General features: G+C 47.1%; 28 protein-coding genes and 4 long non-coding RNA genes across 53 annotated transcripts; 15 read left to right on the forward strand and 17 right to left on the reverse strand.

Moving 5' to 3' along the window:
* Positions 1 to 16008: 16008 nt before the first annotated feature.
* On the forward strand, positions 16009 to 28451 carry LHFPL4 (LHFPL tetraspan subfamily member 4; the record flags this gene model as incomplete). Its single annotated transcript, XM_081850053.1, has 4 exons — positions 16009 to 16021; positions 19485 to 19721; positions 24925 to 24941; positions 26584 to 28451. 4 exons carry the CDS (start codon positions 16009 to 16011, stop codon positions 26590 to 26592), a joined length of 276 nt encoding a protein of 91 aa, XP_081706179.1. The 3' UTR covers positions 26593 to 28451.
* Positions 28452 to 42461: 14010 nt separating this feature from the next.
* Positions 42462 to 105060, reverse strand: SETD5 (SET domain containing 5). Of its 2 annotated transcripts, XM_081852300.1 has the most exons (24): positions 104886 to 105060; positions 78333 to 78507; positions 75607 to 75712; positions 73686 to 73897; positions 72808 to 72866; positions 72306 to 72493; positions 71019 to 71057; positions 70279 to 70521; positions 69712 to 69860; positions 69405 to 69522; positions 68825 to 68934; positions 68331 to 68571; positions 68061 to 68141; positions 65599 to 65862; positions 64596 to 64916; positions 62510 to 62752; positions 59732 to 59861; positions 56074 to 56327; positions 52368 to 52424; positions 49521 to 49976; positions 48753 to 49030; positions 46031 to 46164; positions 44864 to 44949; positions 42462 to 44715 (listed from the first exon to the last, which is right to left on the reverse strand). In XM_081852300.1, exons 2-24 carry the CDS (start codon positions 78401 to 78403, stop codon positions 44086 to 44088), a joined length of 4470 nt encoding a protein of 1489 aa, XP_081708426.1. In that variant the 5' UTR covers positions 78404 to 78507; positions 104886 to 105060; the 3' UTR covers positions 42462 to 44085. The 2 variants fall into 2 exon arrangements, with proteins under 2 accessions (XP_081708426.1, XP_081708427.1); XM_081852301.1 differs by lacking the exon at positions 52368 to 52424.
* Positions 105061 to 115217: 10157 nt separating this feature from the next.
* Positions 115218 to 124778, reverse strand: PTRH2 (peptidyl-tRNA hydrolase 2). Its single transcript, XM_081854014.1, has 6 exons — positions 124473 to 124778; positions 124267 to 124341; positions 121437 to 121517; positions 120465 to 120562; positions 119328 to 119442; positions 115218 to 116686 (listed from the first exon to the last, which is right to left on the reverse strand). Exons 1-6 carry the CDS (start codon positions 124566 to 124568, stop codon positions 116597 to 116599), a joined length of 555 nt encoding a protein of 184 aa, XP_081710140.1. The 5' UTR covers positions 124569 to 124778; the 3' UTR covers positions 115218 to 116596.
* A 5970-nt stretch (positions 124779 to 130748) lies between these two features.
* Positions 130749 to 150686, reverse strand: LOC309337055 (SRSF protein kinase 3-like). 2 transcript variants are annotated; one of them, XM_081853718.1, is made up of 12 exons: positions 150123 to 150686; positions 145836 to 145942; positions 144532 to 144640; positions 144105 to 144192; positions 143124 to 143213; positions 141531 to 141635; positions 139210 to 139363; positions 138145 to 138230; positions 136024 to 136131; positions 134494 to 134563; positions 134304 to 134396; positions 130749 to 132034 (listed from the first exon to the last, which is right to left on the reverse strand). In XM_081853718.1, exons 2-12 carry the CDS (start codon positions 145879 to 145881, stop codon positions 131850 to 131852), a joined length of 1134 nt encoding a protein of 377 aa, XP_081709844.1. In that variant the 5' UTR covers positions 145882 to 145942; positions 150123 to 150686; the 3' UTR covers positions 130749 to 131849. The 2 variants fall into 2 exon arrangements, with proteins under 2 accessions (XP_081709844.1, XP_081709843.1); XM_081853717.1 differs by having other exon boundaries at positions 139210 to 139372.
* A 3404-nt stretch (positions 150687 to 154090) lies between these two features.
* Positions 154091 to 163931, reverse strand: LOC309337193 (ankyrin repeat and SOCS box protein 5-like). The gene is made up of 5 exons (XM_081853932.1): positions 163633 to 163931; positions 161489 to 161712; positions 160377 to 160570; positions 159085 to 159213; positions 154091 to 156614 (listed from the first exon to the last, which is right to left on the reverse strand). The coding sequence occupies exons 2-5, from the start codon at positions 161697 to 161699 to the stop codon at positions 156393 to 156395; spliced, it is 756 nt and encodes a 251-aa protein (XP_081710058.1). The 5' UTR covers positions 161700 to 161712; positions 163633 to 163931; the 3' UTR covers positions 154091 to 156392.
* On the reverse strand, positions 159051 to 307849 carry PLXNB1 (plexin B1). 4 transcript variants are annotated; one of them, XM_081852244.1, is made up of 39 exons: positions 307344 to 307846; positions 277237 to 277286; positions 276130 to 276254; positions 247065 to 248193; positions 235819 to 236001; positions 232168 to 232296; positions 227339 to 227439; positions 224168 to 224300; positions 223129 to 223285; positions 222098 to 222206; positions 221902 to 222010; positions 219240 to 220103; positions 217577 to 217702; positions 215461 to 215583; positions 214306 to 214399; positions 213358 to 213524; positions 211172 to 211323; positions 208453 to 208558; positions 206551 to 206687; positions 204897 to 205073; positions 203408 to 203576; positions 201456 to 201698; positions 198421 to 198597; positions 195550 to 195698; positions 194479 to 194579; positions 191147 to 191364; positions 186962 to 187140; positions 185279 to 185345; positions 183802 to 183948; positions 182828 to 183005; positions 182071 to 182174; positions 181568 to 181652; positions 179542 to 179708; positions 177705 to 177865; positions 176606 to 176753; positions 175393 to 175457; positions 175218 to 175293; positions 172957 to 173031; positions 165998 to 171881 (listed from the first exon to the last, which is right to left on the reverse strand). In XM_081852244.1, exons 4-39 carry the CDS (start codon positions 248190 to 248192, stop codon positions 171777 to 171779), a joined length of 6609 nt encoding a protein of 2202 aa, XP_081708370.1. In that variant the 5' UTR covers position 248193; positions 276130 to 276254; positions 277237 to 277286; positions 307344 to 307846; the 3' UTR covers positions 165998 to 171776. The 4 variants fall into 4 exon arrangements, with proteins under 4 accessions (XP_081708373.1, XP_081708370.1, XP_081708371.1 ...); XM_081852245.1 differs by lacking the exon at positions 307344 to 307846 and adding an exon at positions 281439 to 281658; XM_081852246.1 differs by lacking the exons at positions 276130 to 276254; positions 277237 to 277286; positions 307344 to 307846 and adding an exon at positions 274133 to 274186.
* Positions 290023 to 290330, reverse strand: TBCA (tubulin folding cofactor A). Its single transcript, XM_081849406.1, is given in 2 exon segments — positions 290023 to 290258; positions 290260 to 290330. Coding segments are annotated over 2 exon segments (264 nt in total). The 5' UTR covers positions 290299 to 290330; the 3' UTR covers positions 290023 to 290033.
* Positions 307850 to 356696: 48847 nt separating the features above from the next.
* On the reverse strand, positions 356697 to 374144 carry CCDC51 (coiled-coil domain containing 51). Its single transcript, XM_081853674.1, has 4 exons — positions 374064 to 374144; positions 371959 to 372310; positions 369194 to 369358; positions 356697 to 357522 (listed from the first exon to the last, which is right to left on the reverse strand). Exons 2-4 carry the CDS (start codon positions 372226 to 372228, stop codon positions 356752 to 356754), a joined length of 1206 nt encoding a protein of 401 aa, XP_081709800.1. The 5' UTR covers positions 372229 to 372310; positions 374064 to 374144; the 3' UTR covers positions 356697 to 356751.
* Positions 374145 to 375045: 901 nt separating this feature from the next.
* On the forward strand, positions 375046 to 379421 carry TMA7 (translation machinery associated 7 homolog). Its single transcript, XM_081854090.1, has 4 exons — positions 375046 to 375201; positions 376526 to 376581; positions 376939 to 377026; positions 379228 to 379421. Exons 1-4 carry the CDS (start codon positions 375186 to 375188, stop codon positions 379260 to 379262), a joined length of 195 nt encoding a protein of 64 aa, XP_081710216.1. The 5' UTR covers positions 375046 to 375185; the 3' UTR covers positions 379263 to 379421.
* Positions 379422 to 383767: 4346 nt separating this feature from the next.
* LOC309337122 (uncharacterized protein) lies at positions 383768 to 389805 on the forward strand. Of its 2 annotated transcripts, none has more exons than XM_081853828.1 (2): positions 383768 to 384241; positions 387109 to 389805. In XM_081853828.1, exon 2 carries the CDS (start codon positions 387188 to 387190, stop codon positions 388142 to 388144), a length of 957 nt encoding a protein of 318 aa, XP_081709954.1. In that variant the 5' UTR covers positions 383768 to 384241; positions 387109 to 387187; the 3' UTR covers positions 388145 to 389805. The 2 variants fall into 2 exon arrangements, with proteins under 2 accessions (XP_081709954.1, XP_081709953.1); XM_081853827.1 differs by having other exon boundaries at positions 383769 to 384408.
* A 6862-nt stretch (positions 389806 to 396667) lies between these two features.
* Positions 396668 to 402150, forward strand: LOC309336999 (uncharacterized protein). Of its 2 annotated transcripts, none has more exons than XM_081853597.1 (2): positions 396668 to 397312; positions 398755 to 402150. In XM_081853597.1, the coding sequence occupies exons 1-2, from the start codon at positions 397055 to 397057 to the stop codon at positions 399790 to 399792; spliced, it is 1296 nt and encodes a 431-aa protein (XP_081709723.1). In that variant the 5' UTR covers positions 396668 to 397054; the 3' UTR covers positions 399793 to 402150. The 2 variants fall into 2 exon arrangements, with proteins under 2 accessions (XP_081709723.1, XP_081709724.1); XM_081853598.1 differs by having other exon boundaries at positions 396668 to 397081.
* A 35-nt stretch (positions 402151 to 402185) lies between these two features.
* Positions 402186 to 405707, reverse strand: LOC309337400. The gene is made up of 2 exons (XR_014154258.1): positions 402583 to 405707; positions 402186 to 402530 (listed from the first exon to the last, which is right to left on the reverse strand). It is a non-coding gene; the product is annotated as an uncharacterized lncRNA (long non-coding RNA).
* A 4906-nt stretch (positions 405708 to 410613) lies between these two features.
* On the forward strand, positions 410614 to 415087 carry LOC309337102 (uncharacterized protein). Its single transcript, XM_081853784.1, has 2 exons — positions 410614 to 411082; positions 413816 to 415087. Exon 2 carries the CDS (start codon positions 413872 to 413874, stop codon positions 414892 to 414894), a length of 1023 nt encoding a protein of 340 aa, XP_081709910.1. The 5' UTR covers positions 410614 to 411082; positions 413816 to 413871; the 3' UTR covers positions 414895 to 415087.
* Positions 415088 to 440877: 25790 nt separating this feature from the next.
* Positions 440878 to 463838, forward strand: LOC309335179 (kyphoscoliosis peptidase-like; the record flags this gene model as incomplete). The annotated part of the gene is made up of 7 exons (XM_081850054.1): positions 440878 to 440982; positions 443457 to 443511; positions 444538 to 444656; positions 460161 to 460269; positions 460452 to 460569; positions 461949 to 462134; positions 463715 to 463838. The coding sequence occupies exons 2-7, from the start codon at positions 443466 to 443468 to the stop codon at positions 463836 to 463838; spliced, it is 702 nt and encodes a 233-aa protein (XP_081706180.1). The 5' UTR covers positions 440878 to 440982; positions 443457 to 443465.
* A 7585-nt stretch (positions 463839 to 471423) lies between these two features.
* On the forward strand, positions 471424 to 481604 carry LOC309337281 (kyphoscoliosis peptidase-like). The gene is made up of 7 exons (XM_081854060.1): positions 471424 to 471449; positions 473249 to 473331; positions 474088 to 474196; positions 475441 to 475558; positions 477396 to 477557; positions 478713 to 478898; positions 480853 to 481604. The coding sequence occupies exons 4-7, from the start codon at positions 475551 to 475553 to the stop codon at positions 480929 to 480931; spliced, it is 435 nt and encodes a 144-aa protein (XP_081710186.1). The 5' UTR covers positions 471424 to 471449; positions 473249 to 473331; positions 474088 to 474196; positions 475441 to 475550; the 3' UTR covers positions 480932 to 481604.
* Positions 481605 to 493928: 12324 nt separating this feature from the next.
* LOC309337238 (kyphoscoliosis peptidase-like) lies at positions 493929 to 501814 on the forward strand. Its single transcript, XM_081853998.1, has 5 exons — positions 493929 to 494147; positions 495296 to 495404; positions 497862 to 497979; positions 500614 to 500784; positions 501144 to 501814. The coding sequence occupies exons 1-5, from the start codon at positions 494049 to 494051 to the stop codon at positions 501253 to 501255; spliced, it is 609 nt and encodes a 202-aa protein (XP_081710124.1). The 5' UTR covers positions 493929 to 494048; the 3' UTR covers positions 501256 to 501814.
* Positions 501815 to 503697: 1883 nt separating this feature from the next.
* LOC309336667 (kyphoscoliosis peptidase-like) lies at positions 503698 to 527996 on the forward strand. Of its 2 annotated transcripts, none has more exons than XM_081852803.1 (15): positions 503698 to 503713; positions 507599 to 507708; positions 508887 to 508931; positions 510312 to 510365; positions 511783 to 511836; positions 512717 to 512779; positions 513666 to 513737; positions 514708 to 514749; positions 516841 to 516897; positions 518902 to 518984; positions 521457 to 521565; positions 522952 to 523069; positions 524362 to 524550; positions 525433 to 525623; positions 526623 to 527996. In XM_081852803.1, exons 2-15 carry the CDS (start codon positions 507618 to 507620, stop codon positions 527519 to 527521), a joined length of 2067 nt encoding a protein of 688 aa, XP_081708929.1. In that variant the 5' UTR covers positions 503698 to 503713; positions 507599 to 507617; the 3' UTR covers positions 527522 to 527996. The 2 variants fall into 2 exon arrangements, with proteins under 2 accessions (XP_081708929.1, XP_081708928.1); XM_081852802.1 differs by lacking the exon at positions 503698 to 503713 and adding an exon at positions 503917 to 503993.
* Positions 527997 to 528597: 601 nt separating this feature from the next.
* LOC309337392 lies at positions 528598 to 529976 on the reverse strand. The gene is made up of 2 exons (XR_014154247.1): positions 529876 to 529976; positions 528598 to 528750 (listed from the first exon to the last, which is right to left on the reverse strand). It is a non-coding gene; the product is annotated as an uncharacterized lncRNA (long non-coding RNA).
* A 97-nt stretch (positions 529977 to 530073) lies between these two features.
* On the forward strand, positions 530074 to 544261 carry LOC309336790 (kyphoscoliosis peptidase-like). The gene is made up of 8 exons (XM_081853117.1): positions 530074 to 530376; positions 533586 to 533642; positions 536577 to 536659; positions 537437 to 537545; positions 538391 to 538502; positions 540070 to 540258; positions 541920 to 542110; positions 543144 to 544261. Exons 1-8 carry the CDS (start codon positions 530283 to 530285, stop codon positions 544043 to 544045), a joined length of 1737 nt encoding a protein of 578 aa, XP_081709243.1. The 5' UTR covers positions 530074 to 530282; the 3' UTR covers positions 544046 to 544261.
* Positions 544262 to 551825: 7564 nt separating this feature from the next.
* On the forward strand, positions 551826 to 569745 carry LOC309336297 (uncharacterized protein; the record flags this gene model as incomplete). The annotated part of the gene is made up of 4 exons (XM_081851920.1): positions 551826 to 552533; positions 562538 to 562616; positions 563702 to 563887; positions 565621 to 569745. 4 exons carry the CDS (start codon positions 551826 to 551828, stop codon positions 568719 to 568721), a joined length of 4074 nt encoding a protein of 1357 aa, XP_081708046.1. The 3' UTR covers positions 568722 to 569745.
* Positions 569746 to 576385: 6640 nt separating this feature from the next.
* On the forward strand, positions 576386 to 591874 carry LOC309335180 (uncharacterized protein). Its single transcript, XM_081850055.1, has 5 exons — positions 576386 to 576459; positions 577462 to 577565; positions 579202 to 579328; positions 581607 to 581807; positions 584444 to 591874. The coding sequence occupies exons 2-5, from the start codon at positions 577548 to 577550 to the stop codon at positions 591070 to 591072; spliced, it is 6975 nt and encodes a 2324-aa protein (XP_081706181.1). The 5' UTR covers positions 576386 to 576459; positions 577462 to 577547; the 3' UTR covers positions 591073 to 591874.
* Positions 591875 to 597506: 5632 nt separating this feature from the next.
* LOC309336824 (uncharacterized protein) lies at positions 597507 to 611067 on the forward strand. 3 transcript variants are annotated; one of them, XM_081853200.1, is made up of 9 exons: positions 597507 to 597916; positions 600119 to 600202; positions 601488 to 601682; positions 602792 to 602814; positions 602917 to 603029; positions 603958 to 603990; positions 606035 to 606126; positions 610031 to 610148; positions 610357 to 611067. In XM_081853200.1, the coding sequence occupies exons 1-9, from the start codon at positions 597542 to 597544 to the stop codon at positions 610962 to 610964; spliced, it is 1641 nt and encodes a 546-aa protein (XP_081709326.1). In that variant the 5' UTR covers positions 597507 to 597541; the 3' UTR covers positions 610965 to 611067. The 3 variants fall into 3 exon arrangements, with proteins under 3 accessions (XP_081709326.1, XP_081709324.1, XP_081709325.1); XM_081853198.1 differs by having other exon boundaries at positions 597508 to 597916; positions 610354 to 611067; XM_081853199.1 differs by having other exon boundaries at positions 597510 to 597916; positions 606038 to 606126; positions 610354 to 611067.
* LOC309337391 lies at positions 598273 to 799646 on the reverse strand. Its single transcript, XR_014154246.1, has 2 exons — positions 799508 to 799646; positions 598273 to 599151 (listed from the first exon to the last, which is right to left on the reverse strand). It is a non-coding gene; the product is annotated as an uncharacterized lncRNA (long non-coding RNA).
* Positions 611993 to 636076, reverse strand: LOC309336298 (E3 ubiquitin-protein ligase TRIM58-like). Its single transcript, XM_081851921.1, has 7 exons — positions 635524 to 636076; positions 625124 to 625309; positions 623635 to 623730; positions 620173 to 620403; positions 618239 to 618261; positions 614791 to 614897; positions 611993 to 613353 (listed from the first exon to the last, which is right to left on the reverse strand). The coding sequence occupies exons 1-7, from the start codon at positions 635719 to 635721 to the stop codon at positions 612776 to 612778; spliced, it is 1419 nt and encodes a 472-aa protein (XP_081708047.1). The 5' UTR covers positions 635722 to 636076; the 3' UTR covers positions 611993 to 612775.
* Positions 642766 to 773291, reverse strand: LOC309336770 (uncharacterized protein). 5 transcript variants are annotated; one of them, XM_081853072.1, is made up of 3 exons: positions 772986 to 773291; positions 647410 to 647427; positions 642766 to 644443 (listed from the first exon to the last, which is right to left on the reverse strand). In XM_081853072.1, the coding sequence occupies exon 3, from the start codon at positions 644427 to 644429 to the stop codon at positions 642813 to 642815; it is 1617 nt and encodes a 538-aa protein (XP_081709198.1). In that variant the 5' UTR covers positions 644430 to 644443; positions 647410 to 647427; positions 772986 to 773291; the 3' UTR covers positions 642766 to 642812. The 5 variants fall into 5 exon arrangements, with proteins under 5 accessions (XP_081709198.1, XP_081709196.1, XP_081709195.1 ...); XM_081853070.1 differs by lacking the exons at positions 647410 to 647427; positions 772986 to 773291 and adding an exon at positions 650313 to 650499 and having other exon boundaries at positions 642766 to 644440; XM_081853069.1 differs by lacking the exons at positions 647410 to 647427; positions 772986 to 773291 and adding an exon at positions 650313 to 650499.
* Positions 713960 to 892328, forward strand: GABBR1 (gamma-aminobutyric acid type B receptor subunit 1). The gene is made up of 24 exons (XM_081852439.1): positions 713960 to 714472; positions 760262 to 760341; positions 791181 to 791265; positions 822793 to 822996; positions 823478 to 823666; positions 826626 to 826658; positions 840916 to 841076; positions 846897 to 847031; positions 847954 to 848124; positions 852433 to 852534; positions 860699 to 860764; positions 861059 to 861250; positions 863389 to 863631; positions 864500 to 864563; positions 865026 to 865103; positions 866292 to 866442; positions 867826 to 867958; positions 870516 to 870632; positions 872452 to 872559; positions 880644 to 880737; positions 883417 to 883544; positions 885416 to 885544; positions 887221 to 887364; positions 890267 to 892328. Exons 2-24 carry the CDS (start codon positions 760324 to 760326, stop codon positions 890510 to 890512), a joined length of 2991 nt encoding a protein of 996 aa, XP_081708565.1. The 5' UTR covers positions 713960 to 714472; positions 760262 to 760323; the 3' UTR covers positions 890513 to 892328.
* Positions 892329 to 893898: 1570 nt separating this feature from the next.
* On the reverse strand, positions 893899 to 910736 carry RNF225 (ring finger protein 225). Of its 4 annotated transcripts, none has more exons than XM_081853928.1 (2): positions 910574 to 910736; positions 893899 to 896643 (listed from the first exon to the last, which is right to left on the reverse strand). In XM_081853928.1, the coding sequence occupies exon 2, from the start codon at positions 896593 to 896595 to the stop codon at positions 895837 to 895839; it is 759 nt and encodes a 252-aa protein (XP_081710054.1). In that variant the 5' UTR covers positions 896596 to 896643; positions 910574 to 910736; the 3' UTR covers positions 893899 to 895836. The 4 variants fall into 4 exon arrangements, with proteins under 4 accessions (XP_081710054.1, XP_081710056.1, XP_081710055.1 ...); XM_081853930.1 differs by lacking the exon at positions 910574 to 910736 and adding an exon at positions 904745 to 904822; XM_081853929.1 differs by lacking the exon at positions 910574 to 910736 and adding an exon at positions 904236 to 904323.
* Positions 910737 to 918418: 7682 nt separating this feature from the next.
* Positions 918419 to 923188, reverse strand: RPS5 (ribosomal protein S5). Its single transcript, XM_081853997.1, has 6 exons — positions 923033 to 923188; positions 921517 to 921622; positions 921190 to 921399; positions 919693 to 919821; positions 919352 to 919450; positions 918419 to 918541 (listed from the first exon to the last, which is right to left on the reverse strand). The coding sequence occupies exons 2-6, from the start codon at positions 921619 to 921621 to the stop codon at positions 918473 to 918475; spliced, it is 612 nt and encodes a 203-aa protein (XP_081710123.1). The 5' UTR covers position 921622; positions 923033 to 923188; the 3' UTR covers positions 918419 to 918472.
* A 1753-nt stretch (positions 923189 to 924941) lies between these two features.
* TEKTL1 (tektin like 1) lies at positions 924942 to 934365 on the reverse strand. 2 transcript variants are annotated; one of them, XM_081853479.1, is made up of 8 exons: positions 934196 to 934365; positions 930725 to 931304; positions 929799 to 929903; positions 928660 to 928858; positions 927507 to 927673; positions 926474 to 926569; positions 926199 to 926312; positions 924942 to 925199 (listed from the first exon to the last, which is right to left on the reverse strand). In XM_081853479.1, exons 2-8 carry the CDS (start codon positions 931277 to 931279, stop codon positions 924999 to 925001), a joined length of 1437 nt encoding a protein of 478 aa, XP_081709605.1. In that variant the 5' UTR covers positions 931280 to 931304; positions 934196 to 934365; the 3' UTR covers positions 924942 to 924998. The 2 variants fall into 2 exon arrangements, with proteins under 2 accessions (XP_081709605.1, XP_081709606.1); XM_081853480.1 differs by having other exon boundaries at positions 930725 to 931301; positions 934196 to 934362.
* Positions 934366 to 936617: 2252 nt separating this feature from the next.
* On the reverse strand, positions 936618 to 945697 carry LOC309337094 (1-acyl-sn-glycerol-3-phosphate acyltransferase alpha-like). Its single transcript, XM_081853777.1, has 6 exons — positions 945201 to 945697; positions 942460 to 942593; positions 941171 to 941346; positions 938365 to 938463; positions 937009 to 937081; positions 936618 to 936833 (listed from the first exon to the last, which is right to left on the reverse strand). Exons 1-6 carry the CDS (start codon positions 945560 to 945562, stop codon positions 936646 to 936648), a joined length of 1032 nt encoding a protein of 343 aa, XP_081709903.1. The 5' UTR covers positions 945563 to 945697; the 3' UTR covers positions 936618 to 936645.
* Positions 945698 to 946997: 1300 nt separating this feature from the next.
* On the forward strand, positions 946998 to 949518 carry LOC309337534. Its single transcript, XR_014154399.1, has 2 exons — positions 946998 to 947202; positions 947343 to 949518. It is a non-coding gene; the product is annotated as an uncharacterized lncRNA (long non-coding RNA).
* A 1110-nt stretch (positions 949519 to 950628) lies between these two features.
* Positions 950629 to 961344, reverse strand: LOC309336616 (tigger transposable element-derived protein 1-like). Of its 4 annotated transcripts, XR_014154056.1 has the most exons (6): positions 960976 to 961343; positions 960367 to 960440; positions 959001 to 959075; positions 956535 to 958307; positions 954717 to 954991; positions 952856 to 952994 (listed from the first exon to the last, which is right to left on the reverse strand). XR_014154056.1 is itself a non-coding variant. In XM_081852654.1 (5 exons), the coding sequence occupies exons 2-5, from the start codon at positions 960398 to 960400 to the stop codon at positions 951100 to 951102; spliced, it is 2235 nt and encodes a 744-aa protein (XP_081708780.1). In that variant the 5' UTR covers positions 960401 to 960440; positions 960976 to 961344; the 3' UTR covers positions 950629 to 951099. The 4 variants fall into 4 exon arrangements, 3 of the variants coding, with proteins under 3 accessions (XP_081708780.1, XP_081708781.1, XP_081708782.1); XM_081852654.1 differs by lacking the exon at positions 956535 to 958307 and having other exon boundaries at positions 950629 to 952994; positions 954761 to 954991; positions 960976 to 961344; XM_081852656.1 differs by lacking the exon at positions 952856 to 952994 and having other exon boundaries at positions 954949 to 955047.
* Between the last annotated feature and the right edge of the window lie 9357 nt (positions 961345 to 970701).

A 970701-nucleotide genomic window follows, 5' to 3' on the forward strand; every position in this document is an offset into this window, starting at 1 on the left:
AATGCAGATCAAAGCAACACTTTTCTTAGGACCAACTGGGGGGGGGGGGGAAAGCATTGCCAAACCATGAGCAAGCTTCCGGGTTTGGCTAAGGCCCTCTTCGTTTTCCCAAGGAGTATTTCACATGTCTGCTGTCTCTAATAGGTGGCCAGGTGCAGATGAGGACTCTGCGTTTTCCCAGCCATTGCCCACAGCTGCCCAAAGCCAACCGCGTGGTTAGCCCTGCGTTCATTAAGAGGCAGCTGCCACCCTGTGTCACAGAAGGGACATCAGAGAGATCCGATTGTGACTGAGCAATGGTGCATCAAAGAAAAGAACCCTAAAGGGATGAAGGGGGAGGGGGGATTTCATGCTGTGAATTTTCACCCTGTCATGGCTCAGCTGGCTTTCCTCAATTCTTGGAACAGACAGAGATACCTTGGGTTTGATCTCTCATCCCAGCACAGTCAGATTCTGGCCCCATCTGCATTCGAAGCAAAATCTTATCAGCCCTCCTGTGGCGCGATGGATCAGTGCGTCTGGATGTTAGCCAGAAGGTTGGTGGTTCAAGCCCACCCAGGGATGGCTTTGGGCAGGGGGTTGGACTAGATGATCCTCGGGATCCCTTCCAACTCTATGATTCTATGATAACCTTGGTTCTCAGTCCGTTCCAAAACCAAAGTGTTCTAAAACCAAGGCGTGCTTTCCCATAGAAAGTACACTGGTACCTCGGGTTACAGATGCTTCAGGTTATAGATGCTTCAGGTTACAGACTCCACTAACCCAGAACTTCGGGTTAAGAACTTTGCTTCAGGTTGAGAACAGAAATCGTGCTCTGGCGGCGCAGTGGCAGTGGGAGGCCCCATTAGCTAAAGTGGTGCTTCAGGTTAAGAACCGTTTCAGGTTAAGAACGGACCTCCAGAACAAATTTAAGTACTGTACTTTTTGCTCTATAAGACGCACCAGACCATAAGACGCGCCTAGTTTTTGGAGGAGGAAAACAAGAAAAAATAATATTCTGAATCTCAGAAGCCAGAACAGCAAGAGGGATCACTGCGCAGTGATCCCTCTTGCTGTTCTGGCTTCTGGGATAGCTGTGCAGCCTATATTCGCTCCATAAGATGCACACACATTTCCCCTTACTTTTTGGGAGGGAAAAAGTGAGTCCTATAGAGCAAAAAATACGGTACTTAACCCGAGGTACCACTGTAATGTGAAATGGATTAATCCATTCCAGACTTTTAAAAACAACCCCTAAAGCAGCAATTTAACAGGAATTTTACTATCTAACGAGACCATTGATCCATAAAATGAAAGCAATAAACAATGTGCTGCAGTCACATAGTCAATCAGTAGCTGAACTGGGTTCCACACAGTCACCAAAACAAAACAAAAAAGCTGCAAAAACAAAATAGCAAAATAAATAGCAAAAACAGACAGACCTCAGTATAACTCAAAACTGAAGTGTGGCACTCAAATTGGCAACATAACATTCAAAATGGAAGTGTGGCACTCAAAACGGAGCATATTTGGCTTCTGAGAAAAGTTCGCAAACCAGAACACTTAACTTCAGGGTTTGCAGCTTTGGGGTTCAAAGTTGAGTACCAAGGCATTTGAGAACCAAGGCACCACTGTACTGTGATTCCGTGACCACTTTAAACAGTCATGGCTTCCCCCAAAGAATCCTGAGAACTGCAAGTGTGCTGTGAGTTGTTAGGAGACCCCCTATTACCAAGGGCAGACCTTTGTCATGTGCCCTGTGCAAGGCCAAAATTTGACGCTGCCCCCCTCTCTCCAGCCTTCCCAAAGCTGGGCAACTGCTAGCTAGGCTTTGGGAAGCAAGAAGGAGGACTCTAGGACCCTGTTAGAGCCCTCACACCTCCTTCCCAAAGCCCAGCACTTACTAGGTAGGCACCCCATTGGCCCCTATGCCCACCTCTGTTATTATGATTTTGGGAGCCACAATTCCCGGAGTTCCCTATGAAGGGGGTTCCAGAATTGTAACTCTGCAAGGGGAGCCACAGGGTCTCATCACAACTCTCAGCACCCTTAGGAAGCCAGTTACCTTAGTTATCAGGGTTATTTGGGGGAAGCTATGGCTGTTCAGGAGGGACGCGGGTGGCGCTGTGGGTTAAACCACAGAGCCTAGGACTTGCCGATCAGAAGGTCGGCGGTTCGAATCCCCGCCGGTCCCTGCTCTTGCCCACTTAGCAGTTTTTGGAAAGCACGTCAAAGTGCAAGTAGATAAATAGGTACTGCTCCAGCAGGAAGGTAAACAGCGTTTCCGTGTGCTGCTCTGGTTTGCCAGAAGCGGCTTAGTCACGTTGTTGTTGTTTAGGCATTCAGTCGTGTCCAACTCTTCGTGACCCCAAGAGGAGAGCATGCCAGGCACTCCTGTCTTCCACTGTCTCCCACAGTTTGGTCAGACTCATGCTGGTAGCTTCGAGAACACTGTCCAACCATCTCGTCCTCAGTCGTCCCCTTCTCCTTGTGCCCTCCATCTTTCCCAACATTAGGGTCTTTTCCAGGGAGTCTTCTCTTCTCATGAGGTGGCCAAAGTACTGGATCTGTCCTTCCAGTGAGCACTCAGGGCTGATTTACACACACACACACACACACACACACACACACACACACACTTGTAAATCTGTCTGTACTGTTACCCAGAGCTCAAATGTACGACATTTCACACATATGCAATACATACAGGACAGGGCAAAAAATAAATACAGTGGATGCTCAGGTTGCGAACGTGATCCGTGCGGGATGCATGTTTGCAACCCGCAGCGTTCGCAACCCGCAGTGGTGTGTCTGCGCATATGCGGGTTGCCGTTCAGCGCTTCTGCGCATGCACGACCGCCGAAACCCGGAAGTAACCCATTCTGGTTCTTCCGGGTTTTGGCGGGTCTGTAACCCAAAAAAAGGAACCTGAAGCGTCTGTAACCTGAGGTATGACTGTAAATAGGGGGTCTTATTCCAATGAGGGGCTTTATTCCACATCAGGCATAGGCAAACTCTGGCCCTTCAGATGTTTGAGACTACAATTCCCATCATCCCTAGCTAACAGGACCAGTGGTCAGGGATGATGGGAATTGTAGTCCCAAACATCCGCAGGGCTGGAGTTTGCCTATGCCTGTTCCGCATGTTAGATGTTTGAAAGGTAGAGGAAACAATGGGGTAGGGCAAGCCTTGTGGGGAGCTACTTTTCCCCCACCCTAATCTCTCAAATACCATGCAGGTAACTATGTTCAGAACTTCTAGGCCACACTGACACAAACCCCCTTGTTCATAGAGTCCCCAAACCTGTTGCTCTCTGAAGGACTGAGCCTGGCACTCTGCATCCTGTATAGAATCAATGCAGGGTGTAGCATTCCACACTGAAATACGGGACGATCCCGTATTATACAGGACAAGTGGCAACCCTACCTGTATACCTCTGAATATTTGTGACTGGGAGGGTGCTGTGGCATCTGTTTGTGGGCTTCTCACAGGCATCTGGTTGGCCACTGATATTGGATTCTGGATTCTGTTTTTTTTCCCCCAATAGATTTTTATTGAGATTTTAAAGGTTACAAAAAGAAAAAATAAAGAACATATTTAAACAGAAAAAAGAAAATAAAAATACAGAACAATACAAAAACAAAGGGGGAAAAAACAAAAAAGATGCAGATAATTAAAGAAAAAACAACAACAAATCAATCCTTTACATAACTTTCTTTCCTTTGCTTATTTCCTTGACCTCCTCACACCTCCCTTTTTTGTATTCTAATTCAATTAGATATTTCAGCAAATCCTTTCCATCTTTATTTCTATCCTGATGATTTATCTTAATATACTATAATTTTACATTCTGTTCTTTCACCAATTAACAATCCATTTTTACTTAATCCTCTATATCATTTCTGCTAAAACCACCATACTTCATTCCAACATCCTTCTAACATTCCTTAATTTTACAATGTTTCTGTAGATAAACTTTAAATTTCTTCCAATCTTCTTCCACCAACTCTTCTCTTGGATTCTGGATTCTGAAGGCCTGATCCAGTAAGACTCTCCTTGTGGCATTGGTGATGATCCTGTGGTCCTCCCAGATGTTTCCGGATTCCCATGCCAGCACTGACCATGAGGCCAGGAGACTGGAGCGCAATTGCGGGCAGAAACACCTGCTACCTGCTTCTTGTGAAAGTGGCCGTGCTGCCTGCATGCTGTTGCCATGGAGAAGGGAATTAAGAGGCCTTTTCCCCTGTGACCCAAACTCACTCTCTTTTCCTTTTGGAATCGGGAAGGCAACGCCACCTTTTGCACAGGGAAAAAGAGAACAGATTGTGGAGAAAGGTTACCTACATTGGTTCCCAGTAAATTTCTGAGCAGAATTCATAGTGTTGGTGCTGACCCTTAAAGCCCTAAATGGCCTCAGCCCTGTATACCTGAAGGAGCGTCTCCACCCCCATCGTTCTGCCCGGACACTGAGGTCCAGCTCGGAGGGTCCCCCTACAAGAAGTGAGGTTGCAGGGAGCCAAGCAGAGGGCCTTTGTGGTGGTGGCACCCGCCCTGTGGAACGCCCTCCTATCAGATGTCAAGGAAATAAACAACTATCTGACTTTTAGAAGACACCTGAAAGCAGCCCTGTTTAGGGAAGTTTTTAATGTTTGATGTTTTATTGTGTTTTTAATATTCTGTTGGGAGCCGCCCAGAGTGGCTGGGGAAACCCAGCCAGATAGGCGGGGTATAAATATAATAATAATAATTTATTCTTTATACCCCGCCCATCTGGCTGAGTTTCCCCAGCCACTCTGGGCAGCTTCCAATTGAGTGTTAAAAACAATACAGCATTAAATATTAGAAACTTCCCTAAACAGGGCTGCCTTCAGATGTCTTTTAAAGATAGGAGAGCTGCTTATTTCCTTCACATCTGAAGGGAGGGTGTTCCACAGGGTGGGCGCCACTACCGAGAAGGCCCTCTGCCTGGTTCCCTGTAACCTCACTTCTCGCAATGAGGGAACCGCCAGAAGGCCCTCGGCGCTGGATCTCAGTGTCCGGGCTGAACGATGGGGGTGGAGACGCTCCTTCAGGTATACTGGACCGAGGCCATTTAGGGCTTTAAAGGTCAGCACCAACACTTTGAATTATGCTCGGAAACGATATTATTATTATTATTAGGTTTTGGCCGCCCTTGTTTCTGTGTGTGTGTGTGTGTGTTGTTTTAAACCTGACTTTTGGGTTTATGCGTATTTAACTCAGCAGCAGGGCAATCTATACAAATGATTTAACATATGCAAATCAAGCACTCCCCCTAATTGCTTTATTTCCAGAACCATATTCCAAGGTCTTGTAACCGGCTCTTGAGGCACACTGCTTGTGCACATCACAATCTCAGAAATGCCTGGTTGCTCTGTCCCACTCCTAAGTAAATTTGCACAAAAAGGACATTCAGGTGTTCTCTTCTTCCAACCATACTTTGAGCTAAGTGTCCTTTGGAGTCTTACATGTAATCTATGATTTCACTTTCATTCCACCAAGGAGTTCAGGGTAGCGTACATGTCAGTATTCGTCAATGTTCTTTTCTAAACATAAGTTTTAATCATTGATGCATCTTCTGTTTCTGTGACTTCAAACGATATTATGCTCATCAGCCAATGTCCCAAAACTAGTGCTCTTGCTGAAAGCAAGGTGAAGGAGCAATGTAGTCCATCTTCCAAGGGTTGCAAAATCACCTGCTTAGAACTCTTTTTGAAATTTTGGACATTTAGAACTCATGAATCAGAGAATTCAGCAGAAGAAGGGATGACCAATGAGGAAATATGACCATTCTACATCTGGCATGTGAGAGGTTCATAGACCTTCACTGAAGAACCTGGATTATATTTGACTTCACTTTCTTCATGTTTGTATACATGTTGTTGATACATGGCTATTATGACAATCTTTCAGTTCCTGGATTCAACAAGCCGAAGTTTCTGAATTGTGCGGGTTTTGTGCAAGGTTGTATCTTCTAAGTTTTAGATTTTTGTACCTAAGGGAGGAACTCAATATGCTGTCGGTGCAAACAGACCAATCTCCCCTCTTAATTATCGTTAAGGGTTAAGCAGGAGTATTATTAAACCAAGAACTTTATTTAAACAAGCTTTCTTCAACTCCTAACTCTCTCTGATCCTCCTGCTCTTTGTCTATATACCATATTTTTTGCTCTATAAGACTCACTTTTTCCCTCCTAAAAAGTAAGGGGAAATGTGTGTGCGTCTTATGGAGCAAATGCAGGCTGCGCAGCTATCCCAGAAGCCAGAACAGCAAGAGGGATTGCTGCTTTCACTGCGCAGCGATCCCTCTTGCTGTTCTGGCTTCTGAGATTCAGAATATTTTTTTTTCTTGTTTTCCTCCTCCAAAAACTAGGTGTGTCTTGTGGTCTGGTGTGTCTTATAAAGCGAAAATACGGCACTTACTGGGCCAAATGACTTCTTGGTAGCTGTTCCCTTAACCTGTGTCTTCCCTCTCTGTGTCATTAAATTGAAACTTGAGATAGACTCCAATATGAAGCTGGCGAGAACTCCCAAAATATGGGTACCAATAGCCTGGCAGAACCACTGAAGCTGGAACTGGCTAGTCTAATAATAATAATATTATAATAATTTATTATTTATACCCCAGCCACTCTGGGTGGCTTCCAACCAAAGCTCTACAAGCAAAAGGCATAATTGCCCCAAGTAGATAAAACTACAGCATAGATCAGCAGCCTAGTTATTCTCCTAACCCTCTTGCTTAGTTCCACATACAGTGGTACCTCGGGTTACAAACGCTTCAGGTTACATACGCTTCAAGTTACACACTCCACTAACCCAGAAATTCAGGTTAAGAACTTTGCTTCAGGATGAGAACAGGAATCGTGCTCCGGTGGCGTGACGGCAGCAGGAAGCCCCATTAGCTAAAGTGGTGCTTCAGGTTAAGAACAGTTTCAGGTTAAGAACAGACCTCCAGAACAAATTAAGTACTTAACTCGAGATACCACTGTACATTGATGCGCCATGCACTGTTCTGGGGGTTCTCCTGAACCCCCTCCCCAAGCCAGTGTGATGAGAGAGAAAGCTCCATGGTGCTAGCAGAAATCCCCGTGTGGGCTTCTCCTAGCAGGACCCGTTAGTTGAATTTAGCCTCGTTTTTAAGTCTTGCATTTATGAGCAATTTAAATTCCGCTCTCGTCACATGCTTATATTAAAATTGCAAATGCATTTCTTCTTCTTTTGCAATGCAGCTGTTAAGTTGACTTTATAAGATGGTGAAAAATGCAATATATTTTTCATCTAAGCTCCCCCCCCCTTTTTTTTTTTTACCTTGACCTTTGTAGTCTGCGTTCTTTGCTTCTGGTGCACAGTCAATTATATTTTATCTCCGTTCTGGTTTGTTTTGGAGAAAGGAATTGTGTGTGTGTGTGTGTGTGTGTGTGTGAGAGAGAGAGAGAGAGAGAGAGAGAGAGAGAGAGAGAGAGAGAGAGAACCGGGGAGAGAATGAAAGAGACCTTTCATCTCACGCCTTGCCGCTCTCCATATCATATCATTAACCATTCCAGACATTCCTGAGCAGAGAGGTCTCCACCTGCAACAGGGACGCCTCAACCTTGGTGTATCAGGCAATTTGAATGCAAATGACTTTGGTCTTTTGGTGGGGAGGGGCAGCTTCAAGAGCAGAACAGAATCCTGAGAGAGACTGATAAGGGGTGGAAGAAAGGTGTGTGCCTTTGTAGGGGGTTAGGGATGAATTAGGAATGACCAGGCAGTGGAGATTAACTAAAGAAGAGGGTTGTGTTGTGATCCTTCTCTCTTTTGCTACGGATCTCTTCCTGAAGGCGATCCTGCATCTGTAGGGGGGGGGGGGGAGGTTGACAATATGTTCCAGAATAAGAGCAGCAGTGCAGAGTATCCTAATAGCCTGCCTTTGCTCAGCAGCTCTGCTTTATAGAGAGGAGCAAGGGTGGTTTTTTTGGGGGGGGTTGGGGCAGGAAGGGCATAATAGCTCAGTCATGGAGCATGTGATTTGCATAATAAAACCTCAGCTGGACTTCATGGCATTTCAGGTTGTAGCATAGGGCTCAGGAACCATTTCAAGCCTCCCTAAGTCTGAGGAGGGAGAGAGAGACTGCATGATGGTCACCAGCCATGATAGTTACGCTCTGACTCTAAAGTTGAAGGCAGCAATGCTTCTGAATAGGTAGAAGGTAAAGGACCCCTGGACGGTTAAGTCCAGTCAAAGGCAACTATGGGGTGCAGCGCTCATCTCGCTTTGAGGCCGAGGGAGCCGGCGTTTGTCCACAGAGTTTTCTGGGTCATGTGGCCAGTGGGACTAAACCGCTTCTGGCACAATGGGACACTGTGACAGAAACCAGAGCGCATGGAAATGCCGTTTACCTTCCCACTGCAGAGGTACCTAATTATCTACTTGCACTGGCATGCTTTCAAACTGCTAGGGCAGGGGTCAGCAAACTTTTTCAGCAGGGGGCCAGTCCACTGTACCTCAGACCTTGGGAGGGCCGGACTATATTTTTTTTTGGGGGGGGAATGAATTCCTATGCCCCACAAATAACCCAGAGATACATTTTAAATAAAAGCACACATTCTACTCATGTAAAAGCACCAGGCAGGCCCCACAAATAACCCAAAGATGCATTTTAAATAAAAGGACACATTCTACTCATGTAAAAACACGCTGATTCCCGGACTGTCCGTGGACCGGATTTAGAAGGCGAATGGGCCGGATCTGGCCCCCGGGCCTTAGTTTGCCTACCCATGTGCTAGGATGACAGGAGCTGGGACAGAGCAACGGGAGCTCACCCCGCTGTGGGAATTCGAACCGCCGACCTTCTGATTGGCAAGCCCAAGAGGCTCAGTGGTTTTAGACCACAGCGCCACCCGTGTCCCTGCTTCTGAATACCAGTTGCTGGAGGCAACAGGAGGGAAGTGTGCTCTTGCAGCCGAGAATCCTGGGAGCTGTAGTTTGTTAAGGGTGCTGAGAGGCAAGGACCCCCCCCATTCCCCTCACACAGCTACAGTTCTCAAAGCGGCTTAACAGTCAATCTCAGGAGCTCCAGGAATGATACCTCTGGGAGGGGAGGGAATAAAGACATTTTGGTGCCTAAGGTGACCCAAAATGGCACCCCCCCTCCCCACCAGGGAAGAAGGGGTGAGTGAAGATCTACATCAGGAACACAGGGAGGGATAAAAATCTGCTTCAGGATCTGCTGCCCCTAGGAATCCTGCCACCCAAGGCCTTACATTGCCTCATGTACAGGCCGGCCTGGTTCTTTGCCAATAGTGCACGGATGTTCATTGGGGCTAATTCCAAAAGGCAGGGGCCACCACGCTGAAGGCCCTGACCCCTCGGTGGTCTTGAACACAGATGCACCATGTCTATCAACACAGAATCCTGCCTCAAGGCCCACTTTTTTCATTAAGGAGCCTTTTCACTAGTTTAAATCAATTAATTTATCACCCTTCCATACTATAATTCTAGATGGGCAAGTACTGGACCTCCCAGATGCCATTGGACTCCCATCATCCCTAACCATTGGCAATTCTGGCTGGAGCTGTACAATGTGAGTTTCAAACACCTGGGGAGGCAGGGTTCCTATTTCCGTTCTACAACACCTAAAATCTACTTGCTAGTGTACAAAAATAAAACAGAAGACAATTCCTGCCCACAGGCATACGCAACCTAAATAAGGCAGGCAGACAAGGAGAGTTCTGGGAGGGCCAGTACGATTTTGAGCACAATTCAAAGTGTTAGTGCTGACCTTTAAAGCCCTAAACGACTTCGGCCCAGTATACCTGAAATAGCGTCTCCATCGTTCAGCCTGGACACTGAGGTCCAGCTCTGAGGGTCTTCTGGCAGTTTCCTCACTGCAAAACGTTACAGGGAACCAGGCAGAGGGCCTTCTCGGTGGTGGCACCCGCCCTGTGGAATGCTCTCCCATCAGATGTCAAGGAAATCAACAACTATCTGACTTTTAGAAGACATCTGAAAGCAGACCTGTTTAGGGAAGTTTTAAATGTTTGATGTTTTATTGTGTTTTTCATATTCTGTTGGGAGCCGCCCAGGTGGGCAAGGTATTTATTATTATTATTATTATTATTATTATTACTATTACTACTACTACTATTACTACTACTACAGTTTTATAATTTGTTCCAAGCTGCCCAGAGTGGCTGGGGCAACCCAGTCATCATGGGTGGCGTATAAATAAATTAGTAGTAGTTTTAGCAATAATGATAATGATAATGATGATGATGATAGGGCAGGGACAGAGTACCAGGATGGGACAGGAATAGCTTGTCATTTTGAGGCAAGGAAGAAGGGCTACCCCTATGCTATTCACATAATCAGTTATCAGAAATCAATATATTCATATATGCTCACACATAATCAAGGCTTACAGTATTTTATAATCCATTTTGAATCAAAGGGAAGCTGTGCCTTAGCTAACTGCATACTGCTTGAAACAGCAAGATTAAGAGCCGACCTTTCCCCTACAAACATCTGTGTACCCTGGACAAGGGGAAGACGTGAATCAGAGATTCTGGTACAAAATCCCCTCAGATACAGGCTAAATTAATCCACAGAACAAGAAGAGCAAAACCACAAAATCTCCAAACCCCCTGTCCTGTCATAACTAGGGGAGAGGTTAGACAGAGCATCACTGCAAGCATCGGAAAGCAGAACTAGAACTCCGTGCTTGACCAGGAGCTGGTAGCATGGCAAGAAGCTTGCTAATTGGCTAATTTTCGCTGACAATATCGTGACTGCCTCATGGTTGTCTCATGATTTATGATTTGCTTTGATCTGCTCAGGTATAAAGACCTCTGGATTTCTGTCAATCGGGGTCCCAGTTCCTTTTGGAAGAGATTCCAAACTGGGTCCTTATTGCCTGGCAATAAACTTCACCTTCATATTCTCCGTTTGCTGAGTCTGCCTGATCCTTAATTTGCACCCAGTGAGTACCTGCTCACATTCACTTGCTTCAATTTTACAGGTTGAACATTTGAAATGGCTCTTTCAAAGAAAAAGGGAGAGAGAGCTTTGCTCTTCTTAACCTGGCAACCTTTCTGCATTAGGATTCAAACCCCAGATCCTCAATTGCTGGATGCTGGTTTGTGTTCATAGTGCCAGGCTCTGTGGATGCTGTTGGTGAATTTTTAGCCACCCATATGCTCCTTGAAAGAATGGAAGGAGGTGGTGGTGGTGGGGAGAGAGCCTTGAGGCCTCCAGGCACGACCTCCCTCCATCTCCATGCTCCCCTCCTGTTTGAGCCCAGCTGCTGCCTCCCTCTCTCTGCCACCTAGGCCAAGGCCGGGCAAGAGTTCCACATCACTTCTGCTCTGCGTTTGTGTAAATGTCACTCCTTCCTGCAGGGAGCTGGGAGAGTGTTTTCCAGGACACAGTGCTGGCTACAGCCAACCAGAGACCTCAGCGTTCAATCTCCCTCTTTCCCAGCGCATCTCTCTCAATTCTCCCCAGTGAGAAAACCAAGCTTGAGAAAGAAGTGGGGGTGGATGGGTGGAATATAGGGAACTGGAAAGGATGGATGCGGATGGGGAAACGAACCCCCGTGACGCTTGCACACAGCTCTGGATTCCAAATTGGCTGCTGCCGCTGAAAAGGAGAGAGAGAAAGAGGAGGGGGAGATCTATTTAGTCATTTGCGCGCAGCACTCCTGCAAGCAGAATGTGCTGAATCATCAAGAAGTCGAGCCAAAGGTGTCGCTGCATCTCTCACAACACCTCGCAGAGAGGAGGCCTGGTGGAAGGACACCTTTGACAGACGGACAGGCGGGTGCGGTATCTGCTCAGTCCCTTTCTCTTGAAGGGGGGGAGGAGGAGGAGGAGGAGGGGAAGCTTTGCCCGTGAAAAGAACTCACGTTTTTGTTTTGCCCAAATGTTCTCGGTTTGCCCGCTTCGCTTGAAGAGATGGCTGATAATATACGACAGGCGCCCCTGGTAGCAGGAGAGCAGGAGAAGATCCCTGCTTGCAATATAGCCATCAACATCACCGTAATTTTATTATTTATAACCCTCCCATCTGGCCGGGTTTCCCCAGCCCCTCTGGGCGGCTTACAACATACAGTGGTACCTCAGGTTACATATGCTTCAGGTTACATACGCTTCAGGTTACAGACTCCGCTAACCCAGAAATAGTACCTCGGATTAAGAACTTTGCTTCAGGATGAGAACAGAAATCATGCTCTGGCAGCGCAGCGGCATCGGGAGGCCCCATTAGCTAAAGTGGTGCTTCAGGTTAAGAACAGTTTCAGGTTAAGAACGGACCTCCAGAACAAATTAAGTACTTAACCCGAGGTACCACTGTATCTAAAAACATACCGGTAATAAAAACACCAATCCTTAAAAACTTCCCTAAACAGGGCTGCCTTCAGATGTCTTCCAAAAGTCAGATAGTCGTTTATTTCCTTGACATCTGAAGGGAAGGTGTACCACAGGGAGGGCGCTTAGTTCCCTGTAACTTCACTTCTGACAGTGAGGGAACCGCCACAAGGCCCTTGGAGTTGGACCTCAGTGTCCTGGCTGAACGATGGGGGTGGAGATGCTTTTTCAGGTATACTGGGCCGAGGCCGTTTAGGGCTTTAAAAGTCAGCACCAACACGTTGAATTGTGCTCGGAAACATACTGGGAGCCAGTAGAGATCCTTTAGGACCGGTGTTATATGGTCCCAGCAGCCACTCCTGGTCACCGCATTCTATATTACCGTAATTATAGTTTCTGAGTCACCTTCAAAAGTAGCCCCACGTAGAGCACATTGTAGTGGTCCAAGCGGGAGATAACCAGGGCATGCACCACTCTGGCGAGACAGTCTGTGTGAGACAATCTGTAGGGTCTCAGCCTGCATACCAGATGGAGCTGGTAAACAGCTGCCCTGGACACAGAATTGACCTGCGCCTCCATGGACAGCTGTGAGTCCAAAATGACTCCCATCTGGTCTTTTAGGGGCATGGTTACCCCATTCAGGACCAGGAAGACCGCCACATCCACCCACCCCCTGTTCCCCAAGAACAGTAATTCACGGACTTCCAGGTTGGCGCCTCCGGCAATGGCGGAGTTCCTCCGATCGGGAGGAATTTGCTCCGTGGAAATCAGGGTCTGACCGCCACGGCGAAGGCGGAGACCCACTAAAATCACAGGCGGGAGAAGCTTGTGAACGTGGGATTCGGCTGGCACCCTTTGTGCCTCCCCTGCTCGCGGGGAAACCCAGTTTTGGGGATCCGGAGCAACGTGGGGTGAGTGGCGCTGTGCTTCGAATTGATTGCTTTTTTCACGGAGTGAAGCCGCATTGCTGTTGCCGGAGAGCGCTGACTTTTTCCTGCGGACAATTTGACTTCAAACAACTACCCGTGAGTAGAACGGAAAATTGGATTTACAAACGTCTTAATTTGGTACCAAAACAGGAAGGTTTCAAACAGGAAGTCCGGCTTCCCCTTTTGTAAATAGATTGAAGCAAAGAAGCTGCAAGCTGAGGTCTTGGAAAGCCTTATGTAAAGGATTAAACTTCCATCGATTGAAATCATTAAACCCCCCTTGGAAGCAGGAGAAGAGGGGGGAAATTTTGGATTGTGTAGGCTGCAGGAGAGAGTGATAAAAATTAAATTACCACTGCTCTGAACCTGGAAACGGGCTGCCAGTAGATTGACGTTTTGGGAGAGTTCATTGACAGTGAAGAGAACGTATGTTGACAGTTAGTTAAATAAGAGAAATATATTGTTTCCATTGTCCTCTTCTGCGTTTAAAAAGGAGGAAAAGTAACTGAAAATTGAAACTAACTTTACTTTTTGAACTGTGCTTGAAAGGACTGATACAAGTGGAGACTGTTTCCCTCTAGAGGGAGCTTTTGAAACTGTTACAAGAGTGGAGCTGGGGAATCTCCAGCTGCATGATAAGAACTGAGAATCAGGGATTGACCTTGGACCATTTAAGAATGTCGACAGGAGAAGCCTTAGTGACTGCATTATGTAAGATAAGCTACTCGTTGGAACAACTTCACAAGAAGACGGATGTTTTGACTACTAAAATTGATAACTTGGGACAAAAAGTGATTAATTTGGGACAAAAAATGAGCACCAATACAGAAATTATTCAGGATTTGGTACAGGAATTTACTTTAGCAGGACAAATTGTGGAAAAGGAGAAGGAGAAAGTTGTTGTTGTCGAACCTAAAGTAATACAAGTGGGAGCCTCAGCCTTACAGAGGCAAATTGAGGACTATAAGTTGAGGCCTTTTATGATTGAAACTAGAAAAAGTCAGATTTTGAGGATCGGAGCCCGGCCTGGACTGGAAAAGGAAAGTTGGAAAGATCCCTCCATGCAGGGATTAACTGACTTTTGAGACATGGACTTGGGTCAGGAGGAGATTGGAGTTCTGGGGGCCTTTGGATTTGGAGGAATCTTGAAACATGCCCTGAAATACTTTATGGATCTTAGCTTTAACTATGGAAATTTGGCTGACCTGTCGAGAAGGAATAAAAGCATCGTTAGGTCGGAGTTTCCCCGAGATCTGCTCTTTAGCATCAAAGAATATGAAGAAGACCTGCAGAAGGGACGTGGAAAAGAGTTAAGAGCCTCGGACATAAGATCTCCAGGTTGATGGACTGTATGGAGTTGACGGAAGTGACTGGCAGAGTCCGAGACCGGGGAGAGGAGATGGTGGAAGAAGATTGGAAAATTTAAAGTTTATATATAGAAATATTGTAAAATTAATGAGTGATAGAAAAATGTTGGAATGAAATTTTATGGCCTTAGTGGAAATGTTTTAAGGAGTTAAGCTTAAATAAGTATACTAGTTTTAATGGAAAATAAGATTAAAAATATGTTAAGACATTTATATGACAGAAAATAGAGAAAGAGGGAAAGGAATTGCTGAGACAACTAATAGAAGTGGAATACAAAAAGGGAAGTGAGAGGAGGTTGATGAAACAAGGGAATGAAAGATGGAATATGGAAAAGGTATGATGTATGCTTTTAAATTGTTTTTGTATTGTTTTGTTTAGTTTATTGTGTTTAGTTTAATGTGTTAAGGTTGTGTTTTGTATAGTTTATATATTGTATTGTATTGTTTTTTCTCTTTTTTGTTTTTCTTTTTCTTTTGTCTTCTTTCTTCTTTTTCTTTTTTGTAAGTTTTAAAAGTAATAAATATTATTAAAAAAAAAGAAGAAGAACAGTAATTCACCTGGTGAGCTTCTCCAATCACCACAGGTCACTGGCTGGGTTTCTACATGTCCCACCGATTTTAAAGCTGCAGGATGGGGGCCTGGAAAGGTGACGACAACCCTACACACATATAATAGCGGGTGATAAGCAGGTGGCTTGTTTTAGTTGTTTCCCTTTCCGTTGTTTCTTTTTATTTTCAGATCTTGAGCGTTCATAAATCTTGTTGATTTATAAGTCCTGGTGTCACCTCGAGGCCAGCATGTAATGTTCAGCTGTAGCAGCACAGGCCTGGAACATACCGTCAGGACGGAATAGGAGGACTCTAAGAGCCTCTCTCCGGATAAGCCCTGAGATTGATATTATGGCTCAGCTGAGCTGCACATAATACGATTAAGGAGATGAACTCGGGCGGTTGGTCCCAACAAGATCTCAGCACCTGCAGGGATTGAGAAATGAGAAATGAAAGGGCAGAGGCTGGATTTTCGTAAGAGGGTGGGTGGGTGGGTTGGCGGTCTGGCTGTAGGTTGGGTTGGTTCGCTCTTAGCAGTTGGACTTAGGATAGGCATGTAGTTGCGGCTGGATTTCAGAGTCATCCGCATCTGTAAAATGTAGCAAATCTATCGGAGAACAGCTAAGTTAACAGAAGAGAAGGAAACGCTCTCTTCCCTTCTCCTAACCAAAATGTCCTTACAAAAATTTGAACGTGCTGTCTCCTGCTTTGAACATACACATTTATTTCACAACAGTGGATGCTGTACAACAGTGGACTTGGATGAAAGGGTATTGCTTCTAGTAGACAGCATTCATCCCAATGGGTTTGTGGAAAATTCAAGCGATGCTAAGTCACGGTGAGTGCCTTTCCATGCTTTTTAGTATGTATTCCTCTCACTTCCCTTCATGCAAAACGTCCAACCTTTGAGAAAGAGGTTTTGTACACTAGACCTCCCAAGTCAGCTACCATTGCTCAACCTGAATTTGCCAGGATGCAATGGAATCACACCCCAAAAAAGCAGCACCCTGAAAGTGCCCTAAAACAATCTAACATCCATATTGGTTTGTTTGTTTAGTTTATTATTATTATTATTATTATTATTATTATTATTATTATTAATTGGTTTCTATTGTTTTATTGGTTTGTTTGATGCCTAAAAAGGATACAGTGGTACCTCAGGTTAAGTACTTGATTCATTCCGGAGGTCTGTTCTTAACCTGAAACAGTTCTTAACCTGAAGCACCACTTTAGCTAATGGGGCCTCCTGCTGCTGTCGCGCCGCTGGAGCACGATTTCTGTTCTTATGCTGAAGTAAAGTTCTTAACCCGAGGTACTATTTCTGGGTTAGTGGAGTCTGTAACCTGAAGCGTATGTAACCTGAAGCATATGTAACCCGAGGTACCACTGTATTCTGTTTCTTAATGTCTGATGTTTTGTTGTGTTTTTATATTCTTCTTCTTTGGCAATCACTCGTAGCCGAGTAAGATTGTCTTCCATGAACATGGCCTTAACAGTGACTGTGGAGGCCAATTCTGGATCCACACGTCCTTCCACAGTGGGGACATAGGTTTCCGGGCAGAAGTTGATCATGGTGAGGGTTTGCCAAGTGTGGTTTCCTCTTAGCACGTTTCTCCCTTTCGTCCTGAGTTTGGGTGTCTTCAAAGCCCATGACACTATTGGTAAAGGCTGTTCTCCAATTGGTGCACTTGCAGGCCAGTGTTTCCCACTTGACGGTGTTTATACTACATTTTTTAAGATTTGCCTTGAGGGAGTCTTTGAACCTCTTTTGTTGACCACCAGCATTACACTTAGCATTTTTAAGTTCGGAATAGAGTAGTTGTGTTTTTATATATGCTGTAAGCCACCCAGAGTGGCTGGGGAAACCCAACCAGGTGGGCAGGATAGAGCCATTTAGGTCGACTTAATTATTTTAAAAGGTGGAAAATACAGTGTCTTCTTTAGTTATAGGTTTTTAAACCTCTCCCATCCTCTCCCACCCCAGCCTCTGCCCGAACCTCCTTAGCCGAGATTTTAAAAGAATTCCCCTCCTCCCCTTGCTCTGTGTTGTACCTGTGTGTGTGTGTGTGTGTGTGTGTGTAGATAAGCATCTTGTCAAGGTAAGAATAGCTGGGATGATGACTCACATTCCTGTCTGGTTCTAGCTAATGAGCATCCTTCCGCACACCCAGTTCAGGTTTCATATGTCTCAAACCAGGCTTGTTCCTCCCTCCACATTCAGCCCAGGCAGAGGTCCCACAACTGAGGTTGTGCTGCAAAAGCAGAGGGTGGTCTACAGAGGAAGGTGTAAACACAACACCCCACACTGTTTCAGCAGCACACAATCTGATGAATGAGGCCTGAGCCTCTGGCGGAGTGGGGTGGTGATGGGGAACCTGCAGCCTCCTCTCTTCTTTATCCTCAACCCCCGTGACGCAGTCTGACCGACTGCTGAAAATGAGTTGGAGTCAATCAAGCACCTCGATATGAATGAACAAAAAGGAACTCTTTGGCTGCTGTCATGCAGGGCGGGGGGGGGAAAGCCTCTGGCTGTAGGATCCCACACAGTGGAAACAGGCAAAGCAGATTATGCAGACAAAAGCGTGGTCCGGGAGACAGAATATTCTATACCTGCAGCATCTCTTGACGGATGCCTATGCAAATCAGCCCACCTTTTCTCTTGCAATCCACCAAGATCGGGTCTGCTGGTAGCAATCTGCAGAAGTAATTAAAAACTAAGCGCCCCTAAGCACACAGAGAGCACATTTCCTTTGCAAATGAGTGACTGTGGTTCATCACCGTACAAGAGGGTTTCTATGGGGAAAGTGGGGTCTGCTTCGAGTGAAGGTTCAGCTCCGGCTCCTCATTCTTCAGAAATGAAGCAGCAATCCAAGGGAGAAGAATCTATCATGTCACCAGCCCCTTTCCCTTGGTGTTTAGTCTAAACATGCCTTCCTATAGTTAAAAAGGATTTTCTTCTTGGGCTGGTCTTGGTGGAAAAGGTCAAAGCCACATCTCATTTCCAGGACCCTTTAAAATATTAGGAGACTGTTGTCCTATCTCCTTTCAATATCTCCTGTTAAATAGCTCAACGCACCTATTTTAGTCTTCCGTCATACATTTTTCCACCAACATCCTGAGAAGCTTAGCCTCTGTCTTAAAAAAAGGTTTCTAGACCTTATGGATGTAAGGATAGGACCTGAAAATATGTGAGCAGTACCTGAGCCCTTGGATAGCAGCTGAGTAAGGCTTTCAGTGGTCAGAGGGCAGGATGTGAATTCTTTGCCAAGCTCCTGGCACCGCCCCCCCCCCCAGCATTGGGCAGAATAGATGCATGCATGCATGACAAACTTAAAAGTGCATAATATAGCAGTGCAAGTTGCAGATACAGTCTCTGTTTGGTGCAGAATTTGGGTTATGTAAGCAAGCTTGAGAATTTGCATAGAACAAAGTATTGTTGTGAGAGTCGGAGGCTGAACGGCTGGACTAGAGCCTGTCTTAATAGTCCCTTGGCAAAGCTGCCAGGTCCCTCCTTCGTCGTGAAAACAACAGGTAAATGGTCCAAAAGGCCTCTATCTGTGCAACCCTCAGAACTGAGGAGGATGCCTTCCTTGCACCTACATAGGAAACCAAGGGCAAGGGATGATTTTGAGAAAGAGAGGAGCAGAGATCTGCCTCTGGGCTCTGTGAGTATCTTAGGACGCTACGTCACCCTCCTGCTCGGAGATCGGATGTGGAAGCAGTGAACTGCAGCTGCCTGTCAGGAGTGTTTCAGCTGCACCTCCATCTATGTGCAGCCTGTATATTTGCAAACAAACACATATGTCGCAAAATGCTGAAAAAGGCTCTAGCGACCTCCTTGTATGAAGGGAACCAAACCTGGGTAAGAGCCGAACCCTTTGGCACATGGTTTGTGGGGGAAGCCTACCAGTATATACCGTATTTTTTGCTCTATAAGACTCACTTTCCCCCTTCTAAATAGTAAGGGGAAATGTGTGTGCATCTTATGGAGTGAATGCAGGCTGCACAGCTATCACAGAAGCCAGAACAGCAAGAGGGATTGCTTCTTTCACTGCGCAGCGATCCCTCTTGCTGTTCTGACTTCTGAGATTCAGAATATTTTTTTTCTTGTTTCCCTCCTCCAAAAACAAGATGCGTCTTGTGGTCTGGTGCGTCTTATAGAGCGAAAAATACGGTACTTGTTATACGTCTTGCAGAGGTCCCTACTCCTTTCCATACTGCAAAAAGAGCAATTGATTTCAGCCCTGTTGCGTTAACCACATGCCTTCCCCACCCCCTGTTTATTTCTTTGTTCCATCCAGCTCTCTGCCTGGTGCTGGGCTGCATGATATTCCCAGATGGCTGGGATTCAGAGACCGTCAGGGACATGTGTGGGGAGAAGACGGGCAAGTACTCGCTGGGCGACTGCTCCGTGCGCTGGGCTTACATCCTAGCCATCATTGGCATATTGAATGCCCTCATCCTCTCCTTCCTGGCCTTTGTCCTCGGCAACCGGCAGAACGACCTGCTTCACGAGGAGCTCAAAACAGAGAACAAAGGTGAGTGTCGCTGCCCTCCCCGTGCCCCTCTGGGATGCAGCAGAGCTTCCTCAAGCCCTGAAGCAGATATCGGGAGTGCAGAAAGTAGAGCTTTGGAAAGGAGGTGTGAGGGCTCTGATAGGGTACCAGAGTCCTCCTGCCTCCTTCCCAAAGCATGGTTAGCACTTACCCAGCTTTTAGGAGGAGGTGGGAGGGTAACAAGCCAAGGTGCGGCCCACGGGTTGTGTGTAGAAATACTCTTGTGGCCCACTTGTTGTGAACAGTTGGGCTGCCCTTAGATAGAGGGAGCCTACCTTTCCTGGTGCTGTGGGTTAAACCACAGAGCTTAGGACTTGCCGATCAGAAGGTCGGCGGTTCGAATCCCCGTGACGAGGTGAGCTCCCGTTGCTCGTCCCTGCTCCTGCCAACCTAGCAGTTCGAAAGCACCTCAAAGTGCAAGTAGCTAAATAGGTACCACTCCAGCGGGAAGGTAAACAGTGTTTCCGTGCGCTGCTCTGGTTCGTCAGAAGCAGCTTATTCATGCTGGCCACATGACCCGGAAAAACTGTCTGCGGACAAACGCCAGCTCCTTGGCCTATAGAGCGAGATGAGCGCCACAACCCCAGAGTCGTTCGCGACGGGATCTAATGGTCAGGGGTACCTTTACCTTTACCTTTCCTGAGAAATAACTTCTCTAGGTTCACCTTTATGCTGTGGTGAAGCACAGTCCAAGAAGGTGAGGAAGGGCACAAACCTTCTCCATCCCTGGTCTAAGAAGGGCATCATCCTCACCCTGCCACATGACCAATTTCGCAAAAACCCAATACTTGCTAGGGTTCCCTACCCACCTAAACAGGTTGGCAGAAGTTGTCGCGTGTCATTTTCTTTGCAAGTTTGCAAATTGATATCTAGCATGGAATTCAGCATGCCGAGAATTTTGCTAATTTTCCTGCCTCCCATGGCTATAGATAATTTTAAAGACAGCCAGGGGTAGTTTGCAGAATGTCAAAAGCCAGCGGGGTGTCTGAAGAGAACCCGCCCAATACACACTAGCAAGGGGGTGGGTGTCAGAGCTGCCTCTAGGTCCCAGCTCACAGAGGACCAACGCCAGGCTGATGTTATGTACAAAAGTCTTTATTGAAGTTTAATTTCCATTTCAAAGCCAGAGCGTGCAGCCCTACGTCTAGAGTCTAGATCGGCGAAGTCCCGTCTGAGTCTCCGCCCCTTCCACACCAGTTTAAGATCCTAGCCCTGCTCCACCTCCTGCGCTGCTCTCTTCTCCTCTGGGTCCTCCTGCCCTCTGGGGCATTGCCCTTTCTGGACTCTTCCGACGCTGAGTCGCTTAGCTCCTCCCCCTGCCTCCGGCGTGCTTTAGGACCCGGTTCCCAATCCTCACTCTCTGCTGTCCCGCGCTCCTGTACATTTGAACTTGCTTCTCGCGCCAACCCAGTGACCTTTCTCCTAACCGTTACACTACTTCTATCACTGCTTCCCTCTTCCGTGACACTGGCCGGATCTGACCTCCCTTCCGTTGTCCGACTCTCCGAGGGAGGCGTGGTAGACTCTGCCTCGTCTCCTCTCCCTGGTGGGGAAAGCACTGGCCCCGATGCCTGGGACTCTTCCCCCCCACTCTGCTCTGGTGGGGAAGCTGGTCCTGATTTCCAACTACTGCTCTGGGAGTCCCTGCTGCCCCCTTGCTCCTGGGGCGTTCCCCTTGGGACCCCCCTGCCCCTGGCCACTGGCGCTCCCTTCTGTGAATCTTCCGATTCGCTGGAGAGGCTCATGGAATCCCTCGGACCACTGTCCCCTCCTACGCTCCCTTCGGATTCCTCCCCCTCGCTCTCCATCTCCCATCTTCCCTGTGCCTCAGCTCCTGAGCCCCTGACAGTGGGCTTCAGGTGTTTCACCCCTCATTGCCTCTCCCCATAAGCAGAAGGAGACCTGCACGAAGGAAACCAGAGGCGCGTTTGTTTAGTATGTGCGATCTGTTCAGATCAGAGAACTGTGTTGCAGGTTTTTATTGGGTGCAGCGTGCATGCATATAGCAGATTGAAGCTGTGCCTTCAATAAGTGAAATATCTCTTACACAAAACAGAAGCAGTTCATTATATATACCAGATTTAGGAAACCTTTGGCCCTCCAAATGTTGCTGAGCCGCAGCAAATATGGCCAGTGTTCGGGGATGGTGGGAGCTGTAGTTAAGCAGCATGTGGAGCATCAAAGGCTCCCCACATGTTATATACACCAGGGATAGGCAAACTTGACCCTCCAGATGTTTTGGGACTACAACTCCCATCATCCCTCACTACTGGTCCTGTTAGCTAGGGATGATGGGAGTTGTAGTCCCAAAACATCTAGAGGGCCGAGTTTGCCTGTGCCTGATACACACACACACACCCCTTCATGATGAAGGCCAGACTAACTTGGATTTTCATCCAATACTGCTCCCACCCAAGGAAGTAGTTGCTGCAACGGCAAGAGAAGGTGCACCATTACATTTACAAAAATGTGAAGCATGCATAAAATGTGCATATTCCTGAAAATAACCTTTTAGAAATGCATTACGAGGCAAAAACACTTTGCAAAAATGTGTGCACGGTTGTAAAATGGTATACAAACATCTGTATTAGGAGAAACCCCTGCTAAAATGCTTTTGAGTTTTCATTGCAGTCCTACCTTGGTTGCCGAACGGGATCCGTTCCGGAAGTCCGTTCAACTTCCGAAAACGGTTCGACAACCAAGGCGTGTGGCTTCCGATCGGCTGCAGGAGCTTCTTGCACTCAATCGGAAGCCACATCGGACGTTTGGCTTCAAAGAACGTTCGCAAACTGGAACACTCAGTTCCCGGGTTTGCGGCGTTCGGGAGCCAAAACGTTCAAGTCAGAAGGCGTTCGGGATCCAAGGTACGACTGTATTTTTATCAGTGCCAGATTTACATATATGCTAAACAAACTATAACTTAGGGCCCCACTCTCTTGGGGGCCCCCCAAAAAAATTAAAGGGGGGGGGAAACTGGATGTACATTTCCAAAATATAAGATAAAAAACAAATAAAATAAAACCTACATACAGCAACGGTGGCAAATGGCTTTAGATACCTATTAGGTCCATAAATTACCATATAGCATATATTCAACTCAAAAAAACAGCGACAATTTGTTGTTGACAAAGGACAGCTGGACATATAAAGGGCCCCATTACCTTCAGTAGCTTGGGGCCTCATCAAACCTAAATTTATATGGATAACAAACTGATGTGGAAATGTGAGATCTGAATTAAGACTAGAGAAAATTGAGAAACAGAGAGAAACTGAAATCGACGGACTCTCCCATCCCTATATAGACTTAGGATCTCTCTCTCACACACAGACCATTTGTGCTCTTTAAATCAGCCTCCCAGCCCTCCACTTTTGGACCAAGGTGCATTCAAACTCCAGGGTTCTGCTGCTGCCACTCTGAGTCCTTTAGGCCATGGAGGGAAAACAGCGGCCACCTTCTGTTTCTGCTTCTGCTTCCCCTGGCCTTGCCGAGGCTTGGGTGGGAGCCAGGGAAACCGAAGGTGCCTAATTGGAAATGTAATTAATCATAATAAATCTCCTGGCCTCCGGGCTTGGTCCATCTGTTCGAATCAAGACAAGGCAGTCTCGCCAGCCGGAACCCAAGTGCTTGAGCTGCTGCTGGGAGGGAACTGCGAGCCAAGCAAATCCCTGCTTTTTGTTGATGCACAGAGAGAAAAAACAAAATATTCCTTGTGCACACTTGTCCTGAGGTCAGTAGATCCTGCAGCAACCCACTCCTCTGCGGACCCTACAGTGACGGCTCCTGAAAACAATTACCTTCCCCAGGTCTTTTTCAAACAAGGGATGAATAAGCCACATTATAGTCACATTAACCCTTCCCCAACCCAAATTAAGCAGTCTTGTATCCTTTCCTTTGTTTGCTAGCTTTGCAGCGACTCCTTATTCCCCGAGCATTTATCAGCAATAAGTCAGCGATAATTTGCAGAGCTGCTTCTCCTGCAGATCAGGTGGATTTTAAAGGCAGAGCTTGCAAGAGCTGGTTGGAAGAGTTGGCAGACTTTGTCCAACTTCACATGCCATGGGGCAAGGGAGAAAAGCAGCGGCGTAGCGTGGGTTGTCAGCACCCGGGGCAAGGCAAGTAATTTGCGCCCCCTAACCCGGGGCAAGGCAAGTAATTTGCGCCCCTAAGCCCTAACCTGCCGCCGCTGCCAGCTTCTTCTTGCTGCTGCCTGGGCTGGGGTATTTACGGTAAGGTAGCCACGGCGGTGGCAGCGGGTCCGTGTCAGGTGATCTGAGGCGAGTTGCCGCTCGCGCTGCCACCCAAACGACGCCGCTTGCCCGGAGGAGGAAGAGGGCAGAGAGGCAAGGAAAATGCAACATGGCCCAGCAGCTGCAGCAGCGGCGGCGGCGGGGCTGCCTGGGGCGCCCTCCGCGGCCCTGACGCGCGGGGACTGCGACGAGCGCTGAGAGCCGCTGCCTGCCGGATGCCTTCAGCCCGGACGCACGCACAGCTCGTCGGTTCTGTGAGACATGGGGCTCTGCTACAGCCTGCGCCCGAGGCTCTTCGGCGACTCCGGAGGCGGCAAGTGCCCCCCCCCGATGTTGCGCCCGGTGCGGCCGGCCCCCCCCCGCCCCCCCGCTACACCACTGGAGAAAAGAAAAATAAATATTGCTGCTGCAGCAGCAACAGCAGCAGCAGCAGCAGGAAGACAGGTGATGTCCTTTCTGCTGTCCCTCTGCTTTTTTGTGTGTGTTTTTTAAGGAATAGCTGCACACTTCCGTGCTGGAGTTGTAGAGCAAAATAACGTCTCTGCCAGAAAAGTATTCCCAAATGAAAAATGAAATCAATCTTAAGTAATAAAACAAAAAGCTGCAACACTAAATCAATCTTAAGTAATAAAACAGAAAGCTGCAACACTAAAACACAAACTGCAGAAATGTTTAAAACAGAGTGGTAGTAGCAGTAGTAATAATAAACTGAAAATCCCATTGAACTTAATGGTGCCCGTTTCTGAACATTTATAGCCCATGATTAGGCTGAAAGTCGCAGAGCATCAAAGGGGTGCTTCTTGTGACATTTGCACCATCACACCGCACGAGGCAATCAGAGCAGCCAAGAAAGCTTTTGAGTGAGGAAATAAGTCTGCTAGGGAACCCCTGGAAGCCAGAGCTCAACCCTAACCTTCTCTTTTTATATTTTCAACAGATTTTGTTGGCACTGCGGTAAGTTCTTTGTGTCGGTGTGGCCTCGCGGCCTGGTCTGTGCTACACCTGTTAGTGGAGGCCTAGCCTAGTTCTGTCGTGTCCCTGTCCACATATCTGTAGTGTGTTAGGAGGAGACTAGCCCACTTTTTGTTTTAAGAGAATGAGAGTGAGAGTGCGAGAATTGAGTGTACGGACACACATTTATGTTCCATGCTGTCTCACCTGTCTACCCCCTCTCCTCTTTGTCTGGGGAAATGGGAGATACAAGTAGGCAGATTCACGGGCTCTTTGTGTTGTTGTAAGCCCCTGTTCCCCTGACTATCTGCACACATAACAATGCTCAGGATGTGAACCAGCCCAGGGGGGTCATGGCGCTGCGTCACTGCAGTGTATAGTTCCCAACACTTCCAACTCAGACATCTCCAGTCATTGCAGCACCAACATCTGGTCTCACGATATACAGCTGTGAGATTAGGATCTAGGCACACCCCACATGGGCAGGTGGAAGATCGTGATGCCACTTCAACAACCCTCCCCGCCGTCTCTCACTCAGGGGAAACACCACCAAACCAAACTTCCCCTCCTTCCAGGCTATCACCCTGGTCACAGGCCTGTCGCCTACAGTGCTGGGCCGACAATTCTGTATCCTGACTTGGCGGGGTGCCCCATATCTCCCTGGAGGAACAACCTAAAGGGAAAACACCCTTTGGTGTCAATCCTGCCTCACAAACAGAGCCCGTCCTTTAACTAAGGCAGGCTCTGGAGCACACACCTGGCAGGCATATCTGCTACTAATATATAAGGAAGTTGGTGCCATTTTTAAAAAAATGGTCATCAGATCATTTGCCCAGTCTCATTCGGGTGCAGATTGGGTGCACACATGCAGTCTTGCACACAGGCAAATGCTTCTTGTTCCTTCAACTGCATCACTTTGTTAGAGAACAGCTCAGAGTGACTTTAATTGAGAAAGTGGGGCTAAGTTGATACCTTGATTATCAGGGCCCGGAATGGTCCATCAGCCTCGGGTTAAGACGAAGCATAGCAACTTGAGCTTAGGGCTTCCTGGGGTTCAACGTATCTCCTTTGTTAAATGCTACATCACAATTCTGTATAACTAAACATTCTCAATTTCATTTTTTAAAAAAATCACCACTAAGATTCTAGCCCAGGCTTTCTCAAACTCGGCCCTCCAGATGTTTTTGGCCTACAACTCCAATGATCCCTAGCTAGCAGGACCAGTGGTCAGGGATGATGGGAATTGTAGTCTCAAAACATCTGGAGGACCAAGGTTGAGGAAGCCTGCTCTAGCCACTATGGCTGTGAAGATAAGCTTGAAAGTGCCTAGTGAAACTGACATCTCAGAAGCTTTTGAAGTGGGGAGGGCGTCCAGGGACAACAGCCAGGGTCGCACATACCTCCTAACCCCTCCATGTAAATGGCAGGAAATCTAGCAGCTGTCAAATTGCATAAGGTACTATCCACAGAATTCAGCATTCCTCGATGCAGGGTTTGGGCTTATGTTGGATGCAGAATTTTAGCTGTTCGTTCCACCTCTGCCACCACTGCCCACCCCAAGCAAGAGTACATACAGCACTCCTATTGCCAGCTTCTGTGCAGTCTTGTTTATATTGGTGACGCTCTTGTGTTTTCTCCTCCGCAGAGGATATAATGTAGAAGAGGCAGGAGGGCCCTTCTCTCCTTGGTTTCTGGATTGAACTCTCTCATCCTTCCTCCTCCCTCCCCACCTCCCTCACTGCCTTTTCTTCGCTGCTGCCAATGGGGGGGAAGCGTCCAACTCGAAGCCTCAGAATCTGCAGACCTCACCTGCGTGCCACTTCCGGAGACACGTCCATCCCTCATGATTTGCCAGCTTTGGCCTCTGACCCCTCTGCTGATTGGCTGCCGATGGAGGAGAGTGTGACACCGGTACCCCTACCCTTACCCCAAACCTACCACATTGGGGGACGAGGCGATGCGCACACTCCGACCTGGTGTTTCAAAGATGTGACGCCCCTGGGACTTTTTAACACGTTCTTTTCAAAGGGATCCCAGCCTTTCCGGGAAAAGCTTCCAGGGCGTTCCCCAGTACCCTCCTTCCCAAGAACCAACCAAGAACTGGTGCCAAGACGCTACCGCTGCAACAGACTCTGCCAGGGCCACCTCCTTGCCAAGTCTTTCTCCATTTTTAACCTTTCAGCAACTTTGCCCGCCCTTCGGCCCAAAGGGGGCCGCCCGGCGCCTGAGACTGGCCCATTTGATACTTTTACATGTAAATTTAAATTGTCTCTGAACAGGGTAAGGTGAGCCCGAATCCCCACCCCCGTTCCCTTTGGGGATTTCAGCCACCAGAAAACTTTTGCATTCTCCACTCATTCTGCCCAGGTAATGCAGCTGTACCACAAAGGGTGCCGCCGCCGAAGGGGGGACCGGGGTGGGGTGGGAGGATCAGAGTTGGCTAGCTGGCTTCTCTCTCCAGCCGCCGCCGTGGAGTGCGACAACATCTCCGCCTGTAGGGTGACTCCTCTTAACACTGAATGTAATCCTTGGGCCTGGAGAGTGAGCAGCGGAAGGGGGTCCCAGCAAAGGTGGGGAGCAAAACTTCCCTCTTGCTTGCCAGCCTTGCCAGTTGAATTCTGGGGTTCGTGCCAAATAGCATTTTCCTCGAACCTGGTGTCTGCTTGGGGTGGGGGCAAGGCTTTGCTTCCCTGCCTGGAAGCAGTATTACAACTCGGGAGGAGGGCGAGGCAAAGCAGGAAGTGGGTCAGAGCAGAATTCCAGATCCCCTAACTTGGGATATTATAATCCCATAGGCAGGAGGAATTTCTGGCTGCAGGAATTTGTGCTCAAACCCCCCACCCCACCCTGCTCTGGCATGGTATTCTGCGTTGTAATTGCGAGAGGCAAACAACCTCACAACACCCTCCCCACCAGAACTGTGATCCTCCATTCACGATCCCCCCTGCTCTCGGTGGCAGCTGAAGACTAGGACAGAAATGGGTCTTCTTAGACGTTTGGACAACTGTGCCCCCACCTGCCGCCCCCACCATCCAGACAGCAGTGTAGCAGCTAACCCAGTCCCCGCGGTTTGAGCTGAATAGAGAGGTAGTTCCACCGGTGCAGCTATTTTTGCCCTGTCCAGCGTAGCCATTGAAGAACTATAAAACGCACCTCCATGCCTCTCGCTAGCTGAAGCGGAAGCAGGCTTCAGGGCAGCGCTAGGCCTCAAACCTACCAGGAAGAGGGACCTGCAGAGAGCAGGGCAAAGCAAAACCTTGCCTCGCACCAAAGAGGGGTCCCTGGGTGGCGACACGGACGGACGCGCCATTTCAGCCTGTGCAAAAGCCCCCCCCCTTCCTTTCACACAGCCCACCAGCAACAGCTATTGACATTATAAGGAGCCTGTAGGACCGTGAAGCGAGCTTAGAGCAGCTTCACAAAGAACCAAGGGCCTGAAAAATCAGAAAGAATCTGCTCTGGGCAGAGCCAGATTGGGTCAAGAGGAAGGCGAGAAGAAAAGGAGGCTGGATTTTTTTAAAAAATCAGAGAAAACACCTAGAGGGAGGGCCTAAGAAAATCCAAACGGCATCCTGCATAGTAGTAAAAAAGATAAAACAATTTACTATTTGCCTGCCCTGTAACGGTGCTCCCAAGATCTGTTGCTTGGGGAAGGCTGCATCACCTTGCCTAATGGCAGGGCCGGGCCTGAATTAGTGGCATGAAGGACCCGGTTGGAAACAAGCAAAAAGAGCATGTGGGAAAGGAGTGCATGGGCTCAAAAAGCTGGTGGGCCATGAAGGGCCAAGGATTTGGGGTGAGGGTGAGGAAAGGACAGCAGGAGGCCTGTGAATGGATATCCAGCTATTTAATAGCACCCAAGATGGAAACCAGTTGGGACCGTGGCTCTAGTGGACGGCTAACTCTTTTCCCAATACTATTTTCCTGGTGACAATTCCTCCCTCCAAAGGTGTTTTTTGTCCCGCTGAGGGAAATTTACCTTTCCTATAGGTAAATTGCAGCTTTTGTGGGGGGGGGGGGAGGAGTGTTGATATTCATCAGAAAAAATGTCACCGGAGGAAAGGGCTAATCACCCCAGCACCCATGAGCCCAACTGGATGCGCCTCACCCAGCCGCTAAAAATTAAAATTAAAACAAGGAGTTTTAAACAAATCACTGTGGGAAACAAGGTAAGAAACTGAGGGAAGATTCACCAGTGTGGGAGACGTAGCGCACGACGTAGCATGGCCATGTCACTATGTTTGCCAAATAATTAACACTTCAGAGGCCACTCAGACATTGCCAACACAGGAACCAAAAGGGTTGTGCAACGATAATCAGCCATCAAGTATCGCGGTTTATGCAGAAGTGCCAAAGGATCTGGCTGGCTCACCCGAGGACATTTGACAAGCCTCTGTGGAGAGCAAACCTCCCTTCCATGACCTCAAAAAAGCCGCAGCCAAATTATGAGGGGAGGAATGACATATATATATATATATATATGAGTTTAGCCCTTCAGAAGCCACTCTTAAAGTGACAGGCCTCAATGTATTGGGGAGTAAACTTCACCGAGCTCCGTGGAACTAACTTCTGAGTATCCACGGACACGATCGGCCTTTAAATCTCAGCTCTCCGCAACATTAGGGAATCTCAGCGAGAGAGAGGGACAGAGTCAAACTAGATTAAAGGCTTGCCCAGCCATGTAGGCCCAGGCACATACACCCTTAATATTCTCAGCCCAACTTTCCCATCGGTCGTTCTAGGAAAGTCCAAAATATAATCGGTAAAGGTTATCTGGTAGCTTGGACCGAAGGAGCGGCGTTAGCCTGCAACTCCCCAAGCCACTAGTGTTCGTGACCATACTGTCAGCCACCAGAGGACGTTTCCCCTACGTTGGGGGGCGGCAGGGAGGGCGAGTTGTGCCCTTGCGCCCGTTACGTGACATGCGCGGGAGGAATGGGATCGACGGAAATGGCAAGATTGGTGGAGAAGGGAATACAGTAGCTGTAATATATATCTGTATTTTAGTACAAAAAAAAAAGTTTGATACAGTGTTTCACAAAACCTTAACCGGAAAACATAAAAATTCAAGATGGATTGGATCGGATCAGAACCCTGTCACGTCACTGGGGAGCAACAAATTTATTCGTTTTTTTGCCTTGGGATTTGGAGGTGGGGAGGAGGAGGATCTGGCCTTTGCCTGTCACAGACTACGGATTTGCAAGGAAACACTTAGGAATGTATAAGAATGGGTGATCAGGGGCAGTCTTGTAATGTCTTTGAAAGAGGCTAGCTGAGAAAATCTCACCATCACCACTCGGGCATTACACAAGGGTGAAACAATTGGTGCATGGGCAGGTAATGTGATTCAGCATAGCTCCCAGTTCACCATTTTTAATTTACATTTACCAGCTGTCGCCACTCAGCCAGATTTCAGCAGCAACATGCTCAATGGGAATCAATTAGCCACTTAATGAACTGGCTTCTTCACCATGCACAGAATTCTGCATGGATCCACTCAGCCTTTCTTGTCATGGCAGATTGTACGAATTGGCACTGAGGCAGGGACTGCAAGAAAAAGTATACCTAAGGGTTTTCTTTGCATCTGTAGGTGTTAAGATCCTAACAAAATCATCATGATGAGTGAATAAGGGAAAGCTGTACATTGAAGGGAATCCTGGAGGTGCAGTATATCTGCCCCCATGCTACACACTAGTTTTTAAAGATAAAATGATCAAGGATATTATGGAAGAATAAGCCTTGCTTATGAAGAATAGGCATGGCTTCTGCAGAGGGAAGTTTCTGCATCATCAACCTATTAGAATTATTTGAGATTGTCTATTGTTATATTGATTATAATAATAATTTGATTTATTTATTGCTAATACAGAACATCTCTAGGCTGCTTCCACATACAACTAAAAACAGCCATCAAGTTTCACAGTAAAATACGACACACATACATCTGACACAGCAATAAGCATGGTGATCACATTCCTTCAAATGCCCTAGGAGGAAAGGCATGTTTAATCTGGCACTAAAATAGTGTTTATGTGTCCAAACATCTGGGTCGATGTTAACATTGTATATTTGGACTCCCAAAATGTTTTTGACAAAGGCCCTCAGCAAAGGTTCCTGGAGCACACTTTGTCATTGTAGAATAAGAGGCCAGGCCCTCTTACGGATCAGTAACTTTAAAACACAGAAGTCACATTGTAAGGATGTCTCCTCCTTTTCCAGTGCAGGCGTAGGCTCCAGTGGCCAGTCTGTAGTAAAAGAGTTGGGCTTAGCTCAGCTTCTGCTGGGAACTCCTCACCCAGCCCAGAGGAGTCAGACCTGCCCCCCCCCATGTGTATTGAGGCTTATAATTTATTTACATTGTTCATAAATGATCTGAAGTTACAGGCGAACAGAGAGGCAGTCAAGTTTGCAGGTACTGACAAATTATTCAGGATGGTGAAGGCAACTTGCTAAAAGCTCCCGGAAGATCTGGGTGGCTAGGCGATAAAACGGCACAACACGAATCAATATAAAGCTCACCCAGAAATTATAGAAACTCTTTTCGGGTTTAATTCATGGATTTTTGAATTTATTCGGTAAATTAGTTAATCTGAATTAGTTTGTCCCAAGTGCTGAGTATAAGCCACACAGGGCTAGGCAAGGAGATAGGATATGCATGCTACTGATTCGGGGAGGCTGATGGTCTGGATGGGTAGACTTGCTTATAGATTTTTATTTTCCTGAAGGAAGGTAGTAGGTAGGTGCACGTGAGAGAGAAATGGCATGGGGAACACAGATCAGCATTGTAGAAGTGCCACTTCAGATATCACAATTCAGTGTATTTTGTCTCTTGCCTTGCCCCTTAACAACAACAACAAAAGGCTGAGCTGCAGTTTGGAGAATTCTTGCCCTCACACCGAGTGTCACTGAGATTAGTCCTTGCTCAAGGGCGACATTACTTACGAGGTATTTTGGACCTCTCCTCTCTTTCTCATTGGTTGAAAATAGCTGTTCAAAACCTGAAGGAGAGATTTGTGCCCTGAAAAATGCATACTAAATTTCATTCCTGTATCTCAGGCTTTAAGGGAGGCATCACGATGTGACAAAGAACGCCAAACAGGCATGTTAAACCAAAGGGCTCTCATTGCACTGAGCCTTTGACAGAAACTTCAGACTGAAAAATCAGATGAAGCCATAAATGTTTGCTTCACTTGGCTTGGAGCAGAATTGGAGCTACACCTTCCACACCCAGGTAGGTTCTTGGTGAATGCCAGCAAATGGCCAGTTATCTGCTGTCTTGGGAGGAAATCTGGAAAGCTCACCACTGTGCAGTTGCAATCCCTCAGGGATTTTTATTTCACATTTATCAATCCGCCATTAAATTCACACAATTGCCATAATGGCATTCCAGTTCTGCTCTTGCAGTTAAATGCGGAAAGCAAGTTGAGCCTTTGGTTCAAATTGTCCCATCAGCCGTGAACAAACTAGTTGGACTCAGGCAGACCTCAGCTCCTAACCGCAAAATGGGTATAATACATACTTTATGGAGTTGTCGCAAGAGTGACTGAGAAGGCATTGCAAAGAAGAATGGACACACAGTTGTAAGCCTTGTCATTGAAACAGCACACATTTATTTATACATCTTTCACTCTCATTAACCTGGTTCCGTACAACGCAAACCTATCCTGAAATTCCCCCATTTGGTGTTAAGTGAAGAAACGGAAAATGTAAATTTTATTTTTTAAAAAATGCAATCATAAGCAAGCAGCACAAAAGCAAGCAGCAAACCTTTAGTATCCCAAACCACACAATATAACAAACCAGGGATATTATTGAAAGCCCTACTACAGAGACGAGACTCTTTCAAGAACTCTGGGGTCCATCGCAACCTCAAGCGCTGTCGCTGTCTTTTTCCAGCTGCATAAATGGACAGAGCAAGGCCTCTTCTGATAAACTTTAGTGAGCGCACATGGAGAGAACAGTTAATGTGAATAAGGGAAGAACGGGTGGGGAAGTGGAATCACTGCCACTGCATGCTTTAGTAGAGGTTGGGGACTTTTGGCCCCTTCCCAGACATTGCTGAACTAAAGATTTCTGCATTGCTGAGGGCTGGACCAGATGGTCATTTGGGTCCCTTCTAACCCTATAATTCTAACCCCCATTATCCTTGGCACCCGGCTGTGCCTGCTGAGACCAATGGGAGGGACTTGGGAGTTTGGCAATGTCAGGGGCGCTAACAGTTCCCCAAACCTCCTTTAGTATAAAATAAGGGCAGAGCAAGGCAGCTGCTTCAAATGGCAAGTGCTGGGGGGGGGGGGGGGCAGGCCCAGCAAGCACCTTGTCAGGGGAAGAACAGAGCACTGCTGCCCTCAGGGATAGTTGAAGAAGAAGAGTTTGGATTTGATATCCCGCTTTATCACTACCCTAAGCAGTCTCCAAGGGACGCAGGTGGCGCTGGGGGTTAAACCACAGAGCCTAGGACTTGCCGATCAGAAGGTCGGTGGTTCGAATCCCCGTGATGGGGTGAGCTCCCGTTGCTCGGTCCCTGCTCCTGCCAACCTAGCAGTTCGAAAGCACATCAAGTGCAAGTAGATAAATAGGTACCGCTCCAACGGGAAGGTAAACGGCGTTTCCATGCACTGCTCTGGTTCACCAGAAGCGGCTTAGTCATGCTGGCCACATGACCCGGAAGCTATACGCCAGCTCCCTCGGCCTATAGAGCGAGATGAGCGCCGCAACCCCAAAGGCGTTCGTGACTGGACCTAATGGTCAGAGGTCCCTTTACCTTTACCTTTAAGGAGTCTCAAAGCCACCAACAATCTCCTTTCCCTTTCTCCCCCACAACAAATACTCTGTGAGGTGAGTGGGGCTGAGAGTGTGACTAGCCCAAGGTCACCCAGCAGCTGCATATGGAGGAGCGGGGAAGCGAACCCGGTTCACCAGATTACGAGTCCACCGCTCTTAACCACTACACCACACTGGCTGCAGATAGTTAAACTATGGAACTCCCTTGCACAGGAGGCAGTGAGGGCAGCCGAGTTGGACGGCTTTAAAAAGGATTAGACAAATTCATGGAGGAGGAGGGCGGCTGTTGAGGGCTACTATAGCCACGATGGCTGTGCTCTGTGCTCAGTTGGAGGCAGCAGTGCTTCTGAATACCAGTTGCTGGAAACTGCAGCAGGAAGGGAGAGACCTCTTGTGTTCGAATCCTGCTTTCTGGTTTCCCACAGGCATCTGGTTGGCGCTGTGAGAACAGGATGCGACTGGCCTGATCCAACAGGCTCTTCTTATGTTCTTAAGAGGATCCTGGGGGTGAAGAGTTGAGTGTGACAGCCAACAGACACCCACACCCACACCCACACCCCCAGCTGAAGTGTCAGCCTCAAAGCCCGTTTAACTCATTCAGCAGAGTTAGATGGGAGACTTGAGGGGAGAAAGAATTCTGGGCCACTTCAGATTGCAGAGGGATGCATCATTTTTTAATTATTATTTTTTTAAATCCTGCTTTAATAATAACACAGTGGTACCTCGGGTTACATATGCTTCAGGTTACAGACTCCGCTAACCCAGAAATAGTACCTCGGGTTAAGAACTTTGCTTCAGGATGAGAACAGAAATTGTGCTCCGGCGGCACAGCAGCAGCAACAGCAGGAGGAGGAGGCCCCATTAGCGAAAGCGGTGCTTCAGGTTAAGAACAGTTTCAGGTTAAGAACGGACCTCCGGAACGAATTAAGTACTTAACCCGAGGTACCACTGTAATAATTTATTTATACCCCATCCATCTGGCTGGGTTTCCCCAGCCACTCTGGGCGGCTCCCAACAGAATATTAAAAACACGATAAAACGTCAAACATTAAAAACTTCCATAAACAGGGCTGCCTTCAGGTGTCTTCTAAAAGTCAGATAGTTGTTTATTCCCTTGACATCTGATGGGAGGGCGTTCCACAGGGTGGGCGCCACCACCAAGAAGGCCCTCTGCCTGGTTCCCTGTAGCTTCACTTCTCACAGTGAGGGAACCGCCAGAAGGCCCTCAGAGCTGGACCTCAGTGTCCAGGCTGAACAATGGGGGTGGAGACGCTTCTTCAGGTATACTGGGCCGAAGCCGTTTAGGGCTTTAAAGGTCAGCACCAACACTTTGAATTGTGCTTGGAAGCGTACTGGGAGCCAATGTAGTTCTTTCGGGACCCGAAAAGAAAAAAGCACGCTCCCTATATGCAGTGAACTAGCACACCAGGGAGAAAGCTTAAACATAGTACTTGCTCCTTGATGTGGTACTTTCCTAGGTGTAGAGAGGACTATTTCATGTATACATATCCAGTAGAGGCTGGTCTATTGGAGCAAATGGAGCACTGTTCCACTATACATGAAATAAATGACCTCATCAAGCCCTCACCTCCTCTGCCTTCTTACTTACAACCAGTCCAGGAGGGTTGTCACTAGCTGCCAGGTTCATCCTCCCTGGTCTCAACGTTGCGCCTTGTCGAACTCTGCAGGGCAGAGCGTGAGGACACTAGAATTAGTGGGCTCTGCCTGTCATTGCCTCTGGCTCCACCTGCTGTTGGCCTCCTGCCTTACGCCCTAACAGTCCCAATGGACCAGTTACAGATGGGTAGCCGTGTTGGTCTGCCATAGTCAAAACAAAATAAAAAAATTCCTTCCAGTAGCACCTTAAAGACCAACTAAGTTAGTTCTTGGTATGAGCTTTCATGTGCATGCACACTTCTTCAGATACCATGCACACGAAAGCTCATACCAAGAACTAACTTAGTTGGTCTTTAAGGTGCTACTGGAAGGAATTTTTTTTATTTTGTTTAGTCCCAATGGACATCAGCCTCTACTGGCCTTCAAAATAGCACGCACACACACTGTCGCTTTCTCCAGCTGTAGTCTGAAGTGTTGCAGCTCAGAAGCCATTTCTGGAAAATATACTCACTGTGCTTCTGGCTCTTGAACTGGGCCAGCATAGGCAAGCTGCCTTTTTTAAAAAAATTAAATTTTTATTTTTAGTATCTGATACACACAATTCACAAATACAAAAAACAGTGGTACCTCAGGTTACATACACTTCAGGTTACATCCTCCGCTAACCCAGAAATAGTGCTTCAGGTTATGAACTTTGCTTCAGGATGAGAACAGAAATCGTGCTCCGTTGGCGCGGTGGCAGCAGGAGGCCCCATTAGCTAAAGTGGTGCTTCAGGTTAAGAACAGTTTCAGGTTAAGAACAGACCTCCAGAACGAATTAAGTACTTAACCCGAGGTACCACTGTACAAAGATATAAAAGAGACACTTGACAAAAGAAAAAAATGATATAGATAAAATTACATTCCCACCCACCCTTGGCTCCCCTCCACCACACCCTGATTTCTGTTTTCTATTATGTTAAATCCTTACATTGCATTTCTTATCTGAATTTCATATCTCATTTAAAGATCATTCTTCTTATATACCGGTATTCTACAGTCTTAATCTATACATATCAACATATTATTTTGTGAACAGTGTTTATATGATCTTCAAAGCATTTCCATTGTAATCATAACTTTTGATTTGACTGTGACCTTATGGCTGCTGTTAATTTTGCCAAATGTATATAGTCACTCATTTTACATATCCACTCCTCTTTGGAGGGAAACAATTCACTTTTCCATTTGCTGGCTCGTACTGTTCTGGCCGCCGCTGTAGCATATAGGAAGATTATTTTCTTTTCTTGTGGAATATCTTTTTCCAAAAGACCCAATAGGTAGGCCTTGGGTTTCTTTTCTATGGGACTCCTTAACATCTTTTTTATTTCTTCCTGTATAGTATCCACAGGGGAGCTGCCTTGTCTGCAGTCCCTGGAAGGAAAAGGGCCAGGGCAGAGAGAAAAGGAGAACCCACTTGATTACCAAAAGCTCCCATGAGAGATTTCCCTCTGGTCCTATCTTTACAATGTGATCTGATCACAGAATGCAGTTCCTTGGATATACAGTGGTACCTCAGGTTACATACGCTTCAGGTTATATGCTTCAGGTTACAGACTCTGCTAACCCAGAAATAGTACCTCGGGTTAAGAACTTTGCTTCAGGATCAGAATAGAAATGGTGTGGCGGCAGCAGCAGGAGGCCCCATTAGCTACAGTGTTACCTCAGGTTAAGAACAGTTTCAGCTTAAGAACAGACCTCTGGAAGAAATTAAATTCTTAACCCGAGGTACCACTGTATCCCCTTCTGCTCTAAGAAGGTGAAGGGGGAAACCCTATGTTTATTTTAGTTTTTCAAATCAGCATCAATAATTCACCCGGTTCATCTACTGAACACACGTCCTGTTCTCCTGCCTCTGCTCCCCACAGTGACTCATTGCTACACCTTGAGCTGGTGCCTACCTGCCTTTCTCCAGTCGTCTCCATGGCAACCTGGCCTGTGTAACTATGGAGACTGTTGATCACGATGCTGCCGGTGCCAAGGGCACACTGGTGGCAAGCGCTGGGGCAGCAGGTGTAGGTAGGAGAATATTCCGGGCATGGCTGTGTGATCAGGCTCTTGGCTCCCTCGCTGTGGGGCAAATGGGTAAAAATTAAGGTGTTTATGCGCTCCCAAATCAAGGGAGAGGATCCACTTAAACAGCAGTGGCAGCAAGGACCAAAGGCTGCATGTAGACTAAGCACTGGCAGGTGTGCACGTTAAGAGCTCAGCTCCAGGACTGAGCAAGCAGCCTCCACTATAAAATGTTGCAGTGCACCGTCCCCTCCTAACAGGAGAGGTCCTGGTTTTGAGTTCCAGCCAGCAGGCCAGAGTATTCTTTAGGAATACTCCATTCCGTTCCTCACACAGGTTTTCTTCTGCAAACCTGAGGCTTACTCCCAAGGATGCCAGTAGCTCCTCCCAAGTTTCTCAGCAGATCAGTTTTGGTTCCAGTTCTGCTGGGGGCTCGACCACCTGAATTCACTGTGAGAGGGAGTCAGTGGGCCTGTGGATTATGGAGCTGCAGTAAAGGCACTCAGCTGAGCTATAGCTGCAAGTTTGGAATACACGTCTGCAACAGAATGCTAACCATGCAGTGATCATACGCAGCTAAGTTTTCTAGGTTTATTTCAGGGTATGGTTGCCATGTTATTATATTGTGTATTTTGTGCATTTTGTTGTAAAGCGCCCCATGATCTCTTAAAGAAGGGCAGCAAATAACTTTCCGCTAGTCCTGCAAGACATGGGGAAAGGTCGTATCTCAGCAGTAGTGCCTGGAGAGAATTATGGGCTTATACCAAATTTTATTGTGCTTATATCAAGACTGCTGTATCAGTAGGTGCTGCACCCCCCCCCCCTCTGATGTGCTAAAAAAACAAAACTTCTAGCCCCAATGGTTTCTATACTGCGCAATGAAGCTGCCGCGCGTTCAATGCAACCCACCGCTCTGCGTGCAGAGCAAGGAGACCCTGCCTGGAATTAATTATTTCCCCTCTTGTCCTCATCATCCTGGGGGGAAAGAGACCAAGATGGATGCGAGTTTCTTAAAGGGGAAATATTGAAGGCATAAAAGCAGACAATTCCAACAAGAAAGAAACCTGAAGAAACTGGTGTGGTTGCATAAGGAGCTTGCAGATGCGCTGAGATGTATAAGAAATGGAAAAATGGGGAATCACAAAGGAAGAGCATACACTAGCAGGGAGGAGGCCATGTGGGCCATATCTCAGAATGAGCTCAGGCTTGCAAGAGGTTAAAAATAATTTTAAAAGGTTTCTTTGGCTATGTTTAAAAGCAAGAGTAGCAGGTCCCTTGCATTGTAGAGGATGGAGAAATGCTGTTGGGTGACAGATAAAAGGCGGAAATACTCAACACCTACTTTGCCTCTGTCTTCATCCAAAGGGAAAGCTATAGCCCATCTGGTGATAACAGAATAAATGATGCAAGGATGCTGCAGTCCAAGATGGTGAAACAGGTGGTAAGGGAACACATAGCTACTTTAAACAAACTCAAATCTCCAGGGTCTGATGAGCTGCACCTAAGGTACCTACTGACCGGTGAGCTTGACATTGATACCAGGAAAGGTCCTAGAACAGTCAGTCTGTGAGCACTTAGAAAAAAAAGGATGCTGTGATTACGTAGACTCAGTATGAATCGGGATTCAAGATGACCTTAACAGGTTGGCCCAAACAAAACGAATTTCAACAGGGACAAATGTCTGGTCCTGCACTTAGGAAGAAGAACCAGCAGCAAAAATATAAGATTTGGGGGGGGGGCACCTGACTTGCAAGTAGTCCGTAGGGAAGGGACCTAGGGGTCTTAGTAGACCCACAAGCTTAACATGAGACAGCCATGTGATGCAGCAGCAAAAAAAGGGTAGCCCAGAAAAAGTGATTCCCACCTCTGAGCCCTGAGCAATGAGGCAAAGAGGAGGGCCAGATTTTTAACTGGGTCACCCTGCAGCTACAAAGAGGGTGCCTGACCATGTGCAGAGAGAAATGGACCTTAGTTATTGGGAATATAGCCCAACCATCAGCCACAGCACCTTATTGTTCAGGATAATACTTTAAAGACTGTGGATCTACCCATTCATATCGTTAGTCCAATCAGCCACTGTCCTGGCGGAACATGTGAAAAGGGGGCCAGTGTGGTGTAGTGGTTAGAGTACTGCACGAGGACCTGGGAGATCAAATCCCCCACTCAGCCCTGACACTCACTGGGTGCCCTTGGGTCAGCTGCTCACTGTCAGCCTAACCTCAGAGTTGTTGAGGATAAAAATATGAATGGAGGAAGAGGACCATATACATAACACTGAGCTCATTGCAGGTAAAGTGGGACATATACCATTTCCCAGTGATGGATATTCAGTCTACTGTATTCCACCATGCTTGGTATTCCATCCCATCGCAAAGGTTATGTGAGACAAAAAGCTTTGAAGTCCAATCTTTGGGACTGTTAGGTAAAGGAACCCCTGACCGTTAAGTCCAGTCACGGACGACTCTGGGGTTGCGGCACTCATCTTGCTTTATTGGCCGAGGGAGCCAGCAGACAGCTTCCAGGTCATATGGCCAGCATGACTCAGCTGCTTCTGGCGAACAAGAGCAGCGCATGGAAATGCCGTTTACCTTCCCACCAGAGTGGTACCTATTTATCTACTTGCACTGGTGTGCTTTCGAACTGCTAGGTTGGCAGGAGCTGGAACCAAGCAACGGGAGCTCATCCCATCGCGGGGATTCGAACCGCTGATCTTCCGATTGGCAAGCCCTAGGCTCAGTGGTTTAGACCACAGCGCCACTCGCGTCCCTTGGGACCATTAGGTGTGGTAAAATTGGCTTCTCAGCTAGAACAAAAAGTTCAGTATAGCCCAGTATGTGTAAAGCATTTTGAGTTTTGTGTATTGGATCTTCAGTTTACTTTTATAAATTCATTAGGTCAAGTGTCAACTCTGGGCATTTGAAAAACAAAAACCTACTGTTCTGGTATTGTTCCGAGTTCCAATCAAAGCAGTGGCAAACCTAATGTGAATTTTACAAACCCTTTTGCCACCTTCTCAGCACTCACAAGTCCTAGAGGATGATGTCAGTTGCTTGTCAATACCACAAAATGTTTCCCCAAGAGATTTCACAGGTTGCCACTCTGCCTCCACACTTGTTCATCAGTAAGTTCCGAGACACCCCCTTCTCATTTGGTTTCAGTAAAAAAGCTAAAGGTAAAAGACCCCCAGGACAGTTAAGTCCAGCCAAAGGTGACTATGGAGTTGTGGTGCTCATCTTGCTTTCAGGCCGAGGGAGCCGGCGTTTGTCCACAGACAGCTTTCTGGGTCATGTGGCCAGCAGGACTTCTGGTGCAACGGAACACAGTGATGGAAACCAGAGCGCACAGAAACGCCATTTACCTTCCTGCTGCAGCGGTACCTATTTATCTACTCGCACTGGCGTGCTTTCCAACTGCTAGGTTAGCAGAAGCTGGGACAGAACAATGGGAGCTCACCCCATTGTGCGGATTAGACCACAGCGCCACCTGCATCTTAGCAGTGTCTAAGTCACTGCTCTCCCCGTGTCGAAGCATGGTGGAGGCCATATTTATTTGGCTGCGAGTATTTTCATACCACACTTCAACCAAAGCCCCAGCAAAAAGAACAAAAATATGGAAAACATAATGAACTAAAAGCTACACAATCATAAAAACAACACAGGAGTCAGCAAGATTAAAATGGTTATGTGAAAAAGCTTGAGACAGTTAAGGTAGGCGACAGGTGAATCTCTTGGGTGGGGGAGAGCATTCTGTAATAAAAATATGCTTATAAAATCGATACACCTCAGCAGAGGCAGCCTTTGGACAAGAAGTTATTCACTGGCAGACAACTTTCCCCACCTGACAGGATTTTTAAATAGCTTTAGTTAGTACAACCCACAATGACTGACCACCTCTAGAGAAGGATCTGTTGGTTCTTAGCTGAATACAGTGGTACCTCGGGTTACAGACGCTTCAGGTTACATACGCTTCAGGTTACAGACTCTGCTAACCCAGAAATAGTACCTCGGGTTAAGAACTGTGTTTCAGGATGAGAAGAGAAATCGTGCTCTATTGGCGCAGCGGCAGCAGGAGGCCCATTAGCTAAAGTGGTGCTTCAGGTTAAGAACAGTTTCAGGTTAAGAACGGAGCTCCAGAACGAATTAAGTACTTAACCCGAGGTACCACTGTAGTTGGTTGGTGGTTCTTACTGTTTACAAGCACGATTTCCTCATACAAGTTCAGATTTGTATTAGCCTGTTTCCGCAGCTTGCCATTCAAGGTGACTGGGTTGATGGGGGCATACCTGACGTACAAAGACCACTCTGCCTTTCCAGTCTTTGGCAGGAAGAGGGCAGGATAACTCGCCATGACATTGCGTTCAGCATCTCTGGAGAAGTTAACGATGTGGAGCAGTCTCTGGCTGTTCAGGCACAGACCCAGGGCTACTCTTGTATTCATGTCCAAGCCGGGATGGACGGGTTACACTAGGGATATGGGATGTGCTCTTTCAGGCTGTACTTGGAGAGGAGGCTGTGATTCTTTGTAACAGCAACAGCAGCAGATACGGCAGCATTCATGCATTCAGAACGCTGAGCCTTGACTACAGTAATGCACTTCATGCAGGGCTGCCCTTGAGTTCAGATGCTTTAAACAGTTCAGATGCTTTAAACTGGTACAAAATGCTGTGGCTTGTCTTGTGCAAGGTAATCAGGACCAAATTACACCAGTGCCAGAAATAGCTCAAATAGCCTTCCAATCTTTGTTTAAGGTCCTGGTCCTACCAAACCTAAGAGCCTACTTTTACTCATCACTCTTGTTTTATCATTTAATATAGATAAGGAATACCATGTACAGCAGCAAACCAGGTCCACAATGATGAGAAAAGGGGCACTCTCAGCAACTGCCCCTTAACTTTGGGGTTCTCTTTCCCTGAACGATCTCCAGATCTTGAGGGCTGTATGTTGAAAGGAGGGCTGAAATCTTGGACTGTGTGCAACAAGGCACCCTGTCCCTTCGGCTTCACCTGGATTTTGCGCAAACAAAACCACACTTCATCGCCCAAGAACCCAGTGAGAGAGCGTAACAGGCTGGTTTTCAAGTTAAGTATTTTATTATCAAAATTATTACATCTCTTGTGAAAGTTCAAATGTTACAGCACAGTGTACAACTCCACTTGAGGGCAGCGCTACAGCTCGCCCGCCTGCCCCCCAAACTTCCTGGTGGCTCCTTCCCAGCGACTGCACATAGAACAGGCGCATCGCCTTTTGCCTGCTGATCTCCAGAATCATCGCTTGCAATGCTCACCCCCACGAGGCATGCTCAGCATGTCGGAAAGGGAGGCTGCAAAGCCCAGTGAAGCTGACACCCTTTTTTTATACAGTATATAGGACTTGTCTTGTGGGTGACAAGTTCTATCCCCAACACGCTAACAGCCAGACACTTTTGAAGGAAAGGGTTCGTTTATTTCTTCTGCTCTGCTCTGATCAATTTAAAAAGTTTCCTCTAAGTCGAATGAACACCTGATTTCAGTTGTGGATTAGAGAAACTTGTAACAGTCCTAATTATTATTATTATTTTTTTAAAAAAGAAAGAAATGGGAGGGGGGGAAAGACTGTGCATCTGAGAAATGAGGGAAGACATGCTCACAGCAATATCTTGTCTGAGAGGAAACGAGAAGGTCCTTGGCAGGACCAGGGTTAGACCTGCCTGATATTTTTGCTAACCTACTATGGTTATAACTGAATATAAAATTAGATAAATAAAAATGCACGCTTGACAGGTAAACAAGTGAGAAAAGCTGGCAACTGTATGGAATTTGACAGAGCATTTGGCGGGCCTGCTGTTGTTGCTCTTGGGCCTCAGGGGGAGGTAGCAGGCGTGTTTCTCATGCACTCCATGATAATCTTGACCACAGCAGCAGCAATGCCACCAGACTGGGCACCTTGCTCATCACCCCCACCTAGAATTAGGGCAGGTGCCTAAAGCAAGCCACCGTCCATATTCCCACTGCCACAGCACTGGCCTCTTGGAACGAACTGACCACACCCCTAGGCCACCCCCTCACTGGCAGCGAGATGCCAACTTCAGAGGCATAGTATGGACTTACTAGAGTGACTTTTTGCAGCAATGCCTGCATGCACACCCTGCCCTCTCTCTCTCTCTCTCTCTCTCTCACACACACACACACACTCACACTGCTACCAGCCCCACCCCACGGCTCTTGCTTCTCTCCCACAAATGCTCTTTATTTGCAACTGGAATGATCAGAATGGACTAAGCCCCCAACCCTCCCCGACCAGAATACTCTGGGAACCCAACCTTGCAGAGAGCACTTTGGGATTTAGATTAACGCCCCCCTCCCCCCACATATCCCCATCTCCCCTATTTATTTATTTTTCTGATTTGCACTGGTTTCATATTCAAGCTTTCCCTACCTGCCCAGGTGACTACAGCTAAGGGCACCGGTCGGAGACAGAGGCCATGCCACTCAGCACCGTTTGCTTTCTACAACGTACCCGGACACCAGGGAGATGCTTTTCTGCCAATTCTGCCGCCGCCACTGCCTTCTCCTCCTTCCAAAGCCAGGGGGTGGCCGGCAGTGCTCTCTCTTGTCCAGGACACCCCAGAGCCCCAGCCTCTGGGCCCTTTGCTGTCCCGGCATGGCTCCCCCGTCAGCCACTGCCAGAAGGAACGGTGGGCTCTAGTCTGTCCTGCCCTAAGAAAGGCCGGTCTGAGTCTTTACGCCTGACCCTGCAAGTTGCTGCAGTCTGTATTGATTGATGCTGCCTCCTCCCCCTCGGTGAGAGTAGTGCTGCTGCGAGCTGGAAAGTGCTGCGGCTCTGGAGCTCTGGTACAGAGCAGGCTGCCCAGAGGCGGGAGGGTTGATAGTCCGCAAGTCTGACTGCGAAGGCCTGGACGACGACGAGGAAGAAGACGACGAGGAAGTGGTGGAGGTGGAGGAGGAGGAGGAAGGAGGGCAGCCGGTGGTTCCCACGCAGGGATGAGACCCTGTTTCAGAGGGGGGCAAACAGTCTACGGCTGCCGCCGTTTGGGCAGGGCTGGGAGCAGTGGCTACAGGGCAGCTCTTCTTCAAGACGCCGCTGCCAGACGGCTGCTGGCTGCTATAATACCCAGAGTTCCCTGCAAACAGAGCCGAGGAGTCTGTGGCGACCGGGGGGGCAGAGGAAAGGGAGGGTTCTGAGGAGCCGAGGGGCGGAAGGTGCCCTGTTCTCTGGGACTGGGACCTGTAGCTGTAGCCAGGGGATGGCATGGGGTGTCCTCGGTATGGGGAGGCGCTCTGGAGGACGGTCTGCGACTCCGCCCGCGGGCTGTCCGACTGCAAGAGCTGCAAGGGAAACAAGCAGGCATCACAAAACCGCCGTTCAGCATCCGGCTCTGCAGCTCAGCGAACCCGGAAAGAGAGGCTGGACTGCACCCGAGAGCCAACTGCACGGGAACCGTGAACGGCACGAGGCGGGTACTGCCTCACTTACCTGGTAGCTGTAACGTGAAGGACTATAAACGGCTGGTCCCTTGAGGGAAGGGTTGAGGGGGTCTGTCGAATCTCCTTCCGCAGCATCTGGAAGGCAGAGCAGAGAGGGTCTAGCAGCAGAAATACAGGTTGCTGGATTAGGAGGAACCAGCTACAGGTGAGCCCCTGTAGCAGGGACAGGTGTGAGAGAGACCCCCTGAAGAGCCCCAGCTCTAGAAAAACTGAAATGTAGGCAAGGATTAGAATAAAACTAATAAAACCTCAATAGCTAGAGGAGCAACACTGAAGGCAGGGGGGGAGGGGGGAGAGAAAGACTCTTTTTCACAGAATCATGGCCTTATCTAGTCAATCCCCTTTCCTCTCTTCTGCCTTGGTCAGACCACACCTAGAGTACTGTGTCCAGTTCTGGGTGTCCCAATTTAAGGAGGATACTGACAAGCTGGAATGTGTGCAGAGGAAGGCAACCAAGCTGATCAAGGGTCTGGAAACCAAGCCTTACGAGGAACAGTTGAGATAAAGAGGAGACTGAGAGGAGATACGATAGCCGCCTTCAAATATCTCAAGGGCTTCCACATGGAGGATAGAGCAGGCTTGTTTTCTTCTGCTCTGGAGGGCTAGGACCCAAACCAAGGGATTCAAATTACAAAGAAAGGAGATTTCAACTAAACACCGGGAAGAAATTTCTGGCGGTAAGAGCTGTTTGACAGTGGATCAACAGACTCATGCAGGAGATGATGGGACTCTCCTTCCTTGGAGGTTTTTAAGCAGAGGCTGGATGGGCATCTGTCATGGATGCTTCAGCTGAGATTCCCGCATTGCAGGAGGTTGGACTAGAAGGCCCTTGGGGTCTCTTTGAACTCTTCAATTCTATGCCCGCCTAACCTCTTCTTGAATACCTCACTGTAGAATTGTAAACACTTGTGTAAGTCAATCAGTAGAGAGAGAGAGAGACACTTATATCTGCATCCCCAAGACAAAGCTAGCAAATGAATCTTAACTGCTTTGTTTGGAGTGATGTGAGCCTGCGCCACGTGGAGCAGAAGTCCTGTAAGTCACAGACGGTCTTGGACTCCGTCATTCCACAAGATCAGAGCCCTGCCTGTAGATTCAGCCCCACATGCTCGCGCTCCAAAGGCAGCTCCCCCCCCCCCAGTGCATTCCCATTTACCTGCTTCTCTCTCCCCTAGGCTCTCCCGAGTGGGTGAAGGCTCTCCTCTCTGACACAACTTGACGCTGCTGCGTAACACCTTCTCCAGAATCCCACGGCCTTCTCGCAGCCGCTCCACCGAGGTGGGAACCATCCTATAACAGGGCACAAAAGAGCGTGAATGGGAATGACACCTCTGGACCCTTCAAGAGGTCTAAACAATTTCAAACATCTCGTGACAATATTTTTCAACAACAACAACAACAACTGTAGTTTATTATGTTGAAAGGTTCCCCTGCGGTCTGGAAGGGTCGTGTTCATGTGTATTTCTACATTAAGCGCAACCTGCAGCTTAAGGCTTGTGCACCTTAGTTGTTGAGGCAAGTGCTGTTTAATTCTAGGGCAGAGTGGAGCTTGCCTCACAATGTTGGCTAGAAAATATTCATTAGAGACAAATAACCATTTTAATCAAATGGTAACACTGCAGCCTATTTCTATAGTTCCGTTGGGGGAAACAGATGGCAGTTACCCTGGGATAAGAGTCCGAGGCATACACAGGATATTGTACGAGCAACCCAACCACTGCTGGAATGCTGCCACGGCTGCAGTGTTTATTAGGATGGTTTGCTCTGGGGCAGTAAAAATATAGCCCGACATTTTACTTTGTGCTTTAGGATCATGCAAAGAGAGATCTCCAGTCAATACACAAATATAGTTGTAATGCATAAAACAAAGCTCTATTTCACTATGCTCTGCTCGCCAAGGTAATTTGAAATGTTAAAATGCTCATTTTACACAGCTGGTATGGATTTTCCTCTGCTTAGGACCATTTTAGTGAGAAGTGGACTCGCTGAAGTGGCTCTGGGTAGGTCATTCGACTCTCAACTTTTTACTATAAGTAAAATTGGAACAATGGTGCCCAGCCTCCTTCACAAGGCAGTTGCAAGGAGTGAGAAAGAAGGCATGTACAGCATGTTCTACGCTGAAGTACAGCAGCCAGAATTTTACCCTTTTGGAAAACCCTTTTGAGTTTCATAATTATGCTTGCAACCCAATTTTAAACCCCCCCCCCATTCCTGGCTTAACTCCAATGGGTACTTCCACTCCAACTTTTACAGTACAATCAATGCTGATACAGTGGTACCTCGGGTTAAGTACTTAATCCTTTCCAGAGGTCCGTTCTTAACCTGAAGCTGTTCTTAACCTGAAGACCACTTTAGCTAATGGGGCCTCCCGCTGCCGCCGTGCCGCCAGAGCACGATTTCTTTTCTCATCCTGAAGCAAAGTTCTTAATCTGAAGCACTATTTCAGGGTTAGTGGAGTACGTAACCTGAAGCGTATGTAACCTGAGGTACCACTGTATTTCAAGTATTGAAATCAAAAAGCCTACGCACTAGATCCCTCCCTCCCATTGAATCTGCCTATTTTATGTCTTTATAGTTAATTTGCAAAAATGAGCTAGACAGGTGGTCACATTTCAATGAGGAGATATATATATATATATATATGGGTGGGGATGTGGAAGGAATGTACATATTTACTGCTGCTTTTTTTTTGGCTAGCAAGAGCTTCCTGCAGGGCAGGGTTAATAGGAGGAGGAGCCCATCTGTTTAGATTGCAAAAGCAGTTCCTTGGCAACTGAGAGAGATGGAAACTTCATTTCTTTTAAAATGAAACCTGTGTGCCGATATTGCAAAGCACAGCAAATCTGTGGAGGCTCTTGTGTAAATATGGCTTGTGATTCGAAGTCACCACCTGTCCCCAGTATAGCTGATGCAGCAGAAAAGGTCAGTTATCTGTACGCAAAGGTAGAGGAAGCTCCTCAGGAGGAAACGTAACAAGCTTGAGTGTACAGGACTCTAACCCCGCCCCCCCCCCCACTCTGAAACAGCTCTGCCCCACCACTGCCCACTAGTTGCAAAGGGCAGAAAAGTAGGAACGGCCAAGCGCATGTAGCACTGCAACTCTAACAAAGACCACAGTCTTTGGAACCACTGAACTCAGATGCTACTACAGTGGTACCTTGGGTTACATACGCTTCAGGTTACATATGCTTCAGGTTACAGACACCGCTAACCCAGAAATATTACCTCGGGTTAAGAAGTTTGCTTCAGGATGAGAACAGAAATGGCGCGGTGGCAGCGGGAGGCCCCATTAACTAAAGTGGTGCTTCAGGTTAAGAACAGTTTCAGGTTAAGAACGGACCTCCGGAGCGAATTAAGTACGTAACCAGAGGTACCACTGTAGTGCTGCAACTTGCTTATAGAAGCAGTATCAATATGTGGCAAGGTAAAAACAAAAATTTGGGAAGCCAAGTTCTGTAAGTTCACTGACAGCAGAATAATGGCAATTAGCTATGATAACTTAACAGAACCTCTGCATTCAGAGGCAACTGGACTCTGAATACCAGAAGCTTGGGACGAGTAAGAGAAAAGGGCTGTTGTTTTCTGATCTCCTTGTAAGTTTCCTGAAATTACCTTGCTGGAAACAATGCTGGACAGGCCTTTGGTCGAATCCAGCAGGGTGGCTCTTTGCAGACTGCAGCCCACAGTAAGGGAGAGCTGTGAAAAGTGCTCTCTCTGTGCTCAAAGTTCGCTATCGAGGTTATCATCCTGCCCTTTAAGACCAAAGTGAGGCAAGACACGGCACAGGGCATAAACATTTTTATCTCTTCTCCTCTTGTCAGGGAGGAACTCCTAGAAACAACACGTGTCTCTGCCATAGTTTGCTTCCTGAGACTCACCATCTACTGCTGATGCTGTCCTGGGATTTGCTGTGCGTGGTCCCCCGTGGTTCTGGTGGGCTGACTTCCTCCAGGTGAGACGAAGAAGAGTGAGAGGGGGAGAAGCCATGCTGTGGAGAAGACAGGGTGTGGGCCCCTGAGCCCTGCACGAGGCCAGCAGCATCCACATCTGCCCCCGAGCAGCTGACACTCAGCCGGGTGGGTGTCCCTGTGCATCGAGAGGAATCCCCTCCCTCCTTGGCTTCTTGCTTTCGTTTGCGGTATTCCAGAAGGGATACCTAAGAGAGAAATGGCTATCATCAGCTTCAGGCAGGTGACGTGACTCAACACTCATGCGTGTGTGTGTGTGTCCGCGCGCATGCGCTTAAAAGGCACCTGCTGCAATGCACTGTAGGCTACATTTTTGTGCTGGTGCAAGGAATCTGCTCTCCAGCCTATGGTCAGCTGGAAACCTAAAGTCAGACCTCCGGGTCACACAGACACAAAGCGGAGATAAGAACCACCCTCTAAGAACAGACTCCGCACCCTGTTGCATGGACTTCTGAGCTTCCAGGGAACATGATGTGTGCTTTCATCCTGTTCCCACCAAAGAAAGATTCCTCAGCTGCTCACCCTACCAAGTAATGGAGAGTCTGCATGTCTCTCAGCAGGCTCCAGGCTGCCTCCTCTTGTACGATTTCCCAGTGTGTGCACACACACACCCCCCCCGGCAGGCTTTCCTTTCTCCCTGGAGCGACTGTGCTCGTGTTATTCATGTCGGATACTTGCCTTTTTCCTCTGCGGAGGGTTCTGGGGTGTGGATTTAACGCCTTCGCAGGTTTTCTCGCCGCAGGGGGGCAAGGGTCCGTGCGCGGCTTCTTTCAGAAGCGCCTGCTCGTGCCTGCCAAAGTATCCCTCCGCAGGGGAACTGCAGCAGCCCCTGTCTGGATTCAGAAGCTTCCCGTCGGCTATCTGCGGAGACTCTCGTAACAATCCGTCTGCCCGAGGCATAGCATTCAGAGGGGAGAAGGCATACATCAAGTTAAACTCTGTCCGAAAAGCCTGGTCAGAACTTCGTAGCAGCGCCTGGGCTTCTCCACTCTTTCCTGGGAAGCTGGTCTCCAAGGGCTGGGATGCCAGGTCAGAATGCCCTGGAGTGAGCAAGGAGGGCTTCTCTGGACAGCTGTTAGTGCTGGCATCCAGGAATCCTGCTTTCTGTAGGTCAAGGTCCGTCCTGAGGCAGAGCTGGAAGGACCAACAAAGGGGGCGGGGGGGGGCGGGTGAGGGAGAGGATATCAAGACAGGGTAGAGAAGCAGGTGAAAGGGGCAGACAAGAGAAAAAGACTTTTAATTCAGGAAAGACCCCCTTTCCCACGGACAGCACATATACGGCTTTCTCACTCTTTGTTCCCAGTCTTTTGCTCTCCGCTCTGCCTGGGTTTTTTCTCCCCCCTAGCTGCATAGTCGCTCTCTTCCTCTGCGGAATTTCTGGAGGCAAATTAAATTTGCAGGGTCCCTCCCCCTCGTGGATGGAGATGTTGGTGGCTCAAATGAGCCTCGGTGTGTTTTCAAGGTCACTATTTAACATATAACGTCACAACCATTTCAATAAAAGGTGAAGAATGAAGGAAAACGTCAAGGCACCACACACCAGGTACTCGTATCCACCAACCTGTTTCTTGTAAAGCTAGTCACAAGCACACTTTGCAAGCACGCTTCACGGCATTCAGAAATCTCTGAAGGAGAGAACTGACAAGCACACGTGACAGAATCTAAGCTTCGCAGGATGGCATGCAAGCCACGGGCAGAATCCTGGGTTAACAGGTTTCCAATTATTAAAAGGCCCTTAAAAAAAGTGTGGGTGGTGGCTATATTAAAAAGCAATTGGGAGAGGAGCTGCCCATTCAATGGGGATGAATCTTTGGCACCCTGCACTGCTCCCAAACCTTCCTCTGCCCCCAATAACTCCCATCCCTGTCCAAGCTATCAAGGATTTACAAAAGCCTCTGTACTCTGATCAAAGTAAGACCAACGAACATAAACCATCCTGCATAGCTCATTCCTGCTCTGCATCTTAGAAAACTGTTGACAGTGCACTGCCTACCTCAAGCTTTGCAGATATGTCCATTATTACCTTCTATCCCTTTTGCTGTTATCTTGAATTTTTGGCATGGTGGTGTTTAGATACAGCATCCCAACATTATGCTCGCAGCCTGACCACCTAAACTGAAAGGGGGGTATAACACCACTCCACAAAGTGCTGCTTCTCCGTTTGATAGGCTGGAGGTGGGAGGGTTACAAAACAAAGCTCTCTTGTCCTGCTGCCTTGGAGTGAAAGCAGACAAACCTAAGAGCTGCGTCGCACCCCTTTCCTTCACAAAGATCAATCTCTAGGCAAGGAAAGGTGTGCATGCTTGTGTGTACTGAAATGCACAAAATGTCGTGTGGGTGCAAATACATACATCAGAAAAGATGTGCGTGGCAGATTTAGGGCACTAGGGGGGAGGGGGAGAGTACAAATGCATAAAGGCATGAAGGTACCCATAAGCCTCTGCTGGAATCCTATGAGCTGCAGCCTTCAATCCATTTTACTCTTCACGATGGAGAAGGACAGACTGGAGGGATGCAACCTTATTGGCCCGGTAAAACTTCACGTTACCAGTCTGCTAAATGGGAGTTCTCATCATGCTGTGTCTAATGCTTTGGAAAGTCCAGGCACTTTTTGGCTATCCAGGAGGGCAGCCGTCAGTGAGCAACTCCCCAGTTTGGTACTTGTTTGAGACATTCAGGTTGAGGGCCGTCGGCCTTTTGCAGTTCCAGACTGACTGTGGCACCCGGCACACTGTTTTAACTAGATTTCTGGGAAGCTAGACCTAAGTTTCTAGTCCTGTTTCAGAACCCTTCTCCTCTTGGGCTCTATGTTCCGCTACTCATGCATTTGTTTTATAAAAGTGTGTTACATTGCTTTTCGGTGGAAGCCATGCATTAAAACAGTTTGTTGTAAAACAATCATGGCCTAAAAACAAAAACAGAACAAATCCTGCCCGAAAATTATCTCTAGCCACATAGCCATCCTTGCCCTCTTAGGAGCCATATCGCTCCCTGGCCTCAGACTCCAAACTCCACCAGACAAAACAATTAGCTTTGCATTATGTTTATCGAGTTGCACAATTGAATCTGACCGCAGAGTTTGTATCTTGAAGAATGTGGACTTTTGGCACAGAGTAGGAGCAGGACTGTCTATGCTGCAATGGATTAAGAAGATGGGTTCAATAAAACACACAGCACAGTGGTTGCAAGGCCCAGGGCCAGCCAGCCACCAAAAATTAAAAGAGTCTGATTCATTTTCTCCTTTCCTCTCCCTTCCCTTCCCTCCCCCCCCCTCTCCCACTCCCCAGGAAATGCTATTTCAGAAGAATTAACTGGAAAGTGGTTGGCATTTTCCCTTCGTTCACCACTCAATGCTTAACTTCAACAACAAAGGAATCTGACTTGACTAGCCCCTTCTTCCCCACCCACTGCTTCCCCTATCCCTCCTCCCTCCAAGTGTACACACACACACACACACACACACACGCGCTCACCACGCAAACTACACACCCTCTCCGCCTCCAATTGAGATGGTGTGATAACTACCTCGGGCGACAGGGACTCGGGCCTATGCGCAGGGGAACTCTCAGGGGAGGATACGTTCTAGGAGGGAAAAGCATCTTGTTATTCATCTAATTTTACAAGTCAAGAAGCAAAATAAAATGAAGTAAAAAAAAGAAAAGAAAAGAAACAAGCATAGAGGTTAGCCACAACTATTTGCGGGGGGGTGGGGGGCAGGATAAGAGACTATCAAAGGGGTGGCCTCATCACTTAGGGGGAAGTGAACACATTACATGGATTTTAGAGTAGAAAAAAAACAGGATGGAGTTACTGTGTCTCATGCTACAACTTTAGTATCCGGATGAAAGGACAGCGCAGAAACCGGAGATCATTCCATTGCCTTGCGTTCCGAGGATGCCTGGCCAACCAGCAACACCCCACGAACCCCATCACTCGGATGAGAGCTGGCGTATCACTCTCTACCCACAATGCCTTGCTCTCAGACTGGACTAAAAGGTGAAGGCATCATGTAGAAAGTCCTCAGCTGGCTGCTCCTTGAGATACAGTGGATATGAAATTATGGTACTAGCTCCTTGAGGGAAGGTGGGCATGAAGCATGGGAGATGCTTCCATACCTGGAACTGCAATGTTGCATGAAAGCATCTCTCTCTTCCTCCGTAAAACGAGGGTCCTTCCTGAGGTATGCAGTGCTGGGAAGCATGAGCTGCAGGAGCAGACCCGCCCCCTCAGAATCTACTGGGTTATGCTGGCTGGTGGCTCTACCCCAGATGTCGCATGTCTCGTCAGGCAGCCATTTGAGAGCCACATTCGGTTGGGGCAAAAAGAGCAGTGACACATGGCAGAACCCCGTTATTAAGCTGATGTCGTCATGCCATAAATCCTTTTACCAAGAAAGTCACTTTGGGTCTTGCTCTCTCTCTCTCTCTCTCTCAAAACCCCCCCACCAAAAACTGATTAAATATTGAGCTTCTGAACACTTCCAAGGTAAGACAGCTTCAGATCTCTAAGCGCAGAAGCCCATGAAACACAGAGCCACTTTTACCTAAACTACCCTTCCCCACCCCGGGGCTCCTCAAATGCTTTGGACTACAATTCCTAGGCTGATGGCATATGTAGTTCAAACATTGAGAGCACATGGAATTGAGAAAGACTGGTTTAACTCTAAACCACAAAAGCACAGTGAAATATGTTCTTGAGCAGGGGTTCCCAAACTTGGGTCTCCAACTGTTTTTGGACTACAGTTCCCATCATCCCTGACCAATGGTCCTGCTAGCTAGGGATGTTGGGAGTTGCAGTTCAACAACAGCTGAATTCCCAAGCTTGGGAAATAATAATAATAATAATAATAATAATAATAATAATAATAATGATGATGATGATGTTATTATTAATACCCTGCCCATCTGGCTGGGTTTCCCCAGCCACTCTGGGCGGCTCCCAAGTGAATGTTAAAAACACAATACAGCATTAAACATTAAAAACTTCCCTAAACAGGGCTGCCTTCAGATGTCCTTTAAAAGTAAGTTAGTTGCTTATTTCCTCGACATCTGCTGGGAGGGCGTTCCATAGGGCAGGTGCCACTACCGAGAAGGCCCTCTGCCTGGTTCCCTGTAACCTCACTTCTCGCAGTGAAGGAACCTCCAGAAGGCCCTCGGCGCTTTGGGCTATTTTTTATTGTGTTTGTTTTTGTGTGGTTGAGGGTTTTTTTGTAACTTTTTATAGCTTCACCGTTGATTTTATAGGAGGTAGGCTCAACTTGATGGCTGCTCAAACTGCTTTGAACTATTTCTATCTGCTGTTTAACAATGCACTATTATTTAACTTGCTTCTTCCTTTCTTCTTTTTTTTAAAAAGACAATTATGCATCGGGCAGAAATGCAGCAGGAAATAATTTAAAGGAAACATAAATAACGTGTCATGAATGAGTGGAATGGTGTGAAAAGGGGAAGCCTCAACACAGGGGAACTGGGGAGAATGGGTGGTAGAAACTTTAACACACTGAAAGGCTCCTTCCCTGCAACACACATAAACAGGGGCAGGTGGGCAGAAAACTCAGTCATACAGCAGCAGAAGCCGCTCACTTTCTTACACGGGGCAGAAACCTTTGAAGTCCGACTGAAGTTTGCTATGACCAACACTCCTTAAGTGCCGCTTCAAATCAGGAGTGCAAATTGGGACCAACGTCCAGTCTCAAGATACAAAGTCCTAGTGACATCCCATGCCACTGTCTCACTAAGACTGGTGCAGCTAAGGCCACTCAAGTTTCTGTGGCTTCTGGCAACACCACGATTCTGCATTTCCCCCCAGCCCAACGAGTCCTGTCTCTGTTTCCGTGCAGAACTGGAAGTGGCCTAACTGTGCAGGAGCCCACGAGACCTGAATCCAAAGGCACTGGGAAAGTGATTGGGGATCTTGCCATTTGGATAGTAAGCAAAATTAATGATCAGGCACTGTATAATGACCAACCTACTTGCGCTCAAGCAGCAGGGCCATAATCGCGGTGGTGGAAATGCTACAATTATATGGAAGTATAGAAAAGCCACAGGACACCAGCCACAGAATTCAGCTTAAGAATTTTTCTCTCTCTCTCTTTTTTTTTTTCAAAGGAGCAACTATGGTTGCGAAGCTACACTTGAGAATATGCGAGCAATGCCTGATGGAATCTTAGGAGTCAGGGCTGCTGGTGAGCAGGATTTAAAGCGGCTTAAGAGTTGCCATCCCAGTCAGCAGAATAAATCCTCCTTGTAAACCACTTAGAGGTTATGTTACAATCAAGCGGTACATACATTTCGTTAAATAAAAAATAAACAGAAGTAGAATTCTGCAAAGAACGAGAAATCATGCAAAGGCTTCCGATTTGCACCGTTTTAGAAGCTGCAGAATCTGGATTCCAACAGTCTGGGTTGTCTCGGTGCAATATCGTTTTCTTCTGTGTACAGAAATGCATAGCCCAGACTCAAAAGCCCATACAATTAGGCAGAAAGCTGAGAATAGCAGAAGATTGAGAGTCCAGAATCCCAAATTGTGGTCATCTCAACTTTCATAAGAATAGACATTTCCAGGGAGATTTGCTAAGGGGCAGCAGCAGACCTAAAGAGTTTAGTGGCCCAATATTGAAAAATGGGAATGGGAAGCTCCAACTCCACCCCAAGCACAAATATGGGACACAGTAAAAAGTAAGAAGACGGGATGCTTCAGAATGAAAGCACTGGCATGTGCTTGTCATGAGGGAAACTGCAAAACAGAGGCTACCTGCATGACTCACACCTGCACTGCACTACAAAGGTTTACAGAAGTTTTGAAAGGGGGAGGCAAATGGCTGTAAGAAGAACGGGAAACACATCATGCAGATAGGAAATTCTGGGGATGCAAAACAGCTAATGTTCTCCAAAGCTTAGAGTTTGCTAAGAGGAGCAGCAGCAGCCCAGAAGTTGACAGCATCTTTGGATGCTACTGGGGTGGGGAAGCTGAGATTAAATGAATCAGAGGGCAGGGAATAGTGTTTCTGGTAACCTGTAACCCTTTGCACACTCTAGTATCCACCTACTGCGCATAACAATAAAGGAGAATAGGGACTTTATAATCTGCAGGTGCCAGATTCTCGGAATACACAGGATTCTTTAAAAAATCTATCTGCTCATTTCTTAGGTCTACCTGTGTCTTTCCAAGGAGTTTTGATGCATACATCCTAGGTCTGCAGGGAAAGCTGCCATCCTGCCCCCCAACTTACCTCAAACTGTAGTGGAGTATTACAACGACTAGCAGCCAAGGAGGGAATTGGTGAGAAGATCACACCGCAGCTACTTCGACATTCCTCCTCTCCTGGCATAGATGAGGAGGATGTGGTGAGGTGTGGGCTCAGCGCATCTGGAACCGAGGGGTCAGGAAGTGGGGGAGTGACTGGAGAAAGCGGTCTCAATAACTTGGTAACACTCTGCTCCATTAGATAGCGAGACTTCCACTTCTTCAGGGGGCTGAGGAAATCTGAAAGGCAACACAGAATCCAGGTGGTGACTCTACCATTACAAAGCCCCAATCTACGCTCATCATCTACTCCCCCTACACGAATCTTTCAAGTTTTGACTGGTTCTTGCCATAGTGACAACTCTTCAGCTCTCTCTCTCTATAAAAAAGAACCCTTCTTTTCTCCAAAGAGGAGCACTACCAAAACAGGGGAAGGTAAGAAAGGGGGGCAATTTCAGGGCTCAAGGTAACTCACTGATATAAAAAAGGGTCCAAACCAAAAGCATTCGACAAGCTAATAAAAACAGCTGTTAAGGTCTAGGTTGTCCAAAATCTAAGCCTCTCTACATCACCTCCATACATCTCCACCAACACAGCAGTATGCACCTTGCCAAAAGACAGGGTCGTGGCCCAGGAAGTGATAACCCCAGCCTCTCCCTCTGCCACTCAGCGGCATCACTTCCTTGTGAAGCTTCCTTTCATTTACCTGCAGTCTTCCTGAGCTAGGAATGGTGCATCTTCCTTGCACTCATTAGGCTGATGGGTAATCTGGCAAGGATTCAAAACAAGTCGGAACAAGAACTAGTCCTTGCAGGAAACATCCAGTAATGCCCACAAGTCCACCTATTAAGTTTCCTGTTAACAACATCCAGGCCTCCCTCTCTGCACTCTTTACTGTCCCCAATGCTTTCAAATCAATCCTCTAAGTACAGTAAATGGGTTATTCTGCTCTATTATCTCTATCCTCAGACACCAAGCAATCTTCATCGATGAGTCCTTGTTAATTTTATTTTGTCAAATTCCACTACCCTTGCAGCAGCAAGTCTCCTGCTAGGGTAGAGACCAGCTACTGATGGCAAGACCAAAAGAGAACTTTGAAGCCCCCACTTTCCTTCAACTGGAGTGTTTTGCATCTGCACACACAAGCTAATCTCTCTTTCTCAATAGACCAAGGCTTCTTTCGCCCACTCATACAGTTGGATAACTTGAAACACTTTTCCCAGCTGCAAAGTAGCTGCTCATCAGTAAGCCACCCCTCACACTATCAGTAGAACGTCTAAAGCAGGGCAGGCAGCCTTTTTTCTGCTGGGCGTCACATGCCCTGGAGGGTAATCTGCTGGAGTCACATACAGTGGTACCTCGGGTTACAGACGCTTCAGGTTACAGACTCTGAACTAGTACCTCTGGTTAAGAACTTTACTTCAGGATGAGAACAGAAATCGCGTGGTGGCAGTGGGAGGCACCATTAGCTAGTGTGGTACCTCAGTTTAAGAACAGTTTCAGGTTAAGAATGGACCTCCAGAACGAATTAAGTTCTTAACCCAAGGTACCACTGTATTGGTGGTGGGTGGAGCCTGAGCCAAAAGTGAGAGTGGGGTCAGAGGTCAAGGTGTCCACTCTACTCCTCTTTCTTTCCTTGCCACACAAATGGAATCAGGCCAAATGGAATCTGGCTCAGAGCTGCAGGCTGCCCACCTGCATCCCAAAGGGAACCTCTATTAGCCGGTATTCCATCGACAGACATCAATCCTGTTGGCCAAAAAACCACAGTTGCATTCTAACCAGTGAGAGCCAATTATTCCAAGGGAAGTAGGGCTGCTCCAGTGTTTCCATCCATCTACTGATAAGATTGTGCTCTACCCTTCAACACACAATGCAAACCTTTGCCTAACAGCAGCCCCGGGATAGTTTAAGTGGATAGTGGGAGGTCATTTGCCAAGTTTTTGCTGGTAGATTAGATCCCCAACCCCACAACTATTGATTTCACTAGCTGCTGCAAGCACTCTTGAGTTGTTCCCCCAAGATGCTGACTTGCATATGTGAGCTGTCCCTTGCATAAGAATCTTGTACACAGCCCCCCCCCGCCCAATTTCCCTTCCTTCTCAAGCCACGACAGCACCTTTCTTCTCTCCCGCCACCCTATTAACAAGGGAATTGCATAGGCCTGCCCTTCCCAGCACTTCTTTACGTCCTGTGACAGAACTTAATCAGACTTGCAAGAAACCCTCAAAAGCCAAATGATTTCGTGGTCCTAAGAAATGCCACTGGACAACTTTTAACTCAAAGAATCCAACCCATAGAAGCCTCTTAGAAAGATCACCAGAGAGCCTTTTCTGCTCCCCACCCACCCACCTCTCGCTTAAAATTGCAATTTGCCCATAACTAGTGCTTTTTCTGCTTTCGATGCCTCTAACCTTTGTGTAACACACAGTTATCTGTACACTGCCTAGGGCCTCGTCTCGCGTCCTTGGAAAACTGATCCCTGACTTGGATAGATCGCCACCCTCTTCCTCTGCAAAGACAGATGCAAAGTTACTGTTTTTAAAACTTGTCTTTTTGCTTTGCTCACAGATGTATGCTCCGGTGCTGGAGAGTGGCTGTTCTGCAACCAGGTGCCTACTCTTTTAACCAGTTATTTTCCCAGCAAGTGGGGGGAGGCGGCAGCACTTGGTTTGGTGCAGTGCACTTCCTCCATGGGAATAAGGTCTCTGTTTCTAGATGAAGCCCAAAGGGGAATGGGTTCCCTTGATCTTGGAAAAGGAGGATCCCCTTCTTACTCTCCTCCCTGCAACCCTCTGCAAGGGAAATGTCAGAATGAGTAGTCACCCGGCAAAAGAAACACCATTCATGCAGCTTGTACGGTTTTTCTGTTTGTTTTCCCTCAAGAGCAGGCTAACAGGTGGATTGATATTTGCAGAATGGCAACAGGCCCGTGCCATAGTCACAGAATTGTAGAACTGGAAGGGACCCCCAGGTTCATAGTCCAACCCCCTGTAATGCAGGAATATGAAGGTGGCCCATATGGGCTTCGAGCCCACAACCTTGGTGTTAGCCCCACGCTATAACCACCTTAGAGACCTGAGGAGCTGTGAAGGACAGGATGTTATACAATGAGGAGGGTGGCACCTCTGAGCTCTAGTCCATCACAAACCCTGGGCCAAAGACTGTAGCTCCTGAGTTGTTGGGAAATAACAAGAAGGAAAGAAGAAGAAGAAGAAGAAGAAGAAGAAGAAGAAGAAGAAGAAGAAGAAGAAGAAGAAGAGGAGGAGGCGGCAGCAGCTGCCTGTGTCAACAGATAGCAACACACTACGCAACTCTATGTGTACTGTACCTATTATTGCTCATAGCTCACTGAGTGACCTTGAACCAGTCACTGCTTCTCAGCCTAACCTACCTCATATGGTTGTTCTGAAGACTAAATGAGGAGGGGAATAACTATGCACACCACCTCCAGTTCCTTGGAGAACGAGGTGAGATATAAATGCAGTAAACAAACAAATAAACTGGTTAGTACACGGAGGCCAGTTCTGTAGAGTTATTGACTGCAATTATGCTTGCTTGCTTTCTAACTGGCCCTTCAAGGAGTGGAAAACTGAAACGACATCCACGGTGCACCACTGAAAGATGGAGGCCTTTCAACCAACCTGCGTTTTCCTTGCAGATGCCAGAAGTGCTACCGCTCTCGTTGCTTTGGTATAGACACTGAGTTCTGTTCTCTTGGGAAGCAGCTGAGGTCTGAGTCATCCCTTCTTCCAGAGCCTGCTTCATCCAACGCTGCAAAAACAAACCTTGCTCAATAATGCACAGGCTCCCACTTAAAGTGTGTCCCCCCCCCCCACTTGCAACAGACCACTTTCAGCAATTTCCATCTGTTATAGGTCAATGCCCCAGGGGATGGGGAGGAACTGTTTTCACCTCAATCGCTTTATGGGTGGGGCAGTTTACACCCTGTACCCCAACTCAAAGTTGTTGTTTTTACTGAAAATAAGTGATGCCTCTATGCATTTTCCATGAGGTCACTCAAGATACATGTTTTAGGCTGAGCCCATATTTTTAACTGGCAAATGATGATGCAGTAGGAGAAGGAAATGGCATAAGGCAGGGAGGGCAGCAGAGGCTTGTGTCTAGGGAAACTTAGCTAGGAGCCTTCAAGGAGAGAGAGGGAGCCAGTGCAGGCCTAAAGTTTCATCCCCTTGAACTCTGAGCCATTCATCTATTATAGCCCATTTTCATATGCATCTCCATAGCCATGAGAACTAGAACAATATATTTATATGAAAAGATTTGAAAGCCAACATCCGGCTTTTTTGCTTTGCTTTTTTTTTTTTACTAGGGAGGTACCACTATTTTAGCATATGGAAATGTAAAAACAACAGCTTGCCACTCCTACCTAGTCCAAGACTCTCATATGTTGAACATGCACACGGTAAAACCAGATCTGGAAATTACCAATTCTAATTAAGCACACAGGATTATGTTATTAATGCTCCAAACTTAACTTAGGAAAGCAAAATTGATTTTTTTGCTTTTGCCCAAAAGCACACTGGGGTTAGGTGACAAGGACATTCACATAGAGAAATGAACCAGATTCAGGACCCAATTAGCAGAAGGTGTAATCTAAATATGCCTTATACCGCTGTGTCAGAGCAATATATGGCAGAGATATGCTTACCATTCTAAAAGGAAATGTCAGGAGCCCATTTCTGGCCTGGTTGCAGCATAGAATATACATTCAACCAAAGCAGGTGAAGAAATAGAGATGACCAGTAGTATGGCCATCCTATGCTGCTCTAGATTCACCCCACAACTGTGCACATAGACCATCCCACAATTTTGTTGGAAAACAGGTTTCAAAGCCCTTGTGGATATTCAAGATAGTTGTGAAAATGCACTAGCCCACTCAAGACTGAAAAGTCAAATTCCAGTAGACAGAAGCCACTTCCTCATAGCCCTGTTGCTGGCTATCCCTTTTCTTCCACCTTGCCCTTGACAGGCAACTTGCCAAAATACAAGCAAGATACCCAAATATTAGCTTTATTAAAAAGCTGTCATGTATTATGAGAACTACTTTCATTACTTAAGCAGCCTAAACCAGAATAGACTCCCAATCTGCTTATCTGCCTGAGGGGTTATGTTGACACAATTTTGTGGGTGGGGGGATTGTTTTGTTGTTTTATACCAGGTAGCTCGTGAGGCCCAGGAAACTGCATACAGGGCATTCCTGTGTCCATGGGCCATTCCTTTGCAGCTTAGAGCCCTCTGGAAACCCAGCTATTAATCCTGCCTTTGTAAGGCACGAAAAACAAGCTGCTTTAGGCAGACTCTGAGTAGGTATTGCCTCTCAAGGCAAAAAATACATTTAAAGAAAGCATTAGACACACAACATAACTAGTAGTCTAGAAAAATCAAGCAAAAGATTAAAATGAAAACTTGACTTTGCTAAGGTCTATGGAAAATCTAGAGCTGGCATCGCATCATGGTGAATGTCTCACACCCAGTCCTGGGCTATGCAAAGCCCTTCTTGAAACAGATACTCTTGACTTTCCTAGTCTCCCTAGTCTAGCTACAGCTTGGGGTGCAGAGAGAAAACAGGTGTGAAATGCACTTTCCTTTCTGCTCACCTAACCAAGAATCATCACAGGTTATCTCATTCAAGAGATCTCAATCAGCAATATCTTGGCAACCACAAAATTCAAGATGTGTACAGTGCACCTAATTTAGGATCTTAGTCCCAATAGGCAAGGTGCATCAATTACTACCTAGATGTTTCAGCGACTGCAGTTTTTTAAACCCATACAATAAAGCGTTTTAAGAAATCCTGCAAGAGCCTGTATTTAAATACAGTGGTATCTCGGGTTACAGACGCTTCAGGTTACAGACTCCGCTAACCCAGAAATAGTACCTCGGGTTAAGAACTTTGCTTCAGGATGAGAACAGAAATCGTGTGGCAGTGGCGGGAGGCCCCATTAGTGGTACCTCAGGTTAAGAAACAGTTTCAGGTTAAGAACGGTCCTCCAGAACGAATTAAGTTCTTAACCTGAGGTACCACTGTAGAGGAGTTCAAGCACACCACAGTCTTGTCTTTCTAACAATACATGCAGTGCATAGTCTATTCACATCTAGGAATAGCTAGTGAGCCTATGGAAGAAGACCGTGCCTTTTCTGTAATTTTTAAAGTGTCATGGAGCAGTGTTGCAAGCAGGGAGAAACTGTTCCCTACATCCACTGAAAATACGAGAACCAACTAAAAGAATTTTAGTGGTATGTTTCTTTTCCAGGAAGAGTTTCAGTAAACCAAACCTGGGCAAGAATATTTTGGGGTGCTTTGAAGAAAGTCATGCACATTCATTAGACATTCAAATCCCCCCCTCCCCAAGAAATATTGGGCCAAGCGCGCAGACCACAACCAAAAGCAGACATACCTTTTTGCATGAGCTGTAGTTCCCATCCAGCTGAACCGGCCGCCTTCGCCTTTCTGGGGTGAAGGGAGAACCAAAACGGATGTAGTGTTTGGGCGTGGTGCAAATGAGTGGGGAGTGGACAAGGCCTGGCAACATATTGAGGGTGGTAGCCAGCACGGTTGGGTCAGTGGTGATACGTAAAGGGCACTCAATCGGGCATTCCTGTTTCTCTGCCTTGTCATTCAGCCATTCTGTAACTAGATACTGAAAGCAGAAATAACAGAAAAACAGTGGTACCTTGGGTTACATACGCTTCAGGTTACATACGCTTCAGGTTACAGACTCCGCTAACCCAGAAATAGTACCTCGGGTTAAGAACTTTGCCTCAGAATGAGAACAGAAATCGCACGGCGGTGGGGTGGGGTGGGGTGGCGTGGCGGCAGGCCCCATTAGCTAAAGTGGTGCTTCAGGTTAAGAACAGTTTCAGGTTAAGAACAGACCTCCAGAACAAATTAAGTTCTTAACCCAAGGTACCACTGTATGTCTTACTATGCAAGGAACTTGTAAAGATAAGACAAAATAAAGTGTCAATAGGGAGAGGTGGGAATGGGTTGGCCCAGAACTGTCTACTCTGCCTGGGCCCTGGTTGTCCATGGTTTCAAGCAGGGAACTTCCCCAGCCCTGCTACCAAACATCTCTTTATTAAAGTTGGAAGTAGCAGAGATGAAACCTGAGGCAGAGTGTATGCCCTACCATTGGGTTATGGCCCAACAACACCCCCCCCATGAAAACCCTCAAATGCACTCTTAAATCTGGTGCGTAAGATATATACAAGTGGCCTGGCAATGACATCTTTGGAAAGGTCTCATTGGTGTAATTAATAAGGTCTTACAATGAGAACTGCTGTTCTCATCAATCACCTCCTCCTGGAAGAAATCCCTGTGATCTGGAAGGTGCCAAAACCTGCCCCATTGTTGGGTTGCAAGAGTGCCACTTGTATTATTTTAAAGGTCTAGAAATCATGTTCTGAACCTCTTATTAAAAACTGAGTTGAAGAAGTGTCCATTAAAAAACAGATCTTGGCTTAAGATGGGTTACACCACAGAAAATTAAGTTTAGCTTGATTGCTTTTCCTCAAATGGTTCTAAGTGAATGTTAAGCTTCTACTGCAGCAGTTTCCAATTTTTATTTTATTTATTTTCTTGGCAGACCACTTGTAAATTGCTGGAGGTCTTAGCAGTCCACTTAATAAACCTTTTTGTTGGTTCTGGCACCATTATCAAAATCAGTGCACTATTACAAAAATCACAGGCCCTAAAACCATTACTCGGGGGGGGGGGGAATAAGACAAGTGCAGGTCCAAGCACAGATATTCTCAAATGTTCTGCAACCTTTCCAGTGTCAACCTGCCTGGAGCTCAGTTTGAGAATTTCTGTCTCACTGGAATCTCATAAAAAGCAGTTTTCCTCCATTTCTTTTCCTCCATTTCTTTTCATTGGGCTAAAATTATTTTCACTCTTTTGAAAATGGATAGTAATTCACTGGAGAATGTTGATAGGGTTGGGAAACCAGTGGAGGAGGGTTTGGAAAATCAGGATTGTCAAAACTTGTCTTCTTGACTCAGATAGTACCACTGAAGTCTCTGTATAGCTCCTTTTGTAATTTATAAACCTGCCACTCACTGTGTTTGTTACCCAAACATAAGCATATTGCAGGGTCCTAAGATACATCCTGCAATATGCTTATGTTTGTCTAAGCCACAGAGCCTAGGGCTTGCCAATCAGAAGGTCAGCGGTTTGAATCCCCGCGAAAGGGTGAGCTCCCGTTGTTCGGTCCCAGCTCCTGCCCACCTAGCAGTTCGAAAGCACGTCAAGTGCAAGTAGATAAATAGGTACCACTCCGGCGGGAAGGTAAACGGCGTTTCCGTGCACTGCTGTGGTTCGCCAGAAGCGGCTTAGTCATGCTGGCCACATGACCCGGAAGCTGTCTGCGGACAAACGCCGGCTCCCTTGGCCTATAGAGCGAGATGAGCGCTGCAACCCCAGAGTCGTCCGCGACTGGACCTTTACCTTTAAGATACATCCTGCCCATCCCTCAGTTGATTTACCTTTTTTGTTTTGGGATACTTGAGTGCAGCCCGGCTGGCCTGTGTTCCTGCAACTGCAGCCACAGCTGGGTCAGAACCCATCAACTGCTTCCCTTCTCCAGGACCCTCCACGCTGCTGACTTCCGCCGCCATTACTGTGCTCACGGCGTTTCCCTCCTCTGGAGCTGCTTGAGAGAGCTCAGCCTGTTGGGAGCTGGCTTGCTTTTGCCTTCTCAGTCGCTGTGCAGAACTACTCCGATAACGGGAAAACCGGCTCTTCGGTCGCGGCCTAGCTGGTTTTGACGGTGCTGTTTTAGAGCCTGGTTTATCTCCTGCCGTTTCCTACAGAGCAAAGCCCAGTGTAAGCTATGGAATTATTGAGAACCTGCACCTCTACACATTTGCTCTTAAACAGGAGCAGCCTGGTGAAATATATCTGTAAAGGTTTAATTCCTGGAGTGTAAAGGGAGAGTCAAGGGAGCATCTGGGACGCTAGTATTCTTTGGGGGGTGGGGGAGTTTTACTTGCATCTTAATGCAATGCTCCCTCTAGAATACTGTTTTCACCCCTTGAAGCATTTGCCAAACAGGTGCCAGCTGGCATATTTTGAGTCCAATAAGAAGTGTCCAAGGGTGCCACTACAACATGGTCTGTGAAAGTAACTGTGCTGATTTGTAGCAATTCCATGCCAAAATACGGCCCCCGCCTTCCCTTGTGCCCTCAGCACGCCCAATGAAACGTGACTTCTTTCAAATCCAGCACATGTCTGGTAACACTGAAAATGCTACCAGTCAGGGGCTCACAACCAATTGTCATGTTGGATCAAGCCAATGGTCTAATTATATAATATATAATTACATTCCAGTGGACGTTTTAATACAACAGGAAAGTTGAATTACACTTCCAGCATCTGGTAGCTGGAAGGATATCCTTTCTGAAGTACATGGAGTTGCAGACAGAAATTCCACTGTAATTCCCAAAGTTACTGGGGCTGAACCCTTGGCAGTTCTACCCTTCTTCTTACCCCAGCCTGTGAAGACCTCCGTGTGTTCACTCCAACGCTGCTGGCACTGGAAGGGGCACTTGGCACAGAAACACTTGAAGCTAAACTGCTCTCCTCAGTTTCATTTGGCTCAGCTTTTACTTCCTCCGGTTCTGGAGTCTCTGCCGTGACCACCACTTCTGCGTCTGTGCTGCTCCGATCCGATGGGAGATCTCTCCTCCTCTTTCTTTTTTCCAGGTTCTCAAACACGTGCATGATGGCTTCTACCTTCCGATCTTCTCGGGTCTAGCCCAACCGAAGCACAAATCAAAGTTAGCAGAACAGGTACACATGGGTTAAAAAAAAACGGCAGACCAGACAACAAGGGAAGAAGGGGAAACACAACAGAATCAACAGTGGCAAACTAGTAGACATCCCAATAATGTCCTGCTCTCCATTCCTCGTGGATCAACTTGCCTGAGCACTGACCACACAGAACATGGGATGCTAGTTCTGTCAACTCAGAATACACTGATCTCAAAGCAATTGCAATTCAGAACAGCATGGTCATGTGAAATTATTAGGTGCCTAGGATTAAAATGCGTGTTACCCCTGTCTCTCTCCCCCCCCCCCCAATTTATACTTAAAGTCATTAAACTGCTTGCTAGGTCATCTCTCACTTGCTTCTTCCTAAACGCCCCCCCCCCCAACTTTAGGTCTTCCTCAACTGTATCTTCCTCTCAGGATATTCTGTGCTTTGAATTATACCTTTTGAATGAAAGTTTGGCTGTTGCTGTTTTTTAATTGATAATGAATATTCCACTTCTCTGTATAACCATTTAAAGGACACTGTTTTGTTTTTAAAGGCCGTGACTAGAAAGCACCTTGTTTCCAAGGCTACAGAAGCCCAAGTGATGAAAGTGTGTGCTGCTCATATCAGTTTTAGCAGGAAATAAGAAAGAAGCAGTAGTAGTAGCCATTAGAATAACATAAAAAGATGGCTGTTCACACAATATACGCTCCAGGGGATCCAAAACAGTGATACAAGCAACAAGCTAGTGTTGCTGGTTGGGAAAATGCCAGCTTTTCCTCATCTCTCACCCTATTCAATCCTATCCCTCATATACATACACTGGTAAGGCTAACTGGACCAAGGTATATTTTTTTGTTTGGCACGGATAGGCAGTGCTAAGATTCAAGGGGGGAGGAAGGAACTATTGCCGTTTACCTTCCATTTCCTATGTCTGTAGGCTTCCTTTGAAGCTTCCTCATGTTGACTAACCTCTCTTCTTTTCTTATCTGTCTATTCTTAGGTTTAAGGATGAAAAGGAACTGCTGTTATCTGAGCTGCTGCCATTTTACTTCACTTTCAACAGCCATGGGGTAGTGCTTGAAAATATCAGGGCTCCAGCCGCATTTCACAATAGGCCACCAGCCTTTTGTGAGAAAGTGGAGATACCTGGTCGCCAGGTTTGCTGAATAACATCTCCATCTGGCTGGCTGGCACTGCTGCCATGCTGTGCCAGTCAGCTGGCTGGTGGGGCAGCATGGCAGCAAAAGAAATGCTTCTTTTGGTGCTGCGCTGCCCCGCAGAGCAGCTGATTCACAGAGCAGCACAGCAGCAAAAGAGACACATCTTTTGGTGTTATGCTGCTGCATAGATCAGCTGATCTGCAGGGTGCTGAGGCATTCTGTAGTGGCAACTGAAACCTAGGTTAAAAGGTGCCATATGGCTCCTAGCTTTTATATTTGTTTGTAACTCTGCCATGGGGAGGCCTAGATGGTTGTTAAGATTTCTTAACAGGTTCCTGAATCAAGCCTGCTGAGCCCCTAACTCTGACTCCCTTCCACAAGTAATCTTGCTTTTGCATCTTTGTTTTGCAGGGCATCCTGCTGTTTCTCAGAAGCTTAACAAAGCTTTCCTTAGTAAGTAGACAGACACTGTAGTGGACAAGCGTCATTGAAGACAGCACACCCACTACTCTTGATCTTCCCTACAAATGCAAAGCCACAGGCATAGACTTAGTTCAAACAGGACACTGGTGAGGCCCAACAGATCTGGCCAGTTTCCTGCTTGAACAGAACATGGACACTATGTCCCAGAATCCTTTGCAGCATGCAGAGTTCAGCTGCAGACCATAGCTGTCAACGTTCCCCTTTTTTTAAGGGAAATTCCCTTATACCAAATAGGATTCCTTGCAAGAAAAGGGAAAAGTTGACAGCTATGCTGCCGACAAGCCAACATGGAAAAGATTCCCTGAATGCAGACACTTTGAAAACCACTATTTTAAACCACATAATCAGAATCCACAGCCAACTCGGCACCTGGGCTAGTGAAAACAGTAGCAACCCTGAAGAACAGGAGCAGAACAACAATGCTGGCATGAGGGAGGCAGATCAGACTAGTTAACTAGACAACACTGTGTGAGAAGGCAGCATCAAAACTCACTACCTATGGGAGGGACTGTACCCATTACAAAAAAGAGAAAGGAAAAGATACTTGCCCGTCTGTTCTGAGTGAGACCTCCCTGCTCATCCGCAGTGGCTTCTTTCTCCTCTTCTTGCTTCTCTTCTTTGTCTGCAACCTGAAATGTGAGAGAATGGACCTCAGCAGCAGTCACAGCTGCAAAAAGATATGGGACAATTACCGTGAACGTCCAGCATTTCACTGGGGCTGGGGCTGCTCTATGCCCAGGGAAGTCACTCCCTCTGGGAACAAGTTCCTCCAGAGTTAGTGACCAACACTCAATGCTATAGGATAGTGGAGACTTTACCTCATTATCACTGGCTGCAGCAAGTCCCTCAGGGACTTCCTCTGGCTGTGGATTGCTGTTCTCATCTGATGCAGCTTCCCGCTGCTCAAGCTCCTTCCGACGAGCTTTCCGACGCCTGGTCTCTGCTCCAATCAGAGTGTCTAGAACAGGTGGAGGCAGCTGTTCTACAGTGTTTGGGCTCCGTTTCTGCACAGGGCAATTTCGGTTTCCCTTGTGACAGGCACAATCCACTTTATAGTTGCTGCCCCATCACAAAAGACACAGAATATATTAGTATTGCTTCACAATGTCTTGAGAAACAATATGCAAGTATACCTTTGAGCTAAATGTCTAGGAAAGAGATGGGGGAACTGCTCCCATTTATGACCTTTACCACCCGAGAGGCTGAGAATGTAATTTGACAACAAAAACCAAAAAGCAGGGGCACAAATGAAAAGGTCAGTACTGAGGGAAGAAGGGCAAGTCTCCAATAAGCAAGTAACAAGAACGCTCACCAGTTATTGTACTCATAGTCAAAGGCAATGGTGACCTCTGCATCCTTGGCAATGGACGTAACAGCATATATGCACAGGTGAATCATCCCACCTGCTATCACATGGCGAACCTTCAACACACAAACAGAAACGTTACAATCCCAAAAATCAGGCATGTGCCACATTGCAAAAGCTGAGTTTCAATGAAGTAGCAGCAAAGCCAGTCTCTTTAAGCAACTGTTAGTTTAGAACAACCAAGTTGTGAAACGTGATGTATACATTTGAGACTGGAAGGATTTGCTTTGCTAGGTAGGGAATTCTGAATTCTGTCAAGGACTGGGATACTTGATGGAGAATGCAGGACAGATGGACCATAATTCCACCTGCTGAAGACCACAACGTCCAAGTGTTTGTCCTTCTGAGGCTACTGGTAAAATATACTGCAGGATCAATATTGTATAAAGGGACTTCATCTGAGGATCCAGCACTTTTGGGCTGGTGGGGTGATCTTTGTTTGAAGTCGTGGCCGACCACAAACTCAACCAATACGAGCCAAATTTTCACACCTATCAAAATGCCAAGCACCACAGCAACCACTTACCTCTGCATTTGGTGTACAGGAGCGCCTGATGAATCTAGCGTCATTACCAAAAGTCCGAGCATCCACACACATCTCAACACTGTTAAACTTGGAGTAGAACAGCACAAAGGGATATGGTCTAAAAAAGAAAGAACAGCATTTGTAACCTTAATGGCAAACACAGCCAAGCCTACAAGGCATCCGTGGAGCGCTGAACGCACCACCGCATAACGCATATTCATTTCTAAAACCAATCGATTGTGGGGAACCTGCCACCCGCACCAGCCCCCAAAACGGTTCCACTTTTCAGACCGCTCAGCATTCTTACTTTTTGAAGAAGTGCCCATTGACCTCGAACTGTTGCCGCAGCATCACTTTCCCACGATACTCAATTATAAGAGTGTCCACAGCCAGATCTCTGGCCGCCCTCAGGATCTTCCGGTGCTTCTGAACCCGCGTCACTCTCCCTAGCTGCAGCTGCCAAGTTAAGAGAGAGAATTTAGGACCCACACCGCAGAGGGAAGGTCCATGTGTATGGCTGCATTTGTTAAAAGCAGCTGAGCAACCAGGGTCTGAGATCACTGGCCATATTTAATTGTCTACCAGAATGCATGAACTGAAGTAGCAGACATGCTCAAGGTAGCATTGCTGGCCAGACCAGGAATATTTTATACCTGAAAAGAATCTTATCTAATGAGCCAGGAAAGGAGGACGGGGAGAGAAGGACTGTCGTTTCATACCTCCCCGAGCTTCACCTTATCTGCTCTCCCCTATGTATAAGCTTGCTTGCATCTAGAGGCAAAAGAGCATCTTTCAAACCTGGGCCTTATCAATGACCCACCACCCTGGCATGCAGCCAACTGGCCTACCGCCACTTTGGGGTCTACTTGTTTACCTGCATCTGAGAGCCAATGACAGTGTTGTTACAGAACAGCTCTGTCTTATTGATTGTGTCCAGCACAGCTGCCTTGCCCACAAACTCTTTATTGGCATTTAGATGGTGCTCCAGGAGGTTCTGTACATCCGCGCTGTATTGGTTAGTGAAGGCTTCTTCATATTGATCGGTCCAGAGCCTTATGCGGTTTTCCCACCCCTCTGCCGTATTCTCATCCAGGGCATGGGCTTCTGAAGGAGAGTTCTGCACCAAAAGGGAGTCAAGTTCAACGTCTATACAGCATAAGGGCTCTGTGAAAAGCACCGGGGCTGCTTGTGGTGACAGAGCAGCCTATAACTAGGAAAATAACCACCTAACTGTGTGGTCCTTGTTCTCAGCCAGCTTTTTTGTGGCATTTTCAAAGTTCTCCCCATACTGGTCTCTACTCAAGTAGCCTCAGGTAACCAGCACAACAGTATTTGAGCCCATTCCAACCACATCGCTTAGAAAACTAATGAGCCCTTCAACGTCTCTGCTCTTCAACATCCCTGCCTTGCACACCAAAGTCCTTTAAATGTGCACCTGTCTCAACAATAATGCCACAACCATCATGGACCGGGTCAAAGGATAACCATGAAGTTTCATACATGCTGATGACCAATAAGCTGGGCTCAGTAGTCCTTGAGAACAAAACCAGGAGTCATTAATTGCGTTACAGGTATGAAACTATATTCTGAGATCAGGTATGTGGCTTAACTCACCTTCATCCGCAAAGACTTCCGTGAACCTTCTCTAAAAGCCTGTTGAAAGAGTAAGACAAATGACCATCAGTATTTTTGCCCCATAAATCTGTGCTCATTCATGCTAAATAGGAGGCACAGCTGCAAAACTGCAACAAGGTTTAGAAGAAAAACTGATCCTAGTGTACTTTCAATGGTAGACTCCCCCACCTCCCTAAAGGGTTGGCTGCCTTTTCCAGAACCTCCCTAGGTGACAAGCACAGATTGTTGCAGCTTTGGCCAAATAGCACTTCCACAAAGCAAAGAACAGGCTCTGAAAGAAAAGCAAAGGAAGCACAGCAGAATATACAGTTATGCCACCCTAAAATCTTTCTGTGGGTATCAAACAGCAAAACGAAATTCCCAAATAAAAACTCTTCCAAATATCCAGAGTCCCTTCTAAGTAAGAAGAGAGCTGCTGCTTAAGAATTACTTTAATATGCATTATTTTTGTTAGCTTATGCAGGAGAGGATCATGTAAAATGTGTAGAATATTAACCAAAAAGTAATTTTTATAAACAAATTTGCTTTGTAGGAACAATTCTTCTGTATATGCACAATATTTATCAGCCAGATTTTGCTGCATCCAAACCCCCAGTTTTCCACCCATGGGTCTCTATATCTGAAGTCTGAACATTGTGTGGTAAAGGAACCAAAGATCATATCTGCATTGGGGGGGGGGGTCAATTTGAAATGGAAAAAATTAAATGCAAGTCATGTCTTGATGTTGTATGATTAAAATACTATTGTTGTTCTTATTTAGTGGCAGATGCTTAGCATTCTTTTTTTTACTTGATGCTGATTTGGCTAGAATGCTGGAAGTCAAAGTCAGTTTAGTTCTTACTAATTCAATAATACTAGGTTTGTATCTCTGTAAGTAAGATGCATGTAGAGTCCTTTGGGGTTGTTGTTGTGGTTTTGTTGTTGTTGTTGTTGTTGTTGTTGTTGTTGTTGTTCAAACGACTGCTTAAGCAATCAGAAAAGCCCTCCCTTCCCCCACAGTTGCAGCCCTGCCTGAGCTGTGGGCATGGTGGCACAATTCCACTTCAGGCATCAGTGGAACACATTGTCACTGTTCTTGTTCGTTTTGTCCACGGCATCTGTCCCCCCCACCCCACTCCACAAAAAAACCCAGAAGGAGATCATCATCATGATATGGAAGGCTGCATACCAATAAGGAGGAGATTAGAGGAAAATGGCCAAACATCCTCCCCAACACTTACTTAGTTAACTGGCTGGAGTCGCCGACAGCCATATCTATTGACATACCTTGATTTTTTTGGCTTTTGGTGCCGTACGAGTTCTCTCTGTATTTCTTTTCCTCTTTTTGGGTTTGGTTCTGCAGACCCGATTGACGGTCAGAGTGATGCTCGTAGGGGTGTGTTGTGTAGCAGTGTACAACACTGTGGAGGGAGAGAGCTCCTCGTCCCAGCTCTCAGTTGCACTGCTGTCCCCGCCTGCCATGAAAAATGTCTTGTTGGCAATTTCCCCTTTGTTCTGAAAAAAACTTGTACCTGCCCTGCCCCACCCCGGTGAGTTAACATTGCACTCTTCTCCCCAAAAGGCTGCAAGGAACCATCATCTTCCACTCACAGTGGCAACTTGCTTTGCGCTTGCCCCCTTCAGCTCTTCCAATGTACCTACCCTATACTCTTGAGATCTCAGGTAAACTGGGAAAGATGACAAAGAGAGGCAATGAGACACAGAGCACTCTCGCTGCATCAGGGCACCCGCTCATTCAAATCCCGCAAGCCTGGGGGCACTAACTCACCTGACACGTTGTCTTGCTTCCTCCGACGAAGTCTGATCACTTTCCCTCTGCTAAGCCCCCTGCAAAAGGACAACAGAAACCCAAAGCTGGCATTATTAAGGGTTATATTGCTTAAAATAAACTAACTTTGGGTCTTCAGCGGAACACCAGATCACCTGACATCAAAGTGTTATATAAAGTTAAAATGAATTTAATGGCCACGTCTCAGCTTCACACATTCACATCCAAGGCCATCGCTTCAGCAAATAATGGGCTGTGCGCCCAGTGCAATATCCATGTTCTCAAGAGCCCCATCTTTCAAGTTACAGAAAGACCACATTCTTAGCCCTCGTAAGTGTGGAAATAAGCCTACAGTGTGTGAAAGCAGAGCCACTGAAATGCTCTGGACCAGTGATGGCCTGGAAGGACAGGAAAGGGGAAAGACGTCAGATCTCATGTTCCTTATGACCCCCAAGCCCCCTTCTGCCGCTTGCCAATCTCTGAAGAAGTTCCATCTCTCCTTCGCTATTACTTTTTCACCATTGCACTAGAAGCACCAAACTTCACAGAGTGTTTCAGACACACTCCACTGAGCATAAGGTATGATTATTTAACCAACTGCATTTGGTCAACTCAAACAAATCACTTTTAGACAATCTGACATTGGTACTATTTATCTGATCTGATGAACTTGCAGGATTTGGCTCCTGCATTGTGAAAATGTGCGTGTTGGTTTTGTGTAGGTCAGCTCCTTTGCTGCAGCGGAAGGCTGGACCAATTGAAGGTAAAGAAAATGGTCCACTGAGCAATCAGGAAGCCTCTTTAAACATTCTCCCCACCCCACCCCACCCCACCCCTCGTTTTCCCATGTATGAGGCTGCCTACAGGCAAGAACTTACCTGCACTTCTCACATTTGATGAGGAAACCATCTTGGGAGAGACTACAGTGACACCAGCTAGGAATAGACTCTGCTTCTGAAGAACTCTCTGTGTCCCCAGAATTCTCCTCATCGTGAGAGTGTAGGCCATTCAGTTCTGCACGAGGGATGATGGTCTGGACAGGGGGAGAAGCAGGAGGGGTCGGAGGAGGAGGGGCTCCGTAATTATGATCCTGAAAACAAACATTTGCATCAGTTCTATTTTGAATGCGGGGGAGGAGAGCAAGAGGCATGACTTTACACATGTGAGCCCTAACACACTTCCAAAACCTACCCACCACCACCACATGCACAGATTTGAGGAGCGACAGGAACTCTGGCTAACAGAGCAAGGACCTACAACTTTGGACTCTCTCTAAAACTGGGCGGAGCAATTGTTTTCTCAGTCCAACCACAGATAAAGAAAGCCCTGATATCCAGGCGTCTTAGCAAAATATACTAACACTGATTTGAACTACCTATGCTTGCGCTAATGGAAACAAAACCACACTACCCACACACAAGAAAGAAGTACCAGCAGTCTCAGAGGAAATCAGGGACCTGCAACAAGTACAAAAAAAATCTGCAGGGAAAACGCCTCAAACAGCTCTATGCTATCTCTTAAAGGCACAAAATGTGGAGACTAAGGAGAGAAAATGGCAACCGGGTGGGATGCAGGGGGAGAATGGAGTGTCTGGAACCAGAAGACAGAGAAACATGTATGCATATGTATAGGGTAGAAATAAGCATCTCAGTGTCTGGATACGTCATTTTCTGGTTCAAACTGAGAAGTTATTTTAAACTGTCCCCAAGTTTGGAATGAGAGCTGCTCACAGATATTGACAGAGAAATTCAATAATTTAATGTGTTTGGGGTTCAGCATAAGTATACCCACTCCACCTCCTCAAACCCCCAAAATGGAGAAAATGCCCCAAAACCATCCAGTGAGGACTGAGCATTCTCAATGGGCACAAAATACTGGCTGGCTGACAGGTGTAGACAGGGTGGCAGTGATGGAGAATGAAAAACGATGGAATGGGATAGCTGAAAACCTGAGCAAGCACACTCCACACCATAACATTTCCTTGCAGGTGCCTCTTGCTTTTTTTAAGGCAGAGACCTGCATGTGTATGCAAGCATTCTGCACTGTTAAGCACAGAAAAGCTGCAAGCTGTCTTTCAAACTGGCTTGATTCTGAAACCTATGCTTTCAACTTTCAAAATACTGGGGCTTATCAATACACTTTTGGGGGAGGGGCGAGGGGAACTTCATTGGAAAAATATACCTGCAATGGGTAGGTCTACCCTAGGTAGTAGTTTCTATGAGCAGTCAGTGCTAAAGACCAAAAAGGGAAAAAGAGATGCCCCCCTCACCTTCTAGTCCAAGCTTGCATTTAACAACTCACTCGGCAGGCAAAGGAGGCCAGGTATTCAATCCAGGTGAACGAACAGGCCCATCACTCTGTCCTCCTCCTCCTCCACCAGCCAGTTTGCCTTCTGTGCTGGTCACAGTGGAAAGGCGGCCCTTCCTCTGTGACTGGCACACGGCGGAAGAGCGGTAGACCTCTCCTCCTCTTGCCAGCTCCCTCGGCAGAAGGCTTTCTTTTAACACTGTCTTGCTAAGAGGCGGGTAGCCTATGTTCTCATGCCGGCTGATTTTCTGGAAATGCAGTAACTTTGTGGGCTTGTTTACTAGGCTGTTCTAGCTCCATACTTCCCTTTCGCAGTAAGTTGTCTGCAAGCACTAAACAAACACAAACGCGGGGCTAGATATTCAGTACCCATGTGTCACTTGGCAATGCTGCCGTCCTCAAAGAAGAAATACAGCTCAATCATGCACAAGCCAGGGAGAGGGGATGGGTAAAATAGATGAGTCGGCTGCAGATAAGAGAGACGGTACTCACTGCATAAGGCAGCCCTCGGTAGCTGTGCCTCTGGGAGGCCCCGTAGCCATGACTTGCATACACATTTTTCTCACCAACAGCTGGGCTAGCTTCCACAGACTCTGGGCTGCAGAAAGGGCCAAGAGCAGAACCAATCAGTAGAGGAAGTGGTTCTTTGAAGAAAAAAATTAGCCAGGTCTTAGCATTTTCTCTCATGCCACACAGATATCCGGCCGAGAATGGACATACCTTTTCTGAGGGGCAAGTGAGGTATGGAATCCATGAAGGCCGGATTCTGCATAAAGCAGGGGCTAGGGAAGGGCGAGTGACTGGCAGCTGCCTCAAAATGAGGCATCCTGGATAAGCAATACGAGCAACCCTGCTTCAGCAAGAGGCAACAGGAAGGAAAAAGCTGCTGACAATGCTGCTCGCTGGATTATTCTGCTAGCTGTTCATTTCACTTTAAACCCTTTGTGGATTTGCTCCTCCTCCTGATCCCCACTCAACTCTATGCAATTTGAGATCACCCCGCCACAGCCTCAGACTTTAAATGGCAATACCTTTCAGGCCACAATGTCTACATACTGCTGCTTCAAATGCAATGAGTTACTCAATACAGATAGGAGCCGAGACACAATTTTCTAGTGATGGAAGCTCTTGAGAGTACTTGACAAAAATAGGCCAAGAGCTACAGGAATATCTATGACCTGGATCGGAAGGAACTCCGGACAAACTAAAATATTCAGGATACCCTGCTTTCTTATAGGATGATGCGGTGAATTCCCAACTAATTACTGACCGAAAATTGCAATTTTCCACCACAAGGTGGCAGGAAAAAATCGACTCAGAATATGGTACTGTACAAAATGGGCAATTAGTGAAAGGCTGTGGGAGTCCTTGTTATAGAAAAGGAAACAGGAAAAGCGTAGGTGATGAAGCCAAAGCCTTGATGCCAGAAGGAGAAATTGCTCTCTTTGGAAGGAGGGGGGAGGACTAAGAGGAGGAGGAGCTGCCGCTGCAAGCACGCATTAGGAACATGGTTCAGGAAATGTCCTTTCTGCAACTGCAGTCAACTTTCAAAAGCTACAGCCAGGAAGAGGACGGGTGGCCACACGGTACTTGCTTATTTGAACTCCTGTCTCTCCAAGATGACCGCAAACTCCTCATTCCTAACTACTGCTCTGTTGTGGTAAATTAAATTACAGATATCTTCAAAACAGTGGGACTGGTAAAACCAGCAACTCCTCTACCTATAGAAGCTTAATCTTGAATCAATGTGTTCCTTTCTTGATACCCTACTAACAAAAGTAGCTTTTCCATGCCCATTTCTACTTTTGCATCCCAAGTCCCTGGAGCTTGCTCTTGAAAATTAATATAACTCAAGCAGAGACCCTTCTTCAAATTGTGGCTACTCTTTGGCCATGAAGGCTTGGTGGTACATGATAGCAGAGCAAACGTTGACTGGCAGACCCTTTACCTACATGCATCTGAAGTCTAGTGCTATGAAACAATCTTAACATAGCTGCTTCTACCTCCACGCTCCCAAGGAGGGCAAGGACAGGACGGGTAACAGCTACAGCCTTTTCAGGGCTCTATATATAAGAAGACAGAACGCAAGGCCACTGCAACCTGACAGTATCATGGAATGTGATCCTAAACATTCCCAGTAAAACAAAACACAAAAAACTGTCATCAAAACAAGAAGACCTGACAGAAATAGCTATGAAGTGAGACGTATATTCAGAACAGATCTAACATTAGACAGGAAACAAAGTAAAGGACATTTATTTTGTAGTGAGCTTATTTGCTGAGAATACTCCAGATGCAGTATGATTGAAGCTGAGCTGGACAGGTGCTCAACAAAGCCTGATCAGGTCCGTGGTATGAAACAAAACCAGACACGATATACTACACCGTGTATCCAGATACACAAAAAGATGCAGGAAAAAGGAGTGTTTCATGAATGCTAGCGCCTCACAAAAGCCCACCAAACAGAGGCCAGATACACAGAGCTTTCAGTGTCTCCTGAGTACAGTCTGTCAAGCAGGTGGTTCAAACAGTGTGTCTGGCCCTTCACAGTGCTCCATTCTTGGGAGAAATCGCCGAAGACAAGTGCAGGAGCACAGAACAGCATCAGCAAGGCATAACCCTCTTTCCGTGCCTGACTAAGCTCAACGATCAGTTCAACTCCAGGCATCTTCCTTCCTGTAGTGTAGACACTTCATTTGGGTTTTGGCGCAGGAAGTTTCCCACAAGCTACCTTACAAGCCTCCCTCGGGAAAAGAGCCACACTAAAGGGGTGAAAATCTACTTAACAGTTTGAGATAGGCAAGAGGCCCGATGCCTGAAAGATCCTCCTTACCCACATCACACAGCCATCTGTATCAGCAGCACCATGCAACTTAGGCTACAGGAGAGGAAAAGAAGAGTACCGTCAGGGCTCATGTCTTGCAAGATACCTATCAACCAAGGTATGATACAACAGGTGTGAATTAAAGATCACTGGGAAAGCAGTATTCTAGACAGTGCCTCTTCTTGGACGCAATTTGAGGGAAAGGGGGAAGTGCTTCTGTTTGGTGTTCCGTCGCGATCAAATGTGTGCACCAGATACCATCTCAGATTTCTGGTTTATCTGTTGCAAAGCTAGCTTACTCCCTGCTATCCCGGGCTCAGCAGGACAGCTCAAGTCTGAACACCGAGGCCTGATTCCATGCCCTTCACACGCTAGCAGGCAAGGCAGAACTTACTCAGATCCAGCAGCCATATCTGAATAAGATGTATCTGGTGTGGTGACTCCCAGAGGGATTGCAATGCTCATGACGTTTGTCAGGGATCACGGAGTCCAAAGGGTAGCGACTGGCAGCTCCAAGGGCGGGGAGCAGCCGCAGAGCCTCGGCCAACACGTCACGGACATGGGGAAACCTGCCAAGGGGAAAAGAAACAATGCACTGCATTTTTGTGTATCATTGCCACAGACATATGGTTCACCCTGCCTGCAAAACCATCCTAAAGTTGAGGACAGTGCCGGCTGAAGGAAGGAATGAGAAACTTCAGAGGATGCGTGTTGTCTCTTGCCTCTGCATTACTTTTACATAATCTCCTCTCAAATATGGCCACCTGGTTCACATGCAGATATTTCCTCGTGCCATAAAAGAGAATGCCAAGCACAGGCAAGAGGCCCGCAGGCCTGTCTTGCAAAAGACGGTCACATGGGTAAAACTGCCAGTAGGGGAGGCAGAGCACAACGTGTGTGTGTGTGTGTGTGTGTGTGTGTGTGTGTGTGTTTTGAGATAGAATCCCAGAGCAGCCAATGAGAAAAGAAAGCAGCACGGAAGGCATTTATTCATTTCTGTAATGATTTATTTCAGAATGATCCTCATGACAACCCTAGTGCCAAAATCCAGTTCCTGAGCTTCACAGATGTGCATGAGATGCAAAGTCATCTCCCAAATCCCTCATGTTCACTTGGGACAAGGTTTAACACAAGAGGAACAGGGGGAAAGGGGCATATCTGAAATGGTGGTGAAAGGGGGAACAGTCGAAGGCAGATGGCTGCACAATGAAGGAAGTAATGAGCCCAAAGGCCGTGCCTCTCTCTGTACTCTGATACTAAAGTACAACATACAGTACATGTGCCTCTCTTCAGACCTGAACACAACGTGGACATTTAAACCACTGTGTTACTTGGAAATATACAGAGAAGCAGCTACCAGGAAAGGAATGGGCCCTACTCTTTCATATATTTTGCAGAGACAAGTAACTAAACACACACAGATCCACCATTCAGATTTGGTATGCTATGTAATCCAGCATCTACACTCAACTGCAACTGAGTACAGAATGAGAAGCAGCCCTGATACAAAGGCCAACTTGAGGGAGGGGGGAGGACTTAAGTAAGGAAGGGAGCATGAAGTGAGAGTTGCAGTGGATGGTTCGGCCTGCTGCATGCAACCTGTCTGTGCCTGCCTCAACAGAGCTCAAGGCTTTCCAGTAAGTGAGATATCATCTAGTTTGTGCCTTGCGGGTGTATCCGGGGCTGTGCAGAGGGGCTCTATCCTTTGGGAATAGATTTGTACCTGCAGAACTGATCGCTTGTGGGAGGCGTTTACTCCCAAGCTCTTGGAGGGCAGCAGGAGCTTGTGGGTTAAAGCAGGTGGGGAAAGCTCACCAGTAGGTGCTGCTGGCTCTAAAGGGTTCAATGGTCGACTATCCACCTTGCCTTGCCACAAACTGCTTTTGTGGAACCAATGGTTCTTTGCCCGTGGTAGACATATTACTAATTAACAATCTGTTCATTCCTACTACAGAGAACTTGGAACAGCTGCTGCCCCCTGTAGCCTTTCAAGAACTTTCCTACCTCCACAAATTACCCATATGCAAGGATGAGGTCTGTGATGTGATCATGGTGGAATGTGGGAGAAGCAAATAAATGTTGCACTTTCTTTCTGACCTAGTTCCTTTGAGCTTTCTTCCCATTCTTCAGGGCTAGCCATGCCATCAGGGCAGCTCTTTGCGTGGGAAACAAGCATTCAAGCTTTGTAATAATTACTAGTACAGGTTGGGCTAAATGCAGAAGGCACAGAACTTAATATGCACCGCTCCCAGGCACCATCAGGTATCAAATCACTTCACCAATAGGCAAGCCTAGAAAAGGCTAGTAATTGTTCCCTTCTGAAAGAGGGTGTAGAAATATGGATCACATCTTGCTAGGAGGGGCTGGAAAATTTCTTCAGAATATTTCTGCAGTTAATAGCATTATCTGCAGCCATAAAAGGAGCTACATCACATGCACATTTCTACAGAGGAAGTATTCACCTGGCACATTAGAACCTGTCTGTGAACGTGTGCCTGAATACACACACACACACACACACACACACACACACGAGGTAAGAGAATATGCAATTGCAGATTGTCTTTGGAGTCTTCCATTCTGTCCAGGAATGCTCACTACTGTGTGAAGCAGTGAATGTGAGCTGCACTGGTACTCAAACAAGGTTTTGCCCCACTTATTCACAGGCAAGAGCATGGGAATCCCAGGGGTTCCTTTAAGGTTTGCCAAACAGTCCAAATATGGGTTTGCTTGAACTGAAGGGCAGTTCAGAAATGCTGCCACACAGAATGGCAAGCACCATTATGGTTCCTTCTGAGAACTGGCCACGCAATGAAAGAAAGGCCAGCTGTTTCTAGTCCAACAGCCCTAAGCCAGATTCGCAAGGAATTAGGAAGAACATCAAGGCTCATCCTTAATTAAGAAAAAACAACAACAGCTTAATTATGGACAGTATCTTGTAGGAGGAACTTCAGTAATGGAAAAGCACAGGAGAATTTAGTTGCTTTCACCCACAAGACTATCGCTACTTAATAGTGGAGCACCAACAATGTACTAGACATGGAACCCAATACCAAAGCAATATGACCCCTGAACAAAGAGCTCACAAAACTAAGTACAACAGAAATAACAAAGAAAATGGGAGCCAACAAGGCTTGATAAATGGAAGAGCAGGGACATGTTTTGGATCTTACAAGTGAGGATTATGCGGAGACTGGAAGCAGCCACTAGGCTGACTCATGCAGCCCTACAAACATTAAGGAGAAGGTCTCACCCATACAACACAACGAGGTTCTCTAGTAACAACAACAACACCAGGGCAGGTATACAACCAGGCTGTCGTTGTACAGGAACTGAAATTACTTGATGCCTTGATCTGGGGATCTGTTCAAGGGAGAGAGGGCAGTATCAATTTTTTCCTGGTAGTGTTATATGGAAATGGCCAGAATAGACTAAATATGCCATCTATAAATCAACTCCATGACTATCAAATCTGAAACTGCCTCAACCTTCAGGATGCAAGAGCAACAGAATAGTGCAATCTTTGTTTCAACCATCTCCCTTTATCCTTCACTCCCATCTGACCGATGTGGCTGAGACTTTGGAGGCAAGATGAAGAGCCGGCTGGAACGTTTTGTCTATAAAAACAATAAGACAATGAAGCTCAGTGCCCCCTCCTCTGGACTAGGCTGGGTTCAAACCAAAGGGGCTGCTCTGTGGGGGCTTAATCCTTTTCTGCTGAATCTCATGAGCTGTGTCTCTGAATTCTGAAAAAGAAGGGGGCAGGGCTCCCAGTCTAGTTTGAGCCCCAGACAGGGCAGAAGGATGCCCAGTCATTAGAATTCTCTCTGGCCGACATAATGCAGCCAATACAAAGCACCAAACAATCTTAAACATTTCTAACACCCAATAATGGTGATAATGTCCACCTTTCTTCTAAAGACCAAAAAGGGCGTGCATCTTTTGAAAACCGCATTGTAAATCAAGAGAGGGGGAGCTGGACAGGAATCAGAATTAGAACTCTCCTGAAAGGTTTCATCAGTCTATAGAAGTCTCCCACACTGATCTTACTTTCTACATGGCATAGGGTAGATACAGGTGACTTCAAGACTCATATGACAGTGAAGAAAAAGCTGTACCACCAGTGAGATTGAGGAGAGAAACTCTGAGTGAGCCATGTGCAACTTTTACTGCCATCCTCAACACACAGTTCTTAAAGGTAAAGTAAAGGGATCCCTGACCATTAGGTCCAGTTGTGACCGACTCTGGGGTTGCAGCGCTCATCTCGCTTTATTGGCCGAAGTACAGCTTCCGGGTCATGTGGCCAGCATGACTAAGCCGCTTCTGGTGAACCAGAGCAGTGCATGGAAATGCCGTTTACCTTCCCGCCGGAGCAGTACCTATTTATCTACTTGCACTTTGATGTGCTTTCAGACTGCTTGGTTGGCAGGAGAGAATAAATAGCCCCTATACTGCGAATATGGTTCCAAACAAACAAACACATAGATTTGCAGCTGTAATCACGTGTTTAATGGTAACTTATGAAGCTACAGACAAGTCTTTATTTATTAAGGTATTCATATTCCACCCTAGGATGAAATCAAATTCAAAGCAGCCTACAAATAAAATAGTCAATTGATTAATTGCAAGCTTACCAAATTTCAATGGCCAATGGCCTCTGAAGATTTGAGACAGGTTATGATACAGCATTAACTTGTATCCTAGACAGAGCCACATAACATCCAATATCAAAACTGGTGAATATTTGGTGAATATCAAAATTTGGAGTTCTGTGTATCTATCCAAAACAATGATGTGATGTGATCAGCAATGATCTGCTGGTCACCCTTCAATCTGGGTGTCACATTCTGAAAATTATCAAGGAAGCATAGTACTGTATTCAGGCCCTGTATACCTGGTTGGGTGTAAAAGTCAAGTGCAATAATGCATAAAATAGGGGCAGTGACAGAGTCTGTGTTAGATGTTGAACCTGAAACATTGCTTTAAGGCCTGTAGCAGTTTGCATTATTCAGGGGTGTGGGTGTAGGTGTGGGTGGGTGTTCCTAGCATATATAATAGCAAAGGTGAAGAAGAAAAAACCTGCCTTAATTATATTTTTCCAAGTTTCTTCACATTTGGATACATTTATAAACTACCACATATTCACAAAATACACTGTCATCTTAACAAAAAACGTTGGGAGAATTATGCTAGCAAGAAAACTGCAGTCACAGTTTTCACTGTTAACATACTAACAGAGTGCTCAAGATGGTTGACACATAACATTAAACCGAACAGGTTGAGTGATAGCTCAGTTTGGTAGAGCATGAGACTCTTAATCTCAGAGTTGTGGGTTTGAGTCCCAAGTTGGTTGAGAGATTTCTGCATTGCAGACGGTCGAACTAGATGACCCTCGTGGTCCCTTCCAACTCTACAAATCTATGATTCTGTGAACTTGTGTTTAACATGTGCAAATTCTTTGCTCCTCTCCAGCTCCTGGATGCACTGCGTGTGGCAGAAACAAAACCAGAAACAAGGCAGAGCCTGGTGGGCCACGTCATGAGGAGCAGGCCCCTGGTTTTGTTTCTCTCCAAACAAACCACGAAGAGGGGCCAAGGTTTGTTCTTGGCCAGCCTATCGTTGTTTGGAGAGAAACAAACCCCGAGCCCACAAAAGCTTGGGTTTGCACATGAGGCCCAACACTAGCTTGTTTCCTCTGACCACAAAGCACAGGAAAGAGCTGAGCGAGGAGCAAAACACCTGCATGTGTTAAAACTATGTCTTAATACTGTTTGCAAACTGGGCCACTGCCTCCTTGGCTTCTGGGTGACGGCCTCCATATTTCAAACCTTCCTTATCTGCCCAAGTCTCTAGGCCTTGTGTAACCATTTCTCCCAACACTTCTTCCTCAATTTCTTTCCCCCTCAGATCTGTGCATCCTCTGCATATGCTTTCCCTTCATATTCTTGTTTCCAAATACACTGGGTTCTTCAGCCATGCTGATAGCTCTGTAAAATCAGCAAAGTAGCAACTACACACAATTTTAGAGGATTGTCATTCTTTGTCACGCCAGCCCTGAAAATGTCGTTCTGAGATGGTCCTGAAAACTGGCTGAAAGCACACAAATATGAACAGAAACTAAGAAAGAGTCAAATAGTGAAAATCAGGAAGAACTAGCATTATTGAGTCAATGATCTAGAGGGGAAACACATGTGCAGCTGATACTAAAGTAGAATTAATGAGAATGAAAATCAGAGGAACAAGCAATTTCAGAAACACACCAAACAACAAAAATGCAAGCCAACACTTCTGGATTCATTTTCCCCAGACCACATTCAGAGGGAGGGGAAACAGCTAAGGAGGAGGCCAGCACAAGGCACATTAGATCTTAGTTTGATATCAACTATAGGAACGAAGCAGCTGGGGTGATTTTGGAACAGCACAAAGACAGGCATTATGTCACAGAAGAGGCCCCTGCATTCACTTATAGCATATGGAATAGTGCATCTGACAAAGCAAATGAGAGGAAGGGGCCTAGTATCAAATGCTGCAGTTGCATCCCCTGATTTTTTGGTAGCTTCCCTGAACAATTTGGTGGGATGAGTAAACTTGGACACACACCACTGCTCACTCCTAACACCACATCAAAAAGTTTTTCGAAAGTCCAAGTACACATCTACTGGATTCAACTCTATCCATATCGATACTCTCAAAGAACTCTATAGGTTAGTCAGACAGCACTTATATTTGCAGGAGCCATGCTGATTCTTCTTCAGCACCATTTGTTCTTCGATATGCTTGATAATGAGAGCTGAGCTCTCAGCTGTGGCTCCTAGAAGCTGCCAGCATGCAACAGTGGCCACACCCCAGATAAGGCTTCGAATGGCCGACTAAACCAGCTGAGGATAGCCAATGGGTCTCAAACTCTGAGTTAGGGACTGAATGCGAAGACAGGCTTTGGCAGATTGAACAGATGAGACCAACCGTGGGTCCAATGGTCAAGAAAGCGTTTTCTGCATGTGCTGTAGAGGAAAGTGAGGGACGGATGAGGCTCGTCAACCTGGGATGGTAGCCCATCTAGGAGAAGCAAACCTCTGTCCTAAGAGAAGGAAAACTCTGGTCCTAAACCTCTGCTGCCTTGTGAGATATATTCAGGAGAGAAAAGCTAAGGAGTAAACCCAACACAAATCCAGAGTAGTGTCCCTAAGGCCAAGTAGTGTCCCTAAGCCAAGCTGGTGCCAAATGTATTGCTCTGCTGTCCTTTAGACCACACCAGTGAGGCTGAGAGCAGGGTCTTGTCGTCTGGGCAGCCCAGGACCTCTAGACACACTGCCCAGGCTTGCGTCCTGGTGTGCGGCTAACACAGTGGTTTGACTTCACCCCCGGAGGTTCACTCCATTGCCTCTTGAGAAAGACAGGCACAAACAACAACAACAGTGCTTGATGATTTTGTGTTTATTGCACTGGCCACTACACAATCCCCAGGTATGGAGACTGTTATTAGGGACAAGTTACATAATTTTATTACAAGAACAGCAATTTCACATTTGGGTGGGTGCCATCTGGATCCAGGGATTTGTTAAGTTTTTGACAAGGCCTAGAATTTGTCTCCAACCACTATTTAAATTGTAAGTTTATTAAATTTATTAGAAAAGCTTTATTAAATTTTTTTGGCATCTTACAGCAATTAAAATATACAAAATATTTTTTAAAAAACTGTAACATAAATGTGTATAATAAAATGAGACAACACTCTCTCCCCCCAAGAATGAAAAATAATCAGGAATGGTTAATTAACAATATGCTGATATTTAAAAATCAGCCAATCACATCCCATTAAATGTGTGGGAGTAGAGTAATAGCCTGGAACCACTGTAAAGCAGTACACCCCTCCCCAACTCAGGCAATCTCTCCATAAAGATGCTACAGGAAATACTACTGAAAAGCACCAAGTTCTCTCTCCTGGCACAGTTCCTTGCACATGTCACCCAGGAAAGTTTCTATACCTTAGATTCCTCCTAAGTAAGTTGGTACAGGCACAGGAATCTGAACTACATCTTCTGCATTGAGGATAGATGCAAAGAATTCATTCAGCTTCTCTGCACTCACTCTTTTACTCCAATCGCTCACATTTAACTCCTTTATCACCCCAAAATCCAGTCATCTCCCCAGCTGGTTTGCTGCTTCTAATGTATTTTGAAGAGGGCTCTTTAAAAAAGTTGATCTTAAGTGTTTTTACTGATGCACTGTCTAATTCTTCTTTTGCATCCCTTGTTATCAGCTTACATTTCTTTTGCTCAAATTACTGCTCATTTTTGTTCTCGTTTGGGCATTCAGCTTGTTCTACACTTTTCTTATTAGACAGCCATTCCACAGAGTGTAGCCACTTTAATTTTGTTTTTATGCTAGTTGCCTCGTTGGTGGATAAGGCGGGGTTGTGCTTAATAGCTTTCTATTTGTAAATCATAGGACACAGGGTATAAGGCCTGAATAAAACAGAAGCTGGTAGATGAAGCATATGAAAAAGCAGGAGGGGGGGTGAGCCATTTCAGCACTGAAGGCTGAGCTGGAAATAGATTACAAGCTAGAGGGCTGCAGTTGATTTACATATTTTAGTTGCATGTTGCCAGGCATACTGCATTTACTCTACACTGGATCCCCAGCATTGTGATCGATTGTCTCAGATGTGAAAAACCTGAGTTATCCCTTAAATTATAAATTCAACATCCAGATTGATATTTGTTAGTTGGGCAATCAATTTTTTGCTGCTTTGCTTCCTATTTCTATTATTCAAACGTTGTGACTGCACGATTTTTCAGCCACAGGACGAAAAGCTACATTTACAAAATGAAAACGAGGGTTCTCTAAATTGGGAAAGCCTTCCCCAGTCTTCCTCTGACACAAAAGGATGGTTCAGGGACCAATAAGAAATACTTCCATAGTGAGTCAGACCAATGGATCATCTAGTCTAGCAGTCAACGCCAATTAGCATCCGGCCACAATTTATCACTCCAAACTGTCTGGAAGCCTTGATATTAGAATTCTAATTCAGGATATAACAGTGAAGAAACCTGGGATGACCACAAGGAAGGTCCATGCTCTATCATAAACACCACATGAAAAGGTGGTGACACCACGTGTCTTCTGAGATTCACAGGTAAAGGGGGCCTAAGCATCAAGATGAGAACTCATAAATACCTTGCTTTTCAATCCCAAGTGTGTGGGAGGTGGTGATGGGGGATATGTGAAAGCAAAATACCTTATTGGAAATAGTTAAAGCAGGCCTTTGCTTTTAAAAATATGAATCCTTACAAACCTGTCAGTGAAGTATCACTCCCTAAATTATTTTACATAGATGGCATTTGGGAGAAAAATAATGCAAACAGCTGAATCATAAGAAAACGGTGCAGTAAACAGACTCAGCTGGACTGGAACTCAAATTCAGATCAACCCCTTCAGAATTCCCAGGACAATCACAGAGGCCACAGCAAATTACCGATTACAATGCTAGCAACTGTAATGTGCACATGATATATATCTGCCACCAAGAGAAGGCGATGCCTGACAAAATTTGCCAGGAACCGGTTGCTAGATTGGAAAGGAGAGAGCTCTGCATCTGCAAATCTGGCGACAGGCTTCTTATATTCAAGGACGTCATGTGACAGACCTACTCTGCCTGCTTGGCCACTCCCAGAAACGGCAAACAAAACCACTCCAGAGTGAATTCCAGCAGGGATTTCAAAGGCAGACATTGCATCAGCCAGGTGTACAGGAAGCAGCTGGGATTCAGAGTCCAAAGGGCAGCTGACCTACTGAGAGGCTCTCAGAGCAAGCTCTCTTTCTGGAATCCTGTGGGAAGGATGAGCAGGAAGGAGGAGAAATGCTTCAGAGACAGAACAGGCCGCATCTGCTTCACAAAGTCTTTGTACTAGTGCTCCGGACCTGGCTGCTCTCCCAGAGATGATGCAATCCCAAGGAACAAGGTCTGCGCCAGAGAGAAGTATTCACAGCCTATGCAGATGGCAAGTCAGCCAAGGGATCTCTGATGAAAACACGCCCCAGCCAATCCAAAGGCAGGAGCCTCCCTTCCCCACAGCTACCCCACCCCACCATTTGGTAGAGGAAGGAATCCCACATTTCATGTCATTGCCCCCGTGACTGAAGACCTAGGGAGGGAGGAACTGAGCATTTATGCTGCCTTATAATGTTTCCCACCTCAGTCTGTCTGAGGAGGAAGGGAAGGAACAAAAATTCACGCAATATGGGGTGGGAAATACCCAGATCCTTTCCTAACACCCTAACTATAAGCACAGGGCTCTCTCCAATCACTTCCTTGTCAGTACAAGTCTAAACTCCCTAAACACGTACACAGCAGCTCTGCTGTGACTGGCTGCCTTGGCCCTACTCTCAGAAACCATGCAGAGACACAGCACTGGGAACCATGGCAACACGACACAGTGCAGCAATTATGGAGCCGTGGCAGCTACTCTATACTTAAGGTTCAGCCCCTACCTCCATTATAAACCTGATTTTATTCCTCCCTCCCCTTAAAAGTTACCAGCAAATGATCCTTCAGACCGATCAAACTGATCGTATATGTTTTGCAGGCTGCTGCCATGGGGGTGGGGAGAGGGCAGGGAGGGTGGAACAGTAAACTAGAAACCGCTTGGAAAATTTCAGTACAGAGAAGTGGGATCAGCTATTTAACACAAACTCCCTCTCCCTCCTGTACTCTCTCTCATCATCTTGCAGGATCTGACATGTTGTTAGAAGCACTCATAACAAAATTTAAGCTTGATGGTGCTGGTATGATTCAGGAGCCACAGAATCAGTCCATAGGCTGCCAAATGGACATTTAACCCTTTTCTGGGCACTCCTAAACAGGTTTACATCATCACTCACATGATTTTGGGGGTCAACGTTCTAAGAACCATCAACACAGTAAGTACCATGTAACAGCGAAACTGGGAGGTGAATGGGTAGCCATCTTCACTAAAGACAAGTTAGGACTGCATGTTGGTGAGTTACTCTGCTGTAAAGCTATGTTAATGGCTTGTGCACATCTGTATAGGCCTTACACCCAGCTTGCTGCAGTATCTTTGGGAGAAATTAACTGTTTCTGGAGTCAAATGAGGCTCCATTTTAAAGTTGCTTAGCCCCTCCCACACACAAATGCTAAGAGGCACTGAAGTCCAAGTATTCCAAATCCTCCTTAATTGGAACCCAGGTTTCTCACACAATCTACATACAACGTGAGTGGGCAGAAGATAGATCAGAATCTACCAGCGGATCATAGATTTAAATGACTCCCAATTTTTGTTCTTAAAGAACAAAACAACTGTTCCCACATAAATTAGGCTGCTAAAATGAAGAAAGCTAAGCGGGGCTTTTGTGTGAAAGGACTGTGAACTCAGTTCAGCTCTGGTACTGAAAATCAATTCCTAGACTCAAAATATGCTCACAGGCAGTCTGTTTTCTACTTCTAATTCTATGTCTTTTGCACCTGGCTCTGGCTGGTAGATCTTGGGGTTCTTGTAAAATAACAAGGATAAAATCCACCCACCGCTGATCAACAAGGCCATGCATATACAGGTAAGAAACTCCAGGGAGTGGTACAAGCCATGTGTGGGAATGCAAAAGGCTGAGTCCTTAAACTGGTTTAATGTAAAGCAGTAACAAGCAGAGACCTGCCCAAAAATTATGTCTCTGGAGTCAGACATAGACCTCCACTGTAGCAGCACTATGCAGACTGCTGAACGTTTCCAAGGCCATAGAAGCACTGAAGTCTTTTTGGCCATTTAGTAGGCTCAAAATCATGCCAACAAAAACTTTACAAGCCAAAGCTGCAGTGAGCACCAAAAGGAGATGTGAAAGCCTCCTTGAAAGCGCAGTGTGTGTTCCACGAGTAACAAACACTCCTATGAGCTGCTGGCCACAAAAGCGATTCCTATGGTGCCAGGTGCCATTGACCTCTTCAGGTGTTTATTAGTGTCAGTTTTTCACAGAGCTGGAGGCTCTATGGTCAAGAAGAGTCACTACCTACAGGCTTCACTAAAATCAGATTTGAAAAGCCAGAACTAGCTTCCCTAAGCTGAACCAGAGAAGCTGAAATAGGCATACAGTGGAACCTCGGGTGACGTACTGTCCTCCTTACGAACGTTTCGGGTAATGAGCTCCACTAACCCGGAAGTAGATGCTCCTGGTAGCGAACTTCGCCCCGGGATGCGGAGGTTGTGCGCCGGCGGTGCGGTGGCAACGAGAGGCCCCATTAGTGAAAGTGCGCCTCAAGTTAAGAACCGTTTCGAGTTAAGAACGGACCTCTGGAATGAATTAAGTTCGTAACCAGAGGTACCACTGTATACAGTATAAGGGTGGTGCAACTGTTGCAAGTACATAATTGTATAGTGTAAAAAAACCATCCCCACACAACACCACTGCCATGGCTAGAACAATTCAGGAACCTTTTTTAAAAAGCTTTGGAGATCATGAAAGGATAAACACCCAGCCAGATATTCACATGAGAAAAAAATTGTCTTAAAAATGCAACACTTCCTGCTCCTCTCAGCGGCCCCATAGCCCAAGAAGATACCCTTCCACCCTGGAATGAAAGTGACTAGGCCAAAAGCTGTATTAAGGGAGTAGCAGTTGGGGGGGGGGAGCAGATATTGCTACACAAAAATAATCACCTCTGCCCAGTCTTAGGTTAAAGGGCAACATTCTACACCACTCCCTCTAGTCCACACACCCACTTTATACATTTTCCTCCTTGTCAGTCATATTTCTGTACATGCATACAACTAAAGACAGGCAAATACAAGAGTTAGTAAACAGTATTATCTACATCCCATGACCCTGGAAATTTCCACTAACACTAGGATCACCAACATCACTTCTGTTATTTCTCCTAATTTCTAAAAATGTTCCGAGGCTCAGACTTCTATGATCAGAGCAAAGGCTCTGCGTTTAGCTATTATATACTTGCAATTGCAAGGCTGGAACTGTAAGCATTTTTAAAAATAGCTATGCCTTCAAAAGAATGTCTGAATTACCTCTTTATTCTGCTTACTAGTACAGGAGCTGCACAAAACATATCACTACAGAACAGGAAAAAACACTCAGTGGTTAAAACAGAGAAAAGCACGAACATGAGATCTGATTACGGTTTTTTAGCATTTGCTGACTTCTGAGGAAGCATAGAGAAGCTAACCAAAGCAGAATGCCAACTGAGCAAAGACCAATGTCCGAACTACAATGTAAAAAAAGAGGGAGAGGGATAGGCCTGGTTGCATGTGATACTTAATTTGTGAAGTTCCTTAATTGCAACATAGCTTGCTTGAGAATTCTATGACGACTTTGGGGACACAGCAACAACCATTCAAGGGAGGCTAAAGGAACAATGAACAAAAGGACTTTTGGCTTCCATCTATCAACCAAGTGAAGCCAGGTCTATTCTTACACGTCAGGAACTACATTCTTAAGGTCACAGCAGACACTGCATAAACTGGCACGTTTCAAGAAAGGGGATATGTGATCTGGATAGCAAGAGAGAGGCAGGTGATTTGTCTGAAGAGATTTGCCAGCAATGACAGATTACATGCAAGTGTGACCAGTCAATCCTGTGAACAAGGAGAAGGAATACAGAGCAGAGTTGCAGGTCTATCAGAACTATCACTAGATGATGAGAGTAGAAAGCAAAGAAAATGTGTGAGTTGGGAGTTTGTAGGTACCCCCAAAAAGGCTGGTTCTAGCAGACATTGTGGCATGACAAGAAGTGCCTTTCTGCCCATTCTGTGGTGATCTGAGTATGGCTACCTGTTTGTTCACCAGTGGCCTGAGAGAAGTGCAGCAGATTCACATATACTAGGGATTAAGCTCCACTGAGGACCCTGGGACTTGCTTCTGAGTCAACATGCACAGGACTGTAATGAACAAGTGGCAACAGCCTTAATCCAAACAAATAAGGGAACCCAAGGCAATCATTTTGAATTTAGTACTGCAAAGATAGGGCAGGTTACTATTTTTCTGTCTCAGTTTGCCCTCTGGAATAAGGGAACACCTATGACTATTAACTTGCAGTGTGGGAGAAGTGCACAGACAACAACTGCTAAAGGGACTGTTCTTGACTGGTATACTACAACCTCTCACCTCAACAATGGTCTGAGCTTAACTTAAAAGCTCTAAATTTATAGCGCAGAAATATAATGTTGATACTTCCCGCTCTTCAAACTTTTTTAGGAAGCATAATTTTGGGATGTACCCCTTATTCAACATTGAAGATCAAGGCTTTCAGACATCCAGAATCTACATTTTATGCTGCTGCTGATTTCAGCATAATTATCCTATCTTAGAGAGGCTTTCCAAAAATCACAGCAACATTAACAACACTCCCTCGTGAAAATAGCATGTGCTTCACAGGTCATGGGCACGACAGACTGCAGTCAGCATTTGAAAATCGCCAGGCATATTTTGCACCCGGCTATCAGCCACTTGCGACCAATTGAAGCCCTGGCACCAGGATGGCAACTGATGTCTCCACCATCTGAGGTACATGCCTGGGGATCCTTGGATCTTGACTGTTCTCGCGATTTCCCCAGCCACTCTGGGCAGCTTACAGCATATATAATTTTTTAAAAACATCAGACATTAAAATTTTCCTGATACAGGGCTGCCTCCAGATGAATTCTATCCACTGTATTTTATCTGCACAACCAGAATGAATTTCAGGAACTAAAAGTTGTATTGAAAAATACAATTTTCGAGTTGTCTGGCCCCAAAATGGCAACTAGGTTTTCTGTTTTTGTCACTTAACCCTGTTTTAAGGAGCCATTTGGTGCCTAGCTTATATATCTGAGGTTCTGTATACCTGAAGGAGCGTCTCCTCCCCCATCATTCTGCTGGACACTGAGGCCCAGCGCCGAGGGCCTTCTGGCGATTCCCTCACTGCGAGAAGTGAGGTTACAGAGAACCAGGCAGAGGGCCTTCTTGGTAGTGGCGCTTGCCCTGTGGAGTGCCCTTCCAGCAGATGTCAAGGAAATAAACAACTGTCTTATTTTTAAAAGGCATCTGAAGGCAGCCCTGTTTAGGGAAGTTTTTAATGTTTAATGCTGTACTGTGTTTTTAACATTCACTTGGGAGCCGCCCAGCATGGCCAGATGGGCAGGGTATAAACAAATAATAATAATAATAATAATAATAATAATAATAATAATAATAACAACAACAACAACAACAACAACAATAACAATAACACTGACTGAAGTACTTGTTCTGCATGCTAACCATTGCACTCTGTGTTAATCATAGTAATGACCCACTGCTTTTATCATCTTCAACCATGGTGACCATATCATAATGAAGGGCTAGGGCAGTGCTGCTGCCCCTTCCTGGAGACTCCCACCAAAAAAGGATAGATTCTTCATTTACACTCCCCAGTTATTGATTTCTGAAGATCTTGACCAAAGGCTTATTCTTCACAACTCTTCTTCCTTATGCAAATCATTCCAAAGCAACTCCCAAGTCTGGGAGTTTTCACATACTGCATCTCTGAATTTTACTAGTTTAGTGTCAACGTATTCATATATATGGTTCAAGGAGCTATATATATAAATATGGAAACAAATGTACTGAGGAAAAGCTAAGCCAGAGAAAAGGTTTCTGAACTTGCTTCTAATGAAGACCTGCCTGGCTATCCAACATTCATTCTTAACTATATTTGGTATTAGGAAGCTGCTTCCATCGCATCAGGAACTGCTTCCATTCTGCAACTCCTGCAACTGGGGCCCCAAACACACTGCCTCCACTGACATGTTCCATACCTAGCACACACACCCCCAACACAGCAAAATCCCTACATTAAAACAAGAGTCATATGCTCTGTCAGTTTTTAAAGCTCTGACTCATCTGCTTCCCTCTTTCTCTTTAAGGCTAAAACAAGCAAGCAAGCGAGTAAAGACCTAAGAAGAAAACCTAACTTTCTAGAGTCTCAGGTAAGCAGATTTTACCAGAGTTCTTTGCTGTATTCTAAAGGGAGACATTTTGCTGCCTAGAATCAGTGCTCTCTTCCAGGGGAGAAAGGGAGCTGCAACACTGCTAGACAGAGTTCAGCTGCTGCAACGCAGCTGCTACTTGTAGAAAAGGCTACGGATTTCCTCTCATGCCTCCAAAACCAGCAGATTCTACTACTAATCTACTTCCCTACATTCTCAGACATAGTCTCATTAACTGTTTCCTCAGCCAGTCGCAATATGCAAGAGGATCTCCAATCTGTAATAATCAACATCTTTAGCTTACATAGAAGTCAAATGTCCCACTTCAGCTTAGCCGTTGCAGAAAACTGAAGGATTCTTAACACCTAAGCTCACATGATTTTTCCTGGAGCAAGGGTTTACACAATGTTGGGAGAGTCAGACAGGTTTTCAACTATCACGTCGTGGGAAATTATGAAGCTCTTACAGATATCCCAGTAGTTTTCTGCTACAAACTACCTGCCCTGTCTGGAACTCGCAACAGTTCATTCTAGTGGTCTGCAACATCAACACAATTAGCAGGCTGGTTCACTTACAACCGTATCAGTGCAGAGGCCCTTTCAGAATGCTCAGAAAACTTTAAGAGTGACTTTTGACCAAGAGCAGGATCCCAGCATTTATGGGGTGAAAGGAAACAAACCCAAGAGATATAAACCAAGCTAGTAAATGCAACACTTCAAAATCCCATTCCTGAAAGTAAATGGACGATAGATGTAGATCAGATTCACCCTAACAAGTCTGTACTGAATGTGCAATATCTTCCAGTCCTAAGGCCTGGTCCTTATGGGTTCTTGCTGCCGACATGCGTCAGTGAACCAAGAAAACTAATTTTAAGAAATTAGGAGTTAAGCAGAACAGACACTAATTAAATATAAAGGTAATAGGACTGCAAAATAGGGTTTTCCTCCCTCTGAATGTATGTAGATAGATATAACTATCCTTCAAAAGCCAATGTCCCCAGGGAAATACAGTGGTGCCCCGCAAGACGAATGCCTCGCAAGACGGAAAACTCGCTAGACGAAAGAGTTTTCCGTTTTGGAGGTGCTTCGCAAAACGAATTTCCTATGGGCTTGCTTCGCAAGACGAAAATGTCTTGCGAGTTCCTGCGGGGTTTTTTTCCTCCCCCCCCCCTTTTTCTAAGCCGCTAAGCCGCTTATCCGCTTATCCACTAAGCCGCTAAACCGCTAATAGCGCTAATCCGTCAATGGGCTTGCTTCGCAAGATGAAAAAACCGCTAGACGAAGAGAATCGCGGAACGGATTCTTTTCGTCTTGCGAGGCACCACTGTAGACCCCTGTGCCCAAATTCCCATGTTGCAATAAAGGTGCCAGAGGATTATCTTCTTTTCTGTTATGAACTACTATTCTGAAAGATGCAGTCTGGTTAACCGTTCAACTAGCATTTAAAAGGAGGGAAAGCACTTTTAAGATATTACAGGTTATAACTGAAGTCTAAGGATGGATTGAAAAACGCCTGACTTTACTGGAGAAACCTTCGTGCCTCAGCATGCTATAAGCGTTAAGGTGGAGTGCAGCATGTTGGGATTTGTAGTGTACACTAGCCAGCAATGCATACTTAAAACAAGCTACTGCAGATCCGCCTCTGACAAGTTTTCAGTGCAACCACCCCTCTGACTGGACTTGATAAAATTTACCAGGCTATAGATATATTACATTATCTTTTTAATTCTACGTGGGAAACCTATGGCCCTCCAGCTGTTTTAGGGACTACAGGTCTCATAATTCCTGACCATTAGCCATTCTGGCTCATGTCCAACATGTGGAAGGTTCCCCATTCTTGATATAGGACAGATGTTCTAGCCTCAAGTTCTCTCCAGTTTCACAGATTTCCCCCCACATATAGAGATGTACAGTCAGATCACCAATAGCAAGTCATTGAAGAGTGACTTATCTTCAGAATTTGTTAGCAAGCCACTGAAAGAATACACCACAAAAATACTATTCATAGTCCGTATTTAATTAGAGTAAGAGGCAGTTTTGTGGTAAACAAATTCCAAACAGTATTTTACTTTCACTTTAATAGTATTGGACACACATAGCATGAGACACTGAGCCCACCCAAAGTAAGGTCTGACACCACAAAATCGCGAAAGGAGGAAAATACTATCCCCATTTCACAGAAATAAGACTTTTCCAGAAAGGTGAAGCTAACAAAGCTGGGAAGTGACCCAAATTTGCTTAAAGATCAACAGAAAAATCTACCTAAAAAAAACAACAGAAGTTTTCAGCACACGAGATAATTCTAGTTTTCAAAACTACTGACTATCAACTGATGTAGTTCAACTAGTACAAATCTGTGCACAAAAGATTATTTCTATTTTATCAAACCTATTTCAGTCATAGGTTAAGTCAATTAAGAACAGATTGAAGCTAATCCGAAATAAGCTATTAACACCAAAGTAAGTGTCCAGTCAAGGTTGGCATCACTTAAAACCAGTACAAGTAATATTATGAATTTTAGGTTTCAATTCCAACCCAACTTACCTGGGTGGGAATAAGCTCCTTGAACTCAATAGGATTTACTTCTGAGTAGATATAGTTAGAATTGTGCTGTAAGGTACTAAGTACAGTATCAAGAAATGAGGCCCATCACTGCTGCCCCATCTCCAACTGTCCTCTTAACAATCATAATTGCCGCTGAAACACATTTGATGTGAAAATATCAGGAAGGTATATGGCAACTCCCATGACGACACAGTTTACAGACTTTCAACATGCATTCAAGCAGACTTGGGAACACAACTCAAGTTTATCTCCAGATGCAAGCCTGACCTAGGCTGTAACACACAACAGACAGGTCACAGGGCACCCTAGGAGTCCCAAAAAATATATTTTTAAAAATGGAAGATACATTCAAACTACTGGAGGGTTCTCACAACTCTCCACTTCACTCCATGAAAATGTTTCAAAACTATCTATGTACTTTAGCCCACAGCAATCAGGGGGAGCAGCATTTATTCTACAGCAGGCATAGGCAAACTCGGCTCTCCAGATGTTTTTGGGACTACAACTCCCATCATCCCTAGCTAACAGGACCAGTGGTCAGGGATGATGGGAATTGTAGTCCCAAAACATCTGGAGGGCTGAGTTTGCCTATGCCTGTTCTACAGCACTTATTAAAAGCAAGTGCCTACAGCAATATACATTGCAGTTCAACTGATGCAACAAAGAACTTAGACCCCAGTAACCTTCAGTAAGCCACAACCTCTCTACTTTATATCCCAAACAATGTGAGATTCATGAACTATGCCATAGGGTTGAAGGGCTATGTATAACAAAGCAATGATGATAGGGATCATTCAAGTACATCAGGCATCTAGATTCTAGGGGAAGAGCAGAAGTAACACAGATGTGACAATTTGTGACAAGGAACAAAGTGAAACTAACTGAAATGTGATACCACTCATCCACTTGTGTCTCAAAAACAATAATTTAATACCTGGTGCAGGTACGTATATTCTCTTGACTCCGCCCCCTCTCCACACTTGATTTATACATAGTAAAGGAAGTTATACACAGGTCTATAGCACTAGTATTACTAGTACTAATCAGCAACAGTACTAATAGTATTAGTAAATTAGTCCTGGACTATAGTTTGCAGGAGGTATAAACAAGAATAAAACTGACAATGGAGGTTTAAAGCTGTAGTTTCCTTCTCGCCCCTCTAAAAACGACAAACTTTTCGGACAATCTTATAGCCTGCCATAGGTCTACAGCATAGGACACAAATCTAGATAACATATGACTTTCCAAATGTTATCAGATTAGGTAACCTAGAAATGAATTTTGTTTCCCAGTAATGAGGAACTCATGCTGTGAAATTTCAGAAACGTTCTTCTGACCTCCATCTCAGGAGTGGTCTACATGGCTAGAAGCACTCTTCATGCCACACTTTCTGTGTTATATGGCTCGAAACATCCATTTTCTAGCCCAGGTTTAGCTGACAATTTTGTCATGGCATAGGATGCAACAGAATCTATCTGACACACCTTGAGGTCTATGGGCCCTGAAGGACTAACAAGAGTAAACTTGTCTGCATCAAACAACAACAGCAACTACAGCTTTAAACATGAGGTGTTGCTTTTAGTCACACTTGCATAATTTCCTAAAGTTGCATTCAACTAGCAACTTGTCAGTGCTTCGTTTCACTCTTTCGAACCAGAGTGAGAAAGGCATTAAGATTTTTAAAACATTTCAGAATAAGAAATGCTTCCGCAGCTTTCACATGGCTTCCCATGCTCTTCAGCAAATTTCATATCTGGGGCTATAGTATGAATGCACAAAAGCCTCCACTATATAATACATGCCAAAAGAAACTCTTTTAGTGGTAAACAAGTTAATCTGAGCATTATAAACTGATTGAGCATGCTATAAAAGCACTGACTAAGATTCCTAGCAACGTACTCAAGTCCTATCCCCTAAGCAGAGTCCAGTAGGACAAAAGTAACTGTTGAATACTGTCAGTGTGGAAAAGGGAAGGAATCCTCCATAGTTAGAATAGTGTCAAACTTCCACCCCTGGTTTTTGTTTAGCCAGAAGGTAAAAAAGAAAGAGATGTGGTTTTCAATCCATCTGTATGTACAGAAGTACACTTTTCTCAGTTCTTCCAGATAAAAAGAATCAGGCCTAGTGAAATGCCATTAAAGTTTTTTCCAAATTTTCCTCTGCTATGATGGCTTGTAAGCACTCACTAACCGTTTGCAATCCATATGCTAGAAGCAACTGCCAGAGACTGCCATTCCTTTGGGATACTGAAATACCTCAGAAACAGAGAAATCCCTACTCTACTATGATTCTAATGAACAAGCAGTAAAGCAGAAGGAGATGTAGATTGATAGATATATAGATGAAAAATATTTTTTTTTGAAAATGCACTACCACCACATAAGTCCCATTTTGTTCTCTGAAAGAGATTTGTTAAACCAGCTGTTAGAATAAATGAAAAGCCTGATATTTGCTAATTAAAGTGTTCAAGACTGGGTTCTTAATGTTAAAAGATTCAAGCACAACATTTAGGCTACCCCTTATCATTTATCTGGGATAAGACATCAGTGCAGCAAGAACCCTGATAATCCAGGCCCACAAAGAAGAGTGAAGAACATAGCAAGACTGTAAAAACTTACATTGCCTAACTTTCTATTTTTAAAAGTCACACAAATTAGATGTACAGGAAGTGAGACTATAAGCGACTGTTTTTGTCTTCAGCAGGGATGCCCCCAAAATAAATGAATTCCAGAACTTCTGCTCAAGGAATCCATTCAAGTGCCTCTTCTACACTAGTGTAGTCCCACCGTCCATCAGAGAAAATTGCTCCAGAATTGCCCCTAATATGAGTAAAATCTGCCAGGGCAATGACTAACTTTTCAATTTCTCAAACCTGATGTATTTATTTTCAATTGTCAATACTTGAAAGCCAGTTCCTTATCTGTTAGCCATTATTCAACCTGAGTAGCCAAACTTTATCAATTTCATTCAGTTCCTCCACCTTACAGGATAAGCTCTTTGCTAACACCATTCCAATTAAAGCCATTTGTTCAATACCGGTTTCTATTGCCCTTATGTTTTCTACAAGTCAACATCCCCACAAAACTGCATTGTTGTAGTGTTTTTGCAGTCTGGCTTAAGGGACCAAAATGTGTGCTACCTAACATACAAAGGGCACAAAGCATCTTAATGTAGGCAACCACACCAGTGTGACTTACAAACTGAAATTCCATTTGATAAAAGGTGCACAAAAGTGCAATTCCATGGATCTTGACTGTTTTCACACACTAATACCACATCCTGTAGAATTCTATCAGTTATATTTTGACTGCACAATCATAATGAATTTCAGGAACCAAAATGCTTTTTTTCACCTACCCCACCCCCACCCCCATCCCTGCTCACAGTTGTGAAGACTACAGTATTCTTACGTCATGAATGGTCCATGTCACCATTAAGAAAAAGAAGTAGAAATAGGTCAATATATATGTGGACTGTTCCTGGATAAAGTTCTCAAAGTTCTTAACCTAGCTTAAGGTTGTAATCTGTACAAGCCAGATATTTAACTAATAATCAATCACAGTCAGTCCATCATTTGAAAAACAAGACTTTAGAGCCATCTTATCCCAAAATAGCAACTAGACATTCCGTTTTGGCGACTGCAACATTGGTTTAATGAGCCATTTGCCCCCTTGCTTATAAATCTGAGTTTCTAACAACAATTCTGATGTGACAAAATAATGTTCTGAATGAGAAAAGGAATGGCCCTACAAAAGGGGCCTCAAACACAAGTACGGTAGGTTGAAAGGCCCAGCGGATACTCAGAAGCCACATGCTCCCTGGTATGTTCCTTAATATACTAGAGGGAAGGGAGTACAGGTATCCCAGCCTTGAAAACAGCTTAATATTTTCTGTGGAATACAGAAGAGGAGCTCCAGGCCATGTTGAAGACCAATGAGGGATCTCACTACAATTAATTCTGTTTGTGTCCTGAATGGAACATGCAGCCATTAGCTCCATTTCAGTGGCATTCAGAAATGAAATTCAAGTGAATACTAAAGATCTTAGGGCACTGCTCACTGACAAGCTCAAGGGTCTACTGCAGTTGCTTTGGAGCAGGGAACAGGTGGCACACATTTTTGCCTTTATCTGCTGTTCTTTGTATTGCTTTACTTCTGTTTTTACAACCAGTTAGGAAGCTATCATCAGACTGCTTACTCTTAAGTATTATTTCCAAATGAGCTCAACAGAATCACTCTAAAGCCACTAAAGCTAAAATTAATAGAAGAGCACTGTAAAGTTCTTGTTTTTTAAAAATTGTAGCATCTGAGTCAAGCATTTTCTAGCAAAAACATTCATTTTCCTAGAACCAGCTAATACCCTTGACACTCAAGGCGCAGAAACATCAAGAATTTTATCAGGATTCCTCCAACTGTGTGAGGGGAGAAAACCAGCATGTATGGTTATTAGGGCTCCTAACATTTTGGGTCTCAGGAATATGAGTTATTTTTTCAGTTTTACAAATTCTCATATTGAAAATGATCTTGAACAGTATGGTATATATACTATACTGTTCAGGATCATTTTCAATGTGAGAATCATTTGTACTCAGTTACTTTAGGATAACACTGCCTAGCACAGCAATACAAATATCTTTCTTCGTAACAGAAATCTGCCAAAATGAGTTGCAGCCTAGACTTATGTGTTAAAGCAGCTCTGCAGGTTTTAAAAAACACTTTTTTAATATGAAAGACCCTGCAGCTTGTTTTTGCATTAATGTCATATTATGAAACCAGGATGCAATTTTAAAGTGTCATCGTTTTCAGTATAAACCATCACAAATGCCACCCTTTAATGTAGGCAAATCATGCCAGATTCTTCTGGTGTTTAAAGAACATTTTCAAGGGTGTTGAACATCTATTCCAGGGGTTCTCAAAACCACAATCCCTCCACCAAATCCAACCAAATCAGAGATTTAGCAAGCATAATCACTTAAGTCCTAGACAAATGAATCAAATCATGGTTGAGGGGCACACATGATGTGTGAACATATAATAGCACTTGGAAGGAAAGCTCCCCTCCTCCTCCATATTGTCAGTTATGGATATTAGGCAACTGCCCATGTCTTACCAACCAGAGGAGGGCACCTCAACACTCTGCTCCCTGACAGATCCAGCACACAAGACAATGTCAAGGAGGAGCTCTGTCTTCCGCTTACAACTGCCAGTGTCTCCTTAAGAAAGACTGCATCACAGTGTTTAACCATGGGATTAGACTATGGTGACTGTAAGACTTCAAGAAGCAAGAATATTAAAGCACCACAATACTTGAGCAGGAGCACCAGAAATAGACCACTGTTGTATTAGATGGGGAACAGTGTACTTGTTGTAAACCTGCCTCAAGCAGTTCCATGTATGCTTTGCCCAGGTACCTAGCTGGAAGGGGTCATTCTTTCAAATGGGCTCTGCTGCCACTTGCAAAATGTGTCATATTTTGACTGCACTCTCTGAATGGAAAATCCTCTCAGCGCTAGGAGGCTAGTGTCTGCTGTACACACCCATTGCACAAAGCAGAAATTCCTGTCAATAAGGCAAATGGGGCCCAGGCAATGTAAGGGGAGGAAAGAGACCTACAAACAATAAGCAAAGCATCTGGCTCTCTGATTTACTGGAAGGGAAGCTGAAGTCAGACAAACTGTAATCACAGTGCTGCATCTCCCACTTCAGAAAGATCAGACCAATTCTTGCAACTGCAAAGGCTGTAAAGGAGACAGACATCCCTGGATATCCAGGCGAATCCTAAAAGCAGTCCCAAAGACTGTGACAGCGATGGGTGAAAACTCAATTTGCATCATCCTAGTTGAAAGCTTGCATGCCCCAGAAAGAAGAGTCCCCTCTCAGTGCATGAACCAGCCATCTCCTAAGTGCAGCACTAATGGAGGTTGTGCTGCTGTCCTTCCCTGGAGACAGCAGCCAACACTACTGAAGCTTCTCACGTAGCAACCAGAGCTCCAGAGCCAACATTAGCTGCTTGTCAACGCTCTGAACGTTCACCCACAGGATCCAAAGCAAAGCAACAACCTCGGTCACCTCTGCGCTGCAAGAAATAGCTAGCAAAACCGACTTCCTGGGCCAGCTGGAGGGGGGAGGGGGCAGACTGCCTGATGTCACCTTCATAGGTGAAAAGGGAGAGTCCTGAACGCCATTAAGGAAGTAGTCAGTCTTTGTCTAGTCTGTAACCCATATCCTCAAGTGTCGACATCTCATTTGGAAAACATTTTTGCAATCAGGCCTATGTCTTCACTGCCAAAAATCATGGGTTTTGAGGCCATGGCCCCATCCCCCTACAATACAAAACCAATTCATTGTGCTGCCCACAGCCTCTGCCTGAGTGAGCCTTAAATACTCCAATTACATAATGGGCCAGGGAGAGAAACTGCAGGAGGCCACACTGCAAGGGCCATTATCTCCTTAAAGTAACACCAACCTCAGCAAAAGGAATCCCAGTAGCATATTTTGTTCCCTTCTGCAAAAATCTCCCTGAGCATAGGGGCTGCTGCCTGAAGTACAGGAGATCCCGCTGGTTAACTGCAGAGACAAAACCTCTCTCAGCTAGGTACTTCACAAGGAAGAAGCTCCTGGCATTCTCTAACCTCACCAACCATTTCCCAGATTACTAAAAAAAACATTCCCCAAAACTGGAAAAAAGGATTTTTGTCTCAGTTCAAGGCAGCTCTGTTTCAAGTAGCAGGCAACTGGCACCCCAAGGACAAGCTGCTAAAGACAAGAGTGGGGGGAGACTGTGACGACCTTGCCCACAGCACTATTACTCTGTTTACAAGGGGCTGTGTTACCAATTAAGACGCAGAGATCAATGCAAGAAAACCGAAAAAAAGTACCCTGATAGAGCACACACGTCAGACAATGAAAAAGTTGGGGGAGGGGGTCCATACTGCAGCCTCCAGCAGCAGGCAAGGGAAAAGGAGAAGAGGATTATTAAAGTGCACCACCATCGCCACACAAGCACCATGAGAAAGCAGAAAATGCAGGTCAAACACCTCCTCCCCCGTTGCCTGAAGGAGCCAGCAAGTCAGAAGCAGACAGCCGAGGAAAGGGAGGGGGCGGGAAGGGAAGGAGCAGCAGCAGCAGCAGCAGCAGCTCAGGGGAAGCTGCTTCAGCACATGGAGGAGGAGGGGTGGAAGCAGAGGGGAGGCAATGGTGAACTCACAGAGGAGCACAGACGGGCGGGCGGTCACACACACACACACACCCTTTCCTGGCAAACAGCTGCTTTGAAGTGGAAGCCATCGTCCCAGAAAGGGATTTTCCCACATTCTCACAGTAGGCTTTCCACAGAAGATTGGACCGGCTACTTCCCCACCTCCAGCACGACCCTGCTCCACACGCGCGCACATACACACTGCACCGAGAGAATCCTGCCTGGGAACCCGAAACAGGAATGAATTCAGAGGTTCCTTCAAACCACCACCCCTCCCCCCCCCACCCACCCATTCTCTCCCTCTCACAACACACACACACACACACACACACACACAGGCCACTCTCCCTCCCACCTCCTCCAGGACCAGACCCGCAGGTTCGCCATGACGCCCCCGCTCTCCTCCAGCGCCTGGCACCAGGCAAGCTCACCCGCACCCCCCCCCACGGCGAGGAAGATGGGGGATGGGTGGGAGCGAAATGGAAAACAGTCCCACCACCTTCCCTCCCTGCGGGAAGACCTCGGCGGGGATTCCCACTCATGGACGCACCCCCAATCTCTCTCTCTCTCTCTCTCTCTCACACACACCCCACACTCACAGAAGGGAGATATATAGAAATATATATACACACACACACACACACACACACACACACACACACCTATGCCCCTTTGGAGGTATCTGGATGTAACGAGAGGAGTGCGTGTGAATGTATGTAGATATATAGATATATATGCACACACGTATATGTATATGTATACACTTTCACACGCACCCCTCTCTTCACATCCAGCTGCCCCCAAAGGTGCAGGGAAACCGGGGTGCCCAACGCAGGCCAGGGAGTGTGACCTCTTTCTTTCCCCTCCGACATGCGGGAGAGGCTCCACTTCCCCTGGAAGAGGCAGCCTGAGGAGCTTCTCTCCCTCACGCCCTCCCCGCCCCCCACATCCCTAAACCCCCCACAGCAGGGCAGAGAACGCGTGGAGAGAGTTCCGGGGCAGCTGGAAAGATGCGGGAGCTTGAAAGGAGGCGGTGAGAGAAGGGGCTGCTGGAGCAGAGGAAGGAGCACCGAGAAACAAGCCCTCACCACCACCGCCATAAGTTTCCCGCCCCTCCCCCTCCATGGGTCTCTTTCCCACCCGCCTCCCGCCTTTGGAACGGGTGTCCCCTCTTCACCCCACACGCCCCCTTTTTCCTGCTCTTCATTTGCCTTGGCTGACCTGTCCGGCCCGTTGCCCGGGCCCCCGGCACTAGGCCCTGCTGGGCGCCACGGTGTTTCCTAGGCGGCAGGCGGGACCGAGAGCTCAAGCTCCACAGAGCAGCGGCCGCGGCCCCTCCCCCTCCGCGGCACCAGCGAACAGCCAACAGCTCCTCCTCAGCAGGCCGGGCGGAAACGGCACTGAGCGCACGGGGATTCCCAGCGCTGGCGCCAGGGGCGCCCCAGCCACGCCCACCAGCCCCACTCATTGGCCGGCTTTTCCGCGCGATCTCCACCCCCTCCGCTCTTCCTCCCGCCCCCGCCTCTCCCGACTCCTATTGGGCCCCTTCTCTTAGGGCTGGCGGTCGCCCCCATCCCGTCCCGGCCCCAGCCGCCGCCAGCTTCCCAGAGGCGCTGCCCTATTGGTTGTTGGAAACGCCACTCAGCTCCGCGTCAGCCTCAGCAAAGGCTATAAAAGCAAGCGCGGCAGCTTTCCCCGGCTCAGAGCAGTGCGGGTGCGGTGGGTGGATGGATGGGTTCTATAATAGGGAGGAGGAGAGAGCGAGAGAAGCTGTTCAGGGCAGTTTGGCTGCTGCCCGCGCCTCTGCGCACGTGGGTCTGCTGCTCTACGTGCTTAAGGGCGAGGCAATCTTCCGATTGGCTTGTCTTTAGCCAGTCCCACGTGGGGTTAAGTGCTGCTTGGGGACACGTGGCATGGGAGCGGGGTGGGGGGGAGGGGCCGGGCTCAGCGCTGGCTCCGGAGGGCGCTTCTGTGCATGCGCGCCGAAGAACCGGTCTGGGAGGAAGAGCTGGCTGCAACACGGCGCATGCACCCTCCTCCTGGGTGGCTGGGCTGCAGGCGGGCGGGGGTGACTGCAGGGGAGATTCGCGCCAGGAAAGGGGGTGTGTGCTAGGCTGGAAGCGCTCTCGTTACTTAGGGCAGGTTAGGGCTCGCACTGCTGCAGGATGTAATGCGGGCTTTGCCAATAAGCCCTATTGTGGCGGCGGCGGCGGCCCTCTCTTTCCACCGTCCGCCTGCTGCCCTCCCCACGCCACGATCGACTGTCTTTGCCTGCTCTGCATCGCTTCGCGCTCCCCCCCCCCCGTGATCTTGTATCCCAAGCCTATAATGCACGTATTTACTCGGGGCCCTGCCGAATTAGCCGGGATTTGTTCCCAAGTAAGCGTGCACAAGATCCGGCGGCCCTAATAATTTGTAGCTTACCCTGTCCACACACACCCAAACCCCCCCCCCCCTTTGCACAGGTTTCCTTCCCTGAGAGTAGGAAATCCTCTGAGGGAAGGGCCGGATTTCTTCTCTATAAACATCGGCGGTGCTATGCACACAGTAATTTCATCTGCCGCTCTCCTCGCGCAGCCTGAATTTGGGCGTACATCCTTTTCTAACGCCCGTCCGCCCTTTCTCACAAAGCTTCGTGTTAAAAATGAGGAGCAGCACTTTTTAAAGAAGGGAGGGAACGCGTCTGGGGAGAGATCGAGACCAGTTCTGTACCAACAATGGAGTAAAAAGTGATGGTCGGAGGAGCTGCCTTCCTGTTGTGTCGCGATGGCCTGAGGTGCTCATTGCAAGTGCTCCATCACGAATAGGCCCTTTTGCCTGTTGACGATATGTTATCGCAGAATTCAGAGAAAGCCCAGTATCAAATTTTGCAGTGCATTAAAGCATATGCTGCAGTCAATGTGTTAATCATTAAGGTGCCACACAAGTCTCCATTGTTTTCGCCGCAATAGCCTAAAAGGGCTACGCCTCTGGAAAGTCAAGATAGCTTTGGCAGCTCTGGATAGCTTTGCCAGTCACTAAGAAACAACATTGATTGGAGTGATATAGAGGTACAAGGTTTAGAGGCTGGGGTACAAGACCAGGACTCCACATGGGCAGAGATGGAGAATCTGTGGACTTTCAGGTGCTGTGGGACAACAGCTCACCTGGTCTATGACCTTTGGCTGTGCTGGGTGAGGCTGATGAGAATACTGCCTACAACATCTGCAAGGCCACAGGTGTGTTAATATAAGCAGCACCCATCTCTGTCGGTGAGGAGTCCTGGTCTGGTACCCTAGACTCTCTGTACCTTATGTGGGTCATACTCTGATATCTATTCTTGATCCAGATGGGCTGCTAGCCTGCTTGCATTTGAAGAGAAGCCAAGTGTGGCCCTCTGGCCATCTGAAGTGTCTTTCTTAGATACATTTGCAGGATGCAGTTCCAGGAAGTCTCTTCTCAGCCACCGTCTCTCCTGTGTCTGCGTAGATTTGTCTGCCACCCCCCTCCCACCTTCCCCCACTATGGGAGCCAGCTAAACACAGACCTGTGTCTGCTGCAGAGCAGGAAGCTGCACAGCTGAGCTGCGTGCACCTAAGCCTGGCAAAATTAATTAGCATGCCCCTGGCTGCATAGTTATATTTTCATCCCTCTTTTCAGACCGGGATTGCTTCCCCAAAATGGGTCAGAGCAATTAAAACTCAGTACGCAACGCCAGCGAGGGGTGCCAAACAGAAATGGTAAGAGGCTCTCAAATTAAAAGGCACGTATGGGGAAGGTGCTGGTGGCAGGGGAGGAGAGATGATCTGTTTTGCAATGCTGTGTGGCTCTAGCCGAGGCTGATTCCCTTTTGCTGTAGATTGTGCTGGGACAGGGGTGGCGTAGCTGTCCGGCAGTTCTGGGTTGGGTGGGCACTGAGAGAGGGCCTCAACCTTCCCTCTGCAGTTGCTGCCACTAAGGAAAGGAGATCCTGTAACAGTCAAGGACAGGGAGAAAAAAGTGGGAACTGCAGGGATATGTTGCAATGTGGAGAACTCGTTTGCCAGTAGGGTGTGTAGATGCACATATATGGTGTTCCATATTGCACACACACACGATAGAGCAATCCACCTTTTTGTTTTCTAGCAGGGCTGCTGTTTTTCAGAGCTACGTGACTCACAGAAAACCAGCAGATGACTTTCCCCATGACTCTTATCTGCATGTTTTTGTGTTTGTGTGTGTGTAACTTTACCTACTAAATATCTGCTTTGTCACTCAATGGCAAGTCCTGGCTGCGTTACCTCTAAACTCAAGATCCACAAATCCAGAGTCTTGTATTTTTAGTTCTTAGGCCCTCCAAAACTCCCTTCCCATCTCGGTATTCCCTGTCTGCGTTTGCAGGATGTAGTAACACTTAACATCGGCGCAATGGGACATGAGGCTGCCTTCCGGTAGGCTGAGATTTTGGAAGTCCCATCCCCCACTTTAAAAAGAAAAAAAAGGAGGAGCAGCCGCCACAACCCTGTTTCTATATCAGGCCCCATAATGCAACAGTCCAGCCTCCCTCCTCCGCCAGGATGTGGAGAACAGGAAACTGGCACAGCTGCTCCCCATGTCTGTGGCAAAGCAGGGGACAGACAGCGACACCTGGTGGCCAAAAAGGCATTGTACACGCTGGGCGATTAGGTTATTTTGAGAGCGCTGGGCTGGCCGCTGTGAAAAATATCCTTGCTCACTGTCATCAGGCATGTTGGGTCTTCCATCAACAACTTAAATTCATATTGGGGGGTGGGGAGGTGATAGACAGCAGTTTTCACTGCCTGGTCATATGAACCCAGAAAACTGCTTTACAAAGTATTTGTCTGTCTAGTCCACTACTGCCAAAGTCTGGGATGGGGTCTGTGGGAACACCTGAGGCCTATGAAATGTTTCTGGACTACAACTGCCCTCATCCCAGACAGCTGGGTGGGTCTGAAGGGGGCTGGGCCCACCATCCAGGTGTTAGAATTCCTGCTCCGTGATTGCAGTCATGGGAGTTGTATGATGGTGTATGTTATGACTCCACAGAGCGGGAAGTGACGGAGACAGGATGTTTGTGTTACTGTGTTCCGTGAAGTGGAACTATTGTCCTTTGTTTTTTCCCTCTTTGCTGTCCAATGCTAGAGAGAGAGGGAGCCATGTTGCAGTGCTCCGTGTGTGTTTCTATGTAAATAAAGTAGATTAGCCAAAATGCTGAGGTCTGTTACACAAGCTGCGAAGACTCTGCAGATCCCGAAGTGTGCCGGTGTCTGTTGGCATCGGTCGCTGTGATGTTCGGGCTGAAGAAAGCTTTTGAAGCTCCCGATCGACCAGGAGGGAGAGAACATGCCAATTGGGCATGTGTCTCTGCAAGGGTCCTACTCAAGTGTAGGATGAGCCCCTGACACCAGGTTTCCCAGGTCCCGCCAAATCAGACTAAAACTCATCTTCTCCACCATCGTGTATCCAGCAGCAGCAAACCCAATGCCACTGGGGAGTCCCAAGTAGGACCCCAATGCTGTAGCCCTCTAATGTTATTTCACAAAACGATAAAGGAGATGGAAGGGGACCCAAGGTCATCTAGTCCAACCCCCTGCAATGCAGGAATCTCAACTAAAGTATCCAAGTCAAGTCACAGTCTGCCCTGACTGGCAGTGGTCCTTGAGGGTCTCAGGCTGAGCTCTTCACCACCCAATGTTCCCTGCTCTTTTTTCAGATGTCAGAGACTGGAACCGGAACCTTCTGCATGCAAAGGATGTGCTGTGGCAGAAAGGAAAATAAATATAAATGTATTCAGTAGAATTTTGACCTCCCACATGACAGAGGAACAATCCTTCTCCCTGGACATCTGTGGTTAAGAGACTATTGGTTCTCATTCCTGCTATGAACCAGGCTCGTGTTACTTTTTTGGCCTTGCTTACATCAAGGGTTTCTCTTCTCACAAACAGCTTCATGCTCAAAACATGGAACCTCGTGGCAGATTTGTACAGTGGTACCTCGCGTTACAGACGCTTCAGGTTACAGACTCTGCTAACCCAGAAATAGTACCTCGGGTTAAGAACTTTGCTTCAGGATGAGAACAGAAATGGTGTGGCGGCAGCAGTGGGAGGCCCCATTAGCTAAAGTGGTACCTCAGGTTAAGAACAGTTTCAGGTTAAGAACGGTCCTCCAGAACGAATTAAGTTCTTAACCTGAGGTACCACTGTATGCTTAGTTTCCCAAGTTGGTGTTGGAGCTTGCTGGAAGCTATGCCTCAACTCAGCACTTTTATATTGCTACTAAGGCAGAATTGCCTTTTTTTCATGTTTGTTGATACACAGTACTTATGAATACTGATATTGAGTGGTATTCAAACAAACTTTAGTCAGAGTAGACCTACTGACATTAACGGACCTAACCTAGTCATGCTCATTAATTTCAGTGGGTCTACCATGAGTAAAACTGAGCTGAATAACATCTGCAGTCGGATGATGCAAAGTAAGATTTACCTGGACTAGTATATTACTATAATGCAAGTCATTTAAATGCGATGTAGGATGTCAGGTATATGCAAATTTAACGTTTAATTAAAAACACGATACACTTGGAAGCTTGCATACATTTTTAATCATTTATACAGCACTATCATTGTACATGGAACCCTTACGGCGCTGATTTAAGGAGAAAAAAAGGAGGAGGCAGGTCCCTTCCCCCATGAAGCAGCAATCTAAATTTTGACAGTATTAGATAGAAAGGGGGAGAGGAGAGGAATGTAAGCAAATGCCGTTAAATATACTTAGAGGAGTCTTTTAGTCCTCATCCACGTGGCTAGTAATGATAGGACACGGCCAAAGGCTTCAACGAGAAAAACCCAGCAAATGTCGAGAGAAAACACAGTCGTTTCACATGGGTATTCACACTGATGTATAAACCAGACCAATGGATTGCAGTGCCACCCACCTGCAATGCAGAGAGCTGTGGCCACAGGGTGGTGCCTGCACTGCCACACAAAGCCCTGCTTACCATAGCACAGTCTCCCTTAGTTGTCACGAAGGGGAGACCAAGGGGCCAAATCTGCTCCCCAAATCTGGAGCCAAGAGGGGCAATGGGAGGAACCGGTGGCGGCAGCAGGAATGCCACAATTTTTTACTTACCATACAGGTGTTTAAAAAAAGGCACAGGAGCTACCCTAGAAGGGGGGGTGAGGCAAAACTAGCAAGCTGAACGCCTCCTGTAGAAACAAGTGCAGAAGCAGCAGGGGAAGCACACGCAACCACCCGACAAACGCACATATATGGGAACGAGTTCTCTTGCAAGAAGCGGGATTGGCCTTCGAGCCTTGAGAACAGGGATCAGGCTGCACACTGCTTTAACCCAGCTCCTAAGTGGAACCCGTAGCACACCACCCTCTATCTGCCTGCCAGCTTCCACTTTTCTAAACCCTCTGTGCTTGCCGCCACAGAGAAGCAAGGAGATGGGAGGCAGCTGGCTCTCTCTGCCCGTTCCAACCCTCCAGGCTTGCCAGCGCTAAATACGCCAGGCAATTTGTTTCTTTACTTTGCCGGTACATAAACTTAGCAAATTGCACACCTACCAGCAGGACCCTGTATTACGAGTCACTCCAAACCATCGGGGGGTTTATGACTCGGCTGTAAACATCACGTTGTCTTTATTCCAAGAGGTTCTTAACCTAGTTGCAAGCTTTTTTGTCTTCCCCTACCCCTCACACCCCCCCCACCCTCCGCCTGCAACATGGGCTTCTGCCAGCAATTTGTCTCATTGTGTGGCAAAATACTTGACCTAAATGGCAGGGTGAGAGAGGCAGGCTAACAAAATGCTTTTATTGGTTGACACACAAAAAAAGGACCCCCCCCCACCTCAACCCTCCTTACCCAGGAAACGCTCCTCGTGACCTGTTAAAACGGGGCCAGGCTATTAAACCTGCTGGTTCGTGCTGAACTCGCCTTTTAAGCACGTACGATGAGCCTGCAGGATCAGGCCAGTATGGCCCGTCTAGTTCAGCATCCTGTTCTCACAGCGGCCAACTGGATGGCTGTGGGAAACCCTCAAGCGAGATCCCAGCACAAGAGCCCTTTCCCTCTCCGGTGGGAATCCAGGAACTGAGATTCAGAAGCCTCCAAGTGTACACAAGAAGAAGAATATCCCGCCTTTCACTCCCTTTAAGGAGTCTCGAAGCGGCTAACATTCTCCTTTCCCTTCCTCCTCCACAACAAACACTCTGTGAGGTGAGTGGGGCTGAGAGACTTCAGAGAAGTGTGACTGCATGTGGAGGAGCGGAGACGCGAACCCCGTTCCCCAGATTACGAGACTACCGCTCTTAACCACTACACCACACTGGCTCTCACAAGCCTTGCCACCATGGCTGGTAGCACCAGCTAGGCTTATCCTTCATGACTTTGCCTAATTCTCTTTTAAAGCTATCCAAGTTGGTGGCCGTTGGAGCGAGTGCAGTAGCTTAACTACACAATGTGTGAAGTGCCGTTCTTCATCTGTCCTGAATCTTCCAACGTTCAGCTTCGTTGGAGGACCAAGAGTTCTAGTGTCGCAAGGGGAGGGGGGCTTCTCTACCCACCTCCTCTAGGCCATGCCATAATCCTCTATCATAGCCTTTCTCCACCTGTGAGTCCCCGGATGTTTGTTGAACTACAACTCCCATCACCCCTAGCTAGCAAGGCCAGAGCTCAGGGATGATGGGAGTTGTAGTCCAACATCTGGGGACCCACAGGTTGAGAACCGCTGCTCTATCAGGGCACCTCTCCTCCAAACTAAAAAGTCCTCAATGCTGCAACGTTTCCTCCATCCCCTTCGGTTGTCCTTCTCTGAACCTTCTCAAACTCTGCAATATCCTTTTTGAGGCGAGGCAACCAGAACTGGACGTTCTAGTATTCCAAATGCAGTCGCACCATAGGTTCGTATAACGGCATGATGAGATTATATTCAGCGCCTTTAATAATGACATTAAAGGCAGGACATTTGCCTTTTTCACAGCTGCTGCTGCCGCCAACATCTTCGTGGAGCTATAGACCATGACCTCAAGGTCTTGGTCCCGGTCAGTCACCACCACTTCATATTCCATGGGGTTATATGTGAAACTTAAGATTTTTCTTGCCCCAACACTTGTTTACATTGAATTGCATTTGCCATTTTGCCACCCACCGGAGAGATCCTTTCGGAGCTCTTTTTGTTTTAACGACACTGAACCATTTAGTATTGTCAGCAAAGCTTGGGCCACCTTGTTGCCTACTTCTAACTCTAGATCCTGAATATAACAAGCTAAAAAGTGCAGATCTCAATACCAATCCTTGGCAGCCCTCCACTTTTTACATCTCTATTCTGAGAATTGACCATTTATTCAGACTCTGGGGCCTCCAACCTAAGCAATCCCTGATCCTTATTCCAGGACTGCTAAGCTTACTCAGGAGTCTGTAGTGGGCTACCTTGTCAAAAGCTTTTTGAAAAGTCACAAGTCCACTATGTCAACTGGATCACCTCTATCTATATGCTTGTTAACACTCTCAAATACCTCAATAGGTCCGTGAGACAAGACTTGCCCTTACAGAAGCCATGCTCGCCTCTGCTCCAGCAATACTTGTTCTTCTATATGCTTGGTTATTTTATCTTTAACAATACTTTCCACCAGTTTTCCCAGGACAGGTGTTGAGCTAACCGGCCAGTGATTTCCAGGATCCCTTTTTGATGTTACATAGGTTACTTTCCAGTCCTTGGCTATAGAGGCTGATCTGAGTAACTTATTTTTGTGAGAAGCTCTGCAGTTTCACATTTGAGTTCTTTGAGAGCTTTTCAGGTGGACGCTATTCAGACCTGGCAACTTGTCAGTTTTCATTTTGTCTGTTAGACCTAGACTGTCGTCTCTAAACACCACTAACTGCCTCAGTTCCTTAGGCTCCATCCTGCAAAAAAGTATTTCAGGCACTGCAATCTGCCCTATAACTTCCACTGTGAAGACAGATGCAAATAATTCATTCAGCTTCTCCATCTCCTCATCCTCCTTTGACCTCCTTGTCATAAAGGTCCAACCACATCCCTAGATGGTCTCCTGCTACTAATGTATTTAAATAACTTCTTTGTTGTTGGTCTTAATGCTTTTTTAGCAATGTGCACCTCAAATTCCTTTACACATCCCTTACTGTGTATATGCACCAAAGCTTTTGCTTCCTTCTTGTCCTTTTCATTTAGATAAGGCTTCCGTATTTTGAAAAGGGCCTCCTTAATAACTTCCTTGACTCTGCTCTTTAATCATGCTGGCATCCTATTGGCCCTCATGACATCGTTCCTGGTCTGCCACAAACATTCCTGCTGAGCTTCCGATATTGCATTTTTAAACAACTCCTAAGCATTTTGGAGTGACTCAATCCTCTGGGCTTCACCTTTCAACTTCCTTTTTTATAAGTCTCCTCACTTGGGGAAAGTTTCCTCTTTTGAAGTCAAATATTGGGCCACACCACAATACTGTGCCACGTTTTAAAGGAGGGGAGTTTGACGGCAAATCTTATCTGGACTGCAATATCCCGGGCCTCTGGGTGAATGGCCTATTTGCAACACTCATAAGCTTTTTCTTTTCCAAATTTACTATAACAGAACCATCGTAATTCCCGTGGACATAGAGCTATGCAACCAACCAGCAGAGAGTTTTTTTTATATTAATTGAAGCTACAGCTAGAAAAAGACCTTCAACTAGAGTTCCACCTGAAAACAAAATTAGGGGGTGGGGGTGATATTACATCTTCTGTTCCAACTTTTGACATAGAATTGGCAGCCATTTCCACAGCTGTCAATGTGTACTGAAAACTGAACTGGACAAGCAGCAATACAGGTGTTACAGGTGGCATCTAGAGTTACCTATGTATTTAAAAAAAAACGCTTAAAAAATTAAAGCAGACAGCTTTTCTCATCACGTCATCTGCATGCTGGGATAAACGACACCTAGGGAATATCTGTTTCAACAGGCAGAGAGCCCTGTCAGAAAACAGCTGGTAACTTTGGTCAAGCAAACCACACACGAAGGTTTACCTTCTTTCATCTAGACAAGCTAACAGTTTTGGCCTTCAACTGGCAGGGCCACTGACATGGGTGTAGCCAAGGGGGCAACCCCCCCAAAAAAAATCAATAAAAACACATAGCTAACTGAGGTCTTGCCCCCCCCAACAAAAGACCTGCCCCCCCAAAAAAATCTTGGCTACGCCCAGAGCCACTGATCCCAATTTTATGACCCAAGACTTGAGTGAATACAACCCTATATAAAAGCTAAGCCAAGCCATGCAATCCCAGGCTCCTCTATAGACTGTACCCCCAAGTTTCTGCTATCATAAAAATTCAAAATGGCCGCCATCCATTCCTTTCACAGCGGAAGACACCGGTGGGAAAGGACGCAAAGTCCAAAAATGGATTGCAGGTTGCAGTTTGGTATAGGGGAGAGTCCTGGAAATATAAATGTCTAGCAGGTAGAAAAACATCTGTTTTGCCACTTGGGAAAATGCCCTGCCACTCGACAAGTACCTGTGCAGCAGAGCTCTCAAGTCCCGTCCCATCCCCCCCGCTTCCCTTTTCATGAATCCCTTCTCAAGAGGCGCGTTTTTCATTTATTCGTTGAATACTGTTGTTCTACCGAAACAGGAACACTCACATTGGGTTTTTAATCGGACAGGAGGGGAAGGAAAGGAACGCACACCGCCGAACACCAGCAAAGCTGCATTCTCTTCTACATTGGTCCTTAGCTCTAGGCTAGGTAGCAAACATTGGGCCTTCCAGGTTTTTGCTGAACGGCCAACTTCCAACACACCCCAGATTATTGGTCATGCTGGCAGAGGCCAATGAGAGTTGGGAGTCCGGCAACGTCCGGAGGGCACCGTGTTGACTACCCCTGCTTTGGCTGCCTCTCTCCGCTGCTTTAAACCAAGGGCGGGCAGACAAACGTCACAGTCTAATTTCATGTGGGTGGCTGGGAAAGGAGCAAAATGGGGGGGGGGGGAGGTGGAGATGAAAAGGCAGGGGAGAAAAGGACGTTATCCCACCCACTTTGGACCCGGATCCTACCCACTGCTAGCATGCAGCCCTAATGATTACCCCCACCCACTCAGGAATACAACCCCCCCAGCAGGGGAAAAAAGTTCTCCATGTCTGATTTAACCCTCCTGTGTCAGGTATGGCCTATTCCTGGATGTGCCCAGCACAGCCATTCCTTATTCCATCCCCTATCCGTTGGCTGGAGACGTCATAGTACATTGCGAGCTCTTACTTTCAAAATCCTTTCCCACCCCCACCCCCCACCCCCGAAGTCATCTGAAAAGGGTAACAGGAAGGATGCCGCAAAGATAGGAAAACAGTCCACAAGCAGGAATACAACAACAAGGGATTTCAACTACTTTTGGCTAAAACAGAGATAACGACAGCTTCCTAAGAGCAGTTCAGCAACAGAATAAGCAGTCCAGAGGGGTTGCGGCATCTTCATTCCTTCAATAATAATAATGTTGCCCCAAACGAGACTGACAAGAGGCGGCGATGCGTTAGGTACAAGGTCAGCCTTCCCGTTGCCAGGTGACCCCGGCATTCCTTTCATAGTTTCCCTCCGCACGGAAGCTCGGGCCACACCTGTACATCATCTCACCTGGTTTGAGGGCGGTATGGGAAATGCAGACCTATATCCATGACAGAGCCACTGGGGAGAGAACCCTAACAATCCAACTGGGGGGGAGAGAGAGCTTTAAAGCCCCTGCCGTACTGGAAAGAAAAAGAAAAGGGGGGGGGGAGAAAAGGAGCGCTCCTCTTATCGTAAAGGAGAGCCACCCCTCCGTTCGGCATGCTGCCCTGACGGGCCTTCGAGAGCTGCTGTTGGCAGGAGCTTCCTCTTCCCACGAGATAAGCGTGTGCGTACACACAGGGGCGGCGGCCCCGCAGACTCCACGTGGGGCGGACAGAGCCACGCCCTGAAGCACTTCTCAGTTCAGCAGTTTCAGCTGCCCGGTCACCTGGTTCACCATCTCTTCTTCCCCCATGATGGCGAGGACTGTGTGGGAGCCCGTCGGAACCTGGAACACAGAGAGGACACCCCACAGCTGGGGCAAGCAAAGCACTGAGGAGGGAGATGCCAGAGAGCTGGGGCCGCACCTCGATCGACCGTGTCCTCACCCCTGCTGTATACTTTCAAGTGCTCCCAATGTGGGGTGCAACATCACTGAAGCAGTCAAGTACAACATTTCCTGTTTGCCCAGAGTGGACACACAGGGGAACTTTGCTCCAGCCAGGAGGACTTCCTGTCACACCTGGTCTGGAGCATCCTTCCCCTGCATGTGACCAGGTAGATGGGCGTGACCCCGGCAGATCCTATAAAGCGGCTAGTCATGCAGCCATCTTTCTCTTAAAGGTAAAGGGACCCCTGACCATTAGGTCCAGTCGTGGCCGACTCTGGGGTTCGGCGCTCATCTCGCTTTAATGGCCGAGGGAGCCGGCGTACAGCTTCCGGGTCATGTGGCCAGCATGACTAAGCCACTTCTGGTGAACCACAGCAGCGCACGGAAACGCAGTTTACCTTCCCGCCGGAGTGGTACCTATTTATCTACTTGCACTTTGACGTGCTTTCAAACTGCTAGGTTGGCAGGAGCAGGGACTGCACAACGGGAATTCACCCCGTCACAGGGATTCGAACCGCCAACCTTCTGATCGGCAAGTCCTAGGCTCTGTGGTTTAACCCACAGCGCCACCTGCGTCCAATCTTTCTCTTACTCTCTCTTAAAAAAAAAATTATTGCTCAATTTCCACATAACAAATTATCAAATCATATAATCACCTACATAATTAATAATCCCCTTTTTTTTATTCCCCCACCACCAAGGACTTCCCTCAGCTCCTCTCCCTGATTTCGCTGCATGTATTTTCTCTGCATATATTAAAATTGTATATATCCTTACATATCTGTCCATCATGTTATCAACAATAAATTTGTGTACGTTTATTCAAAACCTGCCAAGGAGTCCACTTCATTTTGTTGTGTTTTTAAATAATTTGTATAAAGTTCCCATTCCTCCGTGAAGTCACAGTTGTCCTTGTCTCACAATTTGTATGTCAATTTGGCCAGTTCTGCATAGTTCATCAATTTCTCTTGCCACTGGTCTTTTGTCGGGGTTTCTTCATTCTCATCTTCCTCTTCCTCTCTTCATCCCTTCTCTCCATTATGCCTTTTGCTATCTGCTGGTTCTCAGCCAGCAGCACATGGACTCATCCCTCACAGAGAACAAACCCACACATTTCTCTGTAACTGTAACCAGGGCCGGATTTAGGTTTGATGAGGCCCTAAGCTACTGAAGGTAATGGGGCCCTTTATATGCCCAGCTGTCCTTTGTCAACAACAAATTGTCAAGGTTTTTTTTTGTGTTGAATATATGCTATAAGGTAATTTATGGACCTAATAGGTCCATATGTATGTAGGTTTTATTTTATTTGTTTTTATATTATATTTTGGAAATGTACATCCAGGTTTTTTTCCCTTAAATTTTTTTGGGAGCCCCAAGAGAGGGGGCCCTAAGCTATAGCTTGTTTAGCTTATACGTAAATCCGGCACTGATTTACTACAAGCTAAAGCCTGCTTTCAGGACCGTACTGTGAACTGAATGTAAGTAAACCTTATCATTACTTTTAAAAGAAGACTGTTGTGTCATTATTGTTTTGAAGAGGGAACTAAAGGGGATTTACCAGGAACAATTCGATCTGGACAAGCCAGACTGGATTGCTTAACTCAAATGGTTCTAACGAATCTATCAACTAGCTTCCTGTAATGTACAAGGGAATGTGCTCTGCTACTAGCTCATTAGCATGAGTGAGGAAGGATATTATTTAATCAATATATCCTCTCCTGCTATCCTCAACATTCCCACAATCAAGGTATCGGGAGATTATTTTGCTGGGCTACTAGTTTAAACCAGATCTTTGTAAATAAATGACATTCTTGCTGTATGTGGGGGTTTTTTTGGGGGGGTAGGAGGGGATTCGAAAGAAGAAACTGTTGAGGTCAGCAAGATAGCCTCATCTAAGTTGGATTAAAAAAAAAAGTGGATGTGAATTTTGAATGTCAAGCTGAATTTTTCAGGTTTGTAGCTTGCTCCTTGGCAGCAAAGGATCTTTCAAAGTGGCAATTGTACAGCTGGTCCGCAGAACACAGCTTTTGTTATCACCTGGAAGGAACCTTTCAAAAATAAAAGTTGCGCAAGTTTGCAACTCTGCTCAATATTGTAGGAGGGGAACCTTAATAGACACCAGTTTCAACTACAGGCTTAGAAACAGCATTCCAGTGCTTAAAAGGCAGAAGCTTCGTTTATTTTATCTCTAAGTCCTCCCACAACCAGGGTTTTCCAGCATTCAGTAGAAACTTTCATCATTTCAAAACCTACTGCCCTTAATGATCCTGCCCTATAAAAAGAGAGCCCTAACTAGAAAATAAAAACATCCTTTTGCTCCCTTTCAAGTTCTGAAACCAAAATTAGGTATTTGCAAACATACCCAATCTGCCCAACAAAGAAGTCAACCCCCCCCCCATGTGCAGAAATTAAAGTCCTCTTTTCTTACATACCTACCTGCTAGCATCCCTGCAGAACACAAGAACCAGGTACATTCGCTTTGTTCAAGGCAACATAGCTAGGAAGCGCAAACCGACTTTCAGAGTCTTTGGCCAATTACCTGGGTCCTCCCTGCATCTTGCACTAGGTATGTAGGCAGCTCCAGGCTCAGGGCCAAGGCGTGGAGCTCCAGCAACTGGTCAGTGTTGGAACCCTGCAGTACGACCTTCTTTGCGCTGAAAGGCAAAGCAATCTTGAGTGTAATACCAGCTCCCACTCCACCCTGGGGCAGAATCTTGCACCTCCAGCCCAAGAGTCTGCCCTAAGGCAGCTGCAGAGATCAGCAGCCCAGGAATTAGGGCCTACAAGTCTATTTCAGAGACTACAAACAGAGCAGCATTGTGTGCCAGGGATCAGGCACATGCCAACCTGCGTACCTGGAAAGCTCTCAGACCTCCGTGCAGGACTGGCACAAAGATCACGTGTATTTTGTTTACAGGACTTAAAAACCTTTTTTCAACTGATGTGGAGGGATCCACACCCATGCCCCCAGCACTGCCTGTGTGACCACCTCACACACACACCCCAATAAAAAAATCAGCGCATGTGACACTAAAACATGCTCTGCAGGGGTACCAAGCTAGATGTGCTGGACTGCTAGATTCATAAGGTGCTCAGCAAGCCAATTAAAATATCATAAAGCCCCTTGACTATGTCATCTGCTGGGTCAAAGCGGAAGTACTATGATCAAGGCTTCTGGCCTGAATCAACAGACTATAAACAACCGCCTTTAAGCCCTTCCATCTTGCCAATGCCAACATGCTAAGTTGGGAACTGACTCTGAACCCAAGCCAGCATCTTTGATGCACCTTCTTCAGTTCATCTGGGAGAGACTTGGGAGGAGTTTGCTCTGGCTCAGCTTCGACCCAGACACATGGTGCCCCTTCTGCAAGGTCTTAGGACATGGGTAGGCGAACTAAGGCCCAGGGGCCGGATCCGGCCCAATCGCCTTCTAAATCTGGCCCACGGACGGTCTGGGAATCTGTGTGTTTTTACATGAGTAGAATGTGTCCTTTTATTTAAAATGCACCTCTGGTTATTTGTGGGGCGCAGGAATTCGTTCATCTATTTTTCTCCAAAATGGCCCCCAACAAGGTCTGAGGGACAGTGGGCTGACCCCCTGCTGAAAAAGTTTGCTGACCTCTGTCTTAGGAGGCTGGTGCCCTCCGCAGGCCTGATTCCCCTTCTGCTTCCTTACCCTTGTTCATCCCATTGGTTGATGATGTCCCGGTGAGACGACTTCTCCTGCAACAACTGGAACAGGCCAACGGCAGCATGCCCCACTTGAGCGGCGATCTGCAACAATAAGCACCAAGAATCAAGAAAGGGAAAGAAGACAAGGTCCCTACCAGAGAGGAACGGCAAACCAAGCTGATGTACTATGCCAAAATGGCAAAACCGACTGGGAAACTCAGAAACCAAGAGGACAAAAAACTTCATAAAAGAATGGAAGAAAATTATAAGTTATTTAGGAGACCACTGTAATGAGATGGAAACATTGGCAGGATTTTGATTTCATTTGTAGTTTAACACAATACCATGGACAATATGGACTGATATAAAAGTCAGGAGTATGGAATAATAATGAAGTTGTAAAGGTTCAAAATGGGACCCCATGGGGGGGGGGAGTGGTGAGATTCGGAGTAATCTCTGCACATGGATTTATATTTGGATTTTTATAACTTTGTATTTGTAAAATTAAATAAAAATGAATTCAAAATTGGGGGGGGGGGGAGCTTACACCAAAGCATCGCTACAAATCTGCTGTAGCGACAGAAGAAGACAGCCTGCTGCTGAGATACCTTGCCATCACCTGCAAGGCGCAGGCTGGCAAAAAGTGAGGAATCATAACCCAAATCATCTTCTAGACAGGACTCAACAATAGCAGGTTGACTTATTTCAGTAGCAGCTGCGTCAGTATTGTTACTGGGCCTCCATCCACAAATTTACTGCAAAACCAGGAGCCCCTCATTACCCAAGGGCTCTTGCTCGCTTTCAGTTTTCAGCCTTGGATAAATCCCCTCGATTGTGTAAGCCAAGGATGGAGAACCTGAGAACCATCTAGTCCAGCCCTCTGCACTGCAGGCATTCTGCCCACATGTAAGCAAATCAGCAAGCAAAGCCAAAGGCCACTTAAAAGGGCCGGAACACAACCCATGAGTAGCTTTACCTTTCCAGTCCCCATGGAGAGCTCCATGTTCACCACAAAGACCATCTTATAGTAACCGCTGCCTTGTGCATCCTCTTCTTCCTGGAAGGAAATGATGATCAAGTCCCTTTCGTCACAGCGTAGTCACCCGCCTCTCCCGTTTACAGCTCAGGATCACAGATAGTTGCGTTATACTGAGTTAGGCCACTGGTCTAGCCATCTCCGTATTGACTTGGCCAGCAATGGTCCTCCAGAGTTTCAGCCAAAGGTCTCTCCTAGCCTTGTCTCTGGAGAATGAATCTGGGACCTTGTACATGCAAAGCCACTGTCCTACAGCCCTTCGCCATTTCCCACAAGCCTGGTCTGACACCCAGGTCCTGCCCACACTCAAATATAGCTGTTAAATACCTGTGGAATTAGGTCTGTTCTACTTCACCATGGAAAGAGGTGCTAAGGAAGCCTTTATGAGGGTCTAGTGTATTGCAATCACTTCACCAGAATAACAGGGTGAGGCAGTTGCGGGACCACAAATCTCAGCTATGTTATTTACACATGACAGCCCTTCAGCAGGCCCGCTGCAACCTTCCTTCTGCAGCAGAGCTGAATGAACTATTATGATTATTCTGAATATGTAGACTAGAACTCCGAAGGGCTAAGGATAAAGGTTATGTTTTATGTTGTGAACTGCCCTGTGATCTTCGGATAAAGGGAGATATATTACTAATTTTTTAATTTAATTTTTTTTTTTTACTACTATTACTAATACAGTGGTACCTCGGGTTAAGTACTTAATTCTTTCCGGAGGTCCGTACTTAACCTGAAACTGTTCTTAACCTGAAGCACCACTTTAGCTAATGAGGCCTCCCACTGCTGCCAGAGCACGATTTCTGTTCTCATCCTGAAGCAAAGTTCTTACCCCGAGGTACTATTTATGTGTTAGCGGAGTCTGTAACCTGAAGCATATGTAACCCGAGGTACCACTGTAATAATTTCCTGCCACTAAGATAAAGGGCAGATTTTTCCTTTTTCCAATTTTTTTTTATTAAAAGGACAGATTCTTCCCCAAGGAGTTTTAATCAGCACAAGGCTGGGGAAAGAGGAAACGTATTTTCCTGATCTAACATTGCTTTCAGAGCAGGGCCTTTATAAGGTTTCTGCTTCCCCTTGCAAAGAGAAGATCATTGTCTCAATTGGGGCAACAACTGGCTTAGTTTCTTAAAGCCAGTTGTGCTACTGGCCCATAGGGAACAGCTAACAGTGCTCCCCCAGGATTGTCTGAGTTATTGATTTGGGCTGTACAAAGGAAGGCAATCCTCAAGCCGTTCTGGGCCTAAGTCATTCAGGGCGTTGTACATAGAAGGATAGAAATGTAGAGTTAGAAGGGAAACCCAGGGTCATCTAGTCCAACCCCCTGCAATGCAGGAATCTCAACTAGATCACACATGACAGATCCACACATCCAACCTCTGCTTTAAAACTTCATGGAAGTTGTCTCCCACACAGGGTGGGAAAAGGAGATGCTGAAGGCATTACTTAGAGAGGGCGCAACACACAAAGTCCGCACCGACTGCAGAAACCCGGAGTATTGGCAGGCAGCTGGAGGTTGGAGCCATGGCAGATTGTGTGGGCTCAGTCCTTTGCACGGATCTGGTACAAAAACCTTGAACCTGGCCCAGTAGCAAATGGGAAATCTTAGCAACAACGTCATGTGTTGGTGGTAGTCTCTTTCCTGTCTAGCCATAGCATTCTGCACTAACCAAAGCTTCCAGACCCAAGGGCTTTGCACTAGTCAAATCTTGAGATTACCAACACGTAGATTATGCATATTGTAAATCACAAGTGGACTTGCTTTATATAAAAAGCAGGGCTTCTCATTTCGCAGGAGGGATGTCTTCCTGCAGGTGCCAGTACCCCGCCCCCAAAGATCAGTAGGCTTTCTGTAAACACACTCCCCCTTCTATTGATTTAATGCAAATCCAGCATTACCGTCTTCAGTGCATATCACAAAAATCTAGGCGCTAAATACTCTTGTTGTTGGTCATCCATAACCATTCAGTATGAACCAGTTAAACGGCACTGTACCAAGTTGCATCCTAACAACCAGATAGGTGCGATGGATGGGATCTTTCATTAAGTAGGTTAACAGAGCAAAATGGAGAATGAGCGGAAGAGCTTCAGTTATAAGTATTTAACATGTTTATACGTAGGTGTTTCAGACACAGCTGCTCACAGAGTAGCTAAAGAATAATGGCTGTGAAACAGGCAGCAGCGACTAGTTTCTATTGTCACAGGTCACCAATGTGGGACCCAAAGACATACATATACATGCAAGAGGCCTTCCCTGACACTCACAGGTTCCTATTATTTCCACTAAAATTAGGACTGGGGAGGTTAATCCTCATCTGCGCTTTCCAGGAAAACCACACGCGCGCAGATTGGCGAGTGGGTGCGGGGAGGAAGCAAAAACCCTTCTTTCAAGGGATGGGGAGTAAGAATGCGTCCACGCGGTTGCTGGGCACGTGTGTACCGTCGCAGCACGGGGTCAAAAAAATCTCAGAGAGTTGCTCAGTCGCCTCGTGAGGATCACCTCGGGGCGCCACACCCTCCGACGCGAGAATCCCCGATACCCAATTCCAGATGGTGCGCGGCCGCAAGAAAGAGGCGCTCTTCACATGCTCAGAAACCGCGTCAGCAAAAGGAAAGGTTTGCAGGTCAAGGATTGAAAAAAGCGTAGGGCAGGGTCGATGAAACAAAGAGAGAGCAGTGCATTGGGTTAGGCCGGAAAATGATCCCCGGTGGGATCAGGAGGCAGGAAAACGGGATCGGGCGGGGGAGATCGGGAGGGGATTACCTGGGAATCGAGGCCGCTGCTGAAGTAGAGCTGCGCCGCCGCCTCGGCCGAGCGGCCCCCGGTGAGCGCTAGAGCCTGCGGGAAGGGAAAGGGAGACGGCCGTGAGGATCGGCTGCAGGGGGTGGATCCCGGCCCACACCCGGCGCCGCCAGCGCCACAAGGAGCAAGCGGCCCCCCTCCCCCAAGAGATCCACCGGCCGACCCACCCGCCGCGCCGCCACCTCGGGGATGCCCAGCTCCAGCAGCGGCGCGACGAGAGACTCGTCCACGCCCGAGTCCGAGTCCAGCGCTTGCGACTCCATTCTTTTACAGCTGCTGCTGCCGGCGCTCTGCCCTCCGATTGGCCTCCTCTGCCGCCTCCCGGCCAATGGGAGCCGCCCACCGCCGCCGCCGCCGCCTCTCGGCCAATCGCCGCGCCGGCTCCCCGAGGCTGCGGCCAGTGGCCGGCGCCCGCCGAGCGGCGCTTTCCCCCCTCGTGACCGCCGCGGCCAGTCCAGGTTCGTGAACTTGCGCGCGCCTTTGGTCGCTTCTTCCGCACGTGACGCGGCCGCGTTCCAGCCTCCCTGCGAGGTGGGCAGGCGCGGGAGGAGGCGGGCTTTCCCTTGCAGGAGCAGCCGCCAAAGAGGGCCTTGCAGATATATATGTGTGTGTGTGTGTGTGTGTGTGTGTGTATTATGTACTATATTATTTTATTTATAATTATTTTTATTTATAATTAATTATTTATAATTATTTTTATTTATAATTTTTTATTATTATTATTATTTATATATTATTTTATTTATAATTATTTTACAAATAATTGTTTACAAAATATTTATATTATTTTATTTCTAATCACACTTACCGTAAATAAGAATAAAAATCTGCACCCACCACCAAGTATGATTTCAATGCGTGGAATGGGTGTTTGAATGAACAAGACCATGCAAAAAACAAACAAACCGCCAATTTGGGGGGTGGGGAAGAGGCCCAAAACCTTGCCTATGAATGTTGGCAGTGCACGGTGAAGAGAGAGCAATTTTGTGGAGCGGAGCGTCCACACTTGGCAAACCCACACCGTGATCAACTCCCGCCGGAAAACCAATGTCCCCACTGTGGAAGGACGTGTAGATCCAGAATTGGCCTCCACAGCCACTTACGGACTCACTGTTAAGACTGTGTTTATGGAAAACAATCTTACTTGGCTATGAGTGATCTCCAAAGAGAGAAGAATTACTTCTGGGTGGGCAAGTATAGGATTGCCTGAAAACCCTGAATTAAATTGTGACAGACTGCACTTTGAATTAAATTGTGACAGACTGTGCTTTATGCATTATTGTTTAAACCCCACTCTTTACATTACATGCTTCTTTTACACCCATGTGTATAAAAGACGCCTGGACGGTTAAGTCCAGTCAAAGGCGACTGAGGTGTGGCACGCATCTCGCTTTCAGGCCAAGGAAGCCAGTGTTTGTCCACAGACAGCTTTCCGGGTCGTGTGGCTAGCAGGACTAAACCGCTTCTGGTGCAACAGGACACCGTGACGGAAACCAGAGCGCACGGAAACGCCGTTTACCTTCTCACCACAGCGGTACCTCTTTATCTACTTGCACTGGCGTGCTTTCGAACTGCTAGGTTGGCAGGAGCTGGGACAGAGCAACGGGAGCTCACCCCCTCTTGCGGATTTGAACCACCGACCTTCTGATCAGCAAGTCCAAGAGGCTCAGTGGTTTAGACCACAGCGCCACCCGCGTCCCCCATGTGTATATGTCCCTGTGACAACTGTCTGCTCTGCTCAGCATTATGAGGCAGTAGTGCAGAGCTTTCCAAACTGTGTCCAGACACGTTAGTGTGTCGGCTGCCGTGTGGGTGTGTTGCATTAATGCTCCCTGTGCTCCTCCTGGGGTTGGAAAGAGGTTCGTTTACAAAAATAAATGTTGGAAATGTAAAGAGACTGAAGGTACATTCTTTCACCTTTGGTGGACATGCCCAAGGATTAAGACATTCTGGGAGATGATTTATAACGAAATGAAAAAGGTATTTAAATATACCTTCCTGAAGAAACCAGAGGCCTTTCTCCTGGGCATGGTCGGCCAATTGGTGCCAAAGAAGGACGGAACTTTCTTTATGTATGCAACAACAGCAGCAAGAATACTCATTGCAAAATATTGGAAGACACAAGATTTACCCACCTGGGAAGAATGGCAGATGAAGTTGATAGACTACATGGAATTGGCGGAAATGACTGGCAGAATCCGAGACCAGGGAGAAGAGTCGGTGGAAGAAGAATGGAAAAAAATTAAAGATTATTTACAGAAATATTGTAAAATTAATGAGCTTTAGAAAAATGGTGGAATGAAGTTATATGGCTTTGGCAGAAATGTTATAAGGAACTAGGTACAGATAGACTGTTAATGTATTAAAGGGAAAAAACAAGGTCAGAATATGTTAAGATTAATTACAGGACAGAAAATAGAGGAAGATGGAAAGGAGTTGCTGAAACAGTTAATTGTACTGGAATACAAAAAGGGAGGCATGAGGAAGTCAATGAAACAAGTGAATGAAAGATAAGCTTGAAAATATTGGAAGTGTTTTTAATTGTTTTTGTTTTGTTTCGTTAATTTAATGTTTTATGTAGTGTTTTTGTTTGTTTTTGTATTGTATTATATTGATTTGTTTAATTCTTTTTCTTTCTTTTTGTAATCTTTAAATTCTTAATAAATATTTTTTTTTAAAAAAAAAAGAGGTTCGTTTAACCTCGTTTGCTAGTAAAGCTGAATTCCTGTGTCACGAAATGATGCATGTCTAAAAAGTGTGCCACCAACATGAAAAGTTTGGAAAGCTCTGCAGTCGTGGCTGCTGCCCATTGAAAATGAAAGGGCAGAAGGCAGGGAGGTCAACAGCAGGGGGAGCCAGAGCCAACAACAGGCAGAACCAATTAATCCTCATTTTGTCCCCTATTCCCCTCCCTACAAGGCAACACTGAGACCACAGAGGAGGAAGTCTAGGAAGCCACCTCCTAGACTAGTTGTAAGAAAGAAGGCAGGGAGCATCTGGGCTAGTAAGGGCAGACTTGAGGTCAGTGGGGCAATGTCCATTCACAGTAATGGGCAACCTTCTGCGGCTGGGGGGCTCCCAGAGATAGCCAGCTAGTAAGTAACATTTTGAAGTAAGTGAAACCATAGTAACATGTAGTAACATTCTGAAGTCAGTGAAACTTGGATGATGGACTCAAGGGCATCCTGATCAAATTTGCAGATGACACCAAACTGGGAGGGGTGGCTAACACCCCAGAGGACAGGATCACACTTCAAAATGACCTGGACAGATTAGAGAACTGGGCCAAAACAAACAAGATGAATTTTAACAGGGAGAAATGTAAAGTATTGCACTTGGGCAAAAAAAATGAGAGGCACAAATACAAGATGGGTGACACCTGGCTTGAGAGCAGTACATGTGAAAAGGATCTAGGAGTCTTGGTTGACCACAAACTTGACATGAGCCAACAGTGTGACGCGGCAGCTAAAAAAGCCAATGCAATTCTGGGCTGCATCAATAGGAGTATTGCATCTAGATCAAGGGAAGTAATAGTGCCACTGTATTCTGCTCTGATCGGACCTCACCTGGAGTACTGTGTCCAGTTCTGGGCACCACAGTTCAAGAAGGACACTGACAAACTGGAACGTGTCCAGAGAAGGGCAACCAAAATGGTCAAAGGCCTGGAAATGATGCCTTATGAGGAATGGCTAAGGGAGCTGGGCATGTTTAGCCTGGAGAAGAGGAGGTTAAGGGGTGATAGCCATGTTCAAATATATAAAAGGATGTCACATAGAGGAGGGAGAAAGGTTGTTTTCTGCTGCTCCAGAGAAGCGGACACGGAGCAATGGATCCAAACTACAAGAAAGAAGATTCCACCTAAAGATTAGGAAGAACTTCCTGACAGTAAGAGCTGTTCGACAGTGGAATTTGCTGCCAAGGAGTGTGGTGGAGTCTCCTTCTTTGGAGGTCTTTAAGCAGAGGCTTGACAACCATATGTCAGGAGTGCTCTGATGGTGTTTCCTGCTTGGCAGGGGGTTGGACTCGATGGCCCTTGTGGTCTCTTCCAACTCTATGATTCTATGATTCTATTCTATGATAAACCATAAACATTGTCATCCGAAGAGCCCACCACCACTACCATAAGGCCAACAAGTCCACAGTCTAGATAGAACAGCCTTTCTCAATGTTGGGTCCCCAGATATGGTTGGACTACAACCCCTATCATCCCTGGCCACCTTTGGTCCTGCTAGCTCGGGGTCAAGGGAGTTAAAGTCCAATGCCTGGAGACCCAAGGTTGAGAAAGGCTGGTCTAGAATTTCCACTGTGTTGCCACTAGCATTCAAGTGGTGATTGGGGGTGGACAAGCAAGAAGGCAATGCCATTGAAGGACACCGTTATGGAGGTTGTGGGGAGGGGAGAGAGAAGTGCTTATGCTTGGAGCTATGGAGAATTGTTGAGGTGGGAAGGGAGGGGGCTGTGGTAGCTCAGTGTCAGAGCATCTGCCTTTCATGTAGAAGATTCCAGGTTCAATCCCTGGCTTCTCAAGGAAGGTACTAAGATGATGCTCCTGTCTCAGATCCCGGAGAGAGTCTAGTAGCGTAGACCAGTGTTCTTCAACCTCATGTCTCCAGTTGTTGTAGGACTACAACTCCCATCATTCCCAAACTAGCCAGGAATGATGGGAGTTGAAGTCCAACCACATATGGAGACATGAGGCTGAAGAACACTGGTGTCAACAGTCCTGAGCTGGATGGCAAAATGGGTTTGACTCAGTAGAAGTCAGCTTCCTAGGCTGCAGCAGCAGCAACAAGAAGGACTCTTGACTTTCCACCATGAGGAGTTTTGTGCATGCAACTGTTCGGTTTAAGAATTTTGGCCAATTTTGCAAAAAATAAAAGTATGGAACCAGAGTTACGTATATTTACACCAATGCATCCTTTGCTACAATTCATTACGTTTTATTTTGCTAAACCAGTCGTGATCATTTCTGTATGTTTGCATTCTGTTCTTTGTTTGTTTCCTGCATGAATACACACAGTTCCGTCTTCTTCAGATTAGCAGGCCATTCATTGTGGTTGCGGTATTTTTTTAACATTGCATTTCAATGGAAAATCAAGTTATACATGGGCCCCTACGAACACAGGCAAACAATAATTTTGCCGATGAGGTGTGTCAACATCCAAGGTGGCGTAGGGGGACCTTAAGACATCTCTGTGAGATCAAGCGGTACAGATCCCTGGTGATGAATGGGTGTGCACATGCTCACAAAATTCTTACAAGCGGGTGAGGGGGAAACAGCTTTGAATTTTGTAACATGGGGAAAATGGATAGGCTGAAACATTCATCTAGATAAATAGATGGAACTTCATGAAAAGGTTACTACTGCTTGTTCTTATTAGACACTCAATTTCACATTAAGAGGGTGGAATTGGCGCACCAACCAACTCAGGATGAGGTATGAAGTGTGCAAGACTCTCAAGATTTCTGCTTAAAATCCTGGAAAATCATCAGGCACAGAAAGACGATGTTTCTAAAGCAGAGAAACCTCCGTTTCCAAAGCACTCCGGTGGCAACTGTGTCTTCTACTTTACAGGGGACAATCCTCTATTTGAAGGAGTCTTCTGTATGATGGTCTGTCTAGTCCAAGTCTGGCTCGGTGATAAAGAACCATAAGAAAAGGGAGCAGAGGCCCTGATGTTTCTCCACCAACTAGATAACAGACTGTGACCAGGTTACCTGTGTACCTGCTCAGTCTTTTCCTCTGGCAGGGAGGTGTACTGTAGTTCTATTTAAATGATAGTAATTATTTTCTAAATGTGCATCTATACATACAAATTGGCACGTGCCAATCTAATGTAAATCTCTGCTGTCTCTTTTTGGGTGATGTATATGCAGCCACCCTAGGAACCATCCTCACAAGCATCTTCTTCCTCTCTGTGTTGCAGCTCTGCAAATACACCGTATTTTTCGCTCCATAAGACACACTTTTTCCCCTCCTAAAAAGTAAGGGGAAATGTGTGTGCGCCTTATGGAGCGAATGCAGGAGGGAGGCAGGCAGGAAAAGCCCCCAAGAGCCGCACACAAGCTCCGTGCGGCTCTTGCGGGCTTTTCACCAAGAGGGAGAAGGGACTGATGCGGCAAGTCAGTCCCTTCTCCCTCCTCGTAGAAAAGCCCACAGGAGCTGTGCGCTCCTTAAAGGGTGCTCCTTAAAGGATCCATCCCGCTGGCTGTCTTGGCTTCTGCCATAGCCGCGCGCAGCCTCTCCCAGCCAGAGAGGTTGCGCGTGGCTAAAGAGGAACCCAAGGACAGCAAGCGGGATCCCACTGGCTTTGCTCTTTGGGGCTGCGGGGGGGGGGGGAATAATATTCTTTTCTTGATTTCCCCCTCTAAAAACTAGGTGCACCTTATGGCCAGGTGCGCCTTATGGAGCGAAAAATACAGTATATATATACATACTGCAAGTTTGAAGCAGAAGGTCTCCTAACCTGTACCTGATGCTGATTGGCTTGCCCATCCATGATGTCACTCCAAAGCCGGATCCCAGTCCCCAGAGAAAAATCTGCTCTTCTAAAACCATGGCAGCAAAAGTCACGAATGCATAAATGCAAACGTGGAGAAATTAAGGTGAGCAGCTTGCCTGAAATGCGTGTGGCCAATATCCAGGCATAGACACCTGTCATTTTCATTGTGAAGACAGGAGGAAGCCAGGCTCAACCCATGGCAGAGGAGGGACCTGCCTTTTGTCTTACGTTAGGCTGGTCTTCACCCTGTAAAACTGGTTTGCCAAGGTGGATTAAGAGGAGACATGTCCAGAGTTAAACCATGACCATTTGCTCTTGTGAGATGGGCCTCAAGAGCCTCATCCATCCAAGACGAAGGGCAGCCAGACTAGGCATGATGTTGACTTAATCAATATAATTAATGTGCATGTGTTTTGTTACATAAGCAGATCTGGGACTCGTGAGGGTGGGAAGAATTAAATTCTCCCTCCCAGCTAAATTTGCCCCTTCAAAGGATCCACTTGCATTCCAAGGGATGCAAATAGCAGCTCTAGAGAGTTGTTTTGTGTTCGATTTGGCAGGGAGTGAAATAGTTGAACCCTGTATGGTCCCGGGCTGCTTAGGCTTCTTTGAGACCGGGGCTGTTGGAGTTCAGTAGGTCATTGTGACAGCCCCTAGATAGCCACAGCCCCAATGAGTTGTTGTTGTTTTAAGCAGGTCTCAATCTATTATATAAGCTGCTCTCACCTTCTGACTTCCTCTCTGCTATAGTGAAACTTGAAAGCCCCGTTATCACCTCATTCAATTTCCAGAGCAAGGAGAGCCTGTCAATTACCCTTCCTCTCTTGTAGATGAGGTCATTGCTCCCACTCCGAGAAAAATCCCAGAGCTGTACTCCCCGGTGTTCCCTTGTCCGCCAGACCCCTGCTTGCTTAACTAACAGAAAAACCCATGCACTTTCATTTAATTCATGCCTAGTCTGCCCCTAAGATTGCTTTGTGAGCATGTCCTACTTCTAAACCATCCTGGCGGAGAGAGCAGCAGGATCAGACCACGCCTGCACTAGGTATTGAGCCAAGGGTGCTGAAGGCATTTGTCAGCTGCTGCCCTCCTTTCTGGGGCATATTCCAGCATAGGCAGGAGAAAACTGGCAAGCGGTGATGCCTGATGCTTGGGCCAGCTGTATTTATCGGTGAGGATATGGTAGAGGTCATAGGGAGACAGCCAGGACATCCTCAGGAGAGCACCTGCCAAAGGAGAGAGGGAAAAAAATAGCCGCAATTATGTTCTGGAAACCTGTTAGATTCCCCCTGGGGAATCAGTGGTGCAGGGCCGCTCCCAAGGCCTCGGAAAAAACGCAGTCCTGCGTTGTGGGTGCCCTGGAGTTGGCACCTGTGGATGAGGCTGTTGCATTTTTCCTTTACAAACTTATCTTTTGCAACTGCACCAGGCAAGTGCAGAATTTCACACTAGACTCTGCATTTGCACTGCTTCGTATGCAATAGCGTAGGGCCAAATTCAGAAGCGAAAAGTCCCTTCATGACAGCCGCAGCCACTTCCCCTCACAGCCACAACCCCTTCTAAAATGTCTTCAAGGATAAGACAATCATCTTAAAATTAGGCATGCATTGCAAACATCACTGCAGATCGCCATGTGTTGCCTTAATAATAATAATAATAATAATAATAATAATAATAATAATATTTTATTTGTACCCTGCCCATCTGGCTGGGTTTCCCCAACCACTCTGGGCGGCTTCCATAGAAACCAAAAATACACTAAAATATCACAGATTAAAAACTTCCCTGAACAGGGCTGCCTTAAGATGTCTTCTGAATGTCAGGTAGTTATTTATCGCTTTGACATCTGCTGGGAGGGCGTTCCACAGGGCAGGCGCCACTACCGAGAAGGCCCTCTGCCTGGTTCCCTGTAGCTTTGCTTCTCGCAATGAGGGAACCGCCAGAAGGCCCTCGGCGCTGGACCTCAGCGTCCGGGCAGAACGATGGGGGTGGAGACGCTCCTTCAGGTATACTGGACCGAGGCCGTTTAGGGCTTTAAAGGTCAACACCAGCACTTTGAATTGTGCTCGGAAACGTACTGGGAGCCAATGTAGGTCTTTCAAGACCGGTGTTATGTGGTCTCGGCGGCCGCCCCCAGTCACCAGTCTGGCTGCCGCATTCTGGATTAGTTCAGATAGATTAGATTAGCTGGATTAGTTTCAGCTAGATCTACTATTTTCTGCAAACTATTATTATTATTATTATTATTATTATTATTATTATTATTATTATTATTTTATCATTTCTACCCCACCCACCTGGCTGGGTTTCCCTAGCCCCTTTGGGCAGCTCCCAACAGAACATTAAAAGCAGAATAAAACATCAAACATTAAAAACTTCCTTCAACAGAGCTGCCTTCAGATGTCTTCTAAAGATCAGATAGTTGTTTATTTCCTTGACCTCTGATGGGAGGGCGTTTCACAGGGCAGGCACCACCACCACCGATAAGGCCCTCTGCCTGGTTCCCTATAACCTCACTTCTCATAGCGAGGGAACCGCCAGAAGATCATTGGCGCTGGACCTCAGTGTCTGGGCTGAACGATGGGGGTGGAGACGCTCCTTCAGGTATACAGGGCCGAGGCCGTTTAGGGCTTTAGAGATTGGCACCAACACTTTGCCCGTCCATGGGCAAATGACATGGAGTGCTGCAGTATATTCTTTCGGAGTTACTTAGGTTGGTTTTTTCCTTGGAAGTTCCACTGTACTTAACATAACTTCCACACTTTTTCACTTGAAAATTGAAGCACCTTGTGTTTTGAGTGCTTCTAAATTCCTAGCTTTGGAGGATAAATAACTACTCCTTCGAGACTTTGCGCCTGCCCATTAGGGGAAATAGGAAGCCTCGAACATATATTTTTATATGTCCTTCTTATGTTGAGATTCGTAGAGACACCATCGATCCTTTGCTGAAGAGGCTCGCCGATCTTTCAGACAAGTCTAAGCTTAATTCTCTCCTCTTAGGCAAAGATCATAAGACGACTTGACTAGTAGCCAGATTCTGAGCCCAGATTTGTAGGCACAGATCATCCTCTAGAATAAAATAGCTTACTAGGGAAATGCTGAAGTTGCCCTTTTAGGCACCTCAGGGGCAATTTTTTATGGTAGCCCAAATCTCAGTTGTACGGGTGTATGTATATATCTCAATTTTAACTCATGAGCTATTGCTTCAATCTGTTCCAATTGTATATTTTATCTTTATGAACGCTGTTTTTCTTGTGCTATGTTATGTTATGTGAGCTGTAATAAATTATCTAATTATCTAACTACTCCTTCGCGTTCTTCCAAAACGACTCTAGGAGTCGATCCTCTGGGACGGACTTCCCCCTTTTCACTCTGATTGGCTCAATCAGCACTAAAGGTGAGAAGACTTCTGAAAAGCTCCCCACAGGCCTTTTGACTCCCCACCAACCCCTCCCACTGGACCTCTGCTCTTATCTCCAACTCCCGCAGTCTCACCTTGCCTGTTGAAGAACGTTGTCGCCCGCTTCCAGAACAAAGCAACTTTAGGTGGGATTCGGCCCAGGAGTTCGATGATCCGAACCACGTGATCTGAAATTGGGGGGGAGGGAAGCAAAGTTAGATGGCTTTACTGTATGGTTTCTCCTATCAAATGGAGTTTAAGAAGACAGGCTGGACTCTCACCTACCATCATCTCTGGAAAAATACTGCCCAGCCTGGGGATCAAAGAGACGGTCTCCAGTGGCCAGTTCAAAAGCCTGCAGGATGAAACACACACACACACACTCCATGTAAGTCAATTGCGAGCCAGTTTGTATAGTCAATACAGTGGTACCTCGGGTTAAGTACTTACCGTATTTTTCGCTCCATAAGACGCACCAGACCATAAGACACACCTAGTTTTTGGAGGAGGAAAACAAGAAAAAAAATATTCTGAATCCCAAAAGCCAGAACAGCAAGAGGGATCGCTGCACAACGAAAGCAGTGATCCCTCATGCTGTTCTGGCTTCTGAGATAGCTGTGCAGCCTGCATTCGCTCCATAAGACGCACACACATTTCCCCTTACTTTTTAGGAGGGAAAAAGTGAGTCTTATAGAGCAAAACATACAGTAATTCGTTCCGGACGTCTGTTTTTAATCTGAAACTGTTTTTAACCTGAAGCACCACTTTAGCTAATGGGGCCTCCCGCTGCTGCCACGCCACCGGAGCACGATTTCTGTTCTCATCCTGAAGCAAAGTTCTTAACCTGAAGCACTATTTCTGGGTTAGCGGAGTCTGTAACCTGAAGCGTATGTAACCCGAGGTACCACTGTAAATATTTTTGTTTTTACATACACTTAGCAGTTCGATCCGAAGGACTATAAATATTAAAATATCCATCTTACGTCTCTGAAACGTTTTCACAAGAATAGAGACAAAAGAGTGAGACACACAGTGGTCTAGGGTGAAATCCAGCTATGCTCAATCCCAAAGGTGCCTCCAGACTATTTTACAGGAGGGATTCCAGCGCATGCCACAAATTTAGGGTTGCACATTTAAAGTGGATTGAAGTGCTCCATCGCCTCAGCACAACAAATCCACAGATAAAGCGCACCTTTTTTTGCAGCTTGCGGAGCGATTAAGAAATGCATTGCAAAGTGTGGGGTGAATGAATGTTGAACGGGAAGACATGTAAACACCCCGCAAGCAAATCAGGGTGAAGGCAGGATGACTGCTCATTGTCATATAACCACTCCAGAAACAAACTGGAACAAATGCTCAATAAAGGGTGGACATAATCGTAAACACTGTTTAAGATTTGTGCAAACAGATTAGGGTGAATGCTGAGCGAAAAGGGCATTGGGAGGAACCCCAAGGCTATCAGTTCATATGAATAGATGGTTGCGATTCTAAAGGCAAGAAGCAGCAGCAGCAGCAGCAGTTCCATTGCTGAAGGAACATTCCTGTTAAGTTGTGGGTGAACATATCAGACGGCACAGCAATTCTTCAAACAGCTCTTGTTTATTCACAGGCCAGAACAGAACTGAACTGAAGGGATCAGCCAGCCTGCTTATATAGAGCTCCACTACAATGCAACAGTAACCACTTTCTGTAACTATCCAATCACTGAACGTCACTTTCGATACCTTATTTGCATATGTGGACCTGAGTGAAAACTATCTACAGTATCCCCCTGCTGGCCCAGGGTGAGAACTTCAGTACATAACAATACCTTACCAGGCACGCTGTGCTCCAGATATCCGCTGGGGTGCCGTAATCTAATCCGAGGAGGACCTCCAGGGCTCTGTAGGGCTGGGTCTGGATCTTCTTAGAGAAGGGCTTGTACTGGAACAGAAGGGACAACGGGCTAAGTGAGAGTGGATGGCCCAAATGCACTTTTGGCTAGGCAGGCGGCGTAAAACAGCAGCAGATCCTTAAAGGAATAACACTGGGCAGGATTATTTTATTTCATAAGATTTAAACACTGCTTGATAGCAAAAAAACCAAAACCACCCTCAAAGTGATTTACAAACAGATAAAACCGTAAGACCAGGAAAGGATCGCAATGCGTTAAAATACACAAGAGGTTAAATTACTAAAGCAGATTAAAATTCACGCCAGCTTTTCTAAGCACCAAAACAAGAATGTTTATAACAGGAGCCGGAAATAATCCAGCGAAGGTGCCTGCTTGATTATCAACAGGTAGGGAGTTCCAAAGGGCCACACTAAACAAATGGGTTCTTACAAATGTGGAACGGGTATTCTGCGGCAGCCGCGGCAGTGCCATTTCCGCCAATCAAAGCAGTCAAGCGGGCGCATAAGGAAGGCCTGCAAGCATGGCCATGGGAGATTCAAAGGGAGAAACTGCCATTATCAGGGGCTCAAAGAATCTTCCCTGCGAGGAAAAACTGAAGTGTCCGGGCCTTTTTGGTTTAAGAGAATTTTTATTATTATTAAGGATGCAGATCTGGGAGTAAGCTCCACTGCAGTCAATAGGACATGGTTAGGATTGTACTGTTCAGAGGAGGTATACCTCCATATATAGCAGTTTGGGGGGGCAACAACAGGTGGAGAGGTCTTTTGCCTTAGAATAAGTGCTTTTTTCTTAAAAAAAATGTTTAGGGGTACTCTCATTTTCCTACTCATACAGTGGTACCTCGGGTTAAGAACTTAATTCATTCTGGAGGTCCATTCTTAACCTGAAACTGTTCTTAACCTGAGGTACTATTTCTGGGTTAGTGGAGTCTGTAACCTGAAGTGTCTGTAACCCGAGGTACCACTGTACTGTCCCTCAATGAGGCCAAACTTAGATTCACAAAATGTTTAGGGGGTATGTGCACCCCCCCCGCATCCCCCAGAAAAAAGCACTGCTTAGAATCATAATAATATAATTGTGGTGTTGGAGGGACCATGGGGGTCATCTTGTCCAATCCCCTGCGATGTAGGAATCTTTGGCCCCATGTGGGATTCAAACCCACGACCCTGAGATTAAGAGTTTTATGCTCTATTGACTGAGCTATGGCACTGCCTTCCTGCTCAACTTGGTGGCATCTGATAGTCCACTGGGGGAAAGGGAATGCTGGATTGGAGGGATATTTAGACAGAGCCAGCAGGGCTTTTATTACATATTCACACCTGTCCCGATGTTCACTGTTGCCTTTTCCCCAGCTTAAAAGACCAGTGGCAAAACCACCTGCAGCATAGCCTAGGGCAGAAAGCTCTTGTGTTTTGTTCTTGTGGCTTGTGGCAAGGGGACAGGTGCCTCTGCCAAATTTTAGTTTCTCATTTTTCCAATTTTAATTGGATTTTTAAAATTGAAGATCGAATAAAATTGTATTTTTTTCCCAGCTTCCATAGTAGTTTGCGATTTATTTTTTTTAAAAAAGGAAGCTCCTCAATAAAAAGTCATCAGCATTTTTATACGTGTTTCTCCTACACACACATTTCTGTGAAGTTATTTCCCAATATATATATATTTTTGCAAGCAATTTCCAGAAATATAATGCAGTTTTGTACGTTATGAACTTTTATGCACGCTTGACACTAATATATGCATTTTTGGGGGGGCGGGGGTACACATGACTTGGCTGGAAAACTGCACAAGATTTGGAGAAGCACAAATTTTGAAGCAAGTTTGAGCGTTGTTGAGGAAAGTACAAATTGGGTGTGTTCACCTTTAAGTGCGAACTGACGGATTTTCCCTCCATCCCTACTACCTGTGGCAGTCTTGTCAAAAAGATTACCGTAACTAGCCAGCCATGGGGTGATGCCCTCCCTGGTGAATTTCAAGGGAGAGGAATGTACTAACAAGCAACGATGGCAGAAAAGGGACGGGTGGGTGTGCTGTCATAGACTCACCGTCCAGCATGCGCTTCCCAGGTCCGCAATTTTCACTCCCAATTTCATGAGGTTGCAGCAATCCAGGACAGCAGCCACGTCTTCCTCTGGATGGAACAAACACAAGGAAATAAGCTCCGGAGGCGATAGAATACCATAGGTTATATATCCCTTATTGCACTTGTATTTCACACCAGCCCTGATCCAACAGCAGCAGTGTGAGATCTCATCCCGACGGAAACCAATTCCGAAAGAAGACTGTAAATGTATCTTGCAAACTTCAGCCTGGCAGGAGTCTGCTGCAAATTATAGCACAGCAGACCCTCCAAGTGTCCCTATTTTCCAGAGACAGTCCCGGATTTACAGAAGTTTCTGATTTGATCCCAGAAAGTCTTGCTTTTCCTTAGGAAGTCCCTGTTTTCACCAGAGAAATGTTGGAGGGTATGGAGTCATGCGACCCCCGAGCCAAAGAGATAAGTAACTATACAACCTTTAGAAAGCAAGGAAGGTTTTTTTTTTTAATGTTTAATGTTTTGCTATGTTTCTGTATAGGTTGGAAGCTGCCCAGAGTGGCTGAAGCAATCAGACAGACAGGGTATAAGTAATATTATTATTATTCCAGTTACAGATAGGTAGCCGTGTTGGTCTGCCATGGTCAAAACAAAATAAAAAAATTCCTTCCAGTAGCACCTTAAAGACCAACTGGAAGGAATTTTATTATTATTATTATTATTAAGTAATATTATTGTTGTTGTTGTTGTTGTTGTTGTTGTTGTTGTTGTTGTTGTTGTTATTATTGAATAAGATGTCCCTAGTTTCATTAGAGAAATGCTGGCGGTTATGGCACAGGCATTGCCACCCTCTCCCAATTAACCTCCGTCTCCTGAGTTGGCAACCCTAGGCACTTCCCAACGCCAGCACGCGGCTCCAGAAGTTGACCCACAAGGGGCTGCAGCCCTTGATCTAAGAGAAATTGTTCTCCACCCCTGGCCTGAAGTGACCAAAGAGGGATTCCTCCAAATTCCTGGGTGGACGTGCTCTCCCCTTCCAAACAAACTCTGCGGCCTTTTCTCCTGCGTGGCATACCTGGCCTCTTGGGCTCAGCTCCTGCACTGTGTTCCTGGAAAGCCGCCTTGTGGAGAAGCGCCTGCAGGCTCCCTTCCGCCACGCAGAGCAGGATGTTCTCCGGTTTGATGTCTGCATGGATGATGCGACACTCCTTGTGCAGGAAATGCAAGCCCTGGAGAACCTGCAGTGAAGCAGAAGCAATCAGTGGCCCAAAGCTGTTCAATGTGTACTGCGCTTGATATTTTTGCGGTATTGAAGAGCATAAAGGAGAAACTCCAGAGTTGGGAGCGGGGCTCAGAGGCATGGGGGTATGGAGACTGAAGACCCCTATCTATTTCTGCAGCAGGGTCCCTGTCGCCAGCACCCTAGAGCCGTCCGATCAGCATGAAAGGGGAGCTGAGAAGAAGTCTGCTTGTTATGTCCTGAAGTTCTCACCCTGGGCCAGCAGGGAGATACTGTAGATAGTTATGCAAATGAAGGATCGAAAGTGATGTTCAGTGATTGGATAGTTTTAGAAAGTTGCTACAGTAACGTGGTACTGGAGCTCTATATAAGCAGGCTGGCTGCACCCTTCAGCTCAGTTCTGTTCTGGCCTCTGAATAAACAAGAGCTGTTTGAAGAATCGCTGTGTCGTCTGATATGTTCACCCACAACTTAACACTGCTCATCCTTTGGGCTGACTGGGGCTCATCAGGGTCAAAGGGCAGGTGAGTCAACCAAAGAGGATTGGCTCCTGGGGTCACTCTGGAGAAGGCATGTGGGAAGAACGTGGAGTGGAGTTGCTTTGTATGCTCCAAAACTAAGCATTTAGGAACACTTAGGAACACAAGGGGCTTCTGTTTCAAGGGAATGCTGCGCAAACTCCGTAATGTACAAAATGCGAGTCACTCCAAAAGAATATCTCCAAATCAGTTGCCTTGAATGTGCACAGAACATAAACAGAAGTAGCTAAAAGGCAACACCTTGAGATTTGCATTGGTCGTTGCAATGCATCCGTGAGTATTATTATTGTATAACTATAAGATTACAGCGGTACCTCTGGTTGCGAACGGGATCCGTTCTAGAGCCCCGTTTGCAACATGAGCAGAACGCAACCCGCACCTGCGCATCTGACGGGTCACGATTCGCCACTTCTGCGCATGCACGCGACATCATTTTGAGCATCTGTGCATGCGCGAGCGGCGAAACCCAGAAGTAACCCTTTCTGGTACTTCCGGGTTGCCGCGGGACGCAACCTGAAAAGATTTAACCTGAAGCAAACGTAAAAAGAGGTATGACTGTATTGTATAATCTTAGAAGGGGGTGTGGCTGTCATGAAGAGGCCCTGCACTTCTGAATTTGCCACTACGGTACGGGTAGTTCTTAGCCTTAAGAAAAACCTGTCATGGACTGGATGTGCTCACACCTCAGGAAGGAAAAGGAGGGTGTAGCATTGTCTGCCTCTGATTGGCAGGAAGTATGGGAGACCTCCAGGTTGGCCTTGTGAAATCTCTCATTCTGGGAGAAAATTCTGCACATGCTCAGAAACACCTAGGTGCCAAGGTTGCTTACCAACGTTGCACGTGACAAGGGAGGGGAATGTGCCAGGGACTCAAGCTGCCTCTTCTACAGGCCTCCAGGGTTTTATGCAAAGGGAGAAACTCGCCCAGCATCAGAGGAGGCTGCTCCATGGGGACAAATGGGTCACTGACCCAGCCATGTCATCCTTCCCTCCACACTGCCTGTCACCTTCCTCATTTTCAGTGTTGCCCTTGTAGGACTTAGCAGGGAGGATAGCAGCTCAAAAGCATGCCAAAAAGTGCAAGTAGATAAATAGGTACCCCTCCAACGGGAAGGTAAACGGCATTTCCGTGTGCTGCTCTGGTTTTAGTGTTCCGTTGCGCCAGAAGCGGCTTAGGCATGCTGGCCACATAACCTGGAAAAACTGCAGACAAACACTGGCTCCCTGAGCCTGTAAAACAAGATGAGCGCCACAACCCCCGAGTCGTCTGCGACTGGACATAACTATCAGGGGTCCTTTACCTTTACCTTTTTATGACTGGAGCTGTTTGTTGACTCTGGCGCCACCTGCTGTCAGGCTCCCTGCCTTCCGCCCTACCAATCTCAATGAGAACCAGCCAACGCTGCCCATACATCTGAATGGGAAGATGCATGAATTTATATTGAGCATGCGTGGATTTTGGTGAGGCCAGGGCCATTAAGAGTTCTCCCCTCCACCAACCCATTGCATCCTTTGCTGCAACTGTCACCTGAGAAACATCCCCACAGCAACTGCCTTGGTTCATCTTGGCCGGCCCTGACGCTGCCTGGCTCAGCTCTCCAGGTAACCCTGTACTTACCTGTTGCGTTGCTTTCTTCACAAAGGGTAACGGGAGGCCCTGGACTCCTTGGCTGCTCAGCAGAGACTGCAGAGAAGGCCCCAGCAGCTCAAACACTAAGCACACATGTGGGAGGAGATATTGTCAGGGATCCAGTAACTGGGAAACTGTTGGAATTCGGTTCACTCCAGCGGCAGCTCCTCAAGGTCTCATGCAGAGGGAGTGGAGGATGTGAGAAATAGCTTCCTGAGAACTGTGTCCTACAAGGAAAGTTAACTGGGAGAGATCATCAGGGGGTTTGGGCTGGGTGTTCACCAGTATGCAGATGATACCCAGTTCTACTTCTCCTTTAAATCGGAACCAGTGAAGGTGGTGAAGGTCCTGTGTGAGTGTCTGGAGGCAGTTAGAAGATGGATGGCAGACTGTGGTTGAATCCTGACAAGACAGAAGAACTGTTTTGGGGTGGACAGAGGGCAGGCAGGTGTGGGGGACTCCCTGGTCCTGAATGGGGTAACTGTGCCCCTGAAGGACCAGGTGCGCAGCCTGGGACTCATTTTGGACTCACAGCTGTCCAGGGAGGCACAAGTCAATTTTGTGTCCAGGGCAGCTGTCTACCAGCTCCATCTGGTACGCAGGCTGAGACCCTACCTGCCCGCAGACTGTCTCACCAGAGTGGTGCATGCTCTAGTTATCTCCTGCTTGGACTACTGCAATGCGCTCTACGTGGGGCTACCTTCGAAGCTGACTCGGAAACTACAACTAATTCAGAAGCGGCTGCCAGGAACAATATAACACTAGTCCTAAAAGATCTTTATTGGCTCCCAGTATGTTTCTGAGCATAAATCAAAGTGTTGGTGCTGACCTAGAGCCCTAAACGGTTTCGGCTCAGTATACCAGGAGAGCCTCCGCTCCCATCATTTGGCCTGGACACTGAGGTCCAGCTTTGAGGGCCTTCTGGCGGTTCCCTCACTGTGAGAAATGAGGTTACAGGGAACAATGCAGAGGGCCTTCCTCGGTGGTGGTACCTTCCCTGTGGAACGCCCTCCCAGCAGATGTCAAGGAAATAAACAACTATCTGACTTTTAGAAGACAACTGAAGGCAGCTCTGTATGGGGAAGTTTTTAATGTTTGATGTTTCACTGTGCTTAATGTTTTTAATTTGGTGGAAGCCACCCAGAGTGTCTGAGGCAACTCAGCCAGATGGGCAGCATATACAGTAAATTAAAATAGTCAAACGTAATCTATTCCGGAAGGCTGTTCGGCTTCCAAAATGTTTGACAACCGAGGCACGGCTTCCTATTGGCTGCAGGAGCTTCCTGTACTCAAGTGGAAGCCACGTCGGACGTTCGGCTTCCTAAAAATGTTTGAAAACCAGAACACTTACTTCCGGGTTTTCGGCGTTTGGGAGCCAAAACGTTCCAAAACGGAGGCGTTTGGGAACCGAGGTTTGACTGTAATGATGATGATGATTATAGCAAATTCCGTTAAGGGCAGCTGGGTGTGTTGGGACAGCAGGCTAGTACAATATCTGTGGAAATGTCCAACTTTGTTTAATAGCAATGCTCTATCCAGCTTTTTGTGCCCTTGTGGTGCATTATCTACCAGCCAAAGGATATGGAAGCCATTGTCTCCAATCATTTTGAAATCGTCCAGGAAGTGGATGACACGGTCGCTGGCTTGGTCTTTCCTCCTCTTGCTGTTCACCTGCAGAAATATAAATAAATAAAAAACGTGCACAAATTACTTTTGTTATGTAGTGAAGTTTCACCCTGGGCCAGCAGGGGATACTGCAGATAGTTTTCACTCAGGTCTGTAGATAGTTTTCACTCAGGTCCACGTCAGTTATTTTAGGCGGGAAACTCTGGGTTGTTGTTGCTACAATGTTGACAGCCGGCTGCCTATAAAAGCAGGCCGGCTGAGCTGTTTGCTAGTCAGTTCTATTCCAGCTTACAAAATAAAGAGCTGCTTTGGAGAAATCGCTGTGTCGTCTGCTATGTCAACCCACAACTTAACAACTTTCATGAGGCCTTCAACAGTCTCCGGATGGTTTGCAATTAGGGGAGGTACCAACTGTGTTTGAAATGGGCCATTAACGTAGGAATGGCATCATTAGTAGTACTAGTATTAATTATACACCTTTCATCTTAAGCTCCCAGGGCTGGTTACCATGATTAAAAACACAGTGTTAAAAACAGTTTAATACAGCTTGCAATATTTTTTTAGGTGTGCCCTAAAAATATGCATCTCAAGGATCATAACCTTCAGGGGCTTTCGAATAAAAGAGGTGGTTTGCAGTGGGGGCTGGTCCAGGAGGGTGAACAGGCCACTTGTCCCACTAAGCTCAGTCCTCTTCCAGCCTCTACCTTTCAGCCTTCTTAGTTTATCAGTCCAGAGGATGGTACCATCTAACAGCTTCCCTCTCTCTCGTCTCAGTGTTGCCCCTTGTAGCACTCAGCAGGGGAGAGGATGAAACACAGCTGGTTCTGTTGGCTCTGTCTGCCGTCAGCTCTGTCGCCACCTACTGCTGGCCTCCTGCCTTATATCCTACTGGTCCCAATGGGCCACCAGTCCCCCAACTGGTGGTTTGTTACCTACGCAGCGAAGGAGCATGACTTCATCCAAGGCTGCCTCAGCAAAATCCTCCCCTCCCTTGGGCACTTTGACAGCCACGCACCTCTTCTTCCTGAAAGAAGATGCATAGATTGAGAGCGAGAACAAATCTCTGGGCTCCAAACTGTTTTGCAGCCCTCTTCCAGCTGTTTCAAAGATGGGTTCAAACCTCTCCACCCGGTCGGCAGAAGATCGTTGACCAGGCACTCCTTTCCCCACCCCCCACGATATAGCAGCCTACTTTGCAAGGTTGTTGTGAGGAGTAAATGACAGGAGGAGCCTTGTGTTCTCTGCCCTGAGATCCTTTCAGGAAAGGCTGGATGAAAACACAGCCCTTCCTCAGCCAACAGAATGTGTCCCTGCCACATGACTGGCTTCTGCAGTTAGGAGCAGGCCGTTTTTGTTTACTCACCCCAAGTCTTGGCAAAGCCAGACTGTCGAGAAGTAGCCGCACCCGAGATTCTGCGCTACGTGGTACCTTCCATTGAACACCTCTCCTTTCCTCACGGGATAGTAACCTTCTGCACAAAGGGAGGGAGGATGAACAGGCATTAGTGAAAGACACCAAGAGACTTAGGCTTTGCAGGTCATGCAATAGTATAAATCTTCCAAGGCTGAACGATAGAAGGTGTGAAGCCTCTGATGGTAAGTATTTGAGAGATTCCCTGCAATTCTGTTCATAGAGGCATAGCGGACTATGCAATCTGGCGAAAACATCCCTATCTTATATATTACACCTGTATTCTCCCATTCCAGTAAGCCGGATATGACTTATGGAAAGACAAAGAAACAGCTATTTCTGTATTCCACCCCCCTAAAGAAAAATAGAAAAAATAGGGTGCCGATAGGGCAGCAGCCCAGATATGCATGGCGCCAAAGGAAAATTACTTTTCTGGCAACGGATTAGTTTTTAATTAATAGTTCAACTTGGGCTGGGGAAAGTTCAAGAAGAAAACTTGCAACAGCTGTTTGGTGATGCTGGCTCCTTTGCTGTAGAAAAGCTGGTTTTTATAAAATTGTCACCAGCTTCTTTTTCCTTTGCTAGGAGCAATAGCCATAGCTGTCAACCTTCCCTTTTTTTGTGGGAAGTTCCCTTATTCCAGTGCCGTTTCCCGCTGCTTCCCACTGCTATCCTGGATTGTTAGATATCCCGTAGACTGTCCCCGGGACACGTGAGGCTGCTGATCCCTTATTTTCAATCTGAAAGTTGACAGCTATGGCAATAGCTGGTGTGCAGTCATGTGTCTGGGACCGATAGGAGCTGTGTACAGTCTATCTTGGGGGAAGGCCGATATGGACACTGTGGAGTGGCTCACCTGTGGCCCTCTTGTTATTGCTGGACTTCCTCTCCCGTCAGCCTGGCCAGTGCCAAGGGATGATGGGGTTGGAGTCGAACAACATCTGAGAGCACCACAGGATAGCTACCCTCAAAGGAGACCAACCTGCATTCTTCAGCTGCAATTCACAGGGAGGTGGACTGGATGACCATTGGGGTCCCTTCCACACAGTCTATGTTCCCTGACTTTTCTGGATCCATTTGCCCATCTCACTAGCAGCCAGAAATCTTCCCTCATCTATAAAGCTTTCTGGATAACCTTTTGCTGGATGCTGTATCTTGAGGGTGAGGACCACAGCCTCCTCTGAGGGTTGCTAAATGTCACAAAGAAATTAAATGAGGCAGCTTGGTGCAAGACGCGTGCCTGCCACCCAACTCACCTGCGCAGGAGGCCAAGGCCTCCTCCTGCCACTCACACCCATCCATAGCAGATATGCAGGTCTCTCAAGGATGCTCAGAATTCTCCGTGGTTGAGGAGGCTTCACATCTAAGGGCAGAAACATTTTTATTCCGGAGTCAACTGTTACTCCTCAAGCTGCAAGCTAACTGAACAGAACTCTGCCTTAAGCCATCACTGCAAAGACCACTTTTGTCAGGTGATAATTCAGAGGAATTCTGCAGTTCCACAGCACAGAGAGGGGGAATCTGCAGAAGTCGTAGGACTCCAATGCCCAACAAGGCCAATGATCAGGGATGATAGGAACTGGAGCCCAAGAACATCTGGAGGACCACAGATTCCCTGTCACCGCTTTAAAGATCAGGACCAATTGCATGAGGAAAACCTGAAGTCAATAGATGTGTTCAGTCTTGAGAGATGCATGTGCCAGTTTTGATCTGTTTAGAAGAGACCTGAAAGAACCCACACAATTAACTTGGCCTACGTTGTTGCTGCAGCTCATCTGATTAAACAGTGCATTTGGGGAAGATAGCCAGTGTGGTGTAGTGGTTAGGAGCAATGGACTCGTAATCTGGTGAACCGGGTTCGCTTCCCCGCTCCTCCACATGCAGCTGCTGGGTGACATTGGGCTTCAGAGAAGTTTCTCAGCCTCACTCACCTCACAGAGTGTTTGTTGTGGGGGAGGAAGGGAAAGGAGATTGTTAGCCGCTTGGAGACTGCTTAGGTAAAGGTAAAGGTAAAGGTAAAGGGACCCCTGACCATTAGGTCCAGTCATGGCCAACTCTGGGGTTGCGGCGCTCATCTTGCTTTATTGGCCGAGGGAGCTGGCGTACAGCTTCCGGGTCATGTGGCCAGCATGACTAAGCCGCTTCTGGCGAACCAGAGCAGCGCGTGGAAACACCGTTTACCTTCCCGCCGGAGCGGTACCTATTTATCTACTTGCACATAGACGTGCTTTCGAACTGCTAGGTTGGCAGGAGCAGGGACAGAGCAACGGGAGCTCACCCCGTCGCGGGGATTCAAACTGCTGACCTTCTGATCGGCAAGTCCTAGGCTCTGTGGTTTAACCCATAGTGCCACCCGCGTCCCTTGGAACATCCTTAGGGTAGTGATAAAGCGGGATATCAAATCCAAACTCTTCTTCTAGAGAACGGGTTTTTTTTTTCCAGCTGGAACTCACCAGAATTGAGTTACACCACCTCTTTGGTGTGTACTGGCAGCTATATAGTGGCTCGGTGCCCAAAACTGTGTGTCAAAGGCTTCGGGCTACATAAACCCCTAAAAAAAAGGCTCCCCCCTAAAAAAAAAAGCTTTGATGGTTGTCCGTCAAAAAAAAGTGGCCGTTTGTGCACCTCTTTGTAGAAAAAAAGCACTGGTAGAGTATGTGTTGCAGGCATGCAAAGATCCCCAATACCTCTAGTTAAAAGGACCAGAGAGCAGGTGATAGCCTCTGCCTAAGGCTCTACAGAGTCACGGCCAGCAAGAGGAGACAACATTGGGCTTGAGAGGCAAAAGTCAGCTTCCTAGGTATGTTCTGGCCCAGAAAGAACGCTAGTGAAAGTGAACTACAGTGGTACCTCTGGTTAAGTCCTTAATTCGTTCCAGAGGTCAATTCTTAACCTGAAACTGTTCTTAACCCGAAGCACTACTTCAGCTAATGGGGCCTCGCACCGCTGGAGCACGATTTCTGTTCTCATCCTGAAGCAAAGTTCTTAACCCGAGCGGAGTCTGTAACCTGAAGCATATGTAACCCGAGGTACCACTGTATTAGGTTTCCATACACACAGAAGGAAGGTAAGCAAATTGACTTTAAAAATAATAATTATTGGTTTATTGTAAATTGACAACTTGATGAGTAGATACCGGAAATGTTAAAATATTGTATGTGCAAGAATTGGAAAGAGGAAAGAGGCGGCTGGTGAGACTGGAAGGACATCGCTATGCCTGACAACAAACCCTAACTATTGGATTATTTTGCCCCATCTTTTTGTGCCTGCCAAACAGCCGTGTCATGCTTATGACAATCTTTTATTCTCTTGTTAATTATGCTGGTTTAAATGTGCATTCTATATTTGACTTCACTTAGCATTTTTTTGGGGGGGGGGTAATGTTTAAGATTTTTATGGGTTAACTTTGTTTATGTTAAATATGTATTCTGTAGTTGACCTTCTCTGTAATGTTTTATTTTGAAATCTTTAAGACGATATTTTAGTTTCTTGTTAATTATGTTTCTTTGACTGTATATGCTATATTTTACTTTCTTCGGAAATGTTTGATTCTGGATTGTTTTATTGATGTTTTAATATGCCGCTTTGTAAAACCGCTTTGAGTTTTTTCTTTAAAATATAAAGCGGTATAGAAATGAAATGAAATGAAAAAATAATAATAGTTGATGCTTAAGGATAATAAGTTAAAAATAACCCAAAAAAATGTAATACAAGGTTAATGATAGGGAATGGAATGCGAATTAGGAATAACTGGGAAAACTATGCAGCAACAAGAGGAAATTATGGGCACATCAAGAACGGATTGCGGGAAGTCGATTTTTTGAAAAATTGTATTAAATTTGTTTCAATTTGCGGTTGATTCGTTAACATTTGGAAAATCCATAAAAACGATTTGGCAGAAATATTGGCAGCCTATTGGGTTATTGTAACAGAAACACTGGTTGTATTGGACGAGAGGAGGAGGAATATTTGGTTGGCTCTGAGCAGGAGCTTGCTGGTTCAGAACCTGGAAGTGGACGGAAGGCAGGAGATGGGAGTATCTGCCACCTTATACCATTGGCCCATCTAGCCCAGAGCTGCTACCAACACTGACTGGCAGTGGCTCTCCACAGTCCCCGAGTACTGAGCCTCATCCTTCCCTCTCTCTTCCCCAGCTGTTACGACTTCCCAATCCTCCTGGGCTCCTGCTTCCTTTAATTCTGAGAGTTGGCCTGGCAGGAGAATTCCTAGCATTTCTGATAGGGTCATGGCAGAGATTATTTCAGGGGGGCTGCACTGGGCCTGGGCGTTTCCAAACGACAGCAGCTATGCCCGTTCTGCTTTCTGCACTGCATTGATCTGGACCAAGGCCAGGCTGAGAGCTCAGCTTCCTGGCTGCCCTTCCTTGGATTTTCAGATGGGATTAGTGAGGATTGGAAGGAAAGGCCCAGAGAGGCTTCCCTGCTGAAAGGCTGGCCTGGCCTTTTGCTGGGAGCTCTCAGATCACCTTCTCCAGGCCAGCAGAAAGGAGAGGCTGTTCTTGCACGTTCACAGTTTCGCACGTTCAAGTTGCACAGTTCAAATGCTTCAAGAGCCTTTGGGAGGATGGAGCCCTGCGCGTCCGTCATGTAGAAAACCCTTTTTAGCAGTTGCAATGTGAGCACAGATCTGGTCCAAGGTGAATGTTAGAATTATTCCAGGCTGTCTGGTAGCACAGCAATCAAATCAACCTCGTGTTCGTGAGGGACAAAACAGACGACACCACCGATCAGCTTTCTTCCTCCTCTCCTCCCCCTTTCCCTTTACTTACCATCTAGCTTGATGAAGAGTTCTGCAGAACTAAAAAGCTTGCCCATTAATAGTCATGTGGGCATTTTTCCTCACAGCAAAAAACCAACCTGTTGGAAGTGTTGACCCTCACAACACTGCTTGTTTGTGAATGCTCCTTTCTTTCAAGACAAGTACAGTGGTACCTCAGGTTAAGTACTTAATTCGTTCCGGAGGTCCGCTCTTAACCTGAAACTGTTCTTAACCTGAAGCACCACTTTAGCTAATGGGGCCTCCTGCTGCTGCTGCGCCGCCGGAGCACGATTTCTGTTCTCATCCTGAAGCAAAGTTCTTAACCTGAGGTAATATTTCTGGGTTAGCGGAGTCTGTAACCTGAAGCGTATGTAACCCGAGGTACCACTGTATTCAAACATCAGGAAGAACTTTCTGACAGTAAGAGCTGTTCGACAGTGGGAGGTCTGTAGACTCTCATTCCTTGGAGGTTTTTAAGCAGCGGTTGGACGGCCATCTGTCATGGATGCTTTAACTGAGATTCCTGCATCCCCGGGGGTTGGACTAGATGACTCTCAGGGTCCCTTCCAACTCTACAATTCAATCTAAAAATTTCACTGGCTAGCAATATAAGAGTCTGGAGATCAAGAGCAGTGCCCAAGCTTGGAGTTTCTGAACACACACAGGACTTCCTGCCCCTACTTTCTGTGCCCTTCGCAAAATTACAGAGCCAAACAGCAGTGACTTGCGTATACAATCCCTACATAAAAATGCATGAAACTTACCTTCGTTGCGGTTCAGGACTTAACCAGCCCAGATCGGTCCAGACTTGCCCGGGGAAAGGCAGCTTGCAGGCTTCTGAGCTCTGGGGAGACTTGACCAACCAGCTCCTGCTGCTTCCCTTTTTAGTCCCTGTTGCTGGAAAGGAGGCGGGGGGAGGGGGGCGTCCCAAGTCCCCCAGCATAGTTGTGGTGAGGATAGAGGGTCGGGATTGGATCGCACTGAAGTCTGTGGAAACACACGGTGCTTCGAAACAGTTCACGGGCCCCGGGACAGCTGGGAGGGTCTCATTTTACCATCCCTTTTCAACCCTACACCTGTTGGAATAGCTTCCTGCTATGCTCTCTAATACTTTCCTGGCTCCATCTCTGCCCAGCAAAACCCGGAATCTCCAGGGTGTATATTTATAGATCAGCAGTGACCGATTGCAGAGATGGAAATGCAAACTTTTGCATTGTGCAAAACGCAGACCTATACCTAGAAGAGTAAGTCCCGCTGAACTCGGAAAGACTTTACCCTGAGCAGGCAGGCAGAGGGCTGTGTGTTAATAAGCATACCAATCTCTCTCTGTCTCTCAGACACACACACACACATATATAAATATATATGTATGTATACACACACACACACACACACAGTGCTCACTGGAAGGACAGATCGTGAAGCTGAGGCTCCAATACTTTGGCCACCTCATGAGAAGAGAAGACTCCCTGGAAAAGACCCTGATGTTGGGAAAGATGGAGGGCACAAGGAGAAGGGGACGACAGAGGACAAGATGGTTGGACAGTGTTCTTGAAGCAACCAGCATGAGTTTGACCAAACTGCAGGAGGCAGTGGAAGACAGGAGTGCCTGGCGTGCTCTGGTCCATGGGGTCACGAAGAGTCGGACACGGCTAAACGACTAAACAACAACAACACACACACACACACACACACACACACACACAGTGGTACCTTGGGTTACAGACGCTTCAGGTTACATATGCTTCAGGTTACAGTCTCCGCTAACCCAGAAATAGTACCTTGGGTTAAGAACTTTGTTTCAGGATGAGAACAGAAATCGTTCTCCTGTGGCGCAGCGGCAGCAGGAGGCCCCATTAGCTAAAGTGGTGCTTCAGGTTAAGAACAGTTTCAGGTTAACAACAGACCTCCGGAACGAATTAAGTACTTAACCCAAGGTATCACTGTATATGAATTTTTAGATTACCAATACATGCTGCCTTGTTTATTTATAAGAGTATTCATATACCGCTGTCACACACACAAAAAAGGCTTACAGCAACAGAAACCATATAATAAAAAAAACCATTTAAAAACAGAAATCAGCTATTATGGAAAGATGGGTTCTTAATTGCCTGCCTAGGCCTGGCAGAATAGAAATGTTTCCAGGAGGCACTTAGAAGTTAGCACAGAAGGAACCTGCTGGATCTCAATTGGCAGGGTGTTCTACAGGACTGGGCCAATGCCACGAAAGGCTCAGTTTCTTGTTGTTGTTAAATGAGCCTTGCCAACTCAGGGAATGAAAAACAAGGCTCCTGCGGATGATCTCAGCAATTCAGCCAAGATCAACCTTGGGAGTAAGCCCTAATGAACTCAGAAGAACTTGCGCCTGAATTCCTAGGCTTGCCAGTGCCATGATACTTGTGCTGTCACCATGATGGCCTCGTCACTTGCCGTTGCTTTTATGCAATTTGCCACTGTCCTTTTTGCATTTTGTTTCCCTCCAGCCTCACTTTACTCCAGCCCATTCCCAAGCTATGTGTATACATGCCTGCTGCATCTGATGATCGCACAATAATACATTTGCCAGTGTGGTGTAGTGGTTAAGAGCAGTGGACTCGTAATCTGGTGAACCGGGTTCGCTTCCCTGCTCCTCCACGTGCAGCTGCTGGGTGACCTTGGGCCAGTCACACTTCTCTGAAGTCTCTCAGCCCCACTCACCTCACAGAGTGTTTGTTGTGGGGGAGGAAGGGAAAGGAGAATGTTAGCCGCTTTGAGACTCCTTCGGGTAGTGAGAAAGCGGGATATAAAATCCAAACTCTTCACAAGACTCTCCATTATTTGAAATATACATACAGACCGTCCTCTAGCAAAGGCTCCTACATTGTGCCAGAGGAAGACAAACCCAGGACACTTCTGCCTTGAAAATTAAGAACCAAGACAACCATTAACTCTGATGGCAAAACAGTGATGTCAAGGCAGTGTTGTTTTTTTAAAGAAACGGCCTCAGCAACTGCGCTTGTGAACGCTCAGGGTGCATTCAGACATGCCTACTAAAAGAAGCCACTCCATGTTTTTACTGCTGCAGCAAGAACTCTTGCTTCCTCTTACTTTCATTCTTCTAATGACAACACCCAAAACCTGGCTTAAAATCCAATGCTGATTTTCATTAAAAAAAAAAAAAAAATCTTAAAAAAATTCAGGTGGTTAGCATGTTCATCAAGTTCAGAGGTAGGAACATGGCCCTGAGACTGAAAATAATTCCCCACCCCAATCTAGTCAAATGATTACTAATCTCCCTCCCCACCCAATCAAAAAAAAGGACCACTCCATTGTGTTGTTTAATGAAACCTTGCTCCAGACAAGGGGAGCGGCAGCGTGCTTGTCTTCTGTGACAGATCGTCTAAGCCCACCTAGCATGGAAAAGGCACAGTTCAAATGAGAGTCTTCCTGATTTGTAGCTCAGTCTCTTAGCCACTAGTTTTCATTGTGGTCCCCTGCTTGTGGAATGTCTTCTGAGAGAGGCTCACCTAACAATCCATCACATTGTGGCCTTTCTGACCGTTTCATGTTCCCAGGCTAGTTTAAAGGTTAATAGCCCCAAAAGCTTTGGTTATTGTAGCTTGATAGTAGCGTAGTAATGCTGGTGGTCAACAAAAGAGGTTTAAAGACTCTCCCAAGGCAAATCAAAAAAATGTAGCATAAACATTGACAACTGGGAAACACTGGCCTGCGAGTGCTCCAATTGGAGAACAGCCTTTACCAAAGGTGTCATGGGCTTTGAAGATGCTCAAACTTGGGACGAAAGGGAGAAACGTGCTAAGAGGAAGACATGCTTGGCAAATCCACATCGTGATCAACTCCTGCCTGGAAACCAATGTCCCCACTGTGGAAGGACGTGTGGATCTAGAATTGGCCTCCACAATCCACAATCACTTAGACTCATTGTTAAAACCGTTCTTCAGATGCATGCACACGAAAGCTCATACCAATAACAAACTTAGTTGGTCTCTAAGGTGCTACTGGAAGGAATTTTTTTATTTTGTTTCGACTATGGCAGACCAACACGTCTACCTACCTATATGTTAAAACCGTATTTATGGAAGACAATCTTACCCGGCTACGAGTGATTACCAAAGAAGAAGAAGAGTAGATGGACGAAATGAACATAAAAGCAGCAAGGTAGCAAAATTTAAAATTCTGTGGACACAATAATAACCCAGGGAAAAGCAAACACAAAAAAACCCAACAACAGTTGTAGTAAGCCTTTGATATAAAAGTTTTTTAAACTGCAATGTGCATTACATACACACCTTTGGCAGCAGATGAGGCTAAGAGAAGATCAAATTAAGGTATTATCATGGAGACAGACAGTTAAGTTGTATATCCATAGCAGTGACCGGAGGAGAAATGACCTCTGGGAGGAGCACAGAGAGAAGAAAGGCCATGGTGTCCCTGTAACAACAGGAAAACTGGACGCCTTCATCAGCCCCAGCTGAAACAAAGCATGTCTCTCCCGCTTTGGTCTCTACAGCCACAACAGGCGCTGCAACTTTCCAACAGCTTGACCTCACCCCCCCCAAGGCACATTCCTCCATTGTCTCCCAAGATAGACAGATGCCAACATACAAGCAAAAGGAACAGGTGAAGAGAAAGAGGAGGTGCAAGCTGCTGAGATACAAACTGATTTCTCCAGATACAAGACCGTTTCAGTGCTGGCAGGGTCAAGAAAGAAAAAAAGAGAGAGGTCATTCCAGTGATGAATTAGCTTTATTAATCTCAACATCAATTAGAACAAGAATCTTGCAGCTTGGGAAAGTGGATAGTTATGCAGTAGTTCGGACAGTTAAGGTATCAAATGATAGCTTTTCTTGTAATCAAGGAGCATATCCAACCTAACTTCATCACCCTTTGCCGACTGGGACATATGGCCGAACGTGGAGAATTTTTTGTAGCAATTGGGGTAAGAAGTTCCTAGAAACTCTAGTGCTTTGCAGAGGATTTTAATGCCAGAATTGGTGGGAAGAGAAGTGAACATTTAAACTGGAGTGATTGGGAATTCCATGGACTCCCAAATTAAGTCCCAAGAGGTTCTGGTCGGTTTATTAGTCAAAGCTAATCTTTGTTGAATGGTTGTGCAAGAGGGGATGAGAAGGGAGAATTCACTTTTCTTACAAAGGAGCAAATGTAATTGATTATTTGGCTGCTTCTCCAGCCTGGTGGCATAAGTGGAAGAGGTTCTCAAGTTCTTCCAGAACTGGGACGTGACCACCAACCCTTCTTCTGAAAACTGCACACTGGAGAGGATGAACTGAAGAAAGCCCATCAACGTACACCTTCTCATCTTAGGGGTAATAGAGAAGTAGTGTCTAAATTCATGTACGGATCTGAGGACATTACAGATACCATATGGTGTGCCTTCCTCTTGGTTACGAGCCAAAGCTAATCCACCCATGTTAGATTTTAGTAAATAATAGGATGACGGTAGCTTATTGGATTAAGTTATCCTATGGAAATGGCTGGAAAATTTCAATGCTAACACTTCTTACTATCCTGGACCAGAAGATCTCCGGGTGATTTCTTACAAGAATTTCTTACTCCCCGCTGATTAAGGAAGGAGGCAAAGGAGTAGCTTTATTTGTGTTGTTTTTTTTTTTTGTATGGAAGGACTGAGCCCAGTTCAGTTCTGTGGTACCCGAAACAAATTCCTGGGCTCGGAATTCTCTAATACTAACAGTGTGTCTCTTCGCAGCTGGCTCTGGTTTGTGGATCTGGTTTGTTCTGTTCTTAAAGTAGGGCCTGCATGCTTGAAGCCTCCTTTTCCCTTGATCTAAAATGCACGTGGAATCAGCTAGAGATAATAGGGAGAAGTTAAGGCATCACCTTCATGCTCTGCTTACAAAAGGGGTGAGAAACCTCCACCCCCGGACAACCAGCCAAGGGTTCAAGTAGTCCCACAAGGCTATTTCCCCAGAACCATGTCCACCTGCCCATCAGCTGATGTCACCGGATGACATCACCTGATAGGCTGGGGAGTAGGGTTGAGTCCTGCTGGGTGCCACTTCACTAGAGTGCAGGATTGGACCCGCTGCTCATCAGCTGGTGAGCAGAGAGTTCAATCCTGCTTGGTGCCGCTTTCAGACTACTCCATCACCACCGCAGGTAGGTCAACATTTGACAGGTGGGTGGGACCAACCCCCTATCAGTCATCACGATGTCAGATGGTTGACAGGTAGCCGACCTTGTCCACCTGTCAACGTCGGGATGCGGAGAGGAAAGATCTGCCCCACTTACTGTGCCAAAAAGGCTCCCCCCTGCCCCCAGTTTACAAGCTTCCCAGCAATATCAGTTTTTGTCAGGAACAGAGAATCCAGGAAGGCAATTCGGCCACCCAAATGACAAGACATCCAGGTGACAAGCAGAAGAGATGAAGGGGTGCCAGTAAGGAAGGAGGTGACTCGCAAGGCCATAAGACGCCCCCCCCCCCCAGATCAAACCCATCTAGGCTAACAACCGCTTTCAGAAAGTGACCATCTAGTTGCCCCTGGGAATTGCAAGGAGGACATGAACGCAACACACATCCTCCCACTATTCGGAGGAATCGTGCCTCTGATCCCATGTGATCATTGACAACCTTACCCTCCGCGAAGTGACCTAAACCCCTCTCATAGCCACCCAGTTTGGTGATCGTCGCAGCATCTTCTGGCAGCAAACCCCATCGTTTTAACAATGCAAGGAGTCTCCCAGCATTGAGCTTCCTTGTACGACCGGGTCCTTGTGGGAGAAAAAACGTCTTTGTTCTCTTTATTTGCGCTACACATCGCTTTATGCACCTTTACAGCATGTTCCTTTTGCTCGCCTTTTCCTCCTAAACTAAAAAAGTTGTAATCTCATCCCCTCGTCTCCTTCTTGGAAAGCCCGACTTCCGTGTGTGATGGCGACACCAGCACCCCAGTCGAAAGACAAAGGCGACATACGCCAGGCAAGGAAAAGGCGCTGGCAGGCCCTCCCGCGGCGGAGAAACAGCACCAGCCGGGAGGCGCCGATTCGCGAGGCTACAATCCGTCGAGCAGAGCCAGGTCTTCAAACATAAGGTATTGCTTCAGCAGTGGAGGGAGGTTGAAGTCCCTGATGGCTTGGAGTCTCCTGTGACCCAGGGCAGTCCGGATGGAGAGGCGGCTGAGGTGCTTGAGGGAAAGGGGCTGCTGGCGGCAGGAATCCATCCAGGACATCAACGCCGGCTGCGAGACCAGGCGCTTGGGAGGGGCTCCTGTTTTCTGCAGCCGGAAAAGAGAAAAAACAGCATTTCGGGTTGCGTTCCCAAAGGCCTACTTGGAGGAGGCGCACTGAAATTAGTGTCAGTTACAGATAGGTAGCCGTGTTGGTCTGCCATAGTCAAAACAAAATAAAAAAATTCCTTCCAGTAGCACCTTAAAGACCAACTAAGTTAGTTCTTGGTATGAGCTTTTGTGTGCATGCATACTTCTTCAGATACCAGGTAGTGTATGTGAGTTAGCCCTGTTCCTTAACGCCAATGGGTCTACTCTGAGTTAGGCTGGCACTCGAGGCAATTCTTTGTTTTGGGTGGCAAGAGATCAGGTGGAAGAATGGCAGAGTAGCAGTGAAGCTAACCTGGGACACAGAAGAACTTTGCCACCTTGGAATTAGATATTATTATTATTATTATTATTATTATTATTATTTGCTAACATCTATTATAATTATTACAAGGGACACGGGTGGCGTTGTGGGTAAAAGCCTCAGCGCCTAGGGCTTGCCGATCAAAAGGTCGGCAGTTCAAATCCCCGCGGCGGGGTGCGCTCCCGTTGCTCGGTCCCAGCGCCTGCCAACCTAGCAGTTCGAAAGCACCCCCGGGTGCAAGTAGATAAATAGGGACCGCTTACTGGCGGGAAGGTAAACGGCGTTTCCGTGTGCTGCGCTGGCTCGCCAGATGCAGCTTTGTCACGCTGGCCACGTGGCCCGGAAGTGTCTCCGGACAGCACTGGCCCCCAGCCTCTTAAGTGAGATGGGCGCACAACCCTAGAGTCTGTCAAGACTGGCCCGTACGGGCAGGGGTACCTTTACCTTTACCTTTTTTATTATAATTATAATATTTATTGTTGTTGGGAAGTTCAGGTTACGTACTTAATTTGTTTGGAGGTCCGTTCTTAACCTGAAACTGTTCTTAACCTGAGGTACCACTTTAGCTAATGGGGGCTCCTGCCGCCGCCGCACAATTTCTGTTCTCATCCTGAAGCTTCCAGCCAACAGAGAACACTGGGATTATCCCCATATGGGATAGCTCCACATGTATATACTTTGTAACTAAGTCTGCCCTTCAGGGATCCAACTGTGAACAGAATGTGAGTAAACTACGTTTATATACTTTACACAAGATTGTGGCATGTTCATTCTTTTAAGAGGGATATAAGGGAACTTAACAGTAACCCAATACAGTCATACCTCGGGCTGAAGTTGCTTCAGGTTGATCGTTTTCGAGTTGCGCTCCGCAGCAACCTGGAAGTAACGGAACTCGTTACTTCTGGGTTTCGCCGCTCGCACTTGTGCAGAAGAGGCGAATCACGCGGGTTGCGTTCGTTTCAGGATGCGAACGGGGCTCCGGAACGGATCCTGTTCGTATGCAGAGGTTACCACTGTAGTGAGAGGCTTACACGAGCCTGCAACCAGCTACCCGCTGTGTGTTTAAAAGGGGAATGTGAAACACTGCTAAGTAAAGGAACCTGCCAGCGCAAGTTAGGAAGGATAGTAATAAACAATATATCTTCTCCTGCCTCCCTGGACATTCCCACAGTCTTTAGCATGGGTAGGCAAACTAAGGCCCGGGGGCCAGATCCGGCCCAATCGCCTTCTAAATCCAACCCATGGATGGTCCGGGAATCAACGTGTTTTTACATGAGTACAGCGGCGTAGCGTGGGTTGTCAGCACCTGGGGCAAGGCAAGTAATTTGCGCCCCCTAACCCGGGGCAAGGCAAGTAATTTGCGCCCCTAACCCCTAACCTGCCGCCGCTGCCACCTTCTTCTTGCTGCTGCCTGGGCTGGGGTATTTACGGTAAGGTAGCCACGGCGGCAGCGGCGGGTCCGTGTCAGGTGATCTGAGGCGAGTTGCCGCTGGCGCTGCCGCCCAAACGACGCCGCTTGCCCGGAGGAGGAGGGCAGAGAGGCGAGGAAAATGCAACATGGCCCAGCAGCTGCAGCAGCAGCAGCAGCAGCAGCAGCAGCGGCGGCGGGGCTATGAGGAGGGGCTGCCTGGCGCGCCCTCCGCGGCCCTGATGCGCGGGGACCGCGGCAAGCGCTGAGAGCTGCTGCCTGCCGGACACCTTCAGCCCAGATGCGCGCACAGCTCGTCGGTTCCGCGAGACATGGGGCTCTGCTACAGCCTGCGCCCGAGGCTCTTCGGCGACTCTGGAGGCGGCGAGCGCCCCCCCCGATGTTGTGCCCGGTGCAGCCTGCCCCCCTGCACCCCCCACGCTACGCCACTGCATGAGTAGAATGTGTCCTTTTATTTAAAATGCATCTCTGGGTTATTTGTGGGGCCTGCCTGGTGTTTTTACATGAGTCGAATGTGAGCTTTTATTTAAAATGCATCTCTGGGTTATTTGTGGGGCATAGGAATTCGAGTTTTTTTCTTCCAAAATATAGTCTGGTCCCCCACAAGGTCTGAGGAACAGTGGACTGGCCCCCTGCTGAAAAAGTTTGCTGACCCCTGGTCTTTAGTAATGGGCTACCTTGTTTCTGTAGCAGATGCAGGCCCCAGCCTGCACCAGCAACCGGATGCACTCTGTCTGTCCACTGCATGCAGCCAGGTACATGGGGGTCACTCCCCAGTTGTCCTTCAGATTCACATCTGCGCCGTGCTGAGGAGGAACAACAAGTCATTAGCACCACAGACCTCACCCCCCACCATGTCCTGGCTTGCTGAAGCCATATGGTGTGACCAAAGTCCATAAGTCCATCCTGGGCATCTTTAGGGCCGAATCGGATGCAACAGGTACCCGATTCCCCCTCCACCCACCACAGGCCAAACAGAATGGCTTCTGTGTAAATAATTTCCTGCAGTGATTGAATTTGCCCTCCCTTCCTCCTGCCACTCTCAGGAATGGCAGCTAGGAATGGAGGAAGCTGCCTTAAAATGCCTCGTGGAGCAAAAAATACCAAGGGAGCAAAAAAAAAAGCAAGGCTGTTTATGTACGCAACAACGGCAGCCTGGATACCCTTAGGAAGAGAAGATCCCTATACAAGAGAGGAATGGATAACAAAACTGATGGACTATGCCGAAATGGTTAAAACGACTGGGGAAATCAGAAACCAGGATGATAAAAGACTGCGGGAAATTTGTAGCTTATCTGAGAGAACACTGTAAACAGTTAAAAATATTAGGACTGCAATAAGACTTGCAATGTGGAAAAAGAACTTCAGTTAATATTGAGTATATTGGAGAGACAGATGATGATATGATACACAGTGGAAAGTGACTATCTGCGGACTCCACGGAGGGGAGGAAGGAAGTCAGCGAATTATTTATTTTGTGGTGGTATTTTATGTTTGAATGTAAAATTAAAATCTAAAACTAATAATTTTTTTTAACAAAAAATGCCTTGTGCAGAGAAACCTCTGAATAAGTAAATGAAGTCAGACCACAATCAATAGACAGATAATTAACTATTATTATTATTATTATTATTATTATTATTATTATTATTATTCCTGTCAACAGGCCACCATGCCCCTCTGGATCCTAGTAGCAGGGATGCAGATTAGGAGCAGAGAAATCTGCCTTACACCATTGGCCCACCTACCTCAGCGTCACCAGCACTGGCTGGCAGCAGCAGCTTTCCAAATAAGGATGTTCTCCCGTCTCGCCTTAAGAGATGCCAGGATTGAACCTGGGGCCTTCTGCATGCAAGACAGGGGCTTAACCCCTGGACGATGGCCCTTTCCCTAAGGCTTCCATGGAGGGAAGCAAACACCACTTGCTGCAGGACGGGATGATAAGGAGCAGCACCTTTGACGACGTTACCTGGATCAGCAGCAGGGTGCAGTCGGGGAAGAGGCCGACGGCCGCGTGGAGAGGGGTCCCCCCGTGTTTGCAGCAGGTGTTGACGTTGGCGCCATGCTGCAAGAGCAGCTCCACCGAATGCCTCTGCCCCTTGTAGGCTGCCCAGTAGAGGGCTGTCTTGCCGTAATAATCTTTCCTGTCCACCAGCTCCCTGCCTGAAACCAAAGGGGAGTTGAGCACCTTCCAGAAAAACAGTGCAAGATGGAAACAAACTGAGGACTTAAGAAAAGCCGGCCGGGTCGGGCCAGTGGCCCAAGTAGTTCAGCATCTTGTTCTCACAGATGCCCCCCAAGCACAAGAGTGGCTGGGGAAACTCAGCCAGATGGGCAGGGTATAAATAATAAATTATTATTATTATTATTATTATTATTATTATTATTATTATTAGGCTCGTGGGCAGGATGCAGCCCAATTGCCTTCTCAATCCGGCCCGCGGACAGTCCAGGAATCAGCGTGTTTTTACATGAGTAGAATGTTTCCTTTTATTTAAAATGCATCTCTGGGTTATTTGTGGGGCACAGGAATTTGTTCATTTCCCCCCAAAAAATACAGTCCAGCCCACCACATGGTCTGAGGGATGGTGGACCAGCCCATGGCTGAAAAAGGTTGCTGACCCCTGGTCTAGCCATTGCGTCCAGTTGCCCTCGATAGCCCTCTCCGCCCTGACTTTCGTCTAATCCTCTTTTAAAGCCAAGCAAGACGGTGGCCATTGCTGCCTCCTGTGGCAGTGAGTTCCACAGTTTAACTGTGGAAGGGCATTCTTTTATTCATCCCAAATCTTCCAACATTCAGCTTCACGAGTTCCCAGGGTTAGGAGAGAGGAAGCACAACTTTTCTCTGGCTTTCTCTATGCCATACATAATGGCCTGGATTAGGAGTGGACTACAGCCACCCCTTGCCCACGGTCCTTCTTTTTTGGTATAGTACACCATTTGTATTGCCTACGCACAATATTGTTATGGAGTTTGGAGTGCGGGGAATACACACCGCCCAGGCCCCTCTCCTTCCCAAAGTCTGGTTTGCTCCATTTTTAGCCCTAAGTGCAACCTGGAAACATTATATAGGACACACACTTGAGGTCAGCAGGAGTTGTTTCAGCTTCTCCACGTTGCCACGGCTGGCCTCGTAGTGCAGCTCCGTCCACCTGTAGTTGTAGCTGGGTGCCGCCTGGTAGCGCTTGGCAGCGGGGCGCGAGGACTCTGGCGGTGCCCCATTGCCGTAGGGCGCTCGGGAGAGGGAGCTGATGTAGAAGCCCATCTCCGTCCGTCCTCCCTCTGTCCACATGCAAAGGCTTCCCCTGTATGGTAAGGTAAAGGTAAAGGACCCCTGGACGGTTAAGTCCAGTCAAAGGTGACTCTGGGGTTGTGGCGCTCAGCTCGCTTTCCGGTGTTTGTCCACAGACAGCTTTCCGGGTCAGGTGGCCAGCAGGACTAAACCGCTTCTGGCGCAACGGGACACCATGACGAGTGCCAGAGCACACAGAAACGCTGTTTATCTTCCCGTCACAGTGCTACCTATTTATCTACTCGCACTGGTGTGCTTTCGAACTGCTAGGTTGGCAGAAGCTGGGACAGAGCAACGGGAGCTCACCCCGTTGAGGGGATTCGAACCGCCAACCTTCCGATCGGCAGTGGTTTAAACCACAACAGCACCCGCATCCCCTGTATGGACTGGGGGGGGGGTGCACTGAGCTTCAGATTGGTGATAAGAGAACAGGGGAGAGGTTAAGCACCCTTACGTGTCGCATGAGACCCACTGGCCAGATTCCCTCTACCACAGTGGTTTCCCATGACTACTTTAAAACTGCTGAGGGTCTTGGCGGACCACTTTATGATTTTTCTGCCCGTTGGAGCAATTGGCCAAAGTGCTCCTAGCCATGTACAGAGTTCCTCCCTGCTATGTTCCCCCATCTCTCTCTTTCCCTGCTTCAGCCATACCACGGCTTCTCAGGGGCGGAGGGGGTCAGACATGGTCCCTTCATAGAATCATAAGAGTTTGAAGGGACCCCAAGAATCATCTAGTCCAACCCCCTGCAATGCAGGAATCTCAGCTAAAGCATCCCTGACAAATCGCCATTCTTCTTCCCACCCCAATAAAATTTGCCTCCCCCAAGTTGATGGACATTGCTGTTCAAATAGTGTGGGTGTGCCCCATCATGTGGTTGATTATGCAGGGTGGGGCTTCCCTCCCTCCCCCCCCCCCGTATTTTATTCAAGTTGGCACCCCTGTGGTCATCTGTCAATCCCACTACCACTAGGAACACAGCCCTGCCCCATACCCAAGAGGGCCAGCTTGGCCCCACGACCATGGGTGCCATGCAGTATGCATAGCCCTGGCGCCGAAATTTGTGGGTGCCTGGCCCCTTGATGGGAAATTTTGTGGGTGCTTCGCAAGGCCGGATTTAGGTTTGATGAGGCCCTAAGCTACTGGAGGTAATGGGGCCCTTTATATGTCCAGCTGTCCTTTGTCAACAACAAATTGCCATCGTTTTTTGTGTTGAATATATGCTATATGGAAATGTATGGACCTGATAGGTATCTAAAGCCATTTGCGCATAACAAAATATGTATTTTATCAAAGTAATTGTTGAACTGAAATACAATTAACAAGAAGTATATTAATAGTGATTTTTTTTGGGGGGGGGCCAAGAGAGTGGGGCCCTAAGTTATACGTAGTTTAGCTTATACGTAAATCTGGCAGTGGTGCTTGGGCACCCAGGGAGTTGGCACCGATACCTCAAGCCTCCTGAACCAGAAGCACAGGGCTCCAAAGAGTCAGTGAAACGAGCTCAGGGGTGCTGGAGCTCAAGACCCGCGCTCAGCCCTGGGTGTCGAGGGCACTTCTGATCATGTGCAGAGTGCAGCGGCCCTAACGGACGGACCCATTACTACTACCAGACCACGCACCCATCGGAGCTCAGGGGAAGGACCTTCGAGATGGATTCACCCCAAACTTCCGCAGGAGGGACAGGGGGAAGCTGATCTGGGCCGGCAAGAGACGCCTCTGTCCGCGATGCAGAACGAGAGGCTCCCGCTGCACCGATTCGCAGCTGCAACATTCCCTCCCCGCTGCATCCGGCGCGGCGAGCGAATCCGGATTAAAACCCGCTTCGACCCCTCCCCTGCGCCATGCATTGCTCCTTTGAACGCCAAGATGGGTCGTGGCCGCCCGGCATCTCCCCGAAAACCCTCCCTCCTTCCCCGTTTGGGCCGCTTACCCGCCCGCGCTACGCCCGGCACCGGCTTGGAGAGAAGCGGCCGGCCATCTCGGAGCGAGAGGCGGGCGTGGCGAGTCCGCCCCGCCCCGGAGAGGCCGCTTCCCCGGGCTTGCCTCAAGGCCCCGGGGGAAAGGCGGCCGAGCCTCCTTCCTCCGCTCCCGCCCCGAGGAGAGAGGCGCCGCCTGCAATGGCTGCCGCGCGGCGAGAAGGGAGCCGCCCTCCCGGGCGCCGCGTTCTCTGCAGTGCGAAGCCGCAGCGAGGCCTCGAGGAGCCTTTATAAAACACGCGGGAAACCCCGGGGTGTGTCGGACTCTTCAATCCACCCGCCTTCATTTAAAATTCGTTTTTAATGCCGTGTAACACCGTGTTAATCATGGGCGTAGTCAAGGGGGGTGGGCAGCTGCCCCCCTCAAAAATCACTGAAAAGCATTAAAAGTACTCAATTACCACTCGGTACATAAGGTCAAAAAGGAATGGGAATGCTTCCAAAATTATCTGAATAAATACGGTTCCAATAATAACACTTGGCTGTGTTTAGATTAATTTCACAGAAAAGCGGGGGGGGGGGGAGAATTCTTCCTATTGTTTGGATAAACAATAAAACACAGATTATTTAATTGTAATAGTCAGAATCGAAACCGCGAAGAGATAGATGGAAGTCAACCAACTCATGAGGGACTCAAACCAGTTGGAAGGACTTTGTGTACAGAATATCCAACTATTGGTTTGGTTTGGTTTTTCCCCCTTCCTTTTTTCTTTTTTAATGTTACTCTGTTTATCCTACATCTACCATGTATTTTGTAACACCTGTTTTTACCCTAGAATATGTAGTTGAGGATCAAATTATTCTATTCTTTGTAAATTCTGAAAATGTAATAAAGTTTATTAAAAAATAATAATAATAAATAAATACTCAATTAACTGAGTATGACAAAAGCCTGTCCCTTGTGATGTCCTCTTTTTGGGGGGGAATTTGACCCATGATCTGAGCTCCACAACTTGGGGGGGGGGTGATCTCCCAGAAAAAGCTATGCCCATGGTGTTCAGGTTGTGTTTCCATTTTCTGGACCCTGCCCTGGGACCTAAGGGACCATCCACACTTCACTTTGTCCCGTGATTTCTAGTCAGGGGTTGGAGAGGTTTGTTTGGGCTTTTTGGACCCCCTGCTTTTCTCGGGAAAATCTGCGGTTTACTGTTGAATCGGAACAAACGTCAATTTGCTGCGAACCCTATTGATCTTGGTTCCAGTTCAGCAGTAAACAGTGGGTTATCCCAGGGAAAGCGTAAAAGAAAAAACCCCTCAGACGCCTGACTAGAAACCACACAGGACAGTGGTTTGGATGGTAATAATAGATGTAATACTAATACTAATACTAATACTAATACTAATAATAATAATAATAGATGTTCACATCAGAGGTTACATAGGAAGCTGCCTTAATATAAAGTCAGGCCATTGGTCCATCTAGCAGAATGGCTTTAAAAGAGGATTAGCCAAATTTGTGGAGGAGGCTAAAATTTATTTAATTCTTATTCCGTTGTTTCTCCAAGGAGCCCAATGTGGTTTTACAGACTTCTCCTCATTTAATCCCCCAGTGCGCCTCATGGCTGAGTCGGGATTTCAACCCTGGTCTCTCCCAGCCCCTTGGCCAACCCACTGACCATGTCACCGCATGTGAGAACATCATAAAAGCCCTGCTGGATTAGCCCAAAGGTCCTTCTAAAGTCCGGCAGCCTCTTCTCACATAGGCCTGCCAGATGCCTAGGAGGACCTCAGCACAACACAACCTTCTCCACTTGTGATTCCCAGCAGCTGAAGTTTACCTGCTTTCACCAGTGTAGGTAGTAATTACATGGCTTGATAGTCTTATCCTCAATACATGTGAGTAACCCTCTCTTAAAAGCCATCCAAGTTGGCCATGCTGACACTGCCGGGAGATGGTCGTCCTCTCAGTACCAATTGCTGGGAATCGCAGGTGGGAAGAGTGGTTGTTTTGAGTTCTAGTCCTGCTTGCTGGTTTCTCACAGGCTACTAAGAGAACAGGAGGCTAAGCAGGGCTCTTCTGTTCTTAATAGTACCAGTTAAGTGAAAGCAAGAGTTTTTCCTCCCACAATAAGGTGTGTACACACACACACACACACACACACACACACACACACACAAGCTTTGATCCTCTGCTTTTTAACAGCATTGTGGCACAGAAATTAAGCTGGTGAGGTTTTCCACAGCAGAATACACAGGCTAAGAAAATTGCAGTTTCTAAATTTATGTATCCTGTTAAAAGCACAGGAGCAGACCCAGTTGTTTTTTTTAAAAAAAGGCAATCAGACCTCCCACATCATTAAGGAACTGGAAGCTCGAGCCTTCTTCTGTGTTGTATATTAAAGTTTATTGAATTACCGTGTAAGAATTTTGCTCTGTAATAAAGTCATCTGGGATCTAAACTGATTATTTACAGACAAAACTTCTCATTTGATGATAAAACTCCTACTTTGCTCAGAACAGTATCTACAATAACATTATTATACTATGGAACAACAACAAAATCAGGCTGGCTGGTTTGTCCATCAAGCTTTCCAGATTGGAGAATTTATTATTATTATTAATCAGTTGAGAGAGTGCATTTACGGAGCTGGGCCAGAATGGGAAAAAAAAGGGAAAGTGAGATGCTGAGCACCAGGGATGTAAGAAACTAGAAAAGAAACATAGGCAGAGTCCAACCAACCCACCCACCTCAGGCAGCCCTCTCCCCAAAATGAGAAGCTACCTTACAGTGAGTGAGGCCATTGCTCTATCTAGCTCAGTATTGTCTACAGTGCAGGCAATAGACTCTACACTGACTGGCAGTGGCTGTCCAGGATTTCAGGCAGGCATTTTCTCAGGCCTACCTGGAGATTCTGGGGATCGAACCCGTTCTGTATGCAAAGCGGGTGCTCCGTCACTGAGCTGTGGCATGAGCCAAGAGCAGTTTCTTCCTACAGAATTTATTCCCCCATTGCAGAAGTTCCTGCCACCATTTAGGCTGCAAATGAAATCTGTTGGGGGACCGAGCTGCCAAGACATATAACCTGAGGAACTGTCCTCTCTCTTTCTGCTTTTCCAAGAAGCTTGGTCACCTGTACCAGTGCTTGCAGACCGGGCTGGTGTCAAAAATACACCACAACAGAGACAAGTTAAAAAAGGAAGAAGCTGTCCTTCTGTTTTCCTTCTGCTTGTTGCAAGAGCACAGATGACTCTGGTGCGTGGGACAGGAAGGGTGACATGAGACGTTTCAAGGAGCTGAGAAGCAGAGGAACCCCACCTTTCTTAAGGTAGTGCTAAAGATACAACATAGTCCTCTGGGCAAGCCGAGTTGTGCAGGGACCACTTTCTTCAATGCACAGCTGCCGCTTTTCAGTCTCTGAATGGCCATTGCCACTAGAGGAGGACCCCTGGGGTTTGAGTAAGCAACAGATTTACGACTGCTGCACCCGAACGCCTTTTTAGCACCTGCAGAAGGCAGTGGGTGCTGGGCTCACCACCTCAAACAATGCTCCCCTCTCACTTTGCACAGAGCAACCCCAGAATCAGAGGCGTCTTGAGGCGAAGAAAGGACTGAGGTACGCAAGAGGGTACAGGGTGTGGGGAAAAGCATCTCTTAATACTAGAGCCTGGAAAGAGAGCGTTGCAGGACTAGAACCTGGACCATCGAGGACAGAATGAGGTGCTTCTTCACGCTTGGGATACCGTTCATGAAGAATGCTTGTGTATTCATGCCCGTAGGCACTCAGAGAACAGACTAGATGGGCTACTGGCGCGACCCAGGAGGTTTCTTCTGATGCTTTTAAGAACATATCCCCACAAAGCAAGGCAGAGTCTCAAGCCCTGCATCCCAGAACCTCTCTCAAGAACTGCAAGCTCCTAGGCATGATTATAGGGTTGGAAAGGGTCCTTCACTCCAACCCCGTGCAATGCAGGAATCTCAATTGGGTGGTCGTCCCCTCATTCAATTTGAAACCATACCAGACCCTGCTTAGCTTTGCAGTTTTATTGGGGCACCACCAGGAGGGATTACAATACGGAGCTTACGGATTCAAAGGCGTCTCAGTAGCAACTGCTAGGGAGCAACAATGGAAAATGGATATTGCCCTTTGCGTCTTGCTTGTGGCCTTCCAGAGACACCTGGCGGGGCACTTTGGGGCAGGGGGGGGGAGAGAAGTATACGGGAGTAAACAAACCTTTGGCTCTTCCTTACATTCTTATCCTTGGCAGCGGGGCTAAAGAGGTAAGTTGCTGAGTCAACTGGAAGGTAACTGCAATTTTGTCTCGTAAGGCGGCGACAAGAGGCTACCCCATTCTGGGAAAGGAAATGGGTGTCCAATATCTGTCTGTGCACGATATACCCTTTTCGTGGTACAAATCTTTACGGGACAAATTCGGAGCTCAAGACTAAGGCTCCAAGTTACGAGTTTTGTCTCACAGCCTGGTTTTAACTATGGAACAGGGGAATAATAAAAGGAGCAAGAGGCCTGCTGAGCATGTACGAAGTGCTCCCTACCCCCAAGTAAAACCAGCCCCGCTCTGAGCTACCTGAAATTTGGGGGGAGGTTGTTCCAGGTCAAAGGGCACAGCTTCCAAGCAGGGTTGTGCTTTCACCTGAGGTATTAAGAAGTGGACTGAGATAACAGGTGGGAATATGCATGGTTGGACGGCCATGTTGGCTGGATCTGGAGGGCATCAGACTGGAGAAGGCCGATGCGGCCTTTTCCCGAAATGTGTGACACACGTAATCTCAGTAATCCTTACAACAGCTATGCAAGGCATACCAGTGTAATTATCGCCGTTCCCCATATTGTAAACAGGAGGCGGAGGGCTGGAGTTCATGTGGCTGGCTTAAGGCACCTGGGGAGAGTTATGGCCAGGCTGTGATTTGAACCAGCGGTGCCGGAGCTGGCAACAGGTGCTCTTCCTAAAATCTGTGCTACCAAGGCGGCACCAGCCTTTGAATCTCTTAAGGCATGATGCAAGGAGATCCGTGAACAGACTCGCCTGCATTTTAAAAAGCCAGGGAGGAGAAACATTCAGACCCTGGTGCTAACAGATGGGAGGGAGCTAGCCCTTTCGTGCTTGTGCCATTTCCTCAATTCAAATCCCCCTCTCCGAGGCTGGTGTTCAATTTGTCCTGCGGTTTAAAATATGCAAGCCACCTGTATGGTACCTGGAAGTCTACCAGCCACAGGGCAAGTAGCAGCTTTGGGGGGGGGGGGTTTAAAATCAGGAAAATGGCACAGTTGAGAAAGGCAAACAAGCGCTGCAACTCTAAGCTGGATCCTCTTCCCACTCTGCGCCTGGTTTTAAATTACAAGGGTTGAAGATATATGCTATTCACGGATGCCCCACAACATGCCTCATATGGCTCTTGTTGACCTACTTTGATGCTGGCACAGGCATTCTTTTAAAATTGCACAGAACTCTCCGTAAAAGCTCACTGGAGTGTTCTAGGAAGCCGGACTAAAAAAAGCTGGGCATCTATCTGCAACAGAGTCTAATCCAAGGAAAACATCCCACCTCTTCTGTTTTGTTGCCTGACTGTGCAGCTGTTGAAGGAGCAGGAGCCCTGCCAAAATAAAGAGAGAGAAATCCTTACCCCACGGCTTGCAAGGAAGTGGGCCAGAGCCTACGATGCAAAGCGGCAGATTGGAACGGTTTGCTGTGGCTGGATCTTGCCTGAAACTGTGGCATTAGTGCTGTTTTATGTGGGCTGCAAACATACAAGGAGAAGCAGAACTAAAACTGCAGAGGCAATAAGGTGCAAGGGGGAAAAAAACCACATCACAATCCAGGGTTTCTTTCCCTCCTGTGAGGAATGACATGGAATGATTCAACAGCGCTTCAAGTGATAGTTCCTTTTCGGCTAACCTAAGTTAGGTAGAGTTGTCAATTGACGGAAAATAACTCCCCACCTGGGCTTGCACCTGTGTCTGTTAAAACAGATTAAATCAGCAAGGGATAAATATTGCCTCCTGCGGATGCCTGTAGGTCAGGGATGGGTACCTGCGACCTTCCAGATGTTGCTGGAGTTCAAGGGCGCTTCCAGATTGCTATTTTGGGATGGGATAAGCAGAGCAGTGGCAAATTCAGAAGTGTAGGGCCCCTTCACCATAGGCACTGCCATGCCCCCTTCTAAGAAGGCTGCATAACCTTATAATTGTACAATACTACTAGTAATCAGGGATGTATTGCAACGGTAAGTGCAGATCTCCATGTGCTTCCTGTGAGTTAGATCTACTTTTTACTGTGCTTGTACACGGGCAAATCATTTGGAGTGCTCCAATATCTGGAGCGACTTAAGTTGTATTTGTACGTTACAGAACATGCATGCAATTCTCCCGAAACCGAAGCAGCTTGTGTTTTCAGTGCTCCTAAAAGGCTTAGCTTTGGAGCATACAGAACAACTCTTCTGAGCTCTTCCAGTGTGCCTTCTGTAGAACGACCCCCGGGAGCCAATCCTCCATGGCTGGCTCACTTCCTTTCCCTCTGATTTGTTCCAATCAGCACGAAGTAGCTAAAAGGCTTCCCTTTCCTGTGGCTTCAGGACCCTGGAGACAGAGACCCTGCTGCAGAAATCGTAAGAGGCCTTTGTCTCCACACACCATCCCAGACCACTAACACCTCTGGGTGAGATTCAATCACATATGGACAAATTCATGTTGGGTAAATAAATCTGATTTGGAGCTCTTGCTGGAGAACCTCATTCCCACCCCCAAATCTTATTTTTTTGTAATAGGGGAAGTGACAGGAAAACACACTGGGAAGTGTGGTATAATATAGCGAAGTAGAATAAAAACCCGAATGTTAAATAAACAGCTGAGGTTGTCTAGCTTCCCCATAACTTTTGTGCAAACAAATCCCAAGTAAATAAACAGAACATCTGGAAGTGACCCAACTCCCATCAGCCCGAGCCAGTGGTCAGGGACAATGACAGGAGTCTAGCAACTTTTGGAGGGGCGAAGGGGTAGCCATTGCTGCTGTAGATCAAGCAGCTCTCAAAGACACAGAATGAGAAGCCGGTGAAATATTGGCAACCGAACTACAGGCAGAGAAACAGCAAAAGCTGCCACAATGGGCCTTGGAGGAAGCCAGAAGCATGGCCAATTGGTTCTGCAAAAATTCTGAGTTGCCTCTGGCAGACCCAGGAAAGACCCCCATGGGGAAGCGGGGTGGCGTTGGACAGAGCAAAGCCACAGTGTGAGAGACAGGAACACGAGGAAAGAGGGTGTTTGCTTGAGGAGAAGTGCTAACTCAAAAGAGGAGCGGGAGAGGGGAGGAAAGACTTCCCCTCTCCACAGTGCGACCCAGAGGTCCGTTTTCCCCCAAACAGCAGCAAACAGGAGGGGGCGAGGCAGTCGGAGGGGAGCAAGGTCTCCTTTGTGCTTTCTGGGGACGGGCTCTGTGCTTGGAGTAGCAGCTGCAGAAAGGCATGCTGGGTTGTGGGGGGCAAGGACCTCCGAACCAGGTGGGGGTGAGCAAGGCAGGCGCAGGCTCCTCTGTGCTGTTCCAGGAATCTCGGCGGGGTCCCAGCTAGTGGCAGGCCTTTCCCAGCCTGGCGGTGGCTCCTCTGTCCTCCATCCTCAGCCTCTTCCCTTTCGCTTGGTCCCAGTCTGTTTTGATGCGCCAGGGAAGGGCTCTGCTGCAGAGATGCTCCCCTCCTTCTCTGATTGCTTAGGCAGTGGGATGCTCTCTCTTCTCAGGGCGAAAGGGAGCCCGCCCAAATCCAGAGGCTGCTGCCCGAGCCTTGGCTACAGGCGCCGAGGCAAAAAAAATCGCCGCCTGTGTGGCTACACTAGTCTCTAACCCTCTTGGCACATTCGTAACTCCCGGCCTCCTGGCTCAAGCTGAACGGGAGGAGCCCACAGCTTCTGAGGAGGGAGACGCTCCCCTAAAGTCCATTATCATCATCATTATTGTTGCAAAAAAAAAACAAAGGAAAAAAGAAGAATAAAGTTCTCTGGCACTCTCGGCCCTCCACGGCGCTTGGCATTTCCTGGTCTGCTGCTGCTGCTCCTCCCTCCTTCCACGTCGTCGGTGTGGCGTGCTTGGTCCCTGCTGCAGCAGGTACCCTCTGCCCCCTCCCCCCGCCTGGCTGACTGTCCCCTTGTGCACATCACAAGTCCGTGACTTTGTTCTCTACGGCAGCGGCAATCTGCTGCAGGCGGTAGCCCAGCTGCATCTTCTGCGCCGTCGGGTCCTCCTCCAAGGCGGTGATGATCTGCGGGGAGAGGAAACCTGGAGCTGTTATCTGGTAGTCATAGCCTTCGCCTCTAGAGCCAGATTTCTGGTTTTGTTTGGTGGTGGGGCAGCGGATGCTCAGCATCCCAGCGAGGCCTCTGAAAGCTCGGTGCATGGATTTCTAGAGGCCAGAATCTCCATCAATAAGTTACAATGCAAACCTACATTGTATTTTAATATTCTGCTGGAAGCCGCCCAAAGTGGCTGGGGAAACCCAGCCAGATGGGCGGGGTATAAATAATATACAGTAGTACCTCTGGTTACGTACTTAATTCGTTCCGGAGGTCCGTTCTTAACCTCAAACTGTTCTTAACTTGAAGCACCACTTTAGCTAATGGGGCCTCCTGCTGCCGCCGCGCCACCGGAGCATGATTTCTGTTCTCATCCTGAAGCAAAGTTCTTAACCTGAAGCACTATTTCTGGGTTAGCAGAGTCTGTAACTTGAAGCGTATGTAACCTGAAGCGTATGTAACCCAAGGTAGCACTGGATGATGATGATGATGATCATCATCATCATCATCTTTAGGAGGGCCCCTGCTCTGGGTGCCTTCCTTGTTGGCATCCAGGAGGAGCAGGGCCTTTTTGGTAGAGGCACCCTGATTAAGGAATGCTTTCCTCTTTGAGGTCTGGGGTCAGCTTGATTCATTCGCCCTCCTGCTCCGAATTATCTCCCCACTTCCACCTCCTCTCAGCATCCAAGGGACAAGCACCAGAACAAATCCTTTGGTGGAGGGAGCAGTTTCGAGTTCCAGGAGAGCCACAGAGTTTCTGTGGAGGCAGTGGGCTCATTTACACCCAGTCTGCAATTTTCCTCATTGCACGTTCGTTGTGCCACTGAGTTAGTAGTAACGGCAGCAGCAAAACCAACTGAGAAACAGAGTCTTATGAACCATTAACCCCTGTGAGCTAAATGTGGTACAAAGATGAAATTTGCACCCACTTTTGCCTCTGGCCCCACCCACCAGGGACATGTGCCCCCCCCCAAGCCTGAAAAAATGTTCCTTTCCCCTACAAGGAAGTTTTTGGGACCACATTAAAATACGGGCCACATTTACCTGGTCATAGTATTTGTTGATGTACTTGTAGAGCTCATGCAGAGCCACCAAGGAATTGAGGTCACCTGAGTAGTTCTGTAACCGGGAAACGACAGGTTAATAGTCACCAAGAGAGTAACATGCTGTCCCCCTCCCCTAATGAGTCACTTTCAATAGTTTTGTGGTGGCCCAAGTTGCAAACAGGACTGGCGATATGGTGAAGTCGCTTCATGGCGGAGAACTCTCAATGGATCTGTGGAACATGCCTTAAATAGGACTAGGACACACGACTTGTCCACCTGGCCCACTTCTGTCTGCTCTGATGGGAAACGGCTCTCCAAGGCCTCGCGCAGAGGTCCTTCCCACCATCACCTGTTATCTTGATATTTTTAACTGGAAGATGCCGGGGTCTGAAGCTGGGAACCTTCTGCACCCAAACTTCCGCCTGGCCTTTGGGCTGGACTCAATCTAAACCCCCCTCTCATTTGTTTATTTTTTGATGGAACCCCTTATATGGGATTTTGCATATAATTTTTCCCTCGGCTCTTTTTGCTGGGCCATTTAGGACCAGCATGGATAGTTGGCCCCGGTGAGTATTTGATGTTTTCTCCCCTTATGGCTTTGATCTGTAGGCTACCACTAAAACGAGGCTGCATTTTAAGCTGCATTTTAAACTGTAGTCTAACTTATATTCTAATCAACTGTTTGTTTGGGGGGTTTTTGTGTGTGTGTGTTTTGTTTTTAATGTTTTTACTGTATATTCGGTGTTAGCCCGGTCTTGGCCAGGCAGAGGAGGGTATCAATTATTATTATTATTATTATTATTATTATTATTATTATTATTATTAAACTTGTGCTCTGTCATTAAGGCACAAAGCCCCACCTGGCCTGGGAGGGGGGGGGGGCTTACCGACTTCAGCTACAAAAGCAGAAGCTGCTGAACAGACTCTTGATCCGGGGGTATTGTTTGGGGTGGGAGAGAGTTTCATGTTATCAATGTTACTTTTTTTTTTGCAGCTTTATTTTGGATCTTATGCGTATTTTTTGATGCTTCATTTATTGTTTATGACTGCTTTTGTTATGTTGTAATTACGTGGGGTTTTTTTTTTTGCATTGCCAGCCACCTTGAGCATGGTTTCAACTACAGAAAGGTGGTATACAAGTACAATTATGTCAAGTATGCATCTCTGCAATGGAAGACAAGGGTAGCAGAGAGCAATGCTAATGCTGCTTCTGTGCCCATTATGCAACCTGACCTAGTAACTCTAGAGGAGCGGGCAAATTCATGTGGCTACCAGCCACAAGGGCTATGCCAGGCTTCCTCAACCTCGGCCCCTCCAGATGTTTCGAGACTACAATTCCCATCATCCAGGACCGCTGGTCCTGCTAGCTAGGGATCATGGGAGTTGTAGGCCAGAAACATCTGGAGGGCTGAGGCTGAGGAAGCCTGGGCTATGCTCAGAGGCAGCAATGCTTCTGAATACTAGTTGCTGGAAACTGCAGGAAGGGAGAGGCCTCTTGTGCTCGGATCCTACAGGTATCTCTGTGAGAATAGGATGCTGTATCAGATTGGCCAGCTTCCTCTCCCCTGGGATAGCTTAGCTGGTAGGAAGAGCATAAGACTCTTAATCTCAGGGTCGCGGGTTTGAGCCCCACATTGGGCACAAGATTTCTGCATTGCAGGGGGGCTTGACTACACGGCCCTCGTGGTCCCTTCCAACTCCACAATTCTATGATTGCCTTGATCCAGCATGACTCTTCTTCCGTTCCAAAAGAAGGCTCCTAAAGTTTTCCCAGTAGTGATGTATGGAAGTGAGAGCTGGACCATAAAGAAGGCTGATCGCCGGAGAATTGACGCTTTTGAATTATGGTGCTGGAGGAGACTCTTGAGAGTCTCATGGACTGCAAGAAGATCAAACCTATCCATTCTGAAGGAAATCAGCCCTGAGTGCTCACTGGAAGGACAGATCCTGAAGCTGAGGCTCCAATACTTTGGCCACCTCACGAGAAGAGAAGACTCCCTGGAAAAGACCCTGATGTTGGGAAAGATGGAGGGCACAAGGAGAAGGGGACGACAGAGGACAAGATGGTTGGACAGTGTTCTCGAAGCTACCAGCATGAGTTTGACCAAACTGCAGGAGGCAGTGGAAGACAGGAGTGACCAAGGGGTCACGAAGAGTTGGGCACGACTAAACGACTAAACAACAACAACAGAGGTCTTGGTTCAGCAGGAGGAAAACAGAGAAATGAAAAAAGACTGATGTAGCTCGCACCCTACTTACTCGTGAGAGTTCAGCCAGGGCGGAATTCATTTCCTGGTCACTTGCAGAGATGGTTTGGCGGATATCTGCATAGTACCTGCAGGAGATAAAGAACGATAACCATTCATTTCTTTACCCTGTTTCCTTCCTTTCCTTTCTAGGCACATCCAGCCAGCTCCCTGGCCCTCCTCCTTACCTTTCCACCATCTGCTTGTAACGTGGAATGTCGCGGGCGTAGAGAAGCTTGTTAATCGGAGAATCCTGGAAATGACACAAAGGGAGCAAGACATTAGGAACGATACCCAGCAAAATTTTTAGGTGTCATGATAACGGTTATCCAAATGGTGGCAGTGATGAATAGGACAAAGAAAATTTGAAAGAGGGAAATTTTGAAAGAGCTGGGTAAATTTAGGATGTTGTTAGCACTCCCAACTCCCTTCCGTCTCTGCCAGCACAGCCAAATGCTCAGGAATGACGGAAATCATAGCCCAGAGGTTCTGGAGTGCACCAGATTCGGAAGGTCTGCTCTGAGCACCCTAAGGTGCACACAGTGACTGACAACCGCCCTGCTGAATGGAAAGCAAAAAAAATGGTTTGGACAGCCACTCTGGCTGTAGAGAGGAAGCCTTGCATTCTACTGAGAGCCAGAGTGGTGTAGTGGTTAAGAGTGGTAGACTCGTAATCTGGTGAACCAGGTTCGCTTCTCCGCTCCTCCACACGCAGCTGCCGGGTGACCTTGGGCCAGTCACACTTCTCTGAAGTCTCTCAGCCTCACTCACCTCTCAGAGTGTTTGTTGTGGGGGAGGAAGGGAAAGGAGAACATTAGCCGCTTTGAGACTCCTTAGGGTAGTGATAAAGCGGGATATCAAATCCAAACTCCTCCTCCTCCTCTTCTTCTTCTTCTTCTTCTTCTTCTTCTTCTTCTTCTTCTTCTTCTTCTTCTGTCACCCATTTTTTAAAACAGTAATTGCGGGCAGGAGCTCTGCACTCACTTTACAATGAATGACAACAGAGACACTGCAGCAGCAACAACAAAAATGGGCTGGAGTTGTGTCCATCGGCGTCCTTCGCATGGCAGGTACTAGCCAAGAGTCGGGCAACTGTATGATTCCTGCATTTGCAAGGGAGATGGGTCCCTGTGGGCCCTTTCCCTATGATTCTCTAACAGGTTGCATCAGTGCTGGAGAGAAGCTCATTTTCCGAGCAAGAAAGCACTGTGGGTTGCGCTCAGGAGAAAGGCAATACGCCCACAGCAGAGGAATGGCTGGATCCTCTGCAGCCAAAGGCAACAGCCCCACTTGACTTGCGTCAGGAAAAGATGGCGTGGAAAGCATACGGCTACCATATTTTCCCCAACTGACGTCAAAGCATAAACTCAAGGGGCCCACCCATGCCTTCTCCAAACTCACCCGACCCAGTTTGTGGTCAGCGAGAGTGCAGGAGTCCATGAAGGTCTGAGCAATGACCAGGAGCACAGCATCCACATTGTCCGACGTCTGCACATCAAATACGAACTGGGGGTTCTTGATTATGTTGATCCAGAACCTCAGGGGAAGGCTGCAGAGAGAAGAGGAAACGGTCAACACACTGGCATTCGATGGGAATCCTATGGGCTAAGTGCTTCGGAGCTGAACTAGGGTAGCCCAGTGAACAAGGGCCAAAACGCACAACCCAATTGCAATCCTGGCACATAGCGACAACCCCACACCCCATTAGGGGCAGCAGAGATGGGTGCTGTCAAAGTTCTGCTAGAGCATGGGATGAGATGGGTGCTGTCAAAGTTCTGCCCAATCGCCTTCTAAATCCGGCCCGAGGACAGTCCAGGAATCAGCGTGTTTTTACATGAGTAGAATGTGTCCTCTTATTTAAAATGCGTCTCTAGGTTATTTGTGGGGCATAGGAATTTGTTCAACCCCCCCCCCAAATATAGTCCGCCTCCTCACAAGGTCTGAGGGACAGTGGACTGGCCCCCTGCTGAAAAAGTTTGATGACCCCTGTGCTATTCTCTTTTTAAAAAAATAATTTTTATTTAAGTTTCTTACAGATGTAACACATATCACAACAAAAGAAAAACAGGGGGGGGGGGACAAAAAGAAAAAAGACAAGATCACAAATATAAACCAAAAAGAGAGTAAAAACAAAATACCGGTAAACACCTAAACACCACAAATTAATTAATTATTTAAACTTCTAACCTCATAAATATATTTTGGGCTTCCTCTGAGCCCTCCCATCTGAATTTCCTTGTAATTAAAATGTAGCAGTTTTCTGATATCATTTTTTAAAAACACAATATTCCAATTAAAATAAAATTTCTTAACTTTCCTTAAAGTTCTAGATCTTATTTATTTAATTAACTCTTAATTTAATCCTAGGCCCTATTTTGGTACTTTCAAGTAATTTCTAATTTTTAACATGTGCTAGAGTATTCTCCGTCACAGGGAAGTGGCGAGCATGGCAATATCCCAGTGGGATATTCTGCTATAGGCAGCGGCTTGGGCTGCACACCTGTTTGTCTTCCAGATGTGGATGGTCTCTGGGTCCGTGATCCCATGGCTCAGCGCTTGATCATCCAACAGGTCAAAGAAGTACTTCACAGCCAGCGGGACGGGGCGGGAGGTACTGAGGATCACCTGGAACAGGTCGTCTACAAACTTCTGCATCGTCCCCTGCAGGCAAACAACCCAGGTAGAAAGAGACAAGCCATCAAGAAACAGCTACAGTGGTGTTTTTCCAGCACGGAGCCAGTGAGGAAGAACTGCCAAGCTACATGGATTTCCATCATTGTTTGGGGTGGGGTACTTTGGTCTTCTTTTCTTTAAATAAAAGGCTGCTGTGACTGTACAGTGGAACCTTGGTTCTCAAACTTAATCCGTTCCGGAAGTCCGTTCCAAAACCAAAGTGTTCCAAAACCAAGGCATGCTTTACCATAGAAAGTAATGCAAAATGGATTAATCCGTTCCAGACTTTTAAAAACAACCCCTAAAACAGCAATTTAACTTGAATTTTACTATCTAATGAGACCATCGATCCATAAAATGAAAGCAATAAACAATGTACTGCAATCACACAATCCATCGGTAGCTGAACTGGGTTCTACACAGTCACAAAAACAAAACAAAAAGAGACACAAAAACAAAAACACAAAATAAATAGCAAAAACAGACACACCTCAGCATAACACTCGAAACAGAAGTGTGGCACTCAAATCGGAAGCACAACACTCAAAATGGAGCACATTTGGCTTCTGAAAAAGGTTCGCAAACTAGAACACTTACTTCTGGGTTTGCAGTGTTTGGGTTCCAAGTTGTTTGAGTACCAAGGTGTTTGAGAACCAAGGTACCACTGTAATCGGAAACTGAAGACCGCTGGAGTGGGGGTTAAGGGTCCCGCCCTGTGGAATGCCCTCCCATCAGATGTCAAAGCGATCAACAACTACCTGACATTCAGAAGACATTTTAAGGCAACCCTGTTCAGGGAAGTTTTTAATGTGTGATTTTAGTGTATTTTTGGTTTCTGTGGAAGCCGCCCAGAGTGGCTGGGGAAACCCAGCCAGATGGGCAGGGTACAAATAATAAATTATTATTATTATTTCAACCTTTCCCTCTTGCACCCTCTGTGGAAAATGTACCCATCCTCCAAGCCTTTGCTTACGAGCGACAGAGCTTTTATGTACATGCCATAAGCAGCGACAGTAGCAATTATCAATAAACAATAGCAATTATTGATAAATAATATATATGATACATAAATTATCAACGCATCATGGAAAAACAAATGCTAAATTGTGAAATGCATTAGAATTGACAGATGCAGCCATGTAAGATGTGTATGAAAAGCAGTGCTTTTCATTTCCAGATTACAGTGGTACCTCGGGTTAAGTACTTAATTCATTCCGGAGGTCCGTTCTTAACCTGAAACTGTTCTTAACCTGAAGCACCACTTTAGCTAATGGGGCCTCCCGCTGCTGCCACGCCACCGGAGCACGATTTCTGTTCTCATCCTGAAGCAAAGTTCTTAACCTGAGGTAATATTTCTGGGTTAGCGGAGTCTGTAACCTGAAACGTCTGTAACCTGAAGCGTATGTAACCCGAGGTACCACTGTACTGCCTTTCCCTCAGGAAGGTTCAGCAAGGGCATCGTGGGACAAAGTCCCAGGATGCAACAGTGCCAGTGATGTCAAGTCGCAATGCACAGGCCTAGCGTTGCAATTCTTTGCATACTTACTCAGAGGTAAAGTTTCTCTGCTTTTTCACTGGGGCTTATGCCCAGGAAAGCGTGCCTGGGATTGCAGCCTGAAAGGATACCAGGAATGGGAGGAGGCGAGCAGGGAGCTCCTTCTTACCTTCATGGAGAGGAGGCGGGTGAGATAGATCTCAGGAATAGCCTTGGCCCTCTCTCTCTCCCGGACACTCCCTCGCCGATGTTTAGGCAGCTCGGGCTCCTCTGTCGGCTTCACCAGGTGCCAGAGCTTCATCCCACCCTCATCAGCATCCTCCAGCATTGGGGTCTCTATAATGCACAAAGCGGTAAACACCAACAAATGTTTAGAATTTGGAACTGGGTATTGCCTGTCTTTTTAAATAGTTTCATTCTGTCTTTTCTCCAAAGGGACCAAGATGGCATAGATGGCTCCTGCCTGCCTGCCATTCATTCTCACAACAGTCCTGTGAGGTAGATATCTCTCTCTCTCTCTCTCTCTCTCTCTCTCTCTCTCTCTCTCTCTCTGTGTGTGTGTGTGTGTGTGTGAGAGAGAGAGAGACAGACAAAAACTGACCCTAATAATAATAATAATTAATAATAATTTATTTCTACCCCTGGGTTTCCCCAGCCACTCTGGGTGGCTTCCAACAATAGATTAAAAATACATTAAAACATCAGACATTAAAAACTTCCCTAAACAGGGTGCCTTCAGATGTCTTCTAAACGTCAGATAGTTGTTTATTTCTTTGACATCTGATGGGAGGACGTTCCACAGGGCGGGCGCCACTACCGACAAGGCCCTCTGCCTGGTTCCCTGTAATCTCACTTCTTGCAGTGAGGGAACCACCAGAAGGCCCTCGGAGCTAGACCTCAGTGTCCGGGCTGAACGATGGGGGTGGAGATGCTCCTTCAGGTATACTGGGCCAAGGCCGTTTAGCGCTTTAAAGATAAGCACCAACGCTTTGAATTGTGCTCAGAAACATACTGGGAGCCAATGTTTTCAAGACCGGTGTTATGTGGTCCCGGCGGCCACTCCCAAAAGCTTCATAGTCAAATAGGGATTTGAATGCAGGTGTGCTCAATGCGCTGACTACCACACCACATACTGTAGATCCTTGCAAGCGAATGACAGACCTTTTCTTCTTCTGCCTCTCTGATCCAGCAGCAGGCAGACTTCCAAGCTTACAGAATTGTGTTGAGCCAAAGGTGAACCATTCAGGAAGCTCTGCAAACACCATCTTGGTAGTCAAGATAACCCCACAATTAACAGGCAGTTATTGCAGCAGTGAGCTCATATGTGATTATATTCACTTGTTTGATATTAAGCTAATTGGCTTTCTTTGATGTTGTCCTTATCTGTGGGCTTGGGGTGCTGGGCTCTGAGCCCAGAAAAAGGAGCTGTCTGTAAGATTTGGGGCAGGCATAGGCAAACTCTGGCCCTCCAGATGTTTGGGACTACAATTCCCATCATCCCTGACCACTGGTCCTGTTAGCTAGGGATGATGGGAGTTGTAGTCCCAAACATCTGGAGAGCCGGAGTTTGCCTATGCCTGATTTGGGTATTTCCCGCCTATGCCCTCATCTGGTCAGGCAAAGTGATGGGAAGTTCTATCCAAAGTGACGTGTGCTACTTTGTGTATACAGTGGTACCTCGGGTTAAGTACTTAATTCGTTCCAGAGGTCCGTTGTTAACCTGAAACTGTTCTTAACCTGAAGCACCACTTTAGCTAATGGGGCCTGCTGCTGCTGCCGCGCCACCGGAGCACGATTTCTGTTCTCATCCTGAAGCAAAGTTATTAACCTGAAGCACTATTTCTGGGTTAGCGGAGTCTGTAACCTGAAGCGTATGTAACCCGAGGTACCACTGTAAATAATATGTAAACATCTTCCGAGGGAGTCCGCTCCACTTATCAGAGCTGAGCTCACAGTCCTGCCTTACAAAAATCCAGTCCTAGTTTCCTTCAGAAGCTTTCTTCATTTCATCAGCCTAATTTACAGGGGGAAGGTGGAGGCTTTCTGTTGTTGCTATTGTTAAAACAACCGGTAGTCAGAATATTTTCTGATCTACTGACAAGCATTCAGAGATTTACCTTCTGCCCACCCAAGCCGGCACTGATTATTTTTCCAGATTTTCCTCCAACATTTAAACAAGAGTTAGAACAACTTACTCTCTCCAGGGATATAATCTTGATTCTCCCTGGGAAGATGCTTGGTCATACGAGGAACAAGAGCAACAGTGGCTCCATCAGGCACCTGAAAGTGAAGGGGGAAACTGAGTTAGAAAGCACCGCACATTCCTCTTTTCTCTCTATATAATAAAAACGTCATCGTGTCATCATGCAGCCCCTACTGGAGGATCCTGCAGCGGCTCATCACAGTCTTGGATTTGTATAAAGCCAGGGTGGGATAGGGAAGCAAAAGCAATGGCAGGATGCACAACACAGAATCTTAAGTGGGAAAGGACCAAAAGGCCAGGAAGCCCAACCCCCTGCTGCAGAGTAGGACCTTTTTTTTTACCAGATCCCAGAGGTCAAGAAGGGGCCGAATCTGGAGAATAAGGGCGCTCCCATAAAGGTCCTGAGGGGGGGGGAACAGCTCAAGGCAACCCATGCACTGAGCCAAGCCACCCACTGTAGAGGAAGGCCAAAGGCCAGCAATAATTCTCCCTCACCTTGTAGTGTTGCAGTGTGTTGAGACGCTTCCAGTTGCCCTGGACAACAGAAGTCACGTCCTCATCGGAGAGGATGAGGTGCCCAGCCAGACCTGATCGCCACTCTAGCACCATCAGAAATGAGGGGGGAACAAAAATCAATAACCAGGTTGGAGAACAGTACAGAGCAGAGAGGCAAGCAGCTTAGAGGTGGCTTGTGCCCAGATGGGGAGCGAGGAAGGCAGGGAGATCAACAGTAGGTGCAGCCCGATCCAATTTTGTCCCCAACCTTCTCTTCCCTGCTTAAGTTTTACAAGAACAACACTGAGACTGAGGAGGAGGAAGTTGGAAAGCTGAACTACCCTAGTAAGAATGCAGCAGGTGGAAGCTGGAGGAAGGGAGACTAAGTTTGCTCTGACAGTGCCTCCTTCGCCCTAATGGACCAGACTTCACTGTGGCAGCTGCAAACCCATAATGAGCACGGGGGCAGGGGGTGGGAGACACTTCCTCTATGTATTATGTACCCCACAGCAGGGACAGGAAAACCTGTGGCCCTCCAGATTGCTGGACTCCAACTCCCATCAGCCTCAGTCGGCACGGCCAATGGTCAGGGATGATGGGAACTGATGTCATCATCATCAGTTGGGTGGCCACAGGTTCCCTCCATCCCTGGTTCTACAGCCAGATAGTCCATCTCCTTGGTACTTAGGGGCACCATATCCCAGAGCGGAGTCCCACCATAATCGCTCTTTCCTCCACTGCCTGGGATTCTACTCACCCAAGTCAAGCGTGTCTGGGTCTGGCCGGTGGCAGTAAGGTGTCCCTTTGTAGACCTGGTCGAGAATCTTCTCCTTCACTTGGGTGATGGTGTCGCAATCCAGCCCCTTCACCAACACCCCCTGGGAGCCCTCTGGTCCTCCCGCCGTGCTTCCAGTTTGCGCCACGGCTGTCAAGGTCTGGAAAAACAAGGCGGGCAAAGATGAGATGACTCAGCGGCACTCCACTCGCCCACCTGTTTCTCGAGGCCCAAACGCTGACTAAGCACTATAAAGATGAGTGGCGGTGCTGCTGTAGTGCAAAGGAACACACCGCAAAGAATTCTGGGAGCTGTAGTTTGTTAAGGGTGCTGAGAGTTGTTAGGAGTGTCGGAATCTCCAGTCGGCCAAGCTGATAAAGCTCATCTTCCGGCAGAGTCCTTCAGAATCGCCCTCCCGACGAATAATTAACAACCTAAGCCTTTGATTAGGCCTCAGGCACGTTCCCCCATTCAGCAGAGTTTCCAAAGCAGCAGAAGTGATGAGATTTATGGCTACATGCTATGCTTTATTACTAAGCTACGCAGAGAGCAAGGAAATATACATCCTCTCTCTATGAAAGCAGAGAGGAACTGAAACAAAGGAACAAAGGAACAGAGAAACCAGGACGTCACATCCGTCTCCCTTCTCCCGTGAGACTTCCAACAGTCTGGAAAGTCTCTGGAATGTAAACAGAGCCTTGGGACTCTAAGCAGCTGCTCAGTGGCAAACAGAAACTAACAAGGAGACCCTCCTACTCTACTCCCAGAGCTGATTGATTTAACAGTCCATCCCTCTTCCCAGGGAACTGCTGGAACTGTTAGCTCTGTGAAGGAAAAGGACAGAGGGCCAGAAGATGAGGTATGCATTTGGGTGGCCAGAGAAGCCAGTGTTTAGCTGAATGAGAGACTGGTTCTAGGTGGGCCTCTCTCTCCAGCAGGACTTTGGTCGCTCTCACCAGTGTGCGGTATTCCAGGTCTTCTCTGAGAAGGCGGTTGTCATTCAGGGTGTACTTTGCCTTTCCCGTCACCCAGTCCACTGGCCCCTTATCCACCTGGTGCTTTATGCCCCGGAAGAGCATATAGAGAGGCTCTCCAACAGAGTCCTAGCGGAGAAATGGAGAAAGGCCTCATCAGACACAACACAGCAGCTCTGGGAGCTTCTACCTGCCATTCTGGGCCATCTCACTGCAGAAGCAGGTCAGGTGGAAACATCTAACCAAGCCAGGCTGAGTGGGTCAACTGGTGGGCTGAGACCAACCAGTGGGTACCAGCTTCACCTAAAGTGGGTCACACAAGTAACATTACGCTGCTGAAATGCAGGGTGAAAAAAATTAAGGAATTAATCCCAAAATGCACGTTTGCGCTGAAGGTGGGCGATAGGTCTGAAAAAGTTGATTAGTGTTAGCACTGAGCCATGGTTCCTCTTCAAAACGTTAAAAATGTTCCTCTTTAACCAGGCCTTTGGCTGATTTGACATCCAATGTCCTTTCATAATGTGTTGGGGAGGTGGTTTTTGTTCTTATTTATTATGTATTTTGTGTTTTTTATACAGTGGGACCTCGGGTTACAGACGCTTCAGGTTACAGACGCCACTAACCCAGAAATAGTACCTCGGGTTAAGAACTTTGCTTCAGGATGAGAACAGAAATCGCGTGGCAGCAGCAGGAGGCCCTATTAGCTAAAGTGGTACCTCAGGTTAAGAACAGTTTCAGGTTAAGAACGGACCTCCGGAACGAATTAAGTTCTTAACCCAAGGTACCACTGTATTGTGATTTTATGCCATCACTGCTCTGAGACCTGCAGGTATAGGGCGTTATACAAATGTAATTAATAATAATAAATAATAATCATGGTGGGCTCGCAGGTCTGAGTAAAAGCTGATTTAGCCAGCAGCTGCCTTGAAAGCATCTTGGTTTCAGACTAGATGCTAGTGCCTTCAAAGGAGGGGTTGTGTCGATCCACATTTCACTGTTCTGAAGAACAAATGTTGCTGGTGTGTCAAGGTGGCCAACCTTTACACGGCCTGGGCTTTAATGTGTTGGGTTCCTGCTCCAGGGTCACCTCTGAATCCTGTTCCCCTGCTCTTGCCAGCTTTATCTCAGGAGAATGGGTTCTTGGAGCTCTTGCTTCTCCCTGCAGGCCAAGAGATCCTGACAGCTGTCCCCAGCCTCATGGGGATGGGCAAGATTGAGCTACTCAGATGACAAGAGCAGGCCAAACCCACAGGAAGTTGGCAACATAGTGCTCTCCTAATGCAGTTGGCCTCATATTCCTATCATCCCCCGACTGTCGGCCATGCTAGCTAGGGCTGATGGGAACTGTAGTCTGACACCAACTGGAGGGGGCCATTTTGGCTAGCTCTGTTCCAGCAGGACATGCAAGCTCCACCTTGACCTCCTCTCCCCATGGACGACTAGGAGGATGATGTCTTACCCTCACGAACGTGTATAGGCAGATGGACATCCAGTTTGTCAGAAGCTTCTCCACCACTGTCTCTGTCCTGAAAGAGAACCCAAATTTGTTAGGCTTCTGTCCAGGGTGGATAAAACTCAGTGATTTTTAAAATGGATTTTTAAAATTTAAAACAGATTTTTAAAATTTAAATTGGATTTTTAAAATAAAATGCTTTTGGAGAAAAAATCTTTCTAAAGATAGTTTTCAATTTAAGTTACATTATAGTCCAAAGGCTATTCATCAGGAAATAAGGATTTGTTTTAAGCTTTTCATGTGTGCTAAAACTCAAGTCTAACTTTGTTTTTTTTAAAAAAAATTGTTTGACCACATCAGTTAACAAACATGGATAACACATGCTACAATGTTATTGTTTTAGTTAAATAAATTGTTTAAATTGTTATTGAGGAAATGATTATTTTTCTCCTTCCAATAAAGGACAGAAGAAAAGTTTTCCAAATATAGAGTTAACTTATTAAACACCACCATAATTTCATAATTATTTGTCTATGTATTTCTAATAGTACAACCAAATCAGTAACTTCTGATAGAACTGTAAAAACTACTCTGAAAATTCATTATTCCAAAAACGAAACCTTCATCTGGTTGTAAATATTAAGATTATACCAACAAGAATGAGTCTTTCTGTAAAAAAATATTATTTAAATCAAGCCTTACTGACTAGTGATTTAAATGGATTTGATTTAAATCAAATCCAACCTGCTTCTATTTCACAGCTCAACAGAGACAGTAACACAGGGGTGCCCATACTTTTTTCAAAGAGGACCAGATTTGATGAAGTGAACATATGTGAGGGCCGACCAAAGTTGTTGAGCTTTTCTTAGGATTGAAGTTTACCCAAAAGTTGTTCATCTTTTTTTTTAGGATTTAACCCAGACGTTATTGACCTTTTTAAAAATGCTTTTACCCGAAAGTTGTTGGGCTTTTTAAAGGATTTTACCCCAGGACATACTGTATTTTTTTCTGCTCTATAGGACGCACTTTTCCCCCTCCAAAAATTAAGGGGAAATGTGTGTGCGTCCTATGGAGTGAATGCAGGCTCCTTGGCTTCAGCGATAGCAACGTGAAGCCTCCAAAGTGCAGAGGGAGCGCTCTCTCCGCGCTCCGGAGGCTTCGCGTTGCTTTCGCTGAAGCCTGGAGAGCGAGAGGCGTTGGTGTGCACCGACCCCTCTCGCTCTCCAGGCTTCAGGGATAGCCGCCTGAAGCCTTCGGAACGCAGCGGGAATTTGCGCTGCGCTCTGAAGGCTTCAGGTTCCTTTTGCTGAAGCCGGGAGAGCAAGATTCTGTTTCTCCTGCCGCTTCGCTGAAGGGGCGCTGAGCAGAGAGGGGGAGAATTTTTTTTCTTTTTCTCCCCCTCTAAAACAAGGTGCGTCCTATGGTCGGGTGCGTCCTATAGAGCGAAAAATACGGTATACTACCACAGGGGCCGAATTAAATCGACCAATGGGCCGGATTACGCCCCTGGAATGGACTTTGGACATGCCCTGTAGCAACGCTTCTCTATGTCTGCTCCAGAGCACTCAGCTTTTTTCTGGGCACTCAGCTTTTTTCTAAAACATCATGAAGTTGGGAGGTGGGGATATCAACACCAGAAAAAGTGGCGGGCTTTCTCTCTCTCTCTCTCTCTCTCTCTCTCCTGCCCACCTTCGCAGCATCAGTTTGGGGTTCTTGGCCACATACTGCTCCACCAGGTCATTCAGGAGGGTCTTGAGGATGTCGGTGAAGTACTCGAGCTTCCCGTGCAGCGAGACCGTGAGAAGAGACGCGACGTAGGCCCGGTCCCTCGGGGAGAACGTGCGCTGGATCTCCAAGGTGTGTATAAACTGGGCACATCGAGGGAGGGGACAAAAACACACAGAACTGTCGTTAGGAAACAATTGATTGGTTGGGGACGAGGTATTTTAGCTGGTTGAGGGGTCGTCCTTTAGAGGTCGCTTTCCCATAAAAACAACAACCATGGAAATTAGCAGCTGGAAGGGGTTAAATTTAGAAAGGCCAAGAGGGGCCAGAAACGCACAAGAGCTGAACTGAATCAGAAGTTCCCTACTCCTGTGTCAAGGCTCAGGGAATCCTATCCCTTCCCTGGTGGCAGATTACATGAAGAGTCCTTACCACATAATCTACTGTATTTTTCGCTCCATAAGACGCACTTTTTTCCTCCTAAAAAGTAAGGGGAAATGTCTGTGTGTCTTATGAAGCAAATGAACTAGACGGCAGAGGGGTCCCTTGGCTGCCACTGCAGTCGCTCACTGAGGGATGCCTCCGCAGCCGGAGCCATGGCTCCTGTCCATCGCTCGCTGTGAAGCCAGCAGAGCAAGAGCTGCTGACATGCTCTGCATAGCGCTTGCTTTTCTTGCTCTTGCTCTGCTGGCTTTACAGTGAGGCGGGAGGAGGGACGGACAGAAGCCATGGCTCCCATCCGCCCCTCCTCCCAACTTTCTGTAAAGCAAGCAAAGCACCTGTCCAGGTGTCTCCTCCTCCTCTTTTACAGTGAGGCAGGAGGAGGGATGGGCAAGCAAAGTGAGAGTTGCGCAAAGCGGGACAGACCCATGTGAGCCGCTCTCGCTTTGCTTGCTTTAAAGCAAACAAAGCGAGAGCCGCTTACACGCTCTGCACAGAATTTTTTAAAAATTGTTTTCCTCCTCTAAAAACTAGGTGCATCTTATGATCAGGTGGAGCGAAAAATATGTTATTCAGTACAGTGGTACCTCGGGTTACATACGCTTCAGGTTACATACACTTCAGGTTACACGCTCCGCTAACCCAGAAATAGTGCTTCAGGTTAAGAACTTTGCTTCAGGATAAGAACAGAAATCGGGCTCCGGCAGCGCGGCAGCAGCAGGAAGGCCTCATTAGCTAAAGTGGTGCTTCAGGTTAAGAACAGTTTCAGGTTAAAAACGGACCTCTGGAACAAATTAAGTACTTAACCCGAGGTACCACTGTATTCACACAGAGAGACAAAGGAATGTAGTCTCTATGCCATGATGGCGTTGCTCTGAGCAAAGCCCAACTCCCTTCGTCTCTCTTATCGTACGTCATCCCTGCGCCGGCTAATCTGCACTTTCTGTCTCTGAGCTTTCTGTTCAGCTACTCTCACTGCATGCCTAGTCCTTGGAGAGGGGGGCTCAGGAATGCTCTCCAAAGACACAGAGCCTATCAGCTGTCTCTACCCCAGTGTTTCTTCTTCCAATAGTCCCCAACTGTTACCACCTGCAGTCTCTGAACTATGTCCTTCCACAAACCACTGTTCTAAATCTATACTGTCCTCCTGTTCTCATGGAGGTTCAGGAGAAGGGGGGGGGGCAACCATTCCTCCTCAGTCCAGCCCGACATCCTGCAACACCGAGTGATCGTACAAGTGTTGAAATGAACACCTCCGTCACGTGGGCGGTGAACAAAACAGCCTGGAAAAGAGGAGACTGAGAGGAGATATGAGAGCCGCCTTCAAATATGGTGGTACCTCGGGTTAAGAACTTAATTTGTTCTGGAGGTCCATTCTTAACCTAAAACTGTTCTTAACCTGAGGTACCACTTTAGCTAATGGGGCCTCTCGCTGCCGCTGCACAATTTCTGTTCTCATTCTGAAGCAAAGTTCTTAACCCGAGGTACTATTTCTAGGTTAGTGGAGTCTGTAACCTGAAGCGTCTGTAACCTGAGGTACCACTGTATCTGAAGGGCTGTTACATGGAAGCTTGTTTTCTCCTGCTCTAGAGGGAAGGCTCAAACCAATGGCTTCATGTTAAAAGAATGGAGATTCTGACTAAATGTCTGGAAGAACTTTCTGATGGTAAAAGCCAGGGGTTAGCAACCTGTGGCCCATGGGCCACAAGCAGCCCATGGGGTTGTTTAAATGGCCTACAAGCTGCCCCCGAACTGAGCTGCCCACTCGGCAAGTCCCCATGCGCTGTGCTAAACCTGCACAGTGCGGAGTGGGGACTCGCTTCCGCGGTGCTGGAAATCGTGTCTACGCAGACGCGATCCAGCCCACGGAGCGATCTCCACGGGAGTGAGCCCACCCAGGCAAGGTAAACCTTGCCGGCCCCTTGTAAAATAATAATAATTTTTATTGTTATAATTATTAATTATTTATACCCCGTCCTTCCCGGTTCAAAAACTGGGCTCAGGGCAGCTAACAACAAATTTAAAACAATTATAAAAGCAGCATAAAATACAGTATAAAAACATGAGTAACAATAAAATTCGAAAGTCAGTTTAGGGGAAATAAGCATTAGATAATCACCAGGGCTAGCTGGCTGAATTGGTTCTACTTGGGCCAGTGAGGAGGCCAGGGGAGAATTAGCTGTGGGGTCTCAGAGCGGGTGATCTTCATAAAAAGGGGAGGGCGAGGGAAGAGAAGGGAAATAAAAGATCAGGCTGAATTCAAATTAAAGGCCAGGCGGATGGGACAGTGGAACGGACTCTCCTTCCTTAGAGGTTTTTAAGCAGAGGTTGGGGCACCTGCCACCTGCCATGGAAACTTTAGCTGAGATTCCTGCATTGCAGGGGTCTGGACTAAGATGACCCTGAAGGTCCCTTCTAACTCTACTGTTCTATGATTCTAACCAGGGCTTGGCCCCTCTGAGCCGCCCCCTAACAATGCCCCTCTCCCTGAATGAATGATCGTCCCACATTCTGATCCCTTTCTAAACCCACAGCAGAAACTGCCAAAGAGCTTTCAGATTTACCCCACAATAGTGAGGAGTAGGAGCTTGAGGTGGAGCAGCACACAGCGGGCTTTTGCTTTGAAGGACAAGCACTGTGTTCCACAGCATGGCTTTAGAAGAAGAAGAGTTTGGATTTGATATCCCGCTTTATCACTACCCAAAGGAGTCTCCAAGCGGCTAACATTCTCCTTTCCCTTCCTCCCCCATAACAAACACTCTGTGAGGTGAGTGGGGCTGAGAGACTTCAGAGAAGTGTGACTGGCCCAAGGTCACCCAGCAGCTGCAGGTGGAGGAGCGGAGACGCGAACTCGGTTCCCCAGATTATGAGTCCACCGCTCTTAACCACTACACCACACTGGCTCTCTCACTAAGCCTCCTTAGTGCCACCTGAGACCTGCCTTGAATGTTTACAAGAGGCGTGATTTTTGGAACCATGTCCAGCTCCTCCAATGTGGCAGCCATGAAGGTCGTGCAGCAGCTGCGCCTTGAGGCCAGCGTGAGCCGCGTGAAGGCTTCACAAGCTGCAGCTGACTTGAAGCAGTTTGCACATCATGACCCCCTACTAACAGGAGTTTCTTCAAGTACAAATACTTTTAGGCTGCAGAAAATGTGGTGTAGTGGTTAAGAGTCTCGTAATCCGGTGAACCAGGTTCGCGTCTCCGCTCCTCCACATGCAGCTGCTGGGTGACCTTGGACCAGTCACACTTCTCTGAAGTCTCTCAGCCCCACTCACCTCACAGAGTGTTTGTTGTGGGGAAGGAAGGGAAAGGAGAATGTTAGCCACTTTGAGACTCCTTCGGGTAGTGATAAAGCGGGATATCAAATCCAAACTCTTCTTCTTCTTCTTCATTTCTCTAACGTGTGACCTACATGGACTCTTTTAGTGATCTAAAACCTTTCAGTCTGGTGAATATGGAAGTGAGGTAACCTGGAAGCTGTACAGAAACTATGTGTTAAATGTGCCAACTTAGAACTAGTAATACTGCCACTGTTGTCAAACTTCTTACAATCTACCTCTCTAAACTTGTATGCTAGTTGCAAAAACTTCTGTTATCATGATGGAATCAATTTTATATTCAAGCAATAAAGAGTTGATTTAAAACAACAACAGAGGCGTGGTTTTTGTTTTACTTCAATACGAAATCATCTGTTCCTGAAAACATACCTTGGTGAGAAAGAGCTTACTGTTGAGGAGGTTGGAGAGTTGCACCAAGCCTTGTTCGACCGTCTGCCTCCGGCATTCTGGCACGTCCAGGTCCCTTTGCAACGGCGACTCGCGGTGGCCTGGGAAGAAGACACGCTCTGCGTAGGACTTGTAGTCCAAGAAGGGGATCCCGGTGCCAACCAAGTCACTGGTGAGGTCCATCATCTCCGTCATGAGGTCTGCAATGAAAGAAAAAACCCCGGGTGATGAGGAAGACGACGAGAGTGTGGGAAACAGGAAATGAAAGGAAGCTTTCTTATATAATCTCAGACTATTGGTCCGTCCAGCCCAGTATTATCTATTCTGGTTGGCAGCTGCTCTCCAGGGTATCAGTCTTTTCAAGCCCTCCCGGGAGATGCCAGGAAATTCTGCATAGACTCTACCACATGGGTAGGCAAACTAAAGCCCGGGGGCTGGATCCGGCCCAATCACTTTCTAAATCCGGCCCGTGGACGGTCTGGGAATCGGCGTGTTTTTACATGAGTAGAATGTGTGCTTTTATTTAAAATGCATCTCTGGGTTATTTGTGGGGCCTGCCTGGTGTTTTTACATGAGTAGAATCTGTGCTTTTTAAAAAAATGCATCTCTGGGTTGTTTGTGGGACATAGGAATTTGTTCATTTCCCCCCCAAAAATATAGTCCAGCCCCCTGTAAGGGGTCAGCTAACTTTTTCAGCAGAGGGCTGAACCCCTGCTCTACCACTAAGCCTCCTCTACTACTAAAAATGCCCCCTTTGTTTTTATTTTAATGGAGCTCCGGATATTTTTCTTACATTGGGAAGGCCCTGTTCGATTTCCCCGCAGCCTTAAAAGTTCAAAAAGGAGAGCAGCCTATGCAGAAGGGATTCTTCCCTATTTCACGGGTTTGGCTGCCTAACATAACAGCATCATAATGAATAGATCAGCAATCCTGATGTGGCAAAAGAGGCAATTCACAGCATCGGCCTTGAAAGAAACCTGCATTGTGAGACTGAGGGAACGTTCTATCATATGTGGTGGACCTGTAAAAGGGTAAAAGAGCATTGGGAAATAATCCATAATGAATTGAAAAAAAATGTTTAAAAGTACTTTTCCAAAAAAAAACCACCCCAGAGTCCTTTTTGTTGGGGATAATTTAGACGGAAATTCCCAGGTGTCAAATAAGGTTATTAATGCATGCCACTGCTGAGGCTTGTGTTTTCTTAGCCCAAAAATGGAAATTGAGTAAAGTCCCAACTAAAGAAGAATGGCAACTTAAACTGATGGAATAAGCGCAGCTTGCGGACCTAACATATAGAATAAGAGAACAAGAAGAACATTGGAAAATGTCTAGTGAAGATATGAAGGAAAAATGTGTTTATCTGAAAATGTGGGCAGCATTAGCTTCCGGGTTGGCGCCATCGCCGAATAGCGGACTCCCTCCGAGCTCCGGAGGGAGCCTGCTCAGTAGGGGCTGGGTCCTGCCGCGTCGGCGACGCGGGGACCCTTAAAAACCATGGGCGCTAAAACCCATGGACATGGTGACTCGGCTGGCACCTTTTGAGCCCCCCCCGACCCACGAAGGAGCCTTTTTAAAGGCTACGGAACGGGTGACAGGGGGGGGGTGCTTTGAGTCCTCCGCTTCCCCTGCCGAGCGAAGCCGCATGCCATTCGACGGAGAGCGCTGACTTCTTCCATTGGAAATTTGGACTTAAAAGCATAACCCGTGAGTAATCGGAACTTGGATTAAAAAAGGCGAGAAATTTTTTAAAGAATTCGGAACGAGCGGGGGAGGTATAAAAAGGAAGTCAGCCCCCCCCTGTTGTAGAGGAGCTAAAGTAAAGGACTTAACATCTAAGATTGAGCGCAACCTTATTTTGATAAAGTTATGAAATTTCGCGATGGAAAATTATAAGATTGAGCTGGAGGAGAAAAGTGGAATTTATTCAAAAAGCAACCCCCCCCCCCGGAACCTGGGAGCGTCTTAGTGAGAGCGCCGGGAGAAGACAAGGAGAGGTTTTGACAGCTGTCAAAGAGCTGTCAAAGCAGAAGAACAATAATGAGAACTATGTTACGAGGACTTTGCCGGTTATATTTGCTACAAATTGGATACAAAATGTTTAAAACAAGGAATAATAAAGTTACTTTGACTGGTGGACGTGATCTGGAAGGGAACTGAGTTATTATAATCCACCTAGAGGAGCCGAGGGATATTACAAGTTGTTGGCATCGAATTTGACAGAACTTTTTATCTCCTGGGAAACTGCAGAAATGGAACATTATTTTGACTACAGAGGTTTACACACTAAAGTAGACAATAGACTTATCTATTGAAAATGGAAGGGACTTGGCATCATGTTTCGTTCCTGAATAACAGAGCCTCTGCAGCGGAATTTAGAAGCTTTTGGAATTAGAACATTTGTGCAGGAAAACAGGAAAAGAAAGAGGAGAGAGACCAACAAGAACAACAAGAATAATAAGAATTGGACAAAGTTGGAAGTGGGAACATTTGGGAAATCCAGATTTGAAAGGTTTAAGAAATAAAATTGGAGTTTTACTCCCAAGTATATAAAAATCTGGATGGAAAAAACGGGCCTTTTTGAGATAGACTCCTTCCAAGATTGGACATTTAAAATTAAAGAAGACTGGTAAAGGACTATGGCTTAAATAAATGTGGGAACTCCAGGAAGACATCAGATGTTGATCAATACGGGAAACGCAACCAGGAAAAGGGGGAGGGATTTGGAATCCAAAGGCTGTAAAATCAAAATCATATTTTATTTTATTATATTTTAATCTATTATGTATATTAAAGGGGGGAACGCGCGGAAGGGAATAGGTCGATCTTAGGAGATGGGAAAATATTTTTAAATTGGGCTAATGATAATAAGGTTAAAATTTGGGATAATAAATTGCTGAATTTATTTGTAAGAATTGGAATACAAGAGGGGGAGGGGAGGGGAAGTCCTGGAAAGATGTTATGGAAAATAAGATCTTAAATTTGGATGTTTTGTTTTTTTATATTGTTATAATTGGAAATTCTTAATAAATATTATTAAAAAAAAAAAATAATGAAAATGTGGGCAGCATTAAGATAAATTCAACAGTGTAAACAAGTTTTGATGGATGTAATAATGGAATACTGAATGGCTTAGTTTGTATAAAATATGCAAGGATTGGAAAGAGAAGAAGGGAAGTCATTGATATTTTAAGGTTCTTTAAATGAATGTCCTAAATTGTAAAACAGAAAATTTAATAAAAATTATAGAAAGAAGAAGAAGGGAACTTGCATTCCCAGGGACAGATCAAGGGAGAAGCTCCTTCCTCTCCTCTTACCAGTGAATTCTTTTTTGCACCGGTCCCGGACACTCGTCTCCAGGTTTTCCAGCTGGATCTGAACTTTTTTGTAATCCCTCAGGGCCTGCTTGCTCTTCCTCCTGGAAAGAAAAACCATCACCGTCATATGCTAAAGTCGATCCCTTCTAATCACAGTGTAGCTCTTTATTTCTATGCAAGAGAATCACCCCAGGTTTTGCAGCCACAAAACCGAATTAACCGTGCAAAAAGGAAACAGCGAGCTGTACGGCTAGGCTGATATTTGGGACATTCTCAGACGCAGCAACAAAAAGGCTTTCAAATATCCCCCGTGCTAGAGTTGCTATATCTTGAAGAGCAAAAAAGCAGACAGCCTGAGCCGCTGCCAGCCCGACCTCTTTCCCTGGCTCAGGCTGGCAGCTGTTGCAGTGTGCAGAGCAGCCCAAGCCCCAAAACCCCAGACATTTCCTTTAAAATGAAAAATCCGCTCGGATGGGCATGTTGGTCCCCCAAAAGAGGACATGTCTGGGTTTTCCCAGATGTATGGCAACCCTACCCCCATGCTGCACTTTGACGTCCCAACAATCGAGGCTTCAAAGTCCAGCATCACCTGTTGTCATAGTGATGTCAGGTAACTGACCCTGATCACCTGTCTAAATTTGTCTGCCAGGAGTCGGGGAGATAAGGACCTGGCAGACAGAAAAGCTTCCTCGCTCCTGTCTTATAGGGTTGCAACGAGATAATGCATGGGATGCACTTTGAAAGCTTCATCACTAGCTTGCCCGAACCTGGTGCCCTTCAGATATTTTGGACCACAACTCCCATCAGCCCCTGCCAAGTATGATTTCTGGTGTGGAAACAGGAAGAAAGAAACCTACAAAGTTCCCACTGCTCTAAGCAACTCTGAGCAGTTCCTGCTTCAGTGCCAATGTACTCTGTTCCCAAAAAGCAAATCTGTGTTGCTGTTTTTCCACAAACAGAACAGGTCACACAACCTAACTGGCTTTTCTCACATGTAAACTGCAGTGCCTGGCTAGGCCTATGGAATATGGTCCTGCAGACAGGCCGGAAAGCTTCCTCCTTCCTCCTCACCTGTAGATGAAGACGATGATGAGGACAATCAGAGCAACAAAGGAGGCGACAACCCCCAAGCCAATCTGGGCCTCCACGGGGAAGGTCAGCTGACTCTCTGTGTCATACTGCACACGGCCCAGGCGGAATTGGTTGTTGCCCATTTGAACCTGCAGGAGGACAAGAGGATGGAAAACTGATTTCATGTGAAGGCGAGGAGCCTCCATTATTATTATTACTATTACTACTACTATTTCCATGATGTATGTCCCAATCATTATCTATCTATCTATCTATCTATCTAATTATCTATCTATCGTCTATCATCTATCTACACGAATATATTTACTAAATTTGGGAAGGATTATAATAGTGGGTTGACACGATCTTTCAATATTGCACATAGTTCAGTCTGAACAAGGAAAACAAATGGAAGAAAAAACTAAAGAAAAGGATTTTTCATCACTGACCATTTTATCTTTTCACGGGGTTCAGCAAACGATGCTGTTGGAGATGCTTAAGATATGGGCTGTATATTACTGCTATAATAATTTTTACTTTTTTGTGCTTTACCTAGCTGCAGTTTCTGAAACCTCAGTTCCTTCGTTAATGCATTAAAAAAAATAAATCATCCCATGACAAATAAAATGCTTGTTGTTATGCCTTCAGATAAGCGTACCTTGTGGGCTAGCTTTTCAGATAGAGCGGAAAAAACAACCCCAGACCCTATTATACCAATACAGTGGTACCTCTAGTTGTGGACACGATCTGTTCCATCCAGGGTGCCATTCGCACCCTGAAAAGTCCGCAATTAGAGCGGCGCTTCTGCACAAGTGCAGGGCACAATAGAGAGCTTCTGCGCATGCATGAAGCACACAGAACGCTTCTGCACGCGCGCGCACACACACACAGTGAAACCTGGAAGTATACACTTCCAGGTTTGTCGCGTTTGCAAGCCAAAAAGACGAAGCATGAACCTAATGCAACACGAGGTACAACTGTATTATAAAGTGGCAGTTTCTAAGTATTTCCTGCTTTTCCCCACTAGATGGACCCAGTGTCTCAGAAGACCAAATATCTCCAAAACTTAGTGCCGGTGGCAAAGGAGAAGCCATGGTGTGGTGTTGCTAGTTTGACCCTATTCTGGCACAGTCTCCGTGCATGTAAGCAAGCATGCCAGGGGATGTGAGGATGCATTGCTGAATCCTGCCCCCTCTGGTATTATCATTTTTCACCCAGTTCTGAACCCTCCACACAAATTTAAGGGCAAAGGTCCGAAGTGGGGAGCCTCCATGATTCCTGCGCAATTACAGAAACCTGAGTGCGCAGCAGGAATCATAGACTTAGAAGGGACCCTAAGTCCAACCCGCTGCAGTGCAAGAGGAAAGTGGAGAGGCGGCTCCTCACTTCAGACCTTCGACCCTCAAGCTCCTGGAGGGCTGTACACAGAATGAAGTTAAGGGCCAGAAGAAGACGGGACTGCCAAGATGATCCCCGCCAGCTCCCTCTCATGTAATTGCTTATGTGCGGCTACAGCAAACAGCTGGATAGGGCTCCGCACAAATCGTCATGATTAGTGGTGTCAGTGAGGACCTTCTCTTGTGACCATCCCAAGAAGGTAACCCATCAGCTCTATTCCTGTTATGGAACCAAGGGGGGCAGTGACCCAAAAATGTTTGGCAACCACTGCTTTATGCGATATCCCTGCAAACCGCTTTTTACTGACGAGATCCTCAGTCCACCACAGTATATTAGGGGAGTGACTGGCAAAGGGGAGCTGGATAAAAATAGCCGTTCCTGCTCAGAAGCTGTGCTGCTTTTTAACCTCTTGGTATTAAACCTTTGTCAAATTTTGCTTCCAACTGCAATTGAAGAAGCAGCCCACAAAGCGATAGAGTACTTGCTGGGGTCTGCCACCATGATTTTATTTTATTTTACAGAATGTGTGTACTGCTAATTGTACAGAAGGAGGAGGAGGAGGAGGAGGAGGAGGAGGAGGAGGAGGAGGAGGAGGAGGAGGAGAGGAAGAAGAAGAAGAAGAAGAAGAAGAAGAAGAAGAAGAAGAAGAAGAAGAAGAAGAAGAAGAAGAAGAAGAAATAGAAGCAGCAGCAGCAGCAGCAGCTCAAAGCGGTTTACATAAAATACACACATTAAAATGATATGGAAAAGCCAGAAACTTGAAAAAAGAACAAGCTGACCTAAAAAAATCCAAAGGCAACATAGAAATAAAACCAGCATTTAAAATAAAATGATATACATTTAAAAAACAAAATAACACATTAAGAGGCATGTCAACTTTATCTATCCAAGGGAACAAAAGGTTTTAAACAAATTTGGCTACATGATGTGAAGCAGGCGAAAAGGGTCTCTGCTGTGGTTTTTTCCCCCTTCCAGTTTTGCTAATTGGCAGCTCCACAAGGCCCACTTTGAAGATAAGGGAGCTGTTGTTCTCAGAGGGCCTGTTTCACCCTTCCTTCCCACAGCCTCTGTCAGAAGTAAATCCCACCCACCCACCTCAACTGCTTTTAATCCCATGAGGGAACAAAAGAGCACCATTTATACCCACTTTCTCCACCCCAACAATTCCCCACAACGCCCCAAAATGGACTATTAATAACCACATTAAAAAAAAAAACCTAACACTCCAACTTTTTTCCAATGCACCCTCTTTTAGGCCCGCAAGAGTTCCTTACAGATGGAACTCTGAAGAAAATTATTTACCCCTCGTTTCCTCATTGTGTTCTAATTCCCAGGCAGGCACTCCCTCCTTTGCCCACCGGGTTCCCTGTGCCCCCCCCCCGCCATCTTATCCAACTCTTCCCTTTCCCTCACGGTCCACCCCGCTCCCCAACCCGGTTCGAGTTCTTCCCGTTGCCAATATCCACCCCTTACTGTGAACTCTGGCAAAGAGTCTGTGCCTTCTCGCTTGGCCCGGTGCAGAGGGGCTGGTTGCTCGGCGGGGGGTTCGCAATAGAGGTGGTTCTTCGTCAGGGTCTTGACTGAGCAGACGCCCACTCCGATCATGGCTTTCACCTCCTCTTTGGAGATGGCCAAGTCCAGGTTCTCCCCCTGGAGGAAAGAAACCGAGGCAGTCAGGTGAAGGCAAGCTGTTTTTGTCGCTCGGCGGCCCAGTTTGCACGCAACGCTAAGCCAAGCCATGGTTTAGTGTTGATATATATCGCCATTTAGCTGACAACAGTGGCAGGACTGGAGAAGCGAGGTGATGGTTTGGCTTAGCGTGTTGTCTGAATGCAGACTTGTGGTTTGTCTCACTCCAGATAAACCATAGCCTGTAACTGAGGTTTGTTCTTCATTTATAGCTTGTGGCTGTTTATTATGTATATAAAGGTAAAGGTAAAGGGACCCCTGACCATTAGGTCCCGTCGTGGCCGACTCTGGGGTTGCGGTGCTCATCTCGCTTTATTGGCTGAGGGAGCCGGCGTACAGCTTCCAGGTCATGTGGCCAGCATGACTAAGCCGCTTCTGGCGAACCAGAGCAGCGCACAGAAATGCTGTTTACCTTCCCGCCGGAGCGGTACCTATTTATCTACTTGCACTTTGACGCGCTTTTGAACTGCTAGGTGGGCAGGAGCAGGGACCGAGCAATGGGAGCTCACCCCGTCGCAGGGATTTGAAACGCCAACCTTCTGATTGGCAAGTCCTAGGCTCTGTGGTTTAACCCACAGCACCACCCGTGTCCCTATACCCCATTCATAAAAAAATGCCAGAGTGGTTTACAACAATTGTACACGAAAGCATACGTTAAAAGCTATACGAAAACGTTGAAGTCAGCTAACTACAAGGGGAGACAAACTATGAGGCCAGGTTAGGACAACATGCTGTGCCAAACCATGGTTTAGCTCGCAGCAGGACTGGAAGAGCCAAGTGTCCACAGTCTCAACCTCAGGAACCCTCACCGTCGCGTTATAACATGTTTTGGCACTGCATGCAAACAGAGCCAATTTATTTTATTATCAATGCATCCCATAACACTTTCCAAATTAAATAGTGCTATCGTTAAGGGTTGTTACAGGCACAGATGTAACTTTAAATGTCTTGTGACTTTCACAGGACAGTGCTTTATATTGCGTGACATGACACTGGTCCATTGGTCACACAGTACAGTGGTGCCTCGCAAGATGAAAATAATTCGTTCCGCGAGTCTCTTCGTTTTGCGTTTTTTTCGTCTTGCGAAGCATCCCTATTAGCAGCTTAGCGGCTTAGCGCTATTAGCGTCTTAGCATCTTAGTGGCTAAGCGGCTATTAGCGGCTCAGAAAAGGGGGGGGAGGGGAGAAACTCGCAAGACGTTTTCGTCTTGCGGAGCAAGCCCATAGGGAAATTCGTCTTGCAAAGCGCCTCGAAAAGCGGAAAACCCTTTCGTCTAGCGGGTTTTTCGTCTTGCGAGGCATTCGTCTTGTGGGGCACCACTGTATTGCCTACACTAACCAGTAGCAGTTCTCCAGGGTTTCCAGCAGGGGGTCTCCCACAATCCTACCTGGTTATGCTGGGGATTGAACCTAGAACATTGGCTCCCAGTACGTTTCCGAGCACAATTCAAAGTGTTGGTGTTAACCTTTAAAGCCCTAAACGGTCTTGGCCCAGTATACCTGAAGGAGCGTCTCCACCCCCATCATTCTGCCTGGACGCTGAGGTCCAGTGCCGAGGGCCTTCTGGCGGTTCCCTCACTGCGAGAAGCAAAGCTACAGGGAGCCAGGCAGAGGGCCTTCTTGGTAGTGGCGCCCTCCCTGTGGAACGCCCTCCCATCAGATGTCAAAGAGAAAAATAACTACCCGGCATTTACAAGACATCTGAAGGCAGCCCTGTTCAGGGAAGTTTTCAATGTGTGACATTTTAATGTATTTTTAATCTTTTGTTGGAAGCTGCCCAGAGTGGCATGCCTTCTACATGCCAAGCAACTGCTCTACCACTAGCTATGACCCTTCCCCACCAAAAACAGTCTAGAGATTATGACTTCTGTTGGCATAACTGGGCGGGGCCTTTGGGTAGTGTACATTAGGTAGTGCATTACAGAGGAAGGAATTCATACACCACACCTGTTGCTTTCTACCTTGCTGCCTTTGCACAATGCATAATGAACTTATGGAACTCACCGCCACAAGGCTCGGAGGCGGCTGCTGTCATGGATAGATTGCATAGGGGATTAGATGGATGCAGAATTATTCTTATTTTTAAAGTTTTTATTTATGCTTTTCAAGTTTATACATTTCATTAGTTTTACAATCAATTTAGCATTTCAAAATTTGACTTCCTTCTCCCCTTTTCTGCGGTTCCTTAAACGTTTTATTTTAATACCTTCTGCATATCCAAATTCATTTCACTTGCTCCTTTAATTATCTACTGCAAATATATACTCTTGTGTAACTGCAGGTTATTACAATAATCCTGCTAATGATTTTAATCTGTTTACAATTTATCTGTAACTATTCAATAAACCATTTCCATTCTTTTATATTATCTTGATTTCTTATTCTTCCGGCAAGTTTCGCCCATTTCTGCATATTCCATGAGGTTTCATATAACAACATTTTTTTAAAACAAAAAATTCCTTCCAGTAGCACCTTAAAGACCAACTAAGTTAGTTCTAGGTATGAGCTTTCGTGTGCATGCACACTTCTTCAGATACACTGAAGAAGTGTGCATGCACACGAAAGCTCATACCTAGAACTAACTTAGTTGGTCTTTAAGGTGCTACTGAAAGGAATTTTTTGTTTTGACTATGGCAGACCAACACGGCTACCTATCTGTAACTGGAACATTTTTTTATAGAGAGACGAATGCAGAATGAGACCTTTCTTAGGAGGGACTGAGCTACCTTGGAAGACAAGTTGTGGTCTATGGAGTCCCCAAAATCTACAAGCAATGGACAGGTGTATCTGCTCCCTGCATGGTGGAGCTGCCCCATTACCTCCACAGAGATGACGCTTCCAGGCTTGTGACGATAGGGCTTGGTGTGGTCATCCATATTGAGGGGGTGCAGGACAGGATCCACCTCATAGGAGAAGCCGCTCGGATGCACGGCGTTGAAGTCGAAACTGAGGTTATCGAGGACAAACTCCAGCTTCACTTGCACGGAGGGAGAAAGCTGCTTAATGGCAGGCGTTTTGCACAGGATGAGGCTGGAAGAGTTGACCTCGCAGGGCTCTTCAAACTAGGATCGGAAATAAAGGAGAGTGAACGGCTAAGGCCCACTCTCTCCTAGACACCCCCCATAGCTGTCAACTTACAGATTTGAAAATAAGGGACCAGCACCTCAAAAATAAGGGATCAGCAGCCAAAATAAGGGATTTTACGAACACAGGTATGTTCAACTTCTGAGCCCCTCCGAGCCAAAGACAGAAAGCCCAGCCAGCAGCCAAACGAAGCCTCAAGTGGTGGTTCCCACAGCACAGCAACCCGGCAAGGGAAATTACCGTCACCTCTCCGCTGAGAAGCGCTGAGCAAAGGTGAGTCCCCAAGCAACACGGCCGATTTGATCGGCACAAGGCATGCAAGCTCCACCCCCCAGGCGTTCTTAGACTCCTTATTGGGTGAGCAACGCAGTTGGAGCCTCCCTCCTCCCTGGCCGGCAGGGAGGGAGGGAGAGGAGCTGCTTCCTTTGAAACCCGGGGAATTTAAGGGACATCATCAATAAGGGACAGCAGCGGGACACGGCGCTGGGATAAGGGACTTTCCCGCTAAATAAGGGACGGTTGACAGCTATGACACACACACACACACACACACACCGTTCTCCAGGACACCCCAGAGCACAGGGAATCCCTGGAGTGGAGCTTGCTAAAAAAACATCTGCAGGACACTCTCTGCAGAAGACCATGTGCACATCCCTTGTCCAATTCCTCAAGACCAAAGCCAAAAGCCAGTCTACCTTTGAGGAAACCCAAGTGCAAATCCCCCTTCTGACTGGTCACTTTTAGAAAAGGATGTGGGATTAGACAGGTCTTTGGCCGGATCCAGCAGAGGGCGTTTTTGTGTGTGTGTGTTCAGCCTTCAAGTTCACTGTGTGAACTTGGGCCAGTCACGTTCTCTCTCTTCACAGGGCTGTTGTAAGAATAAACAATATTTTTTTGCTGAGGGCAGGGAGAAAACATGTTCACCACCCCTAGGTCCTTAGAAGAAGGGTAGACTCTAAAGGAAATGAATAAGGCCTGTCCCCAAAACACTTTGGTATTAAAAAGGGGGAAATCCAAAACGCCACTAGGGCCTGTAATGAGAAGAGGATTGTAATACAGTCATATTGAGAGCCAGTGTGGTGTAGTGGTTAAGAGCGGTAGTCTCGTAATCCTGGGGAACCGGGTTCGCGTCTCCGCTCCTCCACATGCAGCTGCTGGGTGACCTTGGGCCAGTCACACTTCTGTGAAGTCTCTCAGCCCCACTCACCTCACAGAGTGTTTGTTGTGGGGGAGGAAGGGAAAAGGAGAATGTTAGCCGCTTTGAGACTCCTTAAAGGGAGTGAAAGGCGGGATATCAAATCCAAACTCTTCTTCTTCTTCTTCATACCTCATGTTTTGTCCGCTTCATGTTACGTTCTTTCAGGTTACGTCCTGCAGCGACCTGGAAGTACTAGAAAGGGTTACTTCCAGGTTTCGCCGCGTGCACATGCGCAGAAGCGCAAAAATGACATCACGCGCATGCGCAGAAGCAGCGAATTGCAACCTGACGTGTGCAGATGCGCTGCTGCGGGTTGCGTTCTTTTCATGTTGCGAACGGGCCTCCAGAACGGATCCCGTTCACAACCAGAGGTACCACTGTAATACTAAATGGGCCCGTTTTCGCTACCCTTTAGGCAGCCACAGATCCCTCACACTGGTAGCTTTGAACAGAACAACAGACTGGCAAGCACTGCACTGGTAAACCTACTTGCTGGACGCTGCAGAGGGCATTCTCAGGGCATTCTGTATCCGGAATAATCCTGCGCCACCTGCCCAAGCCCCGGCGCCGGCGCTCCAGCGGAGAAACAGTGACGCGGATTTTGGGCCACTGCACGACATCAAGGTTGTGCCCACGAACTCGGATCTCTCTCCCACCACTGAAATACACACACACACACACACACACACGTGTTAGTGACTACAATCAGTGCAGATCTGAGGTCCTGCAGCTTCACCCCTGCTTTTCATTCAGGAGGTCCCAGTTTCAACATCTGGTATCTCCAGGTAGGGCAAAGGAAGATTCCTGCCTGAAAAGCTGGAGAGCTACTGCTGGCCAGAGTAGGAAATACTGAGCTGTATGGCCCATTGGTCTTACCTCTCTCTACAAACCCACCAGCTTCCTGCAACTTTGGGAAGCTGACAGGCCTTGTAAGGTAAAAGGTAAAGGACCCCTGGATGGTTAAGTCCAGTCAAAGTCAGATATGAGGTTGCAGCACTCATCTCGCTTTCCGGTGTTTGTCCACAGACAGCTTTCCGGGTCATGTGGCCGGCAGGACTAAACCACTTCTGGCACAATGGGACATCGTGACGGGAAACCAGAGCACACGGAAACGCCTTCCCACCACAGCGGTACCTATTTATCTACTTGCACCAGTGTGATTTCAAACTGCTAGGTTGGCGGGAGCTGGGACAGAGCTCACCCCCATTGCGTGTATTCGAACCGCACCCTTCCGATCAGCAAACACAAGAGGCTCAGTGGCTTGGACCACAGCGCCACCTACGTCCCTTGTAAGTTATCCTGTCTAAATACAGATTTCCAGAGCAGCAGCCATGTTAAGCCTGCACTACAATCAAAACAACAGAGTCTCGTGACTCCTTTAAGCAGTCGTTCTCAAACTTTTTTCTCTGGGCCACACTTTCTGAATAAGAATTTGCTCTGAATATGTGCATTGGTAAGAAATACATTGGAAAACAAAAAGAAACGACTCCGAGCCGTGTTTGATTTATAATGTCTAACACAACTGCTTTGTAATATGATCACGGGACATCCAGAAAGTATAAAATAACGCAGCTACATAAGAACACGAATCATTCCCAAAATATAATATCGATCACCCTTGAATCTTGCCTCACTCTCCTGCCTGTGGCACACCACACCCTTTGAGAACCACTGCCTTAGAGGCAAACAAATTTCCTAGCTTGCTGGTGTTTTAAACTGCGATTGCATTGATTCAACTGCTTTTGCATATATCTGTCCCATTTTCCTCTTCCTCCTCCGCGCTCCCACAAGGTGGGGGTAGCTGCCGAAGGCAAAGGAAGGGTGGTCTGATAATACCGAAGTGATGGAGGACCATTCCAAGGAGGTGGAGCGAGAAACCAAGCGGTCAAAGACTCAATAATTTTTTTTAAAAAATAACTTTTAAAAAATCGCCTTACAAACTTGTCTTGGTGGGGACGGGGACAGACAAGTCATTTACCTTTGGAAACTTTTGGCTGGTTCTGCATACGTGATGTTGGGGTCCAAGGTGTATTTGAAGCGGGGGTGCTCCAAACTCCGTTCCTGATCCCCGTACTTGATTGTGATGTTGAGTTCCACAGATGCGTTGCTGGCGCTAGTCAGGCACTGCAGCTCCTTCTCTTGTACTTCAGAATGACTTGTGGGGGCGAGAGAGAGAAAGAGAAAAGGGCCTGGTTTCAATTTAAATATCGTATAAATATATTCAGCCACTCGCCTAGAAAATCTGTTCTAAACTAGTGCCCTTCAACCTTGGGTTCCCAAGAATTGCTGGACTACAGTTGCCATAGTTCCTGACCGCATTGGGCTAAGCTGTGGTTGGGGATGATGGGAGTTGTAGTCCCTTGCTAGTTGTTGTTGTTGTTTTGCCTAGGCCTCAGCCTCCAAACTATCAGGCCCCACCCAAAGGAGGTGAGGAGGGCATCCGATGATCTGACCTGGTGAAAGGCCTCTTCCTTATTTCTCCAGAAATATGTTGCTATCTGGCTAGTAACGACAGGAAAATTGCTGCTTTCTTCCTCATTCCTGAGCAGGTAGAAGTACAGTGGTACCTCAGGTTAAGTACTTAATTCGTTCCGGAGGCCCATACTTAACCTGAAACTGTTCTTAACCTGAAGCACCACTTTAGCTAATGGGGCCTCCTGCTGCCGCCGTGCCGCCGGAGTCCGATTTCTGTTCTCATCCTGAAGCAAAGTTCTTAACCTGAGGTAATATTTCTGGGTTAGCGGAGTCTGTAACCTGAAGTGTATGTAACCTGAAGCATATGTAACCTGAGGTACCACTGTATACCTGTTTTTCCTTGTTAAGAGGGCAATGTTACTTTAAAACAGGGATGGAGAACTTGTGACCCTTCCAGAACCTGTTGGATTTCCCAGCAGAAGCAGCCCATACGGCCAATGGAAACCAACATCTAAGGAGGCCGCAGGTTCCTCAATTCTACCTTGGAACTATTCTGAAACTGCTGAACCAAAGCAAACTCTGGCTTATGACAGAGAGTCCCCATGGCTCATAGCTGACAACTTACAGATTTGAAAATAAGGGACCAGCAGCCTCAAAAACAAGGGATCAGCAGCCAAAATAAGGGATTTTCCAGGCACAGGTATGTTTGACTTCTGAGCCCCTCCGAGCCAAAGGCAGAAAGCCCAGCCAGCAGCCAAACGAAGCCTGAAGCCTCAAGGAAAACCACCATCACCTCTCCGCTGGGAAGCGCTGAGCAAAGGCGAGTCCCCAGGCAACGCAGCCGATTTGATCAGCACAAGGCATGCAAGCTCCACCCCCCAGTCGTTCTTATTTTGGTGAGCAACGCAGCCAAGCAACACAGTTGGAGCCTCCCTGGCCGGCAGGGAGGGAGGGAGAGGAGCTGCTTCCTTTGAAACCCGGGGAATTTAAGGGACATCATCAATCCGGAACAGCAGCGGGACACAGCGCTGGGATAAGGGACTTTCCCGCCAAATAAGGGATGCTTGACAGCTATGCCATGGCTTACAATGCCCCTACAACCTAGAAAAACTTGTTGGGGGCTATGTCCCAATAATCCAAATCAATGACCACCCTGGGCCAATAGCCTAGGGGGAGGATGTTGGAGCAGCCGCCTGTTGCCCGGCGCCATTTCTTACATATAGCAGGGAAAGCGTCCAACCAGAATGCTGATTTTGCTGGGGTTGCCAGTCAGCAGCTTGGATCCCGTCAGTGTGAGGCAGGTTCCTCCAGCCTTGGGGCCTCGTGTTGGGTAAATGGACTTCAGCTCTGGGTTCTGAGCAAAAGGGAGAGGAAGGAAAGAAGCAACATTCAGCCAAAGGAATTCAAGAGGCAGGGAACAACACTCCTGGCTTGGGCTGCACATCGCAGGAGAGCGCAAGGAGGAGGCCCAATGGGCCATCTTGTCCAGCGTCCCGTTGGCGCCTCTGGGAAGCCAGCAAGCAAGACCCGATCACAAGAGCAGTTCTCCCCACCAGAGATTCCCAGAAACGGGTGTTCAGAGGCCTCTGAAAGCGGAGGCAGAACATAGCCATTGTTTCTAGCAGCCACAGAGAGCGTTCTCTTATAGAAATGTGAAGAGGAGCCCGGCTAGATGAGGCTGTGTCCCCTTCAGACCGGTGGCATTTTTTAACACTGCCGAAAAAGGATGACTTCGGGCATATGCTATGCTTGCAGCCCCTTAGCTGTTTATGCACTTGCTGCTCAGGAAACAAAAACTTTTCTGGCAACCATTTCTGGGAAAATATGGAGAAGCAGGTTCTCAGGGGCTGGTGGCAAGGCCGTCTATTTGTAAGGGCCATGGGTGGGAAAAAGCCCTGCGGAACCTCTGGCCATGGGCCTAATGTGGTCCTCCAGGCCTCTCTATCTAGCACTCAGGACTCTCCCCCAGGCTAACTGCCTAGCCAGCCTTTGCTCTGCACCCTCCTCGACTGTCTCTTGCCTGCCTAAAATGTGCCCTTGATGGTTCCTTTACATTGGTAAACTAATATTTGCTGATCCACTCACTTTTGCTTCTGGCCCCACCCACCGCTGGCATGTGGCCCCTGGGCGGTGGCCTGGAAAGGAATGCAGCCCTCAAGCTGAAAAATGCTACCTGCTCCTGTTGTGGCTGCTCTACGCAACCAGGGTGTTCTGTGCACAAAGGCACTCCTATTTACATTCAAAGTGTTGGCGCTGACCTTTAGAGCCCTAAACGGCCTTGGCCCAGTATACCTGAAGGAACGTCTCCACCACCATCGTTCTGCCCGGACACGGAGGTCCAGCTCCGAGGGCCTTCTGGAGGTTTCCTCACTGTGAGAAGCGAGGTTACGGGGAACCAGGCAGAGGGCCTTCTCGGTAGTGGCACCTGCCCTGTGGAATGCCCTTCCAGATGTCAAGGAAATAAACAACTATCTGACTTTTAGAAGACATCTGAAGGCAGCCCTGTTTAGGGAAGCTTTTAATGTTTGAACGTTTTATTGTGTTTTTAATATTCTGTTGGGAGCTGCCCGGAGTGGCTGGGGAAACTCAGCCAGATGGGTGGGTTATGAATAAATCATCATCATCATCATCATCATCATCATTATTACATGCCCCACGCAATGTGTTGCTGACGCCAGAGCTAGCAGAGCATAGTCCCTCTCCCTAATCATGTTTACTGTATGTGTGGAGCATGCATGAATAGGACCACGATGTCTCACTGCATTCTGAGTTTCCTGGTTCCTGCAAGCGGTACTGGGGAAACGTGCAGCATGTCGACATCACAACATACCAGATTTTTCCATGTATGAGACTAGGTTTCCCCCCTAAAAAATAATGTCAAACATTTGGGGGTGTCTTATACACGGATACATTTCCCCCCATTTTCTTAAATCGGAGTCCCCCCCCAAAATAGGGGGCGTCTTATACATGGGAGCGTCTTATAGGCGGAAAAAAACGGTATATTCCTTCACTATTATGGGGAGGAGAGACTTCCTCTTTTTATCTGGCAGGCCACGTGCGTTCTTGCAAGCTGCTAGCTTTAGCCTGGCAGCTGCTGTCCAGAGACGGGGCCGCCTTACCTGGTAAGTAAACACGTGTCCAGAAACTCCCTGTCCTCCTCCGGGAACCTCCACGACCACGTGCCCAGACCTCTCCATGCCGCTTCCGCCCGTGGTGCACACGATACTGCAGGACAAGGGCAGAAGAGAGGATGGAGAAGAATCCCCCACCAAGGTGCACCACATGGGCTGCTCTAAACCTGAGTTAATGAGAGGGGGGGCACTTTTAGCTCTCGGCCTGGCCAAGGAGGAGACGTCACCCGCCTGAACAGTCGCGGCGCCAAATGATTTCCCCCGCTTCCTCTGCCCTACGTGGTTTGGCCCGCTCGCATGAGCTGCATGGGAGAGAGTGAGCTGTGCAAAGCACTTTTCTGCAGCGCCAACAGACGGTGGTAAGGGACACGGGTGGCGCTGTGGGTTAAACCACAGAGCCTAGGACTTGCTGATCAGAAGGACGGCGGTTCAAATCCCTGCAACGGGGTGGGCTCCCGTTGCTCGGTCCCAGCTCCTGCCAACCTAGCAGTTCGAAAGCACGTCTGGCGGGAAGGTAAACGGCGTTTCCATGCGCTGCTCTGGTTCGCCAGAAGTGGCTTAGTCATGCTGGCCACATGACCCGGAAGCTGTAAGCCGGCTCCCTCAGCCAATAAAGTGAGATGAGCGCCGCATCCCCAGAGTCGGTCACGACTGGACCTAATGGTCAGGGGTCCCTTTACCTAACAGACGGTGGTACAGATCGCACAAGGTTGCTGTTTGGTTATGGGGATTTGGGGGGGGGCATTCCTGATGCACAGCGACTTGTCTCTGGGCACCTAACAGTTCCGTCATTCTATGTACTGCTTTTCATCAACCTCCTTTTCGGTCTAGAGGAAGCACTTCAGGCAATTATTATCCCTTTCCTCTTGGGCCCCTCAGACAGACACCAGCTTAGGAGATGGCTCAGAGTCAACACAGAACAGAATCCCTGCACTCTGCATGGCAGATGGGCGTGATCAGAGATGATGTCTCCACTGTGTCAAGATCAGAACGGACCAGAACCATGCCACACTGTTAATGATCAATAAGACGCACCTGCCAACCCTATAAAGCAGTGTATCAAATTCCAACAGAAGTACAGTGGTACCTCAGGTTAAGCACTTAATTCGTTCTGGAGGTCCATACTTAACCTGAAACTGTTCTTAACCTGAAGCATCGCTTTAGCTAATGGGGTCTCCTGCTGCCGCCGCACCGCCAGAGCACGATTTCTGTTCTCATCCTGAAGCAAAGTTCTTAACCTGAGGTAATATTTCTGGGTTAGTGGAGTCTGTAACCTGAAGCGTATGTAATCCGAGGTACCACTGTGACTCATAAAGTTCAACAAGCGAACAAAGCAGAAGACCCAGTGGATCAGATCATTCTCTAGTCAGTTCATGCATCAGGTCCATTCGCGTAATGGTATCTATTCCACCAGTCTGTTCATAAAGTCCAAACAATCCATATGAAAGGTTAGACAGTCCCGTTAGACTCTGTGAAAGGATTCTGTGGAACTGTAACAACCTTTCATGTGGATTGTTTGGACTTTATGAACAGACAGGTGGAATAGACACCATTACATGGATGGACCTGATACATGAACTGACTAGAGAAAGATCTGATCCACTGGGTCTTCTGCTTTGTTCGTTTGTTGAACTTCATGAGTTACTTCTGTTGGAATTTGATACAATGAATAGTATACCTTATTTATCTAAGAACACAGCCGGTTACGCCTCGTGTGTTTATTGAGGATGCTTTACGTGACCATAGGTTTGTTTGTTGTTGTTTTGTTAACCCTATAAACCAGGCATGTCCAAAGTCCATTTGGGGGGCCTAATTTGGCCCCCCGGCAGTTTATTTATGGGGGTAAAATTGTAAAATGCTCAACAACTTAAACCCTAAAAAAAAGCTGAACATCTTCAATCTTAAAAAAAGCTGAACAACTTTGGTTGGCCCTCACGGATGTCCACTTCATCAAATCTGGCCCTCTTTGAGAAAAGTTTGGGCACCACTGCTAAACCTCCCTCCCTCTTTGTCCCTTTGGTAGCTAACAGCGTCAACTATCAAGGCTTCTCCACTAAGATTTTTTTGCAGATTTCTTTCTCCGAAATGCAACTTCAGGAACAGGAGATTAGGAGGCAGGCAAATCAATGGGGAGTGAATCGCAGGATAATCGGGTGTCAACCTTGCCCAATTAACATGGCGCAAGGCAGCGCTACTATTACTCTTATTAATAATAATAATAATTGGATTTGTTACTCGTTTTATCTCGCCCAAGGCAACCCGAAGCAACTTACAACAACCCAACCAAGAGTGCTGAGAGTAATTTGGTAGTTCTGCCCCCTTATTGGCCAGAAGGCATTAGAAGGCTGCCCGAAAGCTTCTCCAAAGGTGGGGTTTGGGGTTTCTTGTTGGTATATATCTTACACTTCCTTGAACCTGTCAGTTCCTGTTTCCTTCCCAACCAACACTTGTCCTGCAGTCTTTTAGCCTGCCTTTCCTCTCTGGGACTGATCCTCGGAAGAAGCTGCTTGTGCCAAAGCTACCATTCGATGCCAACGCAGTGGAATTAGGAGGATCTGGCTTGAAGAGAGAGGATTTTCTTTCCCAAAGCGCTGCTATCTTTTTTCAAAGAGGGGGGAGAATGGAAATTTCCACCTGTTGCTGCCTAGGTCATGATGGAGAGCCAAGTATCAGCTCCCTCCTGTGAACCCCTGGGAAAGCCACTTACCTGCTGGAGATTTCATACACCAGAGCATCGACCTCACAGGGGATTCCAGCCACGGTGACTCTCCCAGCAATGTCCTGGTGCTTCTGACCAAGGTTTGAGCCGGTGATGGTGATTCTGGTACCTCCTTCAACCAGCCCAGTTAAGGGATAAACCTGAGAAGGACAGAGTGAAAACCACCCATGTCAAATTAAGAGCCAGGGAGAATGCAGATGTTTTTGGTGCCAGGTTAAAAAAAAAAATTAACCTCCATAGGGAAGGGAATCTTAAAACTAGGGAGCTTCCAAACCAAAAGGCCCTGCCCCCACGTTCCCACTAATTAAACCTCTTCTGGTGGTGCGGCAAAGAAAAAGACCTTGGGAAATGATGCCAGCCTACAGGAAGGCTCACATGTTAACATTTCTATTGCCAGCTTTTCAGGACTCAAACATTATAATGCTTAAAATTCTCCACTTCTGTGCCCTACATTACTCTTCTCATCTCTTGCTATCGGCATGAGCTTATCTCCAACACAGGCATCTTTGCCTTTCATCTTCCTCTCCCACGCTCTCCGTGTTTTGTCTCTGCGCTGCTCTCTGGAGCCTTCACCTCCACTCTGCCCTCTATTCATTAAGCCTCTGCCGAAGTTCATCTTCCAAGACCTACTTCCTCTGCAAAGATTGCCCTTCTTTTAAAATTTAAATGGTATTGATTCCTCTCTTCAAGGTTACTTCTGCTATAATCCCTTGCAAACACACCAGGGAGCTGGGGAAACCATTCCCTGATTACGGGGTCTCAGAGATGCTTCTCATGATAAATCCACATGAGCAGGTCTCTTATCCTGCCCCACATTCATTCTGCAGGCAAAAAATGAAATAAAAATACTTATGAGGCTGCTCTTCATAAATTATATTTTGCACATGAGCTTTGTACACCGGACTCAGCTTCCTGAACCCAAGAGTTAGCACCGCCCTTCATAAAACAGTGCATTGGACTGAGCTGAAAAGAACGTGAACTTTTGTGAATTTTTTCCACAGCTTCCTAAAGCAGCAATTCTTTTGGTGACCAATGAGGCAAGACTTGAAAGTGCTTGCTAATTCAGCCAACACTGCCCCCATTCTAACTTGGCATCCTTTGCGCCTTGTGACATAATCAGGTAGTAGCCAAATTTGACTGGCTATTGTGATGAAATTCCATTCGGCATGTGATCCCTGATTGGCTGGGATCACCCCCTGAAAGGAAGTATCACCATCACACATAATTAGCTTTGTTAGCCCTAAGTGAGAGTGATGCCTCCCAATCTGTGTAGTGCCATTGCGATGTTGTCTCATTCACTCCATGATACCTGATGGGCTGGAATCACAAAAGTCACTATTCCCAGTACACTATAAGGCAGGTAACTATCCAACCTCCCTCAAAGAAACTAAGCACCTCAGGTCTAGTGAGCCCAGCAGCTCTTCCCACTACGTCATGCCCCAATGAGGCAGTTGCGAGGACCACAGCTCTCTTAAGTCGCCTCCTCCCCCAGGTCCTTCCCAAGCAATCTGAGACTCTGGTTCCTTGCCTGTCTCTGCTCCACTCTCTTCATAACCCTGTGGGTTCTGGGAGACCGGGTGGAGGGGAGCTGGTCACAGCAGGAGGCGGGGACACCCTGGCTTCTTCACCAGCCTGACTCATCTCTGCCTCTTGGCCCTCCTCCTCCCCAGCTTCCGCTTCTGCCTCTGATCCTGAACTGCTCTCTACCACAGCCTCTTCCTGCTCACTAAACCCTGTCGCCCTTTCAGCTTCTGACACCTCCTCCTCCCAGTCTGCTCCCTCTTCTCCCTCTGGCCACTCATCATCGTCACACCACGATTCCCCTGGCTCTGAGCCTTCCTCTCTTGGGGTTTCCCCAGCTGTTGGCTCCCACCTCTCCTCTGCATCCAGCCAGTCCATAACACCTAGGTGGGACAGAGTTTGGCTGAAACGAGGCAGCCGCCTATGCTCCTAAATGCCAGGCTGCACAAAACGGGTGGGGATTCATGCCATTCTCCCTCTGCGGAGAAAGCCAGCTGCTTTCCCGCACATCAAATTTGCCACGTCGAAAGTAGCCACCCACCACTTCAATCGCAACCTTGGCTACCCTCGTCAGGCCACTTGGGACCATCCTGGATCCCTCCCGGGTTTCTCCGACAAACGCCTGGCTCCCGCCCCACCGCACTGTTACTCACGGCGTGAATCAGGGGAGCCGGGCATGTGTTCACCACATCTTCTTTGCAGGAGTCACGGAACAGGCAGCTGGGCTGCTCCCCACTGCACCACACGCAGCCGTACTTGGCATCGGCCGTCTGGCAGCGGCTGCAGTCCAAGTGCCCCACAGAACAATTGTACAGGGTCACTGCGGAGAATGAGAGAGAGGGAGAGAGGCACAGGTGAGTCCCTGCTAGCACAGTCCTCTGGATGCAGAAATTAGGCTATGTAGACAAAGGGGCATAAAAGAAGCCCAGGTATAGGGGTATCACATTCCTTCGCTCCTGCTTTGCTCGCCCCAGAAGGTGGGACTCAATGGATTCAAATGACAAGAGATTCTGGCTAAACACCAGGAAGACTCTTCTGACAGTAGAACGGACTCCCTCGGGAGGTGGTGGACTCTCCTTCCTTGGAGGTTTTTAAGCAGAGGTCGGGTGGCTGTCTGCCAGGGATGCTTTAGCTGCGATTCCTGCATTGTAGGGCAGGGGAAACATGTCCTGTTTCACCTTGTCCAGTATCCACTCCTGCTGCTGTACCTATCACAGCTTCTCCACGCTCCTTGTAGCCTCCGCCCCTGGTGCAGAAGCAGCACTGGCACCGGTGCCAATTTTGGGCAGGATTGCATGAGATACTGGCACTGCTTCTACACAGGGCTGCCACTAGGGGGTGCTTTCTGCCACCTGAGACGGCCGCCCCAGTTTGCCTAATGGCGGAGCACGACACAACTGGATCTGCAACTAGGCTGCAACTCCCATTAGCCGCGGCCACGGCTGCTGTGCTAAAAGGTGGAGATGATTGCAGCTGCAGCTCAAAACATCTGGAGGGCACCAGGTTGGGGAAGACTGACCGAAAGCTGCAGTGATTCCCTGTCTCCCCCTTTTACCAGCTCCAGAACCCCCACGATTCTCCCCGTGCCCCTTTTCCTGTACCGTGGAGATCATCGACGCTGTCCACACGCAGGCGCCTCTTCCGCTGCACGAAAATCACAGCACTGAACTCCAGCTGGGGGGCTGAGTAGCTGTACTGAAAGAGAGACCAAAGGCAAATAAATAAATAATTCGGCATTACATAGAGCTGGGAGAGTCACCACAGCCCAGCGCCATGCAATGTAGGATTGCCTTAGCAAAATAAGGGAAGGGGGGATAGTTCAGCTGTGCAAATCGTAAGTTTGCCTTCAGAAGGTTTTAATAAGAGAATATTATTTTTCTTAGACCTCCAGACGCTGCGGCATTAGCAGGCAGAGGGAGACCTTGTACAGTTACGAAGAGCCTCCTCCTTGTAGAGGTCTGGTGGTCCCTCTTCCTGCTTTTGGGTGGGTTTAATAAAATCATCATTTCAACAGGCCTTCAGAGGATGACTTTCTGGGTGGGCTTTTTAAAAATTGCTTTCCTGCTAGTTTTACCACTGCTGTTTCAATTGGGGCTTCTAAAAATGTGACTTTAGACTGATGTGCTGGTTTCTTTTTAATATCCCAACCAGCTGCATCAAAGGGAGAGAGGACGGGCCACTCCATCGGCCTGGCTGGGACCCGCTGAGAATTGGCTCCTCCTCTCTCCAGAAATCCTTCCTCCATTGGTCATTCCACCCAGTACCTAAACATTCATGGTCTTTTATGAAGAATCTCTGGGTGTACAAGTTCAGGTAGGTAGCCGTGTTGGTCTGACACAGTAGAAATATATATATATTTTCCAGTAGCACCTTAGAGACCAACAAAGTTTCTTCTTGGTATGAACTTTCATGTGCATGGTATCTGAAGAAGTGTACATGCACACAAAAGCTCATACCAGGAACAAACATAAGTTGGTCTCTAAGGTCTACTGGACAATTTTTTAATATATATTTCTAGGAGTATACATTGCTTCATCTCATTTTCTAGAATGTATGGGATTATGTGGCGATGTAGTATAGTTCTATGTTGGGGATTCCCCATCCTCCTTCTGAGGAGGGGAGGTGCAGGTATTTGGGGTTTATTCTTGGGTTTTTTGTGTGTGTAGGTGAGGTGATAACTACTCCCCTTTATTTAGATTCTGAGGTCAGCACTCGTGGCAACTCGAGCACAGGCTCCTCTTCCGTGAAGGCCTTACCTGGTGCAGCTGGCATGTGATGTAGCAAAGGGATGGATTGGTTTCGTCTTGTTCGATATCCGCCTCCATGCTCAAGGTCTTCCCTTCCAGGACCAACACACATTCATATTCCCATAGATTATCCTTTTAAAAGATGGAAGAAGCACAGGGACTGAATCCTACGTGTTAAGTTGTGGGTGAACATATCAGACGACACAGCGATTCTTCAAACAGCTCTTGTTTATTCAGAGGCCAGAACAGAACTGAGCTGAAGGGCTCAGCCAGCCTGCTTATATAGAGCTCCAGTACAACGTTACTGTGCAGGGACGCGGGTGGCGCTGTGGGTAAAAGCCTCAGCGCCTAGGACTTGCTGATTGAAAGGTCGGCAGTTCAAATCCCCGCAGCGGGGTGCGCTCCCGTCGCTCAGTCCCAGCGCCTTCCAACCTAGCAGTTCGAAAGCACCCCCGGGTGCAAGTAGATAAATAGGGACCGCTTACTGGCGGGAAGGTAAACGTTTCCGTGTGTTGCTCTGGTGCCAGTTCGCCAGAGCAGCTTCGTCACGCTGGCCACGTGACCCAGAAGTGTCTGTGGACAGCGCTGGCTCCCGGCCTCTAGAGTGAGATGAGCGCACAACCCTAGAATCTGTCAAGACTGGCCCGTACGGGCAGGGGTACCTTTACCTTTACCTACAACGTTACTGTAGCAACTTTCTAAAACTATCCAATCACTGAACGTCACTTTCGATCCTTCATTTGCATAACTATCTACAGTATCCCCCTGCTGGCCCAGGGTGAGAACTTCAGTACATAACACTACGAACCCTCACTGCGGTGTTAAGCTCCATACAACACTGTGGGTGACCCCTGTTCACTTTCATCATCTATGGCCAATTCCCCATGTCAGTGTCTCTACGCACGGTCCTGTGGCAGAGGCAAGCAGCTTCTGGGAGAGAGGCATTTGCAGATCGCGAACTCCTCGGTCCACTTCTAGCATCTTTTAATGGGATGGGCTGTTCCTGCTCATCCACACAGGTGCTCAGGGCACAGGTGGGTTCCTTTTATTACTGCTGAGGACAATTTGTTGGGGGAGGGGTCTGCATGCCAGGAGTGGGTGGGGCCAAAGCCAAAAGTAGGCGGGGCTATGTCTCTCTAGATGACGGAACGTATCAAATATCCCTCCACGCAGCTCACAGTTGCATTTAACAGGAGAGATTTGCTGCCACTGCGTCTCTACCTTGGATCCAAGGGTTAAAAATCAGGGCCCCAGCATTGGATCAGCTCTTAAGGACAGATCAGTGGCAGAGGACATACCCCCGGGTATAGGGTGGTATATAAATTAAATAAATAAATAAATAAATATTTTGCACACAGGAGGTCCCAAGTTCAATTCCTGGCATCTCCAGGTAAGCCTGGGTGTGTGTCCGCTGCCGGAAACTCTAGAGAGCTGCTGCCAGTCAGTGTTGGCAATACTGAGCTAGTTAGGCCAACAGTCAGACTTGGTGAAACACAGCTTCCTTTTTAAAAAATATATATATATATAAAATTATTGTTAAAATAATTCAGCATTAATACACACATGTTACGAATATACAAACATACATTTCATACAATGCTTAAAAATGTTCATACATACCCACACTTAATCCCACAGATACTTCTTTTTCCCACCACCATCCCTTACCCCTCACCCCACCCTTGTTGGGTGTTGAACTTCCAATCTACTCAATTGCAATTTCTTTCCACTTCTATTTCTTTCTTTCACACACTTTTAAACCAATTTTCTGCTTCTTTTTCTGTTACACATTGTTTTTGTTTCCTATTATTAATATAATTATTATTATTATTAATAATAATAATAATAATAATAATAATAATAATATAAATAATACCACCTGTGGGTAGAGTGGTATAATGATGATGATGTTTATTGGATTTATATACCACCCTTCATCAAAAGATCTCAGGGCAGTTCGCAAGATTAAAAACACAAGAAAAAAGCACAATAGTTATAAGAAAAGCAACGAAACAGCAATCCTTCCCTTTGAAAGCTTTTGCTAAGCATCTTCATAAGCAGGGTTTAGCACCGCCTCTCCCCCCTCCCCCCCCCCTGAGTGCCTGAGCTCGGTCTCTAGGCTTACCTGGTAGAGGTGGAAGTTGCTTCCTATCAGTGTGATCTTTCTCTGCACATTGACGGGCATCAGCGAGGACCCCTGAATGCCCCGCACACAGGGACAGGCTTCCGGTCCCTGGCTCAGCTCCTCATTCTGAAAGCACACAAGCGAGGCAGAAAGTAGTAAGGAAGAGATTTGCCCGCACAGCTTTGTTGCTGCTGCTCCAAAAAACCTCCGGCCCGAAAAAGAAAGACAGCGGGTCAGAAATGTTACGGCACCGTTGGAAAATTGAAGGGGCTTGAATGAGATGACTCTTTGGGTCCCTTCCAACTCTACAGTTCCACGACTCTGTGAAACGGGAGGCTGACTCTTTCAACCATGCTGGAAAGGCTGTGGATTAGGGAACCATTAAAACTGTGCTGGTCCCGGGGGAAAGGTTACCGTTGGCGTAGTCAAAGTCCGGTCCTGGGTCACTAGCCTGGAATCAGTCCACAAGGAGCGGGGCGAGGTCCGAAGCAGGAAGCCGGGCGGGGACAGGAACACTGGAGGAACAGGACTGGATGCTGGCCGAAACAGCTCTTCATTGACGTTGCTCCCGCAACCTGGGACCGGGCTGACTGGCCTTTATCTTCTCTGAGGCCAGGGGCGGTCCCGGCCCCCAGGAGACCCGCCTCTCCTGGCCTTAAGGCGAGCACTCCTCCTGGGAGCAACCAGTTCCCTTCGCCTCTCTGCCCTGAGCCTCTGCAGTTCAGGAGAGGCTGAAGGGTTACTGGGCCCAGGGGGAGACTCACCTGCAGGCACTGAGTCCTCAACCACCTCTGGAGCCAGAGTGGGGTCACCTGGTGCCTGCTCCTGAGGATCCGGCACAGGTGCAGGCGCTTCAGAATCAAGGCCCTGCCCCAGTTCAGCCGGCCCTGGAGGCGGGGACTCCTGTGCAGGCTGGGATTCCTCTGGTTCAGCCTCTGAATCGGAATCCCAGGCCATCACAAAAACATCGTATTTTTCGCTCTATAAGACACACTTTTTCCCTCCTAAAAAGTAAGGGGAAATGTGTGTGCATCTTATGGAGCGAATGCAGTGACGGGCTGCCCTTCTCCCTCCTCAGGGAAAAGCTTGCAAGCGCCGCACACACGCTCCACGCGGCTCGTGGAAGGAAGTTCCAAGCAGAGCCTGGCATGCATACAGGCTCTGCTCAGCGCTCCCTTTAAAGAATACCTTTTTTCTTGCATTCCCCCTCTAAAAACTAGGTGCGTCTCATGGCCAGGTGCGTCTTATGGAGCGAAAAATATGGTATGTTTCCATGGCAGACTGCAGGTGTGTACTGCAGTTGTGTCTGTTGGGCCTTAAATAATCCTTCACCTACATGGGGTCCTCCAAGTGCTCCCATCAGCCAACAGGGGAGGGCCAGAGGCTGGCGAAGGCCACAATAAGAATAGTTTGAACACAGCATACTTTTAAGGCAGGATTGGGCAACCTGTGGCCCTAAGACAATGTGCAGCCCTTGGCCTAATTTCATGCTCCTTTGGTTTTGCCTCCAACCATGCCTGCCCACCATTGTGCATGGGGCCCATGGCAGATGACACCCCCCAGGGGAACACACCCTTCAACATCAACAAAAGGTTGCTCCCTGCCTCGCAAAGTTCCCGTTCTCAAGTTCCTAGTCCTCATGCCTGAGGTTCTCGAGACTCACCAAGTCGAGAAACCCAGGCGCGTCATACTGGTAGTCCAGGCCCGGGTTGAGGATTCTGGGGATATCAGAGACGTCACTCTCTGAGGAGTCCCCGTCGCCCGAGAGGAGGATGGAGGAGGAGAAGGAGGACGTGTCATTCTCGGGCGGCAGAGAATCCACCCATTCCGCACTGTCCTCGAGTTCAGAGCTGTCCCCCGGAGGCCAGTCGGGAAAGCCCGTAGCAGGCGGTGCCTCAGAAGTCGCGAGCTCTGTCTCCAGATCTTCCGGATGCAAGTCAGCCGAAGAGTTGGGGGCGCTTCCTGTCTGGTTGGGGGCGAGGGAGGTTGGGACGGGAGAGGTGAGGGCCTCAGGGGCAGCCGATGGAACCGATGTCGAGTTTTCGGTATCGGGAGAAGGCGTCTGGGCCTCCACATGAGGCCACAGGGTGCCGTCAGCCACAGTGGCAGGAGGCGACGTGGACCAGTCTTCGGGGCCAAGGACCGGCTCAGAGGTAGAGTGTGTCACAGGGCCCTCGGTCTCCGGCTGGGCACTGGAGACGACCTCTGAGGTAGGGCTGGCCGTAGCAGGCACGTCGGTCGGAGGCAGCGTCGGAGCGTCCGTCCCCAGCGAAGTGAGGGCATCCGTGGTCGGGGCTGGCGCATGCGTGGGGCTGGGGGTTTCCGGCGGCAGAGGGGTCGTGGCAGGAGTTGCCGGCAGGGTGGTGAGGGGGACGGCAGGTATGGTGGTGGGACTGGGAGTGGAGGTGGCCGCAGGTGTGTCTGGGACCCTGGCGGGTTCGGTGGCCGTGGTCAGAGGAGACGAGGGGGACACTGCTGCGTCCGGGGTGGCCGCAGAAGGCCAAGGGGTGAAGCCTGGTATTTGAGCCTGGAGGGGCGGAAAGGGGGAGAGAAGAGGCAGCCAGTCAGGGCCAGAGGAAGACAACAACAGGAGGAAGCCGTTTTTGGACTCTTGTGGGTGGGAAGAGAACAAAGTGGCTCCTTGCCAAGCAGGCATCCCTTTCAACTTTTCCTCAACAGGCCTCACAAGTTTCCTGGTCTGAGTGAAGGCCTCTTGTAGTGAGTCAGACCATTGTTCTACCTACACCGGCTGGCAGAAGCTTCCCAGAGTGTCTCTATAACTGCTGAAAATTGAACCTAGGGCCTTCTGTACACAAAAGCACATGCTCCACCACCGTACTACAGCCCAGTCCTTCCCCCACTGCATATCTGTTTGTTATCCCTATGCTGCTAAGCTCTTCTGGTTTCTCTATCACGCAAGAGCTTCTAGAAGGAGAGTCTCCTGTAGCTCAGTCAGTAGAGCATGAGACTCCTAACCCCAGGGTCGTGGGTTCGAGTCCCATGTTGGGCAAAAGATTCCTGCGTTGCAGGGGGCTTCAACCAGATGACCCTCGTGGTCCCTCCCAAGTCTACCATTCTATGAGGCACACTGCAGATTTAACAAATACGGTATATTGTGGCTTAAGCTTCCGTGGGTCAGAACACCTCTGATTAAATTCAGAGCAGGTCTGCTACCAACAGCTAATTCAGCAGGCTGAATTTTCACAAAGCGCTGCTTCCCCTGCTGCAGACACTCACGTTTTCCTCCCAAAGCCCAATCTCTGGCAGATTGCCCTGCTTTCGGAGGAATTCAAAACAGGAGCTAAGGCAAAGGATATGTAGTTGGCACAAGGAACTTGTGGTTCCTCAAGTGTTGCTGAACTCCAGCCATCATGCCTAATGGTTAGGGATTATTATTATTATTAGCCACCCATCTGACTGGGTTGCCCTAGCCACTCGGGCGGCTTCCAGCAAAATATAAAAAACACCATAAAACATTAGAAGCTTTCCTATATCCTCAGGCTATGAAGGACTTGCTCACTAATTTATTGACAGCTTCACGAGTTATTATAGCTAGGAAGTGGCAGGGGCAAGGTGAATATAAAATGAAAGAATGATATAAAGTGGTGTGGGATACAGCTATTAATGATAAATGAACATGTGCCATTAAGGTAAAACGGGGAATATGCAGGAGAAATGATTTTGAGGAGATATGGAAGGTGTTTGCAAAATTTGTACTGTTAAAATGGAAAAGGGTCAAACCATCGCAATTTTGGGAGGTTGGATAGTTACAATGGAATTGTCTCAGGGGTTGGGGGTGCACATTTTTATTTCTATTTATTTTTATTATTACTTTGTCAAAATAAAAAATAAAGTAGAAGCAGCAGCAGCAGCAGCTTCCCTATACAGGGCAGGTTCCCCACCCCTTTTCTACAGGGAATAAATTGTTCACTTGAGCAAAGGGGACTTGGGTTACTCATTTTCATGGTCCTGGGGTAGCTACCTTCATCCTAGATGAACACCTTCTGTTGGAGCCACCCACATACTCTCTAGAGCACATGTGAGGAACCTCTGGTCCTCCAGATGCCGCTGAACTTCAACTCCCATCAGCCCCAACCAGCACGGTCAATGTCCAGGGACAATGGAAGTCATAGTCCAGCAACATCTAGAAGCACCGCAAATTGCCCAGGGCATTTTCTAGGGCACGGAAAGTTCTAGAGGCCCACTATCTTGGTACCCTGAATACTAGGGGCTTCAAAATGGCCGCCCTCTGGCTACTGGGACGTATATCTGACAGGAACTAGCAGCAGACCAATCAGCAGACAAGAGCTACGAAAGACACACACCCTCTCATTGTAGATAACGGTTCCTTTTTCACAGGCATCTTTATGCGTACAGAGGTGCTGGTGGACGCACCAATTGCATCCCCAGTGGCTGCTCACGCATCCCTGGCACCTGAAAATGACAACACAAGAACAAGGTTGAGTAGACCCCATCAAATCTGATGCCTGCTGCGATAATGTGGAAACAGGCGGGACTCACGGTGCCGATTTCCTCAGAAGAGCCACCGCCCTGCAGTCGTAGAAGGAGAAAGGCGTTGAGGTAATGAAGACGTCGTTGAAGCGCACCATCAGCTGAATGGTTACGTGGTCTGGAAATGGAAAGAAAAAAGGCATCCCTCAAAACACAGTTCGGCAGCATCCTATTCAGATAATGGGAAAAGAGAGAGAAATGTGTGTCTAATGGAACAGTCAAAGATTCTAGTTGATAACAGATTTTTTTTTTTAAAGCAGGGAAGCCACATTCTGCAAATCCTCCACTTGAAGAATAAATTTTGTAGTTTTCTTCAGATCTTCTTTTTACGTAAGAAAAAAAACCTGCACGTCTTACTAAAATAAGGACGTGTGATTGATCAGATTGCAGGAACAAATGTCTCTCAGCATCATCTGACGCAGGGGGTGTTTATTCCCGACTCAAGCTAGGGCAGGCACTCCAGTCGCAAAATAGTGCATTGGCAGAGAAGGAGGAGGAGGAGGAGGAGTGGGGGGGGGGAGGTCAAGGCTCATGAGATTTTTTGGCAGGGATCACATGGGATCTTGGCAAGGGAGCAGCGACTGGGGTCAACGGAGAGGGAGAGGCGGCTGGGAAGAGAAAAGCAGTCTCTCTCCCGGCGTGGATGAAGGGGAAAGAAAGTGGGAAAAGACTAACGAAGCAACAAGTGGCCAGATGGGAAAAGACATTTGAAAAAGCAACAAACTGATAAGAGCACCAAGGTTCGGATCGCTTCACAAAGGACTCCCCCTATAAAAATGCCGTGTTTAATCAAATGTTTTAATCTGTTGTGTCAATGTTCTAATCTGTTTTAGAATGTCCGCTATGCCTTTGCTTTAAACGGTGCATCTGTGCGTCACCCTGGACTCCTTGGGGAGGAATATAAATTCAATAAACAACTCCAGGCAGCTTCAGACCCTGAGAAATGGCCGACTTGCCCAGCATGAAACACTCACACTATGCACACACTGTGGCTTTTATATCTATCATCTATCTATGTATCTATCTATCCTGGCACTCACCTGTCCCTGCTTTCAAAACTGGCGCATGGCTGGGATCTGGTGAAAGACACATGATGCCTGACCCCATTGGCACTGCTGGGCTCTCATACTCTTCAAAGAAACACGTGTACGACTCTCCGTCCCGCAGGGCTGGCAAATCCGAAAGAGTGAGGAATACCTGCCAAACAAGAGAACCGACAGATCAATACCTTGCCGTCCTAAGGAAGACTCTCCTCTAATTAGCATTATCTCACCTTCTGAAACCGAAGGAGAATTGGGGGGTGGGTGTGTGTGTGATGGAAAGAACAAGGGCATGAAAAAGTAGGTGAGTAGTACCGGTCCTCGAGAGCTCGCAACATCTTTCTACTAACTCTTTTTATCTGCAGATTATTATTATTATTATTATTATTTTTAATCCTCCTCAAAATATGCAAACTTAAAGTATCACGCAAACACCAAAGGCTTTGTTTCCAAGGCGCGTCTTCTGGAACTGTGAGGACGACATACTTTGTTTAATACAAAATAAAAGGAATGCATTGTTCTCCCAGACACCAGATTCTGCGCTTGCCTGGGGAACCTCATAAATGAATGTGATGAACATGCTCTTGTACACAAAATGCTACGGTGCATCAGCCACATAGGCTCCCAGACTATTTTTTTTAAATAACTTTTTTATTCAAAATTAAAACAAAACATATTATCCAGAAACATATCATCCTTATTCCCCCCCCCATTTTTCCTCCCTCTCCCCACAGAACTCCCCACCCCCACCCCCAGACTTCCCTCAGTTCCAGTCTTTGATTTCTCTAAAAATGCTGTTTTCTGCATGTTACACAGTTGTATAGATCCTCAAACTATTTAGCTGATTATTATGAATAAAAAGTTTGTGAATGTTTATTCATAATATTTATTAAACAGCTATTGCACACGTGGCGGCAGTGAAAAGCACAAACAACTTCCCAACCCCAACCCCCTTCACAAATGACTTCACAGCCTTAAAAAATGGGGGCACGGTGGGGCTAGGGCGGAGAGAGACATTTTACTCATCATAATAGCTCACGTTTTTCTGTTCTTCTCTGCTGATGTTGGCTGGGCTCAGAGACTGGACGGAGAGACATTGCTGGGTGGACTCAAAGCCCCACAGCCACTGCTCACTCACTTCAAACCTGGAGCATTCAGAGCGACGGCTGCACCTGCAGAGATACGTATACAGGAAAACAGAACGGACTGCCCTAAAAGGGAGAGAAGACCTTTTTTCTCTCGTCCATAAGCAAACAGACAGAGAAGATTATCTGGCACAAAAGTGGATGCATCCAGAATGTCAGGCAAGGTTCCCCCTGCCCAGAAAGCACACAGCTGTTATGAATTTGCTGAGCATGATCCAAATGACGTCCACATAATGTTAAGCCATAGTTTGCCTGGCCTAGGCGTAGCTTGCTTGAATGTCTGAGTCCAGTCTAGCAGACTAGCTATGGTTTGGTTCCTTTATTATTATTATTGGATAAGATTACTTAAATGTTAGATAAATATACAGTCGTATCTTGGTTCTTGAACGCCTTCGTACTTGTACATTTTGGCTCCCGAACGCTGAAAGTAAATGTTCCAGTTTCGGAATGTTTTTCGGAAGCTGAATGTCCAACGCGGCTTCCGCTTGAGTGCAGGAAGCTCCTGAGCCAATCGGAAGCTGCGCTTTGGTTTTTGAACGTTTCAGAAGTCGAATGGACTTCTGGAACAGATTACGTTTGAGAACCAAGGTACGACTGCATATGGAAACGTAATTATTACCTTTTATAATTATACAACAGGCCTTTTCATTTTCATTTTGTTCAATTAAAATGTTCTTTAAAAACAAAAAAGCTATGGTTTGGCTCCTGATAACAAACCATGGTGTGATGTCATGGTTTGCCGTTGGCTTGCTTTAACTGTGGTTCTGCCAATGCCCTGTTATGTTGTGGCACTGAGTCGTTCCACAAGCACTGCTTGCAAAATGGATGGTGGCCTCAACTGTGGCACACTGTGTGCGTGCGTTGCGACGATGGTCCATGACAATTGTAAAACCTTACAACTGCCACCACTCCCGCTAAGCTCTTCTGTCCCAAAACAAGTCACGCAGAACAGTTATCTCCCTCCCCAACTGGCCGGTAGCCCCCCAATCTCCTCTGAGTACAGCCTGGATGGAGTCTCTGTGGCTCTCCAGATGGTGTTGGACTCAAACTCCCATCAGCCCCAGCAAGCATGTCCAGTGGCCAGGGCTGATGGGAACTGTAGGCCAACAGCATCTTGAGGGCCACAGGTTCCCCATCCCTGGCCTAAGGTGTTTGCAGACAGCTCCCAACATAATTCATTTGTTGTTCCTTCGCCATAAACTGCACACCTATGACTGCTCTGTGAGTGTGACTGCACACTTTGCGTGGACATTCTTGCAATTTTCTGTCCAAGTTAGCGGGCAAAATGCAGCCCTGTGGCTCGGAAAGGTATAATCCACCCAACTAGCACATGTTTAAAAAAATTAAATAATAAATCTCGTTCAATCCCAAGTGTCAATCTCTTCTCCTCCAGTGCCCTCTCTGCCCCCTGGCCAGTTGGCCCAGCCTCAGCCACCAGCTGGCAGAAATCCGAGCCCCCGGCCTGCACTCCCCAGGGTGGCTGCTTCTGCTGTGATCCTCCTCCAGGGGACAGGAAATAATTCCCTTCCTTCCCTGCAGAAGAAGTCATTGTGTTCCCCGCCTCCTTTTTAACCCCTGTGGCCAGCCGAAACAACTCCTCTCTCCTTCGCCCCAAGCGTAAAAAACTAGGGTTTCAGAGGCAGGTTTAGCCAGTTTGAAGCAAACAAGGAAACTTTTAACTCCCCAAACAAGCTTGTCTCTCCCTGGAATTTGTGCAAGTTGCAGTCCTCTTTTAGTGACTGCGAGCAACTCTTGATGGAGTGATCAGTTTCAAATGGAGAACGTAAGAGAGCCCAGTTGGGTCAGGTCAAAGGCCCATCTAGTCCAGTATCCTGTTCTCATGAGGACCAGCTAGAGCACTGGTTCTCAAGCTGTGGGTTTCCAGATGTTGTTGGACTACAACTCCCATCATCCCTGAGCTCTGCCTTGCTAGCTAGGGGTGATGGGAGTTGTAGTTCAACAACATCTGGGGACCCACAGCTTGAGAAAGGCTGAACTAGAGGCCTGTGTGAAACCCATCAGCAAGGCCTGAGTATAGCACTGTGTTTCAATGAGGCAGAGGCTAGAACAGAATAGGAATCACGTGTGCTCTCCTGTCTTGGGCCAGACATTTGCTAATGTTACATTTTTTAAAAAAAATACATTGGCTTGTATTGTGTTGTACTGTATGTTGAAAACTCTTAATAAAATGCATTTCCTAACAAAATTACTGCATACGTGAAAGAGCTCTGTTAACATACACACATACGTGTGTTTGTGTGTGTACACATTCGTACCTTGGTTCTGGAACGCCTTGTGACTCAAATATTTTGGTTCCCGAACAAAATGTTTTGGCCGCAAACCCGGAAGTGAGTGTTCCGGTTTGTGAATCTTTTTTGGAAGCCGAACATCCAACGCGGTTTCCAATCGAGTGCAAGAAGCTCCTGCAGCCAATCGGGAGCCGTGACTTGGTTTTCGAACGTTTTCTGAAATCAAATGGACTTCCAGAACGGATTGCGTTCATATACATTACAGTACTGGGACAATTTAAAGGCAAAGCGGTAGAAAGAGTGGAGAACACATGATTTACAGGGGGAAACAGTCTTCCAGGAACAGACTGCTTCTAATGAAAGGGTTGGTGCCATACTGTTTTTATTGCAATTACTTGCAAGGTTTTCATCGATTTTATCATAGAATTGTAGAGTTGGAGGGTTCCACAAGGGTCATCTTGCCCACGCCCCTGCAATGCAGGGATCTTAACCCGATGTGCGGCTTGAACCCACAACCCTGGGTTTATATATGTCTATAGTTTTAATTCTATCCATGTTTGTTTTATAATGACACCCCACCCCATGTTTTCAGCAGTTCTTATTTTTATCCGTAAACTGCCTTGAGTCCTATTAAGGAAAATGGGTGGTAGTAGTAGTAGTAGTAGTAGTAGTAGTAGTAGTAGTAATAATAATAATAATAATAATAGCAGCTAAATCAGCCATTGCCCTCCCCCTCTGCCACCGCACCAGCCCTCTTGCTGCCGCAGGAAGCATCTTGCCTGCAAGCGGCCACTGCGTTCTAAAACCGGGTCTTACCTTCCTTGGAGGACGCACCAGCCGCAATAAGGGTCCCTCAGAGCCAAGCACGACTCGCAGTCGGGGTACTGGGAACACTCAAATATGGGGATCTTGGTCACCTGAAAAGGCAGAGCCACAGAGCGGCCTGTCAACTGGCATCCGCAGATCGGGAAGTCTGCCTCTTTGTTGCAGCTGTGTAAATCTCTGGGGCTGTCCATCCTCCCCACTGTTGGTACTCCCATAGCACAGAAGACAACAGGTTGGGACTGAGTCAGGGAGGCTTCCCAAACCCTCCCAGATTTGTGGGTGGAGGGGGTAAGTACATGAGCTCTTAAACTGGCATACAGATTTCCCTATTTTTTAAAAAAGGGGAAACCCCCCCCCCAAAGGAGAGGGAAGGCAACCCCCCCTTCCTCATGTAAATACAAAAAGGCTTTGGATTTGGAAGTTCGTACACAACCACTAAACCCCACCACCACCACTACTGCCTTGTTAAGAATCATGACACCTTTTTAGCTGCTCCGTGTTTCCATCTCATTGTTTTCCCAGATACAGTGGTGCCCCGCAAGACGAATGCCTCGCAAGACGAAAAACTCGCTAGACGAAAGGGTTTCCCGTTTTTCGAGTTGCTTCGCAAGACGAATTTCCCTATGGGCTTGCTTTGCAAGACGAAAACGTCTTGCGAGTTTGCTTCCTTTTTCTTAAAGCCGTTAATACCCGGGGAATCCGCGCTCCGCAAGATGAAAAAAATCGCTAAACGAAAAAACTCGCGGAACGAATTAATTTCGTCTTGCGAGGCACCACTGTAAAACTGAGATACAAGAAAGTACATCAAGAACCAAGGAAGAGAGCCACACTCTTTGAAGGAAAGAAAATCAGAACATTACTCCGGCGCTAACAGCATGAAATAGAAGCAGCCTTCCATAAATCGTCATGTGTTCCAGGGGAGCAGTTTTTAAAAATTATTTTTCACTCCCCAAACATTGCAGCTCTGCTTGTCGCCATCTTACATTAAAAACATTGTCCAGTACAATATATTAGAAAGGTTCCTGTGCGCCATGTTTTAGAATGACAGAAAAGCAAAAATGCTATAGGGCCATATTGCGTCTTGGTACTTAAATTGTTCTGAAACTTAACCAATGAAGCCCAACATTCGAAGAACTTACCTGGTGGTTGTTCCCATCTTATGCTGTATGCTAATTTTGTCATTATTACGATACCCCATTATTTTTCTTTATCCCATTAAAGAAAAAAACCCACACCATTCTTAGCAATGTTGGAACATTACTTTTTGTTTCCCTTTCATTTTGCAAAACATTTATTATTATTATTTTGCTGCGGTAAGGAAAAGTAGCCAACACTTCTATTTCTGGAACTGGATGCTTTAAAAATAACTCAGAAGCAACATTTCAGGTTTCATTGGTAATAAATAACCTGAAATTTCATTTACTGCATTTCTGGTTTTAATTATATGGAACATACGTCCCTCCAAGGCTGCCTGCCTCTGATGGCAAAATTACCAAAGGAGTTAACAGACGACAAGCCCGGAAGGGATGATTATGCTGCCTCTGGGGTTGGAGATGTAGGGGAGCGGGCAGTTCTGGCTTGGAACAGCCAAGGGAGCCTCTCAAGGCTTGAAATTCCCAATCGACTTGGACAGGGCACGGTCACATGAGCGGGAACCTGGTGGAAGGCGCATAAAGAATAAGACAGTGATAAATGACACGGGGCTGGGGGAGATGCTTAAGATAGCCTGAGCTGCAGAGCAGCCAGCCCAGCCTCTTTGTCTTAATGGACACTTCCCATCTGCTAGGTTTTTCTTTTCCCCGCTGCGCTGTCTGCTTTCTGTCAGGAAGCCCTTATTTGTCCAAAGCACTTTTACGATTGGAAAGATGCGATTGAATTAAACACACACGCATGGAAGGAACTGAGATGCTTTGATTTGGTGGCGCTCACCTGCACGCAAATGAGGTGCCTTCTAGCTGTTGCCGGACTACAACTCCTATCATCCCACGCTGGCTGGGGCTGATGAGAGTCACAGTCGGGCAACATCCTGAGGGCGCCACGTTGCCTATCGCTGCGCTACAGGATGCAACGTTTGGAATGTCGCTGCTTACGCCGGCCTCCTCCAACCTGGTACTGATGGGAGTTGTAGTCCAAATCATCTGGAGAGCACTCAGCAGCACAGCTGTCAACCGTCCCTTATTTGGTGGGAAACTCCCTTATCCCAGCGCCGTGTCCCGCTGCTGTCCCTTATTGATGATGTCCCTTAAATTTCCCAGGTTTCATGCTCGCCCGGCTCGGGAGGGAAGCAGCAGCTTGGGGTTCTCCGCCGCGAGAGAGAGAGAGCACTGGCGCCGTCGTCCTGGCACAAGGAGTTCCATTGGCCCTTCCCCGCCCGTGGGGGGGGGAGGGAGACTCTCGCCCACGCAGCCCGCGAGCCCAGAGGCGGTAGCGGCGGCTGAGGAGGCAGCCTGAGGTAGGAGGAAGAGGAGGGGATGGGGAGGGACGCAAAAGAGCGCCGCCACAACCGCCTCATGCCGGATTGACAGCATCTGTCAATCCTACCAATGTATGTAACTCTTTACAATAGCAAAATCCCTTATTTTGGCTGCTGATCCCTTATTTTTGAGGCTGCTGGTCCCTTGTTTTCAAATCTAAGTTGACAGCTATGCTCAGCAGGTTGGTAAAGGCTGGCCTACACCCTGCTCTGTGAGTCACCCTGAGATTGAATGATGAAGGACGGTATATATAAATCCAATTTATTTATAAATAATAAAATAATAAATAAAAACGCACCCATCTTATGGGCCTGATTGGGCTTAAGTATTGCTACTGACCTTGCACCCTCAGGATACAATAGGGTAGGGCTCAAACAAGGTAAAATAAATTAAATTAAATGAAAGCACGCTTAGGAACCAGGTCCCCTTCTCAAGTCTCATAACCATCTTACAACTGTTAATGAATGAATGAAGGCCTTTCTCTTCCATTACTCAACGGCCTTTAGATGTTCATGATCCCTCTGGGATATTAGCATGAATGCCGGAGCTTTTGTTATCTATAAATAGATATGGATTTTCATCCTCCTCTGCGCTGCGAGTTCAAAGGAGGTCACAACATTCTAAGAGTGTCAGAAGGCTCTCCCCAATTGTTCTCTGTGGAACGCAGGGAGAGAAATCCATCAATGTGCTTGAAAGCCCAACAAGAACCGCTGCGGTATCGTGAGGATCTCAGCAATTCCAAGTTGTTCTACATGACTGTATTATTTTGGCAGGATACATTTTTTGACCATTGAATTTTTTACCCAGCATCTCAAGGAATCCGTTTGGAGATTGATTGATTGATTGATTGATTGATTGATTGATTGATTGACTGACTGATTTATTTGTTTGTTTGTTTATATTATCAGGTTTCCAGGTGAAAGAATACATTTGTTGGAGGAATAATATAGTGGTACCTCGAGATGCGAATGAGATCGCCACAACGGCACGTCTGCGCATGCGCGGGTCGCGTTTTGCCGCTTCCGCGCATGCCGTCATTTTGAACATCTGCGCATGCGCAAGCGGTGAAACCCGGAAGTAATGCACTCCGTTACTTCCGGGTTGCCGCAGAGCGCAACTCGAACGCGCTCAATCCGAAGCACATTCAACCCGAGGTATGACTGTACACTGAAAACGGGGGGAAATTGCCCTGACTTGTTGAAATTTTTTTGGGAGGGGGGGATTGCCTAGAGGCCAACAGCCACGGGCATCTAATAGGCTGCCTATCAGCTGTTCCCTCACCGGCAATCACTGAGCTTTGGGGGGGGGCAGAGTTGCGCTTTGGGGGGGAAGAGGTGAAGCTTTTAAAAAATTTCTTTTAGCACTTTTCGCCTTTCCCACATGGCCTCCGTATTCTGCTTGCCTCCTCCCACTCTGCACGCCCTACAGCTGGGAGGGAGGCTGTAGGCAGTCCATTTTTGCCATGCGGGCCTTTGCGCGGCTCCATTTGTGCGCAGGCAGCGCAATGTTACACAGGAGGAACGCGGCGATTGAAGTAATACCCCCCATGCCTTTAGCACCAGCGAAACATTGCGCCTTGTGCTCCTCCTATGTAACATTTTGCAGCCTGCGCAAAAATGGAGCTGTGCGAAGACGCCGCGCAGAAAAAACAGATTGCATGCAGCCTCCCCCACAGCTGTAGGGCAGGCAGAGTGGAAGGAGGCAAGCAGACTAACCAGTCTCCACCCCCATTGTTCTGCCCAGATGTTGAGGTCCAGCGCCGAGGTCCAGTGCCGAGGGCCTGCTGTTCCCTCATTGTGAGAAGCAAAGCTACAGGGAACCAGGCAGAGGGCCTTCTCGGCAGTGGCACCCACCCTGTGGAACACCCCCCCTTCAGATGTCAAAGAGATAAACAACTACCTGACATTCAGAAGACATCTGAAGGCAGCCCTGTTCAGGGAAGTTTTTAATGTGTGACATTTTAATGTATTTTTAATCTTTGTTGGAAGCCGCCCAGAGTGGCTGGGGAAACCCAGCCAGATGGACGGGATACAATTATTATTATTATTATTATTATTATTATTATTATTATTATTATTATTATTATTACAAGGCCACATGAGAAAGGCCCAGAGGGGAGAGATATCTTCGATCACTGTGGCCAACTAGAACAGCAGCGCCTTTCCCGCAGGGCATTCTCAGCATCAGAAAAATTAGAGGATTTTAAAAGTATATGTGTCCGATTCTTGGCTCAGGAAGAGAAAATCGCCAAACAAAATCCCACCCCCCACCCCCCCAGGTGTTCTGTGCCTTCTCCAAAATGGCTGACAGCAGCCATACACAGCAGGGACTTTCACTTGCTCTCACCATAGACTGAGTCATAACATACAGGTGCTTCTTAGGCAGGTCGAAGAGGAGGTCTCCACTCACGGCACTGTTCGGCTGGATCACTAGAGAAGCGTACAGGTTGGCGTCTCCCATTGGTCCCAAGTACACCTGCAAGGCGGCAAATGAAAATGGGGAAAGGTATCAAATTCAAGGGGAGGGAGAGCAGGACGCCATTGTTGCCAGCCTAAGACTCTTTCAGTAGTACAGTGGTACCTCAGGTTAAGAACTTAATTCGTTCTGGAGGTCTGTTCTTAATCTGAAGAACCACTTTAGCTAATGGGGCTTCCCGCTGCCGCCAGAGCACGATTTCTGTTCTCATCCTGAAGCAAAGTTCTTAACCTGAAGCACTATTTCTGGGCTAGCGGAGTCTGTAACCTGAAGCGTCTGTAACCTGAGGTAATAGGTAAATCTATTCATCGCGCTCGGTGAGCAGAAACCTTCATTTAATGTGTCCAGAATAAACCAGGCATACTGAGTGCCTTTGCTGTCTCTTAAGGCCTTTCTGCATTGCGAGCCAAACCAAGGACCAAACGCCATTTTTACTTCTAAGCAAAGACCACAAGCTCCCAAAGCACAGTATTTTCTCTCTGAAGTATTGGGATGAGGGAGAGAGAAAGCTTGACATCTTGCGTGGAGGGAAATGACTGCTCTAAAGCATTAGGAAGAGAAGACTCCCTGGAAAAGACCCTGATGTTGGGAAAGATGGAGGGCACAAGGAGAAGGGGACGACAGAGGACGAGATGGCTGGGTAGTGTTCTCGAAGCTACCAGCAGGAGTTTGACTAAACTGCAGGAGGCAGTGGAAGACAGAAGTGCCTGGCGTGCTCTGGTCCAGGGGGTCACGAAGAGTCGGACACGACTAAACGACTAAACAACAACAATGCTCTAAAAGCATATACAAGCAGAAGACGAGAGTGCACAGCTTGCAAAGAAAGGGAATGAAAACAGGGGTGCTTCTAAAGTATCAGGCCATTGCATCAGAGGAGAGAAGGGAAAAGGGAAGAGATTGCCTTGCTGGCGTTCGCATTACATAGGTGTCAGGGGCTCAGGAGCAGAGGCACAGGGAAGATGGGAGATGGAGAGCGAGGGCGAGGAATCAGAGGCCAGTGTAGGAGGAGACAGTGGTCCGAGGGATTCCATAAGCCTCTCCAGCGAATCGGAAGATTCACAGAAGGGAGCGCCAGTGGCCAGGGGTAGGGGGGTCCCAAGGGGAACGCCCCAGGAGCAAGGGGGGAGCAGGGACTCCCAGAGTAGTAGTTGGAGATCAGGACCAGCTTCCCCACCAGAGCAGAGTGGGGGGGAAGGGTCCCAGGCATCGGGACCAGTACTTCCCCCACCAGGGAGAGAAGACGAGGCAGAGCTGACCACGCCTTCCTCGGAGAGTCGTACAACAGAGGGGAGGTCAGATCCGGCCAGTGTCACGGAAGAGGGAAGCAGTGATAGAAGCAGTGTAACGGTTAGGAGAAAGGTCACTGGGTTGGCGCGAGAAGCAAGTTCAAATGTACAGGAGCGCGGGACAGCAGAGAGTGAGGATTGGGAACCGGGTCCTAAAGCACGCCGGAGGCAAGGGGAGGAGCTAAGCGACTCAGCGTCGGAAGAGTCCAGGAAGGGCAATGCCCCAGAGGGCAGGAGGACCCAGAGGAGGAGAGAGCAGCGCAGAAGGTGGAGCAGGGCTAGGATCTTAAACTGGTGTGGAAGGGGAAGTGATTCAGATAGGACTTCGCCGATCTAGAGTCTAGACGTAGGGTTGCACGCTCTGGCTTTAAAATGGAAACTATACTTCAATAAAGACTTTTGTACATAATATCAGCCTGGCGTGGTCCTCTGTGAGCTGGGACCTAGAGGCAGCCCTGACAATAGGGTTTCCCAAGTTTGGGTCTCCAGCTGCCTTTGGGCTACAACTTCAATCACCCCTAGATACCAGAACCAGTATAGTCCAAAAACAGCTAGATGCCCAATTTTGGGAATCCCTGCATTAAATGAATAAGGCTGAGTGTTCCACAATGGAGTTGGGCAACTGTCTCCAAAATATGATGGCAATGCAAACTGAAAAACCCAGGGAAGTTGCTGGTTGGTAGGGAAGTAAGAGGGGACAGTGTCCCTCAGGTTATCTCGCTCAGTCACACACTGGAAGGAACATTGCCTGGAAAGTTAGCAGCTCCTGGTTGTGGCAACTGCCACAAAACCAAGACAAGGAGCCACCACCCAGCGAAAATGCAGCAAAGGCAGCAATTGCTTCTGGCGGGAGCTGGGGCACATTGTGGGGACAGCTGCCACCTGCGCTGACTCTGGAAGAAGGCCACTAGGTGGCACTGAGGCCCAACAGTTGACAGGGAAAAGTTGTGAGCACCGAACATTGCCTTTTTTGAAGGACAGCTCCCAAATGCCCATTGGGTTGATAGGTCAGGCTAAGTGGGAAAAGGGGAAGAGACTAGTAGAGTGTTGATTTAAGACATGGGTAGGCAAACTAAGGCCCAGGGGCTAGATCTGGCCCAATCGCCTTCTAAATCCGGCCCATGGACTATCAGGAAATCAGTGTGTTTTTACATGAGTATAAAGTGTCCTTTTATTTTAAATGCATCTCTGGTTATTTGTGGGGTGTGCCTGGTGTTTTTACATGAGTAGAACGTGTGCTTTTATTTTATTTAAAATGCATCTCTGGGTTATTTGTGGGGCATAGGAATTTGGTCATTCCCATCCCACCCAGCGAGATAACCTGAGGGACACTGCCCCCCCCCAAATATAGTCCGGTCCCCCACAAGGTCTGAGGGACAGTGGACCGGCCCCCTGCTGAAAAAGTTTGCTGACCCCTGGTTTAAGAGAAGGGCAAGCCAGGACACGCATCAGCCCCAGACAGCCAGAGGTCAGGAGTGACGGTAATGGTTTGCTTTATTTCTCAGTTGCTTTTCTTACAACTCAAAGCAGCTTAAATTAAAAACTTTGGGAAACAACAATAAACACCTAAAGGCTAAAGAAAAAGGCAGGGCTAGGTGTCCCACCCCACAAAAAAGAGGACACCAAAGCCTTCAAATTAAGGACTGAAATCTGTTAATATGGGGATTACCTTCCCGCCACAGTGGTACCTATTTATCTACTTGCACTGGTGTGCTTTCAAACTGCTAGGTTGGCAGGAGCTGGGACAGAGCAATGGAAGCTCACTCCGTCGCGGGGATTCAAACAGCCGACCTTCCGAATCAGCAAGCCCAAGAGGCTCAGTGGTTTAGACCACAGCAACACTTGCATCCCTATATAAAACCTGAGTCTGCATCCCTCCTGCTAGGACCCATCCAATCAACTATATAAAAGAACCAAATAATATTCCCACATACTGGTGCGCTTTCCACAATTTGCAGAGGTTGCAAAATTCATCTCCCCTCCGCCCCGATCCAATCTGCAGAGCATCTGAGCATGCATAGCCCTGCCTGTACCGGCATGCACACATTACTTAATAAACACTTTTCCTGATCTGCGGATCAATCTTTGTTGAGACAAGATATGCGATGTAAACCTTGCCTTGCTTGTTTCAAGCACACCACACAACTGTGCTTAATAATAATGGGACACCCAGCATTAGTGATGGCCCCATGAGGCGCCACCCCTCCTTCCCAGGCCAGGCCCAGCTCGCTCCTACCTTGTGCAGGCAGCCTTTGCTGTCTCCCAGGAAGATGACAGTGTGCCCATCTTCAATGCTGACGGCCACAGCAGTCAGACGGGCGTCCGGCTTTTCCAAGATGGGCTCTGCTTCAAGCGGCACACGGCTGGCCATTGGACTGGGGGTGTGGTCTGAGCCACAAGGGTAGGCATCCAAAGTATCCTTTTTTGGGAAGAGGGAGAGAAAGAAGAAGATGAGAATAAAGCTATTCCAAGCCAGCCAACATTTGGGAGGTTGGTTGCAATAATCTGATATAAACCACAAACACGTAAAGTGTTGGAACAGCAGAACTTGGGAACAGCAGAGGGTCTGCTGGGATCTACTGGCAGATCGACTGAAGATTTGCACTAGAATATGCACAACTTGCAAGGGATGCAGGTGGGGATGTGGGTTAAACCACAGAGCCTAGGACTTGACGATCAGAAGGTCGGTGGTTCGAATCCCCATGATGGGGTGAGCTCCTGTTGCTTGGTCCCTGCTCCTGCCAACCTAGCAGTTCGAAAGCACGTCAAAGTGCAAGTAGATAAATAGGTACTACTTCATTGGGAAGGTAAATGGCGTTTCTGTGCGCTGCTCTGGTTCGCCAGAAGCGGCTTAGTCATGCTGGCCACAGGGAGCTGTACGCCAGCTCCCTCGGCCAGTAAAGCGAGATGAGCGCCGCAACCCCAGAGTCGGCCACGACTGGACCTAATGGTCAGGGGTCCTTTTAAGGTAAAGGTAAAGGTACCCCTGCCCGTACGGGCCAGTCGTGACCAACTCTGGGGTTGCGTGCTCATCTCGCTTAAGAGGCCGGGAGCCAGCGCTGTCCGAAGACACTGCCGGGTCACGTGGCTAGCGTGACGAAGCTGCTCTGGCGAGCCAGCACCAGCACAGCGCACGGAAATGCCGTTTACCTTCCCACTATAAAGCGGTACCTATTTATCTACTTGCACTTAGGGGTGCTTTCGAACTGCTAGGTGGGCAGGAGCTGGGACCGAATGACGGGAGCTCACTCCGCCGCGGGGATTCGAACCGCCAACCATACGATCGGCAAGTCTTAGGCAGTGAGGTTTTACCCACAGCGCCACCCGCGTCCCTAGGGGTCCCTTTACCTTTACCTTATACACAACTTGCAGACTTAACATATAGAATAAGAGAGTAAGAAGAACCTACGTTTAGAGAAGATTGGAAAACGTTGATTTAATATGTATGGGAAATAATTGTGTACTGCTGAAAACGCTGGCAGCATAAGATAAATTAAACACTGTAAACAAGTTTTGAAGGATGAAATAATGGAATACCGAATGGCATAGTTTTTGTAAAATATGCAGAGATTTATGATATGTAAAATGAACCATGGAAAGAGAAGAAGGGAAGTCATTGATATTTTAAGGATGCAAAATGAGTATTTTAAATTGTAAAACAGAAAATTGAAGAGAGAGAGAGAGATTTGCACTAGATTTGCAAGCAGTAGAATCCCAATGGTTTAACAAAATCAATAACAAAAAGCCTAGTACAATTCCTGGTGCACAGTAACTCAGGTGTAGATTTGTCCTTTCAGATTCAGCCCAGGTGAGTACAGTCATACCTCGGGTTACAGATGCTTCAGGTTGCGTTTTTTTGGGTTACGGACTGACAAAACTCAGAAGTACTGGAACGGGTTACTTCCGGGTTTCGGCAGTCGCGCATGCGCAGTGATAAAGCTGGATATCAAGTCCAAACTCCTCCTCCTCCTCCTCTTCTTCTTTGACATCAATAGACTGAAGCAGATACAGTGGTACCTCTGGATGCGAACGGGATCCGTTCCGGAGCCCCATTCGTATCCTGAAGCGAACGCAACCCGCGTCTGCAGGTCATGATTCACCGCTTCCGTGCATGACGTCATTTTGAGCGTCTGCGCATGTGGCGAAACCCGGAAGTAATGCGCTCCGTTACTATGCTCAACCCGAAGCTACTTCAACCCGAGGTATGACTGTATTGCAAAGAAAAAGAAAGAGTGATCTTTCCAGTTCAGGTTTTTGTTCCTCGGTCTCTGGGCAACAACAGGACTCAGTTTGTTGCTGCTGCATTAGGTTTCCTCCTGCAACCTGGCAGAAGCTAATTCTTCTGACGAGAAGCCAGCTTGTACCACAAGGAACCCAACAACATGATGTCAGAAGTACAGTTTGTGCCCAACATTATGTCCTGCTCTGACAGATATTCTACCTCTGGGCTTCAAGCACTAAGGTTAATAGGAAGCTTCCTAAGACCAGATGGGGCTCTTTGGCAACTAGCTGAGCATTGTCAATTACGACTGGCGGCAGCTCTCTGGGGATCTCAGGCAGAGATCTATCACATCACTTGCTAAGAAAACCTTTAAAAAAGGGTGGGGAGGGGGGAGATGCCAGGAATTGAACCTGCAACCTTCTGCTTGCAAAACTACGAGTCACTGAACTGCAGTCCCTCCCCCCAAGAACTTTACACTGTACTAATATACCCTTTAATGCTAACAATACTATCCTGGAAACTGTTTTGCAGCTCCTACCAACCCAACCGTTGCTCTGCTCTTCTCCAATTCGGCCACCTTTAGAACAGGACACGCCTGCCTAATTGCCAATCATTTGCAAATAAGAGAGACCAGTTTTCAAGCTGTGGACCTCCAGATTAAGAACGGGCACATCTGTCAATTTGGACTCTCTCAATCAACTTGTCTTTCCAATCCTAAATTCACTCCTCCACATTTTGCAGCAATTTGCTGCCCCCCCCCAAAAAACACAGTTTTCTAAAAGGAATCCTCATGAAACTTCATCAGCGTTTGGGTGCAAATTTCTCCTAAAGAACACAATTTTATATGCAGTTTAACACATTTTGGCAAGCCATTTTTTTTCCTTAATATGATAATTAAAAAAACTTAAACCAATCTTCATTTTTATGCACACTTCATTAAAGTATGCATTTTTATGCAAACACTGGTTGGAGAACTGGATTGCAACATTCGGGCAGGTGTGACTTTTGATGTGTGTGTTTCACTTCACTTAGTGCTTGGGGAAATTGCCGTGCAAATGACCAGTATTCCTTTTAAGCTCTCCCTCCTGGAGATGCTGTTAGCTGCAAACACAGAGAATTGGGGGGGGAGGGGCAAATAACAGCTGCAGAGACAACATTTCAGTAGAAAGCAGCACAGGGAGGACAGGGTTAAACTTATCTCCACTCCCCAAAAACGTATCCAGGGCCGGGCCGACCCATCCATGAGGCAGACTGAGGAAGCTTCCTTAGGCAGCAGAATCCAAGGGGTGCTGCCCCGGGTGCCCCCACCACTGCTGGAGAAGTGAGGACAAGCAATGGCAGCCGTTTCCAGGTTCCAGAAAGATTTTTAAAGCTATGCATGCTTTTTTTTTAAAAAAAAGAAAGTATTGTACGGGCATCATTAAGGATTCCCTGTCGCCCAAATTACACATACACACACACACACACACACTCTCTCTCTCTCTCCTGTTTGCAGAACCTCTCACCACAACCCTCCACAGTGAGCCAAGCCAAACGATTTCCATTGGAAGGGACAGAGCTGAACTTTCTGTCTAGTGTCTGGATTTCCTGGCCCTCCCCGCATGTTGAAAATAGACTCAAAAGCGAGCTTGCGGAATTCGCTGGGGAGCTGCTGGTTTCCAGAGCTAACCTGTGCGGGAGGAGAGGCTCACTTGCAAAGCGAGCACAGAATTAGCATTATATGCCTCGGAAGAATGCAAGCAGAACGGGCCACTGTGAGAAACCAGCCAAGCTCAAACTGCCTCCGGAGAGGTATGCGTGTCTCTATATATGGGGGAAACCGACAGCCATTTCATTTTGTAAGCTGAACGGAGTGATTTGGGAACTGGCACAACGAAACATGCACAGCCCGATACGAGCTTTTTAATGGCAAGCCCCTTCCCAGGGCTGAATGGCCAAGGTTGACGTTCACACGCCACAGGATAAACACGCCATTAAACAAGGTCTGTGTTCCACACATGCCACCTTTGCGTTCTAAACTATGCAGCTGGAGCCACAGAACGCAGAGCCAGAAAACTCTGGAGATTCATGGTTTGCCCTCCAGTCTTAGAGGCCTTCTTCCCCTCCTTGCTCGGCTATTTATTTTGATATTAAATTCCATTTATAATGGCATTCACCCCCCACCCCTCCTCCCAGTCTGGCATGTTGCACATTTAAGCTGTTTGCAAAAAAAATAAAAAATGAGGAGTTTGTGCTTGTGCTAAGGAAGGTCCAAGGGTCACACAGAAGGGAAAGCTACGAAAAAGGGGTGTTCGGATTATCTGCTGGTTTGTCTCTTTTTTTTCCAGTTTGAGAGGAAGGAACTGGGAAATGACAGTTCACGTAGGCAACTTGGAGGTCTGAATAATATGCTTTCAATGGGACCAACTGTGTTGCTACTACAAACCGGCTTTGAATTTGTCTGTGGGGCCAGGAAAACAAGTAAAATTAAAAAGCTGAAGAAGATCCCAGCCAACAGGTTGCATAGGACAAATCGGGACATTCAGGAACATTTCCATGTTCTTCAAAAGGCACCTGTTTTATGTGATTCTTCTGAGGGCACTGAAAGTCATGGAAATGTTAGTTAGGGTGATGGTGGAGAGGGAACACATCCTTGTTGCCTCAGGAACTGGCCGTGGGGGCTCCTTTTAGACTTTTATGGTCTTATGGGCATTACTTGGCCTACAAGGGCCCTAGCTCAGTGGAAGAGCATCTGCTTTGGATACAGAAGGTCACAGGTTCAATCCCTGGTAGGGCTGGGGGAGATTCCTTGCCAAAACTCTTGAGAGCCCCTGAGCGAGATGGACCAATGATCTGAGTCCATATAAAGCACGTTCCTATGTCCCCACTTACAGTGGTACCTTGGGTTAAGTACTTAATTTGTTCCGGAGGTCCGTACTTAACCTGAAACTGTTCTTAACCTGAAGCACCACTTTAGCTAGTGGGGCCTCCTGCTGCTGCCACGCCACTGGAGCATGATTTCTGTTCTCATCCTGAAGCAAAGTTCTTAACCTGAAGCACTATTTGTGGGTTAGCGGAGTCTGTAACCTGAAGCGTATGTAACCTGAGGTATCACTGTACTTCTTCGCACGGTGTATATTTAAATTGTGGAATTCACTCCCACAAGGAGCAGGGATGGCCACCAACTTGGAGGGCATTAAAGGATTAGACAAAAATCCTTGGAGGATCAGGCTGTATCAGTGGCTACTAACCCTCATGGATCTGTTCTATCTCCACAGTCAGAGGCCATAATGGTTCTGAATACCAGTTTCTGGAAACCTCGGGAGCGGAAAGCCCTGCTGTTCCCTGGCCGTTTTTGCAGGCTGCCCACAGGCATCTGGTTGGCTGCTCTGAGGATGGGAGGCTGCACGATTGAGCAGTAGGCTCCTCTTCTATGTTTACGTTCATTCTGAAGATGGTTTGGAAGCTGCCACTGGTCCTGAATAAGGCTACTAGACTGTCACAAGCATACAGTGGTAGAATCATAGAATCATAGGGTTGGAAGAGACCACAAGGGCCATCGAGTCCAACCCCCTGCCAAGCAGGAAACACCATCAGAGCACTCCTGACATATGGTTGTCAAGCCTCTGCTTAAAGACCTCCAAAGAGGGAGACTCCACCACACTCCTTGGCAGCAAATTCCACTGTCGATTCCACTTAACCTCAGGTTAAGTACTTAATTCGTTCCGGAGGTCCGTACTTAACCTGAAACTGTTCTTAACCTGAGATACCACTTTAGCTAATGGGGCCTCCTGCTGCTGCCGCGCCCCCGGAGCACGATTTCTGTTCTCATCCTGAAGCAAAGTTCTTAACCCGAGGTACTATTTCTGGGTTAGCGGAGTCTGTAACCTGAAGCGTATGTAACCTGAGGTACCACTGTATTGCAGTTCTGCATTCTCTCTCTTTTGGGGTCCGATTCAAAGGAAGCTGCCGTATACCAAACCTCCTAAATAATAAGGCAGCTTCCTAGAAAAAGCTTATTAAAGGTAAAGGTACCCCTGTCCGTACGGGCCAGTCGTGTCTGACTCTAGGGTTGCGCGCTCATCTCGCTCAAGAGGCCGGGAGCCGGCGCCGTCCGAAGACACTTCCGGGTCATGTGGCAGGCGTGACGAAGCTGCAACTGGCGAGCCAGCACCAGTGCCGCACACGGAAACGCTGTTTACCTTCCCGCTATAAAGCGGTCCCTATTTATCTATTTGCACCCGGGGGTGCTTTCGAACTGCTAGGTGGGCAGGAGCTGGGACCGAACAACGGGAGCTCACCCCGCCGCGGGGATTCAAACCGCCGACCATGCGATCGGCAAGTCCTAGGCGCTGAGGTTTTACCCACAGCACCACCTGCGTTAATAATAATAAGAAGAAGAGTTTGGATTTGATATCCCGCTTTATCACTACCCGAAGGAGTCTCAAAGCGGCTCACATTCTCCTTTCCCTTCCTCCCCCACAACAAACACTCTGTGAGGTGAGTGGGGCTGAGAGACTTCAGAGAAGTGTGACTGGCCCAAGGTCACCCAGCAGCTGCATGTGGAGGAGCGGGGAAGCGAACCCGGTTCCCCAGATTACGAGACTACCGCTCTTAACCACTACACCACACTGGCTCTATTAACACCCCCCAAACCCTGAGAAAACAAGCCATGCTGAAAGCTCCTCACTTTTACAGGGCTGCCATTCAGGACAAACTTCCCGTTTTATTTCCCCCCCAGTAGATGATCTACAAGTCTCCCATAAAAATGCATTCTGTGCCGCCTTTGCAATGGAAACCACAAAGTACAGACAGAGAGAGTTGCCCTCCAGACAGAGCTGGCCCAAGATTTTGTAGTTCTTGTTACCAATCTTCCTATGCAAATTAAAACTTCCCTGGGTTTTTTTGGGGGGGGAGGGGGGGTCCTTACAGCAATGTCCAAGGTCAACAGGCATGCTATCTCTCTAAGTATTTTTTTACTTCCTTCCCTTGACAAGGGTGCCTATCGATGCCTCTGGGCAGCGGAAAGAGATTACAAGGCTCTTGAAAACAAGGGATCTAAGGCTTGCCAGCTTTCAAATTGGCCCCTGGAGCCGGACTTTTAACGCCTCTTTGATCTGAAGCAATTAGCAGGTGACTGGGCTTATCTCCTTGCCGTATCTCTGTCCCTTTCACCAGGTGTTGGCTGGCAACTCTGCATTCCAAAGCTGCTGTCTGAGTCACAAGAGCAGGTCCACAACAACAAAGAGAGGCTTGTTTCCCCTTAAAGAGTAAGAGCCACAAATAGATTGGTTAAGTTTTTAATGTGCCAGAGGAGTCATGAGGGTGGGTGTTGCGCTGAAACAGACACAGCACCAGGCTCCTGTGTCCCCATCCCCACCCCACCCACAGGCCCCATCTATTGACAACCCCAGGGGACAACTATTATAAGACAAACTTCTAAGCAGTCCTATGGTTTTCCAAAGCAACTATGGTACAGTGGTACCTCAGGTTAAGAACTTAATTCGTTCTGGAGGTCCGTTCTTAACCTGAAACTGTTCTTAACCTGAAGCATCACTTTAGCTAATGGGGCCTCCTGCTGCTGCCGTGCCGCTGCTGCGAGATTTCTGTTCTCATCCTGGAGCAAAGTTCTTAACCCGAGGTACTATTTCTGGGTTAGCAGGGTCTGTAACCTGAAGCGTCTGCAACCTGAAGCGTCTGTAACCCAAGGTACCACTGTACTCTATTCCAAACTTAAATATGGAAATCGTAATGCTGGAGGTCAACAAAAGAGGTTTAAAGACTATCTCAAGGCAAATCTTTTTTAAAATGTAGTGTAAACGCCAACAACTGGGAAACATTGGCCTGCGAGCGCTCCAGTTGGAGAACACACAATTGGAGAACAGGTGTCATGGGCTCAGGACGCAAGAGAGAAGCGTGCTAAGAGGAAGGCACGCTTGGCAAATCCACATCGTGATCAACTCCCACCAGGAAACCAATGTCCCCACTGTGCAAGGACGTGTGGATCCAGAACTGGCCTCCACAGTCACTTACGGACTCACTGTTAAAACCGTGTTTATGGAAGACAATCTTACTTGGCTACGAGTGATCGCCAAAGAAGAAAAGAAGAAGAAATGCCCTTTTCCCAAAGGGAAGGTGCTCCCTCACTCTCCATGGAACTAGGCTGGTTCACACATTTCGCTGAATATGGGTGTAAGCTCCCTCAACACATGCGGTGTTAGAAATTTCCCATTTTTTTGTGACTGGCGCAGTTCCAATTGCGACTGCATGGAGATCTCTGGGTGCAAGGTTGGCAAATGATGTCTCCATCTCCATCGTTCTGCCCGGACACCGAGGTCCAGTGCCGAGGGCCTTCTGGTGGTTACCTCACTGCGAGAAGCCAAGTTACAGGGAACCAGGCAGAGGGCCTTCTCGGTAGTGGCACACCCTCCCACCAGATGTCAAGGAAATAAACAACTGACTTTTAGAAGACACCTGAAGGCAGCCCTGTTTGGGGAAGCTTTTAATGCTTGATGTTTTATTGTGTTTTTAATATTCTGTTGGGAGCCGCCCAGAGTGGCTGGGGAAACCCAGCCAGATGGGCGGGGTATAAATAAGTTGTTGTTGTTGTTGTTGTTGTTGTTGTTGTTGTTGTTATCTGGCTGGGCTTTCCAGCTTTCTTAAGCAGGTAAGCAGAGTGAATGGTTCACCTTCCTCCTCCAGTTAATCGCTACAATGACCCAGTGAGGTAAGGTTCAGAGGCTGTGACTGGCCCAAGTTCACCCAGTGGGGCTGACTGAGTGGGGATTTGAACCCAGATCTTCCAGGTCCTAGTCCAACACTCTGACCGCTACACCATACTGGCTTCCTAGAGTACTTCTGCTATGGGGCTGCTATATAAATTAAGTAGGGAAATATATATGGGGAAAGCAAAATGTCACTTAGAAAAGGGTCTGAAATATTTTCCTTAAAGCTTGAATTTTTGTTCTGGGTTATTTTATTTGATGTTTTGATGTGCTGTAAACGGCTTTGAAAGTTTTTTCTTTAAAATATAAAGCTGTGTAGAAATGAAAATATCCACCAACAACAACCGGGGGGGGGGCGGCGGGGGGAATGGCACTTAGACATTCCACTGTAATATAGGTTTAAGGTGACTAGGTTTAAGGCTGACCACAATAATTGCAAGCAAGAAGAGTTTTTTTAGTTATGGGCGATTAAATCTGCCTTCTGACCACTCCCTCTCCGACTTCTCCATCTTTTTTCTAAGAGGAAAACAGTACAAACATATATTCAAAAGACTTGCCCTGAAGTTATTATTTCTGAATTATAAATCATCGTTTATAGAACTCTAAACAACCAGGTGTAATTTGAAATTCAATGCCGGAGTACAAAAGACAACAGCTCCTGCAGAGATTTTGATTCCTACAGTGCTCATTATATAACACACTTAATTGTTATATGCATTTCAAGTATTACTACTTTTATACTTCATCCTATTTCTCCGAAATGCAAAGAGGTGTTGAAGTGAGGCTAATATCTACCTGAGTCAACTGAAAACGTTAATCGGCAACCTTTCCTCCATACGTGGCCGATGATTTAACAATTTTTTACTTTCTTGGAAAGTGGTCGATGGCAGGGGTGGGCAGACTTCAGGCTTGCAAGATCTACTTTGGGATTTGTTTTTTTTTGGTGTTTTTTTTTTTTTTTTTTTTTTAACTAGAACCCCAAGATCCATCAAACTGGTGCAAAAAAAAAAAAAAAAAAAGGACACATGCAGAAGAATCAAAGGCTGTGGAGCCCAGGAATTTATACTGAGTACCATGACTGAACACAGCTCATAGGGGTCTTGTAGTCAACGGTAGAGTAGGCCCACTGAAGTTAACAGACATTACAAACTTAGGTTTCATTAACTTCAATGGGTCTACTCTTGAGTAGAACTTACTTGGCTACAACCCATAGGGTGAGCCCTGCACAAGAACTTCCACCTACACAATGGAGTTTCCTGCCAGTGCTTGAGAACTCCCAGAACAGCATGCAGGGGGAAGGAGATGGGGGAATCATTCCTGTCAGCATCGCCCTTGAGCCAGTGTCACCAACTGGACTCATGCACTTCAACCCCGACTGGGCTAGGCGAGCTGGGTAGCACTGCCAGAGACCACCAGGTCAAAGTGCTGTGGACTCACAGCTTAGAGTTGTGAGCACCGGATTCACTTCCACAATACAGTCATCGTACAGCAGAGTATAGCAGAGTCTGGCAGTGTATAAACGACTCGGAGAGCAGCTCTGTAGAATATCTTCTTTTATTCTGTAACTACAACTATAATACAAAACTATATACAGAGCTAAATAGGTCTAAGCATAAATGAATGCTGCACTGAGTGTCTGCAGCTGCTCTTAGCAGCAACCTTATCTCTACACACGATCTCTAACACTCAGTCTCTCTCTCTCTCTCCGATACACTCACTGACTGACTGACTGACTGACTTGGTGCTGGAGCTTAATAATTAGAAAGCAAAACACTGCTCCTCCTCTCTGGAGAATCAGCAGACTCGTCAGGAGATTCTTGGATATGGGAGGAGTGAAATCTCCTCAATTCCATCAGAACTGCCTATCCCAACAAAACCATCAGCCTAACACCATGATGAATGCCTTCTGTACTCTTTCCACAAAGAGGTCCATTCCTAGTACATACCCATCCACCACCACCCACAGAGGGAATTTCACTGAGGGAAGCAAAGTTGTTTTTTTAACAACTGGGGTTCAGAACTGGTGCTGAAATAGTAAAAACTGTGCAGAAATCAACCAGGAAAGGCACCCACCCATCTTCTACCTACCCCTGATCTGTGGAACTTGCAAAGTTGAGTTCCTTCTGCCTATAGGTTAAAAAAAAAAGTAAAGGAGCGCTGGACGATTAAATCCAGTCAAAGGCGACTCTGGGCTGTGCCGCCCATCTTGCTTTCCGGCGTTTGTCCACAGACAGCTTTCCGGGTCATGTGGCCAGCAGGACTAAACGTTTACCTTCCCGCCACAGCGGTACCTATTTATCTACTCGCACTGGCATGCTTTCGAACTGCTAGGTTGGCAGGAGCTGGGACAGAGCAATGGGCGCTCACCCCGTCGCGGGGATTCAAACCGCTGACCTTCTGATCGGCAAGCCCAAGAGACTCAGTGGTTTAGACCACAACGCCACCCGCGTCCCTTTACCTCCTGCCTATAAACCATTCTGGCACAATGAATGCCATCTTGCCCTCTTCAAGCTGTGGGTTCCCACATGCACGTCGCAGGACACACACCCCACTTACCGCCGACAGCTGGACACAGTTGGAGCTGACGTCGTACTCTATATAAGCCACCTCGACACCTTCCTCCGACTTCCCATCCTTGGTGTAGCAAAGGTCCCTGGTCCGCGTGGCGAGGCGGTCCACCTCGTCCATTGTGTAAATGCAGAGCGCAGATTCCTCGCTCAGCTTCCCGGAAGAAGCCTGCCAGGCGGAAAAGGCAACAAAAAGCACGTCTCCCCGGTCTGCGCCGCCGATGCCGCCTTCTCCGCCCGGCTGGGAGACGTAGGCGGCCTGGAGGTGGCTGTACGTCTTCCCTTTACTCCGGCAGAGCAAGGGCAGCTCCACGTAGGAGTAATAGTGCACATCGTCCAGGCAGATGCGGGAAATGTAGGTGCGGTACTCGCGCGAGTGCGACTTGAGGTCCCGCCGGTAGAACAGGAAGTAGACGCTGGAGCCGTGCGTGAACGACTTGACAAAGTGGTGGTTGTATTCCGAGAGGCGGCCCACGGCCAGCTTGGCCGTTTCCTCGTAGGAGAAGATGGAGTGCGGGTCTTGCCCAGGGTGGGTCCCGAGATTGCGAGTGGTAATGGGGGGTATGCTGCCCCCGACCCCCCGGCTGGTGTACCCCCGGCCCACGAAGAGCAGCGGCATGTTGTCTTTGGCGTATCTGATCAGCCCCACGGTGGAGATGTTGGGGTCGTTGGCTGCCACGTACTGGGTGTCCCCCGGCGTCTGGGGCTGAAAGAGGACGCGGTCGATGAAGCCGAGTCTCCTCTTCTCGCAGATGCCCTGCCACACGCTGCCGCAAACGATGAGCTCCTCCTTGGGCGAGTTGACCAGCAAGAGCTTGTTGTAGTTGTCTGTCTCCTGCGCTTGGGGGCATTCCTGCCTGGTGACGGGCGGCAGGCAATCCTTGCTGTCCAAAGAGGGACCGGTAGAGACGGCTTCCTCCAGCGCCAGGCCCGACGTCAACTGGAAGAGGAAGTTTGTAGCCCCCAGGTAGAGAGTCCCCGAGTTGGGATCCATGATCAGATGGAGGAATTTGGTGGCGTTGTGCGAAAAGGTGGCATACTGGAGTCCCGGCGGAATTACTGCCCCCAGGAAACACAGAGCAGGAAGAAGGAGTGCCCCCAGAGGCATCATACTCATTCTACAAGAGAGACAAGGTTGAGGGGGAGACACAGAGAAAGTGTGGTTAGTTCATCTCAAAAACACTAGCCGTTATCAACTCTTTCCCTTACTCTTCATTATAAAGAAATTTCACATAGTATAAAGAGGTTATAGCACTGGAAAGTCTCACATATATCTAAATTATATTCTGCATTCTTGTAAGCAAACAAAGGAGATCAGGAAATTCTGGTATATGACTATCTGCCATCTCCTAATAAAGGTAGGCGGATTGGGGAAATGGGTGATCGTGTAATCTGTCTTGAGATCCTTAGAGGAAAGGCAGGATATGGATGTAATAAATAAAAGCTCTCATGTGGCCTTATTTAGTCAGTTTCGCCATTAAGACTAAACTCCATGTCCCCGAAACCCTTTTTTTTTTCAATGCTGGAGGATTATGACCATACGGTTCCAACACAATTGCCGTTTTTTTCTGCAGTTATTTAAATTCCAAAAAAATATCATCATGTTCGTAATCGAACCACGTCCGCAGATATCTGAGCAACATAATCAACAGATTAAGTGGGAGAGAATAATTGTCAAACCAAATCAGTCCTATTTCCCCCCACAAAAGCCAAGATCAGCTTAGTTCTTCCAGTGATTCCCAACTCTTCATCTATGCATGTCCAGTATTAAACCAGCACTGAGTCTTAGAAACAAGAGCTGAAACAAATTTGTATGTTATTAACCTCGTTAGCATATCTGCTGCTGAAATTAGAGTTGGTGGGCAAATGTCACTTTCCCCGCAAAAGCTTTGTGCAAAAGAAAATCCTCAGCCTACATCAAGGGAGTCCAAATTCTTCATTTAAAAAAGCTGAATAATGCAAGTTGCATGTATTTGCATAATTCTCCATTTGCTTCGGCCGGCAATGTAGAAGGGAAAGGAGCTCCTCATATCTGAAACATTGGAATGATCTGATAATTCCCTCTCCAGTTTAAGAAATTGCACTACACGTTGCCTATACCTTTTCATAAGTATGTAAAAAAGTCCTGCTGTATCAAATTAAAGGTTCATCTAATTCAGAATCCTGCTTCTCATAGCAGTCAGCTGGCAGGTGCGTTACAGTAATGTGCTGGGAGGGGCACTTTAGCAGGGAGGTTGGTGTGGTGCAAACGCTCCTCTGCTGGTGCGTTTGCACTGAACTGACCTCCTTGCCCTGCCCTGCCCTCTCTGGAAAACAACAGCAACCCACCTAACAGGAAATTAGCTCACTGGCTTCATCCAGTGAACTGCTTCTGGTCATAGGAAGCCCCCCTGTGAACACAGAGCCCCCAAGGTCTGACTGAAGCCATCCAGGACTTTCTCTGATTGTTGGGATAGCTCAGCTGGTAGAGCATGAGACTTTTAATCTCAGGGTTGTGGGTTCAAGCCCCACATTGGGCAAAGATTCCTGCATTGAAGGAGGTTGGATTAGAAGGTGTCCAAACTTTTTTCAAAGAGGGCCAGATTTGATGAAATGAAGGGCCGTGAGGGCCGACCAAAGTTGGTGAGCTTTTTATGATTTTACCCCAGAGTTGTTGAGATATTTTTGGGTTGAAGTTGTTGAGGTTTTTTTAGGATTTTACCCCAGAAAATAAACTGCCACAGGGGCTGGACTAAACAACAGTTGGGCCAGATTAGGCCCCTGAAACGGACTTTGGACATGCCTGGATTAGATCATGGGTAGGCAACCTAAGGCCCAGGGGCTGCATCCAGCCCAATCGCCTTCTAAATCTGGCCCATGGACGGTCCGGGAATCAGTGTGTTTTTACATGAGTAGAACGCGTCCTTTTATTTAAAATGCATCTCTGGGTAATTTGTGGGGCCTGCCTGGTGTTTCACATGAGTAGAATGTGTGCTTTTATTTAAAATGCATCTCTGGGTTATTTGTGGGGCATAGGAATTCGTTCATTATTTTTTTTCAAAATATAGTCGGCACCCCCCCAAGGTCTGAGGGACAGTGGACCGACCCCTGTTGAAAAAGTTTGCTGACCCCTGGATTAGATGACTGGCCTTGGGAACTTTCCTCAGCCCACACCCCTCACTGGTGCTGATTTGTGCCCCAGGTGTTCTGGTCTGGCTGGAAGAATGCATCCTTGAATTCTAATGAATGGCCCTTGTTAACCTGACCACAGGGTAGAGTGGGTGGAGGAGCAGGTGTGTGGAAAATAGCCTACTCTACAAAAGCTAAAATTTACATTTGTTCCTCTTCCTAGTTTTGCCCCTGGCCCTGCCCACCTCTGCAAAGTGGCTGTCGGAAGGTTGTCCAGAAGAAAATGTGATCTGCGGACTGAAAAAGAAGACACACAAACACCCTGGCTTAGCCCAATACAGTGGTACCTCAGTTTTCGTGCATCTCGGAAGCCGAAAGTTTTGGTTTCTGAACCCCAAAAACCTGGAAGTAATTGCTTCCATTTTCAAACGTGCCTTGGAATTCAAACAGCTTCCACTGCGTGTCTTTCAATTTTTCCAACTGAACTTACAGCCAGCCCTTCGCATCTTGGTTTTCAAACGTTTCAGAAGTCGAACGGTCTTCTGGAACGGATTATGTTTGAGAACCAAGGTACCACTGTATTACCTCCTCTGATTGGTTGTGGTTCTCCAAAGTTTCATCCAGCTCTGCTACCCAGTATCTATTACAATGAAGATACTGGGGACTGAAGATGGGATCTCAGGCAGGCAAGCGGTGTGGTCTACTCTGTAATATGAGGCCGCCCCTATCCCCCGCACTGTGGAAATACATTCACAATGTTTATGATGGACATAGTTATCCTCCTTCAGTACTGAGATTGAAGGAAGCTGGTTCTATGGTGCTTGGAGCAGGACTTCCTTGCCCAGAACTGATCAGCTGGCAACTGGGTTGCGCAATGTACACAGTGTGAACTCACCAATAGTTGTGGGCCTAGAATCATAGAATTGTAGAGAGTTGGAAGGGACCATAAGGGTCATCTAGTCGCTAAACCCCCTTCTCCAGAGCAGTTTCACAAAAAAGGGTGTTGTTGTTTTTTAAGGTGTTGAATTAAAGCAGGCATAGGCAAACTCGGCCCTCCAGATGTTTTGGGACTACAATTCCTATCATCCCTGACCACTGGTCCTGTTAGCTAGGGATGATGGGAGTTGTAGTCCCAAAATATCTGGAGGGCCAAGTGTGCCTGTGCCTGAATTAAAGGATAAATGCACGAGTGTTCGTGTTGCAGCTGATGCTTTTTCAGAATTCCTCTGTAAAAACGTGAACTGCTCCAGGAAGGAAGGCTCACAGCCACCAGCCACTTAGTACTATAGACAGCCAGCCATCAACCAATCAGCACTGCAAACAGCCAACCCTCCAGTAAAAATAAAAATAAATAAATCTGCAGAACCAGTGAAAAAACGGGGGGGGGGGCACCAGATTCATCTCATCAGAAAAATAAATTGCATGGCAACAGCTGTTTACAGATGCATCTACTATGTACATACCTCAAGGGTGCTGAAAGGGTGTTTACAACCTGGAAGTGGATTCCATAGGGCTAGAGAAGAATTATCTCTTATAATCAGGGTCTTATGTTACGTGTCAAAGGATCATCTCTAAGCAAGGTGCAGCAGCAGAGCCAAGAAGTGCAAATACAATGGAAGAAGCAGTTGTAACAACGAGCAGAAGGTGATTCTCAGAAAGGAGGGAAGTTTGTGGGTGCTAGTTGTTCAACTCTGCAAAATCAAAAAAACCAGAGCCCAGCAGACAATAGCACTAGGCCGGTGGAGGGGTGCAAAACCACCCGGGTCTTATTGACAAAACCACAGATCCTCCCAGTTCTTAATCCGTTGTTATGGAGACTGCCTATGAAGGCGTGAAAGGTCAAAGTTGCCTTGGTGGTGAGAGCAGAGCCCCAGGCGATACTTTCCCCAGTGAAATCCCAACGCCGGGAGTGCTCTTTGCACCACCACACTCCAATTCCCTGGCAGGACAAGCGTTATCGAAGTGTGACTGGCCACGACTTTCAGGGCCTGCTGGAGGGAAGGAACAGGCTGTCCTCTGGGCCGAAGTCTCCCTTTGTTGCTGCTGCTACTACTGCCGTTTTGCTTGACCTTGTGGAGGGGGAGAAAAGTTAAAGCTTCCAATCTGGAAGCTTTTCAACGCAGTTTCTTGACAGTGGTTGAAAACGGGGCGGCGGGAAATTATTGACAGGGATGTTACTACTCAACTCTTCTGAGATCTCTGCCAATATCACTTCGAAATCAGTGTCGCTTTTGTTTTGATTTAATTCCCCAGCGAAGGGACGAGAATCTTAAGCATCCTAAAAATCATTCCGGGGGAGCTGTTTTGCCCCTTCTCCATGTCCCTTGTATCAGATCAGACGATGAAGCAAAATGTATAAATTGCAATATGTCATGGACGCTTTAGCTGAGATTCCTGCATTGCAGAGGGTTGGATTAAATGACCCTTGGTATCCCTTCCAATTCTATATTGTGAAATAGCAGTAAGTGACCTGTTAGGCTGCCATTTCTGCTGTCTAAAAAATGCCACAGCAATGGCGAAAGCAACAAGAGCTGCTGGGGCTCTATTTGGTGGAAGAGTTGAGCAGAAGCCCAAAGGGCTGTCCTTCAGACACAGTTTTCTCAAAGTCTCCCTGTTGTCACAGAACCAGTTCCACCGTCCTTTTGATCCTAGCCAGTTGGAAGACAGGATCCTGCACACCGTATGACGTTAGTTCAATCTGATAATGCCATTCACAGATTCTTAAAGAGAGTTTAGGAATTCTATGCAAAACGGGCCAAAACTCTGGAAGATGGGTCTGGAGAGCAGATCGTCTTTCTCTGGGATGTAAAGCCTGTTGCATGTTATCCCCGTGGTACCTTTCTGCCCACGTCTCTCAGATTTCCTTGTGGGTTGACGGTCCCCTGTCCAGCGTTTGCTCTACCTGGAACACAGGGGTCCGTACACATACAGGCGCCCGTGTGCATAACCTTCGTGCCAGGGCAATTGAGCACAATGGCTCTTGTGATTATAACAGCCAGCATTTTGTTAAGCTCCAAAGTCCAGCTCTCCATGCTTATTTTAGGTAAGTAAGCAAGACGGCCGGGACACTCGCGCTCACTGATGCTCCTTTGGCACGCTGCCCTCGAAGCTCACATACGCCGATTCACATCACACCAGCTCTGGCTGCTGTTTAGGTGGCACAGACAGAGGGGCTTTTGTTCCTGGGGAATAATGGGCACTCAGAATTCCCTCCCTCCTCCCCCCACAAAGCCGCTGGAGACACTCGCTTCTCTTGCATTCCCAAGCAACTCTGCATTGGGCTGCAGAGATCATCCCTTCCCACTCTCCTCTCTCTTTTTTCAGGCTTCTAAGCGATGGGAAAGAGAGCGGGATCGAGGTGCATTTAGTATAACTAGGTCTTTTGTGGGGCTTGGGGCAAGGGTTACGGACCCCCTAACACACCTGCCCTACAAGTCACTACAGGGCAGGGAATAAATGATGTCCACTGAAACACACAAATAAACTATCAGAAGTTTTTCTGCGGACCTAGAAGAGAGTGATTAAAACTGGGTGCATGTGAGAGGCGTTAATAGGGTTAACTTAAGAATGCTAAGCCCTGCTGGATCAAGCCCATGTGGAGTCCTGACAGCATCTTGCTTCCCACAGCAGCAGCCAATCAGATGCCCCTGGCAGGCCCTCCAGAAAGGCTATTGGCCATAACGGCTATGTTCTGCCTCCAAGGTCAGAGCTTCTGAATACCAGGCAGTGTCTTCATGGCTTGTGGGTTTACACAGGTCAGCCTTTGAAAGAGCAGGATGCCGGACTAGATGGGCCACTGGCCTGATTCTTATGTCCTTAGGGGAAGCCTGAAGCACAGCATGGTGGCAATTGTCCCCTTTCTGCTGTTCCTCACCAACCAAATTCAGAAGTATACTGCTTCTGAGTATGGCAGTTTCATGTAGCTGCCATGACTAAAAAGCTGTTGGATAGACCCACCCTCATTCACAAGTCTGTCTGGAAGCCATACTGAATTCCTGCCCATCTGCTACAATGGTTATAGCCGTCAATGAAAGCTTAAAAGTATCACAACATGACCTGAAAGCCAAGACTGGCAAAAAAAATCTTGCTGTAACACCTGAAGCCTGGTTCTGGTCATTTGAGGCCATTTTTTAATGTGACTGGGATCAGTTAACGCCCCCCCCCCCCCATTTCAGTCTCTTAACATCCATACATCTTCACGGATGTTAATCTCAAATGGATGTGATCCAGGCGAGACTCAACAACATCTAGAGCAAAAGCAGACACCGCTGACTCAATTTCCTTCCTTCTTAGGAAAAACTACGCTCTAAACCAGGTGTGGGGAGCCTGGTGTGATAATTGCAATAATCCAATCTGGATGTTACCAGAGCATGGAGTACTGTGCATGTCTCATGCCTGAAGAGTAGCCTATATGCATTGATCTTATCACTTATAGGCCCCCATTTGTGCAACCGTTCAGAGACAAGAGAACAATTATCCAGACTGCACCTACATATAGGATATGGAGCATAGGATATGGTGAGTGTCTGGTAGGCGTATGGGCAGAAGCACTAGGAGGGGCCAGTGATAGACAGGCTAGTGCAATCCCAGCTCTGCTTCATACATGGGAACTTACATACCTGCAGAAGACTACAGGGGCCTTTGAATGGTGCAAGACAGCCGTTCAACACCTTAAGATGGGGCCAGGAGTCCTTTAGGCACAGTGGGTCAGATTCTTATCTCCTGCTCACTGGTCAAGTTTGACCTAAGGTGTCTGACAGGTGAGTGGGACCCCACCTACCTGTCAAAATAAACCTGCATGGAGGGGTCTGCTTTGCCAATACCTTTCTTGCAGGGAACATGCTGGCGCCGGCAAAGAATTTAAGGTGACGTGGGAGATTTTCCCAGAACAAGACGCTGAGCCAAGGGGGGCAAAATAAGGAGGAAATCGATAATTGAGAAGATCCATTTGGGGTCGCTCAATTCTGGCGCAATATTACGGAAGATTACCAAAATCTGCCCCTGATGGCGTAGCATCACCCAGCTGGATTGAACGCTCCGCTCATTACCTGTTGGAAGGCACAGCCAGTGCAGAACTGAACCCCACCTGTCAGCTGACATCACCTGCCAATCACACCAGCTGATTGACAGGGTGGGCATAGTTTGGGGGAATAGCCTTGTGGGCCACATGGGACTCCCTGGAGGGCCAAGAGTGGCCACCCAGCCACCTTTCCCTGACTCCCCACCCTGCCTTCAAATGTCATATAGACTGGGATTATAATCCGAGGATTAACAATCCTGGGGTAACAAATCCTGTTCTGTCTCCAGACAGAGGCAGTAATGTTTTTGAACACCAGTTGCTGGAAACCACAGGAGCTCTTGCGCCCAGGTCCTGCTTTTGGGCCTCTACTGGGCACCTAGTTAGCCACAGTGAGAACAGAATCCTGGGTGTGCCAGGCAACTGGCCTGATCCAGCTGCCTCTTCCAATGTTAAGTTGACTGTACAAACGGAGGGGGAAATTACCCGTTACATGAAATGCTTAAAATGGAACCCTGCTGTTGTTTTAATGAAAAGCAGTCACTCCCCGTGCCAGGATTCCAGCTGCATAATTGCCCTTTTAAAACACACACATCTGGAACCTGGGTAGAGGAACAGATTGGGGTGATTTTTATTTTAAGATGGCTACCAGGCGCTCTTCCCAGCCCCTCCCCAGCAACACACAGAGCACTCCTTCGCTCAAAATAGCAACCTCTGGAGAGACTACTTTTCATTTGAGAGAAATACCTGCCAGGGCTTTGTTATGTACATTTGTGCAGAAAGTGCAGAAACTAAAATTAAAATCTCTCTCTCTCTCTCTCTCTCTCTCTCTCTCTCTCTCTCTGTGTGTGTGTGTGTGTGTGTATAGTGGTACCTCGGGTTACATACGCTTCAGGTTACATACGCTTCAGGTTACATACTCCGGTAACTCAGAAATAGTACCTCAGGTTAAGAACTTTGCTTCAGGATGAGAACAGAAATTGGGCTCCGGCGGCATGGCAGCAACAGAAGGCCCCATTAGCCAAAGTGGTGCTTCAGGTTAAGAACAGTTTCAGGTTAAGTACGGACCTCCGGAATGAATTAAGTTCTTAACCCGAGGTACCACTGTATACACACACACACATACCAGCTCTGGAGAAATGTTTGACATCTGTACCCGAGGTTTTGAAGGTAATTTACAATCTAAGCATTCAGTTTAGATTCATCTTCAAAAGTCTTGCTAACCAATGTTAAAGGCAGTAAAGCCAAGCACAGCTTCCCCAACCTATCTTTTTTTAAATTTCACTCTGTTTTTCTAAAACCCTTGACTCCACCAGCACCCATAAACGTGGATCACAATATTACAATAGGGTTAATTATTAGCAATTATTTCAAAGTAGCATTAAACAAGCCCAGGCACATGGGGAGTGGGAGCATCGTGCCATACCTTTAAAAAAAGTAATTGCCTTTTATAATTTCGCAGCAGTTAGGGATGCCCGTGAAGGCTGAAAAGAACCACTTTGCAAATGTTTACACAACCAACAGAAGACAAAAGGGAAATAAAAGCTACCACCAGCATTTGGCAGAATGGAAGAAGATCCTTCAAGGTTTTGCTTTGGCAGAGGGCAAAACAGAACAAAATCGAAGGAATGACATGTGGTGCCAAGGGTTGCCAAGAAGGAAATACAAGATGAGAAGACAAACAGACAAAGACCAGGAAGGAAAATGGAGAAAAGAGGATTGGCGGGGGGGGGGGGACATACAGCCCCAAAGGTCACAAACACCAACGCTCATTCCCACAGGAAGCTGGATTTTTTTTCCATGAGCTCTGCAGAAACTATCACAGCAAAAGACACTGGACAAAAAGACAATAGCTGCGCTTAAAGTGAATGAGACCATCTGATGGGTCTAAAAAACAGCAGATCATGTGGAAATACTTTTTCTAGACCAGACCACTTGATACTTCAGGTGAGGGCGATATGATTTCAGTGCTCTCTGTGTACAGAAAACTAGATCTTAGGAGGAGGTTGCTGGCTTTCACCACAATAGACAAGTTTTGTGTGTGGCTCAAGTATTATTATTTTTTATCTTTACAGGAAAGCATTCCAGCATTTAACTCTCCCATCCACCTGTCATCCGAGATGGTATATAGTCCAGGAACATGTTACCATGTGCTTTGCTATTTAAAAGGCCTTTAGGTCATCTTTAAGGGGAAATCCCTCCAATAAAACTCCCCTATTATGTGACACTTACAATGCAGTCCTACATGCAGGAAGGCCCACTGAGTTCAATGGGGGCTTACTCCCAAGTAAGTGCATACAGTACAGAATAGAACTGCAGCTTTAGTGGGTTTAGTGCAACTGCATGGCAGGTGAGCAGAACATTTGCTGCCTAATTCAAATGATAATGCAACGTAAGAAATAAAAACCAATAAAATACAATTGGAAGTTAATATGAACATTTAATGCAATGTTATGTGCTATCTCCTGTCTTCAGCCACAAATCCACAGACCAGCTGCAGACCGCGTGAATGAAGTTCATGGACTCCTGGTGTTCTGCAAACCAGAGTTTGCATACCCCATGGTACAATCCTTAGTATTTGGATGGAAAACCCATGAAAGGCACATTGTCATCAGCTTTCTGTACATGGGATCTTCTATATCAGGCAAACTCTGCCCTCCAGATGTTTTGAGACTACAACTCCCATCATTCCTGACCACTGGTCCTGTTAGCTAGGTATGATGGGAGTTGTAGTCCCAAAACATCTGGAGGACCGAGTTTGACTACGCCTGTTCTATATTTTGGTGACCTCTTTTGCTTCATTCATAGACAGTTGCTTTTCCCACTTGCGGCGTATTATCTGCACAGCTGGACTGGTCTGGTATTGGGCAAGAACTCAACACTGCAGCTCCTACGACAAACTAAGCCGGGCACGTTGATACGCCTAGACAACACCTTCCCACGCCTGCCTTTGGATGATGCAGCGCCATGTTGTTAACGCTTCACTGCTTACAAGAAGCATCAAGTTCAATTTACAGCAGAGGAGATTAAGATCAGGTATCAGGAAGTACCATAAGAATGCAGGGGGGAGTAGCGGGGAGGCATTTAGCTTGCATTCTCCAGGCACGTCCCACAGATTATTAGGAGCACAATGACAAGCATAAGGGTTTTTCATTTTAAATGCTAAGCTTGGGGATCTGGGCGGCTTAAAACCACTGATCTTCAGTTGGCAGGTCGGGCTGGCCCTCGACTGGGTTGCAACAGCAGCACTCGCACCGTACCCTCCAACATTTCTCTGATGAAAACGGGGACATCCTATTCCATAATAACAATTGTGTTATTTATACCCTGCCCCAGCCACTCTGGGCAGCTTTCATCATATATAAAAAGATAATAAAACATTAAAACACTTCCCTATACAGGGCTGCCTTCAGATGTCTTCTAAAGGCTGCATAGTTACTTATTTCTTAGGCTCGGGGGCCGCGTAACTCCATACCCTCCAACATTTATCCGATGAAAATAAGGATGTCCAAAGAAAAGCGGGACATTCCGGGATCAAATCAGAAACTGGGACTGACCCTAAAAAATAGGGACAGTTCAAGGGTCTGCTCTCCTCACCTGTGATTCCCAGCACCCGGTATTGAGACATTCTCATTCATGCTTTGCATTTTTGCAGAATGTAAAAACTTCCGACTGCTCCTGTGTGGACTGTCTATGAGGCTTCTCTCACGCACTAGAAATTAACATCCGAGGCTGCCTTGTGGCAAGTCAGCCTATAGGCCTGCCTAGCTCTGCAGAGACTACTGGCATCGCTCTTCTTCTACCTGGAAATGCCAACTGTTGAATTCGGTCATTTACCCTTGCTAGATTCAACATGCTGCCATCTGCATTATTGTAGCGCAGATTTGAAGGTAAACCATATTTGGAATGAGTCTGCCCCTGCGGCTTGATGGAGGAAGAAACTGTCTCTCATGCCTTGTTACGCTGCCGTTTTTACGGGGATATACGCTCGGTATTTATTACCACTGCTATGCAAAAATCTCCAAATGAATCCAAACTTCAATGTCTAAAATCCCTGGTAGAGGACAAGGATCCTGAGATTATGTTAAGGGTAGCCAAATTCTGTGCGATTGCCATAAAACAGGGAACAAGCTGTGTATCATAATGATTACGGTTTTAAATGATAATTCTAGTGACTAAGTTTTAATTTATATATATATTTAACTGTTGCTATATCTGTACTGTGCCTGTTATAAAAGGTAAAGGGACCCCTGAACATTAGGTCTAGTCGTGGCCGACTCTGAGGTTGCAGCGCTCATCTCGCTTTATTGGCCGAGGGAGCCGGTGTACAGCTTCCGGGTCATGTGGCCAGCATGACTAAGCCGCTTCTGGCGAACCAGAGCAGCGCATGGAAACGCTGTTTACCTTCCCGCCGGAGCGGTACCTATTTATCTAATTGCACTTTGATGTGCTTTTGAACTGCTAGGTAGGCAGGAGCAGGGACCGAGCAACGGGAGCAGGGATTCGAACCACCGACCTTCTGATCGGCAAGTCCTAGGCTCTATGATTTAACCCACAGCGCCACCCGTGTCCCATGTCCCTGTTATACCTAATTTCAAATTCAAATGCATCCCTATCATGTTTTTTATGACTTCATAAATTAATTTTATAATTAATGATTTTAGAGTGTTGTTTGTGCTGTACTTTTGTACTGTTTTATTGTTGTTTGGCTGGGGAGGCTTTGGCTGGGGAGGGCGGGATATAAATAACATTTTATTATTATTATTATTATTATTATTATTATTATTATTATTATTATTATTATTATTCAACTGCTGAATCGGGAGGTTCCGCTTGCAAAACATGCAGTCTACCTTGTCCCAGCCAGCCTTCTACTGGGATCCCTAGCTTGCCCTCTCCCTACAATGTCTCCCCATGAGCCTCAAGCCCAGGAAGTCAACTTCTTCTCCACCCACACTCCACCCTAGGTCTACTAGGCTCTTTTCTATGGGGGGCCAGGAAGCAGCATCCCATCACCCTGCATGGCTCCCTGCCCAATTCCAACGGGAGCACAAACCTGGAAAATAAGGAAATGCATACGTGCCACCATGTGGGTTGCAAGAGAAGGAAGCAGGCAAAAACGCCAGGCCCTGCTGGGCCCAACTTGGCTTTTAAGTCTGCTGTTTTCGTGTATCTTTTTCTACATTCCATTGGTGTTGTGAGGGCTGCTGTGTGAAAAGTGGTCTACAGGTCATCTCCAAGGCTGCCAGCACATAGCTGTCAACCGTCATTTATTTGGCAGGAAACTCCCTTATCCCAGCACTGTGTCCCGCTGCTGTCCCTTATTGATGTTGTCCCTTAAATTTCCTGGGTTTCAAAGGAAGCAGTTCCTCTCCCTCCCTCCCTGCCGGCCAGGGAGGAGGGAGGCTCCAACTGTGTTGCTTGGCTGTGTTGCTCACCCGATAAGGAGTTGAAGAATGACTGGGGGGTGGAGCTTGCATGCCTTGTGCCGATCAAATCAGCCGCATTGCCTGGGGACTCGCCTTTGCTCAGCGCTTCCCAGCGGAGAGGTGACGGTGGTTTTCCTTGCTGCATCCCCTTTGCCGGGTTGCTGCACTGTGGGAACCACCACTTGAGGCTTCGTTTGGCTGCTGGCTGGGCTTTCTGCCTTTGGCTCAGAAGTTGAACATACCTGTGCTTGGAAAATCCGTTATTTTGGCTGCTGATCCCTTATTTTTGAGGCTGCTGATCCCTTATTTTCAAATCTGTAAGTTGACAGCTATGCTCCAGCAGCATCACACAGAGGTTGAGGGACACCCCCCCCCCGGAGCAGAATTTGGGGTTGCACAGGGAGAAGAAGAGGCAGTTCCACTGCACAAACGCAACATCGCTCATGCAGCTATAAACCCTAGTAAACTAAGCAAAGAAATAAATTGCGTCATTTGAACAGATCAGAAAATCCAGCTTTTCTTGGCAAACCTTTTAAGCACACTGAGTTGCACATCCTTGGCTAGAACCTCCCTGCTTCCCTCTGCCCCAACTGCTTCTGAAAAATAGGATATACGCGCGCCATTCCTTCCTTCCTGCTTTCTGTAGCAGCAAAAAAACAGCAACACAAAAAACCCTGCCTGGTCTGCACTGATGCTCTGCGTAACATCCTAGTACTGCTTTGAGTAATCCCAGCATCATAATCCTTAGCAGAAGGGAGAAGGATAATTTGCATATGCATCTGCAGATTTTGTTGGAATTGGCTAAAATATACTAGTACAGCCATGGCACGTCGCTCCCGAGCCTCTCCTCTCCTACCTACTCACAGAGATCCCCTTTTTAGAAAAACACAAATCACAAATCAGTTTCCAGTAGTTTCTTGATTCTCCATCAGGAAGGTGTCACAGTGCTGTATATATTGTTTAATATACCTCCCCAAGGAAATCTCCCACTCCTCGCTGTTGAAATAACACTCCCAGGTCCAGCGTATTTAATCTGGAGTGCAGCAGAAGGCAATACAGGATTAATTGCTTCTGCAAGAGAAGCCTCTGTCTCCTGTTCCGTGGGAACTGCGAAGGAAACCTGTGACTTTTTAGGAGTTTTTTGTTTTTTTAATGAAATGCACGCTGATTGGTATTGAACTGCCCTCCTCTGCTGTGGGTATGGTCTTTGAGCTCCTCCAAAGGCAAAAAGTAAGCAAGATCGCACATCTTTGAATTCTCCACCCACCCAGTGGCAAATTTTAATCTCATATCGGCACTCAAGAGATTGATTTCAATCCTCTTTTATTATCCACCTCAATAACAATTCCTTGCTCCCTCCTGGATGCGTCAAGTGATGGAGGATAATGCCTTCTGCTTCCAGGCTAGATTTCACATTATTAGTTAATAATCCCAATGGAGTTTTGCAAACAAAAGCGGGGGTTGCCCAGCCACTAATAAATGCTGCTTTCTCTAGTGTGCAGCCAACAAACCTGTTTCAGGAGAACCCCTAAACAGAGATTTTTTTAAAGGATTTATAAAACCATCTCCATTCCTGAGGCTGAAAGTGTTGGAGAGGTTGTGGGTGTGTTTTATCCAGTGCTTCCACAGAGCATGGAATAGCCAAAGGAGACTGAGCCATTCCTAGCCATGGCATGACTTCAGGGCCGGCTCTAACGTTAGGCAGGGTGAGGCGACTGCCGATTTTCATTTGGCTGCTGACTTTTCAACTACCTGCTCTTATTTGTTGTTTTATGATTGTTCTGCATTTCTGCATCTTGCCGTACTGTGCATGTTTATATTAAATAACTAACAGGGACTGCAAATAAAACATTGTCAGGGACGGAAGAAGCACTGCTCTCTTCACACACTCCCATCCATCTGACGGGCCCCAGCTGCTGCTTGCTCTGCTCCTAATGCCCAAATGTGCAGCCATCTATTTAAATGGCAGATTTCACCCACTTGGAAAACAACTCGTGAGATGAGTAACTATTTCCCATTTATAATCCTGAAGAGCTATTAATAGCAGGCAAATAAAGTGCTTCCTGCCAGTTTGGTGCCTACCCATTATACGTCTGAGAGATGTTGGAGCAGCGCATACCTTTTTAATGCTCAGCGGAGCAAATATTTATTATAATCGCTAATTATAGAAAAGGCAGAAGCAAGCAACAGAGGTATGGCACTGCAGATGCTCCAGTTTGGTTTTAACTAGGAGATAATAAAAGAATCACATAGAGGAATATTGCAGGGGCGGCTTTATTTTTATTTTTATAAAAAAGAAAGACACTTTTTGGATTTGTATGTCATTTGGATACCATGATCCCCTTTTTAAATATTTGCAGGGATTTTTAACCATCTTAATAACCAGTCCTGAGAAAGACCTCTGTGTGGTTAAATAACCTGATTATACACAACGAAAATTACCTGGAGGGGAGAAAAGGTTTTTTACTGCGTCGATACTTGCTCTGCTATGTATATGTGCATGTTTTTACAGGAACTTGGAATCAATTGTGTTGGTTTCGCCGAGTGAAACAGACGGCTGCTCCAAGCCAAGTGATGTGCTGTGGGGTGTGGGAGCTATGATAATCCAAGGCGATCCATCACTCGCCTACATGAAGGAAGCCGAAATGCTGCAGCCAGGCCCATGATTCTATCATGAACTATGAGTTATCTATCATTTATCATGAGTGCCATTGATTGTCGGTAAGAGCAATTTGACAATGGAACCAAATCACCTAGCAGGATGGTGGGCCCACCCTTACTGGAGGGTCTCTCAAGCAGATGCTGGACAGACCCCTCTTGAAGATGATCTGGCTTTCCTGTGTCAAGACAGCCAACAACGATGTGCAACTTCATACCAAGAGGCCAAATATGGGTCCTCAGGGCCTCTCTGTCTAGCCCTCTTGACCACCCACCCTACCAACAAAACCATGCCCCTTCACTGGTCCTGTTCCACAGCCTCCTCTAGTTCTTTTGCCTGCTGAGAAGATGCAGCAGAAAAGGGCCTACGGTTGGTATCCATCTCCCATCCAGAAACAGTCCTGCTACCACTGCCTGTCTCCCAGGTCCCGATTTACCTGCACCACCCATCACCAACACGCTTGTGAAACCATTTATAGTGGCATGCTAAATTAGGAGCATGCTGGGCTATGGGCCTCTGGGGTTGTTCTCCAGCTCAGCGGCTTGAGGTGCGGCACTGCAGGAAATGCTCTGTTGAGTAGGCAAAGGCAGAAGGACCAGGCTCCTCGAAGATACACCAGGCCTGGCTGATCCAAAAGCTGCTGACATGGCACAGCACTTCTGTTCCTTTCTGCTCCTCTAGTAGGATTGAGACGATACTGTGGACAGTAGCTCACAAGACTATGGCCATACATTTAAAGTACTACCATAGCTTCCCCCAAAGAATCATGGGAGCTGTAGCTTGTCAAGGGTGCTGAGAGTTGTTAGAAGACTCCTATTCTCCTCACAAAGCAACCATTCCCAGGATGGTTTAACCATCAGTCCCTCTTCCCAGGAACTTCTGTCACTTTTTTCAGCTCCCTTAACAAACTACAGCCCCCAGCATTCTCTGGAGGAAGTCAAGACTCTTTTAAAGTCTTGGCCTCAAGTGGTGGAGTCCCTGTGGTTCGAGCTCTGGAGACTCCTCCATCCCAACTTGACGACGGGATGGGTCAGGCGCAGCTGGGAACTGGGAAGGCAAGTCCTTAACTGTGACCCAAACATGCATGTCATGGGGAAGAAGCGTAGCTCAGTGGCAGAGCCGCATGCTCTGTGTTCAGAAGATCCCTGGTTCAATCCAGTTAAAATAGCCTGGAGGAAGGTAATGGGAAGGAACTCTGCCTGACATGATGTAGATCTGCTGCCAGTCCGAGTAGACAATACTGGTCTGGATGGACAAAGGTGAAAGATGTCTGGTGTAAGGAATTATCCTATGAAAAAGAGGACTTCTTTTTTCTCCCCACTCTGTCCAGTTTCTCCACTTGGCCAGGTATGGCACTCAAGCTACCACCTGCTTGGTGGTCTCTGAAACAGCCGGTGCTCCTGTATCCCACCACCCACTCTCGGGATAAGCGCTGAAAATAAACAAAACACAGCGGGATTGTGCTCCATGATGTAGGCGACTAGTTCATAGCGAAGCAGCTTCAAGTAAGCTGCTCCCGAGATGTGTGTGTAATTTAGCTATTGTTTAAACAGCTTTCATAACAGACAAAGCCTTAAATTATTTCTCCTCTCCCCCCCCCACCTCCACACACACACACACCTCAGGCTACTCAGAAGCAGCCAAGTTTTTACAAGATACTTTCCAAAAAGAAAAACAGCCAAGCCCAGCTCAGTGGCTAAATATAAAGAAGAGTCTATTTTTTTCATTAAGAGTGCGATTCATGACCCAGCGACGCTTAAAGCCCAAACTACGCAAAACAGCAGGTCTCAAGGTAGAGAGCTGCTGCTGAACTCTACCTACCAGATGGCGGCGGGGTGGGGGATAGATCACATGACAGAGGAAGCCCCTATATTTAAGAAGCAAAATAGCCAGGCCAAAGAAAAAACTATGGTCGGGTGAAGGATTTTAATGCAGACTTCCCCACAACAAGTTGTCCTTTCTCTTTAATCAATATGCAGTAGTACCTTGGATCCCGAACGCCTTGCGAGTCTAACGTTTTGGCTCCCAAACGGAGTGTTCCATTTTGCAAATGTTTTTTGGAACCCGAATGTCCGACGCGGCTTCCGATTGGCTGCAGGAGCTTCCTGCAGCCAATTGGAAGCCGTGCCTTGGTTTCTGAACATTTTGGAAGTCGGACGGACTTCCGGAACAGATTCTGTTCGACTTCCGAGGTACAACTGTATACCCAATCAATCACTGTTCTCTGTAGGAGAGGGCTTCCTGAAAATACCATCTTATCAGGCAGTCCATGCCACACTATATAGGAATTTGGGATCCTCACCTCACCTCAGTTAAATACTAGCACCACCTTTGTTGTCTGAAAATTTTCCTCTTTCCACCAGCCTTTTAAAAAGCAGAAATTTTTCACAGTCAGCATCTGTGCTGGAATTGCTTTTAGACATTTTATGGCTTGTGTGTTTGCTGCACCAGACTCCTTTGGCAGAAAGGTTGTATATAAATTAAATAAAAAACAAACAAATCATGCTTAAGATCTGAAACAGTGATGTCCAGAAAGCTGCATAATCTGCTGCTTTTGTTTAGCGGGCCATGATTCACTCTATGAAGATGACGATGGGGTCAGCATTTAGAATCACGGTTATCTAGTCCAACCCTCTGCAATGCAGGAATCTCAGCTAAAGCATCCAGGACAGATTTATCGGGTGAGAAGGAACTACGGCCAGGTGGGTGATGGCACAGTGTCCACTGAAGTACAAAAACTGAGGCCTTGAATGGCTGCTGCAAATTGAAGAGTTGGCCAGAGATTCCCAAATTATTCCCACTATGAATGTTGGGGCAGATTATGCACCATGACAGATGTTGAAGCATGCCTTGAAAAAATTAAGCTACTACATTGGCCATACTCACTGTCCCTCAAGAGTGGGTAGGTCACATGCAATGCTAATCCCTCCATTCCCCGCCACACTGAGTCACTCACTGCAAGTATATGACCAGTTGCATCATCCTGAGGAACACCCTGCGATTCCCCGATAGAGCCTGCACTACAGTTGGTGTAGTGGTTAAGAGCGGTAGTCTCGTAATCTGGGGAACCGGGTTCACTTCCCCGCTCCTCCACATGCAGCTGCTGGATGACCTTGGGCTAGTCACACTTCTGTGAAGTCTCTCAGCCCCACTCACCTCACAGAGTGTTTGTTGTGGGGAGGAAGGGAAAGGAGAATGTTAGCCGCTTTGAGACTCCTTAGGGTAGTGATAAAGCGGGATATCAAATCCAAACTCTTCTTCTTCTACTACTACAGTTGACAAGGGTGAGAGAATTCTCCAAGCATCATCATTGCTCAGAATCTAGTCAGGGTAGCCTATGAGCCAGTTTAGTGTAACAGTTAAGAGACCAGGGTATAAAATCCCCACTCAGCCATGAAGCTCACTGGGTAAATTTAGGACAACCTTGCCCACCGCCCCCGCCCAACACTTAGCCTAACCTACCTCAAAGGGTTGTTGGGAGGGTAGAAAGAAGTGGGGAGAACCACATATGTCAGTGATGGCCAAACTTGGCCCTCCAGCTGTTTTGGGACTACAATGTGCAATCTGCAAACGCCATCTTGGTAGTCAAGATAACCCCACAATTAATGGGCAGTTATTGCAGCAGTGAGCTCATATATATTTATAGTCACTTGCTTTGATATTAAGCTAATTGGCTTTCTTTGATGTTGTCCTTATCTGTGGGCTTGGGGTGCTGGGCTCTGAGCCCAGAAAGAGGAGCTGTCTGTAAGATTTGGGTCAGCCATAGGCAAAATCCAGTCCTCCAGATGTTTGGGACTACGACTCCCATCATCCCTGACCACCGGTCCTGTTAGCTAGGGATGATGGGAGTTTTAGTCTCAGAACAGCTGGAGGGCCAAGTTTGGCCATCACTGACATATGTCATCTTGTGTGCCTTAGGATATACAGTGGTACCTCGGGTTAAGTACTTAATTCGTTCCGGAGGTCCGTTCTTAACCTGAAACTGTTCTTAACCTGAAGCACCACTTTAGCTAATGGGGCCTCCCACTGCTGCCGTGCGATTTCTGTTCTCATCCTGAAGCAAAGTTCTTAACCTGAGGTACTATTTCTGGGTTAGCGGAGTCTGTAACCTGAAGCGTATGAAATCTGAAGTGTATGTAACCCGAGGTACCACTGTAAAGGCAACATAAATAAATAAAACCCCAAAGTCTGGGCAAAATCTGGACAAATGGGAACGGATGGAAGGAGGGGGTTGTTGGTTTGTTCCTGTTCTTGTTTTCATTATGTATTTTGTGTTTATTTTATTTTATTTTAATTTAATTTTGTGAACCACCTTGAGATCTACAGATGAAGGGTAGTACACAAATTTTAACAATAACAATAGGCCTATCCTTCATTTACAAAGCAGGATGCCTGCCCTTTGTCCTGGGAGCCAACTGAGAACAATGTGAGTGTCTATTTGAGTGGCATGTGTCACAGACAAACTGCGCCACTGATACAGTTGGGAAACTTTGGACAGCAGAGGCCTAGATGAGCCAACAGCCTGACTTAGGATAAGGCAGCTAATAACCTTTCCCGTATTCTCTTTCTGGTCTGTAGAAACACACCGCCAATCAGTACTTTTTGTCAGGCATTTCCATATGTTTCTCCACAGCCTTCCATCACGAGGGAGAGAAATGGATGTATATCAAGAGTCTGAAGACCTAGGTGCCAATGGTGACAGGGCAGGATTCGCGGTGCCCATCTCAGTGGCAGCCGCTCAAGACCTCTGGATCCTCAGCTATAACGAGCACACAATAACAGCCATAATGAAACCACAGAAAGCTCCCGGCCAGACAGTGCTGTTATGCGAGAGGGATATAAATTGACAGGAAAACGACAGTGATCAATTGTCTAGTGACATACTGGGAGGAGGCTCTGGCTGGAGCTGGCAGCCATCCAGTAGTATTCAACATTTTAATTAGATATTTGAAGGGCTGTGTGGTAAATACACTAGCTGGATTCATGAATGGCTTGAAACTGAGGAGGGAGATGGTAAAGACTGTGGACAGGGATCATAAAATAAAAAATAAAAGAAGGCCTGACCTCAATAACATGGAGAAGCAGGCTGAATTTCTGGCCTGGTGCCACACAAAAGCTTATACTCAGCAGGCTTCAGAGAAGCCTTTCTAGTGCATAAAAAAAACCAAAAACCTTTTAATGGATTTGAATTCTACCAGTCTTAAAGGATTTAGGCTAGAAAGCACAGAGCATCTGCTTGTCTCTGGGGCAAATCCCCTGCCAACGTACAAAGTTCAGCTTCAAGCGGGGGGAAACAATATTTCGGGCGGTGCGGGTAGGAGAAATTGGAGAAGTGGAACTTAATTGAACCCGTGGCCATGTACCTTTTTCTTGGCCAATCTTGTAACCAGCCAGCCCTCCCTGCAGAATTTTCACTGCCAGTGAAAAAGACCCTGGAAAGTGAAGGAAGGCAGTCCACCTGCTGGTGCTTGGACTGGAAACTTTTATGCAAAGAAGGAAATCAGAGAGGGGAAGGAAGGCTGGCATTATGAGCCAAGGCTGTACAGTTTAAAAATCAAAGGCCTACATCTCAGGCCCAGGAATTGTCAAACAAAAGGTTGCATTGGAGAACAGGTGGCATATAATATCAATTACATATAATAAACACACACTTTTCTCTCATCCTCCAAGGAACTCGGAGCAGCATACATACTTATTCCCCCTCCTTTATCCCCAAAGCACAGCCTGTGTTCAGACACTAAAGGTAAAAGGACCCCTGACCATTAGGTCCAGTCGTGGCCGACTCTGGGGCTGCGGTGCTCATCTCACTTTATTGGCCGAGAGAGCCAGTGTACAGCTTCCGGGTCATGTGGCCGGCATGACTAAGCCGCTTCTGGCGAACCAGAGCAGCACATGGAAACGCCGTTTACCTTCCCGCCAGAGTGGTACTTATTTATCTACTTGCACTTTGACATGCTTTCAAACTGCTAAGTTGGCAGGAGCAGGGACCAAGCAACGGGAGCTCACCCCGTCGCGGGGATTTGAACCGCCAACCTTCTGATCGGCAAGTCCTAGGCTCGTGTTTTGACCCACAGCGCCACCCACGTCCCTCATATTCAGACATTACACTAAGCCATAGTTTAGGTTAGCCTTGTGCTCACACCCTCCTCCTTCCCCAGAGTCCAGAGCAGGCATCCCCAAACGTGGCCCTCCCGTTATTTTGGGACTAAAATGGTCCTGTTAGCTAGGGCTGATGGGAGTTGTAGTCCCAAAACAGCTGGAGGGCCAAGTTTGGGGATGCCTGGTCCAGAGCCATGGTTTCAATGTAGCTTTAAAAAAAAAAAGTGGCTTGAGGGGAGTGGATCAGCCCCCCCTCCCCATGCAAAACAAATGGCGATGTCATTACTTTGGCACACAGTGCCTTAAACCATGGAACTTTCTTCCAAAAGACAGGTACAAAGCTGGACAGCGTTACAAGGGAACTAAACAAATTCATGGAGGATAAGGATCTCAATGGCTGCAAGCCACAGTGGCTTTGCTACCCCTCCTGTGTCGGAGGCAGCAGGCTAGTTGCTAGGAATTGCGAACAGGAAGGGTGCTGCTGAATTTAGGCCCTGCTGGCTGGCTGGCTGGCTTCCCATAGGCATAGAGTTGGTTCACTGGGCTAGATGATGAACCTTTGGTCCGATCTAGCAGGCCTCTTCTTATGTTTATTTTTTGCGCAGCCAACTCCTCCAACCACAAAGGTCCCTTCATCTGGACTTGAACTCTCTGCCACCCCACGTTTTGCAACCACACATGCCTTGGGGATATAATGACAGTTTGCTGCAATTCTGCCACCACCACCTCTGCCCTGAATTCTGTGCTAAAACAAGAGCTGTGTGGAGCTCTGACAGGGCAGGGCAAAAGAAAAGGAAAAAGAACAACAAACCGAAATGAAGAACTGCCTAATTTAGCAGGGTTATAGTCCCGCAACAAATGCAAATGCCTAAGTGTTTTTTTCTTCTAACCCTCTCATCAAACTGCTTTTTACTGGGGTGTTTTCCTTTTCGTCTCTGGGCTTTTGATGTACTAATTAGCCCACCCAACCTGGGACAGTCCTTCTTCTTCTTCTGTTTTTGCTCTGACCATTTTTGGCTTGAAGAGGAGCTGCAAGAGGCCTGACATTTTTGCCCTGTGCTTCCCCTTCCACCCGTGTGGTCCAGAGCAGACACGGCAACATGGCACCGGGGAAAGGATGTAGCTCAGTGGTTGAGCATCTGTTTTGCACTCAGAAGGTCCTGGGTTCCATTCCAGATAGGACTGGGAGAAACCTCTGCCTAAAATCCTGGAGAGACGCTACCGGTTTTGCGTACGCAATACTCAGCTGGATGGAGTAATGATCAGGCTCAGTAGAAAGGCAGCTTCCTGGGTTCCTAACACTGACCCAGCCAGAAAGCCTGCAACGCTGGACATGAGCAAAACAGCACTCTGCCCACCTGTGAATCCCAGCACCTAGTACAGTGGTGCCTCGCAAGACGAAATTAATCCGTTCCGCGAGTCTCTTCGTCTTGCGGTTTTTTCGTCTTGCGAAGCACGTCTATTAGCGGCTTAGCGGCTATTAACGGCTTAGCGACTTTAAGAAAAAGGAAACAAACTCGCAAGAACTCTCAAGACATTTCGTCTTGCGAAGCAAGCCCATAGGGAAATTCGTCTTGTGGAACGACTCAAAAAACGGAAAACTCTTTCGTCTTGTGCGTTTTTCGTCTTGCGAGGCATTCGTCTTGCGAGGTACCACTGTATTCAGACTCCAAAGAGTGGAGACAGACCTCCACAACACTTGTATAAATCACATTACAGAAATCGTTCACCATCACTACGGATGCTATTCTCTGGTGGAACAATAGTTAAGTTCATTCATGGTTCTAAAAACTGGAGTTGGGGGATGCTGAAGTTGAGGGCAGGAGTACAGGTGCTTGTAGCATAAACACTGACAACTGGGAAACGCTGGCCTGTGAGTGCTCCAATTGGAGAACAGCCTTTACCAAATGTGTCATGGGATTTGAAGAGGCTCGAACTCAGGACGAAAGGGAGAAACGTGCTAAGAGGAAGGCACGAGTGGCAAACCCTCAACGTGATCCACCAGGAAACCTATGTCCCCACTGTGGAAGGACGTGTGGATCCAGAATTGGCCTCCACAGTCACTTACGGCCTCGGCCCAGTATACCTGAAGGAGCGTCTCCACCCCCATCGTTCTGCCCGGACGCTGAGGTCCAATGCCGAGGGCCTTCTGGCGGTTCCCTCGCTGCAAGAAGCCAAGTTACAGGGAACCAGGCAGAGGGCCTTCTCGGTAGTAGCACCCACCCTGTGGAACGCCCTCCCAACAGATGTCAAAGAGAAAAACAACTAGCAGACTTTTAGAAGACATCTGAAGGCAGCCCTGTTCAGGGAAGCTTTTAATGTTTAATAGACTACTGTATTTTAATATTCTGTTGGAAGCCGTCCACAGTGGCTGGGGAAACCCAGCCAGATGGGCGGGGTATAAATAAATAAATAAATTATGATGATGCGACTCATTGTTAAAACTGTGTTTATGGAAGACAATCTTATTCGGCTACAAGTGATCACCAAAGAAGAAGAAGTAGTTCAGATGCTGCCAAAACAACCAAACAACCATAGGAAACCATTGCCTAGAAAGGCCCACAAATTCCAATTCCTTCCTTGCCTCTGTGCTCTGGAATACCCAATCTTATCATCTGAATAAAGGTGGAACTTAAGGCACAGTTCTGCAATGAGTTTGCTGGAAGGCTCTCTTTCATCCTGTGAAACGAGAGATGGCGAACTTCTTGTGGGATCTACTTTGTTGTTGTTTTCTACCAGAACGCCAAGATCCACCAACTGGTGCCAAAGACAACACGGTAGAATGAAGGAATTCTGAGCCCGAGGAATTGTTTCAAGTACCAAAAAAACCCCAACTGCACTCACAGTCCTTCCACAAAAACAAAAGCACACCCGTTTTCCCACCCCCAATCACCAGTTTATTTAGGGGGGCTCTTTTGTTGCTGCTACTGTTGAACAAATGGGCGTAAGAAATCCTTGCCAATGTACTTAAGATACTGATCTACCTTCTATTCACCCCTAAAGCAAGTAGCTAGAGGTGAATAGAAGACTGGGAAAGGTGAGGCTTAAACCCTGGCAGAAGTCTGCTCAAAAATTATCACCACCTTCCCCTGAACCTGCAGCTGATCTGTAAAAGATACAGGGACACATCCTGTATCCTGCAAAAGTGTGAATAGTCAGACAACAGAAAAAAAATTAAAACAACACTGCTACCTCATCTCATCCTCTTCTGCATTGCAGACTAAACAGTCTTGATGCTTCTACTTCCCCTTTATACAGACACCCACTCAGAAGCTTTTCATCATAGTTTCCAGGCCTCTCTTTTATCTAAGCTCAACTGTCTGACCAAGAGCCCAGTCATAGCAGAGGGTAATAGCTGGAGGCGGCCTGACTAAGGTGGACACATGGCAACAGGTGCTCCTGCACCTTTAATAACTGGGTCCCGGCATTTAATGTATGACAAGCTGAAATTCCCATTTCCACGCAACAAAAAAAGGTGCAGCAGTCCTCTCCTGTTTTGAACCTGGGCCTCCGAATCTTGTCCTAGACTAAGGAGACAAAGTCATGCACTTCACTTCACTTGACATGTGTGGGGCTTAGGTATGTCCCTCTCCCATTGCTGCCTAAAAACTAACAGCACAAATTACTTTTAATTATTATCACTTAATGTATTTGCATCCTGCCTTTTTCCCAAGACAAGGTTCAATTTGTGATATTCAAAAAGAGTGAAACACAAGGCAAAAGGAGTAGACTAAATTGGCATTCAAAGCAATTGCTATCACCTATTAGGGTTCACAGGGAAGTGGGTTAAACCACAGAGCTTAGGGCTTGCCGATCGGAAGGTTGGCGGTTCGAATCCCTGCGACGGGGTGAGCTCCCATTGCTCAGTCCCTGCTCCTGCCCACCTAGCAGTTCAAAAGCACGTCAAAGTGCAAGTAGATAAATAGGTACCGCTCCAGCGGGAAGGTAAACGGCGTTTCCGTGCGCTGCTCTGGTTCGCCAGAAGTGGCTTAGTCATGCTGGCCACATGACCTGGAAGCTGTACGCTGGCTCCCTCGGCCAATAAAGCAAGATGAGTGCCGCAACCCCAGAGTCGTCCGCGACTGGACCTAATGGTCAGGGGTCCCTTTACCTTTAACTATTAGGGTTCACACCCAGCACGATTCAAAGCAGGTCTACTCAGAATTAAACTCCATTGGCTTTAGTGGGACTTAAAGAGTGCAAGCCTATACATGTTTACTCAGAAGTAAGTTCCTGTTATGCTTAGCGGGTCTTTGTCCCAGGTAAGTGTTGTGTGGTCCAGAAGCTTTAATCTTGGTAGACCACTTAACGATTTTTCCTCCTGTTGCAGCAACTGTAATTCACTGTGCTAGATGCTATATGATTTGTAATTGCATTTGTATTGCTTTTTAATTTTTCATATTGCCTTACAATTTGCATTCCACAGATCTGAGATACAATAAAACCCAAGGTAAAGAAAAGAAGAAGAAATGAAAATACTATTAAAAACCAACAAGAGCAGGCATGCCACAGACCACGTAAATGAAGCTCATGGACCACTTCTGGTCCAAGGACCACTTTAGGAACCCCTGTTTTAACCTCTGGTAATTGTCTTTATTTCCTTTATTGCACTTGCAGCTTTCTTGCATTCAAGGAAGCTTCTAATAAAAATACAAAACATAGCATAGCCGACATCAGAACCAAGCAGGTTAAGAAATGAATAGTTCACATAGAGGCAATTAATTTCAGCCTCACTAAGCACTTACTTCCTGCCTTTCTCCCACACTGGCCTCTCAGTAGCCCACAGGAAGCTCCCAAGTGGCTCTCCATCCAGGCTCCTGCCTCAGGTGTCCTTGGACCATAGCCCTGGGGCGGCTGAGCGCTGCCCTTATTCAGGCTGCCCAACTGAGGACTCCAGAATGACACTTCCAACAAAAGTGGCAGCCTGCTGTGGGGTACGAGTCACGGCTATTAACGGCCAGCTGCATCCTGCGCAGCTGCCAATCAGCTCTTCTTAAGGAAGTAGGAAGAGGCTGCTGGTCAGCAGTTGCTTCCGCTCTGTGTTCTTGCCTGTTTCTTAAATTGCTCTTTTGTTTATCTTGGTCCGTGTTCATATCCTACGTTTTAAGCACGGTGATGCCACTTCAAAGCGTCATGGCGTCCCCCAAGGAATTCTGGGAGCTGTAGTCTGCTAAGGGTGCTGAGAGTTGTTAGGAGAGCCCTATACCCCTTCAGCAGCCATCCCCAAACTCGGCCCTCCAGATGTTTTGGGACTACAATTCCCATCATCCCTGACCACTGGTCCTGTTAGCTAGGGATGATGGGAGTTGTAGTCCCAAAACATCTGGAGGGCAGAGTTTGGGGGTGCCTGCCTTTCAATGATGCAGTTCCCAGAGTTCCCTGGGAGGAGGGGATGATGGTTAAATGCAGGCATCCCCAAACTCAGCCCTCCAGATGTTTTGGGACTACAGCTCCCATCATCCCTAGCTAACAGGACCAGAGATCAGGGATGTTGGGAATTGTAGTCTCAAAACATATGGAGGGCAGAGTTTGGGTTGCCTGGTTAAATCACTCTGAGAATGTCTCCTAACAACCCTTAGCAGACTGCAGTACTAGAAGGGTAGCCAGTGAAGACCTTTTAACAATGGTGTCACATATTGTCAACCAAATGCCCCCTTCAGCATTCTGGCTATAGCACTGTGCACCAGCTGGAGCTTCCAAAACAGGCCCAAGGCCACATCTACCGTATTTTTCGCTCTATAAGACGCACTTTTCCCCTCCTAAAAAGTAAGGGGAAATATGTGTGCGTCTTATGGAGTGAATGCAGGCTGCGCAGCTATTGCTGAAGCCAGAAGAGCAAGAGGGATCAGTGTGCAGAGATCCCTCTTGCACTCCTGGCTTCAGAGATAGCCACGCAAAGCCTCCTGAGCACAGCGGGAGCGCTCCTGCCTCTTCGCTCAAGAGGCTTTGTGTTGCTTTCTTGTTTCATGTTTTCCACCTCTAAAAACTAGGTGTGTCTTATGGTCGGGTGTGTCTTATAGAGCGAAAAATACGGTACATAGTGTGAAATGCAGTAATCCAGTTTTGAGGTTACCAACACATGAACTACGGTGGTCAGGCTATGCGCAGCTTCTCTTATTAACAGTACCTGTACAGAATGGTGGTATTCAAATGATCATCCACACCACAGTTTAAAAGAATCAGGAGCAATTATCATGGCCCATGTGCCCCCTTCTCCCTCCCTCACATGCACAGCTTAATGTGTTACTTCCTGTTTAGCTCAAACTACCATGGTTTGATCAAACCAAAGTTTGCAACATTCAAACACCACAGCAAACTATGGTTTAACCGAAACAAGAAAGCAGGGGGTGCTGGCATGGAGTTCATTCTCAGTCATCCAAACCATGGTTTACAGGACGATCAGGAGGCAGCCACCAGAATTCCTTTTCTTTTGCTACCCAACAGCTGCCTGCAACAGCAGCACAACCATGTCACAAACAGAGTTCCAATACGGATGATGTCGCCATCAAGGGGACAGTAGAGTTCAACCAGAAACACCCAATTAGGCTTTGAACACCAGGATCGCTACAGTCAAGGTACAACGAGGAGCGTGGATGCCCGATTAGATAAGAATTACAAGAGGGTAGTGATTTGTTCTCCAAAATGGCAGGAACTTTCTTCACCTGCAAAAACTCGACATGCGGCCATGCAATTTTTGGTCACCTCTGCACAGCGGGCTGCATGCATCTCAGAGCAAACTTACCTGTGTCCTATAGGCAAGTTCTGGCAGGAGTCCACAATCGATGCAACGGCAGCACTTGAAAGTCTGCTGGTAAATAGCTTAGAGCTGCAGCCAGAAATGAGTGGGATACCTGGGATTCAGGCAACCTTTAAGAAAGAAAATGGGGTGGGAGGGTTAGTTGGTAAACTTACATCTCCTACAAGTCAGTATACAATGTGCATAAACCTCCCTCCTACGAAGAAAGCAAAAACCACAAGGTTGTACTCCAGTGATGTAAAAAATTCTGAGCTTGCATGCAGCCGTGGCTGCTCCTGCCACCCCAAATTATTATTATTATTATTATTATTATTATTATTATTATTATTATTTATACCCCGCCCTCCCTGGCCACAGCCGGGCTGAGGGCAGCTAACACCATTAAAATTACAGTAAATATATATATATATATATATATATATATATATTTAAAAAAAACAATTTAAAATACAGTGGTACCTCGGGTTACATACGTTTCAGGTTAAAGACTTTGCTAACCCAGAAATAATACCTCAGGTTAAGAACTTTGCTTCAGGATGAAAACAGAAATTGTGTTCCGGCGGCACGGCAGCAGCAGGAGGCCCCATTAGCTAAAGTGGTGCTTCAGGTTAAGAACAGTTTCAGGTTAAGTACGGACCTCTGGAACGAACTAAGTACTTAACCTGAGGTACCACTGTACAGGTTAAAATGCAATTTAAAATGCAGCCTCATTTTAAAAGTAACCCATAGATCAAAACCATACATTGTCCCACACCAGGGCCAACTCGCCCATGAGGCAGACTGAGGCAGCCGCCTCAGGAAGCAGAATCCAAGGGGCGCCTCTGTGCCCCACCTCCCAAAAAGTGAAGAAGAGAAGTGGCTTCAGTGGCTTCCACTAAGTGAGGCTTCAGTGGAGGGTGGTACCTTCTCATTTCACCTCAGGAGCCCAAATGGAACAAGCCACTCCTGCCCAACACTCACTCTGATTGTCTACAAATGGGGCAATTCTCATTCTGGGCCAAGAGCATCACCCAGAGTCTCGCCCTCCCTGGCCTCTGGTCCACGGCTTGCTCTTCCATAGTACAGCATGGAATTGTGACACCTTTTACTTACCATCTGGACTGCCTGGGCTTCATTTCTCTTCTCAGTCAATGCACCTCAAGCTGTAAGAAAAACACAACGAGAATGTCTCATCCCAAGCAAAGCAAATGCAAGTAACCTTGGGCCTATATATTTCTTTAGATGCATGGGACTTTAAGAGTTTGGACCACTGTACTCTCTGAACAGTTGTCTAGCTGTGTTAAAAAAGCTCAGGGACGGAGAAGCACGGACTGCTTTATTATTGATTGGTATCCTTTTATTCAACACATGACAACAACTGGTGTCAATAGAAAGCCGCCTCGCTCCCTGCCAAAACAGAAAAAAATGGTCAGCTGGAGCTAGATCTAATACCAGACTGATCCTTCCCTTTACAATAATTCTTTTGTCCTCTATGTCTCATCAAAAGATGCTTGTTTATGATGCAATATTGTCTTCTTCCTGAATTCATTCTGCATTCTCTTCCGCTTTGTTTTTCTTTTGTAGTTTTGACTTGTAATATCTGTTGTAATTTAGAATTCGATTTAAAAAAAATTAAAAACGTTGAGCCTAAATGTAGGAACTTGTTCTTTCCATATGTGTGCTTAGGGCATGATGGGGCGGTGGCAACACTCATCACAACTAGAGTTCCTTGGAAAGGTGGGGGGGGACTGTAATAAATAAATGAAGGACCACACACCTTCCGTCAATGCAGTACTGCAGGATAATATTGACTCAAAAACAGGTACATAAGCTTTCAGGAGCAATCAACCATATTCACAGGAGATGGACCTCTCAATCATCAATCAAATGAACAGTAGTGGATGGCCGGATGGGGCAGTGGCACTGAACTGAACTCCCTTTGCCTGCATCACTGCAGCCAGGGCAGAGAATGGGAGGTTGGCACAGTGCAAACACACCAGCAGAACCAATCTGATGTTCCCTTTGGTGAATTTGCATCCCACCAACCTCACCCCTTTCCCTCTCTGTTTTGTTACACAGCAACGACACAGGCAACTAGAGGTCAGGTGAACGCCACAACGCCACTCCACAGTCCTCTACTGCAAATTATTAATGGAAGTGCACTAATGATTGCTGGATGCTAGGAAGAAATATCAGGGTGATGCGATAATGAATAAATGAATGGCCAACCAAGGACCCCATGCACACACATGTGGGCATACATGCACCTTACACCAGAGCAACGTTGTGATCCCAGAACATGAATATTAACCGTAAAACAGAAGAAGAGCACAACATATAAGTAACTTATAAAATGTATGGCCGCAGGTTATGGCGATGACTCAGATAGCTTTAAAATGTGCCAGACAAAGTAATGCAGAACAGGCCTGCTGGTGGCTGCTACTACAACTTGTAAATAAGCTCACCCAAGTTACTAGCCTGCGAAGACATTTACTAGCCTGCACTTCCATGTTAGAGTAGCAGCCAAAGTAAGAATACAGGCTGCTAGCCCCTTAGCAGGCTTGTAAAAGAGGAAAGGGGCAGGGGAGACAAAAAAAATTTCACCCAGGAGAGAGATAGAGTGATCCACCGCACACTCTGCTGGCCATGATGGGCTCTGTGACTGGCACAGAGGAGGAGTATAGGCTTTCTGGTCCCCCCACTACCACCCACTCAACTACCTTGAATTCCTGGTTGCCTTGGTTTCCCAGGTGTTAAATACACAGCTGCAAAAAGTAATTCAATTTGTCATCATCGCCAATGGGTCCTCCAAGTTCAGGGACAATATGCCTCTGAGCAGCACATACTAGGGACCAACAGCAGGGAACATGCTGGGTTTGTATTTATAGGGGTGTAGCTGAGGCTCCAATACTTTAGCCACCTCATGAGAAGAGAAGACTCCCTGGAAAAGACCCTGATGTTGGGAAAGATGGAGGGCACAAGGAGAAGGGGACAACAGAGGACGAGATGGTTGGATAGTGTTGTCGAAGCTACCAGCATGAGTTTGACCAAACTGTGGGAGGCAGTGGAAGACAGAAGTGCCTGGTGTTCTCTGGTCCATGGGGTCACAAAGAGTCGGACACGACTAAACAACAACAGCTCATCGACAGCATACCTTACAAAATCCAGGTGATCCAAATTGGGATGCTCTGCTGACACATGCCAGAGTGCCAGACCAAAAAACAGGACATTCTGGGATTCAACCAGAAGCCGGGATGACTTCTGTAATTCCAGGATGTCCTGCTTAAACCGGGATGGCTGGGCAGCCTGCTTTGCAGATGAAAGGTCCCAGGTAGGACTATGAATGTCCCTTGGTTGGAACCCCAGAGAGCCACTGAGCCCTAATACTGAGCTGGACTGACCAGTTGGTCTGACTCAGAATAAGCTTCCTATGTTCCTGCGCTTTGCTACCCATCAGCTTCCCAGAAACATCTGCCTGGCCACTTCAGGAAACAGGATGCTGGGCCAGATGGACCTTTGACCTGATCCAGCAGAGCTCTTCTTGCATTCATGTCATCCAGGCAAAGGCTCAAGGCTCATAGCCCAAGAAGATGCTGGTGATCTTACACCAATTCCGGTGCCGGCCAGGAGCAGGTCCTTTGCAGGGACGCTTGGAGGTCGTGCCGTAAAGCTGGGTGAGCCTAGCTGGCCTATGCAACAGCTAGACAATCGCTGCATGAAAACCGCCTTCCCTTGCCAGTTTGTCAAGTTTTGGCTCGTCTGCTTCACCTTTCCAAACAAGGATGGAGACAGAAGACACCCATCACGTCCTGGGGGCAGAGGGGGTGGGAGATTCTGTTGGCATGGTGACTGACAGTAGCCCTCGCTTCCTTTTAACTAACAGGAATAAAAATGTTTTGTTCTCATTAAGGAAAAAGAGAGCTGCATTCCTGATTGGTGAGTAACGTCTCTGCCTGCGAGTTAATCTCCCAGAAAGCTGTGGCAGCCTGGGATGGGGTTTCCAGTCTGACCCACTCAGCCACTTTTCTCCTGAGCCTCTCTAGATACTCGTGAAGAGGGAGTTTCACCCAGGTTGGGGCTCACACTGCCCCACCCCACTTTGTGCTAGGGTCCCAGAATAGACAGGTGTTTCCTCACAGTGCCCAAGGGGGTATTGAGACACACAACTGGTTGAAGGGGTGCGGTTAATGTTAATTCTTCAACTCTTATTTGTGATAAGGCTGATCAACCATCAAGGTTCACAGTTTTCCAGGTCAGGGAAAGCTTTTCACACCATTCTGTCTGATGTAGCATCGACCACACTGACTCCAGCACGTTGCAAAGGATTCTGGGGGCATGTTCTGGGATGCACGGTGCATTCATGCAGGCCACTGTGGCCAGGCCTATCAGCCCATTGAATCACCTCGCAGGAACTGAGAGCGTACCCTAGAATACACACAACAGTCTTTTGCATTGCTATCTGTGTTGGGCGCAGAATTGGCATGGGGTAGGGGAAGCCGGGAGAAGTTAGGGAGGTGGAAAGGGGAATAAAATACTTTTGCAGATAGCCACATTGCAGTTAGAAATTCTGGCGAAAGTAGCAGCAGCAGCAGCAAGCAATTTTATCATAATCACAATCTTTTTCGTAAACCGCCTTGAGGGGGTTTTCTACGATCAAGCAGCATATAAATGTTATGAAATAACTAAATAAATCATCAAGCAACTTGCTTTTCAACAAAACTTATCAACCATTAATAACCTTCGAATTGTGGAATCCTTCCTCCTCCTCAGATAAGTTTCCAAGGAAATTCATGCTTCAAAAGCCAAGTTTTGCTAAAGCTTGTTTAAATTCGCTTCCGGGGAACTGAGCTGCAGAGAACACACACACACACAGACACTCTGCTTTGATCTAGCAAGCTCAGCATTTGGAAAGCTGACCTGGATTGCCAACATACTTGAATTAAGGGCCAAGCCGAAAGGCCTGATTTCAAAGTGTAGTGTAGTGTAGTGTAGTGTAGTGTAGTGTAGTGTAGTGTAGTGTAGTGTAGTGTAAAATAAAATAAAATAAAATAAAATAAAATAAAATAAAATAAAATAAAATAAAATAAAATAAAATAAAATAAAATAAAATAAAATAAGGCATTTGTTAAGGGTGCTGAGAATTCTGTTAGGGATCTCCCAACGGTTCTCCCAGGAGCTTCTGGCAAACGTTATTAAAACCTGTGCTCTTCTGTAGCATAGAAAGGCCACAAGTATCTTTGGATTGAATTAAACTGGTTTTCTTGGCACCTTTGCAAAAAAGAAAATCAGACAACAGCCAGGAGAGGATCCGTTACCTGAATTTTCCCCTCTTCTTTTTATGCCCAGAAGAATGTGACTTGCAGATCTAGCTCGCAAACCATTCCTCTTACAATGCCGACTCCCTGGCAGGTGGCCTACAAGCCCTCGAAACCATCTGTGATATGAGCAATTAGCGCAAAATGCGAGCTTCCCAACTGACAACATGGGCAAGTTATTTCCAGCGGAGAAGGAGTTGCGTTCCAATAGGCCCAGGCAGGCATTTCACACCCTGGCATCTAAGCCTGCTCTCAGTCTGCCTGCCTGCCTCCGGGTAGGAAGTTCTTCTGCAGCTTATACCCCCCACCCACCCCTCCTCCAGAGAGACAAAGGGCCTTCTCACAAACACCTCAGTGAAGGAGGCAGCTGAATGAACAATGATGCAAACCAACCTTGGCTAACAAGCTCTGCCCAGTGTCCATTAGCTCAAATTTCTCCCAGTCCAGTGAGCAAAGCTGAAGAGGCTGCAGTACTGGGCACCTCTGCCCACCCCGCTTGCAAATTTAGGGATCTGTGGGAATGACTCCGCTCCTTACTCACACACACACACACACACACACACACACACACAAATGTATACACTAACCAAGCATTGGCTAGAATAGAGCACAACCAGAAACAGCTGATCATAATATTAAGAGATCAGAGCCATTCATTGGGTTTGGCCATACGATTAGGACATGTCTTCAAACACTGCATCTCTCTACACTATATGTCTTCAAACATATCTTCATGTCTTCAAACATGTCTTCAAACACTGCATCTCTCTACACTATATGTTTAAAGCAGTATTGTACTACTACTACTACTAATAATAATAATAATAATAACTTTTTATTTATATCCCACTCTCCCCAGCTGAAGCCAGGCTCAAAGCAGCTAACAACTATAAAAGTAACAAAATTTACATAAAATCACAGTCAGCTGATTGAAATGCATTCTAAAACCAATTCAAAATCAAATTAATGGCAACTATTGGGCTAGAGTTCTGTGAGGACTACCAAAGGAGGGGGTCATACTGTGCCTTGGCCAAAGGCCAGGTGGAACAGCTCTGTCTTGCAGACCCTACGGAAAAATGTCTAGTCCCGCAGGGCCCTAGTCTCTTGTGACAGAGCGAGGCCATGGCCAAAAAGGCCCTGGCTCTGGTTGAGGCCAGGCTAACCTCCCTGTGGCCCGGGATCTCCAAGATGTTTTTATTTGAAGACCGTAAGGCTTTCCCCCAGAGACTCCTGTAGTTTGTGAAGGGTGCAGAGAGTTGCTGGGAAGAGTGGTGATAATGATAATAATAATAATAATAATAATAATAATAATAATAATAATGATAATAGGTTGTCCCAGTCACACTGGGCGGCTTCCAGCAAAATATAAAAACACAATAACGCATCAAACATTAAAAACCTCCATCGCGGTGGGGTGGGGGAAGCCATGCCTATTTAAAGTGGTATGATCCTGCTTTAATAGTGTAGATAGGGCCAATATGTGAGGAAATGCCTCCTGTTGCCTCTTCTGAATGTAGCGCCATACCCATTTCTTTGATTTACGGAATACACTTCCACAAAGATGTGTTGGCAGTCTCTGCCTTGGACAGGTTTAAAAGGAGATAAATTCTTGGGGAAGGTTAAGTGTATCAACCACCACTACTAGCTATTTTTGTTTTATTTATTTGTAAGAGATGCTCTAGCCTGCCCTCTGTCACATGATCCAAAGGCAGTTCATAATAATACCATGCCACCATAAAACCAAATCAAAAGAAAGGAGGTCAAAATAAAGCACGCCTTAAAAAATATCCAGCGAGCCGCAACTTGGGTTCTCCACTTGCAGCACCGATGGGATTTGTAATAACATTAAAATGTCCCGGCAAAGAGGGCAGTTTTCCCCTGGCACAAGCATGACAAAGGTTTTAAGAACATAAGGAGAGCTCTGCAGAATGAGGCCAAAGACCCATCTAGTCCAGCATTCTCTTCACACAGCGGCCAACCAGATTCCTGTTGGTGGTAGTTGTGCCTGCAGGGCGGAAGTGGCCAACATTTACGGCTGAAGGGTTGCATCCAGGCAGGCAGACAGACACAGGTTGCTGTGGCCAAAGTAAACTATGTCAGGATGAGAACAGAAATTGTGTGGCGGCAGCAGGAGGCCTGATTAGCTAAAGTGGTACCTCAGGTTAAGAACAGTTTCAAGTTAAGAACGGACCTCCAGAATGAATTAAGTTCTTAACTAACCAGAGGTACCACTGTACTATGCATGCAGACCACACAACATTCAAACACATGCACACACGCATAATGTTTATATGCTCTGCCTCCACAGTTGCTGGAGAAGTGAGAGCTCTTGTGCTCAGGTCCTGCTTGTACATTTCCCACAGGAAACTGGTCAGCCACTGTGACAACAGGATGCTGGACTAGGTAGGCCACTGGCCTGATCCAGCAGGCTTGTCTTATGTATTCATGCCACTGAACACCAGGCACTTTGTTCTCTCTCAATTTACCCAGTTGTACGAATGGAAGGGAAAGTGTCAGGGAGATAACATTGAGGTAATACATAACCTGAAAAGCGATGACAAACCTAGACAGCATCTTAAAAAGCAGAGCCATCACCTTGCCGACAAAGGTCCATATAGTTAAAGCTATGGTTTTCCCACTAGTGATGTATGCAAGTGAGAGCTGGACCATAAAGAAGGCCGATCGCCGAAGAATTGATGCTTTTGAATTCTGGTGCTGGAGGAGACTCTTGAGAGTCCCATGGACTGCAAGAAGATCAAACCTATCCATTCTGAAGGAAATCAGCCCTGAGTGCTCACTGGGAGGACAGATCCTGAAGTTGAGGCTCCAATACTTTGGCCACCTCATGAGAAGAGAAGACTCCCTGGAAAAGACCCTGATGTTGGGAAAGATGGAGGGCACAAGGAGAAGGGGACGACAGAGGACGAGATGGTTGGACAGTGTTCTAGAAGCTACCAGCATGAGTTTGACCAAACTGCGGGAGGCAGTGGAAAACAGGAGTGCCTGGCGTGCTCTGGTCCATGGGGTCATGAAGAGTCAGACACGACTAAACGACTAAACACCAACAAAAATACATAACCAGCTTGACTTTTTTAAAAAACAACAACTCTTTGAGGAATGAGCACTCCTGTACGTGAGATGGCAGGGCACTAGCAGGGAAATGCTAGTTAACCATGTCCAGATGACCTGTTCAACAAATATTTGTCCCGATTTATTTTTGCAAAGAGATTAGATGATGATGCCTATTTAATGAGCATTTATCCTTTTTTGTTTGTGGAAGGGTTTAATACCCCTTGCCATCAAGCGTCATCCCACACTTTTCAATGGATTTTCCCCCAACCCACCCACCCTCTCCTTATCCCCCAAAGTCCAATCTTTTCAGGGACGAAGGGGTTTGTTTCACGAGAGCTTCAAATCAGGTTCAAATGTGCAGCTGGAATTTGGTGATCTTCTTACTGTTTGAACTGTGCGTCTACGATAAAAGGGATAGAGTTCTGGGCCAGTCACTGTCTCTCAGCCTAACCTACTTCACCGAGTTGCTGTTGGTGGGGAAAACTGGATATGAGCTCCTTGGAAGAAGGGATATAAATTGTGCTCATGTCATCCCATGCTCCCAATCGATTCTCCACCATTCTGTCATTTTTTCCCCTTCCCACATCGCCTGACTTGCACCTGTTATTTTCTGATGCCTATCATCTTATCCACACACACAACGTAACATTTTTCTCCATGGGATATTGTGCATGCTGTTGCCATGTCTGTTTTGTTTGTGCTGCAGTAAACATTCAAAAATCCTAGGGTTTGGGTCAAACTGAGGAAGGGGCTTGGATATAAAAGAGGGCAAAATTGCCTTTCTCGTTTTTGCATGTTGGGGGTAAATTTATGGCCGGGGGAGCAGAATTAATTGGCACATGAATGCTCTGCGAGTTCCTATGCTGCTGCTGTTATTTAACACTGACACAAGCGCCTAAAACTTGGTAAGTGCTGCACATACATTAAAAATATATGAGTTGTGGCCTCAAACCTCAAAAGTTCCTTCCACCAGAACTTTCTTCCTCTTTAAGGTGCCACATGGGTCTTAGTTAAAACATTTTAGGATATTTGAAAAAGAGAAGGATAACTGAGAGACCGGAGGTAATGCTGTGTGTGTTTGAGGCCGGCCAACATCTCTGTTTCTTGTCCTAAAAAGAAAATTATATAACATATTTTACCAAAAATATATATATATATATGCATGGATATTAAAGATTCATAGCACTGCTGGAGATATGTGGCAAGTCAAAGCCCTGGCAGAAGAGGCAGCAAAGCTTTGTTTGTGCTGGAGAATTTTCACCTTCTCTAGGAAATCCAAGTGACACAGGCAGTTTCCTTTTGCTGGGAGGCAAGCATCGTTGGGTGGTCTTGTGGATCTTTGTAAAAACAGGCCACAAGCTACCCTAATGGACTGCAGGTACTTGCTATGATCTGTCTTATAAAAAACTTTTGCCTTGCACTTAAGGTGAGCAAACAGCCACGCAGAAAAAGAAAAAGAAAAGCAAGTTCTTGCGGGAAGTGTTACAAAACATGGTTCGCCATGCAACAAAAGGGAGGGGGGACAGAGAGGAGGAAAGCAAGAACCCATCTGAGCAGCTCTGAAGGGAATAATGGTAAAGGTAAAGGGACCCCTGACTGTTAGGTCCAGTCGTGTCCGACTCTGGGGTTGCGGCGCTCATCTCGCTTTACTGGCCGGGTCATGTGGCCAGCATGACTAAGCCGCTTCTGGCGAACCAGAGCAGCGCACGGAAACGCTGTTTACCTTCCCGCCGGAGTGGTACCTATTTATCTACTTGCACTTTGACGTGCTTTCGAACTGCTAGGTGGGCAGGAGCAGGGGGGAATAGTTCTCTTAAATGCTCTCAGCTCCCTTGAGAAAAAAAACTACATTTCCTAGGATTCTTTAGGGGAGGGGGGGAGGAGGAATCCATGACTGTTCAATAGGTTTTACAGCGCTGTGGTGGTCATGGGGCCCTGAATTTCATTACTGTATTTGGCTGCCACTGTAATGCAGAACGCCACGCCAGAGACGCAGGCCCCTCATTGGCAAACTCCTTAGGCCCAAGGTGCCCCACACACAGTTCCCAAGGGCCTGGCTGGCCACTTCCTGGCCGGTACCTCGTGGGTTAACATGAACATTCCTCTCTCCTTCTGACCTGAGCGGTGCAGCTTGAGTCCAGGCTATTCTTTGCGCTCTTGATAAAAGCATGTGAAAGCTGAAGGCCTCACACATTCCTCCATTCAGGGCTTGGCTGCCTGCCTGTAAACTGTCACTCCCTGGCACCCAGGCCAGAGAGGGAGAAAACTGCAGGGAACGCAAGCCAAACTCCCACCCAGGGCCAGCTGCACTTAAAACTGCACCCTCCCCATCTTTCCCCACCAGGGAGATCAGATCCCTTCTTCCGGCAAGTGGAATAATAATAATAATACCACTCCGTTTTGGCTCCAGTCAGCATCTTTCCCCAGAAGCCGCCCCCTGTCCCCAAACCTGTGCAAAAGAGAGCACCTTACTCACCCCTCGGAAACAACTCAGAACAAGCCCCACTAATAGCAGGGTTGTGCCCTGTTTATGTAAAACTTTTGAGAAAGGCGGGAGACAGGGCTGTGTAAGAAGGTTCCTTGGGGTGCCGTGACATTTAATTACCCAGGCCCCACCTGTCCCAGGCCCACAGCCTGGCATGGCTGCAGTTACGGCAAGAACATGTTTAACAGCACATTGTGCTTATATCGCGAGGGGATCTTTGCATCCCCAGGGAGCCTTTCATTCATTAAAGAAACAACAACCCAGAACTAAATTAAAACCAGCAACGCCACCAAACCCGACTCAGCAGGGGCCCAAGTAATGCTTTAAAACCACCACCACCATCATTTTAAAAAAACACAACAACCACCCCCCAAACCACCTTATTTTTCTTTTCCTAACTTTCTATTTAAAAAGACAGCTACGTAAAGGAGCATGTTTTTTAAAAATAAAGCAATCCCGTGCTAGTGACAATGAAGGTATTTTTAGATATTATGAAAATGAAAAGGCCTCAGCAATCTGGAAATGGGTGATGGGCCAGCAAAGGAGGCTCACTTCACCAGTCGGATTTGCAGCTGTAAACTTGAGGGCTCAGGGCTGTTAGAAATTCTGCGCAGAGTTTCTTAACATCAAAATTTTGCATTAAGACGACAGAGAGGGAGAGAGGGAGGATTGGACAAGTACGGGCACACATTAAAGGCAAAGCCAAGAAAGGAGGAGGGATTAAAAAGAATAGTTACTGGAGCTTTAAGAATCACAAACACAGGGCATATGTATATACCCAAAATGATCTGGCATTTGCAATCAGTCACAAATGAGGATTGGTCACATAAGCTTTCCATGGGTGGTCATTTTGCTTTGTTCTTAAATTCACTTTCTGCCACTTTTTATGGTTTTGATTGTTCTTTAGCTATTTTTTTAATTATACTCTGTACATCGCCTTGGGCCATAAGCAGGACAGATAGCGACAGCAGCTCTGCACTGGCCAGGTGGCCCTTGGAAGATCATCTGCTGTCACAGGTATCCCTCCTGCCCTTAGTTTTTTACACTAAATGCAGCAGCAGCAGACCTTGCTGCTAGCATATCTCTACAATCAGTGGGTGAGGCAGGTGTTTCCATTCGGCCCATTTTATGCATTAAGGCTTCCTTCCAGCCTCGGAAGTGCCCGGTGTATACCTCTGAAGTCGCACTCAAGCGAAACCCCACCTGACAGCCCAAGCTGACAAGGCGCCAGCTGCTCTGGTTAGAAATCAAGAGGCATCAGGAGCTGAAACAATGCAGGGACGGTTTTAAGGATGGAAACGCCTTGCATGGTGAAGGGCCCTTAGGAAGCCAAAGGAAATGCCATTTCTGATGTGAGACATTACAGCTTCGGGCCGCCTCCGAACGTCACAATAAAACATATCTGAAGAAGTGTGCATGCACACAAAAGCTCATACCAATAACTCACTTAGTTGGTCTCTAAGGTGCTACTGGAATTTTTTTATTTTGTTTCGACTACGGCAGACCGACACGGCTACCTACCTGTAACTAGAACAATAAAACATGTTTTTTTCTTCTTGCAGGGTTTGGGGAACCTTTTTCCTGGGGGACCTTCTGAGGTCTGGATGTAGTGATGGGTGGGGCCATAGGCAAAAGCAGAAAGAGGGACGGGTGCGACTTTTACCTCGCAGGAGGCTACATTCCAGCCACACCAAAGTCAGAGGTTTCTACATGCACACATTTCCATCCATCCAAGCAAGCAAAAGGGTGTTCTCATCATTCAAGGACATGTCCCGACCCAGGAAAAAGTAGAAAAGGAGGGCATGATGCAGGGGTGTGGCCTATGGAGAGTCTGATAAGAGAGGCCTAGACTGGGATACAGGTCTGAGGTTCCACACTCTTGGGTTATTTTAGTGGGAATGAGCCTGTGCATGTTTCAGGCTCACACAATCCCCACTCTCCTCGCCCTGCATGGCCGTGAGTTCAGAAGCTTTCACTACCATTTTTGATAACTACAGTTTAGTTACAGTGGTACCTCGGGTTACAGACGCTTCAGGTTACAGACTCCGCTAACCCAGAAACAGTACCTCGGGTTAAGAACTTTGCTTCAAGATGAGAACAGAAATTGTGCTCCGGCGGCGCAACGGCAGCAGGAGGCCCCATTAGCTAAAGTGGTGGTTCAGGTTAAGAACAGTTTCAGGTTAAGAACGGACCTCCGAAATGAATTAAGTACTTAACCCGAGGTACCACTGTAATTAGGGGCGCTAGGGGAGAGGTATTATTATTAATTGAATTTATATACCGCCCTATACCCGGGGGTCTCAAGGTGGTTCACAGAATAAAATCAAGATATAAAACCACAAAATACAAAATAAAAACAGAACTTTCAAAAAAACGGTACAGATCATTTGAGCACATCAACAACAAATCTTTATTACGGTCATAGACCAGCATAAGGAGGTAGGGGTACAATCGTTTAAAATCATTTAAAATCTAAACAAAAACAAAAACCACGTTTTGTTTTGTTATGTTTTTAAAAACTAAAAGGAGTTAAAACAGAGTATATATATAAAAGTCCATAAGAATCCAAAAGAAGCTAAGAAAGTCTAAAAGAAGGGTTAGGAACATCAGACAAGAGTTAAAGAGCGCAAAAGACTAGTACAGTGGTACCTCTGGTTATGTACTTAATTCGTTCCGGAGGTCCATTCTTAACCTGAAACTGTTCTTAACCTGAAGCACCACTTTAGCTAATGGGGCCTTCCGCTGTCGCTGTGCCGCCACCGTGTCATTTCTGTTCTCATCCTGAAGCAAAGTTCCTAACCCGAGGCATTATTTCCAGGTTAGCAGAGTCTGTAACCTGAAGTGTATGTAACCTGAAGCGTATGTAACCCGAGGTACCACTGTATATATAAGACCACAGCTATCAGTCTACAGAGCACTCAAATCCGAGAGCTCATTATCGAGCACATCATCATTCCTAACACTACTTTAAGAAATACAGAAGTGGTCAAACATTAGTAAAATGTAACAATGAACCCAAAGCGTACATTGATTTTTCACTACTCTATCTCGGCTTCTAACTTTATTGACTCAAATACCAAACGTGCTTCTTTATATTCTTCAGCTTCTTCCAACTCTTTTCCATTTTCTAATAGCTGGGCAAGATCTGCACGTGCAGCTTCTAATCTGCGTTGGCAATCAGGAATCATCATTCGAAATTCTTGCAAGATCTCAATCTGTTTTTTAATTGCATAATTTTCAGAACCTTCAGCTTTCATTTTCTCAAATCTTCTCTTCTTGCCGTTTTGCTTCTTTTTCATACATAACCTTTTCTTTTGCCAAGCGCTTCACTAAGCCCGTTTAGTACCTCCAGTGGGAGACATGTTGTGCTCCTCCTGGGGTAGTTTGCTCACCTTTTGTCCACACCTTGCCCCTCAGCTCTCACCTGTGGCTCCTAGAAGCTGTCAGCATGCGACAGCGGCTGCGCCCCAGGAATGGCTTCAACCGGTGAGGATAGCCAATGGGTAGCCAACCCTCGATGAATGGACTTCCCCTGTATGCAAAGACAGGCACCGGGGGATTAAGCGGACGAGACCAAAAGTGGGTCGAACGGTCAAGAAGGCATTTTCTGCACATGCTGCAGAGGGAAGTAAGGGGCAGGTGGGGCTTGCCAAACTGGGAAGGTAGCCCATCTAGAAAAAGGAAAACTCTTATCCTATGCTGCCTTGAGGGATATCTTTGGGAGGAGAAAATGCTAAGGAGTAAACCCTACATGAATCTGGAGTGGTTCTCCGTAAGACGGTTGGATGAGCAACTCCCGCAGCTAAGCTGGCGTCAAACATATTGCTCTGCTTGGACCACATCAGCGAGGCCAAGAGAGGTGTGGGTGTCTTTTCATCTGGGCAGCCCCAGGTTGGTCACTTCGGTGCTGCTAACACAGAGGTCCAACTTCACCTCCAGAGACGAACTCCATTGTCTCTCGAGACAAACGGTTGCCAACAGCAGTTTAGTAGCCCAAACCACGATTAATCTTAACTGGAGTTGGTTGAATCGAGCAATCTTTATACAGTGGTACCTCTGGTTGCGAAAGGGATCCGTTATGGAGGCCCGATCACAACATGAAAGGAACGCAACCCGCAGTGGTGTGTCTGCGCACACGTGGGTTGCGATTCGCCGCTTCTACACATGCGTGTGAAGTCATTTTGCACGTCTGCACATGCGCAAGCGGTGAAACCCGGAAGTAACCCTTTCCAGTACTTCCAGGACACCGCGGGACGTAACCTGAAAGAACATAACATGAAGTGGACATAACATGAGGTATGCCTGTATAGTGGTATCTCGGGTTACAGACGCTTCAGGTTACAGACTCTGCTAACCCAGAAATAGTACCTCGGGTTAAGAACTTTGCTTCAGGATGAGAACAGAAATCATGCAGCAGCGGCGACGGGAGGCCCCATTAGCTAAAGTGGTACCTCAGGTTAAGAATGGTTTCAGGCTAAGAACGGACCTCCGGAACGAATTAAGTTCTTAACCCGAGGTACCACTGTAACCCAATTTGAAGCTGGCTCATGACCAACAAAGCACACTTCAGATTAACCATAGCATAGGGTTCGGACAGCACCGTTAGCGGTGATTTATGTGAAAAGGATACGAAGGCTTCCAATGTTCCCTTTGCAGTGGAGAAGGGAGTCGCCAGTCAAAGGCTCACATAGGTTTGTTCCCATCACAACCCTGCCCTCATGCAGATGACGACCAAACACAGCCAACTGAGGCTAAGCACAGCTTACAGTTTAGAGCAGGGATCAGCAACCTTTTTCAGCTGTGGGCCGGTCCATCGTCCCTCAGACCATGTGGCGGGCTGGACTATATTGGGGGGGGGGATGAATGAATTCCTATGCACCACAAATAACCCAGAGATGCATTTTAAATAAAAGCACATATTCTACTCATGTAAAAACAGCAAGCAGACCCCACAAATAATCCAGAGATGAATTTTAAATAAAAGGACACATTCCACTCATGTAAAAACATGCTGATTCCCGGACCGTCTGCGGGCCGGATTGAGAAGGCGATTGGGCCGCATCCAGCCCCCGGGCCTTAGGCTGCCTACCCCTGGTCAGGGCTTATACAAGATGCCTAGGGTTCAAAAACCCTGCTCAGCTATCAAGCTAACTAGGCATAGCCTATATTGCAGGGTTACCATGAGGCCAAACAAGGCAGGGAAGAACTACGCACGCTACCACAAATTCCTTGGAGGAAGGGTGAGTAATATATGGCATAAATGTTTTTTAAAAAGGCCAAATTCACCATCTACTAGTGGTTACGAAATTGCACTACTACTACTAGCAGCAGATAACTACAACTGATTAGAGACTGACTGCCTAATTTCAGAAACCCAGAAGTAAATTTATTTTTTATTTTTAATCTACTTGGTTACACTTAATTTTACGGCACTTCAGTCAGCTCACAGAAGCTTACCTGGGGCTCTCCGCTGCCATCTCCCATCCAGGTCGAGCTAAAACTTGCTCAGCTTTACAAGGTAGCAGCATCAGTACCCTCAAACCATTATCCTGCTTCAGCTTTTCTCCTCCAGGCCCCCAAGGCACCAATTTCCCGCATGATGCATCCTGCGTTATTTTGCTTTCCGCCCCAGCAACCTCTCCTCTCACATTAACATGGGTGCATGTGCCAAAGCGACTAGGCCGTGGCTGTAAATGCCTCCAATTGCCGAAATCAGATGACGAGCCAGTGCTCCTAGCAGGTGGGAAAACTATGTTCTGTGTCCTCTTTCCCTCCTCACGAGCAGAATTTCTGCCTGCTTTTTGAGCATGGGACACAGAAGCGATAAAGGTAAAGGGACCCCTGACCATTAGGGCCAGTCGTGACCAACTCTGGGGTTGCTGCACTCATCTCGCTTTATTGGCCAAGGGAGCCGGCGTACAGCTTCCGGATCATGTGGCCAGCATGACTAAGCCGCTTCTGGAAAAACCAGAGCAGCACACGGAAACACCATTTACCTTCCCGCCAGAGTGGTACCTATTTATGTACTTGCACTTTGACGTGCTTTCGAACTGCTAGGTTGGCAGGAGCAGGGACCGAGCAACGGGAGCTCACCCCATCGCGGGGATTCGAACCGCCGACCTTCTGATCGGCAAGTCCTAGGCTCTGTGGTTTAACCCACAGCGCCACCCGTGTCCGGATAAGTGTTCCTATTTGGCTTTAAAGGAAAATGAAATGCTGGCACACAAGCATGCTCCACAACAACAGTTCGGATTAAGGCCACACTCATGCCATACATTTGAAGCTGCTTTTAAAAAGTCGTGGCTTCAGTTCAGCTGCTGTTTGTTAAGGGTGCTTGGAGTTGTAAGGAGACCCCTCACAGAGCTACAATTCCCAGAGTGACTGAACCGTCAATTCCTCTTCACAGGGAACTCTGGGAATTGTAGTTCTGCCAGGGGAATAAGAGCCTTCCTATCAACAATCAGCACCCTAAATAAACTACACTTCCCATAATTCTCTGGGAGAAGCCATGATTGCTTAAAGTGGTATCACAGCACTTTAAATGTTTGCTGTGAATGTGGCCTTAGGGAAGACAGTACTACCAAGGTCTCTTAGTTTAAGTGTGAACAGGGAGGTTCGTCTGACGCCTTCCTTACATATCTTTAGGCACCAGGCAAAAAAAACCCGTTCCTCTGCTACCAGGCCTTTGGCTGATTAATATTCTACAGCTTTTAAAATGTGTTTGTGGCAGAGGGGGTTATTGCTTCGCTGATTCTGTTTTAACTACAGTGGTACCTCGGTTCTCAAACGTAATCCATTCAGGAAGACCGTTCGACTTCCGAAACGTTCAAAAACCAAGGGCTGGCTGCAAGTTGGAAAAATTGAAATACATGCAGCGGAAGCCGTTCAACTTCTGCGTTTGAAAACGGAAGCAATTACTTCCAGGTTTGCGACGTTCGAAAACCGAAACGCTTCCGAGACACTAAAAAACGAGGCACCACTGTATTTATTTGTGCTTTTATTGGACCAGAGCTCTCATCAACTCCAGCCACTATGGCCAATGGTCAAGGATGATGGGAGTTGTAGTCCAACAACATTTGGAGGACCACAGATTCCTCATCCCTGGAGCACCAGATGCTGAGAGGAAACTACAAGCGGGTTTCAGGCTGGTTGCTATCAGAGGCAGAGTGCTGGGTTTGATGGCCCAATGCAACAAGTATGAGGGATCTTCCTCGGGAGTCTTTCCAAGGCCCAAGCCTTTCACAGAAGCAACTTAAGGCACCTCAACGGGCTGCCCTTTGGTGTCGAGGGCAGCTTTTAGCACTGCATTTTAAAATCTGTTTTATTGCATTTTAAGGTGCTGGTTTTACGTCTTTCAAAATATATATTCACCCACCAGAGCCTGAGGAAATGGGCAGGTTTACAAGAAAACACTTGTGAATCACTTGAGCCTCTTTGAAGACTACTTGGAAACTACAACTGCTTCAGAAGAGCAGCCAGGTTGTTAACTGGGTCCTGCCATTCTGAACATTTTTAAACAGTGTTAAAAGTTCTTGACTGGCTTCCAGTTTGTTTTCTAGTCACAATTCAAAGAGCTTATTTTGACCTGCTGTATGGATAATGGCACAAGAGGAAGGAATTAGCACGCCTGAGGAACCCCAGGCTTCACAAAAGGATTGGGGCAAAAGCGGGGGAATGGAATGGAGTGTCCTCCAAAAGGGCATGGCTGGTTTAAACAAGGGAACTCCGTGCTGCATTTTGCTGCAGGTCTCACTGATAAAGCTCTAAATGACCTGGGATCATAATACCCAAATTACTGAGGTTTCTGGTGGACCACTTTTGGTGCCCATGAGGTTCAGCTGGCCCTTACCCAGATGCCAAACAAGAGGTGGGAATTACTTTTGAGTAAACATTCACAGGGTTGTGCTGTATAAGTACTTTGCTTTAGCTAGGCTAGCTGAAAAATCTATGAGAGCTTTCCCCTCCACAAGACATTTAAAATTGGAATATGAATGCACGTTTTATCTGACCTTGAGTTTGCGTTTTATTCTTTTAATTGTCTTATTAGCAGCACATCTTTCAGCTCTGGCATGAAAGACACCTTGAACTTTTCAAGTCACAGAATTCTAAGTACACAAGCCCATCAAGGAAAGGAGAGTCTGTAAATCTGCGTCTTGTGGGATCATCATCATATTTGTTACTCACCCTTGACCATAAGGTACCAGGGTGAATTATATCTATATATTAAAAAATGCAATACAACACAATAAAACAAATAAAATAACTCTACCCAAAACACAATATAGTATACAGTGGTGCCCCGCAAGACGGAAAACCCGCTAGACGAAAGGGTTTTCCGTTTTGGAGGCGCTTCGCAAAACGAATTTCCCTATGGGCTTGCTTCGCAAGACGAAAATGTCTTGCGAGTTCCTGCGGGTTTTTCCCCCTTCCCCCCCCCTTTTTCTAAGCTGCTAAGCCGCTTATCAGCTTATCCGCTGAAGCCGCTTAACAGCTGATTGCTAAAAGCCGCTAAACCGCTAATAGCGCTAATCCGCTAAGCTGTCATTGGGCTTGCTTCGCAAGACAAAAAAACCGCTATACGAAGAGCCTCACGGAACGGATTAATTTCGTCTTGCAAGGCACCACTGTACGTGTCAAATAAGGTCCTTTTTAAAGGCTACATCAACTCCAAGTTGAAGAAAACATAGCTTTTTTGTAGTGCATACTCATGAAAATCGTTGATGAGAGGTATTTGACTTTGCTAACTCCTGAGAGGAACCAGAGCCCCAGGGGAGGCCGTTTGTAACTGTATTTATGGAGCTCTGAAACAAAATCAGCCTTAGTAAAAGCGGGAATAGGAAGGTGTCAGAGAGTCTAGGAGAGAACAGTTGTCCCAGTATAGGGACAGCCCTATCATTATGCAGAGTGAGGCGGATGCCTCAGGAGGGGAAATTTGGTTGTCATTAAAAGAAGCACAAATTTATTATTGCTTTAAAGAAGTGGAGAAGCACTTGTGGGATTGTGCCACAAAAAGGGGGGGAAACAACTTGATGGGCCGTTGGCACTAGGCACCATGACAGGAGAGAAAAGGGGAGGGCACTATGATGGGGGAGCACCATTCGCTCCTCTACCTCAGGCAGCAAAATGTCTTGGACCAGCCCTGACACTGTGACTGCTTTGTCTGAAACTTCCTTAATAAAATACAGTATATCACAGTAAATTGGAAATTACAGTGGTACCTCGGGTTAAGTACTTAATTCGTTCTGGAGGGCCGTTCTTAACCTGAAACTGTTCTTAACCTGAAGCACCACTTTAGCTAATGGGGCCTTCTGCTGCTGCCGCGCCGCCGGAGCCCAATTTCTGTTCTTATCCTGAAGCAAAGTTCTTAACCTGAAGCACTATTTCAGGGTTAGCGGAGTCTGTAACCTGAAGCGTATGAAGAGTATGTAACCCGAGGTAACACTGTACTGCTTTTGGTTACACGAACAGTGTCACATGAAACACCAACTCTAGTTAAGGAGCAGGGCTGAGGAACAATGGTCAATAGTGGGGGGTTATGGGACTTGTAGTCCAACATCATAGAAGACCAAAGCAGGGCCATCTTAAGCATATGTGGCGCCGGGGTGCAAAGATGCACCCAGCACCCCCCCCCCAAGTTGCCCAGAGTGGTTGACATTTTGGGGAGGGGACCCCAAAGTTGTTTACCTTTTTAAGGAAAGGTTCCCCAGAGTTCTCGACCTTTTTTAAGGGAGCTGACACCGTGCTTATCTCTGCTCAGGAAAAGAAAACAGGAAACATAAGGAGCCTAGCGCAACAAACCAGCCCAAGGCGTCAGGCCCAGGCGCGCAGGAGGGTGGAGCCAGCCGGCCGCCTCAGCACCTTGCTGGCTAGCTCACCCCTGAACTCGTGGCGCAGAGCCGACCACAGCAGAAAAGCGCTCCAACCAACAGGCGGGCTCTCCCCCAGACTCCAACTCTCGGGCCCCGGACTCTCAGCCTGGCGCCCCAGAGAGCCCGGCGCCCGGGTGCCCCGCACCCCTGGCGCCTATGGTAAAGATGACCCTGGACCAAAGGTTAGCCACCCCCAAGGCTCCCGGATAGCAGTACTACTCTGAAAGGCCCAAAGGAAACATCATATGCTCATTGTTGTTCAATGCAGACTTAACATTACAAACTTAAACCACAGTTAAAGTCTTATTGTTATTCCTTGCCAAAAGGAAGTTGGGGAAATGCGAAGATTTGTGAGGGACAATACAGTGGTACCTCTGGTAACAAACTTAATTTGTTCTGGAGGTCCATTCTTAACCTGAAACCGTTCTTAACCTGAGGTACCACTTTAGCTAATGGGGCCTCCTGCTGCTGCCGTGCCCCCGGAGCATGATTTCTGTTCTCATCCTGAAGCAAAGTTCTTTACCCGAGGTACTATTTCTGGGTTAGCGGAGGTTGTAACCCAAGGTGTTTGTAACCCAAGATACCATTGTATGTCTCTCCCATATCAGTCTCTACAACCGCAGAATGTGCTGTAACCCTCCAATGGTTTGACTTCTCCATCAAAGGCACACTCATCCATTGTCTTCTGAGACAGACATATGCCAACAAGTTGGACTAGGTATAAGGTAGCTTCCTAAGATAATAAATAACCTTTACACTTTCTTCATTTGCCTTTTCAGTCTAGTTCCTACCTGCCCCCACACAGGGACTAACTAAACCTTCCATCCATCTTTCCAACCTGGACTTTCTGTGCTCTATCTTTCTCCTAGTCTGGCTCCAGAATATGGCACCCCAGGCATTGTTAGAGAACTAAGAGAGGGAAAGAAGGAGGGACTCTGGCCAGAGCCAAAAGGAGCAGCAGAAAGGAGCCTGCAAAGATTTCCATGCCAGCACATTCTCCCAGGAGATTAACAGTGTGCTATGGGGAAAAGGGGAGGGCAATCTTTAACAAAGCTGTTTCCCAAATGAGATTTTACAAAACTACAACAGATGTAGAGCGAAGGAAGAGGGGGACTGGTAAATTATTAACCTGTTTGGCTAATTTGCAGATGGAGAGAGAGAGAGAGAGCGCGCGTACGTTTGTGCAACAGCGCAGAACAACTTAATACAGATTTCTCGCAAAACACAAAACTAATTTTACTGATCGAGTCCATGCAGGAAACAAGGGATTGCTGCAAATGCGGATAACACACCTTCATCTTAAAGTCATCAGGGAGACCCCTTGCGAGCATTCAGTAGCTGAGAAAGAGGAAACATTCCCAGATCCCCTGCATGCATTATCTGTACTGGAGATCAAATATAAAGTATTTGGCTTCTTTGACACACTTCCTTCACCTGGAACTAGCAGCTCCCACAAACACCTTACTGTGATTCATTTTGTCACTTGTGCCAGGAGCTTGTGGCTGATGTAGAAAAATGAGAGGGAGCCAGAGCAGAGGCTTAAGGAGATAAAGGATGATAGCTACGGGATAAGAGTGATGAATTTAGCAAGGATATTACAAACTGTGCAACAGAACGCTTCCCATCACGTCTCTGGCTACTGCAGACTGACAGGTGCTTTCCATCTGCTGCCTTCTGTGATTCCTTTCCCTGTCCTGTGGTTGGGGCACATCAGAAACTTAGGTAAAGGTAAAGGGACCCCTGACTGTTCGGTCCAGTCGCGGACAACGCTGGAGCCGGCGTACAGTCATGTGGCCAGCATGACTAAGCTGCTTCTGGCGAACCAGAGCAGTGCAAGGAAACACCATTTACCTTCCCGCCAGAGTGGTACCTATTTATCTACTTGCACTTTGAAGTGCTTTCGAACTGCTAGATGGGCAGGAGCTGGGACTCAACAACGGGAGTTCACCCCGTCACGGGGATTCGAACTGCCAACCTTCTGATCGGCAAGCCCAAGAGGCTCAGTGGTTTAGACCACAGCACCACCCGCGTCCCTATCAGAAACTTAAGCAAGCCTTAATCTCTGCATGTGCAGGTACTTTCTTGCTTGCCACTGGAAATCCTTAACCCTCAGTGTGAGGATTGTTGGCATATTTGAATGTCATACCAGTGGCATTCAATCAGAAATACTGCTGGCTGTCAGAGAGCTATTTCGGCCATAATGAGATCATCTTGTGAGTTTCAGGTGGGAGATGAACAGAAGTCCCATTGTCAGTCTTTCCTAAAAAGCACCAGAATGAACATAGGAACCTGTCAGTGTCAGATGCTTGGTCCGTCTAGGTTGTTTTTGTCCACACTGATTGGCAGTGGCCCTCCAGGGTCTCAGACACTCGTCTTCCCCAGGCAAAGTATGTGAAACTCCTCCTCCCAAATATCACAGTATTGTGGACTTTTCATAGAATTGGAAGGGACCACGAGGGTCATCTAGTCCAACCCCCTGCAATGCAGGAATCTGTTCCCCAACACGGGGCTCGAACTCACAACCCTGAGATTAAGAGTCATGCTCTACTGCCTGAGCTATCCTAGAGCATCAGTTGGGAGCATACCCTAACTATTTTAATGCTCCCATGAATTAAAGGTACCCCTAACTTTAGGTCCAGTCGCAGACGACTCTGGGGTTGTGAGCTCATCTCACTCTATAGGCCAAGGGAGCCAGCGTTTGTCTGCAGACAACTTCTGGGTCATGTAGCCAACATGACTAAGCCACTTCTGGCAAACCAGAGCAGCGCACGGAAACACCGTTTACCTTCCCGCCGGAGCAGTACCTATTTATCTACTTGCACTTTGACGTGCTTTCAAACTGCTAGGTGGGCAGGAGAAGGGACTGAGGAACGGGAGCTCACCGCGCCGAGGGGATTCGAACCGCCAACCTTCTGATCGGCAATCCCTAGGCTCTGTGGTTTAGACCACAGCGCCACCCGCATCCCCCTCCCATGAATTAGTCATGGCCAAAATGGCCCATTCATGGGCTGAGGAGGGCTTTTCCTCGCCTTGTCCATTTCAGACAATCAATAAATAAACACCCCCACCTCACTGCCTGCTTTATTATGAGTGAACAAGGCACACAGGTAAGCAAAATACAAGTGGGTGCCCCATCACATTTGCCTCAACCCTCCGTCGAGGTCTAACTTAATCAGTGGTATTTCTGAACTTTCAGCTTTCCTCTCTATTTAGACCAGTGGTTCTCAAACTTTTTTTCCTCTGGGCCACACTTTCAGAACAAAACTTTGCTCACTGAATTAGTTATTGATAAGAAATACATTGGAAAACACAAAGAAGTAACTCCTAGCCGTGCTTGATTTACAACACAGAACACAACTACCGGTACTTTGTATTATTATCATGGGACTCCCAGAAAAGTATAAAACAACACAGCTACATGAGAACATGAATCATTCCCAAAATATAATTATAAACGAGTCTCTTAAATATGAAGCAAGTATACAAACTCCATGAGAGGTGTGCGCTTGCTCTTGCCGGGTAATCTCATTTATGTGAGGTCTAATTTGAGACAAACTCTCATCTTCTCACACAAAGAAGCCTTTATCTTTTCTGATCTTTTGTATTTGTTGAAAATTCCTGTTCACAACAATATGTTGTCAAGAACCATAGCAGAATAGCCAATATTCTTGAAGAGAGGCTTGGATACTGTTTCTGGTTGTATATCCCCCCCCCAAAAAAAATTATTTTGATACTATACTATGCTGTACTCTATTACAATGCACTGACATGTTTAAATGTTTCTTTAATTGTCCATGAATCTTTCCGTGACACTTACCACACCCTTTGAGAACCACTGCAAACCTTCCCACACAAACTTGCCATGTGCTTTACTTTTCTGCAAGGCCATTTGTACACCTTGAAACCATCGTAGAACTGTTAACAATACTAATAGCTGCTGCAAGTACCTGCCTGCGGCCTATTTTACAAACGTTGAGAGCATCCAACACATTCAAGGCCACCCAACGATGAAAAAATGGAAAACTGGCCTGGGTTTCCTGCAGAAGGTGAAAGTTCTCGGGCACAAACAAGGCTTTGCTGCTTCCAGTGCCAGGACTCCAGAAGTGCCATGAATCTGTAATGTCCATGCTTTTTTAAAAAAAGATGTTATATACCGTATTTTTCGCTCTATAACACGCACCCGACCATAACACGCACGTAGTTTTTAGAGGAGGAAAATCCGTAGGCATGCCACCCGTAGGCATTCCCTCCATAACACGCAGAGACATTTCCCCTTACTTTCTAGGAGGAAAAAAGTGAGTGTTATGGTGCAAAAAATACGGTAAGTTTCTTTTTAGGATGACAACCAGAGATGTCGGCCTTGAATGCACACTCCAATACCTCCAGTCTCTCAGCTACCCTTTTTCTCCAAGTATCCCAAAACGTTTAAACTAAGACCCCTGCAGCACCTTAAAGAGGAACAAATTTACGGAGGAATAAACCTTTGTGGGTGGCGCTGGTGGGTTAAACCACAGAGCCTAGGACTTGCTGATCAGGTCAGCGGTTCGAATCCCCGTGATGGGGTGAGCTCCCGTTGCTCGGTCCCTGCTCCTGCCAACCTAGCAGTTCGAAAGCACGTCAAAGAGCAAGTAGATAAATAGGTACCACCCTGGCGGGAAGGTAAACGGCGTTTCCATGCGCTGCTCTGGTTCTCCAGAAGCAGCTTAGTCATGCTGGCCACATGACCCGGAAGCTGTACACCGGCTCCCTCGGACAATAAAGAGAGATGAGCGCCACAACCCCAGTCTCAGCCACGACTGGACCTAATGGTCAGGGGTCCCTTTACCTTTACCTTTAAACCTTTGTGGATTCATGCGCTAGTAAACCACCCATGCGGGCTCATCATGCATGTGTCTTCCGGCTTTCACCTTTTTAACCTCAACTTTGGAAACAATTCTTCTCTCTACCTCTCTACTATGGATGCATTGTATACCCCACAGCTCATGACCCTCCTGTTGTCGCTGGACTCCAACTCCCATCAGACCCAGTCAGCATGGCCAATGGTCAGGCATGATGAGAATTGTAGTCCAGCAACATGCACAGTCCCCCTCTCAGCCTGTCAGTAAGAACAGGTTGACAGTGGAACCAATAGAGGTGAAAGTGTTCTCCCTTGCTGGAAATCTTCAAACGGATGCTGAACCATCATGTGCTCAAAAGTTTTGCACTGGCTGCCCATACGTTACTGGGCCAGGTTCAAGGTTCCTGGGTCAATTTACAAGGCTCTTAACAATTTGGGCCAGGGATACCTCAAGGACTGCCTGATCCTTTATATCCCTGCCCTGATCACTGAGGTCTTCAAGGGAGTAACACTGTTAACGGTCCCCCATTGCTTGGATGCACCAGAGTCGTGCTCTCAGTATTGTGGGCCCCACTTTACGGAACTCTTTCCAGCTAAGGTCAGACAGGTTCCCTCCCTACTGAACTTCCAGTGGCCATTATTATTATTATTATTATTATTATTATTATTATTATTACTATTCCAGCAAGCGTTTTAACGGATTGTTTTATTTTATTTTTGTATTGTGTCTTTGTAAACTGCTACTGTAGTTAAAGTGGCGTATAAATTGTTTAAATAAATGAATAAATCACAAGCATGCATAAGCCAACAATTGGGTGTTCCCTGATCACACTACAGAGTAAAAGGTAAAAGGACCCCGGATGGTTAAGTCCAGTCAAAGGCGCTCATCTCGCTTTTCAGGCTGAGGGAGGCGGCGTTTGTCCACAGATAGCTTTCTGGTCATGTGGCCAGCATGACTAAACCGCTTCTAGCGCAACGGGACACCGTGATGGATAATAATAATAATAATTTACTATTTATACCCCGCCCATCTGGCTGGGTTTTCCCAGCCACTCTGGGTGGCTCCAAACAGAATTAAAAGCACAATAAAACACCAAACATTAAAAACCTCCCTAAACAGGGCTGCCTTCAGATGTCTTCTAAAAGTCAGACAGTTGTTTATTTCCTTGACATCTAATGGGAGGGTGTTCCACAGGGTGGGCACCACTACCGAGAAGGCCCTCAGTGCACGGAAACACTGTTTACCTTCCCGCCATAACGGTACCTATTTATCTACTTGCACTGGTGTGCTTTCGGACTGCTTGGTTGGCAGGAACTGGGATAGAGCAACAGGAGCTCAGCCCGTTGCAGGGATTCGAACCGCCGACTTCTACCGATCAGGAAGCCCAAGAGGCTCAGTGGTTTAGACCACAGAGTCACAGTGAAGGACTGTTGAGAAGCTGGACAGATGGAGGCATGGGGCATCCATAACCTTCAATGTCCATGCTGCACATCAGATTATGAAGGCTCTTCCTTAGAAAAACCTGGTCTTACGGACGCCTTGTTCCTTGCTGCAAGAGACTAACATGGCAACCCTCTGCGACTGCAAACATACGCTGGGAGACCACAGCACCAAATATAGTCTTCCAAAGCATTCATTTGTACACATGGTTATATTGGGGCTCTCTTCTTCTCACACCCACGCACCCGGTGACTTAGCCTCTGCTGAACGAATGAAACGAGATCTCGGCACCACCCACTTGACCCCAGTAAATCAAAGAGCCGGCAGCCCGCAGCAGAGTTGCCAGATGTCCTTCATTTAAAGGAATGTCCCTTCCTCTCCCCCATGTCAACCCGGCACAGCGTCCCATGGAAGTGGTCCATTATTTCTGGACTTTTGACCCAGCAGCGTTGTCAGCTTGATTGGAAATGCAGCTAAGTGGCTTGGGGCGCAGATGTCCCCAAGGCCCGCAACAGACGATGGGGCGACAATAGGATTTGGCCTATAAGAAAAGGCGGTGGCTTAACAAAGCACCAAGCCCAGCCTCTGCCTGGAGGAGAGGGAGCCAGGGCCTCCCCCCCCTCCTCCCCAAATCTTCAGGGACTCTTCCCATTTCTCTCCAGCGCAGGGGGTGACATCTGCTGGCAAACGGTCACACCACAATGTGCTACATTTGCTCCTCTGCAGGCAGCGCAAGGTGATGAAAGTGGCCGTCTGCCACAGCTGTTAGTGAAGAGAGTCTTGATGTTCCCCCGCCTCTCTTTTGATTTGCATCTGACACACTTGCAAAGGAAATCTCCTGGCAACCCACTCACAGCGCAGGCTCGGGCTAATAACGCTGTCCTTCCCAAAGCACGAATTCCCTCTCTCAGGGTCAGCCACAACAAAGTTTGGCAACTTTTCCAAAGAAACACAATTATTTTGTACTATGAGTCCACAGCTAGTAATATTTATTGTCAGGGTAGATTCCCAAGTCTACATTGCTACAAGAAGAGGACTGGTCCTTTTGGGGAAGAATTGGTGTTTTTTTAAAAAAGGGGGAGGGTCTCACATCTCAGGTTTTCTGTACTACAGTGGTACCTCTGGTTACGTACTTAATTTGTTCCGGAGGTCCGTTCTTAACCTGAAACTGTTCTTAACCTGAGGCACCACTTTAGCTAATGGGGCCTCCCGCTGCCGGAGCACGATTTCTGTTCTCATCCTGAAGCAAAGTTCTTAACCTGAGGTACTATTTCTGGGTTAGCAGAGTCTGTAACCTGAAGCGTATGTAACCTGAAGCGTATGTAACCTGAGGTACCACTGTATTCAGTAGCTAGAGGGCCTGTGGGAAAGGCAAAATGCCACTAGCTGTTCTCACAAACTCTCCCAGCAAGGGGATACTTGGTTTTCTTAACCCCCCACCCTGAAAACAAGCCCAGTTATTCCAAACTGAAAGGAAAGCGTTCCCAAACGAAATGTCGTATTGACAGATTACATCCCCACTGGGTGCACTAATGGTAATAATGACTCCTTTACAGGGAAATCCCAACCGCGTCTAGCCCAGAAGTTCTGCTGGATTCAGATGGGAGGAAGGGCTGTTGCTGAGTGGCAGAGTTTCTGCCCTGTCAGCAGAAAGTCCCAGGTTCGGCCCCCAGGAACTCGCAGGTTCAATCCCCAGAGTGGGATTGTCCAGCGTCCAAAATGCTGGGGAGCTACTGCCATTTGTGTAGTGACAACACTGAGCTAAACTGGCCACTGGACTGACTCAGCAGAAGGCAGCTTCCTATGTTCCAGTGGTGTTTACTCCCAGGTTAAGTGGCGCTTGGATTGCAGTCTCAGTTCCGACCCAACCGGGGTCAGGGGAAAGTAGGACCCTGCCTGCTTTTACCACTATCTTTTTTAAAAATAATATTTTTATTGGGTTTTCTGCAAGCGTAACAAACATCACAAATAAACAAAAGAGAACAAACACTACAACAACAAGCTAAAAAATAAAAATAAAGTCACTTTGTTATTCTGACATCTGATGAATGAACACAAAGGCTATGCTCTGTCAGAGGCTGCATGACGCAGAATTCCAGATGTTGGGAATCACAGGTGAGCAGTGCTGCTGTGCTAATGTCCTGCTTGGAGGTTTCCCACAGGCATCTGGCTGGCCACTGTGAGAACACGATGCTGGACTAGATGGGCCACACTGGCCTGAATCAGCAGGGCTTGTCTTGTGACCTTATGGCTTGAGCTTTGCATGGACCAAACTACACATGATGCTAACACTCAGCTTGGCACTGCAAGTGTCCTTCCCTATTTTTAGCCATAAACATCTGCCTCTGGGGGGACCTGATCCAGACTGGGACCACAGCCTGCAGGAGTCAGGGGTTTAACCCAAGCCACAATCCTGACACACACCTCCAAAAAAAAAATCCAGAAGGGGAGATCCTCTGTGTGAATTATAAACTCTGTTAATAAATGAATCTGTCTTAAATGAACAACTTCTAACATGCTCACAAAGCACACACAGGCTTGATTCTGAATTAATTGCCATGTAATAACTACCGTTTGCCCAGGATACTGTACATAAATTTTTTACTACCTCATTAACATGCACAGAGGGGGAGAGAGGGTGAATCATCCCATTCGCCTCTTTGATTGGGGTGAGCACAAAAGGATGGTCAAATGGGGAACTAAACCCAACAATTAAGTGATTTTAAGCAAGTGGTTGTTGGGGTTTTTTTACTCAGAAACCGCCAACTCTGCAGACAAAGTTCTTGCACACCATCAAATCTGGGCATGCTTAGCCTAAAAGTTGGAGGTGAGACTGCAAACTGAGATCTTCTTTACTTGTACTGAACATCTCCGTGAATCTTGTTGCTTAACAGATCACAAGAAGGATGTGTGTAATAATGTACACAGATAGGGACACTCCCTGTTCCAAACACAGAGCAAAAATCGCTGGAACCTTTGCAGGGATATCGTCAGTCGGGACTTTCCCTCTCTAAAGTCCTTCAGCCTCTCCCCCTAAGCATGCACATGGGCAAAAAAGTACATCAGCTATTCTGTTCCGCCTCCCCATTGCGCGCCCCCCAACTTCCCATAATATAGGGAGGTTTCAGAGAGGAGCATGGGGCTCTCCCCACATCCACCCCACTTCTCCCTCCTTCTGGTAAGCAGGTTTCATGTTTCTTCCTGAGCTCCCAGTGGGACAAACAAGCACCTCCATCTGAACAAAGGAGGCAGAGGGGGGTGGGACCAAGTCCAGCCCTCCAGTGCTCGGAGGGGAAGGGTCTCTGCTGCTGCCACTGCTGGATGGCTCTCCTCCCCCCCCCCTTCCTCCTCCTCCAGACAAATGGGACAGGGAGATGGGGGCCACTCTAGAGGGCTATGATGGCTGAAACCGAGAGATTCCCAAGGAACACTGCTGGTCTCTTTGGAGGGAAAAGTCCAGCCAAACCCATCTTCCCTTGGCAAGGCTTAAAAGTGGCAGAAATGCGCCCTTATTCCCACACACACCCCTCTTGCTAGGCTGCCGGGGTGGGGCTGCAAGCGAAATGGGGGAGGCGAGCGGGCAGGCAAGAATAAAAGGGTCATTCAAACCTTACAAGGTTTACTCTCCTTGTAAACACACCTCGCTCTCCCGAGGACGCAGCGGAAGGCCAACTCACACACAGATGTGTATACAAGCGCTCCTCAGTGCCCGGCGAGGGAGGCGATGCCGGCCTCCCATCCCACCCCCCAAAACCAGATCGGAGGCCTCCCAAATAAGTTCCGAGGGACCCGGCCAAAGAAGCCGCCCAAACCCGATGCCCTTTGGCGCGGCGTGGAAAAGTTCCATTCAAAAGCCGCGTGCGCCGCCTCGATTGCGCCGGGGAAGGGAAGGGAGGGAGGGGAGGGGGAATGAATGGGCGCCGGAGGGGAAAACTTGGGAAGACGAGGTGCAGAAAATGAGAACGGGGGGGGGGGGAGACGGGGAGGGAGGGCTCTGCGCGACCCCCCTTTCCACCATTCTCAATGCAAAAAATATTAAGCACACATACCACAAAAAGCCCACTTTCCCTTCTTTTCTTTTTTGCTGCTGCGGCTCCCAGCCCGGGCAGAAGCCCCCAGGTCTTGGAGAGGGAGCGTGCAAACAAAAGAGAACGCAAATTTAGCCGGGGGTGGGTGGGGAAAAAACAAGCGAGCAACTCACCCAAAATGCCATCTCCGGCGAAAGTGCACCGGGGAGGAGGCGGAAGAGAGCAGGGGTGCTGGATCAAGTCGTCTTCTCCCTTCTTGCTCCAGGACAATAATAAGGGACGTGAAAGCAGTTATGTAGCAGAGCCTCTTCCGCGCACAGCACTCTTACGCACCAGCTGCAGCCGCCAGGGTCCCCCGTCACCTTCGCGCTGGGGGGGCGTGTGTATATGTGGTGTGTGTATGTGGGGGGAATTCCAACTCCCGGGATCGTGCCTGTGTCAACAAGCCCCCACGGTTATCCCTCCTCTTCCTTGGGCTGCGCGGAAAAGGCACGGCTCCTCCAGGGACCGGGGCGCCCCAATCGATCCGTCGAGTTTCCTTGCAAGAGAGCGCGGCGCGCACACTCACACGCGCACAAAAACCCGGGAGGGCGACGCGGCTGCGGCTGCTGCTGCTGCTGTGTGCGCAAAAGTAGTTCTGCGGCCGGCCCGCCGCTAAGCAAACAAGGAGGCAAGGCGAGGGAGCCCCTGCTGAGAGCGAGCGGCTACTGCAAAGAAAAAAAGAGGAGAGAGAGAGTGAATGAAGGGCGGACAAAAGCCAAGCCAAGCCCCCAGAGCTGCTCCTTCTCTCTAACCCCCACAACTCCGCCTGGAATGGTACACAGCGCTGAATCCAAGTGGGGAGATCCCCTTGGCAACATAAGGCGGACCTAGGAGACCACCGCGCTGCCTGGGACTTTATTAATCCCCGGCCCGTAGAAAGGGGTAAGACAGGAGCGCGTGGGGCTCCATGCGTTCGCCCCGCTCTCCAGCCAAGCCAGGCTTCGGAGTTTTGTTGGTAGGTAAGTTTAAGAGGCCCCTTCATGGATCACTGCCTTGCCGTGGCGGATAGGTAGCCGTGTTGGTCTGCCATAGTCAAAACAAAACAAATTCCTTCCAGTAGCACCTTAAAGACCAACTAAGTCAGTTCTTGGTATGAGCTTTCGTGTGCATGCATGACAAAGCCATTTTTCACCTTTTCACCCCTTGCTTTTTCCTGTAAGACCTATTGCAGTCGTTAAGAGTCGTCAACAGGCTCATCACAGCTATCTGCCAATCACCCATTCCCACCACCCTTCTGAGTAATACCCCTCCCCACCTTCTCACTATATAGAAGGGTCTGGAAACTTCTGTTTCAGTGTATCTGAAGAAGTGTGCATGCACACGAAAGCTCATACCAAGAACTGACTTAGTTGGTCTTTAAGGTGCTACTGGAAGGAATTTGTTTTGCCGTGGCGAAGAGACATCACTTTGCCAACAAAGGTCCGTATAGTAAAAGCTATGGTTTTCCCACTTGTGATGTATGGAAGTGAGAGCTGGACCATAAAGAAGGCTGGTCGCCAAAGAATTTATGCTTTTGAATTCTGGTGCTGGAGGAGACTCTTGAGAGTCCCATGGACTCTCAAGGCATCCATTCTTAAGGAAAGCAGCCCTGAGTGCTCACTGGAAGGACAGATCGTGAAGCTGAGGCTCCAATACTTTGGCCACCTCATGAGAAGAGAAGACTCCCTGGAAAAGACCCTGATGTTGGGAAAGATGGAGGGCACAAGGAGAAGGGGATGACAGAGGACGAGATGGCTGGACAGTGTTCTCGAAGCTACCAGCATGAGTGTGACCAAACGGCGGGAGGCTGTGGAAGACAGGAGTGCCTGGAGTGCTTTGGTCCATGGGGTCACGAAGAGTCGGACACGACTAAACGACTAAACAACAACAAGTTTAAGAGGAGGCCCATCACCACCCAAGATGAGGCCCTCGTTCAATGGATAGGATTGGGTCAGGTGCCCCCCCCCCCCAAGTGCCGGATGCAAATGATGCAGACTTAACTGGATGCACCAGCCACTCTCAGTTTACCTGGGGTTAAGTTCTGGGAAAAGGACCAACATCACATATAGTCAAAACACATTGGTGGGATTACCAAAGTCTCCCCCCCCCCCCATGGACGGCTCCTTTCCATCCCCTTTAAAAAAAATATTGCCAGGCACATAAAAGGTGAAGATATTAAATGTGCATAAGTTGCAAGTTACATGTGTGCCTGTGTATTATTAAAGAGGATTTAAAATGTGGTAAGCCAGCCCTGCTGCATTCTGGGGACCTGGATATCTGCGCCCAAAAACTGCCCTGGGGGTGCCCACTGTGTGCCATGCTCCCCTCATCCCTTGAATTCATACTAGGTTATATACGCTTCTGGTTACAGACTCCGCTAACCCAGAAATAGTACCTCAGGTTAAGAACTTTGCTTCAGGATAAGAACGGAAATCATGCTCCAGCGGCGCGGCGGCACAGGAGGCCCCAGTAGCTAAAGTGGTGCTTCAGATTAAGAACAGTTTCAGGTTAAGAACGGACCTCCGGAATGAATTAAGTTCTTAACCCAAGGTACCACTGTACATATCAGTGGCCGGCCCAGTCTCCTATGCAAGGTGCCGTAGAGAAACTGAGCACCTCTAAAAATGCATAATGTTGCATATGAATAAAAAGATATGTAGACTTATATCATTAACCACATTCATCTCAGCAACGCTGAGTAAATTATCACCAATTTGCTATTGTAAAAGGTGTGCCCATTTAGCATAATGCTCTAATGATCCCTGGTTGCAGTTATTTGCATCTCGTCGTCATCCACCCCACATTTTACAATTTTCTCCTTCATACGCTTGCCAATTAAGATTTCACTTAATGCATCTGACAAAGTGGGCTTTGAGTCCACGAAAGTTTAGGCCATAATAAATGGGCTAGTCTTTTAAGGGGCCGAAGGACCCTTTATATATCTTTTTTGCTACCGCCCCCCGCCCTGAAATCCATACCATTATGTTGACAGGCGTTGTCATTTTCCATAAAAGGAAAGATTAATTGAAAAGGGAAGAGTGGGCTAGCAGATAGGCAATGCGTGGTTTAATATGTCAAGGTGGCATTAAAAGAAAATGTACCGTGAGCTTTCCTGTGGGAAGTACACAGCTAACATTTTCCACAAAAAGTCTGTGTGTGTGTGTGTGTGTGTGTGTGTGTGTGTGTTGCAGGGGAGTCATGGGCCCACTCTGTCATGCTAAAGTCTTGGGAGATGGATGAGTGTATGAACTGGCACATGGCCTCAACATGTGTTCGGATGTGGAGCCACCCACACCTGTAATCTGAAGAACTACTGTACTAATCAAACACCTACATCACTTTCTTGCGCAACCATCCCTTATCCCTAAGTTTGAAATGGAGTTTTTTAAAAATAGATGTCATTAAAGCTTAAAAGAAGATACAGTGGTACCTCAGGTTACATGCGCTTCAGGTTACAGACCCCGCTAACCCAGAAATAGTGCTTCAGGTTAAGAACTTTGATTCAGGATGAGAACAGAAATTGCGCCCCAGCAGGAGGCCCCATTATCTAAAGTGGTGCTTCAGGTTAATAACAGTTTCAGGTTAAGAGCAGACCTCCGGAACGAATTAAGTTTTTAACCCGAGGTACCACTGTAATGCAAAGATTAATATCAACTACAAAATTTATTTTATAATACAAAAAGATAAAAAAGGAGTCAGAATACAAACAAAAATTAAGGAAAGAGGAAAAGAAAAAGAGGGTAAAGGAGAGAGAAAAAGGAAGGGCTTCCAATTCTTCCTATGTCAGCGATATATTAAAAAATATTCAAAACATTCACTCCAAGGGAACACCCAACAATTCTACGTTCTATAAACCAGCATTTTCTCCAGTCTTCAAACCCAGATACCTTTTTCACGCAAAAAGTTCATAAGGATTTTCCCATCATTAATAAAGATCAACGATTTTTCTCTAATTAAATAGTAATTTCAGCAACCATTTGTCCATTATAGGTGATGGTATATATTTCCATCCTTGTGCATGTAAAATATCCACACCTCAGGAGTCAAAGCTCAGGAGCCAGAGCAGACTCAGCTGGTGCCTGCACCTGAGGATCCAGCACAGATGAGGACCCTTCGGGCTCAAGCCCCAGCCCCAGCTCAGCTGGTTCTGGAGGCGGGGACTCCTGTGCAGGCTGGGATCCCTCAGGTTCAGCATCCGAGTCCAAATCCCAGGCCATCACAGCCACTGGCCTCTGGATCAATGTAAGGAAAATGGCCATGATCCAAGTCAACTCGCCCCTACTCCTGCAATGTACTCTGAAAAAGGCCTTTCGTACCATTGCTAATTGCAAGGACGGCATCGAGTCTTGTTTGGCCCCCGAAGCCCCAACAAAGAACAATTTTATCTTTCTTATACTAACTTTAATCTTTCACATTGTACATTGTGCTCTGCCGAGAACCAAACCTCTGATTACCTTAAGCATACTGCTTAAAAACCACTTCAGAACCTGCCACTTTTCTCAGAACGGGAGGTTAGGAGGAGGAGTGGAAGTAGAGATCTGAAGGTTGTTATTTGACTGGGCAACTTCCCGTCCTGCCGGGTTTCGAGTTGCCATGCCATCTTGCTTGCCCTCGATTGACTGCAATGCATGCTTTTTCATACAGCAGACCATTTCGGATTCTACTGTTAGTGCTCATGACTTCCAAATTCCCTTAAAAAGGACAAACATCTTATCTCTGTGTCCAGGGGGTGGGAAAAGGAGCGACTTAACTGCATCAATATGTGATATTCCTGAACTTTGTTCCTTAGTCAGAACTCAAGCTGGGTTGGTGCTGTGCTGACTGCACAACATCCTAGGCCAGGAGTCATCGCTTTTCCCGAAAATCTCTTGCTATGTTCGGGACATTTATTCACAGCTGCAAAGGTGTTTTTTGTTTTCGTTTTTTGCTCCTGAAATGGAGAAACCACAGGTATCTGTTACACATCCATTGTGTTCTGGGGGTGGCAAGAGGAGAGGTTTATGCCCCTTTCCCAACATTTTTTTTTAAAAAACCAGCTGTGTTCTTCACCACATGGTTGGCACAGTAATAGCGCATTGGTGGTCTATTTATACTCGACCATCCACACATCACACCACTGTATTAGTTGTTCTGAGATGCTTCCCCAGTGCTGCTATACAGTGGTACCTCAGGTTAAGTACTTAATTCATTCCGGAGGTCCGTTCTTAACCTGAAACTGTTCTTAACCTGAAGCACCACTTTAGCTAATGGGGCCTCCCGCTGCTGCCGCGCCGCCGGAGCACGATTTCTGTTCTCATCCTGAAGCAAAGTTCTTAACCCGAGGTACTATTTCTGAGTTAGCGGAGTATGTAACCTGAAGCGTATGTAACCCGAGGTACCACTGTATTATTGCCATCCGGAGGGACACTCTTGCAGCATAGGATGCCAAAAGTGCAACAAGAATAAATAAAGAAACAGAAAATTTGATTGGCTTATGGTTGGCCACTGGGACAACAGGTTGCTGGACTAGATAGGCCACTGGCCTGATTCAGCAACCCCTCTATTATGTAATTTTGGAAATGAAGCAGTTTGACTGCCCCGTAACTTTTGCAAATGCAAACTGTATTGAAGACAGGATTGGGTATAATTGCCCCGATTCCATCATGAATGCACAATGAAATGAATGTCTGGAGGAGCCCTAAATGGACATGGCTTCCCTTTTAAACTGCAGACCTGTTTGCTTCCGCACAGGAGGTTGGCGGTTACTAATCCTTGTTCCCCATTTCAAACGCTAACCAGCCTAAAGGGCGGGATGATATTGCAATGCCCCACCCCAATCTCAGAGCAGCAAAAGGCTCCCAGAATTTCTGCGCTTATCCAGGTTTGGTTTCCTTGGAACGAAGGCCAGCAAAGATTGTGGTGTCTTTAGGATATATATGGTTTTATTTGTACATATTTACAACCTGAGCATAGGGACGCATGTGGCGCTGTGGGTTAAACCACAGAGCCTAGGACTTGCCGATCAGAAGGTCGGCGGTTCGAATCCCCGCAACGGGGTGAGCTCCCGTTGCTCGGTCCCAGCTGCTGCATGTCAAAGTGCAAGTAGATCAATAGGTACCGCTCTGGTGGGAAGGTAAACGGCATTTCTGTGCGTTGCTCTGGTTTGCCAGAAGCGGCTTAGTCATGCTGGCCACATGACCCGGAAGCTGTACGCCGGCTCCCTCGGCCAATAAAGCGAGATGAATGCCGCAACCCCAGAGTCGGCCACAACTGGACCTAATGGTCAGGGGTCCCTTTACCTTTACCTTACAACCCAAGTGTAGGGTGGAGGGGCTCATGGCATTAACACCCCAACAGATCTTGCCTCTCCATTAGGTTTCCAGTGGAACCCCAAAGAGCGGCACAGAGCAAGACATGCAGTTTCCAGCTTTCCACCTCCAGTTTCCAGCCAATACACCCAATTCTGGCTATTGTTCTCCTTCATACATGGGAGCGGGGCAAGGCCAACCCTGCTTGCTTCTATGGCATAGAGCAACTTCTTTGGATATGCTAAATCGTGGTGCTTACTAGCCAGCCAAAGCCATCACCTTGACAAAGGAACTGACTGGGCGAGTTTCCCCTGTTACATTCTACCGTCAAAGATACAGGATCGCAGGTCTGGAAGAGGACCCAGTGTTTTATCCAGAATGACACACACACCCCTTCATAACATTATTTGTTCCAGAGTCAAAACACTGGCTGGTTTGCTGTTGTGCAGTGTGCACAATCTTGTGCAAGGCCCCAGTGCTACTTCAGGTTGTTGGGTTCCTTTAACCAGTTCTATGGTAACTTTTCAAAAAACCTGCCACTGTTTTTGGGGCGCTCATTCAGGGCGGCAGATATGAAGAAGAGGAGTTTGGATTTGATATCCCACTTTATCACTACCCGAAGGAGTCTCAAAGCGGCTAACAATCTCCTTTCCCTTCCTCCCCCATAACAAACACTCTGTGAGGTGAGTGGGGCTGAGAGACTTCAAAGTGTGACTAGCCCAAGGTCACCCAGCAGCTGCATGTGGAGGAGCGGAGACACAAACCCAGTTCACCAGATTACAAGTGTCCTGCTCTTAACCACACCACCACACTGGCTCTTTGATCTTCTTGCTTCCCAAACCAAGAAATGATGGAGATTCATTGCATCCCCTTTTTCCTCCACAGTGAACTGGGCAAGTCCTGTCCGAGGCGAGGGAAAAGTTCTGCATTGCCAGCTGCCCATCTGCTCCTTTGCCTGAGAAATAGACGGCCCAGTTTTATGCACGGCTGCGCGAGACAACTGCATGATTGCCTCTTTCCCCAACCGTGTTGGCAGCAATCTATTCTCTCAATGGGAGGGCGGGAGCAGGAGGCAGACTGGGATGTGACGGAGGGATCCTCTGCAGGAAAGGGGGAGGGAAAAGAGCTTTGCTTATAAGAATTCTAAAAGTTTCTCTCTGCAGCAGCACCAGCACATACCTGCCCTTCCCACACGCCCCTTGGTCGCGGGCAAACCTTCCTCCAGGTGTTTCAAAGCATTCCTGCCATGCTAGAAAACATTCGTGGGAGCCAAGCACGCTTTAGAAACCGGGGTTAGGCAGGTATCGATTTTTAAGGCAGAGACAAAGGCGACCTTTTACGTGCCATTTGAGGAAGGAGTTTTTATTTCGCGCACACACAAAAGCAATTAAGCTGGCTGGTAGTCATGCAAGCCCGGAGAGATCCAACCTTTCCTTCATCTCTTCCCCGTTGCTGCCACCACACCGATTTTTTATTTTTTTATTTTTGCAAGGAGGGAAGATTCTCAGGAGCAAGCGAGGGAGGAAAAAAGGCTGACCTGGAAAGTTAACAGCTATGCCAGGGAGAGCATCGCTGTCTCCCTGCGGTTGGCAAATCTTGATCTATGTACACATTAATAGCTCCACTTCAGCTTCCACAGTGAGAGAGGCCAAAGGAGGATCTGGTGGGGATGGGGAGAGAGAAAGAGCAGTCAATCTATCACTGTCAATCAGCCAGCCAGTCACTAAGCACAAAGTGCGGTCTGCTCAGTTGGAATTCAAAGCAGCCACACAACCTCTGGACCCTAAAGAGAGCTGAGGCAGACTCTGCGTTTTCCCACAAAAAGGGCAGAGCAGCCCTTCCTTATTTATGCTTTTTTTTTTTTAAATCTATCTCTGCTTACAAATAACAACAGCAAAACCCAGAGATGCCAGCAGAACACAGAGCTGGAAAGAAACAAAATGGAAACTCTTTGTTAGAAGAAATAAAGTTAACAATGGGGAATAAGTATCTGCAAACTCAACCTCCTTAGCTGAAACTAACTAATTATGACAGGAGCCTAAAAATAAAAGGACAGTAACTACCTACTAGCAAAAGCTGCCATGTTTTGACCAAGTGATAAAAAAAACAACCCCAACAGTGGTGGAGCCTCCTTGGAGGTGCCACCATTCAAAAGGCCCTGCCTAGCCATGTGAAGAATTTCAGCCAGTGGAGAGACTCAGAGCAGGCCCAGGACCTTATTTTCATTTATGTATTTGCTCCTTATTTATTCCACCCTTCCTCCAAGGACCACAAGGCACCACACGTGAATCTCCTCACTTCTTCTCCTCACTTCTCTCCTCCTTATTCTCACAACCTTGTGGGAGGTAGATCAGGTTAAGAGACGGTGACTGGCCTAAATGAACTTGCGGGAGGTGGGGATTTGAACTCAGGGCTCCCTCCTCCTAGCCTGACACCCAAACAAATGCACCACACTGGCTTAAATTTTGGTCCTGCAAACAAACTGGTAGCCCATGCAAATCCTATATGTCAGCCACTGACATGGTTTATGGTTTTATGATGTTTTCAATATTTTGCTGGTACTGTTAGTGAGCTAAGAGGTTAATAAATACAGCATTAGATAAGAATACAGTGTTTTAATACAAATGTATAAGAACACAGTTTTTAGTTTTTAGTTTTGATTATTGATTTTCCACATTTATCACAAAAATGACATAACAAAACACACAAAGAAAAGCACATTACACTACAATAAATTAAACACAAAGGAAAATTGATTCTTCAAATACCTAATTCTCATTACATTGATAACTGACTTCCTCGAATCCCCTCTAACTGAATTTCACTATATCACCTATATAAAAGTTCTCCAAATTCATATTTCTAACAATATTGACTCCTTTCAATTACTAACCTCCTCTCCTTTATTAATATTTTAATCCTTAATATTTACTATCACCTATTCTAATTCTACCCCTAAGCCAAGAACACAGTTTTTAATATTGTAATTTACTTGTTGGAAGGGATCCCAAGGGACAGCTAGTCCAACCCCCCACAATGCAGGGTAGTGTAACTAGTAGTACTACTTTGATTAGTGATAATGTTTCATTCTTCCAGCCCCAGTCAAAATTCCGGTGGCAACTTTTTCTCCTTTTGGGGTAGCAAGTGAGTTTTCTGGAGAGTTTTTCAAGCCGGCCCCATGTACAGCGCCTTACAGCAATCCAGTTAATAGTTTATTATTATTGCTGTCATGTTAAGCATTGATCAAGGTAATTAACAGATTTCCTTCTTAGCATAAAAAAGCACACCCTCTCAAACTGTACTCTTTGAAAGAGTATCTTTTCCTTGCATTTTGATGCTCTCCTATTAATCAAGGATAGATGTCAGTGCAGGGCCATGTGTTTCCCAAAGGAAGAAGGGAAAGGAGGCGGGTGCGGGGAGGAGGGGGAGGCAATCTGTCAAATTCTGACAGGTCCAGAACTTCAGAGCTAGACTCCGGTACATAACAATTTATTAACCATCTGTGCCATCCAAGGTCACACACCACACTGAACTTTTCTTTAAAGAACGTATCGCACAGCGTTAAAACGGCTTTGCAAAAGACTTTTGCTGCCAAGCCTGTGAAAGCCTACTCAGAGGTAAGTCACATTTCAGCAGTCCTGCTCCAAGGAAATACAGTGGTACCTCAGGTTACAGACGCTTCAGGTTACAGACGCTTCAGGTTACAGACTCCGCTAATCCAGAAATAGTACCTCAGGTTAAGAACTTTGCTTCAAGATGAGAACAGAAATTGTGCAGCGGCGGCGCAGGAGGCCCCATTAGCTAAAGTGGTACCTCAGTTTAAGAATTAAGTGGGATTGTAATGTAATTTTTTAAAAATTGGGAAATGATATACAATGAATTGAAGAAAATGTTCCATTTAACATTTGTTTTAAAACCTGAAGCATTTTGTTAGGGATTGTAGAGAAAGATCTGCCAAAAAGCAGAAAAACATCTTCACGTATGCGACAACAGCCACGAGAGTTCTAATAGCACAAGGATGGAAGACTGAAGAAACCCCAAATAAAGAATCATGGCAAGAAAAATTGATGGACTATGCAGAACTGGCAAAATTGACATATAAACTACGAGACAAGGATAACTGTGACTTTAAAGTTGAATGGGAACCCTTCACAAAGTATTTGAAGACGCAACAAAGCGAACTGGACTCCTTGGCTGGCTTTGAATAAACATTCACAAACTTTTCTATTGATGATAATCAGCTAAATAATTTGAGGATCTGTACAACTGTGTAACATGCAGAAAACAGCATTCTTAGAGAAATCAAAAACTGGAACTGAGGGAAGCCAGGGGGTGGGAGTGGGTGGCTTTTGTGTGGGAGGGTGGGGGGAGGGAGGAAAAATGGGGGGGAAATAAGGATGATATGTTTCTGGATAATATGTTTTGTTTTAATTTTGAATTTTATTTTTTTTAAAAAAAGAAGAACTAAGTTCTTAACCCGAGGTACCACTGTACAGTATTGATATTAATATTAATAATTAGTGTCTGTTACAAACCAGAATAAGAGCTAAAGGCAGGGCAGACCCGGGGGGGGGGGTTCACTGGTTGACCACAAATAAATCTACCATAAAAATAAAATAAATCGAGGTTATTATGGTCGTAATTCAAGATTCAGGGACAATAGAGAGAGATATAGGATTGATGATGCCTACTCTGCTGAGTTTAAAAATGAAACACTGTGAAATATCAATATGCCCCCTGAAAGGCAAAACCAGGAATCTAATAAAAACGGGTCAAGGAGGAAATTGTCTGTCATGAAGGAAGAACTGTGGGCTCCCTTTTATATCCCATTAAATGGATATGCAACTAAGGATTACATCTGATGGTCTGACTGTAGACTGCAAAAGCTGATGCCCCGTAATAACTTGTTAGTCATTAAAGGTCTCTGTGTTGCCTTTGCTGCAACACAGATACCCGTCCTGGAAATGGGGGAAAGAGGGACTCTAACGAGTTAATTTACTGACTGGCCTGCAGCCGCCACAGAAGAATTATTCTAGTACCTTTAATCGTATTAGTCATTGCTATGTCAATCACTTTATTAACCTAATTCTCTTCACATGTTTGAGGAAAAGGAAATGGAATCATGTATGATCCCAGCAGGTGGCCTGCTTTTTAATTAAATTCCCACTTTGAGCTAACCGCACGTGTAGTGCAATTGTAGACTGTGTCTAATGGGACTTACTCCCGGGTCTAAGTGTACGCAGTGGAGGTGGGGAGCATAGCTGCCAACTTTCCCCCTTTCTTGCGAGGAATCCTATTCGGAATAAGGGAATTTCCCTTAAAAAAAGGGAAACGTTGACAGCTATTGTGGGGAATCAGCCCCAGTCATCATGGCCAATGGTCAGAGATAATGGGGATTTTAATGCAGCAGCACCAGGAGGCCCCCAAACCCTGCTATACAGAATTACATTGTTACGATGCAACCTTAAATAGGTCAGCTCAGAATAAGTCCCATTGAATTCAAGAGAGTTTACTCCCAAGTAACAGGGTACAGGTCTGCTGTCACAAACAGCTCTTCCACATCTGGTTGATGCTGAAATCAATGGGTGTTGTTGTTTTGAATCTGAGGGAAATTCGCCCTCAGATTTTCACATTTGAAGTTTTGACTGCAGATATCAAAGACTCAAAATACCTCAGCCCCGCATTTTTTATTTTCAATGAGCATTTTGTTTGATAGGGTCCTATGCCCCTCCTGCCATGCCCCATTCATGCCAGTGTGGTTAGTGGTTAAGAGTGGTGGACTTGTAATCTGGTGAACCGGGTTCGCTTCCCCGCTCCTCCACATGCAGCTGACCTTGGGCTAGTCACACTTCTGTGAAGTCTCTCAGCCCCACTCACCTCACAGAGTGTTTGTTGGGGGGGAGGAAGGGAAAGGAGATTGTTGGCCGCGACACAAGATCTACCCATCCTGGAAGAGTGGCAGATGAAGGTGATGGAATATATGGAATTAGCGGAAATGACTGGCAGAATTCGAGATCTGGGAGAAGAGTTGGTGGAAGAAGATTGGAAGAAATTTAAAGACTATCTGCAGAAGTATTATAAAATTAATGGATGTTAAAATGATGTTGGATTGAAAACAAGTGGTATTAGCAACAAAGTTTAAAAGAGTATGCAAATAAGTGAATTGATAATGGGTGAAAACATAGAATTTTGATACGTTAAGATATAGAGTTAAGATAAATAAAAGAGGGTAAGGATTTGCTGATCTGATTTTGTAAATGGGAATACAAAAAGGGAAGGTGTGAGGAGGTCAGGAGAATAAGGATAAGAACTTTAAATAACAAAAGAATAATGGTTGTTTTTCTTTTTTTATTTTTACTTTTACCTACTTTTTGTGTTTTGTGTATTTTTGTGTTTTGTGTTTTTTACCTTTCTGTTGTATTTTGTTAAAAACTTTAATAAATATCTTTTCTTTTTTTTTTTTTTTAAAAAGAGAATGTTAGCCGCTTTGAGACTCCTTTGGGTAGTGATAAAGCGGGATATCAAATCCAAACTCCTCTTCTTCTTCTCACATAGCATGAGATAGCCCATACAGAACAGAAAATATTGGCATGGTTTAAATCCAAAGCGGAATTTCTCAAGCCACACTTGTCAATGGCCACATCTCATCATATGTTTATAACACTATTATACCACTTTAAACAATTGTGGCTTTCCCCCCAAAAGGATCCTGGGAACTAGTTTGTTCAAGGTATTGAGAGTCGTTGGGGAGATAATATTAGCCCATTTGTCTTGGCAAAAGGGGCAAATTACTGTCCCCTCTTCCCCAACGTCTGCCCTTACATGGATACTTCAAAACAGAGATTGGGGACCTGTGGCCCTGCAGATGTTAGACTCCAGCAACTGCAGCCACCATGGCCAATGGTCAAGTATTTATTTATTTGATTTATTTTAAATTTATATCCCACCCTTCCTCTCAAGGGTGCCCAGGGTGGCAAACACTTCTGTGATTAGAAAAGGCAAATAAAAATAATATAAAAACACATTGAAAACATTAAAAAATATAGAAAAGAAATTCAAGCACAACAAAATGTTTAAAACGAATTCGGAAAAATAGAAACAACCAGTTTTTGTGTCTGGATAGGCCCGTCTGAAAACTGAAAAGTTTTCTTTTTTTCTTTTATATATTTTTATTGGTTTTTTTTTTAACATATCATTTCCAACAGGCATATAACATAACTTTTCATCTTATACAATGTTTTAGACTTCCATCAACACCTCTGATGATTTTTTGTTCTTTATCTGCATTTCTTAATTTCACTATTACACTTAATTGTTGTTAACTAACAATTCTCCTCACAGTCTTCCTTGCAATATTTCGAATAATCCTCCTTACAAAACTTCTTGCAGTCCTACTAATGTAATCTGTTCAGTACAATTACTTTCCAAATAGTTCGTATATCTACTCCAGTCTTCTAAGAACCTCTGAGGTTTCAAATCTTTCCAGTTATTTATCAAGTTCTGTATAGTCCATCAATTTCATCCTCCATTCTTCTTTCGTCTGTAATTCTTCTTGCTTCCATTTTTGTGCCAACAATATTCTTGCTGCCAAAAACTGAAAAGTTTTCAGCAGGTATCTAGAAAAGTGTAGTGAGGGCACCCGCCTAATGCCAAGAGGGAATGGTGGGAGTTGTAATACCATGACATCAAAAGAATTCCTATCCGTGGGCATTTCAGACTGCTGATATTTTCAGGCAGAATGTAATCACGTGCCACCAAATTCAGGCTCCATGATCAAACTTAGTTTGGAACTCAGGTGCAACAAATTCACTTCCCTGCATCCTCACCCGCCCCCAATTGGACTTGGAAAATGCACTGGAAAGTGTGGGATGACGCTTGCTTGACACAATGTCATGTAACCTCCCCACAAACAAATAATAAACAGCAGGGGTCTAAACTCCCTGCTTGCTTTGTGAATGCTCAGTTAACAGAAGCAACCTGTTAAAAGGATGAGCAAAACTATCTTTGAAAGGAGGCGTGCTTCTCAATGCAGCAAAAAGCATTCGTGAAATACCCACCCACTTTCAGCTCAGTTTCTTGATGTTAAGAAGCTGCTAGATCATGGGTAGGCAAACTAAGACCCGGGGGCTGGATCCGGCCCAATCGCCTTCTAAATCCGGCCCACGGACGGTCTGGGAATCAGCATGTTTTTACATGAGTAGATTGTGTCCTTTTATTTAAAATGCATCTCTGGGTTATTTGTGGGGCCTGCCTGGTGTTTTTACATGTTAAAGGTAAAGGTAAAGGGACCCCTGACCATTAGGTCCAGTAGTGACTGACTCTGGGGTTGTGGCGCTCATCTCACTTTATTGGCCGAGGGAGCCGGCGTACAGCTTCCGGGTCATGTGGCCAGCATGACTAAGCCACTTCTGGTGAATGAGAGCAGCGCACGGAAACGCCGTTTACCTTCCCTACCTTTACCTTACCTATTTATCTACTTGCACTTTGACATGCTTTTGAACTGCTAGGTTGGCAGGAGTTTTACATGTTAGAGTGTGCTTTTATTTAAAATGCATCTCTGGGTTATTTATGGGGCATAGGAATTCATTCATCCCCCCCTTCAAAATATAGTCTGGCCCCCCACAAGGTCTGAGGGACAGTGGACTGGCCCCCTGCTGAAAAAGTTTGCTGACCCCTGTGCTAGATAATGCATGGATTGCAGACCATGGAAGTCTTCGCCCAGAAGGCTTCTGCAGTCTGGCACTCGGGTCCTCCTGGCAAGGCAAAGTTGCTCCAAGCGCTATATCTCGGCTCCCCTTCCCTGTGAGCTAAGCATCCTTCGGCTTCCCGCATTTCAAACAAATCTCTGGTTGCCTGAGTAGACAGCAGAAGCACCTGTTCAAACAGCCTCAGGAGGAGTGCCCTTGCCATGACTTCGCACTGGTAAATCATGCCTTTAAAATGACAGGATGTGCTCATTCCGAATGCGGGGAGGAACATCACAGCCCAGAAAATAGTCCTTGAACAACAGTCTCCCTCCCTGCATAAAGCATGTGGCTTTTGACTGCAAGATCCAAGGCAGGGCAATCTTCTCCCTCTTTTCGTTTTAAAAAAAAGAAGCAAAAAGCGTTGCCTTTTACTATCTACCATATGGTGGGCCAGTTGGGGAACAGACTGGAAAAGTAGAGAAGATTTACCCTGCCAGATGCATCAATCATTCAGTTGCATTTGGAAAGCCCTGGCATTTCAATTATTAACATCCGGGTGGTGGTGGGGAAAGTGCATTAAAAGAAGAGGAGAACACTATGTCCTGGGAAGGGCAAAGGGGGTAGAGGATCTGCTTTGCCCGCGGAAAGTCGCAGGTTCAATAACCAGCATCCCCAGGTAAAGAGGGGAGAGACCCCTGTCTGGAAATGCTGCTGTCAATCAGAGTGCAGTGGTACCTTGGTTTTTAGAACAGCTTAATTTATGAACAACTTGGAAATAGAACGCTGCAAACGTCGAAGTAGGTGTTCTGGTTTGTGAACTTTGCCTTGGAAGCTGAACCTGTTCCGCTTCCGCTGAGTGTGTTCTGTTTGTGAATTGAATCCCACGCTGCAAATCAGAGGCTTCCTGTTGAGTTTGTTGGCTGTTGAGTCCCGAGCACCCATGGAACACAAAGGTGATATTTGGAGCTTTTGTTTTTGCTAATTTTTTGCATTTTGTGTGTGTGTGCGTGTGGCTTTTTCTTTTTTTTACTGTGACTGTGGCTTGTGGCTTCATTTTTGTGACTTGTTTTGTGACTGTGTGGAACCCAGTTCAACTACTGATTGATTGATTGATTGATTGGTTGCATGACTGCAGAAATGGATAAAAACCTCCCATCCAAACAATGACTATTATCAGTGCATGTAAGAAACTTTTTATTTTTATTTTTATCATCTACCATACTGTATTATTTATTTTATAGTACAGTACATTGATTATTGCTTTCATTTTATGGATCATTAGTCTCGTTAGATAGTAAAATCCATGTTAAATTGCTGTTTTAGGGGTTGTTTTTAAAAGTCTGGAATGGATTAATCCATTTTGCATTACTTTCTTTGGGAAAGCGCGCTTTGGTTTTGGAACGCTTTGGTTTTGGAACAGACTTCCGGAACAGAGTAATATTGGGAACCAAGGTACCACTGTAGATTAATACTGAGCTGGATGGACCAAGGCAGCTTCGTATGGAATTCTGGGAAATGATATACAATGAATTGAAAAAAAATGTGTAAAATAACTTCTGTTAAAAAACCAGAAGTCTTTTTGTTAGAAATTGTAGGTGCAGAGTTTCTGAAGAAACTGAAAATACTGTTTATATATGCTGCAACAGCTGCAAGGATGCTTCTTGCCTAGAGTTGCAAAAATGAGAAGACCCTTAGCAGGGTGGACTGGCAAATGAAACTATTGGATTACGCAGAGATGGCAAGACTAACCGGGAAGATCAGAAACCAGGAGGATCGGAACTTCAATAAAGATTGGGACAAATTTATATTATATTTGAAAGACCACTGTAAACACTTGAGCTCTTTGGCAGGTTTTAAATAACTCTTGCAATGATGCACAGACTTTGTATATAATGGGGGACTGTAAATTAGATGAACTTATAATATGCAGATTTTAAAATAAAGAACCCACAGAGGGGAGGCGGGAAGTCTGGAGATTCGAAAGAATCTTGTGTTGTTTTTATTATTTGTGATTATGAATGTGAATGGAGTTGTAAAATCAAATAAAAAAACAAAAAGAAAGTAGCTTCCTACGCTGCTGTGCCCTCATCCCCACAAATGACAGATGAGCTGGTGAATTGCTTCAAGCTGCATATTATTTTGCAGGAATGATCTGTGAAAGAAGTAGAATGAGCATGCTTTATTACACACAGAGAGAGAGAGAGACCATAGCTGTCAACTGTCCCTTATTTGGCGGAAAACTCCCTTATCTCAGTGCCGTGTCCCGCTGCTGTCCCTTATTGACGATGTCCCTTAAATTTCCGGGGTTTCATGCTCACCCGACTTGGGAGGGAAGCAGCGGCTTGGGGTCCTCCGCCATGAGAGAGAGCACGCGCTGGCACCATCGTCCTGGCGCAAGGAGTTCCATCGGCCCTTCCCCGCCCGGGAGGGGAGGGAGAGAGACTCTCGCCCACGCAGCCCGCGAGCCCAGAGGCGGTAGCGGTGGCTGAGGAGGCAGCCTGAGGGAGGAGGAAGAGGAGGGGATGGGGAGGAATGCAGAAGGGCGCCACCGCAACCGCCTCATGCCGGATTGACAACATCTGTCAATCCTACCAATGTATGTAACTCTTTACAATAGCAAAATCCCTTATTTTGGCTGCTGATCCCTTATTTTCGAGGCTGCTGGTCCCTTATTTTCAAATCTGTAAGTTGACAGCTATAACACAGACACAGTATATACAGTGGTACCTCAGGTTACAGACGCTTCAGGTTACAGACTTTGCTAACCCAAAAATAGTACCTCAGGTTAAGAACTTTGCTTCAGGATGAGAACAGAAATCGAGTGGCGGTGGCAGTGGGAGGCCCCCATTAGCTAAAGTGGTACCTCAGGTTAAGAACAGTTTCAGGTTAAGAACGGACCTCCGGAACGAATTAAGTTCATAACCTGAGGAACCACTGTATATGTTTCCACCGATACTCCATTACATAGACAGACAACGGTCATTCCTATTGATCTATTTATTTGTGATTCCAAAGTTTAGCGCAAGTGACAAACATTTCTGGGCAGGCAACAGCTTAGGGCATGTCACACTCCTTCCAAAAGCCTAAATCTAAGCATCTCTCCGAAACATCCTTTGTTGGGGGATGGCATTTGGAGGCTGGAGTTACGTCACTAGGCTTGCAAAATATTTTTACTAACCTGCTGGGGGCCGACAGAGGAAGGATGGAGAGCTTCACCCCTCCTCCAGAAGCAGCTCAGTGCATATCTATGGCCGGAGCAAAGGGGGGTGGTTTCGCACCTCTTCTAACAGACTGTTTGGTTTTCATGTGAAGAGCAGAGTGAATTGGCTTGCAATTTTTTTGCTTCAGCCCTCAGGAAAAAATATTCAGTGAATTTTTCCCAAATGACCATACTTGTAAGCCATTCTGCTTAACAGACATGTTTTTGCAACACCCCCTGATGTTGTTGTTTAGTCGTTTAGTCGTGTCCGACCCTTCGTGACCCCATGGACCAGAGCACGCCAGGCACTCCTGTCTTCCACTGCCTCCCGCAGTTTGGTCAAACTCATGCTGGTAGCTTCGAGAACACTGTCCAACCATCTCGTCCTCCGTCGTCCCCTTCTCCTTGTGCCCTCCATCTTTCCCAACATCAGGGTCTTTTCCAGGGAGTCTTCTCTTCTCATGAGGTGGCCAAAGTATTGGAGCCTCAGCTTCACGATCTGTCCTTCCAGTGAGCACTCAGGGCTGCTTTCCTTAAGAATGGATGCGTTTGATCTTCTTGCAGTCCATGGGACTCTCAAGAGTCTCCTCCAGCACCATAATTCAAAAGCATCAATTCTTTGGCGATCAGCCTTCTTTACGGTCCAGCTCTCACTTCCATACATAACACCCCCTGATACGACACATTTTTAATGTTACTTTTGCTGACGTATTCATTTGTATGTGCAATTTATCCTAGTTGTGCATTTTTGTACACATGGATTGGCTGCAGAAATGCATTGCAACGTTTTGAGATGTGCAAATTTTGAAGGCTGGCTCCTATTTTGGTTTGTGTTTCGTTTCAGAAAGTGCCGCTTAGGTAGGTAGATGATTTTGAATGGCAATCTGTTCTCGCCTCCATCACTCCCAAAATGCAAGGCTGGGTTCAGCTGCTGTGGGAGGGCTGTTTGGATTTAAAAAATAAATAAATATTGGCCAATGTTGATGTTATTTCAGGTACAAATCAGTGCTAAAAAGGAGATAAGGCAGCAAGTATTAGAAATCATCCCAGAATTGGCCCAACTAAACATCTTCCAAGACAATAATGCCCACTGTCACATTACAAATAACTCGTAACACACCTACTTTCAGCAGCCAGAAACATCATAACCAGACACTGGAGAGACCTGTCAGGAGTAAGCATGGACCAATGGTACCAAATAGTATGGGAAACAGCCCTACAGTGGGACCTCGGGTTAAGAACTTAATTTGTTCCGGAGGTCCGTTCTTAACCTGAAACTGTTCTTAACCTGAGGTACCACTTTAGCTAATGGGGCCTCCCGCTGCTGCCGCGCTGCTGCTGCGCAATTTCTGTTCTCATCCTGAAGCAATGTTCTTAACCCGAGGTACTATTTCTGGGTTAGTGGAGTCTGTAACCTGAAGTGTCTTTAACCTGAATCGTCTGTAACCCGAGGTACACTGTACAGTGGTACCTCGGGATGCGAATGGGATCCGTTCCGGAGCCCAGTTTGCATCCTGAATGGAACGTAAGACGGGACAGCGCGTCTGTGCGTGCGCGGGTCACGTTTTGCCGCTTCCGCACATGCGTGTGACGTCATTTTGAGCATCTGTGCATGCGCGAGCGGCGAAACCCGGAAGTAACACGCTCTGTTACTTCTGGGTTGCCGCGGAGCGCAACCCAAAAGTGCTCAACCTGAAACACATTCAACCTGAGGTATGAGTGTACTAGAAAAATTAACCAATAAACTGAAACTGACAGGGGACAAATAGAAGAAGACACCGTCACCGCGGTATGGCTCCCCTTTATCACATACACAGCCCAAGAAGACAACGACAAGAATCCACCAACAGCATATGAATCAATATGGCTAACCTGATTCAAAAACACCCACCCACCCCACTCACACATGAAAACAAAGTTCACCACAGCGAACCACAAACAGGCAACCAACCACACCCTAGGCCAACCCCAACTTCTCTCACCACCAAAGCAACACAAGCGAATAGCACAAACGACACTGACACATAACCCCACACATACATTAAGTAAAATAGAAACTTCGCCACCCAACCCCCTCCATCTCTTCCCCCCCCTTTCTTCCTAATGTAACCCTAATGTCTCAACAAATGAAACTGACCTATAGAAAATGTAACTTGAAAAAACGAGACATTGCGCATACCTTTGTAAACCAAGAAATCTTTAATAATATATTTTTTAAAAGGAGATAGGGCGACAAAACTGGGATGCAACGGTCTGGGAGCAGTGTTGTCTGTAAAGTTAAAGAATGATGGGGAAAGCAGGTGCTCTGGGGAAGCAACTTAAATTATGTGTGAGGGAAACTTGTATGTTACTTGAGAACAAAGAAGAGAAGTGCAGGAAGGAGCTTATGTTGGAATATCTTCCCCGACTACCACATGTGAAGGAGCCATACAAAAGAAAGAGAGAGAATTTGAGGCTCAGAGTTAAAGGATTGTATCCAATGCGGTGTGAAGGAGGAGGAACATAAGGAAGACCCTCGTATATGTCCTTAATGTATTCCCTGTGTGCACTCCAGGTAGCAAAAAGTCAAAGGTTTTGCCTTTCCTTTGGCCAATTTTATACTGAACACCCATTTTTACGTGAGTAAATTACGCCAATGCCTATGGAGAATTGATCCTGTTTTCAGGAGTTTGCGCCGGCAAAAGTTTTCAGGATAGAAACACTGGTTCATGAAAAGCTTCTGGGAGATGATACATAACGAGATGGAAAAAATGTTGAAATATACATTTATAAAGAAACCAGAAGCATTCTTATTGGGCATTGTAGGAAATGATATAAATAGAAAGGAATGTAAGCTGTTTTTATATGCAACAACGGCAGCAAGAATGTTATTGGCCCAAAAATGGAAGCAAGAAGAATTACCGACGAAAGAAGAATGGAGGATGAAATTAATGGACTATGCAGAACTGGACAAACTAACAGGAAGGATTCGAAACTGGCGGGACCAGAAATTAACAGAAGATTGGAGTAAATTTACAGATTATTTGAAAAGTATTTGTGATGATCAGACTACGTTTGTAGGCTTGCAAGAAGTTTTGTGAGGAGCATTATTGGAATTATTGCAAAAATGGATAAAGGGGAGGAGGATTAGTTATGATAATTAAAGGTAATAAGAATTTAAGAAATGCATAAGATGTGGTTAAAACGGTGGATCAGCAGAGGTGCTGAGGGAAGTCCAAAAAAGATTGTATAAATGATGATGATTTGTAGTATGTATTACAATTTATATGTTAAAATTAATAAAAATTACTATAAAAAGAAAAAGAAACACTGGTTCATTTCCAATCAGTGCGTGTCCCACAGCTTCCTCCCAAAATCCTTTAACTTTTCATTCCACAAACGTTTCGGGGTACGGTGTGACTCCCACTTTTGTTGCACTAAGGTGCAAGAGTGCACTTTAAGACGATGATAATGTAGTAACGTTGGCGGTTTCATCACAGAACAACTAATAAAGCAGATTGATGCATGGACACCCCCCTATAAACCCACCACAAAATGCAATGTCATTGCTTCAGGGACATGTTGCAGAATACACCCCACCCCCAAGGAAAAAACCATCTGTCTGGATTGGCCCAAAGTAGGTATACGTATTCTATTATCGCAAGCTTTATTTGCTTTTTAAACTAGCCCTGGCTTATGATTACAGATGATTTTGCATTTTTACGAGTTAAAACCCCCCCCAAAACAGAACACATTAATGACTGTTGAAACAAAATCTACTTAGACATGGGAAGTTGGCGCCAGAATCTAAATGGCTTGCCCTGCATATGACATACTTGATTCTGTCAGAGATATGAATGCACTATCTCCAGAGGAGGCCTGGCAGCTCCCAAGACAGAAAACAGGCTGCTCCTGATGGCTAAGAATAGGCCCTGCTAAGTTTTTATTGCGCTTATCTTTATTTTCCCTCCCCAACACTGTCCAAAAGCAACCCTGAAATTGAAACTGGCCCTGCCTAGAACATGATTTTTTGTGTTGTTCATCGATTTAAGACGCGGGGCCAGATTTGGACCAAAGCCGTCCTGGATTAATAATAATAATAATAATAATAATAATAATAATAACTAACACCAAGAAAGGACATAGCACAGTGTGTTATGAATGTCAATGAATGTGGGCAGAGCCACTCATATTGTTCCTATGATTCCTAAGATTCAGACTGCAATAGTCTCTGCACTGTAGGAACAAAAACATTTTCACTTAGGTGTTAGAAGGACTGCAATGGTGGTGCCTGATAACCCACTCTAGAGAAGATGCGGGTGGCGCTGTGGTCTAAACCACAGAGCCTAGGGCGTGCTGATCAGAAGGTTGGCGGTTCGAATTCCTGTGACGGGGTGAGCTCCCGTTGCTCAGTCCCTGCTCCTGTCAACCTAGCAGTTTGAAAGCATGTCAAAGTTTTGAATGGTCTCTTTAAATTTGAAGGTTCTTTATTGTTCCACAAGATGTGTATTTCTTTAAGGACCAGAGCAAATAACGTGACCTAGTTTTACAGCTGTGAGGCAATATAGCAGGTGCTGTTAAGTTATGTTAATTAAGCTGTTGGGTATAGTATATAAAGAGCAGCACCTAGCTCTCTCAGTACCCTGGTGGTTGGGTTATGCTTATTGATATATTATAATTAATGTAAAAGGAGTTTTTGTTATTGAAACCTAGCTAAAGTCATTTTGCGTTTCTTGTAATATGTGGTCTCCCCAGCAAGCTTTCTGCAGTGCAACTAGTCTGCAAATAGCCAACACAAAGTGCAAGTAGATAAATAGGTACCGCTCCCGCGGGAAGGTAAACGGCGTTTCCGTGCGCTGCTCTGGTTTCGCCAGAAGAGCTTAGTCATGCTGGCCACATGACCTGGAAGCTGTCTGCGGACAAACTCCAGCTCCCTCGGCCAGTAAAGCGAGATGAGCGCTGCAACCCCAGAGTTGTCCACGACTGGACTTCACAGTCAGGGGTCCCTTTACCTTTACCTTTTACCATGCCTCTGCTTTGCTTTGTAATTGCTTGCTGATTTTAGCCATGTCTTACATATAATTTTATCTGCACACCACCTGGAAGTGTATTTATTTTTATCAGAAGAGTTTGTAAGTTTTCTAAGCAAAGAAATAAATGATCGGTTTTCCTATCATGCACAGCAGATATGTGTTTTCTGTATAGCTGGGAAATGCAGTTTTAGTCCTAGAATTAATTACTGAAACACGGCCGCTATCAGCCGGACCCTGGTACGCGTGTGATACTGCTTACTGTCAGCCTTGCAGTGAATAATTACAGTTGTATAATCCAAGCGTCCCCGTTTCGTGCTGACAAATGTACGAAGGACTTTCTGAGATGGGGACAGAAACACACACAAGCCGGAGAGGCTGCCTTCTGCCAGCATCTGTGCCTTGCACACCCTCACATTAGTCTGAACCAAACAGCCACCAAAACTTGCCAGTTCTTCCCTTCTTGTACCTGAAGGAGATTGCAAGCATTTAGGCAATCGGCAGCCACTGGCAGCAGTACACAGAATCTCTCCAATCCAAGCCACCAATATGGAATCGCAGCGGTACCAGCTTCCAGTGTGCATTGCAAATGTTTCTGCCGACAGCTGTGGCCAGAAGGCATTACACACAAAAAAGGGGAATGGTCACCCTCTGCATACCAAGAAGACCCCACCGGCTTTCTGGTAGTAAAGGCCAGCAGCCTCTGCAGTCCTTTTGTATGCATTTTGACACTTCTTACGTAGAATCTTTTCAGTCAGGAAATAACCCCATGACTATCCCACAGACATTCTCCTCCACCCTGTGAGGCTGCTGCTGCATGCGAGCAGCAGCTGTTACCATGCAACTTAGGGGGGGGGTGCTGTTATGTACTGAGTTGAATAGGATCCAAAATGCAGCAGTCTGATTGGCCCTAGAACAATAGGATTCAGAATGCAGCAGTCTGATTGGCCCTAGAATAGGATTCAGAATGCAGCAGTCTGATTGGTCTTAGAACAATAGGATCCAGCTCCAGGTGGAAGTGAATCCGCAACCTGATTGGCCTACAGGAGAATCCCGGCACTAGCCAATCACGTGGGGCCCATTGTGTAAATAATGTATATAAAGCAGACATTCTGGGGGGACTTCCATTCCTCCTCACCACTATGAGCTGAATAAAGAGCATGAAATCCACTCTCGACTCGGAGTATATTTCAGGTGCACTGCTCCCCAGCCCCCTCTGCTCGATCTCAGCTCCTCCACCTCCACTCCTGTTCAAAGCCTGCACTTGGGGCAGAGTATGGAGATGAAAGGCAGCTCCCCCAGCCTTGGCAAATGCAGGCCTAGAACTGAAGGCGGCGGCGGGGGGTGGGGGGCGGACGAACGTCGCAGGAGAGTCAGAAATCACATTATGGTTCCAAGTCAGGGCCACCAAGCGGTCAGAACACAACATTTTTCCTGACAGTAGTGGAGAGAGGTCAGGGCTTCAAGACTGGCAAAGGGCCCAACACCCCAATAAATTCTGCCATTTTGGCTTTTATTTATTACATTTCTATCCCATCTCTCTTCCATGGAGCTCATAGTGGCTGTCCCCCCCCCCCCCAGCACATTTTATCCACACACAGCAATCCCTGTCAGTCTGAGACGCGGTGACTGGCCCAAGGTCACCCAGTGAGCTTCGTGGCTGAGGGGGGATTCGAATCCTGGTTTCCCAGGTTCTTGTCCGACACTCTAACCACCGCCCTACACTTTGCAGAGAGTGCCCAAGATCAGAGGCACTCGAAGATTGGATAGCCACACGTCATCTTTCAAAAAGGGCGGTCTTGGAGGAGTCCTCTGTTTGTGAAGGCCTCTCTGGGCCAAGTTTGGTTTTAAAGGAGGGAGGGCCTTGAGGCTGTCCATCAACAAGGAGCATCTGGGACCAGCGCACTGAGCTAGCGCATACAAGCCACCTGGTCACAGCTTCCTATACTAGGGTGACAGTAAATATGTGCATATAAACCAGCACATGCAAGCATTATGCAAATATTCAGTATGCCCTCTTTTCCAGTCAAGCATTTTCTTACTTTTGGCAATGTGTAAGTAGCTACCCTACTGTAAGTAGGCCATGTCCATAGCCCCATAAAATCCCAGAGCTGGTATTGTATTGGAGTCTGAAAAGCCAACACTTTTTTTTATTACCCATAATGCAACAAATTCTTCTACCTTCAACCTGACTTGGCCTCTGTTGTGGTACCCCCCCCCCTGCCAGATTCTTCCATATTCCACCCTAACTCAAAAATTCTACTTCCTGGTTCCATCTGAAAGGAAATATCTTTGAAATAAAATGTTGGCAGTCCTTCTTCCAGAGTGGCAGAGTTAGATGTAGATGTACCTGTCATTGGTTCCAAAGACATTCTAGGCCTAATTCTTGCAGGTAGTGATTCTATTTCCCATCTATTTCACTTCAGATGGAGGGTGGGAGGAGAGCTGACTGAGCGCTCCTCAAAAGAGAATTCCCTGTACACAGAAAGCTAGCCTATCAGGAACAAGGCATGCCTAGGCATGTCCCAGACATTCTAATTTTCCATGGGCAAGGATTGTGGTGTGTTTTTTTTACACAAAAGAAATCTCAGCCACACATGCCCCCATATCACGATCCGGTTCATGGGCGATCGAAGTCCCAGCAGGGGACGTCAGGATCGGGGGCAAGATGGCGGGGTGGGAGCAGGAACGGGGGTCCAGAAGCCAGGAGTCAGGAGCCAAGAGTACGAGGGTCAGAGAGCTGGGAGTCAAGAAGCCAAGGGTTCGAGGGTCAGGAAGCAAGAAGCCAAACGCAGCAAGGCAGGACGCATGTTGCTGTGGCAAAGAGCTGAAGGGAAATGCTGACCTTAAATCCCTTTCCGGCTCTTGCCACCAGGTGCTGTGTGAGTTACCAATCGGCCTCACCTGTGAGGCCGCGCCTTGCCTCTTCAGAACAAACTTAGGAAGGCCCCAGTCCAGCAAAGTCCTATTGGTCACAGGGCCTGGCTGCTGCACGCACACGTGACACCCCATCTGCCATCTGATGTGTTATAGCTCAGGCACACATTTGCCATCATGGGGGATTTCTCTGGACAGCTAGTTTATTCAACCTTTATTGAGGATTTGTTCTGATCTGTTTAGAGCAGGCATGGCCAAACTTGGCCCTCCAAATGTTTTGAGACTACAATTCCCATCATCCCTGACCACTGGTCCTGATGATGGGAGTTGTAGTCCCAAAACATCTGGAGGGCCAAGTTTGGCCATGCCTGGTTTAGAGGATAGCTAGATGACAATGAGCATTCATCCTGATTTGCTTACACGTCTGTTAATCATTTGTTCAACCTAAACTTTTCAAAGCATTTCCCCAACACTTTGCAAACCATTAAAAAATCAGTGTGTTGTGGTTTGTTTTTTTTTTAAGTTGGTTAAGTTGAGATTCCTGCATTGCAGGGGGTTGGACTAGATGACCCTTGGGGTCCCTTCCAGTACTATGATTCTATTATTTGTTGTGTTGGGGGCAACAAACCACTTAAATGCACACCAAAGGCACAAACCTTAAGTTCTGGTATGTGCCTGTATCCCTCCCACAAAATACTAACAGTCCGGATGCACCCCAAGGCATTTTTGTCAGTAGATCTCAAACAGTTTGCATCAAAACCCATAAATACATAAACCATCTCAGCAACTTAAGAAGAAAAATCCAAGTACAATACAGCACAGTATCCATAAAGCTAGCAATAATCGTAAAGCAAACACGTTTTTGTTTTTTATTAAGATGACAAATCATACAAAGACATAGGGATTACGACAAATGATTCCGACACTTATGTTTTATATGAGCATATTTGCAAGCTGCTGTCACACAGGGACGCAGTAGCAAGGCATGTCCCTTCCTGGTCCCAGCTGAGAGTATCCATGGTAACTGTCCTCACTTATCAGCCAGTCCACAGCATAAAAACCATACCAGTCCATACCCCATTCAGGATCCCCTCCTGGCCTCTCTAGGATTTTGATGTTATTGCTTTGCCACAGCCTAACTGGTTTCCTTATTTCTTCCCGGTTTACCACACTATCAAGGAAAGCTATGTTCTAGCATCTACACTACGAGAACTCGAGTTTACCTTTTGTGGCGTCCAACAAATTTGGGGAGTGCTAAGAATTATCTGCTCTGAGCCGTAACCCAGCCTCCCCCAATCTGATGGCCTCCAGGCACTGGTGGACTACAACTCCCATCATCCACATCCCATGCTAAGTGGGGCTGAGAGGAGTTGTAGTCTAAAAAAATCTGAAAGGCACTTCAATTGGGGAAGATTACAGACCCTCCAAGTGCCCCTGTTTTCCAGGGACAGTTCCGGACTTAGAGAAAGTCTTCCCGGTTTCTGATTTGATCCTGGAATGTCCCTCATTTCCATAAAGGTAAAGGTAAAGGGACCCCTGAACGTTAAGTCCAGTCGCGGATGACTCTGGGGTTGCGGCGCTCATCTCGCTTTATCGGCCGAGTGAGCCGGCGTACAGCTTCCGGGTCATATGGCCAGCATGACTAAGCCGCTTCTGGCGAACCAGAGCAGTGCAAGGAAACGCTGTTTACCTTCCCGCTGGAGCGGTACCTATTTATCTACTTGCACTTTGACGTGCTTTTGAACTGCTAGGTGGCAGGAGCCAGCATGTAGCCAGCATGACTATGCCGCTTCTGGCGAAACAGAGCAGCGCAAGGAAACGCCGTTTACCTTCCCGCTGGAGCGGTACCTATTTATCTACTTGCACTTTGACGTGCTTTTGAACTGCTAGGTGGCAGGAGCAGGGACCGAGCAACGGGAGCTCACCCCGTCGTGGGGATTTGAACCGCTGACCTTCCGATCAGCAAGCCCTAGGCTCTGTGGTTTAGACCACAGTGCCACCCGCGTCCCTCATTTCCTTAGGATGCCCCTATTTTCATCGGAGAAATGTTGGAGGGTATGGAGTTATGTGACCCTCCGAGCCAAGGAGATATGTAACTATACAACCCTTAGAAGACATCTGAAGGCAGCCCTGTAGAAGGAAGTGTTTTAATGTTTTACGGTATTATGTTTTTGTATATGCTGGAAGCCACCCAGAGTTGCTGGAGCAACCAAGTCAGATGGGCAAGATATAAATGTTGTTGTTAGAATAGGACATCCCTATTTTCATCAGAGGAATGTTGTAGGGTATGAGAATGCCCAATGAAGGAATATGCAGCTGTCCCATATGGGGATCAAACCTGCAACCTAGTGTCATCTGCACCATGCTCTAACCAACTGAAATCGATAGATAAAAACAGGATGCAGAGGATAGGCCAATAGCATCCCAGGAGATATACACTGCCATCCCTTCTGTGACATGTGATCAAGCACTGCCTGCCCCTGCTCCTCTACATCACTGCAGAACGGCGCATACTGCTTCATTCATCTTCATTGGAGATTGTGTCCAGGTCTGGATTTAAGTGCCGCTGTCTAAATCCTGGCTCTACCCTGACAGTTCCCAGCGTTCCCTGGAGCCAAGAGGGAATAACAAACCCCTATTGGCATGACAGGTAAGGGGACTTGAAACCTTTCCCTGCCCCCCCCCCCGTGATCACAATCCAGACTGTCTCCCACCCACTTGCTCCTTCTATTTGCATTGAGGAGAAAAGCTGCCATTGGAGCTAACTGCGTCAGTTGCGCCTCATCTGATCTGGCCCCCTGATCTTTTTATTTGAAACGATGTGCTTTCAGGATTAGCTGTTTCTTTGTTAATAGCTTAGTAGATGGGAGTTACCTAGAAACCAGCCCTACAGGACTCAGCTTCGTGCCTGCTGCAACCGCTATCTATCCAATAAAAGATATGATTCTTACCCTACTTCATACCTCTTTGGAAATGAAACAACATTAAGAACTTTGAGCCTGACCTTCTGTCTTATGTGAGACATTTGCTATTTCCTCCTTACTCTATCAAGCCCATTACATTGTGTTTGGCTAAAATGTCCAACCTTGATTCCAAGGCCGCAAGGCTTTGGAAAATCCATCACTCTCCTGGCAGACTGTCCTAGTCCATCCTCTTTAATAAACAATGGGCTCCTATTTCCAGTTTGAATTTGCCTTGTTTTAACTGGCCCCTTTGTCATATTAAAGGGATGCGGGTTAAACCACAGAGCCCAGGACTTGCCAATCAGAAGGTTGGCGGTTCGAATCCCCACGACGGGGTGAGTTCCCATTGCTTGGTCCCTGCTCCTGCCAACCTAGCAGTTCGAAAGCATGTCAAAGTGAAAGTAGATAAATAGGTACCGCTCTGGTGGGAAGGTAAACGGCGTTTCCGTGCACTGCTCTGGTTCGCCAGAAGCGGCTTAGTCATGCTGGCCACATGACCCGGAAACTGTACGCCAGCTTTCTCGGCCAATAAAGCAAGATGAGTGCCGCAACCCCAGAGTCGGCCACGACTGGACCTAATGGTCAGGGGTCCCTTTACCTTTGACCTTTTGTCATATTATAGTCTTTAAGAATCCAGAAATATTCCTCTGTGACATAATCATGCTCTTGGGGCAGCAATCAGTTTGATCCTGGTTTGCGACCTGAGTTTGTAGTTAAGAACTTAAGCCACAGTTTCCTTGTTCAGGCGTTACAGGTAACTGCGGTGTAACAAAACTCAGAAGTCTTGCATCAAGGTGTGTGAGAGAGACATTTGTACAATGCCCACTGCCATATGCTTCATACGGGTAAAAACAAAAGGGTAAATAAAGAAATCATTTTAATAAGGGCTGGTGCACAATGTAGCCTTGGTACCTTAGAAACCATGGTTTGCAAAAATGTGTGCTCCTCCCCCCACTTTTTTCATTCTTCCAAAATTTAGTTCTCCACATTTTCACATCGATTTATAACTTTTTTTTTTAAGTCCTCACGCAAATCCACCAGCATTTCACTGCAATATTTTCCTCAAATATAGACATTTCAAAGAATTGTAGAGTTGGAAGGGACCACAATCGAGTCCAACCCCCTGCAATGCGGGAATCTCAACTAAAGCATCCATGACAGATGGCCATCCAACCTCTGCTTAAAAACCCCCAAGGAAGGAAAGTCCACCACCTCCAAAGGGTGTTTCTACCACTGTTCAACAGTCCTTACCCTCAGAAAGTTATTCCTGATGTTCAGTTGTCATCTCCTTTCTTGTAAGGCTAGGCAAATCTACTTCGTCTCCTTCTGTGGACCAAGCCAAACGTAATGTGGGAACATAATGCTGTCTGGCTTCTTCCTCACAGTCTGATGTGACTGACCATGCCCTGCTCACACACAGGAATGCTGGTGGCATGCTGAGGGCATTGTGAGGATAAAATAAAATGTCTCGAGCCAGGAACTTGTTCCCACACACATTGCTGGCATTTTAGAGAGCAAAAACATCCCATTTCGTGGAGTTCCATTCTTCTTTCAGCCCCTTTATGCGCCAAAGCTCCTATCTTAAAGAAACTGGATGCTTAACACTGTGTTCATAGGCAGTGCAATGAGGGCATAGGAAGTACCATGATCCCTCTTTGCAATCGAATCACTACCACCATCACAGCAGCCGATTCCATCGGGGCAGGAAAGAAGTGGTGTCCTTTGGTGGGTGCTCAGGAACCTGAGGATATGCTTCTCAGTCCTTTGGGACACAATTGCCTAAAGCTGCAGTTTGCAGACTCCGACCACATCCATATTATACTCTTGAAGCGCCATGAACAGTCATGGCTCCCCAACCCAAGAATCTCGGGAACAGTAGTTTGTTAAGGGTGCCAAGGGAACTATAATTCCCAGAGTGGTTTAACAGCCAATCCCTCTTCCCAGGAAGATTTTGAGGGAGATTCGGGTGGAGTGATGTCTGCCAGCTGGCAGCTGCTCAGTGGTGGTGTGAAGGCATGACTTTGGTACAGAAGTCCAGGATTCCACACCTCAGAACAATAAGTAGGGCTGGCTTACCCCACATTTTGAGGTAAGAGAAGTAATGAATGTTGTTATATAAAATGGGGAGGGGAGCAAGACATTGTCAACAGTCTAAAATGACCTAACTTGTGGGGTTGGGCCCCTTTGGCTCTCTAGACATTGTTGGACTACAATTCCCATCAGCCAACGTGGTCAGAGATGATGGGAGTTGTAGTCCAGTAACACCTGCAGGTCCCTGTAACCTCAGTGCATCATTTTTGTGGCTGAGAAGATTCCTGGGGCCACTAGCATTAAATGTGTGTGAAAAGGGTTCCCTGAAGGTTTGAAAACTTCAGGCCTAAGACTGTCCTCCTTGAAAATATGAGGGCGGAACAGGAATTTGCAGAATGGCTGCCCCATACACACCATAAATTTACTATACATTCCCACCCCTCAGGAATCCTGGGAACTGTAGTCTGGGTGCTCGGAATTGTAGCTACGGTTCCTAGTATTCTTGTGGAGGTGGGATTGGGGCAGAGGTTTGCTTCAAATGTATTTTGTGTGTAGTCTAGACACAGCCGCATCTCATGTTTGCATGGTGTGTGTCAGAGTGGCTGCTAATTCAGAAGTGTCCGACCCGGGATGCCAGCGAAACAAGGCAGGAGAAAGGCAAGCCCTTTTTCTTCGCTTGCTTTCCATCTTCTCATAAGCCCAAAGGGTTCCAAGTTATACATACTGATCTCACAGCAAAGGCCTTTGGGCCTGCCCGCCGGTCACGCAAACATTTTCTCTGCTCCCCAGACGCTCTAAAACTCAAGCAGGGTTTTTATTTATTTTTTCCCTCCTTTCCCCTTCCTTCTCCCACCCAAATCCCAAACTGGTAACTAGGAGACGGGAGCCAAAAACACACTTTTGCCTTGCTACGATCCATTCATGACTTTTAAACACTAATCCCCTTTGTACCTCTCCTCCGGAGCCAATCCTTGCCTGCAGCCCATTCAGCTGGGTACAGAGTTTTCTTGCAAGCTTCATTTAAAGGACGGGGAAGGGAGGGGCAGGGAAAGGGAGGGAGGGAGAGAACATTAAAAAGGAAAGGTTGGAAAAAAGTAGTCTTTTCTTCCTGTCCCGATCTCAGTCTGGAGTGGAGAACTGTGTTTGTATGTTCTGTGTCTTTGGAGCAGCGTAAAGACAGGGCTTTCACTGAGAGCGAGTGCCTGTCTGTCACAGCTTGGGGCATTCATTCCCAAACACTGCATGCCATTCACGGCCTGCCAGGCCCGGGCTCAGAATACAGCTTAACTCAGGAGACGGCCACGAGAGGCTGAGAAAAGGAGCCGAAGTGGGGAAAGGAGTGGAGAAGAGAGAGGCCGAAAATGGAGGATGGGGTGTTGCTTGCACGTGTGGAAGAACCGCCAAAAGGGGTTCGGTGTGGCGTCATGTTCGGACCAGCGTCAGATCCGCACTCGGCCCTTCAATCTCCCTGGGTGGTCTGGTGCCTGTCGCTCCCACTAGGCCTGAGCCTACCTCACAAGGCCGTTGTGAGGGCAAAATGGAGGTGTGGGAGAGCAGCGGCCGACACTGGCCTCTCACATTTCTGGGTGTCGCTAAAATCCGGCAGCCCCACCTCTCACACTCTGTTCTGCAGCATCGTTGTGGTGCCCCCTAAGCGCAGGGTCCAGTCCCCCTAAAACTGCCTCTGCGGGGAGCCACCTTGCGCTCATGAAGGAAAGGTGGAATGCAAATGTAATGTTGTTGTTTAGTCGAGTCCGACTCTTCGTGACCCCATGGACCAGAGCACGCCAGGCACTCCTGTCTTCCACTGTCTCCCGCAGTTTGGTCAAACTCATGCGGGTAGCTTTGAGAACACTGTCCAACCATCTTGTCCTCTGTTGTCCCCTTCTCCTTGTGCCCTCCATCTTTCCCAGCATCAGGGTCTTTTCCAGGGAGTCTTCTTTTCTCACCAGGTGGCCAAAGTATTGGAGCCTCAGCTTCAGGATCTGTCCTTCCAGTGAGCACTCAAGGCTGATTTCCTTCAGAATGGAGAGGTTTGATCTTCTTGCAGTCCATGGAACTCTCAAGAGTCTCCTCCAGCACCAGAATTCAAAAGCATCAATTCTTCGACGATCAGCCTTCTTTATGGTCCAGCTCTCACTTCCATACATCATTACTGGGAAAACCATAGCTTTAACTATACGGACCTTTGTTGGCAAGGTGATGTCTCTGCCTTTTAAGATGCTGTCTAGGTTTGTCATTGCTTTTTCCCCCAAGAAGCAGGCGTCTTTTAATTTCGTGACTGCTGTCACCATCTGCAGTGATCATGGAGCCCAAGACAGTAAAATATCTCACTGCCTCCATTTCTTCCCCTTCTATTTGCCAGGAGGTGATGGGATCAGTGCAAATGTAATAAGAAATATCAATTAAAAGCTGTCCACATGTGTATGTGAGCAAATAGCAACCTGGGTGGGTCGCCCCCTCACAAGCATGGTTCACCAGGTACAGCTTTTCCTGACGTGGTAGGGTTGCTAAAACCACCCAAAGTTCTGGAGTATTTTTAGGAAGACCACCTAAAAAAACCACCAAAAGTTGAGTTTTTTAAAGACAAAAAGACCCAAAACCCCACAATTTTTTGATTGACTTGCCAAAGCATTGGGCGTCAATTCTGCCTTTGAAATCCTACTAATGCCCGTATGGCAGCCCTGTGACATAGGAATGCAAGAGATGACGCTTTTGCCAGAGAGCAAAAGGGGCACCCCTCTCTTCTAGGTCAGATGCCATGACTTCCAGATATGATGTACCGATTGCAATTGCAATTGTTGCCGCCACAACACAAACGCACGCACACTTTGATCACATCCGCACCATACATTTAAAGGACCGTGACGCACCACTTCCGACAATCATGGTTTCCCTCAAAGGCACCTGGGAAATGTAGTTGGTAAAGGTTGGTAAAGAGTTGTCAAGAGACACCTATCCATAGCTAAAACAAAATAAAAAAATTCCTTCCAGTAGCACCTTAAAGACCAACTGAGTTAGTTCTAGGTATGAGCTTTCGTGTGCATGCACACTTCTTCAGATACTGAAGAAGTGTGCATGCACACGAAAGCTCATACCTAGAACTAACTCAGTTGGTCTTTAAGGTGCTACTGGAAGGAATTTTTTTATTTTGTTTTGACCATGGCAGACCAACACGGCTACCTATCTGTAACTGGAACTATCCATAGCTGTCAACTTACAGATTTGAAAATAAGGGACCAGCAGCCTCGGAAATAAGGGATCAGCAGCCAAAATAAGGGATTTTCAAAGCACAGGTATGTTCAACTTCTGAGGCCCTCCGAGCCAAAGGCAGAAAGCCCAGCTAGCAGCCAAACAAAGCCTCAAGCGGTGGTTCCCACAGCGCAGCAACCCAGCAAAGGGGATGCAGCAAGGGAAACCACCGTCACCTCTCCGCTGGGAAGCACTGAGCAAAGGCGAGTCCCCAGGCAACGCGGCCGATTTGATCGGCACCAGGCATGCAAGCTCCACCCCCAGTCGTTCTTAGATTCCTTATCAGGTGAGCAACGCATCCAAGCAACAAAGTTGGAGCCTCCCTCCTCCCTGGCTGGCAGGGAGGGAGGGAGAGGAGCTGCTTCCTTTGAAACACGGGAAATTGAAGGGACATCATCAATAAGGGACAGCAGCAGGACACAATGCTGGGATAAGGGACTTTCCCACCAAATAAGGGACGGCTGACAGCTATGCACCTATTGCCACTCACTGAGCTACAAAGAGGGCTCAACTGTGGATATTGTGAATTGGAGAGTGCAGTGTCTCCTAACAACTCTTAGCACCCGTAAGAAACCACAGCTCCCATAATTCTTTGGGGGAAGCCTTGACTGTTTAAAGTGGGCTTAAAACTGCTTTAAAAGGATGGTGCAGATGTGCCCCTGAACTCCTATGTCTATAGCAGCTGGGTTACAGATTATATACAGTGGTACCTTGGGTTAAGAGCTTAATTCGTTCTGGAGGTGCCTGCCTTCTTAACCTGAAATTGTTCTTAACCTGAGGTACCACTTTAGCTAATGGGGCCTCCCACTGCACCGCCACACTATTTCTGTTCTCATCCTGAAGCAAAGTTCTTAACCCGAGGTACTATTTCTGGGTTAGCAGAGTCTGTAACCTGAAGCACCTGTAACCCAAGCTACCACTGTATTTTAAAACCCTAGATGACATAGGTGTAGCCGGGGGGGGGGGAACTACCCCCACCAAAAAATCAGGAAAAATCAATACAAATCTGAGGTTCTGTGCCACCCGCCCCACAACCTAGCCCCTATGCTAAATGATTCCCCCCGCTCCCAATCTTGGAAAAAGCTTTGCCTGTTGAGTATTGGCTTGCTCTCGAGATACAGTGGTACCTCGGGTTAAGTACTTAATTCATTCCGGAGGTCCGTTCTTAACCTGAAACTGTTCTTAACCTGAAGCACCACTTTAGCTAATGGTGCCTCCCGCTGCTGCCACGCCGCCGGAGTACGATTTCTGTTCTCATCCTGAAGCAAAGTTCTTAACCCGAGGTAATATTTATGGGTTAGCGGAGTCTGTAACCTGAAGCGTATGTAACCCGAGGTACCACTGTATTAGAATTGCAGAACCACTCACATTGAGGCTGGGGGGAGGGGAATTAGTACCCTCATTTCAGAACTTGTTTTTTTGTGCTGGAGAGTTCTTCCCCCTGCTGGTTCGCAAGATGAATGTGGTCTGGTAGCGGGAACTCTTGGCGAGCCCCGGGAAGATTGGTTTCTATCAGGGGGTAAAGAGAAGGACGGCTGAATATCTTCCAGGCAGCCTTCCAGCAGCCACAAAAACCTCCCCCAGCTTGCCCTCTCCCAAATTAAACATGGAAATTAGTCAGTTCCCTCATTACAGGCACCTGGGAACTAGAGAGGGCTTTCATTGTTTCTATAGTTTCTTTTTTCCCGCAAAGCCGCTGCTGTGCTGAATAAGAGGCGAGTCCACAGCCCTCTCCCACAGCTCGATGGGGGATTCTTTTCGGGCCTTTGGTTTCTGCTGGAAGGCCAGAATGAGGCCAGAGTGCGACCCGATTGCAGAGCCGAGCGCTAACAAGCAGGGCATTCTTTTGGCTTGGCTAATGCCAGTCTCAGTCACAAGGCAATTATGACCTTTGCTAGCCTAAAAGAAACAGTTCAGTAACCCCCCCAAAAAGAGCTTAAAAATAAACCCCCACAATTCCGGCCGAGTTTTACAGGGGATTGTTTCCAGCTTCCTCCGAGACCAAAGTGTCGCAAGCGTTGAAAGAAAGCCACCATTAAATTAATAATTAGAGCCCTTGAGGGGGATGTCAAAATTTCTTTCTAGGAAGCGTTCAGGAAATTGGCATACAGAGCGCTAGTAAAGCCAAACCCTTAAAAAACTTTTCTGGGCCTGCCTGCTTTGTAATAGCGGCCTTGGGTTTCTAAATAGGTCCTTTGTCATCCGAGTTTCTCCGTGGTTATGACCGAGGGGTTTCCCGAAAACAACCTTTGGAGAGATAATTTGAAAGGTTTGTGGGTGACCAAAAAAAATAGAATAATTAAAAGGGAACAGCAAGCTGGTCAAGGGATTTTAAAAAAGAAAGAGATGAAGGTAAATGGCAGGCTGCAAATTCACCAGGAGCAGCTTTTCCTGGCATGTCAATGCAAGGCTGGTGGAAAGCATCGCTTTGTGAATGTCTGCTTGTCGAATTGTGGTTCAAGCTGCAGGAGATAGAAAAAAACCAGTACTGTATCAACCCTGAAAAGAAAAGAAATTAAACGTGAGCACAGAAGCAAAAGTCAGTTTGATATACAGTGGTACCTCAGAATAAACGGACATAAATCGGACATCAGGAATAAACGGACATAAATCGGACATCAGGAATCACAAGACAGAGAAACCAGTAGGAGAACATTTCAATCTCCCAGGACATTCTATACAAGATCTCAAAGTAGCTGTTTTACTACAAAGGAATTTCAGAAATAGACTGGAAAGAGAAGCTGCTGAATTACAACTTATCACCAAACTCAAAACCATGGAGAAACCTGGTCTGAACAAAGACCTTGGATTCTTATCTCATTATATATGACAAAGCCATTTTTCACCTTTTCACCCCTTGCTTTTTCCTGTAAGACCCATTGCAGTCGTTAAGAGTCGTCAACAGGCTCATCACAGCTATCTGCCAATCACCCATTCCCACCACCCTTCTGAGTAATACCCCTCCCCACCTTCTCACTATATAGAAGGGTCTGGAAACTTCTGTTTCAGTGTATCTGAAGAAGTGTGCATGCACACGAAAGCTCATACCAAGAACTGACTTAGTTGGTCTTTAAGGTGCTACTGGAAGGAATTTGTTTTGTTTTGACAGTGGTACCTCAGGTTACATACGCTTCAGGTTACACACACTTCAGGTTACAGACTCTGCTAACTCAGGAATAGTGCTTCAGGCTAAGAACTTTGCTTCAGGATGAGAACAGAAATCGTGCTCCGGTGGCGCGGCGGCAGCAGCAGGAGGCCCCATTAGCTAAAGTGGTGCTTCAGGTTAAGAACAGTTTCAGGTTAAGAACAGACCTCCAGAACGAATTAAGTACTTAACCTGAGGTACCACTGTATATGAACGCTCAGGGTGGCATCAATCTGTCCTCACAGAGTCCTGTGCCAAGCAGTTCAGTGCCAACAATTTAAAATTAAACTGAGATTAAAAATATTGTTATTGCACTACACGTAATAAAGATTTATTAAGGGTAAACAATGTAATCAATATTTTTATTACGCTGCACATTAGTTTACCGATGCCGGGATGCCAGTGCATCAGTAACTGTTTCTCCTGAATGGCTCCCAGCTCCACAATAGGCGATAATACAACCACCTCAGCCACCCAGAGCTACCCCAGGCTACTGGGTCAGGTGAGACAAGAAGCACCCTGAACATTCAGTTCAAGGCCTAGCTCCAAAAAGTGGTCCACAAATAAGCTGTTATACCAATATTGTTCCCTGAGTGTTAATATGATTTTTCATTTTTTGCCTGTGAGCACTCCAGCAGGATCCCTCTCCCTCATTTATTTCATAGCATCGTAGAGTCGGGAGAGATCCCAAGGATCATCTAGTTCGCCCCCTGCAATGCAGGAATCTTTTGCCCAGCGTGGATCTTGAACCCACAACCCTGAGTTTAAGAGTCTCATGCTCTACCGGCTGGGCTATCCCTTTATTTATGATCAAGCTTGAAGCGCTGGCCAGTGACATGGTCTTCTTGGTAGCTGCCCCGTTTATGGAACACCCTCCCTGGTACGGAGTATATAGAAGAGCTGTAGCTCGGAGGCAGAGCACCCACTTTGCATGCAGGTCGCAGGTTCAATCCTTGGCATCCTCCCAGTAGGGCTGGGGGTGGGAGGAAGTCTCCTGCTGGTCAGTGTGTAGACTAGCCTTTCTCAACCTGTGGGTCCCCAGATGTTGAACTACAACTCCCATCACCCCTAGCTAGCAAGGCCAGAGCTCAGGGATGATGGGAGTTGTAGTCCAACAACTTCTGGGAACCATAGCTATCAACTTACAGATTTGAAAATAAGGGACCAGCAGCCTCGAAAATAAGGGATCAGCAGCCAAAATATGGGACGCGGGTGGCGCTGTGGGTCAAACCTCAGCGCCTAGGACTTGCCGATCGCATGGTCGGCGGTTCGAATCCCTGCGGCGGGGTGCGCTCAAGTCGTTCGGTCCCAGCGCCTGCCAACCTAGCAGTTCGAAGCACCCCCGGGTGCAAGTAGATAAATAGGGACCGCTTACCAGCGGGAAGGTAAACGGCGTTCCGTGTGCTGCGCTGGCTTGCCAGATGCAGCTTGTCACGCTAGCCACGTGACCCGGAAGTGTCTGCGGACAGCGCTGGCTTCCGGCCTCTAGAGTGAGATGAGTGCACAACCCTAGAGTCTGTCAAGACTGGCCCGTGCGGGCAGGGGTACCTTTACCTTTACCTTAGCCAAAATAAGGGATCTGGGCTAAGCTTATACAGAAATCCGGCACTGATGGAGCCATGCTGCTTTTGCTGTGACTGACTGTGTTTTGCAGGGGGTTGGACTAGATGATTCTAAGGGTCTACAACTCCGACCAAAGAAGAGTGCCAGACAAAACTGATGAACGACGTCGAGATGGCAAAGCTTACAGGCAGAATTAGAAACCAGGAAGAGGACCTCTTGAATAAAGAATGGGGAAAGTTTATAATTTAGTTGAAAAGCTATTGTCAAGTGTTACATACATTGGCAGGATTGACAGAAAACTTGTAGTAAAAATTTTAACTATGGGTGGACAAATGATTTATAAAAATAGAGTTATGAAAGGGATGCAGAGGGGGAAATCACTACATTAAGATGCTGCACTGGTTGGAGCGTATGCTAAGCAGCACGTCGGGGCTGCCGTCGTCCTGGCGCGAGGAGTTCCATCGGCCCTTCCCTGCCCGAGAGAGAGGGAGAGAGACTTTCGCCCATGCCGCCCGCAAGCCCAGCATGAGGCAGTTGTGGCGCCGCTGCGGCCGCTGAAGCGCCGCCCTTCTGCGTCCCTCCCCATCCCCTCCTCATCCTCCTCTCTCAGGCTGCCACTTCAGCCGCTGCTGCCGCTGCCGCCTCCGGCTTCCCCTGGCAGCGCGGTGGAAGTCTCGCAAGAGAGGGGCTGCCTGCCCGTCCACCGCCACCCATCTCCTCAAGACGCACCCCTGAGGGGGAAAAGGGAGAGACGGAGATGCAGCAGCTCGTGCACGTGCTCTCTCTCGCGGCAGAGGACCCCGAGCCACTGCTTCCCTCCCGAGCCAGGCAAGCATGAAACCCGGGAAATTTAAGGAACATCATCGATAAGGGACAGCAGTGGGACACGGCGCTGGGATAAGGGAGTTTCCCGCCAAATAAGGGACGGTTGACAGCTATGCTGGGGACCCACAGGTTGAAAACCGCAGGTGTAGACAATAATAAGCTAGCTAGACCAGTGGCCTGACTTGGTGTGAGGCCTATGATATCCTCAAATCATTCGGTAGGAATTTTAAAACACGAAATATACTGGGTTGCATGCTGTGTTCTCTGTCTGCTAGCACAAGGGCTCTTGAGTTAATGGGTGGTTGAGATTTAACGCTGGGCAACTGAGAGGAATCTGATGCAACAGCTGCACTAGCAGAAACTCCTTGCACAATCAATGCATTTAAAATAACCTTCATTGGAGGTTTTTAAACAGAAGTCTGATGGCCAACTGTCGGGGATTTCTTTAGGTGTGGTTCCTGCATTGCAGGGGGGTAGGAATAGATGACCTTTGGTGTCCCTTCCAATTCCACAATTCTTTGAGAGTTACCAGCAACCTGCTTAATGCACTGCCTTGTGAAGCAACGGTCTGCAGCTGGCGCGGAAAATTTCAAGTATCCCACTAAGCGTGTTTAACTTGGCGCCACGCTGGATGCAAGCCAGTGATCCTGGCAACCATGAACTGATTACCTGTAAGAATACTTGGCTGTTTTAAAATGCTTTTAACAGTGTGTGTGTGTGTGTGTGTGTGTGCGCGCGCGCGCAAGTGTGTGTGTTTTAAAAGGGATTATTCTTTGCAGCTCTGCGCTGCTTTGGAAGGAAGGGAAGATGGACAGAAATCTAATACAATAAATAAGTACATTTAAGCCCAGATTAGGAACACAGGAAGCTGAGTCAGGCACATTGCTCCATCTAGATTGGTATCGCCTACACTAACTGGCAGCAGCTCCATAGGGATTGTGGCAGAGAGTATTTCTCAGTCCTACCTGGGGACACCGGGGATTGACCTTCTGTGCGGAAGGCAAATGTTCTGCCACTCAGCTACTGCTCTCCCCTCAGTGATCACCAACTGTAATGTTCTGCATCTCATTGCCATTCAACTCCCACCTTGCAGTTTTCTCCTTTATACGCCTGCCAACTAAGATTTCACTTCATGCATCTGACAAAGTCGACTTGAATTAATGGAAGCTTAAAGGTAAAGGGACCCCTGACCATTAGGTCCAGTCGTGAACGACCCTGGGGTTGCGGCGCTCATCTTGCTTTCTTGGCCGAGGGAGCCGGCGTACAGCTTCTGGGTCATGTGGCCAGCATGACTAAGCCGCTTCCGGTGAACTAGAGCAGTGCATGGAAATGCCGTTTTCCTTCCCGCCAGAGAGGTACCTATTTATCTACTCGCACTGGCGTGCTTTCGAACTGCTAGGTTGGCAGGAGCAGGGACCTAGCAACGAGAGCTCACCCCGTTGCGGGGATTCAAACCGTCGACCTTCTGATCAGCAAGTCCTAGGCTTTGTGGTTTAACCCACAGCGCCACCCGCAATAAATGCGTTAAAGCCTTTTAAAGGGCCACAGGGGATCCTTAACTGTTGTACCTTCTGCTGTGGCTCTTGCCCCATTCCTCCCCTTGGTCTGTCCAGTCACCTTGCCTTCTTGTCTATTGCAGCGGCAGAATGAATGTATGAATGTATGAATGTATGAATGAATGAATGAATGAATAAAATCCTGCTTACTTTGGATCATAGGAGAAGAGGGAGGATGACCTTTCAGGACAGAACATAGCCGAAGCTTTTTCTGCTGCTGTGGAGCATTATAGAGACTCCTATGTAGGACTGGCTCCACCATGAGGCAAAGAGGCTGCCCTTTTCCCCTTGGAATTGCCTCTCAGAACACCTAATTGTTACTATTAACTATTATTATCCCACCTATTCCCCAGATTGTGACTCAAGGCGGCTTACACATATAAAGCAATACTGTACAGGTAAAATGGATAAAGCTAAAAACGTGTAAACTATAATAGTTAAAAAGCAATTAAACTACAATAGATTTATTTTGCAGAGTTGCAGGAATGAAAACTGTAGTTGTTATAAAGCACTTGGTTCTCAAACTTAATCTGTTCTGGAAGTCCGTTCCAAAACCAAAGCTTTCCAAAACCAAGGCACGCTTTTCCCCATAGAAAGTAATGCAAAACGGATTAATCCATTCCAGGCTTTTAAAAACAACCCCCAAAACAGAAATTTAACATGAATTTTACTATCTAATGAGACCACTGATCCATAAAATGAAAGCAATAAACAATGTACTGCATTCACACAGTCAGTCTGACTGCATTCACACAGTCAATCAATCAATCAATCAATCAATCAGTAGCTGAACTGGGTTCCACACAGTCATGAAAACAAAACCAAAAACAGCAAAAAACAAAAACACAAAAGAAATAGCAAAATCAGACAGACCTCAGCGTAACACTCAAAACGGAAGCGTGGCACTCAAAACGGAGCACGTTCGGCTTCCAAAAAAAGTTTGCAAACTGGAACACTTACTTCCGGGTTTGCAGTCTTTGGGTTCCAAGTTGTTTTGAGTACCAAGGCGTTTGAGAATCAAGGTACCACTGTACTTGCATGTAGCCAGACAGAGTCTTGCAAGGGTTATGGCAGGTGCAGACAAGCACAACTCCCCCTGCACCACAGGAAAGGTCGTGCCATGTGAAGTGAAAAATAAATTGGGGGGGGGGAGTGTGAGGCAGGGATGGAGGTTTGGCAGCACAGGCTCCCCCTGCAAATGTGTATGGACTGGCCTCACTGTGCTAGAGCTGGTCCCAGGCCCCTCCATAGGTTATGCTATGCTTCTAATAGGTTGTGTTATATTCTGGATTATGTATGTTTTAATAGATTATGTCTGAATAGGATGAGAGTGTTGGAGATACGTGCAAATGTGTATGTGAATCCGGTCTTGGGTGTTTGATTTTCGTTGTTGTGTATACTGTGTATATACGGACAATGACAATAAATTTATCTAATCTAATCTAATCTAATCTAGCCTAGTCTACAAAATGGTTTTGAAAATAAAAGGGGTGGGGGAATAAACCCATCCGTGCAACCCGTCATGAAGGGTAAGAGAGCTGAACAGCATAATGGCAGCTGAAGGGATCAAGGGTTTGAAGAAGGATGGCATATGAGCCCGAGGAATGAACAATACAGGCACAATTATTGACTATTGAGATCTAGCGCTGAGGGCCTTCTGGCGGTTCCCTCATTGTGAGAAGTGAGGTTACAGGGAACCAGACAGAGGGCCTTCTTGATAGTGGCGCCCGCCCTGTGGAACGCCCTCCCTTCAGATGTGAAGGAAATAAGCAGCTATCTTATCTTTAAAAGACATCTGAAGGCAGCCCTGTTTAGGTAAGTTTTTTAATATTTTTTTTTTTTCATATAATTTTTATTATTAAACATAAAACATAAACATAAAACAAGACAAACGACAACAACAACGAAAAATAATATATATATATACAGTAGTTTCACATCATTTTCATCACTACATTTTCTTTCAAACTTCCCTCAGCTGTCCCGTAAATCATCCGTATTCCTCACTTTCATTACGCATTCCTCAATCTTGTATTGACATTATTTATCTCTTTTCCTCCTATTCCCTTTAATCAATACTTGTTACTTTTTTACAGTGCTTCTTTAAATCCCTTAAGCGTCATCTTTCCTTTACTTAAGCATTCCAGATAATCTACATATTTCTTCCAGTCCCCGATGAATTTTTGGTCTCTTAAGTATCTAATCTTTCCTGTCAATTTATCTAATTCTGCGTATTCTAACAATTTTGTTCTCCAATCCTCTATGGTCGGTATTTCCTGTTGTCTCCATCTCTGGGCCAATAACACTCTTGCGGCTGTGATTGCATATCTAAAAAATTTGCAATCTTCCTTTTTTATTTCCTTTCCTATTAGTCCTAGTAAAAAGACTTCTGGCTCCTTTCTAAACGTATACTTTAAGATCTTCTTTAACTCATTGTATATTTTCTCCCAGAAGTCTTTCACCTTCCCACAGCCCCACCACATGTGATAGAATGTACCCTCCTTATCCTTACACTTCCAGCATCTATTGCATGTCTTATACATCCTCGCCAATTTCACCGGTGTCATATACCATCTATAAAACATCTTCATCGTGTTCTCTTTTAACGTCATACATGCCGTGAATTTTAAGCCCTCCTTCCATAATTTTTCCCATTCCTCAAATTGTATATTGTGGCCCACATCCTTTGCCCAACTAATCATTACCGACTTAACTTCTTCATCTACCAGATTCCAATCCAATAGCAGTTTATACATTTTTGATAAATTTTTCGTATCATTACCTATAACCTCGCTTTGAAATAACGATTCTTTGTCCATGAAACCTCGTTCTTTACTGTCTTTTTTAAACACCTCATTCATTTGGAAATAGTGCATCCAGTCATAAACATATTCCTTCACCTGCTCATACGGTTTTATTTTCCACTTTTCCCCTTCTTTATATAACAGTTGGTCATATGTTATCCATTTACTTCCCATATTTAATCTCTTTATACTCTTTGCTTCTAAGGGTGAAAACCAGCGTGGTGTTCTAAGTTCTAATAGATTTTTGTATCTATCCCAGACCTCAATTAAGGGACCTCGGAATATGTGGTTCTCAAAGCCCTTATGGACTCTCTTTTTTTCGTGCCATAAATAAGCATGCCACCCAAATCTGTTGTTGAATCCCTCCAAATCCAACAGTTCGTTATTCTTCAATTTAATCCACTCTTTCGTCCAGCAAAGACATGAGGCCTCATAATACAATTTCAGATCTGGCAGGGCAAAACCTCCTCTTTCTTTTGTATCTGTTAGCAATTTAAATTTGATTCTCGGTTTTTTGCCCTGCCAGATGTATTTTGAGATCACTCTTTGCCACTCCTTAAAGATCTTAATTCCCTTAATTATGGGGATAGTCTGAAATAGGAACAGTAATTTTGGGAGCACGTTCATTTTGATTGTAGAGATCCTTCCCCAAAATGACAATTTCAATTTTGCCCACACCTCCAAGTCCTTTTTGATTCCCTTCCAAGCTGGTTCGTAGTTGTTTTTATATAAATCTATATTTTTGGGAGTTATCCAAATACCCAGATATTTTACCTTTTTGACCACCTCTATTTGGGTTAATTGTTGCATTGCTTCTATTTGATCTTGATCCATATTTTTTACTATTATTTTTGTTTTTTTCTTATTGAGTTTAAAGCCTGCCAGATTTCCAAACTGTTCCATTTCCTCCAAAACTGCTTTTATCGTACTTGTTGGTTCCTCTATCATTATAGCCAAGTCATCTGCGAATGCTTTGGTCTTGTACTCATTCTGTCCGATTGTCACTCCCTTTATAGCCTTGTTTTGTCTGATCGAATTCAAAAGAACCTCTAATACCGTTATGAAAAGTAACGGCGAGAGAGGGCATCCCTGCCTCGTTCCCTTTTGTATCCTTATTCCTTCTGTAACTACATTATTTATAATCAGTTTAGCTTTCTGATCTGTGTAGATAGCTCTGACTCCCTTAAGAAAGTCTTCGCCTATCTCCATGTATTCTAGGTTTCTCATCATAAAGTCCCATATTATGTTGTCGAATGCCTTCTCGGCATCTACAAAGATCATTGCGGCTCTTTTATCAATCCTATCAGACAGGTATTCCATCACATTAACTATATATCTTATGTTGTCTTTCATCTGTCTGTTTGGTAAGAAGCCGGCCTGGTCTTTATGTATGATTTCTGACAGAATCTTTTTCAGCCTGTTTGCTAGAATTGCAGCAAATATCTTGTAATCTAGGTTTAGGAGTGAAATCGGCCTGTAGTTTTTGACTTGGGTTAGATCTGAGTCCTGTTTTGGGATGAATGTAATGTACGCCTCCTTCCACGTTTCCGGGATTTCTCCCTCTTTTAGAATATTGTTCATCACTTCCTTCAATGGTGTTATCAAAATTGGTTCCATTTCTTTGTAATAACAGGCAGTGAAGCCATCCGGCCCTGGTGCTTTCCCCCTTTTTAACTCTTTAATCACCTCTTTTATCTCTGCTATATCAATTGGAGTGTTCAGTTGCTCTCTTTTTTCAGTCGGGATCTTTTGTGTCTTTTTCTCTTTCAGGTATCTCTCTATTTTCCTCGAGTTGTTTCTTTCTGTATTTTTATATAGTCTTTTATAATAGTCCAAGAATCCCTTTCTTATTTCCTTTGGATTGGTGATCTCTTCTCCTTCTATTATAATCTTATTTATTGTATTCTGTTCTTTCCTTTTTTTTAATTGCCATGCGAGCCATTTTCCTGATTTGTTCGCGAATTCAAAGTTTCTTTGTCTCAACTTCTTTATATTCCACTCTATTTCTCTATTTATTATAATGGCAAACTGTGATTGTAGAATTTTAATTTTTTCTTTTATCTCCAAATTGTTTGGTTTCTTAATTAATTTTTGTTCATTATCCATAATTTGCTTCAAAATTTCTTTTTTCTCTTTTTCTCTATTTTTGTTTTTAATTGAATTTTGCTGAATGAAGAAGCCTCTCATTACTGCCTTGCTGGCATCCCATACTACTTTATCCTTTGTGCCTTTGTTACAATTGGCTATGAAATATTCTGATAATTCCTTTTGCGCTTTTTCTACTATTTTCTGATCATCTAGGAGATAATCTTTCAATCTCCATCTAAAGGTTCCTTCTTCGAAGCTTCTTAATTCAAATTCTATCGGGTTGTGATCAGAGATTACTTTCGGTTGAATTTCTATCCGTTGGGTTCTTGGTGTCAGTTCACTCGAGATCCAAATTTTTTAAGTTTTAAGTTTTTTAATATTTAATGCTGTATTGTTTTTAACACTCAATTGGGAGCCGCCCAGAGTGGCTGGGGAAACTCAGCCAGATGGGCAGGGTATAAATAATAAATTATTATTATTATTGAGAGGAAATCGGCAAAAGCCAGCAGAGATCAGGTGCAGATGTTTAACCTTTTAGCACACAGCTGTACATATACACAGAGAGCCAAGCTTTGGTCAACAATGAACTGTAGCAGCCGAGTGTGAGTTCAACAAAAGCTAGGGGATAATAATATTAATAATAATAATTTATTATTTGTACCCCGCCCATCTGGCTGGGTTTCCCCAGCGACTCTGGGCGGCTTCCACAAAGACCAAAAATACACTAATATGTCATACATTAAAAACTTCCCTGAACAGGGCTGCCTTAAGATGTCTTCTGAATGTCAGGTAGTTGTTTATCACTTTGACATCTGATGGGAGGGCGTTGCACAGGGCGGGCGCCACTACCGAGAAGGCCCTCTGCCTGGTTCCCTGTAGCTTTGCTTCTCGCAGCAAGGGAACCGCCAGAAGGCCCTCGGCACTGGACCTCAGCGTCCAGGCAGAATGATGGGGGTGGAGACGCTCCTTCAGGTATACTGGACCGAGGCCGTTTATGTCAGGTGACTTGTGTCAGGTGACAGGACATGGGCGAAGGGGCTTTCAATCCTAGTACATCTCTGCGTACCAACAGTGCAAGCTTTTCCTGCCTCCATTCTGAATCTCAGTTGCTCATTCTGACCCAGCCAAATGGCCCTTTCATTCTCTCCATCCTGCCCTCTCTGCACCTCAATGACTCAACCCAGCTTCCTGGAAAAGACACAGGAGGAGCTTAGCACACCCACTGCGAAGGTCTGTTGACCCACAAGAAAAATCGGTTAGCTGCGAGAGCTGATAATGGTCTGAGCAACCCCGTCTCCCTTTGTCTCTGCTATAAGGGGGGGAAACCCCAAGCTTCTGCTGCTGTTTGCGGTGGTGGAAGGGAAGCAGGGTGTTAGGCCGCCCTCTGCTCATTGCGGGAGAAAATGGCTGAGGTGCCTAATGAAAGTCCCTGGGGTTTAAGGGCTCATAGCTGTAGGGCTGAACGTTGCCCAACCCCACAGCAGTGTCTAGGGCAGGACTACAGCCTAGCACAAGTGTACTTGTTAACACCCTCTGAAAATCTTTATCCCAGGCAGCAGCAGGATGACTCTTCAGAATAGCATTGTTATGAGTTTGGGTGGGGGGAGGTAAACTGTATGCTGGATCCTTCTAACCCCAGGATCCAACAAGTGTTAAAATATAAGCCAGGCTAGATTCCTGTGTTGAGGTGATCATCTGGGTAATGGGCCATTTCGTCTTCCAAAGCAAGTACAGTGGTACCTTGGGTTACATATGCTTCAGGTTACATACGCTTCAGGTTACAGACTCAGCTAACCCATAAATAGTTAATAACTTTGCTTCAAGATGAGAACAGAAATCGTGCAGTGGCGGAACGGCAGCAGCGGGAGGCCCCATTAGGTTAAGAACAGTTTCAGGTTAAGAATGGACCTCCAGAACGAATTAAGTACGTAACCGAAAGGGAGAAACACACTAAGAGGAAGGCATGCTTGGCAAACTCTCACCGTGATCAACTCCTTCCCGGAAACCTATGTCCCCACTGTGGAAGGACATGCGGATCCAGAACTGGCCTCCACAGTCACTTATGGAGTCACTGCTAAAACCGTGTTAATGGAAGACAATCTTACTCAGCTACGAGTGATTGCCAAAGAAGAAAAGAATGGGCCATTAAGAGAACAATGGAAAGAGGGCTTTGTGCAAGATTGCAAGTGTCCGGTTTCAAAAGATGTGTGATAAGAAATCCCACAGGTGCGGTTTTCTTCATCTCTTGCATTCCCATGTCAGGAAAAGGTGCACCTGGAGAATCCTGCTTGTGTGCCTGCTGTGAAGGGACGGGAGGAAGAAACTTCTTTTTTGAAAGGTGCAGGAGCCCCCAAGGTTGTAATACCTCCCTCAACTCAGAGAAAGAAGGACAAAGCTTGAGTTGAGAATTGCAGCGATGTGGCCTAGAAGTATAGCTGCAAGCTGGGGAGAGAATGAGTCAGGGCAGTGTTTGAGCACAATGTTTGATTTTTGTTTGAATCCAGGGCTGCGGCTATGGGATAATCAAGATCCTTTTTGGGGTATTAATGCTGTGAACCTCTCCATCATAGGCTCAGGCCATCTATATGTGTGTAAATAAACCATATATCATAAAGACACCACAGTTTCCGCTGTCCCTCACTTCCAAGAGGAAACATGAACCCTGGGTAAATGCTTGCAACTGGAATCTTGCACCGCTTGGAGATTGGGTTGGTATGCAAAAATATTTTATGGCACAGCTGGCACAGCTAGGAAGCATGTGTAGGCAGGTAACAGAAGATGCCTCCAGAGAAGATTAGAAAGAAAAGAGGCATCATACACCTAGCAAAACCCAAAACATCCGACTAACCAGCTGGCACATTTCATTTTAGAAGATACCCACGTTAGAATTTCAGAAGATACTGCAAGGCAGATTCTGGGAAATTGTAAAACCTTGCTAATTTGTTATTTAAAAGTACATCAAGTAAGGTTTTGCTAGCAGCCGTTAAAAAGGCTTATCCCATTAGGATAACACGATATGGAACCTGTTTTACCCTGCATCTGTCTCCCCACAAAAAGGAACTTGCAAACTTCATAAGCAGTCCAGAAAAGAACACAAGAAAGAGGTACAGATTGTATGCTTTACCACAATACATTTGCACGCAGCTCTAGTCTGAGGTACAATTTCGGGAAATTGCCTTCAAAAACAACCACACATTATCAAGAAAAAACCGTCAAGACTGAAGGGGAATGACTCTTTATTACTCCAACAAATTATTCTTTGCTGGGCTGCGGGCTAATTCCCCTTGAGTAGGACATAGAACATGGGGAATGTGATAGCAAAGACAGTACATGTGAAGGCCGTGCTGTAGATCGAGTTCCTCTTCATTTGCGCTTCCAGTCTCCTTTCCGTGTTGCACAGTTCCAGAACCACGTCTTCTGCCTCAAAGGTCTGGCTGCTCCCCTCCGCCGAAGGACCAAGCAGTGCTTCCCTCCCAGGTGTGGGCTGGGGTACCCTTTTCACGTTCTGGACCTCGGCGGCCATTTGCCCTAAACTTTTTTCCAGGCTGCTAAGCTGCCGCTGCAAACTCTCGAGGAAGGAGCTCATCTGTTTGGAGTAGCTCAGCTGCTCCCTGACGGAAACTAAGAGAGGGTCTGTTTTCAGAGGAGTGCTTTTGGCCGAGGAATCCCCCGTCGCTTCCTGCGAGGTCACGGCCACCGCTTGTAGGATGTCCTTCAGGTTGGCAACGAGGTCACTCAGATCCCTCTGCTGGGAGTTGTAGGCAGAGGCCTGCTCCCTGATCGCTTCCTGAAGATTGATAGGTCCCTTTTGTGCCTCAAAAACTAAGGCTTTCAGCTCCTGCAGCCTAACTCGGTTGACGTAGGTAGAGCCGAGGACCCCAATAATGGCCCCCAGCACTGAGCCAATGATAGACCAGTTCTTGGTTTTCTCCGCTCTCGTCCGCTCTTTCTCGTGGCTTTCCCTCACGGCAGCAGAGAAGAGGGAGAAGGCTTCCCGCTCAGACTCCTCCGCAGTTTGATAGCTGCTCCGGTACCTCTTCTCTTCCTGCAAGGAAAACACACAGGCCTTGTTAAAAGAGCAGCATGTTAGATGCTGGAACCACCTCGGAAGACCGGTACAGTGGTGCCTCACAAGACGAAATTAATCCGTTCCGCGAGTCTCTTCGTCTTGCGGTTTTTTCGTCTTGTGAAGCACGGCTATTAGCGGCTTAGCGGCTATTAACGGCTTAGTGGCTTAGCGGCTATTAACGGCTTAGCGGCTATTAACGGCTTAGCGGCTTTAAGAAAAAGGAAACAAACTCGCAAGAACTCGCCCAACGTTTCGTCTTGCGAAGCAAGCCCATAGGGAAATTCGTCTTGCGGAACGACTCAAAAAACGGAAAACTCTTTCGTCTTGTGCGTTTTTCGTCTTGCGAGGCATTCGTCTTGCGGGGCACCACTGTATGCGGGGAGAAACCAGTGAAATTTATGAAATATTACTATTTTATTATTATTATTATTATTATTATTATTATTATTATTATTTATTTATTTATTAAATTTTGACATAAATATATTTCACAAACGTACAAAAGACAAAATGAAAAGAAAAAACAGAAAAAGAGAAGAAAAAAAAAAGAAAAGAAAAAGAAAAAGAGAAAAAAAGAGAAAAACACAAAATACATACAACTTTAAATAACATTGATCGACTTCCCTTTATCTCGATTTCGGAAAATATTGCCTTGTTTATCTATCTGGTGTGTCTATTCCTTAATAAAACTTTTTACGTAGTAAGCGTTATCTCATGCCTACTGTGATTTCTGTAAGTACATATGTGTTTCTGATCAACATTTTGATTTTCCCCTTGTCTCTATTTCCATATATATCCTAAATTTATTCCATTCATTGTTAAATTTTGCACTTCTTTGATTTCTTATTTTCTGTGTCAATTTAGCCAACTCCAAATAATCGGATAGTTTAAGTTGCCACTCCTTTAGTGTTGGGATTTTTGGTGTTTTCCAGTACTGTGCTATGAGGGTTCTGGCGGCCACCGTTGCATATTGAAAAAAGGTTCTATCTTCTTCTTTGATATCCTTACCAATTATCCCCAGCAAGAAGGCTTCGGGTTTTTTAACAAACGTATATTTAAGGATTTTTTTAAATTCATTATAGATGGATTCCCAAAATTTTTTGAGAATCTCGCACGTCCACCACGTATGGATGAAATCGCCCTCCTTGCTCTTACATTTCCAACACAGTTTATCGCCCGTTCTATACATTTTATGTAGTTTTACTGGCGTTATGTACCACCTGTACATCATCTTATACATGTTTTCCTTTAGTGTCGTGCATGCTGAGAAATTCATATCTTTACACCACAATGCCTTCCATTTGTCAAACTCTATGTTGAAATTTAAAAATATTACTAGAAACGGTGGATCAAGAAGATCACTTTATTTATTTACTTTTAAAATTTTAATTTATTTAACATAATTATTACAAAATATAAGCAAAATATAAGCAAAATATTGCAAATACATACATATATATTTCAGTTAAGCACACATATATATAAAAAGAACAAATGAGAAAAAAGGAAGAAAAGAAGAAAGAAAAAGAGAAGAAGAAGAAGAAGAAGAAGGAAAGTTAGAAGAATTTCTTTCAAATTTATTCTACAAATATCTCAATAATAAAATTTCATTGATTGACTTCCATCACTTACACTGCACTTCCTATATACATTTTAAGCAAGACTGTATCTGTTATTCCGTATTTTCCCCATACAATCTCACACAAATATTCTAATCGGTAAGTTTTCTAAATCTTTCATAAATCTATTCTAAACACAACCAATACCTTACATTTAATCTTTTTCTAGATCAATTTAAAGAAGTGTGGGAAAAGGAGACAACAGGGCAAATAGATAGTCAAGGCTGGGGGAAAATATGGGAGAAACGTACGTAGAAAATGCTGTCTATAAGAGTAAAAGAAAATTATTATAAATTAATTTGGAGATGGTATTTAACACCAGTCAGATTAAACCAAATAAGCAAGGAATATTTGGTGTTATGTTGGAGGGGATGCCAGGAAACAGGGAATTATGTAAATATGTACAATTTTTTTATTGTTTTTTTGCAAAGGGTGTTTAAGGAGATAACAGAAATCACTGGGTTAAAGCTGGCCGAAAGTCCAGAGCTAGCATTATTATCAATTTATGATGAGGTGGAAGATTCGCAGGCTATGAAGTACTCACTCACAAATTTATTGATGAATTTTTATAGCTAGGAAGTGGAAGGGGCAAGCAGAGTATAAAATGCAAGAAAGGTATAAAGAGGTGTGGGGTACAGCTGTTAATGATAAATTAACACGTGCCATTAAGGTAAGACGGGGAATATGCAGGATAAATGATTTTGAGGAGATATGGAAGGTGTTTGTAGAAGTTGTACTGTTAAAACGGAAAGGGGTCAAACCATCGCTAGAGGTGTTGAAATTTTGGGAGGTTGGATAGTTACAATGGAATGGTCTCGGTGGTGGGGTGCACGTTTTTATTCTTATTCATTTATGATTATTACTTAGTCAAAATATATACATAAAGGAAGACCGTATTTGGCATAATCTGCCCCAGGATGATGCTGAGGTTGCCAGCTTTTCACCACTCCCTGCTTCTGTGCCTTTAACAAGAGCTTGATGTGTGCAGGAACGCCACAGCGTTCTTGGTTTCATGCCAGGAACTGCTTTGCCTGTCAATTTCTCCCAATCAAGACTGCTGTCAAAGCTGTGGCTACAGGAGGTCAACCGCATGTGCATGTACAGGAAATAGCTGGCTTAGGTCTTTTTTTAATCTCTGGTAGAAAAGGGGCTAGCAGGATCCTCCCCTAGTGAATACTGGGGGATTACAAGGGAATATGACATCTTTGCCATCCCAGGCAGGAGCAATATAAAATGCACCATTTGTACCCTGCCTCTTTATCCTCAAGTCCACAAGCTCTGTTTGCACAAGCATTAACATGGCTCAGCATCACCCGTTTCATTCTCGAAGGGAATGTTCTCAAGATAAGGCTAAGCTAGACTGCGCGATGTGAGTGAAAACAGGGTGAAGAGGAGAGTCTTCCTCCCTTTATTTCAGTGAAGCTCCAAAATGAAGAAATAAGCGAACGGAAAAACTAAACAAGTGTTCCGTTATCAAAAGAATGTGGGAATCACAATATACAAAATACTGCTCCAAAGCCCCACAAACCCGCCTGACACAATCAATAAACAATGGGAGGACGACACAGGCTATGAAATTAACCTCACCCAATGGACTAGAATGTGGTCTAAACCTTCCTTTAAATCCATATCAGCGGAAAGAAGAAGAAGAAGAAGAAGAAGAAGAAGAAGAAGAAGAAGAGGAGGAGTTTGGATTTGATATCCCGCTTTATCACTACCCGAAGGAGTCTCAAAGCGGCCAACAATCTCCTTTCCCTTCCTCCCCCACAACAAACACTCTGTGAGGTGAGTGGGGCTGAGAGACTTCAGAGAAGTGTGACTGGCCCAAAGTCACCCAGCAGCTGCATGTGGAGGAGCGGAGACGTGAACCTGGTTCACCAGATTACGAGTCTACCACTCTTAACCACTACACCACACTGGCTCTCAGAACTCACCTTGAAACTCACAGATGGTACCTAACACCACGGAAACTGGCGCTAATGCGCCCAGAAACTTCACCAAAATGCTGGAGAGGGTGCACCTCCCCAGGCACATACCTCCACATGTGGTGGGAATGCCCCGAAACCCAACTCTTCTGGACGACAGTCATATAAGAAATAAGCAAAATAACTAAATGGGGACTAGAAGTCACCCCAGAATTGGCCCTACTGAACATCTTCCAAGATAACAATGCCCATTCATGCTATAAAGAGCTCATAACCCACCTACTCTCAGCGGCCAGAAATATCATAGCCAGACACTGGAGGGACCTGTCAGGAATAAACATGCAACACGGGTTTCAAGCGGTATGGGAAACTGCCTTACTAGAAAAGCTAACCAACAGATTGAAACTGACATGGGGAGAAATAGAAGAAGACAGCTTTACTCCAGTATGGCTTCCCTTTACCACATACACAGCCCAACAAGACAACAACATGAACCCGATGTTAGAATTCCTGCTCCATGATTGCAGTCATGGGATTTTTGTCTATCACATGACGGTATATGTTTTGACTCTACAGAGTGGGAAGTGACAGAGACAGGATGTTTGTGTTACTGTGTTCCGTGAAGTGGGACTATTGTACTTTGTTTTTTCTCTTTGCTGTCTGATGTAGAGAGAGAAGGAGCCACGTTGAGGTGCTCCGTGTGTGTTTATACGTAAATAAAGTAGATTAGCCAAAATGCTGAACTGCTGAGGTCTGTTATGCAAGCTGCGAAGACTCTGCGGATCCCTGAGTGTGCCGATGTCTGTGCCGGTCGCTTCGGGAAGAAGAAAGCTTTTGAAGCTCCCGAACGATTGACCAGGAGGGAGAGAACATGCCAGTTGGGCATGTGTCTCTGCCAGGGTCCTACTTGTGTGTGGGCCGAGCTCCTGACACCCACCAACAGCATACGATTCAATATGGCTAACTTAACCCAACAACCCCACGCACAAACAAATCCCACTGTGGCCAACCAAAGACAATCACCCTAGGCTGCCCCACCTCTCTCACCACCAAGGGAAAAAAACAAGCAAACAGAATGAAAACCTACCCAAGTGACGCAGACACAAAGACCCCACACATACACTAAGTAAAAGAACATAAGCTTTACCACCCCACCCCTTCTCTCCCATCCCCCCTCTTTTTTCCCCAACCCTATACTGCATATAACACCAATGTCTCACGACAAATGTAACTGATCTGTGGAAAACACACCCTGAAGAAAGAGAAAGAGACGATGTGTGTGCTTTTGTAAAAGAGGAGAATCTTTAATACAGTGGTACCTCAGGTTACAGACGCTTCAGGTTACAGATGCTTCAGGTTACAGACTCTGTTAACCCAGAAATTGTACCTCGGGTTAAGAACTTTGCTTCAGGATGAGAACAGAAATCGTGCTCTGGCGGCGCAGTGGCAGCAGGAGGTCCCATTAGCTAAAGTGGTGCTTCAGGTTAAGAACAGTTTCAGGTTAAGAACCTGGATCTTCCAGAACGAATTAAGTTCTTAACTAGAGGTACTACTGTAAATAAAAATAAAATAAAAAAGAATGTGGGATTAAAAACAGGAAAGTAATCCCCAGATAAATTATACTCCCTTCCCCCTTTTTTAGACCAGGGGTGTGGATATTTTTGCTGTAGAGAAGCATGTGGTGGTGGGTGGGTGGTCAGGAGACAATGGCAGTGACGTGGCAAAGGTGTTTTTTCCTCGCTCTGTCTCTTTCTGTCACGTTCTCTCTCTCTCTCTCTCTCTCTCTCTCTCTCTCTCTCACCCACCCACCCACCCACCCCTGGCTGTGATGGGAACCCACAATGTCATCCCTGAATGCCTTTCTCCTCATTGCAACCACGCTTCTTCCAGCCTGCCAAACACCTCTTCTGACTTGCCATACTAGCGTACAAGGCAGCCTTGAAAATTACAAAGTTGTCCAAGTCTTTAAATAGACTGTGGCTTGTGCTGTTGATTTTGGAGAGCTTGGTCTTTAGTTCTCAAACCGCCCCCCCCCACCCGACAATAATCTCAACGATTATGGGAAAAACGAGAGAACGCGCAGACTGTCCCCAACCTGATGAAGACACAGAGGGCAAGCTCAGGCAGGGAAGCAGGAAGGGCACGGAGCTGAGAAAAATACCCTAAAACTGCTGTGTGCGATAAGTGGCTATTATGAATGGCAGGGCAAAGGAAGGACCTGCCTAGATTTGAGGGAATCCTTGTAACAGTACCTGGAAGAGTGGGGGGATAGGGCTCCTTCTTACTAGGCCCCAATGGCAGCTTCTTTCCATTGCCCCATAGAGTTCAAAGGGAGCCACTAACAATGAAATCTGCCCCTACCTGCACCCCCCCCACCCTGTAGCCCCATGTCTTGGTCACACATAAGAGTGACCAAGAGAAAGGTCCCAGGAACCTTGTTTTTCTGCTATAAATTATTACCAAACAATGGGTGCATCCACTCTCCCCCCCGTTCTGAGTTTACCCCGTTATAGCAACGACTGTTTCACAAACCAGCTTCATGTTGGTACTTTCAGACCCTGTATTTGGGACTAATGCATAATGCCTGCAAAAAATAGATCTGCACAGCTGGGGTGGAACTCGCATCTGCTTGACTAGAAATGTCAACTAGACTATCGGGATCCTAGCTCTTCCCTCTTTTCTCATGACCACTCTTTTCCCCAGGGAGCACAGCACAGCCCTGGGCTTTTTAAAGAACAACCTCAACGCACAGATGGAAGCGAAGGAGAAGTTGGAACAGCTCCACCACAAACATAAACGACACAGAAGCAAGGCAGGCTGCAGTCCTGGGCAGACCACTGGTCCATGCCCTCTTGCAGTTTCCTCTGTAGTTTTCCCTGGCAACATCAGGACACGAGGAAACCATTTACCGAAACCCGTAGCCTGGTGGCTTGCTGGCTCAGGCTATGAAAGCCACATGGCCAAGGAGGTGAATGCTGCAAACAATAAGGAGAAAAGCTGCTCCTGGGGGAAATGTTTTTCCTTTCCCATTCCAGAAACACTTCTTCTGAACCAGCTTGTGGAACTCATGGCCACATGATGTGGTAATGAACAATGGGTTTACAGGCAGCTTGAACTGTGAGATCCAGTTCACGTTTATTAGAGAGGGGTTAAGTGTTAAGTGTTACTGGATATGCTTTAAAGGCCACAGGTTCAAACTCGAGTATTCCCAGACAGGGCTAGAAGAGACATTTGCCCGAAATCCTGCAGGGCCACTGCTAATCAGTGGACACAGGGCTGAGCTTAGATGGACCGAGAGTTCTGACTTGGTAGGCCATTCCTCCCTAGAAGTTAAGTCACACTGGGCGGCATTCAGAGGAGACCCACAATGGAATTCATTAACATGACTAAGTTGTTGTTGTTTAGTCGTGTCCGACTCTTCGTGACCCCATGGACCAAAGCACGCCAGGCACTCCTGTCTTCCACAGCCTCCCGCAGTTTGGTCAAACTCATGCTGGTAGCTTCGAGAACACTGTCCAACCATCTCGTCCTCTGTCGTCCCCTTCTCCTTGTGCCCTCCATCCTTCCCAACATCAAGGTCTTTTCCAGGGAGTCTTCTCTTCTCATGAGGTGGCCAAAGTATTGGAGCCTCAGCTTCAGGATCTGTCCTTCCACTGAGCACTCAGGGCTGATTTCCTTCAGAATGGAGAGGTTTGATCTTCTTACAGTCCATGGGACTCTCAAGTGTCTCCTCCAGCACCATAATTCAAAAGCATCAATTCTTCGGCGATCAGCCTTCTTTATGGTCCAGCTTTCAGTTCCATACATCACTACTGGGAAAACCATAGCTTTTACTATACAGACCTTTGTTGGCAAGGTGATGTCTCTGCTTTTTAAGATGCTGTCTAGGTTTGTCATTGCTTGATGGCTAAGTTAGGTCCGTTAATTTCAATGGGTTTACTGTGACCAGTCTGCAAAGGGACTCAACACCTACTGAGGATCACAGCCTCAGAACGATGACCAATTCGTGGTGGTTAGGGTTCACCAGGATGGCCAAGCGGAATTGCCACATCTATCAGCAACACACCTCTTCACACACCAATCGCTGGGCAGACAGAGGTAAAACTGGGAGAATTCTGGTGCCTTCATGTCTTAATTGTCCCAGATGTACCCAGCTGGACATGGCAAGAAACAGGATTCTGGTCTCAACGGAGCCCTTAGTCTGATCCAGCAGAGCTTTATTTCAGAAAGAGACATGCCGCTTATCCTCTTTCAGAAGGGAGAGATTAAATTTCCTAATCATTATTATGGCATGTGTGTATTTATAGTGAAAAGGGTTATGTAACCGAACCTGTGTAGCAAGTCCTGGCCAGCCGTCAACTATGATGTAAAGAGAGGCTCATTCTGGAATTATGCGAGCACAAAAAGAAGAAAGGGAATTTTTTAACAGTATTGCATTCTTTTCGCCTTGCTGCAGGGCACGAAGGGATGAAAAGATCTTGTTCAAACTACCCCTCTGCCTGCACATCAGCAGAGCTAAAACAAACAGACTCTGGGAAGGGAAGGAATGTCAGGCCCACTGAAAACGTTTCTTCCAAAAAAAGAAGAGTTTTGTTGTCGAAGGCTGGCAAGCTGGCAGGAAGGCAGGGCACAGGAATCAGGGGAGAGGGGGAACCCACATTTTTAGCATTTTAAGACAAGCCAATAACAAATCATTTTAAATACATCCGAAGCAGGAAACCAGCAGATCATTAGATGACAACAGGTTTGCTGGAGCTGGGATGAGGGACCCTGCTGGTGTTGCTGGACTGCAAGTCCCATCATCCTTGACCAATGGCCAGGCTGGCTGGGTCTAAAGGGAGCTAGAGTCTGCCTGGAGGACTGCAAAAAGTTTCCCCATGCCTGTACTAAAGGAAGAAGCTTAATCGTTTCCTTCAGTAGTCGCTGTGCAATATGCTAGAAAGATACTCGCCACCTAAAGCCTAATCCCACCAGCCCAGCCTAAGTGACTAAGTCAAATGGAAGTGAGAAGACATGAAGTACAGTCGTACCTCGGGTTAAGAACTTAATTCATTCTGGAGGTCTGTTCTTAACCTGAAACTGTCCTTAACCTGAGGTACCACTTTAGCTAAAGGGGCCTCCCGCTGCCGTCGCACAATTTCTGTTCTCATCCTGAAGCAAAGTTCTTAACCTGAGGTAAAATTTCTGGGTTTGTGGGGTCTGTAACCTGAAGCGCCTGTAACCTGAAGTGTCCATAACCCAAGGTACCACTGTACTAGGGCAAATCGGCAAGGTAAAAATTAACAGCCTGCTGCATGTGATGGCATACACTCAAGAACTCTTAACAGAAACGTGTGAAATGGCCCATTGCCTGAGGAAAAAACCATGCAGCTAGTCCCTAAAACCAGCTTCCTCCAGGACTGGAAAGTGCTTGACATAATGCAAGTTTTAAAGAAGAACGGTGGGTGGAGTCAGAGACAAAAAAAAATGTTACCTTTGTACAAGAGGCTCGTTTCTTCCCACATTTGCCCCTTCCTCTATCTGCTGCCCATCCAGGCAAGAAAGAAGCAGTAGCAGAGTTCAAGGACAGGGCAAAAAACATTCAAGGAGGGCTGGTGAAGGGGAGGGTCCGGGGAGAGCCCCATGGGTCAGATGGAGAGATATGGAGGGTCACTTTTAGCCCCTTGAAGAAGAAGAAGAGTTTGGATTTGATATCCCGCTTTGTCACTACCCGAAGGAGTCTCCAAGCGGCTCACATTCTCCTTTCCCTTCCTTCCCCACAACAAACACTCTGGGAGGTGAGTGGGGCTGAGAGACTTCAGAGAAGTGTGACTGGCCCAAGGTCACCCAGCAGCTGCATGTGGAGGAGCGGAGACGCGAACCCGGTTCACCAGATTACGAGTCCACTGCTTGGCCTCAGGTTCCCCACCCTTGGTTTAAAGATTAGAAACATACTGGAAACGGAATGCTGGGATTTTCAGGATTGCCATTTCACCAATTTCTATCCAAATGCAATTTTGGTTTTAAACGCAGTGTAAGGTACTCTCTATGGGAGTATATTGTATTTAATTATGGGGTATTAGGTTTTAAGGGGGCTAACCAGGCTGGATAGCAGGCTTGTTGGTTTTTGAATGTCTGATGTAGATTTTTTCAATTTTGTTGTTCTGTATGGGACAATGACAATAAAGATTATCGTATCGTATCATATTTTCTGCTCTTGCACAATGTAGTCAGGGGAATGGGAAATGAAACACCAGCAAGACTCAATAGGCTTTCAGAATCCCTACAAAATGGTTTACATAGTTATCCCAGTCTAGTTTCTGTATTAAATAGCTCGAGAGAGCCTCCGCACTCTTAACATTCACAGCTTCTCCTCTAAGGAAGCGCTCAGGTTTTGTCCTCCAATGGGCCAAATCGGCTGCCTAGGATCTGCACGGTTAACGCTTTTGCTCTCCTGGTGATCAAAGCCATTCTTTGACCAGAAAGGATGTCCTCTTCTACTTTGTAAAGCAGACAGCTGGTGCTACATATATAACAATGTGATAAACAATCATGCCAATCCTTGCCAAAATATTCCATATCCTGCAAACCAAAGGGGCTCACTGTCCTAGGGCTGCAGAGCTGAATTAAAAGAAAAGCATGCTTTGGCCCCTACCACTGGCCAGGGAAATAAGGGCCACAGAGTGTTGCATCCTCGGCCTCCCACGAAAAAACAACACAGCAAGGGGAAGGCCACTGTGGCGCCATCCACTGGCCAAGAAAGGAGCAGCTGCAGGGAACTTGCTTCCCTACTCCACACCAGTCCTGGGATTACAAAACTGAAGGGAAGTTTGCTGTTGTCTCATCCATGCCCCAGTGGCGCTAATGGACAGTGCATCTGGCTGTTAACCAGAAGGTTGGTGGTTCAAGGCCACCCAGGAACAGCGGTGGGCAGGATTTGTGCATTGCAGGGGTTTGGATTAGATCAGTGGTTCCCAGTTAGGGGTCCGGGGACACCCTGAGGGTCCACAGAAGGCACCCAGGGGGTCCACAACACCATCTCTTGCTGGGGGACTCACTTGTCTTGTTAATTGTACCACCTCAGATTACAAGTAAGGAATAGCGATAGGCCTATAGGTTTATAAATAGTTTAATGTGTTAATACAAATGGATGCCGTCAACATTGCAGTTGTTATATAAGGGATTGTTATTTTGACTGGAGTGCAATTGAGATGAATAAGATTTTGGAATGCAGAAATAAAGGACTGTATTTTTCCATGTATATCTCGCCCTGTGTATAAGACAACCCCTATTTTGGGGTACTCAAAATTAAGAAAATGGGGGGAGATTGCCCAGAGTAGTTAAGATTTTTTGGGGGGGTGGACACCACATGACCGACAGTGCCAATCCTTTTGAATGTGGTGATAAGGAATCCAGTGTGGTGTAGTGGTTAAAGAGCGGTAGTCTCGTAATCTGGTGAACCGGGTTCACGTCTCCGCTCCTCCACATGCAGCTGCTGGGTAACGTTGGGCTAGTCACACTTCTCTGAAGTCTCTCAGCCCCACTCACCTCACAGAGTGTTTGTTATCGGGGAGGAAGGGAAAGGAGAATTTTAGCCGCTTGGAGACTCCTTAGGGTGGTGATAAAGCGGGTTATCAAATCCAAACTCTTCTCTTCTTCTTCTGAATGTGGAGATGTACAACTAACAAATCTATCTGCAGAAAAGCGGAATGCCCAGTGTTCAGCTGAAACACGCTTCCTTGCAAATGAACAGATAAAAAGAAAATAACGCCACCGGAACCTATTTCTAAAATCCTATTGTTAGATTCCTGCCATTCTGCATGCAGAGTTTTAATATGCCTGTGGTGATTTGCTGATCACCCAAACTCTTGGCAGGCCTTTCAAAAAACAGTACCATCAGAAAACGGTTTTGGCCCCTTATTGAAAAAAACCCAAAAAAGTAGTTCAACAACCATCAGCATCGTTGCACCTGCTGTTTTAGCAACCTTTAGTGCTTTTACATTTTCAAGTTGCATTGAGGCGGTTCCAAAAGGAAGGGCAAAAAGTACCTTCGATAAATAAATGAAGCGAGCAAGCGGAATCCCAACCCTTTCACTCCACTCCCGGACTCTGAGACACTCTTACCTGCAGTAATTTGTGCTCCAGAGTTGCCAGTTCCAGATACTGAATGTCGTCACGCGAGACTCTGTCTAAACGGTCCCGGATTTCCTTCAGTTTGAGCTGCTGGGCCTCCCAGGTTTCCCGAGATTCTCGTACAATCCCACGAGCGACCATGAACCTTTTTTCGGCCTAGAATAGGATGGGTGGGCAAGGGAAAGATGAGCTTGCCATCTACAAGTTTGGCAGCCTAACTCACTGAAGCTGCTGTGCTTGCATTAAACCATCGTTATCCACTCTGCGCCAGAGTGAAAGAGAGAGACAGAAAGGAGGGGAGTCGATAAGGTAAAAGAAGGACATGCTTTCTTATTTAATTAAAATGTGTTTATTTAAAGCAGCCTTTCTCAACCTGTGGGTCCCCAGATGTTGTTGAACTACAACTCCCATCACCCCTAGCTAGCAAGGCCAGAGCTCAGGGATGATGGGAGTTGTAGTCCAACAACATCTGGGGACCCACAGGTTGAGAACCGCTGATTTAAAGTCTCCGAGGTCTCTGATGAAACACAATTTTTTTCTGGCCACATGGTGGCAGTTTTGTTTTTTTGTTTTTTAACTTTATACACTTATACAATGGACTGCCTCATTCCAGCAAATCTGATTACTCAATTTATTTGGCCCCTTTCGTCTTCCTTGTGCCCTTTGGACTTTTTCTTTTCTTTTTTTGCTGTCCAACTAGGATTAGTTGTTGGTACCCTTATAGTAGTCTTTTTCAAATTGATTTTATATTTTATGTTTTGTACAGCTCCCCGCCTCCGGGTTTATCTTCTTGTCCTGATGCCCTTTTTGTATGTACTGTACTGCTATAAAATTTATTTATTTAAAACATTATTAGGAAAAGACTTGTTATGTATGGGAAAACTGCTGCTCAGGTGCTATTAGCCAGTGTGGATAAAAATCAATTTTTTTTAAAAAAAAAAAAAACTAAAAATTTGACTTTTTAATTTAAATCAGATTTTTTAAAAATTTAAATCAGATTTTTAAAATAAAAAGCTTTTGGAGGAAAAAACCTTTGTAAAGATAGTTTTTTATTTGTGACATTATAGTCCAAAGGCTATTCTTCAGGAAATAAGAATTTGTTTAAAGTTTTTCATGTGTGCTAAAACCCAGTCTAAGTTTTATTTTTTTTTATTGTTTAACCACATCGGTTAACAAACATGGATACATATGCTATAATGCTATTGTTTTAGTTAAATAAATTGTTTAAATTGTTATTAAGGAAATTATTATTTTTCTCCTCCCAATAAAGTACAGCAGAAAAATTGTCCAAATATAAACAATGATTTCATAATTATCTGCCTATGTATTTCTGATAGTATAACCAAATCAGTCATTTTTGATGTAACTGTAAAAAACTACTCTGAAAATTCATTATTCGAAAACCTTCCTCTGGTTGTAAATATTAAGAGGATGCCAGCAAGGTTGAACCTTTCTGTAAAAAAATTGATTTAAATCAAGCCTTACTGACTAGTGATTTAAATCAAGTCTTACAGACTAGTGATTTAAATCAAGTCTTACAGACTAATCATTTAAATCAAATCCATCCTGCTATATTAGCCCAGAGAAGGAAATAAGACAAAGTCCCTACCAGGAAGGAATGGCAAACTAAGCTGATGGACTGTGCCAAAATGGCAAAGCTGATTGGAAAGCTCAGGAACCAAGAGGACAAAAACTTTTTAAAAGAATGGGAAAATTTATAATTTAGGAGACCACTGCAAGCAGATGGAAACATTAGCAGGATTTTAATGCCTCTTGTAATGTAACAAATACCATGGATAATATGGATTGATACAAAATATACATTATGGTATAATGTGCAGTTTTTAATGTTGATAATAAGACCCACGGAGGGGGTGGGGTGAAGTTGTGAGATTCAAAATAATCTCTATATATGAATATGTATTTGGCGTGTTTTAATTCTACATTTGTAAAATCAATAAAAAATAATTTCCAAAAAACATTATCTTCTCATCTTTCCTCAGAAAGTCTGCTAACAATCCATCACATCAATTAACACTAGAAAAATTAAGAGCAGTAGGCTTAAACAGCAATAAAAAGAGGTACTCACTAAATACGTCAAGTCAACTAACAACAATCAACGAAAGCAGGGATGGGGAAACCTCTCAGATATTGCTGGACTACAACTCCCATCATTCTTGAGCACTGGTCATGCTGGCTGGAGTCAGTGGGAGCTGTAGTCTGACAATATTTGCAAGCACTACAGGTTCCCCATTCCTGAATCTAAACAACAGAATAAGAGTAAGAATGCAATTTATAAAAAGCTAGGGGAAAAACAAGAGCACAGGATTAACACTGGAATCAAAAGGCACCCAATAAAACAGGCATAGGCAAACTCAGGCTCCAGATGTTTGGGACTACAACTCCCATCATCCCTAGCCAACAGGACTAGTGGTCAGGGATGATGGGAGTTGTAGAGTCCCAAAACACCCGGAGGCCTGAGTTTGCCTATGCCTGCAATAAAACAACTGAAATAGCTTCTAGAGGTATTTAAAAACTTAACCAGAAGCCTTAAAAAGGATGGCAAAAGTCCATTAAGCAGGTAGCAAGATGACTATTCTAGAAAAGGAACGCAAAAGCAGGGTGGACAGGTGCTGAGAGTGGCCAGAAGTATTTCAGAGAACTTGCTAAATCTAAATAAGCAGGCAAGTCTGTACAGCAGAAAGCAGACCTTCAGATACATTTTATCCAATATGTACCAACGATGTTGTCATTACCTCCGTCACGTTTCCCTGGGCCTCTCGGACTTCATTAAGTCCGACAAATTCCTCGTACTTGTCCCACCAGCTCTGGGAGGTTGCAGAGATTCTCTGAATGGCGTTTCTTCCCAAAACTTTCCCAGCTTCTGATAAGCGATAAAGAACATTTGTAGCCACTTCCACAGCTGTGTTGGCTTCAGGCCTCTTGGAAGCTGGAGAGCAGTAGGCTCTCACTAAATGTAGGCGCATTTTGTGATTCCTCAGAGCTATCAAATTGTGATGTTGCATGTTGCTGGCTCATGGGTAGCAACAGACACCATATGACACGTCATCAAAACTGACCATAGATTCCAGTCATGGTGGGAAATATCTGCAAGGATACAAGTGCAAAGAAGAAGGAGAAAAACAATCACTCAGAGCCATAAACGAACATCTTAAAACAATGTCCCTTCGATGCAGAATGGCCATTTAGGTACAGTGGTGCCTCGCAAGACGAAAAGAATCCGTTCCGCGATTCTCTTCCTCTAGCGGTTTTTTCGTCTTGCGAAGCAAGCCCATTGACGGCTTAGCGGATTAGCGCTATTAGCGGTTTAGTGGCTTTTAGTGGCTTATCGGCTTATCGGATAAGCGGCTTAGAAAAAGGGGGGGGGGAAGGAAAAAAACCCCGCAGGAACTCGCAAGACTTTTTCGTCTTGCGAAGCAAGCCCATAGGAAATTCGTTTTGCGAAGCACCTCCAAAACGGAAAACTCTTATGTCTAGCGAGTTTTCCGTCTTGCGAGGCGTTCGTCTTGCGGGGCACCACTGTAAGTATTTAAACTGACTTTGCAATATTTAATTGCCACTTTCACTTCCAAGATCAGCAAATGTTTTCCTTGCACACAGAGAATTACATGGATCCACAGCATGCTTTGAAGGTACCAAAGCAAAAACAGGCCTGCATCATAATTTTTTTCTTTTGCAATTGTCCAAATGATCACCAAAACAAGGGATGGGGAGCCTGCTGTTTTCCAGATGTTTACTGGACTCCCAACACATATCAGTCCCAGCCATCCTGGCCTATGATCAGGAATGACCAGATTGTAGTCCAGCAACAGCTGGAGGGCACTAGTTTTCCCCATCCCTGCCCTAAACGTCAATTCCTGGTTAAGAATGCCAAATAATGCTGAATAAATTGGATGGGGTATAGTTTAGAGGGTTTTGTGGGGGAAGGGATTTGTTGCTGGTATTGATATTAATTTTTTGTATCTTTGTTTTAGATCTTATTTACCAGTATATGTTCAGTTTGGTTGTGGGGGGTTCATTAAACTGCTCCGGTAAGGTACGGGCAACTGTGTGGCCCTCAGCACAGCGGTTTAAAGGAGCTGCTCACACTTTTGGAGAAAGAGGTGATCTCACCCTCACCTGTGAAGGCGGAGGGAGCCCTGCAAACTGAGTCTGTGGCAGGAACAAGCTGCCTTGTCTATGACACCTCGTGGTCCAGGGACGAGGCAGCTTGTTCCTCCCTTTCAACATTGCGATGTATCACCAGATTGCAACGCTGAAAACCTGACATGGCCCTGCCCTACCGGCAACTCCTGCAGCCAAGCTGTTGCCCAACATATTGCCCTGCTTTCCTTTGGACCACATCAGTAGGGCCAAGTGGCCTTGTCGTCTGGGCAGCTCAGGACCTCCAGACACACTGCCCAGGCTTGTACCTCGGGGAAGTCACTTTGGTGCTGCTAAGTCAGCGGTTTGACCTCACCCTGGAGGTGCACTCCATTGTCAACAACAACAACTGCTGTAAGCCACTTTGGAAACCTGAAATTTAATCAAAACAAAACAAAACAAATTAAAAAATTCCTTCCAGTAGCACCTTAGAGACTAAGTTACCGTAGTTATTGGTATGAGCTTTCGTGAGCATGCACACTTCTTCAGATTCACTCTGTTAGATGCTTTGAGACTCCTTAAAGGGAGTGAAAGGCGGGATATCAAATCCAAACTCTTCTTCTTCTTCACTCATGAGCACATGAAAGCTCATACCAATAACTAACTTAGTTGGTCTCTAAGATGCTACTGGAAGGATTTATTTTATTTTATTTATTTTATTTTGTTTCAACTACGGCAGACCAACATGGCTACCTACCTGTAACTGAAATTTAATGAAAGCATTTAAAAAAGTGGCCGTCCCTGTTCCCACTTTTGGGTGCTGGTCGGATTCCCAGCCCACTCGGCACCCCCAGCAGTTCAGGGCTCTGCTCCTGCCCCGCCTTTTCCTTGGGGGCGCTGCTCCCCTCCCCTCCCCTCCCCTCCCCTCCCCCCATTCTCGCCCCCCTTTTGCTGTATGGCAACAGCAGCAGCGCAGGGTTTTCCTCCCGCTCCCCAACCCCCCGCACCTCTCTCTTTCTTCCCCTCTTCTTCTTCCAACTCCAGCTCACAGTCTACCATAGGACTTGCAAATGCCGGGCAAAGAGAAGCTAGAACACCATGACAAAGTCCGGGCGGATGTAATGTATGGGGGGTCGCTGGAAATAGACGTAGAAGATCCGCGTCTGTAGAGATAGGAAAAATTAGAGTGACACGCATCGCGAAAACCGGGTAACCGGAAGTCGTCATAGGCCGTGATTCGAGGACGCAGAGAGGTGCCACTCTACCCCCTTGATATCTCTATGGTGAGAGGTAAAGGTATGGAAAGCAGGCGACTGGATCGTGTGGGAGGCCGAAACCTTCTAGAGGTGTTCTCTGTGGGGAATTCCATCTTTCAAACTGAACCAGTTATTCACGCTCAACTCTCCGAACGGACCGTATGATTTTTTTAGACGTCGCTCTACCCCTTTCCCCTTGTATCTCTATGGTCTCTCACTATATCCTTCTACACGTCGCTCTACCCCTTTCCCCTTCTATCTCTATGGACTCTCACTATAGCCTTCTACACGTCGCTCTACCCCTTTCCCCTTCTATCTCTATGGACTCTCACTATAGCCTTCTACACGTCGCTCTACCCCTTTCCCCTTATATCTCTATGGTCTCGCTAGCATTCTGGGCGTCGCTCTAGCCCTTTCCCCGTCTATCTCCATGGTCTCTCTAGCCCTTTCCGCTTCTATGGCAGAAGTGGTGTTTCCGGGCCGGGCGGAAGTGATACTCTGCGTCATACCTGCGACTGATTGGTGCTGCCCCTTTTCCTTTCCTCCCCGGCGTCAGGGCCTTCGGGTGTCGGAGCGAGCGGAGGATCGGGGAGAAGCGAGCCAGCAAGCGAGGAGGAATCATCATGTCGGGACGCGACGGTAATGAATCTCGGTGAAGGGGCAGTGATGGCGGGAAGGCTGCGGGCGGCAGTTGGCAGAGATTTGCTGGTGGGAGGGGGCGCCTCCTAGGTTGTGGGGCTGAGCGGGGAAAAGGTCTCGCTGGGAGGGACCGCGGCTTCGGGTCCCACTGCCAGCTGCGCGCCTTCTTCAACAACCCGGCCTTAAATAACAGCAGCCACATCTTCTCCTGGGAGCAGAGGGACCCACACGGCAAGGGGGATGGTGTTGGGGTCCGCTAATCGGGCCCAAGCTGCCTTGGTCACTGAAAAGCCAATAAATGCCATAGACAGAGGAGATCTCCCACCACCACTCGTTTATTCAGCTGAGTAAAACAGAGCAGAAGGTCCGTATAGTTAAATCCATGGTTTTCCCAGTAGTGATGTATGGAAGTGAGAGCTGGACCATAAAGAAGGCTGATCGCCAGAGAATTGATGCTTTTGAATTCTGGTGCTGGAGGAGACTCTTGAGAGTCCCATGGACTGCAAGAAGATCAAACCTCTCCATTCGGAAGGAAATCTGCCCTGAGTGCTCACTGGAAGGACAGGTCCTGAAGCTGAGGCTCCAATACTTTAGCCACCTCATGGGAAGAGAAGACTCCCTGGAAAAGACCCTGATGTTGGGAAAGATGGAGGGCACAAGGAGAAGGGGATGACAGAGGACGAGAAGGTTGGACAGTGTTCTCAAAGCTACCAGCATGAATCTGACCAAACTGCGGGAGGCAGTGGAAGACAGGAGTGCCTGGCGTGCTCTGGTCCATGGGGTCACAAAGAGTCGGTCACAACTAAATGACTAAACAACAACAACAAAACAGATCGGAGGAGCCACACTCACCAGTGTGATGGTGAAGCTGCCCCCAACAGCCTTTGTTCATACTTTTTATAGGCATGCCCCTCCCTTTTCCCCTTCGAGGTTCCTTGTGCTGATCGAAACAGGACACCCTGCCTGGAGATCTTGAAGGGGAAAGTTGCCCGGCAGAGGGAGATTTTCCTGAAATTCACCTAGCAACGTTATCAGGTCTTGACATATTTGTGGTTCACCCTCTTAAATTCTAGGGCAGGCAGTTTTTTACAGGCCTCTGTGGCTTTTCCTGAGACCCCACAATGGCATCTGCAATTTCCAAAACACTAATATTCAAATCCCCAGGGCCCCCCACGCCAAAAGCAAAGAACAGGGGGAGCATGGCATAGGTTATGAAACGGGTTGATTTCTTAAGACGCCACAAGACTCTCTCCTAATTGCTCGTCATTGCCCCGCAGTCTCTCTCTGATCACCCCCCTCTCTCTCTCTCTCCCTTCCCCTGCAGGTGGCAAGAAGAAACCTTTGAAACAGCCCAAGAAGCAAGCAAAGGAAATGGATGAGGTGAGAAACATGTAAGGGGGTGTAGAGTGAAGGAGGGGTGGTGGTACTGTGGAGAAACTGTGATTTGGGAATACGGGGAGAGAAGATTGTTGGTGAGGCATCACCTTACTACGAGTATTGTGGGCTCCACATAACTGCTCTTCCAATCCGTAATAGCATTATCCGTGGTCACTCCAGAATGAGCTGGCTAGGCTACTGTGTGTTTTGTGCCAACAGCTGCTTTTTGAAAGGAGTGCCCTCCTCCCCTTTCGGAAGGAAAGAAGGCAGAGTTCATTTTGACATCGTTCAGTTGTCATAGTGGATTTATAATTCCGGTTCGTTGCTGTTTCACGCTGTTACTAACAAATGTCCCAACAGGAAGACAAAGCGTTCAAGCAAAAACAGAAGGAAGAGCAGAAGAAACTTGAAGAGTTGAAGGCAAAAGCAGCTGGCAAGGGCCCACTTAGTAAGTGGCTTTCTCTAAAACTGTATGCAAATGAAGAATTATCTTGAGCGATCTGACTGCTGGACAGACATAGACACTGGGAGGAGCTCAAGGTTAGGGTAATAGGGCTAACGTGCCAAGTCTAACAGATCTAACATGATAGGTTGTTCACTGCTTTTAGAAACTTGTGCTTAAACTTGCCTGTTTCCTATTTAATTTTATTCTCTTCCGTGCCCTCCTCCCCAAAATGCCTGAAGTAAATAGCAAAACATGTCGCTTGCCTCATAACTCGAGTCTTGGTATTTCTTTTATTTTTTATTTTTTTAATAATATTTATTAAGAGTTTAGAGAATACAAAAAGAAAAAATGAAAATTAAACATAACAATATAATAAAATACAAAAACAAAAACACTACATAACACATTGAATTAATAAAGTAAAACAAAAACAATTAAAAACACTTCCAATATTTTCAATCTTAACTTTCATTCACTTGTTTCATTGACTTCCTCACACCTCCCTTTTTGTATTCCACTTCAGTTAACTATTTCAGCAAGTCCTTTCCATCTTCATCTATTTTCTGTCCTATAATTAATCTTAACATATTCTAACCTGAGTTTTTTCCTTTAATACATTAACAATCTATCTGTACCTAGTTACTTGCAACATTTCTGCCAAAGCCATATTACTTCATTCCACCATTTTTCTAAAGCTCATTAATTTTACAATATTTCTGTAAATAATCTTTAAATGTTTTCCAATCTTCTTTCACCAACTCTTCTCCCTGGTGAGTCTTGGGTATTTCAATTAACAATGGGTTTCATCCAACGCTAGTCCTACTTAGAGTAGAACCATTGAAATTAATGGGCACAACTAATTCAAATCCAATTTTAATAGGTCTGTGCTGATAAGGACTAGCATTGGATTCAGCCAGGATTAGACAAATTCATGGAGGTAAATGGTTGCTGGCAATGTTGGCTATACTTTGTCTCCATGACCGGAAGCAGGAATGCTTCTGAATACCACTTGCTGGAAACTGCAGGCTGGGAGAGTGCTGTTGAGCTCAGGTCCTGCTTTGTGGGCTTCGAGAGGCAACTGGTTGGCTACTGTGAAGCCAGGATGCTGTGCTAGATAGACCATTGGCCTCATCCGGCTGGCTGCTCTCATGTTCTTAATGTACTTTTTGTGGCAGTGTTCAAACAGAAGGACAAGACCACATGCATATACAATATGTCTCGCTGCCATTCACCACCTTGTGGTTAATAGTTTGTATCATGCCGATGCTGAATAAATGTGTGGATTTATCGTAGCCTTGGTGAAACCCAGCTGCTGCTCCCAACCCCACCATAGAATACCTTTCCCTTTGCAATAACTGTGCTATTAGCCATCGCTGTCGTGTAATTTAAACACAGTGTTAAAGACAGTTTAAAATAAACTGCAGATGCTGGAGCATTAATTGAAACACACTCGGTGACCCATCCCAGCAGATGGAGGCAGGCCACTGAACTGTCCAGAGAGCCATCAAGGGCTGCCCAATATACTGTGTGTTAGGGTAGTCTATTATTATTATTATTATTATTGTTGTTGTTGTTGTTGTTGTTATTGTTATTAACATTATTGCTATTTGTTTAATTTATATACTGCCCTATACCTGGAGGTCTCAGGGTGGATCACAGAACAAAATACAAAACCACAAAATATATAATCGAAATAAAAACAACAACTCAATACCCCCCCCCATCCACATTTTAAAAGGGCACAGGATGTCAATCAAATCAACCAACGGCCTGGTTAAAAAGGGAACTTCCCTGGGAGAGCATTTCACAGATGGGGAGCCACTGCAGAGAAGGCCCGTTCTCAGGTTGCCCCCTCCGGACCTCTCAAGGTCTAGCCTTCTGGTTCCAAGACATGAAGAGTAGTTGGCAAGTCCTGGTTAGATAGATAGGGCTTCAGTTAAATGTAAATGAGACAAGTGCCTTGCAGAGCTCCTAGAATCTCTTCTGGGAGTTCATGCACACTGGACAGCTACCTGATTTTTCAGAGTTTAGACTGCCTTATGACAATTTATTTCTATGTATATGCACTGGATGAGGAAAAAAGCAATTTATCCAATGTGGCCCTTAGTAAGTCCAGGATGAGAGATGGACTTCTGGATTTTGCTTCTAGTACCGCATGTTAACTCTCTTTCCTAAGCCTGATAGTAATGTATTTCCTTTTGCAGCTGGAGGTGGAATTAAGAAATCTGGTAAAAAGTAGCAGATTTGATGCGACTACATGGCAAGAAAAGCATTCACTCTCACTGGATGCTTGGCACTAGGATGGATTTCCAGGCTGATGTTGTGGGAAACATTAATTTGAGCACCTTTGTACATTTCGTTCAAACAAAATAAATGGCGCTTTTGTTTTGTTAATGTCCGCTGAGTTTCTTTATTTGTGTCCTTTGGTTCCTGTGGTGGGTGACCAGGAGATAAGGCAGAAGTCCTCCAGATATTAATGGACTACGGCTCTCATCATTCTGCTTCAGAGACTGCAGAGTATTTATATTGAGCAGCAGAATAAAGAGATATTTAATGAAGGGATCTATTAAGGTCCTTAACTGTTTGTTAGAAGTGAGTGAGCTTGCACAAGTCTGGTTGGCTTCTCTTGATATCGTAAGAACATAGGGAGTTGTGTTATACTCATTGAGACCACTGGCCCATCTACAGTGGTGCCCCGCAAGACGGAAAACCCGCTAGACGAAAGGGTTTTCCGTTTTGGAGGCACTTCGCAAAACGAATTTCCTATGGGCTTGCTTCGCAAGACGAAAATGTCTTGCGAGTTCCTGCGTCCCCCCCCTTTTTCTAAACCGCTAAGCTGCTTATCAGCTGATCCGCTAAGCTGCTTATCAGCTGATCCGCTAAGCCGCTTAACAGCTGATCCGCTAAGCCGCTAATCAGCTGATCCGCTAAGCCGCTTATCAGCTAAGCCACTAATACCGCTAATAGTGCTAATCCGCTAATGGGCTTTCTTTGCAAGACGAAAAAACTGCAAGACGAAGAGACTCGCAGAACGGATTCTTTTCGTCTTGCGAGGCACCACTGTACTTCATTACCGTTGACCCTGACTGACGCTGAACTATGGCCCTTCATATCAAGCGAAGCCCCAGCTCTCTAAAGTCTCTGTGAAGATGACCAAGCGCAGGAGAACCAAAGCTGCAGGCTTCACATATCCAGCTCCGCAGGCTGCCTGAAAAAGAAAAACTCGGTGATACCGTGGATGTCTTCATCCAGTGAATTTCAGAGAGAAGTCTCTGTCATGGATCAGTGCAAACTGGGCACGACCACCGCCTCCCCCTACCCTTTAGAGCAGGCATGGCCAAACCTGGCCCTCTAGCTGTTTTGGGGTTACAGTTCCCATCATCCCTGACCACTGGTCCTGTTAGCCAGGGATGGTGGGAGTTGTAGTCCCAAAACAGCTGGAGGGCCAAGTTTGGCCATCACGGATATCGAGGGTCTGAGATGGTTGATATTAGAGGAGACACTATTTCAGGTCCTCTTCTTTGGTGATCACTTGTAGCTGAGTAAGATTGTCTTCCATGAACACGGTGTTGACAGTGAGTCCATAAAGTGACTCTGGTGGCGAATTCTGGATCCACACATCCTACACAGGACTTGGGATTCCGGGCGGGAGTTGAGCACGGTGTGGGTTTGCCAAACGTGCCTTCTTTTTAACACATTTCTCCCTTTCATCCTGAGTTCGAGCGTACTATTTCAAGTACTTGAGTCCAAAACCCTTCAGAGTTTTCTCCACTAGTGCTAGCACCTTGAATTGTGCCTCATAGCTCACTGACCCCATAATATTGATGGATTCCCTCCCTCCCAGGCTGTAGGTCGTATTTCGTTGGTCCCAGCAAATCCCTCCAGGCTCTGAGAGGGCATAACCATCCCATATCTGTTCAGCGTGACCCTGCTGCATGCCTTTTGTTTGACCTCTGCGTCTTTCCCATCAATGGAGAAGACTACATTGGAGGGCATCTCCGATGAGAGGAGGTTAAGGGGTGATAAGATAGCCATGTTCAAATATATAAAAGGATGTCACATAGAGGAGGGAGAAAGGTTGTTTTCTGCTGCTCCAGAGAAGCGGACACGGAACAATGGATCCAAACTACAAGAAAGAAGATTCCACCTAAACAGGAAGAACTTCCTGACAGTAAGAGCTGTTCGACAGTGGAATTTGCTGCCAAGGAGTGTGGTGGAGTCTCCTTCTTTGGAGGTCTTTAAGCAGAGGCTTGACAACCATATGTCAGGAGTGTTCTGATGGTGTTTCCTGCTTGGCAGGGGGTTGGACTCGATGGCCCTTGTGGTCTCTTCCAACTCTATGATTCTATGATCTCAGTGGTATAGGCGGTGCTAATTTTCCTAGGGAAATTTCTGCAGGTGGTCTTGATGCTTCTGGCCTGGCCATAAATCCATGCAAACCTCCATAGAGGAGGGCTCAACCAGGCTAGATGCTCTTTGCCCTTCATCCTACTGTATCTGTACTTGTTATGATGGGTATGCTGTATCTCGGAAAAACAGGACATAACGGCAACCCTACCAGCATAGGTGTAGCCTGTGGCGTAGCTACCTGCTCTGGCACCCAGTGTGGCAATCCGCCCACAGGGGCAGGGCGATCTGCCACGGCAAGTCACCCACAGTGTCTGCCTGGCAGACGCAAGCCCCACGCTGCCGTCCCAGGAGAGACACATGGCTCGGACACACTTCAGGCCAGGCCCCACAGTAAGTGCCGCCCCCCGCAGTGTGCCATTTTGTCACCCCCCCCTCAGGGATGACACCCGGGGCGGACCCCCCCTTCCTATGCCTCTCGGCGTAACCAGGATTTTTGTTAGGGGGCAGGCTTTTTGGGGGCGGGGCGGAGAGCAGAACCTCAAAATTTGTATTGATTTTGGTTGATTGGCTACGCCCATGCCTAACAAGAGCAGCACCCACAAGCTAGCGGGAAGCGCAAGTTCCAGGCTCAGGGAGAGGGAGGGGCAGGACTGGATTCGAGGGGGAGGAGCAGCACCGTTGGCGGAGCACGAGAATGGCACGAATTGGGGGACGCTGAGCAGGTTCCTCCATTTCCCCCCCCCCCCCCGGTCAGTGCATCTCTGCGCTGTGTGGGCCAAAAGAACAGACACGTTGTAACACCCAGGAGACTATAGGGGGAGGACTGCAGGGGGTTAGACTAGATGACTCGGGGGTCCCTTCCAATCTATCACCCTTCGATTCTGATCTTTATTATTCCAAGGGGGAGGCAGTCAGTTTCTTTCTAGATGAAGTCCATCAAGAATAGTACAGTGGTACCTCGGGTTACATACGCTTCAGGTTACAGACTCCGCTAAGCCAGAAATAGTACCTCGGGTTAAGAACTGTGCTTCAGGATGAGAACAGGAATTGTGCTGCGGCGGCAGCAGGAGGCCCCGTTAGCTAAAGTGGTGCTTCAGGTTAAGAACAGTTTCAGGTTAAGAACGGACCTCCAGAACGAATTAAGTACTTAACCTGAGGTACCACTGTACTCTTCTCCCACCCCCACCCCATAACATTAAACCTCAAGATAACATTCATTAATTTGTGGCCTCATTATTTGCCTCCTTTTTTTCTGTTCTTCCTTGCTCTCCCAGTACTGGGTAAAATTTGTGCGTGACTGATTTGCATGCTGTGTTTTCAGTTGGGTGAGCAGAGGCAGGAGTGCTCTCATATGTGCTGTTCTTGCTAAAAACGCACAGTCCAAATTGAGCCAGAGATGGCTGCAGTGGGTGGATGAGCTTATATTTACAGCAATGCAAGTCCCCTTTGCCCTTCCAGCTGCCTTTAAGAGGGGATTCGATTCTATTGATGCCACCCTATTTCGCTTTAGCTCAGCATTTTAAGAAAAGCCTCCAGCAGAGGTGAAGGGGAAAACTTTAGGAATCTGGTTATTCCAAATTCTTCTACTTTTTGTTTTTACTGCCCCCCCCCACCAGCAACTTGCTGCTTCAAAGGCTGCAAAGTTTCTCAGCTATGTTTTTTTTGTGATCTGTCTTTTGTTTTGTAAAGTACTGTTTTGTTTTCCAGAATATGGTTGTATTCTCAGGCGCAAGCGTTTGAAAGCAGGGATTTCAAAACATTTATGTTTTCGGTTCTGATACCAACATTTACTACTATAAATTAGTAGAAATTTAGAAAACATCTGAAGGGAAGTTCAGGGAAGTTTTTAATGTGTGACATTTTGATGTATTTTTAATCTTTGTTGGAAGCCGCCCAGAGTGGCTGGGGAAACCCAGTCAGATGGGCGGGGTACAAATAAATTATTATTATTATTATTATTATAATTATAATTATTATTATTATTATTATTATTATTATTATTATTATTATTACTACTACTACTATTACTATTATTATTATTATTGAACAATAAAGATTTTTTTAAAAAAATGTTTTGTCAAAAGTGAGAAAGGACAAAGGGACAGGATATCCTCCGTTTCTCCAGCATGGTGAGTAGTGAATTGGGAGTAGTGAATTGGGAGACTGTGAACGTATGTCACGGAAAGAGAATTTTCTGTCATTTTCTTCGAAGGCCAGACTCTCATGAGATTCTGGGCTGAGTGACAGCTCCTGCTTTTTCCTCCAGCCAGGTGCCCGTACCCTCCAACATTTCTCCATGAAAATAGGGACGTCCTACCATGCCTCCTACATTTCTCCGATGAAGATGGGGACGCCCAGAGGAAAAGTGGGACGTTCCAGAATCAAATCAGAAAGCAGGATGCCTTCTGTAAATCCGGGACTGTCCCTGGAAAACAGGGACACTTGGAGTGTCTGCAAAACGTTTCCCTTGAGCATGCCAAGAGCGCCATTCCCGCCCCCGCATGCCTTAGGCGCCCTCTCTTCTGGGATTAGCAAAGCCCGAGCTCCAGGTCTCTAATTTTAGAAATTAAACCCGGAACGGGCGGAGTGGAGGTGGTGGAGGAAGCGGAGGCGGTGGCGGCGGCCCGACGGGGACGCACAGACGGGCGGAGGTGGCTGCTTGCTCTGCGGCCGCCAGAGGGCTCTTGCGGCGGCTGCTCGGCTCTCCTCGTCGGCCCAGGCCTGGGTTGCGCTTCCTAGGTCAGGGTCTGCAGCTGCTTCCTCCATTGCGAGCCCGGAGAAGTCGGTGCGCCTTTTGGAGAGGGAAGGCGCCGTTTGCGCACGCCGCGCTCCGGAGAAGCCACCCGGGGACCCCCAGAGCCGCGCCTGGTGGGCGCTGGGGGGTGACCCCTACCCGTGCGGTGGAGGCAAGCCGGGGAGCCTCCCTCCGAGGGGGCTCCCGCGCGTGTGACCCCCGAAGGCGACGCGGTTTGTTGCTGCCACTCCGGACCCCCTTTGACTTGGGCACCCAAGGAGGGAGAATCGCCCACTGGCAGGTTAGCGGCCACGGCAGTGGGTGAGCGGGTGGGTTAAAAAGGGGTGTCAGCGGGTGGGGGGGGGGAGAAGGAAGGGGGACAAACGCCGGAGTCGATGCAGCGAGGGGGGCGGCTAGCTTGGAAAGTGGAGTCCACTCCGAAGTCAAGTCTCCATCCGAGGGCCTCGCGCCCAGGTAACGCTTGCCTTCAACATCGCAGTGCGATTTTGTGCACGCCGTCTGTTAAAAAGAAGAGACTCGACGGCCAGATCAGCGTGCTGGAGCGCGATTCTGTCTGCTTGTCTGCACAGGCTTGGCAAATGTGGCGCAGATAAGCCTAGTTGGCCCCTTGGGACACATGCTGTCGAGATGGTTTCATAGAATTGTGGAGTTGGAAGGGACCCCGACGGTCATTTAATGCAACCCCTTGCCATCCAGGAAACTCGGCTAAAGCATCCACTACAGACGGCTATCTAACCTCTGCTTAAAATCCTCCAAGGAAGGAGAGGGAGGGAGACTGCTTCACTGTCGCGTCAGAAAGTTATTTCTGATGTTTAGTCGGGATCCTAGTACTTGAAGAAACAACTCTCCCTATACCAGCCTGCCTCTTCACGCCCTCTTCAGGGGTGGTCTTCTAGTCGCATTATGGGAGGAGATGCCTCAGGTGGTCTTCCCTGGAGGAGTGCCCCCCTCCATTTATTGAAGGCCTGCCCCTCTCAGGTATGTTTGGGCTGACTTTGCATTTTGGTCCCGTCTGAAAACATTCCCACTTCACCCATGTTCAGTAAGGAAGCTTACTGAAACAATAAGCTGAATTGTTAAGTTGTGATGCTGCCTGCAGGTTTCTTTCAAGGTGGTTTTGGCATCGTGAGTGGCGCGTTTGTGTCAGTTCTGATATTTCCGCCTGCTCTCATTGTTTCGTGAATTGTATTGTTTGGTGGTTTTCTACGCAACTCACCCGCTGGGATTGTTACTGGATGAAAGGAAGGATAGAAAAATTGGTAAATGGATCTGGAGCCGTGTTCAGGCATTATACTCACGGGTAGGTACAGAATAACCCCCTTGCCGTGGACGCTGTTCACATCAAGGAGTCCCACCTTCTGGTATTTGAAGTATGCAAACATCTGCATGTGCCAAAGCCCTACAGATGTTGCGCTTTGTGCATGGATGCTGGGGAGAGAGGGGTTAATCAGCATGCATGGTGTCAGAACTATGGCTACTCAGGGTACCTAACTCCTGCACCTTGCTTGTGTTGTTGACTTATTTGTGAGCATAACTCCTGGAATAGGACTAGGGAGTAGTAGTTATTCTGGCTTAGTTAACCTGGAATAGAAAAGTGTCGTGCATCTGGCTTCATATGAGAGAACTCGTGTAGGCATTTCATGCTGCAAGTCTGAGTATGTTTAGTTTTATTATTGGAGCATTTATTTTTCCGCCGCTTGAATGTAATAAAACTTCAACATGGTTTGCAGAAAGAACAAAACCATAAAATTGCCAGTACGAAACAGTTAGAAACAAACTATTTAAAACATTAAAAATATAATTGAAATTAACAATAAGCTAAAAACATGTGTCTTTTACTTGGAAATGAAGCTGCGTATATACACACACACACACACACGCATGCTACCTGTAAGGAATATTCTTTCCCTCAGTGAATTCTGGGTGTGGTAGTTTACCCCTCGCAGAGTTACAATGCTCAGTGACCCTTAACAAACTACAGTGCCCAGAATTCATTGGCAGGGGAAATGTCATTTGTAATTTAAAGCTATAGTGTGTACGCAACCATACTTGGTCCTCAGTGTTACAGATGCATCACAGTGTGGGGAATGTGTCCTTGGGGTGCTATGGACTCTGTGATCATCATCGGAAGACCTTCTTTATGTGCCTCCTCCACATGAGGTCTGGATGGTGGCAACACACAAGCCTTTTTTGTAGCGACTTTCTGTTTGTGCAATGCTCTCCCCGGGAAGGTTCGGCTGGTGCCTTCATTACAGATATTTAGAAACCTGGCAGAATCATTCCTCTTCAACCAGGCCTTTGGCTGATTCATATTCTACAGCCTTTTAAATGTGTTTTTTAAAAATGAATGAATGATGTAATTTTTTTTACTGTTTTGTTTTTATTTTATGCTTTTACCCTGTATTTTTATCTTGTGAACTATCCTGAGATCTTTCAAGCGAAGGGCAGTATATAAATTTAATTGTTATAATTTATTTATACCCCGCCCATCTGGCAGAGTTTCCCCAGCCACTCTGGGCAGCTTCCAATTGAGTGTTAAAAACAATACAGCATTAAATATTAAAAACTTCTCTAAACAGAGCTGCCTTTAGATGTCTTTTAAAGATAAGATAGCTGCTTATTTCCTTCACATCTGAAGGAAGGGTGTTCCACAGGGTGGGCACCACTACCGAGAAGGCCCTCTGCCTGATTCCCTGTAACCTCACTTCTCGCAGGGAGGGAACTGCCAGAAGGCCCTCAGCGCTGGATCTCAGTGTCCGGGCTGAACGATGGGGGTGGAGACGCTCCTTCAGGTATACAGGGCCGAGGCCTGATTTGACTCTTCCTGCATTGCAAAGGCGTGGGATCACATCTCGGTGGAGCAGCTCCCATACTGATCTGGGCATGAGTAGAGAAGGTCTCCAAATCTGTTTCAATATGCATAACCTGAGCATTCAACGTAAGTGACTCTGACTGATCTTTTATTATGATGCTTCTGCAGGTATAGGGAGCCACACAGTGGAGGATACAGTGCCATGGAAGGTGGTTTGCAAAGCCCGTTCCTCTGAAAGGCCCGCAAGATGCTGACCCCCAATCCTGAGTGCAGCCAGCCCCGCGAGAGCAACAGCAAGACTAGAGGAGGGGAAGAGGCGATGCCTCGCGTCTGGCCCGCCGCGAAAACCGTCCAAGGCATCCGCAAACGCAAGGACTTTGTGGTGTGCCAGCAGGGCGCTCCGGCGGAGGAGAAGCCCAACATCTGCATCGAGTGCGGCAAGACCTTCAGCCAGAACTCGAGCCTGGTCAACCACCGGCGCACGCACTCCGACGAGAAGCCGTACAAATGCCCCGACTGCGGGAAAAGCTTCGGGGTGAGCTCCAGCCTCAACCGGCACCAGCGGATCCACACGGGCGAGAAGCCCTACAAGTGCGGCGAGTGCGGCAAGCAGTTCAACGACAAGTCCAACCTGACACAGCACCAGCGCATCCACACGGGCGAGAAGCCCTACAAATGCATCGACTGCGGCAAGAGCTTCAGCCGCAGCTCCCACAAGAAGCACCACCTGCGCCACCCTCCGGGGAAGAAGCTGGGCAAGGGGGGCGCTGCCGCCCAGGCGGATGGGGCTTGCGCGGCCAGCGCCAAGCCCAAGCCCAGGAGGAAGGTGGAGGTGCTGAACACCTGCACCGAGTGCTGGCAGAGCTTCAGCCAGAACGCCGACCTCATCAAGCACATGCGCATCCACACCGGCGAGAAGCCCTACCAGTGCAGCGTTTGCGAGAAGAGCTTCAGCGTCAGCTCCAACCTCTTCCGGCACCAGCGGATCCACACTGGCGAGAAGCCCTACGTGTGCTCCAGCTGCGGGAAGAGGTTCACCGACAAGTCGACCTTGGTCCAGCACCAGAGGATCCACACTGGGGAGAAACCGTACGCTTGCCGGTTTTGCGGCAAGAGCTTCAGCCACAGCTCTCACCACAAGAGACACGAGAAGATCCACAAGGCGGACTACCCCATACTGGCCTACTCGGCCCCGCTGAGCTAGCAGGTTGCCAGAGGGCAGAGCTTTCCAAACCGCACGTTAAGTGTGTCGGCCGCGGTGCGCAGGCGTGTCGCCGCGAGCGCTCCTCCCGGGGATGGAAATCAGCTCCGTTTAACTTCTGGTTTGCTAGTGGAACTGAATTGCTGTGTTGCGAAATGACGCCTGTGTGGAAAGCGTGTCACTGACGTGGAAAGTTTGGAAAGCTCTGTCGTAGCGGGGGGAAAGGAGGTTCTCTGCTGGGGAGTTTTTTTTAGAAGCACACAAGCCCCTTTGGAAGCTAGCGGGTGAAAAAGCCTGGTGGGGTGGGAACGGGACGGAAGGGGAGGGGAGCCCGCTGGACATCTCACCAACTGACAGCTTACCAGCACATCAGCTGGTGATTTTTGGATCAATTCCGCTTCTTGAGATCTAGATACAGTGGTACCTCGGGTTACATCCGCTTCAGGTTACAGACACTTCCGGTTACAGACTCCGCTAACCCAGAAATAGTACCTCGGGTTAAGAACTTTGCTTCAGGATGAGAACAGAAATTGTGCTCCGGCAGCAGGAGGCCCCATTAGCTAAAGTGGTTCTTCAGGTTAAGAACAGTTTCAGGTTAAGAACGGACCTCCAGAACAAATTAAGTTCTTAACCCGAGGTACCAGTGTACGTCTAGCCTTCCATCCCAAAGGGGACATTTATGGGCTAAATGGCAAAAGTGTATGGCAATTATTTTTCTCGATGGCTCTGCTCCAGACTGCAGGTGTGAGTGGGGTTGCATATTTTAAAGACCTCCCCATTGATCAAACGCCTTGCTCATTTTTTATTATTAAAAAAAGCACATTAGGAACACAAGGTGAGGTTGCTGGATCAGGCCAATGGCCCATCTAGTTCAGCGTCCTGTTCTCACTGTGGTCCGCCAGATGCCTGTGAGCAAACAGGACTTGAGATTAACAGCCACTCTCCAAACCTGGGTTCCCCAGCAGTTATTATTCAGAGGCACAATGCCCCTCTGAGAGTGGAGGTGGAGCCTGGGCATTTTGGCTAGTAGCCAAAGAGTATCAGCGACAACCTTTTCCTCTGGTGTGCTCGTTTTTCTGCAAACGGAAGGGTTTCAGAGGAATGCGGGAGGATATGCAAAGATGTGACAAACCCCCACCACCTGCAGTCTGAAGTGGTCCAGTCTTTTTGGAGTGAGTTTGCCAGACATAGATCAACTCTTGGTCTCAGCGCAGAGTCTCCCGACGTTTTCCTCCAGAACCGGTTCTGGCGGTGAAACAGCCTCACTTAAAAAACAGAGCTCTTACAGTGAGCATCTCCTGAAGCCTTTGCTGCTTTTGGCTAAGCTCAAAAGCTCCCTGCTCTGTACATTAAAAAGAACAGCTCTTCTTAGAGTGACACAGAGACTGTGATTCTGCTTTTCAGACTTTGAAATGGCTGCACCCGTTTTTTCTTGCCACTTTGTGTAGTTTTCAAAGTACGGAGGGGGGCCCTTTGATCCCACCAGTCCAAGACTTGCACACCTGATGAGGAGGACAGAAACCGTACTCTGAAAAGCTTCCCTGAAAAGGCAAGGTTTTGATCTACCTGTTCTTTGGAGAATATCATTAGTTATATCAGGACATTGTGTGCTCTGCATTACCTTTCTGTAAGTCCTATTTTATAAATGTTTGTCATTCAAAGGCTATCAGGTGTGTTGAAGCTGACCCTTTTGGTCTCCACAGAATAGAGCGCTACAGTGTACGGGTTAGTAGTATCTTGTCTCCTGGTTCCCATTAGTGTCCTTTCCACAAATATGCACCATACCTCAGTTATTTCGCCACCCCCTTTCTTCAAAAGCGTAGTTGGACAGTTTTTCCAGCTCCAGTGAACATGCCAGCAGGGTATAATAGGGCTGGAGGAACTTTGTCTCTCTGCGTATTTAATTTGCATGCAATTAACACAATGTGCATAAAAACAACAAGCAGAGGATGCTCGTTAATAGGTTTAGCTGGATGTTGCACTTCTTTCCTTGTGCTGCCGATTACGTTTCTGGCGTTGGGCCTCCGAGATTCTTTGCAGACAATCAGTAGTTAGCGGTGGTCTCAGTTTTTACATTGCCACTTGGTTTAGCGTTAGGTTTATTAAATTTTACGTATTGTGGCCCTCTTACAAAAAGTCCCAAAGTGATTTACAACCGAGTAAAAAGTCTGGAGCAGAGCCATCGAGAAAACATCACACGATAAATGTAATTAGAAGGAGATTTAACAATAGAGCATCATGATATCATCAGCTTGGCCCAAACGTCTGGGAAAACAAAAATGCTCTTACCTGCTGCTGAAACGATGGCAAGGTTGGTACCGAGAGGGCCCGTTCTCTCATCGCCACCCTCTGGACCTCCCTTGGAAATGATGTACAGAATGACCTCAGATTCTGATCTCAGGGTCTGGGCATGTTCATATAAGGAAGGAGGTCCTTTAGATATAGGGGACATGAGCTTTAGAGGTCAAAACCAGCGTTTTGAACTGAGCCTGGAAACAGTCAGCCTTGATGAAAAGTGAAAATAGGAAAAATGCACGGCGGATTATTTCCCCTGTTTTAACTGGCTGAAGCTGCAGGAGCCATGGATGGGACACCCAGTATTGTTGGACTCAGACTCCCATCAGTCCCAGCCAACATGGCCAAGTGTCAGGGGTGATGGGAGGTGACGCCCAGCAACACCTGAGGAGCCACATGTTCCTTATCCCTGCTGGAAGTATTGCAGCAAGGAGAATTCTTGCAAGCAAAACCCCTACGCTCCATCTGCAGCCGTGCTTTGCAATTCAGCATCCCCAAAGGACAAGTGGCCAGTAAGTAATGTCTATAGGCTTTAAACTTGAAGATTTGTTTTTGTTTTTTTTAAAGCTATTCTACTGCCCTGTCTACAAATCTTTGTTTCTTAAGACTTGTATTCCACCTTCTGTTTTAATGTACTGGAGTATAGATACTTGGGTGCAAACACTGCCATCAAGTACGAGGGCTGTGAACGAACAGTGGGCAGTGTTAGTGGTATACTCATAGGGACCACAAGGTGGCGCTGTGGAGGGAGGCTTGACCATTTTTGTGTGGGAAACTACAGTTCTGTCATTTTCCCTCCTCAATGGAGTTGCCGCTCGTGGTAAACTCTATGGCAGGCATGTATTTATTTGGGTTTGTTCCACAGGGCCTGATCAATGGTTTTCTTTAACCATTTCTCACTCCTCCACAATTAGCCGGTGCTTATATGTTATACTCAGGCATTCATATAGGAATTTCTATACGAAGAGACCCTTCTGTGGCATAAAATTTCCAATAAATTACATTTGGCCTTTTTTTGGCTCATGCCTTGTGCCCATATGTAGCAACCAAGCAGTTGGCATTCTCCATGTAGCATCAAAAATAAAAATAAAAAATGGCTTGATGCATTTTGGGTTTTAGACCAGCTGTCAGAAAATCAACGGCAAGACCAACACCCCCCTGCTGCCCTTTGGCGTTTTTAAATTTAGCTGTGCATTTTAGATTCAGAGACTGCTATGAATCAGCCATTTGACACGATGAAATAATTTCTCTAAAATTATGAAGTATGAAACTGTTTTTTAAAAAAGGAGACCCCTTATTCCCCTCACATAGCTGCAGTTCCCAACACTCCCTAGGAAGGGGGTTTGGCCCATAAACTTCTGGGAATTGTAGCGCTGTGAGGGGGATGGGGGGTCTCAGCACCCTGAACAAACTAGCACTCCCAGGAACTTTAGGGGAAACCATGACTGCTGCAAATGGTATGACCCTGGTTTAAATGTATAGTGCAAATGGGCCCTTACTTTCAGTAACCAGCACTATGCATTGGACAAATTTTCCTCTGAGCTGTTTTCTCCATGAGTATGCTTATTTATTAGAAGGTGAAAACTTTTTTTTAAAAACCACTGTAAAATACATGGAGCTGGTTTATTTTCCAATCTAGCTCAGATTTCTAAGAAACCAAGGTGTGGAGCTTTAGGTTTCATCATAAATCAAATAGGTATTTTAAAAAATAAACAATCTTTTGGTCCTTGGAGAATGTCCTTGTCATATGTTTTGTGACTTCTGGAACTCCATTCATCTTTCACTCTGGATATTGACAAGGTAGAGTGTGGTCCAGAAGAGGTTGACCAGAATTAGGAGAGAGGTCTGGAGACCAAGTCTTATGATGAAGGGTCGAAAGAGCTGCGAGAAGATTGAGGGGATACCTGATAGTTGTCTTTAAATATCTGAAGGGGGTGGTATATGCAAAAGACTTGTGCCTTGTTGTGTTGCCAGAGGACAAGACTGGAACCACTTGAGGGGACAATAGAAAGGAACCTGGCATAGTGTGTGTATTGCTACTTCCTGATAGGAGGCATGGTGCCAGGAAATCCCAGTTGCAGTTGCTGAAGGAAGTGACTGAATAATGATGTTGACCAAGTCATGAGGCCTAGGCTGGCATACACACCATGGCCTGGATTCAGCTAGCTTGGTGTGCCAGTTGAAGCCAATGCAAGGGCACACGATTAGACAGTGGGTCTTCCCCCCATGCATCTCTTCACCTCCCCCAAATATACTTTGGGGGGTCAGAATAACCATTAGACCAGTATGCATGAGGAGATGAGGAGTGCCCGGTCAGACAAGCAGAAATGCTCAGGCGAAAAGATAATGAAAAAAACGACCTTGACAGATTAGAGAACTGGGCCAAAACAAACAAGATGAATTTTAATAGGGAGAAATGTAAAGTATTGCACTTGGGCAAAAAAAATGAGAGGCACAAATACAAGATGGGTGACACCTGGCTTGAGAGCAGTACATGTGAAAAGGATCTAGGAGTCTTGGTTGACCACAAACTTGACATGAGCCAACAGTGTGACGCGGCAGCTAAAAAAGCCAATGCAATTCTGGGCTGCATCAATAGGAGTATAGCATCTAGATCAAGGGAAGTAATAGTGCCACTGTATTCTGCTCTGGTCAGACCTCACCTGGAATACTGTGTCCAGTTCTGGGCACCACAGTTCAAGAAGGACACTGACAAACTGGAACGTGTCCAGAGGAGGGCAACCAAAATGGTCAAAGGCCTGGAAACGATGCCTTATGAGGAACGGCTAAGGGAGCTGGGCATGTTTAGCCTGGAGAAGAGGAGGTTAAGGGGTGATATGATAGCCATGTTCAAATATATAAAAGGATGTCACATAGAGGAGGGAGAAAGGTTGTTTTCTGCTGCTCCAGAGAAGCGGACACGGAGCAATGGTTCCAAACTACAAGAAAGAAGATTCCACCTAAACATTAGGAAGAACTTCCTGACAGTAAGAGCTGTTCGACAGTGGAATTTGCTGCCAAGGAGTGTGGTGGAGTCTCCTTCTTTGGAGGTCTTTAAGCAGAGGCTTGACAACCATATGTCAGGAGTGCTCTGATGGTGTTTCCTGCTTGGCAGGGGGTTGGACTCGATGGCCCTTGTGGTCTCTTCCAACTCTATGATTCTATGATTCTATGTTTAGGGAAGTTTTTAATGACTGATGTCTTCATGTATTTTTAATCTTTTGTTGGAAGCCGCCCAGAGTGCTTGGGAAACCCAGCCAGATGAGTGGGGTAGAAATAATAAGTTATTATTATTATTGTTATTATTCATATTGAATTCCTCCCCATACACATTCTTGCCTCCAAAGGTTCCTGGGAACGATAGTTTAAGAAAGCTGGGAATTGTAGTTTTGTGAGGGGAAAACTATGGGGATGGTTAAATTCTCCAAGTCTCTAACATGGCTTGCTTGGGACAGAGTGGGGGACAAACCTTCCTTAATCTAACAAACAAGAGTGGATTTTGCCTGGCCCAGGGAAAGCAGAAAGTTTCTGGATAAACCTAGAAATTGTATTCCTTCCAGTAGCACCTTAAAGACCAACTAAGTCAGTTCTTGGTCTAGAAATTGTAATTTGCTGTTAAGAGTTTTACACTCAAAACCACATCCAGCTGCTTTTCTCCCCACAGGGCAATGAGAGAGCATGATTTTGAGTGTGTGTGGGGGGGGGGGGAAGCTATTATGAGTTTGATTTTCAAAACAAGCCTCATGTAAAAGGTACCTGCAACTACATGTCTTGTGAAATTCTCTGCCTGTGAAGAACTCAAAACCTACAGCGGAAGCTGCAGCCCATTGGCACAGTAAACTTGCAGTAAACAGATTCAGTAAACACTCCTTTGTTTTTTGAATCCTCTTGAGGAATAAAAGGGACTGGGGGCCCTTAGGGAAGGCAGTTTTTTAGTGGACAATTGGTCTGTTCCAATATTGCTCCCCCATTCAAAGTCTCCCAATGTGGCATTCATTCATTTCCCACTTTTTTCACCAGGGTAGGAGAATCTGTGGCCCCTGAAGGTTGTTGGGACTCTAGCTCCCATCATCCCTGACCACCGGGCTATATTTGAGGACCACCAGGTTCCCCATCCCAGATGTTGTATTCAAGGCAACTGGCAGCTATACAAAAGGATAAACAACACAAGGAAAATAAATAAATGGCAAAGTCCTTAAAAATACTAAAATGCACACTGTTCACTGACAAAGCAACCATTCACACCTTTATTGAGATGCTGTTTAGATTTTGAGTGTGCCACTACTGAAAAGGCCCTGTCACAAGTATTCATCCTCCATACATCTGCTGGTACACGTTTCCGCAAGTAACATAAAGTTTGAATTGAAATTGAAATACTTTATTGTCACTTGTACAACTTGTATACAGTGAGATTACATGAGCACCCCCCACTCAGCTCTCTTAGTCTTAATTCCCCTCGTTTACTGACGCACACCCACAAAACCCAAAAGTCAGTTGCCCTGTTGTTATCTTTTCATTCAGCAGCCTAACAGCCCACGGATAGAAGCTGTTCTTTACCCTGTTGGTGTGACTAATCACGCTTCTATATCTTCTGCCCGAGGGCAGGAGATCAAGAAAGTGCTGGCCAGGGTGTGAATCATCCCTGAGAATTTTCCTCACTCTCCTGAGGCAACGTTCTTCCACAACGTCATCCAGCGGATTCACTGGACAGCCCATAATATCTTGTGCTGTATTCACCACCCTCTGTAGGCACTTCCTGTCAGTTGATATCAAACCAGCATACCTTACCGTGATGCCATATGAAAGGACACTTTCTACTGTGGACCGGTAGAAGGAGATCATCAAATGTTGATTGACATCATTCTTTCGCAATATTCTGAGGAGATGGAGTCTCTGTTGGGCTTTCTTAACCACTTGGGTTAAGAGAAGTTGACCTGTGGAGAGAATCAATCAGCCTCTCGCTAATTTGTCATTTGAGTGGCAGATGCCAAAAATGTATAAGAACCCAGTGGCCCATCTAGTCCAGCATCCGGTTTTCACAGTGGTTCCCCAGATGCCTGTGGGGAACTGTCAAGCAGGTTCTGAGCACAAGAGCACTTTCCCTTCTTGTGATTTTCCAGCAACTGGTATTCAGAACCATTGCTGCCTCTGACCTTCTGAGGCAGAGTATGGACCATTGATAGCCCACTCTTCCTGTTAATTTTTCTAATCCTCTTTTGGAGCCATCCAAATTGGTGGCCCTTGCTGCCTCCTGGGGCAATGAGTTCCGCAGTTTAACTATGCGCTGTGTGAAGAAGTACTTTATTTTATCTTCCAGCCATAGACATCACAGACTTGTAGACTTGGAAGGGACCCTGAGGATCATCTTAGTCCAGCCCTCAGCTGTCCCTTAGGAGGATCGAACCTGCAACCTGGGAATTATCAGCACCACACACTAACTAGCTGAGCTATCCTGCTACTGGACGTTCAAGAGTTCCAGTGTGATGAGAGAGGGAGAATAAAATTTCTCTCTCCACTTTCCCCACGCCACGCATGTCATCTTATAAGCTTCTATCATGTGTGAGCAGATAGCATCAGGAGTGATGAAAGCAGCCAGAGCTGGAGGCCTCTGGCGTCTTGAACGGAAGGTGGGAAGGAGGAGAGGAGGAATGCAAGGAGATCTTTGGTGCTAAGGAGACTAGGTGAAAAAGAAGGCACCCTTAATAGATGTGTGGGAGGTGCAGGAGTCCTGCTGCCTTTTGCATCTGCGCCCTGAGGGACCCCCGGGCTCTTGAGCTCACGTTCAGCTCCTTGGCTTCCTGCTGGCATCTGCTTTGTGAGGCCAGGGTGCCGGACTAGAGATGGACCACTGGCCTGATCCAGACGCCGGCATTTCAGGATGCTCACATCCCAGCCAGCCCTTGGCCTTCTTCCTCAAGCCACGCGGTGGCAGCTGAGCGCAAAGAGAGGCTTGCATTCACCTTTCCAAAAAGCAGCCGGGCACTCACGCCCCAGCAGCTACTGCGGGACAGCGCAGAGCCCGGGAAATGAGCGAGGCGCAACAGTCGCCACCGCCGCGTCCCCTCGGAGGAGAAGCAAACCAAGGCGCCACGGACCATCGCTGCCAAGGCTGCGCCCACTAGGGGGCTCTGGCATCGCCGGCGCCAGGCTCCTTTCTTTGTCTGGTCGGGTCAGCCTTCCAGCATTGAGTTTCCTGGGTCAGAGGTAGCTGCTGGCGGTGTTGCTGCTGCTGCTGCTGCTGCTGCTGGAAGCGGCCTCCTCCTGCTCCTGCTCGCTCCCGCGCCTCCTCCTCTCCGCCTCTTCCATTGTGGACGCGGAGCCCGCGCTCGGCTGCAGCCGCTCCTGGGGGGGGGGGGCGCGCGGGTGGGACCCCCGTCCGCGATGCTCCTGCAGGCGCCTTAGGCGAAGCGGGGAGAGGCGAGGCGCACCCGGCGCGGGCAGGATCTGGAGCAGACCTCTCAGCCATCGCGCCCCGAGCCCGGGAGCCCATTGAACTGGCCGCACAAAAGGCGCCCTCTCCGTTTCTGGCCGACGTGGGGCAGGGGGTTTGGGGGTGGGGGGTCCCGCCGCCGCCGCCGTCGCCGCCACCTTTGCCGATCCCCCACCGCCGCCGCCAGCATGAGCTCTGGCTTCCTTGATCGCAAGGTAGGGATGAGCAAAATCCGCCACCCCACCCCAGAAATTAAAGCAGGGCGACGTGGTGTGTATAGAGGGCCCCCCCGGATCGCTCGGGTCTGCTTCTCGCCTCGCGCCTCCTCGGGCGGCAGCAGCTGCGGGCCGGACAGAGGGGTTGATCCGGACCGCTGGGCTGGAAACCAGGCCCCCACTGCCCGCTCTCCTGCAGCCGCCTCCGGCCTGGCTACCGGCGCACGGACGGTGAGCTGCAGCTCGAAATCGCATGGGGTGGGGGCGGCTGATCTGTGGGGTGGCGGTGGTAGCGGGGAGTCGAGGGGCAAGAGTAGGCCTGAGCATGTGCAGAGTGCGCTTTCGCCACGCATTGCTCGTCGTGTGGCCCTTGGGCCACCCTGGTTCCTGCTCAGCCGCGCGCAAAATACAGGCAAACGGTGGAATTGTTGCGGGTGGCAAGCCTGCCTGCGGTTTGAGTTTGGAAGATGACACGCACGTGCGAGGGGCAGTGTGTGTGTGTGTTTATAAATGGCTTCAACTTTCACAAACAATGATGCTGTTTGCGTTTATTTTGTGCTGAGGAGTCTCTTCCCCATAACAGATGGCAGCATATGGAGGGGCCCCGAGTAACCCTGTGTTTGGGATTAGAGGACTTGGAGAAGGCTGCCGGCATCTCCTGAGACATTAACTGCTTTGTTGGGGAAAGGTTGAGGAATAATGCAAATGATGGTTGGTAGTGGAAGATCGCTCTGTGGAGCTAAGGGGAGGCTAAGCCTTTTCTCCTATTAAGGGCCACCCAAGATTCCAAAATCAAAATGTCACGAATAAGGCTGGCTCTGGAAGTGTGGCGTTTAGCTGAAAGCCGAATTCAGAAGCTGGCAGCCTGGGAGCTGTGTCCTGCCTCTTTCCCCAAGCTGCCTCCAGGGTCTGCTGCTTCCGCTGTCTGTCTTTCCCCTCTCTCTTCAGAGACCAGCAAGGCAGAGCGTGCAACACCGAAATGCGCCCTGAGTCCTTTGTGCCATTGCAGTCAACTCCACCGTATGGAGTAATCCCGCTAGGCTAGGCAGTTGGGTCAGAAGTGCCGAGTGATGCTGGCATGCAATGGTTTTGGTTTGCACAGCACCCCGATTCGTGTGCCATTTCCAGGAGTTTTCTAAGCAAATGACTTGGGGGTTGGAGGCAGAGGGTTCCAATTTAGCGTGCCTCTCCTTCCTGGCCCTAAGCACTAGAAATTTGCTTTAAAGGAATTCAGAATTCCAAAGGAAGGGAACAGCGAAGCCAGTGCCACAACCTGCGGCTTTTCTATACTTCTGTGCAATTGTCCTGTAGCTGTACACAAGGAGTTGGCATACGATGATCTTCAGAACCCGTTTTGGGGTCCTATAGTTTATCTCCTTCGCTAAATTCCTGATCTGCCTCCCCCCGTGAAGTCACTAGCAATTGGCCAAAGTAGGTTTTTGCCCACCTGCAGTTGAGAGTTAGTTCCTGCATTACTCTTTTATTATGCCATATTTTAAGAACTGATGGAGGAAACAAGCCTTAATGCAAATGATACATATAATGTATATTGGAACCACCTGCTCTGGGTTTACATTTGGATTACTGGGGATGGGATTAACAGGGTTGATGCTTTGCTACTGTGAGCGTTGCCTCCCGTCCTTAAAAGAGCAACACGTTTGGTTTTCTGCTAGGTGAGAGGAAGCGACGCTATGAGCCACATGGAGGAGAACTTCAGCCCCGAGGAGGCTCGGTCGCAGCTGGTGACGAAGCGTAAGCTCCTTAAAATGCTGAGTTTAAGCCCCGGGCGCAGCCAAGCTTGTGGAACGGAAGTGCGGGAGAAGAAAATCCCTTCGATGACGTGGCCGGTGAAGCCGGTCCATACCATCAAGAAACGCAAGGTCTTCCTGGTGCACCGGGGGACCCAGACGGAGGAGATCCCCGACATTTGCATTGAGTGCGGGAAGGTCTTCATCCAGAACTCGAGCCTGATCGACCCCTGGCCGGTCCAGCCCGACGACAAGCCCCACAAGTGCTCTGAATGTGGGAAGAGCTTTGCCGTCCGCTCCAGCCTCAACCGGCACCAGCGGATCCACACGGGGGAGAAGCCCTACATCTGCCTCGACTGCGGCAAGCGCTTCAACGACAAGTCCAACCTGACGCAGCACCAGAGGATCCACACGGGCGAGAAGCCCTACGAGTGCATCGACTGCGGCAAGAGCTACAGCCGCAGCTCCCACAAGAAAAAGCACTTGCGGGACTCGGCCGAGGAGCAGCAGCAGCAGGAGGAGCCTTGCGCCCTGCAGGCGGATGGCGCGGACTCGGCTGGCGAGAAGCCCAAGGCGAAGCAGAAGCCAGAGGTGCTGAACACCTGCACGGAGTGCCTGCGCAGCTTCAACCACAACGCCGACCTCATCAAGCACATGCGCATCCACACCGGGGAGAAGCCCTACAAGTGCAACATCTGCGAGAAGAGCTTCAACGTCAGCTCCAACCTCTTCCGGCACCAGCGGATCCACACGGGCGAGAAGCCCTACGTGTGCTCCGAGTGCGGGAATTGCTTCACCGACAAGTCCACCCTGGTGCAGCACCACCGCATCCACACCGGAGAGAAGCCCTACGCCTGCCGCTTCTGCGGCAAGTGCTTCAGCCACAGCTCCCACCACAAGAGACACGAGAAGATCCACAACAGAGAGAACCCCTTGTTTGCCTACCCCATCCCGCTCTTTTAACAGGGTCGCTCTCGCAGCTGGAGCGGGGAGATAGGGAACTCTGTGCCTCGGGAAGCTGAACTAGTGGGTTTTTGTTGTCGTTCGAAGAAAGAGCGCAGGAGCCGTCTTAAAAGATTGCGCCAGTCTGGCTTCAAACACCATCGCAAGGTTTGCCGCTCGTGGCAGCTACTGGATATCAATGCCTTAGTCTATAGGATCTTCGGTAAGACCCGTATGTGGTTATAGGCTACAATGAACGCTCAAAATCTGGTTGGCTCCATTGCGAACGTCGATAATCCCAGATAAATTTTGTGCTTTTCTGAAAACATCCCCGCTTTGGGGATATAAACCGTTGAAGAGCAGGCAGATTTATGTGGCTGTCGGCACTAGCGGCTGTTCTGTCGGGCTGTCAGAAAATGCACTGGGTCGTCAACGTTCAGTATCAACAAACAGGAATATTGTGAGTTCTTAGGAATATTGTATGTGACACTCCTGCAGCCCTTGCTAGTATGCCTTCAAGATGTTTTGAGTGACTCGCGTGGAAGCTGTCCGAAAACATCTGGAGGGCAGCACGTTGGCAAAGTCTGTGTTTTAGTTTTATTAAAGGCACTGTAGGACTATTTATTGATATCCAGTAACTGTGAGCGAACCTTCAGGTGGTTTTGTTGCTTTGGCTCACTGGGCCGAAAGCTTTCGTTTTTGCGGCTCTTCTAACTACCTACACAAACCAGGCCGCAGGTCCTTTTGAAGAGAAGACTCCTAGTCTCTATGCAAAGACTCTTTGAGTGATGGAGAATCTGCCCTTAGGAAGGTAATGCTGGTCGCAAATTAACCTCAGTAGCCTTTTGCTTCAGGGCTTCACTTTCCCAGCCACTGGATCACACTGTATTTTTGTCCACTGAGTCAGGAGGGCCCAAAAGTTGGTAGGAATCACATAGCTTTCTACAGAGGATCCATTTTACAGTTGACTCTTTGGTAAGCTTGAATAGGTTCGAAGTTCTCTTGAGGCCTCTGTAACAAGGCACATTTTCCAGGCCTCGGGGGTTTTTCCCTGCCCTTTGCTGCTCATTCTCCACAGTGTGGCTGCGACAAATGGACATCTGGCGGCAGAAGAGCCACGTTATAGGAAGACAAATTTGTGCTGTGGCACTTTAAGAGACTAAGCGGTTTGTTGTGGCCTGCTACTAAGGCAGCAGACACCATCGGAGGCTCACACAGTGGGCTGTAAAAGGTGGAGGTGGTGTGTTTATTTGTGTGTGTTTATTTGCATGTGTATGTATATATTATATTTATATATATTATATAGGTACACATGCACATGCACACAGAAGTTGAAAAACCAAATTAAGCAAGGAGAGGACTGAAAGTAGCGCAACGTGCTTGGATTAGTGGACCACTGAAAGGTATGAACGCAACACCGAATGAAAGGGAAGGCCGTCTTGCTTCCTTAGAGAGCTAGCCGCCTATAATCCTTATTCAAGCCCTGAGAAATCTCAAATCAGGTTTGTTGACGGATTCCAGGTCCTGTTTGGTTTTAGTGTATCGCAGCCCGATGGACAGAGATGGAGGGGTCCAGGATGGCTGCAGTGGTCACCCCATTGGTTTCCCTGTATGTTCCCATTTTGTCATGTCCCGAACGGTGTTCCCGCCTGTTCTGATCCAGCCAGTGGTCCCCCGCTCCCCCTACCCAGGTGGGAGAAGAAATTATTTGAATCTCAGCTCATCCATGGACCAAGTGGGCAGAGTCGCCACCTCTGTGCCTCTGCTCCTCCTCTGTTTTAAAAGGAAAGGAAAACGAAACACACAAAAGTTGAGAATTTAGGGAATCTCCTTCAACTGGGTAGTTGCGATGGCTAACTATCGAGAAGAAAGGCAAATGTCGCGATCCGCCCTGCGCTTTAAAGAGAAAGTGGGGCTGTCAAATCTAGATCTAACAGAGGTAGCCTGATGCGAAACTGTAAAAGTAACACAAGGGGGAAAGTTTGGAATTAGCTGTCCATAGAAGACTGTTTGCTATATCCAAGTAATTTTTGTGGTTAGCTTTTATCCTTTCTGTAGGTGAACCTTTATGAAAATGTTTGTTATTTAATCGAGTGTCTGATAGGAAACCTAACCTTTGACCTATTGTAGCAGTTGATTCTACAGGTTAATTAAACACTTTGTACAATTGGTGCTTTTTTTTGCCATCCTGAATGAGATGGAGAAGGGACAGTTGTCGATGTGTCCCCAAAATACAGGGAAAAACAAAAACAAGTCAGCATTTCTCAATCACCCGTAAGTGCTGCATTCTGTCTGAATCCATTATTTGTTTCTGCTGTATGAGTTTTTGTATCCCAGAAGGCAAACTCTTGGTTAATATAGAGGCGTTTAGAAAATCCCCACTATTATTTGTAGAGGGGGTTTTTTACGGTGTGTGTGTGTGTGTGTATGTCCATTCTAAGAAGAGCCCTGCTGAATCAGACCAATGGCTTCTCTAGTCCAGCATCCTGTTCTCAGATTGGCCAACCCAGATGTCTATGAGAAGCCTATGAGAATCAGGGCCTGAGCATAATAACTCTTCACCACCTGGGATTCCCGGCATACTGCCTCTGACAGAGCAGGGAGAAAAAGGTAGGAGCCAGTGACTAGCAGCCTTAGCAATGAATTTGTCCATTAGTTAACTCTGTGCTGTGTTTACCATCTGTCCCGAATCTGCCAATATCAGCTTCATTTAATGTCCGTGAGTTCTGGCATCACGAGAGAAGGAGAAACTCCATCCACTTTCTCTGCACCGTGCATCATTTTACAAACTTCTCTCGTGGCTCCTCTTACCCATCTCTGAAACAGGCTTAGGTTTTGTTAAGTTTTCCTCCATCCTCTTGATCATTTGGGTTTCTGTTTTCTGAGCCTTTTCCAACGCTACAAAATCCTTTTTGAGGCGAGGTGCCCAGAATTGTACACAGTATTCTAAGTGCAGTTGAATACAGTCATACCTCGTGTTGCGTGTTTACTTCCAGGTTCGCCATCCGCGCATGTGCAGAAGCGATCTACGTGCTTTGTGCACACGCGGAAGCCTTTGATTGTGCCGTGCACATGCGCAGAAGAGGTGCTCTAGTTGTGGACTTTTTGGGGTGCGAATGGCACCCCGAAATGGATTAAGTCCGCAGCTAGAGGTAACACTGTAGTCAGATCATCATACTGGCAATTTTCTTTTCTTTTCTTTTTTGCAATGATCCCTAACATGGAATTCATGTTTTTCACAGCTGTCACACACTGGATTGACATCATTGAACTTTCCGCTATGACCCCAAAGTCTCACTCTTGGTCAGTCACTGGCAGTTCAGACCCCATGAGGATTTATGTTTAATTTAGACTTGTTGCCCCAATGTATATCACCTGTTTACATCAAATTGCTTTTGTCATTTTGCTGCCCATTCACTCAGCTTGGAGAGATCTTTTCAGAGCTCTTCACCATTAATCTGGTACTATCAGCCAGCTTGGCTACCACATGCCTAACTAAATTATCAACAAGTTAAAAAGCGCAGGTACCAATACCAATCCTTGAGAGACTTTCTACATAATGTTTTTAAAATTCTTTAAAAATTATTTATAGGCCACTCATCTGACTGCGGTGCCCCAGCCACTCTGGGTGGCTCCCAACAAAATATTGAAAACACAATTTAAAAAAAACCTTCCCTGTGCAGGGCTGCCTTCAGATGTCTTCTAAAAGTCAGTCAGTCATTTATCTGTTTGACATCTGATGGGAGGATGTTCCACAGGGCAGGCACCACTACCGAGAAGGCCCTCTGCCTGGTTCCCAGTAACTTCACTTCTTGCAATGGGGGAACCGCCAGAAGGCCCTTGGAGGAGGACTTCAGTGTCTGGGCTGAACAATGGGGGTGGAGATGCTCCTTCAGGTATACACGTCCCATTTAGGCCTTTAAAGGTCAGCACGACACTTTTAATTGTGCTCGGAAACATACATCCTTCACTGGAAGAACTCGCATTTATTCCAGTTCTCTGCTTCCTGTTTTCCAACCTGTTACTGATCTCACCAAGGGTCATCCTCCTCTTTCCCATGTCTGCTCTGCTTACTTGGCGCCAGGAGTCTTTGGTGAGGTACAGTGGTACCTCGAGTTACAAACGCCTCAGGTTACAAACACTTCAGGTTACAAACTCTGCTAACCTGGAAGAGTTACCTCAAGTTGAGAACTTTGCCCCAGGATGAGAACGGAAATCGTGAGCTGGTGGCGCAGTGGCAGCAAGAGGTCCCCATTAGCGAAAGCACTCCTCTAGTTAAGAACAGTTTCAGGTTAAGAATGGACCTCCAGAACAAATTAAGTTGGTAACTAGAGGTACCACTGTACCTTGTCAAAAACTTTTTAAAAGCAAAATGTCAACTAGATCGCTCCTATGCATATGCTTGTTGACTCCATCAAAGAATTCATGTAAATCCGTCATGTAACCCTTGTAGAAGCCATGCTGGTTGTGCTTCAGCAAGACTTGTCCTATACTCTTGGCAGTATTTTAACAATACTGCCTACCAGTTTTCCTGGGTGTATGGTTATAACCAGCCATTGCACAACTCCCCTATTGAAAGTATTTCTCGAAAATAATCCCTGCAGAGTTGTGTTAGTACACGGCGCATTTCAGAATCGGACCACAGTAATCCGTCTATCAAGGTTTTGATTTTGCGTTCACCCAAAAGTTCATTTGCAGGTTACAGCAACTGTGCAAGAGTCCTGATTCAGTCACTCCTTCAGGCTGATCATGGCCACTAAAGTGTAGATGGCTTTCTGTTTTTTAAGGGGTTTAGATAAATTAATGGAGGATAGTTCTGTCAAGGGCTGTTGGCCACTAACTTCCATATACTGAGGTCCTGTAGACCTTGGAGCACCAAACAAGCAGAAGGATGGCCATAGCTATTGGATGCTATAGTTGTGATTCCTGCATCGCAGGGGGGGTTGGACTACATGACCTTTGGTGTCCCTTCCAACTCTACAATTCTATGATAATGAACTCAGTGGGGGCCTCTGGGAGGGGATGATGGCAGAGGAGTGTTGGATTAGATGAGCTTTTCCGTCTGAACCAGCAAAGCAAATCTTTTATGCCAGGCTTCCTCAACCTCGGCCCTCCAGATGTTTTGAGACTACAATTCCCATCATCCCTGACCGCTGGTCCTGCTAGCAAGGGATCATGGGAGTTGTAGGCCAAAAACATCTGGAGGGCCGAGGGTGAAGAAACCTGTTTTATGCTCTTGTGTTCAGCCAAGTGAGGATTGTGGACTGGATTCCCAGACCTGGTCTTTCAGAGCTTTTAGTGATGAATATGGGCCAAATATGTTGCCCAGGCTCCCATTATGTTTCATTGCTATTCTGTGCCTGTGTTCCTGTCCACTTTCATCAAGAGTATATTTACCAGAGCACCCTCTGCCCTGTTTCTAAATGCAAGGCTTTCCCCATTTTTTGATGATAGGCACAGCTCAACACACCAAAAATCTCCCCCACCTGCCACTTTATGAATTGGGCTGTTGCTCAGACAGGATCTCACAAGTATGCTTTGAGGAGGATCTGGTGCTCTGAATTAGGGTGTGCGCGTGTGAAATTTCACCCCCTCCACCCATCCTGTTACAGCATTTTATTTAGAGCACAGCAATGTGTATGTGTAATTCACACCCCCCCCTTTTTTTAAAAATAAATAGGTGATGTGGTGTAACGATTTTAAAGCAAGCCTCGCTGTTGGAAGTGAGTGGAGAGTTCTAATAACTTAATCGGCATAGTATCTAAGCATTTCCCTGGTGAATGAAATTTTCATTAAAAAATAAACGAACTGAGGTTTGCTATTGTGCAATCTGCCTTTTTGTACCCGTTTTATCATTTGTGTGTGTGTGAATCCCTCGGTCAGTCATGTTGTTAATGGTTCACTTCTCCATTTATTTTAAGCATGGTTGAAATAGGAAGAATCAACTCTCCTTTTAAATTCTCGCCTGAGTATGTCGTTGTCACTTGTCTTCTTCCTGGAGGTCTGGGTTGTTGTGTTTTTTAAAAAGCTTTACATTTAATTTTGCTGCAGTGGGAGATCAGAGATTGGTCTCCCCGCCTCCTTTCTTGCTAGGTCCTTCTGTTTGCTTCCTTTCCCTGTCTGCTTTGGGGCATGGTGGAAGCCCTGATGGCTATAGCAGCGGGACGAAGCAAGAAAACAGGCTGTTCTGGTGGCCTCATCTGCTACACCCGGTGTGGGGAACCTGTGGCCCTCTAGATGTTGCTGGACTACAACTCCCATCATCCCACGCCTGCTGAGGCTGACGGCGTTTGTCATTCAGCTGCATCTGAAGGGCCAGAGGTTCCACACACCTGTAGTATAGCAACACCCCCACATTTGCAAGCCAACAGTTCTACCAAGGCATCTCTTTCCACCGTGATGATGAGATGGGATACTTTTGCCGGAGCGTTTGGGGTTATGTTTTCATACAACATGTGAGGCGACGCTTCTGTAAATGAAGCGTACACTGAACAATATAAAGTAGAAGCACATCTGAATAGCTTTTTGCAGGAGCATCTCTTAATTGTTTGTCTTTGTCCGTGAGGGTGCCATCCATGATAATAGAAGCTAAATGGAAATAAGAGTTATGTGTACATAGCCATAATAATAATAATAATAATAATAATAAAATTTTACCCCACCCAGCTGGCTGGGTTTCCCCAGCTACTCTGGGTGGCTCCCAGCAGAATATTAAAAGCATAATAAAACATCAAACATTAAAAACTTCCCTAAACAGGGCTGCCTTCAGTTATCTCCTAAAAGTCAGATAGTTGTTTATTTCCTTGACATCTGATGGGAGGGCTTTCCACAGAGTGGGCGCCACTACCGAGAAGGCCCTCTGCCTGGTTCCCTGTCACCTCATTTCTCGCAGTGAGGGAACCGCCAGAAGGCCCTCAGAGCTGGACCTCAGGGTCCATGCTGAACGATGGGGGTGGAGACGCTCCTTCAGGTATACCAATCCCTTTCCTGACAAGATCCTTAACAAGATAGGCTCCAGCATTCAATGCCTCTGCTGTCAGAAGGACCGACATCTCAAAGACATAATGGTTTGTGCACACGTCTGCATCTGTACAAGTGCTCCTTCCCGTGTGTTGTGCGGCTCATATGCAGTAAAAAAAATAATCCTGGATCCCCTGCAATAGCAAACGGGTTAGCCTTTGTGCATGCAACCCTTGACAAGAGGTGGCTAGTGTTTGGCTGGAACAAGCTCCTGTTCCTCCAAGGCAGATGGGAGCAGCTTGTTTCTCGCTTGTCACCAGCTGTGTAGTGTGGCCTGCGGAGTGCTTGGGGAGCTGGCTGGCGGGCTGTGTGGGTCATGGTAAGTTTTGCAAGCTTTCCCAAGGGTTGCTGTTTCAGTCTTGAGCAAAGAGGTCTGGCACTCCGGCTGCCTGAGTTAGGTGAGCCAGAATCTGTCAGGTTTGGCCACGTACTGTAGAGCCCAGGGGCGAGGTGGGGGAACTTGTGGCCCTCCAGATGTTGGGACTTCAAATCCCATCAGCCCTATCCAGCACAGCCAATGGTCAGTGGTGATGGGGGGGTTAAAGTCCAGCAATGTATGGAAGGCCGCAAGTTCCCTACAGAGCTAAAGTGTGTCAACAAAACTATAGCTTATCTAAGAACTATGACGTATGGGATTGTTCGCATGTTTTGAGATGATTTCCAAATCAAGCACATTTCTAATGGAGTGACAAAGTTGCTACGTTTGGGTGGTATCTAGCTAACATGTCCTATCAACGCAAGGATTTAAGGCCCCCCATTTTATCAGAATATATTATTTTATTTTTATAAACAAATTGCTTTTCCAGATTAGAATTTACATTCACATAACAACATAATATACTGTATATAAAAGCAAGATTCCAAATAATCTCCTGGACTTCCCTTTTCCCCTTTGTGGGGTCTTACTGTTAATCCTTTCCTTCTGCATCTTTTATAATAATATAACCTTTTAATATCTCCATTATGTCCAAAGTTCATTGCTACACTACAAGTGTTATTCCAACCCCACTAACGATTTTAACTGTTTACAGTGGTTTTTAAGGTAAACTATAAATTTCCCCCATTCCTTATTAAAGTTTTGGTCCAGTCAGAATATCTTAAGGACTTAAGGAAATCATTGCTGGATCAGGCCAAAGGTTCACCTCAGCCAGAATCCTGTATTTCAGTGGCCAATCCAGGCCTTCTGTGGAACACACAAACATCCACTTAGTCTGTTAATGTTACCTCTGCTAATCTTAGGAGCGCCAGGAAAGTAAACAGGGCTAGAGGAGTGAGTCTGAGGATGGAGTCTAGGTGCCTCTGAAGGAAACAAAAATGAGATGGATGGTATTTTATTTTGAGCCAGACAGTGGTTGTGTGTACACACCTCATTTATTTAAAGCACACAGCCACCTCACAAAACCTGGTAGCGGTAGTTCACACCTCACAGAGCTATAATTCCCAGGACCTTTAACAAACCATAGTCCCCATGAATATTTTTGGGGTGCGGTGACATGCTTTAAAAGTACGGCATGTATGCAGCCTGAGTTTGTATAACAGCGCAGCTCCTTACAGTTCACAGCTCAGGCCTGCTTTCAGTGCAAACTCCGGCATGGTTTTTTAAAATAAACAAATGAAATAAAAAACCCGTTCTCATCGGCGCATATGGCTGCACCTCCAGCATAGCGTATTCTCAGCATTCAGGCCCCTGCATGATATTACTGTCCAAACAGAAAACCAGTGACCCTGTTTAAATGTGATACGAAGCATGTGGATCCCAGAAGAGGTGCCTTAAAACACACAGAGAGGCCGTGCTTGACGTTGTGTGTTGTAAACCAGGCCTCATTCGGGCCTCTTGGTTTGGGCCTGTTAAGCTGCTGTAGCTTCTAGCCTCTGCCACAGATCCCCAGCATTTCCTGGCTCCATCCAGAGCTCAGCTGAGATTCTGCTTCTGTTGTTTTCCCCCCAAGGTTGAATTTACTTTGGGGGAGGCGGTCGCAAAAAAGGGAGGGGAGAGAATAATTCCTTCTTTGCCACCAGAGGGCCTTGGCTATCACTGAGGGAGGGCTTTGCTCTCTCACTCTCTCCTTAATGTCTTTGCAAAGATTTGAGCTTCCTGGGTCAGAAGAAGCCGCTGCAGCTGCTTCCTTCACGGAATCATAGAATTGTAGAGTTGGAAGGGCAGGATCATCTGGTCCATGGGTAGGCAAACTAAGACCCGGGGGCCGGATCCGGACCAAACGCCTTCTAAATCCAGCCCGTGGACGGTCCAGGCAACAATGTGTTTTTACATATGTAGAATGTGTCCTTTTATTTAAAATGCATCTCTGGGTTATTTGTGGGGCCTGCCTGGTGTTTTTACATGAGTAGAAAGTGTGTTTTTCTTTAAAATGCATCACTGGGTTATTTGTGGGGCATAGGAATTTGTTCATCCCCCCCCAATATAGTACTCCCCCCCCACAAGGTCTGAGGGACAGTGGACTGGCCCCCTGCTGAAAATGTTTGCTGATCTAGTCCAACCCAATGCAATGCAGCCATCCCAGATGGGGATCAAACCAGCAACCTTGGTGTTATCAGCACCATGCTCTAACCAACTGAGCTATCTATTTCCTCAGTAGTTTCTTCCTGGGTCAGTGTAGGCCCTTGATCAAAGCCACACACAGTGGAGGTGGGGGAGGTGGTTGTATGCCCTTAGCTGGAACAAGGAGCACCTCTCAAGGCAGCCATGAATTCCTGAGCGAGAGAAACTGGGTAATCCACCACCAAACAAATACTTGGGGTTAGGTCAGGGTGCAAGCAGCATTTCCTTAGGGAAGGGGACCTAGCTCAGCAGTCCTACCATCATGTAGTCTTCAACTGGTGGGTTGGGACCTGCTAGTGGGTGGCAGTGGCCTTACCCAAACTGGTTTGCAACAGCAGCACCATCCAGCATGCAGAACATACGCCAAAAGATTAAAGGAAGGGGTCCCCGAATGCATGTTTGGTGGGTCTGAAAGCGCTGAAGATAAGTGCAACAGGACTGCCTCTTCAAGAGAGGGAGACGCTCAGGTATGGATTGCACCACTCTACCTTCTTGGGGGTGCTATGGTTTTCCCCATAGTGATGTATGGAAGTGAGAGCTGGACCATAAAGAAGGCTGTTTGCCGAAGAATTGATGCTTTTGAATTATGGTGCTGGAGGAGACTCTTGAGAGTCCCATGGACTGCAAGAAGATCAAACCTATCCATTCTTAAGGAAATCAGCCCTGAGTGCTCACTGGAAGGACAGATCATGAAGCTGAGGCTCCAATACTTTGGCCACCTCATGAGAAGAGAAGACTCCCTGGAAAAGAGCCTGATGTTGGGAAAGATGGAGGGCACAAGGAGAAGGGGACGACAGAGGACGAGATGGTTGGACAGTGTTCTGGAAGATACCGGCATGAGTTTGACCAAACTGCGGGAGGCAGTGGAAGACAGGAGTGCCTGGCGTGCTCTGGTCCAGGGGGTCACGAAGAGTCGGACACGACTAAGCGACCACCACCACCACCTTCTTGGGGGTAAGAAACTGGGCTGTGCGCAGGCACTGTTTGGAAGCATCTGCGGCTGCATACACACGCCATACGTTCAAATCCAATCTCCCCGCAAAAAACCCCTACAATTCCCAGTACTACAGTTCCCAGGGTTCTTGAGGAGGCGCGGGGAGCGCGCTTCAGACGTCGCGACGCGCCCGCAGCAGCTGAATGAATGGGGCGCGGTATCCACGGCTGCGGCCACCAGATGGCTCTCGCTATTGCAGGCGCCCGCCGTCCCGCTCTCCTTCCTTGCTTTCTCCACTCTCGCTTTTGAGGTGGGGCTTCCCAGGTTAGGCGATTATGCTGCTTCCTGTCACCACTCCTCTGCCACACGGCGACCCCCAAACCCGAGCAGCGCAGCCCATCGACGGCTGCGCCTCCGCCTCGGATGGAAGCGATCGTGCGCGCTGGAGAGGAGGAAGAGGAGAAGCCTTGATCTCGCCGCCGCACCTGCGCTGCGCCGAGGCGCTGCTGCGCTCCTGGATGCCCGGGCCAAGGAGCAAGGCGCCGCCCCGATCGCCTGCCTTCTTCCACCCCAGCCCCTTGCGGGATCGATGCCTGGAGGATTGCCGCCTCTGCAGGGCTCTCGCCCGGAGGTTTCCTTCCACGAGCTCCAGGCACCGATCCGCTGACGGCGCCGGCGAAAGGGGCCCGCCCACAGCAGGACGGGAGAAAGGGAAAGGCATCGCAGAAAAGCGAAAGCCACGCCTTGTCCCTTTCGACCCGTTCAAGTCCCTCTCTCCCTTCGCGGAGGCTGTCAGAGTAAGCGCGGCTTCTCTCTCCCCGTCGGGGCTGCGTCTCATTCACAACAGTGTGCTGAAGGCAGAGGGAAAGGGCACCTCTCTGCTCTGTCCCCAGGCGCAGCGTCAAGTGCAGGCTCTGAGAGGGTCGCTGTGCCTTTAAGAGTTGCACGGAAGGCAGAATTCCGTCAGGTGCAGCTCTCTCCCCACCCCACCCCGCACGCGGGAGCAGCTGCTACATCTGGTGGAATTATCCCTTCTGCGGGGCTGTTAAAGGGGCAGGAGCCTTTTCCGGCTTGGGTACCCTGCACAGAAGTGGCAGCCCTGGCAGTGGCAGTGGCTTGGACCAGATGGCATCGGGTCAGGGTCAAAGGAGGGGAAAGAGTTGGTTGATCGCGGAGTACAGCTGCCACCAGTTTTATTTAGGCTGGCCTCAACCAGAGCCAGGGCTTTTTTGGCTGTGGCTCCAATCTGGTGGAACGCTCTGCCACAAGAGACTAGGGCCCTGCGGGACTTGACATCTTTCCACAGGGCCTGCAAGACAGAGCTGTTCCACCAGGCCTTTGGCCAGGGCGCAGGCTGACTCCCTCCTTTGGCAATCTTCACAGAACTCTAGCCCAATGGTTGCCATTAATTTGATTAATTTGGCCTCAGTCCAGTATACCTGAAGGAGCATCTCCACCCCCATCGTTCTGCCCGGATGCTGAGGTCCAGCGCCGAGGGCCTTCTGGCGGTTCCCTCATTGCGAGAAGCAAAGCTACAGGGAACCAGGCAGAGGGCCTTCTCGGTAGTGGCGCCCGCCCTGTGGAACGCCCTTCCATCAGATGTCAAAGCAATAAATAACTACCTGACATTCAGAAGACATCTTAAGGCAGCCCTGTTCAGAGAAGTTTTTAACGTGTGATATTTTACTGTATTTTTGGTTTCTTTGGAAGCCGCCCAGAGTGGCTGGGGAGGCCCAGCCAGATGGGCGGGGTATAAATAATAAATTATTATTAATATTTGAACTGATTTTATAATGAACTGATTTTAGAATGTTGTATTCTTTTACTGTTGTTAGCCGCTCTGAGCCTGGCTTTGGCTGGGGAGGGCGGGATATAAATAAAATATTATTATTATTATTATTATTATTATTATTATTATTATTCCCTTCCAAAGCCCCTCTGTCTTTCACAGTTCCTGTGATGTGTAGATGTCAAAGCAGATGAATGCCAATGGCTAGGGCCATAGCTCAGAGCATATACTTGCATGCAGATGGCCCCAGCTTCAGTCCTCAGGTAGGGCTGGGAAAGACTGGGAGACTCTGCAGAGCCGTCTGCCAGTCAGAGTAGACAATACGCAGCTAGAATGGACCGATGGAATAAGACAGTTTCCTACTATGTGGCAGAAAATTGTGCCCATTGGATTCCTGCCTGACATGCAACTGCAGAATGCGCAGGAGCTGGATTTTGTGTGTGTGCTCTTTTAAATAAAAGGGGTAACCTTCCTATAAATGCCCAGTAAGGTCAAAGTGGGAAAGGCTCGAGAAAAAGACAGTTTTAAGGTGCAGATGTGAGATTGAGATGGAGAACATTGTGGCCCGCTCAGTGTTATGGGACCTCAACTCTCATCATTCCTTTCCCCCCTTCATTTCTTTCTTTATACTTTTCAAGTTTATACATTTCACTAATTTTATACATTTCACTAATTTTATGCATTTCACTAATTTAACCATCATTTTGACATTTCAAAACTTCACTTCCTTCCCCCTCTTTCTGCGGTTCTCTAAATTTGTTTTTAATATCTTCTGTCTATCCAAGTTAACTTAATTCACTCATTTATTCATCTTCCTTAAATATATACTCTTATGAAACGGCAGGTTATTACAACAATCCTGTCAATGTTTTTATCTGTTTACAATTTATCTGTAAATATTTCAATAAATCATTTCCATTCTTTTGCAAAACCAAAAAAAAAAGAAAAAAAAGAAGAAGAAGAAAGAATAAAATTGTTATCTTGATTTCTTATTCTTCCGTTAAGTTTCACCATTTCTGCCTATTGTATAAGTTTCCATATCCATTCTTCCTTTTGCTGGGACTTCTGCTTCTTTCCATTTTGGGGCGAGTAACATTCTTGCCGCTGTAGTAGCATACATGAATAAGTTTCTATACATTTTACGTAGTACTGTTCCTATAGCTCCCATCATCCCTAACACCATTGATGACGGCTGGCTGATGGGAGATGGGGTCCCAGAACATCTAGAGGGGAGTAGGTTCTCAATAATAATAATAATAATAATAATAATAATAATACTACAGTGGTACCTCTGGTTAAGTACTTAATTCGTTCCGGAGGTCCGTTCTTAACCTGAAACTGTTCTTAACCTGAAGCACCACTTTAGCTAATGGGGCCTCCCGCTGCTGCTGCGCCGCCGGAGCACGATTTCTGTTCTCATCCTGAAGCAAAGTTCTTAACCTGAAGCACTATTTCTGGGTTAGCGGAGTCTGTAACCTGAAGTGCATGTAACCTGAAGCGTCTGTAACCAGAGGTATAATAATAATAATAATAATAATAATAATAATAATAATAATAATTTTATTATTTATACCTCGCCCATCTGGCTGGGTTTCCCTAGCCACTCTGAGTGGATTCCAACAAAGTATTAAAATACAGTGGTCTGTTAAACATTTAAAGCATCCCTAAAGCTCCATCCCTGTTGTGAGCCATAGGCAACATGTGAACAGCTCTCTCTCTCGCTCTCTGTTTATCTGAACAGGTGATGGGACTACAAGAGTGACTCTAGGGGGACTGTTCCAGTGAAACCTAAGTGAGATGCCTCCCAAAAGATCAAAAGGGAAAACGCCTCAGACCTCAGGTCAGAATAGGCGGCCGAAGGGTCGTCGGGCGTCGGATGACCAGGAGCATAGCCGCCTCCTATTGGAGGGAAAGGGGGCTGGCCCCCCTGATAAGAAGGCGAGGAAGCGCAAAGGCCTCGCTGCCCCGCAGAGGACCTGCTCTGGAGAGAACCCCAACATCTGCACCGAGTGCGGGCAAACCTTTGCGCAGAGCTCAGACCTGCTCAACCACCAGAGGATCCACACGGGCGAAAAGCCCTTCAGGTGCCTGGACTGCGGGAAGATGTTCAGCGTGAGCTCCAACCTGAGCCGCCACCAGAGGATCCACACGGGCGAGAAGCCCTACCTGTGCTCCGAGTGCGGGAAGAGCTTCACCGACAAGTCGACTTTGGTCCAGCACGTCCGGACGCACACCGGCGAGAAGCCCTACCAGTGCATCGACTGCGGGAAGACCTTCAGCCGCAGCTCCCACCACAAGCGCCACCTGAAGAGCCCGCCGGGCAAGCAGCCGGGCAAATGTAGCCACCCGGAGAGCTCCCCCACCGACAAGGCTTCGCCTCCGGGCAAAGCCAAGAAGGCCAGGGCCTCGAAGAAGCAGAACTCCCCCTTCGAAATCCCCCACACGTGCGCAGAGTGCTGGCAGAGCTTCAACCAGACCTCGGACCTGGTCAAGCACATGCGCATCCACACCGGGGAGAAGCCCTTTGAGTGCAACCACTGCGGGAAGTGCTTCAACGTCAGCTCCAACCTGATCCGCCACAAGAGGATCCACACGGGCGAGAAGCCCTACACCTGCTCCGACTGCGGGAAGAGCTTCACCGACAAGTCCACCCTCACGCAGCACAACCGCATCCACACGGGCGAGAAGCCCTACACCTGCTCCGACTGCGGGAAAAGCTTCAGCCGCAGCTCCCATCACAAGAGGCACCAGCGGATTCACGCCGGAGAGAACCCCGTCTCTTTCCTGCCCTTGTGGCCATACCCTAACCAAATGTACTGATGGTGACTCTTAACCATGCCTGTGTGTCGTTTGGCGGACAAGATTTTTTGGGTGGGATCTCTGGCCCGGCTGCACCCCAACTGTGACTTTGCAGCACCAAACACTTCCCTGTTTTTTGTTATCGCCTTCACTTGCTCCTGCAGTGGCAGATCACCAGATCCACCCTGGCCGGCCAAGCAGATCCCTGACATTCCACAACTGTTGGGTTGAAATAAACGACAGACGAGTGGTGGGTGTCATATGGGAGGCATCTCTCGAGCATGTCTCAGGGAGTCCCTTTTATTGAATATTACAGCATTGCCACATATGTGCTTGTTGCTGATTGGTTAACACAAGTATTACAGCATTGCCACATATGTGCTTATGGCTGATTGGTTAACACAAATACAAAGCAAAGGTTACATATAGGCATCAATCATCAGTAGATTAAAGGCTGGGAAAGGGAGCACAGAACTAGACAGGCATGAAAACCTCCTAATTAAATTATAACTAGTGATTAATATAACAAGACCTAAACAATTACTAATGATTGACACAAGAGAACTGAGAGCGAACTTGAACCCCCAGCTCTCCCAACTCAGAAATCTGTCTTGAGTAATTTGGTGGATGTGATTGGAGCTCGTTCATAAGGGCTTTTCTTTCCTACTTCTCTTCCGCAAAGGACCACCTGCTATCGGGTCCTTCCTTTAAAGTACCCTCTTTTATTTAATATCATCTAAGATGTGCAGGTTATAGGTTTTTTTAAATATAAAAAACTCAGTTAATAGCAATATTGTTGCAATGTAATAAACAAGTCACAGTGCATGTGGTTTTCGTACTTATAACCAGCGTTACAGTCCCGAGCAGGAAGCGTCTTGTTGGTGAGCTTGTTAAGAGCGCAGGAAGTAGATGAAGAATTTCTGCAAAGCGATTCACTTACAGTGCCCTCTTACACATGTCTTTCCCCCCACTCCAATAGAGCTCAATGGGACTTACTCTGCTTTAATGCTTAAGTGACTTTGAGTTGTTGGCATCCATCTGTCTCGAGAAGCAACGGAGTGCACCTCCGAGGTGTGTGTGTATGTGAAGTCAAACAGCTGTCTTAGCAGCACCAAAGTGGCTGCCCGGAGGCGCAAGCCTGAGCAGTGTGTCTGGAGGTCCTGGGCTGCCTAGATAACAAGACTCCCAGTCTCTTGGCCCCGCTGATGTTCTCCAAAGGAAAGCAGAGCAATATGTTGGGCAACAGCTTGGCCGCAGGCAGCAGTGGAGCAAGCCAATTGGGGGACTGGGGTGGAGGGTGTGTCCTGTGCCCTGGGGTGGGGCCAGCCAGGGCAGGACGTTCTGTGGGTCCTCCGAGGAGTCTGCCTGCCTCCTTCCGCTCAGTCGCCCTACAGCTGAGGAAGAGGTGGCAGGTGGACCATTTGGGGCAGCGCAGAGCCTCCGGGCGCCCAAGTCACTGCGTCACTCCCCAGAGAGACGCGTGGCTCGGGCACGCTGAAGACCCTACGGTGAGTGCCGCCCGGCATTTTGTCACCCCACTCAGTGGTGACACCCAGGGTGGCCCGCCCCCACCGCACCCCCCTTCCTCCGTCCTTGGCTGCAGGAGTTGCCGGAAGGAAGGCTCCATCCAGTCTCTCCACTCTGGATTTGTTCAGGCTTTACTCCTTAGCCTTTTCTTCTTCTGAAGATGTCCCACAAGGCAGCGGAGGTTTAGGATGAAGAGTTTTCCTTCCCCTAGAAGGTCTACTTTCTTGGGTTGACGAGCCCCATGTGCTCCTCACTTCCCTTTGCAGCGGTTCTCAACCTGTGGGTCCCCAGATGTTGTTGGACTACAACTCCCATCATCCCTGAGCTCTGGCCTTGCTAGCTAGGGGTGATGGGAGTTGTAGTTCAACAACATCTGGGGACCCACAGGTTGAGAAAGGTCGCTTTACAGCATGTGCAGAAACCGCCTTCTTGACCGTGGCACCCACTCTTGGTCTCGTCTCCTCAATCTGCTAGAGCCTTGTCTTCGCCCGCAGGGGAAGTCCCTCACTCACCAGTCTTGGGGATAACCCAGCGCCTCAGTCTGAGGGCTGTCTTGCAGGTGGGGCAGACACAGGGTGTCTCACATGCCAGAGCTGGTGCTCTTGCCTTCCAATATCTGCTGCTGCCTGAGGCAGCTGCCTCCTTCTGCCTACTGTAGGCTTGGCCCTGTTCCGCTCTTATGTGGATAGAGGGGGCAGGGAGAGATGTATTGGGGTGTGTACGTGTAGGAAACTGCTGTTTGCACGGCTGAAATGCGTTTACTTCCCCACCCACTCTTGTCTCTACTCCTGCCTCTGGGGAGATGGCCGTGGGGGGAATGCCACCCTCAGGTTGAAAAAGCCCCCTCCCCACCTACCACCTGCGCAGGAACAAAAGGGATTGAGAAGAAATGGCTGCATGTGGGGGGAACACTTTGGAGTGGAACCGAAAGTGGATAATAGTTTCAGTTTTGTGCCACCATCAAACTGCTGAGGAAAGCTTGTTCCTTCTAATCCGGTCTTTGCAGAGCATTTGTTATTGTGGAAATAGCACCGTGTTCCTCAGCTATAGCAACAGCGGGTGCCCCACAGCAATAAGGTGAGCTGACGGGGAGTAGGCGAGGGGGTAGGAAATAGGTTATAAAAAAAACCTTCCTTGTGCAAAGTTTCATGAGTATGGAAATTCTCCTAGATTAGGGACGACGGCCTGGCTGATAGATTCTCCCTCTGAAAGATTCAGGCTGCACACCTTTCCAAGCGAGAACTGCTTTATTAAGATTTCGTGGACAAAAATCAGACTGACAAAAAAAAAATCACAGATGATTGTGATCTGAATACCTGTTGTCCCCTTAGGATCTGGCATCTCCTTATTTAATTTTACTTCCATTATTGGAGCACAAACTTGCATCATCATCATTATTTTTTAAAGAGTGCAAACCAAAAGCAGATACCACTGCTGGATCTCTCCTCCAGGAGTGTTTCTGGCTTCCTACCCTATCTATAACCCCATTACTGTTTTTAGGGTAGGATTTGCCTGGCCACTAGCCAGTTCTCCCTTGGAGCACATTGAAAGGGCCTCGGAAATGTAAGTTGTCCTTTGGTTCCCTCTGCCACCAGCAGGGTCATATTCATGTCGTTGTTCATTGCATTTCTATTCCACCTTTCTGCTAAGGAGCTCAAGGCGGTGGACATAGTTCTTCTCCCCACTGTATCCTCACAACAACCCTGTAAGGTAGGTTAGGCTGAGAGGCAGTGACTCAACCTGTGGGTCACCCTGAGAGCTTCATGGCAGAGTGGGGATTTGAACCCCAGTCTCCCAGGTCCTAGTCCGACACACTAACCATTACCCCACACTGGCTTTCATAATCACCTTGTCGCCCACATACATGGTACAATCTCTGGTTACCAGAATGCTCTCACCTACACGCAAAGTGTAGAATTCATTACTGCTTGTCTCGTTGAGTAACCCTTGGTAAGCATCCAGTTAAACACCATTTAAAAGGGGCTACAAACATCTTTCTTTTTCAAATTAAAACAAATGAACAAGAAGTGAAGAGTCTCCAAAAATGGAAAGATGCAGCACACCGGATAGGGTGCTCAAATCTGTGTTTTGCAGAATAATATTTATTTACTGTAAGTACAGTGAGTACTTCCTGGGTGTCTCTTATGTTTATGGAACTACTTAAAAGGTAAACGGACTCCTGACCGTTAGGTCCAGTCGCAGAGGACTCGGGGGTTGCGGCGCTCATCTCGCTTTACTGGCCAAAGGAGCCAGCGTACAGCTTCCGGGTCATGTGGCCAGCATGACTAAGCCGCTTCTGGCGAACCAGAGCAGCGCACGGAAACGCTGTTTACCTTCCCGCTGGAGCAGTACCTATTTATCTACTTGCACTTTGACGTGCTTTCGAACTGCTAGGTTGGCAGGAGCAGGAATTACTGTTAGAATTCAGGCTCGGTCAGAGGTATGTGCCTATCTGCAGGCACCGGCTGAATTCCTTTGACCTCCCTCCGGCGACTCCCGGCAGGAAAAACAACACGAGGTCCGTTCCGGCGATTTTCCTCAGGCTGTGAGAAAAACACACCAACTGCTTCTCCTCCTTCTCCTCCTCCCTGCATATCCCCAGGGAGGGGAATCAGACACAGACAGAAACGTAACTACATGCTTTATTCCTGTCTATAGCAGTCATATAGTAAAAGATGTCTGCTCTCTTCAACAAACAGAGAGAAACACCAAACTCCACCCATGTACATCCTGTACAGGTCATATGACACACACTGAGCTCATATCCTGTGCTCAATAAGGATGGACTGCCCCTTTGTTTCCATGGCAGCAGTCACACACATCCTGTCTGGCTTTACAGCCACTAGCAGCTGTCTGAGCTGTTAGAGCCTTTGCTTGCTGCAGCATTGCTGCTTTAGAATAACACCGAGCAACGGGAACTCACCCTGTTGCGGGGATTTGAACCGCCGACCTTCTGATTGGCAAGCCCTAGGCTCTGTGGTTTAGACCACAGCGCCACCCGTGTCCCACATGGAACTCCTTAGGGACGTCATTATGCTACAAGAGATGAAGCTTGCTGGAGTATATTCAGTGCCTCCCACCAACCTGCTGGAGTCCAAAACATCTGTATTAAACTATACAGAACAGGGGTGAGGGAACTGTGGCCCATGGGCCAAGATGGGGTCAAATATGCTTCATGAGGCTATTTCCCCCAAACCAAACCCACTGGTCAATCTGCTGATGTTTCTGAGGAACGTTAGCTGACGAGCGTGGGACAGAGTTAAATCTTGCTGGGTGCTGCTCGGCCAGCATGTTTTTGCAGAGAAAAAACAAAGCAAAGCAGACCTCTTCAGAGAGCAGAACTGAACCCTCACCAGCTAGTGAGTGGAGAGTTCATTGCTGCTAAGTGCTCAGTGTTTTCTCTGGGGAACGTCCTAGTAGACTCCCTGCCCCATGGTCAGCTTTGACAGGTGGGCAGGAGCATCTGCCTAGCTCTGCCACCAAGCACTGGCTCCAGGCGGTAAAGGTAAAAAGGTAAAGGGACCCCTGACCATTAGGTTCAGTCGTAGCCAACTCTGGGGTTGCGGCGCTCATCTCACTTTATTGGCCGAGGGAGCCGGCATACAGCTTCCGGGTCATGTGGCCAGCATGACTAAGCCGCTTCTGGCAAACCAGAGCAGCGCACGGAAACGCCGTTTACCTTCCCTCCGGAGCGGTAGCTATTTATCTACTTGCACTTTGACGTGCTTTCGAACTGCTAGGTAGGCAGGAGCAGGGACCAAGCAACGGGAGCTCACCCCGTCACGGGGATTCGGACCACCGACCTTCTGATTGGTAAGTCCTAGGCTCCAATTTCTCCAGGGACATGGTTGGGTGTTTGAACGGAACGCAGAACCTCTTGCGCCCAGGACTTTCTTGCACTTACCATCTATAGTGGTATAGTTGCTGTTTGAGCAATAAGCCTGACTTATGGGGATATCAACAATGCAAATTCCGGAGGAATGAGATGCAATGATGTTCCCAGAAAACATCAAATTAAGACTGATATCACCAATAATTTCTACTCCTCCTGAATAGAGGGGTGACCCTACAGGAACAAAGATGTGCCAATGTGCGTTGGGATGACGGTAGTGTTTCACAGTCCCCCAAAGGAAGCACAAGATGCCCCCAGTTGTATCGTCCTGAATAACAGAGAAACCCAGCACCTTTGCCCAGGGCGATTCTTGCTGATTCTTGCTTTACATAGGGGAAAGGAGCTTAATTTTAATGTAATGGAAAGCCATAAACCTTGACAATAATAAACCACAATGTGGATGCTGGTGTACGCGGCCTGTTTCCTTCTCCCTTTGAGCAAACAGGTGAACAAACAAGGGATACCTAACTTCACCTGGCATCCAAATCTGAATTCTGATGTCTACGTTCACTATTGTTCTGAATACCAGGTGCTAGAAATGGCAGGAGGGAAGAGGGATGTTGCTCTCAAGTCCTGTTTACACACTTCCCAAAGGCAGGCCAGATGGGCCCCTGGCCTGATATAACACACTTACAGTCTTAGGGATCATCAGCCAGATTTAGACCGGACTTTGCTGTCGGCTTATGAATCCTGGCTCACTTGGGAGTAAGAAACCAGAACTCTGGGTTTGGATGTAACAGAAAAATCCATTTCTGATTTGCTGACCTGCTCACGCAAAGGGAGGAGTGAACAAGCTGGCTATACTAGCCCACTTCTCGCTCACAGAGATTTCATGGCTTTTTGCTTTCTGTGGCCAGAATGTTGCTGGAAATGGATGTGGCTACAGCACTTGGAACTGGAGAGAAATACAGTGGTACCTGGGGTTAAGAACTTAATTTGTTCCAGAGGTCCTTTCTTAACCTGAAACTGTTCTTAACCTGAAACTGTTCTTAACCTGAGGCACCACTTTAGCTAATGAGGCCTCCTGCTGCTGCTGCGGCGCGCACAATTTCTGTTCTCATCCTGAGGTAAAGTTCTTAACCCGAGGTACTATTTCTGGGTTAGCGGAGTCTGTAACCTGAAGCTTCTGTAACCTGAAGCCTCTGTAACTCGAGGTGCCACTGTACACGGATCCTTCTGCAAAGAATGATAATAGAAAACATGCATGTGGGTACACACACTCAGCTCTAAGGTCCAAGTTATTTATTTTCCCCACCCAAACACTAGACAGGTTTTCTTTTGTACAGTGGTGAGGCACCTAACCATAAGCCTGCATTTTTATCAAAGCTTCTATATATTTCAATCAAGGCTTGTATTTAAAAATGAGCTTAAAAAGGATTTTCAAATGTTTCATGCCAGGCAGAGAAAACCTTGGCCATTCTCCTAAGACAAGAGGGCCCCATTGATTTATAGTAGAAAAACAATTCTCAAAGTCATAAAAAGGGAGAATTACATATGCTGCCCCAAGGCTGAAAAAACACCATTAGGAATGGGGTAAGATAATACTAATGTGCCTCCCAGTAAAATGAGCCAGATCTTCTTTCTAAGGTTCAAAGGCCAGGAGCAAATGGGGAAAAACATTTAGCTAGAAGAAAGAGAGCATTTTTGGGGAAGTCTTTTTCTAAAGCCATTCTTTCTTAAACTGAGAGAGTTAAAAAAGGTTAAAATGTGTTAAATGTTGGAAAGGCAACTGGCTTGGCAGAAGAAGCAGCTTCTTCCTATTTTATTTTGAGGCTGGAAAGGGGGAGGTGTACACTGAAGAGGCTTCTGTTTAGAAGTTGTGTTTTACTGAGTTTCTTCCTTTTTACTTTGAAAAGCTTTATTCTCTTAAGAGGCTACCTATGATAAATGTATGAAATATATTAGCTTAAATATATTGGCTTAAATGTAATTATGCAAAGGATTTAAGGAATGCTAGATTCTTATTTCATATGGTTGTAAGAGTTGTATTTATCCTGAAATTAAGTCAGCCACCAGCCCCCCCCCCTGCCAGACAGAAGACGCCATCCAAGCAGTCTTGATATATAGTTGTCAGGCATTTTGTTTAGAAACATTAAATGAAGGAAATCTTTCAATGTTGATGTGAAACTCAAGATCCTTGACATCTGTTGAACATAAAATGTAAGATTAAACATTTGTTTTAGAAGGCAATAGGGCAAGAAGGGCAAGAGGTGAGCTGGTAATTAAGATTCCATGTAAGATATATTATTACTTATATGTCATATATATAGCTCTTTGTCTCCCTTATAAGGGCAAGGAAATGGGTGTATCTTTTGTGGGTGTATCTTTTGTGATTGGTTCTAGCAAACAGCCAATAGGAATTTCAACCAGGCTGATTGGACAGAGGCAGCCACAGGAGGAGCAAAGGGGGCTGGATTAAGGGAATATAAGTGCTGGCCAGAATGGCAGGAGGCCAGGCCAGAGCTTGGTAACCACGTACCACTGAGCCTCTTATTTATTTGTCTGACAAATAAATTACTATTTTAATTTCTCTATTGCTGCGTTGAATATTTCATTCCAGCTAAGCGTTAACCACAAGCAGGGTGCTACATTTTATGGTGCCCTGTGACTCGGATAAGTGGTCTGCTGGAACGCAGCCCCTTCGCCCTACTGGGCAGGGTACAAGAGAGAGGACAACTGCTTACCCAAAGCGCGCACTGGTAAATTTTTCCAGGGGGAACGCAGAAGACTCGTCTGTCTGATACCCTGCTCACTGGCGGCGACGGACCAGGGGAAACAGGGAACCAACCAAGGGTAAGTGCACAAAGGGATTTTTGGCCCTCCAATTAATTAGGAGGAAGAGAAGTCTTGATCAAACTTCTGCGTCTCAGTAAGGGGAAACTGAGTACGCTAGGTGGTTGGGTACATCAGATGGTGATCTGGTGTAGGGAAAGGGAAGGATTGGGAGGTAGAGTGTGGTGAAGTATCCAGCGCATTGTATGTGTGAGAAAGTACAGAGCAATCTGTAGCTGACCCGAGTGTGGAGTGGGCAGTACTTCGGTTCCTAGTAAGGCGACTTCACTAGGCAAGGAAACCCACAAAGCGCGTCTGTGAGTGACTGAGTGGATACTTCACAGGGCCATACAATGGGAGTTGGGGGTTCAAAGGGGGAAAATACACCTCTTGAATGTATGTTAAATAATTTTAAGAAAGCCTTCTCAGGGGCATATGGAGTCAAAATGACGCCAGAGCGCTTGAGAACGTTATGTGAACTAGAATGGCCAAAACAAATTACTGGATGGCCATCCCAGGGAACCTTTGATATAAATTTAGTGAGCAAACTTTGGACTGATATCGCCAAAGAAACTGGAGGGTGCCCAGAACAATTTCCATATATAGATTCCTGGCTGAGCACATTAAATAAAAATCCTCCATGGATAAGGGAATGCAAAGTCAAACGATGCAAATTATTGGCTGTAAAAGCCGAAGCTAGGAAAGGAATCTTGCCAAATAAACTCAAACCCATTTTTGAGGGGCCAGAGGAAGAGGTGCTTCCACCTCCACCCTATGCTCCACATCGAAGGGAGCTTAATCCAAACACTCCACCAGTTGTAACCCCAAGGCAAGAAACTGGAATGAATAATGGGAGTGGAGTCACAGAGTTTGATTCCTTGATAGATTATGATAAATATCTTCAGGAGGCATTGGAGTCCTATAATAAAGCCCAAGCAGAAGTGGTTATTCCACCTGTGACTCCTAATAGACCTCCATCTACAGTCTCCTTTAGTGGAACAACTGATTGCCCACCCCAAACCCCTGTACATCCAAGTCCCAGAGAAATATTACAGAAGTTACAGGGAGACCTTGCTCGGTCAGCAAGCAATACAGCCAGGCGTATAAAGCTGCTAAAAGAACGCCTTGCGACAGATACCATCCCCTATGATTTGAGGCCCCTAGAGCAAAGTGAAGAGAAAGGTCACGTAGTAGCCCCTCTTAGAAGAGTATTTGATGCACTTGAGGAGCCTGCGCTGGTTAATGGGCAACCCGGACCACGGCCACCTCGAACTTCGACCCTGCAATATATTCCATTCACAACTACAGATCTGATGAATTGGAAAACACACACCCCATCTTTTGCAGAAAAACCTCAGGCTATGATGGACTTGGTGACTTCAATAGTAAATACTCATAGTCCTACTTGGACAGATTGCCGCCAGCTCCTGAATACTCTGTTCACCACTGAGGAAAGGAGAGACATAATTGAAAAGGCACAGATATATTTGCGTGAGCAGGCCAGAGTGGGAAATATTTATAATATTGACCGTCATCTCCAAGATAACTTTCCCTTGGAAGATCCTAATTGGGATCCAAACAATGCAATTCACCTGGCCAGACTCACCACCTACCGCCAGACACTTGTGCAAGGTATCCGCAGGGCATGCCAGAAGCCCACTAATATGTCTAAAGTCTCAGAAGTAGAACAAAAACCAAATGAGAGTCTGGGAGACTTTTTAGAGAGGCTGCAGGAAGCCTATCGTATATGGACTCCTTTTGACCCTGAAGCCCCTGAAAACAGCAGAATGATTACTGCTACATTTGTGGCCCAGTGCGCTTCTGATATTCGTAAGAAAATTCAGAAATCAGAAGGATGGGAAGGGATGCTGATGAGCCAAATTATGGCCATTGCACGCCGAGTTTATCGGAATAGGGATGAGGCTGAGAAGCAAGAGAAGAAGAAGTGGCAGAAGGAAAAGATGGTAATGCTAGCCACAGCAGTGAAGCAAGACCACCGCCCCTTAAATGGAGGGCGAGGGCGAGGAAGGAATCCACCACTGGGAAGGAATCAATGTGCAAATTGCAAGAAGGAGGGTCACTGGAAGCGGGAGTGTCCTGAACCCCTGAGGTTGGAAGAAGTACGCCCAGGCCCAGGCCCAGGCCCAGGCTCCGGCTCCGGCCCAAGAAACCAGGGACGGGGACGGGGAATGATCCGAGATGGAAGATATCAGAGACCAGGACAGGGACGGAGTAGAGACAATTTCATTGGACTGGCAGAAGAGGATTTTACTCAAGACTAGGAACGACCGGACTCCATAAAGTTAGGCTTCCAGGAGCCCACGGTCACGATTCAATTAGGAAGCCATTTAATAGATTTTATGATTGATACTGGGGCTGAATACTCAGTACTCCCAGAACTATTGCAGAAAAAGGCATCCAAAAGTGTAATCATTAAAAGTGCCACTGGACAGTCAGCTAAGAGGTCTTTCCTCCAACCTTTGGAATGCCAGATTGGGGGACATCGTTTAACCCATCAGTTTTTGTATATACCTGAGTGTCCAATACCTCTCTTAGGCAGAGATATGCTGTCCAAATTGCAGGCCCAAATCACTTTCACTCCTCGAGGTCCAGAAATGAAACTGCCATCAAAAGCAGCAGGAATAATTACCCTCTCAGTACCTAAGGAACAATCATGGCGCCTAATGTCAGCCTTGCAAGTCCAACCCACATTGGATACAGAATTAAACAAGCTCCTCCGAACTCTACAGGTGCCACCAGGAGTATGGGCCGAAAATAGCCCACCAGGAATGGCTAAGAATATAGCTCCAATTGTAGTAACCCTAAAACCTATGGCTACCCCTGTATCTGTAAAGCAATATCCCTTACCCCGGCGAGCAGCGGAGGGCATCCAGAAACATTTGGACCGCCTATTAAAATATGGTCTGCTTAAGCCTTGCCAATCAGAATGGAACACACCCCTTTTGCCTGTTCGAAAACCTGGGACAGATGAATATAGGCCAGTGCAGGACTTGAGGCTCGTAAACCAGGCTATCGAGACCTTGCACCCAAATGTACCAAACCCATATACCTTGCTGAGTTTGATCCCACCAGAAGCAACATTTTTTACTGTATTGGACTTGAAAGATGCATTCTTCTGTTGCCGGCTGGCACCACAGAGCCAACCTATATTTGCCTTCCAGTGGGAAGACCCTTTGACAGGAACAAAAGGCCAGCTAACCTGGACAAGATTGCCCCAGGGATTTAAAAATTCCCCAACTTTATTTGGCACTGCCTTGGCGAGGGATCTAACAAGTTACCCCTCAATACCGGGAGAAAAGGTGGTTCTGCAATATGTGGATGATCTTATACTAGCTGCAAAGGATTTTGATACCTGTAAAGAAGGGACAGAGGAACTGCTCCACTTGCTCTGGGAAGCTGGCTACCGAGTTTCCCAGAAAAAGGCACAGTTATGTTTAGAAAAGGTCAAATATTTGGGCTTTGACATCTCACACCAACAACGAGCATTGAGACCAGAGAGGAAAGAAGCTATTTGCCTTATCAAGGAACCTACCACAAGAAAACAACTTAGGGGATTCCTGGGAACAGCAGGGTTTTGTAGACTATGGATACCTGATTTCAGTAGTCTGGCCAAGCCCTTACATGAAAGCACTCGAGGTGCAGAAAAGGACCCATTCGTATGGGGACCTGAGCAGAAACAAGCCTTTTTAGTTATCAAACAACGACTTATGGAGGCACCAGCCCTTGGATTGCCTAATTCAGAAAAACCCTTTCAGCTGTATGTACATGAACAGAATGGGATTGCAGCGGCAGTCCTGACCCAGAGATTAGGAAGTTGGAACCGTCCAGTAGCTTATTTGTCTAAACATTTGGACTCAGTAGCAAAAGGATGGCCTCCATGCCTAAGGGCAGTAGCGGCCACTGCGAGCCTTGTCAAAGAAGCTGATAAATTTACCTTTGGCCAGACGATGTATGTGAATGTACCTCATGCTGTTCTGACACTCATGGAATATAAGGGTAGTTATTGGCTAACGAACCCAAGGATGGCTAGATACCAAGGCCTATTGTGTGAAAATCCCAGGATTCATCTACGAGTAGTGAATATGCTCAATCCAGCGACTTTGCTGCCCCTACCAGAGGTAGATGATGAGGAATCACATGATTGTCTCCAAGTAATGGATGAAGTTTATTCCAGTAGACCTGATCTGAAAGATGAACCATTGAAAAATCCAGATGTTGTATATTATACTGATGGTAGCAGTTACCTGCATGAAGGTGCCAGACGAGCAGGATATGCTGTGGTCACCAATGAGGAAGTTGTGGAAGCTGAAGCTTTGCCTGCTGGCACCTCAGCACAAAAGGCTGAACTTATAGGTTTAACTAGAGCTCTGCAATTGGCAGCCGGATGTAAGGCAAACATCTATACTGATTCAAAATATGCCTTCTTAACCCTGCATGCACATGGAGCTCTATGGAAAGAAAGAGGTCTAATCGGAGCCCACGGGAAGGCTTTGAAATATGGACCTGAAGTAGAAATCCTGTTAGAAGCAGTATGGGCTCCAGAACAGATTGCTGTAATGCACTGCAAAGGTCATGGACGAGGAAGGGATCCAATAACCAGAGGAAATCATGCTGCTGACAAAGCAGCCCGAGAGGCAGCCCAAAAGCCTGTGGGAGGATTTATAGCAGCCCTCATACCAGAGGTAGTTCCAGAAGATGTTAAACCTCACTATACCCCAGAAGAGAGGAAGTGGGCTGATCAGGAAGGAGCAGTTGTGAAGGACGGTTGGATGATCCTGCCGGACAATAGGATTTATGTACCTCATCATCTAGCAGGCACAATTGTAAGAAATTATCATGAATCTACTCACCTTGGCGGTACTGCAACTAGAGAGAGTCTCAGTCGGAAGTTGTATATTATTAATCTATCACAATTAGCAACTTGCATTTCACAGAAATGTGTTCTTTGTGCTAAAAACAATCCCAGGCAGGGACCGGTACAACCTCCTGGAATTCAGCATGTGGGATACGTCCCCATGGAAAGCCTAATTGTGGACTTCACAGAGCTGGTCCCTTCTAAGGGATTCAAGTATCTCCTTGTGTTTGTAGATACTCTTACCGGATGGGTTGAAGCTTTTCCCACCCGAACTGAAAAGGCACGAGAGGTAACTAAAAGACTCCTCACTGAATTGATCCCAAGGTTTGGATTACCTAGATGCATTGGAAGTGATAATGGGCCAGCGTTCATAGATCAAGTAGTACAAGATGTATGTCGAGTCCTACAAGTAAAATGGAGACTGCATACAGCATATAGGCCTCAGAGTTCAGGGAAAACTGAAAGAATGAATCGGACTCTGAAAACCCAATTGGCAAAATTAACCCAGGAAACGGGATTGGGATGGGTAGATGTGTTACCCATAACACTGTTTCGTGTTCGGTGTGCACCCACAAAAAGACTTAAGTTGTCACCTTTTGAGCTCCTGTATGGGAGACCGCCCTCCTTTGTTCAGGATATTCCAGCTGACCTTAAACAAATAGGAGATCATGTGACACAGGGACAAGTGCAATCTCTCTCCCGTGTTTTTGTTTCTCTTAACAGGTGGGCCCTCGAGCGCACGCCGTGCAGCATTGCCGAGCCGATTCATCAGTTCCAGGCTGGCGATAGCGTATGGGTGAAAGAGTGGAAACGTGATCCACTTGCACCTAAGTGGCGTGGACCTTACACCGTCTTGCTCTCTACTCCAACAGCGGTGAAGGTAGCTGAGGTGACCCCCTGGATTCATCACTCTCGTTTGAAGAAGTCTGAAGGCAGTTGGACGTGCAAAGGTGACCCCTCTAATCCTTTAAAACTAACTCTCTCCAAAAACCCCTGTATCTAGCCCTACCGGGAACGGGCTAGGTCACGGGCAACATTTGACGACCGGCCTGCTGCAGCCACAACCTGGAAGCTGGCTGACCTGCGCACGCCTGAAGCTTGAGGAGCGTCTGAACCAGCGACTGTGAACGGAAAGATTCTCTAATACAATTGATTGACTGCCCCCCTTGTGGAACAATTATCAGAGATATTACTCATTGGGGATCCTCGGGATATATGTTTTGGTCTTGGTGGTTCCCCATTTCTGTCACTGGGGGAATTATATTGGGGCTAATAATTATTTGCTATCACAATAAGGTAATCTTTTGTGGAAGGAATGCATATACTAGACATCAACATGATTTTATTATTAATCCTGATCCCTTGGGAAGGGGAAGGGTCCTTGAATCTGACCAAATTGGCTAAATATGGATTCAGCCATGACCACAATATGTGGGTAGGTTTAGCTGAAATGGTAGCTAATGTTGCAAATAGGACCAATTGCCTTGTTTGCTCTCTTGGGCCAGATGATTCAGAGGGAGGTATGCCCTTATTACCGATACCATTAGATGCCATTGGTATGGTAAGCGAAATGCCACACCAAACTGAAATACAGAATTTCCCCGGATGGAACTCAACTAAACCATTACGAGTTATACCTGTACAAGGGGAATTCTGTGTACATAAATCATCAGATGCAGCTGATTCTCCCATGATAGGCTCTTCTCATTGTCACTATACTTGGGATTATAAGAAGAATAGTCATACTTGGGCACACGGTACTACCTATCGAACTCGGAATACCTTGCCCTGTGCACCTCCTTTTATTCACGCATGGAAAGTGGTGTGGAACATAACTGTGACAGAAAAAGGCAATCTAACATACTGCACTGTGAACTCTCTACCCCTTTTGGTATTTCGCCTTCTGTATTCCCCGTACCAAAAACCTCAGACCCGATGGTTGTGGTGGATATGTGGAGAATGGGCATACAAGAAACTCCCTTCCAAATGGAGTGGGACTTGTTTCTTGGGTTGGGTATTACCACCAATGTGGATTATGCCCACTAGTTCGGCCAGGCGAACACGAAGGAATGCTGATATTTCTCATATAGCAGGAGGAAGTACCCAAAGTTGGAGCGGTACTGATGATTGGCCACCAGAGCGCATTATAGCCTATTATGATCCTGCCTCCTGGAATCCTGGTGAGCTCATACAAGGGGCACGGGATCCTATTTATAATCTAAACAGAATAATTCGATTGCAAGCAGTAGTGGAACTTGTAACCAATGCAACGGCCCAGAGTTTGAGACTTATTGCACAACAGTTGGATGAAAGTAGAGCCGCCATTTTGCAGCTGAAAATGGGAATGGATTATGTACTTGCCAGGCAAGGAGGCCTATGTGGAGTCTTGAACTTGACAGGGAATGCCTGTTGCTTTAACATTTCTGATAATGGTGAGGCAATCCGTGTGTTGGCCACAAAGATGGAGAATATAGCACATGTCCCAGTACAAACATGGGAAGGATGGGATATGGGATGGCTCACCAATTGGTTACCTAATGTCACAGGACTCAAAGGGATACTATTGTCTTGCTTGTTTTTCTTGACAGTAGTAGTATTGGTTTTATGTATGATGCCATGTATCATTTCATGTTTTAGAAGTACAATTAGCAAGATGGTTTCAAATGAAACTCTACCTCATATCATGGCCCTATACAGAGCTTTACCTCAGGAATATGATGAAGGTCAAGCTATCAAGGACACTTGGGATGAAGGTCCTTGAGCTTGAAAGGGGGGAATGAGGCACCTAACCATAAGCCTGCATTTTTATCAAAGCTTCTATATATTTCAATCAAGGCTTGTATTTAAAAATGAGCTTAAAAAGGATTTTCAAATGTTTCATGCCAGGCAGAGAAAACCTTGGCCATTCTCCTAAGACAAGAGGGCCCCATTGATTTATAGTAGAAAAACAATTCTCAAAGTCATAAAAAGGGAGAATTACATATGCTGCCCCAAGGCTGAAAAAACACCATTAGGAATGGGGTAAGATAATACTAATGTGCCTCCCAGTAAAATGAGCCAGATCTTCTTTCTAAGGTTCAAAGGCCAGGAGCAAATGGGGAAAAACATTTAGCTAGAAGAAAGAGAGCATTTTTGGGGAAGTCTTTTTCTAAAGCCATTCTTTCTTAAACTGAGAGAGTTAAAAAAAGGTTAAAATGTGTTAAATGTTGGAAAGGCAACTGGCTTGGCAGAAGAAGCAGCTTCTTCCTATTTTATTTTGAGGCTGGAAAGGGGGAGGTGTACACTGAAGAGGCTTCTGTTTAGAAGTTGTGTTTTACTGAGTTTCTTCCTTTTTACTTTGAAAAGCTTTATTCTCTTAAGAGGCTACCTATGATAAATGTATGAAATATATTAGCTTAAATATATTGGCTTAAATGTAATTATGCAAAGGATTTAAGGAATGCTAGATTCTTATTTCATATGGTTGTAAGAGTTGTATTTATCCTGAAATTAAGTCAGCCACCAGCCCCCCCCCCTGCCAGACAGAAGACGCCATCCAAGCAGTCTTGATATATAGTTGTCAGGCATTTTGTTTAGAAACATTAAATGAAGGAAATCTTTCAATGTTGATGTGAAACTCAAGATCCTTGACATCTGTTGAACATAAAATGTAAGATTAAACATTTGTTTTAGAAGGCAATAGGGCAAGAAGGGCAAGAGGTGAGCTGGTAATTAAGATTCCATGTAAGATATATTATTACTTATATGTCATATATATAGCTCTTTGTCTCCCTTATAAGGGCAAGGAAATGGGTGTATCTTTTGTGGGTGTATCTTTTGTGATTGGTTCTAGCAAACAGCCAATAGGAATTTCAACCAGGCTGATTGGACAGAGGCAGCCACAGGAGGAGCAAAGGGGGCTGGATTAAGGGAATATAAGTGCTGGCCAGAATGGCAGGAGGCCAGGCCAGAGCTTGGTAACCACGTACCACTGAGCCTCTTATTTATTTGTCTGACAAATAAATTACTATTTTAATTTCTCTATTGCTGCGTTGAATATTTCATTCCAGCTAAGCGTTAACCACAAGCAGGGTGCTACAGTGGCACCTCAGGTTACATACGCTTCAGGTTACATACCTGGGAGCCCCAGCCCTGCACCACGTCAGTCTGAGGGTGGGGAAAGCCACACCTCCCGGGTAAAGGAGGGGAAAGGGCTAGAGGATGCTGCTGGGAGCCTCGGCACCACTCCTTGCCAAGCCGGCCAGGAGAGAAGCCTCTGGCGGATGTGACAGATCACAGTTGCGTTTGCCTCTCAATATCTGTTTCTATCTGCTACTAGGCCCTGCAATCACCCCCCCCTTCCTGCCATAATACAGGGCTTGCAAGGCATAAGGGGTTTAGCCTAAGGTTCAGTGGGAACAGTCTCCCCTTCCTAAGTAAGTTTTTTTTAAAAAGAGAGCTTCCTTTCCTTTGAGGACTCATGGAGGAGAAGACTATCGATGGTTACATTAATCCAGAAGCATAGCTCTGAATTCCAGTGGCTGCATATGGCAGGAATTGGAAGTTGGAAGGGACCCTGAGCGTCATCCAGTCCAACCTCTGGCAGTGCAGGAATCTCAACACGCGGTCCCCCATCCAGTTTGAAACCATACCAGACCTTGCTTAGCGTTGCAAATGCGCTAGTGGTTTTATTGCTGCACCAGGAGAGAGTTCCCTTGGTCTCAGGTCCTGCTTGCAGCATCCCCTCCGGAATCTGGATGGCTACTGGGAGAGCAGGATGCTGGACTAGACAAGCCACTGGCCTGATCCAGCATTGCTCTTCTTACCTCCTTATTCCCCTTTATCATTTGCTATCTCAGCCACTTCTTCTGCTGCTGCTGTTCCCCAACCTGCAATGGCAAACAGGGAGACTCTGAGCCCCAGGACCATTTCAGCAGGCAGGGTAAACAGCTGTACGATGGAAGAGAAGATTCATTCGCTTGCTTAGCCCCAGATCTGTTACAGCCTTTCCTACGCAGTTTAGAGCACATTTGAGAGAAACCCTAGTTTTGCAACTTCCCTCCTTCCCTCCTCACACCCACTTCGGGATCTCTCCAGCAAAAGTCACTTCTTGAAGCGGACCTAGAAAGGTGGGGGACTTCTTGACTCAGGAAGTTCAATTCTGGAGATCCTGGTCAAGGGAAAAGGAGAGAGAGAGGCGGGGGACATAGAGAGTGGGCTCCCCCTTTTCCCTTCCATCATCAGTAACCAGAGACCTCTAGTGGTCACGCTGTTGGGAAAAACCATTTCTCTCCACCCGACAGCACCACACGCAACTCTTTCCACCAGCATAGACCAGAGATTGTCTTGTACGAAGTTATTTATCTTTATTTTATTTTTACATTGACTGGCAGTGGCCCTCCAAGTTTTATTCCATCTCTACCTGAAGATGCCATTGGGATTTCAACCTGGCATCCAACTATCTGACTTATAGAAGACATCTGAAGGCAGCCCTGTTTAGGGAAGCTTTTAATATTTGATGAATTATTGTATTTTAATCTTTTGCTGGAAGCCGCCCAGAGTGGCTGGGCAACCCAGCCAGGTGGGTGGGGAATGAATGAATAAATAAATATTATTATTCAGCAGGCCAAGCAGATGTGGCATCTGGGCCTTAATCTAGCCCATGCCTCAAAGTTCTCCAACTTACCTTTCTATGCCAGTGTTGAGTCTGGCAAGTTGCAAAGGGAAAATAGGTGCCTCTGAGCATGTACAGATGGTTCTTGGGGTATCCGCAAACGCGACTTCATGTAAGAATGGCAGCGCTTCCCAGCAGGCTTAAGCGTGGACACTAATTACCCCCCCCCCCAATTAACCATGGGGTAAACAACCTTTACCCGTTGCTCTTGGTGCCGAAGAATTCTGTAAAACAGGAAAGTGTGCATATTCCGAAAGAACCTGCCCTAGTAAAAGAAATGTATTCCTTTGATCCAGTTATAATAAATTTTCCTCATTTAATGGAATCTGTGAACTCAGAAATGAAGATGTGGGTAAAGGCTGAATTCAGTGGAGATTGTTCTTTCCGCAAAAGCATGCGTAACTCGTGAGATCGGCAGCATTATTGGCTGAATGAAGGATTTTGGCACACAGCAGAAATGGGAATCTTATGGTCCTCTTATGGCTGGGGATTTGGAGCCTAACAACAACTGCAGGCCTGCATAGTCCCCATCCCTGCAGAATACAAAATTCAGGATAAGCAGATCAAGAAAAAAAGGCAGCGTCTGTCGCCTGAGTTTGTTCAGATGATAACCATATTGCGGTTTGGGTTTATTTATATATTGCTTTTAGGTCCAAAGTCCCCTGAAGTGGTGAAGAGCATACCAACAGAAAAGAAGTATACAGTCAAACCTTGGTTGTCAAACGTAATCTGTTCCAGAAGCCCGTTCAGCTTCTGAAATGTTCAACAACCGAGGCTTGGCTTCCGATTGGCTGCAGGAGCTTAATGCACTCAAGCGGAAGCCACGTCGGATGTTCGGCTTCCAAAAAATGTTCAGAAATTGGAACACTTGCTTCCGGGTTTTCAGCATTCGGGAGCCGAAACATTCCAAAATGGAGGCATTTGGGAACTGAGGTTTAAGAACAGTCTTGTTCAAGAATGATTCAGTTTACGAACTCTGCAAAACTGTAAGTAGTGTCCCAGTTTGCAAACTTTACCTCAGTCTAAGAACGGAATCTGAACGGTGGAAGGGCACCGGCAATGGGAGGCCTCATTAGGGAAAGTGCGCCTTGGTTTAAGAATGGTTTCGGTTTAAATGACTGGCAGAATCCGAGACCAGGGAGAAGAGTCAGTGGAAGAAGATTGGAAGAAATTTAAAGCTTATTTACAGAAACATTGTAAAATTAAGGAATGTTAGAAGGAGGTTGGAATGAAGTTATGTGGCTTTAGCAGAAATATTATAAAGGACTAAGTAAAAATAGACTGTTAATAGATGAAAGGAGGAAAGGTAAAGCTACATTATATTAAGATAAATTATAGGATAAAAATTGGGAAAGATGGAAAGGATTTGCTGAAATAGCAAACTGAACTAGAATACAAAAAAGGAAGGTGCGAGGAGGTCAAGGAAACAAGCAAATGAAAGATAAGTTATGGGAAGACTCGTTGTGTTTTTTTAATTGTTTCAGTTTTTCTGTTTTTCTGTTTTTTATAATTAATATTTTTTCTATATTTTTTTTCTATATTGTGATGTGTTTTTTAGTTTTTGTTTAACTTGGTGTTCTCTCTGTTTCTTTTTGTAACCTTTAAAACCTTAATAAATATTATTATTATTTTTTTTTAAAGAATGGTTTCGGTTTAAGAACGGACTTCCGGAATGGATTAAGTTCGTAAACCGAGGTACCACTGTACAACAAAAGTACAACAGATACAAGAAATCACTCAAGGCAATACAAAATAGCACAATCACAAAATACCCATCAATCGTTCTGGACATGTGCTTGTGAATTGCGTTTAGGCTCTCCTCAGCATTCCAACTCTCACCTGGAAGAGAGATTCATTTTTTTCTTTCTCTCTCTTTCACCGCTGTCTATCACCTAGGAGCAAATCTGTCTACAACCCACGAGAAGTGCCCTCTTCCTGGCCTTTTCCCTTGTGGGGTACCCAAGAGCCCATATAGAATCCTTTTGTAGGTTCTCTATCGGTAGGAGAAAATAACAGAGGCCAACCAGAGAATATTGAGAAGCAAAGCAGCTAGTAAGCCTGATCTTTATTAACTGTTGCAACAGGGTGCTCACAAACCACACGCTGGGGGCAGGAGGGACCCCGAACCATGCGCGTATGCCCTTATATAGACTTTTGAACTGCCTACCCTGTAGCCCAAGACCACCCCTCCATACAGCATACATACATCAGAGAAGGGGTGGACTACAACAGAAATCTGAGTGCGTTGTTTTTATCTGTCTGCCAGGTTACCTGACTGGATTACCTGGGCATCCTGGCCACTCTTTTGTTATGATAACTACTCAGTTTCTGAATCCAGGTCACAGGTCACAGGCTCACCCTATTCATATCTTAAATTTGCCCTTAAGACAGGATTTGTAAGCAAAGAGACAATGGGGAAGCTCCCCATTTCCTTAAACCTTACAGAGAAATATTTGAGGTCATTTGGGAGAGACAAAATGGTTTCAGGACTTTTCCCTGTACAGTGGTACCTCTGGATATGAACTGGATCCGTTTCGGAGCCCCGTTCGCATCCTGAAGTAAACGCAACTCACGTCTGCATGTGCGCGGGTCGCGATTCGCCACTTCTGCGCATGTGCATGATGTCATTTTGACCGTCTGTGCGTGCATGAGCGGCGAAACCCGGAAGTACAGTGGTACCTCGGGTTAAGTACTTAATTCGTTCCGGAGGTCCGTTCTTAACCTGAAACTGTTCTTAACCTGAAGCACCACTTTAGCTAATGGGGCCTCCTGCTGCTGCCGTGCCGCCGGAACACAATTTCTGTTCTCATCCTGAAGCAAAGTTCTTAACCTGAAGCACTATTTCTGGGTTAGCGGAGTCTGTAACCTGAAGCGTATGTAACCCAAGGTACCACTGTAACGTGTTCCATTACTTCCAGGTCGCCACGGAGCGCAACCCGAAAGCGCTCAACCTGAAGCAACTTCAATCTGAGGTATGACTGTACTGTTTCAGATATGCGGTTTATGTATATATGTATGTGTTTGCTTGGTACGTTTATTTTATATCTTAGACCTTATAATTCTCATAACAGGAGAAAACCAAAGGGGTTACTTCCCTTTGGTGCCTCTCCTTTCAGGACCACCCAGTTATGGCTGACGCACCATCAATTGTGGCCTCTAAATAAATAGCTTTCCCCGCTGCTGTGTTGTAGGTACATGTGTCATCAAAACCTGGAAATTCTGTGGACCTCCCAACATTTTACAGCCCATTTGCATTGCCTTCATTCATGCTAGCTAAAGAAAGGCAGGATATTGTGAGAGAAGGACAGGATCATGGAGTTACAGGGAAGAGAAGCTGACAAGGCCGTCCTTGTGATGCTCGTGGTGCCAGCAGATGGCTCGCTATTATCTTCCACGAAATGCTGCAACCTTGGGATTGTTTTCTATCCTCTAGTACAGATTCTCAGAAGATGCCTTAATTGCCATCACAGTTCCCAGAAGGGGCACCCTGTAATTTCTGACACCCTAGTAGAACACCCTCTAATTTTAAAGCACGGCATCATTTGTTCTGCCATCGAGTTATACGCCGTTTTCCACCCCCAATATTCATAGCTACAGACCCCTTTCCCAATTATCCTGTTTTGTTTAATTAACCTAATGACTTGAACGCTGAACCGATTAACAAGTTTCCATACATGTTTGCTAAACGGGCTTCGTTAACTTCTTCAGTAAGGCTCTTTTGCAGACTCAATACAACAGGTTAACCACACATCCATGAATAAGAATGAAGGTGACCACAAGAACAAGCTCAAGAGTGGAGTCTTGGCTTCAACCCATAATATCTGGAGATAATCTGTAGTAGTCAACTAAGTTTTACTCAGAGTAGACCTGCTGAAATCAGTAAGACCCAATTTAGCCATGCTCATTCATTTCAACGGATCTGCTCTGAGTAAAAGCTGGGCCCCACCTGGACTATACATTTAAAGCAGTGTTATACCACTTTAGGGATGCGGGTGGTGCTGTGGGTTAAACCACAGAGCCTAGGACTTGCTGATCAGAAGGTCAGCGGTTCGAATCCCCGCGACGGGGTGAGCTCCCATTGCTCAGTCCCTGCTCCTGCCAACCTAGCAGTTTGAAAGCACATCACAGTGCAAGTAGATAAATAGGTACCACTATGGCGGGAAGGTAAACGGCGTTTCTGTGCGCTGCTCTGGTTTGCCAGAAGCGGCTTAGTCATGCTGGCCACATGGCCCGGAAGCTGTACGCCGGCTCCCTCGGCCAATAAAGCAAGATGAGCGCCACAGCCCCAGAGTCGGCCACGACTGGACCTAATGGTCAGGGGTCCCATTACCTTTACCTTTATACCACTTTAAACAGTCATGGTGTCCCCCAAAGTACTGTTGCATGGCACCCCAATCTCTGAGCGGCGCAGAATTCCAGGGGTTCCAGGTGCTTATCCAGGGTTTGGTTTCCTTGGAATGAGGGACAGTGAAGAGTGTGGTGCCTTAATGATTCATGGTTTATTTTAAGGTTACCAGATTTTTTTCAAAGAATTAAAAAATTATTAAAAAGAAAAGAAGAAGTAATGTCTTCTCTTCTGTGGTCTCCTCTGTCGCACAGCCTTCCTCTGGGCCCTGGCCTGCTCTCTTGGAGCACTAGCCACTGTGGAGTAGCCTCGGGTCAGGCCTAGGCTCGGCCACGTGTCCTTGTCCTCCCAGTGCACTCCTACCTCTCATCGTCAGTGGTGGTGGCAGCGGCGCAACAAGGTCGGGGCTCCCCTCTTTTTTCCCCTTCCTCTTTCTCTCTCTTCCCCGGTTCCCCCTTGGCAGTGGCAGTGGCAGTCTCAGCAGCCCGGTTCCAGCCTGGTAGCACAGTTGGCTATGGCTGGCTTCAGGAGCTGCTCGTTGCTGTGGTGCCCGCCATTTTGTCTCACCGGAAGTCCCCATATGATGCGTCTTGTGCCGTTGAACCAATCACGCAACATTCATTCCCTACTAATAAATCTACAACACTTAAAATATAAATCCGGGGACATTAAATGAAATCCGGGGACATTCCGGGGGCGGATTTTGTCCGGGGGACAGATTTGTAAATCTCGGGACCGTCCCCGGGAAATGGGGACGTCCGGTAACCATAGTTTATTTACACATATGCAGTGGTACCTCGGGTTACATACGCTTCAGGTTACATACGCTTCAGGTTACAGACTCCGCTAACCCAGAAATAGTACCTCGGGTTAATAACTTTGCTTTAGGATGAGAACAGAAATCGTGCTCCGGTGGCGCAGTGGCAGCAGGGGGCCCCATTTGCTAAAGTGGTGCTTCAGGTTAAGAACAGTTTCAGGTTAAGAACGGGCCTCCGGAACAAATGAAGTACTTAACCCAAGGTACCACTGTATATAGGATGCGAGTGGCGCTGTGGGTTAAACCACAGGGCCTAGGACTTGCCGATCAGAAGGTTGGCGGTTCAAATCCCTGCGACAGGGTTGCTCCTGCCAACCCAGCAGCTTGAAAGCACGTCAAAGTGCAAGTAGATAAATAGGTACCGCTCCAGCGGGAAGGGCAGGCACACCGCTCCAGCGGGAAGGGCAGGCACACCTTTGTTTGGGGTCCTCCTCCTTTCCTGTGTGTGAGGGGAGTACCCTGTTGCAAGAGATCAATAAAGATCAGGCTTACTAGCTGCTTTGTTTCTCAATATTCTCGGATAGGGAACACACGTAAGGACTCTATATGGGTTCTTTGATACCCCATAAGGGAAGTGTGGGAATGTTCTGGGGTGCAGGAGAGGATATATTGACTAATTATATCCTTATCCAACTTGTACTAACAAGTTCCCAAAATATCAGCAGAGTTTATAGACATTCCCCTTTAAGTACGCAACGGTAACGCTTGCACAGGTTCGCTAGAACCTCTATAATAATTACTCTGGTAATTTCCCCTTTGTTCCCTCTTAAAATACAAGACACGACACAGTCTTTATAAAAGTATAAAAGAGTTTACTCACGTTCTGTTCACAATATGATCCCAGAAGGTAGGCAGGCTTAAAAAGGTTACATGCACTTAGAATCTATCTTGTAGCAAGATAGTACTGTCCTCTCTTGGCTGGGAGCCAAGAGGGCATGTTGCTCCTTCAGAAGATGAAGATGGCAGAGAGGCAAGAGGCAAGAGGCAAGAGAGAGAGTGGCTGCCTGCCCTGTGCTTTTATCATTACCTGCACAGGTGAGGCCACACCCACCTCTGGTCACATGCGGAGGAAGTCCGTCCCCAGGAAGTTTACCTGCTTGCTGGACAGACATCCCTCCCCATGTTCTAACATGTACACTCTAGGAATGTTGTCATTGACTGCTCCTGTGTTTACATCCCACAGGAAGAAGGGCAGATTTTGTTTACAACAAAGCTAAACAAACTAGAGTTTGGGGCCCCCAAAAAAAAATTTAAAGGAAAAAAACACTGGATGTACATTTCCAAAATATAAGATAAAAAACAAATGAAATAAAACCAGCAGACAGCAACAGTGTTTTGTGTTGTGTAAGCTCTTATTTGTTATGTGCAAATGGCTTTAGATACCTATTAGGTCCATAAATTACCATATAGCATATATTCGACACAAAAAACAGCGACAATTTGTTGTTGACAAAGGACAGCTGGACATATAAAGGGCCCCATTTCCTTCAGTAGCTTTAGGGCCTCATCAAACCTAAATCCGGCCCTGCATACCCCCCCACCCCCTTATGTAAAAAGAAAACAAGGACACGTGAATGTAGGACAACAATCCAGCTGGGAGAAGTTTATAATATTATGCCTTCATGCAGAAAAGCGGACAGAGGAAAGTTTTTCTGCCCCTCTCTTAACACTTGTGAACTTGTGAACACCAACGAAGCTGGAAGATGGATTCAAAGTTAACAGAAGATTCTGTTGGAAGATTTGGGACACATAAAAGAAAATACTTATTTATGCAGCGTACAGTTTACTATGGAACTTACTCCCACAGGAGCCACCAATTTGGATGACTTTAAAAGAGGATGAGACATATTCAGGGAGGAGAGGGCTTTGGGGGGCTTTGAGCCAGGATGGCTAGGCTTTGCCTTCACATTGGAGACACTTGCTCTATCTGTGGTTCCCCCCGCAGGGAACTTGGACGCACTCCAGCGCTGCTCTGCTCAAACACCTTCTGTTTTGACTTCATGGGTGCATTTGCTGCTAACGCTTATCCTCTAACGCCAAGGTCTCAAGGAGGGGTTGGTGGTGATGGTGAGCTGAGATGAAGCCACGCTCCTCCCTCCTCTCTTCACTTTCGCTCTTCATTCCTGGCTGGAAGCACTGAACTGTTCGTCCTGCTGCGTTGGTACTTTTTCTCCGGAGTTGAAAAACAATCACCTGGACGTCTCCGCTGAGCATCTACTACGAAGAGGTAAGCAGAGCATTTTTCATTCATTCCTGTTTCTTAGAAAGAGGGTTTGGGAAAAGAAAGAACCAGCTGGGTCCAGGAACTGTCTTATGATTGGGAACTGCTAAGTTTTGCAGGCTGGAATTCTAAGATAGTCAGCAGGCAGGAGCTCGTTCCAAGAACGATCCCTGGAGGTAACACAGAACAACAATTTAGCACACCTCTCTATTTCATGAGCAAGTGAAATGTTGAGGGCTAGTAACTTGCAGGCTTTTTTTTTTGCTAAGCTACAGTTGACACCAGACCAGGGTGGATTTGATTTAAATCATGATTTAAATCACTAGTCAGTAAGACTTGATTTAAAACCAGAGGCTCACTATGTCAGGTTCCTACTGGAAGACCGGACAAATGCTAGAACATTAGCAGTGGCAAAGTTTTTGCAAGAACAAATGATCCCTATATTCTAAACAAAATGCTTGTTTAACCTGGAGGAAGGCTGTATAAATTGTGTATTGCTTTGTAATGATTTGTTGGGTCTCTGGACCGTAATAAAGATTGATGATGATGATGACTGATGATGATGATTTAAATCATTTTTTTTTTCCAGAAAGACTCATTCTTGCTGGTATAATCTTAACATTTACAACCAGATGAAGGTTTAATTTTTGGAATAATAAATTTTCAGAGTAGTTTTTACAGTTATATCAAAAATTAGTGATTTGGTTATACAGTGGTACCTAGGGTTACATACACTTCAGGTTATATACGCTTCAGGTTACAGACTCTGCTAACCCAGAAATAGTACCTCAGGTTAAGAAATTTGCTTCAGGATGAGAACAGAAATTGTGCTCTGGCGGCATGGCAGCAGCAGGAGGCCCCATTAGCTAAAGTGGTGCTTCAGGTTAAGAACAGTTTCATGTTAAGAACGGACCTCCGGAACGAATTAAGTACTTAACCTGAGGTACCACTGTACTATTAGAAATACAAAGACAGGTAATTATGAAATTATTGTTTATATTTGGGCAACTTTTCTGCTGTACTTTATTGGAAGGAGAAAAAAATCATTTCTTTAATAAGAATTTAAACAATTTATTTAACTAAAACAATAACATTATGCCATATGTATCCATGTTTGTTAACTGATGTGCTTAAACGATTAAAAAAACCCAAAACTTAGACTGAGTTTTAGCATACATGAAAAACCTAAAATAAATCCTTATTTCCTGATGAATAGCCTTTGGACTATACAGTGGTACCTCGGGTTACAGACGCTTCAGGTTACAGACTCCGCTAACCCAGAAATAGTACCTCGGGTTGAGAACTTTGCTTCAGGATGAGAACAGAAATTATGCAGCTGCGTCTCGGTGGCAGCAGGAGGCGCCATAGGCTAAAGTGGTGCTTCAGGTTAATAACAGTTTCAGCTTAAGAACGGACCTCCAGAACGAATTAAGTACTTAACCCAAGGTACCACTGTAATGTAATTTGAATAGAAAACTATCTTTAGAAAGATTTTTCCTCCAAAAGCATTTTATTTTAAAAATCTGATTTAAATAAAAAAAAAAATCTGATTTAAATTTAAAAAATCCGATTTTAATTAAAAAATCCGATTTTAATTTTAAAAAATCTCATTGATTTTTATCCACCCTGCACCAGACAGTGGCTGAATGCATCTGAATGCATAGAGAACACACAGACAGGCAAACCGCTTTTCTAACTATATAGCAGATACATACATGGGATGTGCTTCAAGAGGCGCTGTTTTCCCCTCAGTGAATGTGGATGCTGGATGTGAGCCAATGTATAGAATCATAGAACTGCAGAGTCCAACCCTCTACAGTGCAAGAATACGCAGCTGTCATGTATGGGGATCGGACCTGTGAACTTGGTGTCATCAGCACGACGCTCTAACCAACTGAGTTGCAAGGTTTCCCTGAAGCATCAGTTAAAATTCTCATGAAATAAATAAAATAAAGAAATTAAGGGCAGCTATGAATGTCACACTGGTGTAAGAGCAACATATCGGGGATGGGGAATGTGTAGCTATATAGAGATTGTTCCCCCGTCAGTCCCAGTCAGCATGGCCAATATATGCTTTAGTAAGGTAAAGGGACCCCTGACCATTAGGTCCAGTTGTGGCTGACTCTGGGGTTGCGGCACTCATCTCGCTTTATTGGCCGAGGGAGCCGGCGTACAGCTTCTAGGTCATGTGGCCAGCATGACTAAGCCACTTCTGGCGAACCAGAGCAGCGCACGGAAACGCCATTTACCTTCCCGCCGGAGCAGTACCTATTTATCTACTTGCACTGTAAGGTGCTTTCGAACTGCTAGGTTGGCAGGAGCAGGGACTGAGCAACGGGAGCTCACCCCGTCACGGGGATTCGAACCGCCGACCTTCTGATGGGCAAGCCCTAGGCTCTGTGGTTTAACCCACAGCGCCACCCGTGTCCCTGTTAATATATGTTTTAATGTACATCTATTATCTCATCCCAATTCTGTAGGTTTCCAAGATGGGAGAAGGACAAGGAGCAACGCAGCCTCCAGAAAATCTGAATCGTAAATATCAGTTCTTTCGCAGAATCACAGAATTGTAGAATTGGAAGGGGTCCTGAGGGTCATCTAGTTCAACCCCCTACAATGGCAGGAATCTCAACTAAACCATCCATGACAGAGGACCATCTAACTCTGCTTAAAAACTTTTGAGGATGGAGGACTTTCTGAGGGAGTCCGTTCCACTGTTGAACAGATATTGCCATCAGAGTGTTATTCCTGATGTTTAGTCAGAATCTCCTTTGTTATGGTTATATGTGGCCATTGACCTGTATTTCAAATGTAGGGAACTTTGGGCCCTCCAGATATTGTTGGGCGGTAATTCCCATCAGCTCCAGCAAGCAAAGCCAGGGGCAAAGGATTATGGGACTTGTGGTTCAGTAGCATCTGGAGGCCCAAAGACCCCACAAACATGCTGTATATCAAAGTTAGCTTGCTCTCCTCTGGTGTGCTGCAGGACTCTGTCCTATCACCGGTGTTAGGGGAATGGGGACAGTTTTACCCTCACCTATCAGCCCAGTTTCCATCACTTGTTACGTTGCCATTATCGTTCTCGAAATAAGCCTACAGTTTATGTTCGGATGAATGGATATTGGAGGGGGGTGCAATGGCCTTAGCTGCTGCGGTGGAGCTTCCCTAAAGAGGTAGCAACTATTGCAGGAGGACGTGAAAACCATGCCACTCCCACCGCAAGTTCTGTCTACATGTGTCCAGGAGTACAGCGGTACCTCGGAAGTTGAACGGAATCCGTTCCGGAAGTCCGTTCGACTTCCAAAACATTCGGAAACAAAGGCGCGGCTTCCGATTGGCTGCAGGAAGCTCCTGCAGCCAATCGGAAGTCACAGAAGTCGCCTCAGACGTCCGGGTTCCAAAGAACATTCACAAACCGGAGCCAAAATGTTTGACTCGCAAGGCGTTTGGGATCCAAGGTACAATTATACTCTTGTTAGATCAGATCAAAATCCTGTTTGCTCCAGCACTGTCTCACTGTCTCCTTCTCTCGCTTCTTCCTTTTTTCTGCTGGACTTGTAGGACTTTCTCGACTGAATATTTCATGTTTGTTCATACTTGGTCCATGGGTTGAACGCGATAAGAAATCAATGCCGATAGACTTGGCAGAGTTTAAGGAACTGGATGCCTACGCACAAAAGGTTTGCTTTGTCTTATTGTGATATGTTCAGTGTAGAATAATAGTCCAGCAAATAATCTGCTAGGATGCTCAGGTTTTCAATGGGCATTTGGAATTTGAGAGTACTTTCAGGTAGACACTCCTGATAGGAGGCAACTTATTCTGTCCACGTCGAATAACAAACTTCGTAAGTCACAATACGGTGCTCCCATTTTCTGCATGGTTAATATAAAAAGTGCCTCTTCACGAAGGCTGCAAATACCGCCCTCCACCCCGAATACCACAACTGTTGTTTATCCCTCATAGAGCTAAGATTCGCAGCACCCCTTAACTATGGTTCACAGGGTTATTTGAGGGTGGGGCTTGTGCATTAATTGTACAATATGGTGTGGAGTACGCAGTTATACAGTGGTACCTCAGGTTACATGCGCTTCAGGTTACAGACTCCACTAACCCAGAAATAGTACATGAAGTTAAGAAATTTACCTCAGAATGAGAACGGAAATCATGCTCTGGCAGTGCAGCAGCAGCGGGAGGCCCCATTAGCTAAAATGGTGCTTCAGGTTAAGAACAGTTTCAGGTTAAGAACAGACCTCCGGAACGAATTAAGTACTTAACCCAAGATACCACTGTACTTAGATATTTGGCAATAACATTGCTTTGGCAGCTGCTTTGCTTTTAAAATTAAGGTGATAACCAGTGCTATTTTTCTAGAAAAAGAGGTGCCAGAATTTACCACGAACACCTTCCTTGTTCTCTTAAAATGACAATGGCACCCAGTGGCGTAGCATGGGTTGTCAGCACCCGGGGCACTGCAGTGAGAGAGAGTGAGTGAGCCAGGTAGGGGCAGAGAGCTGCGAGTGCGAGCGCCGCCCCCCCCGATGTTGCGCCTGGTGCGGCCAGCCCCCCCTGCACCCCCCACGCTAAGCCACTGATGGCACCCACTTGAGAGGTGCTGGAACTGAATTCCTGTGAGTTCTGGCTGAAAAAAGACTCAAAAGTTAGGTGAGAATCAACAACCATGGTTGTGACTAAGTGCTGATTCCCCAATCCTGCCAGGTTCCAACAGCAGTAGCCAGGGCAGTGCCGGATTTACATATAAGCTAAACAAGCTATAGCTTAGGGCCCCACTCTCTTAGGGGCCCCCAAAAAATTTAAAAGGAAAAAAACACACACCTGGATATACATTTCCAAAATATAAGATAAAAAAACAAAATAAATCCTACATTCAGCAACAGTGTTTTGTGTTGTGTAGGCTCCTATGATGCAAGTAATGGGCCCCAACTGCTAGCCTGCTCATTTCTATATACAGGGTACAGTGGTACCTCGGGTTACATACGCTTCAGGTTACATACACTTCAGGTTACAGACTCCGCTAACCCAGAAATAGTACCTCGGGTTAAGAACTTTGCTTCAGCATGAGAACAGAAATCGTGCTCTGGCGGCGCGGCAGCAGCAGGAAGCCCCATTAGCTAAAGTGGTGCTTCAGGTTAAGAATGGACCTCTGGAACAAATTAAGTACTTAACCCGAGGTACCACTGTACCTACATTCTGCATGGACTGATTGCATGGTAACATGTACAAATGGTTTTAGATACCTATTAGGTCCATAAATTACCCTATAGCATATATTCAACACAAAAAACAGCAACAATTTGTTGTTGACAAAGGACAGCTGGACATGTAAAGGGCCCCATTACCTTCAGTAGCTTAGGGCCTCATCAAACCTGAATCCGGCTCTGAGCCAGGTCTGCCTCAGCCCCTCACCCTCCTTGCCCCACAAATGCACCCCCCATGTATGCCATTGCCCACCCACAGGTAGAATGGGGAGTTGAGCACCCCTCCACCAGCGGAAGCTGACAGGGCTGGCTGGCTGAATGCTTCCCCACAATCCAACACATGCACAACCCAGACATCACAAAGGGGATTTGGATCACAGCTGAAATTTGTGGACACTGTATGCACACTGGAAAATTGAAAGGTTAATCATGCTTCTCCCTTCAGAACTATTTTTACCGAGGGGTAAGTTTTTGGCAAATTTAATAACTGACTGATTGATTGATTGTTCAGCTCAAACACATACACTTAATCGTCTGTGCAATCCTGCACATTTGGACTCAGAAGGAAGCTCCACTGAATTCAATAGCACCGAGCGTCTTGTAAGTGCCTGTACAATTGCACCCTAAATTTTCTTTAAACAACTGGCAGCTTTAGGTAGAAGGAAGGAAGGAACTGGGTATACCGCTCCTCCATATTAACTGCTACCAAATCTACTTCCCTTTTGTGAAACAGGTGGATGTCAAGGATACTGTGGGAAACCTGGTGAGCGTCTTGCTCCAAAAAGCCCACAGTGACCTGGAGAAAGTCCGAGCCATTTGGGTGTGGATTTGCCATCATATTGGTAGGTGGAGATGCCACCTTTTGCATTCTGGCGTTCTTTTGCCTCTGACAACTGCCCACAAGTCCCCATCCTTGACCTAACTAGATAAAAGTCAGCGCTCTACAACACAAGCAGCAAAGCTGTGTGTTGGTGGCTGCTTCTTCTTTTATTTGGATAATCTGCAGTTAGGCTTGTATACACCATGCCTTTAAAGCACATTCAAAGCACATTCTTTCCCCTCAAAAGAATGATGGGCACTGTGGTTTGCTGGGAATTGTAACTCTGTGAGGGGTAAACTATAGCGCCCAGAATGCTTTGAGGGAAAGAATGTGTTTCAGATGTGCTTTAAAGGTATTGCATGCAGATAGATGAAGACACAATGAAATAGCTTTTCAATAACTCCCCGCCTGGACTACGTTGCTTCAGCTGTTTTTTCAAACCTGGTGTCCCTGCCACACCAAGTGTGACTGTTGCAGCCCCTTTTTCATTGTGCGTTGCAAACTTTGGGGTGACATTTCACAAATGTCTTTATTTCTCCAGAATATGATGAGGAAGGCTGCCGTGACAGAGAGAAGCTGGCTTTAAAGCCAGATGATGTCCTTCGGTCAGGAAAGACTATTTGTTCTGGATATTCTCTACTCTTTGCAAAGATGTGCAGGTAACTCTTTCGGCCTCAGCCATCATGGCAAACAGCTGTTATTTGGAAGGGACGGTGGGAGATCTGCAGAGCCACAGGTTCCCCACACCAGCACCAAACTATGAATGATCCTGAAGGAAACTTTTGATATATCATATGATAGCTCAGTTGGTTAGAGCATTGTGATGATAACGCCAAGATTGCAGGCTTGATCGCTGTACGGTAGGGCTGCCATATGTTTGGAATTTCCCAGATATTGCCAACATTCATCCATCGGAAATGGCGTCCAGGTGAATTCCTGGGAAGTCGGTTTAAAATGTCTAGGGAAACCTGGTTGCATGGCAGCCCATATTGGAAGTGTTGATTATTTGGAGATTTTCCCAGAAAAGCAGAACAACTTTGCCCCCCAAAAGCTCAACAACCCTACCACATGGGACAACTGCATATTCCCGGACTAGAAGAAGGCATATACAGTGGTACCTCGGGTTACATATGCTTCAGGTTACATACGCTTCAGGTTACAGACTCAGCTAACCCAGAAATAGTGCTTCAGGTTAAGAACTTTGCTTCAGGATGAGAACAGAAATTGTGCTCGGGCGGCGCGATGGCAGCAGGAGGCCCCCATTAGCTAAAGTGGTGCTTCAGGTTAAGAACGGACCTCCAGAACGAATTAAGTTCTTAACCTGAGGTACCACTGTATTCACTGGAAATCCTGCTTGGTCCCTCCCCACCAAACACTGCGTGTACATTAAAAAACCCCTTCTTGCTGCCTGAAAAGCATCAGCTAGATTCCTCACTCCTTCTTTTCAAAATATAAGCCGATTCTGCTTGTAACATGAATTTATACACCAGTGCAACATACAAACTACCATGCCTTTATAGCAGGAGTGAGGACCTGGGCCTTCCAGGTGTTGCTTAACTACAAGTCCCATCAGCCCTAGCTTGACCAATGGCAATGTCCGGAGAGCCAAAGATTCCCCCTACCTGTGATACGCAAATGAACGAGACAGGCTGCAGCCACAATTGGGCCTGTTAGCACTTAGCGAGCCATGGCTTTTCTGCAAAGGAAAGTACAGTGGTACCTCGGGTTACATATGCTTCAGGTTACACACTCTGCTAACCTAGAAATTGTGCTTCAGGTTAAGAACTTTGCTTCAGGATGAGAACAGAAATCGTGCTCTGGCGGCGCGGCGTCAGCAGGAGGCCCCATTAGCTAAAGTGGTGCTTCAGGTTAAGAACAGTTTCAGGTTAAGTACGGACCTCCGGAACGAATTAAGTACTTAACCCGAGGTACCACTGTAGTGGTCTCGTGCAGAACTTCTGTTTTCTCCATAAAAATCCCACTCTCCTTATCTCTGTTGTGGAACAAAATGAAGGATGGCCATTCCAGTCCAATAAAACAAAACAAAATAAAAGCAATGAAAGGAGCCAGACCCCTTGGCCACAAGGGTGTTCCTGAATACCTTTCTTTCCCCCTCAGTCTTGCAGGGATACGGTGTAGGTATTTGGTCGGCAGAACAAGGAACATGAAGAGGCACGCCTGGAATGCTGTTTATCTTGATGGAAAGTGGCATCTTCTGGACTGCACATGGGGAAGATGCGGGATGCTCGGCAGGTACGTTGCGGGGAAATAGAAAGCCAATCATAGTGTGGGGCACCATGATGTACAGTGGTACCTCAGGTTACATACGCTTCAGGTTACAAACTCCGCTAACCCAGATATAGTGCTTCAGGTTAAGAACTTTGCTTCAGGATGAGAACAGAAATTGTGCAGCGGCGGCACAGCGGCAGCGGGAGGCCCCATTAGCTAAAGTGGTGCCTCAGGTTAAGAACAGTTTCAGGTTCAGAACGGACCTCCGGAACAAATTAAGTACTTAACCAGAGGTACCACTGTAACCTGGTTGACTTCCTTTGTTTTCCTGGGTTTTCTGTTTGGCTTGGTCCACTTCTTGGGGTTTGTGATTGGATGGCCAAAGGGCTTTCCATTATAAGCTGGTGGAATAAGAATTACTGTAATTTTCGCTCTATAAGACGCACCCAACCATAAGACGCACCTAGTTTTTAGAGGAGGAAAACAAGGAAAAAAAAAATTCTGAATCAAATGTTGTTGAAGAGGAAGGAGGAGGGAGGATCAGGCGAAGGAGGAACCACCGATCCGTCTGCCCCTTTGGGGAAGCTGGATCTGCTGGCTGCCTAGCAGCATTGTCCCTGCTGGGGGGATCGGAGGAGGCAGGCGAGACGAAGCAACACTCTTCATTTTTTTAAAAAAATTTTATTGAGAGTTTTTTTTTATTACAATAAAGAGAAAAAACAGCATAGCAAAAAGCAAACAAAAAAGAAAAACAAACATAAAATTTAACATCATATAATAACCAACTTTTCTTCATTATTGGACTTCCTCACGTCTCTCGCTCCTACTTTCCAAATTTATAAAACTTTAACCAGCAATTTATCACCTTGTTTCCATTCTTATTGTACGCTTTTCCAATATTTTGTCCCTGACTTTGAATATTTTTATCTAGGTCTTAAATCTCTAATCTTACCATAGTATTTATTCAAAATTTATTTTTCTCATAAAATTCACTCATTCTCACAATCTTTTCACCAAATTTTATGGTGCCCTGTTATTTTCAAATCCCTCATCCTTCTTAGCACTCATACAATTTACAGTGTTTTTGTAGGTAGTCCTTGAATTTCTTCCAGTCCTCTTCCACTGCTTCCTCTCCCAGGTCTCGGATTCTGCCAGTCATTTCTGCTAGCTCCATGTAGTCCATCAGTTGCATCTGCCATTCTTCCAGCGTGGGCAAATCTTGAGTTTTCCAATATTTAGCGACAAGTATCCTTGCTGCTGTTGTTGCATACATGAAAAATGTTCGATCACTCTTCAGCGAAGCAGGAGGAGGGACGGAAAGGAGCCCTTACGGAGCCCCTTCCTTTCCTCCTCCTGCTTCGCTGAAGAGGCGCTGCTCTGCTGAACCCAGCAGAGCAAGAGGGAGAGCTGTGCAGCGCCTCTTGGTCCACTGGCTTCCCAGCGAAGCAGAATGAGGGACGGAAGGGGCTCCGTAAGGGCTCCCTTCCGTCCCTCCTCCCGCTTCGCTGGGAAGGCAGCAGACCAAGAGGCGCTGCGCAGCTCTCCCTCTTGCTCTGCTGGCTTCAGCGACAGCTGCGCAGCCTGCATTCGCCCCATAAGACGCACACACATTTACCCTTACTTTTTAGGAGGAAAAAAGTGTGTCTTATAGAGTGAACAATATGGTAAGCCATTGGCATGGAACGTCACAGTGGCGGGGGAAACAAGGAAACTCCACCACCCTCTATCTTCTCAAATGGTTCATTTGAGTATGTTGGGCTATGCGTGCAAGATTTGGGGGTTCTGGAGGTGGTTCATTCATTGCAACACAGCAGACCTCTTCAATCTGGTGCCCTGCAGCTGTTTTCAACTCCCATCACCCAGTGCTGGATTTATATATGAGCTAAACAAGCTATAGTTTAGGGCCCCGCTCTCTTGGGGGCCTCCCAAAAATGTAAAGGAAACAAAAACTGGACGTACATTTCCAAGATAAAAGATAAAAAACAAATAAAATAAAACCTACATACAGCAACAGTGTTTTGTTTTGTTTTGTTTTGTGTTGTGTGGGTGCCCATGATCTAAGTAACAGGCCCCGCCTGCTAACCTGCTCCCTAAAATATCACTGGTTTGCTCATTTCTATATACAGCTGGACATATAAAGGGCCCCATTACCTTCAGTAGCTTAGGGCCTCATCAAACCTAAATCTGGCCCTGCCATCACCCCTGACCATTGGACATGCTATCTGGGATTGATGGGATACAGCGTTCAGTATCATCTGGAAGGATTCAGTATCATCTGGAAGGCTAGTTTAGAGTCTCCCCCAAAGCCTAAACTGTGGCTAATGTTGACTATGGTTTTTTTTAAACAAGCTAGCTTGATACGCTATGGTTTGAATTTGTCAGTCCATCTGATGTGGGCGAGAAGAGAAGTTGTAGGTGCTTGAAACCAGGAGCTAGTTTCCAAACCTTTCATAGCCAAGAGAGGAAGGAGGTGGGGGAAAGTGGGAGCCCGGGGCTCACATTGGTTCATTCTCAGCATTCTAAACTGTGGTTTCACTTGCCATCTGAACTGTGCCTGTAAGCATTCTAACGCTGCTCCTTGTCCTTTTGCAGATGCAACGACTACTACTTCCTTACTCATCCTGTTCTGTTTGTTGAGAATCACCTCCCGGATGACCCCAAGTGGCTGCTTCTCAAACAGATAATGATGTGTGCAGCAGTTGCATTTATTTCCAAAAGAAAGGCGCAAAATTAAGTACAGTGGACACTTGGGTTGCGGACGTGATCTGTGCGGGATGCACGTTCGCAACCCGCATCACTCGCAACCCGCCTCTGCACATGCACAGGTTGCGATTTAGCACTTCTGTGCAGGCGCAAAGCGCGATTTGGCACTTCTGCGCATGTGCAAAGCACAATTTAGCTCTTCTGCGCATGCGCGGCTGCCGACACCCAGAAGTAACCCGTTCTGGTACTTCTGGGTTTCGGCGGTCCGCAACCGAAAAAACACCACCTGAAGCGTCTGTGACCTGAGGTATGACTGTATGTTGGAAATCCTCGTGTAAATTTCTGATGCTCTTGAAGAAAAGCCCTGCACTTTGCTGGATCATAGGTCAACGAATAGGTGAAAGAAGAAACATTCTAGGCTTTTGATGGAGATCTTTTTACTCTTTAAAATTTATTATTATTATTATTATTATTACTCTTTAAAATCAAGGTGTGTTTGTACTGTCTGATTTGCTGCCCTCTTATACTTGTAAATCTTGCTGTCTGAAAATATAATCCTTTCATTTTCATTTCATTGCAATAAACCAATTTTTCTTTCTTCCTCCTGTGTGTGAACTTATTGAGACATAACATTAAGCATGAATTCATAACAGACACGTGTTTAACTCCAGTAAAAGATCCTAAAACTCTTGGGAGCATGCATAGAAATATGTGTGCGTGATCGACTTGCGTACAGGTCCAGACACACATTTCGTAGCAGTATGTTTTCCTGGAGTTATTACAGTATTTGCCTTTTAGTATGAGGGTGAAATTTTCTGCACTGGACCCACTCCCAAACTGCTTTCTGTTGCATGAAGAAAACATGTCATTTTCCAGGCTGATCTTTAAAACCCTAAATAGCCTCCTTCACTGAGGTCCAGCTCCGACGGCCTTCTGGCGGTTCCCTCACTACGAGAAGTTACAGATGTCAAGGAAATAAACAACTACCTGACATTTAGAAGACACTTGAAGGCAGCCCTGTTTAAGGAAGTTTTTAATTTTTGATGTTTTATCGTGTTTTTAATATTCTGTTGGGAGCCGTCCAGAGTGGCTGGGGAAACCCAGCCAGATGGGCGGGGTCTAAATAATAAATGACGATGATGATGATGATGAAGAAGTCAGCAGGACATATCCACCCCTCCTCACATTTTTTAAATGGCTTCTGTATTTGGCTAATTTTCTTACCTTTGAAAAAAATAATTATTTTTTTGCTCTTTCATACCTTCAGGAGCTTTTCCCCTGAAAGGAAATTGAGCAAGATAAAAATTTTCTTCTTTTAAGAGATAAAAGTGCTTTAATTTTCCCAAAGAAGGTTCATTTTGTTAAATAAAGATCCACATGAAGGTATTTGAATTTTGCTTGAATGGCAAACTCACGTGGAGAGGCCTTGATAGAACACGGTTGTTTACAAAGGCACATTTCAGCAGTATTGGGTGCTTGTTCCCTGCGGCAAGGCAAGAAACCTCCAGCTCCTAAGGTCACATTTTGTATCTTTAGAGCAGGGATGGGGAACGTCCGACCCCTGGGTAAATCTTGCCCCCACTTCAACATTTGGGCCATATGACCATTCTTGGCAAACCATGGCCAACCCCCTCTACACCTGCTGTCATCCAGGTATGAGTGGGGCTTGACTGATAGGGTTGTGGCTTTCCAAAGCTGCTTTGTGCAGCTCCCAAAATATCTGCCAGCCTGCTGGTTGTTAGGGGCCTCTGAAGCAATGCAGAAAGCAGGGACCCATTGCTAAGCAGGATTGCTCCCCCTTCATATCAGCTGATCTAAGGGGCAAACAAGCCTAGTGTGTTCGGCTGAGCCATGGCGCTCCTGGCAGAGAGCTCTCTGGTGTGCCAAAACTCAGCACTAAGCAAGATTGTGCCCACGCCCCTCATTAGGAGAGGGGGAGATCCTTCTTAGTGCTGGTTCAGCAGAGAGATTGGGCAAGCCAGGCACCCTGCAGGGAGCTCACAGGCACTCCTGAACTGAGCCCTTAAAAAGGAAGGAGAGAGAGAAGTCTCTTTTCTTCCCCTTGAAGTTCAATCTTGCTGTGCTCTTAAAGAGAGAGGTGGAGACTCCCAAAGGCTTCTCCCCCGCTCCTGTTATGCCTGATCTAATTGCAATGCTAAAACCAGTCCTTATAGTCCTTTCCCCTCTTCCCTTTTAGGTCTTAAGGAACACGGGTGGTGCTGTGGTCTAAACCACTGAGCCTCTTGGGCTTGCCAATTGAAAGGTTGGTGGTTCGAATCCCCGCGATGGGGTGAGCTCCCGTTGCTCTGTTCGAGCTCCTGCCAACCTAGCAGTTCGAAAGCACCTCAAAGTGCAACTAGATAAATAGGTACCACTGCGGCGGAAACGTAAACAGCGTTTCTGCGCACACTGGTTTCCGTCACGGTGTTCCGTTGCGCCAGAAGCGGTTTAGTCTTGCTGGCCACATGACCCAGAGAGCTGTCTGTGGACAAACGCTGGCTCTCTTGGCCTGAAAGTGAGATGCTCGGTCCCTGCTCCTGCCAACCTAGCAGTTTGAAAGCACATCAAGTGCAAGTAGATAAATAGGTACAGCTCCGGCGGGAAGGTAAACAGCGTTTCTCTGTGCTGCTCTGGTTCGCCAGAAGCGGCTTAGTCATGCTGGCCACATGACCCGGAAGCTGTACGCCAGCTTCCTCGGCCAATAAAGCGAGATGAGTGCCGCAACCCCAGAGTCGGCCACAACTGGACCTAATGGCCAGGGGTCCCTTTACCTTTAATAGAGGGTTAGGCAAATTCATGGAGAAGAGAGCTATCCATGGCTATAAGCCAAGGAGGCAGCAAGGCTTCTGAATACCAGCTGCTGGAGATCACAGGAGGAGAGAGGGCTCTTGTGCACAGATCCTGCTTGCAGTTGCTGCTATCCCATGGGCCACTGTGAGAACAAGAGGCTGTTCTTATGGAGGAGAGGAAATGAGCAACAGAGACACCTGCCGTATCTTTGTTCCCCCACGCTGGGAGCTTGGACACACTCCAGCTAAAAACATCTAATGATTTCTGTTTGTTTTCACTTCACAGGTGCCATTCCTGCTACTCCTCTGTCCTAATTGCCAAGGTCTCAAGGAGGGTGGTGGTGTTGGCAACCTCAGATCAAACCACGCTCTGCCCTCACCTTCACCCTCACTTTGGCACTTTGTTCCTGGATGAAAGCGCTTAATTGTTCGTCCTGCAGCAATACTTTTTCCTCCAAAGCAGAAAAATAATCACTCGGACGTCTTCTGCATCAAAAAGGTAACCAAGGCATCTTAATTTGCTTGCGTTTCTTTGAAAGAGGGTTTGGGAAACTCAACAACTCACTGGGGTTGGGAACTGTCTAATTACTAGTAACTAGTGAAATTTGATGGGATTCTAGGCAGGAGCTGATTGCAGGCACAGTCCCTGCAGGGTAAACAACCCAGCGGAGAAGGTGTTGACGCTTACACAGTTAAATAAAAGAGCAGACTTCTGACTGTAAAGAAAACAAATCCCTTGTCTTATTAGCGTACAAAACGTAATGGGATCATTAAATTATATTTGAGTGTATGGTGTAGAACGTATACTGATGTTATCTAGAAAATGTAATTCATGGGAATTCATACAAAATAAAATATTTGAAAGTAAGGCACCTTAAAAGGTAAAGGGACCCCTGGCCATTAGGTCCAGTCGTGACCGACTCTGGGGTTGCGGCACTCATCTCGCTTTATTGGGCGAGGGAGCTGGCATACAAATTCCAGGTCATGTGGCCAGCATGACTAAGCCGCTTCTGGCGAACCAGAGCAGCGCATGGAAACGCCGTCTATCTTCCTGCTGGAGCGGTACCGATTTATCTACTTGCACTTTGATGTGCTTTCGTACTGCTAGGTTGGCAGGAGCAGGGACCGAGCAACGGGAGCTCACCCCATTGCGGGAATTTGAACCACCGACCTTCTGATCAGCAAGTCCTAGGCTCTGTGGTTTAACCCACAGAGCCACCCGTGTCCCTCTAAGGCACCTTACACATGATTAAATTCAAAGGCGATTTGGCATTTCTTCATGACATAGACTAGCAAAACCATCATTTTCAAGACACAAGCCTAGTAGATCTGGAACTAATACCTGATGATCTGATAAAATCGAGACTCTTTACTTGTACTTTGTTATTTTAACTCATGTGCAACTACTCATTCTACATGCCTATTTTATAGTTTTGTTTTTCACCTTTTGATTTCCTCCTGTTATAACTGTCCTCTCTGTTTGGGACTGAACAAGGGATCTTCTGCTCTGCCACTAAGCTGCAAACCTTTCCCTAAAGGCAGAATTCAGTGAAGTGGCTGAAGCTCAAACGACAACATGATGCTCAGGCAATTGCCTTCCCCTCTGCAACATCCTTTTTTGTGTTTCCACTCCTAGGGAACGTGCCGTAAGGTTTCAGACCATCTTCCATTGCCATCTTGTGGCCAATAGGAATTCAAATAGGTGCTTGGGTGTTGTTTTGTTTAAAAAGAAGTACAGTGGTACCTTGGTTCTCAAACACCTTAGTACTCAAACAACTTGGAACTCAAACACTGCAAACCTGGAAGTAAGTGTTCCAGTTTGCAAACTTTCTTCAGAAGCTGAATGAGCTCCATTCCGTTTTGAGTGTTACGCTGAGGTCTGTCTGTTTTTGCTATTTATTTTACGTTTTTGTTTTGGGGGCTTTTTTGTTTTGGTTTTTGTGACTGTGTGGAACCCAGTTCAGCTACTGATGGATTGACTGTGTGACTGCAGTACATTGTTTATTGCTTTCATTTTATGGATCGATGGTCTCGTTAGATAGTAAAATTCATGTTAAATTGCTGTTTTGGGGGTTGTTTTTAAAAGTCTGGAACGGATTAATCCATTTTGCATTACTTTCTATGGGAAAGCACGCCTTGGTTTTGGAACACTTTGGTTTTGGAACAGACTTCCAGAACGGATTAAGTTTGAGAACCAAGGTACCACTGTATTCATTCCTTTTTGTAAATGGCTTTTATATTTACCTTTAAGGTCAAGTGGTATATAAACTTTATAAACCCAATTACAGTGGTACCTCAGCTTACAGATGCTTCAGGTTACAGATGCTTCAGGTTACAGACTCCCCTAACCCAGAAATAGTACCTCGGGTTAAGAACTTTGCTTCAGGATGAGGACAGAAATCGTGCGGCGGCAGCAGGAGGCCCCATTAGCTAAAGTGGTGCTTCAGGTTAAGAACAGTTTCAGGTTAAGAACGGACCTCCAGAATCAATTAAGTACTTAACCTGAGGTACCACTATAATAAAAATGGATATGCTCGGGGGGGGCAGGATGAGGAGATACCTTGCTGAAACACCAAGCTTGCAGGTTGATTGGGTAAATAAATCTCCCTACTCTTAGCATTTGGAGCTGGATGTTGGCAGAAGCTGAACGGAAGCAGAATCCCTTTTGGAGGAAAGCACTTGACCCTGGCTACAGTCAGGAAAATAAGAGACCTAATATTTATTATTGGAAATACCTGTGTGATAGGAAAGATTCTAGATCTGTCTGGCTAAGGTGGAGGTGTGATAAGCATATGTTTGGTCTTGCAACTCAAACAAAGTGTGCTCCCGTTATGTATGGCATCATGGAGGAGGAAGGGAAGGAGGAAGGAGGTGAGATCAGCAACTCTGTGATTGTCAGTGTAACATCGAGGGCTTATCCACACTTACATTTTCCTTCCCGGTATGGTCTGTGCTTTATAGCTCTGTGAGCACTCTTTTTTTGCCCCAGAACATTCCCCTAAAAACCTGCTCTTTGGTGCTAATTCAGAGCAAATGTCAATCTGCAGAAAACCCAAACTGAAGTTTGTGCAAGTTTAACCTGGCCAGTCTTTACAATACAGTGGTACCTCGGGTTAAGTAAAGTACTTAATTGGTTCCGGAGGTCCGTTCTTAACCTGAAACTGTTCTTAACCTGAAGCACCACTTTAGCTAATGGGGGCCTCCCGCTGCCCCTGCCCCTGCCCCGCCGTAGCACGATTTCTGTTCTCATCCTGAAGCAAAGTTCTTAACCTGAAGCACTATTTCTGGGTTAGTGGAGTCTGTAACCTGATGTGTATGTAACCTGAAGCGTATGTAACCTGAGGTACCACTGTACAATGTCCCAGAAAGTCTTTGCAACTCAATGAAGCATCAGCTGTCTCCCAAGCCAGTGCTCTGTCTCACCTGCGCAAGCACAGCTCCACTGCCAGGATGACGACTCTGTGGGATGATGGAAATTGCGATATATGCTTTCATGTGCATCTTGTCTCATCCCAACAGTAGCGATTTTGTAGGCTTTCCAGGAGAAGGAGGAAGATCAATGGCGCTTGAGAAAAAAGATCTGTACGGTAAATATAACTTCTTTGTTATGGCTATAAAGGACCCCTGACCACTAGGTCCAGTCATGGCCGACTCTGGGGTTGCGGCGCTCATCTCGCTTTATTGGCCGAGGGAGCCAGCATACAGCTTCCGGGTCATGTGGCCAGCATGACTAAGCCACTTCTGGCAAACCAGAGCAGCGCACGAAAACGCCGTTTACCTTCCCGCCGGAGCGGTACCTATTTATCTACTTGCATTTTGATGTGCTTTCAAACTGCTAGGTTGGCAGGAGCAGGGACTGAGCAACGGGAGCTCACCCCGTCGCGGGGATTCGAACCGCGACCTTCTGATCAGCAAGGTTTAACCCACAGCGCCACCTGCGTCCCGTTATTATGGCTATATATGGCTATATTTTAGTTGTGGGGAACGTTTGGCCCTCCAGATGTTGCTGGACTACAACTGCCAACAGCCTCAGCAAGCATGGTCAGTCGCAAGGAATAATGGGAGCTGTATATCATAGTAGCAGAGAAAGCAGTTTTCATGAGAGCCCGTCCACACCTCTTGAGATGTTCTGGGAACAAGGCTTGCATGGTAAAAATTAGATACACCATACATTTAACGCCAAGGCCAGCCCTAACATTAGGCAGTGAGAGGGCCATTTCGGGCTTCAGATATTCCTGGGTGGGTGGAGGGAAGAGAAGACACATCCCTACATACTATTATGTTTGCCCTACGTCCACTAGGTTAGCCTGCTCTCAGGTATGGTGAAGGATTTTGTCCCATCACCACCGTTTGGTTTTTGCAAGTGGAATGGGGTTTCTGTATGTGGCATGTGGGTGGGTACATTTTATCCATCACCTCAAGCAGCCCTGTTTGTGTCACCATTATAGTTCCCGAAATGAAACTACAGTTAACGTCCTGGTGAATGAATACTGTAGATAGGTCTGAGAACAGATCAAAATCCACGTCTTCCATGTTTCTTCCTAGATTATCCTTGGGATGAATGCAATGAGAAATCGATAGAAATAGACTTGACGCAGTTTGAGGAACTCGATGCCTATGCACAGAAGGTATGCTGTTTCTTATTGTGATATATTTACAAGTGGAGTAATAGTCCTGCCTATCAGGGTTTTTTTTAAACGTGGATTTGGATTCTAAGAGTACCTTCAAGTGTGCTCTCCTGAGAAGAGGCAGCTTCTTATGTCCATGATGAAGGCCACAATGGGAAGCATCATGAGTCACAAGACTCTGTTTTGCGCATGATTAACACAAGAAAAGGGACTGTTCATGTAGGCTGAAATTTATTATTTATATTCCGCCCATCTGACTGGGTTTCCCCAGCCATTCTGGGTGGCTTCCAACAAAAAATTAAAAATACATTAAAACACAAGTCATTAAAAACCAGGGAACCAGGCAGAGGGTCTTCTCGGTGGTGGCACCTGCCCTGTGGAACGCCCTCCCATCAGATGTCAAGGAAATAAGCAACTATCTGACTTTTAGAAGACATCTGAAGGCAACCTTGTTTTAATGTTTGATGTTCTGTTTTTTAATTATTATTATTCATATTCTGTTGGGAGCTGCCCAGAATGGCTGGGGAAACCCAGCCAGATAGACAGCATATAAATTTATGATGATGATGATGATGAATCCAGGAGTACCCCCAACTATTACCTGGCTCCTTCAGGGGGAGTGCAACCACATCCAGAACAGGAAACCTGTCAATTTCTAGAACATGAGAACCACCCACCAAGATACTCCATCGCCCCAGGATGCAAACACAGTTTATTGTCCTCCATCTAGTCCACCACTGCATCCCGACACTGACCCATTCTAACTGCTACCAAATCTATTTACCTTTTGTGAAACAGGTGAATGTCAAGGATAGCGTGGAAAACCTGGTGAGCGTCTTGCTCCAAAAAGCCCACAGTGACCTGGAGAAAGTCCGAGCCATTTGGGTGTGGATTTGCCATCATATAGGTGATTTGTCACACAATAAACTTTTGTTATTTTGTTAAGGGAAAAAGACATATGCTCATTGAACTGATTGCTCACTCGCATCTTCTGAATGTTTGTAACCCACACGTGACTCTTGCAGACCCTTGTTCACTATGCATTTCATGCTCTGGGGTGATATTTCATAAATGTGTTTATTTCTCTAGAATATGATATGGAAGCCTTCTATGACGAAGCCAAGAGGACTTCAGAGGCAGCAGATGTCCTGCAGTCAGGGAAAGGAATTTGTACAGGATATTGTGGACTCTTTGAAGAAATGTGCAGGTGACTTCTTTCAGCCCCAGTTATCGGGTCAAGCAGTGGTTTCGTGGCAGGGATGATGGGAGCCACAGGTTCCCCAACCCTCCTCAATGGTTTGAATGTTCCTGAAGCAAATTTGCATATATAGGGTTGTGTTGAATTAAGCTTTGAGCAGATCCACTGAAATCAATGGACTGTTTCTTTGGGAGAGGGGGCGGGCAGGTGTGGTGGACACCCTGGTCCTGAATGGGATAACTGGACCAGGTGCAAAGAAAGGACCGCCATGCTTATATAGCAGGCATGCGGAACCTTTGGCCCTCCAGATGTTGCTCAGCTGCAACTCCCATCAGGCCAAGCAAGCTTAGCCAATGGCCAGAAATGACGGGAGCTATACTTCAGCAACATCTGGATGGTCAAAGATTTCCTACATCTGTAATATGAAACAAAACAAAATAAATAAAATTAAATTTAAAAATATAAAGAAATTCCCTCCAGTAGCATCTTAGAGACCAACTAAGTTAGCTATTGGTATGAGATTTCATGTGCATGCACACTTTTTCAGATACCACACAAAAGTTCATACCAATAACTAACTTAAAGGGACCCCTGAGCATTTGGTCCAGTTGTGACCAACTCTGGGGTTGCGGCACTCATCTCGCTTTATTGGCCGAGGGAGCGTACAGCTTCCGGGTCATGTGGCCAGCATGACTAAGCCGCTTCTGGTGAACCAGAGCAGCGCACGGAAATGCTGTTTCCCACCAGAGCGGTACCTTCCCACCGGAGCGGTACCTATTTATCTACTTGCACTTTGACGTGCTTTTGAACTGCTAGGTTGGCAGGAGCTGGGACCGAGCAACGGGAGCTCACCCTGTCGGGGGGAGATTCAAACCGCTGACCTTCTGATCGGCAAGTCCTAGGCTCTGTGGTTTAACCTACAGTGCCACCCGTTTCCCTAATAACTAACTTAGTTGGTTTCTAGGGTGCTACTGGAAGGAATTTTTTAATTTAATTTAATTTGTTTTGTTTTGTTTCGACTACGGCAGACCAACACGGCTACCTACCTGTAACTTGTAATATGAAAGAAAGAAATGAGGCAGGCTGTGGTCACAGTTGGGTCTGTTAGCACTACTGAGCCATGGCTTTTCTGAAAAGGAAAGTAGTGGTCCCAGGTGACACTCAAAATAATTCTATTTTCTCCATCAAAATCCCACAATGCACACCCCTAACAAGGCAGACCAGACAGGACAAGCACAAGTGTGAAATGCAATGAGCCGGAAAGGCTGTTGTTTGGCTTCTGAAAACAGCAAAGTGAAGGAGGATCTTGTTCAAAACGAAAATCAGCGAAAGCAGCCGCAGTCCCTTGATCACAATGCTGTTCCTGAATACCTTTTTTCCCTTCTCAGTGTTGCAGGGATACAGTGCAAGACGTTGTCAGGCTACTGCATAGGGTATGGATACGAAGCAGAACAGGTCATTGAGGAATATAACAGTCATGTCTGGAGCACTGTTCATCTCGATGGAAGGTGGCACCTTTTGGACAGTACGTGGGGAAGTGGCTGCGTGGATGACAAGGGCAACTTCACTTTCAGGTATGTTGTTAGGCAGAAAGAAGAAGAAGAAGAGTTTGGATTTGATATCCCGCTTTATCACTACCTGAAGGAGTCTCCAAGCGGCTAACATTCTCCTTTCCCTTCCTCCCCCACAAGAAACACTCTGTGAGGTGAGTGGGGCTGAGAGACTTCAAAGAAGTGTGACTGGCCCAAGGTCACCCAGCAGCTGCATGTGGAGGAGCGGAGACGCGAACCCGGTTCACCAGATTACAAGTCTATCGCTCTTAACCACTACACCACACTGGCTCTCACCAGTGTGGGACACAACGAAGGCATAGCTCAATTCCGTTGCTTCTAGAGAACTTTCCCCACCCCCCTTAGACTACATCTCAGAGTTGGTGATTTGACAGCCACAGGGCTGACTATTATATTCCAGCTAGAATTATTATGAATTATTATATGCATCTAGAATTAAGCCATTGGCATGGCGTGTCACGGTGGCAGGGAGATTATGTAAACTCCTCCAACCATCCATTTATCCTCTTGAGTGGTTCTAGAGTGTTACATTTACCCTGGTGATCCTGGAAGCTGGGTTGTTGTTTGTCAACCTAGTGCTGTGTTGGACTACAACTCCCACTGCTCCTAGCTGGGTTTGATGGGATTTAGAGTTCGGCAACATCTAGAGCAGCGGTTCTCAACTTGTGGGTCCCCAGATGTTGTTGGACTGCAACTCCCATCATCCCTGAGCTCTGGCCTTGCTAGCTGGGGGTGATGGGAGTTGTAGTTCAACAACATCTGGGGACCCACAGGTTGAGAAAGGCTGGTCTAGAGGGAATTAGATCACGGAAGGGTCATACAGACCTTTAACTGTGGCTAATGTTAGCCATGGTTTGTTTAAACAAGCTAGCTAGCTAAACGATAGTTCGAAGATGGCTTGTCAAACCATAGTTAACATAAAGTGCTGTTTGTCGGATTTGGGTGAGACAACAAACTTTGGTTAATCTAAACCAGGAGGTCGTTTCCAAACCCTTTGCAGGTGGGCAGGGATGGAGGGGGGTGGGAAGAGTGTGAGCCTGAGGCCCGCTACGGCTCATTCTCAACATGCTAAATTATAGGTAAAGGTAAAGGGACCCCTGACCATTACGTCCAGTCGTGACCGAATCTGGGGTTGCGGCGCTCATCTCGCTTTATTGGCCGAGGGAGCCGGTGTACAGCTTCCGGGTCATGTGGCCAGCATGACTAAGCCGCTTCTGGTGAACCAGAGCAGCGCATGGAAACGCCGTTTACCTTCCCACTGCAGCGGTACCTATTAATCTACTTGCACTTCTTGGCATGCTTTTGAACTGCTAGGTTGGCAGGAGCAGGGACCGAGCAACGGGAGCTTACCCCGTCGCGGGGATTCGAACAGCCGACCTTCTGATCAGCAAGCCCAAGAGGCTCAGTGGTTTAGACCACAGTGCCACCCGCATCCCTTATGCTAAATTATAGTTCTACTTGAAATCTGAATTGGGCATGTAAATATTCCACACACATTCTTCTACCGCTTTGCCTGCTTCACCCTGGTTCTGATTTCAGAAACGTTATGAAAGCTTGCATGATTCCACGGTCTTCTTTTGCAGATACAGTGAGTTTTACTTCCTTACCCATCCTGCTCTGTTTATTGAGGATCACTTCCCAGATGACCCCAGGTGGCAGCTTCTGAAACAGACATTAAGGCTGAATATGGACGGATGTGACAACTAAAATATGCCTGAGTTTTATTCTGTAGGACTGACTGACTGGAAGATCCACCGAAACATCACTCACTGAAATATGTAAAATTGATTAGAAGCATCTATCCAGAACACAGTTGCATTGGCAATCAGTCTCGTTTTTCAAAAGGGAAGGACTGTGTCGCATAAGCCAATACCCATACAAAGCAGAAGCACTGAGGGAAATCTGCATATTTGGCAAGTTAATGTTTTTAGAGACAATTGCGCTTATGACACACACACACACACACACACAATTTATATACCGTATTTTTCACTCTATAAGACGCAGCAGACCACAAGATGCACCTAGTTTTTGGAGGAGGAAAACAAGAAAAAAAATATTCTGAATCTCAGAAGCCAGAACAGCAAGAGGGATCACTGCGCAGTGAAAGCAGCAATCCCTCTTGCTGTTCTGGCTTCTGGGATAGCTGCGCAGCCTGCATTCGCTCCATAAGACGCACACAAATTTCCCCTTACTTTTTAGGAGGGAAAAATTGAGTCTTATAGAGCAAAACATACGGTAATTGCTCTCTCTCTCTCTATATATATATACATATCACCTCTATTTCTTTATTAGTAACCTTGATGTCAAACCAAAGTGACCTTCGCAGCAGCTTGCCAACTAGAATAGAATAATTACATTAGTGTACGTGTTTGTATGTTGCTTAGAGAGGGCTAAGAAGCAATCAAGATGGCTTGCGGCAATTCACATTCACCGCTGATGTGGACTTTTGCTACTTGAATATGTGGAAACTTTGAGCCTGTGCGGGTGGCGGATGTCCCCATATATGTGAAGAGGACAGTATTGAGGACAAACTTTGTTTCGGGACAACGTTCTAAGATCCTGTGTGATAGAGAATCTCTTGGAAAAGATTAAAGATAAGCAAAAACAGGAGTTCATTTGTAACTGGGAACCTCTAAGAGTTACTTAAAAAATAAGTGTTGCAATCCGAATTCTGTAGCAGCCTTTGAATAAGCTCTGTAAATAAAGGTTAAATGGGTTAAAATAGATATATATATACATAGATTCATATTAATAATTTATTATGATTTTGCTGATAAATTTAGGTAATAGGTTTATTAGAGTGAAAAGATGTTGAGAAGGACGGGAAGTGAAATTTATGAAGATATATGCTTCTTTGTTGGAATTTTTATTTTGATGAGTTTGACTATAAAATGTCTTTGATGTACGGATGTAACTACAGTTAAGAAAGCATCATCATCATCAACATCATCATATTTTTAAAAAAAGATCCTGTGTGATAGAGCTTTATTTTTCATTCCATGTGTTGTATTAAGGCCCATTTTTGGAGAAGGAATTTGGGGAAGAGAAGGCAATTTGAAGGAGAAGGACCATGGGAAGGGAAGACCAATTTGGAGAAGGATTGCAGTGTGAAGCAATCCAGGGAAGACTTAAACAGCAGAAATCCTTCTCTAGGGCATCACCTTTCCCAATTTTTACTTGTTATATTGTAAGGATCCGTAGCTCAGTTCTTTTGTGTGTGTACACCCCTGCCCCTTTCCATTCCCCCTTTTTTCAGGGTTTCTCTTCGCAAGGAAGAAAGAATCCTAAGTTGTGTAACATTTGGTTAGGAAATAAAGATTTGAACTTTTATTTTTTGCCTGCTTAGTTATCCTGGTGTTCTGAAATCCACTTGGGGTACGGAAAATATGCTGACTCATTTGGGTCGCTTATAAAAAACAGTGAGAAACAAAGCAGTGACTGGGTCCAGGATCCTTCTAGTTACTGGTAACAGGAGAGCTTTGCGGGCTGGGATCCTAGGAAAGTTAGCTGGTAGAAGCTTGTTCCAGGAGGGAATCTTGTAGGAGGAGGTCACAGAATAACCATGCAGTGTACTTCTCTGCTTAATGAGGTCAGGGTGAGCAAGCAAATTGTTGGGGGCTAATAACTTGTAGGGTTATTTGCAAAGCAACAGTGGCCCTGAAGTGTAGGTGGGTTCCCATGAGGCAAGACACAGCGATAACAGCAAGAACCTGTACTGAACTAACAGAACTGGACAACAGGGTCAAAGCAACTGCTTATAGACATTTCTGAAGGCCTGGGCCACTCCCACTCCCAACGTGATTGGCTGTCTAAACTTCCAAGCTGCGAATCATGACTCAGAGTTTAAGGGCCAATGGCAAAAGCCCAAATCCTGAAATGTTCTGTGATTGGATATCATGTATCGAATCAGAACACAGGAGCCCAGAATCCTTAGTCCAGACTCAAGCTCAGGCAAACACAGACCACTGAATACATAATAGGCCCCATGGCATTTTCAGGAGACTGGCTGACTATTGATTTGTAACCACAAAACTCAAGAACTGTCCCGCTTGCTGGAATTGAGCTGAGGGATCCCCTTGTTCCCTTGGAGATCTTTCGAAAAGCAAAGACATGTAGGATTTTGCTTTGATAAGAAAAGAAACAAGAATCAATGATGGGGGAAAATTTGTTCTGGGGCGCAGCCCCTGCACTTCCTCCTACTGCTAGCACTCAGTCATGTCCTAAGTTCAAAGATTATGCCCCATTTGGACTTCCAAAGGATGGAAAAATCCTGCATTTAAAGGGGTAAAGACACAGGACAACAATGGGATGAGGAGGATTTCATGCGGACACCAATATATTACAGTCAAAGCTCAGCTCCCGAACGCCTCCGTTTTGGAACGTTTCATCTCCCGGACGGCGAAAACCTGGCACATTTCAAAACTACTGTGGTACCTCGGGTTACATACGCTTCAGGTTACAGACTCCGCTAACCCAGAAATATTACCCCGGGTTAAGAACTTTGCTTCAGAATGAGAACAGAAATTGTGCTCCGGTGGCACGGCAGCAGCGGGAGGCCCCATTAGCTAACATGGCGCTTCAGGTTAAGAACAGTTTCAGGTTAAGGATGGACCTCCGGAACGAATTAAGTACTTAACCTGAGGTACCATTGTATTGTGAGGCAAAGTAAGAGTCCATCAGTTCTTGAGGTGAAATTTTGGGGTGGGAAATGTCTGACCTCTGAGCACATCTTGCCCCCTCCCCAAGTCTTCCCCCACTTGGTCCATGAGGCCATTCTCACATGCAGGTAAGGGGTGAGGCTTGACTGATAGGACATGGCTTTCCAAAGCTGCTTTGCACAGCCCTCAAAGCATGGGGCTAGTTGTCAGGATCCTCTGAAGAAATGCAGAAACCAGAGACGCGTTGCTAAGCAGGATGGCACCCCCTTCATATCAACACAGAACATCCCATTCAGTTGGGATGAGCCATGGCGCTCCTGGCAGAGAGTTCTTTGGCGAGCCGAAACTCAGTACTAAGTAGAATTGCCCATCCCTTCAGGAGAGGGGGTGATCCTTCTAAGCAGTAAAAAAAGGAGGGAGAAGTTTCTTTCCTTCCCTGTGAAGCCCAAGCTTGCTGAGCTCTTAAAGAGAGAGGTGGGGGCTCCCAAAGGCTTCCCCTCCTTCCTGTTAAGCCTGATCTCACCGCAGTCCTAAATAAAAGGGGGAGACTCTCCAAGACCATAGCTGTCAACTTTTCCCTTTTTGTGCGAGGAATCCTATTCAGAATAAGGGATTTTCCCTTAAAAAGGGGGGGAAATTGACAGCTATGTCCAAGACTGTAGTGATATTAGGCTTTATAGTCCTCTTTCCCTCCTCACTTTTAAGCCTGGTGTCTCTTTGTTGGTAGGGAAAGGGATATTGACAAGGGCAGCCCTGTCGAATGAGCAAACCAGTGATATTTTAGGGAGCAGGCTAGCAGGCGGGGCCCATTACTTACATCATAGGAGCCTACACAACACAAAACACTGTTGCTGTATGTAGGTTTTATTTTATTTGTTTTTTATCTTATATTTTGGAAATGTACATCCAGTTTTTCCCCCTTTAATTTTTTTTTTGGGGGGGCGAGAGTGGGGCCCTAAGCTAAAGCTTGTTTAAGGTAAAGGTAAAGGGATCCTTGACCATTAGGTCCTGTCGCGGACAACTCTGGGGTTGCGGCGCTCATCTCGTTCTATAGCCGAGGGAGCCGGCGTACAGCTTCCAGGTCATGTGGCCAGGTCATGTGGCGAACCAGAGCAGCGCACGGAAACGCCGTTTACCTTCCCGCCGGAGTGGTGCCTATTTATCTACTTGCACTTTGATGTGCTTTCAAACTGCTAGGTGGCAGGAGCAGGGACCGAGCAACGGGAGCTCACCCCATAGCGGGGATTCGAACCGCCAACCTTGTGATCGGCAAGTCCTAGGCTCTGTGGTTTAACCCACAGTGCCACCCGCGTCCCTATAGCTTGTTTGGTTTATATGTAAATCCGGCACTGCTCCCGCCCCATATAGCACTAGGTTCAAGGAAGACAGAAGATAGTACTTTTTCATGGAGCACATAGTTAAACTATGGAACATGTTCCCACAAGAGACAGTGAAGGCCTCGAAATGCTTTAAAAGAGCATTAGACAGGTCCTTGGAGGAGAGGGCTATCGATGGCTACTAGCAGCTGGAGGCAGAAATGCTTCTGAATACCAGTTGCTAGAAACCACAGGAGGGGAGAGGGAATGAGCAATGGGGGCACCTTCCGTATCTGTGCTTCCCCACGCAGGGAACTTTGACGCACTCCAGCGCTGCTTTGCTAAAACATGTTATGCTCTCCCTTTTGTTTTGACTTCATGGATGCTCTTCCAGCTCTTCTTATCCTAATGCCAAGGTCTCCAAGCAAGGGTTTGATAAACCCAGATCAAGCCACGCTCTTCCCTCACCCCTCCAGCTGGGCATTTCATTCCTGGCTCAAAGCAGGAGAGCCTCGAGAGAATTAGTCTCTACAGCAGCAGAACTTTTTCTCCAAAGCAGAAAAATAATAATCTCCTGGACGTCTCCACTGAGGACCTGCGCCAAAAAAAAAGGTAACCAAAGTATCTTAATTTGACTGTGTTTCTTAGAAAGAGGTTTCTAGGAACTTTCACATTAGTAACTGGTGAAGTTTTGCAGGCTGGAATTCTAGGAGAGTTTGCAGTGAATATTTCATTCCATGAACTTTGCAGGTCAGAGTAACAATTTAGCACACTCCTCTGTTTCATGAGGTCAGTGTGAGGCTGCAAGTGTAAATGTTGTGGGCTAGTAACCTGTGGGCTTATTTGCTAAGTTACAGTAAGTCGCTAGGTTTGTTAAGTTTAAACACAATATGCAAGAATTCTCCCGGTTGCTCAACTGAGCTGTGAGGTGCTTTTGTACCCCCCGAGGTCTCTCCAAAAGAAAAGAGATGTGTGATTGTGTTGCTCTTTTATAAGAAAAGAAACAAAAAAAAATTAAAAGAAAAGAAAAGAAAGAATATTTTGTTGATTATTGTCCCAAGTACGATGTGGGAATTTTGTTCTTGTGCCCTCCTTGCTCCTTGCGTTGGCAACTTAGCCCTGTGCCAAGCACAAAGAAGCTTTTCCATTATGTCCATTTTGGACTTCCCACGGATTGAAAAACCCAGTATTTAAAGGGCGGAGGTCCAGGACAACACTGGGATAGGAAGGATTTGGTGTGGATGCCAATTTAGGTTGCCATCAGGGAAAGCAGAGAAAGCTATTTTAGGCTGCAACCCTAAGCCCACTTGCCTGGGAGTAAGCCGAACCAAATTCAGTGGGACTTATTTCTAAATAGACATAGTTAGGATTGCGATACAGTGTTAAAAAGTATGCAAAAATGAAAATAGAAAAAGGGTGAAAGACTAAAGTTATATTATGCCAAAAGTAAACAATATGCTAAAGGTGTTTAAGTATAAGGAGGAAAGATCGGAGACATAATAGAAGTAATTTTAATAATTAGAAATGAGTTTCTAAAGAGGGTAAGGATTTGCTGTATCTGATTGGACAAAGAGGAACACAAAAAAGGGAGTCGTGAGGAAGTCAAGAAAGAAAGTTTTGTAAACATGAATTTAAAAATTGGAGTTTTTATTTTTTATTTTTTATTTTTTCTTGATGTGTATATGAGACGGTTTTTGATGTTCTGTACTTTTGATGTTTTTTCTTTTTCTGTAAAAACAAATAAATATGTTTTTAAAAAAAGAAAAAAAAAAGGACTGCACCCTTAGAAGGCAGTCTCAACCTACATAGTGGGGGACTGTTCTCCATAGTAAAACTGTTGTGATTCCATTTAGTGGAGCTGGATTTAGAGTGGTGCCAGAAGTTCCCCTGCATATGTATATATATGGACGCGGGTGGCGCTGTGGTCTAAACCACTGAGCCTCTTGGGCTTGCCGACTGAAAGGTCGGTGGTTCGAATCCCCGTGACGGGGTGAGCTCCTGTTGCTCTGTCCTAGCTCCTGCCAGCCTAGCAGTTCAAAAGCACGCCAGTGCAAGTAGATAAACAGGTACCGCTGCAGTGGGGAGGTAAACAGCATTTCCGTGCGCTCTGGCTTCCATCACAGTGTTCTATTGTGCCAGAAGCGGTTTAGTCCTGCTGGCCACATGACCCGGAAAGCTGTCTTCAGACAAACGCCAGCTCCCTCGGCCTGAAATTGAGATGAGCTCCTCAATCCCAGAGTCGCCTTTGACTGGACTTAACCATTCAGGGGTCCTTTACCTTTAACTTTACAGTGGTACTTCGGGTTACATATGATTCAGGTTACATATGCTTCAGGTTACATACGCTTCAGGTTACAGACTCCACTAACCCAGAAATAGTACCTTGGGTTAAGAACTTTGCTTCAGGATGAGAACAGAAATTGTGCTCCGGCGGTGTGGCAGCAGCGGGAGGCCCCATTAGCTAAAGTGGTGCTTTAGGTTAAGAACAGTTTCAGGTTAAGAACGGACCTCCAGAATGAATTAAGTATTTAACCTGAGGTACCATTGTATTGTGAGGCAAAGTAAGAGTCCATCAGTTCCTGAGGTGAAATTTTGGGGTGGGGAATGTCTGACCTCTGAGCACCCCAGGAGTTGCTGGCCTGCATCTCCCATCACCCAACACCATTGGCTCCGTTAAAAGGTAAAGGTAAAGGGACCCCTGACCATTAGGTCCAGTCGTGACCGACTCTGGGGTTGCGGCACTCATCTTGCTTTATTGGCCAAGGGAGCCGGCGTACAGCTTCTGGGTCATGTGGCCAGCATGACTAAGCCGCTTCTGGCAAACCAGAGCAGTGCTCGGAAACGCCGTCTACCTTCCCGCCGGAGCGGTACCTATTTATCTACTTGCACTTTGACTTGCTTTTGAACTGCTAGGTTGGCAGGAGCAGGGACTGAGCAACGGGAGCTCACCCCGTTGCGGGGATTCGAACCACCGACCTTGTGATCGGCAAATCCTAGGCTCTGTGGTTTAACCCACAGCGCCACCCACATCCCTCATATTGGCTCCGTTAGCTGGGGCTGAATGGGGGTTGTGGATCCAGCTGAGGAGCCACGGGTTTTGTTGTTGCATTTATGGGCAGCTATGAAAGCTATAAGGGCAACAGATTGGGGGTGGGTTCTCTGGGGCTCTGCAGAACTGTTTCCCACCAGTCCCAGCCAGCAAGGCCGATGATCAGGGATGATGGAAGTTGCAATATATGCTTTAATGCACGTCTCGTCTCATCCCAACACAAACATTTTGTAGGCTTTCAAGATGGGAGGAGTACAAGCATCAATGCTGCCTCGGGAAGAAGATCTGTATGGTAAAGAGAAGTTCTTTCTTATGCTTATGTACGGCTATTGATCTGGATCCTCTGTGTCAGCTGCAGGGAACCTTTGGTCCTCCAGATGTTGTTGGGTGACAACACCTGTTAGTCCCAGCAAGCATGGCCAGGGATTATGGGAGTTGTAGTTCTCCAGCATCTGGCGGGCCAAAGGTCCCCTACACCTGTTGTATATATTAATAGTACTTCTCTTAGTACTTAGCAGTGCTGCGTATCTTCTTGTTGTTGTTGTTTAGTCGTTTAGTCGTGTCCGACTCTTCGTGACCCCCTGGACCAGAGCACGCCAGGCCCTCCTGTCTTCCACTGCCTCCCACAGTTTGGTCAAACTCATGCTGGTAGCTTCGAGAACACTGTCCAACCATCTCGTCCTCTGCCGTCCCCTTCTCCTAGTGCCCTCCATCTTTCCCAACATCAGGGTCTTTTCCAGGGAGTCTTCTCTTCTCATGAGGTGGCCAAAGTATTGGAGCCTCAGCTTCAGGATCTGTCCTTCCAGTGAGCATGCAGGGCTGATTTCCTTCAGAATGGATCAGTTTGATCTTCTTGCAGTCCATGGGACTCTCAAGAGTCTCCTCCAGCACCATAATTCAAAAGCCTCAATTCTTCGGCGATCAGCCTTCTTTATGGTCCAGCTCTCACTTCCATACATCACTACTGGGCTGCGTATCTTAGGAAATCATTTTATGAGCCCGTCACTCAACCACCCGGTGGCGTAGCTAGCTGTTCAGGCGCCCAAGCCACCACATCACTCCCAGAAGAGATGTGTGGCTCGGGCGCACTGCAGGCCCAGCGAGAAGTGCTGCCCCCTGCAGTGTGGCGCCCAGTGCCCCTCCCCAGCTACACCTCTGCACCCACTTCTTGAGATATCCTGGGAACAAGGCTTGAATGGTAAAAATTAACTGCGCTCAGTGTTATTTCTCTAGACAAAGAGGTGCCAGAACTAACCACAAACGCTTCCCTTGTTTTTTTACAATGGCACCTACCCTGAGAGGTGGCAGAACTCAGTTCCAGTGAGTTCTGGCTGGGGAAAAAGGCTGCACTATATTTTCCCCCCCCCCTAAGGCTGGAGCTACCGTTAGGCCAAGTGAGGTGGCTCAGATGCTCCAGGGGGGGCAGGGATCTGTGAGGTGTCAGAGAACAGATCGTTGCATGCTACGCAGTCTTCCCTTCACCCTCAAAGTAAGCCTGTTCTACTCAGGTGTGCTGGAGAAAATCTGTCCCATCACCTGTGTTCGGGTTTCTGTAAGTGGAATGGGGCTTCAGTATGTGGGTGGGTGGGTACATTTTCTCCCTCACCTCAAGCAGCCCTGTTTGTGTTATTGTTATGCTACTATTATAGTTCCTGAAATGAGCTTGCAGTTGACGTTCTGTTGAATGCATATTGCAGTTGGATGCAGTGAAATTTGCAGCCGGGGGTTAAGGGATGCCAGGCATTCCTATCAAAGCCAGATGTTTGGTGCGAAGAGGGCTTCTCTAAGGAGGTACCAGCTGTTCCAGTGGGAAGTGCAAACCATGCCATACGCCTTGTGTACTGTACTCAAAATGGTTGTGCAAGATCAGATCAAAACCCTACCTTTTGAGTAGAGCAACGTTGGTCACAGCTGAAGCACCTCTACTCCCTGCTGCTGTATTTCACTTGAGGAGAAGCAGAAAAGGCTCCCTATCTCTATTCCCTGTTGGTTCCCTGTATTCCAACCCTTTAAATCACATTATAGGTCATCCTTTGCTCTCCCTCCCTTTCCCCACTGTTTCTAGAATGACTTTTCCATTTTTGTTCCCAGATTATCCATGGGATAAATCCAATGAGAAATCAATACAAATAGACTTGGCAAAGTTTAAGGAGCTGGATGCCTATGCACAGAAGGTATGCTGTCTCTTACTGTGATATAGGCAGCGAGGAATTTGCTAGGATGCTGAGGTTTTTATGTGCTTTTGGAATTTGAGAGTGTCCTCTCCTGATAGGAGGCAATTACTTCTGTTCAGATGGAAGGTCCAAACTGGGAACGTCATGAGTCACAGGACCCTGCGCCTGTTTTTCAGAAAACTAACGAAGTGGAGCACCTATTCACATGGGCTGCACACACCATGCACTTAAAGAACGCCAACTCCCCAAAAGAACTATGGGAGCTGTAGTTTTCCCCTCACAGAGCTACAAATCCTAGAACCCTTAACAACCTACAGGATTCTCTTTCTCTCTCTGTGTGTGTGTGAATTAAATGCATGTATATACATCCATAGGGACGTGGGTGGTGCTGTGGGTTACACCACAGAGCCTAGGGCTTGCTGATCAGAAGGTTGGCAGTTCGAATCCCCATGACGGGGTGAGCTCCCGTTGCTGGGTCCCTGCTCCTGCCAACCTAGCAGTTCAAAAGCATGTCAGGTGCAAGTAGACAAATAGGTACTGCTCTGGCGGGAAGGTAAACAGCGTTTCTGTGCACTGCTCTGGTTCGCCAGAAGCGGCTTAGTCATGCTGGCCACATGACCCGGAAGCTGTACGCCGGCTCCCTCGGCCAATAAAGCGAGATGAGTGCCGCAACCCCAGAGTCGGCCACGACTGGACCTAATGATCCAGTACCCCCTCCTCCATATTAACTGCTTCCATTTACTTTCTGTGAAACAGGTGGATTTCAGGAATAGTGTGAAAAGCCAGGTGAGAGTCTTGCTCAAAAAAGCCCACAGTGACCTGGAGAAAGTGCGAGCCATTTGGATTTGGATCTGCTATCATATAGGTAGGTGGGACTGCCAACTTCCTGCATACTTGAGTCCCCTTGCCTTTGACAACTTCTGGTATTAAAAGACCAGCCTTTGTCACTGCCCTGCACCCATGAATCCAGCTCTGTAGCAGAGTTCTTTAGCAGACACCCAGTCCAGTGATTGCCAGCCAAGGAAGATGGACACAGAAGGTCATATCAAACCAAGTTATATTCAGAGTAGACTGGCTGAAATCAATGGATGTAAGTAACTCATGGACATTAAATTCAGTGGGTCTATTCTGAACATGGCTTATTTGCAGGTGACTTGGGCCTTTTCACCATTTCATAGCCAGTCATGTCAGTTCCATTTGCACAAAGGATTCTGGATTGTGTGGATCAGTGATTTGGTGTTTGGCTCTCGCAGAGCTTTTTTGGGATCTCTGTTCAGCCATGAAACTCAGAAGGGATCAGGAGGTGCTCATTGATAACAGAAATCACTGGGTTAAAGCTCACTTAAAGTCCTGAGGTAGCATTATCATCAATTTACGATGGGGTGGAAGGTCCGCAGGCTGTGAAGGACTTGCTCACAAATATATTGAAAGCTGCATGAATTATGATAGCTAGGAAGTGGAAGGGGCAAGCAGAATATAAAATGAGAAAATGGTATAAAGAGGTGTGGGATAAAGCTATTAATGATAAATTAACATGTGCCATTAAGGTAAGACGGGGAATATGCAGGAGAAATGATTTTGAGGAGATATGGAGGGTGTTTGCAGAATTTGTACTGTTAAAATGCAAAGGGGTCAAACCATCGCTTGAGGTGTTGAAATTTTGGGAGGTTGGATAGTTACAATGGAATGGTCTTGGTGGTGGGGTGCAGATTTTTATTCTTATTTATTTATTCTTATTACTTTGTTAAAATAAAATAAAGGTCACAGCATGGGGTAGGGGGAGATGAGGTGCCCCTTCAGGTCTCTGTCTCCAGACTCCTAACCCTTGCACCAGTGTGCATTTTTATTTGGCAACAAGACCCTGAATCTACACAAAGCACCTCTCTAGCAGATTTACGAGTTCTTCCAGACTTTCTCTTTTGAGGTGTGATTTAATCACATAAGGGCAAATTCACGTTGTGCAATTAAAAGTTCATTTGGAGCTCTTGCAAGACAAGCCACCCCCCCTTAAGATTTTGTCAACAAGGAAAGAGATTGAGAAACATGCTGGAAAGTGTTGCCACCCCCCAAGCAAATCAGAATGGGTGCTCATTGTCTTTATTTCTACAGAATATGATGTGGAAGGCTGCTATAACTTGGACAAGCTCTGTTTTAAGCCAGCTGATATCCTTAACTCAGGAAAGGCTATTTGCGGTGGATATGCTCGACTCTTTCAAGCAATGTGCAGGTAACATCTACAGTGGTACCTCGGGTTACATATGCTTCAGGTTACATATGCTTTAGGTTACACACTCCGCTAGCCCATAAATAGTGCTTCAGGTTAAGAATTTAGCTTCAGGATAAGAACAGAAATTGGGCTCTGGCAGCACAGCGGCAGCAGGAGACCCCATTAGCTAAAGTGATGCTTCAGGTTAAGAACAGTTTCAGGTTAAGAACGGACCTCCGGAACGAATTAAGTACTCAACCCGAGGTACCACTGTATTGGCTCCAGCCATCATGGCAAGTGGTTGTTACTTGGCTGTAGCGATAGGAGAGCTGGAGAGCCATAGGTTCTATACCCCTTGCCCTAGGCAGCTATCTCCACACTTAGGCATGATCAACTTGCACGTGACAGCCCCGAGAAATAAGTAAATCAATAGATTCTAAGCAGGAAATAGATGCTCCAGGGGGGGCAGGGAGAGTGCTGGAGAGTCCTTATGGGTCATGAGGAGACCCTCCCCAGAACCCAAAGAGGACTTCAGTGGGAGCGGAGAAAGCCCCAAAGAGAACGGAGGCACAGTGGGGCTTTGTTTAGGTTGCTCAGCCTCCCCACCTAGTAGCTGACACATGTCACAGCGTGGCAGCAGCTGCTGCTTTTCCACAGGTCCTCCAGCCAGCTCCAGAGCTTCAACTTTGTTGAAAAGAATGTTGTGTGGAGAGAGAGCTGGAGAGCAGGAAATAATGAGCTTTTTTTAGTGTGTGCTCCCTACTTATACAGGGACGTGGGTGGTGCTGTGGTCTAAACCACTGAGCCTTTTGGGCTTGCCAATCAGAAGGTCGGCGGTTCGAATCCCTGCGATGGGGTGAGCTCCCGTTGCTCAGTCCCTGCTCCTGCCAACCTAGCAGTTCAAAAGCATGCCAAAAAGTGCAAGTAGATAAATAGGTACAGCTGCATTGGGAAGGTAAACGTCGTTTCTGTGCGCTGCTCTGGTTTCGGTGTTCCGTTGCACCAGAAGCAGCTTAGTCATGCTGGCCACATGACCCAGAAAACTGTCTGCGGACAAACGCCAGCTCCCTTGGCCTGTAAAGTGAGATGAGCGCCGCAACCCCAGAGTCGTCTGTGACTGGACTTAACTTTCAGGGGACCTTTACCTTTACCCTACTTACACATTTTTTGATTATGCGCATGGGGTTCCGGAACATGACCCACCACGTAAGTGGAGGAATGCCCGCCCTGTGAATGATCCTGAAGCAAAATTGCATATATACTGTTGCATTGAATTGAGTAGATCCATTGGAATCAGTAGACTTAAAAACTACCGTATTTTTCGCTCTATAAGACGCACCAGACCATAAGACGCACCTAGTTTTTGGAGGAGGGGGAAAAAAATAAATCTGAATCTCAGAAGCCAGAACAGCAAGAGGGATCACTGCGCAGTGAAAGCAGCAATCCCTCTTGCTGTTCTGGCTTCTGGGATAGCTGCGCAGCCTGCATTCGCTCCATAAGACGCACACACATTTCCCCTTACTTTTTAGGAGGGAAAAAGTGAGTCCTATAGAGCAAAAAATACGGTACTTGAATTTAATGGGTCTCTTCCCTGTGTGACTTAGTTCCTCATCCACACTTACCTTGGCTCTATGCTTTATAGGTCCATGTCCAAATGTTGCTGTTGTTGTTTCATCCCAGGAAAACTTGTGTTTTCCTGCCAAATTGGAGCAAATGACAACCTGTGGAGAACCTGACTGCTGTTTTCTCCGATCTAGCAAAATGAAGGACGGCCACTCCAGCCTATCAAAGCAGTGAAAGCAATCACTTGTCCTCTTGATACCAATGGTGTTCCTGAATACCTTCCTTCCCCTCTCAGTATTGCAGGGATACAGTGCGAGTATGTGAGAGGCAGCTCCAGCGTAACGGGGAAGAGCAACCATGCCTGGAATGCTGTCCGCATTGGTGGAAGGTGGCATCTCCTAGACTGCACCTGGGGAAGTGGCACTGTGGATGCTGCTTTTAGTGAGTTCACTTTCAGGTACGTTGTTAGGCAGTAGAAAGACCAGGCAGAACGTGGGACACACTGAGGGTACAGCAGAAGAAGAGGAGTTTGGATTTGATATCCCGCTTTATCACTACCCGAAGGAGTCTCCAAGCGGCTAACATTCTCCTTTCCCTTCCTCCCCCACAACAAACACTCTGTGAGATGAGTGGGGCTGAGAGACTTCAGAGAAGTGTGACTGGCCCAAGGTCACCCAGCAGCTGCATGTGGAGGAGCGGGGAAGCTAACCCGGTTCACCAGATTACGAGTCCACCTCTCTTAACCACTACACCACACTGGCTCTCACAGTTAACTTCATTTGCTTTCAGGTGGTTTTGTTTTCCTTCGACCACTTGTCAGAGTTTGCGATTTGATGGCTGTGGGCCTGATTAATGTAAGCAAGTGCATTAAGAATGAGGCAGCTAGACTGCTGACTGGGAGCGGCGGCCAAGACCATATAACACCGGTCCTGAAAGACCTACATTGGCTCCCAGTACATTTTCAAGCACAATTCAAAGTGTTGGTGCTGACCTCTAAAGCCCTAAATGGCCTCGGCTCAGTATACCTGAAGGAGTGTCTTCACCCCCATCCTTCAGCCTGAGGTCCAGCTCTGAGGGCCTTCTGGCAGTTCCCTCACTGTGAGAAGTGAGATTACAGGGAACCAGGAAGAGGGCCTTCTCGGTAGTGGCACCCGCCCTGTGGAATGCCCTCCCATCAGATGTCAAGGAAATACAACAACTATCTGACTTTTAGAAGACCTCTGAAGGCAGCCCTGTTTAGGGAAGTTTTTAATGTTTTTAATGTTCTGTTGGAAGCCACGCAGAGTGGCTGTGGAGGCCGGGCCAGATGGGCGGGGTATAACTAATCATCATCATCATCATCATCATTAAGCCATGGGCATGGAGTGTCCTGATGGCAGGGATAGATACCAACTATCTATCCTCTTTGAACAGTTCTGGAGTGTTGTGCTTATTCTGGGCTACATGTGTAAAATCTGGGGATTCTGGAGGCTGGATTGTTGCAACCCAGCAGCTTCCTCAACCAGGTGCCCACCAGCTGCTCTGGATCACCACTCTGTTTGCCTGTCTGGCCCTGGTGCTGATTTAGGCATTATTATGAAATACTGCACTATTGCACCTTCTCCTTTTGCAGTTACGATGAGTTTTACTTCCTCACCCACCCCGCTCTGTTTATTGAGAAGCACTTCCCTGATGACCCCAAGTGGCAGCTTCTGAAACCGACGGTGACACTGGAGGAATTTGAAGATCAGCAGGATCCTGACTTAAATACAGAAGGAGTGACCGTCGCAGTCATAAGAATACCAACCACTGAAAATGGGTAAAGTCAATTAGAAGCATCTGTCTTGTTCCCTTTGATTATCACAGTTACATTCACAATCAGCCTCATGTATTTCAAAGGGGAAATGACACAGAGCACTTATCCAGAATGCGGGAGCCAGACTGGTGACTGGGAGCGGCTGCCAAGACCACATAACTCCGGTCTTGAAAGACCTACGTTGGCTCCCAGTATGTTTCCGAGCACAATTCAAAGTGTTGGTACTGACCTTTAAAGCCGCCTAAATGGCCTTGGTCCAGTATACCTGAAGGAGCATGTTATGTACTGAGTTGAATAGGATCCAAACTGCAGCAGTCTGATTGGTCCTAGAACAATAGGATCCAAATTGCAGCAGTCTGATTGGTCCTAGAACAATAGGATTCAGAATGCAGCAGTCTGATTGGTCCTAGAACAATGCAGCAATATGATTGGGTGGCAGGAACCACCCAATCATGTTCCAGATATAAGTGAATCCACAAACTGATTGGCTTACAGTAGAATTCCAGAATTAGCCAATCATGTACAGCCCATTGTGTAAATAATGTATATAAAGCAGATACTTTGAGGGGACATTCATTCCTCCTCACCACTATGAGCTGAATAAAGAGCATGAAATCACTTTGCGACTCTGAGTATATTTCAGAGCATCTCCACCCCCATTGTTCTGCCTGGACACTGAGGTCCCTCACCGAGGGCCTTCTGGCGGTTCCCTCACTGCGAGAAGCAAAGTTACAGGGAACCAGGCAGAGGGCCTTCTCGGTAGTGGCGCCCGCCCTGTGGAATGCCCTCCCATCAGATGTCAAGGGAATAAACAACTATCTGACATTTAAAAGACATCTGAAGGCAGCCCTGTTTAGGGAAGTTTTTTAATGACTGATGTTTTAATGTATTTTTAATCTCCTGTTGGAAGCCGCCCAGAGTGGCTGAGGAGACCTGGCTGGATGAGCGGGGTATAAGTAATAAATAATAATAATAATAATAATAATAATAATTATCTACCATCATCCCTGACTATCATGTGGTTGATGGGACATAAGAATTCAGCAACATCGGGAGGAAATCGGCGAAGGCGGGTTTAGCACCCCACCCTAGACTCTCAACGGTGGTTAATGTTATGAAGTTATAGAGTTATTATAGAGTTGGAAGGGACCACAAGTTTCATTTGGCCTAACCCCCAGCAATGCAGGATTATTATTTTTGCCCCGTGTGAGGTTCAAACCCACGACCCTGAGATTAAGAGTTTAAACAAGCTAGCTGGATGAGCCATGGTTTAAAGATGGCTTATCAAACCAAACAACCATGGTTAACAGAAAGCATAGTTCATCAGATTTGGGTGAGGCAACGAGCTGTGGTTAAGCCTAACCAGGATGTAGTTTCCAAACTCTTCACCACTTGTGTAGAGGGAGGAGGTGGGGAATGTGTGAGCCCAAGGCTTGCTTTGGCTCATTCCCAGCATGCTAAACCATGGTTTCACTTGACATCTGAACTGGGTCTGTAAGTATTCCATGCTCAACCTTAGATACCTTGGTTTGCCCCTATTGCTGATTTAGATAGGTAAAGGTAAAGGGACCCCTGACCATTAGGTTCAGTCGAGGCCGACTCTGGGGTTGTGGCGCTCATCTCGCTTTATTGGCCGAGGGAGCCGGTGTACAGTTTCCGGGTCATGTGGCCAGCATGACTAAGCCGCTTCAAGAGAACCAGAGCAGTGCACGGAAACGCCGTTTACCTTCCCGCCGGAGCGGTACCTATTTATCTACTTGCACTGTGTGCTTTCGAACTGCTAGGTTGGCAGGAGCAGGGACCGAGCAACGGGAGCTCACCCTGTTGTGGGGATTCGAACTGCCGACCTTCTGATCGGCAAGTCCTAGGCTCTGTGGTTTAACCCACAGCGCCACCCATGACCCTGCTGATTTAGATAGTGTTGCTAAATACTGCACCATTGACCTTTCTTTTTCAGGTACTATGTGGTTTACGTCCTCAACCATCCTGTTCTGATTATTAGAATTTCCCAGAGGATCCCAAATGGCAGCTTCTGAAGCAGACATCTGCACCTTCAGCAGCTTGAATGTAATCCGCCTACCGTGTTATTTAATATCCTTCAAGGATAGTCACTTGTCTCTGGCATCACTGCTAAACTGACCACGGTTTTGATGCATAGGGTTTTTAGCTTGACACAAAGTTCTAAAAAATGAATATATATATATAATACATATGACATGATACTTGTTTCAATGAGCTCTGAAGTATATGCTAAAACCGATTGCAGTATCTATTTACAAATTTACAGTATAACAAAGAAATCGGGGAGGTGTTCCAGGATTTCCTTTTAAAGGCCATATCAAAAAATGAGCAAAGTGGGAAACCCTAGATTGATTTTGAAAAGCAGAGAATGAAAGGGTACAATTAATGTTTAGGCATAAACTTGTTCATATAAAAATGTGTTAAAATACAGCCCCCCCCAAAAAACATTCAATTTCCCAGACTTTCAGAACTTATATCCTTTACAAGTACAGCAACACAAATCATTAGCATTTTATCCACCATATTCTTGAGACACCCTAATGTGGTCCTATCCATTCACTTAAAGTAGTAGCAGATCTTTTTTTTTTATAGCAAACAGTTAATAAAAAAAGTACAATCCATAAATTGGTGCAGACTTTTGGGGCTTGCCATTTACTTCCCAGTGTGTTTGTAAATGCAATAAAGTTTCACTGTTCTCCGGCAAATGTGTCCTTGTGTTTTGTTCCTCTTGCGCGATTCAGTTGTTTAATATGTGGCAATCAAATAAAATTACAGTCATACCTTGGATCCTGAATGCCTTGCAAGTCGAATGTTTTGGCTCCCGAAAGCTGTAAGCCCGGAAGTGAGTGTTCCATTTTGTGAATGTTCTTTGGAACCCGAACATCCAACTTGGCTTACGCGGCTTCCGATTGGCTGCAGGAGCTTCCTGCAGCCAATCAGAAGCCATGCCTTGATTTCTGAACGTTTTGAAAGTTGAACGGACTTCTGGAATGGATTCCGTTCGACTTCCGAGGTACGGCTGTACCTACAGCGTGATCACATCTTACGTGCAGAGGCATACCTAGGGGTTGTCTATACAGAGGTGAAGGGGGCAATGTCCTGTAAACTGCTGCTCCTTAGGGGTCTGTTATGTACTGAGTTGAATAGGATCCAAAAGGCAGCAGTCTGATTGGTCCTAGAACAATAGGGTCCAGAATGCAGCAGTCTGATTGGTCCACAGGAGCCACCCAATCCAGCTCCAGGTGGAAGTGAATCCGCAACCTGATTGGCCTACAGGTGAATCCCGGAATTAGCCAACCACGTGGGGCCCATTGTGTAAATAATGTATATAAAGCAGACATTCTGGGGGAACTTCCATTCCTCCTCACCACTATGAGCTGAATAAAGAGCATGAAATCTACTCTCGACTCTGAGTATATTTCAGGGTCCAAAGCCGATACATTTTTACTTCGCTTTAACACGTTGTTACAACTGTTATTTTCACAGAGCAACAGGGACAGAAGGAACCATGAGAGAAGCGCTGACTGGCTTCACAGTTTTCCCCACATCATGGTTTTCCCCACAGCACTCGCACACATTGTGATATATCACCATGATTAATATTATGACACTGTTTCCACGATGTGGACTTCAAACTTTCTTTCCCACCCCCAAATGTATTGATACATTGCCCAGCCTTAAAGTATGTGTGTGTGCTCTATGCAAAAATCACCATGCGTGAAAAACCGTGAAGCCAGCTAGTGCCTCTACATAGCTCCATCCCCGATTTCAGACATGGTGATATATCGGTACATTGCAAAATTTAGCTGGTGATCTATCATGATTTTGAAAACCAGGTAACATCAGCCCTCCTCTTAACCCTTGTTATTCTTCAAAAATAATTTGTCTAAGTTTGCTTAAAAGTATGAGTGTGGATTAAGAAAAGAGGAGAAATGTTTCCCTACAACACGTAACTTATCAGTTTTCGTGAAAGGTGTCAACCTTGAGAGAAAGCAGTATTATTTGTGATGGTTAAAAGGTAAAGAGACCCCTGACCGTTAGGTCCAGTCGTGGCCAACTCTGGGGTTGCGGCGCTCATCTCACTTTATTGGCCAAGGGAACCAGCGTACAGCTTCCGAGTCATGTGGCCAGCATGACTGAGCCGCTTCTGGCGAACCAGAGCAGTGCACGGAAATGCCATTTACCTTCCCGCCGGAGCGGTACCTATTTATCTACTTGCACTTTGCTGTGCTTTTGAACTGCTAGGTTGGCAGGAGCAGGGACTGAGCAACGGGAGCTCACCCCATCGTGGGGATTTGAACTGCCAGCCTTCTGATCAGCAAGTCCTAGGCTCTGTGGTTTAACCCACAGCGCCACCCGTGTCCCATTTGTGATGGTTAAGCAATGTTTTAATGGCGAACTTAAGCACAGAGACCTTACTATATCACTGTTATTTTCATAGGCACTTTTCAGAAGTGTTGGGCGCTGTTCCCTACAGTAAGGCAAAAAACCCATGTCATGATAGCGGAGTCCTCAGGTCCCATCCTGCACTGAAATGTAGACTGCTATCACCTGCTGGTTTATGGAACAACAGGAATGTAGCTTCCAGGGTCTTTCCGTGATCAAGACATATCTCAGCACTTTGTTTCTCTCCTGAACATCCCCCACCTCGGTATAAGAGGGAGGGGGAGAGCTATCTGGTAGCCTTAGTAGCCCAAGTAGTTTAAAGCACTGGATTTAGAATAAGGATCATACAACTCTATACTGTATATAATTTTTTTAATTGGATTTTCTGTTTTACAATTTAGAACGTTCATTTAAGCAACCTTAAAATGTCAAAAACCTCCCTTCTTCTCTTTCCATGGTTCATTTTGCATAACATAAATCCCTGCATATTTTATATAAACCAAACCATTCAGTATCCCATTATTACAGCCATCAGAACTTATTCACACTGCTGAATTTATCTCAACGTTTTCAGGTGTACACAATTTTCCCCCATAAATATTTTCCAATCTTCTTTAAACGTATGATCTTCTTGTTCTCTTATTCTCTGTGTCAGGTCCACAAGCTGTGCATATTCCATCTGTTTAAGTTGCCATTCTTCTTTAGTTGGGACCTCGCTCGTTTTCCATTTTGGGGCTAACAAAACACAGGCCACAGTGGCGGCATACATAAATAACCTTTTTTGACGCCTGGGAATTTCCATCTGAATTACCCCCAACAAAAAGGACTCTGGGTTTTTTTTGTTTTTTGTTTGGAAAAGTACTTTAAAACATTTTTTTCAATTCATTATAAATCATCTCCCAATACTCTTTTACCCTTTTACAGGTCTACCGCATATGAAAAAACATTTTTTCAAGAATCATACAACTCTAGAGTTGGAAGGGACCAGAAGGATCAACTAATTGAACCCCCTGCAATGCAGGAATCTTTTGCCCAACATGGGGATCAAACCCACAACCTCATACTCAGGTTAAGAGTCTCATACTCTACAGACTGAACTATTGTGCCATTGTTTATAGTAGCACATTTTGTTTAAGATGGTTAAAGTGCTGCACTGAAGATCCTGCAACTCCAATGCAAAGGTGTATTTCTAAAAGATAAGTCAAATCAGAATTTCAGGAACGTTTGACTCACAGCACAAATATACAGAGAAGATAATAAAGTTTCAAACTAGCTAAGGTTAGTGCACTATTAGAAAAGTAAGAAAAGTGAATAAGGTAGATTATAATTGGAAATATTTTTGTCTAATAATGATATTGGAAAGCTGTTACATCCAGATACAAGGAAACTCAGAAGGGAGGGACTAGAGGAAGTCAATTAATATGTATATAAGGTTGGATTTTTAAAGAATTAAGTTTGTTTTTATTGTTTATTCGTTTATTGTTTTCTTCTTTGATGTACCTTTTTGTCTTTGTTTTTGTTTGTTATTCTGTTATGTGATATTTGCTACAATTGTGGAAAATCTAATAAAAAATTTTATTTTTTAAAAAAGAAGGTTAGTGCACTATTTCTCGCAACCCTCGTGTTTGGTTTAACAATTCAGTTCTGAAAAGTAGGCAGCACCAGAAGCAGGAGAGAAAGGGTAAAACAACCTATAGGATAAAACTTGTGATATACCCCTTCTGCACCAGGAGAGCCCAAGTCCATTCTCCCACCATTGTGAAAGCAAGAAAACTGGGATCTTCCAAACTAATTAGCGGACAAGAAGCCATGGCAGGCCCAGCTGCAAGATGTTCCTAATTAGCAATGGGCAGGTGTCCTTGAGCCTCTGGTACAAACCTCAAGATAAGGAACTGTAAATCCCCAGGCAGCTGGCAGTTAATACATGAGACAAATTCTCAGAAGCTCTGATACTTCCCAGAAACCTCATCTACCTACGAACCTAAGTTGGCCTCCACCTGCCTCCTGCCAAAGACCCCACAAGGAAACGGTCCAAATTCAAACAGAACCATCCAAATTGATAAGTAACATATTGCAGGATTTTACAAAATCCTGGCAACCTTCAGAGGTGAATTTTTGTATCTCTAGATCAGGGACCCATCCCAGGGTTTCCCGTTCGGTCTGTTTTGGACAAGCCATAGCCATCCACCCTCCATTTGGGTGTAGGTAAGGGCTCCTGCCAACCTAGCAGTTCGAAAGACTAAGCTGTTTCTGGCGAACCAGAGCAGCGCACGGAAATGCCATTTACCTTCCCGCCGGAGCGGTACCTATTTATCTACTTGCACTTTGACGTGCTTTCGAACTGCTAGGTTGGCAGGAGCCAGGGACCGAGCAACGGGAGCTCACCCCGTCGTGGGGATTTGAACCGCCGACCTTCTGATCGGCAAGTCCTAGGCTCTGTGGTTTAACCCACAGCGCCACTCGCGTCCCTTGGAGGCCTAGCAGAGAAATATAAATTCTGCCCTTTTCTAAACCATACCAAGGTTGAGTAACCTAAAAAAAAGTATGTAACTACTAATAGTTACACATAGTTAACGTAAGTTTCATTGTTCTAAGCTCATCTGATTTTGTTCCTAACAGAATATTCCCTTTGTCAGCTCACCAAATGAGAAAGCTGAACTATGAATACAGTTAAAGGTCATTAAACTATTCTCTGTTTACTTGGGGAGGGCTTTAGCTGAATTTTTTTGGGGGGTGCAGGGAAGGATAGAGCAATTCCAAGTCATTTCCCACATCACAGTCCTGATTGTTTTACTCGAGTGTAAAATGCCATTTTGAAAAGCTGTAGCCAGATAATGAAACTTTGAGATATTAGATTTAAAAAAATATATAGAACATGTTAACTATGTATGAAAAATGAGTCTGTCGGTTGACTTTTTCATGCAATTACCCTATAATCTATCTGGAAGAGGAGGAGAAAAACTTTGACATCTGAACCTCTGCACATTCCAATGCTGTTTTGCCAAAACATGTTTTGCTTTCATTTTTGTTTTGTCCTCCTGGGTGCTTTTCCCATCGCTCTTATCATAATGCCAAAGTCTCCCTTATCTACATATGCGCAGGAAGGGCGAAGCAGCTTCTGCGAAAGAGAAGCAGATGTCGCTTGGAGTCATCTATCTTGATCCATCAAGGCTGTTCTACTGTGTTTATGAGACTGAGACTGCTTGGACAGAATAGCTATGTGGGCCTTGCAGAGGCCAGATTAAACGTATTATATATATTTCACTGCTGATGGAGGCTAGCACTCTGCACATGCTCAGGCACTTGCTTGTTTACTATGAATGGAACATGAGAGCTGAGTGGAAGCTCCACGCATGGTACCTCCAAACACCAGGCACAAAAGGCAAAGTGTGGGATAGATGCCAGACCTCTGAGCCTCTGCTCAGAGGCAGACCACTAGGGACTGTTGGATAGAAAACGCTAAGCTAGTCTGATGCAGCAAGGCACTGCCTATGTTTACACATTCCAGGGCTGAACCTTGCAGTCAAAACAGTTTGAAAATAAACCCCAAGGAGGAGGATATATGCAAACTCACCATTTTTGGTGCACATACGAAAAGTGTACGGGAGACGTGTTCACCAGTTACAGTGGTACCTCGGGTTAAGTACTTAATTCGTTCCAGAGGTCCGTTCTTAACCTGAAACTGTTCTTAACCTGAAGCACCACTTTAGCTAATGGGGAATCCTGCTGCCGCTGCGCAATTTCTGTTCTCATCCTGAAGCAAAGTTCTTAGCCCGAGGTACTATTTCTGTGTTAGCGAAGTCTGTAACCTGAAGCGTCTGTAACCCGAGGTACCACTGTAATAAAATGTAAATATGTCCTTTATTACATTTATAATGCAGCGCTGCCTAACCTTCTGTTTCTCTTTACAGTGGTACCTCGGGTTAAGTACTTAATTCATTCCGGTGGTCCATTCTTAACCTGAAACTGTTCTTAACCTGAAGCACTACTTTAGCTAATGGGGCCTCCTGCTGCTGCCGGAGCTGGATTTCTGTTCTTATCCTGAAGCAAAGTTCTTAACCTGAAGCACTATTTCTGGCTTAGTGGAGTGTATCACCTGAAGCGTAAGTAACCCGAGGTACCACTGTACAGTTAAAATGTTCTCCTTTCCGGTCTTCCATTGCCCCACATCTGTCTCTTCGCCTCGATCCAGAATCGGACAAGCACAGACACGAAGGCACTGTTCCCTCTGCCCTTGTAACTCAGGGCAGTCCTAGCCTGTATACAGGGCCGGTTTTAGGTTTGATGAGGCCCTAAGCTACTGAAGGTAATGGGGCCCTTTATATGTCCAGCTGTCCTTTGTCAACAAATTGGCGCTGTTTTTTGGGTTGAATATATGCTATATGGTAATTTATGGACCTAATACATGGGTAGGCAAACTAAGGCTGGGGGGCCAGATCCAGCCCAATCGCCTTCTAAATCCAGCCCACGGACAGTGTGTTTTTACATGAGTAGAATGTGTGCTTTTATTTAAAATGCATCTCTGGGTTATTTGTGGACCTGCCTGGTGTTTTTACATGAGTAGAATGTGTGCTTTTGTTTAAAATGCATCGCTGGGTTATTTGTGGGGCATAGGAATTCGTTCATTCCCCCCAAAAATATAGTCCAGCCCCCCACAAGGTCTGAGGGACAGTGGACCAGCCCCCTGCAGAAAAAGGTTGCTGACCCCTGACCTAATAGGTCCATAAAAGGTAAAGGTAAAGGTACCCCTGACCGTTAGGTCCAGTCGCGGACAACTCTGGGGTTGCGGCGCTCATCTCATTTTACTGGCCGAGGAAGCCGGCATACAGCTTCCGGGTCATGTGGCCAGCATGACTAAGCTGCTTCTGGCAAACCAGAGCAGCGCACAGAAACACTGTTTACCTTCCCACCTATTTATCTACTTGCATTTGACATGCTTTTGAACTGCTAGGTGGGCAGGAGTACGGACCAAGCAACGGGAGCTCACCCCGTCGTGGGGATTCGAACTGCCGACCTTCTGATCGGCAAGCCCTAGGCTCTGTTGTTTAGACCACAACGCCACCTGTGTCCCTACACAACACGAAACACTGTTGCTGGATGTAGGTTTTATTTTATTGGTTTTTTATCTTATATTTTGGAAATGTACATCCAGGTTTTTTTTCATTTAATTTTTTTTGGGGGCCCCAACAGAGTGGGGCCCTAAACGATAGCTTGTTTAGCTTATATGGAAATACGGCACTGCTTGTATACTAGGGGCTGTCTGCCCTGCTCACTCTGCTAAGCCTAGACTAACCAATCCAATAGCAGTCCAACCCCTCCGACAATCGCATACTGTGTCCAATACTGTGTCCAAAGAATTGATGCTTTTGAATTATGGTGCTGGAGAAGACTCTTGAGAGTCCATGGACTGCAAGAAGATCAAACCTATTCATTCTGAAGGAAATCAGCCCTGAGTGCTCACTGGGAGGACAGATCCTGAAGCTGAGGCTCCAATACTTTGGCCACCTCATGAGAAGAGAAGACTCCCTGGAAAAGACCCTGATGTTGGGAAAGATGGAGGGCACAAGGAGAAGGGGACGACAGAGGACGAGATGGTTGGACAGTGTTCTCGAAGCTACCAACATGAGTCTGACCGAACTGCGGGAGGCAGTGGAAGACAGGAGTGCAGCAATACAGGGAGATGGGGTACCAGGGGAAGGGGGGCTTGTAAACTGGCCACATGTGGCTGATATGTCTGGACTGAGATCAGGTTATACTCAACCCACAAACCTCTCTTTTCATTCTTTGCTTGAATTCCCCGAAACCCGGAATTCCCCCTAATTCTCTAAACCGAAAGTACAAGCATTTCCTGCATTTCCAGCTTATCTCCCGCTTGGACTACTGCAATGCGCTCTACGTGGGGCTACCTTTGAAGGTGACCCGGAAACTACAACTAATACAGAATGCGGCAGCTAGACTGGTGACTGGGAGCGGCCGCCGAGACCATATAACACCGGTCTTGAAAGACCTACATTGGCTCCCAGTACGTTTCCGAGCACAATTCAAAGTGTTGGTGCTGACCTTTAAAGCCCTAAATGGCCTCGGTCCAGTATATCTGAAGGAGCGTCTCCTCCCCCATCGTTCTGCCCGGACACTGAGGTCCAGCTCCGAGGGCCTTCTGGCGGTTCCCTCACTGCGAGAGGCCAAGTTGCAGGGAACCAGGCAGAGGGCCTTCTCGGTGGTGGCGCCCGCCCTGTGGAATGCCCTCCCATCGGATGTCAAGGCGATGGACAACTACCTGACATTCAGAAGACATCTGAAGGCAGCCCTGTTCAGGGAAGTTTTTAATATGTGACATTTTAGTGTATTTTTTATCTCTGTTGGAAGCCGCCCAGAGTGGCTGGGGAAACCCAGCCAGATGGGCGGGGTACAAATAATAAATTATTATTATTATTATTATTACTTAAGAAATCATTTCCCTGATAGACGCAGAGACTGCTGCAGCAATAACCAATCTTCAAAGCTGAACAATCATCACTTGGACCATCAACGCCAAAAGGTAAGCAGAGCATCCCAATTCGTTTGGGTCTCTTACAAAAACAGCATTTGTGAAATGAAACAACTGACTTTGCGAATGAGATATCTACTTAAGGGTGACTGGCAAATTTTGCAGACTGGCATTCTAGGACAGTTGCCTTGGAGGAAACGTCTCTGTCACAAAATGACAGTACACTTCTCTACTTAATGAGGTCAAGGTGAACAAGTGAAATGTTGAGGGCTAGTAACTTGTGGGCTTATTTGCAAAGCTAGGGTAGGCCCTTCAGTATTTTCAGGATGGTGGCTAAGTTTTGATTTGTAACCAGAAATTCCTAGAGGTCTTTCCTAAAGCAAAGACACACAGAATTGTGCTGTTCCTCTGTAAGAAAAATAAATAATAACCTTTTGTTATAGTTTTATCTGTCTCCCAAATATGATGGGGGAAATTTATTCTAGGGCTCAGCCCTAATATACTATGTGCAAAGGGGTTTCTCGATCATGCCCATTTTGGACTTTCTGAGGATTGAAAAACCCTGCATTTAAAGGGCAAAAGTTCCAGGAGAACAATGGGGTGGGAAATATCTCATTCAAAGGCCCATATATTCATGGGGAGACAGGGTGATGCAAATCTACTCTAGACTGCAAATTCTTCTCTGGTGCAGGCAAGTCCTAAGTTCATAGTGTGGACACAGCCAGCCTCCAAAGCTGCTTTAGGCTGAAATTCTATTTTTTAAATTTATTTTGCAAATTAATTTTTTATTGATTTTCGGTAAACATACATACATTCATAAATTACACATGGGTAAAGGTAAAGGTAAAGGTACCCCTGCCCGTACGGGCCAGTCTTGACAGACTCTAGGGTTGTGCGCTCATCTCACTCTAGAGGCCGGGAGCCAGCGCTGTCCGCAGACACTTCCGGGTCACATGGCCAGCGTGACGAAGCTGCTCTGGCAAGCCAGAGCCGCACACGGAAATGCCGTTTACCTTCCCGCTGCTAAGCTGTCCCTATTTATCTACTTGCACCCGGGGGTGCTTTCGAACTGCTAGGTTGGCAGGCGCTGGGACCGAGCAACGGGAGCGCACCCCGCCGCGGGGATTCGAACCACCGACCATGTGATCGGCAAGTCCTAGGCACTAAGATTTTACCCACAGCGCCACCCGCGTCCCCCAAAATTACACATACAGTATATAGGTGTAAATTCTAAACCCACTTGCCTGAGAGTAAGCCCCACCAAATTCAACCAGACTTACAGTTGTACCTTGGTAGTCGAATGGCTTGGCTCCCAAACAAATCGGCTCCCGAACACCGCAAACCCGGAAGTGAGTGTTCCAGTCTGCGAACGTATTTCGGAAGCTGAATGTCTGACGCGGCTTCCACATGAGTGCAGGAAGCTCCTGCAGCCAATCGGAAACTGCGCCTTGGTTTTCGAATGGTTTTGGGAGGCGAACGGACTCCCGGAACGGATTAAGTTCAAGAACCAAGGTACCACTTTATTGAAAATATAATATCATTATTCAGTTATATGAAAATGATATGAAGTGGAATTATGAATGATATATAACTTATCCTTTTAGAAGATATATGAAGGCAGCCCTGTTTAGGGAAGTTTTTAATGTTTGATGTTTTATTGTATTTTTAATATTTTGTTGGAAGCCTCCCAGAGTGGCTGGGGAAATCCAGCCAGATGGGCGGGGTATGAGTAATAATAATAATAATAATAATAATAATAATTGTTATTATTGCTGCTGCTGCTGCTGTTGTTGTTATTATTATTAAGAAAATAGTATAGGAATTAATACCAAAAAATATAACACCCCATTCCCTGCAAAAAGAAGGATTCCCTAAAAAAAACTGAGTACATATCTTATATCAATCAGCAATAGGAACAGAAGATGGACCTTTCCATTAATTATACTGTTCATGTGGGCAGTGCCACATAAAACATAGACTATGAATTGCTGGAATCTACCTGGCAGGGGAGAAAATGTGCAATTGAGACTCAAGGGAACTTTGACACACCGCCCTGCTGTTTTGCCCAAACTTGTTCTGCTTTCACTTTTGTTTTGGAGCCGTAAGTGCTGTTCCTTTTACTCTTATCATAATGCCAAGGTCTCCAACGAAAGCAGAAATTGCATGCACGAAAGTTGAAGCAGCTTCTATGGAACGTGGCATTGTGTCATCGGTCTTGATCCATCAAGCGTGCTCTATTGTGTGCACGTAACATACCAGAACTGCTGGGTGCGATGGCTATCAGGGCTCCAAGTAAAAGCAGTGATTATTTATTTCATCACTGAAGGGGGGTGGCACTCTGCACATGCTCAGGCACTCACTCGTTTATTATGGCTTGAAGATGAGAGGTAAGTGGAACAGCCATGCACAAAGGCAGCATACCTCTAATGTAAGAACATAAAAAGAGCCTGCAGGATCAGGCCAATGGCCCAACTATTCAAGCATTCTCTTCTCACAGTAGCTGAGCAGATGTGTGTGGAAAATCAGTAAGCAGGATTTGAGCACAAGAGCACTCTCCCTTCCTGTGGTTTCCTCTCTGATCATGTGACACTCTTCCTTAAATCCCTACATTGGAAAGAAATTCCCACGGGGGGGGGGGAGCTATTGTTGGTCTCTAACATTTGCTGGTTGCTATCTGATTGATGCATGTTAAGGTCACTCTTTTAAAACAGCAAATACAGTGGTACCTCGGGTTACATACACTTCAGGTTACAGACTCCGCTAACCCAGGAATATTGCCTTGGGTTAAGAACTTTGCTTCAGGATAAGAACAGAAATCATGCTCCGGCAGTGCAGCGGCAGCAGGAGGCCCCCATTAGCTAAAGTGGTGCTTCAGGTTAAGAACAGTTTCAGTTTAAGAACAGACCTCCAGGACGAATTAAGTTCTTAACCCGAGGTACCACAGTAAGTGCTAACTAGGAGGACGAACTTTCAGCCCCCTGCTTGAATATTCCAACCTGCCAGTCCTTCTCTCCTGCCTGCTTTACAGACTCAAGTGGGTTAGCCATAGAATCATAGAGTTGGAAGAGACCACAAGGGCCATCGAGTCCAACCCCCTACCAAGCAGGAAACACCATCAGAGCACTCCTGACATATGGTTGTCAAGCCTCTGCTTAAAGACCTCCAAAGAAGGAGACTCCACCACACTCCTTGGCAGCAAATTGCACTGTCGAACAGCTCTTACTGTCAGGAAGTTCTTCCTAATGTTTAGGTGGAATCTTCATTCTTGTTGTTTGGATCCATTGCTCCGTGTCCGCTTCTCTGGAGCAGCAGAAAACAACCTTTCTCCCTCATCTATGTGATTTGTGTCAGAAAGGAATTGCTTAGTACAGTCGTACCTTCGAATCTGTTCCAGAAGTCTGTTCAACTTCCAAAACATTCGGAAACCAAGGTGTGGCTTCCGATTGGCTGCAGGAAGCTCCTGCAGCCAATTGGAAGCCGCAGAAGCCACCCTGGATGTTCGGCTTCCAAGGAATGTTCGCAAACCAGAACACTCACTTCCACGTTTGCGGCGTTCGGGAGCCAAAATGGACGAGTGCCAAGGCGTTCGGCTTCCAAGGTAAGACTGTACAGTGGTACCTCAGGTTAAGTACTTCATTCGTTCCGGAGGTCCGTACTTAACCTGAAACTGTTCTTAACCTGAAGCACCACTTTAGCTAATGGGGCCTCCTGCTGCCGCCGCGCCGCCAGAGCACGATTTCTGTTCTCATCCTGAAGCAAAGTTCTTAACTTGAAGCACAATTTCTGGGTTAGCAGAGTCTGTAACCTGAAGCGTATGTAACCTGAAGCGTATGTAACCTGAGGTACCACTGTAGTTCTTTGAAGGCGGCTCAGAATCTCCAACAGAGGCATCTGAGCACCCCTGACAAATTACAATTCCCACCATTCACTAAGACGAGGATGGGGAATCTGTCACCCTCCAGAGGTTATTGGACTGCAACTCCCATCATCCCTTTGCCAAGTTTGCTGGGCCTGATAGGAGTCCAGCAACCTCTGGAGGGCCCCAGGTTCCCCACCACTGCTATAAGGGCAGCTATGGCAGTCACACTGACATAAAAATAAAATATTAGGGATGGGCAATCTGTGGCCAAACAGATGGTGTTGTCGTCCCATCAGTCTCTGCCAGCATGGCTAAGGGTCAGGGATGGTGGGCGTTGCAATATATGTTTTAATGTACATATTGTCTCATCCCAAGAATAACCATTTTGTAGCCTTTCAAGATGAAAGGAGAACAGGGATTAACTCTGAAACAATCTGATGGGAAATCGGTAGTGATGGACTTGATGCAGTTTAAGGAATTGGATGCCCATGCATTGAAGGTATGCTATCTCTTATTGTGATATATACAGTGTGGAATTATAGTCCTGTAAGGAATCTGCTTAGGGACGCAGGTGGCGCTGTGGGTTAAACCACAGAGCCTAGGACTTGCCAATCAGAAGGTCGCCGGTTCGAATCCCTGCAACGGGGTGAGCTCCCGTTGCTCGGTCCCTGCTCCTGCCAACCTAGCAGTTCGAAAGCACATCAAAGTGCAAGTAGATAAATAGGTACCGCTCCGGCAGGAAGGTAAACGGCATTTCCGTGCACTGCTCTGGTTTGCCAGAAGCGGCTTAGTCATGCTGGCCACATGACCCGGAAGCTGTACACCGGCTTCCTCGGCCAATAAAGCGAGATGAGCACTGCAACCCCAGAGTTGGCCATGAGTGGACGTAATGGTCAGGGGTCCCTTTACCTTTACCTAAAGAATTTGCTAGAATGCTGAGCGTTTTTTCATGTGGATTTGGAATTTGATAGTACAGTGGTACGTTGGTTCTTGAACGTAATCCATTCCGGAAGTCCATTCGACTTCCGAAACGTTCAAAAACCAAGGCGCGGCTTCCAATTGCTGCAGGCTCTCCAGAAACAATAGCCGACAGCCACATCGGACATTCGGCTTCCAAAGAAAGTTTGCAAACCAAAGCATTTAGCTTCTGGGTTTGTGGCGTTTGGGTTCCGATTTGTTCGTCAACTGAGCCATTCGAGAACCAAGGTTCCACTGTACTTTCAAGTGTGCTCTCTTGATAGGAGGCAATGGAGAACATTGTGAGTCACGAAAGAACGTGCTCCTGTCTTGCACATGTTCTAACACAACAGAGCACCTGTTTTCAGGTGTACACCTGTGTACCCAAGAAAAAGGAAAGCTTAAGCATCTTTCAGAATACTTTTTACCCAGGGGCAAGTTTTTGTCAAATTTAAGAAATTAATTGATCAATCAGCTAAAACACATACGGTACATTTAATTGACCAGCTGTGCAGTTTTACTCACTGAGTAGCCCCACTGAGTTCAGCAAGACTGAGCCTCTTGTAAGTGCCTGTAAAAACGCACCCCACATTTTCTTTAAACAAGTGTCAGGCTTAGACAGAAAAAAGGAACAGGGTACTCCTTATTCATGTCAACAGCTCCTGAATCTATTTTCCTTTTGTGAAACAGGTGAATGTCAAGGATAGCGTGGAAAACCTGGTGAGTGTCTTGCACGAGAAAGCCCACAGTGACCTGGAGAAAGTGCGAGCGATTTGGATGTGGATTTGCCATCATATTGGTAGGTGGGGGTGTCACCTTTTGCATGTTGGGGTCCCCCTGTCTCTAAACAGCTCCCAGAAATTAAAGATCAGCCTGTATCAAAGTCAGGGCCGGATTTAGGTTTGATGAGGCCCTAAGCTACTGAAGGTAATGGGGCCCTTTATATGTCCAGCTCTCCAGCAGTCTGCAGACCCTCCAAGTGCCCCTATTTTCCCGGGACAGTCCCGGATCAACAGAAGAAGGGCCCGATTCAGGTCTGACGAGACCCTAAGCTCCTGAAGGCAATGGGGCCCTTTACAGTGGTGCCTCGCAAGACGAAATTAATCCGTTCCGTGAGGCTCCTTGTATAGCGGTTTTTTCCTCTTGCGAAGCAAGCCCATTGACAGCTTAGCGGATTAGTGCTATTAGCAGTTTAGCGGCTTATCAGCGGATCAGCTGATAAGCGGCTTAGCGGCTTAGGAAAAGGGGAAAAAAGGGGGGGGAAACCCGCGAAGCAAGCCCTTAGGGAAATTCGTTTTGCGAAGCGCCACCAAAACGGAAAACCCTTTCGTCTAGCGGGTTTTCCGTCTTGCGAGGCGTTCGTCTTGCGGGGCACCACTGTATATGTCCAGCTCTCCTTTGTCAACAACAAATTGTTGCTGCTTTTTGTGTTGAATATATGGTATATGGCAATTGGACCTAATAGGTATCTAAAGCCATTTGCACATAACAAAATATGTAATTTATCAAAGTAATTGTTGAACTGAAATACAATTAAGAAGAAGTATATTAATAGTGAAATAATTATTCAGCTCTAACTTAAAATGATTTTTATTCATAACAAACTTAATAATGCAAACACATTGGCATTTGGCAATAACAAAAGTTCCTTTAGAAACACAATTTACAAAGACTTATAATCTAATAATTATAAATAGCAGAATGTAGGCACCCTATATATAGAAATGAACAAACCAGTGATATTTTAGGGAGCAGGCTAGCAGGTGGGGCCCATGACTTACATCATAGGAGCCTACACAACACAAAACACTGTGGCTGTATGTAGGTTTTATTTTATTTGTTTTTTATCTTATAATTTGGAAATATACATCCAATTGTGTTTTTCCTTTAATTTTTTTCGGGCCCCCCAAGAGAGTGGGGTGCTAAGCTATACAGTGGTACCTCAGGTTAGAGACGCTTCATGTTACAGACGCTTCAGGTTACAGACTCCGCTAACCCAGAAATAGTACCTTGGGTTAAGAACTTTGCTTCAGGATGAGAACAGAAATCGTCTGCCGCCGGTGGCGCGGCGGCAGCAGCGGGAGGTTAAGAACAGTTTCAGGTTAAGAACAGACCTCCAGAATGAATTAAGTTCTTATCCTGAGGTAGCTTGTAGCTTGTTTACTGTATTTTTCGTCCCATAGGACGCTCCATCCCATAGGACACACCTAGTTGTTTTTTTGAGGGGGGAATAAAGGAATTTTTTCCCCTTTATTCCCCCCCCCAAACCAGGTCGAGGAACAGCGGGATGGCGGCGCTGCGCCTCCCTGCTGTCCCCTGAGCTTGTGGGGCTGGCCAATGTCTGCCTGAAGCGGGGGCGCTCTGCTTCAGGGCGCTCACGCGCCGGGCAGCAGGCTGCTATCCGCAGCCTAGGGAGCCCTGCGGGAACTCCCGCCGGCTCCCCAGGCTTGCTGATAGCTTCCTGAAGCCTGGAGAGCGAGACTCCTCTCGCTCTCCAAGCTTCAGCAAAAGCCTGTATTCGCCCCATAGGATGCACACAGATTTCCCCTTCATTTTTGGAGGGGGAAAGTGCGTCCTATAGGGCGAAAAATACGGTAGCTTATACATAAATCCAGCACTGATCACAGCCCTGCCCCCATGAATCCAGATCTCTAGCAGATATCCAGTAACACATTGGGCTTTGATGGCCAACCAAGGAAGATGCATCCAGACTTTCACTTGTCCTGCTGCTTTCCCGCAGGAAAACCCAATTTTACTGCTGAATCAGAGCAAACACCCATCGGGTTTTCTGCGGATTGATGTTTGCTCTGATTCAGTGTTAAAGTGTGGGCTTTCCCAGGGAAAATGGCAGGGGAAACAGAAAACCATTCGGATCCATGCTTCCTAGGTATGGGATAGGACAAGCAGACGTGTGGAATGGAATACAGTGGTACCTTGGGTTAAGTATTTAATTCGTTCTGGAGGTCCATTCTTAACCTGAAACTGTTCTTAACCTGAAGCACCACTTTAGCTAATGGGGCCTCCTGCTGCCACCGCGCCACCAGAGCCCAATTTCTGTTCTTATCCTGAAGCAAAGTTCTTAACCTGAAGCACTATTTCTGGGTTAGCGGAGTGTGTAACCTGAAGCGTATGTAACCTGAAGCGTATGTAACCTGAGGTACCACTGTAGCCTTTTGTGTGAGGTTGTTGCAGCCCCTCATTCACTGAGCATTGCAGACTCAAGGATGACATTTCACAAGTGTCTTTATTTCTCCAGAATATGATGTGGAAGGCTACCGTAACAGAGATAAGGCGTTTTATAAGCCAGCTGATGTCCTTCAGTCAGGAAAGGCTATTTGTAGTGGATATGCTCGACTCTTTGAAGAAATGTGCAGGTAAATCCTATTGCCCCCAGCCATCATGGGAAGCAGTTGTTACTTGGCAAGGGTGATGGGAGATCTAGAGTAGGCTTCCTCAAACTCAGCCCTCCAGATGTTTTGAGACTACAATTCCCATCATCCCTAACCACTGGTCCTGCTAGCTAGGGATCATGGGAGTTGTAGGCCATAAACATCTGGAGGGTCGAGATTGAGGAAGCCTGATCTAGAGCAGTGTTTCCCAAACTTTTTTGGGCAAAGGCACACTTGTTTCATGAAAAAAATCTCGAGGCACACCACCATTAGAAAATGTTTAAAAAATTAACTCTGTGCCTATATTGACTATATATACAGTGGTGCCCCGCAAGACGAATGCCTCGCAAGACTGAAAACCCGCAAGACGAAAGGGTTTTCCGTTTTTTGAGGCACTTCGCAAGATGAATTTCCCTATGGGCTTGCTTCGCAAGAAGAAAGCCTATAGGGAAATCTCCAGGGACCTCTTTTAAATGCTGGCGGTGGGGAGCAAAGCCTTCCCCCCCCCCGGCCTTCAGAAGAGGTCCAGGAAGGCTGGCGGGGGCCGAAAGGCTTTGCTCCCCACCGCCAGCATTTTAAAAGCAGTCCGGGATAGCAGGGAAGCGCTTCCCGCTATCCTGGACGGCTTTTGAAGGCAGGCGGGGGGAGCAAAGACTTTTGTTCCCCCGCCCGCCTTCAGAAGAGGTCCAGGACCTCTTCTGAAGGCTGGCGGGGGGTGAAAGTCTTTGCTCCCCCCTGCCTGCCTTCCCGGGAGAGCGGAGAAACGCAGCGTGTTTCTCCGCTGTCCCAGACAGCTTTTGAAGGCAGGCAGAGGGGAGCAAAGACTTTCGCCCCCCGCCCGCATTCAGAAGAGGTCCAGGACCTCTTCTGAATGCGGGGGGCAAAGGACCTCTTCTGAATGCGGGGGGACCTCTTCTGAAGGCGGGCGGGGGGCAAAAGTCCTTGCTCCCCCCCTGCCTGCCTTCCCGGGAGAGCGGAGAAAAGCAGCGTCTTTCTCCGCTGTCCTGGACGGCTTTTGAAGGCAGGCGGGGGGAGCAAAGACTTTCGCCCCCCGCCCGCCTTCAGAAGAGGTCCAGGACCTCTTCTGAAGGCTGGCGGGGGGCAAAAGTCTTTGCTCCCCCCTGCCTGCCTTCCCGGGAGAGCGTAGAAACGCAGCACGTTTCTCCTCTGTCCCGGACGGCTTTTGAAGGGGGGGAGCAAAGACTTTCCGCTCTCCCGGGAAGGCAGGCACGGGGGAGCAAAGACCTTTGCCCCCCGCCCGCCTTCAGAAGAGGCCCTGGACCTCTTCTGAAGGCGGGCGGGGGGCGAAAGTCTTTGCTCCCCTCTGCCTGCCTTCAAAAGCTGTCCGGGACAGCGGAGAAACACGCTGCGTTTCTCCGCTCTCCCGGGAAGGCAGGCAGGGGGGAGCAAAGAGGTCCTGGACCTCTTCTGAAGGCGGGCGGGGGGCAAAAGTCTAATTCTAATTTCAATGAGTGTGCCCTCCCACGGCACACCAGGCAACGTCTCGCGGCACACTAGTGTGCCGCGGAACACCGGTTGGGAAACACTGATCTAGAGAACCACAGGTCCCTCTCCCGCTATTTTATATTATGAATGCTGAAGTAAAAATGCATACGTACAGTTGTATCAAGTTGGAGTAGATTCATTGAATTCAATGGAGAATGACAAACTTGATTTTAATGGGTCTCTTCCACACATGACAGTCGGATAATAATACTAATAAATACTAATATATATTAATACTAATACTAATACTAGGGACACGGGTGGCGCTGTGGGTAAAACCTCAGCGCCTAGGACTTGCCGATCGCATGGCCGGCGGTTTGAATCCCCGCGGCGGGGTGAGCTCCCGTCGTTCGGTCCCAGCTCCTGCCCACCTAGCAGTTTGAAAGCACCCCCGGGTGCAAGTAGATAAATAGGGACCGCTTTATAGAGGGAAGGTAAATGGCGTTTCCGTGTGCTGCTCTGGTGCCGGTTTGCCAGAGCAGCTTCGTCACGCTGGCCACGTGACCCGGAAGTGTCTTTGGACAGCGCTGGCTCCCGGACTCTAGAGTGAGATGAGCGCACAACCCTAGAGTCTGTCAAGACTGGCCCGTACGGGCAGGGGTACCTTTACCTTACCTTTACTTTACTTAATACTAATACTATTCCAGTCAAAAAAAGTAGTGACAGCAACCACAATCCCTTGACTTCTTCTTCTTCTTCTTTGGCGATGGCTCGTAGTTGAGTAAGATTGTCTTCCATAAACATGGTTTTAACAATGAGACCATAAGTGACTGTGGAGGCCAATTCTGGATCCACACGTCCTTCCACAATGGAGACATTGGTTTCCAGGCAGCAGTTGATCACGGTGTGGATTTGCCAAGTGTGCCTTCCTCTTAGCACATTTCTCCCTTGCGTCCTGAGTTCAAGTGTCTTCAAAGCCCATGACACCTTTGGTAAAGGCTGTCCTCCAACTCGAGCTCTCGCAGGCCAGTGTTTCCCGGTTGTTGGTGTTTATACTACATTTTTTTAGATTTGCCTTGAGAGAGTCTTCAAACCTCTTTTGTTGACCACCAGCATTACACTTTCAAACTATGACAACTATGGGGTTCCTGAATGTCTTTCTTTATCCCTCAGAGTTGCAGGGATACAATGCAAATATTTGGTAGGCAGCTGCAGAAATGACGACTTTAAAGGGAAGAGCCGCCATGCCTGGAATGCTGTTTATCTTGATGGAAAGTGGCATCTTCTAGACTGCACATGGGCAAGTGGTTATGTGGATGACTCCTATAGCAAGTTCACCTTCAGGTATGTTGTTAGGCAACAGAAGGCCCAGCCAAGAGTGTGGCACACAAGTATAGTTTGCTTCCTTTGCTTTCAGAGGTTGGATTTATTTTAACAGGTTTTAATTGACATGCTGGATCTGTAATTGAATGTGTAAGGGCTTTTAGTCAAACACAATAAATGACTGATTGATGAACAACGGTAGGGCGCGTGTGAAGCTGACGCTTGCTATGGCTCATTCTCAGCATGCTAAACTATGATTTTGTTTGACTTGCCCTAGAATTATTCCAGCTTCATCCTTAGATAGCTTTGCCTTTTTGACCCTGATGCTGATTTAGGAAATGTTTTGAAATACGGCACTATTCCACCTTCTCCTTTTGCAGCTATAAGGAGTTTTACTTCCTCACCAGTCCTGCTCTGTTTAGGAAGAATCACTTCCCTGATGAGGATGAGTGGCAGCTGCTGAAGCAGAAATCGACACCTGAAGCAGCTTGAATATAATACACCTAGTATGTAATTTGATGTCCTTCAAAAATAATCACTTCTCTCTAATGTATCGATTCATGATTACTCAATTTGTGTTAGTAGCAGAAAGAATGCTGAACTCACTCTCTGGTTATCCCAGGTTTCTTCACCCTCGGCCCTCCAGATGTTTTTGGCCTACAACTCCCATGATCCCTAGCTAGCAGGACCAGTGGTCAGGGATGATGGGAATCATAGTCTCAAAACATCTGAAGGGCAGAGGTTGAGGAAACCTGGGTTATCCTTTATGAATAGATTTTTATTTTTAAGTCGGCTATGTATTTTCTTTTCCCCCTGCATCGGCAAATCATAGTATGTACAATCATTGTTCTCTTTGTATGAAGTTGGTGTGATCTATATGCTAAAGTAATAGTTTTGTAATGTCGCTAAACATTACAAAACTATTACTTCAGCAAATAATAATTGCTACTGTGCAAGAAACTGATTTCTGCAGTTATTGCTATACCATCTAATTGTAATCGTGAGTGATGCTTTTCAAATAAAGTTTCTCAAGCCAAAAGCGAGAATGTCACATTTAAATGTATACTGTATTTTTTAAACATAGTTTTAGTAAGTTGACAACCCTAATAAAGCAGACGCACAAGGGCCAACTTGTGTTTTGGGCAATCTAGTAAGGTAAAGTCAAGAAGTAATTATGGCAGTCCTAAAAAGAGGTTTAAATGACACATGACCACACATTTATGCTAGGTAAGTTGCACATTGTGGTGTTATGTTGTTCAAAAGAAATACTGCATGTAAAACAAATTACAAGTAGCATCTCATCACATTTCTAAGAACCTCAAAGAAGAGAATAAAGTTAAAACATGTGGCTTTTTCTTTTCATTTGTTGTGTGTGTGTGTATTTGTGACAAGCATAATATGCTAAACTCTCATGAGTTTTATTGTCATAAGCTCATCTGATTTTATTCCTCACATTACTCACATGCAGGGCACCAAACCCAGAAATAGCCCTAAAATGTCATATAGACATCACAAAAAGGAGTGAAAAGGGCTTACATGCAGTCTGCTGACCTGCACAGAGGTCCGGAACTAAACCCTTACGCAAAACGAGGATTGCCTGTACCATACTCTGGACTTCTAAGCCAGTGGTTCCCAAATTTCCTGGGGCTGCTGCCCACTTGGTTCCATAGACTCATCCTCAGTGCTTCCTACAGTCCCACTCTATAAAAAGCATTACAGTGGAACCTCGGTTGTTGAATACTTCGGAAGCCGAACACTTCAGAACCCGAATGCTGACAACCTGGAAGCGAATGCTTCTGTTTTTGAACGTGCCTTGGAAGTCGAACGGAAGTCCATTAAAAAAAAAAAAATGGCGACCAGCAATTGATCTTCGGTTATCAAACGTTTCGGAAGTCGAACAGTCTTCCGGAATGGATTATGTTCGACAACCGAGGTTCCACTGTACAGTCGAATCTTCAGAAGTCGAATGGAGTCCGTTCCAGAAGTCCATTTGACTTCTGAAATGTTCGGAAACCAAAGAGCGGCTTCTGACTGGCCTCAGAAGCCGTGGAAGCCCCACTGGACGTTCGGCTTCCAAAAGAACATTAGACTTCCAAGGTGTTTAGAAGCAGAGGTACGACGGTATTCAGAATAGGGGTTTGCATGACCGACTAAGGAAGATAACAACGCAATAAAATTCAAAACAGCAACAATCAATTGCACATTTATTCAAAATCCAGTTAAAACTATTTGCCGTAGTTCAATTAATTCAGTAAAATCGATGAACTTGATGAAGTGATACCAGCTTTTCAAATTCTGATAGTTATACTCCCAGTGCCCCTGCTGTTCTCTTGCCTCCTAGCACCCTCTGGTTAATCCCACAGCCTGTGCCCACTCTGGGAACCACTGTCCTAAACTGTGAAAAATTATGGGGCAACAATACAGAAAGAACGTGCATGGGTAGGGCCAGTGCTTTTTTTTTTTTTTTAAATGAAATACTGTCCCTCAATGAGGCCAAACGTAGATTCACAAAATGTTTAGGGGTATGTGTATGCCCCTCGCGTCCCCCCAGAAAAAAAGCACCAGGTAGGACAATACGCAGGCCACATCTGGGTGATCTATCCTCCTGACTGAGTTCAAGCCATGTTCCTCCCTCACTCCTCCCCTTTGGGACTTTATTCCTTGATTACACGAATGCAGACTTCCCCGTTACTCTCCAAATTCACACTGCTATGCTGTCGTGATGGTGACACACCTTGGCTGTATAAATATCTTTTCCCTAAGCAACCTCTATAAATAATATGATTGCTTGCATTGTTAGAGAGAGACAAAGTTCAGCCTTTCTCCAACAAGGAAATGAAACAACTTACCTGTTTCTCCAAGGTGCACCGAGAAACAAACAGTCTTTCCTGCAGGAGTAACTTTTTCTCGAAGGGAGAGGACTCGTTACCTGGACATCTATGCCGAAAAGGTAACCAGAGCATCTTGATTTGTTTGGGCCTCTTACAAAAAGCAGGGTTTGTGAAATGAAGCAACGGACTGGTCCATGGAGTGTCTATTTACCAGGAACTAGTAAGCCTGGCAGACCGGAATCCTAGGAGAGTTAGCAAGCAGAAGCTCATTCCAGGCCCAGCCCCTGGAGGGAACTTTTCAGGTCACAGAATAACAGTTCAGTGAATTCTCCAGAGTGCTTCTCTCCGGTTTTATACAAATGAACGGTGAGGGATGGATTGGAATGGCAAGAAAAGCAGGTAAGGGCAGCGGTGAGTTTATGCTCTCGGGCCCTTTTGGCAGGCCCTATTCATTCACCTTAATAAACCTGACTGTGTCTGAAAAGACAATGGATTTAAACCATATGTCAGGAGTGCTCTGATGGTGTTTCCTGCTTGGCAGGGGGTTGGACTGGATGGCCCTTGTGGTCTCTTCCAACTCTATGATTCTATGATTCTAAAAGCTGAATTAATATACCACATAGGTTATCTTTTTTTCCAGATATAGAGATAGATAGATAGATAGATAGATAGATATAGATAGATAGATAGATAGATGATAGATAGATAGATATAGATAGATGATGAGAGAGAGAGAGAGAGAGAGAGAGAGCGTGCGCGCTTTTTGGGGGGGCGCAGGGGTATGCATACCCCTAAACATTTTGTGAATCTAAGTTTGGCCTCATTGAGGAGCAGTATTTAAATATGAGTAAGAAAATGAGAGTACCCTTAAACATTTTTAAAGAAAAAAAGCACTGAATAGTTAGCTAGATAGATGACAGACAGATAGATAGCTAGATAAATAGATATAAAACAAGGACATGGGTACCTAAAGGAGGTCAGTGTGAGCAAATGAAATGTTGAGGACTAGTAACTTGTGGCAGAGGCAGATCTAGGGCAGCGCAGCCAGTTCTGCCACACTGGGCATCAAGCCAAGGGGGACACTGCAGGGTTTCGCAACTATGATGTAGCAAATTGAGCAGAGCCGAAGGTGAGGCAGGGAGCTGCTGGATTTTGACCTTGCACAGAGGCACCACTGAAATTTGAAAGATCAAAGTTCCCTCCCACCTCACTTGTGGGTTGATTTGCAAAGCTACGATAGGCTCCACTGCATTTTCAGGACAGTGGCCTTTTTTTAAAACCTATAACCACAATAATCAAGAATTATTGTTCCAGTTGCTAGAACTGAGCTGAGGGGAGTCTCCTTGTTCCTCTTTCCTAAAGCAAAGATGTGAAGGATCTCTCGCCATGTGAACCTACCTGGACCCTGAAATAAACATCAGAGGCCCTTCTTTGTGTGCCATGAGAGGGCCAAAAGGTGGCAACACAAGACTGGGCCTTATCTGCAGTGGCTCCCTGTTTGTGGAATGCTTAGCTGGCACCTTCATCATACACCTTTGGGCACCAGGCAAAAACACTCCTCTGCAACAAGGCCTTTGGCTGATTAACACCTTATACCCCTTTTAAAAGTGTTTGTGGGAGGGGGTGTTATTGGTTTGTGGGGTTTTTTTGTTCTTGTTTTTATTATGTATCTTGTGTTTTTTTGTATTGTATTTTTATGTTGTGAACTTCATCTATGGATTTAATTTAATAATTTAATAATAATAATAATAATGCAGTACCTTTATAAGGTACTGCATTATTATGGGGGGACGCGGGTGGCGCTATGGTCTAAACCATTGAGCCTCTTGGGCTTGCCGATCAGATGGTCGGCGGTTCGAATCCCCGCGACGGGGTGAGCTCCCGTTGCTCGGTCCCTGCTCCTGCCAACCTAGCAGTTCGAAAGCACATCAAAGTGCAAGTAGATAAATAGGTACCGCTCTGGCAGGAAGGTAAACGGCGTTTCCGTGCGCTGCTCTGGTTCGCCAGAAGCAGCTTAGTCATGCTGGCCACATGACCCGGAAGCTGTCTGCGGACAAATGCCAGCTCCCTTGGCCTATAGAGCGAGATGAACCCCAGAGTCGGCCACGACTGGACCTAATAGTCAGGGGATCCCTTTACCTTACCTTACCTTTATAAGAAAAATAAACAATAAGTTTTGGTTCTGTGTGTCTCCTGATATGATAGGGAAACTCTCTTATCAGGCTCATCCCCTCCCCCATGGCTTCCGGGTGCCAATCTTGCTGCCTGACAGGGCTTACTCAGTGCAGGTCTACCTTTCCTAGGGAACACAGCAGAATCAGAGGAGCCTTTCTGGCTTGAGGCTGGACAGCTGCAGACCAGACAGGGTAGGAATCGCGAGTCATATCTGCTTTACCTAGGGAGGGGATCCCCAAAGTGACCCAGTCTCCCCGCAGGGAGAAAACTTGTACATGCTAGGGGAAAGGTTCAGTGTGCTATCTGTTGTGTTAATGATCAGCCTGCAGGACATTGTGTTTGCATGTGAGTCCTGGCCAGCAGTGAAGTGTAGGTGGGTTCCCACGAGGCAAGACACAGTGATAACAGAAAGAACCTTTCTTGAACTGCATAACTGGGAAACAGAGGCAAAGCAACTGCTTATATACATTTCTGAAGGCTTGTGCCACTCCCATTCCCAACGTGATTGGCTGTCTACATTTCCAAACTGCGAATCGTGACTCTAGAGTCCAAGGGCCAATGGCAGAGGCCCAAATCCTGAAATGTTCTGTGATTGGACAACATGTATTGAATCAGAACAGAGGAGCTCAAACTCCTTAGTCCAGACTCAAGCTCAGGAAAGCACAGACCACTGAATACATAACAAGCAGGCTGAAGCGAAATGGGGGAAACCAGGCATGGGGCAATACCTCTGTGAGTACCAGGCATACTTATAAACCAGCTCAATGCAAGATCTGGAAGGCAGAATGTAACCACAGCATCCCTGGCAAATTGTGATTCAGTTTCTGCTTAGATGCCTCCAGTGAAGGATGGCTAAGCGAGCGCTTCCCAAGTCCATCTGTTCCCCTGTCAAACAGCTACAGTGGCACCTTGGTTCTCAAACTTAATCCGTTCCAGAAGTCCATTCCAAAACCAAAGCGTTCCAAAACCAAGGCGCACTTTCCCATAGAAAGTAATGCAAAATGGATTCATCTGTTCCAGACTTTTAAAAACAACCCCCAAGACAGCAATTTAACATGAATTTTACTATCTAACGAGACCACTGATCCATAAAATGAAAGCAATGATCAATGTACTATACAATAAATAAGACAGTATTGTAGATGATAAAAATTTAATTTAATTATTTTTCTTACCTGCACTGACGATAGTCATTGTTTGGATGGAGGGCTTTTTATCCATTTCCACAGTCACACAATCAATCAATCAATCAATCAATCAATCAGTCAGTAGCTGAACTGGGTTCCACACAGTCACAAAAACAAATTAACCGAAAAAGCCTCAAAAACAAAAACACAAAATAAATAGCAAAAACAAAAGTGCCAAACTTAATCCGTTCCGGAAGCCCGTTTGACTTTCGAAATGTTCGAAAACTAAGGCGCAGCTTCTGATTGGTGCAGGCGCCCCAGAAACAATAGCCGACAACTGCATCGGATGTTTGGCTTCCGAAAAATGTTTGAAACCCGGAACACTTACTTCCAGGTTTTTGGCGTTTGAGAACCAAGGCATCTGAGAACCAAAGTACCACTGTATTACCATTAGGACACTTCTCCTGATGCTTAGCCGAAAACTGTTTCCCTGCCATTTCCACTCATTACATAATTTTGGCATGAAATCTGCATGGCAGCCCTTCAGATGTCATTTGAAGATAACAACCATGTCTATCTGTCCGTCTGTATTCCACCTGTATTCCGCCAGTCTAATATCATCAGGTATGCAGTGCCAGGATGTCAACTGTCAATTTGTAAATATTTTGATAAAGAAATGGATTTCACTGCTATTTCTTTCAGCTGAACAACCAAGGAAAGAATGGCCTTTCATGATGGTTTATCTCGCACTCAGCAGATACTGCTGGCAATCTTCTGCTTCCCGCTGCTGCCCTTCTATCTCTGCTACTTGTGTAAGTAGGAAGTGTAACTTGAGCGTTAATAACCCACGTGCATGGGAGAAAGTCTTACACATCTTACTCAGTGAACTCAGTGAGAATTACCGTATTTTTTGCTCTATAAGACTCACTTTTTCCCTCCTAAAAAGTAAGGGGAAATGTGTGTGCATCTTATGGAGCGAATGCAGGCTGCGCAGCTATCACAGAAGCCAGAACAGCAAGAGGGATTGCTGCTTTCACTGCTCAGCGATCCTTCTTGCTGTTCTGGCTTCTAAGATTCAGAATATTTTTTTTCTTGTTTTCCTCCTCCAAAAACTAGGTGCGTCTTGTGGTCTGGTGCGTTTTATAGAGCAAAAAATACGGTACTTCTGAACGTGTAGAGTTGCACAACAAAACAGGTCCTGCTCTGAGGAAGTTGCTGTCTAAAGGGCAGCCAAGAGGAAACGAAGATTTATTTCAAGAATTGCACCTTTAGTTCTATGAGCCCGCTCACCTGTGAGTAAAATGCATAATAGCTGGTGACTGGTTTTAACTTTTTATATGGTCTTCATTGTATGGATTTACGTGTAATTGTTGTAAACACTCTGATAATTTTTACGAATAGTGATGTATATGTATATTTCTATAAATAAAATTTCCTCCAAATGCTCCCTTTATTTCCCAGCCTGCTCCACCTGCCTTTCCCCAATTCCTTTTCCTTCCCTTCTGCCCATCACCAGAGAACTAAAATTCCCACATTGTTTTCTCAGAGCAACCTCACCCTGTCTCTGCCTTGGAAAACAGCCGATGAAAACAGAGTGACGATGTTCTTACAACCTTATCATTTAGCAAGATAATATATATTTGTTATAGGCTTAAACGTCTGTCTGTCTGTCTATATATTTATATAATTTGTGCTTAGGTTGTGTGTTGGTTTCCAGACCTGCAACACACCTTTTGCCTCAGAATCACTCCTCGTAAAACCGCTGCCAAATTATGCAAGAATAACCAAAGCAAGGGACTCGTGATGCTCCTATGCCAGTCCTTTGTTCTGGAATTGCTTCCTTTCATTCACTCCAATCCAGATAACATCATTTCCAACCCTCCTCTGGGAGGGAATTAGGACAGAAGGAGAAGGTAGACCTGAAGAAGAGAGCTAATGACCATCAGGCATGTTTTCCGTGTTTCTTTTAGTAATAATGATATTTCTTCAGGCTTTGCAACGAGTGAAGAGGATAAAGGGCAGCCTGACTCCCTTGGTGAGTGAATATCAAAATCCTATTCCGTTTATTTCTTGTCATACTTTGGATCAGTGTAAACACTGCTGCTGGGAGAACCACTTGCATCTTTGGGCCTTCACTTCTATTCACTGATTGTTAACCAAGTTTGATGTAAGATGTTCATAGACTCTCAGAGTTAACACTCGGTGTAATAGCCTACGGTCTAACTTGTACAGTGGTAGCTCGGTTTTTTAACGTAATCCGTTCCGGAAGACCGTTCGAGTTCTGAAACATTCAAAAACTGAAAACTCAACAGTTGACAGCTAGACCTCTGGATCTTGCACCCAGCAGAAGCCGCGTGGTGTGTTTGACTTCCGAGGCATGTTCAAAAACTTAAGCATTTACGTCTGGGTTTACGGCATTTGTAAACCAAAATGTTCGTCAGCGGAGACATTCGAAAACCAAGGTACCACTGTATAAGGTTCTATCTAATGGTTGCAGCTGAGAGGGTGGAATATTGGAGATGGATGTAAAAGTTGAACACACACCTCTGAGGTCTCAGACTCTGTGTGAACCAGTTTTTACTCAATTATCTCTGAAGAGTAAGGGAGTGATCTCAGCCTATCTGGTCCCACTGCCTTGCAGCTGAAGACCTTCACCAAAGCCTCCCTTACCTGGGTTGCATGGCAGCAGCTGCAAAGCAGCAGCAGGTTCCAGCGAGATCTCACTAGATCTTGCCAGAAGCTGCTGCCGCTACAGCTTCTCCACCGGTGGTGGTGGTGGCAGAATGGGTGGACCCCTAGGGGCATGCCACCTTTTGGAGTTCAGTCATAAGTTATTCCCAAATTCAGGTGTCATTTCTGTCAGGAGTTCAGCCTACACTCGAGTAGGACCCTGGCAGAGACACATGCCCGACTGGCATGTTCTCTACCTCCTGGTCGATCGTTCGGGAGCTTCAAAACCTTTATTCAGCCCGAACATCACAGCAACCGATGCCAACAGACACCGGCATACTTAGGGATCTGCAGAGTCTTCACAGCTTGCGTGACAGACCTCAGCAACTCAGCATTTTGGCTAATCTACTTTATTTACATATAAACACACACGGAGCACTGCAACATGGCTCCCTCTCTCTCTAGCATCAGACAGCAAAGAGGAAAAACAAAGGACAACAGTCCCACTTCATGGAACACAGTAACACAAACATCCTGTCTCCGTCACTTCCCACTCTGTGGAGTTATAACATACAGCATCATACAACTCCCATGACTGCAATCACGGAGCAGGAATTCTAACAATTTCCCCAACAAAAGCTTCCCTTTTCCCAAAGCCCGCTGCCCCTGCCCCCCTGCACACATGTGAGAAATACAGACGCAATACAAGCCAGAGCAGTAACGATGAATTGTACTTTTCCAACAGATCAAGTAGAAGAAGGTGTGGTGCAGCAATCAAACAGACAGCGCAGATTAGCTGGTGAGAGAAATGTGTCAATTTAGTTGGCCACTTTTGCCCCGTGATGCCACAGTTAGTTCCTTGTTATGTCTGTGCATGTGTAACGGTCTAGATCTTGCTGGAGAGTTTTTCTCCTTGTGTACTGTGTCAGGAAGATTTTGGGCATCCCATGGCAGGAGAGTCACCAAGAAAGTTGTGCTCTCCCAAACCCACGTTCCCAGCTTGTTTGCACTCCTGTCTCAGCAATGTCTATGCTGCCTTGGCCATGTCCACAACCAGGGATGCAGGTGGCGCTGTGGTCTAAACCACCGAGCCTCTTGGGCTTGCCGATTGAAAGGTTGGTGGTTCAAATCCCCGCGACGAGGTGAGTTCCCATTGTTCTGTTCCAGCTCCTGCCAACCTAGCAGTCAGTACAAGTAGATAAATAGGTACCACTGTGGTGGGAAGGTAAACAGCGTTTCCTTGCGCTCTGGCTTCCATCATGGTCTCTTGTTGCACCAGAAGCAGTTTAGTCCTGCTGGCCACATGACCTGGAAAGCTGTCTGTGGACAAACGCCGGCTCCCTTGGCCTGAAGCGAGATGTGCGCTCCAGCCCCATAGTCGCCTTTGACTGGACTTAACTGTCCAGGGTTCCTTTACCTTTACCATGTCCATACAATGGAAGATGGCAGGATCTGCAGGAATATACAGTGGTACCTTGGGTTAAGTAACTTAATTCGTTCTGGAGGTCCGTTCTTAACCTGAAACTGTTTTTAACCTGAAGCACCACTTTAGCTAACCGGGCCTCCTGCTGCTGCCACGCCGCCGGAGCACAATTTCTGTTCTCATCCTGAATCAAAGTTCCTAACCCGAGGTAATATTTCTGGGTTAGCGGAGGCTGTAACATGAAGCGTATGTAACCCGAGGTACCACCAACTAAACTATAAGCAGTGGGCAGGCTGACTTGCATATGGTTTTCTCAATTTCCCTCGGAGGAAATGGGAAGTAGTGAAAGAAGTATATGGACTATGATTGGGCTCACACCCTTACCAGGAAGCGTCCAGTATGCACTGTTGGAAGTTAAAAATAATAGAAGGTCGTGCAGCCTCCCTTGGCCACTCCTCTTCCATGTCCAGTGGGGGTGTTTGCAGACAATTTTTGGGAAGCAAAGAGCAGGGGTGAGGAACCTGTGACCCTCCAGGTGCTGTTGGGCGTCCAGTACTCATCAGTTCTGGCTAGCATGGTCAGAGATTATAGCAGTTGCAGTGCAACATCTGGAGGGCTGCAGGTTCCCCATCCTGGACTTAGTGGGATAAACATATGAAATGATCTTCCCCAAAATAACCTCCGCAGACTTTAGTGCTGCGGCTGGTGAGGTACTCTGAGCTAACATATGGACATGGGCTTGGTTGCATGCTTCAGGTATGGTATTGATCATGGAAGGTCATATTTCCAACAGCTCGAGCCGAAGAAGGAACGGGTCAAGAAATAAGTGAGAATCCCAGAATCACAGGTGAGAGTGGTTTGCTGTTTAACCATCAACTGTAAAGCCTTCTTTTGGGGCAAATTGTCCATGTTGTAGCTGTGTATGTCTGATGACCTGGGTTTCTCTACAGAGAGCCTTTCCCTCAGATGCCAGGGCAGGGTGGGAAGACGAATGACGCAGCCACCTTTGCTGAAGCCAAGCAGGTTTGGGTCCAGTCAGGCCTGGATGGGAGACTTCCTGGGAATTCCCTATGTATGGTGCCTCGAGTTCCGGGAGGAATGAAAGATGTGCATTTGGCACATGCATGTACTAAATAAATAAATAAATAAGGGGTCCCCTCTCACTTATTGAGATCTTATGGGGAGGCCTCGCTTGGAGCACCATTAAGGATTCAAGTAGAAGCAGCTACGTGTGTTCAGTAAACCTGAAGGAGCATCTTCCACCATAGCTGTCAACGTTTCCCTTTTTTTAAGGGAAATTCCCTTATTCCAAATAGGATTCCTCGCAAGAAAAGGGAAAAGTTGACAGCTATGTATGCAGATTTCAGTCTGCAAATCCAGCCCTATTAACCCTGGGGCCGCACTTAACTTTCAGATTTCATGAATATTTGGATCTGCTTTAGGCTCAGAGCATTTGATGAGATCCCTTGTGGGTTCCTTTTCAGGTATACGCCACTTTGAATGGTTTTATTTATTTATATCGTATTTACTCAAATGTAATGTACACCTTTTTTTGGCCAAACTTTGTTGTGAAAATTAGGGTGCGCATTAGATTTGATGGTGCATTAGATTTGCGTAAATGCGGTAATGAAACTGTGTGTAAATTTTATAATATAAATTATGCAACATATGCTTTAAAAAAAATTTTTTTTTCAGTCTCTGAGATGCTCTCTTTGTTCTTTAAACAGGCCAGGCAGCTGAAACGCACAATGAGGATCATCTGCTGGGTGTTACCTATGAGCCTAAACAAAGTATGTGAGCCGGTGAATGTTGATAACATTAACTGCAATGGCTGTAAGAGTGATCTTGCTGAAGAAATCTTGCTAAGGAGCTTGGTTTGAAAGAAAAGCCCAATTGTAGTAACAACAACAACAAATCTTTTTGAAATATACTCAGTCGAGAGTGGATTTCATGCTCTTTATTCAGCTCATAGTGGTGAGGAGGAATGAAATTTCCCCCAAAGTTTACACATTATTTACACAATGGGCTACACATGATTGGCTAATTCCGAAATTCTCCTGTAGGCCAATCAGGTTGTGGATTCACTTCCATCTGGAGCTGGATTGGGTGGCTCCTGCAGACCAATCATACTGCTTCATTGTTCTAGGACCAATCAGACTGCTGCATTCTGAATCCTATTGTTCTAGGACCAATCGGACTGTTGCATTTTGGACCCTATTGTTCTAGGACCAATCAGACTGCTGCATTTTGGATCCTATTCAACTCAGTACATGACACCTTTTTAAAGGGTGTGCATTGAATATTTTCAGCTTCTGATTTTTCAGTATTCTCTGGCACGTCATTTCCTGACTGTTGCTTCTTCAGGGCTACTTTTTCTGCGATCTGGATTTACTTTGCTTATGTTACCTTTGATATGTGATATGGAGCCTGTGCAAGGGCTTCCTCATTCCAAACCCAGAGGATTTAACATGCTACCTCTTAAAAATGAATATTCGATTATTTCAAAACCCATAAGAAAGAGCAAACCATTTCATCCGGTACAAAGCAAGTTTCCCAGCCCACCAACCTTAAAAGCAGCAAGAGGGACATTCATTTTCCTACCACTTTTGCATGTTTTTACTGTGTAGTTGACTTGATACCTCTGTTTGCAAGTTCTCGTTGTTTGTTTTTCTCCAGATCAAATCACTGTGGAAATACATCCTAGACACAGCACATCACGGAGCAAAAAGAAGTTTTCCTTCAGAAAAGGTAGGTCCGTTTCTATGTTACAATGCATAAGAAAACAGATTATTATTATTATTATTATTTATGGGAAATGTTTCAGCTTCCTCCGACCTGAGCTGCTTTAATGTGAATTGAAGGATGCTGTAGTGATGGTGGCAGATCAAAGAACACTGAGGATGACATATTTGTAAGTGCTGCATATTCTGTAACCTTCTGGAAGCAAGAAGCGACATGTACTTTTTAGACATGCACAGGTGTGCTAAACAGGTTTGGCTAGAGCTATGAACTTAACCAAGAGTCTTGTTCGCAGCCTCCATGTCCTTAGAATCTCATTTTAAAGATAGAAAACCACAGGCAGGCAGAGGACCCAAAGATGGACATCCAAAATACTCCCCCCCTATTCTGAAAGAGTTGAGAAATGTATTCATGTATGCAACCGCTGCTGCACGAATCTTAATACTAAACGGTGAGAGATAAAATACCAACTAAAATGGAGGGCAGGTGAAAGTACTTGAATATGTAGAATTGGGAAAGATGACAGGAAAAATTAGGAACAAGACAAACCAACAGTTTAACAAAAAATGGGATTCATTGAGATTATATTTAACAGAACATTGTTCTCATACGAAATCTTCGAGATGCTTTGATTAACTTCTGCAATGTAATATGCTACAAAGATCATGGATAATTTGTGTTAAGTTAAAGAGTATAGAAATATGCAGTCAACAAGGAAATGAAGGACCCATACTAAGGACGATGGAAGTCTCAACATATGGGAGAATTTTATTTTATATGGAACATTTTCTTTGTATTTGATGGGATCTGTTTTTGTTGTTCTCTGTGTAGTGAAGGGACTTAATATTGAAAAAATAATAGAGATTAAATTGCAAAATAACTCCCAATCCTATAATGTATTATTCCACCTTGTGTTTCTATGGATTTATTTATTTTTGTAACTAATTCTTTGTGTGCATGTGTGCTCCTGGTGTTGCAGGAATCCAGGTATTTCCTGAGTGGACAGGGAAGGACAATGAAGGTAAAGGCTCCAAATGGGACTTAGGTTCACATGTGGTGGGGGTGTAAATATGGACAATGTTTCTGGCAAAGGGTGTTTAAGGAGATAACAGAAATCACTGGGTTAAAGCTGACCAAAAGTCCAGAGGTAGCATTATTATTAGTTTACGATGGGGTAGAAGGTTCACAGGCTATGAAGGACTTGCTTACATATTTATTGACAGCTGCACGAATTATGGTAGCTAGGAGATGGAAGGGGCAAGCAGAATATAAAATGGAAGAATGGTATAAAGAGGTGTGGGATATAGCTATTAGTGATAAATTAACATGTGCCATTAAGGTAAGACGGGGAATATGCAGGAGAAATGATTATGAGGAAATATGGAAGGTGTTTGTAGAATTTGGACTGTTAAAACGGAAAGGGGTCAAACCATCGCAAGAGGTGTTGAAATTTTGGGAGGTTGGATAGTTACAATGGAATGGTCTTGGTGGTGGGGTGCACAATTTTAGTATTTATTTATTATTATTTCTTTGTCAAAATAAAATAAAATAAAATAATAATAATAATAATAATAATAATAATAATAATAATAATAGCAGCTATTTTATATCGAGGGTTGTTCACACTTCTGTTTGCCCCCTGCCACTTTCCCTGGGAAACCCATTTTTTACCACTGAATTGGCGCAAACATCAACAGGCTTTTCTAAAGATTGATGTTTGCTCCAATTCAGCACTAAAGAGCAGGTTTTCCTGGGGAAAGTGATAGGGCAAACAGAAAACTGCTCAGAGCCGTGCCTCAAAAGCAATGGAAAAGTGGGAGACCGCTCAGACCCATGCTTTACAGCCATGGGACAAGTGGAAATGCAAATGAGCCCTCAGTCAGATCATTGGTTCATATAGACCAGGTATTGTTGATACTGACCAGCAAACAGCCTCCCAGCTCTTCAGGTGGGAGACATTCATAGCCCTTCTAGGAGATGTTTGAGTTTGAACCAGGGACTTTCTGCTTGCAAAGCAGATGCTCCAGCAGCGAGCTATGGCCCACTCCCTAAAGGCAGAATTCAGAGCAGTGATTGTACTGAATCAAAGGGGTGGAGCGAGTCCCCTTTGAAGAAAGGTGGCTGTGTTTTCCCTCCATCTCCCTTAACACTAGAACTCATGAGCATCCAAACTGGAAGACTGCCTTCCCCCATTTTGGCTGGGTTTGGTGGGAGTTAGTAACCTAGCAGCCTCTAGGGGGCAGCAGCTTCTGCATCATTGCTTTAAGGCAGGGGTCAGCAACCTAAGGCCCATGGGCCGGAAGCAGCCTGCAGAGGTCGTTTGACTGGCCCACAAGCCGCCCCCGAAATGAGTTGCCCGCTTGCGCACTGCGCTAACCCGACACAGCGCGGTGCGGGGCCTCGCTTCCGTGGCGCCGGAAATCATGTCTGTGGAGACGCAGATGCTGGAAATTGTGTCTGCGCATGCAAAGACGCTGAAAATCACAGGCGTACGCTCTCACATACGCGCGATATACAGCCCACGAAGGGATCTTGGCAGACCGATTCGGCCCAGGCAAGATAAACCTTGCTGACCCCTGCTTTATGGGCAGCTATGAAAATTACACTGACAACGGTTGGCGCTGTGGGTTAAACAACAGAGCCTAGGACTGGCCAATCAGAAGGTCGGCGGTTTGAATCCCCGCGACGGGGTGAGCTCCCGTTGCTCGGTCCCTGCTCCTGCCAACCTAACAGTTCGAAAGCACGTCAAGTGCAAGTAGATAAATAGGTACCTCTCCGGCGGGAAGGTAAACGGCATTTCTGTGCGCTGCTCTGGTTCTTCAGAAGTGGCTTTGTCATGCTGGCCACATGACCCGGAAGCTGTACACCGGCTCCCTCGGCCAGTAAAGCGAGATGAGCGCTGCAACCCCAGAGTCAGCCATGAGTGGACCTAATGGTCAGGGGTCCCTTTACCTTTACCTAAGAGCAATATATCGTGGTATCTGTGGCTATATGCATGTTGTTGGGCTCCCATTGTTTCCCGGCCAGCATGACTAATAGCCAGGAATGATGAATGTTGCAAAATACGTTTTAATGTACATATTGTCTCATCCCAGCAATAACCATTTTGCAGGGTTTCAGGATGATGGAGAAAAGGGATCAAGGCTGTCTAAGGGACAAGTTCTGTATGGTAAATATAAGTTGTTTTTATTTATATATATAAATTTTATTTTTGCATTTTCTAGTTTACATAAACAAATGAATTAAATACATAAACATATCATCCATTTTGACTTCCCTCCCACCCGCCTTGTGGATCTTAATGCAATGATTTCCCCCTCTTATCTCTTTCATAACTCTATTTTTATAAATCCTTTCTCAATCCATAGTTTGAATTTTTACACAAGTTTTCTCTGAATCCTACCAATATATGTACCATAATTGTTTACAATAGCTTTTCAAATAAATTATAAACCTTCCCCATTCTTTATTAAACACCTCCTCTTCCTGATTTCTAATTCATAGAATCATAGAATCATAGAATCCTAGAGTTGGAAGAGACCACAAGGGCCATCGAGTCCAACCCCCTGCCAAGCAGGAAACACCATCAGAGCACTCCTGACATATGGTTGTCAAGCCTCTGCTTAAAGACCTCCAAAGAAGGAGACTCCACCACACTCCTTGGCAGCAAATTCCACTGTCAAACAGCTCTTACTGTCAGGAAGTTCTTCCTAATGTTTAGGTGGAATCTTCTTTCTTGTTGTTTGGAACCATTGCGCCGTGTCCGCTTCTCTGGAGCAGCAGAAAGCAACCTTTCTCCCTCCTCTAGGTGACATCCTTTTATATATTTGAACATGGCTATCATATCACCCCTTAACCTCCTCTTCTCCAGGCTAAACATGCCCAGCTCCCTTAGCCGTTCTTCATAAGGCATCGTTTCCAGGCCTTTGACCATTTTGGTTGCCCTCCTCTGGACACGTTCCAGTTTGAACGTGTAAGAATTTCCTGTAAGAATTTCCTCTTCAGATCGCATAAATCTTTTGCCTTTTATAAGTTGTTTGTTATATTTGCCTGCTGGCCTGGATCCTGTATACAGTGGTTCCTCAGGTTACGAACTTAATTCGTTCCGGAAGTCCGTTCTTAACCCAAAGCGTTTTTAACCCGAGGCGCGCATTCCCTACATAGGCCTCCTGCGGCCATGGAAGCAGATATTGTTCGTATCCCGGGGCAAAGTTTGCAACCTGGAACACCTACTTCCGGGTTTGTGGAGTTCGTAACCAGAAGCATTCGTAAGCAGGACTGTTCATAACCCGAGGTACCACTGTATTTGGTGTGGGGAGTCTTTAGCTCGCCAGGTGTTGTTAGACTACAGTTCCCATCAGCCCCAAAAAGGGTGTCCAGTGGCCATGGAATGATGGTAGTTGTAGTTCAGCAGCTTCTGGAGGGCCAAATTTCCCCCACACTTCTTATATATCTTAGCTGAGCCCATCCACAACCACTCAAGGTCTTCTAGGAACAAGGTTTGCATGGGAAATATTAACCACACTGTACCTTCGCCACCAAGGCCGACCCTACCATTAGACAGAGCAAGGTGCCGCCTCAGGCATCAGATGCTTGGGAATGGGAAGAATGAGTGAGATGTCATTGGGCATCTCTGTACATGCTAATGAAGCCTGCCCTGCATCCTCTAAGTTAGCCTGCTCTCCTCAGGTACGGTGTAGCATTCTGTCTCATCACCAGTGTTTGGTTCCGGCAAGCGGAATGGCGTTTCTATTATATGTGGCATGTGGGTGGGTGGGTACATTTTGTCCATTACTTCATGCAGTCCTGTTTGTGTCACTGTTATGCTACCTGCTAGGGTTAAAAGACAGAGGTTTTGGTGTGAAGGGAGATTCTTTGAGGAGGTGACAACTGTTCCAGTGTGAGGTGCGCACCATGCCACTGCCACTCCTATCACAAGATTTATCTTCTTTGGCCCAACAAAAGCCATGCTCTAAAAATGTTTCGCAAGAACCGATCAACATCCTATCTGGTCCAGCACTGTTGGGGTGTCCCCCTTTCTCCATGGATGTTTAAGCAAAGCAGTAATGGTAACAGGATAGGTGAATCCCCTCAACACCTTGTTACTGGATTTCATTTGAGGAGTTGGTTCTGATTTGAAACAGAGGTAGAGCTTTTCCATGTTTGTTCCTAGATTACCCGTGGGATAAATCCAGTCTGAAAACAATACCAGTCGACTTGACACAGTTTAAGGAACTGGATGCCTATGCATCAAAGGTATGCAATCTCTTTTACAGGGTGGAATAATAGTCCAGTATGGAATTTGCTGGGATGCAGAGATCCTTTTCCATGTGGATTTGGAATTTGAGAGTGCCTTCAAGTGTGCTCTCCTGATAGGAGGAAACCCTCCGTTCCCAATGGGAAATATCATGAGTTGCAAGACCCAGCTCCTGTTTCCCACATGATGGACAGACACAACAGAGCGCCAATTTATGTAGACTGCATACGCACCATAGGTAAAGGACCCCTGGATGGTTAAGTCTAGTCAAAAGTGACTATGGAGATGTGGCACTGTGGTCTAAACCACTGAGCCTTTTGGGCTTACCCATCGGAAGGTCGGTGGTTCAAATCCCCGCGACGGAGTGAGCTCCCGTTGCTCTGTCCCAGCTCCTGCCGACCTAGCAGTTCGAAAGCATACCAGTGCAAGAAGATAAACAGGTACCGCTGGGGTGGGAAGGCAAACGGCATTTCTGTGCGCTCTGGTTTCTGTCATGGCGTCCCGTTGTGCTAGAAGTGGTTTAGTCCTACTGACCACATGACCCGGAAAGCTGTCTGTGAACAAACGCCGGCTCCCTCGGCCTGAAAGCGAGATGAGCGCTGCAATCCCATAGTCACCTTTGACTGGACATAACCGTCCAGGGGTCCCTTACGTTTTACCTTTTATATGCACTATATAAATACACCAAAGTATCCTGGAGACTATCATAACCCCACAGAGCTGCAATTCCCAGAACCCGTAACAAACCACTGTTCCTAGGATTCTTTTTTGAGGCAGAGAGATGTGCTTTAAATGTTTCATACTTAGCTATTTGGGGATGGCATTACCTTGGCTTCTCCTTTGCTTTTAAAATTCAAGAGATAAATCAAAAGTCACATAAGATTAGAGTCAACAACCACAGTTTAGCAGCCATTCCCTCTCCTCAGAGAACTCTGGCTAGCAATCGCTAACAAGCAATTATCAGTACTGATGTGAAAAATCTCTGATGGAACTCATAACAATTAAACTGGTGTACAATCAATATGTATTGGTGGTGGTGGCAAAGCAATCCGCCCCAGATTTCACACTTTTGCCCGGTGACAATAGTAGGGCCTGCTCTGGATCCTGGGTTGCCTCAGCCCCTCACCCTCCCTGCTCTCAGCAGGGCTGTCTATATGTGGTGCCAGGGTGCAAAGATCTGCCTGGTGCCCCCCCGGTTGCCCAGTCCCAGGAGCACAGGAGGGCAGAGCCGGCCGGCCAGCTGCCTCAGCATCTCACTGGCTCGGTTGCCCCCAAACTCGTGGTGCAGAGCCCCCCGCAGCAGAAGAGCCCACCAAGGCGCTCTGACCAATGTGTGGGCTCTTCCCTGGACTCAACTCTTAGGCCCCTGACTCTCGGCCTGGTGCCCCTGAGAGCCCGGCGCCCAGGTGCCCCGCACCCCTAGTGCCTGTAAGACGGCCCTGGCTCTCAGAATGCCCTGCTGGCTGTAGTTTCGCCCACCCACAGGTGGAACAGGTTGCTCTGTACTGGTGGATGGAGACTGGCATCTCTCTCCACCAGTAGAAGTCAGCACTTCTGCCAAATCCAAGACCACCACCAATTGCACGGCACAAAGGGGATTTGAATTTCAGTGAAAGATTGTGGGAATGGGATGCCCGTGTGCCCTGGAAAAGATTATGTGTGCCAGTGTGGTGTAGTGGTTAAGAGCGGTAGTCTCGTAATCTGGGGAACCGGGTTCGCGTCTCCGCTCCTCCACATGCAGCTGCTGGGTGACCTTGGGCCAGTCACACTTCTCTGAAGTCTCTCAACCCCACTCACCTCACAGAGTGTTTGTTGTGGGGGAGGAAGGGAAAGGAGAATGTTAGCCGCTTGGAGACTCCTTAAAGGGAGTGAAAGGCGGGATATCAAATCCAAACTACTCTTCTTCTTCTTCTTCTTCTTCTTCTTCTTCTTCTTCTTCTTCTTCTTCTTCTTCTTCTTCTTCTCTCTTCAGAACAATTTTTAATGTGCAGTTCTGTGCAGTTTTACTCAGAAGTAAGCTCCACTGAGTTCAAAAAGACCAACACCCACTCGGAAAATTCATCAGCATTCTAATGCAAATTCCTCCTAATGCACTGAATTTTGCAAAGCCTTTCCCCTAATACAATGTGTTCTTATGCACATATTACCTTGACTTCGTGCATATTTATTACATGTACATACGTTTTTGCAGACATTCCTATCTGGAGAGCTGTACTGCAACATCCAGAGCAGGGCGGATTTTGAAAGATTGCTCTGTTTCAGTTTGTTTATCATTTTGGAAAGCGCAAATTAAATAGGATGACCTGGAAATGTAAAAAAAGAAACGAAAAAAGACTGACATCCTTGTCAGTGCATGTAGGATTGCACCCGAGGCTTTATTTAAACAGGTGGTTGCCTTCGATAGAAAAATGGAACTGGGTACCCCTTTCCCATATCAAAAGCTACTGAATCTATTCCCTTTTGTGAAACAGGTAAACGTCAGGAATAGCGTGGCAAACCTGGTGAGTGCCTTGCTCCAAAAAGCCCACAGTGACCTGGAGAAAGTCCGAGCCATTTGGATGTGGATTTGCCGCCACATAGGTAGGTGGTGGTGACAACTTTTTGTATGCTTGTGCCCCTTTGCTTCTGACAACATCACAGCGGACAGGCATTCCACAGGTAAAGCTTTCCCCTAGCCCTGCATCTCCATCCATACTGGGGTGAGATTTTCATAGAATCATAGAATCATAGAGTTGGAAGAGACCACAAGGGGCATCGAGTCCAACCCCCTGCCAAGCAGGAAACACCATCAGAGCACTCCTGACATATGGTTGTCAAGCCTCTGCTTAAAGACCTCCAAAGAAGGAGACTCCACCACACTCCTTGGCAGCAAATTCCACTGTCAAACAGCTCTTACTGTCAGGAAGTTCTTCCTAATGTTTAGGTGGAATCTTCTTTCTTGTAGTTTGGATCCATTGCTCCGTGTCCGCTTCTCTGGAGCAGCAGAAAACAACCTTTCTCCCTCCTCTATGTGACATCCTTTTATATATTTGAACATGGCTATCATATCACCCCTTAACCTCCTCTTCTTCTTTGGAAGTGCTGCCTGCCTTGCAGCTGATAGATGCGTGGATGCCCCACAGGAGGGAGAAAACTATGAAACAGGGTGGGGAACCTGTGGCCATAATGTTAGACTACAACTCCCATCATTCCTGAGCACTGGTCATGCTGGCATGCTGTGAGAGGAGCTGGAAGTCTTTGTGCTGCTGGTTGTTGCTTTTCTTTAGAACTGACTGCTGAGCACATTCTTTTCCTCAAAGAAGTCTCGGCACTGTGGTGTGTTGAGTGTTGCTGGGAATTGTAACTGTGAGGCCTATTCTACAGTGTCCAGAATTATTTGAGGGAAAGAATGTGCCTTGAATGTGCATTAAAGGTGGGGTGGCATGTAACAATAGGTAAGCAGGTAAAGGTAAAGGACCCCTGGACAGTTAAGTCCAGTCAAAGGCGACTATGGGGTTGTGGTGCTCATCTCACTTTCAGGCTGAGGGAGCCGGCGTTTGTCCACAGACAGCTTTCCAGGTCATGTGGCCAGCAGGACTAAACCACTTCTGGTGCAACGGAACACTGTGACGGAAACCAGAGTGCATGGAAACACTATTTACCTTCCTGCCGCAGCAGTACCTATTTATCTACTTGCACTGGCATGCTTTCGAACTGCTAGGTTGGCAGGAGTTGGGACAGAGCGATGGGAGCTCTCCCCGTTGTGGGGATTTGAACCGCCGACGTTCCAATCGGCAAGCCCAAGAGGCTCAGTGGTTTAAACCACAGCGCCACCCATGTCCCATGTAACAATATTTTCATTTAATTGATCAATCACTCCGATCTTCTGCTCAAAGTTTGCATTCCGAGTGAAACTGTTGCAGTCCCTTATTCACTGTGCATTTCATGCTTTGGGGTGGTATTTCACAAATGTCTTTTTTTCTCCAGAATATGATGTGGAAGGCTACCATAACCTTGACAAGGTGTCTTGTGAGGCAGCTGATGTCCTTCGATCAGGAAAAGGCATTTGCGCTGGATATTCTGGACTCTTTGAAGAAATGTGCAGGTAATTCCTATTGGCCCCAGCCTCCATGACAAAGAGTTGTTACTTGACAAGGCAAGGATGATGGGAGGTATGGTGAGCCACGGCTTCCCGACCCCAGCACCAAACTATAAATGCTCCTGAAGCAAATTTTGATATATAGGCTTGCATTGTAATGGAGGTAGGTCCATTGGAATCAATTCATGATTAATTTGTTTTCAGTGGTATTCAGCCCATATTCTCTTAGTTTGCATTTTATATTCTAATGCACCATTATGGAAAGAAGGACCAAAACACAGGTGTGCTGGAAATCTTGTACGCACCCTGTTATGTATTCAGTTTGCCTGAGCTTGAGTCTGGACTAAGGATTCTGACCCCTGTGTTCTGATTCGATACATGATATCCAATCACAGAACATTTCAGGATCTGGGCCTCTGCCATGGGACGCGGGTGGCACTGTGTCCTAAACCACAGAGCCGAGGGCTTGCCAATCAGAAGGTCAGCGGTTCGAATCCCTGTGACTGGGTGAGCTCCCATTGCTCGGTCCCTGCTCCTGCAGACCTAGCAGTCTGAAAGCACATCAAAGTGCAAGTAGATAAATAGGTACCACTCTGGTGGGAAGGTAAATGGCATTTCCGTGCACTGCTCTGGTTTCCCCAGAAGCGGCTTAGTCATGCTGGCCACATGATCCAGAAAAACTGCCTGAGGACAAACGTCGGCTCCCTCGGCCCGTAAAGCGAGATGAGCGCCGCAACCTCAGAGTTGTTCACGACAGGACTTAACTGTCAGGGGTCCTTTACCTTTTTACATTGGCCTTTAAACTCTGACTTATGATTTGCAGCTTGGAAGTTTAGACAGCCAATCACGTTGGGAGTGGGAGTGGCCAAGGCCTTCAGAAATGTACATAAGCAGTTGCTTTGCTCCTGTTGTCCAGTTCTGTTAATTCAATAAAGGTTCTTGCTGTTATCGCTGTGTCTTGCCTCGTGGGAACCCGCCTACACTTCACACCCTCTCTAACAAGCATCCTTCACCAATCACTGCCTGCATGTTTTATAGCCCCTCTGTGCTACCTTAAAAGCTTAAGCTAAATTTCCCTGTCTGTCTGTCTTCAGAATGTAAGCTGAGATTCTCAGGCTGCCAGATTTTGCTTCTGACGACAGCTTCTATGTCAATGCATGAAATGCAATCTGAAATGCATTGGGCTTGAAATAATGTTGTTTGGCTTCTCCCTGAAAACAGAACAAAAAGGATGAATGACAATTCCAGCTCAAAAGAGCAGTGAAATGGCATTCCTGAGTACCTTTCTTCCTCCTCAGTATTGCAGGGATACAGTGCAAGACGTTGTCAGGGTACTCCAAAGGGGCTGGGTACAAACCAGGAAAAGTCTTTAAGGGAGCGAGTGATCATGCTTGGAATGCTGTCCATCTGGATGGAAGCTGGCACCTTTTGGACAGTACGTGGGGAAGTGGCTGCGTGGATGATGGCAAGAAGAGCTTCACTTTCAGGTATGCTGTTAGGCAAAAGAAAGCCGGAAGACAGTGTGGGACTCAGTGAAGGTATAGTTTACTTCTGCTGCTTTTAGAAGGCTTTTATTTTGTCTGTTTGCGATTTGATGGCCACAGGGCTGACCATTTGCAATGAGAACCAAGCCGATGGTGATGGGGAAAATTATGGAAACTCCACCAAGCATTCATTTATCTCCTTGAGTGGTTCTAGAGTATTATGCTTATCCTGGGGATAATGGAAGCTAGGTTGTTGCAACATAACAGCCTCTGTCAACCCAGTGCCCTCCAGCTGTTTTGGACCACAATTCCCATCATCCTTCATGCTAGCTGGGGTTGATGGGACGTAGAGTTCAGCAACATCTGGAAGGAATCAGATTGGAGAAGGCTGGTTTAGCACAGTGTGCAAAGCCTCAGCTGTGCCCAATGTTAACGAAAGCTGGTTTAAACAAACTAACTGGATAAGCCATGGCTTGTCAAACAAACCGCTGTTAACATTAAGCATGGATTTGGGTGAGACAAACTGATTTATCTGAACCAGGATCTAGTTTCTTCACAGCAGTGTGTGAATGTGAGGCTGGCTTTGGCTCATTTTTGACATGCTAAACCTGACATCGGAACTGCGCCATGGGCATAGCCAAGGGAGGGGAGGCAGGGGGAGCAGCTGCACCCCCCATCAAGTAAATAAATCAAAATACTTAACTAGCTGACCAGTTGCATCGCAGATAGCTCAGTTCTGCCCCCGTGATCTAAATCCTGGCTATACACACGAACTGGGCCGATATTATTCCACACTAAGCTTTAGGTAACCTTCCCAGTTTGACTCTGGTGATGACTGAGACAATTTTATGAAATGCTGCACAATTCTGCCTTCTCCTTCTGCAGGTACAATGAGTTTTACTTCCTTACCCATCCGGCTCTGTTTATTAACGATCACTTCCCAGAAGACCACAGCTGGCAGCTCCTGAAACGGACATTATCACTGCAGCAGTTTGAACACGATGTGTGGTATAAGCCTGCGTTTTATTCAGTGGGACTGATAGGCACATCCACGGCAACGTCAGTCATCGAAACAGGTAAAGCCAATCAGAAGCATCCGTCTTGTTGTTTTTGACAGTTACGCTGACAATCCGTCTCATGTTTTTTCAAAGGTGAAGTGCCCCATGACATGAGTTGCTACTGCATTATTATGAAGCAGAGATGAGGGAACCTGTGGATCGGAGAACCTCCAGAGGTCGCTGGACTACAACTCCCATCATCCCTGATGATTGGTCATGCTAACAGGGGCCGATGGGAGCTGGAGTCTCACAACAGCTGGAGGGCCACGTAGGTTCCTCACGCAACAATTGTGAGGCAGCTGGATTGTGTCTGGTCTATCTGGACAATCCCTATGCATTACATATTGATATATATTTCAGCAGAGCCTAGGACCCTCATACCTACGGGACCGCCTCTCCCGGTATGCCCCACAGAGAGCTTCAAGGTCCATAAATAGCAACACCCTAGTGGTCCCGGGTCCTAAGGAAGTTAGATTAGCTTCAACCAGAGCTAGGGCCTTTTCAACTCTGGCTCCGGCCTAATGGAACGCTCTGCCTCATGAGACCAGGGCCCTGCAGGATCTGATTTCTTTCCGCAGGGCCTGTAAGACAGAGTTGTTCCACCTGGCCTTTGGCTTGGAGCCAGTTTGATTCCCCCCCCCCCCTCTTTCTTTTTTCTTTCTCCTCCTGTGATGAGGCTGCATTTTAATATTTTAATGTTTCAATATTTTAATGTTGTATTTTAATGTTGTATTTAAGTTGTATTCATTCAACTTGTTTTTATTATTGCTTGTTAGCCGCCCTGAGCCTGGCCTTGGCTGGAGAGGGCGGGGTATGAATAAAAATTATTAATATTATTATTATTATAAAACTCTGCTAAGACCTCCTGAATGACAGAATAAATAAACATAAACCAGCACAACAAACTCTCACTTGCACAACAGAACTCTCCCCTCCTCTCCCCTGCAGCCCTTGTGAGCATTTCTCTTTTAAACAAGTATTAACAACAATTCGAAACTTTTCACTTTTCTTTCACAGAAAACGGCAAGGCAACTGTTTCCATTGAGAGTCGATCTCCGACCTTCTTCCTTTGCGACCTCAACGGGGCAAAAGAGCAGTGCTTCATGACCCTGCAGAGGAACGGGATGACCGTGGAAGTGTATCCTCAGGAGGTGGGGACTCATAGCTTGGACATCTTCGCCAAACCTTCCAAGAGCAAGGAGGACTACAGCCATGTTCTAAACTACTCCCTGGTATGCCGAACTGTGGACAAGAGCTTCCGCTTGCCCAAAGCGCTCATCTATCCTGTGGGGCCCAGCTGGTTATCAGAGGAAAAGGGGATCCTGGAGGCTTTGCCCAAAAGCCCCATCATACACACCGACGATGGCCGCTGTGTTGTCACTTTCACTCGGACGAGTGACCTGGACTTCTTTGCCACCCTGGACTCGGATACCAGCCGCACGCCAGAGGACGTACGGAGGCGTCACATCTGGACGACTCGCTGGGGCACTAAGGTTGAGTTGAAGGTACATCTCCCTCACGCAGGGGCCTTTGCTCTTCACATCTGGGCCAAGAAAGCATCTGACCCGGGCAGCAGTCACTGCGCCCTCAGCTACCTCATCTCCTGCCCAAATAAGAAGGTGACGTGGCCGGTTTTCCCACAAAGCTACACGAACTGGGAGGATGCCTTTGAGCTGGTGGCACCTCTCGCCGGGGTCCTGCCGGCCAACCGTGATGTAACGTTCAAACTCAAGCTGCCTGGTGCAGACGGGGTGTCTGTCGAATGTGGAAAGTCTCGCCCACTGAGGCTGAGTGAAGACGGTTTTTGGGAGGGAATCTGCAGCACCTCAGGTGGCTCCACAGTGACAGTGAGAATGGCAAAAGGTGGCAGTAATACCTTCTGGTCCCTGTTGGAGTACAAAGTGGAAAGTCACTAGCTTGGAGACAGACTCAGTGGGAGAGTTGTGAACCACAGATCGCTCCATCGACTCTGATTTGGCAGGGAAGCTTCACAAGGCTGCCTCCTCCCTCAACTGTCGTTTTGGGGCTGCCTCAGTGGGGGAGATAGGAAGCAGGGCTCATTTCATCAGCTTCACTGGAAGTTTCAAGTTTCAAGGAACCTCCTGCCCCTGAACTGTGGCAGATGGTTGTAATGTATTCAGTGGTCTGTGTTTGCCTGAGCTAAGGATTCTGAGCTCCTGTGTTCTGATTTGATACATGATGTCCAATCACAGAACATTTCAGGATTTGGGCCTCTGCCATTGGCCCTTGAACTCTGAGTTGTGATTCGCAGCTTGGAAGTTTAAACTGCCAATCACAGGAATGGGAGTGGCCCAGGCTTTCAGGAATGTATATAAGCGGTTGCTTTGCCCATTTCCCAGTTATGTAGTTCAATAAAGTTTCTTGCTGTTATCACTGTGTCTTGCCTCGTGGAACCCACCTACATTTCAATGGTCATTATGGGAACAACTGTTTACAAATTGGCACCAAAGTTTTGATTTTTATATTCCCTCACTGTCCATTTTCCCTTGGGTTTTTTTATTTTTTTAAAAAGATTGTAAGCCTGTGTGTAGTGACTGTCTTGTTTTGATTGTATGTAATCTGTTCTGGGAGTCTTTTTATTATTATTGAAGAGCAGGGTACAAGTAGCTTGAGTCCAGTCAGGGAAGAAGGCCAGGGTATAAATAAATACCATAAATAAGAAAGAAATGTGTGCCAGTGTGGTGTAGTGGTTAAGAGTGGTGGACTCGTAATCCGGTGAACCGGGTTCGCTTCCCCGCTCCTCCACATGCAGCTGCTGGGTGACCTTGAGCTAGTCACACTTCTCTGAAGCCTCTCAGCCTCACTCACCTCACAGAGTGTTTGTTGTGGGGGAGGAAGGGAAAGGAGAATGTTAGCCGCTTTGAGACTCCTTCGGGTAGTGATAAATTGGGATATCAAATCCAAACTCTTCTTCAAATGTTCTAAATAAATAATAAATAAGTTTGGCCACATTAACAAGTTCTAGCCTTACTTGATGGGAAGGAAATAGCAGCAAATTTATTAACGGCAGCTTTTATTGGGGGGGTGTGCTTATCAGATCTGCAGATGACACCAAACTGGGATGGGTAGTCAGTGCCGCAGAAGACAGAATGAGGATTCAAGATGACCTTAACAGATTGGAGACCTGGGCCCAAAATAACAAGGTGAATTTTAGTAGGGACAAATGTAAGGGTCTACATTTAGGCAGGAAGAGTCAGATGCACAAATATAAGATGGGAGAAACTTGGATTGCCATGTGAAAAGAACCTAGGCGTCTTAGTAGACCACAAGCTTAACATGAGTCAACAGTGTGATGCAGTGACAAAAAACCCCACAAAAACCCTAATGCTGTTCAAAAGAAGTATAGTGCCTAGATCAATGGAAGCAATAGTCCCACGTGGAGTTCTCAGTCCAGTTCTGGGTGCCACAATTTAAGAAGGATATTGACACTCTGGAACGTGTGCGGAGAAGGGTGACCAAGGTGATCAAGGGTCTGGGAAACCAAGCCTTATTGGAGTTGGGTATGTTTAGCCTAGGGACGCGGGTGGTGTTGTAGGTTAAACCACAGAGCCTAGGACTTGCTGATCAGAAGGTTGGTGGTTCGAATCCCCGCAACGGGGTGAGCGCCCGTTGCTCGGTCCCAGCTCCTGCCAACCTAGCAGTTCAAAAGCACGCCCAAGTGCAAGTAGATAAATAGGTACCGCTCTGGCGGGAAGGTAAACAGTGTTTCCGTGCGCTGCTCTGGTTCGCCAGAAGTGGCTTAGACATGCTGGCCACATGACCCGGAAGCTGTACGCCGGCTCCCTCGGCCAATAAAGCGAGATGAGTGCCGCAACCCCAGAGTCGGTCACGACTGGACCTAATGGTCAGGGGTCCCTTTACCTTTACCTTTATGTTTAGCCTGGAAAAGAGGAGACTGACAAAAATCTAAAGGGATGTCACATGGAGGATGAAGCAAACATTCTTTCCTGCTCTGGAGGGTAGGACACAAACCAATGGCTTCAAGTTACAATAAAGGAGATTTCAACCAAACATCAGGAAGGACTTCTGTCACTAAGAGCTGTTCAACAGTGGAACAAACTCAGAAGGTGGTGGACTCTCCTTCCTTGAAGGTTTTTAAGCAGATGTTGGGGGCCACAGGTGAGAGCTGAGTGCAGGGTGGGGACCAAAGGTGGACGGACTACCCCAGAAGGAACATGACCTGTCTGAGAAACTGCCCCATGGTTTTAGTTACATATATGTAGATTGAGTATAAGATGGAAGAGCTCACCTCATTAACACTCCCACAGGTCTTGTTCTCCCATTAGGTTTATAGGGGGATCCCCAAAGCTACAGCTTTGGAACTGTCCCAGAAGGGAAGTCCAGCCTCTGTGTTTTGCCCGCTCCAGATGAGACTGGCCCAAGTCTATTGTTCTCTTACACTCACTGATGACATCACCTCCAGCCAGGGGAGGGGGAGGGAAGGCTGGTCCCCTGAGCATCTGCAGCAAGTAGTCACCTGTGCTTTTTAGACATGCTCAAAAATGCTTCACAGCCATGAGCTTGACCAAGAGACTTGCTAGCCGCCTCCCTTTCTTTAGAACATCACCTTAAAGATATAAAACCACAGTCATGGAGATGACCCGAATATGACATCCAGGCTACCCCCAACCCCTAGTCCTATGACGTTGTGTTCCTATGGATTCTTCAGTAACTCGTTCTCTCTGTGTGTATGTTCCTGGTGCTGCAGGACTCCAGATATTTCCCCACCGGACGAGGCAGGACAATGAAGGTAAGTGTCACGGTCCAGTCTACAGGCGATCGAAGTACCGGCTGAGGACGTCGGGACCAGGGGCTAGGTGGCAGGGTGGGAGCAGAAATGAGAGTCCAGAAGTCAGGGGTCCGAGGGTCAGGAAGCAAGGAGCGATGAAGTCAAGGGTCCAAGGATCAAGAAGCAAGAAGCCACACACAGCAAGGCAGGAAACGTGTTGCTGTGGCAAAGAACCAAAGGGAAATGCTGACCTTATATCCCTTCCCGGTTCTTGCCACCAGGTGCAGTGAGTTACCAAGAGGCCTCACCTGTGTGGCCACGCCTTGCCTCTCCAGAACAAACTTAGGAAGGCCCCAGTCCTGCGAAGCCCTACTGGTCAGAGTCCGGCTCCTGTGCACACTCCTGACAGTAAGGCCTCCTCCATATGGCCATACATTCGGGATAGGCACAGCGGTTTAGATGAGCCCAAGGCGCAATTTTGGACTAAAGAGTTGTGGGCAAACGAGAACAGCATAGGAGGCTGCCTTATACAGTGGTACCTCGGGTTAAGAATTTAATTTGTTCTGGAGGTCCGTTCTTAACCTGAAACAGTTCTTAACCTGAGGTACCACTTTAGCTAATGGGGCCTCCCGCTGCCACAGCCGTGCAATTTCTGTTCTCATCGTGCGGTGAAGTTCTTAACCTGAAGCACTATTTCTGGGTTAGCGGAGTCTGTAACCTGAAGCGTCTGTAACCTGAAGCGTCTGTAACCCGAGGTACCACTGTACTGGATCAGGTCATTGATTCATCTAACTCAGTGCTGTTGACACTGTCTGGCAACAGCTGTCCAGGGTTTCAGGTGGGAGGCATTCTCAGTCCTACCCAGAGATATTGGGGATTGAACCAGGAACTTTCTGCTTTCAAAACAGATGCTCTGCCACTGAGCTACAGCCCTAAAGACAGAATTCAGTACAGTGGTAACTTAATTCATTCCGGAGGTTCGTTCTTAACCTGAAACTGTTCTTAACCTGAGGTACCACTTTAGCTAATGGGGCCTCCCACTGCTGCCGCCGCCGCACAATTTCTGTTCTCATCCTGAAGCAAAGTTCTTAACCCGAGGTACTATTTCTAGGTTAGCGGAGTCTGTAACCTGAAGCGTCTGTAACCCGAGGTACTGAAGGACCACACATATCTGCTATTTGGGTCCCTGAAGCACAGATTCACACAAAGCAGCAAAACGCTCTTGCAGGTTATTAACAGGATTTTTATTTGAAGTGCATATGCAGAACAAAGGCACAGGGCGATCAGTACCAACCTGTACACAGTAGTCAGGGTGCGCCCCTTATATAGATTTGCAAAATAGAATACCACCTGATCTCTTGTAAGTCACCTGATTTCTTGTAAGTCACCTGATTGCTGGGAAATCGAAACTTATAATAAGTTCCTATATTATCATATAAAGTCTTGGTCTTCTCTCCCTCCTTCCTGCAACCTCCCTCATCCTGGTGTGACAATAAATCCTTGCTCTTTATCTCTGTCTGCCCAGGCTAGACATTCTGAGGGGCCCATTTGCAATGTAACATTTAAGCATGTCCTTCAATAATGGAACAATTATATTGTAATATGCTCCTTCAGTACCACTGTACAGGGATGGAGGATCAGTCCATGACATGATGATGCTCAGTCTGTTGCTTCACCCCAACTGCCCCAAATTCTCTTTATATCTAAAGTTTAGGGAAGTTTTTAATGTTTGATGTTTTACCATGTTTTAATATTCTGTTGAGAGCTGCCCAGTGTGGCTGGGGAAACCCAGCCAGATGGGCAGGGTATAATTATTTTTATATTATTATTATTATTATTATTATTATTATTATTATTATTATTATTATTAAAGTAGCCATAAAAGACTGACAATCTTCTTCCCCGACCTTATACTGAATACAACACTAATGTCTCATATCAAATGTAACTGATTTGTAGAAAAGAATTTACAACCTGAAAAAAACAGCAACGCACGTACTTTTGTAAGCCAAGTAAATCTTAATAAAAAAATATTTTTTTTAAAAAAGAAAAGAAGACCAGCTGTCTAAAGACCAGCACCAGGATGAGAGAAAGCTGTGCTTTCAGTTTAGTTGTTGAGTTTCCAGCAGCCCCAGCAAGCATGGCCCATGGCCAGAGATGATGGGAGTTGCAATATATGTTTTTAATGTACATATTGACACCTGCCACTCCAATCTCCATGAGTGGTGCAATATTTTAGGGGTTGTAGTCTGTGTTCCCTTTGGGAACTTTATGATAAATGGTGTCTTTATGATATATGGTTTATTTGCACCTATATACAACTTGCACCTAGATGGAGGGATTATGGAGCATTTGCATCCTATCAAGATTGGATTAAAGGACATCAAAAATCCATCCTCTGCCTCTCTTTGTTTCAGCCTGTCGTCCCCAGCTCACTTGGACTTCTGCCCCTCCTTCTGCTTCTCTCTGTGAACCTTCTTCCATCCTACGTCATTCAAAGCTGTAACCCTAAATCTTGCCTTTGCCTCTGCCCACTAACACTCAATCCCCCTGGCCTGGTACTCTTGCCCTATAATGGTTTCCTAGTTGGGCCATCGCTGGCCTTTGTCCCCTGCTAATGGCTCATCCAGCAATCTCTACACAGAGGTGGTTTGGCTTACTAGCCTAACTAAATCCAGGTGGGTTCCATGTTTGGCAAAGTTTAATCAAACCTTGATTAATCTAGCTTTTAATAAAGCATAGCACATTTTGGGGGATCTAGCTCCCCCCAAATCATAACGATACAGTGGTACCTCTGGTCAGTGGCGTAGCGTGGGTTGTCAGCATCCGGGGCAAGGCAAGTAATTTGCACCCCCTAACCCGTGGATTTGCGCCCCCTAACCCTAACCCCCAGATGTTGCGCCCGGTGCAGCTGGCCCCCCTGCACCCCCCACGCTACGCCACTGCCTCTGGTTGCAAACAGGATCCGTTCCAGAGGCCCGTTCGCAACATGAAAAGAGCGCAACCTGAGGTGCCGTATCTGCGCAGGTGCGCAGTGCAATTTGGCGCTTGTGCGCATGCGCAAAGCATGGTTTAGCACTTCTGCACATGTGTGAGCGGCGAAAGCCGGAAGTAACCCTTTCTGGTACTTCTGGGTTGCTGCGGGACGTAATCTGAAAGAACGTAACATGAAGCAAACGTAACGTGAGGTATGACTGTATTGTCTCACCCCAACAATACCAATTTCATAGGTTATCAGGATGACGGAGAACAAGGATCAACGCTGTCTCAGAGACAAGATCTGTATGGTAAATGCAAATTATTTGTTATATATGACTACAGACCTGTATATCAACCATAGGGAACCTTTGGCCCTCCAGATGTTGTTGGATGACAACTCCCATCCGGCCCTGCAAGTATGCCTGGTGGCAAAGGATGATGGGAGTTGTAGTTCAGCAACATCTGGAGTGCCAAACATTCCCACGCCTCCTGTGTATCATAGTACCCACCATACACATGTCATGAGATATTCTGGGAACAAGGCTTGCATGGTAAATATTAGCTACACTGCACCCTTGCCTCCAGGACTGGCCCTATATTTAGGCAGGGTGGGAGGGGGGCATGTCTGGCACCGGATGCTCATCAGGAGAAGGGGGGGCAGGCAGTGACGGATCAGAGGGCAGATCTCTGCATGCTACGCAGCCTGCTTTGCACATTCTGCATTGGCCTGTGTGTGAATGTTGTCGAAAGTATGAGAGGATATATTGATTACCGTACTTTTCTGTCTATAAGAAGCCCCCATGTATTAAAGGTAAAGGGATGCCTGAACATTAGGTCCAGTCGTGACCGACTCTGGGGTTGCAGTGCTCATCTCGCTTTATTGGCCGAGGGAGCCGGCGTACAGCTTCCAGTTCATGTGGCCAGCATGAATGAGCCGCTTCTGGTGAACCAGAGCAGCGCACAGAAATGCTGTCTACCTTCCTGCCGGAGTGGTACCTATTTATCTACTTGCACTTGACATGCTTTCGAACTGCTAGGAGGGCAGGAGCAGGGACCGAGCAATGGGAGCTCACCCCATCGCGGGGATTCAAACCGCCGACCTTCTGATCAGCAAGTCCTAGGCTCTATGGTTTAACCCACTGCGCCACCTGCGTCCCCATGTATTAGACGCCCCCTATTTTGGGGGACTCTAATTTAAGAAAATGGGGGGAGATGGCACAGAGTTGTTGAGCTTTTATTGGGGGGGGGGGGGTTTGCCAAAAATCGCTCACCCGCACGCATTGTGAAATCCGCCTCCCATCTGTCCCATCGCCGGCAGAAGCTGCCAATTGCCCGCCTAACTGCCAGAGGGTCGGCCAATCAACACCACCCATTGATGCAGCAACCAATAACACGCACAATAGCCGCTGACAGCTGCAGCAGCAACCAATCAAACATCTACCCTATGCACTACCCAAATGTAAGATGGCCCCCATTTTTTAGCATGATTCAAGGAAAAAACATAGTCTTATACAAGGAAAAGTACGGTAAATATTATCCTTCCTCACGCTGGTGAGCTGGTTGCAGAGTACATTCCCCTGTATATTGCAGGAAGCTAGTTGGTAGATTTGTTTGAATCTCTTGAGTTAAGCAATCCAGTCTGGCTTGTCCAGATCGGGTTGTTCCTGGTGAATTCCCCTTTATTCCCTCTTAAAACAATAAGGACACAACTGACTTCTTTAAAAGTAATGATAAGAAGTTTACTTACATTCAGTTCACAGTATGATCCTGAAGGCAGGCTTTAGCTTGTAGTCACAGAAGAGAGTGTGAGTCCATCCCATATGGGGACTGAGCCCATGTGCGGCTGGCTGAGAGCCAGCAGACAGCAAAAGCACCAAGAGAACAGCATCAAGAGAAGAAATGGCAAAAAGAGAGCAACAAGAGAGTCAACAGAAGATGGCTGCGTGACTAGCCCCTTTAAAGGGTCTGCCAGGGTCAAGCCCATCTACCTGGCCACATGCAGGGGGAGGATGCCCCAGACAAGTATGACAGGAAGTCCTTCTGCCTGGAGTAACATCCCCCTGTGTGTCCACTCTGGGCAAACAGGAAATGTCGTACTTGACTGCTACAGTGATGTAATATCCCACAGCCTGCTCTCCTCAGGTGTGGTGTCCCATCACCTGTGTTTAGCTTCTGTAAATGGGATGAGATGGGCGGGGTATGTAGAAAGAAAGAAAGAAAGAAAGAAAGAAAGAAAGAAAGAAAGAAAGAAAGTGTATGGCGTGTGGGTGGGTCAGCTGGTACACTTGTCCATCATCTGAACCAGCCCGTGTGCAAAACCAGAGGCTTCAGTGTAAAGAGGACTTCCCTAAGGAGGTACCAACTGTTCCAGTGGGAGGTGCATGTGACGTTAACATATGAGAGTGCTGGAGGTGAAATAGTTAAACAAGTTACCCAATCAGAACGCAGGGGGCTGGAGTCAGAGGGAGTATAAAACCAGCTCTGCGAGGTGCGAAAGGGGAGTTCGTTGGGAGTTGGGTGGTTGGTTGGAGTGGGAGTGAATTGGGATAGAGTCTGTGGGTAGGTTGAGTTAGGGTAGAGAAATAAGCTCAGTCAGGAACAGTTAGGAGCTAGGAAGACAAGTAAATATCTGAGAGGTGGTTTAGTGAGTGAGAGCAGGTAGCGGAAGTTATAGGTCTGGATAGGCACCCCATGATTGTAATTGACCGATACCATTTATGAAACCACACGCTTGTTAAACTGCAATAAATAAACAAAAGTTTATGTTCCAATTTAACCCTGACTGGACTCAGTATTGTACCAGGTAGGGCCTGGGTGGTGGCAGCGAGAAATAAAGTGGTGGCACAGGGATCAATAGACGGTGAAACATCCAGGGACCCTGTGTAATCGCCACAGTGCAAAGCTTGCTATTCCCTTTGCAATATTTGTCAACTACGGGCCAAGAAATAGAATCAACTGAAATTGTCTTGTGTAACGGCAGATCAAAATCTGCTCCAGCGCTGTCCCACTGGTTCTCTTTCTCCATGGTCATGTAAGTAGAGAAACATTGGTAAATGTGTAGGTGCAGTACCTCCACTCTAGGTTTTACTTGGGGAGTAGAAAATGCCCGATATCTGTGGCCTTTTTAATTTGCTGCAGTTCGGCCATTTCAATCCATTGTAAGTCCTCCTCCATTTCTCTTCTTGCCTTTTTCTGCTGGACTTGCGCTGGTTCTAGAATGACTTTTCCATGTTTGTTCCTAGATTACCCATGGGATAAATCCAGCCTGAAGTCAATACCAATGGACTTGACGCAGTTTAAGGAACTGGATGACCATGCATCAACGGTATACTGTCTCTTACGGCAATATAACCCACACGGAATAATAGTCCTGTAAAGAATATTTTTGGATGCTGAGAGTTTTGTTTTTTAATGTGGGTTTGGAATTGGACCCTAAGGGTCCATTCCAACCCTACAATTCTATGGTTCTATGACAGTACCTTCAAGTGTCCTCTCCTTATAGGAGGCAACTTCTTCTGTCCACATGGAAGTTCACAGTGGGAAACATTATGCTTCAAAATCCACCCCAAGCCTGAAACAAAGGGGATTTGGATCACAGCTGAAGATTGTGGAAATAGCATGCCTGTGTAAAGAGAAAAGAAAGGTTAAGCATGCTTCATCCTTCAGAACAATTTTACTTGGGGATAAAATTTGATAGATTCATCAACTAGGATGCATACACTTACTCAGCTAACTGTGTATTCCTGAGCAGTTCTATGCAGAAGTAAGCTCCATTGAGTTCAGCAAGACTCTTTTTAGTGCATGTAGGATGGCAGGCACCCTAAATTTTCTTTAGACAGCAGAAAGGAACTGGGTACTGCTCCTCCATGTTATCTTCTACAGTCAAAACAAAACAAATTCCTTCCAGTAGCACCTTAAAGACCAACTAAGTCAGTTCTTGGTATGAGCTTTCGTGTGCATGCACACGAAAGCTCATACCAAGAACTGACTTAGTTGGTCTTTAAGGTGCTACTGGAAGGAATTTGTTTTGTTTTGACTATGGCAGACCAACACGGCTACCTATCTGTAACATCTTCTACAGTATTTGCCTTTCCTGAAACAGGTGAATGTCAAGAACAACGTGAAAAAACTGGTGAATGTCTTGCTCCAAAAAGCCCACAGTGACCTAGAGAAAGTCCGGGCCATTTGGATGTGGACGTGCCATCATATAGGTAGGCGATCCCTCCAGACAACAGAACAACTCTTCTAGTGGTGTTATAGGAAAGCTCCTTTATATAGCATTGGATTAAAGCAGAGCCTTTGAAGGTGATTAACTGTTGTTTGGTGAACGAAATAGTAAAGGTAAAGGGACCCCTGGCCATTAGGTCCAGTCGTGGCCGACTCTGGGGTTGCAGCGCTCAACTCGCTTTACAGTGGTACCTCAGGTTAAGTACTTAATTCGTTTCGGAGGTCTGTTATTAATCTGAAACTGTTCTTAAAGCACCACTTTAGCTAATGGGGCCTCCTGCTGCCACTGCGCCGCGGGAGCACGATTTCTGTTCTCATCCTGAAGCAAAGTTCTTAACCCAAGGTAATATTTCTGGGTTAGCAGAGTCTGTAACCTGAAGCATATGTAACCTGAAGCGTATGTAACCCAAGGTACCACTGTATTGGCCGAGGGAGCTGGCGTACAGCTTCCAGGTCATGTGGCCAGCATGACTAAGCCGCTTCTGACGAACCAGAGCAGTGCGCAGAAACGCCGTTTACCTTCCCGCCAGAGCGGTACCTATTTAACTACTTGCACTTTGAGGTGCTTTCGAACTGCTAGGTTGGCAGGAGCTGGGATCGAGCAATGGGAGCTCACCCCGTCACGGGGATTTGAACCGCCGACCTTCTGATCGGCAAGCCCTAGGCTCTGTGGTTTAAGCCACAGCACCACCCGCAGATACCCCGAACTGATTAGTTACTTGTATCTTCTGCTAAAGGTTTCTGGTGTAGGTGAGGTTGCTGCAGTCCTTTATTGGTTGTGCATTGCAGACTTTGAGGTGACTGTCCATAAATGTCTTTATTCCTCCAGAATACGATGTGGAAGGATACCATAACAAGGTGCCTTCTGAGGCAACTGATGCTCTTCAGTCGGGAAAAAGTGCTTGTGGGGGATATGCTGGCCTCTTTGAAGAAATGTGCAGGTAATTCCTATTGGGCCCCAGAGAGCTGGAGAGCCACACGTCCCCCACATCTGCTCTATACAGGCGGCTTTCAACACATCATTATGGAGACAAACTTGGGTCCCGCTACAGTCACTGGAAATCCTGCTTGGCCCCTCAGCACCATGCTTCCTTCAACAAACACTTCTTGTACCTTTTAAAGCCCTTCTGTGCTGCCTTGAAAGCTTGTACTAGATTCCAGTCTCTCTCTCTCTTCAGCATGCAAGCTAAGATTCTCAGGCTGTCCGATTAATAATAATAATAATAATAATACCCTGCCCATCAATATTTATACCCCGCCCATTTGGCTGGGTTTCCCCAGCCACTCTGGGCAGCTTCCAACACAATATTAAAATACAATAGTCTATTAAACATTAAAAGCTTCCCTGAACAGGGCTGCCTTCAGATGTCTTCTAAAAGTCTGGTAGTTGTTGTTCTCTTTGACATCTGATGGGAGGGTGTTCCAGAGGGCAGGTGCCTCTACCAAGAAGGCCATCTGCCTGGTTCCCTGTAACTTGGCTTCTCGCAGTGAGGGAACCACCAGAAGGCCCTTGGCACTGGACCTCAGTGTCCAGGTAGAACAATGGGGGTGGACACGCTCCTTCAGGTATACTGGACCGAGGCTGTTTAGGGCTTTAAAGGTTAGCACCAACACTTTGAATTGTGCTCGGAAACGTACTGGGAGCCAGTGTAGGACTTTCAAAACCGGTGTTATGTGGTCTTGGTGGCCGCTCACAGTCACCAGTCTAGCTCCCGCATTCTGGATTATTTGTAGCTTCCGGGTCACATTCAAAGGTAGCTCCACGTAGAGCGCATTGCAGTAGTCCAAGCGGGAGATAACTAGAGCATGAACCACGCTGGGAAGACAGTCCGTGGGCAGGTAGAGTCTCAGCCTGCGTACCAGATGGAGCTGATAAACGGCTGCCCTGGACATAGAATTGACCTGTGCCTCCATGGACAGCTGTGAGTCCAGAATGACTCCCAGGCTGCACATCTGGTCCTTCAGGGGCACAGTTACCCCATTCAGGACCAGGGAGTCCTCCACACCTGCCCACCTACTGTCCCCCCAAAACAATTGGCTCCTAACAACAATTTTTGTACCAGTGCAACATACAAAACTGTCATGCAGGACTGGGGGATCTTGGGCCTTCCAGATGTTGTTCAGCTACATCTCCCATCAGCCTTAGCAAGCTTGGCCAACCACCAGGAATGATGGGAGCTGTAGTTCAGCAACATCTGGAGGACCAGAGATTTCCCAAACCTGTAATATGCAGTTAAATGCAGCCTGGCATTTCTTCAGAATAAAGTAGTAGTGCACAGGTGGCATTTAGCATACTTCTGTTTCCTCCATCAAAATCCCAAATTGCACATCCTTAAGGGGCAAGATTGGACAATATAGGAAAAAGCCTAAAATGCCAGATGTAGTTTGGCTTCTCCCTGAAAACAGAGCAAAATGAAGGATGCCCATTCTAATAAAAAAAAAGCATTGATTGCAACCACAGTGCCTTGTTCACAATGGTGTTCTTGAATCCCTTTCTTTTCCCCTCAGTCTTGCAGGGATACAATGCAAGCAGTTGTCCGGCTTTGCCAAAGGGTTCCAATACAAACCAGGAAAAGTATTTGAGGGGAAGACTAATCATGTCTGGAACGCTGTTTATCTTGAGGGACGCTGGCATCTTTTAGACAACACGTGGGGCAGCGGCTGTGTGGATGACTCTTGTAGCAAGTTCACTTTCAGGTATGTTGTTACGCGACAGAAAGCCCAGTCAGAGTATGGGATACAACGAGGGTATAGTGAACTTCCTTTGTTTTCAGATTTTGGTTTGGTTCGCTTGGACCAAAAGTCAGAAATGGTGATGTGATAGTCACAGGGCATCAGCATGGAGTGTTGTGGTAGTGGTGGGACAATTACCGTAATAGGTTCTAGAGCAGTGGTTCTCAACCTGTGGGTCCCCAGATGTTGTTGGACTACAACTCCCATCATCCCTGAGCTCTGGCCTTGCTAGCTAGGGGTGATGGGAGTTGTAGTTCAACAACATCTGGGGACCCACAGGTTAAGGAAGGCTGTTCTAGGGTATTATGCTTATCCTACATGTGTAGGATTTGGGGATCCTGGAGTTTGGGTCATTGCAACACAGCAGCCTTTCTCTACCAGGTGCCCTCCAACGGTTTTAGACTACCACTCCCATCATCACTATTGGGTCTCAGGCTTCAGGGACTCAGCTTCCTCCCACCCTCCCACCCTTTGGCAGCAGATAAGCAAAACAAAGTGAAAGGAGTCTCTTACCAGATTTTTAATGATTGTAGCCAGAGAACAAAGAATCCATTTCTAGGAACGAAGGTGCTCCCAGTTAAGGGTTCCACCCACTTCCTCCCTAGTCACCCACTTCTGCATCTTGCGACCAGATCTCACAACCACTGTGCTTTCTGTGGTGCCACCTTATCTGCTCTCCTTGACCTTGGGCTGAGTGGGTGGACGCTTTCCAGCAAAATGGAGCCTGTTCACTCACTCTCTCTCTCCCAAAACAAAATAAAAAAATTCCCTCCAGTAGCACCTTAAAGACCAACTAAGTTAGTTCTAGGTATGAGCTTTCGTGTGCATGCACACTTCTTCAGATACACTGAAACAGAAGTCACCAGACCCTTCTATATAGTGAGAAGGTGGGGAGGGGTATTACTCAGAAGGGTGGTGGGAATGGGTGATTGGCAGATAGCTGTGATGAGCCAGTTGACGACTCTTAACGACTGCAATAGGTCTTACAGGAAATAGGTCTTCATTCTTTTTCTCCCAGTTCTTCTCCTCCTAGCTGTTCACCATCCAGTTCTTCCCAACTTCGGTCTTCTGAACTATGTCCCTCTGCAAACCACTGTTCCAAATCTATACTGCTCCACTGCTCCTGGGAAGATTCAGGATCCTGAGCAGGAGCAGGGGGCGGGGGAGGCTGCCTCCATTCCTCTCAGTGCAGCCCTCCTCAGCACGGTCCCTGACATTGGGCCACATTGGCAGTGGTTGATGGGTCATAGAGTTCAGCCAAACCTGGAGGGAATCAGACTGGGGAAGGCTGGATGAGTGGGTCACCCAGTTCCTAAACTGTGGCTAGTGTTAACTATGTATGCGCTTGTCAAATAAAGCATTGTTGTTATTAAGCACAGATGTGGGTGAGAAAACAGGCTGTGGTTAATCTAATCAAGGATCTGGTTTCCAAACTGTTCACATGTGTGGCTGTGGGGGAGAGAGGCTTGCTAAGTTTCATTCCCAACATGCTAAGCTATGGTTTCACTTGACGTCTGAACAAGGCCTAGAAGGATTCCACGCTCATTTCTAGATAGCTTTCTCTGTTTGACCCTGGTGCTGAGATTTCATGAAAGACTGCACAATTCTGCCTTCTCCTTCTGCAGGTACAATGAGTTTTACTTCCTTACCCATCCTGCTCTGTTTATTAACGATCACTTCCCAGAAGACCACAGCTGGCAGCTTCTGAAACAGACATTATCGCTGCAGCAGTTTGAACGTAATGTGTGGTATAAGTCTGCCTTTTATTCAGTAGGACTGACAGGCACATCCATGGCAACGTCAGTCATCGAAACAGGTAAAGTCAATCAGAAGCATCTGTCTTTTGGCTGTCACACTTACACTGACAATGAGTCTCATGTCCTTTTAAGATGCTACTGCGCTGTAAAGCAGGGATAGGAACCTGAGGTTGCTAGACTACAACCCCCATCATCCCTGACAATTGGTTGTGCTAGTTGGGAGTCCCACAACAGCAAGAGGGCCACACAGGTTCCTCACCCCTAATCGAGCAGAACCAGAACTCAGTGGGTCTTCCAAGGTGTGAAGGAGGCTCAGGAAATCTGTTATCTTTCTTGGAATTGTTAGGTACAGATGATTGTGAGGCAGCTGGATTGTCCTTGCTCTATTTTGATTATCACTGATTATTACTCCTGGCAAACAAGGCCATTCTGTGGCCTTCATGGAGTTGTGAGGTTAATTAAAACTAACAATCAAGATGAAGTAAAGCCTGAGGGGAGAAACAACCTACAGGTGGTTGTTCAAGGACGAGTCAGTGAGGAAAGAACAGACTGCCTGTTTCCCATCTACCAATCTATTAACCATCATTAATTTCAATGCATGGGACAAGGGTGGCGCTGTGGGTTAAACCACAGAGCCTAGGACTTGCCGATCAGAAGGTCGGCGGTTCAAATCCCCATGACGGGGTGAGCTCCTGTTGCTCAGTCCCTGCTCCTGCCAACCTAGCAGTTCAAAAGCATGTCAAAGTGCAAGTAGATAAATAGGTACCACTCTGGCGGGAAGGTAAATGGCGTTTCCGTATGCTGCTCTGGTTCACCATGTAGCTCTGGCTACATGACCCGGAAGCTGTATGCCGGCTCCCTCGGCCAATAAATTACCTTTAATTTCAATCTTATATATGGGTGTAACCCTATTTCTCACAGCAAGGTGGCAGAAAATCCATAGGGGGAAATCCATTCATGGGGATTTAAAATAAAAATATTAACAAGTACAGAAAAGCCATTATTTTTTGCCCCTTACAATTTTTTTTTACTGAATTCCTGTTGCATACAAAAACATGTCAACATCAAAAAACCTTTGCTTTTCTTTCACAGAAAACGGCAAGGCAACTGTTTTCATTGAGAGTCGCTCTCCAACCCTCTTCCTCTGCAAGCTCAACGGGGCAAACGAACACTGCTTCATGACCCTGCAGAGGAACGGGATGACCCTGGAGGTGTATCCTCAGGAGGTGGGGACTCATAGCTTGGACATCTTCGCCAAACCTTCCAGGAGCAAGGAGGAGAACTACAGCCACGTGGTGGAATACTCCCTGGTGTGCCCATCTGTGGACAAAAACTTTTGCTTGCCCAAACCGCTCATCCAGCCTGTGGGGCCCAGCTGGCAATCGGAGGAGAAGGGGATTCTGGGAGCCTCGCCCGCCAGTCCGATTGTCCACACTGATGACGGACGCTGCGTTGTCACCTTCACTCGAAGTAGAGACCTAGATCTCTTTGCCACCCTGGACTCTGATGCCAGCAGCACGTCGGAGGACTTGCGGAGGCGGCACATCTGGACCACTCGCCAAGATGCCCATGTTGAGTTGAAGATACAGCTCCCTCACGCAGGGACCTTTGCTCTTCACATCTGGGCAAAGAAAGCATCCGATCCGGGGAACAGTCACTGTGCCCTCAGCTACCTCCTCTCCTGCCCAAACAAGAGTGTGTTGTGGCCGGTTTTCCCACAGAGTTATACCAACTGGGAGGATGCCTTTGAGCTGGTGGCACCAGTTGCCGGGGTCTTGCCAGCCAACCGCGATGTGACATTTAAGCTCAAACTGCCTGGCGTAGATGAGGTGTCTGTCGAATGCGGAAATTCTTGCCAACTGACTCTTAGCGAAGACGGTTTCTGGGAGGGAACCTGCAGCATCTCAGGTGGCCCCAGGGTGACAGTGATGATATCAAAAAATGGCAGCCACTCCTTCTGGGCCCTGCTGGACTACAAAGTGGAAAGTCACTAGCTAGGAGAGGAGAAAATTCAACTATGTAAAAAGATCTACGCTTACCGGAAGAGAGGGAAACGGTAATCCATCATTAACTGCAGCTTGTATGTTAACCAGGTATAACCGGGAGAAATACTAGCAGTCGGATACTGGAGTATCTGATATTACGAGACTAAGGGCATGGGGAAGTGGTCCGAACAATAACCCTGACTATAATTAAAGTAAGGGAAGGCAGACCTCTTAATAGTTGTTTTCTTTAAAGATGGAGTCTATTGTTATTGGTGTAACCAAAAGCAAGAAAATGCGGAACCACATACATTTTGAGAACGCTGTAAAATGGATTCGTCTATATACACATACCTGATGGCAAGCTTATAACTTTGGCTGGTTGCTACCCCTAAAAAAAAAGTTCAACAACACCTCTTTTTCTAAGAAAAAAAGGCCTGGTTCCATCACAATTTAAACATAAAATATAGAGGGGGAAATGAGCAAGTAAATGGACCACATTCTGAACCAGGACTTCCTGGTCATGTTGAATGGACCACTCCAAAGTGTAATCTAAGGTGCTTATATGATGTGTGCCTATATAATGCCTTCGCCATTAATATAAAAACATGCTTCCTGTAACTTAAGGTTTCCCATGGTGGTGGTGGTGGTGGACTTACATATTTAACATTACAGTGGACAACATGAGAAGTCCGCTCTATTGCGAGGCCTTATTGGAGCAGAGTATAAAAACACTCCCCTCAAACAACAGTCATCTTACACGTAGACTCGGACGTTGCACTTCCACAAATAAATGCAGCAGCAGCTACTTTGGAGCATTAGCCATACAGGTGCATTTACCTGTGCTTCATTTGAAACTGTAAAACCTGATCTCAAAAAAAGAGGGTGGGTGGACCTGCTAGTTCATAGAATCATTTGTAACCAGGGACCCCTGGTGGCAAAAGAAAGTGAAACCACTTAACTCAGTTCACTTGCCTTCAGTTCCGACGTAGGAAATGACACAGAATAGAATTGCAGAGTTCGAAGGGACCCTGCGGGTCATCTGGCATTGCAGGAATCTCAACTAAAGCAACCCTCATGGGGCCATCATGCAATTTATGGGGGAGGGCAGGCTTTATGTTAGTGGGCGCAGAACCTCAGCTTTTGTATTGATTTACTTGATTTGGAGGGGGGCAGCTGCCCCCTTACCCCCATTTGGTTCGGGTCCTAACCTCCAGAGCAGCAGAAAACAAGCTTGCTCCATCGTCCACGTGACAGCCCTTTAGAAATCTGAAGATGGCTATCGTATCTCCTCCCAGTCTCTTTTCCAAGCTAAACATACGCAGCTCCTTTAACCGTTCGACACAAGGCTTGGTTTCCAGACCCTTGATCTTATCTGTTGCCCTCTTCTAGGCACACTCCAGCTTGTTGACATCCTTCTTAAATTGTGGAGCCCAGAATTGGAAGGCTCTGTATTCCAGGGCTGCTCTGACCAAGGCAGAATAGTACTATCACTTTCCTCATTCTGGACACTAGGCCTAGATTAGCGATAGCTTTTTGTGGTTGGTGGTGGGTGTGAACAGGGCCAGATTTAGGTTTGATGAAGCCCTGAGCTACTGAAGGTAATGGGGCCCTTTATATGTCCAGCTGCCCTTTGTCAACAACAAATTGTCGCTATTTTTTGTGTTGAATATATGCTATATGGTAATTTATGGACCTGATAGGTATCTAAAGCCTTTTGCACATATTGCCATGCACCCAGTCCATGCAGAATGTAGGTACCCTATGCAGTGGTACGTCGGGATGCGAACGGGATCCTTTCCAGAGCCCCGTTCACATCCTGAACAGAATGTAAGAAGCGACAGTACGTCTGCGCGTGCGCGGGTCACGTTTCGCCGCTTCCGTGCATGCGTGTGATGTCATTTTTGACTGTCTGCGCATGCATGAGCGGCAAAACCCAGAAGTAACGCACTCCGTTACTTCCAGGTCGCCGCGGAGCGCAACCCGAAAGTGCTCAACCTGAAGAGTATTTATCCTGAGGTATGACTGTATATGGATGCGGGTGACGCTGTGGGTTAAACCACAGAGCCTAGGACTTGCCGATCAGAAGGTTGGCGGTTCGAATCCCCGCGACAGGGTGAGCTCCCGTTGCTCGGTCCCTGCTCCTGCCAACCTAGCAGTTCAAAAGCACATCAAAGTGCAAGTAGATAAATAGGTACCGCTCCGGCGGGAAGCTAAATGGTGTTTCCGTGCACTGCTCTGGTTCACCAGAAGTGGCTTAGTCATGCTGGCCACAAAGCCCGGAAGCTGTACGCCAGCTCCCTCAGCCTATAGAGCGAGATGAGCGCTGCAACCCCAGAGTCGGCCACGACTGGACCTAATGGTCAGGGGTCCCTTTACCTTTACCTATGACTGTATATAGAAATGAGCAAACCAGTGATATTTTAGGGAGCCGGCTAGCAGGTGGGGCCCATGACTTCCATCATAGGAGCCTACACAACACAAAACACGGTTTCTGTATGTACGTTTTATTTTATTTGTTTTTCATCTTGTATTTTGGAAATGTACATCCCGTTTTTTATCCTTACATTTTTTTTGGGGGGGGGAACCCCCAAGAGAGTGGGGCCCTAAGCTACAGCTTGCTCAGCTTCTACGTATGAACATGCCCTTCCGAGGAACACCTCGTACAGCGCGGCTGCAGCGATCGCGACTTCGCCCTGCAGGCAGAATCCTACCCATCCCTGACTGCGGTGCTCGCTTGCTTTTTTTAACAGCTGGCTCCACCCTTCCCAGCTGTGGCTCCGGCCAGCCTCTTCCTGTTTCCCTCGCCAAAGGATGCGACGTCGGCGCCGCGACCCGGGAGGGGGACCCTAGCCCGCTTCTCGTTGGGCTGCTTCCCTCCTTCTCCGCTTTGCCTCGACGTGGAGCGCCGCGGGAGCAGCTGCCAGGCGGAGCCCAGTCGCTCTTTTGCCCGGAGCGCTTTCGTGTGCCGTCCGAGCCAGCAGCCATGGCCGCCGCTGCAGCCGGGATCCTGGCCAGGACCATCCCAGTGGGTTGATCTCCCGGGGGACTTTGGGAGAAAGACAGCGATGGGGAGCGAGAGATTGATGGGCACGCAGCCAGGACTGAAGGGAGGGGTTAGGAAAGGACCCCAAAAAACGCGACCCCAAACTTGGGTTTTCAGCTGGTTTTGGACTACATTTCCCATCATCCCTGAACCAGTGGTCCTGCTAGCTAGGGATGATGGGAGTTGTGGTCCAAAACCAGCTGGAGAGCCCAGTTTGGGAAACCCTGTTCTAGAGCCAAGGGGGTCCCTTCTGATGTTGCTGAACTACAACTCCCATCATCCCTTGCCACTGCCTGTGCTGGCTAAGGGGAACTGGGGTCCAACAGCACCAGTGGTTCCCTATCCTCCTTGTGTAAGTGGGGCAGCCTGCTCTCAAACTGAGCTGAGGGTTTCACTCTGGGTGCAGCAGTTCTTCCCTGTAATCTAGGGTTTCTCAAAGTTTTTGAGCTTCTTCCCAGCTTTTAACCTCGTTCTCCTTCCTGGTCATCATCAACCACAGATTAATTTTCACAAAAGACACAGTGAAGATTCCCTCTGCTTCCCCCTTCCCCCCCCAAGTTGTGTGTGAGCAGAACCTGGGATTTGTATGTTATGTTATGTTATTGCTTATTTCTACGCAGCAGCCTTGCCAAATGGCCTCCAAGCAGGGTTGCAAAAATAGCAGAATGAGAAACAGACACAGTAATAAAATGAAGCCACACAAGAATACAAGTGGATGGAAATATCTGGCGACAGCATCCTTCACCCCCCCCGCCCCCCCCACCTCCAAATTGCAGCCTTCTCTCTGTTGCTTTACTGACTGGGAAGTAAGCTATGATGTTCGCCTGGCTCCCTTTTCTCTGAGCATGGGTGGAACCAGTGGCTAAATCCCACTAGGACTTGTGAATGTGGCCTCAGTGGATAATAATAATAATATAATAATTTATTATTTATACCCCACCCATCTGGATGGGTTTCCCCAGCCCCTCTGGGCGGCTTCCAACAGAATATTAAAATACAATAGTCTATTAAACATTAAAAGCTTCCCTAAACAGGGCTGCCTTCTAAAAGTCTGGTAGTTGTTTTTCTCTTTGACATCTGGTGGGAGGGCGTTCCAGAGGGCGGGTGCCACTACCAAGAAGGCCCTCTGCCTGGTTCCCTGTAACTTGGCTTCCTGCAGCGAGGGAATTGCCAGAAGGCCCTCAGTGCTGGACCTCAGTGTCCAGGCAGAATGATGGGGGTGGAGACGCTCTTTCAGGTATACTGGACTGAGGCCGTTTAGGGCTTTAAAGGTCAGCACCAACACTTTGAATTGTGCTCAGAAACATACTGGGAGCCAATGTTTTCAAGACCGGTGTTATGTGGTCCCGGCGGCCGCTCCCAGTCACCAGTCTAGCTGCTGCATTCTGGATTAGTTGTAGTTTCTGGGTCATCTTCAAAGGTAGCCCCACGTAGAGCGCATTGAAGTAGTCCAACCGAGAGATAACTAGAGCATGCACCACTCTGGTGAGACAGTCTGCAGGCAGGTAGGGTCTCAGCCTGCGTACCAGATGGAGCTGGTAGACAGCCTTCAGGTATACTGGACCGAGGCCGTTTAGGGCTTTAAAGGTCAGCACCAGCACTTTGAATTGTGCTTGGAAACATACTGAGAGCCAATGTAGGTCTTTCAAGACTGGTGTTATGTGGTCTTGGCGGTTGTGAATGAGTTGCATGTGGGAGCCAGTGTGAGAGTGGAGCCAGAAGCTCCAGTGAGAAAACGCGCCAGCCACACGGATGCTTCTGATCTCTCCTTCAGGCTGAACTGCAGGAGCGCCTGGTTTCTCTAATGCAGCAGAGGGAAGAGGCAAAAGCGGATGAGAAGAAAATCAAGGAGCTGCTGGCAAGTCTCCAGAGCCACCTGCCTTCCCTTTCCCCCACCCAGCCTCTTGTTCTTAGAACATTTATGTTTATTTATTTTATTTGTCCAATTTGTGTACCACCCTTCTTTTTTGGGGAAATGGTTTTTATTTCTGATTTCTGGTTTTTATTTTTGATTTTACAGATTCATTCACATTCAAAATCACAAATAATAAAAATTACACAAGATTCTTCCGAATCTCAAGACTTGCCCCCCCTTCCCTCCATGGGCTCTTCAGTTAACTTTTTCAACTGCATACAGTGGTACCTCGGGTTACATACACTTCAGGTTACATACTCCACTAATCCAGAAATAGTTATTCAGGTTAAGAACTTTGCTTCAGGATGAGAACAGAAATAATGCTCCGGCGGCACGGTGGCAGCAGGAAGCCCCATTAGCTAAAGTGGTGCTTCAGGTTAAGAACCTGTTTCAGGTTAAGTACGGACCTCCGGAACGAATTAAGTACTTAACCCAAGGTACCACTGTACTATAAATCCTCGTAGTTTTCAGTCCTCCGTTGTATCCAAAGTCTATACAACATTACAAGAGTTATTTAAGTGTTTACAGTGGTCTGTCAAATATAGTATAAATTTCTCCCATTCTTTGTTAAAGTTTTGATCCTCCTGGTTTCTGATTTTCCCAGTCGTTTTTGCCATCTCTGCATAATCCAATAGTTTAGCCTGCCAGTCCACTCTGGTAGGGACCTTGTCGTCTTTCCAACCTTGAGCAAGCGGCATCCTTGCAGCTCAATTTGTATACCGCCCTTCATCCAGAGTTCTCAGGGTGGTTCTCATCATCATCATCATCATCATCACCACCACCATCATCATAGATACAGTCATACCTCAGGTTACAGATTCTTTAGGTTACATTTTTTCAGGTTATGGACCGCCGAAACCTGGAAGTAGCGGAACAGGTTACTTTTGGGTTTTGGCGGTTGCGCATGTACAAAAGCGCTAAATCACGCTTTGCACATGCGCAGAAGCACTGAATTGCAACCCACGCGTGCGCAGACACACCGCTGCGGGTTGCGAACATGCATCCCGCATGGATCACGTTTGCAACCCGAGCGTCCACTGTATATAAAATAAAAGGTGCCTTTTCTCCCCGTTTTTAAACTTCCACTTGCAAGCTCCTTGTGGCAGAGACTTCTTTCATTCCCTTCAGGGCACTATACCCTTGTGAGGGCGCCCCCCTTGCCAACTCCAGAAGTCGTTGTGCTATGACCCCTCATCAGCTCCAGGCCACTACAGCTCTCCTTTGCTGCCCCCCAAGCTGGTTTTCACTGGAGAGGGTAGTGCTTGTGGAATTTACTCATTGGTTGGGCCTGGGTTGGTTGACCAATCAAAACATGCCCTGGGAGGAGTCTGGGCAAAGCTTGCAGATCCCATCCATCCTAGGCATGGGAAGAGGTCTGCTGCATCAGACCTAAGGCCCATCTCGTCCAGCATTGTGTTTTTACAGTGGCCTGAAGCAGGACCCAATTGCAACAGCCCTCTCCCTGCTTGTGATTCCTGCTCCTGGTACTCAGGGAGATGCTACTTTCAATGCTGAAGATCATTGTAGCTATCATGGCTAGTGACCAGTGGTAGGTTCATCCTCCAGGAATTTGCCTATCCCCCCTAAAACTCATTTAAGTTGATGGCCGTCACTATAAAGGTAAAGGTGAAGGGAGCCCTGACCATTAGGTCCAGTCGTGGCCGACTCTGGGGTTGCGGCGCTCATCTTGCTTTACTGGCCGAGGGAGCCAGCGTACAGCTTCCGGGTCATGTGGCCAGCATGACTAAGCCGCTTCTGGCGAACCAGAGCAGTGCACGGAAACGCCATTTGCCTTCCCGCCGGAGCGGTACCTATTTATCTACTTGCACTTTGACGCACTTTCAAACTGCTAGGTTGGCAGGAGCAGGGACCGAGCAACGGGAGCTCACCCCGTCGCAGGGATTCGAACTGGCAACCTTCTGATCGGCAAGTCCTAGGCTCAGTGGTTTAACCCACAGCGCCACCCGTGTCCCGGCCGTCACTATACCTGGTTGCAAATCCCGTAGTTTAATTGATGTGCCGTGTGGCAAAGTCCTTTTGTTTGCCCTGAATTTTCTAACATTCAGCTTCGTTGGCTTTCCCAGAGTTCTAGTATGAGAGGAAGAGCGACACACACACGTCTTCCTATCCAAATTCTCTACGCTGTGCATAATTTTCTGCCCCTACTGATTGACCTTTTCTCTCTTCGAGTTCTAGCATTAGGAAAGAAGAGGAAAAACATTTTCTCTATCCCTTTTCTCTATGCCATCCATAACACTATAAGCTTAACACTGGAGAGCCAGTGTGGTGTAGTGGTTAAGAGCGGTGGACTCGTAATCTGGGGAACCGGGTTCGCGTCTCCGCTCCTCCACATGCAGCTGACCTTGGGCCAGTCACTCTTCTCTGAAGTCTCTCAGCCCCACTCACCTCACAGAGTGTTTGTTGTGGGGGAAGAAGGGAAAGGAGAATGTTAGCTGCTTTGAGACTCCTTAGGGTAGTGATAAAGCGGGATATCAAATCCAAACTCCTCCTCCTCCTCCTCCTCCTCCTCCTCCTCCTCCTCCTCCTCCTCCTCCTCCTCCTCTTCTCTTCTTTGCAATATTTCATATATTCCTCCTTACAAAACTTCTTGTAGTCCTACTAGCGTAATTTGTTGATTACAGTTGCTCTTCAAATAATTTCTTCCAATCTTCCGTGAATCTCTGGTCCCGCAGGTTTCGAATCCTTCCTGTCATCTCGTTCTGAAGAATCTCAAAAGGGAAGAGCCAATCGCAACCGAGTGCAGGTTTGGGAATAACGTGCTGGGATTCCAAGGCCATCCAAGCCACCCGGAAACCGGAGGACCCCAAGCCATGCTGGAGAAGAAGCCCCACGAATGCCCGGCCTGCGAGAAAAGCTTCCGCCGGTTTTCCACCCTGGTTACCCACCAGCGCATCCACACCGGGGAGAGGCCTTACCAGTGCCGCCAGTGCGGCAAGAGCTTCAGCCAGAGCTCCAACCTTTTCTGGCACCAGAAAATCCACACGGGCGAGAGGCTCCACAGCTGCCCCGAGTGCGGGAAGCACTTCTGCTTCGCCTCGGGCGTTGCCAAACACCAGAAAGTCCACCGGGCAAGGAGGTCCCTGACGTGCTCTGTGTGTGGGAATGCTTTCAGGGGCTGCATGGCCCTCGCCCGGCATCAGCGGACTCACTCAAGCACCAGGCCTTACGTGTGCCCCGTCTGTGGCAAAAGCTTCCGTTTTAATTGCTTCCTGCTGGCTCACCGGAAGACGCACACCGGAGAGAGACCGCATAGATGTGCTTCGTGCAGGAAAAGCTTTGGCTCGCGCTTGGCCCTCTATGCTCACCGCCGGGTCCATACGGACGAGAAGCCCTTTAAGTGTCCGGACTGTGGGAAGGGCTTTGGCCAGAATTCGACCTTGAAGACGCACCAGAGAATTCATACGAACGAGAAGCCCTACCGGTGCTCAGACTGTGGGAAAGGCTTCGGCCAGCACTCCACCCTTCTGAAACACTGGATAATCCACACCGGGTATAAGCCTTACCGTGTGGCGAATGCGGCAAGAGCTTCAATCGCAGCTCCGCCCTTTTGGCCCACAAAAGGATCCACACAGGGGAGAAGCCATTTGCATGCGCTGATTGTGGGAAAAGTTTCACTCAAAACGGGCACCTGATTCGACACCGGACGATCCACGCCAAAGATGTGGGAGCCCACTAAACTAAGGCTGTGCAGAGACCAGAAATGAATCCAGTTCTTGCTAAGGGGATCAGGACTGAAGATGCTTGATCTGGATGGCTGGTCCAGCAGCTGTAATAATAATAATAATAATAATAATAATAATAATAATAATAATAATAATTTTATTTGTACCCCAGCCATCTGACTGTGTTGCCCCACACAGTTGCCCTGTGTTGTGGCTTCTAACAAGTATACAGTGGTACCTCGGGTTAAGTACTTAATTCGTTCTGGAGGTCAGTTCTTAACCTGAAACTGTTCTTAACTTGAAGCACCACTTTAGCTAATGGGGCCTCGTGCCGCCGGAACACGATTTCTGTTCTCATCCTGAAGCAAAGTTCTTAACCCGAGGTACTATTTCTGGGTTAGCAGAGTCTGTAATCTGAAGCGTATGTAACCCGAGGTACCACTGTAAAAGCATAATAAAACATCAAACATTGACAACTTCCCTTCACAGGGCTGCCTTCAGAGGGTTCCACAGGGTTGGTGCCACTACCCAGAAGGCCCTCTGCCTGTACAAGCACTTAGAGTAGCCTGAATGGTTAGAGCGTGGCGCTGATAACACCAAGGTTGCAGGTTTGATTCCCATTTGGGACAGCTGCATATTTCTGCATTGCAGAAGTTTGGAATAGAGGGCCCCTTTCCAGCTTGATGATTCTACGACTCCTGCTCTTGGAGGTACATGGGGACAGCTTAAGCTGAAAAACTATTTTCGTTTGGACTGCGTGGGGGTATTTAAAAAAATAATAATAATTGAGAGGAGTGGCTTGGTAGGTTTGCAAGCTGCTGGGAAGAGGGAACCCCCCCCATATACACACTAATTGTGGATACTAGTGCCTGTGAGAGCTGGTAAGGCAGATGGCTGGAGCTGTACAGTAGGTGGCGCCAGAGCCAGTGTCCAGCAGAGTCAATGACTTGTGTCCCCATCCTCCTCCCTGCTGATTTCTTCAAGGGGGAAACAGGCTCAGGAGCTGACAGGCAGTTCTACCACCTGGGCTAGCTATCAGGAAGACAAGCAGAGCTGGAGAAATCAAGACTGTTGTTGGCAGAGCAGTATGATCACATCTGAGTGGCAGCGCCATACAAAAGTGTTTGCCTTGATGTCTGCATGAGACTCTTGTCTGCTTCTCCCAATAACTTTTTTAAAAATAATAATGGTTAGTCCATACAGTGGTACATCGGGTTAAGAACTTAATTCGTTCTGGAGGTCCGTTCTTAACCTGAAACTGTATTTAACCTGAAGCACCACTTTAGCTAATGGGGCCTGCTGCGCCGCCGCCACACAATTTCTGTTCTCATCCTGGGGCAAAGTTTGTAACCCGAGGTACTATTTCTGGGTTAGCGGAGTCTGTAACCTGAAGCGTCTGTAACCCAAGGTACCACTGTACAGGGATGGAGGAATCTGGTTGTGTTTAGAATAATCTTGTGCGTAATATAAAAAATACAAAGTGAGACATTAAGGAAATCCAAAGGGAAAATATGAAGAACAGAGGATCTGATGAACGGATTATTAAAAATGCATGAGGCAAACGGTGGAAGTCTTTTTTTAAAAAACCAACACTTTATTTAAGGTAGATAAGGACAAGATGAAATTATACAATTGAATATAAATATAGATGGGAAACGGCTATGTATAGTGAATACTTATCTACTTTTAAAAATTTTCACCTATGATCGTTTTCTTTTACCTCTTTATTTTTTCTTTGTTCTTTTTTTCTTTTTTCTGATACCTTATCTTTCATTTCACTCCTTTATTGTGAATAGCGTTTTATAGAGATATAAATAGCTGTAAATATGGAAAGAGACAAAGTATTCTTTTTTTTCCCCTTGGTTATATGTATTTTCTTTTTCGTTTGTATTTTCTTTTGTTGTAAATATGTATGTTTTCTAATTTGTACTTAATAAAAATTTGAAAAACAAAAACCTGAAGCGTCTGTAACCTGAGGTACCACTGTATTTGGATTTGTGTTCCTTTTGCCCCGGGCCTCTTGCAGCAACCTCAAGGTGTCTCTGCGCATGCATGCGTGGGCTTCTTCCCTCCCTCTTGTCTGTGATGCTCCCCAGAGAGAGGATGCACAGAGAGGTGCATTTACCTCTTGCGTGTATATTGGTCAGTAGAGCATGCGACTCTTAATCTCAAGGTTGTGGGTTCAAACCCCACGTAGGGCAAAAATGTGTCTGCGTTTCAGAGGGTTGGACTAGATGACCCCCAGGGTCCCTTCTAGAATTCTACGATTCTAACTCTCATTTCATGTCTGGAGCATGACACGTTGCTGATTCGGCTTGCAGAGCTACAATTCCCAGAGTGGGAATACAAGAAAGAATGATCTTGGGATTTCTGGATTTTAAGATTGAAAAAATACTGGTTTATAGAAGATATCATCATCATCATCATCATCATCATCATCATCGTAGTAGTAGTAGAATGGTTGGACCTTAAGGAATGACTATCATGTAGCTGCAGGACAGAGAGTCTGAATTCCTTTTATTTTACCTTCTTTTTCTTTGTTTTTTCCTTTCTTTTCCTTTTTTCTCACTTTTTCTTCTGGTTTCTCCTTTCCTTTCCTTCCTTCTGACTTTTCTCTTTTAGACTAAGTAGCTGTTTTATCTCAGTATATTATAAAAAAGATACTTTGTAATGGGTATGTATTTTTTGTATATCTTTGAATAAGTATCAATTTATTTAATTTTTAAAGCAAGCTTGCATGCTTGGGAAAGGAATGCAGCTCAGATAGCGAGCATTTGCTCTGCATGCAGAAGTTCCCAGATTCCATTTTGGACTCAACAATATTCTGTTCCATCAACCAAAGTTAATCCAAATAGTGGAAGCATCACAGTTTATTGTCTCTGCCAAGAGATTCCTGCATTGTTGGTGAATGCTGGGCATTTCTCCTTTGTTATGCACCAATTTGCGGTTTTGGGGCTCATTTCCATTTCCAGCCTGTTTTTTAGGCAAGCAGGAAGGATCCTCAGAAGACAAATGAATAGGGCAAAAGGCTCCTGGAGGGTAGGAAGTTTGAAACCCAAGAGAAAAAATAACAATTGCTGTTCTGGGTCAGTTCTGTTCTAGCCAGATTATGCTGACTAAATTATTTAAATAATAATAATATCCTAACCGTGTAAGGGGTGTGATAGGATGCAAAGGAAAGCAGAGCACCTGTGTTGTTGTTTAGTGGTTTAGTCGTGTCCGACTCTTCGTGACCCCATGGACCAGAGCCCGCCAGGCACTCCTGTCTTCCACTGCCTCCCGCAGTTTGGTCAAACTCATGTTTGTAGCTTTGAGAACACTGTCCAACCATCTTGTCCCCTTCTCCTTGTGCCCTCCATCTTTCCCAACATCAGGTTTCTTTTCCAGGGAGTCTTCTCTCCTCATGAGGTGGCCAAAATATTGGAGTCAGCTTCAGGATCTGTCCTTCCAGTGAGCACTCAGGGCTGATTTCCTCAAGAATGGATGCATTTGATCTTCTTGCAGTCCATGGGAGTCTCCTCCAGCACCATAATTCAAAAGCATCCATTCTTCGGCAATCAGCCTTTTTTATGGTCCAGCTCTCACTTCCATACATCACTACTGGGAAAACCATAGCTTTAACTATACGGACCTTTGTTGACAAGGTGATGTCTCTGCTTTTTAAGATGCTGTCTAGGTTTGTCATTGCTTTTCTCCCAAGAAGCAGGTGTCTTTTAATTTCGTGGCTGCTGTCACCATCTGCAGTAATCATGGAGCCCAAGAAAGTAAAATCTCTCACTGCCTCCATTTCTTCCCCTTTTATTTAAAGGTAAAGGGACCCCTTACTGTTAGGTCCAGTCGCAGACGACTGGGGTTGCGGCACTGATCTCACTTTATTGGCCAAGAGAGCCAGCATACAGCTTCCGGGTCATGTGGCCCTCATGACTAAGCTGCTTCTGGCAAACCAGAGCAGCGTGCGGAAATGCCGTTTACCTTCCCACTGGAGTGGTGCCTATTTATCTACTTGCACTGGTGTGCTTTCAAACTGCTAGGTTGGCAGGAGCAGGGACCGAGCAACGGGAGCTCACCCCGTCGCAGGGATTCGAACAGCCGACCACCTGATGATCGGCAAGTCCTAGGCTCTGTGGTTTAACCCACAGCGCCACCCGCGTCCTTTAATGCAAACTTATGCCACAGCAAATTGGGTCATCTTCCAGGTGCCACAAGGCTAGTTGGCTACCTCTTCCACATCTACGGAAGCTCTCGCTCGGTGTGCATGTCGTGGGAAAACACAACAGAAACCTATAATACGATGACTTGCAATGGCATGTGCAGCCATTGATGAAAAGTGCTCATCAGTGATGAACCGTCACACATGACGCCTGCGTTTGCATGTTTTCAGGGGTCTGGAAACCCAGCCTGATGAGGAATGGTTGAGGGACTTGGGTACGTTTAGCCTGGAAAAGAGGAGATGTGATAGCCATCTTCAAATATCTCAGGGGCTGTCTGGTGGAGCATGCTTGTTTTCTCCTGCCCCAGAGGGTAGAACTCAAACCAACGGCGTCAAGTTACAAGAAAGGCGATTCAGACTAAACATCAGGAAGTACTTTTTGAGTGCTGTTCGACATTGACAGACACCTTGGCAGGTGGCCAACTCTCCTTCATTAGAGACTTTTAAGCAGAGGATGGCTGGCCATCTGTCATGGATGCTCTAGTGGAGATTCCTGCATTACAGGAGGTGGTAACAACGACAACGACAACAGCAACAGCAGCAACAACAACAACAACAACAACAACAACACTTTATTATTTATACCCCTCCCATCTGGCTGGGTTTCAACAGAATATTAAAATACAATAATCTATTAAACATTAAAAGCTTCCCTAAACAGGGCTGCCTTCAGATGTATGGTAGTTGTTTTTTCCTTTGACATCTGGTGGGCGGGCGTTCCACAGGCCGGGTGCCACTACCAAGAAGGCCCTCTGCCTGGTTCCCTGTAACTTGGCTTCTCGCAGCAAGGGAACTGCCAGAAGGCCCTGGTCGCTGGACCTCAGGATCCAGGAAGAACAATGTGGGTTGGACTGGATGACCCTTGGGGTCCCTTCCGACTGAACAATACTGTGATCCTGTGTTATTTCCTACATTGGACTTGGAGGCAAGTGGTGGTTTCTTTTGCCACCAGAGGTCTCTGCTGACCCCTGAGGCAGGGGCTGCCGCTTCTACAGCCGGCCTCCCCCCGTTGTGAGGCAGAGCTTTTAAAGAAGTATAGATGCCTCTGACCCCCATTGTGGCCAGGCGTCTCGCTGCTGCTCTTTCTCCTGGTTCCAGCTGGATTTCGATCTTCTTTCTAAACAGAGGAAGATTTGCTCTCTGGACCCCTCGCCTCCTGCGATGGGAGACAGCAGAAGTTAAAGGTGCGGGAAAAGGACTCTCCTATCGCCTACAGTTCCCAGGTAAAATGAATCCGGGAGATACATGGCCGGGGGGGGGGGGCTGCGAAAGAGAGGCGGGAGAGGGGGAATCTTCGGATCGGACCGCGGGCAGCAACGGGGTAGGGAGGTAGTAGCGAGCAGTGGTTACTGTTTTGTTGTTTTGGTTTTAACGATTCGTTTCTGCTCTGACCTGAAGCGCCCCGGGATCTTCCGAGGAAGGACGGCACAAAAATCAAATCAATAAATGAAAAGCGGTTTTGCAAAGGACAAACCAAAGACTGCCCTGAGCTGCCAACTATTCTGGGATAAGTCATTCATTGCAAAATAATAATAATAATAATAATAATAATAATAATAATAATAATAATAATAATAATAATAGAGATAGCGGGGGTTCCACTGATCCATCGTAGGAGAGGGGCTACCTAAAAACAGACCCCTTAATCTCCATCCCCGGTCCAATTGAGTTAACTTTCCTCCACGTGGGTTTTTGTTTGTTTTAAAGGATTTTGTTGCGCTCGCCTCTTGCCCTAGGTAAGCTTCGGTAGAGGCCTTGATTTCTAACGAGGGAACTCTTGTGGGGCTCCGCTGCGGCGTGGCTCACCTCCGGCGGGACTTTGCACGTGCTCAGAGGCACTCCTGTGATAGTCCAAGCAGAGAACCTTAGTTCGAAATAATATTAAAAAAATTATTGCTTGTACTTGCTTGTGGTGTGAGAAGGAGAACTGTTCCACGGCGCTCCTTGTGAACTGTGTGGCTGAGGTTTGTTAGTTTTTAATTCCTATTTTTCTGCATGTGTTTTGCATGAAGTATACAAGCAAAATGCAGGTTCCTGCCTCAAGCAGATTAGGCGGCAGAGAGTGCGGGGTGGGGGAGAGAAGAAGAGAGACAATAAAATGATAAAAAAGCGAGAGAACGTAACAGCGACTCGGTGCAGGTTAAACGAATACTGTGCAGAATTTTGCTAGGATGTTGCCCAATAGTCAGCCAGCTTTTAGGCTCTCCAGAACTCCTAGTGGGCCTGATGTTAAGCAAAAGGGGTGCAGAAGCTCGAATGATGTTGTAACCACAAGACTAGGATCTAGTCATGAGCTTAACATGGAGTATACCCGGAGATAGTGATCGTAACTGGGTGAAGATTACTAGGTGTTCTGCAGGCTTCAGGTTGCACCTAGGAAAAGGGGGGGGGGAGTAATTGTTGGTCCCTTTTTGAAAATAAATCATCCAGCAGTTACCCAGTTTTCGTGTCCCACTTTCCCTTCGAGTAACTCAATGGCCAGATGTTGAGAGCCGGATTAGTGTCATGGTTCCAGTGCTAGACTAGGATCCTGGAGGCCAGATCCCACTCTGACTTTTGAGTTAGCCACTCACACATATGTTAGTCTACCTCACAGGGTTATTGTGATGATAAAATGGAGTGGGGTTTATTGCATTTATGGTATATAAATGCAATAAATTGATCTGGGATAGCTCAGTTGGTAAAGCAGGAGACTCTTAATCTCAGGGCTGTGGGTTCGTTGGGCAAAAGAGTCTTGTATTGCAGGGGGTTGGAATAGATGGCCGTCGTGGTCCCTTCCAAAGCCACACTTCTAGGATATGAATGAAATAAATATCTGCGTGGCCACAGGTTCCTCATCCTTGGGTTAAGAAATAAGTGAAGGTCATGGGGCCCGTTATATGTCCGGCTGTCCTTTGTCAACAACAAATTGTGGCTTGCCGATAAGAAGATCGGCGGTTCGAATCCCCGCAACAGGGTGAGCTCCCGTTGCTCACTCCCTGCTCCCACCATCCTAGCAGTTCAAAAGCACGTCAAAGTGCAAGTAGATAAATAGGTACCACTCTGGCGGGAAGGTAAAGGGTGTTGCTGTGCGCTGCTCTGGTTTTGCCAGGAGCGGCTTAGTCATGCTGGCCACATGACCCAGAAAAACAGTCTGCGGACAAATGTTGGCTCCCTTGGCCAGTAAAGTGAGATGAGCGCCGCAACCCCAGAGTCATCTGCGACTGGACCTAACAGTCAGGGGTCCCTTTACCCTTTATATAGAAATGAGCCAACCAGTGATATTTTAGGGAGCAAGCTAGCAAGCGGGGCCCATTACTTACATCATAGGAACCTACACAACACAAAACACTGTTGCTGTATGTAGGTTTTCTTTTATTTATTTTTTTATCTTATATTTTGGAAATGTACATCCAGGTTTTTCCCTTCAATTCTTTTTGGGGCCCCCAAGAGAGTGGGGCCCTAAGCCATAGCTTGTTTAGCTTATATGTAAATCCGGCACTGGCTGTACCACATCCTGGAATTTTATGCCAGCTTATTTTATGCTGTTCTGTCTGGTCCTACTTTCCTAGCTGTGGATTTTGGATTTCCCTCCCTTTTCCCTTGTGAACCAACCAGCACATCTTATTTTGCTTTCTATTTATACACCTGGAAGGCTTTGTTTCTGGAGGTGGGATGGAGGCTAAGGATTTCCAAAAGGATGCTTGAGGGAGGCTGGGGACTCCTTTTGAAGGAGAAATATAGCCTCTCTGACAAAACTGCTCTCCTCCAGAGGCTTCAAATGTAGATTCGTTCCCTTAGAGAGAGGGAGGGGGTCGCGGCGGCAGTGTAGCAGCAGTCCCTTGTCCCTTTTCAGGAAGTTAAAATATCCGCTCTGTTCCATATCAAGACCCTCAGCCCTGCTTCAAGACTACACAGAGACTAGCTGCTTTTGAAGAGAATCGCCAAAGCAGAGTCCAATAACCATTGACAGGCTGGGATGGGGATGTGAAATTCCTGCTAGGCCTGGGGCTTTGTAAGATAAGACCCCCAGGCTTAGCAGAATACCATCTGCATGGTACATTTAAAACAATAGCATATATGACTTTTATTCTCCCAAAGAATTCTGGGAACTGTAGTTTGTTAAGGGTGCTGGAATTGGTTAGGGAACCGCTGTTCCTCTACCAGAGCTAAAGTGGCTTAACAATCAAACCCTCTTCTCAGAGAGCTCTGGGAATTGTAGCTTTGTGAAGAGGGGTCTCTCTCTTCTCGGCACCCTTAGCAAACTGTGGTTCCCATGGGGTTTTTTTTGGGGGTGGGGGGGAGCCATGGCTGTTCAGAGTGGTGTGACAGGGCTTTAAATTAGTGGTGGAGATGGAGTCTTTGTAGGTTGGAATTGCCTGTGGAACTTGAACAGTGCTGCACTCAGGTTGAAAGCATATCTCGAGGGCATCTAAGGCATCTAGTGCAAGCAAGTTCTATCTCTTAAGATCTAGATGAGGCATAGTTTCTTTATCATACACACATACTGCTCTGGGCCCCAAGACCCCCTTGGTTCCTCCTGGCTATAGTTCAGGGTTCAACAACCTTTTTCAGCCGTGGGCCGGTCCACCATCCCTCAGACCATGGGGGGGAGGGGCGGCCTATATTTTGAAAAAGAAAATGAACGAATTCCTATGCCCCACAAATAACCCAGAGATGCATTTTAAATAAAAGCACACATTCTACTCATGTCAAAACATGCTGATTCCTGGACCGTCCGCGGGCCGGACTGAAAAGGCGATTGGGCCGCATCTGGGCCCCGGACCTTAGTTTGCCTACCCCTGCTATAGTTCATGCTGGAATCCCTCTTGCATTGAACGGCACTTTTTGTTTTTTTTAAAATGTACTTTTATTAAAGATTTTCTTGATTTACACAGGTATGTGCAATGTCTCTCTCTCGTATTGTTTTCTCCATGTAAAACTTTTTTCTTTTCTTTTTTACAAATTGGTTTCATTTGTTGAGACATTAAGAAGAATGGGGGGAAGAGGTGGGGGGTGGAAGATGAATGGGGTCGGGGTCGGGTGGCGATGTTTCTATTTTACTTACTATATGTGGGGTTTGGTGTCAGCGTTGCTTGTGCAGGTTCTCTGCTGTTTCCTTGTGTTCCTTTTGTGGTGAGAGAAGTTGGGGTTGGCCTAGGATGCATGTCACTCTTTAACCTACTTAAGGCTATCATTGGCTACTGCAGCTATTTGTTGTCGCCGCTGTCCAAAGTATGCCTCTGAATGTCAGTTTCTGTGAACTACAAGTGGAGAGTGCAGCTTTCGCACTCAGGTCCTGCTCGTGGGCTTCCCAGAGGCATGCGTTGCTGGCCACTGTGAGGGCAAGATACAGTGGTACCTCAGGTTACAGACACTTCAGGTTACAGACTCCGCTAACCCAGAAATATTACCTCGGGTTAAGAACTTTGCTTCAGGATGAGAACAGAAATCGTGCTCCTGCAGCGCGGCAGCAGCAGGGGGCCCCATTAGCTAAAGTGGTGCTTCAGGTTAAGAACAGTTTCAGGTTAAGAACGGACCTCCGGAACGAATTAAGTACTTAACCCAAGGTACCACTGTACTGGGCCTTCATCCTGACCCAGCAGGGCTCTTCTTGCATTCTTATTTGAGAGTGAAGCAGGAGAGGGTTTTCTGTTTGTTTCCGATCCAGCAGGATCTCCTGGATGCTGACCAGGGAAGCTTCTACAGAAAAGCCATGCAGGAGGAGAGCTACGGCACCATCTTCATGGGTGAGATTATTTCCCCCTGTTCTTTCCAGTTATAAGGTGGGGGTTTTTTTGGGGGGGGGGTTGTTTTTAAGTATTGCAGACTTAAACGGAGCTGGACTTTGTTTAATTGTTGTGTCAAAGTTTCCTATGAAAGCCATGGAGGTTGCATGTGAGAGATGCAGAACTAAGGACTCCCTGGGCACTTCTGCATCATGGATGTACAGGCAAGTCCATGCATGTTTACTTGGAAGTAAGTCCCCTTGTGTTCAATGGGACTTACTGCAAAGTAGCTGTGCAAAGGACTGCAGCCTTAAACTGGCTAATAATAGTTATTATTTCATATTTGGGAGTGGAATGTATTACGTATGGGTTGGGAAACACTTCAAAGGAGAAGAGGGGGAAATGTCTCTTCAAATATTTCAATTGTTTTATTAATGTAGTTTTTTAATATTAAAAGGCAACATAAACATTTATCCAATCCTAGTTTTTTTCTAAAAATTAACTAAAAGAATGAGATCTGCCTGGTTAATCAGGGCTACCTTTTTAATCCATTCAAATATTTCTAACCTTTTAAATCCAGTCAATTGACTATAGGAAAAGCCATCACATGTACGGTGCATCCCTTTCATATTTACTCAGAGGCAATGCCTTCCTCTGTGTTCAGTAAGGCTTATTACATAAGGAGTGCAGCCTTAGATGAATGATCTATTTAAACATTTCCACATAACAATACAATACTCCAAAAGGGGGAGAAACAGACTTTGTTATTTAGATTATAAATTCAATGCATGTGTCTTAACAAGCATAACCTAAAAAGAGGCATTCCCCCTTCTTTTCACAGGATGGGATGCTTCCAATTAGATGGTGCTTGTCACCTGTAGTTTTCACAAGTTTTCTGTTTTTAAAACTTTACTGCAGAGTGATTGTTTGAACTGCAACCTCCCCCCCAGAGAACTCTTGCTGGCTGGGGAGTCTGCTTGAAAAAGCAAGCGGGGAAATGAATCCACAACTCATCTGCTTCTTTCTTTCTTTCTTTCTTTCTTTCTTTCTTTCTTTCTCTCTCTCTCTCTCTCTCTCTCTCTCTCTCTCTCCTCTTCCTTTCCAAGCCTCTGGACTGTTTGCCTATCTGGAACAAGGGCAGAGCACTTGGGCCCCAGATTTCCAGAGCTACCGCCGTGATGCAGATGAAGAGATGATTAAACAATTGCCGCAACAATTGCCAGAGGCAGCAACTTGGTGCAATTCCTACCGGTGTCCTGCCAGCATCCATAGTTCAGATCTATCTGGTCCAGGTAAGGATTGTACTTGGCATCTTCAAGCTTAAGCCTAAAATCACCTGCCGAGCCCCAAATCAGAGGTGGCTAAGTTACCATGTTCCAGATGTCGTTGGACTACAGCTCCCATCAGCCTCGGCCAGTGTGTCAGTGATGGGATTTGTAGCCCAACAACCTCTGAAGGGCATCAGGAACTCCTCAAGAAGGACATGAAGGCCACAGACCCTTCCCCCAGCTGCAGAAACTGGTATTCTGGATACCACAACACACACGTAACTGGCTGTAAAGTAACATGACATTATATATAATAAAACTGTAATCGTCATATCAAAAAATTGCAAAGCACAGTTCCTGGTGACAATAACATATCATATTACTATTAACCTTCTATATGTTATTATTGTCGTAAAGTCCAAGGATAGTCAAGTCCAAAGATTGTCAAGTCCAATGATTACAATGTACAGTTCCTGTTGGCAATGCCATTTCATACTGATATCTTCCTTTTGCATCGTCCTATGTCTTAAAAGTTCAACAAACAAACTTGCCTTCTGCCTACTCCTATGTCTTGAGAGTGTAACAAACAGAACTACAGCGGTACCTCAGGTTAAGTACTTAATTCGTTCCGGAGGTCTGTTCTTAACCTGAAACTGTTCTTAACCTGAAGCACCACTTTAGCTAATGGGGCCTCCTGCTGCTGCCGCGCCACCGCAGCACAATTTCTGTTCTCATCCTGAAGCAAAGTTGTTAACCCGAGTACTATTTCTGGGTTAGCGGAATCTGTAACCTGAAGCGTATGTAACCTGAGGTACTTAGTAACAATAAGGCAGGCAGCTGATGATAGACCAGTTCTCAGGATACACCCTTGTTTTGCCCATTGGGCTTCTTCAACGACAAGGTTTCCAGGAGATTTTTCAGTAGGTTTTTTTCAACTAAAATAGTCCACAGGAACACAGAGGTTGCCAGTCAGAGACGTTCCGTATCAATGATCATTGAAACTAAGCTATATAGGAGCAATCCCTGTAATGGGGCAGGGGCAGGCAATTAGAATTAAATATTCTTAAAGAGACCTAATTGCAATGATACCCAACCGATGGAAATCTAATATGTTAAGTATTCCACATCTTCATTTATATACACTATTACAACTTTATCAAAATTATTCAGTGAGGCTTAATCATCAAAGGATCCCATTTAGCAAATGGTCATTGCGGTCTCCACTTCCTAATGTTGATCATAAAAGTATAAATTAATCTTAGGAGATTGTAACATCATTAATTACCTAAACACCTGTGTGTTACAATAAAGGATACCTTCTTTGCAGTAATTCAGACAACACAGGGGTCCAGCTCTGTGGGCCTTCTGGCAGTTCCCTCACTGTGAGGTTACAGGGAACCAGGCAGAGGGCCTTCCTAGTAGTGGCGCCCTCCCTGTGGAACACCCTCGCACCAGATGTCAAGGAAATAAGCAACTGAGCTTTAGAAGAATTCTGAAGGCAGCCCTGTATAGGGAAGTTTTTAATGTTAGATGTTTTACTGTGCTTAATGTCTATAATTTGTTGGAAGCCACCCAGAGTGGCTGGGGCAACCCAGTCAGATGGCCTGAATAATAATAATAATAATTTATTTCCCCACCTCCCCCCTGCAACACACATTTTATTTTCATTTCATTTTCCATAGGGAGGATGTTCCGGCCTCCTTTTTGTAGCCTCTCCCAAGCCTTCTCAGGGATTTTTCTTTTCCTTTCCTTTGCAGATGATGACCCAATGAGCGAGGAAGAAGATGAAAACGTGAAGAGGGGAGAAGGTCCCAGAGTCACAAAACCACGGGCATCTCTGTTGGGGAAACCCAATGCTGGTTCCATGGGGGAAGAAACCCAGGATAGTGGGAACAATCACTTGCAGGGACAGACGGCCAGTAACAATCCTGCTGACGAAAAAGGCGGAGGCCTTGTTGGTAACGAAAACATCCAGCAAAGCACAGATGCAGAAGAGAACCAGAATGTATGCTTCAAGTGTGGGAAAAAATATGGCAGGAAGTCAACTCTCAAAAGACACCTAAAACTCCACAGCAGTACGAGACCCTATATATGTCCCACCTGTGGCAAAGGTTTCACTGAGAAATATCAGCTCATTGCCCACACACAAAGACATACGAAAAAGCGTCGTTTGAGAAGGAAACCCTACGAATGCCCTGAGTATGGGGAGGACTTCTTTGCGAAAGCCTCTTTCAACGAGCATCGGGCGAGCCACACCGATGAGCCAACCTATTCGTGCCCTGAGTGTGGGAAAAGCTACGAGGCAGAGAGACGCCTTGTTCGCCATGTGGCGAAGGCCCACTCTGGAGTGACTCTCTTTGAATGCCCCGGCTGCGGGAAAGGCTTTACGAAAGAGAAAGATCTCGCTCTGCATCGAGCGGCGATCGACACCGAAGGAAGCTGCTACCGGTGCCATGACCATGGGACAAGTGTTGATGAGGAATCTCCTCTAATCAAACGGGGAGAACTCCCCGCAATGGAGCGTCCTTGCAGATGCTCAGAATGCAAGGAAGGTTTGAGTGACGACGCCAGTCATTGGAGAACGCATGAAAAGGGGAACCCTCATAAATACCTTCCCCGTGAAATCCACTTTGGAAAGAAGCCGCCCCACCCCACAAACAGGGAAAGTGATGCAGAGGAATATAGCCACGAATGCCCCGTGTGTGGGCGATGTTTCAAGAATGGGAGATGCTTTGCTAATCACTGGAGGGTGCGTGCGAGAGAGCAGCAACACGGGCAGGCAGGTGCGTTCAGGGAAGAAACCCCACTCACTAGAAATCAGAAAACCCAAGCGGATTTTGAATCCGATGCGTGCTTTGACTGCAGAAAGCCCCTCTGCACCGACTTGACACTGCCTGTGCAGCCCGAAATTGAAATGGAAGATAATCTCTATAAATGCCCCGACTCTGAGGAAATCTTGAGAGACAGCCGACGTTTTGCTAACCATCGGAGAAGAGGACATCGGGAAGACCTTGAGGCAAGAGCGCTGGCGGCTGACCAGCTGGAAACCCCCCGGAAGAAAGGATCCTATAGTTGCTCACGTTGCGAGAGAGTCTACACGACCCACTACAACCTCAGGAGACATCAGAGAATCCACTCGGAATGCAGACCTGCCAAAAGTTCCAGCTGTGAGGAAGGTTTTTCCTGCGCAAGGTCCTTCCTGGACAATCGGAAAGGCTGTGTCAAAGGAGAAAGCGGTCTGCACAAATGCTCTTGCTGTGCGAAAGGGTTCGGCGCTAAAAGCGTCCTCCATAGATGCTTGCCACCCACTGTAAAAGCCAAGCCTTACAAATGTCCCATTTGTGGGAAAGCCTTTGCGTACAGATACACTCTCGCTGATCATCAGGAAACCCACGAGGATGAGCAACCCTATCTGCATATATGCTCGTTCTGCAGCCAAGCATTCCGAACCTGGAGCTGCCTCAATAGACATCAGCAGCTGCACATGGGGGAGAAGCGCTACCAGTGCGCCGTTTGCGGGAAAGCCTTCGCCTACAGAGACGCCCTCGCTCGTCATCGGGAGACGCACACGCAAGGGGCATTCCACAAGTGCACTTTCTGCCCGAAAACCTTCCCAACCAATAATTCTCTCAGTAGACACAGGCTCATCCACTTGAAAACAAGGTCCTACCAGTGCTCTATCTGCCAGAAAGCCTTTGGGACAAAATATTCCCTCCATAGGCACCAGGACACGCATGCCAATGGAAGTCCAGGCAAACTGACCGGTGGCGGGGAAGGTCCTGGCGTAGCTGAAGAGGAAGCTAGCACGACAGAAGAAAATTCCAATGGCTCGCCTGATGGTTCAATGGTCTCTGGGCATGAGGACATCTACAAGGAGAAGGAGAGCTTTGAGAGTGTGGGCGGTATTGCCTGGGACAGCCACTTGGAGGAAAATTCTGCCAAAGGGTTAGAAGAACATAAGAACACATTTGGAGTTGGCTCAGTGCTTCCCGAATACCAAGCTAGACATGCCGACGAAAGTGTCAACCCAGGATGTGATAATTCAATAAACTCTAAGCACCAGGGAGTCCACGCTGAAGGAAATTCACCTGATTGCTCTGGGCCGATGGGCAACTCAGACCTTACTGGACAAGAAGAACCTGTTACTGGTGACCGAACTGTTTCTAGGGATGGCTCCATGCTTGCTCACAATACAGAAGGACATTTCAGCCTGTGGACCAACAATTCGGCCTACTCTGGACTGATTCAGGGAGCCCCTCTAGGAGATAACCCTCCCGAGAGTTCTGGGAGTGTGAGGACCTACGGCTCATTGCTGGCTGAAGAGCAGAGCACCCACTTAGAGGAACACCCTGTTAATGGGTTAGATGGTCAGGATCCCACTGGGGTTAATTCAACTCACTTGAGTCATGAGGGAGTTGTCACGGGCAAAGAAGGACATACATGCCTTAACTGTGGGAAATCCTACGAGGAGAAATATTCCCTCACTAGACATCAGGTAACCGACAACTCGGCGAGACCTTATCAATGTCAAACCTGTGAGGAGAGCTTCCAGGACCCCCAAATGCTAGCAAGGCACCAGCTCACGCATACAGATTTCAAGCCTAATCAGTGCCACGAATGTAGGAAATGCTTCAGAACAAAGTCCTGCATTGACAGGCATCTGAAGACCCACAGAGAGAGGCCCTACTGCTGTGTTTATTGTGGCAAGAGGGTCACAACAGGCCCAAATCTTCGGTATCACCTCAGGCTTCACACAGGAGAGAGGCCGTATAAGTGCACAGAGTGCGACAAAGATTACCCGAACCCGTGGTCCCTTAAAAAGCATTTGAAGACCCATTTGAAAACAAGCTCCTCCTAGACCTAGACCAGCTAGATCAGGTTTCTCAACACAGGGTTGTCATATTTCCAAAAAGTAAAATTCCTGACGCCTGCAAAGTTGCTCAGCTTTTTTTTTTTTTAGGAAGGTCCCAAAATTGTTGAGCTTCTTTGGGCGACCCCTCCCCTCACAAAATAGTGATTTTAAGCTTTTGGAACTGTTTCCGCTGCTTTTTCCATCGCGTTGCCACACATCCGTGTTTTCCCTGACATTTTGCCGATTTGGCAATATCCCCCCCGACGCCATTTTGGCACCCAAAAACCAGGATGTATCAGTGATTTTCCTGATGTGTGGCAAGCCTACTTAATATGTTTTCCCAAGACGTAATGAAATGGGATGATCCTTAATATTGTCTGCTAATGTGGGTCTGTTTTACCTAAGATCAATGGTGCTGAAACACTCCTGTGTCTTCAGGTAACCCAGAACCTCTATACTGTATAAGGAATGGTCATAATCTACCTCATAATCAACTTTACTTTGTGCAGTTTCAAAGTACCTTTGCTCAGGGAATGAACCTTTTGTGCTGCTGGTGATACATAGATATTTTGGTTGTTTTGAATTACTGGACCTGACTGGGGAAACATGGGTGTTGCTTGACGGAGGAAGGAAGTGGTAACCAAGAGGCCAGTCTACTCTCTCAAAAGAAGAGGTGTGGGGAGAAACAACTGTGTAGTTATTAATTTTAAAACATCCACTCCCTAGTCAGAAAACAAGAGCTGCAGAATATTGTTCACTTGGGCATGGCTTAGTTCGATGTTGAACTGGTCTGAATTCTAACACCCTGGTCTGAGCCAGTGTGGCATAATGGTTAGAGCAGGGTTCCCCAAACTTGGGTCTCCAGCTGGTTTTGGACTAAAATTCCCATCGTTTAGAATGATACCGCATAGGGAAATGCTCCCTGATACCAAGATGAGGGATTCTATGGAATGCAGAGAGAGAGAATTGATAAGAATAATCATCTGTTGCGACCTTGACGGAAGCATACAATAGACGAGCTTTCTTGTGTTTTGGCTCGTTTCTCTCTCTCTCTTTTTTCTTTTCTTTTTCTCCTTCTTCTTTCTTTTTTCTTTCCCATAATGGCTCATGTTTCATGCCATGTATTTTGATATTTTTTGTAGTTTTGTATCCCTTTCTATTAATATTATTATTATTAAGGATTTCTCTTTTGTAATTTTGGTTGCTTAAATTTACCTGTATTTGTTTAAAGCAAAGTTTAAAAAATCCCCATCGTCCCTAACCACAGGTCCTGCTAGCTAGGGATGATGGGAGTTGTAGTCCCAAAACATCTGGGCAGTTTGGGCAGACCTGACGGACCAGGGTTCAAGTCCCCATTTGGCCACTGGGTGACCCTCAGCCAGTTGTTGCTTCTCAGACTAACCTTCCTCACAAGGTTATTGTGGGAATTAACAGAGGAGCAAGGGAACCATGTGTGTCACCTTTGAGGGGGGAGTGGTATATAAATGCAATAAATGAATAAAAGTAATAATTCAAAGTCCCTCTTTCATCTTCTGGAACATGAAGGTTTTTACTAGGATATTTTTTAAAGGGAGAGGCATAGCAACTGAACTGTTTGGTAATTTATGAGTCTTGTGAAAAGACAAAATATTCCGAGTATTCTTAGGCACACTGGATTTTGAATGTCTTGTATTTTGATGCACACTGCATGTTACGCACACTCACCATAGAAATCAAAGTTTAATCACCACCTTGCCATGCTACTGTTGCTGTTGTTTTGGTGGTCTTTCCTTTCTCCGTCAGATATATCTCAGGTTATTGTCTTAGCATGGGACTGGCAGCGAAAATATATGTGTGCAGACATCTTCCATAGCAAGATGTGCCATTCAAAAGGACTCAGGGAAGTTCTTTGTACATCTCTCTCCCTGCTCCTGGTTGTACCGTAAGGTGTGAACTCAGAAAAACTGGGAAAACACCAGTGGTGGCAAGAGGATGAAGTACTAAAATATGGTACAAAATTAAAACCTACAGATTTCTACAATTTACAGTGACTGGAAAACCCAAGATCGTTCAGGATAATTGCCCTACGAACTCCATCTTTTGCAGGAATCCCAATTTACTATTGTTTTTCACCTGGATATATATTTTTGTGTGTGTGTGTGTGTGTGTGTGTGTGTGTGTGTGTGTGTGTGTTATAGGAGCAGCTGCTACTTACTTATCGCAGACACTCCTCTGGAGCCTAAAACTTTGAGGATGAATTATTTACACTGTTTTTTTTCTTCATGAAAGCATTTTTTTTTACTGGTATCTGTTTTCTGGATTTTATTTCGGGGTGGGTGGGGTTAAAAGACATGGCTGCTGGATGGCAGAAGAAGGAAATTATCTTGAGGGTAGGAAAGTGATTTGTCTGCCTAGTCAAAGACCGGGAGGGGAAAACAACAACAACAACAACAACAACAACAGGTTTCCCCAGCCAGTCTGGGCGGCTTCCAACAAAGATTAAAAATACATTAAAACATCAGTCATTAAAAACTTCCCTAAACAGGGCTGCCTTCAGATGTCTTCTAAATGTCTGAAAGTTGTGTATCTCTTTCACATCTGACAGGAGGGCGTTCCACAGGGCGGGCGCCACTACCGAGAAGGCCCTCTGCCTAGTTCCCTGTAACCTCACTTCTTGCAGCAAGGGAACCGTCAGAAGGCCATCAGAGCTGGACCTCAGTGTCCGGGCTGAACGATGGGGATGGAGAGGCCGTTTAGGGCTTTAAAGGTCAGCACCAACACTTTGAATTGTGTTCAGAAACGTACTGGGAGCCAGTGTAGGTCCTTCAATACCGGTGTTATATGGTTCGGCAGCCGCACCCAGTCACCAGTCTAGCTGCCACATTCTGGATTAGTTGTAGTTTCCAGGTCATCTTAGTCCCACGTAGAGCACATTGCTAGTCCAAGAGGGAGATAACCAGAGCATGCACTACTCTACTCTGGCAAGACAGTCCGTGGGCAGGTAGGGTCTCAGCTTGTGTACCAGATGGAGCTGGTAGACAGCTGTCCTGGATGCAGAATTGACCTGCGCCTCCATGGACAGCTGTGAGTCCAAAATGACGCCCAGGCTGCGCACCTGGTCCTTCAGGGGCACAGTTGCCCCATTCAGGACCAGGGAATCCTCCACACCTGCCCGCCCCGTGTCCCCCGAAAAGAGTACTTCTGTCTTGTCAGGATTCAGCCTCAGTCTGTTAGCCACCACCCATCCTCCAACCATCCTTCATATCATTCCTCATTTGTCTGTGACTTGTGTGGTATGGAGGAACTCGCAGTTCTGTGAATAAAGTGGTTTAACCTAGAACCAGGTTTTCCATCTCACCTGCATTTTGGGAGCCAGGGAGGGTGCCAAACCTCTCAGATCAGCTGCCTGCTTCCATCACTGGTTGCCCAACAAGCATTTTCAAAGATCATTGAGGCTGGTTGGATTTCTTCTCCATGTTTTGTGTCCTGATTCTGTCTTCTCCAGAAACTTGTGAGTGCCCTCAGGGTGGCTACTTTGTGAGGGCAGAAGTGAGCCAGGGCCTCACAAGTAGCACCTGGCTTTCCTCACAAATAATACTTCTCCCGCCCCAATCCTGCTTCCTCCCAATTCCTCTGTGGGAGGTTGTGCACCTAGCAGCATAACAGGATGCTAGAGCCATGAAGGTAATTTTCTCTCTACATATGTAAGCTTCAATGTACGCATTTGGGTATTCAGTCAAAAGTAGGCCATAGTCAGTCTTCCTAAATTGCCACAGCTGCCATATTTCCTGGTAGGGCTTTAAAGAAGTGAACGGAAGATGGAATGAGCTGCTACCCAGTAGAAGCTTCTAGAACCCTGTCACCAAGCCCACACACTGTCTATGTTTATTTTTGTTCATTTCAAAAAGTAGAAGTTGTACTGAACAACAGCTATTTATTTTTTCACATACACAACTGTTTACAATTATCACCTTCCTTAAAAATAAATTTAAGACCTTGTGTGAAAAGAACCTTCTTACAAATGAGTTTATCCATAAAAGTCAAGCGCAACATAAAATTTAACATACTAAAGTCCTGAGCCAAAGGGTGGCATTTTAAGGCAAATATATCAATGCATAAACTGGCCTGTGGGGATTTGAACCCAGGTTTTTCAGCATTCGCTTTCGACATTTCAGAGACCCCTTGGCCCAGTGGATCTCTACTTCCTAGCTGGAGTGGGTTGAATGCAAAGGCAGCTGTGCTGCCCCATAAAGAAAATGTCATAATCCTCACAAAATTCTGTGCAAGCCTTCAGGTTCTCCAGAACGCTTTCATCAAGCTAAATGGTGAATAAAGAGGAAGAGTTCTGGGTAACTCAAAAGCTTCCACACTATAAAGCCAGACTTATGTATAGTCAAAACCCATTGGGTGCAATGGCTGATGGCATTGTCAAAGAGATTTTCTCCAGACACCAGCCCTCTTTTGAATTAAAACATATTTTTGGCCAAGTGCATAAAGATGAATGTGCACAAGTTAAAACAGCATTCTGTTGCCCTAATGGGGATTTTGGAACGTCATCCCTCCAGGTGGTTGTGGTGGTTATCTCTTAGTGAACCAGCAGGTTATCTCCTGTAAACCAGCAGGCAGATTTACTAAGGTCTGAACAGCTCTACTAAGGAGTTTATTCCATCAGCTTGGGCTGGTGGCCCAGGGATGATGTAACTACTGCTGTCTATGCTTTGGTAACCTCTAGGTGAGATTACTGCAATGTGTTCTACATAGGATTACCTCTGAAGATGGTTCAGAAACTCCAGTTGGTGCAGAATTTGGCCAAGTTGCTCACAGGGACCAGAGTCTTCCAAGTGGCCCTATTTCCCAGGGACAGTCCCGGATTTAAAGAAACAGTCCCAGTTTCTGACTTGACCCCAAAATGTCCAACTTTTCCTTAGGATATCCCTATTTTCACTGGAGAAATGTTGGAGGGTATAGCAGGCTGTCCCTATTTTCACTGGAGAAATGTTGGAGAGTATGGAGTTTTCTGACCCCCCAAGCCACCTGAAGGCAGCCCTGTATAGGGAAGTTTTTAAATGCTTTGTTATGTTTTTATATATGTTGGAAGCTGCCCAGAGTGGCTGGGGCAACCCACTCAGGGGGAGGGGGATAATAAAAAATAGAATAGGACATCCCTATTTTCATTGAAGAAATGATGGAGGGTATGCAAGCATGATATATTCAGGAATGAATGAAGCACCCTATATGTTCAAGAAAGCCTTTCTTCAGGAGCAGACTCTATACTGTATTTCTGGCTTTGTTCTTTTTATGGGGTCCTTTGCTGCTGCAGGATAATAATTGACACCTCTATTTCCATCAGAGAAATGTTGGAGGGTATGCAGGGCAAGACTGTTTCAGCATATTGCACTGATCCTGACCCGACTGCACTGGCTGCCAATTAGTTTCCGGGCCCAATTCAGAGTGCTGCTTTTGTCCTATAAATGAAGCCTTGAACAGCTCAGGACAGCAATACCTCAACAACCACCTCTCTCCAAATAAACCTATTCAGGCTCTGAGGCCCTTCTTTGTGTGCCTTCATGAGAGGTCCAGAAGTGTAGGGAGGGGGAAGCTGCCCCCCAAATCAAGTAAATAAATAAAAACAACTAACTCATCAATTGAGTCACAGAACACTTGGTTCTGCCTCACCCATGAGTGGAATGCTCTCCCCAGTGGGATTTGTCCGGTGTCTTCAATATATACCTTTAGGTTCCAGAAACCACCCCAAAAAACCATTCCTCTTAATTGGGCCTTTGGCTGATTAACATCCAATGTCCTTTAAAATGTGTTTCTGGAAGCAGGGAGTTATCGGTTTGTGGGTTTCTTTGTTCTTGTTTTTATTATATATTTTGTGTTTTTATCTTGTATTTGTATGTTGTGAACTGCCCTGAGATCTGTGGATGAAGGGTGGTATACAAATCAACAACAACAATAGCAACAACAACAATTTAAAATTCATTTCCCTTTTGAGGTAATGCAGTCAGGCCTTTAACAGAAAAGGGACACATTTCATTTAGGAGTAAAACAGGTCGTGTGAAAGTGGTTGTCCTCATTTGCACCTTGACATGCTTGCTGAAGTGATCTGAAAATATTCAACAAAGTCCAGTGGAAATTACTCCCAAGTAAGTATAGGAATAGAGGCGGATCTATTATAAAACTAATGAAGCTTAAGCTACAGGGCCCTGAATCCCAGAGGGGCCCCAGATTGCTTAATTATTTTTCTTGGTCTAGGAGACCCTGTTTGAGTCTCGTGACTCAAATTGATTGCTTTTTTGTTGTATATATTTCAACAATCCCAAAGTTTGAGAGTGAGGAGCTCAGATGTTGCAATGGTGTGGCGATCTGTCGTGGAACAACCCCATCGAAGAAGTTACTACAAACCTTGTAGCTGGTTGCGAAGGGGCCCCCAGGACAGTCCAAATAATTTCAGGGCCCCCAAAATCTAGGTCCATCACTGTATACAACTGCACATTTGCTGATTAAAATATTTACTCATAAGGAAGCCTTCTCGGGATTATTGAACAGAGAATTTTCTCAAGTAAGTGTGCCTAGGATTGAAGGAAAGTAACTGTAAAGCGGGTGGTGCTGTGGGTTAAACCACAGAGCCTAGGACTTGCCGATCAGAAGGTCGGTGGTTCAAATCCCCATGACGGGAGTGAGCTCCCATTGCTCGCTCCCTGCTCCTGCCAACCTAGCAGTTTGAAATCCTCCTGCCAACCTAGCAGTTTGAAAGCACGTCAAAGTGCAAGTAGATCAATAGATACTGCTCCGGTGGGAAGGTAAACGGCATTTCTGTGCGCTGCTCTGGTTTGCCAGAAGTGGCTTAGTCATGCTGCCCACGTGACCCGGAAGCTGTACGCCGGCTCCCTCGGCCAATAAAGCGAGATGAGCGCTGCAACCCCAGAGTCGGTCACAACTGGACCTAATGGTCAGGGGTCCCTTAACAACTCTCAGCACCCTCAATAAACTACAGCTCTTATGCCTTTTGGGGGTGGGGGAGCTTTTTTCCAAGTGGGAAGGTACTGCTTTAAATATAATGCCAATGGGAGCTCTATCTCTTGGAGGATGGGCACGCATATCAGAAAACATTGCACTCTGCAGGTGCCTAGAGGCACACTCCTCTGATAAAAGCTTTTCCTGCCTCCGGAGAGGGAGAGAGAGAGACTAAAACTGGTCTTTGTTATCAACTTCCAGGCGCCAGAGGGGATTGCCAGACAGGCAACAAACACACTTCCCTGCAACCTCAATATCCCTTTCTATCATTCCTCTCTTTTTTTGCGTTTCCATTGTTCCATTGTTCTCAGGTGCTTTGGGAATGGGGAAGGCACTCTGGGTTGAAAAGGGGAATGGGGAGAGAACGGAGGAGTGAAAAAAGTTGTCTGTAGGGGCGCCGTGGTCCTGGGGGCGAACTTCACCCGGTGTCTTTCAGCCTGTCGCACGCAGCAGCTGAGAGCACAGGCGCAGTTCTCGGAAGGGAAAGATGGCAACCTCAGTTGGCCATTTGAGGGCGAGGGAGAGTTTTTTTTTGTCTCCTCCTTTCCCCGCCATCCTGGGACTGTTGGGTCAGACGCTCTTGCTTCCGGGACTTCGCTCTCCTGGGGAAGGAGGCATGGATGAAAGCAACTGCAGCTCGCCCGCAGCATCGCTGGGAATTTGGACAAGATCTCCATCCGTCTTGGAAAGTGGATCCCCTTCTCTTGGAGCCAGGGAGTCCCTGAGCTAAGTTTGGAGGCTCCAGGTAAGCAAACCAGGAAGGGGAGAGCCCGTGACTCTGATGGCGGGGGCCATAATGGGAACCAGAAGGAAACCGAAAGGGGGAAAGAGAAAGAGAAAGAGGAGACTCTCCAACTTCTCTGAGCAGCGGTTGGGTGGCCATCTGTCATGGATGCTTCAGCTGGGATTCCTGTGGGGTCCCTTCCAACTCCATGATTCTTTTTTAAAGTAATTTTTATTGGGTTTTACAATTTTATATTCAGCCCAATCATCATAAACACAATAATAAAATAAATAAACCCAAGTCTTGACTTCCCCCAACCTCCTCTTCTGGTTCTTTAAAAGTTTGCTCCTTCTACTTATTTTGTTTACCTTAATTAAAAAAACACCTTTCAACTAAATATTCTTCTGTTCTTATCCTTTGGTAGCATGGGTAGAAACCAACGTGGACTGATTTAAAGCCACATCTGCAATGAGTTCAAAAAGTTATGCGTAGTGTTCCAAACTAGAATGTTCACCATAGAACTCACATAGATTACAGAGAACCTCATCTTGCAAATTTTTGGGTAGTTTTCCCAATTATTGCTCCGTAATTTATACACTTTCCCCCTTAATTGTAAGTGTTTACTCAAACTCTGCTAATAAGTGTTTACTCAGACCCTACAATTCTATGATTCTAACTCTGCCCAGATCAATTAGTTCAATTTAGGAGGGTGTTCTTATGGGTGAAAATCGGGAGGGTGAGTCTGAAGGGAGAGGGGGTGTGGAAAAGGAAGCATTTGGATTTGTAGCTGTTGCGCCTGTATGCAGATTTTAACTGATGCCTTTTAGTTGGGTCTTGAGATGCAAAAAAGCACCTTCAAAGGACTTCACTTGGCTATAATATTATTATTATTATAACTGGCACCCTGAACCAGCAAGATTTTAGGGTATGGAGGGATCGAAATCTGACATGCGGGGTCTCCTCACTTGGAACCGTCAAGGGAGGAAAGCCTTTTCTGAAACTATCCTTCTTGCTTCTCCACAGGCTGCGGAGAAAAAAAGAATATTTTTTGACTCAGCCAGCTCTTGCTTGATTCGGGATCATCCCAAACTCCTGACGGAGGAAGAGAAATGGCGAAGATGGCTCAAGTAGGGGAGATTTGGGGGTTTCTGGTGGGGCGGGTGAAAGATGGGGGGAGAAAGTTTGCCCTGGGGACAGGTGTGGTGACAGTGGGGGTGGGGGCCAGGCCAAGAGTGCATCAGGTCAAAATGGATTCAGGTGTTAAGGGGAAGAGCAGCACTGTATTGTATCTGAGGTACTAAAATGCTTCATGCCATGTTCCTTTAAGGTGGGCCAGCGTGATTTGCCATATTCTGAAGTTAAGAGATTGATGCTGAACAATGCTTTTTCCTATGGCCACCTAATGAGTTCTTGGTTTGGTTATGGCTGCATTCTAAATCTAACCTGGCTTTCTCCCACCCTGTGCCATTTCATTCTCACAACAACCCTGAAAAGTAGGCTGGGCTGACTCCCCATTACCACTCTGAAGGCTGATTACATGTTCTGTACTTCACTGTCTTTCCCCCTAAATTGAGAGCGGTCTTCAGCTCTGAGTTCTCTCACATTAAGATCTACTCCTGTGCCCCCCCCCCCAAAAAAAAGATTTTTAAAATCTTGGTAGCATAATTCAGAAGGGGGAATGAGACTTGTTGTTGTTTGCTATTGTTATATATAAAAAAGAGGGAGTCAGAATCTTTGCTGATCTACTACAGATCACTCAGGTTTTCAGACCACCCTTGTTGTATTACACTCCTGCAGTTGAGAAACAGCGTTGCCTTTGGCAAAAGCCAGGGAGTTTTGTTAAAAGAAATGCTATATGCATCTTTACCTGAGCCAATAAAAATATATGTGGTGCAGTTTAAGAACAACTGTGCCCTGCACACTTATTATTACATTATGTTATTTAATATTGAAGTATTACCCTGGCATTATCTGTTTTTTAAATATTTTAAGTTTTTTTCCAGTTATACAAAATGAAGTGAAAAAGTAATATATGCATGTATGTGCATATATAAATATATATATATATATTTATGATTCTTATATGCGCTAATACATATATGATTATTAATAATCTACTGTGATCTGTATAAACTCATTTCACATATCAATATATTTATCCAGACAAAGTGTGCCTCAATAGCAAGCCACTTATATGTTGTGAGTGCTGTCATGTCTTCAGTCCATTGATTATTAAAGGGGAGCATATTTTTGTTCTTCCAGTTTATCAGTTACCAGTCTTTGGGTTGTAGTTAGGGCGCACAGAATCCATTTTCATTGTTCAGTTGTCTACTTCCATATAATAGGTATATAATTCAAAATAATACTTTCCTCTGATTTTTTTTTTTAAAAATTCTGTACTGTCAAATTTATACAGTTTAACACTTTCTCCCAAAACTTAGTGAGAGCAGGACACTGTAAGAACATCTGTTTCAAAGAGGCATTATCCTTATCACATCTCCAACAAAGAGTTGCATTTGACTGTCCTTTTCTATGTAAATGTAATGGAGTCTAAATATTATTTTCTGTTGTATAAGTTTAAGATCCACCGATACCTTTGCTACCACAATTGCCCAAGAGCTTCATGGCCACATGAGGGTTTGAACCCATTTCCCCACCCACCCCGAACCTTGCCCTAACCACTACACAACACTGTCTCTCATGAGCTATCACTGCAGACTCTGAGTGAGGGTCTTTTTTTTATTATTATTCCTGCTGTTCCAGGTACCTGAAGCCTTGGTAGAGGTGACCGTACACTCCAGCGAAGGGCCGTGTCTGCTTGCGGGCCGTCGCCAGAAAGCCTTGTGCAGGAACGCCATGCAGGAGAGCTGTAGCTCTATGGCCTCCCTCGGTAAGGATTCTTTAACAAATATATGTCACAAAATCAGTCCACTCCAGATTAAATAATGGCGGCACGAGTCACCGGCTCGTCTCTCAAATTGTTCAGGAGTTTGAGGTTGTTGAGCATTTTTCCTCTTGCCTGTAGGCGAAACCTGCAGTCGCTCAGCCACAGAGTTTGTTGCTGGCACATGAAAGATCCCAGAATTAGTTCCTGCTGGCACAGGGCTGGCATCACAGGTTGGCAGCTGCTGAGGGGCCCCACCCCACTGATAGCATGCAGAGGGACGGGAGGCCAGCTGGCTAGCCCTTGCTGGGCTGTCTCCTTCCAGCTGTCCCGCTGCGAAGACCATCACCTCAGCTCCAACGTAAATCAGCGACCCGGACTTCTGAGCCAGGGCACACTATCAGCAGATCAAACTGTGCACACAGAATAGGTGTGAGGCTTGTGGAAGCATACTACAACTACAGATTTATTAATCATAAATCAGGACAAAGAAACATCTCTCTCTCTCTCTCTCTCTCTCTCTCTCTCTCTCTCTCTCTCTCGTCATCTCAGAGAGAACAGGAAAAAGCAAAAGCTATACACAACGGAAGTTCCCAGCAAGCTGTGCTGGAATGTAAACAGACATGTGACACACAACAGTTCCACACGTCTCCTCCTTAAGGTGGAATGGAAATGTCAACATCGACAAGAGTCTTCTAGCCCTGCGGCTGCAGCCCATGGAGGGAGTCTTGCTCAAGAGACTGCCAAAATCTGGAGCAGGCATTGCCCCAATGTGTCCAGGGTTGGGGCTGGGAAAGACCTGAAATCCACCTTGCCCCTAGTAAACGACACTCACCCAAGCGAAAACCCCACCCCCATTAAAACCATAGGGGCCTGGCCAACACGCTTGTTCCGTATAAACACAAAGTATCAAATGTGGTGACAGTAATAATAATACAACATGCATACGGCTTTATGTTTCCAACTCAAGACTCATCCAGTTCAGTCTTTGAAAAACAGCTTTGAAAGACGTTTTCATATTCTCCAGTGTGCTACCCTTGCCACTGTGGCGGCACGGGGTTGCCGTTCTGTGATTGGAGTTACACTACTTGTTGAATGGTTCATTTATCCAGTCTGTATAACGTTTACTGCACATGTAACTTGTTAAGATGAAAAGGTAAAGGGACCCCTGACCATTAGGTCCAGTCGTGGCCGACTCTGGGGTTACAGCACTCATTTTGCTTTATTGGCCGAGGCAGCCGGCATACAGCTTCCGGGTCATGTGGCCAGCATGACTAAGCCGCTTCTGGCGAACCAGAGCAGTGCACGGAAACGCCGTTTACCTTCCCGCCGGAGCGGTACCTATTGATCTACTTGCACTTTGACATGCTTTCAAACTGCAAGGTTGGCAGGAGCAGGGACCGAGCAACGGGAGCTCACCCTGTCACAGGGAATTGAACCACTGACCTTCTGATCGGCAAGCCCTAGGCTCTATGGTTTAACCCACAGCACTATCCGCATCCCTTGTTAAGATAGAGTTGTACATTTATCCACTCCATGTTTACAGTATCTCCAGGCTTTGATTTGCACATGGCACCTTAGTATGTTTGTTGTTTGAGTGGTTATAAGTCTATCTCTATTCTAGTTAAAACAAAACAAATTCCTTCCAGTAGCACCTTAAAGACCAACTAAGTCAGTTCTTGGTATGAGCTTTCGTGTGCATGCACACTTCTTTGTGCATGCACACGAAAGCTCATACCAAGAACTGACTTAGTTGGTCTTTAAGGTGCTACTGGAAGGAATTTGTTTTGTTTTGACTATGGCAGACCAACACGGCTACCTATCTATTCTAGCTATTATTCTAGTAAATTTGGTTTTATACTTATAAGCCAGTTTGTGGTGTTGTTGTTTTGTTGTATTATTACAACACCCTTGTTCCACCATCAAAGGGATGTTCCTGCTGCCAAGTTTTGCAGGCTTTATAGAGCTTCCCCAGCAATTGATGCACACCTAGCTGGGGCTTCAGGTGTTTCCAGTGCTGTTTGCCTGCCCAGGGTCCTGGTCCCTGCCCTGCTTTCACAACTGCAAGCAGGTCCTGGTCTGGAGAGCCAGTAGAGGCCACAGATCCAGCAGCTGGAGGGGAGATGGAGGTCCCTCAGGCAGTGGCTGCAGTCAGGTCCGTAGAGCTGCTGTCAGACTTCGTATTTTATTTGCCCTTCATCCAATGTCCCCCTGCGCGCTCTCTCTCTCTTTCTCATGTGCCCTGCTCAACTCAACTCCGTCTTCATCTTTGTGCCCACCTCAGGCACATTCCCTGCCCAAGGGTCCGAACTGCTCAGCCGGCTGGATCGAGGGGAAGTCGCTTGGGTCCCAGATCTCCAGAGCTCTGAGGAGAGTGCAGAGGAAGGCCCGGTGAAACCAACGCTGAAGCGATGGCCGAAGGCAGGGATGTGGTGGGATCTGTACAGAAGCCCGGTGAAATACAACAGTACATCAGAAAGCTCAGGTCAGGATTGTCTAGAGCAGGGGTAGGCAACCTAAGTCCTGGGGGTCGAATGCGGCCCAGTCACCTTCTAAATCCAGCTCGCGGGCGGTCCGGGAATCAGCGTGTTTTTACATGAGTAGAATGTGTCCTTTTATTTAAAATGCATCTCTGGGTTATTTGTGGGGCCTGCCTGGTGTTTTTACATGAGTAGAATGTGTGCTTTTATTTAAAAGGCATCTCTGGGTTGTTTGTGGGGCATAGGAATTCATTCACCACCCCCCAATATAGTCTAGCCCACCAGATGGTCTGAGGGACGGTGGACTGGCCCACAGCTGAAAAAGGTTGCTGACCCCTGGTGTAGGGAAGCCCTTTGTTTAGACAGCTCCTACGGAACACCATAGAATCCCAGAACTGTCGATTTGGAAGGGGACCCTGAGGGTCATCCAGTCTGACCCCTGCAATGCAGGAATCTCAGCTAAAGCATCCATGGCAGACAGCCATCCGACCTCTGCTTAAAAACCTCCAAGGAAGGAGAGGCTACCACCATTTGGCCGTGCTCCAAATCCCACCATTTCTTCCTAAGGGGGCATGGATGGATTTTATTATTTCAACTTATTATCCAGCCTTCACTCGAAGGTTCCCGGGGCATGTTACAACCATTTAAGCATCATGTTGATGGAAACAGTTTAAAGCAATGTACAACCATGAAAATATGGCGGGTCCTAAAGAGGCACATCTCTTGCGTCCAGTGCCGGATTTACGTATAAGCTAAACAAGCTTTAGCTTAGGGCCCCACTCTCTTGGCCCCCCCCCCAAAAAAAATTTAAAGGGAAAAAAACTGGATGTACATTTCCAAAATATAAGATAAAAAACAAATAAAAGAAGACCTACATACAGCAACAGTGTTTTGTGTTGTGTAGGCTCCTATGATGTAAGTAATGGGCCCCGCCTACCAACTTGCTCCCTAAAATATCACTGGTTTGCTCATTTCTATGTATAGGGTGCCTACATTCTGCATGGACTGATTGCATGGTAACATGTACAAATGGTTTTAGATACCTATTAGGTCCATAAATGACGCTATAGCATATATGCAACACAAAAAACAGTGACAATTTGTTGTTGACAAAGGACAGCTGGACATATAAAAGGCCCCATTACCTTCAGTAGCTTAGGGCCTCATCAAACCTAAATCCGGCCCTGGGCGGGAGGGGGCAGGACTTTGTCCTATCCACTTTCTCCCAACCATGCATAATTTTTATAAAGTTTTCCCAGATAGATTATGGTAATTCTTAGTCTATGTTCCTGTGTCTTTGTTTGTTTTTCAAGTATTCCACTTGCTTATTCTGTTAACATAAACATTACTGCTGGCACGGTGGGACTTCCTCCCTTTCCTTGCCCTGCATGTGCTCCTCCCCAAATCTATTCTGGAGTGTTTGGGGGGGGGCCCGATACCCCTAGAACAGACATAGGGGACATTCGGGGTAGGAGAAGTACCATTCTGCTAGCTGAAATCCTGGTGCCCTGTCTTAATATTACATTGAATACAACCCACTGGATCTGGGAGGGCTACTCTCAAATAAGTATACTGAGGATTTTTATTTTTAGTGCAAGAGACCAAAACAGATACTGTTTTGGATAGAAAGTGAAAGTACGGTATTTTTCGCTCTATAAGATGCACCAGACCACAAGATGCACCTAGTTTTTGGAGGAGGAAAGCAAGAAAAAAAATAATTTGAATCTCAGAAGCCAGAACATTAAGAGGGATCGCTGCGCAGCGAAAGCAGCAATCCCTCTTGCTGTTCTGGCTTCTGGGATAGCTGCGCAGCCTGCATTCACTCCATAAGACACACTCACATTTCCCCTTACTTTTTAGGAGGGGGAAAGTGAGTCTTATAGAGCAAAAAATACGGTAATTCCTTTCTGTACAAACATGCACATATTCATTAATTAATTGCATTTATATACCACCTTTATCTTCCAAGGAGCTCAAGGTGGTATGCATGATTCCCTTCCCCATTTTATCCTCGCAATAACCCTGTGAGATTGGGTTAGGCTAAGAGATGGTGACTGGCCCAAGGTCAGCTTCCTGGCTGACTGGGGATTCGAACCCTGCTCTCCCAGGTCATAGCCCAACACTCTAACCATGATGCCACACTGCCATATGTTTCACAACATACCCGTTTGTTCTCAGACATCTGCTGGAAGAAAACTTCTCCTCCCCAAAGAAGAAAGCAAAATAAAAAAATATTTTTACCAAATAAAATATTGCCTTTTCTGCAAATTACATAGAAAGAAGGGAAGAAGCGTTTTAAAGGCCAGGAAGAATAAGTCAGAAATGGAGGGAGGAAAGAACTCTTGATTGGATGGAGTAAAGGAGCAGTTTTAGAGATTTTTCAGGCTGCCTGCCTGTGGCTAAAGGAAGTGAATAGCGAGTGTTTTCTCCACACTCCCCTTATTAGAACATAGTGTGTTTACGCGTGGGACCCCCAACGGAATTGGTTGTCAGCGAGACGCACAAATTTATTTCATGCAGTGCATAATTTGTGAAATTGACTGCCATGAGATGTGGCAGCAGCTGTTGGGGTGGATGGCTTTTTCTCTGCTCTCATAACGATCCCATTTTTGTATATCCTTCTCCCTTCTGTTTCCTGCAGAGGACGAGCAGGAAAGTGAAGCTGAAGAACAGAAACGGCCACGTGGAGGTCGCAAGCTGACGATCCTTCGTAGAAGCATACTGGATATCTTCAAGGGGAATGGATGCCAGGGCGTGAGGCAAACGGAAGCCTCCAAGAATAGGCCTCAGCTGAAGAAGCCCCCACGAGCCCAGCTGGGGAAGATAAAGTGTACCCTGACAGAAGTCGGCGACGTTGCTCCGTCCACAGCCAAAAAGAAGGCTTCCAGAAGGGAGCCTCAGAGGACCTGCCCGGACTGCGGCCAGGCCTTCAGGACAAAAGCATCCCTCCTCAGTCACCAGAAAACTCATTCTGGCGAATGCCCCTATAAATGTTCTTCCTGTGGGGAAAGGTTCACAGCCAAAAAGGCCTTTGCCAGTCACCAGAGAGGCCACGCAGAAGAAAGGGGTTATAAACACCCCAGCCCAAGGAAGCACCCCAAGGCCTACCTGCGAGAAAGGCCTTTTAAATGCTCCGAGTGTGGGATGTGCTTCCAGCGGAAGCGCACCCTGACAGCGCACCTGAATAGCCATACGGCAGAGCGGCCCTATCGATGCCCCGAATGTGAGAAAGCCTTCACCCGAAAGGAGCACCTTGACAGGCACCAGAAAATCCACATGAGGGAGAGGGATGGCAGCCCTCCCAAGGGAGAGAGAGAAGAGAGGGCGGCCATTTTCCCTGGTGCTCCTGAGAAGAAACCTCCTGCAGCCTCTGAGGGAACTTTCTTATCGGGCCTTGGCTCTGATAGACAGCAGGGGACCCCCCCAAATCTCTACAAGTGCCAGTTTTGTGGGAGATGTATGCGGACCAAAAGTTTGCTTGTTGATCACGAGAGAATCCACAGGGAAGAGATGCCCTACAAATGTCCCCAGTGTCAGAAAAGCTTCCTTCATAAGTACAGTTTTCTCCAGCATGAAGCGACACACTGGAGGAAGGCAGCCTGTGAGCGCCCTGTGAGAATGAACGCCAACTATACCCCCTCTGCTTCCAGAATCATCTACACGGCGGAAAGTCTCCCTGCAGTCCCGACGGACGGGGGGAAAGTCACAAATGTTTTTAACCTTTCCCAGCACCCAAGAACTCCAGGTGGGGAACGGATCTATAAATGCCAGTACTGTGGCAAATGCCTGAGTGGAAGTGGTCCGCTCACTAACCACGAGAAACTCCACAGAAGAGGGAGATCCTATAAATGCCCCTATTGTGTGAAACGTTTCTCTCGAAAGGACAACCTTCTCCAACACAAGGCAACCCACAACAAACAAAAACCTGTCGGAAGGCCCAGGTTGAAGAGTAGCCGCTCTGTACCTGAAAGAATCCACACACGACTGCAGCCCTATACAGACCTGAGGGACGGCATTGTCACTCGCAGCGTGGCTCGTAGCTTAAGCCTTTCCAAGCACCTAAAAACCTACACGGAGGGCAAAGTCTACAAATGCCAGTACTGCGGGGAGCACACAAGAACAAAAAGTTTGCTTGTCGATCACGAGAGAATCCACAGGAGAAAAAAGAAGCCTTACCAATGTTTGGAGTGCGGGAAAAGCTTCTATCAGAAGAACTACCTTGCTTCCCACCAGAGAGGCCATGTGAGGAAAAAGCTCTCCAAACGCTCAGACGCTGACCAAAAAGTGACCACAGACAATCCCCGCTCCCTGAAGCGTAGGAACCCTCACAGAAGGAAAGCACTATGGCGATGCTTTAAATGTGGGAAACGCTTTGATTACAAATATCACCTCACCAGGCATCAAAAGACCCACTTGGCAGAAAAGCCCTTCAAATGTGTGTGTGGGAAAGGTTTCGTTGAGATGTGGCATCTGAAGAGACATGAGAAAACCCAGCTGAACAAGAAATGCCATGAAAAGCTCCTCAGGGCTGAGGGGAAAGGTGCCATTTTGAATTCTGCAAATGGCGTCCACCCTGAGGAGAAGAATCAGGAAGAGCTACACGTAAACACTGAGCCACCGACAGCATTGAGCACAGTAGAAAGAAACATTTTACAGGACACTGAGGAAGAAAACACACGGTGTCTGGCAGCCTTGGCAGAAGCATCTGAGGTGGAGATTCTAGACGTTTCTGAGCAGGGAGGAACCCATGTTCAGGTGCAAGTGGAATTATCCGAACAATCCCAACAAAACTCCTTACAGAACTGCAGAGAAGAGAATGTCTCTGTCAGCCAGCCAGTGGAATCTAAGAGAAAGCTATCAGGAAAAGACTGTGTTATTGTGCGTCACAAGCAAGACAACCACAGCAAAAGTCAGCAGGTTCATCAAAGACACTGTTCCAAAAGGGCCCGTCTCCAGAGTAACAAGCAGAAAAAAGCCTGTGTCAAGTGGCAGTTGAGATCACAGGCCATGATGTTAAGGAGGAGATCTAAGCAAAAGATGCAGCTAGTTGGTAAGCAGGCCAGATCCTGCTTCTGTCAGCAGGAAGGGCCAAGAAAGAAACCCAGCCTCCTGCAGGCCTGCAAGAAGGTAAAAACTAGCAGCGGCCCTCAAAGGAACCAAGACACAGCTGCTTCCCCCAAAGGCAACTCGGAAACTTGGAGTTGCACGGCAGGAAACTGCGATGCTGTTGCCATCGGTGGGCAAGAAGACCTGCAGGAGTTGTCACCCTTGCCTGGAAGAAGCCCTTTGCAGAGTTGTGAAAGAGCTCAACCTGCAGATGAACTCCAGAATGCGTCTCTTCAGAACATGGAGGAGATGTGGCCAAGATGGAAACCCAGCTCCCCAGAGGCCTGCAAGGAGGTAGAAACTTGCAGCAGCCCTCAAACGAACCAACACACAGCTGCTTCCCCCAAAGGCAACTCAGACTCTGGGAGTAGCACGGCAGTAAACTACGATCCCCTTGATATCATTGGGCAAGAAGACCTGCAGGAGTTGTCACCCTTGCCTGGAAGAAGCCCTTTGCAGAGTTGTGAAAAAGCCCAAGCTGCAGATGAACTCGAGAATGCGTCTCTTCAGAACATGGAGGAGATGACAAGATGGGAACCCAGCTCCCCAGAGGCCCGTACGGAGGTAGAAACTTGCAGCGGCCCTCAAAGGAACCAACACACAGCTGCTTCCCCCATAGGCAACTCGGAAACTGGGAGTTGCACGTCAGGAGAATATGATGCTGTTTCCATCAGAGGGGAAGAAGACCTGCAGGAGTTGTCACCCTTGCCTGGAAGAAGCCCTTTGCAGAGTTGCAAAAGAGCCCAAGCTGCAGATGAACTCCAGAATGCATCTCTTCAGAACATGGAGGAGATGCCAAGATGGGAACCCAGCTCCCCAGGGGTCTGCAAGGAGGTAGAAACTTGCAGTGGCCCTCAAAGGAACCAACACACAGCTACATCCTCCAGTTTGCTCAGAGGTTCCCCAAAGGACTGCGAACCAGCAGAACACAGCTTCTACTTGCCATCCCAGACAACGTTCTCCACAAAATCCGAACCAGAGACTATCAGAAGTGCTGCACTAGAGATGTTGGCCACTGCTGCATTGAAGAAGGGGCCAAAAGAAGTGTTGGAAAGGGACTCCGAAGGCAACTCGGAAACTGAGAGTTGCACGTCAGGAGAATATGATGTTGTTGTCATCGGTGGGCAAGAAGACCTGCAGGAGTTGTCACCCTTGTCTGAAAGAAGCCCTTTGCAGAGTTGTGAAAGAACCCAAATTGCAGATGAACTCCAGTGTGTGTCTCTTCAGAACATGGAGGAGATGCCAAGATGGAAACCCAGCTCCCCAGAGGCCTGCAAGGAGGTAGAAACCTGCAGCAGCCCTCAAAGGAACCAACACACAGCTGCTTCCCCCAAAGGCAACTCAGACTCTGGCAGTTGCACGTCAGGAGAATATGATGCTGTTTCCATCGGAGGGGAAGAAGACCTGCAGGAGTTGTCACCCTTGCCTGAAAGAAGCCCTTTGCAGAGTTGCAAAAGAGCCCAAGCTGCAGATGAACTCCAGAATGCATCTCTTCAGAACATGGAGGAGATGCCAAGATGGGAACCCAGCTCCCCAGGGGTCTGCAAGGAGGTAGAAACTTGCAGTGGCCCTCAAAGGAACCAACACACAGCTGCTTCCCCCAAAGGCAACTCAGACTCTGGGAGTAGCACGGCAGTAAACTACGATCCCCTTGATATCGCTGGGCAAGAAGACCTGCAGGATTTGTCACCCTTGCCTGGAAGAAGCCCTTTGCAGAGTTGTGAAAAAGCCCAAGCTGCAGATGAACTCGAGAATGCGTCTCTTCAGAACATGGAGGAGATGACAAGATGGGAACCCAGCTCCCCAGAGGCCCGTACGGAGGTAGAAACTTGCAGCGGCCCTCAAAGGAACCAACACACAGCTGCTTCCCCCATAGGCAACTCGGAAACTTGGAGTTGCACGTCAGGAGAATATGATGCTGTTTCCATCAGAGGGGAAGAAGACCTGCAGGAGTTGTCACCCTTGCCTGGAAGAAGCCCTTTGCAAAGTTGTGAAAGAGCTCAACCTGCAGATGAACTCCAGAATGCGTCTCTTCAGAACATGGAGGAGATGCCAAGATGGAAACCCAGCTCCCCAGAGGCCTGCAAGGAGGTAGAAACCTGCAGCAGCCCTCAAAGGAACCAACACACAGCTGCTTCCCCCAAAGGCAACTCAGACTCTGGCAGTTGCACGTCAGGAGAATATGATGCTGTTTCCATCGGAGGGGAAGAAGACCTGCAGGAGTTGTCACCCTTGCCTGAAAGAAGCCCTTTGCAGAGTTGCAAAAGAGCCCAAGCTGCAGATGAACTCCAGAATGCATCTCTTCAGAACATGGAGGAGATGCCAAGATGGGAACCCAGCTCCCCAGGGGCCTGCAAGGAGGTAGAAACTTGCTGTGGACCTCAAAGGAACCAATACAAAGCTGCTTCCTCCAGTTTGTTCAGAAGTTCCCCAAAGGGCTGTGAACCAGGAGAACTGAGCTTGTGCCTGCCATCCCAGACAACGTTCTCCACAAAATCCGAACCAGAGACTATCAGAAGTGCTGCACTGGAGATGTTGACTGCTGCTGCATTGAAGAAGGGGCCACGGGAAGGGCTGGAAAGGGAATCCGAAGGCAACTCAGAAACCGGGAGTTGTACATCAGGAGAATATGATGTTGTTATCATCGGTGAGCAAGAAGACCTGCAGGAGTTGTCACCCTTGGCTGGAAGAAGCCCTTTGCATATTTGCGAAAGAGCCCAACCTGCAGATGAACTCCAGAATGCGTCTCTTCAGAACATGGAGATGTGGCCAAGATGGAACCCCAGCTCCCCAGTGGTCTGCAAGGAGGTAGAAACTTGCAGTGGCCCTCAAAGGAACCAACACACAGCTGCTTCCCCCAACAGCAACTCAGACTCTGGGAGTAGCACGGCAGTAAACTACGATCCCCTTGATATCGTTGGGCAAGAAGACCTGCAGGATTTGTCACCCTTGCCTGGAAGAAGCCCTTTGCAGAGCTGCGAAAGAGCCCAAGCTGCAGATGAACTCCAGAATGCGTCTCTTCAGAACATGGAGGAGATGACAAGATGGGAACCCAGCTCCCCAGAGGCCTGTAAGGAGGTAGAAACTTGCAGCGGCCCTCAAAGGAACCGACACACAGCTGCTTCCCCCATAGGCAACTCAGACTCTGGGAGTTGCACGTCAGGAGAATATGATGTTGTTGTCATCGGTGGGCAAGAAGACCTGCAGGAGTTGTCACCCTTGCCTGGAAGAAGCCCTTTGCAGAGTTGTGAAAGAGCTCAACCTGCAGATGAACTCCAGAATGCGTCTCTTCAGAACATGGAGGAGATGTGGCCAAGATGGGAACCCAGCTCCCCAGAGGCCTGCAAGGAGGAAGAAACTAACAGCAGCCCTCAAAGGAACCAACACACAGCTGCTTCCCCCAAAGGCAACTCAGACTCTGGCAGTTGCACGTCAGGAGAATATGATGTTGTTGTCATCGGTGGGCAAGAAGACCTGCAGGAGTTGTCACCCTTGCCTGAAAGAAGCCCTTTGCATAGTTGCGAAAGAACCCAAGCTGCAGATGAACTCCAGAATGCCCATCAGCAGCCCAAAGTGCAGCTGACACTGTCGGGAGAAGCAGGTAACACATCTCTGCAGATCTACAAGAAGGAGAGAGACAGTGATGAGCCACAGAGTCCGATGGCAGCAGAACCCCAAAGACCAGCTTCTTGGGACAAGGGTGTTCCCAGGGAGTGGAAATCAGAGGAAACAGAGCCAAGGTATGAATGCAGCTACTGTCACCAGTTCTTCGAGAACCAAGACCAGCTTGTGAGACACGAGAATGCACACAAGAGGAGGCCCTTTCTGTGCACTCACTGTGGGAAAGGCTTCCCTTCTGCAAATGCCCGGACCATCCACACGCGAATCCACACGGGGGAGAAGCCGTTCAAATGCCCCGAGTGCGACTTTCGCTGCTATGCGAGCGCCAACCTCAACAGGCACAGGAGAACCCACAGCCGGGAGAGTCGCCACCTTTGTGAGCTGTGCGGGGAGAGCTTCTGGTTCAGCCACAGCCTCGCCGTGCACTGGCAGATGCACAGCGGGAAGGAGACGTACACCTGCGCCGACTGCGGGCAGATGTTCCTGCGCAAGAACTTGCTCGTTCTGCACAGGAAGTACAAGCACCAGTCGGAAGCTCTGTAACTGGACTGTTTGGTTGAGGGGCAGCCTCTCCCTTCTCCTGGAGAAGTCAGCTCCGAGGGAGCATGCTTGGCGCAAGAGACCAACCTAAGCTGAGACTGCAATCGGCACACTTGCATGCTGTAACTTTGGGTGCTGTTTTGATCAGGCTCCCAAGCAAACTCTTGCGACAGCCACACCCTGACTCAGAACTATGCTAGCTTGTCCCTTCTTGCATCTCTCCCAGTTGCACCAGGAACCTGGGGCGGGGCGGTTTGAGCCCCACAACCCTCTATATGGTGAAAGGACAGTGGAAGCCGATATGGGCCAGGCCCCTTGGCAAGATGATTAGGAGGGATGTTTGCCTTCCTGAGCCTTGGCAGGCAGGCAGGGAGGAAAGAACGACTTTATCTCCAATGGCTCTCCCATGTGCGCTTTCATCCCTTCTGATGCATCCAAAATATCAAGCTTGCTTTGGCAGGTCTGCTGGAAAGGGGTATACAGATCCCTGCTCTGCCACTGATGGGCTTTTTTGGCCTGACCTTGTCTCTCATGTCATGCAGCCGTTGAGAACGGATTCTGGGCTGAGAAATGCCACCCCCACTCCCATCTGCACTGTGACCACTATTCTGATCTGAAAGACATTTTTTTGCTCCTCTGTAAAGTAAGACTGTTTTTTAAATCCAGCCTACGTCCTCCTTTGTCTGTATGTGACACAACTTGCCTGACCCAGCTGTTGTCTGGTTGTTAGTTCTTGAAAATCTTTTGGTCCACCTTTTTAAATGTCGTTTTCCTGATAAGAACCCCCGCCGCTTCTGCAGCAGCCACCCCTTTGTGCCTATCCATGGAAAATGCACACAGTGGGAAGAGGATATCTGAAAAAAACAACCCCCTCGCCCAAGTTGGGGATTTATCCTGTCCGCTTTTGTTCTCCTACCTCATACGTCCTGCCTTAGAGCAAGGATAGAGGGGGGCCTTTGGTCCTCCAGATGTTTGGTGGACTACAACTTCCATCACCTCTGACCACTGGCCATGCTGGCTGGGGCTGGTGGGGAGTTGTAGTCCATTATCTGCCACAGAGCAAAGCTTGGTGAGACCATACACCTTCTGCCCTTCGGACAAGAAATTCAGTCCTGATGGGCTCTCCCTTAATGTAGGAAAACGCAATTTCCGCCTGAATAAAAACCTGTTCCATACAGATCAGTGTCTTTGCCTCTGTCACACAAAAATACATCACAGGTTTATACTGTTGGTCCATGGAAACTTAGGGAGCTACTTTGTGCTAAGTCAGACCATTAACCTGTCTGGCTTAGTATAGACCTTTGGGCAGGAATTTTTCCTGGACTGAACCAGACACCTGCCCTTTCTTTGTTGACATTCTGTCTTGAGAGCAAGCAGCTTAGCCACCTCAGCAAGTTCATATTCTGGCCATTATCAAGAGTCATATCTCATCTGTCCTTGATAGTAAGAGGTATACAGTGTCTCAGATTCCAAGGCTGAATGTGGCCCTCTGCGTTCCCCTATCTGGCCCTCAGAATTCTCCCCAGGCCATACCCCTCACAGGTCTGCTTTTACTTATTTACTTCCTACGTTTTTTTTTACCACTCAACCAGTGAGGTTTTCTAGCTGACTGTACAATGTTATAACCGTGACATGGAAAATATACAGTCGTACCTTGGTTGACAAACGCCTTAGCAATCAAATGTTTTGGCTCCTGAATGCCGTAAACCCGGAAGTGAGTGTTCCGGTTTGCGAATGTTCTTTGGAAGCCAAAGGGCTTTCGTGGCTTCCCATTGGCTGCAGGAAGCTCCTGCAGCCAATGGGAAGCCGCGCCTTAGAAGTCAAATGTTTTGGAAGTTGAATGGACTTCCAGAACAGATTCCGTTCAACTTCCAAGGTATGACTGTAATACCTAAAGCAGAATAAAAAACTGCTTTGGATAGCAGTGATGTAAAAGATTGAAGACATCCTAAAAGGTTTATTTAGAAGCCTAGGAGCATAAAACAAGTATTTTTACCTGGTTGCTGAAAAGGCCACATGTCATGGGTGCCATCAGGGAAAAGGAGGCTGAGTGGAACATGGTCTAACCTTCATAATAATAATAATAATAATAATAATTTATTTATACCCCGCCCATCTGGCTGCGCTTCCCCAGCCACTCAAGAGGCAGAGCAGTAGTATAAACTCAATCATGCATGTGTAGCCACTGCCACACACAAGCTGCTTTTAAGGTTAGATATTTTTAAAAATTAAAATTTTACAAAGCAGTCATTTTTTTTAATGCAAATCCTTCTAAGTGTCAAAAACTGCTTTCTTTTTTTAATGTAAAAAAAGTATTGATATAAACACATACAAAATACGGTAAAAGTGAATTACATAAGCTTTATGCTAGGTTAGATGGTTTGTCCATTTAGCCCAGTATTATGGACTCAAGAGATGAGGAACCTGCAGCCTTCCAGATGTTTCGTTCTTAACTGAGCTTTCAGAATGAGAGAGAGGAATGTCAAAGGAGATAATAAAAAAATAGAGTGAAATAGCAAGCTCCACTCCACCCTCTGCTGTGGGTCTAGAGCAGGCATACCCAACCTGCAGCCCTCCAGATGTTTTGGCCTACCACTCCCATCATCCCTAGCTAACAGGACCAGTGGTCAGGGATGATGGGAATTGTAGTCCAAAACATCTGGAGGGCTGAAGGTTGGGGGTGCCTGGTCTAGAAGAGCATTCTCAGAGAAATGCATTACACCACAGTTGCTCATGAGAATGTGGCAGATGTCACATTCTGGTGGCCCTCCAGATGCTGATTGCCTCCAACGCTCATTAGCTGTGGTCAACTGTCGGGGATTATTGGCAGCTGTAGTCCAGCAACACCTGGAGTTCCACACAGGTTCCCCCATCCCTGGGTCAGATCTCCAGAGTCTCACCCTGAGGCCTCTCTTATTGCTTGCTACCTGATCCTTTTCCCTGGAGAGACCTAGGATCAAATTTGGGACCTTCTGTCTGCAGAGCATGTGCTAGTTTTACAATATTTCAGAAAATGAAAAATCCGGACACAAATGTTGAGCTTTTCCAGGCAAAGTTTTGTTGGCCAAAGTGATTCCCAATGGCCAAATCCCAACTATACGGCAACCCTAGCATACACTCTGCCACTAAGGGCCCATCTACACTCTACATTTAGAGCAGTACAATGTCACTTTAAAGAGTCATAACTTTCCCCAGGGAACTGTAGCGCGTGAAGGGTGCTGAGAGTTGTTAGGAGCCCTTTGCAGACCTACAATTCCCAGAGCGGATCAACAATCAGTCCCTCTTCCCAGGAACTCTGGTTGGCAGGGGCTTCCCTGAATCCTGTAGCTGTCAGAGGAGGGAACAGAATAGTGGACTAGATGATATTAGATGTTTTTCTACTTTCCTGAGGGAGGGGGTGGAAAACCTCTAGCAACTCACCTGAAGATACTGGTATATATATTTTTTAACATCCCCAGAATGCATGATGGAGGCAAAACAAAGGTGCTTATTTACTACCACAAATAGGACCTAAAGCCAAGAGGATAAAGAAAGCTTGGGCAAATCAGGAGAACTGGAGCCTAAAGTTTCTACACTTTCTCCCTGGCCCCTGATACTTAAAGACAGTATCAATCCAGAGCCTCAAGTTGCAAAAGGGAAGTTTTAAAAACTTGCTAATGGCTGATTCTTGAGGTGACCCTGAATTATTTTATGAAGAGCACAGAACAATAAGGAGGAAGACACCAGCCTTTCCTGCTTAGTTTGTCTTGCCTTTCAACAGTTCTCTTTTGTTATTTAAGTAATCTCTACAGCCTGACGATCTGGGGTCTTCAGACAGGCCAATGCATAGCCATTATGAGAAAGAGTACTTAACCCAGGAATGAGGCAGGTTTATCTCCAGCAGGGCAGTTAATGGAGGAATAATAGAACCACCACCACCAACAACAACAACTTGGCAACAACAACAACAACAACTTGGCCCTCAGGAGCTGAACTCCTGCAAAGAGTGAAAAACCTCCCTATCCAAACATTTCCAGCAAATTAGTTCTCTCCACATGTGGCTTGTCAGTGGAAGTGAATCAGGCTCCCAAATCTCTTTCTCCCTTACTCTATATTTTGTAGTCACCCACGATTATGAGATGAATCTGTAAGTTGCCTTGAGTCCCGTCAGGGGCAAATATATAAAAATATTTCCAGTTACAGATAGGTAGCCGTGTTGGTCTGCCATGGTCAAAACAAAATAAAAAAATTCCTTCCAGTAGCACCTTAAAGACCAACTGAGTTAGTTCTAGGTATTAGCTTTCGTGTGCATGCACACTTCTTCAGATAGTGTGCATGCACACGAAAGCTAATACCTAGAACTAACTCAGTTGGTCTTTAAGGTGCTACTGGAAGGAATTTTTTTATTTTATAAAAATATTTGTTGTTGTTGTTGTTGTTACAATAGCTCCAGTGTGAAACTGCTGGGTTACAATTACGGTAATCAGGAAATTCTACTCTATCGCACCTGATAAAATGGACTCTAGGACCTGGGAGGCCGAGGAGGTTCAAATCCCTGCTCAGCCATGACCTTGGGCCAGCCAGTTTCTCAGTCTCTGACCCTACCCCACAGGGTTGTTGTGAAGATAGAATGGAGAGGTGAGAACCATGTGCACTGCTTGATCTCCTTGGAGGAGGGATATAAACTCAGTAAATAAATATATAGCCAATGGAAGTTTAAACTTTGTTCATCTTTAAAGCACCGCAAGATTCTTTGTCGGTTTTGCTCCAATTTTATTGCAATAGGAATTGCAAATAAGTACCTTTGCCAATAGATGGCAGTATACATTTTTCTTGGCTCTTTCGTTGTCCAGTTCACAGGAATTGTCTAATAGTGCCTTTAAATTAAGGACCAATCGGTTTTTATTCTACAAATGGCCCGGGGAAGCAGCAGCCCTCTCTCCCGTTGCTTCTTCTCTCACAACCCTTATTCAGAGGTTGCGTGTTTGCTACTTGTTTTTTAAGCATTGTTAAAGGTAAAGGGACCTCTGACCGTTAGGTCCAGTCGCAGATGATTCTAGGGTTGTGCGCTCATCTCACTCTATAGTCCAAGGGAGCCGGCGTACAGCTTCTGGGTCATGTGGCCAGCATGACTAAGCCGCTTTTGGCAAACCAGAGCAGCGCACGGAAATGCCATTTACTTTCCCGCTGGAGCGGTACCTATTTATCTACTTGCACTTTGACATGCTTTTGAACTGCTAGGTTGGCAGGAGCAGGAACCGAGCAATGGGAGCTCATCCCATCGTGGAGATTTGAACTGCCAACCTTCTGATCGGCAAGCCCAAGAGGCTCAGTGGTTTGGACCATTAGAGTATTGTTATGATCTGCCAAAGCATCCCTTTCCCTCTCAAACTGTGGAACTCGCGTGCCCAGGAAGCAGAAACGGGCCCCCAACTTGAAAGGCTTTAAAAGGGGATTCATGGAGCGAAAGGCATCCATGGCTACTAGCCATGAAGGCTACACTCTGCCTCTGGCATTGAGAGGCAGTAATGCTTCTGTATTCCAGTTGCGGGAAAACACAGGAGGGGAGGGTCCCTTGTGCTCCTGCTCCGCTCACTGGTTTCCCACTGGTCGGCCACTGCAAGATCAGGATGCTGGCCAGGGCCAGATTTAGGTTTCATGAGGCCCTAAGCTACTGAAGGTAATGGGGCCCTTTAAATGTCCAGCTGTCCTTTGTCAACAACAAATTGTCAAAAACAAATTGCCACTGTTTTTTGTGTTGAATATATGCTATAGGGTAATTGATGGACCTAATAGGTATCTAAAGCCATTTGCACATAAGAAAATATGTATTTTATCAAAGTAATTGTTGAACTGAAATACAATTAAGAAGTATATTAATAGTGAAATAATGATTAAGCTCTAACTTAAAATTATACTTTATTCATAACAAACTTAATAATGCAAACACATTGGAATTTGGCAATAACAAAAGTTCCTTGAGAAACACAGTTTACAAAGACTGGTCTCTAGAAACTTGCTATAACATGAAATAATAGATGTAAATATAGGATGCAAACTACTAATAATTATAAATAGCTTTATTAATATGAACTCAAGTGTTTTAACCTGTACAATGCAATTGTGGGATTTTCTTTTTGTTTTGTTATCTTATATTTTGGAAGTGTACATCCAGGTTTTTTTCCCTTTAAATTTTTTGGGGGGCCCCGACCTAAGCTATAGCTTGTTTAGCTTATACGTAAATCCGGCACTGACTGGCCTTGGCTGGGCCATTGGCCTGATCCAGCCGCGTTCTTCCCAAATTCCAAAGCGCACTAAACGATCGCAAAGCGCGGACGTGGGGGAAACGATGAAAACTCAGCGGCGGCGATGCCTGCCACGCCCCCTTAAGCACCTCCACCCGAAAGGGCGGGGCTAACAGGAGGCCCCGCCCACCTCCCCCAATTCCCACCCTGTTTCCCAGGGATCCTTTTGTGCTTTCCAAACTGCGGCCATGGCCGATCTGGGAGGCCTTCGGGGCGCCCTCTCTTGCCCCGTGTGCCTGGACCTTTTCCGGGACCCGGTGATGGTGTCCGGCTGCGGCCACAACCTGTGCCGGGCCTGCGTGAGCCGCTGCTGGGGGCAGCTGGAGAGGAGCCTGCGCTGCCCGCTCTGCCGGCAGCTGCTCCCGCTGCATCGCCTGCTGCAGCCCAGCCCGCTTTTGGCCAGCCTGGCCGAGCGCCTCCGGAGCCCCCGCCGCGGCCCCACGCAGCCGCCTCTGGAGGGAGAGAGACCCCCCGCTTCCGTGGACGGAGGATCGTCGTCCAGCATTGCGCCTGGTTCGGCCTCGATCGTGGGAACGGCGGCGGGGGTGTTTGGGGGAATGTCTGTGAGCAGGAAAGATACTCCGGGATGGGGTGGGTGGAAGCTGCGTGGCGGGGTTTAAGAAACCTCGGTGGTCCTGCGCGGTGGGGGGGTTGTGGGGGTTGAGGTCTGCCTCTTGCTTCCAGCTTTTGGACCATAGCTGTCAACTTTTCCCTTTTCTCGCGAGGAATCCTATTCGGAATAAGGGAATTTCCCTTTAAAAAGGGGGAAAGTTGACAGCTATGCTTTGGATGTGTCTGTGTTGAAACTGGGAGGCGGCTGCAGTCGCCAGGATCTCAAAAGTTTCCAGCTGTCCTTGAAAAAGAAACAGAAAAAACACGCATCTAGATATCTATAATAGTATTTGTTTCTTTTTTCCGGGGGGGGGGGATATCCGGGTCACTTGGCAATGAAGCGTCCTGAGCCATAAAACAAAAGAACAATGGCTTTGCTCTGTCTCCCGCTGTCAGAGGCAGTATACTGGGAATTTCAAGCGGGGAGAACTGCTGCTGTTCTCCCCAGGTCTGTTTGCTGGCTTCCAAGAGGCTTGGCCCCTGTGAGTGCGGAATCCTGGACCAGATAAGCCAGGCATAGGCAAACTTGGCCCTCCAGATGTTTTGGGACTACAACTCCCATCATCCCTAGCTAACAGGACCAGTGGTCAGGGGTGATGGGAATTGTAGTCCCAAAACATTTGGAGGGCCGAGTTTGCCTATGCCTGAGATAAGCCTTTGGCCTCATCCTGCCAGGCTTTTCAAAATTCTATTTTGGCTCTGATTTTTGCTGAAAAACTGGGCAACATTTTAAGCCAGCAGCAATATTGTCATAATGTGTTGTTTTTTAAAAAATATATATGCAAAGACATTATTGGGTTAAGGGAACAAATAGCCTTGCCTTGCTGGTATCTATCACTGTGATCAAAGTCTATACATAAGCAAATGTCTGGAGGAACTCTGGGTGAATGAAGCTTTTACCTGCCGTGGGGAACTTCTTTACAACATCCTGGGCTTCCCCTACCTATTGCTTATTAATATGCCTCTGAGCTGTAAGCTGCGGCCTGATCCAAACAATCCTTGGCTAATGCTAACCTTACATGCCTGGTCAGATGTAAATTGTTTTGCTTTCAATAGGGATTCCTTTAAGATAAGTGTGCCTAGCAAGGGAGCTGATCTGTGGCTCTCCAGGTGTTATTGGACTCCAACTTCCATCATTGCCGACCCTTGGCTGTGCTAGCTGGGGCTGATGAGAGTTGGAGTCCGACTGGAGGACTACTGGTTCTTCATCTCTGGTTTATAGTGTTGCAGCCAGAATGGTGGTCCCCTGGTCCCCCCAATGAGCAGTGGCAAACAGGTCCAAGGATCACCACAAACTGCTGGGATTTATTTAAAAATCATGCCCTGCTTTTCATGTGCCTGTCAAAGCAGCTTACAAAAAAATAAAATAAACAAAACATGCAACGTGCAAAATTTAAAGCATCAGAGAATTAGAATAGAATTCATGGTGCAAAGGCCTCCTGAAATAAAGCTGCTTTGACTAGACACCTGAAACTTTGCAGGGAAGGTGCCCGCCTGGCTTCTCCTGGGAGGGAGTTCCATAGAATTGGGCCCACTACATTGAAGGAAGGGACACGACTGGCGCTGTGGTTTAAACCACTGTGCTGCTTGGACTTGCCGATTGGAAGGTCGGCGGTTCGAGGCCCTGCGACAGGGTGAGCTCCCGTTGTTCAGTCCCAGATCCTGCCTACCTAGCAGTTCGAAAGCACACAGTTCAAGTAGATAAATAGGTACCGCTCCAGCGGGAAGGTAAACAGCGTTTCCATGTGCTGCTCTGGTTTCGCCAGAAGCGGCTTAGTCATGTTGGCCACATGACCCGGAAAAACTGTCTGCAGACGAACGTTGGCTCCCTTGGCCTGTAAAACGAGATGAGCGTCGCAACCCCAGAGTCGTCCGCTACTGGACTTTACTGTCAGGGGTCCCGTTACCTTTACATTGAAGGAACAATTTCTCATTGACATGGGGACCAGTCATCAGGCTCCCGCAGATGATCTTTGAAACGTCTTATAGCCAGGGTTGCTACGTGACCAGAGAAATAAAACCGCCTAGCTAACAGCACCCTGAACATTTGAAATCAGCAGAGATTTGCTAAAGACGTGAGAGCACGGCGTGGTGTTGAGAGTTGGCAGCGCTTTGTGCAGCTGTTCACAAAAATAACCACATCTGTCTTTCAGGGAAAGCTGGTGGTGGACCAGTCTGGTCTGAAGCTGGAGAGAGAAGCCAGCACCACTGAAGAAAAGCAGAGAGAGGAACTACTGGTAGGTATTTTAAATCAGATTTGCAAGTAGGGTAGCCAGAGGCAAAAACGTCACTTGCACAATAAATTTCCTCTTCTGTACAGTGATTAACGGTGCGGAAGCCACAACCGCTTTTGCATTTGGCCACCCTTGTTGAATTCTATACAGTCACACCTCGGGTCACAAACGCTTCAGGTTGCATTTTTTCAGGTTACAGACCACCAAAACCCGGAAGTACCGGAACGGGTTACTTCCAGGTTTCGGCGGTCGCACATGTGCAGAAGCGCTAAATTGCACTTTGCACATGCGTAGAAGTGCCGAATCGCAATCGGCGCATGCGCAGATGCGCCGCTGCGAGTTGTGAACGCTGCATGTTGCGAATGTGCATCCCACATGGATCATGTTCGCAACCCAAGCGTTCACTGTACACACACACACACACCACTGTTCTTTCAAGGAACTCAGGGAAGTGTGCAATTCCCTGCCATCTCTTGCCACCCTCACAACAACCCTGTGAGGTAGGTTAGGCTGAGAGATGGTGACTGGCTCAAGGTCTCCCAGTGACCTCCGTGGCTCTGAGAGGGCATTTGGACCTGTCTTTGCCCTGATGCTCTAACTCAGAGACAGGGAGCCTGGGGCTCTGGGTGTTTGTCGTTAGAAGCTGGAGCCGGGAGTGGGTCAGCAATAAATGAACAGTAGTGTCAGTGGAGTCGACCCTTTATTCAAAGAAACCAAAACAGTGCGGGCCTAGCAGCAACTCTTCCCAGTAGACCTTTCCTGAATGAGTTGCAAGGTTCTGATTCTGAACTGCTGTCTGCCACAGCCTCTTCTTGCTCACTGAATCCTGTTGCCCCTTCAGCTTCTGACACCACCATCTCCCGGTTTGCTCCCTCTTCGCCCTCATTGTCACCACTCCCCTGGCTCTTAGTCTTCTTCCCCTGGGGGTTCCACAGCGGGTGCCTCCCACCACTCCTCTGTATCCAGCCAGTCCATCACAGCTCCCCACACCATCTCTGACCATTGGCCATGCTGGCTGCATCCAGTAGATTTTTCCTGTTCCACCTGAACGGCTCCTGGTGCCCCATCTCTCTGCTGGCTGTTGCATGTTGCAGGTAGAAATTTAGCCTGGGGAGTTTCCCCGCAGGTTAACTGTGTCTTAGGAGGAGCCTCGCCTGCTGAATTCTTGTTTGCCAGGCAGCTGTTGAAAGGCCTGAGAGCTATGCTGGGGAATGCTGCCTTGGTGTTTCTTCCAGGAACTCTCCTTTGCCACACGTTCAATTTGTTTTGCTCGATCCTGTCCCTGCAGAAGCAGGCGGAAGTGGAAGGACAGCAGCTCACCCAGCAATGGAAGGAGCTGCGTGGGTTTTTGGAGGAGCAGGAGAGGCGTTTGCGGAACCACTGGGAAGAACTCAAGAGAGACATCGCCCAGGGAGCCCCCAAAACGCTTCGTGAGGATCCTCTGCAGCAGGAACCGTACAGGGAGCGCGGCCAAGTGTCGCCTGTAAGTTCTGCAACAGAGGTGGGGAACCTGAGGCTAAAGCTCCAACCAGGTGCTTTTTCCTGGTTGAAACATGCTGGTGATTTAAATAAGAATACTGTAATTGTACAGTGGTACCTCGCAAGACGAATGCCTCGCAAGACGAAAAACGCGCAAGACGAAAGAGTTTTCCGTTTTTTGAGTCGTTCCACAAGACGAATTTCCCTATGGGCTTGCTTTGCAAGACGAAAACGTCTTGCGAGTTCTTGCGAGTTTGTTTCCTTTTTCTTAAACCTGCTAAGCCGCTAAGCCGTTAATAGCCACTAAGCCGCTAATAGCCGTGCTTCGCAAGACGAAAAAACTGCAAGACGAAGAGACTCGCAGAACGGATTAATTTCGTCTTGCGAGGCACCACTGTATTTGTGCTTTATAATGTCTGAATGTAGCATGAGTGTCTCATTCAATTCGGAAGCTGGTTCCTACTTTTTGTAGTGCTGTTGTACTTTTAACGATGGCCCAGTGTTTGCCACTTTTCATAACGGTCCATATTTGTGGCTTTGAAGTAATAATAATCATCATCATAGTAATAGTGGTAATAATAATAATAATTTATTTTTATACCCCAAACACTTTGGGCAGCTCCCAACAGAATATTATTATTATTAATAATAATAAAGTAATAAAACATTAAAAACTTCCCTAAACAGGGCTGCCTTCAGATGTCTTCTAAAAATCAGATAGTTGTTTATTGCCTTGATATCTGATGGGAGGGCGTTCCACAGGGTGGGTGCCACCACCGAGAAGGCCCTCTGCCTGGTTCCCTGTAACCTCACTTCTTGCAGTGAGGGAACCACCAGAAGGCCCTCGGAGCTGGACCTCAGTGTCCGGGCTGAACGATGGGGGTTGAGACACTCCTTCAGGTATACTGGGCCGAGGCCGTTTAGGACTTTAAAGGTCAGCACCAACACTTCAAATTGTGCTCGGAAATGTACTGGGAGCCAATGTAGTTCTTTCAGGACTGGTGTTATATGGCCTCAGCAGCCGCTCCCAGTCACCAGTCTAGCTGCCACATTCTGGTAGGTATGCTTCCCTGATTCATGCGTGCATAAACCTCTTTTTATCTTTCCTTTTAGGGTGTTGGAAGAACAAGGAGCAGGTAAATATTGGCCCCTTCCCTCTGCATCTCTGCTGGGTTTGTAACAAGCAGAGAAATGGATGTTGGGTTTTGGGATCATCTCTCTTCTTCCTCACTCTTCAGCATGGAAGATGGCATGTTGAAGACAGACCTCACAGTAGCAGAGCTAAAGCAGAGACTCAGCAACTTCTCCAAGAAACGGGCCATCCTGCAGGAGGCGCTGCTGCGATTCAAAGGTAAACAGGAGTCTTGTTGCGGCACTGCCTCATGGGACTTGTGTTATTTGCGTGATACCTGCAGCCATGTGGGTGGGGTTGATTTTTGTGGCTTTTGGAGTCTGCCAGCATGGTGCTCTTTAGATGTTGTTGGGCTACAACTCTCTTCAACTCTGATATTCCAAATGTTAAAAAAACCAAAAAAACCTAGTTTGCTGGGCAGCTTGAGGGTTATTTTCGGAAAAGCTCTGCTGGGAGCGTCTGCGTTATGAGCTGATATGGTTTGCCCATCATGCTGAGCCACAAATTTAACCACAACTTGTCCCACAGATTATCAAACAAACCATCGCTTGTTTCTCCAAAGTTAGGTTTGTCTCCAGCTGCTTTCGCCTCATCCCTTTGTGGTTTGGTGAGCGTCAGCAGCTGGTGTGGTGAATCAAACCATGGTTAAGTGCTGGGTTTCCACATAACGCCAAGCTTTACAATCTTACAAAATTTGCTTTGTCTTTACTAACAGCAAACCTTTGTTTCAGACTGGTTTGTTGACAGTAAACAAACCATAGCTAGGGCTGGGTTCATACATACTGCTAAGCCATGGTTCATATAACCATGGTTTAGTATTGTGTGTGAACCAGGCGGACCGACTTCTGAATAAACACATGAGATTGTGCTGCTGAGTTCAGATCCAAGCCCTTGGTTCCATTCTTGACTCTTCTTACAGAAAGATCCAATCTCAGTCGCCTAGATCAGCAGACCATAAGGGTTGTTTTGTCTCGTAAATTATAGCAATCATTTACAACCCCATCTATTGCAAAAGTTTAATTCTCCTCCCTCCTTGACTATGCATGTTCCCACCCCACCCGCTGAAGTAAGTCCTTACTGAGCTCAATGGGGCTTTCTCCCAAGGAAGCGAGTTTCGATTACAACCTTTTTTTTTCTCTTCCTCCAGAGAATCTCTGCGTGGAAGTAGATGGAGACATAGGTATGTGACAATGGCTGTCTCTGGGGCATTAGATGACACGAAAGGACACTGATGGATGGAGAGGTTGATCTCGCTATACAGTGGTACCTCGGGTTACATATGCTTCAGGTTACATATGCTTCAGGTTACAGGCTCCACTAACCCAGAAATATTACCTCGGGTTAAGAACTTTGCTTCAGGATGAGAACAGAAATCGTGCTCCGGTGGTGCAGCGCAGCAGAAGGCCCCATTAGCTAAAGTGGTGCTTCAGGTTAAGAACAGTTTCAGGTTAAGAACAGACCTCGAGAACGAATTAAGTACTTAACCCGAGGTACCACTGTACATAATATATTTCCCCACTTGATCTGTGTTGCTCCTATACGCCTTTGAAATGGTAACTGCTGGATCCCTGACTTTTGCTCGTCTTAAATTCCGCATGCTCTGAAGGGACAAAATACATACGCTTCAGGTTACAGACTCTGCTTACCCAGAAATAGTGCTTCAGGTTAAGAACTTTGCTTCAGGATGAGAACAGAAATCGTGCTCCGGTGGGGCGGCGGCAGCAGGAGGCCCCCATTAGCTAAAGTGGTGCTTCAGGTTGAGAACAGTTTCAGGCTAAGTACGGACCTCCGGAGCGAATTTAGTACTTAACCTGAGGTACCATGGGATCCGTTCCAGAGCCTCGTTCGCAACATGAGCAGAACGCAACCTGCGTCTGCGTAGGTCACGATTTGCCACTTCTGTGCTTGTGTGTGACGTCACTTTGAGCGTCTGTGCATGCACGAGCAGCGAAACCCAGAAGTAACCCTTTCCGGTACTTCTGGGTCGCCGCGGGACGCAACCTGAAAAGACATAACCTGAACCGAACGTAACAAGAGGTATGACTGTACTAGAGGTGCAAAAGGATATGTGCTTTTAAAATACTGATATTCTGAGCGCGCATGCCAACCTCTCTTTCTGTTTTCAAGGGGGAAATATGTAGGTTAGATCTTTCTCTCCCCACTGGAGAATAAAAGGGTGGGTGGTCCGCATCTTCGTTCTGGACCCTTACCCCTATTCCTGTTCCGCTGTTGTGTGTATGTTTATATAATTTGTGGAAGGCGTTTTGCACAGTACAGTGGTACCTCAGGTTACATACGCTTCAGGTTACACACTCCGCTAACCCAGAAATATTACCTCAGGTTAAGAACTTTGCTTCAGGATAAGAACAGAAATCGGGCTCTGGCGGCACGGCAGCAGCAGGAGGCCCCATTAGCTAAAGTGGTGCTTCAGGTTAAGAACAGTTTCAGGTTAAGAATGGACCTCCGGAACGAATTAAGTACTTAACCTGAGGTACCACTGTATTCTGCTTTCTCTCCTCTTTCCCCCACCCCCACTTTGAAAGCAGGCGGGGGAGGGGCAGGGAGGTTGAGCTGCCATTTGACCTTGAAATGTAAAAAATGGTGTCCCAGATATGTGTACCAAATTTATTCCCACCCATTGATGTTCAGGGGAGCTGAGGAATTGCAAGCAAACAGAATTCCCAGTGGAATATTCCAAGCAAAGGCTTGTCTTCCCTTGGCTAGCCATGTTGCTTCCTCTTCCTGTGCTGAATAAAATGCCCGTCCCATGTCTCTAGAGTTAGAGCCCAAGAATGATTAAGATTTACCGTATTTTTTCGCACCATAGGATGCACAGGACCATAGGGCGCACCTAGTTTTTAGATGGGGAAATCAGTAAAAAAAATCTTTACCCCCCCCCCAGCCCCAAAGAGCCGCGTACAGGCTGCACACAACCTCTCCCTCTCGGATGGAGCCTGCTGGCTGTTTTGGCTTCCTCTTTAGCCCTGCGCAATCCCTCCCTGCCGGGAGAGGCTGCATGGAGCTAAAGAAGCCATAGCCCCGTGCAGCCTCTGCCTGCTGGAGGGGTTGCGCGTGGCTATGGCACAAGCCTGCATTCGCTCCATAGGATGCACACACATTTCCCCTCAATTTTTGGAGGGGAAAAACTGCGTCCAATAGAGCGAAAAATGCGGTATTTCTTCTCTGATGGACCAGATTCTCACCCGTTACCCTTCTTGCTCAAGCAGGCCACAGAACAACACCCTCACTTCAGTCCGTGCCGATCCACTCTCCCCAGGAAAACAGAAGCAAAAAACCTGCAGCGGACGTGATCCAGGTATCTGGTTTTCAGAGAGCAGCAAGCATTAGGAACCTGGGAAGTCTGATCCCTTGGTCCATCTAGATTAGTCTTGTCAACACTGGCTGGCAGCATCTCCCAAGCCCCGCATGAAGATGAACCTAGGACCTTCAGCATACAAACCAGATTCTCTTCCACTGAGCTAAGACCCTTCCCTGTTAAATGTTGCTTAACCGTTCTCTCTGTTTCCAAAGTTCAGAGGTGAGTGTGGATCCTTATACAGTGGTACCTTGGTTCTCAAACACCTTGGTACTCAAGCAACTTGGAACCCAAACACTGCAAACCCGGAAGTAAGCGTTCTTGTTTGCGAACTTTTTTCGGAAGCCGAATGTGCTCTGTTTTGAGTGCCACACTTCCGTTTTGAGTATTGCGCTGCGGTCTGTCCGTTTTTGTTATTTATTTTGCATTTTTGTTCTTGTGGCTCTTATTTTTTTGTGACTGTGTGGGACCCAGTTCAGCTACTGATTGATTGATTGTGTGACTGCAGTACATTGTTTATTGTTTTTATTGTATGGATCAGTGGCCTTCTTCGATAGCAAAATTCATGTTAAATTGCTGTTTTAGGGTTGTTTTTAAAAGTCTGGAACGGATTAATCCATTTTGCATTATGTTCTATGGGAAAGCGTGCCTTGGTTTTGGAACGCTTTGGTTTTGGAACGGACTTCCGGAATGGATTAAGTTTGAGAACCAAGGTACCACTGTAGAGGAAAAAAACAGCATCATCCACACAAGTGGGGGTGTATCTGCAGGTTAAGGGGAACCCCAAGGTTGGCAGAAGTACAACAAAAGATCTGTAAAAGGAGAGAGCTTCACAAAACCATTGAGAAGGAAGTGTTCTCAGTTGAACACAGAATGCATCATCAACATTATTATTATTATTTTATTTTGTCACCCATCTTGCTGATTTGCCCCAGCTATTCCCAACAAATTAATACACAGTAAAACATCAAACATTTAAAAAATCCCTATACAGGGCTGCCTTCAGGTGTCTTCTAAAAGTCGGATAGTTGTTTGTTTACTTCCTTGACATTAGATCGGAGGGCGTTCCACAGGGTGGGCGCCACTACCTAGAAGGCCCTGACTGCTGGTGGGGAAACTGAAAACCACGGGGAATGGAATGGAGTATCACTAGAACTTGTGGACATCCAATGATTGTTGGAGGATTCAGGATAAATTAAAGAAAGTACTTTTTCATGCATCGCGTACTGAAACTGTCGAACTCACTTCTCCAGGAGGCAGTGATGGCCCCCACATGGATGGCTTTAAAAGAGGATTGAAGAAAATCATGGAGGAGAGGGCTATCGATGGCTACTAACCCTGATGGCTATGCTCTGCCTCTTTGGTCGGAGGCAGCAATGCTTCTGAATTGCTGGAAACCACAGGAAGGGAGAGGGCTGTTGTGTTCGAATCCTGCTTTTTTTAAAAAAACATAATTTTTATTGATTTTTTCCATGTTTAATTTAGTTCAATACACATATTCACAACTTATATTATTTGCTCAAAATGAGCTTAGACTTCCTTCTATCTCTCTTTCTGACATCCCTATAGTCTAGAACATATTTTTCGCATTCCCGTAATCATTTCTTTATCCTATAATCACCTTAAAATATCACATTCTTGTTTACAAAACAACATCTTAATTTCACATTCCAAAACATTTCACATTAGTGCTACAAACGTTTTTTAAATGAGTACAATTTTCTTTCGGGTAATTAATAAATTTGCTCCGGTCCTTTTGATATTTTTCTTTTTTTAAAAAAAAACATAATTTTTATTAACAGGCCAATCCAATCACATTATTTCCAAATCATATTACTTCCAAATTATACAGCCAAATTTTTAAAATTTTGTTGGGGGTACCCATACATCAAGCTCCGAACGAGGATCAAAACATCACTTCTGTTACTGCTTTTATCAAACAGTTCTATCCAGATCTGTCCAGATAGTCTCTTTATTACTTTCTTCATCTTCTTGTTGTTATCATGTATTCCTTTCTTTGCAATCTCCGATAGTCTTCACAAGCAGGTTAGGAACAAACAACATCTACGTGGGTTTTGCACACTCCAAGAGTCATATCTCATAAGGACAGCTGCCATTCCTCCCCTTCTTAAAAAAATTATCCTCGGTCTGTCCTATTAATTTTCCCAACCTTGCCACATATATCACAAAGGGGCTCTGCCAGGTTATCACATTCAATCCATCATTCACATTCCAATTCTTGCTGGTTCCACCTTTGAGCCAGGAGGATTCTCACTGCCGTTGTGGCATACATAAATAAATTTACATCTTTTTAATAAATTTCTTCATCAATTAGCCCTAATAGGAATGCCTCTGGTTTTTTTACAGAAGTTATATTTTAGTATCTTTTTTAATTCATTGTAGATAATATCCCCAAAAGCCTTAACCTTAGCATAGGACCACCACATATGTAGGAAGTTCCCTTTCTTCACATTAAATTTCCAACATAATTTGTCCTGGCACCTATACATTTTGACCAGCTTACTCGGAGTGATGTACCAACGGTAGTATTCAAATCCTGCTTGCTGGTTTGCCACAGGCATGTGGACAGCTGCTGTAGGAATAGGATTCTGGACTAAATAATAATAATACCTTTATTGTCATTGTACAACCTAAGCACGATGAAATTAAACAAGCCCCCTGCCCACTCAATCTCTTATCAAACAACACACCACCTCACAAGTCAATTTCACTATGTTACTTTTTCATTCAACAGCCTAACAGCCCATGGATAGAAGCTATTTTTTAGCCTGTTGGTATGGCTGATTATACTTCTATATCTCGTGCCTGAGGGTAGAAGATTAAAGAGGTGCTGGCCGGGGTGTGAGTCATCCCTGAGAATTTTTCTCGCTCTCCTAAGGCAATGATCCCTTGCAATGTCATCCAGCGGACTCGAGGGACAGCCCATGATATCATGCGCTGTGTTCACCACCCTCTGTAGAGACTTTCTGTCTGTGGGTGTCAGGCCAGCATACCACACTGTGATACAATATGAAAGGACACTTTCTGTTGTGGACCAGTAGAAGGAGTTCATCAGTTGTTGTATTTACGGGACTGCCTCTCCTGGTATGCCCCACTGAGGACTTTAAGGTCCATGAATAACCATAGTTTAGAGGTCCCGGGCCCTAAGGAAGTCAGACTATCCTCCACCAGGGCCAGGGCCTTTGCTGTGATGGCTCTGACCTGGTGGAATGCTCTGTCTCATGAGACCAGGGCCCTGCAGGATTTAACCTCCTTCCGTCGGGCTTGTAAGACAGAGCTATTCTGCCTGGCCTTTAATTTGAATTCAGCCTGATCTTTTATTTCCCTTCTCTTCCTTTCCCCTCCCCTTTTATGAAGATTACCCACTCTGAGACCCCACAGCTAATTCTCCCCTGGTCTCTTTGCTGGCCCAAGTAGGACCAATTCAGCCAGCTAGCCCTGGGAATTATCTAATTGATTTTTATTGTTATTCATGTTTTTATACTGTATTTTATGCTGCTTTATAATTAAGTGTTTTAAAGTGTTTTAAATTTGTTGTCAGCTGCCCTGAGCCTGATTTTTGAACCAGGAAGGGCGGGGTATAAATAAAAAAATATTATTATTGTTGTTTAACATTCCTTCTCAAGACCCTGAGGAAATGGAGTCTCTGTTGGGCCTTTCTGACCACCTGAGTTATGTTGATTTTCCACGTGAGGTCCTCACTAAGGTAAACGCCCAGGAATTTAAAGGAGCTATGAGACTGTTTCCGCAGAGTTCTTATGTTCTTAAAGCAGGGGCAGTGGGGGACAGTACCAAGGGCCAGATAAAAAAGATTTGGGGGCCACAGTTGCACCCCCCTCCCGGGCCAGTCTGAAATTTCCCATCCCTGTTCTTGGTGTTTCAGGAGTTGACAGCCTGCAAGAGAAGTGCAGTACATTCAGAGGAGTTGCCGGTGGACTCGCCCCTCACAACTGCTGCCATCGCCAGGACCATCAAAGAAGAGGAAGCTGGCATCCCTTCAGGTAGGAGTCCAAGACTCCACTTGTTTCACTGAGGTGGGGTCTCCCATCAGCCCCAATTATCAGGGCCAGTGAACCGGGATGATGGGAGTTTGAGTCTATAGCAACAATTAGAGGACGCATTGTTGGGTACAATTCGATGGTTATCTAAGCTCATTTTTCTCCTGCTTGTTCTTCCCCTGGCTTCTTTGTTCGCTTTTCATTCCAGCAGGCGTTACGCTGTTGGGCGGAATCAAGGAAGAGAACCTGCAGCAGAACGGCCACGAGCCGACGGAACTCCCCGCCACAAGACCACCGCGGTCAGAATGCAGCGCTCCCCAGAGTCGTGAGCGGGTGGGTGCAGGCCAAGCCGCCTTTGCGACAGGAAGATGGCAAGGAACTAATCTGGCGACGGGCGCGGGTCAGCCTGCGTGGCCCAAGGGAGGCCGTGCGAAGGCAGCCGCCCAGAAGGGGAAAGAGAAGTGCTTCCCGTGCCCCGAATGCGGAAAGACCTTCCGGCAGTTTGGGGTCCTGATCACCCACCACCGTCTGCACACGGGCGAGAAGCCCTACAGCTGCACTTACTGCGCCAAGCGCTTCAGCGATTACTCCAACCTGATCGCGCACCAGAGGACCCACACCGGGGAAAAGCCCTACCGGTGCGCCGACTGCGGGAAAAGCTTCACCCGCAGCACCACCCTCACCATTCACCAGAGGGGCCACACGCGGGAGAAGCCCTATCCCTGCCCCCAGTGCGGAAAGCGCTTCAGCCGGTCCTCGAACCTCACCATCCACCAGAGGACTCATGCAGGGGTGATGGGGAAGAAGTCACGGAGTTGAGTTAAGGGGTGCGGCGGGACGGGATGAATGCTGACCTTTTGCTCGATCCAGTAGAGCTCGGGGGATTTTGGAAAAATCAATAAAATGGGTCAAATGTTGAAAACAGCGTTGGTCTTCTGTGCCAGGAGATATCAGGCACCCATTCATGATCCATTGCTTGTCCTTATTAAAGAAGTTGGAATGAAGATGCAGGAGGCTTTTAATCTCAGGGTTGTGGGTTCAAGCCCCATGTTGGGCAAAAGATTCCTGCATCATGGGGTTGAGCTAGATGACCCTTGTGGTCCCTTCCAGCACTAAAAAAATATGATTTTATAAAGCAACTTTACCAAGAAGATTCATGATAAGGGTTTAATTTTAATTGATTTAATCATTTTTTCAATGCAAACAACAACCGCAAAAGACACAACAAAAACCATCATAACACTAATAACACAATTTGACAATTCAGATTTGAATACTGATATACCTATGACTACACCTTTTTAACAATATTTTCCCACATCTCCTCCCCCTACTTCCCAGCACTGTCTGCCTTATCGCTTAAATATTCCTTCCAGATTTATTCATATTTATCCATTGATGACAAGTGTTTTATTATTATACAGAGAATAAGGTAGAATCAAGTTGTCACCATTATTATTATTATTATTATTATTATTATTATTATTATTATTTATATACTGCCCTATACCCGCAGGTCAGCATCATTTTATTTGTATGCCGCCTTTCCATAGTTAAAACAACGCTCAAGGCGGCTTAAAACATGACACGATTTACATACAGTGGTACCTCAGGTTAAGCACTTAATTCGTTCCAGAGGTCCGTACTTAACCTGAAACTGTTCTTAACCTGAAGCACCACTTTAGCTAATGGGGCCTCCCGCTGCTGCCGCACCGCCAGAGCACAATTTCTGTTCTTATCCTGAAGCAAAGTTCTTAACCCGAGGTACTATTTCTGGGTTAGTGGAGTCTTTAACCTGAAGCGTATGTAACCTGAGGTACCACTGTAATTACCAACATAACAAAAAGTCATAAGCAATCAATAAAACACATCAAAAAGTACACAACCAAATGGAAAACAATTTCCACATGAATCATAAAATCCAAACCTAAGAATACAGCATTAATATCAATCACAATTTAACATGACATAGATAAAAAATAAAAGCAATTTGAAAAAAACAAAAAATCAGCCCTCTCTGTCCAGCAGCAGGAGTCCTTTAAGGAGCCTGTCAGGCCCCGCTCCAAGCCAGGTGGAGAGAAGCAGGGCAGGGTCATAGCTGTCAACTTTTCCCTTTTCTTGCGAGGAATCCTATTCGGAATAAGGGAATTTCCCTTTAAAAAAGGGAAACGTTGACAGCTATGGGCAGGGCCCTTCAGGCCTATAGGGAAGCTGTTCATTATTACCACACTGAAACCTCAAAGTGGGGGGTGATTATATTCAGAAGTTGTTGGGTCTTCAAGAATGGATTTTCAAGACAAATTTGCTATGGATTTTTCTCCTAAGCGTGCAAGTTGTCTGGAGGGGAGAGGGGACAAAAAAGCTTATCTTAAATCTTGCCACTTGAAAGGAAAGCGGAAATGGACGGGGGCTGTTTCGGCTTTCGAAACACGGCCCCTGAGTTCGGAGTCTAGAGGGACCGTTTCTCCTGTCAAAAGTGAGGGACAATAATTAGGGGGGCTGCAACAGTGCGGCAGCCTACCTGTCAATCAGGACAGAGGTGAAGACAGGAGGGGATGTCTAGGGCAGCTGGCAAGCTGGCAATGGCTGCCTCTAACTGTTTGAATCAACATGAATGACATGGGTCTAGTTTAGTGCAGAGGTTTTTTGCTCGCTCTTGCTTTCGGGCCTGGGCAGATAAGCAAGGGGTGGGCCCCCTTTGCCCCTTTGCGTTGGCGGCTGGGGCTAAAGAAGGGCCGCAGGGGGCCACAGAAGGTCCCGATGTACGTGTAGATGTGGGTTCTCTCGGTCACATTGTAAAAGGAAACCTCTCCTTCGGAATAGTCCAGGAAAACTCCCACCCGCTTTGGCCTTGTGTTCACGGGAAGCAGCGTAGGGCAGGAAATCAAGGCCTTGTACTGGTCCCCCTTCCGAAGCCACAGCCTCCAGTACCCACTTAGGGGGGAGAACATGATTCGCTGCCCCTTCCTGCTCACCGATTCCCTACAAACCCCCAGGTCCCATTCTGGGCTGTCTCCCACCTCCACCTCCCAGTAGTGCCTCCCAGAGGTGAACACCTCAGAGCCCAGAACGAGGACATAAGTGTCAAATCTCTCTGTGTTGTCATCCTGAGGCCGCCGCTGCCAGGATCTTCTGTATTCCACACTTCTCCTGTCTGTGGAGAGCAGGAGACTTGGGTGCGCTGTGGTTGGATCCAGAGACATGTCCACTAGAGGATGGTCAGAGAGAGAGAGAGAGAGAGAGAGAGAGATAGGAAAAGGGGTAGTGGACAGAGGACAGGCACAAAACCCGTAGCAAGAACTGCTGGAAATGATCCTAACGGGTCCTCTAGTCCAGACCCAAACCTGGTGCCCTCCATCTACTGTTTAGGCTTCCTCTATATATTTATAGACACAGATGGTGCTGTGGGTTAAACCACAGAGCCTAGGACTTGCTGATCAGAAGGTTTGAATCCCCGTGACGGGGTGAGCTCCCGTCGCTCGGTCCCTGCTCCTGCACGTCAGAGTGCAAGTAGATAACTAGGTACCGCTCTGGCGGGAAGGTAAACAGCGTTTCTGTGTGCTGCTCTGCTTCGCCAGAAGTGGCTTAGTCATGCTGGCCACGTGACCCAGAAGCTGTACGCCGGCTCCCTTGGGCATGAGATGAGCGCCGCAGCCCCAGATTCGGTCACAACTGGACCTAATGGTCAGGGGGTCCCTTTACCTTTAGTTATATATTTATTTTGGGACTCAGGTGGCGCTGTGGTCTAACCTAGGGCTTGCTGATTGGAAGGTCGGCGGTCCGAATCCCCATGACGGGGTGAGCTCCCGTTGCTCGGTCCCTGCTCCTGCCAACCTAGCAGTTCGAAAGCACGTCAAAGTGCAAGTAGATAAATGGGTACCGCTCCGGCGGGAAGGTAAACGGCGTTTCCGTGCGCTGCTCTGGTTCGCCAGAAGCGGCTTAGTCATTCTGGCCACATGACCTGGAAAAACTCTGCGGACAAATGTCGGCTCCCTCAGCCAGTAAAGTGAGATGAGCGCTGCAACCCCAGAGTTGTTTGCGACTGGACTTAACAGTCAGGGGTCCTTTACCTTTTATATATTTATTTATTTTATCATTACACACACACACACACACACACACACCCCAACATTTTCTCCAAGGAGCTCAAGGTGCTGTATGTGGTTCTTGCCCTCGCCATTTTATCCTTGCATCAACCCTGTGCATAGGTTTTAGGCGGAGAGCTGGTGACTGAGCCAAGGCCACCCATTGTGCTTCAGGACCAAGCAAGGATTGGAACCCTGGTCTCCCAGGACCTAGTCTGACACTCTCTGAACACTACACTGGCTAATGTACTGCGCCATACCATTTATCCCTGGTCACTGGTTATGCTGATGGGAGTTGTAGTTCAAAGCATATGGATGGCACCAGGTGTGTTGGGGGGGGGGATCTGATTTAGCCCATCTAGTTCAGTTTTGTCTGCACTACGGCTGGGGAACCTGTGCCCCTCCCCCCGCCCCCAATGCCATTAGGTCCAAACAGCTCCAGCCAACAAGGCCAATGATCAGGGATGATGGAAGCTGTAGTCCATCTGGAGGCCCATCCTTTCACTAAAGCAAATGGGAATGTATCTTGAGTGGAAATCCAAGCACTGGGGTGCACGTACCTTTGAATTTTGTTAAGATCTGGATAATGTCAAGGCAAGGAATGTTGTAAACGTTCTTCAGTTCAGTAGGAACGACTTGCGGTTCCAACAGGGTGACGTTTTCCGCCCTACACAAAAGAATAACTATTTCATTTGTATATGCATTTCCAGTCTATGAGGCTAACGGGGAGTTGGTGCAGAGAGTGTTCTAAAGTAATTAGGAGGAACTCGTGGGCAGCGGTGGACTTTGGGCTTTCCCATTTCAGTGGCGCCCTGTGTGACACTAAACGTCGCCCCCCCCTTCACTATCGACACCATTGTTGCCACGACCACACCCAGTCTGGCTATACTGGCTGTGCTACCCTAAAACTGCCTCTGCTGTGGGCTCTAGGCATCGTTGGACTACGACTCCCATAACTCCTGGTGGTTGGCCATGATGGCTGGGACTGATGGGAGCTGGAGTCCAGCAATATCTGGAGGGTGACAGGTTCCCCATCCCTGGTCTAAAGTAAATTCAAAACACCACATTTTCCTTTTCCTCTCTCCTTTTCCTTTCTTACTGCTTCTTTCTCTCCCCCCCTTCCCCCGCCTTTTCATAGGTGTTTTCATTTCCGGTTTTTAAATTTACATTAGTTTCCTATATCTTAACTGTATTGCGAGAAACTTCAACAAAAACCAAAGTAAATTCAAAACGCCATATTGTTGTGTTGCAGGAATCTATGTATAGGTTGGGGGGGGGTTGCCCCTCCAGCAGATATCATGCACATGCAGCCCACTACCAAAATCATCACAATCACTTTTGTGACTTTTGTGATTTGTCCCCACAAAACACTTCATCACAGTTTCTTCCTATCTATTCAAAGGGCCTCTGCTGCACGATACCAAATGTAACAATTCACTGATAAATGTACTGGATCACAGGGAAAACTTCAGAAATTCATATAGACATGTGAGCTCAGCTACTCAGCAGCCCCTCTGCCTGAGTGATAATTCCTGGCATCCTGATACCTGAGTGCCAGACAGGTAGCCATTCCAGAAATAACAAACCCAGATGAAGACAAAAATGTGTGATTAACTTGGCTGGGAAACAGGGAAATGTAAATATCTTTTTTGTTACACTTGATGGGTGTTTGGTGGAGGGCAAGGAGAACCATGGGGCAGGGTCCAGGATGCTCAGATTATTGCCACCAGAGTTCCCCTTTCATGATGTAACCATGATGTAGTTTGGGGGGGATGTAACATGGGGATACCATAAAGAAGGTCGATCGCCAAAGAATTGATGCTTTTGAATTCTGGTGCTGGAGGAAACTCCTTGAGAGTCCCATGGACTGCAAGAAGATCAAACCTCTCCATTCTGAAGGAAATCAGCCCTGAGTGCTCACTGGAAGGACAAATCCTGAAGCTGAGGCTCCAATACTTTGGCCACCTCATGAGAATAGAAGACTCCCTGGAAAAGACCCTGATGCTGGGAAAGATGGAGGGCACAAGGAGAAGGGGATGACAGAGATGAGATGGTTGGATAGTGTTCTCGAAGCTACCAGCATGAGTGTGACCAAACTGCGGGAGGCAGTGGAAGACAGGAGTGCCTGGTGTGCTGTGGTCCATGGGGTCACAAAGAGTCGGACACGACTAAATGACTAAACAACAACAACATGGGAATTAGGTAAAGGTAAAGGGTCCACTCGTGGCCAACTCTGGGGTTGCGGCACTCATCTCGCTTTATTGGCCGAGGGAGCCGGCATACAGCTTCCGAGTCATGTGGCCAGCATGACTAAGCCGCTTCTGGTGAACCAGAGCAGCACACAGAAACGCCGTTTACCTTCCCGCCGGAGCGGTACCTACGGTATTTATCTACTTACACTTTGACGTGCGTTCGAACTGCTAGGTTGGTAGGAGCAGGGACCGAGCAACGGGAGCTCACCCCGTCGTGGGGATTCGAACCGCCGACCTTCTGATCAGCAAGTCCTAGGCTCTGTGGCTTAACCCACTGCGCCACCGATTAGAATCTTGTAAAAGTTTGGGGGCTCTTTTGTTCTGGGCTTCCATCTTGTTCCCCCCTGTGGCAGGTGGGAGTCCTGTCGTGACAGTCTTTAATAAAGACCAAGCCTACTGGCTGCTGTTTTGCTCTGGTATTCCCGGCTGGTGTCCTTGTTTTTTGTCCAAGGGAGCCCTCAGATTTCTCCCCTAACAGTTGTTAACTGCGAAATGCAGAGAGAGGGAACCGTTCCTTTTATGCAATCTGTGCACAATGATCTGCCCCGTGAATCGCGTTCCTTCTGAAGAATACCAAGGGGGAAAAGAGGGATTGTATGACTGTGGGAGAAGAAGAATTGCAGGTCTGAGGAACCTGGGACCCTCCGGATCTTGCTGAACTGCAGTTCCCATCACCCCTGATCATTGAGCATGATGGCTGGGACTGATAGCAGTCCTCTGAACTTGAGGATCACAGGTTCTCTGCACCTGGTGTATTTGGGGCCCTTGGTGATGAAGCTGAGAAACTCATGGGAGTGGGGGGAGAGAGAGGGCAAGGAGCTGGCAGGGTGACCCTAATCCCTGCAAAGGTCCCTTCTGATTTCTGCATCTGGTTGCGCAATGTCAGCCCTGCCACAAACAATCACTGGGGAGCGGGATGGGAGCTGAGAATTAGGAAGCAGAACTGGCAAAATTGACATATAAGCTATGGGACAAGGATAACTGTCACTTTAAGGATGAATGGAAACCTTTCACAAAGTATCTGAAGATGCAACAAAGCGAACTGGACTCCTTGGCAGGTTTTGAATAAACATTCACATTTTTTTTACTGATAATAATCAGCTAAACAGTTTGAGGATCTATACAATTTTGTAACATGCAGAAAATAGCATTATTGGAGAAACCAAAGACTGGAACTGAGGGAAGTCGGGAGGTGGGGGGATGGGTTCTGTGGGGGGGAGGGGGGAGGGAGGAAAAATGGGGGGGGGGATAAGGATATGTTTTTGGATAATATGTTTTGTTATAACTTTGAATAAAAAAAGAGAGAGAGAATTAGGAAGCCACCAGATTGCAAAGCAGAGGGAGAGAACAGAAGCATTGCCTCTGCTCAATGACCACCTGCCTTTGGCTCCCTCAAATGTCGCCTTGTAGGCTGTGATGCCATCAAGCTGCCGGAACTGTTTCCTATCATTGCTGCTTATGGTAAGAGATGCAACTTTAAGCCCCCTCTTCCCTCCCCATCCCTTTTTCCTTGTGTGTCGTGTCTTTTAAATTGTAAGCTTGAGGGCAGAGGCTGTCTGAATGCGGATGATTGTAAGCCACTCTTGAAGCCTTTTTGGCTAAAGAGTGGAGTAAAAATAAATGCTTTAAATAAATCAGTTAGAGGGAAGGGCTAAGATTCTATATCTAGAAGCCAGACTTTGTGGCTTGATTACTGTGGGACATTTCTGCCGGATATTTCAAACCTTTTAATTGGAAAGCAAACTGACAATCTTACCTTGCTAACACATTCTCCACATCCTGGGCAACCGGAAAATGAAGAGAGAAATAAGTGGCTATTATTTTCTTTTAATAAAAAAAAATGGTTGAATGCTTTTAAAAGTATACCTTATCTATTTTCTTAAATCAGCCGCATGCAGTGTTGCTGCCTTGCTAGTTTTGAAATAGCCTATGCACTTTTTTTTCACGGTCACCTCTCTGGGCCTGGCTAAAAATGAATTCAACAAGCCCAACGGAACCAGTTTGTTATTTGTCCCATCGCCATCAATGTCTGTTTACTTGCACGCCACTTTCCCACAAAATTGTGGTAATCAACTTTGTGTAAACCAATACAAACAAGCCAATCTAATTTAACAGCTTAAAACTAAGCAAGAGAAATGATCACGCCTAACATGGAAATAAATATGTACTATACAAAATATTTCCACCAGTGGCATAGCGTGGGGGATGCAGGGGGGGCCGGCCACACCGGGCGCAACATCTGGGGGTTAGGGTTAGGGATAGGGTTAGGGGGCGCAAATCCAGGGTTAGGGGGCGCAAATTACTTGCCTTGCCCCGGGTGCTGACAACCCACGCTACGCCACTGATCTCCACTCTCCAGATGATGCATTGGGTATGTCCAATAGTTTGAATCCGGGACTCAGGGCTCACTACACTTTGGTTTGCCCCAGGATCTGAGTGATTTTGTGTTTATCTAGGCACGGATCCAAGTGTTTTGCAGTTGCCCTGCTGCTTTAACCAGAAGGGGGTCTTTCTATTTAGCTCTTTAGCGCTAAATAGGAACAAATGGCAATCTGTTGAAAACCCGATTGCTGTTTGTTCCGATTCAGCACTAAAGATCGGATTTCCCAGGAGAAAGCAGCGCTGCAAAGGGAAGTGTGGGTAACCCCCAGCTCTTCAAACATCCTCTACTGCGAAGTTTTCAATTCTTGGTGTTTAGTTGTGTTTTTATATTCCGCTGGAAGCTGCCCAGAGTGGCTGGGGCAACTCAGCCAGATGGGTGGGTTATACATAATATATTATTATTATTATTATTACTACTACTTCTACTACGCAAATGCTCTACCACTGAGTTGTGTGGTCCTTCTCCATAAGAGGCAGCAATTAAATTTAAAATACTGTAACCTTTGTAAAAATAAAAACCAGCAGCTTTTCTTTTGGGAATTATAGGGACAGAACTATCTAAAATGTATCAAAACTTATTCATGTATGCTACTGCAGCAGCAACAATGTTACTTGCCCCAAAATGGAAAGAAGCGGAAGTCCCAGTAAAGGAAGAATGGATACAAAAGCTTACGGAATATATAGAAATGGCGAAACTTACCAGAAGAATAAGAAATCAAGATAACAATTTTTTTTATATTAAAGAATGGAAATGGTTTGTTGACTACTTACAGATAAATTATAAACAGATAAAAACATTGGCAGGATTATTGCAGCAGCATGCAGTTTTATAAGAGTAGATATTTAAAGAAGATGAATAAATGAGTGAATTTGGATATGCAGAAGATATTGAAAACAAATTTAAGGAACTGCAGAAAGAGGGGGAAGGAAGTCAAGTTTTGAAATGTCAAAATGAGTGTAAAATTAGCGAAATGTATAAAACTAGTGAAATGTATAAACTTGAAAAGTTGTGTGTATGTGTGTTTGTTACATACATTTCAAACTGGGGAAAAAGAGGCAACAATTAAACTATTAAAAGTTAGTTGAACCCACACAAGCAGGAAACCCAACATTTACTCACAAACCCTTTTGGGGCTGCCTCCCAGACACCCTCCATAGCTCAACTGGTAGATCATGAGACTCTCAATCTCAGGGTTGTGGGTTTGACCCCCACGTTGGGCAAAAGATTCCTGCAGTACAGGGGGATGGGCTAGATGACCCTCGTGGTCCCTGCCAACTCTACAAGGCTGATTCTATGCCTCATCTCACCTTCAAAAGTTCAGCAGGCGCCTTCTGGCTCTTCGACTTGATCTCCTTAACCAGCTTAATCAGCGAGGTGTTTTGCTTTGAGAGTTGGGTTAAATTCCTATCCAGCCTCTTCAGGGTCTGCCTCTCCTCTGCCTTCAGGCTCTGCAAGAGTTCCTCCTCTTCCTCAATCAGGAAATTGTACAGTTTTGCAAACTCGCTTTCCACCCGCTCCTTCTGACTGTGCACCTTGTCCTTCATCAGCAAGGAAAGATGAAGACAGAGAGATTCAGCAGCACTTCCAGCTCTTGGCTCCGGGGTTAAGAACATCAGAAGAGTTAAGAAGAAGAAGAAGTCCCAGCAAAAGAAGAATGGATACAAAAACTTACGGAATATGCAGAAATGGCGAAACTTACCGGAAAAATATAAAAATCAAGAAAACAAACTTTTTATAAAAGAATGGAAATAGTTTCTGGAATATTTACAAACAAACTGTAAACAAATAAGAACATAGGCAGGATCACTGTAATAACCTGAAGTTCTGTAAGAGTACAGTGGTACCTCTGGTTGTGAACGGGATCCGTTCCGAAGCCCTGTTCGCAACCTGAGCAGAACGCAACCCGCATTTGTGCATGCACAGGTCGTGATTCGCTGCATCTGCGCATGCACATGACGTTATTTTGAGCATCTGCGCATGCGCGAGTGGTGAAACCCAGAGGTAACCCATTCCGTTACTTCCGGGTTGCCGCGGGACATATCCTGAAAGAAAGTAACCTGAACCAAACATAACGAGGTCTGACTGTATATATTTAAGGTAGATGAATAAATGAGCAAATTAAGTTAATTTGGATATGCAGAAGACATTAAGAATAAATTTAAGGAACCACAGAAAGAGGCGGAAGGAAGTCAAGTTTTGAAATGTTAGAATGATCGTAAAATACTGAAATGTATAAAACTGAAAATCATAAATATTATATACATAAGAAGAGCCTGCTGGATCAGGCCAACGGCCCACCTAGGCCAGCATCCTGCTCTCACAGTGGCCAACCAGATGCCTGAGGGACCTGAGCACAAGAGCCTCCTAAGGTTTGCAGCAACTGGTACCCTGAAGGCAGAGCATAGCCATTGTGGCTAATAGCCCCTGATAGGATTATGATGGCCAGTTGCAAAGGAGAACTGCCTGGGCGCTGTGGGTTCTTCTGCATCCACTAGTCAGCCCTATCAGCCCCTCAATGGACAGGGACGCGAGTGGCGCTGTGGTCTAAAACATTGAGCGTCTTGGGCTTGCCGATTGGAAGGTCGGTGGTTCGAATCCCTGCGACGGGGTGAGCTCCCATTAATAATAATAATAATAATAATAATAATAATAATAATAATAATAATTTATTTATGCCACTCTGGGCGGCTTCCATAAAAACCAAAAATACAGTAAAATATCACACGTTAAAAACTTCCCTGAACAGGGCTGCCTTAAGATGTCTTCTGAATGTCAGGTAGTTGTTTATCACTTTGACATCTACTGGAAGGGCGTTCCACAGGCCGGGCGCCACTACCGAGAAGGCCCTCTGCCTGGTTCCCTGTAGCTTTGCTTCTCGCAATGAGGAAACCGCCAGAAGGCCCTCGGCGCTGGACCTCAGCGTCCGGGCAGAATGATGGGTGTGGAGATGCTCCTTCAGGTATAATGGACCAAGGCCGTTTAGGGCTTTAAAGGTCAGCACCAACACTTTGAATTGTGCTCGGAAACATACTGGGAGCCAATGTAGGTCTTTCAAGACCGGTATTATATGGTCTCGGCAGCCGCTCCCAGTCACCAGTCTAGCTGCTGCATTCTGGATTAGTTGTAGTTTCAGAGTCACCTTCAAAGGTAGCCCCACGTAGAGTGCATTGCAGTAGTCCAAGCGGGAGATAACCAGAGCATGCACCACTCTGGCGAGGCAGATAGGGTCTCAGCCTACGTACCAGACGGAGCTGGTAAACAGCTGCCCTGGACACAGATTTGACCTGTGCTTCCATGGACAGCTGTGAGTCCAAAATGACTCCCAGGCTGCGCACCTGGTCCTTCAGGGGCACAGTTACCCCATTCAGGACCAGGGAATCCTCCACACCTGCCCGCCTCCTGTCCCCCAAAAACAGTACTTCTGTCTTGTCAGGATTCAACCTGACAACCGTTGCTCTGTCCCAGCTCCTGCCAACCTTGCAGTTTGAAAGCACACCAGTGATAAATAGGTACTGCTCCGGCGGGAAGGTAGATGGCATTTCCATGCGCTCTGGCTTCCGTCATGGTGTTCCATTGTGCCAGAAGCAGCTTAGTCCTGCTGGCCACATGACCCGGAAAGCTGTCTGTGGACAAACGTCAGCTCTCTCGGCCTGAAAAGTGAGAAGAGCACCCAACCCCATAGTTGCCTTTGACTGGACTTAACCGTCCAGGGGGACCTTTACCTTTTTTCAGCTATGGACAGGGCTGCCAACACTGCCTTCCCTGAAGCAATTGTCTCATTCTCTCTTATGCAGTGCTGAATTAAACCCAGTGGAGGCCCCTAGGCAGTCAAAATCTCGGGGGGCCCCTCGCAAATTATCTGCTAACTTTTTATTTTATTTTACCCATCTTATTACACAATATTATTTTGATCCACTGTTGTGGTGCCCCTAGGCCAGTGTCTGCTCTGCCTATTTGGTAATCTGGCACTGCTCTAAACAGCGGGGCATCCCTACCTGCTGCCTCCAAAGGGGCTGTTTTCAGATAAGCCCTTGGGGAACCGGTGTGTTCCTGTACCCCGTGGTGGCTGATGCTCATTGAGGCTGGCAGGGAGCCCCAAAAGTATGTTGCACCAGAACCAAGGACAGAGCTGACTAATTTGGTGTTGTTCCCACCCTCCTCCTGCTGCTCCGTGTGGAGTTCTGCAAAGATTAATACGGAGGCTAAGGAGGAGGAGGAGGACAGCAGGAGGAAATCTTTGGAGGCTTGTAAACTTGTAAACTTAAAAAGCAGAGACATCACCTTGCCAACAAAGGTCCGTATAGTAAAAGCCATGGTTTTCCCAGTAGTGCTGTATGGAAGTGAGAGCTGGACCATAAAGAAGGCTGATCGCCAAAGAATTGATGCTTTTGAATGATGGTGCTGGAGGAGACTCTTGAGAGTCCCATGGACTTCAAGAAGATCAAACCGATCCATTCTGAAGGAAATCAGCCCTGAGTGCTCACTGGAAGGGCAGATCGTGAAGCTGAGGCTCCAATACTTTGGGCACCTCATGAGAAGAGAAGACTCCCTGGAAAAGACCCTGATGTTGGGAAAGATGGAGGGCACAAGGAGAAGGGGACGACAGAGGACGAGATCTTTGGACAGTGTTCTCAAAGCTACCAGCATGAGTTTGACCAAACTGCGGGAGGCAGTGGAAGACAGGAGTGCCTGGCGGGCTCTGGTCCAGGGGGTCGCGAAGAGTCAGACACGACTAAACGACTAAACAACAACACAAACTTGGCACCTGCCTTCCACGCAGCTGTTTTCTTCCCTTCCTTGTATTTCTGCTCCAAAGACTCTTCCAGTTGCCGAGTGAGCAATGATACGGCGTGCAGCAGCTTCCCCTGGCAGGAAAATGGGAAGAGAATTACCAGCAAATCAGGTTTGTTTATTCCGCCTTGGTTTCCCCCCAAGCCAATTCTATTCAGTACTTTCAGCCCAGTTCCAGAGAACCCTGGCAGCTTAATTCGTAGCTCAGCGTATGCACCATACATTTAAAGCACACACACCCCAACACAAAAACCATGGGAACTGTATTTTGCCCCACAGAGCTACAGTTCCCAGCACCCTGAACACACCAGGGTTCTTTGGGGGAACCCAGGCGCCTTAAATGTTTGGTGTATGCAGCCTCAGTTGGTACCAAGCTACTCAGCCCATTGGTTTGGCATTGGCAAAGTGACTTGCAGATTTTCACCCATCAAGCTGAACAACTGAACTGCTCCAGAGCTACTTTGTGTGACTTGGGCGACAAACCCAAATGTACGCACCTGAGAGTCAGTCCCATTGAACTCAGTGGGGCAGACTTTGTGTGTGTGTGTGTGTGTGTGTGTGTGTGTGTGTACACACGGTGGTACCTCAGGTTAAGTACTTAATTCGTTCCGGAGGTCCATTCTTAACCTGAAACTGTTCTTAACCTGAAGCACCACTTAGCTAATGGGGTCTCCTGCTGCCGCCGCGCCGCCAAAGCACGATTTCTGTTCTCATCCTGAAGCAAAGTTCTTAACCTGAGGTACTATTTCTGGGTTAGCAGAGTCTGTAACCTGAAGTGTATGTAACCTGAAGCGTATGTAACCTGAGGTACCACTGTGTGTGTGTGTGTGTGTATTTATATATATGATAACACTGTTATTTTTAACACCACAACATACCACCCTTTCCCCCCAAATACACCTTATAACAGTGACAAATACATTAAGGGTGTCCTCAGCTACTGGCATCCTCCAGTACTGAATTTAATAACCTCACTCGCTATTCAGTGAGTCAGACCATTGGTCAGCACTGCCTACACCAACTGGCAGTAGCTCTCCAGGCTTTCAGACAGGGCTATCTGCCAGCCCTACCTGGAGACGCCCTGTATTAAACCTGGAACCAAGCAGATGCTCTGCCATGGAGCTACACCCCCTTCCCCTCAAGGACTGTTTCAGAGGCTTTTTCCCCAGCTGCCAGCGGACAAGGCACTATTAGGCAGGTGTTTAACCAGAGACGGGGCCTTTCCTGTGGTGGCACCCTGCTCTCAGAACACCATCTCCAGAGATGCCAGCGCAGCCGAAAGGAAAACGCAGCTTTATTCCCTAACTTCTATGAATGTCTGAGGGGTTTTCTCGTTTTAGCTGGGTGTTCCATTTGGTTTTAATCCTGCGTTTGCTGCCTCAGATATTTACAACTACAGAAGGGCAGGCTGGGAAGGGAAGGGAAGGGACGCAATGGGACTGTAGGAAGGAAGGGGGAAAACCCCACCTGGTATTCCTGGGCAGCATCTTCAGCAGGCACCACGGAGTGAGAGACATGAACTTTGGAAGCCTTGCAGCTCTCGCACAGGAGAGCCTTGTCCTTCGTGCAGAACCATGTCAAGTCTTCTTGGTGCTCCTCACATAGACTCCGAAATTCCTCCTCTTCCCCAGTTCCTCTCTCCTGCTCTCCTTTCTCCTCCTGAGGCACCTAACCATAAGCCTGCATTTTTATCAAAGCTTCTATATATTTCAATCAAGGCTTGTATTTAAAAATGAGCTTAAAAAAAGGATTTTCAAATGTTTCATGCCAGGCAGAAGAAACCTTGGCCATTCTCCTAAGACAAGAGGGCCCCATTGATTTATAGTAGAAAAACAATTCTCAAAGTCATAAAAAGGGAGAATTACATATGCTGCCCCAAGGCTGAGAAAACACCATTAGGAATGGGGTAAGATAATACTAATGTGCCTCCCAGTAAAATGAGCCAGATCTTCTTTCTAAGGTTGAAAGGCCAGGAGCAAATGGAAAGAAAAACATTTAGCTAGAAGAAAGAGAGCATTTTTGGGGAAGTCTTTTTCTAAAGCCATTCTTTCTTAAACTGAAGAGGCTTCTTTTAAAAGCTGTTTTACTGAGTTTCTTCCTTTTTACTTTGAAAAGCTTTATTCTTTTAAGAGGCTACCTATGATAAATGTATGAAATATATTAGCTTAAATATATTGGCTTAAATGTAATTATGCAAAGGATTTAAGGAATGCTAGATTCTTATTTCATAGAGTCATATTGCAATAGGAGACCAGAGGGGCAAATGAGCCTAGCCCCCCCCCCCTGCCAGACAGAAGACGCCATCCAAGCAGTCTTGATATATAGTTGTCAGGCATTTGTTTAGAAACATTAAATGAAGGAAATCTTTCAATGTTGATGTGAAACTCAAGATCCTTGACATCTGTTGAACATAAAAATGTAAGATTAAACATTTGTTTTAGAAGGCAATAGGGCAAGAAGGGCAAGAGGTGAGCTGGTAATTAAGATTCCATGTAAGATATATTATTACTTATATGTCATATATATAGCTCTTTGTCTCCCTTATAAGGGCAAGGAAATGGGTGTATCTTTTGTGGGTGTATTTTTTGTGATTGGTTCTAGCAAACAGCCAATAGGAATTTCAACCAGGCTGATTGGACAGAGGCAGCCACAGGAGGAGCAAAGGGGGCTGGATTAAGGGAATATAAGTGCTGGCCAGAATGGCAGGAGGCCAGGCCAGAGCTTGGTAACCATGTACCACTGTGCCTCTTATTTATTTGTCTGACAAATAAATTACTATTTTAATTTCTCTATTGCTGCGTTGAATATTTCATTCCAGCTAAGCGTTAACCACAAGCAGGGTGCTACATTTTATGGTGCCCTGTGACTCGGATAAGTGGTCTGCTGGAACGCAGCCCCTTCGCCCTACTGGGCAGGGTACAAGAGAGAGGACAACTGCTTACCCAAAGCGCGCACTGGTAAATTTTTCCAGGGGGAACGCAGAAGACTCGTCTGTCTGATACCCTGCTCACTGGCGGCGACGGACCGGGGGAAACAGGGAACCAACCAAGGGTAAGTGCACAAAGGGATTTTTGGCCCTCCAATTAATTAGGAGGAAGAGAAGTCTTGATCAAACTTCTGCGTCTCAGTAAGGGGAAACTGAGTACGCTAGGTGGTTGGGTACATCAGATGGTGATCTGGTGTAGGGAAAGGGAAGGATTGGGAGGTAGAGTGTGGTGAAGTATCCAGCGCATTGTATGTGTGAGAAAGTACAGAGCAATCTGTAGCTGACCTGAGTGTGGAGTGGGCAGTACTTCGGTTCCTAGTGAGGCGACTCCATCTAGGCAAGGAAACCCACAAAGCGCGTCTGTGAGTGACTGAGTGGATACTTCACAGGGCCATACAATGGGAGTTGGGGGTTCAAAGGGGGAAAATACACCTCTTGAGTGTATGTTAAATAATTTTAAGAAAGCCTTCTCAGGGGCATATGGAGTCAAAATGACGCCAGAGCGCTTGAGAACGTTATGTGAACTAGAATGGCCAAAACAAAATACTGGATGGCCATCTCAGGGAACTTTTGATATAAATTTAGTGAGCAAACTTTGGACTGATATCGCCAAAGAAACTGGAGGGTGCCCAGAACAATTTCCATATATAGATTCCTGGCTGAGCACATTAAATAAAAATCCTCCATGGATAAGGGAATGCAAAGTCAAACGATGCAAATTATTGGCTGTAAAAGCCGAAGCTAGGAAAGGAATCTTGCCAAATAAACTCAAACCCATTTTTGAGGGGCCAGAGGAAGAGGTGCTTCCACCTCCACCCTATGCTCCACATCGAAGGGAGCTTAATCCAAACACTCCACCAGTTGTAACCCCAAGGCAAGAAACTGGAATGAATAATGGGAGTGGAGTCACAGAGTTTGATTCCTTGATAGATTATGATAAATATCTTCAGGAGGCATTGGAGTCCTATAATAAAGCCCAAGCAGAAGTGGTTATTCCACCTGTGACTCCTAATAGACCTCCATCTACAGTCTCCTTTAGTGGAACAACTGATTGCCCACCCCAAACCCCTGTACATCCAAGTCCCAGAGAAATATTACAGAAGTTACAGGGAGACCTTGCTCGGTCAGCAAGCAATACAGCCAGGCGTATAAAGCTGCTAAAAGAACGCCTTGCGACAGATACCATCCCCTATGATTTGAGGCCCCTAGAGCAAAGTGAAGAGAAAGATCACGTAGTAGCCCCTCTTAGAAGAGTATTTGATGCACTTGAGGAGCCTGCGCTGGTTAATGGGCAACCCGGACCACGGCCACCTCGAACTTCGACACTGCAATATATTCCATTCACAACTACAGATCTGATGAATTGGAAAACACACACCCCATCTTTTGCAGAAAAACCTCAGGCTATGATGGACTTGGTGACTTCAATAGTAAATACTCATAGTCCTACTTGGACAGATTGCCGCCAGCTCCTGAATACTCTGTTCACCACTGAGGAAAGGAGAGACATAATTGAAAAGGCACAGATATATTTGCGTGAGCAGGCCAGAGTGGGAAATATTTATAATATTGACCGTCATCTCCAAGATAACTTTCCCTTGGAAGATCCTAATTGGGATCCAAACAATGCAATTCACCTGGCCAGACTTACCACCTACCGCCAGACACTTGTGCAAGGTATCCGCAGGGCATGCCAGAAGCCCACTAATATGTCTAAAGTCTCAGAAGTAGAACAGAAACCAAATGAGAGTCCGGGAGACTTTTTAGAGAGGCTGCAAGAAGCCTATCGTATATGGACTCCTTTTGACCCTGAAGCCCCTGAAAACAGTAGAATGATTACTGCTACATTTGTGGCCCAGTGCGCTTCTGACATTCGTAAGAAAATTCAGAAATCAGAAGGATGGGAAGGGATGCTGATGAGCCAAATTATGGCCATTGCACGCCGAGTTTATCGGAATAGGGATGAGGCTGAGAAGCAAGAGAAGAAGAAGTGGCAGAAGGAAAAGATGGTAATGCTAGCCACAGCAGTGAAGCAAGACCACCGCCCCTTAAATGGAGGGCGAGGGCGAGGAAGGAATCCACCACTGGGAAGGAATCAATGTGCAAATTGCAAGAAGGAGGGTCACTGGAAGCGGGAGTGTCCTGAACCCCTGAGGTTGGAAGAAGTACGCCCAGGCCCAGGCCCAGGCTCCGGCCCAAGAAACCAGGGACGGGGACGGGGAATGATCCGAGATGGAAGATATCAGAGACCAGGACAGGGACGGAGTAGAGACAATTTCATTGGACTGGCAGAAGAGGATTTTACTCAAGACTAGGAACGACCGGACTCCATAAAGTTAGGCTTCCAGGAGCCCACGGTCACGATTCAATTAGGGAGCCATTTAATAGACTTTATGATTGATACTGGGGCTGAATACTCAGTACTCCCAGAACTATTGCAGAAAAAGGCATCCAAAAGTGTAATCATTAAAAGTGCCACTGGACAGTCAGCTAAGAGGTCTTTCCTCCAACCTTTGGAATGCCAGATTGGGGGACATCGTTTAACCCATCAGTTTTTGTATATACCTGAGTGTCCAATACCTCTCTTAGGCAGAGATATGCTGTCCAAATTGCAGGCCCAAATCACTTTCACTCCTCGAGGTCCAGAAATGAAACTGCCATCAAAAGCAGCAGGAATAATTACCCTCTCAGTACCTAAGGAACAATCATGGCGCCTAATGTCAGCCTTGCAAGTCCAACCCACATTGGATACAGAATTAAACAAGCTCCTCCGAACTCTACAGGTGCCACCAGGAGTATGGGCCGAAAATAGCCCACCAGGAATGGCTAAGAATATAGCTCCAATTGTAGTAACCCTAAAACCTATGGCTACCCCTGTATCTGTAAAGCAATATCCCTTACCCCGGCGAGCAGCAGAGGGCATCCAGAAACATTTGGACCGCCTATTAAAATATGGTCTGCTTAAGCCTTGCCAATCAGAATGGAACACACCCCTTTTGCCTGTTCGAAAACCTGGGACAGATGAATATAGGCCAGTGCAGGACTTGAGGCTCGTAAACCAGGCTATCGAGACCTTGCACCCAAATGTACCAAACCCATATACCTTGCTGAGTTTGATCCCACCAGAAGCAACATTTTTTACTGTATTGGACTTGAAAGATGCATTCTTCTGTTGCCGGCTGGCACCACAGAGCCAACCTATATTTGCCTTCCAGTGGGAAGACCCTTTGACAGGAACAAAAGGCCAGCTAACCTGGACAAGATTGCCCCAAGGATTCAAAAATTCCCCAACTTTATTTGGCACTGCCTTGGCGAGGGATCTAACAAGTTACCCCTCAATACCGGGAGAAAAGGTGGTTCTGCAATATGTGGATGATCTTATACTAGCTGCAAAGGATTTTGATACCTGTAAAGAAGGGACAGAGGAACTGCTCCACTTGCTCTGGGAAGCTGGCTACCGAGTTTCCCAGAAAAAGGCACAGTTATGTTTAGAAAAGGTCAAATATTTGGGCTTTGACATCTCACACCAACAACGAGCATTGAGACCAGAGAGGAAAGAAGCTATTTGCCTTATCAAGGAACCTACCACAAGAAAACAACTTAGGGGATTCCTGGGAACAGCAGGGTTTTGTAGACTATGGATACCTGATTTCAGTAGTCTGGCCAAGCCCTTACATGAAAGCACTCGAGGTGCAGAAAAGGACCCATTCGTATGGGGACCTGAGCAGAAACAAGCCTTTTTAGTTATCAAACAACGACTTATGGAGGCACCAGCCCTTGGATTGCCTAATTCGGAAAAACCCTTTCAGCTGTATGTACATGAACAGAATGGGATTGCAGCGGCAGTCCTGACCCAGAGATTAGGAAGTTGGAACCGTCCAGTAGCTTATTTGTCTAAACAATTGGACTCAGTAGCAAAAGGATGGCCTCCATGCCTAAGGGCAGTAGCAGCCACTGCGAGCCTTGTCAAAGAAGCTGATAAATTTACCTTTGGCCAGACGATGTATGTGAATGTACCTCATGCTGTTCTGACACTCATGGAATATAAGGGTAGTTATTGGCTAACGAACCCAAGGATGGCTAGATACCAAGGCCTATTGTGTGAAAATCCCAGGATTCATCTACGAGTAGTGAATATGCTCAATCCAGCGACTTTGCTGCCCCTACCAGAGGTAGATGATGAGGAATCACATGATTGTCTCCAAGTAATGGATGAAGTTTATTCCAGTAGACCTGATCTGAAAGATGAGCCATTGAAAAATCCAGATGTTGTATATTATACGGATGGTAGCAGTTACCTGCATGAAGGTGCCAGACGAGCAGGATATGCTGTGGTCACCAATGAGGAAGTTGTGGAAGCTGAGGCTTTGCCTGCTGGCACCTCAGCACAAAAGGCTGAACTTATAGGTTTAACTAGAGCTCTGCAATTGGCGGCCGGATGTAAGGCAAACATCTATACTGATTCAAAATATGCCTTCTTAACCCTGCATGCACATGGAGCTCTATGGAAAGAAAGAGGTCTAATCGGAGCCCACGGGAAGGCTTTGAAATATGGACCTGAAGTAGAAATCCTGTTAGAAGCAGTATGGGCTCCAGAACAGATTGCTGTAATGCACTGCAAAGGTCATGGACGAGGAAGGGATCCAATAACCAGAGGAAATCATGCTGCTGACAAAGCAGCCCGAGAGGCAGCCCAAAAGCCTGTGGGAGGATTTATAGCAGCCCTCATACCAGAGGTAGTTCCAGAAGATGTTAAACCTCACTATACCCCAGAAGAGAGGAAGTGGGCTGAACAGGAAGGAGCAGTTGTGAAGGACGGTTGGATGATCCTGCCGGACAATAGGATTTATGTACCTCATCATCTAGCAGGCACAATTGTAAGAAATTATCATGAATCTACTCACCTTGGCGGTACTGCAACTAGAGAGAGTCTCAGTCGGAAGTTGTATATTATTAATCTATCACAATTAGCAACTTGCATTTCACAGAAATGTGTTCTTTGTGCTAAAAACAATCCCAGGCAGGGACCGGTACAACCTCCTGGAATTCAGCATGTGGGATACGTCCCCATGGAAAGCCTAATTGTGGACTTCACAGAGCTGGTCCCTTCTAAGGGATTCAAGTATCTCCTTGTGTTTGTAGATACTCTTACCGGATGGGTTGAAGCTTTTCCCACCCGAACTGAAAAGGCACGAGAGGTAACTAAAAGACTCCTCACTGAATTGATCCCAAGGTTTGGATTACCTAGATGCATTGGAAGTGATAATGGGCCAGCGTTCATTGATCAAGTAGTACAAGATGTATGTCGAGTCCTACAAGTAAAATGGAGACTGCATACAGCATATAGGCCTCAGAGTTCAGGGAAAACTGAAAGAATGAATCGGACTCTGAAAACCCAATTGGCAAAATTAACCCAGGAAACGGGATTGGGATGGGTAGATGTGTTACCCATAACACTGTTTCGTGTTCGGTGTGCACCCACAAAAAGACTTAAGTTGTCACCTTTTGAGCTCCTGTATGGGAGACCGCCCTCCTTTGTTCAGGATATTCCAGCTGACCTTAAACAAATAGGAGATCATGTGACACAGGGACAAGTGCAATCTCTCTCCCGTGTTTTTGTTTCTCTTAACAGGTGGGCCCTCGAGCGCACGCCGTGCAGCATTGCCGAGCCGATTCATCAGTTCCAGGCTGGCGATAGCGTATGGGTGAAAGAGTGGAAACGTGATCCACTTGCACCTAAGTGGCGTGGACCTTACACCGTCTTGCTCTCTACTCCAACAGCGGTGAAGGTAGCTGAGGTGACCCCCTGGATTCATCACTCTCGTTTGAAGAAGTCCGAAGGCAGTTGGACGTGCAAAGGTGACCCCTCTAATCCTTTAAAACTAACTCTCTCCAAAAACCCCTGTATCTAGCCCTACCGGGAACGGGCTAGGTCACGGGCAACATTTGACGACCGGCCTGCTGCAGCCACAACCTGGAAGCTGGCTGACCTGCGCACGCCTGAAGCTTGAGGAGCGTCTGAACCAGCGACTGTGAACGGAAAGATTCTCTAATACAATTGATTGACTGCCCCCCTTGTGGAACAATTATCAGAGATATTACTCATTGGGGATCCTCGGGATATATGTTTTGGTCTTGGTGGTTCCCCATTTCTGTCACTGGGGGAATTATATTGGGGCTAATAATTATTTGCTATCACAATAAGGTAATCTTTTGTGGAAGGAATGCATATACTAGACATCAACATGATTTTATTATTAATCCTGATCCCTTGGGAAGGGGAAGGGTCCTTGAATCTGACCAAATTGGCTAAATATGGATTCAGCCATGACCACAATATGTGGGTAGGTTTAGCTGAAATGGTAGCTAATGTTGCAAATAGGACCAATTGCCTTGTTTGCTCTCTTGGGCCAGATGATTCAGAGGGAGGTATGCCCTTATTACCGATACCATTAGATGCTATTGGTATGGTAAGCGAAATGCCACACCAAACTGAAATACAGAATTTCCCCGGATGGAACTCAACTAAACCATTACGAGTTATACCTGTACAAGGGGAATTCTGTGTACATAAATCATCAGATGCAGCTGATTCTCCCATGATAGGCTCTTCTCATTGTCACTATACTTGGGATTATAAGAAGAATAGTCATACCTGGGCACACGGTACTACCTATCGAACTCGGAATACCTTGCCCTGTGCACCTCCTTTTATTCATGCATGGAAAGTGGTGTGGAACATAACTGTGACAGAGAAAGGCAATCTAACATACTGCACTGTAAACTCTCTACCCCTTTTGGTATTTCGCCTTCTGTATTCCCCGTACCAAAAACCTCAGACCCGATGGTTGTGGTGGATATGTGGAGAATGGGCGTACAAGAAACTCCCTTCCAAATGGAGTGGGACTTGTTTCTTGGGTTGGGTATTACCACCAATGTGGATTATGCCCACTAGTTCGGCCAGGCGAACACGAAGGAATGCTGATATTTCTCATATAGCAGGAGGAAGTACCCAAAGTTGGAGCGGTACTGATGATTGGCCACCAGAGCGCATTATAGCCTATTATGATCCTGCCTCCTGGAATCCTGGTGAGCTCATACAAGGGGCACGGGATCCTATTTATAATCTAAACAGAATAATTCGATTGCAAGCAGTAGTGGAACTTGTAACCAATGCAACGGCCCAGAGTTTGAGACTTATTGCACAACAGTTGGATGAAAGTAGAGCCGCCATTTTGCAGCTGAAAATGGGAATGGATTATGTACTTGCCAGGCAGGGAGGCCTATGTGGAGTCTTGAACTTGACAGGGAATGCCTGTTGCTTTAACATTTCTGATAATGGTGAGGCAATCCGTGTGTTGGCCACAAAGATGGAGAATATAGCACATGTCCCAGTACAAACATGGGAAGGATGGGATATGGGATGGCTCACCAATTGGTTACCTAATGTCACAGGACTCAAAGGGATACTATTGTCTTGCTTGTTTTTCTTGACAGTAGTAGTATTGGTTTTATGTATGATGCCATGTATCATTTCATGTTTTAGAAGTACAATTAGCAAGATGGTTTCAAATGAAACTCTACCTCATATCATGGCCCTATACAGAGCTTTACCTCAGGAATATGATGAAGGTCAAGCTATCAAGGACACTTGGGATGAAGGTCCTTGAGCTTGAAAGGGGGGGAATGAGGCACCTAACCATAAGCCTGCATTTTTATCAAAGCTTCTATATATTTCAATCAAGGCTTGTATTTAAAAATGAGCTTAAAAAAAGGATTTTCAAATGTTTCATGCCAGGCAGAAGAAACCTTGGCCATTCTCCTAAGACAAGAGGGCCCCATTGATTTATAGTAGAAAAACAATTCTCAAAGTCATAAAAAGGGAGAATTACATATGCTGCCCCAAGGCTGAGAAAACACCATTAGGAATGGGGTAAGATAATACTAATGTGCCTCCCAGTAAAATGAGCCAGATCTTCTTTCTAAGGTTGAAAGGCCAGGAGCAAATGGAAAGAAAAACATTTAGCTAGAAGAAAGAGAGCATTTTTGGGGAAGTCTTTTTCTAAAGCCATTCTTTCTTAAACTGAAGAGGCTTCTTTTAAAAGCTGTTTTACTGAGTTTCTTCCTTTTTACTTTGAAAAGCTTTATTCTTTTAAGAGGCTACCTATGATAAATGTATGAAATATATTAGCTTAAATATATTGGCTTAAATGTAATTATGCAAAGGATTTAAGGAATGCTAGATTCTTATTTCATAGAGTCATATTGCAATAGGAGACCAGAGGGGCAAATGAGCCTAGCCCCCCCCCCCTGCCAGACAGAAGACGCCATCCAAGCAGTCTTGATATATAGTTGTCAGGCATTTGTTTAGAAACATTAAATGAAGGAAATCTTTCAATGTTGATGTGAAACTCAAGATCCTTGACATCTGTTGAACATAAAAATGTAAGATTAAACATTTGTTTTAGAAGGCAATAGGGCAAGAAGGGCAAGAGGTGAGCTGGTAATTAAGATTCCATGTAAGATATATTATTACTTATATGTCATATATATAGCTCTTTGTCTCCCTTATAAGGGCAAGGAAATGGGTGTATCTTTTGTGGGTGTATTTTTTGTGATTGGTTCTAGCAAACAGCCAATAGGAATTTCAACCAGGCTGATTGGACAGAGGCAGCCACAGGAGGAGCAAAGGGGGCTGGATTAAGGGAATATAAGTGCTGGCCAGAATGGCAGGAGGCCAGGCCAGAGCTTGGTAACCATGTACCACTGTGCCTCTTATTTATTTGTCTGACAAATAAATTACTATTTTAATTTCTCTATTGCTGCGTTGAATATTTCATTCCAGCTAAGCGTTAACCACAAGCAGGGTGCTACACTCCTTGTCTCCTCCTTTCTCCTCCCCATCCTTCGGGGAAGGCCCGCTGGCTGCGGCCTCCCTCTTCATGCGAGAAAAACAGAAACGGCATAATTTCTGCCCTGCGACGACCACGGCTGTTTTGTAGGGGCCCTGGCATAGGGCACAGACAGGCCTCCGGGGTTTGGGCTTGAAGGCCGGCTTCGAAGCAGGAGCGTCAGCCATCTCTCCCCTCCAAGAAGCGCAGATTGCTTAGGTTTCGTTTCCCTTGCTCGAGGAATCCTTTCAGAACTGAAAGCGCAGCTGCTAGTTCTTCTCACAGCTGGGCTCTGTGCCAGGGCAAGGTAGTGCCATGTGGCAGAAAGGCACTGCTAGGGAAGCGTGCCAAGAGTGGACCCAAGTCCACTGCGCAAAGTTCAGCACAGAGGCTTTTGCTCAGAGTGGCATTTGATGCCTTTACAGGCATGCAGTGACAAGTTACTGGGAGCAAGAGTCCAGAATATAACAGATCTACCACAAGGCAGGGTTATTATCAGGGCTTTTTCTCAGCCGGAACTTGTTGGAGCCAGAGGTGTAGGAAGGTGGGTGCCGGGGGTAGGTGGGTTCGGGCCACCCCGGGTGTCATCCCTGAAGGGGTGACAAAATGGCGCACCGTGGGGGCGGGGCCTGGCCTGCAGAGCGCCCGAGCCACATGCCTCTCCTGGGAGTGACGCGGTGGCTTGGGGTCCCACACTGCCCAAAACATCAGCGTGGGGCTTGCATCCGCCAGGCGGACTCCATGGGCAGCTTGCGATACCACTGCTTATAAAATTTGTATACTACCTTCCATCAACAGATCATCTTCTGAGGCCCTCCTTCGTGTGCCTCCTCCTCGAGAGGAGAGCTTACGTATGGTCTTTATTAAGCATCCATTGAGCAATACCTCAAGGACGGCCTCTTCCCATATGAACCTACCCGGACCCTGAGATCATCTTCTGAGGCCCTCCTTCGTGTTCCTCCTCCTCAAAAGGTCTGGAGGGTGGCAACATGAGAACAGGGCCTTCTCAGCAGTGGCTCCCAGCCTGTGGAATGCTCTCCCCAGGGAAGTTCGCCTGGCACCTTCACTACACACATTTAGGCGCCAGGCAAACATGTTCCTTTTTAACCAGGCCTTTGGTTGATCTGTCTGACATCCTATACCCTTTTAAAATGTGGCTCTTTTCTGGGGGGATGTTATTGGGTTGACCATTAGGTCCAGTCGCAGACGACTCTGGGGTTGCGGCGCTCATCTCGCTCTATAGGCCGAGGGAGCTGGTGTACAGCTTCCAGGTCATGTGGCCAGCATGACTAAGCCACTTCTGGCAAACCAGAGCAGCACATGGAAATGCCATTTACCTTCCTGCTGGAGCGGTACCTATTTATCTACTTGCACAGAATCCTTTCACAGAGTCTAAGACAACGATTTCAACCACTACTATGCTATAAGATCCACTATCCTGTAATATTACATATGAGCCTGTTCTACTGATGAAGCCTAGGATGGCGAAACAAGGCTAACATTCCAGAAATCCTTGTCTTAGACTCTGTGAAAGGATTCTGTGGAACTGTAACAACCCTTCATGTGGATTATTGGACTCTGTGAACAGACAGGGGGAATAGACACTTATACACATATGGACCTTATGCATGAACTGACTAGAGAATGATCTGATCCACTGGGTCTTCTGCTTTTTCCGTTGAACTTTATGAAACTTCTGTTGAAATCTACAATTTGATACAATGAATAGTACAGTGGTACCTTGGGTTACATGTGCTTCAGGTTACAGACTCCGCTAACCCAGAAATAGTACCTCAGGTTAAGAACTTTGCTTCAGTATGAGAACAGAAATTGGGTGGTGGCGGTGCGGCGGCAGTGGGAGGCCCCATTAGCTAAAGTGGTGCTTCAGGTTAAGAACAGTTTCAGGTTAAGAACGGACTTCCGGAACGAATTAAGTTCTTAACCCGAGGTACCGCTGTATACCTTCTTTATTCAAAAGTACAGCTGGTTATGTCTTGTGTGTTTATTGAGTAAGTTTCCATACGTAACCATACGTTTGTTGTTCTCCTAGAATAAATATGCAGAGGAACTTAACAGATAAAGAATGGATAAGGCGAACACGAAGGCGCCTCCATGGTCAGAGGAGGCAGAGCTTCTGAATATTAATTTCTGGAAACCACAAGAGAGGAGAGGGGTCTTGGGCTCAGGTCCTGCCTGGCGGTTTCCCAAAGGCATCTGGGAGGCAACAATGAGAACAGGATGGTGGCCTAGGTGGGCCATGGGCCTAATCCAGTCTGCTCTTCTTGTGCTCTTAGAATACTGAAACATTACTGGGTACATTCATGAACATGACTAAGAATGTTTTTCTTAGTCCCAATACTGCTGGTGTAATAATATATTGTGTTGTCATGTCAAAATCTCAGCTTCCATCCCAGAGATGGAAAGGAGATAAAGTCTCTACCAGAGAAGAATGGCAGATCAAGTTGATGGATTACGCCGAAATGGCCAAAATGACCGGAAGAATCAGAGATCAGGAAGACCAAAATTTTAATAAGGAACGGGGGAAATTTGTAACTTATCTTAAAAATCATTGCAAAGAGTTAAAATCGTTAGTAGAATTGGAATATCACTTGTAGTTTAATGGTGAATTTTGGACACAGTGGAGAGGTAAAAGCATGGGTAGGCAAACTAAGGCCTGGGGGGGCTGGATCTGGCCCAATCGCCTTTTAAATCTGAAGGTCCGGGAAACAGTGTGTTTTTACTTGAGTAGAATGTGTGCTTTTATTTAAAATGCATCTCTGGGTTCTTTGTGGGGCATAGGAATTTGTTCATCCCCCCCTCCCCCGAAAAAATATAGTCCGGCCCCCCACAAGGTCTGAGGGACAGTGGACCAGCCCCCTGCTGAAAAAGTTTGCTGACCCCTGGGTAAAACATTTTGAATTATCATAAGAGGTGCAGGAGGAAATGATTAAGAATAGGACCCACAAAGGAGAGGTGGGAAGTCTAAGAAATTCCTTGGAATCGAGTTTTTGCGTTGCAAGTTGGACATGTGACTGTAAACTTGTAATTTGAAAAACCAAATATAAAGAAGTCTCAGTTGATCTGCCTGCGTGCTTCACCCGCAAATGTTGCATTTGTACAGCTCAAATCCTTCCTCAAGCGTTCAGCGGTAGAAGCGACCTAAGTCGATGACAACCATGCTGCATATTCCACATTCTGCGACGGCAACATCCGCTCACAGCCATCTCTTGGAAGCTGGGATAGCTGAGTTGTTAAGAGCATGAGACTCTTAATCACAAGGTCACGGGTTCGAGTCTCGCATTGGGCAAAAATAAATAAATCCTGCACTGCAGGAAGTTGAACTAGATAACCGGGAGGTGGTCCCTTCCCATTCCGTAATTCTAGGATTCCAGCATATGATCAGTTCTCATTTTCTGCTTTGCTGAGAAATCGCCCCAAGGCTCCCATTCTCCCATGGGAAAGGCAAAGTGCTGGTTCAGTGACCTACCCTCTGCTTTACACAGCAAGGACAAGGCACTCACAGACTCTCAGCCATCGCGACGGATGGAAGCTGGGAGCCCAACATCTGCAAGGCCACAGCTTCTCTGCACTCGGCTGCAGACCAGTGTGGGGAACGCTGGCTTCCCCAGTTGTGGCTGAACCACAGCTCCCATCATCCCCGGCCATTGGCCGTGCTTGCCGAGGCTGATGGGAGTTGTAGTTCGACAACATCCGGAGGGCCCACTGTTCCCCATAATGTGATAGATGCACCAATGATCTCAACATACAGGAGGAATGAGTGAAAAGAAATCAAAATTTCAGATTGAAATAATTGAAAGTAATTCTAAATTATTGTTTAAAATGTACAATATATTATTAGAGTGGGATACAAAAGACGAAGAAATTAAGGAAGTCATGGTCAAGTGGGCGATAGATCTGGGGCATAACATAGAATACGAGAAGTGGTCAAAATTGTGGAGTGAGGGTATAAAATTCACGGCAAACGCTGCAATTAGAGAAAACTTAGAAAAGATGATATAGCGATGGTACTTAACACCAGAAAAACTAAGTAGAATGTACAAGACTGGAAATAAGGCCTGTTGGAGATGTAAAATAAAAGAAGGCAATTTCATACATATGTGGTGGGCATGTGAGGCAATGAAAAAATTCTGGAATCAAATATATGACGAGTTAAAAAAAATACTCAGATACACATTCCCAAAAAAACCAGAGGCCTTTTTACTTGGGATTGTTGGAGATGAGATAAAAAATGAAGACAAAACCTTATTCCAATATTCAACAGCAGCGGCCAGAATGCTAATCGCCCCAAACTGGAAAGGTATAAACATACCAACAGTGAGGGATTGGCAATCCAAATTATATGACTTCATCGAATTGGCAAAAATGACGCAAAGAATCAGAAATCAAAAAAATGCAAAGTTAAATGACGACTGGAACAAATTTATGGTATATATTGAAGGTAATTTTAGAAACTTACCAACTATAGCAGGTATGGTTTAAAACTTCCGGTATACAAGATAAATACCAACACCAGCGGTAAAAAGGAATCTAGTAAAACTGGAAACCCGAAATCAGCAGGGAAGGAGGTCAGGCGATATGTGTCAATTGTTATATATTCTAAGTTTCTTTTCTGTATTTTTCTCGGCCTTTTTGCCTTTTTTCTTTGTGTTTTTTTTTTTTTCTAAACTCACTTGTTACTGGGATAGTGAGTAGCCGCACTATGTGTTTTTTTTTCCTTTGTTTTTCCTTTAAATGTTTTTTCGTTTTTCTGTTTTGGTGATGTTTGTGTTATGATGAAAGTCACTCAATAAAAAGAATTAAAAAAAAAAAAACACATACAGGAGGAACAAGAGCAACAACACCTCACAGGCAGGCGGTACTGTGCAATGTCTTGTCCAATTTGCACACATGTGCCAGGCTTTCCACCTGCCTGTGCCAATTCTGATGGGAAAAAGAAACCTGGAGGTTTTTCCTTCAAGTTTGTATCCAAAGCTAGCAGGTATACTGGTACTTCGGTTTTCGAGGGTCTCGGAAGCCAAACGTTTCAGTTTTCAAAACACCGAAAACTCGAAAGTACCGTATTTTTCACTCTATAAGACGCACCAGACCACAAGACGCACCTAGTTTTTGGAGGAAGAAAACAAGAAAAAAAAATATTCTGAATCTCAGAAGCCAGAACAGCAAGAAGGATCGCTGCGCAGTGAAAGCAGCAATCCCTCTTGCTGTTCTGGCTTCTGGGATAGCTGCGCAGCCTGCATTCGCTCCATAAGACGCACATACATTTCCCCTTACTTTTTAGGAGGGAAAAAGTGAGTCATATAGAGCAAAAAATATGGTAAGTGCTTCCGTTTTCAAACACACCTTGGAAGTTGAACGGCTTCCACTGTGTGCATATGTTATTTTTTCCAGTTTTCTGCAGACGGCCCTTTGTGCCTTGGTTTTCAAACGTTTTGGTCTTCCGGAATGGATTACGTTCGAGAACAGAGGTACTACTGTATTTTTTGTCTGTCGGTGAAAACCCACGTGTGAGTTTCCTCCTAGCAGTAAGACTCAAAGGTTAGGTGCCCTTGGCAATACGGTCTGAAGGCACAAGACACTGGCAGCCACCTAGCTGAAGCCGATTAGGTTAGGAGTCTGAGCAGCCCTGGCATAGAAACCCTCCACACATCACCACGAGGTTTACCATGGAAGGAAACGGGCCATAATTTAAATCTACTATGTATTTTGGAAAGCTGCTAATTTGTTAAGAATTCGGACGCCTGTGAAGATACTGTAACAAAACGTTGGTTCCTGTGAAGGAGGAAGTTTTTGCCTCTGTCCGGATACAATCAGATGCCATTTTGAATCAAGACAGCCAACCGAACCTTCCAGAAGTGCCCTGATTTTAACCACATTTTGCAGGATCGTCCCTGAAATCAAGGGGCAGATTTTTGTCCACGTTAGGATACAACTGGGCGCAATTTTGAATCAAGGTGGCAGGTGGAACCTTTCAAACCTGCTCTGATTTTTACCACCAATTTAAATCTTGCACTGATTTTTTTCTGTTTCCCAGAATTCCCAAAAACGGCATGTGTGAGGCTGCTAGTGTGATATAGATATAACCATGCTAATGATTTTGATAGAACTTTTGCACCTGTACCTCCCCACAATACTGATGGAATTCAACCACCAATTTTGGCTTTGGTACTGTGCAGGGGGGGAAAGGAAACTTTCTAGATTTTAAAATATTACTCTTTCTATTCTACACCTTATTTAATTGATGATGATCCCACTCTCTCTCTCTCCCCCAGTCTGCATCCTCAAAAAGGGTACCCACCTTTTGAAATGTCAACACAGGCATTAAGGGCCTGATCCTATGATCCCTAGGAGTCTTCCACTCTGCCTATGGAGGCAGCAAATCTCAAGGCAAGAGTGTGCTAAAGGACTGGGCGCAATTTTGAATCAAGGTGGCAGGTGGAAGTCCTACAAATCTGCTACAGCTGTGCAGGGGGAGGGGTGGAAAAGAAAGGGAGCACATCTGAGGATAAATTGAGGGAAGCCTTGGTTCTGCAGTCTCTGAAACCTCCAGCATCCCTGCCCCCTCGGGGGAAAAAAAATGACAAGGAAACCACTGCCACATGAATTTTGGCTCTGGGTTTGTTTTTTGTTTTTTTGTTCTCTCCATTTCCATATATTACTAATTTATTCAAGCGTTCTCACTAGAAACTTAAGGAGATAAAACAAGGCATAGTTTTCTTTTCAGGAAAAACAAATGAAAAACAAACTCCCAAGTCACTGCCCACCTCCCCTAACACTAGACATTTTGCTACAAGGCAGGCTGCTTCCCCTTTCCCCCTCCAAAGTGGGGGGCGCTTTTGCTTCTGATCCGTTAAGCAGCGCAATAAGCGGTCCGCGTGAACCCAGTCTGTCCATCGCCCGCTGCAGTGATGGGGTCCAGCTGCCGCAACAGGCAGGAGAACGTTTGATGCCGGCGCCAACGGCGGGGAGACCGTGGGTCGGAGCCTAGGCTCCATAGGCACCACGCTGGCATCCGAACTCCAAGTCAGAAAAGCAGCAAGGCAAGAAAGAAATATTGGCACCGAGTCCGTAACAAAACCCCGCGCTGGGAATCAACTCTGGGGGGCTGAATCCTCAAGCTCTTCAGATCCAAAGGATCCCCAGGAAAAAGACCGAGCACCCAAAAAAAAAGACCGAGCGGAAGAGGCCGGCATGTCCAAAGTGCTTCTCTCCCAGGTGGCGGATGGAAGATGCACCCGTAGCTTCAGGCGCGGCTTAGCTCTCAGGAGTCTGCTCCCGAGTAGATCAGCTGAGTCGGGAAAGGCTCAGCCGGACCGTCCGTTTCCTCGTCGCCCCAGAAATAGGTGACCAGGTTGTCGGAATCCAAGATGGTGGCGGGCATACTGTTCGCTTTGACGGGGTTGAAGGGCACCCCGGGGTGCGCCTTGTGGTGGTGCCTGGCCAGGTGGCTCCGCTGGACGTAGCCCTTGTCGCAGTGGGGGCACATGTAGGGCCTCTCAGCCTGGTGCAGCATCTGGTGCCGGGTCAGCGTGGACTTGACGGCAAAGCTCTTCCCGCAGATCTCGCAGTGGTAGGGCTTCTCCACCATGTGGATCCTCTCGTGGCGGCACAGCTTCGACATGGAGCAGAAGCCCTCACCGCACATGACACACCGGTACGGCCGCTCCCCCCGGTGCATGCGCAGGTGCCGGTTGAGGCTGCCACTGTGCGCGAAGGCCTCGCCGCAGTCGGGGCACAGGTAGGGCCTCTCCTCCACCATGGGGGGCATGGGGTAGGGGAAAGGGCCCGGGAACATGTAGGGGAAAGCCTCCTCCCACAGGTCGCCCTTGTAGGGGCCGTCCTCCTCCCGGTGGCTCCGCTGGTGGCGGGTGACGCTGGTGCTGCGAGTGAAGCTCTGCCCGCAGTCGGGGCACTTGTAGGGCTTCTCCCCCGTGTGGGTCATCTGGTGGGTGAGGAGGTTCAGGTTGAGGCTGAAGCTGCGCCCGCAGTCGAGGCACGAGTAGGGCTTCTCCCCCGTGTGGGTCCGCCAGTGGCGCGTCAGCGTTGACTTCCGGTTGAACACCCGCCCGCACTCGGTGCACGGGTACGCCCGCCCGCCGGGGTAGAACTGCTGCTGGAAGGACGCCTCAAAGGCATCCCCCAGGCTGTCGATGGACATATCCCAGTCCTCCTTGGGGTAGTTCCCTGAGTACATGGCCGGCTTGAACGGGCTCTCCCACATCGGGTAATCCTCAGTGCCCTGGGAGAGGCTGGCTTCCTCGGGGTCGTCGAAGATGCTGAAGTGCAGCTCCACCTGCTGGTCGGAGGCCTCCTGCGTGGGGGCCTCGCCTTTGGTTTCTCCTTCCGGTCGGCCTTCAGCCGGGAGGAACGAAGGCTTTGCCGCCTCCGACGGTGGGCTGAGCTTCCTGCTCCAGGGAACGGGCCCGTCCCACGGGCGCTCGGGGTAGCCGGCCTGCAGGGGCTCGTCCGGCCTGACCTCGCTCGCGCAGAGCTTCCCCTCAGAGATGCCCCCTTCCGACTCCTCCAGGATGGTGAAATGAAGCTCCACTTGCTGCTCGGGGCCTTGCGGAGGGTAAGCCTCTGCCTGCCTCTCTCTGGCTCCCCGGTCAGGGTGCAGGAGGACCTCCTGGAGTTCTGGGGATGGGGAGCGCGACTGATCAGAGTAAACAGAGTCATCGTCCAGCTCCGGCTGGCAGGAGTCGGCGGGCTGTAGCTCCGCATCGATCTCGCAGTGCCAGAGCTTCCCCTGAGAAATGCCGCCTTCAGATTCTTCCAAGATGGTGAAGTGCAGTTCGACTTGGGGCCCAAAGTCCTCCTCTTCTTCCTCCTCCTCCTCTTCTTCTTCCTCCTGAAGAGTCTTTCCTTTTGGGTCCTTCATTGTTCCATCACCTGCTGGGATAAACAAGGAGAGTCCAGAAGTCACATCATACTCACAACTATACTTGTGAACTATACTTGTGACTATACTTCCTGAAATCAGTGCTTCCCAAACTTGAGTCTACAGCTGTTTTTGGACTACAACTCCCATCGCCCCTAGCTAGCAAGACCAGTGGTCAGGGATGATGGAAATAGTAGTTTGGGGGGAAAGCCAGAGACCCAAGTTTGGGAAACACTGTTTTAGATGCTCAAGATAATCGGTGCTGTTTTGCTGAAAGAGAACCCATTGCTGCGTGGCAGAGGAACCTCCAGATGTGGTCCTGTAGCTTCCAGATGTTACTAGACTGCAGCTCCTGGCATCCCCAACCATTGGCCATGCTGGCTAGGGGCTGATGAGAGTTGCATAGGCCAACATCTGGGCTGCCACACACTCACCATTCCTGGCTCATGGTGATGGATGTTCATGGCTCAAACACTTTAACCAACGTGCCACCCTAGAGATCAGGGACCATACATGGTTCTCTCTAGATGTTATGACTTTCAGCCCCAGCTAGAATAGCCAATGGTCAAAAAGATTTTTTATGTATGAAACAACAGCCGCCCGGATGTTACTAGCCCAGAGATTAAAAGAAGAGAAGGTCCCTACCAGAGAGGAATGGCAAACTAAGCTGATGGACTATGCAGAAATGGCCAGACTGACTGGAAAACTCAGAAACCAAGAGGAAATTTTTTTTATAAAAGAATGGGGGGGGGGAATATAAGTTATTTAGGAGACTACTGTAAGCAGATGGAAACATACCTGAAGGAGCGTCTCCACCCCCATCGTTCTGCCCGGACATTGAGGTCCAGTGCCGAGGGCCTTCTGGCGGTTCCCTCGCTGCGAGAAGCCAAGTTACAGGGAACCAGGCAGAGGGCCTTCTCGGTGGTGGCACCCGCCCTGTGGAACGCCCTCCCACCAGATGTCAAAGGAAAAAACAACTACCAGACTTTTAGAAGACATCTGAAAGCAGCCCTGTTTAGGGAAGCTTTTAGTATCTGAAGGACTATTGTATTTTAATATTTTGTTGGAAGCCGCCCAGAGTGGCTGGGGAAATCCAGCCAGATGGGCAGGATATATATAATAAATTATTATTATTGGCAGGATTTTGATTTCACTTGTAGTCTAACAATTACCATGGACAATACGGATTGATATAAAAGTTAGAGCATGGAAGAATACGCAGTTGTAAATGTTCAAAATGGGACCCCATGGAGGGGGTGGGGGGAAGTCGTGAGATTTGGAGGAATCTCTGTATATGGTTTTATATTTGGATTTTTAGAACCTTGAATTTGTAAAATCAAATAAAAATGATTTCAAAAAAAGAGAGGAATAGCCAATGGTCAGGGATGACGGGAGAAACATCTGGGGGAAGCCATATCAGCCACCCCTGCAATAGATGTTGCCGGACTACAACTCCCATCATTCCCAACCGTTGGCCATGCCGACTGGGGATGATGGGATTTGGAGTCCAACACCTTCCTTGCTATCATCATGTGGCATCTGATTATGGAGGGTGCATGAATGTTGAGAGGCCAGCAAGATGAGCGATAAAGTCTCAACATCTGTGATCTCCCCCAATGTCTGGCCCATGAGAACATCTATAGTAGTAGTAGTAGTAGTAGTAGTAGTAGTAGTAGTAATAATAATAATAATAATAATAATAATAATAATAATAATAATAATTTATTTATACCCCGCCCACCTGGGTGGCTTCCAACAGATTATTAAAATACAATGGTCTATTAAACATTAAAAGCTTCCTTGAACAGGGTGCCTTCAGATGTCTTCTAAAAGTCTGGTAGTTGTTTTTCTCTTTGACATCTGGTGGGAGGGCGTTCCACAGGGCGGGTGCTACTACCGAGAAGGCCCTGCCTGGTTCCCTGTAACTTGGCTTCTCGCAGCGAGGGAATCTAGGTATTTAGAAGACTTTGAGCCTCTAACACAAAGTGGCATGAAACACACACGTGCTAATTTACATTTAAATATGCAAATGTAGACTGATTTTCAGATTGGGGTAGGAAGAGACCCCCCCATGGCACTCGCTGTCAGGGCTTAATTTGCCTGATGAAGAGGGCAGGTGTCTGGGGTGTCATTGGAATGGCACTCTGCAGTGTACAGAGCCCATTGTAAGCAAAGACGGAACATAGGAAGCTGTCCTATACAGAGTCAGCCCATTGTTCCATCTAGCTAGCACTGCCTACACCGGCTGGCAGCAGCTGACCAAGGACTCAGGCCAGGCAGACTTCCAAACCTACCTGGATTCTACCTGGGATTTTTTGCATGTGAGGAAGAGTCACAAGATCAACCCCGGTTTGTGTAGATGCAGATTTGGTTGTGCAATAGACATAGTGTGAGTTCAAAAAGTTCCAGAAAAGGAAACCCTGATATTGTGGGGAGCAGCGCAATGGAGATATCAACTAGCATGCATCAGAAGTGTGAAAATAAAGGAAAGCCTTAAGAAGAGGCTGAAAATGAAGCGGGCAGCGTCATCTTGCGGGGAAATGTTTGATACAGTACGCTTGGCGAAACAAACCCTCGGTCCGATCCTGCAGGGCTCTCCTGTTGGCAGCCAACCTGCATTATGGAGAATAGGATGAAAAATAGGGTACAGTGGTGCCTTGCAAACGAAAAGAATCCGTTCCGCGATTCTCTTCGTCTAGTGGTTTTTTCGTCTTGCGAAGCAAGCCCATTGACAGCTTAGCCGATTAGCGCTATTAGCGGCTTAGCGGCTTTTAGTGGCTTATCGGCTTAGCGGATCAGCGGCTTAGAAAAAGGGGAGGGAAAGGAAAAAAAACCCCGCAGGAACTCGCAAGACATTTTCGTCTTGCGAAGCAAGCCCATAGGGAAATTCATTTTGCGAAGCACCTCCAAAACGGAAAACCCTTTCGTCTAGCGGGTTTTCCGTCTTGCGAGGTGTTCGTCTTGCAGGGCACCACTGTACTTCTTTTGGAGTTTGCTGCTGGTGGTGCTGTGGTCTAAACCAGAGAGCCTAGGGCTTGCTAATCAGAAGGTTGGTGGTTCGAATCCCTCCCATTGCTTAGTCCATGCTCTTGCAAACCTAGCAGTCTGAAAGCATGTCAAAGTGCAAGTAGATAAATAGGTACCACTCCGGTGGAAGGTAAACGGCGTTTCCGTGGGCTGCTCTGGTTCACCAGAAGCGGCTTAGTAATGCTGGCCACATGACCCGGAAGCTGTACGCCGGCTCCCTCGGCCAATAAAGCGAGATGAGCACCACAACCCCAGAGTCGGCCATGACTGGACCTAATGGCCAGGGGTCCCTTTACCTTTACCTTACTCTTGCTGCACCAAGAAACCCCTGTCTCAAATCCTAGAGAACTACTGCCAGTCAGTGTAGGTGATATTATTGATTGATTGATTGATTGATTGATTGACTGATTGATTTTGATTGAATTTATATACTACCCTATACCCGGAGGTCTCGGGGCAGTTCGCAAAAGAGATCACAATATATAAAATAAAAATAAAAACAATAATGCATCAATACCCTCCATCCCAATGGTCTGACACGCTGTAAGGCGAGCTCCTGTATTCCTGCAGCATAATTCTTGGACTGTGTGGGTCATTGCAAATGTATTTTCTCCCACAGAGACATCTCAGTCTCACAACTGGGAAGGGGTTTTATTTTTGGACGCCACAGGCAAAAGGTAAGTCATGGGACGGACACACCCACAAAACAAAATCTACATTGCGAATCTTATTCTTTTTGTAAACCGCTTTGTGAGGTTTCATTATGATCAATCGGTCTATCAATTTTGTGAAATAACAACAATTGAAAAAAAAGCCACACCTTTACCGAGCTATCGCACTCCCAGGTGACCACGTGGGGCAGGCTGTTTCAGCAAGCAATGCTTTCTCTCGGTACCGATACCCAGGATAAATGGAAATACAGAAGGCGAAAGCAGAACTCACAAGCTTGTGATCCTAACCTATCAACACAATTGCACAAGTAAAAAGGAAAGCAACAGGAAAAACATGCACACAAACCGTGAATCGTATCCCCTTTTTTTGTGGGGGGAAAGCAAAGTTCCTGGTCTTGCAAGTGCTCTGCATCTCACACCAACCCCAATTCACACCAAAGCACAAATACCCAATTCGGCATTGAAAAATAACCTTTGATTAAGCAGGTGTTGATCAGGGAGCCTGTTTCAGCCTGCTAATTAACTTTTCTGAAGTAATTAGCTTGGCTTTATGCAACTGCGAGGGATTTCAAGGGGGGGGGGAGTAATCTAGCCTGGAGGGACTGCTCAAGTTACCCCACCCATGCCAACACGGACCCCATTAATACTCTCCTGTGTCCCGCCCCCTCAATGCAGGTAGGACTTTGCTCTGCTAAGGTTCTTTGTGCAAAGAACAAACAGAATCAAGAGTTGCATTTCTTAGAACAGCCTGCCCTGGATTTTAAGCAATCTGGATTTTTAAGCAAAATGTGCACGGCCTGTTGCTTCGCCCTCTTTCGGGCCCCTAAGCCTCCCCACAGAAACCCGAAAGCCAAGGCAAACATTTTTTAAAATGAGACTGTGCAACACACCTCCTTGCTCGGCTGAATTAATGCTCAGGCCTCCTGCCTTCAAGAGTGAGGATGCTGACACACCCAACTATTTAAAATAATTCCAGGAAAGAAGCCTGGGAACTGTAGTTCTGCAAGGGGTGAACTGCAGTTCTCGGGATTCTTGGGGGAGGAAATGTGCTTTCAATGTATGCATGCCTTAGACCAGGCTTCCTCAAACTCCTGATATTTTGAGACTACAATTCCCATCATCCCTGACCACTGGTCCTGCTAGCTAGGGATCATGGGAGTTGTAGTCCCAAAACATCTGGAGGGCCGAGTTTGAGGAAGGCTGCCTTAGACCCATTTGAGGACTCGGTCTGCCACCCCTTCTGGGGTGTCCCCTCACCCTACTCTGTGCATCCCACCCAGGAAAAACTTGCATACTGCCTCTGATGGCGGAGGTGGAAAAAGCAATGTTTAATTTTAACAACAGGTGCCTGTCGGGAGTTTGCATCTTTCCTCTTCCCTCCAGGTCCCCTTTTCCTTTTGTGCCCTGACTTTTCAACTGCAAGAAGGGGCTTTGCCTTGCGGACTGCACACAAGCTACTGGGGGAGCCTTTTTGGCTGAGGAGCGGGGATCCAAACGCCCTAATGAACAATGCAGTTCATACGCAACCTTTGCACCCCAAAGCATGTGAAATCCCACCCTAGGGGGGGGAAATGCTTTGAAAGGGAAAGGGGAAAGGGAGGTCCCTCGCTCATCCAGGGACATATCTCCTAAACACTCCCTTTTCACAGAAGTGATGGGGAACCTCTGGCCCTCCAGATGTTGCGGAATGCCACCCCCCCCCCCACTGTTAGCCCTAATCGCCAGGGAGGTCGGATGCTGCGGTAGCCTACAAGAAGGTCCTTATCCCTGTTCCATCCAGTATATTATCCTTCGCATAAGAGACCCAGCCCCTTTTCTCCAGCCAGAAACAGCCTCCCGGGCAGACTTTGAAAACGGCACGATTAAGGAAGCCAGAGAAGCGGAGGGAGGGGAATTTTTTTCCTCCAAAAACGCGGCTCCTCTCTTGGGATCCTGAACGACGTGGCTTCTCTAGTGAAGCGCACCTCCCTTGGGAACCGCACCCTACACCCCGCCGCCTTATTCCTTTTTCCCCACCCCGGGGGGGGGGGCGGTCGGACAAATGGCCATCATCCTCATTTCTCCATCCTTCCTCCCGGGGCGCAGGAGGGTGGGGGGCGGATGGGGCGTTTTGGGCTGAATGGCTGCAGAAGGGAGCCTGGGCGGAGCCCTCTGGAGCCGCGCTTTGGCCGGAGGGAGTTCCCACCTCGGTCCGGCGAAAGGGGGGGGGGAATGCAGGGGAAGGGATCGGGCGTCGCTTCGTCCGAGCAACGGCGGTGGCGGCGGCGGCTGATCCAGTTCCCCGGTGCGAGGCTCGCTCCCGTTGATCCGGATGCAGCGAGAGCCTGATACAGGAAACTCATCCCGAGAAAGGCTGCGCGTAAAAGCGAAAAAAAAAGACACACAAAGAGGAGAGGGAGAGAGAGAGAGACCAGGCTGCCGAGCCTTTTAAATTGGCCAGAGCCCTCTGGTGGCAGCGGAGCAAGAGCTCTGGGGGGGGAAGGAAGGAAATCACTCTTCCCGGCAAACACACACACACACACACACACACACACACACACACACACACACACAAAAAGACACAAAACCTCACAGCCTTCGTGTTTTGACTGGGAAGGATTCTTGGAGAATATACGCAGCTTAGGGATGGGTCATGAGAGACAGTGTGGTGCACTGGTTAGAGCAGCGGCTCTCAAAAGGACTTGGCAGGAGAGGGTAGGGAGTGCGGCGGGAATATTCAAAGGCAATAAAAAAAAACATGCAAACATTGCAGTGTATAGTACAGTATATCTAGGCTTGCCTGTTTAGGGAAGCTTTTAATGTTTAACAGACCATTGTATTTTAATATTTGTTGGAAGCCACCCAGAGTGGCTGGGGAAACCCAGCCAGATGGGCGGGGTATAAATAATAAATTATTATTATTATTATTATTATTCAGGAAAATTCCTGACATGTCCTGGTGTAAAAACCATGTCAGAGGGTATTTTTGCCAAATCAGATGTATGGCAATGTGATGGGAAAATAATTGGAAACGGCTCCTAAAGCTTAAAATCACTACTTTTGGCAGGTTGACCCCCAAAAGCGCCACAATTTGGGTTTAAAAAGCTCAACGATTTTGCGGGTGTCAGGAGTTTTGCTTTTTGAAATATAGCAACCCTAGTATAGTATATCAAAATAATTTGTTGGATACACAACCATAAAGAGGGCCCACAGCTCTCTTCAAGAGTGTTAGCTATTTTTCTACAGTTCTCCATGACATATTGTTGTGAACGGAGATTTTCCACTCTTACAAATATGAAAACTCGGGGGGGGGGGAGAGAGAGAGAGAGAAAGGTTTCTTCATGTTGATGAGAATTACGACCCAATATAAATGAGGTTACCTAGCAAAAGCAAGCTCACATCTCCCACTGAGTTTGTATACATACTTAAGGTACATATGTATGAGGCTAGTTTATAATTATATTTTGGGAATGATTTGTGAACTTAGGTAGCTGCGTTGTTTTATACGTTCTGAATGCCCTGTGATTATATTGTGAAGTAGTTGTGTTCTGTGTTATAAATCAAGCACTGCTGGGACTTGTTTCTTTCTGGTTTTCCAATGTATTTCTTACAATAGAATTGTAGAGTTGGAAGGTACCAAGGGGGGGTGGGGGGGGTGTCGGACAAATTTGGTGTGGTGTGAGCAAATGTTTACAGTGGTGCCTCGCAAGATGAAAAGAATCCGTTTCGCGAGTCTCTTTGTCTAGTTTCGTCTTGCGAAGCAAGCCCATTGACGGCTTAGCGGATTAGCGCTGTTAGCGGTTTAGCGGCTTTTAGCGTCTTATTGACTTAGCGGATAAGCGGCTTAGCGGCTTAGAAAAAGGGGGGGAGAAAGGAAAAAAACCCCGCAGGAACTCGCAAGACATTTTCGTCTTGCGAAGCAAGCCCATAGGAAATTCGTTTTGCGAAGGAATGGCCAGACTACCAGGAAAGGCAATCAGATAAGGCATTATCAGATAACCTGGCAGACAGGAAAAACAACAACATTCAAATTTCTGTTGTAGACAGTGGCATAGCGTGGGTTGTCAGCACCCGGGGCAAGGCAAGTAATTTGCGCCCCCTAACTCATGGATTGCGCCCCCTAACCCGTGGATTTGCGCCCCCTAACCCTAACCCCCAGATGTTGCGCCCGGTGCGGCCGCCCCCCCTGCACCCCCCACGCTACACCACTGCTTGTAGACCACCTTTTCTGTGATGTTTGTGGGGTGTGGTCTTGGGTTACATCCCTTCTGTGATGTATGTATGATGTATGGAGGGGTGGTCCTGAGCTCCAGGGCAGGGAATTTAAAATGTCTCTATAAGGGGAGGCACACCTTTGTTCTGGGTCCTCCTGCATGTGAGGGGAGCACCCTGTTGCAACAGCTTTAATAAAGATCAGGCTTACTAGCTGCTTTGCTTCTCAATATTCTCTGGTTGGCCTCTATTATTTTCTCCTACCAATAGGGAACCCATGTAAGGACTCTATACGGGCTCTTCGATACCCCATAAGGGGAAAAGAGCAGATTTTGTTTGCAACAGTAACCAGAGGTTCTGTTCCTCTGAATACCAGTTGCAGTGATTCTTGCTAGTGGGCAGTGGCCGCTGCACTGGGGTCCTGCTGGTTGAGGGGCTCCAGGCAGAGGCAGATTTAGGGAAGTAATGACCGGTTTGGCCACACTGGGCGTGGAGCCTGGCTCTTATAATAATAGGTTCATTGCTCACACAGCCCTTAACCTTTAAGGCAGCCTTTGCCAACATGGCGCCCTCCTGGAGTTTTTGACTACAACTCCTATCTGCCCCAGCCACCACTGGCAAAGGGTTTTTTTGTGGTTCTAACATCCACAGACTTTAGCAGGTCACCAGGAAACAGATTGAATTTTGACGAGCCATTCTGTTTTCCGGCAGCATACCATTTTCCCTTTCCTTTTCTTTAAATACCTGAAGGAGCGTCTCCACCCCCATCGTTCTACCCGGACGCTGAGGTCCAGCACCGAGGGCCTTCTGGCGGTTCCCTCATTGCGAGAAGCAAAGCTACAGGGAACCAGGCAGAGGGCCTTCTCAGTAGTGGCACCCGCCCTGTGGAACGCCCTCCCACCAGATGTCAAAGAGAAAAACAACTACCAGACTTTTAGAAGACATCTGAAGGCAGCCCTGCTTAGGGAAGCTGTTAATGTTTAATAGACTATTGTATTTTAATATTCTGTTGGAAGCCGCCCAGAGTGGCTGGGGAAACCCAGCCAGATGGGTGGGGTATAAATAATAAATTATTATTATTAATATTAATATAAGTTATACTCATTACAGCCACAGCAGTCGTTGACTAAGGCTTGACTTTGCGCTTAAGCATCTGTGCCAGGCTTGTGTGTTCAAAATATTTATTTGTTTACAGTGTTTTAACTACCCTTCATCAAAAAAAGATAAAAGCCAGGGGATTTTATGCATCCCTCCAGTTAAAATGCAAGATAAAACAGTAAAATGCAAACTAAGAAGTCCTGGTATTAAAGAATACAAACCATTAAAAAAAATGCAACAGAAATCCTAATAAAAAAACAAACAGCACCCGTCTGGCTTAAAGAGGGGTGCTTTCAGGCCATGCCTGAAACTCAGTAAGGAAGGAGCCAGTTGTGAGTGACAGCTCCATGGCAGGGCTAAGGTGCTCCCTGTGTTACTATCCCTTGAGCTATGTTCATCTGTGGGCTTGGGTGACGGGTCTCCTTTGCAGATCTGAAAGCACAATTATTGTAATTATGTGACACTTGCTAGAGTGCTTCTCTGGCCCTTTGGGACCAAAGCACAACAGCTGGCATTGTTATTTGTTGTGATGAGAATGAGCGTGTGAGCAGTGCGTGCTCTTCAGGGGTCTTTGCATGTGGGAGAAGGAAGTTTCATTGTTCGTGGCTGATAACAAGCCCCAGTTTCCTGCTTCTTCTGAATATGAGAAGCCTCCTGCCTCGGAGAGGAAAATAATCCCAAAGTCTAGAGGGCCAGATCAGTGAAGGGATGCTGTTTCCGGCAGGCTGATGGGCAGCTTCCGTGACTTCTTCCCCCCCCCCCCAAAAAAAGAGAAAGAAACTAAGTGGAGATTGATGGATGCTAGCAATGATCAGAGGCAGGCACCTACAGTCCTCCGGACATTTGCTGGACTGCAGCTCCCATCATCCCTGACTGCTGGCCATGCTGGCTGAGGCTGATGGGAGTTGAAGTCCAGGAACCTCCAGGAGCGCCCCCTTCCCCTGATCTCAGGAAGGCCGGGCTCAGGCTGGAGGACTCTGATGAAAGTATTCATGCCCTCCACTCTGGTAGTGAAGAAAAGAGAGACAGCTGCATTCCCTGGACTGTTAGAATCCCTGCTCCGTGATTGCAGTCATGGGATTGTTGTCTATCACATGACGGTATATATTTCGACTCCACAAAGTGAGAAGCCACGGAGACAGGCATGTGACACACAACAGTCATGCCTGTTCCTTTTAAGGTGGAACGAAACTATAGCCCAACACGGACAATTCTCATGAGCTCCACAACGAAAGGACACGGGGCCAAAGCTGCCCTCTGATATCAGGCAATTGTCTTGTGCTTCATCTGTTGGTGCCTTTTCAAATGGCACCTCTGGGTGTAGCTTTTGTCGCAGCAGGGACACTTGAAGGGCTTCTCGCTTTGGTGCAGCGCCTGGTGCCTGATCATCGAAAACTTCTCGGTGAACGTGTTGCCGCAGTCGGAGCAGCGGAAGGGTTTCTTGCCAGCTGCCCGGTGCTTCTGAACCCCCAGAGCTGGGAAGGAGAGTTGCTTGCAAGCGCTGCATTCCTTTCTTTCGATCAAGCCCATCCCACCGCCAGGGCCACGAAGGGGCTTCTCCCCGCAGGGGCTCTTCTGATGGGGCAGGGAGCCCAAGCAATGCAGATTCTGGTGTCTGGGAATGCTTGATCGGCGCAAGAAGCCCATCCCGCAGTCAGGACACTTGAATGGTTTTTCTACCATGTCTCCTGCCAGGCTGGGAAGGCCCTGGAGGCCAAGTGGGCTGAAGAGTTTCTGCCGCTCACCTGTGAAGGTTTTCTGGTGCGCGGAAAGGCTGGCTGCGCTAAAACTAACAGGGGGTCTGCCGTCAAGGCCTTTGTGGGTCTGCTCAGGGGGGACCAGCCGGGGGGCAGTGGGGTTTAGCTTCAGAGCGGGTTTGCCTCCCTCTCTGGGACCCAAGAGAGATCCCTCTCTGGTACAAACTCCCTCACGAATCTGGAAAGACAGAGGCGCACTGCCGCAGAGGCGAGAAGTTCCTTTCCTTGCGTGGATGGTGAGTTCTTCAGCAGTGCCGTCGCAGTGATGCCCTCCCTTTCTCAGAAGCGGGTTCGGCCCAGCAACATCTCGGGCCTTGCTCCGCTTAGATCCCTGCGAAACGGTCACTGCGGCAAAGCACGCTGTAGTCGGCTGCCGGGAGCCTTTCTGCTGTAAACGTCCCACCAGGCCTTCCCCATCGGAATGATCTCTCGGCACCTCTGGAGGCCTGCCAGGGTTTTTTCCAGAGAAAACGGGCTCATCGCTCCTTCTTGCCTGAAGGCCGGTCCCCTGCTGGATCTCTGAAACGGGCCTGCCGGCCGAAGGTTTCCCCTGGAGGACGCCTCCTTCCAATTTGGGCACAAAATTATACTGCAGCTGTACCAGCGGCACGGCTGCACTCTCCTGCTGCGGGGATTCGGGCTCTGAGGTCTGCAGTGTCCTGTTGTCTGCTTGGATAACAAGGAAATACAGGAATGAGTCAGCGTGACCCAGTTCTGAAAACAGAGCAAGAATCCAGCCTTGGGCATAAAGCATGCCTGAGGCAGATCTGCCTATTAACACACAAAATGTATAACAGTAGGGGAGCTGGATGAGGGATAGGAAAGCTGTAGCCCTCCAGAGGTTGTCAGACCGCAGCTCCCATGAGCCTCAGCCAACCTGGTTAATGACCAAGCATGATGGCAGTTGTAGTTTGGCAGCATTTGTAGGGTCCTCCACCCCTAATGTAGTCCAGCCCTCTGCCCAGCCCAGGAATCTGAAACTATGGCATCCCTGACAGTCTCTGCTTAAATACCACCAGTGATAAAGGATCCATTATCATCTCCCATGGCAGCTTCTCTTCCACGGATGAACAGCTCTTCCAATTTTCTCCCACTGTTGAGCCAAAATTTGCTTGCTTTCCATTTCCACCGATTAGTTCTAGTCCCACCCTTTGGAGCCACTGAAAACAATTCTTTAGATCAGGGGTCAGCAAACCTTTAAAGCCCTAAATGGCCTTGGTCCAATATACCTGAAGGAGCATCTCCACCCGCATTGTTCAGCCCGGACACTGAGATCCAGCTTTGAGGGCCTTCTGGTGGTTCCCTCATTGCGAGAAGTGAGGTTACAGGGAACTAGGCAGAGGGCCTTTTTGGTAGTGGCACCCGTCCTGTGGAACGCCCTCCCTTCAGATGTGAAGGAAATAAGCAGCTATCCTATGTTTATAAGACATCTGAAGGCAGCCCTGTTTAGGGAAGTTTTTAATACTTAATGTGTATTGTTTTTAAAACTCAGTTGGGAGCCGCCCAGAGTTGGCTGGGGAAACTCAGCCAGATGGGCGTGGTATAAATATTATTATTATTATTATTATTATTATTATTATTATTATTATTATTATATTTTTCAGCAGGGGGCCGGTCCACGGTCCCTCAGACCTTGCGGGGGGATGGACTATATTTTGGGGAAAAAATATGAATGAATTCCTATGCCCCACAAATAACCCAGAGATGCATTTTAAATAAAAGCACACATTCTACTCATGTAAAAACACGCTGATTCCTGGACCGTCTGCGGGCTGAATTTAGAAGGCGATTGGACCGGATCCGGCCCCCGGGCCTTAGTTTGCCTACCCCTGCTTTAGATACTTGAAGACCGCTGCCACGTCTCTCCTTAAATCAGGTCTGGGGTCAGTCCTCTAGATCAGCATTTCTCAAACTTGGGTCACCAGCTGTTTTTGGACTACAATTCCCATCACCCCTGACCACTGGTCCTGCTAGCTAGGGATGATGGGAGTTGTAGTCCAAAAACAACTGGAGACCCAAGTCTGGGAAACGCTGCTCATAGATGTTGCTGGACTACGACTCCCATCATCCCTTGCCATGCTTGCTAGGACTGATAGGAGTTCAGCGACATCTGGAGGGTCAAAGGTTCCCCAACACACCTGTCTTAAATCTTTGGCTAAACATACCCAGCTCTTTCAACTGCTCTACTTTCCATCCAGAAGGCAATAATAGCTCAAGGATTCCTGATAATCCCACTCAGCATAGACCTACTGAAATTAATGAGGGTGTCTACACAGTAGTCTTGTTTAGACTTTTTTAAAAAATTGCAGAATTATAAAAGGTGCAAAGAATCCTAAGGGCTACTTTGCACACACTTGCAGAAGCACACACAAATGGAAATGGGCTCTGGCCTTGCCTTCACCCTGACCTGCTATATTTCTGTGTGCAGGGCGTTCTTGTAATAAAGGTGAATGTTCAAATACGCAATCCCCGCACCAACCTGTTTGTTTCGCTACTTTGCCCTTGGTTGTTTGTGATTTTATTTTAGGATTTAAACTGTAGCTGTTTTAATTGTAACATGTTTGCGATACACCCTGGTACCACTCACTATCATTACAAATTACAAGCAAACCTCTTGCAGTAGTACAGTGGTAAAGGTAAAGGGACCCCTGACCATTAGGTCCAGTCGTGGCCGACTCTGGGGTTGTGGCGCTCATCTCACTTTATTGGCCAAGGGAGCCGGCGTACAGCTTCCGGGTCATGTGGCCACCATGACTAAGCCGCTTCTGGCGAACCAGAGCAGCGCACGGAAACACCGTTTACCTTCCCGCCAGAGCAGTACCTATTTATCTACTTGCACTTTGACGTGCTTTCAAACTGCTCGGGTTAAGAACTTAATTCGTTCCGGAGGTCCGTTCTTAACTTGAAACTGTTCTTAACCTGAGCTCCCACTTTAGCTAATGGGGCCTCCCGCTACCGCTGCGCCGCCGCTGCACCATTTCTGTTCTTATGCTGAAGCAAAGTTCTTAACCTGAAGCACTATTTCTGGGTTAGCGGAGTCTGTAACCTGAAGCGTTTGTAACCTGAGGTACCACTGTACAGCTCTGGGAGGACTGGACTGTACCAAATATTATCTATTTGAATCGATTCTCAGTGTGGAACAATTAAGCATCTCTGCATTTCTACCTCACTCTCCTCATCTGTAATGTGGGCGACCTGCTCGGCCGCTTTGTTCAGGGACAAACACGCCATTCCTCACCTTGGGATAAGCATGGCAAAATCTCAAACTCCTCGACAACATGGGCCAGCGAGAGGGGCAACATGAGGCCTTGTTCCATCTCGAAGTAAATTTCAGGCTTGGGATTCTTCAATTCTGTCCAGCCAGAGAGCAAAAGAGAGAGAATAAAAATCTTAGGAGAGGTTCAGCTCACTCTCTGCTACAGCAGACATAGCTTAGCGGCAGACCACATGCTTTTCACTGAAAATGTCAAAAGTTCAATTCCTATAATCTTCAGCTAAGGGGTCTAGGAGTAGCAGGTGATGAGAAATATCTGAGCCTGAAACCATGGAGGACGGCTGCTGGTTAGCACCCCCCAACCTGGTGCCCTCAAATATGTTGTCAGCTATAACTCCCACCTGCCCTCAAACTCAGAAATGACCTAGTTTCAAAATATAATATTGCAGGATTACATTTTTTAAAAACCTAACATCCGTGAATATTGGGCAAGAAGTGACCAGCTAATCTCAAAGAGGGCTTACTTCTGAGTCAACATGCTTAGGGTGAATTTGCACCACTTATTCTTGTGGCTTCCTTTTTTATATACACAATTTTTTTAATTAAATTCTCTGTTTTACAATTTAAAGTACTCATTTTTACATCCTTAAGATATCGATGACTTCCCTCCTTGTCTTTCCATGGTTCATTTTACATATCATAAATCCCTGCAAATTTTACAGAAACAATACCATTCAGTATTCCATTACAGTGGTACCTTGGGTTAAGAACTTAATTCGTTCCAGAGGTCCGTTCTTAACCTGAAACTGTTCTTAATCTGAAGCACTACTTTAGCTAATGGGGCCTCCCGCTGCTGCCATGCCGCTGGAGCACAATTTCTGTTCTTATCCTGAAGCAAAGTTCTTAACCTGAAGCACTATTTCTGGGTTAGCGGAGTCTGTAACCTGAAGCATATGTAACCCGAGGTACCACTGTATTACATCCATTGTAACTTATTTACACTGTTGAATTTATCTGAATGCTGCCAGGGCTTTCAGCTGTACACAGTTATTTCCCATATATTCAATAAACGTCTTCCAATCTTCTCTAAACATATGTTCTTCTTGTTCTCTTATTCTATATGTTAAGGCTGCAAGCGGAGCATATTCTGTCAACTTAAATTGTCACTCTTCTTTGGTTGGGACCTCGTTCCTTTTCCATTTTGGGGCTAACGAAACACGGGCCGCAGTAATGGCATATGTAAATAACCTTTTTTGACACCTGGAAATTTCAGTCTGAATTATCCTCAATAGAAAAGGACTCTGCGTTTTTTTGTGGGGGTGGGGAAAGTACTTTTAAATATTTTTCATTGTGGTTTCCTTTTCTTGATTTATCAAGGGGAGGAAGAACCTTCTCCCTTTCTCAATATCCACGCATATTCCTGCAGCTGTTCTGTATCTCCAGTAGTACAGTACTGGGTGGGAACTGCAGGCAAGAGGAGGGTGGGATTTTGCAACGCTTTTTGACATAAGCTTAACTTGGGTAGACAGTAGTGAAAGTGAGAGTGGTGCCACTGCTTATGAAAAGATATGCTTTTATATTTGGTGGGTGGGGTTGGTTGTCTTTGCGGCATTTATGTTGACAACTGTTAACGGAGAAATCTGAGGGCTCCCTTGGACAAAAAACAAGGACACCAGACAGGAATACCAGAGCAAAACAGCAGCCAGTAGGCTTGGTCTTTATTGAAGACTGTCACGACAGGACTACCACCTGCCACAAGGTGGAACAAGATGGAAGCCCCGAACAAAAGAGCCCCCAAACTTTTATTAGTTCCTAACCCCCATGTTACATCCCCCCAAACTACATCACTAATACATCATGGTTACATCATGAAAGGGGAGGTCTGGTGGCAGTAATCTGAGCATCCTGGTCCCTGCCCCATGGTTCTCCTTGCCTTCCACCAAACACCCATCAAGTGTAACAAAAGAGATATTTACATTCCCCTGTTTCTCAGCCAAGTTAATCACACCCTTTTGTCTTCATCTGGGTTTGTTATTTCTGGAATGGCTACCTGTCTGGCACTCAGGTATCAGGATGCCAAGAATTATCACTCAGGCAGAGGGACTGCTGAGTAGCTGAGTTCATGTGTCTATATGAACTTCTGAAGTTTTCCCAGTGAGCCAGTAAAGGTAAAGGGTAAAGGGACCCCTGACCCTTACTGAAATCCTGGACTGACAGCCACTGCCAGTCCAGGTAGATGAGAGTTAGTAAAGGTAAACGGACCCCCTGACCGTTAGGTCCAGTCACAGACGACTCTGGGGTTGCGGCGCTCATCGCGTTCTTTAGACCGAGGGAGCTGGCGTACAGCTTCCGGGTCATGTGGCCAGCATGACGAAGCCACTTCTGGCAAACCAGAGCAGCTCACGGAAATGCCGTTTACCTTCCTGCCGGAGTGGTACCTATTTATCTACTTGCACTTTGACGCACTTTCGAACTGCTAAGTGGGCAGGAGCAGGGACCGAACAACGGGAGCTCACCCAGGCATGGGGATTCAAACCGCCCACCTTCTGATGGGCAAGCCCTAGGCTCTGTGGTTTAGACCACAGCGCCACCCGTGTCCCGAGTGAGCCAGTACATAGATACATTTATTAGTGAATTGTTGCATTTGGTATTGTGCAGCAGAGGCTCTTTGAATAGATAGGAAGAAACTATGATGAAGGTTTTGTGGGGACAAATCACAAAAGTGATTGTGCTGATTTTGGTAGTGGGCTGCATGTGCATGATATCTGCTGGTGGGACAACCCCCCAAACCTATACTTAAATTCCTGTAACACCTGGCAGGAGTTACTATGCTCCCTATATGTTAGTTTTTCTAGGTTCAGGGGTTCTCAGGGGTCCACGAGCTTCATTGGGGGGCGGGTCCATGACATGCCTGCAACAATACAATTTAAAAACCATACAGCATGCCATTTGCTACAATGGGCAGCAAAGTCACCAAGAACCCTCGGTAATTTTCAAGTGGTGCCTGGGGAAGACCACTTTTTAGTTTATATCAGGGGTCGGCAACCTAAGGCCCATGGGGCACAAGCAGTCCATGGGGGTCATTTAACCGCCCCACGAGCTGCACTAAACCGGCGCAGTGCGGCGACTCACTTCTACGGTGCCAGAAATCGTGTCTGCGCAGACATAGATGCCGGAAAACGCAGGCACAGTCGCGATCTGGCCCAGGGAGGGATCTCTGCTGGAGTGAACTGGCCTAGGCAAGGCAAACCTTGCTGAACCCTGGCTTATATCAATGCTTTAAAAGATGTTTTCATCCAATTTCTCTATGCCGCTTTTAAGTGTGGATGTTTTAAATTGTATTTTTATATGCATTTGTGACATTTTTATAATGTTGCAAAGAGCTTAGAGACTTCATTGAAACATGAAGTGGTGGATAATAATAATAATAATAATAATAATAATAATAATAATAATAGCTGCATCTACAATCCTGCTAATGATGAAGTTTACAGGGTAGCTGTGGGGAAACCAGTGCCGGATTTACATATAAGCTAAACAAGCTACAGCTTAGGGCCCCACTCTCTTGGCCCCCCCCAAATGGGGGGGGGGACTGGATGTACATTTCCAAAATATAAGATAAAAAAACAAATAAAATAAAACCTACAAACAGCAACAGTGTTTTGTGTTGTGTAGGCTTCTATGATGTAAGTGATGGGCCCCACCTGCTAGCCTGCTCCCTAAAATATCACTGGTTTGCTAATTTCTTTATATAGGGTGCCTACATTCTGCATGTGCAAATGGCTTTAGATACCTATTTGGTCCATAAATTACTCTATAGCATATATTCAACACAAAAAACCTGCGACAATTTGTTGTTGACAAAGGACAGCTGGACATATAAAGGGCCCCATTACCTTCAGTAGCTTAGGGCCTCATCAAACTTAAATTCGGCTCTGGGGAAAACCACGATCGCTCCAATTAACCTACCTCACAGGATTGTTGTGAAACCAAACTGTATGGCTGGAGAGCAGGAGGGAGAAATGCTTCATAAATTGTAATTGTTTAGGAAAGCTTTTAATGTTTGATGCATTACTGTTTTTTAATATTTTGTTGGAAGCCGCCCAGAGTGGCTGGGGAAGCCCAGCCAGGTGGGTGGGGTATAAATAAATTATTATTATTATTATTATTATTGGAAGATGCAAGACTTACCCAGCCAGGATAGCATGGTGCAATACTGCTGGATGTTATTCCCACTGAGGGCAAGCAGGTGGGGGTCCAAGGTGAACTCCTTTTCTTCCATGAGAACCACAGATACCTCTTCAAAGATTGTAGGCCCCTAAAGCAGAGGGAAAAGAGCCCAAAAATCAGCACTGTGTTTTCAAAGGGCAGGTGGTGGGAAGGGAAGAATGCCCAGATCTCCCTCCCACACCCAGGTGGGCTTGGTTCAGTGTACAGTTCAGAGGTGCAGGCTGGACGGTTAAGTCCAGTCAAAGGAGACTGAGGTGTGGCACGCATCTCGCTTTCAGGCCAAAGGAGCCAGTGTTTGTCCACAGACAGCTTTCTGGGTCATGTGGCCAGCAGGACTAAACCACTTCTGGTGCAACGGGACCAGAGCGCACGGAAACACCATTTACCTTCCTGCCACAGAGGTACCTATTTATCTACTTGCACTGGTGTGCTTTCGAACTGCTAGGTTTGCAGAAGCTGGGACAGAAGCAACGGGCGCTCACTCCATTGCGGGGATTCGAACCGCCAACCTTCCGATCTGGGTAGGACTTGCTTGGCTAACAACCCTACGGCTGAAGCCCTGAGCAGGGATTTCTGCTTGCACAATGGGGTTTCCTTCCTCCCCAGTTGGTGCCCCCAAAATTTGTTCTCTCTCGGTGTGTGTAAAGGGGGGGAGCGAAACACCCCCCAGAAGAGGGCACAGAGAGGAATGCTTGCACTGATGGAATGAACAGAAAAGCATGTTGTTGACTTCCTACCAATGTTGACTTACTCTCAACCTAACGTCCTCTAGAACTTCTTGGATCCCAACTGCCATCAGCCCCAGCGGAAGAATAAAAAATCAAGATAACAAATCTTGTACAAAAGAATGGAAATGGTTTCTTGAATATTTAACAGATAAAAACATTGGGAGGATCATTCTAACAACCTCCAGTTTTATAAGAGTATATATTTAAAGATGATGAATTAGTGAGTGAATTAAGTTAATTTAGACATGCAAAAGATATTAAAATTAAAATTAAGGAACCGCAGAAAGAGGGGGAAGGAAGTCAAGTTTTGAAATGTCAAAATGATTGTAAAATTAGTGAAATGTATAAATAAATAACTTTAAAACAACAACAACAACAACAACAGCAGCAACAACAACAACAGCAGCAACAACAACAACAACAACAGCAACAACAACCATGAGGGCTTATAGGAGTTTTGGCCCAAACAAATGGAAGGCTGTATATAGGTTTAGGTGCATATACTATGTTCAGATCTCCATATAAACACATGGCAGTCATGAGCAGAGAGTGGCTATAGCCCTGATCCAAAAACATGTTCACTGATCTGAAAAATGCGGCCAGCAACCAGTGTTATCTGAGACACACAGTCCTGAAGAAACAACTTGTGTGTTTTGTCTTACATAGATGAATCTACTCAGATGAGAGTCCTGTTAAGGCTTGCCTGGGAATAAGTTCCCTTGAACTACATGGAGCTTACTTCTGAGTAAGGTTGCAGCTCCAAGGTTCTGCCTCTAGCATCTCTAGGTAGGGCTGGGAGTGTTCCCTACCTGGAATCCTGGACAGCCACTGCCAGTCCAGTTAGATGGTATTTAGTAAAGGTAAAGGGACCCCTGACCGTTAGGTCCAGTCGCGGACAACTCTGGGGTTGCACGCTCATCTCACTCTATAGGCCGAAGGAGCCAGCGTTTGTCCACAGCCACTTCTGGCGAACCAGAGCAGTGCACAGAAATGCCATTTACCTTCCCGCCGGAGCAGTACCTATTTATCCACTTGCACTTTGACGTGCTTTCAAACTGCTAGGTTGGTAGGAGCAGGGACTGAGCAATGGGAGCTCACTCTGTCACGGGGATTCGAACCGCTGACCTTCTGATCAGCAAGCCCTAGGCTCTGTGGTTTAGACCACAGCGCCAACATAGATGATAGTTATCTGGACCAATAGTCTGACTTGTTCTGTGCAGTGACTGCCCAGCCCTAAGGGCTCCTCCATGTTGTCCTTTAATGTGGCCAGTAAGCTTCTTGCACACCCATCAATTTTCTGCCGAATTCCCTGCCTTCCCATATACGCCCCTCCCCTTCAATCCAGATTTTCTCATGCCAAGGATATGCCAAAAAGGTTAGGAGATGAGAGAATCTGGAGAGAGGAAAGCATGGGAAGACAGGGATATAGAGGACCACCACATGGACAAGAGACAATTAATGGAGGTACAGAAAGCTTACTGTTTGCATGGAATGACAGCATAGATGAGCCCCAATCCTATCAGTGCACAAAAACCTTGATCCTGCACACCCTTCCTCTCCTGTCTTACCCCAGGGTGCTGCTCAGCAGCCGCGTCCATTTTTTTTCTTGCCACTTGGGAGCTGAGATTCATCGAAGTTGGTCTGCAGAAAGAGAACGATATTCTGCACTCTCAAATTGGGATATATATAATCTTGGATATTCCGGATTCCCGCCGCGTCCTCTCTTTTCGCCACCGCCTGGCCCAATATTTTGTGGAGCGATTAAGTTTGGAATGTGTATAAAACATTGAAAAACTTTAACAGCAGCTCAGTTAACAAATAGGAAGATTTAAGATTTCGTTTATTAAAAAGCCTGAGGCTTTTCTGTTAGGCCTAATATCCAGCGACATTCCCAAAGATAAGAAAAATGTATTCCTTTACACAACAGCAGCTGCCAGAATATTGATTGCAAAAAACTGGAAGGGGGAGAAAATCCCATCACTATTAGAATGGCAAAACAAACTCTGTGAGTTTGTAGAAATGGTAAAATTGGTGCCAATTATTAGAGGCCACTCAAATCAGAGAATAATTAGAGAGTGGGATGGAGTGAAGGAATACATGAAAAAACATGGTTCCAGAACTGAAATATTAATAGAGAAAGTGTAAAACGTGCAGGGGTAAACAAGAAAATAATAATAATAAAATCAACTGAATAATTGTTAAATTATAACAACACAACAAGTTGGAAGAAGTAAAATATTGAGATCACGCATGGGTCTGTTGTACCCAATTGCAATTCAATGTATCCCTGTTGTGTTTTATGATTTTCCTGATAATGTAAGTGACCCAGAACTTGTCTGTGACCGTAATAATAAAATTCAACATTCAACATTCACACATGGGTAAAGGGGAGTGGAGGTTTATGGGAACCTATAATGTCGTTTATAACATAATTTGTTAATGGCGTTGTATTTACATATAGCAAAGGGAAGCCTAGAGCAGTTAGATATATTTTAATTTAGGTAATCTATGTAATAGGCTTATATTAGAAAATGAAAATGGATTTTGAATTTGATGTTTGTAAAAAAAAAAAAAATGGTTTTGAAATTAAAAAATAAAATAAAATAGGAAAGGCCTTAGCTGAGCAGTAGGGCAAGTGCTTGGCAGGTAGAAGGTCAAATGCACTGCATTTCCAGTCCGGGCTGAGAGAGACTCCGTATCTGAAGAGCTGCTTCCTGTAAGCGCAGGCAATCCTGCGCTAGACGACCAATGGTCTGATTCAGTTTAAAGGCAGCTTCCTGTGTACTTAAGTTAAGAGGCATGGCAGGGGGTTGGACTAGATGACCCTTGGCTCCCTTCCAACTCTACAATTCCTTGATTCCTCATTTTCAGATTTCTGAAGATATCATTCACGGCCGGGCACCCCAACTCCACTAATATTAACAATGAAGATGCTGATGATAATATCCACCAAGAAATGCGCCCTAAGGAAGCCAGACGATCCTCCACCAGGGCCAGGGCCTTCTCAGTGACTGCTCTGACCTGGTGGAACGCTCTGTCCCATGAGACTAGGGCCCTGCAGGACTTGATCTCCTTCCGCAGGGCCTGTAAGACAGAGCTATTCTGCCTGGCCTTCAATTTGAATTAGCCTGGTCCTCTATTCCCTTTTCCCTTTCCTCTTCCAGGAAGAAACCCTTTCTGGGACCCCCCATTTAAATTCTTCCCTGGTCTCCTTGATGGCCCTAGTAGGACCACCTTGGCCAGTTAGCCCTGGTGATCATTCGATGTCTATTGACTGGGGTCCCCCCCCCAAAAAAATGACCCCCAAATTTTTGAATTTTATTGACATTGATGCTGCATTTAAGTTGTATTTTATGTTGTTTTTAAGTCGCATTTTAATCAGTGTTTTATATTTGCTGTTAGCCGCCCTGAGCCTGGTTTTTAAACCTGGAAGGGCAGGGTAGAAATAATAATTTATTATTATTATTTATTGTTATATAAAAACAAAATAAAAAAATTCCTTCCAGTAGCACCTTAAAGACCAACTAAGTTAGTTCTTGGTATGAGCTTTTGTGTGCATGCACACTTCTTCAGATACACATGTAGAAGAAGTGTGCATGCACACGAAAGCTCATACCAAGAACTAACTTAGTTGGTCTTTAAGGTGCTACTGGAAGGATTTTTTTTATTTTGTTTTGACTATGGCAGACCAACATGGCTACCTATCTGTAACTATTGTTATATAAGTATTTGGCATTTTGCAGACTAATCATTGCTGCTGTGAACTGCCCTAAAATCCATGGATGAAGAGAGGTATACAAATTTAATATAAACAAACAAACAAATAAACGTGGGTTCCTTCAGTGAGGAAGTTAATCTAAATTTCAACTGTAGGGGGAAGAGAGAGACAAAGTGACTAGGCGGCCAATAATAATAAACCAACTAGGTAAAACACATGCAATTACACACCTCTGTTCCAGATCAATTATTCCACAATAGCTACCACAGCTAGAATGTGGGCTTTTAAGCACTTGAGCCTCGTGGCTCCACTTCTACATGCAAATGGCAAGAAAAAGATCTACCTTTTAGAATATCACACACAAGCTTATGTTGTAATAAATCAGCTGGTCTTTTAAAGCTGCCACAAAACTCTCTGGAGACAAGAAAAAAGGGGAAATTTCAGGGGTGGCAGACTTGGGCCTGAAATCTTGAGTCCATCTGACCCCAATCCCACTGACTTTTCAACTCATTGGGTGAAATTGTGTGGATGCTGCTGAGGGGACAGGAATTTGCCTTCCCAAGCTGTTTAATACCGAGTTAGACCATTGGTCCTTGTAACTGTCTACACAGACTGGCAGTTCTGGATCTCCTGGATTTCAGAAGTAGAATCTAACCCTGCCTGGAGATGAGACCTACTGAATGCAGAACAGATGTCCTGTCGCTGGGTTAAGAGTGTCTCAATTTCTGCCCATTTCAACCTCCTGAAGGCCACCCAGGCCAAAGAGAGAGCTTAAGGGATGCCCACGTCCCCCAACACTGCTGTACCTCAAGATCTTTCCGCTCAGGACCTCCTGCAGCCTTTGCAAAATTTCCACGTTGGACGTCGGAACACGCGGCGTCTCTGCGCTCCAGCATTTCTGCAACAGGCGATCGGTAAAGAGGACTGGCTCCTTGGGTGGCCCAACTACCCCCGTTCCCAGCGCCAGCCCCAAACAAAATCCTACAAGTGGGAGGAAGGAAAAGGAGCTCGGCAACATCAACGCCTCCAAAGACTTAAGGGGGAGCGATGGGTGGAAGGAACCAAGGGATGCTGAACTTGCGCGAGGCTAGTCCTCATGAAGGCGGAAGAAAAACGGGGGCAAAGTGCCTTCGCGTCCCGAGAGAAGAGTGAGCGTGAAGCTAGAGGTGGAAGAAACCATTTCAACGACGGGGGAATGGGGAACTTGGTAAGGACCATACCCCCAAAAAACTATTGAGTAGAAGAAGCCTACCACTAAAAATACATCCATTAAAAAGTCCCCACTCCCCACACCAGGTATATCGTGCTAGTGGAATCTCCTAGAATCCATGCATTTGACTTCTGTTCTTTCCCCCTGCCACTCCCACCAGGGCCAACTCTTTGTTATGCAAAAAGAAAGAAAGAAAGAAAGAGAAGAGAAGAGAAGAGCACTAGAGGTGGGTCTGATCCTGGCCCAAGATGATCTCAAGCGTCTCTCTGAAGAAGTGTGTATGCACACGAAAGTTTATACCAGAACAAACTTGGTTGGAGGTGCTACGGGACAATTTTTTAATTTTAATTTTAATTTTTATTTCAATTGTCTCTCTGAGCATCTTCAGGTTGTGTCGCCTTGGATCTGATTAACCACATATTTCGGAGCAATGGTGACGTGTCTTTAAGCATATTTGACCCTGGCAGAAAAGCCGTTTTTAAAAATTCTGAAGTAGCTTCCTTAGGGAGAAGGTCAGAGGAGGTTTCTTAAGAGACGTTCCCTTAGCCTGAGCCCCTCTTGGCTGAATGAAGGCAGGAGATCCGCACCAAAAATGTTCATTGTGAACCCTGATGGAGGAACCAGTATACTGGGATTTGTTCGTTGACGTGCTGGTACCTGACCATCATGTCTCAAAGCAAGTACCCCAAAACAGAGTTTAAAAGGGGGGGGGGAGCAAAAACTAGACAAGCGTCTGTCTGGTGTCTAAAGTGCCAGAAAACAAGTATTTCTTCTCTTCTAACTGGAGAGCAAATGTGATACAGTACTTGCTACTGCAGCTGGCAAAAGCGCAAGCTGGCTGGACTGGCTGGTTGTATGATGAGGCACAGCAGAAAGACATGTTGGTGGGTGGGAGAAAGATGAGGTTACGGTTTAATCTGTCAATGCATAAAGTGCTCATTACAAAACAGCCAGCAGAAATCCAGCAACTGAAGCTTTTTTCTTTCTTTCCCCAGCCACTACATGCTAGGACAAGCTCCACTTGCTGAATATCTGCTAGCTGTGCAGGTGATAAAAGCACTGAAGCTGGGTTAGAAAAGTTGACAGTGCTACTTAAGAACGATGGATAAGGTAAATACAGTATATAATAACAGTGGTAATTCTTCATAACTGTCAGCAGGGGGAGCCATTACTTCTGATGGAAGAGCTTTGGTAAAAGGAATGGCCTCTGATTCCTTAGCAAACTCTTGAAATGTTGAAAAATATGCAAGCCGGGTTTCACCCTGACAAGGAAAGAAGTGGGCATCAGAGCTGATATTCATGAATGGGGTTGTGCTACTAGAGCAGTACAGAACAGGCAGCTTTCATCCATCCATTAGTTAATTGGATTTGCTCGGCTGGCCAACCAAGGTTCATTGCAATGGGCACAACTTCGTCCAAATGCTGAAAAAGATGAGGCATTTTAATTCCTGCCTATCTGGGAGTTAAAAGGGACGTGGGTGGCGCTGTGGGTTAAACCACAGAGCCTAGGACTTGCCGACCAGAAAGCTGACGGTTCGAATCCCCGCGACGGGGTGAGCTCCCATTGCTCGGTCCCTGCTCCTGCCAACCTAGCAGTTCGAAAGCAAGTCAAAGTGCAAGTAGATAAATAGGTACCGCTCCAGCGGGAAGGTAAATGGCGTTTCCGTGCACTGCTCTGGTTCGCCAGAAGCGGCTTAGTCATGCTGGCCACATGACCTGGAAGCTGTATGCCGGCTCCCTCGGCCAATAAAGCGAGATGAGTGCCGCAATCCCAAAGTCGGCCACTACTGGACCTAATGGTCAGGGGTCCCTTTACCTTTATCTGGGAGTTGCTATAGATTTGGGGAGTTGGAAGGGACCTCATAGGAATGCAATAAACTGCCTTATACTGAATCAGGCCCTTTGTTCACCTAGCTCAATACTGTCTACACTGATTGGCAGCAGCTGTCTGGGATTTCAGACAAGGTAAAAAAAGGTAAAGGTCCCCTGGATGGTCCAGTCAAAGGCAACTATGGTGCTGCAGTGCTCATCTCGCTTTCAGGCCGAGGGAGCTGGCATTTGTCCACAGACAGCTTTCTGGGTCATGTGGCCAGCAGGACTAAACTGCTTCTGGCGCAACAGAACACCATGACGGAAGCCAAAGCACATGGAAATGCCGTTTACCTTCCCGCTGCAGTGGTACCTATTTATGTATTCGCACTGGCGTGCTTTTGAACTGCTAGGTTGGCAGGAGCTGGGGCAGAGCAACGGGAACTCACCCCTTCGCGGGGATTCGAACTGCCGACCTTCCGATTGGCAGACCCAAGAGGCTCAGTGGTTTAGACCACAGCGCCACCCGCGTCCCTATTTTCACAAAAGAGTCACTCACAGTTCTACCTGTAGATGCCAGGGGTTGAACTTGAATTTGGGACTCTCTGCATGCACTTGCAGATGCTCTGCTGAAGAGCTGCATCGCATCGCAAGATCATCTAGTACAACTGCCTGCCAATGCAGGAAATGCACCACTGCAGCACCTTCTGTTTAAAAACCTCTAGCAAAGATTAGTCCATCTCCGACTAAACACCAGGAAGAATTGGCCTCCACAGTCACTTACGGACACACTGTTAAGACTGTGTTCATGAAAGACAATCTTGCTCAGCTATGAGTAATCACCAAAGAAGAAGGACAGAATATCTATTTTTTTATGTAGGCTAAAATGACAAGTCCATGTGACAGCTCTTCAAATATTTGAAGACAGCTCTCATATCGCCACTTAATCATCTCTTCTCCCGTGCTAAACATACCTAGCTCCTTCAACTTGTTAAAAAATAAGCTTTTGGTCCCCAGGGCATCTGCCATCTTCCTCTGGGCATGGAATGTACATTGTTTCCATCAGAAGTGTAGCTGGCAACCCTAAACCTGTCCTAGCGTCAGGGTAGATGGTAGTACCTCCCTCTCCACCAGTCAATTAAAAAAAAAAGAAAAGATGTTTAAAAGGAATCAGGTTGAATGTAAATTTAAAGCATTCCACCAAGGAGATGGCAAACCACAAACCCCTTGGTATCTGAGGAAGTGTGCATGCTCACGAAAGCTCATACCAATAACAAATTTAGGTAAAGGTAAAGGGATCCCTGACCATTAGGTCCAGTCGTGGCCGACTCTGGGGTTGCGGCGCTCATCTCACTTTATTGGCCGAGGGAGCCGGCGTACAGCTTCCGGGTCATGTGGCCAGCATGACTAAGCCGCTTCTGGCGAACCAGAGCAGCGCACGGAAACACCGTTTACCTTCCCGCCAGAGCAGTACCTATTTATCTACTTGCACTTTGACGTGCTTTTGGACTGCTAGGTTGGCAGGAGCAGGGACCAAGCAATGGGAGCTCACCCCGTTGCGGGGATTCGAACCGCCAACCTTCTGATCGGCAAGCCCAAGGCTCTGTGGTTTAACCCACAGCGCAACCAGCATCCCATAACAAACTTAGCTGGTCTCTAAGGTGCTACTGACCAAACTGTGGGAGGCAGTGGAAGACAGGAGTGCCTGGCGTGCTCTGGTCCATGGGGTCACGAAGAGTCGGACATGACTAAACGACTAAACAACAAAGGTGCTACTGGAAGGAATTTTTTTATTTTGTTTGGACCAAGGCAGACCACCACAGCTACCTACCTGTAACACAAACCCCAATTCCTGCCCCCTGAGACTCAGTCAACCAAATTAGGGGGCTGCCAACTGACCTGCTCCAAGCCCTTTAAAGAGAGATTTGTTATGCAAAAACCAGGACTGGAAGCTTTTCAGGTCATGGAGCAAAACATTATCACCTGCTAATTGCCGGGAGTTCAAATTGCCATTAAGAGGAACACAGGTTTCCTTAATTGTGCCAATGCAATTTAAACCTTGGGGGGAAAGGCTACAATACTTCCTTTTAAAAAATGCTTTACATATGTATTTTTTAAACAATTAAAGAGCAGGAAAAGCAAGAGTGCCAGCCATACCAAATCATTTGGAGCTATATACACATGTTGGATTCCATACATCTATGCAAAATCGAAAAGCAAATGTATACTTATTATGCAATTAAGTTGTTAATATGCTGTATAATTAGCATGTCTATTATATGATCCTTGCCTCTGTTAGACTGTGAGCTCCTTTCTATCCAAAATGTTTGACTAAAATAAGCATATTCTCTTTGTGCTTTGTCTCCTTGAATGAGATGAGCAAACCTCACACTTTCTTTCCCGTGTGCTGTAGCTACTTACTTTGTCACTCATAGACAGAAGGGAGATTGCTTTTCTCCCATTAGCCAGCTATTAATGTAAGAGCGGTAATTAACATCTTTTTAATAAACTCATAATGCTTTCTGCTCACAACCTCCTCTGTGTAAGTGAGCCAAACTCTGATTAAAAGGGGAATGTTGTGGCTTGTTATCTTTGGATGGTAGCAAGCAGGCTCATCACGGGAAAGCTGAAATGGACTTTACCACTAAATGCGGAAGACCTTGGTCTTCCCTAACACAGTGACATCCTACGAAAAGAAGGTGGGATACAATGATTCTCCGCATCCTCACAATAACCCTGTGAGGTCAGCTGGGCTGAAAGAAAATGGCTGGCTCGAGGAGGATGGAGTAGGGATTCGAATCTGGATCTCATCAATCCTAATCTGACATTCTGACCACTGCACCTTGCTGGTCGAAGTCAGAAGCTGGAAATTTGGCTTCCTCTAATTATACAACCAATTTTAAAAATCGGTCCATTTTAGCTCAACAAATATTCACTACTATCGGTGTAGCCTTTTATAATGATTAACCTGCTTTGAAGCCCTTTGTCCTGTTGTGGGCCCAATGTGTGATGGTCATGTGGACAGCAAAACTACAAACCTGGAATTTTGGGATCCTCTCCTAAAACTGTGCCAAAGTTTTGCAGGGTTTTTTTTATTTTTGGCAGCATTTTGCAGTGAAAACCCGGTGTTTTGCAGTGCCACACAAACTGAGTAATTGTTACATCAAACATGGGTTTTGTACCCCTGACCATTAGGTCCAGTCGTGGACGACTCTGGAGTTGCGGCGCTCATCTCGCTCTGTAGGCTGAGGGAGCGGGCGTTTGTCTGCAGACAGCTTCCGGCTCATGTGGCCAGCATAACTAAGCCTCTTCTGGCAAACCACATCAGCACATGGAAACGCCATTTACCTTCCCACCAGAGCAGTACCTATTTATCTACTTGTACTTTGAAGTGCTTTCGAACTGCTAGGTGGGCAGGAGCTGGGACCAAACAACGGGAGCTCACCCCGTTGTGGGGATTCGAACCAGCGACCTTCTGATTGGTGAGCCCTAGGCTCTGTGGTTTAACCCACAGCGCCACCCGCGTCCCTTAACCTTCACTACAAACCACAAAATTTGGTATCCCCTCCAAACCCGTGCCAAACTGTTATAGTTGTTCTATAGTGGTCCATGTGGACAGAGGAGATAAGCCCCCCAACTGCCTTTGCTTGTGCTGAGAGTCATAACCAAAACACTGATGTTTGTTTTGTGGAGGGGGGGGGGTTTCCCATAAAACAACCTCCCCACCTTATTTTGATGGGAAAAATTAATTTCAAGAATACAGCATTATGAATGCCCTAGGATGATGCACTTGTAGGTCTTAGCAACTGATGGTTTGAAAAAGGATCTTTTGATGGGCTGAAAGATGGGCTATAAATGTAAGGGAGGGAGAAAGGCATTTTGGCTAGAAAGAACTCTTTTTTGATGCTGCAGTACCTAGAGCTAAATTGCTTAAGGGTGAAAACAGCGAAGACGTCACTTGCTTGTTCCTTGCTTGGCCTAGATAGTCAGCGAAGTGGATGACTTTCTTCCGAGCTGTGATATTCAAAGGAAGATTCAGACAGGCTGCAGTCCATCCTATTGTCCCAGATTCCTGGTAGTGTTGTTTTCTTTCTCTCAATCACACCCAACCTGCATTATTTTGCAATTATATAGCACTTTTGAGGGTGAGCGGAAGGTCATACAAAAACTTGTTCTCGGCTTCCCCAGAGGGTAGGAATAGATCTAAGGCACTTAAAAATGATAGGAGAGTAGATTTTAGTTGAAGACTGGGAGAAGCTTCTGGAAGCTTCTTGATAACGTCTCCCTCCACCACTGGAGGACTCTGAATATCAAGTTGCTGAGGATCACAAGTGGCTGTTGCTTCTTGTGGTTTTCCCACCTGGTTGGCCACTGTGAGAACAGGATGGTTGACCAAGTAGATCAGGGATCAGCAACCTTTTTCAGTTGTGGGCTGGTCCACCGTCCCTCAGACCATGTGGGGGGAACAGACTATATTTTGAAAAAGAAAATGAACGAATTCCAATGCCCCACAAATAACCCAGAGATGCATTTTAAATAAAAGGACACATTCTACTCATGTAAAAACACGCTGATTCCTGGACCATCCGCGGGCCGGATTGAGAAGGCGATTGGGCAGCATGCGGCCCCCGGCCCTTAGGTTGCCTACCCCTGAAGTAGACCATTGACTTGACCCACCAGGGATCTTCTCATGGTAAGAACAGTTCAAACAATGGACCAAGTAGCAGGGTGGAGGGTTTACCCTCACTAAGGGTCTCGCTGAACAACCATCTGTTGCGGATGCATCAAGCAAGAAATGGGACAAAAGCGGCCTACAAACTCTGTGGTTTTATGGTTATGTCTGGCTTGGCCTACGCATGCAACAGAATGAGGTGAGGGAAGCAAGATGTAGAATGAACGGCATCACTTCTGGTGGTCCAGGGTGTGCGCATGCCAATATAGGACATGTCCCCATGTTAGGACGCGGGTGGCGCTGTGGTCTAAACCACTGAGACTCTTGGGCTTGCTCATCAGATGGACCCAGCAGGGCTCATGTTATGTTCTGGTGGCTGGCTGGACAGAAGCCAGGGAGCCCAAACCGTAGGTGGAGTCAGAGCCAAGGACAGGGGGAGGCAACCCAGACCAGTGTTGCTTCAAGCCTTTCCTCAGGCAACACTGAGACCAAGGAGGAGGAAGCTGACAGCCAGGACCACCCCTGGGTCTGTCTGTGAGCAAGAAGGCAGGCAGCTAGACAGATAGTGGCAGAAATCTGGCTGAGGTTGGTCAGGCAGTGCCTCATTTTTCCTGATGGATCAGACCAGCTTCCTCTGGGACAGAGTAGGCCGGAGTTCAAATTCTCGCTCATCCAGAAAGCTCACTTGGTGCCTTGGGGTCTGTCTGTCTGTCTGTCTGTCTGTGTCTCTCTGTCTCTCTCTCACCTCACAGGGTTGTTGTGAGGATGTTGTTGTTTAGTCGTTTGGTCGTGTCCGACTCTACGTGACCCCCTGGACCAGAGCACGCCAGGCACTCCTGTCTTCCACTGCCTCCTGCAGTTTGGTCAAACTCATGCTGGTAGCCTCGAGAACACTGTCCAACCATCTCGTCCTCTGTCGTCCCCTTCTCCTTGTGCCCTCCATCTTTCCCAGCATCAGGGTCTTTTCCAGGGAGTCTTCTCTTCTCATGAGGTGGCCAAAGTATTGGAGCCTCAGCTTCAGGATCTGTCCATCCAGTGAGCACTCAGGGCTGATTTCCTTAAGAACGGATAGGTTTGATCTTCTTGCAGTCCATGGGACTCTCAAGAGTCTCCTCCAGCACCATAATTCAAAAGCATCAGATCTTCGGTGATCAGCCTTCTTTATGGTCCAGCTTTCACTTCCATACATCACTACAGGGAAAACCATAGCTTTAACTGTGAGGATAATATGGTTCATATATGCTGCCCCGAACATCTTTGAGGAATGGTGAGAATAAAGTTATAACAACAACAACAACAACAACAACAACAACAACAACAACAACAACAACAACAACAACTAATATGCAAGAGGGGTGCACTTGGTCTTTCAAAATGTCTCCACCCTAATTGTGGTTAGAGAAACTGAGTGGACCATTTCACTGATTTTTCTCCAGTTGGTGTGGAAAATTATCCGACAGTTTCTCAAGGACTGGGAGTCACAATTGGCAGCAGAAAGAGCACATCTCTCCTTCCTTCCTTCCTTCCTTCCTTCCTTCCTTCCTTCCTTCCTTCCTTCCACCTTTTTTCTTTGAATGCTGCTGCTACAAGAGGCAACAGCTGCAACTGTGCTGGCAGCTTGGCAACCGTTTTGCATCCTCCACAATGCCCAGGACCGAATGCCATTCCACGGCCATGTGTTGGCGGTGGAGAACAGCATCTGCCTCAAAAAGAGGGGGAGAGGGAGAGAGAGAATGAATGAATGGTGGAGAAGACTCATAGAAAATGATGCAAAGCAGCCTTCTTTTTCCAGAGTGGTTGAGTTAAAACCAAACCACCACCACCCATCTCAGGAATTCTTCTGGGACAGAGGATGCCTTCTGAGAAATTTCAGCTCGGCTGTAAATAATAATAATAATAATAATAATAATAATAATAATAATAATAATAATGTTATACAGAAGCCATATAACAGCAGCTCCTTCCAGCCAGCCAAGGCAGAGCTTGCCATGTATTTAATGGCCAAGTTAATCACTGTTGATAGAAAGTGTTTCTTGCTTTCTAGCTGCTGTTTATATAATGCCTCTGGCCTCTGGCTGCGTCTGTTCCTTTGGGGCCGCCTGGGTTGCCTCTTCTCTTCTATTTGGCAAGAAGCTAACGAAAGGCATTAGCTCCTGTCTTTTAAAAGCAGAGTCAGGATGTTGTGATCCCAGGAGAGTGCTGATTTGGTGACCGCAGCCGGTCATTTGCGAGAGGATAACCACACCTAAACATACCTAGCTCCCTCAATTGTTCCTCTCAAGGCCTGGTTTCCAGACCTTGATTGTCTTGGTTACCCCTCCTCTGCTCACATTCCAGCTTTTCAACATCCTTCTTAAATTGTGGTGCCCAGAACTGGACACAGTATTCCAGGCGTGGTTTGACCAAGGCAGAATAGAGTAGTACTATGACTTCCTTTGATCTGGGCTCTAGACTTCTGTTGATGTAGCCTAGAATAGCATTAGCTTTTTTTGCTGCTGCATCACACTGTTGCCTCATGTTAAGCTTGTGGTCCACCAAGACCCCTAGTTTCTTTTCATATCAGTGGCTGATCTTGGGGTCTCAAATTTCAGCAGCGCCCTGTGTTATGCCAAAATTCGGAGGGGGGCTCTCTCCTTCCATTCTGCATCATAGTTGTGGCACCCCAACCAGGCACACTCCCTTGTTGTTGTTGTTGTTGTTGTTGTTCTTCTTCTTCTTCTTCTTCTTCTTCTTCTTCTTCTTCTTCTTCTTCTTCTTCTTCTCTAAATCCACCTCTGTTCACCTGTACTACTGGCAAGCTAGGCGCCCCCCATCTTACATTTGCACAGCTGGTTATTCCTGTCTAAGTGTAGAACCTTACATATGTCCCTACTAAAATTCATTTTGTAACTTTGGGCCCTGCAATCTATTAAGGTCTTTTTAGTTCTGCAATCTATTAAGGTCTTTTTGAATTCTGATTCTGTCTTCTGCAGCATTAGCTACCCCTCCCAGTTTGGTGTCATCTGCAAATTTCATCCAAATCCAAATCAAGGTGTTGAACAACAACGGGCCCAGGACTGAACCCTGCAAACCCCACTTAATGAGCCCACTTTGGGTTCTGTCAGTCAACCAGCTATCTACAAATCCACCTAACAGTTACTTCATCCATCCCACATTTTACCAGCTTCCCCGTCCTCCACAGATTAGTTCCAGGGTTGAAGGAACAAAGGAATAACACTAATGACTAAGGGGGCAGTTTATAATCACTCTCTTACTTGGAGAAAAAACAACAACAATGTGAAACGTGTCGAATGGTCCACCTGTCATATTTCTCATGTATTTTTAGAGCACTCGAATAACCATCTTTATGCTCGCAGTTTGCAAAGGCTAATGCCACCTCAGTGATGCATAATGAAATGGTACCTCGGACAGGTTCTTCTCTCCCCCTGATATCCTGTAATTTAGTTTTTCAATGGACAGAATGGTTCCTGCATTTATTTTTAGCCCTACTTTCCTCCAAAGAGTGGTGTTTACCATCCTGCACTTTTAACATCGCAACAGCCCTATGAACTAGGTCAGGCTGAGAAATGGCAGCTCGCTCAGCAGGCACCATGGACCCTGGGCTTCCCCCAGGAGGGGAGTGGGGGAACCTTTTTTGGCCAATCCCCGCCCCTGCCCCACTGATCCTTATCCAACTCTGACAGGCCTGCCTGTCCGTCACCTGAACTGACAGGAGGGTTGTCCCACCTCCTCAGCCAAGTCCCGGGCACAGCTTTACCCAAGTGCCAGCTGGTTTTCAGGCGCTTGGGAACCATAGCACAGGGGGCTTTGCTGGCCCTATGCTCTGCAAAGCACCAAGGTGGCAAACAGCTTTCTGCAGGGACTGGATGCACAGCTGAGTTTCCCCAGGGAACTTGGTCATGCAGCCGATCCATCAGGATTCGAACTCACTCCCATTGTTGGAAAAGGTAAAAGGGACCCCTGACCATTAAGTCCAGTCACGAACGACTCTGGGGTTGCGGCGCTCATCTCGCTTTACAGGCCGAGGGAGCCGGCATTTGTCCGCTTCCGCAGACAATTTTTCCGGGTCATGTGGCCAGCATGACTAAGCCGCTTCTGGTGAACTGGAGCAGCGCACGGAAACACCGTTTACCTTCCTGCCAGAGTGGTACCTATTCTATGGAAGCCGCCCAGAGTGGCTGGGGAGGCCCAGCCAGATGGGCGGGGTATAAATAATAAATTATTATTATTATTATTATTATCTACTTGCACTTTGACGTGCTTTTGAACTGCTAGGTTGGCAGGAGCAGGGACCAAACAACGGGAGCTCACTCCGTCGCAGGGCCTCGAACCGCCAACCTTCCGATCGGCAAGTCCAAGCTGCACAGTGGTTTAAACCACAGTGCCACCCACATCCCCCCATTGTTGGAAACCTCTCTGCAAACTAATGGTTTGTATGTCATTGGCACCATCGGACATAAGAACATGCCCTGTTGTATATGTGTAGTTGCACCTTCTGCAGTCATCGAATTGTAGAGTTGTGGAGCTGGAAGGGACCAAAAGGTGTCATCTATTCCAAACCCTGCCATGCGGTCCTTACAATAGTAATCCTTACAACGTCCCTGTAAAGCAGGTCAGTATTGCTATCCCCATATTTCAGATGGAGGCTGAGACTCGGAAAGAATGGCTTTTCTAAGGCCACTAGAGACCCTCAAAGCACTTGTGTGAGATCAAGGCATCCCAATGTGTTCCAAGAGCATCTATGCAGCTAATAGGACCTCTCTCTTTGTTTACAAGCCCCTTCTTGCGCCTTTGACAGCAGCTGGGCACACCTGGACTCAGCAAATGAAACCCTTCCCATCACTTATCTTCTAGACAAGCAAACAAACCCACCAGCTTCCTCCTTGAAGTGATCTGGAACCTGTAGGAAGCTGTCTTATATTGAGCCAAATCACTGGTCTCGCTCAGTACTGTTGACCCTGACTGGCACTGGCTCTCCAGAATTGCAGGCAGGGATCTCTCCCAGCCGTACTCAGAGCTGGCAGGGATTGATCCTGGTATCTTCTTCCTGCAACGCCCCTCGGCTATGGCCCTTCCTGCTACTCGGCAAGTAATTGACAAGAGAGTCTCTTGTGCCAAGCCAAGGGGGCAAGTCGCCTTCTTAACAAATGAGTGCCGCCCAGGGCCGAGAAGTTGGTTGTGCGAACCGATGGGAAGGGCAGGTTTCCAGTTAAGAAGCAAGTGGAGCATAGAGGGAGAATGCTAATCGCCTAATTAATAATTGAGCCTGAGCATTTAGCTGGGTCTTCTGCTCCGGAGGCTTCCGTGTGCTGCTTTCGGAAGCGGTGCGGTGACACCGGGACATGTCTGCCCAGATTCCAGGAGAACCAACCGAGGCGCCCCAGAGGGCTGCCACAGCAATAAAATAAATGAGAAGAGAAATGCCTGCTTCTGAGTCTCTCCATGGAGGACGGAACCTTTTTCCTTTGCTGCCTCGTTTCTTCGGTTTCATTTCAGGGCAAGTTTGTTCTTGTCGACACCTGCTTCTGTTAAGGTTGCTTCAGCCTTCTCCCACACTGCCCTCTGGGTGTTCGGGATGGTGAATCTCATAGAATCATTCAGTTGGAAGGGACCCCAAGGGCCATCTAGTCCAACCCCCTGCAATGCATTCTCATCGAAAATGTGTCAGAGGCAGTGTGGTGCAGTGGTTAGAGTGTAGGACCAGGGTTCAAATCCCCACCTAGCCATGATGCTCGCCAGGTGAGCTTGGGACAGTGACTGCCCCTCAGATTATTCTCCCTCACAGGGTTGCTGTGGGGATTCATTGAGGAGCGGGATATCCATCGGATCTCCCCCAGGAGGTACTCAACAGCAAGTAGTACTGGCACCTCTTTTCATTGTCGTTAAAAAGTGTGACATTTACCATAACGACACCTATTTTTCTAGGGGGGAAAGCACTGGGGAGAACCATGTGCGCTCCTTGGAGGAAAAGGAGTGCTATAAATGCAATGTATAAAACAAATAAGGAATAGATCCACACAGCTGCCTGGGGTTGATGGGAGTTGTAGTCCAAAAACATCTGGAGGTTGTTGCAAACTGGCTTATAAGGAGAGAGGCTAGGGCAAAGGAGGTGGGTAGGCTGCTTAGAGCGAACGAGGTTTTCCTACAAGGCAGTGTTAAAAGGGACCCCTGACCATTAAGTCCAGTCGTGGCCAACTCTGGGGTTGCGGCGCTCATCTCGCTTTACTGGCCAAGGGAGCCGGTGTACAGTTTCTGGGTCATGTGGCCAGGATGACTAAGCCGCTTCTGGCAAACCAAAGTAGCGTTTACCTTCCTGCTGGAGCGGTACCTATTTATCTACTTCCACTGGCATGCTTTTGAACTGCTAGGTTGGCAGGAGCAGGGACCGAGGAACGGGAGCTCACCCCATCACGGGGATTCGAACCGCCAACCTTCTGATTGGCAAGCCCAAGAGGCTCAGTGGTTTAACCCACAGTTCCAGTAACCTGTTACAAAACAGGGTTGTGAATACAGGAACCCAAGCATCCCAGGATCCTCAGCTTCCTCTTTTGAAGAAGGGCAAGTTCCTAGCACTCATTTCCTATCTGATGATGGGAAGTTGGAAACGTAACAATGTATTGCAGGGGGTTGGACTAGATGATCCTCAGGCCCCTTCCAACCATACAATTCTATGAAAGGTGCACTTCTCATATCTATAACATCAAAACTGCCAGAGGTGTGTGTGTATTTGTGTGCGCCCCTGTGTGTGTGTGTGTGTATCCACTTCCCGAATTCCAGAGGACCAGGTAATTCATCATTAATCTGGTTCTGTTTCTCTGCACAGAGAAAAAGCCCAGAATGACAAAGAACCAGAAAGACAAATTCAACTGGTGAATAAGGTACTTAGGCTTTAACGACTCCTGCCATTAGCTCAAGATGCTGGAGCAGGAAGCTGTGGATGGGCTGAGATGAAAAGGAGAGGCTCATTAATTTTAATGTGGGGAGTCTTCAGCCCCAGGAGGGGTGGAAATTGCCCATCTCCCAAAGACAGCCTTTGAAATGTATGGAGCAGGTTAAGTGCCACATCAGCCGCAGGAGCAAAGCAGGGGAGAAAGTGTCTGGTGTGCAGCTGCTCAACATTTGGGATAGGATTGTCTTCCCTCCGCAGAGGCACATTGTAATATCACAGTGGGGTCAGTGCTTCTGACGCAGCAGTGATCATCACAATGGGTGTGAAGCGGGATGAGGCCATCACACCTCCCGTTCTGGTTTATTAAATGGGGCGTTTGTGGTCACCAAGGGTGTGGAGCAGACGCACACACACCACTCCTCATATTAGGACAAAAATAACGCGGCAGTTTCCAGAGCAACCATTAATCTTGGTGGAGGCTTCTCTGCGGTTAGACCTGGAGGAGCAGAGTCCAGGTGGAGCGAAAGCTGTAGGAGTCAGGAGCAGATGGTTCACAGGGCTAGCAGGAAACCGAAGGAGACAGAAATGTCCTCGCGAGGAATGGATGTGCCTGTGGAGGAAGAAGAGATGCATGCAGAGAATGAGAGAGAGAGAGAGAGAGAGCGCACTTTGAAGACACAGAATTGCTTAGGAACAGCACTTCAGGGACCCTGGGGCAAAGCAAGCTGGCTGGCTGGTGTTTCACTTTCCTCTGGGAAAGTTACAAAGCGCAGGACCTTGTCCTTGAATTGGCTTCACCTGGGCAAATGGCTCGCTCAGGCCTAAGAGGGGAAGGCAGGGTGGCGAGTTGAGGCCTGCCTGTAATGGCGGAACTGAACCTGGGCGATAAGAAGAGTCAAGGAGAGTTGGGTTTTAAAGGACCGAGAGGACCGATGAATTAACCGAAAGCATACCTAAACTGCTTCGTGTTGAAAGACCTCTAAGCGGTACACAAAAATACAGCATAAACACAATAAAGCGTACCATTAAAAATGGAGGTACGGCATAAAACAAGCAATGGAACTGTATTGTGAAAGCAGAACACAGGGCCTACTCTGGTGGGTCAAGGAAAGCCTGGACACACACACACAAAAGACATCTCTTCACAAGGTCTCTGAGGCAACCGATGGACAATGTTTCACGTATTATGGCAGAGGAAAGGGCAGCTCTGTGATGCTGCCAACTCTGGGAATCAAACGGCCCATCATAAAGCCAGAGAAATGACAGGCTCCATTTCTTCTCAATATATAGAGATACTTTCCCTTCAGCTATCATGGCATTGAAAAGGCTGGTGGCAAAGAGTCAAGTCATACGTGCTAAAATTGAGCCCCTGGACACCACGGGCCAGCCAGCTGTGGCCGAAGTGGTCTTTCCTGGAGGGGGTCACACCAGCCGCTGGTCTTTCTGCTGAATGGACTTTTCCCTGGAAGTCCTGCCTGCTGGGCTCACCACATGATGGCAACATAGCTGATTTACCACAGGAAATTGTAGGGCTTCCACTAAATCCTATGTCGTATCTCAGCTGGCAGGTCTTTAGTGGGGATTGCTCCCTAAGAGATCAGGGCTGGGTGAAACGGGAGTGGAATTATAGGAGACGTGTCTGGATGTTTAAACCAACCAATATTGGTCTTCTTTTCCACCAGATAGATTTGTGATTATTCATTTCTGTTTCAGTCAATATTTCCAAAATGCAGGAGCGTGAAATATCCGCTCATCTAAGAAAAAAATCAGACTGAGAATGTCAGGGGAGGAAAACTCTGGAATGATTTCTTTTATTTTGAGTGTGTGTGTTTGTAGGAATCAAATGTACAGGGATCAGTGTTTGCCCTGGAATAGAGGAAAGCTTGCAAGTGCCCCCACCACATCGTTATCATAATTTCCATCAGCAATTTAAACGTGCAGCCCCTGGATATTTTCCTATCATATATATTCCCAACTACCTCAGTCATGCCACAAGTCATCGGTTTGCCATAAGGCAACCTTCACTAACCTGCTCCTCTCTAGATATTTTGGACTACGATTCCAATCACCCCTAGCCAGGACTCTTCTGGTAAGCGCTATAGATTTAAAGCAGTGTCATATCACTTTAAACAATAATGGCTTCCCCTGAAGAAGTCTGGGAAATGTAATTTCTTAAGGGTGCTGAGAGTTGTCTGGAGATTCTTATTCCCCTCACTGAGCTACAATTCCCAGATATCCTTAGGAAGAGGGATTTTGACTGTTAACCCGCTCTAGGAATTCAGAAGGGAATAGGGGCACCCTTAACAAACCACTGTTCCCAATATTGTTTGAGGGGAAGCCATGACTGTTTAAAGCATGAAAACTCTGATCCTAAACCGGAGTCGGCAAGGTTTACCTTGCCTGGGCCGGCTTACTCCAGCGGAGAGCCCTCTGTGGACTGGATTGTGCTCGCACACCTGCAATTTGATTTTCGGTGCCACGGAAGCGAGTCCCTGCGCCGCACTATGCCGGTTTAGTGCAGTGCGCGGGGACTCGTCAAGCAGGCGGCTGGGTTCGGGGACGACTCGTGGGCCAGTTAAATACCCCCGTGGGCCGCTTGTGGCCCATGGGCCTTAGGTTGTCTACCCCGTTAAACCCTTGCAGCCTTCCTGGATATCTTTGGGAGAAGAAATGGCTAGGGAGTCAACCCTACAGAAATCCGGAGTCGAGTCCCTAAGAAGCTTGGATGGTGCTTTGTTCGTCTCCTTCCAGCAACTCCTGCAGCCAAGCAGGTGCCAAGCTTCTTGCTCTGCTTTCCTTTGTACCACAGGCTGAGGGGTGTGTGTGTGTTTTGTCATCTGGGCAGCCCAGGACCTCCATACACACTTCCCAGGCTGGTCACTTCAGTGCTGCTAACATAGCAATTTGACCTCACCCTTGGAGGCACATTCCATTGTGCCAACAACGTATCTCTACAGATCTCCCTCCCTCCCTCCCTTTGTGTGCATGTCTCGCCTGTCTGCTTCCTCTTCACTGAGCCCATCTCCCTGCCCCCTGTAGCATTGTATCCCATCATCTCAACCCAAACAGCCCGACTTGACAGGCCGGAGCCTTTCTCTGCAGAGCGCCCCGGGCCTGCCTCGCATGCGTGCACATGTGTGTGTTTGCTGGTGGGAAAGATGTGTCCCAGCAGATCCACGTGCCTCCGCACCCTGCCTCTGTTCCTTTAAGGAGGCCCTGGGAGAGCATCTTCCTGAGTGCCCTTGTGACTGGGAGACAAGAGCAGGGATGCCACTCGCAGAGTTTCACATCAGATGGGATTTCGTGCTGCTGCAGACTACCGTGCTGAGCCAAGCAGAAATGGTCACATTCTCCAGGCTTGGACGATTCGCTAGCAGCAACACCAAGGTGTTGAAGGCTGATTTCCCACCACCAGCTATGAATTGGGGCTCTTCACCCCCAAGCCTGGTGGTACCTCCTCATGGAGTGGGAATAGTGCCAGAATTATTATTATTTGCTATATAAGGATCTGCACCCAGAGAACAAAGGTCTGCACACACACAGCGTGATAATGTGCATTTGGTGCTGGACGTACAGTCATACCTTGGCTTACAGATGCTTTAGGTCGCGTGTTTTCAGGTTGCAGATGCGCTGAAACCTGGAAGTACCAGAATGGGTTACTTCCGGGTTTCAGTGCTCATTCATGTGCAGAAGCGCTAAATTCCACTTTGCACATGCGCAGAAGTGCCAAATTGCAACCGGAGCATGCGCAGACGTAGCGCTGCATTTTGCGAACACTGCGGGTTGTGAACATGCCTCCCGCACGGATCACGTTCACAACCCGAGCGTTCACTGTAGTGGCCTTTTTGGTGTGATGCACATGTGAAGGCATCTCCGTGTTGTCGCTGTCCCACACCGCTTGTGCTCTGAAGCGCATGCTGCTGGAACTTGCAGTTCGTTGTGCACCGAGCATGCCTTTCTCAAGCACTTGCTACCTATGTGCATAACCCTGAGAGTGTCTTCTCAGGCCAAGCCCCCTGGGGGCAGGCCCACGGATGTTGTAGGGCTGTGCCGCTCCCCCTTGCCAGGTTTCATTTGCCTGTGAATGAAATAGGGAAAATAGGAAGTAGTACAAAAGATGTAAAAATGGGGGAGGGTTGGGGGGAGAGAGAACATGAATTGACGGGTGTTCTGAACCGCAGGCCCAAAAAAGGGCTTGGTGTAGGGATATTGAAGAAAGACTGACACAATGTGGTCCAAGCTCACCCTGGAATTAGCTACATTAGTAAAAATAAAATGTTATAAATGTGTTATAACACTGTAACACCAGATGGCGCTGTAGAGCTGAAATCAGAACTCTATGAAATTTTCTGTTGTGAGCTTTACGTTTTCCCCCAGAGCCTTTTCATAGCCTTTTTTTTATAGCTGTGTAGATGCAGCCCCAGTGAGCTTCATGGCTAAGTGGGGGTTTGAACCCTGGTCTCCTGGGTCCTTGTCCAACACTCTAACCTCGTTCCTGCACTGCACCACACATAAAACCTTAAGAAGGCCCTCTTCCACTTTGTTATCACGTGACAAATCGCTCATCCTGGAAAGGCTAGCAGGAGCTGCTTGCAAGATTTTCCTGCATGGGTTGGTCCGGTCTGGGGAAGGGAGTCTGCAAGGTATCCTGGCCTTTGTACTGCTGGGCTTCTGGCACTATCGTAGAAATTCACATGTATTCCAGTAACATTTTTGCACTGTTTAAAATGCAATGTCCTTGTACTTTGATAATGCCTCACTTGCTTGCTGGGGTGGAGGATAGAGCGTGCATGCAATTCCTAGAGTGGATTCTCAGCCAATCTCTCCTCCCAGGGAACTGTGGGAATTCTAGCTCTGTGTGGGGAATAGGGCACCCCTAACCACTCTCAGTAGACAAGAAGGCCTTCTTAAACGAGCAATGCAAAGAAATAGAGGAAAACAACAGAATGGGAAGAACCAGAGATCTGTTCAAGAAAATCGGAAATATGAAAGGAACATTTCGTACAAAGATTACTATAATAAAGGACAAAAGTGGTAAGGACCTAACAGAAGCAGAAGACATCAAGAAGAGGTGGCAAGAATACACAGAGGAATTATATCAGAAAGATATGGATGTCTTGTACACACCAGGTAGTGTGGTTACTGACCTTGAGCCAGACATCCTGGAGAGTGAAGTCAAATGGGCCTTAGAAAGCACTGCTAATAACAAGGCCAGTGGAAGTGATGGTATTCCAGCTGAACTATTTAAAATTTTAAAAGATGGTGCTGTTAAGGTGCTACACTCAATATGCCAGCAAGTTTGGAAAACTCAGCAGTGGCCAGAGGATTGGAGAAGATCAGTCTACATCCCAATCCCAAAGAAGGGCAGTGCCAAAGAATGCTCCAACTACCGCACAATTGCACTCATTTCACACACTAGCAAGGTTATGTTTAAAATTCTACAACGAAAGCTCGAGCAGTATGTGGACTGAGAACTCCCAGAAGTGCAAGCTGGATTTAGAAGAGGCAGAGGAACCAGAGACCAAATTGCAAACATGCGCTGGATTATGGAGAAAGCTAGAGAGTTCCAGAAAGACATCTACTTCTGCTTCATTGACTATGCAAAAGCCTTTGACTGTGTCGACCACAGCAAACTATGGCAAGTTCTTAAAGAAATGGGAGTGCCTGATCACCTCATCTGTCTCCTGAGAAATCTCTATGTGGGACAAGAAGCTACAGTTAGAACTGGATATGGAACAACTGATTGGTTCAAAATTGGGAAAGGAGTATGACAAGGCTGTATATTGTCTCCCTGCTTATTTAACTTATATGCAGAATTCATCAAGCGAAAGGCTGGGCTGGATGAATCCGAAGCCGGAATTAAGATTGCCGGAAGAAATATCAACAACCTCAGATATGCAGATGACGCAACCTTGATGGCAGAAAGTGAGGAGGAATTAAAGAACCTTTTATTGAGGGTGAAAGAGGAGAGCGCAAAATATGGTCTGAAGCTCAACATCAAAAAAAGAAGATCATGGCCACTGGTCCCATCACCTCCTGGCAAATAGAAGGGGAAGAAATGGAGGCAGTATAAGATTTTACTTTCTTGGGCTCCATGATCACTGCAGATGGTGACAGCAGTCACGAAATTAAAAGACGCCTGCTTCTTGGGAGAAAAGCAATGACAAACCTAGCATCTTTAAAAGTAGAGACATCACCTTGCCAACAAAGGTCTGTATAGTAAAAGCTATGGTTTTCCCAGTAGTGATGTATGGAAGTGAGAGCTGGACCATAAAGAAGGCTGATTACCGAAGAATTGATGCCTTTGAATTCTGGTGCTGGAGGAGACTCTTGAGAGTCCCATGGACTGCAAGAAGATCAAACGTATCCATTCTTAAAGAAATCAGCCCTGAGTGCTCACTGGAAGGACAGATCGTGAAGCTGAGGCTCCAATACTTTGGCCACCTAATGAGAAGAGAAGACTCCCTGGAAAAGACCCTGATGTTGGGAAAAATTGAGGGCACAAGGAGAAGGGGACGACAGAGGATGAGATGGTTGGATGGTATTCTTGAAGCTACCAGCATGAGTTTGATCAAACTGCAGGAGGCAATGGAGGACAGAAGTGCCTGGCGTGTTCTGGACCATGGGGTCACAAGGAGTCAGACACAACTAAACGACTCAACAACAACAACAACCACTCTCAGTGCCCATAACAAACCACAATTCCCAGGATTCTTTGGTGGGAAGGGAGCTATGCAGGGCCGGATTTAGGTTTGATGAGGCCCTGAGCTACTGAAGGTAATGGGGCCCTTTATATGTCCAGCTGTCCTTTGTCAACAACAAATTGCTGCTGTTTTTTGTGTTGAATATATGCTATAGCGTCATTTATGGACCTAATAGGTATCTAAACCATTTGCTCATAACAAATAGGAGCCTACACAACACAAAACACTGTTGATGTATGTAGGTTTTATTTTATTTGTTTTTTTATTTTATATTTTGGAAATGTACATCCAGGTGTGTTTTTTTCTCCCTTTAATTTTTTGGGGGGGACCAGCTTATACATAAATCTGGCACTGGAGCCATGATTGTTTAAAGTGGCATGATAATGCTTTAAATGCATAATGCAGATGGGGCCTTCAATTGCCCAACCTGAATTTGCTAATATGTGATCAAACCCCACCCGAAATCAGCGACAGACTGTAAGTTCACCCCGTGCCCCCCAGGGATGGTTTGCGTGCAAAGCCTGCACTCCGTCGCTGAACTAAAATTCCATCCTAACATGCAGCTACTCTTTAGGGAAATTTGCCTTTTAATACATTAGTCTTCAGAAAGCCTCTGTGTGTTAGTTCCCAACGATTACCCTCGAACAGATGGAGGGCTAAGGCTGAGAGACCGCGAACTGGGTAGGGTGTCTGCACCTCGTGTGGGACGGTGTCAAATCTGCTTCTTACTCCGGCGACATTCCTTCGAACTTCCTTTGCGATAGATCTGCCTCCTCCGGGTGGTTATTTGATTTATTCCTCCTGTGGCGAAACAGAGATTGGATTTGCAGAACACTCTTTAGCATCGATAACCATTTTGATTACCTTGTTCTGAATTTAATTTGCACCAGGTTTTGCTGGTGTGCTTTACCATCTCATCATGCAAGTCTGAACGTTCTCAAGCTTATTGTTTTCTTATTTCAGATCTGAGGGTACCTAGTGGAACAAACAAATGAAACAAGCCAGAAGAAAAGAGCTGACGTGTCTTTTTTCCCTCCTCCCCCCCTCCTCCCCAGGAAATCAAAATATTTTACAGTACCTGGAAATTATTTTGTTTGCATTGGAAATCTGTTTAAATTTATATATATATATATATATATTTGCTTTCGTAGATTTTCACGGGTACAGGAATGCAGGTTTTGGTGTCCTCGGGTGTCTTCCCGTGTAAAGTTGGGGTGTCTAGGCGACGTTTCGACGAGGTCTCACTCGTCATCTTCAGGCTGGTGCTTTCGGCTTCTTGTTACTGGAACAGAGCAGGATCTCAGTGTTTGAGTTCCTATAAATACTGTAGAGGGGGTGTGGTGTATAGCCTCCAATGTTCTGGGCAGAGAGGAAGTTCCCAGGCTAGTGTGCCTTTTCTTCTTTTGTTCCTTAATTACTTGAGAGATATCTTGAGTGGTTTCTTGAGTGATATCCTGAGTACCACTTAGGTGGGTCATTAGGTGTGGATTAGTTGTTAAAGTCTTTGTGTCTTGACCTCTTGAACTTTGTGAAGAGTTTTCCTGAGAAGATGGCTGTACTGTACTTAGTTGTGCTCTGGCTTGGCTTCGTGTATAGGGGCGAGCTGTGGTTTTGTGGCTTGTGTCAGCCAGATCTGTGTAGGGATTGCAGGGGGGTGCAGCATCCGGAGGTGCCACCATGGATTGGCTACTGGATGGTGTCTGTAATTCATCTGTGGAGAGGGTCTGGGTTTGGGTCTGGTGTGGTTGATTGGTGTTGGCGTTCTGTGTGTCTCTGGATCTGGTGTCAGTTTTTGTGGGGAGGGCTAATTTCCAGATGTCTGGCAAGCGGGATGTGTCGTCACGCTTGTTCATGTTGTGAGGGTGTTTCTCTATCTCGATGGCTTCCATGATTATTCTCTTGTGGTGATGTTCCGTGTTAAAGAGCAATTTGGAATCTGCAAAATTAATTTCGTGTCCTGTTTCTTTCATGTGTTGGAAAAGAGAGGAAGTTTTTTCTTCTTTTTTGACGGCATTCTTGTGTTCTGCGATACGTGCATTTATTCGTCTGTTTGTTTGTCCAATGTACGTGGCTGGGCAGACTTTGCAGGGTATTTCATAGATCCCTTGGTTTTCCAACTGGATTTTAGACTTTGCAGGGTATTTCATAGATCCCTTGGTTTTCCAACTGGATTTTATCCTTGGGGTTTCTTTTGCACCAACCAACCAGCCTTTTGCACCAACCAAAAAATAGCCAATATCCTCAGAAACCCCAAGGATAAAATCCAGTTGGAAAACCAAGGGATCTATGAAATACCCTGCAAAGTCTGCCCAGCCACGTACATTGGACAAACAAACAGACGAATAAATGCACGTATCGCAGAACACAAGAATGCCGTCAAAAAAGAAGAAAAAACTTCCTCTCTTTTCCAACACATGAAAGAAACAGGACACGAAATTAATTTTGCAGATTCCAAATTGCTCTTTAACACGGAACATCACCACAAGAGAATAATCATGGAAGCCATCGAGATAGAGAAACACCCTCACAACATGAACAAGCGTGACGACACATCCCGCTTGCCAGACATCTGGAAATTAGCCCTCCCCACAAAAACTGACACCAGATCCAGAGACACACAGAACGCCAACACCAATCAACCACACCAGACCCAAACCCAGACCCTCTCCACAGATGAATTACAGACACCATCCAGTAGCCAATCCATGGTGGCACCTCCGGATGCTGCACCCCCCTGCAATCCCTACACAGATCTGGCTGACACAAGCCACAAAACCACAGCTCGCCCCTATACACGAAGCCAAGCCAGAGCACAACTAAGTACAGTACAGCCATCTTCTCAGGAAAACTCTTCACAAAGTTCAAGAGGTCAAGACACAAAGACTTTAACAACTAATCCACACCTAATGACCCACCTAAGTGGTACTCAGGATATCACTCAAGAAACCACTCAAGATATCTCTCAAGTAATTAAGGAACAAAAGAAGAAAAGGCACACTAGCCTGGGAACTTCCTCTCTGCCCAGAACATTGGAGGCTATACACCACACCCCCTCTACAGTATTTATAGGAACTCAAACACTGAGATCCTGCTCTGTTCCAGTAACAAGAAGCCGAAAGCACCAGCCTGAAGATGACGAGTGAGACCTCGTCGAAACGTCGCCTAGACACCCCAACTTTTACACGGGAAGACACCCGAGGACACCAAAACCTGCATATATATATATATATATATATATATATATATATATATATGCATGCACACCTACAATGGAATGTCACCAAACATTTCAGCTGGAAGAAAATAATGAGTTCTTCAGTGCACCGGGCAAAAAAATCTGCTCTCCTCTGTAGGAAAATAGATTATATTCTTATGTAGAAATAGCAGAATGCAGGAATCTGCCAACAAGGAGAGACTCTGGAAAGGCCCTTTCTTCATAATTTACATCTCATTTTTCAACACGCAACCTGTGTTATAATATTGTTCCTATCACAGCCCTGCGTGGAAGGTTATTGCTGACAGAACTGAGACTCTGTCAGCATATTGCACCTGCGCTCAGAGATCAGCATTGGTTGCTGATTTTCTACGGAGCCAAGCTATCAGTATTTAAAACCCTTAACAACTTGGGACTAGTTTAGCTGTGAGATTGCCCTACCCGCCTCAGTCTGCAGCACTAGCACTGCGGCACTGCTCTCCGCTTGCAAGAACTCAATCTGTTAGTGTGGCTGAACCTACACTTTGGAACTCCCTGCCTATTGATGTCACTGTACAGGGTTACCTTGGTTCTCAAACGCCTTGGTTCTCAAATGCTTTGGTTCTCAAACTCCGAAAACCCGGAAGTAAGTAAGTGGAAGCCAAACGTCCGATGTGGCTCTCAGCTATTGTTTCCGGGGTGCCTGCACCAATCAGAAGCTGTGCCTTGGTTTTCAAACATTTTGGAAGTCAAACGGGCTTCCGGAATGGATTAAGTTTGGCGCTTTTGTTTTTGCTATTTATTTTGCCCTTTTTTTGTTTTTGAGGATTTTTCACTTAATTTGTTTTTGTGACTGTGTAGAATCCAGTTCAGCTACTGATTGATTGTGTGACTCCTCTGTTTTTTATGGCTATTGCTGTTATGGGAACCTGTATTTTATTACGGATCTCTCATTATCATTATTGTTGTATTTGTATAACTGTGTTTTTGTTGAACGACTCTTGGGTTATGTATTGATATTTGTGGCCTGCGCTGTAAACCCCACCCCCTGCACTACGGTTTGACCAAGGACAATTGAATGAGTACTGTAATTATAAACAATGATGCACCTTTACTCAGGACTAAAGTCTTACTCTTTGCAATGGGGCGGACTCTGAGCAAGAGTAGCGCAGGAATGCAGTGGCGTAGCGTGGGGGGTGCAGGGGGGGCCGGCCACACCGGGCGCAACACCTGGGGGTTAGGGTTAGGGGGCGCAAATCCACGGGTTAGGGGGTGCAAATTACTTGTCTTGCCCCGGGTGCTGACAACCCACGCTACGCCACTGCAGGAATGCAGCCTGGAATTAAACCTCCTTGACCGCAATGGAAATTGCTTCAGAGGAAACCCGCAGAGAATCAGGTGGCTTCTTCAAAGAAGAAAGACCCATTCGTGTAAATTAGTGGCATTTACACCCGACTATATGTACCAGGTTATCAGGCTGCGAAGCTGAGAAATTTTGTTTGTTTCTAAAATTTATGAAGGCATTTATATGCTGCTTCTTTTAACCCTGAAAACCCCCAAAGCAGCTCTGCAGTAAAACAATTAAAGTCCAATAAAACAACTGCAAATACAATAAAACCAGGAGCGAGATAAAATCATCATTAAAGGATTAGCAGCAGGGGAATCGGCAAGCGCCTGTTACATAGGAATGCAGGAGGTAGCCTGAGACTGAGGCCCTTGGTCCATCTAGATCAGTATTGTCTACACTGAGGGAAAGCAGCGCTCGGGGGTTTCAGGTAGTGGTCTCTCCCAGTGCTCCCCCCCCCTTTTTAAAAGTTTTTATTGTTAAAATAATTCATTGTGAATATACAATCATACAATCCTTAAAAATGTTCAAACATACCTACACTCAGTCCCACAGATAATTCCTTTTCCCATCACCATCCACCACCCCTCACCCCAATCTGGTCTTAAAGTGGGAAACAAAGGATGAATTGGTTAAAGCATCCATGATTAAATGGGCACAAGATATTGGGGGAAAATGTTATGTTTGAACAATGGGGGAAATTGTGGAAAGAAGATATGAAATTCACTATGTGTTATATATTGAAAGCAAATTACCTCAAAATACAACACAGATGGTATTTAACACCTGAAAGAATAGCAAAAATGAATGAAAATTGTAGCGATGTCTGCTGGTGATGCAACACTGGAAAAGGTACTATGATACATATATGGTGGAATTGTTTAAACAAACAATTTTGGGAAACAATATATAATGAAATGGAAAAAATGTTCAGATATTCATTTAGGAAAGCACCAGAAGGTTTTTCTATTGGGAATAGTACCAGGAAGTCTAAAGGAAGAAGACAAGACATTATATTTACATGCAACAGTAGCCGCAAGGCTATTGATTGCGAAAAATTGGAAAAGTGGTATTATACCAACAAAAAATAGAGTGGCTTGCCAAATTATTGGAGTACTACAATATATCCAAAACAATGGGAGAAATTGGAAGGATCTCAAAAGAGAAGATAAACAGGGACTGGAAGGTGTTTAAAGGAGACTTGCAAAACCATATTGAAAAATCAGAACTCCTATTAGAATAAACAAGTTCTGTTTTAAATACTGGAATACTAAATAAGATGGATAAAAAATGTGTAATAGAAAAAGAAGCATGAAATTAGGTTAAAGGTGTGTGAAAGAAAGTAATAGAAGTGGAAAGAAATTGCAATTGAGTAGATTGGAAGTCTAACACAAAGGTGGTCTCTCCCAGGGCTAACTGGAGATGTCACAGGTGACTGAACCCGAGACCATCTGCAGCCGCACTAGCCCTCTGCTATGGCCCTGTTGTATGCAGGTTCAGCTTGTGAGCATCTAGTCAGCCTCCTGTGTGGTGTCCTAACGAGGATAGAAAAAGAGCGGTGCTGGATCAGGCCAGAGGCCTGTTTTCTCCAGCATCCTGTTTCTTATAGCAGAGCCTTTTTATGAAGATTACCCACTCTGGGATCCCACAGCTAATTCTCCCCTGGTCTCCTCGCTGGCCCAAATAGGACTAATTTAGCCAGCTAGCCCTGGTGATCATCTAATGTTTATTGGATGAATTTCCCCCCTAAACTGATTTTTGAATTCTGAATTTATTGTTATTTGCGTTTTATACTGTATTTTATGCTGTTTTTTGTTGCATCAATTAGGTGTTTTAAATTTGTTGTTAGCCACCCTGTGCCCGGTTTTCTGAACCAGGAAGGGTGGGGTATAAATAAAAATTTATTATTATTATTATTATTATTATTATTATTATTATTATTATGGAGGGTGGTTGTGGCTAGCCAGGTTTTTTGCCCTGGGTGAAGCCTCCAGAGGGGCGCCATTGAGAGTCCCAGCCTGTGTGTGGGTGTAGTGTTTTCTTTCAAGGGTAGATAAAGGACCCCTGGACGGTTAAGTCCAGTCAGACTTGACTATGGGGTGTGGTGCTCTTCTCACTTTAGGCCGAGGGAGCCGGCGTTTGTCCACAAACAGCTTTCCGGGTCATGTGGCCTGTATGACTAAACCGCTTCTGGCACAACAGGACACAGTGACGGAAACCAGAGCTCATAGAAACGCCATTTACCTTCCCGCCGGACCTATTTATCTACTTGCACTGGCATGCTTTTGAACTGCTAGGTTTGCAGGAGCTGTGACAGAGCGATGGGAACTCACCCCGTCACAGGGATTCGAACTGCCGACCCTCTGATCAGCAAGCCCAAGAGGCTCAGTGGTTTTGACCACAGCGCCACTCGCGTCCCACCCAGTCAAAGGCACGCAGTACTATGCAAGAATTACCTACTCTGGAAGAATGGCAGACGAAGGTGACTGAATTTATGGGACTGGCAGAGATGACCGGCAGAATCCGTGATCAAAGGAGAGAGACGGTGGAAGAAGACTGGAAAAAATTTAAACTATATCTTAAGAACTGTTGCAAAATTTCGGATTGATAAAATGTTAAGGGTCAAGAAATAAAGAACTATAGCTGTAAATAGTTAAGTTAAGAAAATTTTGAGGGAAACGAAATATTGAAAAGGAATGAAGGATTGCTAAAAATTTCTGAAACAGGGGTGCAGTGAAGGGGAGGCGTGGGGAAGTCATGTGTTGTTTATTTGTGTGTTTTTTGGTTTTATGAAAATTAATAAAAATTATTAAAAAAAAAAAAAGGCACGCAGTACTGGCACCTCTTTTTCGCTGTTGTTAAAAAGTATGGCACTTACTGAACCAGGGTGAGTCCTAGCCTCTCACTTTTCCCCACCCCTGGCATGTGGCCCTCGGAAGGTTGTCAAGACAGGACAGTGGCCCTCGAGTAAAAAAAAGTCCCTCACCCTTGGATGAGACGCTGTTTCCTAACCAGCATGGCATTTTTACATTTCAGGTTTCGGTGAGGTTTCTGGCTGTTGGGCTGGAACTTTCAGAGTGTGCTGTGTTCAGGGCAGAACGCAGGCTTGGATGAAGCCCCGTAGCTCTCGTAGGGCAAGGGCCAGGATGCCAGGGGGAGGTTCTGCAGTAGCGGATGCCAGCAGGGCCTGTGCCTCAGCCGGTTCCAAGGGCTGCGCATCTGCGTCCCTCCATCTGCTTCCTTGTCCCTGCCTGCTGTGTGGGATCAGAAGCACTGGCTGTTTGTTGATCAAAGCACTCCAGGAGCTCTAGATGCTGAATCAGGGCTCAGCGGGAAGCGAGTGGCTGGCGCCTTAACCCTGCCTTGCCCAAAGCCTCCTGCAACCTCCGGGGCAGCTCTGGAGATGAACAAACAGGCTGTTGCTCTTTCAACCTTTCTCGCTGGAGATGGGGGACCTAGGAGGGAGTGGCTGCAACAGCAAACCTCTGCTCCCCTCAAAGTCCCTAGATCCAAGAGGCGACAGATAGGGATCTCGTGAATTTCTGCCACTGCACTGAAATCGGAGACCCGCTTGCAGCGACAGCAAAATCTGCTTCCCGCTGCAGACACAGGGGTCGCCTGGGGTAGAGGGCAGATCCTGCAACCACTCCAAATGGTTCTTTCCCCACCCCATATGCCTCGGGGGCTGCTGTTACTCTTGCACAGAGGCAGTGAGGTGTAGTGGTTAGAGCTCCTGGCTGTGACAGGGGAGGGCTGGGTTTGAATCCCCACTCAACCATGAAGCTGGGTGAAATATACTCAGAGTCGAGAGTGGATTTCATGCTCTTTATTCAGCTCATAGTGGTGAGGAGGAATGGAAGTTCCCCCAGAATGTCTGCCTTATATACATTATTTACACAATGGGCCCCATGTGATTGGCTAATTCCGGGATTCTCCTGTAGGCCAATCAGGTTGTGGATACACTTCCAACTGGAGCTGGACTGGGTTGCTTCTGTGGACCAATCAGACTGCTGCATTCTGGATTCTATTGTTCTAGGACCAATCAGACTGCTGCATTTTGGATCCTATTCAACTCAGTACATAACACTGGGTGACCTTGGGCCAGTCATTGTCTCTCAGCCTAACCTACCTCACAGGGTTGTTGTGAGGATCAAACGAGGGGCAGGGGAGACTCATATTCATCACTCGGAGCTCCATAGAGGAAAAGGGGGGCAAATCAATGCACTAAATAAATATATAATATAGTGTTATCAAAGTGTTCAAAGCACTTCACACCCATTATCTTGCTTTAACCCTTTCATCCTTCAAGGAAGGTCAGCACCACTCCCTCTGAGCTGCAGATCAGGAGCTGAGGTTGAGGGAATGTGTACTGGCTTTGGCCTGGTGGAACTCTCTGCCTCATGAGACCAGGGCCCTGCAGGATCTGATTTCTTTCCGCAGGGCCTGTAAGACAGAGTTGTTCCACCTGACCCTTTGGCTTGGAATCAACTTGATTCCCTCCCCCTCTTTCTTTTTTCCTTTCTTCTTCTGTGATGGAACTCCTATTTGGGGACTTCCCTGGCCCATGTAGGACCAGTCTGGATAGTTAGCCTTGGTGAAGACTTGACGTTTTCATCCCCCCAAAAGTTTTTGATTTGAGATTCCACTGAAATGAGGCTGCATTTTAATGTTTTAATGTTGTATTTTAATCTTGTTTTTTAAGTTGTATTTCAATCAATTGTTTTTATATCTGGTGTTAGCTGCCCTGAGCCTGGTCTTGGCTGGGGAGGGCAGGGTATAAATAAAATTTATTATTATTATTATTATTATTATTATTATTATTATTATTATTATTATTTATACCCCGCCCATCTGGCTGGGCCTCCCCAGCCACACTGGGCGGCTTCCATAGAAAGCAAAAATACAGTAAAATATCACACGTTAAAAACTTCCCTGAACAGGGCTGCCTTAAGATGTCTTCTGAATGTCAGGTAGTTGTTTTTCTCTTTGACATCTGGTGGGAGGGTGTTCCACAGGACGGGTGCCACTACCAAGAAGGCCCTCTGCCTGGTTCCCTGTAGCTTTGCTTCTCACAATGAGGGAACCGCCAGAAGGCCCTCAGCGCTGGACCTCAGCGTCCGGTGGAGACGTTCCTTCAGGTATACTGGGCCAAGACCGTTTAGGGCTTTAAAGGTCAGCACCAACACTTTGAATTGTGCTCGGAAATGTACTGGGAGCCAATGTAGGTCTTACTTGCCTCATGGCACTATAAGGCGTATGTTTACTCAGAAAAAGCCTGTCCCACTATGTTCAACTGTAGCACCCTGCTTGTGGTTAACGCTTAGCTGGAATGAAATATTCAACGCAGCAATAGAGAAATTAAAATAGTAATTTATTTGTCAGACAAATAAATAAGAGGCTCAGTGGTACGTGGTTACCAAGCTCTGGCCTGGCCTCCTGCCATTCTGGCCAGCACTTATATTCCCTTAATCCAGCCCCCTTTGCTCCTCCTGTGGCTGCCTCTGTCCAATCAGCCTGGTTGAAATTCCTATTGGCTGTTTGCTAGAGCCAATCACAAAAGATACACCCACAAAAGATACACCCACTTCCTTGCCCTTATATGGGAGACAAAGAGCTATATATAAATGACAAATAAGTAATAATATATCTTACATGGAATCTTAATTACCAGCTCACCTCTTGCCCTTCTTGCCCTATTGCCTTCTAAAACAAATGGTTTAATCTTACATTTTATGTTCAACAGATGTCAAGGATCTTGAGTTTCACATCAACATTGAAAGATTTCCTTCATTTAATGTTTCTAAACAAAATGCCTGACAACTATATATCAAGACTGCCCGGATGGCGTCTTCTGTCTGGCAAGGGGGGGGCTGGTGGCTGACTTAATTTCAGGATAAATACAACTCTTACAACCATATGAAATAAGAATCTAGCATTCCTTAAATCCTTTGCATAATTACATTTAAGCCAATATATTTAAGCTAATATATTTCATACATTTATCATAGGTAGCCTCTTAAAAGAATAAAGCTTTTCAAAGTAAAAAGGAAGGAACTCAATAAAACACAGCTTTTAAAAGAAGCCTCTTCAGTTTGCACCTCCCCCTTTCCCCCTCCTCTCCAGCCTCAAAATAAAATAGGAAGAAGCTGCTTCTTCTGCCAAGCCAGTTGCCTTTCCAACATTTAACACATTTTAACCTTTTTTAACTCTCTTAGTTTAAGAAACAGCTTTAGAAGAGACTTCCCCAAAAATGCTCTCTTTCTTTCTAGCTAAATGTTTTTCCTTCCATTTGCTCCTGGCCTTTCAACCTTAGAAAGAAGATCTGGCTCATTTTACTGGGAGGCACATTAGTATTATCTTTCCCCATTCCTAATGGTGTTTTCTCAGCCTTGGGGCAGCATATGTAATTCTCCCTTTTTTATGACTTTGAGAATTGTTTTTCTACTATAAATCAATGGGGCCCTTCTTGTTTTAGGAGGAAAAACATCTTGCCAAGGTTCTTTTAGGCAGCTGGTCTTTTGCCTGGCATGAAACATTTGAAAATCCTTTTTTTAAGCTCATTTTTAAATACAAACCTTGATTGAAATATATAGAAGCTTTGATAAAAATGCAGGCTTATGATTAGATGCCTCATTCCCCCCTTTCAAGCTCAAGGACCTTCATCCCAAGTGTCCTTGATAGCTTGACCTTCATCATATTCCTGAGGTAAAGCTCTGTATAGGGCCATGATATGAGGTAGAGTTTCATTTGAAACCATCTTGCTAATTGTACTTCTAAAACATGAAATGATACATGGCATCATACATAAAACCAATACTACTACTGTCAAGAAAAACAAGCAAGACAATAGTATCCCTTTGAGTCCTGTGACATTAGGTAACCAATTGGTGAGCCATCCCATATCCCATCCTTCCCATGTTTGTACTGGGACATGTGCTATATTCTCCATCTTTGTGGCCAACACACGGATTGCCTCACCATTATCAGAAATGTTAAAGCAACAGGCATTCCCTGTCAAGTTCAAGACTCCACATAGGCCTCCCTGCCTAGCAAGTACATAATCCATTCCCATTTTCAGCTGCAAAATGGCGGCTCTACTTTCATCCAACTGTTGTGCAATAAGTCTCAAACTCTGGGCCGTTGCATTGGTTACAAGTTCCACTACTGCTTGCAATCGAATTATTCTGTTTAGATTATAAATAGGATCCCGTGCCCCTTGTATGAGCTCACCAGGATTCCAGGAGGCAGGATCATAATAGGCTATAATGCGCTCTGGCGGCCAATCATCAGTACCGCTCCAACTTTGGGTACTTCCTCCTGCTATATGAGAAATATCAGCATTCCTTCGTGTTCGCCTGGCCGAACTAGTGGGCATAATCCACATTGGTGGTAATACCCAACCCAAGAAACAAGTCCCACTCCATTTGGAAGGGAGTTTCTTGTATGCCCATTCTCCACATATCCACCACAACCATCGGGTCTGAGGTTTTTGGTACGGGGAATACAGAAGGCGAAATACCAAAAGGGGTAGAGAGTTCACAGTGCAGTATGTTAGATTGCCTTCTTCTGTCACAGTTATGTTCCACACCACTTTCCATGCATGAATAAAAGGAGGTGCACAGGGCAAGGCATTCCGAGTTCGATAGGTAGTACCGTGTGCCCAGGTATGACTATTCTTCTTATAATCCCAAGTATAGTGACAATGAGAAGAGCCTATCATGGGAGAATCAGCTGCATCTGATGATTTATGTACACAGAATTCCCCTTGTACAGGTATAACTCGTAATGGTTTAGTTGAGTTCCATCCGGGGAAATTCTGTATTTCAGTTTGGTGTGGCATTTCGCTTACCATACCAATAGCATCTAATGGTATCGGTAATAACGGCATACCTCCCTCTGAATCATCTGGCCCAAGAGAGCAAACAAGGCAATTGGTCCTATTTGCAACATTAGCTACCATTTCAGCTAAACCTACCCACATATTGTGGTCATGGCTGAATCCATATTTAGCCAATTTGGTCAGATTCAAGGACCCTTCCCCTTCCCAAGGGATCAGGATTAATAAAATCATGTTGATGTCTAGTATATGCATTCCTTCCACAAAAGATTACCTTATTGTGATAGCAAATAATTATTAGCCCCAATATAATTCCCCCAGTGACAGAAATGGGGAACCACCAAGACCAAAACATATATCCCGAGGATCCCCAATGAGTAATATCTCTGATAATTGTTCCACAAGGGGGGGGCAGTCAATCAATTGTATTAGAGAATCTTTCCGTTCACAGTCGCTGGTTCAGACGCTCCTCAAGCTTCAGGCGTGCGCAGGTCAGCCAGCTTCCAGGTTGTGGCTGCAGCAGGCCGGTCGTCAAATGTTGCCCGTGACCTAGCCCGTTCCCGGTAGGGCTAGATACAGGGGTTTTTGGAGAGAGTTAGTTTTAAAGGATTAGAGGGGTCACCTTTGCACGTCCAACTGCCTTCAGACTTCTTCAAACGAGAGTGATGAATCCAGGGGGTCACCTCAGCTACCTTCACCGCTGTTGGAGTAGAGAGCAAGACGGTGTAAGGTCCACGCCACTTAGGTGCAAGTGGATCGCGTTTCCACTCTTTCACCCATACGCTATCGCCAGCCTGGAACTGATGAATCGGCTCGGCAATGCTGCACGGCGTGCGCTCGAGGGCCCACCTGTTAAGAGAAACAAAAACACGGGAGAGAGATTGCACTTGTTCCTGTGTCACATGGTCTCCTATTTGTTTAAGGTCAGCTGGAATATCCTGAACAAAGGAGGGCGGTCTCCCATACAGGAGCTCAAAAGGTGACAACTTAAGTCTTTTTGTGGGTGCACACCGAACACGAAACAGTGTTATGGGTAACACATCTACCCATCCCAATCCCGTTTCCTGGGTTAATTTTGCCAATTGGGTTTTCAGAGTCCGATTCATTCTTTCAGTTTTCCCTGAACTCTGAGGCCTATATGCTGTATGCAGTCTCCATTTTACTTGTAGGACTCGACATACATCTTGTACTACTTGATCAATGAACGCTGGCCCATTATCACTTCCAATGCATCTAGGTAATCCAAACCTTGGGATCAATTCAGTGAGGAGTCTTTTAGTTACCTCTCGTGCCTTTTCAGTTCGGGTGGGAAAAGCTTCAACCCATCCGGTAAGAGTATCTACAAACACAAGGAGATACTTGAATCCCTTAGAAGGGACCAGCTCTGTGAAGTCCACAATTAGGCTTTCCATGGGGACGTATCCCACATGCTGAATTCCAGGAGGTTGTACCGGTCCCTGCCTGGGATTGTTTTTAGCACAAAGAACACATTTCTGTGAAATGCAAGTTGCTAATTGTGATAGATTAATAATATACAACTTCCGACTGAGACTCTCTCTAGTTGCAGTACCGCCAAGGTGAGTAGATTCATGATAATTTCTTACAATTGTGCCTGCTAGATGATGAGGTACATAAATCCTATTGTCCGGCAGGATCATCCAACCGTCCTTCACAACTGCTCTTTCCTGTTCAGCCCACTTCCTCTCTTCTGGGGTATAGTGAGGTTTAACATCTTCTGGAACTACCTCTGGTATGAGGGCTGCTATAAATCCTCCCACAGGCTTTTGGGCTGCCTCTCGGGCTGCTTTGTCAGCAGCATGATTTCCTCTGGTTATTGGATCCCTTCCTCGTCCATGACCTTTGCAGTGCATTACAGCAATCTGTTCTGGAGCCCATACTGCTTCTAACAGGATTTCTACTTCAGGTCCATATTTCAAAGCCTTCCCGTGGGCTCCGATTAGACCTCTTTCTTTCCATAGAGCTCCATGTGCATGCAGGGTTAAGAAGGCATATTTTGAGTCAGTATAGATGTTTGCCTTACATCCGGCTGCCAATTGCAGAGCTCTAGTTAAACCTATAAGTTCAGCCTTTTGTGCTGAGGTGCCAGCAGGCAAAGCCTCAGCTTCCACAACTTCCTCATTGGTGACCACAGCATATCCTGCTCGTCTGGCACCTTCATGCAGGTAACTGCTACCATCAGTATAATATACAACATCTGGATTTTTTAATGGTTCATCTTTCAGATCAGGTCTACTGGAATAAACTTCATCCATTACTTGGAGACAATCATGTGATTCCTCATCATCTACCTCTGGTAGGGGCAGCAAAGTCGCTGGATTGAGCATATTCACTACTCGTAGATGAATCCTGGGATTTTCACACAATAGGCCTTGGTATCTAGCCATCCTTGGGTTCGTTAGCCAATAACTACCCTTATATTCCATGAGTGTCAGAACAGCATGAGGTACATTCACATACATCGTCTGGCCAAAGGTAAATTTATCAGCTTCTTTGACAAGGCTCGCAGTGGCCGCTACTGCCCTTAGGCATGGAGGCCATCCTTTTGCTACTGAGTCCAATTGTTTAGACAAATAAGCTACTGGACGGTTCCAACTTCCTAATCTCTGGGTCAGGACTGCTGCTGCAATCCCATTCTGTTCATGTACATACAGCTGAAAGGGTTTTTCCGAATTAGGCAATCCAAGGGCTGGTGCCTCCATAAGTCGCTGTTTGATAACTAAAAAGGCTTGTTTCTGCTCAGGTCCCCATACGAATGGGTCCTTTTCTGCACCTCGAGTGCTTTCATGTAAGGGCTTGGCCAGACTGCTGAAATCAGGTATCCATAGTCTACAAAACCCTGCTGTTCCCAGGAATCCCCTAAGTTGTTTTCTTGTGGTAGGTTCCTTGATAAGGCAAATAGCTTCTTTCCTCTCTGGTCTCAATGCTCGTTGTTGGTGTGAGATGTCAAAGCCCAAATATTTGACCTTTTCTAAACATAACTGTGCCTTTTTCTGGGAAACTCGGTAGCCAGCTTCCCAGAGCAAGTGGAGCAGTTCCTCTGTCCCTTCTTTACAGGTATCAAAATCCTTTGCAGCTAGTATAAGATCATCCACATATTGCAGAACCACCTTTTCTCCCGGTATTGAGGGGTAACTTGTTAGATCCCTCGCCAAGGCAGTGCCAAATAAAGTTGGGGAATTTTTGAATCCTTGGGGCAATCTTGTCCAGGTTAGCTGGCCTTTTGTTCCTGTCAAAGGGTCTTCCCACTGGAAGGCAAATATAGGTTGGCTCTGTGGTGCCAGCCGGCAACAGAAGAATGCATCTTTCAAGTCCAATACAGTAAAAAATGTTGCTTCTGGTGGGATCAAACTCAGCAAGGTATATGGGTTTGGTACATTTGGGTGCAAGGTCTCGATAGCCTGGTTTACGAGCCTCAAGTCCTGCACTGGCCTGTATTCATCTGTCCCAGGTTTTCGAACAGGCAAAAGGGGTGTGTTCCATTCTGATTGGCAAGGCTTAAGCAGACCATATTTTAATAGGCGGTCCAAATGTTTCTGGATGCCCTCCGCTGCTCGCCGGGGTAAGGGATATTGCTTTACAGATACAGGGGTAGCCATAGGTTTTAGGGTTACTACAATTGGAGCTATATTCTTAGCCATTCCTGGTGGGCTATTTTCGGCCCATACTCCTGGTGGCACCTGTAGAGTTCGGAGGAGCTTGTCTAATTCTGTATCCAATGTGGGTTGGACTTGCAAGGCTGACATTAAGCGCCATGATTGTTCCTTAGGTACTGAGAGGGTAATTATTCCTGCTGCTTTTGATGGCAGTTTCATTTCTGGACCTCGAGGAGTGAAAGTGATTTGGGCCTGCAATTTGGACAGCATATCTCTACCTAAGAGAGGTATTGGACACTCAGGTATATACAAAAACTGATGGGTTAAACGATGTCCCCCAATCTGGCATTCCAAAGGTTGGAGGAAAGACCTCTTAGCTGACTGTCCAGTAGCACTTTTAATGACTACACTTTTGGATGCCTTTTTCTGCAATAGTTCTGGGAGTACTGAGTATTCAGCCCCAGTATCAATCATAAAATCTATTAAATGGCTCCCTAATTGAATCGTGACCGTGGGCTCCTGGAAGCCTAACTTTATGGAGTCCGGTCGTTCCTAGTCTTGGGTAAAATCCTCTTCTGCCAGTCCAATGAAATTGTCTCTACTCCGTCCCTGTCCTGGTCTCTGATATCTTCCATCTCGGATCATTCCCCGTCCCCGTCCCTGGTTTCTTGGGCCGGAGCCGGAGCCTGGGCCTGGGCCTGGGCGTACTTCTTCCAACCTCAGGGGTTCAGGACACTCCCGCTTCCAATGACCCTCCTTCTTGCAATTTGCACATTGATTCCTTCCCAGTGGTGGATTCCTTCCTCGCCCTCGCCCTCCATTTAAGGGGCGGTGGTCTTGCTTCACTGCTGTGGCTAGCATTACCATCTTTTCCTTCTGCCACTTCTTCTTCTCTTGCTTCTCAGCCTCATCCCTATTCCGATAAACTCGGCGTGCAATGGCCATAATTTGGCTCATCAGCATCCCTTCCCATCCTTCTGATTTCTGAATTTTCTTACGAATGTCAGAAGCGCACTGGGCCACAAATGTAGCAGTAATCATTCTACTGTTTTCAGGGGCTTCAGGGTCAAAAGGAGTCCATATACGATAGGCTTCTTGCAGCCTCTCTAAAAAGTCTCCCGGACTCTCATTTGGTTTTTGTTCTACTTCTGAGACTTTAGACATATTAGTGGGCTTCTGGCATGCCCTGCGGATACCTTGCACAAGTGTCTGGCGGTAGGTGGTGAGTCTGGCCAGGTGAATTGCATTGTTTGGATCCCAATTAGGATCTTCCAAGGGAAAGTTATCTTGGAGATGACGGTCAATATTATAAATATTTCCCGCTCTGGCCTGCTCACGCAAATATATCTGTGCCTTTTCAATTATGTCTCTCCTTTCCTCAGTGGTGAACAGAGTATTTAGGAGCTGGCGACAATCTGTCCAAGTAGGGCTATGAGTATTTACTATTGAAGTCACCAAGTCCATCATAGCCTGAGGTTTTTCTGCAAAAGATGGGGTGTGTGTTTTCCAATTCATCAGATCTGTAGTTGTGAATGGAATATATTGCAGGGTCGAAGTTCGAGGTGGCCGTGGTCCGGGTTGCCCATTAACCAGCGCAGGCTCCTCAAGTGCATCAAATACTCTTCTAAGAGGGGCTACTACGTGATCTTTCTCTTCACTTTGCTCTAGGGGCCTCAAATCATAGGGGATGGTATCTGTCGCAAGGCGTTCTTTTAGCAGCTTTATACGCCTGGCTGTATTGCTTGCTGACCGAGCAAGGTCTCCCTGTAACTTCTGTAACATTTCTCTGGGACTTGGATGTACAGGGGTTTGGGGTGGGCAATCAGTTGTTCCACTAAAGGAGACTGTAGATGGAGGTCTATTAGGAGTCACAGGTGGAATAACCACTTCTGCTTGGGCTTTATTATAGGACTCCAATGCCTCCTGAAGATATTTATCATAATCTATCAAGGAATCAAGCTCTGTGACTCCACTCCCATTATTCATTCCAGTTTCTTGCCTTGTGGTTACAACTGGTGGAGTGTTTGGATTAAGCTCCCTTCGATGTGGAGCATAGGGTGGAGGTGGAAGCACCTCTTCCTCTGGCCCCTCAAAAATGGGTTTGAGTTTATTTGGCAAGATTCCTTTCCTAGCTTCGGCTTTTACAGCCAATAATTTGCATCGTTTGACTTTGCATTCCCTTATCCATGGAGGATTTTTATTTAATGTGCTCAGCCAGGAATCTATATATGGAAATTGTTCTGGGCACCCTCCAGTTTCTTTGGCGATATCAGTCCAAAGTTTGCTTACTAAATTTATATCAAAGGTTCCCTGGGATGGCCATCCAGTAATTTGTTTTGGCCATTCTAGTTCACATAACGTTCTCAAGCGCTCTGGCGTCATTTTGACTCCATATGCCCCTGAGAAGGCTTTCTTAAAATTATTTAACATACACTCAAGAGGTGTATTTTCCCCCTTTGAACCCCCAACTCCCATTGTATGGCCCTGTGAAGTATCCACTCAGTCACTCACAGACGCGCTTCGTGGGTTTCCTTGCCTAGTGAAGTCGCCTTACTAGGAACCGAAGTACTGCCCACTCCACACTCGGGTCAGCTACAGATTGCTCTGTACTTTCTCACACATACAATGCGCTGGATACTTCACCACACTCTACCTCCCAATTTTTCCCTTTCCCTACACCAGATCACCATCTGATGTACCCAACCACCTAGCGTACTCAGTTTCCCCTTACTGAGACGCAGAAGTTTGATCAAGACTTCTCTTCCTCCCAATTAATTGGAGGGCCAAAAATCCCTTTGTGCACTTACCCTTGGTTGGTTCCCTGTTTCCCCCGGTCCGTCGCCGCCAGTGAGCAGGGTATCAGACAGACGAGTCTTCTGCGTTCCCCCTGGAAAAATTTACCAGTGCGCGCTTTGGGTAAGCAGTTGTCCTCTCTCTTGTACCCTGCCCAGTAGGGCGAAGGGGCTGCGTTCCAGCAGACCACTTATCCGAGTCACAGGGCACCATAAAATGTAGCACCCTGCTTGTGGTTAACGCTTAGCTGGAATGAAATATTCAACGCAGCAATAGAGAAATTAAAATAGTAATTTATTTGTCAGACAAATAAATAAGAGGCTCAGTGGTACGTGGTTACCAAGCTCTGGCCTGGCCTCCTGCCATTCTGGCCAGCACTTATATTCCCTTAATCCAGCCCCCTTTGCTCCTCCTGTGGCTGCCTCTGTCCAATCAGCCTGGTTGAAATTCCTATTGGCTGTTTGCTAGAGCCAATCACAAAAGATACACCCACAAAAGATACACCCACTTCCTTGCCCTTATATGGGAGACAAAGAGCTATATATAAATGACAAATAAGTAATAATATATCTTACATGGAATCTTAATTACCAGCTCACCTCTTGCCCTTCTTGCCCTATTGCCTTCTAAAACAAATGGTTTAATCTTACATTTTATGTTCAACAGATGTCAAGGATCTTGAGTTTCACATCAACATTGAAAGATTTCCTTCATTTAATGTTTCTAAACAAAATGCCTGACAACTATATATCAAGACTGCCCGGATGGCGTCTTCTGTCTGGCAAGGGGGGGGCTGGTGGCTGACTTAATTTCAGGATAAATACAACTCTTACAACCATATGAAATAAGAATCTAGCATTCCTTAAATCCTTTGCATAATTACATTTAAGCCAATATATTTAAGCTAATATATTTCATACATTTATCATAGGTAGCCTCTTAAAAGAATAAAGCTTTTCAAAGTAAAAAGGAAGGAACTCAATAAAACACAGCTTTTAAAAGAAGCCTCTTCAGTTTGCACCTCCCCCTTTCCCCCTCCTCTCCAGCCTCAAAATAAAATAGGAAGAAGCTGCTTCTTCTGCCAAGCCAGTTGCCTTTCCAACATTTAACACATTTTAACCTTTTTTAACTCTCTTAGTTTAAGAAACAGCTTTAGAAGAGACTTCCCCAAAAATGCTCTCTTTCTTTCTAGCTAAATGTTTTTCCTTCCATTTGCTCCTGGCCTTTCAACCTTAGAAAGAAGATCTGGCTCATTTTACTGGGAGGCACATTAGTATTATCTTTCCCCATTCCTAATGGTGTTTTCTCAGCCTTGGGGCAGCATATGTAATTCTCCCTTTTTTATGACTTTGAGAATTGTTTTTCTACTATAAATCAATGGGGCCCTTCTTGTTTTAGGAGGAAAAACATCTTGCCAAGGTTCTTTTAGGCAGCTGGTCTTTTGCCTGGCATGAAACATTTGAAAATCCTTTTTTTAAGCTCATTTTTAAATACAAACCTTGATTGAAATATATAGAAGCTTTGATAAAAATGCAGGCTTATGATTAGATGCCTCACAACGGCGCTTGCTCTCCAATAAGCAGGCTCAGTTTATGCAGTAAAGATGCAATTTGAGCTTCCTGGTTCCTGGTCGCCTGCCTCCACAATCCTATGTTTGCTTATATATATAAAGGGAGTTAAATGGCGCTTACAGTGCTCTTGAACCTTGGTTCCCCAGACCCTGTTGGACTTGATTCCCATCATCCCCACCCATCTTAACCCATGCTTAGGAATGATGGGAGTTGTAGTCCAGTACAGCCCCTGAGGCCCCAAGAACAGTGCTCTTGTAATTTTTAAGACTGCAACCTTTAGGCTGAGAATTGGTGACTGGTCCCAGGTCACCTAGTGATTTTAAAACTGAAGTGCAAACTAACAGCAGCCACTCAGTGGGGAACCTTTATTCAGCCCAAGGGCAACATTTGCTTCTAGAATCTAGGCAACCTTCTGAGGGTCACATGACAGGTGTGGGCGTGTTCAGAGGCAAAAGTGGGCGGAGCAATAAACGTTGCCTTCATAAGGCCGGCTAATTTTGACACTCTTCCCTCTTCTAGATAAGGCAAGAGGCATTAGCAGGTTGTGTGAAGCAGAGCCAGCGAGGGGTGTGGCCCTGGGGAGGCTTCCGAGGACCACATTCGGCCTGAGGTTCCCAAGGCCTTCTTTTGAGATGTGGCATCATCCTTCCGGGCCTCTTGCAAATTGGGGCAGAGGGGTGGCTAATGAGTCCTATTGGGTCTCTGTTCTGCAGTGCCCAGGGCTGCCAAGAGCAGATTATCCCATAATCTGCCTAATCCTTTGAGGGTGGAGGGAGGGGAATCCCAGAGGAAGGACAGGCAGATGGGAAAGATGAATGGGGTTGTGGCACTCTTTGTGTTGTTGTGGGAAGTAGGGAAGGAGAGCATACTAGCAGCCCCCAAAGCTTATAGGTTGCGTCATCAAGGTTCTGCCAGGGCATCATTGTGAAAGGCAAAGTGGGAGAAGGAAGGGATGTGGGGGGCGGGGATTATTATTTACCGTATATCTACATGTGTGTTTGTTGCATACAGTTTCCCAGCACTCCGATTTTTGTCAATCTGCCTGCACTCGAAATACCTCCTGGCAAATAGAAGGGGAAGAAATGGAGGCAGTATAAGATTTTACTTTCTTGGGCTCCATGATCACTGCAGATGGTAAGAGCAGCCATGAAATTAAAAGACGCCTGCTTCTTGGGAGAAAGGCGATGGCAAACCTAGACAGAGTCTTAAAAAGCAGAGACATCACCCTGCCAACAAAGGTCCGTATAGTAAAAGCTATGGTTTTCCCAATAGTGATGTATGGAAGTGAGAGCTGGACCATAAAGAAGGCTGATTGCCGAAGAATGGATGCTTTTGAATTATGGTGCTGGAGGAGACTCTTGAGAGTCCCACGGACTGCAAGAAGATCAAACCTCTCCATTCTTAAGGAAATCAGCCCTGAGTGCTCACTGGAAGGACAGATCCTGAAGCTGAGGCTCCAATACTTTGGCCACCTCATGAGAAGAGAAGACTCCCTGGAAAAGACCCTGATGTTGGGAAAGATGGAGGGCACAAGGAGAAGGGGATGACAGAGGACGAGATGGTTGGACAGTGTTCTCGAAGCTACCAGCATGAGTTTGACCAAACTGCAGGAGGCCGTGGAAGACAGGAGTGCCTGGCGTGCTCTGGTCCATGGGGCCACGAAGAGTCGGACATGACTAAACGACTAAACAACAACAAATGGCACACAGAGGAGAAGTTGCCAGCAAGTTGCACACAGGCTAAGGGAACCTCACACAAATAGCAGGTATTTACTCGCACGTCACAAACACGTGCAGAACCGGAGCTCACAACTCGGCAAAAAACAACGCCAGCAGCTTGCACAGCAGGCAGGTGTGGAGTCGCACTGTCGCACAGCCTTGAGACACCAACACCCCAGACCTATGTTGACAGAATAAGGCGACGCTGCACATTCTCTGAGACATCCCTCCAAGGCACGAGCATGGAAGGGCATGCACAGCCGCAAATAACTGGCGCACACACTTCCACAGGCAGATACATCACCATTAGATTCAGGTAGATGGTGGCTGTTGCTCTTTGGCTGTGAAAATCTGCATCTATTCAATTTTCTTTGTGGACCTGCACTTTTAATTCCGTAAGCACACACTTTTCTGAAGGGTGGTAATTGTGTGTGTGTGTGTGTGTGAGAGAGAGAGAGAGAGAGAGAGAGAGAGAGAGAGAGAAATAGATAAAATTAAATTGGTGCTGGCACACATCCAGTCACACACATGGAGGTGTTCGCATCGCAACACCTCCACATACCATCACACAAAGTCTGCCTGAACACACACACACACACACCTTGGCCCAGGCATCCATTTACACCCACAATTTTGAGCAGAGGTACATCAGTAGTGGTGCATTTTTAAAAATTCATTGCACAGCACCTCTTTTAGTCATACCATGGTACCTCGGGTTACAGACGCTTCAGGTTACAGACCCCGCTAACTCTGAAATAGTACCTCGGGTTAAGAACTTTGCTTCAGTATGAGAACAGAAGTCGCGCAGCGGTGGTGTGGCAGCAGCGGGAGGCCCTATTAGCTAAAGTACTACCTCAGGTTAAGAACAGTTTCAGGTTAAGAACGGACCTTCAGAATGAATTATGTTCTTAACCTGAGGTACCACTGTACTAGGACATGAGGACAAAATAACACTAGACTCCATTGAATGTGGCAATCCAAAACAACGTAAAATCATCAGAGTTTGAGGATGTATCGTTGTCTTTTACAAGCTATGGCTTGGTATGCTAGTTGTGGCTGTTCTTGGACAGGGATAAACTGGATGCACAGGTAACCTCAGTTCCCCTTGTCCCTGGTGCAGAAGCTCCAACTGGTGCAATATTCTGTGGCTCGACTGTTGATGGGGACAGACTACTACTTTCTCATAACTTCAGTGCTCAAAAGCTTGCACTGACTGCTCATATGCCACTGCGCCAGGTTCAAGTTTCTAACTTCAAAGGTTAGAGTACCCCAACATGTTACCTGTGGGGCTGCCTCTGAAGACGGTTTGGAAACTTCAGCTGGTGCAGAATTCGGCAGCCAGGTTGCTCACTGGGGCAAGATGGTTTGGGAAGATTGCACTGATCCTGGCTCGACTGCACTGGCTGCCAGTTAGTTTCCAGGCCCAATTCAAAGTGCTGGTTTGGACCTATAAAGCCTTAAACAGCTCAGGGCTGCAATACCTCAAGGACCGCCTTTCCCCATATGAACCAACCTGGACCCTGCAAGCATCATCTGAGGACCTCCTCCATGAGTGGTCCAGGTGGTGGCAATACAAGAACAAGCCTTTTCTGTGGTGGCTCCCTGTTTGTGGAATTCTCTCCCCAGGGTGGTTCGCCTGGTACCTTCATTCCATATCTTGAGATGTGAGGGAAAAACATTTTTCTTTAACCAGGCCTTTGGCTAATTAAACATTCTATAGCCTTTTAAATGTGTTTATGGGAGGGGAGTTATTGGTATGATGATGATGATGATGATGTACTCTGTTTTGTATTTTTATGTTGTGATATTAGAACAAAAGGTGATATAAAAATTTAATAAATAATAATAATAATGTCCAGAATATCTCAGGGACCGCCTGATCCCTTCTATCCATGCTCAATCACTTTGGGGGAGTCAGTGTTAGTGGCCCCCCACAGCTCAGATGCATGGCTCATATCCAATTTTATTTGCTCCAGCTGATGTCAGAAATGTCTTCTCCCTATTGAACTTCTGGCACTTGCCAAAGACTTTGTTTTTAAAATTCTGGCAGGCTTTCTAATTGAATTCTGATTTTATAATTTTATAATTTAATTTAATTTTTAGTTGATTTTTTTAAACACATTCTCCTGTGCTCTGCTGAGAGGCGGCTGTGATTAAGCAGTATACAGAGTTTGCTGGAATATAGAAAAAGTCATCATCCCCAGAGATTTAAAACACACATACCACACCAACCATCTGGAAGCAGCACAGCCCCATTCAAAATAAAAATAAAAATTATTAACCCGAGAGAAAGAAAGGTTGGAGGAAGTGACTGGATGGTCTTTCCTAGTGAAGGAACCCCCCCAATGTGGGCACCATTTCAGAAAACGCGCAAATAACTTCTGCAGAAGCGGTGCTGAAAGAAGAGCTCTCGCAAACTCTCCGCTGTTCTGTCATTTGGCAGTAAAGCCTACACTAAATAGAACGAGCGCTCCATTTTAAAGCAGGAACTCTCTTACACTTACTGGAGTCCCCCTTAATCCGCATTCACAAGTGTCGAGACTCGAGTTCTAGTTTCCAAGGTGTTCTCAGCGTCACATAGTGGTGTGTGTGTGTGCGTGTGTGCGCGTGCGTGCGTGTGTGTGTGTCTGTGTGTGAACGTACCTCCCTCCCCACAAAGACTCCTTTCTGTTTACATTTGCCTTCCTGCGTGCAGTCTCACAACATGGGAAACGTGTCTTCCTTGAAATCGCCCCTCGGAGTCTCCACGCCAGATCCACGCTTTGCCTCCCGCGTGAAAGCGCTCACACGACCCCTGGTATCGCGGGGAGGCGCGTCTCCGCGCTTCTTCGGTCGCCTTTCATGCCACCACAACTCTTCGCGCTCCCCACCTCTCCCTCCCTCGCACGCCTGGGCCGCTCTTCAGCACCCTGTTCAGCACCCTGGACAGCTCCCGCCGCTAGCAGGCTGCGCGCTTTGCGGCTGCTGCCGCTGCCGCCGCCGCTTTGACACTTCCCTGGCCACCCGTGGGCCGTGTCCACGGGTGCAATTCGAGGCTGTGGAATTAAGGGGTGTCGCGCGTGTGAGACAGATGTTGACTCCGCACTTGATCGGGACCACCCCCTCTGTAGCCGTGCGCTACTTCGCTTTCCCCCAAATGTGGGTAAGGCAGTCCCACGCGTGCACTTTTGGGGCGGGTGGGGGAGCCTCCTCCTGATCATTCCTCTGCGCCGGGTCCTGGACATCTGCCCCAAAGTTCTGCCCGGAGAGACCTCCCCCACCCCCTCCACCTCACCCCCGAGAAAGAAAGACCCTCCTTCCTTTGCCCATTGATTTAGGGATACAGGCACACACACACACACACACACACACACACACATTCTCTCTCACAGGCCCCTCCCAGCCTCCATCATCATCATCCTTTTATCCATCCTCCTCCGGAGAAAGCAGCGACAGCCGCCCAAGCGGGCGGGGGAGGCGGGCTGAGACGGACAGAGCGGCCCCTCCCCTCCCCTCCCATTCCTTTCCCGGCACCGGGCACCCTCCCCCTCCCGCTCTCGGCTTTGCGCGGTCGCTGCTCCGGGTCCCCAGCTGCTGCTCGGGGAGATCCCAGCCACTACCGCCACTACTACCACCACCACCTCTCCCAGCCTTTCCTCCTCATGTCTTGGATCTGTTAGGATCCAGAGCTGGGATCTACCAAGACCGCCGTCCTGCCTACTCACCCCCCCCCCACAAGATCACCAACACGCCCGCGCTGCCAGGCGAGATTGCTTCCTCTCCCAGCTGGGATCTCTCCATCACCAAGAGGGCTGTCCCTCTCTCTCTCCACAACCTCCCGCATCCGCCCGCCCGTGCGTCGGTCTCTCCGCCGCCGCTGCCGCCGGCTCTCTCAGCCTCTGGGATGGCTCAGCCGCCGCTGGGAACCCCTCGCTGACTGGGATCTGGCTTCTCCTCGGATCGCTCGCTCTCCATCACCAAGGGGACTCTGCCCACCTCTCTACCAGAGAGCCGCCTCTTCGGGCGCCTCCTTCGCCCTCGCCTGGAAAATCGGCTACCGCGGACAGCGCCCCAGGTAAGGATTCAGTTGCTTTTTGGCCTACCGTGGGGGGTGGGGGGGAGCCGGGGGTGGCGGCAGTAGTACTGGTGGTTATGGAGGCAAAAGCTCTTCCTATTGTTCCCCCCCTCAAACACCTTCCTCTACTGGCACTCAGCGCTGTGGCAATCGGGAACAGGTTGTCCTGGGGTAATTGATGGAGAAGGTTGAGCAATGGACTCTAGGCAGGGGGCAGAGGGAGAGAGCAGGAGGGGAGGGCAAGTCTGTGTGTGTGTGTGTGTGTGTGTGTGTGTGTGTGTGTGTTGCTTGATGGAGTGGGGGGGGGATTTCTGGTCTTCTGGGAAGCTCAGGGCACCAGGCGGCGTTGCTGCCCAGGTGGCCAAGCGCCAGGGCCATCCCCTGTGGGCAGGGCAGCGATTTACAGAGCGGGTGCTTTGTAGCAAGGCTTGGATTTATGCCTGGTGCCAGCCTGCTTGATTTACGCCTGTCCCCAGAGCTAGGCCAGGGAGACAGCTTAATCAGGGGCTCTCACTAGTCCTGTTTCACTTGGCATTTGCAGAGCAGAGGGGGGGGGGGAGTGCAGAGGGGTAAGGAGGAGGCCTGCATCTCTAGGGAGGGCAGCAATGGGGTGACATTAAGGCCTAGTTGGTTCTGATGCGCTCCTCTGCTCCCTCCATCACTTACAACCCTGCTCTACCCTACCTTCCTGTCTGGACATGCCCTACCTTCTCCCTCCCTGTGTACTTGGGGGGTGCTAGCCATCCACACAGTGTGTTGGCCAAATGAGTTATTACTCCCTATGAACCCAGAGAAATCTTTTCTTCTTCTTTTTTAAAAAAGCCCTTGGCTCGAGCAATTTGTTGTAGCGGTCTTTTACTATCAGTTATTTATTTATTGCATCCATATCCCACCTTTCCTCCAAAAGGGCTCAAGGTTGGCGTACGTGGTTTGCTCCCTCCCCATTCCCCCCCCCCAACAACCCTGTGAGGTAGACCGGGTGGAGAGACTGTGACTGGCCCAAGGTCGCTCAGGGAGTTCCATGCATGGCTGAGCGGGGATTTGAACCCAAGCCCTAGTTCTGACGCTCTAACCATTACACCGCACTGGCTCTCTCTGTTGCTGCCATTATTCATCGCATCATTGCAGGGGGTTGGACTAGATGACCCTCACGGCCCCTTCCGACTATGATTCTAGGACAGGCTGGATGGTCGTCTGCCATGGATGCTTTAGCTGAGATCCCTGCGTTGCAGGGGGGTTGGACTAGATGACCCTTGGGGTCCCTTCTAACTACAGTTCTATGATTCCCTGAGGGTAGAGTAGACAATTCTGGCACTAGGGCCCTTTGCCTTGCAGCAGGGCCATCAAATCTGGAAATAGAGGGAGTTTATGTCTGCAAGGGGGTCAGCAGAGGTTGCTAACCTGTGGCCGTCCCGATGTTATTTGGATTCCCATCATCCCTGACCATTGGCCATGTTGACTGGGGCTGAAGGGAGCTGGAGTCCCACAGCATATTGAAGGCCGCCCCTGATATCTTAGGGCAGGAGTTGGACCAGATGGTCTTCATCTCACCCTTGACTCCTGTGCTTCTTCTTCCCACAACCACATTCTTCCTTGTGCCAAGCGCTTTCCCACACACCCCTTCAAAACTGCACGTACGCGTTCGCACGCACACACTCCTCCCTTGAGTCACTGTGGCCAAGAGTTTTCCCCTAGATCTTGCCTGTGTTTAGGAAACCGTGGCTATCGTACATCTTAGCCCTCCAGGCAGCTGCAAGCATGCTTCTGGGCACTGACTAGAGGCTGCTCAGCAGAGCTGAGCAAGCATTCACTCAGGGGTGGCTGCATCCCACATCGAAGTGTCACATGAAGACAAATGGCCCGCACTTCAGGGCAGGTTGCAAGCACAATGGAGACTGTGGATGGGGAATGAGGGGTCAATGCCAACCTGGGATAGGTGGCTACCGACCGATAGCCTCAGACCAGGTACACTGAACGGAGATTAAATTCAATGGAGTTTTGTTGCGCAGATTTTGGACGGCATAAACTTTCATGGACTAGAATCCACTTTGCTAGGTACACGAAGCGTATTATCAGTGTGGAATGTATCTGTGGATTTATTTGTGTGCGTCTATCGTTTGAGGATAGCACTCCAGGCATTTGAAGAGGTGAACTCTCACGCACGGACATGCGTGCCGCAATAACTAGGTGGTTTTTTTAAGGTGCCAAAAAACCCTTCCTTGCCTTTGCTTGTAACCAGACTAGCATGGTTGCCTTCAAAATGCACATTTCCTTTGGGATGTTTGGCTATGCAGGTATGACTCACTAGTTTCCCCACTGGGTTGAGTTTTAATCTGAAAAGTGGTAAAGCGTATGAGACTTGAGCCAGGAAACCCCTTGCTCAAAGGTCACCTCAGCAGTGAGCTCACTAAACTGGTATTTCAGTCTTAAATCCCTGAGTCTGTAATATGGGGATAATACTAATCACGTTTGCCCACCATGTATAGTGGAAAGCTAGCCAAGACAACATCATTGCTGCTATTTTTATTAGTAAGCAACCTCAAAAAAATCATTTGATGAGGTGGATCTCTCCCCCTGTCCAATATTAGTTAGTAATTTAAGTTAGTAATTTTTTTATCACCTTCAAAGGTAAAAAAAGGGGGAAAAAAGCTTTGCAATGTAAAATGCAATTAATCATACGCATAGCATTCAGGCCAGGTGTTACCTAGTAACTTATTACTGTTAGCTTTGTGTGTACACCGGTAAGTAGGGACAATATCTTGATTCTAAGTGTATGTTATGGTGGCATGGACTATTTTGGTTTAGAACACATGCAAAATACATGAATAAAATTTATTTATTTAAAAAAACCCTCCAGATCTGAAGCGCTAGGTTAAATGCAAAACATTGTCATCCCTGCCTGCCTCCCAGGACGGCTCTTACGAGGATAAATGCGTCGAGGACTGTAAAGCACTTTGCACGCAGAAAAGTGGGACAGCAGCCTGATTAATATTAATGGCTGAACGAACCAAGGTGGCAGAAGTAACGGAGAAGCTCTTTGATTGCCTTTATTTGTTTCCTGGCAAAGTGCTGATTCCTCCGGTCTCTAAATAGATTCTGGGAGCGGATGTTTCCCAGGGCTCAGCCCTGATCACTTCTGTCTCTTGGGGCTTCAAGGGTAAGGAACTGTCAGTGGCCGGGATGGCGCTGTGGAGAAGGGGAAGGAAGAGGAGGAGGGGCGCCAGGGCACCGCTCTGAGCTTCCTTCCAGCAGTGCCTAAACTGGGCAGCTGGAGATTTGCTGAGAGAGCTTCCCTCCAGCAGCGTCTGGCTGAAACCTTTGGTGGTGTTTCGCGCCCTGGCTTCAGGAGCCGCGGTGCCTTTGCCAAGCGTTTCCCACGGAGCGTTGCCCTGCGCATGGAGTGCTGCGGGACCCAAGAAGGTGCCGGAAGGGAAGCAGCAGAGGTGCAGCTCGGAGGAGCCTGTTGTGAGGCCTGTCTGTGTGCCCAGGCCCTGTGGCAGAGTGCGTAGCTAGGCAACCGGCTTAGCTGTTGTTGTCAGCTTTTATTAATGCCTGGGTTAATTACCCTGCTGGGGTCAGGAGACAGAGCACCTGTGGGGGAGAAGGCCCCTCTGACAGCTTTGTGCATCCCGCGTGCGTGCATGCATGCGCACACGCACACAAACACACAAACACATACATAGCAGTTCCCCGCAACTCTGACAATTCCAACATGTAAACCGCTCTCTAATATCAGTCAGGCCTACCTCAGGCCCAACAATGGAAGAAGGGCCCATTCTCTCAGTTACTTGTTGTCAGGCAAATGTTCCCATGAGTTTATGGCAGGGGTCAGCAAACTTTTTCAGCAGGGGGCTGGTCCACTGTCCCTCAGACCATGTGGGGGGCCGGACTATATTTTGGAAAAGGAATGAATTCCTATGCCCCGCAAATAACCCAGAGATGCATTTTAAATAAAAGGACACATTCTACTCATGTAAAAACACGCTGATTCCCGGACTGTCCACGGGCCGGATTGAGAAGGTGATTGGGCTGGATCCAGCCCCCGGGCCTTAGTTTGCCTACCCATGGTTTATGGTGTGAGCCACGGTCCTCCCCTGAGGTTGCTCCGGCTATCTGGTATCCAGAGACGTACTGCCCAGTTCTCCCTTTCAGAGGAATTTGAGCCCAGACGCCATAGTCACATCTTGTGGCAGTGAGTTCCATCAGTTCATTTTGTGTTGTGTGGATAAATGTTGTTGTTTGTTTGTTTTGGCCTGTCCTGAATTGACTGCCAGTTCTAATGATAAGAAGGAGGAAGAAAAAAGGTTCTCTTTCTGCCCACTTTCTCCTCACAGGGCAGAATTTTATAACCCCATTATTATATCCCACATGCCACACACAGACACGTGACAAGATTTTTTTGGGGGGGAGGGGTCCTCCTCTTCCTCAGCTTCTGTGGTTTCTCCCTATGTTCCACAGCTTTCCTCTCCTCTCCTCTTGTTCTGTACTAGTCCAGTTCCAGCCCATAAAAGATATATGAATTCAGGCACCTCCATGTCTAGAACTCACACTAGTAGTCATGGACAATATCATAGTTTGATCCCAATATAATGTACTCTTTTGAACGCAGCTCTGTACTTGAAATGTGTGGCACCAAGTTGCTTTCTTCTTGTTGTTGTTGTTGTTAGACAATTATAATATTATATAATACCATTGTTGTTGTTATCACCTTATAGCATTTTTTTAGTTTTAAAACTGGCCCTACCTTACAGGTTTGTTGTAATGAATAGCAAAATAATGTAAGTGAAACGTATGCTGTATAGACACCATACATCTGAAGCACATTATTCCCCTCCCAAGAATTCTGAGAACTTTAGTTTACCCCTCAGGGAGCTATAATTCCAAGCACCCTTAATAAGCTACAGTTCCTAGAAGTCTTTGGAGGATGGCATGTGCTACAAATGTATGGTCTGTATACAGAGTATGCTTCACTTAAATTATTTCAGTATTTGTTACAACTTGTAAGGTAGGCCAGTACTATCACTGAAATATATTTGGTGGTGTTTGGGCGGAAGCTGAGGGATGCTGGTCGTCATAAGATAATACAGTGAATTCATGGCAGAGGTGAAGTTTGAGTAAATTACACTGGAGAAATGTTGGCCTTGCACTGAAAAATATGAAGAATGGAAATGTGCTTTACTGGATTTTAAAGCTACAGCTAGACTGTCAAAACATATTTAGTTTTCCCTCCCTTTATATCATTTGACTTTTTATTGATTCCATTTAGGCGCAACAAGTGAATATTGTTACCTCGCAATAATAGCAATGCTTAGATTTGTGCAAATAAGTCATGACAACATTTCGATTCTAAAGTTTTATGTCGCTGCATAGACTGTTTTGGGCTGGAGCCGTGTTCCAGCCTGGAATTTCTACTTCTGAAGGGGAAGACTGCCTTATGTATCTTTTTGCCCAGTTCCAAAAATCTGTTTCACAAGTCAACATGTGGAGATTCTCAGGCACTTGTGTGAAAGCCCTTGCTGTGTGTGTGAGTTTGTGCGTATCTCACAAAACACCGGCATTAAGAAAAGGATTGACCAGGTCATCTTCCATTGCCTCCTAAAAGCAGACACAGGGAACCATGGTTAGAAGAAAACCAACAACTGTTTGTAGAGACTTGAGGGATTGCTTTATAAAAGCAGGCATAGGGAACCATGGTTAGAAGAAAACCAATAGCTGTGTGTAGGGACATGGGAGATTGCTTTATAAAAGCAGGCACAGGGAACCATGGTTAGAAGAAAACCAACAGCTGTGTGTAGGGACATGGGAGATTGCTTTATAAAAGCAGGCACAGGGAACCATGGTTAGAAGAAAATCAACAGCTGTGTGTAGGCTTTACAACAATTTCAGGCTATTGGTCCATCTAACTATTGTTGACACTGATTGGCAGTGGCTTTCAAGGGTTTCTGACAAGATAAGTTTCCCCAGCGTTACCTAGAACTGCTAGGGGTTGAACCCGGGATCAAAGCATGTGCTCAACCACTGAGCTACAGCCCACATTCCCATCTACCTAAAACAGCTTGGAATGATGAAAGGGGTCACCCTAACAATGTGAACTAATGATCATCAGTCAGGGCATCTTCAACACACTTAGGCCTTAGGTAGGGGTGACTCAGGTAGCTATCTCAAGAGCTGACCTCCTGCATGAAGCTACCTGAATATTAAGTCCTTGGAGGCCATTCTCTGATTTCCCCACCTTTCAGAAGTTAAGCTGGTGGAGGCTGGAAATAGGGTTGCCTCTGTTGTGCTGTCTCTGCTAGGGCTGCTCTCAGTACCCCCACACCACACCTAAGTGGGCACATTTCCTTTTACCAGTTGCATAAACCAGGGATAGGAACCTTTCTCAGCCCAGGGGCCACATTCCCTCCCACGCAAGCCTCCCAGGGGCCATATGCCAGTGGTGGGCGGGGCCAAAGTGGGCGGAGCAATGGCTGCACATTTGACCTTTGTGCACTGGACAAGTTTCTACCATCCCTTTCTGTCCTTCAGACAAGCAAGAGGCACTATCAGACTTTGAGTTCGCGCCCCAGCCAGGCAAAAATGCTCAAGGTGCGAGGCAAGGCTAGTGAGTGGTGTGGCCGAGGGAGAGGGGGATGGCCTGTGAAGATGTCAAGGGCCAGAAAGAGAGGTCTGGAGGGCCACAGAGGCAGTTTTAAGGTAGTGTGACCAGTGTGGTTGAGCCAGGCACCGTGCTGTGGAACAATGCTGTGGAACGGAGCTCCAAATTTCAGCGTTGCATAGGGCACTGCTGAAATTTGAGAGCCTAAGAAGAAGAAGAGTTTGGATTTGATATCCCGCTTTGAGGAGTCTCAAAGCGGCTAACATTCTCCTCTCCCTTCCTCCCCCACAACAAACACTCTGTGAGGTGAGTGGGGCTGAGAGACTTCAGAGAAGTGTGACTGGCCCAAGGTCACCCAGCAGCTGCATGTGGAGGAGCGGAGACGCGAACCCAGTTCACCAGATTACGAGTCTACTGCTCTTAACCACTACACCACACTGGCTCTCCTAAGTCTACCACTGAGGGCTGCATGTGGCCCCGGGCCCTGAGCTCCTCCACCACAAAATTTGGAGGACAGTGGGACAGGTAGTAACACCAGCTAAAGAGGAACAGCCTTCTGGAGTGTTGGCCGGGGTAGGTGCCCACCAGCAGTGACCCCTGGTTCTTGCCTGGCACTCTCCTCCCTTGACAGTGAGTCAGATACCTTTTCTGTTCCTGATGAAGACATTTCCAGCCAAAACCTTTCTGACCCTTTGTATTTTGTTCTGCGTCGTTTTCCTTTTGTTCTGCTGATCTTTGTCGCCACACCGCAGCCCTTGCTGTAATAATAACCGCGGGAGCAGGAGTTTGCCCGATGTTAAAGAGCATTTGGCCACCCTGCCCCTTGCTGGGGCTTATTTCATGTGTGTGGCAGATCGTACCATAGAGGTTGCTTCCTTGCCGCAAAGGGAAACAAGTGGCTACATTTCAGGTTGCAGGAAAGTTCTGAATATCGTTTTGAACAGTCGTCCGGTTGGTGTTGCGGAAGATTTGAGTTCGCGCCCCAGCCAGGCAAAAATGCTCAAGGTGCGAGGCAAGGCTAGTGAGTGGTGTGGCCGAGGGAGAGGGGGATGGCCTACATAAAGGAAGACAGGAGAGAATGAAAATGGAGGAAGGCTGCATACGTGATGAATTGTGTATCTGTCAGAGGCATAGAGGGCCTTGGAACAAGGTTCAGCACGAAGTCCACCCTGACAATTTTTAACATAGCCTTGATTATATAGTTGTAAGGGGGGGGGGTGCGCAGTGAAGAGCGCTCCAGAGTTCTGTAGGAGCTAAAATGTGAAATTATTGATCTACCAACAACAGCCTGCAACTTGCCACTGTAATCAGCCTCCTTAACAGACAATTGGAAGGTAGCCTACATAACATCAATTTTTAACAGCATAGCAAGGGCAAAGCTAGAAAATTACAAGCCTGTCAACTTAATGCCTTTCCCTGGGTAAACTGGTGAAAGGCATTCTTTAAGCTAGAATTAGAGATAAACAAGCCTTGCTGATGAAGGATCAGCATGGCTTTTGGAAAAGGAAGGCCAGCCTCACCAACCTTTTAGCATTTGCTGCAAATGTCAGTATGGATGTAGGGAGCAGTGATCAAGGAGACAAGATGAACCTTGGTTTTCCTCACAATTGTTTGTGATGAGGTCCCTCCCCAAATGCTCGTGAGTGAACTCAATGGTCATAGGACAAGAGCCAGACCCTCCATTTGTGTATGCTTGTTATTTGTCATCCTGTTGTTTTTCATTCGGGAGACAAAAGTGACTTGGAAAATAATTTAGAACAAGCATCCGCCAACAAACCATAATAAAACAAGGCAATAAAATTGACAGTGGCAGTAAAATGAATACAATCACAGCAGCAGGAAGGTTCTAGAGGCAACAAAATGTTGAGTAAAAATCAGTGCAAGTAAGTGTAAAGCTAGTCATATTGAGGCAAATGTCTCTCTCTCTCTCTCTCTCTCTCTTTGTGTGTGTGTGTGTGTGTGTGTGTGTGTGTGTGGTGCGAGAGTGAAATATACTCAGAGTCGAGAGTGGATTTCATGCTCTTTATTCAGCTCATAGTGGTGAGGAGGAATGAAAGTTTCCCCAAAGTATCTGCTTTATATACATTATGTACACAATGGGCTGCACGTGATTGGCTAATTCCGGAATTCTCCTGTAGGCCAATCAGGTTGTGGATTCACTTCCATCTGGAGCTGGATTGGGTGGCTCCTGCAGACCAATCATACTGCTTAATTGTTCTAGGACCAATCAGACTGGTGCATTTTGTATCCTATTGTTCTAGGACCAATCAGACTGCTGCATTTTGGATCCTATTCAACTCAGTACATAACGGGGAGGGGGGGGAGGAGAGAGACTTGGCAGTGACTGACCATGACCCTCAGTAAACATGAACAAGGCAAATTCCATGCTTAGGAAAGAACCTGGGATAGCTCAGTTGAGACACTTAATCTCAGGGTTGTGAGTTCAAGCCCCATGTTGGGCAAAATATTCCTGGACCAGATGACCCATTTGGATCCTTCCAACTCTACAATTCTACGATACTCTAACTGTGAAGGCAGCTACCCGTATTGTGGCGCGTTTTACATAAATCCATTATGAGTTTGCATTTGGAAAGATCTGTACCATTCTGGTCACCCCCCTCTCAATAAAAGAAAAGAAAATGAGTTGTTGTTGTTGTTGTTGTTGTTGTTGTTGTTGTTGTTGTTTACCTGCCCTTTAGCCTAAGATCCCAGGACAGATTACAATGTTAACACATACAGAGCTGGAGAAGATGCGGAATAGCACGATCAAAATGACCAAGGGGCTACAGACTCCTCCCTGCAAATGTCTGGAGCTTTTTGGTTTAGACAATAAAATATGGCTGGGGGTGGAGGAGGGCATGATACGATGGGAAACGATAAAATAGTGGGAGTAATGGATGGTGGGATTTTCCTCTCCCTCTTTCGTAACTGCCTGAGACCTTGGGGAACCGTTGCTGCAGCTCAGAGGAGACGCACTCGGCTCCATGAATCAGTGGCCTGACTCACTCAAAGGCAGCTTCACAGGGTCATTCGGTTACCTTTTTAAACTTGCTCCAGTAACGCTTTCGCACACCCAACGAAGCTGTGAGGAGAATAATAAGAGGATGAACACCGCTTTGCTCCTTCAGTAAAAAGAACCCAAAAAAGGTGTAGTGTCGTGTTTCCTAGCATGGGAAACAGGGTTTCTTTTAAGGCAGGGGAGTCCTTCAAAGGCCCTTGGCCAGCCAGCATGGTCAATAGTCAAGGAGGAGGATGGGAACTGTGGCCCACCAACATCTAGAGCAGCGGTTCTCAACCTGTGGGTCCCCAGATGTTGTTGGACTACAACTCCCATCATCCCTGAGCTCTGGCCTTGCTAGCTAGGGGTGATGGGAGTTGCAGTTGAACAACATCTGGGGACCCACAGGCTGAGAAAGGCTTATCTAGAGGGTCCCACTGGTCTCTGCATCATTGCTTCAAGGCCATGCTGGTGCTCCCGTTGAGCATCAAAATCAGGCGATGACGCCAGACCTGGATGAGCTATCCCAGAATGCAATAGTGTGGTTTTCTGCCAGTGATGTTGTACACCAGAGCTGTTTTTCACAGCAGGAACAAAGGGCATCGCCTGCCTGCCAGAGTGGTATTTGACAGGGCAGTAAGCTTGGGGTGGGTTGAAGGACAGCTCTGGCGTGGGGCACCATCCTTTGTTGAGCAGGCTAGGCTCTTTTTTTATAGTAATTTTTATTATTGATTTTAACATATAAATTATAAAATGTACCACAAAACTTATCACTTATACAATTTTTTTAGACTTCTATCAGCACCTCTGATAATCCACCGTTTTGTCCACTTCTTATACATTTCTTAACTTTATATTGCCTTTAAATCTCTTAACAAATTATCCTTCCCCTTATCTATTTTTGCAATACTTCCAATAATACTCCTCACAGAACATCTTGCAAACCTACAAACGTCATCTGATCTTCACAAATACTTTTCAGATAATCCGTAAATTTACTCCAGTCTTCCGTGAATTTCTGGTCCCGCTTGTTTTGAATTCTTCCTGTTAGTTTATCTAATTCTGCATAGTCCATTAACTTCATCTTCCATTCTTCAATCGTCGGTAATTCTTCTTGCTTCCATTTTTGGGCCAATAATATTCTTGCTGCTGTTATTGCATATAAAAAGAGCTTACATTCTTTTCTATTTATATCACTCCTAACCATACCCAGTAAAAATGCTTCTGGTTTCTTTATAAATGTATATTTCAACATTTTTTCCAACTCATTATACAGTGGTGCCTCACAAGACGAAATTAATTCGTTCCGCGAGTTGCTTCGTCTTGCGATTTTTTCGTCTTGTGGAGCGCGGATTCCCCGGGTATTAACGGCTTTAAGAAAAAGGAAGCAAACTCGCAAGATGTTTTCATCTTGCGAAGCAAGCCCATAGGGAAATTCGTCTTGCGAAGCACCTCGAAAAACGGAAACCCCTTTCGTCTAGCAAGTTTTTCGTCTTGCGAGGCATTCGTCTTGCGGGCCACCACTGTATATCATCTCCCAGAAGCATTTCACCTTTTTACATCCCCACCACATGTGATAAAATGTTCCCTCTTTTTCTGAGCAGGCTAGGCTCAGAGGGTGATGAGCTCAAAGTCATCTGCTGAACTTCATGGCTGGGACGCCAGGTCTCCCAGGCCCAGAAGCAGCGTGCAAGGTGGGGCAGTGGCACTATTCCTGGCAGGTTGGTGGCTGTCACTTGCAAGGGAGGGAGGGAGGCTGGCACGGTGCAAATGCCCCAACAGCTTCAACCGGCGTGTTTGCACCAGGCTGCCTCACCCCTCCCCTCTCCCTCCTGGGAGGCAGCAGTGACCTTTGCCAATTCACAATTCCATGACTGTCAGCTGACCCGAATAATTCTTTGCAGGGCATTTTGCTGTGTCCTGCTGCTTTTTGTGTGCCTGTGTATTTACCGGTATATATATCACCATATCTATCTTTCTGTGTACATATCTATATCGTCTATAACCTTCACTGTACTCGTTTCGGTGCCCGCTAAAAACATTTTTGCTCAGGCAAGCTTACCCAGACAGGCAGAAATTGGCATGCATTTTAATCTGTTTCCAGCTTAGTTGGTTGAATTTAATTATATTTTGAATTTTTAAAAATATCTGTTTTTAATGTCCTTTTTGCCAATTTAATATTGTTGTTGTTGTTTCTGCCACTGTTAATGTTGTTGCTGATAAACCGCTTAGGAGTTTGCTTACAATCAACAAGCAGATAAGAAATATTCAGTGGAAGTCTGCTAAATACAACCAATCAAAACAATGTAAAATAACAAAAACACAAAATGCCCATCAATTACATTGGGTGCATGTTTGATATGCCGGCTAGTCTTGTGGCACAGAAACAGAAAAATCAAGCCACCCTTGTCTCTCACCTAGGGTGCGCGTACACCCCTTCTGTGACTGGGCGGCTTTGGCGTCATGCGCACCATACATTTAAAGCACATCGCTTCCCCTCAAGGAATCATGGGAACTGTAGTTTATCCCTCCCAGAGCTATGATTCCCAGCAAACTACAGTTCCCAGGATTCTTTTGAGGGAGTCCTGTGCTTTACATATATGTGGTGTCCACCACCTAAGAAATAAAGTAAATATAATACGGAAAATAAATAATATTTAACATTTTTGCACTTTTACAGTAAAGCGCATTCTCCTTCATGGAGAGCATGTGTTGCGGTGGGGACCGCAAGGACACTCCAAAGTTGTGGAGTGGGCTAATTGATCATTGGCCACTGATGCGATTGGGCTTCCCTTGTTGTTGGGAGGAAGGCTTTGACCTTGCTATGCCTGTCATGGGGTCGTCTGCTCTTGGGGCAGGAGCCTGGTAGGAATTTTGTCCATCTGGCTGATTGGCTGGGGCCATTTGGTTTTTGCCTACTGCGTAGCAAATCGTCACAACTTGTAAGGTTGCTGTCAGGGGCTCAGGAGCAGAGGCACAGGGAAGATGGGAGATGGAGAGCGAGGGCGAGGAATCAGAGGGCAGTGTAGGAGGAGACAGTGGTCCGAGGGATTCCATAAGCCTCTCCAGCGAATCGGAAGATTCACAGAAGGGAGCGCCAGTGGCCAGGGGTAGGGGGGTCCCAAGGGGAACGCCCCAGGAGCAAGGGGGGAGCAGGGACTCCCAGAGTAGTAGTTGGAGATCAGGACCAGCTTCCCCACCAGAGCAGAGTGGGGGGGAAGGGTCCCAGGCATCGGGACCAGTACTTCCCCCACCAGGGAGAGAAGACGAGGCAGAGCTGACCACGCCTTCCTCGGAGAGTCGTACAACGGAGGGGAGGTCAGATCCGGCCAGTGTCACGGAAGAGGGAAGCAGTGATAGAAGCAGTGTAACGGTTAGGAGAAAGGTCACTGGGTTGGCGCGAGAAGCAAGTTCAAATGTACAGGAGCGTGGGACAGCAGAGAGTGAGGATTGGGAACCGGGTCCTAAAGCACGCCGGAGGCAAGGGGAGGAGCTAAGCGACTCAGCGTCGGAAGAGTCCAGGAAGGGCAATGCCCCAGAGGGCAGGAGGACCCAGAGGAGGAGAGAGCAGCGCAGAAGGTGGAGCAGGGCTAGGATCTTAAACTGGTGCGGAAGGGGAAGTGATTCAGATAGGACTTCGCCGATCTAGAGTCTAGAAGTAGGGTTGCACGCTCTGGCTTTAAAATGGAAACTATACTTCAATAAAGACTTTTGTACATAATATCAGCCTGGCGTTGGTCCTCTGTGAGCTGGGACCTAGAGGCAGCCCTGACAGTTGCGGTTAGGCATTGGTTTATGGTTTGGTTGGTTGAGGGGCATGGATTGGCTGTGCCTGCCCCTTTAATGCTGCTGCTGCAAGGGATTCCATTAAAGGAATCGGGGGCTAACTATTGCTTGTCCACCCTGTCAAGGGGGCTCGGGCCATTGCAAGAGCTCCTGGCTGCATTTGGGGAGGGCTGAGGGCAGGTTCCCTGCTCCGTCGCTACCCCCAAGTGTATTCCCCTTTTCTGACTTTCGGAGGCGTGCGGAATGTCAGTCTGTCCCCCATGGGGGGGGGAGCAGATAGTCGCAACCAATGCCTAAGCAACGACTCACATTTTTATATTTTAATAAAGTTGTGGCCAAAATTATGCCAAAAACCTTAAACAAAAATTTCTGTGTGATGTGAGTTATTGGGGTGGCCCTGGGGACCTCAACACGCAACAGACTTTTCTGGGTGGGTGGTGTTTCTGAGGCTCTTGCCTCATATTTTGAAGTCCCCAGGACCAATCTTTGGAATCTCCAGCTTCATAAAAACACACACATATCCACATTCTCAGGCAGCACGGCTTTAGAAGACCACCCTCTGCCCGACAAGCCTTGAGAGCTGTCTGTCACAGCTAAGACAGGACTGGACTAGGTGGATCAATGGTGTCAATCCATAGTGAGCAGCTTTGTGTGTGTACATGTGTTTTGTGTTCAGAAAGGAATCCCTGCTAGCTTCAATGAAAAGGAGCGCTTGCCTCTCGTTATTCATTTCCTAAACTGAGGATTTATACCCCCCCGCCCTTTCGCTGTAGAAACTGTGCTCAGGGCGGCTTGCAACACTTTACGAGTTCCAACAGGAATTAGAAAATTAGCGACACAGTGCAACGAACGAAAAAAAGCTCGCAGAGGTTAAATCTCTCCGGCATCACAAGGGGACAAAGCAGTATCATCTGCTCTGTCTCGGTAATTGTCAGGTAAGAATGTTGTAAGCAGAGGTGCCATTTATTTTTGATACGTGAGAACACACCACTGGTCATCTCGCTTACCAGTACCAAGAAAAACAGAATGAGTCTTGCATGAGTGCCAAGAGATTTCCTCCAACCTGGAGGAGATCTTACTGGGGTGGCACTTTCAGATGAACTTCAATGGAGAGCACTAATGTGGTGCAGTGCACAGGTCTCCAGCTGCTGGATTGGGACCCAGGAGTGGGTCATGACCTGATCCAAGGTGGGTTGTTGCACTTCCACCATGTAGATAAACAGTAAAAGATTAAGACATGGGTCCCCAAATGCATGCTTGGGTTGAAAGTGGATCCTCAGCCAGAAAAGGCTGAAGTTACCTGATGTAGTAGATATAGGAGAACTGTATTCAGATTCCCATTTGGCCTCAAAGACAATTAGTTGACTTTGGACCAATTGCAAGCTCTCAGCACAACCTACTTCACAGGGTTGTCAGAGTAAAGTACCAACCCAGGTACCCTGTCTTGAGCTACCTTCAAGAAGGGCACTATATACATTAATCAAGAAAAGAAATAAAATATTGGAAGCAGTGGCGTGTGATCAGTGCACATGGGGGACCAGGCTAGTCCCCTAAATCAGGCACTGGTAAATCACTGGACATTTGTGGTAGATCACCAGTAGATCACTGTCTCTCCCCCCCCCAAAGAAGCTCAACAACTTTGCCTCCCTTAAAAAAAGCGGGCTTTCCTTTCCTCCTCTCTAAAAATAGCCCAACAACTTTGACCAAAAAGGGGGTAGATCACTGCCAGTTTTTAACTCTGTGACTAGATTGTAGTCTCTTGGGAGCTGGCCACCCCTGCCCTAAATGTTCCCCTGGCACCTCCTTCCCAAAGCCCAGGAAGCTTCTGCCCAGCTTAGGGAGGGAGGCACAATGCTCATGCATGCGATGTCAGGACCTCGTGACCTCATGTGTGCAATGTCCCCCCACCCCACAATCTCCCCTTGCAAGCTGGTCCCTTTGACCCTAACTCAGGGGTCAGCAAGGTTTACCTTGCCTGGGCTGGTTCATTCCAGTGAAAATCCCTCCATGGGCTGGATCGCATGCGTGCGTGAGCGTGCGCACCCACGATTTCCAGCGTCTGTGTCTGCGCAGATACAATTTCTGGCATCGCAGAAGTGAGTCCCCACCCTGCGCTGGTTTAGCGCCGCGTGCAGGGACTCATGGGCCGGTTAAACAACCTCCGTGGGCTGCTTGTGGTCCATGGGCCTTAGGTTGCTGACCCCTGCCCTAACTGTTCCCCTACGAAAAATTTCATTGCCGGTGTTAGGAGTGATGTACTGATGGATTTTCATGAGGATCAAAAAGTGAACAAATCGCAAAATGCTGCAGAAATGTAGAGGACAGAGTTTAAGATTGGAAGAACGAGAAGAGGAGAGACAGCGAAATCGGCAGATCCATCCATCCCTAATTACCACTGAGCCACACAGCTCGTGCTCAAAGACATCACCTCCAGCAAGTTTGCTAGAATATTGCAGCAGGCAGCTGCAGGGGGGTGTCGGGCCAGAATTCCTCCCCCTCGCCTACCCCTATTGACCGGCAGGCAGGGATGGCATTGGGTAACCCAACACCATATATTGAGAACAAATTGTTTGTGGGGAAAGAGCGCAAGGCATTACATTATCCGAAGGAGGTCTTGAATGAGGAAGATCTTCCCGCGCTCTATTCACAATTGGCTCAGACTCATCCGCCTGAGTCAAGCCATCAATGGCTGCACATGTAATTGCACTGACTAATGTTTGCAGACAGTGCCTTGTGCAATCTGAAATGCCTTTGGGCACCGGGGATGTCACAGAAAGCCTGCAATAATATAGAACAACATGCAAAGTGCAGGTACATTCCGTAGAACTGTCTCCAGGTGTGTTGAAAGGGACCTGGGAAAGAGATACAACACAGATGAATCTGCGGTGCAGGGAAGCTTTGGAGATCTGTTAGATCTACAGCACAGTGCAGCACTCCTCAACCGGTCGCCCTCCAGACGTCTCAGACTATTTTTCCCATCAGTCCCACAGCCGGCATGGTTGGTGGGAAGGCTGGCAAGTTCCTACGCAGGTGGTGGTTGTTTTCCTCAGAAATAAGTCCCATTCTTTTCAAGAAGCTATCTGCAAAGTAATTCTGCACAGGATTGCAAAGCTGCGCACAACCGTTGTTTTGGAATAAGTCCCACTGGACTCTAAACTCCAGCGGGTGCAGAATGCTGCAGCGAGGCTCCTCACGGGGTCCCTGCCATGGGAGCATAGTCACCCAGTGCTTTACAAATTGCACTGGCTCCTGGTGGAGTATAGGGTCAGGTTCAAGGTGCTGGTCTTGACCTTTAAAGCCCTTTGTGGCTTAGGGCCCTCGTATCTACGGGACCGCCTCTCCTGGTATGCCCCACAGAGGACCTTAAGGTCCATGAATAACCATAGTTTAGAGGTCCCGGGCCCAAGGAAGTCAGACTATCCTCCACAAGGGCCAGGGCCTTTCCAGTGATGGCTCCGACCTGGTGAAATGTTCTGTCCCATGAGACCAGGGCCCTTCAGGATTTAACCTCCTTCCATCGGGCCTGTAAGACAGAGCTATTCCGCCTGGCCTTTAATTTGAATTCAGCCTGATCTTTTATTTCCCTTCCCTTCCCCTCCCCTTTTTATGAAGATCACCCACTCTGAGACCCCACAGCAAATTCTCCCCTGACCTCCTCGCTGGCCCAAGTAAGACCAATTCAGCCAGCTAGCCCTGGGGATTATCTGATTGATTTTTGAATTTTATTGTTATTTGTGTTTTTATACCTATTTTATGCTGCTTTTATAATTAAGTGTTTTAAATTTGTTGTTAGCCACCCTGAGCCTGGTTTTTGAAACGGAAAGGGTGGGGTATAAATAAAAATTTATGATTATTATTATAATAAATAAACAGAAGGACATAAGAAGAGCACGGCTGGATTAGGCCAATGGAATCCTGTTCTCACAATGGCCACCCAGTTGCCTGTGGGAAGCCTGCAAGCAGGATTTGAGACCAGCAGCACTGTGCCCACCTGTGATTCTCAGAAGAACAGAGCTATTCTGGCCGGCAGCCATTGATGCTCATAGGATCAGGCTGCACAACTGATTTTGCTGAGGGAGCGTTGCATCCCTTTGAGACAATGACACCCAAAATGAGTGGAGGCTAGTTGGTGGTTTCATTGTGCGGCTCTCAAATGAATACCTCTTTAAATCATATGGTATGGGATTGTTGTAAAATTGGAGTCTCTCCCCCCCCCCCAATTCCTCCCCCCTCTCATACGGCCACATGGTGTTCAAGCAGATCTGTGTTTTTTCGGTTGTTGCTATAAATACAAATTGTTTTTAATGAATTCCCCTTCAGTCAGTGCCACACAGCAAGAGACAAGTACTACTAGACCTAGTTCTCCTTGAAACAGAGCGAGAAATGGTCCTCTTTATGTATAATTAGCAGCTTCAAAGAATGCAGATTTTATGAAGTGAGACAAAAAAACAAAAAAGGTATTTCCTAGATTGTGTGTGTGTGTGTGCCTAGACTGAGAGAGATATTCTACCTCCATCGTATGAGCATTCAGAATCCTGTTCATTCTTTGGTTCATAATCTGCATATTCATTACAATGGCTGCATGCTATTTTCTCTGAAAGCCGAATATTTGTTTGTTATTGTAACATATACGAACTTCCTTTTATGAGGTGGAATTTGCAGTGCAGTCCTATGCACGTCTGCCCAGAAGTTACTATTTCCAGATGTGTAGTTGCGTAAGACTTTTGCAGGAAAAAACAATGGAGAGTTCCGTGGCACCTTAATAGCACCACACAAGTTTGTGCTATGATAAATACATTTGTTGGTCCTCAACATGCCACAGGGCTCTTGTTTTAATTCAGACGTAAGTGCCTCTGAGCTCAACAGGACTTACTCTCAGCAGTCACAAAATTAAAAGACACCTGTGTCTTGGGAGAAAAGCAATGACAAACCCAGACAGCATCTTAAAAAGCAGAGACAACACCTTGCCAACAAAGGTCCGTATAGTTAAAGCCATGGTTTTCCCAGTAGTGATGTATGGAAGTGAGAGCTGGACCATAAAGAAGGCTGATCGCCGAAGAATGGATGCTTTTGAATTCTGGTGCTGGAGGAGACTCTTGAGAGTCCCATGGACTGCAAGAAGATCAAACCTCTCCATTCTGAAGGAAATCAGCCCTGAGTGCTCTCTGGAAGGACAGATCGTGAAGCTGAGGCTCCAATACTTTGGCCACCTCATGAGAAGAGAAGACTCCCTGGAAAAGACCCGGATGTTGGGAAAGATGGAGGGCACAAGGAGAAGGGGACGACAGAGGACGTGATGGTTGGATAGTGTTCTTGAGGCTACCAGCATGAGTTTGACCAAACTGTGGGAGGCAGTGGAAGACAGGAGTGCCTGGCGTGCTCTGGTCCTTGGGGTCACGAAGAGTTGGGCACAACTAAATGACTAAACAACAACAACAACAAGTGTCTATACACCCAGGTCAGTGTGCCTGTAATGCGATATAAGTTTGGCTAGGAGTAAGCTGCCTTGGGACGTGGGTGTTGCTGTGGGTTAAACCACAGAGCCTAGGACTTGCTGATCAGAAAGTCAGCGGTTTGAATCCCCGTGACAGGGTGAGCTCCCGTTGCTCGGTCCCTGCTCCTACCAACCTAGCAGTTCGAAAGCACGTCAAAGTGCAAGTAGATAAATAGGTACCGCTCCGGCTGGAAGGTAAACGGAGTTTCTATGTGCTGCTCTGGTTCGCCAGAAGCGGCTTAGTCATGTTGGCCACATGATCCGGAAGCTGTATGCCGGCTCTCTCGGCCAATAAAGCGAGATGAACGCCACAACCCCAGAGTTGGCCATGACTGGACCTAATGGTCGGGGGTCCCTTTACCTTTACCTTTTAATGTGTCTTTAGCTGAGGCTCCAATACTTTGGCCACCTCATGAGAAGAGAAGACTCCCTGGAAAAGACCCTGATGTTGGGAAAGAGTGAGGGCACAAGGAGAAGGGGACGACAGAGGACATGATGGTTGGATAGTGTTCTCAAGGCTATCAGCATGAGTTTGACCAAACTGCGGGAGGCAGTGGAAGACAGGAGTGCCTGGCATGCTCTGGTTCATGGGGACACGAAGAGTCGGACATGACTAAACGCCTAAACAACAACAACAACAAAATGTGTCTTTGTGTCTTATTATACTCCTATGCGAGTGGCGGGTCCTCGACTCACAAGTGGATGCTCTTCTGCCTTCGCCCCGTGTGTGAATGTGTGCTTTTTTCTCTGACACTGTGTATGTTTCCCTGGCTCCAGATTAGCCTTTCAGGAACCCGCGATTAAGAGGCTGCAACCCGGGGATTATTTTGTCTGCCTGCTGGTTGCCCACCCCTCTGCCTCTCTCCTGCCTGTCCCTGCTATTGTATCAATAATGAATAGGGGATGTCTGGCTGCCGGGAAGCCTCCGTGGGGGGACGCCGCTCCTGCTGCAATGAACACGGCTTCCCACTTAGTGCTCTCCCGCTTTGCGCTGTGCAGCGGGTTGTGGTTAGACTTCCTGGACCTGCTTCCTCCCCGAGCTGCCATTCAGCGCATAGCAGTTCCTCGCCGGCCTCCTCACTCCTCCACCGCCTCCACCTGCCTGGCCCGGCTTCGCAAAGGCTTCCTATTCTCAGAGGAAGCTTTAAAAGACTTATGTTCAGGGAAGCGGCCGGCCAGGGCCCCAAAGGGGTGCTTGCCTCTGCTTGGGCAGCCAAGTGTGCCGTGTTTGGCCAGTATTCTCCATGCTGGCGTAAGCTGCATAGTTATGAGTCGCTGCGCAGGCTTTGTGGCATGAAGATGAAGATGTGCTGAGGGCAGCACAGGAGCAAAGAGCTGCCGGGGGGGGGGTGTTGCGAGGCATCAAGACACCCCTGCAGCAATGGCACGAATCACTACGGCCTTAACAAAAAAATTAAAAGGGTACCACCAGTGTTATTTATTGCATTTGCATCCTGTTTTTTCTTCGCCAAGTAGCTCAAGATGGTGTAAATTGTTCTCCCTGCCCCTCCTCATTTAATGCTCACAGCAACCCTGTGATGTGGGTTAGGCTGAGGGGCAGTGACTGGGCCCAAAGGATTTGAACCCTGGTCTGCTGGGTCAGAGCCCAACACTCTAATAACTGCACAAAACTGGCTTTCTGTCAAATATTTTTCTCTTCTTCTTCTTCTTCTTCTTCTTCTTCTTCTTCTTCTTCTCTTTGCTCTTGTTCCTTTTTAAAATAGATTTTAAAAGAATTTATTTTATTCCAGGATATTATAACATTGTATTAGGTATCAACTTTTGTATATCTTTTGGTAAGTATCAACAAAAACATATCCTTTTTTATTTTTGGTAAATTCATCACAAATAATTCTTTAGCATACTACTTCCAGTAATCTGAGTAACATTATTTAGGCTACTGACCTTTGTACTACAGATAAGTCCAGGATAGCTGGACTGATGCTTCATCAATGGGAGATAATGGTTAGGAAATGATCTTTTGTTTGCTGAAAATCTCTCTGGGTTTTTGCAATAGCTTTCTCCAGACCACCTACTATTAACTGAGCTTGTTTTGGATGTTTGGATGTGATGCCAATAAAAGGTTTGATGATGATGATTAACTGATCATTCAATTCTGATTCCTAAAGTTCATGTGGAGGTCAAATTATACCAAGTCTTTCTTGAGCACGTCTTCTTCTTCCTCTTCCTCCTCCTCCTCTTCTTCATCTTCATCTTCATCTTCCAGCATTACTTCTGATTTGTTTGTGTGGTGGCAGAACCCTTTAATCCACTTTAATCCAAATGTGCAAACCTAAAGTATGCAGTTAAAAGTCACCCTGCAAAATACTGACAACCTGGAGGCACTTTGAAATATTCAGGAGAGCTGAAAGAAGAGTGACTCTCCTCCAGCTGTGGAGATTGGGCAGGTGGAGGGGGGGGAATGGGACAAGAATGCTGCAAAATGATGCAAAACTGTTGCCACACATCAGCACTGTTTTGGAGTGAATAGGACAACGTTGTGTTTTGGAGTGATAGCTAGGGCCCTAGATTTGAGGAGCAATTGCTCAGTTTATGGGATGCTGCAAAACATAGGGTTTGGGGGTTTTTTGCTGCAAAACAACAGCTTTGGAGGGGATTCCAAATGTTGGGGTTCATGGGTAATGTTAAGTATGAACCCCATATTTGATGTATCAATTACTTGGTTTGTGGGGAGCTGCAAATCGCTGGGGTTTTGCTGCAAAATGCTGCAAAACTTTGGCACACGTTTGGAGAGAGAGGTCAGTTTTTGAGCTAAGAAGATCCACGCCGTACATTTAAAGCAGGTGACTTCTTCCCAAAGAATCGTGGGAACTGTAGTTTTGCTAAAGGTGCTGGGAATTTGTAGCTCTGTGAGGGGAAAACCATCGTTCCCAGAATTCTTTCGGGGAGTGAAGTCAAGTGATTTGTATGTGTGTTGGATGCGTTTTAAGTGTGTGGTGTGACTCTGACCAGAGACAGGGGGAGAGAGTGGAGGCTTCTTGCCTTGGAGTTAGCTGAATCGGGGCATGTCTGCCCAAATCCAATCACTGAGAGATCTTTGGCACTGTTGGAGTGGCTTGTTTGCCTCTGCCCACGGCTCTGCTTGTGTCTTTGTAAATAAAGCAAGCATTATTACAATAAGTTCCTGCTGCTCCAGTGCTCCCCGCCTGTGAAGACAACTAACCTAGGTGGAGCTGTGTCCCTGGAAAATCCCCACCGACTGAGAAACTGGCCAGGATGCAGCAATATAATAGCAGGCTCCTTCTTGAACCTGTAGCCTGTAATTATTACCTCCAGGGCCATATTCCAATAGCTCTGAATCTCAGACAATGAGCATCCAAAAGGACACAGACAACCTGCATTTAACAAACCGCGTTTCCAGCACCTGTAAACGTTCTGCAGATGCCCAGTTTTGGATTTCACAAAAAGGTAAATAAACGCCGGCTCTTTGGATGGGGCCAATGGGCATGGCCTAGAGCAGGGGTCAGCAAACTTTTTCCACTGTCCTCAGACCTTGGGGGGGCAGACTATATTTTGAGGGGGGGGGAATGAATTCCTATGCCCCACAAATAACCCAGAGATGCATTTTAAATAAAAGGACACATTCTACTCATGTAAAAACACGCTGATTCCTGGACCGTCCGCGGGCCAGATTGAGAAGGTGAATGGGCCAGGTTGTCTACCCATGGGCAATGAGAATGCTCACAACTTGCAGGCACCAGAACAAAGGCAGAGACAATCCCTTCCAATCCAACCCTTCAGTTCTATGATCAGGGCTAGCCACCTCCATACCTGGTGAAGAAGCAACATCGTCTCTCCCCATAGGCGCCGACTCCATGGGGCCTGAGGGGGCCTGAGCCCCCTCAAAAATTCGTTTTAAAAAATTATTAGTTATATTATGCTTTGTAAAATCACAAAATTATGTTGGTATTTTTTATTTTCCTTGTTTGACGATAGTTACCTTTTAAAATACATTCAGTAATGAGTTAAAACAAAGCCACTCCCGAACTAGAGAGGGGGTGGGGTTGCGGGCTCTCGACCCATCAACAATCTCGCGGGGCTGGCGTCAGCCCCGCGAGAAGCGGGGATTCCCCCTAGCTCATTAATATTCACCACCCACGGTGGCAGCCAATCGGCTGCCGCAAAGGGCGGACCCTCACAGGTTCACTTAAGGTCGGGGCAGCCCGGGGCTTGCCCCTTTCGTTCCCCCAGCAGCAGTGGTTTGGAGGTCTTGGCCCCCCCCAATATTTTTTATAAGTCGGTATGGGCCCCCGCCCCCCCAATATTTTTTATAAGTCGGCGCCCCTGTCTCTCCCCAGAAATTGGCACCAATGCTGGCAGAAGAGGTGGTGGTGCAGGTGGCATGGGAGTGGTGCCAGTGGAGGTGGGCAGTACAGCGGAGGTGAGAAGTGTGGCGGCAGAAGTGGCATGGCAGAGCGGCAAAGCCGTGTGGCACTTCCCCTTTCGCCTCAAGCGGAGAAAGGACGCGCTGCCTTGTCTATGATTCTAAGCGAGAGTTCCTGAACTGGTGTGCTGCAGTGGTTAGAGCAGGGGTAAGCAACCTAAGGGCCGGGGGCCGGATGTGGCCCAATCGCCTTCTCAATCCGGCTGGCAGACGGTCCGGGAATCAGAGTGTTTTTACATGAGTAGAATGTGTTCTTTTATTTAAAATGCATCTCTGGGTTATTTGTGGGGCCTGCCTGGTGTTTTTACATGAGTAGAATGTGTCCTTTTATTTAAAATGCATCTCTGGGTCATCTGTGGGGCACAGGAATTTGTTCATTTCCCCCCCCCAAAATATAGTCCAGACCCCCACAAGGTCTGAGGGATAGTGGACCGGCCCATGGCTGAAAAAGGTTGCTGACCCCTGGATTAGAGTGTTAGACCAGGACTTGGAAGTCTTTGTTACACCCACACATCATGGAGACCAGGGATAGGGAAATACACTCCATAGTGGTCTTACAATATGGGATGTGCTCCATGTTATGGAAGAAGAGGAAGTGAAGATGTGTGTATGGTGCTACTCTGAGCCTATTCTAGCATGTTCTTTTGCCCTGTGCCTTCTGCTGTAGACCATTCTTTGGTTAGGCATCTTTGTGGTTACCGTATTGGCCCGAATATAAGCCGCACCCAAATATAAGCCGCACCTTTAAAATGGGGGGGGGGGAGGGAAAAAAATTACCCGAATATAAGCCGCTCCATTCCTTGCTGTTCCTGGCTGCAGAAACGTAAGGTCGCAAATCTAAGCCACACTTTTCACGGTCGGAATTTGGGGGGGGGGGGGAGTGAGGCTTATATTCAGGCCAATATGGTAATTATCCAGGATGATTGGCTAATATTTCATTCACAGGAGCCGGGGTGGTGTGTCCTGTTTTGCTGACTGAGCCAAAACAGGAAAGTGCTCCTCTGCAGCCCCCAGGAGTCTCAAAGAGTGGCTAAGATAGGTGGTAGGTAGGTAGGTAGGTAGGTAGGTAGGTAGGTAGGTAGGTAAAGAGTGTTTCTAGCTGATTCGCTGAAATTTGGGGTGCGTCTGGGATAGGAAAGGTAATGGGACCCCTGGGGTTGTGGCATTCATCTCGCTTTATTGGCCGAAGGAGCTGGTGCACAGCTTCCGGGTCATGTGGCCAGCATGACTAAGCCGCTTCTGGCGAACCAGATCAGCGTACGGAAACGCCATTTAGCTTCCCGACGGAGTGGTACCTATTTGACATGCTTTCGAACTGCTAGGTTGACAGGAGCAGGGACTGCGCAACGGGAGCTCACCCCTTTGCAGAGATTTGAACCGCCGACCTTCTGATCGGCAAGTCCTAGGCTCTGTGGTTTAACCCACAGTGCCACCCGCGTCCCAATAATAAGAACATCCTGAGTCTACCCAAATTGTTCTCTGGAGCATGTTCTGTCTCTTTGTTTCACCTTATACTCTGCTTATATACATGCGTAAACAAAGCTGTTAAAAACCGTAGCACTCTTTCTCACCTGTAAGAAACTTACAGCACAATCATTTACATGTCTGCTTCAGCACTGCAAGCCCTCAAAAGGCCCCTGATGACCTATTTGTTCCAAAAAGGCCCTTCTTTGATAAGCATTTTCTGCCGCTGCTAATCGATCTGCCGCTGAATTATTTTATACGTTTTAGTGATACAGTGTACTGCTTGGAATGGGATGTTGTTAGTTATGGGTGTTGCTGCCTTGCTGATGTTTTACTGTTTGTGATTCTAAAATCCATGAACGCAGGGAGCATTCAGCTATGGTCTGAAGCTGCGTATAGACTCCTCCAGACACAGCTCAGCAATTTGTGACAACAGGGCCTTCGTCTCCATTGCTTGACCCGGGATTATTTCCTTACATAATTAATTAACTTAAAGCGTTTATAAAGTGCTTAATATTTCGAAAGCCTCCCAGTGGGTACAATATTTTTTTAAACATATTTTTTAAAAGCCATTTTTAAAACACAGCCTAAAAGCAATAAAAGAGCAGTATGAAAGCATACAAAACAGGTATTAGGGTTTCCAGACACATACAGCAGGGTCTGATCTTACGGGTCAAAAGAAGCCTGAGCAAAACATCATTGTAGGACATCTGAAGCCACTAACAGTTGCTGCTTCATGTATGGCAGGGCAGTTGGAGAAAATGCCTCTTTGCACATCACTGGCTTCTGATATTCTGCAGGGTAAAGGTAAAGGTAAAGGGACCCCTGACAATTAGGTCCAGTCGTGGCTGACTCTGGGGTTGCGGTGCTCATCTCACTTTATTGGCCGAGGGAGCTGGCGTACAGCTTCCGGGCCATGTGGCCAGCATGACTAAGCCGCTTCTGGCGAACCAGAGCAGCGCACGGAAATGCCGTTTACCTTCCCACTGGAGCGGTACTTATTTATCTACTTGCACTTTGACGTGCTTTCGAACTGCCAGGTTGGCAGGAGCTGGGACCGAGCAACAGGAGCTCACCCCGTCGTGGGGATTCGAACCGCCAACCTTCTGATCGGCAAGTGCTAGGCTCTGTGGTTTAACCCACAGTGCCACCCGCATCCCTCTGCAGGGTACGATCTCCCTATTCTTCTTCCAACAGGTCAACAGATCTATTGCTTTGGCCAGCCAGAAACCCCCTTGTACATTTCCATCCACATCTCTAAAGTACATGGGCAAAATGCCACTGTCCAGCCTTGAGAGCCAGTGTGGCGTAGTGGTTAAGAGTGGTGGACTCGTAATCTGGTGAACCGGGTTCACTTCCCCGCTCCTCCATATGCAGCTGACCTTGGGCTAGTCACACTTCTCTGAAGTCTCTCAGCCCCACTCACCTCACAGAGTGTTTGTTGTGGGGGAGGAAGGGAAAGGAGAATGTGAGCCGCTTTGAGACTCCTTAGGGTAGTGATAAAGCGGGATATCAAATCCAAACTCTTTTTCTTCTCTTCTTCCACATCCTCTCTGTCTGGGCTCTGCAAAAGGACTCTTGCTCTCCTGCTTTGCACCCCAAAAGGCTTGCTGCATTTTAACTCCTCCCATGTTAAAGAGTGACATAAGGGTGGGTTTCGCTTTTCTTCCAAAGAGCATCTAAAGGGCAGAGGGATCGTTCTAATCCACCATAATGATTATGAAAGTGCCCAAGGTTAATTAATTTTGGATAAAACATTAAAGAGAGGATTATAATAGAATTTTTAAAAACCCAACGCCATCCCATAAATGTGCATTGGAAGCATGCAAGGGTAATCCAGCCTTTAACCCTCATTAACCCAGTTTAGCTAAAAGGTGGCACGTGCATATTATGGGAGAATTCATGATCTTGAGAATATGTCTGCTGGCTCAGCTGGTTTTCAGCTGGCGGGTCAGGATCCACTACCAGGTTGTGGCCTGATGTAAGCTAGGTCGCGCAGCGGCAGCATTAACAACATATGGTATAACGGAATTAAAAATAGGTTCCTAAATGCATGTTTGGTAGGTCCCAGATACGAAAACACCGAATAATAATAATAATAATAAATTTTATTTATATCCCGCCCTCCCCAGCCGAAGCCGGGCTCAGGGCGGCTAACAACAATCAACAATCAAACAATCAGATATTCACACATTCTAAAAATATTACATTATAAAAATCAATTAAAATCAAATTAATGGCAACTAATTAAGCAAGATTCTAAGCAGGTTGCCAGAGGAGGGAGTCAGGCTGCGCCCTGACCAAAGGCCTGGTGGAACAACTCTGTCTTGCAGGCCCTGCGGAAGGATGTCAGGTCCCGCAGGGCCCTAGTCTCTTGTGACAGAGCGTTCCACCAGATTGGAGCCGCAGCCGAGAAGGCCCTGGCTCTAGTTGAGGCCAGCCTAACCTCTCTGAGGCCTGGGACCTTGAGGATGTTATTATTTGCAGACCGTAGGTTTCTCTGTGGGGCATACCAGGAGAGGCGGTCCCGTAGGTACGAGGGTCCTAGGCCGTATAGGGCTTTAAAGGTTAAAACCAGCACCTTAAACCTGATCCTGTACTCCACCGGGAGCCAGTGCAGCTGGTATAGTACCGGCTGAATGTGATCTCGCAGCGAAGACCCCATAAGGAGTCTCGCCGCGGCATTCTGCACCCGCTGGAGTTTCTGGGTCAGTCTTAAGGGCAGCCCCACGTAGAGCGAGTTACAATAATCCAGTCTGGAGGTGACCGTCGCATGGATCACAGTGGCTAGGTCAGGGCGAGAGAGATAAGGGGCCAACTGCTTAGCTTGGCGGAGATGAAAAAATGCCGCCTTTGTTATAGCTGTAATCTGCGCCTCCATAGAGAGGGAGGTATCGAAGATTACACCCAAACTCTTAACGGACGGTGCTGGCACTAATTGCACCCCCGCAAGAGATGGGAGTTGCCCCCTCAATCCCATATCATCCCGCCCCAGCCAGAGGACCTCTGTCTTCGAAGGATTTAACTTCAACCGGCTCCCACGTAACCATCCAGCCACAGCTTCCAGACATCTCGCCAGTGTATCGGGGGCCGAGTCAGGATGGCCATCCATCAACAGATAGAGTTGGGTGTCATCGGCATACTGATGGCAACCCAGCCCAAAACTCCGGACAAGCTGGGCGAGGGGGCGCATAAAGATGTTAAAAAGCATCGGGGAGAGAATCGCACCCTGAGGCACTCCACACACCAAGGAGTGGCGCGATGACAATTCCCCCCCGAGCGCCACTCTCTGTCCCCGACCAGAGAGAAACGAGCGCAGCCATTGAAGGACTGTGCCCTGGATCCCCACGTCGGCAAGGCGGTGGTCCAGGAGTTCGTGATCGACCATGTCGAAGGCTGCTGACAGATCTAGAAGAATCAGCAGCCCCGACCCGCCTCGATCCAGCTGCCTACGGAGATCATCTGTTAGGGCGACCAGAGCCGTCTCGGTCCCATGACCAGCACGGAAGCCGGACTGGAATGGATCCAGAGCAGATGTTTCATCCAGAAACCTACCAAGCTGTTCAGCAACCGCTCTCTCAATCACCTTACCCAGGAATGGAAGATTCGAGACCGGGCGGTAATTGGATAGATCTAAGGGATCTAATGATGTTTTCTTTAAGAGCGGACGCACCACTGCCTCCTTCAGTTCCCCTGGGAATATCCCGGTGCCAAGGGACAAATTGATGATATCCCCCAGGGGGGCCCGCACCTCGTCTGGACACGCTCTAATCAGCCATGACGGGCACGGGTCAAGAGGACAGGTGGTGGGCTTTCCAGCTTGGAGGAGTCTGTCCACATCAGCTGGAGATATCCGGTCAAAATGGTCCAATACTGGACCCGAGGACAGTCGAGGGGCCTCCAGTTCCTTTATTGTATCCAAATTGGCAGGGAGGTCATGGCGGAGCAACAGGACCTTCTCCGCAAAAAAGCTCGCAAATGCCTCACAGCTGTGTGTCAGATTGTTATTTAAATTTGGCTGTCCTTCAAGGGACGTTAAAGACCGAATTATACTAAATAATTGCGCCGGGCGAGAGCTAGCGGATGCAATGGAGGCCGAGAAGTAAGACTTCTTAGCGGCCTTCACAGCCATCTCATAGGTTTTCATAAAAACCCTATAAGATGTTCTTGAGGCTCCGTCACGGGCACCCCGCCATACTCGCTCTAGCCGTCTGAGGTCCCGCTTCATTTTCCGAAGCTCCTCGGTAAACCAGGGAGCCCGGTTTCTGCGGGGTCGCAGAGGGCGCTTAGGTGCGATCTCATCGATGGCTGCCAGGAGCTGGGTATTCCAGCCCTCAACAAGCTCAGTCAATGAGTCGCCAGGGAGAGCAAGGTCCCGCAAGGCTTGACGGAATCTATCAGGGTCCATCAGCCTCTGCGGGCGAGCCCAAATCGGCTCGCCACCTAAGCAGGGTGGGGGTGGAAAGTCAATCCTGGCTTTCAGAGCGTAGTGATCAGACCATGGCACCTTCATCGAAGGAGACATGATCACATCTATACCGGCACCAAAGATCAAATCCAGCGTGTGGCCTGCTTGATGTGTGGGGCCCGAAACAAACTGGGAGAGCCCTAGTGTCGCCATGGAAGACACCAGGTCCAGAGCCTGTGAGGAGGGAGCGGCATCAGCATGGAAGTTGAAGTCTCCCAATACCAATAGGTTAGGGAACTCCAAGGCCCAGCCGGCCACCGCCTCCAGCAGGCCTGACAGGGTGGCTGCTGGTGCGCTAGGTGGCCGGTACACCAGCCAGACAGCCAAGCTCTCCTCGGAGCCCCACACTAGGCCAACACATTCAATGCCGGGGATCGATGGCGATGGTAGAGCCCTGAAAGAACAATCTTCCCGGATTAATAATGCCACCCCTCCCCCCCGGCCCACAGTCCGTGACTGGTGGAGGACAGAGAAACCTGGGGGCGCCATCTCTCGTAAGGTAACAGTTACCCCTTCGCGCACCCAGGTCTCCGTCACACAAGCCAGGTCGACCCCCTGCGAGGTAAAGAAATCTCGCAGGGTGGCGGTTTTGTTGCCTATAGACCTGGCATTGCACAACACCAGTGAAGGAGGTGAGTAATCCTTGCTCACCCTACCCTCGTCTCTCGGGATGGGGCGCAGATTGGAAGGGGTACGAGCATATCCGTATCTCGATCCCCTTCGCTTATAACATCTGCCCCCACCGCCGTACCTCCCTCGCCCCTCCACGGTAGCAATCCCAAGCCTCATAGTAACCTCCATTTACAAAATAGAAAAACAAAACAACCAAAAACAATTGTGCCCAAACAAAAACCAATCCCCACCCCACTCAATATCCCACCCCAAAACAGAACAAGATAGAACAAAACAAGAATACATAGATAAAAACCACCATTCATGGTGGTACAACAAAATAAGCAATAAAAACACGTTTAAAACACATTAAAATATATAAAACATCTTTAGCATTTGCTGCAGCAGCACCGTCCTTAAAACTATCAGGGAGGTGAGCCTGGGCCCCACCCCCTAGGCCAGATGAAGTTAGCCTAAGGAGGGAGAGGCCTTACACTCCAAGCACTCACGATGCAGCAGCAGCAATGTCCCTGGCCTCAATGAGGCCTCTTAAAGCCGTGGGGAAGGTGAGCCTGGGCCCCGCCCCCTAGGCCAGATGGAGGTAGCCTAAGGAGGGAGAGGCCTTACACTCCAAGCACTCACGATGCAGCAGCAGCAATGTCCCTGGCCTCAATGAGGCCTCTTAAAGCCGTGGCGAAGGTGAGCCTGGGCCCCGCCCCCTAGGCCAGATGGAATCAGCCTGAGGAGGGAGAGGCCTTACACTCCAAGCACTCACGATGCAGCAGCAGCAATGTCCCTGGCCTCAATGAGGCCTCTTAAAGCCGTGGCGAAGGTGAGCCTGGGCCCCGCCCCCTAGGCCAGATGGAGGTAGCCTAAGGAGGGAGAGGCCTTACACTCCAAGCACTCACGATGCAGCAGCAGCAATGTCCCTGGCCTCAATGAGGCCTCTTAAAGCCGTGGCGAAGGTGAGCCTGGGCCCCGCCCCCTAGGCCAGATGGAGGTAGCCTAAGGAGGGAGAGGCCTTACACTCCAAGCACTCACGATGTAGCAGCAGCAATGTCCCTGGCCTCAATGAGGCCTCTTAAAGCCGTGGCGAAGGTGAGCCTGGGCCCCGCCCCCTAGGCCAGATGGAATCAGCCTGAGGAGGGAGAGGCCTTACACTCCAAGCACTCACGATGCAGCAGCAGCAATGTCCCTGGCCTCAGTGAGGCCTCTTAAAGCCGTGGCGAAGGTGAGCCTGGGCCCCGCCCCCTAGGCCAGATGGAGGTAGCCTAAGGAGGGAGAGGCCTTACACTCCAAGCACTGAATGCTATACAGTGGTACCTCGGGTTAAGAACTTAATTCATTCTGGAGATCCATTCTTAACCTGAAACTGTTCTTAACCTGAAGCACCACTTCAGCTAATGGTGTCTCCTGCTGCCGCCGTGCGATTTCTGTTCTCATCCTTAAGCAAAGTTTTTAACCCGAGGTACTATTTCTGGGTTAGCGGAGTCTGTAACCTGAAGTGTCTGTAACCCGAGGTACCACTGTACTGCTGAAGTCAGCACATTTCATTCAGTGTGCCAGTGTGGTGTAGTGATTAAGAGCAGTAGACTCGTAATCTGGTGAACCGGGTTCGTGTCTCCGCTCCTTCACATGCAGCTGCTGGGTGACCTCAAGTCTCTCAGCCCCACTCACCTCACAGAGTGTTTGTTGTGGGGGAGGAAGGGAATGGAGAATGTTAGCTGCTTTGAGACTCCTTTGGGTAGCAATAAAGCAGGATATCAAATCCAAACTACTACTACTACTCCTCCTCTTCTTCTTCTTCTTCTTCTTCTTCTTCTTCTTCTTCTTCTTCTTCGCATGGGTAGGCAAACTAAGGCCCAGGGGCCGGATCCAGCCCAATCACTGTCTCAATCCAGCCCGCAGATGGTCCGGGAATCAGCGTGTTTTTACATGAGTAGAATGTGTCCTTTTATTGAAAATGCATCTCTGGGTTACTTGTGGGGCATAGGAATTTGTTCACCCCCCCCCCAAAATATATATAGTCCGGCTCCCCCACAAGGTCTGAGGAACAGTGGACCAGCCCCCTGCTGAAAAAGTTTGCTGACCCCTGGTTTAAAGAGTGCAAGAGCATAAAATGAGCCTTCTGGATCAGTCCAATGACCCAGCTTCTGCAGCATCCTGTTCCCTAGATGCCTGTGGAAAACCAGCGAGGACTACTCAAGTGCATGAGCCCCCCCCCCCCTGCGGTTCCAGCAAGTGGCATTCAGAAGCATTGATTCCTCTGCTTGTGGAGTTTGAGCATAGCTGTCATGGCTAGTAGCTGCTGATAGCCTTTACTGCCAGGAATTTCTCCAATTCTCTTTTAAAACTACCTTTTAAATTTGGTGGCCATCATTGCCTCCTGTCAGAGTGAGTCCCGTGGTTTAACTATGCACTGAATGGAGAAGTGCTTTCGTTTATCTTCCCTGGGTCCTCAAACATTGGATGTCCACAAGTTCTAGTGGTTCTCCGTTCCGTTCCTCCTAGTTTTCTCTGTATATCATTTTTATTAAATTTTCTGTCTTACCATTTAAAATACTCATTTCTCATCTTAAGAGATCAGTGACTTCCCTTCTTCTCTTTCCATGGTTCACTTTACATATAATAAATCCCTGCATATTTTACAAAAACGATCCCATTCAGTATTCCATTATTGCATCCATCAAAACTTGTTTACACTGTTGAATTTATCTTAATGCTGCCAGCGTTTTCAGCTGCACACAATTATTTCCCATATGTTCAATAAACGTTTTCCAATCTTCTCTAAATGTATTTTCTTTTTGCTCTCTTATTCTATATATTAAGTCTGCAAGCTGCACATATTCTGTCAATTTAAGTTGCCATTCTTCTCTGGTTAGGCCCTCGCTCGTTTTCCATTTTTGGGCTAACGAAACACGGGCTGCAGTTGTTGCATACATAAATAACCTTTTTTGACACCTGGGAATTTCAGTCTGATTTATCTCCAACAGAAAGGAGTCTGGGTTTTTTGGGAAATGACTTTTAAACATTTTTTTTTCAATTCATTGTGTATCATTTCCCAATACTCTTTTACCCTTTTATAAGCCATCATTCCTCCTGGTTTTCTGTTCCCCCACCAACCGTCAGCCACCAAGGTCCTGGAGCTCCTCACAATGGAAGAAGGTAGAGGCATCCCTAACCCATAGCTGTCAACCGTCCCTTATTTGGTGGGAAACTCCCTTATCCCAGCGCCGTGTCCCGCTGCTGTCCCTTATTGATGATGTCCCTTAAATTTCCCAGGTTTCAAAGGAAGCAGCTCCTCTCCCTCCCTCCCTGCCGGCCACCCAATAAGGAGTCTAAGATCAACTGGGGGGGGGGATGGAGCTTGCATGCCTTGTGCCGATCAAGTTGGCCGCGTTGCCTGGGGACTCACCTTTGCTCAGCGCTTCCCAGCGGAGAGGTGACGGTAGTTTTCCTTGCTGCATCCCCTTTACCAGGTTGCTGCGCTGTGGGAACCACTGCTTGAGGCTTCATTTGACTGCTGGCTGGGCTTTCTGCCTTTGGCTCGGAGAGGCTCAAAAGTTGAACATACCTGTGCCTGGAAAATCCCTTATTTTGGCTGATGATCCCTTATTTTCGAGGCTGCTGGTCCCTTATTTTCAAATCTGTAAGTTGACAGCTATGCCCTAACCTGGAGTTATATTTCATTGCTAACCAAGTAAGACATGCCACCCCTTTTATTTTCAATGATTTCCAGTGAGTCCAAATGGAAATAGAACTAATCAAGGGAATACCAACCTCAGCATACTAAATTAGAAATTTAGAACCAGCCTAAAAGTTCAAAACAGATTCATGCAAACCATGCTTAATGCCTAGAAAGAGAAGGCAGGAATCCTAACTCCAGTGTTGTCCTCACTGGCGCCTTCCACTCACTATGTCAGGCTTCGGGGGCTCGGCTTCTTTCCCCCCCTTTGGCCGTAGATAAGCAGGACAAAGTGAAAAGAGTCACTTACCATTTAAAGAGTCTGTAATGATCACAGCGAAAGAACAAAGCATCCATTCTAGGAACGACGGTGCTCCCAATTAAGGTTTCCACCCACTTCTCCCCTAGTCACTTCCGCATATTGCAACCTGATCTCGCAACCACTGTACCTTTTGTGTAGCCACCTTATCTGCTATACGTGACCTTGAACTGATAGGCTGAACGCTTTCCAGTGAGAGAGAGTCTGTTAGCTCTCTCTCTCCCAGTTCTTCACTTTGTTGTTCACCCCCCAGTTCCTCCCAACTTTTGTCTTAAGAACTATGCCCCTCTGCAAACCAGTGTTCCAAATCTATACTGCTCCGCTGCTCCTGGGAAGATTCAGGATCATGGCCAGGAGCAGGGGGAGAAGAAGAAGAAGAGGAAGAGGAGGAGGAGGAGGAAGAGGAGGAGGAGGAAGAGTTTGGATTTAATATCCTGCTTTATCACTACCCTAAGGAGTTTCCAAGCGGCTAACAATCTCCTTTCCCTTCCTCCCCCACAACAAACACTCTGTGAGGTGAGCGGGGCTGAGAGACTTCAGAGAAGTGTGACTGGCCTAAAGTCACCCAGCAGCTGCATGTGGAGGAGCAGGGAATCAAACCCAGTTCACCAGATTACGAGTCCACCACTCTGAACCACTATACCACACTGGCTGGTAGGCTCCCACCATTCCTCATCAGAGCAGTACTCCTCAGCCTGGTCTCTGACATGGTATTTCACAACAGTTCGTGACAATCTGATGTGGCCGGATGGAAGGCAAAAGGTTTATTCTGGTTTCGTGACTTTTATAACAGAAATACACCATTATCAAGGCCAAGAAATATGGGCTCAACTAGGAAGCTTACAACCCCCTTGGCTGCTGCTCCACTAAAGCCGCACTATTTTGGCTAACCCAGTTACCACCAGCCCCATTTGAAAGAACTTGTAGTATCCACAGAAGGACAAGACCCAGGTACAACATCCACAATTTGTAAAATTCTACCTGGGGCATTGGTTGGTTCACCTGACCCTATTAAACATCAGTGGAAATGTTATTTTGGCTATGAACTTGAACCAGGACAATGGACTAGCTTTTGGACAAAAGCCCCATTTAAGTCTAGTTCAGCGAGCAAGAGAGAATTAAACTCCAAAACTCATATACAGGTGGTACCTACCCTCTAAGAAGCTGGCAGTGATTCATCCTGGCACCTCACCATGTTGTTGGATGGGCTGCCTTGCCTCCACACCAGGTATGTATCTCCATATGTGGTGGGAATGTACAGTAATCCAGCCTTTCTGGAATTTGATATTCCAAGAAACTAGCAAAAAAACCCCCACAACAACATCAATTAGAAGTTGAACCAAAATTATTCCAAGACAACAATCTGGATACAGTCATACCTCATGTTACGTTTGCTTCATGTTACGTTCTTTCAGGTTACATCCCGCGGTGACCCGGAAGTAACTGGAAAGGGTTACTTCCGGGTTTCGCCACTCACGCATGTGCAGAAGCGTGAAACAACGTCACACACATGTGCAGAAGCGGCGAATTGCAACCCGCTGCCACACCACTGCGGGTTGTGCTCTTTTCATGTTGCGAACGGAATGGATCCTGTTCTCAACCAGAGGTACCACTGTATATATAATGAAGAATTAAGAAGCCATTTATTACAAGTGATGAGATGCAAGACACTGTACAGACTGGTTTGGAAAACAGCCCAGATTAACAAATAAACTACAGTTGACATGTGGACAGATTAAGAAAGATGGCTTTAGCCTGGTGTGGTTTAATTTCATAACATATGCCAGTATTCCAGAAAATAAACAATCTCACCCATCAGCACTTGGCTCAATCTGGTTGATCTAAATTTAAATTTAAACATGTAATTTTATTATCTTCACTTTGAACTCCCCTCCCACGTCCATCAATATACCAACACTTTATATTGTTCCAATGGTAACATAAGAGGAAAAACGGCTATTAGTCATGCTTCACCTAAACACAACCACAAGGACTCTCAATTAGGAGTTTGGCTCTGCAATATCGAATGGGATCTGTTCACTCTGCTCTATTCCATTTCCCCTTTGTTTCTGTTTTTATTTAAACCAATTCACAAGCCAAGAAGTTGCACATTGACCAATAATAACGAACCATATGCCGCATATACTACTGCAAAATTTTAATGATATTTTGGTGTTATACAAATTACATGAGAAAACCTGGTCTATGTATTTGTATTATTTATTGTTCTTAGGATCCTTGACCCAATAAAAAGTTATTTAAAAAAGGGGGGGGAGCCATCCAAGTTGGTAGCCGTCACTGGGAGCCAGTGTGGTGTAGTGGTTAAGAGTGGTGGACTCGTAATCTGGTGAACCGGGTTCGCTTCCCCGTTCCTCCACATGCAGCTGCTGGGTGACCTTGGGCTAGTCACACTTCTCTGAAGTCTCTCAGCCCCACTCAACTCACAGAGTGTTTGTTGTGGGGGAGGAAGGGAAAGGAGATTGTTAGCCGCTTTGAGACTCCTTAGGGTAGGGATAAAGCGGGATATCAAATCCAAATCCAAATCCAAATCCAAATCCAAATCCAAATCCAAATCCAAATCCAAATCCAAACTGCTTTCTGTGAGAGTGAGTCCCATAGTTTAGCCATATGCTTTGTGAAGAAGTGCTTTCTTATAACTATCCTGAATGCTCATATTTCTATTAATACTTTATTTTATGGTTACCAGATTTTTTTCAATGAATCCAGGGACACTTTTTTTTTTTAAGCTGAGTAGCAACAGGAAGTCAGTAGTGGGGATGGTGAGGCAAAAGACCCTGGGCCCAAGCACACATGCATATTGTATAAAGGTGCAAAACCCTTCTTTCACACCCTGTGAAACATAAATGTGAAGAGTTTTTTAAAAACTAGGCAATGGCCGCCCGCCCGCAACTCCCGAGCCTCCCCCAATCAGTCAAAACAAAGGGGGCAGGAGATCTGTACCGCCGGACGTTCCCCTTCAGCAGTGGCAGCAGCAGCGGCAGTCAGCAGCCCGGAGCCAGCCTGGTTGCGCAGTTGGCTCTAGCTGGCTTCAGGAGTGGTTTGCTGCTCACTGCCGTGGCACCCACCAGTTTGCCTCCCAGAAGTCCCCATATGATGTGTCTTGTGTGCAACACATCATATGGGGACTTCCGGCGAGGAAAAATGGCGGGCACCATGCCAGCAAACAGCTCCTGAACTGTGTTACCAGGCTGGCAGGCTGGCTCCGGGCTGCTGAGGCTGCCACTGCCACGTTTCCCGGGGACAGATTTGCAAATCTGGGGACATTCTGGGGACGGAATTTGTCCAAGGACAGATCTACAAATCCGGGGACTGTCCCCGGGAATCGGGGACGTCTGGTAACCCTATTTTATTTTATTTGTTCCCTGCTCTGGGTTTGAATATATTCAATGGAGCAGGTTACAAATACATTGGTACGGGGGAGAGAAAACCAAGCTATATCCATTACAAAGAAAGAAAGAAAGAAAGAAAGAAAGAAAGAAAGAAAGAAAGATCCATTTCTATTTTGGGCAAAGCAGATTGCTGTCCTGGGCCCCCCTGATTTGACACAAAGTGGACACGGGTGGCGCTGTGGGTTAAACCACAGAGCCTAGGACTTGCCAATCGAAGTGCAAGTAGATAAATAGGTACTGCTCCGGAGGGAAGGTAAACGTTGTTTCCGTGCACTGCTCTGGTTCGCCAGAAGCAGCTTAGTCATGCTGGCCACATGACCTGGAAGCTGTACGCCGGCTCCCTCAGCCAATAAAGTGAGATGAGCGCCGCAACCCCAGAGTTTGTCACGAAAGGACCTAATGAACAGGGGTCCCTTTACTTTATCCAATCTCCTCTACCACCCATGCCAGTGTCCCAATCTGGATAGGACACCAGCTTCTGCAATGTCCTGCTTCCCCTCCTCTCTCCACAGATAACATAGAAGCCAAGCAGCAGTAGCAGGAGGGACCAGGGATGGGAGGCATCGAGGGCCAGATGGGGAGTCTTCAAGGGCCGCATCTAGCCCAGACGCTGTAGGTTCCTGAATCATGCTATAGTGCATCTTAGTCCTTTTTTTGCTAGGTTTTAAATGCTCTTTTAGAATTATTATTATTTTCTTGCTGATTGCATTGGATTTTAGGGGTTTTTTTTTTAAAGGATACTTGTGTTGGCCTTATTGTCCTAACTTTTTTTTATCGTTGCGTATTTCACTGGTTCTTTTTGTTTTGTTTTATTGAACGGCCTCTGAGAACGCAGTTAATGTGTGGTCAATAAATGTCAAAATAAAATAAAATATTCTCATAGCCAGCTCTCTCTTCAGAGTTCTTGGGGCAATTTATAGACGGCTCCTTGTGGTCTTCAACCAGGTACAGATCTGGTACTCCACTTGTGCTTGGCTCCAACGTTATGGCCACATTTGCACCATACAGCTATAGATAGATAGATAGATGATAGATAGATAGATGATAGATAGATAGATAGATAGATAGATAGATAGATAGATAGATAGATAGATAAATGTTTTTATTAAAGGATTTTCTGTTTAAATTCATAGTACTTTCTACACATAACACCGGTCCTGAGAGATCTGCATTGGTTCCCAGTATGTTTCCGAGCACAATTCAAAGTGTTGGTGCTGACCTTTAAAGCCCTAAATGGCCTCGGCCCAGTATACCTGAAGGAGCGTCTCCACCCCCATCATTCAGCCCAGACACTGAGGTTCAGCACTGAGGGCCTTCTGGCAGTTGCGAGAAGCAAGGTTACAGGGAACCAGGCAGAGGGCCTTCTCGGTAGTGGCGCTCACCCTGTGGAACGCCCTCCCACCAGATGTCAAGGAAATAAGCAGCTATCTTCTCTTTAAAAGACATCTGAAGACAGCCCTGTTTAGGGAAGTTTTTAATATTTAATGCTGTATTGTTTTTAACACTTGATTGGGAGCTGTCCGGAGCGGCTAGGGAAACTCAGCCAGATGGGCGGGGTATAAATAATAAATTATTATTACAGGTCAGTTAAATTTGGCGTGAGACACCGAAGAAGGAGGGTAGTGATTTTTCATTCTTTTGCTTAGTGTATGTGCATAGTTTTTGTTTTCAGCGTTGCGAGGACAGGTTCTTTATTTATCTGTTTGTTTCTTTTTGTTGGCGGTGCGAGAGGTTGGAGAGCCCAGAGTGTGGTTAGTTGCATTCAGTTAAATGCAGGGCGTTTTGTTTGTGTGAGAGAGGGAGTGGGGTTCACACCGTATAGTTAATATAGACGTACCTTGGAATTCGAACAGCTTAGTGCCTGAACATTTTGGCTCCCGAACATCACAGACCCGGAAGTGACTGTTCTGGTTTGTGAACTATTTTTGGAAGCCAAATGTCCAATGGGGATTCTACAGCTTCCGATTGGCTGCAGGAGCTTCCTGCAGCCAATCAGAAGCCGCGCTTTGGTTTTCGGAAGTTTCGGAAGTCAAACGGACTTCCGGAACGGATTCCATTTGACTTCCAAGGTACGATTGTACAGTGGTACCTCAGGTTAAATACATACTTCGTTCTGGAGGTCCATACTTAACCTTAAACTGTTCTTAACCTGAAGCACCACTTTAGCTAATGGGGCCTCCTGCTGCCGCCGCACTGCCGCCACACAATTTCTGTTCTCATCCTGAAGCAAATTTCTTAGCCTGAGGTACTATTTCTGGGTTAGCGGAATCTGTAACCTGAAGCGTATGTAACCTGAAGCGTATGTAACCCGAGGTACCACTGTACACTGTTGTGCCACTTTAAAATGGCTGCAGCTTCCCTTTAAAGAATCCTGAGAACTTTAGTTTGCTATGGGTGCCGAGAGTTGTGAGGAGACAAATATATTCCCTTCAAAGAGTTTCAATTCCCAGAGTTCTCTATGAAGAAGAAAGGCTCTGAAATGGGGGCCCTGTGTTTTTTTGGGGGGGAAATGGAGGCCTCCTCTGAACCCTCAGCACTCTCAAGAAACTGCAGCTCCCATCATAGGAGCCAACTCCTAGCGGCAGGGGTCTCTTTGCGCCCCCCCCATAAATTTTTTCAAGTTGGCACCCCTGGCTCCCATAATTCTTTTGGGGAGGCTATGACTGTTCCAAGTGGGATCCAGACCACTTACCAGGCCCCCTTTAGCACGGGGATGTCTAGACTCCTTTAGTCCTATGATCCCATTATTATGGGTTATGCCCCCAAGATCCTAGCTTCCAAACATCATAATAGCATTTCGGCGTCCCTGCCTATAGACTCTCTACGCGCTAATTGACTTCTGGATTAGTATTATGGGATTTGCTTAATGCCATAAGTGGTGCACTTTATCAATCAATAAGGCCTTATCAGTCTTATTAGCGTATGATTTTAGTCCACCACCGTCAATAATGCATGCGCAACGAAGTACACAGAACTGTAAAACTAATGTAAGTGCCTAAGCGTCTTAATTCCTCCCCACCCCCCTTCTTCTTCTGGGAACTTTGTGTCTCTTAAACAACAGGATATCTTAAATCTTTCAAAGAAGGGCTGCTATTAATACGAATCTTTTTTACATTTCCCTTTTGCTGTTCACTACCCACATCACCAGTTGACTGAAATCATCTCAGGTACTTTAGTCTGTTCTCTAAAATGTTTACAGTCCTTCCCAATGCTATTTTTCCATAAGAAAGAGGTGCTGGAGTCTGGAACTCAACATGAACGCCTCCATTGTTCTCTTAGACTGGCAATGGCACCCACCTGATAGGTTGCCAGATCTAGTCCCATCTAGTCCCACATCCTGTTCTCACAGTGGCTAAAGTGGATGGCTGTGGGCAACCTGCAAGGGGACTGTCTTCTCCTGCGGTTTTGTCCTCTTTTAAAACCATCTAAGTTGGTGGCTGTCCCTGTGCCTCCTGTGGGGGGTGAGTTCCATAGTTTAACTACGCACTGCATGAAGAAGCCCTTTCTCTCTTTTTTAACCTGTCCCAAATCTTCCAACGTTCAGCTTCATTGGAGTCTGCAGTGCAACTCTGCGCTGCTTAAAGGCTTTGATACATGCGCTGTGTCAATCAAGTCGTTCCTGGTGATTCTAAGCAGCACTGAGACCACCCTTTCTCCCTGCAGAACAGCACGCTCATTTAAGTTAAATCGATGGGCTACTTTGAGTGAGTGAGTGAGTGAGTGAGTGAGTGAGTGAGTAAGTGAGTGTGCCCGTTTCCCACACAGAGACGGTTTCATAGCCACCACTGCATTGTTGTTGAGTCCACAGGAACCTAGGTAGTTGACTTATCCTCTTATAACAAATCCATCTAGCTCAGTATTGTCTTCACTGAACGGCAGCTTCTCTCTGGGGTTTTAGGCAGGATCATACCCTCCAACATTTCTACGATGAAAATAGGGATGTCCTGTTCAACAACAACAACAACCCACCCATCTGACTGGGTTGCCCCAGTCATTTTGGGTGGCTTCCAACACATAAAAACATTATAAATCATTTAACATAAAAAAGTACAGTGGTACCTCGGATTACATACGCTTCAGGTTACATACGCTTCAGGTTACAGACTCTGCTAACCCAGAAATAGTACCTCGGGTTAAGAACTTTGCTTCAGGATGAGAACAGAAATTGTGTGGCGGCAGCGCGGTGGCAGCAGGAGGCCCCATTAGCTAGTGTGGTGCTTCAGGTTAAGAACAGTTTCAGGTTAAGTACGGACCTCCAGAATGAATTAAGTACTTGACCCGAGGTACCACTGTATAGGGTAGCCTTCAGATGTCTTCTAAAGGTCGCAGGGTTATTTATCTCCTTAGCTTGGGGGTTGCACACCTTCCATACCCTCCAAACTTTCTCCAATGAATATAGGGACATCCTAAGGAAAAGCGGGAAATATTGCCAGAATATTGATTGCAAAAAACTGGAAGGGGGAGAAAATCCCATCACTATTAAAATGGCAAAACAAACTCTGCGAGTTTGTAGAAATGGCAAAATTGGCGGCAATTATTAGACGCCACTCAACTCAGATAATAATTAGAGAATGGGATGGAGTGAAGGAATACATGGGAAAATATGGTTCCAGAATTGAAATATTAATAGAGAATGTGTAAAACGTGCAGGGGTAAGCAATAAAATAGCAATAGAATCAATTGAATAATTATTAAATTATAACAACACAACAAGATGGAAGAAGTAAAATATGGAGATCACACATGGGTGAAGGGGAGTATATGAGAACCTATAATATCATTTATAATATAACTTGTTAATTGTGTTGTATTTACATACAGCAAAGGGAAGCCTAGAGCAATTACATATATTTTAATTTAGGTAACAGGCTTCCCTTTGAAAGGATGCGGTAGCGCTGTGGGTTAAACCACAGAGCCTAGGACTTGCCGATCAGAAGGTCGGTGGTTCGAATCCCCACGACGGGGTGAGCTCCCGTTGCTCAGTCCCTGCTCCTGCCAACCTAGCAGTTCGAAAGCACGTCAAAGTGCAAGTAGATAAATAGGTACAGCTCTGGCAGAAGGTAAATGGCGTTTCCATGCGCTGCTCTGTTTCGCCAGAAGCGGCTTGGTCATGCTGGCCACATGACCCGGAAGCTGTACGCCAGCTCCCTCAGCCAATATAGTGAGATGAGTGCTGCAACCCCAGAGTCAGTCACGACTGGACCTAAAGGCCAGGGGTCCCTTTACCTTTACCTATGTAACAGGCTTATGTTAGAAAATGAATATGGATTTTGAATTTGAATTTGATTACAGATAGGTAGCCGTGTTGGTCTGCCATAGTCAAAACAAAACAAATTCCTTCCAGTAGCACCTTAAAGACCAACTAAGTCAGTTCTTGGTATGAGCTTTCGTGTGCATGCACACTTCTTCAGATACTTCTGTTTCAGTGTATCTGAAGAAGTGTGCATGCACACGAAAGCTCATACCAAGAACTGACTTAGTTGGTCTTTAAGGTGCTACTGGAAGGAATTTGTTTTGTTTTGAATTTGATGTTTGTAATATTTTTTGGTTTTGAAATAAATTTTAAAAACCCAGCAAAAAACTTTTTTAAAAAAAGGAAAAGCAGGAAATTCAGGATCAAATCAGAAACTGGTATGGCTTCTGTACATCTGGGACTGTCCCTGGAAGATAGGGACCCTTGGAGGGTCTGCAGGATTCTTTCCTGAAGATGCCAGGGATTTGACTTTGGTCCTCCTGCCTGCAAAAGGAGGTTCTCTGCCTCTGAGCCAGGGCCCTTTGCCATGTTGCTCCACCTTCCTTTTCAGGATGCCCTCGTGGGTCTAAGTGAAGAGTCCAGCTGTGTTCCCTTTGTCTTTTGAAACCAGCTTTAAGAAGGAAAGTAGGGTTTCTGGCATGAATGATTTGTGCTTAATAAAGCCATGCTGGCTGGCTTGTAATCTCTCCATTTTCTCTGAGTGCTGATACATTAAGGTTGCAGCCCAGCCTCCTCAAAATCAATGGGGGCTCTGCTATTGACTCCAACTGGATGTGGATTGCCCCTTAATTGTGTTTTCATTTCCGCTAATGTACACCAAGGTGCAGAAGTTGAGCTAAGAGAGCTGCAATTTCCCAGGTTTGCCGCCTTCCTGTGTGTGTATCTGCGTGCAAAGATACAGGCTCCGCACTTGCCCTTTTCCAGTCTTCGGGGAGGGTGCCAGTTCCTTCCTCATGACTGAGCTCTCCAAAAAGCAAAACCCTTCCATCCGTCCGCTTCCTACAAGCTTCCCTTTTTCGTGAGGTCCTCCACACAGATACGGCTTCCGGTTGGGCTGCCCCCGAGGTTCCCGAAAAGAAATGCAATCCTGTTGGACATTTTCCATATCTGCTATTGGGTCCCCAGAGCACAGATTCACACAAAGTGGCAACCAACCTTGCAGGATTCAACAGGATTTATGCATATGCAGAACAAAGATACAAAGCGATAAGTTCACAATCTGCACACCCCAGTCAGGGTGCGTCCACTTTTTATAGACCATACAAAAAAACAGAGAGTGAGACTTTACATTCTTATCCAATCAGGCTCTAACATTCCATGTTTCTCCCTTTGAAGGTTAAAACTTCTTAATTTACTCATTCTTTGTTTGTCTGCCTGCTACGGCCTTCCCTCTCTCATAACAGTTGCTTTGTTTGTCTGCCTGCTTATTGCCTTGCCCGTCTTGTAACAGTGGCTTTGATAACAGCATGCTGGAATTTCTATTTCTGAGGCCCTTCAATCCGATTAATGGAGACCCTCATTTCAACTCAGGACCAAAAGACCGTGTGAGAACCTGAATAAGCCAGAACAGAAACACTTTCCTATTCATTCTTCCTTTGAGCACCATAGCTCAGTGGCAGGGCATATGCTTGCATCCCAAAGGCCTCATCTTCACATAGGACTGGAAACAACACCTGGCTGAAATGCTAGCAAGTCATATCTGGCTGTGGGGTATATGGGGTGTCATGAGAGGGGGAGTACCTCTTATGGGGGGGCACACCGTGTTCCTTGTGGGGTAGCTTAGTCCCCCACCCTGCACTCAGCTCTCACCTGTGGCTTCTAGAAGCTGTCAGCATGTGACAGTGGTCACACCCTGGGAACAGCTTTGACTAGCCAGCTAAGCCAGTTGAGGGTAGCCATTGGTTCTCAAACCTTCAGTGAGTTAGGGACTTCCCCTGTAGGCAAAGACAGGCCTCGGCCCAGTATACCTGAAGGAGCGTCTCCATCCCTGTCGTTCTGCCTGGACACTGAGGTCCAGCTCCAGGGCCTTTTGGCCGTTCCATCACTGCGAAAAGCAAAGCTACAGGGAACCAGACAGAGGGCCTTCTTGGTAGTGGCACCCACCCTGTGGAACGCCCTCCCATCAGATGTCAAAGAGATAAACAACTACCTGACATTTAGAAGACATCTGAAGGCAGCCCTGTTCAGGGAAGTTTTTAATGTGTGACATTTTAATGTATTTTTAATCTTTGTTGGAAGCCGCCCAGAGTGTCTGGGGAAACAAGCCAGATGGGCGGGGTACAAATAATAAATTATTATATTATTATAATAGTGAGACCAACGTTCAAGAACAGTCAGCTTGCTTTATGGCTGTGCGGGGATTTGAACCCTGGTCTCCCAGGTCCTAGTCCAACACTCTAACCACTATTCCATGTCAGAGGCATCCATGGGCTGACATCAGGGTCCTTCTAGGAGCTGCTGCTTTTCCACTGGAAGCCATGTACCCTGTGCCACCATTTCCACAGAAGCAAACAGGGACATTATAACACCTCTCCTCATACCAAGGATCATTACACAAGACCCAAAATACTGTCTCTGCAATGGGCTCTCCTGGTCTGGCAGCTGAAAGTGCAGGAAGGGGTGTTAGGGGGTTGTTATATATGGCCGGTTCCAGAGAATGTTTATTCTCACAATGGATGTTCCGGAGCACTTGTAATTCAGCTCGGCTCGGTTTTATTGTCCTAGCCATTAAGCAGAACAAGCATTTATTACAGGAAAGCCGCAACATCCTGCAGCGTTAACCACTCAGTGAAGCTGCTCTGGGGCATGGGCAGAAAAGGATCAGGAGGCACATTTTGTAGCCATGTATGTGCATTTTGACACCCATGTGTGTAGGTACCCTCCAACTTCTCCCTGGTGAAGCAGAGGAGACATTGCCTGTGCTTGAGAACCTGCCAATTGGATGGACTACAGCTCCCATCATCCTTGACCGTTGGCCATACTGGCTCTAGGGCTGATGAGGAGCTGGCGCCCAACAAAATATGGAGAGCCACAGGTCAGTCATACCTGTGGGTACTGAAGTCAGGGAAGCTCTGTGTTTGGTGAGAAGATTCTCAGTCCTGGTTCTCAAACCTGCACGAATATCTCTTGAATTCTTTATACTCAATCCCTGCCCACTTTAAAAGTGGAAGCTGAGTGAACTCTGCCCTCTTGCAAAAATGCACTGTTCTTATATTTCCCCGACCAGAATTTGTGACCTGGGGAGGAGGTTAACCTTAGAATTAATAGCAAATCTCCCCTTCCCTCTTTATCCCATCAAGGCTGGAGAGGAAACACAAGAAGACCTGGGCCTGGAACATCCCACCAGCGTGTCTGGGGAGATATGATCCCAAGGGGAAAGGTAAGCGGAATCTATGGCTAATGCGTCAACATGAGCATGGGAAGGTTATTCTCTACTTTTTTATTATTTATTAAAGATTTTCTTGATTTACAGAAGTGTTTGCAATGTCTCTCTCTCGTATTCCCCCCCCCATGTAACATTTTTACAAATCAGTTTCATTTGTTGAGACAAGGGGGACAGAGGGGGAGGGGGAGAGATGGGGGGGAGTGGGGTCGGGTGGCAATGTTTCTATTTCACTTACTATATGTAGGGTTTGGTGTCAACGTTGCTTGTGCAGGTTCTTTGTTGTGTTCCTTTGGTGGTGAGAGAGGTTGGGGTTGGCCTAGGGTGTGGTTGTTCATTTGTGGTTGGCTGTGGTGGTCTTTGTTGTCATGTGTGAGTGGGGTGGGTGGGTGTTTTGGATCAGGTTAGCCATATTGATTTGTACGCTGTTGGTGGACCTTTTGTTGTTGTCTTGTTGGGCTGTGTATGTGATAAAGGGGAGCCATACCAGGGTGAAGGTGTCTTTTTCTATTTGTCCCTGTGGGTTATTCTCTACAGTGGTACCTCGGGTTAAGTACTTAATTTGTTCCGGAGGTCCGTTCTTAACCTGAAACTGTTCTTAACCTGAAGCACCGCTTTCGCTATTGGGGCCTCCTGCTACCGCCACGCCACTGGAGCACAATTTCTGTTCTTATCCTGAAGCAAAGTTCATAACCTGAAGCACTGTTTTTGGGTTAGCGGAGTCTGTAACCTGAAGCGTATGTAACCCGAGGTACCACTGTACTTTAAAGCTGTGTATGGTTAAGGTCCACTCCCAATTACTGATATATTTTAATGTAACACAAGAAGAGCCTGTTGGATCAGGCCAATGGGTCATGTAGTCTGGCATCCTTGTTCTCACAGTGGCCAACCTGTGGGAAATAGACAAGCAGGACCTGAGTGCAAGAGCCTTCTCTCATCCTGCGGTTTCCAGCAACTAGTATTCAGAAGCATTGTTGCCTCTGGTCAACCGTGGAGCCAGAACATAGTCATCCTGGCTAGTAGCCATCGATAGCCCTATCCTCCATTTTCAAACAGATGTCAACCACCAATAATGGCTCGAGATCTTAATGAGTGATACAGTGGTACCTCGGATTACAGACGCTTCAGGTTACAGACTCCGCTAACCCAGAAATAGTACCTCGGGTTAAGAACTTTGCTTCAGGATGAGAACATAAATTGTGCTCCGGCGGCGCAGCAGCAGCGGGAGGCCCCATTAGCTAAAGTGGTGCTTCAGGTTAAGAACCGTTTCAGGTTAAGAACGGACCTCCAGAACAAATTAAGTTCTTAACCCGAGGTACCACTGTATTCTAAATGCAGCTTCTGAGTTCCTATCCAGGAGAATGGAAAATTGAGGTCTTGCCCATCCAAAAGAAATGAGTTCATGTAGATCGGGGTGGGGAGGTTTCCTAATTAGGCCCCATTTGGCCCCACCAACCCACACTACACCCAATGCACTGCATCCAATGGGGCAAGTGATGGTCGAGCTTGGATGAAAAGAGCTTTGTAGACACCTCTGGACAGCTGTTGAGAGGGGCCTGCAAAGCCCCTTGCATAGTGACTCCAAAGCACTGGCTGTCAACTGATTGCATTGTTAAAACCATGTTTATGGAAGACAATCTTACTTGGCTATGAGTGATTGCCAAAGAAGAAAGAAGCAGCAGACACGTCTTTTGGCCACCCAGTTTGATGGTCACCTGTCACCACTTTGACATCAGGTGATGCCTCCACCCACCTGCCAAACTTGGCCTGTGGGGTGTGTGGAGATAAGAATCTGGCCCGCCATGGCCAGATGGCACAGGGGGTGGGTGCCAGGCCCGTCACCTAATTTCTCATAATGTGCAATGCTGCCCTGCTAAAAATCAAGCCTCCCTCCACACCTTGAGTTTAAAGGGGCTTTCCCTCCCCACAAAGTGCTCATAGGAGCCAAGCAATCATTAATCCTTGGCTCTCACAGCTGAATGTGTGAATGAGCCTCATTGATAACATTGTGGTTCGAGGTGATAGGAGGCAGTGCCAAAGCTCACTGCAAGCCATCAGATGGAGAGGCATGCCGCAAGGTTCCATAGAATCATAGAATCATAGAGTTGGAAGAGACCACAAGGGCCATCGAGTCCAACCCCCTGCCAAGCAGGAAACACCATCAGAGCACTCCTGACATATGGTTGTCAAGCCTCTGCTTAAAGACCTCCAAAGAAGGAGACTCCACCACACTCCTTGGCAGCAAATTCCACTGTCGAACAGCTCTTACTGTCAGGAAGTTCTTCCTAATGTTTAGGTGGAATCTTCTTTCTTGTAGTTTGGAACCATTGCTCCGTGTCCGCTTCTCTGGAGCAGCAGAAAACAACCTTTCTCCCTCCTCTATGTGACATCCTTTTATATATTTGAACATGGCTATCATATCACCCCTTAACCTCCTCTTCTCCAGGCTAAACATGCCCAGCTCCCTTAGCCGTTCCTCATAAGGCATCGTTTCCAGGCCTTTGACCATTTTGGTTGCCCTCCTCTGGACACGTTCCAGTTTGTCAGTGTCCTTCTTGAACTGTGGTGCCCAGAACTGGACACAGTACTCCAGGTGAGGTCTGACCAGAGCAGAATACAGTGGCACTATTACTTCCCTTGATCTAGATGCTATACTCCTATTGATGCAGCCCAGAATTGCATTGGCTTTTTTAGCTGCCGCGTCACACTGTTGGCTCATGTCAAGTTTGTGGTCAACCAAGACTCCTAGATCCTTTTCACATGTACTGCTCTCAAGCCAGGTGTCACCCATCTTGTATTTGTGCCTGTCATTTTTTTTTGCCCAAGTGCAATACTTTACATTTCTCCCTGTTAAAATTCATCTTGTTTGTTTTGGCCCAGTTCTCTAATCTGTCAAGGTCGTTTTGAAGTGTGATCCTGTCCTCCGGGGTGTTAGCCACCCCTCCCAGTTTGGTGTCATCTGCAAATTTGATCAGGATGCCCTTGAGTCCATCATCCAAGTCGTTGATAAAGATGTTGAATAAGACCGGGCCCAAGAAAGAACCCTGTGGCACCCCACTAGTCACTCTTCTAATGATGGAGAGGCATGCCGCAAAGTGCCTTTAGACCAGGATCACACTTGGATGATTCCCCCATGAGATGGCAACATTGATTATCTCCTGCCAGGCATGTCCAAAGTCTGTTTCAGGGGCCTAGTCCGGCCCGCCGCTCAGTTTAATCCAGCCCTTGTGGCAGTTTATTTGCTGGGGTAAAATCCTAAAAAACCCTCAACAACTTCAACCCCTCAGCAACTTCAACCCTAAAAAAAAAAAGGTCAACAATTTCAATCCTAAAGGTCAACAATTTTGGTTGGCCCTTTAGTTGGCCCTCACGGCCCTTCATTTCTGGCCCTCTTTGAAAAAGGTTTGGACACCATTGCCTGATGCTAACACAGGGAGGGGATCAGGATTTGAAAGGCACTATCAGCAGGAGGGAGTGCTTAGATCTCGCCCCCCACATTTCCCCCAATTTTCTCAACCACCCCTCCTAGGAATGTCACCCCCCCCCATTTTGACCCCAGCTGGCTTTGAGTATGGAAATGAGCCCAGGGTTTTTGGGAGAAGAGGGGGAGGAGGGGCATTTGTTGTTGTGACCCCATGGACTAGAGCCCGCCAGCCACCCCTGTCCTCCACCGCCTCCCGCGGTTTGGTCAAACTCATGCTGGTAGCCTCGAGAACACCATTCTCGAATGTAAAGTGGGGTGGGTGGGTGTAAAGGAGAACTGGTAGGTAGAAGGTAGGGTTCATACACAAAGCAAACATTTGTGTGGATTTATTGTATTCCAGATGATAAGGAAAAAATCCTAGGGTGCAGGGATTTACGGGTCTCTCCAGTCAGCAAAAGAAGGCGTCTCCAGCCAAGTTATAGAAGCAAAACAGTGGTCTTTATTTGCTGCAAACACACAAAGAGTAGGAACCCTGTGCGTGGGGTTGCATGAACTTTCAAGACCTCTCCCCATTACCCATACTACATTTTTCAACAGCGTCATTGATACATCGCAAATATGTCACAAAGTAGGAACCTTTGGCATGTAGAAACATGAGCCTGTCACCCACCAGTCAATAACCCCAGTTCCCAACACCTTTTAACTACCCTCTTCCCCAAAGAACAATAAAAGTATTTACACATCCCCCTAGCTGCAAGCCTTTCCTGCGCTCTTCCTTTGAACATATCAGGATTCAATCCACCATCCCATGGATTTCTGTCTGAGGCATGTGCTGCCCTTGATTGCCTCCTGCCTCCTATTGTGAGGCTAAGTTCACGCCTTATTGGAGGGGCAAGGGGTATGTGACCTTATGTTTAAGGTGTTATGGAGGCAGGGGGAGCCCTGGATTCCTCTCTTCCAGAGGAGTCATTAGCACTTGGAGCCAAGGAAATCAGTCAAAACGTTGAATTTTGGTGATTATTTGTGAAGCTTCTACAGTTTTCTATACAGTAGAGTGGTACCTTGGGTTAAGAACTTAATTCGTTCTGGAGGTCCGTTCTTAACCTGAAACTGTTCTTAACCTGAGGTACCACTTTAGCTAATGGGGCCTCCCACTGCCACCATGCGATTTCTGTTCTCATCCTGAGGTAAAGTTCTTAACCCGAGGTACCATTTCTGGGTTAGCGGAGTCTGTAACCTGAAGCGTCTGTAACCCGAGGTACCACTGTATTGGATAGTCAGAGGAAACAGTACATTACATGGCATCTGCCGACTGCTACAATTTTATACACTGCTTTTCTGAGTCTCTTTGCTGTTGTCTATGTATGGTGCTTGTGTAAACAGTCCAGAATTGGCCCCCACAGTCACTTATGAACTCACTGTTAAAACCGTGTTTATGGAAGACAATCTTACTCGGCTACGAGTGATCGCCAAAGAAGAAGATTGCCCTGGCCTTAGTTTGAGGTTGTGGTGGGGACTTGGGATTTTGGGGGAGTCGTTTAACAGGCCCCCCATTCCTATTTAACACTGTATTTTTGAATATTTAATAAACAGTGCTAAAATAAAAAAGAAAGATTGAAACACCTTTGGACCCTCCCCTTCGGATCCAGTGACCTCATACAGTGGTACCTTGGGTTACATATGCTTCAGGTTACAGACGCTGCAGGTTACAGACTCCACTAACCCAGAAATAGTACCTCGGGTTAAGAACTTTGTTTCAGGATGAGAACAGAAATCGCACGGCAGCGGCGCAGGAGCAGCAGGAGGCCCCATTAGCTAAAGTGGTGCTTCAGGTTAAGAACAGTTTCAGGTTAAGAACGGACCTCCGGAACAAATTAAGTACTTAACCTGAGGTACCACTGTATTACTATTAGGCATTATTAGCAAATACATCTGCCAGAATCACTTGTAGTTCTACTGCAAGTTTTTGGACCTAATTTAACAAGAAAGAGATACTACAAATTCACCATTTTATTTAAAAACTTTATCTTTTTTCTACATAAGAATAGAAAGGAATGGCATTTCTGACTGACACAAATTGTTCAGGGGGCCTGCTCTAGTATACCAGTGAAACTCTTTTAATGACCTTTTCTCTTGCCTGTTTCAAAAGTGGGGGGGGGGTAAAAACAGCAGCACTTTTTCTGTGTGATAGAGGGGAACACCAGAAACTGCCTGATTTTGTGATTTAAAGACTGTCTCTGGAACCCAGATTGTAGAGATGTGGCATTTTGCAGACATTTTCAATCATATCCACAACCACAGGGTCTAGAAACTTGTTTCTGTGCATCTTAGGTTTCCTGGGAATCTAAATATAATACTTCCCTCTTCCTTATGTATGCATGAGAGTCAGCACACACAGTAACTATTATTTGCAGAGGAAATAATCTTTAAACTACTTTATCTTATACATTCCACAAAAAACAGTGTCCATCTCTAACAAAACAAAAAAATCCTATACATGCACAAGTATGTTAACTCCATCATATTGAGCTAATTCCCATATATTATTATTATTATTATATGAATTGCCTTCTACTTGACACTCAAGGCAAATTACATTAGAAACGAAATATATAATGAAAAGCAAAAAAAACGGCAACTCAAGATAGGCTGGAAAACAATACAATGCAGACCAAACACCTGCAGATTTCCTTTTTCAAATTCCCATTCACTCTTGAAGTCTTGGGAGTCTGAGAGAAGCTTAATTTCGCATCTGCTGCTGGATTACAGGCAATGTATTTTTTTCTCCCACCATTCATATTCCCCTCAAGAAATGCTCCCCTGTGCCAGTAGTTAAGAAGGTCTGATTAGGATCTGAATTCTTCCGGAAGCCAGGCTTCCTTGTTATCTCCCCTCTTTTATTCTCCCCACCTTTTCTTTTTTTGCCAAAGGTCTGGCTCCAAAAGATAAGGAAACACAAGTTCCTGACATTTCACTTTACAAATCGCAGGGAGGCAGCGCGCAGCCATAGCGAAGCCCAGAACTCAGGAGCCTCACATCTTTGTGGAAGCAAAGATATAAGAGACCCAGCCGCAGTTTTGCAGCAATTCGAAAGACTTGCTGGACAATCCATTTAGTATCTTCTCTTTTGCTCACCCCCCCCCCTCGCTTCCTCACACATCCCACACACATTCACACAAGTCACATTCAGTTCCTTCTTATAAATATATAGGCATTGCTCTCATATGCCAGCCACAGTTCACTCTCATACATATACAACATTCGCACACAGCCCAGGCGGACGATAATTCACTTGTGTCGCAGATGCTGCTCTGCACTAAATCTTTTCTCACTGGCAGCAAACAGCCTCCTTTGGTCCCTGCTGTAGGCCTTATGGGACGGCAGGTTGTTGTTTTCATTGGACAGCAGTTCCTGAACATTCCATTATGTCACAGCAGCTGAACCAATGACTAGGGAGGACTCATTTCAAATAACGGAAGACAAGGCTCTTGCAACCACAACGCTGAGGTTTCAAAGGCAGCAATCTGCATTACATCAGTGCACTCCTCCCATCAATTTTACCTGATTTTGGGGATAAATGGACAAAAAACCCACATTTTTCTCTGAAAATCTCAGACTAGGGCTGAAGGGAAATGGGAGTCCAACAAATCTGGGTGTTAACGGAGAAATCTGAGGGCTCCCTTGGACAAAAAGCAAGGACACCAACCAGGAAAATTTGAGCAAAACAGCAGCCAGTAGGCTTGGTCTTTATTGAGACTGTTGGGACAGGACTCCAACTCACTGCAAGAGGAAGCAAGATGGACACCCTGAACAAAAGAGCCCCCAAACCTTTATTAGCTGCTAATTCCCATGTTACACCTCCCCAAACTACATCACTAATACATCATGGTGGTCTGGTGGCAGTAATCTGACCATCCTGGACCCTGCCCCATGGTTCTCCTTGCCCTCCACCAAACACCCATCAAGTGTAACAAAAGAGATATTACATTTCCCTGTTTCCCAGCCACGTTAATCACACCCTTTTGTCTTCATCTGGGTTTGTTATTTCTGGAATGGCTACCTGTCTGGCATTCAGGTATCAGGGTGCCAGGAATTATCACTCAGGCAGAGGGGCTGCTGAGTAGCTGAGCTACTGAGTAGCTGAAGTTTTCCCTGTGAGCCAGTTGTTATTGTTGTTTAGTCATTTAGTCGAGTCCAACTCTTCATGACCCCATGGACCAGAGCACGCCAGGCACTCCTGTCTTCCACTGCTTCCTGCAATATGGTCAAACTCATGCTGGTAGCTTCGAGAACATTGTCCAACCATCTCGTCCTCTGCCATCCCCTTCTCCTTGTGCCCTCCATCTTTCCCAGCATCAGGGTCTTTTCCAGGGAGTTTTCTCATGAGGTGGCCAAAGTACTGGAGCCTCAGCTTCACGGTCTGTCCTTCCAGTGAGCACTCAGGGCTGATTTCCTTCAGAATGGATAGGTTTGATCTTCTTGCAATCCATGGGACTCTCAAGAGTCTCTTCCAGCACCATAATTCAAAAGCATCAATTCTTCAGCAATCAGCCTTCTTTATGGTCCCGCTCTCACTTCCATACATCACTACTGGGAAAACCATAGCTTTAACTATACGGACCTTTGTTGGGAAGGTGATGTCTCTGCTTTTTAAGATGCTATCTAGGTTTGTCATTGCTTTTCTCCCAAGAAGCAGGCGTCTTTTAATTTCATGGCTGCTGTCACCATCTGCAGTGATCGCGGAGCCCAAGAAAGTAAAATCTCTCACTGCCTCCATTTCTTCCTCTTCTATTTGCCGGGAGGTGATGGGTCAGTGGCCATGATCTTCGTTTTTTTGATGTTGAGCTTCAAACCATACATAGATACATTTATCATTTGGTATTGTGCAGCAGAGGCCCTTTGAATAGATCATCAAGAAACTGTGATGAAGTGTTTTGTGGGGACAAATCACCAAAGTCACAAAAGTGATTGTGCTGATTTTGGTAGTGGGCTGCATGTGCGTATCTGCTGGAGGGGCACCCCCCCAACCTATACATAAATTCCTGCAACAGGGAGAACACCACATTGGCTAAGCCTGCCCTGGAGCATTACCCAAGACTTGGGCTGAATTCAGGCAGCCTGGTGGGGGGCATCAAGGATGAAGGCCCTGCATCTTATACAATTGCTTAAGGGGTCCCCACTGCCCTCAGTCTCCCATGATTGATTCATCTCTGTCTGGTTTTGGGCACCAGATTGTTTGAAACACTCCGAGGCATTTCCAAGACAGACACACAGAAATGTTCCCACAAACAACGGCAACCCCTTCCCTGCCTCCCTTGGCCAAGAGCCAAAGGCTGGCGCTGCGGCAGGAATCCTGCTGGAACCATCTGGGAGAGCCCTGGGCCTCTGGTCGAGCCTTGGTGATGCACATTCAAAGTCAGCAACCTTTCCTGCAACCCCAAGTTAAATGATGGAGACCCTTTTATGGGCTGCTGACTTAGCATTCTAAAAAGCACCAGCTTAAAACAGTGGGCAGCATTAAACTCCCCCCCCCCCAAAAAAAAACTGGTATGCTTTCAAACTGCTAGAGCACCACACCCCATAGTCGCCTTTGACTGGACTTAACCGCCCAGGTGTCCTTTAAAGGTAAAGTGTAAAGGGACCCCTGACCATGAGGTCCAGTCATGGCTGACTCTGGGGTTGCGGCGCTCATCTCGCTTTATTGGTCGAGGGAGCTGGCGTACAGCTTCCGGGTCATGTGTCCAACATGACTAAGCCGCTTCTGGCAAACCAGAGCAGCGCACGGAAACGCTGTTTACTTTCCCGCCGGAGTGGTACCTATTTATCTACTTGCACTTTGACGTGTTTTCGAACTGCTAGGTTGGCAGGAGCAGGGACTGAGCAATGGGAGCTCACACCGTCACGAGGATTCGAACCACCAACCTTCTGATCGGCAAGTCCTAGGCTCTGTAGTTTAACCCACAGCACCAGCCACCCATGTCCCTTCCAGGTGTCCTTTACCTTTGCCTTCTACCATATTTTGCAAATCAGCCGGTATTTACCAAGCGGGCAGTCTCTGCTTCAAAATCTAATCGGTGTCATGAACTCATTCAGGTGACTTTGGGTGAGCCGCTATTCTCTCAGCCTCAGTTTTTCCACCTGCAATATGAGAATAACAATGGCTCGCCTGACCTGTTTTTTTGTTAGGATAACTGAGAACAGGCCAGTGAAGATTCTGAAGTACACACACACACACACACACACACACACACACACACACACAGCAAATGTGGATGACTCCGCTAGCAATTTGATTGCTCAAAGCCTCTTAAGTATTTGTGTTTAAGGCATTGTACCCCCCCTTCCAAGCAGCCCCCCCTCTCCCAAGTTAATGGCCCACTGGATAACTTTTCCTAGTCATGTTTGTGACCTTTCTTTAAATAGAAGCCATGCTGTCAAGTTGTCAGCGACAGAGATGGCTAAAGCGAAATTACTAAGGGAGAGTAAAATTGACAAAGCGTGAAACGAAATTAACATGCTGTCTGACAAGGTGGCAACCTAAAAATCTGATTACTGTATTCTAAAAGGTGGCTCCTGGCTTTTAAAGGACAACAGCCATCAGGTAAAGCCATTAAATGCATGATCTTTGAGAAGGATGGAGCAGGGTGTGATTACAGCCTCTTCCATAGCTGGGAGCCCACAAACACAATCAATCAAAGTTTCCGCCTTTCATTTCTCATATTTGCACTCCATCTGTCTACCAACGAGCTCAGGGCAGCACATGCTATATATTCCTGTCTTATTCCCAACTGGAGTACAGTACCCGGTTCTGGGCACCATAATTTAAGATGGAGGTTGACACACTGGGCTGTGTCCAAAGGTGAGTGACCAGGATGGCACTGGGGTCTGGGAAGTGGTAACCAAGTCTGTACACACACTCCTAAGAACATAAGAAGGTTAGGACCATGGCCCATCTGTTCTCAAAATAGCCAATCAGATGCGGGTGGGAAGCTCATAAGCATCACAAGACCCCTCTCCCCTCCTGCAGTTTCCAGCAACTGATATTCGGAAGGATCCTGCCTAGTTGTGTCTTGCCATCATAGCTAGTAGTAGCCATTGATAGCCTTGCCCTCTGTTAATTCATCCAGCCCTCTTTCAAAGGCATCCCGGTTGATGGTCATGGCTGTCTCCTGTGGCAGTGAGTTCCATAGTTTAACAATGCACTCTATGAAGAAGCACTTTCTTTCCTGTGGCTTTCCAAAGGCATCCGGTTGGCAATGGAGGGAAAGAGGATCCAACAGGGCTATTCTTCTGCTAAGGGATGCCATGCAGAAGAGGGGGCAGGACTGGAGCCAATGGGTACGCAGATTTTGGCTCAGCGTTAAACTTCCTAATGATACAAGCCGTTTGGCAGCGGAACAGATTGGCTTGGGAGTCGGTGGGCTCTCCTTCGCTGGAGGCATTCAAGCAGAGGAGTTAGATGGTCCTCTGTCAGGAGTTCAGCCTTTTGCCTCCTGCAGCGAACAGGCTGGGTTGGAGTAGAGGACCGCCGTGGTCCTTTCAAGCAGTACGACGCTACATGATAATTTTGCGCTTGTCGTTTTGAGAGGCATGAGTCACCTTCTCTTGACACGTCTCCGAAGTAACCTACTATAAGAACGTTTTAAAACACGGCAAGCTCTCGCGCGTGCAATCAACTAGCAAGCCGTAGGGAGAGGCACTCCATCTGTCTCCCATCTATTTGATGGGAATGCAGTGTGACGGCTTCCTTTCGCACCAAGGTCTTCTCCACAGTATCTGAGATTACTGGCCAAAGGTGATTCCCAGACCCTGCTTTAGTTGTTGCTACCCCTGGAATCTGATGCAAATCCACCTGCCTCTCAAAAGACATGGGCCTTTCCACTTTTGGGGGCAGTCAGGATTACGGTGGTGGGACCCTGGAAGTCCTTTGCTTCACTTTTCCAATATTCCTGGTTTTCCAAAGCAGGGAATATCGCCTCTTGCAGAATGATTTGCTCCTCATTGCTAGGTGATTAGCAGATCTTCTAAAGGAGACCACTTTGATAAGGTCGGGTTTCAATTTATTCCTTATTTTAGGAATAATATAGAGGCATCTTGTCCCAGACCAGCTCATTTGTCCTGGAAGGAAGAAAACCAAAAGAGGCTTGGACAAGGGGGTCAGCCTCTTTTCTTTGGCCTTAGTCCCACCCCCAGCTGGCCATCCATTGGCCTCCCTGGCTGAGGGCCAGCCCAAACAGGTGGGAGTCACCACCCAGGTGAGCCACACAAACTTCGCCCACCAGTGGGGAAGGGAGGGCAGAAATTGTCATTGCGGAGACGTTATACCAGATTTGACAGCTGTTCTGTGGAATTTTTCTTTTCTTCCCCTCCTCCACATCTGATTGAGTCCTGCTGTTTATAATAATAATAAAGCCACTCTGGGCGGCTTCCAACAAAACACTAAAATACAATAACCTATTAAACATTAAAAGCTTCCCTAAACAAGGCTGACTTCTGATGTCTTCTAAAAGTTTGGTAGTTATTTTTCTCTTTGAAATCTGGTGGGAGGGCGTTCCACAGGGCGGGTGCCACTTCCGAGAAGGCCCTCTACCTGGTTCCCTGTAACTTGTCTCATGTATAGAGCCAGGGTGGTGCAGCGGTTAGTTAGAGAGCCGGACTAGGACCTGGGAGACGAGGGTTCAAATTCCCTACTCGACCATGAAGCTCACTGGGTAACCTTTGGCCAGTCACTGCCACTCAGCCTAACCTACCTTGCAGGGTTGTTGTTGGGGATAAATTGAGGAGGGGGGACACCATGTATACCACCTTGATCTTCTTGGTGGGATATAAATGCAATAAACAAATAAAATGTATTATGTGTTTGAAGGCTGCACAGTTGTTGCAAACCGTTGTTTGTTGTTCTTTCTACGGACTTTTTTTAAAACATTTTTTTTTCATAGAATCATAGAATTGGAAGGAACCCCAAGGGTCATCTAGTCCAACCCCCTGCAATGCAGGAATCTCAAGGAAAGCATCCATGTCAGATGGATTTCCGAGGTTCTTTCCTTGCAGCTCACCTCTGTGCTCAGGGGTCGCCACCTTTTCTTTTCTTTTCTTTCTTTTTCAATAGCTCTGTTCCTGTGCCATCAACAGCAGCTTGATGCACAAGAATTGGTTTCACAAAGAAACTAATTGCTTTCGCTCCCTCCTTTGAAAAATCATAAGTCTGTTTAGGGACATGGTGGCGCTGTGGTCTAAACCACTGAGCCTAGGGCTTGCTGATCGGAAGGTCGGCGGTTCAAATCCCTGCGATGGGGTGAGCTCCCGTTGCTCGGTCCCTGCTCCTGCCAACCTAGCAGTTCGAAAGCACATCAAAGTGCAAGTAGATAAATAGGTACCACTCTGGCGGGAAGGTAAACGGCGTTTCCGTGCGCTGCTCTGGTTTGCCAGAAGCGGCTTAGTCATGCTGGCCACATGACCTGGAAAAACTGTCTGCGGACAAATGCCGGCTCCCTCGGCCTGTAAAGCGAGATGAGCGGCGCATCCCCAGAGTCGTTCGTGACTGGACTTAACTATCAGGGGTCCTTTACCTTTACCTTTTTAAGGTCTGTTTAAGGTCTCTGGGTCAGGCTGCAGTTAAAGATGCAGGAGCAGGGCAAGTGGGAAAGGTGGCAGCTCTGCAACCATGACTCCTGCTCCTGCTGTGTGTGCGCGCTTAGTGATCCTGCTGTCAGGGACAACCCGAAGTGGTACCTCGGGTTAAGAACTTAATTCATTCTGGAGGTCCGTTCTTAACCTGAAACTGTTCTTAACCTGAGGTACCACTTTAGCTAATGGGGCCTCCCGCTGCCACCGCACGATTTCTGTTCTCATCCTGAGGTAAAGTTTTTAACCTGAGGTACTCTTTCAGTGTTACGGAGTCTGTAAACTGAAGTGTCTGTAATCTGAGGTACCACTGTATAGGAGGAATTGTTGCCTGGTCTTTCGGATCTCTTGACACTTACAGGTACTCAAGATAAACATGCAAGTTCTCATTCCCCAAAGCCTGAGGAGGCAGACAGAGTAGCATGTCCCCTTCACACTTTTCATGTTTACTGTGGCAAGCAGGAGTGAAGCATCAGAGTTTATCCAAGTATAAACCTTCTCCTTGAGTCTATTTCTGGCTGCTGTGTAGCGGTTGTGCCCATGCTACTGACGCTACTGCGCTCTAGTGGCTAGACGGTGTAATGCCGAGGATGGCATATGGAGGATTATGCACAGCTGTGAGGGCGTTTCTTCTTGCTTAAGGACACATGGATGATTCAAGCCTACAGCGTGATGCTATGAGTGCCCTCCTATTGGTATGTGGATTGGCCCCTAACCTGGCAGCACCCTTCCCGTGCTATCATGACACCTTTTGCATCATTTCATGTTTCCAGAGAGGTAAGACACACTCCTGTCTTCCACTGCCTCCCGCAGTTTGGTCAAACTCAAGTTAGTAATAATATAATAATAATTTATTATTTGTACCCTGCCCATCTGGCTGGGTTTCCCTGGCCACTCTGGGCGGCTTCCAACAAAGATTTAAAATATATTAAAATATCATACATTAAAAACTTCCCTGAACAGGGCTGCCTTCAGATGTTTTCTAAATGTCAGGTAGTTGTTTATCTCTTTGACATCTGATGGGAGGGCATTCCACAGGGCGGGCGCCACCACCAAGAAGGCCCTCTGCCTGGTTCCCTGCAGCTTTGCTTCTCACAGTGAAGGAACCGCCAGAAAGCCCTTGGTGCTGGACCTCAGCGTCCAGGCAGAACGATGTGGGTGGAGACGCTCCTTCAGGTATACTGGGCCGAGGCCATAGCTTCGAGAACACTGTCCAGCCATCTCGTCCTCTGTCGTCCCCTTCTCCTTGTGCCCTCCATCTTTCCTAACAGCAGGGTCTTTTCCAGGGAGTCTTCTCTTCTCATGAGGTGGCCAAAGTATTGGAGCCTCAGCTTCACGATCTGTCCTTCCAGTGAGCACTCAGGGCTGATTTCCTTCAGAATGGATAGGTTTGATCTTCTTGCAGTCCATGGGACTCTCAAGAGTCTCCTCCAGACCAGAATTCAAAAGCATCAATTCTTCGGTGATCAGCCTTCTTTATGGTCCAGCTCTCACTTCCTTACATCACTACTGGGAAAACCACAACTTTAACTATACGGACCTTTGTCAGCAAGGTGATGTCTCTGCTTTTTGAGATGCTGTCTAGGTTTGTCATCGCTTTTCTCCCAAGAAGCAGGCGTCTTTTAATGGGGTCACGAAGAGTCGGACACGACTAAACAACAAAGGAGACTGATAGCAAAGAGAACAGAGAGTCTTGGGGCACCTTAAACACTAACAAATAAATTATGGCATCAGCTCCTCTGGACGAAAGCCCACCTTGCCTGATGGTCATGTACTCACTGGGCCAGAGCGGGCCAAAACAAGTTTGCTATGACGGCAAAATTGAACTTCCATGTTTAGAGGAAGTTAGGGCTGCTAGGGAGGCGGGTGGTGCTGTGGGTGAAACCTCAGCGCCTAGGACTTGCCGATCGCATGGTCGGCGGTTCAGATCCCCGCGGCAGGTTGCGCTCCTGTCGTTCGGTCCCAGCGCCTGCCAACCTAGCAGTTCGAAAGCACCCCCGGGTGCAAGTAGATAAATATTTATTTATTTATTTATGGTTTCTATGGAAGCCGCCCAGAGTGGCTGGGGAGGCCCAGCCAGATGGGCGGGGTATAAATAATAAATTATTATTATTATTATTATTATTATTAGGACCACTTACCAGCGGGAAGGTAAACGGCATTCCATGTGCTGCGCTGGCTCGCCAGATGCAGCTTGTCACGCTGGCCACGTGACCCGGAAGTGTCTGCGGACAGCGCTGGCTCCCGGCCTATAGAGTGAGTTGAGTGCACAACCCTAGAGTCTGGCAAGACTGGCCCGTACGGGCAGGGGTACCTTTACCTTTACCTTAGGGCTGCTATATGTCTGGATTTTCCTGGATAGTACCAGGATTTTAAAGGCTGAATTGACGTCCAGGGGGAATTTCCAGAAGACGGTGCTTTGTCCTGGATCTTAGGCAAGTCAGCTCAAAAATTGTGAGGTGGTTTTTTGTGTGTACGTGTTTTTGTAAAATAAACTCAACAACTTTCAGGGTGTCCTGATTTTTTTACTTTTTAAAATACGGCAACCCTAGAGGAAGTGTACCACCAAACACCAATTCCTGAGGAGCAACAGCAGACTCTTCTTCTCATATTTGCATAATGTGGGTCAGATCTGCAGCCCTGACCCACATTCGAATGCCCGTCCAATTGACAGCCTGTGGTCCAGCAGAGAAGTCTGCACTGTGCATGCAAATTTTCTCAGCTGGGTTTAAGGAGGAGCATCTTAACCAAGTTTAGACCAATGGCCAAAATGGAACTTTAGGAGGGTTTTTGTACTGCTGCAGCAATGGCTCATTGATATGGTGACAAAATGGAACTTCCATGTTTAGGGGCAGTATATCGCTAAGTGCCAAGTGCTGGGAAGCCACAATGCAAGAGGGCCACTGATTTCATGCCAAGCTCATGGGCTTCCTAGAGGGCCCTGGCTGGCCACTGTGGGAAGCAGGATGTTGGGACTTGTTAAGACTTTGGACTGATCCACCAGGGCTCCTCTTACACCTGAATGGCTCTCTCACACCATCTCCAACTCTCTTAAAAAGTGTTGGCTGCTTCCAGCCTGCCTCTCATGTTCTTAGCCAATATTCAGAAGGGATTTTGGATGCATGTGTGTGTGTGTGTGTGTTGTAGCCACACCAATGCCCTTGGTCCTGTGGGCATGGATGTAACTGCTCATAGTGTTGCTACACCTCCATCAAGTTTTCATTTCCCCATTATTATTATTTCATTTTAAGTTTTTATTTATACTTTTCAGGTTTATACATTTCATTAATTTTACAATCATTTTGACATTTCAAAACTTGACTTCCACCCCCCTCTTTCTGCCGTTCCTTAAATTTGTTTTTTAATATCTTCTGCATATCCAAATTCATTTAATTTGCCCATTTATTCATCAACTTTAAATATATACTCTTATGAAACTGTGGGTTATTACAGTAATACTGCCAATGTTCTTTTTTGTTTGCAATTTATCTGTAAATATTCAATAAACCATTTCCATTCTTTTATAAAAAGGTTTGTTATCTTGATTTCTTATTCTTGCGGTAAGTTTTGCTATTTCTGCATATTCCATAAGTTATTGTATCCATTCTTCCTTTTGCTGGGACTTCTGCTTCTTTCCACTTTTGGGCAAGTAGCATTCTTTCTGCTCTAGTAGCATACATAAATAAATTTCTATTCTTTATTCTTATTTCGAGGGTTTCCATTCCACTTCCCACCCCCCACCCCCCAAAAAGTCCAGAGCAGCTCACAAAATAAATTCTATAAAATTATTTCAAGCCGACAACCAGGTCTTAAGAGTGTGGTGATTATAGAGTGCCGAGCTAGGACTTGGGTGGCTCCAGGTTCAAATCCCCAGTCAGCCATGAAGTTTGCTGGGTGACTTTGGATCAGTCGTCCTCTCTTAGGCTAGGCTATCTTGTGGGGTTGTTGTGAGGATCCAATGAGGGAGGAGCCAGTGTGGTGTAGTAGTTAAGAGCGGTAGACTCGTAATCTGGTGAACCGGGTTTGCTTCCCCGCTCCTCCATATGCAGCTGACCTTGGGCTAGTCACATTTCTCTGAAGTCTCTCAGCCCCACTCACCTCACAGAGTGTTTGTTGTGGGGGAGGAAGGGAAAAGGAGATTGTTAGCCACTTTGAGACTCCTTAGGGTAGGGATAAAGCGGGATATCAAATCCAAACTCTTCTCCTTCTTCTTCCCTGAGGCATCTTGTTTTGTCCATTGTGAGAACAGGATGCTAGACCTGATGGGCCTAACCCAGCAGGCCTATTATTATGTTATGCTGCCTTTTAAAGACAAGGCAGGCAGGCAGTCACAGTTGCTGGGGTGGGGTGCAGCTGCCCTCCCTAAATCAGCGACGTCCAACTCCCAAAAGAATGCGATCTTCTCCCATAATAAAAATCTGACTGTGAACTACCCATGGGGGGTGGGGCCAAAGTTGTTGAGCTTTTTTAGGGGGGCCAGGCAAAAGTTGCTCAGCAAAGTCAGCAAACAATAAAACACGCAGCGATAAGTCCGTATTCCGTTTATGCAACTGTGCGAAAAGACAAAGCGAGGGGAAGGGCCTGGATCTTCTCCCGCCCCCCCCCAACAACTGTGATCAACTGCTAGCACCTGGGGAGTGAGCTGTCGATCCCGGTCAACCAGCTGGACATCCCTGCTCTATATCACCCAGATGAAGCTGTGGGGGCAACTGAAGGCAGCAATGAAATATGATGATGATAATGAAATGTAACTTCCTACACTAGTTGATGAGCCAGCATGGTGCAGTGGTTAGAGAGCCAGACTGGGACCTTGGGAGACCAGGGTTCAAATCCCTGCTCAGCCATGAAGTTTGCTGGGTGACCTTGGGCCAGTCACTGCCTCTCAGCCTAACCTACCTCACAGGGTTGTTGTGTGGGGATTAATTGAGGAAGAGTAGAACCATATAAACGACTTTGGAGGAAATGGTGGCATACAAACTCAATCAATAAATAACAAATTAATGATCATTCAGTTTTGTTCCCAGTAAGTTTCGAGTATGTGTTTCCTGAATACAGTGGTACCTCAGGTTACATACGCTTCAGGTTACATACGCTTCAGGTTACAGACTCCGCTAACCCAGAAATAGTACCTCAGGTTAAGAACTTTACTTCAGGATAAGAACAGAAATTGTGCTCCGGTGGCGCAGCGGCAGCAGGAGGCCCCATTAGCTAAAGTGGTGCTTCAGGTTAAGAACAGTTTCAGGTTAAGAACAGACCTCCGGAACGAATTAAGTACGTAACCAGAGGTACCACTGTATTTTACTTTTGAGGGCGTCTTGCCTGCTTTTGTTTGCTGCCATTTTGTATTATAGTCATTTCTACTATTAGTTTGCCCGAATTATTTTATTTCTTTATTGTTTGGGTAGGGTTGTTCTGCTTCCATTATTTCTTCTTGTTGTTGTTTGGGAGTGTTATGCACGTATCTGGAGTTTTTTTGGATGAGGGGTTCCACCCTGTGGAACGTCCTCCCTTCAGATGTCAAGGAAATAAAACCACTATCTGACTTTTAGACAACATCTGAAGGCAACCCTGTTTGAGGAAGTTTTAATGTTTGATGTTTGATTGTGTTTCTAATATTCTGTTGGGAAGTATATAAATAATATATTATTATTATTATTATTATTATTATTATTAGGCTGTTGTCTGCCTAGTTGGGGGTATTTGTGTGTGAGGGTATTTTGCCTGCTTTTCATTTGATTGGAGGTGGGGGGGGCTGCATTTTTAGGGGCTATTTTGTCTGCTTCCTTTCTGTTTGGTTGTGTTCATTCTGCCAACTGCGTAATCGTGGATATTGCCTGCTTTTGGTTCGCTTGTGTTTCTTTCTTTGGCAGTGGGGGCTGTATCTGTATTACCTAACAGTTTTTATTGTTAGTTTGGGGTGGTTCCCTCCTGTTTTTTTGGGGGGGTGCTGTTTGTTTTGTCTGTGTTTTGGAGTGTGTGTGTGTGTGTGTGTGTGTGTTTGGTGTTTTACCTGTTTCGGGCTCAACTCTTTTTCTTCTATTGGATTGTCATTTTGTGATGCCTCTGAGAGTTTCTTAGGTTTCCAAAGGTGGCCCCAGGCTCAGAAAAGCTTGTTGATGTTTGGTCAAACCACTTCATTTTGAGCCAGTGTGCCTCTGCTTCTGACTTTCAGATACAGTGGTACCTCGGGTTACAGACGCTTCAGGTTACAGACTCTACTAACCCAGAAATAGTACCTTGGGTTAAGAACTTTGCTTCAGGATGAGAACAGAAACGTCATGGCGGCAGCGCGGTGGCAGCGGGAGGCCTCATTACCTAAAGTGGTACCTCATGTTAAGAACAGTTTCAGGTTAAGAACGGACCTCCAGAATGAATTAAGTTCTTAACCAGAGGTACCACTGTATAGCACACAGACAGAGCGAGAGAATGTGTGCATCTGCTGCCCTCTGCTGTTATTGTAGCATACAAGTTAAAGGTCCAAGAAATTACTCTGGATGAAAGGCAGGTGGCAGAAGCCTTTGGCTCGCCAAATGTTGTGGGACTCTAACTCCCATCAGCACTAGCAAGCATAGCCAACGATCAGAGTTTATGGGAATTGTAGTTCCCCAAACACAGAGAGCCACAGATTCCCCACAACTGAGAAAAGGGCTGTGATGGCTCCTACTCTTTCCCCAGGAATGATGTATAGCTCAGTTAGTTAGAGCAGCTCTACATAGCTCCATCATCCTGGATCTGTGATGGATGCTGGCCGGGGCTGATGGGAATTGGAGTTCAATAACATCTGGAGCTGCATAGATGTCATTAATCCAGTCTGCTAGGTGGTAATAGATGAGAAACCGGGTTGCAGGGCCTCTTCTCTTCCCTGTGACACAGCAGGAAATTATTTTCTGCCTGCGGTATTCTACTTTTTATTATGCATTTATTATGTAATTTCATCACGCACATTTGTTTTCGAACTCTGTTGATTTATCTGTATTTTGACGATTTTATTGTACTTTTGTTTTTCAGAGTATGCTTTTTATTGCTAGTTTAAATGAATATTTTATACCGTTTAATGGGAAAGCCCTTAGATATCTTATATTTGAATCTTGCTAAATAAACAAACAAACCCACATGCCCTGTAGTAACCTGAATTCCGAAGCAGGATGTGTTAGTAAACTGACCATAACCCTTGGGAGTTGTTGTTGTTGTTAATTGAATTTATATACCGGTTTGCAGATCTCAGGGTGATTTACATTTAACATGCTTACATTTTAGAAGAGTGCATGAACAGCCCATTGAAATTCTCAGCCCTGTTTGTGAGCCGAGAGATTGGGGGGAATCATAGATTCAGAGAATCAGAGAATTGTAGAGTGGGAAGGAATCACAAGGATCAACTAGTCCAACCCCAAAGTGCGGCTTGAACCCACCACCGGAAATTAAGATCCTCATGCTATACTGGCTGAGCTAGTGTGGCTGATCAATGAATTTTCCCAGCAGGGATAGAAATTAGGCAATATTGTGTTGGCAGTGGGGGTCACCACAAGCAGCAGAAGTAGCACAGGTTATTTCTCTCTCCCCCCTCACTTTAAGCTTATGGTTTGGTTTGGGTTTTTGTTTTGCTGCAACTGCAAGGGACAGCATCAGCATCTAAGTGGACAGCTAGACACCATTTCGCATCCTCCTCAATACTTGGACCTGGCAGTGTTTCAGGGCGTGCAGAGTGGGGAATGGCATCTACCTACCAAAAAATGGAAAGCAATATTCAGAGAAAATTCTGCCCAGCAGCTTTCTTTTCCCCTGCGTGTGTGAGAGAGAATGAAATATCTCAGAAATTGTATTTGGAAAACAGGGCCTGCCTATAAACAAAAACGTTTTTAGCAGGTGCATAAAAGGGTACAGCAAAGGCGCCTGCCTGGTGTCAAGTGGCAGGGAGTTCCAAAGTCTAGGTGCTGCCACACAAACAACTCTAACAAGTCAAATGTCCTGCTCCCCACCATGGCCAACCAGATGCCTGTAGGAAGCCCCTGTCACAGTCCGGTCTACAGGTGATCAAAGTCCTGGCTGAGGACGTTGGGACCGGGGGCAAGATGGCGGGGAGGAAGCAGGAACAAGAGTCCAGAAGCCAGGGGTCCGAGGGTCAGGAAGCAGGGAGTCACGAAGTCAAGGGTCCGAGGGTCGAGAAGCAAGGAGTCATGAAGTCAAGGTCCGAGGATCAGGAACCAAGAAGCCAAACGCAGCAAGGCAGGAAACGTATTGCTGTGGCAAAGAGCCGAAGGGAAATGCTGACCTTATATCCCTTCCTGGCTCTTGCCACCAGGTGCAGTGAGTTACCAAGAGGCCACACCTTGCCTCTCCAGAACAAACTTAGGAAGGCCCTAGTCCTGCGAAGCCCTACTGGTCACAGGGCTTGGCTCCTGCATGCACTCCTGACAGCCCCCAAGCTGGGGATCAAAGCTGCAGCCCTCTACCAATGTTCTTCCTGAGCAACTGGTAGTCAGTGGCATGAGTGGTATAGTACCTCCGAACATGGAAGTTCCATTTTCGCATCATAGCAAAACAGCCATTGATAAGAGTGGTTCCATCCAAAGTTCCATTGCTCCAAATAAGAGAATGCTCCCTCTTGAACGCAGCTAAGATTTGCGCACACGATGCAGGTCACCTGCTTGGCCACAAGTCATGGGCATGCAAATGTGGGTCAGAATTGCACATCTGATCTGGGTGCAAATACTCCTCTCATGTGGTCTTACTTTCGTGAGAGCGAAAGTGGAGTCTACTGGATCAGGCCAGCAACCCATCTAGTCCAGCATTCTGCTCTCACTGTGGTTTACCTGTGGGCTACCAGCATTCAGGATTCGAACACAGGAGCCGCACTATCACCTCCTGCGCTTTCCGGCAACTGATACTGAGAAGCATTCCTGTCTTTGATTGTAGAGGCAGAGCATAGCTATCGGGGCTGGTGGTCGTTGATGAGCCTGTACTTTATGAATTGGTCCAACCCTTTTTTAAATAGGTGGCTGTTATGTACTAGCCTGGGATGCGGGTGGCGCTGTGGGTTAAACCACAGAGCCTAGGACCTACCTGATGATCAGAAGGTCGGCGGTTCGAATCCCCGCGATGGGGTGAGCTCCCGTTGCTCGGTCCCTGCTCCTGCCAACCTAGCAGTTCGAAAGCACGTCCAAGTGCATGTAGATAAATAGGTACCACTCCGGCGGGAAGGTAAATGCCGTTTCCGTGCGCTGCTCTGGTTCGCCAGAAGCGGCTTAGTCATGCTGTCCACATGACCCGGAAGCTGTACGCCGGCTCCCTCGGCCAATAAAGCGAGATGAGCGCCGCAACCTGCGAGTCGGTCACGACTGGACCTAATAGTCAGGGGTCCCTTTACCCTTATGTACTAACCTTGGATCCTAGAACAATAGGCATGTAGGATCCTAGAATGCAACAACTGATTGGCTTGTAGGAGAAGACCAATCAGACTCCAGGAAGAAGTTAATCAGCCTATTAGGCTGGTAGGATTGTAGAATGCAACAACTGCAGGAAAAGACCAATCAGACTCCAGGAGGGAAGCAGAATCAGCCAATCAGACAGGACTCATTGTGTAAATAATGTATATAAAGGCCTGAGGTTTGGAGGCCAATTCAATCACTGTTTTGCAAACTGCAATAAAGAGCATGAAATCACGACAGGACTCCGAGTATATTTCAGTGGCCATCCAGTGGGAGAGAGTTCCATGGTTTAATCATGCGCTGTTCTCTCTCTTGAGTGTTCCAATAAGATCTGCATTCCCACCTGTCCCCTGGCATGGACCAATTCTAGAGGCAGAGTTAGACTGGGTTGACAACCTCTTCTTTGTTCTTCCTCTAAAAGTTTCTGAAAGCGTGCACTGCCTATCAGATGATGGGTACTGTGATAACATTGCCCCCCTGCTAAACTACACAAGCCTGAAGGGTAGGAGGTGCAATCGCAGACCTCGTTTTCAGAGGCAAGGGGTGGAGTGAGGGGCACTTACCAGGCCTTGCTCTTCCTTCGTAGAATCATAGAATTGTAAAGTTGGGATGGGGTCCCAAGGGTCATCTAGTCTAACCCCATGCAATGCAAGAACTGCTCTCTTAAGTAAGGGAAGGAATGCATCTCTGAGCTGAGCAGAGCTTCTGTATATTGTGTCACACAAACTGGCGACTAGCGAAAGTACTGAAAAAACAGGCACTGGTTTGGGTTTTTTGTTTTTGTTGTTCTTTAGTCGTTTAGTCGAGTCCGACTCTTCATGACCCCATGGACCAGAGCACGCCAGGCACTCCTGTCTTCCACTGCCTCCCGCAGTTTGGTCAAACTCATGTTGGTAGCTTCGAGAACACTGTCCAACCATCTCGTCCTCTCTCGTCCCCTTCTCCTTGTGCCCTCCATCTTTCCCAACATCAGGGTCTTTTCCAGGGAGTCTTCTCTTCTCATGAGGTGGCCAAAGTATTGGAGCCTCAGCTTCAGGATCTGTCCTTCCAGTGAGCACTCAGGGCTGATTTCCTTAAGAATGGATACGTTTGATCTCCTTGCAGTCCATGGGACTCTCAAGAGTCTCCTCCAGCACCATAATTCAAAAGCATCAATTCTTCAAATCAAACCTAACCTGTGTACTCGCAATGATACCTAATGACCACACGAGGGGAGCAGATGCAAGGAATTATTTTTTTAAAAGCAACTATTAACAGGAACATCCACTAGGAGGCAGCCGCGCTTTTCCTCCTCCCGCATTGCTATTCCACGTGCTCTCCTCGCCTTTTAATTTCCAGACCGTGCTCAATAACAAGTGATGCGTCTGCGTCACGGTTGTTTCTCCTCTCACCTCTCTTATTGTTTCAGGGAATAGAATGTCTTTAGGAACAATGACGTGATTGGGGATTCAGAGGTCCTAGTCGTGGCCGTGGAGAGTTTGCCCCTGCCTGCTTTCTCCTCCCAGCTCATTCATTATGTGGGGCCCATCTCACCTCTCCCCCCACTTTCCCCTTCGTGCTCTGTCAATAGATGATCATATAAATAGCCACTGTCTGTGCTGGGAGAAGTGTCTGGGCAGCATTGGTTCAGAATTAGCGACGTGTGTGAGAGCAGATTGCATTGAAAAGGTGGCTGCATCATCATGTCCTACTTAGCGGAGGGCGGTCCTTTCTTTGAAGGCGCCCTTTTTCTGGAAATTGGTCCACTTTATAAAGATAAAGACCTCCGCAGTTGGAGCTGATAGTGCTTCTATTTGCTGGAAGCTGCGGGAGGAGAGAGTGCTGTTGTGCTCTGGTCCTTGTTGCCAGATTTCCCACAAGGCCATTGTGAGAACAGGGTGCCGGACAAGAAGGGACATTGGCCTGATTTAGTTTTTTACGTTCTTATGTTTTTTTATACATTGGTACCTCAGGTTACACTGGGACGCAGGTGGCGCTGTGGGTTAAACCACAGAGCCTAGGACTTGCCGATCAGAAGGTTCGAATCCCCGCGACGGGGTGAGCTCCCGTTGCTCGGTCCCTGCTCCTGCCAACCTAGCAGTTCGAAAGCACGTCAAAGTGCAAGTAGATAAATAGGCACCGCTCTGGGGGGGAAGGTAAATGGCGTTTCCGTGTGCTGCTCTGGTTCGCCAGAAGCGGCTTAGTCATGCTGCCCACATGACCCGGAAGCTGTACGCCAGCTCCCTCGGCCAGTAAAGCAAGATGAGCGCCGCAACCCCAGAGTCGGCCACGACTGGACCTAATGGCCAGGAGTCCCTTTACCTTTACCTCAGGTTAAGAACTTAATTCGTTCCGGAGCTCTGCTCTTAACCTGAAACTGTTCTTAACCTGAAGCACCACTTTAGCTAATGGGGCCTCCTGCCGCCGCCGGAGCATGATTTCTGTTCTCATCCTGAAGCAAAGTTCTTAAACCGAAGTAATATTTATGGGTCTGTAACCTGAAGCGTCTGTAACCCGAGGTACCACTGTAATCTGAAGAAGGGAGAGTAGGAGGGGTCCTGAGGTTGCCCATCAACAGTGAGAGCCCAGGCAGCGCGCAGACCAGGCACACAGGCCACCTGCTCGCCCTCTTCCCCCACTATTGTGGCAGATGTGTTCCTTTCCAGCTTAAATTACAGCAGTCCTATTTAGCTTTGCACCTACAAATGCAAATTTCAGGCAAATCTGCATTCTCGTTTTTAGCCACGCATTTCTTTTTTCTTTTTCCCTTGGCAGCAGCACATAAGTGGCCAGCTGGTCACCTTATTACAGAACCATCTACGCAAGAGATGGGAAAGTAACCATTTCACAGAAGAACATGGGTGTGGAGTTCTGGACAGCCAAGTGCGTGGTGGCGGGTGTGTGTGTGTGTGTGTGTGTGTGTGTGTGTGGAGGACATGCGTGTTGAAGTGTAAAATGAATTGATTTTAGAATGCATTTCAATTAATTGATTGTGATTTTATGTAAACTGTGTTACTTTTATTGTTGTTAGCCGCTCTGAGCCCGGCATCGGCTGGGGAGGGCGGGATATAAATAAATTATTATTATTATTATTATTATTATTATTATTATTATTATTATTATTAATCACCGGTGGAGAAAGGGCTAAGACCCCCCTCACTGCTTTTCTGCCGGAATTCTGCCCCCGTCCTCTTGTGATCTAAAGGTACGAAGAAGACTTGTTCGAGGATAAGAGGGCATTCACATACAACAAAATCAAGAGGGGAAATGAGTGGTGCAAGAATTTGAGATTCCTGCATTGCAGGTGGTTGTACTACATGACCCTCGAGGGTTACTTCCAACTCTACCATAATATGATTCTACAGAAACTGTGGCCCTCTAAATACTGTTGAACTACCTGCTCCCACCAGCCCCAGCCTGCATGGTCAGTGGTCAAGAATGATGGGAGTTGTAGTCCGCCAACATCTGGAGGGCCACAGCTTCCCCTGCCTTGGCAGAAAGCACTCTTTTGTTTGAAAATATATGTTTTTAGTCTGTCTCCCTTTCCACTTTGTTAAAGAAGAATTTGTTTTTCCTACGTGTATGAATGCAGATTTGGACAAGCACATGTGAAGAAGTGGCAAAAGGTGCAAAAGGTGGTGGATACTGTGCAGATTCATAGAATCATAGAATCATAGAGTTGGAAGAGACCACAAGGGCCATCGAGTCCAACCCCCTGCCAAGCAGGAAACACCATCAGGGCACTCCTGACATATGGTTGTCAAGCCTCTGCTTAAAGACCTCCAAAGAAGGAGACTCCACCACACTCCTTGGCAGCAAATTCCACTGTCGAACAGCTCTTACTGCCAGGAAGTTCTTCCTAATGTTTTTTTTTTTTAAATGATATTTATTAAAGTTTCAGATAAAAACATATAAACACAAACAACAATAAAAACATACATAAACCAACTAACCAAAAACAAGTATACCGTATTTTTCGCTCCATAGAACGCACTTTTCCCCCTCCAAAAATGAAGGGGAAATGTGTGTGCGTCCTATGGTGCGAATGCAGGCTTTCGCTGAAGCCTGGAGAGCGAGAGGCATCGGTGCGCACCGACCCCTCTCGCTCTCCAGGCTTCAGGAAGCTATCCGCAAGCCTTGCAAGCCCGGCGGGTGTTCCCGCGGGCTCACAAGGCTTGCGGGCAGCAGCCTGCAGCCCCAGCGAGTGTCCACAAGCCTTGCAAGCCCGGCGGGAGGTCCCGCCGAGCGCACGAGGCTTGGGGCGGCAGCCTGTTGCCCGAAGCACAGGGAGCCCTCCGGAGGGCTCCCCGTGCTTCGGGCGAGTGCCTGCAAGCCTTGCGCGCCCGGCAGGAGGTCCCGCCAGGCGCGCGAGGCTTGGGGCGGCAGCCTGTTGCCCAAAGCACAGGGAGCCCTCCGGAGGGCTCCCCGTACTTGGGCGAGTGTCTGCAAGCCTAGCACGCCCGGCGGGAGGTCCCGCCGGGCGCGTGAGGCTTGGGGCGGCAGAAGGGTCTCCTTCTGTTCCTTCTCCAGGTTCGCTGAAGGGCGATGCCCCTTCTCCCTCTCTGCGCAGCACCTCTCCTGTGAAGGAGGGGCGCTGGGCAGAGAGAGAGAAGGCGCAGTGCTCCTTCAGCGACGCGTCTGTCCTGGCTTCTGCTTTAGCCCTGCGCAGCCTCTTTGGGCAGGGGGAGCCTTCATCCTGCTGCCCTGAAGAGGCTTGGCGCGGTTACCCCAGAAGCCAGAACAGCCACACGGTATCCCAGAAGCCAGATCCCTCTTGCTGTTCTGGCTTCTGGGGTTCAGAATAATTTTTTCTTGTTTTCCGCCTCCCAAAACTAGGTGCGCCCTATCGTCCGGTGCGCCCTATGGTGCGAAAAATACGGTAAATTCAAACCTTATTTTCTAAACCTAATTTCCCCGACCTCCTTACACCTCCCCCTTCTGTATTCTAATCTCATTTATCTTATCAGCAAATCCATTCCCATATTTCCCATAATTTTGATAATTCTATTCTTTTTCCTTAATCAACTCCCCTGCAAACCACCAATTTTTAAACCCATATCTTTTTAGCCTTCATTAATTTTATAATGTTTATTAAGATAGTCTTTGAACTTCTTCCAATCTTCTTCCACTGTCTCTTTGTCCTGGTCTCGGATTCTGCCGGTCTGGAAGTTCTTCCTAATGTTTAGGTGGAATCTTTTTTCTTGTAGTTTGGATCCATTGCTCCGTGTCCGCTTCTCTGGAGCAGCAGAAAACAACCTTTCTCCCTCCTCTATGTGACATCCTTTTATATATTTGAACATGGCTATCATATCACCCCTTAACCTCCTCTTCTCCAGGCTAAACATGCCCAGCTCCCTTAGCCGTTCCTCATAAGGCATCGTTTCCAGGCCTTTGACCATTTTGGTTGCCCTCCTCTGGACACGTTCCAGTTTGTCAGTGTCCTTCTTGAACTGTGGTGCCCAGAACTGGACACAGTACTCCAGGTGAGGTCTGACCAGAGCAGAATACAGTGGCACTATTACTTCCCTTGATCTAGATGCTATACTCCTATTGATGCAGCCCAGAATTGCCTTTGCTTTTTTAGCTGCCGCATCACACTGTTGGCTTATGTCAAGTTTGTGGTCAACCAAGACTCCTAGATCCTTTTCACATGTACTGCTCTCAAGCCAGGTGTCACCCATCTTGTATTTGTGCCTCTCATTTTTTTTGCCCAAGTGCAGTACTTTACATTTCTCCCTGTTAAAATTCATCTTGTTTGTTTTGGCCCAGTTCTCTAATCTGTCAAGGTCGTTTTGAAGTGTGATCCTGTCCTCTGGGGTGTTAGCCACCCCTCCCAGTTTGGTGTCATCTGCAAATTTGATCAGGATACCCTTGAGTCCATCATCCATCACATGCGCTGGTTTCTGCCCAACCTTTTTTGGGGGAGGGAGGCCTGGCATGAGCATGTGATGTCATGTGGCGGGAGGAGGCCGTTCCCTTCCAGCCGTCCCACTGTGAAGACCATCACCTCTGCTCTAACATAAATCAGCGACCCAGGCTTCTGAGCAGATAGAACTGCACACACAGAATAGGTGTGAGGCTTGTGGAAGCATACTACAACTACAGATTTATTAATCATAAATCAGGACAAAGAAACAGGAGAGAACAGCTAAAAGCAAAAGCTATACACACAATGGAAGTTCCCAGTGCTGGAATGTAAACAGACATGTGACACGTAACAATCCCATGTCTGTTCCTTAAGGTGGAATGGAAATGTCAACAGGCTCCACAAGGCAGAGGCTTGACAACCATATGTCAGGAGTGCTCTGATGGTGTTTCCTGCTTGGCAGGGGGTTGGACTTGATGGCCCTTGTGGTCTCTTCCAACTCTATGATTCTATGACCCAGAGGGGCCCAATGTAGCCACAGGAAATCCTGCTAGGGCTCACTGCATGCTGTGGAATATTGAGGGGGGCTGGCCGCCTCATTGAAAATTGGTGCCCCTGCAACCAAGGCAGCTGCTTTGAAAATGGGGTAGCTGTATGTAAGGTAGCTGCTGTATTTGGGGCCGATTGGAGTTTCTGAGCCGTCTTCAAGGGCAGCCCCACGTAGAGCGCATTGCAATAACCTGGTCTGGAAGTTACCAGAGCATGGAGTACAGCGGCCAAGTCATCTCTGTTCTACAGCAAGCTGTAGCTGGCAAACCAGCCATATCTGGAAAGCTATCTATGCATGTGTGGTAATATTTTTGAGGAATTGGGCTTTTCACTGAATATGGATAAAAAGGGGGGGGAACCACTTCACAATGTTGTCCAGATGGTACAGTACCCCATACATATTGCAATATCGCAAGTGGGAACAACATTTTCAAGGGGCTGTAAGTACAGAAGCACACACAAAAGAGATTTGTTTCATTTATAATGTAGATGGTCGACTAACAAAGAAGCGCTGCTGGGAAATAAATAATGAAAATTGAAAAGATTCTTGGATTTATTAATATGCACTTAAGATGGTGCTTATGTTCTTACAGGGAAAGAACTGGCCTCTTTTATGATAACAGCTGTCAGGATTGTGTGTGCCAGATAGTGGTTATTTTTTTATTTTATTTTTAAAAAACCTAGTTATTAAGGAATAGATAAATAAAGCACAAGACAATGTCCTTAAGGCAAAATTAAATCATGATATGAGCAGAAGGGGAAGGGAGTTAAATCAATGGGTTTAATCAGATCTCTCCTGTTGTTGTGCACTATGGAATCAAGATGTTGTGAAATTAAAATGAAAGGAAATGGAAAATAGTATTTAAAGTTTAAATTAAAAGAAAAGGATTACCTTCTTACTGCTTCTTGTTAGGAAAACGCATCATATGCACGGAGTATGCTGTCGAGCCATGCGTTCAGCTACCAGAAGGTCAGAGCTTTCAGGAAGATGGCAACTTGGAAAATGTGGGATATTGCTGAGATTACAAACAGCGTTGCTTGTATTTTTTTATGCTAAAATCTCACTGTACAGACACAGAATTTGGTATTGGACGCAGCACTTTAGCCTCCAGAGAATTTGCACTTAGAGCTCAGGAGCATAGGATAGAAAGCTGCGATATACTGAATCAGATCTTTGGCCCATCTGGGCTCAATATTATCTACACTGACTAGTTTCCAGGGTTTCAGACAGGGGTCTGTCTCAGCCCTACCTGGGAATACCAGGAATTGAACCGGCAATCTTCTGCCTGCAGGGCAGCTGCTCTACCGCTGAGCTATGGCCTTGCCCCTTAAGGTTGTGGAAATAGATGAGCACATCTGTGTTATGTCCCCATGCTCAGTCCCCACTGCCATCGGTCAACATGGTCATCATACTGGGAAACATCCCTGTAAAAAGCTCTTGCTGGGGAGAGCTGACAACACCGGCTAGATGGATGAATGTTCTGACTTCAAATGGATGTTCCAATGAATGCCCTTCCACATTCAGTGAATGTGTGAGGGAGAGGCAGGATTGCACCTAGAAGCCCCCTAGAAGCAGAATACCTGCTCTGAGTGGCCACATGTCCAGCACTGGAGCAGTACAGGAAATATATATATACAGTGGTACCTTGGTTGTTGAACTTGATCCATTCTGGGAGTCCATTTGATTCCCGGAACAGTTCGAAAACCAAGGCACAGCTTCCGATTGGCTGCAGGAGCTTCCTGCATCCGGCTTCCAAAAAATGTTCACAAACTGGAACACTCACTTCCAGGTTTGCGGCATCTGGTAGCCAAAATGCCTGAGTACCAAGGCATTCCATAACCAAGGTACGACTGTATGACGTATGGGCCTTCTTTGGTGACCAGACAGAGAATAAAGTCATGAAAAATTGGTCAATTTACACAAATGTGTACCGTTCCTAAGGTCACATTCCTCTCTTCCTGTCCTCAGATGCCGCTTCTCCTGGTGCTGAGCTTGCTGGCGCTGACGACACCACTACCTGGCGACGGGGCGCTTCACCTGAACACCTCCGAAGGTAAGCACCTCTGTTCCCCTTCCCGGCTTCCCCACATCTGCTCAAGGAGCTGCAATTCTGGCTCGCTGAATTCCCTGTGGGGTGCATATGAATGAACAGCTGAAGGCTGGTTCTTTCCAGACACTTCTCCCAGTTTGCATCACACCTTAAACGTCTGCTCAAACAACCGTTTCTCGTTGTGTTCCTGTGTCTTTGACATTGTTAGCGTTTCTTATTATTTATTCAGCAGTTAAAATATTGCCGAGAAGCCTGCAGCCGAAGGATATCGAGCGAGTGCCTGTGTTGAACTTACCTCAGATCCCTCTTCGCTTTGACCTTTTCCTCAAGCCTTCTTTGTTTTCAATCAACCCTTTCCTCCAAGGACTCCTCCCGGTGTGAGGACCTCCCTGGGCAAGTGGATCTTCCCCACCTTGCTTCCAGTACACCCTCAATCGGCAGACTTATCGCTGCCACCACCGCACCAGGTTGCAAACCACCACATTTTGAGAGGGGCTCATTTTGACATTCAGAGTTGCATTGCTCTGAGGCACTGTGGGCATGTCAAAATGGTGGGTTTCTGCCTGCCTGTGGCTGCCCCTCTGTAAATTTGAACTGAATGGTTGGGGCAGTAGCAGGTGGTTGGGCCCAGCTAAGATGCTGGACCCCCAGAACTCAATAAACACACAAGACGTAACCGGCTGTACTTTTGAATAAATAAGGTATACTATTCATTGTATCAAATTGTAGATTTCAACGGAAGTCTCATAAAGTTCAACCAAAAAAAGCAGAAGACCCAGTGGATCAGTTCATTCTCTAGTCAGTTCATGCAGAAGGTCCATACATATATAAGTGTCTGTGAAAGGATTCTGTGGAACTGTAACATCCCTTCATGTGGATTACTGGAGTTTATGAACAGACAGGTGAAATAGACACCTGAATGAACTGACTAGAGAATGAACTGAGTATGTTTCACGTAAGCATAGGTTTTTATTGTTGTTTTGGACCCGCAGAACTGCCTGACCATGTTGTGTATGCCCATTGGCTCTCCTTCCCTCAAATTCCTGCCTCTCGGTCCATTGTCTGCTCTCTGTGTATCCATTGTATCCCCCCGCCCCACAGTTTCCCTGCCTTTCTGGGACCTCTTTCTGGTCCTTAGTCTGCCCCTGTCCAAAGCTGTGTGGTTTAACGCCAGCCAAAGCGACAACTCTCCCTTCCCTCAGAGAATCTGAGTTGCGAACATCCTAACTGCTTTGTTCCCTGAGCAGCTGGAATGTTCATGAAGGTTTCAGGCCCTCATGCCAGTCGTTGTCACAGTCATCCACGGTTACTTAAACTATTATTTATTATTTTACTTTTATTTGATTTGTATACCCTTATCCGTAGATCTCAGGGCAGTTCACAACCTGAAATCAGAAACAGGCTACAGGAAACAGCTCGGTAACTATTTACGGTAAATAGAGGATAGTCCCCTGAGGTAAAACGGAGGACTGCCCTCTGTAAAGTAGGACACAGGACCACCCTCGCCACTTGTTGCCTCTGTTAGTTGTCATGAGCTGTGGCGTATTTGGCCTGGGGTTGTCGCTTGATTATATTTTGGATGGTGTTTTTGTGCTGTTTCCTCGTTTCAGCATGTGATGCTTTTATGATGGAAAGAGGGATCTTTGTTTGTGGTAAAAACCTGATGCGGAACATTCTTTTAGCCAGCATAAAAGAATATTTATGAGGACTGAGCTGTAAGCAAATGCATCCAGCATTGCAGCTGTTACGGCAGGGGTTGCTTCTCCTTTTTTGCCAAAGTAATTGAGATTTCGCAAATAAGTTTTTGAGCTCTTTTTAATGGAATTTGCCAAAATCTACACCACCCTCATGGGCTGCCATATTTCCAGATTTTCACAGACATTTAAGCAATTTCCGTCCGGACATTGCTTACTATGTCCTGGAAATTCAGGACGTCGGGCAACCCTACTTGCCACCCACTCCTGAGACGGTATCAAGAAGAACGATGGATGTGCATTATAGGACCAGGGAGAGTCCTAGGTTCAAATCCCCCCTGTCTCTCTCATGAACTTCACCTCCAACCTAGCAGTTTGAAAGCACACCAGTGCAGGTAGATAAATAAGTACTGCTGTAGCGGGAAGGTAAACAGTGTTTCCGTGCGCTCTGGTTTCTGTCACGGTGTCCTGTTGCGCTGGAAGCGGTTTAGTCCTCCTGGCCACATGACCCAGACAGCTGTCTGTGGACAAATGCCAGCTCTCTTGGCCTGAAAGCGAGAGGAGCGCCACAACCCCATAGTCGCCTTTGACTGGACTTAACCGTCCAGGGTTCCTTTACCTTTACCTAGTAAAATGTGGTAGCTACTCTGACCACCTTTAGGTTGAGGTAGAATTGTAATAAACATGGGAGTTTCTGACACCAGGGTGGGGGCCAGTTCTGCTGTCCTCAAGCAAAAAATATCCATAGAGAAAGCAGAGTTAAGGATAAAACACTAAAAAGGGGAGTTACAAACAAACATGCTAAAAGTTATTTAATATTTCGGGTTGCCATATTTCAAAAAGTGAAACTCCAGACACAAAAGTTGTTTAGTTTTACCCAAAGCTGTTGAATGTTTAATGTTTCATAAGAAAGCATGCTATGGCTGGCATTTTTTTTAATATGTGTGTGTGTGTGTGTGTGTGTGTGTGTGTGTGAGAGAGAGAGAGAGAGAGAGAGAGAGAGAGAGAGAGAGAGAGAGAGAGATTTTCACCTCATCCTGTAGACACTGGCGTTTTAACCTTTCCCTCTGCTATTGGTTTTTCTAAAAAAAAACATGGTGTGCTTTCTAGTGATGCATTTAGCATCATGTCTAGTGTGGCCCTTACAGTAAAACAGTATGGATTCTGTGGCTGAATAATTATTTTAAAATGTTCTTTACTGGGAAGTTGGCTCTGCCGAGTGGCTCTTTTATGAGGGAGGAAGTCTCCAACAGCACGTCTATCAGCTAGTCAGGAAAGTACTGGCTGTGTGTACATTTAAGGATGTGCCAATCCCCCCCCCCCCTCTTCCTGGCTTAGCTGGTTGCCAAAGATAGGGATCTGTTTTTCACCTGCTCTGGCATCTTTTTGCTGTTGCAATCCTTTTCCGGGGCTTTTCAAGTTCCTCTGCTTTCTCTCCCTTGTTTAGTTGAAAGCATGACCAAGTACAGTGGTACCTCGGGTTACGAACTTAATTCGTTCTGGAGGTCCGTTCATAACCCAAAACCATTCTTAACCTGAGACGCGCTTTCGCTAATGGGGTTTCCTGCTGCCACTGCGCCACCAGTACGCGATTTCCATTCTCATCCTGAGGTAAAGTTCTCAACCTGAGGTACAGTGGTACCTCGGGTTACATACGCTTCAGGTTTCAGACTCCACTAAACCAGAAATAGTGCTTCAGGTTAAGAACTTTGCTTCAGGATGAGAACAGAAATTGTGCTCCGGCAGCACGGCAGCAGCAGGAGGCCCTATTAGCTAAAGTGGTGCTTCAGGTTAAGAACAGTTTCAGGTTAAGTACGGACCTCCGGAATGAATTAAGTACTTAACCCGAGGTACCACTGTACTGATTCCAGGTTAGCGGAGTTTGTAACCTGAAGTGTTTGTAACCCGAAGCGTTTGTAACCCGAGGCACCACTGTAAACATAAATTAAACTGTTTGGGGAAGGAGAAGCACACATTCAGATAGAGTGGAACCCCAACTCCCCACCCTACCCCCAAAAGCTGACTTTTGCTAGATATTCCAGTATATATCCAGCTGTAACTGCTGCATGTCTCTGGCATCCATCTGTCTTGGGAGATAATGGAGCAGTGCGCTTTTTGGGATGAGGTCAAGCTGTTGGAAGGTTGCAGCACCTGCTGTGACTGTAGAGACCATACACAAATCTGGAGTGCAGTCCCAAAGGCGGTTGGATGGTATCTTGTATCCCCCCTTCTAGCAACTCCTGCAGCCAAGCTGGTGCTTCCTGCTGCTTGCATACATACTGTATTTTTCCGTGTATAAGACAAGGGTTTTTTATTATAAAAAATGCTAAAAAATGGGGGTTGTCTTATACACAGATAGTGCAGAGGTGGGATGGGCGATTGGTGGCTGCCGCGAGCTGGAGATTGTCAGCAATGTTTGGGTAGGTGATTGGTGGCTGTGGCAAGGTCTGCTGGCGATTGGCTGCTGTGGCAATTGGGCGGGCGATTGGTGGCTGGCGGTGAGCAGGCAGACGATTGGTGGCTTCATCAATGCGTGTGATGGGCAGCTGCAGTCAGGCGGGTGAGTGATTTCCCCCCCCCCCAAAAAAAAGTTTAACAGCTCTGGGCAATCTCCCCCCATTTCCTCAATTTGGAATCCCCCAAAATAGGGGTCGTCTTATACACGGGGGGCGTGTTATACACAGAAAAATACTGTACATTTGTAGCAAATAGCTTCCCCCAAGAAATCCCGAGAATTGTAGTTTTTCCAGAGCTACCATTCCAAGTTCCTGTCACAAACTACAGTTCCCAAGATTCTTTAAATGAATGCTGTATACACAGCCTTAAATTAAGCTTTTTCGGATGGGGGAACGAGTCCTGATCACATATCTGCATATGAATTTCTATATCTTAAAAGTCTGTTATTTCAGAGTTGGGAAAATTCATCAGATTGGAGTTTATTTTTAGCACCGGTAATCAATGGATGTCCCCCCCCCCCAAATGTCTGAGGCGCATGAAGTCACAGCTTGGCAAGCCATACTTTAATTAAGCAGGAGCACTTAAAATGCTTAGAATATTGTTACATATGCCCAGCGCCTGTCCTTCTTTCTGCCAAGCCCTGGCACATGGAATCTCAGGGTCTGTGTCCCTTTTGAGAATAGAAGGCACGGCGGAGATTGTCATGCTTAAAGAACTAGGGTTTGTTCACCTATTTACACCCTTGGTCTGCTTGGAGGGGGTCCAGATCGTGCAGCATGGCCCAGAGCATTGCAGGCAGTGCTTCCTTCCCCCTCGCCAAGAAGGAACGCCCCTTTCTTCTCCCCAGAAGCCTCTCTCCCAGAGCAGTTACCCTGGCAACCTCCCAAATCTCCAGCCTCTGGTCACACCTGGGACACTGAATTGTTGCAAACCGTGGATGGCACTCTACTGTAATATTAACAGCTCTCCTCTTCCCTCAGCCAGCCAGACTGGTATGTGTCCAGGAATCCCCTTGCAGCTTATATTCTCCCTTCACATCACAAAGAACCCAAAACCCTAGCATTTTTAAAAAATTTCTCGGGTTTTAGGGGGGTCCCTCCCTACTTCTATAACAATATCGTTGGGGTTGTGGGTTTTGTCCACACCAGAGCACGATGTCTTCCGCCATCCAAGTGCTTTTTATTTAAGATTTTCTTGTGCTACAAAACAAATAAACAGGGGAAAGTACTTGTCATCTCCGCTTTCAATTGATGGAGTCTTTTTCACAAGGTGTTGTTCTTCTTTCCTTCTGTTGCATAGTGTTAGTGTGGGGGTTTGTGTCAGCACCACTGTGGGCAGGTCCTTTGTTTTTACAGATACAGGGGTGTGTGGGTGTGTTTGTGTGGGTGTGTGTATGACATTGTGAGAGAAGGGGGAAATCCCACATTTGAAGGTGAAAGGTCCCAGACATATGTTTCTATTATTTATTTATTTATTTGTTTATTTATTTATTTACATTTACAAAAGTGTTTGTACACCGTCCTCTCTCAAAACATCAGGGTGGCTTATGACAGCATAAAAATATGTAAAAGCAATACAAAGCAATCATAAAAATGGCTCGCTGCTCGAGGGGCATTTTAAACAGCTGCATAGGTCTGCTGGCATAATAAAAATAATAATTCACTGGTACCTCGGAATGCGAACTGGATCCGTTCCAGAGCCCCATTCGTATCCTGAACAGAACGTAAGACACAACAGCGCATCTGCGCGTGTGCGGGTTGTGTTTTGCAGCTTCCGTGCATGCACGTGACGTCATTTTGACCGTCTGCACATGCGCAAGCAGCGAAACCCAGAAGTAGTGCGCTCCGTTACTTCCAGGTCGCCACAGAGTGCAACCCGAAAGCGCTCAACCTGAAGTGTATTTATCCCGAGGTGGTGGGTGGCGCTGTGGGTTAAACCACAGAGCCTAGGACTTGCCGATCAGAAGACCGGCAGTTCGAATCCCCGCAACGGGGTGAGCTCCCATTGTTCGGTCCCAGCTCCTGCCCACCTAGCAGTTCGAAAGCACGTCAAAGTGCAAATAGATAAATAGGTACCGCTCCGGCGGGAAGGTAAATGGTGTTTCTGTGCACTGCTCTGCTTCACCAGAAGCGGCTTAGTCATGCTGGCCACATGACCCGGAAGCTGTACGTTGGCTCCCTCGTCCAATAAAGTGAGATGAGCACCGCAACCCCAGAGTTGGCCACCACTGGACCTAATGGTCGGGGTCCCTTTACCTTTACCTATGACTGTAATAATAATAATAGTAATAGCAATAGCTTTCAAGAGACGTCCGAAGAAAACGCCTGCCAAATCCCTGCCGGAAGACTGTTCCACAGCATGGGCCTGGCCATGCTAAATGCCTGCCTTCTGGCTAAGGCCGGTCTGGCCTTTGTAACATCGCGGGTAACTCACAACGCTCCTCCAATGATTAATGGAGGAACAGGTTGGTGCAAATCCACATATTGCTATGGCATGGACTTGCACTCTGTCCGAACAGTCAGGCTGCAGTTAAAGCACATGACGGTCCCGGGAACCGTTGTCTACCGCTCAGAAAGCTACAGTTCCCAACACCCTTAACAAACTATAGCTCCCAGGACTCTCTGGAGGAAGCCACGTGCTTTCAGCTTAGGGCGCATTTACGCAGCAAAATAGTCAGTCTCCGGAGACTAATACCAATTCAGTTCTTCCAGATGCCTATGAATTTGCAGCCTAAGCCACACCACCCACAAACAAGAGAATGGCAGCAGCTGACTTGGGGTAACCCCGAGGTACATGGCCATATTTTTAAAAGGTTTAGCAAGAAAACCTAAAGCGGGGGAGCTCCCTCCGAAAACACAGCCCCATAATAACTTGGTGCTGTGGAATATTGAAAGACTGAGAGGAAATAAACCTGGCAACTGGACGGTGTGGAGGTGGGGGGAATAAGAGTTGCTGGAACATTGCAGACAGAGAAATGTAAATATAGAAAGGTTAGAAAGGGTCGTCTCATTACCGTTTTTTTTGGATGGGTCATTTCCTGCTTCCTGCTGAGCCGCTCTTTTCTAAACATCCTCAGGGACAGAGCAAGAGAGCTGCCCATAGACATTAATGGAGAAATGAAACACTGTGATGCAGCTGGGAATGGGTACACGTCTGTCTGTCTGTGTACACACAGGCACACACAGAAAAAAGAGCCGAAGGACAGGGAGACCGTCCAAAACAGGCTAATGAGGACTGAGCATGTTTGATGGTTGAGAAGGAACTTAAGAAACCTAGAAATTGTTGGATGGGGCAAGGGGGGGAAGGGTTTTGCAGGGAAAGGAAACTAAGGCATATCCAACTAGTTTTATACAGTGGTGCCTCGCAAGACGAAATTAATCCGTTCCGTGAGGCTCTTCGTCTAGCGGTTTTTTCGTCTTGCGAAGCAAGCCCATTGACAGCTTAGCGGATTAGCGCTATTAGCGGTTTAGCAGTTTTAGCGATCAGCTGTTAAGCGGCTTATCAGCGGATCAGCTGATAAGCGGCTTAGCGGTTTAGGAAAAGGGGGGGAAAGGGGGGAAACCCGCAGGAACTCGCAAGACATTTTCGTCTTGCAAAGCAAGCCCATAGGGAAATTTGTTTTGCGAAGCGCCTCCAAAATGGAAAACCCTTTCGTCTAGCGGGTTTTCCGTCTTGTGAGGCGTTCGTCTTGCGGGGCACCACTGTATATGGTTTTGCAGTCTTCTTCTTCTCCTTCTTCTCCGATCACTTGTAAGATTGTCTTCCATGAGCAGGGTCTTAACAGTGAGTCCATAAGTGAGTTTAGAATAGAGTAGAGTGGTACCTCGGGTTACAGATGCTTCAGGTTACATACACTTCAGGTTAGAGACTCCACTAACCCAGAAATAGTACCTTGGGTTAAGAACTTTGCTTCAGGATGAGAACGGAAATCGTGCGGCGGTGGTGTGGCAGCAGAGGGAGGCCCCATTAGCTAAAGTGGTGCTTCAGGTTAAGAACAGTTTCAGGTTAAGAACAGACCTCCGAATGAATTGAGTACGTAACCAGAGGTACCACTGTAGTTGCTTTGGAAGACAATAATCAGGCATCCGAACAACATGACCATAGAATCATAGAATCATAGAGTTGGAAGAGACCACAAGGGCCATCGAGTCCAACCCCCTGCCAAGCAGGAAACACCATCAGAGCACTCCTGACATATGGTTGTCAAGCCTCTGCTTAAAGACTTCCAAAGAAGGAGACTCCACCACACTCCTTGGCAGCAAATTCCACTGTCGAACAAATTCCACCAGTCCAACAAAGTTGATGCTGAAGAATCATTGCTTCGACAGTGGTGATCTTTGCTTATTCCAGTACACTGGCATTGGTTTTCCCGCCTTCCCAAGAAATGTGTAAAAAATTTAGGAGACACTGTTGATGGAATATTTTGAGGAGTTGGAGATGCCGTTTATAAGTGGTCCATGTTTCACAAGCATACAGTAAAGTTGGTAGTACAATAGCTGCAATAGGGGACGAAGACCCCCTCAGCTCCTATGGTTCATTGCTCTTGATTTCAAGGTGGGTGGGAAAGGCAGGTTTGTGGTTCTCCTGGAAAGCAAAAAGGGGTCTATGGTGGGGATGCCTGTCCTTCCGAATGACAGGTATGTCCCTGGTATTACAAATGAAAATCAGCATCCAAACCATTCACCTTGACTTTAAGCAGGAGCAAATGCAAGGACTCTGCTTCCCTGGAGACCCCTGCCCTAGTACGTGTCATCGGAGAGCTTTGAAATGTGAGGGTGCAGCCTAGCCCTGGCTCTTTTCATTTTCCCTGCGACTTAGAATTCAGTGGCCGCTCTCTCCTCAGATCCCAGGCGGAGGCCTATTTAGCATACTGATAGCTGAGCTGACCCATATAAGGCCAGAACTCTGTCTGAAATGCTGGCCTTTTTCAGAGGCAAAGGCAGGAAGATCAGATAGCAAAGGGAGGCGATTACCTCTGTGCGCGGCTCTGCTTTGTTATCTGGCAGAGCTCCTGTGATGTTTCAGCACTCGCACAGAAAGCAAAAATTCAACAGGTGAAGCTGTTCCCCTGTCAGGTCACCTGTTGGATTCCTGACTGTCAGGTTGCTGTAGAATCAGCAGATGGCCAGAATTAAAGAAACAAATGGTCCGGCCTGCTCTTCCGCTTTTATCAGAGTTAAAACTTAAACTGCTGCGGATCAAAGGAATTGCTACAGGAGCCTGCACAAGAGCTGGCAGCCTTATGGGAATCACAGCAGAGTAAGGGCTGGCAAAATTTTGCCTTCAAAGGGGAGCCATGTCTAAGAACCTTAAGAAAGCAGGAGAAGGGCAGGCATTGAAGTAAAGGCAATTGAAAAAAGACAGTCACGGAACTGAGAAATTGCACAAAACAAATGAAATACCGTGAAAATCCCTTTAACATCTTTAACATCAGCAGTAACATCCAGACCAAGGGACGCGGGTGGCGCTGTGGGTTAAACCACAGAGCCTAGGACTTGCCAATCAGAAGGTCGGTGGCTCGAATCCCCGTGACGGGGTGAGCTCCCGTTGCTCGGTCCCTACTCCTGCCAACCTAGCAGTTCGAAAGCATGTCAAAGTGCAAGTAGATAAATAGGTACAGCTCCGGCGGGAAGGTAAACGGCGTTTCCTTGCGCTGCTCTGGTTCGCCAGAAGCAGCTTAGTCCTGCTGGCCACATGACCCAGAAGCTGTACGCCGGCTCCCTCGGCCAATAAAGTGAGATGAGCGCCGCAACCCCAGAGTCGGCCACGACTGGACCTAATGGTTGGGGGTCCCTTTACCTTTACCTTTAACATCCAGACCATGGGAGCGTCTCAGCCTTGATCTTGAGTTTGTTGAAAATCTAGAACAGCTTATCTTGTATTCCTTTCTTTGAATTTGTGCCATTTAGGTATTTAAACCTTTTTTGTAAAAGCAGCGCTAGAATTTTCACAGCTGAGTCCTCAACCCTTTATTACTGTGCTTTGCTTTCTTCAAGTTGGGCTTTGTTTAAAACTTGCCATTTAGGTTTTCAAACCTCTTTTGTAAATTAAGTATTACAAACTGTACTTTTGAGTCCTCAGTCTTTTATTACTGCACTTTGCTTTACCTAGGTTGAACTAGGATTAGAATACTTCAGAATTTGGGGGGGGGGGTTCTACCCTCTTTTTTTTTTTTTTTTTAATTTTGGTCATTTAAAGTTTATGATTTTTCTATTTCCTTCTGAGGAAACGGAATAGTTCAGTGAAACAAGGTTTGTAGCCAGCATCCCGTTAAGGCTTTGTCTTAGGTTTTTCTATTTTTTTCCTTAAGCTTTTTGATTTTTTTTAATTAGCTACCATATTTTTCGCTCTATAAGACGCACCAGACCACAAGACGCACCTAGTTTTTGGAGGAGGAAAACAAGAAAAAAAGTATTCTGAATCTCAGAAGCCAGAACAGCAAGAGGGATCGCTGCGCAGTGAAAGCAGCAATCCCTCTTGCTGTTTTGGCTTCTGGAATAGCTGCGCAGCCTGTATTCGCTCCATAAGACACACACACATTTCCCCTTACTTTTTAGGAGGGGAAAAGTGAGTCTTATAGAGCAAAAAAATATGGTAGTTTATTTCCATAAGATAATATTTCTAGCCGATTAATTCTCGTTTCAGGCATTTTCATGGTATTTCATTTGTTTTGTGCAATTGAAGTAGAGGCAGCAGAAACGTACATACTAGGGCTTTGCACCTATTCCAGCTGAATGCCAGATCTTGAGCTGAATCGGGCCAGCTGAGGTTGACCCAGGATTTGTCTGCAACCCAAGATTTGGCCAGAGTTGATTGAGGAGTGATCTGGAGCTGTCAAAGGAGGGGAGGCAGCCCAGCAGAGAGGAGCAACAGCATGCAGGCTGCCTGTGTGTGTCTCCTCTTCCCTCCCAAATGTATATTTCATTAGGTTTTTGAGCCCCAGTTAAAAGATTATGCAAGGCTCTAGATTTGGTTTGCGGCTGCAACGGAGTGCTGAGTAAGGCTCTGAATTAGATCGGGGGGGGGGGTGGGCATGCATCGCTGTCATGGACTGGCTGGATGCAGAAAAAAGGTGGTGGGAGGCACCAGCTAGGGAACCTCTGGGGGAGAAGGCTCAGAGCCAGGGGACTGGTGGTGGGACTACGATGGGTGGCCAGAGGGTAAAGAGGGAGCAGAATGGGAGGAGGAGGAGGCATCGGAAGCTGAAGGGGCAACAGGGTTTAGTGAGCAGGAAAAAGTTGGGGCAGAGAGCAGTCCAGAAGCAGAGGCAGAAGCAGAGGCTGGAGAAGAGAAGGGTCATGTGATGGCCTGGGAATCGGATTCGGATGCTGAACCTGAGGAATCCCAGCCTGCACAGGATTCCCCGCCTCCAGAACCAGTTGAGCTGGGCTGGGGCATGAGCCCGAAGGGTCCTCACCTGTGCTGGATCCTCAGGTGCAGGCACCAGCTGAGTCTGCTCTGGCTCCTGAGGGGATGTAGGACCCATTGCCTGCAGGTGCTCCACCCTCAGCCCCATCAGAGGAAGGTTGCCTCTGGGTCTGGTAACCCTCCAGCCGCTCCTGAGCTGCAGAGGCTCAGGGCAGAGAGGCGGAGGGAACTAAGTTCCCACAGGAGGAGTGCTCGCCTCCAGGCCAGGAGAGGCGAGTCACCTGAGGATCGGGGCCTCCCTATGCCTCGGGGAAGATAAAAGCCAGCCCCAGTCCCAAGTTGCAGGAGCAACATCATTGGTTGTCAGTTCCAGCCTGATCCCTGACCTGCTTCCCTGCCGGAGCTCCTGACCTCACCTGACGCCCTGCCCTGCACCCAGCTTCAACTTCTACAGACTGCCTTCATTTTGCACCATCGACCTCGGACTGGACTCAGACCTCACCTCTCAGTTAGCCCCCAGGACCAGCACATGTCAAGAGGCTGCTGAAGAATCTAGGGAGTCTCCCCCGCCTGCTGTGACCAGTTCCCTTCGCCCCTGGTCTCTCAGAACACACAGAGAAATGAAGAGGGTGGAGCAAAGAGAGGCCAAGTGAAGGAGTCTTCGGCTGCTGGGAAAGGAACCAGGGGAGGAGTCTTAGAGAGCGCAAGTGCCTCATTGGGGCAAGACCTACTGGGAAGGGTGGCTGAGACCGCTAGGACTGAGCTGTTCCGTTTATTTGAATAAAGAGCTCGCTTTCCTGACTTGGGGTGATTTATTGTATTGTTTCATTGCTGACCACTCCCTGACTTCAGCTCCTGACAACAACCCTAGTTCACATAGAACTGCCTGCTCCCATAGGAACCTAGGATGCTGCTTTCTACTGATGAGTCAGACCACTGGTCCAGCTACTTTAGCTCAGAATTGCTTGCACTGACTGGCAGGGGCTCTGCGGAGATTCAGGTAGGGAGTCCCTCCTAGGAGTTGCTGGAGATTGAATCTGGTGTTGCTGCACCACTGAGCCATGGCCACACCCCTGTCCTAATATCCACGGAGACCTTTCCTCAGGTGCTCCCTCAGTCTGAAGCGCAGACAGTGGCTATGATGAAGGGGGACTTTTTAGCAGTGCTACCTGCCCCACTTGTGGAACAGTTTCCCTAGAGCCTGGCACCGACGTTGTTATCAACACAAGGCAAATACGTCCTTGTTCTCCCGAGCTTTTTAATGCCTTCTGACATTTTAAGAACACCTTTTGAAGATAATTTTAGCACCGTGGAAAGACTGGGTTGAATATTAGCGCCCTCGGTCTTAACAGAAGTTTCTTGAGGTTTTTTTTCTTAAAATAAAAAACCACCCTTAATGAAGTTGTTCAGCACGTTCAATCGATCAGGCTGTTGGATTTTGGTCGTTGCTGCCTATCTCCCTAGGTTGATGTGGGATTTCTATATTGAATTTTCTTGCGGTGTTATACCATGCTTTAAATTCTCTTTGAAAACTAATGGCTGTATGTTGCCTGGACAACATAATGTTATCTGAGTGGCATGGCCTCCACTACCTGTGGCAATATATGCCTCTGAATACCCGTGACTGGGAATGTGCTCAGGTTCTGCTTGCAGGCTTCCCATGAGTCACTGCGAGAACAGGATCCTAGACTAGATGGGCCGCTGGCCTGATCCAGCACGCCCCTCTTACATTCCTATGGCCATGTGTCCTAATTTGAGAAGACTGTCCTTGATCTGAAGGGCCATCGCTGGTCCCAGTCTAGTTTCCTTGTTGCATATTTGGCATCTGTCTGTCTCGAGAGACAATGGAGTGTTCCTCCAGGGGTGAAGTCAAACGGCTGCATGAGCAGCGCTGAAGTGACCTGCCTGGGACACAAGCCTGGGCAGTGGGGATGGAGGCCGCCTAGACAACAGGGTGGGACTGGAACCAATGGATTCAAGTTACAAGGAAGGAGATTCCAACTAAACATGAGGAAGAACTTTCTGACAGTTTTTAAAAAGAGAAGATCAGTATTGCAAAGCCCCGTCTAAACAATATAGCTGTGCTGTGTCCCATTGGTGAAGTGGTGGTCACAGTTGCCCTTCTTCTCATAGGAAATGCTCTGTGGGGGCAAGGGAACAAAACATGGTAGAGTCAAGAAGGGTCAGTTGGGGTGGCGGCGGCGTGAGAAATGTCCCTATTTCCATCTGAGGAATGTTGAAGGGAATGCAGGGCCTGCTGCCCCAAAAGCGTGGCCCCTCGCAAAGGCTGTTGTGTTGCATCTCAGGGGCGTGGGGAACCACCAGAAGTGTCCCCTCAGTGGATCTCAGGGATGGAGAATGGAGCACAAGGGATCAGGTGGTTCTCAAGGTACTGTGAGCCCAAGCTGTTTAGCGCTCTGTGCATTATTGTGGGTTAAACCACAGAGCCTAGGGCTTGCCCATCAGAAGGTTGGCGGTTCGAATCCCCACGACGGGGTGAGCTCCCATTGCTTGGTCCCTGCTCCTGCCAACCTAGCAGTCTGAAAGTCAAAGTGCAAGTAGATAAATAGGTACCATTCTGGCGGGAAGGTAAATGGCATTTCCGTACACTGCTCTGGTTCGCCAAAAGTGGCTTAGTCATTCTGGCCACATGACCCAGAAGATGTACACTGGCTCTCTCGGCCAGTAAAGCAAGATGAGCGCCGCAATCCCAGAGTCATCTGCGACTGGACCTAATGGTCAGGGGTCCCTTTACCTTACCTTGAACCTGGCCCAGGAGGAAAAGACCACCCAGTGCAGCGCTCTCTGCATCAGAGTAACGCATTTGCAGCAATCTGCTCCTGCAAGCAGGTCCATCCACTGCTACGTCACATCAGCCTCTCTCTTCATCTGCTGCTTTCTTAAGGTGATCAGCAGAGCTTGCAAGTGCCCAGAACTGGCTGGATGCTGATCATCCAGTTCAGTCCATATGGTTCCTTTATTTTTCTATTAAAGATGAGCCGAAGAAAGGGGGGGGGGAGGTTGTGGTTTGTTGATACGCAGGTTGAAAGCGGAGCTGGGACTAAGCTGGCGTTACACCCCTGATTTATTCTTCTCCCTCAATCCAAAGCACCAGTTTGTTTGTTCTTTAATCATACTGAGAGATTGGATTTGATAAGGTCATATGTTCGCCTCAGACTCCACATGGTAGCAATTTAAGGTTTGGTTCAGGAGGCCAGATGGAGTCAAAAGCTTTTCAGAACTCAATGGAGCAAGCAACAATAGCCGAAATCTGTGCTTCCTCTTTTGCATTCCCTCCCCCCCCCCACCTTTTGGGTATGTGGGGATAAATGCCTTTAATGAATACGAAAATGTGGTTGGTGGTTTGCTGCTTCTTTGTCTGGAAACGAAACCCACTTGAATGCCTGTTAATTACACGGCAATTTTCTTTGTTGAGGAGACTGCTGAGCGGTTTGCCTTCATTACGGGCTAACATAATTATCAGATGCTGGGGACAAACAGCAGGGGACAGCCATCTCCATCATACCCTATTTTTGAACTTCCCAGGGGCTTTTGGCTGCCCACTGCTGGGTACTAAGTGCTAAGACTAGATGGGCCTGTAATCTGATCCAGCACAGCAGTTCTTAAGTCCCTAATGTTGCAACTTTGGGAGACGGTGTATTTTACTCTGCTAAATTTCTAGGTTACACCAACTCCAGGGCTTCCAATAGGACCAAAGCTGCTCAGTTAAAAAAGAAAAGTTTACGCGGCGCATCGTTAAACTGTGGAACTCACTGCCACAGGAACCAATGGTGGCTACCACCTTGGATGGCTTTAAAAGCAGATTGGACAAATTCTTAGAAGAAAGGCAGGATAAGGACAATAATAAATTCAGCTCTGTACTCTTGCTCAGAGTAAACCCCTTGTCCATTCCTTTTAATAGGCCTGCTAATCTGAATGCTGCTGTCAGGGTTTCTGGGAGAAGTGAGGAGATGGCAGAGGAGACGGAAAGCGAGTGGGAGGAGGGAGAGAGAGACGAGGAAGAAGATGACGGAATTCGAAGGGAATCTATGAGCCTAAGCAGTGAGTCAGAGGATTCCCAAAAGGGAGCTAGCATGATCAGGCGAAAAGCAGGAGAAGAGAGAAGCTGTGAAAAGTCAGGGAAGGAGGGGAGAAAGCCCAGTGAAGCACAGACGCTGTCAGAGGGGTCTCAGCCGGAACGGAGTAAAGGGGGTGGAGTTGTCAGCCTCTCGGAGGGAGGAGGAACAGGAGAAAACAGAGAGAGGGGGTTGGAGCAAGGTGTTCAGCCGGAAAGGGTAGAGAGTGGAACAGGGGGCAGTATAGAGGACGAAGGAAAGGTCAAAAGCAACGTACGCGCGCCAAGTTCAAACATAGAGGCGCGCGGAAGTGGGGAAAGCTCAGAGGAGGAGCCTGGCCCCAAAGCCAGAAGGAGGGGGCAGGAGGCGGCAGAGGATTCAGCCTCAGGCGAATCCCGGAAAGAGAGAACCCAGGGGGGCAGAAAGACCCTGCGGAAAAGAAAGGAGAGGAAGAGGTGGTCTAGAGCCAGGCTATTAAGTTGGTGTGGAGGAGGGGAGGAGTCAGAGGGGGACTTCGGCGGTCTAACGTGACAGACGTACAGCCACAAAGCTGAACTGTGAAAGAAGCAATTATCTTCAATAAACTTTTCCTGTAAGTAAACTACAACGGAGTAAGGTCTCTCGTGAGCTGGGACCCACCTGGGTGGCTGTGACAGAAAGTCCCCCTCCCTCTGAAAGCAAAATTTTTTTTTGCGAAGCTCACGAACGGGGCAGCCATGAGTGCTGAGGAACAGCTGGCTGCACTCCGGGATCAGATTACCACTCTCACAACGGCAGTCATTGCTTCGCAGAAGAAGAATGCTGACTTGGAGAAAGCCTGCCAGGATTTGCAAGCAAGGTGGGAAAATGCGGACAAGGCGGGGACCCCGGGCTCCAGAGCGGAGGGCATTGCGCTTGGAAGGAGGGGGGGTGCCCTAGTTTCGCATTTTGATGGCAACTTGCAAGACTATCCCAACTTCAGGGCAGATGTCGTGTATGCACTGCATTTACTCCGTCATGATTTTAGAGATGAGGAGGAGAGAGTGGGATTTATTGTTTCGCACCTGCATGGGGAGGCCAGGGCTTGGCTACGCAATCTGTGGCGCGAAGATGGACCAGCCCGTCGCAATGCAGATGCGTTTATCAAGGCAATGGATGCTTGTTTTCAATCCTCTGTGGATAAGGACATTGCGCGCCGGCAGATGCACGGGCTGAGGCAGGGGAAAGCCACTGTACGCCAATATCATTCTACATTTTTTGCATTGCTCACCGCCTTAGATTGGCCGAAGGACAGTCTACCGGTCAGGGATCTTTTTTGGGAGGGATTGAGCCCCTCCGTCAAGGATGAGATCGCAAGGGGGGACAGACCCCAGACCCTGGAAGACGTGGTGCAACGGGCTTTGGCTATAGGAATTCGACATGAGGGACGTCCGTGGCACGAGGAGGGGGGGCCCCAAGCGCGCGCGCAAGCAAAAGCTCTCCCTTTTGTGCACAGGGATTTCAGCCGTGCGCACCCCTCACCAATGGGGAAGGAAGGCGAGGAGCCAATGGAGATTGGTGGTGCTAGGGCTCAAAAGCCATCCCAGAGCCCCATCCCTGCTGCAGCCAAAGCGAAGCCTCCTAGAGGGACCAGGAAGTGTTACATCTGCGACAGTGCACACCATATGGCGAAAGAGTGCCCCCAGAGGCTCCAGAAGCACACTGCAGCACTAGCAACTGTGACAGCAGAGGTGCAATCAGAGGAGCAGCTTCAGGGAAACTGCAGTGCCTGGCTGGAAGCAGAGCTACTGGGGCTCAGCCAGGCGGATCTGTAGAGAAGTCCCCAGCATCCTTGCAGCACATGGACCCTTTACCTCCCAAACCAGCAGTTTTACTCACAGCAACACTCCAGCTGCCTGATGGGCGGCTTCTCGAGGTTCCAACAACCATCGATTCGGGAAGCAACGCCGATTTCGTGGGATTACAGTTCGTCAAGCAGCATAACATAGCGCTCCTGCCTGCAACGACGCCTCTGCACGTGGTCACGGTAGACGGCAGGAAGTTGCTGGGGGGGCAAGTGGTGCAGCAGACCCCTCCCATGATGATGCAAATTGGAGACCATCGAGAGCTTATTAGTTTCAATGTCACCCACTTATCGGACACGCCCATCGTGTTGGGCATGAGTTGGCTGGACAGGCACAGTCCCGCGGTTGCTTGGTACCAGAGGCAGATCACCTTTTGTTCATCGTATTGCGCCCAGAATTGCATCCAAACCGATCAAGGAGGAGAAGCCGAACAGCAGCTGCATCTGAGTATGGTGCAAGCGGTTCCTCACAAGTACGCGGAGTTCTTGGAGGTTTTCTGCGAAAAGGAAGCTGACAAATTGCCGCCTCACAGACCTTACGACTGCGCGATTGACTTAGTGCCAGGCGCGCAGTTGCCAACTGCCAAGCTGTACTCCATGTCGGAAGACGAGCTGCAAGAGCTTCGGGAGTTCATAGAACACAACCTCAAGCGCGGATTCATCCAGGAATCTAACGCAGCGGGAGGCAGTCCTGTTTTCTTTGTGAAAAAGAAAGACACGCCCCAGAAGAGGCTCATTGTGGACTACCGGTTCATAAACAGACTAACTAAGCCCAAGGCTTTCCCCATGCCCAAAATTGACGACCTTTTGGCTACAGTCAGGAGGGGGAAGATTTTTACCAAGCTGGATTTACGTGGAGCTTACAATCTCATCCGCATCAGGAAGGGCGACGAGTGGAAGACGGCCATGTTCACTCCTTTGGGCACGTACGAATACAGGGTTATGCCCTTCGGTCTACAAAATGGCAGCCATGTTTTCCAAGCATTCATGCATCACGTCCTGGCAGGTCTCCTCTACAAGAAGTGTGTCTGTTTTCTCGACGATATCCTGATTTTCTCGGAATCGCCAGAGGATCACGATAAGGACGTGAAGGAAGTTCTGCAGAGGCTGAAGGAACACAGGCTGTACGCCAAGTTGGAGAAGTGCCAGTTTGATGTGAGAGAGGTAGATTTCCTTGGCTACAAGCTGTCCGACGAGGGACTGGCCATGGACAAGACTAAAGTCCAAGCGCTGTTGGACTGGAAGAGCCCTCGAAATCGGAAGGAGGTCCAGAGGTTCATCGGCTTTGCCAATTTTTATCGCAAGTTTATTAAAGGTTTTGCAAACGCGACGGCGGCAATCACTGACACCCTCAGTTCCAAGAAGAAGAAGTTCGTCTGGACCGAACAAGCAGAGCGATCCTTTCGGAAGCTTAAAAGCCTTTTCGCCTCCGAGGAGCAGCTGCTGCACGTGAATCCTGGCAGGCCCATGCGGGTAGAGACAGATGCATCAGACAGAGCAGTTGGGGCCGTCCTCTTGCAAGAGGATTCGCAAGGCAACTGGAGACCGGGTGCATTCTACTCCCGGAAGCTCAGCAAGACGGAGCGCAACTACACCATATGGGACAGGGAGTTGTTGGCCATTCATGCAGCTTTCAAAGCGTGGCGACACTTCTTGATAGGAGCCAAGCACACGGTGCAGGTCCGCACGGATCACAAGAACTTGGAGTATTGGCGGACGGCTAAATTGCAAACCCAACGACACATGCGCTGGGCGGAATTCTTTGCGGATTTCGATTTCAAAATAGAATACATCCCTGGAGACTCCAATGTTATAGCAGACGCGCTGTCCCGAAAGCCTCAATACCTGGAGGAAGTAGCTCCAATCGCAGCAAAGTACATTTTCGCACCGCAGGCGTGGACGTGCGCTACCATCGCAGTCGACCTGGACGCGGTGCGACGCGCGCTGCAAGAGGATCAGTTTGCACAATCCAAGATGGAGGAGCTCCGCAGAGGGTCGCCTGACAACAATGAGTTTCAGTTGCAGGATGGACTGTTGACTCGCAAGGGCGCCCTTTACGTGCCCACCGACGAGCTTCGCGCCACGGTTTTGCAACAATTGCACGATGCCCCGAGTGCGGGCCATTTCGGCAAAGAGAAGACGATGGAGTTGGTGGCAAGGGACTTTTGGTGGCCCCAGATGAGAGGAGAGGTGGCGGACTACGTAGCCAGGTGCGATATCTGCCAGAGGTCCAAACCAGTGCATCAGAAGCAGGCGGGATTGTTAGAACCGCTGGAGACACCGCAGCAACCGTGGGAGAGGGTAGCGTTGGACTTTGTTACAGACCTGCCCAGCTCCAGAGGTAAGACGGCGGTGTTAGTGGTTGTGGACTTGTTCACCAAGTTGGCGCACTTCATTCCTTGTGCCAAGGTGGCGACGGCAGAACAGACCGCAAAGCTCTTCATCGATCACGTCTTCAGAGTGCATGGACTACCGCAGTCCGTCTTGTCCGACAGGGGGCGCCAATTTGTTTCCACTTTCTGGCGGAAGCTTCTGGGCATCTTGCACGTCAAGATCAACCTGACGTCGGCGAGGCATCCACAGACCAACGGTCAAGCGGAGAGGGTCAACGCGATCATGCAGCAGTACCTACGGTGTTACGCCAACCAGCGACCCGCGGCGTGGGTGGACTACCTGCCGATGGCTGAGTTCGCCTACAACAACACGAAGCACGCATCCACCGGGGTGACGCCTTTCTTCGCGAACTATGGACGTCATCCCAGAACCTTCCCGAGCTTTACAGCACCTGAAGGGGGGGGACCTCAAAATGCCGACCAGTTTGCAGCAGAGTTGCAAGAGGTGCACGAGGAGCTGCGGAGACATTTGGAGCTGGCAAAGCAGGCGTATAAGGTGCAAGCCGATAAACACAGAAGGGCGGGGGAAGACATTCAGGTTGGGGACTGGGTATGGTTAGCAGCCCACGCGATGCCGGCCAGGTCGTTGGCCAAAAAGAAGTTAGAACACAGGCAGCTAGGACCATATCAAGTTGAGGCTAAGATCAATCCGGTGGCTTTTCGCCTAGCCCTTCCGGAGGGCTCCAGGGTGCACCCGGTCTTTCATAGGTCGGTGCTCACTCCCTACAAAGCCCCACACAGGTTTCAAGAGTCAGGAGCACCTCCAGAGCCACGTAGAAGGGCGCCTGAGGGAGGGGAGTCGCCAAGACCAGAACCTCTTAATGAGGTCACAGAGATACTGGATTCACGATGGGGGGAGGAGGGAGTTGAATATTTTCTCGCCAGGGAAGGCACTCCAGTCTCTGCAAATAGCTGGGTGCCGGGTTACGCTTTGGACGAACCCCTGTTGAAGGAGGAGTTTCATGCAATTTTTCCGCACAAACCCATGCCCGAGGAGTATTTTGATGATTGGCTTTTCACGCCCACTTTGTCGGGCAGCACGTTCGGGGGTTTCTCCTCGCCCGAGGGCTCTACGCCCAAAACAAGCCCGACCAGGGATCCCCGCCTGGGGGGGGGAGAGACAAACCCTTATTGGTGGGTGGATCAGCCAAGGGAGGTATGGAGTCAGAGGTGGATGACAGGTCCTTGGCAGGCAGCGCCAGGAGAAGCAGTGAGGGAGGAAGAGACTGTGATGCCTTCAGGGGGGGAACCCGAGTTCGAACACACGTATACGGAGCTGCCAGAGGAGAAGATTGACGTGGACACCCGGTATCCTGAACCGACCCAGGAAGAACCACATTTCCCTCAACCTGCACCCAGCGACCGGGAGGGGGGAAGGGGGGGCTTCGAGGGGGGGATGGATGTCAGGGTTTCTGGGAGAAGTGAGGAGATGGCAGAGGAGACGGAAAGCGAGTGGGAGGAGGGAGAGAGAGACGAGGAAGAAGATGACGGAATTCGAAGGGAATCTATGAGCCTAAGCAGTGAGTCAGAGGATTCCCAAAAGGGAGCTAGCATGATCAGGCGAAAAGCAGGAGAAGAGAGAAGCTGTGAAAAGTCAGGGAAGGAGGGGAGAAAGCCCAGTGAAGCACAGACGCTGTCAGAGGGGTCTCAGCCGGAACGGAGTAAAGGGGGTGGAGTTGTCAGCCTCTCGGAGGGAGGAGGAACAGGAGAAAACAGAGAGAGGGGGTTGGAGCAAGGTGTTCAGCCGGAAAGGGTAGAGAGTGGAACAGGGGGCAGTATAGAGGACGAAGGAAAGGTCAAAAGCAACGTACGCGCGCCAAGTTCAAACATAGAGGCGCGCGGAAGTGGGGAAAGCTCAGAGGAGGAGCCTGGCCCCAAAGCCAGAAGGAGGGGGCAGGAGGCGGCAGAGGATTCAGCCTCAGGCGAATCCCGGAAAGAGAGAACCCAGGGGGGCAGAAAGACCCTGCGGAAAAGAAAGGAGAGGAAGAGGTGGTCTAGAGCCAGGCTATTAAGTTGGTGTGGAGGAGGGGAGGAGTCAGAGGGGGACTTCGGCGGTCTAACGTGACAGACGTACAGCCACAAAGCTGAACTGTGAAAGAAGCAATTATCTTCAATAAACTTTTCCTGTAAGTAAACTACAACGGAGTAAGGTCTCTCGTGAGCTGGGACCCACCTGGGTGGCTGTGACAGCTGCCTAATAACAAGAACAAATATTCTTTATATACTGCCTGAAAACTGCTAGGCCCTGGGTCCGAACATTTAGGGGATTCATAGGGCAGAGTCATTCCAGGGCCCAAAAATGCTTCACTGGGAATTTGCTACCTGCTGTTAAAGTTGCTCACACCACAGGGCAGTTGCCCACAGATTCTGGCAGATCTAGAGCAGGGGTCAGCAAGGTTTACCTTGCCTGGGCCGATTCACCTCAGTGGAGATCCCTCAGTGGGCTGGATCGTGTGCACTCACGCGATTTCTGGCACCTGCCTCTGCGCAGGTGTGATTTCCGGTGTCGGTGCAGATGCCATTTCTGGGCAGTCTACAGACACTATTTCCGGTGCCGTGGAAGCGAGTCACCACGTTGCGCCAGTTTAGCGCAGCGCAAGGGTATTCGCCGAGTGGGCGGCTCGGTTCGGGGGCCCATGGGCCTTAGGTTGCCGACCCCTGATCTAGAGAGATTCCCCATTGGCACTGTATTTTCAAGGCAGCATCATACCACTTTAAACAGTCATGGCCAGGGGTCAGCAAACTTTTTCAGCAGGGGGCCAGTCCACTGTCCCTCAGACGTTGTGGGGGGCCAGACTATATTTTGAAGAGAAAAAAATGAACAAATTCCTATGTTCCACAAATAACCCAGAGATGTATTTTAAATAAAAGCACACATTCTACTCATGTAAAAACACGCTGATTCCCAGACCATCCACGGGCCAGATTTAAAAGGTGATTGGGCCGTATCTGGCTACTGGGCCTTAGTTTGCCTACCCATGGTCATGGCTGTTTAAAGTGGTATGTATCCTGGGAACTGCCGTTTGTTGAGGGTCCTGAGAGTTGGTAAGAGACCCCAGTTCCCCCTCCAAGCTATAGTTCTCAGAGTGCTGCAATGGTCAATCCCTCCTCCCAGGGAACTCTGGGAGTTGTGTTCCTTCCAGTTGACCCAGTCACCTTTGTTGGCGCCTGCTTTTCCCCCCTGTTTCATTTGAACGGCCCTGGGAGAGCCCTATTCACATTGCTTCTCATGGCCATTTTATGCCCCTTCCTAAGGTCCGACAGAAGGGACGCGGGTGGCGCTGTGGGTTAAACCACAGAACCTAGGGCTTGCCATTCAGAAGGTCAGCGGTTCGTATCCCCGCGACAGGGTGAGCTCCCATTGCTCGGTCCCTGCTCCTGCCAACCTAGCAGTTCGAAAGTACGTCAAAGTGCAAGTAGATAAATAGGTACCGCTCCGGCGGGAAGGAAAACGGCGTTTCCTTGCGCTGCTCTGGTTCGCCAGAAGTGGCTCAGTCATGGTGGCCACATGACCCGGAAGCTGTACGCTGGCTCCCTCGGCCAATAAAGTGAGATGAGCGCCGCAACCCCAGAGTCGGCCACGACTGGACCTAATGGTCAGGGGTCCCTTTACCTTTACCTTTAAGGTCCGACAGAGCACAGTTCCTACTTGGAGCAAGAGCTGAAACCTGAAGTGGTATCTCAGGAACACCATCACCACTAGCTGCAGCCAGCCAGCCCCTTTGCCTTCCGGGACAAACTCACAGGTACGGAAGAGCAACATTTTCGTCTCCTAAAATGATGCTGCTGTTAGAGGCACAGCTATCAGGGCCAGTTGAAAAGTTGGTAGCCTCTTGAAGAAGAAAGAAAATCCATACATAAATGCAGCTACATTGTGAGCATAGGAATAAATCTCCCTGTGAGGTATTGATGGTAATCAGTAACTCATTGTTTCCCCCCAATCATTCCTTATCCTTCCCATAATGTGGAAGAAAGTCAGTTCCCCCAATGGGTGTTTTTCTCAACTACATGGTTACAGTAATTGCTCGATTTGCATGCACAGCTCAGGTTTTCGCCTGCACTGAGCACACTTGTTTCTTCCCTTTTGGCTCGGCTCAGGCAAGGCACAAAACCAAACCGGTGGAGCGTCTTTCCTTAGCAACCTTCCACGAAAGGCCTCCTTCCTGTTTTCCTTAAATAATATATATATATAAGCCATAGTGGCATTAGGCCAGCTGAAGGCTTTTGCGATGGTCTTTTACCTTGGCTTCGAGGCGGAGCGGTATATTACAATTATATGAGTCGTGCCGGTAGAATGATGTTCTGTCATGTTGCTGTTGTTGCTGCTGCTTGTTTGTAAGCCGCTTTGGGATTCGTTGAATGGAACGCTGCCTAAAAATGCAATCAGTCAACACGGGACGCCTCTAGACTGTCACTGTTTTCTGCAAGAGGGATATGAGCGTTCGCTCGCCGGTTTGCGCATTTGAAGTGGATTCGAGGGCTCTGTTGCCCCAGAGCAACAAATCCAGTCCTTTCTCCCTTCTTGTTTTTAAAGCTGCGACAGACTCCTTGTGGTTTGGGCAGTGACAGGGGAAGTGCATTAAAAAGCATGGGATGAATGAATGATTAACGGAAAGACGGTTTAAACGCCCTGCAAGCAAATCAGGGCGTATGCTTATTGTCGCTTAAGCGCCCTATAAACAAATCAGAATAAATGCCGAATAAAGACTTGGTATAAACCAATCTCCCTGTAAGCTTGGTGCAGGCAAACCCAAAGAACAAAAATCAGGAGATTCATGCACGCACGTACTGACACATCATCTCTCCGCAGTTCGCGCATTCTGTCACGCTGAATACCTGGAACATTCTTTGCCCCACTCTGTTCATTAACTTGCATTGTTCCAATCATTCCACATAGAATCACAGCATTGCTGAGTTGTAGGGACCCCCAAGGGTAATCTATTCCAACCCCCTGGAAGGCAGGAATCAAAACCAAAGAAACCCTGGCAGATAGCCGTCCTGCCTCCATTTAAAAACCTCCAAGGAAGGAGAGTCCATCACCTTCTGAGGGAGTCGGTTCCACTGTCAGAACGACTCTTGCTGTCAGAAAGCCCTTCCTAATATTCAGCCAGAATATCCTTTCCTTTCCTGTAACTTGAATCCATTGGATTGGGTCCTTACCCCACCGGAGCAGCCAAAACAACAGCTTGCTCCACCGTCCATTTGACAGCCCTTCAGATATTTGAAGATGACCATAATATCACCTCTCAGTCTTCTCCAAGGCAAACATACTCAGCTCCCTCAACCATTCCTCATAAGGCTTGCTTTCCAGAGCCTTAATCATCTTGGTCGCCCTCCTCTGCACACATTCCAGCTTGTCAAGGTCCTCCTTAGACAGTGGTGCCCAGAACTGGACACAGTGATTGCTGCTGAGCCATTGTCAACCTGCCTGCCAAGACCTCAGCGACCATGCTTCAGCCAGTTTTGCAGAAAACAACTCCCATTCTCTCCCTCAAGTAGATATAGATAAGCTCAACAGAAGCTGCTTTTAGGTATCTGGGACTTGAGTTACTAAACCTTCTCCAGTAACACAGGTCCCATTGGCATAAGAAAATAGGCCCAGGGCCTCCAGAATCTTGAAGAAACAGCCTCCCTTAGAATACCATGGAAGGGACCCTGAGGATCATCTACTCCAACCCCTTGCAATGCAGGAATATGCAGCTCTCCCATATCAGGAATTGAACCTGCAAACTTGGCATTGTCACCACGGTGCTCTAACCAGCTGAGCTATGTCCCATCCAGCTCTGCAGTTCTACGTTCTACATTCTATGTTCTCATTTCTTCCTAACCAGAACCTACCTAGGAGGGGGGTTATAATTAGCCTTTCTTATACATGTGATTGGTTCCTGCCAAGGGAGAAGAAATGGCCAGTTCTTCCCAATGAGAAGGCTTAAAGAGGAATTTGTATTCACACACCATTTTTTGAAGACATCATGAGAGCAGGTATCTCCAGGGGGTCCCCACGCCTAGCTGGATGATTCACCAGCCATATCAGCCTAAAATCCCTCAGAAGCCATCTCCATAGATCAGCTTCTTCTATTTTAATTTATCGCCGTACTATCTTAATAAGGGTATCTGCAGACACATATTTTCCGGGCAGGATTTTAGCAGCTATCAGAAATTTAGGTTTGCATAATCAAAGCGGATTCAAGTGATCTGCCTGCCTAGCACAACAAATCCACTTTAACACACACACACACACACACACACACACACACACACACAAAATTTGGTGTGTCTGTGTGGGTGGGGTTCTTAAATATTGATTGTTGCTTCTTGTATGAATATGTGAAAACAATTAAATATTGGGGGTGGGGGACCAGATATTATGTGGTTTGGAAAGTGATGGGGAAAGGAAGTGAGAAATGTGGGGTGAATGAATGATTGATGGTTGGTTAGAGCATGGTGCCAGTAACGCCGAGGTTGCAGGTTCAATCCCTGGGTGGGGCAGCTGCATATTCCTGCATTGCAGGGGGTTGGACTAGATGATCCTCGGGACCCCTTCCAACTCTACAGTTCTATGATTTTATTTTTATTTTTAAACTTTATTCCAAAACTGAAAAAGAATTACAAACATCAAATTCAAAATCCATATTTGTTTTGTAACATAAGCCTATCACATAGTTGACTAGATTAAAATATACTTAATTGCTATAGACTTCCCTTTGCTATATATAAGGTAAAGGTAAAGGGACCCCTGACCATTAGGTCCAGTCGTGGCCGACTCTGAGGTTGCGGCGCTCATCTCGCTTTATTGGCCGAGGGAGCCGGCGTACAGCTTCCGGGTCATGTGGCCAGCATGACTAAGCAAGCCGCTTCTGGCCAACCAGAGCAGCACACGGAAATGCCATTTACCTTCCCGCCAGAATGGTACCTATTTATCTACTTGCACTTTGACATGCTTTCGAACTGCTAGGTTGGCAGGAGCAGGAACCGAGCAACGGGAGCTCACCCTGTCGCGGGGATTCAAACCGCTGACCTTCTGATCGGCAAGTCCTAGGCTCTGTGGTTTAACCCACAGCGCCATCCGCGTCCCATTTTGCTATACATAAATTTCTAATATAATATTTCTAATTACGTTGCATTTATATATCTACAATTCTGTGATTATATGGCATATAAACACCCTGTAAACTAATCAGAAGAGATGCTCAGTAAATGCCCAATATAGCCTAACCAACCCATAAGCTCTCTGCATGCAGATCAGGATGAATGCTGAATAAAGGGGTCATTCGGCAGAACCTTAAATTAGCTTTATTAAATTAAGAGCATCACCTTTGTGTCTGGTGATTAATTACAGCTCTGTTCTATTCCTATCTGATAACAATACCATTAAAATAAATAAAATACAAAGCCTTTCATGATGAGCCTTCCTGGTTGCCTGCTCTTCCCTCGCCACCCCCGCAGTTCCTTGTCAGCCTGTGGCCTCTTTCTCTTTCTTGCAGAGTTAAGCATCTTCAAACCCTCCTGGACAAGCACTGTGCAGAGTCGGTGTTAGGGAACTCAAAGCAGACCATGTCAAATTCTCCCCTTTGTTCTCACTTCAACCGCGTGCAGTGTAAGGAAAGCCTTTTTATTCCTGAATCAACATCGGAGGCACCGTTTCTCCTCCTTCTTTTGAAAAAAGGATTGCTTTTAACCTAAAGGAAGAGCAACCCTAGTTTTTCTCCACGAGGCACCATGGAATGCAGAACTTCCATCTTCAGACATAGTCAATGCTCATTGACTACCAATTTGCTGGGGAGCCAGACGTGCCCAGAAGCACCTGACTGGTCTCTATTGGAAGCAGGAGGCTATGCTGCTAAGGTAACTTTCTGTTCTGACCCAGCAGGTATCCTCTTACATTGTGTAAAGATTTTTTTATCCCCTTCTTCGATTTTTCTTTTTAAAAAAAGGTTCCCAAGAGTTGCTTATTTTGGAGCCTAAAAAGAGGTTCCTGGGGTGGCTTACAAGTCAATAAAAACAACGCAGTTCCTGCCCACCATGCTTGCAATCTACAAAGGCACGACATCAGAGGAAAATCGAATTGGGAGGGAGGAGGAAATAAGAAAAACCACATACCTGTTCTTTCGTTACGCGTTTTCCTAATGGCCAGCTGAGATGGAAACAGCTCTCTCTTTTGAGTGGGTGCCTCAACTTGGAAGAGGTAAGGCCAAGAGTGGTGACTAATGCAAAAAACGAACAGGCAATTTCCTTTCTGGGCAGGTAATCGCGCCGCATCTTTGCATCAGAATTACTCACTGTCAGATGAGGTCACTCGCTTTGAGTAGGGGCTACGGTCTTGCAGGGAGCCTTGATTTAGTTACTCGCAGCGTGTGAGCAGGCAAATGGCTGCTTGTTGCTGAGCGAGAGCGATTGTGCCATCGAGGTCACCCAGGTTACAGACTGAGAGAGCCGAGGGGGACCCATGGAGGTCCTCCAGCCTGACCCCCTCACTCAACGCAGGATCAACATTGCCAGATGATGCAATTACAACACATGAAAGAGATGGCCACCGTCCTTCTGCTGAAATACCTGCCACAAAGGAGGGTCCACTTCCTCCCAAGGCAGTCTGTCCCATGGTCAAACAAGCCCTACCTTGGGCTTAGCCAGGATTTTTATTAGGGGGGTGGCCTTTTGTTCGGGGGGGGTCAGAACCTCAGTTTGCTATGTATTTTTATTTTTATTGGTGGGGAGACAGCTGCCCCTCCCTGCCGCCCCCATTGGCTACGCCCATGTTGGGAAGTTTCTCTTGGCATTCAGTTGAAATGCAATTTAGTTTCTAGTCCTGCCCTCTGGGGCAACAGAGAACAGCTCTGCTTCATCTTCTTCTGTAATGACACCCCTTCAGATATTTGAAGGTAAGGTAAAGGTAAAGGGACCCCTAACCATTAGGTCCAGTCGCGGACGACTCTGGGGTGGCAGCGCTCATCTCACTTTACTGGCTGAGGGAGCCGGCGTACAGCTTCCGGGTCATGTGGCCAGCATGACTAAGCCGCTTCTGGCGAACCAGAGCAGCGCACAGAAACGCCGTTTACCTTCCCGCCAGAGCGGTACCTATTTATCTTCTTGCACTTTGACGTGCTTTCGAACTGCTAGGTTGGCAGGAGCAACTGGAGCTCACCCTGTCATGGGGATTCAAACCGCCGACCTTCTGGTCAGCAAGCCCTAGACTCTGTGGTTTAGGCCACGGTGCCACCCGCTGCTAATTTAGCAGTCATGGCTTTCCCCACAGCCACCTGGGAGCTGCAATTTGTTAAGGGTGCTGAGAGCTGTCCCTCCCCAATTCCCCTCGTAGAGCTACAATTCCCAGAGTTCCCTGGAAAGTAGAACTAACCATTAAACTTCTCTGTGAGGGTCTCCTAGCAACTCTCAGCAGCTTTTACAAACTGTCCAGGAAGCCACGACTGTTCGAAGTCCCATAATGTCGCTTTCATTGTAAAGTGCCTCCCCTTAATCTCTCATCCAAGCTAAACATACCCAGCTCTTTCAAACATTCCTCTAGTGTGAGCCAGGTTGGGACATCCCTAAGTAGGTGATTTGAATCCAGGACTCCTGGTCTGAATTTTCCATCTTCTCCGCTACCCCACACTAATTCTCTGGTCTCGTGATCTACCCGCTTTCTCCCTTTCCCTAGAAATGCAGTGCTAATGCACTCCCTGTTGCCTCTCCCTTCTTCTGCCTGGAGCATATAGAATAATTTGTTATATTTAGGGGCGTATGCAGATGGCCATTTACGAAGTAGCAACTTGTGGGCATCAATCTATACGGGGAGCCACCATCTGCCTGGAGCCCCCGCCCATGCGCTGAGCTGAGGAGAGCTGTACCGGCTCCTCTGCTTCCCTGGATTCCCTAATTGGTTGCGGAAGTGCGATTAAAAACCCTCTCCAGGTGGGCCGGCAGTATGGCTGATCAGCACCCCAGGTGGCTGCCTACTCACTGAGGAATAGTTATCAACTTGGGAAATGGCTCTCTGTATTCCCTCTGTGCTGGTGCAGTTTGCTTAACCTTTAGAGCATGGAGAGGCAAACTAAGGCCCGGGGGCCGAATCTGGCCCAATCGCCTTCTAAATCCGGCCCACGGACGGTCCAGGAATCAGCATGTTTTTACATGAGTAGAATGTGTGCTTTTATTTAAAATGCACCTCTGGGTTATTTGTGGGGCCTGCCTGGTGTTTTTACATGAGTAGAATGTGTGCTTTTCTTTAAAATGCATCTCTGGGTTATTTGTTGGGCATAGAAATTCGTTAACTTTTTCTCCAAAATATAGTCACAAGGTATGAGGGACAGTGGACCGGCCCCCTGCTAAAAAAGTTTGCTGACCCCTGCTTTAGAGGGTATCTATGTAAAATAACTCGCATTGCATATGGCAGAATTCCTTCACTGAAGACTTCCTTCGCCGTGTAAAGATTTTTGTACTGTACCTGAATTGGCTCCCAAACATTTATTCCAATGGGCTGCTTGAAAATTGCTTAGGGTCTTGGATGATCACTTAACAATGTTTCTGCTTGTTTTAGCAGTTGCAATGTGCTGTACTAGATGCAGCGTACTTTTTAATTGTATTTTAAATGCTTCTTTTATTTCTAGCATGCTGGGCAGCGTTCAGCTCAGCAAACACACAGTGGAACAACTTCCGCTTGGGCAGCTGGACTCCCCTAATCTCTCCTCCTTTCATGTGTGGCCTGTGGCATCCACAGATCTGCTCTGGAGAGTTTGGGGGACCCCCCCCAGGACAGATTTAGAGGGGGACCCATTTTTAAAAATTGTGTTATAGAATCGTAGAATTATAGAGTTGGAAGGGACCCTGAATGTCATCCTAGTCCAGCCTTTCTCAACCTGTGGGTCCCCAGATGTTGTTGAACTACAACTCCCATCACCCGTAGTTAGGAAGGCCAGAGCTCAGGGAGTTGAGCCAGATGATGGGAGTTGTAGTCCAACAACATCTGGGGACCCACAGGTTGAGAACTGCTGTCTAGTCCAGCCCCCTGCAATGTAGGAATCTCAGCTAAAGCATCTATGACAGATGCCCATCCAACCTCTGCTTTAAAATCTCCAAAGAAGGAAGTTCTTATTTTCATTCCATAAGATTCCATAAGGTGGCATATATGAATGAAAACATGTGCTTTCTATTCTCACAACAGCCTTGTGGAGTTTGTTGTTGTTGTTGTTGTTTAGTCATTTAGTCGTGTCCGACTCTTCATGACCCCGTGGACCAGAGCACGCCAGGCACTCCTGTCTTCCACTGCCTCCCGCAGTTTGGTCAGACTCATGCTGGTAGCTTCAAGAACAATGTCCAGCCATCTCGTCCTCTGTCGTCCCCTTCTCCTTGTGCCCTCCATCTTTCCCAACATCAGGGTCTTTTCCAGGGAGTCTTCTCTTCTCATGAGGTGTCCAAAGTATTGGAGCCTCAGCTTCAGGATCTGTCCTCAGGGCTGATTTCCTTAAGAATGGATAAGAATGGAGTTATGTAGGGTCAAAAAATGATAGGCTCCAGGTCACCCGAAAAGCTTTGTGGCTGAACTCAGGCCTCCAAGATCCTAAGCAGTACAGCACACAGACTCTCATGATGCAGGCTGCTTATAAGCCAGTGCTGATCACTGCTTAAAATAAAATAAAATAAAATTGTTCCCTTCTTCTTTTCCCCCTCCTCTACCTTGACTTCCCCCCTTCCCTCCCCCTCTTCTTCTCCCTCTCCCCTCCCAGGTTGCAAACTCATCTTCCCTCCTTGGGATGGCGGCATCCGCTACCGAGGCTTGACTCGCGAACAGGTCCAGAGTGCCCGCTTCCTGCCCTTCGACTACGAGATCGAATACGTGTGCCGGCCCGAGCGCGAGATCGTGGGGCCCAAAGTGCGGAAGTGCCTGTCCAACGGCACCTGGACGGACAGTGAAGTCGAGAGCCGCTGCTGTGAGTCCCATGTGGCAGAGGGGGAAGAGTTGTTATTGTTGTGGGTGAACATATCAGACGACACAGCAATTCTTCAAACAGCTCTTGTTTATTCACAGGCCAGAACAGAACTGAACTGAAGGGTTCAGTCAGCCTGCTTATATAGAGCTCCAGTACAATGTAACTGTAACAATTTTCTAAAACTATCCAATCACTGAACTTCACTTTCGATCCCCTATTTGCATAACTATCTACAGTATCCCCCTGCTGGCCCAGGGTGAGAACTTCAATACATAACAGTTATTGCCATGCACGTCTTTCATAGAATCATAGAATCATAGAGTTGGAAGAGACCACAAGGGCCATCGAGTCCAACCCCCATCGAGTCTTTCCGCTTGCCCCCAGAGCCAGGCCAGGCTGCGGAGAGGGGCTGAACCAAGCTACATACTCTAGTAATTGGGCCGTGCTTCTCAAACGACTGCTTCTTTCCTTTCCCCTGCAGTGCGCACCTGTCCCAAGATGCATCTGAGCCTGGAGAACGGGCAAGTGCATGTCCGGGCGATTGAGCGGGTGCCTGTGGAGGGCACCTGGGTGGAGTATCGCTGCAATCCTGGCTTCCACCTGGTGGGCAGCCCACGTAGCAACTGCACCAAGGTGGGCCGCTGGAGTTCCTCCAAGCCTGTCTGCGAATGTAAGTCACAAAGCAGGACAACAGGTGGAGTGGTGGGATCAGGGCAAATGGATAGATGTCCTGGGTTGGGGGACAACGATGACAATTCCACTCCCCCAATGATGGAACCATAACCCCTAGATTCTCATATTTTTAAAAGTCAAATTCTAGCATTTGTGGAACCTGAAATGTGCAACAAAAAAAGCACAGGTGCTATTATTCCCTCTTTTTCAGTGAGAAGCTGGCCTGCTGCTCCCCTTTCAGTATTTTACCATATTATTTGCTCTATAAGACTCACTTTTTCCCCTCCTAAAAAGTAAGGGGAAATGTGTGTGTGTCTTATGGAGTGAATGCAGGCTGCGCAGCTATCCCAGAAGCCAGAACAGCAAGAAGCATTGCTGCTTTCGCTGCGCAGCGATCCCTCTTGCTGTTCTGGCTTCTGAGATTCAGAATATTTGTTTTCTTGTTTTCCTCCTCCAAAAACTAGGTACGTCTTGTGGTCTGCTGCGTCTTATAGAGCGAAAAATACGGTACTTTACTTTCACGACCAGCACCCCCAGGAAAACTCCTGTGGACACCCATAACTACATTTGGAGCAGAAAGTTCTCACTCAGGGAAAAAGTGTGTGGATCTGTGACTCTAGCAGAAGTTTCCAGGAATTTTTTTAATATATAGTTATAATGGGCTTAGAATTAACACCACAACAGCTATATTTGATACTTTTTTGGTACATGATGCACTCTGGCTCTTGTTCCTCTTCTCTGCTGAGAGAGTAAGGAATGAAATGGTATTTCTATGGGGGGGCGAACACTGTGGAATATAAGGCACTTGCTTGGGAATTTCAAGAAAACTAAAAATCAGTGCAGCTTTTATACTGGTGATTAAAATCAGTGCAGGTTTGATAGGGTCAGGCTGTCATCTTGATTAAAAAGAGTGACCAATTGTAACTAAACATAGACAAGAACCTGCTCCTGGATCTCAGGTATCATCATGCAATATTTGGTTATGGTGTCTTAAGAAATATGCATATGCATACCAAACAAGCAAGCAAGCGACTTTCCAAAATATATAGGAGATGAGTTTCAAGAATGAGGTTATGAGAAACACTTTGGTATGGAAAGAACTGGGGGTGGGGTTCAGGAAAGCCTCTAGCCCCCTGGATTGTGCTAACAAACTGGTGGCCACACAATAGATGGCTGGTGTAAATTTGCACCATTGACAGAGGCTGGAAGTGTATAGCAGGGATGGGAAACTTGTGAGCACCCACGTATTGTTGGACTCCCATCACCTGGAGGGTGGCAGTCTCCCCATTCCTGGGGTACAGAATTCACAGTCTCGTACTCCCATCAGGGTCACCCAAGGAGGTAAGGACAAAGGGGAAGAGCCAGACAAAGAATGAAGAAGGACTCACCACTTTGGCCCATTATAGCCATTCTCTTGGCATCTCTGTCCTGGCAGGGGCATATTGGTTGGCATAATAGGGCTTTTGCCAAGATCCCTTATTATGAGCTTCCTTATATCTTGCCCATCCCACAAAGTGGAATTCACAGAGGCTTGCATAAGAGCCCGCCGTGCAGTTAGTTTAAAAGAGGCAATATAAAATTTGATGGCATCAAATGTCATCAAGTAAAACATTAGTAATGGCGGTAAACCTCTCAAAAATAACAAAGTAAAGAGATCAATCAATTACAGGCCTTCTGGAACAGCCATGTCTCGGACAGACTCTAAAAAGGACAAAGTGTCGGACCCGGATAATTTTTTTCTTTTGAGTACATATTCCATTATCCAGTCCTGTAGGCTCTTGAACCTCACAGGGGAAATGGGTTGTACCCAGTGAAGTTAAGTCGTGACAGGCAAGGCCAGATCAAGCAGGTAAAGTCCAGTCTAGGTCAGCAAAGCCAAGTCACCCCCAGACAGGCTGGATCAAGGCAGGACAAGTTTGGTCAGAAACTCTCTTAGACAGAAAGCAGAGACAATCAGGACCTTGGACAGCTCCAAGCGTCACTGGAGCTCTTCTGTACCAAGCTAAGAGCTAAAACCAACTGAGCACATAATACACTTTCCACAGAGGAAGTCTCCTTATACTGGCCTTCATCTGAGTCGGGGAGTGGGAGAGACAGCTGTGGACTCTGAGGGTGGTGTGGGGCTGTGTTATCTGGCCAGGAGGCTCCTGGAAATTGTACTGATTGTACTGAGGAAGCAGTCTGAATCTCGTGGCCTTAAGTATTCTGCAGCACACTGCAAGGGCCCAGGGTCTGGGGTCATGACATCTATGGAGTGGGGCTGATACCAAAAAGGCCCTGCTCCTGGTGGCTGCTGACTGCGTTTCATACGAAGTGGTACTTGGAGCAAGGCCTCAGATCTTGAACAGAGCATATGGGGGGAGGAGGACCATATGGAAGAAGGTTGTCCTTAACACACCAAAACCAAAACAGCTTCCAAAAATAAGCAGGAACTTCATCCTCAGTCTTAATAATAGACGTTCGCACTTTGGGATTGCAGCTGGGACATGTCTGAATGATCCATTAAAGTAGATTTATATACCAATTAAATCAATTAAGGTTTATGATCCTAGGTATTTTTAATTGTGCTGACAGGATGATAAGAGTTCCCTCAATTCTGCATCATTTAATCTGTCCTTACAAACTTAATTAAAATTTCTATTTTAAAAAAAAAACCCTACCTGCTGTGAAAAAACCACCAGTGGTGGTTCAGACACTCTCCCAGGCCAACTTACCCAGAATGCCTTGCTCTGACAAAGGACCTCTTCCTCAAAGGGAAGCATGGGGTGGGATGGATGCTCTGCATCTCCCCACAAGAACTGGGTTTGTGGGGTAGCCATCAAAAAAGCTCACAGAGGCCCCTGGGGTGAAAATTTGCCATGCCCATTGCCTGAGGCAGTTGCCTCCATTTGCCTAATATTGGGGACAGACCTCTCTTTTGGTTCTGATTGCTTTTTCTACCTTGCTCCCTTCTGTAGTGTGGCGGCCTCCTGTTTACACACCTGGATCAGGTGAGTTGTATTCTGACTGCCCTTCCCCCTTGCTCTCCCACATCTGCAAAGATGTCTCGCCTTCACCCTTCCGCTTTGCCATATCTTGGCCTTGGCTTGTGTGGTTTTCTTTGTGACAAATGGGTGCCTTCGCTTCTTGCAGCTGACCCTAAGGGACCTGATAGTAGACAGAGCTTTGATGCCCCTCCCTGCCCCACTGGGATCCTGAACCCAGTAGTGAGACTCAGGCTGCAAACCTGTACACACGCCTGCCTAGCAGCAAGTCCCACTGAACTCAGCAGACCTTACATTTGAGTAGACGTCTGGAGGAGGGCCCTGCTGCCCTCTCAGTAGAAAGGAAGGTGTGTTAGCATCACGAGGGACTACATACAGATCCCACATCCCTCCCTAATCCCAGGCTGACCTACATCCCCTTGCTGGAATGTCATGCAGCTCAGAGCTCTTCTTGGACCAAGCTAAAGTAGCAGGTTGGTAACGTGGCAGAGATAACAAGCAAGGAGAAGGAATAGGCAAGCGGTTGCTTTAGGGAGAAGATGGGAGTTAAAATGCCGGCTCAGTCTTGTGTCCTTTTGCTAGGGCAGAGAAGGGACTCGCCAGATGTTGCTAGACTACAGCTCCCATCGTTCCTGACCGCCGTCCATGCTTGCTGAGGCTGGTGGGAATTGAAGTCCCACAAAAACTAGAGAGCCACATGTTCCCCATCTCTACACCAGGCTGGCCGCAAGCGCTGTTGCTGCGGTCAAAGTTCGCAGAGGAAAGGAGGCCCAATGGGAGGATCTGTAGACGACTGATTTACCTGCCTTTAAAAATGAATCCACCACATCCATATCAATCTGCTTAAATACTTTCTCTTACCAGTAAAATGGTAAGTGTTAAAAGCTCTTTGTGGGCGATTCCATTAAAGGCTGCGAGCAAGGGCGTGCATTTTCAATGCTCCTCCATGTCAGCAGGGCGAAGCATTCCTTGTACAGTGGTACCTCAGGTTACATACGCTTCAGGTTACATATGCTTCAGGTTACAGACTCCGCTAACCCAGAAATAGTGCTTCAGGTTAAGAACTTTGCTTCAGGATGAGAACAGAAATCGGGCTCCGGCGGTGCTGCGGCAGCGGGAGGCCCCATTAGCTAAGGTGGTGCTTCAGGTTAAGAACAGTTTCAGATTAAGTACGGACCTCCGGAACGAACTAATTACTTAACCCGAGGTACCACTGTATATACAAATACTGTAGATCAAGGAGAAGGCTCAGTGGAAACCTTCCTCCTGATAGGCTAGATTTTCACATGCAGGGAGGTTGAGGTGTGTGAGGGAGAGAAAGGGGAAGAGGCAGTATTCAAATATACTGATACATCACACACAGCCTAAAACAATACGTTTCAGGGAACTCTCCCCACTTTACTCCTTGAGTGCATAAACAAGCCTTTGCAATTTAATAAATGAAAGCTACCACCCGGGTGGCACTGTGGGTTAAACCACTGAGCCTAGGACTTGCCATTCAGAAGGTCGGTAGTTCGAATCCCCGCAACGGGGTGAGCTCCCGTTGCTTGGTCCCTGCTCCTGCCAACCTAGCAGTTCAAAAGCACGTCCAAGTGCAAGTAGATAAATAGGTACCACTCTGGCGGGAAGGTAAATGGCATTTCCGTGCGCTGCTCTGGTTCGCCAGAAGCAGCTTAGTCATGCTGGCCACATGACCCGGAAGCTGTACGCCGGCTCCCTTGGCCAGTAAAGCGAGATGAGCGCCGCAACCCCAGAGTCATCTGCGACTGGCCCTAATGGTCAGGGGTCCCTTTACCTTTACCTTTACCACCCCAAAGGGAAGGCTCTACATAAGATTGCAGTGGCAGATGCTGTTTCTTTCACCATAAGGTAAAGGTAAAGGTACCCCTGCCTGTACGGGCCAGTCTTGCCAGACTCTAAGGTTGTGCGCTCATCTCACTCTAGAGGCCGGAAGCCAGCGCTGTCCGCAGACACTTCCGGGTCACGTGGCCAGCATGACAAGCTGCATCTGGTGAGCCAGCGCAGCACACAGAACGCTGTTTACCTTCCTGCTTGTAAGCGGTCCCTATTTATCTACTTGCACCCGGGGGTGCTTTCGAACTGCTAGGTTGGCATAACTAGCTACAAATAAGAGAGGATTTTGATGCGCACACCTGCACTTTAACAGTCATGGTTTCTCCCCAAAGAATTCTGGGAACTGTAGTTTGTTAAGGGTGCTGAGAGTTGTTAGGAGACCCCCTGTTCCCTTCACAGGGAGCCAGTGTGGTGTAGTGGTTAAGAGCGGTAGACTCGTAATCTGGTGAACCGGGTTCGCGTCTCCACTCCTCCACATGCAGCTGCTGCGTGACCTTGGGCCAGTCACACTTCTCTGAAGTCTCTCAGCTCCACTCACCTCACAGAGTGTTTGTTGTGGGGAGGAAGGAAAAGGAGAATGTGAGCCGCTTTGAGACTCCTTAGGGCAGTGATAAAGCGGGATATCAAATCCAAACTCTTCTTCTTCTTCTCACAGAGCTCCGCAAAGATGAGAGGCTGGTTGTTAAACCACTCTGGGAATTGTAGTTCTGTGAGAAGATGAATAGTACAGATGTGACATGGAACATGAAAAATTGTGGACGTTAACCTCTGAGCACACAAAGAGTGCCTTTCCTTCACAGCTGATTGACCTTGGTTAATCCATAGGTATCTTTACCCTGGCCTGTGATGTTGAAGTTATTTTGTTTTGTGGGGTGCCTGTCTTTGGCTGAATTTATACTGTTCGGTTCCATTCGGAACATTTTTCCTGGTTTTATAATCAAAATAGTTTTACTTTCTTTTAAAAATTGTATATTTTGTCATCGTAACCCACCCTGGGAACCCTATAGTGAAGGGTGGCTTAAACACACAAAACCTAATAAAATAATACTGTAACTAAATCTAGGATACGGGATGGCTTAAGGGTTAGAAAACATGGCACTCATTTTACCTAAGTGTAGACCCCACCTTTCCTCCCCAAGGAGTTCAGGATCAGCCCACTTTATCTTCACAAAAGCTCTGTGAGGTAGATTTGCCTGATCGAGAGTGCCTGGCCCAAGCTCATCCCGTGAAGTCCATGGCTGAGCATCAATTTGAACCCGGCTCCAGTGGCGTAGCGTGGGGGGGTGGAGGGGGGCCAGCCGCACCGGGCGCAACATCTGGGGGGCGCGCTCGCACTCGCAGCTCTTTGTCCCTACCTGGCTCACTCAGGGTTAGGGGGCGCAAATTACTTGCCTTGCCCCGGGTGCTGACAACCCACGCTACGCCACTGCCCGGCTCTCCCTTTTATCGGGACGCGGGTGGCGCTGTGGGTTAAACCACAGAGCCTAGGACTTGCTGATCAGAAGGTCAGTGGTTCGAATCCCCGTGACGGGGTGAGTTACCGTTGCTCAGTCCCTGTTCCTGCCAACCTAGCAGTTCAAAAGCACGTCAAAGTGCAAGTAGATAAAAAGGTACCACTCCGGCGGGAAGGTAAACGGCGTTTCCGTGTGCTGCTCTGGTTCGCCAGAAGCGGCTTAGTCATGCTGCCCACATGACCCGGAAGCTGTCTGCGGACAAACGCCGGCTCCCTCGGCCAATAAAGCGAGATGAGCGCCGCAACCCCAGAGTCGGTCACAACTGGACCTAATGGTCAGGGGTCCCTTTACCTTTTACTCCCTTTTCTCAAGCCAACATCTTAACCGTTCCGCTTTAAAACTATCTCTCATCCATGCATCCGAAAGCACCAGCATCTCTCTTTCAACGTGTGCTTTGAACTTTTCCATAACGTTCTGTCTCCCCTGGTTTTAAGGGCATTTCGGGGGTTTGGCTGCAGAATCAGTTTCATGCTGTGACTCCAGCTGAAAATAGCCTAAAGGGTAAAAAATCTTCCTCTCCCTTTACCCACCCCAGTTTCTGTACCGGCCAGCACTCAGTGTTCCCCATGTATCACTGATGCATCTCAACTGTTGCTTTCAAGGGCAATAGTCCGTTTCTCCCCCCCCCCCATGTGGGGCACACCTGCCCAGAATCCTTGATGATTGGCGGTGCTTAACAGAGCAGCCGCCGTCGCTGATGTGGCCAGACTGTCTCCATCGAGGCCCATCTGCATGCACACTTCGTCTCTCCGTCAAGCCTGAGCCTTCTTGTCACGACGCCACTTCCTCTGTTCTTTCCCTTTGGGTCATTCTTTATGCTGTCAAAAGTCAGATCGGCTCCTTTTCTCCTCTCACCCGTCAGAAGCTCTCTGGTTTTGAGTCTCTTGACACACATTGTTCATGTGCAACCCCCACCCCAAAGTCACCAGGAACTGGTATGGAAGACGCCAGGGTTGCTCTACAGCTTCTCTCTGGGAATCTTCACCCAGGTGGGCTCCAGACAGCAAGCTGCTGTTGTGTATCCTGAGAGGCAGCAGCGTTCAAGGGTCTCAGGCCTAGAGGGAGGCCTTTCTCATTGCCTAATAATAATAATAATATATAAAAATATATTATTTATATCCCCCGCCCATCTGGCTGGGTTTCCCTAGCCACTCTGGGCAGCTTCCAACTGAATATTTAAAACAATACAGCGTCACACATTAAAAACTTCCCTAAACAGGGCCGCCTTCAGTTGTCTTTTAAAAGTAAAATTCAGTGGTACCTCGGGTTAAGTACTTAATTCGTTCCAGAGGTCCGTTCTTAACCTGAAACTGTTCTTAACCTGAAGCACCACTTTAGCTAATGGGGCCTCCTGCTGCCGCCGCGCCACCGACACGATTTCTGTTCTCATCCTGAAGCAAAGTTCTTAACCCGAGGTAATATTTCTGGGTTAGCGGAGTCTGTAACCTGAAGCGTCTGTAACCTGAAGCATATGTAATCTGAGGTACCACTGTAGTTGTTTATTGCCTTGACATATGCTGGGAAGGCGTTCCACAGGGCAGGTGCCACTACCGAGAAGGCCCTCTGCCTGGTTCCCTGTAACTTGGCTTCTCGCAGTGAGGGAACCGCCAGAAGGCCCTCGGCGCTGGACCTCAGTGTCCGGGTTGAATGATGGGGGTGGAGACGCTCCTTCAGGTATACTGGACTGAGGCCGTTTAGGTCAGCACCAACACTTTGAATTGTGCTCGGAAATGTACTTATTTGAACCTGAGACCTTTTGCATGCAAAGCTTTTGCTGTTTCACTGAGCTGTGGCCTGTTCCTGATTGGTCACCATTTGGCAGCACCTTCACAAGGGTTTTATGCCTGACATCCACATGCAGACGTGCCCACTGGCCCTAAGGGCAATGAATCACCTCAGGTCAGTGAACCAGTGGCTGGAAATGGCAGGACAAGGGAGTGTGCTCTTGTGGGCTTCCCACAGGCATCTGGATGGCCATTGAGAGAACAGACTGCTGGACTTGATGGCCCTTTGGCTTCATCCAGGAGTCTCTTTTTAGGTTATATCGTTAGCTCAGTTGGTTAGAGCAGTGTTCCCCAACCTTGGGCCTCCAGCTGTTTTTGGACTACAATTCCCATCATCCTTGACCACTGGTCTTGCTAGCGAGGGATGATGGGAGTTGTAGTCCAAAAACACCTGGAGGCCCAAGGTTGGGGAACACTGGGTTAGAGCATGGTGCTGATAACGTCAAGGCCGTGAGCCAACTGTGTACAGTGGTACCTCGGGTTACAGATGCTTCAGGTTACAGACGCTTCAGGTTACAGACTCTGCTAACCCAGAAATAGTACCTTGGGTTAAGAACTTTGCTTCAGGATGAGAACAGAAATTGTGCTCTGGCAGCGCAGCAGCAGCGGGAGGCCCCATTAGCTAAAGTGGTGCTTCAGGTTAAGAACAGTTTCAGGTTAAGAGCGGACCTCCAGAACGAATTAAGTTCTTAACCCGAGGTACCACTGTATTCCTGCATTGCAGGGCGTTGGACTAGATGATCATTGTGTGTGTGGGGGGGGGTCCTTTCCAACTCTATGGTTCTTATATGTTCTTAATCCTTAACTTATCCCTCAAACAGTGGTAGGCTGATCCAGTAGGGATATGGGGCACTGCCCTAATAGCTTCAATCTGGCCTTGGCCAGCCTGACCTGCCTGCCTCCTAACTTCCCACAGCATTGCAGGGGGTGGACAAGAGCGCCCTTGTGGTCCCTTCCAACTCTATGATTCTATGATTTTGTTCCAGGGAATGACAGCACTGCCTGTCAGCTTCCTCCTCCTTAGAAATCAACAGGAAGGAGGTGAATAAGTCGGCTCCACCTCGCATTGGCTCTAGTGCCACCTACTGGCTGGTTCCCTGCTTTCTGCCCTACCAGTCCCAATGGGCACTAGCCAACACTGCCATCGGAGTCCGTGTTAGATTTACGAGTCAAGGTTCTTTGAGTCGGGGCAATCTTTTACCTGCTCCCCTCCAACCCTGCTGCTCCCTGCCGTTCAGACAGGCTTTGAACCTGAGGTCTTTGGGGTGTTGTCCATGAGATCAAAATTAGGCTGGTTTCTCTTCAGATCATATAAATCTTTTGCCTTTCACAATCCCATTTTCAAGGCGTGTGGGTGTCTGCGTTTGCGACCCTTCTAGCTCTGAGGATCCACATGGAATGTTAATAATAATAATAATAATAATAATAATAATAATAATAATAATAATTTATTTATACCCCGCCCATCTGGCTGGGCTTCCCCAGCCACTCTGGGTGGCTTCCAACAAAAGATTAAAATACAATAATGCATCAAACATTAAAAGCTTCCCTAAACAGGGCTGCCTTCAGATGTTTTCTAAAAGTCTAGTAGTAGTTGTTCTCTTTGACATCTGGTGGGAGGGTGTTCCACAGGGTGGGTGCCACTACCGAGAAGGCCCTCTACCTGGCTCCCTATAACTAGGCTTCTCGCAGTGAGGGAACTGCCAAAAGGCCCTCGGTGCTGTACCTCAGTGTCTGGGCTGAACGATGGGGGTGGAGACGCTCCTTCAGATATACTGGACTGAGGCCATTTAGGGCTTTAAAGCACCAAGACTTTGAATTGTGCTCAGAAACATACTGGGAGCCAATGTTGGTCTTTCAAGACCGGTGTTATGTGGTCTCGGTGGCCACTCCCAGTCACCAGTCTAGCTGCCGCATTCTGGATTAGTTGTAGTTTCTGGGTCACCTTCAAAGGTAGCCCCACGTAGAGCGCATTGCAGTAGTCCATGTTCTGGGAAATGTCTCTTAAGATGCACACCACCATCAGCCTCGTGATGCCAGATATGGAAACCTGAGCAGGAATGTGTACAAAATAGAAAGTTTTCTAAGAAGGGAAAAGATCAGGGGGTGGGGAAGCTTGAGCCTGTTTTTCCCCCTAGAAGCTCTGATGCAGTGCGTTGGCTAAAAGAAAGCATGCAGGCACTGGAAGATCACTGGAAGCTGTCTGATATTGAATTGGACCATTGCTCCATCTAGCTCACCCATGACTTTCCAGGGTTTCATGCAGAAGTCTTACCCAACCCAAGAATGCCAGGGACTGAACATGGGACCCTAAGCCCTCAAAGCGGGTGATCTACCAGCTGAAATGCATCTCTTCCCCTGCCTGCAGTTGGTAATATTCTCTTCTCTACAAAGATCAGGACCAGTACCCATATGTTAAACTGGAGAGCCAGTGTGGTGTAGTGGTTAAGAGCGGTGGACTCGTAATCTGGTGAACCGGGTTCGCTTCCCTGCTCCTCCACATGCAGCTGCTGGGTGACCTTGGGCCAGTCACACTTCTCTGAAGTCTCTCAGCCCCACTCACCTCACAGAGTGTTTGTTGTGGGGGAGGAAGGGAGAGGAGAATGTGAGCCGCTTTGAGACTCCTTAAAGGGAGTGAAAGGCGGGATATCAAATCCAAACTCTTCTTCTTCTCAGTCATGGCCATTAGGGTGCATACCCTGCTCGCTTCCTCCATATATCAGAGATGGGTTTTGGGCTACAGAGACCTGGGTTTGAAAGCCAACTCAACCATGACGCTCAAGGGACATGGCCTGGCAGCATACAGGCAGCAGGTGCAAGCTTTCAAGCTCTGGAGAAATGTGCCAGCGATAGTCTGCCCCCACCAGCAGCCTAGCCACCATCTGGACTGGTGCACAAGTGTTAGCCTCCAGACCAGGCCCAAGCATTGCAATAACTGAGCCTTGAGGTTATTAATGCATGAAACTGTATACATTCCAGCTGGAGCGCAGATTTTTATATATATATATACATGCTATGGGAAGGCTGTTTTTGGAAACGTCATTTTCACATCAAACGTGCTTTGGTTTCACAGCCTTTTCCTTCAGGAGCCAGCTTCCCTAGTGGTTGGGCTCCCCATCAGCAGCTAATGCATTCAAACAAACGCCGCCAGGTAGATGCATCAGCTTCTCTTACCTGCAGTACTGTCCCTCTTATTGTGAGATGGGACTTCTCAAGGAGCTACAAGAAGGACATGGGTAGGGGATGATTCTAGGTGTCTAATAATAATAATAATAATAATAATAATAATAATAATAATAATTTATTATTTATACCCCGCTCATCTGGCTGGGCCTCCCCAGCCACTCTGGGCGGCTTTCATAGAAACCAAAAATACAGTAAAATATCACACGTTAAAAACTTCCCTGAACAGGGCTGCCTTAAGATGTCTTCTGAATGTCAGGTAGTTGTTTATCACTTTGACATCTGCTGGAAGGGCGTTCCACAGGGCGGGCGCCACTACCGAGAAGGCCCTCTGCCTGGTTCCCTGTAGCTTTGCTTCTCGCAATGAGGGAACCGCCAGAAGGCCCTCGGCGCTGGACCTCAGCATCCGGGCAGAACGATGGGGGTGGAGACGCTCCTTCAGGTATACTGGACCGAGGCCGTCTTGTCCCCCTTCCCACACGGTTATCACGTGTGTGGCTTGCCTAGGCCAAAAAACAGCAAAATGACCTCTTCCTTCCCGGCCAGAATGTGTCCATCCATTTAGGTAATGACATCAGATTACTGAATACCAAGCAATGAGGTAACCACCTTGTTTTTCATGGGCTGTTTGTCTCTCTTTTGGCATCCGTCCTTTGGGGTTTTAAAGACCACCACAGACCCATGTGACTGCCTCTCTCTGAAAATTCGTCATCCTCTGCCAGGGATGAGTAAGCACTATGTTGTTTTATATCACTTTTAAAATTCATTGTATTGTATTTAAAAGCATTCCTAACCTGCATGATATTTTATATATCTAAAATAAATAAATAAATCCCTAAGTGGTGTACAAAAATAACATAAAAAAACAGTAAAACAGCATACTAAAAGCAGTAAACCGTCGGTATGAAAACAGATAAAAACCAGGGGCAGGAATTCGGAAACAAGAGATTCTTGTGGGTCAGGGAAATTCTAGGCAAATGAAGAAAATGTCTTCACAAGACATCGGAAGCCACTGGATCAATGCTATTTCACATATGGCAGAGGGATAGGGCATTCCATGGTGCAAGAGCTATGGTGCAAAAGGCCCATTTGGGGTCACCGGCCTCGTATTCTGTTGGGTGGGGTCCCATGAATAAAAGTTCCCCAGATGATCTAAGTCAGTCGTCCTCAGCTTCTTGAGATCTACGACCCACCTTTGGCACAAAGATGTGTTTGGGTACCCACTTCATATTTTCTTTACCATATATTCATATGGTGGCAATAGTGCTGATGTAACTTACCTTATGTAAGGCTGTATCCCAGTCATGCCATCTGACCCAGCAGCTGAAGATCTAAGTGATTGCACAGGTCTTTATAGAGGGGCAAGCGGCCTGCCAAGTGACCTACTTGTTGGGCTTTTGAAAGGCTCTAATTTTTTTGCCCAGAGGTGGTGATGGCAGACCATAGCTTTGGGCCCATAGATGCGCTTTAAAAGTTAAGTATTTTGGACGCGGGTGGCGCTGTGGTCTAAACCACAGAGCCTAGGGCTTGCCAATCAGAAGGTCGGAGGTTCGAATCCCCGCGACGGGGTGAGCTCCTGTTGCTCGGTCCCTGCTCCTGCCAACCTAGCAGTTCGAAAGCACATCAAAGTGCAAGTAAATAAATAGGTACCGCTCTGGTGGGAAGGTAAACGGCGTTTCCGTGCACTGCTCTGGTTTGCCAGAAGTGACTTAGTCATGCTGGCCACATGACCTGGAAGCTGTCTGCGGACAAATGCTGGCTCCCTTGACCTATAGAGCAAGATGAGTGTGCAACCCCAGAATCGTCCACAACTGGACCTAACAATCAGGGGTACCTTTACCTTTATTTTGGAGATGGCACTTAAAACTTTCTTCTAGGCCCTAAAATAAATATGGGAGGCCCCTGTATGTCTCCCTCCAGCTATGTTAAGAGTCAGTCCATTATGTTCTTCTGGGTGCATGTGGGTAAAGCAAGGCCCCTTGTCCCTCTGGGAAGATGTCCTATTCCTAACTCTGGGAGGACACCCCAAACCCCTGGTTTCCTTGAAAGATTAGTAGGGTTCAGGGCAACCTGCACCAACTTGGCTACCTCCAGATGTTTTGAAATGCAGTTTCCAAAGACTGGGGCTGATGGGAGTTGTAGTCCAAAAGAGCCAGGGAAGGGTGAGGAGGGAAGGCTAGCTTAGGGCAGGCGTAGCTAATGAGGTGCCCTCTGGTGGTTTGTGGACTACAATTCCATTCATTCCTGACCGTTGGCTATGCTGCCTCTGATGGGAGTTGTAGTTCAGCAACACCAGGCGGGCGCCACGTTGGTTATCCCTAGACCCTGATGGGTGAGAACAGGGAGATTTGGAGAACCAAGAATTGCTCTTTTCTGCTTCCACTTCCCCTCCCTCCCCCCTCCCTGTTTTCTTCTGTGCGTGCCCTTTCCTCTCCCCGAGACTCCGTTTCCCCGCCAGGGGTGAACCCCAGCGAGCGGCTGGTGAAAGTACATTGATCTGCAGGGAAGCTCTTTATTCCTTTCTTTGCTTCCGTTCCTTTCCCAGCCACCTCCGCATGTCTCCGTGCCAGGAAAATGTCAGCAGCCAGCAGGGAGGGGAGCTGGTGACATACACCACCTCCTCCCCGTTCCCCAAAGCTGGGAAAAGAGCCGAGGACTTCACAGTGCGCGCGCGCGCCCCTCCACCAGTACCACCAAACACACACACACACACACACACACACACACACGTGTACCACCATCGTTGTATCATCTGGGCTCCCCTTCCACTGAATCTAGGAATCCTGACCCCCCAGTGTCTCTATTCTAAACCAGAAAACTGTTCTCTCCCCCCGCCCGCCCCACACACAGCAGGAAAGGGAACAGATCTGATGCAGTTCAAAGCAACTGCTTTTAGCTTGTTTTCACATCAGGTCCCCACCACCACCACTTTATCTGTTGCTGAACTAATATATAGAAAGAGTTTCTTCTGGTCAGCTGGAAGTTGAGAAGCATGATGCACCCCTTAGATGGAGCTCCGTCTGCATGTGGGGCGGGGATCCCTTTGCTCCCCACACCCTGCCCCGATGGCTGTGAACCCCTGTCCTTCATTCAGCTGCTCCTTGTGTCCTCCGCACCTCTCAGACTGCGCCTCTGCTTCTCCCTCGGTATCAACTGTTTTGATCGATCCCATCTGCCTTTTCTCCTCTGCCTCCTCCCCTGCCCCCCCATCTCTGTACATCTCCTCCACAAAGCTTCTCCCATCTCCTCTCTTCCCTGCTCTCTCTGCTTTGCCTCAAGACGATCCGTTTATTCAGCATTTGTCCTCGTTTGCTTGCGCCCAGTTTACGCAGAGGTTAGATTACGGGCACTTCCAGGCTTTCGCTTGTTTTGGGGTGGGATCCAGTCGCATGTCAACAAGTTCAGGTTGCACAACTACGGGAACTCTTGTGCAAAAATAGGTAAATGAAATGAAACCCTGATTCCCGAGAAGATCGGACTCTTGTGATAAGGCAAGTGGAGTGACATTTGCTTGGATGCAATGTCGTCGTCCAGCCTCCGGACAAACAAATCAGAGTGAACGCTCATTAAATAGCCAGTGTGTCATCTAATCTCCTTGCAAACAATGCCCAACAGCTTGTCCGTCCGGAAATGCCTTACTGTACATCCAGGCTTCACTGAGCATTAGTTCAGATCTGTTTGTGGGGCAGTTATGTGACAATGAGCGTTTCTCCTGATTTGCTTGCGTCCATTTAATTTCTGTGTCTTCCTGTTAGACATTTGCTCACTCCACACTTTTCAGTGAATTTCCCCATCACTTTCCCAAACTACAAAAAAACTCCCAATTCTTCTTTTTAAAAAAAAAAAAAAAAAAGTGGACTTGTTAGGGCAACAAAGCCCTTCCATCCACGTTGATAGCGCAAACCTAAAGTTCTGAGATGTGAGTGACTTCCTCCAGAAATAGATAGGTAGCCGTGTTGGTCTGCCATAGTCAAAACAAAATAAAAAAATTCCTTCCAGTAGCACCTTAAAGACCAACTAAGTTAGTTCTAGGTATGAGCTTTCTGAAGATGTATCTGAAAAAGTGTGCATGCACACGAAAGTTAGTTCTAGGTATGAGCTTTCTGAAGAGTAAGTTAGTTCTAGGTATGAGCTTTCTGAAGATGTATCTGAAAAAGTGTGCATGCACACGAAAGCTCATACCTAGAACTAACTTAGTTGGTCTTTAAGGTGCTACTGGAAGGAATTTTTTTATTTTGTTTTTCCTCCAGAAAAACAGGGAGAGTCTGGAGGCACCTTTCACCAGCTTCTTCTTCAACCCTCCTTCATCCTTGACCTCATCGCTGTGTTTCCTCTCTCTGAATCTCTGCATCCCTGTCAGTTTCCCTCCCTCCCTGCAGCAGCCCAGCTCTCAACCCCAGGTCCATCTTTCCCTGTCTCGTCTACTCCCTTTCTGCCCGGCTTGGCCACCAGCTGCTTTTCCACCCCTTCAATCCATCTCTCCCTCCCTCATCTCTGCCCTCACCATCTTTCTCCTCCATACTTTAGACCTGTGCCACCTCCTTCCACAAACCTCCATGCATCTTCCCTTCACTGACTCTTTACGCCAGCCTCTTCTCCATCCCCTCAACACAGGCATGTGGGACACTTGTGGCTCTCCAGAGGTTGTCGGTTTCCAGCTCCCATCAGCTCCACCCAGCATGGTCAGTGTTCATGGGAGCTGGGCCCTAGCAAGACCTGGAGCTAGCCTGAGGTCCTTCTAGTCTTCCTCTTTTTAGTATACACGCCCTCTCTCTGATCATCCATCCACTTCTCTCTTTCTCCAGCTGCCTCTTTCTCTCCATCTTCCCCTGACTTTTCATTCCTTGGGCCTCCGTTGCCTCTTCACTCTGAGTCTCCATTCAAGCATCTTTCCTTACCAGCCAGATTCTCCCTGCCTCCTTCCCTTTCTCTCCATCCTATTCTCACTTCTCCACAATCTCCTAGCGCTCCTCCACCACGTGCTCTTGCTCCATCCCCCATCACTACAGGCCATTTCCCCTTCCTCCCCGCCCCAACTCTTTGCCCCTCATTCCCATCCACCCCTCTTTGATTTCTATTCTGATCCTTTCTCCATTTCCAATCTATACCTCTCAGCGCCTCTAGCCACCCACCCCTCTTCCTCCACCCATCCCTGGATGTCTTCTGCTCCTCCATCTCTTCCCCGCAGCCAGACACGCACACCTGTGCTCCCCGCTTCCTTCACCTGACTTCCCCATCCCTCCATCACCCTGCCACTTTCCCTGCTCTCCACCAGCGCCCCGTCCTTCCTTTCCTGTTTCTCTCCATCATCCCAAGTTGTTTCCGTATCCCCCTTCCTCCACCCCTCTCTCTTCTCCATCACCCCCATCTTTCCCCACACCTCCTCCTGTGGGTCCCCCCTTCCCCTCTCCTTCCTCCACCGCCTCCTCGGCCTCTACCTCCCTCGCCTCGCTTGCCCTGGTCCCCACCCCTTTGCGCCGGGACGTGGCGCCGCGGTGGGCTCTCATCGCAACCCCCTTCCCCAGCCCCGGAGTAACGCCGGCTCCGCGCTGACATCAGCCCCCTCCCTCCCTCTCTCCCTCCCCCTCCCCTCCCCGCTCTCCCTCCTCCTCCTCCTCCTCCTCCTCCCTCCTCCTCCCCCTCCCCCCTCGGCTGGCTCGCTCGCCCGCCCGCCCGCCCGCCCGCTCGCTCACTGCAGCACCGACGCCGGGCAGCGCCATGGAGGAGCCGGCTCTGGCGCCCTCGCCGCCGCCGCACAGTGCAGCCAGCGCCGCCGCCGCGCGCCCTCGCCGCCAGCGCCGCCGCCGCCCCTGACCTCCGGCCGGCCGCACACCATGGCCTGGCCCGGCCCGCGCCCCGCCGGGGGTGCCCAGGCGGCCTTGCTGGTGCTCACGGGCTGGCTCTTGCTCTCTCCCCCGCTGGGCGCAGGCAAGAAGAGGCTGCACATCGGCGCGCTCTTCCCCATGACCGGCGGGTGGCCCGGGGGCCAAGCCTGCCTGCCCTCGGCCCAGATGGCCCTCGACGACGTCAACAGCCGTAGGGACATCCTGCCCGACTACGAGCTGCGCCTCGACCACCGCGACAGCGAGGTGAGACGACGTTGCGACCCGTCCCAGCCTTACCCCACCCTCCCAAGCGCCCCCGCCCGTTCAGGGGCGACACGTGGGCATCGCTGCGGGGATGAGCGGCTCTGGAGGTTGGGGGACGGGGGACGACGACATCCCATGACACTGGACGGGCAGGATGGGGGGCATCGGCAGGGGTTGGTGGTGCACCTCCTGGTGCAAGTGCAGCGAAGTGAGCCCTGGGTGGATGGACTCACAGGAGTAATTGAGGTGCTGGGGCTGGTCTGCATCCCTGGAGAAGGGATGGATGAAAAGACCTTGAAAGTAGGAAGCAGATGTGTGGGAAGGTATCAAGACAGCCAGTCAGCACCCCATGAGAGCTGGGAGGTGAGGGGCAAGGGAACTGGCCAAGGCCGGAGGGATGCAAGCTTGAACGGGGCAGTGCCACGGATGGTCCCCTTCTGCCCCCTCACCTTTCATGTGGGGCCAGAGCACCTCCTTTGGACAGAGAACCTTGCGGTCCCATCTGCTGCCAAGAGAGGAAGGCAGAGAGGGCTGGGGGGAAACTGGGCATGGGGAGGTTTGGTGGGCTCCAATCGGAAAAGGGGTGTTGGGAGAGATGTGCCACAGAGATATATTGGGGCTTTGGGAGAGATGCAAGCCAGAGTTGCAAAGTGGGGTGATTGGCCCAACATGGCAGCAGCAGCAGTCAAGGTGAAAAGGGAGGCAGGAAGTCTGCAAAGGGAAGCAGCAGTCTCAGCAGTGCATGCAGTGGGAGAAGAGTCCTGGGGGCCGCGATCTGACGTGGAGCTGGTGGGAAGTGGGGGGGGGGGCTTCCAGGGACGTTGATGCGAGGTGGGTTGCACGAGAGGAAGATTCGCGTTGAGACTTACCAGGTGACCCACTGATGGTGTGGACAGAAGGAGGCATAGGGAGATGTGCTCCCTCCCGCCCCATGCTTTTTTCCTTGCAGGACCTCGCTTCTGTCAAGGGAATGGAGGGATCAGCATGCAGGGATGGTGCTACTGTTTGTGGCTATGGGAAGAGCAGCATTAGATCTGTGGGTGTCAATGGAGTCCTGTGTGCCAGGGCTACAGAAGGAATCCTCTCTGTGTGTTGGTTTCCCCTCTTGCAATATGGACCAGGCTGTGGGTGATGACTACTTTGGTGGTCTCTAAGGGGAAGACTGTCTCTTGGATTGGGATCCAAATGAGAGGTCCTAGGGGTGGGAGATGGGATGATGTGGCACCAAGGTGGGTGGTCGCCGGTGCCAGTGCGGATCGGTTTCCTGGGGTAGAGATTGCAGGAGGGCAAGTGGTCCATTTGAGAAGGAGCACCAGGAGCTGCCTTATTCCGAGTCAGACTATTGGTTCCTCTGACTCAGTGCTGTTTGCACTGTCTGGCAGCATCTCTCCAGGGTTTCAGGCAGGGGACGTTCCCAGGGATGGGACCACCTGCAACCTTCTGCCTGTCAAGCAGAAGCTCTTCCGCTGAGCCGCAGCCCAGGTGAAGCTCACCTGCACTTGGCTCTCCGTTGCCTCTTCCTAGAGCCGTGAGCTTGATTAAAGCTTGTTTCTGGGATTGCTGACCTCTGTTAAGAGTACTCTTCTTTAACCTTGGGTCTCCATACATTGCTGGACTACAACTCCCATCATTCCTACCACTGGCTAAGTGGGCTGGGGATAATGGGAGTTGCAGTCCAACTATATCCCCAGCCAATTTACCCAGTGGTGGGAATGGGGATCCAAGGTTAGAAATTGAAGAGAATTCAACAAGGAGTTATGGCGGCAGGAGGTGGAGGGCGGTGGAAGAATCCTAGCATTTGTTTAACCCTGTCAGTTCTTTCTTTCCTAGAGGTACCTTTTGAGCCAAAGTCATAAATGAATTTTCCCGCTCCAGGATGTGTGTGTGTGTGTGTGTCACAGCCAGTATGAGACAGAATTAAGAGGGGTGTGCAAAGCTAGAAGGCACTGCATGCATCCTCAAGAGGCAAACTGTCCAAGGCAGGACTTCTAACTTGGCCCAGGTCTTGCCTGAACTGGGAACCTGTCCCAGGGTCTCCCCCTGAGCTGCCAGTACAGTTGCAGGCATATCTGGGCCTCGAGCTCAGCCTTCTCAGGCATGCTGCCCTCTCCCTCTCTAACTGCTTTACTGTATATTTGCATATACGTTGTTCTAGGTCTGTGTCCTGCGCAAGTGGGACTTAGCCATTTAGGTACGAATGCAATGGAACGGCAACCAAAGGTTCTGTCCAATTTGATTCCACAGGCAAACAGCATGTGGTTTGTACAGCCACATTTTGCCATGTGCTCTCTCTTTCTCTCCCATCCCCCCCTTTTTTGGGGGGGTGTTTTGTTTTCTTTCCCTGCGCATTCATGCCTCTGTGTACTCATTCACTCTGCCTGTTGTGCGTTTGTGCCCGCCGTGTGTTTACAGGAACATCGGAAGCGTCCTCGTTCTGAGTCAGACCATTTCTCTTGCCGAGCTCAGTACCATCTATGCTGGCTCTCAGGGGCTCTCCAGAGTTTCCAACAGGGGACAAAAACACTGACTGGCAGCTGCTCTTCAGGGTTTCAGACAGGGAGCCGTTTGTAGTCTTACCTGGAGGCGCCAGGGATTGAACCTGCGACCTCCTGCTTGCAAAGCAAAATGCTCTCCTGCTGAGCCACGGCCCCTTTCTCAAAGGGGCCAGTGTTCCCCCTCTAATGTACCTTGTGCCATTCTTCAGGTGCCAATCCTGTCTGGTTTCCAATACGTGCATTCGTACCTGTTGGCAGTTCACCCATGGTCCTAAACACCCACCCAGCTCTTCACACTTCTGTCTTCTATGTTCAGTGACTTTCAGGATAGCAGCAGGACACCTCCCTCTACTAATGTCCAGGGGTAGCCGTGCTTCTAAGCACCAGTTGCTGCAAACCTCAGGAGGGAAAACAATTCTTTTGTTTGGGTCCTGCGTGCGGATTTCCCACACGCCTCTGGTTTGATGACCTAGTTGGGCTTTTGGCCTGATCCAGCAGGCCCTTCTTCTGTTTTCGTCACCAGTTTTCTCTGAGCATCGAAATGTGCCAGAGGTCAAGAACAAGAAGAGGAACCCAACTAGCAACACAAGGGGGTGGAGAGAGAGGAGCTCTCGCTGTATGGCTTCAGCCTTCTAGGGTTTCATCACAGCCAAGCAGGGCCTGGGAGGAAGCCATGCCCTTGTTGTTGTTGCCAAGCTCTTTGGCTTTCAGTGGTAGTACTGGAAAGGCCATTGAATCGTAGTTCTCTGTTTCCCAGGTTGCAAGAAAACCAGGCCACATTTCCTCATCTCCCCAAACTGGGAGGTGGCATCTGCTGGCCCTCTGAGTGGCAGGTGCCTGTAGATTGCTTGCATTGCCCTGAGCATGGTCATAGGTAAAGACAGACCTCTCTGTGTGTGTGTGCATCTTTTCCAAGAAGGCCCATACTGCAGCGGACTTGAGGCTCATGTTTTCGACGTAAGAAGAGCCTTTCGGGAATGAATCAGACCACAGGCCCATGGAGCCCAGCATCCTGCTGTCACAGTTTTTTGCTCTTCTATTATGGGCTGTGTGTTATTCTGCTGCAAAAGGCCCCCGAGATCAGTGGAGGATGGGTGACCCACAAATTTAATAAATGAAATTAAATTCCTGTGGGGAGTCCCTGAAACGCAACAGCAGGTGCAAGCAATGGGCAGACTACGGAAAGCCGAATCAGCTTCCAGTGCCCATTCCGTGGCCACTCCGCCTTCCACGAACACACGTGCCCTCCCACTCTCTGTCTGGCTCTGCCCACGCTTCTTGCCAGAAGTGGCGTGTTCCTTCCACATCCAGCGCTGTGCACCTCACCCTAAGCGCCCCCATCTCTCTGTTCACCCACAAAACTGAGTCTGCCGCCTCTCCGTCTGTCCTGCCCGTTTTCTTGTCCCCAGCCATCGTTTCCAGAAGCGCTGCTCTCTTCCGTGCCCGATCCCCAAATTCACAGCCACTCATCCATCCGCCCCTCCGCCAATCTCCGTGGTCTCGTCTGTCTCTCCTCCCACGCATATGCATCAATCCTCGCCCCACCCCCACCCCGAAAAAAGCTGCCTTTGCTGTGCCGATTCTTCTCTATTCCCTCACTCTTCGGCTACCCTGGGTGCTTCCTGGTCCCCCACCCGCCCTGCGCCCCGCGTTCCTCCCTTTGTTCCCTCCCAATTGAAGCCCCGCTCCCTGGCGCTGACAGGTTGCCGTGGCAGCGCCTGCGATGGGGTTGCCATGGAAACTGATCCTCTTTCCCGGGCGGCTATGCCCTGAATAATTCATCATCCCCTTGCGGTGGAGGCGCACAGCCAGGAGCAGAATGGGCAGCCCTGGCGGTTCTTGGAATGGTGGGGGGGGGGGAGTAGAGGGTGGGATGCCTAGTATATTTGCCCAAAGAGAGAGAGAGAAAGAGAGAAAGTGCAACGCAGCAGGGCGGAGGTCAGGTGGGGTGTGTGGGAAGATCTTAGCTGCACAGAAAGGGAGAAAGGCGTTCCTTGTCTCTTTAAGTCCTTCGGAAGTGGAGGGTAAATTGGCAGCTATATTTGGGAACCTGCCTCTCCAAGCTGCTGCTCAGAACGCCGGCAGGCCACGTTTTTCTGTGCTGTGCTTGTGATGTCGAAGAATGGAGCCTCCATGGTCAGGGACAGGATATCTCCAATCCCCATTGGCAGGGGAGGCTGGTCTCCCATTATGCTGTGCTGGTGGAAGAAGGGGGTACAGGGGGCAGCCCTTCCGCTGGCCGTTAATATCAGGATCAGTGCAGGAGGAGATGGGTCCCTTGGCACGAAAAAGCCATCCCTTGTTATGCAACGGCTTGGCCTGCATTTCCTCCTGCCCCATCTTTCATTTTGCACAATGGCAACAGAAAGGTGGGCAAACCAGCCCCATACAAGACCTAAGGGAGGAGGAAACCCACCCATCAAAATCTCAGCAGCTGTTGAAAAACCTGCACAGGGTCTGGCTTTGTCGTCTTATGTTTTTGCAAACAGAGGGACCATTCTGCCCCTGCCTTCACATATCCCTTGCTGCTCAGGGCAGATGTGTAGATGGCCTGTTTAAAGGAAAATAACTTTCCTTCCCGGTTCCTGCATCAAACCAAGCACTCTGGTCCACTGCTCTTGGCCTTGTTCCTTAAGCCCTGAGCACTTGAGGCCTCTCCAGATGTTTACGCTGTTTTCATAGGGTGGGGATAGGAAAAGAAGGCATTTGAGAGGGGGAAGCTCATCTGCAGCTCTCCCTCTCCCTCTCACCAGCCATAGGAGTGAAACCAAGGAAACACAGTTGAGCCCTTGCCTGAGAGTGCAGGTTAGCGTTGCACCCCCAGGAACACAGGGAACTATTAGTCTGTCTCAGTCAGTAATGCACTATGCTGGGGGTTAAACTTTTTACATGCACAGCATCATGTGCTAGTTATCACTGAGCCACAGTCCCCACACCCCCAGGGCCTTTCACCTCTCTGTTCGTCAAGCTCCCTTCTCCATCCTGCAGATCCATTTTGCTAGCAAAGCTTCTTTCATCCCATGGCACATCGCCTTGCCCAAATTTTCACGGCCACCTGACCCTTTCCCATCCTGTCTCCACCGCTGCCTTCTCAAGCACTGACCTTCTGTGCCTGCTAAGTCGATGACAGCTCTTTTGGACAGGAGCCACGTCCTGCGTCCGCGTCATGTACAATACCTAGTATGTGATTTTAGCCTTTCCCCCAGCTGTCTCCTGGGCTTGTTCCCCTGAGTGTGTCGGGAGTGTTTGCGTGCAGGTTAGGGATATACCGTACGTTGCCACCTTTGTGACGGGATTTGTTCTCTGTCCGCCCCACTCCGTGCAGTGCGAACCAGGTGTGGCCACCAAATTCCTCTACGAGCTCCTCTACAATGACCCCATCAAGATCATCCTCATGCCAGGCTGCAGTAGTGTCTCCACCCTGGTGGCCGAAGCAGCACGCATGTGGAACCTCATTGTGGTGAGCATACCTTTCACTTCGTGTATCCGTTTGTGTGTGTGTGGTGCCTGTGGATTTTCATGGGGAAGCAGGGTTCAGCTCAGCAACCTGTTTTCAGAACTGGAAGCTGTGGCGAGAGTACCTCTGAGCGTGTGCAGAGTGCACTTCTGTAGACACTAAGCTAGCACAGCCCACGCCTAGGATTGGGAGATAAGGTTTCCGGGTGAAGCTTCTCTGCGGGGGTGGGACCCCCACAGTGGGTGCTTCCAGACAGTCACACATTTTCGGTGGGATTCAGTCACCCACCAGCCGATTGGGGTTAAACCATTATAGCTGTTTAGCAGGTCTTGTGCAACAAAGAAAAAACGACCGGATTGTTTGCAGTAAGGAAAGTGGCAAGAAAACATGTTGGAAATATGGGAAGTGGCGCTTGCTTTGACGCAACGTCCTCTAACACCCCCGCAAAACAAATCAGAGCGAATGCATGTTAAATAGCAGGTGTGGTGCTACCCACCATTGGCCCTCGGAAGACAATGTGGCCCTTAGGCTGCCAAAGGTTTTATCCGTTCCTGATCTAAACCCCCCCCCCCTGCAAACAAATCAGGAAGAATCTTCAATAAACAGGCCGCCTGGAAGTGTCTGGCATCCACCGCCAGCACCTCTAGAAAGCAGGTTTGAGAGCAATGCAGAACATGGGACTCTTAATCTCAGGGCTGTGGGTTCGAGTTCCACGTTGGGTGAAAGATTCCTGCATTGCAGGGGGTTGGACTAGTTGACCCTCGTGATCCCTTCCTGATTCTGTGATTTGAAGGGTTGGGTGGTATCTCTGTGCCAGAGTTAACGATGGGTGGGAAACTTTGAACCCATAGACTGAATGAGGCCGGTGTTGGCGGTCTCAGCCTTTTAAAGCCCTGTTTCCCGTCTCTTCCTCCTTTCCTTGCAGCTGTCCTATGGCTCCAGCTCTCCAGCCCTCTCCAACCGCCAGCGCTTCCCCACCTTCTTCCGCACGCACCCGTCTGCCACTCTGCACAACCCCACCCGCGTGCAGCTCTTCAAGAAGTGGAGCTGGACCAAGATCGCCACCATACAGCAGACCACAGAGGTGTTCACCTCGGTATGGAGAGACCCCAGCCCTGAGCAGAAATCCCCCACCTGACACACCTTTCGGGCATCCTGGGACATCCTGCAGCATTGCCCAACCCTCCCCCCCAAAAAAAAACCCAGACAGCGGTGCTGCTTAAGCACTTAAAAGGACCACACATTTGATAGGGGAATGGGTGGTGCTGTGGTCTAAACCACTGAGCCTCTTGGGCTTGCTGATCAGAAGGTCGGCGGTTCAAATCCCAGCAACAGGGTGAGCTCCCGCTGCTCTGTCCCAGCTCCTGCCAACCTAGCAGTTCAAAAGCACGCCAGTGCAAGTAGATAAATAGGTATCACTGTGGCAGGAAGGTAAACAATGTTTCCATGTGCTCTGGTTTCCGTCATGGTGTCCCGTTGCACCAGAAGCAGTTTAGTCCTGCTGGCCACATGACCCGGAAAGCTGTCTGCGGATTGATTGATTCTGGCAACAGCCAAAAACAGAGTTGCTTTTCAAGGGTTCCCATTAAGTTCTGCAGCACCAAACAAATGGGCTATATTTTGTGGAACACAATAATCTTCTTGGTACTGTGTCAGAGCCAATCTATTCTCTAGTGCTGGCAGCAACTCTCCTGGTTGTTACACCAAACTGGGGCTGATGGATGTTGTGGTCCAAAATATCTTGAGGGAACCAAGTTGGGAAAGGCTGTTTTAAGGAGTCGTTTATCTACCGGAACTGATCTTGTGGATACCCAAACTTCAGCAGGCTATCAGAGTTTATTTGTCTGAACTGAAGTTCATCATCTTAAAAATCCTCATCCGTATGTGATGCTTTATCCTGAACACACACAAATCCATGCACCATACTGTAATATTAGAACCTTGAAACTTTCAGCTTTCTTTCAAAATCAGTTTCTAGTCCTTATCAAGACCCAAGTTATCTTTAAGACCTTATTTGTTTGTTTTACTTTCAGTGCTTCTAAACCTCACTTTCATCTTAGTAAAAAAGAATCAGAAGGAAGTAGGCAAACTAAAAACCACAGTATTACAGTAAAAACGATCTAAGATGTCAAACACATCAGCTTGTGCTTGATTAGTACAATTGTATCAATATTATGCAGGCTGTTAATGGGACGCGGGTGGCACTGTGGGTTAAACCACAGAGCCTTGGACTTGCCGATCAGAAGGTCAGCGGTTCAAATCCCCACGATGGGGTGAGCTCCCATTGCTTGGTCCCTGCTCCTGCTAACCTAGCAGTTCGATAGCATGTCAAAGTGCCAGTAGATAAATAGGTACCGCTCTGGCGGCAAGGTAAACAGTTTCTATGTGCTGCTCTTAGTCATGCTGACCACATACCCGGAAGCTGTACGCTGGCTCCCTTGGCCAATAAAGTGAGATGAGGGCCGCAACCCCAGAGTCGGCTACGACTGAACCTAATGGTCAGGGGTACCTTTACCTTTACCTATCAATATTATGCAGGCTGTTAATGTGCTGGGTAATATAAGCAGCAAGGAGAGAGGTCTCTGCTGCAAGGAGCTTCCAGTCTGAAGTTAGGCAGCTGAGAGAGAGGAGAAGAAAAGAATGAGATAGGAGAGGCATGGATAAAACGAAAACAGGAGGAGGCAGGGATGTTGTTAGTCTGCCTCTAGTCTGCTCTCTCTGGCATGAAGCATATCTCTCGGTCCCTTTTTCCTACTGAATCTTAATAAATGTCATCTAAGATCTCTGCCGAGTGCTGTTCCCTCTCCAAGATGTCCTAAGAAGAATTACCACTTCCAGTTTCAGACAAGGAAATCGCACCGACAAAAGAAGTGGAACATTTCTACCAGCTGCGCTCTGACATGTCCATCACATTAATGCAAATGTTAAGCTAATGAAGCTATTTTTGTGTGGACCGCGATAAGCAAATGGGCTGCAGCCCTTCGTGCCTCATTGTGGTACATTTCCACAAGCTCCCAAAGGCCGGGCAATTCTCCTGCAGCTGAAGAAACCCCTTTGTCTAATCTTAGAACCACTTAGAAAATTTGTCTGACCATAGTTGTGCTGATTGGCGCAATACGTGACTGGTCACAGAAGCCATCCCATGGTTCTTACAGAATCTTGGGGGGAGGTATAATAATAATAATAATAATAATAATAATAATAATAATAATAATAATAATATTTACACCAGGCTCACAATGCAGCACAGATTCCTGTACTGTTAGGCGCCAAACTTCCAGCTTACATTAGTCATGCATTTTCGAAAGTGTGCTTAAACGAACTGTTTTTTTTTTATTTTGGAGAGAGAGGACACGCTCCTTACTTTCGACACCTGTATAGCAAGCTGCCTTTTACTGAGTCAGACTATTGGGCCATTTGGCTCAGTATTGACCACGTTGATTGACAGCAGCAGCTCTTCTGGGTTGCAGCCCTACCTGGCAATGCCAGGAACTGAACCTGGGACCTTCTGCACGCAAGGCAGAAGCTCTGCCACTGAGCTATGCTGCACCACCCTTTATCCAGTGGATTTTCCTAGGCAGTGAACGCCACCACTATTGCTTTCTGCGGACTTTATGCTAATGGCGTTGGGTGTGCTTAAGTTTGTGGCACTTGGGAAGCAGTGGCCTTCCAGAAGCTTCTGGACTGAACCAGTCCCTGCCTATTGGCTGGGATGGATGGGAGATGGGAGTCCAGTAACATCCCAACCCCGTGTTAGATAAAATTAAATAAATGAATAGATTATGGCTCAGTGTGAGGAAAGGGCAGGGCTGGATTTAGGTTTGATGAGGCCCTGAGCTACTTTATATGTCCGGCTATCCTTTGTCCACAAATTGTCACTGTTTTTTGTGCTGAATATATGCTATATGGTAATTTATGGACCTAATAGGTCTCTAAAGCCATTTGCACATGTTGCCTTGCAACCGGTCCTTGCAGAATGTAGGCACCCTATATATAGAAATGAGCAAACCAGTGATATTTTAGGGAGCAGGTGGGGCCCATTACATCTTAGGAGCCTACACAACACAAAACAGTGTTGCTTTATGTAGGTTTTATTTAATTTGTGTTTTATCTTAAATTTTGGAAATGTAAATCCAGGTGTTTTCTCCCCTTTAAATTTGTTGTGGGCCCCCAAGAGAGTGGGCTCTTAAGCTATAGCTTGTTTAGCTTATACGTAAATCCGGCACTGGGAAAGGGGTTGGGGTTGGGACAGTAAACACTTCTCCTCACACTCAGAACTTTTCCTCCAGAGACTCCTGCATGTCTCTCGCTGATAAAGGATCGCCAGCAAACTCCTTGTTCTCCTCCTCCTCCCCTACTCTTGTCAATTAGCTTTCTTGTCCTGCCTGTTCCCTGCCTAGGCCTTTACTTGCAAACAGGCTATTACTCACAGCAAGCAAATAGCCCAGTGGAGAGCTAATAGCTTGGGGGCGATTCTCATTAAACCAGTGCAAGAAGGCAAGGATATCTTTTTGGTAACTGCTATGCAGCAGTTCCTGTCTGGTTTGGGGGTGGGGCCCTTACATTGCCTCTTCTTTATCACCATTATCATCCTTCTTGTTTTTTAAGCACATTTAACGTAATGCGTAATTTGGCTCTTAAGAGGAGCCAAATTAGCTGTCACCTATGTTTCGACAAAATTGGTTTTGTTTGCCATGGCAAGAGGCAAGGATTTATGGAGAACTCCTGCTCAGTGAAGCCGTCACAACAACAACAACAACAACAACAACAACAACAACAGCAACAACAGCAACAACAAAAGGTTTCTGAATATTTTTCAGTTATCGCCTTACAGCCACAGGGGCTAGAATTTTTTTTTGAATAAAATAGAAACAGAGATTCTCAGGAAGCTGCATCCACTGAGCCTAGGACTTGCCGATCAGAAGGTCGGCGGTTTGAATCCCCGCAACAGAGTGAGCTCCCATTGCTCAGTCCCTGCTCCTGCCAACCTAGCAGTTCGAAAGCACGTCAAAGTGCAAGTAGATAAATAGGTACTGCTCCAGCAGGAAGGTCAACAGCGTTTCCGTGCACTGCTCTGGTTTGCCAAAAGTGGCTTAGTCATGCTGGCCACATGACCCGGAAGCTGTACGCCGGCTCCCTCGGCCAATAAAGCGAGATGAGCACCGCAACCCCAGAGTCGGCCACGACTGGACCTCATGGTCAGGGGTCCCTTTACCTTTGCAAAAGGTACTTTACCAGTGAGATTGTAGAAGCACAGAGAACGTGCACTGCTGATTCTTAAAACCCTTATCCTTAACCACCACTGTATCCCCTATTTTAGCATTACTTATACACTGAACCTTTGCTCCCCTCCAACACCACCTATTCCTTCCTTATCTCTGTGCCTCCTTCTTCATTCCCATAGACCTTGGATGACCTGGAAGAGCGAGTCAAAGAAGCCGGGATCGAGATCACTTTCCGCCAGAGCTTCTTCTCTGACCCTGCTGTGCCCGTCAAGAATCTGAAGGTGATCCTGGCTGCCAGGGGGTGGGTGAGGGGTGGGTGCGCACTGACCGCAGGTTTAGAGATCCCTGTTGGCAGGGAGGGCAGAGGGACTCAGCTTTGCTTCATCCAAACCCCCTTCAACAAGGGTGGGTGGGATACAGTGGTACCTCGGGCTAAGTACTTAATTCGTTCCAGCAGTCTGTACTTAACCTGAAGCTGTTCTTAACCTGAAGCACCACTTTAGCTAATGGGGCCTACTGCTGCCGCTGCGCCACCGGAGCACGATTTCTGTTCTCATCCTGAAGCAAAGTTCTTAACCCGAGGTAATATTTCTGGGCTAGCGGAGTAAGTAACCTGAAGCGTATGTAACCTGAAGCGTGTTGGTACTAAAGGGTTAAGAGGTAACAAGTCGCTCTAATCACTGAGCAGCTGAAAGTCATTAAGCATCCAGGAATGTGAGTTGGTTTGTATAAATAGTCAGTTCACCCGTGTTTCTCTCTCTCTTCCCCCCTTGACCTGACTCACAGACTCAGTTTGTGGCCATGGGCGTGTTTGCTGATATGAGTTAAGTTTAGAGTAAAGTTTTCTTTATGCCGGAGATAAAAGCATGTGTGCTTTATCGCCAGGGTTTTGGTTTTTTTTTGCTTTAGAAAAAAAAAGTTTTTCCCTGAGTTCCAAAGTGCTTGCTCCAGGATTCTTCATTTATAAAAGGTACTGACTCTCCTGCCTCCTTCAGCCGCTGCACGAAATTCTCTGCTGAGATAAGACTTATGGCGTTGGAAGCGCACTGGACGTTTACTTAACATTAAACTAATCAAAGTTTAATGGACAAAGCGTATGTAACCCAAGGTACCACTGTATTTGGATTGCTTTGAATCTCTGCTTTTTGTACGTGCCAGATCTGTGCTTTTTGCTGCCTGGGACAGCTTCAGGCTGTTGTGGGGTAGGGACGGGCTCGTGCGGAGCTGTGAAAAGTTTCGTCCCAGTGTACATATCGCAAACGGACAGCAGAATCCTAGACGTGTTTGCTTGAAGATAAGCTCCAGTGTCTTCAGTGGGGCTTTCTCCCGAGTAAGTGTGCTCTGGGTGGCAGCTGCAAGGAGGGTTCATAACCACGAGCCACATCCCTTTGGCCTCGGCTAACCTCTAGACCAGGCGTTGTCAACCTTTTCAGACCCAGGGCCCACCTTTAATGCAAACATGCATTTGGGGACCCACTTCTTAATCGCTTGACATATATCTGCAGGGTGATACTTCTTCTTCTTCTCTGGTGATCACTCGTAACCGAGTAAGATTGTCTTCCATAAACACGGTTTTAACAATGAGTCCATAAGTGACTGTGGAGGCCAATTCTGGATCCACACATCCTTCCACAGTGGGGACATTGGTTTCCAGGTGGGAGTTGATCACGGTGTGGATTTGCCAAGCGTGCCTTCCTCCTAGCACATTTCTCCCTTGCGTCCTGAATTCGAGTGTCTTCAAAGTCCACGACACCTTTGGTATAGGCTGTCCTCCAATTGGGGTGCTCGCAGGCAAGTGTTTCCCAGTTGTCTGCATTTCTTTAGATTTGCCTTGAGACAGTCTTTAAACCTCTTTTGTTGACCATCAGCATTACGCTTTCCGTTTTTAAGTTCGGAATAGAGTAGTTGCTTTGGAAGACGATCATCAGGCATCCGCACAACATGACCAGTCCAACGAAGTTGACGTTGAAGAATCGTTGCTTCAACACTGGTGATCTTTGCTTCTTCCAGTACACTGGTATTAGTTCACCTGACCTCCCAAGTGATGTGTAAAATCAGGGTGATAGTGCTGCTGTTGAGACCCACTTGGATCAGACCTTGTCCTGCAGGTGGGTTTTGACCCACCAGCTGAAGAAGGGCCCTCTAGAGAAATGAGTCGTGCTGTATCCCTGCCTGCACTCAGCATCTCAGTAGCGCCTCCTGGACAGACATCTTTCTTTTTAGTCCTGGGAACGGAGGGTTAATTGACTGAAATTTTGAGAATGCCCTTGCTCTGTGTGTGTGTGTGTGTGTGGCAGTGTGTGGCAGTGTGTTATATTACCCCAAGTGACAGTGTGTGTGTGTATGTGGGGGAGGTGATCTGGGTGGAAGAAATGGTGTGAAAACTTTTTTGCTTCCTCGTCCCAACCACCATTACTTGGTCAACTACCAATGATGCTTTTTTACAGTTAGGGTTGCATCCAATCTTAGTCCCATTCAGAGCAGATGCTTTGAAATTAATAGATAGGACTAACTTAGGTCCATGCATTTCAGTGGGTCTACCCTGAGTAAAACTTAGTTGGCTGCAATCCTTAGATTTTGAAAACCTATGCAGAAATTTTTGGTGTGTGCATACACACACACACACACACACACATTCAGTTTATAACAATTTAACAATGTGTAACACTTACACATTTGCAATCTAATAACAGAGGAAAGAGAAGAAAAGGAAAGAAAGGCAGACAGATAAAGGAACTATGAGTTAAATCATGCAACATTTCTTAGATACGTTCGTTAACATTATCTGAGTAGCATTTTTCTAATTATAAAAACGTAGAGATTCCAATGAGCCTGGATCAGGGATGACTATTAATAAATTAAATGCTTCCTTTATTAGTACAGTCATGCCTTGGTTTTCGAACCGAATGTGTTCCGCAAGTCCGTTTGACTTCCGAAACGTTCGGAAACCAAGGCGTGGCTTCTGATTGGCTGCAGGAGCGTCCTGCAGCCAATCGGAAGCCGTGAAAGCCACGCTGGACGTTCAGTTTCTGAGGCAAAGTTCGCAAACCAGAACACCTGCTTCCAGGTTTGCAGCATTCGAGTTCCAAGTTGTTTGTGGACTACGCTGTTCGAAAACCAAGGTACGACTGTATATGCGAGTTAGTAAAAGCTTTTAACTAGCAGTTACCGATATATTATTGAAACATGGATGTTGCATTTGAAATGCATGGCTGCTCTTGTAACTGGAATGCTTTTGGATTAAATTTTGTAGATGTTTGCTTACCCTGCACTTTGTCAGGCAAGTAGGACAGGAGTTAAACAGCCACTCTCCTCCCTTGCGATAGCCTTATCTTCCACAAGGTTGTCTGTCTAGGTGTCTGTCTGTCTTTCTGTCTATCTTCCAAGTAGGTGGCCATCCCTACCTGCTGTAGATTCCATAGAGGTGCCTTTGGCCTTTTGCACCCAAGATAAACTTGGAAATTTCCTTCTGCAATTTTTTGAGGCAATTGTCTTTCACCATTACTGGGACTGACTGGAAAAGACAGCATTTTTGGCAAAACATTCCTTTTTACTGCTGCTATTTTTCCTAGCAGGGAGAGATCCATTCTGCTCCATATTTCTAGATTTCTTTTTATCTCGAGCCACACTTTTTCATAATTCTCTTTGTAGATATTTATATTTCTTGATGTTAACCATATCCCTAAATATTTAACCTTTTTATGGACTTCTTTCTCAATATAGTGGTACCTCGGGTTACATATGCTTCAGGTTACATACGCTTCAGGTTACAGACTCCGCTAACCCAGAAATATTACCTCAGGTTAAGAACTTTGCTTCAGGATGAGAACGGAAATCATGCTCTGGTGGCACGGCGGCAGCAGGAGGCCCCATTAGCTAAAGTGGTGCTTCAGGTTAAGAACAGTTTCAGGTTAAGAATGGACCTCCGGAACGAATTAAGTACTTAACCCGAGGTACCGCTGTACTTTGCTCCAACTCTTTTTTCTCTTCTTCCTTCAAATTTTTAACAGAGGGAAAAAACCTCCCGTCCACTTTCTCCACCCTAAGCACCTCTGAACGCCGTTTCCTTTGTGGAAAGGCAGGATGTATATCAAAACATGAATCTCTATAATCTATGAGATGGGCTTACATTGCCCCCTCATGGTCCAAGCCATGCACGATTGGTAGGTGCTTCTGGCACACACACCTGCTGGTGGAGGCCAGCAGGGGGTGGGGGTGGGGGGGCAGGGTGAGGCAGAAAGAAGCCACCCCTAAAATTCAGTGCCTTCTCATTCTGGCGGCAGCTGCCATCCCCTGAGCCGACAGATGGACAGACAGCGCCATCCCCAATCCTCCTGACAGCTTCTGCTCAGGGGAGAACTGATGCCACCAGAATGAATGAGCCAGATACTGCCGCAGCACTTCGCATCCCCTGTTGGGTTGGGTTTTCTCTTTTTAAAAAAAGAACAAGGAGGCAACGCTTGCAAGAAGCATCCAGCAGCAGCCATCAGAATATCGCTGCCTTGTTCCCTTTTCATGTCAGCGAGTGGCTGCATTTATTATTGCAGAAGAAAACAAGAGCACTCTCTCTCTCTCTCTCTCTCTCTCTCTCTCTCTCTCTCTACACACACACACACACACACACACACACACACACACACACCGTATTTTTCGCTCTATAAGACGCACTTTCCCCCTCCTATAAAGTAAGGGGAAATGTGTGTGCTTCTTATGGAGCGAATGCAGGCTGCGTGGCTATCCCAGAAGCCAGAACAGCAAGAGGCTATCCCAGAAGCCAGATCCCTCTTGCTGTTCTGGCTTCTGGGATTCAGAATATTTTTTTTTCTTGTTCTCCTCCTCCAAAAACTAGGTGCATCCTATGGTCTGGTGCATCTTATAAAGTGGAAAATACGGTATATCTTGGAGGGAGGGCTGTTTGATTGGTGCAGAACTTATCTCCTGCCTACCCCAAAGTCGGCTCCCTCTGCTGGTTGGGACCCTATGGGGCCAGGGTGGCTTATAGGCAAGGTGGCCCCTTTCCCCTCACCCCAGAAACTGGGTGTTTTGCATCGTGACTTCAGATCACCAGGCTCCTCGGGAAAGGTCTATTAAACATTAATGAAAACTGCATTTCGGATTCATTGGCGCTCGCGCCGCAGGAGCAAGAGGCAGGGACCCCAAGCAAGAGGCGGCGTGTCTCTCTCGTCAAATGCCTTGTCTCCTTCAAATATGCAGAATTTGCAGCTAGATTGGGCCAGCCACCCGTGCGCCAGCCTGATGTGCAGCAGTAAGTTCAGGGCTTACAAAAGAAAGCTCTCCTTTGCACAATGTACAATCAGCGTAGGAATTCAGGACCGCAATTAGATGGTGACGCCAGTAGCTTTGATGGTTTTGGGGGTTGTTGTTTTTTGGAAAGAATCAGACTAACTCAGATTGCTCATAAATAGCATTTCCATAATAAGAGAAAGTAGGGACGCGGGTGGCACTGTGGGTTAAACCACAGAGCCTAGGATTTGCCGATCAGAAGGTCGGCGGTTCGAATCCCTGCAACGGGGTGAAGCCCCATTTGCTCGGTTCCTGCTCCTGCCAACCTAGCAGTCCGAAAGGACGTCCAAGTGCAAGTAGATAAATAGGTACCGCTCTGGTGGGAAGGTAAACGGCGTTTCCGTGTGCTGCTCTGGTTTGCCAGAAGCAGCTTAGTCATGCTGGCCACATGACCCGGAAGCTGTACGCCGGCTCCCTCGGCCAGTAAAGCAAGATGAGCACCACAACCCCAGAGTCAGTCACTACTGGACCTAATGGTCGGGGTCCCTTTACCTTTTAATAAGAGATAGTAGCGTACCTCTGAGCAGTGGTTGCCTGCTATGACAAACAAAGGAGAACAACCATCACTTTAATGCTCTGCTTCAAAGAGGCAGCTTGTTGGCAGGGGTGTAGGAAAGGGGGGGCAGGGGGGCGGGCCGCCCCTGGTGCCATCATGGGTGTGTGTGACAAATTATCAAGGAACAATTACTGCCCTACTAGAGTAGTTCATAATGGGACGCGGGTGGTGCTGTGGTCTAAACCACAGAGCCTAGGACTTGCCGATCAGAAGGTCGGCGGTTCGAATCCCCGCGATGGGGTGAGCTCCTGTTGCTCAGTCCCTGCTCCTGCCAACCTAGCAGTTCGAAAGCACATCAAAGTGCAAGTAGATAAATAGGTATCGCTCTGGTTCACCAGAAGCGGCTTAGTCATGCTGGCCGCATGACCCGTAAAAACTGTCTGTGGACAAACGCCAGCTCCCTCGGCCTATAGAGTGAGATGAGCGCCGGAACCCCAGAGTCGTCTGCTACTGGACCTAACGGTCAGGGGTACCTTTAACTTTACCTTTTTTAGGGTAGTTTATAAAAAACTTTTTTTTTTAAAATGCCTGCTCCAAGGGTTTTATTTTACTACACTGGGGATTATATAGCTATATATGAAATTTCATGCATATCAGTTTATCAGTTAATATCTTGACCCTCGTCCGTGAAAATATCTGTTTACTTGGCCGTTTTCCTATGTCGTGAAGGCTGAAATTTCAATTCATTGGAGCACCTACTGATCCCAACCCTAACCCTGCGGAAAGCCATCTAATTAGACTTTAATTTGATTTTGACATGTTTTTAGGAGGTAATTTAATTATTGCTTGATTTTATAGCAATGTTATGTATCTGATGTTAGCCGCCCTGAGCCCGACTTTGGCCAGGAAGGGCAAGATATAAATAAAAGTTGTATTATTATTATTATTATTATTATTATTATTATTATTATTTCCTTTGTAAGAAAATATGAAATAACGTAAAACCATTTTTGCAGGCAAAAAAAAAGTCAATGTGGGGGGGGGCCGTGACAAGAAATTTTCTACACCAGGTACCACCTGACCTTCCTACACCACTGCTTGCATAACACTAAGCTACCGTATTTTTTGCTCTATAAGACTCACTTTTTCCCTCCTAAAAAGTAAGGGTAAATGTGTGTGCGTCTTATGGAGCGAATGCAGGCTATCCCAGAAGCCAGAACAGCAAGAGGGATTGCTGCTTTTACTGCGCAGCTGTTCTAGCTTCTGAAATTCAGAATATTCCCCCCCCCCCTTGTTTTCCTCCTCCAAAAACTAGGTGCGTCTTGTGGTCTGGTGCATCTTATAGAGCAAAAAATACAGTAACTATAATAGCTAGGGAACTATAAGCAGGGAGAGCTCAGATCTTGCTTGTGGGATTCTCAGAGTCATCTGGTTGGCCATTAAGAGAACAGGCTGCCATACCCTCCAATATTTCTCCGATGAAAATCAGCATCTCCTCCTCCTCCTCCTCCTCCTCCTCCTCCTCCTCCTCCTTCTAATACCCCATCCATCTGACTGGGCTGCCCCAGCCACTCTTGGCAGCTTCCAACATATATAAAAACATAATAAAACATTAAACATCTTAAAACATCCCTATTCAGGGCCACCTTCCAATATTTTCTAAAGGTTGTAAAGTTACTTATCTCCTTGGCTCGGGGAGGGGGTTCACATAACTCCATACCCTCCAACATTTCTCTGATGAAAATAGCCACTTCCTAAGGAAAAGGGGGACATTCTGGGGTCTAATCAGGGACGGCTTCTGTAAATCCAGGACTTTCCCTGGAAAATAGGGACACTTGGAGGGTCCGGGATGCAGGACAAGGTGGGCCTTTGGCCCAGTCGTGTGTGTGTGTGTGTGTGAAGCAAACTACGTGCTCCTATGTTCAATTCATTAAAAGATACATGAAAAGTTTGAGTTATGGGGGTGAGGAGAATGTGTGCGTGAATTCAGCAATTCTTGGTTTATTTTTGGTTGCTGTTTTGGGAATGTTGTTAATACTGTTGTTTTATAGATTATGAATGCTGTAGCACTTTGTGAATCCTGTGATGCAATTTTCCTTGCAATTGTGACGCTTACCTTATTTTTAGTAGTTCTGTTTCATAGGCGGTAATTGTTTCCTTGATAATTTGGGGTCGTTTTGCTGACGATTTGTTAGTTCTTCGATATGATTTGTGCTGTATTTGTGACGTTCTGCTCTGTTATTGTCATCTGTTGCCTGTAAGCTGCTTTGGGATTCGTCTGAATGGAAAGAGGCATAGAAATATAACCAATCAATCTGCAATAAGTACCGTATTTTTCGCTCTATAAGACGCACCAGACCACAAGACGCACCTTGTTTTTGGAGGAGGAAAACAAGAAAAAAAATATTCTGAATCTCAGAAGCCAGAACAGCAAGAGGGATCGCTGCGCAACGAAAGCAGCATTGCTGTTCTGGCTTCTGGGATAGCTGCGCAGCCTGCATTCGCTCCATAAGACGCACACACATTTCCCCTTACTTTTTAGGAGGGAAAAAGTGAGTCTTATAGAGCAAAAAATACGGTAATTGATCGTGCTTGATTCTGTAGAAATTCCCTCCAGCCACCTGATCCTATTTTTCCCCTTACAGCGCCAAGATGCCCGTATCATCGTTGGACTCTTTTATGAGACGGAGGCGCGGAAGGTCTTCTGTGAGGTGAGTGTCCAGGGCGGAGGTTCCTCTCTGGGAATACAAGAGGCTGTAGCGAAGGTGCTTCCTTCATTCCCTGCTTTAACTAGAGATGTTGGGGATTGAACTTGCGACTCTCGGCAGGCAAAGCAGAGCTTTACCTACTAAGCTACAGCCCTTCCTACAATGTGTGCTAGCCCTTCCTAGCTACAATGTGTGCTAGGAGGCTTGAGATAAAATGCAAGCCATGGCATGGCCCAGACTGGACCACTCTACTTATTGGCGAACCTTCTTTTCTCCTCTCTTGCGGCACTGGGACAGGTCTACAAGGAGCGCTTGTTTGGGAAGAAGTACGTCTGGTTCCTGATTGGCTGGTACGCCGACAACTGGTTCCGCATCAAGGATGCGAATATTAACTGCACCGAGGAGGAGATGAGGGAGGCTGTGGAAGGCCACATCACCACCGAAATCGTCATGTTGAACCCAGAGAACACACGCAGCATCTCCAATATGGTGAGGGAGTGTCTCAGAGGGCATGGGAGGATAGGGAGGTGCGGGTGGCGCTGTGGGTTAAACCACAGAGCCTAGGACTTGCCAATCAGAAGGTCGGCGGTTCAAATCCCCGCGATGGGGTGAGCTCCCGTTGCTCAGTCCCTGCTCCTGCCAACCTAGCAGTTCAAAAGCACGTCAAAGTGCAAGTAGATAAATAAGTATTGCTCCGGCGGGAAGGTAAATGACGTTTCCGTGCGCTGCTCTGGTTTGCCAGAAGCGGCTTAGTCATGCTGGCCACATGACCCGGAAGCTGTACGCCGGCTCCCTCGGCCAATAAAGTGAGATGAGCACCGCAACACCAGAGTTGTCCATGACTGGACCTAATGGTCAGGGGTCCCTTTACCTTTTTAAATGTCAAATGTTGGGGTTTTTACACTTGCCTGGAAGTCACGCTCTGACATTTGGAAACCCTCGCCATAGAGGCTGGCTCTGATTTGTTGCCCACAAAGGAAATGCACTTTGCAGGTGTTCTAAGGTGATATTATTATTATTATTATTATAAATAATAATAATAATAATAATAATAATAATAATAATAATAATAATTTTTTATTTATACCCTGCCCTTCCCGGTTCAAAAACCAGGCTCAGGGTGGCTAACAACAAATTTAAAACACTTTAAATCACTTAATTATAAAAGCAGCTTAAAATTCAGTATAAAAACATGAATAACAATAAAATTCAAAAATCAATCAGATAAAGCCCAGGGCTAGCTGGCTTAATTGGTCCTACTTGGGCCAGCGAGGAGGTCAAGGGAGAATTAGCTATGGGGTCTCAGAGTGGGTGATCTTCATAAAAAGGGAGGGGAAGGGAAGAGAAGGGAAATAAAAGATCAGGCTGAATTCAAATTAAAGGCCAGGTGGAATAGCTCTGTCTTACAGGCCCAATGGAAGGAGGTTAAATCCTGAAGGGCCCTAGTCTCATGGGACAGAGCATTCCACCAGGTCGGAGCCATCACTGAAAAGGCCCTGGCCCTGGTGGAGGATAGTCTGACTTCCTTAGGGCCTGGGACCTCTAAACTATGGTTATTCATGGACCTTAAGGTCCTCTGTGGGGCATACCAGGAGAGGCGGTCCCGTAGATACAAGGGTCCTAACCCGCAAATGTTGTCAAATGCCCCAAGCCTAACTCTTGTTGTTGAGAACTGGCTCCAAGGCGAAAGTCTGGAGAGGTCTGGTTCAAGCTGAGAGGTGATTTAAAAAACACAGAAACCAGACGTTTGCTCAAGTTGCAGGTTATGAGCAATGGTGAAAGCAATATACACTGTCAAAGGGAACGAGAAACTTTTGTAATATCCCAAATAGACAAAAACCAAATTTTAAAAACCCGCTTCCCCCCTCCCAGATTTTTAAAGCAAGATTTCATCTTAATGGATTTCTGTCTGTTAAAGAGAGTTGATTCATGTGACAGTTAATACTTTTAAAACTTTATTCAGTCTTAAGAATTTTACACCAGATCTTTGAGAAGCCATTGGTTTTTTCTTTTTTACTAGGTAGGATTAACTTACGTATAATAATAATAATAATAATAATAATTTTATTTATAGCCCGCCCTCCCCAGGCAAGACCAGGCTCAGGGCGCCTAACAACCGATATAAAAACAAATTGATTGAAATACAACTTAAAAACCAGATTAAAATACAACATCAAAACATTAAAATGCCATTATAGAGTCAACATAGGGTGGAAGGACAGGGGTGCCTGGAAAAACAAAACTTGCTGCAACTTTAAGACTCAATCCTGTTGCAAAATCAAATCGTGATACAGAGACAACACATTATCCATCCGACCTTAACCATAATTTACATGTCTGGGGATCATTTTCAGTCTTTCTTTGTGTTATGTACTGAAGTTCACACCCTGGGCCAGCAGGGGGATACTGTAGATAGTTATGCAAATGAAGGATCGAAAGTGATGTTCAGTGATTGGATAGTTTTAGAAAGTTGTTACAGTAACAAGGTACTGGAGCTCTATATAAGCAGGCTGACTGAGCCCTTCAGTTCAGTTCTGTTCTGGCATCTGAATAAAGAAGAGCTGTTTGAAGAATCGCTGCGTCGTCTGATATGTTCACCCACAACTTAACACTTTTGTCCCCTACAGACATCACAGGAGTTCATTGAGAAGCTGACGAAGCGGGTGGAAAAATCCCCAGAGGAAACGGGAGGCTTCCAGGAGGCTCCGCTGGCCTATGATGCCATCTGGGCCCTGGCACTCGCACTCAACAAGACCTCCACGGAGCTGGTGAAGAAGGGCCTGCGGCTGGAAGACTTCAATTATAACAACAGAACCATCACAGATGAGATCTACCGAGCCCTCAACTCTTCAGCCTTTGAGGGAGTCTCTGTGCGTGGCTCTTGAACCTGGTCCGCTTGGGGCAGAATGTGGATGTTTGGGATTTAGAAATGCCCACATATCTGTCTGTCTGTCTATCTGTACAGTATTTGCATGCCACCCTGAAACTTGGGAGACCCTGTATTAATATGCACAGTGCTTTTTTCTCTTAAAAATGTTTAGGGGTACTCTCATTTTGACTCAAGAAAATCACCATTTTATAGTTCAAATCAGGAAAAATAAATACAGTGGTACCTCGGGTTACAGACGCTTTGGGTTACGCATTTTTAGGTTACGGACGCGCCGAAACTCGGAAGTACTGGAACAGGTTACTTCCAGGTTTCGGCGCTTTGCGTATGCGCAGAAGCACCAAATCGCGTCCTGCATGTGTGCAGATGCGACGCTAAGGGTTGCGAATGCTGCAGGTTGCGAACGTGCCTCCCGCATGGATCGCGCTCGCAACCTGAGGTTCCACTGTACAGTAAATGGACAAAAGTACAAAGATTCACAAAATGTTTAGGGGTATGTGTACCCCTGCACCCCCCTGAAAAGCACTGGAAATAATAATAATAATAATTATAATTATTATTATTATTATTATTATTATTATTATTATTATTATTATTATAATTATATTTATATTTATATTTATATCCCAACCTCCCCAGCCAGGACCGGGCTCAGGGCGGCTAACAGCAGAGTATATAGTAAATTCAACACATAAAATCAAACAATCAATTAAAATACATCTTAAAATCAGATTAAGATCAGAATAAAAACAGATGGCAACCCACAAATTGTAACTGTAGGAATTGGGAACATGAAGTGCTCACCAGGCCCAACTACTGAATATGCAACTCCCTTTCCCTTTCTTCACCAGGGACATGTGGTCTTTGATGCCAGCGGCTCTCGGATGGCCTGGACCCTCATCGAACAGCTTCAGGGTGAGCAAGGATCATTGTTGTTGTGCTGGGTGTGTTGGTTTCTCTTCTGAAACATTCCTGCAAGGCAGCTGTTCTGTGTGGCCTGTGATACTTTGGGCAGGCCCCATATGCCACTGTGCAGTACTGCTCCTGATCAATCCCAGCCTCCCATTATTCATTGTCTTATTATTTGTTAACTTCTTTAACACCCCTTTCTTTCTCCCTCTCTCATTCTGACATCTCTCTCGCTCTCTCTCCACCCAGCCAAAGGTCTGGACTCCCCCCCCCCCTTTTCAACCATTTAGGCTTCCCCCTCATTTTCTCTCCCCCCTCCCCGTTCCTTCCATGTTCCCCACATCCGCACGAAATTTAAGTTGAGAGCCACAGGCCCATCCCCTGCACCACGAGGAGTTTGTTCCACTTTCCTACCCAGCATCAATGCTTCACCTCCCTACTGTATGTAATGCTTCCTTCTGCCAACAGATGGCATCTATAAGAAGATCGGGTATTACGACAGCACCAAGGATAATCTCTCCTGGTACAACAATGAAAAATGGATTGGTAAGAGACTGACGTTTTAGGCATGGCAACCAGTTGTGTGACTCTCGCAGGACCCAAAATAAAATATATAATGCATGTTGTTGTTGTTGTTTTTCAATTAATCCAGGGACACTTTTCAACTTCCTGCTAAATAGATGGGTTTTGTCAGGGGACTGATTTGTAAATCCGGGGACTGTCCCCGGGAAACGGGGACGTCTGGTAACCTTGGTTTAGTTGTCTTAGTCGTGTTCGACTCTCGGTGACCCCATGAACCAGAACATGCCTTGGAAACTCTCACTTTCTTCTCAAAGCTTCTCCTTTTTTATGTCCATGGAGTTTTCTTGGCAAAATACTGGAGTGGTTTGCCAGTTCCTTCTCCAGGTGGATCACATTTAGTCTAAACTCTCGGCTATGACCTGTCCATCTTGAGTGGCCATGCACAGCATAGCTCATAGCTATTCAAGCCCCTTTGCCATGACATCCCCCATGAAGGGGATATAATGCATACAAAATAGTTCATACAATACCGGTACTTTCAATTTCCTGACTTCTTGGGTTCATTTTATTTGTAAATAGGTGTGGCTGTTCACAAAAGTGAATGAAAAATTAGACTGTGTGTGTGTGTGTGTGTGTGTGTGTGTTTTATTTACTGCATTTAAATCCCATCTTTCCTCCCAGTAGCTAAAGGTGCCATACATGGTTCTCTTACTACTCATACACACAGAGATAGATTGATAGAGACACAGAGAAATAGAGATAGATATATTTAAAAACAAGTCAAGTCCCAGTGTCTGCTGAGACCAAGCTGCTGTGAAGCACCTTGGGCAATAGCTGTCAACCTTTTCCCTTTTTAAAGGGAAATTCCCTTATTCCGAATAGGATTCCTTGCAAGAAAAGGGAAAAGTTGACAGCTATGACCTTGGGAAATATGTGAAACTGGGTTGAGTCAGGAGGCAGTCTATGCGCTTGTTGAGCCATTCAGGGCAGTTGCCACACAGCCACATCCACACACACGGCGGCCTTGTTGTTGTCAGATTGGCTGGTGCCAACTTGCCCTCTGTCTTCCAGGGTCACAGAAAGGGGTAAGCAAAACCATTCATGGAAAAAAGAAGAACATAGTCTTCCTGGATGCTAATGGTGGAAAGGACTAGGAGGCGCTCCCCGGTGCCTGAGTTTCTCTGTTCTCCCCCCCCCCCCAATACCCTACAGGCGGTGTCCCACCAGCTGACTACACAAAGGTCATCATCACTTTCCGGTACCTCTCCCAGAAGCTCTTCATTTCTGTCTCGGTGCTCTCCAGCGTGGGTATCCTGTTGGCCATCATCTGCTTGGCCTTCAACATCTACAACGGGCACGTCAGGTGGGTAACCCTCAACCTACTTAGTCACCCACTCTTCTGCTGGTAGAGCTATGGAATAGCAGCTCAGCGAGTCATCTGCACCTGAGGAATCTGTGCAGCTGCTCCATTCAGTTTTTAGAAGTTGGTGGGAAGCCTTAGAAGCTGGGAAGGGAAAACATGGGAGGAGTACCGTATTTTTCGCTCTATAAGACACACTTTTCCCCCTCCAAAAATTAAGGGGAAATGTGTGTGCGTCTTATGGAGCAAATGCAAGCTCCAGGGCTTCAGCGAAAGCAACACGAAGCCTCCGGAGCACAGCAGGAGCGCTCCCGCTGCACTTCGGAGGCTTCGCATTGCTTTCGCCAAAGCCAGGAGAGCAAGAGGGATCGGTGCGCACCGATCCCTCTTGCTCTCCTGACTTCTCTTCGCTGGAGAGGTGCTGTGCAGCTTTCCCTCTCTGCGCAGCGCCCCTTCAGCGAAGCGGGAGGAGAAATGGAAGGGGCTCCGTTTCTCCTGCCACTTCGCTGAAGGGGCGCTGTGCAGAGAGGGAGAGAAATTTCTTTTCTTGTTCTCCCCCTCTAAAACTATGTGCGTCTTATGGTCTGGTGCATCCTATAGAGCGAAAAATATGGTATATTTTGATCATGACGTCATGCAGATGCCTTATAAAAAGTGAGCTAATAACATGTGAGGGTAGGTTCCCAGTGCGGATACAGATCCATATATTTTCCGAGAGGACTTGGCATCTGTCTTATCCCCCTATGCAAGACTCTGTGTTAAACACCATTTATCCGACACCACCATGGCTCTTGAGGATGCAAAGCCCGGACAACAAACCTTTAATCTGTTGCTCCCCATAATGTGAACAAACACAAACCCCTGTGTTGCAAAATGTGACAATCTACAAAAATGCAAACGCAACACGCTGGCTAATAGCTGTTAGTAAATATATAATTGGTATGATGTCATTCAAAATATAGAAATATACAAATAAGCGACTTCAAAATAATATATATACAGTGGTACCTCGGGTTAAGTACTTAATTCATTCCGGAGGTCCGTTCTTAACCTGAAACTGTTCTTAACCTGAAGCACCACTTTAGCTAATGGGGCCTCCCGCTGCTGCCGCGCGATTTCTGTTCTCATCCTGAGGTAAAGTTCTTAACCCGAGGTACTATTTCTGGGTGAGCAGAGTCTGTAACCTGAAGCGTCTGTAACCTGAAGTGTCTGTAACCTGAAGTGTCTGTAACCTGAGGTACCACTGTATATATATCATACAACACATCTCACAAAATATACAAGTATCTGCAACTTCATAATGTGGGCATCGAGGGCAGCCTGGTTTAGATCCTTTCTGATGCAAATCCCCGCTTTAGGTCTCTCACACCTTCCGTTCCTTCACAGATACATCCAGAACTCGCAGCCGTACCTCAACAACATGACAGCTGTGGGTTGCGCACTGGCGCAAGCGTCTGTCTTCCCGCTCGGACTGGATGGCCTCCACATCAGCAAGGGCCTCTTTCCCTTTGTTTGCCAGGTACATGATAGACTCTCTAGAGGTCTGGGGCATCTTCTGTTGGACATAGACCTCCCAGTTAGATCACGCATAGGGCTGTTTCTGAGACCCGTAGCTCTCTTCTTTTTCCATCTTCCCCTGGGATAGAAGCGAGAGCTCCCCATGGAAATTGATGGACAAAATCCAAGTTTTGACATAGCAACACTCAGGCACCAATTTGCCTCCTCCCACCACCGAAAAAAGAGAGCAAAAGGTAGCAGGCAGTGGAGGATTTGATGCGCTTTCTAACTAGGAGTCTGTGGGAAAATTGATTCCTTTTTTAATTTTAAAACACGTTTAGAGGTATATGCATGCAACTCGATGGAGTGCAAGGTTTCCGCTCCAAGGACCGTTTTGGGTTGCAAAACCAAACTAGCCTCAACCCTGCCCCTGAACCACATTGCAAGGCTGCTGTAAAATACTCTCTTTCTCTTCTGTTGCCACACCCATTCAGTCAGCAGCATGGGAATATTATTTAGCAGAGCAGACAATGTAAAATCTTCATTGACCATTGAAGCTTAAGTAAAGTTGGTACGTCCTGCTGTATTTTACCAATGGGGAAAAGTAGGTTCCAGTCTTGACGCTTCCATTAGAGAATTGTAAGCGATGGCCTCCAACTTGCATGGCTTTGAAAGAGGATTAGACAAATTCATGGAGGACAAAGCAATCACTGGCCATTAGCCACAATGGCTATGTTCTACCTCTACTTTATTAGAATCATAGAGTTGGAAGTCTTCTTCTTTGGCAATCACTCATAGCCGAGTGAGATTGTCTTCCATAAACACGGTTTTAACAGTGAGTCTGTAAGTGACTGTGGAGGCCAATTCTGGATCCACACGTCCTTCCACAGCGGGGACGTTGGTTTCCAGGCGGGAGTTGATCATGGTGTGGATTTGCCAAGCGTGCCTTCCTCTTAGCATGCTTCTCCCTTGCGTCCTGCGTTCGAGTGTCTTCAAAGCCCATGACACCTTTGGTAAAGGCTTTTCTCCAAGTGGAGCGCTCGCAGGCCAGTGTTTCCCAGTTGTCAGTGTTTGGCGCTGTGGTCTAAACCACAGAGCCGAAGGCTTGCCGATCAGAAGGTTGGCGGTTCAAATCTCTGCACCGGGGTGAGCTCCCATTGTTCAGTCCCTGTTCCTGCCAACCTAGCAGTTCAAAAGCATGTCAAGTGCAAGTAGATAAATAGGTACCACTCCGGCAGGAAGGTAAACTGTGTTTCCGTGCGCTGCCTGGTTCACCAGAAGCGGCTTAGTCATGCTGGCCTCATAACCCGGAAGCTGTACGCCAGCTCCCTCGGCCTATAGAGCGAGATGAGCACCGCAACCCCAGAGTCTGCCACGACTGGACCTAATGGTCAGGGGTACCTTTACCTTTATACTACATTTTTTAAGATTTGCCTTGAGACAGTCTTTAAACCTCTTTTGTTGACCACCAGCATTATGCTTTCCATTTTTAAGTTCGGAATAGAGTAGTTGCTTTGGAAGACGATCATCAGGCATCCGCACAACATGACCAGTCCAACGAAGTTGATGTTGAAGAATCATTGCTTCAACATTGGTGATCTTTGCTTCTTCCAGTACACTGATATTAGTTTGCCTGTCTTCCCAAGTGATGTGTAAAATTTTTCAGGGACACCATTGGTGGAACCTTTTGAAAAGTTGGAAGTGACCCCAAGGGTCATTTTAGTTCAACCCACTGCAGTGCAGGAATCTCAACTAAAGCATCCATGACCGATGGCCACCCAGCCTTGGCTTTAAAACCTTGAAGAAAGGAGGTTTATCTAAGGCAGCATGCTTCCAAATATAACTCCCATCAACCATGACACTTGGCCATGCTGGGCGCTGATGGGAGTTGGAGTCCAATGCAGGTTCCCCAGACCTGAGGTGGAGAAAGAGGAAGGAGGATGACAGAGGAAACATGGGAGGGAAATCAAAACAGCAGTGAACAAGACTGGAATAGATAAGGTAAAGGTAAGGTAAGATAAGGTAAGATAAGGTAAAGGTAAAGGGACCCCTCGCTTTATTGGCCGAGGGAGCTGGTGTACAGCTTCCGGGTCATGTGGCCAGCATGACTAAGCCACTTCTGGCGAACCAGAGCAGCGCACGGAGATGCCGTTTACCTTCCCGCCGGAGTGGTACCTATTTATCTACTTGCACTTTGATGTGCTTTTGAACTGCTAGGTTGGCAGGAGCAGGGACCGAGCAACGAGAGCTCACCCTGGTGCACTAGGCTCTGTGGTTTAACCCACAGTGCCACCCACGTCCCTTACTGAGACAATAAGCTGTGGTAAATCAGTGTTTTTTGGGGGGATGGGGGACACAGAGAGAGAGCACCCACCCACCGAAGCTGCATTTTAAAGCCCTCTCCATTCTAGACTGGCAACCACATGGCTTTTCCATCCAGGTTGCCTCCATAATGCCTAGTTTGTCTCTGTGCTACAGTTTTGTGGGGAGGTCTGGCAGTTCTTGGGTATGTTGTGCAAAATGTGGCACTGCTCTTCACCATGCTCTTCTGTTGCTGTTGTGGGATGTCCAATCCACAGGCTCGTCTTTGGCTCCTGGGCTTGGGATTCAGCTTGGGCTACGGCAGCATGTTCACCAAGATCTGGTGGGTGCACACTGTTTTCACCAAGAAAGAAGAGAAGAAAGAACGGCGGAAGGTGAGGCGCTTTGACCTGCTTTACCATGCCGCCAGAGACGAACTGCCTAGCAAGGATGAGGGAGCCGGTGTGGCCCTTCAAGCGTGGCTAGACTACAACTCCCATCATCCATGACCCTTGGGCCATGCCGGCTGAGGGCTGATGGGAGTTGGAGTCAACTCAGGTTCCCCATTCTAGTTGCGTAGCTTTCAGAGGTGTAGCCATGTTAAGTCTGCGCTATGGCAAAACCCAGCAAATAGTCTTTTTTTACACTTGATCTTAGCCAAAAGGCCGAGAAGCGATACAAATAGTCTTTTTTTTAGCACGTGAAAGGTTCACAATTTGTTTGTGGCATAAGCTTCTATGCATTGAGGGGTGGTGTTTTTGTTTTAACTTTCTATTTTGTGCTTTTATCCTGCACTTTTATCTTGTGAACCACCCTGAGATCTCTGGATAAAGGGTGGTATATAAATTTAATTGATGATTATGATGGAGTGGGCTCTAGTCTGTGGATGTTTCTGCTGTAATAAGATTTGCTGGCCGCAATACTCTTTGAGGTTTTCGGTTGCAGGTAACACCACTGTGCAGTAGGGAGAGCGTTCAGCCGTTTGGTGCTGAGAAGGCCTCTCTTTGAAACGCCATTATTTATGAAACAGTTGTGACTGGCTAGATGGTGTGCGAAGATACCGTGGGAGCATTGGGCGAGAACTATGCATGCACCATACCTGTAAATCGCACAGCTTCCACCAAAGAATCCTGGGAACTATGGTTTGTTAAGGCTGTTGGGGACCCTGGCAAACTATAGTTCCCAGCATTTGTGCAGTTATGGGTGGGGGCTTTGGGGGTGATCGCAAGACCGAAGCCACCCATTTCAGAAGAAACCTATCTGAAATCAACACTACCGCTCCCTTGTTTTGGTCTTCCAGAATTGCTAATGCAGATTAAGGTTGCCTACTTCATATCTGGCAGGTGTGTCTCTAGGTTAAAGGCTTTTGGGTGGAGCGGTTCATACAATATAGCGAATCTCAGGTGTGCCATAGAGGGGAGCCTCTGTGCTTGACCTCTGTGAATGGTTTTTTGCGTATTCTGGAACACCCCTTTCAGCTGACTCAGGGCTCTCCCCGTCTTTTGAGCACTCATCCTGATTAGTTTGCTGGGAGATTAGGTGACATTGGGCGTCGACTGAGCGTTCATTCCGAATTATGTGCAGGGAGTGCAGATGGCATTGCGCCAAAGCAAGCATTATCCCACATTTCCCACTGATTTTCCCACCACTTTCCTTCTCAAAAAAACAACAACGCCCAACGCTGAATGGCAACTTAAATTGGCAAAAAATGTTCAGCCTGCAGATTTAACGTACAGAATAAGAGAACGAGAAGAACATACGATGAGAGAAGACTGGAAAATGTTTATTGAGTATACTATGGGGGGAAACTGTGTACACTTGAAAACGTTGGCGGCATTAAGATAAATTCAACAGTGTAAATAAGTTTTGATGGATGTAATAATGGAATACTGAATGGTTTAGTTTTTTGTAAAATATGCAGGGATTTATGATATGTTAAATGAACCATGGAAAGAGAAGGAGAGAAGTCCTTGATATTTTAAGGATGTTTAAATAAGTATTTTAAATAGTAAAACAGAAAATTTAAATTATATACACACAAAAATGCCCAACCCTTTGGGGAAGTGGGTTTGTTGCACAAGGTCTCCCAGGCAGCTATAACTGCACAACCTGAGCCAGCCACAATGGGACTGAATCCCACCCCCAAATAACAACCGCCTGGAAGTGCCCTCAGGCCTCTTGTTCCCTCATTCTGTCTTTCCTCTTCTCTTCCAGACTCTGGAGCCCTGGAAGCTCTACGCCACGGTTGGGCTGCTTGTCGGGCTCGACTTCGTCATCTTGGCCATCTGGCAAATTGTCAACCCACTGAAACGCACCACAGAGGTAATTCCCTTGCGTGTGGCTCTCATTGGGAGAGCTAGTGTGGTGTAGTGGTTAAGAGCGGTGGATTTGTAATCTGGTGAACCGGGTTCGCTTCCCTGCTCCTCCACATGCAGCTGCTGGGTGACCTTGGGCTAGTCACACTTCTGTGAAGTCTCTCAGCCCCACTCACCTCACAGAGTGTTTGTTGTGGGGGAGGAAGGGAAAGGAGAATGTTAGCCGCTTTGAGACTCCTTAAGGGGAGTGAAAGGCGGGATATCAAATCCAAACTGTTGTTGTTCTTCTTCATGCTGGAAGGATTAAATAGCTTGCAGGGCGATTGAACACAAGTCACATCCACAAATACACAAGGTGCTCCATGCCCAGTGCTTAATTGGTGACAGAACCAAACTAGGAAATCAGTTTTCAGTACAAGGCCTTAATTACTATTATTTATTTGATTTGTGTACCCCGTTTTATCAAAAGGTTCCAGAGCAGTGTCCAACATTAAGAACTCATTTTACGGAGCACAATAATAAAAACATAATAAAAGGCATAATAACAGACAGCGTAGTAATAAAATAATCATAACAACAGTCCACCCAAACCCACAGCTTTAACAGGCCATAGATTATTTAACGGCCAAGAGGAATGTTTTCACCTGGCGCCTAAAGGTATCTAATGATAGCACCAGGCAAGCCTCTCTGGGGAGAGCATTCCACAGATGGGGAGCCACCACCAAAAAGGCCGGTTCTTGTGTTGCCGCCCTTCAAACCTCTCGGGGAAGGGGGACATAGAGAAGGGCCTGAGATGACAAGTGCAGTGTGTGGGTCAGTTTGTATGGGGAATGGCTGTCCTTAAGGTATTGAGGCCCTGTAAGGCTTTATAGGTCAAGACCAGCACTTTGAACTGGGCCTGGAAAACAACTGGCAGCCAGTGCAGTCGGGCCAGGATTGGTGATATATGCTCAAACCATCATGTTCTGGTGAGCAGCCAGGCCATCTAAGAGCCTTTCCCAGATTCTGGACTTCCAGCACCAATCAGCCTCTCCCAGCGTGAGCAGCAGGCAGGGATCATGGGAGTTGCAGTCCAGCAACAGTTGGAGGGCGCCAGGTTGGGAAAGCTGGCCCAGTGCAAAGGGTTGTGCTACTGCTGCTCAGCCCTCCCCCATCCCTTCCACCCTCTTCCCATTTGAAGTCCCGTCTGCAGAACACAGTGATCAGGGGAGTGTGGCAGTCTTTTAGGTATCCTGGTCCCAAGCTGGACTGTAGAAGGCTTTGTAGACCTACACTAACGCATTGAGCCTTGCTGAGTGGCAGCAGCCAGTGCAATTCTTTCAGCAGCTGCATAATACGATGGTGATATTCCGTCCCGGTCAGAAGTTGAGCTGTTGCATTTTGCACATAGCTGTCAAGCGTCCCTTATTTGGAGGGACAGTCCCTTATCCCAGCGCCGTGTCCCGCTGCTGTCCCTTATTGATGATGTCCCTTAAATTTCCCGGGTTTCAAAGGAAGCAGCTCCTCTCCCTCCCTCCCTGCCAGCCAGGGAGGAGGGAGGCTCCAACTGTGTTGCTTGGATGCGTTGCTCACCCGATAAGGAATCTAAGAACGACTGAGGGGGGTGGAGCTTGCATGCCTTGTGCCGATCAAATCGGCCGCGTTGCCTGGGGACTTGCCTTTGCTCAGCACTTCCCAGCGGAGAGGTGACGGTGGTTTTCCTTGCTGCATCCCCTTTGCCGGGTTGCTGTGCTGTGGGAACCACCGCTTGAGGCTTCGTTTGGCTGCTGGCTGGGCTTTCTGCCTTTGGCTTGGAGGGGCTCAGAAGTTGAACATACTTGTGCTCCGAAAATCCCTTATTTTGGCTGCTGATCCCTTATTTCCGAATCTGCTGGTCCCTTATTTTCAAATCTGTAAGTTGACAGCTATGATTTTGCACTGAGTGCAGCTTCCAAGTCAGCCTCAAGGACAGCCTCACATTGCAGTCATCCAGCCCGGGGATTAGCATGGACGATAGGGGTCAGGCTGCCCTGTTCCAGAAATGGCTGTGGTTGTCTTACCAGCTGAAACAGGCCGAAGGCAGCCACCAAGGTCGCCTGGGCCTCTAGTGGTGATTCCACAGGTGGATCCAGGACCACCTCTATGAAGCTGCTCCTTCAGGGGCAGAGTGACCCCGTCCATAGCAGCCAGTTGACCAATGAGCTGGACTCAGGAGTCGCCCACCCACGGAACCTTCTTCTTTCTAGGACTCAGATTCAGTTTCATCCAGATCACCACCAAGTGCTGGCACTGGTCTAGGACTTCTCCCGATTCAGTTGCTACAGACAAATGGAGCTGGGTAGCACCAGCGTACTGATGACCCCTCAGCCTAAAGTCCCAGGTGACCACTCCCAGCAGCTGAATGTATGTGTTAAATAGGATAGAGAGCAGGATACTGTGGACTGAAAAAATGGAGAGGAATAATCTCAGGTTACAGATGCTTCAGGTTACAGACTCCGCTAACCCAGAAATAGTACCTCGGGTTAAGAACTTTGCTTCAGGATGAGAACAGAAATTGCGCACCGGTGGCGTGGCGGGAGCAGGAGGCCTCATTAGCTAAAGTGGTAGCTCAGGTTTCAGGTTGAGAATGGACCTCCAGAACGAATTAAGTTCTTAACCTGAGGTACCACAGTACCACTGAGCATACACAGAGTGCCTTTCTGCCACCCCTGAGCAACTGCAGCTTGCCTACACATATTTCAGAGTTGTGGAACAGTGTGTCCAATGCAGGCGGCAAGGTTTCCAGCCACACTTGACTCTCTTTTGAGGACAGAGCATTGTTTATTAAAACAGAGCTGACAGGTTTGTCTGTTTTTGCAGTGGAAGAGGGCAATGCTATACTCACAGTAGGCAAATTGTTCTGTGGAGTGCGTGACCTTACAGGAAGGGCTGTAGTGATGGTTTTCACTAATAAACATCTACGTGCACACTTATCCCGAGCTGCAGACCATGGAAGAATCTTCCTCCACCTCCCGTTTTGCCTCTTGTTTCCTGCTCTCTCTCCCCTCCACTACCTAATCCTAACTGCTCGTTCTTCTCCCACATCCTCACCAAAATTTCCTGGCTCCTTCCCACCCTAATAATCCTGACTCCCCTTTTGCCCGTCTCTCATCTGTGTATCTGCTTCTTTCTCTCTCCCTCCCTCCTCCCTGACACACATGTAGGGTGCATGGCAAGACGTCGCCGGCGGACAGCAGTTTTAAGATGTTTGTCGAAGGATCAGTTCAATCTGCTTTTTAAGAATTTACAGCTGTTGCTTCATGTTCTGCGCACTTTGTCGCTGGCACACAAACACGCCCCGCTTGCTGCACACGGATATTCTTGTAACCATTGGTTCCTGACATGGGACAAGCTTCCTGGGGAATTCCCAGGTGGAATTCCCGTGCGTGTGAGAATTCTAGAACCGGTTAAAGTGACTCTCAGGTCCTCCACCTGCCATTACCGCCTTTCTTTATAGGCAGACATTCTGCAAACCTGGGATACTTAATACCTTCTGAAAGCCTTAAAGGGGAACCTCTTCCAGCCTTACCTTATCCTGCAAGGTGGCAGTTAGGGAACCTTCCTTATATTTGTGTTTTTGTACTGTATTTTACGTTGTGAACCGCACTGAGATCTGCAGATGCAGGATATACAAATTTATCACAGGCGTACCTCGGAAGCCGAACAGAATCCATTCCGGAAGTCCATTCGACTTCCAAAACCAAAGCGTGGCTTCTGATTGGCTGCAAGAAGCTCCTGCAGCCAATCGGAAGCCGCATCGGACGTTTGGGTCCCAAAGAACGTTCACAAACCGGAACACTCACTTCCGGGTTTGCGGCGTTCAGGAGCCAAGACGTTCGGCTCACAAGGCATTCTACTTCCGAGGTACGACTGTATATCAAATTTATCAGACCCCAGGCTGGCATCTTAGAACTGAAATGGATGCAGGAGGTCGATTATATGTTCTCCCTATAGTCCCTGATACACACTTTAATACAGCTGGGGAGGTACCTTGCAATTGCAATTGGAGCACCGATGTTGGGGGAAGGGGTGTTTCCCCGATCTAAAATGCCCCCCACCCCCGGAAGCAGCTTTCGGAGCAGCAGTGGAGAAAGGGCAGATATAATACCCCCCAAAAAAAACACATTGTGGGCCTAAAAACTGCTTTACAGGATGATTTAGCTCAGGGGAGCAGCACAGCAGAATGGTCCATTCTCCACAACCACTGCAGAATCATCCCACCCAGTTAGGGGTGAGGGAGTCAGGTGGTCCAGTCACAGATCTAGGGAAGAGCCACGGCTCAGCAGGTAGAGCATCTGCTTTGCATGCAGAAGGTCCCAGGTTCAGTCCCCGGCATCTCCAGATAGGGTTGAGGGTGCCCCCTGTTTGAAATCCTGGAGAGCCACTTCCAGCCACCAGCGGTGGCTGTTGCCCTTTTGGACTGATAGGGCAGAAGGCAGGGAGACTGACAGTAGGTGGCGCCAGAGCCGAGGGGCAGAGCCCACCCGCTGACTGGTAGTGAGACAGGAGGCTGGTGGGTCCAGCTGAGAGCAGACAGAGGTTGGTGGGACAGTGTACCAGTTCCCTCCATGGACCAGCCTGCACTGCAGCCTGCCCAGTCGATAGCTAGATGGACCAATGGTCTGATTCACTATAAGGCAGGTTCCTATCTTCCACCGCCTGGTAGTTGCAACACTGGCGGTGCTATTAAAGTTCAGGCATCTCTATCTGACCAAGTGTTACAAGCAGTTATTAGCCGCGGTTATGGCCAACGTGATGCAAGAGGGACAACTTGGAACAAAAGAAAGTCACCAATAATTAATCTGTCAAAGGCCAAGGCTTGCGAACTTCCTGATTCCAGAAGGGTTAGAAGTTTTACAGGGTTTTGTGTTTTCAGGTATAAAGATAGGTGCTTACAGGTATCTGTGGTAAGACCAGCAAAAGGAGCCGTCTCTACAGCTGCACCGCCCAGGAGAGGACATTCCCTATGGCAGCCCCTAAGTCATGCCATTCACTAGTGTTTCTTCATTGTACATCTTCAGGCAAATTCTGAAGGCGCACCTAACTTTGCCCAGTTCTTTGGGACCTGAGATGCCAAAGGTGGTCCATGCCCGGCTTAAATTGTGGTCCCGTGGAGCTGGATAAAATTGTGTGTCTGCTGCTAGAAGACCCGTCATGTCCTCCTCAAACTCAAGCAACAGCTACACAATGTTTCTCAGCCCTCTAGATAGTCGTAGGACTGGGAATGTCTGAAATCCTGGAGAGCCGCTGCCAGTCCGTGCAGACAGCATTGAACTAGATGGACCAATGAGCTGACTCGCCATTAGTTCACCTACCCCAGCATTATCTACATAGACAGGCAGCAGTTCTGCAGGGCTTCCCAGCTTGGAGAAGCTGGAGAAGCTGGGAACCTTCTTCATAAGAAGTTGGTGCCCTGCCACTGAGCCATGGCCCTTCCTGAGGTGGGGGGGGGGCCTCCACGGCTGTTCTTCTCATTTGTTCTATAAGACATACCCCCTAAAACCCTCGAGCAACAGCTACACAACTTTCCTCAGCCTATCAACTCTCTGCTGAGGACCGTGGGTCAAGCAATGCCCACAGGATTCAGAAGTTGAGATTTGAGGGCAAACAATGGCCTAGATGAGGAGGCAGCCGTGGGGGCTTGGAATGTGACATCTCAGTGTTTAAGGAAAGCCTCTTTGCATTCCAACCCTTCTGGAACCAGGAAGTTTGCAAACCTCTGTCCTTTGACAGATAAGTGATTAATTACTGGCGAGTTTCTTTTGTTCAATGAGTCTCTCTTGCATCACGTTGGCATGTGGCTCTCGGTCAGATAGAGATGCCTGAACATTAATAATATTGCCTGTGTTGCAACTAGCATGAGACAAGAGATAGGAACCTGGCTTTGAGTGAGTCAGACTATTGATCCGTGTGCTGGTCCTGGGGGGGGGGGTGTTACCGTGCGGCGTGGTCTAAGTCCGGTTCTAGGTTGAGGGTATGGAGGCTGTCCGTCAGGGGCGAAGCGAGGTCCAAAACGAGGAGTCGGGCATGGTCAGGAACTCTGGCAGGAGAGCAGGTCAGGGTGCCAGCAGGAACAGGTTACCAATGATGTTGCTCCTGGAATCTGGGACTGGGCTGGCTGGCCTTTATCTCCTCTGAGGCCTAGGGCGGCCCCGGTCCACAGGTGACCCGCCTCTCCTGGCCTTAAGGCGAGCACTCCTCCTGATAGAACTTAGTTCCCTCCGCCTCTCTGCCCTGGGCCTCTGCAGCTCCGGAGAGGCTGGAGGATTACTGGACCCAGAGGCAACCTCACCTTCCCCTGACAGGGCTGAGAGAGGAGCACCTGCAGGCAATGGGTCCTCAATCACCTCTGGAGCCAGAGCGGATTCAGCTGGAGCCAGAGCGGATCCAGCACAGGTGAGGGCCCTTCAGGTTCAAGCCCCAGCCCTGGCTCAGCCGGCCCTGGAGACAGGGACTCCTGTGCAGGCTGGGATTCCTCAGGTTCAGCCTCTGAATCCGATTCCCAGGCCATCACAATCCGTCTAGCTCAGATGGCTACAGTAGAGGCTGGTGTTATGGGGGAACTGGCCCCCTGTCCCTCCTCAACCTCAGTCTGCTTTCAGTCAGGTCCCACCAGCCTGCCGTCTGGCATCCAGTCAGGGACTGGGCTTTGGCATATCATTGGCTCTAGCGCCACCTACTGTTAGCCTCCCTGCCTTCTGCCCTACCAGTGTCAATGAGAATCAGTCACTGCTGGTGGACTGGATTTCAGCCAGGGGACATTCTCAATCGTACCTGAAGATGCCAGAGATTGATCTAGGACCTTCTGCATGCAAAGCAGGTGCTCAACCCTTGAGCAACAGCTCTTCTGCAGGGGCCGGCCAGACTCAAAGCTACCAGTCTGCCCCCCATCATTTTTAAATCAGGGTCTGCAATTTACAGTACTAAAGGGATGCGAGTGACTGGCAGTCAACCCCCGTGCCACATTTATCCACAACGTCTGCTCGCAGAATAATTTTTCATTCATTCATCATCCCCATTTACCTGCTGCTTAATATGCAAAATACATAAGGGATTTTAAACATAAAACACAATGATATCTAGAGGCGGACCTACATTTTGGAGGCCTTGAAGCTCGAACTGTTATGGGGGCCCCTTTGAAACTACCACCGAGGTCTAGGTAACCACTGTTATCTTCTTCTGTGGGGTCGTTTACAAAAACCTTTTCAACATCTGTGTTACGGAGTCTCAAACTTTGGGGATGTTGAAATATAGGTAAAAGGAAGGTAAAGGGACCCCTGACCATTAGGTCCAGTCGTGACCGACTCTGGGGTTGCGTCACTCATCTCGCTTTATTGGTCGAGGGAGCCGGCGTACAGCTTCCGGGTCATGTGGCCAGCATGACTAAGCCGCTTCTGGCAAACCAGAGCAACGCACGAAAACAGCGTTTACCTTCCCGCCGGAGTGGTACCTATTTATCTACTTGCACTTTGACATGCTTTCAAACTGCTAGGTTGGCAGGAGCAGGGACCGAACAACAGGAGCTCACACCGTCGCAGGGATTCGAACCGCCGACCTTCTGATCGGCAAGTCCTAGGCTCTGTGGTTTAACCCACAGCGTGCGACTCAAACGGGGTCTACTACACACAATTTTTTAAAAGCGATGTGGGCTGAAGTCACTTTTGGGGCCCCCCTCCAGGATTAGGGGACCTGAAGTTTAAGCTCCATTAGTTACATTGTAGATCTGCCCCAGATCATTAAGAGAGAAAAGAAAGATGTATACACAACACCGTAAGCAAACATATAAAAGCAGAGATCCTGCTGGTAAAACATCTGGGTAAATTTCAACAGGTCATAAAACAGAGCGTTGGGATAAAATCCTACAAGCCGGAGACTGTTCTCCAGTTTGAACCGCATCTCCGCCTGCTCCTGGGCATGTGATTGGGGCAGGCCTGACTCTGCCCGGCATCACACGCTCTTTGGCCCACACAAGGCAACAACTGAATAAATGGCTGGCACTGTGACTCATCGTTGTTAACTCGTGTTTCGCATCTTCCTCAGTGATTAAACCCTTCCTTCCTGTGTCCCCTGCAGGAATTCACCAAAGAGGAGCCCAAGAGTGACATCGACGTGCTGATCCTCCCTAAGCTGGAGCACTGCAGTTCGGAGAGGATGAACACTTGGCTGGGTGAGCCTCTTCAGCCATGCTGCTGGGGGGCTGGTTTTGTCCAGCTTCTGCCCATCCCCTCTTCCCTATGCCTGTGCCCTCCTTCCTGTCCTCTGGAATACCTGTTTCCCCATCCTAGGACTACTAGAGCCCTTGCCAGACTGGGACGTGTGTGTGTGTGTGTCTCTCTCTCTCTCTGTGTGTGTGTGTGTGTCTGTGTGTCTGTGTGTCTGTCTGTGTGTCTGTCTGTCTGTCTGTGTTTGCATGTGTGTGTGTTCTGCAACATGTCATCGGTGCAATAATAGTACATTAGAATGGATCTCTGGGGATGTGGGTGGCGCTGTGGGTTAAACCACAGAGCCTAGGACTTGCCGATCAGAAGGTTGGCGGTTCGAATCCCCGCGACGGGGTGAGCTCCCGTTGCTCGGTCCCTGCTGCTGCCAACCTAGCAGTTCGAAAGCACGTCAAAGTGCAAGTAGATAAATAGGTACCGCTCTGGTGGGAAGGAAAACGGCGTTTCCGTGCACTGCTGTGGTTCGCCAGAAGCGGCTTAGTCCTGCTGGCCACATACCCGGAAGCTGTACGCAGGCTCCCTCGACCAATAAAGCGAGATGAGCGCTGCAACCCCAGAGTCGGCCACGACTGGACCTAACGGTCAGGGATCCCTTTACCTTTAATGGATCTCTGCTGCTTCCACAGTGCTACTGCATTCTTCCCATCTGGAAGGACACTTTTATATTACAGCGCACCATAGATGGGACACACCAACTGCAGGACATGGACTGGTTGGAAATGGAGCAGTATGACTTCCCATAAACCTTTGGCAGGCAGAGTGTTGAAAAGCACATTGGGTATAACCCCCCCATCAGCACCATGAACCCAAATAATTATCCTAGGCTGGAAGGGACCACGAGGGTCATCGAGTCCAACCGCCTGCAATCTTTTGCCCGACTTAGGGCTCGAACCCACAACCCTGAGATTAAGAGTCTCATGCTCAACTGACTGAGCTATCAGTGAACTGTCTCCAGACTAGGCAAATTGGTGGTAAGTTTGAACAAGGTTCTTTTAAAGTTAGTTATAGTAATGTCCATGGACCACCCATTCCTCCTTTCTGAAAACATGGTTTTCAGAATTGGTGCTATAATACCAGATTTGAACCCAACTGCTTGCTATTAAACACCATATATGCTAGGGAGAAAGCAGCACTTCTGGCTTCAGAAAACAGGAAGCTGATGGTGGCCAAGCTTCACGTACAAAACTGTTCCCTAACCTATTGTTCCAGCAAAGGGACCATGTCTATTTTGAGGATACACACAGACGATCCAGAAGAACAGATTATGCGCAATTAAAAAGGATGCCTGGAGAGGACCCAAAACAACTCAGTTCACCGTCCCACACATACTGCAATCCATCCTTCCTTCTTTCTCCCAGCAACACAATTCCTGTTTCATGGCTTGTGCTCTCAGACGTTCCTCTTGCATGGTTCAATCCCAACTCGGCCATGAAACTCACTGGGTGACCAACTGTTAGAGTATATTGAACTGGCTAGAGAGGCAATTAGAGATCACACTAGACAAGAGTTTCAAAAAGCATGGGGGAAATGCAGAGAATACTTCACAAAACAGTGCCCTCAAATACATACCTGGACTTGTTTCGATTAATGTCTGCAGGAGACTTTGTGGATATTTAAGTTATAATTAGAAAAATCTTAATAATTATTCATAAAGGAAACAGTTTATAAGAAGTAAATAAGGAGGTCAGATACAGGATAAAGGACGTATTTTATTTTGTTGTTTATTTTGTTGTATGTTATGCTCACTGTATGTTATGTTCACGTTTAATGAGGGTGGATTGTGTATTGGGGGTGTTATGTTGTAAATAAAATTCCAATAAAAATTTTATATATATATATAAAAGAAACTCACTGGGTGACCTTGGGCCAATTGAGCATTCTCAGCCTAACCCACCTCGCAAGGTCGTTGTGAGGATGACAACGGAGGAGGAGCAGAACCATCTACAAACCACCCTCAGCTTCTTGGAGGTAAAGTGGGGTATACCGTATTTTTCGCCCTATAGGACACACTTTTTCCCCTCCAAAAATGAAGGGGAAATGTGTGTGCGTCCTATGGGGCGAATGCAGGCTTTCGCTGAAGCCTGGAGAGCAAGAGGGGTCGGTGCGCACCGACCCCTCTCGCTCTCCAGGCTTCAGGAAGCTATCCGCAAGCCTTGGGAGCCCGCGGGAGTTCCCTCCGGGCTCCCAAGGCTTGCGGACAGCAGCCTGCAGCCCGAAACCCGGGGAGCGCAGTGGAGCGTGCCCCGCGCTTCGGGCAGATATCCGCAAGCCTGGGGAGACTTGCGGGAGTTCCCAAGGCTTGCAGATAGCAGCCTGTTATGGGGGCTGGGGTCGGGGGAAGCCCGGGCTTCCCCCTCCCCAGCCCCACGCCTGGGGGGGGGATTTTTTTCTTTATTCCCCCCCCCAAAAAAAAACTAGGTGCGCCCTATGGGCCAGGGCGCCCTATGGGGCGAAAAATACGGTAAGTAATGGAAACACATAGAAATGAAGGGTATGACTATCAGTCAGCAATAAGCCATGTGCAGAGTCTCCACCGCCCACTGCAGTGGCCTTTCCCCATGCCTCTTCCTCCATTACCACTTTGAGGGCCCCTGCTGACCCCTTCTTCTCTCTCTCCCTGTCTGCAGGTATCTTCTATGGCTTCAAAGGGCTGTTGCTGCTTCTGGGCATCTTCCTTGCCTATGAGACAAAGGGAGTCTCCACAGAGAAGATCAACGACCACCGCGCTGTGGGCATGGCGATCTACAATGTGGCTGTGAGTCGCTTGTCTCTAACGTGTCCAGACCACTGGGCTGGCTTGAAAATCTCATGCCCTTGTTGAGTGGGCTTTCTGAGAGAGGGAAATCAAACCTGGACTGCAGTCAAGAGAGAGCGAGAGCAACAAGTCCTCCTGACCCACAACCTCTGGGGAGAAAGAGCAAAGTTTTGCCGTGTGTTCCTGCATGCAAATGCTTGATTTTGAGCCATGCTGGTTTACAGTCTGCCCTGGGGAGCTATGACCAGTCTTTATAGACCAGGGGTCCTAAACTGGTCCACATGGCATGTCTGGACTTGTGATTCAAGTCAGGCATTGGCATAAGTTGTTGTTGTTTAGTCGTTTAGTCGTGTCCACCGGAGCACGCCGCAGTTTGGTCAGACTCATGTTTGTAGCTTCGAGAACACTGTCCAACCATCTCGTCCTCTGTTCCCCCCTTCTCCTTGTGCCCTCCATCTTTCCCAACATCAGGGTCTTTTCCAGGGAGTCTTCTCTTCTCATGAGGTGGCCAAAGTATTGGAGCCTCAGCTTCATGATCTGTCCTTCCAGTGAGCACTCAGGGCTGATTTCCTTCAGAATGGATAGGTTTGATCTTATTGCAGTCCATGGGACTCTCAAGAGTCTCCTCCAGCACCAGAATTCAAAAGCATCAATTCTTCAGCGATCAGCCTTCTTTATGGTCCAGCTCTCACTTCCATACATCACTACTGGGGAAACCATAGCTTTAACTATACGGACCTTTGTCAGCAAGGTGATGTCTCTGCGCTGTCTAGGTTTGTCATTGCTTTTCTCCCAAGAAGCAGGCGTCTTTTAATTTCATGGCTGCTGTCACCATCTGCAGTGATCATGGAGCCCAAGAAAGTAAAATCTCTCACTGCCTCCATTTCTTCCCCTTCTATTTGCCAGAAGGTGATGGGACCAGTGGCCATGATCTTTGTTTTTTTGATGTTGAGCTTCAGACCATAATTTGCACTCTCCTCTTTCACCTTCATTAAAGTTTCTTTAATTCCTCCTCACTTTCTGCCATCAAGGTTGTGTCATCAGCATATCTGAGGTTGTTGATATTTCTTCTGGCAATCTTAATTCCGGCTTGGGATATGCACTGGCATATGCATCACATTAAATATTTGCCATGATTTTTAATTGTATTTGTTTCGCTCTTCCTATTTCTTATATATTGCATTTTGCTGTGTTACAATTTGATTTCCATGGAATTCGGATTGTAGTGAAGCAAAGTGGATTATATAAAACATAAAAGGGGCAACGAAAATACAATGAAAAGTCCAACAACATCCAGCACAGCGCATTAGAATTGTTACAAGAAGGCAGCAAAATCATTAAGTGATCTTCCAAGGCCCCCAGCAATTTTCAAGTGGGATGAGAGGGGGGAATGTTTGAAAACCACTGATGTAGCTATGACTGATCTCGATGGACCAATGGTCTGATTCTGTATAAGGCAGCAGACTGCATCCCTATGTACCCCGGTGCCTAGCTGTCTTTCCTTTGGGTGTTAGAGGTGAGTTTTGTGCTTCCCCAGGCCCAGCCTCCACTTTGCAAGGAAAGATGTTGATTCTGTGACTGGGAGGCCCCTGGAACATCTGGGTTCACTCTAGCCACATGGCCTCAGGCAAGCTGCTCTCTCAAGTGTAAAGCACCGCAGTGCCAGCCACCTGCCTTTGTGACATTGTGGGAATTCAGTGCCATTATCCGCCCTCAGCTATACAGACAAGCACAGATAAAGCACAGTTGTCAATTTTGCAATACAGAATAAAATATCCCTGCATGCCCTCATTTCTAATGACAGCTGCACTGTGTGTTTTCCGGACTTGCACAGCCCCCCTGACCTTGTCTCTAATCCTTCCCTCCTGCAGGTGCTGTGTCTCATCACTGCCCCGGTCACCATGATCCTGAGCAGTCAACAGGATGCAGCCTTCGCTTTCGCCTCCCTCGCCATTGTCTTCTCCTCCTACATCACCCTGGTTGTGCTCTTTGTGCCCAAGGTAACAACCAAGCTGGGATCAAGCTGCACATTGGTAGCGACTGGCTCCTAGCGTGGTATGCAGCAGAACTTAGCGCATGCCCAAGAATCTCAGGTTTCACTTACCCCAAAAGGGGCCAAGGTTCTAGTCCCCATAATTTACAGTCCCTGACGTAAAGCATGGATAATGTGCTGAGATAAAGTCTGTGAACCTACAGACGTCTGTTTTTTAATAAGCCCCACTGAAATTACTGTGATTTGCTTCCAAGAAAACAGATGGAGGATGAGGTTATACTCATGGATGACACTGGGGGACTGGGGGACGGTAAGTGATCCCCCAAAAAGAGCTCCCTCCCACTAACATACAGGCAGTGACAGTTTTGCATGAGGGGGCCCATTCTTCCTCCTTTGAGGTCGAAAAGGACCCATGTGTTAGCCTAAAACGGTCGCCGCCTCTACAGTCATGCCTCGGGTTACAGACACTTCGGATTGTGCGTTTTCAGATTGCGCATTGCGCCAAACCCGGAAGTACCGGAACAGGCTACTTCTGTGTTTCGGCAATCGCGCATTCGCAGAAGCGCTAAATCATGCACAGAAGCGCCGAATCGCAACCCACACATGCGCTGATGCAACGGTGCGGGTTGCGAACGCTGCGTCTTGTAAACGTGCCTCCCGCACGGATCACGTTCGCAACCCGAGCGTCCACTGTATACTGTTACTTCTTCCCCCAGAGACTTAGCTTGCCCACCTAGAAATACGTTTTGTCCTTTCTGTGCCCCTCACCCCAGTTTTTTTCTCCTGGTGCCTCTGCTGGTTACACGGGGGTGGGGATAAAGGGATTCACAGCAGCAACAGACTATTTTGCTGTTCACATTTCCTTAGTCCTTTGTTTCACCATTCCCTACCTTAATGCCTGTTAGCATCTCACTGAGTCCTCCCACAGATCCAGGGACGCAGAAGCAGAAGTAGTTTAACCAGTTTCCACGCTGGCATCTTACGCAGGAGAGCTGGCTGCGTTTTCTCATGGGCAACTTTCTGGGTGGCCGTGGTGGGTGAGGTTCAGTGGCAACAAGCGGGTGGAGAAACTGGTGTGAAGCTACCTTTTTGTACAGTGGACTGCATTCCAGCCACGCAAAGGCCAGAGGTTTCCTCTACACACGTCTCTCCATCCAGACAGGCCGGAGGCATTATCACAGGGCACAGTCCAGCCAGGCAAAAGCACTCAAGGGAGGGCAAGGAGCAGGAAAGGCTTGACTCAAAAGGATGCCCAAGCATAGATGGAAAATCTGCTCCTTCATCTGAGGAACCCTGTCATGCAGCATTTGGTTATGAAATCTTAAGAGGTGGCGAAGGAACAATTTCCCAAAATATATAGCAGACTTGCCTAGTGTTGCTTGGGAGTTTTACAAAACCAAAACAACAACAACAACAACCCAGTGAGGGATGAGGCTTGGGGAGAGTCCCAAGGCCCAGATAGAGAAGCATTTGACCCCCACGCGTCCCCCATTTCCACATTTTTAGGAATCTCTAAAATCCTCCCCTGAAAAATTCCTCTGCTTTCAGACCTGAGGTTGGCATTTTGGGCCCAGCACCAGAGTTCCCCTTTCCTGCTGCCAGGCTCGGTCTTCTCCTTCCTTGACGCTGAGGTGCAGTCGTACGGCTGAGCCCCATGTGCTTGTGTGTGGCCTGTCCTTTCAGATGCGGCGCCTCATCACTCGGGGAGAGTGGCAGTCGGAGCAGCAGGACACCATGAAGACGGGCTCGTCCACCAACAACAACGAGGAGGAGAAGTCGCGGATGCTGGAGAAGGAGAACCGCGAACTGGAGAAGATCATCGCAGAGGTGAGGCAGGGTGTGACTTGTTCCGGTGAGGTTGGGTGTGTGTGTCTCTCCCCCCCCCCCCTTGCCCTGTGCTTCCTGCCATTGGTGGCTTGTCTCTTCTGGAACATAAGAAGAACCCTGCTGGATCTCGCCCATCAAGTGCAGCCATCCTTTTCTCACAGTGGCCAACCAGCCTGTCAGCAGGATCTGGGCACAACAGCCCTCTCTCCTCCTGGGGTTTTGAAATATACTCGGAGTCGAGAGTGGATTTCATGCTCTTTATTCAGCTCATAGTGGTGAGGAGGAATGAAAGTCCCCTCAAAGTATCTGCTTTATATACATTATTTACACAATGGGCCCCACGTGATTGGCTAATTCTGGAATTCTCCTGTAGGCCAATCAGGTTGCGGCTTCACTTCCACCTGGAGCTGGATTGGGTGGCTCCTGCAGACCAATCAGACTGCTGCATTGTTCTAGGACCAATCAGACTGCTGCATTCTGAATCCTATTGTTCTGGGACCAATCAGACTGCTGTATTTTGGATCCTATTGTTCTAGGACCAATCAGACTGCTGCATTTTGGATCCTATTCAACTCAGTACATAACAGGTTTCCAGCAACTGATATTCAGAAGTGGATCTGACAGTGGAGGTAGAACATAGGCATCATGGCTAGTAGCCATCAGTAATCCTCTTCTCCATGCATTTGCCCAATCCTCCATTAAAGCTATCCAAGTCAGCGGCTGTCACTGCCTCTTGTGGCAGTGAGTTCCATAGTTTAACTGTGTGCTCCATGTCCAAGCCCTTTCTTTTATCTGCCTGGAATCTTCCAACGTTCAGCTATGTTGAATATCCTCAAGTTCTATCGCCACAAGAGAGGGAGAAAAGCTGTTCCCGATCCACTTTCTCCATGGCATGTATAATTTTGTACATTTCGGCCATGTCACCCGCTGCAAGTCATTCCTCTAAGCTAAAAAGCTGCAGATGGAACAGTCTCCCTCTGGAAGTGGTGGACTCTCCTTTCCTGGAGGTTTTTAACCAGAGCTTGGAGGGCCATCTGTCGTGGATGGTTTGGCTGAGATTCCTGCATTGCAGGGGGTTGGACCAGGACATGGGTAGGCAAAAGGCCCGGGGGCCGGATCTGGCCCAATTGCCTTCTAAATCTGGCCCACGGATGGTCCAGGAATCAGCATGTTTTTACATGAGTAGAATGCTGCTTTTATTTAAAATGCATCTCTGGGTTATTTGTGGGGCATAGGAATTCATTTATTATTTTATTTTCAAAATATAGTCTGGCCCCCCACAAGGTCTGAGAGACGGTGGACCGGCCCACGGCTGAAAACGTTTGCTGGCCCCTGGACTAGGATGACTCTTGGGGTCCCTTCTAACTCTTAAGATTCTATGAAATGGTTTAATATTTTCTCATAGGGCAGTTGCTCCACCCTCTTGGTTGCAATTGAAATCTTTCACAACTCCACAGTATCTTTTTTTTTAAGGGGGCCAGAACGGCACACAGCATTCCGATTTCCCCCTACATTTCCAAATACCCCTATAAGATGGGGGGTGGGGTGGGAAGATGTTTTAAAACAAAACAGAAAGAAAACCTCAAACCAGTGAATTTTTTTCATTGGCTTTTGTTGATAAACCTGCTCTGCCGTGAAAAGTCCCAGGATATAGTACATCGACAGTTAAAATCAGATTAAATACAATAAAACATAAAGCCACACACCAACCGGGAAGCCATCAAATGTACTATAAGGGGTGATGACAGCTACTCAGAGTAGACCTGTTATAACCAGTGGGTCTACTCTTGAGTATGACTTGGCACGATATCACCCGCAGGGCACACAAGGCGGTGTTACGATGTTTACTGTTCTTGTAACTCTTCTTTAAGCATTCAAAGTACTTGGCGTACAATCTGAGTAAACCAAATGTACCAATAAATATGGTACAACTCAGCTAGTCAAGGGAACAGACCTGATTTGGTTGCCAGGCAACCTTAGGGCCTGCTGTTAATTACTTCCTGGGTCTGTTTGCGAAGGGGAATCGTTCAGGGGTGGACAACCTGCGGCCCTCCGGATGCTACAATATTAAAAAAATAAATCCCATCATCCCTGACCATTGCCCTGCTGGCTGGGCTGATGGCAGTTGTTTTTGTTATTAAAATAAAAACAACAAAACAGCCCCCCCCTCCCTCCCCACAAACACATTTAAAAGGCTGTAAAATATTAATCAGCCCAAGGCCTGTCTGAAGAGGAACATTTTCACCTGGTGCCTAAAGATATGTAATGAAGGCGCCAGATGGACCTCCCTGGGGATAGCATTCCACAAATGGGGAGCCACTGCAGAAAAGGCCCCGTTCTCGTCTTGCCACCCTCTGGACCTCACACAGAGGAGGCACACAAAGAACAGCCTCAGATTATGAACACGGAGTCCTGGAGAAAGAGAGGCAGCCCTAAGGATATTGAGATATACGGCTCTTTCATGCTTCTAAGTCACTTGCAGCCACCCGTTTCCCCTCCTTGCCCCTCCCCAACAATAAGGGACGTGGGTGGCACTGTGGTCTAAACCACTGAGCCTCTTGGGAAGGTCGGCGGTTCGAATCCCCACGACGGGGTGAGCTCCCGTTGCTCTGCCCCAGCTCCTGCCAACCTAGCAGTTTGAAAGCACACCAGTGCAAGTAGATAAATAGGTATCACTGCTGCGGGAAGGTATACGGCATTTCCGTGTGCTCTGGTTTCCGTCACGGTGTTCCATTGCCCCAGAAGCAGTTTAGTCCTGCTGGCCACATGACCCGGAAAGCTGTCTGTGGACAAACACCAGCTCCCTCGGCCTGAAAGCGAGATGAGTGCCACAACCCCTGAGTCGCCTTTGACTGGACTTAACTGTCCGGGGTCCTTTACCTTTTTTTTTTTTACCCCACAGAAGGAAGAGCGGGTCTCCGAGCTCCAGCAGCAGCTGAAAGAGCGGCAGCAGCTGCGGTCCCGCCGGCGCTCCTCCAACTGTGCCGCCGACAACCACTTCAACAACTCAGCCTCGGCCTCAGCAGCCACCGCCCCAAACCTCTACCAGCCCAGCCTCCCTCTCGTCCGCTGCCTGGTGGCCGAGCAGGCCGATAAGCTGGGGCGAAACAACTGCGATGGCAGCCGTGTTCACCTGCTCTACAAGTGACACTCTTTCCTGGGCAAGCGACACGGAGAAGGGGAGGAGGGCGGGTGCCGCCGGCGCAGCCAAGGCAGCTCGGAGCAGAGGCTCACGAAACCAGTGGGTAGGGACTTGTACAGCCGGCTGGGGAGTTTGCTCAGAGTTCTTTCGTTCGTTTTCTAAGGGGGGAGGGAAGAAGAGAAATCATAACCTCTGGTTTTTGTAAAATACCTTTGTGTCCGTCCACCTGCCTGTGCCCCTTGAACCTGGAATCCAGGTGCCAACTCTATGGAGACTTGTTTTAGAAGTAGCAGATTGCAGGGGACACCGCCGTTTTGCCCCTCCCCTCCCCAAATGCACATGCACACTTGGTGACTTGACAAATGTGCCTCTCTGGAAAGATGGGTGCGCATCAGGCAGAAATAAGGGTTCTGTGGCTCTTTGTGGTTGGGTGTGTGTGTGTGTGTGTGTGTGTGTGTGTGTGTGTGTGTAAATCTCTCAAGACTCTGAATAATTGCATCCTGCAGTGTCTCTTCCCGTGCAGCTATTTGGCTATCTGGCTGCTGCAGCCTACAGAAGCCCCAATCTAAGTACGGTTCAACTGCAGCATAGCAATTGACAGTTGTGCTTGCAGTTACCAGTGGAAGCTTTCCCCTCCTTGCTTCCCACAAGCATATCGCTTCCGGGCACAACTGGTTGTCTAGAAAAGGTAGGCACTGTAGCTCTGGGACAGTTCGCCTGTATGAACAGTATTAAAAGGGATAATCCGTTTACTTGTGGGCCAAGCCAGCCTGTTGCACAGCTCGGCCAAAGCGTTTTTGTACTGTGCAAACCCCGAACAATTCCACGCAGTTAGACTACAACGGATTGGTTTCGTATGTCATTTGGCATTGAAATGATCAAACTAGGGCCACTGCCCAGTCTGATTGTGGCTGTTTGTGTTGGGAACTAGAAACAAACACACACACACACACACACACACACACACACACACATTCCTCCTGTGGTTGTGCTTCTAAGCCACATTGCACAAGGCCATCGAACCTCATTTTGACCTCCCTTGAAGCTTGCGCATACGAGCGCAGGATTGTGCGCGACTGCAGCCTAGTCCCCTCTCTGCCTGATAAGACTGAAGGCATAAGTTAAGGAGGTGGGGGTCAAGTGCAGTTAGCTTGTAGGGCGGTGGAAGTTGCAGCATTCCTGCACATTCTCAGTTGCAGAATGCACTTGTTAAGCAGGGAGAAGCTCCTACCCAGACACCCAGGGGTACGTCCAGAGACTGTGTAAGAAGGCTGAAACCCAACCAGGTTGCTTCCTTTTCAGAGGCAGCTGTCAGCCACTGAAGACACGAACACCTTGCCAGTTCTCTTGTAACAAAGTGCATAGGGAAGCGTCACTCTTCGGCGCATGGGGTGGGCAGAGGCATCTCCAGTGTGCTTGCCAACTCTGAGCTCTGCCTACGAGATTGCTGCCTGCATTGCACTCTCTGCCAGACTCGCCACAAATGCCTTCATCTCTCACCCCACTAGGAATGTAGGATCTGAAGCCACAGTGAGGGTAAGAGCTGGGCAGGATGCTGGTGAATATTAGGGAAATGTGGGTTAGCAGGTCCCTTTCGACCAGTAGCTTGTGTGTATGTGTGTGTGTGCAAGCAAGCATGCATGCATCAGCACCTGTTTCTCCCCACACTTTTCCAATCTGAGCACTTTATTGTCCCAACAGATGTGGGTGGGAGCAGTGGGTGCTGCCAAGGGGAGCGGGGGAGAGAGAAGGGGAGTCCAGGTGCCTGCCAGGTGTCCCCATCCAGCGTGCAGATGTTCTTCAGTAAAATAATACAATATGAGATTTGGGCTCTCGTGTCATCTGTGAATGAAACCATTTCCCCAACCTGTGCTCCATCTTTCTATTCTTGCACCAGCTTTGGGTAGCGGTGGTGGTGCTCGTAAGAGGTAGATGAATTATCCATTCACTAAATTAGTGTGCTTTAATTTCTTGAATGGACAGCGCAAAGCTGCTCTGGTGACTGGGCAGAGGAGGTTTCTCGGTGACATCGGAGGGGCCAGCCAATCTGCACCGGCCACAACCGGCTGTTGCTGCTGCTGCAAACTTGCAGAACTTGTTTTCTTTCAGAGCCCAGCTCCAGGAGAAGGAAGGTGCGCTTGGATTCAAAGGCGGCGAGGCTGCTTCCAAATTGGCTCTGAAAACGGTGTGCTTGTCTTCAGCTTAAACGGAAGCTGCACACACAGGCTTCTGATCCATGCACAATATATGCTTTGTCACTTAAGCCCTACAATAGTCGGGTTGATGGAAAAACTCAGGTGGAGGGGTAGGTGAGTGAGCAGGAATGGAAGATGCTTTTAGGGGCGCATAGCGGAGCCGTGAAGGAAGGCTCTAAGTGGCCGGCTCGCTCAGCAAACTACAAGTCCCAGGATTTCTTGGGGGAAAGCCATGACTCTTATACCACTTGTAACCGCCATGGCTTCCCCCAAAGAATCCTGGGAACTGTTTTAACTGTATTGTGTGGATGTGGTCTAAACCACTGAGCCTCTTGGGCTTGCTGATCGGAAGGCTGGTGGTTCAAATCCGCACGACGGGGCAAACTCCCGTTGCTCTGTCCCAGCTCCTGCCAACCTAGCAGTTTGAAAGCACACCAGTGCGAGTAGATAATTAGGTACCACTGTGACGGGAAGGTAAACAGCGTTTCCATGCACTCTGGTTTCCATCACGGTGTTCTCTTGTGCCAGAAGCAGTTTAGTCATGCTGGCCACATGATCCGGAAAGCTGTCTGTGGACAAACTCTGGCTCCCTCGGCCTGAAGCAAGATGAGTGCTGCATCCCATAGTCACCTTTGACTGTACTTAACTGTCCAGGGGTCCTTTACCTTTATCATATTCTGTACTTTGCATAGACAGCTGTCTGTGTTCGTCATTCAGCCCGTAAGAATCTGGCCACCCAACTTATCACTAGAGTAGTCTTGCTGTAACTCTAGAGCAGGTGGAGAAGAAAGTACAGTGGGAGATCTACTGAGTGATTTGCAGTAGATCAGGAAGGGTTTCCCAGTTGTCCTAAGAACAGCAATAACAAAGGAGGTTCCCCCTGCCCTAAAGTTTGTTGTTAGAATCTGTAGTAACACACCTGTAGGTTTGTACCTGCATACACAGGTTGCCCCAGTGTGAGCTTCAGGAGCTGAGGTAGGCCATTAGCTCTGGCCCATGTGCCACTATTTTATACCTGGTTATGTGTGGCAGCCTTTCCAGCAGAGGAAAAACCTAGATCCCACATGCCTTAACATTTTCCCATGTCCTGCCCTCTTCTCTATGCAATATATCTCTGCATGTTTACATTGGTCTGTGTTATATTCCATTTGTGAAATCACAGGGTTTTAAAACTTTTTTTTAAAAAACGGAATACTGTTCTGGAAAACAAATTTTATTGGGGGGGAGACAAAGAGGGAGGGGGAGACAAATATTTGGGGAGTCCCTTCAATCAGTCCCGTGGGAAACAATGGGAAGTGTCCATAATCAAGCTCCCAGCATTTGTCCCAGGGTTTCTAATTAGTGGAGATCAGTTTGATCAGCTCATGGAAAGCCATAAGTATGCATCCAGAACAAATCCTCAAGGGGTTCTTTAGAAACCTGTGGGCCTGTGCTGGTAGTAGATTTCATTTAAAAATATATATATGGTTATGTCTTCGAGGAATATCCGAGTTTTTGGACCAGCAGCATCACTTAAGGGAGGAAGTCATGTTGGCTCTTGCCCAGTTGCCCAACGCAGACAAGCAAGACATGAAATATTAAATGGAAAACAATTTGCTGGAGCACTAAATTTGAGTGGGTGCGAAATCAGGTTGCCAATTTTTGAATGGCACCCCCACTGGCGTGACATTGACAGGAATCTGATCTGCAAGAAACTGGCAGCCAACCATGTTCATTTCTGTGCTTTACCAGATTATTTCTGTATCTTAAAAAGGCACCAAAACGAGCCAAGTCCGTCTCTCCTGTAACCATTTTGCCCTCTAAGTCCAGTAACAAGTTATGACGACTCTGTGATGAAGACAGAAATCTCAAATCCAAACCGGATTATCCTTCCTCCTGTGATGAGCTGCCCCCCACCCCCGCAGGGCTCCTGTGCCTTTAATTGCTGTGTGGCAGATAGAAATTTAACAGGTGAAGCCACTACCACCAACCTATCGCCACAGCTATGCAATTTGAATTTTTGCTGGCCGTGCAGCTGTTCAAGACACAGAAAGCAAGCTGGCTGTCTTGCTAGCGGTTGTGAATGTGAGAGTCAAGAGACCCAACATGATGTCAAGTTGCAAGCATGCGCACTTAGGCTCTCAAGTCCTCATCCTTGTGCATGTTAATTAAGTTGGAGAAATGGTCATCCCTTAGGAGCTGTACTCGCATTGCCCTGGTACAAGGAGTCAACATTGCTGAGCATCTGCTGGGGTCCCACATCCCTAGCTAGGACCCCACCGCTGCTGACTCCCAAAGCCCTGGGGACCCCCTCACCCAGCAAGTGAACAGGGACTGGCCCAAGGAGAAGCAGCCACCTCCAATCCCCTTGCCCTCTCCTCCAGGGCCGTGATGGACAGGGTGAGTGAATGGGCAGCAACAGAGAGGTGAGGCTGATCAGGGAGCGGCCCTCTGGCCAAGTTAACTTCCCCACCCTCAGCCCCCACCAAAGATCTAGAGCCTATGCTGCAAACTCTACACACAGAGATGGTAGAGTGGATTGTGCCCCTATGGTCCCCATCTTCATTTGCTCTCCTTTGTCCCAAGTTAAAAATCAAGCACAACAAGGAGGGAAAGGTTCTGTCCTCACCCACCTGCTGCTGAACTAGTTTTCCTACTACGCAGGTTGGTATGTTTTTATGCAGGAGAGCATTCCAAAAAGGCAACCCCTTATCCCCTTCCTCCAGAAAGTCTTATCACCTCGGGGTTCTGCCATCGCCTTCTTGGACCAACCTAAGAGTCCTATTCACACATTTACTCATTTTGCATTGAGAAGGTGGATTTGTTCTCTCTGGACTGCCCTGCTTCTGAGTGCAGCAACGAGATTATAGACGGCAACTTCAGGCATGGTACGCCATATTGAGGCAACGTGGCCCCTGATGGCTGCGGTGGGAATTCTTCCGGTCATTCAAGCAGCAATTCACCTGGTAAAGTGCAAGTGCCTCCACAGCTTCGGCCAGTCTTGGACACGTGGCAATTTCCCCAGTATCCTGCTTCTGAGCGAGGCAAGCAGCCTCTGTGCAATCGGAGGCTACAAGTGGTGCAGCCGCTACAAATGGCAACTGGAAGACAGGAAGGGGGCAAGTGGGGCCCTTTTTCCTTTGCCCCTCTTTAGCCCTAGGGTACAGGGCCAGATGCTGGGCTGGAGGTCCAGTTCGACCCTGGCCCAAGACTCTGGTTACTATGATGAGGGCCTCCCATTGAAACAGTGTACATGGACGGCATCAAAAATATGTAAATGCCACAGGTAATTAAGCCGATGGTAACCAGGAGGGCGACCGCCAAGGCCACGTAGAACGGCCAGCCTGAGAGGGCCAGGTTGCGGTTGGCTCCTGGCGGCGCAGGCCTGCCAACGTCGACACTCAGGCTGACAGTGTTGAGGGAAGTCCCGGGCTTGGGCCCGGCTGGGGTGGCGCCTCGGCCCCTGCCCGGCAGGTAGAGCAGCCCCCGGCGACGGTCAAAGCGCACGGAGCCCGGGGGGACGGCGGGCATGGAAGAGAGTTGCTCCAGGAGGTCGCTGCGGGTGGGGAGGCCCGGCAACCCCTTGCGGGAGGGGAAGGCCGTGGGGGCCCGGCAGATGGGGCAGGTGAGGGCGTTGACATCCTCGGAAGAGACGTTGATGCGCGCCAGGCACTCGAGGCAGAAGATGTGGCCGCAGCTCAGCTCCTTGGGCAGCCGGAAGAGCCGGTCGTAAGGGGTGAAGCAGATAACGCAGTCGAGGGTGCTGGGCTCGGCGCTGGACGCCTCCTCCTTGCAATCCGGCTGCTGGGCCGAGGCCTCGGGCTGGAAGCTGACGTCAGGCTGCTCCATGGCCTCATTGACCCCCACGCTGTGCCCAGAGGCCGAGGCCTCCTGTTCCGTGTCAGCAGGCAGCATCGCAGCTCAACTGCCCCAGAGACTTGGGTTGGGCCCGTGTTGACATTTCTAGAAAGGAGAGAAAGAGAGAGAGGCCAAATATTTACCCCCAGTGATAAGGGGCCTTACAACCACACTGGTACAGGAGCAACCTTCCCCGATGTGGATTAAAAGGGAGGTGTTCCACTGTATCTGGAGATACCATGAAAGGGCATCCAGATGAGGGGAACCAGGCAAACCACATTCAAAGTCGGCTCAAGGCTCAAAAATGCAGCTAAGCGATTCTCGTTCTCAGTTGGGATTAAAGCTGGGGTTGTGTTTGTGGGGGTGCATCAAAGCACAGCATTTTGTAAAGAATGACAGGGCAGAGATGCACACAAAAGCTTATACTGTACCCAGAACAAACTTAGTTGGTCTCTAAGTTGCTACAGGACAATTTTTTAATTTTCTTTTTTATTTCGACTGCATCAGACCAACACAGCTACCTACCTGAATCTAGAATCACGTCTGACATATTTTATAATTGCCAGCGTTAGTAGAATCATAGAATTGTGGAGCTGGAAGGGACCCTGAGGGTTATCCAGTTCAACCAAGGGGAACACAGGAATTGAGAATTGAAATATATGGAGTAGAGAGTGGATTTCATGCTCTTTATTCAGCTCATAGTGGTGAGGAGGAATGGAAGTTCCCCCAGAATGTCTGCCTTATATACATTATTTACATAATGGGCCCCACGTGATTGGCTAATTCCGGGATTCTGCTGTAGGCCAATCAGGTTGCAGATTCCCTTCCATCTGGAGCTGGATTGGGTGGCTCCTGTGGACCAATCAGACTGCTGCATTCTGAATCCTATTGTTCTAGGACCAATCAGATTGATGCCTTTTGGATCCTATTCAACTCAGTACATAACAAGAACAATAATCTGATTTGTGCCACCCCCAAACTGCAGCCCTATTTATGCGCTACCCGTACGGAGGAGGGACACTGATACAAAGGGCCTGCTGTTTCAGTCCAGCTCCCGAGGTTGCACCATGCCTTCAGGTGCTAAGGGATGACATCTGAAGCAAGGAACCTTCTCTGTTCATGCAGGCTCCCCCTACAATTTTCAGCCCCCTAAGTTCAGCCTTCTAATTGTGCAAGGAGCCTCTACACCTGGGAGGAAGCAGGTGACCTTGAGAACTGGGCTGGACATGCAGCCCCTTGGTAACCATGATGCCCCTTCCCAGAGGCGATTTAGCCATAGCTCAGGGGTAGAACATCTGCTTTGCATGCAGAAGGTCCCAGGTTCAATGCCCAATGACATCTCCAGGTTGGGCCAAGAAACAGAACCCCGTATGAAATCCAGTAGAGTCTCAGCCAGCCAGTGCAGACCAGGGTTGGCGAACCCGTGGCTTGTCAGACCAAAACTCCCATCCTCCCTGGCCAGGAGCTGCAGTCCAGAAACACCTGGAGGGCCACAGATATTCCCCAACAGTGGTGTTGGAAGCACTGGGATAGAGAGACCAATGGCCCAACCATCTATAAGGCAACTTCCTGTGTAATGTATGAAGAGAGCTTTCATTCCCACTATTCACACTTTGTGTGACTGTATACCCTCCAACATGTTCAGTCCCCAAACCGGGACTTGTGTCTTCCTGGCCGAGCAAGATCACAGAGCTCAAAACACATGCTTTTTTGTGGCGCGGGGATCATGCGCTTGCATGAGAGCACAGTGCCCCAAAACATGAATTTTAGAGCACTGCACAAGATTAAAGGTAAAGGTAAAGGGACCCCTGACCATTAGGTCCAGTCGTGGCTGACTCTGGGGTTGCGGCGCTCATCTCGCTTTATTGGCCGAGGGAGCCGGCGTACAGCTTCCAGGTCATGTGGCCAGCATGACTAAGCCGCTTCTGGCGAACCAGAGCAGCGCATGGAAACGCAGTTTACCTTCCCGCCAGAGTGGTACCTATTTATCTACTTGCACTTCGATGTGCTTTCGAACTGCTAGATTGTCAGGAGCAGGGACCGAGCAACGCTCGCCCCGTTGCAGGGATTTGAACCACCGACCTTCTGATCAGCAAGTCCTAGGCTCTGTGGTTTAACCCACAGCGCCACAAGATTACAGCCCTGAAAAAAAGCACCTGGGGGGGGGAATCTTGGCACAAAATCATGCAAGATCATGGTGCCCAAAGTGGCTGCCATGCTCCTGCGGGGGGCAAAACAGGATGCCCTGTTGTTTTTCCCAGGACACTTGCAGAGTCTGTGACTGAATGTGCAAAAAGTGGCTCTCATCTTTTCCTGTCACTTCCACAAACAAGATAGGCTGCATGCATACCGTCTGTCAACACACAGGGTTCTGCTCAGAAGTCATGATGAACATGAAATGGAGGAAGAGGAAGAGCCTGCAGGATCAAGCCCGTGGCAAGTCTAGCCCAGCTTCCTGTTTTCTCATAGCAACCAACCAGATACCTTTGAGCAGCCCACAAGCAGGATCCGAGTGCAAGATTATGATTCTGCTGTCGCTCAAAAACATTGTCATTTGCAGAAATATTATCTGAGCAGAGTTTTGAGAGCAGCTGGTTCCTCCTCAATACCACTCCACAGGCTGGCGTAGATCACCTACCCTAGCCTGTCCTCTTTGCTATAATAATCAAAGTGCATCTCACTGACTCTAAACATTCACCGCCGGCACTACCATGAACCCCCCTCGTCCCAACTCACCCTATAAACAAGGCGTCTCAATCCCAAACCACAGCCTTCTCTTTTTCTTTTTGAAATCATGTTTATTTGGTTTTACAAATACAAAGTTATAAAAATCCAAATATAATTCCATGCACAGAGATTCCTCTCTGAATCTCGTGACTTCCCCCCACCCCCTCCATGGGGTCCCATTTTGAACATTTGCAACTGCATATTCTTCCATACTCTTAACTTTTATATTAGTCTACACTGTCCACGGTATTTGTTAGACTACAAGTGAAATCAAAATCCATCTGCCTACAGTGGTCTCCTAAATAACTTATAAATTTCCCCCCATTCTTTTATAAACTTTTTAGTCTTCTTGGTTTCTGCATTTTCCGGTCAGTTTTGCCATTTCGGCATGGTCCATCAGCTTGGTTTGCCATTCCTCTCTGGTTTGCCAAACCATTGCCTTCTCAAGCTGTTCTGATCCTTAGCAGAAATGGCAGAATTATCCTGCTCATTATTTTAATACAGAACAGCTTCCAGAAAGGAAGGGTCTAGCATTGCCACCCCAAAGGACTAGGCTTCATCTGAGGCAGGCTTCTTAAGTGTTTCCCAACTTGGGTCATTAACCATGTAAATTGTGGGTAGGCAAACTAAGGCCCGGGGGTCGGATCCGGCCCAATCGCCTTCTAAATTTGACCTGTGGACAGTCCAGGAATCAGCGTGTTTTTACATGAGTAGAATGTGTCCTTTTACTTAAAATGCATCTCTGGGTTATTTGTGGGGCATAGGAATTCGTTCTTTTTTTCCTTCAAAATATAGTCCGGCCCCCCACAAGGTCTGAGGGACAGTGGACTGGCCCCCTGCTGAAAAAGTTTGCTGACCCCTGATGTACAGTGGTACCTCGGGTTAAGAACTTGATTCGTTCTGGAGGTTGATTCTTAACCTGAAACCGTTCTTAACCTGAGGTACCACTTTAGCTAATGGGGCCTCCCGCTGCTGCTGCGCTGCCGCCGCGCGATATCTGTTCTCATCCTGAGGTAAAGTTCTTAACCCGAGGTACTATTTCTGGGTTAGCGGAATCTGTAACCTGAAGCGTCTGTAACCCGAGGTACCACTGTAGACATTTCTCCTCACATTCCAGCAAAGCTCTGGGGAGGGAGCCTGCAGCCTTCCAGGTGTGGGACTCCTGCTCCCATCAGCCCCAACCAGCCAGCTAATGGTCGCTGATGATGGGAGTTGTAGTCGAAAGCACTGGGATAGCCACAGGTTCCTGTTCTGTTTGAAGAAGTGTTCCACAAGAATGCACCCACCAAACACCGCTTTCCCTAGGAAGCCAGCAGCATCCTCCACAGGGTTGGGGGAGGGTGTGTTAATCTAAGCGGGATCCCAGCCAAAGCCATTACCTGGGACAAAGGAACTGGTTTGGCAAGCTTGATCTTATGCATTTTGCCACAGACATACATGCGCACAGGTTTGGAAGGGGCACAGAGCCCTGTGGGATTGAGAAACACGCTAAAAACAAGGACTAAAAGGGCCTTTTGCTTTCTGCAAAGCGTCACCCCCTCTCCACCCCGAGAAATTCCCTTCTCCGTTTCCTGTGAAGTTCCTGGAAACATTTGATCTCAAGACAGCATGCTGAACTCAGCCATGACTGCTCCTCCCCAGCTGGGGTAGAAGGCCAGGTGCGAAAGAGGACAGGTGTCCTAGCTGCAACTTTAAGAGTGAGGTAGAACAAGGGAAGCCCAGCAGCTGCAGGTTACCCAATTCCCTGTTTTGCCCCACTGTTAAAGGTGCAGCCAGGACACCTGGCCATCCGATTGTCCTCCCCACTCCTTCCACCCCCCTATCAGTTCCACTAAGCACACCCCACCCTATTTCGGGACTTACCATCCACTTAAGGAGCTCTTGTGTTTTGGAAGACAGAACATCTACCCTGCCTTCAAGAGATCCTTGTTCTCCTGTAACGAACTCTTCCTTTCAAAATCTGGAATAATCTCATGAACAAATGAACCTCTGGCAACTCTCTTGTGCTGCCAATTTGAGCAGGAAGGAGGAAAAAACTTTTGTGGCTTAGTTTAACAGGACCCTGCTCTGCTCAGATAGGCAAGTAAAGCTTTTCACAGAAAGGAGATAAGCGCTATCACCTGCTAAAGGCAGCGATAGAAAGCTACTGTTAAACGCACCACAAAAGGGGCGGCTGGTTTCTCTTTTTTTTAATGTTGCCGCCCCCCAATTCATGCACATACGCTCCCTGTCCTCTACTTGGGGGTCCGGAAGCTCCACATCACGAGAATCTCAAACCTGACAGGAAGAATTATTGAAATTTTGTCTCTCGCTTTCCGCCTTCATCTCATTTGTGCCTGGCAACCAGGGGTGGCAGCGGAAGTTGGTTTGTTTTTGAAGCCAAATTGATCAAATTTCGACTTTCCAGAACAACAGATCACACTCTTTTAACAACAAGGTTTTCAATACAGTTCTTCAGCCAAAGAATATGTACCAAAATCCATACAGATGGGGAAAGAGTGCATAACGTGAATATTGTATTTATCTCCTGGAGAATAAGTCTATCCATGGCTATTAGGTAAAGGTAAAGGGATCCCTGACCATTAGGTCCAGTCGTGACCGACTCTGGGGTTGTGGTGCTCATCTTGCTTTATTGGCCAAGAGAGCTGGCGTACAGCTTCCAGGTCATGTGGTCAGCATGACTAAGCCGCTTCTGACGAACCAGAGCAGTGCACAGAAACGTCGTTTACCTTCCCGCCAGAGTGGTACCTCTTTATCTACTTGCACTTTGACGTGCTTTCGAACTGCTAGTTGGGCAGGAGCAGGGACCGAGCAACAGGAGCTCACCCCGCCATGGCGATTCAAACTGCCGACCTTCTGATTGGCAAGTCCTTGGCTTTGTGGTTTAACCCACAGCGCCACCCGTGTCCCTATGGCTATTAGACCTAATGGTTATTAGACCTCTGCCTTCGTGGTTGGGGGCAGAATTGCTGCTGAAATCCAGTTGCTGGAAATAGCAGGAGGGTAGAGGGCTCTTGCTCTCAGGTCCTGCTCTGGGGATTACCCACAGGGATCTAGTCGGCTACGGTAAGAACAGGAAGCTGGTCTAGATGGCCACTGGCCTGATCCAGCTCTTCTCAGGTTCGTGGTTGTATTTTCTGTATATGTAGTTTGTTCATGGTGCTGAGGGTTGCTGGGAAATCCACATCCGCAGTAAAATTAACTACAAACCCCAAAATTTGGAACCCCCTCCAAACCTGTGCCAACTTTTGCAGCCTTCGCATCCGGCTCACAGAGCTACTGTTAAGTTGTGGGCGAACATATCAGACGACACAGCGATTCTTCCAAAGCAGCTCTTTATTTGTAAACTGGAACAGAACTGAACTGAGGAGCTCAGTCAGCCTGCTTATATAGAGCTCCAGAACAATGTAACTGTTGCCATTTTCTAAAACTATCCAATCACTGAACGTCACCTTCGATCCTTCATTTGCATACAAACTATCCAATCACTGAACGTCACTTTCGATCCTTCATTTGCATAACTATCTACAGTATCCCCCTGCTGGCCCAGGGTGAGAACTTCAGTACATAACAGCTACGATTTCCTAGCATTCCCTGCGAAGATTAGTTTTGAAACCACTTGAGGAATTGTAGCTCTGTGAGGGGAATAGAGGAGGGTCTCCTAACAACACTCAGCACCCTTACTGAATAACAGCTCCCATAATTCTTGACTGTTTAAAGTGGCATCATAGTTTTCAAATGTTTGGTGTGAAGGTGGCCTTCGTCTGTGCCATGATGACATGTGGATTTTGAGGATAATGTTTGACAGCTTTTCACAGGTTAAAAATAGGGTCAGATGTATGTGTAATAACTAGACCTACTCCAATCCATCAGGCTTCAGGAGAGGGAGAAAGGGATTGGCAGGCCTCTCCTTTGGCACTGCTGAAAGACCAGCAGCGTCTGTCCGCCTCTCCTTGAGATTTTTCCATCCCAATCGGCTGCTACTGCACCTAAACGCCGAGCCGCCTGTTCTTCTTTCCCCGCCTTGAAATAATTTCCCCTTTTGTGTTGTGTTTTTAAGATTGCCTGCCTCAGGGCAGGGACTGCCTTGTTTCTGTTACTTGCAAACAGCTTGAGCAGCCTGCTTTGGCTGAAGAGCAGGATGAAGATGCTTTTAAAACAAACAGGTAGACTCACGAAAAGGAGTCATCTACACATGCACAACCTGCCTCTTCTGCACTCTCTGCTAGAGCGATGGTGTGTTTCATTCGCTTGCTCCACAATCACACTTCTACTAGAATTTTGAAAAGTCGTTTCTGCCTTTTCTACGCATTTGGGCACCTCTTAAGAGGGACGTAGGTGGCGCTGTGGGTTAAATCACAGAGCCTAGGACTTGCCGATCAGAAGGTCGGCGGTTCGAATCCCTGCGACGGGGTGAGCTCCCGTTGCTCAGTCCCTGCTCCTGCCAACCTAGCAGTTCGAAAGCACGTCAAAGTGCAAGTAGATAAATAGGTACCACTCTGGCGGGAAAGTAAATGGCGTTTCTGTGCACTGCTCTGGTTCGCCAGAAGCGGCTTAGTCATGCTGGCCACATGACCTGGAAGCTGTACTCCAGCTCCCTCGGCCAATAAAGCGAGATGAGCACTGCAACCCCAGAGTCAGTCACGACTGGACCTAATGGTCAGGGGTCCCTTTACCTTTACCTTTAAGAGATCATAACCCAAATCTGCACAATGGTTCCTGAGATCAAGGCACAGGTTGTCCTTCATGTTTGGATTCAGCCGGGCATCTTTTTTGAAGCAAGATGCCCAACAGAACCTTTCAAACCTGCACTGGTTTTAACCAGAGATTTCAAAATGGCGCCAACTTTTTCGGTTTCTTCCAATTCCCAAACAACACCAATGGAATGGCGGCACACAAGCAGCTTTGTCAATAAAACAAAACAAAATTGTCTCCGGTAGCCACTGACAGTCAGAAAGAATTGCCCTAACCTCAAAGGATGATGACACTCTCCTGGTCGTGCCTCGACCTGACGAGGCTTATTCTAGTGGCAAGGAGAGGGATGGCCTTTTCTGTAGTTGTGGAACCACTGCCCAGACAACAAGACTCTCCTCTCAACCTCATTGATGTGGTCCAAAAGAAAGCAGAGCAATGTGTTTGGCACCAGCTGGGTTGCAGGAGTTGCTGGAAGAAGACATATCCAACCGTCTTAGGGACCTCAACTCCAGATTTGTGTAGTAGGGTTTACTCCTTAGCCTTTTCTTGTCCCCAATATGGCCCTCAATGCAGTGGAGGTTTCCATCAGAGTTTTCCATTGCTACCTTCCCAGGTTGGCAGGCCCCATCTGCCCCTCACGTCCCTCTACAGCATGTGGAGAAACTGCCTTCTTGACCATTGGATCCACTGTTGGTCTCGTCTGTTCAATCTGCCAAAGCCTGTCTTCGCATGCAAGGGAAATTCCTAACTCACTGAGGGTTTGAGACCCATTGGCTTCCCTCACCTGGTTTGTCCAGTCAGTCAAAGCCATTTCCTGGGGTGTGGCCACTGTCAGCTTCCAGGAACCGCAGGTGAGAGCTGAGCACAGGGTGGGGACCAAAGGTGAACAAACTACCCTAGAAGGAGCACAATGTGTTCCCCACCAGAGGTACTACCTCTCCCATAGCACCCCAGGCTGCAGTAAGCTAGCTTATACATACACACTGTACAAAGGTAAAAATGACGTGAGTTACTCCACCCACTTTTATCTCTAGCTCCACCCACCACCAGCATGTGGACCCCAGAGTGTCACCTCAGATGAAATGTGGCCCTTGGGCAGAAAAAGATTCTCCACACCCAAGCAAGTGGCTGTCGTTTCGATCTGGATTTTGTGGGTCTCTTGTATGTTTGCTTTCTGCACACCACTTGGTTATTGTGCATGAAAGGCAATATACAGATAAAAAGATATTGCAGTAAATGGCTTGCAGTAATTGGTAGGGATCTTAACCCATAATACTACTAAAATTAGTAACTTTAATATTACCAGCCTCTATCATTTTTGGGTGCCTGCTGAAGACATTCTTATTTAGACAAGACTACCTAGATGTTTAGAAAGTTCGTATGAGTTTGTTTTAGTCTGCTCTGATGTGGGGTTTGTAACTTTCCGTATGTTTTAGATTCTGGTTTTAAATTTTTTAGCGATAATTTTATTGCTTTTTTTTTTTTTGTAAACCGCTCTGAGGTTTACACTCAAGCAGTACAGCGGAGGTCCGTTCCGGAGGTCCGTTCTTAACCTGAAACTGTTCTTAACCTGAAGCACCACTTTAGCTAATGGGGCCTCCCGCTACTGCTGCTGCTGCGCAATTTCTGTTCTCATCCTGAAGCAAAGTTCTTAACCCAAGGTACTATTTCTGGGTTAGCGGAGTCTGTAATCTGAAGCGTATGTAACCTGAAATGTATGTAACCCAAGGTTCCACTGTACATAAATTTCATGAAATAAATAAACACTGTAACTGCCAATTACTACAAATACCCAGACTGAAACAGGGGACTGAGTATTGCAATGAGGTCTTAGTGCTGATGTGTGTACACTTGCGTTCGTCAGGGCCAGTCCAAGAAAACTTGGGGGCCAGCAGAGGAACAAATAACACCCCCAGCCCAAGACAAAGTGCCTAGTATTCAATGCAAGTCAAGGGATCTGGGGCACCAGAGGCAGATTCCAACAAGTCCCTCTCCCCTCCCTGGCAGTACAAGTACAGCAATAAACTGAATGACTAACAGCTTTCTGCCTTTTTATAACATCCAAAGTCAGCTGCCTGAGGCAGCTGCCTTAGACCGCCAAATGGTATAGCAGGCTTTTAGCATATGCCTTAGACGCCAGGGGCACCATCTTCCCAGATTTCTCTTCTTTAGACTCAGGACCAGGGGCAGAGGAAGGGGGGTACAGTGGGTGCGGACTGGCCCGGGTGTCACCATTGAGGAGGGTGACAAAATACTGGGCGGCACTCACTGTGGGGCCTGTTCCAGAAGAGACGTGGGGCTCGGGCGTGCACAGGCTCTGCGCTGCCCAAAGGGTCCACCCGCTGCCTCCCCACCAGCTGTAGGGCGGCTGAGTGGGAGGAGACAAACAGACTCTGGAGGAACTGCAATGTGCCCAGCCCCTATGGGTCGCTCACCCTGCCCCTGGGCACACCGCCCCAAGCGACCGGGCAGCTTCCTCCACCACCGCTCAGGACATTGGAAATGGGATTTGAAAATTGCCGCAATTCTCATGTTTGCCCGAGGTCAGGAACGGAAACCACAAAAATGAATATATATTTTAAAAATTTAAAAATTGTCCAGTAGCACCTTAGAGACCAACTACGTTTGTTGAGAGCTGGACCATAAAGAAGGTTGATCGCCGAAGAATTGATACTTTTGAATTCTGGTGCTGGAGGAGACTCTTGAGAGTCACATGGACTGCAAGAAGATCAAACCTCTCCATTCTGAAGCAAAGCAGCCCTGAGTGCTCACTGGAAGGACAGATCCTGAAGCTGAGGCTCCAATACTTTGGCCACCTCATGAGAAGAGAAGACTCCCTGGAAAAGACCCTGATGTTGGGAAAGATGGAGGGCACAAGGAGAAGGGGACGACAGAGGACGAGATGGTTGGACAGTGTTCTCGAAGCTACCAGCATGAGTTTGACCAAACTGCAGGAGGCAGTGGAAGACAGGAGTGCCTGGCGTGCTCTGGTCCATGGGGTCACAAAGAGTCAGACACGACTAAACGACTCAACAACAAGTTTGTTCTCAGTATGAGCTTTCATGTGCATGCACACTTCTTCAGATACACTGGAAATGAATGTGAGTGGCATTTGCGATTGTTGGGATTTTTTAGTCCGCAGATGGTTACACATAAATAACCATGTTGTTCCCTGGCATTGGTTTGGACCTTTCCTTTCAATTGAAATGCATTGAATGACATTAGTTGCAATCAATGTATATTTCAGCAGAAGCCAGACTGCAGCAGAATGGAAACAGCGCTGGTGGCAGTGAACACAGGATGGCACACAAATTGCTGCCTCCTGCATGAATGTTGATTGCCAAAAAATTAGAAAGGAGAGAAAATTCCAACGAAGGAAGACTGGCAAATTAAATGATGTGAATACTTAGAACTAGCAAAGATGACAGAGGCCATCAGGAATCAAACAAACCAAAATTTTAAAACTGAATGGGAGTGTTACAGAGTATGCTTAGAAAAACATTGTTCCCAAACAAAACCTCTAATATGCTTTGAGTAATTTTCACAAACTAGTTAACAGACGGATAATGTTTGCCATGTGAGTTCAATGAATCGAAAGGTGAAAATGGACACAGTTAAAAAGAAAAAAGAAGTCAGTACCAGCAATGTGGCGGAGGGAAGTCACTGTTAAAGATGTTGTTTTATTCTGGGGGTTTTTTAAATGTGTTTTTTATGTTTTGAAGAATGAAATGAATAACTGTACAGTGGTACCTCAGGTTAAGTACTTAATTCGTTCTGGAGGTCCGTTCTTAACCTGAAACTGTTCTTAACCTGAGGTACCACTTTATCTAATGGGGCCTGCAGCTGCTGCCGCCACACGATTTCTGTTCTCATCCTGAAGCAAAGTTCTTAACCCGAGGTACTATTTCTGGGTTAGCAGAGTCTGTAACCTGAAGCGTCTGTAACCCGAGGTACCACTGTACTAATAAGCAAACTCAATAAAGAATATTGCAAAAAAACAACAACCCCCAAATCTCTGCCTCCTCGGATCCCCTTACCAGACGAGACAGTGAGGAACTCCAGCAACTTATCCTAACTAACAGGGCATCCTTCAAAAGGCAAATGTAGGAGCCATTGTGTTCCTAACGCAGGATTGCATTGCAAGATGCAGCTAGGGACAGCGGCCCAGCCTCTTCCTAAATAATTGCAGTGAAGGAAGGTCCAGCCTTCTCTGAAGGGCTGTGTGCTGCACCGTCAAACAGTTTGGGCTGTTGAGAAGATTCAGCCAACACCTCCTTCCTTGCCATTCTCTCCCATTAGTTCTAGTTCTGGCCTGTGGAGAAACGTCTTCTGCATGACAGCCCTTCAGGTATTTGAAGGCGACCATCCAGCCTAAACTCACACAGCTCTTCCAACCGTTCCTCGCAGGACTTGGCGAACCATATCCAAGACACTTCTGGAATGAGTACTGAAAACTGGGCTGCGTAGACTTTAAATCACACATACCCCTCTCCTTAAAGAATAGTCACACAGCTACAGTTGTGTAGATCTCATGTGTACATCGCATGGAGACAGCGGTTTAGAAGGTGATTCATATTTGAATCGCAATACAGTGGTTCCTCGGGTTACAGACGCTTCAGGTTACAGATGCTTCAGATTTACAGACTCTGCTAACCCAGAAATAGTACCTCAGGTTAAGAGCTTTGCTTCAGGATGAGAACAGAAATTGTGTGGCGGCAGCGGGAGGCCCCATTAGCTAAAGTGGCACCTCAGGTTAAGAACAGTTTCAGGTTAAGAACAGACCTCCAGAACGAATTAAGTTCTTAACCCGAGGTACCACTGTAATACAAAGTTACAACAAAAATCATCCAATTATCAGCACTCTTAACAGAAATTTTTCACAGGGTTTTTCTTAATTGATTTTTTTTTTTTTTTTTTTTTTTTTTGATAAAAAGGGGGTGAGAGGAAGAATGGGAATGTGTTTGAAATGTATACACAGCCCTGGAGGACTCTAGTGCAGGTATGCAATCACCGATGTGATTTTATTTTATTTTTTTTATTAAATTTCTATACCGCCCTTCATCCAAGGATCACAGGACGGTTGACAATATAAAAACACAAAAACACATAACATAGTAACAAATAAAAACAATACAGCCATCCAGTTTAAAAGGCCATAGATTGTTCTGGGAGAAGAGGAATGTTTTTGCCTGGCGCCTAAAGATATCCTAAACTAATTCTAGAGAGACTTCCTTTTTTAAAAGGTAACAGCGGGACAGTGTTTTAGCCAGGGAAATGAGTAATAGTCACTGTCCTTAAGACACCTGAAGCCCACGTACAGATTGTCCTGTATTTCTCTATTATTGCTCACCTGCGGCTTCAAACGTGGAATATGGGATGCAAGCAGAGCAAAGGCAGTACATATAAACAGAGCCAAGGACTTATTCTGTTTGCCTTGTTCTTTGAGTACCACTGTATTCCTCCATCCCCATTGCACCCCATGGCCCCTGCTTTCCAGAAAGGCTCCCTAATTTTCCATTACTTGCCTCTCTATAGCCCTGATCAAGCAAAGCTATCTGCTCACAAACACACACAGGAGAACTGTGCAAACAGCTCAGGAGTGCTCTCAGGTTTTCATGGCTGCTGCTGTTTGCGCTGCTGAAGAGACTAGCCTTTTTTTCTTTTCTTTTTTGGTGCTGCCAAAGAAGCTAGCTTGCTCTTTCTTTCTTTCTTTCTTTCTTTCTTTCTTTCTTTCGCACAGCCTCTTCAAAGAAATCTCTGACTCTTCAGCGCCTTCCTCTGCTATTTCAATTGCGGTCCTAGGGACCACCTGAAAACACGACGAGGGTCACTTCCCTGGATCACAGGACCTCAAAGCAGAGACCAAGCAAGGGGGTGATCTCAAAATACAGAGCTTTGTTGGACTTGGAACCCCCCACAGACCACAAAACTAATTTCCAGATTGATTATGCAATCCCAGAATGTGTGAAGTCAGGCACACCTGTGACAGAGTGCCCCTGAGCATGTGCAGAGTGCACTTCCCTCACACTGCTGGATAACTACAAACAGCTCCCATATGCCCACCATAGGATTTCCTTGTTATGGGATGGACTGAGTCCTGTTGCAGACGTTAGAAATCCCTATCTATGCAATACGTCCATTCCTTGTCTACCAATTCCATTCTAAATATTAAGCCATTAGCAGAAATGGCCTTCATAGGTTTTCCTGGAACCACGGGGACTAGAAGCAAGTTTGTACTCTATCCATTGGTTCTCAGCACCGGATGGTTGCCCACCGCCTTCCCAGAGGGGCGGTTTTAAACCCAATGTATCACAATCGCATGCCAATATATCCATTGCCCAAAACAAACAAGCAGGCATCCAGCATCCACTGAGTGCATCACTAGGAATAGTTTTCAGCATACTGTGGGTCACCCGGAAATCAGCTTCCAGCCACATCAAAAGGCTTCCCTCTCTCTCCTGGATTGAGCACCTTCTGCTCTCAGCTGGCCCCATTTTGGAAGACTTGCCTGCTTTCACAATCTCTGCCGCCACCACCCCAAACTCCTGCCCATCTGTCTGCAGCCCCCTGTTGCTTCCTGGCCCACCCCTGCCAGTTCTTTGCAAAGCCTCACCTGATCTCGAACGGCAGACGTTTTCCTGCAAGAGAGATCTGTCTCCAGCTAGCTGAGTGCCAGGTTTGCTCCTGTCCGTCTCACGGTGCCTTCTCGTGACTCCAGTCGCCCGCTTGCTCGCAGCCACTCCCTGCCACTGGAATCTGCCCCCTGGAGAGAATGTATTCCCAGGTCACACCCCACCTCAGGGCTCCACCTGCTGTGAGGCAAGGCAGGGGTGGCCAAGCCGGTGCCGCCACATTCTCTCCTTCAGGCTGCTTGGGGAGGAATTTGCCGGCACATAATCCTTCCTCAGGGTTCCCAGACTGCCTCCTTCCAGCCGCGACATCAACTGCAAGCTGCAGAGTCCGTCCTTCTCGCAGGACAGAGGCTCTTTTGGCCTGTAAACACCGGTCCTTATAAACTGGTCACCTTTTTATCCATGGCCTACAGCAGGTGGACAGCGGCACATTTGCCATGCATTACTATGTGAGGAAAGAGCTCTTCCGAAAATTAAAGTGGGTGCAAAGGATTCTATGGGATGGAGCCCCCAACCCACCCTAAATCATTTTATAAGCCGTCCCCTGCCACCTAATGCTTTTTCTCCACTGTAGATTATTACAGCTGGTCATAAATCTCAAAATGTTGATTTTCAGAGGTGCAAGATGTGCGCGGAGGAAAGAGCAGATGGGGAGAACAAACCCCACAAAGAGAACAGCAGTGGTTTACAACCGGTGGTCCAGGGGTCCTCTTCTTCCTCAGATGGTTTGAAAAATGAGATTCACTGGCAAAGTTCTTAGATCTAGAGTACCAAAGCCTGAAAAGTCTTAATATATCAGTCAAGTAATATGCAGTTCCCAGAGTGGTTAAAAACCATTCCCTCTCCATGAGGGATTCTGGGAATTGTAGCTCTGGGAGGGAAATAGTGCCCTTAACAAACCACAGCTCCCAAGATTCATTGAAGAAGACATGACAGTGGTGTCATAGTGCTTAAATGTATAGTACACACATGGGCCTCAGTTGGCGTTGATCCATGACGGGGCCTTCTCAGTGGTGACACTTCATTTTTTGAATGCCCTCCGGGCTGACGTCCATCTTCTTTTCCCCTCAAGATTAACTTCAGGGGGATTTTGAAACATTCCTGTTCACCCCAGGCATCACATGGCTGTGAGATGCTGTTCCCAGAAGCCTTGACATTACCAACTGTGAATGACAGTTTCCACACATTTTTAGACGCTCTCGTTTTCTCAGTATTTTACGTGTTTTTGTTAATTGTGGGTTTCCTCTAACTTTAGTCATGCTCAGGGGAGACCTGTTGAAGTTAATTAACTTGGGTCTAGTCTTTTTAATGGTCTACTCTGATACAGAACTTTGGCTGTATCTTCAAAGCACATGCAAAACTCGCTCTTTCCCTCAAAGAATTCTGGGCCCTGCAGGTTATTAAGGGTGGTTGGGAATGATAACTCTGTGAGACGACAGTACCCAGAATCCTTTGAGGGTTGAATGTGCTGTAGTTCTAATTATATTGTTTTGCTACTTAGTTACCGTATGTGTTTCCCTGGGCTTCTTTGAGAGGAAGGGTGGGGTGGAAATTGAATAGTAAAGAAACAAACAAATAAATAATCTCTCTCTTTTTCTCTTTATGGACACAACTGCCACCCACGTTATTTAAGGATAGAAGCTCAAAGGAGGTTTGATTTACAAAATTTTATATACTGTACTTCTACACACACTTTGAAGCTGACAGGCTCCCAGGTTTGCTACTAGAATATCCCTGGCCCCCCTGCAAAAAAACAACAACACTTGGACTGTCCCCTGAAGCTAGACCTCTTCGTTGCCTCCTGCCTGTTCTCAGAAGGAGGGGTGACACCCGACATCTGCCCCAACAGCAAAACACAGAATGGTTGAGGTTCCTGAAGACTTGCCTGGTCCCTGTTCAAGTCTGACTTGCCTAACCAGCCCACACCTCCCACAGCCAACAGAACCGGATCTGTTTTGCCCTTGCCAGGACTGGAAAAAAACTCAGAAGAGAACCTGGGGGGTGGAAACCTCAACACTGAAGAGGAGCTCCCCCTTCACATTGGCCACCCTGTGCTGTGCATGAGAAACCTGTTTGATCCTCTACACCGATCTTTGCCAACTGGGTGCCCCCAGGTTGGACTACAATTCCCAAAAGCCAGCGCATGTGGGGTTTCATAGCCCAAAACTTTGGGAGGGTGCCTGGCTGCCAAATACTGCTCCACGCTATCTAGCGAAATAATGACACAACAAATGAAGAACTACACTCCTGCATCTTTAAATAGCGTAGAACGAAGGAGGGGCGATGGAGTTCTGCACTTACATCTTGCAGCATCCCTGAACATACCTGATAGGAGTTGGAGTCAGTCCAACAAAATATGGAGGGACATAGGTTCTTCTTCCCCAGGTGTAGGAGTGTGTGCAGATTGGTGCTTTTGTCTCCCCCACCTACCACCACCCCGGCACAACAACTGCACCTTCCAAAATTCCCATTTTCACAAAGCTGCGAATGGTACAGGAACCTTCGTCTCCTTTGTCACCCTACGGGAGTGCCTGAAGCACCAAGCCTGGGCAGCATGACCACTGCTAGGGACTTGTAGTTCAGCAAGAGCTGAAGAACAGTGAGAAAGCCGCCCCTCAACTGCCTCAGAAGATCACCCCTTCGGTTCTTCATCCATGGATTTGATTCTCAGTGGGCGCCTCCAGACATCCATTTTATTCTGCATCCATCACAACAGTACTGGGGTGGTCGTACACAATCATCATTTCAACACCATTTGCACTTCCAAATGTTCTGGGGCACTCTCTCTCACAGTTCATTTCCAGCCAATGCAAATCCTGCTGAAACAGGACGCAAGTGGCGCTGTGGGCTAAACAACTGAGCCTCTTGGGCTTGCCAATCAGAAGGTCGGCAGTTTGAATTCCTGCGATGGGGTGAGCTCCCATTGCTCTGTCCCAGCTCCTGCCAACCTAGCAGTTCAAAAGCACGCCAGTGCGAGTAGATAAACAGGTACCACTGTGGCGGAAAGGTAAACGGCATTTCTGTGCACTCTGGTTTCTGTCACAGCATCCCGTTGCTTCAGAAGCAGTTTAGTCATGCTAGACACGTGACCCGGAAAGCTGTCTATGGACAAACGCTGTCTCCCTCGGCCTGAAAGCGAGATGAGCACCGCAACCCCACACAGTGGTACGTCAGGTTAAGAACTTAATTCATTCTGGAGGTCCGTTCTTAACCTGAAATTGTTCTTAACCTGAGGTACCACTTTAGCTAATCGTGCCTCCCGCTGCGATTTCTGTTCTCATCCTGAGATAAAGTTTTTAACCTGAGGTACTATTTCTGGGTTAGCAGAGTCTGTAACCTGAAGTGCCTGTAACCCAAGGTATCACTGTAGTCATCTTTGACTGGACTTAACCATCCAGGGTCCTTTACCTTTATCCTACTGAAATTCTGCAATTTTTCATACCATTTTTCATACAGCAATAATGTGGTAGCATTGGGGAACCATGGCAGAACAAGTGCCAGTGCGGTGTGGGTGGTCAAAGTGCTGATCTAAGACGTGGGAGAGCAGGGATCAAATCCCCACTTAGCCATGATGCTCGCTGAGTGACTCACTCTCCACCTGACCTACCTCACAGGATAAAATGTGGAGAGCTATGTACACCACCCCAAGCTCCTTAGAGGAAAAGCTGTGGTATAACTGTAAAAATAAATAAAGTAAATAAACGCAAAGCAGAATAAATTCATCATTAATGCACTATTGTGGGGAAGGTCCTGTAGCTCAGTGGCGGACTATCTGAATTGCATGCCGAAGGTCGCAGGTTCAATCCCAGGCCTCTCCAGGAAGGGGTGAGAGAGATGCCACTGTCTGCAATCTTGGACAGCTGCTGCCTGCTGGTGCAGACCATACTGAACTGAGATGGGCCAATGGTTTGACTCAATACAAGGCACCTTCCCATGTTCCTATGTGTCTAAACCATGGTTTGCCAAATGTGGGTCCCCAGCTGTTTTTAGACTACAATTCCCATCATCCCTGCTAGCTCAGGATGGTGGGAGTTGTAGTCCAAAACCAGCTGGAGACCGACGTTTGGGAAACCCTGGTCTAGAACATGTTGCAGAAGACACCCACAGTAAAACAAAAATTAAATTAAAAAGCCAGCCCCTCTGTCACAAAGTTGTTACTTTGTAAATCACAAGCAAGGCAATTCTCCAGCTCCTGCTGCTTTATCTCATTGACTAAGGAAGGCTGCCACCTGTTGGCATTATCTTTTAGTGAGCTCTAAAGCAATGGGTGTGGGTCGGCTGTGGGTTAAAACATCCCTGCAACAGGGTGAGCTCCCATTGCTCGGTCCCTGCTCCTGCCAACCTAGCAGTTTGAAAGCACGTCAAAGTGCAAGTAGATAAATAGGTACCGCTCCGGTGGGAAGGTAAACGGCATTTCCATGCGCTGCTCTGGTTCGCCAGAAGCAGCTTAGTCATGCTGGCCACATGACCCGGAAGCTGTACGCCGGCTCCCTCAGCCAATAAAGCGAGATGAGCGCCGCAACCCCAGAGTCGGCCACGACTGGACCTAATGGTCAGGAGTCGCTTTACCTTTACCTAAAGCAATGGGCATTTTCTGCTAGCAAAAGCATAAAGTGTGTTTGTGTTACACGACCTTTGGGCTGTTTCTATAACAGTCCTCGGTTGCACACGGAAATCTCTGCTGCATAGGTTTTAAAATCCAATGCCCTTCTAAAATGTGTTGGGGGTGGTTGTTCTTGTATTTATTATTTATTTGGTGCTTTTTATATTGTGATTTTATGTTGTGAACTGCCCTGAGACCTGCGGGTACAGGACGCTATACAAATTTAACAAATAATAATACACAGTAACAATTTCATTGTTACGGAATTGAAATCTTTAAGACAGGTGTGCTGTATCATTGGCCTTTGATGCTGAACTACTCCTCCCATCATCCCCGGCCATTGGCTATGCTTGCTGGGAACTGATGGGCGTTGTCTTGGCACAATCTTGGAGGACCAAAGATTCCCCCCCGCCCCTACATTCACAAGAGATATTTCCGCATTGCTGGGGGTTGGACTAGATGATCCTCAGGGTCATTTTCCAACTACAGGACCTGCATACGAGTTGCCTTGTGTTATTGCAATGGGGCTTCCATAGGAGAGCATCCAGACGAGTTTCATCCTCCTGAAAGTCAGTCTCTTCTGCCAACCTGCCTTTAAGGGTACCACCTCAAGGACCCGCCCTGGAACGCGGAACATCCATGCTGGTGAGACAGGACCAAACCGGAAGATCTCTCCCACGTCATTCCAAGAGCATTTTTGACCAACAGGAAGCCACTACCCCTGGGGTAAATCCAGTGGCCTGGTATGTGCTTGTGACTTGCTTCAGGTGGTGTTGGGTAGCTGACATGCAGCCAGACAGGGAGGACCTGCCCCACAGGATCTTAGTAGGGATAACTGGGGGAGGCTGCTCTGTTTGCCATCACAAGGACACATATTTTGCAGAGCAGGTGGTGCCAGTCACTTTACATGGACACTGGATTCACCAGAATCCTTGGATTTCAGCAAACCCCTTTCAAAAAGTTGTTTGGTGGAGATTTTCCCCTATATGAACTTGCAGCTCTCTGGATGCTATTCAACTCTTAATGCCAGCCTGTATGCCCAATACTCAGGGATAATGGGTGACAGCATTTCCTCATCCATCATCTGAAGTGACAGAGGACAAGGGCATACAGTCAAAGAGCTTTGATATCTCCACAGACCTGTAACCATGATCCATGTTAGCTAACTGGACTCCATGTACAGAAGTCGAGGCTGATTGGAGGGGGTGTGGAAAGCTCTTCGGGCCCAGGGCCTCAAGCTCAAAAGGGGGCCTCCAATTTAGACACCCATTAATCTTTTGGCATTCGATAAATTTCACAACTTGTATTTATGCGCACCAAATTGCAATACGAACTCTCATCTTGGAACTGTAAATTTAAGAAAAGATTAAACCTGGCCTCCAGATACATAGGTGTTGGAACTGCTAAGCCCTTTCCCAACTTTTACCGTGCCAAAGTCACTTCTGTAAACACAGGAAGTGGAATGAAAAATTCTTTGGAGAAGTGAAACTCTGCTTGGCATGGAATTTTTTTAGTGCACTTGGACGAAGGATGCACACCCAGCATCAATAGACACATACATATTTGGAATTCCCTTTCTAAACAAATAATAATAATCATAATTTATTATTTGTACCCCGCCCATCTGGCTGGGTTTCCCCAGCCACTCTGGGTGGCTTCCAACAAAGATGAAAAATACACTAAAATGTCACATATTAAAAACTTCCCTGAACAGGCTGCCTTCAGATGTCTTCTGAATGTCAGGTAGTTGTTTATCGCTTTGACATCTGATGGGAGGGCGTTCCATAGGGCGGGCACCACTACCGAGAAGGCCCTCTGCCTGGTTCCCTGTACCTTGCCTCTCGCAGTGAGGGAACCGCCAGAAGGCCCTTGGAGCTGGACCTCAGTGTTCGGGCAGAACGATGGGGGAGGAGACGCTCCTTCAGATATACTGGACCGAGGCCATTTAGGGCTTTAAAGGTCAGCACCAACACTTTGAATTGTGCTCGGAAACGTACTGGGAGCCAATGTAGGTCTTTCGAGACTGGTGTTATGTGGTCTCGGCGGCCGCTCCCAGTTACCAGTCTGGCTGCCGCATTTTGGATTAGTTGTAGTTTCCGGGTCACCTTCAAAGGTAGCCCCACGTAGAGCGCATTGCAGTAGTCCAAGCGGGAGATAACCAGAGCATGCACCACTCTGGCGAGACAGAGTTTTACAGAAAGGAGGTAAGTTTGTTTGGATGCAATTCAAAACCCAAGATTTGTGTGGTTTGCAGGCATGACTGACCTGTGAAACCTTCTGCAGATCATGAACACAAATAAGCTGAATGCAGCCTTCCTAGAGAAACTGGAAATGAAAAATGTCCACAGACTGGATCGCTTGCAGCAAAGAATGGCATTCCAAATTACCTTTTTTAAGCACAAAGGTCTGAGATGTACTACCTTATCCCTGACTGAGGGTAAAACAAACAAGGTAACCTAACTCTTCTGCTCCTGCAAACATGAAAATGACAAAGAGCTCCAGGGAACAGCAACTCTTCCACATTCCTTTAGAACAGAAGTGGGCAAAATGCGGATTGGGATTTACTAAGTAGGTATTTAAGGTGGTTTGCAGCAGATAACCAGAGACCTTTTCCCAGGTGTCTAATGCAGTAACTTGGGCAGTTGCTAGGGAGAGGACCTAGGGAGAGGACCTGGTGGCATGCGCTATGTTATTCCAGGGCAAATTATAAGGAGAGCATCTTGTTCTCTCCCAGGCTTTTAATCACAATCTAGGGGTGCTTTACTTCTGCACCAAGTTCCCATTGGGTGCGGTTTATGCTAGCTTTAAGTGTTCAGTTGTTTTAGCTGTGTTCTGGGTTGGTTATTGCTGTAATTTATTTAAGAACACAACAGCCAAACTAGATCCGATCATGGTTCCATGTTGTCCAGCATACTCTCAAAGTAGTCAATCAGGTGGCTGGAGAGAGACCACAAGCAGGACTTGAGTGTGACAGCAACTCTCCCCACTTGTGATTTCTAGCAACTGACATTCAGAGGCACACACAGTGTGTCAGGTACAACACAGCCATCATAGCTAGTAGTTCCTGACAGTTTTAGCCATGAATTTTTCCAATCCTCTTTTTTAAAAAGCCATCCAAGGTGGCGGCCATTGCCTACCTCTAAACTGCTACATCACAACACAGATTCTCTTTATAGCTCCACATGCTTCAGAAGAAGGTGGATCGCAAGGAAGAGAAGCAACACAGTGTGAAAATGAGAATTTATTTGCTTTGGATATCCAGCAGCAGCAGCAGCTCTTAACGGTTGGACTTGGCCACACGCTCCAACTCATCCTTCTTCTTGATGGCATAAGAGTTGGAGGAACCCTAGAAATGGGAGGCAACCATGAGACACAGACATACACACACAGCAGCATGATCCCAAGCTCAGCCTGAAGCAATCTGCTCAAATAAATTCTTCCCAATAGGTGGCAATTCCAGTCACCCCTCCAATGAACAGCTGAAGGAGCTGCTACAGAACAGTTGCAGCAACTGGCACACACACATTATGGATACCATTTCAGCTATTTAAGATTATGGTTTCAATACCACAACACCGTAAGCTTTTTGGGCCAAATACCAGGTTGCGTGTCAAGCAATCATTTTACAACAGAGATTATGTTGCCTGAGAATGCTATTAACAGCTAGACCTAGAGCAACTGTGGGCTGCTGTGACAATGTCTCAGTTTCAGGAACTGCTACACAAGGCATCTCTTAGGCAACCTACAGCTAAAATCTTCAAGGAGTGCTGCACTTGTATATTTTGCAGTTTAGGACAACTATTGCCGCAAACCAATTCACTCTTGGGGTTATAATGAGAGCCCTATTTACCGTCCCTGCATCTGGCTTTGAAAACCCTGCTGCTGATTTCCACGTGACAACAATTTACTTATTCCTACACCGCCTTTCAGGAAAACGCTGCTCTTGCATAAAACGTAAAAACATAAAACACAAGAACACAACACTACTAGAAAATATGTTTTCAAAATTAAGAAGCAGCAGCAGTTAAAATGCTTCCAAAACAGGAAATTAATTAACCACACACCAGAATAACAACAGTAAAAAGGCTTAGAATGTGCCACTGTCAGGATGGTACTTAAACCCCACTGAAGGAACTTCCTATTAGTTGATTCTCACCTTAGCTGCATTGATCAGCTCATCTGCTAGGCACTCAGCTATGGTCTTTATGTTGCGGAAGGCAGCTTCACGAGCCCCAGTGCAGAGCAACCAGATAGCCTGCAGGGGGGAGACAGAGATTACATTGGCGTGCAGAGTCAGCTGAGAAAATGCTCTTCCTTAATCATAGAATTGTAGAGTTGGAAGGGACCCTGAGGATCATCCAGTCCAACCCCCAGCAATGCAGGAATCTTGACTAAAGCACCCAGCAGATGGCCATCCAACCTCTGCTTGAAAACCTCCACCACCTGCCAACAGAGTTCATTCCATGGTCAAACAACTCTTACAGGACAATCCCATACCTGGTTGACACGACGCAAAGGTGACACATCAACAGCTTGTCTCCTCACTGTGCCAGCTCGACCAATGCGAGTAGAGTCTTCACGAGGGCCACTGTTGATGATGGCATTCACCAGGACTTGAAGGGGGTTCTGTAAAAAAGATAAAGCAGGTTAAGGCTGCAACTACAGTCTACTCCACGGAGTAACGTACAGCTTCTAACCACAGCCAATGTCATGACTTATAAAAGACACATCTCTTCAGACTCACTTTCCCCTTCTTTATAATGGACACAGTCCACACAAGTGAAGATTAGCAAAAAATATTCTAGGTTCATATACCAGAAATGACTTACAGGAAGTTAATGACGAGGTCTCCCATCTTCCTAGACAATAAAATTGGTCTATGAAATATTCTACAGTTACCACTGGTACAATCCCTCCAATGAGAGACACAATTCCTCCAAACTAAAAACAAAAAAATACAAGGCTAGAGAACAAAGGTAATATATACTTAAGGAACTGAGAAGAATCCTGTAAGCCCATCCACAAAACCTGCAAATTTCAAGTGAATGGTAGACCTGCCCAAATGTTAATTCACATAAATGTTCTTAGTATGTAAGAGTATTACTAAGAATACAGGAAACACAAGATGCACAGCAAATCAGGATAGCCCAGTAAATACAAACCTATGCAATTCTGTACTTTTGGGGAGCTGAATTTTCACCCTACCATATCCAGAAGGCTTGGTAGTGGAAACCTGCGTCTAATACTACAATTAAAACACTTGTGAAAATGCTAACTGCTTAACACCTGCTAAAAACCTAACACAAACCAGGCAGTTCTACGGCAGTTCTGGAAACCTGGCAAGAATGGAGATTGCTTTTAGTAACAAATCACTTATTTGTATTGGAAAACCCACAATTTCACGTATGAGTACTTTAAGAACTCTTAAGTGGATGAGAGTCAGAACCAATTTGATTTGATAGTTTTTAATTCGTCAAGTGGGAAAATAAGATTGCAACATATATATTTAGCAATCCGTGTATCTCGCTGGCCCTTAGGGAATGGATTAAAACCTTTACATCAACCAAGACCCAAACATATTCTGAGAAACACAGTACTTTGCATCACATTGAAAATAATGGGAAGCGTGTAATGGGCCACATCAGTAAACATAATTTGTGTCTGATGGGTTGGGAGGAAACTTAGATTTTTCTATTGCTTGTCTTCTGAATCAACACATAATGGGCTATCCTTCCCAAAATACACTGCTAGTGAGTAGAAGAACATCGACTTACTGTTTAGATGACTAAAACACGTTTCTTAGTCAACTAATGTTTTCTACAACTACTGTATAGCAAATTTTTGCTTCAATGTGCATAGCTAGGCTTCAAGTCACACCAGATATTTCTGGTGGGCATTTATCCATCTCCTCTCCCTCTAGCCTCCAGGATCAAAAACCCATCTCACAATATGTCTCCTTCCCCAGACAGCTTTTCTGCTCCATGTCCAACTCACCTCTCCTGTGAGCAGATGGATGATCTCGAAGGCATGCTTGATGATGCGCACAGTCATGAGCTTCTTGCCATTGTTGCGTCCATGCATCATCATCGAGTTAGTGAGGCGCTCAACGATAGGACACTGGGCTTTCCGGAAGCGCTTGGCAGCATAGCGCCCAGCACTGTGTGGCAAATACTTGGCATATTTCTCCTTCACTGCAATGTAATCCTAAAGAAGCATAAGGAAAAAGTATTAGGAAACAAGCAGGGACGCAAGTTCATTCTCCACCGGAAGACAACACTTCCCTAGAGCTCTGCCCAGGTTGTTTACAACCTCATTCCATACCTGCAAGGAGATGTCACTGATCTGCACATCATCTGTACTCCATTTCCCAAACAGCTTGATATCAGGGGTCTCTGCCACAGCAGGGGCTGTCTCCCAGTCAGTCATTCTAGAGGTGGAATAAATAACTATTAGGTCTTGAATTGGCCCAATCTACCCTTCAATGGCTCAGGTAGAATATGCAAACTGAACCTGTACTGGCTGCCACACAAAAGTGATTTTTTTCCCCTAGCAGGGTCAAGTACCTTTATGCACATGAAAGGTATGAGCTGTCACCCTTTACTGGTACACAGGACATCAAATATTGTGAAGACACAGAACAAGCTTCAAGACTTTTGCACAGGTTTGGGTAGGTATCAATTATGTGTGCTACATCCCGCATTCAACATCTTTAATACAGCCCATATACAATTCATTGACTGTTTATCATATGCACCCAGACACTGAATACAGATTCTCTAATTGTTTGTGCCATGTACAGAACTTGAAATTCCATATGCTCATTCATTCAAATCTGGGTTACCTTGCTCACTATCAGATCCACCACTCGAGCCATTTCCAAAATAAAGAAATAAATACATCAAAATTGGCCAACATGGTGCCCATCCTATGTTTATCAACTTCAGCTCCCATCATTTCTGACCACTAGCCATGCTGGCTGGGGCTGATGGGAGCTGCAGTCAAACAATTTACAGAGGCCATCATCTTAGCTACCTGTAATGTTGCTGTATTCTTGTCTAAAAAGTTAGGGCACTGTTTTTCACCCTCATTTTGAATGTGAAGATCTGGCGCCCCAAACCCTTGGGGATAATGCAACTGAGACAACGCAGGTTGACTTGTGCAACAAATAAAAGAAATGAAATGCTATCTTTGCTCAAAGTGTCAAAAGTGTATGACTGCAGGCTTGGTCCCTTCCTTCCTTCTTTCTTAAGCAAAGGTGGGGAGATCTGCAAAATCTTTCCCATCTGTGAACTGCTGAAGGAAAGAGGGCTCTTGAAGTGGGCCTCATATAAAACTGCTGGGGCTAAATACGACTTGCAAGTCTGGCTGAAGCATATCGCACAATTTTATGGTTGGGAGGGACCCCAAGGGTCATCTAGTCCAACCCGCAGCAATGCAGCAATCAGCTAAGGAAGGCCCGATGGGGAGAAAGCCAAGCTCGCTCGCCCTCCCCTCTTAAAACGACTATTGCTGAAATAAAACTCATCGCATCCCCCCTCCCCCAGGAGGCGAGGGAGGGAGGCGCAACGGGTCCTCCGTCTCCCTCCTTCACAACAACCCTGCGGAGTAGCACCGAGGGCTGACGAGCGGCGGCCACGTGGCCAGCTCGGCAGTCAGGCGGGATCTGAAGCGGGCCTCCCCGTATAGTGGATTCCCCGCCGCCCTCGGCTTCTCTGCGCCTCCCTCCTCCCGCCCCACGTGCCCCTTCCCCCAGAGGCCTTTTTCTGGCCTTCCCCCCTCACTACCCCCCAAGAAGACTCCGGTTTCCACCCTTTTCTCCCCCTCCGTAGAAACTCACATGGAGGCGCTTCGCTCTCCTCCCCGCGTCCCGCTCGCTCGCAGAGGCAGAAAAGGGCCACGCGCGGGGTTACCCAGAGTCTTATGCACGGGCTGCCGGCTTCCGGCGCGCCGTACGCATGCGCGGCTACGTTCTCAACCTCTCTCGGCGAACCAAGTTCTCGCGTGGTTTGTTCCGCGCACGCGCGCCTGTGACCACCCTCTACTTCCGATTCAAAATGGCAGCCTGGATACCGGAGAAGCGGTTGTTGAGGGAATTTACGTTATTTTTCTTATATTTTGCCCTCAGACCACCCCGTCTTTCGACGTTTTGTCACGCTTCCAATATTCGGTTGTGGGGTTTGTTTGTTGTTTGGCACCTCTGAATATAGGTAGAGATTCTACAAGTTAAACTTTTTTTCCCCGTCTCTCCGGCGGGGCTTCCGGTGCATTTTATCGCGTTGTTTCGGGAGGTGGCGCATGCGTACTGCTAATTTTAACCGGAGCGCAGCTTATCCCTGTAGCAGTCGGCGAAGGCCGGATTTCGAAGTCTGTTCGAGACAAGCACATGGCGGGCGGCGGGGAGCCCTATAAGAAAGCAGTAGACACTTGCAGTGGGGCGGCTGGTTGGTGTCTCAGACTTCTTCTCCTAGCCTGAAACGCTACAGCAGGATTTCCCAAAGTTAGGTGTCCAGCTGCTTTTGGACTACAACTCCCATCATCCCTAGCTAACAGAACCAGTGGTCAGAGATGATGGGAATGTAGTCTAAAAAACACCTGGAGAGCCAAGTTTGGGAAAACCTGCACTAGAGGCATGGCATGCTCAGTGACCATGCTTTGACTGTGTTTCTGTGTCTACACACACACACACCCCACCCTATACCCAGAGGTCTCAGGGTGGTTCACAGAACAAAATCAAAATATGAAACCACAAAATATACAATCAAAATAAAAACAACAACCCAATAAACCCCTAGTATCAATTTCAGAGCAGCTGAAACGGGTTCCATTTATTATGCTGCCCAGATGTGTCACTGGAATATATTCATCTTTCCTCCCCTTGGTGCTACCCTACATACGTACACCCATCTGTATAAAGGCTTGCTTCTGAGCTGTTGGGAAAATGTGTCCTTCTCCCCATATTCAGGTTGTGCCCAGTCTGGTATGCCCTACAATGCCCAGACTGTCTCATTGCATTTGCCCACCCACCCCTGATGGAACACTGCCATCCTGCTGCCTGGCACAAATGCATGTGAAACCCACTGTTGCTTCCTATCGGCCACTACTACAGTTCCAGGTAGTTGCATACTTGACATCTGTCTCCACCAACACATCTCTGACTTAACAGATTTGGTTTCTGTCTTTTGCTGTATTCATAGTGAATAGATTATGCTGTTCCTCTCGCAAGAGGACTCCTTTCCCTTGAAGGAATCCTACTGCAGACCATTGTTAAAAGAAAACCAACCTGATCTATCGAAGGGCCCCATGGCAAAGTGTCCACTTGTGCTCACTTGCAAAACAGGGCCCCTCCTCTCACCAGTACACTCAGATCTTTGTCTCTTCCTACTTCCTAACTGATACCAATACCTAAGTAAAGTACTTGGTGGGGGTGAGATTTTTTCCTGAAGAAGAGAATTCAAAGACTCCATTTACACAAGATGCTCCAGCATTGACTGTATATTTAATATTTAACACATAAAGTTTATTAGCGACAGATTTGGATTTACTGATTCGATTCTCAAATAGAAAAGTACTTATTCTTGTCATTCATGAAATCATGCGCCCCTCTAAAAACTTGGGGTTGCATTTTCTATATATGTATATATAATGATTGAGCTTTAAAATGCTGTATTATTAGATTCTCTATTGTGTGACTGCAGCCAGTCATATATTTCCCCTCATCCCCAGTTGGGAGGAAATTATACTGGGCCTTTCAAGCATGTTCAGCTCTTTATTTGTATGATCTCTCCATGCATTTGCTCTGCTCCTTAGGTGTAGACCAAGTCAAGAACCTCATTCATGTTAGTGCGTGGAAGCATGCGGCGCTGCCGCAACCGTTTAATACTGCCATCCACATGGTAGCCTGTCTGCTTGTCATGAATGGAGTTGCGCAGGTAACGGCGGGTGGCTTTGAGCTGATCAATGTTCTCCCCTGTTTCTGCTATAGAGCGATCTAACTGTGCCGTGGACTACAAAGAGACACAAAGGCAGAAAAAGAGAAGTAAGCAGATGGTCTGGAGTCAGGGAAGATGTCCCCACCCGTCAGCTTCCCAACCACAAGATGGGTTTGCATTGTACAGATAGTTCAATTTAGCAGTGTTGCCTCCAGTCCTAGACCCACTTACCTGGGCAGTAAGTTCCATTGAACTGAGTAGGATTTTCTTGTGAGTAGACATCTATAGTGGAAATAGCCCAATTCCTATACATGCAGCACAGGCAGGGAGCCCTTTTTAGTCTAAGGACTGCATGCCAATGGGAGATGGGCCCAGCAGCAAAAATGGGTGGGAGCAATAATTTCAACAGACTACATTCCAGAAATTCAGAAGCCTATACAGTGGTACCTCGGTTTACGAACTTAATCCGTTCCAGAAGTCTGTTCTTAAACCAAAACTGTTCTCAAAGCAAGGCACGCTTTCCCTAACGAGGCCTCCCACTGCCAGTGCCCTTCCACTGTTCAGATTCCACTTTTAGACCGAGGTAAAGTCCTCAAACCAAGACACTATTTTCAGTTTTGCGGAGTTTGTAAACCAAATTGTTCTTAAACCGGACTGTTCTTAAACCGAGGTACCACTGTACAAACATGCCCACCTTCATCCAGGCAAAAAAAGAAGCAATTGTCCATCTCTAACCTGTACCACTTTACCTGCATAAGTTTCCAGCTTTAGGAAGAGAGTCATCTAATTTTTGCAAGCATCAGCAATCAGTTCGTCATCAGCGCTTCCAAAGCCCTGCCCCTTTGCCAGCAGTGGTTTTATTTCAAGCCACATGGGCAGACGAAAACAGGTCACCTGACATCATTATCAGATAACTGACAGGTGGGCAAACCCGCCTATCAGCCAAAGTTGGCCTGTAGAAGATGTGGCAGGGGAGGGCAGGGAATAAGGATATGGCCCAGCAGCCAGATCTAGTTCTCCACCCCAGTTGTATTACAGTCAAAGGCTTGCTCGTTATCCCTACTGGCATCCTACCTGGTTGAGGATTGCAGCTTCAGGCAGCTGTGTTCCTACATGTCTTTGGTACACCTGCACCACTGGCCGTGTCAGCTTTTCCCGTGTCTCCAGGTACTTGCTACTTTCAGGACCCTGTGGACACAAAAATGGTTAGAATCAAAGGAGGATTCCTAGGGGTGGACAGGGAAAGGGGAGAACAAGTCTACCCCAGCTAATCTCCAAGCAGGCAGAGCTGGAGGGAACCGGAATGTGAAGACCCACAGCACTGGCGCTTCCCAGCTCTTACTGCTCACCAAGGCCATGCCCCGGGTAACACGCATCTCATGCTGGAAACGCTGGCAGCGATGCAGGGTGCTGCGAGTTCCTGCCAGAGTAATGTCAAGCCGTTCCTACCAAAGAGAAAACAATGAAGGAGATGTTGAGCTAGATTGCTTGGAAACACGAGGGTGCTGTTGATGTGAAAAGGTGAGAATGCATGTGCAGACAAGCAAAGAGTAGGAGCAATTAGAAAAGGGGACAAATTTCCGACTATTAAGTTTCACCTACTTGAGAACACAACAAACTCCTCACACCTTACAGCAGGGCTAGCTAACTCTTTTGGACTGAGGGCTGTATCTTGCTCATACACACAACACACAGAGACACATGCAAGCCAGCTGAAGGGGGTGGGGGTTATCACTCATCCCTATTCATTGAATGGTTGATCTAATGACTGGAAAAGGGGTGAATTAATATTATGCCGCTAAACATTACAGAATACCAAAGCAGTGTACAAGAGCAGTGCAAATTCAGCAGGCCTCTAAAGAGAAACTGCGATGATGCTTTTAAGTCAACTCAATGTGTGCGAGAGGGAGAGATTCTGACTGGGGCTGCAGTAGAGGTGAAAGCCCACCTGCTTCTCCCATGCCAGTCCTGACACATCTCGGGGGTCCCTATGCCCGCTGTTTATGTTTTTCAAAAGATAGAGCACGCAAGGTCTAATAACATGAATCATTATCACATCTACTTGGGCCCTGAGCTACTAGCTACCACCACATTTTGTAACTTTGCTGTGCAAGAAGTTTGTGTGTGTGTGTGTGTGTGTGTGTGCGCGCGCGCAGTGGCCCAATTTCTGTGTTGCAGAGGCATGTTTAATCGAGAAGGCAGGAACAGCTTTGTTGACTTAGAGCAGCGCTGCATAAACAAGTTTCATAGATGCATCCACTGAGGCTGAGACTTAGCATTAAAAAGCAGGGTTTCAAGCCAATATGTGGTTCTGTATGCACATGGAAGGATAATTTCATGTGCAACACAGCCAATTTATCAGCATGTTGGGTCTCCCTTTACCTTATGACAGAGAGTCTCATCCCTCTTGCCCTGCAGGCTGTTTTCAATGGTGGTGTGGGCTGTATTGCGGGTGTCTTGCGCTTCATTGATGGCCTTTTGTATCTGTTGGAGCACATCCTTTGTAAGAGAGGTGAGGCGCCGGGCATCCTCTAGAGCTGCCGCACACTCTGGAAAGGAAATTGGAATGCTTCTAAAATCTGGCTTGTTGGTTCTGTTAAAATGGTGCATGATACCCCAGCTCCAGTCACCTCCCTTTGCCAGTGGGTTACTCTCTGACACTGCCCCTGAAATAATCTCCTATTTTAAGGAAAGTTTCCAGTTCAGTTCTGTGTTTTTGTCTTGGAGCTATAAAGTACCAAAGTTAAGCCTATGCAAATCTTTGTTGTTGTTGTTCCTGCATGCAAATTCTTGATTTTGAGCCATGCTGGTTTACAGTCTGCCCTGGAGAGCTGTGACCAGTCATTATAGACCAGGGGTCCTAAACTGGTCCACGTGGCATGTCTGGATTTGTGGTTCAAGTGCATTGTCTTATGTTGTTGTCGTCGTTCAGTTGTGTCCGACTCTTCTTGACCCCATGGACTAGAGCACGCCAGGCACTCCTGTCTTCCACTGCCTCCCACAGTTTGGTCAAACTCATGCTGGTAGCTTCGAGAACACTACCCAACCATCTCGTCCTCTGTCGTCTCCTTCTCCTTGTGCCCTCCATCTTTCCCAGCATCAGGATCTTTTCCAGGGAGTCTTCTCTTCTCATGAGGTGGCCAAAGTATTGGAGCCTCAGCTTCACGATCTGTCCTTCCAGTGAGCACTCAGGGCTGCTTTCCTTCAGAATGGATAGGTTTGATCTTCTTGCAGTCCATGGGACTCTCAAGAGTCTCCTCCAGCACCAGAATTCAAAAGCATCAATTCTTCGGCGATCAGCCTTCTTTATGGTCCAGCTCTCACTTCCATACATCACTACTGGGGAAACCATAGCTTTAACTATACGGACCTTTGTTGGCATGCAAATCTAGGCCAACCCATTATATTTGAGGGGCCAGAGACAAGCACTGCCCTTCATTTTCATGTAGCCTGCCCAACGTATGAATGGCAAGTACAGTAATATGAATTGTAAATAATTTTCCTTATGGAAGCTGGGGAGGGATTTTCCCCTTACCTGGTGTGAAGGCTGCAATGGGGTTAGGGATGGGTGTCTCGTTACGCTCCACCCAGGGGGATGAGGGACGGCTCAGCCCAAGCCAGGAATCACGCCCAGCCCCTAGGAGAACCATGCGGAAAGGTTGTGGCACCAGGTCCAGAACGCGGCCCCGTTCATTGCACAGCATGTTCAGAGTCTGCCGACATGTGCCCAGTGCCTGCAACAAGTCGTTGGGTGGAAGAAACCATGGTAAGAAAGTAGCTTCCATCCATGCCCCTCCAACCCCAAATCTGAGCCACACCATTTAGGTGCAGCGGAGAGAGAAAGCTCACACCGCCAGCAGCGACTATAATCCAACTCCTTCCCTCTACGAATTGCCTCCTGCGGTGACAATTCCATGCAGTTATTATGTTGAATTGCTTCCTAAGGGGTCACAGCCACACCATATATTTAAAGCACATGGCTTCCCCCCCAAAGAATGCTGGGAACTGTAGTTTAATTTCACAGGCCTACCAATCCCAGCACACGTAATGAAGCTACCTCACCTCCTGAGATCATAGGATTCCGCCTCTGTGCTGTATAAGCAGTACGTGTATTGCTGCCTTAAAAATCGTTATGTAAGAAAAGCAAAAAGTCCCCAAAAGCAAAATACAAAATATAGCAATATAACAAAAAAGTGAGGCAATCCTAAGCTTTCATATTTGTCAAGGGTGTCAACTAAGACCAAATAAATGGAAGTGTCCCCAGGTGTTTTGAAAACATTTTAAACTTTTTGTTTATCTAAAAACCAATAAGAATTATTTTAAAAAGAAGAAAATGTCTTTCATTTCCTTTGTCTTCCCTTTAGAGGGGATAATTACAAGTGCAAAGCCCTTCTGTGTATGCAGGGGGGTGTTATTGGGTTGCTGATTTTATTCTGATTATATATATATTTGGTTTGTATGTTGATCTTTTCTGTGAACCGCCCTGAGGCCTCCGGGTATAGGGTGGTATATAAATTCAAAATTTATTTATTTATTTATTTATTTATTTATTATTATTATTATTATTATTATTATTATTATTATTATTATGCTGGTGTCCACCTGGTCTGCCTCCCTTGCCTGTACAGGTTGTGGAGGCTTGTCCCTGCCTTCATTCCCTGCTTTGTTTCCTACCTTCATATGATCTTCTGACATCGCCATCATCCCTTCCAGCTTGGCTTTCTGTTTCAGAAACTCATCCTTCTCCCATTTCATCAGTGCATCTACCTTGTCAGGTACCTACATACCAGGGAGAGGAACAAAGGTTGGGTGGGTGAATGGCTGCAAAATAGACTGCATAGCACATGGACACTTCGAGATTTGCAGTACAGTCATACCTCGGGATGAATACACTTCAGGTTGAGTGTTTTCGGGTCGCGCTCTGCGGCGACCCAGAAGTAACGGAACGCGTTACTTCCGGGTTTTGCCGCTCGTACATGTGCGTGACGCTCAAAATGACGTCGCAAGCACGCGTGGAAGCGGCAAAACGCAACCCGCGCACACGCAGTTGCGTGTTACGTTCACTTCAGGATGCCAACGGGGCTCCGGAACTTGGCCCATCTAGCCAAGCATCCTGTTCGCATAGCGGCCAACCAGATACCTCTAGGAAATGAACAAGGAGGACCCGGGCACAACAGCAACTGGCATGCATAAGCATATTGCCTCCGACAGTGGAGGGAGAACATGGGCATCAGGACGAGTAGCGACTGATAGCCTTGGGTTTTTCATAAGTGGAGGAGGAGGAGGAGGAGGAGGAAGAAGAAGAAGAAGAGGAGGAGGAGGAGGAGGAGGAGTTTGGATTTGATATCCTGCTTTATCACTACCCTAAGGAGTCTCCAAGCAGCTAACCTTCTCCTTTCCCTTCCTCCCCCACAACAAACACTCTGTGAGGTGAGTGGGGCTGAGAGACTTCAGAGAAGTGTGACTAGCCCAAGGTCACCCAGCAGCTGCATGTGGAGGAGCGGAGACGAAAACCCGGTTCACCAGATTACGAGTCCACCGCTCTTAACCACTACACCACACTGGATGGCTTCACTGCAGGGTTGAGATGCAGGTCTCACCTTCTCTACTTCCGGTCGGTGCTCCCGAATGGCCTGGCTCTGCTTGTTGGTAACGAGGCCCTGGCGGATTTGATCCAGCGTGGAGTCCAGTTGTAATCTCCAACGCAGCAGCATCTTGAACTGGTCGTTGATCTCCAGGAGTGCCTGCCGCAGGCGGCTCACCACCAGCCGCGTCTCCCTGACATACTGGGCCACATACTCGTTGTTCTTGAGGGTGGCGTAGTCTCGGCAGCAGGGCAAGGCCATCTTACACACCCAGGGAGGGGGTTTGATTTTGCTCCTCCACAGGGTCACCCCCGGCCCCTCCGGTGGCTTGCTTGTCACCTCTCCAGTCGGGTGGACATCGACCTTGAATTTCCAAGAGTCGATCTTGGTCTTTTTCTCATACGGCGTTTCCTCAGGCTGGCCTGGGGCTCGGAGCGGACACCATAGGTCGAGGGCATCCTTTGCGCAGCGCTGCGTCAGCTTGGAGGTTTCGTGAACGGTGGCATGGGTGTCCCTGTGCCATTTCTCAGCACCTACCAGGCCTGTGACCAAGTGGGCGGGGGGCCCCATGGCTGCGGTGGAGCGGCTGTTGCTGCTGCCAAGGAAGAGGAGCAAAAATCACTCTGCGATCCTGCTGCAACTTCATGGGACAGGATGCCGCTGCGGTTTGAGAATAAACTACCAAGTGGTGGGGCCAAAGTTGGACGGGACTTGGAGGGGGACTGTGAAAAATGCCATTGTGTTCTGTATTGAGAGGGAGAGGAAATGGATCTACATTGGTACCTTGGGTTACATACGCTTCAGGTTACATACTCCGCTAACCCAGAAATAGTGCTTCAGGTTAAGAACTTTGCTTCAGGATGAGAACAGAAATTGTGCTCCGGTGGCATGACGGCAGCAGGAGGCCCCATTAGCTAAAGTGGTGCTTCAGGTTAAGAACAGTTTCAGGTTAAGAACGGACCTCCGGATCTCCAGACATCTCTTTTAATGGTGTACCTGTCAGTGTGCACTTTTGGAAACAGTATGCAAACCTAAACATAGCTATCCTTCAAGATTCACAGCTTCTCCAAATTTTGCATTAGTCCAGATAAGTAATGTGTACAAAAATGCATAAGGTAAAGGGACCCCTGACCATTAGGTCCAGTCGTGTCCGACTCTGGGGTTGCGGCGCTCATCTCGCTTTATTGGCCGAGGGAGCCGGCGTACAGCTTCCAGGTCATGTGGCCAGCATGACTAAGCCGCTTCTGGCAAACAAGAGCAGCGCACGGAAACACCGTTTACCTTCCCACCAGAGCGGTACCTATTTATCTACTTGCACTTTGTCGTGCTTTTGAACTGCTAGGTTTTGCTGGAGCTGAGACCAAGCAACGGGAGCTCACCCCGTCACGGGGTTTCAAACCACCGACCTTCTGATTGGCAAGTCCTAGGCTCTGTGGTTTAACCCACAGCGCCACCCGCATCCCTTACAAAAATGCAAATGGTTGGGTAATTAATGAACAAAAAATCCACAAAAAATGTTCGTGAAAAGAACATACAAAAATGAACTATGTTAGGGAACACTGATTTGCAAAGATAAGTATATTAGACAAAACTGCATACAAAATATGTGTGTTAGGAGAAATTTACGCTAAAATGCTTACAAATTTCTATAAGGACTTTTTAAAACAAACGAACTGCAAACTGATGTGGGCATATGGAGAACTGGACATGAGATTGGAAAAATGAGAAACCAAGAGAAACTGAAATTGACAGATTCACCCATCCCAAAATGCAGTGGTGCCCAATGGTACAAATGTCACTACGAACCATAATACACCGTTCTAAACACCTGACGCCAGCTCGGTCTCAGGTGTCAGCTGGAGATTAAAAGAGTTCATCATTTCTAAAATTGTGAAATCCCCCTCCCCGGCCCCCTGCCATTCCTGGTCCCAAATTTTAGCATTTGCAAATGCTAATTAGGACTTGAGCTGCTTCTTCTAAGTATGTGTGTCTTTCTGTGTTGGTGTGGGTGTGGAATATTCACATTTTGAGATGGGAATCTCAAATTCTTAGAACCCAAATCTGAGACAGAGCAAAATTTGGGTTTGAGGTTGGGGAGTAAACAACTAAAACCAGTGCTTTTTTCTATTTAAAAAAATGTTTCAGGGTACTCTCATTTTGACTCAAGAAAATCACCATGTTATAGTTCAAATTGGGAAAAATAAATACAGTAAATGGACAAAAGTACAAAGATTCACAAAATGTTTAGGGGTATGTGAACCCCTGCACCCCCCCAAAAAAAAACCACTGACTAAAACTATGAAAATACTGTACGTCTGATTTAAACATTTGGGATGGAATTCTAATTTTGGCAGGTGGCAAAATTGAGCTCTAAAATCTTGTGTGTTCCATTAAACTGGTCCAAGGTCCTTTAAGCATCTGCCCTTGCCTGTCATGTGCTCCACACATTCAAACGATAAGCAATGGTATTGCTTGAGTCCTCATTGCTATTAGCCCTGATCTTTCATAAGAAGAGCCTGCTGGATCAGGCCAGTCCAGCATCTTGTTCTCATAGTGATTACCCAAATGCCTGTGGGGAAACCTCTGAGCAGGATTTAAGCAAAAGAGCCCTCTTCCCCCTTGTGGTTTCCATCAACTGGTATTCAGAAGCATTCCTGCCTCTGACCTGGCCATCTCTTGGGTTCTCCCCACCTGCTCAGAGCAGATTGATTGAAATTAACGTACATGAGTTAATAATATCCATTCAGTTCAGTTGGCCTCCCATAAGCAGGGCAAGCAGCTCTGGCCTCCAAGCTCCTAGTCCAGGCATAGGCAAACACGGCCCTGCAGATGTTTTGGGACTACAACTCCCATCATCCCTAGCTAACAGGACCACTGGTCAGGGATGTTGGGAATTGTAGTCCAAAAAACACCTGGAGGGCCGAGTTTGCCTATGCCTGTCCTAGTCCGACACTTTTACCGCTACATAATCCCACAATATTCCAGAGCTTGCAACACACGCTGCAGATTTATCACACAAGAATATACAATAAACTAGTTTTGTGGATTTCGATGGATCAGACCAGGCATAGGCAAACTCCGGCCTTCCAGATGTTTGGGACTACAGTTCCCATGATCCCTAGCTAACAGGACCAGTGGTCAGGGATGATGGGAATTGTAGTCCCAAACATCTGGAGGGCCGGAGTTTGCCTATGCCTGGATCAGACCCAAAATCCAACCAGTTCACCCTTGTGTCCCAAAGTTGCCTCTTTCCCTGCTGGGGGAAGCCCAGTCTTACCTGCAGCCTGCAAAGAGGAATACTGGAATAAGGGGGTATTAAAGAGGACAGTGCTCAGTGTTGCGAGTGCGAGTACCCCACATACCCCCTAGAAAACGGCGCAATAGGAGAGGCTGCACCTCGTGGCCTGGCCTGGGTCCACGATGGGGAATGATGGAGGTGGGAAGAGGGGGGGTCAAGTTAGGTGGGCCTGCTTGAGCTATCTTTACCTGGGTCCAATAAGGCTGAGATCTCTAGGGCAATGTTAAGGGCACAGGCCTCGGGTCCAGCCTTCTGGGAGGGCATGGGAGGCCTGCGTCTCTTGCCTCACCCAAGCGGACGGTGAAGTCCTCCAAACAGGCTCTTCTCTGGCACAGGCCAAGCCGTCCCTGTCGCTTCAGCGGTGTTGGTTGCCATGGCAGCAGGTGCTCGCCTCACAATGCTGCTGCCTTGCCAGAGATGCCTCACATAAGCGGAGGCAGCAGAAGCCTTTGAGAACGAGCAACAGCTCATCTTCCTATGTATTCAGAGAAATTTGAGCCGTCGAGAGCAGGAAGGTTTGCAACATGATGTAAGCAGCAGAGACTCGTAATCTCAAGGTCTGGGTGGTGCTTTTACTGCATTCCCTATTTGGTTTCTGGCATCTGGTTTCTTCCCTCCAAGCAGCTCAAGGTGGCAAATATGGTTTAAAACACAACAGCAACAAACCCGTAACTCCGAAAGCTTGTCTGTAGCATGCAAGGGAACCTAGCATGTCTAGTATATCGTATGTCGAAGCTTTTGCAGACTAGAGACTACTTTATCAGGTGCATGAAGTGTTATCCTGAGTTGTAGGTAAATAGGTAGATAAGCAGTTGGGAGATTATGAAGTGTGCAGTCAACAGAAAAATGAAACACAGTAAGTACAACCGGTGATAAACATTGCTGCAGGCCACCCCAATATCCGAGCGGGGTGAGATTCCAGGTGTTCCAGATGCTTACGCAGGGTTTGTGTTTCCTCTGGAATGAGGGACAGCGGAGACTGCCGTGACTTTATGATATATGGTTTATTTATACATATATACAACTTGAGCCTACAATGGAGGGGTTCACAGCATCAGCACCCCAAAAGGGTCTTGCTTCACCCAAAGCCTTGCATATGAGCAGAAATCAGGCATGTCTCTCCCTCACAGGATTTCGCTTGCTACTTCCTCCAGCTTCTGGATACTAAGCCTTACAAGGAGCGCTTGAAGGAGCTGGGTATGTTTAGCCTGGAAAAGAGGAGACTGAGAGGAGATATGATAGCCACCTTTAAGTATCTCAAAGCCTGTCACATGGAGGAGGGAACATGCTTGTCTTCTTCTGCTCTGGAGGGTGGGACTCGAACCAATGGCTTCAAGTTGCAAGAAAGGAGATTCTAACTAAACATTCGGAAAAACTTTCTGACAGTAAGCGCTGTTCAGCAGTGGAACAGACTCCCGCGAGAGGTGGTGGACTCTCCTTCCTTGGAGGTTCTTAAACAGAGGTTGTATGGCCATCTATCATGGATGCTTCAGCTGAGATTCCTGTATTGCAGGGGACTGGATTAGATGACCCTTGGGGTCCCTTCCAACTGTAAGATTCTATGATTCTATTATTCTAGCTTGCCCTTAGACGCGCGCAAACACACAACCCTCAGCTCTGGTCTTTGTCTTTTCTATCTACCCTCAACAACTTAGTATCACCAGCAAACTTGGCCACTCCAACTCTAAATTGCTTATGAACAAGTTGAAAAGCACGGGTCCCATTACCAATCTTTGAGGGACTCTACTTTCTATATCTCTCCATTTACTGCTACTTCCTTTTTCTGCTTCAAAAGTACAGTGTTACCTTGGGTTAAGAACTTAATTCATTCTGGAGGTCTGTTCTTAACCTGGAACTGTTCTTAACCTGAAGCACCACTTTAGCTAATGGGGCCTCCTGCTGCTGCTGCTGCACCGCCGGAGCACGATTTCTGTTCTCATCCTGAAGCAAAGTTCTTAACCCGAGGTAATATTTCTGGGTTAGCGGAGCCTGTAACCTGAAGCGTATGTAACCCAAGGTACCACTGTACATTTGAAACACATTCCCCCCACCTTTGGGCACTGTAGTTTTGTTAAGGTTACTGGGAATTGTAACTCTGGGCAATTGTAACTCTGGGCAATTTTCTGATCTATATTATATATATAAGTGGTTACATGAAGTGCCCAGAATTCTTTGAGGGGAGAAAGGTGCTTTAAAGGCACACCCTCCAACATTTCTCAGTTGAAAAGGGGGATGTCCCATTCCATAATGATAATTTTACTATTTATACCTCACACATCTTACTGGGTTGCCCCAGCCACTCTGGGCAGCTTCCAACATATATAAAAAAATATAATAAAACCTTAAACAAACTTCCCTATAGAGGATTGCCTTCAGATGGCTCGGGGGACGGATAACTCCATACCCTCCAACATTTCTCCAGTGAAATAGGAACATCCTAAGGAAAAGTGGGGCATTCCAGGATCAAATCAGAAACCAGGATGGCCTCTCTAAATTAGGGACGTCACTGGAAAATAGGGACACTTGGAAGGTCTGCAAAGGTATGTTTGTATGCAGCCTATGACCATACGGATAGATTTCCTGGTCCATAAGGCACACACAAGCTGTGAAGCCTAAGGGTGGGAATAAATGGGGTGGTTTACGAAGATACTTGGCGATTGGCAGCTTGGTCGGCATCTTCTTCAGTGACACCTTCCTGTTTCAGTGCTGAGACCTCGTGGAAAATAGGGAGCATAGTCTCTCGCACGCAGTCTGCAAATTCTGGGACATCAGCTGCGCTCAGTCCCTCGGTCTTCATGGGCGGTAGGATCTGGATTGTCACTTCGCCTTGGAGGAGAAAACAAAGGAAATGATGTACCCCCTGCAAACGGAGCCCCTTCCCCAGTCCAACTTAGGCAGCAAGCATGGAGTCTGGAAAAATGAGTTCCCTTCACAGCACCTAGTTCCAGTCTCAGGCCATGTCCCGGAACACTTCCCCATCCCATTTCTTTCCCACAGCTACCTGATGTGAATTTTTTAATTTTCTCGTTGAAGAACGTCCGGTAGGAGGAAATCACCACAGGAATAACTGGCACCTGCATGGACATAAAGCACATCAGCCGCCAGTCAGATGGAAATTTACCTTTGCTGTAAATTGAACGTTGTGGGCAGCCTCAGAAGCTGCTTCCAAGGGAGTCCTGCTTTTTAATATTCTCACAGACTAAGGACACTTCCAGACAACCTGTTTGTTGACCGTTCACTTTAATTTGCTCACTGTGAGGTCAGCTGACATCACATCAAAACAAGTGTTATCTCAAAGTTTCCACTGCATTTCCCCTGTCCTTATCACAAAAAGTTGTTGTTTGGGGGATTGGTGCTCCCTGCCTCTTTGGTGTTTTGTTGAACTTTTTTTTAAAAAAAGTCTCTTGTTTTACTGTTTTTTTAATGGGCCAGTTTCAATGAATGAGTCCTGCTGGCAGAAGCACACACAAAGGGCATATCTGCTCACAGAAGAGAGGAAAATGCTACAAATTAGATTGCTATAACAAAAAAGGGGGGGAACCCCTATGGAAAACCACATAGAAAAATATTGTGCCCTCTGGCGCCATCTGGTGTTGTGTGTTTATAACAGATTCAAAGCATTGTTTCTTTACTAATGTCGCTGAGTCCAAAGACTTTGGCTAGTGCAATGGGGCTTTCCCCAGTGCCCCATCCCAAATTGGCCTGAGGTGGAGTGTCAGAAGAATAGCACACAGGGGAAAGTGGTGGGGGAGGGGCTGTAGTGCTATGTGTTTTTAAAATACCCCTTTAAGATCGTTCCTTGCTTTGGGTATGCATCAATACAGCAGCTCCTGACAGGATTTGGAGAGTGTAATGCTGTGGTTTGAAATACCTGACTTACTCAGCAAAATACCTTATACAGTGGTACCTCAGGTTAAGTACTTAATTCGTTCCGGAGGTCCATACTTAACATGACACTGTTCTCAACCTGAAGTACCACTTTAGCTAATGGGGCCTCCTGCTGCTGCTGTGCCGCCGGAGCACAATTTCTGTTCTCATCCTGAAGCAAAGTTCTTAACCTGAAGCACTATTTCTGGGTTAGTGGAGTCTGTAACCTGAAGCATATGTAACCTGAAGCATATGTAACCCGAGGTACCACTGTACTGAACCTGAGGTGAATTTGCCTAATAGCAACAGCTGGCAACCCTGTTCGGCTGACCTCAATCCAACTGCAACATATAAACTTTAAAAGTGGGACAAGCCAGCTCCTACAAGCCTGGTCTTTTTAGCTTAGGATAGCCACTCAGAGAAGGAGTCCACTATTAGTAAATAGGATGCAGGGGGGAAAACACGAGGATTGGAAGCTGAATGATCTCACCTGGGCTTCCACAGCCAGAAGGAAGGCTTCATGTCTGGATGAGAGCAGACCAGCGCTGTCATTGTCTCTAGTGCCTTCAGGGAACATACAGATTCTCAGCTGGAGGGGAAAGAGAATACTGAAAGGATGTTCAAACATAAATTTTCTTTCACCTGGAAAAATTCAGTGGCTACAATTTTGTCTCTCCCTGATGTGATTTCTTCCAGTTAAGTTTTCATCTGCTCTGATACTGCAGAGGACTCAGTATAGAAAACGAGACTTTTTTTAGCCTAGAAATAATGGCCTATATCCAGTGCTTTTTTTCTTTTAAAATGTTTAGGAGTACTCTCATTTTCCTACTCATATTGAAATACTGCCCCTCAATGACGCCCAACTTAGATTCACAAAATGTTTAGGGGTATGCATACCCCTGTGTCCTCCCAGAAAAAAGCACTGCCCATGTTATGTACTAAGCTTGGATCCTAGAACAATAGGCAGGTAGGATTCTAGAATGCAACAACTGATTGGCCTGCAGGAGCAGCCCAATCAGGCCCAGGGAGGAAGTCAATCAGCCTATTAGGCCAGTAGGATCCTAGAATGCAACAAGTGATTGGCCTGCAGAAGCAACGCAATCAGGCCCCAGGCGGGAAGCAAAATCAGCCAACCAGATAGGATCCATTGTGTAAATAATGTATATAAAGCCATAGGTTTGGGGGAGGGTTTTATTCACTGTTTTACGAGCTGCAATAAAGAGCATGAAATCACTATGCGACTCTGAGTATATTTCAGCCTATATCAATACAGTGGTGCCTCGCAAGACGAAAAGAATCCGTTCCGCGATTCTCTTCGTCTAGCGGTTTTTTCGTCTTGTGAAGCAAGCCCATTGACGGCTTAGCGGCTTAGCGCTATTAGCGGCTTAGCGGCTTTTAGCGGCTTTTAGCGGCTTATCGGATCAGCTGATAAGCGGCTTAGCGGCTTAGAAAAAGGGGGGGAAGGAAAAAAAAGTCGGAAAAACTCGCAAGACATTTTGTCTTGCGAAGCAAGCCCATAGGGAAATTCGTTTTGCGAAGCGCCTCCAAAACGGAAAACCCTTTCTTCTAGCGGGTTTTCCGTCTTGCGATGCGTTAGTCTTGCGGGGCACCACTGTAATGGCTTGGAAGGGTGTCTGTGTTATGTACCGAAGTTCTCACCCTGGGCCAGCAGGAGGATACTGTAGATAGTTATGCAAATGAAGGATCGAAAGTGACGTTCAGTGATTGGCTAGTTACAGAAAATGGTTAATGTTGCATTTTAGTGGAGCTCTATACAGTGGTGCCCCGCAAGACGAACGCCTCGCAAGACGGAAAACCCGCTAGACGAAAGGGTTTTCCGTTTTGGAGGCGCTTCGCAAAACGAATTTCCCTATGGGCTTGCTTCGCAAGGCGAAAATGTCTTGCGAGTTCCTGCGGTTCCCCCCCCCCCTTTTTCTCCCTTTTCCTAAGCCGCTAAGCCGCTTAGCAGTTGATCCGCTGATAAGCCGCTTAACAGCTGATCGCTAAAAGCCGCTAAACCGCTAATAGCGCTAATCCGCTAAACTGTCAATGGGCTTGCTTCGCAAGACAAAAAAACCTCTATACGAAGAGCCTCACAGAACGGATTAATTTCGTCTTGCGAGGCACCACTGTATAAGCAGGCTGACTGAGCTCCTCAGTTCAGTTCTGTTCCAGCTTACAAATAAAGAGCTGCTTTGGAAGAATTGCTGTGTCGTCTGATATGTTCGCCCACAACTTAACAGTCTGTCTGTCTAGCTGTCTATCTACTGTATTTCATTTCCTCCAAGACATGCAAAGTGGTGTACAGGGTTGTCCTCCCACCAGTTGCCATTGGCTAGACAGGGCAACAATAAACACTTATGTAATCTGTCACAGGTATTGCTGCAGCTTGCCAGGATGGGTGAGGTGGCAGTGGGATTGGCATGGTCTAAATGTACCAGTGACTGCATGGGATTGACTCTGCTGGTGCATTCACTGAGCAGACATCGCGGCCTCCTTGCCCCTCTCATGGAATCATAGAAGTGAAGAGTTAGAAATGACCCCAGGAATCTCCAACAGGTGGCCGTCCAAATTCTGCTTAAAAACCTCCAATGAAGAAGAGTTCACCTCGCCGTCCCCCCCCCCGAAGAGTCCATTCCACTGTTCCTGTCAGAAAGTCCTTTGTTTAGTCAGAATCTCCTTTCATTTACAGTGGTACCTCAGGTTAAGAACTTAATTCGTTCTGGAGGTCCGTTCTTAACCTGAAACTGTTCTTAATCTGAGGTACCACTTTAGCTAACAGGGCCTTGCGCCGCTGCCGCATGATTTCTGTTCTCATCCTGAAGCAAAGTTCTTAACCCGATGTACAGTCATACCTCAGGTTACAGCCGCTTCAGGTTGTGTTTTTTTGGGTTACGCACCGCTGAAGCCCGGAAGTACCGGAACGAGTTACTTCCGGGTTTCGGCGGTCGCGCGTGCGCAGAAGTGCCAAATCGCAACCCGCGCATGCACAGACGCGGGTTACGAACGTGCAACCTGCATGGATCATGTTTGCAACCCAAGCATCCACTGTACTATTTCTGGGTTAGCAGAGTCTGTAACCTGAAGCGTCTGTAACCCGAGGAACCACTGTAATTTGAATCCAGTGGCTTGCCTTCTGCTGTCTGGAGCAGCAGAAAGCAAGCTTGCTCTGCCTTGACAACCTTCAGATATTTGAAGATGGCTTACATATCACCTCTCGGCCTTCTTTTCTCCAGACTAAACCTTCCCAACTCCCTCAACCGTTCATCAAGAGAGTTAATTCCCCTGACACTCACGTTGTCGCGGACCATCGCGTCTGCTGCCTCCGATATGGAATTGGCAGGTGTTTCTCTGTTCCGGCGGTCAACGAAAACGAAGCCGCTCAGCCAGCAGGCAAGGCCAACAGTAAGAAAGTGTAAGATCTCCCTTTTAACAATGAAGGTGCTTCTCTCCGGCAAGATCTGAAGCATCGCTGGGGCAATTGGAAGACTGTCAAAATGAAGTCTGGCTGTGCAGTTCCTCCCACCCTTCCCTACAGCCCCTAGCGAGAGAGGTGATGTAATAATTAGATTTGGGCTGGGTACCAAATCTTTGCTTAGCTGTGAAGCAACCGGGATTACTTTGGGTCCCACACACATCTTCTCTTGGCCTGGCCTACCTCACAGGATGGTTGTGAAGATAAAAGTAGCCTGGGTTCCCTGGAGGGAGAGGGATGTGCATGTTGTGTTTTATCTGCCTATTCACACACCTGGATGCAAGGAGTATAACCCTCACAATGCATAGCCCCTCTTTACTATGTTTATATAATGCTATTCGTTATGGCCTATGGCAAGGATAAAATAAACTCTCCTACGAACAGAAAAGAGCTTGCATGTGATTTTTGTGACATTTTGGTGGGCCCAATAAGGGTATATTGACGGCAATTATTAGAGGCCTTTCAAATCAGAGAATAATTAAAGAGTGGGATGGAGTGAAGGAATATATGAAAAAATATGGTTCCGGAACTGGAATATTAATAGATAATGTGGAAAACATGCAGGGGTAAGCAAGGAAATAATCAAGAAATTAACTGAATAATGATTATAACAACACAACAAGACGGAAGAAGCAAAAGATTGAGATCACACATGAGTGAAGAGGAGTGGGGGGTATGGGGGAATTTGAAATATTTATAATATAAAAATTTTAATATACAATTTCTAACTCTGATGTATTTGTATACAGCAAAGAGAAATTTAGAGTAATTAGGTATATTTGATTTAGTTAATCATGTAACAGGTTTATGTTAGGAAATGAATATGGATGCTGAATTTGATGTTTGTAATTTTTCTTTTTTTCGTTTTTGGTTTTGGATTTTTTTTTTTTTTAAGAGTATATTATGCCAGTAGTCCATGCCCTCCTACCAGTGGTGATCTGAAGATATTTTCTCTATCAGCAAATGTCTGCAGGGCAGGTAGTTACTCTCTGTGGCCCACTTCAATTTGGATGCCACAGGGCAATATGTGTAAAGCTGTAGGTGGGTCACTCCAGCCCTTCCAACTGGATGGGAGAAAGAGATTGAGGCTTAAGCATGCAACCAACATACCCAGGATGTCCACATTGCATTGCTGATTGGCAACCACAACATACGGCACTTTCAGGTTCAAGTTCTGAGCGCCCTGCACCTTGAATTTGATGCCAAGGAAGTATTTCGCTGGCAGCAAGGCAAAGCGGAGGACTCTGAAACAAGGGAGCAAAACCAGAGGCATTTCAGGAAGGTCAAAGGCGTTGAAGGACAGGAGAGAGAACTTTACAAGCAAGACAGTGGCCTGCTACAGCCTGTTCGGATGAAAGCTAGTACAGGCATACCTTGGTTTTTGAACAGCTTAGTTCTCGAATGTTTTACCTTGGAAGTCAAATGCCTTGTGACGCGAACATTTTGGCTCCTGAACACCGCAAACCTGGAAGTGACTGTTCTGGTTTGCAAACTATTTTTGGAAGTCGAACGTTCGGCGGGGCTTCCGCAGCTTCCGATTGGCTGCAGGAGCTTCCTGCAGCCAATTAGAAGCCGCGCTTTGGTTTCTGAACATTTTGGAAGTCAAACAGACTTCTGGAATGGATTCCATTTGACTTCCAAGGTACGACTGTATGGTGTAGTGCATGGGTAGGCAAACTTAAGCCCGGGGGCCAGATCTGGCTCAATCGCCTTCTAAATCCAACCCGCGGACCATCCAGGAATCAGAGTATTTTTACATGAGTAGAATGTGTGCTTTTATTTAAAATGCATCTCTGGGTTAGACTTGTCTGAAAGATCGACGAGCCTCCTCAGCAAAGGATCAATGGTGTCTCTACGAATCTCAGCATAAAAAGGACATCTAAAAAATATATGTTCAGGGCTTCCTATTTCCCCTAATGGCCAGGCACAAAGTCTCTGTGCGTACGGGACTCTTCTGTAGGAGACTTCCAGAACTGGTGAGGGCATGGCCGAGCTTCTAGCAAGAGTGAAAGCCCTTGTTGCATTTCTGGATGCGAGGAAATAGAGATATGTTGCTGGAGCGGCTACGTATCTCCCGTTTTCTATGATTTTATAATTGGGGACCCTCATCTCTGGGTTATTTGTGGGGCATAGGAATTTGTTCATACATTTTTTTCAAAATATGGTCCGGCCCCCCACAAGGTCTGTCTGAGGGACAGTGGACCGGCCCCCTGCCGAAAAAGTTTGCTGACCTCTGGACTGTTGCATTACAACTGGGTAGACCCACGTTCAAATCCCTACTTGGCCATGATGCTCATTTTGACTTCTTCACAGGGATGTCATGAAGATAACAAGAGGAGCATCTTGTAGACTGCCCTAAGCTCAGGGAGGGGGGGCAATAGAAAAAATGAAATAATCCAAGTGAGATGTGCATAGCAGGCACAGGGCCCTTAGATCTGGATTGCAGGAAAGCCAAATGGTTAAAGCTCCCAATCAGACCTGAATAAGTCACAGCTGCCTCTCCTTCAAGCTGAAGGAATGTCATCTCCTCCAGCCTTTGATGAGTATCTTAAGTGTCAACAAACACTTTCCTAAACATGAAGCTCTCTTCCTTTCACAATCATGGGCAACCCGGTCAACAAAAGACTGCTTAGCAAGAAGGCACAACTCATTTCTGGTGTTAAGCCAGCCTTCCACAACCTGCTGCTCTCCAAAGGTTTTGGACTACAATCCCCACCACCCCCAGTCACCATGTCCAATGGACCCTCCCTCCCTCAGCAGATCCACAGCTAGTCCCTGTGTGCGAGGGAATGTGAGGGTGGTTTGGTCTCCACCATGTTTCCGCAAGGGGTTTTCTTGCTGTGGACAACCCTACTCCATACTGAGGGTGGGTGAGCCTCTCAATTTTGGTTTCTCTCATTTTGCCAGTCTGAAGTTTAGTTCTCCACCTTTGCAGTTTCTCCACCTTTCCAGTTTTTTTTTAAAGTCCTCACGAAAATTCACCACGGTTTTAGAGTGAATTCCTCCTACTGCACACATAACGGTAAAGGGACCCCTGACCATTAGGTCCAGTCATGGCCGACTCTGGGGTTGCGGCGCTCATCTCACTTTATTGGCCGAGGGAGCCGGCGTACAGCTTCCGGGTCATGTGGCCAGCATGACTAAGCCACTTCTGGCGAACCAGAGCAGGGCATAGAAACGCCATTTACCTTCCTGCCGGAGTGGTACCTATTTATCTACTTGCACTTTGACGTGCTTTTGAACTGCTAGGTTGGCAGGAGCAGGGACTGAGCAACGGGAGCTCGCCCCGTCGCAGGGATTCGAACCGCCGACCTTCTGATTGGCAAGTCCTAGGCTCTGTGGTTTAACCCACAGCGCCACCCGCATCCCCACGGCACACATACTTGTATGCAATTTCCGCCAGCATAATGCTTTTCGCTAATAGATGCATTTCTATATGTGCACTTTGCTGTAATGTATGCATTTCCACACACCTTACTTGTCTGTAGAACTGCATTGCAAAATCCATAAAAAGTAAATACCGAAGGATGGAAGTGTTTCAGTTCGCATATTGTTTCAGAAAGTGCAAATTTCGTAGGTTTGCCTTTAAAAGTGAACTGGATCGTGTCTCTGGAGTGGGGGGGGGGCTAATTTCACAAAATGTGATAAGGCAGTCCTGCTGGATTTGATCCCACCCTCACCCTCTCATACTGCTGAGAGTGGCTCTGGGCACCTGCCCCTAAGTCCCTGAAGGGCATCGCTGCTTAAAAGCTCATTAGTTATTGGACCGCTATGAAGGAGTCACATCATACACTCCTATGTGAGCAGAGTCCCGAAAAACAAGATACAAAGCCACACGGCAGTTCACTCACCTCACATTTGCCACACTTCGTCCCCGGAGAGCTATAACAGGAAGTGCAAGGGAGGTCATATTGAACATCCAAATATTTAGGAAGCAAACCCTGAAATAGTATCTGAAGGTATTGCTGTAATGATAGAGGAGCAGCCCTGCAAAGATGAACAGGAAGAAATTGACCAGGCCAAGAGACTGGGCCATGTTGTCTTCTGCAGACGCTCCTAAGTCTGTGCACAGTTTGCCTCTGACATTTAAGGTTTCGGCATGGCTGGGCGTGGAAAGCACAGCAGAGAGAAACAGGCTCAAACACGTACACTCCAGCAAGAGAGAACTCCCACTGTTCTTAATCACCATTCTTGGACTGCATGCAGGAATCATGAATACGTGGGCAGCGATGGCATGTACCTTTTGTGATAGAGAAGGAAGGAAGATTCCTCGGCCCACTCAAGACAACAGCAGAGGGCAGATAAAAGGTTGCCATAAAAAGTGTCTTTAAAGTGTCCACAGAAGGCTGCCATCTGCTGTAGGTTTGCCAACTGTCTAGAAAAAAAAATACTGTACTATAGTGATGGTCACCAACTTGACTTGATCCAGCAGATTGTTCTTTTGTCTTTAACTAGCCTGGCCTACCCCTGTGCTTTTGTCACCAGATTGATCTAGTTATCAGAAAGTCAAGATGTTTGTCTTTATGGCAGGAAGGTAAGCAATATAATTAGCCTTGGTGTGGCCACATCTGCAGCACTTGTGCCGTAAGGAAGATCATGGAATAGAAAAAGGGCCTAGTGAAATTTGTTGGCATTCTTTCTTCAGTCCATCCTTGCTATCACTTGGGGAAAAGATCACATTGGGAGTGTGCCCTGCCTGCTGTGCTGCAGCAATGACCACCTGAGAGACCCATAGTTGTCATGGATATTGAAGTCACCCAGGATTACCATTTAGTGCCCCCCCCCCACAATATCCCAGGGACTACCTGATCAGGAATGCAGCTGGGAAAACAAGGTGGTTGGCAGACCAGCAGCAGCCATGGTCTATTTCTCTGGACCAGCAATAGGTTCAGACCCTCTAAACCAGGGTTTCCCAAACTTGGGTCTCCAGCTGATTTTGGACTACAATTCCCACCATCCCTGGCCACTGGTCCTATTAGCTAGGCATGATGGGAGTTGTAGTCCAAAAATAGCTGAAGACTCAATTTTGGTAAAACCTTCTCTAAACCCGTCTCATGGTTAAGTGGCTTCCTGATCAAAATGTTTCTATAGATAATAGCAACACCCCTGCCTCAACCCCCTAGTCTAGCCTGGTGCAGTATGGAAGAAGCAAATGGGCACAGCTGGGTAAAAGCAGGTCCACCCAGCTCACTCACTTAAGTCTTAGCCAGATCAGCCTGCTCATCCACAAATCATGAATGAGCATGGTTTTATTATAGACTGATCTGACATTCAGCACCACCAGACCAGAGGGCTCTGCAGATACGCCACCAATAACTTCCAGTGGACTGAGAATGCTGGAACAAGGAACGGAGGCCAAACACCTCATGTAGAACCAAATGGCAAAAAGGTTTTGGAGGGTCTGTGAATGCCATCTTGGTAGTCAAGATCACCCTGAGACTAACTGTTTTTTGCTGCAAGAATGAGCTCACCACATATGTTTGTGCTCTTACTTTGGTAAAAAGGTAAAGGACCCCTGGACGGTTAAGTCCTGTCAAAGGCAACTATGGGGTTGCGGCGCTCATCTCGCTTTCTGGCCGAGGAACCCGGCATTTGTCCACAGCTTTCCGGGTCATGTGGCCAGAAGAACTAAACCGCTTCTGGCGCAACGGGACACCGTGAAGGAAGCCAGAGCACATAGAAACGCTATTTACCTTCCCGCCACAGTGATACTTATTTATCTACTTGCACTGGTGTGCTTTCAAAATGCTAGATTGGCAGAAGCTAGGACAGAGCAACAGGAGCTAACCATTGTTGTGCAGATTCAAACTGCCGACCTTCCAATCAGCAAGCCCAAGAGGCTAAGTGGTTCCAGTGTTCCCCAACCTTGGGCCTCCAGCTGTTTTTGGACTACAACTCCCATCATCCCTCGCTAGCGAGACCAGTGGTCAAGGATGGTGGGAATTGTAGTCCAAAAACAACTGGAGGCCCAAGGTTGGGGAACACTGGTTTAGACCACAGCGCTCTCTGCATCCCTTTCACTCTTGCTTTGATGCTATGCTTATCTGTTGGCTTCAGATGCTGGGGTCTAGGGATGGGAGTGGTCAGTGCAGTTTGGAGGCCTGCTACCTATGTCTTTATAGACAGGTGGGCTTAATTAGCCACTGGCCGTAATATATTTTCTGTATAATGCTTAACATATTAGCCTCTTGTGGACAGTCATGGCGAATGCTTGCTGTTTTGGTGTTCAGCCTGAGTCTGTAAAAGCAGCAAGGTCTCTGGCATTGCATTTTAAGTCTGCACCTTCTCATAAATTAATCACACAAGTGTTTCTGACATCCTTCTTTGAAACCCTTGACGAAACTTCTTTAAGGTTTTGGTGTGTGTTTTTTAACCTAACATCAACATTTAAGCAAGCCTTTATGGGTTTTCCGCTTCCTAAAAAAAAAAAAAAAAATCCATCATTCCGTGTCTTCTCTTTTTATTTTCTTCACAGTTTAGAAATTCCACCCCTCCCCCGCAAAAAATCCCCAACCTCATCAGCATCAATAACAATAAAAAGTAGCCAGTTTTACACTCGATACAAAAACAAAAAACCAACACCACAAACAATAATATTAATAATACCAACAATAAAAAGGATGTTGTGTGTGTGTGAAAAGATGCTCGTCAACATTTTGATTTGCTGAAATGCACAATTCATGAGTACCACGAACTGTGAAGCCTTTTGAACTTGGTAGAATTGGGAAGCTTTTTCCCAGCGGAGATCTCCTAATGCAATGTACATAATTTTTTCTTCTTTGCCCCAGATGCAGACAGCTTCAAGTCAACGGCAGTAATCTTCTCCAGGTTGGAGATGGCAGAGATGTCTGGAGACAAGGCACATAATTTGCTACCTGCCTCTGTCCTTTCAGCAGCAACCGGTCAAACACAAGCCGTTGTATTTTTGGTCTCCGCAAGTATGAAAACCCTACATACCCTCCCCACCCCCCACCCCAAGCAGCACGTCTTCCATGTTTCCTTTCTACAGATGCACCATAATATTAACAGCACCGAGTTGATCATAACAGTGTGAGAGGTCTGCCTTTCCCAGCAGCACAAAGGGCCCCCCAAAAGCAAGAAAATACAAAGATAAAAGCAAAGCCAGTCTGGTGTTAGGAACACCAAGGAAGGCAAATCTACATTAAAGTGGTTTTGAACCGTCAGGGTGCCCCATCCCAGGAATTGTAGTTTGGCAAGGGTACTTTGTTATGAGAAATTTTTAGGAAAAATTAGGCTTTGGCCTGGTCTCCTCATGTGGTGGGGAAATGAGACTGAAGTGTGAGCTGTACCACTTCCTAAAAACACACACACAAAAACACAACTAGTGTATAAGGAGAAAGTTTCTAACTCACCTTTCCTTCTGTTGCATTCTAACAGCAAGAAATCCCTCAGATATGTGTACATTTTTTAAAAAACTGTGATTCCCCTCTCATAAGCTGAAGCGTACAACCTCAGAACTCGACTATATTGTATGTTTTCTCTTCATGTTTTCTGCTCGTGTCAACGAGACCTTCCTTGGGGAGCAGAAAATGGCTACTAAAGCAATCCAAACCACTGATGTAGATATTGCCAAACTGAAGAGGCATCAGATGCAGATGGTGGAAAGGCCAAAGGGAATGAGATACAGATGTGCTAACAGGTGCAATCCTATGAAAACTTATCTGGGCTTAGGAAGCCAGCAGCCCTCCAGAGGCTATTGGACTACAGCTCCCATTGCCCACGATAAATTGGCCATGTTGGCTGGAGAGCTCATGGGAGTTGCAGTACAACAGCCTCTGGAGGGCCACAAGTTCCCCACCTTGCCTTACATGGAAGTAAGCCCACTGAACTCACTGCAGATTGTATCCAAGTAAATATGCATGGAATCAGGTGGGATGAAGAAGACAGATGAAGAGTTGGAGGTAGCAGAATTGGGGAAAGGAAGAGGCAGAAGACTGCAAATTGCAGAATAAAACCATCAGGGTAGACGCAGGATTATACAGCCCACCCCCAGCAGTTGCACCCTAATCCAGGCAGGTGTTTGACAATCTTTTAATCCAGATTAATCCAGGTATATATATTTTTAATCCCAGTTTCTAAGACCCCCCATCTACATGATACATTTAAGGCAGTATCACACCACTTTAAACAATCATGGCTCTCCCCGCCCCCCCAAAAAAAGAATCATGGGAATTGTAGTTTGTTAAGGGTTCTGAGAGTCGTCAGGAGACCCCTATTCCCCTCTCAGAGCTACAATTCCCGGAGTTGCTTAACGATCAGTTGTCCTTTCCAGGACTCTGGAAATCTTAGTTCTGTGAGAGGAACAGGGGTCTCCTGATGACTCTCAACACTTAACAAATTACAGTTCTCAGGTTCTTTTGGGGAAACCATGGCTGTTTAAAAGGGTAGAATAGGCGTTTAAATGGATGGTGCAAACAGGGACCTTTTTCATTAAAGTTGAAGCTACTTAGAATCACTATTCCAGACTTCAAAAGGTAGCCTGAATATACGCCAGCTGCCTTTTAACAAACCTTGGACTCACAGTCTTCTCCTGCCTTCCATGCTGCTTCTATATTGTGAGACCTCTCTACAGTCTCGATTAATCAGGAGTTTCACCCCTCCCGTTCTTTAAATGCAGTTTAGAATCATAGAAGAATCCAATCCTCCTCCTTTTCAAGCTTAAAAAAACCCCTTGTGTTAATGAATCTTATGGTGCAAGCTCATCTGCATTACGTTGTGTCAACCTTTGCCAATCTGGTATCCTCCAGATATTTTGGACTACATTATATTTTTGCTGGCTGGCGCTGATGGGAGTTGTAGTCCAAAACTTCTGAAGATGACCAAGAAGGCTGCATTCGTTCGTGAACAGGAGGAATGAGAAGTACAGGACAAAAGGGTGTGTGGGCAGCAGGGCAAGGGCGGCTAACTTTTGACCCTCCGGATATGACTGAATTCCAGCTCCTATTAGGCCCCCACCCCTGCAGGAGAGAGCCCACCGTTTCACTAAGTCGCTTTCATGATCACGGAGACCCAAACACAACCGGATAGCTCAGCTGGCAGAGCAGCAGGCTCTTAATCTCAGGGTCATGGGTTTGAATCTCACGTTGGGAAAAAGATTGGGCTGGATGAGATGACCCCCTTGGTCCTTTTCAACTACATAAACAGTGGTTCAACTTTTGCAGTCCTCCGTCATTCCAGTCCACAAAGCAGTGTTCATGCAGGAGGGTGGTGGGTCTGAAGTTCTGAATGGTCCCTCCTATTAAAAAGACCTTCCCGTGCAACTTAAGACACTCAGGTTCAGAGGGGAAACTTCCTTCTCACAGTGCAGTCTCACTCGTCACTGGCTCCCTTCAGTGGCATCATTCATCACAGGCAATGTAACCGCCAAGGGGAAGAAACTTGCCTGTGATGAGGGATGCTCACCAGGTGACCAGATGATCCATGTTCAAGCCAAAGCAATTGTAACAGGGCATGACGTGGTGCTTGTTTAACCAGGGAAGCAGGATGAGAACAGAGCTGGGATGAATGAGAGGTGGCCATTAGATGGAAAAGGAGAGCACCAGGCAGGGAATGGAGACATACCACACACCTGAAGCGCACACACCCCTCCGCGAAAAATCCTAGAATTGTCGTTTGCACACAGGGAGAGAGAGCTACAGTTCCCAGCACTCTTGACAAACTAGTTCTCAGGATTCTTTGGGGGGAAGCTTTCCATATATGGCGTGTGTGCAGCTGTAGGGCAGGCAGGATTTAGTTGATCAGAGATGAAGCCTGGGCCCCGCCGGGGGAAGGGGAAGAGAAGGACGAGTGGGAAAAGCCTCGAGAGGGAAAGGACAGAGACCAGGGCAGGTCCAAAGAAGGGATCGGGAGGGACGAGATAGAAGAGGGGAAGGAAGGCAGGGCAGGCAGGGGCCCAGGCGAAGCGAAGGAGGCTGAGAAGGCCGAGGCGGGCAGGGGAGCGGCAGGTTTGGCAGCGCTGGCAGCCAGCAGTGTGGTGTGGGCCGTCCCGGCGCTGCCGGCCAAGGCCTTGCCATTGCTGTGGGTGCGCTGGTGCCGGTTGAGGTGGGAGCTGCGGCTGAAGCACTTGCCACAGACGCCGCACTTGTAGGGCTTCTCCCCGGTGTGGGTGCGCTGGTGGATGGTGAGCTCAGAGCGCTGGATGAAGGCCTTCCCGCACTCCCCGCAGGCGTAGGGCTTCTCGCCCAGGTGGGTGCGCTGGTGCGTCAGCAGGTTGGAGCTGACGCTGAAGCACTTGCCGCAGGCATCGCAGCGGTACGGCTTCTCGCCCGTGTGCATGCGCCGGTGGATGGTCAAGTCCGACCGCTGGATGAAGGCCTTGCCGCAGTCGGCGCAGGAGAACGGCTTCTCCCCAGTGTGGATGCGCTGGTGCTTCACCAGCGCCGAGCGCTGGGCAAAAGCTTTCCCGCAATCCTCGCACTTGAAGGGCTTCTCCGTCGGCGGTTGCAGCGACAGCGGCGGCATTTTGCCCAGGCTCTTCCCGCAGTCCAGGCAGTGGCTGCTGCGCGTGAAGCGTCCCTTGGCGCTTCCGCACAGAGGGTGTTTCAAACCCGCTTTGCTGCCCGCCCCAAGAAGGAACCCCTTGATGTGTTCAGGGCAGCGGTGAGCGGCCGCGGCGGCCGCCTGGGCTTGGTGGACCCTCTGGTGCCGGTCGAGATGGGAGCTGACGGAGAAGCCGCGCCCGCACTGCGCGCAGGTGTAAGGGCGCTCGCCCGTGTGCACCCGCTGGTGCCGCTCCAAGTCGGAGCGCTGAATGAAGCGCTTGCTGCAGTCGCCGCAGGGGAAAGGCCGCTCGCCCGTGTGGATGCGCTGGTGCTGCGCCAGGTTGGAGCTGCGGCTGAAGCGCTTGCCGCATGCGCCGCACTGATAAGGACGCTCCCCGGAGTGAGTCTTGCGGTGCTTGGAGAGCGCCGAGCGCTGCCCAAAACATTTCCCGCAATCGGGGCAGCGGTGGGCGGCGGGGGCTGCGGGGGGCTCCTCCTCCCGGAGGCCGTGGCGGTGGGTGCGGCGGTGGCGGTCGAGGTGAGAGCTGACGGAGAAGCGTTTGCCGCAGTCGCGGCAGGCGTAGGGCCGCTCTCCCGTGTGCACGCGCTGGTGGCGCTCCAGGTCAGACTTCTGGGTGAAGGCCTTGCCGCAGGCGGCGCAGGGGAAGGGGCGCTCGCCCGTGTGCACCCGGCGGTGCTGAGCCAGGTTGGAGCTGCGATTGAAGCGCTTGCCGCAAGCCGTGCACGGGTAGGGCTTCTCGCCCGAGTGGATCTTCTGGTGCTTGGCCAGGATGGAGCGCTGACGGAAACAGCGCCCGCACTCGCCGCATTGGTGAGGCCTCTCCGGGGTCGGGGTGCTGTGGCCTCGCCCGCTGCCGCTCGCGTTGCTCTTCCCACACTCCACGCACACTCCCGGCCTTTCCTGCCGGTCTTGGAGCTTCTTGGGAGCCTTGGCCTCCGGCGGACAGATCGCTGGAACTCGCGGCAGCTGCCCCTCCTCGAGGTCCAGCTGGCACCGACCACCGCTGGCTTCTTCTGCCTCGTCTGGGCTATTGAATCTCCCCGTTGACGGGGAACCCGGCGGCTCTGCCTTCTCCAGACTGATTTCCCCCTGAAGTGGCTCCTCTTCGTTCTCCTCAGCGGCTGTCATTTCGTTGGGGGGGGGGGGAAGAGACAAGTTGTCATGGAGCTGTTAGTGTGGGATGTATCTTCACAGTAGCAGTCAAATGCAACATTTCCTGTTTCCTAGAGTGGATACACAGGGGAGTGTAGCTCCAGACAGGGAGGACTTCCTGTCACACCTGGTCTGGAGCATCCTCCCCGTGTGTGACCAGGTAGATGGGCGTGACCCTAGCAAACCCTATAAACGGACTAGTCATGCAGCCATCTTCCACTTTTGACCTTCTCTTTTGGCCCTTTGGCTCTTTTGCTGCTCTTCTGCTGGCTCTTAACCAGCAGCACATGGCTCATCCTTACAGAGGATGGAAGCCACAAAGTAGAAAGTCTGAGGCCTAGCTTAGACTTCTTTTTCTCTACAACTGTAACTGTAACTACAAGCTAAAGCCAGCCTTCAGGACCATACTGTGAACTGAATGTAAGTAAACTTTACCATTACTTTTTAAAGAAGACTGTGGTGTTATTCTTGTTTTTAAGAGGGAACTAAAGGGGAAATTTAACGGGACGCAGGTGGCGCTGTGGGTTAAACCACAGAGCCTAGGGCTTGCTGATCAGAAGGTTGGCGCTTCAAATCCCTGCGACGGGGTGAGCTCCCATTGCTTGGTCCCTGCTCCTGCCAACCTAGAAGTTCGGAAGCACGTCAAAGTGCAAGTAGATAAATAGGTACCGCTCCGGCAAGAAGGTAAACAGCGTTTCTGTGCGCTGCTCTGGTTCGCCAGAAGCGGCTTAGTCATGCTGGCCACATGACCCGGAAGCTGTACGCCGGCTCCCTCGGCCAGTAAAGCGAGATGAGCGCCGCAACCCAGAGTCAGCCATGACTGGACCTAATGGTCAGGGGTCCCTTTACCTTTACGTTTAAAGGGGAAATTTACCAGGAACAATCCAATCTGGACGAGCCAGACTAAACTGCTCAACTTCTATGATTCTAACAAATTCATGAACTTGCTTCCAGGAATGTGCTTTGCTACTATCTCACTAGCGTGAGTGAGGAAGGATAATATTTAATCAATATATCTTCTCCTACTATCCACAACATTCCCACCACCAGGCAAGGAATGTCTGGAGTGAAGAACGACCTCTTTATCACCAGAAGGACGCTTACAAGTTAGGAAATGGCATGTCCATCAGTCTTAGGGATCTCAGCTACCCCTAGTTGTGCACCCAATGAGGCAGCTGCTCCAATAGAGACGCCCGCCCCCCACCTCAACTGATATATCTCCCTATCCGAGATGCATGCAAGCAAGCGAAGACCACGCCTGCACGTCTGCTCCTCACATTTCACCCCTCATCTGATCCTGGGGGACAGTGGGGCAGGAAGAGAAGGTAAGGAAGCCAGTGTGGTGTAGTGATTAAGGTCTCCGACTAAGACCTGGGAGACCAGGGTTCAAATCCCCACTCGGCCATTAAGCTCACTGCGTGACTTTGGGCCAATCATTGTCTCTTGGCGTAGCCTACCTGTTGTGGAGCTTAAACTGAGAGGCAGAATCATTTATGTAAATGCCATACATAAAAGATGATTAAACAGAAGTCGCTTGGAGACCCTTTGGGTGCCTGGTAAGTTCAATAAAGAATAATCAATCTATCAAACAGGTTCAGGGGGAAGGCAGGAAGCCCAAGCTGGCCCTGCCAGAGGCTGGCAGCCTCACTGAGCTGAGTTTTGTTCTTATTTCTTAGGAGTTTCACACACACCCTGTTTTACCGGCACTGCAGCTCGTGCCACGAGCCGCGCCCACCTTCATCCTTGGGGCTTTTTGGCGCCTTCTTCCGGGCTTTCCGCTTCCCTTCCTGGCTCTGCTCTTTCACCAGCTCCCGCAACATCTTCTCCACCTGGTTCCTGCCGGCTGTCTGCAGAATGAGGCCCAGCTGCCGGCGGAGGTCGGCATTCATCCCACTTTCGCTGGGGCCAGCTGCCGTTGAATCTTGCATTGGGGTCTGTTCTGCTTGGCCCTGATCGGGCTCCACGTCTGCACCACGGGGGGACAAAATGGGACGCTGATCAGACTGGGGTGCCCAGTCAGGGCTGCCAACCAAACAGGACCATGTCTTAATGGCAGGTTGATATACAGGAAATGAGCAAGGGAAGCTTTTTATAGCATGGAGGTGAACAATGGTTAACGTCTGTGCACCAAGCCACTTTTAAAAAGCACAGTTACAGACGCTGACTTAAAAATAGGCCAAACTGTCCCCGGCGTCAGCCTGGAGCAAGACCAACAGAATAATGGGGAGTTCTCACTCCTTCTTGCCATAATCCAGTGGTACCTCGGGTTAAGAACTTAATATGTTCTTAACCTGAAACTGTTCTTAACCTGAGGTACCGCTTTAGCGGGGCCTCCCACTGCAGCTGCACGATTTCTGTTCTCATCCTGAAGCAAAGTTCTTAACCCGAGGTACTATTTCTTGTTTAGCGGAGTCTGTAACCTGAAGCGTCTGTAACCCAAGGTACCACTGTATTAAACTGGTACAGCTCCCATGCCAATGAACAGACCTGAATTTTCTTTTCTTTTTTATTTAAGAATTAAATAACATCCACCCTTCTGTTTTAGGATCAGCGCTGCTGATATATATATATATATATATATATATATATATATATATATAATGGTTTTTATTTTTAAAAAATAGCATAATAAAATAGTAAACACAATAGAAACAGAGACAGATAAAGCAGGTAAAAGCATCTCAAAAGCAAGGGCACAGATGCTTAAAAAAAGAGTATGGTATGCAGATGGATTAGCAAAACAAAAGGGATTTTGAGACAGGTCAGTTTCTTCTGCATTCTGCAATATAACACTGAGACAATAATAGCATATAAGTGGTGGGTTCATGCTGGACTGTGCAAACGTCATCCTGCTTATTTACTGATTTATGTATTAGATTTATAACTGGTTGTTCTGCAACGCTTCCCCAAGATTACTGCATTACAGTGGATCCTCGATTTTCGAACGTAATCCATTCCCAAAGACCGTTCAGGTTCGGAAACCGAGGCGCAGTTTCCCATAGAAAGCAATGCAAAATGGATCAATCCATTCCAGACCTTTAAAATCTCCACCCCCATCGTTCTGCCCGGACGCTGAGGTCCAGTGCCGAGGGCCTTCTGGTGGTTCCCTCATTGCGAGAAGCAAAGCTACAGGGAACCAGGCAGAGGGCCTTCTCGGTAGTGGCGCCCGCCCTGTGGAACGCCCTTCTAGCAGATGTCAAAGCGATAAACAACTACCTGACATTCAGAAGACATCTTAAGTTCAGGGAAGTTTTTAATTTGTGACATCTTAGTTTATTTTTGGCCTTTGTGGAAGCCGCCCAGTGTGGCTGGGGAAACCCAGCCAGATGGGCGGAGTACAAATAATAAATTATTATTATTATTATTATTATTATTACCTCTAATACAGCAATTTAACTTGAATTTTACTATCTAATGATACACAATGAAAGCAATAAACACATTAAACTGTATTGCAAAAGCAATAATAAATAAACACAACGCAGATGATAAATGTAAATTTTTCTTACCTGCAATGATGGGGTTTTTTGGGGGGGGGTCCTTCTTCGATAATCACTGTGGGTTACTGCTCTCCTGCATTCCCTTGATTTTTTTTACACCACTGACACCTGGTTCAGCCTCACTGGATCTTTTCCTCGCTAACCATTTCTCAAGGGACATTTGCTCTTCTTCCCGACGTTTCAAAATTTGTCTGAAGTGAGACATCGCATGATCATTGAAAGTGCTCGTGGCGTGGCTCACGGCGGCTTTATCGGGGTGATATTTTTCAACAAAAACTTGCAGTTCAGCCCATTTTGCACACATGTCTTCGATCAGTGCGGTAGGAACACTTTCTCTTCTCTCCTCCTCCTGCAAAAACAATTCCTCAGCTGCAGCCTGTTGCTGCTCCATCAGAACGTTTCGAAGTTCTTCTGCGGTGAGCTCCATCTTGTGCTCCTCCACTAACTCCTCCACATCATCCTGACTCACTTCCAAGCCCATGGACTTCCCCAGAGACACAATATCCTCAACAATAAGAGCATCCTCTTCAACGTCCTCAGGTACGCGGTCCGGGACAGCTTCTGGCCACAATTTCTTCCAGGCTGACTTCAGTGTTCTTTGAGACACGTCCCTCCATGCTTTGTCTATGAGATGTAAGCCATGTAGGATACTGAAATGGTTCTTCCAGAACTCCCTGAGGGTCAGGCCTGTGTCTGAGGTCACCTCAAAGCACCTTTGGAACAGGGCTCGGTTGTAAAGCTTCTTAAAATTAGATATGACCTGCTGGTCCATGGGCTGGATGAGAGAAGTCGTGTTGGGGGGCAAAAACTTGACACTGATGAAGCTGAACTCTTCCACCAACTCGCCTTCCAAGCTTGGAGGGTGAGCTGGAGCGTTATCCACAACAAGTAGGCACTTCATGGGAAGATGTTTGTCTCGGAGGTATTTTTTCACACTTGGCCCAAACACTTCATGAACCCACTCGATAAAAAACTGCCTGGTTACCCAAGCTTTGCTGTTCGCCCTCCACATCACATGCAATTTGCTTCTCATGACGTTGTTTTTCTTAAATACCCTGGGGTTCACAGAATGGTAGACCAGCAACGGCTTCAACTTAAAATCTCCACTTGCATTCGCACAAAATAAAAGGGAAAGTCTGTCTTTCATGGGCTTGTGCCCTGGCCATAATTCCTCCTCCTTTCTTATGCAGGTCCTCTTTGGCATTCTTTTCCAAAAGAGGCCTGTCTCATCACAGTTGAAAACTTGCTGCGGAAGGAAACCCTCAGCCTTAACGTAATCTTTAAATTCCAAAACAAATCGGTCGGCATTTCCTTTGTCGGCAGCTTTGCCGTGTCTCACCACACTGTGAATGCCACTCCTCCTCTTAAAATTATCAAGCCACCCTCTACTTGCCTTGAAAATACAACTCTCAGCACTTGTTCCAGGGGTGTTTTGGGTGAGGTCGGCATGCAACTGTAAAGCTTTTTCACAAATTACTTTCTCAGAAATGTGGTCACCGGCCAACAGTTTTTCATTTATCCATATGGTAAGCCATTTTTCCACTTCTTCAATTGTCTGTGTTCTTTGTCTTGCAAGTGTTTCAACGCCTCTTGCGACATCGGCTCCTCCAACGGCTCCTTTATTTTTTAAGATGCTACCAATTGTAGATTCGGCCATACCAAACTGCGTTGTTGGACGACATACAGGGACACCACTTGCGTGTTTGGAAATATTTTCCTTCTCCACCGCTGTTGTTGTTCTGTCCATGGTTCTCTTGGCTTCTTCGCAGCTTCTTTCCATTTCTCACACCACACCAAATAAGCATAAAATAAAATAAAAATAAAATAAGCCAAATACTGTGGTACCTCGGTTTTTTCACACCAAATAAGCATAAAATAAAATAAGCCAAATCATAAGCCAAATAATAATAAGCCAACTACATAGCGCCAAATATCATCTCCATTTTCCGCGGTTGCTCAGGACGCAACAGCCGACACTCAGCGGAGGCAATGTGGCACGTTCGATTTCCGAAGCGCCTTCGAAAACCAAAGCATTTACTTCCAGGTTTTCGACGTCCGAAAACCGAATTGTTCGGCAGCCGAGACGTTCGAAAACCGAGGTTTGACTGTGTCCCCTTCCAGAGGGGCACTCTTGCAGTACATGATGTGTGTTACGGCTGGGCAACATATCGCCGAAGGCCAGTTTGAAGCCAGTATCGTGAGACTTGCTTCATAATTTTGACCTGGCAATATATCGCGCATCATGGTACTTGTTTGCATGTGTGCGTGCTATGCAAAAATCACGACGCAGGAAAAAAAGACACGTGAAGCCAGCCAATTCCTCCACATAGCTCCATCCTTATTTCAGACTTCGTGATCTATATTGCGGTGTTTTGCTGGTGATTTTTTTTTGGCGATGCTGAAAAGCAGGTATCGCACAGCCCTAGTGGGTGGGTGGGTGGGTACCGCCAGATGCCTTCCTCCATGCCAACTTACCAGGGACAAATCCTCTCCTCCTGTGGGACTCAGCAAAAGCTGTGATCCGGGGCCAACTGATGGCGATCTCCTCCGCTGTGGAGACAGAAAGAGAAGGGGCAAGTCAGAGGAAGTGGAGAGATGCTCCCAAGATTAGAGCAGCGCATAAAGGGGTCAGTCCAGGGCTAAGTCCATTGGAGAGAGTGGCCATATGGCCTAGTGTGCGGAGCACAAGCCATGCATGCCTAGGGCTGCCATATGCCTTAGGCTCAACAACTTTCAGGGAGTCCTGGTTTTTACTTTCTGCAGTATGGCAACCCTATGCATGCAGAAGTTCCTGGGTCCAAGCCCTGGCATGCCTAGTTAAGTGGGTCCCATAGCACGATGTAGGGAAGAGCTTCTGCTAGAAGCAGTAGAATGCACTGCTAGCCAAAACAGAGGATAGAGTCTTTGGATTTTCCTTTAGATAGATGGTTCGGTCAAGTAATGTTTATTCTCATCTCCGAGAAACTGACTTACAAAGTATTATAAATTAAGGACATATCAAGGTGCAGCAAAACCTACACATTTTGCCTCCATTTGGCAACCATTTGTTACTTATACAACAGGCCAAGCACAGGGGTGGCAAGTCTCGATGAAATATGGCTATATTTGGTATATTTCATAGAATCATAGAATTGTAGTCCAAGCTCTTGAAATGCAGGAATCTCAGCTAAAGCATCTGACAGATGACCATGCAACCTCAGCTTAAAATCCGCAACTGGAGGTACCACCGTACTTGTTTTTAACTGGTTTTCCAACTGATAGTTTTATTCTTTTTTAAAACCGCTTTGCTGTTTTACTACAATCAAGCAGTACAGTCATACCTTGGAAGTTGAACGAAATCCGTTCCAGAAGTCTGTTCGACTTCTGAAAACATTCAACAACCAAGGTGTGGCTTCCGATTGGCTGCAGGAAGCTCCTGCAGCTTCCGGGTTTGTGGCGTTCGGGAGCCAAAATGTTTGACTTGCAAGGCGTTCGGGATCCAAGGTATGACTGTATATAAATCTTGTGGAATGAAGGAATGACTGAACAAATGAATGAATGAATAAATAAATAGCTCAACTAAAGGTCTGCTGTGTTTGGCATGATGGTGCCTTTCACCCCAAAGGAATTCTGATTAGGCGGCATGGCAATACAGACCAGCCTTCCCCCAATCTGGTACCTTCCAGATATTTTGGACTATAGTTCCCATCAGTCCCAGCCAGTGGTTCGGGACTGATGGGACTTATAGTCCACAGCATCAGAGAAGGGTGGGAGACACTAGTTTGGGGTAAGATGGCGTAGACAGTATGTCAGCAGCATCTTGATATCTAACCCAAAAAAAAGCATGGAAATGGCTACTTACCCAGTGAGATGACGTTGTCGTAGTTCTCCTGCATGATTTTGGTCACCAGGCGCTTCAGCAGATGTGGGAAACCCCTGAAATGACAGACAACCGTCCTCCACACTTAAACATGTGGTAGGACTGAGGAATGCAGAGGAGTTAATCAGGTTCCTCTAGGCCTAGGGCTTGGGGGAGAGGCGGTCTTTGTAGGATGAGAGACCAAGGGCAGAGGGGCTGGTCGGTGCACGACTTGTCAGAACTCAAAGACTCAAATCCCAACATTTGGTGCACTTTGTTTATTTCTTGTATTGGCATTTATATCCCGCCTCTCCTCCAAGGAGCTCCTGGCAGCGTATGTGTTTTATTGTTGTTAGCCGCTCTGAGCCCGGCTTCGGCTGGGGAGGGCGGGATATAAATAAAATATTATTATTATGTGGTTCTCTTCCTTCCCCGTTTAGTCTCACAACAACAGCCCTGTGGAGTAGGCCAGGCTGAGAGAGACAGGGACTGTCCCCAAGTCACCCAGCAAGACTCATCGGCCCCTAGGAACTGGCTCCTATGTCTATGACTTCAAACAGAGGCCTGGCCCTCTTCCAACCTTGAAGCGCCATTGAATTATAGGGGACTTACTCTCAAATGAAGTGCGGGGAGAGACTGCAGCCCGGCTCCATCCTTGCCGATTCTGCTCCCGCCTTTTCGGAGCCTCTCCCCGGAGAGATTGCAAGCGTGGTTTGTTTGCTTGCTTGCTCCTTTCTCGGGCTCAGCCTTGCTTTGCAACCTCCTGCAGTTTCCAGGTTGCCTGCTCCTCCTCCACCTCTCCGGGAGCAGAGTAGTGGCGGCGTTTGCGGCCCGATCTAGCCTCCCACTCCTGGGATCGGGTTGCAAAGTGGGCCGTGCGGGCAGCTTCCGCTGCAGCTTGCAGGGGGCGGGGTGGGGTGGGGAGGCCTCACGGACGCCCAGGTCACTATGGATGCAGCAGCTGCTGCCGCTTGCTGACCCAGGAAGCTCAACCCCGGATGCAGCCGGAGGAAAGGAGGGGAGAAGACAGCAGCCTCCATGGCTGAGAAGCAGCAGCCAGAGCCCTCTGCTGGATCCTCAGAAAGGATCAGGAGAAGATCATGGCCACTGGTCTCATCACCTTCTGGCAAATAGAAGGGGAAGAAATGGAGGCAGTGAGAGATTTTACTTTCTTGGGCTCCATGATCACTGCAGATGGTGACAGCAGCCACGAAATTAAAATACGCCTGCTTCTTGGGAGAAAAGCAATGACAAACCTAGACAGCGTCTTAAAAAGCAGAGACATCACCTTGCCAACAAAGGTCCGTATAGTTAAAGCTATGGTTTTCCCAGTAGTGATGTATGGAAGTGAGAGCTGGATCATAAAGAAGGCTGATCGCCGAAGAATTGATGCTTTTGAATTCTGGTGCTGGAGGAGACTCTTGAGAGTCCCATGGACTGCAAGAAGATCAAACCTATCCATTCTGGAGGAAATCAGCCCTGAGTGCTCACTGGGAGGACAGATCCTGAAGCTGAGGCTCCAATACTTTGGCCACCTCATGAGAAGAGAAGACTCCCTGGAAAAGACCCTGATGTTGGGAAAGATGGAGGGCACAAGGAGAAGGGGATGACAGAGGACGAGATGGTTGGACAGTGTTCTTGAAGCTACCATGGGCAGGAGGCGGAGTTACGCTAAGACCAGACCATGTCATTACCGAGGAGGCAGGTTTAGTCGTTGTTTGAAGACTATCCCTGCCTCCGGGTCTGGCCTTGACCGGATGGATACTGGAATCAACAGGGGAAACCTACATGACCTGAAGGTGTTGCTGTGTAATGCCAGGTCAATGATGAATAAAACCACTGCCATCCACGACCTGATTGTGGATGGAGGTCTTGACCTGGCATGTGTGACAGAGACCTGGTTGGAGGAAGCAGATGGGCCTGTCCTTGCCGCTGCTTGCCCACCAGGTTTCTCTTACGCACAGCAACCCAGGTCATGTGGGCGGGGAGGGGGGGTTGCAGTGATTTTTAGGAAGTCACTAGCTTGCACCAGGCGTCCTACTGGGAAGATCCAGTTTTCTGAGTGCATGTTCTGGAAGTTGGGCAATAGGGGCAGTACAGGATTCCTTTTGGTGTACCGACCTCCCCGCTGCACCAAGGATTCCCTGTCTGAGCTGCTTCAGGTCGTGGCGGATTTTCTCCTGGAGACACCTAGTTTGGTTGTCCTAGGGGATTTTAACATCCATGCCGACACGACCTTACAAGGGGCTGCTCGGGACTTCGTGGAAAGCATGGCCTCCATGGGGCTGTCCCTGAATAAGTTTGGCCCAACTCATAGTCATGGACATGCCTTAGACCTGGTGTTCACCTCTAGTGACGTGGGTGATCTGACACTAAGTAAAAGTGAAACAAAAGAAGTGCCATGGTCAGATCACTTCCTGGTGCAACTGGACTTCTCCGCGACCCTTCCCCTCTGCAGGGAGGTGGGACCAATTCGGATGGTCCGCCCCCGCCACTTAATGGATCCAAATGGTTTCCAGAGAGTGGTAGGGGATGCCTTATCCCATGTTGATGGCCTTTCAGCTGATTCCCTGGTGGCCCGCTGGAATGCGGAGTTAACCAGGGCTATCGACTGTCTGGCTCTGAAGCGCCCTCTCCGATTGCATGGAGCCCGGACAGCTCCGTGGTTTTCTTCGGAGCTGAGGGCGATGAAACAATCGCTGAGACGGCTAGAGCGTCGGTGGCAAAAAACTCACTCCGAATCTGACCGGACACAGGTTAGAGCTCAACGTCGAGCCTACCAAGTGGCGATAGCGACGGCGAAGAAGACTTTCTTCACCGCCTCTATTGCATCTGCAGAAAATAGTAGCAGGAGACTTTTTCAGGTGGTTCGTAATTTAACGGAACCACCTTTACCACCGGGGCTTTGTAAAGACCCCAAGATCTCCTGCAACGATTTTGCAAAGTTTTTTGCAGATAAAATCACTCATATTCGGAAGGAGCTAGACACCACCGTGGGAGCAGGGCTGGGGCGGGAGAGTGCTAGAGCTCTGTCTGGTCAAGTTGCATGGAATCGATTTCAATCCATTACCCCCGAGGATGTGGACAGGCTGCTTGGACGCGTGAAACCAACCACCTGTCTCCTGGATCCTTGCCCATCCTGGCTAATAAAAGCAAGCCGGGAAGGGCTGGGCGATGGGCTCTGCGGGGTGGTGAATGCTTCTCTCTGTGAGGGAGCATTCCCAGATCCGCTGAAAGAGGCGGTCATCAAACCGCTTCTTAAAAAACCATCTTTAGACCCGGCCAGTATGGCCAACTATCGCCCAGTCTCAAATCTTCCATTCTTGGGCAAGGTGATTGAGCGCGTGGTTGCTGAACAACTCCAGGCACGCCTGGAGGATGCGGACCATTTGGATCCCTTCCAATCGGGATTCAGGCCTCATCATGGGACTGAAACTGCCTTGGTCGCGCTGGTTGATGATCTCCGGCGAGCTAGGGACAAAGGTGAGAGCTGTTTCCTAGTTCTGCTGGATCTCTCAGCGGCCTTTGATACAATCGACCATAACATCCTTCTGGACCGTCTAGAGGGGCTGGGAGCTGGGGGCACTGTTATACAGTGGTTTCGCTCCTTCCTCCTGGGCCGTGTTCAGAAAGTGGTGGTGGGGGATGAGTGTTCAGACCCCTGGGCCCTCACTTGTGGGGTGCCTCAGGGTTCCGTCCTCTCCCCCATGCTTTTTAACATCTATATGAAGCCGCTGGGAGAGATCATCAGGGGGTTTGGACTGGGTGTCCATCAATATGCAGATGATACCCAGCTCTACCTCTCTTTCAAATCAGAACCAGTGAAGGCGGTGAAGGTCCTGTGTGAGTGCCTGGAGGCGGTTGGAGGATGGATGGCGGCTAATGGATTGAGGCTGAATCCTGACAAGACAGAAGTACTGTTTTTGGGGGACAGGGGGCGGGCTGGTGTGGAGGACTCCCTGGTCCTGAATGGGGTAACTGTGCCCCTGAAGGACCAGGTGCGCAGCCTGGGAGTCATTTTGGACTCACAGCTGTCCATGGAGGCGCAGGTCAATTCTGTATCCAGGGCAGCTGTCTACCAACTCCACCTGGTACGCAGGCTGAGACCCTACCTGCCCGCGGACTGTCTCGCCAGAGTGGTGCATGCTCTAGTTATCTCCCGCTTGGACTACTGCAATGCGCTCTACGTGGGGCTACCTTTGAAGGTGACTCGGAAACTACAACTAATCCAGAATGCGGCAGCTAGACTGGTGACTGGGGGCAGCCGCCGAGACCACATAACACCGGTCTTGAAAGACCTACATTGGCTCCCAGTACGTTTCCGAGCACAATTCAAAGTGCTGGTGTTGACCTTTAAAGCCCTAAACGGCCTCGGCCCAGTATACCTGAAGGAGCGTCTCCACCCCCATCGTTCTGCCCGGACGCTGAGGTCCAGCGCCGAGGGCCTTCTGGCGGTTCCCTCATTACGAGAAGCAAAGCTACAGGGAACCAGGCAGAGGGCCTTCTCGGTAGTGGCACCCGCCTTGTGGAACGCCCTCCCATCAGATGTCAAAGCGATAAATAACTACCTGACATTCAGAAGACATCTGAAGGCAGCCCTGTTCAGGGAAGTTTTTAATCTGTGATATTTTAATGTATTTCTGGTTTTTATGGAAGCCGCCCAGAGTGGCTGGGGAAACCCAGCCAGATGGGCGGGGTACAAATAATAAATTATTATTATTATTATTATTATTATTACCAGCATGAGTTTGACCAAACTGCGGGAGGCAGTGGAAGACAGGAATGCCTGGCGTGCTCTGGTCCATGGGGTCACGAAGAGTCAGACTTGACTAAACCACTAAACAACAACAACACGGGGCAACCCCCTAGTACCATAAGAGCCTCATGACCCGGAAAAACTGTCTGTGGAAGCAGACAAATGCCGGCTCTCTCAGCCTTTAAAGCAAGATGAGCGCCGCAACCCCAGAGTCGTTCGTGACTAGACTGAATTGCCAGGTGTTCCTTTACCTTTATTCCTGGTAGGTCTCAGAAGGTACTTCAGGATCAATCAATATGAATTTAGAAGAGCCTCAGTGATAATTCAGGGGTTCGGTTGCATGTGCTATGATGAGCCACATGTTTAAAGCACCAATATACTGCTTCAACCGTCATGGCTTCTCCCAAAATAATCTTGGAAACTGTAGTTTGTTAAGGACCCACGTACCTACGGGACCACCTCTCCTGGTATGCCCCACTATAGACCTTAAGGTCGACAAATGACAACACTTTGGAGGTCCCAAGTCGCAAGGTGGTTAGATTGGTCTCAACTAGGGCCAGGGCCTTTTCAGTACTGGCCCCAACTTGGTGGAACGCTCTGTCACAAGAGACCAGGGCCCTGTGGGACTTGACATCTTTCCGCAGGGCCTGCAAGATGGAGCTGTTCTGCCTGGCCTTTGGTTTGGACTCAGTCTGACCCTTATGTTTTCCCTCCCCTTACGGTTTTGATCCATGGGCTACTTTTAAAATGAGGCTGCATTTTAAATTGCATTTTAACCTGTATTTTAAATTGTTCCCCCATGTGTTGTTGTTTTTTCCGGGACGTGGGTGGCGTTGTCATCTAAACCACTGAGCCTAGGGCTTGCCGATCAGAAGGTTGGCGGTTCGAATCCCCGCGACAGGGTGAGCTCCCATTGTTCGGTCCCAGCTCCTGCCCACCTAGCAGTTCAAAAGCACATCAAAGTGCAAGTAGATAAATAGGTACCGCTCTGGTGTTTCCGTGCGCTGCTCTGGTTTGCCAGAAGTGGCTTAGTCATGCTGGCCGCATGACCCGGAAGCTGTACACCGGCTCCCTCGGCCTATAGAGCGAGATGAGGGCCGCAACCTCAGAGTCGTCCGCGACTGGACCTAACGGTCAAGGGTCCCTTTACCTTTATTATGTTTTTATTGTAATTTTACTGGTGTTAGCCACCCTGAGCCCAGCTCTGGCCAGGTATAAATAAAAATTATTATTATTATTATTATTAAGGGTGCTGGGAGTTGTTAGGAGACCCCTATTCTCCTCACAGAGCTACAATTCCCAGAGTGGTTTAACTGTCAATCCCTCTTCACAAACACCAGTTAGCCCTGCATAGCACCTTGATGGCCCTGCTCTGCCTACATGGTTGAAGGCCCTAATGTTTCTGAAGGCCAGTTGCTGGAAATGGCAGGAAAGAGGGCTCTTGTGCTCGGATCCTGCTTGCGGGTTTCCCATAGGCATCTGGTAGGCCACAGTGTGAACAGGATGCTGGCCCGGGTGGGCCACTGGCAGGCTCTTCTTTTGACATAAAAAGGACAGCTCGGAGACTTTACCACCACGTCGCCCATCCTTCCTATTTCCAGAGAAAACTGGGGAGAAAAACAGCTCTGCACATAGATCAAGATTTATTCACTTTTATTCCCCTAGTCTATGTTATTCACAATACGTACGTACAAGTTCCTGCTCACTTCAGACACAGCTGGATCAGAAACGCACAAAAGGTGAGGACAGCCTACCACCAAATTCTCGCTAAACCCACACTTGGTTTCATCTAATCAGTTTGCTTGGTTGGACAGTGTTCTCGAAGCTACCAGCATGAGTTTGACCAAACTGCGGGAGGCAGTGGAAGACAGGAGTGCCTGGCGTGCTCTGGTCCATGGGGTCACGAAGAGTCGGACACGACTAAACGACTAAACAACAACAACAATCAGTTTGCTGAGAGTTGCTGACATCGGTGAGAGACCTCTACACGCAAGGTGTGCCCTCCTCCTGGGGGGAAAAGCTGTTCTAATTTCTAACATCTTTCGAAAGGCTGTTCCATCTCTTCAAGATGATGGATGGGGCGGTTGGAGACACTGCAAAGCTGGCTGTAGGGGACACACAACCCACTTTCACCTGACTGTGGGGGCATTGTGGGAAGAAGGAAGGACTTGGAAGAGATGCTCCTGGACCACTTCTTGGTCCAGCCGGAAGTGGCTGGGGAGGCATTATAGCCTGTGGTTGCTAAGCAACTGCCAAGTGCTCCCTTCAACATTTGGCCTTGAGAGCAAAACAGTAAAGGGACAGGAAATCACAATGCACAACTTCAAAGTCCCAGTTAAGGAAGGCAGGTACAGGACATTGAATGGCCTTTCTCCAGTGCTCAAGTATGCAGGGTTGTCCCTTCTTTGGAATAGCAGACATGACAGGTTTCGATCTCCCTTTAGTGTGCTGGGCTTTCTCCTTGGAAGTAAAAAGGATGGGAATTATGAACACTTTTGCATCAGCTTTCGATGCAAGCCCCTTTTATTGTCCCTTAAGCAGCTGCTTGACCTGCAGTGGTTAGGATACCAGCGATGCTGCAGAAGTGGATTTCCCGCATTAGCAGGGGGGTTGGACTGAATGACCTCTGAGGTCCCCTCTATGATCAGGCGGTAGCAATGCTGTAACTCCATGCCATGAACAGCTTCATGTGGCTGGTTTCGCAGAAAAGGGCCAAAGCTCAGTGGCTGAGTGTCTGTTTGGCAGATTCCAGTTTTGATCCCTGGCACCTCCAGGTACGGCTGGGAGACCCCGGCCTGAAACACCTGGACAGCTGCTGCCAGTCAGTGCAGACAATACTAAACTAGATGGACCAATGATCTGACTCCCATGTTCATCTGTTCTGATTATTAAGCCTTCATTAAAGGAACAGGAGCGAACCAGGCTGGCTTATTTTTCTGGCCTGTTGCAACCCTAAAAGATGAAATCAAGTATTGAAAACTGGCCTTTTGCTTCCTTACTCGGGCACCATGTATAATCTTAACACTCCTAAAAATCAACTCTTTGAGACCTTGGCTGGGGTTTCTTTCCCCCAGGAAAAACCTCCGATAGCAGACGGCATTCCGGTCAAATGAGGTCAGTTTGGTGTATACAGGTAGTAACGTTACAACAAGAGGTGTGGGAAGTGGTACAACGCAGGAAGAAATTGGGGGCGCGGGGCGTAGATATTCCCCAGGATACCGAAAACAGGTTCTTAACAACATCCAGTATGAAATCATTGTGCTGACGCAAGGAACGAAATGCACCCCACCCCCCAGTGAGATTCAAGGCAGTCCAAGGTCTTTTTGTGAGAGGGGGGTGTGTGTGTGTGTGTGTGTGTGTGTCTGTCTGTCTGTCTGTCTCTCTCAGGTCATCCTATGCAGAAAACTATCAAGGTGGTTTTGCAGGTAAGACTTATTCCTGCTGTTTCCCATGGCACCAAGAGTGACAGAACTGCCAACCTGTTTCCACCAGCCTCTTTATAAAGGGGCACGGTGGCGTCTTACAAAGGGGTACAGAGCAGTCTGCTTCAGTTGCTCCAGTGGGACTGTTTTATACGGGAATTACTCAGCTCCACAAAATATCTGATCCCTCGCTACAACATCGCTCTGATCTACTTCTTTTATCTAATCTACCCACCTAATCTATTACCTCCCTCACAGCCCAATCCAAAGTCCATTGAAATAAAAGTTGGAGATTTGACTTAACTGTTGCAACAAAATACAGTGGTACCTCGGGTTACATACGCTTCAGGTTACATACGCTTCAGGTTACAGACTCGGCTACCCCAGAAATATTACCTCAGGTTAAGAACTTTGCTTCAGGAAGAGAACAGAAATCGTGCTCTGGCAGCGCGGCAGCAGCAGGAGGCCCCATTAGCTAAAGTGGTGTTTCAGGCTAAGAACAGTTTCAGGTTAAGAACGGACCTCTGGAACGAATTAAGTACTTAACCCGAGGTACCACTGTATAGCCCTTTGTCTAGGGCTCTAGAAGGTCGACTACTAGCATTTCCACTTCAAAGGATCCATAGAATCATAAATGGTAGAGTTGGAAGGGCCCCCCTCCTTTGGTAATCCTCATAGAACGCTAGCCCAATGGTAATAATAATAATAATAATAATAATAATAATAATAATAATAATAATTTATTTATACCCTGCCCATCTTGCTGAGTTTCCCCAACCACTCTGGGCTGCTCCCAATCGAGTGTTAAAAACAATACAGCATTAAATATTAAAAACTTCCCTAAACAGGGTTGCCTTCAGAATGGTTGCCATTAATTTGATTTTGAATTGATTTTAGAATGAATTGTTTTTAGAATGCTGTGTTACTTTTATTGTTGTTAGCTGCTCTGAGCCCAGCTTTGGCTGGGGAGGGCAGGATATAAATTTAAAAAAAATTTATTATTATTATTATTATTATTATCATCATCATCATTATCATCATCTCCATCATCATCATCATCTAGTCCAACCCCCTGCAATGCAGGAATATTGGTAATGGCTTAGAAAGATCATGTAGAGCAGGAAGCTAGGCTAATGATACATTCTGCAAAAGGTAAAGCTGGACTGTACTTATTTGAAGGATGGAATCCACATTTGTGCATATAGAAAGCTAGCATGTCAGGGAAGAGAGTTTAGCCTAGTCATTCCCCTGATCTGCTAGTTTTCATGGTGCAGGGATTTTTATTCATGATAGACATCAATAAAAACATGGAACCTCTTACTTGGAGCGTTAAAAGTGTTAAAAGTCCAGGAGAACATTCTACCGTGTTCTGCTGATTGTATAAACTAGTCCTAAATGTCTATGGTTGCTATATTTTAATGCAATTGGGCAGAGCTGTCTTGGAACCAAGCACAAAAACTTGTGAAATGTTGGCAATGACAGCTCAGATCAGGTTTGGAATGGCCATAGAATAGAACAGAGTCTATCCATGCTGGAAAGCAAAATTAGAATGAGGCGGTAGATTGGATTGTACCACATCACTCTGGTGGGGGGGGGGGAGATTTTTGGTTATGCCTTTTTAACAGGGGACGCGTCAGTACAGTGGCACCTCAGGTTAAGAACTTAATTCGTTCTGAAGGTCCATTCTTAACCTGAAACTGTTCTTAACCTGAGGTACCACTTTAGCTAATGGGGCCTCCCACTGCCACCGCACAATTTCTGTTCTCATCCTGAAGCAAAGTTCTTAACCTGAGGTACTATTTCTGGGTTAGTGGAATCTGTAACCTGAAGCGTCTGTAATCCGAGGTACTACTGTACTACAAACTTAAAACGGGTGAACAAGCACAGCTTCCTCAACAGACCTTGGCATTTTGCAAGGGAGCAAGAGGTCAAAACCTCCCCAAAACTTCAGTTTCCAAAGTTACCTTGCTGGGGAAACTGCTTTGCAACTCGCTTCATTTTTTAGGTAAAATACACCCATGGATCAAAACGTGAAAGGGGCAATTTTCAGGTTAGAGAAATTGCTAGTGTGAACCTAAACACAAATGGAGGCACAGACCGTTGTGTTAAGATAAGGAAACCTGTGGTGTGTTGCTTACTTTGCACAATAATTCTGATTCT

Source organism: Podarcis erhardii, assembly GCF_964252035.2.
Source record: "Podarcis erhardii genome assembly, chromosome: 2".
NCBI lineage: Eukaryota > Metazoa > Chordata > Lepidosauria > Squamata > Lacertidae > Podarcis > Podarcis erhardii.

Coding starts and splice junctions, on each gene's coding strand:
- SETD5 (XM_081852300.1), bottom strand. CDS start 78,403: ATGAGCATTGCAATCCCTCTGGGAGTCACCACACCAGATACATCTTAT. Junction 68,935..69,404: donor CCTGTACACCAAATGCAGAG/GTAAGTGGTTGC, acceptor TGTGTGTTGAAG/GTTCGCCATGTGATAGCAGG. Junction 62,753..64,595: donor AGTATCCCAAAACAAAAAAG/GTAAATCAACTG, acceptor TTCTGCTTTCAG/TATCTAGTTACAGAATGGCT.
- PTRH2 (XM_081854014.1), bottom strand. CDS start 124,568: ATGGAGTCGCAAGCGCTGGACTCGGACTCGGGCGTGGACGAGTCTCTC. Junction 124,342..124,472: donor CCGAGGTGGCGGCGCGGCGG/GTGGGTCGGCCG, acceptor CCCTTCCCGCAG/GCTCTAGCGCTCACCGGGGG. Junction 120,563..121,436: donor TCTCCATGGGGACTGGAAAG/GTAAAGCTACTC, acceptor TTATTGTTGCAG/ATCGCCGCTCAAGTGGGGCA.
- LOC309337055 (XM_081853717.1), bottom strand. CDS start 145,881: ATGGATGGGTGTGAGTGGCAGGAGGAGGCCTTGGCCTCCTGCGCAG. Junction 134,564..136,023: donor TCTGGAGCACAGCGTGCCTG/GTAAGGTATTGT, acceptor TTCATCCTGCAG/GCTTTTGAACTGGCCACTGG. Junction 132,035..134,303: donor AACGTTCTTCAACAGGCAAG/GTGAGACTGCGG, acceptor CTCCTTTGGCAG/GTGCTCTCCTGAGGATGTCC.
- LOC309337193 (XM_081853932.1), bottom strand. CDS start 161,699: ATGTGGACAGAGGGAGGACGGACGGAGATGGGCTTCTACATCAGCTCC. Junction 159,214..160,376: donor GCACCCTGCTGCTGATCCAG/GTAACGTCGTCA, acceptor GTTCCTCCTCAG/CACGGCGCAGATGTGAATCT. Junction 156,615..159,084: donor GCATCTGCTACAGAAACAAG/GTAGCCCATTAC, acceptor TTCCGGCTGCAG/AAAACAGGAGCCCCTCCCAA.
- PLXNB1 (XM_081852244.1), bottom strand. CDS start 248,192: ATGAGTATGATGCCTCTGGGGGCACTCCTTCTTCCTGCTCTGTGTTTC. Junction 205,074..206,550: donor GGACGCTTTCCCTGCTATAT/GTAAGAAATGGC, acceptor CGCCCCCACAAG/TCATTCTGAAGTACAAGAGA. Junction 173,032..175,217: donor CCCTGGCTGAACTCTCACGA/GTAAGTAGGGTG, acceptor TCCCGGTTACAG/AACTACTCAGGTGACCTCAA.
- CCDC51 (XM_081853674.1), bottom strand. CDS start 372,228: ATGCAACATCACAATTTGATAGCTCTGAGGAATCACAAAATGCGCCTA. Junction 369,359..371,958: donor CCCAGGGAAACGTGACGGAG/GTAATGACAACA, acceptor ATCCTATTCTAG/GCCGAAAAAAGGTTCATGGT. Junction 357,523..369,193: donor TGGAGCACAAATTACTGCAG/GTAAGAGTGTCT, acceptor TTTTCCTTGCAG/GAAGAGAAGAGGTACCGGAG.
- TMA7 (XM_081854090.1), top strand. Junction 376,582..376,938: donor AAGCAAAGGAAATGGATGAG/GTGAGAAACATG, acceptor ATGTCCCAACAG/GAAGACAAAGCGTTCAAGCA. Junction 377,027..379,227: donor AGCTGGCAAGGGCCCACTTA/GTAAGTGGCTTT, acceptor TTCCTTTTGCAG/CTGGAGGTGGAATTAAGAAA.
- LOC309337122 (XM_081853828.1), top strand. CDS start 387,188: ATGCTGACCCCCAATCCTGAGTGCAGCCAGCCCCGCGAGAGCAACAGC.
- LOC309336999 (XM_081853597.1), top strand. CDS start 397,055: ATGAGCTCTGGCTTCCTTGATCGCAAGGTAGGGATGAGCAAAATCCGC. Junction 397,313..398,754: donor TGGCTACCGGCGCACGGACG/GTGAGCTGCAGC, acceptor GTTTTCTGCTAG/GTGAGAGGAAGCGACGCTAT.
- LOC309337102 (XM_081853784.1), top strand. CDS start 413,872: ATGCCTCCCAAAAGATCAAAAGGGAAAACGCCTCAGACCTCAGGTCAG.
- LOC309337281 (XM_081854060.1), top strand. Junction 477,558..478,712: donor TTTAGTGAGTTCACTTTCAG/GTACGTTGTTAG, acceptor CTCCTTTTGCAG/TTACGATGAGTTTTACTTCC. Junction 478,899..480,852: donor ATACCAACCACTGAAAATGG/GTAAAGTCAATT, acceptor TTTCTTTTTCAG/GTACTATGTGGTTTACGTCC.
- LOC309337238 (XM_081853998.1), top strand. CDS start 494,049: ATGAAAGGAGAACAGGGATTAACTCTGAAACAATCTGATGGGAAATCG. Junction 494,148..495,295: donor TGGATGCCCATGCATTGAAG/GTATGCTATCTC, acceptor TTTGTGAAACAG/GTGAATGTCAAGGATAGCGT. Junction 497,980..500,613: donor CTCTTTGAAGAAATGTGCAG/GTAAATCCTATT, acceptor TTTATCCCTCAG/AGTTGCAGGGATACAATGCA.
- LOC309336667 (XM_081852803.1), top strand. CDS start 507,618: ATGGCCTTTCATGATGGTTTATCTCGCACTCAGCAGATACTGCTGGCA. Junction 511,837..512,716: donor TGAGAATCCCAGAATCACAG/GTGAGAGTGGTT, acceptor TTCTTTAAACAG/GCCAGGCAGCTGAAACGCAC. Junction 524,551..525,432: donor AAGAAGAGCTTCACTTTCAG/GTATGCTGTTAG, acceptor CTCCTTCTGCAG/GTACAATGAGTTTTACTTCC.
- LOC309336790 (XM_081853117.1), top strand. CDS start 530,283: ATGGATTCTTCAGTAACTCGTTCTCTCTGTGTGTATGTTCCTGGTGCT. Junction 536,660..537,436: donor TGGATGACCATGCATCAACG/GTATACTGTCTC, acceptor TTCCTGAAACAG/GTGAATGTCAAGAACAACGT. Junction 542,111..543,143: donor AACGTCAGTCATCGAAACAG/GTAAAGTCAATC, acceptor TTTCTTTCACAG/AAAACGGCAAGGCAACTGTT.
- LOC309335180 (XM_081850055.1), top strand. Junction 579,329..581,606: donor TAGCTCTATGGCCTCCCTCG/GTAAGGATTCTT, acceptor TGCCCACCTCAG/GCACATTCCCTGCCCAAGGG. Junction 581,808..584,443: donor CAGTACATCAGAAAGCTCAG/GTCAGGATTGTC, acceptor TGTTTCCTGCAG/AGGACGAGCAGGAAAGTGAA.
- LOC309336824 (XM_081853198.1), top strand. CDS start 597,542: ATGGCCGATCTGGGAGGCCTTCGGGGCGCCCTCTCTTGCCCCGTGTGC. Junction 602,815..602,916: donor GTTGGAAGAACAAGGAGCAG/GTAAATATTGGC, acceptor CTCACTCTTCAG/CATGGAAGATGGCATGTTGA. Junction 603,030..603,957: donor GGCGCTGCTGCGATTCAAAG/GTAAACAGGAGT, acceptor CTCTTCCTCCAG/AGAATCTCTGCGTGGAAGTA.
- LOC309336298 (XM_081851921.1), bottom strand. CDS start 635,721: ATGGCTGACGCTCCTGCTTCGAAGCCGGCCTTCAAGCCCAAACCCCGG. Junction 625,310..635,523: donor GGGAGGAGAAAGGAGGAGAC/AAGGAGTGTAGC, acceptor CCTCAGGAGGAG/AAAGGAGAGCAGGAGAGAGG. Junction 623,731..625,123: donor ATGCTGCCCAGGAATACCAG/GTGGGGTTTTCC, acceptor TTTTCCTGCCAG/GGGAAGCTGCTGCACGCCGT.
- LOC309336770 (XM_081853069.1), bottom strand. CDS start 650,469: ATGAGTTTCCTGTATCAGGCTCTCGCTGCATCCGGATCAACGGGAGCG. Junction 644,444..650,312: donor CCCCCTTTCGCCGGACCGAG/GTGGGAACTCCC, acceptor TGTTTATCCCAG/CAGGTGATGGAACAATGAAG.
- GABBR1 (XM_081852439.1), top strand. Junction 826,659..840,915: donor TGTTTACACACCTGGATCAG/GTGAGTTGTATT, acceptor CGCTGGGCGCAG/GCAAGAAGAGGCTGCACATC. Junction 870,633..872,451: donor AGAAGAAAGAACGGCGGAAG/GTGAGGCGCTTT, acceptor CTTCTCTTCCAG/ACTCTGGAGCCCTGGAAGCT.
- RNF225 (XM_081853928.1), bottom strand. CDS start 896,595: ATGCTGCCTGCTGACACGGAACAGGAGGCCTCGGCCTCTGGGCACAGC.
- RPS5 (XM_081853997.1), bottom strand. CDS start 921,621: ATGACTGACTGGGAGACAGCCCCTGCTGTGGCAGAGACCCCTGATATC. Junction 919,822..921,189: donor TCCATCTGCTCACAGGAGAG/GTGAGTTGGACA, acceptor TCTTTTTTACAG/AACCCCCTTCAAGTCCTGGT. Junction 918,542..919,351: donor AGCTGATCAATGCAGCTAAG/GTGAGAATCAAC, acceptor TCCCATTTCTAG/GGTTCCTCCAACTCTTATGC.
- TEKTL1 (XM_081853479.1), bottom strand. CDS start 931,279: ATGGGGCCCCCCGCCCACTTGGTCACAGGCCTGGTAGGTGCTGAGAAA. Junction 928,859..929,798: donor TGTCAGAAGATCATATGAAG/GTAGGAAACAAA, acceptor GACTTGTTGCAG/GCACTGGGCACATGTCGGCA. Junction 926,313..926,473: donor TTACCCGGGGCATGGCCTTG/GTGAGCAGTAAG, acceptor TTGTGTCCACAG/GGTCCTGAAAGTAGCAAGTA.
- LOC309337094 (XM_081853777.1), bottom strand. CDS start 945,562: ATGATTCCTGCATGCAGTCCAAGAATGGTGATTAAGAACAGTGGGAGT. Junction 942,594..945,200: donor CGAAGTGTGGCAAATGTGAG/GTGAGTGAACTG, acceptor CCCTTGTTTCAG/AGTCCTCCGCTTTGCCTTGC. Junction 941,347..942,459: donor ATGCAATGTGGACATCCTGG/GTATGTTGGTTG, acceptor CAATTGCCCCAG/CGATGCTTCAGATCTTGCCG.
- LOC309336616 (XM_081852654.1), bottom strand. CDS start 960,400: ATGCAGGAGAACTACGACAACGTCATCTCACTGG. Junction 954,992..959,000: donor GAGGAGAGGATTTGTCCCTG/GTAAGTTGGCAT, acceptor CCCGTGGTGCAG/ACGTGGAGCCCGATCAGGGC. Junction 952,995..954,760: donor AAAAAGCCCCAAGGATGAAG/GTGGGCGCGGCT, acceptor ACGAAATGACAG/CCGCTGAGGAGAACGAAGAG.